Source organism: Saccopteryx bilineata, chromosome 2 (genome assembly GCF_036850765.1).
Source record: "Saccopteryx bilineata isolate mSacBil1 chromosome 2, mSacBil1_pri_phased_curated, whole genome shotgun sequence".
NCBI classification, from domain to species: domain Eukaryota; kingdom Metazoa; phylum Chordata; class Mammalia; order Chiroptera; family Emballonuridae; genus Saccopteryx; species Saccopteryx bilineata.
In genome coordinates, this window is record NC_089491.1 from 174,886,976 (window position 1) to 176,040,408 (window position 1,153,433).

Below are 1,153,433 nucleotides of genomic sequence, written 5' to 3' on the forward strand. Positions count from 1 at the left end.
ATAGCTCAGCTGGTTAGAACATCGTTTCACAGTGCAGAGGGTGCTAGTTTGATCCCCAGTCAGAGAATATACAAATTGATGTTCCTCTCTCTCTCTCCCTCCCTTCCTCTATCACTATAATCATTACATAAAAATAAAATAAAAAAAAAACACTTCAGGAAAAAGGTATTTTAGACCAACAGACAGATAGGTATAAAGCAAATGTGGTAAAATGTTAACAGTTGAAGAATCTGAATGTAGTGTACATAAAACTTCTTTGTATTATTGCCAGCTATTCTTTAAGCCAGAAATTACATTAAAATAAAATGTTTTTTTAAAATAAAATGTTTTTAAAATAGGAATAATACCTGTCTTATCACTTCACAAGATTTTTGGGGAAGATCAAATACAATTTTGTGAGTGAAAGAGCTTTGTAAAACATAAGTTTTTCTACAAATGTAAAGCATAATTATTACTTATTGAAAGAGCTTTATAAATTATAGGGCTCTCCAAAATATGAAAGTTATTTTTAGATAATTTCTGTAGCTTCAACAAAAGAGAGAAAAAGTCCAGGTTTATATCCATTAACTCATTTTTTTGTCTCTGAGTACTTTTTCTGTCTTGTAGTCAGCATTATTAGATATGAGTATTGCTACGCCTGCTTTTTTTGGGGTGTTGTTTGCTTGGAGTATTGTTTTCCAGCCTTTCACTTTGAATTTGTTTTTATCCTTGTTGCTTAGATGTGTTTCTTGTAGGCAGCATATAGTTGGATTTTCTTTTTTAATCCATTCTGCTACTCTGTGTCTTTTTATTGGTAAGTTTAATCCATTTACATTTAGTGTAATTATTGACACTTGTGGGTTCCCTACTGCCATTTTATAAATTGCTTTCTGTTAGTTTTGTATCTAGTTTGATTCTTCTCTTTTGTTTTTCTATCATTTGTTTTTGTTTGTTTGTGTTCCATACTTCTTTCCTCTGTTGCTCCCTTTTTTAAGTCAAGTGTTTTTGTGGTGGTTTTTTTAAGGGTGGTTACCATTAAGTAATGAAAAGGGTACCTACCATATTCATTGTAGTACCCTATCTTATAAGTATTTCTGCACTTCATCATCCTTTGCTACTGTTAATCTCAATCCTCTCCCCCCTTTTTTTCCTTTGTTGTCACAGTTTAAGTTTGGTTTTATTGTGTTCTTGGTGGAGCTGTTACTTGTGGTGTTGTTTTCTTTTGTTCTTTGAATCTGGTTGGAAAACCCCCTTTAGTATTTCCTGGAGTGGGGGCTTTCTGTTGATAAATTCTCTCATCTTTTCTGTATTTGTGAATGTTTTTATATCTCCTTCATACTTGAAGGATAGCTTTGATGGGTATAGTATTCTTGGCTGAAAGTTCCTCTCTTTCAGGGCTTTAAATATTGGGGTCCACTCTCTTCTAGCTTGTAGAGTTTCTGCTGAGAAATCTGATGATAATCTAATAGGCCTTCCTTTATATGTTGTACTCTTCTTTTCCCTGGCTGCCTTGAGAATTTTTTCTTTGTCATTGGTTTGTGTCATCTTTATTATGATGTGCCTTGGAGTGGGTTTGTTGGGGTTAAGAAAACTTGGTGTTCTGTTTGCTTCTTGAATTTGAGGCTTTAGTTCCTTCCACAGGCTTGGGAAGTTCTCGTCTATTATTTGTTTGAGTATATTCTCCATTCCATTTTCTTTCTCTTCTCCCTCTGATATACCTATTATTCTTATGTTATTCTTCATGATGGAGTCAGACAATTCCTGTAGGGCTTTCTCGTTTTTTATTAGTTTTGAATCTCTTTCTTCTTCTCTCTGTTGTGCCTCAAGTTGTTTGTCTTCTATTTCACTAATCCTATCTTCAATCTGGGCTGTTCTGTTAGCTAAGCTTGTTACCTCGTTTTTCAGCTCGTGAATTGAGTTTTTCATTTCTGTTTGATTTGTTTTTATAGTTTCAATTTCCTTGGTAATATATTTTTGTGTTCATTGAGTTGTTTTCTGATCTCCCTATATTGCCTTTCTGTGTTTTCTTGTATATCTCTGAGTATTTTTAAGATTTCTATTTTAAATTCTCTGTCATTTAGCTCCAAGGCTTCCAATATGTTAAGTCTTTTCTCCATAGATTTTTCCACATCTATTTGTGTTACCTCTCTTTCTTTTGTATCCATAATATTCGATTTCCTCTTTCTTATCGGCATCTGAGGGTGGTCTTATTGATAGCACTAATTAGAATTAATAAAGAGTAAAAAGTAAAAAAAAAAAAGGTAAAACACCCCCACAAAAAAAAACAGTAATAATTTATTATTTCCCCCTTTTTTTCTCTCTTCTCTTTCCCTCCTCTCCCCTCCTCAGGGAAATATCGTGCCTATAATGGAGGGCCTGATTTGGGGTGAAGAGTTCAAGGGGCAAAAAAAAAGGGAGTAGGGACCTACTAAATGCAAAAAAAAAAAAAAAAAAAGGAAGAAAATCTTAGACAAGCATAAGATGATTTGCTTGTAAGTGATGGTCAACTAAGAGATATAATGAGAGGGATAAGAGGGAACCAGAAAAAAGGACCAAAAAAGAATAATAAAGAAGAAAAAATAAAATAATAAGTAAAAATCTGTTGTATTAAGTGGAGCGAAGACTAAATACAATGGAGACCTTGTGTTGGGAGGACCCAAAATGCCACAAAAATAAACAAACAAGAAAAAAAATAAAAACAAAAGCAAAAAAGAGAAATAAAGCCAAAAAAAAGCCTTGAGTCCCAAATTAACTAATTTGTTCGTGATTGAGGATTATATGGGAGGAAAGTAAAATGAGAAAAGAAAAAACGAATAGAAAGGAAAAAAATAAGAAAAAGAGAAAAACGAAGGAAGAAATAAAATAGGAAGAGAAAAAAACAAAATAAAGCAAGACAAAAAACAAAAAAAAAACAAAAGAGGAGAGAGTGAGAGTTAAGTGTTTTGGAGTATAACCCTAAAGGAGGGTGAGGATGAAGAAGAAAAATAAAATGCAACACTCATGGGTAGTGTAGTTCAAGAAACGGGAAGCATAAGATGGGCAGAGAATAGAAGGACCGAGTTGGAGGAAATAAAGGTAATAAGATAGAAGAAACAAACAACAACAACAACAACAACAAAATTAGTGGATCAAGTTGTAAAGTCTGTGGGTTTTTCTTGATTTTGAGAGGTTAACTTCTTCCTTTTTCTTTTCTCTCCCTCTTCCTGGTCGGTGACTCTGTACCCCAGGCTCTGCCCCTGTGTCACTCTTAGGTAGGGATTTGCAATTGATGGGATTCTATGGCACTGTCATATAATTGGCTTTAGTCTTGCTGGAGGTAAAGGCTTGTTGGCGTTTGCAGGGTCCAACGATGAGAGAGTTTGCTTTCCTGGATTCTCTCTCCTAGTCCCCCCTTTCTGAATTAGCAGCCTGGTGATCCAGCTATAAGGCTGCAACTGCTTCTGCCTGGGGAGTAAGAGGCTCAAAGAGCTGGGAAATCCCCACTCTATCCCCACTCAGTGCAAGGCTTTGGGAAAGGCTCTGACAGTCAGGGCCTCCAGTGTAATCAGGCGGGGGTGGGAGTCAATTGTTGTCAAGGTGACTGTTCAGCGCCTATCATTTAGTTGGACCTCTCAACCCAGGCTTTCCACACTTTGTAGCCTGTTTTTGCAGGGAAGAAGAGGCACTAGTCTCTGCTTACGACTAGTGTAGTATAGACCTTATTATCTGCCAAGTCCTTCTTGTTAGCGTTTATCCCTGAATATGGAGGCTCTATCAATCAGAAGTTGCCCCCGCCCCTTTAGCGAGAGGCACTAAAAAATATCAGCTTCTTGTCTTGGATCGCTGAACTGAGAGAGATCTTATCAATTAGAACCGAGGGTGCGCAGATTTCATGGGTTAAGCTAATTTCAGTGATTGGGACGCAGCTGTGCTTCCGAAGGTATTTTAGGCTGCCTGCGCGCGCCCCTCCCCCAACGCTTGATTGTTAGCTTGAATGGCTGGGTGAGGTGCCCCGCCCACGGAGAGAATCTCCCAAGCCTCTTCCGCTCGCCCCGCCGCTGGCGGCTGGACCGCACCAGGTGCAGGATAATGGAGCCCCCTGGGTGTGCGGGCCAGCAGGGGGCCCTGGGCGCGTGGAATGCCCAAGGCACGCGTGCGCGAATGGGGCGCTCCGGGCACCGGTGGCCGGCGACCCCCACTCGCAGTGTGCGGGCCGCTGGGAACGTCAGCGGTGCTCAACCCGACCGGGCGCGTGCGGCTGCTCGCGGGGGCTCACGGCGGCTCGCGGTTCCCAAGTATATGGGCTGACTCACCACAGGCGCACTTCCTTGAGGTTTGAATGAACGTCCCTGTGGTAGATTCCTCCACACCCTCGTCTCTCAGATTCAAGTGATAACAGTCCTTTCGCTTTCAGTTTGTGTGGAACTCCGGAATGCTCCGAGGATAAATTTTTCTGTTTCTAGTTGATAAATTTGTTGTGATTTAGGGGAGAGCTGTCGGACACACTGCTCATGGCGCCATTTCCGTGACGTCACTCCCATTAACTCATTTTTTTCTCCTCTGAGAGAAGACTATTTACAGGAAAAAAGGATCGCCCTTTGGTTTTATTTTTTTAGGAGGGTCAGTGATCAATAACAACTTTATTACCTAATTTATTACATAAAATCTATATCCTTGCCCTGGCCAGTTGGCTCAGCGGTAGAGCGTCAGCCTGGCGTGCGGGGGACCCGGGTTCGATTCCCGGCCAGGGCACATAGGAGAAGCGCCCATTTGCTTCTCCACCCCCCCACTTCCTCTCTGTCTCTCTCTTCCCCTCCTGCAGCCAGGGCTCCATTGGAGCAGGGATGGCCCGGGCGCTGGGGATGGCTCCTTGGCCTCTGCCCCAGGCGCTGGAGTGGCTCTGGTCCCGGCAGAGCGACGCCCGGAGGGGCAGAGCATCGCCCCTGGTGGGCGTGCCGGGTGGATCCGGGTCGGGCACATGCAGGAGTCTGTCTGAGTGTCTCTGCCCGTTTCCAGCTTCAGAAAAATACAAAAAAAAGAAAAAGAAAAAAAAATCTATATCCTTAAAAATTGTCTCTTGTTCTATATCTACTCCCTGGGTCTAAATAGCCTCTAAGAACTTTTCCAACACTGGAATTTCATGATTTAACTAAAGCAATTCAGAAAAGCTACATATTGTCTCTGTATCATTCCACGGCTGACTCATGATGCTGTATATTTTTGATACTACTATTTAAAATGACTTTAAAAGACAATGTAGGTGAGAAAACAAGCTATGACATTTCATGAAGTGACAGTTAGCAATCCTAAGTGCAGAGAGAACTACAAAATGAGGGTAAGGCAGGAAAATGTTATAGGATTAAAAGTAATGACCAAGGAAGAGGAAATAGAAAATGAGTAAGAAATAAGGAAATAAGTATAAACCCAGAATTAGCTTGGTATTGTGGATTCACTGACCTGATACTGGGTTTCTGGTCAAATTAAACGTTTACAAGGACACAAAAGTTATCTAAGTTTTGGTTTGCTGACGTGGCACTCCAGCAGGAGCGACTCCATCTCAGGTACAGAAATTAATTTCAACACTATGTGCTAATTCACTGAACTATAATAGCCCAGCACGCAGTAGAGTGCTCAATAATATCTATTATTTCTTTTCTTTTTTCTTTTGTCTTTATTTTTTTGTCAATAATATTTATTGGATAAACAAACCTTAGAAGGTAGAGTTCAGGACTTCTACAAATTTGACCTAGCCCCTTTTCTCTCCCTTTTCTCTCCCTTCCTTTGCCTGATATTAAATTATAAGAAATAGCCATTTTTTGCTTGACCAGTGGTGGTACAGTGGATAGAGCATCAACCTGGGATGCTGTTTACTTGTATGTATTCTCTTTAAGACTGTGAATTCCAGAGCAGGTGACCAACCTGAGGAGTAAGGAGGATAAATGACTTAATGTAAATGTCTTTCAGTCTAGATTCTATTTTTTTTCTTGTATTTTTCTGAAGTTGGAAACCGGGAGGCAGTCAGAGAGACTCCCGCATGTGCCTGACTAGGATCCACCCAGCATGCCCACCAGGGGGCAATGCTCTGCCCATCTGGGGTGTTGCTCTGTTGTGACCAGAGCCATTCTAGTGCCTGAGGCAGAGGCCATGGAGCCATCCTCAGTGCCTGGGCCAACTTTGCTCCAATGGAGCCTTGGCTGCGGGAGGGGAAGAGAGAGACAGAGAGGAAGGAGAGGGGAAGGGGTGGAGAAGCAGATGGGCGCTTCTCCTGTGTACTCTGGCTAGGAATCAAACCCGGGACTCCTGCAGGCCAGGCCGACGCTCTACCACTGAGCCAACCGGCCAGGGCCTCAGTCTAGATTCTTAAATATAGCCCTGATAAATTGTCCTTTAATGCCTTAGTTCTTATGTTTAATTTAAAGGAACCAACTTTCAAAAGCACAATCAGGAAAAGCAAAAACTAAAAGGCTTCTGTACAGCAAATTAAAAATGAAAAAATTAAAAGGCAACTAATGGAATAGGAGAAAATATTTTCACACCATATGTTTGATAAGGGCTTAATATCCAAAATTATTTTAATAATCGTCCAACTCATTAGCAAAAAAATCCAATTAAAAAATGGGGAGAGCCTGACCTGTGGTGGCGCAGTGGGATAAAGCGTCGACCTGGGATGCTGAGGTTGCCTGTTCAATACCCTGGGCTTGCCTAGTCAAGGCACATATGGGAGTTGATGCTTCCTGCTCCTCCCCTTTCTCTCTCTCTCTCTCTCCCCTCTCTGAAAAATTGAATAAATAAAATCTTAAAAAAAAAATGGGAAGAGGAACCAAATAGACATTTTTCAAAGGAAAACATACACATGTCTGCAGAGTAGGTGGAAGCTACACTCACCTGCTCCTGGCGCCAAATCGAATTTACAGCTCAGTGACAGAGCAATCAACCTGAATAACCAACTGAAGTCTAGCTGAACTGAAATATTATAACGAAGGATTTACAGAAAAAGTCACATAGGGACAGGTAAGAAAAGCAAAGATGCATCCATAGGGATATCTCAGTTGCAAAACTTCACCCCCACCCAGGAGCGAGTGGTCTCAACCCCATGCAGGGACCCCCAACCCAGGACAGCAGAGATGGTAAGAAAAGCCAGCATAGCACCCTGTGGTGAAAATCAGTGGGGATTCAGTAGGCCTGTTGAGAAGGGAGTCTGCTAGAGACCCAGATGCCACCTTCCCCAGGTTGAGCACTTGTATTGTTACAGCACCAGCCTGATGAGTGCTTTGCCTGGTTTTCCAACTGCAGGCAACACCACTGTGCTGTGCTCTGGTCTTTTGGCTGCACCCAGCAGGAAACTTTGGGGTACTCTTTTTTCTAGAGAGCTCTTGGCAGAAACAGACAGTGATTGAACTGTGTAGCTTTGGAACTGGGACTGTTCTTTCCCGCCTGGAGAGCACAGCTGGCACCCCCCCCCCTACACACACACCTGTTGAATCACTGGGCCTGCCTTACAACTCTGTGGCCCCACCCTGCTGAGGGCAGTCAGGGATCAGAGTGCCATGCAGAGCTGGGACTTTCAGAGCGCATTCTCCTGAGCAGGCTTTTGTCCAGAAATCAGATGTGCACATGCTTGGTTGTATGGCTATATTGCAGGATGGACACTCCTATCTCCCCTGAGAGCTGAACCTGCACTATCCTGGAAAAAAGAAGCGCCTGATCCCCTCCAATAGGCTTGTCAGCACTACCCCAAAAGGAGACTGGCATTTTTTATTTGTTTGTTTGTTTTTGTATTTTTCTGAAGCAAGAAGGGGGAAGCAGACAGACAGACTCCCGCATGCTCCCAACCGGGATTCACCTGCCATGCCCACCAAGGGGGTGATGCTCTGCCCATCTGCGGTGTTGCTCCTTTGCAACTGGAGCCATTCTAGCACCTGAGGTGAGGCCATGGAGCCATCCTCAGCGCCTGGGCCAACTTTGTTCCAATGGAGCCTTGGCTGAGGGAGGGGAAGAGAGAGACAGAGAGGAAGGAGAGGAGGAGGGGTGGAGAAGCAGATGGGTGCCTCTCCTATGTACCCTGGCTGGAAATCGAACCCAGGACTGCCAGACACCAGGGCAAAGCCCTACTGCTGAGCCAATCTGCCAGGGCAGGAGACTGTTTAAATCTGCCCCACAAATCCTGGTGACCCACCTGCTGAGCTCAGTTCCACGGAGGGGTGAGAGGGCTGCTTGGAGCTGGGTCATTTGGAGTATGTCTTCCTTGGAAGCTATTGTCTGAGATGGAGACAAAATGCTTAGTCTCTTCCTGTGAACTCAACTAGCTTGCTATATAGAAAGGCAAACGAAGTTCACAAAGTCTGTATTCAAAGGAAAAATGGATGGGTATGAATTATGAAGGTTTTAATAAGGAATAAAAAACCATTTTCAGTAAAAATTAAAATAAAATTTCATTTGTTTAAGAAACTGTGAGTGGGCCCTGGCCAGTTGGCTCAGTGGTAGAGCATTGGCCTGGAGTGCAGGAGTCCTGGGTTCGATTCCCGGCCAGGGCACACAGGAGAAGCGCCCATCTGCTTCTCCATCCCTCCCCCTCTCCTTCCTCTCTATCTCTCTCTTCCCCTCCTGCAGCCAAGGCTCCATTGGAGCAAAGTTGGCCCCCCCCACTGAGGATGGTTCCATGGCCTCTGCTCAGGTGCTAGAATGACTCTGGTCGCAACAGAGCAACACCGCAGATGGGCAGAGCATCGCCCCCTGGTGCGCATGCCAGGTGGATCCCTGTTGGGCATATGCAGGAGTCTGTCTGACTGCCTTCCCGTTTCCAACTTCAGAAAAATACATAAAAAAATAAAAATAAATAAAAAGAAAGGAAACTGTGAGTGGAAAAATGGGAGATATCAGGACTTCTCCTGGGGTGCAGCATAAAGCATAACTGAATATACTATTATTCTCTCATTTTAAATATAAATAAGATATTGATTCTTATGGACATGAACAGTAGTGTGGGGTTAGAGGGGGGAAAGAGAAGTTGGGGAGGAGGAGGTGGAGGGTAGACAGATGGTGATGGAAGAAGACTTGACTTGGAGTGGTGAATACACAGTGCAATATACAGGTGGTATAATGTAGGATTGTGCACCTGAGACCTGTATAAATTTATTGACCAATATCACCCCCAATAAATTCAATAAAAATTTTTTTAAAGATAAAAAATGGCCTGATCAGGCAGTGTAACAGTGGATAGAGCATGCGACTGGGATGCAGAGGACCCAGGTTTCAGGCTTGAGTGCTAGCTTATCTGGCTTGAGCCCGGGCTCACCAGTTTAAGCACAGTGTTACTGGTTTGAGTATGGGATCACAGACATGACCCCATGGTTGCTGGCTTGAGCCTAAAAGTTGTTGTCTTGAGCAAAGGGTCACTTGCTCTGCTGTAGCCCACTCCCCCCCTGTCAAGGCACATATGAGAAAGCAATCAATGAACAACTAAGGTGTTGCAATGAAGAATTGATGCTTCTCATCTCTCTCCCTGCCGGTCTGTCTGTCCCTATCTATCACTGTCACACACACTAAAAAAAAAAAAAAAAAAGGAATAAAAATGGCCCCGGCTGGTTGGCTCAATGGTAGAGTGTCGGCCCAGCGTGTGGGTGTTCTGGGTTCGATTCCCAGTCAGGGCACAAAGGAGAAGCGCCTATCTGCTTCTCCACCCCTCCCCTTCTTGCTTCTCTCTCTTTCCCCCCTCTCCTGCAGCCATGGCTTGATTGGAGCAAGTTAGCCCCAGTTGCTGAGGATGGCTCTATGGCCTTTGCCTCAGGTGCTGAGAAGAGCTCAGTTCCTGAGAAATGGAGCAATGCCCCAGATGGGCAGAGCATCGCCCCCTAGTGGGCATGCCAGATGGATCCCAGTCAGGGTACATGCAGGAGTCTGTCTCTGCCTCCCTCCTCTCACTGAATAAAATAATAATAATAATAATAAATAAAAAGACAAAAAATATTACAAACTACAAAAAAAGTGGCAATTATCAAAAGATAAATAACAAGTGTTGATGACACTGTGGTGAAAAGGGAACCCTTCTGCACTATTGGTGACAGTGTCAATTGGTTCAGCTAATATTGAAAACAGTATGGAGCATCCTTGAAAAATTAAATATAGAACTACCCTATGATCCATCAATTTCACTTCTGAATATATATCCAAAAGAAATGAAAACAGGATATCAAAAATATATCTGCATTCCCATGTTTTTGCAGTATTATTTACAATAGCCAAGATATAGAACAACCCTACGTGTCCATCAATGAGTGAATAGATAAAGCAGATGTGGTTTATACATAGAGTTGACTGTTATTCAGTTATGAAGATGAAGAAAATTTTGCTTTTTACATCAACATGGATGGAGCTTGAGTTCATTATGCTAAGTGAAGTAAGTCAGATAGAGAAAGGCAAGTACTGGATAATATCAATTATATGTGGAATAAAAAAACCAACCTTAGGCCCTAGCCGGTTGGCTCAGTGGTAGCGCGTCAGCCTGGCGTGCAGGAGTCCCAGGTTCGATTCCCGGCCAGGGCACACAGGAGAAGTGCCCATCTGCTTCTCCACCCCTCCCCCTCTCCTTCCTCTCTGACCCTCTTTTCCCCTCCCGCAGCCAAGGCTCCACTGGAGCAAAGATGGCCCGGGTGCTGAGGATGGCTCCATGGCCTCTGCCTCAGGTGCTAGAATGGCTCTGGTCGCAACAGAGCAATGCCCCAGATGGGCAGAGCATCGCCCCCTGGTGGGCATGCCGGGTGGATCCCGGTCGGGCGCATGCGGGAGTCTGTCTGACTGCCTCCCCGTTTCCAACTTCAGAAAAATATAAACAAAACAAAACAAAACAAAAAAACCAACCTTGAATGTTTAGAAACAGTGTAGAATGGTAGTTACCAGGGTCTGGAAGGTACAGGAATTGGGGAGATGTTGGTCAATGTATACAAACTTGCATTTAGAAGATGAGTAAGTTGGGGGGACCTAATGTATAGTATTGTGATTATACTGAGCAATATTTGTTATATATACTTGAAAGTTGCTAATAGACTTAATCTTAAATGTTTTCACTGTGACAAAGAAATTATAATTATGTGATCAAGGTGTTAGCTAATGCTTTGGTGATAATCATATCGCAATATATAAGTATATCTAAGCAACACATTGTGCACCTTAAACTTACATAATGTTATGGGATAATTATATCTCAATAAAAATAAAATAATCAACTTGATTTATGCCATTGAAATGATATACCTATTAGAGCAAGTAGAATTGCATCCATTTGTGTGTATCTGAAACCCCACTACTACAGTGGCTTACATAAAATATAAAAGTATTTTACTTGTTATATATATTCACAATTGCATACTTTTTCTTTTTTTGTATTTTTCTGAAGTTGGAAACCGGGAGGCAGTCAGAGAGACTCCTGCGTTTGCCCGACCGGGATCCACCCAGCACGCCCACCAGGGGGCGATGCTCTGCCCATCTGGGGCGTTGCTCTGTTGCAACCAGGGCCATTCTAGCACCTGAGGCAGAGGCCATGGAGCCATCCTCAGCGCCTGGGCCACCTTTGCTCCAATGGAGCCTTGGCTGCGGGAGGGGAAGAGAGAGACAGAGAGGAAGGAGAGGGGGAGGGGTGGAGAAGCAGATGGGCACTTCTCCTGTGTGCCCTGGCCGGGAATCGAACCCGGGACTCCTGCACGCCAGGCTGACGCTCTACCACTGAGCCAACCGGCCAGGGCCAATCTTTACTTTCTTATTCAATAATCTCATTTTGGGTGTGAGAAGCAATCAATAGTTAAAGTGAAGCAGCTACGAGTTGATGCTTGTCATCTCTCTCTTTCCCCCCTTTCCCCTTTTTTGTCTCTCTCTCTAAAAAATATCTCATTTTGGTAACATACACAAAAGATTCATAAAATTAATATGCACAAAACTTTGTACACACAAAGCTTGAAGCAACCCAAATGTCCAATATTGTTTGTTCATTTATTTATTAATTCAGCAAGTTTTCTTCCATATGCCTAACTATCTTCCAAGCATTAGGAGTAAAATGGAATAAAACAGCGTCCTTTACCTCATATAACTTGCATTTCAGTGGGGGACATAGAAAGCAAATAACTAAATTAGCATAGTACATATACATATACAAATATACACATATAGTATGTCAGATGGAGAAAAATTAAAACAGAGTAAAGGATCAGGGAGTAGTACATGGAGAAATGGCTGTTCTGTACAGGGGTCAGGGAAGGTTTCAAGGGTAGTGACATCAGAGACATGAAAGAAGTGAAAGAAACAAGCCTTGAAGCTATTGGCAAAAGACTGTGCCCATCAGAAACAGCAGACCTGGATGTGGGAGCTTGCTTGGCACAGTTGAGGAAAAGCAAGGAACTCAGTGCAGCCAGAACTGAATGAGCTAGAAGGTGAGTCGCAGCTGAGGTTAAAGACTGAGATCAAATCTTGTAGGGATTATAGGCCATTATAAGAATTTGGATTTTGCCTGACCAGGCGGTGGCGCAGTGGATAGAGCATCGGACTGGGATGCAGAGGACCCAGGTTCGAGACCCCGAGGTCGCCAGCTTGAGCACGGGTTCATCTGGCTTGAGCTAAAGCTCACCAGCTTGGACCCAAGGTCGTTGGCTTGAGCAAGGGGTTACTCAGTCTGCTGAAGGTCCACGGTCAAGGCACATATGAGAAAACTATCAGTGAACAACTACAGTGCCACAACGGCCCTGGCAGGTTGGCTCAGTGGTAGAGTGTCGGCCTGGCGTGCAGAAGTCCCGGGTTCGATTCCCAGCCAGGGCACACAGGAGAAGCGCCCATCTGCTTCTCCACCTCTCCCCCTCTCCTTCCTCTCTGTCTCTCTCTTCTCCTCCCGCAGCCGAGGCTCCATTGGAGCAAAGATGGCCCGGGCACTGGGGATGGCTCCTTGGCCTCTACCCCAGGCACTAGAGTGGCTCTGGTCACAACAGAGCGACGCCCCGGAGGGGCAGAGCATTGCCCCCTGGTGGGCAGAGCGTCGCCCCCTGGTGGGTGTGTCGGGTGGATCCCGGTCGGGCGCATGCAGGAGTCTGACTGTCTCTTCCCGTTTCTAGCTTCAGAAAAATACAATAAATAAATAAATAAATAAATAAATAAAGTGCCACAACGAAAAACTGATGATCGATGCTTCTCACCTCTCTCCGTTCCTGTCTGTCCCTATCTATCCCTCTCTCTGACTCTCTCTCTGTCTCTGTAAAAAAAAAAAAAGAATTTGGATTTTACTGTGAATGAGAATGGAATCTGTTGCAGGGTTTGGTGAAGAAGATGCCATAGTATGATCTGGCTTTTTTTAATATATATAAATTTTTATTAATTTTAATGGGGTGACATCAATAAATCAGGGTACATATGTTCAAAGAAAACATGTCCAGGTTATCTTGTCATTCAATTATGTTGCATACCCATCACCCAAAGTCAGATTGTCCTCTGTCACCTTCTATCTGGTTTTCTTTGTACCCCTTCCCCTCCCCATTCCCCTCTACCTCCTTCCCTCCCCCCCATTACCACCACACTCTTGTCCGTGTCTCTTAGTCTCATTTTTATGTCCCACCTATGTATGGAATCATGCAGTTCTTAGTTTTTTCTGATTTACTTATTTCATTTCGTATAATGTTATCAAGATCCCACCATTTTGTTGTAAATGATCTGATGTCATCATTTCTTATGGCTGAGTAGTATTCCATAGTGTATATGTACCACATCTTCTTTATCCAGTCATCTACTGAGGGGCTTTTTGGTTGTTTCCATGTCTTGGCCACTGTGGACAATGCTGCAATGAACATGGGACTGCATGTGTCTTTACGCATCAATGTTTTTGAGTTTGGGTGTTATATACCCAATAGAGGGATTGCTGGGTCACAAGGTAGATCTGGCTTTTTAAAAGGATGGTGGGGCCTGACCAGACGGTGGTGCAGTGGATAGAGCGTCCTGGGATGCTGAGGACCCAGGTTCGAGACCTCAAGGTCGCCAACTTGAGCGCAGGCTCATCTGGTTTGAGCAAAAAGCTCACCAGCTTGGACCCAAGCTCGCTGGCTCAAGCAAGGGGTTACTCAGTCTGCTGAAGGCCCGCGATCAAGGCACATATGAGAAAGCAATCAATGAACAACTAAGGTGTCGCAATGCGCAATGAGAAACTGATAATTGATGCTTCTCATCTCTCTGTTCCTGTCTGTCTGTCCCTGTCTATCCATCTCTCTGAACTCTCTCTCTGTCTCTGTAAAATAAAAAAAATAAAAAAATAAAAAAGGATGGTGGGATCAGGGAGGACAGCACAGAGACCAGTTAGGAAACTATTGAAAGAATCCAGGCTGGAAACAATGGGAGTCAGGTCAATGTAACTCTGGACATAGTCTGAAGGTTGAGTCGACAGGATTTATTAACTAATGTGCGTGAGGTATAAGAGAGGAATTAAGGAGGACTCCAACGTTTGGTCGGAGCAACTGGAAGGATGGGTTTACCACCTACTGAGATGGGGAAGCTGTGGGAAAGGCAGATTTGGGTATAGAAATCAGATGGGTTTGTTTTTTTTTTTGTTTTTTTTTTCATTTTTCTGAAGCTGGAAACAGGGAGAGACAGTCAGACAGACTCCCGCATGCGCCCGAACGGGATCCACCCGGCACGCCCACCAGGGGCGACGCTCTGCCCACCAGGGGGCGATGCTCTGCCCATCCTGGGCGTCACCATGTTGCGACCAGAGCCACTCTAGCGCCTGAGGCAGAGGCCACAGAGCCATCCCCAGCGCCCGGGCCATCTTTGCTCCAACGGAGCCTTGGCTGCGGGAGGGGAGGAGAGAGACAGAGAGGAAAGCGCGGCGGAGGGGTGGAGAAGCAAATGGGCGCTTCTCCTGTGTGCCCTGGCCGGAATCGAACCCGGGTCCTCTGCACGCTAGGCCGACGCTCTACCGCTGAGCCAACCGGCCAGGGCCAGATGTTTGTTTTTGAACATGCAAAGTTTCAGATGCTTCATAGCTGCTATAGCAGGTGCTTCACCCTTACCCTTTCTTTTCTTTTCTTTTTTTTTAGTATTTTTCTGAGGTTGGAAACAGGGAGGCAGTCAGACAGACTCCCACATGCGCCCGACCAGGATCCACCCGGCATGCCCACCAGGGGCAATGCTCTGCCCATCTGGGGCGTCACTCCATCGCAACCAGAGCCATTCTAGCGCCTGAGGCAGAGGCCACAGAGCCATCCTCAGTGCCCAGGCCAACTTTGCTTCAATGGATCCTTGGCCGCTGGAGGGGAAGAGAGAGACAGAGAGGAAGGAGAGGGGGAGGGGTGGAGAAGCAGATGGGCACTTCTCCTGTGTGCCCTGGCTGGGAATTGAACCAGGGACTCCTGCAGGCCAACACTCTACGACTGAGCCAACCGGCCAGGGCCTCACCCCTTACCCTTTCACTGTACCCCTGAGTGCCCTTAGGACATTCTGTTCTCCAACTGCCAGTTCCATTTCTTGGCCAGGAGGCTTTCTCAAACTAAGACAATCTTAAAAAACAAACCAAAATACAAGACACAGAGGGTAGCTTCCTCTCTGGTAAGAGAAAGGAAACTCTCTGCCCTTCCCTGCCCTCTCCTTTCTGCCTTTGAATGCCTTTGTTTGAGAATGTGATGCCTTATGGTATTGAACCATCATGGAAAGTCCAAGGGAACTGAATAGAAAGGCCAAGGCCCGGCACTGTAGAAATGAACTAATTTTAGCAATCACCTATCTCCAAGGTGCCTCCTATATGAGAGGAACAAACCTTCTTATTTTTGTCACTGTAAATTAGGTAATCTCTTACACTTGAAAGCATTCCTAACTGATTCACTGCTCAGTAATATTAGTAGGTAACCTTTTAAATACTTATGAGATGTTAAGTGCTTACTAGTTTAAGCACTTCACATGTATTTTCTCATTTAATTCTTATAATTACTTTATTAGGTGGTTATTATTATTATTATTATTATTGTGACAGAAAGACAGAGAGAGGGACAGATAGAGACAGACAGACAGGAAGGGAGAGAGATGAGAAGCATCAAGTCTTCGTTACAGCACCTTAGCTGATCATTGATTGCCTTCTCATATGTGCCTTGACGGGGGGGGGGGGGGAGCTACAGCAGAGCAAGTGACCTCTCGCTCAAGCCAGTGACCTTGGGCTTCAAGCCAGTGACCCCACGCTCAAGCTGGTGAGCTCGCACTCAAGCTGGCAACCTTGGGGTTTCTAAAATGGGTCCTTTGCATCCCAATCCAATGCTCTATCCATTGGGCCACCACCTGGTCAGGCAGGTGGTTGTTATTATTATTATCTACATTTTATTTTATTTTTTTTCTTTTTTTTTTTTTTCATTTTTCTGAAGCTGGAAACAGGGAGAGACAGTAAGACAGACTCCCGCATGCGCCCGACCGGGATCCACCCGGCACGCCCACCAGGGGCGACGCTCTGCCCACCAGGGGGCGATGCTCTGCCCATCCTGGGCGTCGCCATGTTGCGACCAGAGCCACTCTAGCGCCTGAGGCAGAGGCCACAGAGCCATCCCCAGCGCCCGGGCCATCTTTGCTCCAATGGAGCCTTGGCTGCGGGAGGGGAGGAGAGAGACAGAGAGGAAAGCGCGGCGGAGGGGTGGAGAAGCAAATGGGCGCTTCTCCTGTGTGCCCTGGCCGGAATCGAACCCGGGTCCTCCACACGCTAGGCATTATCTACATTTTAGATAAGGAAACTGAAGCCTGGGGAAGTTAGGTCATAATATGAACCTAGGCAGTCTGATTCCTGATTCCTGTGCTCTTAACTTCTCCACAATACTGACTTCCAATATTTGTGGTTATATAATTTGACATAAATCTGCAGCTATAAACCTTATTGTTGTGAACTCTATTTAACTTACACATTCATCAGATGTAAAAAACTTCAAATAAAAAGGGTAAAGTTAGATAATATTGTGTAAGGCTACACAATGACTAAAAACCATTCTCATAATTCTCTCTGCAATTTTGGATATAAAATGTTTTAGGACATCCTTAAAGCAAGTCCAGTTATCTTCCCATGTTACAAATAAAATAGGTAATAAAGGAGGATCCCAAACTATTATACCAGCCAGTATACTTCCTTTACCCACAAGTCCCAAACCAGAAGAGACAAGAAGTGGATGCTATCAAATGGAATTCGGGAATAGGAGAAAGGTATTTGGGAACATAACATTGACTTCACTTTCCTCACTACATTACCTACAAGTGCCTGAAAAATTTCCCCACTTTTGTTTATAATAGAAATTCTCTAAAGAAATGCTAATGCTCACATCTTATATATCTACCCATCCCATTCATTCTAACCAGTCAATCAACTATCAACTCAACCACCCAAATAAACTGCTCTTGTCAAGGTCCCCAGTGATGTGTTTTTTTTTTAATAAATAAAATTTTATTAATGTTAATGGGGTGACAACAATAAATCAGGGTACATATATTCAAAGAAAACATGTCCAGGTTATCTTGTCATTCAATTATGTTCATACCCATCACCCAAAGTCAGATTGTCCTCTGTCACCCTCTATCTAGTTTTCTTTGTGCCCCTCCCCCTCCCCTTCCCCTCTCCTTCCTTCCCTCCTGCGCCCCCCTCCCCCCTCCCACCCACCCCCAGTAACCACCACACTCTTGTCCATGTCTCTTAGTCTCGTTTTTATGTTCCACCAATGTATGGAATCATGTAGTTCTTGTTTTTTTCTGATTTCCTTATTTCACTCCGTATAATGTTTTCAAGATCCCACCATTTTGTTGTAAATGATCCGATGTCATCATTTCTTATGGCTGAGTAGTATTCCATAGTGTATATGTGCCACATCTTCTTTATCCAGTCATCTACTGAGGGGCTTTTTGGTTGTTTCCATATCTTGGCCACTGTGAACAATGCTGCAATGAACATGGGGCTACATGTGTCTTTACGTATCAATGTTTCTGAATTTTTGGGGTATATACCCAGTACAGGGATTGCTAGGTAATAAGGTAGTCCTATTTTCAGTTTTTTGAGGAACCACCATACTTTCTTCCATAATGGTTGTACTACTTTACAGTCCCACCAACATTAAATGAGGGTTCCTTTTTCTCCACAGCCTCTCCAACATTTGCTATTACCTGTCTTGTTAATAATAGCTAATCTAACAGGTGTGAGGTGGTATCTCATTGTAGTTTTGATTTGCATTTCTCTAATAACTAATGAAGATGAGCATCTTTTCATATATCTGTTGGCCATTTGTATTTCTTCCTGGGAGAAGTGTCTGTTCATGTTCTCTTCCCATTTTTTTTTATTGGAGTCTTTGTTTGTTTGTTGTTGAGTTTTATGAGTTCTTTGTATATTTTGGATATTAGGCCCTTATCTGAGCTGTTGTTTGAAAATATCATTTCCCATTTAGTTGGCTGTCTGTTTATTTTGTTTGTCAGTTTCTCTTGGTGAGCAAAAACTTTTCAGTCTGATGGAGTCCCATTCATTTATCTTTGCCTTCACTTCCCTTGCCTTTAGAGTCAAATTCATAAAATGCTCTTTAAAACCCAGGTCTGTGAGTTTAGTACCTATGTCTTCTATGTACTTTATTGTTTCAAGTCTTATATTTAGGTCTTTGATCCATTTTGAATTAATTTTAGTACAAGGGGACAAGCTGTAGTCGAGTTTCATTCTTTTGAATGTGGCTTTCCAGTTTTCCCAGCACCATTTGTTGAAGAGGCTTTCTTTTCTCCATTGTGTGTTGTTGGCCCCTTTATCGAAAATTATTTTACCATACATATGTGGTTTTATTTCTGGACTTTCTATTCTGTTCTATTGGTCTGAGTGTCTATTTTTCTGCCAATACCATGCTGTTTTGATTGTCGTGGCCCTATAATATAGTTTGAAGTCAGGTATTGTAATGCCCCCAGCTTCATTCTTTTTCCTTAGGATTGCTTTGGCTATTCGGGTTTTTTTATAGTTCCATATAAATCTAATGATTTTTTGTTCCATTTCTTTAAAAAATGTCATAGGAATTTTGATGGGAATTGCATTAAATTTATAAATTGCTTTGGGTAATATGGCCATTTTGATTATATTTATTCTTCCTATCCAAGAACAAAGAATATTTTTCCATCTCATTGTATCTTTTTCGATTTCCTTTAACAATGCTTTGTAGTTTTCATTATATAGGTCCTTTACATTCTTTGTTATGTTTATTCCTAAGTATTTTATTTTATTTTTTGTTGCAATTGTGAAGGGAATTATTTTTTTGAGTTCGTTTTCTAATATTTCATTGTTGGTATATAGAAAGGCTATGGACTTTTGTATGTTAATTTTGTATCCTGTGACCTTACTGAATTGGTATATTGTTTCTAGTAATCTTTTTGTGGAGTCTTTGGGGTTTTCGATGTATAGGATCATATCATCTGCAAAAAGTGATACCTTTACTTCTTCTTTTCCGATATGGATGCCTTTTATTTCTTTCTCTTGTCTGATTGCTCTGGCCAGAATTTCTAGCACCACGTTAAATAAGAGTGGAGAGAGAGGACAACCCTGGCTTGTTCCTGATTTAAGGTGGAAAGTCCTCAGTTTTATTTCATTTAATATGATGTTGGCTGATGGTTTATCATATATGGCCTTTATCATGTTGAGATATCTTCCTTCTATACCCATTTTGTTGAGTGTCTTAAACATAAAGTTGTGTTGTATTTTATCAAATGCCTTTTCTGCATCTATTGATAAGATTATGTGGTTTTTGTTCTTTGTTGTGTTGATATGGTGTATTACGTTAACCATTTTACGTATGTTGAACCATCCTTTAGATTCTGCGATGAATCCCACTTGATCATGATGTATTATTTTTTTAATATGTTGTTGTATTCGATTTGCCAGTATTTTGTTTAGTATTTTAGCATCTGCATTCATTAGAGATATTGGTCTGTAATTTTCTTTTTTTGTGCCGTCCTTGCCAGGTTTCGGTATCAGGGTTATGTTGGCCTCATAAAATGTGTTTGGCAGTATTGCTTCTCTTCAATTTTTTGGAAGACTTTGAGTAGAATAGGAACCAAGTCTTCTTTGAATGTTTGATAGAATTCACTAGTATAACCGTCTGGGCTTGGACTCTTATTTTTGGGGAGGTTTTTAATAGTTTTTTTATTTTCTCCCTGCTAATTGGTCTGTTTAGGCTTTCTGCTTCTTCATGACTCAGTCTAGGAAGGTTGTATTGTTCTAGGAATTTATCCATTTCTTCTAGATTGTTGAATTTGGTGGCATATAGGTTTTCGTAGTATTCTACAATAATTCTTTGTATATCTATGATGTCTGTGGTGATTTCTCCTCTTTCATTTTGGATTTTGTTTATATGAGTCCTTTCTCTTTTTTCCTTGGTGAGTCTTGCCAAGGGTTTGTCAATTTTGTTGATCTTTTCAAAGAAGCATCTCCTTGTTTTATTAATTTTTTCTATACTTTTTCTGTTCTCTATTTCATTTATTTCTGCTCTGATTTTTATTATTTCCTTTCTTCTGCTGGTTTTGGGTTGTCTTTGTTCTTCTTTTTCTAGTTCCTTAAGGTGTGAAGTTAAGTGGTTCACTTGGGCTCTCTCTTGTTTGTTCATATAGGCCTGAAGTGATATGAACTTTCCTCTTATTACTGCTTTTGCTGCATCCCAGAGATTCTGACATGTCGTATTATCATTTTCATCTCTCTGTATATATCTTTTGATCTCTGCGCTTATTTCTTCTTTGACCCATTCATTTTTTAAAAGTATATTCTTTAGTTTCCACATTTTTGTGGGTTTTTTCCCTCTTTTTTGCAGTTGAATTCTAGTTTCAAGGCTTTATGATCTGAAAATATGCTTGGTACAATTTCAATTTTTCTGAATTTGCTGATGTTATTTTTGTGGCCCAACATATGGTCAATTCTTGAGAATGTTCCATGTACACTGGAGAAAAATGTATACTCTGTCGCTTTGAGATGAAGTGTCCTGTAGATGTCTATCATATCCAGGTGCTCTAGTGTTTCGTTTAAGGCCAATATATCTTTATTAATTTTCTGTTTGGATGAACGATCTAGAGCCATCAGTAGTGTATTGAGGTCTCCAAGTATGATTATATTTTTGACAGTTTTTGTTTTTAGGTCAATAAATTGCTGTCTTATATATTTTGGTGCTCCTTGGTTTGGTGCATATATATTAAGGATTGTTATGTCTTCTTGATTCAGTGTCCCCTTAATCATTATGAAATGACCATTTTTGTCTCTGAGTACTTTTTCTGTCTTGCAGTCAGCATTTTTAGATATGAGTATTGCTACACCTGCTTTTTTCTGGATGTTATTTGCTTGGAGTATTGTTTTCCAGCCTTTCACTTTGAATTTGTTTTTATCCTTGTTGCTTAGATGTGTTTCTTGTAGGCAGCATACAGTTGGATTTTCTTTTTTAATCCATTCTGCTACTCTGTGTCTTTATTGGTGAGTTTAATCCATTTACATTTAGTGTAATTATTGACACTTGTGGGTTCCCTATTGCCATTTTATAAATTGCTTTCTGTTGGTTTTGTATCTTGTTTGATTCTTCTCTTTTGTTTTTCTATCATTTGTTTTTGTTTGTTTGTATTCCATACTTCTTTCCTCTGTTGCTACCTTTTTTTTTATTATTTTATTTTATTTTTATTATTTTTTTTTTCTGAAGCTGGAAACGGGGAGGCAGTCAGACAGACTCCCGCATGTGCCCAACTGGGATCCACCCAGCATGCCCACCAGGGGGCGATCCTCTGCCCATCCGGGGCATCACTCTGTCACGACCAGAGCCATTCTAGTGCCTGGGCAGAGGCCAAGGAGCCATCCCCAGCGCCTGGGCCATCTTTTGCTCCAATGGAGCCTTGGCTGCGGGAGGGGAAGAGAGAGACAGAGAGGAAGGAGAGGGGGAGGGGTGGAGAAGCAGATGGGCGCTTCTCCTGTGTGCCCTGGCTGGGAATCGAACCCGGGACTTCTGCACGCCAGGCCGATGCTCTACCACTGAGCCAACCGGCCAAGGCCGTGTTGCTACCTTTTTTAAGCATGTGCTTCTGTGGTGGTTTTTTCAAGGGTGGTTACCATTAAGTAATGAAAAGGGTACCTACCATATTCATTGTAGTACCCTATCTTATGAGTGTTTCTGCACTTCATCGTCCTTTGCTACTGTTAATCTCTGTCCTCTCCCCTTTTTTTTTTTATTTTTATTTATTTTATTTTATTTATTCATTTTAGAGAGGGAGAGAGAAAGAGAGAGAGAGAGAGAGAGAGAGAGAGAGAAAGAGGAGAGAGAGACAGGGGGGAGGAGCTGGAAGCATCAACTCCCATATGTGCCTTGACCAGGCAAGCCCAGGTTTCGAACCGGCGACCTCAGCATTTCCAGGTCGACGCTTTATCCACTGCGCCACCACAGGTCAGGCCTCTCCCCTTTTTTTTGCTTTTGTTGTCACAGTTTAAATTTGGTTTTATTGTGTTCTTGGTGGAGCTTTTACTTGTGGTTTTGTTTTGTTTTGTTCTTTGTATCTGGTTGGAAAACCCCCTTTTGTATTTCCTGGAGTGGGGGTTTTCTGATGATAAATTCCCTCATCTTTTCTGTATTTGTGAATGTTTTTATTTCTCCTTCGTATTTGAAGGATAGCTTTGATGGGTATAGTATTCTTGGCTGAAGGTTCCTGTCTTTCAGGACTTTAAATATTGGGGTCCACTCTCTTCTAGCTTGTAGAGTTTCTGCTGAGAAATCTGATGAAAATCTAATAGGTTTTCCTTTATATGTTGTATTCTTCTTTTCCCTGGCTGCCTTGAGAATTTTTTCTTTGTCGTTGGTTGTGCCATTTTCATTATGATGTGCCTTGGAGTAGGTTTGTTGTGGTTAAGAAAACTCAGTGTTCTGTTTGCTTCTTGAATTTGAGGCTTTAGTTCTTTCCAATGGCTTGGGAAGTTCTCGTCTATTATTTGTTTGAATATATTCTCCATTCCATGTTTTCTCTCTTCTCCCTCTGATATACCTATTATTCTTATGTTATTCTTTTTGATGGAGTCAGACAATTCCTGTAGGGCTTTCTCATTTTTTTTTAATTTTTGAGTCTCTCTCTTCTTCTCTCTGTTGTGCCTGAAGTTGCTTGTCTTCTATGTTACTAATCCTAGCTTCTATCTGGCCTGCTCTATTAGCTAAGCTTTTACCTCATTTTTCAGTTCATGAATTGAGTTTTTCATCTCTGTTTGATTTGTTTTTATAGTTTCAATTTCCTTGGTAATATATTCTTTGTGTTCATTGTTTTCTGAGCTCTCTAAATTACCTTTCTGTGTTTTCTTGTATATCTCTGAGTATTTTTAGGATTTCTATTTTAAATTCTCTGTCATTTAGCTCTAGGGTTTCCAATATATTAAATTTTTTCTCCATAGATTTTTCCACATCTATCTGTGCTACTTCTCTATCTTTTGTATCCATGATATTCTATTTCCTTTTTCTTAATGGCATCTGAGTGTGGTCATGTTAATAGCACTAATGAAAATGAATAAATAATAAAAAGTAAAAAAAAGAAGAGTAAAAAAAATGGAAAAAAATTTAGAAAAAACCCCCCAAAAGCCAATGATAATTTATTAGTCTTCCCCCTTTTTTTTTCTTCTCTTCCCCTCCTCTCCCCTCCTCCTTAGGAAAATATCGTGATGAACTGTGAATTATATTATGCTAAATGGAACAAAAACTGCCTATAATGGAGGGCCTAAGTTGGGGAGAAGTGTTCAAGGGGCAAAAAAGGATGTAGGGATCCACAAAATGCAAAAAAGGAAAAAATTTGGGTCAAGTATAAAATGATTTGCTTGTAAGCGATGTTTGACTAAGAGATATAATGAGAGGGATAAGAGGGAAACAGGAAAAAGGAAAAAAAATATTGTATTAAGTGGAGCAAAAACTAAATAGAATGGAGATCCTGGGTTGGAAAGAATGGTAATGAGTTAAAAAGCGAGGTAAAAAGCACCCAAAATGCCACAAAAAAACAAACAAACTTGAGTCCCAAATTAAATAATTTGTTCGTGATTGAGGATTGAATGAGAGGAAAAGTAAAAGAGAAAAGAAGTAACTAATAGAGAGGGAGGAATAAGAAAAAAGGGAAAAGGAAAAGAAGAAAAAAGAATAAAAACAAAAAGAGGGAGAGAGAGTTAAGGGTTTTGGAGTGTAACACTCATGGAGAGTAAGGAAGAAGAAAAGAAATAAAATGTAACACTTATGGGTAGTGTAGTTCAAGAAGAGGACAGAATAAGATGGGCAGAGAATAAAAGGACCAAGGTGGAGGAAATAGAAATAATAATAATAAAGGCAAGAAGATGAAAGAAACAAAAAAATAGTGGAACAAGTTATAAAGTCTGTGGATTTTTCTTGATTTTGAGAGGTTAACTTCTTCCTTTTTCTTTCCTCTCTCTCTTCCTGGTCGGTGACTCTGTATCGAAGGCTCTGCCCCTGTGGCATGTTTAGGTCGAGGTTTGCAGTTGATGAGACTCTACAGCGATGTCATATATTAGGTTTCAGTCTCGTTGGTAGTCAAGGCTTGTTAGCGTTTGCAGGCTCCGACAATGAGAGAGTCCGATTTCCCGGAGCCTCTCTCCTAGTCTCTCCTTCCTGAATTAGCAGCCTGATGATCCAGCTATGAGGCTGCCGCTGCCTCTGCCTGGGGAGTAAGAGGCTCATAGAGCTGGCAAATCCCCACTCTATCCCCACTCAACGCAGGGCTCTGGGTAAGGCTCTGGCAGTCAGAGCCACCAGCGTAATCAGGTGAGGCTGGGAGCCAATTGCTCTCAAGGTGACTTTCAATGAGCCTGCAGGCCTGTTCAGCACACCTAGAATTTTGTGGGACCACTCTCCCCAGGCTTTCCACACTTTGTAACCTGTTTTTGCTGGAAAGAAGATGCCCTAGTCACTGCCTGCAGTACAGGAGGTCTTAACATCTGCCAAGCCCGTCTTTTTAACAGATATCCCTGAGTATGAAAGCTCTGCCAATTAGAGGTTGCCCCCACCCCTTTAGCAAGAGGCATACCTCTTGTCTTAGATCGCTGAACTGAGAGAGATCTTGTCAGTTTGAGCCGCGTAGGTCAGTTGGGAGGTGAGCAGATTGTGGGTTAAGCTAATTTCAGCGATTGGATCTGCCAGTCTGTTACAGAAAGGACTGCAAGCTGCCCGCGCGCCCCTCCCCCGATGCTTGATTGTTAGCTTAAATGGCTGGGTGAGGTGCTCCGCCCGCCCGTCCAGAGAAGCTCGGGAGTAGGGAAGTTTGCTTTGGTGCACTCCCCGCGCACCGCTGGCAGCTGCTGCTCGTGGCACGCACGTTTGCTCATGTGGGCTGATTCACCACAGGCACACTCTTTCCTCGGCTTGAACGAATGTCCATGCCGCAGCCTAGCTTCCTCCACACCCTTAGCCCCCCCTGACTCTCAGTTCCAAGTGAAAGCAGCCTTTGCTCAGGTTAGTGAGGAAGGCAGAGTGTTTTTTTGTCCGACTTATTTCCTTCAGGGTTGATTATATATTTAGTCAATTTTTCGCTCGACCCTACCTTCGCTTTCAGTGTGTGGAACTCCCGGACGCTCCAAGGATAGATTTTTCTGTCTCTGGTTGATGAACTTGTTGAAATTTCGGGGAGAGTTGTCGGTCGCGCTCCTCATGGCGCCATTTCTCTGACGTCACTCTCCCCAGTGATGTTTATATTACTAAATCCAGTGTCAATTTTTAACTCTCATCTTATTGGTTTATCAGCAGCCTATGACATAGTCCTCAATCTCTGTGGCTGGTTCTTCCTCAGGTCACTGATCTTTCAACATTGGAAGTTTCAAGTGCTTGGACTTCCTCTTCATTCACACCTTTGATGCTCAGTACAGCTTTACATGCTGTGGAGGATTAGAGCTCATCTGGAGCTGCATACCATGGAGTGAGTGACCTCAGGTGATGACATGTGAAACAGAAGAATTGGCCAGCTGAGACAGATTCAAATTTCTAATCCACATAATTGCAAGCTAAAAAAAATTTTTTGTTGTTTTCAACTACTAAATTTTGGGGTAATATTGTTCTTGTTGCAATATGTAACCCAAACAAACACTACCTTTTGCCAATGAGTCACAGATTGCCTGAACCTCTCCTTTCAATTTCAGATTCATATCTAACTGCCCATCTGACATTTCCATGTGGACATGACTTATTTTGGCTTCTACCAGAAGCAGGCTCTGAGATAGGACTCAAGTACCAGTTACTTATTTGTGAGGTGATCCAGGAAACACTAGTAGAATAGTAAGGAAGCGAGACAGGGAAAGAAAGCAGACAATAAAAGGGTATGTTATCAAGCCAGTTACCGCCAAAGAAACTGCTTTATACCATAGGGAATTTCAGGGAATTAGTATAAAATGTGTATTTCAGTCAATAATTGAGGGCTGCTTCTGCAGGAGTCCAATTCTCTAGGGGCCTTCCTTAGGAATAAGTTTAAGAAAAATGCTGTCAGGCAAAGAAATGCAAAAGCTGGGAGTGAGACATCTGCTAAAGCATGCTGAAATTGGAAAGTTGAGGGGATATAGGCAGGACACTGACAACATTTGCTATGACATTAACATTAAAAAAAATTTTTTTTTTCAGTGAGAGGAGGGGAGACATGGCTCCCACATGTGCCCCGACCAGGATCCACCCAGCAAGCCCACCAGAGTGATGTTCTGCCCATCTGGGATGTTGCTCCACTGCTCAGCAAACAAACTCTTATTAGCACTTGAGGTGGAGGCCATGGAGCCATCCTCAGTGCCTGGGGCAAACTTGCTCCAATCGAACCATGGCTGCAGGAGGGGAAGAGAGAAAAAGAGAGAGGTGAGAGGGGGACTGGTGGAGCAGATGGGCGCTTCTCCTGTGTGCCCTGACTGGGAATTGAACCCAAGACATCCACATGCCAGGCCGATGCTCTACCACTGAGCCAACCAGCCAGGGCAATAGAACATTAACATTTTTTTTGATAGAGACAGAAAGAGAGTCAGAGAGAGGGACAGATAGGGACAGACAGACAGGAAGGGAGAGAGATGAGAAGCATCAATTCTTTGTTGCAGCACTTTAGTTGTTCATTGATTGCTTTCTCATATGTGCCTTGACTGTGGGGTTACAGCAGACGGAATAATCCCTTGCTGAAGCCAGTGACCTTGGGCTCAAGCTGGTGAGCTGTGCTCAAACCAGATGAGCCCGCACTCAAGCTGGTGACCTCGGGGTTTCAAACCTTGGTCCTCTGCATCCCAGTCTGATGCTCTATCCACTACACCACCACCACCTTGTCAGAACATTAACATTTTTTTTTAATTTTTTTTTTATATTTTATTTATTAATTTTTAGAGAGAGAGGAGAGAGAGAGAGAGAAGGGGAGGGAGGAGCAGGAAGCATCAACTCTCATATGTGCCTTGACCGGGCAAGCCCAAGGTTTCGAACCGGCAACCTCAGTGTTCCAGGTCGACGCTTTATCCCACTGCGCCACCACAGGTCAGGCAACATTAACATTTTTAATAAATCCAGGCCAGTTGTTTTGTAGAATGTCCCACACATTGGTTACTGAACATAGTTCTCTATGGTCTCAAGTTCTTTCATAATTGTTAGCAGCAGCTCTAACTGTCCTTTTGTTCTGGAATAGCTCTTCAAAGATATTTAGATAGTGAATTGCCTTAGAAGCTAGTGATAATGTCTGTCATCAGGGTAGGTTTCTTTATTATTATCCAGTACAGAGGGTTGTCCGGTTACGACACAGTTTCCTTCCTATGACAATGACGTAACCCCAATTTTGGTGTAAATTAACATAGCCTAGCCTAACACAAATGGAACACTTGCACTTTTAACAGTCCAAAATGGTGTAGGTAAGTATACTGGGAGATTCCAACTCCCTCACTCATACACCGCATTAATGGATATTCTTCTGTTGCACGCAACCAAACTAGTTCACCCGTGTGATCTGTAAGTACAACGCTAATGGCATAAACCAAAACACTCATGTCTCAATTTTTGTATGTTTTTTTTGGAAGTGAGCATTGTGACCTCGAAATGTTGTATGTCAAGACTGTTGTAACCTGAGGACCTCCCTGTATAATAAAAGTAATCTTTAAGGCAAAAGTCAGACATGTGTGCTTATAGCCTATTATAAAAAATGTGGGCTCCCTAAGTTTGGACTTGCTTTCTGTAACTCAACCTACAGTGTGGGTAGGCATATCTGGTAGGTGTCATCCTGTGGGAACTGGGGCTTGGGAAATTGGCATAAGTAAATAATGATACCTAGATTAACTCTTATTGTTATGAGAAAATGTCCTTTGTCTCTGACCCATCCAAGATCCTTGTAACTTCAGCTAGCATTTAAGAAATGTAACAGGCTAATTTGTTACTTTTCAAGTAGGGCAAAACTTCAGGACCTTCATAGTTCTTTTAAAAAAAAATTTTTTTTTATATTTTTCTGAAGCTGGAAACGGGGAGGCAGTCAGACTCCCGCATGCGCTCAACTGGGATCCACCCAGCATGCCCACCAGGGGGTGATGCTCTGCCCATCTAGGGCATCGCTCTGCTGCAACCAGAGCCATCCTAGCACCTGAGGCAGAGGCCACAGAGCCATCCTCAGCGCCTGGGCCAACCTTGCTCCAATGGAGCCTTGGCTGCGGGAGGGGAAGAGAGAGACAGAGAGGAAGGAGAGAGGAAGGGGTGGAAAAGCAGATAGGTGCTTCTCCTGTGTGCCCTGGCCGGGAATCGAACCCAGGACTCCTGCATGCCAGGCTGACGCTCTACCACTGAGCCAACTGGTCAGGGCTTGGGCCTTCATAGTTCTTGACAGTGGCTTTGGTTGATTATTTCCTCATGAATGGATTCAGCTTAAACATTTTTTTGGTCAAGAGTTGTGAGTAGATTATATGTATACTATGCATTGCATCCACTGTGAAGGCATAAGATGTCATTTTGTCCCATTACTAGTGATGCTAAGTTTAATCACTTGGTTAAAGTAGTGTCTGCCAAATCTCTCCAATGTAAAATGTCAAAATATTTTTTCAGTTTTGTAGTTCATTCACATAGTCTCAGAATATCACCCTATGGAAGTGAAAAAAAGCATTAACTTGTAGTTGCGGCACTCACTTCTTTCCGTTGTTCATTGATGGCTTTGCATTCGTGCCTTGACTGGGGTGGGGGTGGGGCACCAGCCAAGCCAGTAATCCCTTTGGGTTCAAGTGACCTTTGGGCAAAAGCATCAAGCATGGAGTCATGTTTATGATTCCACAGTCAAGATGGTAAGCCCGTGTTCAAGTTAATAAGGCCGCACTCAAGCCAGCAACCTCGGTGTTTCAAACCTGGGTCCTCAGTGTCCCAGGCTGATACACTATCCACTGCACCACCACCTGGTCAGGCCAGATTGTTTATTATTTCCCCCAGACTTGGAGTTTGCAATTTCTCCAAGAAGCTCCATTTTATTGTTTGTTTTGATAAGGAAAGGAACAGAATTTAGAAACTATGATCTAAATGTATTCATTGCTACTAGAATTTATTTGCTTCTAGACCCTTTCAGTGGACAAACTAGGGAGAAAAATCATGAATCGACCCTGATACTTTCAGTACAAATCTAACAAACAGGGTTCCTCTTCATCTTTTTCCATTCCATATTTAAATTTCCTATACCCCATAATAACATCAATATAGTTACACAGTTGATTTATCCTATAATAAAGACAGAATAGTGCCAGAATTACTATTCTCTGGATGTCATCAACCACAAATCTAAGTAATTTTCAAAGTCTCTTAGTAATTATTAGACTACATACCATTAAGGATGAGTAGTCAAATACTAGGTTCAAAAGTGACTAAAATAAAATTTTTGTCAGTGTGGTTATGTATCAATTTGATATGATTAGGTTTATTTGTTTCAGTATTTTTTTTTTTTTTTGTATTTTTCTGAAGCTGGAAACAGGGAGAGACAGTCAGACTCCAGCATGCACCCGACCGGGATCCACCCGGCACGCCCACCAGGGGCGAAGCTCTGCCCACCAGGGGGCAATGCTCTGCCCCTCCGGGGCGTCGCTCTACCGCGACCAGAGCCACTCTAGCGCCTGGGGCAGAGGCCAAGGAGCCATCCCCAGCGCCCAGGCCATCTTTGCTCCAATGGAGCCTTGGCTGCGGGAGGGGAAGAGAGAGACAGAGAGGAAGGGGGGGGGTAGAGAAGCAAATGGGCGCTTCTCCTATGTGCCCTGGCCGGGAATCGAACCCGGGTCCCCCGCACGCCAGGCCGATGCTCTACCGCTGAGCCAACCGGCCAGGGCCTGTTTCAGTATTTTTGAATTAACTTCTTAAAAACATATAAACCATTTACACGATTAAAAAGTGGAAACTTTGCAAAAGGTATACCTGGAGAAATCTCACTAGTATTCCTGTACATTTTACTAACCCTATATATGATAAATACTCAGTATATTAAATATACTCACTAGTATATTTAATTCTTAATAAATGTCTATCATGGGTAAGTTAGGCCTTTATATCTGAGTGGGTGTGGTTTCTGATAATTGACATTAGTACTTTAAAAAGGGTTTTGTTGCAAATTCTTATATTTTCTCTAGCAATTTGTATATCATATATATTATTGATATATATAATAAATATATACATTTAATATTAAAATGAATAAAACAAAATGCAATTATATATTTTTTCTATTTTTTTTTTTTTTTGAGAGAGAGAGGGACAGAGAGACAGGAAGGGAGAGAGATGAGAAGCATCAATTCTTCGTTGAGGCACCTTAGTTGTTCGTTGATTGCTTTCTCATATGTGCCTTGACCCAGGGGCTACAGCAGACCGAGTGACCCCTTGCTCAAGCCAGCGACCTTGGGCTCAAGCTCGTGAGCCTTGCTCAAACCAGATGAGCCTGTACTCAAGCTGGCAACCTCGGGGTTTCGAACCTGGGTCCTCTGTGTCCCAGTCCGACACTATATCCACTGTCCCACCGCCTGGACAGGCTATTTCTTCTATATTTGAAAAATTTCCTTGACTGTATCTTTTAATTGTTAAGCTAAATTTATAATTTTGGCAATTACTTATTTCTAACTTCAAACCGTCCTTTTTATTCTTGGATTGTTTCTTCAACTGAATATAATACTTTTTTTCCATAGGTGTCATAAACATCTATGAGATTCTAATTAGCTTTTTTTAAGTTCTCTGATGTTTGTGTTTCCCCTGTGGTTACATTTTCTGTTTATCTTCTCCACTCCTCTCAAGTTGAAGCCTTACCTAAGATATCTAATAATCCTTGGTTGTGTGTTCATATTTAAGATGAGGTTGTTGGAATGCTGATTAGGAATGTTGTGAACTTAGGAGGGTCTTTCCGACGTGCACAAATTCACTCTAGATTGAATGGGTAGGGAATGGGTTATTGTACCAGAATGAAGAATGCTTTACTTAGTCATCAAATGCTCAAATAGCTGTCCAGGTTCCTCCCCAGAGTGTAACACTTGATTTTTATCTTGGGATAAATGCCCAGCTATTGTGCTGTTCCATACACATACCTTTATTTATTTTTTCAAACTTTATTTATTGATTTGAGTGAGAGAGGAAAGGCGAGAGAAAGAAACATCAATTTGTCATTCCACTTATTTATGCATTCATTGGTTGACTCTTGTATGTGCCCTGACCCAGGATTGAACCCACAACCTTGGTCTATGGGGATGATTCTCTAAACAATTGAGCTATCCTGCCAGGGCCAGACCTTTATTTAGGCTCCCTGTTTTCAGCCCTGCTTCTCACTCTTGCTGTCTTGTGTCTCCAAATTTCAGTCTCTCTAAATAATTTCTGGCTGCAGCACCTGATACACCTATTATACATTATAGTTTCTTCCTGTGTGCTTAGTCAGACTGCACTTATTTTCAGTGTGTAAAGTTTAAAGAAATCATGGGGTCCCCTTTCCATTTTCTTTTTTGTATGGGTTTATATGACTTAAAAATTCCTTCATAAGCATTTTAATGGGGTCGCAGGAAGAAGAGACAATGAATACATGTGCTCAGTTAGCCAAATTTAATAAACAAATCCTAAATGTAGGTTTAAAAAAGGACATTGGGGGCAGAATAGGAAATAAGAAAAATGACAACAACCAGTGGAATGGCAAACAAAACGACATAAAAAGCAAAGAAATTTAAAAACAAAAACAAAACTGTTTGTGATATTGACAATATTCCTGTGTATGAGTAACTTTGTGTTTAGCATCTTAACTCTCCACATCCACACATTCTAGGGATATGACGGATCTCAGACATTTAGTTCATACTCGATATCACAGTTAAAGAAGTAGGACCCAGAGATAAAGCTATTTTCTAAGGTAACACAGGTATAGAGAGTGGCAGAATGGAAACTATAAATATTTAATGACTCGCCCTGGCCGGTTGGCTCAGCGGTAGAGCGTCGGCCTAGCATGTGGAGGACCCAGGTTCGATTCCCGGCCAGGGCACATAGGAGAAGCGCCTATTTGCTTCTCCACCCCTCCGCCGCGCTTTCCTCTCTGTCTCTCTCTTCCCCTCCTGCAGCCGAGGCTCCATTGGAGCAAAGATGGCCCAGGCGCTGGGGATGGCTCTGTGGCCTCTGCCTCAGGCGCTAGAGTGGCTCTGGTCGCAATATGGCGACGCCCAGGATGGGCAGAGCATCGCCCCCTGGTGGGCAGAGCATCACCGCTGGTGGGCGTGCTGGGTGGATCCCGGTCGGGCGCATGCGGGAGTCTGTCTGACTGTCTCTCCCTGTTTCCAGCTTCAGAAAAATGAAAAAAAAAAAAAAAAAATTTAATGACTCACTACTCTTGACAGTCAAAGGATGACTTTTCTTAGGTAAATAGCCAGATGCCTGCCTGACCAAGCGGTGGCGCAGTGGATAGAGCATCGGACTGGGATGCAGAGGACCCAGGTTCGAGACCCCGAGGTCGCCAGCTTGAGTGCGGGCTCATCTGGTTTGAGGAAAAGCCCACCAGCTTGAACCCAAGGTCGCTGGCTCCAGCAAGGGGTTACTTGGTCTGCTGGAGGCCCGCAGTCAAGGCACATATGAGAAAGCAATCAATGAACAACTAAGGTGTTGCAACGCACAATGAAAAACTAATGATTGGTGCTTCTCATCTCTCTCTGCCCCTGTCTATCCCTCTCTCTGACTCATTCTCTGTCTCTGTAAAAAAAAAAGCCCTGGCCAGTTGGCTCAGCGGTAGAGTGTCCGCCTGGTGTGCGGGGGACCCGGGTTCGATTCCTGGCCAGGGCACATAGGAGAAGCGCCCATTTGCTTCTCCACCCCCCCCCCCCCCCCCTTCCTCTCTGTCTCTCTCTTCCCCTCCCGCAGCCAAGGCTCCATTGGAGCAAAGATGGCCCCGGCGCTGGGGATGGCTCCTTGGCCTCTGCCCCAGGCGCTAGAGTGACTCCGGTGGAGGCAGAGCAACGCCCCAGAGGGGCAGAGCTTCGCCCCTGGTGGGCGTGCCAGGTGGATCCCGGTGGGGCGCATGCGGGAGTCTGTCTGACTCTCTCCCCATTTCCAGCTTAAGAAAAAAAAAATATTAAAACTCTGTAAAAAAAAGAAAAAAGCCAGATGTCCAAGAAAATGAAATATTTTAGGATGCTTATTTGGCAGTCTAACCATCGGTAGCCATATGTTGAATGTATCGAAGGGGGCGACTATACAGCCAGACGCGGAACTGCAATAATGATCATGGGAGGGAAGAATTAGTGAGCCTGGGCAGGATAAACCAGTAGAATTTGGTGAATGAATGAAGGTGAATACCAAGGAGAGAAGAGAAGATATTAGTGGCATTATGAGAAAGTGTAAACTGGTTAATGGTGGTGGTGTAAAGTAAGTAGGGGTAAAATGATGATTCAGCTTTCAAGGGCATTTAAAATTATTTTAATAAACACTGGAAGGCTGGAAAGAAATACAATTCACATCACTCGTACACTCTTGGTGTAGATAGCTTACCCACATCTTTCAATTAGTGGAGCAGTCAGCCTCTCTGCAAGGTTCCAGCCAAAGAAACCCGACCGCGGAGTAACCCTGGGTTGCCTAAAATGCGGCACCAGTTGTCCCCTAGAATCGATCGGCTGTTGTGAAGCCTAAGACAGATAACGCAGCACAGTACCTGGCACATCGCAAGAAATGCACGTGGACATTAACTTCCGCCCAAGCTCTTCTCTCCAGCCCCAACCACTACAGGAAAGCGACCTACAAAGGCGCGGGTCTCCTGCGACACCTAAGTTCTTTCCTCAGGGCCGTGTCTCTTACTACCTCAGGTGCCACACTTCGCGAAAGCTAAGGGCTGGGGGAAATCCAGCTTTCCTCGGACAAAGGGCGCCCACTGCCAATCTAGAGCTGCTCCCTACGGCGGCGGCGGTCTAGGAGTTGTGTAACGGACCCCGCCAAGGCGGGGGTGGGGCGACTCTAAGGTTTGCGAAGACAACATTCCGCTCTCCGCCCGGCCGGTCCCCTTCCTACGGCAAGCAGAAGGAGACAAACGCCGCCTTTCCTAGCTCCCACCTACCGCCGCTTTCACGAGCTGCCTCCCGCTCTGCGCTCCCGTGGCCGCAGGGGCGGCGTGTGGGGGTGTGTACGTGTGGCTGCTCCGCGCTCGTGACTCAGCTTCCGCGCGGAGCCACTGCCGGAGCCTGAGTCACCCTTGCTTCCCAGCCTTTAAGCGGCCTTTCCTTGGAGGGCGCCGGAGGCCCCAGGCTGCAGAGTCGCGCCCCCGGGGGCGCGGGGAAGCGAGGCAGCTCGCCTGGGGGAAGGCGGAGCTCGCGGTCCCCGGCTGAGGCCTGGGGCGGGGCGAGGTGTCTCGCGCAGCGGGCGGGGCGCGGTGACGTCGGCGGGCGCCCGGGCGGTGCTGTGTCTGTGGTGGTGGCGGCGGCGGCGGCCGTAGTGGTGGCGGCGGCGGGGCGGCGGCGGGGCGGTGGCGGCAGGAGCGGCAGGAGCAGCAGCAGCAGCAGCCGTAGACACAACAGCAACCCCGAGCAGGGTGAGACGGCCGCGGTGGCGGCAGCTCAGAAGTCGGGCGGAATCTAGGGCTTCCCGCCTGTCGCTGGCCCCCAGGCTCTTTTTTTTTTGCCTTTTCTTACCCTGCTTCTTGCTCAGGGCCCTCGTTAGGCTGGGCAGCGCGTCCCCGGAGAGAGGCGGCGCTGTAGGTGAGGTTTCGGGACCACCTCCTTTTCTTGACCCCGCCGGGGGGATGGGGAAGTCCGGGGAGGGTCGGACCCCACCCCCAACCCATCTCTACCCACCCTAGCCCACCGGCGGGCTCCACCCAGCCGAGCTCTGGGATTGGGCGGGAGCGGAGGCCATAGATGTGGGGAATCCGGGGCGGGAGGTAGGAGGTGAGAGAGGGGGACTCTGAGCACTTGGAGAACCCATGGTGGAAGGTTGATGAGACATGATGTTGTGGGCGAGGTGGTGGCGAGATGGAGAAATTGGGGAGCCATGCAGAGGTTGGGGTGCGGTCAGGGTAGATCTGTGGGTTTGAGTGAATGATGTAAAATGTTGAAAAAGGTGAGGATTTTTTTTTTTCTAATGGGGAATGGTAAGATAGATGAACGGTTGTATTTCGGAAGGAAGATGAGCAGTGGATGTTGCCTTTGAGGCAGTTAGAGAAGCTAATGCATTAGGTCTCACATTTCTACTTTAGGGTTTTGGTGGTTTTTCTCTTTTTCGTCCTGGTGGGGTGGGTGGGTAGGGGGTGGGTCGGGGAGGGAGGAGAATTCCTCTGCTTTGGCTCAGGTGGGTAATTATGAGCGTGGATGGGTTTGAAGTTTTACACCCCTTAAGAAGAATGAGATCTTGGGTTAAGACAACTTCATTCAGATCTCATTACACTAGATCCTTAAAGGTGTTACTTTCCAGTCTTTTTTCTTTGACGAAAAGGTCTCCTTTTACCAACTTATTTACAAGTTCTATCCTGGCCCCTTAAGAGAAGGCCTGATAATCAGGTGGTTGCTTTGGAAGACACATTTCTGAGTAATAGTTGCAGGTGGTTGTAGTTGGCTGCTTTGGATGGATAAAATGAACAATTTGAACATTTCTGTTGGAGCTAATTATATGAAAACTGCTTAAACATTTTAAAGCACACCTGCCCTTTATAGCTAGTTTTTCAGTAGATCTTGATATTTAGAAATTTTGTGTTCAACACTTAGTATTATTATTTCTTGGTTGCAGATGTCTTTATTAGACACTTTAAAAATGAAGCAGAATAATGTTTTTTTGGTAGACCTCCCCCCTCAATTTCTCAGAAATGTTCTTAGAGTCTAATGCTTTAAAAATTCTCTCTAATAACATATTGGGGGCATGTGTCTGTCACTTCATAGGAAGTTGTTACTAACGGTAAACAGTGTTCAGTGTTATTCACACAGTGTTTCACAATTTAGCACATTAAATCAGAATCTTCTTTTCTGAATTTCTGCTCCCTATGAGATTATGCCCTGGCTGGTTGGCTCAGCTAGTGTCTGCCAGGCGTGTGGCAGTCTTGGGTTCAATTCCTAGTCAGGGCACACAGGAGAAGTGACCATCTGCTTCTTCAACCCCCCCCCCCCTTCTCTCCCATCCTTCTGCAGCCATGGCTTCATTGGCTCAGTGAGTTGGCCCTGGGTGCTGAGGATGGCTCCATGGCTTGTCCTCGGGTGCCAAAATAGCTCAGTTGTTGAGCAATGGGCCTCAAATGGGCAGAGCAGCAGCCCCAGGTGGGGGTTGCCAATGGATCCTGTTGGGCCCATGTGGGAGTCTGTCTCTGCCTCCCTACCTCTCACTTAAAAAAAAAAAAAGAGATTACAGTATTCACTGACCTTACCTATCAGTGTCATGTAAATTACCTCTTGCTCAGAAACAGGTCCTGTGATGGACATGTATTATGTAATGGATGGAAGTAGGCATGGCTCTCAATAATTCATTTATGGAGGAAGAGAAACCATCATGAAATAGAATTTAAGCAATGACTTTCCCAAGGCTTAATTTATTTGGGAACATAGCCAGAGAAGTGCTTTTCTGTTACTCAAGAGAGAAATATATAGATGTCTGTTTCAGTAGTTGCAGACCATTGCCTTTTTAATTTTTTTTTTTTTTTTTTTTGTATTTTTCTGAAGTTGGAAACGGGGAGGCAGTCAGACAAACTTCCGCATGCTCTGGACCTGGATCCACCTGGCATGCCCACCAGGGGGCGATGCTCTGCCCATCTGGGGCATCGCTCCGTTGCAACCAGAGTCATTCTAGCGCCTGAGGCAGAGGCCACAGAGCCATCCTCAGCGCCTGGGCCAACTTTGGTCCAATGGAGCCTTGGCTGCAGGAGGGGAAGGGAGAGACAGAGAGGAAGGAGAGGGGGAGGGGTGGAGAAGCAGATGGGTGCTTCTCCTCTGTGCCCTGGCTGGGAATCAAACCCGGGACTCCTGCACGCTGGGCCGACGCTCTACCACTGAGCCAGCCAGCCAGGGCCATTGCCTTTTTAAACATGCCTACTTAATGAGCGGACTCATCTTTTAGCAAATACTTCTGCTTGAAAAGATTTATAGGGAAGAGATACAATAGCTGTTAAAGAGAGAAAGAGTGAGGTCCAATTGTAATTATAAATAAAATATTTAACTGTATTCAGACATATCAAGTTGTAAATTGGTACAATGAATAGTTCTGATTTTAGATTAGATACTTAGAAGGAAGAATTAAAATTCACATATTTAGTTTTGGGTTTTAAATTATAGTTTGGTTTAATTGGGTACACATGGGTACAAATGTGAAGATTCCAGGTGAAACCTTATGTATATTGCTAAATGACACTTGCATGACTGAGATTGAGATGTGATTCTTGTGGGAATGAGATCATATGATTTGGGGACACTAAAGGACAGTTGCATGGCCTACAGTGAGATGCGATTCTTGTGGGAGTGAAATCATGATTTGGGGAGATGATCTATTTTTCTTTAGAATGTATTATGCCTGGAAAAAACCCCTACAAATAAAAAAAATTGAATTTATTGGGGTTACATTAGTTAGTAAATTATATACCCTATTTCCCCATGTATAAGACACACCCTTTTTTGAAAAATTTGGGGTCTAAAAACTGGGTGCATCTTATACAGTGGTTGTGGCATTTCAAATGCCATAGATGGAACTGAGGATGAGGCAATATATGAAGACAGTGATTTGTCATCAGACTAAGACGAGGAAGCTAATGGATGGGAGTTTTGACAGTGATGAGAAGTTGTATGAATTTTATAATGAATAAAACTTGAGTTCAGTGACTTTATGTAATACATTTTTTTCCAGTTTTCGGTCCTCAAAATTAAGGTGCGTCTTATACATAGGGAATATGGTAGTGTTCATGTGTATAGTTCTATAATACATCGTCTGTATATTGTGTGTTCACCACCCCAAGTCAAGACTCCTTCCATCACCATTTATCTTTCTTTTACTGTCTTCTACCTCCCCTCTCCCCGCCTTTCCCTCTGGTAATCATACTGTTACCTGTGTCTATGAGCTAGCTAGCTTGCTTTCTCTCTCTCTCTCTCTCTCTCTCTCTCCCCTCCCCTCCCCTCCCCTCCCCCTCCTCCTCCCCTCCCCCTCTCCCTTCCCTTCCCTTCCCTTCTCTTTCCCTCCCTCCCCCCTCTCTCCCTCCCTCCCTCTCTCTCTTTCTCTCTCTCTTTATTTCTCTTTTTAATTGAGAGGTGGGAGGCAAATACAGACTCCTGTATGCACCCTGACCGGGATCCATCCTACCAGCTGATGTCTGGGTCACTGCTCTGTTGCTGGCAACCTAGCCATTTTAGCACCTGATGGATGGCCATGAAGCCATCCTCAGTGCCTGGGCCAACTTTTCTCAAACCATTCGAACCATAGCTGTGGGAGGGGAGGAGAAGTGAGAGAGATGGGAAAGGGGTGGAGAAGCAGATGGTTGCTTCTCCTATGTGCCCTGACTGGGAACTGAACCCAGGACTTCCACACACTGGGCCGACTCTCTACCATTGAGCCAACCAGCCAGGGCGCCTCTCTCTCTCTCTCTCTCTCTCTCTCTCTCTCTCTCTCTCTCTCTCTCTCTCTTAATCCCTTCACCTTTTTCACCCAGCCTTGAATATCCCCCTTCTCTCTAACAGCTGTCAGTCTGTTCTCTGTAAGTCTGTTGCTGTTTTATATGTTAATATTGTTCATTAGGTTCCATGTCTGGGTAAAATCATATGGTACTTTTCTTTCACTGATTGGCTTATTTCACTTAGCATAATACTCTTCAGGTCTATCCATGCTGTTGCAAAAGGGTAAGACTTCCTTCTTTTTCCCCCAAGCTGAATAGTATTCCATACTACAGCCTTTTATCCACTTCTCTACTGATGGACACTTGGGCTGATTCCAGATCTTGGCTATTGTAAGTAATGCTGCAGTGAACATAGGAGTGCATTCTCTTATTTTATTTTTTTTTAAATTAAGTGAAAGCAAGGGAGGCAGAGAGACAGACTCATGCATGAGCTCTGACTGGAATTGACCCAGCAAGCCCACTATGGGGCAATGCTCTGCCCACCTGGGATGTTGCTCTGCAACTAAGGTATTTTTAGCACCTGAGGTGGAGGTCATGGAGTCATCCTCAGCACTGGTGGCCAACTTGCTCAAATCAATTGAGCCATGGCTGTGGGAGGAGGAGAGAGAGAGAGAGAGAGAGGGGATGGGGAGGGGTGGAGAAGCAGACAGTTGATTCTCCTGTGTGCTCTGACCAGGAATTGAACCCAGGGCATCTACATACAGGGCTGACACTCTACCACTAAGCCAGCCAGACAGGGCCTATATTCTTTCGAATTAAGTAAAACTCCTACATTTTATTTTTTAAGAAATGTCGTTTGCTGGTCATGACTGTGATATCCTTATTGAATCTGTTGAAGTGTCCTTATTTTCCATTACTAAAGTCAGACAAGTATGTCAGTCTGTTAATTAACGTTAATACTGGAGACAAAATAAAAGTGAAGGTTCTAATAGCAACTGCTCTTGCTCTTTTTTTTTTTTTTTTGTATTTTTCTGAAGCTGGAAACGGGGAGAGACAGACAGACTCCCGCATGCGCCCGACCGGGATCCACCCGGCCCGCCCACCAGGGGCGAAGCTCTGCCCACTAGGGGGCGATGCTCTGCCCCTCCGGGGCATCGCTCTGCCGAGACCAGAGCCACTCTAGTGCCTGGGGCAGGGGCCAAGGAGCCATCCCCAGCGCCTGGGCCATCTTTGCTCCAATGGAGCCTTGGCTGCGGGAGGGGAAGAGAGAGACAGAGAGGAAGGAGGGGGGGGTGGAGAAGCAAATGGGCGCTTCTCCTATGTGCCCTGGTCAGAAATTGAACCCGGGTCCCCCGCATGCCAGGCCGACGCTCTACCACTGAGCCAACTGGCCAGGGCTTGCTCTTTTTTTTAAAAAGAAAGTTTTATTGCCTGACCTCTGGTGGCGCAGTGGATAAAAGTGTCGACCTGGGAACACAGGTTGCCGGTTCAAAACCCTGCACTTGTCTGGTCCAGGCATATATGGGAGTTAATGCTTCCCCCTTCTCCCCCCTTTCTCTCTCTCTCTCACCCTGCCTCCTCTCTAAAATAAATAAATAAAAAAAAAAAGAAAAGAAAAAGAAAGTTTTATTGATTGATTTTAGAGAGGAAGGGGTGGAGAGAGAGAAAGAGAGAGAGAGGGAGAACAGCAGTCTGTTCCTGTATGTGCCCTTACCCGAGATTGAGCCAGCAACCTTTGCATATTGGGACGATACTGTAACCAAGTAAGCTCTCCCGCCAAGGTGATAGCTATCTTTTTCTAAACCAGTGGTCACCAACCCCCGGGCTGTGGACCAGTACCGGTCTGTGGGCCATTTGGTACCGGTCCGCAGAGAAAGAATAAATAACTTACATTATTTCTGTTTTATTTATAATTAAGTCTGAATGATGTTTTATTTTTAAAAAATGACCAGATTCCCTCTGTTCCATCCGTCTAAGACTCCTTCTTGCCGCTTGTCTTGGTCACGTGATAATTTATCCGTCCCACCCTAAAGGCCGGTCTGTGAAAATATTTTCTGACATTAAACCAGTCCGTGGCCCAAAAAAGGTTGGGGACCACTGTTCTAAACTATCTTAATGACTTAAGAAGTAGAATAAGACCTGTTAAATGTGCAGTTTACACATACTGTATCAAAAACATTGATGGAGAAAGACCAGGGAATGAAGTATTTTGGTTAATCAAATAATAATCAGTAAGTACATCAATGGTCAATTTTCAGAGAAATATAATGTAATAAAGTAAACAAAAATATGTAGAATGTAATTCTATGGCTCGTTAGTATGCCTTGGGGCACTGTTTCATTTACTTATTCATTTAACAGTTATTATTGGGTATGGTTCTGGCTAGTTTTTTAGCTGTTGCGAATTACAATAGTGAATAAAGCTGACAAAAATCTTTGCCTTCCTGGAAGTTACCTTTTAGATATCTTCTGGGGATATAGGAGGAACCCAAGAAAGAAGATTGCTAAGAGGAATTATTAGGACAACCAGGGAGTGGGATGTACTAGAAGTGAAGGAAAGGAAGTTTTCAAGGAGGATGGAATAATCAACTGTGTCTTTGTTTAAAGATGTGTCAGAGTGTTGGATGAGAGAATTATGCTTGATTATAATGTTTAATACCAGAGAAATTACCAAATGCTTTTTAGTGTGAGATGAGACATGTCCCTGGATTGATTTAAAAAAAAAAATTATTATTTTCAGAACAAAATAGGCAGTCTGGGAGTTTATACTTTTACTGCACTAAAGAGAGATGTGACTTTGTTGTTAATCTTTTTTTTTTATTTTTATGACAGAGACAGAGAAAGACTGAGAGAAGGACAGATAGGGACACACAGACTGGAAGGGAGAGAGATGAGAAGCATCAATCATTAATTTTTCGTTGCAACACCTTAGTTGTTCATTGATTGCTTTCTCATATGTGCCTTGAGACTGTGGGCCTTCAGCAGACCGAGTAACCCCTTGCTCAAGCCAGCGACCTTGGGTCCAAGCTGGTGAGCTTTGCTCAAACCAGATGAGCCCGCGCTCAAGCTGGCGACCTTGAGCTCTCGAACCTGGGTCCTCCTCATCCCAGTCCCACACTCTATGCACGGCGCCACCGCCTGGTCAGTCTATATTTTAGTTTTTTGCAATCTGTATTTGTTCTCATAATTTAAGTCTAGCCACAGACTTTTGTTTTATAACTTTGTTCTTTAGCTTTATTGAGAGATAGTTTACATATACAATTCACGCATTTAAAGTGTACAGTTAAATTTTGTTTGTGCAATCATTATGACAATAATTTTAGAACATTTTATCACCTCAAAAGAATTGTTAGACTAGTACTGTTCAATAGAACTTTCTGCAATGACAGAAAAGTTCTATATGGTCACTAGTCATTATAGTAGGTACTTGTCACATATGCTAGTGTGACTGAGAAACTGAATTGTTAATTTTATTGAAATTAATTTAAATAGCCTTTGTGACTATTTTGAGCAGTACAGTTACACATTTATAGATTGATGAATCTAATATTGGACTATGGCTATATTTTATTTTTTTAGATTTTATTCATTTTAAAGAGGGGAGGGGGGGGGAGAAACAAGCATCAATTCCCATATGTATCTTGATCAGGCAAGCCCAGGATTTTGAACTGGCAACCTCAGCATTCCAGGTTGATACTTTATCCACTGTGCCACCACAGGTCAGGCCTCTGGAAATATTTTAGAATAGATTATTTAAAAGGTAGTTTTGGAATCCTTGTTGAGGGAAATAGCAATCACTAGGATTCAGCATGGATTTACTAGTTCACATCAGATAGTAAGTCTAGTTTCCTAGAATTGACATGGTTCCTAGACTGATAAAGGAAATATAGTAGTTGTAATGTATCTAGACTTAAGCTGGATCTTTTCATGTTGTTTTTGTGGAAAATATGAAAAAATATGTCCTAGATTTCTTGAGAATAGGGGGCTGTCATGTAGTCTCTACTGAGCAAGTAATAGATACTTACTGTCTGATGAATAAATGGATAATAATGCAACTAAGTGACTTCACAAATGGTTATAAATTGCTCTACCCAGAGATTAGAGTGTTGCTTACTGAGGATGATGGGTAATGAACCAAGAGTGGTGGAAATGTGAACTAGATAGTTGCCAGCATGTCCTCACTGAGTGTGGAGGCCGTTCAGGTGGTTACTAGCTCATAGTAAAGAGGCAGCATTAGAAGACTGTGTTGCTGAACAGCATGAGAATCAGAATAACGAGGATTTTACATGAGGGTTCAGGAAATGGTCTGGAGGTGGCATTGGAAGAAAGATAGGCACCAGCCTCATTTTTCTAATATTGGGTGTAGAATATGAGAGACTTAGTATTCTCCACTTGAAAGGACTGCATGTAAAGAGGTGTCTGAGAAAGCCAGTTTTCAGTTAAGGCAGAGAGATTGTGAGACCTTTCAGAGGAGTTTCTTGATAATGGAATGAAATTTATTTATTTATGATTTTAATTTGTGTTTACATAGATTCAAGTCAGAATGAAATTTCTTGAAAGTATATATTTCCACCCTATTGACTTCTTAGTATCATCACTTAAACTTTGAAAAGTCTCTCTCATCTTTCCAGAAACTCTTCTTCAACTTTATACTTCCTGTAAGTCTTGCTCTAAGTTGTTTTCTGTCTTACAGCCAAACCTTTTTGAAAGAATTGTCTGCATTTGCTATACATCTCCATTTTTTCACCTGAGATTTTCTTCTCAACCTGTCTTGTTTTGTCTTAGTTTCTCTGAAAACTTTTGCTGGGGTTACTAATGTCTTTAAAGACAATAGCTATTTTTCTGTCCTCTTATTTCACCTCTTAGCAGCTTACTGGTTGTCTATTGCTATGCAACAAATTACCCCCAAACTTAAAACAGCAATCATTTGTTGTTTCACAGTTTCTGTGGGTCAGGCATCTGGGTGTGGTGTGTCTGATTCAGGGTCAATCATAAGGCTGCAGTCAAATGTTAACTTGAATGCAGTCATCTCAAAGGTGACTGGGAGAGGGTCTGCTTCTAAGCTTACTCATGAGGCTCCTGGCAGGTTTTGAAGTCATTGCTGGCTGATGGAGAAATCAGTCTCTTTGCCATTTAGTTTCTGCATAGGATTACTAGCTACATTGAATTTTGCTTCTTCCAGGTTGAAAACTGTGGAGGAGGAGGTGGGGAGGGAAGATAATAACCAATGTTTTTGTAACCTAATGTAGGACGTGACATTCTATCACGTTTGCTCTATTGTTCATTAGAAGGGAATTACTAGGTCCAACACACACAAGGGCAGTGGGGAGGAGGATCCCACAAGAGCACGAATACTAGGAGGTAGAGATCATTTAGAGCCATTTTCAAGACTACCTACTACAGTAGCCTTTGACACAGTTGATTTCTGTTTCCTTTGTAAAACTCTCACTGATATTGGGGTCTTCTGATTACACTTGAGTTTTTCTTCCTGGGCCTCTGTCCTCTCTTTCTCAGTCAACTTTGTTCAACCTTTTTCTACTCATTCATTAAATGTTTGAATTTCTGTGGGTGATTCATCTCCTATATTTACTTTTTTATCTGTATGTTGAGTATTCATTCTTTCTGTTTTTAGTTTTTACCTTTCTCCTGTGTCTGAGGATCAACAAGGAGCCAGTGGCCTTATCATCCCCTTAAAGCCTGAAAAGGAATTCAGTGGCACTGGAGAAAGAGACACACAGAATTGAAAGCTTTAAAGAACACGGGACTGGATAATTCAGTATCTGTGTGTTTGTGTATACTTCTGTGGTGGAAAGGACAGTTGATGGGGTCCGAAGAGACTAAGGTGACTCAAGACTTTCACATGGAGAAGGTAAGCTATCAGCTATCAATAGAAGCAGAGTTGTATAATATAGTAGTGACTAGCCATATTTAGCTATTTAAATTTATAGTGATTTAAATGAAGGAAGATTAAATTTAGTTCCTCAGTTGCACTAGTAGTGTTACGTGTTTTCAATAGCCAGACGGAACTTGTGGCCTCTGTATAAGACAGTGCAGATATACAACATTTCCATTGTCTCAGAAAGTTCTGTAGCACAGATTGGTGTGCAGTTTTTTTGTACCTACCACCTTTCCCCCAGAGAAAAGTCAAAATAATAGTTGGTATTCTCCAGTCTCCTAAGAACTCCAGCTCCACAAAATCCTAAGGGATTCTGTGAGTCAGACACAATCACAACCACTACTACCACTGCCCCGTCATCATCAAGTGTAAGACACTTCTCTAGTCAGAGAGGGTTCTATTAGACAGCACTGGGCTAGAGGGATAGTGATGCCATTCACTGAGCTATTGATGGCTGTGGTGGGGGCAACAGGAACCTCTGGAGAGTACTGTCCAGTAGAAACAATGTGAACTACATATGTAATTAAAATTTTAGTGACCACATTATAGAATAAAAAGAAATTATTAGATTCTATAATTTTATAATGTATTTTATTTAACCCAAAACACCCAAAATATAATTTCAACATGTTAAAACATATTTAAAAAATTATTAATGAGCAATTTTATATTATTTTTTAGAACCAAGTCTTTGAAATCAATTGTGTACTTTTAAAGCATATCTTAATTCATATGCTAGGTTTTTCTCAGAAACACTGATCTATATTTAGACTTTATAAAATTTACTGTTGAAAAAGTAGATTCACATACCCAACTAATTCCAGATAGGCTTAAAAGTTTTTGATCAACTGAATTAATTATTAGTTTTTAAATTTAACTTTCATTATTTTTTCAATTACAGTTGATATTTAATATTATTTTAGTTTCAGATGTACAGCATAGTGGTTAGGCAGTCATATACTTTACCAAGTGTTCCCCTGATATTTCTAGCATCTGGCATTATACATAATTATCGCAATGTTATTGAGTGTACTTTCTTTTCTTTTTGACAGAGACAGAGTCAGAGAGAGGGACAGATAGGGACAGGCAGGAAGGGAGAGAGATGAGAAGCATCAATTTTTCGTAGCAGCACCTTAGTTCATCAGTTGCTTTCTCATATGTGCCTTGGCGGGGGGGCTATAGCAGAGCAAGTGACCCCTTGTTCAAGCCAGTGACCTTTGGGCTTAAGCCAGCAACCATGGGGTCATGTCTATGATCCCATGTTCAAGCCAGTGACCCTGTGCTCAAGCTGGTGAGCCTGCACTCAAGCTGGCGACCTCAGGGTTCCTAACCTAGGATCTCTGCGTCTCGTCTGACACTCTAGCCACTGCACCACCACCTGGTCAGTTATTGACTGTATTTTCTATGCTGTATTTTACATCCCCTTGACTGTTGTAGAACTGCCAATTTGTATTTCTTAATTCCTTCACCCCTTTCACCCAGACCCTCAAAGTCCCTCCCACCTGATAATCAGCAGTTTGTTCTCTGTATCTATGAGTTTGTTTCATTAATTTTTGTTTTTTAGATTTCATATATAAGTGAAATCAAAATTTTTTTTTTGTCTGATTTATTTTTCATAATACCCTCTAGGTCCATCCATGTAATTACAAATGGTAAGATTTCATTCTTTTTTTTTCTGGCTGAATAATATTCCATTTTATATAAGCACCACATCTTTTTCCAATTGTCTATTGATAGACCTTAGGTTGCTTCCATATCTTGGCTGTTGAAAATAATTCTGTAATAAACCTAGGGATGCACTAATATTTTTATTTTTAAGTTTTTAAATATTCATTTTAGAGAGGAGAGAAAGAGAGAGAGAGAGAGAGAGAGAGAAAGAGAGATGTCGGGAGCCGATCCACAACTGCTGGCTGACAAGGTCACAGCAGAAGAAGACCCACAACTGCTGGCTGACAAGGTCACAGCAGAAGATGATCAAAAACTGCTGATTGACAAAGTCACAGCAGAGAAGACCAATGGCTGCGGGGTGACAAAGTCACTGCAGTGAAGACCAATGGCTGTGGGGTGACAAAGTCACCGCAAAGGAAAGGCACAACGATACTTCCCCCTTTGACTTTTTGAATTAATCTGGCCTTATATCCCCCCTTTTCTGGGTGTGTGCTATTATTTGTGGCACAGGGATAATAGTACCGTGCTTTCCCTGTAGATTCGTAGTGATTTCTTTGGAAATGAGACAGAGGGTGTGAGTTCCACAGAAAAGCCTGTAAGCCCCTTGAACTGAGCTCATAGACATAAGAGGCTGGCTATGATATCCCTCGTAAAGGGTTAAGTCTAGGAGAATTCCTTCTTAATCATGTTAGAAAGAATAGATTGTGACTTGTGAATGGGTAGGAGGCAATGGCTGTGCACAGAGCACCCTTCGGCCTTCACTTAACATTTTTTCCTCCCTAGCCTTTTCATGTGATAAGTAGAGAAACATTCCTTTCTTCCTGCTTATTTGATCTGCAAATAGTGGTATATTCTGAGAAGAATAGAGTCAGAACTTAACTAGTGTTTAAATATAATAAATAAGTAATATTTGACTAGACAATAGTATCTTAGGTAAGGTATAGTAGAATGGCCCATTGTGTGGCCTAGGATGAGAGCGTAGTCAGCAAGAAAAGAATGTTTTACTAAGAGAATTAATTGTCTTTTGACTAAAGGCAATTGCTAGGCTTTCTCAATGAGATGTTCTCATGAAATTTACATACTTTCCAAAATTCTGTAATAATGAGAAAAATGTAGGAAGTAATAACAGTTAATGTCTTGTGTTGCTGCTGGGCTATCTTGCAAGTGCACTCTGCATATCTTTGGGTGAAAGCTATTCTTAATGTTATGTTAATTTCTTTAGAGGCAAGCCTTTCAGAATCTTGTGAGAAAAAGTAGGACACTGCATAAACTCAAGGCCATTTACCTGAGCAAGCGGTGGTCCATTGTTAGTCCTCTGCTAAATCTCTCTCTGCCCCTTAACTCATGACAGACTAATACTTTAAAAGCTTTTATTGATGTTGTTATTCAAGTTATTTTGAATGATTTGCTACCTGATTTGTGACTCATAGATGTAAATTAACTGTTATCCGGAAACATGCAAACATAGTGAAACAAAAGCAATAATTAACACCATGTGATTGTAACTCGGTGTGCGAGTATAAAAAGGGAGCTATACTAGCATTTGGCAGAGATGCCTGGCAGTAAATGCTAACCGGAGAATAAAGAGAAAGAAAAGAATTCGGCTCTCTCACTCGATTTTCGCCGAAGCCGTCTCCTCCTGTGGGACCCCTGGATCCCCCCCGGGGCTGGACCCCGGCAGAGAGAGAGAAGGGGGGAGGAGCAGGAAGCATTAACTCCCATATGTGCCTTGACCAGGCAAGTGCAGGGTTTCAAACTGGCAACCTCAGCGTTCCAGGTCGACGCTTTATCCACTGCGCCACCACACGTCAGGCTGCACTAATATCTTTTTGAATTAGTGTTTTGTATTTCTTCAGATAAATACCAAGAGATGGGATTGCTGGGTCATGTGGTAGTTCTTTTTTAAGTTTTTGCAGGAGCCTCCATACTGTTTTTCATAGTGACTACACCAGTTTACAATCCCACCAGCAGTGCATAAGTGTCCCCTTTTCTCCACATCCTCACTAGCACTTGCTATTTGTTATTTATTGATGAGAGCCATGCTAATAAGTGTGAGGTGATACCTCATTATGATTTTAATTACATTTCTCTGGTAATTAGTGATGTTGAGCATCTTTTTGTGTGTTTTTGGCATTCTGTATGTTCTTTTTAAGTGTTCTTTTTAAGTCCTTTGCCCATTTTTAAATCAGATTGCTTGTCTTTTTAGTGTTAAGTTGTATGAGTTCCTTATATATTTTGGATATTAACTCCTTACTGGATGCATCATTGGTAAATATCTTCTTCCATTCAGAATGTTGCCTTTTCTTTTTTTTTTTTTTTTTTTTTTTTTCATTTTTCTGAAGCTGGAAACAGGGAGAGACAGTCAGACAGACTCCCGCATGTGCCCAACCGGGATCCACCCGGCACGCCCACCAGGGGCGACGCTCTGCCCACCAGGGGGCGATGCTCTGCCCATCCTGGGCGTCGCCATGTTGCGACCAGAGCCACTCTAGCGCCTGGGGCAGAGGCCAGAGAGCCATCCCCAGCGCCCGGGCCATCTTTGCTCCAATGGAGCCTTGGCTGCGGGAGGGGAAGAGAGAGACAGAGAGGGAAAGCGCGGCGGAGGGGTGGAGAAGCAAATGGGCGCTTCTCCTGTGTGCCCTGGCCGGGAATCGAACCCGGGAGAATGTTGCCTTTTCATTTTGATTTCCTTTTCTGTGCAAAACCTTTTTAGTTTGATGTAGTCACATTATTTATTTATTATTTTTCCCCCTTGCTGAAGGAGACATGCAAAAAATATTACTAAGAACAGTATCCAAGAGTTTACTGCTTGTATTTTCTTTTAGGAGTTTTATGGTTTTGAGTCTTACATTTTAGTGTCTAGTCCATTTTGAGTTTATTCTTGTATATGGTCTAAGAAAGTGGTATAGTTTCATTTTTTTTGTATATATCTGTTCTGTTTTCCCAACACCATTTTTTGAATAGACTTTATTTCATTTGTTGAATAGTCTTTACTTTATTGTATATTCTTGCCTTCTTTGTTGTAGGTTAATTCACTGTTTATTTCTAGGTTCTTTATTCTGTTCCATTGATTTATATGTCTGTTTTTATGCCAGTACCATGATGTTTTGATTACTATAACCTTGTAGTATAGTTTGATATCAGGTAGCATGATATCTCTAAGTTTGTTCTTCTTTCTCAAGGTTTTTTTGGCTGTTTGGGTTCTTATGTGATTCCATATCACTTTTACAATTACTTGTTCCAGTTCTGTGAAAAATGCCATTGATATTTTGATAGAGATAGCATTAAATCTAAGAATGCTTTATTCTTAGTAAGGTAGTAAGGGCATTTTAAGGATGTTGGGGTTTCCTATCTTTGAGTATGGAATATGCTTTTGTTTATTTGTATCTTAAATTTATTCCTTCAGTAATAATATAAAATAACTTCTCTCAAATTCTCCTAATATAATCAGTCCTCAATAAACATTAGAGAATGTATACCACTAATTTGCATGACAGAATCCCAGTGCCTAAAAGACTTAACACTCATATATCCATCATAGGTGTATGGCCGGGAAAATAAACATCATGATGGACTCTGGATTATTATATTGTGCTCATGGACTAAGTCTGTATAGTTTCTCTTGTGTTCAGTTCCACTGGTTTCTACTATGTTAACAGCAGTTACTGACACAGAACTCCTTGGAAGATTATCTCCACCAGCACAGGACCAGTGGGAACAGAAGTCACAACAGAGTAGATCTCACATCCCAAGCCTTTTCAGAGCCATTACTCTAAGTTGAAACATTACTGTGAACACCAAGTTCTTTAGGTTTTGCTAACTTGCTTTCACCTGTAGAGTTCATTGATAATATCATTTTCTGGGCCTTCTTTCAAAGGATGTTCGACTTGATTGGTTTTTGTGGGCTGATACTCACTTTTCTCACTATGTCTAAATTGTGATTTTAGTTAAATGAATCCAGATCACTAAGAACCCTTTTGGACAGAGCCCTGGAAGCCAAAGAAGGCATGATGCTCTACAGCATGTTTTCATAAATGTTTGCATATTTTTGGATGGTCCAGTCTATAGGCAAATGTATTCTCCGGCCCTTTGCCCTGATCACCATCTTCCACCACCACCACTAGGGTTAATTCTTCTTAAAACCCACTTCAGTTTGGAGTCGTTTCTTCTCAGCATGTTTATGCACTTACACCTGAGTGTTCTATGGAAGAAGCTCAGCATTTCTGTTGCTGGGCTGAGATGACCACCAGAGAGGAGAAGTCTGAGTGAGACTGAGGAGGGGGTGGCTTCTTCAGAGATGCCAAGAAATGGCAGCCTGAGGTGTGAACTCACCCTGTGCTAATCCCTGGAGAACTGGGCTCTGTTTGTTGTTCTTTTTCTGGTTCCTTTTGGTGTAAGGTGTGATTGTTGATGTGAGTTTTTTTTTGTTGGTTTTTGAGGTAGTCCTTTATGGCTATGAATTTCCCTCTTGGAACTGCTTTGGCTGTGTCCCAGAGACTTTGGTTTGTTGTATTTTCATTTCATTTGTGTGAAGGTATCTTGATGTCCTACTTGATCCGATTGTTAACCAGTTCATTGTTTAATAATATGTTATTTAGTCTCCATGTATTTATGTGTTTCTTAGTTTTCTTCTTGTAATTGATTTCTAGTTTCATACTATTGTGATTGGAAAAGATGCTTGGTATGATTCCAATATTCTTATTTAATGAGATTTGTTTTGTGGCCTAACATATGGTCTATTCTGGAAAATGTTTCATGTGCACTTGCAAAGAATATGTATCAATTAGATCCATCTGGACTAATGGGTCATTTCAGGGTACTTTTTACTTATTGATTTTCTGTCTAGATCAGTGGTTCTCAACCTGTGGGTCGCGACCCCGGTGGGGGTCCAACGACCAAAACACAGGGGTCGCCTAAAGTCATCGGAAATACATATTTTATTTAAAAATGTATTGTATAATAAATATGTATTTTCCTATGGCTTTAGGCGACCCCTGTGTTTTGGTCGTTCCACCCCCGCCGGGGTCGCGACCCACAGGTTGAGAACCGCTGGTCTAGATGATCTATTGATTGATGTCAATGGGATGTTACTGTCCCCTACTATGACTGTATTTCTGTTAATCTTTCCCTTTATGTCTGTCCATATTTGTTTCATATATTTTAGTCCTCCTGCATTAGGTGTAAATGTTTGCATGGATAATATTCTCTTGTGGATTCATCCCTTAATCATTGTGTAATGTCCTTCATTGTCTTTTGTTATAACCTTTATTTTAACGTATGTTTTGTCTGATATAATTATTGCTACCCTGGTTTTATTTTCTTACCATTTCTAATTGCATGAAATAACATTTCCATTCCCTTACTTTTATTCTGTGTTTGTTTTTCGATCTGAAATTAGTCTCTTGGAGGCAGCAAGAGTTCATCAATTCTTAAGTTCACTGAGACCCTATAACCAGTGTTTGAACTCTGTATCTGGTAGATTATTTGCTCCCACTTTCTTTCTCCTTAAGTTTTGTCCTGTTCTTTCATTTTGACATGTTTCTTTGTCTTCTCATTTTGGCTACCTCTCTGGATTTGTTTCTATATGTTAGGTAGCTCTGCCAAGTCTTTTAGCTTTGCCTTATGTATTAGGTGTCTGTGGGACCCAGTGGCTCAGTCTCCCTGTTCACCTGAGCCAGGTGGTCCAGGAGGGTCTTTTGTGTGTGTTGTGTGTGCCCTCCTGTTGTAGCTGAGCCTTGGTTGTTGTTGAATGCCAGTGGATGGGACTGACCCACAGGTTGGCTTGCTATTAGTATTGGCCGTGACTGTAGAGGACAAACTGCTGTGTAAGGGGCTGCTCCACAGAGCGAGATTTGCTCCAGTGGGACTTTGGTGCCAAGACCACCCTTTGGGTATGTTGTTTGTGGAGCTAATTGGGTGGTGCTCTGTTTTGGTCTGAAGCTGCCCACTAGGTGTGTTGGTTCTAGGGCCTTTTGGGAGAGTCTCTGGTGCAGGCCCAGGTCAGCCACGACCTGTGCCCAGCCCAGAATCCTCTGGTAGGAGCTACAAAGTGATCTGTGGTAGGTAGATGCCTGGGCTGGGCTTGGAGGCACCTGGGAGAGGCTGTGCTGCGAACTGAGACCTGCTTAGCAAGAAGTATAGGGCACTCTAAGCCCAGCTGTTACTTGTTTAGGGTTTATGGATTTTTTTAGAGATTTCGGAAAGGCTTGCAGCATGGGCCCAGGCTGGCTTCTTGTGTGGATTAGCCTGTGAAAGAGGTTTGGGCTGGATGTGTGAATTGGGTGGGGTGAAGTCTCAGAGAATCACCAGGATGAGCAAGAGATGTGTTAGCAGGTTAATGGAGACCTAGATATTGGAGCCCACCTGCATCAGCTGGCTGTGTAGCAGGGAGAGCTCAACAAAGGAACAAAATAGTGGAGACAGCCATCCCTCCAGTCCTTGTCCTGAATCCAGATATTTCAGTTTTTTTCCCTAATGACCTTGCACTTTTGGAACTGCTGCTTACCTCTTATGCTTGGAATAAATACATCTGTCGGTGAGTAAGTCTGTGTTCTGGCCCTTTAAGGAGGTCTGGGACATAGTAGCCTTCTGTTATACCTGGACAGAACCCCCTCTGATTTTCACAACCACATGTAGTGGGGACTGTACTTTCTGGCAGTGGTGGTCTGGGCTGAGGAACTCAGTGTGGATTGGGGATCCCTTGCTCCTTAGGTGGGACTTCCATACCTGAGTTATCCTTTAGATTTGTAACCGCAGCCCATGGGTGTTTGACCAGCCCATTTCTTCTTTCTGGCCCACCCACAGGTCTCCATGTGGCTACTGCTTTATATCCTTAGGAGTTCTGCTCAGCTCAGCTCCGTCCAGGCGGTTGGTTTTCAAGGGTGATTGTTCTATAATTTACCAGTAGTTGTACTTTTTCATGTGGTGATGGGAGGAGGCGAGCACAGCATTTACCTATTTTGACATCTTGACCAGCAGTCCCTAAATTTAACTTTTAATTACAATGATATAAAGTTTAAAATTTAGTTCCAAGGCCCTGGCTGGTTGGCTCAGTGGTAGAGCGTTGGCCTGGCGTGTAGAAGTCCCGGGTTCGATTCCGGCCAGGGCACACAGGAGAAGCGCCCATCTGCTTCTCCACCCCTCCCCCTCTCCTTCCTCTCTGTCTCTCTCTTCCCTTACCGCAGCCGAGGCTCCACTGGAGCAAAGATGGCCCGGGCGCTGGGGATGGCTCCTTGGCCTCTGCCCCAGGCGCTAGAATGGCTCTGGTCGCGGCAGAACGACGCCCCGGAGGGGCAGAGCATCGCCCCCTGGTGGGCAGAGCGTCGCCCCCTGGTGGGCGTGCCGGGTGGATCCTGGTCGGGTGCATGTGGGAGTCTGTCTGACTATCTCTCCTGGTTTCTAGCTTCAGAAAAATACAAAAAAAAAAAAAATTAGTTCCATAGTCTCACGAGCCACATTTCACGTTCTCAACAACTCTGTGTGACTAGTGGCTACCATACTAGACAGTGCACCTCTGGAATAACCAAGGGTATTCACTTGAGAGGTGAAAATTCAGGTCTTGTGCTCAGGAATGAGGTGTAGAAACACAGGCGGGTTTGTGAGGAATGCAGAAACAAACAGTTTGTGATTTTTGGGCAAACCAGCGTTAACTTCTCTGTGCCTCATTAAAGAAACCTATAAATGTAACTGGTGAGAGTGAAGTATTCAATAGAAGATGAGTGTGTAGCATACTGTGGTGCTGTGTGATTTTGGGCAACTTACTGAGCTTTTTCAAGCCTTAGTTCCTCATCTAAAAATGGAATAATAAAATCTGCTCCCTGTAAGGTTTGCTGGAAGGGTTAAAGGAAGTATTCATGATGATTATTTACACATATAATACCATGTCTCCTCATTTCTAAGTTGCTGTTTATTTTTTGTGCAATATTCTGGACTTGAAATGTACTTGGTCTTTTCTTTTTATTAATTAAGGAACTACTGGATTCTGTTTGAATCTCTTTGGGTATGCATAAATTTATGATTTCATAGTATCCTTTTAAATCTATGATGTGAAAAAGGTGAAGCGATTAAGCAAAAAAAACAAACAAGGCTTATAGACACAGACAACAGTGTGGTGACTATCAGAGGGAAAGGGGGGTGTGGGGAGGTAGAAGAGGGTATGGGGGGGGATAAATGAAGATGGAAGGACACTTGACTTGGAGTGATGAACACATAATACAATATACAGAATTGTACACGTGAAACCTATATGATTTTATTGATCAGTGTCACCCTAATAAATTAAAAAAGATCCTTGGTAGAGTTTGAGGAGCCCGGTATTTTGTTTTGTTTTGCTTTGTTTGTATTTTTTTAAAGTTAGAAATGGGGAGGCAGTCAGACTCCTGCATGTACCCAACCAGGATCCACCCGGCATGGCCACCAAGGGGTGATGCTCTGCCCATCTGGGGCGTTGCTCCGTTGCGGACAGAGCCATTCCAGCGCCTGAGGCAGAGGCCATGGAGCTGTCTTCAGGGCTCAGGCCAATTTTGCTCCAGTGGAGCCTTGGCTGCGGGAGAGGAAGAGAGATATAGAGAGAAAGGAGAGGGAGGAGGGTGGAGAAGCAGATGGGCGCTTCTCCTGTGTGCCCTGACTGAGAATTGAACACGGGACTTCCACACGCTGAGCTGATACTCTTCCGCTGAGCCAACCAGCCAGAGCCGAGGAGCCTGGTTAACAGGAAAAAAATGGGACTCTTCAGGTCAATAAGAAAGAAACGATTTCAGATTGGCTCTGCAAATTCTTTTTCTGAGCCTTTTTTGCAAGTCCCATCTTGCCCTTTTTATCTGGCTGCCTGCTATTCCTCAAGTGTTTTGGAGAATAGTACAAGAAACAGTTTATAATGCTTACCTCCCATGTGTTGCATACCAAGTATATGCTGGGAAGTCTTGCTGCCTTCTGCACAGCATTTTCCACATACTCACTGAGATCTGAAATAATAGTAGACATTTTGCATTTGTATTATTGCAAACCAGGAAAATATTGATGCCTTCAGGTGTGATATTATGTGCCTGGTCCATTTGGTAGGAGCAGCTGGAAGTGAAGTATGGGGGAGGATTTTGAGACCAGGTCCAAAAGGAAGAAATGCTTACCTTAAATTATAGTGATTTTTCCATTTTGTTTCTCTTTGAATATTTTAAACATTTTTCCTTTTTAAAATAAATGATATATCCATTTGGAAAATTTTGGCAACTTTTAGGAGGAAAATAATCTTTTCCTTCCATTCTTCTTGCTATTCTTATATGTATACTGTCACAAAAATTAGGGGATATTTCAAAATGAATATGAAGCTATAAAATATCTCCTAATTTTGTAAGCAGTATATATTTACAAAGTCAAGAATATATTAAATGTATATCTACTTTCATTTACTGTATTATAAACATTTTTTGACAGTGGTTGTCAATATTTTTTGTAGACAGCATGTTAAATCATAAAACAAAAACTTAAAACATTTCTCAGTTGAATGGTATTAATAAAGTTGGCAATTGTAATTCATAATGTAGCTATTTTTGATCATTTAAGTATATTGGTTTCCTGTTTATGGAATGATTGGATCAAAAGATATGAATGTTTTTAAGACCCTTAATCATTTTCAAACATGCTGCTTCCCAAATGCTATCATCTGTGTCTCCACAGTTGCTGGACCAATCCAACTGTGAAGCAGCTCTCAAGGATGCTTGTGTTTACATAGCACTTCCACTTAGGACCTGTTCATTGCTAAAGTCAGTGGCCAATTTTTAGTCTTTACAGGACCTCTCTCTGACATTTAGTACCAGCGACCATTTTGTCCTTTTGGAAACTAGTTCTCTGGCTTCTCTGATACAAGTCCCTAATACTAGGTTTTCTTGGTACCTTCACCTGCAGTCTTTCTCTTTTGTTTTTTTATTTTAATTTTTTAAAATTTTTATTTTTTAACTTACTTGTTGACATGGAATATTGTAGGATTTAAAGAAATGAGGATACCAGTGAGGACTGGAGTCACTGGGGAAGAACTGAGTGGCACAGATTGTGGATATAAGTAGAGAGCAGGTCTGACTAATAAGCCTGTGCTTGCTGCTAAGTATATGCTTGACAATATGTTTGTCATGCTGAGAACTCATGCTGAGACCTTACAATTCACTTGATTGACTAATTGATAAGAATTACTAAAAACTACAATTAACTCAATTATAATTGAGTTACCTTATCACCTGTCCATGAAAAGAATGAAATGGCAACTGACTAGTGTCATTGCTGCTCCTAGCAGATGTGTTCATTTTGGTGTGTATGCCATCAAAACATTGCTGCTCTAGACACAAGGTTCTGTCATGTTTGATCTCTAGAATAATCAGATTAAGGTCATACCACCTGAATGCCTGGTGTTAGAAACCTGAAATGCTGCATGCTGAGGTTGTAAACATAGAAATCTGTGCTTGCTTTCTTTAACTTGTAGAAGTTACCCCTCTTACCTGCAACCTCCTGCTACTCACAGAGACTTTATCAACCTGGGGCCTTACCCAGTAATTACCCTGTAGTAGTTGTGAGTGGTTGAGGTCCCTACTTAATACCTTAATTTATTACAGTGACTTTGTGTGTGTGTATTAGTGCATGCTCACTATTAAAAGAATTTATGAAGAAAGAAGTAGTAATTCTTGTGTATATTTAAACATGAATATATATATATATATATACTTCTATATACTGATGGGCTTATATCACACAGTTCTGTAACTTGCTTTCTTTTTTACTTCAATATTTCATAGATGTATTTATGGAGATTGTCAGATATAGACATTTACTTAAGAATTCTTTTAACAGTAGTATTTTATTTTGTAGTTTGGAGGTATCATTATTTAATCTCTTGTTGGTGGATATTTAAGTTCTTTCTTTTTTGCTGGTGCAGATAATAAAATAATTGATGTCACTGCACCATATCCTTGAACCTGTGAAGAGAATAATTTTAAAAATGAGACTTCTAGGTCAGAGACTATGCACATTTAAAATTTATTTGATAGATTCTATCAAATTGTATTCAAATGGCATTTAAAAATTTTAGTCTATTGATAATCTTTTTATAGGGTGCCAAAAGTAGCAGCATATTTCTTACCTCTTAGTGACATTTTTAACCTCTTAACAAAATGAACAGAATTTAAAGATTTTGAAATACCGTGTATTAAAATATTCAACTCATTGTCTGATAGTAAATGCTAATTAGTGATTAATATAACCCATTGCAGCATGTTCAACTAGTAATTTTGAGATTTAGGTCAGAATTTCACATATAATGCTTTAAATAGCTAATAGCTATTTATGTATTATGTTTTCTAGTTTACCTTTTAAATGTCATAGCACATCTATGTCAGCCTATCTGATTGTAATTAATTTGAACTAGGTTACTATATTGCCATTAAAGGATTCTCTACTCTTGTTTGATTTTTGAATATTTGGTATTCCTTTGGAGACTCGGGTTGTAGACAGCTATTGTTATCCTTCTGTGAGGAAGGAGTGAGAGAGACTTGTTTGCAATTGGATGTTATGCTTGTAGCTACTTGTGAGAAGAGTGAGAATTAAAGACTAATATATAGTCATTGTATGTTCAAGTATTTTTATTTTTATTTTTAGGTTCCTGGGTTTACGCCAGGATTCCGAGTGGGTATATATGGGTGTCTGTAGGGTGAGGACAGGCTGGCTGGTGTTTTCTCTAAGTATGTATATAGGTATTGAGACCAATGCTATTCTTGTAGGGAAAAATTATTCTGGAATTTTCTAGTGTTTTTATGGTTTTCCTGACCTAGCTGACAAGTTTGGTGGTGTGAATATGTAGTAGTGGCCAGTTCTGAACTCAGTTTTGTTATTGTTTTATATTAGGACCTCACGGAGATTTGGTGATGAATATGGGAAGTATGATTTAGATGTTAAAAACTCTAGATAACAAAGACTTGACCTCCATGGCTATGGCTCTTCCACCTTCCACGCTTTTTCTGTTTTGTCTCAGCAACATTTTCCTGCTTCCTTTTGGAGGCTTTGAGTGAATTATTTTTTTATTATCTTTGTATGGCCATTTGTATATTCTTGTTAAGAAGTGGAAAAAGTACTTTTCCTGTTTGGAGTTAAAATCAAAATTTTCCAGAATGAACTTTATTAAAGAACTAAAGGAGGAAAACCCAGTATTTCACTTCTCCAACATATAGAAGGCTTTTAAAAATAAGAAATGGGTTATAAAAGCAGTAAATATTTATTGTAAAAGTTATAAAACAACAGAAACAGGATACTACTTTCCTTTTTTGGGGTGAGGTGAGAGGAGGGGAGATGGTGAGGCAGACTCCTGAATGTATCTTGACCAGGATCCACCTGGCAGCCTCATCTGGGGCTAGTGCTTGAGTACTGAGCTATTTTTAGTGCTTGAGGCTTTTGTGCTCCAAGGGAGCTCTCCTCAGCACCCAGAGCTATGCTGGACCCAGTAGAGCCACTGCTGTGTGAGGTAATAGGGAGAGAGAGAAGGGGGAGAGGGCAAGAAGCAGATGGCTGATTTTCCTGTGTGCCCTGACTGGGAATTGAACCTGGATGTTCATATGTCAGGCTGATGCTCTATCCACTGAGCCACTGGCCAGGGCCATGATTCTGCTTTTTTTTATTCTAACCTATAGTTAACATGTGCTGACTGGTAGAGCTTATAGAATATATAGATTTATTTTCTTCCAGCAATTCTGTAGATTGATGCTGGAGAATGGATGTTATGTAATGATATTTAATGTCTAAAGTTGATTGACTTTGGCATCCTTGATGGCCTTACCTTCTTTCTTTTTTCTCCCCGCCCCTTCCTTTCTCAAAGTATCCATCTTTCTATAAACATGTAATTACTGAGTGCATGTGATGTGCCATGTATAGTAGTAAGGGCTGTGGAGGATAAACTAGTGAATAAGAGGTGTGTTTCTGTGTAGAGCAATCCTGTTTTCATAGAGTATATGGCAGTGGTAGTCAACCTGGTCCCTACCGCCCCCTAGTGGGCGTTCCAGCTTTCATGGTGGGTGGTAGCAGAGCAACCAAAGTATAAATAAAAAGATTTAACTATAGTAAGTTGTTTTATAAAGATTTATTCTGCCAAACTTAGCGAAAATCTGACATAAAGTACTTGGTAAGTAATTATTATTATATGCTTTAACTTGCTGTAACTCTGCTTTATAAATTTTATAAAGTAAAGTTACTTCCCTACTTTATAAATCACCATTACTGTGGAACTGGTGGGCAGTTAGAAAATTTTACTACTAACAGAGATCCAAAAGTGGGCGTAGGTATAAAAAGGTTGACTACCCCTGGTTTATGGTATAGTAAGAAATACAGACAAAACATGTCAAGAAAGTAATTATAAGTGGTAATAAATCCTAGGAAAGGAACAAACAGAATTATGTGTTCTCTGTAGTGCTAGTTATTACAAGGTTCTGCAGTAACATTTACATTATCATTATATTGTAAATTATTTATTGGCTTTCTGTTTATAGAATTGTTGCTAAAAAATAAGATAATTATACATAAAATTTAATGTTATACACCTCTACAATATAAAAATAATGGTATATGTGATTAATGAAATATAGCTGGATGTATTAAATTCTAGATTCCTCATCTTATACTGAGATGGGAATTTAAAAGTTCAAATATGATAGAGAAAAAAAGAAACAAGTTAAGGTATTTTAGTTAAATTTATAAAGTTAATCATTAGAAAAAGTAAAAATAAACTGTAACCCAACAAAAATGGGGGACAAAGGGGTTGTGAATAAAATTTCTTCCCTTTTATGGGGAGAAGCTCACGAAATGTATTTAAAGATTTAGATAATAATAAATAGATATTTATTCCTTTAATACAGTGTGTCCATAAAGTCATGGTGCACTTTTGACCGGTCACAGGAAAGCGCCAAAAGACGATAGAAATGTGAAATCTGCACCAAATAAAAGGAAAACCCTCCCAGTTTCTGTAGGATGATGTGGCAGCATGTGCGCATGCACAGATGATGACGTAACACCGTGTATACAGCAGAGCAGCCCACGGCCATGCCAGTCGAGATGTGGACGGTACAGAGGAAAGTTTAGTGTGTTCTGTGGCTCGCAAAATTTGAATCCATGACCAAAGTGCAACGTGAATATTGGCACGTTTATAACGAAGTGCCACCACATAGGAATAGCATTACTTGGTGGGATAAGCAGTTGAAGGAAACCAGCAGTTTGGTGGAGAAACCCCGTTCTGGTAGGCCATCAGTCAGGGATGAGTCTGTAGAGGCTATACAGGATAGCTACTTAAGGAGCCCTAAAAAATCTGTGTGTGAGCCCACATCAAACTGCACTGAATAAGTGTGAAATTGGAAGAGTTTTCCTTTTATTTGGTGCAGATTTCACATTTCTATCGTCTTTTGTTGCTTTCCTGTGACCAGTCAAAAGTGCACCATGACTTTACGGACACACTGTATGCAGGGGTGGGCAAAAGGCAGTTTATATGTGAGTATGTGAAAGTTTATTCTTGTATTATTTATTTGTATTAAACTGTAAACCTCTTTTTGCCCACCTGTGTCTGTTCATTGACCACCTTCTGGGTGTCAGGCGCCATTATAGATGCTGAAGTACAGCAGTGAACAGATAAGGGAAAATGTATTGTCCTCATGAAGCTTTCATTTTAATGAAGGAGCCTGACAAGAAACAAAATAGAGAAGTGACTCAAATTGCATATTATATGGTATAAATGCTGTGAAGAAAAGTTAAATGATTTAGAGCTGTGGAGGTAGCTAATAGAATTAAGAGCAGAATGGTCAAAAATATTATCTCTAATGAAGAGGACTAAAGGGGTAGGAGATTTACTTTTTATTGTTTCAAGTTTTCATTTCTACATGCATGTATTACTCATTTAATAGAAATATTTAATGTCACAGGTTAAACAATAGCATATAGTACCAAAATAGGCACAAAATATATTTGGCTTCAGACTTTTGAAGACTATTATTTAAATAAAAAGGCATAACATCAAGACCACAATAATATAACACTTTCCATCCACTAGGATAGCTATAATAAAAAAGATGGATGGTTAGCAATGTATTAGAAACCCTCATACATTGCTAATGAGAATGTAAAATGTTGCAGATATTTTGGAAAACAGTTTGATATTTTCTTAAAAAGTTAAGCATTTTTTATATTGCCCAAACAACCGACACTCTTAAGTATCTGAGAGAATTGCAGGCATATGTCCATAAAAATTTGTATGTGAATGCTATAATAGTAGTATTCAGAATAGCAACAACCCAGATGCCTATTAGCTGATGAATAAGGTTAACAAAATGTAGAATATTTGTAAAACAATACTATCAGCCATAAAACGGAGTGACTGTTGATACATGCTACAGGATGAGTGAACCCTGAAAACATGCTGAATAAGAGAAACCAGATGCAAAAGGCCGCATATTGTGTGGTTGGTTCTGTTTATATGAATTATTCAAGTAGGTAAATCTATGGAGACAAAGTATCTGATTGCCAGGGTCCGGACAGTGGGAAATGGGGAGTCACTGCTGATGGGTTTGTAGGGTTTCTTTTTGCTGTGATGAAAGTATTCTACAATTAGATAGTGGTGTGATTGCACAACATTGTGAATATACTAAAAATGGCTGAACTGCATGGTTTAAAATGATGGATTCAATTGTATGTGAATTTATGTCAGTTAAAAATACTGGACCAAAATGAAAAGACATACAAAGTGTATTGATTCTCAGTAGGGTGAAGAGGGAGAAAATAGAGGTATTAGAATATGGGGCTTTTAATAACTTTTTTTCCTTTTATTTATTGATTTCACAGAAGAGAGGGGGACGATCAAGTTGCTTTACTTGAGTTGTTCGTTGTTTGCTTGTTTTATGTGCCTTGACCAGGCAAGCCCAGGGTTTTGAACCAGTGATCTCAGCATTCTGGGTTGACGTACTATCTCCTGTGCCACCTCAGGCCAGGCTAGAATATATGGCTTAAAATAAATGAAAAATGAACCTTTGGCTTCTAGAGTTCCTAATGTTTTCTACCCTCAATTTGACAATGCCTATCAAAATAACTGCTATTATTAATGAAGGTTATATGTCATATCCCTTAGATATATTGGGTTAGAGAAAATCACATTAAGAGTCCTCAGTAGAAGCGGTAGAGCATCGGCCTGGCGTGCGGGGGACCCGGGTTCGATTCCCGGCCAGGGCACATAGGAGAAGCGCCCATTTGCTTCTCCACCCCCACCCCCCTCCTTCCTCTCTGTCTCTCTCTTCCCCTCCCACAGCCAAGGCTCCATTGGAGCAAAGATGGCCCGGGCGCTGGGGACGGCTCCTTGGCCTCTGCCCCAGGTGCTAGAGTGGCTCCGGTCTCGGCAGAGCGACGCCCCGGAGGGGCAGAGCATCGCCCCCTGGTGGGCAGAGCGTCGCCCCTGGTGGACGTGCCGGGTGAATCCCGGTCGGGCGCATGCGGGAGTCTGTCTGACTGTCTCTCCCCGTTTCCAGGTTCAGAAAATACAAAAAACAAAAACAAAAAACCAAAAAAAAGAAAACCTAAACTCAGATATGTACCAACTTAAGATAGGTAATAGTTGAAACCAGTTGAAACAATGGCTGTGGATGAGATTGTTCAGGGAAAGTAAAATAGCAGGAGACAAGACCATGTCTATACCAGTGTTTTAAATGTAGGTAGAGGAAGAGAAGCCAATAAAAGGTACAAGAAAAGAATTGGCTTGGAGAGATAGAAGGGAAACCAAAAAGTAGTATTAGAGAGACCCAGGCAAGGATTTCAAGGTAGAAGTGGTCAGTAGTGTCAAAAGCAGTAGAAGTAAAAAGAATCCATTGAATTTGGCTGTAAGGAACTCATTCTGGCTTTATTCTGAAAGTGGTAATAGGAGGTATCAGAGCCTTATCTTAGGGTAGGATACCCTTTCTGTTGCATATCTTTATGCCACCTATCCCCAAAATAGTTTTATTTTGTCCTGATTATAAAAACAGTGTATGCTCATAAGATAATATTTATTTTTTGGAGAGAAAGTGAGATCACCAGAAACCTCACTACCTTGAATTGTATTCCTTGCCGTAACCTAAACAAACAAACAAAAAACCTCAGGTCGAATGTGTTTATAACTTTTTATTTTTCTCTTTGGTTTGACAATAGATAACAAACATCTTTCTCTATAATTAAGTATAGAGCCAAATCATCATTTATAATGATAGTAGTTTTCTAGGTCTGTTGTGATAAATTACTAAAAACTCGGTAATGTAAAACAACAGAAATTTATTCTCTCACTGTTCTTGAGGCAGAAGTAAAAAAATTAGTGTAGGCAGGGCTTTGCTCCCTCTGAAGGCTCTGGGGAGGCTCCTTCATTGTCTCTTCCTGGCTTCTGGCAATCCTTGGTGTTCCTTGGCTTGTAGCTGCATCACTCCAACCTCTGCCTCCATCTTTGCACGGTCTTTCTTATGTGTGTGTCTGTAACTCAGCCTCTCTTTTCTCTAGAAAGACACTAGTCATTGATTTTAGAACCTACCATAATCCAATATGAACTCATCTTAACTTGGTTACATCTGTAAAACCTTATTTTCAAATAAGGTCACATAAATCTGTAGGCATGAAGTTTTGGGAGACACCATTCAAACCATTATAGATAATAACCCATTTTATAGTTGTGCCTTAACTTATATAGCCAATGCCTCATTGCTAGACATTTAGAGTGTAATTTTTCACTATTATGGACATAGTGGGGGCAGGGAATAATGAACATAGTAGAACTTATGTGATCCAGTTGGGTACCTTTTGGTATTTATTCTCTTGCCTCATCTTAACTGTGAATGGACATGTGAGTAGAATATAATTTTCGAAGGTTTGGGACGCTTAGGAACAGAAGTTTGGGTTGCCATTGGATAAGCTACTAAAATCTGCAGAGGTGAAAACTGAGGATGAGTGCAATTTAGAAGAAGAGTTAGAGGAGGAAGAAAATGAGTACTATTTGTGCGTTTCAGACTAACAGCAGCTATAGTTTTTTTCCCAGTAACCTTCCTCTTCTATGATTTGAGTCAAGAGCAGAGGCCTTTGAGAATCATGCAGAAGCTGCTTTCTGTCCCCATGTGAAATAATTATGCAGTAGAAGAAATGGACTGTGGTGGCCATGACAATATACTGTCCAGATCTGTTGTGGGGACTATATAATTGCCTTATTTTTCTCTACTGTGTTGCCTTTGTACTTTTGTCAAAAATGAGTAATCCAAATAAGTGTGGGTCTTATTATGTTATAAAAGTAATTCATATTAAAACTTTAATTAGTACAGAAAAGAAAAATGTAAAAACACACCATTCCCCATGAATTCTTGCATTCCTCTTTTTATAAATTTAAAAATGTATGTTATATATCTTGCATTTCTTTTCTTTTTCTTTTTTCTTTTATTTTTTGTATTTTTCTGAAGTTGGAAACGGGGAGGCAGACAGACTCCCGCATGCGCCCGACCGGGATCCACCCGGCATGCCCACAAGGGGGCGATGCTCTGCCCATCTGGGGTGTTGATCTGTTGCAACCAGTGCCATTCTAGTGCCTGAGGCAGAGGCCACAGAGCCATCCTCAGCGCCCGGGCCAACTTTGTTCCAATGGAGCCTTGGCTTCGGGAGGGGAAGAGAGAGACAGAGAGGAAGGAAAAGGGGAAGGGTGGAGAAGCAGATGGGCACTTCTCCTGTGTGCCCTGGCTGGGAAGCGAACCAGGGACTCCTGCACGCCAGGCCGACGTTCTACCACTGAGCCAACCGGCCAGGGCCTTGCATTTCTTTTCTTACTAGTACATACAGACTTCTTTATTCTTTTAAATAGCTGCACAGTATTCCCATAATTATATAGGTTATTATCAGAGTCTTGTTAGTTTAAAGAATTCTGCAGTTTATTCTTAGTTTTTTTGCTTGTGTAATGACTGACATTCATTGAAAACTTATCAAAAACCAGATATTTTATACTCATTTAGTGATCTGATCCTTTTTAGCCATCCTTTGAAAAGGTTATTATGTCTCTTTCATAGTTGAAAATACAGATGATCTGAAAGATTCATTTGTTGAAAGCTGTACATTTAAATAGTGGATCTGAACCTGCCTGAGCCTTTCATACTAGTCACTATGTGACTAAGCCTCAGAGCACAATAAGAATCATTTCACAGGGCTCTTGTTGAGATGAAATGTATAGAAGGTCTATGCCTTGCATTTTCGTTACTGCACGTTTTATACTTTGTGAAAAAGAACTTAGGTCACATTTAGGTTTCATACTTGAGCAAAGTGTTACTAATATGCCTTAATACAAAGGGCAACATTGTTAAGGAGGGTGATATAAAAACTACTTATGATTTGGAATTGTATTTTTAACTTTTGACATTCCAATTTCTTTGCAGAAGTTAAAAAATGATTTTATTTTTAAAAAAACCTAATTCCTTTAAATGTTAATTATCTTATATAACTGAAAAACTGCTTACAAATATAAATCACCAAAATGGAATTAATTTTGGTTTTCTTGACTTTTTTTCCCCGAGAAAATCCTTGCCTTCTCTTGATAGGGAAACCAGCATTTTGTGACTTTTGGGCTGTTTTTGAGTTAAGTATGATTTTTTGGTGAAGATAGGAAAGCCCCAAATTGTAATTTTTTTATAGGAATATGGAAATATGAGTTGATGCTACAACTCTGTTGTTCACAAACACCAAATTTCAGATAAATTGGATTTCTGATAATGTTCTTCTCAGAGTAAGAGTTTAGGAAATTTATGTAAACGTAAATCCAGGCAAACTTGTGTACATTTAAATGCTTTGCTGATATTTTTAGTATTTTTAAAGACTCAAGAAGATATGGCCCTGGCTGGTTGGCTCAGCGGTAGAGCGTCGGCCTAGCGTGTGGAGGACCCGGGTTCGATTCCCGGCCAGGGCACACAGGAGAAGCGCCCATTTGCTTCTCCACCCCTCCGCCGCGCTTTCCTCTCTGTCTCTCTCTTCCCCTCCCGCAGCCGAGGCTCCATTGGAGCAAAGATGGCCCGGGCGCTGGGGATGGCTCTGTGGCCTCTGCCTCAGGCGCTAGAGTGGCTCTGGTCACAACATAGCGATGCCCAGGATGGGCAGAGCATCGCCCCCTGGTGGGCGTGCTGGGTGGATCCCGGTCAGGCGCATGCGGGAATCTGTCTGACTGTCTCTCCCTGTTTCCAGCTTCAGGAAAAAAAAAAAAAAAAAGACTCAAGAAAATATACGACGGGAAAATTCAGTCTGAGCAGTGGTGGTGCAGTGGATACAGTGTTGACCTGGGATGCTGAGGTCTTGAGTTCGAAATCTTGAGGTTGCTGGCTTGAGCGCAGGGTCACTGTCGAGTGTGGAATCGTTGACATGATTCCAAGGATGTGGCTTGAGCCCAAGGTCACTGGCTTGAGCAAGGAGTCACTCGTTCTGCTGTAGCCCCCCAGTCAAGGCACGTATGAGAAAGCAATCAATGACAACGAAGGTGCTGCAACGAAGAGTTGATGCTTCTCATCTCTCCCTTCCTGTCTCTTTGTCCCTGTCTGTCCCTCTCTCTGTCTTTCTCTCTCTGTCACAAAACAAAACAAAAAACCCCCACAAACATCTTACAGTTTTGATGGAGAGTATAGCTGAGTGGTTCTGGTTCAAGGTATTTTATGAGGTTGCAGTCAGGAGGTCAGCTGAGTCTGTAGTTGTCTGAATGCTTGACTGGGTTGGAGTATCCTTTTCCCAAGCTATCTCACATGGCTGTTGACCGGAGGTCTCAGCTCCTCACTGTGTGACTCACTCTGTAAGGTAGTTTGAGGATCTTTACAGTGTGGCAGTTAGCTTCCCTCAAGGTAATGATCCAGGAGAGTGACTGAGACAAAAGCCCTGTTGTCTTTTGTGAGTTAATCCTGGAAATAATGCATCATCAGAAGCTAATCATGAAGTCTAGTCCACATTCAGAGAGAGGAATTTTGCTTCCCTTTTGAAGAGAGGATCAAAGAATCTATGAAGATACCTTAAAACTACCACAAATACTTGTCAAGAAAGAGTCCTCCATGGTTTTCTTGTGTTATCTTTCTGAGTATGCTAAGAGTGCCAAGGCCCTGACTGCTCCTAAACGGGGTCATTTTTTATGATTGTGTTTGCTGCAAGCTACCTTGATGGAATGAGGTAATGTCTCCCACCGGGAGAGAGCAGGCTTACCTATTGCTTACTGTAAAAGTGATGGATTTCTTCAGCTGTGACACAAACCCACTCCATACTTAGCACCTATCTGGGCCCCTCTGTCACCTTATGGGGCTTGGGAGTAATACTGATTGGGAGCCAATGTAGACTTAATTCTCATACAGCTTGTGTTCAGTGAGTAATAAAGTTCTTTGTCCCTGAGCCAGGGGACTTATGTTCTGTTGGCTAGGCAGGGAGGTTTGAAATCACCACCACAACAGATACTAGATAGGGAGCCAACAAAATTTGAATAGGAAGCCAACTGAGGGACTTGTGGATTCTGGGGGCAACATAATGGGCTCAGACTGAACAGCCACATGCTCTTCTCCAGCAGCAATCAGGGTTCCAGGTGTGTAGGCACTGAAGCTATTTCTTTTGGATTAATCACAGACAAGAGAGTTTGGAATATGAAATTGTTTTTTCAAACTTTAGTGGTATAATTTATATACAGTAAACTGAGTACATTTAAAGTATATGGTTTGATGAATTCTGGTGTGTATATGCCTGTGAAACCACAACCCCAGTCAAATGATGAACATTTTCATCACTCCCAAAGTTTCCTCCTACCCCTTTCTGATCCATTCCTTCTGTTATTCCAAGTCCCCGGGCTTGCACTGATTTGCTTTCTGTCGTAATAGATTAGTTCTAGAATTTTATATCAGTTGAATCATACTGAATAACTTTTGTTTTTTGGTCAAAGTACTTCTTTGTCAGCTATTCATAGTGCAAGAATTACTATTTTGTGGTTGTGTTCCTGGAAAATTGTTAAGAGAAATGTATTTTTTAAAACACTATCTTCCCTGAAGATAGGAAAGTATTGCTATTTATTCATTTACTTGTGTCTGCCAAATTTGTTGTTTTATTATTCTAATAACTTTATTTGATAATCTTGGGTTTTCTAGTTAGAAAATCACATATTCAGAGTTTTTTCTTTCCCTCGCCCATCACTTTTTCTTTTCTGTTTGCATGGTATGGTTATAGTTTTCAGTTTTTAGATATGTGAGATATTTTTAGAATGATATTCACTGTGAAATAAATTGTGCTGTAAACAGATTTTGAATGCATGAGTAAGTGGAGGATAGAAGGGAGCTCTTTCTCAAGTGGAGGCAATGAAAACTTTCTTATAAGGAAATGGCTATTATTGGAGGATTTACTATGTGATCTTTTTCATTACAGATGTGATGTAAGGTATTTCTCCAAGACTGGACTGCTGAGGACCTGCTATTTCTGATTAGCCTTAAGCAGACTTACAGCCATAGAGAAACCTCACGGAGTTCCATATTTTGTTTTCTGCTTTCTACCTTTCCTGGTACCAGAATTCATCTTGCAACTATGTATGGAAGTGCTCGCTCAGTTGGGAAGGTGGAACAGAGCAGCCAGAGCCCTGGGCGCTCACCTAGGCTTCCACGTTCCCCTCGCTTGGGTCATCGTCGAACCAATAGTACAGGAGGGAGTTCTGGAAGCAGTGTTGGAGGTGGCAGTGGGAAAACCCTTTCAATGGAGAATATCCAGTCCTTAAATGCTGCCTATGCCACATCTGGTCCTATGTACCTAAGTGACCATGAAAATGTAAGTTCAGAAACACCTAAGAGCACCATGACACTTGGCCGTTCTGGGGGACGTCTGCCCTATGGTGTTAGGATGACTGCTATGGGCAGTAGTCCCAATATAGCTAGCAGTGGGGTTGCTAGTGACACCATAGCCTTTGGAGAACATCACCTCCCTCCTGTGAGTATGGCATCTACTGTTCCTCACTCTCTTCGTCAGGCAAGAGACAACACAATCATGGATCTGCAGACACAGCTGAAAGAAGTATTAAGGGAAAATGATCTCTTGCGGAAGGATGTGGAAGTAAAGGAGAGCAAATTAAGTTCCTCAATGAATAGCATCAAAACCTTCTGGAGCCCCGAGCTGAAGAAAGAGCGAGCCCTCCGAAAAGAGGAAGCTTCCAAAATCACAATTTGGAAGGAGCAGTATAGAGTTGTGCAGGAGGAAAACCAGGTTAGTTTTATGTGTATGCTACCTTCACTCTCTGAATTCATGTACATATGTGAAACGAGCCGTTCTGTTTTCTTTCTTAGGTTTTTCCCTTCTTGGTTCATTTATCTTGCTGTTTACTATTTAATTTAGTATTTTCTGTCCTCTGTTCCTTGGCCTCTTCTAGATTTGGTTCTGTGCCTTGATATATATATATATATTTTTTTTAATTTATTTTTTGGTTACCATGTCCTCTTGGCAATAATGAGGAGCATTTCTTTCTGTGGACATTCATGATGCATATGTAACTTTAACAAATTTTATGTAGAAGAAAAGCAACCTGGTATGATTGGTTGCTTCTAGAAAATAAATGTTATAACTAGACTTTATAATTACGGGTTTTGCAGTTCAAGAACTAAGTACTATCTTATTAGACATATAAAACATTCATTTATTACTTTTCTGCCCTCTTCCAGGTTATAGTTGATATTTTGGCCATAGCCATGTTGCATTAAGTGATGTAGTATAACCAAAACTCAAGTTCAGCTGTCTGTCTCAAGGAAAGCCAAACTAGTGAGACAGGTGCTGGTGCAAAAGGAGAGGTTTACTCAGGTGCTGTGACCTGGGAGAATGGTAGACTCCTGTCTTGAAGACCATCTCCCCTTCTCAAGCCTGCAGTTCTTAGTGCAGGAAGGCTTTTTTCCTATCCAGTTATCTTATAGCTTTTAGGCGTGCTTGTGTTTAGTCATTATTTTCAGGTTTTGGTGTGTTTGGGCCCTGTCCATTAATTTTGTAGCTATTGACGTTCCTTGGGCCCTATCCACTCTTCTTTCTAGCTTTTAGCTTGCTCTGTTAGAACCTCCCCCTGTGCCATCTTGGCCAATGACTTTCTGGGGCTCTCTGACTGTCTATGGTAACAATTCCACCTTTCAAAACTCTGGACCTTTGTAATCGTGCAAGGGTCAATGGATGGGGGTCACAGCTTCTGTAATTGCTTCCTGCTGTCAAGGCCGAGTCTTATCTATCCATGCATCCAGAGATTCTTGCTGGGGGTCAAGAATGGAGGGCAGCCTTTTGTGAGGGAGAAGGGTTGCTGTCTTCAGAAGGTCGCGTACATGGTGTTTAGAGGATGACTTTGTTGAACAAGTGAAGCTGGTAGACCACTTTATATATATTTTTAATTTGTTATTTTAATTTATTGTGTTTACATGGATTCAAGTGTCCCACTGAATATAACTTCTTCACCCTCCACTCCCATGTCCTCCTTTATTTCCCTCTCATCCCCCTCCCCTAAACTCTCTCCCCCCTTCCCTCTGGGATTTGCTGTTGTGCTAGCTATATCTCTGTGTTACGTATATATAATTCATGAATCCCTTTACCTTCTTAGATCCCATCCCCTCATCTCCTTTCCTGTGACAGCTGTTCCTTTGTCCCTGTGATCCTGCCTCTGCCTCTATTCCATTCCTCAGTTCACTTTGTTCATTAGATTCCACATATAAGTGAGATCATATGATATTTGTCTTTCTCTGTCTGGCTTATTTCATTTAGCATAATAATCTCCATGTCCATCTGTGCTGTCGCAAAAGGTAAGATTTCCTTCTTTTTCATGGCTGCATAGTATTCCATTGTGTATATGTATCACAGCTTTTTGTTTTGTTTTGTTTTCAATTTTTCCGAAGCTGGAAATGGGGAGGCAGTCAGACAGACTCCCACATGCACCCGACCGGATCCACCCGGCATGCCCACCAGGGGGCAATGCTCTGGCCCTCTGGGGCGTAGCTCTGTTGTGTCCAGAGCCATTTTAGCGCTTGAGGCAGAGGCCACAGAGCCATCCTCAGTGCCCGGGTCATCTTTGCTCCAATGGAGCCTCGGCTGCGGGAGGGGAAGAGAGAGACAGAGAGGAAGGAGAGGGGGAGGGGTGGAGAAGCAGATGGGCGCTTCTCCTGTGTGCCCTGGCCGGAATCGAACCTGGGACTCCTGCAGGCCAGGCCGACGCTCTACCACTGAGTCAACTGGCCAGGGCCGTACCACAGCTTTTTAATCCACTCATCCACTGATGGACACTTGGGCTGTTTCCAGATCTTGGCTATTTTAAGATTTTTTTTTTTCTTTTCCTGAAGCTGGAAATGGGGAGAGACAGCCAGACAGACTCTCGCATGCGCCGGACCGGGGATCCACCCGGCACGCCCACCAGGGGCGATGCTCTGCCCACCAGGGGGTGATGCCCCACCGTGACCAGAGCCACTCCAGCGCCCGGGGCAGAGGCCAAGGAGCCATCCCCAACGCCCGGGCCATCCCCGCTCCAATGGAGCCTCGCTGCGGGAGGGGAAGAGAGAGACAGAGAGGAAGGAGGGCGGGGGTAGAGAAGCAAACCGGCGCCTCCCCTACGTGCCCTGGCCTGAACCGAACCCTGGCTCTCCGCACGCCAGGCCGACACTCCACCGCTGAGCCAACCGGCCATGGCCGATCTTGGCTATTTTAAACAATGCTACAATAAACATGGGGGTGCATTTCTTCTTTTGAATCAGTGATTTGGTGTTCTTAGGATATATTCTTAAAAGTGGGATAGCTGGGTCATAAGGTAGTTCCATTTTTAATTTTTTGAGGAAACCCCATACAGTTCTCCACTGTGGCTGCACCAGTCTGCATTCCCACCAGCAGTGCAGGAGGGTTCCCTTTTCTCTACACCCTCTCCAGCACTTATTCTGTGTTGATTTGTTAATAAATGCCGTTCTGACAGGTATAAGGTGGACTATCATTGTGGTTTTAATTTGCATTTCTCTAATGATTAGTGATGTTGAACATTTTTTCATGTGCCTATTGGCCATCTGTATGTCCTCTTTGGAGAAGTGTTTGTTCAGTTCTTTTTCCCATTTTTTAATTGGATTCTTTACATTCCTGGGGTTAAGTTTTTCAAGTTCTTTATAAATTTTTGTTATTGATCCCTTATCAGACGTATTGGTGAATATGTCCTATTGTGTGGGTTGTTTTTTTATTTTGTTCATATTGTCTTGCGGTGCAAAAGCTTTTTAGCTTGATACAGTCCCATTTGTTCATCCTGTTTTTTATTTCACTTGCCCCTGGAGATAAATCAGCAAAGATACTGCTATGAGAGATGTTGAAGAGTTTACTTTCTATGTTTTCTTCCAAGATGTTTATGGTTTAATGATTTACATTTACATCTTTTATCCATTTTGAATTTATTTTTGTGCATGGTGTAAGTTGGTGGTCTAGTTTCATTTTTTTGCAGGTAGCTGTCCAATTTTCCCAACACCATTTGTTAAAGAGGCTGTCTTTACTCCATTGTATTTCCTTACCTCCTTTGTCAAATATCAGTTGTCCATAGAACTGTGGGTTTATTTCTGGGCTCTCTGTTCTGTTCCATTGATCTGTATGCCTGTTCTTATGCCAGAACCAAGCTGTTTTGAGTACAATGGCCTTGTAGTATAACTTGCTATCAGGAAGTATGATGCTTCCCACTTTATTCTTCTTTTTCAAGATTGCTGAGGTTATTTGGGTTCGTTTTTGGTTCCATATAAATTTTTGGAATATTTTTTCTATATCTTTGATGTATGCCATTGGTATTTTAATAGGAATTGCATTGATTTTATAGATTTTGGGTAATGTAGACATTTTAATGATGTTTATTCTTCCTATCTATGAACACGGTATATGCTTACACTTGTTTGTATCCTTGATTTTTTCTTTTCCTGTGACAGAGATAGAGGGACAGACAGGAAGGGAGAGAGATGAGAAGCATCAATTCTTTGTTGCAGCACCTTAGTTGTTCATTGATTGCTTTCTCATATGTGCCTTGACGGCGGGGGGGTGGGGCTACAGCAGACCAAGTAACCCCTTGCTCGAGCCAGCGACCTTGGGTCCAAGCTGGTGAGCTTTGCTCAAACCAGATGAGCCTGTGCTCAAGCTGGCGACCTTGGGGTCTCGAACCTGGGTCCTCCGCATCCCAGTCTGACGCTCTATTCACTGCACCACCACCTGGTCAGGCGCCTCCTTGGTTTCTTTTATCAATGTTTTATAATTCTCCGAGTACAAGTCTTTAACCTCTTTGGTTAAATTTACTCCTAGGTACTTATTCTTTTTTTTTTTTGCAATAGTGAAGGGGATTGTTTCCTTAATTTCATTTTCAGACAGTTCATTGTCAGTGTGTAAAAATGCCACTGATTTCTGAATGTTAATTTTATATCCTACCACCATGCTGAATTTGTTTATCAGGTCTAGTAGTTTTTTGACTTGAGACTTTAGGGTTTTCTATGTACAGTATCACGTCATTAGCAAATAATGATAGTTTTACTTCTTCTTTTCCAACTTGAATGCCTTTTATTTCTTCTTCTTGTCTGATTGCTGTGGCCAGGACTTCCAGAACTATGTTGAATAAGAGTGGTGAAAGGGGGCACCCCTGCCTTGTTCCTGATCTTAAGGGGATTGCTTTTAATTTTTGCCCATTGAGTATGATGTTGTCTGTGAGTTTATCGTAGATGGCTTCTTTTTTCATGTTGAGGTATATTTCCTGTATTCCCACTTTGCTGAGAGTTTTGATCATAAATGGGTGCTGGATTTTATCAAATGCTTTTTCTGCATCTATTGATATTATCATATGATTTTTCTCCTTTTTTTTTATGTGATGAACCACTTAATTGATTTGTGAATATTGTACTAGCCTTGCCTCCCCAGAATAAAACCCAGTTGATCATGATGTATGACTTTTTTCATGTATTGCTGGATCCAGTTTGCTAATATTTTGTTGATAATTTTAGCATCTAGGTTCATCAGGGATATTGGCTTATAGTTTTCTTTCTTTGTAGTGTCTTTACCTGGTTTTGGAATGAGGATAATGCTTGTCTCATAAAAGGAGCTTGGAAGTCTTTCCTCCTCTTGAATATTTTGAAATATTCAATAGCTTGAGAAGGATAAGTGTTAGTTCTTCTTTGAATATTTGGTAAAATTTGCCTATGAAGTCATCTGGTCCAGGACTTTTGTTTATTGGGAGTTTTTTGATAACTGTTTCAGTTTCATTTGTTGTTATCGGCCTGTTTAGGTTTTCTGATTCTTCCAGATTGATATTTGAGAGATTATATGTTTCAAGGAATTTGTCAATTTCAACTAGGTTGTCCAATTTTTTTGGCATATAGATCTTCATAGTATTTTCTTACAATCCTTTTATTTCTGTGGTGTCAGTTATTACTTCTCCATTTTTATTTCTAATTTTATTTATTTGAGTCCTCTCTCTTTTTTTCTTGATGAATCTGGTTAAAAGGTTCATCAATCTTGTTTACCTTTTCAAAGAACCAGTTCCTGGTTTCATTGATCCTCTATATTGTTTCTTTAGCCTCTATGTCATTTATTTCTGCTCTGATCTTTATTATTTCCTTCCTTCTACTTCCTCTGGGCTTTGTTGTTATTTTTCTAGTTCTTTTAAATGCAGGGTTAAGTTGTTTATTTGAGCTTTATCTTGCTTCTTGAGGTATACCTGTAGTGCTATGGACTTTCCTCTCAGGACTGCTTTTGCTGTGTCCCATAGAGTTTGAGTTGTTGTATGTTCATTTTCATTTGTTTCAAGGAAATTTTTGATTTCTTCCTTGATTTCATTGTTAACCCATTTGTTATTTAATAACATGCTATTTAACCTCCAAGTGTTTGAATGTTTTTCAGTTTTTCTATTGTAGTTGATTTCTAGTTTCATGCCATTGTGATCAGAGAAGATGCTTGATATGATTTCAATTTTCTTAAATTTATTGAGGCTTGTTTTGTGTCCTAACATATGGTCTCTCTTAGAGAATGTACTATGAGTACTTGAAAAGAATGTATATTCTGCTGCTTTGGGATGAAAGATTCTGAAGATACCTATTAAATCCAATTGATCTAGTGCAGGGGTCCCCAAACTTTTTACACAGGGGGCCAGTTCACTGTCCCTCAGACCGATGGAGGGCCAGACTATAAAAAAAACTATGAACAAATCCCTATGGACACTGTACATATCTTATTTTAAAGTAAAAAAACAAAATGGGAACAAATACAACATTTAAAATAAAGAACAAGTAAATTTAAATCAACAAACTGGCCAGTATTTCAATGGGAACTATGGGCCTTCTTTTGGCTAATGAGATGGTCAATGTGCTCCTCTCACTGACCACCAATGAAAGAGGTGCCCCTTCTGGAAGTGCGGCGGGGCCGGATAAATGGCCTCAGGGGGCTGCATTCAGCCCGCAGGCTGTAGTTTGGGGACCCCTGATCTAGTGTGTCATTTAAGGCCACTCATTCTTTGTTAATTTTCTGTCTGGAGGATCTATCCTTTGATGTTATTGGGGTACTTAAGTCCCCTACTATTACAGTATTGCTGTTGATCTCGCCCTTTCTGTCCATCAAAATCTGCTTTATATATTTAGGTGCTCCTATATTAGGCACATAGGTATTTATAATGGTTATATTCTCTTGTTGGACTGCTCCCTTTATCATTATGTAGTGACCTTCTTTATCCCATAGCCTTTGTTTTAAAGTCTATTTTGTCAGATATAAGTATTGCTACTCCAGCTTTTTTCATTTCCATTTACGTGAAATATTTTTTTCCATCCCTTCACTTTCAGTCTATGTGTATCTTTTGTTTTGAGATTGATCTCTTGTAGACAGCATATGTGTGGGTCCTGTTTTCTTATCCACACAGCTACCTTATGTCTTTTCATTGGAACATTTAATCCATTAACATTTAAGGTTATTGATATGTAGTTGTTTATTGCCATTTTATTCTTTAAATCTACATTCCTTTTTTTCTAGATATGTTTTTTCTTTTGCTTTGTTTACAACAGGCCCCTTAACATTTCTTGCAGTATTGGTTTAGTTGTAATGAATTCCTTGAGTTTTTTTTTGTCTGGGAAACTTTTTATTTTTTTTTCAATTTTAAATGATAGCTTTGCTGGATAAAGAACTCTTGGTTTTAGGTTCTTGTTTTGTATCTCTCTAAATATTTCTTGCCAATCCCTTCTGGCCTCAAGTGTTTCTGTTGAGAAATCAGATGTCATTCTTATGGGGGCTCCTCTGTAGGTAATTAACTGCTTTTCTCTTGCAGCTTTTAGTATTCTTTCTTTGTCTCTTAACTTTGGTATTTTAATTATGATGTGTCTTGGTGTAGGCCTCCTTGGGTGCTTCTTGAACTTGTGTGACTTTTTCCTTCATCAATTTAGGGAAGTTTTCAGCTATGATTTCTTCAAACAAGTTCTCTATCCCTTTTTTTTTCTTCTTCAGGAACACCTATGATGCAGATGTTGTTTCTTTTCATGTTGTCACAGAGCTCTCTTAGAGTTTCCTTAGACTTTTTGAGCCTCTTTTTGCTGCTCTGCTTCTGTGCTTTCATTTATCTTGTCCTCTAAATCAGTGATTTTCAACCTATTTTGAGCCGCAGCACATTTTTTACATTTACAAAATCCTGGGGCACACCACCTACCAAAATGACACAAAATGACACTCTAACACAGTACATATTATACATATAGTTAATAATATAGTTTCTAAATGTATTTATACTCATACCTGACCATGTCTCTTGGCACACTAGTAGAAAAACACTGCTCTAAATCACTGATTTGGTCCTCTGCTTCATTCAGCCTGCTGTTAATTCCTTCTAGTGTAGTCTTCATTTCTGATATTGTGTTTGTCATTTCTGACTGATTCTTTTTTATGATCTCAGTGTCCTTTTTGATGCTTGCTATCTCTTTATTTAGGTGCTCATCATGTCCATCCAGTGTTACTGTAAGATTCGTGAGCATCCTGAAAATCATTGTTTTAAACTCTGCATCTGGTAGTTTGGTTACTTCTATCTCATTCAGTTCTTTTTCTGGGGATTTCTCTTATTGATTTATTTGTATTGCATTTCTCTGTCTTCCTATTTTGTCTGTGTATAGACTTCTCCTTTGGGTGTGTTGTTTGTGTAGCTAGCTGAGTCTGGTGTTGGTGTTGACTCCCTCCAGGTTCCAGTTGTGTTGTTTCTATCAATAGATCTTCTTGGGTTGACATTAACTGTTCTTTGTAATCTGCTGTGGGCTACTTGTTTGCAGCTACTGTGGTTTTTTTTTGCTGTTTGTGTTGGCATGTTTTGTGTCTTAGCTGGATCAGGTGTGAGGAGCCCTTCCTTAAGATACCACTCTAACAAGAGTTGTTAGGTCCTGAACTGATGCTCTCCACATCTGGCTGCTCAATGTGCCTGGACCTCCCTGGCAGGAACCTGGCGCAGACCATTGGGGGTCACTGCCTATGACTGGCCCTTGGCAACCTTTTTGGAGCCACAAGTGATCCAGAGTTTGTTGGCTGCCTCTGCTGGGGCCAAGTGCCATTGTAAATATCAGCTGCACTCCTAGGGTAGCTTTTATCTACTCTTGGCCTAGGGGAAGTCTGCTTGAAAGTTCAGTTCCCCTGAGTCCCACTTTCTGCCACCTCTTACTGCTGGCTGCTTATTGGGCTTAGCGTGGTAATTTAGCGATTAGGAAGAGTAGTGGGTGTGGCTTGCCCCTTGGCCTCAGGTGTCATTCTGTCTAGACCATTTTTCCCCCAGAACTCAGTAGGGTGTGGCCACAGGAGTCCAGTGGGTGTGGCCTCTGAGATTCAGAGGTGTCGTCTGCTGGCCACCCACCCTCCAGTGAGTACTCAGCAGTCGGGGGGTGAGGGTCGGTGTATCTCAGGCCTCAGCACCCAAAACCTGTGTCCCTGACATGCCCCCTGCTTCAGAGTGACTCTTTGCTCTGACTGGAGCAGTAGAGACTCCGGTGGGAGGGTAATTGCTTCCCTTTGCTGGTGCTGCCAAAAGGTGTTGCTTCTACCAGGAGAAATGGCCACTTTAGTATTGGGGAATGACTTGGCACAGGAGTGGCCTTCCCCCACAGTGTCTCTCCCTGGGCCTCCGAGTTTACACTCTCCTCTTGCATCTCTAGTTCTCTCAGCTATCCCTGCCACCGGAGCTCTGGGTAAGTGGTTGTGAAGGAGGTTTTCTGCGTGGGCCCTTTAAGATGGAGCCTGGGTCTAAGAGTTCTGTCTCTTTCTCGCAAACAACTTTTCACAGCTAAATACTGTTTGGGTGCCTCATCTAGGCTCTGGGGCTCTAAGCTGGGGGCTTCAGGCCTGGGGCTGAGGATCCACATCTCTCAGTGCCACCCTCCCCACAGTGAGGGTCCTTGTGGCTCCTGGGAGCAAGGCAGCCCTTTTCATGTCCCTGTTCTTCCTTTTGATCTTCTTCTCTGGTCTTTGGTTATAGACTTTTCTTCGTTTAGTCTTAAGTTGGTTTTTCAAGATGATTGTTCTTAAATTAAATTGTAATCCTGGGAGGTAGCAGTTGGAACGTCTGCTTACTCTGTCGCCATCTTTTGGATCGCCCTCCTACTTTTTAATTGGAACTACTTCACAGTGCCTTAGAACTCCAGCTGCCGTCCTGGCCAGATAGCTCAGTTGATTAGAGCATCATCCTGATATGCAAAAGTTGCCGGTTCAATCCTTGGTCAGGGTATATATAGAAACAGATTGCTGATTATGTCTGTCTTTTATTTCTTCTCTGGCTGAGGCTGTGCTGGAGGGAAAGGCTGGGTCCACCGATCACTTTATATGTTAAGAGATGGTAGTGCAGGTGGGCTTCCAAAGTGAGACCTATTGTGTAGACAAGCAATTAAGTATTTAGTGAAGGGTATGCCTATAGTAGACGGGAACTTGTGGTGAAATCAGAAACTGGAGAGATTAAACAGTCCCCATGATCTATCCTGAGTTGGGTTTTGAGTGGCACACTCAACAACGTGGTAAGTTTGCTGAGGAAGCCAACTTATGGACAAAGGTGTTATTAGTCCAAGCATGGGCATAAAGTCTAGCAATTTGTCAAAAAACAATAATAAAATACAATGTAGCATTGTTGTTTAGCTTTGGGAAGTGTTGTCCCTTTCCTAAAGAGGAATTTTAAATCTCCTTCAGGAGTGTAGGTCCAGCCTTCCCTTTGCAGTTTCAACAGCAGCAGCAAGATCTGAGTCCTCCTCACGCGGCACCTGCTTTATCCATTTGTGGTGGATCCAAGGCTTGATTCCCATGAACTTTAGGGAAGAGTATGTTGTCAGTAGGATGTCATAGGACTGGTCCATTGCTAGGCTAACTGCTGTTTAAGACCTTGCATCTTCCAGTTCTTTAGTAAGACTTGGTCTCCTGGTTGGAATGGGTGTAAGGGCTCCTCAGATGGGTAGACAGACTTGTAATGAGCAAACTTCTTAGTATTTACTCTAAATGTTGTACGTATATTGTTTGATTTTTTTTGGGGTAACAGACAGACAGAGGGACAGATAGGGACAGACAGACAGGAAGGGAGAGAGATGAGAAGCATCAATTCTTTGTTGCGGCACCTTCATTGTTCGTTGATTGCTTGCTCATATGTGCCTTGACCAGGGGGGCTAAAGCAGAGTGAATGATCCCTTGCTCAAGCCAGTGACCTTGGGCTTCAAGTCAGTGACCCTGGGGTCATGTCTGTGATCCCACACTCAAGCCAGCGACCCCATGCTCAAGCTGGTGAGCACACGCTCAAGCTGGAGACCTCAAGGTTTTGAACCTGGATCCTCCGTGTCCCAGTCTGACGCTCTGTCCACTGTGCCACCTCCTGGTCAGGCCATATTGTTTGATTTTTTAATTCATATTCTAAATCTAAAGGGGGAGTTTCTAAAACAACCTTGGGTCTCCCATAAACTATTTCAAAAGGACTTAATTCATTCCTACTTTGGGCACTACCCTAATCTGAAGCAAGGCAGTAAAGGAGTGCCTGCTCCCATTTCAGGTTTCCTAGCATATTTTCATCAGGGTCTTTTTTGTGTGCTTCATTTTCTCAGTCTTCCCTATGGATTGGGGTCTCCAAGATGCATGTAGTTTCCATCAAATCTGTAGTACCTGTCCTATAATCTGGGAGATTTCTGAAGGGAATGACCATCCATTGTCACTTTGAGTACTGTATGGAAGTCCAAACCTAGGGATTATTTCTTTGAGTAGAAATGGTGCTACCTCAGGCTAGCCTTACGGAGGTTGAAGGGATACCTGTTTTTGTAATTATCTGGTCACTCCAGTAACTGACCCAGCAGCTGAACTTTCCTCGGTTAGTTTTGTATTTAGCACTATGTAGTAACTCCAGTATCTATGAGGAAGTTCGCTGTTCCCCACTGTCAGTTATACCCAGGATTCTGTGGGGAAATAGTAACAGGTTGGGAGGTATCTAAGGGATCCTCTGGGTCTCCTCATTCGTCATCAGATAAACGTTCCTTTCTAACCTTTCTCTGTGAGGGTTTCTCTATCCTTTTTGTTTTTTCTTTTTGAGTTTTGGGCAGTCTTTTCTTCAGTGCCCTTCTTCTTTTCAGTAGACACATTGAATGGCACCTTGTGTGTTTTTCCCTTTTCCTTCCAGGTCCCGCCACTCCTGGTTTTCCTATACTGTTTCTTTTCCTTTTGTTTTTTAAATTATTTTTTAATCTTTCAATTACAGTTGACATACCATATAATATTAGTTTTAATGTGTACAGCCCAGTGATTAGATATTATGTATCTTACTAAGTGATCATTTTGATAAGTCTCATACCCATCTGACACTAGACATAGTTATTAGAATATTATTGACTGTTTTCCCTATGCTGTACTTCATGCCCATCGCCAGGACTGTTCTGTAACAATCAATTTGTACTTCTTAATTCCTTTGACTTTTTCACCCACCACCCCAACCTCCATTTCATCTGGCAACTGACAATATGTTCTCTGCATATGTGAGTCTGTTTCTGTTCTGCTTGTTCATTTATTTCATTTTTTAGATTCAATTGTTGATAGATATGTATTTATTGCCATTTTATTATTCATAATTTTGATCTTTAGTTTTTCTTCTTCTTTATTAAAGAAGACTGTTTAACGTTTTATGTAATACCGGTTTGATGTTGATGAACTCTTTTATCTTTTTTTTTTCCTTTGGGAAGCTTTTTATCTATCCTTTGATTTTAAGTGATTGCTTTGCTGGGTAGAATAATCTTGCTTATAGGTCCTTGGATTTCATCACTTTGAATATTTCTTCCCACTCCCTTCTGGCCTAAAATGTTTTTGTTGAGAAATCAGTTGACAGTCTTACTGGAGTGTCGTTGTAGGTAACTAACTGCTTTTCTTTTACTGCTTTAAAAATTCTTTCTTTGCTTTTAAACTATTGCATTTTAATTATGATGTGGCTTGGTGTGGGCCTTTTTGGGTTCATCTTGTTGGGGACTCTCTGTGCTTCCTGGACTTGTATGTCTATTTCCTTCACCAGGTTAGGGAAGTTTTCTGTCATTTTTTCAAATTGGTTCTCAATTTCTTGCTCTCTTCTCTTTCGACACCCCAATGAGGTGAATATTGGTGTGCTTGAAGTTGTCCCAGAGGCTTCTTTAGTCATTTTCATTTTTTTTTTTTTTTGGATTCTTTTTTCTTTGTACTGTTCTGATGGGGCGTTTTTTGCTTCCTCATCTTCCAAATCGCTGATTTGATTCTCAGCTTGATGCGTTCTACTATTGATTCCCTGTAAATTATTCTTCTTTTCAGTTAGTCCTTCATTTCTGACTGGTTCTTTTTTATGGTTTCTATGTCATTTTTTTTTTTTTTACTTTCTTTTTTTTAAAATTTATTTTATTATTATTTTTAATTTATTCATTTTTTAGAAAGGAGAGGGAGAGGGAGAGGAGAGAGAGACAGAGAGAGAGAAGGGGGGAGGAGCAAGGAGCATCAACTCCCATATATGCCTTGACCAGGCAAGCCCAGGGTTTCGAACCGGCGACCTCAGCATTTCCAGGTCGACGCTTAATCCACTGCGCCACCACAGGTCAGGCTCTATGTCATTTTTTATGTTTATTATTTACTTGTTGAAGTTCTCGCTAAGCTTCTTGAACATCTTTATCACCAATGTTTGTGTTGTTATTATTATTATTTTTTACAGAGACAGAGAGAGAGTCAGAGAGAGGGATAGACAGGGACAGACAGACAGGAATGGAGAGATGAGAAGCATCAATCATTAGTTTCTCGTTGTGCATTGCAACACCTTAGTTGTTCATTGATTTGTTTCTCATATGTGCCTTGACCGTGGGGCTACAGCAGACCGAGTAACCCCATGCTTGAGCCAATGACCTTGGTTCCAAGCTGGTGAGCTTTGCTTGAACCAGATGAGCCTGCGTTCAAGCTGGCGACCCGGGGTCTTGAACCTGGGTCCTCTGCATCCCAGTCTGACGCTCTATCCATTGCGCCACCGCCTGGTCAGGCTCACCAGTGTTTTAAACTCTGTGTCTGGTAGATTGCTTGCCTAGTTTGTTTAGTTCTTTCCTGGAGACTTCTCCTGTTCTTTCATATGGGGTCTGTTTCTTTGTCTCTGCTTTTTTTTATTTTTATTTTTCTGAAGTTGGAAACAGGGAGGCAGTCAGACAGACTCCCGCATGTGCCCGACCGGGATCCACCCAGCATGCCCACCAGGGGCGATGCTCTGCCCATATGGGGCGTTGCTCTGTTGCAACCAGGGCCATTCTAGCACCTGAGGCAGAGGCCATGGAGCCTTCCTTAGCACCCGGGCCAACTTTGCTCCAATGGATCCTTGGCTGTGGGAGGGAAAGAGAGAGACAGAGAGGAAGGAATGGGGGAGGGGTGGAGAAGCAGATGGGCGCTTCTCCTGTGTGCCCTGGCCGGGAATCGAACCCGGGACTCCTGCACACCAGGCCGACGCTCTACCACTTTGCCAACTGGCCAGGGCTGTCTCTGCCTTTTTTAGGTACTTCCTTGTGTTTGTTTCTGCATGCTAGATAGAGCTGCTTTGTCTCCTAGATTTGTCTAATAGGTGTCCTCTAGGGCCGAGTGACACACTCTCTTCTAATCAACCGAGCTCTATGCTCCAGCTATGCCCCTTTGTGGGCTGTTTGCACTGTCCTGTTGTAGTTGAGCCTTGTTTGCTGTTGGCATCACTGAGAGGAAGTGACCTTCAGGCTGCTCAGCTTTGAGGACTTGCTGAGACTATAGTAGAGAAACTGCTGTTCAGGAGTCAGCCATACAGAGCAGGACTTGCTTCAGTGGGGCTCTGGTGTTCACTGAGTCCGCCCCTCGAGTGTGTTACTCATGGAAGTGGTAGAGTTACTCTGGTGGGACCCAAAGCTTTCTACAGGGTACACTGGCTTTGGGAACTCCTGGGAGGTGCAAGGTCAGCCATTGCCTACGCCTTGCCTGGGGTCACCCAGCACATACTACAGAGCTTTATGCCGCTGGCTGCTAGTTGTGCTGGGATTGGAGGTGCCCAGGAGAGGCCAGCCTATAAACCAAGGCCTGCTGCTGCTAGTGCCAGGCCTGGGGCCACTTAGCAGAGATACAAGGTATGCAGAGGCCAGATACTGTTTGTTTCAGAGATTTTAGGTAAGTCCTAATCATAAACCAAGATAGGCTGTTTGTATAGTAAAGCCATTGAAAAAGGCTTGGGATGAGTCCTCAGTTGGGTGGGGTGGGGTCTCAAAGAATCACCTAATAGTGTGAGCCAGATTGATGGCACCTGCCAGCTGGCTCTCTGGGGACAGGGGTCTCCGAAAAGGAACAGTGGCCTCTGCAAGAACTTCTGTTTTTTTCAGAAAGTGCCCCCCCTCCAGCTCTTGCCCTGATGCCCAACAATCCAATTCCTCCCTGGCTCCTTTCATGCTGCTGTGCCAGTGGTGGAACTTGGAGCGACTGATTTTTTTTTTTTTAAGTTGACCTCTATTTAAAAAAAAAAAATTTTTTTTTTAAATTTTATTTAGACAATTAATTTTAATGGAGTGACATTGATCAATTAAAGTACATAGATTCAGAGAAAACATCTCCAGATCATTTTAACATTTGATTATGTTGTATACCCATCACCCCAAGTCAAATTGTCTTCTGTCACCTTCTATTTGGTTTTCTTTATGCCCCTCCACTCTTCCCACCCCTCCCTCTCCTCCCTTCCTATCCCCCCAGTAACCACCACACTCTTGTCCATGTCCATGAGTTTCAATTTTGTGTCCTACCTATGTATGGAATCATACAGTTCTTAGTTTTTTCTGATTTACTTATTTCAGTCAGTATAATGTAATCAAAGGTCCATCCACATTGTCATACATGATCCTATGTCATCATTTCTTATGGCTGAGTAGTATTCCATAGTATATATGTACCACATCTTCTTTATCCAATCCTCTATTGAAGGCCTTTTTGGTTGTTTCTATGTCTTGGCTACTGTGAACAATGCTGCAATGAACATGGGGCTGCATGTGTCTGTATATATCAATGTTGTTGAGTTTTGGGGGAATATACCCAGTAGAGGGATTGTTGGGTCATATGGTAATTCTAATTTTAATTTTTTGAGGAATCACCATACTTTCTTCCATAATGGTTGTACTAGTTTAGATTCCCACCAGCAGTGAATGAGGGTTCATTTTTCTCCACAGCCTCTCCTACACTTGCTATTACTTCTCTTGTTGATAATAGCTAATCTGTCAGGTGTGAGGTGGTATCTCATTGTAGTTTTGATTTGCATTTCTTTAATAGCTAGTGAAGATGAGCAACTTTTCATATATCTGTTGGCCATTTGTATTTCTTCCTGGGAGAAGCGTCTGTTCATGTCCTCTCCACATTTTTTTTATTGGGTTGTTTGCTAGGAGCGACTGATTCTGAGTTTGAGTTTGAGCCTTTTAAGGGGAGCTGGCTGGGACTCCCACAGCCCTCCTTTTCACTCAGCCACAGTCCCTGCTGGTGTTTATAGACAGAAGTTAGAGGTCTTCTCTTCCTGGCACTGGAACTCTGGGCTGGTGGTGTGGGACCTGGTGTGGTGCTGGGACTCCTCACTCCTCTGGGGGAACCTCTGCAGCTGATATACCCCTCCCAGTTTTAAACTGTGCTTTATATGTGGTGTGTGGGACCAGCTCGTTCCACATCTCCTCATGTGGCTTCTTCTTAAATTCCCCAGTTATAGGACTTCCAGTTAGCTAGATTTTAGGCTGTTCTGAATGATGGTAGTTCTGTAGTTTAGTTGTAATTCTGATATGGTTGTGGGAGGATTAGAATACCGTGTTTACCTGTGTTGCCATCTTGACAGCTGTCCCCCCACACTTTCTAAGAAAATGGTGATCTGTTTTAATTTCCTTGTGTCCTGGGTATGGTAAACTTTAAAGGCTTTGTCTACAAGCTGGGAGGGATTCATTCTCTGTGTCCTGTTTATCCAGAGTGCTTTTCCCAATAAAAGTCATGTTTGCCATCTAGAATTTTCTTTTCTTTTTTTCTTAAGTGAGAAGGCGGGAGACAGAGAGACAGACTCCTGCATGCATCCTAACTGGGATCCACCCAGCAAGCCCCCTATGGGGCGATGCTCTGCCCCTCTGGTGGTGCTGCTTTGTTGCTCATCAGCTCATCAACCGAGCCATTTCAGCGCCTGAGGGGTGGCCATGGAGCCATCCTACATAGAGGTGTAGAGGTGAGGTGCCGTTTGTTGCTCTGCTACACCTACCCTGAAAGCTGGAACGCCCACTAGTGGGTGGGAGGGATCAAGTTGACCAGCACTGCAAAAATGGGCGGTTTTTATAAAAAGGTTCGCCAGCACAGTCCTAAACAGACCCAATGGCATGAAGCCCAAATAGCATGAAGTCCAAGCGCAGGGATAGCCTAGGACAGTCTACCATCAGGTACCACAAATGGTCCTATCCTACTCAGACCCAAATGGCATAAAGCTCAAATGGCACAAGCCCAAGTAGCAGAGGTAGAGGACCTCCTCCCTCCCCCTGTAAATGCTGGTTCAACCTACTTAGTCTTTTTTTTTTTTTTTAGCGAGACAGAGATAGAGGGACAGACAGACAGGAAGGGAGAGAGATGAGAAGCATCAATTCTTCGTTGTGGCACCTTAGTTGTTCCTTGATTGCTTTCTCATATGTGCCTTGACTGGGGGGATGCAGCCAAGCCAGTAACCCCTTGCTCAAGCCAGCAACCATGGGGTATGTCTATGAACCTACAGTTAATCCAGCGACCCTGCACTCAAGCTGCCAATCTTGGGGTTTCGAACCTGGGTCCTCTACATCCCAGGCTGATGCTCTATCCCAGGGGTTGGGAACCTATGGCTTGCGAGCCAGATGTGGCTCTTTTGATGGCTGCATCTGGCTCTTGGACAAATCTTTCTTCTTCTTTTTTTTTTTCTGTATTTTTCTGAAGCCGGAAACAGGGAGAGACAGTCAGACAGACTCCCGCATGCGCCTGACGGGGATCCACCCGGCATGCCCACCAGGGGGTGACGCTCTGCCCACCAGGGGGCGATGCTCGGGGGGGGGGTGCTCTGTTGCGACCAGAGCCACTCTAGCGCCTGGGGCAGAGGCCGAGGAGCCATCCCCAGCGCCTGGGTCATCTTTGCTCCAGTGGAGCCTCGGCTGCGGGAGGGGAAGAGAGAGACAAAGAGGAAGGAGAGGGGGAGGGATGGAGAAGCAGATGGGCGCTTCTCCTGTGTGCCCTGGCTGGGAATCGAACCCGGGACTTCTGCACGCCAGGCCGACGCTCTACCACTGAGCCAACCGGCCAGAGCCCGCAGACAAATCTTTAATAAAAAAAAATAACGTTGAGCCTGACCTGTGGTGGCGCAGTGGATAAAGCATCGACCTGGAAATGCTGAGGTTGCCGGTTCGAAACCCTGGGCTTGCCTGGTCAAGGCACATATGGGAGTTGATGCTTCCAGCTCCTCCCCCCTTCTCTCTGTCTCTCTCTGTCTCTCCTCTCTCTCCCTCTCTGTCTCTCTCTCTCCCTCTCTCTGTCCTCTCTAAAAATGAATAAATAAAAAAAAATAACGTTAAAAAGATAAGACATTCTCATGTATTACAATCCATTCATTTCCTACCGCTCATGTTCATGGTTGCAGGTGGCTGGAGCCAATTACAGCTGTCTCCGGGACAACACCAAATTTTTATTGGATAATGCGTAACGACGTACACAGGTCGTTCTATGGCTCTCATGGAATTACATTTTAAAATATGTGGTGTTCATGGCTCTCTCAGCCAAAAAGAGTCTATCCACTGTGCCACCGCTTGGTCAGTCTCAACTCAGTCTTGAAGTCCATCCACTCCCCAGAAACTCGTTTTCTTTCACCAGCTGAATGTTTCAGGTGGCTGACACCTTGAGAAAGGAGTGCAGGGATATTCCCTGAGAAAAGCTCTCGGGGCTGGTGGGAAGTCCCCACCTTCCTACTCCCAGAGTTGGCCTGCCACAGGCACCTGGGACCTCAGCCTGGGCGCACTAGGACTTACTGAGGTCCATGCTTTACCTTTATGGTAGCCAAAATCATGGTAATCAAAAATGCAAGTGAGGGTTTGACTGTCTGTCTGCCTTAGTGAAAGCCAAACTCGTGAGACAGGTGCTGGTGCAAAAGGAAATAGGTTTATTCAGGTGCCATGACCTGGGAGAACGGTGGGCTCCTGTCTCAAAGACCATCTCCCCTTCCTGCTCAAGCCTGCAGTTCTTAAAGGGATAGGGAAGGGAGGCCTTTTTTCTTATCCGATTATCTTGCTGGCTTTAGGTGCATTCAGGCCCCGTTCATTCATCTTGCTAGATTTTGGTATGCTTGGTGTAAGAATCTTCCTGCACCATCTTGGCCAGTGGAGGAGACTCCCTAGTGCTCTCTGACTGTCTGTGGTAATAATATGACCACAAAGATGTGGACAAATCTTATGCAAGCTGCAGCAGTTAAATTCATAATCATACTTTATGTTTAAAACATTTTTAGAACTTTTCTTAAACTTGCAAGTTTGAATTATTTGACTTCTTATAAAATTTGTGAGAATTTTAAAGTAGCTACCTCATTGTTGGTATTGGATTTTATTTTTGGATTCAGAAGAAAGTAATAAAATTGGATTTCTGCAGTGTTCTTGAATGATGCTGAGAAGTAAAGAAGTAATTAAAAATGAGCTTTGTCTCTGATGGAGTAAATCTAATTTAAGATTCTGTGAATTATTATGAGTGCTTTACTGTTCTGTTTCTAATACTCAGCTCAGGCATTCAAATCTACCACTTTGGTTACTAGAAAAGATACCTAGTTAAATTGTTTTGTATGCAGAACCCAAGATTTAACTGTTTCAGTAATAAAAATAGCTTCTTTTTTTCTGATTATAAAAATAGTACAGAAAAGAGACAGAAAAGAAAGCAAATTTTACCCCAAGTCTTTCCATCTATAACTTTGCTATTCCACTGCTAACATTTTGATGTTTGTCCCTAATGAACTGTTTCTGTGCAGACACACATACAGATTTTACTTGGATAGAATATTATAGTGTTATGTTTTGACCTTTTTTTAAGCCAATATTTCTACTGTATATTAAAGCCCCACGATCCATATCTAAATCATTCTTTTTAATGCCTAGTTAATTTAACATTATAGAGTTAAAAATCTTTAACATTATTTGATGGTATAATATAAGTTAAAAACTAAACCTGGAATTCATTTTAATCAGAGACTTCAAAATAATTAGAAATTATGATAATTTTATTCTTTCTGAGATATAATACCAAAGTACTTTGCTTTTACTTTTTAAAAATTAAAATATAGTTAACTTACAAAATGTTTTTACATTTTAACCAGTGACTAAGTTTAATTTGTCACTATACAGCATTTGAATGTTTTATTATTATACTGTTGTAGTAAACATAAAGTCAAATCAATATGAAATGTAAAAAGGACAGTTATAGTGATTTAGGTGTAACCAGTTTATACCCTTTTGAGATAACTCCGTATGTTTTAAGAATTTTTTTTTTTTTATAGGGACAGAGAGAGGGAATCAAAGAGAGGGATGGATAGGGACAGACAGACAGGAATGGAGAGAGATGAGAAGCATCAACAGTTTTTTGTGGGGACACCTTAGTTGTTCATTGATTGCTTTCTCATATTTGCCATGACCGCGGGCCTTCAGCAGACGGAGTAACCCCTTGCTCGATCCAGCGACCTTGGGTCCAAGCAGGTGAGCTTTTTGCTTAAGCCAGATGAGCACGCGCTCAAGCTGGCGTCCTCGGGGTCTCGAACCTGGGTCCTTCCGCATCCCAGTCCGACGCTCTATCCACTACGCCACTGCCTGGTCAGGCGACTCCATATGTTTTAACTGTGTGCCAATATCATGTGTTAATTAATGTATATCTTAGTTAAAGCCCACTGTGTAAGGCCCAATTACCAAGGTGTAACGGGTTTACTCTCTTTTCTGATAACTCCATCTGTCAACCTTATCAAGCCCATATATGACTTATGCTTGAAGTGTGATAATGTAAAACTCTATGACGTGACGAGTGGCCAAACCATATTTAAGTAGTTGGGGTGAAGATCAATTCAGTTGCCTGAGATTCCAACACAGACTCCATTGCCCACCACGATCATTTGACAACTGCCATGAAGCACTGTGCCTCTCCAAGCAAGTTTGTTTGGGGCCCCACCGAAGCAAGGACCTAGATTTAGCCACTCGTCTTAATTGTGAGTGAATTTTTTATTTTATTCTATTTTATTTTATTTATTTATTATTAAGTGCAAGGTAGGGAGGCAGAGATATAGACTGCCTCGTGTGCCCCAACTGGGATCCAACTGGCAGGCCCCTTGTGGATTGATGCTTTGCCCATCTGAGACGCTGCTCCATTGCTTGGCAACTGAGCTATTTAGCACCTGAGGTGAGGCCATGGTGCCAACCTCAGCACCCAGGGCCAACTTGCATGACTGTGGGGCGAGGGGAGTGAAAAGAGGAAGGGAGTGGAGAAGCAGGTGGTTGCTTCTTCTGTGTGCCCTGACTGGGAACTGAACCTGGGAATTCCACATGCTGGGCCAGTGCTCTACCCTTGAACCTGCTGGCCAGGTCCATCTCTGAGTGAATTAAAGTCTGTGTTATTTAGCTTGCTAAGAGTGTCTTTGCTATTCAATCGATTCCTAATTACTTTCATTTTACGTTATGAACTACCTAACGAACCCAGCTATAACTTAATTAAAACCAACTAAATTGTTTATCATGACATTATACTTAAAACTCTTAAGTCTCCTAGAGACCTAACCTTTTTTAAAAAGAATGCTTTAAAAAAGTATTCCTCAGAAGTTTTTTAAGTTTGAGTCTTTAAGACTTAAAAAATGTGAAAAGAAAGAAGAAAGAACTAAAATAAACCCCAGTGTTAAGTCTTAAAAGTTAGGGCAGGGTTCCTAAATTCTGACTTGGATACATCAGTATCAACAGATTCATTTGCTTAAACTACAGATTCCCAGGCCTTTTTATCAACTAAGTAAATAGCTATGAAGATGAAACTTATATTTTAAGTAAGCTTCTTTGGTGTTTCTTGTTAAAGAACCAGTTTGGGATCTTTAGAATTTAGTGTATCTAATTCTTAAACTAGTCTGTTGCTCATCTGCCACGGGGAATTTGTGATGGTTCTGTTGCCACTTTAGGTCTTCAACTGTGAAAGATGGGAGAAGAAACAAAGGGCCATCGCCTCAATGCTTCTCATTCTTTTTCTGCCATATTACACCTCAGGGTTGTGACAGACTCGTATATATAATGATTATTAACTATGAAGTGTCCACCAGTAGAAGGAATGTATGTACAGAAAGAGAGTGTTTACAATCTTAGATATATTTAGTTAAGAGCAATCTAGGTGACTTTTATGTCTCCTTACCTTGGGAATTATTGATGTGCAGGATAAAATACTCAGATGATATATGACATCAGAATGGGGAAATAACTTTTCTTCCCTTAAAATTTAAGTTTCAGAAAGTGAAGTACAGCGTGAAAAGTTTATCACAGGGGTCCCCAAACTTTTTACACAGGGGACCAGTTCACTGTCCTTCAGACCGTTGGAGGGCCGGACTATAAAAAAAAAACTATGAACAAATCCCTATGCACACTGCACATATCTTATTTTTAAGTAAAAAAACAAAACGGGAACAAATACAATATTTAAAATAAAGAACAAGTAAATTTAAATCAACAAACTGACCAGTATTTCAATGGGAACTATGGGCCTGCTTTTGGCTAATGAGATGATCAATGTGCTCCTCTCACTGACCACCAATGAAAGAGGTGCCCCTTCCGGAAGTACGGTGGGGGCCGGATAAATGGCCTCAGGGGGCCGCATGCAGCCTGCGGGCCGTAGTTTGGGGACCCCTGATTTATCATTCCTAAATATAAAATGACAGTACATTCTGAAAGTTTTTTAGTTTGGTGTTGAATTGTAAACATCAGGAGAGAAGCAGTGAGTTTGCTTAATTTAGTCTTGTGGTAACATATCAATATAGCATAGGTTAGAAATTGTATCTGTATTCCTAGGGTGGTTATTAGGTTGTTTTAATTTTGTAAAAATGAGATTGATAAATTTGGAGTATATACTGCTGATATATCAGTACACAAATATGTAGAGAATTAAACATCATAGTGCATTGTACTTGAATATTATCCAATCTCACATGTATTATTAATAGAAAAATCACAATTTCCGTTGACCCAAAAAGTGATCACGCTATAACTTATTATGAATATTGTGTAAAAATTATAAAATTTATAATTTTAAAATATGAAATTTAAAATATAAAATTAAACACTTCTCTTAAGTTCTACCTTTTAGGAATGGATTGTATATATGTATAAATGTAAGTATAATGTGTGGGGTGTGTGTGTGTATTTAAATTGAAAACTGGGTTTTGGTAGAAGTTGGATTGAGAGTCCTAGCTCTATCACTGAATTAGCTTGCCTCCTGTGTACCTTTCTGATGATGCTGAAATTATGCCCTTCCCCAAGATAGTTTTATTATCAAGCAACTTGGAAATGTCAGTTTTAGTGAGGAAAAAATTATAGGCATATGTCTTTATTTTAAAAAAATTGAGACGTAATTATGCCTGTACAAAAGCTGTGATAAAAAGCAATGACCGTTTCTTTCCTAGTTATCAAGGCTACAGTCAAAGACAAAATATTTGAATCTTCTGAAAAGACTATAGCAGGCACCCAGCACTTCAGTCCAATGGCAGTGAAACAGCCCATAGGACTCTCATGCCAAAAAAACAATATGTGCTGAAGGAGGATGAGCACTGCCTTATCCAGAGTCCGCCCCTTACCCTAATTAAACATCAAGGCTGGCAAGAATACATTCTTCCTGCACCCACTGTAATTATCACTCAGTCCTAAAATTGTATATCTCTGGTCCAAAAAACGAAGGGAGCAATTTTAAAATAAAGTGAAAGAAACACTGCAATGAGATAATAGGGAATTGAGAATGCTAATTAATAGATTATAGTGAGCCAGCATTGGACTCTAATAAACTCTGCATTCATTATACCCTCCATAGCTCTCGAGGTCAGACATTTTCCACTCCACTATAGGATTTACAGCAGGGGTCCCCAAACTACCGGCTGGTGAGCCGAATGCGGCCCCATGAGGCCATTTATCCGGCCCCCGCCGCACTTCCCGAAGGGGCACCTCTTTCAGTGGTGCTCAGTGAGAGGAGCATAGTTCGCAATGAACTAAGCTCAATACTGGTCAGTTTGTTGATTTAAATTTAGAGCATCTTCCCAAAGCGCAGAGGTTGCCAGTTCAGTCCCTGGTCAGGGCACATGCAGGAACAGATTGTTGTTCCCCTCTCTCTCTTTCCCCCTCTCACCCTCTCTCTCTCTCTCTCTCTCTAAAATTAACAAAATGAATATTAAAATACTTTTTTTATATGATTGCATTATGTTTATGTTACAAACCTAGAGTATTCCATCTGTTTCAAAGAAGACCATTTTCTGCAATTAAGTGAAAACTGTTGTGTAGGTTTTAAAACTGCTGAGAAATTGGAAGGTTGTATTCAGAAAATGTTCTTAGTTTTGATTATCTTGCATAGATTTGATTCCCTGAATAATTAGTAATTTATTTTTGCCACATGGCTTTTCTCTTTTTCATAGAACTTAGAATAGGTGCCCAATTCTTAGGAGAGAAGCGTACTTTTAATAAGTTTCCAGGCTTTCCTATCCTGTGAATTCATGGGGTATATATGTCTTGTTTATCCCTGGTACAGAGTATTTTCAAAGGTAAAAGAGGACCTACTTAAATGACAGTGGATAAATTACTGAATTTCCCTTGGTATTTCTGAAGATAGGTACTTAGTTTTAAGATATATTATATTGGTTCTTAATTGTTAGGAAGTTGTAGTAATATTGGCCACCACAAAAACTTGGAGGCAGAAGGCATTTCTTGGGTTTAGGGTGGAGAGGGCTAGGGTTGCTAGCCCTCTGTCTTGCAGCGCTTTGGAAAGCCCTGATACTGAAAAGTTCTCTCTCATTTCATTGATTTTCAAATATCTTGTCAGAAGTTTGTGTAGGTGAAACATCGGTTTATAATAACCTAAACCTTGATCCTAACTACATAAGTGTACATTACCAAATTAGCATTTCCTGGCTATAGTATGCATTAGATTTATTAGTAGTGGGATGATTGTGTAAGGTGATAGAAGATTGTACTTTTTTTGTCTGAATGTCACCTAGAGTTTTTATCATTTTAGAAAATTACTTCAATAGCAGCATTACATTATTGGCCAGTGCAACCACCTAGTCAGCCTCTGTTGTGTATACATGAGTCTTTTTATTGTAGCTGTCTGTAGCATTTACATATTAACATTATAATATTTTAATTTTTTTTTGTGTGTGTGACAGAGACAGAGAGAAGGACAGATAGGGACAGACAGGAAAGGAAAGAGATGAAAACCATCAACTCTTTGTTGTGGCACCTTAGTTGTTCATTGATTGCTTTCTCATATGTGCCTTGACTGGGGGGCTACAGCAGACTGAATGATCCCTTGCTCAAGCCAGATAAGCCCGCGCTTAAGCTGGCGACCTCGGGGTCTCGAACCTGGGTTTTCCACATCCCAGTCCGACACTGTATCCACTGCACCACCACTTGGTCAGGCTTTAATTTTTTTATTTTTAAATTTTATTTAGAAAATTAAATTTAATGGGGTGACATTGATCAATAAGAGTACATAGGTTTCAGGTGAACATTTCTATAGCATTTGAACTGTTCATTATGTTGTATACCCATCACCCAAAGTCAAATAATTTTCTGTCACTGTATATTTGTCCCTCCTTGCTTCCCTCTACCCTGCCCCATAACCACTCCACTTTTATCTATATATGTCCGTGAGTTTCAGTTTTCTATCCCATATATATGGGATATATATTTGTATAAGGCCCTAATTCAACTGATTGATACAACTAAGACACTTCTGGGAATTAAAAATTGACTATTGATGTTCTTTTTTTTTTTTTTTAAGATTTTATGTATTGATCCTACAGTGGGGTGGTGGGGGGGCAGAGGGGAAGCACAGTACTAGCCTATAGTTGCTTCACTCTAGTTGTTCACTGTCTGCTTGTTGTATGTGCCTGGATCAGACAAGCCCAGGGTTATGAACCAGTGACCTCAGCATTCCAGGTTCACACTCCATCCACTGTTTCACTACAGGCCAGGCTTAACTATTGACATTCTTTCCAAGATAGGCAGCATAAAATCAGTGCTTGCATATAAAGAGCAAAGAGCCTTCATGTGAATTTCATCACTTCTCAAAGGAAGAAAATGCTTTTATGGTCGTTGTGTTAGTTAAATGAGATTTAAAAGGATAATACATATAAAATGATGCACAAGCCTTAATGGTGTTAATAAATGTTAATTGAATTAGAATCAAGTCAGATATTTTATACATACAACTAGTACTTTGTAATATTAAAAGAAAAAATTTTTTTAAGTGAGAGGTGGGAGGACTCTTGCATGAGCCCTGATCAGGATCCACCTAGCAAGCCCCGTACCAGGGGATACTGTTCCCTGCTGGGCTGCAGCTCCGTTGCTTGGCAATAAAACTATTTTAGCACCTGAGGCAGAAGCCACAGAGCCATCCTCAGTTCCCGGGACCAACTTTACTTGAGCCATGGCTGTGGTAGGGGAAGAAAGAGAGAGAGAGACAGAGAGAAAGAGGATATAGAGAAGCAGATAGTCACTTCTCCAGTGTGCTCTGACCGGGAATTGAACCTGAAACTTCAACACAGTGGGCCGAAGCGCTACCTCTGAGCCAACCAGCCAGGGTTAACATTTTTTGAAGTACAAAGTATACCCTACAATCTGCTATGAGGCCAGAAATAGTAGCATGGCATCTATACACTATTTTTAGAAAGTGGGTCACAATGAATGCATTTTATTTGGGTAACTAATCACTATCAGGATAGCCTAGTATTCCTAAAGGAGTTACCAGAAACTTTGAATAGGGTAATTAGCTCTCAGGATTTTCAGTTACAGTCATATCCATTTAACATTTTTATTTTCACAATAACTCATCCATGAATTACAGATTGCTTTCCCCTCCCAAAAAAGTAATATTTCTGGAAATAAATTTTTTACTTGTTCTACTTTCTTTTTATGGTGAGGAGTTTTTGGCTTGTCTCTGCAAATATTTTCTCTATGTGCCTTCTATGAAGGAGATTTAACTTTCTGAAGAATGTGAGTTTCGTAAGCTCCAAAGACTTCTGTGAAAGAGTAAACGTTAAATTAAGAAAAAGGGAAGAGGTGTGATATAAGTGATCAATTGAACAGATGGTAAGGGTGTAATTTGATTAGTTTAATCAGTCTATCTAAGCATGTGTAAATGACACAGAGAGGACTGTACTTCTCTTGTTTTGATTAGGTGGAAGCTTTACATTAATGATTCCCAGACTTGGATTTCACACACCAGTGCAATAAAAATACAGACTCCCTCCCCCCCACCATAAAAATAAGGTGAGGGGCTTGGGGGCCAAAATGGATTGTCAAATACAATTAAAAAACATAAATGATCATATCTTCCTATTGCCATTTTATAAGAGAAAAAGATGTTTTAACCCCAAAGGAGTTAGACTTGCGTAATCTCAGAGTACAGGACAGTTCTTACCAAGAAAATATATAGCTTTTGATTTTAGAGTGACAGTTTTATTAAGGATTGGTGGAAACTTGTTCATGGCCTGGTATTCGAGAACATTGGTTTACAGCAGGGGTAGTCATATTTGGTCTGTGGCCAAATCCTGACTATAGGATTTGTACATCCCCCTACAAATGATTTTTAAAGTTTTAAATGATTGAAAAAATCAAAAGAAGAATAATATTTTGTGGCACATGAAAATTGTATGAAATCTAAACTTCCATATCTAAAAATAAAGTTTTATTGGAACATAGCCATACTTACTTATTTATGTATTGTCTGGAACTATTCCCATTACAGTGGTATAGCTGTGTAGTTGTGACAAGAGTCCATATGACTCTTTAAACCTGAAATATTTAATATTTGGCCCTTTACAGAGAAAGTTTGCTGACATCTGGTTTAGACAACAGAATAGTAATAACTAACAGACAACTGCTGCTACTAAGTGGTAGTAGTAATAGCTAATAAGTGTAATAGCTAACAGACTACTATGACTACAACTATTACTAAGGAGCAAGCCCAGTTTTTATGTGCTCTACCTATATTATTAATCATCATACATCTTATGACAGAAATGCTGTTATTTTTTTTGTTGTTGCTTTTAAAGAGAGAGAATAAGGGAGAAAGAGAGAGAGAAACATCAGCTTGGTTTCTTCACTTTATGCATTCATTGGTTGATTCCCATATGTGCCCTGACCAGGGGTCAAATGTGCAATCTTAGCATTTCAGGACAACACTCTAACCAACTGAACTACCTGGCCAGGGTCTGTCATTTTTATTTTACTGGTATGGAAACTGAAGCTTAGAACGAATAAGTAAATTGCTGATGGTCACACAGCTGTTAAGTGGCAGAGTCAGAACTCAAGCTCAGACAGTGTGTGCCTTTGTGCTCCTTCCTACTGTACTGGACTCTCAGAAAAAGACAAAGAGGACACTCTTGGACACAAACATAGTCTTCACATTTACCTTAATTATTAATTATTTTAGAAAAAGAGGGAAGTAGCTTCATTCTATAGTTGTTCAAAATGTCATCATTGAGTAGTTGAGTGGAAGTCAACATTAATTACTTCATGATACATGAACTTTTTTTTGTTGTTGTTAGACTCTGGATTTTTCCAAGAGGTTTGCTAATTGAGATGATCAATTTATTGATGTCCTACTTATTGAACTTTTCAGCAAATCGGTCTTTTCTGGACCATATATAGTATTATTAAAATTTTGTTTCTAGAAGCATAAGGCATAACTCCCAAGTCATTGATTCAAATTAAAAATTAAACTTGTATTGAAGTATACATACATAATTTAATTTTAAAAATTTCATGGCCATTATTTTTTAGAATAAGTATGGCTTTGTATACTAAAGAAAAATTAAATTACCAGTAGTTGGGTATTTAGATTAATTTATTCTAGAGGAAATTACTATTTTCTTATGGCAAAGAAGGCTTTGAGGGGAGAAAGTAAGGTTATGAAAACTACTTAAATGAAGGAAGGAATATTAGCAAGTCAGTTACTGAACTAGAATTACCGTGACTAATTCTAATTTCACAAGTAATACAGAGTGTTTAAAAAACACCTTGTATTGGATAAAGAAGATGTGGCACATATACACTATGGAATACTACTCAGCCATAAGAAATGATGACATCGGATCATTTACAACAAAATGGTGGGATCTTGATAACATTATACGGAGTGAAATAAGTAAATCAGAAAAAAACCAAGAACTGCATTATTCCATATGTAGGTGGGTCATAAAAACGAAACTAAGAGACATTGATAAGAGTGTGGTAGTTGGGGGGGAGAGGAAAAGGTGGAGGGGGAGGGGCACAAAGCAAACTAGATAGAAGGTGATGGGTATGCAACATAATTGATTGACAAGATATCCTGGACATGTTTGAACATATGTACCCTGATTTATTGATGTCACTCTAGTAAAATTAATTTAAAAAAATAAATAAAAATAAAAAAACAAAACAAAACAAAAAACACTTTGTATACATTTTAATGATAGTGTAAAACACTGATTTAAATAAATTGAGGTCTAGTGGTTATACTTTGATTTAAACATTACCTGTATTTTGAAATTTAAAAATGTTGGTAACTAATGTTTACTTAGTTTTATGATCCTCTGAAGCCTGAGACCTCCTGTGTCCGAAACTGATTTTAATAGCTTTAAGAGAAGACAGGAAATAAGACTGACATTTAAGATTTTTTCCCCTCAATACATATATTTAATTGCCCAGTGACTTTCCCTTATTAAAGGTGGAATCCTAAAGACTGGACTGCAGTACTTTTCAGGGGTGAGAGTGGTGACGAGGGGGGTTGGAGAGGAGATTAGGTGATGGGGGTGGGGCAGTGGTAAAGTTGATTTTTTGTTTTGTTTTTACTTTGTGGTTCACTTTTACCTTCATATTTGGAAATTGCTTTTTCTTCTCTCTTCACTGGGAGAAAATATTTATAGGTTAGGAATATAATGCAAATATAATTGTCAGTGTGTTCTAAACTAGAGGGAATTTGTTCAAGTGTTGACTTGTTTCTGAATGTTGCATGTGTGTGGTTTCTCTTTGGCTGTGTTGTTGGTCTTCCTAATAGCAAGATGGAGGTTACAGTATTGGTAGAATTAGTGTTGGTAATTTTTATTTTCCCTCTTACCCATTTCATTCATAATTTGACACTAATTATTTTGAAAACTGTTGCTTGTTACAAGATTTATCTGGAGTTAAAATCTAAAACTTGACTCTGTTTAGGTTGAGGTGGCATTTTATAGTCTTTAACAGCTACTGCCACCACTTTTTTTTGTGACAGATGGCTTACCCTCCTGGTTGCTGATTTTGTTTTTCAAAGAATAAATACCATGTGTTCCCCTCTTGGCTGTGATTATCTTCTGCCCACTCATTGGCTTCAGAGGAACTTGAAATTGGATGTACTTGCTACTTGCACTTATGGCAGGAATTGGATACAACTGTGACTCTTAATAGAAGAATTGTAGCCTCCTAAAATTATCTTTGTCCTACCAAGAGTAAAGTGAATATTATTACTTTTTTAAAATATACTTTTTTTTTTTTGTATTTTTCTGAAGCTGGAAACGGGGAGGCAGTCAAGACAGACTCCCGCATGCCCACCAGGGGGCGATGCTTTGCCCATCCGAGGCATCGCTCTGTCGCGACCAGAGCCACTCTAGTGCCTGGGGCAGAGGCCAAGGAGCCATCCCCAGTGCCCGGGCCATCTTTTGCTCTAATGGAGCCTCGGCTGCGGGAGGGGAAGAGAAAGACAGAGAGGAAGGAGAGGGGGAGGGGTGGAGAAGCAGATGGGCGCTTCTCCTGTGTGCCCTGGCCGGGAATCGAACCCAGGACTTCCACACGCCAGGCCGACGCTCTACCACTGAGCCAACCAGCCAGGGCCAGAATATACTTTTTTTTTTTTTTTGTATTTTTCTGAAGCTGGAAACGGGAGAGACAGTCAGACAGACTCCCGCATGTGCCCGACCAGGATCCACCGCCCACCAGGGGGCGATGCTCTGCCCCTCCGGGGCGTCGCTCTGCCGTGACCAGAGCCACTCTAGCGCCTGGGGCAGGATGCCAAGGAGCCATCCCCAGCGCCTGGGCCATCCTTGCTCCAATGGAGCCTCGCTGCGGGAGGGAAAGAGAGAGACAGAGAGGAAGGAGAGTGGGGGCGTGGAGAGGCAGATGGGCGCCTCTCCTGTGTGCCCTGGCCGGGAATTGGACCCGGGACCCCCGCACGCCAGGGCGACGCTCCACCACTGAGCCAACCGGCAGGGCCAGAATATACTTTTAATTGATGTTGTATAGTATATATATTTTTAGTAGCATATTTATTACAAGGTAGGTTTTAAAATCTGAATTTCACATACTCAGATTTATGGTATATTAGACTGCAGTCTGTTCATACAAGATATGCCGTATTTTTCTCTCTATAAGATGCACTTTTTTCCCCCAAAAGTGGAGGGGGAAATGCCCGTGCGTCTTATGGAGCAAATGTTCATTTTTTTTTTAGCTGCTGCTGATTCCTGGACAACTAGAAGAGTATTTGAACATTAAAGTCTCTTCTCATTTGTTAATAGTGCTAATGATTGTTAATACTGCTGTTGAGTTTACGTTGTTGAAATATTGTGGTATATTTTATTAAATATTTTAACACACCATTTGGTTCAGAATATTTTTTTTCTTATTTTCCTCCTTAAAACTTTAGGTGCGTTTTATGGAGCGAAAAATACAATAGATTAAGTTAATCTAGTTTTACTGAGTATAATGAATGTAATCATGAAAAGGATTTATATCACAGAAACTTCAGACATAATTGAAATTGTCATGTGTGGTGTTGAACTTACATTTGAATGTTTTGTGGTACATAGAGTGGACAATAAAATATCTGTCTATTTTATCTTTCTTGCTCAGTATCTCTCTTGTCCTTTGGTGGATATAAATGACATTATTTTAGTCTAAATATGAGCCAGTTTAGTTCTGTGAAAATTCTGTTCATACATATAGGTATGGTGTTTGGCTTTAAAAAATGATCTGCTAGGTCAGAGGAAACAAATACAGGGTATACTTAAGATAAATATAAACAAATATTTGTATATTGCCTTCTTTAGTGTTGGAATTTGGAATTGCAGTCCTCAAAAGTCACTGTTCTGTGAGAGCCTCCTGTATTTGAGTGTATCTAGTAAAATGATGGTAAGTGTTATTCACCCATGGCAGACAGTCTCCAAATCTGTCTTCATAATCTTTCCACCTGAAATACAGCTCATGGTTCTCAACTTTGGCTGATTGTTGGCATCACTTGAGAAACTTAAGGAAAATAAAAAAGATGCCTGGTCTCATCCTTACCCCCAGAGATGATCATTTAGTTTGGGCTAAAGCATGGTCTCTCTAGATAATGCTGACGTATAGTCAAAGTTTAGAACCACTGACTACCACTAATGGTATGTGAATTGTAATCTATTTCAATATTCTGTCTAGTGAGGTATTTTGTAACGTCATAATACATGAACATTTAGCTTGGCCTGTGGTGGCGCAGTGGATAGAATTTTAACCTGGAACACTGAGGTTGCCGGTTTGAAATCCTGGGCTTGCCTGGTCAAGGCACATACAATAAGCAACCAATAAACAGCTATAATGAAGCAACTGTGGGTTGATTCTTCTCACTCTTCCCCTGCTCCCTCTTCTGTAAAATCAATAAATCATTAAAAAACATATATGGACATTTAAAAACAATTTACAGTTTGAATGGATAGATCAGGGGTCGGGAACCTTTTTGGCTGAGAGAGCCATGAACACCACATATTTTAAAATGTAATTCCGTGAGAGCCATACAGCGACCCATGTACGTTATGCATTATCCAATAAAAATTTGGTGTTGTTCCGGAGGACAGTTGTGATTGGCTCCAGCCACTTGTAACCATGGTCATGAGCGGTAGGAAATGAATGGATTGTAATACATGAGAATGTTTTATTTTTTTAACATTTTTTATTATTATTAAAGATTTGTCTGCGAGCCAGATGCAGCCATCAATAAGAGCCACATCTGGCTCACAAGCCATAGGTTCCCGACCACTGGGATAGATATTGTTTATCATTGGAATTTAAGAGACAAATATAACCTGAGGGTGATTAGATTTTACCAACCAGTATTTTGTGAGATTTTAAAGATTTAGTGTCTCAAGGTTACTGGAAAGGTGAATGAGCATGGAACAGGAGATGGTCAGATTGAAATAGAAATAACGCATAGGGCTGTTGTTAAGGAGGATGAGAAGTGTGAAGAGAAGAGAGCAAAATTAGAATGAGCTCTGGCTTCTGGGAGACTTGCAATAAAGGGGTGGAATGGGAAGTCAGGATGGGATCCAAGTCTTGAAACAGAAACTGTACTTCTTCCTCAGCCAGCAGATGTAGCTGGAGCTCATCCGTTGTGAAACCAGGAAGAGGTGGTAGTAAAATAAATGGAGAAGGTTGCCTTTTACATCTGAGCTTGTTCTCTGCCTAGTGGCAGGAAGCTCAAATACCTCTTATTAGAGCATTTCTCAAGCTTAAATAAAAATCACCTGGATCTCACTCCCAAAGTTAGTGCTTTAGGATTTTTAAAGGTTGTATTTATTGAGTTTTAGAGAGAGGAATGTGGATGCTGTGGAGGAATGGGAAGCATCAATTCATAGTAGTTGCTTTCCATGTGTGCCTTGGGTTTTGAACTGGTGACCTCAACATTGCAGGTTGAATGCTTGACCCGTTACACCACCACAGGTCAGGCAGGAATCTGTATTTTTTTTTCTTAAGTGAGAAGTGGGGAGGCGGAGTGACAGACACCTGAATGCGCCCAACTGAGACTAACCAGCAAACCCCCTACCTGGTGACGGTCTGCCCATCTAGGGTGTTGCTCCATTGCTGGGCAACAGCTATTTTAGTGCCTGAGGTGAGGCCATGGAGCCATCCTTGTCGCCTGGGGCCAACTTGCTCCAACTGAGCCATGGCTGCAGGAGGAGAAGAGAGAGAGAGAGAGAGAGAGAAGGGAGGGGGGGGTGGAGAATCAGGTGGTCACTTCTCCTGTGTGCTATGACCAGGAATTGGATGTGGGGCATTCACACTTTGGCCAGCGCTCTACTGCTGAGCCAATTGGCCAGGGCCAGGAATCTGTATTTTTAATAAGCAGATTGGTCAGGTTAAGCAAACCTGGTGTTTGCTTAACATCTTTGTAGTGTTTGTCTTGACCTTTGTACTATTCTTTAGTGTTTTTTTTTAAAAAAATACTGACTTTTAAAAAAATGGAATCTTATTTTAAAATGAAATTCTCACTGTCTTACATGGAACACATATTATTTGCAATAAAAATGCTATAAAAGTAAATACATAGCTAGCTATTTTAAAAAGGTCCTATATCTGTATATCACTGAAGATTGATTATCTTGAATATCAATTTAAGAAATATGCCTTTTAGCCTGACCAGGCGGTGGTGCAGTGGATGGAGTGTCGGACTGGGATGCAGAGTACCTGGGTTTGAGACCCCGAGCTCGCCAGCTTGAGCGCGGGCTCATCTGGTTTGAGCAAAAAGCTCACCAGCTTGAGCCCAAGGTCACTGGCTCGAGCAAGGGGTTACTCAGTCTGCTGAAGGCCCGTGGTCAAGGCACATATGAAAAAGCAATCAATGAACAACTAAGGTGTTGCAAGGCACAATGAAAAACCAATGATTTATGCTTCTCATCTCTCTCCGTTCCTGTCTATCTGTCCTTCTCTCTGACTCTCTCTCTGTCTCTGAAAAAAAAAGAAAAAAGAAATATGCCTTTTGTGATTCTCATACAAGTAGTTAAAATAGTCTCTCCCAGATAATGTAATCATAATGTATATTTTGAAATGAGAATTTAGGGATTTTGAAAAGTACAATATAAATAGACTAAGAAACATAAACTCTTGAATGCTAAAAGAATTTTCAGGGTAGAATTAGAAATAAATAAGACTACTAGGGGTGTGGCAGGAAGGAGGGGAAAGAAGGTGAATTGGTAAAGCAACAAGTTTTTTGTTCTTTTTTTGAGAGAGAGAAAGAGATGGAGAGAGGGGAAGAGACAGACAGGGACAGGCAGACAGGAAGGGAGAGGGGTGAGACGCATCAACTCATAGTTTTGGCACTTTTAGTTGTTCATTGATTGCTTTCTCCTGTGTGCCTTGACCATGGGGGCTTCAGCCAAGCCAGTGGCTTTTGGACTCAAGCCAGCGACCAGAGGGTTATGTCTGTGATCCCACACTCAAGCCAGCGACCCTGCACTCAATCTGGTGAGCCCACACTCAAGCCAGTTGAGCCTGCACTCAAGCTGACGACCTCAGGGTTTCGAACGTGGGTCCTCGGTGTCCCAGGTTGATGTTCTGTTTGCACTGTGCCACTGCTGGGTCAGGCCCAAGGCTTTTTGTTTATTCTAATCTTCTCTGCCTCAGCTTGCTTCTCTTGTTTTCAGTTCTCAGTGAATGGTAAAATACTGATATTTTATCTAGTCAAATGGTCCTCAAACTTAAGTGTGCATTATAATGATGGGTAAGGTTTGTTAAAAAACAAATTGCTGGGCCCCACCCTCAGAGTTTCTGATGGAGTTGTTATAGATGGGGCCCCAGAATTTGTATTTCTAACAATTTCCCAGGTGAAATTGATGCTGCTGACCAGGTATCACACTTGAAGAAATACTAATTTAGGCAACCAGCTAGAAACCTAGAATATTAGATTTATTCTCTCTCCATATATTCAGAACACTTTAAAAATAATGAAACAATCCCGAACCCATGTATCCATTACCTAGAATTAGCAAGTGTTAATGATATGTGGAGAGTACTAATTATGAATTAATATTTTTTGGGGTCACATTTGGCTGTTCTACCTTAATTCACACTTTTGAGTCCAAGAGGTGAAATATGGCAGCTTTCTGGGTTTGAAATGAGTGCTTTTTTAGGGTAAATTGCTATAATCTTGAAGAGGCAACTATACTTTCTTGCTTGTTTGATCAGTCTTTTTTTAGGTAACAAAGTGAGATAAGGACAGAGAAAAAGTACAATGTAGATTAGATGCTAAGTCTGAGAAAAACATTAAAAAGTATTATGTATTTTTACAAATGAAGTTATCAGATGCAGTCATTTTATCCTGTTTTTCTATTTAATAGTTTATTTGAATAGCTCAACAGAATTAATAAGCTGAATTTATTACTTATTAATAATCAATTCATTACTTGTCTGTCTAGGAATCTGGGAGGAGAAAGGTAAGCTGCTATATATGGTGGTATAAAAAATTCGTGTTGTGAAAACATTGGAGTTTATAATCTGAAGGGATAACTATCATTTGTTCAGTATAATCAGTGCTGTCAATTTGATTATGGAACAGTTAAAAAGTTTTGATTAGTCTTGTGTAGCTTTTGGTCACACATTATATAGTTGCAATATGGTAGAGATCTCTGCAGTCATGTTTGTTTTATCAGGTAGAAATGATGCTGTTTTTATATTCTACCGAATGGCTTTATTGATCATATATGTATCTTTTCATTTTGGAGTTAATGTTAGGATTCCTTGAAGTTGCTAGTTTCTCTGATTTTTTCCTCACTGTTTTTGTTTGTTTGTTTGTTTTAAGTGAGAGGAGGGGAGATAGATAGACTCCTGCATGCACCTCGACTAGGATTCACCCGGCAACCTCCATCTGGGGCTGGTGCTCAAATCAGCTGAGCTGTTTTTAGCACCTGAGGCTGACATTGGGACCGAGGAGCTATCCTCAATCAGTGCCTGGGGCCAACGCCAATTGAGCCACTGGCTGCAAAAGGGGAATAGAGAGAGAAGGGGGAAACGAAGGGGAAGAAGCAGATGGTCACTTCTCCTGTGTGCCCTGACAGGGGATTGAACCTGGGATATCTGCATGCTGGGCTGATGCTATATCCACTGAGCCAACCCGCCAGGGCCTCCTCACTGTTCTTTGAAGTGAGGATTTGTATATGACTTTGGAAAGTATGACCTTACTGTCTGATGAAAATCCTTGTATTGCTTCAATTTTTTTCCCTTTCTCCCATCTTCCCTTCTACCTGTTCATCCTTTCGTTCATCGATCCATTCTTTATATCACATTTCCTGTAATTATCCTGTTGCCACACTGTTTTTATTTTCCAGTCTCTTTCCCTGTTTGCTTTATGTTTCCTCTTGCTCGATCTCTTTATCTTCATTCATAAAGTAGACCTTAGAAAAATAATCCTTTCCATTTTTCTTTTAACAAAGAGGTCAGCTTGTATTTTCAGCTCACCTATTAAGTATATGCAGGTAGTAGAGATTAAGTAAAGGCAGAGACTTGGCAAATTCTGATGTGTTTGTTTCAGTTTTCATACAGTGTGGGGATTTGGTCTTTTCTCTCTGGAAGTCAACTCTTTTTATTTTTTCCTTCCTTGACAAAGGAAGTGTGGTCATGAAGTTACCTTGGCTTTCTAGGCAGTATTTGCTCATCTTTTAAATGTTTGCAATAATTAGGACCAGCATCAGAGGCACACTTGCTGTATTATCTTTAATCTACTGGTCTCCTATATTCAGAAGGACATATATTTACATAGAGGTTGTTATTATGATTTTTAACTGAATTCTCCATATTTCTGGGTAAGGATCTAAAAATTCACAGAGAGGATATTATTTTAAATGTATGCTTTAAAAATCATGTGTTCACAGTTTATATTATCACAATAATCAACTCATGAGGATTAGCCAAACTTTGAAATGTAAGGTCAATCAGTACCTGACTTTTTGTAGAGTGCTGCTCTAAGGCCAAATGGTTTTCTAGGACATGGGCACATTGTATAGTATGATAAACAGTTGGAATTGGTTAGGAACTGCATGTGTCCAGCTCTTTAAGATAATTGTTTTTGCCTGTCATTTGTATGTCATTAGGATTCTTGCCCCGTGCCTCTTTTTAAAAAATTCACTTGTGTTTTTGTACCTTTACCTGTTTGTATATTTACCTGACCTTAGGTATTGCAGTCAAAGTTCAGCATTTAGGCAAACTAAGAGGTAGTGTTAGCTGTTTTTCTTGTTGTAGGTCACTATGTACTTCCTGGGGTGGAATGCTTTATGAGTATTCAGATATTTTCCTAATGAGAGAAGAGACCTTCATTTTTGCATATTTCCTATTTCAACATAGCACTGTCTAAACAGTCTTTCAGTAACTATTTATTGAGTGCCTGCTAGGATGACGAGTAGTACACTGGGTGCTTTGAGTTTTATTTGTTTTTTTTAAAGAAAAAGAGTGGGAGAGAAATAGACATTGATTTGAGGAGTTTAAAACCACATTATCATGAAATTATATAGCAAGAGGGTTCCATAAAGATGAGGTTTTGGAGGGGCAGAATTCTAGAGTATTTTGGCCTGGACTAGCTTCCAGATCATACAAATAAACTCTTTTCTCACTGAGGTACAACTTGGTCATATAAGGGGATATTAAGGACTACATATTTTTTTTTGACAGAGACAGAGAGTCAGAGAGAGGGACAGATAGGGACATACAGAAATGGAGAGAGATGAGAAGCATCAATTCTTTGTTGCAGCTCCCTAGTTGTTCATTGATTGTGTTCTCATATGTGTCTTGACCAGTGGACTACAGCAGAGCAAGTGACCCCTTGCTCAAGCCAGTGACCTTGGACTCAAGCCGGTGACCTAGGGCTTCAAGCCAGTGATCTTTGGGCTCCAGCCAGCGACCGTGGGGTCATGTCTATGATCCCACGCTCAAACCAGCAACCCTGTGCTCAAGCTGGTGAGCCCATGCTCAAGCCGAATGATCCTGTGCTCAAGCTGACGACCTTGGGGTATCTAACCTGGATTCTCCATGTCCCAGTTTGACGCTCTATCCAAGCCAAGGATGTCTTTAAGTTTGTTATTTTATATGTAGCTTTTAAAAATCAGTATACCTTAAAATATGTAGTGCATTTCCCACAATTTCAGGTTTTAAAAATATTAAAGTTGTACAATGGTCATGGTATATTAAGAGAATGTTATATATGTGGTATGTATATTATGATCAGGTCTTTGGAAACAGTATAGAGTCATTATAACAAAGTTAAATTGCCAGCTATGGAGTTAAACAGCTAGGTGGTTCAGTCACTTGGTTTCCTTATTTGTAAAGTTAAAACAATAATAGTGCATCATGGTGGAGATGTGAGGATTATACGAGATAAGATACATAAAACATTTAGAATAGGGATTGGCATGTGGTAAGCACTGATTATATGTTAGCGATGACACACACACACACGCATATGTATTTTAATTTTTGACAGAGAGAGAGAGTGAGATAGAGGGACATACACAGACAGGAAGGGAGAGAGATGAGAACCATCAATTCTTTGTTGTGGTTCCTTAGTTGTTCATTGATTGCTTTCTCATATGTGCCTTGACCTGGGGGAGCTACAGCAGAATGAGTGACCCCTTGCTCAAGTCAGCGACCGTGGCCTCAAGCCAGTGACCTTGGGCTTCAAGCCGGTGACCTTGAGATCTTGAACCTGGGTCCTCAATCCCAGTCGGATGTTCTGTTCACTGTGCCACTGCCTGGCCAGGCTGATTACTTTTATTTTTAGTGTAATCCTTTTTTTTTTTGTATTTTTCTGAAGTGAGAAGCAGGGAGGCAAAGAGACAGATTCCTGCATGCGCCCGACCAGGATCCACCCAGCAAGACCACTAGGGATGATGCTCTGCCCATCTGGGGTGTTGCCTGAGGCAGAAGCCATGAAGCCATGCTCAGTACCTGGGCCAACTTTGCTCCAGTGGAGCCTTGGCTGCGGGAGGGGAAGAGAGAGAGAGAGAGAGAGAGGAAGGAGAGGGGGAGGGGTGGAGAAACAGATGGGCGCTTCTCCTGTGTGCCCTGGCTGGGAATCAAACCTGGGACTTCCACACGCTGGGCCAATGCTCTGCTACTGAGCCAACTGGCCATGGTCAATCTTTTCTTATAGGTGAATTTCAGCACAGGAAAAAGTATTTTCAGTGATACACTCAGATGATTGGGATTATGGATTTCTTTCTTACTATTTATAATTCCTTTTTTCTTATATAGTGAATTAAAAGATAATGAAGAATAAGGTTTAGTTGGAATATTTGTATGAATTGTTACATGGCAAAAGCTAATGTAACATTAATTAGCTAATGAGTTGCTAATAAGTTAGTAAATATTTGAGTGAAATTTAATGGGCTACAGGGTGTGATTTTTATTTTTTTAATCTTTACATTATGGAGCAAATATGGTAGAAATACAGAGGAGAAAGTGTATGAAAGGCTGTCTTGTTCAACTCCATTTACCTGCACTTTATCCCTGACAGATGAAATATCAACATTAAATTTTCAGTGACTGGTTGTTGATTTTGTTTTACGGTAATTTATTCAATTATATAAATTGGTTGATACCTAAATGTTAGGAAATTTTCTTAGATTTAACTAGGTCTTCCTCTGTGCAACTACTTGACATTTATTCTAGGTCAGGGGTCCCCAAACTTTTTACACAGGGCGGCCAGTTCACTGTCCCTCAGACCGTTGGAGGGCCGAACTATAAAAAGAAACTATGAACAAATCCTTATGCACACTGCACATACCTTATTTTTTTTATTTTTTAATTTTTTTGTATTTCTCTGAAGCTGGAAACGGGGAGAGACAGTCAGACAGACTCCTGCATGTGCCCGACCGCGATCCGCCCGACCGGGATCCACCCAGCACGCCCACCAGGGGGCGATGCTCTGCTCCTCCGGGGCGTCGCTCTGTTGCGACCAGAGCCACTCTAGCGGCTGGGGCAGAGGCCAAGGAGCCATTCCCAGCGTCCAGGCCATCTTTGCTCCAATGGAGCCTCAGTTGCGGGAGGGGAAGAGAGAGACAGAGAGGAAGGAGAGGGGGAGGGGTGGAGAAGCAGATGGGTGCTTCCCCTGTGTGCCCTGGCTGGGAATCGAACCCAGGACTTCTGCATGCCAGGCCGACGCTCCACCACCGAGCCAACTGGCCAGGGCCCACATATCTTATTTTAAAGTAAAAAAACAAAACGGGAACAAACACAATATTTAAAATAAAGAACAAGTAAATTTAAATCAACAAACTGATCAGTATTTCAATGGGAACTATGGGCCTGCTTTTGACTAATGAGATGGTCAATGTACTCCTCTGACTGACCACCAATGAAAGAGGGGCCCCTTCTGGAAGTGCGGTGGGGGCCGGATAAATGGCCTCAGGGGGCCGCATGCGGCTTGCCGGCCATACTTTGGGGACTCTTGTTCTCGGTATTCAGTATGGAGCTAGGTAAAATAAACCTAGTGCTTCAGAATAATGATATAATAGAAAAGGAGTTTATCAAATGGATATTTAACAGGTCATAGAATTGCTGGTAAGGCCAGAGAGTTAGGCGTGAGTCTTAGCTTCTACAGTGTTCTCTACACTGTGCTGATGAGGAAACCTCTACTGTTGCCGTTGCTTCACTGGACCCAAGAGGGAATATTTCAGTTGATGCTTTGATGCTGCTTGTGAGCCAGGAATTGACCTTGTAGTTACTGGGAAGCTACTGCTTTCCCATCTCCTAGAGCTGGAGTCACCATCTGTCACAGTCTGCACCAATAAAAATGGAAGTAGAGCCTGTTTCTACTCAGTTCTGTGTGTTTTATTTGCATATGTTCAGTTAGAGTCTGGATCACATACCTGCAAGGGAGTGTGAGAATTTGAGTTTTTACTCTATACTGGGGAAGCAGGACTCATAACAGGGGGATGTCTTCACCTGTAGGAAGATTAGGAGTACAAGCCCATGAAATGATGTTTAACATTATTAGCCGTTAGGGAAATTCAAGTCAAAATCACCATTGGGGTACTGCTTTCCACCCACTAGGGTGGCTATGATAGGGGAAAGAAAAGGAAAGTAACAGGTATTGGCATGGATGTAGAGCGACTGGAACCCTTGTACATGGCTGGGAAGAAGTAAAATGGTTCATCCACCGTGGAACACAGTTTGGAGGCTCCCCAAAAAGATAGATATAGAAATATCATAAGAATCATGCATTTTTAGTGATATACCAAAAGAATTGAGAACCGAGTACCAAAACTAGTGTGTGTGTGTGTGTGTGTGTGTGTGTGTATTGTTTATAGCAGCATAATCCACAATAACCAAAAGGTACAAGTAGTCTATATGTCTGTCAGTGGATAGTGGATAAACAAATGTGGTATGTACATAAAACAATATTATTTAGACATGGAAAGTAATGAAGTGCTGACTTATACTATAATGTGAGTGTACCGCTAAAATATTAAGTGAAAGAAGCCAGATACTAAAGGTCACGTATTGATTCCACTGATATGAAATAGCTACAGTAGATAAATCCACAGAGATAGAACACCGGTTATTGGTTGCCAGTGGCCGTGGGGAGGGCGGACTGGGGAGGAACTGCTTAATAGGTAAAGAGTTTTACATTGAAGTTATTGAAATATTTCGATACTAGATAAAGGTGGTGATTGTACAACCTTGTGAATGTACTAATTGTCACGAGTTGTTCACTTTAAAATCGTTAATTTTCATTCAAGATGGCAGCATAGGAGCTGAGCTAGCCCCCTCCCAAGAATACATAAAATGTACACCTATATTTAGCACAATTCCTCCTAAGAGTCAACTAAGGGCCAGTTGAACAGCTTCTGCACAACAAACAAGAGAAAGGCCACATGGAGATTGTTGGAGAACCACAAGAGCTGACAGAACACTCCATTATTGGAGGAACTGGCAACTGTCATTGTTTACGTTATCCCTGCTCTTGGATAGCAGGTGGGAGCTCTGTTGAGGTGCTCTGTCCAACCTGCCAGGCTGCTCTTGCGTCTCCTCCCCACTCCTTCTGGAGCTAGCTCCAGCAGGAACAGGAGGGTGCCATAGCACATGTACACATGGCCCTTCAACCAGAGATAGGTTCAGTGGTTATGGCAGGGTGCAGCTGTGCGAACCTACTAGGCTACGTGTGCATGTGGGGCTCCCCCTCCTGGCGAGAGTGCAGACTAGCAAAGCACTGCGCTACTCACATGCAGGGCTGCCCTGTCCAGTGAAAGTATGGAGATAGTGGGGTGCTGCTGCTGGCTTGTGGGGCTGTCCTGCCTGGAGAAAGTGCAGAACAGGTAGGATGAAGTCTCCAAGAACATAAAGCAGCCCCTCCTAGAGAAAGTGTGAAACTAGTGAAGCACTGTAATGTGCTCACACAGTGCTGCCTTGTATGAAGAAAGTGCGGAACTAGTAAGGTGATGCAAGGCCCAGGGTGACTGTACCTAGATCTGGCTCAGGCAATAGACAATTAGAGCAACACAGCATGCTGAGTGTACATTGAGCAAACCTGTCCCAATCAGAAGGACAAGGAAGTGCTCATATATCAGGTAGCCCTGCTTCAACTCTCCTCTGGTTGTGGACAGCTAGAATAATAGGAAGCTGCTGCATGTGTGCATGACAGGCAACTCTGCCTGGAACTTACTTTTGGTTGGATGGCACATCAGGCACCCCATGTGGCCACCCTGACTACACCAGCCTGCCTAAACTATTCAGCATTGAGTCTACACAGAGGCACTTCTTTAAGGTTGGGAGAGATAGCTATTTCATTTTACTTATAGGAAAAAACACATTCAAACCAAATGGGGGACAGAAGAATATGGCCCAAATGAAGGAACAAAAAAAACCCCAGGGAAAAACTCTAATGAAATGGAGATAAGTAATTTGCCTGATAGTTCATGGAGCCTGACCATGGTGGTGCAGTGGGATTGAGCATCGGCCTAGGATGCTGAGGGTTCTGGCTCAAAACCTAGAGGTCACTGGCCATAGCACAGGCTTGTTGGCTTGAGCACAGTTTTGCCAGCTTGTGTGCAGGGTTGCCAACTTGAGACATGATCCCAAGATAGAGAAGTCCAAAGGTCATTGGCTTGAGCCCAAGGTTGCTAGCTTGAAGCCAAAGGTCACTGGCTTGAGCTCAAGGTTGCTGGCTTGAGCAAGGGCTCACTGGCTTGGCTTGAGCCCCTGGTCAAGGCACATATGAGAAGCAATCAATAAACAACTAAAAGTGAAACACTTGGCCAGTGGTGGCACAGTGGACAGAGTGTTGATCTGGAACCCTGAGGTTTCTTGTTTGAAACCCTGGTCTTGCTTGGTCAACACACAAATGACAGGCAACAACTAAAGTGAAGTAACTGTGAGTTGATGCTTCTCATACCCCCACCCACTGTCTTTGTGTGTATGTGTGTGTGTGTGTGTGTGTGTCTATCTATCTATCTATATCTATATATCTATATCTATATCTATCTATCTATCTATCTATCTATCTATCTATCTATCTATATATATGGTCTACCAGAAAGTTCTGTCCGTTTTTGGAATAAAACAAAATACAAATTTTTCTTACCATCAATAAACTTTATTAAGTAATATAATTGCCATTATTATTAATGATTTCTTGCCAGCGTGAGGGCAATTTGTATATCCCATTTTTGAAAAATGTTTTATCTTTTTTTTTTTTTAAATATTTTATTTATTGATTTTTTTAGAGAGAGAGGAGTGAGAGAGAGAGACAGAGAGAGAGAGAAGGGGGAGGAGCAGGAAGCATCAACTCCCATATGTGCCTTGACCAGGCAAGCCCAAGGTTTCGAACCGGCGACCTCAGTGTTCCAGGTCGACGCTTTATCCCACTGCGCCACCACAGGTCAGGCCTGTTTTATCTTTTGATGCCAAAAATTGAACCAGTGCTTGTTTGATATCTTCTTCATTTTTGAATTTTTTGCCCTTCAAAAAATTTTGTAAGGACAAAAACAAGTGATAGTTGGAGGGTGCTAAGTCCGGGGAATATGATGGATGTGATAGACATGCTTCTCTAGCATTTCTTCCTTGTTGAAATTCGTAAAAATTACAGTGGCGTAAATGAACTTTATCAGTAGCCATTGGTACACTATCGCTTCACACCTAAGACTAATGTGAATCAACTTTGTTTTAGTTAATTTGCTACGTCAGTATGTATACATTAAGTGATAAAAATAGAGAGGCACATATGCGCCAAATAAACATGTGCTTACATGTCGAAACTTGTGATAAAAAAGGACAGAACTTTCTGGTAGACCTTATATAAAGAATTCACTGGTATGGTCATAAGGATGCTCAACAAACTTGAGATAGAACAGGGAAACTCAGAGAGCATTTCAACAAAGAGTTAGGAAGTAAAATAAAGAGCCAATCAGGGATAAAGAATACAATAACCAAGATGAAAATGACATCAGAAGGAGTTGACAGCAGCTTAGTTAATACAGAAGTACAAATTAGTGACATGGAAGACAGAATAGTGGAAATCATTCAATCAGAATAGCAAAATGAAAAAAAAAAATGACAGTAGTATAAAGGAGCACTGGGACATCAGATGCTCTAACTTTCACATTTTAAGGATTCTGGAGGGAGAGGGAAGAGATAAAGGGACAGAAAGTATTTTTGAAGAAATAATAGATGAAAACTTTTTTAATCTGGGAAAGGAAACAGTTCTAGATCCAGAAAGCACAGAGTTCCAAACAAGATGAAAACAAAGAGACCCACACCAAGATGTATTGTAATTAAAATGGCAAACGTTAAGGATAAAGATACAGTCTTGAAAGCAGCAAGAAGGAAACAAGAAGTCACATACTGAGAAACTCCATTTCTCAGAAGCAATTTTACAGGCCAGAAGGGAGTTGGTAGGAAATATTTAAAGTGCTGAAAGAAAGAAACCTACAACCTAGAATACTATATCTGTCAAGGTTATTATTCAGAATTGAAGGAGAGATAAAGAGTTTCCCAAACAAAAACTAAAAGAAGTTCACCACCACTAAACTGGCTTTACAAGAAGTATTAAATGTCTTCTTTTTTATTTGTATTTTTGTATTTTTTTTTTTTTGTATTTTTCTGAAGCTGGAAATGGGGAGAAACAGTCAGACAGACTCCCGCATGCGCCCGACCGGGGTCCACCCGGCACGCCCACCAGGGGCGACGCTCTGTTGCGACCAGAGCCACTCTAGCGCCTGGGGTAGAGGCCAAGGAGCCATCCCCAGCGCCCGGGCCATCTTTGCTCCAATGGAGCCTCGGCTGCGGGAGGAGAAGAGAGAGACAGAGAGGAAGGAGAGGGGGAGGGGTGGAGAAGCAAATGGGCGCTTCTCCTGTGTGCCCTGGCCGGGAATCGAACCCGGGACTTATGCATGCCAGGCTGACACTCTACCACTGAGCCAACCGGCCAGGGCTTAAACGTCTTCTTTATGCAGAAAATATACTGCTCACAAAAATTAAGGGATACTTTATCACTTCATATGAAAGTATAAAAAGCCATAACCAGAAATAAGAAAACTTAGGAAAAGAAAAAAATTTCACTAGTAAAGGCAAATATATAATAAAACAGGGAGTCAACCACATAAAGAGCTAACATGAAGGTTAAAAACAAAAGTAGCAAAATCAACTATAACTACAATAAATAGAGGATGCACAAAACAAAAATATAAAACAGTATATAAAAAACAAAGCATGGAATGGTGAGTAAAAAAGTGTTTGTAGAATGTATTTGAACTTATAACACCAGCTTTAAAGAGACTGCTATAGATATAGATGGGTATATGTGGACCTAATTGCAACCACAAAGTAAAAATACACAAAAACACACAGAAAGTAAAGAGAAAAAAATAAAAAGAACACCAAAGAAAACTAGTAAATCAAAAGAAGAAAGGAATAGAGAAAAACAGCAAAAACAATCAAAATGGCAATGAGGACATGCCTGTCAATAATTACCTTAAATGTAAATGGAAGAAATACTTGAATTAAAAAAACGTAGGGTGGCTGAATGGATAAAAAACAATTCCCATTTATATACTGCCTGCAAGAAACTTACTTTAGATCAGAAGACACATAGACTGAAAGTGAAGGGAGAAAAAAGATATTTCATGTAAATAGAAATAAAAAGGAAGATGGGGTAGCAATACTCATATCAGATAAAATTGACTTTATCTTTTTTTTTTTTAATTAAGAGGTGGGGAGGCAGACAAACACACCCACGTGTGCTCTGATCGGGATCCACTGATAAGCCCCCTACAGGCCAGTGCTCTGTTCATTTGAGGCCACTGCTTCGTTGCATGGCAACAAAGCTGTTAGTGCATTAGGTGAGGCCATGGAATCACCCGCAGTGATTCCATCTTGCTCCAACCATTCCAGCTGTGGGAGGGGAAGAGAAGAGGGAAAGAAAGAGAAGGAGAGGAGCAGAGGTGGAGAAGTAGATGGTCGCTTCTCCTGTGTACCCGGACTGACAATTGAACCCAGGACTTCCACACTCTGGGCTGATCCTCTACTGCTGAGCCAACCAGCCAGGGCTAAAATTGACTTTATTTTTTAATTTATTTTATTTTAGTGAGAGGAGGGGAGGCAGAGACAGACTTCTGCATGCACCCAACTGGGATCTACCTGGCAAGCCCACCAGGGGGTGATGCTCTGCCCATCTGGGACCCTTGCTTCAATTGGAAATGGCTTCAACTGGAGCCATTTTTTAGCACCTGAGGCGGAGGCTATGACCCATCCTCAACGCCTGGGGACAATTCATGCCAGTTGAGCTATGACTGCTGCTGGAAGGTAGGAGAAGAGGGGGGGGGGAGAGAAAGGGAGAGAGGGGGAGAGGTGCGAGTGGGGGAGGGGTGGAGAAACAGACAGGCGCTTCTCCTTTGTGCCCTGGCCAGGAATCACACCCAGGACATCCACCCGCCGGGCCGACACTCTACCAGTGAGCCAACCAGCCAGGGCTCAAAATTGACTTTAAAACAAAGAGTGTGAGAAGAGATGAAGAAGGATACTACATAATGATGAAAGGGTCAATCCAAGAAGAGGTTATAACAGTTGTAAATATCTACTCACCCACCACAGAAGCACCTTTGTATATATAAAAAATAATGGACATAAAGGCAGAAATGAACAGTAATCCAATAATAGTTGGAGCTTTATTTCACTTATCTCAATAGATAATTTAGACTGAAAATTAATGAGAAAATAGTGGCCTTAAATGTCACATTAAATCAGATTGACTTAATAGACATTTATAGAACATTTTATCCCCAAACTGCAGAATGCACATTTTTTCCTCAAGTACACAAGGAATATTTTCCAGGATAGATCACATATTAGGCCATAGAACAAGTCTCAACAAATTCAGAGGTTGAAATTATTTTAAGCATATTTTCTGACCACAAGGACATGAAACTAGACATTAATTACAAGAAGAAAACCGAAGAAACACAGATCTAGGGAGATTAAACAACATGCTACTGAACAACCAGAGGAAATCAAACAGGAAATCAAAAACTATCTTGGGATAAATGAAAATGGAAACAAAAATTCCCAATATTTGTGGGATGCAAAAGCAGTTTTAAGAGGGAAGTATAAAGCGATACCGGCCTATATTCAGAAACGGAAAATATGCCTGACCTGTGGTGGCGCTGTGGATATAGAGTGTTCACCTGGAAAGTTGAGGTCATTGGTTCAAAATCCTGGGCTTGCCTGGTCAAGGCACATATGACAAGCAGTCCAAGAACAACTAAAGTGAAGCAACTATGAGTTGATGCTTCTAGTGCCTCCCTGCTTTCTCTCTTTCCTCTCTCTGTCAAATCAATAAAAGCTTAAAAAAAAAAAAAAAAAAAGAAAAAATCTCAAACAATCTAACTTTATACCTAAAGGAATTAGGAAAAGGAATGAACAAAACCCAAAGTAGCCTGACCTGTGGCAGTGCAGTGGACGAAGGGTTGGCCTGGAATGCTGAGGTCACTGGTTTGAAACCCTGAGCTTGCCCGGTCAAGGCACATGTAGGAGTTGGTGCTTCCTGCTCCTCCCCCCTTTCCTCTCTCTCTCTCTCTCTCTCTCTCTCTCTCTCTCTCTTCCCCTCTGCAGTCATGGTTAAATGGTTAGAGCAATTTGGCCTGGGGTGCTGAGGATGGGTCTATGGCTTCCGCTTCAGGGGCTGACATAGCTCCCTTCAGAGCAATGGAGCTCAGATGGGATTGTCCCCTAGTGGGCTTGCCAAGTAGATCCTGGTTAGAGTGCATGGGAGAGTCTGTCTCTCTGCTTCCCTGCCTTTCCGCCTCTCACTTAATAAAAATTAAAAAAAAAAAGTGTGGTATATAGAGAGAATGGAGTATGCAGAGCAATGAAAAAGAATGAAATCTTGCTATTTGTGACTATAGATGGACCTAGAAGGTACCATGCTAAGTGAAGTAGGACAGAGAAAGACAAATAATGCATGATTTCACTTATATATTGAATTAAAAAAAATCAAAACAAATGAAGAAACAAAACAAAAACAGACTTATAGAAACAGAATAAACTGATGGTTGCCAGAGGGGAGAAGAGTGAAGGGATTGGTTAAAAAGTAAAAGAAAATAGTCAATAATAGTATAACTTTGCACAGTGGCAGATGGTTACTAGACTTAGTGTGGTGAGCACATCATAAGATATAGAAATATTGGGTCACTGTTCTGCACTTGAAACTAATACAATTATGTCAACTATACTTTAATAAAAAATAAAAATGGTTAATATTTTATGTGAATTTTACCTAAATAAGTTATTTTTTTAGTTTATGAAGAGCCAGTAATCAAATATGTTTACTACAAAGATGATGATTATAACACATTTTTGAGTATTTACAGGCTGGAGACTTCAAGTTTATTGTTTCTAATATTAAGGCAGCATTGCAAGATAAGTATTAGGAACAAGAAAAAGAAGTGTATTAGTGGGTTTTTAAAGACTGTAGTTTAAAATACTTTGAATCACTTTGAATTTAGTTTATCAAATTAAGTAAGTGTGAGCTCTTGAAATCTAATGAAAAAAACTGACCAGAACTCTTTTTTTTTTTTATTTTTATTTTAGAGAGGAGGAGGGAGAGAGAGAGAGAGAGAGAGAGAGAGAGAGAGAGAGAGAAGGGGGAGGAGCAGGAAGCATCAACTCCCATATGTGCCTTGACCAGGCAAGCCAGGATTTTGAACCGGCAACCTCAGTGTTTCCAGGTTGACACTTTATCCACTGCGCCACCACAGGTCAGGCCAGAACTCTTATTTACTTACTTTGCTCTGGTTATGTTTAGAGCATGAGGTCATAAATTTAGATGTGTTGTATGAATTCGATACTTTGGAAATAGCTTCAAGTATGTGATTATGAACTTGTACTTTCCTGAATTCTGTGTTTTATCTTCCAGTTTTCAGTATTGTAGTTGAGATTTTTTTTTGCTATAGAAAATGTGTTTGTATTTGCAACCTTACATATTTGAAGTTGGATATTCTTGACTTAAAATAGATTATGAAAATTACACTGAAAAATTTAACAAAAAGCTGTATTTTATGAACTAATTTAAATGAGTGATTTGTTTAAAAGTACAGTGGTACCTTGAGATACGAGTTTAATTCGTTCTGTAACTGAGCTCGTAAGTCAGTCAACTTGTATATCAAACAAATTTCTTCCATTTAAAATAACTGAGAGGAGATGACGTCAGAGTAATGGCGGGGTAGGAAGCGATACCGATAAATCTCCCCCAAAACTCAACAAGATCTTCAACCAGAAACAGAAAAACCTATACTTGGAGCTTCCAGATGCTTCGCAATACACCCAAAGGTATGATTGAGTGAAAAATTGGCTAAATATATAACCAAACCCCGAAGGAAATAGGGAGTAAGAAATGCTCCGCCTTCCTCACTAACCTAAACAGGGCGGCTTTCTCTGGTAACTGTGAATATAGAAACTGAGGCGGGCAAAGGGGGTGAATAGATCCAGGCCGCCGCGGCACAAACGGCTGAACCAGGCTGTGGCACGGAGATCCAAGCCGAGGAAAATCTGATCCTGTGGCAACCTGGGCAATACAAGCTAACACTCGCGCCAAACCCAAACAAAGAAAGACAAGCGGAGCGGCTATTTTACCCGGTCTCCTGGTCGGTGCACAGTTAGTGGGCGAGAATTTCTTCCTAGGCCCCGAGAGTGGGTGCCCGTGTTGCCCCACGGAGAGGCAGGGTCAGAGGCCTTTCTGTGGGCCGAGGGCAGAGTCTCTGGGCAGCCCCAGCGCCCTGGGAAAGCCACGCACGGGAGGGAGTGAGAACTAATTCCAACGGTGGAGATTTTCCATGCTGGAGGGTGTTTCACTCAGAGGGAAACGCGGCCGGCCTCATATCCTGGTTTGCGCGCGCAGATAAGGAGTGAGCAATTCCTCCGAGTGCCTTGGCAGTGCGCGCCTGTGTTATCGCACAGAGGGGCAGAGTCAGGGGCCTTTGTGTGGGTCAAAGCGGAATCTCAAGCCGCCCCAGCGCCTTGCAAAAGCCGCGCACGGGGACGGAGCGAGACTCAATTCCAACGCTGCAACTTTTCCCGGTGGTTGGGGGTTTCACTCAGAGCGTGAGACTGCTGGCCGGATATCCTGGTCGCAGACAGTGAGTGAGAGTTTCCTCCAAGCGCCCCGGAAGTGGGCGCCCGCTTGTGTTACCGGACAGAGTGGCAGAGCCAGAGGTCTTTGAGTGGGCGGAAAGCCCGCCTGATTATGCTAGCAGCTCTGACTGACTGAGCCTTACCCAGATCCCTGTGCTGAGTGGAAATAGAGTGGGGAGTTGCCAGCTCTTTGAGCCTCTTACTATCCAGGCAGAGGCAGCAGCAACCCCATAGCTGGATTATCAGGCTACTAATTGAGGAAGGAAAGACTAGGAGAAAGGCTCCAGGAACACGGACTCTCTCACTGTCGGAGCCTATAAATGCTAATGGGCTTCGACTGCCAACGAGACTAAAGCACAATACATGACATTGCCATAGAGACTTATCAACTGCAAGCCTCTACCTGAGCGTGCCAAAGGGGCAGAACCCGGGGTACAGAGTCACCGACCAGGAAGAGGGAGAGAAAATAAAAAGCAAGAAGATAACCTCTCAAAATCAAGAATAATTTGCAGACTTTATAACCTATCCCATTTTATTATATTCGTTTGTTTGTTTCTCTTATCTTCATTCTTGATACTTTTTTTTCCTCCTCCAATTTGGCTGATTAACTCTCTACCGGTCTTAATCTCTCCTCTCCTTGAACTACACTACCCATAAGTGTTACATCTCCCATTATCTTTTCTCTTCTCTTCCTTTCTCTCTATGAGGGTTGCACTCCAAAACCCTTAACTCTCTCTCTCTCTCTCTCTCCTTTCTTTTTTCTTCTTTTAGTTGTTCCCTCTTTTTTTCTCTCTCTCTCTTTCTTTTCTCCCTCTATAATAGTTTCTTCCTTTCTCCTTTACATCTCCTCTCATTCAAACCTCAATAACAAACAAATTATCTTATCTGGGACTCAAACCTATGTTTGTGGCATTTTGGGGGTTTTTTACTTCACCTTTTTAACTCACTAGCAGTGCTCCCATCCCTGGCTCTCCATATTATCTAGTTCTTGTTCCACTAAATAGAATAGTAATTTTTTAATTTGTCCCCCCATTTTTTCGTTTTCCTCTTATTCCTCTCATCATAACTCTTAGACAACCAACACCTAAAAGCAAATCATTTTATTCATGACCCAAATTTTTTCCTTATTTGCTTTTTGTTGGTCCATACGCTCTTTTTTTTTCCCTTTTTTTTTTTTTTTTTGCCCCTTCATTACTTTCCCCCAATTCAGGCCCTCCATCACAGGCATTGTTTGTTATAATTCACAGTCCACCACAAGATTTTCTCAAGAAAGAGGGGAGCGGAGAGGAGAGGAAAAAAGGAGGGGGGGAATAATTTCCTTTTATAAAAATTTTAATTTTATTTATTTCATTATTAATTTTTTTTAAAAAAACAACTCTTCGATTTTTTTTTTTAACTTTTTATTCTTTATTAAATCTCATTAATACTATCAATAAAACCACCCTCAGATGCCATTAAGGAAGAGAAAATCGAATATCATGGATACAAAAGAAAGAGAGGTAACACAGCTAGATGAGGAAAAATCTATGGAGAAAAAATTTAATATATTGGAAACCTTGGAGCTAAATGACAGAGAATTCAAGATAGAAATCCTAAAAATCCTCCGAGATATACAAGAAAACACAGAAAGGCAATTTAGGGAGCTCAGAAAACAACTCAATGAACACAAAGAATATATGTCCAAGGAAATTGAAACTATAAAAACAAATCAAACAGAGATGAAAAACTCAATTCACGAGCTGAAAAACGAAGTAACAAGCTTAGCTAATAGAACAGGTCAGATAGAAGAGAGGATTAGTGAAATAGAAGACAAGCAACTTGAGGCACAACAGAGAGAAGAAGAAAGAGACTCAAAAATTAAAAAAATGAGATAGCCCTACAAGAATTATCTGACTCCATCAAAAAGAATAACATAAGAATAATAGGTATATCAGAGGGAGAAGAGAGAGAAAATGGAATGGAGAACATACTCAAACAAATAATAGATGAGAACTTCCCAAGCCTGTGGAAAGAACTAAAGCCTCAAGTTCAAGAAGCAAACAGAACTCCAAGTTTTCTTAACCCCAACAAACCTACTCCAAGGCATATCATAATGAAATTGACACAAACCAACAGCAAAGAAAAAATTCTCAAGGCAACCAGGGAAAAGAAGAATACAACATATAAAGGAAGGCCCATTAGATTATCATCAGATTTCTCAGCAGAAACTCTACAAGCTAGAAGAGAGTGGACCCCAATATTTAAAGTCCTGAAAGAGAGGAACTTTCAGCCACGAGTACTATACCCATCAAAGCTATCCTTCAAATATGAAGGAGAAATAAAAACATTCACAGATACAGAAAAGATGAGGGAATTTATCATCAGAAAACTCCCACTCCAGGAATTACTAAAGGGGGTTCTCCAATCAGATACAAAGAACAGAAAAAAACCAGAGCCACAAGTAAAAGCTCCAAGAAGAACACAATAAAACCAAATTTAAACTGTGACAACAACAAAAAGAAAGAGGGGGAGAAGATGGAGATTAACAGTAGCAAAGGACGATGGAGTGCAAAAGTACTCACAAAATAGTGCGCTACAATGAACAGGGTAGGAACCCTTGTCATTACTTAAAGGTAACCACCATTGAAAAAACCACCACAGAAGCACATGAGATAAAAAAGATAGCAACAGAGGAAAGATGTATGGAATACAACCAAATAAAAACAAGATAGAAAAACGAAAGAGAAGGATCAAACAAGACACAAAACTAACAGAAAGCAAGATATAAAATGGCAACAGGGAACTCACAAGTATCAATAATTACACTAAATGTAAACGGATTAAACTCACCAATAAAAAGGCACAGAGTAGCAGAATGGATTAAAAAAGAAAATCCAACTGTATGCTGCCTACAGGAAACTCATCTAAGTAACAAGGATAAAAACAAATTCAAACTGAAAGGCTGGAAAACAATACTCCAAGCAAATAACATCCAAAAAAAAGCAGGTGTAGCAATACTCATATCGGATAATGCTGACTACAAGACAGGAAAAGTACTCAGAGACAAAAATGGCCATTTCATAATGGCTAAGGGGACACTGAATCAAGAAGACATAACAATTCTTAATATATATGCACCAAACCAAGGAGCACCAAAATATATAAGACAGCTACTTATTGGCCCTGGCCGGTTGGCTCAGCGGTAGAGCGTCGGCCTAGCATGCGGAGGACCCGGGTTCGATTCCCGGCCAGGGCACATAGGAGAAGTGCCCATTTGCTTCTCCACCCCTCCGCCGCGCCTTCCTCTCTGTCTCTCTCTTCCCCTCCCGCAGCCGAGGCTCCATTGGAGCAAAGATGGCCCGGGCGCTGGGGATGGCTCTGTGGCCTCTGCCCCAGGCACTAGAGTGGCTCTGGTCGCAATATGGCGACGCCCAGGAGGGTCGCAACATGGCGACGCCCAGGATGGGCAGAGCATCGCCCCCTGGTGGGCAGAGTGTCGCCCCATGGTGGTCGTGCCGGGTGGATCCTGGTCAGGCGCATGCGGGAGTCTGTCTGACTGTCTCTCCCTGTTTCCAGCTTCAGAAAAGAAAATGAAAAAAAAAAAAAAAAAAAAAAAAAAAGACAGCTACTTATTGATCTTAAAACAAAAACTGACAAAAATACAATCATACTTGGAGACCTCAATACACAGCTGACGGCTCTAGATCGGTCATCCAAACAGAGAATCAACAAAGATATAGTGGCCTTAAACAAAACACTAGAGCACCTGGATATGATAGACATCTACAGGACATTTCATCCCAAAGTGACAGAGTATACATTTTTCTCCAGTGTACATGGATCATTCTCAAGAATTGACCATATGTTGGGCCACAAAAACATCAGCAAATTCAGAAAAATTGAAGTTGTACCAAGCATATTTTCTGATCATAAAGCCTTGAAACTAGAATTCAACTGCAAAAAAGAGGAAAAATATCCCACAAAAATGTGGAAACTAAACAACATACTTTTAAAAAATGAATGGGTCAAAGAAGAAATAAGTGCAGAGATCAAAAGATATATACAGACTAATGAAAATGACAATACGACATATCAGAATTTATGGGATGCAGCAAAAGCAGTGATAAGAGGGAAGTTCATATCGCTTGAGGCATATATGAAGAAACAAGAGAGAGCCCAAGTGAACCACTTAACTTCCCACCTTAAGGAACAAGAAAAAGAAGAACAAAGACAACCCAAAACCAGCCGAAGAAAGGAGATAATAAAAATCAGAGCAGAAATAAATGAATTAGAGAACAGAAAAACTATAGAAAAAATTAATAGAACAAGGAGCTGGTTCTTTGAAAAGATCAACAAAATTGACAAACCCTTGGCAAGACTTACCAAGGAAAAAAGAGAAAGAACTCATATAAACAAAATCCAAAATGAAAGAGGTGAAGTAACCACGGACACCGTAGATATACAAAGAATTATTGTAGAATACTATGAAAGACTTTATGCCACTAAATTCAACAACCTAGAAGAAATGGATAAATTCCTAGAACAATACAACCTTCCTAGACTGAGTCAAGAAGAAGCAGAAAGCCTAAACAGACCTATCAGTAGAGAAGAAATAGAAAAAACCATTAAAAACCTCCCCAAAAATAAAAGTCCAGGCCCTGACGGCTATACCAGCGAATTTTATCAAACATTCAAAGAAGACTTGGTTCCTATTCTACTCAAAGTCTTCCAAAAAATTGAAGAAGAAGCAATACTTCCAAACACATTTTATGAGGCCAACATAACCCTCATACCAAAACCAGGCAAGGGTGGCACAAAAAAAGAAAACTACAGATCAATATCTCTAATGAATACAGATGCTAAAATACTAAACAAAATACTAGCAAATCGAATACAACAACATATTAAAAAAATAATACATCATGATCAAGTGGGATTCCATACGTAAAACGGTTAATGTAATACACCATATCAACAAAACAAAGAACAAAAACCACATGATCTTATCAATAGACGCAGAAAAGGCTTTCGATAAAATACAACACAATTTTATGTTTAAGACTCTCAACAAAATGGGTATAGAAGGAAAATATCTCAACATGATAAAGGCCATATATGATAAACCATCAGCTAACATCATATTAAATGGCACTAAACTGAAGGCTTTCCCCCTTAAATCAGGAACAAGACAGGGTTGTCCACTCTCTCCACTCTTATTAATGTGGTACTAGAGGTTCTTGCCACAGCAATCAGACAAGACAAAGAAATAAAAGGCATCCATATCGGAGAAGAAGAAGTAAAGATATCACTTTTTGCAGATGATATGATCCTATACATCGAAAACCCCAAAGAATCCACAAAAAGACTACTAGAAACAATAAGCCAATACAGTAAGGTCGCAGGATACAAAATTAACATACAGAAGTCAATAGCCTTTCTATATGCCAACAATGAAACAATTGAGAACGAACTCAAAAGAATAATCCCCTTCACTATTGCAACAAAAAAAATAAAATACTTAGGAATAAACATAACAAAGAATGTAAAGGACTTATATAATGAAAACTATAAACCATTTTTAAGGGAAATTGAAAAAGATATAATGAGATGGAAGAATATACCTTGTTCTTGGCTAGGAAGAATAAATATAATCAAGATGGCTATATTACCCAAAGCAATATACAAATTTAATGCAATGCCCATCAAACTTCCAATGACATTTTTTAAAGAAATAGAGCAAAAAATCATCAGATTTATATGGAACTATAAAAGACCCTGAATAGCCAAAGCAATCCTAAAGAAAAAGAATGAAGCTGGGGGCCTAACAATACCTGACTTCAAACTCTATTACAGGGCCACGACAATCAAAACAGCATGGTATTGGCAGAAAACTAGACACTCAGACCAATGGAACAGAATAGAAAGTCCAGAAATAAAACCACATATTTATAGTCAAATAATTTTTGATAAAGGGGCCAACAACACACAATGGAGAAAAGAAAGCCTCTTCAATAAATGGTGCTGGGAAAACTGGAAAGCCACATGCAAAAGAATGAAACTGGACTACAGTCTCTCCCCCTGTACAAAAATTAACTCAAAATGGATCAAAGATCTAAACATAAGACCTGAAACAATTAAGTACATAGAAGAAGACATAGGTACTCAACTCATGGACCTGGGTTTTAAAGAGTATTTTATGAATTTGACTCCACAGGCAAGAGAAGTGAAGGCAAAAATTAATGAATGGGACTACATCAGACTAAGAAGTTTTTGCTCAGCAAGAGAAACTGATAACAAAATAAACAGAAAGCCAACTAAATGGGAAATGATATTTTCAAACAACAGCTCAGATAAGGGCCTAATATCCAAAATATACAAAGAACTCATAAAACTCAACAACAAACAAACAATCCAATAAAAAAATGGGAAGAGGATATGAATAGACATTTTTCCCAGGTAGAAATACAAATGGCCAACAGATATATGAAAAGATGCTCATCTTCTTTAGCTATTAGAGAAATGCAAATCAAAACGGCAATGAGATACCACCTCACACCTGTTAGATTAGGTGTTATTAGCAAGTCAGGTAATAGCAAATGTTGGAGAGGCTGTGGAGAAAAAGGAACCCTCATACAGTGTTGGTGGGAATGTAAAGTAGTACAACCATTATGGAAGAAAGTATGGTGGTTCCTCAAAAAACTGAAAATAGAACTACCTTATGACCCAGCAATCCCTCTACTGGGTATATATCCCCAAAACTCAGAAACATTGATACGTAAAGACACATGCAGCCCCATGTTTATTGCAGCATTGTTCACAGTGGCCAGGACATGGAAACAACCAAAAAGCCCATCAATAGATGACTGGATAAAGAAGATGTGGCACATATACACTATGGAATACTACTCAGCCATAAGAAATGATGACATCGGAACAATTACAGCAAAATGGTGGGATCTTGATAACATGATACGAAGCGAAATAAGTAAATCAGAAAAAAACAGGAACTGTATTATTCCATACGTAGTTGGGACATAATAGTGAAACTAAGAGACATTGATAAGAGTGTGGTGGTTATGGGGGGGAGAAGGGAATGGGAGAGGGATAGGGGGTGGGGAGGGGCACAAAGAAAACAAGATAGAAGGTGACAGAGGACAATCTGACTTTGGGTGGTGGGTATGCAACATAATTGAACGACAAGATAACCTGGACTTGTTATCTTTGAATATATGTATCCTGATTTATTGATGTCACCCCATTAAAAAAATAAAATTAAATAAAAAAAAAATAACTGAAATAGGCCTGACCTGTGGTGGCGCAGTGGATAAAGCGTCGACTGGGATTGCTGAGGTTGCCGGTTTGAAACCGTGGGCTTGCCTGGTCAAGGCACATATAGGAGTTGATGTTTTCTGCTCCTCCCTCACTTCTCTCTCTCTCTCCCTCTCCCCGTCTCTCTGTCTCTCTCCTCTAAAATGAATAAATAATTAATTAAAAAATCACCATTTAAAAAAAATAAAATAACTGAAATAGATTTAATCTGTTCTAGCCCTGTGAAATATCCCCAAACCATCCTAAATTATGAAAAAAGACATGTTTTTAATTAAGAAACACACATGTATACTTTACCAATGCATAACAAAATATATGAAGTAAAAGAAAAAAGTGTTATTTAGTACTGTATTCTTACCTTGGAGGTAGATGAGTGCAGCTAACGGAGGTGAATGGGGGAGGAGGAGGGAGGGAGGAAGGGATGCAGGCACTGTAGACACGTAAACTAAAACTGCACTTTCTTAACACTAAATGTAAAGTAAAACTGCATTTTCTTTAAGCAAAACTAAAACTGCACTTTGTTTACTTAAAATGAAACCACAAAAACTTAATTTTAAAAAAATGCACTTTCTTAACTTTAAACTTAACCTAAGCTTAACATTACGTATTTTTCACTTAATCATCACCTGTTTTTGCCATTTTGACTGCACTTTCGGCACTTTCACTTGTAGGACTTTTGAATAAAAAAATCTGTGCAAAGAGGTTTGCTTTTGCCTGCCTTTTAAAATGTTACAGAAATGTGACAAACAAGTGTCATTAAAAAGTGCCAAAGCATGACTAGTTGAAACCTTTTCTGGGTGTTTCTTTTCAATGAAACTTGAAAGCTTCTCCCACATTGCCAGTATGTCTTTAATTTCACTTGTAGAAATTACTTCCTCCAACTTGACCTCCTCCTCACTACTAATCTGTTGCATGAGCTCCGTATGTTGCATCATCTGTAGCTCCTTCAACTCCTCAGATGAGAGTTCCTCCTCACGTTCCTTGAAGAGCTTGTTTACGTCACCCTCATCTACCTCCAGACCCATCGACTTTCCGGGGGACACAATCTCCTCCAATCTTCTACTTTGGTTTGATCTCTGGTTCGAATCCTTCGAAGTCCCTGTCTGCAACAACAACAGGCCATAACTTTTTCTATGCCGAGTTCAAGGTTCTTCTTGTAAACTCTTGCCATGCCAACTCAATAATGAGTAAACGTATCATGGTGTTGTAGTGATCTTTCCAGAACTCTCGAAGGGTCAGAATTGTATTCTCAGTCACCTCTAAGCAGCGGTGGAACAAGTGCTTTGTTTAAAGCTTTTTAAAGTTGGAAATGACCTGCTGCTCCATAGGTTGCAAGATTGAAGTCGTGTTGGGTGGGAGGTAGAGGACTTTCACGAATTTGAATTCATTGAGAGTGTCATTCTCTTCCTTTTTTGTATTTTTCTGAAGCTGGAAACGGGGAGGTAGTCAGACAGACTCCCGCATGCGCCCAACCGGGATCCAACCGGCACGCCCACCAGGGGGCGATGCTCTGCCCATCCGGGGCGTCTCTCTGTTGTGACCAGAGCCACTCTAGCACCTGGGGCAGAGGCCATGGAGCCATCCTCAGTGCCTGGGCCATCTTTGCTCCAATAGAGCCTCGGCTGCAGGAGGGTAAGAGAGAGACAGAGAGGAAGGAGAGTGTCATTTTCAAGACCAGGTGGGTGGGCTGGAGCAATTTCAAGGATTAGTAATGCTTTCTTCGGGAGTTTATTTTCTTGAAGATATTTCTTCACTGCAGGACCAAAGATGAGATTTACCCATTCAATAAAAAACTGCTGTGTAACCCATGCCCTAGCATTGGCATGCCGCATAACCTGCAGTTTTTCTTTAAGAATCTTGTGAGTCTTAAAGGCTCCAGGATTTTCAGAAGGATACACTAGCAGTGGCTTTACTTTACAGTCATGCTAGCATTTGCATACAATGCAAGGGTCAGATGGTCCTTCATGGGTTTATGGCCTCGCAGCTTCTTCTCTGCGGAGATGAAAGTACTCTAGGGCATTTTTTTCCAAAACAATCCTGTTTCATCACAGTTGAATGCTTGTTGGGGGATGTAGCCTTCCTTTGTGATAAGTTCAGCAAAACGTGCGATGTACTCCTCAGCTGACTTAACGTCAGCACTTGCAGCTTCACCATGCCTCACCACGGAGTGGATGCCAGATCTCTTCTGGAAATTTTCAAACCAGCTGTGACTTGCCTTAAACATATCTCCTGCTGCCTCTTTTGAGGTTGATGGTTCTTTCTTCTTCAAGTTGCCGTAAATAACATGTCCCTTTTCGCATATTACAGTCTCCGTCACTGTATCTCCTGCCAGCTCTTTCTCTTTCACCCACACCAGCAGGAGCTTCTCCATTTTTTCATGGATAATTGTCCTTAATTGGGACAGAATTTTAGTTCCTTTCACTGGCTTTGCACTTTTGATGGCATCCTTTTATTTAAGAAAGGTACAAATTGTAGATGTATTGCGGTTGTACAGCCTTGTCAGTTCAATCACTCGTACACCACACTCATGTTTTTCTATTATTTCTTGCTTTACTTCATCGACATCATTTTCTTCTTCTTCTCACCACTGTCCTTTACACTCACTTTCTTCGGCCCCATGATAGCACACAAAAATGTTAGTAAAAAATGCAAAAATGATGCAAGAACGAGTACAGCTCACAGAATTCGACTTGAGTCAGCGGGTAACACGTGAGAAAGAACGAGATGCTGGTGTTGTGCTGCCAATACTGGACCCATGCGCTGACATGCCAACTAGCGGCACCTTCCTGAATCACAACTTGTATCTCAGAATTTCACTTGGATCTGAAACAAAAAACAGTCACAGCTCGTATCTTAAAAAGATCATGTGTTGGTCTGCTCGTATCTCAAGGTACCACTGTATTGTATTATATATCATGTCATATCACATATCATATTATATTATATATTATATTATATTTGCCTAAATAACCAAAACATAAGTTTCATGATAATACATTTGCTCTGTGGGAGATGTACTTTGATATTTTAAATTTAATTTTGTTTCACCAAGAAAAATTGTTGTTTGTCAACCTCTTAAGTTGATTTTACAAGTCATTTTATAGCAAGTAAACTTGATAAGTCACTGTTGTCAAATTTGGGTGTTCTTCTCTTAAGGAGACCATTAGGTTCTATAAAATTTCACTGTAGCAAAGTTAGGGTTTGTGGGAACTAATCAAAATATATCCAACTTTGTACCTAGAACAGTTAACAAATAATAAATGGTGTTTCAGGAGATATCCTGTATAGACCCAGGATGGCGAGTCATTGTGGCTGGTGGCTTCATTAGCGGGTATTAAAAACTCATAAAAATAATTGAATAGAAATGCTTGCTTGTAGGCCCTGGCCAGTTGGGTCAGTGGTAGAGCGTTGGCCTGGTGTGTGGATGTCTTGGGTTTGATTCCTGGTCAGGTCACACAGGAAAAGCACCCATTTGCTTCCCCCCCCTCTTTTTTCTCTCCCTCCCCCTCCTCCTCCTGCAGCCATGGCTCGATTGGATAGAACAAGTTGGCCCCAGGCACTGAGGATGGCTCCGTGGCTCGCCTCAGGCTCTAAGAAGAGCTCAGTTGCTTAGCAGTGGAGTGATATGCCAGATAGGCAGAGCATCCCTTCTAGTGGGCTTGCCAGGTGGATCCGGATCAGGGTGCATGTGGGAGGCTGTCTCTACCTCCCCTCCTCTCAAATGAATTAAAAAAAAAGAAAGGAAAGAAATGCTTGCTTATAGTACTCACAGTGCAGATGGTTGTGGATCTCTGAGCACAGGAGGAATCATGGCCTGGTTTGAACAGAGCCATGAGTGCTGAGGGAAAGAAGGTTCCTAGGGAAGGAAGGTGCGCCCCAGTAGACCCCTGCCTGCAGGTGCTCTTTTTACATTTTTCTGAAGTATAGCTGAAGGGATTCTTGTTTATATAGCAACCTAATTGAGGGTATTTTCCTTTTGTGCTGAAGGCTATAATTCTACTTTTGTCCTTTATTCCTTTGCCTAAGAAAAATTGCTTATGAACCAACACAGCTTTGAAGTAATGCTAGTTCTCTAATTATGATGATCATGTGTGAGATAATTCATAATATAAGAACATGCTTTATAGTAAAACAGACTGTATGTGTTTGTCCTTTGGAGTTTGCCACTTTCACTGTACTCCATTTTAGCCACTCTATTAGAGTAATTGCCATACTGGTTGTGTCAGTTTAACATTTTGATTTCAAAGATCCTAGATTCTATTATAGTCTTGTTCCAGATGTCAAGCATTGACTTCAGAATTTCTGAATAATAGGCATAGAATAAGATGATTTTACAAGTTGATACTGTCTGTGTCTTATAAACTGTGTATTGCTTAAATGGGAGTTTGTCTTGTCTCTAGATTATATTTATGTTATCAAATGAAGCTCTGTCTATCATCTATCTATCTATATATGTATATATAGATATATTTATTTTTCCTTTTTTTCTAAGAGAAAAGAGGGGAGATAGACTCCTGCATGTGCCCCGACCAGGATTCACCCGGCAACCCTCGTCTGGGGCTGATGCTCTGCCCATCTGGGACCATGCTCACAACTGAGCTATTTTTAGTGCGTAAAGTGGAGGCTCCATGGAGCTATACTCAGTGCCTGGGCGGATGTGCTCAAACCAGTCAAGCCATGCTTGTGGGAGGGGAAGAGAGAGAGAGAGAGAGCAAGAGAGAGAGAGAGAGAGGAGAGAGAGAAGGGGAAAGGGGAGGGAGAAGGGTGGAGAAGCAGCTCGTTGCTTCTCCTGTGTGTTCTGATTAGGAATAATAGAACCCAGGACATCCACATGTCGGGCTAACATACTATCACTGACCCAGCAACCAGCCAGGGCCTCTGTAGTTTAATTGTAATTTTGATGTGGTCATGGGAGTAGGCAAGCACATTGTTACCTACTCTTGCATCTTGACTGGAATCCTCTAGATGTTATTTTTGTAGGAAAGTACCTTACTAAAAATATGTTTTGAACAAAGATGTGAATAATTTTGGTCAGTTCATTTACTGATGTTGTTTGTATATGTTTTATGCTATTTTATCCTTCAGAATGAATTATTTATATAAATAATTTTGTTGGGCTTCATCTCAGTTTTATGTTTTTTGGAAATAGTGTATGTGAAAGCATCTTAAATAATAGCTCTGTACAAGAGTTCTTCTCTATAAGACTGTAAGGTCATGATCATTTTTTATTTTATTTTATTTTGTCTTATTTTTAATTTGAATGCAGTGACATTGATAAGTCAGGGTACATATGTTCAGAGAAAACATTTCCAGATTATTTTGACATTTGATTATGTTGCATACCCCTCACCCAAAGGCAAATTGTCTTCCATCACCTTCTATCTGGTTTTCTTTGTGCCCCGCCCCTCCCCCCACCTCCCCTCTCTCCTTCCTCGCCCTCCCCGCCCTTACCATCACATTCTTGTACATGTCTCTGAATCTCATTTTTATGTCCCATCTATTTATGGATTCATATAGTTATTAGTTTTTTCTGATTTACTTATTTTACTCCATATAATGTTATCGAGGTCCATCCATGTTGTTGTAAATGATCCGATGTCATCATTTCTTATGGCTGAGTAGTATTCCATAGTATATATGTACCAAAGCGTTTTAATCCACTCGTCCACTGATGGACACTTGGGCTGTTTCCAGATCTTCGCTAATGTGAACAATGCTGCCATAAACATGGGGGTGCATTTCTCCTTTTGGAACAGTTCTATGGTGTTCTTAGGGTATATTTCTAAAAGTGGGATAGCTGGGTCAAAAGGCAGTTTGATTTTCAATTTTTTGAGAAATCTCCATACTGTTTTCCACAGTGGCTGCACCAGTCTGCATTCCCACCAGCAGTGCAGGAGGGTTCCCTTTTCTCCACATCCTCGCCAGCACTTATTCTGTGTTGTTTTGTTGATGAGTGATATTCTGACTGGTGTGAGGTGATATCTCATTGTGGTTTTAATTTGCATTTCTCTAATGATTAGTGATGTTGAGCATTTTTTCATATGCCTATTGGCCATCTGTATGTCCTCTTTGGAGAAGTGTCTATTCATTTCTTTTTCCCATTCTTTGATTGGATTGTTTGTCTTTCTGGTGTTGAGATTTACAAGTTCTTTATAAATTGTGGTTATTAACCCCTTATCAGACATATTGTCAAATATGTTCTCCCATTGTGTAGTTTGTCTTTTTATTCTGTTCTTATTGTCTTTAGCTGCGCAAAAGCTTTTTAGTTTGATATAGTCCCATTTGTTTATCCTGTCTTTTATTTCACTTGCCCATGGAGATAAATCAGCAAATATATCGCTGCAAGAGATGTCAGAGGAGAGCTTACTGCTTATGTTTTCTTCTAAGATGCTTATGGTTTTACGGCTTACATTTAAGTCTTTTATCCATTTTGAGTTTATTTTTGTGAGTGGTGTAAGTTGGTGGTCTACTTTCATTTTTTTGCAGGTTGCTGTCCAATTTTCCCAACACCATTTATTAAAGAGGCTGTCTTTACTCCATTGTATGCTCTTACCTCCTTTGTCAAATATAAGTTGTCCATAGAGCTGTGGGTTTATTTCTGGGTTCTCTGTTCTGTTCCATTATCTATATACCTGTTCTTATGCCAGTACCAGGCTGTTTTGAGTACAGTGGCCTTGTAGTATAACTTGATATCAGGAAGTGTGATACCTCCCACTTTATTCTTCTTTTTTAAGATTGCTGAGGCTATTCATGTTATTTTTTGGTTTCATATAAATTTTTAGAATATGTGGTCTATATCTTTAAAGTATGTTATTGGTATTTTAATTGGTATTGCATTGAATTTAAAAATTGCTTTGGGTAATATAGACAATGATGTTTCATGATCATTTTTATACTTTTTTTTTTTTAGCAAGACAGAGAAAGAGAGGGGGAGGGACAGACAGGCTGGGAGGGAGAGAGTTGAGAAGCATCAATTTTTTGCTGCACCTTAGTTGTTCCTTGATTGCTTTCTCATATGTGCCTTGACCAGGGGGCTCCAGCTGAGCTAGTGATTTCTTGTTCAAGCCAGTGACCTTGGGCTCAAGCCAGCAACCTTGGGCTTCAAGCCAGCGACCTATGGCCTCAAGCCAGCAACCTTGGGGTTTTGAACCTGGGTCCACAGCATTCCAGTCCCACACTCTATCCACTTTGCCCCTGCCTGGTCAGGCTATACTCTCTCTTTTTTTAAATTAAATGAGAGGCGGGGAGTCAGGGAGGCAGAGACAAACTCCTGCATGTGCTCCGGCTGGGATCCACTGGACAAACCCCCCACAGGGTGATGCTCTGCTCATCTGCTCAGCAACCGAGCTGTTCAGTGCCTGAGGTGAGACCATGGAGCCATCCTTAGCACCAAGGCCAACTTGCTGCAGTCGAGCCATGGCTGCAGGAGAGGGAGAGAAAGAGAGAGAGGGAGAGAGAGAGAAGTGAGAAGTGGAGGGTGGGGAGAATTAGATGGTCACTGTCCTGTGTGTCCTGATTGGAAATTGAACCTGGGACTTCCACACCCAGGGCCAATGCTGTACCACTGAACCAACCGGCCAGGGCCTATACGCTTTCTCAATATGAGACTTCTCACCTTTTCTGTTTCTTCGGAGGAAAAGGAAGGGGAAAAAAAATAAATTATATATAACTTCTGATTAGCTTTGTGTACATAGTGACTGCAGTGTTGACATAGCTCTGCTGGACCCAGACGTTAACCCCTGTCAACAGGCCTTACATTATGTGCTGCAGCTGAGTATCAGCAGGGACTGGCTTCATATTGCCAAGCTTCTTGCCTACAGTGCGTGCTCATTCAGCAGAATCCTCCCCCAGTGATGGCATTGCTGATGTTGGCTGTTAACACTTTCATAGCTGATTGGTTTTACCCACCTTTTTTTTTTTAATTTATTCATTTTAGAGAGGAAAGAAAGAGGGAGAGAGAGAGAAAGACTGTGAGAGAGAGAAGGGGGGAGGAGTAAGAAGCTTCAACTCTCATATGTGCCTTAGACCAGGCAAGTGCAGGGTATTGAACTGGCGACCTCAGCATTCCAGGTCAATGCTTTATCCACTGCGCCACCACAGGTCAGGCTTACCTACCTTTTTTACATTTACCTTTCCTCCTCCTTGTTTCATCATTTAGCAGTATTGCACTGACTAAATCTGGGGATTTCATTAACATTACTTACCTTTGTTGCAGATGTTTGAAACTTTTGGGTTGTAGAGAATTATAAAAGTAATGAGCTTGGTATTTAAAATGCTGCTGGAATGAACAGTATGTTGCTGGAATGAACAGTATTTTTGTTGTAGTTTTGCAAAGGCTCTGTTACTGCTAAGCATTCTTGTTTTAAACACTGTAGAAATGGTTGTAATAGGTTCCCTCCCTTGCTAGTCCATTTTACTTTTAAGATTTGAAAAATTTTATTTTTGTGTTATTTTTTATAATAATTTTATTATATAAATTTAGTAAACTAAATTTAACAGGGTGACATTGATCAATAAGAATACATAGGTTTCAGATAAACGTTTCTATAGGATTGATCTGTTATGTTGTAAACTTACCATATATCTGTTCCTCTTTTCTCCCTTCCAGTATCCCCCCCATACCGCCTCCTCCTGGTAACCACTTCACTTTTATCTGTGTCCATGAGTCTCAGTTTTATATCCCACCTCTGTGTGAAGTCATACAGTTCTTAGCTTTTTCTGATTTACTTGTTTCACTCAGTATAACGTTCTAAATGTCCATCCATGTTGTCGTAAAAGGCAATGTGTCATTTCTTACAGCTGAGTAGTATTCCATTGTATATGTACCACAGTTGATGTTATTTTTAATGGAATGAATCTCTTTAATTTTGACATTGCTTAGTAGGATATTTTTACTATTGTAATTTCCCAGTACAGTATATCTTTTCTTCTTTCTTTACTTTTCTTCCTTCACCAACTCCTTCTTCCCTCTTTCTGCCTTTCTTTTGTTTGGAGAGTCAGAACAGGTTTTCTAGAGCTGATGATACCAGATCTAAGAGTGAAAGGATAAGTAGGACTTAGGTAGGCATGAAAGAGAAGAGAGAGAAGAAAAGACTGCATAAAAGCAGGTTAAGGGGTAAAATATAGTATGGCGTTTGGGTAACTAACAGCTATTTGGGATTTCTAGAACTTGTATTAAAAGCAGTTTATTGTTTCTTATTTGTTGATTATTTTGATGAGTTCATAGAATATATTATGACTTTCAGATTTTCTCATTCTTATAGCATTTTTGTTTGTTCTTTAACTTCCATTCTGAGCTATGTTAGCTTAACAATAGATATTTTTATTTTTCCTGGCTTCAGTAGCAGAGAGTAGCTGCTAGAATTGTAGTCTGATTTGTTGTTCATTTCCTTGTCTCCCAACATCTTTTTTTTTTTTTTTACAGAGACAGAGAGAGTCAGAGAGAGGGACAGATAGGGACAGACAGACAGGAAAGGAGAGAGATGAAAAGCATCAATCATCAGTTCTTTGTTGTGACACCTTAGTTCATTGATTGCTTTCTCATATGTGCCTTGATCGTGGGCCTTCAGCAGACTGAGCAAACCCCTTGCTCAAGCCAGTGACCTTGAGTCCAAGCTGGTGAGCTTTGCTCAAACTAGATGAGCCTGCACTCAAGCTGGCAACCTCGGGGTCTCGAACCTGGGTCCTCTGCATCCCAGTCCAATGCTCTGTCCACTGTGCCACCGCCTGGTCAGGCAACATCTTTTTTTTTTTAAGAGGAGAATAAGTAAGCTCAAACGTACAGAGTGAGAATGTTAACCAATTTAGTTAATCTATTCATTTGAGTTCTGGTGTGGTTGTTTCTTTCATTGTAGTGTGTTTTGTTTAAATTTGTCTGAGAACTTGGTTTTGGTGTAACATTGAGAGTTTACAGCATGCTTCGCTGTACAGAAAAATCCTTGTCATCAATTGAAAGGCCACTAGACTGATCAGAAGAAAGGAATTACCTTAAAGGGGTTGGGAACCTTTTTGGCTGAGAGAGCCATGAATGCTACATATTTTAAAATGGAATTACGTGAGAGCCATACAATGACCCGTGTACGTTATGCATTATCCAATAAAAATTTGGTGTTGTCCCAGAGGACAGTTGTGATTGACTCCAGCCACCCGCAACCATGAACATGAGTGGTAGGAAATGAATGAATTGTAATACGTGAGAATGTTTTATATATATATTTTTTAATTTTTTTTTATTTTTTTCATTTTTCTGAAGCTGGAAACAGGGAGAGACAGTCAGACAGACTCCCGCATGCGCCCGACCGGGATCCACCCGGCACGCCCACCAGGGGCAACGCTCTGCCCATCCTGGGCGTCGCCATGTTGCGACCAGAGCCACTCTAGCGCCTGAGGCAGAGGCCACAGAGCCATCCCCAGTGCCCGGGCCATCTTTGCTCCAATGGAGCCTCGGCTGCGGGAGGGGAAGAGAGAGACAGAGAGGAAAGCGCGGCGGAGGGGTGGAGAAGCAAATGGGCGCTTCTCCTGTGTGCCCTGGCCGGGAATCGAACCCGGGTCCTCCGCACGCTAGGCCGACGCTCTACCGCTGAGCCAACCGGCCAGGGCCAATGTTTTATATTTTTAATGTTATTTTTTTTATTAAAGATTTGTCTGCGAGCCAGATGCAGCCATCAAAAGAGCCACATCTGGCTTGTGAGCTATAGGTTCTCGACCCCTGCCTTAGAGACTCTTTCTCCGTCTCAGTCTCTGGGTTCACAGTCATTAAATTACATAACAAGTGTCTTCTAAAATGATAGAAATTAGAACACTTTCTTTCATATTAAAGATTCATGAGTCCAACTCATGGTGAACTTATTGGTCTTAGACCTTATATGAATATATTTCATGTTTAATAAGTACTTTCTATGTATTTCATTTTTCTAAATAATGTTTTTAATTAAAATCTATAATATGGTATAATGAAGGTAAGTGAGTGTGGGTGTATAATTGTGGTTTTTTACCAATTTGTAAAGCCTTATTTTTAGACAGGAATTCTATCTTGTAATTTTTGTGTGCTTTGTATAGTACTAAAAGTGTGACAGATTCTTATTGGCTATTAATTATCTACAAACGCCTCTCTTTACTTTAGATCCAACATAAATAAACTTAGTATATAAATAACATTTTTGTATTAGGGATTGTGTTTTGTATTTTGGCCAGATTATATTTAAAATGAAATTATTTGTGTTAGCTGGTAAAGAAGTAATTGTTAATAGAATAAGACTAATTCACTGTATCAAAGGGAAAAAATAAAACTTTCCAAGGACTTGTTTTGCATCTACTATCTGAAATCCATTAACTTTGAAAATCATTTCTCAAGATTTGTTTTTGTCAATCTTTCATAAAAAATGTGAATACTAATTTTACCAAACATTGTGCAGTGCCTCAGAGTAAAAAGATGGCAGTCTTAAGTCCTAAAAAATTTTTATTGATGCCACAAGGATATAAATTGCAGATCAGTCTGGTAAGTGCTATTCTTAGAGATACAGTACTCTTTCTGCACAGTTAGAGCATCACATAGCCTGAGGAAACTGTAAGCTTGACTCAGATGACTTTAGTAAGGATTGTTATGTCTGATTAGATGGTGTTGCGCAGTGGATTGAGTTTCCACCGGGGGTGCTGAGGGCCCTATTCAAAACTCCAGGGTCACAGGCTAGAGAGCGCAGGCTCCTCAGGTTGATTGCCGGCTTGCCAGTTTGAGCGCAGGGTCGCTGGCTTGAACACAGGATCACTGACGTGATCTCAAGATAGATTGCTGGCTTGAGCCCAGAGGTCTCTGTTTTGAAACCCAAGGTCTCTGGAAGGGGACACTGACTTGGATTGAGCCCCGTGGTCAAGGCATGTATGAGAAACAATCAATAAACAACTAAAGTGAAGCAACTACGAGTAGATGTTTCTCATCTCTCCCCCCTCCCTTCCTGTCTCTCTCTTTCTTAAAAAAAAAATTGTTATGAGCTCTTTTGCATCTTGAATTAATAAAGTTTACCTTATGTATGTACATGTTTCAGGAAAAAAATTGTCCTTAATTTAACAAACATAGTGGGGTACAATATTGCTATTTTTCTAACTAGTCATCTTTCAAATTATGCATTCAGTTCTTTGTAATATATTGTTTGTAATGATGACCATTTTTGTGTACCCATGATATTAATTTTCTCTAACTAAAAATTTTAGAACTCAGGATAAATGGATAAAAGCATTTTCTTGTCCCAAGAAACTAATGATAGTTTATTCATTGAAAGTTCTACTTCATAAGAACTTCTAATATTATTTAAAATATGTGAAGGATTGTGTCTTTTTGCCATATTTGCAGATGTATTATTTTTCTAATAAGTCATAGTCACTGTCAGAGATTTAAAAATTTTTAGTATTGTTGTACCCAACATCTTATTTCATCAAGCTATAGTTTAGTGTAATGATTACATAGTCCTTGGAGTAAATTTTAAACACTCTTCCAGTCTTTCCATATCAAACTGAATGTTCGAGTGAAAAGTTGACTAGTGTATGTTGTTATTGATTGTGTAATGTGAGAAGTGTGAGAGATCATTTTGGAGAGTGTCATGAGCAGAGTTCCATAATAGAAATTCTTCTAATATTTTAGAACTGAGATCTTTTCACTAAATTTAATATATGATTTTGGTTCATCATTGTAAATGTCTATGAGATGGGTAGGTGTGTTCATTCTATCTTGTGCTAGAGGAATAATATTGTGGCTTCTAGCCTTCTTCTTCTACCAAGGATTTTGTAGTAATTTTTATAAAGCAGGTCTAGCTTGAATGTAGCCTAAGGCAGGAAATCTTGATTTCTGTTTCAGTGGAGAAAATAGCTGTGTAGCCTTTTAGGTTACCAGTTAGCATCGTTTTAATTTTATACCATAGTAAAATGGATGGAAGCAGAGCTGAAGAAGTAGTCACATTGTTTGTTGCATTTTTTTCTTCAGCAAAATAGTAATTGCCCTACTAGATTTAGTTATGAAATCTTAAGTGTATGTGAGACTCTGAGCTGTCGTCAACATCTATTTCTCCTGACTGGAAGTGATGATAAATGTGCAAAAAAGATTAGTGTACCTAGTAATCAGTTTAACTGTTGAATTTAACTTCTGATATTTCTTTTTGGGATTTAAGAATTTATCTAGATTTTTTCATTCCAACGGTAAAAAAGGAAACTAGGTTATTTGGCTTCAGAGAATTAGCATTTTGACATATCATTTTACTAAGGATTTTGAACCTCAGCCACTGTTAAGACTTTAATATGTGATGCTGGCTTTAGAGAGAAAGGAAAGGAGAGAGAAACATTGATATATTCCTGTATGTGCCCTGACCAGTGTTTGAACATGCAGCCTTTGCATATCAGGACAGCACTCTAACCAACTGAACTATCTCGCCAGGGCTAAAATCAATAAATAAATTTAAAAAAAATTTTTTAATGTGATGCTAGCTAGTAAATGAAGTTAAGAATCATATTCATAAAATGGTCAATTTTAGTTCATGAATTAATTTTATTGTAAATCTCTTCTTGGTGAAAAAAAGCAATGCTTTTCAAGAGTTTGGAGACTATCAGAATTGAAAGTTCACTATTTGCTCCTAACATACTGTCAAAACCAGAAACTATAAAAAAGGATTTATATCTTTGCATTAAATTTTTTTTTTAATTTAAAAGTCACCTTAAACTGTGTTAAAAGAGAAATGACAGGATTGGAAATATATCTATAACATACACAGTGGTTAAGTGTCCCAGTAACAAAATGGGCAAAGAATAAGGACAGCTGAGTCACAAAGAAAGGAATAAAAAGTGCCAATAGATGTGTGAATAGAAATTCAGTCTCACTAGTAATCAAAGAAATGCCAGAAAATGAAAGAAAGAACAACAATACCCAAAGTTGTCAAAGGTATTGGGAAATGGCCACTCCCAGACATTGTTTGGTAGAAGTTTAAATCTGCAGAGACCCCCTTTAGATTTAATTTGTAATATGTATCAAAATTATAACTGCATATCTTCCAGTTCAGCAGTTCTACCTATGAGAATTGATTCCAAGGAAAAATTTGGATACATATTCAAAGATATACATATGAAGGTACCTGTTACAGTAGTGAGAAGTGAAAATCAACGTAACTATCAGTCACAAATTATTTACTGTACATACAGTTGAAATCAGTGATAGACTCCCCCCCTTTTTTGGTAAACTGTACCTTACATTTATCATCTTCAATTCCCCAACTTAACTGTCTTTCACGCATACAGTTCAGTGGCATAAAGTCCATCCATATTGCTATGCAGCCATCACCACCATTCATCTCCAGAACCCTTTTCATCCTATAAAACTGAGCCTCTATGCAAATTAAACAATAACTCCCCATTTGTAGCCCCTGGCAACCACTGTTCTACTTTCTGTCTATAGAGTTAATTGTTGTAGATACCATATTTCCCCATGTATAAGACACACATTTTCCTGAAAAATTTGGGGTCTAAAAACTGGGTGTGTCTTATATAGAAGTTGTAGATTTTTTTTACTTGCATTTCCTGCTCTTTTATGGTTGTTTTTGCACTCATTGTTGAAGACAGTGATTCGTCATCAAACACAGATGAGGACAAGCTAATTAATGGATGGGAATTTTTACAGTGATGAGGAGTTGAATGAATTTTATGATGAATAAAAAACTTAGATTCAATAACTTTATGTAATACATTTTTTTTCCAAATTTTGGGCCCCCAAATTAAGGTGTGTCTTATACATGGCAGTGTCTTATATCTGGGGATATACAATACCTTATATAAGTGGAATCATATATTTGTCTTTTATGACTGGCTTATTTCATTTAGTATAATATTCTCAAGGTTTGTCCATGTTGTAGCACGTCAGAATTTTATTTCTTTTTAAGGCTGAAAAATATTGGTAGACATTTTTTATTTAATTTAATTTTTGAGTAAGTAATATATCCATTTAGTTTAAATTCAAGAGGATGGTTAGGAGAAGGAAAGATAGGAAGTGATTGCTAATGGATATTGGATTTTTCTTAGGGGTGATGAAAGTGTTCTAGATTAGCTAGTAGGAATCATTGTACAACTTTTAATATGCTAAAAACCACTGAATTGTACACTTTAAACAGGTAAACTATTATATATGGTATATGAGTTATATTTCAATATAGTTGTTTTAAAAAGAATTCAATGTCAGTTATACCTCAGTTAAAAAATTTCGGTCCTGGCCGGTTGGCCCAGTGGTAAAGCGTCGGCCTGGCGTGCAGGAGCCCCGGGTTCGATTCCCGGCCAGGGACACAGGAGAAGCGCCCATCTGCTTCTCCACCCCTCCCCCTCTCCTTCCTCTCTGTCTCTCTCTTCCCCTCCCGAAGCCAAGGCTCCACTGGAGCAAAGTTTGCCCGGGCACTGAGGATGGCTCTGTGGCCGCTGCCTCAGGCGCTAGAATGGCTCTGATTGTGGCAGAGCGATGCCCCAAGATGGGCAGGGCATCGCCCCCTAGTGGGCGTGCCAGGTGGATCCCGGTCAGGCGCATGTGGAGTCTGTCTGACTGCCTCCCCATTTCCAGATTTCCAGCTTTGGAAAAATACAAAAAAAAAAAAAAAAAAGAAAAAAAAGAATTTCAAGAGGAATAGAATATATATAGCTCAATTTTCTTAGCCACTATCCTTCAACCATTGCTTTTTTCTTTTTAACAAAATAACCATTAATTCTTGGGCAACTTCCAGAAATATTTTTATTTCTTCTGAATATTTTATTTTTTGTTTATAATAAATAGCAATTATTTATTGTTCTCCCCTCATTATTATTATTTTTTTAAAGTGGTGGCAAATTGAACATAGTATTTAGCACCCAAGCAGGAATCTCTGAAGTCTATTTTTCTTATTTTTTTGTAAAAAAAAATATTTTTTTAATTCAGTGAGAGGAGGGGAGGCAGAGAGACAGATTCCTACATGCACCCCAACCAGAATCCACCAGGCAAGCACACGAGGGGGCAATGCTCTGTCTATAAGGGACGTTGCTCCATTTCTCAGCAACTGAGCTCTTTTTAGCTCCTGAGGCAGAAGAGCTGCATGTGAGCCTGACCTTTGGTGGCACAGGGAATAAGGAAATAAAGCATTGGCCTGGAATGCTGAGGTCGCCAGTTCAAAACCCTGAACTTGCCTGGTCAAGGCACATATGGGGGTTGATGCTTTCTGCTCTTTCCCCCCTTCTCACTCTCTCTAAAAATGAATAAATAAAAAATCTTAAAAAAACAATTAGGCCCTGGCCGGTTGGCTTAGCGGTGGAGCGTCGGCCTGGCGTGCGGGGGACCCGGGTTCAATTCGCGGCCAGGGCACATAGGGGAGGCGCCCATTTGCTTCTCCGCCCCCCCTCCTTCCTCTCTGTCTCTCTCCTCCCCTCTCGCAGCCAAGGCTCCATTGGAGCGGGGATGGCCCGGGCGCTGGGGATGGCTCCTTGGCCTCTGCCCCAGGCGCTGGAGTGGCTCTCTAGTCGCAGCAGAGCGGCGCCCTGGAGGGGCAGGGCGTCGCCCCCTGGTGGGCAGAGCGTGGCCCCTGGTGGGCGTGCCGGGTGGATCCCGGTCGGGCGCATGCGGGAGTCTGTCTGACTGTCTCTCCCCGTTTCCAGCTTCAGAAAAAACAAACAAACAAACAAAAAACAATTAAAAATAAATGTGAAAGTTACCCATCCCCAGAGTTAGTCATTAGTAATTGTTTATATCCTTTCATATTTTTATCTGCATATATAGTAAACTCTTTTAGATACCAGAATTAGGCCTTGGCCTGTTGACTCAGTGGTAGAGCGTAAGCCCAGTGTGTGGAAGTCCCAGGTTCGATTCCCGGCCAGGGCACGCAGGAGAAGCATCCATCTACTTCTTCACCCTTCCTTCTCTTCTTTCTCTATCTCTCTCTTCCCCTCCCGCAGCCAAGGCTCCGTGGCAGCAAAGTTGGCTCGGGTGCTGAGGATGGCTCCATGACCTCAACCTCAGGTGCTAGAATAGCTCCGGTTGCAGCGGAGCAACGCCCAAGATGGGCAGAGCATTGCCCTCTAGTGAGCATGCCCAGTGGATTCCGGTTGGGTGCATGTGGGAATCTGTCTGCCCCCTACCCCACTTCTCACTTCGGAAAAATACAAACAAACAAAAGAAATCAGAATTGCTATCATTCTGTACTTGCTGTTATATAGTCTGCCTTTTTTTTACACTTAAAACAATATATCTGACCATAATTTTTATTAGTAAATATAAATCTACATTGTTATTTTTTATTAATGTGTAGTGTTAAATTGAGTGGACATTCCCCATCTACTTAACTTGTCACCTATTACTATCCATTTAGTTTTTTAATTTTGTCAATATTATAAACAATAATGAGGATGTTTGTACATACCTCTTGTACACACTTGGCAAATCATTTCATTTCTTTTTTTATTTTTTATTTCTTAGGATTAAAAGATTTTTTTTATTTATAAAATTAAATTATTTAGGCCCTGGTGGTAGGTTGTCAGCCTGGTGTGTGGAAGTCCCAGGTTTGATTACTGGTTAGGGCACACAGAAGTGACCATCTGTTCTCCCCTCCCCTTCCTCTCTCCTTCTCTATCTCTTCCACTCCCATAGTCATGGCTCAATTGATTTGAGTGCTTTGGCCCTGGGCACTGAGGATAGCTTCATGGAGCCTTTGCCTCAGGTGCTAAAAATAGCTCAGTGTTGAGCATGGCCCCAGATGGGCAGAGCATTGGCTCCAGATGGGGGTTGCTGGATGGATCCTGGGGCACATGCAGGAGACTGTCTATCTCCCCTCAGGTAAACATTTCTATGGCATTTGAACAGTTGACTGTGTTGTGTGCCCATCACCAAAAGTCAGATCATTTATGTGACTGTGTATTTGTCCCTCTTTACTCCTCTTCACACAGTCTCCTACTCCCAATCCCAATTCCCTCCCTTGGTAACCAGGTAATTTCTTTCTTTTCCTTTTTTAGAGAGAGAGAGAGAGAGAGAGAGAGAGAGAGAGAGAGAGGAAGGGAAAGAAATGAGAAGTTGTTCCATTGTTTGTTCATTGCTTTCTCATATGTGTGCCTTGACCCCAGGGCTCCAGCTGAGTCAGTGCCCCCTTGCTGAAGCCAGCAATCTTGGGCTTCAAGCCAGCAACCTTTATGCTCAAGCCATGTTTATGACCCCATGTTCAAGCTGGCAACCCTGTGCTCAAGCTGATGAGCCTGTACTCAAGCCAGATGTTCCTGTGCTCAAGGTAGTGACCTCGGGGTTTTGAACTTGGGTCCTCAGTGTACCAGGCTGATGCTCTAGTCACTGTGCCACTGCCTGGTTAGGCCACCAAATCATTTCTTTGAGTTAGTACTTACTATAATTTCTCTTTTGCAGTCTACCAAAATTATTATACAAGGCTTGTTTTAAAATATACACCACAGCCTGACCTGTGGTGGCGCAGTGGGTAAAGCGTCGACCTGGAAATGCTGAGGTCGCCGGTTCGAAACCCTGGGCTTGCCTGGTCAAGGCACATATGGGAGTTGATGCTTCCAGCTCCTCCTCTCTCTCTCTCTCTCTCTCTCTCTCTCTCTCTCTCTCCTCTCTAAAATGAATAAATAAAAAAATAAATAAAATAATTAAAAAATATATATATACACCACAAAGATTTTCATATTATTAACTCTGTGAAAATATAGTACAGGTATTTATATCCTCATTTTCAATATAAGGAATCTGAAACCCAGCAAGATGACAGTGTGTCCCCAATTACATAGGTAGGGAGAGCTGGAACTAAAACTTCCATCTTCTGTTTGTGGTTTAGCGTTCTTTTCACTGTGGCATTGCTGGGCCTTGATACCTTAAATACAAAGAGTGGTTTTTCTTTATTGTTGCTTCTTCGTTTCTAAACATATAAGCTTGTTGATGTAACATCTTCTAGATTCTTTATATAATGTGCTGGAATTTATTTATTGAGGTTAAAGGTTCATGTACCTTCATTAGGGATATAGGCTAAAGATGTGCCCTCTTTTTTTAGGGGGGTAGCAGAGACAGAGAGGGACAGACAGGGACAGACAGACAGGAAGGGAGGGAGATGAGAAGCATCAATTCTTTGTTGCTGTACCTTAGTTGTTCATTGATTGATTTCTCCATATGTGCCTTGACCAGGGGGCTCCAGCATACCGAGTGACCCCTTGCTCGAGCCAGCGACCTTGGGTCCAAGCAGGCGAGCTTTGCTCAAACCAGATGAGCCTGCGCTCAAGTTGGCGACCTCAGGGTCTCGAACCTAGGTCCTCCACATCCCAGTCCGACGCTCTATCCACTGCACCACCACCTGGTCAGGCAAGATGTGCCCTCTTAAACGTTTTAGTTGTTTATCTGCATCAACGTGTTCATTTATTTACTCACCTATTTTGTTGTCTTCTCTGTATGAAAAGCTTAAGTAGTAGTTAGAGTGTTTTTTTGTTGTTAGTTTCTTTTTTAAGCTTTGAATTATTACCTTTGGGTAGTACTAGTTTCAGTGGGCTGGGAGAATTATTTTATTTTGAGTCTAAGGTCTGTCACCTACTGTGTGATCTTGGTCAACTAATTTAAATCTCTGTAAGCCTAGTAGCATCATCAATCAAGTTGGAATAATATTATATGTGTCATAGTGAGGATTGAATGAATTAACCCATAAAAAAATGCTTGGCACAATCTGGCATGTGGAAACTACTCATTAAATGCTAGTAGTTGTCATTTAATGTGTACATTTTTAAAATTTATGAGGGTGACACTAGTTAACAGAATTATACAGGTTTCAGGTGCCCACTTCTCCAACACAGCTGTGTATACCCTATATAAATATAATGGTAAATTATTAAAAGTCAGTTTTTTGTTGAGGCACCTTAATTGTTCATTGATTGCTTTCTCATATGTGCCCTGACTGTGGGCCTTCAGCAGACCGAGCAATCCCTTGCTCGATCCAGCGACCTTGGAACCAAGCTGGTGAGCTTTTGCTCAAACCAGATGAGCCTGCGCTCAAGGTGGCGACCTCGGGGTCTCGAACCCGGGTCCTCGGCATCCCAGTTTGACGCTCTAAACACTGCGCCAATGCCTGGTCAGGCTATCTCTATGATTTTTTAAGACAGTGTAAAACCAGTAACTTGAACCCTGATTGGCTAAATGCAGGGTTCTGAGATCCTGGTAGTTACTTTCTGACTCCTCAATCTATTCTGTTTTTTGCCTCTTGAGGAAGAAACTTGATATGGGATTTTCTTTTCTGTACTGTTCTAGCACATGCAAATGACAATCCAGGCTCTTCAGGATGAATTACGGATCCAGAGGGACCTGAACCAGCTATTTCAGCAAGACAGTAGCAGTAGGACCGGTGAACCTTGTGTGGCGGAGCTGACAGAGGAGAACTTCCAGAGGCTGCATGCTGAACATGAAAGACAAGCCAAAGAACTGTTTCTTCTTCGTAAGACTCTGGAGGAAATGGAACTGCGCATTGAGACTCAGAAGCAGACCCTGAATGCTCGGGATGAATCCATCAAGAAGCTTCTGGAGATGTTGCAGAGCAAAGGCCTCTCTGCTAAGGCTACTGAGGAAGACCATGAAAGAACAAGACGGCTGGCAGAGGCAGAGATGCACGTCCACCACCTAGAAAGCCTTTTGGAGCAGAAGGAAAAAGAGAACAATATGTTGAGAGAGGTAAGTGACCGTTTTTTTTCAGTAGTTATAACTTATCTTTTTGTCTGTGATTAATCAGCATCTTGGCCTAGATAAGTTTCTATGCTCTACCGAGCTTAGTGGAAAGGAATTTTTGCTTTGATATTCAAGTGCTTCATTGGTTTTTATTCTGATTTTCTCTCTTGTATGATATGACATTGGCTGATTTGTATACTGGCTTGATAACTTTCTAGGTCTTTTTATTCTCCTTTTGTGTAGTCTTTATAGACTCATTTTGTTGATAGAGGGGCACAGAATTTTATTTGTTACTCATCTTTTGATTTGTTCAGAGAGGCAACAAAACCAGAATCAGAGTAGCTAACTGTTCCGCAATTTTAAAATGTTAATAAGAGAACATAAGCTGTAATTTCAGCTTAGTTGTGCTCATTAAGTCCTAGGCAGCAATAATGGATGTTTGCCTTGTGGTTTCCATAGAAACTGTTGCCTCACCGTAAATTACACGTGATAAAAAATAATTTGCTGCCGTGGAGACACAGCAAGAATGGAGGATGTATAGGTATACTGTCACTTCTGTTTTAGAGAGTAAGCACAGACTTCAGTTGACTACTGTAACTATTAATGATTTTTCGTCTTTCTAGGTAATGCTTCATTTTAAGAAAGCATAAAGAATACATCTTACATTGAATTAAATTTTTTTTTCTTTTTTAGAGAGAGAGAGAGACAGAGAAGGGAAAGATAGGGACAGACAGGCAGGAAGCGAGAGAGATGAGAAGCATCAGTTCTTTGTTGCAGCACTTTAGTTGTTCCATGATTACTTTCTCATGTGTGCCTTGACTGAGGGGCTCCAGCAGAGTGAGTGACCCCTTGCTCAAGCCAGCAACATTAGGCTCAAGCCAGTGACCGTGGGCTTCAAGCCAGTGACCTATGGACTCAAGCCAGTGACCATGGAGTCCTGTTTATGATCTCATGCTCAAACCAGTGACCTCACGCTCAAGCTGGTGAGACTGTGCACAAGCCGGATGAACCCGCTCTCAAGCCAGTGACCTCGGGGTTCTAACCTGGGTCCTCTGGTCCTAGTCCAATGCTCTATCCACTGCACCACTGCTTTGTCAGGCTGAATTAAAAAAATTGACAGCTGTCATCTTTTTTTTTTTTGTCAGAGACAGAGAGAGAGGAACATATAGGGACAGACAGACAAGAAAGGTAAAATAAGCCTGACCTGTGGTGGTGCAGTGGTAGAGCGTCGGCCTGGCGTGCGGGGGACCTGGGTTCGATTCCCAGCCAGGGCACATAGGAGAAGCGCCCATTTGCTTCTCCACCCTCCCCCTCCTTCCTCTCTGTCTCTCTCTTCCCCTCCCGCAGCCAAGGCTCCATTGGAGCAAAGATGGCCCGGGCGCTGGGGATGGCTCCTTGGCCTCTGCCCCAGGAGCTAGAGTGGCTCTGGTCGAGGCAGAGCGACGCCCCGGAGGGGCAGAGCATCGCCCCCCTGGTGGGCAGAGCGTCGCCCCTGGTGGGCGTGCCGGGTGGATCCCGGTCGGGCGCATGCGGGAGTCTGTCTGACTGTCTCTCCCCGTTTCCAGCTTCAGAAAAATACAAAAAAAAAAAAAAAAAAAAAAAAGGATAGTTTAACGGATGTTTGGTACAACATGAAGCATAACAACATCTGCATCATAGTGGCACCAGGAGAAGAGAGAGAGCTAGGAATCGAGAACCTATTTGAAGAAATAATGACTGCAAATTTTCCTAACCTGGTGAAGGAAAAAGATACACAAGTCCAGGAAGTGCCGTGAGTCCCAAACAATATGTACCCAAAGAGGCCCACACTAAGACACATAATTAAATGGCCAAAAGTTAAAGAGAGAGTCTTAAAAGCCACAAGAGAAAGACAGTTCTACCTACAAGGGAGCTCCCATGAGACATTCAGCTGATTTCTCAACAGAAACATTTCAGGCAAGGAGTTGGCATGAAACAGTCAAACTGATGAAAAGCAAGGACCTACAACCAAAACTACATTACTTAGCAAAACTATCATTTAAAGTGGAAGGAAAAATAAACAGTCTCCCAGCCAAGGAAAAGCTAAATGAATTTATTACCACCAAATCAATATTATAAGAAATGTTAAAGGGTCTGCTTTAAAAAAAGAAGGAAAACAACAGAGGAACATAGTTAAAAGAATAAAATGGTAATAAATATGTACCTATCAATAATCACTTTGAATGTAAATGGTTTAAATGCTTCAATTAAAAGACAGGGCAGCTGAATGGATAAGGAAACAAGACCTATACATAATGCTATCTATAAGAGACCCACCTCATCAAAAGATACACACAGACTGAAAGTAAAGGGATGGAGAAAGATATTTTATGTAAATGGAAAGGGGAAAAAAAGCTGGGATAGCAATAATTATATCTGACAAAATGAACTTTAAAACAAAGGCTATAGTAAGAGATAAAGAAGGATTCTACATAATGATAACGGGAGCAATCCAATAAGAGGATATAACCTTTGTAAACATTTAGGGACCCAACATAGGAATACCTAAGTATATAAAGCAAATCTTGATGAACATAAAGGGAGAGATTGATAGTCATAGTAGGGAATTTTAATAACCCATTGATACCAATGAATCAATCTTCCAGACAGAAAGTCAACAAGGAAACAGTGGCCTTAAATGACACACTAGCCTGACCAGGCGGTGGTGCAGTGGATAGGGCATCAGACTGGGATGCAGAGGACTCAGGTTCAAGACCCCGAGGTCTCCAGCTTGAGCTCAGGCTCATCTGGTTTGAGCAAAAAGCCCACTAGCTTGAACCCAAGGTCGCTGGCTCCAGCAAGGGGTTACTCAGTCTGCTGAAGGCCCACGGTCAAGGCACATAAGAGAAAGCAATCAATGAACAACTAAGGTGTTGCAACGTGCAATGAAAAACTAATGATTGATGCTTCTCATCTCTCTCCGTTCCTGTCTGTCTGTCCCTGTCTATCCCTCTCTCTGACTCACTCTCTGTCTCTGTAAAAAATAAATAAATAAAATTAAAAAAAAAACGACACACTAGATCTTCTGGATTTAATTGATATTTTCAGAGCATTTCACCCAAGAGCAGTGTAATATACATTCCTTTCAAGTGCACTTGGACCATTTTTAGGCTGGACCACGTGTTAAGACATAAAAGAAGTCTCAATAAATTTGAGAACTTTGAAATCATGTCAAACTAAAAATCACTCACAAGATTAATACTGAAAACACAAAGACATGGAGTCTGAACAACATATTACTAAACAATGAATGGGTTAAGAATAGCATTAAGGAAGAAATAAAAAGATACCTGGAAACAAATGAAAATGAGAACACAACAACCTGAAATCTATGGCACACAACAAAAGCAGCCCTAAGAGGAAAATTCATAGTATTACAGGCATATCTCAAAAAATAAGAAAAATCTCAATCTATCTTTATACTTAAGGGAGTTTGAAAAAGAACAATGCATAAAGTCCAAGTTGAGTAGAAGGAAGGAAACATTAAAGATCCGAGTAGAAATAAACAAAATAGAATCTGAAAAAAATAATACAAAAGACCAATGAAACAAAGAACTGGTTCTTTGAAAAGATAACCAAGATTGACAAACCTTGAACCAGAGTCATCAAGAAAGAAAGAAAGAGACAGGACTGAAATAAATAAAATCAAAAATCAAAGAGGAGAAATAATAATTGACACCAAAAAATTACAAAGGATTATAAAAAAATAATTATGAACAACTATATGCCAAAAAATTGGACAATTTGGAAGAAATGAATAAATCCCTAGAAACATACAATCTCCCATAACTGAATCAGGAAGAATCAGAGAATCTGAATAGACAGATTACAACCATTGAAATCGAAACAGTAATCAAACAACTCCCAACAAACAAAAGTTCTGGACTGGATGGCTTCCCTGGTGAATTTTACCAAACAATGAAAGAAGAACTAACACCTGTCCTTCTTAAACTATTCCAAAGAATTCAAGAGGAGGAAAGACTCCCAAACTCATTTTATGAGGCCAGAATTATGCTAATTTTAAAACTAGATAAAGACACTACAAAGAAAGGAAATTATAGGCCAGTATTTCTAATAAACATAGATGCTAATGTTCTTCAAGAAAATAATAGCAAAACAGATTCAGCAATACATTAAAAAAATTATACACCATTATCAAATGGGATTTATTTTGGAGATGCAAGGTAGGTACAACATCCACAAATAAATAAACGTGATGCACCACTTAAAAGAGGGGGAGTAAAAGCCATATGATCATATCCATAGATGCAGAAAAAGCATTTGATAAAATTCAGCACCCATTTGTGACGACTCTAAGCAAAGTGGAATAGAGAAAACATACATCAACATAATAAAGGCCATATATGACAAACTCACAGCTAACATCAAACTGAATGGGCAAAAACTGTGTTTTCCCTTAAGACTGAATAAGACAAGGATGTTTGCTTTCACTACTCCTATCCAACATAGTACTAGAAAACGTACCCACAGCAATTAGACAAGAGGAAGAAATAAGAGGTATCTAATTTGGAAAGGAAGAACTGAATCTGTCATTATTTGCAGATGACATGATACTATATATAGAAAACTCTATTCTACCAAAAAATATTACTAGAACTAATCCAGGAATTCAGTAAAGTTGCATGATATAAAATAAATATCCAGAAATTAGTTGCATTTTAATACACCAATAATGAACTATCAGAAAGGGAAACTAAGAAAACAGTAACATTCACAGTTACTTCAAAAATAATAAAATACCTAGGAATAAATTTAACCAAGGATATAGAAGACCTGTATTTGAAAAATTATAAGACACTGAAGAAAGATTGAGGAAGATACAGTTAAGGGGATGTATCTATCAAGTTCATGGATAAGAAGAATTAACATCATTAAAATATCCATACTACCCAAATCATTCTGTAGCTTCAGTGCAATTCCTATCAAGTTACCACTGGTGTATTTCACAGAATTATAACAAATATTCCAAAAATTTATATGGAACAACAAAAAACCCTGAGTAGCAACAGCAATCTTGAGGAAGAGAACGAAGTTGGAGGAATCAGGCTACCTGATATCAAACTATAGTGTTAGGCTAAAATAGTCAAACAGCATGTCATTGGCAAAATAACAGACATATAGATCCGTGAAAATGAACAGAGAGCCCAGAAATAAACCCTTGTCTTTATAGTTAATATTTGACAAGGGTGGTACAAACATGTAACAAGGTAAAGATAGTCTATTCAAATAATGTTTTTGGGAATATTGGAGAGATACATGCAAAAAAATGAAATGACTTCATTTACCCTATACACAAAAAAATTAAATTAGACCATATTTATACTTCCACTACACACAAAAATAAACTCAAAATAGATTAAAAACTTAAATGTTAGTCTCCAAGACTAACATAAAAATTCTAGTGAAATGTCAGACATTTTAGATATATCAGCAATATTTTTTCTGATATATCTCCTCAGGCAAAGGAAGCAAAAGAAAAAATAAACAAATGGGACTAAATCAAACTAAAAAGTTTTTGCTTAGCAAAAGAAACCATCACTAAAATGAAAATACAGCCTAACGAATGGGAGAATAAATTTGCCAGTGATCCAGCTGATTAAGGGTTAATATCCAAAATTTATAAAGAACGCGAAACAGGTCAACACCAAAAACAGAAACACTTCCATTAAAAAATGGACAATGGACTTGAATAGACATTTTTCCAAAGAGGGCATACAGATAGCCAGTAGATACATGGAAAGATGCTCAACGTCACTAATCATCAGAGAGATGTAAATGAAAATTGTAGTGAGATATTGCCTCACACCTGTCAGAATGTCTAGCATTAAAAAAATCAAGCAAGTGTTAGTGAGGATGTGGAGAAAAAGGAACTCTCATGCAATGTTGGTGGGAATGCAGACTGGTATAGCAACTGTGGAAAACAGTATGGAGTTACCTCATAAAATTAAAAATGGAACTGCTTTATGACTCAGTGATTTCACTTCCAGGAATTTATCTGTAGGTACCCAAAACACTAATTCAAAAGAATATATACACCCCTTTGTTCACTGCAGCATTATTTACAATAGCCAAGATTTGGATCAGCCCACATGTCCCATCAGTAGATGAGTGGATAAAAAGCTATAGTACATTTATACAATGAAATACTATGCAGTGTAAAAAAGAAGGAAATCTTTTTTTTTTTTTTGCAACAGTATAGACAACAGCATAGATGGAGATTATTATGCTAAGTGAAACAAACCAGTCAGAGAAAGACAAGCACCATATAATTTCACTCATATGTGGAATCTAATAAAATGAACTAACCAGCAAAACAGAGACAGACTTATAGGTACTGAGCAGGCTGACAGCCGTTTGCGGGGGGGGGTTTGGGGGCATAGTTTGGGGAGGGTGGAGGCATTGAGCATGAAAGAAGAAAAAAGAAAAACTCGTGGAAACGGACAACAATGTGGTCATTGCTGAGGGGAGGGTGGGTGAGTGCAGAGGGAAGAGGGTATCAGGAGGTAGAAATGGTGGTGGACGGAGACTTGACTTGGCGTGGTGAACACAAAATATGGTTATAGATGATAGGTTGTGGAATTGTGCACCTAAAACATATAATTTTGTTAACCAATGTCACCCCAATAAATTCTGTAAAACTAGGAAAAAGAAATAGAGGCCTTGTCAATCATGCCAACTCACAATTCCAGTTGCCATTAGAAATATGGCATCATCTTATAGGAAACACAGTCATACATATTAAAATTATTTAAGAACAAATGGAAATGATTGTTTCAGAAACAGATATTGAAGCTTGTTCTCTTTTGTGCTTCTTTTATCATTAAGATTTAGCTCATTTTTTTTTGTGTGTGTGTGTGACAGAGAGAGGGACAGACAAGGACAGACTGTCAGGAAGGGAGAGACGAGGAGCATCAATTCTTCCTTGTGGCACCTTAGTTGTTCATTGACTGCTTTCTCATATGTGCCTTGACAGGGGTGAGGGGGCGACAGCAGACCGAGTAACCCCTTGCTCAAGCCAGTGACCTTGGGTCTAAGCTGGTGAGCTGTGCTCAAACCAGATGAGCCCATGCTCAAGCTGGCGACCTCGAGGTTTTGAACCTGGGTCCTCCACGACCCAGTCTGATGCTTTATTATTCACTGTGCCACCGCCTGGTCAGGCTAGCTCAAATTTTAATTCTTTTGTGAAGAATGTCTTGTGTAGCTCTATCCATATATGTAGATGAACCAATCATGTTGTAGTATACTTACAAGTATGTTTCCTCATTGTTCACTTAATTTTTTTGCATTAAAGCTTTTCTTTCACCTTTATATTGCCCATGTCTAAAAATACACAGTGAGTGGGTACTCAAGAAATGTTAGTTGAATAATAGTTGAAATGTAGACAAAGATCTGGAAGCCTGGAGGTTACAGAAGAGATAGCCTTTCCAGTTTTTTTTCTCCCCTTTGTGACCACTGGATATTAAAACCTGATGAAAGTTAGAAAACAAACTAAATCCCCAAACCAATATTGCTTGAGTTTAGATGTAGAAATTATAAGTAAAATATTAGCAAATGTAGTCATCATTACTTTAACAGAATACTCTGACCAAAAGGAGTTTATTTCAGAAATGCCTGAATGTATTACACACAGTTACGATTGTAATAGGTTAAAGAGAACCTGGTGGTATTTGATAACTGTTTCAAAGACATTAGATAAATGTTGCAGTCATTACAATTGTAAACTAAACCAATAAACTAAAAATAAGAACTGAATGGTACTTTCACAGCATGACTTAAGCTAATAATGGCACAATAAATGCATATTTTAAACACCGTTTAAACTAAATATAACCAACATCGAAGTCACAGTGACATACTGGATGTGACCATTGATGTTAGAAAGAGGTCAAAGATGGTTTTGTTTGAGTATTTAAAAGTATTCTGGAAATGTTGGGCAGTGCAGTTAGAATAAGGACATTTCCTTATAAATAGTATCAGTAATGGTAATGGAAAGGGCTAAATTTTCATTATACTGAAAGGAACCTTAATGTAAACATTAATGTAAAGCTGTCACTTTTCCAAAATCTACAGACTTAATAGGAATATTCTTTTTTTTTTATTTTTATTTTTTGTATTTTTCTGAAGCTGGAAACAGGGAGGCAGTCAGACAGACGCCCGCATGCGCCCGACCGGGATCCACCGGGCACGCCCACCAGGGGGTGACGCTCTGCCCATCCGGGGCGTTGCTCTGTCGCAACCAGAGCCACTCTAGCGCCTGGTGCAGAGACCAAGGAGCCATCCCCAGTGCCCGGGCCATCTTTTGCTCCAATGGAGCCTCGGCTGCGGGAGGGGAAGAGAGAGACAGAGAGGAAGGAGAGGGGTAGGGGTGGAGAAGCAAATGGGCGCCTCTCCTGTGTGCCCTGGCTGGGAATCGAACCCGGGACTTCCGCACGCCAGGCCAACGCTCTACCACTGAGCCAACCGGCCAGGGCCTAGGAATATTCTTGATACATGCCCAAGTGATGTTGCATTTTATTTGCAAGAGGAACAATGCAGGAACACTTGATTAAAGTTCATCATGATACAGGTATTTTAAATCCAGTGATACTGGCACAGGAATAGATAGATCAATGAAACAGAATAGAATCCAGAAATAATGTAATTTTAAGTATATGATGAATGTTTTGGAATAATGGCCATCCATTTGGAAAACAGTTACATCGAATTAAATTTCAGATGAAATAAAGAGTTACTTTTAAGAAAGAAAAGTACTGGGGCCCTGACTGGTTAGATCAGTCAGTTAAGAGCGTAGTCTTAAAACAAAGTTGTGGGTTCTATCCCCAGCCAAGGCACAACGGGAAGCAACCAAAAAATGCATGACTGAGTGGAATAACAAATGCTTTCCTTCCCCCTCCTTACTCTCTCTCTGAAAGTCAATAAAAATCAAGCCATTGCAAAATAGCTTGGTTGGAGCATCATTTGGGAGTGTGGAGGTTGCTGGTTCGATTCCCCAGTCAGGGCACATACAGGAGCAGCTTGATGCTCCCCCCTCTCTCTCTCTCTCTTTCTCTCTCTCTCTCTCTCTCAAAAATTAAATACATACATACATAAAAAGGCACTGGAAGAAAATGTAAATAAAAAACTTTTGATTTAATCTTGAGATAAGAAAGATTCTTTCATTGCCATAAGAACCTTGAAGAAGTAAATTTGCCTGTGTTAGAAAATACAATTAACAGAAGTTGTAACGATAATTTGGGGTCAAGCTTGGTAATGTGACTAGACAAATACATAAAGATTGTTTCCAAAACAATAAGGTGCTACAGGTGCTTATTGTTATATATATGTTGTTTAAACCACCTTTCCTTTGTCCATATTCAAGAAATATCTTTTGAGCCTCTAAAATGTGCTTAATACTGATGTAGGGACTTTGTATACATTTTTATGGCAGGACACATGGTCTATGCCCTCCTAGAACTTAATATTTTAATGAGAGACAGTAAACTGGTAACTATGAGATATAAAAGAAACAAGCTGACTAGAATTTAATTATGTGGGGAAGAGGATTTCTGTGAGCAGGTTAAGCATCTTTGGGAGAGGTACTCTTTAGAGGAGATCTGAAGAGAGTCAAGGAGACAGTCTTGCTGAGCATTCGGGTAAAATCATTTTATGAAGAAGGGTTGATAATTTCAAAGGCTTGATGGGAAAGAGTTTGAGCAGACAGCAAGGAGGATAGTGGGCCGAAGTATATTGTATAAGGTGAAGGCTGGCATGAGATGAGGAGGTAGCCAGGGCCAGGTTCATTTATTCCATTTATTGGGTACTAACCATGTGCAAAGCATTAGGGAAATAGCAGTGAATAAAAGAAAATTCATGCCCTCTAGGAGACAAAGCACTTGCCTTTATGATCCTTACAGATAATGCAACAATTTTATTAAGGGAAAACCATTCCATTGTTTAATCAAGGGAATGATAAAATCTGGTTTAGCTTTTAAAATTTACTCTGCTTGTGTTGAGAATAAATGAGAAAGGGATAGTCAGGAGTGAAAAAGGAATTCTAGTAAAGAATTTAACAGCTCTAATCTAGGTTCACCTGGTGACTGGAAATGACTTGTATATTATACCACTAGAGTATCATAAAAGGAAAAACAATTTGTGGGTGGGCAGTGCCAGGATATGACATGTTTTATTACTTATTGGATTATTGCCCATCTTTTAAAAATCTATCTTTTATCACTTCTAAGACTCAGAATTTTTCGCATTTTAACAATGTGAAGTTGAGTTAAATCTTACCCTTGATGACATTTTATAATCTTTTATCTGCAAGGCAGCAGTCCTGCTAGATTTCTTTGCCTGTGTATTTACAAACATAGTCATAGCGGTTCATTTTGTGATCACTTGACTTTATGGTGTAAACATTGTTCATCTTTACTGTTGACTTGTCTAGTACAGCGGTTCTCAACCTGTGGGTCGCGACCCCGGCGGGGGTCGAACGACCAAAACACAGGGGTCGCCTAAAGCCAAATATGTATTTCCAATGGCTTTAGGCGATGGAATTTTTGAATCTGCTATTCATATGCATACCAAGTATTGTTAGGCCAAATAAATAATATATTTCAGACCTACATGTGCTTCCATTTTTTAAAAATGTAGTTGCTGTTATGATGAATAAAATAATTTTTTTGTGTGTGTGACAGAGACAGACAGAGGGACAGATAGGGATAGACAAGAAGGGAGAGAAATGAGAAGCATCAGTTCTTTGTTGTGGCTCCTTAATCTCCTTAATTGTTCATTGATTGCTTTCTTATATGTGCCTTGATGGGGGCGGAGGCTACAGCAGAGCTAGTGACCCTTTGCTCAGGCCAGCGACCTGGGGCTCAAGCCAGTGACCATGGGGTCATGTCTATGATCCCACGCTCAAGCTGGTGACCCTGTGCTCAAGCTGGTGAGCCCGTGCTCAAGCCGGCACCTTGGGGCTTTGAACCTGGGTCTTCTGCATCCCAGTCCAACACTCTATCTACTGCACCACTGCCTGATCAGGCTAAAACAGAATTTTTAAAAAAGAAATGTTACATTCATGCTAGCTTTTATCTCTATATTTCATTCAACAAAGCTTGTTGGTACAACTGCTGTCATGTTAGGGTTTGCAGATATGTTTGATGTTAAAAAGTCCTAATATTCAAGGCCCTGGCTGGTTTGCTCAGTGGTAGAGCGTCGGCCTGGTGTGCAGGAGTCCTGGGTTCGATTTCCGGCCAGGGCACACAGGAGAGGCGCCCATCTGCTTCTCCACCCCTCCCCCTCTCCTTCCTCTCTGTCTCTCTCTTCCCCTCCCGCAGCCGAGGTTCCATTGGAGCAAAGATGGCCCGGGCGCTGAGGATGGCTCTGTGGCCTCTGCCTCAGGCGCTAGGATGGCTCTGGATGCAACAGAGTGATGCCCCAGAGGGGCAGAGCATCGCCCCCTGGTGGTCATGCCGGGTGTATCCTGGTCGGGCGCATGTGGGAGTCTGTCTGACTGTCTCCCCGTTTTCAGCTTCAGAAAAGTGAAAGAAAGAAAAAAGTCCTAATATTCGACTAGGTTCTAGACTAGGAATACTGACTAACTAGCATACCTGAGGGATGTGTCTGTATTGTTGGCAGTTGTAAAGTATAAGTAGAGGATAGGGGAGGGGGAAATTAGTAGAGATATACATAGAAAACACTAGAATAACAAAGAATAGGAAGAATTAAAAAAGGAAAAGGAGTCCCTAATTGGTTTGCTCTTTTGTAATGATTTTGGAAAATGAGTATCTTATTTATTTAGATTGTTGCCCTTCCCTTATTTTTGTCATTTGTGCCTCGTTTTATTTTGACAGAAGATGTATTTTCTCAGATTAATGCCATTGTAAGATAAGGTAAAAGGTTTAAGTACAGTGCTCTCTGACATTGGCAGAATTAAGATACAGAAAAAGTAGTGAGGATTCTTCCATTTACCTTTTTCTTTATTGCTAACTTCTCTTTGTTGTGAGCATGGTCACTCTAGGACTTATGTGGAGGTCTGAATCTGAGAAAGGATTTCAGGAACAGTCTGGAGCTTCTACCCTTGAACCAAGGGTTTTGAAGGCTGATACCTGAAAGTTAAAGAAAAATTTCAGACATCAGTAGTACTTTTCAGTCACAAATACTCTTTTCCCTCAGTTGTATAAGTAAAAGTTGACTACTTTTTAAAAGAAAAACTACTAAAGAAAGAAGGAAATATGAAGTTTTGTTTCTGTTTGTTTCCTAACTCCAGATTATTCATTATATTCTTTAGTAAGTTAAGGAGAGGAAGTGAACATGTTTTCTGCTGTCTATCATAGTTGACAGTGTAATAACAGCCATGTAATTTTACCTTTACTTTAAATTTTTGAATGAAGTTTTCAAGCCAAAAGGAGCAAAATGAAATGAGCAAATAGCATCTTCTGCTTTGTACATTTGTTTGAATAGTGCATTCATTTCTATTTCCAGAGCCTCTTATTATTACCAGTGCATGAATCAGAGGCTTGATGTGCTCATTGGGATAGGGGAGTTTCATCAGCTCACTGACTGCAAGATGTGTTCATAATGATCTTTAATATGCAGGTCTCTTGGTGGAAATTCGTTATGTGATAGTTCATAAACTGTTTTAATAGGAAAGCTTTATGCATAAATGTTTCCAAATGCAACCTAGTTCCTTAGCATAGGAGAATTTCTTTTTATTCAGATGAATTTCTGTTTTCTTTATGTTTTGCTTACATGCTTATTAAGGTTTAAAATGAAATTATAATACTTTCACCTTAAAGCATTTGGAAATTTTCCTGCCTTGTAATTAGATAATGAGAAAGAGATTAATTAAAGTAATCTAGTATCTGAAATATGAGGTATTTCAAAGAAATACAGTTTTAATATTTTCAAGTAGATATAGAAGTACCAAATGAAAAGTGCAAAGGGTAGATTACAGGATTTTATTAATAAATTTAAAGTTATCAGGATTCATTTTATTTTTGTTTATACATTTTAAAGGCATATACTCATTTACTGAACAAATATAATTAAATATCCACTGTGTACCCAGTTGATTACCTGGTTTACAGTGTGGAGAACTGATTAAATGTGGATAAACTGGAGGCCGGGAGGAAGCTGATGAGTTGTTTGTTTTAATGCAGGTGAGAGATTATTGTGGCCTGAGCTAATGTGTTCAGCTTTTGTCCTGGGTTAGTAGTGTCTTCTGGATTTCACTCTTTCCCTTAATGAAGTGTTTTGTCTTGCTAAGTGTAAATGGGAATTAACTGGATCCTTTTAGGACTAGCTTTTAAACATTTTGTTAGGGCTGGTCTGGGTAGCCTTCTTTCTAGAGTTAGATAAGCTCTACTCCTAAGATTTGGCCTTTCTGGTATCTCTACTAAGTGCCCCTCATGGTCTCTCCACTTTGGCTATTTGAACTTGAATGTTTCCCAGCTGCATGTGAGCTCAGCTAGTTGCTTAACTCATAGCTCTGTGGTAGTTGTTTAGTTCTCAATAGTTATTCTTTGTCTGACAGTGTAGAGTCTTGCCCTGTGCATGCACACTTAGTATTTGGCCTTAAGGGGACTTAGAGACTTAAGGGAACTGCTGTCAAATTAGACACTGCCGCCTTCCAGGCTAGCTTCCTTCTCTCTGTGCACATTTCCACTGCCTTTAGGAGTCTTACATATTGATTAATCTGTCTTCCCAGCTCTGCAGGACTGCTGTTTTCTGTTTGGATTTCAAACCTCTCCTTGCATCACATACTGGATAGCAGTCTGGCTCACCACCTTGTTTCTTTATTTCTCTCAAGGATCCTTGTCCTGTGATGCTTGCTTTTCAACCTCTGAAAAACAGTTATTTCATTCATTTTGCCTAATTTTAAAGTTTATTTCAGGAGGGCCAGTTTCTATCTGTTATGGTCATATCATGTTGATTTTGTAGGGAGTGAGAAGTGAATGGTAAACTCACTGAAGCATTTCAAGCAGACTAGTGCCATGACTTGTTGATGCTCTATCAAGATTACCAGCCCTGGTCGGTTGGCTCAGTGGTAGAGCGTCAGCCTGGCGTGCATGAGTCCCGGGTTCGATTCCCGGCCAGGGCACACAGGAGAAGCGCCCATCTGCTTCTCCACCCCTCCCCCTCTCCTTCCTCTCTGTCTCTCTCTTCCCCTCCCGCAACTGAGGCTCCATTGGAGCAAAGTTTGCCCGGGCGCTGAGGATGGCTCTGTGGCCTCTGCCACAGGTGCTAGAATGGCTCTGGATGCAACAGGGTGATGCCCCAGAGGGGCAGAGCATCGCTCCCTGGTGGGCATGCCGGGTGGATCCCGGTCGGACGCATGCGGGAGTCTGTCTGACTGCCTCCCCGTTTCCAGCTTCGGAAAAATGAAAAAAAAAATAGATTACCCTGATGCTCTCTTGAAAATGGACAAAGGAATTGGAAGAAAACTAACTAGAGGCTGTTTTAGTTATTTAAACTTAAACTGGAGTGGAAATAGAGTGAAATGGATAAATTCAGGAAATATTTTGAACACAGAAAAGTTAGTACCTGCTGTTGAATTGCTTGTGGGAAATGAAGATCCCGGAGAAATGAAAGGAGACACTGGTATTTGGTTTGAGCCCCTGGAAAGGTAGACTATATTTAACCAGAGGAGGAAAATTAATCTCATCTGACTCATCAGATTAAAGAGGAGAAAATCAAGAGATCTTTCCCTCTCTTCCCCTTTCCTTTCCTCTTCTTCTTCCCCTTCCCCAAGTAAGTTTGAGTTCGCTTTAGACATCTCACAGGAAATATCAAATGAGTTGGATATGTGAATCCTGAAATCAGAGCAGAAGCAGGCCTAGAAATTCACTAGTATCTCAATTGAATTTTAAGCAGTGTAATAGATTAGAGAGTTTAGATGAAAAAGAAAAGGGCTTAGGACTGATCCCCTTGTCACTATAGTACTTGGGGGGTCTAATTTAGAAGCATGAACCTGCAAAAGAAACAGAAGAAAAACTGGAAAGATAGAAAAAGAAGAGTGTGGTGTATAGTCAGGAGAAAACGTGTAAATATGGGAGGGAATAGGCCACTGCTTTGATTGCCTCTGAGAGTTCTAGGAAGATGAAGACAGAGGTGTCCAGTAAACTTGGCAACCTGGAATTCACTGGTAATTTTGATGAATTGTTTGAGTTGAGAGATCGAAGCCAGATTAGTAAAGGAGTCTGGTATGTCTGAAATATTTTACAATTAAATGAACGAATGAGAAGTGAAGGAGGAGAGAGAGCTGGTGTAGTCAGCGGTCTTAAGGCTGGGGTATTTGTGCAGTTTAGAGTTTTCAAGGACTTTCCAGGGGTATGTGGGTGGCATGCAGGTCAATTCCAGATTCTCAGCTTCCATTTTTCCTCACACCTTGTGTTTCAGTTGACTGAGAACATGACCTCATGTTCCTCTTTCCCCTCCCCTTTTACAGTTGAACTTTGCCCACTCTAACATCCTAGTCACTCTTCAGCCCTCAAGTGTTCCTTGGGAAACTTTCCAAAATCTCTAGACTTGATGATCAAGATCCCTCACATTGTTCTCTTATTAGATACTGTGGACAGTTTTCTTCATAACACTTTTCACATATGAACCATACAGTTCTTTAAAAACTATTTATTCATTTCACAAATACTTGAGTATAACATTGTGCTAGGTATTGTTCTGAGTGCTTGATATATTTCAGGGAATGAAAAAGAAAAATGATCCTGGGGCTGAAGGGGAGGGGAGTAAAGAGGGACAAATATAAGGTGATGGACAATGATTTGACTTTGGATGATGGGCACACAATGCAGTCAATAGTTCAGATGCTACAGAGGTGTTCACTTGAAACCTGTGTACTCTTATTGATCAGTGTCACCTCATTAAATTTAATTTTAAAAAAAGAAGAAAAATATTCCTGAGATACTTGTTATGTTTATCATAGTAAGTAATATGCTGTTAGAAAGTGATAAATGCTAAGAAAAAAAAATAGAGCCTGGTTAGGGAGATTGGAAGTATGTGTTAGAGGTAAATTCCAATTTTAAATAAAATAATATTTTAAATATTGAGAGTTTGACTTTTGAACAGACTTGAATAATTAAGGGAAGAAGAAAGAATAAAGCAGAGAGGAAACAGTGAATGCAAAGGCTGAAGTCAGGAGCAGGACTAATGTATTGAGGAAAAGCAGGGAGGCTGGAAGGTCTGGACCAAGGGGGAGAGCATAGTACGAGATGAAGCCAGGCATGTAATGGGGCCAGATCACCAAGGACTCCTAGGCCAGCATAAGGACTATATAACTTCTACAGGGTGAAATGAGGAGCTTTTGATGGCATCAAATGTGGCTGACTTCTGTTTTAAAAAGAACACTATAGCTGTTGTGAATAGGGAAGTCAACTTTGGTAGACTGTTGCTGTAATCTGGGCAAGAGACAATAGTGACTCAGGTCATTATGGCAGGGGAGGTAAGAAGGCACGGTCAGTTTCTGGAGACATTTTGAAAATAGGAACAACAAAGTTTTCTATTTAATGGCTTAGATGTAGGTGTAAGAAAAGGACTCCTAAGTTTTTGGCCTGATCAACTGAGTTCACACATACCATTATCGTGATGAGATAGAAGAAGCAAGTTTAAAGAGGAAAACCCAGGAGCCCAGTTTTAGGCATAGTCACAGTGTGAAGCTATACACATGAGGATGTTAAGGAGGCAGTGCTATATACAAATGTGGATTTCAGCAGGTAAAATTTGGGAGTTATTATTAAGTGGATGATGTTGAAAGTTATGACACTGGATGAGGATACCAAGGGAATTAGTAAGTTAGAGAAGATGACTGAGTATTAATGCCTAGGACACTCCTGATTAGGAGTTAGGCAGAGAGGAATATGTAAAATAGGAAAATTAGAGTTTCATGTCTGGGAAGGCAAAGGAAGGGGGATTGAGCAACTATGTGAAATGCTGCTCATAGATCAAGTAAGCTAAAGACTAAGGCTGAATAGTGGCTCTCACTAATGAAGGTGATTGGTGAATCTGATGAATTGTTAGGTGATTATTTGATTAAAATTTATTTTTTCATGGTAGACTAAAAATTCCACAATAAAAAGAAAAGTTTGTTATTTCTTACTATTCTTTCTCCCAAACTTTGCATCATTCCTGACATGAATAAAGGAATGAATATGTAGGTCCCAGAATCCCTAGGTAGGCTTAAGAACTGGATTAGAAGTTATTTAGCCAAATGCAGGGCCTCACCTTGTTAAGCCTAATCCGGAGGGACTCGAAACATTGAAGACATGAACAAAATCTGTTGATTCCACACCAAAGCTTTATTGTCTAGCTTTGCCAAGCGGCGGCAACTCTGACAGAAATCTGAGGGAGAGCACGCCGGCCCTTTGTTCTACTTAGTTTTTATAGTTTTGCAAGCGGAAAGTATAGTAGCAAAAATTGCAATTAGGTGCCCTTTACCACTATTGGTTATAGTCATATGTCCTTTAACATGATAGGACCATGTTCAATTTGCAAGCCATACATCATTTTGGAGAAAACAAAATTTATAAGTCAACAACACAATGATAGAAATATGTCTCTTTACATACCAAGAGACATTCCTATATTTTCTGATGTTTATCTGCCATCTCTTTGTCCAGAGTCACACACATTAACTATATGCATTCATATGGGAGAGGTAGTTTCCATGGGGACAGATGCTCACAAATGGCTCATTACTATAAGAAAAGGTTTATTTTGGCTTTTCTCTTTCTGCACCTGGCTAGCCATTCACTCCTTTCCCCACAGGTGTGGTGCAATGTCAGGGAATCCATGTTTTCCTTCCCTTTGCATTTACAATACAATGCCAAGGGCCATCCTGGTTTTATGCCAATCACACAGTACAGGGATTATTCACAAAATTTCTCTGCACACCTTAACCCAAATTAATAAAATGTTCTTTAAGCCTCTTAAAATATTAATATTGATTCTGTAGCTGTTGGTACTTTACAACACCTGCCGGTGAGGTGGCGCAGTGGCTCCTCAGGGCTCCTCAACCTCAGTCATGCTCTTTTGAAGACAGTGCTGCTGGTGGTGCAGGGCACAGGCACAGTAGCTTGTTCTGTTAACATCACTGACACTGCTCACAATTCCTAGAACCTCTGCCATTCCTGACTCTGGAAGCTTGCGGTAACCACTGCCTCTGCCACTCATTGCCAGACTGACTCTAAATATTCATGTTAAGAGATTCTGATTCTAAGTAGGTGATATGTGTATCTGATTGGGGTGATGAGGATGTGTGTTTGGGCTTTAACTGCAGGAAAGGCAGTTTTTAGCTTCTATTGTGAGAAGTAGACTCTACCTTAAAAATGTGGAGCCCCAGACTGAAAGGAGATCAAATAATACATGGCAAGAAATTGATAGATGTCCATCAACTATAGGGGTGGAGAAATAGATTTTACAAGTCATCCTTGGAAGGGTAGTAATTGGATGTCTGGGGTTGGGGGAAGGACTACCGTGTCTTGGATGGTTGCATGTACAGATTGTTGACTGAACAAGAGCTTCCTGCTGAAGGAGCATGTGGGGACCAAAGGTCAACCCATGCTTTGGTAAGGTAGCATCTGTCCCAGAGATGGTGCTTTCTCTAATTCATATTGTTACTCTGTGGGCTAGTGGAGGCCCTGGATTGGGGCTATAGAATTGAGAAGAGTTCCAAGGAAATGTGTTTGTAGATAGGGGCAGAGAATCAGTATTAAAGCTGTGATAGTTCTATAATGGAAGCCAGTCAAAAAAATTCAAAGATGTTCCACCCTTAAACCTCTCTATGCTTTTTTTTTTTTTTTTTAAAAAGAGCTGCTACATGGAGTTCAGAGAAGATATGGACTGACAACAACTATTAAGTTTGGAAACAAGGACCCTGACCAGGTAGTTGCACAATGGATAGAGCATTGGACTGGGACACAGAGGACCCAGGTTCAAAACACCGAGGTCGTTGGCTTGAGTGTGGGCTTATTCAGCTTGAGTGTGGGGTCGCTGGCTTGAGCACGGGATCATAGACATGATCCTATGGTCGCTGTCTTGAAGTCCAAGGTTACTGGCTTGAGCAAGGGGTCACTTGCTCTGCTGTAGCCCCTGGTGAAGGCACATATGAGAAAGTAGTCAAACTAAGGAGTCGCAACAAAGAACTGATACTTCTCATCTCTCTTCATTCCTGTCTGTCCCTATCTGTCCCCCTCTCTGACTCTGTCTCTGTCAAAAAAAAAAAAGTTTGGAAACAAGGAGGTCCTTTATTTGATACTGAGGGAGTGAGCCAGTAGAGCAGTGAAGATAGAAACCAGCAGGTAATTTATTCACTTATTCATTTCTTCATCCAACAAAAGAGAAATGGATGTGGAGGAGAAATAACTTTTAATGATAATTAGTTGTCCCGGCAGTGTCTGTGAAATACAGAAGACAGTTTTTACCCTAAAAGGTCCACAGTTTGGTATGTTAATGAAGAAAATTATTTCAAATATATATGTAGTAAGTGTTCAAGTATTGCCATGTAGCGTGCTGTATGAGAAATAAGATGAAGTGCACATAATTCAGTACAGGAGTAGAAAGGGGTTGAAAAGATTCCCGCTTTACCTAATTCTTGAAAGTTTGGTAGCCATTTGTTACTCATCATTTGACATTCATTCTTTAAATACCTGCAAAGCACTTACCAATGGACCAGCTACTGCTTTAGGTACTTTGGATTCATTAGTGAATGAAACAAAGACTCTGGCCCTTGTGGAACTTACATTCTTACATAGGGGGAAGTAGAAAATTAGCAACACAGAACAAGTAAACTATTTACATAATATACAGGACAAGTGCTATGGGAAAAAGGAAAAGAAGAGTAAGGTGAAGGGGAAAGGACATGTGAATTCTCTTGTCAGTTTTAAGTTTTAAAATATGGTTACACTGAGAATACTAAACATTCATTTTCTTATGGAAGGTTTCAAACCTACATAAAAGTAGTGAGAATAGTGTGAAGAGTCTTGATATTTTATTGCTCAGATACACCAGTTACCAACATTTTGCCACACTTGCTTCATGTATCCCTTTTTTACGTATTCCTTTTTTACTTTTTCTTCTTCTCTTCACCAAAGATTTATCTTATTTATTTATTTATTTTGGTGTGACAGAGTCAGAGAGAGGGACAGATAGGGACAGACAAGCAGGAAGGGAGAGAGATGAGAAGCATCAATTCTTCGTTGCTGCTCTTTCATCTCCTTAGTTGTTCATTGATTGCTTTCTCATTTGTGCCTTCACAGGGGTGGGGGGTGGGGCTATAGCAAAGCAAATGACCCCTTGCTCAAGCCAGTGACCTTGGACCCAGGCCAACGACCTTGGGCTTCAAGCCAGAGACCCTCGGGCTCAAGCCAGCGACCATGGGATCATGTCTACGATCCCACACTTAAGCCAGCAATACCGTGCTCAAGCTGGTGACCTCAGGGTTTTGAAGCTGGGTCCTCTGCGTCCCAGTCTGATGCTCTATCCACTGAGCCACCACCTGGTCAGGCTCTTTCCTGTTAAGCCTAATCCAGAGGGACTCGAAACGTTGAAGACACGAACAAAGTCTGTCGATTACACACCAAAGCTTTATTGTCTAGCTTGGCCAAGGGGTGGCAACTCTGACAGAAATCTGAGGGAGAGCGCGCTGACCCTTTGTTCTACTTAGTTTTTATAGTTTTGTAAGTGGGAAGTACAGAAGTAAAAATTGCAATTAGGTGCCCTTTACCACTATTGGTTATAGTCATATGTCCTTTAACATGATAGGACCATGTTCAATTTGCAAGCCATACATCATTTTGGAGAAAACAAAATTTACAAGTCAACACAATGGTAGACTCAGGACAGAGAGATGGTGGATAAACACTAGAAAATATAGGAATGCCTTTTAATATGTAAAGAGACATCTTTCTACCATTGTGTTGACTTGTAAATATGCATTTATATAGGAGAGGTAGTTTCATGGGGACAAATGCCCGAAAATGGCTCATTACTATAAGAAAAGGTTTATTTTGGCTTTTCTCTTTCTGCACCTGGCTAGCCATTCACTCCTTTCCCCACAGGTGTGGTGCAATGTCAGGGAATCCATGTTTTCCTTCCCTTTGCATTTACAATACAATGCCAAGGGCCATCCTGGTTTTTTTGTTTTTTTGTTTTTTTTTTCCCATTTTTCTGAAGCTTGAAAGGGGGAGAGACAGTCAGACAGACTCCCGCATGCGCCCGACCGGGATCCACCCGGCACGCCCACCAGGGGCGACGCTCTGCCCACCAGGGGGCGATGCTCTGCCCATCCTGGGCGTCGCCATGTCGCGACCAGAGCCACTCCAGCACCTGAGGTAGAGGCCACAGAGCCATCCCCAGCGCCCGGGCCATCTTTGCTCCAATGGAGCCTTGGCTGTGGGAGGGGAAGAGAGAGACAGAGAGGAAAGCGCGGCGGAGGGGTGGAGAAGCAAATGGGCGCTTCTCCTGTGTGCCCTGGCCGGGAATCGAACCCGGGTCCTCCGCACGCTAGGCCGACGCTCTACCGCTGAGCCAACCGGCCAGGGCCAAGAGCCATCCTGGTTTTATGCCAATCACACAGTACAGGGATTATTCACAAAATTTCTCTGCACACCTTAACCCAAATTAATAAAATGTTCTTTAAGCCTCTTAAAATATTAATATTGATTCTGTAGTTGTTGGTACTTTACAACACCTGCGGGTGAGGTGGCGCAGTGGCTCCTCATTTACCAAAGATTTTAAAGCAAATTCCTGACATGATGTAATTTGCCTCTACAGACTTCAGTATTCATCTCTAAGACACACAGACATTTTCTTGCATAACTGCAATGTGATCATCATAAATAATTCACCTAATAACATAGAAGAGATATTTGAGCCAAGACTTGAAGGAAAGGAAAGAGAGTTTGGGCAACAAGAATATCTGGTATAAAAGTCCTAAGGAACTGGAGAGTGCCTAGCATATTTGAAGGACAGCAGAGAGTCCAGTGTGGGGGAAGCATACTGACTAAGAGGCAGGGTCTTGTAGGGCAGGCTACTGAAAGGATTGTGACTCTGGAGGCATGCCAGAGGTTTGAGAGGAGTGACAAGATCAAATTTATGTTTAAGAGGAGCATTCTGAGAGCTCTGTCGAGGATAGACTATAGCAGGGGTCCCCAAACTTTTTACACAGGGGGCCAGTTCACTGTCCCTCAGACCGTTGGAGGGCCGGACTATAAAAATACTATGAACAAATCCCTATGCACACTGCACATACCTTATTTTAAAGTAAAAAATCAAAACGGGAACAAATACAATATTTAAAATAAAAAACAAGTAAATTTAAATCAAGAAGCTGACCAGTATTTCAATGGGAACTATGGGCCTGCTTTTGGCTAATGAGATGGTCAATGTGCTCCTTTCATTGACCACCAATGAAAGAGGTGCCCCTTCCAGAAGTGCAGCGGGGGCCGGATAAATGGCCTCAGGGGGCCGCATGTGGCCCGTGGGCCGTAGTTTGGGGACCCCTGGACTATAGGGTAGCAATATGAAGAGTGAGATGCCTGATTAAGAGGTTGTTGTTGGATTAAAAGCTATATTTTTGTTAGTGGTGCACTCTAAGTGGTAGCAGTGGAGAGGTCAAGACATGCTTGGATTTGGATATGCTTTGAAGATAGAATTAACAGGTTTTCCTGAGTGGGTGTGGCTTGAAAAAGGAAGGCATTAAGAAGACTCATTGGTTTTGTTTTGTTTTTAGTGAGAGGAGGGGAGGCAGAGACAGATTTCCACATACACCCCAGCTGGAATCCACCCAGCAAGCCCACCAGGGGGTGACGCTCTGCCCATCTTGGGCCCTTGCTCTTCTGAAACCGGAGCCAATTTTTTAGCACCTGAGGTGAGGCTATGGAGCCTTCCTCAATGCCTGGGGCCAACTCACTCTAAGTGAGCCTTGGCTGCAGTGGGGAGGAAGAGAGATAGAGACAGAGAAGCAAGCGGAGGGGGGGTTGGAGAAACAGATGGGTGCTTCTCCTGTGTGCCCTGGCTGGGAATTGAACTGAGGACATCCACATGCCGGGCCGACGCTCCACCTCTGAGCCAACCAGCCAGGGCTAAGACTTATTGGTTTTTGACCTGAGTAACTGGAAGGGTAAAGCAGGTTTTGGGGGCACTACCAAGAGTTTGGTCTTGGGCACATAGAGTTTGAAGTGTTTGTTCAACGTACAAGTGAGATATCTAGTTGAGTATTTAAGGCTGTAGTTAGGGAGAGAGGTCGCAGAAAGGGTTTGTTCCATGGTATCAGTAGCCAGATGGGGAATGTGGGTGTTCAGAAATTACTGGTGTTTATTTATAATTTAGAACTTTTGTCAGTTCATTAGGACTACTCTTTCAGGAAGAGGTAACTCAATGAAGTTTGTAGGTCTGTTTTCTGTATCTCTCAAACCATTCTTCCTGGTCAGACAAGAATGAATTAGTATGGTAAAAGGTATAATTAAAGTGTTACACATTTTTTTAATTATGGTTAATCACTCTCATTTGGAAAGTATTCATCTGTGTATTCTTTAGGTCACTAGTGTCTGTCCCAGGGTACTTTGTAAGTACTAATTCAGAGACATTCACAAACTATGACAAGAAATTAGCCCAAGGTATTTTGATAACTTCAAAGTGATTCTTAGAGACCCTAATTATGACCCTAATCCTTTCTTCTAAAACCTGAATTCAATAAAATTTAGATTAAAAATAGCCATGTTTTTCTGCCATTTTTAAAACATGAACTACTTAGGAAACTTGTTCAGCAGTTTTCAAAAAATTTTTTTTTATTTTTTACAGAGACAGAGAGAGTCAGAGAGAGGGATAGACAGGGACAGACAGACAGGAACGGAGAGAGATGAGAAGCATCAATCATCAGTTTTTCGTTGCAACACCTTAGTTGTTCATTGATTGCTTTCTCATATGTGCCTTGACCCTGGGGCTACAGCAGACCTAGTAACCCCTTGCTCAAGCCAGCAACCTTGGGTCCAAGCTGGTGAGTTTTGCTCAAACCAGATGAACCCGCACTCAAGTTGGCGACCTTGGGGTCTCGAACCTGGGTCCTTAGCATCCCAGTCCGACGCTCTGTCCACTGCGCCACCACCTGGTCAGGCGTTCAGCAGTCTTATCTTCTTTTTTTTTCTACTTGTAGCCGTGCTGGGGAGAGCTTTTTATCGTAGTTAGCCAGGTGGTTGCTACTCTGGGGCTGGATGTAATGGAAAGGATGTTGTGCAGTGCAGACTGATTGTGACTTCTTTTATGTCTCCTTTTAAAAGGGGAATATTTCTGCCCTGGTCATTAAAGTATCATCCCGAAATGCCAAGGGTTATATGGGTTCAGTTCCCAGTTAGGATAAATGGGGGGAGGCATCCAATGAATACACAACTAAGTGGAACAGTAAATGAATGCTTCTCCCCCCAGCCTTTCTTCCTCTCTCCTTCCCTCTGTCATTTTCTCTTTCTCTCTCTTTCCCTCCCTGCCTCCCTCCCTCCCTCCCTCCCTCCCTGTCTCTATATCATCAGTTTTTAAATGTTTAAAAAGGGAATATTTCTAATCCTCTTTTTGGATCATTTGGAGTTCTGATTATATGTCTTGGAGTCATGTGAAGGATTGACATACCAACCTGGGTATGTGCTGTAGTTTCAGCTATTGCGGTAGCTGCAATCGGTGTGCCTAATTTTAGATTACAAGGTATTCAGAGATTGGCACTCTCCTATGCTTTCTTAGCCGGAATGTAGCCTGTGGGTTACCTGCTTCACAGAGAAAGGTTGGAGAGACAAGGAGCTGAGTGTCTTACAAGGCTAAGGTGATCATCTTTTGCACACAATTACTCCTCCCTCACTTTTTAAAAATGAGAGTGAAAAAGAGGACACTTACTTTTTTTTGTTTGTTTTTCTTGTATAGGAGATGCACCGGAGACTTGAGAATGCCCCTGATTCTGCCAAGACTAAAGCTCTGCAGACTGTTATTGAAATGAAAGTAAGTGAGAATCTAATTATCTTATGAATCAGTTTATACATGTAAGTGATCATGCACTGTCATGTATGAGTTTTAGAAAGTGGAATGTAATAATGTTTCACTCATTTTATAAATTGAAGAGAAATAGTAAGACTTAATGAAAATGACAGTTTAAAAGACCGTCAGTCTCATTTCGTTTTAGTTGTAGCACATAACTCAAATTGGACTGAAGGGCTTATCCAGAATTTTTTTAAGTCAGGTATTCCCAAACCTTTTGATCTCAGGACTCCTTTCTACTCTTAAAATGACAGGCTCATTTCATTTATTTTAAAGAAAATGTCTGCTAAGTAATCAAGTCTGAGTAACCATAGTTTGTCTGTTAGTGGTTCTTTCTAGCAAAAATAGTGTTCTATGAAAAAGTACCTAATAGAGCTTGCAGCTGAGAGAAGCATGTACTTTCTGTCTCATTTAATATTTGTTGATATGACAAGAGTATTTAGGTTTTGGTATAAATAGTTTTATATAATAGATACTTCTTGCTTGACCAGGCAATGGTGCAACGGATAGAGCATTGGACTGGGACGTGGAGGACCCAGGTTCGAGATCCTGAGTTTGCTGGCTTGAGCGTGGGCTCATCTGGCTTGAGTGTGGGCTCACCAGCTTGAGTACAGGGTCACTGGCTTGAGCCCAAGGTTGCTGGCTTGAGCAAGGGGTCACTCTCTCTGTTGTAGCCCTCTGGTCAAGGTGCACATATGAGAAAGCAATCAGTGAACAACTACAGTACCGCAACGAAGAATTGATGCTTCTCATCTCTCTCCCTTCCTGTCTGTCTGTCCATATCTGTCTCTGTCACCTTCCCAAATAGATACTTTTCAAGTACAGCTATAAAAACTGTTCTCTTAATGTGTATGATTTCCTCTTAAACTTTGTTTATATCACATATACCTTTATTCTCAATAAGGAAAGGATTTACCAATTTTAAATTAGTGGGTTTTGGATTCTTTATATTTAAATATGCAATTAGTAGTCTTGAACATAATCTTGTAAGGAACCTTTAGAAAGGTTTAATTGAATGTTCACATTTCCAGGATTTATTTGTACAAGTTCTTTCCTGATCCCTGCTAATAAGACTAAAACACACAAATGTACCTGTACCTAGATTCACAAAATTATTTTATCTTCTGACAAAATGGGGAAATGTAATGGTATTAATTGGTAGTGGATCTGTTTTAAGTTCTGTAACCTTTAGCAATTGTGCTAAGAAGCATGAGATTCTGAGGTTCTGGCAGCTCAGTGGGTTCAGGTTGTTGTTATGCTGCAATCACAACTAAAATAGTTAAGTTGCTAAGAGTGTGGCATGAATTTGAGAGAATTATGAAGATCTAGATTAGTCTTCTGGGGAAATGGGAAAGAAAGATGCCCAGTGAAAGAGCCCAACAATCATCTTTGAGGTGATGTAATCTTCCTCCTTCTCCTCCTGCTTTCCTCCTCCTTTCTTCTTCCTCCTTTCATCTTTTCCTCTCTACTCCTTTTGCTTCTCATGCTTCTTCATCCCTTTTACTCTAGTGTTTTGTTTGTTTTTTCCTTTAGCAGCGGGGCAGCATGGCAGAATTACTCTACGGTTCTAGGGTTAGAGTTTTGATGAATGAGCAGAATTATTGAGATGCAAATAAATTGTGAGTGATGGTGGAAGGGGTTTGGATGATCAGTCCCAGAATATAGCCTGGAGAGGAAGGAAGGGGATTTAGAGTGGATTGACAGGTCGGGAGAACATGTGAAAGTTAGGGAAGTAGAGATCTCTGTGAAGTTGAAGGACAGTAGACAATGATGACAGACCTGGGAAGAGAGCCTATGTAACAATAGGACCCAGAGTGTAGTCCTGTGAACTAGATTGCTAAAATGGACAAGAGGATGAAGTCATTGGGATTAAGGACATCAAAGAATTCAGACACTGAAATCCTAGGATGGTGGCAAGAAGTGTTTGCAGAGTAGATTGGTGCCACCATGCTGTGAACCAGAGAGGCTAGTAATTCCAGGTCCCTGAGGGAGAACGATGTGGAATGAATAGAGAAAAAGGATGGGATCAGAAGACATCTGCAAGCTGATGGCAAGACTGAGCACAACAGCCCCAGGTTTGCATTATTATATAGCCATATGCAAATAAGAAAGTCTTTGATACAAAGACACACGTCTGAGGCATAAACATGAATCCATTTAAGGCATAAACAGGAATCCCCCCACCCTGCATAAGTGAAATCAACCAACAACTGAACAAACAAAGGGTGAGAGGAAGGCTATGTAAATTGCTTCTAGCAACTAAGCTAGCAGGTAAGTGGGGGGGGGGAATGAGTGGAAATACTCAGCTTCATAGCCAATAGGGAGGTGTTGGGGGGAGAACTTGGCTTTTTGCCACTTGCAGTCTCCCACACCAATGGCTTCTTAAAATGGCCAGGAGTGACTGGGAAGTTGAGGAAGGTAGAGTGAAAAGGAGTTTTAAATAAAGAGGAACAGCCGTGAGGAACCAGATGCCCACACTTTTCCTTTGCTCCTTTGTGGTGCTGGGGGATTAGTAACCTTCACTAGAGAGAGTTTGGAGAAATTATATCCTTTGGAAAGAAATTATATCCTTTCAAGTAAAATTATATATTTTACTTGAAATTGGAAATAACCTTTTTGAGGAAAAAGTTGAATAATTTGAAATTTAATAAGGAACAGGATTTCAGTAGGCTTAGTGGGATTGGTTGATTAATGATGGAAGACCCAGGGCTGGGGAAGTACAGAGCAGTAAGATGATCAAGACTTTACTTATTACACATTCCACGAGTAAGAAATCTCATTTGAAGGACTGTCTTCAAATAAACCCAGCCTGAGTACTGGTTGAATTGGTGCTAGAGCTAGTTGGCATATCAGGCATTAATTTTCTGGCCTGATTTCAGAGAGTAGCCTGGTAGGTTCTTTTTCTGGGCAGTCAGCTCCTGCCTCGTGGCTTTCAGAGCTGCAATTTTGGTCCTTTTTTTGGGAAAAGCTTTTATGGTGCATGATTTGGTAGTGGGGGTGCTGCTTTGGTCAAGAGCTGCCTCTCTATCTGTGTTGGGCTAGGGAAGAAGGTGGATGATGTTCTTGGCAGGGGCTCTGTAGAGGAAGAGTCTGTGTGATGTGGAGAGCTGGAGTTCTTAGCCGAAGGATGTCTTGCCTTGTTTGGAGCACCAACGGTGCTAGAAATGCACCCCTTGTGCTGGCCCCCTTTCATTGCCAGCTGGGCTAATGTCGAGGGTGAACCACATTTCACTTTCTTTCATTTCTGGGTTAATCACGTGCATATGCTTAGTATTTTAGTGGTGCTTGAGGGACTACATCCTGGTATTTCCAGGAAGATTTATAGTCATCTCAAAATTGAATTTTCAGTTGGTGCAACTGAAGTAGTTGCCCGAGGTGCAGTAATTTCAAGTGAGTAAATAAAAAAAATCCTGCCTTAGGTTCTGATTGTACTGATTAATACATTTAAGTTTGAACCAAATGTCAGATTAATTTGAATAGATTTGTACAAAAAGTTTTTGTTGTGATATATATATATTTTTGTATTTTTCTGAAGCTGGAAACGGGGAGAGACAGACAGACTCCTGCATGCGTCCGACCGGGATCCACCCGGCTCGCCCACCAGGGGGTGACGCTCTGCCCACCAGGGGGCGACGCTCTGCCCATCCGGGGCGTCGCTATGCCCCAACCAGAGCCACTCCATCGCCTGAGGCAGAAGCCACAGAGCCATCCCCAGCGCTCGTACCATCTTTGCTCCAATGGAGCCTTGGCTGTGGGAGGGGAAGAGAGAGACAGAGAGGAAGGAGAGGGGGAGGGGTGGAGAAGCAAATGGGTGCTTCTCCCGTGTGCCCTGGCCGGGAATCGAACCCGGGTCCCCCGCACGCCAGGCCGACGCTCTACCGCTGAGCCAACCGGCCAGGGCCATGATATTTTTAAAGGTAAGGTAATGTAAGTCAGAGGAGTACATAGTCTCCTCTCCCCTGAACCTGAAACTAGCTGGTTGTTGTTGTCTTGTGGTAAATCCTTTAACTTTTCTGTGTGTGCTCTAAGAATTATGGTAACAAGGAAAGTTATCCAGGAATCTTTTTTTTTTTTTTTTTGGTGACAGAGGCAGAGATAGGGACAGACAGGTGGGAAGAAAGAGAGATGAGAAGCATCAATTCTTCGTTGTGGCTCCTTAGTCTCCTTAGTTATTCATGGATTGCTTTCTCATATGTGCCTTGATAGGATTGGGGGGGGGGTGGCTACAGCAGAGCAAGTGACACCTTGCTCAAGTCAGCAACCTTGGGCTGAAGCCAGCGACTATGAGGTCATGTCTATGATCTCACACACAAGCCAGCAAACCCACACTCAAACTGGTGAGCTGGCACTCAAGCTGGATGAGCCCGCACTCAAGCCAGCGACTTCGGGGCTTCGAACCTGAGTCCCCCAGATCCCAGTCTGATGTTCTATCCACTGTGCCACTGCCTGGTCAGGCAAGGAATCCATGAGCTAAAAGTGCAACAGGAAGTCAAGGAATCCATGAGCTAAAGTGCAACAGGAAGTCATTCTCAAAATAACCTTCTAAAGGAATGGTTCTGTAAAACTCCAAGTAAAATAAAGCCTAGGCCTTTTTTCCTTAGGTAAATAAGCATATACAACTATTGATATAAATGTATCCATTCAATGCAGGAGTTTTTCTGTAATTGATGACATCTAAAGTGATCACTAGATACTGTGGCAAACAAAACCAAGAAATTGAATATAGGAGGATGTTCTAAAAGGAGGAGATATTTGTGGTGGTCATGATTTACAAGGACAGTGGTTTTTAAAAAATTATTATGAAACATTTCATATGTATGGAGCAGTATAGAGAAAAAGTAAAATTAAGAGTTTGATAAAGACTCTTGTCTATTGTGGGGCATAGGATCCAGAACCCCCCGCGATAGGCGAAAATCCGCGTAGCGACCTTATATTTATTTTATTATTTATATATATTTTAAGGCTTTATAAACCCTCCACACACTCTTATAAACCTTTCCCACCCTGTTATTAACCTTTCCTACACATATTTTGCTTATTTTACCACAAAAATAATTAAAATAATAAATATATAAAAATACCTATATACCGCAAAATCCTGTGTTATAGTGAAAAATCCGTGATACAAATTAGATAAATACAATTTAGAAATCCACGATACAGTGAGACTGTGAAAAGTGAACCGCAATATGGTGAGGGTTCTCTCTTTGTTTTTCTACAATGGGATGTTGTAAAATCTTAATTATTACAAATATAGTTATACACATTATTGTATAAATATTTGAAGCCCTTTACATATCTCCCCCTGGCCTTTGTGGCTAGAGATAAACCTTTTAGGAGTCACCAAGTAAAATGATAAGATATTATGTCTAGAAAAGGTTTTTCTGTTAATATTACAAAAATTTTCACTAGATATTTGTTGACTATAAAATATAAAAAAAATTAACCATTTTCCCACTGTTTTTACTTCTTTAGTTAATTCTTTCAGCTTTATTCGAAAGGGTGCAGATGGGAGGAAGAGATAGAGGAAAAATCATATTAAAGGTCTGAGTCCTCCTCGTTCCCACCCATATTACCAATAAAAGGTATATTTTAGAGCAAAGTACCAGTTGCTAGACAGCAGTTTTCCTGCATATTTATTTTTATTATGTTTAATATCTAAGACTTAGTTGCTTAACTTCTCTGACTTTTCATGAATAAATCTTCCATTGTTCTTAGGATTCAAAAATTTCCTCTATGGAACGTGGGCTTCGAGACTTGGAAGAGGAAATTCAGATGCTGAAATCAAATGGGGCTTTGAGTACTGAGGAGCGGGAGGAAGAAATGAAGCAAATGGAGGTCTATCGGAGCCATTCCAAATTTATGAAAAATAAGGTAATGGTGTGTGATGCTATAAAAAAGGGGCTTTGAAAGATGGATTCATATGCCTATGTCTGTAGTCACGATGAATAACTTCACGCTGTTTTATCTGAGTTCAGGGAAGAATACTTCTAAAATATTTTTTTAAGTGGAACATGCCCAGAATTAAAGTCAGAATTACCTATTTCCCCATATGTAAGACACCCCCATATATAAGACACACCTTAATTTTGGGGCCCAAAATTTGAAAAAAAAAAGTATTACATAAAGTTATTGAACTCAAGTTTTATTCATCACAAAATTCATACAACTCCTCATCACTGTCAAAACTCCCATCCATTTAGCTTGTCCTCATCTATGTCTGATGACAAATCACTGCCTTCATATATTGCCTCATTCTCAGTTCCATCTATGGCATTCGAAATGCCACACTTCTTAAATGACTTGACAACCACTGTATAAGATGCACCCAGTTTTTAGATCACAAATTTTTTGAAAACAGGTGCATCTTATATGTGGGGGAATATGGCACAGATGTTCTGTAGTTATTTCAAGTTTTCACTTGAAACATATTACCTGTATGAGGCAAAGTATGTATTATTACAGTTTAATATTTCATATCTATTAGTATTTCTGAGATGATTTAGTAGAATTACATCAGATGAGGTTTTCTCACTGTGTGAGAAATCTTGTTCTCTACCTCTTGAGAAGTATTTTAAAAGTCAAAATCCTAAGAGGCTGAACCCAGCCCCGCCCCCCCTCCTTTTCCCCAGAAATGACTTGGATAGAATCATGTTTTCCCTTCAAATACAGTTCCATCAAGGAAAACCCTTTGCTCTCTCCCTTGGAGAAGATCCATTTGTATCAGGTTTATTATTTCCCATGTGTGCTTCAGGTATATGTAAAGTAAGATAGGTATCACTGAGTCATAGCAATCTCTATTTATAAATTCAGCTATAATGTTTCTTTCTTAGATCTAAAGCCATTTAGTGTGATTCTGTAAACTATTTAGGCTAATTGGAGGATTTAGTTTATTAGAGTTATCAATCTGTCAGGTTTGTTGTGGCTTAATGAAAAATCATAATTGTAATTACATACAGAATATTGCATACCTAGAAAATAAGTATTCCCCTTCCCCCTGCCATATCCCAATTGTATTAGTTCCCCCATTTCTCAGAAGTGAAAACAGGGAATGATACAGTTATAACTTCTCCAGTTTCTGGCTTCTTACTGTAGTGCCCATACCTGGCATATAAATCTGTAGAATATTCCTCTATTTTTTTCAGAATCTGTTGTTAATGACTACTGTCAATTTTATGGTAATTTGAGACTTAAACATTCACATATCCAACTTTCTTTTAGTTTGCATTTTTCGTCCTAATTTGAGAACAAAATATACTACAGTATAAGCTCTGTTTCCCATTTGCCAATTAGCATATTCCCATTTATTTAAAGAACCCCATGAAAATAGAGAAACCATCTAGGGTCCTTTGGAGAAGGAATTAGGGAAGCAGATTGGATTGTGTTACATGTTACTGTTATTTCCAGTTACTGCACTGGCTTAAAAGCAGATAATAAGACCTACATTGATAAACAAGTAAAAAAAGAATAACAATGTCGTGACAGGTAGAGCAACTGAAGGAGGAACTAAGTTCGAAAGAGGCTCAAGGGGAGGAGCTGAAAAAGAGAGCGGCTGGTCTTCAGGCTGAGGTCTTTGCCGTAAGATTTACCCTTTTGTGTGCAGTGATCCCACAGTGGGACCCTGCTAGCTCTGGCTTCTGGGTGGCTTGTACTTTCATTTTCTATGGTTGGCAGCTTTGTCCAGTACTGGCACTAACCAGCCTGCTCTGCTCGTTAACCAACTCCTGTTTAGCACTTTGAACCACATGTCACTTTGTGTGTAGTGAGCCCTCACGTGTTCTGGAAACCCTTACCTGGTTCTTTATTGTTGCTGTTGTCACTGAATGAATGGTACTTCAAAGCTTGTTTTTTCTCAACTCCTTTCCTATAACTAGAGATTTGTTGGTTTCTATGAATGGTAGTCTCTTTTTCTTCCTAGGTATATGCAGATGTTCTAGGTTCATCCCTAGTATTTATTTGAATGTTGAAATTCTTAGTAAAGTGCTTTACCTTCATATGTAGACATCTTTAAGTCCCCATTTGGTGATTTTGCAATAAATGTTACTTTCTTTAGAACAAATGAATAGAAGGTAGTTAGCTTACTTAGAATTACCTAGTAAATTATAATTAGCATGAAACTTAAAGTTTCTAAATCTAATTGTCTTCTTTCTAAAGAACTTAAAATTAATTTCAAAATAATAAAATAACTAACACTTGAGCACTTATTATTTTTTTTAATTTTATTTATTTATTTTAGAGAGGAGAGAGAAAGGGAGAGAGAGACAGAGACAGGGGGGAGGAGCTGGAAGCATCAACTCCCGTATGTGCCTTGACCAGGCAAGCCCAGGGTTTCAAACTGGCGACCTCAGCATTTCTAGGTTGACGCTTTATCCACTGCGCCACCACAGGTCAGGCTGAGCACTTATTTTTATAAGCATTTTATAACCTACTAAGGTAGGTGTATTATCAATCACCCCAATTGATAGATGAGGAAACTGAGCTAACAGAGTCGTGCTTAGGAATCACAGCTTAAGTAAGAGGTAGAGTTTAATTTTTACACAGTAATTTGGTTCCAGAACCTGTGCTTGTAAGCTCTTCACTCTCCTGCCCTTGTGTACTGCTGTGCAACCATCTGTCACACAAATGTCAGAAAAAAAGTGTTTGAAAATAATTGTGGGATAAGACTAGAATGCAGCATTATAAAAACCTGGAAATTTGGTGTGTTCACTATTTATGGACTACATTATAGTGTAGATAGAGAAATGAAATATTTTGTCTGAAAGGTTTATCTGTTAGGTTTGTGGTAACCATGCATTGCCTAGAGAAGTTAATCCATAACTATTTTTTTCTCAGCTACTATTCATTCATTTCTTTTTGTGTCAAACAACAGGCTAAACACATTCCATACATTATTTTATTTAATCTGTAAACAGCACAGTGGCACTGGTTTACTTTCTCCATATTACTGATCAGGAAACCAAAGCTTGGGAAGGTAAAATAATTACTCAAAGACGTACTCATTCTCACCTGTGAGTGACTGTGAAGCCTTGTATTCCTAACTTTTAAGTAAAATTTGTGCTTCTAAACTTTGCTTTCAATGTAGAATATTTTCTCCCCTTTATCAGTCTTTTATGGTCAATATAGCATTATTTGAAGATTAATAATTCAGAAGATAGGAAACAGAGGTTATATTTGTTTTTGATCACACAATTAGAGGTAGCTGGAAATTTGAGTAGTCTTTAAGCCATAGTTTGTTAGCTGAGGAAGTGATAATACTTTGAATATTCCTCCTGAATATTCATTCATACAGCAAGTGCATTTTTAGTGCATTCTGTATGTTAGGGATAGGCTAATACAATGTTTGTTTGATGCTTGTTAGTAGTGGGATGGTATGAAAAACCATTGTACCATTACAGTATGTAGTAAATCCTGGTGCATATCTGTATAACAGGATGAAAATAGTTGGCATTTATAATTATCTTCCACTGATGTCCTTAGTATCCTCAAGTACTTTGCATGCAATAAATACACATATTTGTTGAATGAATAACTATATCTGGAAATAAGGTTTCATGCATATGAGAAATGTGCTTGTTTTCTTGATGAAACAGAAGAGTAAATTAGAAATTTATTTCTAGGGCTTTTTAAAAGTCTAATTTTAATTAAAGTAAAAGATATATTTTTCATGGGAAATTGTTCTGAAAAGCTTTGTCCATTATATCTAAAGTTATTACAATAAAATGCATATATTTCATTTAAAAATATTAAAGTACTTTTTATTTCATTAGTGATACTGAAATTACTGAATTGTCAGATTTATACTTCTAATAATTAATCTATCTTTCAGTGCCCACTTACCTCGCTAGGCAGTAGACAATGTAAAAGCAAATCTGATTTCTGTTTATTTGACTTACATTTAGAATAAAAGAATGTTGTTAAAAACTCTTAAAAAACAAATGTAAAAGAGATGTTAGAAATAAGTGTTTTCTAAATTAAGATGAGAGAAATTCACAGGAGAATGAATGGCACCTATTGATTAATGGATTACTCTCAAATTACACATGTAGATGCTCAGAGAATGAGAGTTCTGCATTCTCTACTTAGGTCATCTCCATTTAGTTGGAATGACATGCTGTAATTTGTAAGTGGAATCTTTTCTTAGGTCTTACTTCTAACTCATCAAAATGATAGGATTTTTTAAAAGCACGTATTTATAATGCTTTACAACTCAAAGTGGCTTTTAAGATAGGGGTTTTATGTAAACTTTTGTTTGAGAATGAGAAAAAAATCTAAAAAATAAAAAATACAGCAGTAGTGGCTTTTAAATTTGAATAGTAATACTACGAAGTTTCTTTTTTCCTTCTAATCTACATCTAACGCTAATCTTGCTTTATGTTCCAAAGAGGTCTGACTTCACAAAATGAAAACTGTTTTATCAAAATAGTGTTGTTTATATTCTTACTGCTGCTATCTATAGTCCTCTAATTGAATTGGGATTTTTTCCTTCCATTCTTTTTCTAAAGGATTTCAAAATTGTTTAGGAGACACAATGAAAACTGGAGATTTCTCTGTTAGTCAAATAAATTGTGTTGTTTTTTGGGGGGATGGAGTGGGGATGGGGGTGGTTATCTAAGATTGGATGATGCAAAGAGATGAATTATGTCCTGTCATAAAACTAATGCTGCTTTTAGTTTCGTATCTTGTGACTTAGATATGTCAAAGATCCAGGTCAGAGGTAGTTGTTTCATTTCTTATGTTCCTGACAGCATTTTATTTTCTTCTGTAGATTGGTCAGGTGAAGCAGGAGCTCTCCAGAAAGGACACAGAACTGCTAGCTCTGCAGACAAAGCTAGAAACCCTCACAAACCAGTTCTCTGACAGTAAGCAGCACATAGAGGTGCTGAAGGAGTCCTTGACTGCTAAGGAGCAGAGGGCTGCCATCCTGCAGACCGAGGTAAAAACAGTTCTGGGATTTGTACCTGTGCTGTTTTTGTTCTGCTTAGATTTGGCAGAATGATTAATTCTATAGCAATGTGATGAGTTACTATACTAAAATATAACCACCTTGTTTTTGGATCTAACAAGTTAAAACTGGTGCAGTTTATATATGTTTTTGATACTTTGGACTTTCAGTACTTCTAAGTATACTTTAACATTATGAAATGAAACATAGTTGTAAAAAATAAATCTAAATGAAGCTTTTGTTTCCACCCATGGTAAATCTTCTGTGGTCATGAATGGCAGTGAGCTTGGTTACACCGTGTTTGGATTAAGTGTTCCTAATTTTTATATTTTTAATAGTTTTAAGTAGACAACCTGTGGAATCTACAAATTTTCTGGATAGATCTTGTCTTGAACTATGAATCATTAAACAATGTACCTTCATATCCTGCTTGAAAATAAAATTAATATTTTTAGAAATCTTAGATTATCTAGTCTATATAAGTCCTGACTGATTTCAAGTAGGAATGCACTAAATATTTCCAGACAGATGAGAATATCATATTTGCAATAAGAGGGAGTTAATGATGCTATTTGGATTTACTGTCTTTATGTAAATTTTTTAAAGCTCTCAGTGAAATAGGAAATTGAGGTAGGAATAGGTAAGTAGTTCTGCTTTATAGAAGAAAAATAAAGCATATAGTGCAGATTAGTTTTTCCTTTCCTGTAAAGAACCAGATCATAGATGAATAAGGGCATAGTTTGATGGAGAAAAGGGATGGGGAGTAAAAAGAATGCATGAAAACACCCTAGACCCCAAAGATCAGAATCTTCAAGTGAGGAGGAATGTGAAAGTGACCAAAACTATTTCATGTAATATTTTTGTACCATTTGGGACTTTATTGAAAGTGAGAGATTTGGATGGCTTATTTGTAATTCTCCTTATAACTTATTTTTTTCAATTTTAATCATGTTTTATTTTATTATCATATCAACTCCATTCTATCTCAGAGGGATATTTTGGGTATAAATGAGTGTCACAGTTAATAAGAGTCATAGTTCCTGAGTTAGAACTTTAGCCTCACCACTTACTTATGTGGATGCACGATCCCGGGCATTTTATGTAACTTCATTGGGCCTCACTTTCCACCTTTTGTAAGATGAGTGCCTATCTCATAAGATTGTTAGGATTCGCTAGCTAGTCACACCCAGGGCCTGGCACTTACCATAAGGTCTTTGTGTGGTAGTTATTGTCAACATGGTAATTTTTGTAATAAAATCAGCTAACATATAAGCTTTTAAAATATTAAGAGAACATAGTTGGCTTTCTTCTCATTGGCATACATTTTATGTAGAAGATCTGCTCTTTCATATTTTTATTAAGTTAAATTTAGGTTTATTTAGGTTATTTCAAATGTAAAATCTGGAAAATGTTTTCTGCAAAGTTATTAATTTATAGCTTTATTTGAGTTTTTCACTTAAGTAACTGGTGTGCATGCAGTACTCCAAAAGGGTCAGAAGAGGGTGTGAGTGTTTCAGACGTGAGCCTGCTTCCAAATTGGCAACTGTGACAGCATCTTGGATGGCAGGGGCAGGGGTCCAAACCAGGGAAATAGGCAGCTGGTTAATGATAATGCAAACATTTAAAAGCTTGTCACATTATAATAAATGGTTTTTCCTCTTAATTCATCCTTCTCTTTGTATCCCTCTCAAAAAATGCTTTTATTAACTAGATCTCACACAGACGGGCTTGTGATTGGTCTCTTGTACCATAGAGAATAAAGACTGTTATCATTCTTGAATGGTTATTATATTTGTTTTCAGCCATTGTGGGAGTAACTGAATTTCAGTGATTACCTCATAAGTTACTAGGATAATTGCTCAAATATATCTGTCCCATTCTAAAATAACACACACACACACACACACACACACACACACACACGCAGACACACACAAACTCCCCTTTGAATTTGGGATTATTATATGAATGTACTATACGTGCTTATTAGCATTTACTATTTTTCTTAAATTACTCTGGTGACACTTGACAAGAGTCACTTTTCTCAAAGCAACCATCTCATGTTAGAGCCAATGGTAAGTAGTTTGAACCAACTTTTTGAAAATTTTCATATATTTCTATAATTTGATATTGATTTTGTATTTCTGCAGCTATCCTAAACTTTGATCCAATTCTGACATCACTAAGTTAAACACATTTGAGAAAGAACATGGATCAAAGAGTTATTTTTTAATTTTAAAATTCTTTAAGGAAGAAAAGGATATTGGAAAAGACTTGTTCTCTTCCTGTTCAGGGTCCAGGGAATAAGGCCCTCTCATATTGGGCAATGTACAATATACAGTATTTGTGGAACTACTTCTTTTTATGAACATGTCTTTTAATCTGTTGATCTTCACAGAAGCATGGGCTTTGGAGTGAGACTTAGGCTTGAAACACAACCCTCTGGATTTATTATTTATGTGACCTTGGATGAGTTTCTTTTACCTCTTTAATACTTCATTTCCTCATCTCTAAATGAACATAAAATATTAGCAGCCGCCTAAGGTTAATATGGATAGAATAGATGTATATAAGTCTCATCTGAATTTGGATGGAAATATTAAATATCAGTGGGTTAAAAATGAAAAAAAAAAACCTTAAAGTTTACAATTTTATTTTACTTAATCTCTTCTTTTATTTAATCTTTAGAATATTGGTATGGGTTAGGCAAGACAATATTCTTGCTTTGCAGTTGAGAATTATGTAAAGTATTTAATTAGCACATTACTTTTTTTTTTTTTTTTCCCATTTTTCTGAAGCTGGAAACAGGGAGAGACAGTCAGACAGACTCCCGCATGCGCCCGACCGGGATCCACCTGGCTCGCCCACCAGGGGCGACGCTCTGCCCACCAGGGGGCGATGCTCTGCCCATCCTGGGCGTCGCCATATTGCGACCAGAGCCACTCTAGCGCCTGAGGCAGAGGCCACAGAGCCATCCCCAGCGCCCGGGCCATCTTTGCTCCAATGGAGCCTTGGCTGCGGGAGGGGAAGAGAGAGACAGAGACGAAAGCGCGGCGGAGGGGTGGAGAAGCAAATGGGCGCTTCTCCTGTGTGCCCTGGCCGGGAATCGAACCCGGGTCCTCCGCACGCTGGGCCGACGCTCTACCGCTGAGCCAACCGGCCAGGGCAGCACATTACTTTTGATTGACACTTGGGACCAATCTCATTAGTAACGCAGAGATGTTCACTATTGGTTACAGTATTATTCAGAATTTTTCTATTTTATGCCCATTTTCTTGTTCCTATATCTTTACTTTCTATTTAATTTTATTTTTAAAATTTTTGTTGAATTTATTGGGGTGATATTGGTTAATAAAATTATATAGGCTTCATGTGTACAACTCTGTAACACATCATCTGTACATTGCACTTTGTGTTCACCTCCCCAAGTCAAGTGTTCTTCCATCACCATTTATCCCCTTTTCCCTCTTCTGCCTGCCTCTCTAGCCCCTTTCCATCTTATGATCACCATACTATTGACTGTGTCTGTGAATCTTTTTTTTGCTTAACCCCTCACCTTTTTTACACAGGCCACCCCCCAACAACTGTCAGTCTGTTAGTCTGTTTTCTGTATTAGAGTCCATTTCTATTTTATTTATTAGTTTATTTGGTTCACTAGATTCCACATATAAGTGAAATCATGTGATATTTGCCTTTTTCTGACTGGCTTTATTTCACTTAGCATAATAATCTCCAGGTCCATCCATGCTGTTGCAAAAGATAAGATTTCCTTTTTTTTACAGTTACCTAGTATTGCATTGTGTAAATGAACCACTGCTTTTTTTATTCACTCATCTATTGATGGACATTTGGGCTTCTTCCAAATCTTGGCTATTATAAAGAACACTGCAGTGAACATAAAGGTGCATATATTCCTTCGAATCAGTGTTTCAAGTTTTTCCAGATATAGTCCCAGAAGTAGATTGCTGGGTCATAAGGCAGTTCAATTTTTAATTTTTTGAGGTAACACCATACTGCTTTCCACAGTGACTGCACCAGTCTGCATTCCCACCAACAGTGCAGGAGGGTTCTCTTTTCTCCACACCCTCACCAGCACTTGTTTGTTTATTTTTTTCATGATAGCTATTCTGACAGCTGATAGCTCATTGTGGTTTTAATTTGCATCTCTTTGATGATTAGAGACATTGATAATTTTTTTTCATATTTCTGTTGGTCATCTATATATCCTCTTTGGAAAAGTCTCTATTCAGGTTCTTTTTCTATTTTTTAAATTGGGTTGTGTCTTCCTGGTGTCGAGTTGTGTGAGTTTTTTATATATTTTGGAAATTAATCCCTTATTAGATGTATTGGTGAATATAGTCTTCCATTTACTAGGTTGTGTTTTCATTTTGTTCATGGTTTCCTTTACTGTGCAACAACTTTTAGTTTGATATAGTCCCATTTGTTTACTTTTTCTTTTGTTTCCCTTGTCCATGGAAATAGATTAGAAAAAATATTGCTATGAGAAAAGTCTGAGATTTTATTGCCTGATTTTCTTTTAAGATTTTTACTTCTTTTTTTTTTTTTACAGAGACAGAGAGAGAGAGTCAGAGAGAGGGATAGATAGGGACAGACAGACAGGAACGGAGAGCATCAATCATTAGTTTTTCATTACGCATTGCAACACCTTAATTGTTCATTGATTGCCTTCTCATATGTGCCTTGACTACAGGCCTTCAGCAGACTGAGTAACCCCTTGCTGGAGCCAGCGACCTTGGCTCAAGCTGGTGAGCTTTTGCTCAAACCAGATGAGCCCGCGCTCAAGCTGACGAACTCGGGGTCTCGAACCTGGGTCTTCCGCATCCCAGTCTGACGCTCTATCCACTGCGCCACCACCCGGTCAGGCTCTTCTAAGATTTTTATGGTTTCAAGGTTAACATTTAAGTCTGATTCATTTTGAGTTTATTCTTGTGTGTTATGTAAGAAGGTGGTCTAGTTTCATTTTTTTAAACGTATCTCTCCAATATTACCAGTACCATTTATTGAAAACACTGTCTTGACTCCATCATACATTCTTGTCTCCTTTGTTGAATATTAATTGACTGTAAAGGCATTGGTTTATTTCTGAGATCTCTGTTCTGTCCCATTGATGTATGTCTGTTTTTATGCCACTCTCATGCTGTTTTGATTACTATGGCCTTGTATTATAGTTTGCTATCAGAGAGTCTGATTCCTCCAAATTTGTTTTTACTTCTCAAGATAACTGTAGCTTTTCAGGGTCATTTGTGGTTCTCTATATATAAATATTTGAAATATTGTTCTATGAATGTGCCATTAGTATCTTGATAGGAATTGTGTTAAATCTATAGATTGTTTTGGGTAGTGTGGACCTTTTTTTTTATTTTTTAATTTTTTTAATTTATTTTTTTATTTTTTGTATTTTTCCAAAGCTGGAAACGGGGAGGCAGTCAGACAGACTCCCGCATGCGCCCGACCGGGATCCACCCGGCATGCCCACCAGGGGGCGACGCTCTGCCCATCTTGGGGCGTCGCTCTGCTGCAATCTGAGCCATTCTAGCGCCTGAGGCAGAGGCCACAGAGCCATCCTCAGGGCCCAGGCAAACTTTGCTCCAGTGGAGCCCTGGCTGTGGGAGGGGAAGAGAGAGAGAGGAAGGAGAGGGGGAGGGGTGGAGAAGCAGATGGGTGCTTCTCAACTGTGTGCCCTGGCCGGGAATCGAATCTGGGACTCCTGCACGCCAGGCCGACGCTCTACCACTGAGCCAACCGGCCAGGGCCGGTATGGACCTTTTAATGTTAATTATTTCTATCCACAAACACGGTATATGCTTCCACTTATTTGTATCTTCAGTTTTTTCCTCAGTGTCTTATAATTTTCTGAGTACAGGTCTTTAAATTTATTTCTACATATTTTATTATTTTTTGAAGGAATTGTAAATGATATTGTTTTCTTTTATGATAGATCATTATTGGTGTTTAAAATGCAACTGATTTGTGGATGTTTATTTTGTGTACTGCTACTTTACTGAATTTATTTATTCTAGTAGTTTTTTGATGCAAAATTAAGGATTCGCTATACAATATACAATATCATATCTGCAAATAATGACAGTTTTAGCTCTTCCTTTGCAATTTGGATGCCTTTTATTTCTTCTTGTCTGATTGCTGTGGCTAGGACTTCCAGTATGATGTTAAATAAGAGTGGTAAAAGCAGAGACCCTTGTCTTGTTCCTGATCTTAAGGGAAATGCTTATAGTTTTTGCCCATTGAGTGTGACATTGGCTATGATCTTGTCATATATGGCCTTTATTATGATATGTTGAGGTATGTTCCTTCTATTTCCACTTTTCTGAGAGTTTTTATTATAAATGGGTGTTGCATTTTATCAAATTCTTTCTTGCATATATTGATGTGATCATATGATTTTTATCCTTCATTTTGTTTATGTGGTTATCGTGTTTATTGATTTGCAGGTATGGCACCAGCCTGGCATTCCTGGAATAAATTACAGTTGGTCATGGTGTATGATATTTTTAATGTATTGCTGGATCTAGTTTGTAATATTTTGTTGAAGATTTTAGCATCTGTGTTAATCATGGATATTGACCTATAATTTTCTTCCTTTGTAGTGTCTTTATCTGGTTTTGGAATTAGAATAATGTTTACCTCATAAAATGAGTTTGAGAATCTTCCTGGCTCTTGAAATTTTTGGAATAGTTTGGGAAGTATAGATGTTCTTCTTTGAATAATTGGCAAATGTCACCTGGGAAGCCATCCAGTTCAGGACTATTGTTTATTCGGAGTTTTTTGAATACTGCTTCAGTTTCATTAGTTGCACTCTGTCCTGTCAGATTTTCTGATTTTTCCTGTGTCAGTTTTGTGTTTGTATTTTCTGTGCCTGGGTAGTGTGGGAGGAGTCAACCTGTGTATAAGGGTCAACTTCCTCCTTCTTAGAGCTGAGGGCAACTGTAAAAGGGCCCAAGCTCCTTAAGATTTGCCTCTACCTTTCAGCTGTGCCACCTTCCCTTGCAGCTGTCTAGTCTTTCCGCAGAGACTTGGGTAGAAAGCCTGTAGAGTGGGCTCAGACTGGCCTCACCCTACAAACCCTTCCACCAGTTGCAAGCTTGGTAGTGTAGGGCAACTGAGGTTGGGAGGACAGCATTAGTAAGATCCTATACTTGGAGGGAGGTCACTTGGTCAGGCACTTGGTACTGGGAAAGTGGCTCCTACTCCAAAGCCTAATCCCTCAGCCACTGCTGGATACTCCAATTCTCTCTCTCCCCAGAGAGCTGAGCAGCAGGTTCAGGTTGGGTGGGGCCAACAGTCCCCTCTGCAGAAGCTCTTCTAGCTGGGGGAGGGGGGGCCCTGGGCTCAGGGAGGAGACAGAGAGTCTCCACTGGGGCTATTTGGAACTCTTCCCCCAGGAGGTGGCTAAGCCCCTCAACTTATCCCAACAGTAGGCTCCAAGGAACTCACTCTTTGGATGTCTGAGCTCTCAGCTTCTGTTCCAGGCCCTGTGGAGCTTAGCCCAGCGGGGCGGAATATCTAGGACTTGGGCCGGCTGACTGAGAGGCTCTGCTTCGTCCAGTGCATTCGAGCTGCTGTGCGGGCACTGACCACCGAAAGCAGAATTCACATCAGCTGGGTTTGGTGTCTGACAAGTTCTCCCTTTGGATGTGCTGCTTGTAATACTAGTCTGATCCTGCTCTGATGTCTGTAACTGGCCACTGGATGTGTTGGTTCTGGGCCCCTTAGGAGGGGACCTGGTGCAGACCAGTGTAAGACACTGCCTGTAATTGGCCGTCAGCAACCTGTTTGGAGCTTCAAGTGATTTTCTGCTGGGCTTAGGTGCATGTGGAAGTGCCTAGCTGCACACCTAGGCTGGATTTTACCAGCACTGGGTGCCTCCCAAGGCTTCTTGAGAGGCACCTCCTGCTGCCTCTGTCTGTTAGGCTCTACCCCTGAAAACACCTCTGAGATGGTAGGGAGGCTGGGAAAGGTGGTGGGTGTGGCTCCCACTTCAGAGCCCCAGGTGTCGGTCAGTTCTAAATTTCTTCTCAGAACTCAGTAGGGTGTAGCCACTAGGAGTTGGGTGGTTAGGGCCTCTGAAACCCAGGGATGTGGTCTGCCAACAGCCTGAACAGTTTTTACGGAATCTCTTGTGAGACGGAAGCACCAGTTGTATTCTCAGGAAAGTGGGGAGAATAGCTCCAGCCTCAAATCCAGACACCTGAGTAACTGTTACCCCAGAGGCTGTTAAACCGTCTGCTCCTTGGCCAAGGCTCCTTACTTCTCTGCAGGGCTCAATCTCTGTAGGGTGGGGCAAGAGAGATTCCCAAGGGTAGGGCAGTTCATTGCTTTCTCCCAGGATGATGCTACACAGGGGAGTGCATTACCCAAGAAAGATGGCAACTGTGGTCTTGTAGTATAATTCAGCACAGGGGTTCTAGTGGCTTTCCCACCACTGTGTGTCTCCCCAGGGCCACAAATCTCAGACTTTCTTCATGTGACTCTAGTCTGCTCAGCTCTCCCTTCGGCCAAGCCCCAGGTAAGTGGCTGTGAATGAGATTTTCTGCATTGGTCCTTTAAGAAGGTACCTGCATCTCTGCAGTCCCTGTCTCTTTCTGGCAGACAGAAACCTTGCTGCTTTTCACAGCCAAATGCTATGTGGGCCCCTCTTCTCGGCTTTGATGTTATAGGCTGAAGAGCTCTGTTTGGGAGTTAGGCCCTACACTTCTCAGAGTTAACCACATGCCACCGCAGCTGAGATGTCCCTCTCGAACTTCTGCCACTACTCGTGGGAGTAGGGGCAGCCCTTTTTGCATTTCTGCCCTTCCTGCCCATTTTCAAGTGGCTTCTTCTGGGAATTCTTGGTTATAAGATTCCTTTTCATTTAGTCTTGAGTTGGTTTCTCAGGATGATTGTTCTTAAATTTAGTTATAACTCCAATTTGGTTCTGGGAGGAGGTGAGTGGATCATCCTCTTACTGGGTCACCATCTTGGATCTAGATCGAGAATTCTTCCTTTGTCATTAGTTTTGTTTTTTTTTTTAATTTTTTTTTCTTCTCATTTTTCTGAAGCTGGAAACAGGGAGAGACAGTCAGACAGACTCCTGCATGCGCCCGACCGGGATCCACCTGGCACGCCCACCAGGGGTGACACTCTGCCCACCAGGGGGCGATGCTCTGCCCATCCTGGGCGTCACCATGTTGCGACCAGAGCCACTCTAGCGCCTGAGGCAGAGGCCACAGAGCCATCCCCAGCGCTCGGGCCATCTTTGCTCCAATGGAGCCTTGGCTGCGGGAGGGGAAGAGAGAGACAGAGAGGAAGGCGCGGCGGAGGGGTGGAGAAGCAAATGGACGCTTCTCCTGTGTGCCCTGGCCGGGAATCGAACCCGGGTCCTCCGCACGCTAGGCCGACGCTCTACCGCTGAGCCAACCGGCCAGGGCTGTCATTAGTTTTTGACAGTTCGAATAAAATCTATCTTGGAGATGGTCTTTGCATTGATATAGTTATGTATTCTGTTAGCTTCCTCTATTCTAAAGTTTAGTTTTTTTCCATAGGCTTAGAAAATTCTCATCAATTATTTTTTTGAGTAAGGTATCTGTTTCTTTCTCCCTCTTCTCATACACCTGTTACCTTATAGGTTGCTCTTTCTAATGTAGTCAGATAATTCTTGTAGAGTTGTTTCATTTTTTAAAAGTCTTAATTCTCTTTTTCCTGCTCCCTCATTCTGGGTATCTTTGAGTTCACTAACCCTCTCTGCACCTGGGCTACTTTGTTTCCAGTGCTGTCTAAAGCATCCCTCTTCTTATTTATTGAATTCTTTAGCTCTAGAATTTTTTTTTAATAGTTTCATTCTCTTTGGTAAAGTATTTCTCTGTTCATAAATTTTATTCCTGAGTTTAGTGAACTGCATGTCTGAGTTTTCTTGTATATTATTGAATTTCTTCATAATAGCTATCTTGAATTCTCTGTCATTTAAGTCACAGTCTTCCATGCCTTCAAATACGGTTCCTGGAGACTTTTAATTATTTTTTTGTACTCCCAAATTAACTTGGTTATTCATGGTATTTGATAGATTGATTTTCTGTCTGCACATTTGATGTAGTGATCTCTTATGCAGATGCTATTTGGCTCTGGACAGTTCAGCAGGTTGATAGGGTATCTTCCAGTAGATGGTGCTATAGTGCAAGTATTTTTCTTTTCCCTTTACTTGTACTATTTGCACTTCTGGGATTGCAGTGGGCCTGAGAGCTGTAATTAAGGGCAGTGCAGCTAATGGTTGTCTTCTCTGTGACCAGTCACCTTGGTTATGGGGCACTACCCCTGTGGTAGTTCCCAGGCACCTCCACCCAGTTCTGCCACAGTGGGGAAGAAGAAAGGGAGATGCCTTTTCCATGAAAAGTGCTTCTGCCTCTTTTATGCTCCAGGCTGTAGTGTTGAGGCTGCAGCCCAACTTCTCCTTTGCTTCTCTGTTCCCTGGAGCTGTGGTGGGCACCAAGCCACATCTGCAGCCAATATCTCTATTCTTTCTTTCTTTTTTTAATTTAGTGAGAGGAGGGGAGTTAGACACAGACTTCCACATGTGCCCTGACCCAGATCCACCTGGCAAGCACAGTAGGGGGCAATGCTCTGCCCATCTGGGGCGTTGCTCCATTGCTCAGCAACCAAGCTCTTCTTAGTGCCAAGGTGGAGGCCATCGAGCCATTCTCAGTGTGCAGGGCCAGCTTGCTCCAGTCGAGTCTTGGCTGCAGGAGGGGGGGGGAGAGAGAGAGAGAAGCAAGAGGAGGAGGGGTAGAAAAGCAGATTGGTGCTTCTCCTTTGTGCCCTGACCAAGAATTGAACCCAGGACATCCACACGCCAGGCTGATGTTCTACCACTGAGCTAATTGCCCAGGGCAACTATCCCTGTTCTTATACTTCCTACCCTGTTCTGCCTCTTCTACTCATCCCAATAATCTTATTTTCAAATGTTCTTATGCATGGAACTTTCAGGAGTGTTTGTGTGTTGAGCAGGGTAGCCTTTACTCAGGTATAGTTGTCCAACTTACAAGTTTAAGGGGCAAAAGATAGATCCTTCTCACTTCATTATGTCTACATTAATTTATTTTAATATATTTTTTTGTATTTTTCTGAAGTTGGAAACGAGGAGGCAGTCAGACAGACTCCCACATGCGCCTGACCGGGATCCACCCGGCATGCCCACCAGGGGGCGATGTTCTGCCCATCTGGGGCGCTGCTCTGTTGCAACTAGAGCCATTCTAGCACCTGAGGCAGAGGCTATAGAGCCATCCTCAGCGCCCGGGCCAACTTTGCTCCTATGGAGCCTTGGCTGCGGGAGGGGAAGAGAGAGACAGAGAGGAAGGAGAAGAGGAGGGGTGGAGAAGCAGATGGGCACTTCTCCTGTGTGCCCCGGCCGGGAATCAAACCTGGGACTCCTGCACGCCAGGCCAACGCTCTACCACTGAGCCAACTGGCCAAGGCTATTTTAATAATTTTTTAAATTGCAGTTTGTATTCTACACTGTTTTGTATTAGTTTCAGGTGTACAGCACAGTGAATAGACATTCATATGAGTTACAAAGTGTTCTCTCTGATAACTCAAGTGCCCACTTGGCACCACAGGTAGTTATTATAGTATTGTTAACTATATTCCCTATGCTTTACCATATATCCCCATGCCTATTTTGCAACTAACATTTAGTACTTCTTTTTCCTTTTCTTATTTTAGATTTTATTTATTGATTTTAGAGAGAGGGGGAGAGAGAGAGTGACAGAAGGAGTGAGTGGGAAGCATCAACTTGTAGTTGTTTCTTGTATGTGCCTTGACCTGGCAAGCCCAGGGATTCAAACTGGTGACCTGAGCATTCCAGGTTGAAACTTTATTCACTGCACCACCACAGGTCAGGCTAACATTTAGTACTTCTTATTCCCATTACCTTTTTAATCCCCCAAAGAAAGAATGAAAGTAAGTTAGTATTCAGTACTAGGAAAAAAACAGAATCAAATCCAAAGAAACAATAAGATAGAGAGTAGTTGATATTAAAAATTAAATAATCTAATCTCTAAATTTTAATGCCAAGGAAATCAAAACATGAACAAAATGACTTGCCTAAGATCACTAAGTATAATTTCCTACCACCACATTTTCTGTTGTTCCCATCTAGAAAGGAGGCTGAGTGAAGGACACTGGGCCCTGTGATTGACAACATACACAAATTTTTTTAAAAAAATTTTAAGCTTGACCAGGCGGTGGCGCAGTGGATAGAGCGTCAGACTGGGATGCAGACGACCCAGGTTCGAGACCCCGAGGTCGCCAGCTTGAGTGCGGGTTCATCTGGTTTGAGCAAAAGCTCACCAGCTTGAACCCAATGTCGCTGGCTCCAGCAAGGGGTTACTCGATCTGCTGAAGGCCCGCGGTCAAGGCACGTATGAGAAAGCAATCAATGAACAACTAAGGTGTTGCAACGCGCAATGAAAAACTAATGATTGATGCTTCTCATCTCTCTTCGTTCCTGTCTGTCTGTCCCTGTCTATCCCTCTCTCTGACTCAGTCTCTGTCTCTGTAAAAAAAAAAAAAAAAAAAAAAAAATTAAAATTTAAGTATAGTTGGTATATAATCTTATATTGGTTATATTAGTTTCAGGTGTACAATATAGTGATTCAACATTGTTATACCTTATAATGGCATCACTCACTAATTCTAGTAATCATTTGTCACTGTGTAAATTTATCACAATATTATCCACTATTTTTCTTTTCCCCTTTTCATCCATTTTCCCTTCCCTTCTGGTAACCGTCCCTTTGGTCTCTGTTTCTATGAGTCTCTTCTTTTGTTTGTTTTAGATTCCATGTATAAGTGAAACCCTATGGTGTTATTCTTTCTCTGCCTGACTTAATTTCACTTAATATGATACCCTCTAGATCCATCCATATTACAAATGGCAAGATTTCGTTCTTTTTTATTGCTGTGTACTATTATTACTCTCTCTCTCTCTCTCTCTACATCTTTATCCATTCCTATCGGTGACCACCTAGGCTGCTTTCATATCTTGGCTATTGTATATAATGTTGCAATAAACATAAGAAACTATTTCTCCAAAGAAGACATAGATGACCAACAGATATATGAAAAGATACTCCACATCACTAATCTACAAGGAACTGTAAATCAAAACCACAATGAGATACCACCTCACCTGAGTCAGAATGGCCATTACCAAAAAGTCAACAAATAACTTTTTCATGAAGATATGAGTAAAGGGACCTCTTGTGCATTGTTAGTGGGACTGCACACTGGTTCAGCTCCTCCAAAGTAAGGAGATTCCCCCCAAAACTAAAAATAGATATACCATACAACCCCCACAGTTCCACTTATTTATCCAAAGAAAACAAGTAATCCTTTTATTTATTTTTTTAGTGTGCAGTCGCATGTGTGCGTGAGAGAGAGAGAGAGAGAGAAAGGGGGGAGAGAGAGAGGAGAGAGGGACAGACAGATATGAAGGGAGAGAGATGAGAAGCATCAACATATATTGTATTTTTCGCTCCATAAGATGCACCTAGGATTTTAAGGAGGAAAATAAGAAAAAAAAAATTCTGAACCAAATGGTGTGTTATAATATTTAATAAAATATACCACAATAATATTTCAACAATGTAAACTCAACAGCAGTATTAACAACCATTAGCACTGTTACTAAAAAATGAGAAGTGACTTTTACGTTCAAATATTCTTCTGAGTTGTCCGGGAACCCACAGCAGCTAAGAAAAATGAACATTTGATCCATAAGAGGCACGGGCATTTTCCCCTCCACTTTTGGGGATAAAAAGTGCGTCTTATGGAGCAAAAAAATAAGGTAATTGCAATACTTTAGTTGTTCATTGATTACTTTCTCATATGTGCCTTGACGGGGTGGGCTCCAGCTGAGCCAGTGACCCCTTGCTCAAACCAGCAACTTTGGGCTTAAGCCAGTGACCATGGGATCATGTCTATGATCTCACACTCAAGCTGGCTACCCCACACTCAAGCTGGAGAGCCTGCGCTCAAGCCAGATGAGCTCACACTCAAGCCAGCGACCTTGGGGTTTTGAAACTGAGTCCTCAGCATCCCAGGATGATGCGCTATCTACTTCACCACTGCCTGGTCAGGCACAAGTGAACCTTTTAAAAAAGTTATTTCAACAAATTACATTGAGCTGTGTTTGAAGCCTCATACCCGACAAAAAGCTAAAGACTTTAGAGAAATATCAGTAAGATCATTCCATAGTGTACAATTTATTTATACTGTACTTTGTTTATGAAAGTAAAGCTGCAAATTTATAATCTAAACAATGTCAACATCATGTCCACTGACTTTCCCTTGAAGATTTATAGCAGACTATGAAGGCACAAATTGGCTCTATGAAGTGTATACTGAAATTGTTACCAGCGAAACTATGAAACTTCGATTCTTGTTTTGCTTGAGAGAAAGAATTCAACCTCGATTCTTGGCTTGCTTGAGAGAAAGAATTCAGTCAAGTGGCAAACTAGAGCAAGCAAAGCAAGGGTTTATTGGCCATGCAGACTACCCTCAGGAAGGCCTGAGAGGGCAACTCACTCTGAGAATGAGGGCCCTAATGAGTTAGAGTTTAGGTATTTATGGGCTTTACCTCCTGGACTTCCCATTCCTGGTTTTCCTTTTTCTTCTTTCCAGCTTCTTCTCATTTATCTGTCTTCATTATATTGCTGTGTGGCTGATACCATATCAGGGAACTCGAGACCACAAGTCTGGGGGTGATGAGGTCTGTTCTAGCTTAAAGATTTACCTACATCCTGATATCAGGAATGCATGGGGGCAGTTCATCGCTCCCCCTCCTTTACCTGTCCCTGTTCATGTCTATCCAGCTCCCTAATGTAACATAATAAGCTATGTATCCCAATAAAAATGTTAATACCCTTGGTCTCTGCAAATCTGGTATTGCTGCCAGCCAACCAAGTTCTCAATGTTGACCTCTCTAAGCCAACACGTCCTCATTCAGGTGTCAGAACTAAGGTCAACTAAGCCTTAAAGCCTTCTCTATGTAAAAACCCTGAGAAAATAATATAGTAGATGCTACTCAGATTTAACTTATCTTAATGTTTGACAACATTAGATGATCTTTTAAAGGTCCTTTAAAAGAAAAGGTTGTAATGGCTGCCCTGTGGTGGAGCAGTGGATAAAGCATCAACCTGGAATGCTGAGGTCACTGGTTTGAAACCCTGGGCTTGCCTGGTCAAGACACATGAGAAGCATCTACAGGAGGTCCTCAGGTTACAACAGTCTTGACATGATGTTTCGAGTTTATGATGCTTACTCCCATAAGAACAAAAAATTTGAGATGTGAGTGTTTCAGCTTACGCTATTAGCGTTGTACTTATGGACTATGTGGGTGAACTAGTTTGGTTATGTGCAGTGAAGAACACACAGTAACGTGGTGAATGAGTCAGGGAGCTGGCGTCCCCCAGAACTCTCACCTACGCCATTTTGGACTGTTAAAAGCACAAGGGTTTTGTTACACCAATATTTGGGTTAACATCACTGTCATAGGAATGGAACTGTGTCATAACCTGAGGACCTCGTGTTCTACAAGTTGATACTTTTCCCTCCTCCACGTACTCCCTTCTCTCTCTAAAATAAATATTTTTTTTTAAGAAAAAGAAAAGGTTCTTAAGAAATTGCATTCTAAACTATGTAAATATTCAATGGAAGATTTGGTTTAAGTAGGAAATTTTGTTAGAATCTCAGGTTTTTATAACTGGTTGGGTCTCAGTTTTATGTAACACCTGTGTGTGACATTGTACAGTTCTTAGCTTTTTTTGATTTACTTATTTCATATAATCAACAGTTCAAACGCTATAGAAATGTTTACCTGAAACTTATGTACTCTTTTTTTTTTAATTTAAAAAAAAATTTTTTTTTAATGGGGTGACATCAATAAATCAGGGTACATACATTCAAAGAAAACATTTCCAGGTTATTTTGTCATTTAGTCCTGTTGCATACCCATCACCCGAAGAGAGATCGTCCTCCGCCACCCTCCATCCAGTTCTCTCTGTACCCCTTCCCCTCCCCCTCTCCCTCCTTCCCTCCCCCCACCCCCCGTAACCACCACACTTCTGTCCATGCCTCTTAGTCTCGCTTTTATGTCCCACCAATGTATGGAATCCTGCAGTTCCTGTTTTTTTCTGATTCGCTTATTTCATCCCGTGCAATGCTACCAAGACTCCACTATTCCGCTGTAAGTGATCTGATGTCATCATTTCTCCTAGCTGAATAGTATACCATGGTGTATATGTGCCCCATCTTCTTCATCCAGTCCTCTATTTTTTTTTTACAGTGATTAAAAGCCTTTAAGCAAACTCTTGGCCCATACAGCAAGAATCCATAAAAGAGTAGTGTCCTTAACATGTTCACCAAGTCCAAGTTGGCCCCATCACCATGCCAAATCCCTGAAAAATGCAACCCAACCACAGTTCAGTCTGTTAGGAGCTGTCACAGGGAGCAGGAGTCCAGGAAAGTTCCCCACAGAAAAAGTCCACATGGCACTGGAATTGTTGTCACCATTCTATACTTTGCAGCTCATGTCCAAGTCCCAATGACCGCTGCTTCTAGCTGGTAATGATTCAGGTAGACTGGAAAAAGCCATTTGCAGCATGCGTGGATATGGAGCTTCTGCTCTCCTCTGCCTGGAGAGTTGAGACCAGGTTGCTTTTCCCTGGAGCTCTGTGACTGTGGCCTGGTAAAGAGAACCTTGGGAATACACTAAGCTGGGTGGCAAAGGTAAATTCATAATACAAGTTGGCAAAAGGAGGAAAGAGAGCTCTAAATTAGGAGTAGGTCCCAGCCTGAAATATGAGTGGGGCATTGAGGTAGGAGGGATAAAGGAAACACTATATATTAAGCAAAGCAGCAGAAAATAGGACTATCAACACCCACAACAGAGATCTTTGAGGGAAGAATAAAAAACCTGACTATTCAGGCAAAACATAGTTTAGTGGCCCTTGTGCGAATGAGATCAGTTTACCTGCTTCTTGGAAGAAATACCCTAGGCTCGTCCACAGTGTCGTAGATGGGGCCAACGGCCCTGGGCACCTTCAGCCTTCAGTGGCAAATCCCAGCTTTCTGGGCAAGGTTAGGTCATAGGTGGCTGGAGCAGGGCTGGAAGAGATTGAACCCTCCCTTAGAGGAGCAAGGGGGAAGCCCACCTTCCAGTGTCCCTGTTTCCTCACAGCAGAGGCGTGTAAGCCTGGCAGGCTTTAGCTCAATGACCTTCCTTTCCACTATTGAAGCAGGACCCAGATGGCATCCTATGAGACCCCTTTGGGGCATTGGAGCCTTTAAGGGTGTATCCTAAAAGCTGGTAGTTCCCCTGATCTCTACTGGGCTTTTTCTGCCTCTAGGTATCTTAAAAGCCATTCTCAGAAGATCTCACTGAGGGGTTTGAGGATCCCCATCCGCCTATATAAATCTTTTGCATATATCTGGAGCTATTTGGAAAAAGACAAAACAGTGTTATTAGCTAGATCTAATAAAGAAGGTAGTAGTTTGCAGGCGAAAAAGATTTGGTGTCTCCTGTTCATCAGCATTCAAAAGAAATGTAAATTTTTTTTTTTTTTTTTTAAGTAAAAAGCATGATATGGTAGACCCGTCGGAGTCATTGGCCTGGTGTGCAGGATTTCCGGGTTCGATTCCCGGCCAGAGCATACAGGAGAACGGCCCATCTACCTCTCCACCCCTCCCCCTCTCCTTCCTCTTCGTCTCTCTCCTCCCGCCTGCAGCCAAGGCTCCATCGGAGCAAAGCCACCCCGGGCACTAAGGATGGCCCCATGGCCTCCGCCCCAGTCGCTAGAATGGCTCTGGTTGTAACAGAGCAACACCCCAGATGGGCAGAGCATTCCCCCCTGGTAGGCATGCCAGGTGGATCCCAGTCAGGCGCATGCAGGAGTCCGCCTGACTGCCTTCCCATCTCCATCCTCAGAAAAATACAAAAAATAAGTAAGTAAATAAATAAATAAATAATATACAAAAAAAAGGGTGGGGGGGCATTCCCTTGTGCTAAAGCTCCAGGGAGCATGGAGTGAGCTTGAGTATGTCCTATGAAACATGGAGCTCTATGTTGACATATAAGTCTTTGAAGAAGGAGGAACTGCTGAAATAGTTTATCAGCATTTGTTCCTAAGGCAGCAGTCTTTATAGTGGGAACACCATACGTAAATATTTGCTGTCTGTCTATAGATTAAGGGGGGAATATGGCAAATGCTGAAAAGCCATGATCTGTGTGCCCCTCCCCTCCCCCAACCGCCTCCCTCTCTTCCCCCCACCCTGTAACCCCAACACTGTTGTTCATGTCTCTGAGTCTCATCTTTATGTCCCACCTATGTATGGAATCATATAGTTCTTAGTTTTTTCTGATTTACTTCTTTCACTCAGTATAATGTTATCAAGGCCCATCCATGTTGTTGTAAAAGATCCTATGTCATCATTTCTTATGGCTGAGTAGTATTCCATAGTATATATGTACCAAAGCTTTTTAATCCACTCGTTCTCTGATGGACACTTGGGCTGTTTCCAAATCATTGCTATTGTGAACAATGCTGCCATAAACATGGGGGTGCATTTCTTCTTTTCAAACAGTGCTATGGTGTTCTTGGGGTATATTCCTAACAGTGGTATAGCTGGGTCAAAAGGCAGTTCGATTTTTAATTTCTTGAGGAATCTCCATACTGTTTTCCACAGTGGCTACACTAGTCTGCATTCCCACCAGCAGTGCAGGAGGGTTCCCTTTTCTCCACATCCTCGCCAGCACTTATTCTGTGTTGTTTTACTGATGAGCGCCATTCTGACTGGTGTGAGGTGATATCTCATTGTGGTTTTAATTTGCATTTCTCTAATCATTAGTGATGTTGAACATTTTTTCATATGCCTGTTGGCCTTCAGTGTGTTCTCTTTGGAGAAGTGTCCATTCATTTCTTTTGCCCATTTTTGGATTGGATTGTTTCGCTTCCTGGTATTAAGTTTTACAAGTTCTTTATAAATTTTGGTTATTAACCCCTTATCAGACACTATGTCAAATATATTCTCCCATTGTGTAGTCTGTCTTTTTATTCTGTTCTTATTGTCTTTAGCTGTGCAGAAGCTTTTTAGTTTGATAAAGTCCCATTTGTTTATCCTGCCTTTTATTTCACTTGCCTGTGGAGACAAATCAGCAAAATATTGCTGCGAGAGATGTCAGACAGCTTACTGCCTATGTTTTCTTCTAAGATGCTTATGGTTTCACGGCTTACATTCAAGTCTTTTATCCATTTTGAGTTTATTTTTGTGAGTGGTGTAAGTTGGTGGTCTAGTTTCATTTTTTTGCAGGTAGCTGTCCAGTTTTCCCAACACCATTTGTTGAAGAGGCTGTCTTTACTCCATTGTATTGTCTTACTTCCTTTGTCAAATATAAGTTGTCCATAGAGCTGTGGGTTTATTTCTGAGTTCTCTGTTCTGTTCCATTGATCTATGTGCCTGTTCTTATGCCAGTACCATGCTGTTTTGAGTACAATGGCCTTATAATATAACTTGATATCTGGAAGTGTGATACCTCCCGCTTTTTTCTTCCTTTTCAAGATTGCTGAGGCTATTCGTGTTCTCTTTTGGTTCCATATAAATTTTTGGAATATGTGTTCTATGTCTTTGAAGTAAGTCATTGGTATTTTAATCGGTAGTGCATTGAATTTATAAATTTCTTTGGGTAATATAGACATTTTAATGATGTTTATTCTTCCTAACCATGAGCACGGTATATGCCTCCACTTATTCGTATCTTCCCCGATTTCTTTTATCAATGTTTTATAATTTTCCGAGTACAAGTATTTAATCTCCTTGGTTAGATTTATTCCTAGGTACTTTATTTTTTTGGTTGCAATGGTAAAGGTGATTGATTCCTTGATTTCTCTTTCTGACAGTTCATTATTAGTGTATAAAAATGCCTCTGATTTCTGAGTATTGATTTTATATCCTGCCACGTTGCCAAATTCATTTATCAGGTCTAGTAGTTTTTTGACTGAGACTTTAGGGTTTTCTATATACAATATCATGTCATCTGCAAATAATGATAGTTTTACTTCTTTTCCAATTTGGATGCCTTTTATTTCTTTTTCTTGTCTGATTGCTGTGGCTAGGACTTCCAGAACTATATTGAATAAGAGTGGTGAAAGGGGGCACCCCTGCCTTGTTCCTGATCTTAAGGGGATTGCTTTTAATTTTTGCCCATTGAGCATGATGTTGGCTGTGGGTTTGTCATAGATGGCCTTTATCATGTTGAGGTATGTTCCCTGTATTCCCACTTTGCTGAGAGTTTTGATCATGAATGGGTGCTGGACTTTATCAAATGCTTTTTCTGCATCTATTGAAATTATCATGTGGTTTTTCTCCTTTCTTTTGTTTATGTGATGAATCACATTGATTGATTTGCGAATATTGTACCAGCCTTGCCTCCCAAGAATAAATCCTACTTGATCATGGTGTATGATTTTTTCCATATATTGCTGGATCTGGTTTGCTAATATTTTGTTGAGGATTTTTGCATCTAAGTTCATCAGGGATATTGGCCTATAATTTTTTTTTTTTGTGTTGTCTTTGCCTGGTTTTGGAATCAGAATTATGCTCGCCTCATAAAAGGAGTTTGGAAGTCTTCCTTCCTCTTGAATTTTTTGAAATAGCTTTAGAAGGATAGGAGTTAGTTCTTCTTTGAATATTTGGTAGAATTCACTTGTGAAGCCATCAGGCCCAGGACTTTTCTTTTTTGGGAGTTTTTTGATAGCTGTTTCAATCTTATTTGTTGTAATTGGTCTGTTTAGGTTTTCTGATTCTTCCAGATTGATTTTTGGAAGATTATATGATTCAAGGAATTTGTCCATTTCATCTAGGTTGTCTAGTTTTTTGGCGTATAGTTCTTCATAGTATTTTCTTATAATATTTTGTATTTCTGTTGTGTCAGTTGTTATTTCTCCACTCTCGTTTCTAATTTTATTTATTTGAGTCCTCTCTCTTTTTTTCTTGGTGAGTCTTGTTAAAGGTTCATCGATCTTGTTTACCTTTTCAAAGAGCCAGCTCCTGGTTTCATTGATCCTCTGTATTGTTTCTTTAGTCTCTATGTTATTTATTTCTGCTCTGATCTTTATTATTTCCTTCCTTCTACTAGCTCTGGGCTTTACTTGCTGTTCTTTTTCTAGTTCTTTCAGATGCAGGGTTAAGTTGTTTATTTGAGCTTTTTCTAGCTTCTTGAGTTATGCCTGTAATGCTATAAACTTCCCTCTCAGGACTGCTTTTGCTGTGTCCCATAAATTTTGAGTTGATGTATGCTCATTATCGTTTGTTTCTAGGAATTTTTAAATTTCTTCTTTGACCTCAATGTTAACCCATTCATTGTTTAATAACGTGCTATTTAGTTTTCAAGTGTTTGAATATTTTTCAATTTTTCTATTGTGGTTAATTTCTAGTTTAATGCCATTGTGATCAGAGAAAGTGCTCGATATGATTTCAATCTTCTTAAATTTGTTGAGCCTGCTTTTGAGCCCTAACATGTGGTCTATTCTAGAGAATGTACCATGAGCGCTTGAAAAGAATGTATATTCTGCTGTTTTAGGGTGAAAGGTTCTGAAGATATCTATTAAATCGAGTTGATCTAATATGTCCTTTAAGTCTGCTGTTTCTTTGTTAATTTTCTTTCTTGAGGATCTATCTAATGATGTTAATGTGGTATTGATATCCCCTACTATTATAGTATTGCTGTTGATCTCGCCCTTTAAGTCCATGAAAGTCTGCTTTATATATTTAGGTGCTCCTATATTAGGTGCATAGATATTTATAATGGTTATATCTTCCTTTTGGATTGCTCCCTTTATCATTATGTAGTGACCTTCTTTATCTCTAACTATGGTTTTTGTTTTAGAGTCCATTTTGTCTGATATAAGTATTGCTACCTCAGCTTTTTTTTCATTTCCATTTGCGTGAAATATTTTTTTTCCATCCTTTTATCTTCAGTCTGTGTGCATCTTTTGATTTAAGGTGTGTCTCTTGTAGACAGCATATGTATGGGTCCTGTTTTCTTATCCATGCAGCTACTCTATGTCTCTTGATCGGATCATTTAGTCCATTAACATTTAAGGTTATGCAATTGTTTATTGCCATTTTTTTTTCTTTAAAACTGTTTTTCTCTTTTGCTATATTCTTTTTTTCCTTTGATCTGTTTACAACAGGTCCCTTAGCATTTCTTGCAGCCTTGGTTTGGTTGCAGTGAAATTCTTGAGTTTTTTTTTGTCTGTAAAGCTTTTTATTTCTCCTTCAATTTTAAATGATAGCCTTGCTGGATAAAGTAGTCTTGGTTGTAGGTTCTTGTTCTGCATTACTTTGAATATTTCTTGCCATTCCCTTCTGGCCTCAAGTGTTTCTGTTGAAAAGTCAGAAGTCATCCTTATGGGGGCTCCTTTGTAGGTGATAGTCTTTTTTTCTCTAGCAGCTTTTAATATTTTCTCTTTATCATTTAGCTTTGGTAATTTAATTATGATGTGTTGTTGGTTTCTTTGGGTTTCTCCTTAATGGAGGTCTCTGCTTCATGAATATGTGAAATATTTTCCTGCCTTAATTGGGGGAAGTTTTCTGCTATAATATGTTTGAACAAAGTCTCTATCCCTTGTTCTTTCTCTTCTTCTTCAGGAACCCCTATGATGCGGATGTTATTTCTCTTCATGTTGTCACAGAGCTCTCTTAGAGTTTCCTCAGACTTTTTGAGTCTCTTTTTTTTTTTCTGCTCTGCTTCCATGCCTTTATTTATTGTGTCCTCTAACTCACTGATTCAATTCTCTGCTTCATCCATCCTGCTTTTAATTCCTTCCATTGTATTCTTTATTTCAGATATTGTATTTGTCATTTCTGTCTGATTCTTTTTTATTATTTCAATGTCCTTTTTTATATTTGTTATCTCTTTTTTTTTTTTTTTTTTTTTTTTTCATTTTTCTGAAGCTGGAAACAGGGAGAGACAGTCAGACAGACTCCCGCATGCGCCCGACCGGGATCCACCCGGCACGCCCACCAGGGGGCGACGCTCTGCCCACCAGGGGGCGATGCTCTGCCCATCCTGGGCGTCGCCATGTTGCGACCCTCTTGGGTGTCGCCATATTGTGACCAGAGCCACTCTAGCGCCTGGGGCAGAGGCCACAGAGCCATCCCCAGCGCCCAGGCCATCTTTTGCTCCAATGGAGCCTTGGCTGCGGGAGGGGAAGAGAGAGACAGAGAGGAAGGCGCGGCGGAGGGGTGGAGAAGCAAATGGGCGCTTCTCCTATGTGCCCTGGCCGGGAATCGAACCCGGGTCCTCCGCACGCTAGGCCGACGCTCTACCGCTGAGCCAACCGGCCAGGGCCTATATTTGTTATCTCTTTATTTAGGTTTTCGTAATGGCCATCTATGGTTGTTCTAATATCTTTGAGCATCCTAACAATCGTTATTTTAAACTCTGCATCTGGTAATTTGGTTATATCTGATTCACTTAGGTCCTTTTCTGGGGATTTCTCTTCGTTTATTTGTGTTGTATTTCTCTGCCTCCGCATTTTCTCTTCACGGGCATGGCTGTGATCATGTGCTCTGGTGCATAAGGGTTGGTGGCCTTGGCCTTTGCCCTGCCCCCATGTGTGACGTTATGCTCGGTCCTGAGGGCACTGGCGAGCACCTTTGCTCAGCTGCGGGTCTCCGCCTGTTTCCGAGCTTTCGCCCTGCCTTTGCAGGAGGATCCCACTCAAGAAACAGCTGCTAGCCTTGGCTCTACCACCGGGCAGGGCTGCGTGCCCAAGCTCAGCTCCGTAGCGGAACTCCGCCTCTTCTGGGCTTTTGGCTCCACCCCCGCGGGAGGAGCTGGCTACCAAGTCAGACCGCAAGCCTGGTTTGCACGGGCGGGGCAGGGCTGTGCTCCTCTGCCCTTGCACCGGGGCTGGTTTCTACCCTTTCCGGGGTTCCCGCCCTTCTCCCGCAGGCTGGATTACAGGCTGCCGGCAGCTGAGCTTGACCGCTTTTGCACGCCCCCTTCTCCCCAGCCGGGGAAGACTGAGCTCACACCTGAGCCCACTGGTGGCCAGCCGGATTCCGCCCCTGCCAGCAGAACCGCGCTTTTGTCTCCCGCTGCCGCCCGCTCTCCAGTGCGCCCTCAGCCGCATGGGTGGGGGCGTTGCAGCTCGGACCCTAAGACTCACTACTGTAGACCCGAAAGCTCCCTCCTTCTATGCGACTCTGCTCTGAGTGCCGCGGGGGAGCTTGTTTGGCTGCCTCCTGCTTCCCTTTGCTGGGATTGCTGTTTCCGGGGGAAATATTCACTTCAGCTTTGGGGAGTGACTCGTCCCAGGGGTTAGGGTGGCTATCTCCCAAAATGTTTCTCCCTATGCCTCCTAGATTTCACTCTCTTCCTGTTACTGTGGTCCTCTGCTCTCTCTCCCCGTCCCCAGGAGTCCCAGGTGATTGTTTTTGAGAGAGATGTTCTGCGTGGTCCCTTTAAGAAGGATCCTGGGTCTGAGAAATCAGACTCTCTCACAAACAGTATCCTGACTTGTTTCCAGCTAAATACTGTCCTTACGCCTCTTCTGGGGTCTGGGGATGCAGGCTGGGGCTTTGTTCCTGGGGCTCAGGACCCTTTCCCCTCTGCTAAACTCACTTCCTGCCACGCGAGTCTCTCCCTGCTGCCATTCGCTCCGAGGAGGTGGGCAGCCCTCTCTGTGTTTCTGCATTTCTGCTTTTCCTACCAGTCTCTGTGTGGCTTCTTCAGCGTTCCTTGGTTGAAGAGTCCTTTTTGTTTAGTCCAAAGTTGGTTTTTCCAGATGATAGTTCATAAAATTAGTTTGTAATTTACTTTGGTTCTGGGAGGTAGATGCTGGTACGTCCGCCTACTCCAGTGCCATCTTGTCTCTCCAACTTATGTACTCTTATTGATCAGTGTCACCCTATTAAATTTAATTTTCTAAATAAAATTTAAAAAGAGAAAATGCTTGTTGGGCTAGGAGTATAGATTTGGAAGCTGTCATGGAAGTGGTGGTTAAAGCCTTACATTGAGTTGGTTTCTTCAGAGAAAGTTGTGTAAGTGAGAAGTGACGAGGGGAAATGACCAGAGATCCAGTGAAAAAACTAAAAGCCTGTGATCAGTGAATTAGAAAGGGAGTGAATCATTGGTAAAGTCATGAGAGGAATTACAAGGAACAGCCATTGTTTCCATTCAATAATTGCATTTAGATAGATGTATTCATTGATATTTTAAAAAAAGGTTAAGATAGATCGAAATAGTTAATAGTTTTGTGATTAGAAGTGAGAGGCCACAGCAGCAAGATAGCCACCTCTCTGTTGCTGTTGAAAGTCCTGTAGAGAAAAACCTTATGTTTTTGTTAAAGTTGGCATAACCTATTTGCCACAGACCTTGATGTTTGGCAAGCTAGGTGGATGCTGTTCCTCCAGCTCAGTTTTTTTTTTTTTTCAAAGATTTTATTTATTCATTATAGAAAGGGGAGAGAGAGAGAGAGAGAGAGAAAGAGAAAGAAGGGGGGAGGAGCAGGAAGCATCAACTCCCATATGTGCCTTGACCAGGCAAGCCCAGGGTTTTGAACCGGCAACCTCAGCGTTTCCAGGTTGACGCTTTATCCATTGCGCCACCACAGGTCAGGCATCTCCTCCAGCTCAGTTGATGTGGACAAACAAGGTCTTATTCCTATTCTGAGAAAACTGGTGTTAGGGTGATGACTGTGTGTCCTGCTAGTCTCTGATTGTGTTTTTCTGAGTATGTCTTTTGTGGTTTGCAAAATATGGACCTCACATAAAATTCTATGAATTTTAGTTAACTCCAAATCAAAAGATTAGTTTAAAATTCAGAGCAATTAATCTAGTAGCAGCTAAGTGGTTTTTGTGGTTGTTTTATCTCAGACCTCCAGAATAGTACATTTACATTCTGTATTGCATGAAAAGCAACTGAAGGAAATTTAGTGAGTTTTGTTATCTTGCACTTTAAAAAGGAGCTTTGGAGAAGTCAGTGATAATCATGTAATTCAACTTGGCTTTGCACTGAATTTTAATTCTTGCTCTGAGGTTTTAAATGTTGAATTCAAGCACTAAAATTTTTAGCATAGCATCTGTTGGATTCACTGAACTTGACTTATTGTAGTTCTGCTACTTATCAGTAAAATAACCTTTTTTTTTAGTGAGAGGATGGGAAGGCAGAGACAGACTCCCACATGTGCCCCAACTGTGATCCACCCAGCAAGCCCACCAGGGGGCGATGCTCTGCCCATCAGGAGCCCTTGCTCTGTTGCAACCAGAGCCTTTTTTTTTTTTTTAGCGTCTGAGGTGGAGGCCAGGAAGCATTCCTCAGTGCCTGGGGCCAACTCATCTCTAATCAAGTCATGGCTGCAGGAGGGGAGGAGATGGGGGGGAGAAAAGGGGAGAGAAAGAGAAGCGAGAGGGGGAGGAGTGGAGAAGCAGATGGGTGCTTCTCCTGTGTGCCCTGACCGGGAATCGGACCCAGGACACTCACACACTGGGCCAATGCTCTAACACTGAGCCAACTGGCCAGAGCCACTGCTAAATATTCTTTTCTGTTTCCTCGTCCCTGAGGAAAACTTAAAGTAGACTGCTATATTGACACACATCGAATTTACATTTCATACAGTATTCAGCGAAAGAACTTTAGATCTTCTTGCATATCTTTCATTAACTGTTTGTAATTTTCAGTAGCTAGATTTTATATGTGTTTTGTTAGACTTATACCTAAGTACTTATTTTTTTTTGGAATGATTATAAATAGTCGTAAGTTCTGAAAGTTGAAGTTTACTATTGGGTCCTATTTAACTTTGTTCAATTCACAAAATATTAATATTTACATTTTACTTATTTACTTTTCAATTAAAGTTTGCATTCAATATTATTTTGTATTAAGTTTCAGGTATACAGCATAGTGGTTAGACAATCATATACTTTACAAAGTCATTCCTCTGATATTCCAAGAACCCACCTGACACCACACATATTTATTACAATATTATTGATTATATTCCTTATGCTGTACTTTACATCCCTGTATTTGTGACTATCATTTGTACTTCTTAATCCCTTTACTGTTTTGACCCAGTCCCCATCCCCCTTCCCTCTGGCATCCATCAATTCAACTTTTCTTAGATAACATAATAAACACTAAAATGGTACCATGATGTGCAGAAGTTTTAAATTTTAACATAGTAGAATTTACCAGTATTTTTTTCTTTGTGATGTTATCTCATTTGTTTCTTTTTTAAAAAGTCATTTCATGTTTCAATGTCCTAAAAAATAGTATTTTTTAATATTTCCTTTTAGAAGTTCTAAATATTTGCTTCTCTTATATAAACCTTTCATTTACCCAGAATTCATTTTGGTGTATGAAATACTCTCAATCTGGGTAGCCAATTTTCTAAAAACAATTTCTTGAAGACTGTTTTTGTTTTTTTCTAAATCACTAATTATAGTGTGGTCCCTAGGTGTGAGGGTCCATAGCTGAGCTCTGCTGCACAGGTCTGTTGGTTTTTTCCTATACTAATACCATGCTTTCTAATTTTGCTTTTTAAACAACCCTACAAAATGTGTTGATGTAAAATAAACTGTATATATTTAAAATGTACAATTTGGTAAGTTTTAATACACCTATAAAACCAACACCATAATCAAGATAATATTGTCCTAAAAGTTTTCTCGTACCTCTTTGCAGTTGTTTCTCCTGCCTCTCCCTGGTAGTCTTCATTACTCCCTCCGTCCTCCCTAATTCCTAGGCAACCTTTCATCTGCCTTCCATCATTGTAATTAGTTGGCGTTTTCTAGAATTTTACATATAAGTAATCATACAATATTTACTCTTTTTGTCTAGATCTGAAGAGAGGCATGTAATACACAGTGGTTAAGATCATAGAATCTGGAGACGGACATTTAATCTTAAATTCCTGCTTTATCACTTATTTATCACTTTGAGATCTTGGGTCTGCTACCCTCTTTAAGTCCCAGTTTCCCCGGTTGCCATGGAAGTGTGACATTTTCCAGAGGGAGAATGCGAGGGAAGAAAATACACAATACTTGCAGATAGGACTGTGAGGATTTTTAATATACTGTATATATTGTTGGCAAGAAGTCAGAGGGTAGAATGAAGAAAATGGCTTAATAGGAGCAAATATTTTAAAAATAAATATGACTAAAAAAGAAGAGATGATGTGAGTCTGAAAGGATTGCTAAGGTTGTGAGAAAAACACGTGAAACCACAATAGAAGATGAATAACAACAACAAAAAAAGGGTGATAGATCAGAGGTCACCTTGTGGACAAAAAGTAGATTTAGTAGGCATAAAAGAAAGAAAAGAATTGTTTCAGAAAAAGAAATTGTCAGGGTTTGAAAAGTTCTTAGTTGAATCTTTCTAGAATAATAGTGTGGTTAACCATGTGCATTTATTAAAGTTCTTAAATAGAGGAAAATTAGAGGTGAAAGAGTATTATCGATAGAACTTGTGAAGAATTATAAGTGAGACCTAAAATGATGGCTTCCCCAATTTCTGGCTTGGTGGCATTTAAGTGGTTGGTAGAAATACAGTTTAGCAGAGTGAAGGCTGGTTAATTTATATATTTTCAATTCCAATATAGTTTGATATAATTTTTAAGTACGTAATGACTTAATTGTAGCATTGTCAAATGAGGCTAGTCACCTAAGAAATTTTCTGTAATACTTACTGAGCAATGAGTACCACCATACATACAGTATGGGTTCTCAGATATTTTATAATATTAGATCTTTCCTGAGAGTTTTGCCCTACTGTGAATGTGAGTCATTACTCATATTACCTGTTTTTTTCTTTGTGGGTTAATTCATGCTCAGATACAAAAAATAATATAGGACAAGTTCAAGATTAAAGATGTTTATAGAAGCATACATGATGTCTTAGATTTGCATTGTTAGTGTGGTAGCCACCAGCCACATGTTTATTTGAGAACTTGAAATATGGCTAATCCAAAGTGAGATGTGATATAAATGTATATTATAATACACATTGGACTTTGAAGATTTTTTAAAAATCATTTTTTGTATTTCAATTACAGCTGATATTATACCAGCGGTTCTCAACCTGTGGGTCGCTACCCTGGCGGGGGTCGAATGACCAAAACACAGGGGTCGCCTAAAGCCATTGGAAATACATATTTTATTTTAAAATGTATTGTATAATAAATATGTATTTTCCGATGACAAAATACGTATAATAAATATGTATTTTCCGATGGCTTTAGGTGACCCCTGTGTTTTGGTCGTTCGACCCCCGCTGGGGTTGTGACCCACAGGTTAAGAACCGCTGTATTACACTATTATATTAGTTTCAGGAGTACTCCCCAGTGATTAGACATTACATAACTTACTAAGTGATCATCCTGATAAATTTCACCCCATCTGACACCATACATGGTTATTAGAATATTATTGACTATATTCCCTATGTGGTATATACATCCCCATGGCTATTCTGTAACAACTAATTTGAACTTTTTAATCCCTTCACATTCTTCACCCATCCCTCCAACCACCCTCCATCTGGCAATCATCAAAATGATGTTCCCTATATCTATGAGTCTGTTTCTGTTCTGTTTATTTTTTGATTCAATTGTTGATAGATATATATTTATTGCCATTTTATTGTTCCTATTTTTTTCCCCCTCCTTCTAAAAGGAAACCCATTAACATTTCATGTAATACTGGTTTGGTGGTGATGAAGTCCTTTAGCTTTTTCTTGCCTCTTTTTTTTTTTTTTTAAATTTAATGAGAGGAGAGGAGGCAGAGAGAGACTCCTGCATGCATCCCGACCAGGATCCACCAGGCAAGCCCACTAGGGGTCGGTGCTCTGCTCATCTGGAGCCCTTGCTCCATTGCAACCGGAGCCATTTTTTTAGCGCCTGAGGCGAGGCCATGGAGCCATCCTCAGCACCAGGGACCAGCTCAATCTAATTGAGCCTTGGCTGCAGAAGGAGAGGAGGAGAGGGAGAGAGAGAGAGAGAGAGAGAGAGAGAGAGAGAGAGAGAGAGAAAAGTGAGAGGGGGAGGGGTGGAGAGGCAAATGGGTGCTTCTCCTGTGTGTCCTGACCAGAAATTGAACCTGGGACTTCCACATGCTGGGCTGACGCTCTACCACTGAGCCAACCAGCAATATATCCTTCTTGCCTTTTTATCTGTCCTTTGATTCTAAGTGGTAGCTTTGCTGGGTAGAATAATCTTGGTTGTAGGTCCTTGCTTTTCATCACTTTGAATATTTCTTGCTGATCCCTCCTGACCTAAGATGTTTCTGTTGAGAAATCAGCTGACAGTTACTGGAGTTCCCTTGTAGGTAACTACTTTTCTTTTTCTGTTTTTAAGGTTCTCTCTTTGTCTTTAACCTTTTACATTTTAACTATGATGCTTCTAGCTCTGGGCCTTCTTTGGGTTCATCTTGTTTGGGACTCTGTGCTTCCTGGACTTGTATGTCTATTTTCTTAACCAGGTTAAGGAAGTTTTCTGTCATTTTTTTCAAAGATACTTTTCAATTTCTTGCTCTCTTCTCCTTCCAGAACCCCTATATTGTGACTATTGGCGAGCTTGAACTTGTCCCAGAGGCTCCTTACACTGTTTTCATTTTTTTGATTCCTTTTTCTTTTTGCTGTTCTGATTAGATGTTTTGCTTTGTTATATAACAAATTGCTGATTTGTTTCTTGGCTTTATCTACTCTACTGTTGCTTCCCTATAAATTATTCTTCATTTTGGTTAGTAGCATTCTTTTCTGACTGCTTCTCTTTTATGCTGTTGAGGTTCTCACTAAACTCATTGAGCGTTTGGAACTACGCATCTAGTAGATTGCTTGTCTCCATTTTTAGTTTTTTTTTATGGAGTTTTGTTCTCTTCTTTCATTTGGGACATGTTTCTTTGTCTCCTCATTTTGGCTGCCTCCCTGTGTTTGGCTGCTACGTCTCCCGTGCTTGGTAGTGTGGCCTTATGTAGTAGGTGTTCTATAGCAGAGGTCCCCAACCCCCGGGTTGCAGACTGGTACCGGTCCATGGGCCATTTGGTACCGGTCCACAGAGAAAGAATAAATAACTTACATTATTTTTGTTTTATTTATATTTAAGTCTGAACGATGTTTTATTTTTTTAAAATGACCAGATTCCCTCTGTTACATCCGTCTAAGACTTACTCTTGACGCTTGTCTCGGTCACGTGATACATTTATTCATCCCACCCTAAAGGCCTGTCCGTCAAAATATTTTCTGACATTAAACCGGTCTGTGGCCCAAAAAAGGTTGGGGACCACTGTTCTATAGGGTCCAGTGGCACAGCCTGCTCCCTTGATCACCGAAGCTGGGCCCTGAAGGTGTGCCTTGAGGCTCTGTACACCTCTTCTTGTAGTTGAGCTTTGATTGCTGTTGGCATGTCAATAGGAGGGACTTATTCTCAGACTGATCAGCACAAGGACTGGTTGAGGTTGCGACCACTGACCTCAGACCACTGTAGAGGATCAGTTATGCAGGGGCCCACCCCACAAAGCAGGAATTATTTCAGCGGGGCTCTGGTGCCTCCTGAGTCTACCTTTCGAGTGTTTTGCTTCTGGAGGTGATGCTTGTGCTTTGTTTGGAGCTGTCTACTGGATACGCTGTCTCTGGGGCCTTCTGGGAAGTGTGGACCAAAGTCAGCCACTGCCTGTGTTCTGCCTGCAGCCACCGGCATGAACTACAAAGTGATCTTCAGATAGCTGCTAGTTGTGCTGGGCTTTGAGGTGTCCAGGTGAGACCAAGCTGCAAACCAAGGCCAGTTGTTGCTAGTGCTGGGCCTAGGGACACTTAGTGAAAAATGTAGGATACACTGAGGCCAGATGCTGCTTGATAGAGAGATTTTTGGAAAATTTGAAGCATGAACCAAGAATGAGCCAAGACAGGCAGTTAGTCTGGAAAAGTCACCGGAAACAGCTTCAGTGGATCTGAAAGTTTGGTGGGGCGGGGTCTCAGGAAATCACCAAGGCAGGGTGAACTGTGTGAGCCAGGTTGATGAAGTCCTAGGTATGGTGCCTACCTGCCAGCTCTGTGGGGGCAGGGTTCAGCAAAGGAACAATGGCCTCTGCCAGCACTTCTGTTTGGGAGAGAGTTGTCCTTCCCAGCCCTTGTACTGATGCCAGACAATTCAGTTCCTTCCTTAATGTCTCTGGTGTCTTTCAAGCTACTGCTTCAGTGCTGGATCTCAGAGGCAGTGAGTTTGAGTAAAGTCCTGTGTGAGGCCTTTTAAGAGGAACTGCACCCTCTGTCCCGCAAAGGCTCAATCTCAGCTGGTTTTTAGAGGCAGAAGTTATAGGGACTTCTCTTCCTGGCACTGGCACTCTGGGCTCGTGGTTCTGGTTTGGGGCTAGGATCCCCACTTCTCAGGGGGGACTTCCACAGCTGAGTTATTCCTCCCAGTTTTCATCTTCTACACGTAAATGTGGGACCAGCCTGTTTTGTGTCTCTGCTCCTCCTACCAGTCTCCCTGTGGCTACTGCTTCTTCTTTCTTCTTCTCCTTCTCCTCCTCCTTTCCTCCCCTCCTCCTTCTCCCTCCTTCTTCTTCCTTCTTTCTTCTTTCTTCTTTCTTCTTCTGTGAGAGAAGGAGAGATAGTGGGACAGACTCTCTCATTCACCCCCACTGGGATCCACCCAGCAACCCCCTCTGGGGCTGCTGCTCAAATCAATTAAGCTGTTTTTTTAGTGCCTGAGGCTGATGTACTTGGACCAACTGAGCCACCCTCAGTACCCAGGGCCAATGCTCGAACTAATTGAGCCACTGGCTGCAGGACGGGAAGAGAGAGAGAAGGGGGAGAGGAAGGGAGAGAGAAGTGGATGGTTGCTTCTCCTGTGTGCCCTGACTTGGAATTGAACCTGGGAGGTTCACACGCCAGGCTGATACTCTATGCACTGAGCAAACTGGCCAGGGCCATGGCTTCTTCTTTAATTCTCTATTTGTATGACTTTCATTGAGCCAGATTTCAGGTGGTTCTGAATGGTTGTTGTTTTGCAGTTTAGTTTTAATTTTGATGTAGTTATGAGAGGAGGCAAGTACTGTGTTAACCTATGCTACCACTTTGGAAGCCTCAGACTTTGAAGATTTAGTACACAATAGAGAATGTAATATAGCTCGTTATTGAGTGTTTTTTTATGGATTATATTTTTGAAATGACAGCATTGTAGATGTAGTAGATTATGTAAAATGTTATTAAAATTAATTTTCTTTCCCTTTTTAATGTTGCTGTTAGAAAATTTAAAATTTCATATGCTGTAGAAAGTTTAAAATTTCATATTATGACTCATATTCCTCTTGAACAGTAAGTACTACTTTAATGTGAGAGAAATATACCTTTTTTTTTTTACTATAAATCCTTTAGTGAAAAGGCAAATATCCCAAAGACAAACAAGCAAAATGGTGTATGAGTATGCTTGATGATATTTCCTGTGAATGCATTTAAAAATAAATACTATCATTAGATTTCTAGTTATTTTATAGTTATATGTAACAAAAGCTGTTAAACTTTGGGGATAAAGGGAACTAGATATCAGACTTCAGCTGACTAATATTAGAGTCTGAAAGTAGACTTTTGCTTTGCTTTTAGCAGATATCTAAGTGCATCATGAGATTGTCCTAAAAACATCAGGTCTTATAGCTATATTGTCAGGTGTCATGCTTTGTGATGTTATTGTATTTTTCTAATATTTGATTTTCTAAAGCAGTGTGGCATCACTTGGGAACTTTGAAATTAGAAATATTAATTTTTGAGCACTACACCTACTGAATCAGAAACTCTGATGGCTGGCAATCTGTTTAAACCCTCCCAATAATTCTAATGCACACAAACTTTGAGTTACATAGTTCTAGATTATGCTACTTTTATAGATGTAGCAAAACTCAACCTCTTTGTAACAATACTCCATTTCCCCCCCTCAATTCAGATGTTTATTCTATCATCTGATGGTAATTTAACTGATGTAAATTTTATTTTTGTTATAAAAGTGCTCACAAAATTCTAGGGTTAACTTTTTTTTTTTTTTTTTAATTTTCTGAAGCTGGAGACAGGGAGAGACAGTCAGACAGACTCCTGCATGCGCCCGACCAGGATACACCCGGCACACCCACCAGGGGCGAGGCTCTGCCCACCAGGGGGCGATGCTCTGCCCCTCTGGGGCGTCACTCTGTCGCGACCAGAGCCACTCTAGCGCCTGGGGCAGAGGCCAAGGAGCCATCCCCAGTGCCTGGGCCATCTTTGTTCCAATGGAGCCTCGCTGCGGGAGGGGAAGAGAGAGACAGAGAGGAAGGAGAGGGGGAGGGGTGGAGAAGCAGATGGGCGCTTCTCCTGTGTGCCCTGGCCGGGAATCGAACCCGGGACCCCTTGCACGCCAGGCCGACGCTCTACCACTGAGCCAACCGGCCAGGGCTTAGGGTTAACTTTTAAATAGTAATAATTATATTTAGAGTGGTATTTTATTTTATTCTAATGAATATTTGCTCTATAAGTATCATTTAGGCAGCTGTACACATGTATTTGAAAGGAATTACATTTATCATTTGTAAAAATCTTACAATCTTAGGTGGATGCTCTCAGATTGCGTTTGGAAGAGAAGGAAACAATGCTGAATAAGAAGACAAAACAAATTCAGGATATGGCTGAGGAAAAGGGAACACAAGCTGGAGAGATACACGACCTCAAAGATATGCTGGATGTGAAGGAGCGGAAGGTTAATGTTCTTCAGAAGAAGGTAAGTTGCAAGTGTTCTGAGTTCACCTGGCATACGTTTTATATACATACCACTAAATGTTTGGTAAAATTCAACTGTGAACCCATCAGCTTATGACTTTTGTTTGTTGAAAGGTTTTCAATTATTGAGTCAATTAACTGAGATATTGGTATGTTCAGATTTCTTGTTTTTTTTCTGATTCAATCTTGGAAGATTGTTTTTATTATAAAAGTGCTCACAAAATTTTATGGTTAATGCTTCTAGGAATTTACTTGTTTATTCCAGGTTATTCCCTTTGTTGGCATATAATTGTTTGTAGTGCTTTTTAAATAACCTTTATATTTTCTGATGTCAGTTACTTCTTTTTTATTTCTGATTTTTAAAATCTGTGTTTTCTCTCCTTTTTTTTGATGAATCTGTTTAAAGTTTTATCAATTTCATTTATCTTATTAAGAACCAGTTTTTGGTTTCACTGATCTTTTATATATTTTTTACACTTTTTAAAAGAATTTCCACTTTGATTTTAAAGTTTCTTTCTTCTTCTTCTTTTCCAAGTGAGAGGAGGGGAGATACAGAGGAAACAGACTCCCGCATGCGCCCCGACCGGGATCCACCCTGAACACCCTGATTTGGGGCCAATATTCTGCCCATCTAGGGCCATGCTCACTACCAAGCTATTATTAGTGCCTGAGGCAGAGCCATCCTTGTTGCCTGAGGCTGATGCACTTGAACCAATCAAGCTATGGCTGCAGGAGGAGAGAGAGAGAGAGAGAGAAGGGGGAGGCGGAGGAGTGGAGAAGCAGATGGTCACTTCTCCAGTATGCCCTGACTAGGAATTGAACCCAGGACATCCACATGCGGGGTCGATATTCTACCACTGAGCTAACTGGTCAGGGCTGAAATTTACAATTTCCTTCTTTTTATTGACTTTGGGCTTTTTAAAAAAATTCCTTTAGGTATAAGGTTAGTTTTATTTAATTTCAGATATTTTCTTGTTTCTTGACATAGGTCTATATTACTATGAATTTCTCTCTTACAGCTGGTTTGGCTGTGTCCATAGACTGGGGGTTGTTGGGTTTTTATTTTCATTTGTCTAAAAATGTCTTGATTGCTTCCTTGATCTCGTTGTTAGCCCATTCATTGTTTTGTACCATGTTATTTAGTCTTTGTTTAATTTTTTTTTTTTTTTTTTTTTTTTTTTTTACAGAGACAGAGAGGGAGTCAGAGAGAGGGATAGACAGGGACAGACAGACAGGAACGGAGAGATGAGAAGCATCAATCATTAGTTTTTCTTTGTGCATTGCAACACCTCAATTGTTCATTGATTGTGTTCTCATATGTGCCTTGACCGCGGGCCTTCAGCAGACCGAGTAACCCCTTGCTCGAGCCAGCGACCTTGGGCTCAAGCTGGTGAGCTTTTTCAAACCAGATGAGGACTCGCTCAGGCTGGAGACCTTGGGGTCTCGAACCTGGGTCTTCCGCATCCCAGTCCGACGCTCTATCCACTGCGCCACCGCCCGGTCAGGCGCAGTCTTTGTTTAATTTTTCAGTTTCTTCTTATAGTTGATTTCTAGTTTTATAATATTGTGATCTATCATGGAAAATTTTCCTTGGATATTTGAAAAGATTGTATATTCTGCTTTTTGGTGAAATGTTATAAAAATATCAGTTAAATTCATGTGGTCTGATGTTTCATTTAAGGCCATGGTTTGGTTGTTCTTTTTGTGTGTGTTTTTTTTTTGTCTGGGTGATCGATTCATTGATGTTAATGGGGTGTTAAAATTAGCTCTATTTTTGTATTACTCTACATCTTTTCCTTTATGTCTGTTAATAATTGCTTTATATATTTATAGATGCTTCTACATTGGGTGTCTAAATGTTTATAAGGGTTATATTCTCTTGTTGAATTGGTTGGTATGAAATCTCCTGTTTTGTCTCATGTAATATACTTTGTTTGAAAATCAATATTGTCTGATAAAAGTATTGCTACCCCAGCTTTTAGTTTTTATTTACATGAACTATCTTTTTTCATCTGTTTACTTTGAATCTGTATATGTCTTTCAATCTGAAGTGGGTCTTTTGTGGGCAATATATGAAGGGAATTGTTTTTTTTTTTTAATCTATTTGGACACTGTATGCCTTTTGATTGAACGTTTAGTCCATTTACATTTAAAGTTATTATTTATTGGTATGTAGTTATTGTCATTAATTGTTTTATGATTGTTTTTGTAAATTTATTCTCATGCTTTCTTGTATGTTGATGTTTTATAGTGTTGCCTTTGATTCTTTTCACTTTATTTTTTTGTGTATCTCTTGTAGATTTTTGGTTTGTTGTTATGTGCTATATATATCTATATATCTATATATATCTATTTATATATATATATGTAATTTTTTTTTGAGAGAGAGAGAGGGACAGGGAGAGTGAGACAGCAATATTGAGCTGCTTCTGTATGTGCTCTGGCTTGAGAATTGAACCAGCAATCTCTGTACTCTGGGACGACACTCCAATCAACCAAGCTATCTGGCCAGGGCTTAATGTTTTTGTTTTTTAATTGAATTTTATAGAGACAGAGAGGAAGGTAGATTGTGAGTTGCATACACTGGACTATTTTTGCAAGGTCTGGGCACCATTTCCCACCCATAATCTCCCTAGCTTTATAGGTAGTGCACGTATTTATATGTAATGGAATAACCCTGTGGTCAGAGAAAGAAACAGGACAATACAGATGGCCAAGTATGCTGTACAATGGGGTTAGCATTGGCCTCCTCTTTCCCAGGGTTCTCCTCAGTGGTTTAAAGTAGTTTTTGTATTACAGTAAATTTCTTATCTTTAAAATAAATCACTGACCTGGAAAATGTAATTGAGCATTTGGATCTGAGCTGCATTCAGAATCTATGTTAAAATTTTGCAGCTTTTTGATTGATTATAAATGATAATGTAGCTTTGAGTTTAATTTGCTGATGCAGATGTTATCACCATCCCCTTCTGTGCTTCTTTAACGTCTGTTTATTTAACCTTGTTTCTCCAGTTTTCTAGGTTTTGGTATTGGAGTTTATATTTATTAACAGGAGCAGAAATCTGATTGATATATATATAGAGAAAGAATTGGATGTTTTATTTGGGGGGTATGTGGGTTCCTAGATTGGTTCTTTGGGTCTTCTTGTTATTTTGTTTTGGGTAGAAAGTAAGAAGGAGTAGATTCTTTGTATAATCTGTTTTCTGGAGTCTTGGCTAAGGCAGTGTTCATTTCCTTTTATTCTATATCATGAAATAGAAATGAAAATCTGTTTTATCATTAAAAACAATATTTACTGCCCTGGCCAGTTGGCTCAGTGGTAGAGAGTTGGCCTGGTATGCAGGAGTCCTGTGTTCGCTTCCCAGCCAGGGCATACAGGAGAAGCACCCATCTGCTTCTCCACCCCTCCCACTCTCCTTCCTCTCTGTCTCTCTCTTCTCCTCCCGCAGCCAAGGCTCTATTGGAGCAAAGTTGGCCCGGGCGCTGAGGATGGCTCTGTGGCCTCTGCCTCAGGTGCTAGAATGGCTCTGGTTGCAACAGAGTGATACCCAGATGGGCAGAACATCGCCCCCTGGTGTGCATGCCAGGTGGATCCTGGTTGGGCGCATGCGGGAGTCTGTCTGACTGCCTCCCCGTTTCCAACTTCAGAGAAATACAAAAAACAAAAACAAAATTTACTAATTTATTCTGAGAAATTTAATATTTTGTTTTTAAAATGTTGCTGTTTTATTTTTCATAAGGATTAATTACAGTGTTTTCTAAATGTTACTATTTTTTAAGTCAAACCCAGCATTAAAGAAGATAAGAGAAGACTTAATAAAATTTTAAGTTGGAAACCTAATATACTTAAGCATTAGAATTTTCTCTTTTCTTTCTTTTACTTATAAATTTTTAGCCTATAATTTTAACAGAACTCATAAAAATATTAATATATGTATAGCTGAATTTTTGAAATATCATATTGAGAAAAACAATGCATAATGAATGAAGTCTGGTGGATTTGGTGAAGCAAACTCCATATGGATTTCCTTTGCTTCACATAACTTCTGCCCTCTCTTTTTCAAGTAGACCTAAGGAGGGAGATAGATGGACTTTCGAAGTCTGTAACTTAACTTCCAGTTTAACAGATAACTCTTTTTAAATGAAGCTAATCTTATACAAATGAGATGACATTTTATAGTGACTGAAAAATTATTATGTAAAAAAAGGAAGTATCTTAGTTTACCTTGTTATAAGTTATTTTATTTATTTTAAAAATATTAAGATTAAGTTTTTTTGGTGACATTGATTAATAAGCTTATATAAGTTTCAAGTGTATCATTTTATTGTGACTCAGGAATTCAGGAAGGGCTCTCATGGGTAGTTTGCCCCTGATACTTTTGGTGACAGCTGGGGATATCTGCGCTTGGATAATCCACTACCAAGATGGCCCCTTCACTGCACCTGTTCTGCCTAGGTCCTCTGGCCTCTAGCTACATGTCTACATGACATCTTTTGCCTCAGGGCTTCTGCACATGCCCTGGGTATCTCACAGCATAATGAGATTAGTCACACTTTTTATGCGGCACCTGACTTCCACATTCATAGATGTTAGAAGCAGAAGCTCCCTGGGTAGTTGAGGGTTGTGCTAGGAACTGTCTTGTAAGTGGCAGAGGATTTTTTTTTGCTGTACTCTCTTGTTCATAATAGTCACTGGACTATCCTTGATTTAGGGACATCAAGAAATAGACTTTTTAAAAAAATATATTGAGAGAGAGAAGAAACATTAATTTGTTGTTCCACTTATTTATGCATTCATTGGTTGATTCTTGTTGATTCTTGTATGTACTCTGACCAGGGATCAAACCCACAACTTGATTTTATTAAGATGGTACTCCAGTCAACTGAGCTACCTGGATAGGGCTAGACGACGACTCCTCTTGCTCCTCTTATTCTTCCTTTCTTCTTTTTTCTTTCTTCTTTTTCCTCTTCCTCTTCCTCCTTCTATTCCTCCTCCTCCTCCTCTTACTCCTTTTCCTCCTTCTTTTCTTCCTTTCCCTCCTTTTTCTCCTCCTCCTCCTCCTTCTCTTCTACCTCCTCCTCCTCCCTTTCCCTCCCTCCCACTCCCTTCCTTCCCCCCACTCCGCTTCAGAAATTATCATAGGGTATAAAAATGATTCATCAGAAAAGGGTACAGAGGAATAGGTGTATGGAAAGGATAGACTGACAGCAGAAGGTGGATTCATACTATGTATTTATTTTGGGGATTCACCTTAGATGACAAACACAACTGTGTAGATGAAGGTGTTCGTATTTTAGAGGTCTGACATGGAAGAAACTGCTATTTAGAAGTTAATCAGACTGAACATGTGCACAGATGGTACACTGAATGCAAAAGAATTTTTAGACAAACTTGGCTAATGGTTTATGTTATTTGGGGAATAAAGCAGGATAAATCTCATGCATAAGTATTTGTACATTTCATTGATTTTGTGGAATTTTGACTTTTAAGCTAGCACTAAGGGTTAATTGGATGGATATTTTCTTCTTTTTCCTTATTGAGATGTAATTCACATACAGTAAGATTTACTATTTTAAACTGTGCAGGTCAGTCTTTGTTGTTGTTGTTGTTATGAAGTTGTTCAATCATAACCACTATTCAATTCCAGAACATTTTCATAATTTCAGAAAGAAACCTATAACTGTTACAACCACTTATCCTCTGGCAACCACTAACCTACTTTCTGTCTCTGTGGATTTGCTTATTCTGGACATTTCATATAAATGTAATCATGTAATATGTGCTTTTTATGTTTGACTTCCTTAATGTGATGTTTTCAGGATTCATTTATGTTATAGCAAGTATCAATACTTTATTCCTTTTTGTGGCTAATATTCCATTGCAGTGAATATACCAAGTTCTGTTGATCTATTCATCAGTTTATGGAAATTTAGGTTGTTTCCACTTTTTAGATATTATGAATAATTCTGTGAATGTCCATGCAAAGGGTTTTATATGAATGTATCTCTTTATTTCTCTTGGGTGTATATCTAGGAGTGGAACCTGATGTTAATTCATGTTCAACATCATGAGGAACTGCCAAACTGTTTCTGAGCAGCTACACAATTTTATATTCCTGCCAGTGTTTGTTATTTTTCTTGATAAAATAGTCATTCTAATGGGTGTGCATTGGTATCTTATTGTGGTTTTGTTTGCATTTCCATAGTGACTAATGATGGTGAATATCTTTCTGTGTATTTGCTGGCCATTTCTATATCTTCTTTCAAGAAATATCTCTTCAGATTTTTTGCCCATTTATAAATGGAGTTGTTTGTCTTTTTATTGTTGAGTTCTAGAAAGTCTTTATATATACCAGAGGCTCCACTATATCAAACATATGATTTGCAATATTTCTCCCATTCTCTGGGTTATCCTTTCACTTCCTTGATATGCTCCTTTATGCACAGAAGTTTTAAATTTTGATGAGTCCAATTTATGTTTTTCTTAGTTGCTTATGCTTTTAGTGTCATATTTAAGAGAATGTTGCCTAATTGAAGGTCATGAAGATTTCTTTCTACATTTTCTTCTATGAGTTTTATAGTTTCAGCTTTTACAATGATATCTTTAATTTATTCTAATTTAATTTTTGTACATGGTATAATATATGGGTACAATGTTATTATTTTGGATGTGGATATTCAGTTGTCCCATCAACATTTGTTGAAAAGACTCTTCTTTCTTCTTGAACCGTTTTGGGATGTTTGCTGAAACTCAGTTGGCCACAGACACATTCATTTCTGAACTCTGGATTTTAATCCATGGATTTCTATGTCCATCCATGTGCCATACCACACTATCTTGATTGCTATATAGCTTTGTAGTAGGTTTTGATGGTGGGAACTGGGAATCTTCTTCCTTTGTTTCTTTTCAAGATTGTTTTTGCTTTTGGGGGTGTCCTTTGTAATTCCATATGAATTTTGAGATAGTTTTGTTCATTTTTATAAAAAAGGCATTTGGAACTTTGATAGAGATTGTGTTGAATCTGCTCATCAGTTGTTATCTTAGCAATATCAAGTCTTTCAGTTGAAAACAGGATGTCTTTAAATTTATTTATGTTGTGTTTAATTTCTTATATTGATGTTTTGTAGTTTTAAATTTACAAGTCTTGCACTTTATTTTTAAATATTTTATTTTTTTGTATTTTTAAAATTTTTTATTACGTTTATTGGAGTGACATTGGTTAATAAAATTAAACAGGTTTCAGGTGTATAATTATATAATACATTATTTTCTCTTTTTTTTTCAATTTTTTTTTAATTTTATTTATTCATTTTTAGAGAAGAGAGAGACAGAGAGGGAGAGAGAGGAGAGAGAGAGAAGGGGGGAGGAGCTGGAAGCATCAACTCTCTATGTGCCTTGACCAGGCAAGCCCAGGGTTTCAAACCGGCGACCTCAGCATTTCCAGGTCGACGCTTTATCCACTGCGCCACCACAGGTCAGGCAATACATTATTTTCTTAATCCAACTTTGAAAGTATTTTTTTATAAATATAGATTGTCTTATATTTAAATATTTATGCCCTGTAAAAAAATGTATTTTTCCAGGACATCTAAACTGACTGAAATTACTCTATAGTAGTTTAAGATTTTGTCAAGGGAAAAATATTCCCTGAGATCTTTTATATGAAAACAACCTTTATCTTCTTATCAAGCTCTAAGTTTCCTTGTTTGCCTATATCTTTTGCTTGGGGGAAATGACCAACTCATACCACTTGGCTTGCACTTTTTTAATGGTGGATACTATTTCATAGTTGTCTTAGTTAGGATTTTTGTCTGGAAAACTATTAAGTCAGCTTTGTAAGGAACTTAGATTTTTATACATTTGTTCAAAGAATTCTATCTGTATCTATAAAGACTAAGATTTTATTGTAATTTATTTAGTTTTATAATAGTTTTCTATTACTACATCATAAATTAGGGGCTTAAACACCCAGTGTATTATCTCACAGTTTTTGTGGGTCAGGATTCTGAGCTTGACCTCACTGGAACTTTTTCTCAGGGTCTTACAGCTGTTGCTGTAGTCTCATCAAAGGTTTGGTGTTCCTTTTTCAGTTTATATGGTTTTTTAAATTTTTATTTTATTTAGAAAATTAACTTTAAGAGGGTGACATTGATCAGTAAGAGTACATAGGTTTCAGGTAAACATTTCTATAGCATTTGAACTGTTTATTGTGTTGTATACCCATCACCCAAACTCAAATCATTTCCTTATATCTGTCCCCCTTTACACCCTTCTTCCCATCCCCTTCCTCCTCCCCATTCACTCAAGTCCCTCTCTCATGTTGCCTTCCCCCTCTCCGACGTTCCTTCCCCTTGGTAATCACTTTTATCTATATCCATGAGTTTCAGTTTTATATCCCACCTATGTGTGAAATCATACAGTTACCTTTTTCTGATTTACTTGTTTTACTCAGTAGAATTTTCTCAAGGTCCATCCATGTTGTTATACTGTCACTGTCATAATTTCTTATGGCTGAGTAGTATTCCATTCTTTATCCAGTCCTCCATTGAGTGACACTTTGGTTGTTTCCATGTTTTATCCACTGTGAATAATGCTGTGATGAACATAGGGGGTGCATGAGTCTTTACATACCAACATTTTTGAGTTTTTGGAATAGATACACAGAGCAGGGATTGCTGGGTCATATGGTAGTTCTAGTCTTAGTTTTTTGAGGAACCACCATACTTTCTTTTATAATGGTTGTACTAATTTGCATTCCCACCAGCAGTGAATGAGGATTTCTTTTTATCCACAGCCTCTCCAACACTTGTTATTGTCTGACAGGTGTAAGGTGGTATCTCATTGTAGTTTTGATTTGCAGTTCTCAAATACATAGTTAGTGAAGGTGAGCATCTTTTCATGTATCTGTTGGCCATTTGTATGTTCTCTTAGAACAGCGGTTCTCAACCTGTGGGTCACAACCCCGGCGGGGGTCAAATGACCAAAACACAGGGGTCATTTGACCCCCACCGGGGTCGCGACCCACAGGTTGAGAACCGCTGTCTTAGAAAAAGTGTCTCTCTCCATTTTTTTTTTTTTATTATTGTTTTTTTTTATTTTTTATTTTCTGACAAGTTTATTCAACACAAAATAATCCCTCCAACTTTACTGAGGTGGCTGACCACGTCCACGACCAAATCCGCCTCTAAACTGGAACTCCGTGGCTGACCCGGCCCCGGCCTCGGCTTTCTTGTCGGCACCAGGGGGCACGGCGCTCCGTCTGTAGGTATCTCTGTCGGCTTCCCCACGCGTGAGCCTCGCAGGCCGCTCGCCCTCCAGACCTTTGGGCCTGGGCCTGCCGGTCTCCGGCCGGCTGCGGCGCAGGGTGGCAGGCACGATCTCGGGGGGCAGGTGGAGGTAGTCGCGGAGATACTGGATGCCCTCGTTGGTAAGGTACCAGTAGAAATGTCTCCAGGCAAACTGTTCCTTCACGTAGCCACGCGACTTGAGAGACTGCATGGCCTTCATGACGTGCAAGTTGGGCACGTTCTTGTCCGCCAGCTCGGGGTGTTTAGGCATATGCACATCCTTCTTGGCCACCATCACCCCCTCCTTAAAAAGGAGTTCATAAATGGCAATCCGGTTCTTCTTGGGCATCAACATCTCGACGGCCACTGCGTCCGGAGCCGGGGCTGGAAAGGAAGGAGCATGTGCGGCGCGGCGTCTCTTCGTCTCTCTCCATTTTTAAATTGGATTGTTTAATTGTTTGTTGCTGAGCTTTGTGAGTTCTTTATATATTTTGTATATTAACCCCTTGTCAGAGCTGTTGTTTGCAAATATCATCTCCTGTTTAGTTGGCTATTTGTTTTGATGTTAGTTTCTTTTGCTGTGCAGAAGCTTTTTAGTTTGATTTAGTCAAAGAAGATTTGGTACCTATCCTTCTCAAAGTTTTCCAAAAAATAGAAGAAGAAGCCATATTCTCCAACACATTTTATGAGGCCAATATAACCCTAATACCAAAACCTGTACGGATGACACAGAAAGAGAAAACTACAGATCAGTATCTCTAAAGAATACAAATCCTAAACAAAATACTAGCAAATCGAATACAGCAACACATTTAAAAAATAATATATCACAGTCAAGTGGGATTCATTCCAGGAATACAAAGATGCTTCAACATATGGAAATCCATCATCATAATAGACCCCAGCAACAAAACAAAGAACAAAAATCATATGATCCTATCAATAGGTGCAGAAAAGGCATTTAAGATACAATGTCTCTTTATGTTTAAAACACTCAATAAAATTGGAGTAGAAGGAAAGTACCTCAACATAATAAAGGCCATATATATGACAAACTATCAGCTAATATCATACCAAATAGGGGAAAAATGAAGGCTTTTCCTCTAAAATCAGGAACAAGACAAGGTTACCCACTCTCTCCACTTTTATTCAACATAATTCTAGAAGTTTTAGCCAGAGCCATCAGGCAAGAGAAAGAAATAAAAGGCATCTTTATGGGGAAAGAAGAAGTAAAGGTATCACTTTTTGCAGATGTTACGATCCTGTATATATAGAAAACCCCAGACTCCACCAAAAAACTATTAGAAACAATAAACCAAGACAGTAAAGTTGCAGTATACAAAATCAATATACAGATGTCCACTGATTTCCTGTACACCAACAATGAAATGTTGGAAAATGAACTAAAAAAAATTTCTTTTACAACTACAGCAAAATAAAATATCACTAGGAATAAACTAAACAAAGGATATAAAGGACCTACATACTGAAAATTTCAAAACATTATTGAAAGAATTTGAAAAAGACAATAAAATGGAAAAACATTCCATGTTCACGGATTGAAAGAATTAACGTAGTTAAAATGGTCATATTACCCAAAGCAATATACAAATGAAATGCAGTCTTCGTCAAAATCCCAATGTCAGTTTTTATAAAGAGAACAAAAAATTATCAGGTGCGTACAGAACCATAAAAAACTCTGAATAGCCAAAGCAGTTCTGAGGAAGAAGAATGAAGCTTGCTAGATATTAAAAAAAAAAAAAAAGTATTTGAGCTATTTCTATTACACTGGGGAACAAAATTTTTGTTGCATCTACAAAAACACTTGTTCTTACCTAATTCAGATGCACTGATCTCAAATCTGACATTAGCTTTTCTCTGTAAGCTACAATTTTTTTGCAATTCAAGATTTTAGGTTTTCATCTTATTGTAAAATTTTCAACATTTAGTTTAACATAATGAAGTAGAATGTCTTCTTGGGCATCATCTTTGTGAAAATATAATAATTTATATAATGCAGTAAATACACCAATACACTAAAAGATATGATTGCATCAGAATTTGACTACAATTTTGAAATAGAACATATTAAAACACTTACTTTAATCATAAAATTTGCCCAAAACTTATTTAAATTCTATTCAGGCAAAAATTTGCATTTGTAGCTCTTGCATTTGTGTACTTGTTGAGGACAATCTCGTTTGATGCTCCAGCAGTAGTCTGCTGATCACTAAGAGCTCCAAGATTTTCGGGAAACTTATCAAGGTGACTGTTCAGGAAGTGAATATTAACACTCATGTTACATCCAATGTTGCATAAAGCCAACAGCATCCTTTGAACCAGAAGTTCATAGTTTTCTGCTTTTTTTTGTTGCCAAGGAAGTTCTTTGTAACTGCCACAAAAGACTGCCATGCTGCCTTCTCTTCCTTATTCATCTTCCTGGCAAATTCTTCATTACGTATGAGGGTTCAAATTTGAGGTCCATCAAATACACTTGCTTTTATCTTCTCTAAAGACAAGGCAGGAAAAGCAGAAATAATATGTTGAAAGCATTCACTTTCTCTATTTAAAGCCTGAACAAACTGCTTTATTAAGCCAAGTTTGATGTGAAGTGGGGGAAAAATGATCCTGTCTCGATTAACTACAGGTTCATTCACAATATTTTGCATCCCTACTTCCAGAGCTTCATGTTTCGGCCACTCCTTCTGTGTCCAGTGTTTGTCCCGAGCTCGGCTGTCCCACAAACACAGAAAGCAAGAATACTTCGTGAAATCTCTCTGTTGTCCTAGCAGGAAATTTACCATTTTAAGATCCACACAAATGATCCAGTTATGCTCCTCATACTTCAGAAAGTCAAGGACAATTTTTATGTCATTATAATCTTCTCACAGATGAGTTGAATAACCAATTGGAACCACTGCATAAACATTACCGTTGTGTAGGAGAACACATTTCAGACTCTGTTTAGAGCTGTCAAGAAATAGCCGCCATTCTGTTGGACTGTAAGTGGTAACACCTAGCTGGCTGAGAAAACTACTGATATCATGACAGTAAACAAAGTGTTAGTCTTCGGAAAAAAAAATCCACAAAAACTTGTTCACGCTTCCTGAAATGGGATACGTTAGCTGACCGGTGAAGTACATTTCTTTTCTTGAAGCCTGGCGGCTAATAACTCAGCTGCTTTTTTTGATAGGCCCAAATCTCTTACTAAGTCATTCAGTTTGGGTTGACTAAACTGCTGAGGGGTTAATGACTGCTTGGCATCAGAAGAAGACCCTTCAGATTCTACAACCATTTCCTCATGCATCTTATCAAAATACACTTGGTCACCGTGTTCACTTTCTTCATCCTTAGAAAAAATAAAACCATTGAAAACTGGAACTGGGAGTGTCTCAGAGTATGGGATAGGTCGTATTGCTGAAGAAATATTAGGATATGCGATTATATGCTGTTTTTTCTTGCCGATGCCCTTTATGGATCAGACAGAAATAACAGTCACTGCTGTGGTCCTTAGGTTCACGCCAAACCATGGGAATTCCAAAAGGCATTCTTTTGCGTTTTCCTTTTGTCCAGTCACGAAGCATTTCCTCACAATTATGACACACAATATAAGGAGCCCAATTCTTGTCTTGATCGCCAAGGGGAACTTGAAAATAGGCAATAAATGCATGTGTCACAAATGATGAAATATTGCACCTTTGATGTTGAAGTGTGTAACAGCCAAACATATAACAGAAGGTGTCAGGACTATTCTTACATTTACGCCTACTCGAAGAAGCCATGATTCAATCTTAAAACAAAATAAGAGGGTGTTTTTATCAGATAACAATTTTTTACATTTAAAAACAACTACAATTATGTAAAAGGGATGTTTGTAAAACATTAATTGCCTGTGGTTATGTTCAATCCAAGAGTCATTGCCCTTTAACTCCAATTTAAAAACCAATGCATGCCATTAACTGTAACAAAAAGAAATTAAAATTGCTTAAAAACTAGAGCATGCACCAAAAAACGGATTTCACATTTGGAATCAGTGATGCAGAAATTTATAGAGTCAGTTCTAAAACCTATTGCAACAGAAAATGAAAAAAAAAATTGTTCCCCAGGGTTATTGTCTAGGAAGCAGAGTTTGACCTTTGGTCTCACCAGCTTTTGCTTCATATTATCCAGTTATTTTAATGTGAGAGGACCCTAGATCTATTATTATCTGTCCCCTGAACAAGTCTTTTAAGGAACTTATTTTCCCTCACAGCAATTAATAAAATATTCTGGAGCAGTGGACTATGGACTATGAATGTATTTCTGTAAAGGTCATGCCTACATTTCCTGTATAGTTCAATTAGAACAGTTTAAGATAAAATATAATAGTACTCTGATGAAGTATATTACATTTTTAATATTCTGTTTCCCCTATTTTAAAAATGTATATAGTTGGCATTTTAGAATTGAAAGGAATATCAGTAGTCTTGTTTTATAGGTAATTAGAAAGATCAAATAATTTGCCCAATGTGACATAGCTAGGTGTTCATTCATCATGGTGATCTACTCTATAACCTATACAATGAGAATAGCACAATTCAGAAGGAAACTAAATCAAAGAAATAACTGATTTACAATTAAAATCTTTGCTGGACGAACTAAAGACCATACACAATAATTGAGAATATAGATATGGTCTATTTTAACCATCTAAATTGAGTTGAAACATGACTTTATTACTCTTGTGTCTTTTAATCATTGGAAATACATGATTGGGTAAGTAAAATTTAGAAGCCAGTATATAGAATAGTTTACAGTTGTGAGCATGTGAAACGCAGTTTAGTGTTGTATGATTATCTATTAATTATTGTATTGTATTTTATACAAACAACAGTAAACCTACTTTTGTTTCACCATGTACTAGTCTGGGGCAAAACCTGCTCATTTGGTGAATTATAGTTGTGCCTTGTTTGTGCATTTCCCTAGAGTGTCGAGTGCTAAAGAAACAATTGCCTAGACATTAGGGGACTTAGTGAAATTTTTCTTTTTAGATTCTATTAATTACTGTAGTCTCTGTGCCAGCTGATTAGTTCATCCACACTAGACTTCTGTCACTGATACTGAAAGGTATCATTGACCAAGAAGGTAAAGGTTACAGCCTTTATTTATCATGTGAATAACTTGCTTAGAACAACTGTGGAGGCATCATCAAAAATCTCTTTCCTTTCAATGATATTTAAAGTAGCCTGGTGATTTTAAGAGGTGTTTTGGGGTTATCTTAGAACTGTGTTCTAGAAGAAGTCTGTTCTACCTTTTGGTCAGTGATTAGGGCCTTGAAGGTGGAGGAATCAGGTCCACTTGACTAGAAAGAATAAATCACCCACAGTGAAACATGATAGTTTTTGACAACTGGCAATGCTGATGAAAACCAAAACAAAGATGACAAGAAATATGTACCAATGTGCAACTGGTATGCAGATTTGATTAATTCACATGTAGCAATGCATTCAGCTTTAGGCTCCCTCTGGATTCATTGGTTTTTCTCTCTTTTTTAAAATAAAAATAGTATGAGGAGAGGAAAGACTGTAATATAATAATTATGTTATTTCTATTTTCAGCTCATGTAACAGAACAATATTATGATTAGACAAGCCATTTTAAGAAAAATGTCTCCTTTCTCTAAATGGTTATTTAAAAAATATTTCCTTCTTGAATTCTTCATTGTTCTACTCTATGATAATAAACTGTTGATAATAAACCTGGTTGATTCTCCCCCTTCCTGTTTATTATCAAGGACATAGATATATAGAATAACCACCAATTATTTCTGTCTCTACAAAACTTAACTCATGTAGAAATTGAATACATGCTAATAGGTACTTGATTTCTTTTCATATCAGATGGGGTATGCATAAAGTAGAAAAAACTTATAGAATTTTAAAATATATCATTTTATGTAATAATCATTTATTACCTTTTAATATTATTAAAAATAAGCTATCTAAATAAAAAAAGAAAAGCTCTGTAGCTGTTCATTGTCAAGTGCTCCTTAGTTTATGTATATAATTAAACTGGCTTACTCCTACTGCTTGAAAGTCAGGCTATACAGACTATTAATAATATGATGCTGCTGAAATCCTGATATCAAGTATCTTTGGCTCTGTCCACCAGCTTTCCTATATTGTGTTTCAATATATGTTCCTCCCATGGAAGATGGACTTCTGCATTTGTAAGGGTTTGATACCTCTACCCTTTATTCTTTGCTTTAGAAGGGGATACATTTAAATAGAAGTGACCATAGTAATAATACACTGTTTATTAATAAATGATCATTAATAATGAGTAGTTTACATAAAGATGCTTGAGTCACCTTTATCATTATTTATTTTTATTTTACTTTACATCATAAAACATATGTAGCCCTAGCCAGATAGCTCTGTTGGTTAGAGCATCATCCTAATATGCAGAGGTTGCTGGTTCTGTTCCTGGTCAGGGCACATACAGAAACAAATCAATGTTTTGGTCTCTCTCTCTCTAAAAAATCAATAAATAAAAAAATTAAAAAACCCATAGTTATGGCACAGTGATTAAGAGTAGTACTCTTGTAAGTTCTTAACAACAGTGCCTGCTACACATATTCTGCTCTTTTTTGTTTTTTAAGTGTTAATGGTCCCTTTTATCACCACTACTTCCTCTTCACTACCACTACCACCACCATTATGATTATCTTTGTCGATACTGGCATCATGTTGGTATTTTAGGGATTCTGTGGTTTCTGTTTCTACAAAATGGAGAGGGGGGGGAGAGAGAGGGAGAGAGAGAGAGAGAGAGAGAGTGTGTGTGTGTGTGTGTTTTGGGAGATATTCTGAGCATATTTATTTATTTATTTATTTTATTCATTTTTAGAGAGGAGAGAGAGACAGAGAGAGAGAAGGGGGAAGGAGCTGGAAGCATCAACTCCCATATGTGCCTTGACCAGGCAAGCCCCGGGTTTCAAACTGGCGACCTCAGCATTTCCACTGAGCATATTTAAAGGATTGATTTTCCACTTAACATGATTCCAAACAATCATCTTTATTATTATTATGTATGTGGGGTAGCCGATTCACTTTTCTCCTGGCTGGAGAACTTGTTTTTTTTTTTTTTTTTTCCATTTTTCTGAAGCTGGAAACAGGGAGAGACAGCCCGACAGACTCCCGCATGCGCCCGACCAGGATCCACCCGGCACGCCCACCAGGGGCGAAGCTCTGCCCACCAGGGGGCGATGCTCTGCCCATCCTGGGCGTCGCCATGTTGCGACCAGAGCCACTCTAGCGCCTAAGGCAGAGGCCACAGAGCCATCCCCAGCGCCCGGGCCATCTTTGCTCCAATGGAGCCTTGGCTGCGGGAGGGGAAGAGAGAGACAGAGAGGAAAGCACAGCGGAGGGGTGGAGAAGCAAATGGGCGCTTCTCCTATGTGCCCTGGCTGGGAATCGAACCCGGGTCCTCCGCACGCTAGGCCGATGCTCTACCGCTGAGCCAACCGGCCAGGGCTGGAGAACTTGTTAATGGGGATACAGCAAGAAAGTCTTCCCAAAGGAGATAACATTTTTGTTGCTTTTTGAAAGCTGTATAGAGTAAATCAGCTAGTTTTAGTGTTAGCTCAGGAGAAGACTATGATTACATTCTGCTTCATTTTTCTCCGTGGAACTTATGACCGTCCTACTTACTACTCTCATTTCATTAGTTATTCACTATCTACCATATTTAAATGTAACCTCTTTGAAGGTAGGGGTTTTTGTCTGCTGTGATTATTTCTCTATCTTTAACACCTAGAAAAATGAGCAAGAGCTCAACTATATGTTAATGGATGAATGAAATTTTTGCGTTCTAAAATAATTGCCTTATTATTTTTTCTTTATTAAGAATTGCTTTGTACTTTTCATTATGTGTATTTGAATTTTCCTAGTGATAACTTCTATTTCCATAATGCTTCTCAAAGCCATTCTCTCTTTTCCATATCTCTTAGCTCGTTTTATCTCCACAATTTCTTACCTGAATTGATACAGTCTCCTAATTGTTTTCCATGTCTCTGTGCAAGTCCCTTAAATTTCTTCTTTATAGCTAGCAGAATTATCTATATAAAATGCAGAACTGACCGGATCATTTCTCTGCTTAAAAATTCCTAATCCATGTGTCTGAACAGCAGTTGGTACTCTTTAGGATAGGTACACAATCCCATCCATAGCTTGGATTCAGCTGCATAATGTAGAGTTCTCTTACCATCTTATAACATAATAAAAATGGGTTTATTCATTTTTCTATTACTAGTGTCTGGCATGTAATAGAGAATTCAGCATATACTTTTTTGGGGTAAATTAATGTATATAAATTGTATAAAGGAAGGAATAATTACAATAAGAAATTTATTTGAAAATGCTTGCTGTTTGGATAAAAGATGATGTAAAAATCTAACTTAATACTAGCATTTAAGAAGTTTTTTCTTTATACAGCTGATTTGTTTTCTTTTCTTTCTTTTGTTTTTTAATTTATTTTTCTGAAGCTGGAAACGGGGAGAGACAGCCCGACAGACTCCTGCATGCGCCCGACCGGGATCCACCCGGCACGCCCACCAGGGGGTGACGCTCTGCCCACCAGGGGGCGATGCTCTGCCCCTCCGGGGCGTCGCTCTTTTGCGACCAGAGCCACTCTAGCGCCTGGGGCAGAGGCCAAGGAGCCATCCCCAGTGCCCGGGCCATCTTTGCTCCAATGGAGCCTGGCTGCGGGAGGGGAAGAGAGAGACAGAGAGGAAGGAGAGGGGGAGGGGTGGAGAAGCAGATGGGCGCTTCTCCCGTGTGCCCTGGCCGGGAATCAAACCCTGGACTTCTGCACGCCAGGCCGACGCTCTACCACTGAGCCAACCGGCCAGGGCCAGATTTGTTTTTCTTACCATCCAGTTGTTCCATTTTCTGGCCTGCCTCTGTTCTTTGTGAAGGAATCCCTCTTGACTTTTACACTATTAGTTTGGAAGTAATGTAGTTTCTCAGGGCTTTCTTCTCTTTAGTTCCCCATCTCTATATGTTGGGTCTGCTCTCTCCAACTACTTTCTTTATTTCTTCAGAGATTCAGGAATATGTGTATGTGCAACTCCATGTGTGCTGCTTTTCTCTGTTCTCGCTATAAATTCTGGGTTTATTTTTGCATGCAGTTCTGAAACCATTAGGATTAAATTATTTTTACAGGGCACATACTCACAGACTGCCTGATCTGCTTATTTCCAACTTAAAATTATTCTTATTTTGACTGTTTGTATTTATTTTAATTTTTTTCTTTCCTCCTAAAATATGCACACTCAGATTGAAAATCTTCAGGAGCAACTCAGAGACAAGGAAAAGCAGATGAGCAGCTTGAAAGAGAGAGTCAAATCCTTGCAGGCTGACACCACCAACACGGACACTGCCCTGACCACCTTGGAGGAGGCCCTGGCCGAGAAGGTGCGTGAGGGTCCAGGCCATCACAGACAAGTTTCCTCCGCTTTCTCACTCATCTGATATTATTTCTAGTGTTGAGACTTGAACATAGAAGATAGAAGAAATCCCTTTGGGCAAAAGGGAAAAGAGCTCCCTGCACTATTGCTGACACACATAGTGTGAGGGAAAAGAAAATCCATTCACAAATAGTATGAGGTAAAAGAAAATCTATTTCATTATTACCACTTTAATTATCTGTTGCTAGGCAAGATGGATTCTCCACTAGAGGGCAGTGGCTGCAGTTTCTATAATAGCCACATGTTCCTCATTTACTATCTTCTGAAGAAAAAGAAAAGTTTTTATTTATATGGTCAGCTAGAATTTGGGGATGTGGGCCTATCAGACATGGACCATCAGGAAGAAATATATAATTAGATTTAGTACTCCTTTACTGTGCCACATTGGTACTTAATATATTTGTGAGTTTTAATTATTAATACAATGAATGTACTTGCTATTTTTCTAGTCTTGGCCTTGCTAAGTCATTTTGCCTTTATGAGCAGAGCGGGGTTTACAATAATGGTTGACTAAATAAAAAAGTAGCCCAGAGTAACTAACAAGTGTTAATGAAGGAAGTTTAAGAAATCTTAGTGGGACATTTTAACTGGATGTTTTTAAAGGAATAGGGTCACTGATCCATAAGCCTCTTAGACTCACAATGCTTCAGGCTACCTGCCAGGAATCAAGGCTTGATTTCTGAATATATTCACACATAATACCAAAAAATATACTTAAATTACTTAACGTTCAGACTTCCTGAGTATCTGTTGACACACTCAGATTGAAAGTGTTTAATGTTTAAAAGCCTTAATGATTTTGTTTTTTTTACCCTTTTTTATGTTTTTTGTTTGTTTGTTTTTTGTGACAGAGATAGAGAGAGGGACAGATAGGGACAGACAGACAGAAAGGGAGAGAGATGAGAAGCATCAATTCTTTGTTGTGGCACCTCAGTTATTCATTGATTGCTTTCTCATATGTGCCTTGACCTGGGGGGCTATAGCAGACAGAGTGATCCCTTGCTCAAGCCAGCAACCTTGGACTCAGGCTAGTGAACCTTGTTCAAACCAGGAGAGCCCACGCTCAAGCTGGCAACCTCCGGGTTTCAAACCTGGGTCCTCCGCATCCCAGTCTGATGCTCTATCCACTGCGCCACCACCTGGTCAGGCTACCGTTCTTGATGTTTTAAACTCAACATAACACAATCCCCTCCAACCTTCCCTTTTGTTAGTGTGGGAATTGTGAGTTGTTTGCATTGCCTTATAGGCAACATGTAAATCTTTATTATATGCAGCTTAAGTATCTGTTTGTCGCCGATAGCTTATTGGTTGCTTGCGTAACTGTGCTAGCCAATGGGGTGAAGTTGCCACGGCTGAACACAAATTGAGCGGGTCAGGGGGAAGGTGAACATTTGTTTGCATTGGCAATCATCTGCTTTTGAAACAATTTAAGGCTGAACGCAAATTGAGCGTGTCAGGGGGAAGGTGAACATTTGTTTGCATTGGCAATCATCTGTTTTACATAAAAACTACGTCTTAACTTAATTTCTTTTAAGAATACCTCCTAGAAAATACAGCACTGAAGAGGAGAGAAAAGGAGCTAAAGCTGCACAAAAACGGCTTTCTCGACAAAAAGAAACCACTGAGCAGAGAAAGACAAGGCTTGCTTCATTCGCAGAGCAAATGCGTCTTTCTCGGCAAAATGAGACTGATGAGCATAGAGAAACAAGGCTTGCCTCAGATGCAAGACAAAAAAGCCTGTCTCGACAAAATGAGTCCCTTGAACAAAGGCAGGAGAGAAATGCAAAAAAAACGACAGAGTAATGCTGACCGAAACGCAAAAAGGATTAAAACAGTTTCAAACGGAGAAACTTTAATTTTTGAGCGGGAAACCCTGTGGGGCACTAAGCAAAGGGGCGTCCTTGCCGCCTGCCCTGGGTAATTCAGTTTGAATTAGCAGACACTTTTGCACAAATCATTTTAATTACAATTTATAATATCTAGAACAGCGGTCATTTCGTATGACCGCCGGGCTTTCTAGTTATATATAAAGAACATATATTTGTGGCCTGACCACTGTAGTGGCACAGTGGATAAAGCGTAGACTTGGAATGCTAAGGCCACCGGTTCAAAACCCTGGGCTTGTCTGGTCAAGGCACATATAGGAATTGATGCTTCCTGCTTCTCCCCTCATCCTTCTCTTTTTCTCTCTCTCTCTCTCTCTATCTCTATCTCTATCTCTCTCTCTCTCTCTCTCTCTCTCTCTCTCTCCCTTTTCTAAAAATGAACAAAGTCTTTTAAAAAAATAAAAAGTAAAAAGAACATGTATATGTTACTTATTGTCCTTAGGGTGTGTGTGTGGGGGGGTGAGTTCCTTGGGAGTTGAATAAATGAGATTATTCCAAAAGAATTCATACTTCAGAGATATATAATACTAGTTGAGATTATGTGAAAAGAAACCCAGGGGAATCAAAATAACAAAGCCAAATCTTTGTTATAGCAAGGTAGGTAGGAAGGATGAATTCTTTAAGTAAATTATTGATAACTTATTACTGTCCTTTGAATGGGGGATTATTAGCTAAAAGTTGAATTCCCACTATGTGGTACAAGTCTGAAATGAGTTTCCTCCTGTGGATGTGCTCTCTCACCAGGAGCGGACAATTGAACGCCTGAAGGAGCAGCGGGACAGAGATGAGCGAGAGAAGCAAGAGGAAATTGATAACTACAAAAAAGATCTGAAAGACTTGAAAGAAAAAGTCAGCCTGTTGCAAGGCGACCTCTCAGAGAAAGAGGTTAAGATCACCAAAACAGGGTTCTTTGGTTTGCTTAGTCAGTCTATGTGTGTATATGTTGTCGGTGTCTACATAGCACATATAAAAATGTATTTGTGGACAATTTTTAAAATATTTTTCTAGTGGGCCTTTTGTGAACACCTTAAGGTGTATTTAAAGAAGCTTTACAGAGAAGTAGTTAGTATATTGGATTGTTTATTTCTTATATCTTATCTTTTTCAGTGTGTATGAATTGACTTCTTACTTGTTAATGACATTTTAAGAGATCCTAAAATAACTAAAGTGCAGTTACATTTGGAGTATTGTGCTAATGGTAAGAAAGGTGATAGATGGAATGAATATGCAAATGGAGAACAATTTATTTACAGCAGTTCTTAAAGTTCATCTTAGCATTGGCAGAGAAATCTTAAATGATGACCAATTAGGTGACTTAAGCTACTTTGATCTTGTTCTTAGGGAATCCTGTTAATGCGACCTAAATAGCAAAAATGGCCAATGTTTTGTGATCAGGTAATAATATATGAGATTTAGGAATATCCTCAAGTTTCCTAAGATTTTAAAGAAAATTTATTGAAATTAAATTCCTAGTAGAATGTTTCCCCTAAAAGAGAAAAGGATTTTATATTTAAGTTAGTGTAGCTACTGAGGTTAGCTGATCACATTCACAAAGCTTGATCTACATCCCTTTATTTTGTGGGAATGGATATGTATTGATAGAACTATATATTTAATCATTATTCAATTGGAATTTCTTAGGAATTCATCTTATTTTAGTTAGGATGTGAATGCTAAAGTTAATATTGTTTTATATTTCATGTTCTTGAAATAGAAATATGTCAGTATATGATATTGGAAAGAAACTACAAGCCACTAAGAAAATAAAGTTAAAATTTTAAATCTCCATCTTGTTTATAGTTAGTATTTATTCTAGGCATGTTACTTCTTTTAGGCTTCACTCTTGGATCTGAAAGAGCATGCTTCTTCCCTGGCTTCCTCAGGACTGAAAAAGGACTCACGGCTAAAGACACTAGAGATTGCTTTGGAGCAGAAGAAGGAGGAATGTCTGAAAATGGAATCACAATTGAAAAAGGTTAAAGAAAAAATGTCCATTTTCTTGCTTTGCTTTAAATAAGAACATAGTAGAAAACTCTACTGTGCATATATAATTACTTACCAGAGGAAAGATAATCCTCTAAAGTTCTAAATGCCATTTGTACCTTGATTAATTCTCATAGAATTCTTACCCTATTTTATTTTACTCCTGAGGATTCCAAACTCTTGGAAAATTGACAGTTCAGAGGACGATGAAAATATGCAGTTCCCTTATGAATGAAATAATAAGACTGAAATCTAATAATCTCAGTTATCTGCTATTTTTCTTCCATTACATTGGGTTTCCTAGAACAACAGTTCTCAACCTGTGGGTCGTGACCCCAGCGGGGGTCGAATGACCAAAACACAGGGGTCGCCTAAAGCCATCGGGAAATACATATTTTATTATAAATTATCAAATTATAAATTATTATAAATTTATTATAAATTATAAAGTATTATAAATTATTAAATTATAAATTATTAAATGTATTATAAAATACATATTTTATTATAAATTATAAAATATTATAAATATGTCCTAGAAGAAGATAATTTAACAGTGACAGTGACTCACAATGATGAATTAGGGTACGGTGTACATATTTATTCATTTCTTTGATTTATGCCTCTCTAATATTTATATGGCAGTTTATATTTTTCAAAGCACTTTCCTATTTATTATCTCTGAGGTCTCAGTTTTGTGAGAACTGGAACTGAAACTCCTGGGCAGTTACAGGAGCTGTGTCCAGAGCATATGATTACTAATGAAAAGGGTGCAGCCTATTCTTGAGACTTGAAGTTTTGTTCTCTTTTCAGATATTAGGTGTATTCAACACGGTACCCTCATAGCAATTCATCATATAGGGTATACCAAAAATAATATCATATTCTTATGCTAAGGAAAAGAAGAAAATCCAGTATCTTAAAGTTACTTTTGAATAAGGGGAAAATACTTCTTTTTGAGATGAAGGATTCTGGTTATAACCAATTTAGATTTGATATTTGGGTTATTTTTTCTCACTAGAAAGGTGGAGGTAATTTTTTACTTATTCATATAGTGGTTCTATTTTTAATTTAGGGGGCATCTTCATACTGTTTTCCATAGTGGCTATACCAGTTTACATTGCCATGAGCTGTGCACAATGGTTCCTTTTCCGTTACATCCTCATCAACACTTGTTATTTTTGTCTTTATAACAGCTATTCTGATGGGCGTGAGGTGATATCTCATTGGGGTTTGATTTGTATTTCTTTGATAATGTAGTGATATTGTACATCTTGTTATGTGCCTGTTGAGCATCTGTCTGCCTTATCTGGCAAAAGGTATATTTGGATAATTTACCCCCCCCCTTTTTTTTTACTGGATTATTTTGTTATTGAGTTGTACATGTTCTTTATTTATTTTGAATTTAAGGTCTTGTTAGATATAAGATTTGCAAGTATCTTATCCCATGTGGTAGTTTGCCTTTTATTTTGTTGATGTTATTCTTTGGTGTACAGAAGCTTTTTAGTTTGATGTAGTCCCGTTCATTTATTTTTGTTTTTGTTGCCCTTGCCCTTGGAATCAGATTTTTAATAAAATTACTAAGATTGATGTCAAAAAGCTTACCTAAGCCCACATTTTCTTTTGGGAGTTTCATGGTTTCAGGTCTTATATTTAAATCTTTAATCCATTTTGAGTTAATTTTGTATGTGATGTAAGATAGTGGTCCAGTTTCATTTCGTTTGCATGTAGCAGTTCAGTTTTCATTTATTGAAGAGACTCTTCTTTTCATGATATATTCTTTTTTTTTTTTCATTTTTCTGAAGCTGGAAACAGGGAGAGACAGTCAGACAGACTCCCGCATGGGCCCCACCGGGATCCACCCGGCACGCCCACCATGGGGCGACGCTCTGCCCACCAGGGGGCGATGCTCTGCCCATCCTGGGTGTCACCATGTTGCGACCAGAGCCACTCTAGCGCCTGAGGCAGAGGCCACAGAGCCATCCCCAGCGCCCGGGCCATCTTTGCTCCAATGGAGCCTTGGCTGCGGGAGGGGAAGAGAGAGACAGAGAGGAAAGCGCGGCGGAGGGGTGGGAAGCAAATGGGCGCTTCTCCTGTGTGCCCTGGCCGGGAATCGAACCCGGGTCCTCCGCACGCTAGGCCGATGCTCTAGCATGATATATTCTTAGCTTCTCTTGTTGGGTCAAAACTTTATACATTAAAGACTAGCTATTAAATATTTGAAAATACCTTATTGAAATTGATATATAGATAGTTTTTTGAGACATGGTTTGCCCACTGCACTGTATGTGTATCTGATAGAAATTGAACACTTTTCTTTGTAGGCACACGAGGCAACCTTGGAAGCCAGAGCTAGTCCAGAGATGAGTGACCGAATACAGCAATTGGAGAGAGAGATTGCCAGGTACAAAGATGAATCTAGCAAGGCCCTGGCAGAAGTTGACCGCCTCTTGGAAATCTTAAAGGAGGTAGAAAATGAAAAGAACGACAAAGATAAGAAGATCTCTGAGTTGGAAAGGTAAGGAAATGGGAAGCCAACAGGGTTTTACTACATTCAAAAGCTAAATATTAGTTTAATAACTACGTACTTTTTGCCTGACCGGGCAGTGGTGTAGTGGATAGAGTATTGGACTGGGATGCGGAGGACCCAGGTTTGAGACCCCGAGGTTGCCAGCTTGAGTGCGGGCTCATCTGGTTTGAGCAAAGCTTATCAGCTTGGACCCAAGGTTGCTGGCTCGAGCAAGGAGTTACTCTCTCTGCTGTAGTCCCCTGGTCAAGGCACATATGAGAAAGCAATCAATGAACAACTAAGGTGTAGCAACAAAAAACTAATGATTGATGCTTCTCATCTCTCTCTGTTCCTGTCTGTCTGTCCCTATCTGTCCCTCTCGCTGACTCTCTGCTTCTGTAAAAAAAATAAATAAATAAACTACATACTTTTTGGGGCATGCTTTTCAGTGTATCTGCCTCTCTAAATTTAGATTCGTGAGTGCTTGATGTTACTTTATTTTATACTTTTTTTCTAAGTCAGTGTAAATTTATTGTTGCAGTCTTAAATGGCAACACAGGATATGAATAAATTGGGAAGCTTTGGAATTCCAACATTATTGGTTAGAAAGAAAGTATTCGTTGATTAAGAAATTTAATTTTTCTACTGGCTAATCAGGAGAGTACAAATAGCCACTTGCTCCTTAATTATTTAAGGAGAAATGAGCCTCAAGTTCAAGGAGTTAATAATTTTTTTATTGGTAGACCTTTTTGTTGAGCTCATTCTTCTTTGGATTATGCATTTTTAGACTTTTAACAATTTGTATTGTAGAAAAGCAGTGCATAGGCAAAATTCAGAAGAAGGGGAGGACGTTTTAGGACAATTTGGGAGACTTGAATATGATATTTTTGGAGCTCTGACTTTGAATTTTTCAAAATGAGCTCTGTATGAACAGATCCAGCTAGACAGTTCTCTTGGAATATTTTTTGTCTTTTTTTCTCATTAGAGTGTATTATACTAAAGATTAGCCTTATGCCTCTTGCCTCTTCTTTTACACCCATCATATTGTTAACATAAATTCACAAGTGTGTAGAAACAGTTTTTCTAGCAGAACTTCATTAAGCACCCATCGTCTTCTGAAGTCAGAGATTGATGGTGAAAGAATGAAGTCACCAATCTATGTGGTTCCTTGGAGCCTGGTTCTTAGGAATATACTTATTTTTATCTTTTTGAAGGTTGGAAAACATTAGACTACATTCATAAGTTGTTTATTGTTTTAAGTATTTGTGTTACTGGTAGACCTGATGTTTTCCCTTGTAAGTTATTATTTCTCCTACTCTACATCCATAGAATTTTGATTTTCAGAAAAGTAATTAAGTCCAACCCTCACAATTCTTTTTTGCTATTCTGAAAGTGTGAATAACATGGACTGATTATCCATTTCACTTGTTTTCTCTTATCTTGATATTAACTTTATTTATATTTTCTAGTTCTGTTAAATGAATAAATTCCTTACGTCAGAATTAAAAATTACCAGTCTCAAGATTAGATTATGTGTATCTTCTTTCATGTTTGTTCTGCATCTCTGCCCTCCCATGTGTGTGCATGTATACACACACACACACACACACACTTACGTACATTCCTGAATAAATGCCTCTTTCTGTTTTTGTGTCTACCTGAAATCAGCAGCAATACTGCATAAATTTTAAAATACGATGCTTCTGATGGATTAGTAAATTCCCACAAACTACCTTTCAGTATTTCAGAAAAGAAATTTCTTGATAACCTTTTAATCTTTGGTTTGATTTCTTGTATTGGAAATCTATTGAAATTATTGCTTGCTTGAGAAACATTTCAATTCATTTTGGACCCAATACTGATTTTGGGAGATGGATGTGATTTGATTGAGAGTAAGAAATAGGATTAAATCTATATTTGATTTCCAAAGCACACCAAATAGCTTTTATTAGCCCCTGTATCTCTCACATTTTGAGAAAGAGTTATAAATGATCTACTTTTTCCATGGAATGTATCATATGGATGCTATACTGGTCATGCACGGTTGTAATATTGTTTTAGGATTTCACAGTTTCTTGTCTACCAAAAAGAAAAGAAAAAACGTGTTTAAAACAAAGTAATGCTGGCCCTGGCCGGTTCGCTCGGTGGTAGAGCATTGGCCTGGTGTGCAGAAGTCCTGGGTTCGATTCCCGGCCAGGGCACACAGGAGAAGCGCCCATCTGCTTCTCCCTCCCTCCCCCCCTCCTTCCTCTCTGTCTCTCTCTTCCCCTCCCGCAGCCGAGGCTCCATTGGAGCAAAGATGGCCCTAGCTCTGGGGATGGCTCCTTGGCCTCTGCCCCAGGCGCTAGAGTGGCTCTGGTCGCAAAAGAGCGAGGCCCCAGAGGGGCAGAGCATCGCCCCCTGGTGGGCAGAGCGTCGCCCCCTGGTGGGCGTGCCAGGTGGATCCCGGTCGGGCGCATACGGGAGTCTGTCTGACTGTCTCTCCCCGTTTCCAGCTTCAGAAAAATAAATTAACAAAACAAAACAAAGTAATGCTTACTGGCTTTGTAATTTGTTACTGAGCAACATACAAATAGTTTAAAATAAGAATAAAAAGTCAAGGGATTATATAATGCTTTTTGTTCCCAGATTTAGTACTGAGGTGCATGTGTGTGGCTGCTGTGCTTTTCACTATTTGCATCTTGTATTGCCATTCCACTATTTCCTGTGTGTGGGTATCTGTGACCCATAATTTGTAATTTGAGTTTCTTCACCTTTCTTTTGTTTTGTCTTACGATCTTATTTCACTGGGGTTTTGGTTTTACATGTTTATATGTTTGTTCCCTAAAGAGTCTTGGCCATGCTGTTTCTCAGTAAACCAGTCTCCCAATTCATACCTTCCACTCCAGGTTCTCTGTCATTACACCATCATGGGGGTTTGTGTGGGACTTCCCAGGGAAGTGAGTGTTAACTTAGTAAGGCTACAGCTCTGTATTAACTGAATTGCTACTACTGTTCTTGCCACTGCTGGGGCTTGCTGGCAGTTTTGCTTGATCAGAGTTAAAGAACAGCTGGTTAAATGTCAAGTTGAACTGTACTTCTTAGATACATTGTTTGTGGATCAAGGATGTGTTTCTCGGGTGAGATTCTTATACTGTCGGTTATAATAGTCTTCAGTCTTTGTGTCTAGCCCATCTTTCATGTGGTTGTCTTTATGCTGGAGCGCCCTGTAAGCCCCCCGTATCTGATAGAACTGTATGCTGCACCATACGTCAGGATGTGAAATTCATTTCTAAAAGGTGTTCAGCAACCCTCTAAGTGCAAAAACAAAGGCAAACTGTTATAATTATTGAACTAAAGAAAAATTTTAGTATTCTTTTAAAATTTCCTAGTGCTTCTTATATAAGAATATCCAATATTAAAAGATTTAGATTAAAAATGAAAAATTCTCATGAAAAATTCTTAGACTTATTTATGGTCTTGAGAAGAACTAATAGTCGCTTACATTGCTTTTACAGATGTTCCTTACAATACTCTTATAGTTACTTCCTGTCAGAAGATGAATTAGTGCTGTACCACTGCCTTGACCTACTGCGGTTTTAAAAAGAGGATTATATAAGTCCACCCATACATATGAAAATATAAAGTACTTTTCCTAATTAAATCTAAGAAGTACTACTTCTAAATTTATATTTCATACTGTGGTGTATATCAGTTGGATTTCAGCCAGAGAGGTAGAACCAGTAGGATAGAAGGATGGATAAATGGATGGATGGATAGATAGATTCATGCATGCATGTATGCATGCATGCATACACACAGTGTACACTATATATGTATATTTGTTACAAAGAATTATAGTGTGTGTATGTATATATATATACACATATATGTATGAAGAGATTTATTACATACATATATATTTCTTATATACATATATATTTATTATATACATATGAAGAGATTTCTTACAAATAGTTGTCTTGCATTATTGTTGGGGGCTGGGTAAGCAGGTATAAAATCTGTGTAGGAAGCTGTCAGAGAGATCATTAGCAGGATAGAACTCCCATGGGCATGGGTCAAAATTGGGGTCCACAGGAAGAAATTTTTTCTCTCTTGGAGAAGCCTCAGCCCTGCTTTTAGAGGATTCCAAAGGATTTAGTTATGCCTACTCATTTATCTAGGATAATCTTTTTTACTTAAATGGATTACAAGTTTTAATTGTATCTGCAAAATACTATCATAGCAATACCTAGATTTGTGTTTGTTTAAGTAACTTAGCACATAGTTTAGCGAAGTTGACACTTCAAGATAGTCATCACCTGGTGGTTCTGGATAGTCTTTATAGATTAATGTAAGGGAAAAAAACAAACAATAAACTAGAATTTGACATGTCATTGTATATATAAATAGGTCAATTTGTGTTAGCCTCAGAAACCATGAATGTAGTTGAAAATTTCTCTTCTTAAGTGAGCATATTAGAGGTTAAAAAAAATTTTTTTATGATAAATGGGCACAGTAGAACCTAAAAATGTAAGCCTACATATTTAGTCTTTATAATTGTAAATATTTTTAAAAATTAATTAATTATTTAAAAATTTTTTTAAAGTGAGAGGAGGGGAGATAGACTCCCACATGCGCCCTGACTAGGATCCACCTGGCAACCCTTGTTTGAGGATAATGCTTAAATCAACCGCTCAGGAGGGGAAGAGGGAGAGAACGGGGAGAGGGAGGGGAAGAGAAGCAGATGGTCGCTTCTCATGTGTGCCCTGACCAAACCCGGGACATCTGTATGCAAGGCCTATGCTCTATCCACTGAGCAAACCAGCCAGGGCCTGTAAATATTTCTATGTGAGGAAATTTTAAATTGATATTCAACTTAATGTCTTAAATATCTTTCATATACAAATTAATATTAACTTGTATATAGCTTTGGCAGTATACAATTCATGAGGAAAATGGTTCTTTGGAGAATAAATTTTTACTTTAAAATTTATGGTTATAGCCCTGGCCAGTTGGCTCAGTGGTAGAGCGTTGGCCTGGCGTGCTGAAGTCCCGGGTTCGATTCCCGGCCAGGGCACACAGGAGAGGCGCCCATCTGCTTCTCCACCCCTCCCCCTCTCCTTCCTCTTTGCCTCTCTCTTCCTCTCCCGCAGCCGAGGCTCCATTGGAGCAAAGTTGGCCTGGGCGCTGAGGATGGCTCCATGGCCTCTGCCTCAGGCACTAGAGTGGCTCTGGCTGCAACAGAGCGACGCCCCAGATGAGCAGAGCATCGCCCCTGGTGGGCATGCCGGGTGGATCCCGGTCGGGCGCATGCGGGAGTCTGTCTGACTGCCTCCCTGTTTCCAGCTAAAGGAAAAAAAAAATTATGGTTATATACCTTTGATTTACAAAGTATAGTCCTATACTTGAAGAGAGATAACTGGAGCTGCTGTAGTGGTTGTGTGTTCCTGGTTGAGGGAGAATGAGCTGTGTTTAAAAGAAAAAAATAAGGGAAATAAAGGTGCTAAAAGTATTGAGGTGCTGAAGACGACTGGTTCTTTATCTGATCATACTTGCTTCAGCTTTCTTCCTGGGGAACCTTCTTGTTTCCTCTTCTGCCTTGATGAATTTCACTAATTTCATTTAAGGAAGAATAAATTACACAGCTTTACATAGTCAATTCGATTAAGTCATCTCCCGAAAGTTTCTTTTGGGCACAGCACCTTATAATTTGTTACTATAGTTTTGATAGGAATTTTAGTGGTTACTTACTTAAAAATGTATACACTAGAATTATATAGTTATTTTATGTGCATATTTTTTCTCCTAAATTTATTTCCCAAAAGCTATAGTTTAATGCCAAATTGATATGTGACTCATGAACAGTAAAATAGGTAGAAAGATTCTTAAAGTTGCTCATTATTGACAGGAATAACTTTAATTTTTTATAATGTATTTACCCATATCTTATATAAAGTTTCGCATCTATAGGATATTTCAGTTTGTGTCATTGTTGATCTAAAATTATTCTAACATACTATATTATAACCCATAAGAATAAAAAGATCATTGGGGACAATTATTTAGAGATTGGCTTCTCTTTGACTTTGAAAGTTGTATTGTAGATTATTTTATATATGCTAGAGAGTCTTGGATTTTTAAAGACAGAAATGTGTAGGCATCACAGACATTAAAGTATGCCCAGGTGACATGTCAGCTGACCTACATTTTTGTCCTGGATCTATCACTTACTGTGTGGCTATGAAGAAGTTAAATTATTTTTGTTTTGCATCTTTTTATCTAATATAATGGGGATAATAAATCTTGTTTCATTCATTTTTCTAATGATTTTCAAAAACCTGCTTTAAGTACTGAAAAAAAAATTAAAGCAAATTGATATGGTGCTTTCTTTCAGGAAATACACTTAAGGTAAAATTTAGATTGTGAAGACAACCTAGATGGCACTGGCCATGAGAAATCTAAATATTTGGAGGATAATACTAGTTTCTATGATATTGATGAAATTTTAAAAAGGCAAACTGCCTGTTACTGTAAAAAGTGATAGTGAACCCCAGTGGTTTCATGCTTTGTAAGAATATTGAGCATAGTTACTTGGTTCTCTTATTCCTGAGCAGTATTGAAAATGAATTGGCCTTTATAGAGCCTTACTTCCTTATTGCTTTTAGATTGTACCATTTGAGGTAGATTTTGTTAGATTTTAAATGAGATATCTTGTTTGTAATTGGGAGCAAAATTTTTAGTTTTCACATTTGAGAAAATTATATCAAATAATTGCAACTAAATTAGGGTACTGTGTTCTAGGAAAGAACCAAAGTTGTCAGTATTTTTCTGCTTTTTCTCATGGATGACTTGGATTCATGAGCTGGAGTGGGGTGAATGAAGGAGTAATCAGTTGTAAAGTGGGTGCATCTACAACTAAGCTGACCAAAGTTGTAAAATCTTAGTTAGCTACTTAAATGGAGAGGGGGGAGTGTTAACCTTTACTTTTCCTTTGTGATTAAATAGTTTTTTTCCTGCCCTAGGAAGTGGTAAATTTTAGACAAAAAAATTTTTAGAGACTTACATTAGGGCACAATGGTGAAATCTGTAGTAAAAAAACATTTGTTGAGAGGTGAAAATCTGAAATTACTAATTTTTAGTTACTATGCAGAATCTGTGACTCCTTTTCTTTCTCTACTCCTGGGCTTTATGTTTTGTCTATGAATAATATTATTTCTGAATATTGTCCTTATTAATTCTTTCTAACTTTCTTTTTCACATTTTTCCCTGGATTTGCTGTTTCCTTCAGTCTCACCTCAAGGTCAGTATGATTGCACTAAAACAAAGACATGTGATGGAGCATTGTATGCCAACATGTTGTTGAACAGAAATGATAGTTCCAAGAAAGCAATGTTCAGAAATCTAGTTATGAGTGCATAAAATGTCAGGAGTTTTCGGTTTACCAGAGTTGTAGACTCAAAAGTTCTTTGCTTCAGAAGATAATAAGAATAGTCAGAAAGCAAGAATCAGACTGACCAGGTTTTGACTGAGAAAGAAATGTAGATGAAAGCCACTGGGAAAAGGAGGAAGAAAAAAAGTGACTTTTAATTTAAGTTTCATTAGAGACATGCTGGCTAATAATACTGTATTAGCAGGGTGAAGTACAGCATGAATGGTGGAGGGAAAGTTGCCACAGTAAGGATTTGTTTAAGAACCTTTGAATTACTTCACATACACAAACCTACACACACACATCTCTAAATTTAAGGTTTGTTTTGTGATTCTGCTGATATTAGGATTGACAACAAAACCCACCATCATTACTGCTATTTATGTATCAGAAGCACTATGGTGGAAGCTTTACATCTTCATTGGTAAATAAATACTAGAAGCTGGCAGGAAATAATCAGAAACCCTCATTTTAAAAGTTACTCATTTTGCATATGAGTCATGGCAATGTAATAAGGTGTGAGAATTTTTGATAAGATTCAGAAAATGATATTTTTAATACCATGTGCATATTATATAGCAATTTTTTTCTAATAATAACCTCATATATATCATATTTACTATTTATAAAAACACTTATTTCTGATTTACAGCTAGCATATGGTTTACATAGGACAGATTGTTCTGATGAGGAATTATAATTAGGGAACATGATTTCTCTAGGGTCGACTAACTGGAAAGTGATGGTACTTGGATTTGGAGCCAGATCTCATTTCAATCAGGGCTCTTTATGTTGTGTGCACTGTAGCCTAGGAGTTAAGAGTATGAGCTTTGAAACCCCAGATTGCTTGAATTTTCTTAGGTAGATTTCTCATCTGGAAAACTGGCATAATATCTAAGCTAAAGGGTTGTTGTAAAACATTGAGTTAATACAAAGAACACTCAGAGGAATGAAGTAAAGGGATGAGACCGAAAACATCTATACTTAATGCACAGGTACAGATAACTGGTGGCAACAGCCATAGGGAACGGAGGGGTGAAGGTGGGAGGGCAGAGCAGGGGGATGGGGTCAGAAAGAGACTGCTTGGGGTGGAGGGTGCACGAGGCAGTGTGCAGATGGTGTTATATTGAGTTGTACACTTGAAACTTGTATGGTTTTGGTGAACATGTCATCCCAATAAATTAATTAATTTAAAAAAAGAACACTTAGAACAGTGTCTGGCACAAGGTAAGCAATCAGTAAGTGGATCTGTTATGATTATTACTCCTTTTTGCCTTTTTCATGAAGTCCTACCTGATTCAGGATGTCAAACATTTCAGGTTCTTTAAAACAGTGTGCTGATACCAGTATGGATTCATATCACTGTTAATAGAAAGTGCAAAGTAGAATCCCAGTACAGAGTTGCATGTGGTAGAAAGTGAGAAAAGAACATGTATTTCTTCTATAATGATATTTTAAGACTCCACTTACCTCTTTAGGTGCTAAAATTTCTATTATAGGTAGAAAGATGAAATTGAGGCTTTTAAAAAAGAAGGTTCTCTTACCCATTCCTATTCCCCTGTATTTCTTCTCAGTATTTAAATCGCAGGCCTAAACAATATTTCTGGAAGAGTTCCCATACCTTTGAGTCTTTTAAAAATAAGCAATTTGTGTGGGTGTAAGTATGTTAAAAAAATAAAAATGAAACGTCTTGCATAAGTACTTAAACTAGTCTAATTCATGAAAGGGCTCTTCAGTCAGATCTGCACTGTCTTTTCCTTTTCTCTTATCCTGGACCTCTCATGCTCTATCAAGTAAATAGAGGTGTAGGATATCTGCAGTCTTGAATTTTCTTCTCTCTTCATACATCTTTACCTTCCTTTTTTCAATGGCATTACTGTTCCAGCTCTTTGCCAAGGCTGTGTCTTCCTGTTCTTTTTATCCCTTTCTTCTTTCTAGTTTTCAAAAACTTGCTCCATAAATTAAATTCTTAGTTTCCTTATTTCCTTTTATCTATTCGCTTCGTTTCCACTGACTCTCCTAAACAAACATAGAACATGTCCTGCTTTCCTGTAGTCCCTAGAAAGAAATGCACATACTCCTTCCCAGTGCCTTTTTCTTGGCTTTAATCACTACACTATCTTACCTTTTACCTTTTACTTTTTTTATTTGCACAGTTTTTTAAAAAAGTCATTTATTCTCATTGCCTTCACTTTCATACTTCCCATTTATTTTCCAAACCAGTGTAATTTGGATTCTTCTCTCACTCCTTGCTAACATTGCTGAAGTGATATGCTAGGTGCCGAATTCATTGACTTTGTTTGTCTTGGTCAAATTGACCTTTCTCTGGGGTGTTAGATACTGACTATCTCCCTTCCTTCTGGAAACTGTTCCTTTCTAGTTTATGTGACATTATTTTCTGCTACAGCTCTTAGTATCTCTTTGACATTTGTTTAGTCTATTTTGCTTTTCTTTTACATATTTCTTAACCCTTGGTGTTTCTCATGGCCTTTAAAAAAGAATTCCTTTCATTTACATTATTGATTACTTGCCTTGTTACTGCCAATAACTCAATTTATTTTTATTTTTATTATTTTTTATAATTTGTATGGGGTGGAGGGTTTGAACAAAAGAGGAGCAAAAAAAAAGGAGAGAGACTCATGAACACAGATGATACTGTGGTGATTTCTAGGGGTGAGGGGCAGGTGGTGGAGGGTATAGCAGTGATAAATGGTGATGGATGAAGACTTGACTTGGGAGTGCAGAACACACAGTGTGGTGTGTAGAGATGTGTTACAGAATTGTGCACCTGACACGTGTGAAATTATGTTAACCAGTGTCAGTCTAATATAATCATTTAAAAAAAGAAAAGAAAGAAAAATAAATAAATTTGTATGGAACTCCTATTTCAGATAAACTATATTCATTGTAGAAGAAATCTTAGTGTTTGCAATAAAAATAACAAGTGTAAACATTGTATTTTAAAAGTGATTTTTCCAGCCTGACCTGTGGTGGCGCAGTGGGATAAAGCGTCTACCTGGAACGCTGAGGTTGCTGGTTTGAAACCTTGGGCTTGCCTGGTCAAGGCACATATGGGAGTTGATGCTTCCTGCTCCTCCCCTTTCTCTCCCCCCCCTAAAACTCAATAAATAAAAATAAAAAATAAAAAAATGGTAAAAGTAATTTTTCCATATATTACTCTAAATGTTTTCTCTACATTTTATAGTAAAACAGTATGAGTATTTACTTGGAAATTACTTGGAATTAACTAATTCAAAATGTGAAAATAATTCAGCTTTAGTAGAAGAATATCATGAAGGCTTTTGCTTTGAGTTTGAAGAACTTTCATCTCTACCTTAAGCTTCAAGTGGACTCATATTTTTATTGGGAAGTTTTATTGCTTTTTTTCATATTTTGTCTTTTGTATGAGAGGTTTTTTCTTTTTCTTTTTTTTCAATTACAGTTGACATTCAGTATTGCTTTATATTAGTTCAGGTGTACAGCATAGTGGTAGACATATAATTTACAAAGTGATTCCCCCGATAAATCCAGTACCCACCTGGCATATACATAGTCTTTACAGTATTATTGACTATTTTCCCTGTGCTATATTTTACATCCCTGTGACTATTTTGTAACAACATATTTGTATTTCTTCTTCTTTTTTTTTTTGTTGTTGTATTTTTCTGAAGCTGGAAACGGGGAGACAGTCAGACAGACTCCCGCATGCGCCCTACCAGGATCCAACTGGCACGCCCACCAGGGGCGATGCTCTGCCCCCCCGGGGCGTTGCTTTGTTGCGAACAGAGCCACTCCAGCGCCTGGAGCAGAGGCCATGGAGCCATCCCCAGCTCCCGGGCCATCCTTGCTCCAATGGAGCCTCGGCTGCGGGAGGGGAAGAGAGAGGAAGGAGAGGGGGAGGGCTGGAGAAGCAGATGGGCGCCTCTCCTGTGTGCCCTGGCCGGGAATCGTACCCGGGACTTCTGCACGCCAGGCTGACGCTCTACCACTGAGCCAATCGGCCAGGGCCCATATTTGTATTTCTTAATCCTGTCACCTTTTTGCCCCAGTCCCCTCATCCCTCCCTTCTGGCAGCCATCACTTTGGTCTTTGTTTCTGTGATTCTGTTTCTCTTTTGTTTTGGAATCATATGGTATTTGTCTTTCTCTGCCAGACATATTTCACTCAGAATAATACCTTCTAGGTCCATCGTTGTTGTTCCATGATTTAATTTTTTTTCTTTTTTTACAAAGACATAGAGAGTCAGAGAGAGGGATAGACAGGGACAGACAGTCAGGAACGGAGAGATGAGAAGCATCAATCATCAGTTTTTTGTTGCGACACCTTAGTTGTTCATTGATTGCTTTCTCATATGTGCCTTGACTGTGGGCCTTCAGCTGACCAAGTAACCCCTTGCTCGAGCAAGCGACCTTGAGTCCAAGCTGGTGAGCTTTTGCTCAAACCAGGTGAGCCTGCGCTCAAGCTGGCGACCTCGGGGTCTCGAACCTGGATCCTCTGCATCCCAGTCCGATGCTCTGTCTACTGCGCCACCACTTGGTCAGCCTCATTTTTTTTTTTTATTGGCGAGAAATATTCCATTGTATATATGTACCACATCTTCTTTATCCAGTCATCAGTGGACACTTAGGTTGCTTCTATATATCTTGGCTATTGTAAATAATGCTGGTTCCATGTGCACCTGAAAACAATGCATATTCTGCTGCTTTTTGGTGAAATGCACTAAAAATATAAATTAAATTCATCTGTGGCCTGACCTGTGGTGGCGCAGTGGATAAAGCATCGACCTGTAGCGCTGAGGTTGCCGGTTCAAAGCCCTGTACTTGTCTTGTCAAGGCACATATGGGAGTTGATGCTTCCTGCTCCTCCCCCCTTCTCTCTCTCTCTCTCTCCTTTCTAAAATGAATTTAAAAAAATTTAAATTCATCTGGCCTAATGTAGCATGGCAGGTTTTGATCTAAATGTCTTTATACAAAACTTCTAAAATTCTTCTGCAAAGGCTCAAGAAAAATTTATTTGTCCATGCATATCATTAATGTATACATAATATTTTGTTTTACAAATTATGTTAATTATAATATTGTTACTTGGTTCATTTCAGTTGTTTTACTCTAGCAGTAAATGCCATTAACCTATACACAAAATAAAACAGGTTGTGTTTTTCCAGTGGTAACAATCATTTTGGCTGTAATGTGTTAAAGAAGCTTTTCTTCAGTCCAGATTGGAATTTACTGTAATGTATATTTGCCTTTCATCATTTTAATTATGGTTTTGACAAGTCAAATTGAGTAGGTCATCAAGAAGGTATGGTTTGCCTGCCCTGTGGTAGTGCAGTGGATAGAACATTGACCTGTAATACTGAGGTTGCCAGTTCAAAACCCTGGGCTTGGCCGGTCAAGACACATACAATAGGCAGTAAGCAAGCCATGAACAGCTAAAGTAAAGCAACTGTGAGTTGATACTTCTTGCCCTCTACCCCCACCCCGTGAAATTAGTAAATATAATAACATAAAAGAAAAGAAAGAAAATATGGTTTGAAATTGGTTTAGATTTTTGGGTGACTTCATTTTATGACCTTGAGCAGATACTTAACCCTTCAGTGTTTGTTTTAAACCGCCTGTTTTGTGTTAATAGTGATACTTAACTGTAGTGTTTGTTTTAGCATCTCCACTAAGCATTTCCATTTTGGATAAATTTGTTTCTTTTCCTTTCTTAGCCTCCTCTGTCCCCTTTTTCATTTAGTAAAAAGCATAGCAATTTTCTTTAAAGTGATGAGGACTGAAGATTCATACTCTCTATCCTTAAACATATACATCTCTTTTGTTCTTGTTTACTGACATTAGCCTCAGAAAATGAATACAAAGAAATAATTTTATGTATAGATGAAAAGATATAATTTGATTCAGAATTTATCTTAGTAGCTTTGGCTAAAGCAGTGGTCCCCAACCTTTTTTGGGCCACGAACCTGTTTAACGTCAGAAAATATTTTCACGGACCCACCTTTAGGATGGGACAGATAAATGTATCACGTGACCGAGACAAGCGTCAAGAGTGAGTCTTAGATGGATGTAACAGAGGGAATCTGGTCATTAAAAAACAATAAAACATTGTTCAGACTTAAATATAAATGAAACGGAAATAATGTAAGTTATTTATTCTTTCTCTCTGGACCAGTACCGGTCCGCGGCCCCGGGGGTTGGAGACCACTGGGCTAAAGGCAAGATATTTAAGAAGTGAGGCCTATAAAATGTCATCTTTTTCACTGTTTAACTCTTAGGTCTAAACAAATATTACCTGTATTTTCATTAGCAGTGACATTTACAGACTTGCCTTCAAAACAAACATTTGGAATCTGTGAGATACTTCCAAATAACTGCATTAATACCAGAGTCCCTGTATTGTTATGTAATAAAAGCTAAATAATTTATGCCTTGCTCAGATACATTCATGTTGTTATTGTTTCTTTCATCTAGTTTGATGAAAGTGTTCTACATTAATTCCTAAAATCTAAATTGATCAAACAGCCATTTCTCTGATTGTACAATTTACAAATACTTATTATTATTATTATTATTATTGATTGGCACTAGTCACTAAAACCTCATAAGCTGTCATTCACAAATCCGTATGTTGAAAGCTTATTTTCTTATTTTTTAGTCAAAGTGTTCATTCAGTACTTTATAGGCTGCAGAGCAATTCTGACCCTATGGAATCTGTTCCTAAGGATTTTGATTTATGGGCAAGAGTTTATAATCTAGAGCAGTGAGTTTCAACCTTTTTCATCTCATGGCACACATAAACTATATAGTTACTAAAACCTGCAGCACAACAAAAAAAATTTTTTTTTTCCGATCTGACAAAAAAGTAGGTATAATTTTGACTCATTCACAATGAATGGCTGTTGTTGTGTTGCCTGTTGTCATATTTTATTTGACAGTCTAAGGGAAAAGAGGTCAGTGACCCTGAGTAAATAGTTGGGTATTGTATGTTTTTAAAAACTCTTGCAGCTCACCAGTTAAAAATCATTGCTGTAGGAGGATGATCTATTGTTAATCGCATTTTTTGCTTCCACTTGTCATTCCTTTAGCTTTCTTAAACAACCTTGTTGTTTGAGTGTATTTCCTTATTTATTTTCCTTTCAAGCAGTCCTGTTGCCTAGTGGTTTTGTAATAGGCCATACAAGCACAGGGTAGCCACACCTTCTGTTAACAAACTTTTCTTGAAATAAATATGATCTTACTATTTTGAATCATTTATTGGTAGGGAAAAAAAATGTGTGAACACAGACTTGTGCTGATCTACCTAACTCTGCTGAAAAGTATTGAGTTTTATGCTGTCATGCATTGAAAAGTGGCAACCATTATTTTTCTAGATAACAATTGTAGATACCACCTGGCAATCTACAGTTGAGGTAAAGGTGGCTATTTCAACAGAGAAGGGAGGAAAGACTAATTTACCATTATTCAAAATTTGAGTTTCTGAAGGGTCGCCAGATTTTACAAATAAAAATATGAATGCCCAATTAAATGTGTTCTGCTTAAGTGAGAACTGCCACTCACTATTTCTAGACTGTTGTATGAATTCCTTCAGTATTGCCTGGATTTTTGAATGTTGGCCTGTTGACTCATAAAACATATATATAGGGTGGGGCAAAGGTAGGTTTTGCAGTTGTTCATATAACAATAACACAATAATTAATAATACATGGACAAACTATGTGTTTCACGTACTCACAACTGTAAACCTACTCCCCCCCCCCCCCCCCCATTCAGCTTTGCTCAGAGTAAAGCTCCACAGCACAACTCTTTTTTTAGGTATTAGGTAATGTGATTTATTTGGTCAGTTACTTTATTTTTTACCCCATTTAAAAAACATTTTAAAATTAAGTTTATTGGGGTGACATTGGTGATCATATAGACTTCAAGTGTCCAATTCTGTGATACATCGTCTGTGCTTAAGAACAGTGTTTCTCAAACTCTCTCTCCTGTCATCTAGTGAATGGAGCTAGTTCAAATGCAGCTGTGATTTGGTTGGTTTGGGAGGGGCTTAGGCGGTTGCATTCTAACAGCTGCCCGCTGGGAGCTGGCCCTGGCTGGCAAGGCTTACTGCACTAGCTATGAATTAACATTTTCAGAACTAATTTTTCCTCCTTTTTAAAAAAAATTCCTAAACAGATAACATTATTCTCTGTTGATTTCTCGACAACAGCTCATATTTGAACTTTTTATAAAAATCATTTTCTACTGGTTTCAGGGTAACAGGCCACCCTTGCTTCTGTTAAAGGCATTTGAGGTGTGTTATGACACAAGTAAAAGAGGCAAGTTAAAATTTCAGAATATAGAGCAAAAGTGCTTTTTCATTGACACCCGTTACCATATCACTTTTGTGTATATAGAAACAGCATAACAAAGTGATGAGGAGGTGAGAATGTATCAAAGGGAGAGGAAAATGTCATGAACTTCAAAACAGTGGGCTACTTGAATATGGCTTAACATCTGTGGAGAGATACAAAATAAGGTTCTTGGCCTGGAAATCAGTGTGGTTCTGAGAGCAAACATGGCAGTAAATGAAATTAAATGTGAGATGGGACTAATTTATATGATATTCCCTTGCTAATTAATATATGTTGAATTGATCATTTAAAATATTTTTTGGAGAAGTTAAAGGTGTTTTTATAAAACCTTACATTGTTAATGATTTTACATTCTACATTGATATCTCTGTTTTCTTTTTTATTATGGATTATTTTCTTTAGATTGTTAGGGTAGGGATACAGTTTCATAAAAATAAAATCTTTCTTTAAAGCAGCTTTGAAATAATCCAAAAACATTTTAATTAGACAAAATATGTAAAACTATTATTTTATTTTTAGTTTCTTGAATACTTTTTGGCAGGTTAAATATGAAATTCTTATTTTTAAGCTAAGTTAGGTATTTAGGTAGTATTGAGTTTTTTTATATCTTAAACTAAATGTGAATGGAGTTACCCTTGGGATAGTAGAAGAAGGAGAGACTGTGCACAATGTATATATTCTCTCTATATGTAACATTTTAGTATAATGTAGATGTTTATATATAATATATATAATACTTTAGCAGTATCATTTTGCTTTTTTTTTTTTTTTTTTTACTGAAACAGAGAAAGGGATAGACAGGGACAGACAGACAGGAACGGAGAGATGAGAAGCATCAATCATTAGTTTTTTGTTGCGCATTGTGACACCTTAGTTCTTCATTGATTGCCTTCTCATATGTGCCTTGACCACGAACCTTCAGCAGACCGAGTAACCCCTTGCTCGAACCAGCGACCTTGGGTCCAGGCTGGTAAGCTTTTGCTCAAACCAGATGAGCCGGCACTCAAGCTGGCAACCTCGGGGTCTTGAACCTGGGTCCTTGGCATTCCAGTCCGACGCTCTGTCCACTGCGCCACTGCCTGGTCTGGCTCATTTTGCTTCTTAATGTAATTTTAACTGTCTAGTTTAAACTTCTGTTTGCCAAATAAAATACTCAAGTCAAATTTGATTTTTACTGTCCATTTCTTTACATTGGATTATAGTTGCATCCTATTTTTCTTAAATTAGTGTGGGAGATTTTTATAGCAGGGTAACGTATTACTAGTGTTACATATCTCTTTCTGACAGAGCAAAACAGCCAGTAGAAGTGTAGTCTCTCACAAAAATATTGATAATTTTTAGATAGAGTGGGAATAAGTTTTGAAGATATAAAAGAAGATTAATTCCTTTCCCAATTAATTTTGTTAGGTGTTTGAGAGATAAGAAGACATAAACAAACTATTTTTTTCTTTAGAGACATATTTTGGGTAGATTTGTCAGTACAAGGGATATACTTAGTTTCCTTCTAATGCATTTTTTCAACAAATACTTAATGAGCATCTATACAACATGAGGAACTGTGCTAGGAATTGTGAACTATGGAAATGTACCAAACTGACCTTAAACTCCAGGAAAGCACTTTTATAAGTGTAAGAAGACATGAATGTGGATCACTCTAAAATGGGGAACAGATTAACATGACATAAGATACATTGATTTAATGTGGGAGCTTGGGGGTGGAGTGTCAAATGACTTCACATTTACCTAAATTTGAGTTTGGATTTTAAGAAATAAAGGCAGGTATTCAGTTGGTTAGAGCGTCATTCCTGTACACCACAGTTGCAGGTTCAGTCCCCTGTCAAGGGACATACAACAATCAATTAATGAATCCATAAATAAGTGAAACAACAAATTGATGTTTATCTCTCTCTAAAATCAAAAGGAAAAAAGAAAACTCAGAGAAACAGAGGCCGAGGGAACAATAACAAAGTAAATAGGAGCAGAGGGAGCATGGCCCGAGTACTAGACCTGTGCTTCTTAAACTTTAATGCGCATTTATATCACCTGGAGATCTTGTTAAAATGCAGATTATGATTCTGTTGATCTGGTGTGAGCCTGAGAATTTTTTAACAAACTTCCAGGTGATGCTGATGAGGTAAATTCATGGGTCACACTTTGAATAGCAAGATGGTGGACCACATTTTACAAAACTCATTTTGGCAGATATCAATAGAAATTAAACTGTTTCCTTTCCCATCTTTGCTTTTCTCTCTTCTTACATATAAATTTATTCACATCTATGTGGAAAGAATTAAATCTGTTATTCATCGTTTCATTGTTTATTATACCATATAGTTGGGAACTGATAAACTGAGACTCTGATTTTAAAGGATTAATTCATTTATAAATCTTTCTAAATTCTTCCCTTTTCCTGCTTGAAGAATGATAAAATATATAAGTTCACTGTGCATTTAATTCAAATTAAATCAGGTATAATAGCAGTCAGAGAGTTAAAAAATCTATACTAAGCCATTAAATCTTTTTCTTTCTGGTAGCACTTTAAGGTATGGATTTACTAACATGCCTTTTCCTATAAACTCAGATTTAAATCAAATTATGTATTGATCTATTTATAAGTGAAGAGAAAGAAGTTCCATGTTTTACAGGTTCTAATATCACAGTATATTTATTCCTGAGTTATATTCCAGAAATGTTCCCCCGTTTTTAACATGTTTTTTGCCTTGTGTCCTTTCCCTGAGAAACAGTTTGAAAAGCTATTAGTGACATAAGAAAGTTGTGTGTGTACCTATTCCAGTTAATTTGTGAATTCAGGACCTTACATGCATTCATGCTCACATGTATATACACACAATGCAAGAAGGTGGAGGGGAAAGCTGTAGGAGAGGATTTTAATCCTCTCACAATTTTCTATACTTTTCTTGGTTGCCTCACTTAGATAAAATCATTTTATTTTCACATTTAGTTGTGTGGAGTAAACATGTAGAAGTAATAACTATAACACTGAGTTAGAGAAAGGAAATAGAAAATATGAATAGGAAATGGAAAATTAAAGACCAAAAATCAATAACTAAGGGAAACTTAGATGTGCCTTACTGGACTGCTTTCTATCTAATGTGATATAGATAGAGCCCTTTCTTGAGATACAATCATGCCTAATTTTTAAAAAATAAAAATTTAAAATATTTTAAAAACACTTTATATCTATTATAGAACATTCAGAAACAAAAAACCATAAAGAGAAAAAAATATTCTAAAATATTGCTTTTTAATTTTCTTGGTTATGCATGTGCACACTCACACATGCAAGGTGAGCAAAAGTAGGTTTACAGTTGTGAGTACACAAAACAGACTTTATTCCTATATTTTTATTATTGTATTCAGCTATGAACAGCTGTAAACCTACTTTTGCTTTACTCTGTATATGCTTAGGACCATGCTCTGTATTTAGCTTATATTCTCTATTTATTTATTTTTTTGTATTTTTCTGAAGCTAGAAACCAGGAGACACAGTCAGACAGACTCCCGCATGCGCCCGACCGGGATCCACCCGGCACGCCCACCAGGGGGCGACGTTCTGCCCACCAGGGGGCGATGCTCTGCCCCTCCGGGGCGTTGCTCTGTTGGGACCAGAGCCACTCTAGCACCTGGGGCAGAGGCCAAGGAGCCATCCCCAGTGCCCGGGCCATCTTTGCTCCAATGGAGCCTCGGCTGTGGGAGGGGAAGAGAGAGACAGAGAGGAAGGAGATGGGGAGGGGTGGAGAAACAAATGGGTGCTTCTCCTGTGTGCCCTGGCTGGGAATCGAACTCGGGACTTCTGCACGCCAGGCCGACGCTCTACCGCTGAGCCAACCGGCCAGGGCTATTCTCTATTTCTTTGCTTAGCATTTTATTATGCCTTTCTAGAATTGATGGAGGTAAGCATTAATTTTTTTTTAAATGAGGGGATGGGAGATAGACTCCTGCATACCATTCAACCACTATCCACCTGACAACCCCCGTCTGGGGCTGATGCTCGAATCAGCTGAGCTGTCCTTAGCACCTGGGACCGATGCTTGGACCAGTGGAGCCACTGGCTGCAGGAGGAGAAGAGAAAGAGGAGGAGCGAAGCAGATGGTGTTTGTCATGTTGCTCTAACTGGGGCTTGAACCTGGGATGTCTGCATGCTGGGTCGACGTTCTGTCCACTGAGCCAATTGGCCAGCATGTAAGCATTAAAATTATATGCCCAATATTATTCAGGTCACAATATAAAAATTTTTTAAAACACACACAAGTGGGGTGATGGTTGGAATAGGATAGAAGCAATGAATATTTTTTTTTCCTGAAACACAACTAAAAATACTCTGACCTACTTCTATGACTTAGGGGTAAAGTTATAACCAAAAAAGTCCCTTATTCTCAGATATAATTATGATAAAAATGGCTGAAAAATAAAATTGACCTTGATTGGATGAAAAGTGTATCCTATAACATCTGCCTTTTACCAAAAATTAGTAAAGTGGTTTTAATTCGGTTTCTTACCATGTGTCCTGGTGCTCCACGTGACCAGACTCCATTGCAGGTGCCAGTGTTGCCAGCACTAGCTGGAATAATTTACAGATGCAAGATGAAAAGAATTTGTACACCATTAACATTTTTTCTCCCTTGAAACAAAGAGCAAAATCTTTACATATAATAAACTACCAATGTTATGAGCAATTTAATTTTTAAAAAGAGCAGTTTGATTCATGGAAACAAAATTTTGTCCTTTTTTTGGTGTGTTTTCTAATGCAAAAATCTCAATCTCTTTTTTCTGTTAGTTGATATGATTGAGATCAGATTAATAAAATTAGAAATATTAGCACAGAAAACTGCATTGAGGAGATTCTAATATAGACATTAGTTCCATTTTTATTTCTTCCACTGGAAACTGGTTTTATTATATTTTCTGTGGCTGAGTCTTTTTGTAGACATTCAAGATGGCAGAAAGTAAAGATATGAAATACGACTTTTAAATAGTGTATTAGTATATCTTCCATCAGAGAATGACTTTTTATCTTACTGTGTAATTAATTTACTATTTAAGTTTGAATAATTTTTCATAATTAAAATTCAAAATTGAACTATTTAGAAATTATAAAAAGCCTGACCAGGCAGTGGTGCAGTGGAGAGAGGATCAGACTGGAACATGGAGGACCCAGGTTCAAAACCCTGAGGTCATCGGCTTGAATGTAGGCTTACCTAACCCTGAGGTCATCGGCTTGAATGTAGGCTTACCTACTTTGAGCACACCTCACCAGCTTGAACCCAAGGTCGCTGGCTTGAGCAAGGGGTCACTTGGTCTGCTGTAGCCTCCCGGTCAAAGCACATATGAGAAAGCAATCAATGAACAACTAAGGTGCCACAACAATGAATTGATGCTTCTCATCTGTCTCCCTTACTGTCTGTCTGTCCCTATCTGTTCCTCTCTCTGTCTCTGTCTCTGTCACACACACACAAAAAAAGAAATTATAAAAAAACATTTATTCAAGCATAGACAGAATCATATCCAAAATACCCAAAAGAAAATGTGTTTTATAACCTTCTACAGAAGATTTCACAGTTAAATTGTTTTTCACAATATTATCAACTGTGTTCTCTGAAAAACCTTTAGTACACACAACAATTAAAATGCCAGATTTTTTTCATTAATTTTATAAAGGTATGGTTGAGCTGGAAGAAAGTAAAGAAATTTATTTTTAAAAAGTCAAGAAAAAGACAAAGATACTCTTACTACTCGTTTTTATCATGGTTCTGGAACTTCTAGCAAGTTTAATAAAACAAAAAGAGAAAGTGAGAAGATTTAAAAAATTATCATTATGTATTATATCACTGTCTATAGAAAACCCAAATAATCCACAGAAAAATTATTTGAATTAGCAGGAGCATTTACCAAGTTTTCCAGGTATAAAACCTATATACCGAAAACAGTGTGGTATTGGCAGAAAAACAGAAACACTGACCAATGGGACAAAATCGAGAGCCCAGAAATAAAACCACATATATATGAACAAATCATCTTTGACAAAGGAGCCAAAAACACATAGTGGAGAAAAGAAAGCCTTTTCAATAAATAGTGCTGGAAAAATTGGAAAGCCACATGCAAAAGAATGAAACTTGACTACAGTTTGTTCTCCTGCACAAAAATTAAAAATGAACCAAAGACCTAAATATAAGACCTGGAATTCTTAGGTTATATAGAAGAAAACCTAGGTACTAAGCTCATGAACCTTGGTCATAGAAAACAATTTATGAATTTGACCCCAAAGGGAAGGGAAGTAAAGGCAAAAATAAACGAATGCCACTATATCAAACTAAAATGCTTCGCACAGCAAAAGAAACTGACAAGAAAACAAGTAGACAGCCAACTAAATAGGAGATGATATTTGCAAACAACAGCTCCGATAAGGGGTTAATATCCAAAATATATAAAGAACTCACAAAACTCAGCAAACAAGCAAAAAATTCAATTATAAAATGGGGAGAGAACCTGAATAGACACTTTTCCTAAGAGAACATACAGAAAGCCAACATATATGAAAAGATGCTCATCTTCGCTAGCTATTTGAGAAATGCAAATCAAAAACTACAATGCAATACTACCTCACACCTGTTAGACTGGCTATTATCAACAAAATAGGTAACAAGTGTTGGAGAGGCTGTGGAGAAAAAAGGAACGGAACCCTCATTCACTGCTGGTGGAAATGTAAATTAGTGCAACCATTATGGAAGAAAGTATGGTGGTTCCTCAAAATACTAAGACTAGAACTACCATATGACCTAGCAATCCCTCTACTGGGTATCTACCCCAGAAACTCGAATACATTGGTACATAAAGACACATGCACCTCCATGTTCATCACAGCATTATTCACAGTAGGCCAAGACATGGAAACAACCAGAGAACCAGAGTGTCCCTTGATAGAGGAATGGATAAAGAAGATGTGGTACATACATATAATGGAATGCTACTCAGTCATAAGAAATAATGACATAGTGACATTTACAACAACATGGAGGGAGCTTGAGAACAGTATACTGAGTGAAGTAAGTAAATCAGAGAAAAGCTAAAAACTGTATGATTTCACACATAGGTGGAATAATAAACTGAGATACATGGACATAGATAAAAATGAAGTGGTTACCTGTGGGAGAGGGGGATGGAAGAAGGGGTGAGGGAAAGGGTATAAAGAGGGACAAATATAAGGTGACAGGAAATGATCTGACTTTGGGTGATGGGTATACAACATAATCAACAGTTCAAAAGCTATAGAAATGTTTACCTGACATCTGTGTACTCTTATTGATCAGTGTCACCCTTTTAAAGTTAATTTTTTAAATAAAATTTAAAAATTAAAAAAAAATTAAATTTATAAGTGAAAACATGCCATAAAGCAATGAAAGAAATAAATCTTAGTTTGGAAGAAAATATTTGTGTAACATATAACAGATAAAGGATTATAATTCCTTATATATTTTGACCCAAATATATAAGGAATACTTACAAGTCATTAAGAAAAAGAATCCTAATTGAAAAATGGGCAAAACACGTAAATAGTGATTTCTCAAGTGGAAACTGGAATGGTCAAATACTGTCTTAAAAGAGGTTTAGCCTCAGTAGCTAGGAGCATGAATTTTAAAATCAGATGACATATCTACCAGATTGATAAAATTTAGGAAATCTGATAGTACTGTTAGTGGATCTATAGAAGTATAACAGGCACTGTTTTGTACTACAGACTAAGTATAAATTAATACAACTTCTTGGAAAATAATTAGTAAATTTGATGGTATACCTACTACACGGCTTAGCATTCAGTTTGTAGGCCTATACATTGGAGAAGCTCTTGGGCAGGTAATATCAGAATATACCTAGCAGCATTGCTTGTAACAGTAAGAAATGAAACAACCTCTTGACTGGTGGAGACGCACTGGATAGAACATTGACCTGGATCACTGAGGTCCCAGGTTCAAGACTCTGAGGTCACTGGCTTGAGCGCAGGTTCACCAGCTTGAACACAGGGTCGCCAACTTCAACACTGTATGATCAACATGTTCCCAAGGTCGCTGGCTTGAGCTCAAGGTCACTGGCTTGAGCAAGGGGTCTCTGGTTCGTCTGGAGCCCCCAGTCAAGGCACATATGAGAAAGCAATCAATGAACAACTAAGGTGCCGCAACGAAGAATTGATGCTTCTCATCTCTCTCCCTTCCTCTCTCTCTCAAAAAGAAATTAAAAAAAAGAAATGAAACAACCCAGTTCTACCAACTTGAGAATGTGTTAATACAATGCTGTATATTACCTATTTTATACTGCATTGAAAATGAAGGTGATTAAAAAAATCTTACATTACTCTAATTAATCAGTATGAGTCTCAAAACATATATTTAGTTTATTAATAAACTATATAAATTTCAAAAACATGCAGAATAAATGAAGGATCTGTATATGTAACAAAACTAACAAAAGCAAGGGGATTCTAAACACAAGATTTTTAGGGTCTTAGTGTGGAGGTAGTGATATATAGGATCAGGGCTTCAGAGGTAGACATGATGTGCTGTTGCTTAACCTGGGTTCCCAGATCTTTATAGCTTCATTTTCATTCATTCATTCATTCATTGTATTTTTCTGAAGTTGGAAACGGGGAGGTAGTCAGACAGACTCCTGCATGCGCCCCTCCGGGATCCACCTGGCATGCCCACCAGGGGGCGATGCTCTGCCCATCTGGGGCGTTGCTCTGTTGCAACCAGAGCCATTCTAGCACCTGAAGCAGAGGCCATAGAGCCATCCTCAACGCCCGGGCCAACCTTGCTCCAATGGAGCCTTGGCTGTGGCGGGGGGGGGGGGGGGGGGGGGGAAGACAGAGAGGAAGGAGAGGGGGAGGGGCGGAGAAGCAGATGGGCGCTTCTCCTGTGTGCCCTGGCCAGGAATCAAACCTGGGACTCCTGCACGCCAGGCGGACACTCTACCACCGAGCCAACCGGCCAGGGCTGCTTCATTTTCATTTATATATACATTGCATAGAGCCTTTTGAAAGTTTGAAAGATTTAATAATAATAAAATAAGAGAGTACAAAACATTTCTTAATCAGGTATTCTGCTGTTTTACAGCATTGATGTCAGGAGACTATTTCCAACCAAAATCACTGACTTGATTTCTTTTTCATGTCATTTCAAACTATCTCATTTCTTTTATATTTCTTATAGGATTTCATTGTGCTTCATAAAGAACCTGCTGAAACATTGTTGTTAGCAATTTGCTACTAGTGATAGGAGAGCACTTGAAAGTGTTGGAACCATTTTGCAGCAGTAATTGTTGGTTTTCAGCTCTTCCTTGGTGGCAGTGTTGTGAAACTGTAAATAAACTTTTTTTTTCTATTCCTATATATGTGAATAGCTTGATATTTCTCCCTCCTTATCACCAGGCAAGTGAAAGATCAGAATAAGAAGGTAGCGAATCTGAAGCACAAGGAACAAGTGGAAAAGAAGAAGAGCGCGCAGATGCTGGAGGAGGCTCGGCGGCGGGAGGACAGTCTCTGTGACAGCTCCGCGCAGCTACAGGTGAGAACACGGGCATCTGCAGGGCTCGGGTGAAGGGTCCTGATCCAGAATTGCATGTTGTTTTTCTTTTCATCCTTATCCTCCTCCTTTTCTCTTTCTAACCCTGCTCACTGCCTTCCTCTCAGACCGACTATTTAGCAATAAAGGACTGACTTTAAATAGAAAAGGCAAGTTTTATTCCACAGCTTTGTGAGGACACCTCAGCATAGGAAAACATTCACCTGGCTTCAGCTTGGTAAGTTCAATAACAGTTTATTGAATGGGTACTGTTGAGCTGTAGGGCAGTCAGTTGCTGCTTTTCTTCATTAAAGTGCATGGCTGGTCTAGGTTTGAATCTGTGTTTTACCTTCCTTCTTTTCATTCTTTCTTGTTTTCATTCTTCCTTTTCCCCCTTCTCCCCCTTCCTTTCCTAATTTTTCCCTCCCTCTTTAATTCCTTCCTTTTTAAAAATTCACTTTAGAAAAACTTCACAGTCACAAAAGACATATAAACTATACTTTTTAACTTCAAGGAAGGGATAATTGGTGTGTGAAACTAATTATTTACAGATTTAATTTAAACCAGGTTCAATAATGATAGTAGTGACCAAATAATAACTGCCAGTTATGCACCCAATCCTTGAGGCTAGGCCCTGGGCATTCACCATCTCTAACCTTCACAGTGATCCAGGATGACTACCATGTGGTGTATGTTTTACAGATGAGGAAACAGACGCAGAAAAGTCAGATTACTTAACCTGACTGCACAAGGCTTTCTAAGTGGCTCTATCATGATTCTGAGACTTCCTGGATCTCTAGCTGTCAGAATGAAGGTTTAAGTTTTAGAGAAGAATACCATAAACTTGCTAGAAACCTCTGAAACTTATGCTAAGACTGTTAAGCCACTGCCAGATTGTTTTTCTCTCATAACTTCTAGTTGGATATGATAGAGTGTTTATGTCATAATTGCATAATTGTGAAATCTTTACTAGAGATATTTGGAGGAGTTAGTAAATAGAAGCCATTTTTAGGCTTTTAACATATTCATTTCAGACATGAAAATCTTAATGCTTGTTTTCATTTTGTTTTATATAACTTTTATTAATTATAAAATACATACTCCTTATAGAAACAGCATAAATTTCCTCAAATGCACTGACTTTTGAAAAAAAAAGCAGCAGACCAATTTCTCTCACCCTTTCCAGCAATAATCAACACTATCAATTTTCTCTTCTTTCTCTTTTTTTTTTTTTTTTGGTGTGAGCCAGATCTGATGAGTGGGAAATATTTAATATTAGTTTTAATTTATATCTCTCTGATTATTAATGAACCTGAGTATTTTTCATGTCTTTAATTTTCATGTTTGTTAAAGTAATTCAAATATCTCTTCTATGGTGGCTTTTTTTTTCATGAATTTCTCATTTAGTTTTCCCCATTTTGAGAACATTCAAGTATTTATAAATATTTTTAAGATATTCTGGGCTTTTTTTCTACTTTTACTTTTTAATTTAAAATTAGGGTATTTTATGTGGTGATGGTCTCAGCTTTTTTTCATTGCTAACAATTGATCTACATTATAGGCAATTATTTCATTACTCAAAAGTTACAATTGTCTCTTATATTTTATGAAATTCTCTAATAATTACTCTGTTTCTAGGGTTTCAATTCAACCTCCCTCCTTAAACTAGGATTACATTATTATTTTTTTTTAATTTTATTTCATTTTTTTAATTTAATTTTTTTTTAGTTTATTCATTTTTAGAGAGGAGAGAGAGAGGAGAGAGAGAAACAGGGGGGAGGAGCTGGAAGCATCAACTCCCATATGTGCCTTGACCAGGCAAGCCCAGGGTTTCGAACCGGCGACCTCAGCATTTCCAGGTCAACGCTTTATCCACTGCACCACCACAGGTCAGGCCACATTATTTTTTAATTCTAGAAAATATTGTTTTTTTCCTTTTTTTCAATATTTAATTTTACTTATTCTTTTATTTAGAAAATAAATTTAATGAAAATACTTATTTTATGATAAGCCCTTCTTTATGTTAGCCCCTTATCTGTTTCATTTGTCTTGTTTCCTGCCTCCCCCATTTAATGTTTTCTACTACCAGTCTGTCTTTGTAGACAGTAAGGTGTCTTTTTAATCTTCTGTCGGTTGTTACGATAACAACAAAGGTGCTTACATGTGCAGGCTCTTACTTCCTCCTTCTATAACCCAAGAGATAAGCAATCAGAATATTTATTTATATATTATATATAGAGAAAACTAATTTAGAGAGGATGAATGACATTTTCAAAGTGATGCCCTGGCCGGTTGGCTCAGCGGTAGAGCGTCGGCCTAGCGTGCGGAGGACCCGGGTTCAATTCCCGGCCAGGGCACACAGGAGAAGCGCCCATTTGCTTCTCCACCCCTCCGCCGCACCTTCCTCTCTGTCTCTCTCTTCCCCTCCCGCAGCCAAGGCTCCGTTGGAGCAAGGATGGCCCGGGCGCTGGGGTTGGCTCCTTGGCCTCTGCCTCAGGCGCTAGAGTGGCTCTGGTCGCAACATGGCGACGCCCAGGATGGGCAGAGCATTGCCCCCTGGTGGGCAGAGCGTCGCCCCTGGTGGGCTTGCCGGGTGGATCCTGGTCGGGCGCATGAGGGAGTCTGTCTGACTGTCTCTCCCGGATTCCAGCTTCAGAAAAATGCAAAAAAAAAAAAAAAAGTGATTCAGTGTGTGATAGATACTAAGGATTATAGGAATGAAAAATGTAGCTGTTGGCTGTGCACAAGACACATGGATGTAACTCATTCAGATACAGTGAAGGGAGCACCGGACTACAGATAGGATACTTTGGATCTGATCTCAGTTCTTTTACTAACTAGCTCCACTACTTATTTCTTAACTGTCTTATTCCAAATGACAACCCAGAGGTAATGAGGATCCCTGGCATCCAGATTGTGACCTCTAAATATGATTCCCCCTGAAAGATGCTAGCAGTTCTTGGAGAAATGACTAATAATAGAATTCATGAGTGAATAGCAATAATAGAAAACCAGTTGATTGAAGATTTATATTTTTTAAAAGTTCTGTTTTTTCTATTTTAAACTTCTGGATATATATTTGGGTTTATCTATTGATGTGTTCATGAATAGGAGAAGCAAAATGAAGGAATTATTTTAGTATTTTAATGTTTCCACTATAGCATAATGATTCTAGCTTTAAAATACATTCTTATGTTAAAAGGAAATAATTTATACTTAATGTTTTGAACTTTGATGAGTAATGAATATTCAGTCTTAATCAGATGCCACCAAAGCTTAATAGTGTGTTTTTTTGTATGCGGAATCTAATGAACAAAATAAGCAGAAGCACAAAATAGAAACAGAGGCATGGACACATGGAACAGACTGACAGCTGTCAGAGGGGAGGGGAGGAGGGGGCTGGATGTAAGAAAGTGAAAGGAGTAGCCAAACAGAACAAGACACAGCAGTGAGGTGATAGCCAGGGGGGAGAGGAGAGGGGGCTGGGCTAGTGGATGTGAGAAAATGGGGATGAAAAGAGACTTTGCTTGGGGTGGTTGGCACATGATTCAGTGTGCAAATGAAGTTTTATTGATTTGTTCACTTGAAATCTGTATGGTTTTGCAAGTCAGTGTCACACTAATAAATTCAGTAAAAAATAAAGATAAATAAAACTTGGTTTAAACTTGAGGGTTCATTTTCACCTTTTGATATTCAGTGATTGGCAGTTATGGTGTTAAGTTCATCCCTGGCTTCACTCTGGTAGAAGTTACAGTTTGCCATAAAGTAGTAGTACCATTTTTTATTTACTTTCTTTGTTATGAAAATAAAATACATTTAAAAAACTACATAATTTGGGGTAGTGAATACACAATACAATATAGTTGATGTATTATAGAATTGTACACCTGAAACCTTTATAATTTTATTAATCAATGTCACCTCAATTAATTCAATTAAAATATAAAAATTAAATTAAAAGTACATAACACACAATGTAAATAATATTTATGATGTGATAATCTCATGGATATCATTGACAAACCAGAAATCATCATGTATAATTCTCAATCATTATTTTCTCCATTCCTTCACAGGAAATCCTATTGTGACTTCATTGTTCTTTGCTTTCATTTACAACCTGTGTATATATTAAGTAAAAAGTATAGGTTAGTTTTTGCCTGACCTGTAGTGGCACAGTGGATAAAGCATCAACCTGGAATGCTGAGGTCGCTGGTTCTAAACCCTGGGCTTGCCCAGTCAAGGTACATATGGGAGTTGATGTTTTCTGCTCCTCCCCACTTCTCTCTATATCTCTTTCTCTCTCTCTCTTCTCTCTAAAATGAATAAATAATTTAAAAAAGTATAGATTAGTTTTGCATGTTTTTCTTTTATATAGTGAAGTCATTGTATTTATTCTTTTATGATTTCTTTTGTTCAATATCATGTGTGAGATTTATTCACGATAGTTTCACTTAGTGGTTGTCCTTTTAGTATCCTTGCTGTACTGTGTGGGGTTTTTTGTTTTTTGTTTTTTGTTTTTGAGAGAAAGTGTGGGTGGAGCGCAGAGCGCATTCCTAGCAGCTGTGGCTGATGCAATGCTCTTGAGAATACTCCAGCTCCAGGGAGCTCGCCCACTGTAAGGAAGTGACTCAGCGCCAACTACATAGCTCTCTGATCTTTTCAGCCATTGGCTTTGAAGAACATGCTGTAACACCCTATAGGCTGAACCTGTTATATAAGCTAGTTTATTTCCTGAATAAAGTGGATCTGCGTCACTGAACCTGGTCCCCTGAGTTGGGTCTTTGCGTCTCCGTTGTCCTCACCCCCAGCAGGACTTGTCCACAAGAAAGAGGCAGGAGGAGAGAGAGAGAGAGACAGTAACATGGAGCTGCTCCTGTATGTGCCCTGACTGGGAATCGAACCAGCAACCTCTGCGCTTCCAGACGATGCTCTAACCAACCAGCTGTCTAGCCAGGGCTTAATTTTTTATTTATTTATTGATATTTTTTTTTTTTTTAGAAAGATGGAGAGAGGAAGGGAGAGAGAGGGAAAGGAGGAAGGGAAGTATTTATTTGTTGTTCCATTCAGTCGTGCATTCATTGGTTGCTTCCCGTTTGTGCCCTGACTGGGGATCAAACCCGCAATCTTGTCATTTCAGGATGATGCTCAAACCGAGTTAACAGGCAAGGACCCTGTGTAGTTTTTTTAATTCGAAATTCCATATTTTATCTTTAAAATGCTCTGAAGAAATAACTTTCTTTCCAATATATTACTTTTTGAATACTTTAGATAAAGCTAAAGTTCTGTTGTTATTGTTTTTTTGGAAGAAAGTGAGTTTGGAAAGGAATTACTTTGCTCTTTGTTCTTGGCTCAACATATTAAAAGTATTCTGAAGAGATTAAACAAATTCCTTACATATGAAATGAAAATTATACCCCCAGTTGGAGGAAATCTAGTGTTCCCACAGACTCTAAACACTGCATTTGTTTATCCTGATCTTAATTATGGATGCCCTTTCTAAGATATCACATTGCCACTCAATTATATCCTGTTCATACCTTTGTGTTTTGGACAATTATTACTATGATCTGTGTTAATCAATGCTCACCCTTTTTTGTTTGAGAAGCCCTTTAAAAATTATTTAAGTCCCAAAGTGATTTTTATGTGGGTTATAATTATTATATACATATGCAGTTTTTTATTGACCCAGCTGTCCATTTAAGATGTATTTGACAGTCACAAAGGATTTTAAAAATTATTATCTGCCTTTTTTATTTTTTATTTCTTCCTTTTTATTATATTTATTGGGGTGATACAGGTTAACAAAATTATACCGGTTTCTGGTGCACAATTCTACAACACAACATCTGTACAATGTATTGTGTGTTTGCCACTCAAAATAACTTGACTTGAGGTAGTGCACAAGGATTTTTGCAATATTGTTGGTAATTGCAAAATATTGGAGACAACCTAACTGCCCATCAGTAGAAGGGTGCTTGAATCCACAATGATACATCCATACATTGAATACTGGCAGCTTTTAAAAAGAAAGAGGATGATCTCTAATGATCTAATAGGGAGTGATTTCCAGGACATTCTGTCAAGTGTGTGTATAGCGGGGGAAGCACCAAAGATTGTATTGAATAGTATGCTATTCTTAGTATAAGAAATCACACATATATCTGAGCTTATTTTCAAAAGAAAACCGGAAGAATAGACTAGAAACTAAAGAGACCAGTTTTCTGTGGGAGTGGTTTGGGAGAGGAGTAGAAAGAAGGGGGAACCAAATTTTGGTTTCTGTGCACTTTTCTCCATTAAATGAACCAAGATCTTTTGGAAAAGTAGTTAATACCAGGGCCAGGACAACGTTGTGGTTTCAGAAAGTAGAAACGTGCTTAACAAAAGGATCTCTCACAAAATCTTTGGATCTTATAGTATCTTATTAGGTCTATATAAGACTATTTTAAGACTGGATTATACAGTGGTTTTCTACAAAGTGTTTCTAGCATTATCCATATGCACTTACATTTAAACTATTTTACAAGCCCAGTTGATATTCATGAATATAGGATATGAATGATAAAAACAGTGAGGCACATATTGGTTATTATTATTTTTATTACAGTGCCTCTTCTGTTGATACTCTGCATTAAGTTTTGCAAAACTTTGTTTCCCTAACTCAAGAATTTAAGAATGAAATCTTACCATTTCTAACAGTATGGATGGACCTAGAAGACATTATTCTAAGTGAAATAAGTCAGTCAGAGAAAGACAAATACCATATAATTTCACTTATATGTGGAATCTAAAGAACAAAATAAATGAACAAACAAAATTGAAACAGTCATAGATTTAGAGAACAGACTAATGGTTGCCAGAGGGGAGGGAGGTTGGGGGACTGGTTAAAAAAGCTGGAGGAATTGAAAAGTACAGATTGGTAGTTACAAAATAGTCACGAGGATGTAAAGTACAACATAGGGAATAGTCAATAATATTGTAATAACTGTGTATGGTACCTGATGGGGACTGGAAATATCAGGGGGAATAGTTTGTAAAGTATATGATTGTCTAATCACTGTGCTGTACACCTGAAACTAATACAATATAGTATCGAATGTCAACCGTAATTGAAAAACAAAATTAAAAAAAGAATTTAGCTTTGTATAGTTAAATTCAGTTTTGAGTCTGTGAGGATATAAAGTCAAATAAGAAATGTTTCCTCCCTTTCTATGAACATTAGATATGCTTATTATAACCTTTTTTGTGTGAATATGTCAAACGATATGTTACAGTACAATTGATTATACTCTATTTACAATTACATAGAGTAATTGCTGTATTAAAAACTGAAATTAGGCCCTGGCTGGTTGGCTCAGTGGTAGAGCGTTGGCCTGCCATGTGGAAGTCCCGGGTTCAATTCCCGGCCAGGGCACACAGGAGAAGCGCCCATCTGCTTCTCCACCCCTCCCCCTCTCCTTCCTCTCTGTCTCTCTCTTCCCCTCCCGCAGCCAAGGCTCCATTGGAGCAGTGTTTGCCCGGGCGCTGAGGATGGCACTGTGGCCTCTGCCTCAGGCGCTAGAATGGCTCTGATTGCGGCAGAGCGACGCCCCCTGGTGGGCAGAACATCGCCCCCTGGTGGGCGTGCCGGGTGGATCCCGGTCGGGCGCATAGCGGAGTCTGTCTGACTGCCTCCCTGTTTCCAACTTCAGAGAAATACAAAAAAAAAAAAGAAAAAAAACTGAAATTAGATAAATAAGTTTATATCGTCCTAAATTTTCCTTAGTCTTTTATGGCTGTTTCTAGGATATACAGTTAATTTGCAGGTTTTTTCAAATTGTCGCAAATCTCCAAAAATTTTTCCGATTTACTTATTCATTTAGAAAAACTATTTTATTTTTTTAAAAAGTGGGCTCTGGGAACTGGGGATTTAGTCCATTTGGGCCTTCATTGTCCCGGTGATGATTTTGCCCTTCTCAATGATATGGATGATAATTTCCGTTCCTGACATTGCATCATGGTCCCCCTCTTTCAGAATGGCTTATGAAATGGGTTCAGATACGTGTTTTGGATCATGTTAGGCTCTCAGAGGGACTTGCACATTCTGTACTTTTGTTCAGCCCGGATGCCACTGACCACAAAGTCATCAGTCACCATGGGGCAGCTGATGAGATCTAGAAAGCAAGAGAAAGGCTTAAGGGTCTTTGGGTCCAACCCAGCAATGACTGGCTCAGTGTATTAGGGGCCAAACCTACAATGTTTCTCATAGAAGAGGTTGGCCACTGTGCTCATGTGGGTGTAAGGCTTGATCTGCCAATTTTCCTTCCACTAATACAGGTTCAGTTGGAACTTGAGGCGCTGGGCAGTGGTCTGGACGTCAGTGACTAGCTAGCCTGGCAGACTGGTGTATAGCTGGTTGCCCACGGGAAAAAGATCTTCTGAGAGCCCGTGGTCACCATTTGTGCCTGGATCCCGAAGTGCCTGTTGGCAGCAATTGCCTCACAGTCCTTCCTCTTGATGGCTTTGACAGCCCCTTTGTTACAGGACACAATAGACTTGACTGCGGTGTAATAGGACCTCTCCAAAATATATATTTTTTAAAAATCCACATATAAGTGGACCCACACAGTTTAAACCTGTACTGTTCTAGGGTCAACTGTATTTCTAACCTCATTTCTAGGTGAGGTACCCCAGCATATCTACTCCAGTCTGGGCAAGCTGAAAGTGTTGGTGTTCCTTAAATACAGTTTATTGGTTTTCTAATTAATGTATACTCTCCTACTTATGCAGAATTTTTTTTTTCTGTAGATTCCCAATTTTACCATCAAAAGATTCTGGCTTAAAATTAACCTTTGTTGATGAGCTCTAGCCTGTTCTTGTTATTATTTTATCCATTGTTTTCAACCTATATGCTTAATTATACTTTACTGTTTTATAACTACTCCTGTATGATTTAATAATTCTTCTTTTCCCTTCTCACTGGTTTATATTGACCTTAGATTAATTAAGGGTTATTTTTTAAAATTTATTTTTTGCTTTCCTTAAACAATGCTTTGCATAGGTAACTGTTTACTAATTATTGTTATAAAAAAAAGAAAAATTTAAAATTTAGTTACAAATTTAGAAAAATTTTTGTATGCTATTACATTGACCATCCTACTAGTCTCTAAAATGTCATAAGTTACCCTTTAAGGGCCTTGCAAGGACAAAGGAAATGTGCTCTTCTCTCAGTCGAGAACATTTACTAAATGTGTGTGTTCTTAAAGCAATAGCACTCTCTTTGTCTTTTGACAAATCTGTAAGTTTTAGTCACGTTCTAATAAGGCAGGGTAGACTGGACTAGAAGGAGAGCTCATGTTAATAGTGGTTTTGTGCTTTGTTTTTATTTATAACAAAGATAGGTATCTGACTTTAATCTTGAGAGAGGGTGCTGTCAGAGAGATTAATGGGACTGCTGGAAGAACACTGTGGCTCTTATGAGTCAGCTCTCTTGAGACCAAAGCTATTAAGAATCAAGTTCAAAGAAAGTGAGAATAATGGAAGTAGAGATAGGGGAAAGCAACTCTCTACATATTTAGGAATATTCTCTTCGATGCAGAATTAGTGAAATATTTGTGTTTTTCTTTCAAATTTGATTTGATTTACTTAAAAAAAATTTTTTTTCATTTTGGTATGATTTTTTTTTCCTTTGTGAAATGAAGACTACTTAGCCATGGTTTTCACATTTGTCATGGGGATATTTATGTAAGAAAACCATTTTAAAAATTAAGATGGTCTCACATCTTTCTAGAAATAATGTGTGAATTGTCACATGCTGGATGCCTCTACTATATTAATGTTCTTGTTTTTTGTAAAAATCAATTTGGTTTCTTCTTAACAGACTTTCTCCTTATTTAAAAATTTAATCCTATATAATATCCCCCCTTTAAAATTTTTTTTTCTTGGAAAAATAGGATTTTTCTATCAAGAATATGGGTGTGGGTGGGTTTTATGGTCTTCTTGACAAGGTATTAAATGGAGTTAGGATTATACTAGAAAATCGTATGTAGACATCAGCATCTCATTTTACAACCCTATGCGGAGTTGCTAAAATTAACTTGGAAATTGTTTTCCTGCAGGTGAGGCACCTATCAAATTGGTGAAGTGTATGCAACTATTTTAAGCTTTTAGCTCAAACTGTGCCACTTCTTACCATTTCGAAAAAGTGCAAAACAAGTTATAAAATTATTGCTAAATCTCTGTGGTGTTTGAAATGTGCTTTATATACTTTTCCTTCTTCTGGCCAAAATTCAATTCCATTGATAGCCAGTAAAATTTACTGAAAGAATGTTTATTGGTAGCACTGATGTGTGTAGCCTGCTCAGCCCTTTCCTAGCATTAAGTTTAACCCTATTCTATAAGAACTTTTGAGCTTATTACAAGATTAGTTACCATCAAATGATGAGTGGTTAAAAGTTATATTTGCCAGTAACATTTTTTGTTCTGTAAGTACTGTGTTCTCATATCTGTGAAGTGAAATGGTTTAATCCTTTCCTTTGTGTTATTGTGAAACTCTTCCCTTACATTTGGAAAATGAAGTCTCCAATAGAAAACAGAAGCAGGCATATACATAGCCCCTTTGCCAAGACGTCAAATGCAAGGGCCAACCTCTTATGGACCATATCAGTTGTTTATTATTTTGAGTAAAGGATTATCTTTGGGATTTTTGGTTAAGACTTTGAAAATGTATGCTTGTTCTTTTCATAGTATACTGATCAGGGCAGACATGCCCTAAATTAAGTAAACACCATGTCCTTGCCCAAGTATCAGAATTTCCAAGGTGGAAATATGGCTAATACATATGGGAGTTTTGTACTCTATGCTTTATGAAAGTTATTTATATATAACATCACTTTATACGTATGTTTCCACTTCTTTAACGAAATGCATCTGCTTTTGTTTTGACTTTGATATTTAACAATTGAGGTTGATATTTAACAATATGAGGGTTCTGCTGTAAATGGGGGAGATATTTGAGGGACTTTAAAGAGAAGGGGGAAGAAAATATTTTAATCTAAAGCATTTCCTTAAAATAAAAAATAGTTGGTGTGTAACCAAATTATGTCTTTGTGTTAGGCCAGCTTTCTTTTCTTAAAATTGACTGCATCAATGCATCTGGCTTCAATCCCCCCCCCACCCCCAAACATCTGAGCAGTTGGTAATTGAATTCTGACAAGTCGAGTGATTTTAATGAAATCTTCTGCATGTGTGTATGTACTTGGGGGCTGAGGAAGAGGGAGGAAGAATAAGCTGTGGGGTTGAGGGTAATAAAGAATTACTGTCTCTTTACATTAAGGATAATGGATAGCAATTAACATTAATATCTTTTGGAACATGTTAAAGTTTCTTTGGCAAATGGTGTTTACTCCAAAGGAAGCAGCTCTTAAAATTAAACCAAATAAATGACCTCCATAACCCTGGCCAAGTCAGAGTTGGGAAAGGGGTGAGTGTGGGAAGCAGTTAGCTCAGATCATCTTTGGAAATCGGCAGTGACCTTCTTTCCTCTGCTGAAAAAGGGAAAAGCTTAATAAGATGTCATTATCAAGTGGTTTCATGTTACTGTATTATTGAGCCTTTTTTCTGAAGGAGATGTTTGAAGAAAACAAGAGCTTAGTTTTTAATTACTGTTTTGCTTTTGCCTTTGCTTTCCTCGAATGTTTGATTTGGAAGAAAGGCGGTGGAGACTTGAGTCTGAGAGCTGCAGTGGTGTGGAGCTTAGTGTTCACAGAACTGATATCAGGAAAGTAAGTTGGGAATGTATTCAGGGAGTAGGATTCTGGGACTTGCTAAAGGGTCTAGTCCTCATGTTCATTTGCCTGAGTGAAGTCATAGTTACAGCTGTCACAACTGTTGCCTTAATCTTGTTTGAATGTAGAATCTTATCCAGGAATGAGGAATTCTTTGGGAGCTTCCAAGTTGCTCTCTCTCACCCTCTGCCATCCCCCCAGAACTAGTCTCACAAACCTCCTGTTTTGATCCCTATACTCTGTCTGAATGAAGTGGTCTGATTTGCGCTCAGTTAATAAGTGTAGCTGGCATAATAACTAGGCTTCAGGACCTAATTCAGTGCTGGGAAAACTGGTTTGTGTTAGTTTTGATGAGTACAAGCATAATTTATAGCAGTTGAAGTAAAAATCATAAGATACTGCTTTTAAATGATTTAATTAGTGAATGGTTTAGATTTAGCTTAATGAACTATGTAGAATGGTGAAGCGTTTTCTTTGCTGTCTTGATAGCTGTTAAGTAAGTTTTCTGTGGCACACAGTACATATTTGTATTTGGGGTTTCCTGAATTGGTTAAACAGAGTGAAATAGCCAAGTTAGAGCAGGTGAATAAAATCAGTCTCTCTCCTTAGTGTATCCCCCCCACCCCCAGGCTGCCAGTTTAATTCTTTTCTTCCAAATAATGAGTGCTAGAAAATTAACTCCAAATAGTACAAATAATTATTCTCTTTTTAGTTTTGAATTAGACTCATTTTTGATAAATTTTGTGACTACCCCTCTCACCCCCCTTAAGAGTACAATCGGTTATAATGAAAATTCATTAGGAAACAGGAATCTAAAGAGCGTCTTTCCTCATTTGGGCTGATAGGCTACAAATATTTCAGCCTCATGTTTTCTTTTTTAAAATATTTTATTTATTCATTTAGGAGAGAGAGAGAAATGGGGGGAGTTGGAAGCATTAACTCATAGTTGCTTCCCGTATGTGCCTTGGTTTTGAACCAGCGACCTCAGCGTTCAAGGTCAATGCTGCACCACCATATTCAGGCCATTCTCAAATTTTTGTAAAAAATAGATTGATTGCCCAAAAGAAAGGAACTTCACTAAAATGTAAAGACTAAACTTATTGATTAACCTCTATTGTATAGCTTTTGAAACATTTGCTGAATATTTTAGTTGAACTTTGATTGATTGGCATATCATTGAGCATTCTTAGTACTGAGCTATTAATAACTTAAACTGGATTATTGAAATTTTGACCATAATCACAAGAAAGCATCTCTCATTAGAACTTAATCCACTTGTAAATTTTATTCTTAATAATCCCCGAAAGAATGCATATTATGATGAATTTATATTCATTGATATGCTGATCTACAGTGTTTTCGTAAAGTCATGGTACACTTTTGACAGGTCACAGGAAAGCAACCAAAGATGATAGAAATGTGAAATCTGCACCAAATAAAAGGAAAACTTTAAAGTGCAGTTCGATGTGGGCTCATGCACAGATTTTTTAGGGCTCCTTAGGTAGCTATCCCGTATAGCCTCTACAGACTTGTCCCTGACTGATGGCCTACCAGAACGGGGTTTCACCACCAAACTGCCGGTTTCCTGCAACTGCTTATCCCACCGAGTAATGTTATTCCTATGTGGTGGTGCTCCGTTATAAACGCGCCGATATTCATGTTGCACTTTGGTCACGGATTTGAATTTAGCGAGCCACAGAACACACTGGACTTTCCTCTGTACCGTCCACATCTCGACTGGCATGGCCATGGGCTGCTCCGCTGTATACACAGTGTTATGTCATCATCTGTGCATGCGCACATGCTGCCACATCATCCTACAGAAACCGGGAGGGTTTTCCTTTTATTTGGTGCAGATTTCACATTTCTATTGTCTTTTGTTGCTTTCCTGTGACCGGTCAAAAGTGCACCATGACTTTACGGACACACTATATTTCTCAATTTTTCAAAGTCTCCTTAATCTCTGCCTTTTTTTTTAGGTCTATTTGGGTTCAGTCAGAATATAGTGTCATTGGGTTTCATTTTAGTAAAATCTCATAATGAAAGCTATGTCTTTATAGTAAAGGCCCAGTTAAACAGATATTTTTTCTCTGGGAAGCAGTTTTGATCATCACAGTTTTGATTTTTCATTACTGAATTGATAGCCCAGTTTCCTTGTACGGGAGTTGCACACTTGGGTTCTGTGATCACCGTCTTCCAGGATGACCCCAAATCATCCTTGCTTCCAGGTTCATTCCCTTGTGTTGTTCTCGCCCGCACTGTGTCAGGCTGGTCTGTGTGAACAGTAGACAGTGTGGGATGTGATGTTGTGTGACTTCTGAAGCTAGACCCTGAGACATTGACGCTTCTGCCTTGCTCTTTTGGATCATTTGCTCTAAGGAAAACCAGGTGACATGTAGTAATGACACTCAAGCAGCCCTGTAGAGAGGAACAGAGGCCCCTTGCCATGAGCTCTCACTAGCTTCCAGCCATGGAAGTGGAAGCAGAGGCTGAATCCTGGCTGACATTTGACTGTAACGCAGCCCCATGAGAGACCTGGGAGCCAGGGCTGTTTGGCTAAGCTGCTTTTCAGTTCCTGACCCACAGAAACTGAGAGTTAAATAATTATTCACTGTTGTTTCAAACTGCTAAATTTTGAGGTAACCTGTTACATAATAATAAGCAACTAATACAGACATTTTGTATCTGATTTGCCGTATGCCTGAATTTTTTTTTCCTTTAAATCCAGTCTTCTTTTTCTCTGTTGGCAGATAAGTGCTTTATTCATGTTCTCACTGCAATCAGTTTCAGTGCTTAGGATTATTAGAGCTTTTGGCAGTGTTTGCCTCAAGGATTCTCACCTATGTAACTCATATTTGTGTACTAATAGGCTATGAGCTAAGAAGAGTTATGAATTTATATAAAAGATGATATGTTAGATAGCCTTTTATGGATACATTTTAAAATTTTATTTATTTATTTATTTTTTTATTTATTCATTTTAGAGAGGAGAGAGAGAGAGAGAGAGAGAGAGAGAGAGAGGAGACGGAGAGAGAGAATGGGGGAGGAGCTGGAAGCATCAGCTCCCATATGTGCCTTGACCAGGCAAGCCCAGGGGTTTTTTTGAGCCGGGGACCTCAGCATTTCCAGGTCGACGCTTTATCCACTGCGCCACCACAGGCCAGCTATGGATACATTTCATATGTGCAAACTTCTTGCTATAGCAGTGTTGTCCAATAGAACTATAATGGCAGCATGAATATGATTTTGAATTTTGTAATAGCTTCATAAAAAAAACTAAAAGGAAACATGACATTAATAATTAATAATGTATTTTCAATCCAAAATATTGTCATATGAGAAATTATTAATGAAATATTTTGCATTCTTTTTTTGTCGGTGCTAAGTCTTGAGAATTTAGTGTGTGTTTACAACACATCTCAATTTGGACTAGCTACATTTTGAGTGCTCATTAGCTACATGTGGCTAGTGTATATCATGTTCAACAGCACAAAGAATGAATTTAGCTTCAAGTTTAGAAGACTCTTCCAAGCTAGCAGCAAATCAGTAATGTATATAAATAACAGAAATGATTTTCTCAAACTTAAGTGTGATGTATCCTAATTTAACTGTAATCCTATCTACATTTGGTCCCACTAAGTCATCCTTCTATTTTCTGGATACCTCAGAGCCTTGAAACCTGTGGAATTTCCTAAGGATAGAAGAGATTAGGGATATCAGAGGTTCTATGTAGATTTCTCCAGGATTATAGGCTCATAATGGCATGACTACCTCATGCATTAAATTGAAGACTGCTAAATGTATACGTTTGAAAGAAAAACTGTAGTTAAGACTCTGAATCACATATTCAGGACCTTAGGCTGTCCCTGCTACTGTTCAGACATCTACTATTGGGCTATTTGAACTTTAAGTATCTAGGCCCTGACTGGTTGGCTCAGTGGTAGAGCGTCGGCCAGGCGTGCAGGAGACCCGGTTCGATTCCCGGCCAGTGCACACAGGAGAAGTGCCCATCTGCTTCTCCACCCCTCCCCCTCTCCTTCCTCTCTGTCTCTCTCTCCCCTTCCCGCAGCCGAGGCTCCATTGGAGCAAAGTTGGCCCGGGCGCTGAGGATGGCTCCATGGCCTCTGCCTCAGGCGCTAGAATGGCCCTGGTTGCAACAGAGCAGCGCCCCAGATGGGCAGAGCATTGCCCCCTGGTGGGCACCCTGGGTGGATCCCGGTCGGGCACATGCGGGAGTCTGTTTGACTGCCTCCCCGTTTCCAACTTCAGAAAAATACAAAAGAAAATAATAATAAAAATAAAAGAAAATAAACTTTAAGTATCTTCAGATCTTAAGATTAATAGCAGAACTTACTGCAATGTATTGTCCTTTTTATTTTTTGAGGTATATTTTACTTATAATTTTAAAATTTTATTTAGAAAATTGACTCTAACAGGGTGACATTGATCAATAAGAGTACATAGGTTTCAGGTGAACATTTCTATAGCATTTGAACTACTGATTATGTTGTGTACCCATCACCCAAAGTCAAATCATTTTCTATCACCTTATATTTGTTCCTCTTTACACCTTTCCTACCACCTCTTCTCCCCTCCCTCCTCCCCATTCACTCAAGTCCCCTTATCCCTTCCCTATATGCCCTTCCCCCTGGTAACCACTTCACTTTTGTCTATGTCCATGAGTCTTGGTTTTTATATCCCACCTGTGTGTGAAATCATACAGTTCTTAGCTTTTTCTGATTTACTTATTTCATTCAGTGTAATGTTCTCAAGGTCCGTCCATGTTATAATAAATGTCACTGTCATCGTTTCTTATGGCTGAGTAGTATTCCATAATTGTGTATATGTACCACATCTTCTTTATCCAATCCTCTATTGAGGGACACTTTGGTTGTTTCCATGTCTTGGCCACTGTGAATAATGCTGCAATGAACATGGGGGTGCATGTGTCTTAACTTACTAATGTTTTTGAGTTATGGGGGTAGATATCCAGTAGAGGGATTGCTGGGTCATATAGGAGTTGTATTCTTACTTTTTTGAGGAACCAGTATACTTTCTTTCATTGTGGTTGTACTAATTTGCATTCCCACCAGCAGTGAATGAGGAAGTTTTTTTCTTTGCAACACTTGTTATTACCTTGTCTTGTTGAGAATAGCCAATCTAACAGGTGTGAGGTGGTATCTCATTATAGTTTTGATTTGCATTTCTTGAATAGCTAGTGAAGATGAGCATATTTTCATATATCTGTTGGCCATTTGTATGTCCTCTTAGGAGCAGTGTCTGTTCAGGTCCTCTCCCCATTTTTAATTAGGTTGTTTGCTTGTCTGTTGCTGAGCTTTGTGAGTTCTTTATATATTGTGGATATTAATCTCATCAGAGGTATTGTTTGCAAACATCATCTCCCATCTAGTTGGCTGCCTATTTGTTTTATTGTCAGTTTCTTTTGCTGTGCAGAAGCTTTTTAGTTTGCTATGGTCCCATTTATTTTTGCCTTTACTTCCCTTGCCTTTGAGTTCATTTACCAATGTTACATTGTTGGCATATAGGAAAGCAGTGGACTTTTGTATATTGATTTGGTATCCTGTGACTTTATTGTCTTGGTACATTGTCTCTAATAGTTTTTTAATGGAGTCTTGGGGTTTTCTATATACAGGATCATGTCATCTTCAAAAAAGGTACCTTTATTTCTTCTTTTCAGAAATGGATGCCTTTTATTTCTTTCTCTTGCCTGATTGCTCTGGCTAAAACTTCCAGAACTATGTTGAATGAGAGTGGAGAGAATGAACAGCCTTGTCTTATGCCTGATTTTAGGGGAAAAGCCTTCATTCTTTCACCATTTAGTATGATATTAGCTGATGGTTTGTCACATATGACTTTTATTATGCTGAGGTACTTTCCTTATTGAGTGTTTTAAACATAAAGGATATTGTATCTGATCGAATGCCTTTTCTGCACCTATTGATAGGATCATATGGTTTTTGTTCTTTGTTTTGCATCTGTATTCAGGTATTGGTCTGTATTTTTGTGTGTGTGTGTGTTGTCCTTGCCACGTTTTGGTATGAGGGTTAGGTTCACCTCATAAAATATGTTGGGAAGTATTGATTCTTCTGTTTTTTAGAAAACTTTGAGAAGGATAGGTAAGAAATATTCTTTGAATGTTTGACACAAGTCACTAGTGTAACAAAAGTTCATCTGGTCCTGGACTTTTGATTTTGGGGAGGTTTTTGATAGTTGTCTCTATTTCCTGCCTGATTATTGGTCTATTTAGGTTTTTTTCCACTTCTTTGTGGCTCAGTCTAGGAAGATTGTATAGTTCTAGGAATTTATCCATTTCCTCTAGCTTGTTGAATTGGTGGCATATAATCTTTCATAATATTCTACTGTGATCTTTTGTATATCTATGATGTCTGTGGTAATTTCTTCTCTTTCATTTTGGATTTTGTTTATTGGAGTTTCTTCTCTTTTTTCCTTGTTGAGTGTAGCCCGTGGTTTGTCGATTTTATTGATCTTTTCAAAGAACCAGTTCTTTTTTTTAAATTAATTTTAATGGGGTGACTGATAAATCAGGGTACATATGTTCAGAGAAAACATCTCTAGATTATTTGAAATTTGATTATGCTGCATTCCCATCACCCAAAGTCCAATTGTCTTCCGTCACCTTCTAACTGGTTTTCTTTGTGCCCCTCCCCTCCCACAACCCCCTCCCTCCCCCCCCATAACCCCCACACTCTTGTCCATGTCTCTGAGTCCATTTTTATGTCCCAGCTATGTATGGAATCATATAGTTCTTAGTTTTTTCTGATTTACTTATTTCACTCAGTATAATGTTATCAAGGTCCATCCATATTGTTCTAAATGATCCGATGTCATCATTTCCCTTTTTTTTTTTTTCTTTTACAAAGACAGAGAGAGAGAGATACACAGGGACAGACAGACAGGAACGGAGAGAAGAGAAGCATCAATCGTTAGTTTTTTGTTGCGTGTTGCAACACCTTAGTTGTTCATTGATTGCTTTCTCGTATGTACCTTGACCGCGAGCCTTCAGCAGACCGAAGAACCCCTTGCTTGAGCCAGGGGGCTCTTTTGCTCAAACCAGATGAGCCCACGCTCAAGCTAGCGACCTCGGAGTCTCGAACCTGGGTTTTCCACATCCCAGTCTGACGCTTTTACCCACTGCACCACCGCCTGGTCAGGCCGGATGTCATCATTTCTTATAGCTAAGTAGTATTCCATAGTATATATGTACCAAAGCTTTTTAATCCACTCATCCACTGACGGACAGTTGGGCTGTTTCCAGATCTTTGCTATCGTGAACAATGCTGCCATAAACATGGGGGTGCATTTCTTCTTTTGAAACAGTGCTATGGTGTTCTTGGGGTATATTCCTAAAAGTGGTATAGCTGGGTCAAAAGGCAGTTTGATTTTTAATTTCTTGAGGAATCTCCATACTGTTTTCCACAGTGGCTGCACCAGTCTGCATTCCCGCCAGCAGTGCAGGAGGGTTCCCTTTTCTCCACATTTTCGGCAGCACTTACTCTGTGCTGTTTTGTTGATGAGCGCCATTCTGACTGGTGTGAGGTGATATCTCATTGTGGTTTTAATTTGCATTTCTCTAATGATTAGTGATGTTGAGCATTTTTTCATATGCCTGTTGGCCATCTGTATGTCCTCTTTGGAGAAGTGTCTATTCATTTCTTTTGCCCATTTTTTTTTAAAAGAATTCCTGCTACAATTTTTATTTATTTTTTATTTATTCATTTTTAGAGAGGGAGAGGGAGAGGGAGGGAGGGAGGGAGAGAGAGAGAGAGAGAGAGAGAGAGAGAGAGAGAGAGGAGAGACAGAGAGAGAGAAAAGGGGGGAGGAGCTGGAAGCATCAACTCCCATATGTGCCTTGACCAGGCAAGCCCAGGGTTTCGAACCGGCGACCTCAGCATTTCCAGGTCAACACTTTATCCATTGCACCACCACAGGTCAGGCTCTTTTGCCCATTTTTTGATTGGATTGTTTGTCTTCCTCGTATTGAGTTTTACCAGTTCTTTATAAATTGTGGTTATTAACCTCTTATCAGACGTATTGTCAAATATATTCTCCCATTGTATAGTTTGTCTTTTTATTCTGTCCTTATTGTCTTTAGCTGTGCAGAATCTTTTTAGTTTGATATAGTCCCATTTGTTTATCTTGTCTTTTATTTCACTTGCCCGTGGAGATAAATCGGCAAATATATTGCTGCGAGAGATGTCAGAGAGCTTACTGCCTATGTTTTCTTCTAAGATGCTTATGGTTTTATGGCTTACATTTAAGTCTTTTATCCATTTTGAGTTTATTTTTGTGAATGGTGTAAGTTGGTGGTCTAGGTTCATATTTTTTCAGGTAGCTGTCCAATTTTCCCAACACCATTTGTTGAAGAGGCTGTCTTTACTCCAATGTATGCTCTTACCTCCTTTGTCAAATATCAGTTGTCCATAAAAGTGTGGGTTTATTTCTGGGATCTCAGTTCTGTTCCATTGATCTATATGCCTGTTCTTATGTCAGTACCAGGCTGTTTTGACTACAATGGCCTTGTAGTATATAACTTGATATCCGAAAGTGTGATACCTCCCACTTTATTCTTCCTTTTCAAGATTACTGAGGCTATTCGTGTTCTCTTTTGGTTCCATATAAATTTTTGGAATATGTGTTCCATATCTTTGAAGTAAAGCATTGGTATTTTAATTGGTATTGCATTGAATTTATAAATTGCTTTGGGTAATATAGATATTTTAATAATGTTTATTCTTCCTAACCATGAGCATGGTATATGCTTCCACTAGTTTGTATCTTCCCTAATTTCTTTTATCAAATGTTTTATAATTTTCTGAGTACAAGACTTTAATCTCCCTGGTTAAATTTATTCCTAGGTACTTTATTTTTTTGGTTGTAATGGTAAAGGGGATTGCTTCCTTAATTTCTCTTTCTGACAGTTCATTGTTAGTGTATAAAAATGCCTCTGATTTCTGAGTATTAATTTTATATCCTGCCACCTTGCTGAATTCATTTATCAGATCCAGTAGTTTTTTGACTGAAACTTTAGGGTTTTCTATATACAATATCATATCATCTGCAAATAATGATAGTTTTACTTCTTCTTTTCCAATTTGGATGCCTTTTATTTCTTCTTCTTGTCTGATTGCTGTGCCTAGGACTTCCAGAACTATGTTGAATAAGAGTGGTGAAAGGGGGCACCCCTGCGTTGTTCCTATCTTAAGGGGATTGGTTTTAATTTTTGCCCATTGAGTATGATGTTGGCTGTGAGTTTGTGAGTTTGTCATAGATGGCCTTTATCATATTGAGGTTTGTTCCCTGTATTCCCACTTTGCTGAGAGTTTTGATCATGAATGGATGCTGGATTTTATCAAATGCTTTTTCTACATCTATTGAAATTATCATGTAGTTTTTCTCCTTCTTTTTGTTTATGTGATGAATCACATAGATTGATTTACAAATATTGTACCAGCCTTGCCTCCCAAGAATGAATCCCACTTGATCATGGTATATGATATTTTTCATATATTGCTGGATCCGGTTTGCTAATATTTTGTTGAGGATTTTAGCATCTAAATTCATCATGGATATTGGCCTATAATTTTCTTTCTTTGTGTTGTCTTTACCTAGTTTTGGAATCAGAATTATACTCGCCTCATAAAAGGAGCTTGGAAGTCTTTCTTTCTCTTGAATTTTTTGAAATAGCCTGAGAAGGATAGGAGTTAGTTCTTCTTTGAATATTTGGTAGAATTCCCTTGTGAAGCCATCAGGCCCAGGACTTTTCTTTTTTGGGAGTTTTTTGATAGCTGTTTCAATCCCATTTGTTGTAATTGGTCTGTTTAGGTTTTCTGATTCTTCCAGATTAATTTTTGGAAGATTATATGTTTCAAGGAATTTGTCCATTTCATCTAGGTTGTCTAGTTTTTTGGCGTACAGTTCTTCATAGTATTTTCATACAATATTTTGTATTTCTGTTGTGTCAGTTATTTCTCCACTCTCATTTCTAATTTTATTTATTTGAGTCCTCTCTTTTTTTCTTGGGGAGTCTGGTTAAAGGTTCATCGATCTTGTTTACCTTTCCGAAGAACCAGTTCCTGGTTTCATTGATCCTCTGTATTGTTTCTTTAGCCTCTATGTCATTTATTTCTGCTCTGATCTTTATTATTTCCTTTCTTCTATTAGCTCTGGGCTTTACTTGCTGTTCTTTTTCTAGTTCATTTAGATGCAAGGTCAAGTTGTTTATTTGAGCTTTTTCTAGCTTCTTGAGGTATGCCTGTAATGCTATGAACTTCCCTCTCACGACTTGCTTTTGCTGTGTCCCATAAATTTTGAGTTGATATATGCTTGTTATTCATTTCTAGGAATTTTTAAATTTCTTCTTTGATCTCATTGTTAACCCATTCGTTATTTAATAACATGCTATTTAGTTTCCAAGTGTTTGAGTATTTTTCATTTTTTCTGTTGTGGTTGATTTCTAGTTTAATGCCATTGTGATCAGAGAAAGTGCTCGATATGATTTCAATCTTCTTAATTTGTTGAAACCGCTTTTGTGCCCTAACATGTGGTCTATCTTAGAGAATGTACCATGAGCACTTGAAAAGAATGTATATTCTGCTACTTTAGGGTGAAAAATTCTGAAGATATCTATTAAATCGAGTTGATCTGGTGTGTCCTTTAAGTCTTCTGTTTCTTTGTTAATTTTCTTTCTTGAGGATCTATCTAGTGATGTTAGTGAGGTATTGAAATCCCCTATGTTGATCTCGCCCTTTAAATCCATCAAAGTCTGCTTTATATACTTAGGTGCTCCTATATTACGTGCGTAAATATTTATAACAGTTATATCTTCTTGTTGGATTGCTCCCTTTATCATTATGTAGTGACCTTCTTTATCTCTTACTATAGTCTTTGTTTTAAAGTCCATTTTGTCTGATATAAGTGTGGCTACCCCAGCTCTTTTTTCATCTCCATTTGCGTGAAATAATTTCTTTCCATCCTTTAACTTTAGTCTATGTGCATCTTTTGTTTTAAGGTGTGTCTCTTGTAGACAGCATATGTATGGGTCCTGTTTTCTTATCCACGCAGCTACCCTATGTCTTTTGATCGTAGCATTTAATTCATTTACATTTAAGGTTATTATTGATATGTAATTGTTTATTGCCATTTTATTCTTTAAAACTGTATTCCTCTTTTGCTATATTCTTTTTCTCCTTTGATCTGTTTACAACAGGCCCCTTAGCATTTCTTGCAGACTTGGTTTGGTTGTAGTGAATTCCTTGAGGTTTTTTTTTGTCTGAAAAGCTTTTTATTTCTCCTTCAATTTTAAACGATGGCCTTGCTGGATAAAGTAGTCTTGGTTGTAGGCTCTTGTTCTGCATTACTTTGAATATTTCTTGCCGTTCCCTTCTGGCCTCAAGTGTTTCTGTTGAGAAGTCGGAAGTCATCGTTATGGGGGCTCCTTTGTAGGTGATAGTCTTTTTTTTCTCTAGGAGCTTTTAATATTTTCTCTTTATTACTTAGTTTTGGTATTTTAATTATGATGTGTCTTGGTGTTGATTTTTTTTTTGGTTTCTCTTTAATGGAGTTCTCTGTGCTTCTTGAACTTGTGAGATGTTTTCCTGCCTTAATTGAGGGAAGTTTTCAGCTATGATATGTTTGAACAAAGTCACTATCCCTTGTTCTTTCTCTTCTTCTTCAGGAAACCCTATGATGCGGATGTTATTTCTCTTTATATTGTCACAGAGCTCTCTTAGAGTTTCCTCAGACTTTTTGAGTCTCTTTTCTTTTTTCTGCTCTGCTTCCATGCCTTTATTTATTGTGTCTTCTAACTCGGTGATTCCATTCTCAGCTTCACCCATCCTACTTTTAATTCCTTCCATTGTGTTCTTCATATCTGATATTGTATTTGTTATTTCTGACTGATCCTGTTTTATTATTTCAATGTCTTTTTTTATATTTGCTATCTTTTTATTTAGGTATTTGTAATGACTATTGTTGTTCTAGTATCTTTGAGCATCCTAACAATCGTTATTTTAAACTCTGTATCTGGTAATTTGGTTATATCTGACTCATTCAGGTCCTTTTCTGGGGATTTCTCTTGATTCATTTGTGTTGCATTTCTCTGCCTTCTCATTTTTTCTGTGTAAAAGAAGAATTTGGCCACTGGAGTCCACTGGGTGTGGCCTCTGTGTTTCCTAGGTGTGGTCTGTCTGCAGGCCTCCACCCCCTCTGCTGTTGCTGCCTAGGGCATTTGAGTATGGGCTTTGCCTGTGTCAGCCCACTGGAGCTGTTGCTGTGATTTCCACCTCTCCTTCACGGGAGTGCTGTGATCACGTGCTCAGGTGTACAAGCCTCGGTGGCCTTGGCCTTAGCCCTCCCCCGTGGGTGGCATTATGCTGGGCCCTGAGGGCAGGGGTGAGCACCTTTGCTCAGCTGTAGGTATCCGCCTGATTTCAGGCTTTGCCCCGCCCCTGCAGGAAGAGCTTGCTCGTGAGATGGCTGCAAGCTTTGGCTCCACAGGCCGGGCGGGACTGTGTGCCCATGCTCAGTAGCAGGACTTTGCCTGTTCTGGGCTTTTGGCCCCAACCCTGCTGGAGGAGAGGGCTCCCAAGTCAGGCCACAAGCCTCGGTTCCACGGGCGGGGCGAGGCTGTGCTCCTGCGTCCTTGCTCAAGGGCGGGTCTCCACCCCTTCCGGGTTCCCACCCTTCCCCCCTGCAGGCTGGATTGCAGGTGGCCCGCAGCTGTCCTTGACCTCTTTTGCATGTCTCCTTCTCCCCAGCTGGGCAAGACTGAGCTCACACCTGGGCCGCAATGGTGGCCAGCCGGCTTCTGCTCTTGCCAACAGAACGGCGCTTCCGCGTCCCATTACCGCCCACCATCAGGTGAGCCCTTAGCCGTGTGGGTGGGGGCGCTGCAGCTCAGGCCCTAACACTCACTACTGTATTCCCGAAAGCTCCCTCCTAAGCAACTCTGCTCTGAGTACCGCGGGAGAGCTTGTTTGGTGTCCTGCTTCCCTTTGCTGGTATTGCTGTTTCCAGGGGAAATATTCACTGCAGATTTGGGGAGTGACTCGTCCCAGGGGTTAGAATGGCTGTCTCCCAAAATGTTTCTCCCTGTGCCTCCTAGATTATACTCTCTTCTTCCTACTCCGGACCTCTCCTCTCTCCCCGGGTGAGTGGTTGTGAGAGTGGTTTTCTGTGCAGTCCCTTTAAGAAGAATCCTGGGTCTGAGAAATCAGTCTCTTTCTCACAAACGGTATCCTGTCTTGTTTCCAGCTAAATACTGTCCATACGCCTCTTCTAAGCTCTGGTGCTGCTGGCTGGGATTTTGTTCCTGGGACTCAGGACCCTCCCCTCTCTGCTAAACTCACTTCCCACCACGTGTGTCTCTCCCAGGTGATGTTCGCTCCGGGGAGCTGGGCAGCCCTCTTCATATTTCCACTTTTTTTACCAGTCTCAGTGTGCTGCCTTCATTGTTCCTCGTTTGAAGAGTACTCTTAGTTTAGTCCAAAGTTGGTTTTTCCAGATGATAGTTCTTAAAATTAGTTTGTAATCCACTTTGGTTCTGGGAGGTGGACGTTGGTATGTCTGCCTACTCCATCACCATCTTGTCTTCTCTCAGAACCAGTTCCTTATTATATTAATTTTTTCTGTAGTTTTTAGTTCTCTATTTCATTTAGTTCTTCTCTAATTTTTAGTATTTTCTTTCTCCTGCTGACTTTGTCTTGTTCTTATCTTCTTCCTCTTGTTCCTTGAGGTGTGATGTTAGGTTGTTTACATGGAATCTCTCCTGTTTCTTAACATAAGCCTGTAATGATATAAACTTTCTCCTTATTACCGTTTTTGCTGCATCCGGAAATTTTTTAATTTTTTTTTTTTTTTTAATTTTCTGAAGTTAGAAGCGGGGAGGCAGACAGAGTCCTGCATGCGCCGACTGGGATCCACCCGGCATGCCCACCAGGGGGCAATGCTCTGCCCATCTGGGGCATTCCTGTGTTGTAGCCAAAGCCATTCTAGCGCCTGTGGTGGAGGCCATGGAGCCGTCCTCAGCACCAGGGCCAACTTTGCTCCAATGGAGCCTGGAGCCTTGGCTGTGGGAGGGAAAGAGGGGGGGAGGAGGAGAGGAGAAGGGTAGAGAAGTAGATGGGCGCTTCTCCTGTGTGCCCTGACTGAGAATCGAACCGAGGACTTCCACACACTGGACCAACATTCTACCTCTGAGCCAACTGACCAGGGCCGCATCCCAGAAATTTTTATATGTCGTGTTGTTATTTTCATTTTCCTGTATTTATCTGCTTTTATTTCTTCTTCACTTTTTAGAAGTATGTTGTTTCATTTTCACATTTTTGTGGGTTTCTTTACTTCTTTTTTACTATTCAATTCTAATTTCAATACGTTCTGATCAGAAAATAGGCTTCATATTGTTTCAATCTTTCTGAATTTGTTGATGTTAGTTTTGAGGCCCAACGTATAGTCATATGGTCTATTCTTGAAAATGTTCCATGCACACTGGGAAAGAATGTATAATCTGACATTTTGGGATGAAATGTCCTATAAATGTCCATTATGTCCATTTGATTCAGAGTGTCATTTAAGGCCAATATTTCTTTACTGATTTTCTGTTTGGATGATCTGTCTAAAGCAATAAATAGTGTGTTGAAATCTCAAACCATGATTTCATTTTTGTCTGCTTCTATTTTTAGATCAAGTAGTGGATTTCTTATATATTTTGGTGTCCCTGGTTTGGTTCTTATATATTAAGAAGTGTGTAGCCTGACCAGGTGGTGGTGCAGTGGATAGAGCGTCGGACTGGGATGCCGAGAACCCAGGTTTGAGACCTCGAGGTCGCCAGCTTGAGCGCAGGCTCATCTGGTTTGAGCAAAAGCTCACCAGCTTGGACCTAAGGTCGCTGGCTCAAGCATGGGGTTACTCAATCTGCTGAAGGCCTGCAGTCAAGGCACATATGAGAAAGCAATCAATGAACAACTAAGGTGTCGCAATGCGCAAGAAAAAACTAATGATTGATGCTTCTCATCTCTCCGTTTCTGTCTGTCTGTCCCTGTCTATCCCTCTCTCTGACTCTCGGTCTCTGAAAACAGAAAAAAAAGAAGTGGTATGTGTTCTTCATACAGTGTCCCCTTTATCATTATGAAATGTTCATCTTTGACTCTGGTTACCTTTATTGTCTTGAAGTCAGCATTGTCAGATATGAGTATGGCAACACCTGCTTTTCTTTGGATATTATTTGCTTAGAGAATCATTTTTCAACCTTTCAATTTGGATGTACTTTTGTCCTTGCAGCGTAGCTGTGTCTCTTGAAGGCAGCATATGGTTGGGTTTTGCTTCTTGATCCAATTTGCTACTCTGTGCCTCTTTATTGGTGAGTTCAGCCCATTTACATTTGGGGTGATTTTTGACACTTGAAGATTTCTAGAGCCCTTTTATGTTTTGTTTTTTTGATAGTCTGTGTCTTGTTTGGTTCTTCTCTTTTGTGTTTCTGTCTGTCAGTTGTTTTTTTGTTGTTTTTTTTTCTGAAGTTGGAAACAGGGAGAGAGAGTCAGACAGACTCCCGCATGTGCCCGACCGGGATCCACCCGGCACGCCCACCAGGGGCGACGCTCTGCCCACCAGGGGTCGATGCTCTGCCCCTCCGGGGCGTCACTCTGCCGCGACCAAAGCCACTCTAGCGCCTGGGGCAGAGTCCAAGGAGCCATCCCCAGCGCCCGGGCCATCTTTGCTCCAATGGAGCCTTGGCTGCGGGAGGGGAAGAGAGAGACAGAGAGGAAGGGGGGGGTGGAGAAGCAAATGGGCGCTTCTCCTATGTGCCCTGGCCGGGAATCGAACCTGGGTCCCCCGCACGCCAGGCCAACACTCTACCGCTGGGCCAACCGGCCAGGGCCTGTCAGTTGTTTTTGTTGCCTCTGTTTCTTCTTCTTTCCCCTGTTTCTTCCATAATTATTTCCTCCATTTCTTCTTTTTTTCAAACTGTGTGTTTCAGTAGTGACTTTTTCGTAGGTGATTACCATTAGGTTATTAAGAAAGAAATGTTCATATGTACAAGATTTGAGTACTTCTGTACTCCATCCTCCTTTGCTTGTGCTGATCTTTACGTTCCCTCCTTTTATGTTATTGTTGTCACAGATTATCCTGGTTTTTATTGTGACCTTGTTGAACATTTTACTTGTAGTTTGATTTGTTTTGTTCTTGTGTCTGGTCAAGTAACCCCCTTGAATGTTTTCTGCAGTGCGATTTTTTGGTGATAAATTCCCTCAGCTTCTGTATGTCTATAAAAGTTTTTATTTCTCCTTCATATTTGAAGGATAACTTTGATAGATACAGTTTTCTTCATTTTACACAGGTAACATCAATAAATCAGGGTACATATGTTCAAAGAAACCATGTCCAGGTTATCTTATCTATCAATTATGTTGCATACCCATCACCCAAAGTCAGAAGGTGTCCTCCGTCACCTTCTATTTAGTTTTCTTTGTGCCCCCCCTCCCCCTTTCCCTCTCCGTGCCCTCCGTAACCACCATACTCTTGTCAATGTCTCTTTATCTCGTTTTTATGTCCAACCTACGTATGGAATAATGCAGTTCTTGGTTTTTTCTGATTTACTTATTTCACTCTGTATAATGTTATCAAGATCCCACCATTCAAGCCCTGGCTGGTTGGATCAGTGGTAGAGCATCAGCGTGGCGTGCAGAGTCCCGGTTCGATTCACGGCCAGGATACACAGGAGAAGCGCTCATCTGCTTCTCCACCCCTCCCCCTATCCTTCCTTTCTGTCTCTCTCTTCCCCTCCTGCAGCCAAGGCTCCATTGGAGCAAAGATGGCCCGGGCGCTGGGGATGGCTCCATGGCCTCTGCCTCAGGCGCTAGAGTGGCTCTGGTCGCAACAGAGTGATGCCCCAGATGGGCAGAGCATTGCCCCCTGGTGGGCATGCCGGGTGGATCCCAGTCGGGTGCATGCGGGAGTCTGTTGGACTGCCTCCCCGTTTCCAGGTTCAGAAAAATTAAAAAAAAAATCCCACTATTTTGTTGTAAATGATCCGATATCATCATTTCTTATGGCTGAGTAGTATTCCATAGTGTACATGTGCCACATCTTCTTTATCCAGTCTTCAATTGAAGGGCTTTTTGGTTGTTTCCATGTCTTGGCCACTGTGAACAATGCCGCAGTGAACATGGGGCTGCATATGTCTTTACGTATCAATGTTTCTGAGTTATGGGGCTATATATCCAGTAGAGGGATTGCTGGGTCATAAGGTAGTCTATTTTCAGTTTTTTGAGGAACCACCATACTTTCTTCCATCATGGTTGTACTACTTTACATTCCCACCAACAGTGAATGAGAGTTCCTTTTTCTCCACAGCCTCTCCAACATTTGCTATTACCTGTCTTGTTAATAATAGCTAATCTAACAGGTCTGAGGTGGTATCTCATTGCAGTTTTGATTTGCATTTCTCTAATAACTAATGAAGATGAGCATCTTTTCATATATCTGTTGGCTATTTGTATTTCTTCCTGGGAGAAGTGTCTGTTCATGTCCTCTTCCATTTTTTATTGGATTGTTTGTTTGTTGTTGAGTTTTATTAGTTTTTTGTATATTTTGGATATTAGGCCCTTATCTGAGCTGTTGTTTGAAAATATCATTTCCCATTTAGTTGGCTTTCTGTTTATTTTGTTATCAGTTTCTCTTGCTGAGCAAAAACTTTTTAGTCTGATGGAGTCCCATTCATTAATTTTTGCCTTCACTTCCCTTGCCTTTGGAGTCAAATTCATAAAATGCTCTTTAAAACCCAGGTCCATGAGTTTAGAACCTATGTCTTCTTCTATGCACTTTATTGTTTCAGGTCTTATATTTAGGTCTTTGATCCATTTTGAATTAATTTTACTACAAGGGGACAAACTGTAGTCCAGTTTTATTCTTTTGCATGTGGCTTTCCCGTGTTCCCAGCACCATTTGTTGAAGAAGCTTTCTTTTCTCCATTGTGTGTTGTTGGCTCATTTATCAAAAATTATTTGACCATATATATGTGGTTTTATTTCTGGACTTTCTATTCTGTTCCATTGGTCTGAGTGTCTATTTTTCTGCCAATACCATGCTGTTTTGATTGTCATGGCTCTATAATATAGTTTGAAGTCAGGTATTGTAATACCCCCAGCTTCATTCTTTTTCTTTCGGATTGCTTTGGCTATACGGGGTTTTTTATAGTTCCATATAAATCTGATGATTTTTAGTTCCATTTCTTTAAAAAATATCATTGGAATTTTGATGGAAATTGCATTAAATTTGTATATTGCTTTGGATAATATGGCCATCTTGATGATATTTATTCTTCCTATCCAAGAACAAGGAATATTCTTCATCTTATTGTATCCTTTTCGATTTCTCTTAACAATGCTTTGTAGTTTTTATTATATAGATTCTTTACATTTTTTGTTATTTTTTTTGTTTGTTTTATTTAATTTTTTTTATTTTTTGAAATTGGAAATGGGGAGGCAGTCAGACTCCCACATGCGCCCAACCAGGATCCACCCAGCATGCCCACCAGGGGGCGGTGCTCTGCCCATCTGGGCCATCGCTCTGTTGCAACAGAGCCATTCTAGCACCTGAGGCGAGGCCCTGGAGCCATCCCCAGTGCCTGGACCAACTTTTGCTCCAATGGAACCTCGGCTGAGGAAGGGGAAGAGAGAGACAGAGAGGAAGGAGAGGGGGACAGGTGGATAAGCAGATGGACACTTCTCCTGTGTGCACTGGCCGAGAATCGAACCTGGGACTTCTGCATGCCATGCTGATGCTCTACCACTAACCAACCGGCCAGGGCCCTTTGTTATGTTTATTCCTAGGTATTTTATTTTTTTGCAATTATGAAAGGGATTATTTTTTGAGTTCGTTCTCAAATGTTTTATTGTTGGCATATACAAAGGTTATGGACTTCTGCATGTTAATTTTGTATCCTGCGACCTTACTGTATTGGCTTATTGTTTCTAGTAGTCTTTTTGTAGATTCTTTGGGGTTTTCTGTGTATAGGATCATGTCATCTGCAAAAAGTGATACCTTTACTTTTCTGATATGGATGGCTTTTATTTCTTTGTCTTGTATGATTGCTCTGGCTAGAACCTCTAGCACCACATTAAATAAGAGTGGAGAAAGTGGACAACCCTGTCTTATTCCTGATTTAAGGGGGAAAGCCTTCAGTTTTGTGCCATTTAATATGATGTTAGCTGATGGTTTATCATATATGGCCTTTATCATGTTGAGATATTTTCCTTCTATACCCATTTTGTTGAGAGTCTTAAACATAAAATTGTGTTGCATTTTATCGAATACCTTTTCTGCATCTATTGATAAGATCATGTGGTTTTTGTTCTTTGTTTTGTTGATATGGTGTATTACGTTAACCGTTTTACGTATGTTGAACCATCCTTGAGATTCTGGGATGAATCCCACTTGATCATGATGTATTATTTTTTTAATATGTTGTTGTATTCTATCTGCCAGTATTTTGTTTAGTATTTTAGCATCTGTATTCATCAGAGATATTGGTCTGTAATTTTCTTTTCTTGTGCCGTCCTTGCCTGGTTTCGGTAGAGGGTTATGTTGGCCTCATAAAATGTGTTTGGAAGTATTGCTTCTTCTTCAATATTTTGAAAGACTTTGAGTAGAATAGGAACCAAGTCTTCTTTGAATGTTTGATAGAATTCACTAGTATAACCATCTGGGCCTGGACTTTTATTTTTGGGGAGGTTTTTAATAGTTTTTTCTATTTCTTCCCTACTAATTGGTTTATTTAGGCTTTCTGCTTCTTCTTGACGCAGTCTAGGAAGGTTGTATTGTTCTAGGAATTTATCCATTTCTTCAAGATTGTTGAATTTAGTGGCATAAAGTTTTTCATAGTATTCTACAATAATTCTTTGTATATCTATGATATCTGTGGTGATTTCTCCTCTTTCATTTTGGATTTTGTTTATATGAGTCCTTTCTCTTTTTTCCTTGGTAAGTCTTGCCAGGGGTTTGTCTATTTTGTTGATCTTTTCAAAGAACCAGCTCCTTGTTCTATTAATTTTTTCTATAGTTTTTCTGTTCTATATTTCATTTATTTCTGCTCTGATTTTTATTATCTCCTTTCTTCGGCTGGTTTTGGGTTGTCTTTGTTCTTCTTTTTCCAGTTCCTTAAGGTATGAAGTTAAGTGGTTCACTTGGGCTCTCTCTTGTTTCTTCATATAGGTCTGAAGTGATATGAACTTTCTTCTTATCACTGCTTTTGCTGCATCCCATAGATTCTGATATGTCATATTGTCATTTTCATTTGTCTGTATATATCTTTTGATCTCTGTGCTTATTTCTTTTTTGACCCATTCATTTTTTAAAAGTATGTTGTGTAGTTTCCACATTTTTGTGTGGTTTTTCCCTCTTTTTTGGAGTTGAATTCTAGTTTCAAGGCTTTATGATCAGAAAATATGCTTGGTACAACTTCGATTTTTCTGAATTTGCTGATGTTGTTTTTGTGGCCAATTCTTGAGAATGATCCATGTACACTGGAGAAAAATGTATACTCAGTCACTTTGGGATGAAATGTCCTGTAGATGTCTATCATATCCAGGTGCTCTAGTGTTTTGTTTAAGGCCAATATGTCTTTATTGATACTCTGTTTGGATGACCGATCTAGAGCCGTCAGTGGTGTATTGAAGTCTCCAAGTATGATTGTGTTTTTGTCAATTTTTGTTGTAAGGTCAATAAGTAGCTGTGTTATATATTTTGGTGCTCCTTGGTTTGGTGCATATATATTAAGAATTGTTATGTCTTCTTGATTCAGCGTACCCTTAATCATTATGAAATGACCATTTGTGTCTCTGAGTACTTTTGCTGTCTTGTAGTCAGCATTATCAGATATGAGTATTGCTACGCTTGCTTTTTTTTGGATGTTATTTGCTTGGAGTATTGTTTTCCAGCCTATCACTTTGAATTTGTTTTTATCCTTGTTGCTTAGATCAGTTTCTTGTAAGCAGCATACAGTTAGATTTTCTTTTTTAATCCATTCTGCTGCTCTGTGCCTTTTTATTGGTGAGTTTAATCCGTTTACATTTAGTGTAATTATTGACACTTTTGGGTTTCTTATTGCCATTTTATAGATTGCTTTCTGTTAGCTATGCATCTTGTTTGATTCTTCTCTTTCGTTTTTTTATCCTTCTTTTTTTTTTTTTTTTTTTTTTGGTTGTATTCCATACATCTTTCCTCTGTTGCTGTCTTTTTTAAATCATGTGCTTATGTGGTGGTTTTTTCAAGGGTGGTTCCCATTAAATAATGAAAAAGGTTCCCACCCTGTTCATTGTAGTGCACTACCTTGTGAGTACTTTTGCACTCCATCATCCTTTGCTACTCTTAATCTCTGCCCCCCCCCTTTTTTTTTTTGTATTTTTTCTGAAGCTGGAAACGGGGAGAGACAGTCAGATATACTCCCGCATGCGCCCGACCGGGATCCACCCGGCACGCCCACCAGGGGGCGATGCTCTGCCCCTCCGGAGCATCGCTGTGCTGCAACCAGAGCCACTCTAGCGCCTGGGGCAGAGGCCAAGGAGCCATCCCCAGAGCCCGGGCCATCTTTGCTCCAATGGAGCCTTGGCTGCGGGTGGGGAAGAGAGAGACAGAGAGGAAGGAGGGGGGGGTGGAGAAGCAAATGGGTGCTTCTCCTATGTGCCCTGGCCGGGAATCAAACCCGGGTCCCCCGCACGCCAGGCCGACGCTCTACCGCTGAGCCAACCGGCCAGGGCCCCCCCCCCTTTTTTTTGTTTAAAGTTGGTTTTATTGTGTTCTTGGTGGAGCTTTTACTTATGGTTTTGTTTAGTTTTGTTTTTTTGTATCTGGTTGGAAAACCCCCTTTAGTAATTCCTGGAGTGGGGGTTTTCTGATGATAAATTCCCTCATCTTTTCTGTATCTCTGAATTTTTTTATTTCTCCTTCATATTTGAAGGATAGTTTTGATGGGTATAGTATTCGTAGCTGAAAGTTCCTCTCTTTCAGCACTTTAAACATTGGGGTCCACTCTCTTCTAGCTTGTAGAGTTTCTGTTGAGAAATCTGATGATAATCTAATGGGCCTTCCTTTATATGTTGTATTCTTCTTTTCCCTGGCTGCCTTGAGAATTTTTTCTTTGTCGTTGGTTTATGCCAATTTTTTTTAATTTTTTTTTTTATTATTTCATTTTAGAGAGGAGGTGGGGAAGATAGAGAGAGAGAGAGAGAGAGAGAGAGAGAGAGAGAGAAGCATCAACTCTCATATGTGCATTGACCCGGGAAGCCAGGGTTTTTTTGAACCGGCAACCTCAGTGTTTCCAGGTTAATGCTTCATCCACTGTGCCACCACAGGTCAGGCGATTTATGCCAATTTTATTATGATGTTCCTTGGAGTAGGTCTGTTGTGGTTAATAAAACTTGGAGTTCTGTTTGCTTCTTGAATTTGAGGCTTTAGTTCTTTCCACAGGCTTGGGAAGTTCTCTATTACTTGTTTGAATATGTTCTCCATTCCATTTTCTCTGTCTTCTTCCTCTGATATACCTATTATTCTTATGTTAATCTTTTTGATGGAGTCAGACAATTCTTGTAGGGCTTTCTTATTTTTTTTAATTTTTGAATCTCTTTCTTCTTCTCTCTGTTGTGCCTCAAGTTGCTTGTCTTCTATTTCACTAATCCTACCTTCTATCTGGCCTGTTCTATTAGCTAAGCTTGTTACCTCGTTTTTCAGCTTGTGAATTGAGTTATTCACCTCTGTTTGATTTGTTTTTATAGTTTCAATTTCCTTGGTAATATATTCTTTGTGTTCGTTGAGTTGTTTTCTGAGCTCCCTAAATTGCCTTTCTGTGTTTTCTTGTATATCTCTGAGTATATTTTTAGGATTTCTTTTTTAAATTCTCTGTCATTTAGCTCCAAGGTTCTCAATATATTAAATTTTTTCTCCATAGATTTTTCTTCATCTGTCTGTGCTACCTCTCTGTCTTTTGTATCCATGATATTTGATTTCCTTTTCCTTAATGGCATCTGAAGGTGGTTTTGTTGTTAGTACTTCTCATTTAGTGTGGAACTTTTGGCGGTTCCAAGGATAGATTTTTCTGTCTCTGGTTGAAGATCTTGTTGAATTTTTGGGGAGATTTATCGGTATCGCTCCTTACTGCGCCATTTCTCTGACGTCACTTTCTTTTTCAGTACTTTAAAGTTTGGTTTTACTCTCTTCTAGCTTGTAGAGTTTCTGCTGAGAAGTCTGATGATAACCTAATGGATTTTCCATTATATATTATTATCTTCTTTTCCCTAGCTGCTTTGAGGATTCTTTCTTTGTCACTGATCTTTGACAATTTTATTATGATGTGCCTTGGAATAGGTGTGTTTACATTGAGGTAACTGCGTTTTCTTTGCTTCTCGGATTTGAGGCTCTCACTCATTCCATAGGTTTGGGAAATTCTCATCAATAATTTGTTTGGATAGGCCCTACATTCCCTCTCCTGCTCTTCTTCTTTTAATATATCCATTATTTATTTTTATTTTTTTTTATTTTTCTGATGTCAGAAGCAGGGTCGCAGAGAGACAGACTCCTGCATGCACCCTACCAGGATCCAGCCGGCACGCCCACCAGGGGGCGATGTTCTGCCCATCTTGGCCACTGCTCCTTTGCAACCAGAGCCACTCCAGTGCCTGAGGCAGAGGCCATAGAGCCATCCTCAGCTGCCAGCCAACCTTGCTTCAGTGGAGCCTTGGCTGCGGGAGAGGAAGAGAGAGATAGAGATAAAGGGAAGGGGGAATAGAGGAGAAGCAGATGGGCGTTTCTACTGTGTGCTCTGGCCAGGAATTGAGTGCAGGACTTTTACATGCCGGGCTGACGCTCTACCTCTGAGCCAACTGACCAAGGCCTATCCATTTTCTTATATTGCTCTTTCTGATGAAGTCAGACAATTTTTGTAGAACTCTCTCAGTTTTTTCAGTTAATGAGTATCTCTTCTCTCTGTAATATCTCTAGTTGCTTGTCTTTGATGTCACTGATTCTTTCCTCTAGTTGGCTTGTTCTATTAGCTATTAGTCTTCAATTCACGTATTAAGTTTTCATCTGTGTTTTTAAAGTTTCGATCTCCTTTGTAAGGTGATCATTTTGTTCATTAATATGTATTCTGAGCTCATTAAGTTGCCTATTGGTGTCTTCTTGTATTTCATTGAGTATTTTCAGAACTTCAGTTTTGAACTATCATTTAACTCCAAGGCTTTCATGTAATTGAGATATTTCTCTGGAGATTTTTTATTTATTTTTTTGAAATAACGTCTCTGTCTTGTGCAGCCATGGTTTTCAATTTCTTTTTTCTTGATGGCATTTGAGAGTGGTATTATAAAGAACCCTAACAAAACAAAAGCCAGTAAAAAATTTGAAAATTTTAAAAAATATAATAAAAGAAAAATAAATTTTAGTTTTGAGTTGTTTCTTCTAGTAGGTATCACTGTGTTACAACTTTTCACTCTGTGAATTTCCTGGGTTGTCCACTGAGATGTTGCTGTTGCAGAGATATAGGCCAGGCTGCAGTCGTGTTGGTGTGAGTGGCATAAAGCATATGAATGGAGCAATGGCAATCTCAGACTTCCAGTCGCTCCTTCCCAAGTCTCAACAGACCTGGGTACCTGATATGGAGTACCTCTGTTCTACAGAGGAGAGAGTGGCTCTGGGTAACTAGCTGTGGGGTTTGTCTCTGCCACTCTCTATACCACAAGGTGAGGGAGGTGGGATCTGGGAGGCTGGGGGGCCACACTTTAGCTTTCTCTGTCTCTGCCGAGTGTGGGCTGCAGGCAGACCACAGGAACACTGGCTATGACCTTGTGCTCTGGCTGCTTTGGTTTATTTTTCCTCTGCCCCTCTATCTCACCACTCCTCCCAGTAGAAGCAAACCCAGTCACTCTGTGTTTCCCTCTCCAAACTCCTCAGACAAAATCTAGAGAGCCCAGCAGAGAAAAAAAAATCTGGACACAAACCCGGTGTCTTCTCTCCAAAGCCCCCTACAATTGCATTTTATCTTCTAACCCCTTCTCACCCTGTCCCACCTTTTGTCCTCTCCATGCTTGGATCTTTCAGGTGTGCCTTTGAGCCCTGCTGGGGTTCCTTTGCTGTGTTATATTTGTTTAATTTGTTGAAATTTCAAGTGGAGAGGTCAGGAGTATCTCTCATGCTATCATTACTCTGATGTCACTCCTCTGTATTTTATTGTCCTTTTAAAAAATGTTACTTGGAATATCCCCTGATCACCTGAAGATTGGGAAGGAATTTCTCATAATTTTGACTCACTCATGAAAATTATTGGCATGAAGAAATTCATGGGGATTGTGAATAAAAAACTGAAGAGCACAATGACTTAAAATTCATGTATGTTTTTTTCTCTTAAACCATTTTTATTTGCAGTTAACGCTGTCCTGAAATCTATTTTCTCAGTCTACTTTTCTCTTTCTACAGTAAATAGTTAATCTAGTATGTTTAGAGTTTGAGTATCTAAAACTGTCACCACATTTATAACTGTTTTTAGGAGTTCTTTAATTTATTTGCAGAGTTTTAACATTTTAAAATTGATTTTGGGGCCCTGGTCAGTTGGCTCAGTGACAAAGTGTTGCCCCAGCATGTAGATGTCCCAAGTTCGATTCACAGTGAGGACACACAAGAGAAATGACCATCTGCTTCCCCACCCCTCCCCTTCCTCCTCCTCCCTCCCTCTCTCTGTCTCTCTCTCTTGCTCTCGCTCTCACTCTCTCTCTCTCCCCCTTCCTCTCCCGCAGTTGTGGCTTGATTGGTTCAAGTGCATTAGCCCTGGGCACTGAGGATGGCTCCGTGGAGCCTCCACCTCAGGCACTAACAATAGCTTGGTAGTGAACATATCCCCAGATGGGCAGAGCATTGGCCCCAGATGGGCGTTGCTGGCTGGATCCCAATCAGGACGCATGCGGGAGTCTGTGTCTCCATCTCCTCTCGTCTCACTTGGAAAAGAAGAAAAAACAAAACAAAACAAAACTGATTTTGTTTTTTTCAGAACAATATATATATTTATATTATGTACAAAGTGAAATAATATTATGTGACTTATAGTAAATAATAATAGTCATTGACCTCATTCTTATCTAACCTTGATTGCTGATTTCCTAAGAAAATCACTTGAACCACTTTTGGTTGTGTCTTCTGCTGTTTACCACCACCTTTCCAAATGACATTCTTATACTGTTGTTTTGTTATTTTTCTTATTTGACATTACTTATTAACGACTTTTTTTTATTTTTGTATTTTTCTGAAGTGAGAAGCGGGGAGGCAGAGAGACAGACTTCTGCATGCACCAGACTGGGATCCACCCAGAATGCCCACCAGGGGGCGAAGCTCTGCCCATCTGGGGCATTGCTCCACTGCAACCAGAGCCATTCTAGCCCCTGAGGTGAAGGCCATGGAGCCGTCCTCAGTGCCTGGGCCAGCTTTGCTCCAGTGGAGCCTTGGCTGCAGGAGGGGAAGAGAGAGACAGAGAGGAAGGAGAGGGGGAGGGGTGGAGAAGCAGATGGGTACTTCTCCTGTGTGCCCTGGCCGGGAATTGAACCCAGGACTTCCACATGCTGGGCTGATGCTCTACCACTGAGCCAACCAGCCAGGGCTGTTACCTATTTTCTTATTATCAATGATGAGGAATTAGCTTCTTTAAACAAGCCACCATACACATTTCTCTCTTTTCATCTTTCTAATATAGTAATATCAAGTTTTACATTATTGTGTCTAAGGCACATAGTATATTATGATTATATTCCTTTAGTATACATTTAGTTTTTCCTAGAGGTAATTGCTTTGGGTTTTTTTGTTTTTTTATTTGTTATTTGTATTTATATCACTGGTTTATTCCCAGTTTCCTTTCTCAAACTTTAACATTCATCCTGATACTGTTACTATACATTGTCTCTTGTTAATTAACCCATGCAATCTTTACATCCACTTTACCAGAGGTGGGGGGATCTTTCCTCAGGTTTCTCTTTTCTGCTGTGAACTGTATCTCTCCAGGCTTATTGCAACTCTCCAGGTTCCTTCACTCCTCACTTGTGGTTTTCCCCTTTATTCTGCATCCCATGTCTTCCTCTGTCTAGGTTACTTCTTTCGTTTGATAGCGCACATTCCTGGTGGCTTTCTGTGTTTGTAATGTGACATAAAAATTTTTAGACTTTGCATTCTACCCTCATAGTTGATTGATAATTTGGATATAGAATTCTTCATCAGAAATGGTTTTTCTGTCAGCATTTTAAAGGCACTACTTCAATTGTCTTTTAGCTTTCTGCGTTGCCCTTAAAAATTCCAGTGCCTTCCCAGTTTTTATTCCTTGTGGGTGATTAATTTTGGTCTTTCTAAAACATTTTAAGATCTTTTCTCTAGTGTTCTAAACTTAGAAATAGAGTGTGTATAATCTAAGTATAGAAAATTGCATTAATCTTCATGAGAGAGTGAAGACAAGAGAGAATAATTATAGTTATGACCTAACCATCTGTTTAGGGCTCCAATGTTTGTAGAACTAAAGGATTCTGTTTATTTCTGGCATTGGCTCAATATTTTATTAAATGAAGTAGAGTCAAGGTGTAGTTCAGTACAAAGAAAACTTCCTTGTTTTACCATAGTAGATATCTATTAAGATTCTGAAAATAAAAGTGAAGCCAAATTTTACTTACTAGATGGATTCAGTAGTTATGGACTTCGTTGTTGAAGGTGATAGGGTATTTATCTTCCTCTTCTTGTTACTGCCCTGGTTTTAATACAGTTTCCTTAGAGCTGATGGTTCCATATGTAGTTTTGCATCGAGATATTTTATAATTTATAATATAAATATTATGTTTAGTCCTCTCCTTTTCATTTCATCTGCGACCTCACTTGGTTTTTGTTCTTCATCCTTATGACAGAGAGGATTTTGAATCAAGCTCTGCCATCAAGTCCAGAGATCTTGCCTTAAGTAGATGGTCCCGCCCACTGAGCGCTTCTGGTGAACAGATTTCACTGCTGGCTTTGAGGGAACTTTTAGCATGAAAATCTGTGCTGATTATCTGCATTGTGACCAATTACTAATTGTCCTCTCTCTAAAAGAATTTTACTGATAAAGGGCCAGGCAGTTTTTAAGTCCATGTGGAAATAAATTCATTTGCTTGAAATTGGCTTCTGTGAATTTATTTGGAATTACTTTTTCAATCTCAGTTCAGGTTAGGATAACAGCAATCTCTCAGGAGATCCCCCAGAAGACAGTTTAAGAGTGAAGGGTAGAATAGACTGGACAAAAATATATGTAGTATTAAGTTATTCACAAGTTGATAATGGGAAACATTACTGTTCCTTTTTGCTTACAGCAGTTGTAGTTCACAATCCCACATCATTACAAATATAGTTATTTATGGGAAGGTTTGAGAGGATTGAATGAACTGATCATTGAAACCATCTCTTTCCACATAATTCTTCTGTTATATTTCATTTTATTTGAATTACTAGAAACTACGTTGGGCTTTGTTTTTACTGACATCACTGTCTGACTCTCTCTGCTTGGCCATTGTTTTAGAAATGCTGTCTGGATTCCACTATCCATGGCAAGTACACTGGAAGCATTAAGATTTCAACATAGGGCATTTTCTGATACAGCTAAACAGCTCCCGTGAAACAGACCCTTACTTATGAGATTAAATCATAGTATTTTATGACATTATCTCCAAGAATAATGAAAACTTAAAAATGAACATAGCATACATCACTGAAATGTGAATATCCTTCTCTAAATATCATTTGTTTTGAAATTGAGAGAAATTAGAGCAAAAGATTTATCAACATTTTAGTAGGAAGGATGTTAAATATAGATGTCATTTCTTCAAAGTTGGAAGGAAAGTCTGACATTTTAGAACTGGAAAGATTTCAAGTTCTAGATTTCTGAAGACAAAGTTGTCAAAAAGGACTTACTTATACCTTGTACTTATACAAGTGAACTACAGTATAATTAAATGAGAATCACAAAGATAAAAGACAAAATTCTTTGATATCTTAGTGACATGAACATTCTGGAAGTTAGAGAATGGTTTAGTAAATCTTGTTCTTTTGTTTCTTTTTAAATTTCTGGTTCTGTAAGAATCTAAAGAGGAAATGCATGTAACATCGGGAGTTAAATTTTTCATTCTACTTGAAAACTGCTTAATTTATCCATCTTATTCTAAGATCTCCTATATTACACGATCTTTTAATGTCCTATAGGTTTTGCTTGTCTATCTCTTAGAAATCCATAGTTACCTCCCCAAAATCTACTTTTTAAACTTGTTTAGAGTGTCACAGCAGTGGATTTTGGATGGCAAACTAAATTGCTCATTCTTAACCAGACCAGTCATTTATATCAGTTTTCTCATATAAGATTAAGGAAAAACTTTGCTTTCTTGAATTCATTAGGAAAAACTCCCTTTTCATTTCTCTTTTTTAAAATTAGTTTGCCAGTAGTTGTCTATATGAAGACTATAATCCAAAAGATCATGCTGTTTACCTAACTTTTCATCTATGCTTAACTTCGCTGGAAACGAGAATGTTTTGGCATTGAGTCTTATTAATTAGGCTTCATCAGAGCTGGCTGTAAGCCAGTTTAGAGAGTAGTTCAGAGTTAGCTTTGTGTTTCTAAGTAATCAAGCTCTTGCTACCTGTGCTGCCTAGCACAATTTTATTCTCTCTGTTGTGCAGAAGTAGTCCATTACATGTTTCTCTTGCTTAATAACTTGACCCTTTGCTCTTAATAGTATACTTATTCAACTCCTTTACTTCTTCTCTTGTTTTATTTTTTCCTCTGTGATATCTTATGGCCTAGATTTACTTTTGAAGGGAAGAACATTTAATCTACAAATAGCCCTTGTTGATAAAGGGCTCTCCTTGGGTTCACTAATTAGTCTACTTCACCAAGTCTTCCATCGTTTTCCAGGACAGTCTCCGTAAGAAGGATGACAGAATTGAAGAGCTGGAAGAAGCATTAAGAGAGAGTGTACAGATAACTGCAGAACGAGAAATGGTGCTAGCACAAGAGGAATCAGCCAGGACCAATGCTGAAAAACAGGTCTGCGATTTTATACAGTTACTGGCAATGCAGCTGGTTAAACAAAAGGTAAAACCCAAGCTGTGTAGTCTACAGGAAAACTGTACATAAAGTATGCTTGTAGGGTTTCAGAAACACTCATCAGGTGTAAGTACTTAGACTTAAATGAGAATTGAAAAATTATTACATAAGAATTTGTGTTAATGCAGAGGTCTCTCCATGAATAATTTGGTACTGATTTCAGATACATTTATGAGTATATGCTCATATATCTGATGCGATGAAATAGAACTTCTCTGTTACAAAACTGGGCACAGCCCTGCTTTTACAGAAAATAAAACAGCACAGACATTTCTGAGTTAAAGACGTTAACTTTAAATAGAAAATAGTTTATTTATTTTATATCCTGGCTTGTTCAAAAGAGCAGTTTATGTTATAACAAGTTAAGGTTAATATTAAGTATGAAAGTTATCATGACACATGAGTCCCAGATCAGCATGTCTTTTGAGGTGGCTTGTTAAAGGGTTCTTTTGTTATTCTTTTAAAAATCTGTTTCTATGCCTGTTTAGATCCTCATATCCTTGCTTTTAACTTTTTATTTGGAAGAATAACTAAAGATAGGAGATGTGAATGGACAAAATAGTATTAACCAGTGAAGGCTCAAATCTGAGAGTATGATTGGAGGGTTTGAACCTGTCTTACACAGAGAAACTCATGACAATTTTTCAGTGATTATTTGTTTTCTATTTCGTTGTTGGAAAAATATAAATGTTAAACATGTGACAAAAAGAGTTCAATGAGAGAGGGTAACATGAATTTTGGGGGTAGCCTCCTTGGGGTGACCAGACCACCAGTGAGTGGTCTGGTAATTACCTTGAAAGTGAAGGTAATTGCACAGCAGGGAAGACCGGTACATTCAAAGCGGCATACTGTAGTCTGTGCTACAAGGTAACCTTCTAACTCTGTTGGTCATGAGGATACAGTTTCTTTAGTGTCAAGTGTAGAAAGAAAGACTCATTAGCATTAGCAAAGCAGAAGGAAAATCTATCTGTTCACAGAATGACTGTCTTTCAGTGCCCTGTCCTCAGATAAGTGCCTTCATCTACATTCTATTTGAGTATTTCCTAATGTGCGGTTGACTAGAATTTGGGTAGTGGAGTGCTTCCCAGACAGGATTGTTCAGGAATGAGGAGGAATCTTTTTTTAGCCTGATTTTATCTTTTTTACACACTTTCCTTTATCTTCAAAATGTTACTCATTTTTTTCTTCCTGCAGAAGTTTCTTTCTGCATTAGGAATCATTAGTTAGTTACAAGTCTTACATATTAGAGATTGTGCAGAAATTTTTGCAATTAATAATAGATCATGTCATTATGGACTATAGACTACTATTGTGTGTTATTTATTTTTTTTGGGGGGGGAAGCTTTCAAGTTTCATTGAAAACAAACACCCAGAAAAAGTTTCAACTGGTCGTGCTTCAGCACTTTTTTTTTTTTTCCTGACTGTTCACAAATTTTTTTCTTTTTTTTTTCTTTTCTTTTTTTTTTAAATTTTATTTTTTTAATGGGGTGACATCAATAAATCAGGATACATATATTCAAAGATAACAAGTCCACGTTATCTTGTCGTTCAATTATGTTGCATACCCATCACCCAAAGTCAGATTGTCCTCTGTCAAAAAATATGGAACGCTTCACGAATTTGCGTGTCATCCTTGCGCAGGGGCCATGCTAATCTTCTCTGTATCGTTCCAATTTTAGTATATGTGCTGCCGAAGCGAGCACTGTGTGTTATTTTTAAATCTATTATGTAAACTGGTTTTATATATATATATATATATATATATATATATATATATATATATATATATATATTTTTTTTTTTTTTTTAATTTAAGTGAGAGGAGGGGAGATAGACTCCTGCATGCACTCCTACCAGGATCCACCTGGTGACCCATCTGGGACCAATGCTCTGCCCATCTGGGGCCATGTTCACAACCAAGCTATTTTTAGCATCTGAGGTAGAGGCTCCGCAGAGCTATCCTCAGCGCTTGGGGCCAATGCACTTGAATCAGTTGAGCCATGGCTGCAGGAGGAGAGTAAAGAGAGAGAGAAGAGGAGGGGGAGAAGTAGACAGTCACTTCTTCTGTGTGCCCTGACAGGGAGTCGAACCTGGGACTTCCACACGCTGGGCTGACGCTCTACCACTCTGCCAACTGGCCAGGGTTTAATTTACATAAAACTTTCGTAGAAAATACAGAGAGTTCCTATAAACTCCTTTCTCCACCTCAGTTTTCCCTTTTAATTAATGTCTTGCATTGGTGTGGTACATTTGTTAAAATTGATGACCCAATATTGGTACATTATTAAATAGTACATAGTTTACGTTTCAGTTCACTTTTCGAGTTGTACAGTTCTATGAGTTTTACCAAATATATAATGTCATGTGTCCATTACAGTATCATGCAGAATAGCTTCACTGCCCTAGAAATCACCTGTGCTCCACCTGGTCATCTCTTCTTCATCTCCCCAGTCTCTTATCTTTCTCCTGTCTCTGTAGTTTTGCCTTTTCCAATGTCATTCAGTTTGGCCCGTGCAGTATGGAGTGTTTTCAGACTGGCTTCTTTCATTTAGCCTCCGCATTTAAGGCTCTTCCACATCTTTTTGTGGCCTGAAAACTCACTTTATCTCTGAATTGTATTCCACTGTATGACTGGGCCACAATTTACTTGTTTCTTTTTGTTTGTTTGTTTGTTTTGTATTTTTTGTATTTTTCTGAAGCTGGAAACGGGGAGAGACAGTCAGACAGACTCCCGCATGCGCCCGACTGGGATCCACCTGGCACGCCCACCAGGGGCGACGCTCTGCCCACCAGGGGGCGATGCTCTGCCCCTCCGGGGCGTCGCTCTGTTGCGACCAGAGCCACTTTAGTGCCTGGGGCAGAGGCCAAGGAGCCACCCCCAGCACCCGGGCCATCTTTGCTCCAATGGAGCCTCGGCTGTGGAAGGGGAAGAGAGAGACAGAGAGGAAGGAGATGGGGAGGGGTGGAGAAGCAAATGGGCGCTTCTCCTGTGTGCCCTGGCCGGAAATCGAACCTGGGACTTCTGCACGCCAGGCCGATGCTCTACCACTGAGCCAACCGGCCAGGGCAATTTACTTGTTTCTTTACTTATTGAAGAACGTCTTGATTGCTTTCTATTTTTGGCAATTATGAATAAAGCTTCTATAAACATGTTCATTATGTATGGACATAAAATTTCAAGTCATTTAGGTAAATACCTGAATGTGGTTGCTGGATTATATGGTAAGACTATACCTAGCTTTGTAAGAATCTGCAAAACTATCGTCTGAAGTGGCTATATATAATTTCTTTTAATTGCATGTTTTTTTCTTTTTCTCTTCTCTGTTTATCTTCTTTGTGCCATTCTGCTACTCACTGCCTATCTGAAACTGTTGAGTGAAATATTGCATGAGACTAGTCATTTAGGCTTCAAGTGGTTTAAGGTATGAAGAAACTGCTTTCATGTTTTTTATACTTCTGGGGTTGTGTTAAACTTCAGTCATTGTCCCCCCCTGCTTTCATCTTCTTTCCTTTTTTGTCTTTTTGTTTCTTCTAAGCCACTGTTTATTAATTGAATGCATCAAATATTCATTTCAATATCTAAAATGGGGGAAGCTTTCTTTGGCTAGGGACATTATACTTATTATCTTTCTCAAGTCCAAAATGTATCAGTCTCTTGCCTAAATTTAGCCTCTGAGAAGGAATGACTACCTCTGATATGAGGAGGATATCTGCATATCTTGATTTCTCAAAGCGCAAAGTAAAATTGTTTGGGGACCATATCTCTTATTAAAATAAAGTACAGAACCTTTTAAAGTTTGAGCAGGGCAGAACTGTCAAAGGAAAACATTTCTTGATGCCTATCCTATATTCTTTACAGTATCTCTTACAGTATCTTTGTTCCTATTATATGCTACGTTCTCTTGAGCCTCTGATTCAGATAAGTTGTTTAATGATCCTGTGAAGGAAGAGGTCTTCTCAACTAACTATTTTGGCAAATAAAGAGATGAAAGGGAACAATCCCATGAGGAAACCCCAGGGTTCCTTTCCAAGTGGTTTTCTTCTTCTGAAATTCTCTCTGCTCAGGTCGTGGCAGGCTTTGTGTTTTGTTGAGTGTGAGAGGCCGTTTTTAAAAAATAAGTTGTTTGGGGTGACACTGGTTAATGACAACACAGGTTTCAAGTGTATATCTCTATGATACATGATTTGTGTATTGTATTGTGTGCCCATGACCCAGAGTCAAATAATTTCCTGTCACCATATATTTAGCCCCCTTTACTCATTTTCTTAAAATGAGCACAGAGTAAAATATCTGAGTCTCAGAATTACCAGGAGGCAAGGGGCAGTATTCTTAGTTCAGCAGTGCTGCTATGAACTTAAATGGGTTTTTTTTGTTGTTGTTGGGTGGGTTTTTTTTGTTTGTTTGTTTTTGTTGGGATTTTTTGCATTTGAAAAGAATGTCGCCTGACCTGTGGTGGCACAGTGGATAAAGCGTCGACCTGGAAATGCTGAGGTCACCGGTTCGAAACCCTAGGCTTGCCTGGTCAAGGCACATATGGGAGTTGATGCTTCCAGCTCCTCCCCCCTGTCTCTCTCTCTCTCTCCCTCTCTCTCTCCTCTCTAAAATGAATAAATAAAATAAAAATTTAAAAAAAAAAAAAAAAAAAAAAAGAAAAGAATGTCTTCACTGGTGTAAGGTATTTTTCCTCGCTGAGAAGGAAGGAACAGGTCTCGGAGCCACCAAGTGTGGTAAGTTCAAAAGGCTTTATTCAGTACACAGCGTTCCTCGGACAAGATTCACTGGCCTGGAAGATGGAGGTCAGGAAAATCGCGCACGCATGGAGAGACCGCGTGGGTATATTTAAAAAAAGGGATCCCTCTAGGGAAGTCGGGCTAATATGATGATGTAGAGAAATCTCACTGGCTGACAAATCAGTCGCTTTTTTTCTAAGGACTCCTAGGAAGTTTCTTTTGGCGCGCTTGGCTGTGGGCGGTCCTAGCCAAAGTTCGTGGACCTAGGTTCCCCACATGACCATCCCTCTATCCACCGACCTTACAACTGGTATACTTTGAGAGTAAATTTATTTTTGAGGGAGCCATTTTAAAATGAATTGGTAACTAATTTTTAAAAATGCCTTAAAAGTGGCCCTGGCCGGTTGGCTCAGAGGTAGAGCGTCGGCCTGGCGTGCGGGGGACCTGGGTTCGATTCCCGGCCAGGGCACATAGGAGAAGCGCCCATTTGCTTCTCCCTCCCCCCTCCTTCCTCTCTGTCTCTCTCTTCCCCTCCCGCAGCCAAGGCTCCATTGGAGCAAAGATGGCCCAGGCGCTGGGGATGGCTTCTTGGCCTCTGCCCCAGGCGCTAGAGTGGCTCTGGTCGCGGCAGAGCGATGCCCCGGAGGGGCAGAGCATCGCCCCCTGGTGGGCAGAGCGTCGCCCCTGGTGGGCAGAGCGTCGCCCCTGGTGGGCGTGCCGGGTGGATCCCGGTCGGGCGCATGCGGGAGTCTGTCTGACTGTTTCTCCCTGTTTCTAGCTTCAGAAAAATACAGAAAAAAGAAAAAGAAAAAAAAATGCCTTAAAAGTAATGAGACTTTCTCTTTTTGCCTAATAAAGTGAATTTATTTTGTTCCTAAAGAATGTTTTTGAGTATTTTGAGTAAAGATATATCCTCTCAATATAATTAACATTTGCACATGAGTTCTCATTTTTATTTTAAAGGCTCATTTTTGATAGTGATACTCATTTTCTTCATATTACCATATTGACATTATTTGTCTTATATGTTAAGTGTAAATTTTCTACCTAGAAGATCATAAGATTCTACTGTTGATTTGCTAGGTATAGATTAATGAACATTTTTAAGGATTACATAATTTTTTAAATTCAGGTCTTTAAACTTTATTGGCATATTAAAAATTGTAAATTTTAATAATTAAAATAATTTGAACAACCAAAAAAAAAAATGACAGTCTTGATTAAACTGCATTTTACAGCATACAGGACCAGCTTGATTTGTAGCTGGCTTTCACTGTGGTTCCACCAGCCTCCTCCTTCACCAATATGGAGGTTCTGTTCCTTCCTGTCAGCCAGCTGGCAGGTGGGAGAGGTGGGCGCAGCCTCACTGTCAGCAGTTCTTGGTTCTGTGCTGGGAAAATAGGCATCTCACTGTGAAACAGCTAAAGGAGCACAACAGGAAGACAGTGTTTTGTGGAGTGGACAGTGCGACATGCACCTCCTTATGATTCACCATCTTGCTCTTTCTGTTCAGTTGTTTCCTTTGAAGGTAGCAGATTTTTCTCATGTGTTTCCATCTTGATCTTCAATTTAATCAAATTTTTCAGTCACCACCCTATCTGGTTTGTCAGATGGTGGCTGCATAGGAAGCGGAGCTAGATGCAGGAGCGAGTGCCATTCCATCTCTGCAGCAGCTGCTGTTGAGTGTCCTATTTTATTTTTATTCTTAAGATTTATTGAAAATAAAAATTCCTATTCTCTGTTGGCTCCCGATCTACCCAGTCACTTATACAGCAGTTGTCACCATGATGCCCAGAGCGGGTGGCACTCCTGCAGCAGCCCCGGCGCCTGGCAGCCCACAGAGAATGATGTGTGGTGACGGAGTGGCAGCCTCGCTCCCCAGCTCCCCAGCTCCCCCCGCCTTTAGACTTCCAGCTCTTCCCAGAGTGGACAGTTTATTCTTTGATTTTATAAACATAATTCTGTACTAATCTGAATATTTATAATAGTTTCTTCATTTTAAAATTAAATGGCAGTAATGCTTAAAATAAAATAATGATCCTCTTATGCTACCTTTTCTATAAACATTTATTGAATATGTTGCTACACTAAGCAGTGCCTCAAAAGTTCATCTGAAGAAAGAAACTGTTATTACAGCTTCATTCAATAAGTAGCATGGTAGTGATCTGAGTAGTGTAGCTTCAAGGATAGCATGGAAGGGCAGGCATGTAATCCAGATTGGAGGGCCATGGAAGGCTTCCTGGAGGAGATGGCTGGATGCTTAAGGTGAGCCTCAAAAGGAAAAAGTTAGACAAAGAAGAGGTGAAGGATATTTGATGTATTACATGTAGAGGGACGAGCATAGGTAAAAGCTGGAAGCATCCAGGGAGCTTTAAATGGTGATTAGCAGCTACAGTTCAGGAAAAATATGAATGGCAAGCTGGGAGAGAGGGCGGAGGAAGGGAGAGGGGAGTGCATGCAGTCAGGTCATGCTGAAGCATATTTAATCTTATTCAGTACGTCCTCACTGAATGTCATCAATAGGTTCTGTGACTTTAAGTGAATGAAACTTAACCAATTTTACTATAGGCTGATTGATAAAGAGTTAAGTTCCTGTGGCATCTCATTAATGTTGCAATGGAATGACATTGAATGAAACAACATTATTTGAGGACCTGCTATACTGTGGAATTTTGCTTTTTATATTCAAGTCAATGGAGAACTACTGAAGCATTTTAACCAGAGAACAATACTTATCCATGAGTTTGCTTGCTGCTTCATTCATTCAGCAGATCTTTATTGAGTATCAGTGGTGTCGTAGTGGTCCTGGGTAAGAAATCATGATGAGCAAAGCAGCTGCAGGGGACCCAGGCACTAACCTAGCAAATAGCATTTAATTACAATTCATCACAAAGTTCTAAGGATAAAGCAGATTTTCTGTGATAGCCAATAATTTGAAGGAGGTTGGAGAAGTTAGAATGTGTTTTGATTGAGTGCTGAGAGAGCGTGTTCTGAGAAAGTAACATCTAACCTGGGTCCTGCAGGACGAGAAGCTGTTGTGTGAAGAATGGGGTGGAGCCAACGCTTGTGCTGGTGGTGAGGTTGGAACAACTTGGATACGTGTGAGGACAACTAGTCTGACTGATGGGCAGGAAGGACACACAACATCCAGGGCCTCATTAGATAATGTTAATAGTTTTTGTTTTTTAGAGTGTTTCCTGATTTGTGGTTTTAAAAGTTTATTTTGGCTGCTAGTTGGAAATGGATCTAACAGGGCTTAGTGTGAAAGCAAGATCAGATGGCTGGAAATGCACAAACATTTCCCCAAAGGGTACAAGGCACAGCTCCTCTGCTTCTAAACATACTTTTCCCTCAGACTGATCTCCCCAAGAAGGCACCTAAGATGTGCAGACTCGCTTTTATTCTTCCCTCTTCAGAGTCATGCTTCCCTCACTATGATAGGCAGACCTCTTTTAAATCTTACTTTCCTGTTTCCTCTGAGGAGGGAAAAAACCTCTGGAACAACAACAGCAATCAATTCAAATGTTGGTCTTGAGAAATGGATGAGAAAAATGAGATTGTTCACAATTCTTGGTTTTCAACAGAATTGAGGAACAACCTAACTAAGTTGCCAGCTCAGAGATAATTTTAAATAATTTTTTTTTAATTTAGTGAGAGGAGAGGAGGCAGAGATAGACTCCCACATGCATTATAAATAATTTCTGATGGTAGACTAGTATGAGATTTGAGGCATATAATTCTGAAGAAGTACAAAAAGATTGAGTTATATTGGTATAATAAAAACTCTTTAATTCTTATTTATGTATATGAAAGTTTGTTAGTGCTTACACCTGTGAAAATGAAACATTCCATGGGATTGAGACTGAACTCTGGGTCTTTTTAGCAATAAATAATATTAAGGGATATCTAAACTAACAAAAATACAAGTTCTATTAATCTCATTAAAATAAATGTTTAATTATAAGATACACTAACATTTTACTTTTCATGTCTAATAGTCTCAAAATAGCTAATATTTATATTGTGATTATTGTATTATTCTAGTAATTGTAATGATAATGCAAAAGAGTTTTAACAGAGTTATTAGCACAGGAAGATTTATAATTATTAAATTTACATTTATATACATATTCTTATTGCAGAAAAGTATACTCAAATAAACAGTCTAGCATAAAATAAATTTCATTAGTATAAAATTTTAAGGAGAAGTGGAATGGAAACACATGCGTAGAGAGAAAAAGGAAAATGTAGAACTTAATCATTAAAGAATATGTCTTATAGTTTTAAAATATATAATAATGGATATCAGATCACTATAGTATCTATATTTCTTTAGATAATTTCTTTTTTAAAATGATTTTTTACTTTTTAAAAACAATTTTTAAAAAATATACTTTGTTTTATTTATTCATTTTAGAGAGAGGGGAGAGAGAGATGGAGAGTGAGAGAGAGAAGGGTGAGGGGAGCAGGAAGCATCAGTTCCCATCTGTGCCTTGACCAGGCAAGCCCAGGGTTTCAAATTGGTGACCACAGCATTCCAGGTTGATGCTTTATTCACTGCACCACCACAGGTCAGGCTAAAAACAATTTTTTTTTATTTTTCTGATTTTTAAATTTTATTTTTATTTTTTTTTATTTTTCTGAAGTTGGAAACGGGGAGGCAGTCAGAAAGACTCCCACATGCGCCCGACCGGGATCCACCTGGCATGCCCACCAGGGGGCGATGCTCTGCCCATCTGGGCCGTTGCTCTGTTGCAACCAGGGCCATTCTAGCACCTGAGGCAGAGGCCACAGAGCCATCCTCAGCGCCCAGGCCAACTTTGCTCCAATGGAGCCTTGGCTGCAGGAGGGGAAGAGAGAGATAGAGAGGAAGGAGAGAGGGAGGGGTGAAGAAGCAGATGGGCGCTTCTCCTGTGTGCCCTGGCCAGGAATCCAACCCGGGACTCCTGCATGCCAGGCCGACGCTCTACCACTGAGCCAACCAGCCAGAGCTAAAAACAATTTTAAAAAATACTTATGAAATTAAATTCTTTAAACTTATGAGGAAAATAATTAGACATCAAGTTAAAATCATAGTTATATTAACTGTTATAGGAGATTTAGAGATAATTTAGACATTGTGTAAAGATTCCTGGTCTAGGAAGAAGTTGAACAGATTAGGCAATGGTTGAATGAACTACACAGTGACAGTGGACATAGAAAAGAGTGAGTGGCTTTAGACTGTTTTGGAAATAGAGCTAAAAAATTTTGGTGAATTATATGTATGGGTAAGGATAAAACAGAAAACCAAGTCGTCTGTTTTCTGACTGGACAACTGAGATGAGAAAGCCTGATGGAAAAACTTGTTTGAGGATAAGAACCAAGAACTTATGCTAAAGAAATGTTAGTGTATTATCATTAGGAGCAGAATTCTTACCACCTCAGATTTATATTTTCAGCCCAGTTTCCTCTTCTGAGATCCAGATGAAGTCCACTTCATATCTTTACTCCAGTTATGTCAGCCTGAAACCATCTAAACCGAGAAATCTTGACTCCTACCCTCAAATTAGTTTTTCTCACAGGCTTTTTCATCTCATTGGAGAAAACACTTTTTTCTTATGAAATCGAAATTAGGCATAGTGAGTGTTAAGAAAATCAAGTCCAAGAAAGGTAGAATTGATAGATGAGGCACAGAGATTTTATACCCTGGTTCTTTCATTTAGAAGGCCACTCCAGAACTTTAGGGAAACCACATTACACAGTGGCTATGAAAATGGTCCTGGAGTTAGAAGGGTTGATTGGAATTATGGTTTCATCACTTAAATTGTGATCTTAAACAAGTACTTCTGTGTCAATTCCTTGAGCTATCAAAGAAAAAATACTTATTGTATCTGCCGCATAAAAGGGAGATTATATGTATAAAAGCACTTATAACAGAGTCTAGCGTAAAACAAGCACTCAATAAATGTTAGCTTCTTAAGATACTTCTGTTCTTCCTACCACTGCCTTCAGTAGCTCCCAGGGAACAAGTTGTTTTGACCAGTTAAGGCCTCAGAGATTCTTGGTATCTGTAGACCCTACCTGGTGGATTCAGAACCAGTGATGACATGCTTATTGTTAGAAGTGTCCATTTACATGTATCAAGATTTAATTCTTATGACTTAAGGAAATCCTTGTGCCCTCCCCTTCCCCAGCTTGGAATGTATAGTATCTGCATCAATCGAGAATGCTACAGCCAACTAATAGGTTAATAGGTTGGTTATATGGGCATTGTTCTTGTCATCTGGTTATTTTCTGAGAGTCTGCCTTAGGTCACTGTAGAATATTAATCTGTCCATTGTTCTTCAATTTACTTTTTTTTTTTTTGTATTTTTCTGAAGCTGGAAACGGGGAGAGACAGTCAGACAGACTCCCGCATGCGCCCGACCGGGATCCACCCGGCACGCCCACCAGGGGCGACGCTTTGCCCACCAGGGGGCGATGCTCTGCCCCTCCGGGGCATCGCTCTGCCACGACCAGAGCCACTCTAGCGCCTGGGGCAGAGGCCAAGGAGCCATCCCCAGCACCCGGGCCATCTTTGCTCCAATGGAGCCCCGGCTGCGGGAGGGGAAGAGAGAGACAGAGAGGAAGGAGGGGTGGGGGTGGAGAAGCAAATGGGCGCTTCTCCTATGTGCTCTGGCCGGGAATCGAACCCGGGTCCCCCGCACGCCAGGTCGACGCTTTACCGCTGAGCCAATCAGCCAGGGCCTTCAATTTACCTTTTATTTAAAATTTTTGTTTATTGATTTTAGCTAAGAGAAAGAGGAAGGGAGAGAGAGAGAGCGAGAGAGAGAGAGTGAGACTGGAACATCAATCTGTCCCTGTATGTGCCCTGACCATGGATCAAACCCGCAACCTCTGCTTGGGGTGATGCTTTAACCACCCGAGCTAGCCGTCCAAGGCTCACTTATTTTTATGTTTTACTCATAAAAATAGTTTGGGGAGCTTTAGTAAATGGCTAGAAACATGTACTGCGATAGTCAATCCTAATGCTATTTTTGTTTTACAAAAAAGGTATTCTGTGTTTCCTCTAGGAAACAAGATAGGGAGGGAAGGAGAGAGGGAAAGAAAAAAAATTTTTTTAGCACTAAAAGAAAATATGGATTTTAGTACATTATTATCAGACCTTATTCCTAGAAGTAAGAAAAAGTGGAAAATTTAGTTTCCTTACCTATCCTAGTGGGTAACAAAGGACTTACTGTGTCTTATAGGATGATGTAAAGAACTCTAGCCCTGCTCTTGTTAATCTTTTGGCTAATGGGAGCTAGCTAGAAGTCTTATGTAGTATATAGTCTTCAACTAAGACTATAAGCCATGTTCATAAGCCATGTTCATAAAACCATGTAAAACTTCAAAACATTCCACAAAACAGATAAAAGTGTGATCAATTAGTTTGAAAATCTTTTTTTTTCTTTTTGTATTTTTGCAAAGTTAGAAGTGGAAGGCAGTCAGACAGACTCCCACATGCACCCGACCAGGATCCACCCAGCAAACCCACCAGGGGGCGATGCTCTGCCTATCGGGGCATTGCTCCTTTGCAGCCAGAGCTATTTTAGCGCCTGAGGTGAAGGCCATGGAGCCATCCTCAGCACCTGGGCCAACTTTGCTCCAGTGGAGCCTTGGCTGTGGGAGTGGGAGAAAGAGAGAGGAAGGAGGGGAGAAGGTTGGAGAAGCAGATGGGCACTTCTCCGGTGTGCCCTGGCTGGGGATTGAATTCGGGACTTCCACATGCCAGGCCAATGCTCTACCACTGAGCCAGCCAGCCAGGGCTGAAAATCTTTTTTGATCCTACTTTATTTTCTTCCATCATCACTGATAAATTTGACATTAGTTTTATCAACATTTGTCTCATCTCTCCTCACCTTAAACATAGATTTATAATATACTACTCAAAAAAATTAGGGGATATTTTATCATTTCATATTCATTTTGAAATATCCCCTAATTTTTGTGAGCAGTATATTATTGAGATTGTTTCCTTTTATATACTGCTATAATGAACTACATTTAGAAGTTTCTTAACATATCTCAATATTTTTTCTTTACTTACCCTTAAATGTCTTAAACTGACTTTTGTGTCAGTAGTGAGGTAGGTTTCTGAGGTGAGTAGCTGTGCAGTCTAAAAGTATTACAAATTCAAACATGTTTCTCAGAACTGGATAGAATCAGTCAGTCTTACTAAAAAGTCAAGTTGTAAATTAGCAATATAAACTGCTTTTAAGTAGTTTACTGATTTCTGTAGAAGTCATCTATTTTGTCAGTGTAAAGATTGAAGCTGCTGTTGTTCAGATATTTCATTTTTTAAAAGTAAGATGCTATTCTGTAACATTTTGTTGATAAACATAGAGTACTTTTTATTGTTCCAAGAATATGAGGAGATGTGATAGTTAATTTCACAATGATTTTCTTTGCTATTGTATGATCAATTCAGTATTTAAATCAAACTCTGTCAAGAGGAACCTAGTAAGTTTCATTGTAGACCCTTAGTGTAATATCAGTGAGTTTGAATCTTCTTTGTTATGGTGACTGGTTATGAAATCAGTCACTTGACAGACTCTGAAGTGAGACTACTGGAAATACGTCATGTCTGCCTTCCTGGTGACAGCTGGCTACAAAGCAAACCCCACAAAAGCCATTCTGCAATTGACAAGGGACTTCAAAGGCCAACAGGGCTGCCACTTCAAAGAGAATTCTGCCATTTCTGGCTTGTTGAAAGAAGTTAAATGGCTGTACCCTGCCCAAGCAGAAATCTCCCTATTTAGACTTCTCCTTTTGATCTTAGAAAGATGTATGAAATGGGCTTTAAGTTAAAGGAATGATATAGTCTATAGTAATGGCAACCCAATATTCTGCATTTTACTTTACTTATTAATGGAAATTACTCAGATATGTTCAAATAACAGCAAGTGTAAAAACTCAAAATGTCTCAGAGGATGAATGTTCAAAAGAAGAGTTGAAACTTCATATTAATGTTTTAGTAGCCACCTTCACAAATGTGGAATAAGTAAGATGGTGGATAAAATGGAACAATATATTTTTCAAACTCTCTTTCAATTACTACTTGTAATTTTTATCCCCTTTAGTAGAATCAGATTTTGAATGTTTATAGTAAGAATGGCTGACAAACCTATAAACTGTTGAAACTGACTTGCATAGTTTTAACTTAGGACATTTCTCTACTTTTAGTAACTCTGTAGACAAACATTTAAACTTAAAATCTATTTAGTTATGCTGGATACAATTTTGAAATAATTACTTCATTTTTGTATTAAACAAAAAAAGGATCTCAGTTTTAATGGAATTTTTAAAATAAAATATCAGAATATTAACAAGCATCTTCAAAAAATAATAAGGCAAAAACAGGAACATAAATTCTTTTAGAATAGTGAAAGCTCTAAAAGGTACCCCTTTGATGGAGTCATGTTTAGTATACTTAAGAAAAAAAAAACTTTATAAGTAATATGATGGTAAAAATATGGAGATTTTATATGGGATGTGAAGTGTGTGAGGATTAGCTAGAATTTGATGTTATTATAACTCAAGGACATGGTCTTAGTTACATACTTAATTTCTCGTCCTATGTATTATATAACAATAGAAAGCTAAGAATCCTTAGAGTCTTTTGCCCTCATCTCCTGTTTTCTTATTTCTTAAAAATTTTTTTTACATAAAATTAAAAAGTTGACTTGGCAGAAGTGTTAGCCAGTGTAAGTTCCTCTATAATTTCACCAGATGGGGTCAGTAGACAACAACTAAAGAAATATAAAGGAAAACTGAAGCCCTCCCCCCACCACGAAATAACCACATGGGATGGTATGATCAAAAAAAAATCTTATCTACATGAGTAGTTCATAACAGTAGTTCTTAAAATACTGCACTTGTGTTTGTCTTTTTTATTATTATAGTTTCTTTCTCTTGAAAAAAAAATTTTTTTTTTCCCCCTGAAGCTGGAAACGGGGAGAGACAGTCAGACTCCCGCATGCGCCCGACCGGGATCCACCTGGCATGCCCACCAGGGGCGACGCTCTGCCCACCAGGGGGCGATGCTCTGCCCCTCCGGGGCGACGCTCTGTTGTGACCAGAGCCACTCTAGCGCCTGGGGCAGAGGCCAAGGAGCCATCCCCAGCGCCCGGGCCATCTTTGCTCCAATGGAGCCTTGGCTGCGGGAGGGGAAGAGAGAGACAGAGAGGAATGGGGGGGGGGGGTTGGAAAAGCAAATGGGCGCTTCTCCTATGTGCCCTGGCCGGGAATCGAACCTGGGTCCCCTGCACGCCAGGCCGATGCTCTACCACTGAGCCAACCGGCCAGGGCTCTCTTGAAAAATTTTTGATAAATAGTACATGATTATATTGTCATAGAAGTTTAGGCAATATCTGCATCTCTGAATTTCGGCTTGATTTCTTCCTTTCTATTCAACTATTTTCAAAAGTTATAATCAAATAAAAAAAATAACTGCAGTGGTAAAGAAATAAAACCTTGGCACTAAAATTGAACTACAGAGGTGAGTGCCAGAGTCTATAGGTATTAGTTTTCAAAATAGATATGTTTATATAATTCTGACTAAACTAAGTAACTGCTACTACATTGGGAAGCAGTTTTGGAATCTATGTGGTAGATCTATAATAGATTATATTTAGTTTGTTTGTAATGAGTTCTTGGGGTGTTTGACCTTTATTCTGTTATGTCCTACTGAGAAGTTTGATAAACCAAGTTATTGACAATAGAGGCAGTCATCCAAGGTAAGGCCAAAAGTGAAGTCATGATAGCCAGATGGCTTCCCACTGATTTTTATATGCAGTTTATGTTCTCCTTGGCTGCACCTTCCTGGTGTTTTTAGTGAAACATATTTTCCTAGAGAAATCAGCACAGCAGCATTTCTCCTGCACAACAGATAGTTTTTGTGTGTGGCATGTCCCAAAATCTCTTTTGGCACTCATTTGACCCTTCCTCTTATATCTATTCTTTTTAATGAATAAAGAGCCAATAAGGGTTAGTGTAAAGTGTATTAAACCAGAAATTATGTGATGTGGGCTCTATTTCTTCTGTTTACTAGTGTGATTTAGAGTAAGTTCGGTATTCTTTTTAATCCTCTATAGCCTCATCTGTGTGGAGTAAATTATTATCCCCACATATGTTTTTGTAGTCATAAAGATGGTATATGAATGTTGAGCCTTATTATTATGGCCACAATTATTCTGTATATGTCCGTGTGTGTACATGGATACACACACATGATGCTTATGAATTCCCTCTTGGTATCCTTGGGTTGCCAGACATTTAATTCTACCCTTTTACTTTTCTCCTTTGGCTAATAGTAAACTTTTGATGAGGTCATATACAGTGTGTCCGTAAAGTCATGGTGCACTTTTGACTGGTCACAGGAAAGCAACAAAAGACGATAGAAATGTGAAATCTACACCAAATAAAAGGAAAACTCTCCCAGTTTCATACCTATTCAGTGCAGTTCGATGTGGGCTCACACACAGATTTTTTAGGACTCCTTAGGTACTATCCCGTGTAGCCTCTACAGACTCGTCCCTAACTGATGGCCTACCAGAACGGGGTTTCTCCACCAAACTGCCGGTTTCCTGCAACTGCTTATCCCACTGAGTAATGTTATTCCTATGTGGTGGCGCTTCGTTGTAAATGCACCAATATTCACGTTGCACTTTGGTCATGGATTCGAATTTAGCGAGCCACAGAACACACTGCACTTTCTTCTGTACCATCCACATTTCTACTGGCATGGCCATGGGCTGCTCCGCTGTATACATGGTGTTATGTCATCATCTGTGCATGCGCACATGCTGCCACATCATCCTACAGAAACCGAGAGGATTTTCCTTTTATTTGGTGCAGATTTCACATTTCTGTCGTCTTTTGTTGCTTTCCTGTGACCGGTCAAAAGTGCACCATGACTTTACAGACACACTGTAGCTGTCATTTCATCTACTAATATTTTCTTTGTAACCGTTTTCCAGGAGTTCTATTGAAATAATGTTTTGTCCACAAAAATGTGTCTGTACTTAATGAAATATCACTCTCTCTACTTCTAGGTAGCTGTTTGATTTATTTTTCAGCAATGCAAATGAAGATTAAAATTTTCAGTTAAAATTCCAGAAAACTTTTATTTAAATTGTTTATCTGGTCTTAGAGAAAGGGTTCAAGCACTAAATGCTCTGTTCTCTGTTGGTAACTTTATACTAGTGAGGGGATTGCTGTTCTCTGTAATAAAATGGAATTAATGTTTTCTCCCTGTGAAATAATTTCAACTAAGAAAGAAATTTCTTATAAAACCTGGACAAATTCTAGAGCTCTGTTTATCCTGTTATCCTGACTTCCTAGAAATGCAGGGAAAAATTTTTTTTCAGTAAAGAACTGACAAGAGCTTGAAGTTCAAGGACAGTCTTGTCATTCCACCTCTATTTGTATTTCTTTTCCTAAACTATTAAGCCTTAGGGCTTATTTCTCACAAGCCCTAAGGAAATATAAAGAGGTCTCAGACCCAAATGCAGAGGAGTGTAAAATGATGATTAGCACATCCCCTTTGTCACTGCTATTGGAGAAAGAAAACATGATGTCATTTAGATTATTTCTGTCCTTTCTTAAAAGAATTAGAGAGGAACTATGGAGTTCATGCGGACCCAGGAAATTACTAATTTTTGGTTTACTTGATTCTGTTACAGCCTGTCTGTTGCTAAAAATAAGCAAATTATAGGATATATTAATCAAGTAACAATCTTCTGAAAAATAGGTTCAGTGCTTTCATTCAGATTTTTAGTTTTAGTTTTGATACTTCTTACCAAAAAAGTGACCTAAATAGAGTTGGCAGTGAGATAAACATTGGCCTTTTTTTTTTTTTTTTTTTGACAGACAGAGAGAGAGTCAGAGAGAGAGAGAGACAGATGGGGACAGACAGACAGGAAGGGAGAGAGATGAGAAGCATCAGTTCTTCATTGCAGCACCTCAGTTGTTCAGTGATTTCTTTTGACCATGGGGCTCCAGCAGAGCGACTGACCCCTTGCTCAAGCCAGCAACCTTGGGCGCAAGCTGGTGAGCCTTGCTCAAACCAGATGAGCGCACGCTCAAGCTGGTGACCTCGGGATTTCAAACCTGGGTTCTCCGTGTCCCAGTCGAACACTGCATCCACTGCCTCACTGCCTGGTGGCACTGGCCTTTCTTAAAGCCTCTTTCACACATCAGTGACATGAGAGTCATCACAGCAGAAGGATGTTTCCTTTGCTTTGAAAGTGTGTCTGCAAATTTTATTGATACCTGATTTTTCAGGCTTCACCTAGGAATGGTGAGTGCTTACTGTAGTAAAGCTTTTCTACCAAAGCTCTCTGAGTTTATTAAATAAAAACAAAAACAAAAAATCCAAAAAAAAAACCCCAGATGCTTGAAAAAGAAACATTTTTTTCGCATTGTTATGTTTCCATTCTTTCAAAATTTCTCTTCAGTTCAAGATTTGTTACCACAGCCTAATATTTCTGAAAACATAAAAGAGGTTGCCAATGAAGGGGTCCAGCCAGTCAATGTTGGTTTACCTCATCTACAAGTCAGACTTAACTTTGTGGATACTTATAAACCATATTCTTTTATTAAAATATCTTGCATTATTAAATGTTCTATGGGATTGTCAGCCATATTTAGAGAGAGATGGTAAAAAGATTTTGTGAATTTTTCACCCATGGAGCATATTGTTTAAAGTGTCATTTGTAGATTTTATTTGTTCTCATAAAGCCTTTAGCAGTGTTGACTTATATAAAAAGTGAAGAAATCTAGTGACTTCGAAGTTGAATTGTGGGAATATGGGTTTTCATAGTTTCCTCTTCAGTGTGTATCTAGACTTCTATTTATATGTGGTCCTTCATAAAATCACGAGTCTCTTTTAGTCTATTTTGAAGTCGAGAAGTATGAGTTCTCCAACTTTAGTTTTTTTTTCAAAATTACTTGTGTTATTCTAGCTCCTTTTTGTGTCAATTTCTGCCCCCCCCCCCAAAGGGACAGCTAATGTGTGTACAAGGGTTACACTGACCATGCAGGTAGGCTGGGGGGATCGCCATCTTAACAGGATTAAGACTTTCAACCCATGACCATGATATCTTTCCATTTATTTAAATCATCTTTAATTTCTTCAAACAATCTTTTGTAATCTGTAGTCCATATATCCTGCATTTCTTTTGTTAAATTTATATCTAGGTATTTCGTTCGTTTTGATGATATTTATTTTATTTTTTGGGTGATACTAGCTAACAAAATTATACAGTTTTCAGGTTCACAATTCCACAACACATTATCTGTACACTGTGTTGTATGTTCACTTCTCTAAGTCAAGTCTCTGTTCATTACCATTTATCCCCCTTGCACATTCCTGCATCTCCCCTACCAATCCCACCCTTTCCCCGGCAATCAGCACACTGTAGTCTCTGTCCATGAGTTTTTGGGTTTTTTTTTAAATTTTATTTATTTATTTTTTACAGAGACAGAGAGTGAGTCAGAGAGAAGGATAGTCAGGGACAGACAGACAGGAACGGAGAGATGAGAAGCATCAATCATTAGTTTTTCATTGCGCGTTGCAACACTTTAGTTGTTCATTGATTGCTTTCTCATATGTGCCTTGACTGCGGGCCTTCAGCAGACCGAGTAACCCCTTGCTGGAGCCAGCAACCTTGGACTCAAGCTGGCGGGCTTTTGCTCAAACCAGATGAGCCCGCACTCAAGCTGGTGACCTCGGGGTCTCAAACCTGGATCCTCTTCATCCCAGTCCGATGCTCTATCCACTGCACCACCGCCTGGTCAGGCTGTCCATGAGTTTTTGTTTGTTTGTTTTTGCTCAATCCATCCACCTTACCACCCAGCCTGCCCCTCACAGCTATCAACATGATCTCTATGAGTCTCTCTATTTTACTTGTTAGGTCATTTTGTTCATTGGATTCCACATATGAGTGAAATCATATAGTACGTCCTCTTTCTCTGACTGGCTTATTTCACTTAAGATAATGCTTGCCAGGTCCCTCCATGCTGTCACCAAAAAGGGTAAGGTTTCCTTTTTCACAGCTGAGTAATACTCCATTGTGGAAATGTTCCACAGTTTTTTATTTTTTAAGTGAGAAAAAGAGACAGACAGGAAGGGAGAATGGTGAGAAGTATCAACTTGTAGTTGTGGCACTTAAGTTGTTCATTGATTGCTTTCTCCTGTGTGCTTTGACAGGTGTGTGTGGGGGGGGCTCCAGCTGAGCCAGCAACCTTGGGCTCAAGTCAGTGACCATGGGGTCATGTCTATGATCCCACGCTCAAGCTGTTGAGCCTGTGCTCAAGCTGGATGAGCTTGCACTCAAGCTGAAGACCTCAGAGTTTGTAACCTGGGTCCTCAGCATCCCAGGTCACCACTTTATCCACTGTGCCACCACCTGGTCAGGCATATCACAGCTTTTTTTTTTATCCACTCATCTACTGATGAGCCCTTGGATTGCTTCTAAATATTGGCTATTGTAAATAATGCTGCAGTGAACATAGGAGTGCATATATTCTTTTGAATTATTGTTTTGGATTTCTTCTGATAAATTCCCAGAAGTGGAATTGCTAGGTCTTAAGGCCGTTTTGTTTTTTTATTTGTTTTGTTGTTGTTTGTTTGTTTGTTTTGATTTTTAGAGAGTGGCAGGGAGAGAGAGACAGTAAGACAGACAGGAACATGGAGCTGTCCAGTTCCTGTATGTACCCTGACAGCCGTTTTTTATTTTATTTATTTTATTTATTTATTTATTTAATTTATTTATTTGTATTTTTCTGAAGCTGAAAATGGGGAGAGACAGTCAGACTCCCGCATGTGCCCGACCGGGATCCACCCGGCACACTCATCAGGGGGCGACGCTCTGCCCACCAGGAGCAATGCTCTGCCCCTCCAGGGCGTCGCTCTGTTGCGACCAGAGCCACTTTAGTGCCTGGGGCAGAGGCCAAGGAGCCATCCCCAGCGCCCAGGCCATCTTTGCTCCAATGGAGCCTCGCTGCGGGAGGGGAAGAGAGAGACAGAGAGGAAGGAGAGGGGGAGGGGTGGAGAAGCAGATGGGCGCTCCTCCTGTGTGCCCTGGCCGGGAATTGAACCCGGGACTTCTGCACGCCAGGCCGACGCTCTACCACTGAGCCAACTGGCCAGGGCTCGTTTTTTATTTTTTGAGGTAACTCCATATTGCTTTTCACAGGGGTTGCACCAATCTGCATTCCCACCGACAGTGGGCAAGGGTTCCCTTTTCTCTACACTTGTTGTTTGTTGATTTATTGATGATAGCCATTCTTCCCTGCTCCCCACCCCCCCATTTTCAAAAGATAACAATTTGCATAGTAAGTGAGGTTTAAATAATCGTCCAGTCTATAAATGTTCTCAATATTGTTACAACATATCAAAGAGAACATTACCAATGAACATAGCCCAAATGAAATAGAATTTGAAATTTGTTACAATTTTCTTCTACCCCAAACTTTTCATTGTTAACTTTCCAATAAAGAAATTCAAACATTAAAGAAAAACACTTGGATTACAAATCCATTTTATTTTCCAATCCCTAATTCAGTAATTGAGCTTAACTTGGTGTTGTCCAAAGAAAAGAATAAATTATTAGTCATTCACACTGAAAAATTATTATAAGACTTATGTTTATGTTCACTATTTTGTATTAAGATTGAACAAGAATCTCAAATTAAATAGGTGAAGTATTGTATATTGCTGTTATTCAGAGTCACTCATTTAGGCAAACCAAATTTTTAATCTTGACTGAAGTAAAAACAAAGAAAAATTGTGAGATGATATCCATTCTGACAGGTGCGAGGTGGTATCTGATTGTTTTAATTTATATTTCTCTGATTATTACTGATGTTGAGCATCTTTTCTTTTTCTTTTTCTTTTTTTTTTTTACAGAGACAGAGAGAGAGTCAGAGAGAGGGATAGATAGGGACAGACAGACAGGAACTGAGAGAATTGAGAAGCATCAATCATTAGTTTTTCGTTGCAACACCTTAGTTGCTCATTGATTGCTTTCTCATATGTGCCTTGACCGTGGGCCTTCAGCAGGCCGAGTAACCCCTTGCTCGAGCCAGGGATCTTGAGTCCAAGCTGGTGAGCTTTACTCAAACCAGATGTTCCCACGATCAAGCTGGAGACTCAGGGTCTCGAACCTGGTTCCTCTGCATCCCAGTCCGACACTCTATCCATTGCGCCACTGCCTGGTCAGGCTTCAGCATCTTTTCATATGTCTGTCGGCCATCTTGTATATGTCCTCTTTGGAGAAGTGTCTATTCAGGTCCTTCAGCCATTTTTAACCTTTTGATTAGTATGAACGTTCATGTATGTCCTCACTCAAAGGGTTAACAAGAAACTCACTACTCAAAGGGTTAAATTGTGTGTGTGTGTGTGTGTGTGTTTTGATTAGTTTTATAAGCTCTTTATAAATTTTGTGTTAACCACTTATTGGCTGTATTGGTGAATAAGTTCTCCCATTTAGTGAGTCATTGTCTTTTCATTTTGTTAATGGTTTCCTTAGCTGTGCAAAAATCTTTTTAGTTTGATATATTCCCTTTTGTTTTGTTTTCCTTGGCTGAGGACATATATCAGAAATAAATAATGCATCGAGAAATTACAGTAGATCAATATAACAGAATAGAGAATGCAGAAATATACCCATGCCTTTATAGTCAATTAATATTTGACAGAGGAGGCAAAAGCATGTAATGGGGTAAGGATAGCCTTTTCAATAAATCATGTTGAGAATATTGGACAGCATGCAAAAAAAAAAAAGAAAGAAAGAAATTAGACCACTTTCTTACACCATACACAAGAATAAACTCAAAATGGATTAAAGACTTAAATGTTAGATCCAAAACCATAAAAATTTTAGAAGAAAACATAGTAATATTTTGGACATTTCACAAGAAATATTTTAATACTTTTTTAAATGTAATTATTTTCTTAATTTTATCTTTGGAATGTTCATTGCTTATGTATGGACATATAATTTATTTTTTGTATCATGGTCTTATATTCTGAAAACTTTGTATACTTGTTTATTATCATTTTTAAATAGATTCATTGGTTTTTTTTCTATATAAGATCATGTCATCTTTGGCTTGACAAAGTTTTGTCTTTCCAATGGATAGATGCCTTTTAGTTTTTTGGGTGGCCACATTTCTTGGCTGTAGTCTCTAGTACAGTAATAAATGAAAGTGATGAGAGCAGACATTCTGATCTCTTGTTCTCAGTCCTTGTCTTAGAGGGAAAGCGTTCATTTTTTTTTTATCATTAAAGATTATGTCAACTGTGGGTTTCTCATATATTCCCTCAGTTGGGTTGAGGAAGTTCTCCTTTGTCTCTGGTTAGTTGACTGTTTTTTTCATGAAAAATTATTAGAAATTGTCAAATGATTTTCTTCATTTACTGAGATGATGTGGTTTTTGTCTATATTCTATTAATATAGTTTAGTACATTGGATTTTATTGCATTCTTGGGTTAAATTTGTGGGTTTGGTTTTCTAGTTTTTGTTTTGTTTTGCATTTGTCTTCCTCTGAACTCTTCTTTTTCCTTTCTTACGATGTATTTTTCTGGTTTTGTTATTGATGTTTCCATCATGGTCCTTATTTTCCATGATTCCTACTTCTGCTTTCTGGCATAAGATGTGCAAAGTTCATCTTCTGTACATTTCTTGCCCCAATTCTAAGATCAGCCATTTTCCCAAAGAGCTCAATCAGCTTAGCGGGAAACCCTAACCTGAGGACTGTGGGCTCCATGCTGTTGGCTGCTGTTTCCTTTGCGCCTGTTTTGCTTTTGGTTCTGGAGTAGACACACATGGTGGGCCTTTTTTTTTTATATGCATGATAATATAATGTTGGATGAAACAAGAAAGAAGATACTGTTTATATAGTGTTCATAAATTGGTAAAACTAAATAGTGATTCATTTCAGAATATATGCATCAGAGGTGAAAGTAAAGAAATGCAAGGAAATATGTAATACAAATTAATAGTAAGAGCTTATTACAGGGGACTTATATTTGGATAACTGACTTAAAGTCAGTCATTCCTGGGTAGTGAGTAAACAGATGTTCTGGGTTATACACATGTTCCTTATTTATATGCCTAGACTATCACATTGCTAATTTATGAAATTTAATGTTGGTTATATGCAATATAAAGCATAGTTAAATTATGTTTTTTATAATTTGTAAGTATTCTGTAAATAATTTTTTGATATTTTTCCAAATAGACCTAAAGTACCTTCCTACCATGACAGTTTAAGTCCTTCTGTTGATAATGCTGAGTCAATTGGATATTCATATTGATAAAAATAAAAATGAATTTTGATCATTATACCATATTCAAAAGTCAGTTGCATATAGATTGTAGAGTTAAATGTGGAACATGTAATTCATTAAAGGGTTTAGAAGTAAGACTAGGAGAATATCCTTGTATCCCTTGAGGTAGACAATATTTTCATATTTAGTATGTGAAAAGTTCTGTATATAAAGGAAAAAAGTAAACTCCATTAAAATAAAAAAAATTTGTTTTCTCAAAAGTACCTTCAGTAAATTTTGCTATCTTTACACAGCGAAATATCATGCAATTATGAGAATTATAGAACTATAATTATACCCAACAATGTGGATGGATTTCACAGACATATCACTGAGGGAGAAACATTATATACTATGTAATTTCATTTGTATAAAGTTGAAACAAATAGCCAAAACTAACTTAAAATATTAGAATAATAATTACTGTTTATATGGAAAAGGGGATAAGGGAGGGTTTCATTACGTTCTGTTTATTGGTCTGTGCTGATGACATAGGTATATTTGTTCTGAGAAATTTCTTCAAGTTACATGTTTATTATTTGTGTATTTTTCTGTACTTATATTGTATTTCAATAAAAAGTTTGCAAAAAAGTTTAGATATTGAGTATGTGTAGAGTAGGCTTCCTTTTGTGTAGAAAGGTCAAATAAGTTATTTATAAATAGTTGCTGTATATGTACAAAATATGTCTCCAAGTTATATAAGAAACTGATAATATTTCTTGCCTGAAGTAGTGTAAGACAGAATGGGAGGGAGATATTTTTGAGATATGTTTAAGATGAGTTAAAAAAGACACATCCGCTATCAAAAATATGTATGAAAGAGTAATGGCGGGATAGGAAGCGATACCGATAAATCTCCCCCAAAACTCAACAAGATCTTCAACCAGAAACAGAAAAACCTATACTTGGAGCTTCCAGATGCTTCGCAATACACCCAAAGGTATGACTGAGTGAAAAATTGGCTAAATATATAACCAAACCCCGAAGGAAAAAGGGAGTAAGAAATGCTCCGCCTTCCTCACTAACCTAAACAGGGCGGCTTTCTCTGGTAACTGTGAATATAGAAACTGAGGCGGGCAAAGGGGGTGAATAGATCCAGGCCGCCGCGGCACAAACGGCTGAACCAGGCTGTGGCACACAGATCCAAGCCGAGGAAAATCTGATCCTGTGGCAACCCGGGCAATACAAGCTAACACTCGCGCCAAACCCAAACAAAGAAAGACAAGCGGAGCGGCCATTTTACCCGGTCTCCTGGTCGGTGCGCAGTTAGTGGGCGAGAATTTCTTCCGAGGCCCCGAGAGTGGGTGCCCGTGTTGCCCCACGGAGAGGCAGGGTCAGAGGCCTTTCTGTGGGCCGAGGACAGAGTCTCTGGGCAGCCCCAGCGCCCTGGGAAAGCCACGCACGGGAGGGAGTGAGAACTACTTCCAACGGTGGAGATTTTCCGTGCTGGTGAGGGTTTCACTCAGAGGGAACCGCGGCCGGCCTCATATCCTGGTGTGCGCGCGCAGATAAGGAGTGAGCGATTCCTCCGAGGGCCTCCGCAGTGCGCGCCCGTGTTATCGCAGAGAGGGGCAGAGTCAGGGGCCTTTGTGTGGGCCAAAACGGAATCTTGAGCCGCCCCAGCGCCTTGCAAAAGCCGCGCACGGGGACGGAGCGAGACTCAATTCCAACGCTGCAACTTTTCCCTGCGGTTGGGGGTTTCACTCAGAGCGTGAGACTGCTGGCTGGATATCCTGGTCGCAGACAGTGAGTGAGAGTTTCCTCCAAGCGCCCCCCAGAAGTGGGCGCCCGCTTGTGTTACCGGACAGAGTGGCAGAGCCAGTGGTCTTTGAGTGGGCGGAAAGCCCGCCTGATTATGCTAGCAGCTCTGACTGACTGAGCCTTACCCAGAGCCCTGTGCTGAGTGGAAATAGAGTGGGGAGTTGCCAGCTCTTTGAGCCTCTTACTATCCAGGCAGAGGCAGCAGCAACCCCATAGCTGGATTATCAGGCTACTAATTGAGGAAGGAAAGACTAGGAGAAAGGCTCCAGGAACACGGACTCTCTCACTGTCGGAGCCTATAAATGCTAATGAGCCTCGACTCCCACGAGACTAAAGCACAATACATGACATTGCCATAGAGACTTATCAACTGCAAGCCTCTACCTGAGCGTGCCAAAGGGGCAGAACCCGGGGTACAGAGTCACCGACCAGGAAGAGGGAGAGAAAAGAAAAAGCAAGAAGATAACCTCTCAAAATCAAGAATAATCTGCAGACTTTATAACCTATCACATTTTATTATATTTGTTCGTTTGTTTCTCTTATCTTCATTCTTGATACTTTTTTTTTTCTTCCTCCAATTTGGCCGATTAACTCTCTACTGGTCTTACTCTCTCCTCTCCTTGAACTACACTACCCATAAGTGTTACATCTCCCATTATCTTTTCTCTTCTCTTCCTTTCTCTCTATGAGGGTTGCACTCCAAAACCCTTAACTCTCTCTCTCTCTCCTTTCTTTTTTCTTCTTTTAGTGGTTCCCTCTTTTTTCTCTCTCTCTCTCTCTCTTTCTTTTCTCCCTCTATATTAGTTTCTTCCTTTCTCCTTTACATCTCCTCTCATTCAAACCTCAATAACAAACAAATTATCTTATCTGGGACTCAAACCTATGTTTGTGGCATTTTGGGAGGTTTTTACTTCACCTTTTTAACTCACTAGCAGTGCTCCCATCCCTGGCTCTCCATATTATCTAGTTCTTGTTCCACTAAATACAATAGTAAGTTTTTAATTTGTCCCCCCATTTTTCCGTTTTCCTCTTATTCCTCTCATCATAACTCTTAGACAACCAACACCTAAAAGCAAATCATTTTATTCTTGACCCAAATTTTTTCCTTATTTGCTTTTTGTGGGTCCATACGCTCTTTTTTTTTCCTTTTTTTTTTTTTTTTCTTTTCTTTTCTTTTTTTCTTTTTTGCCCCTTTATTACTTTTCCCCAATTCAGGCCCTCCATCACAGGCATTGTTTGTTATAACTCACAGTCCACCACAAGATTTTCTCAAGAAAGAGGGGAGAGGAGAGGAGAGGAAAAAAGGAGGGGGGGAATAATTTCCTTTTTTTAAAAATTTTTGTTTTATTTTATTTTTCTTTATTTCATTATTAATTTTTTTTAAGAAAAACAACTCTTTTTGATTTTTTATTTATTTTTTTAACTTTTTATTCTTTATTAAATCTCATTAATACTATCAACAAAACCACCCTCAGATGCCATTAAGGAAGAGAAAATCGAATATCATGGATACAAAAGAAAGAGAGGTAACACAGCTAGATGAGGAAAAATCTATGGAGAAAAAAATTAATATATTGGAAACCTTGGAGCTAAATGACAGAGAATTCAAGATAGAAATCCTAAAAATCCTCCGAGATATACAAGAAAACACAGAAAGGCAATATAGGGAGCTCAGAAAACAACTCAATGAACACAAAGAATATATGTCCAAGGAAATTGAAACTATAAAAACAAATCAAACAGAGATGAAAAACTCAATTCACGAGCTGAAAAACGAAGTAACAAGCTTAGCTAATAGAACAGGTCAGATAGAAGAGAGGATTAGTGAAATAGAAGACAAGCAACTTGAGGCACAACAGAGAGAAGAAGAAAGAGACTCAAAAATTAAAAAAAATGAGATAGCCCTACAAGAATTATCTGACTCCATCAAAAAGAATAACATAAGAATAATAGGTATATCAGAGGGAGAAGAGAGAGAAAATGGAATGGAGAACATACTCAAACAAATAATAGATGAGAACTTCCCAAGCCTGTGGAAAGAACTAAAGCCTCAAGTTCAAGAAGCAAACAGAACTCCAAGTTTTCTTAACCCCAACAAACCTACTCCAAGGCATATCATAATGAAATTGACACAAACCAACAGCAAAGAAAAAATTCTCAAGGCAGCCAGGGAAAAGAAGAATACAACATATAAAGGAAGGCCCATTAGATTATCATCAGATTTCTCAGCAGAAACTCTACAAGCTAGAAGAGAGTGGACCCCAATATTTAAAGTCCTGAAAGAGAGGAACTTTCAGCCACGAATACTATACCCATCAAAGCTATCCTTCAAATACGAAGGAGAAATAAAAACATTCACAGATACAGAAAAGATGAGGGAATTTATCATGAGAAAACCCCCACTCCAGGAAATACTAAAGGGGGTTCTCCAATCAGATACAAAGAACAAAAAAAAACAGAGCCACAACTAAAAGCTCCAAGAAGAACACAATAAAACCAAATTTAAACTGTGACAACAACAAAAAGAAAGAGGGGGAGAAGACGGAGATTAACAGTAGCAAAGGACGATGGAGTGCAAAAGTACTCACAAAATAGTTCGCTACAATGAACAGGGTAGGGACCCTTTTCATTACTCAAAGGTAACCACCATTGAAAAAACCGCCACAGAAGCACATGAGATAAAAAAGATAGCAACAGAGGAAAGATGTATGGAATACAACCAAATAAAAACAAAAGATAGAAAAACGAAAGAGAAGGATCAAACAAGACACGAAACTAACAGAAAGCAAGATATAAAATGGCAATAGGGAACTCACAAGTATCAATAATTACACTAAATGTAAACGGATTAAACTCACCAATAAAAAGGCACAGAGTAGCAGAATGGATTAAAAAAGAAAATCCAACTGTATGCTGCCTACAGGAAACTCATCTAAGTAACAAGGATAAAAACAAATTCAAAGTGAAAGGCTGGAAAACAATACTCCAAGCAAATAACATCCAAAAAAAAGCAGGTGTAGCAATACTCATATCGGATAATGCTGACTACAAGACAGGAAAAGTACTCAGAGACAAAAATGGCCATTTCATAATGGCTAAGGGGACACTGAATCAAGAAGACATAACAATTCTTAATATATATGCACCACACCAAGGAGCACCAAAATATATAAGACAGCTACTTATTGATCTTAAAACAAAAACTGACAAAAATACAATCATACTTGGAGACCTCAATACACCGCTGACGGCTCTAGATCGGTCATCCAAACAGAGAATCAACAAAGACATAGTGGCCTTAAACAAAACACTAGAGCACCTGGATATGATAGACATCTACAGGACATTTCATCCCAAAGTGACTGAGTATACATTTTTCTCCAGTGTACATGGATCATTCTCAAGAATTGACCATATGTTGGGCCACAAAAACAACATCAGCAAATTCAGAAAAATTGAAGTTGTACCAAGCATATTTTCTGATCATAAAGCCTTGAAACTAGAATTCAACTGCAAAAAAGAGGAAAAAAATCCCACAAAAATGTGGAAACTAAACAACATACTTTTAAAAAATGAATGGGTCAAAGAAGAAATAAGTGCAGAGATCAAAAGATATATACAGACTAATGAAAATGACAATACGACATATCAGAATCTATGGGATGCAGCAAAAGCAGTGATAAGAAGAAAGTTCATATCGCTTCAGGCATATATGAACAAACAAGAGAGAGCCCAAGTGAACCACTTAACTTCCCACCTTAAGGAACTAGAAAAAGAAGAACAAAGACAACCCAAAACCAGCCGAAGAAAGGAGATAATAAAAATCAGAGTAGAAATAAATGAATTAGAGAACAGAAAAACTATAGAAAAAATTAATAGAACAAGGAGCTGGTTCTTTGAAAAGATCAACAAAATTGACAAACCCTTGGCAAGACTTACCAAGGAAAAAAGAGAAAGAACTCATATAAACAAAATCCAAAATGAAAGAGGAGAAATCACCACGGACACTGTAGATATACAAAGAATTATTGTAGAATACTATGAAAAACTGTATGCCACTAAATTTAACAACCTAGAAGAAATGGATAAATTCCTAGAAAAATACAACCTTCCTAGACTGAGTCAAGAAGAAGCAGAAAGCCTAAACAGACCTATCAGTAGAGAAGAAATAGAAAAAACCATTAAAAACCTCCCCAAAAATAAAAGTCCAGGCCCTGACGGCTATACCAGCGAATTTTATCAAACATTCAAAGAAGACTTGGTTCCTATTCTACTCAAAGTCTTCCAAAAAATTGAAGAAGAAGCAATACTTCCAAACACATTTTATGAGGCCAACATAACCCTCATCCCAAAACCAGGCAAGGATGGCACAAAAAAAGAAAACTACAGACCAATATCTCTAATGAATACAGATGCTAAAATACTAAACAAAATACTAGCAAATCGAATACAACAACATATTAAAAAAATAATACATCATGATCAAGTGGGATTCATCCCAGAATCTCAAGGATGGTTCAACATACGTAAAACGGTTAACGTAATACACCATATCAACAAAACAAAGAACAAAAACCACATGATCTTATCAATAGATGCAGAAAAGGCTTTCGATAAAATACAACACAATTTTATGTTTAAGACTCTCAATAAAATGGGTATAGAAGGAAAATATCTCAACATGATAAAGCCCATATATGATAAACCATCAGCTAACATCATATTAAATGGCACTAAACTGAAGGCTTTCCCCCTTAAATCAGGAACAAGACAGGGTTGTCCACTCTCTCCACTCTTATTTAATGTGGTACTAGAGGTTCTCGCCACAGCAATCAGACAAGACAAAGAAATAAAAGGCATCCATATCGGAAAAGAATAAGTAAAGGTATCACTTTTTGCAGATGATATGATCCTATACATCGAAAACCCCAAAGAATCCACAAAAAGACTACTAGAAACAATAAGCCAATACAGTAAGGTCGCAGGATACAAAATTAACATACAGAAGTCAATAGCCTTTCTATATGCCAACAATGAAACAACTGAGAAGGAACTCAAAAGAATAATCCCCTTCACGATTGCAACAAAAAAAAATAAAATACTTAGGAATAAACATAACAAAGAATGTAAAGGACTTATATAATGAAAACTATAAACCACTGTTAAGGGAAATCGAAAAAGATATAATGAGATGGAAGAATATACCTTGTTCTTGGCTAGGAAGAATAAATATAATCAAGATGGCTATATTACCCAAAGCAATATACAAATTTAATGCAATTCCCATCAAACTTCCAATGACGTTTTTTAAAGAAATAGAGCAAAAAATTATCAGATTTATATGGAACTATAAAAAACCCCGAATAGCCAAAGCAATCCTAAAGAAAAAGAATGAAGCTGGGGGCATAACAATACCTGACTTCAAACTCTATTATAGGGCCACGACAATCAAAACAGCATGGTATTGGCAGAAAAGTAGACACTCAGACCAATGGAACAGAATAGAAAGTCCAGAAATAAAACCACATATATATAGTCAAATAATTTTTGATAAAGGGGCCAACAACACACAATGGAGAAAAGAAAGCCTCTTCAATAAATGGTGCTGGGAAAACTGGAAAGCCACATGCAAAAGAATGAAACTGGACTACAGTCTCTCTCCCTGTACAAAAATTAACTCAAAATGGATCAAAGATCTAAACATAAGACCTGAAACAATTAAGTACATAGAAGAAGACATAGGTACTCAACTCATGGACCTGGGTTTTAAAGAGCATTTTATGAATTTGACTCCAATGGCAAGAGAAGTGAAGGCAAAAATTAATGAATGGGACTACATCAGACTAAGAAATTTTTGCTCAGCAAGAGAAACTGATAACAAAATAAACCGACAGCCAACTAAATGGGAAATGATATTTTCAAACAACAGCTCAGATAAGGGCCTAATATCCAAAATATACAAAGAACTCATAAAACTCAACAACAAACAAACAAACAATCCAATAAAAAAATGGGAAGAGGATATGAATAGACACTTCTCCCAGGAAGAAATACAAATGGCCAACAGATATATGAAAAGATGCTCATCTTCTTTAGCTATTAGAGAAATGCAAATCAAAACGGCAATGAGATACCACCTCACACCTGTTCGATTAGCTGTTATTAGCAAGTCAGGTAATAGCAAATGTTGGAGAGGCTGTGGAGAAAAAGGAACCCTCATACACTGTTGGTGGGAATGTAAAGTAGTACAACCATTATGGAAGAAAGTATGGTGGTTCCTCAAAAAACTGAAAATAGAACTACCTTATGACCCAGCAATCCCTCTACTGGGTATATATCCCCAAAACTCAGAAACATTGATACGTAAAGACACATGCAGCCCCATGTTTATTGCAGCATTGTTCACAGTGGCCAGGACATGGAAACAACCAGAAAGCCCATCAATAGATGACTGGATAAAGAAGATGTGGCACATATACACTATGGAATACTACTCAGCCATAAGAAATGATGACATCGGAACATTTACAGCAAAATGGTGGGATCTTGATAACATGATACGAAGCGAAATAAGTAAATCAGAAAAAACCAGGAACTGTATTATTCCATACGTAGGTGGGACATAATACTGAAACTAAGAGACATTGACAAGAGTGTGGTGGTTACGGGGGGGGAGGGGGGAATGGGAGAGGGATAGGGGGTGGGGAGGGGCACAAAGAAAACAAGATAGAAGGTGACAGAGGACAATCTGACTTTGGGTGGTGGGTATGCAACATAATTGAACGACAAGATAACCTGGACTTGTTATCTTTGAATATATGTATCCTGATTTATTGATGTCACCCCATTAAAAAAATAAAATTATAATAAAAAAAAAAATACACATCCCACACTTCAGTAGCACTTGTGTAAAGGGTCTTATCCATTACTGATTTTGTGTCATAAGAACATACCTTGGTATATCAGTTCAATTCAGTTTTAGAGAAGGTTTTACATGAATTACACGATAGAATGAAATCAACTTTATTGGCAGTTTTCAAAAGGGTGGACAATAATATATGTGCATATAAAGTTAGCAGAGATGTGCATACATATCAGAACTTTGCATAATATTGTCACAGGAACTGGGACTGGAGATACTGTGAGCTGAGAACATTAACTTGATCACTTCCAGCCTGACCAGGCGGTGGCGCAGTGGATAGAGCGTCTGACTGGAATGCAGAGGAATCAGGTTCAAGACCCCGAGGTCGCCAGCTTGAGCGCGGGCTCATCTGGTTTGAGCAAAAGCTCACCAGCTTGAACCCAAGGTTGCTGGCTCCAGCAAAGGGTTACTGGGTCTGCTGAAGGCCCACAGTCAAGGCACATATGAGAAAGCAATCAATGAACAACTAAGGTGTCGCAATGAAAAACTGATGATTGATGCTTCTCATCTCTTTCTGTTCCTGTCTGTCCCTAACTATCCCTTCCTTTGACTCTTTTTGTCTCTGTAAAAAAACAAACAAACAAAACTTGATCACTTCTGAAAAGATACACAAAGTAAAGTAATTCAGGTGCCAAAAACCAAAATGTAGCTGCTTATTACTAGAGTCAAGATGGAAACTGGTTAGGTATGAGGTGTGGAAGAGGTCTTGACCAACTCGGATTTTTTTGTACTGCAGTTTTGTCTCTAGACTGCTCTCGATTTTACTATCACGCAAATTGGTTTCATGTAGGCCCTGGATGATTGGCTCAATGGTAGAGCGTCGGCCTGGTGTGCAGGAGTCCAAGGTTCAATTCCCGGCCAGGGCACACAGGAGAAGTGCCCATCTGCTTCTCCACCCCTCTCCCTCTCCTTCCTCTCTGTCTCTCTCTTCCCCTCCTGCAGCTGAGGCTCCATTGGAGCAAAGTTGGCCCGAGCGCTGAGGATGGCTCCATGGCCTCTGCCTCAGGCATTAGAATGGCTCTGATTGCGGCAGAGCAATGCCCCAGATGGGCAGAGCATCACCCCCTGGTGGGCGTGCCAGGTGGATCCCATTCGGGCGCATGCGGGAGTCTGTCTGACTGCCTCCCCGTTTTCAACTTCAGAAAAATACAAAAAAAGAAAACATAAGAGAATTATTTTGTTGTTTCTAGTATTGATTTAGGGGTGTGATGACTAACCTCCTTAACCTTATTTTTGAGTATTGCTAATAAGATGTGCAATCATCAGTCAGTACATGCCAGGTGGATCCCGGTTGGGCGTATGCGGGAGTCTGTCTGACTGCCTCCCCGTTTCCAACTTCAGGGGAAAAAAAAATAATTGGTTTCATGTAGAAGTCACTAAGTGGCAGATCCCAATCTCTGCCTATACTCACCTCTATCTCTGAAAGGTTTATTCTCAGCAAGATTGTTTCTTGACAAGCAGCAGCCTAAAACTCTTTTATGATAAGTGCAGTTGGCTGGTTGATTATTTGATTGAGGTTAGTTTTTGGTAAAAACAGATATTTTATCAGCATATCTTCTGCTTCTGCATTAAAATGAACATATTTATTTATTTATTTTTATTATTTTTTGTATCTTTCTGAAGTTGGAAACGGGGAGGCAGTCAGACAGACTCCCCCATGCGCCCAACCGGGGTCCACCCGGCATGCCCACCAGGGGGTGATGCTTAGCCCATCTGGGGCATTGCTCTGCCGCAATCAGAGCCATTCTAGTGTCTGAGGCAGAGGCCATAGAGCCATCCCCAGCGCCTGGGCCATCTTTGCTCCAATGGAGCCTCAGCTGCGGGAGGGGAAGAGAGAGACAGAGAGGAAAGAGAGGGGGAGGGATGGAGAAGCAGATGGGCGCTTCTCCTGTGTGCCCTGGCAGGGAATTGAACCCGGGACTCCTGCACACCAGGCCAACTCTCTACCACTAAGCCAAGGCTTAAAATGAACATATTTTTTTAAATCTGATTTGGGAACCATCGGAGGAAGTGGAAAGAATTGTAAAGAACATACCTAATTCTTGGATTTTCATGTCTTAGCATTCTATCTTCTCCTGCGTGTTTTTTCAGGTCTTTTTTTTTTTTTTTTTAAATATTTTATTTATTGATTTTTAGAGAGAGGGGAGAGAGAGAGAGAGAGAGAAAGGGGAGGTGCAGGAAGCATCAACTCCCATATGTACCTTGACCAGGCAAGCCCAGGGTTTCGAACTGGCAACCTCAGTGTTCCAGGTCGATGCTTTATCCCACTGCGCCACCACAGGTCAGGCCTTTTCAGGTCTTTTTAAAGCATTCTGTCTCCTGTCTATCTGGGTGTGTGTGTGTGTGTTTTATTCCTGACTTCCTTGAAAAAACTTTACTTCTGCTTTTAGAGCAAGGAATTATCTGATTGCACTCTAGCTGTTTTTTTTTTAAAGAAATTCTTTTTTAATGGTATAAACAAAAATCTTGTATGTTTATACTAAATCTGTTATTAAGGCTATGTCTCTTATTTTCTTTTTTTATTTTATTTTATTTTATTTTAATTTTTTTTCATTTTTCTGAAGCTGGAAACAGGGAGAGACAGCCAGACAGACTCCCGCATGCGCCCGACCGGGATCCACTCGGCACGCCCACGAGGGGCGACGCTTTGCCCACCAGGGAGCGATGATCTGCCCATCCTGGGCGTCGCCATGTTGCGACCAGAGCCACTCTAGGGCCTGGGGCAGAGGCCACAGAGCCATCCCCAGCGCCCGGGCCATCTTTGCTCCAATGGAGCCTTGGCTGTGGGAGGGGAAGAGAGAGACAGAGAGGGAAAGCGCGGCGGAGTGGTGGAGAAGCAAATGGGCGCTTCTCCTGTGTGCCCTGGCCGAGAATCGAACCCGGGTCCTCCGCACGCTAGGCCGACGCTCTACCGCTGAGCCAACTGGCCAGGGCGTCTCTTATTTTCTAAAGTTCTATAAATATTTATTATAATTTTGTTCTTTATATTTTTATCTATGTTATATTGTTATTTCTATGGAAATTTTTGGGCCATTTCTAAATAAATTCCTTAAAATGGATTGTCTATGGCAGAGGGTTTCTTCTTCTTCTTCTTCTTTTTTTTTTAACAGAGACAGAGAGGCGGGGGTAAATAGGGACAGACAGACAGGAATGGAGAGAGATGAGAAGCATCAATCATCAGTTTTTCGTTGCGACACCTTAGTTGTTCATTGATTGCTTTCTCTTATGTGCCTTGACCGTGGGCCTTCAGCAGACCAAGTAACCCCTTGCTCCAGCCAGCGACCTTAGGTCCAAGCTGGTGAGCTGTTGCTCAAACCAGATGAGCCCGCTCTCAAGCTGGCGACCTCAGGGTCTGAAACCTGGGTCCTCCGCATCCCAGTCCGACGCTTTATCCACTGCGCCACCGCCTGGTCAGGTGAGGGTTTCTTATTGAACATATATGTCTTTGCATTTATCAAAAAGAAAATGAAGTTCTTTATGACTGGAACTGGAAAGAATTATAGTGGAGGGATGACCAGAGATTTGTTTAATTATTTGATATGTATTTTTAATATATGTGTCTGATCCATAAAGAGTACAGAAATTTTGTGTGTGTGTATTCAATTTTGTGGATCCAGGAGACTCCCAGTGTCCAATCCTCTCACTGTAACTCAGGGGTCTCAAACTCGCGGCCCGCCGAACAATTTTGTGCGGCCCACAGACTAATCCACGAAGTTCAAAATATTTTGGATAAAATTAAGTAAGCCTAGGGGCCTACTTGTATTTTTCATTTCTCTAGCATCCTAGCTAGATATTAGCTTAGTTAACAGCAGTTGTAATGCGAACTAGTTTCTGGTCGTTTTGTGACACTGAGTAAACTGCATGTACGATTGTACTTGTTGTACTGATTTTTTTTTGTTTTCAACTGCAGTGAGAAAAGTGTTGCGTAACAGTTGCCTTTTGTAGACCTAGTGCGGCCCGCCGAATGGCTGTGATCTTGCTCTGCGGCCCACATTGCTGAGTTGAGTTTGAGACCCCTGCTGTAACTGATGAAGAAGTTCAGTTTTTCTCTTTTCCACGTTTGTCGCAGGTGGAGGAGTTACTGATGGCCATGGAGAAAGTAAAGCAGGAACTAGAGTCCATGAAAGCAAAGCTGTCCTCTACTCAGCAGTCTCTGGCAGAAAAGGAAACTCACTTGACCAATCTTCGGGCAGAGAGAAGGAAACACTTAGAGGAAGTTCTGGAGATGAAGTAAGTATTTTAATCTTATTCTTCGTACGTGTGCTTAGAAGTGCTTTTCCTCTTTGCTTTCTTCTTCTGGCCGTTTATTAGCCCTGGCATACTTAGCCTACTTTTAATATTAACTTGTATTTCTCACTCCCTAAAACAAATTTGGAACAAAACCTGGTCATATAGAATTGTTTTTGACTCCTCTTCATTGAATTTTAAAGTCCTTTAGAGAAGTGGTCCCCAACTTTTTTGGGCCACGGATCGGTTTAATGTCAGAAAATATTTTCATGGACCAGCCTTTAGGGTGGGATAGATAAATGTATCACATGACCGAGACAAGCATCAAGAATGAGTCTTAGACGGATATAACAGAGGGAATCTGGTCATTTTTAAAAATAAAACATCGTTCAGACTTAAATATAAATAAAACGGAAATAATGTAAGTTATTTATTCTTTCTCTGTGGACCGGTACCAAATGGCCTACGGACTGGTACCGGTCCATGGCCCAGGGTTGGGGACCACTGGATTAGAGTATATGTATCTGTATTCGGTTGCATTTCTGAAACTTCTGAATTCTGGAAAGTTATCAAATTGTTGAGCTTATTGAGATGACTGTTGGTCCTGAGGTCACAGGATGGCTAGGCAATTTTTAAAAATATTTTTTTATTATAAACATTTCCAAAGGTGCACAAAAGTAGAAAGAGTAATATAATGAACCCTCACACACCTATCCCCATACTTAACAATGAACTCTTTGTATACTCACTAGTCACTTTTTACAAAATTGTCATGTTTAGCAAAATTTCGCCGTACATTATTTTCCTACCTGCCCCCCACATCTTGTGGCTTCTGAGATAATAACCTGTAGTAAAGCATATATACATCTGCTAGTACATAATAGATGCTTCTTTGTTCTTCTCTGTGATTGAAAAATTCTGGTGTCCTCTTCAGAACACGTGTATCTCTTGAAAGTCCAATAGAACTGTTTCCATTTATATTCCCAACCCTCACACCTACCTCATTATTCTACTCTCATCTTACTGAAACCAACTTTATCCTGGGGTCTCTCAGTTACTTTTACCTCAGCAGTTAGGTTTTATTTTTTGTCTTCTCTTCTGTCTCAGAGGAGATGCTCTTTCTCCTTCAGAAGGCTTGCTTCTTATCTTTGTCACAGATGTTAAACACTGGTCCATCCTCTGCAGCCTTACTCCACTAATTTCCTTCTCACAGGATCCTTGTTCACTTTCTATTAGATCCTTCTTCTTGCATAAATATGCAATCTCTCTTACCTAATATAAACAAATGTTCCATAGTCTAGCCTGTCTTTTAAGCTAGCATTACCTCCTCTTTTATGCTTTTTTCAAGTATCAATGAATTTTGAATAAAAGAATTATAGAATAGCAGATGATCTTGCCATACCATAGTATGAATTCTCATGGTACATGATTATTGTGATATCATGACAGCAGTCCAATAATTAAGGAAGCACATGTTGGGTGTCACCTGTACTTAGTTAGGAATTATTAGGGCACAGTGCAAGGTTAAGAGATTCTAACCTTTTAGCAAAGCATTACAGATGATCTGGTTTGGAAGTTATGAATTATTTGAGGCAGAAATAGATTAATATGCTGGGAATAAGGAGAGGTTAGGGTTTTGAGTATCATCATGAGAAAAAAGGTTACAAATGTGCTTCATAGGAGTAAATTAGTAAAAGGTGTAAGACAAGTTTTTTTGTCATTGGTAGTAAAATTCAAGGCTTGATATTTTGGAGATGGAGTAGTACAAATAACTCTTGGGTGATCAAGAGTAAAATCATTTGATTTGAAGAGATCTGGGAACCATTTCTAGTACATGGTAGAAAATAGAGTTGAGAAGAATATTAAAGTAGGGTTTAATATAATTAAGAAAATAGAATAGATACACTACTCACAAAAATTAGGAAATATTCTATTGCTTCATATTCATTCTGAAATATCCCCTAATTTTTGTGAGCAGTATGTTAGAGGGGGAAAGGTATTATATGTTTTTTTTCTAAGCAGAAACTGGTCCTGCTAAAGCAATAGTGTATGTATGTGTATATTTTTGTTCATTTTGTTTTCTTTATGTATCAATATCTTGACTTTACTTGTCAGATCTTTCCCACTCAGTTCAAATGACTATTTATACCAAGACAGTGGTGTATTTGTATAAGAATTTTCCTTTATTATTAGGACTTTGAAAAGATATGGCAAAATTTTTTAAAGAATGCTTGACTTTATGCAAAGGGAATTGTGTGTAATTTGTTTCTTACACTCCAGTACTAGACTCCAGTATGTACTTCCCTTGCTAGCCTAGGTTGGAGATTACATTTCCAAAAAATACTATTATTAGCAAAACTTTTTTTGGTAGGATCAAGCACTTATACAATAAGGCATGGGGTAATTAAAGTATATAGAGGCATTTATGTAAATAATATAGAAATTTAATAAACATTAATAAGAGTTATAGAAATAAAATATAAAAACCTTGTATCACCTTCTTCAGTTGCTCTGGATTTATTCCTGTAGCATTGTGATTTTCTTAGATTTTCTATAAGATTTACCAACTTAAAGTTTTGAAGTAGTCCTTGCTTTATTTTTTACTTAAATTGCTGGGGGGTTTTTTGTTTTCATTTTCTATCTTATAATGGTTGTTTAATGCCTTCCTTTTAATAAATTATCTCAGGACGTTAGCCCCTATCCTTAATCTGTTGAGAGAGGGATGATTCTCACCAGAGGAGCTCTGCACTGCCCTGCAAGCCAGCCCACAGAGTTCTACCCAGTATGAGCAGCAGCAGCTACTCAGTTCTTTTCATCTAGAACAGTGAAATAAAACCCCTATTTTTTTAAAATGTAGATTTTTAAAGTTTGGCATACAAATAAATATGAAGTAATGATTTATAAAACCTCAGTCAAAAACTGTCAGAGATTAACTTAAGAGTAATTACACATAAAACACTATGAATGACATTGTGATTCTGATAGAGTGGCTTTTCGCTTCCTTTTCACTATGAAGCTGACCAAGGGAATAGACATTTTTCTGCTTTATTCAGGCCTCTACATTTATTGAACAAGGTGTGCTAATCATCCATTTAGGGTTGTGAGTGTCTCAATTTCTACAACATTACTTAGAATTCACTTTATTTCCATGTCAGTTTGTAAGGAGTTTACTCTCTCCAAGTAGTTCTTCATCAGGTCTGCCTCTAATTACTTACAGCAACTAGTAAGAGCATACTTCCCAGAACAAGAGTCTGAGTCTGTATTCTGACTCCCTCATTTATGAGCTCTACGACTTCAAGTTATTTAAGCTCTCCATACCTCAGTCTCCTCATTTTTATTTAAAAAAATTTTTTTTATTAATTTTTAGAGAGAAGAGAGAATGAGAGAGAGAGAGAGAGAGAGAGAGAGAAGGGGGAGGGAGGAGCAGGAAGCATCAACTCCCATATGTGCCTTGACCAGGCAAGCCCAGGGTTTTGAACCGGCGAACTCAGCGTTTCCAGGTCGATGCTTTATCCACTGCGACACCACCGGTCAGGCAGTCTCCTCATTTTTAAAATGGTAATAATAATTTTTCCTGCTTTGTAGAGTTTTCATGATAATAACATAAGCAATTATTAAAATATCGAATTGAGAAGAGTGCCTGGCACAGGGAGCACTTAATAGTGGGTATTATTAGCTTACATAAGGATTTTCTGGTGATGATTTGTAGGAAAACAAAATTATTTAAGCAGACTTTAAAAGGAGAAAGGCAGTATCTTACTTTAGCTGTTGGCAGTGACAATCAGATTCCTCACTCTATAATTGTGGCAGGGCCCACCATATTTTAAATGTATACATTGTTTAATTATTGATAATTGAGCAAGTAAATGACTTTGTTCATTATAACCAAAGAATTTTCAACATAGAAGAAATATGAGGGCAGTGCAATGTGCCAGAGACCAAAACATACATCTGTGTGACTCTGAATTTAGGATAAGATCTTTTCTGAGGAAACGCTGTGGGCCTATTTGTATAGAAATTCTTCAGTTAGGCACTAGAATAATCCTGTTCTAGTCAAACCAAAAGGAATGTCCTAATAGTTCTTTTCTATCTCTAGCATTTCTGATGATAAGTTTTGAGTGTCTGTTACAGATACTTGGTAGCCTTGAGTTTGGGAAAATGTGTACTGTTCACTTGGCAGTCTGCCAGTGACTATTCAGTAGAAACAAGCTGAGTTGGTGAGCTAGAACTAAAGAGAAGGAATGTTTTTATTGGCAGTTCCCACACTGGTTCTTTTTTTTCTTCATGCTGTAGTTTTGTTAGCCATTATTTTTTCTTATTCCACTTTTATGTTAGTCCCTTCCCCTAAGAAAGAACGGATGAGTGGGAGAAGTGGAAAAATAATAAACAACAACTATAATAACCACAACAAATTTTAAGTACCTGTATCATTTGAAGTTTAGAGCCTTACTATTAAGATGTCTAGATGAGCTGACTCATTTTTTACTGCCCTGCATTCAAACTCCTACTGCAGTCTCACGCTATATTGGCATTGCAAATAAAGCTTAAAAGACTAATCTTTCATTTGGAATAAAATTTTTGTCAGACTGTGAATTTGACTACTCTGAAAACTGATTTGTTGGGGGAAGTGGTTAGTGAGCTCTTGAGTTTCACTGAGAATCCAGAGCTGTTTAACAGGTAGCATCTCATTATTAAAGTTGGCAGAAGAACCAGACCTCTATGGGCTAAATTTTATACTCTTAAGATGCCTTTTGGCTAAATAAAGATCTGACATCCTACAAACAAAATAATTTTTATATGTACCTAAAAAGAGTCCAATAATATAATCTAAATTCTTACACTTAAACATTTTTTGTCTGTTTAGAGAGAAAAATAGACTGTCCCTGGGATTAAGAAAGCTGTAGAGGCCCTGGCCGGTTGGCTCAGCGGTAGAGCGTCGGCCTAGCGTGCGGAGGACCCGGGTTCGATTCCCGGCCAGGGCACATAGGAGAAGCGCCCATTTGCTTCTCCACCCCTCCGCCGCACCTTCCTCTCTGTCTCTCTCTTCCCCTCCTGCAGCCAAGGCTCCATTGGAGCAAAAATGGCCCGGGCGCTGGGGATGGCTCTGTGGCCTCTGCCTCAGGCACTAGAGTGGCTCTGGTTGCAACATGGCGACGCCCAGGATGGGCAGAGCATCGCCCCCTGGTGGGCAGAGCGTCGCCCCTGGTGGGCGTGCTGGGTGGATCCCGGTCGGGCGCATGCGGGAGTCTGTCTGACTGTCTCTCCCTGTTTCCAGCTTCGGAAAAAAAATGCAAAAAAAAAAAAAAAAAAGAAAGCTGTAGAAAATGGTTACTGGATCTAGAATAATTAGGTGGTTGATCTATTATATCCTGAATAATTAAAGTTTTCTTCTAAATTATTTTATCTCCTGATGTCTTACAGTATTTCATTTGAAAATTTATTGTAGAGTTGCTGGCATAAAAAAAAAATTTCTAGGTTTATTATAGTTATGTGACTTATAGATAGTAACAATATAAGAACATCTGTACTTTTTGTAAAGCCACACTTATTTATACTCCAATGAAATGCCATGAGAGTCATTAGGCAAATGATAAAGGACTTTAAGTAGAATTGGAAGCATTTTTCATAGTGACCTAAAATACTATGGTTTAAATATTCTGTAGGAAATCACAAATTAATATAAAAGTTCTCTACATTTGACTTGAAAGAAGAATAAAAAGTATTCTAGACTTTTAGTATAGCTATAAACAAATACCACTGGTGGGAATAGTCATAATTAAAATTATAAAGCAAAATTTGTCTTGGTTAACTCTTTAGTTCTGCATCTTCTTTTTCTACCCTGATATTTAACTTTTCTCTGCTCACCCCTTACGATGTGTGATCGCGGTTGTTCCTAACATTTCCTCATTAGAACTAATGTTTTAACAGGAGCTCTGAGTGGTTATAGAACAGTGGTGTAAATGGGCTCACGAAATATAGTAATTGTTAGAGTTCCTTACCTCTCCCTGGCTCTGAAGGTGACCATGATGCTTAGCTTCTCACAAGATGAAGCATTTTGTGTTACAAATGTTTTCTTAGGCATTTTATTTATTTATTTATTTATTTATTTATTTATTTATTTTTGTGACCTACATTGGAAACAATTACAAATTATCTCTAAATATTCCTTCCTTTTTTTCTCCCTTAAAGCCTAAGTCCATTCCACCTTTTAGCCATTTAGGGTCAGGTGTAAACTTCCAAACAGAATTTCACATTCTTTTAAAAATTATAATCTCCAGTGTGCTTTCATATTTAAAAAAGGGTGGGGGCTCAAATGGTTGGAATTATTTCTAAGTAGCAAGTAAAGCACTGAGACTTTCTGAAAAAGATTCTGAAGGTACCTCCTTTTTCCAGGTTTTATCATTTCTTTCCTCTCTCTATTAGCATATCATCTGTGTGCAAGAATGTCTCACCTGTGTAGGATTTAAATTAAGAATCTAGGTCATCCTTTCTCCAAAAGGGGAAAGGAATAGGATCACTGACCTATTTCTTAATTTTCATTTTTTCCTCTGCTGGAGGTAGGATCAGCCCTTGTCTCTTCTGTATGAATCAATTAAAAGGTTGTTACATATAGGTAACCTAATGCTTTAACCTAATTGCAATACTCATTTTAAGAAACTCTATTAACTTGAGGAATCCAATCAACAATGTGAACTGAGGAATGGAATAAAGGCAGAGGCGGGATCACAGGGACCAGCGGGAAAGGGGATAAGAGGATGGTGTCAGAGAAGGGAAAGAGATTGGTGAAATTATATATACACAAGACAGCGTTATAGAGAGCAGGAAAGCAAATTCTGGAGGGAAGGGGGTAGGTGTTGGGGGGAAGGGGTATGTTGAGAACACAGGGGTGAGGGGAATGTATTTGGTGGGACACTTGAATCTATATAAACACAATAAATTAAAATCAATTTTTAAAAAAGAAAAATAAATAAAAACAAATCAGTGTTAATAAAAAAAGAAACTCTAGGCCCTGGCCAGTTGGCTCAGCGGTAGAGCGTCGGCCTGGCTTGCGGGGGACCCGGGTTCAATTCCCGGCCAGGGCACATAGGAGGGGTGCCCATTTGCTTCTCCAACCCCCCCCTCCTTCCTCTCTGTCTCTCTCTTCCCCTCCCGCAGCCCAGGCTCCATTGGAGCAGGGATGGCCCAGGCGCTGGGGATGGCTCCTTGGCCTCTGCCCCAGGCGCTAGAGTGGCTCAGGTCACGGCAGAGCGACGCCCCCTGGTGGGCAGAGCGTCGCCCCTGGTGGGCATACCGGATGGATCCCTGTCGGGCGCATGCGGGAGTCTGTCTGACTGTCTCTCCCCGTTTCCAGCTTCAGAAAAATACAAAAAAAAGGAATAATAAAAAAAAAAAAAAGAAACTCTATTAACTAATATACCAATATGAAAGGTGTTTGGGGTTTGAGATTATTTTTAAATCTTTTCCATTTAGGATCTTTCTTTTCAATGTTCCTCAGGGAATACCATATAGGTAGTTACTCATTCTATAAATGGGTAAAACTTCCCTTAAGCTTTGAAAGTAGAAGATAGTAATTCATCCATTTAATCTTAACCTTTTCCTATTAGAGGATCCTGAGTGCAACAGTATTATAAGATGCTCTTTGTAGCAAAGAATATGTTTACATTTTGAGCCAGTTTACTTACTTATAAAACAGGGATAATAATACTTAGACTCACTTGGGAGGTTGTTATAAGGCTCAAATGAGATGAAATAATAAAAACACTTTGAAATTGGTGAGGCTGAATATTTGTATGACATGATAAAACTGAAAATCCAATTCACACTTAATTTTTTAGGTCAGTAGATTTTTCATTCTGAAATGAAAGGATTTTCTAAATCTTAGAGCTCGCTATGGTTTTAAAAATTATATAGTTCTTTGACGAGGTGACTTTCTCAGTTTCCTTGATTGTGTAGTTGTAAATTTTGAGTAAATCAGAAAAGTTACATATAAACAGTATACTGAGAAGGAACTGGGGGTCAGAATTCTTGGCTGAGGACTAGGGTGCATATTCACTGGCTGAGACTACCCAGACCTTAGCAGAGATTGGCTGATACAGGGATGAAAGTGGAATTGTGATAGTAGAGGTAGAGCAATACTGGGGAATTTGGACTTACAACCCAGTCAGAGTAGCAAAATCCTTGTTAAAACTTCAGACATCTTGTCAAGATAACAGAAAAGGTCAAGTTTAGGAGTAGGCCTCATGACCTATAAGAAAGCCTACTGAAGTCCTAGCCTAACAAAAATTAAAGTCTATAGGGGAGATAGAAGTTGAGGATAAATCTCACCAAGATAGAGAGGTCTGGAAAATACCCTGAGCTTTCAACAGATCACTCTAATAAAGGATAAATCCATAGCCTACACAGGTTCAAGATCAATTATTAGCTGAATTACCTACTAGACTAAAACTCATTGCTCTTCAGAAGAAAATAACAGAATACAGAGTTTTTACAATGTGTCATCCTCAATATGCTATGTTGAATTTCTTAAAAATTGCCAGACATGAAAAGAAATAGTAGCATATGACCCATAGTGAAGAAAAACATGTAGTAGAAATCAACTGAGAGAAATCCTAGTAAGTATCTTGATTTAAGTAAACTACCTGAAAAAGCCACTTGAGACTTAGGGAAGCCCTGGGAAGGCCAGGTATTAGGTGGTTGCCAAATTCATCTCAGTAGACAAATTTGTGCAAACAGAGTTAAATTATAATTATTCTCCAGTAAAATTTAAAAATGTCAGTTTTATGTATTCTAGATACTGAGTGAGGCATGAAGACACAGAAACAAATGAGACATAATCCCTGGGTTCAGAATCAGCTAGAGTTTCTGTTCTTTGACAAAGTAAGTTTCAACTGCATGGTCCATCAGTGGATGAAATGTTGAAGAAGGAGTGTGGCTCGTCCCGGGAGCCAGTGAAAGTGCAGTGCTGCAGGTCCTGTTTATGGCTTTCCTTTAGTGTAAGAATACACCAGACAACTGAGAATGCTGATAACTTATAGCCCAGTCAGAAGGTGCCTACATTCCGTTTCTGGTCTGTGTATGCTGAAGTGACAGGAGGTTCAGGGTTATGCCTCCATCCTCACACTCTCTCCCTCAGGGACATACTGTCTAATGTTATATTCCTCGGTGAGTAGAAACTGTGTCAAGCCTCCACAAACATACAAGCACTGGATAGTATTTGCGCAGTAATGTCTCCCAAGAAGTAGAATTATAAAGAAAGTACATATACAAAGAAAATTACTTCTCCTTTTGTCTTTGCTTTAGAGATGTCTTATTCCTACTAACTTGGAAAAAAATTTTGAAGATGAGTTTATAGGGAAAAAGGAGAAACAATTCTTTTCCTCAAGCATGTGTGTTAGGGAGAGAGAGTGTGTGGTCCAAACACCAAAGGTCGACCAGAAGAGTGCAGAGAGAAGATTATGAGGTAAGAAGGGCTCTGGTCTGAAAAATGGAAAGATCTAGGGTTGAATTCCTCGCTCTTCATTTACTGGCTATTTTAGCTTGAGTAAATCACTAAACTTGTTTAAAATCAGTTTTTTTAATCTATAAAATGGGTTTAACAATGCTTTTTTCATATAATCTGTAATAAAATAAAAGAAACTTTTATACTTGAAACTTTCTAGACTTTGCAGCCTTTTTACATAGAGGAAAGGAGTACTATTATTGCTGCTGTTAGGAGGAGGAAACACATGTGAATTCTTTGAGAGAACAAATGGTTATGAGAGTGCTGTGTGAATCAGAAGATGGCCAGCCAAGATCTTTGGAACTCAAAACAAAGAATGGTTTAAGACTATTTATTTCTAGAATAAAGAATGGTGTGAAAGTCGAATACTGTAATTTTTTTTAATTATGTGATTTTGTCTCAGTTTCTGTCAGTATAGTAACAAAAATACTATTAGGTTTACAGGCATTGGGGAAAAAAATCATGTTTATATATCCTAAAAATTTAGCAAAACCAAGCAGGATAAATACAAAGAAAATCACATTTGTAATTATTATAACTTAATCGCTAGTAACAAAATATATAGTACCTGACCAGATGGTGGCACAGCAGATAGAGCATTGACCTGGGATGCTGAGGACCCAGGTACGAAACCCTGATGTCACTGGCTTGAGCGCAGGCCACTGGCTCGGCTGGAGCCTCTCCCTGCCCCCCTCCCCCACCCCAGTCAAGACACATATGAGAAGCAATCAGTGAACAATTAAATTACCGCAACTACTTGATGCTTCTCATCTCTTTCCCTTCCTGTCTGTCCTGGTCTGTCCTTCTCTCTCTCTCTCTCTCTTGCAGTAAGAAAGAAAAAGACAGCATGTAAAGGGAAATCTGGTTAAGATTTTAATCTTACCAGAAACATTGGAAATCAAAAGGAAATGGAATTTTTAAAGTATGGAAAAAAATTGTCAAAAAATTTTATGAGAATTCTGTTGCTAAATAAAGACATCCTTATAACACTAAGGTTGAATATAGACATTTCAGATAAATATGAAAAGAATTCATCTCTAGAAAACACACTCTGTAAGAAATATTAATGGATGTTCATCTGGCTGAAAGGAAGTGAAACCAGATGGGACTGTGAATCTACAGGAATGAAGAACAACAGACATGGTAAATAAGTGGATATAGACATAAAAAACTACTTTTTTTTTTCTCATACTTTCCTTAATGACAATTGACCATTTAAAGCAAGAGTAACATTGTAAGGTCAAATTTATAATGTATAATAGTTTCTGTAAAGGTGAAAGATATGACAACCATCGTGCAAAAGATTGGAGGGTATAATTATACTGTTGTAAGGTTATTGCTTTGTGAAGCAGAAAATATGAAGTGTCACTTGTGAAGTTTTATAAGAAACCTGGTATGGCTATTAGTATCAGATAACAGAAACTTGCAAAGAGTATTCCCAAAGATAAAGAGAGACATATCATTATGATAAAGAGGACAGTTTATCAGAAAGAAATAGCAACTTATCATATATGTGTACCTAACATGTAAGTACCTAATGCTTCAAAATTCACAAAGAGAAAACTGACAGACTTAAAGAGAAAACCAGACAAATCTGTAGTAGTCATCCATCATTGCTAAAGATTATGACCCCTATTTCTCACAAATTGATAGAATGAGTGAACAAAAAAGCAAGCACAGTAATAACAGAAGATCTGAAGACTATCATCACCTTGACATATTTCATATTTATAGAATAGTATATTCAAAAACTGAAGAATATATTTTTAAAATATGTATGGAATGTTCACCAATGTAGACCATATGCTAGGCCATAAAAATAAATCAATAAATTTCAGACGACTGCATGTCAAAATTGTTCTCTGACCATGATGCAGTTAAGATCTTAATAATAATAAGATTTTGGAAAATCCTCCAAATGTTTGAAAATTAAATCATACAGTTCTAATTATAGCTTAGAGAAGCCGTAAAGAATATGAGAAAACATTTTGAACTGAAGGAAAAGGAAAATACAAATGTGAAATTTTGTGTTATGCAGCTCATGTCGTACTTAGAGTAAAATTTATATCTTTATATGCCTGTGTTAGAAAAGAAAGTTTAAATTCAGTGATGTTTCCTCACTAAGAAACTAGAGAAAGAAGAACAAAATAAACCAAAGTAAATAAAAGGAATAATAAATATAAGAGCAGAAATTAAGGAAATGAAGAACAGACATTGTAGACAATTCAGAGTCAACCATGCTTCTTTCAAAGAATTGATAAAACTGGTAGGCCCCTAGAAAGACTGATAAAGGGGAAAAAAAAGACACATGAATTACCAATTTTTGAAATGAAAAAGAGTAAGGGGGATGTCACGAGATTCTAAAGGGATTTAAAAAGAATAAGACTATTTTGAACAACTTTATGACAATAAAGCTCATAACTTAGGTAAAATAGACAAACTCCTTAAAAACTACAATTTATCAAAACTAGCTCAAAAAGGAATAAAAAGATTGACCAGGTCTGTAGCTATTAAATTTGTAATCACAAACATTCCCATAAGGAAAACTCAAGGCCCAGATGACTCTACTGGTGAATTCTAGTAAACATCTAAGTAAAAAGTAATACTAATCTTGGCCTGACCTGTGGTGGTGCAGTGGATAAAGCGTCGACCTGGAATGCTGAGGTTGCCGGTTCAAAACCCTGGCCTTGCCCGGTCAAGGCACATATGGGAGTTGAAGCTTCCTGCTCCTCCCCCCCCTTCTCTCTCTCTCTCCCCTCTAAAATGAATAAATAAATAAATAAATAAAATTTTTAAAAAAGTAATACTAATCTTATAGAAACTCTATCAGAAAATAGAGAAGGAAATAATCCATCATTAATATTATGAAGCCAGAATTACTCTCACACTTTAACCTGTCAAATATGATACATCATGTAAGGAGAATAACAGATCAATCAACCTCATGAACATTGGCTAAATTTCTCCAACAAAGTCTTAGCAAATTGAATTTAACACAAATAAGAAAACTGATATATCACAACCAAGCTAGGCTTATTTCTGGTATGCAAGGTTAGTTTAGTATTTAAAAATGAGTTAAATTCACTTTAACAATAAAAAAATTATATAATCTCAGTATATTCAGAAAATACTTTTGATAGAAGGCAACATTTATGCATAATAAAAACACTTAGCTGACTAGGAATAGAAGGCAATTTCTTCAGCTCATTAAATGGCATATATGAAAAATTTATAGCTAACATCATGCCTAATGATGACAGTTAAACACTTTCCCTGTGAGATTACATAAGATATAAAGATGTTCAATTTTACCCCTCTCTTCAGTGTTATATTGGTAATCCTAGTTAAGAAATATGTCAAGCCCTGGCCAGTTGGCTCAGCAGTAGAGCCTCGCCTGGTGGGTAGAAGTTGCAGGTTCGATTCCTGGCCAGGGCATACAGGAGAAGTGCCCATCTGCTTCTCCACCCTTCCCCCTCTCCTTCCTCTCTGTTTCTGTTCCCCTCCTGCAGCCAAGGCTCCATTGGAGCAAAGTTGGCCCGGGTGCTGAGGATGGCTCCATGACCTCCACCTCAGGTGCTAGAATGGCTCTGGTTGTAGTGGAGCAACAACCCAGATGGGCAGAGCATCGCCCCCTGGTGGGCATTCTGGATGGATCCCAGTCAGGCGCATGCGGGAGTCTGTCTGTCTGCCTCCCCGCTTCTCACTTCGGAAAAATACAAAAAGAACAAAAATAAAACGAAATATTTCTAGAAAAGAAAATATAAACTTCAAAAGGAAATAGTAAAATAGTCACAGACAACACGATTGTCTAGCAATACATAAAAATTAGTTGTATTTTAGTATATTAATAACAAGCAAATAGAAACTGAAATTTTAGAAAATATTATTTATAATACCATTAAAATGTATAAAATACTTCAGAATAAATTAAAGTTGTAGATTTCTACAATGAAAACTACCATATTTTTCGCTCCATAAGACACACTTTTTCCCCCCTAAAAGTGGAGGGGGAAATGCCTGTGCATCTTATGGAGCGAAAAATTATGATATTTTATTAAATATTTAACACACCATTTGGTTTAGAATATTTTTTTTTTCTTATTTTTCTCTTTAAAACCTTAGGTGAGTCTTATGGTCAGATGCATCTTATGGAGCGAAAAATATGGCTTGCTTTTTATGGTTTCTATCTCTTTGTCTAAGTTCTCAATGAGTTCATCTGGTCTTTCCCAAAGTTAATTGAACATCCTTATAACGATTGTTTTAAACTCTTATTTGGTAGATTTGCTTACCTCCATTTTGTTTATTTCTTTTCTGCAGTTTTGTCTTTCCCTTTTATTTCAGACATATTTCTTTGCTGCCTCATTTCAGCTGCCTCCCTGTGTTTGTTTCTATGTAGTGGGTAGATCTGCTACATCTGCTAATGATGGTAGGGTGGTCTTCTGTAGGAGGTGTCCTGTGGGGCCCAGTGGTGCAGTTTCCCTGGTCACCTGAGACAGGTGCTCCAGGAGAACCCCTTGTGTGCATTTTGTGCGCCCTTCTGTTGTAGATGAGCTTGATTGTTGTTGGCACACCAGTGGGTGGGGCTAGTCCTTGGGCTGACTGGTTGTGAGGACTGGTCATGACAACAGTGTACAGCTGTTGTGCAAGTGTTGACCCCATGGAGGAGGATTTACTTTAGTAGGGCTCTGGGCTAATTGGGTCCTGTTCTGGTGTGGTGTAAAGGTGGCCACCTGATGTGTTGGTTCCGGGGCACCTCTGTGAGTGGCTTTAGGGCAGGTCATGGTCAGTTGCTGCCTATGCCTGGGCCACTTGGTAGGAACTACAAAGTGATCGGCAGTTGGTAACTGCCTGTGTTGTGCTTGGAGGCTCTCAGGAGGTCATGCTGTGAACCAAGTCCAGCTGACACTATTACTGAGTTTGGAGATACTTAGCAATAGATACAGGGCACATCAAGAGCAGCCATTGCTTAGTTTACTTTTGTGAACCTTTGAGAAATTTTAGGAAAGTCTGCAGTGTGGGCCGAGACTAGGTGCTTATGAGGAACAGCTGGTTTTAGTGGTTCATGTTGGCACACAAATTAGGTGTGGTGGGTCTCGGAGAATCACCAGGAATGGGAAAGTGATGTTCACCAGGCTGATGGAGGCTCAGATGTGGCACCCTTTTGAGCCTGCAGGCTAGGTTGTGGGAGGGCTCAACAAAGAAACAGTGGCCCCTGAGAGAACTTTTGCCTTTTCCTGTAGGCTGTGTAAGGGAGGACTCAACAAAGGAAATCCCTCTTAATCCTTTTGTTTGTTTGTTTTTTATTTAAAGATAAATGCAAAATTTTAAAAATATATCAACCTGAGATTTATAAGTCTGCATTAAAACTCGCACCTGGCCTATTGTCTAGCATTCATGTCCACTTGCACCAAACTCCCCTAAATCCAATTATATTAGTTTATTGTCAGTGTTTCCTTATGTAAAGAAGCAATTTCAATTCCATGTTTTTTTTTCTCTTTGACATACCAAAGGTAACATCATTTACACATTGATATACACTTTGTTCAATTAGAAATAAATCCTGCAGTTCTCGTATCAGTAACTGACTTCTTTAATTTTTATAAAAGTTTGCACAGTATTTTTATGTAACCGGTTTTATCTAAATAGACACTGAGTTCATTCCTACTCTTTTACTCCTCAAATCCTGCTCAAATTAATATAAAGGTAAACTTAAATGAGTCCAGTATAAAAGACTTGAGAATCGCTTCCAAACTGAAATCAAAGCTAGATAGGTCAGATAATATGGTAAAATGAGTATTTTTAAATTGTACATTTTTTTCACTTGTAAATATTTTTTTTAATTTTTGTAGTGTTTTATGTCATACTTAGAGAAACTAGAATAAAATGTTTTGTATTAATTTTAATTATTATATAAGCTATAGACAGGGCACAAAAATCAATTGACTTTGGGCAGATATTAGACTGCACAGTGTGTCCACTCTGACTTAATTTCCTTCTACTCCCAGACATGAACACTACTGAGAATTTTATGGTTATTTATTACCAAGTAGTGTTTTAATTTTGCCTCTTTTGAGATTTTTAAGTATCTTTTTAAATTACAGTTTACACCCAAAATTATTTTGTGTTAGTTTCAGATGGGCAGCAGTGGTTAGACAGTCAGATACTTTACAAAGTGTTCCCCCTGTTAGTTCCACTAGCAACTGGCACTGTGCAAATTATTACAGTTACTGACTGTATCTTCTATGCTGTACTTTATATCCCCATGACTGTTTTGTAACTACTAATCTGTATTTCTCAATCCCTTCACCTTTTTCACCCAGTTGTCTAACCCCTCTCATCTGGCAGCCATCTGTCCTCTGTGTCTGTGAGTCTGTTTCTGTTTTTTCGTTTGTTTGTTTATACTGTTCTTTGGATTCCACATGTAAGTGAAGTCTTTCTATATTTCTCTTTCTCCAATAGACTTATTTCACTTAGTATAATACCCTTTAAATCTAACCTGGCTGTCGCAAATAGTAAAATTTCCTTCTCTTTTATGGCCATTTTTCATTCTTTTTTTTTTTTTTTTCTTAAAGAAGACCATCTTCTTCAACATTTTGTGTAATATTAGTTTGGTGGTGATGAACTCCTTTAGCTTCTCCCTGTCTGGGAAGCTTTTTATCTGTCCTTTGATTCTAAGTGGTAGCTTTGCTGGGTAGAATAATCTTGGTTGTAGGTCCTTGCTTTTCATCACTTTGAATATTTCTTGCTAATCCCTCCTGAACTAAAATGTTTCTATTGAGAAATCAGCTGACAGTCTTATAGGAGCTTCCTTATAGGTAACTAACTGCTTTTCTCTCTGCTTTTAAGATACTCTCTTTTTCTGTAACCGTTTGCATTTTAATTATGATGTGGCTTGGTGTGGGCCTCTTTGGGTTCATCTTGTTTGGGACTCTCTGTGCTTCCTGGATTTGTATGCCTATTTCCTTCACCAAGTTAAGGAAGTTCTTCATCATTTTTTAAAACAGATTTTTAATTTCTTTCTCTCTCTCTCTTCTCCTGGTACCCTGATGATGCTAATATTGGTTCTCTTGAAGTTGTCCCAGAGGCTCTTTATCCTAATTTTATTTTATTCTTTTTTTGCTGTTCAGATTGGGTGTTTCCTACTTCCTTATATTTCAAGTTGCTGATTTGATTCTCTGCTTCATCTACTCTACTGATGATTTCTTGTGATTCTTTCTTCAAATCAGCTAGTGTATCCTTCTATTCTGACTGGTTCTTTTTTTATGGTTTCCATGTCTTTTTCATTTTTTCTGTTGAAGTTTTCACTAAGTTCCTTTAGCATTCTTATAACCACTATTTTAAACTCTGTATTTGGTAGTTTGCTTGCCTCCATTTTATTTAGTATTTTCTCTGGTGATTATTTTCTGTTCTTTCATTTAGGACCTCCTTTTCTGTCTCATTTTAGTTGCTTCCCTGTGTTTGTTTCAATGTATTAGGTAGAAGCACTATGTCTCATGCACTTGGTAGAGTGGCATTTTGTAGTAGGTGTCCTATAGGGCCCAGTGACGCAGCCTCCTTGGTCACCTGAGCTGGGCACTTCACATGCAACCTCTATGTGAGATGTGTGCACAGTTCTGTTGTAGTTGAGTCTTGATTGCTGTTGGCATGTCACTGGGAGCAACTGATCTTCCAGCCACTCTACTGTGAGGACTGATTGTGACTACAGAGGACATATTGCTTCGTAGGAGTCAATGCTATGGAGCAGGACTTGCTTCAGTGGGGCTTTGGTGCCCACCATGTTCACCCCTTGAGTGTGAAGCTCGTGGAGGTGGTAAGATGGTCATTTGGCATAGTTTGAAGCTATCCCCAGGATACACTGGCTCTGGGGCCACCTGTGACATGCAAGGTCAGCCGCTGGCTATGCCTTGCCTGGTGCCACTGGGCATGGGCTACATTTTGCAGATGGCTTCTACTTGTGTTGGACTTGGAGAAGCCCAGGAGAGGTCAGGCTGAGAACCAAGGCCAATGCTGCTAGTGCCAGACCTGGCCTGGGATGACCTAGTGAAAGATACAGGGCACACTGAGGCTAGATGCTGCTTGTTTGAGAGATTTTAGGAAAGTCAGAAGCATGAGGCAAGGTAAGAGAGGCCATTTGTATGGAAAGCCACTGGAAATGGCTTGGTGAGCCAGCAGGTTTGGTGGGGCGTTGGTCTCAGGGAATCACCAAGGCTCGTTGAACAATATTAGCAAGTTTGATGGAGACTCAGATATGGTGCCCACCTGCCAGCTCTGTGGAGAAGGGCTCAGCAGAGGAACAATGGCCCCTACCAGCACTTCTGTCCGGGAAAAGGCCGCCTTCCAGCCTTCGCTGTGAAGCCAGACAATTCAGTTTCTTCCCTTATGTCTCCAGTGCCTTTTGAACTGCTGCTCCTGTGCTTGAGCTCAGAGCAAGTGAGTCCAGGGAAGTCAGTGGATGGGTCCTTTAAGAGGAAAGCCTGGGGGCCTGACCAGGTGGTAACACAGTGGATAGAGTGTTGGACTGGGACGCAGAGGATCCAGGTTCAGAACCCCAAAGTTGCCGGTTTGAGTGCAGGCTCACCAGCTAGAGCATGGGGTCTCTGGCTTGAGCGTGGGATCATAGACATGACCCCATGGTCGCTGGCTTGAGCCCAAGGTCGCTGGCTTGAAAAGGAAGTCCCTTGTTCTGCTATAGCTCCCTAGTCAAAGCCTATATGAGAACGCAATCAATGAATAACTAAGAACCTGGCCAGGCGGTGGCACAGTGGATAGAGTGTCGGACTGGGATGTGGAGGACCCAAGTTTGAGACCCTGAGGTCACCAGCTTGAGCGCAGGTTCATCTGGTTTGAGCAAAGCTCACCAGCTTGGACTCAGGTTTGCTATCTTGAGCAAGAGGTCACTCGGTCTGCTGTAGCACTACGGTCAAGGCACATGTGAGAAAGCAATCAATGAACAACTAAGATGTCGCAACAACAAAAAAATTGATGATTCTCAATTTTTTGCCACCTAAAGCCATCGGGGCCGCCTAAAGCCATTGAAAAATACATATTTTATTTAAAAATGTATAATAAATATGTATTTTCCAATGGCTTTAGGCGACCCCTATGTTTTGGTCATTTGACCCCCGCCGGGGTCACAACCCACAGGTTGAGAACCGCTGAAATAGAGGAAAGTGTGGGGACTTCAGCAGCCCCCGTTTCACTCAGCCACTATCTCAGCTGTTTTCACAGCCAGAATTTATGGGGACTTCTCCTTGCACCAGAACCCTAGGCTGGGTATTCTGATGTGGGACTGGGACCCCTCGCTACTTAGTGGAGGACCTCCATGTGGAGGACTTCCACAGTTCAGGTGTTTCTCCCTATTTTTCATCTGCCACACTGTGGGGATGGGACAAGCCCATTCCATCACTCTGCCGCTCTTACCAATCTTGATGTGGCTTCTGCTATAAATCCTTAGTTGTAGGACATTTGTTCAGCTAGATTTCAGATGGTTGTGAATGATGATTATTCTGTAATTTTTTTTTAAAGCAGTTTTTTTTAAATTTATTCATTTTTAGAGAGGAGAGGGAGAGACAGAGAGAGAGAGAAAGAGAGAGAGAGAAGGGGGGAGGAGCTGGAAGCATCAACTCCCATATGTGCCTTGACCAGGCAAGCCCAGGGTTTCGAACCGGCATTTTCAGGTCGACGCTTTATCCACTGCACCACCATAGGTCAGGCTATTCTGTAATTTTGATGTGGCTGTGGGAGGTTCTGTGTTTACCTATGCCACCGTCTTGACTGGAAGCTCCAGTCTCAATATTTAATGGCCACACATAGGTATGAAACCAGCTTGTTTTGTGTGTCTGTCCCTTCGGTCAGCCAGTACATGGCTTCTTCTTTAGTTACAGGAGTTCTGTTCACTAGTCTTCAGGTGGTCCTAAAGGGTAATTGTTCTATACTTAGTTGTAATTTTGATGTGGTCGTGGGAAGAGGTGAGCACAGCATTACCTACTTTGTCATCTTGACCAGAATCTCTGGGGGGTTTTTTCATGAGGATTTGTTTTCTTATATTGTATATAATCATTGATTATGAGCTTACCTTCTTGGGGCTACTTTCCTTGGGAGTCTTATTTCTTCAGATCAACTTTGAGTTTTTCTCAGCTATATGTTTCACTGTTTCTAGACCAAATGTTATATGAGTTTCTGTGCCTGGAATTTTGTGTATTTTTCAGATACCAGTGATTTCTCATGGATCATTCTTTCCCCACCCATAGCTCTGGATTATTTGCTGCTCCATTGGGTTGATAGGCTGAGTATTTTTGGTCCCTATTTTAACAGATAAAGCCAATTTTTGTGACTTTCTTTAGCTTTATAAACAGATTGTTTCCATTTCCTCCTGAACCCAAATTCTGGAATCTCCTTAGCTATTAATGCCTATAACCCAGTTTGTTACATCTCGTGAATCATTGCCATTTAATCTCTTATCGATGCTTTGACTTTGAGTTCTCTCTTCATTGTCAGCACTTATGCTTTAGACCATACTTAATACCTGTTTGTTACTTTCTGATTTATGTAGTCATAAGCTTGGAAAAAGAGGGAATCCTTGGCTCATAATATTTATCAGAGTGTAAGTTTCTATTTAAACCATGTTTATTTTTAGTATGTTTGTGTTTTTCTCCTTTTTTAATTTTTTTTTTTTAGCGAGACAGGGATAAACAGGAAGGGAGAGAGATGAGAAGCAACTCATTATTGTGGCACCTTAGTTGTTCATTGATTGCTTTCTCATATGTGCCTTGACTGGGGGGCTCCAGCCAAACCAGTGACCTCTTGCTCAAACCAGCGACCTTGTGCTCAAACCAGTGACATTGGACTTCAAGCCAGTGACCATGGGGTCGTGTCTATGATCCCACGCTCAAGACAGCAACCCCATGCTCTAGCTGCCAAGCCCGCGCTCAAGCCGGCAACCTTGGGGTTTCAAACTGAGTCCTCAGCGTCCTAGGCTGACACTATCCACTGCGCCACCATCTGGACAGGCTGATATTTATTAACCTTTACTTTCCTTCCTAAAATCTTCAAAATCCATAAGGAGGATTTTTTTTAATTTTTTTTTTTATAATTTATTCATTTTTATTAGAGAGAGAGGGGACAGAGAGAGGAAAGAGATAGAACAGGAGGAGGAGCAGGAAGCATCAGCTTCCATATGTGCCTTGACCAGGCAAGCCCAGGGTTTCAAACTGGCGACCTCAGCATTTCCAAGTCGACACTTTATCCACTGCGCCACCACAGGTCAGGCCCATAAGGAGGATTTTGATTGCTACTCTTTAATCAGAGTTTCTCTTGCAAAATTTATGCTATTTATTATGGGATGAGGTAAATTACAACTCTCTTGAACCAAAATTTTATGTGGAAAGGTAGTAAGGGACAATAATGAAAGATACGCTTCCCCCTCTTCATCTCTATTTCTGAAATGTTATTTTCTTCTCTTAAATTTCTGTAAGGCCAAGAGTTACTTCTGCTTAGAAACTTTTTTTTTTCCTCAGGGACAGAGAAAGAGTCAGAGAGAGGGATAAATAAGGATAGACAGACAGGAACGGAGAGAGATGAGAAGCATCAATCATCAGTTGCTCGTTGCGACACCTTAGTTCATTGATTGCTTTCTCATATGTGCCTTGACCGCGGGCCTTCAGCAGACCGAGTAACCCCTTGCTCGAGCCAGCGACCTTGGGTCCAAGCTGGCGAGCTTTTTTTTTTTTTTTTTTTTTGCTCAAGCCAGATGAGCCCACGCTCAAACTGGCGACCTCGGGGTCTCGAACCTGGGTCCTCCACATCCCAGTCTGATGCTCTATCCACTGTGCCACCACCTGGTCAGGCTAGAAACTTTTATTTTTACTAAAATCATATAGAATAGTTTAGTTTTCCTGTATGCTTTAAAGAAAAATAAAAGTTTCTGTCCCCCGCTTGTCCCTGGTCGCCAGCTCCTATTGCTTTGGCTCAGAGTTCCATTCTACCTCATGATAAACACTTTTCATATCTCATTCTATCTTAAACTCTGTAAGCTCTAGGAGCAAACTTATAGAAGAAACTCACTGTACTGTCTAAATGAGCCATGACAGTCCTGGGGGTGGAATTTACTGCTAGGAAGCATCCCCGGTGGTATTAAAGGAGCTTGTTCCATGTAGTAATTGTTCAATTACTAATATTGAAATAGAAACAGGAGGAATGAATCTTTTTCACCACTAATTTCCTGAAGAGATAAGACAGGGACATGTTTGTCTCTCTAGGTCTTGCTAAAAAAATTTAAAAAGGAGAAAAACACAAACATACTAAAAATAAACTTGATTTAAATGGAAACTTACACTTCTGATAAATATTATGAGCCAATAAGATAAATATCTCATGGATATTTCTATCTCTCCATGTAAAATTGTTCTGGAAGATATTTTATTTTATTTTTAGGTATGGTTTTTTGTTTTTTAGCCTGTAATATGAGTAAACCCTTCAGTACTAAAATTCTAAGAGACCAGGGATGGATTAAGTTGTTGTATTATTAAGTAGACTCTGTAGCTGCTCTTGATAGGAGTGAAGTCTTGCTGTGATGTAGAAATAGGGTTCAGGGCTGTCACTAATACTCAGATGTGGAAGAGCAGCTAATCTAGAGTCCCTTTAGCAGGGCAAATATACATAGAGTCATACCTTGTGAGGTCTACTCCACACCACTAAATAAAGCAAGTATTGCAATAAAGCGAGTGTCACAACAAAGTGGGTATCACAATAAAGCAAGTACTTTTGCTAGTGACGAGTCTTCCCTTCATTTGTTTAAAAAAAAAAAGTAACATCTGCGAAGCACAAAACGTGAACTGTGCCTGACCTGTGGTGGCGCAGTGGATAAAGCGTTGACCTGGAAATGCTGAGGTCGCCGGTTCAAAACCCTGGGCTTGCCTGGTCAAGGCACATATGGGAGTTGATGCTTCCTGCTCCTCCCTCCCCCTTCTCTCTCTCTCTTTCTTTCTCTATCTCTCTCTCTCTCTCACTCTCCTCTCTAAAAATTAATAAAATCAAACAAAAAAACGTGAACTGTAATGAAAGGTTTGTCTATAGTTTAGTGATCTGTTCTAATTAAGAGTGTTTTCTTCTTGTTTTATTGTTATTCCTTCTGTTAAAAACTATCCAAATAATTTCCCAACACCCACAATCTTTTATGTACCCATTACATGTGGACACCAGAAATATTTTGGCCTGGTTCCTTTGCGGAGGTTCATGTGGAGAGAGTGTGGACAGTGCCCTCTTCCTAGTCACCATCCTGGCAGTGCTGATGGGCTCCGGAGCATCGCAGCTCTACAGACCTTGTGTAGCATGCAGTGCCCATTAGCATCCCGGGTCTTTTATTACTAAGATGACAGCTATTTTAGCAGATTTTAGCTGCTGTGAATTGAAAATAATGATGAATTAAAATTTTTCCAGAAAAAAGTTAATGAGGTCCCTTAATTCAGAGTCAATCAATAAGGAATAGTCAACTTAGTAAATAGTGTTACGTAAAGAAAGTTCTTTGTGAAATGAGTCTCTTGAGTTATCAGGCATTTTCCTCGTTCGAGCCAGCGACCTTGGGCTTTTGCTCAGACCAGATGAGCCTTTGTTCAAGCTGGGGACCTCAGGGTCTCAAACCTGGGTCTTCCGCATCTCAGTCCGACGCTCTATCCTCTGCGCCACCGCCCGGTCAGGCTATCTTAGCTTCTTAAAGTAATATCATAAATAGAGCTTTCAACTTAGAAAGCTCTGTATATTTCACTGACTAGAACTGAACTGAACTGTAGGCGAATAAAAAGTACTGAATGAAAATATTGCATTCTACTGTAGACATAGTGTAGGGTGAACAGTAGCTTTGGTTTATTGTAAAGCCCATCTGAATATTGACAACATGGTTCAGAATATCAGGAGATAAATCTCAATGGTCACATTTCAGTGAATGCTCATAGTGCATATGTGAGACCTTATTTCATTAGTTTAAAAATAGCTGTATGTGCTCTTAAGAAGGGCAATGTATTAGACTCTGACAGGGATACAGGGAGAATGAGAGGCGAGTAGCTGGCTACTCTGGTAGTATTTTTGCAGTTGAGATTTTGTTTTCTTTTTTAGCTGTAAGCTTTCTGCATGAATCGTTGTGATTACTTCATAGGCAATTTGCCCTTGAATTCTAGGATGTTGTAGCAGAGTTGAAGCATATAAAGACATGAGGTAAAAAAAAAAAAGAAAAAGAGCTCATATTCAATTATGTATATTAAAATGAGGAATTTTTCAGCCCTGGCCAGTTGGTTCAGAAGTAGAGCGTCGGCCTAGCATGTGGAAGTCCCGGGTTTGATCCCCTTTCAGGGCACACAGGAGAAGCGCCATCTGCTTCTCCACCCTTCCCCCCTCTCCTTTCTCTCTGTCTCTCTCTTCCCGTCCTGCAGCCAAGGCTCCATTGGAGCAAAGTTGGCCTGGGTGCTGAGGATGGCTCCAGGACCTCCACCTCAGGTGCTAGAATGGCTCTGGCCACAGCAGAGCAACACTGCAGATGAGCATCGCATCGCCCCCTGGTGGGCATGCTGGGTGGACCCCAGTCGGGCGCATGTGGGAGTCTGTATGACTGCCTTCCCGCTTCTAACATCGGAAAAAGTAAATAAAATTGAGGAATTTTTTTATGAAAAGCAGAAGTCATTTACGTTGTTTCACATGTACAGAATGAAAAAGTACTTGAAATTTCCTCAAACTTAAATGCTAGAGTTTATCTTATAACTTCTTTTAAAAAGTCCATTTACTTATAGGAGGGGGCAGAGGTTCTCAAACTTACCTGACTCCAGAGCAGTCAGTACATTTTTTATGACCTTAAGGCCAAAATAAATAAATAGTAAGATGTGTTTAGCCCTTTTATCTAATACCATAGTAATTAGAGGACACATTAAGCAAATAATTAATTATATATAATTAATATACAATTAACAAAAATATACTATTAAATAAAAATTTATAACAGTGAGGCCAGCTAATCTGCTTGAAGTGGCATTTAAGGTCTGAGGAATGAAAGTGACGTCACTGAAGTGGTGGTGCAGCAATTTCTAGGACTTTTGTGTCAGAAACATCAAATTAGAGGACTATCTCTGCATGAGAACACCTTCAGAGGAGCCAAGGATTCATGTGATTTTTAGAGCATCTGCATGAAGAACGCAAATGAAATACATTGAGGAGGGTAAGAAAGATAGATTCACGCTACTCCCATCACCCTCCCTCAAGCCCAGGCAGCCTAGCGCAGAGTGAGACACCTTCCCCATGGGAATAGAAAAGTATGCACTCAATTTTACCATGTGGCCCTGGCCAGTAGGTCAGTGGATAGAGTGTCAGCCTGGCATACAGATGTCCCAGGTTTAATCCCCGGTCAGGGCACACAAGAGAAGTAACCATCTGCTAGAAACAGCTATCAAAAACCTCCCCCAAAATAAAAGTCCAGGACCAGGTGGCTATACTAGTGAATTCTACCAGTCATTCAAAGAAGATTTGGTATCTATCCCTTCAAAGTCTCCCACAAAATAGAAGAAGCAATACTCCCTAATACATTTTTGTGAGGCCAACATAATCCTGACACTGAAATCTGGCAAGGACAGCACAAAAAAGAACTATAGGCCACTATCTCTAATGAATACAAATGCAAAAATCCTAAACAAAATACTAGCATATCAAGTGCAACAATACATTAAAAGAGTAATATATCACGATCAAGTAGGATTTATTCTAGGAGCACAAGGATGGTTAAACCATATGTAAATCGATCAATATACTACACCACATCAACCAAACAAAGAACAAAAATCATATCAATAGATGCAGAAATTACATTCTATAGGATACAACATCCATTTATGCTTAAAACACTTAATAAAATGGGTATAGAATGAAAGTACTTCAACATAATACAGGTCAGATATGACAAACCATCAGCCAGTATCATTATACTAAAAGGTGAAGAAATGAAGGCTTTTCCTCTAAAATCAGGAACAAGAAAAGGCTATCCACTCTCTCCACTCTTAGTCAACTTAGTAATGGAAGTTAGCCAGAGCAATCAGGCAAGAGAAAGAAATAAAAGGCATCTATATTGGGAAAAAATAAGTAAAGACACTACTTTTGCAGATGACATGTTTCTGTATATAGAAAAATGCCAAAGACTCTACCGAAAAACTATTAGAAACAATAAACAAATACAGTCACAGGATACAAAATCAATGTACCAAAGTGCACTGCTTTCCTATATGCCAACAATGAAACTTCAGAAAATGAACTCAGAAAAACAATTCTTTTTACAATTGCAAAAAAAAATAAGATATCTAAGAATAAACATAACAAAATATGTGAAAGACCTGTATACTAAAAACTACAAGGCATTATTGAAAGAAATTGAAAAAGACACAATGAAATAGAAAAATATTGTATGTTCATAGATCAGAAGAATCAACATAGTTAAAATGGCCATGTTACCCAAAACAATGTACAAATTTAATGCAATTCCCATTAAAATTCCAATGCCATTTTTTAAAGAAATGAAACAAAAAATCACCATGTTTGTATGCGACCATAAAAATCCCCAAATAGCCAAAGCAGTCCTGAGAAAAAAGGATGAAGCTGGAGGTATCCCACTATCTGACTCTAAATGATACTACAGAGCCGTGATAATCAAAACAGCATGGTACTGGTGGGAAAACAGACACACAGACCAATGGAACAGAATCAAGAGCCCAAAAATAAAGCCACATATATATGGACAAATATTCTTTGACAAAGGAGCCAAAAACACACAATGGAGAAAAGAAAGTCTCTTTAATAAGGGACACTGGGAAATTTGGAAAGCCACATGCAAAAGAATGAAACTTGACTACAGTCTGTTCCCCTGTACAAAAATTAATTTGAAATGGATAAAAGACCTAAATATAAGATCTGAAGCAATAAATCACATAGAAGAAAACATGGGTAATAAAGTTATGAACTGTAACCTTAGAAAACATTTTATGAATTTGACCCCAAAGGCAAGGGAAGTAAAGGCAAAAATAAACGAATGCCACTATATCAAACTAAAAAGTTTCTGCACAGCAAAAGAAACTGACAACAAAACAAACAGACAGCCAACTAAATGGAAAATGATATTTGTAAACAACAGCTCCGATAAGGGATTAACATCCAAAATATATAAGGAACTCAAAAAGCTCAGCAACAAACAAGCAAACAATCCAGTTAAAAAATAGAAGACCTGAATAGACACTTCTCCCATGAAGACATACAAACAACAAATATATATATATAAAAAAAATGCTCATCTTCGCTATCAGAGAAATACATATCAAAACTACAATGAGATACCACCTCACACCTGTTAGATTGGCTATTATCAACAAGACAGGAAATAACAAGTGTTGGAAAGGCTGTGGAGAAATAAGAACTCTCATTCACTGCTGGTGGGAACATAAACTGGTACAGCTGTTATGGAAGAAAGTACGGTGGTTCCTCAAAAAATTAAGAATAGGCCCTGGCCGGTTGGCTCAGCGGTAGAGCGTCGGCCTGGCGTGCGGGGGACCCGGGTTCAATTCCCGGCCAGGGCACACAGGAGAAGCGCCCATCTGCTTCTCCACCCCTCCCCCTCTCCTTCCTCTCTGTCTCTCTCTTCCCCTCCCGCAGCCAAGGCTCCATTGGAGCAAAGATGGCCCGGGCGCTGAGGATGGCTCCTTGGCCTCTGCCCCAGGCGCTAGAGTGGCTCTGATCCCCGAGAGGGGCAGAGCATCGCCCCCTGGTGGGCAGAGCCTCGCCCCTGGTGGGCGTGCCGGGTGGATCCCGGTTGGGCGCATGCGGGAGTCTGTCTGACTGTCTCCCCGTTTCCAGCTTCAGAAAAATACAAAAAAAAAAAAAAAAAGAATAGAACTACTATACGACCCAGCAATCCCTCTACTCTCTACCAAAAAAACTCAAAAATACAGGTACACAAAGACACATGTTACCCCCATGTTTGTCACAAGATTATTAACAGTGGCCAAGACATGGAAACAACCAAAGTGTCCCTCAATAGAGGATTGGATAAAGAAGATGTGGTACATATACATACACATATATGGAATACTTCTCAGCCATAAGAGATGATGACATATTTGCTATTTATGGCATGGATGGACCTTGAGAACATTATACTAAGTGAAATAAGTAAACCAGAAAAAGCCAAGAACTGTATGATTTCACACATAGTTGGGATATAAAACTGAGACTCACGGACATAGACAAAAAAGTGGTTACCAGGGGGAGGAGAGGGAGTAAAGTGGGACAAATATAAAGTAATGGAAAATGATTTGACTTTGGATGCTAGATATACAACACAATTAACAGTTCCAATGCTACAGAAATGTTTACCTGAAACCTATGTACTATTTGATCAATGTCACCCCATTAAATTTAATTTATAAATAAGTAAATAAATATTAAAGCTGAAATAAAAGTCTAGAGACAACAAGTTTTTGTGAGTCATCAGTGGAAAGGGAACCCATGTGTACTTTGGTAGGAATGTAATTTGATACAGCTGTTGTGGAGATAGTATGAAGGTTCCTCAAAAAATTAAAACTATAATCCAGCAATCCCACTTCTCTGTATATATCCCAAGGAAATAACTATTATATATCTGCACACATACTCTGGTTTCTCTTCGGATCTCATAAATCTTTTTCCTTTTATATATCTGCACACCTCCCATGTTCCTTGCAGTAATATTTACAGTAGCTTAGACATGGAAACAATTGATATGTCTTATCAGTGGACGAATGGATATAGAAAATTTAGGGGGAGGTATGCACAATGAAATATTATTTAGCCATGAAAAAGAAGGAAATCTTTCCTTTTTATGACAATGTGGATAGACCATGAGGACCCTATCCTAAGTCAAATAAGTCAGACAAGGAAAAACAAATACTGTATGTTTTTATATAGTATGGAATCTAAGAGAAGCTAAACTAATATTAATAGAAATTAGAGCAGAATGGTGTTTGCCAGGGTTTGGGCCTTTGGAAATGGGAAGATAATGATCAGAGGTTACAACTTCACCTGTAAAATGAGAAAGCTCTGAGGAAGCTAAGGTACAACTTGATAAGAGTAAATAACAATGCTGTTACATTCTTGAAAGTTGTTAAGAGGTTAAATCTAAAAATATTATCACCAAAAATGAAAATGGTAATTATGTAACAGTATAGGCTTATGTAACTATGGATCTGTTTGCTAATTTTATTGTGATTGTGGTATAAATAATTTTGCAGTGTATACATGTGTTAAATCTCATGTGGTACACCTTAAACTTACCTGTGTTACCTATCAATACCTTAATAAGCTGAAAAAATTAGAAATTTACACATTTTTAGATTTATAGAAATAAAGGCCTGAAGAATGAATAGAGATGCCATATGACGAGTGGGCCCAGTCAGGGATTAGAGGAAGAAAGGAACATTTCAGTCAGGAAATCAGCATGAATAGAGGCCCAGTGGTGGTAAAGAATGTATAGTTCATTCAAGGATCTGAAAGAAAGTGAATGTGGTTAAGTGTAGAATATGTGGTAGAAGTGTTTAAGATCTTTAAACACTTTTAGCTCATGTCAAGGATTTTATGTATAAATCCTGAGAAAATTTACTTTAACTTTAATCTTTTTTTAATAAATAAATTTTTATTAATTTTAATGGGGTGACATCAATAAATCAGGGTACATATATAACTTTAATCTTATGCTCCATCTTTGATGTTGAATTTTATAATTTTGATGTAATATAATGTGTTGACTTAGATGGATGTACTGCTTTTAAATGATTTCTTATTTTCTTTCCCATTTTCTCTTTGAGACTTTGTTCTATAAGAAACACAGTGAAAAGTCTCTGGTTTTATTTGAAATTTATCAGATCTTTTACTGCTTTCAAGCTACATAGTGTGTTATAGGTTGATTAATGTCATTATAAGTCTAATGTGGCAGAGGTTACTGGTTAATAGTCTGTTTCAAACCTAAAATAGTAGAGACGGGATGAACAAGTATAGAGGTCTTTTTTTCTCTAGTTGGAAGATGTGAAGGCCTTATGAGCAGAAAGAGAGAAGTGCCTTTAACCTTTGGTGTTGCTAGATATGTATAGGAAAATAATTTATCAATACAGTATTTCTTTTTTGGTCACATCTAACCTAGATCCATTGTTGCCTTATTAAAGGGAACCTTTCTTGTGGTGCCTGTGAGCAACACACATACACACACACACACACATCTTTCTTTCTTTCTTTCTTTCTTTCTTTCTTTCTTTCTTTCTTTCTTTCTTTCTTTTTTTTCTATGTAGGTTCTGAGTACAACTCACTTAAGACTAGAAAATTTTGGGAATGGTTGCTATCAATAGTTTTCAAACAATGCAATTATCTATCTTAGGTAGCATAAATAATAATTGGTGTAATTTTCTATAGTACAAAATCAATAGTGTAATGTCTATGGAAACATTTTTATATTACTCAGTTCTAATTAAATTCCGTATCATTCAGCTGTTGAAAACATTTATTTTTGGCTATCTAATGTATCTCCACAGGAAGAAAGAAAAACATGGCTAGTTGAAGTGAAATAGCCAGAGGATAACTGATAATAAGCAACTGCTCTTTTTAGAGCAAAGGGGGGAAAAAAAGAATAGTGCTTTTAAATTTTCTGCCATAAATATTGGGTTGGGGAATAAGTTCGTAGTGTTTTTATATTTTATTTTACAACGATTTGTTTGCTGTTTGGCAAAGGTTAAGTATTCATTCGATAAAACTCTTTCTGCTTGGCCCTGGCCGATTGGCTCAGCGGTAGAGCGTCGGCCTGGCGTGCAGGGGACCCGGGTTCGATTCCCGGCCAGGGCACACAGGAGAAGCGCCCATTTGCTTCTCCACCCCCGCCCCCCCCTCCTTCCTCTCTGTCTCTCTCTTCCCCTCCTGCAGCCAAGGCTCCATTGGAGCAAAGATGGCCCAGGCGCTGGGGATGGCTCCTTGGCCTCTGCCCCAGGCGCTAGAGTGGCTCTGGTCGCGGCAGAGCGACGCCCCGGAGGGGCAGAGCATCGCCCCCTGGTGGGCAGAGCGTCGCCCCTGGTGGGCGTGCCGGGTGGATCCCGGTCGGGCACATGCGGGAGTCTGTCTGACTGTCTCTCCCCGTTTCCAGCTTCAGAAAAAAAAAAAACAAAAAAAAACAAAAAAACACACCTCTTTCTGCTCTACAAAACTATGTTAATTGTATTTTTGAGTTATTTAATTTTTTATTAGTTTTGAGGCTTAGAAATGGAATACCCAAGAGGCAAAAATCAACATTTCGACACCTGCTCTTCTTTGCTTTTCATCGAGGTAAAAAAGCTGCCGAAGCAGCCCGGGACATTTGCGACGTGTATGGAGAAGGTGTCATAGGCGAGTCTACAGCACAGAAATGGTTTGCAAAGTTCAAAAATGGCGACTTTGACGTCGATGACATGTCCCGCAGCGGAAGGCCTTCTGAATTCGATGAAGAACGTCTCAGATCACTTTTGAAGGAGAACGGTTGCCAAACCAGTCATGAATTGGCGGAAAAAATGAACTGCGATCATAAAATGATTCTCAATCACCTTCATTCAATGGGATTTACCGAAAAATTGGGAGCCTGGGTGCCTCACGAGCTCAATGAAAAAAACAAAGAAAGTCGCCTTCAAATTGCTTTTCAGCATCTCACCCGCCATCGAGCAACACATGGTCATAAACAGCGCTTTTTGTACCAAATCGTCACGTGAGATGAGAAATGGTGCCTATATATCAATATGAAGCAAAGAAAGGAGTGGGTGGCTCCAGGAGATATGCCAAAGCCGAGAGTCAAGCCGGACCTTCATCCAAAGAAGATCATGATATGTGTTTGGTGGGACTGGGAGGGCATGGTGCACTGGGAAATGCTCGAAAAGAATGCCACAGTCAACAAGGAGCTCTACATTGCCCAGCTACACCGCGTGAATGAGGCTATTCGACTGAAAAGACCTGATCGACATGGTCAAACCATACTCCTTCACGACAACGCCAGGCCCCATGTTGCACAAGTCGTTAAAGCCGCACTCCAAGAGCTTGAATGGGAGGTCCTTCAGCATCCGCCGTATTCTCCGGACCTTGCACCGACAGATTCCCATCTTTTCCGCTCCCTGTCAAACCATATGAAGGGTGTTACCTTCGATAACAAAGAGGTCCTTAAAAACTGGCTCAACAACTTCTTTGACACCAGACCAGGCGATTTTTGGCGGAACGGCATCAACAAATTGGTCGAGAGGTGGGAAGAGGTTGTAAACAGCAACGGCGAATATATAATTGATTAACTTATTGATATAATTATTGTTTTTTGTTTAAATAAAAGTCTTCGGTAAAAACACTACGAACTTATTCCCCAACCCAATATATGGCCCCTGTCCCCCCTGCTATATCTACCATTTTGTCTTTTGCATGTCAGTGCAGAGTTTGGGTAGCATACTTTCTTCTTCCAAAAGTGCATTTTCTCATGTATGGCTACTTTGTATTATCTCGTCAATAATAAGTATAAGTGGGACTCTTCATTTGTAATCAGGGGTATGATTGTATATTCCACATAGAGGTATGATTTATTTATTTTTTTGTATTTTTCTGAAGTTGGAAACGGGGAGGCAAACAGACTCCTGCATGCGCCCAATTGGGATCCACAGGCATGCCCACCAGGGGGCGATGCTCTGCCCATCTTGGGTGTCACTCTGTTGCAACCAGAGCCATTCTAGCGCCTGAGGCAGAGGCCAAGGAGCCATCCTCAGCTCCCGGGCCAACTTTGCTCCAGTGGAGCCTTGCCTGCAGGAGGGGAAGAGAGAGACAGAGAGGAAGGAGGGGGGGGGGGGGAGAAGCAGATGGGTGCTTCTCCTGTGTGCCCTGGCCGGGACTTAAACCCAGGACTCCTGCACGCCAGGCCGACGCTCCACAACTGAGCCAACTGGCCAGGGCCAGAGGTATGATTTTGAATGGAGTACTGCTGAATGCCCTTTTAGTACCTTGAGCTTGACCTCTTCTGTAAGCATGAAAGGTGATAGAAAGAAACAGTTGGTAGAGCAAAAGAAAGTGATAGTTACTTGTAACCTCCTAAGCCACTGAGATGACAATGACCTTTTTTTTGGGGGGGGGTATCTTTTTATTAAAGATTTTATTTATTCATTTCAGAGAAAAGAGAGAGAGAGAGAGAGAGAGAGAGAGAGAGAGAAGGGAGGAGGAGCAGGAAGCATCAACTCCTATATGTGCCTTTACCGGGCAAGCCCAGGGTTTCAAACCGGCGCCCTCAGTGTTCCAGCTGACAATGACTCTTAAATGTATTTGTTTTTCAGAGAAGTAACACAGTCTTTTTTGTTTGATTCTTTTCTCCTAAATTAATTACTTTTTTTCTGTCAAATCACTTTTATTTTTAGGCTTGAATCATGTCCCATACTTATGAGTTGGCTATTCTTTCACATAAATTACATTTATTTTTAACGTTTTACTTGGAAAGTGTGTTTTTGTATTCTTTCTGTTTCTATTGCAGTCACTTTCATTTTAGTTTTTATCATGTTACCTCTGGGTAACTGCAACCATTCTTCCTGACTTTACAACTCTGACATATAAATTATTAAAAAAAAAGTTTTTATTTAGAAAATTCAATTTAACAGGGTGACATTGATCAACCAGAGTATATAGATTTCAGCTAAACATCTCCACAGCATTTGAACAGTCGATTATGTTGTATACCCATCACCTAAAGTCAAATCATTTTTCATCACCTTATATTTGTCCTTCTTTATACCATTCACTCAACCCCCTTCCCCTCACATCACCCTCCCTCTGGTAATCACTGCACTCTTATCTATTTCCATGAGTCTCAGCTTTGTATTTCACCTATGTGTGAAATCATATAGTTTTTAGCTTTTTCTGATTTATTTATTTCACTCAGTATAATATTCTCAAGGTTAATCCATGTTATCATAAATGATACTATGTCATCATTTCTCATGATTGAGTAGTATTACATTGTATACATTTACCACATCTTCTTTATCCAATCCTCTAATCAAGGGACACTTTGGTTGTTTCCATGTCTTGGCCACTGTGAACAATGCTGTGATAATCATGGGGTGCGTGTGTCTTTACGTACCTATGTTTTTGAGTTTTGGGGTTATATACCCAGTAGAGGGATTGCTGGGTCATATGGTAGTTCTATTCTTAATTTTTTGAAGAACCACCATACTTTCTTCCATAATGGTTGTACTAATTTACATTCCCACCAGCAGTGAATGAGGGTTCATTTTCTGCACAGCCTTTTCAACACTTGTTATTACCTGTCTTGTTGATTATAACTAATAAGTGTGAGGTGGTATATCATTGTAGTTTTGATTTGCATTTCTCAAATAGGTAGTGAAGATAAGCATCTTCATATATCTGTTGGCCATTTGTATGTCTTCATGGGAGAATTGTCTGTTCAGGTTCTCTCCACATATTTTAATTGGATTGCTTGCTTTTTTGTTGCTGAGCTTTGTGAGTTCCTTATATATTTTGGATATTAATCCCTTATCGGAGCTGTTGTTTTACAAATATCATTTCCCATTTAGTCGGCTATTTTTTTTGTTGTTAATTTCTTTTGCTGTGCAGAAGCTTTTTAATTTGATATAGTGGCATTCGTTTATTTTTGCCTTTACTTCCCTTGCCTTTGGGGTCAAATTCATAAATTGTTCTCTATGACCAAGGTCCATGAGTTTAGTACCTATGTTTTCTTCTATGTAATTTATTGTTTCAGACCTTATATTTAGGTCTTTAATCCATTCTAAATTAATTTTTGTGCAGGGGGACAAACTGTAGTCAAGTTTCATTCTTTTGCATGTGGCTTTCCAATTTTCCCACCACCATTTATTGAAGAGGCTTTCTTTTCTCCATTGTTTTGTTTTTGACTTCTTTGTCGAGAATGATTTGTCCATATATATATGGTTTTATTTCTGGGCTCTTGATTCTGTTCCATTGGTCTGTGTGTCTGTTTTTCTGCCAATACTATGCTGTTTTGATTATTGTGTCCCTGTAGTATCATTTAGAGTCAGATAGTGTGATACCTCTGACATCATTCTTTTTCTCAGGACTGCTTTGGCTATTTGGGGATTTTTACGGTTCCATGTAAACCTGGGGATTTTTTGCTCTATTTCTTTAAAAAATGGTATTGGAATTTTTATGGGAATTGCATTAATTTTGTATATTGCATTGGGTAATATGGCCATTTTAACTATGTTGATCCTTCCTATTCACGAACATGGAATATTTTTCCATTTCATTGTGTCTTTTTAAGTTTCTTTTAGTAATGCTTTGTAGTTTTCAGTATATAGATCCTTTACCTTCTTTGTTAAATTTATTCCTAGGGATTTTTGTTTTTTGAGTTTTTTTGCAACTGTAAAAGGGATTATTTTTTTCAGTTCATTTTCCAGAGTTTCATTATGGTGTATATGAAAGCAGTGGACTTCTGTATATTGATTTTGTATCGTGTGACCTTACTGTATTGGTTTATTGTTTCTAGTAGTCTTTCTGTGAAGTCTTTGGGTGTTTTCTGTATACAGGATTATGTCATTTGCAAAAAGTGATGCTTCTTTTCCGAGATTGATGCCTTTTCTTTCTCTTGTCTGATTGCTCTGGCTAAAACTTCCAGCATTATGTTGAATAGGAATAGAAGGAGTGGACAACCTTGTCTTGTTCCTGATTTTAGAGGAAAAGCATTTAGTTTTTCACTATTTAGTATGATATTAGCTGATAGTTTGTTATATGTGGCCTTTGTTATGTTGAGGTACTTTCCTTCAATACCCATTTTACTGAGTGTTTTAAACATAAAGGGATGTTGTGTCTCTTATTAAATGCCTTCTCTGCATCTATTGATAGGATCATATGATTTGGGGTCTTTGTTTTGTTGATATGGTTTATTACATTGACCGATTCCCATGTATTGAACCATCCTTGTGCTCCTGGAATGAATCTCACTTGATTGTGATGTATTATTTTTTAATGTGTTGTTGTATTTGATTTGCTAGTATTTTGTGTAGGATTTTTGCATCATTTTTATTAAGATATTGGTCTATTCTCCTTTTTTTGTATTGTTCTTGCCTGGTTTTGGTATGAAGGTTTTGTTGATCTCATAAAATGTGTTAGAAAGTGTTGCTTCTTCCTCTATTTTTTGGAAGACTTTGAGAAGGATAGGAACCAAATCTATGAATGTTTGGTAGAACTCACTAGTGTAGCCATCTGGTTCTGGACTTTTATTTTTGGGGAAGTGTTTGGTGTTTTTATTTCCTCTTTGCTAATGGGTCTATTTAGGTTTTCCACTTCTTAGTGACTCAGTCTAGAAAGATTGTATAGTCCTAGGAATTTACCCATTTCTTCAAGGTTGTTGAATTTGGTGGCATATAATTTTTCATAGTATTCTACAATGATCTATGATATTTATGGTAATTTGTTCTCTTTAATTTTGGATTTTGTTTATATGAGTTCTTTTTCTTTTTAGTGAGTCTAGCCAGGGGTTTGTCAATTTTACTGATTTTCTTCAAAGAATCAGCTCTTTGTTGTATTAATTTTTTCTATAGTTTATCTGTTCTCTGTTGCATTTCTTTCTGCTCTCATTTTTACTATTTTATTTCTTCTGCTTATTTTTGGTTGCCTTTATTCTTCTTTTTCTAGTTTAAAAGATGTGATGTTAAGTTGTTGACTTGGAATCTCTCTTGTGTTTTGATATAAGGCTGTAATGATATAAACTTCCCTCTTATTACTGCTTTTGATGCATCCCAGAAGTTTTGATATGTTGTATTGTCATTTTTGTCTGTTTATATCTTTTCATCTCTACTTTTATTTCTTCCTTGACCCAGGCAGTTTTTAGAAGTATGTTGTTTAATTTTGACATTTTTGTTGTTTTCCTTTTTTTTTTTTTTGCAGTTTAATTCTAATTTTATAGCTTTATGCTTGGCATAATTTCAATCTTCCTGAATTTGTTGCTGTTAGTTTTGTGGCCCAAAGTGTTCTATTCTTGCGAATGTTCCATGTACACTGGAGAAAAATATATTCTCTGAAGTTCTGGGATAAAATGTCCTGTAAATGTCTATTGTGTCCATTTGGTCTAGTGTGTCGTTTAAGGGCAGTATTTCTGTATTGATTTTCTGTTTGGATGATCGATCTAGAGCTGTCAATGGTGTTTTGAGATATCCAAGAATGACTGTGTTTTTGTCTGTTTCTATTTTTAGATCAGTTAGTAGACGTTTTATCTTTTGGTGCCCCTGGTTTTGTGCATATATATTAAGAAGTGTTATATTTCCTTGATACAATGTCCCCTTTATCATTATGAAATGACCATCTTTGTCTCCGGTTACCTTTGTTGTCTTGAAGTCAGCATTGTCAGATATGAGTGTGGCTACACCTACTTTACTTTGGGTCTTATTTGCTTGGAGAATCATTTTCCAACCTTTCTCTTTGAGTCTACCTTTGTCCTTGCAGCTTTGATGTGTCTCCCGAAGGCAGCATAAGGTTGGGTTTTGCTTTTTGATTCAATCTGCTATTTTGTGTCTGTTTATTGGTGAGTTCAATCAGCTTACATTTAGGGTAATTATTGACACTTGAGGATTTTCTATACCCATTTTACATATTGCTTTCTGATAGCTATTTCTCGTTTGATTCTTCTCGTTTGTTTTTCTGTCAGTTGTTTTTGTTTGGTGGTATTCCATATATTTTTCTCCTGTTTCTTCTTTTTTTAGTCTACATGCTTTAATAGTAACATTTTCATGGGGTGGTTACCATTAGTTTGTTAAAAGAAAAATTGTCATATTTATAAGAGTCCATTATCTTATGAGTGCTTATGCACTCCATCCTCCTTTGCTACTGCTGATCTTTTATCATCTCTCCTTTTATGTTATTGTTGTCACACATTATCCTTGTTTTTATTGTGATCTTGTTGGAGTTTTTACCTGTAGTTTTGTTTTGTTTTGTATCTAGTCAGATAGCCCTTTAGTATTCCCTGCAGTGGAGGTTTTCTTGTGATAAATTCCCTCAGCTTCTGTATGTCTGTAAAAGTTTTTATTTCTTCTTTATTTTTGAAAGATAGCTTTGATGGATATATTATTCTTGGCTGGTAATTCCTCTCTTTCAGTACTTTAAATGTTTGAATCCACTCTCCTCTGGCTTATAGAGTTTCTGCTGAGAAGTCTGATGATAACCTAATGCACCTTCTTTTATACGTTATATTCTTCTTTTCCCTAGCTGCCTTGAGGATTCTTTCTTTGTCATTAATTTGTGACAGTTTTATTACAATGTGCCTTAGGTTAGGTCTGTTTGGGTTGCGGTAACTCAGCATTCTATTTACCTCTTGATTTCAAGGCTCTAACTCTTTCATAGGCTTGGGAAGTTCTCATCAGTTATTTATTTGAATAGGCTCTTTATTCTCTTCTCCCTCTCTTCTTCTTCTGATATACCCATTATTCTTATGTTGCTCTTTCTGATGCAATCAGACAATTCTTGTAAAACTTTCATTTTTTTAAATTCATTAATCTCTCTCTTCTTCTCTTTGTAGTATTTCTAGTTGCCTGTCTTCGATGTCACTGATTCTCTGCTCTATCTGACCTGTTCTATTAGCTAAACTTGCTACCTCATTTTTCAGTTCTTGTATTGAATTCTTCACCTCTGTTTTTAAAGTTTCAATCTCCTTGGTAAAGTACTTTTTTTGTTCATTAGTTTGGTTTTTAAGCTCATTAAATTGCCTATCAGTGTTTTCTCGCATCTCATTATTTTTAGAACTTCACTTTTGAATTTAATGTCATTTAACTCCAAGGTTTTCATGTTATTGAGATTTTTTTTCTGGAGATTTATTATCTATTTCGAACTACATCTGTGTTTTGTGTATCCATGGTATTTGATTTTTTTCTCCCTTTATGGCATGTGAGAGTAGTGTTGTTAAGAACTCTAACAAGAGACCTGTTGTGGCGCAGTGGATAAAGCGTTGACCTGGAAATGCTGAGGTCGCCAGTTCAAAACCCTGGGCTTGCCTGGTCAAGGCACATATGGGAGTTGATGCTTCCAGCTCCTCCCCTTCTCTCTCTCTCTGTCTTTCTCTCCTCTCTTGCTCTCTCTGTCTCTCTCTCCTCTCTAAAAATGAATAAAAAATAAAAAAAAAGAACTCTAACAAGAAACAACTAAAAAATGAAGAATTAAAATTGAAAAAATACAGTGAAACAATAAAAATTATAAAAATAATGGTAAGTAGAAAAGAAAAACTACAGAAAGCAAAGAGCAAGATGTGAGAAAAAAATAGGGGAAAAAGTGAAATCAAGACAAAGACAACACCACAAAAAATAAGAGTAAAAAATATAAAATTTAAGGATAATGAAATTTAAATGGAAAAAGATGAAGAAAAAACGAGAAAAAGAAAAACATTTTCAGTTTTGAAAGGTTACTTTCTTTTTTCAAGTAAGTTTTGCTATACTGCTAATTTTGGCTTTGTAAAATTCTTGGGCAGAACTTAACTGAGACATTGCTGTCATAATGATGTAGACCAGGGGTAGTCAACCTTTTTATACCTACTGCCCACTTTTGCATCTCTGTTAGTAGTAAAATTTTCTAACCACCCACCAGTTCCACAGTAATAGTGATTTATTTTTATTTATTTATTTATTTATTTTTTACAGAGACAGAGAGAGAGTCAGAGTAAGGGATAGACAGAGACGGATAGATGAGAGGCATCAATCATTAGTTTTTCGTTGTGCATTGTGACACCTTAGTTGTTCATTGATTGCTTTCTCATATGTGCCTTGACCATGGGCCTTCAGCAGACTGAATAACCCCTTGCTCAAGCCAGCAACCTTGGGTCCAAGCTGGCGAGCTTTTTTTTTTTTTCTTTTTTTCTCAAGCCAGATGAGCCTGCGCTCAAACTGGCAACCTCAGGGTCTCGAACCTGGGTCTTCCGCATCCCAGTCTGATGTTCTATCCACTGCGCCACCGCTTGGTCAGGCAGTAATAGTGATTTATAAAGTAGGGAAGTAACTTTACTTTATAAAATTTATAAAGCAGAGTTACAGCAAGTTAAAGCATATAATAATAATTACTTACCAAGTACTTTATGTCGGATTTTTGCTAAGTTTGGCAGAATAAATCTTTATAAAACAACTTACTATAGTTAAATCTGTCTTTTTATTTATACTTTGGTTGTTCCACTACCGCCCACCATGAAAGCTGGAACGCCCACTAGTGGACGGTAGGGACCAGGTTGACTACCACTGATGCAGTTGCGTTGGTGGGTGGGGTGTGTTATGAGGGCTCTACAGTTTCAGGTTTATGGCTTTGTAGGTTTGCATTTTTGTGGTTTTACGGCTCTAACAATGGCAGTTTCAGGTCTCTAGGTGCTTCTCCCCATGTCTCAACAGACCAGGGAAATCAGACACAGAGCACCTCTACCTCTCGGGAGAGAGTGGCCCCTGACAGTCAGCTGTGGGGGGGTCTGCCACTGCCACTGTTCTGTATGGCAATGGGAGGGAGGCAGGCAGGATCTAGGAGGCTGGGGGTCTGCACTTTGGTCTTCTCTGTGACTGCGCAAGCATGAGTTATGGGCAGAATGTGGGCTGTGGGCCGAGCACACACTAAGAGCTGTGTGGGCCAAACTCTGTGGGCCCAGCATGAGCCTTTGGAGTAGGCCCCTCTCCACTGCAGGCCTAGTGCATACCAAAAGCTGAGTGTCTTGGGCAGTCCACCGGAACCTGGGTTGAGACCCTGTGCTGGGTTGCACCCAGCTTAGTTCAGCACCTTCCCCTCTGCCCGTCAATCTCTTCCCCTCCTGACTCAGCATAAAACTCAAGCCAAATGAGCCTCCCTTTCTCAGTCCAACAAGGTAAAAGAAAAATCCAGTCACTTCAACTTCTCTCTTTTCCAGATCCCAACACGGATGTGTTTTATCTTCCGCTCCCCTTTTTAGCCCATCTCACCTGCAGTCCATTCAGTGCACAGAACTTGTAGGCACGGCTGCAAGCCCAGCTGGGGTTCTTTCTCTGTGTTATATAGTTCTATTTGTTGATATTTTAAGGGGAGAGATCAGGAATATCTCTCACACAGCCATTTCTCCAATGTTGAAAAGCCAAATTATTACTTTTGACATGTTTCTTCAATATAATTTAGAATTGCCTTTGTTCATTTTTAGTGAAATCCAAGTAATCCTATTATTCCAATAAAGTATAAGGAAATATTAATAAAATAGGGTTTTCTTTTTTTGTGTGTTTGTGACAGAGTCAGAGAGAGGGACAGACAGGGACAGACAGGCAGGAATGGAGAGAGATGAGAAGCATAAATTCTTATTTGTGGCTCTTTTTGTTGTTCATTGATTGCTTTCTCATATGTGCCTTGACCAGGGGGCTACAGCAGATCAAGTGACCCCTGGCTCAATCCAGTAATCTTGGGCTCAAGCCAGTGACCATGGGGTCATGTCTATGATCCCACACTCAAGCTGGTGAGCCTGCACTCAAGCCAGCAACCTTGAGGTTTTGAACCTGGGTCTGACACTCTATCCACTGTGCCACTGCCTGATAAAACTGGATTTTATTTTTCTTACCTAACAAAGATATGAAGGTAGGCAATGTAGAGCAGCTTTACTGGTTCTATGATACCAAGGGGATCTGGGCTCTTTCTTTTTCACTGTCTTTAGTATATAGATTTTCTCCTTACGCTTGTAGGATGCTGTGCTTGAAGGCTTTGCGTGCATATTTCACAGTATGAGGGAAGACCATGAAAAAGGCAAAAGATATTTGCTAACTAAGTCTCTTTTATCAAAGACCCACTCACTAGATTTCCTTCTAGTTCTTATTGGCTGGAACTGTGCAACAGGCCCTCCCCACTCTAGTTACAAGGGATCTTAAGAAACTGTATGTTTTAGTTGGTCAGGGACTTTCCATTTCAAAAATCCAGATTTCATTAGTAAACAAGGATGATAGAATGACTATTTTGTTTGTTTGTTTGTTTGGTTGTTGTTGTTTTTTTTCCCCGAAGCTGGAAACGGGGAAGCAGTCAGACAGACTCCCGCATGCGCCCGACCGGGATCCACCCAGCATGCCCACCAGGGGGCGATGCTCTGCCCAGCTGAGGCAGAGGCCATGGAGCCATCCTCAGTGCCTGGGCCAACTTTGCTCCAATGGAGCCTCGGCTTGCGGGAGGGGAAGAGAGAGACAGAGAGGAAGGAGAGGGGGAGGGGTGGAGAAGCAGATGGGCGCTTTTCCTGTGTGCCCTGGCCGGGAATCGAACCCAGGACTCCTGTACACCAGGCTGACGCTCCACCACTGAGCCACCCGGCCAGGGCTGGAATGACTGTTGAAAAGGCAGCTCACCCTCCTCCTCAGAAATGCATTATAACTCCTTTTGCCTAGTACGTTGGATTCTTCAACAGGCTGTTGCTAAGTACCGTACTAACCACTCAATGAAAAGAGACTACTTGCCTCAAACTTTATAAAAAATTGAACAAAATATGTGTAAGGATGATCAGAAATATTCTGAATTTTCCCATGGCTGTTTTGGTATTTTTTCAAAAATATCGAATAGTCTTTCTTTTTTAATTCATTTTAGAGAGGAGAGGGAGAGACAGAGAGAGAGAGAGAGAGAGAGACAGAGAGAGAGAGAGGAGAGACAGAGAGAGAGAAGGGGGGAGGAGCTAGAAGCATCAACTCCCATATGTGCCTTGACCAGGCAAGCCCAGGGTTTCGAACCGGTGACCTCAGCATTTCCAGGTCGACGCTTTATCCACTGCGCCACCACAGGTCAGGCTTTTTTTTTTTTTTTTAATTTTTGTTGTGGTGGAGGACGTGGTGAGCCAGGTTTGCTGACATGCTCAGCTTGCTGCCTGTCCGTATTTCAGCTATTATCTTAGAAAGGTATAAAAATTTTAACTCCAGGCATGTGATTGATTCACTATAGAACCTCAGGAAGTTTAACCTTCCCAAGCCTCTTGTTTCCTCATCTGTGAAATGAAAACATTGGTCCTAATGGAAAAGGAGGTGAAGATCATAAACAAGCAGTTCACAAAATGTAAATGCAAATGGCCAATAAAACTGTAACAAAATACTAAGCCTCACTATGACAAAGGAAAATTTAATTTAAATTAAAAAGATGTCCCTCTCCATCATAACACAGTAGCAGAGACATGATAAAACCCCGTTACAGTAAGGTAGTAAGTAGTCTAGAGCAATAAACTGTTCTCTTGGGAAATTGGGCATATTTATCAATAGCTTTAAAAACTCATAGACCTTTTCACTCTACAATTCTTTTTTTTTGTTTTTTTTAATTCAGCGGGAGGAAGGGAGGCCCCAGCCGACCGGGATCCACCCGGCAAGCCCACGAGAGGGCAATGCTCTACCCATCCAGGGTATTGCTCTGTTGCTCAGCAGCTGAGCTCTTCTTAGCATCTGAGGCAGAGGGCATGGAGCCATCCTCAACACCCGGGACCAACTCATTCCAGTAGAGTCATGGCTGCAGGAGGAGAAGAGAGAGAGAGAAATGAGAGAGGGAGGGGTAGAGAAGCAGAGGGGGCACTTCTCCTGTGTGCCTTGACCAGGAATTGAACCTGGATCATCAACACACCAAGCCAGTGCTCTACCACTGAATTCTACTTCAAGGAACTTTTTCTAACCAAATCTAGACAAGGACACAGTGACCTGGTAAATTGATGCAAGGTATTTTAAACTCCAGCTAGTTTTTGTTTTTATGTAGTAAATTGCATGGAGCTTTCTAGGAAATACATAATTTATCGTCAGACCTTTTTTCTTCGAATAAAATGTAAGTCATGAACTTTTTTATATGGTTTTTCTTCACATTATATTAGGATATTAACTGCAGATATGTAACTTTTTAAAAATAATGTAATTGTTCTGGGTTTGTTCATTTTTTTTTATTTTGGCTTTAATTTATCCATTTTGGTATGGTCTATTTTACCTATAGTGAAACCTCAATAAAGTATTTTTAAATGAAACTTGCCTAACGAAAAAGGCTTTCATAAAAAGCCTTTTGCCTCTTTTTTTTCCCCTTTGGATTTTAGTCAGTAAACAACGTATATTCAGAAGCTTTTCTATAAAATTTTAAAATACAGAGCTGAGCCCCTTCCCAAATTTATCCTCTAATCATTCCTTTCCTGGTGCTGTTCTACATTCTGGATGGGGCATATTGAGGGACAGAGAGAGAGACGAGAGATAGATGGTGTTGTGGAATGTCCAGAAAGACTGGAAAGAGAATCATGACTCCTACCAATCAGCACTTTATAAAACTGATAATAGTTGGCCTGACCTGTGGTGGTGCAGTGGATAAAGCATCAACCTGGAACGCTGAGTTCCTTAGTTCAAAACCCTGGGCTTGCCTGGTCAAGGCACATATGGGAGTTGATGCTTCATGCTCCTCCCCCCTTCTCTCTCTCTCTCTCTCTCTCTCTCTCTCCTTTCTAAAATGAATTAAATCTTTAAAAAACAATTGAAAGAAGAAACTGATAATAGTCATGTTATCTCTAGAAGCATAAATTCATAGTTTGAAATGGTAAACATCTTTTTAATGCTAATAGGCACTTCTGGCACAACTGAGCAGTGCTATTAAACACATAAGAAGCCCTTTTCACCAACCTCTACTTAACCCTTCACCTACTTGCCAGATTAAATGAGGCTTTATTTTCACTCTGCTAAAGATGCTGATGAATAGCATACTAGATTTGATTCCCGGCCAGGGCACACAGGAGAAGCGCCCATTTGCTTCTCCACCCCTCCGCCGCGCCTTCCTCTCTCTCTCTCTCTTCCCCTCCCGCAGCCAAGGCTCCATTGGAGCAGAGATGGCCCGGGCGCTGGGGATGGCTCTGTGGCCTCTACCTCAGGCGCTAGAGTGGCTCTGGTCGCAACATGGCGACGCCCAGGATGGGCAGAGCATCGCCCCCTGGTGGGCAGAGCGTCGCCCCCTGGTGGGCGTGTCGGGTGGATCCCAGTCGGGCTCATGCGGGAGTCTGTCTGACTGTCTCTCCCGGTTTCCAGCTTCAGAAAAATGCAAAAAAAAAAAAAAAAAAAAGCATACTAGAACAGCAATTAGACTACTTTTGAGTATGCTTTGTACATTCCAGTTAACCTGTTGAGTTGTATGATTACTAAAAGTTAGTTGTGTTTGTTTCTACACTTGTTTATTCTAGTTATCCTTGACACTGTAATTATGTGTTTTTGTATGAAATGATTGATACACTTGTAAGAAAAAATATATTTTTGTGAAACTAAAGCTGGGTGTTTTGGAAGGAGGATACAAATAAGTCACTTAATGAAACTAAGAGACATTGATAAGAGTGTGGTGGTTACGGGGGGGAGAGGGGGGAAAAGGAGAGGGAAAGGGGGAGGGGGAGGGACACAAAGAAAACTAGATAGAAGGTGACAGAGGACAATCTGACTTTGGGTGATGGGTATGCAACATAATTGAAAGACAAGATAACCTGGACTTGTTATCTTTGAATATATGTATCCTGATTTATTGATGTCACCCCATTAAAAAAATAAAATTTAAAAAATAAATAAATAAATAAATAAATCACTTAAAATCATTAAATTAGGCCCTGGCCGACTGGCTCAGTGAATACAGCGTCGGTATGGAGTCCAGATGTCCCGAGTTTGATCCCTGGTCAGGACACACATGAGAGGCGACCATCTGCTTTTCTCTCCATCCCTCTCCCCCCCCCCTTTCTTTCTCTCTTCCCCTCTTACAGCCAGTGGCTCGACTGGTTTGAGCGTCAGCCCTGGGCACTGAGGATGGCTCACTTGGTCCGAATGTCAGCCTCAGGCGCTGAGGATAACTCAGTTGATTCGAGCATCAGCCCCGGACAGGGGTTGCCAGATGAATCCCGGTCAGGGCACACGCAAGAGGAGTCTGTCTCTCTATCTTCCCTCCTCTCACTTAAAAAAATAAAAATTACTGAATTAGGTAAAAATGAGATAATTATAAATTTTGGGAGAACTTTTTAATATAAGTGTTTTAAACTGAAATTACTGCATTTCCCATATTTAAGATGCACCATTTTTCAAAAAATTTTGGATCTAAAAACTGGGTGCTTCTTATACAGTGGTTGTAGATTTTTTTTACTTGCATTTCCCGCTTTTTTGCACTTGTTTTTGTGCTCATTGTTGTAGATGAATAAAGCTTGAGTTCAGTAATTTTATGTAATACATTTTTTTTTTCAAATTTCACGCCCCAGAATTAAGGTGCATCTTATACATGGGAGTGTCTTATATATGGGGAAATACGGTATGTCCTTATGTCTTTAAGTACTAGTCCTACTTTAACAAAACTGGAAATGGACAGGATACAAACAATTCAGAATTTAAGTCATTGGATCCATGTATATATGGCGAGCTTTGAACCTTGCCTACATCAAAAATCAATGAAGCAGTGTGCATTTATATATAATTATTTTCTATTATTTAATGGCCTTTTCAGTTAATCAGCAGAAATGAGTATTGTCTAAAAAAGTATCTTTAACATTTTCTTATAATTTGTTGATTCTGAGAACTCTAAAGGGTAAGGCTTTTATATAGAACGTTATGTATTATCAATTATTTATAAAATTGTTATAAGTACTCAATTCTCAGATAGTAAATACTAAAAACTACAATGCCTTTTTTGTAATGTGATCTCTTTAAGATTTAACACAAAGAGGCGAAATTTATTTGTATGTATTTGGTTTTAATCCCAAAGACAAATGTTATCAAAGAATATTGTAAATTTTTTGCAATCTAAAAAGTCAGATTTCTTTTTCAACCTTTCGCAAAAACTAATTCTAATCTTGGAGAAGTCAGGACAGCTGCATCATGATTGCCTGGGTTTGATATTTTACCGAATTACCTGGCAATTGAAATTAGGATCCTATGGGCATAACCAGGGTAGACTTAATCATTGGCTTAGTACAATTAAATCTGAATGAAAAGCTCATACAGAATTTTGTACCTATACCCTGAAAAACTGTGAAGCTGTTTTTGGACTAAAATTTCATAGCTTTTGTGGCTAATGAGGCGTGAAATAAACTGGCAAGCTTCAACTGCTCAGAGCACAGTGGTACAGTGTGCATTTTCTAATTCCCAGCCCTTGGGATTCTAGCTAAGGTCACAAATTAAACAAAGTCAGGATTAATCAAAACTACAATCAAATAAAACCCAATCATTAATCCTCTCCTGAGTTACAATGGCGTGATTGTGTAATTGTGTGAGAAGCACTGGAGAGGGTTCTTTTGTAGTATGTAGGAAAATCAACATTAAGGTGTCAAACAGAAAAATGAAACCCTGCAGGTGAAGCTGTCTCTGGAGCCAAGAGAAACTGGCAATTTATGCAGAGTTGCCAGTGAACCTTCAGAGCATTGAGAGGGATGCTGGCACCAGCTATAGAACATACGGGTCTCAGCTGGGCCCTCCACAGAGATTAGTTTACCGGCCACAGCAGGCCCTGTTTGCTGAGAAGCATAGTGTTTGGGTGCAGCAGCTCCAAGCAGCAGTCTCTCCAAGGTTAACTGCCAAAAATTTACTGCATAATTCTCAGCTCTTTCTGATTTTGAAGAAGAGTTTATAGAAAAATGTTTCCTCTGTGGAAATAGTTAAATGTCAGAATATGTCATCCCCAAGAAAATGGGAAGAAAGTTCCCAAAGAAAAGAACTTTCAGCCCCTATTACTTCTTATGGTCCTGACATTTGAACTTCCTGATTCTTGCTTTATGATAGCTAGCTATCCTATCATTTCTGCTATTTTATATTCCACAGTGATCATGTTCTTCAATTTTCATCTTTTAGTGTCAAGTCAATGCCGATTTTATTGCCTATTTTTAAAAGTCAACAGTGATATTATCCAGTTATGCTAAGTTATAGTTTAAGAATCAATTTTGATGTTTAATGCTTCCCATACTGTTGTATGTGTATATATACATGTGAGATATATATGTGTATATATCTCATGTGTGCTGTAAGGATAGCATTTGCTTTTATTGGTTAGCTTTCTGCTTTGCTTTTTTTTTTTTTTTTTTTTTTTTTTTAATTTTCTCTTTCTGAAGCTGGAAACGGGGAGAGACAGTCAGACAGACTCCCGCATGCGCCCGACCGGGATCCACCCGGCATGCCCACCAGGGGGCGACGCTCTGCCCACCAGGGGGTGATGCTCTGCCCCTCCGGGGCGTCGCTCTGCCTCAACCAGAGCCACTCTAGCGCCTGGGGCAGAGGCCAAGGAGCCATCCCCAGCGCCCGGGCCATCTTTGCTCCAATGGAGCCTTGGCTGCGGGAGGGGAAGAGAGAGACAGAGAGGAAGGAGGGGGTGGGGTGCTTCTCCTGTGTGCCCTGGCCAGGAATCGAACCCGGGACTTCTGCACGCCAGGCCGATGCTCTACCGCTGAGCCAACCGGCCAGGGCTAGTAGACTTGTTCTTAATCACTCACCTCATCTCTGATTTGGCTACTGATTGGAAAGCCCCCAAAGAGATGATTACCTAGATCACATAACTCAGATTAAGTTCCTGTGTTACAGTGTTTCTGTTTCTTACATTGCTTTTTGTTACTTATATACTAAGCACCATTGTGTATGCAGAACAGTGTTAGGTGCTATATGGGATACATGTTCTTTCTTTCTTTCCATTCTTTCCTTTCTTTCCAGACAGAGAGACAGGAACATTGAGCTGTTCCTGTATGTGCCCTGACCAGGGATTAGACCAACAATCTTGTTGTTTTGGGATGATGCTCTAACTGACTGAGCTAACTAGACAGAGCACATGTTCTTTTCCTTCAAGTAATTTACCAGTTAGTGTGTCTATGCATATAGAGCTGGACAGTCCCATAAATTGATATTACTGAAAGTATCACTTGGGTTTTATGCCAAGACTTCATTGTAATGAGGCATTATTTCAGATTGTCTTTCCATTTAACTTAATGGTATTACATTTTGGAATCGTCACTAAAACATCCTGAGTTGAGTTTATTGTTGGAAAATAAGAGCCTCAATTTTAATAATCTGGCTCGTTTTCAAACATTTGGCTATCACAGAGATGTGCTTGGCATGTTTAAAATCCTGTATTTCTTTACTTATAATAAATTTTCATTTTCAAAGTAGCTAAAACTTTGGTAGAAATGGAAAAACATAAATACATGTGTGTCTGTTTCTGTGTTTTTGTGGAGGGAGGATTTAAATTTTATTTCATTTTACTTTACATTTTGTTTTTCTGATTTTATATATATATATATGAAATATTAGATTCATTTTTCTGCAATTATAATTTTACTGAAGAGTATGTCATGTGTGTGTGTGTATGTTTTTGTTGTTGTTTTTCTTTAGTGAGAGAGATGAGAAGCATCAACTCATAGTTGTTGCACTTTAGTTGTTCAGTGATTATTTCTTTTATGTGCCTTGACTGGAGGGCTCCAGCCGAGCCAGTGGCCATGGGGTCATGTTGATGATCCCATATTCCAACTGGCGACCCCACACTCAAGCTGGTGAGCCTGCGCTCAAGCCAGGGACCTTGGAGTTTCGAATTCGGATCCTCAGCATCCCAGGTCGATGTTCTATTCACTGCACCACCACTAGTCAGGCAGATGGTATATTAATTTTTAAATTATTTATCTGCTGAAGTTCATTTAGATTATTTTCAGTTTTGCAATATTACCAACAATACTGCAAAGAATGTTATTATACTTGCATCCTTTTACATGTGTCTCTAGGATATATATATATTTTTATTATTATTAAGTGAGAGGAGGGAAGACAGAGATAGACTCCCATGCACCCGGACCAGGATCCACCTGGCAAGCCCCTGCTGGGAACACGGCCCATTTGAAGCACTACTCTGATGCTCAGCAACCAAGCTATTCTCAACAGCTGAGGCAGAGACGATCCTCAGCACCCAAGGCCAGCTCACTCGAACCAAATCAAGCCATGGCTGTGGGGGTGGGGGGGGGAGACAGAGAGAGAAGTGAGAGGGGGGTGCTGGGGAAGCAGATGCTCACTTCTCCTGTGTGCCCTGACCAGGAATCAAACCTAGGACATCCACATGCCAGGCTAATGCTCTACCACTGAGCCAACCAGCCAGGGCCTAAGATGTATTCTTTCATGAAATTTCTGGGTCAAAACATAATACATATTTATATATTTATATATTTGTTGCTGAATTGCCCTAAGAAAAGTCTCTACCACATATGTTCTCACCAAGTGTGTATGAGATTGTATATTATTTCCCCACACTATCGGGCATACCCTGTATGATCTATTTTCTAAATTTTTTTTTTCTTTTTTTACAGAGACAGAGAGAGAGTCAGAGAAAGGAATAGACAGTGACAGACAGACAGGAACGGAGAAATGAGAAGCATCAGTCATTAGTTTTTCATTGCTCGTTGCAACACCTTAGTTATTTATTGATTGCTTTCTCATATGTGCCTTGACTGCAGGCCTTCAGCAGACTGAGTAACCCCTTGCTTAAGCCAGTAACCTTGGGTTGAAGCTGGTGAGCTTTTGCTCAAACCAGATGAGCCCGTGCTCAAGCTGGCTACCTCGGGGTCTCGAACCTGGGTCCTCTGCATCCCAGGCCAGTGCTCTATCCACTGCGCCACTGCCTGGTCAGGCTATTTTCTAAATTTTACTGACTTAGTTTTATATTTGTGATATCTTTCCACATCATTACTCACTCTCTTCTCTGCTGGCATAGTATTCTGTAGTACTATATCTAATTCTCCATTAATGGACATTTAAGTTACTCCTAACACTTAGCTATTTTATACATAAAGCTACAAAAATAAAATAGTAATAATACAAAACTTTTACAAATATAATAAAAACCGGTACAAAAGTTACTTCACATGTATTCATGAATATCTGTGGGATAAAGTCCCAGAAGCGAAATTGTAGGGTTAGACGACATACGCATGTGTAATTCTGGATGATGCTGTTAAATGAAAAAAGATGGAACACTGCACAGAGTGCACTGCCATGTTTAAAAGGGGAAGGTATAAGAATTACATCTGCAGCCACACATTCACTTAATATGTTATTATCTGAGTCAGTGGGGGGACAAAATGATTATCAAGAGTTAGAAGCACAGTCTCACTGTACTTACATATACATAATTTAAAATTTTTTTTGGTATTTAACTATACATATATGAATGTATTACCTGTATAATAACTTAAGTATTTCTTGAATGTGGTGGTAAAAGGCATGAGCTTTCAAATTAGAAGTGAATTTAAATGTGCTCTGAGTGATCTTAGGCATAAACATTTATTTTATTCTGATTCTCTGTTTTCTCATATATAAGTCAAACTAGAAAATGCTTGTCTTGTAGAGTTATGAAAATTAAATAAATTGTAAGGAAAAGTATATGAAATACAATGGCCAGGCCATGATGACTGTGAATTCATCAGTGTTTTTAGATTTTTTCCCAGAGTTATTTGTATAATATAAAATCTTGAGGGGTAATATTTACAGGGATTGAATGTAGTCATAGAATGTCTGTTATCTATTCCACTCTTTTTAAATGTGAATATATGTCCTGGCCGGTTGGCTCAGTGGTAGAGCATCGGCCTGGCGTGCAGAAGTCCCGGGTTCGATTCCTGGCCAGGGCACACAGGAGAAGCGCCCATCTGCTTCTTCACACCCCCCTCCTTCCTCTCTGTCTCTCTCTTCCCCTCCCGCAGCCAAGGTTCCATTGGAGCAAAGATGGCCCGTGCGCTGGGGATGGCTCCTTGGTCTCTGCCCCAGGCGCTAGAGTAGCTCTGGTTGCAACAGAGCAACGCCCCGGCGGGGCAGAGCATCGCCCCCTGGTGGGCAGAGCGTCACCCCCTGGTGGGCGTGCCAGGTGGATCCTGGTCGGGCGCATGCGGGAGTCTGTCTGACTGTCTCTTCCCGTTTCCAGCTTCAGAAAAATACCAAAAAAAAAAAAAATGTGAATATAAACCAGTGGTAGTCACCCTAGTCCCTACCGCCCACTAGTGAGTGTTCCAGCTTTCATGGTGGGCGGTAGTGGAGCAACCAAAGTATAAATAAAAAGATAGATTTAACTATAGTAAGTTGTTTTATAAAGATTTATTCTGCCAAACTCAGCGAAAATCTGACATAAAGTACTTGGTAAGTAACTATTATTATATGCTTTAATTTGCTGTAACTCTGCTTTATAAATTTTATAAAGTAAAGTTACTTCCCTACTTTTTAAAACACCATTACTATGGAACTGGTGGGCGGTTAGAAAATTTTACTACTAACAGAGATGCAAAAGTGGGCGGTAGGTATAAAAAGGTTGACTACCCCTGATATAGAGCCTGACCTGTGGTGGCGCAGTGGATAAAGTGTTGACCTGGAATGCTGAGGTCACCAGTTCAAAACCCTAGGCTTGCCTGGTCAAGGCACATATGGGAGTTGATGCTTCCTGCTCTTCCCCCCTTCTCTCTCTCTATCTCTCTTTGTATCTCTATCTCTATCTCTGTCTCTCTTCTCTAAAATGAATAAATAAATAAATAGTTTTTTTTTAATGTGAATATAGAGGCAGAAGTGAACCATTTGCCCATTTGTTTTACCAGGAAGGAAATCTTTACCCTTGATTTTCTGACAGTGACTTTTTTTATGCTACCAGACAATGACAAAAGGAACACGTGTGGTAACTAGTAATGCGTGTGTGTGTGTGTGTGTGTGTGTGTACACATATGCATACATATTCATACAAGAGAGAATAGACCTGTTAGAGTGCCTCAGTGAGGAAAGCATAGGCTGAAGCTGTGGCTCATGTGAGCAGTCCTCAGGCCAGGTTATTACACCATCAGGTAAGTAGGTATGTTTCGGTTTTGCATTGGGTGAGTATGTGTGTGTATGTAAACTCAATTTACTTATAAGCCACTGTTATTTAGCCAGTGATAGCTTCTGGGTAATTCCTATAAAGAGATAAATTTTGTGTTAGTATTATGTGTATACACATAGTAGAAAAAGATGAGCTTTTTAAAAATAACAAGTATGTACTATCATTACAGTATATTTAAATAACTTGTGTTCCTTCCAGATTCACTACATTAATTTAACCTCCCAAATCATTTGTACCTCAAAGACTTCATAAACTTTTCTTGTCAAGGATGTCAAATTAGAAAAGGCCACTGGAAAGTTAGTTCCACGTGGTTTCTATTGCTCTCGAAGCTGCCTTGAGCTTAGGCCTGCAACACCAAAGAATTGAAGAGGTCTTAAGGCAATTCTTTTTTCTTTTTTCCTTTCTGTTCTTCTTAAAATTCTGCATCTTGAAAAAATATTTTCATCTTTTTTCTTTGCATCAGTTTGCCGGGCTTTGCTTCAGATTTCCTAGTCCACTCTTTTTGCCACTTCAGATGATTAACAGTTATAAAAGATAAAATATTTACTGAGATAAATGTGTACCTATGATAGTCCCTCTTTTTTATATGTACTGCTTAAGAGAGTAGAAAGTTATTTTAGGTGATTTAAATTGTTTTGATGGGGCCTGACCAGGCAGTGGTGCAGTAGAGCATCAGACTGGGACAGAGGGTCCAGGTTCAAAACCCTGAGGTCACCAGTTTGAGCACAGCTCATCTGGTTTGAGCACAGCTCACCAGCTTGAACCCAAAATCACTGGCTTGAGCAAGGGGTCACTCGGTCTGCTATAGTCCCGGTCAAGGCACATATGAGAAAGCAATCAATGAACAACTAAGGTGCTGCAACAAAGAATTGATGTTTCTCATCTCTCTCTTCCTGTCTGGCTCGTTCTCTCTCTCTCTCTCTCTCTCTCTCTGTCACAAAAATAAAAATTATCTTGATGGGGTATTAATCTGATTATCCTCTAGACTTTCCTTTGAAATGTTACAAGAATTCATATTCAGAAACATGCTGAAGTACTGTCACCTATTCTAAAACTAATACTTTACCTTATCCCCTGTGTTTTTAGATGACCTAGGCTCAAATTCAATAAATACTTAAACATATAACACACACAACATTCTGTATTGCTGGAAAAAGTCTTTTGAAATAATTCCTTCTACATGCAGATCATTTTGATATTTTATATTCTATTTCACTTGTTTTAATATTGTTAGAACAGCACTGAACTAACGAATATTCCTGTGTTCCTTACTGTGTTTATCATGAGTTCTGGTGACCAGCATTTCTCACTCTTTGAAACTGTTGTATCATTTCAATGATTTTCAAGTATTTTTCTTATAAGGTCAGCTGCACATGGGCTGCCCTATCTATAAACATAGTTTCTACATGTGGACTACAACATACACAATTGTGCAGTAGGTCTTTAGTTTTCTGTAGTCTTCCATTCTACCTATATGAAGTAGAACTATCCATTTATAGAATACTCAGAAATACTTTATTGGTAGTTTTTATTCATTTTATTTTACAATTTCTTCTGTGGCTATGAAGCTGGGATAACCCAAAAAGAGCTTTTAATTTTACAAAAAAAAATATTACAAAGATTAAATGTCTCCTGCTTCTTCTAAAATGATTCTGGTACTCATCTTTGGCCCTCCTTCTGCTCATAGTCATTTTAGCACCACATCTTTGGGTTCTATATATACTTGATTTCTTTCTTTCTTTTTTTCTTTCTTTCTCTCTCTCTCTCTCTCTCTCTCTCTCTCTCTTTCTGTCTTTTCTTTCTTTCTTTCTTTTCTTTTTTCTTTTTTTTTCTGTGATGGAGACAGAGAGAGAGTCAGAGAGAGGGACAGATAAGGACAGACAGACAGGAAGGGAAAGAGATGAGAAACATCAATTCTTCATTGTGGCACCCTAATTGTTCATTGGTTGCTTTCTTATATGTGCCTTGACTGGGGGGTTACAGCAGAGCAAGTGACCTCTTGCTCAAGCCAGCAACCTTGGGCTTCAAGCTAGCAACCATGAGGTCATGTCTATGATCCCACACTCAAGTTGGTGAGCCTGCCCTCAAGCTGGTAACCTTGGGGTTTCAAACCTGGGTTCTCTGTGTACTAGTCCAATTATCCACTGCACCACCACCTGGTCAAGCTCTTTTTTTTGTATCCCTGCTGTCATTATCAGAATTTATGCTTTCATGATGATTTTTGCTTAGATTTCCTCAATTGCCTCCTAAGTGGTCTTCTTTCCTTATAATGCATGCTTCATATTGCCTGTCGTTATGATCTGTGTAAAATCCAGATATGCTGAATCATCAACATAGAATTCTGCAGTGTCCCTGTGTCCTGCCCTCCTGTCCCTACACACAGAAATATGTATTTTTCTTAGATGTACAGCTCTTCACGATCTCTCTCTTGAGTTCTGCTTATTCCTACATGCAGTTGTAATTCATTTATTCTCATTGCTGTGTAGCATTCCAGTCTATAACTACATGAGAATTTATTGATCAATTCATAGATAGAAATTTGGGTTGTTGCCAGTTTGGAGATAGTACAAATAGACCACATTATATTATATTTGCCTTTTACTTATAATCTCTTCCAACACAATATGGATTTATTGAGGCCATATTATTTTTATATTTTCCAGCACATGGCATATTAGTATTTTTTAAGAGAATAGAGAGAGGGAGGGGGAAGGTTACTCTACTATTCTAACAAATTAGATAATACTCCTTTGTCATCTTAAAAAGGTAATTTTTAAAAATCTGTCCTATATTTCTCAGGCTGCTTTCTGCGGCTGTGTTTACTTGAAGGTCTTTTTAATGGAAAAATAAACTCTTAATACCTCTTAAAAATTCTAAGGACTTATTAAGCTATAACTTTTCCATATCTCCACTTAGTAAATTCTTTCACTCCTTATATTACTATTGAGCCCTATTTTATTTCTCTTAGAAACAAGGTTGCCTACATGAAATCAGAGGTAGAGTATTCACATGTAAAGTTAAGCTCTCAGAGTTGCTGGGAGAATACTGACAACAAATGGAATTAGAACTGTACCTTCCCATCTCAAGAATCCACTAGAAATGAAACTAACCTTAGAATTGGCAAATGAGGATCTTTGTCATGTAAAGTGTAATCTGAGGAGGTCAAGAATGATAAATTCTGATTTCTTACTTAGATCCATTCATAAACTCAAGAGTTTTCCATAATTTTCTTTACAAGTTTTTATTCAAGAAGTTACGATGCTGGGATTGACACATAGTGAATCTCTCAGGTATTGTGTCCTGGGTTTAATTTGTTTTCTTGCTATGCAGCTGCAGTGCTGCTTTTCCAACCACAGAAGCAAAAAGTAGTGGTCCTGTCAGATCATAGTCACTGTAATGGGAAGCAGGGTTGATGAATGAGGTAGAAAAGAACAGTTGAGTTTTTATTTAATACTTTGAGTAACAAGTACAGCCAGCCTTCATTATTTGTGGATTCTGTATTTACAAATTTATCTACTTGCTAAATTTATTTGTAAGCCCCAAATCAGTAGTCATGACCGTTTCACAGACATTCATGGATGTGAACAGAATGACAAAACTCTGACTTACCGTGCATGCACATTAGCAGCTGAGGTTGAACAACTCATGTTTTGTTTTTTTGTTTCAGCTTTTGTGCTGTAAACAAGTGTCTTTTTCACAATCTGTTGAGGCCACATGTTTTCAAATTTTTGCACAAAGTGTTGTCTAGTGTCCCTAAGCACAGGAAGATTGTGATGTCCCTTAGGCAGGAAATGCATGTGTTTTCATTGTTTCATTCAGGTATGAGTTCGAGTGCTGTTGGCCACGAGGTCAGTGTTAAATAATCAACAATATATTAAATAAGATGCTTTTAAACAAAAACACATCTATATTGGTTGGTTGATGAAAATGTAACCGGAGCCTTGCAGGAACCTAACCCTGCACTTCCTCCAGAGGAGTGGTTCAGTATATGCTAATTCAGTGTTCTCCTTGGCTTACAGACCATAGCTACCACGAATAAGAAGCATTAACTACTTGATTGCCTTTTACTCCTGCTGTTATCAAGCTAGATTTATTCCTAACTTTCTTAGCCTTTTTTTCTCCAGCATTTATTACAACTGATCTTCACTTTGCAAAAAATATATGTAACTTTATCTCAAGCTTAAATTTTTTTTGCTACATACTCTGATAGGCGACAAAGGTATTTCTTGTGAAAGTAGCAGTTGCCTACTGCGTGTATACCTTGTGGAGCCCAATTGTGGATGATGTTTTTATTTAATCAATTATACATTGAATTGTCAGCATAGAAAATGCAGGTTCTGCTTTGAGTTATTTGTTTTACCTCTGAGTATAATTTAAAGGCAAACTAGCTTTTGTCCTAAAAAAAAGTCAGTGTGTTCTGTTACGCAGTGTGAAGCATTTCTCTCCTGTTGTGAGAAATTAAGTAAAATACTAAGAGTCACTCCCACATTAATAACATCTACCTGGAAATAAGGAATTCTTTCCATACCATGTTCAGCAGTGTTGACTCTCTTAGAAATGATGATCAGAGCGTATTCTGTGTTTACTGCTTTGAGAAGTGGTCAATCATCTGCTTCCAAGTTGGCAATAGGGGATTAAATAAATGTCCGTGTGCTCATATACCCGAATTGATATCTATTTACCTGATGCAGTGAAAGACTTAGCTCCCACCCTCTTAAAAGTATTTAGCATTGTGGGAATTTTTAACCTACATCTGGGGGAAATCTGTAACTGGAAACACACTACCTTTTTCAGTATGAAATTTCAGAATTTGTATACTAACCAAAGTTAGGAAGAAAAATATTATTTTTTTGGTCCTTATTCTATATAGACACTATAAAGTACTTGCTACCCTACTAATTACCGTTTTGTTTTTCTTGATATTGTTTCCTCCCTTTCACTCTGATACCTTTCTTTCATACTCCTTCCCTTCAGCTGCTCCTTTTCATCCTTTGATCATGGCCTCTTTCTGTTGAGCCATCATTCTGTATTTTTGTTATTTGTTTGTCAATGTTTCCCCTACTTGACTGTAAATTGTTTGTCTTGATAGCTCCCAACATTAATTATTATACAGTAGATACTCAATAAATATTCTGGAAGAGAACTGTTTCTTCTCCTTAAGTGTTGGTGTTTCCTTCCAGCCTGAGCTTTCTCATCTCCTGTCTGCAAGCTCACCCTGGGCAACACTTCATCTTTGCTACAAAGAGGTCATGTTAAAGAAGGGGAGCTCTGAAACTGGACTGCTTGGTTCAAATCCCTGCTCTACCGATTTCCATCCATGTAGGCTTAACAAGATTATACTTTAACTCTGTCTCAATTTTCTCAGCCCTAAATTAAAGGTAGTGAAAACACCCTCCTGTATTATAAAGATGTAATGAATTAACACGTGCATGCCTGCAAAACAGTGCCTGGCATATCAAAGGTACTTAATATAAATACATGTCCGGTATGATGCGCATTTGTCCCTTTTTCAGCTTCATCTTCCACCTGGGTATTTTTGTCTTCCAAATCTTTTCCTCCTGAAGCTTTCTGGACTTCCATTTTCATACACCAGTTTCACATTTTTAACTCAGTGTCCCACAGGAAATTTAAACTCTTACATGTCTAAAGTACAAGTCATTATTTCTACCAGCATCTCTATTATGCTTCCTATACATCCTGTTTAAATGATAGTACTAACCTCCATCCAGTTTCCTAAACTTTAAAGCCTTGGTTCCTTCTTTCCCCTGCCCTTCCTTGCCCTTGCAGTTCACCCCTTCTCTACCTCTCCTGCCCTGGTTCAGACCCCTCATCGTCTCACACTGTAACTTAGATTGCCTACTGGTTCTCTATCTTCAGCCTATTTTCACCTTCTAATTCAGACTTCCTTCTGCTGCTAAACATTTTTCAACAAAGTAAATATGGCAGTGTCATTTCCCAACTTAAAAATACTTAAATAGTACCCTATCTCCAACAGGATGAAGTCGTATCTCTCTGTCACACCCTCCACAGTCTAGTCCTAGACTATCTTTTGCACTCCTCCTCCCACCATCTTTTCTTTCTAACTTTCCTTCCCCATATCCTTGCACTGTACACACTAACATCCTAAACAAGATGATATTTGACTTCTTGTGGTTTGATATATTTTACTAAAAAAATGGAGCCACTACATCATCAGTGAGGAAGAAGTAGTACAGGGTGGGGCAAGGGTAGGTGTATAGTTGTGAGTACCCAAAACACAGTTTATTCTTGTATTATTATTTATTCCTGTGCCCCAACCCGGATCTACCCGGCAACCCCTGTCTGGGGCTGATGCTCGAATCAGCGGAGCTATCCTCAGCACCCGAGGTGATGCTCAAACCAGTTGAGCCACTGGCTGTGAGAGGGGAAGAGGGAGAGAGAAAGGGAAAAGGGAGGGGGAGAGAAGCAGATGGTCACTTCTCATATGTGCCCTGACTGGGGATTGAGCTGGAGATGTCCATATGCAGGGCTGACACTCTATCCTCTGGGCCAACCAGCCAGGACCTAAACACTTTTTTAAATACTATTTTTCATACTATAGATCCTTCTAACTCAGTGTTTCCCAACCTTTTTGTGCCATGCCCCACCTTAACCTTTCTAAAATTTTTATGTCCCCCCCATGTAACATACATAATTTTTAACATTAAAAAATTGATTTGTTCACTTAATAAACATAAATGATAGGTTCTAGGAAGAAATCACTATGAAATTGTTAACAAAACACAGTAAGTAAAATTTCAAAACATATAATGAAAAACAAATTTAAATTCCAAATAATTTTAATACAGATTTTTCTATATTAATTTATTATTTTAATTTAGTGTGATCCTTGCGCTTGATGCTTGCTGCACAGAGATTTTATATTAGGTTCCAATTTGGTTAGCTTTAGTCTCAAGTCTCCACGTTGTGTTATATCCAGCCGATTTCTTTTTTTTACCAGTAAATCATTTACAGCACTAAATCCACATTCAGCTAAAAATGAAGATGGAAACAGTAGCAATAGTTTTCTTGCACATTTGGTTGAATTTGGGTATTTGATTTCTGTTTCCTCACAAAGCCATGCCATCACTCCTTTGATATTAAATAAAGCTTTAACTGACTCATCATTTTGCAATTCTACGAGTTCTTCTTGATACTGCATATTTGATATATCAGACAAATCCACTAACGTTGGCTTCATCATCCATGTTGGGAAATCAATTTGTTTTAAATCAGAAAATCTTTCTTTTAAATCAGCCGATAGAATATTCAAATGATTGACAATAACAAGTAAAGCGGTATCAGTTACTTCACATTTTTGGAGCCAATGAAACTGTTTAAAGTTTTTGTTGTTAATATGTTTCTGACATAACTCAATATTGGTAATGAAACCAAATATCTTTGCTTTTGCATCGACAAGAGTTTTATTTGTTCCTTGAAGTTGCTTATTTAATATATTTAGTTTTTCAAAGATATCAGCTAAATAACTCACAAATGCTTACCATCTATTGTTAACAGATACTTCATTTCAGGTTTGTCGCTTAAAAAATCACTAAGAGTATCAAACAGTTCCATAAATCTTTTCAAACAGTTTCCTTTAGATAGCCATCTTACTTCAGTATGAAGTAAAAGTCTCACATGGTCTTCATTTTGTTCTTCACAAAATAGCTTGAAAAGACGCTCACATTTGGCACTAGCTTTAATAGCATTAACACACTTTATTACTGTATGTAATACTTCATTCAGAACAGGCGAGATGTTTTTAGCTACCAAGTTTTCCCTATGAATAACACAATGCACAAGAATCATTTCTGGATTCGCATCTTTCATCAATTTTAAGCAGCCATTTTTCTTGCCCATCATATTGGGAGCACCATCTGCAGCACAAGATGTTATATTTTTCATTGGTATATCATTGACATCTAAGTAGTTTTTTAGCTTATTATATATATCTTTGGAGGTAGTGGTGCTTTCTAATCTTTTACAGAACAACATTTCTTCAGCAAAACGTCCTTTATCAATATATCTTACGTAAGTTATCAATACTGCCTCACTGTCTCTCAAAGTTGATTCATCCATTTGCAAGGAGAATTTTCTTGTTTTCAGCTTTTCAATAAGTTGTTTTTCAATATCCTCACTCATTTCGTCTATTCTTCTGCTAACAGTATTGTCACTGGGTGGCATAGCTTTTACATCTTTGTCATCTTTTTCAAGAACCGTTTTAAGAAATGCTGATATTGACGGTTTTATTAAATTCTCTCCTATAGTGTGATTTTCTCCAGTTTTAACGATGAATAAAGAAATTTGATAACTAGCCTCAAGAACACAATTATTAGTTGAAGTATGAGCAGTAAATAGAGACTTTAATGTTCTCTTTTCAAAATTTTTCTTTCAAGTTTTAAAGTAACTCAAATCTGAACTAATATGAGCACTATGTTTCGCCTTCAAATGCGCCTCAAGATGACCTCGTTTCATTGATTCGTTGGTCAAGCATTGCTGGCATAAAAGACAAAAAGGAATCCGCTCATCGTGAACAGCGGGTATGAACCCAAATTTTAAATATTCCTCCGAATATTGACGAGTTTTTTTCTTGCTTGCACCACTCATTTTACTATGGGCTATAAGAAATAAAAATAAGATCAATTAAAAACTAATATTAAAATATGTGTTAAAATATATTCAATGTGACATAGAGTAAACGTATACTAAAAATTCATATTTATTTAAATGTATAGAACACATTTACTACACTACCACCGCAAATCAAAAGGTATCTATATTTTTTCCACTTGACAAAATTTTCTGGAAAGTTATGCTTCTAAAATTAAAATTGTTGTGCATGCACTATTATAGCCCCAATAATATTAATAAAATATTAGTGCTTTCTAGCCCCGATGCAAGAAGTACTTAATAAAGAGTTTAATATTGATAAAAATAAAATCAAATACTTACCAATTATATCTATACAATATATATATGTATATTTATTAAATCAACGAGCTTTTACAACAGTTTTGACTGACACTTATTTCAAATTAACACCAACTGAATGATGTGAAACACTACAGAAGTTGTGATGGGCCAATTAGGTGAGAATAACTGCGTTGTTTAGTGAGTTTTTAAAATGTCCGGGGTTCCCCGCGGCAGACGGCACGCTCCGCGGTGAACCCAGGACGAAGTTTACTTGACGACGCCAATCACCCAGTTGATATTTTGGTCTCGTCAAATGAAATTATACTTAATAATTATTTACCGCAATTATTTAAGAATTGCATTTTTTGTTAAATTTGGCACCGATATCTAGCATTGCATTTAAATGGCCCGGGGTGAAAGAGTTAAAGTCGTGTTGAGTCCATTTTCAAATTGCCCCCCTTAACTATCGAATTGCCCCCCTGTGGGGCGTGGGCCCCACGTTGGGAAACACTGCTCTAACTAGTTGATTTATTTTTATAGCATGTTGTCTGCAGTATTTTTTATACTCTGGCAGGCTATAAAGGCTTGTAGCATTTCCACTGAAACAACTCCATGGCCAGTGTAAGTGATCTGCTCCTGCCTCTTCCTGGTTTGGGTGTCTGTTCTAGGAAGACACACATGTAGCAAGTGAGCCATGAGGTCATCAAGAAGGAACATGTCTGCATCTTTTGTTTCCAGAAGTTTTAATATATATTAAGAACTTTAGCTACTGAATTCTTTTTAGGAAACTTATTGGATGGTATGGTCAGTGATGAAGAATCAGCTTAAGGGGGGAAAACGTATAATGTCTTACAACATAATATAACATGATTTCCTACTCAGGACTTAAAAGGCCTGTGTCATTTGAGATACATGAGAGATCACATTATCATCAAAATACAGTTTGTAGTTGCTGAGAATTCCCATAGTCCTTTTTTTCCTCTCTTTTTGATTGACTGGAAAGGTTTGAGTCTTCTTTTTGTTAAATTTATTGGGGTGACATTGGTTAATAGGATCATTTAGGTGTCAAGTGTACATTTCTGTGCTACGTGATCTGTATATTGCATTGTATGCTGACGACCCAAAGTCCAACCATCTTCTGTCACCATATATTTGGTCCCCTTTACTCCCCACCCCCTTCCCTCTGGTAACAACCATAGTTTTGTCTGCATCTGAGTCTCACTTATAAAAGTGATATGTGTGAAATCATTTGGTTCTTACCTTTTTTCTGACTGATTTATTTTGCTTAGCATAATATTCTCAGGATCCATCCATTTTGTCACAAATGGCAGTATTTTATTTTTCCTTACGACTGAGTAGTATTACCTTTATATATTTGCAACTTGATTAGTGTAGCTTACCTTGACCTCCAGTCTCCATGCTCACACTTGTTAACACCTCAGGTTGTGTACAGACCAGTCACTTCAATGACCTGGGACGTGTGAAGAGGCTAATGATTTAGGTTCCATTTTTTCTCGTGGCCTGTTTCTTATCGTAAAGGAATGCAATAAAGCACTGCAGCTTCTTGTATCTGTTATTGGCCACAAACCATAACAATTAATCAAGTAGGTTTTTATTGAATTAAAGTCAGTTTGCCTCGTTTGTACCCCAGAGTATCAAGGCATTTGGCATCAACTCTATGATCAGAATAGAGAGTCACAACACTATTTTCTCCAGGGTTTGTACAAGAAGCAGCATAAAACAGTATTAGTGCATGACTGGCCTGTGGCATGGGTTTACTGTAGCTTCGGCAAAACCAAAGAGAGATTTATTAGGATTAGTAATTTTTTGTCTAGCTAAATATTATTTGGCACCTTGGTTTAAAAGTACTTTTTGATAGCTAAGAATCTGGCTTAGTGTGTTTCAGTGCTCTAAGCAGTCGATTTCTGTTGTTGAGGACATAAAAGACAGCTTGGTGATTATGCTTAGAGCTTTATGTAAAAAGACCTTAGGAGTTCAGCAAACACATAACCTTACCAACTGGTTGTATCTTCCAGTTGCCCTAAAAAAGAATAAGAAAGTGTCACCTGTCCCACAGTGGCGTTCTAGGGTCATCAGTTTGTCTACTCAAAAGAAGGATTTCAGACAAGAGACGCAGATTGCAAAGCAGGCAGCGGTTTATTGGCAGAAGAGAAGTACACTTGGAAGATTACAAGTGGGCAACTCAGAACGAACTCAGTGCCCTGCTTAGTTACATAGTGATACTTCTATGCTTGCCTCGGTCCCCTCCTTGCCGCCTGGGTCTTCCTCCCAGCCCGTTGTTCCTGCCCATCACATGCACACATCTCTGCCAGTAGTGGGTGGTTGTTCATCTGCGTTCTTCACGATTTTTGAGGCCATGCTCATGCTCTTTTCCATCATTTTCCCATTCTAGGTTTAGCGTCCCCAGTGGAAGTTTGCAGATCTGTCATTGCCCTATTTGTCAGTCCCTTTGCACATGCTCCCCACTGGTGTGTAACAGCCTAAGACATATTCAAGCTGGAAAACCCCACTCAGCCACCTGGTATCAGCTGATGGTTATACCTAAGGTTGATGTTTTCTTTCCCTCTCTGGCCCCTCACCTGGTTCATGATTACCTCATGTCTGACTAACACAGGGGTAGTCAACCTTCTTATACCTACCGCCCACTTTTGTATCTCTGTTAGTAGTAAAATTTTCTAACCGCCCACCGGTTCCACAGTAATGGTGATTTATAAAGTAGAGAAGTAACTTTATTTATTTATTTATTTATTTTTGTATTTTTCTGAAGCTGGAAACGGGGAGAGACAGTCAGACTCCCGCATGCGCCCAACCGGGATCCACCCGGCACGCCCACCAGGGGCAACGCTCTGCCCACCAGGGGGCGATGCTCTGCCCCTCCGGGGCGTCGCTCTGCTGCGACCAGAGCCACTCTAGCGCCTGGGGCAGAGGCCAAGGAGCCATCCCCAGCGCCCGGGCCATCCTTGCTCCAATGGAGCCTTGGCTGTGGGAGGGGAAGAGAGAGACAGAGAGGAAGGAGAGGGGGAGGGATGGAGAAGCAGATGGGCGCTTCTCCTGTCTGCCCTGGCCGGGAATCGAACCCGGGACTTCTGCACGCCAGACTGACGCTCTACCACTGAGCCAACCGGCCAGGGCGTAACTTTACTTTATAAAATTTATAAAGCAGAGTTACAGCAAGTTAAAGCGTATAATAATAATTACTTACCAAGTACTTGTTGTCAGATTTTCGTTAAGTTTGGCAGAATAAATCTTTATAAAACAACTTACTATAGTTAAATCTATCTTTTTATTTATACTTTGGTTGCTCCACTACCACCCACCATGAAAGCTGGAACACCCACTGGTGGGCAGTAGGGACCAGGTTGACTACCACTGCTCTAACAGAACTGTGGCCAATCTTGGTTTAAAGTCAGATAATATCTACATAATTCATGCTGATAGCCGTGTAGGTCTTCAGGCCCAGGGAACGCCCCTGAAACTTTGTCCCCACGATCACTCCTACTTGTGCTCCTTATGGAGTTATCTAAGAGGGTCGCAGTCCCTTGCATTTTTATTTTAAGCACCAAAAGGCTCTCATCTTGGATAATGACTTTTAAAGACTGGGAGAAGGATTAAGAGGGAAATATAACAATGGGAAACATTATTTTTTTAAGTGAGTAAATAAAGTCATGGGAAAACAGGACGAAGGAGAAGATGGGATGCCTTTATGTTTATAGTTCTGTCACCATAATAATTCACTCAGAAGGGATGCCTTTGGAATTTAGTACTTAGTGTTAAAAAGAACAGGCCTGGATCAGGTATACGCCAGCACTGAGAAACAGTGGTGGATTGAGACCTTTTTCTTTTTTTTTTAAAGTGATTCCAGGGCTGTCCAGGTGTCCTGATTTAAAAGCTGCTTCTTGAGTCAGGAAATTGTATCTTGTTCTGAGGTTTACTATAATAAAATACACAGTCCTAGGGGATAGTACTGTTGGCTTTATGAATCACCTTACAAGCTGGCTATCCTGACCCAAGCCCCATGATTTATTTATGCCATACCGTAGTAGGAATGACAAATATGTAAGCCACACATGCTTTCTGGGATGGGATGGGTCTTTACCTGGGAAATTGCCATAAATCCATAAAGTAAGAGAGGGCAGAGCAAGCTGCAGCTATGTCATATCCAGTAGATCTCTTCCTGTTTTATAGAGATGTACAGCTCTAGAACTGGTTATAATTTCAGCATCCTCCTTGGAACGTATCCTTGGACATTTTGTGTGCTGTGTTTTAGCCTACCTAATCTTTTATTCATTGCTTAACAAATCTAAAAAATAGCCCTTCAATGTTGTCTAGTACTGCTGTGTTTATATCTATGAAGTGGAATTAACTTGAATACTTTTGATTGGTACCTATAGGTTTTTCAAGCAATTCTTTTTGTTTGATTGTTTGTTTGGAAAGTACAGCATTGGACTACCAAGCCAACAATCAGTCATTCTCTTTTATATCTAAGCTTTTGATGCCAGTATTGCAATAAAATTAGAATTCTGCCTAACTTTTGGAACTTGATTCCCTAGCACTGATAAAGAGATTCTATTAGCTTTGCACTTAGGATTTATATGGGTAGCCAAATATTGAGCCAAAATGGATAACATAATTAATTTTTCATTTTATCTTTGTTAATTTTTTATCCTGCCACCACCCTCCTCTTTGGCAGCCCTCAGCTTGTTCTCTATACCTATGGGTTTGTTTGTTTTCTGTTTATTCATTTGTTTTTTAGATTCCACATATAAATGAGATCATGTGGTATTTGTCTTTGTCTGACTTATTTCACTTTGCATAATACTCGTTAGGTCCATCCATGTTGTCTCAAATGGCAAGATTTCATGCTATTTTTTGGTACTAATACTTCACTCTATGTATATTCCACATCTTCTTTATCCATTCATCTATTGATGGAAATCTAAGTTGCTTCCATATTCTGCTAAGCTGGCTATTTCTAGTAATGCTGCAGTGAACATAGGGATGTATATATCTTTTCAAATTAGTGTTATTGTTTTCTTTGGATAAATACCCAGAAATGGAATTAATGGATTGTATGGCAGATCTGTTTTTAGTTTTTTTGAGAAATATCCGTATAGTTCTCCGTAATGGCTACACTAATTTATTGTCCCAGCAAGAGTGTACCAGGGTTCCCTTTTCTCCACATCTTCACCAACACTTGTTATTTGTTGATTTATCAAGGATAGCCATTCTGACAGGTGTGAGGTGATATATCATTGAAGTTTTAATTTGCATCTCCCTGATGATGAGTGATGTTGAGCATCTTTTGATATATGTCTGTTGGCCATCTGTATGTGCTCTTGGCAGAAATGTCTGTTTAGATCTTCTGCCCATTATTTAATTGAATTGGTTTTGTTTTGTATTTTTTGTTGTTAAGTTACATGAGTTCCTTATATATTTTGGACATTAAGCTTTTATCAGATATATCATTTGCACATCTCACCTCCCATTCTGTAGGTTGGCTTTTTTGTTTTGTCAATGGCTTTGTTTTCACTGTGCAAAACTTTACAGTTTGATATAGTCTCATTTGTTTGTTTGTCTATTGTTTCTTTTGCTCAAAGTAATGTGTCTGAAAAGATACTGCTAAAAACAATGTTGAAGAGTTTACTGACACTATGGTTTCTTCTAATAGTTTTATGGTTTCAGGCCTAACATTTAAGTCTTTCATATACTTTACACTTAAATTTTGTATATTTGTGTAAGAAAGTGGTCCGATTTTTCTTTCTTTTTTTTTCCATGTATCTGTCCAGCTTTGTCAAACCATTTATTGAAGAGATTATACCCCATTATATATCCTTGCCTCTTTTGTCGTAGATTAACTGACCATATAACTGAGAATTTATTTCTTGGCTGTCCTATCCTTTTGATCTGTGTATTTGCTTTTATATGCCAGTACCATACTGTTTTGATTATTGTAGCCTTTCAGGGGTCCCCAAACTTTTTACACAGGGGGCCAGTTCACTGTCCCTCAGACTGTTGGAGGGCCGCCACATACAGTGCTCCTCTCACTGACCACCAATGAAAGAGGTGCCCCTTCTGGAAGTGCTGCAGGGGGCTGGATAAATGGCCTGAGGGGGCTGCATGTGGCCCGCGGGCCGTAATTTGGGGATGCCTGCATAGTTAAGATCTTGATACCTCCCACTTTGTTCTTTCTCAAGATTGCTTTGGCTATTCAGGGTCTTATGTGGTTTTATATAAATATTATGATTATTCTAATTCTGAGATTCAGAATGCCATTGATATTTGATGAGGATTTCACTGAATCTGTATATAACTGTAGCTTAATGAGGACATTTTAATGATATTAATCCTTCCAATCCATGAGCAAGGTAATTCTTTCTATTTATTTGTAGTGGGTTTAGTTTCTTTCTTGAGTATTATAAAGTTCTTAGAATACAGGTCTTTTACCAAAGTGGTAAAAGCATTTTATACTTTTTGATGTGATTGTGAATGGCATTGTTTTCTTAATTTCATTTACAACAACATGGGTGGACCATTATACTAAGTGAAATAAGTAATCGGAAAAAAATAACTATATGATTCCACATATAGGTGGGATATAAAACTGAAACTCATGGACATAGATAAAAGTGAAGTGGTTACCAGGGGGGAGGGGGTAATGGGGGAGGAAGTGGGGGGAGGGGAGTAAAGAGGGACAGATATACAGTGACGGAAAATGATTTGACTTTGGGTGATGGGTATACAAGTTAAACATAATCAACAGTTCAAATACTATAGAAACGTTTACCTGAAACCCATGTACTCTTATTGATCAATGTCACCCCATTAAATTTAATTTTCTAAGTAATATTATTTTTAAAATTTTCCTTTTTCGGTTATTCATTATTGATATGTGGCAACGCAACACAGTTCTGTGTATTGATTATTATATCTTGCAGCTTTACTGAAGTCATTTATTAGTTCTGATCGTTTTTTGGTAGAGTCTTTAGTGTTTTTATGTACAGTATCATGTCATCTGCAAATGATGAGCATTTATTTATTCCTTTCCAAATTGGGTATCTTTTACTTCGTCTGATTGCTGTAGCTAGGACTTCCCATACTGGGTTGAATAGAAGTGGTGATAGTGGGTATCCTTGGCTTGTTCCTGATCTTAGACATTAGGCTTTCAATTTTTCATTATTAAGTATGATATTAGCTGTGGGTTTGGCATGTAAGGTCTTTATTATGTTGAGATATGTTCTTTCTGTATTCACTTTGTTGAGGTTTTATCATAAAATTATGTTGAATTTTGTGAAATGCTTTCTCTGCATCAATTGAGATGATCATATGGTTTTTATACTTTATTCTGTTAATGTGATGTATCATGTTGATTGATTTATGGATGTTGAATCATCCTTGCTTCCTGGGATGAAACCTCCTTGGTCATGGTATATTTCATTTTAGTGTATTGTTGAATCTGGTTTGCTAATATTTTGTTGAGAATTTTTGCACCTGTGTTCATCAAAGATATTGACCTATAACTTTTTTTTTATGGTATCTTTATTTGGTTTTGGTATCAGGGTAATGCTGGCTTCATAAAATGAGTTTGGAAGTATTCCTTTCTCTTTAATTTTTTGAAATAGTTTAAGAAGGATGGGTATTTTCTTTAAATGTTTGGTGGAATTCACCTGTGAAGCCATCTGGTACTGTAATTTGTTGGGAGTTGTTGTTTTTTTTTAATTTTCACTTCAATTTTATTGCTACTAATTGATCTGTTTAGACTTTTTATTTTTTTTACCTTTTTGGTTCAGTCTTAGAAGTTTACCTCTAGAAATTTACTTTTTTATTTTAGATTGTTAAATTTGTTGGCATATAATTCTTCACCATATTCCGTGTGTGTGTGTGTGTGTGTGTGTGTGTGTGTGTGTGACAGAGACAGAGTCAGAGTCAGAGAGAGGGACAGATAGGGGCAGACAGACAGGAAGGGAGAGAAATGAGAAGCATCAGTTCCTCATTGAGGCACCAGAGTTGTTCATTGATTGATTTCTCATATGTGCCTTGACTGGGGAGCTACAGCAGACCGAGTGATCCCTTGCTCAAGCCAGTGACCTTGGGCTCAAGCTAGTGAGCCTTACTCAAACCAGATGAGCCCACACACAAGCCAGAAATTTTGGAGTTTCGAACCTGGGTCCTGTGCATCCCAGTCTGGTTCTCTATCCACTGTGCATTGCTTGGTCAGGCATGTTCAACGTATTCTTTAATGGTTCTTTGTATTTCTGTGGTGTCAGTTGTGACTCCTCTTTCATTTATGGTTTTATTGATATGGACTCTCTTTTTCTTTATGAATTCAGCTAAAGTTTTGTCTATTTATCTTTTCAAACAATCAGCTCTTAGTTTTATTGATCTTTTGTATTGACTTTTAAATTTCTATTTTGTTTATTTCTGCTGATTGTAACCATTTTCTTCCTTCTGTTTACTCTGGGTTTTATTTGTTCTTTTTCTAGTTTCTTTAGATGTAGTTAGATTGTTCATTTGGAATTTTTGTTTGTTTTCTGAATTAGGCCTATATAGCTATGACCTCTCTCAGTACTGGTTTTGCTGCATTTCACAAATTCAAAAAAGAATTTTTATTTAATTTGTTTTAAGGTCATTTTTTATTTCTTGTTTGATTTTCTCTTTGATCCATTGATTTAGTAGCATGTTATTTAGGTGCTTCATATGATTTCAGTCTTCTTAAATTTATTGAGGCTTGTTTTGTGGTCTAATATGTGATATGTTCAGGAGAATCATGAAAAACAAATGTGTGGTCCTGGCCAGTTGGCTCAGTGGTAGAGCGTCAGCCTGGCATGCAGGAGTCCCGGGTACGGTTCCCAGCCAGGGCACATAGGAGGAACGCCCATCTGCTTCTCCACCCCTCCCCCTCTCCTTCCTCTCTGTCTCTCTCTTCCCCTCCTGCAACCAAGGCTCCACTGGAGCCAAGTTGGCCCGGGCGCTGGGGATGGCTCTGTGGCCTCTGCCTCAGACACTAGAATGACTCTAGTTGCACTGGAGCAACGCCCCAGATGGGCAGATCATCGCCCCCTGGTGGGCATGCCAGGTGGATCCCAGTTGGGCACATACAGGAGTCTGTCTGCCTCCTAGCTTCTCACTTCAGAAAAATCCAAATAAATAAGTAAATGTGTATTCTGCAGTTTGGGGATAAAATGTTCTATAAATGTCTATTAAGTTGATCTTGTCTAAAGTGACATTTAAAGCCATTATTTTCATGTTAATTTTTTTGTCTGGAGTATTTATTAATGTGAGCAGGGTATTAAAATCTCCTACTATATTCTATTTTTGTAGATTTCTCCCTTTATGCCCAATAATAATTTGTCTATATATTTCCTTTGTTGGTGCATACATATGTACAGTTGTTATATCCTCTTCTTGGATTGACTCCTTTGTAATTATATAATGTCTTTATTTTTTTTTACATTTTTGTTTTAAAGTATATTTTGTCTGATACAAATTTTGCTACTCTACCTTACTTTATGTTTCTTCTGTTTGTGTGGACATGGAATATCTTTTTCTTTTTAAATTTCTTTTTGTTTTTTTTACCTGGAACCACACAGTGGGGAGGGGGGAGAGGAGAGGAGATGACAGGGGAGAGTGGAAGAGAAGGCACAGAGAAGAGAGGAAGCCAGGCCTGAAATATTTTTTTCTATAACTTTCAGTCTACATGTCTCTCTCTCTTTCTAGAGAGAGAGAGAGAGAGAGAGAGAGAGAGTAAGAGTGGGGCAGAAGCATTAATTTGTAGTTGCTTTCACTTTAGCTGTACATTGATTGCTTCTCGCACTTGGCTTGACCAGGGCCATGCCAGTGACCTTGGGCTTTTCATGTCAGTGACCTTTGGGCTGGAGCTGGTGAGCTTTGGGGATCATATGGACAAATTCCCCTGATCAATCCATTGACCTTGCGCTGACGAGTCCTCTCTCAGAGCCAGTAACCTCTAACCTCAGGGCTTCAAACCAGCAACCCCAGTGTTCTGGGCAGACACTTTACCCATTGCACCACCACTGGCCAGGCTGAAGTAAGTCTGTTGTAAGCAGCATATAATTGGGTCCTAAATGTTATATGACTACTCACCATGGCCTGCCCAGTTAAGAATTTATAATTTATAATAGCACCCCTTTTTCTTCTATAACTCCTCCTTTTGGTCATAAATCAATCCAAAAGATGCATTGAGGACCAACCTTTTGGCTGGATAATGTGGTTCACAGTGGTATGAAGAGTCATTCATAGAAAGTCTCAGTATCAACATCATCTTGTTAAACGGTGGACCACTGGGGATGGGACAATGGGATGTGAGGTGAGGCCAGATTTTCCCAAAAGGGAAGGGCAGGTAAGCAAAAGGCAGTCAGTCGCCTGACCAGGCGATGGTATAGTTGATAGAGCATAGGACTGGGATGCAGAGGACCCAGGTTCAAAACCCCGAGGTTGGCCCTGGCCGGTTGGCTCAGTGGTAGAGCGTCGGCCTGGCGTGCAGGAGTCCCGGGTTCGATTCCCAGCCAGGGCACACAGGAGAAGCGCCCATCTGCTTCTCCACCCCTCCCCCTCTCCTTCCTCTCTGGCTCTCTCTTCCCCTCCTGCAGCCAAGGCTCCACTGGAGCAGAGTTTGCCCAGGCGCTGAGGATGGCTCTGTGGCCTCTGCCTCAGGTGCTAGAATGGCTCTGATTGCGGCAGAGTGGGCAGAGCATCGCCCCTTGGTGGGCATGCTGGGTGGATCCCGGTCGGGCACATGCGGGAGTCTGTCTGACTGCCTCCCCATTTCCAGCTTCAGAAAAATACAAAAACAAAACAAAACAAAACCCCGAGGTTGCCAACCTAAGCACAGGATCTCTGACTTGAGCATGGGATCATGGACATGACCCATGGTCACTGGCTTGAGCCCAAAAGTTGCTTGCTTGAAGCCTAAGGTCACTGGTTCGAGTAAGGGGTCACTCACTCTGCTGCAGCCCCCCGGTCAAGGCATGTATGAGAAAGCAATCAGTGAACAACTAAGGATACAAAAGAACTGCAACAAATAATTAATGCTTCTCATTTCTCCCCCTTCCCATCTGTCAGTTCCTATCTGTCCCTCTCTCTCTCTGTCTCTGTCACACACACATACACACATAAATAAATAAATAAACAAACAAACAAACAAACACAAAAGGCAGTCAGGTCTATGGCCTTCATTTAAAAAAATATCTGCCCTTTAGAACAGTGGTAGTCAACCTGGTCCCTACCGCCCACTGGTGGGCGTTCCAGCTTTCATGGTGGGCGGTAGCAGAGCAACCAAAGTATAAATAAAAAGATAGATTTAACTATAGTAAGTTGTTTTATAAAGATTTATTCTGCCAAACTTAGCGAAAATTCGACATAAAATACTTGGTAAGTAATTGTTATTATATGCTGTAACTCTGCTTTATCAATTTTATAAAGTAAAGTTACTTCCCTACTATATAAATCACCATTACTGTGGAACTGGTGGGCGGTTAGAAAATTTTACTACTAACAGAGATACAAAAGTGGGCAGTAGGTATAAAAAGGTTGACTACCCCGATCTAGTATAATGTTTTCACAAACCATAAAAAGAGCATTGACAGTTATCTTATACATGTGTAATAATCATAAACACACTATAAAAAAAAAACACAGAAAAGCCCAAAAAGCAAGTATAACTATTATTATAACTAATATTATTAGCAGACAGGTAAGACAATTAAACAAAATGGCTTCTGAGTTCAGTATCAATCCATAGTATACAGGCCTTGTCTTGGAATTAACACCATCTTCCTCTGATGTCAGTAGCTTCTCATCCAAGAGGAATCTGAGGTGAAGGCAAATCTGTTGTAGGTAGAGGCAAGTGTCAGAGACTGGTAGATATCCATTTATGGTTAGGGTACTCTTACTCTGAGTAGAGATTGTCAGTTCATAAAATGGAATTATCCTTATAAGGAAGGCATCAGTTAGGCACTAGTGCTGAGTCAGACACTGGCCAAGTTGAAAGGGAATATGATAAAAGTTCATGCTATCAATCAGCTTTCAGAAATGGAAAAATGTGTGCTTTGTTTTAACTAAGACAGAAACAGGTGCTCTAAGAGAGAAAAACTATTCAGTCGAGGAGGAAAAGATCCAGAGGTTATATATAAAATACAAGCTGTATGAGTTATCATTTTCTGTAGTTTAAAAGTTCAAAAAATATTTAGTTTGCATATAGTAAAATTATAAAACATGTTTTGAAATAATATTAGGTCTAGCGGAAAGTTCTGTCCATTTTTGGAGTAAAACAAAATACAAATTTTTCTTACCGTCAATAAACTTTATTAAATAATATAATTGCCATTATTATTAATGATTTTTTGCCAGTGTGAGGGCAATTTGTATATCCCATTTTTGAAAAATGTTTTATCTTTTGATGTGAAAAATTGAACCAGTGCTTGTTTGATATCTTCTTCGTTTTTGAATTTTTTGCCCTTCAAAAAATTTTATAAGGACAAAACAAGTGATAGTTGGTATTATTCCTTCACCAAACACTTTCAATAAATTTCTACATGCTTCTGTAGCATTTCTTCCTTGTTGAAATTCATAAAAATTACAGTGGCATAAATGAACTTTATCAGTAGCTATGGGTACACTATCGCTTCACACCTAAGACTAACGTGAATCAACTTTGTTTTAGTTAATTTGCTACGTCAGTATGTATACATTAAGTGATAAAAATAGAGAGGCACACATGCGCCAAATAAACGTGTGCTTATGTGTCGAAACTTGTGATAGAAACGGACAGAACTTTCCGCTAGACCTAATATTTCCCGTTGTCATTTTTCTGTGTCTTTGAGAAGTAAATGTGTATGACTTGGTAGGCAGTGGTGGTCATTGTTTTACTATTTTTGAACATATTTTTCTTATGAAATAATAACATTGTGCCTGACCTGTGGTGGTGCAATAGATAAAGCTTCGACCTGCAATGCTGAGGTCGCCAGTTCAAAACCCCGGGCTTGCTCAGTCAAGGCACATACAAGAAACAACTGCTATGAGTTGATGTTTCCTGTTCCACTCCTCTCTCTCTCTCTCTCTCACTCTCTCTCTTTCTCTCCTCTCCCTAAATAAAATTTAAAAATACTTTTTAAAACAGTAAAAAAATAAATAAATATTAACATTGCATTGCAGAATATTTTTAAGTTTTTTTAAAAATCACCTTTGTCAGAAGATTCTGCATTTTCCATTCTTTTATGCCTACTGTAACTATATGCCATATATATATATTTATATATACATATGAAAAATAATAGTGGTAATTGTGCTGTCTAAATTATGTCTGGCATTTGACAAACAGATTCTAAGGGAGGATGCAGAGAAGACAGAATTATCCCAGTTGGCAATAATAATATGTAGTTGAACTACCAAATGCAAGTATAGTCACTTGCCCACTTCTACAGAATATGCCACAGATGTCTCATTCCAAATCTGTGTAGGAGTACGGTTCTTATAATTTTTGCCAACAAATTGATAGCAAATAAATGATGGAATATTTAAATCATTACTAATACAGGGAGGTAATAAATTACAGTTTGCTTTCATCTATTTTGACCACATGTGCTTTTGGTGACCTTCAGTATCTCAGCACCCAGTGGTCTTGGTCCACTCTCAGCGCAGCCTCACAGTCCCTCATACGTATCCCAACAGCTTTCACATGCTTCATAGACAACTGGAATACTATCTGAGACATGAACTCTTTGGAACAATTTGTACTTTTTTTTCAAGCAGAGTACCACATCTCCAGACATTAGATGTATGGTATAATGTTGGCTATTTTGTGAAATCAAGACACACTTAGCTCTTGATTGTGTTAGAAAGTAGAGAAGTGAGTGTTATAGTACCATTGGCATTCTTCTAGCAAATAGAGCAAACAGTCTTGGAATGCAGTGCAGCCTAAAAAATAGACAAGTAAGTCCCCACAGTAGCACAATGTGGACAGCTGGTATGGACATGCTATCCATCTACAGCTGGAGGTTATGTAAACAGTGAGGCAGTGATCAAGTGCAGGGATTAATTGCTTAAAGCATTCAATAATTCTTAAAACAGACATCTAAATAAATGGAAGCAATCTGGAGTTTGAGTTCTGAGAAACAATGTAAGAAAGCTTTATTTTCCTTTAAAACAGAGACTTTCTAAGAAAAAAAGACACAGTAAATAGCATAGCCCAGTGATTTTTTTTAACCCTTTTCAGCTCATGGCAAATATAAACCAATTACTAAAAATTCTGCAGCACACCAAAAAAATAAATGTTTTGCTGATCTGACAAAAAAGGAAAAAGGTATTAATTTGATTCATTCACAACAGACAGTGATTGTGATGGCTGTTGACATTTTTTTATTTGATAATATAAGGGAAAAGAGATCAGTGCCCCTGATCAAATAGGTATTACGTGTTTTAAAAATTCTTGAGGCTCACTGGCGAAAATCACCAGTATAACACCAAAATTGTAAGTGTAACAGTGACAGGTGTACCTTACTTTGAAGGAACTATATCTTTATGAGTGAGGTTTGTATTCTGAAATGTTCCTGTTTATATTATACTATCATATATGAAGCAGAAAGAACATACTGTTGAGAAATAGTTTTGACACATTTTTGTACACATTCTCCCTAGATGATACTGTGAATTCACCACTTAGCTTCATCATTTGCAATTCAGCTACGCTGTTCTCCCACCTTCCTCCAGCTCTCCAGCACAAATAGGTAACTTTAAGATGTAATTCACTGGGGATTTTGATAGGATTTGAGTAAATCCCTGACAAAAACTCTCTTAGCTTGCTAGGTATTTTTAAAGTCAGAGATTTCGAAAGCAGAAGACCCTAAGTTCACCTATCTGTCTTGTGATGGCCCTTGCCATGAAGGTAGGAGGAAATTTGCCTATGAATACATTATAAGATGCTTGTCTAAACTTAACCACACCATAGAAGTCATCTCTGCATATTTCTGAATAACAGTATTATAAGTGTCTGCAGTATCATCAGAGTTTAAAATTTTAAAATAACTGAATATTTTCACTATGGAATTGGTAGATTTCATAATTACTGAATTAGGAAAGGTAAATACAAGTGCTAAAAACTCAGCCTTGGCAGGGATGTGGGACATCAGGAAGACCTAATACCTTACTCTGTCTTCAAAATTAGTTTTTCTATAAAGAACTGGGTCTCAAAGTTACCTGGAGAGTCTCTTAAAAGTATAGATGCCACCCTGGCTAGATAGCTCAGTTGGTTAAAGCATAGTCCCAAAGCATGGAGGTTGCTAATCAGGGCACATGTGGGAGCTATGATATTAATGTCTCTCTCTCTCTCTCTTCCTTCCTCTCTTGCTAAAATCAATAATTAAAAATTTTAAAAAGATTTTTTTAAAGCAAAGTATAAGAAGTTTCTATTTAAATTTTAAAAAAAGTATAGCTGCCCATCCCCTGAAATTAGATTCAATATGTCAGGAGCAAAACACAGTCTTCCAATTTGAGTAATTTTCTTTATGTCTGAGAACTACAGAAGCAAGTCTGATATATTTTTTAAGTTATACAACTTGCCACAGCTATTGACCTCGTTAAAAGAATTAATTTTAATGGAGTGACATTGATAAATCAGGGTACATATGTTCAGAGAAAACATCTCTATGTTATTTTGACATTTTCTTATGCTGCATTCCCATCACCCAAATTCCAATTGTCTTCCGTCACCTTCTAACTGGTTTTCTTTGTACCCCTCCCCTCCTCCATTTCCCTCCCTCTCCTCCCCCCCACCTCGTAACTCCCACACTGTTCTCCATGTCTCTGAGTCTCATTTTTATGTCCCACCTCTGTATGGAATCATACAGTTCTTAGTTTTTTCTGATTTACTTATTTCACTCCGTATCAAGGTACATCCATGTTATTGTAAATGATCCGATGTCATCATTTCTTATGGCTGAGTAGTATTCCATAGTATGTATGTACCAAAGCTTTTTAATCCACTCGTCCACTGACGGACACTTGGGCTGTTTCCAGATTTTCGCTATCGTGAACAATGCTGCCATAAACATGGGGATGCATTTCTTCTTTTCAAACAGTGCTATGGTGTTCTTGGGGTATATTCCTAAAAGTGGTATAACTAGGTAAAAGGCAGTTCGATTTTTAATTTGTTGAGGAATCTCCATACTGTTTTCCACAGTGGCTGCATCAGTCTGCATTCCCACCAGCAGTGCAGGAGGGTTCCCTTTTCTCCACATCCTCACCAGCACTTATTCTCTGTTGTTTTGTTGATGAGCGCCATTCTGACTGGTGTGAGGTGATATCTCATTGTTTGACCTCATTATTCTTGAGTGCTTCTTGGCTTCAAGTAGATTCCACAAGTGAATCTATTTGCCTTTCATGGGTATTTTCCTCAATAGGCACTTTGGATTGATTTTCATGTGCTAAGAATTTCTTTCTCCATCTTCTCTTTTTGTATATTATAGTTTGACATAACATAAATCTTCTTAGATCATTAAAGAGATAGGGGTTGTTTCTGTTTTTTCTGTTGCTCTGGTGTTTGGGAGTGATTCTCTGGATGAGAAGGGAGCTCACAGGTCTTTTTCTGCCATGTGGAAATCAAGAATCCAAAACTGTCGTTAAGTACTATATTGGAGTCCTAAAAATTTTTTTGACCAGGAGGGGGAGAAGAAAAGGCTTAGGAGCTTTAGGAGAACGTAGTATCAATAGAGGCTTTTTTCTTTTCTTTTAAGATGAGTTTTACTAAGTGTAGCATGGTAAGAGCCTGGACAATCAATCAGATAAAACATATCTTCTTTATTTTAATGAATTCTCTCTGGAAATAGGTGGTTATTCAGTAGAATCCAGAGATCACTTCTGCACTGAACCAGAGATGGAAACAGCTCACTCCAATGAACTGTGACTGCATGGAGAATATAGTCTAAGCCTCTTACCTAGATAATATTGTTTCACTTATGGTGTAATGTTTCAGCATTAGTTATAGTTCCTTGCATGATATATTGAAGAAACTATTGGTCTCAACAGCTTTGGGTGTCACCAAAGATACATCACTAGATTCCTCAAACATGGAGAATATATTAGTGCATTTGACTTACAATTTGGTAGTTGATTAATTTTATTTTTCTAGATTTCTTTTAAAGGAAGTTATGTGTTGTTATTTTATAAATTAATGTGGATCCTATAAATTTTTAGTGGATCTTATTCTAATCAATAAGAGAAATGACATACCAAATGAGCAGACATTATCTTAACAAGGTAATCCTTTCTCTTCAAGTTTCTTTTTTTTTAAGAATGCATTCTGAAACTAATTCTGATCTCTTTAATTTCTCTTGTAATTTATAGACTCTAGTTATATTGTCTATTTTACTGCTTATAGACTTTTCATAGACTTTGCCTCATGTATACAAAATGCTACGCAGATATAAAACATATTTTAAAAACTAGTTTGGATATATATATTCTCCTGTTTTGACAAAAATAACAGAGTAGACCACATAGGAATTTATGTCTCTTTAATGTTAAGGGTTCAAAGTGGTATTGTAATTCTGCTCTATGATATTATCAGGGGTCCTGAAACATCCTGCCTTGTTGCTTTGCCCTCGCTGGCATTACCCCTCCACATAATCCAGAATGGCTCACTACCGTATTGTATTCCAGTCAGCAGGAGTGAAAATCTCTCATAACCTTTGTTTTATGGAAGTGCCTCGTGGAAAGCAATACTCTAGATCAGTGGTAGTCAACCTGGTCCCTACCGCCCACTAGTGGGCGTTCCAGCTTTCATGGTAGGTGGTAGCGGAGCAACCAAAGTATAAATAAAAAGATAGATTTAATTATAATAAGTTGTTTTATAAAGATTTATTCTGCCAAACTTGGTGAAAATCCAACATAAAGTACTTGATAAGTAATTATTATTATATGCTTTAACTTGCTGTAACTTTGCTTTATAAATTTTATAAAGTAAAGTTACTTCCCTACTTTATAATTCACCATTACTGTGGAACCGGTGGGCGGTTAGAAAATTTTACTACTAACAGAGATACAAAAGTGGGCGGTAGGTATAAAAAGGTTGACTACCCCTGCTCTAGAACAGTGGACTGCATAATGCATCACTTATAAGACAATGACAATCCATAAAAAAAGCTAAATATGTAGTTTTTAATAGGTTTTTACTAATTGTCAGTTAATAAGCACAGTAATAGATAAAACTAGTAGCTGATGCTATGTGAAACATGAGGGTGGGGCCGGAAGGGAGGTGGCAAGTAGAAAAAATATTCAGAGTTTATTGGGACCTTGTTTAAAGTCAGGGAAGCTTAATTTTATTTAAAATATTCATGGTAGAGGATCTGGATTCCAATATTTCTTGAAAGGAAGTCATTCTAGGCCCTGGTGGATTGACTCAGCAGTAGCGCATCAGCATGGCATGTGGAAGTCCTGGGTCTGATTCCCAGTCAGGACACACAGGAGAAGCACCATCTGGTTCTTCCCCCCCACCCCCACTCTCTCTCTCTTTTCCCCTCCTGCGGCCATGGCTGGAATGGTGGGAGCAAAGTTGGCACTGAGGATGGCTCCATGGCCTCACCTCAGACACGCACATACACACGCACACACGCATGCACAAAAGGCTTCATTGCTGATCAATGGAGTATCGGCTCCAGAAGGGCAGAGCATCACCCCCTAGTGGGCATGCCGGGTGGATCTGGTCCAGCACATGTGGAAGTCTGTCTCTGCCTCCCCACCTCTCACTACATTAATAATAATAAATAAAAGGACGCCATTCTATTTTTCCATGAGGTTCTTTATTTTAGACATTTTTATCTCCAAATCGCTTATTCTATTGCTAGTACTTCTTCAGGATGTCATTGTCTTACAGCCCTATACAAGATTGGACGGATTTTGCCTGACCAGGCTGTGGCGCAATGGATAGAGCGTCGGACTGGGATGCAGAGGACCCAGGTTCGAGACCCCAAGGTCGCTAGCTTGAGTGCGGGCTCATCTGGTTTGAGCAAAGCTCACCAGCTTGGACCCAAGGTCGCTGGCTCAAGCAAGGGGTTACTCGGTCTGCTGAAGGCCCACGGTCAAGGCACATATGAGAAAGCAATCAATGAACAACTAAGGTGTCGCAACAAAAAACTGATGATTGATGCTTCTCATCTCTCTCTGTTTCTGTCTGTCCTTATCTATCCCTCTCTCTGACTCTCTCTCTGTCTCGATAAAAAATAAAAATAAAAAATTGGACAGACTTTACTCTGTAATCGAAAATTACATATTTCAATTTTAACCAAATATTGGAACTCCTCTAAATATCACCTCCAGTTTTTTTTAACAGATTTTCAATAACACAATAAATGACATTTAACGTTAAGTGGCAAGTTGTTCACAGAAATTCTAAGTTGTATCCAATCTAGAAGCACAGAAGCCATAACCATGGTTATATATTATACATTTGGAACTAGACTTAATAAGAATGAACATCAGGGCCCCAATGAGGTGACCGTCCTTCACACGTCCATCCAGACAGAGCTTCTACCTCAGACCTTTCTATACTTGCTGGGTCTACCTGATTGTAGCTCCTCCCACCACTACCTTTCTACTCCAACATGGCTGAATAAGAGACAGATTTTTAGAGATCTATTTAGAGAACAGGGCTGAAGAAAAAGAGTTTGAAAAGAAGACAGGAAAATAGTGTATTTTTTTAATCTTCCAGGTCATTTAAATTTGAAAAAATACGGATGGTGCCAAATGCTAAAAATGATATTTTAAGTTACATATACTTAAAGACTGCCAAAATTTGTTTTTTTATAGTTCAAGAAACACAACTATAGGCTTTTGTCATAACCAGTTTAAACTTTGTGTATACTTCATTTTAAGTGTGGGAGTCAAATGCTCTTCATTTCCTTTTGTTTTATTGTAGCATTTTGACTACAGCTGGTTAAAACTAAAATGTCTTTCTTAAATCTCTGATATCAAAGGAATCTAGAATCCTCATTTTTCTTTTATGGCATAAACTGCTATTGGGTTTGACTGATTGTAGGGAGTTTGTGGTGTGGTGTGGCTACTGAATGCAACTTACAATACTTAATAAAAACCTTTATTCTTTTAGTATAAAAAATTTTAAAAAATAAATATACATTGTACTTAAAGACATTATGTGAAGTGAAATAAGCCAGATACAAAGGACAGATATTATATGGTTCCACTTGTGAGGTACTTCGTATAGTTAAATTCACAGAGACAGAAAGCAGAGTGGTGGTTGCAGGGGTGGGGGGTGTGATCGGGAGTTACTGTTTGATGGAGACAGAGGTTTAGTGGGAGAAGATGACATTCTGAAGACAAGATGGCGCTGGAGTAGGCGGACGTACCAACTCCCACCTCCCATAACCAAAGTGGATTACAAACTAATTTTAAGAACTATCATCTGGAAAAACCAACTTTGAACTAAACTAAGAGGACTCTTCAACGAAGGAACACTGAAGAAGCCACACCAAGACTGGTAGGAAAAGCGGAAATGCGGAGAAGGCTGCCCAGTTCCCCAGAGTGAACAGCAGCTGGGAGAGACTCGCGTGGCGGGAAGTGAGTTTAGCAGAGAGGGGAGGGTCCTGAGTCCCAGGAACAAAGCCCCAGCCTGCAGCCCCAGAGCCTAGAAGAGCCGTATAGACAGTATTTAGCTGGAAACAAGACAGGATACTGTTTGTGAGAAAGAGACTGATTTCTCAGACCCATGATTCTTCTTAAAGAGACTGCACAGAAAACCTCTCTCACAACCACTCACCCGGGGCTCCAGGGAACGGGGAGAGAGGAAGGAGACGACCGGAGTGGCAGGAAGAGAGTGTAATCTAGGAGGCACAGGGAGAAACATTTTGGGAGACAGCCATCCTAACCTCTGGGACGAGTCACTCCCCAAATCTGCAGTGAATATTTCCCCTGGAAATAGCAATACAGCAAAGGGAATCAGGACACCAGCCAAACAAGCTCCCCCGCACTCAGAGCAGAGTCGCTTAGAAGGAGGGAGCTTTCAGGTCTACAGGAGTGGGACTTAGGGTCTGAGCTGCAGTGCCTGCACCCACACAGCTGAGGGCTTACCCGAGGGCGGGCAGCAGCGGGACGTGGGAGCGCGGTTCCATCACAAGGGCAGAAGCCGGCTAGCCACCACTGGGCCCAGGTTTGAGCTCAGTCTTGCCCGGCTGGGGAGGAGGGGACGTGCAAAAGTGGTCAAGCCCAGCCACGGGCTACCTGCGGAATCTAGCCTGCGGAAGAAGAGCAGGAACCCCGGAAGGGGTGGAGACCTGCCCTTGAGCAAGGGCGCAGGAGCACAGCTTTGCCCCGCCCTCAGAACCGAGGCTTGTGGCCTGACTTGGGAGCCGGCTCCTCCCGTGGGGGTGGAGCCAAAAGCCCAGAACAGGCAGAGTCCCTGCCTGCTACTGAGCATGGGCAGGCAGTCCCTCCTGGCCTGTGGAGCCAAGGCTTGCAGCCATCCCATGAGGGGACTCCTCCTGCAAGGGCGAGGCGGAAACCTGGAAACAGGTGGAGAACCGCAACTGAGCTAAGGTGCTCACCACTGCCCTCAGGGCCGAGAATAATGCCACCCACAGGGGCAGGGCGAAGGCCAAGGCCACCGAGGTTTGTGCACCTGAGCACGTGATCACAGCCACTCCCGTGAAGGAAAGGCAGAAACCACAGCAACAGCCCCAGTGGGAAGGCACTGGCAACACCCATACCCAAACGCCCCAGGCAGCAACAGCAGAGGGGGTGGTGGGCCTGCAGACAGACTGTACCTAGGGAACAGAGGCCACACCCAGTGGACTGCAGTGGCCAAGACCTTCTTTTACACAGAAAAGATGAGAAGGCAAAGAAATGAAACACAAATGAGTCAAGAGAAATCCCCAGAAAAGGACCTGAATGAATCAGAAATAACCAAATTACCAGATGCAGAGTTTAAAATAACGATTGTTAGGATGTTCAAAGATATTAGAACAACAATAGATGGTCATTATGAACACTTAAATAAAGAGATAGCAGATACAAAAAAGGACATTGAAATAATAAAAAAGAATCAGTCAGAAATGACAAATACAATATCAGAAATGAAGAACACAATGGAAGGAATTAAAAGCAGGATGGATAAAGCTGAGACTCGAATCAGCAAGTTAGAAGACACGATAAATAAAGGCACAGAAGCAGAGCAGAAAAAAGAAAAGAGACTCAAAAAGACTGAGGAAACTCTAAGAGAGCTCTGTGACAACATGAAGAGAAATAACATCCACATCATAGGGGTTCCTGAAGAAGAAGAAAAAGAACAAGGGATAGAGACTTTGTTCAAGCATATCATAGCTGAAAACTTCCCTCAAGGCAGGAAAACATCTCACATGTTCAGGAAGCACAGAGAACTCCATTAAAGAGAAACCAAAAAAAACCAACACCAAGACATCATAATTAAAATACCAAAGCTAAGTGATAAAGAGAAAATATTAAAAGCTGCTAGAGAAAAAAAGACTATCACCTACAAAGGAGCCCCCATAAAGATGACTTCCGACTTCTCAACAGAAACACTTGAGGCCAGAAGGGAATGGCAAGAAATATTCAAAGTAATGCAGAACAAGAGCCTACAACCAAGACTACTTTATCCAGCAAGGCTATTGTTTAAAATTGAAGGAGAAATAAAAAGCTTTTTAGACAAAAAAAACCTCAAGGAATTCACTACAACCAAACCAAGGCTGCAAGAAATGCTAAGGGGCCTGTTGTAAACCGATCCAAGGAGAAAAAGGATATAGCAAAAGAGGAATAGAATTTTAAAGAATAAAATGGCAATAAACAATTACATATCAATAATAACCTTAAATGTAAATGGATTAAATGATCCGATCAAAAGACATAGGGTAGCTGCGTGGATAAGAAAACAGGACCCGTACATATGCTGTCTACAAGAGACACACCTAAAAAAAAAAAAGATTCACATAGACTGAAGATAAATGGATGGAAAAAAATATTTCACGCAAAAGGAAATGAAAAAAAGCTGGGGAAGCAATACTTAAAAACTGGTTTTTTTTTTATTTTATTTATTTATTTTAGAGAGGTAAGGGGGAGAGAGCAACAGAAAGAGACAGAGAAAAGGGGGAGGAGCAGGAAGCATCAACTCCCATATGTGCCTTAACCTGGGGTTTTGAACCGGTGACCTCAGCATTCCAGGTGGACGCTTTATCCACTGCACTACCACAGGTCAGGCGGAAGCAATACTTATATCAAACAAAATGGACTTTAAAACAAAGACTATAGTAAGAGATAAAGAAGGTCACTACAGGCCCTGGCCGGTTGGCTCAGTGGTAGAGCATCGGCCTGGCATGCAGGAGTCTCAGGTTCGATTCCCGGCCAGGGCATGCAGGAGAAGCGCCCATCTGCTTCTCCACCCCTCCCCCTCTCCTTCCTCTCTGTCTCTCTCTTCCCCTCCCGTAGCCGAGGCTCCATTGGAGCAGAGATGGCCCAGGTGCTGGGGATGGCTCTGTGGCCTCTGCCTCAGGCGCTAGAGTGGCTCTGGATGCAACAGAGCGACACCCCAGATGGGCAGAGCATCGCCCCCTGGTGGCATGCCGTGTGGATCGCGGTCAGGCGCATGCGGGAGTCTGTCTGACTGCCTCCCCATTTCCAGCTAAGGAAAAATGGAAAAAAATTTTAAAAAAAGGTCACTACATAATGATAAAGGGAGCAATCCAACAGGAAGATATAACCATTATAAATATCTACACACCTAATATAGGAGCACCTAAATATATAAAGCAGACTTTGATGGATTTAAAGGGCGAGATCAATAGCTATACTATAATAGTAGGGGATTTCAATACCTCACTAACATCACTAGATAGATCCTCAAGAAAGAAAATTAACAAAGAAACAGACTTAAAGGACATACTAGATCAACTCGATTTAATAGATATCTTCAGAACCTTTCACCCTAATGCAGCAGAATATACATTCTTTTCAAGTGCTCATGGTACATTCTCTAGAATAGACCACATGTTAGGGCACAAAAGCGGTCTCAACAAATTTAAGAAGATTGAAATCATATCGAGCACTTTCTCTGATCACAATGGCATAAAACTAGAAATCAACCACAACGGAAAAACTGAAAAATACTCAAACACTTGAAAACTAAATAACACGTTATTAAATAATGAATGGGTAAACAATGAGATTAAACAAGAAATTTAAAAATTCCTAGAAACGAACGATAATGAGCATATATCAACTCAAAATTTATGGGACACAGCAAAAGCAGTCCTGAGAGGGAAGTTCATAGCATTACAGGCATACTTTAAGAAGCTAGAAAAAGCTCAAATAAACAACTTGACCCTACATCTAAAAGAACTAGAAAAAGAACAGCAAGTAAAGCCCAGAGCTAGTAGAAGGAAGGAAATAATAAAGACGAGTGGATTTAAAAATCATACACCAGCATCAAGTGGGATTTATTCTTGGGAGGCAAGGCTGGTACAATATTTGCAAATCAACCAATGTGATTCATCACATAAACAAAAGAAAGGAGAAAAACCACATGATAATTTCAATAGATGCAGAAAAAGCATTTGATAATATCGAGCACCCATTCATGATCAAAACTCTCAGCAAAGTGGGAATACAGGGAATGTACCTCAACATGATAAAAGCCATCTATAACAAACCCACAGCCAACATCATACTCAATGGGCAAAAATTAAAACCAATCCCCTTAAGATCAGGAACAAGGCAGGGGTGCCCCCTTTCACCACTCTTATTCAACATAGTTCTGGAAGTCCTAGGCACAGCAATCAGACAAGAAGAAGAAATAAAAGGCATCCAAATTGGAAAAGAAGAAGTAAAACTATCATTATTTGCAGATGATATGATATTGTATATAGAAAACCCTAATGTCACAGTCAAAAAACTACTAGACCTGATAAATGAATTCAGCAAGGTGGCAGGATATAAAATTAATACTCAGCATAATCAGAGGCATTTTTATACACTAACAATGAACTGTCAGAAAGAGAAATTAAGGAATCAATCCCCTTTACCATTACAACCAAAAAAATAAAGTACCTAGGAACAAATTTAACCAGGGAGATTAAAGATTTATACTCAGAAAATTATAAAACATTGATAAAAGAAATCAGGGAAGATACAAACAAGTGGAAGCATATACCGTGCTCATGGTTAGGAAGAATAAACATCATTAAAATGTGTACATTACCCAAAGCAATTTATAAATTCAATGCAATACCAATTAAAATACCAATGACTTACTTCAAAGATATAGAACACATTTTCCAAAAATTTATATGGAACCACAAAAGAACACGAATAGCCTCAGCAATCCTGAAAAGGAAGAATAAAGTGGGAGGTATCACACTTCCAGATTATAAGGCCATTATACTCAAAACAGCCTGGTACTGGCATAAAAACAGGCATATAGATCAATGGAACAGAACTGAGAACCCAGAAATAAACCCACATCTTTATGGACAACTGATATTTGACAAAGGAGGTAAGAGCATACATTGGAGTAAAGACAGCCTCTTCAACAAAGGTGTTGGGAAAATTGGACAGGTACCTGAAAAAATATGAACCTAGACCACCAACTTACACCATTCACAAAAATAAACTCAAAATGGATAAAAGACTTAAATGTAAGCCGTGAAACCATAAGCATCTTAGAAGAAAACATAGGCAGTAAGCTCTCTGACATCTCTCGCAGCAATATATTTGCCGATTTGTCTCCACAGGCAAGTGAAATAAAAGACAAGATAAACAAATGGGACTATATCAAACTAAAAAGCTTCTGCACAGCTAAAGACAATAAGAACAGAATAAAAAGACAGACTACACAATGGGAGAATATATTTGACAATGCATCTGATAAGGGGTTAATAACCAAAATTTATAAAGAACTTATAAAACTTAATACCAGGAAGACAAACAATCCAATCCAAAAATGGGCAAAAGAAATGAATAGACACTTCTCCAAAGAGGACATACAGATGGCCAATAGGCATATGAAAAAATGTTCAACATCACTAATGATTAGAGAAATGCAAATTAAAACCACACTGAGATATCACCTCACACCAGCCAGAATGGCGCTCATCAACAAAACAACAGAGAATAAGTGCTGGCGAGAATGTGGAGAAAAGGGAACCCTCCTGCAGTGCTGGTGGAAATGCAGACTGATGCAGCCACTGTGGAAAACAGTATGAAGATTCCTCAGCAAATTAAAGATCGAACTGCTTTTTGACCCAGCTATGCCACTGTTAGGAATATACCCCAAAAACACCATAGCACTGTTAGAAAAGAAGAAATGCATCCCTATGTTTATGGCAGCATTGTTCACAATAGCAAAGATCTGGAAACAGCCCAAGTGTCCGTCAGAGGACGAGTGGATTAAAAAGCTTTGGTACATATATACTATGGAATACTACTCAGCCATAAGAAATGATGACGTCGGATCATTTACAACAACGTGGATGGACCTTGATAACATTATATGGAGCGAAATAAGTAAATCAGAAAAAACTAAGAACTATATGATTCCATACAGAGGTGGGACATAAAAATGAGACTCAGAGACATGGACAAGAGTGTGGGGGTTACGGGGTGGGGGTGGAGGTGGAGGAGAGGGAGGGGAATGGGGGAGGTGGGGCACAAAGAAAACCAGTTAGAAGGTGACGAAAGACAGTTGGACTTTGGGTGATGGGAATGCAGCATAAGCAAATGGCAGAATAACCTAGAGCTGTTTTCTCTGAACATATGTACCCTGATTTATCAATGTCACCCCATTAAAATTAATCAAAAAAAGAAAAGATGATGACATTCTGGAGAAAGATCATGGTGTTAGTTGAGCAACATTGTAAAAATACTTAAAGCCAAAATAGTTAAAACTGGCTCACATGGTAAATTTTGCGTTGTGTAGATTTTACCACAATAGAAATTACATTGTACTTAATTTAGTGTTTGTTGTGCAACATTTCTCATTTAGAAAATTTTTATGATTTTAAAAATAACTTTATTGAGTTAAAATGTACATACAATAAAGGTATGCATTATAAGTGTACTACTACATGGTGAGTTTTGATAAATATAGATACTGTATGACTGCCACAGCAATCAAGCTATAATACATTTCCCCAAAGTTCTCTCGTGTCCCCTGCCAGTCATTCTGCGGCCCCACCCCCAGTCCCTGGAAACCAATTATCTGCTTTGTATTTTTAGTAGATTAGATTACATTTAATTTCTATATATTTAAAACAGGTGGAAAAGATACAAGCTTTTGTTCTTTCTCACAAATAAAGATACATTCAGTTTTTGCCATTCTGGGAAGCAGACAGCAGCTTCCTAAGAGAAGTGTTGGTATCTGAGTAAAACGTAAGTTTTCCAAACTTGCCATAATCTGTAGTGGGCTTGATATTATAAAAATACTCATTTTTCTTTTTTCAGAAAAAGGAGAAAAAACTGAATACAAGTTTTCCATGCAAAATTTTGTTTAATCAACCTCCTTTACTGAGCTCTATGTAACTAACCAGCATTATTATGTTAATTTTGATTATTTTCAAGGACTTCTAAAATATATCTGACTCTGGCTGGTTGGCTCAGTGGTAGACTGTTGGCCCGGCATGTGGATGTCCCAGGTTTGATTCCCAGTCAGAGTACACAGGAGAAACGCCCATCTGCTTCACCCCTCCATCCCCTCTTTCTCCCCTTCTCTCTTTTTTTCTCCTGCAACCATGGTTCAAATGGAGCAAAGTTGGCCTCAGGCACTAGCTCAGTTGCTGAGCAACAGCAGTGGTCCAGACTGGCAGAGCATCACCTGATAGGGGGCTTGCCAGATGGATCTGGTATGCATGTGGGAGTCTATCTCTGCCTCCCTGCCTCTCAATAAAAAACAAACAAACAAAAAAAACCTTGGCTGTTTGGCTCAGCAGTAGAGCATCGCCCCAGCGTGTGGAAGTCCCGGGTTCAATTCCTGGTCAGGGCACACAGGAGAAGCGCCCATCTGCCCTTCCCCCTCTCCTTCCTCTCTGTCTCTCTCTTCCCCTCTGCAGCCAAGGCTCCACTGGAGCAAAGCTGGCCCAAGCTCTGAGGATGGCTCCATGGCCTCCACTTCAGGCGCTAGAATGACCCTGGCCTCAACAGAGCAACGCCCCAGATGGTCAGAGCATTGCTCCCTGGTGGGCATACTGGGTTGATCCCGGTCAGGCACATGCGGGAGTCTGTCTGACTGCCTTCCCGCTTCTAACTTTGGAAAAATACAAAGAAAAAAAAGAAAGAAAGAAAGTCAGTCCATATTGAGATAACTTTTCTACCCATTCTCATATCAGTGTGTTCCTTAATATAGATTAGATTCCTTTGTTTCAAGATATGCAGACATGAGACAAGCAGTCAAGGAGAGGATTGAGAATTGTGCTGTGCCTTGCTACTTTGCTGCAAGAATGTTACATTAGGCAGGCCCATGTGTGCATCATTGGACCAGATGCACCTAAGATAGTATATATTTGTGACATTGAAAAGTTATTTTCTAGCATCAAAACATAAATATGATACTTATATTTCATATTTATTGAGTAGTATAGCAATTTGTCATAGTCCTATCTGTGACTGTTGAATCCAGGAGCCAGACAACAGCATTTTATTGTTTGTTCTTTAAAAATAATTTTTGTGCCTGACCTGTGGTGGCGCAGTGGATAAAGCGTCGACCTGGAAATGCTGAGGTCGCCGGTTCGAAACCCTGGGCTTGCCTGGTCAAGGCACATCTGGGAGTGGATGCTTCCACCTCCTCCCCCTTCTCTCTCTCTCTGTCTCTCTCTCTCTCTCTCTCCTCTCTAAAAATGAATAAATAAAATAATTTTAAAAAAAAATAATTTTTGTAATATAAGTATTCTGCTCAGTCCTGGCCAGTTGGCTCAGCTGTAGAGCATCAGCCTGGCATGTGTAAGTCTCCTGGTCAGGGCACACAGGAGAAGCCACCATTTGCTTCTCCACCCCTTTTCTCTCTCTCTCTCTCTCTCTCTCTCTCTCTCTTTCTCTCTCTTTCTCTCTCATTCTACCCCTCCTGCAGCCATAGCTCTAAAGGTTGGAGAAGTTGGCCTCAGACACTAATGATGGCTCCATGGCCTCACCTCAGGCATTAAAATATCTTGGTTGCCAAGCAATGGAGCAGTGGACCCAGATGGGTAGAGCATTGCCCTGTAGGGGGCTTACCAGGTGGATCTTGGTCAGGGCGCATGTGGGGGAGTCTGTCTGTCTTCTTCCCTGCCTCTCACTTAATAAAAAAAAATAGAATTCTACTCATAAAACATCTCTAGTAGTAGCATCTGGACCTGTCTGCTTTCAGAATCATCTGATCTCTCTTTGCCTCCAAGGCTATCTAATACTTTGCTTTACTTTTCTGGACCTTTTGACACTTCTATATATTCTATTCAAAATCAAATCATTTCTTATTCACCATATTGTGTACCCTCTGCCTACCAGGCTCTGGTTAGAACCCTTAAGGAGTTCTCAAGTCTATATTCCCACTACTGCCATTCCAGACCACCTGTACTCTTGAGTCAAAGCCACCTTTTCAGTTTGTCTCTCACTGTTTCCTTTTCCTGTGGGAACCCTGTAGGCTGTGTGTCCTCACATGTGACTTATGCTTTTGCACTTGCCACTTTCGTTATCTTTCTTATTATCTCTGTCGAGATAAGGTCCATCTCTATTCTCCTGTCTTCAACCTACAGCAATTTTTTTTTGTCTACTATATATATTATTTCAGCATTTCCTGCCCTTACGGTTTATTAGCACTTATATTTACTGTCTCATCACATTATTTATACTGCAATTCTGTAGTTAAAAAGGATATACCACTCAAAACAAAATCACTTATACAGTATTTTTGATAATTTCTTTAAATACCTCCTCATGTAGTTGTAAGACACATTCCAGAGATTGGCAGCACAACACTGTAAATACAGTACTGAATCATACACTAAAATATGGTTAAGATGGTAAATTTTATGTTATGTATATTTTGCCACAATTAAAATGTGTTAATTTTTTTTAGCAAGCTAATAAATTGAAAGACCAATAAACTCATAGAAAGAGCAAATGAAAATGGACGTAATATAATTGGGGAAGCAGACCCTGCACCTGTGGAAGAACTGAAGGACTTTTACAGAACCTGTTTAATATAATGTAAACAGTGAAAGTGCTAGAAGGAAATGCTGAATGGGGAGAAATTAACCATCAGGCTGGGAGAGAAAGCTGCAGGCATTTCGGGTAGAGTAGCATAAACCTCAGTGAAAACAAGTGAGTCAGTGACACAGGGTCATTGGTGGATGAGAAAGAAATAGATCGAAAATTATAAGCGGTCAACTATTATGTCAATAGCATTTGATGATTTAAGGAACCTGGTAAAAATGACATCGGAGGAGTAGGACAGTATAGAATATTGGGGAAATCAGAGAAGGGGTTTTCAGAATAATAGGTATAGGCCAGTGGTCGGCAAACTCATTAGTCAGCAAAACCAAATATCAACAGTACAACGATTGAAATTTCTTTTGAGAGCCAAATTTTTTAAACTTAAACTATATAGTTAGGTACATTGTTATTAACTTAATTAGGGTACTCCTAAACTGGCCTTTGCTAAACACTCAAGGGGCCAAAGAGCCACATGTGGCTTGCGATCCTTGGTTTGCTGACCACTGGTTTAGGCCCATGATTAAAGTATGGTAGTGTCTATGACAATAAACATGAAGAAGATACAAAGCAGTGGTTCCATTAATAACTATTTAATAGGAAGAACCACCAAAACTTAAATATGGGTTATGGGGAGCAAAGAAGGAATCAAATTATTTAAATCTTGTCAGTCTATGACCTCGGAATATGGTGATGCAATTAACTTTGAAAGGGAAGTTTGTTATGGTGGATGTTAAATTTTATTTAGTGATCACATTTCACATTAAAAATAATTCTGAGTAGCCATAAGAAATTATGTATATTGCCATTTATGACATGAGACCTTGAGAACATTATACTAAATAAAACAAGTAAATCTAAAAAAGCTAAGAACTATATGATTTTACACATAGGTAGGGTATATAATAAAACTGAGACTCATAGACACAGATAAAACTAAAGTGATAACCAGAGGAAGGGGGATGAGTTAGAGGGGAGTAAGGGGGGACAAATATATGGTGATGGAAAATGAGTTGACTTTGGGTGATGGGCACACAATGCAATCAACATTTCAGATGCCATAGAGATCTTCATCTGAAATCTTTGTACTCTTACTGATGAATGCCAACCATTAAGTTTAATTTCTAAATTTAATAATAAAATATTTCAGCCCTGGCCGGTTGGCTCAGTGGCAGAGTGTTGGCCTGGTGTGTGGATGTCACAGGTTCGATTCCCAGTCATGGCACACAAGAGAAGTGCCCTTCTGCTTCTCCACCCTTCCCCCTCTCGCTTCACCCTCCCCCCCGGCAGCCATGGCTCGATTGGAGTGAGTTGGCCCCCAGCACTGAGCATAGCTCCATGGCCTCCGCCTCAGGTGCTATGAAGAGCTCAGTTGCTGAGCAACGGAGCAATGCCCCACATGTGCAGAGCATCGCCCCCTAGTGGGCTTGCTGGGTGGATCCAGTTGGGGTGCATGTGGGAATCTGTCTCTGCCTTCTTTATTCTCATTGAATAAAAAATAAATAAAATTAAAATGATAAAAAAGTATTTCTGAGTAGCTAAATAAAGGTGATCTAGAGAGGAGATCATAAAATGTTCAGGGACCCAAATTTGAAGTATCAGGCATTTCAGTCAGGCCTGCCCACATGAGATCACCTACAAGCTGGTTTTCACTGGGCTCACTTAAGATAGTGTATCTTCCATACTCTGAAATCTCTGTAAGGAAAGTTGGAGAAAATAGTAATCAAAAGAATTTCTTCCGAAATGAGATGAAAGAGTGGAGGAGATATCCTAGAAGTTTACAACTCACTCTGGATAGTTAATTGGCTAAATAACAAAAAATGGAAACATTTGAATCAAGGGGAGCATCAATAAAAGAATCTAGATTTAACAGAAAGCAATAAACAAAACAAACTCATAGATACAACAAGAATTGCGGTTACCAAGAAAAAGAGAGGTGGGGAGAAGACGGAGAGTAGAGGGGTCAAATATATGGTAATAGAAGGGCACTAGTCTTCCGCTGGTGAGCACGTACAGATTTATTATAATATTGTACACCTGAAATTTATATAATGTTACCCCAGTAAATTTAACCTCTAAAAAAGAATCTAGATTTTAGACTTACCTTAAAATTGGAGTAGATCAAACTCGAATCACATACTTATGACAATGTAAAAAGTTACCGATCTTATTCTTACTTTTATCTGAGATGTTTTCAGGATTATGGAATTTTTGAAGCATGTTATGTAATCATTCAATATGAAATACCCAGTTGGAGGAAGAGGAAAAAATAAGCCCTGGTAACATTCCTTCATTTATACTTCTTTTATGTCTTGCATTTCTGTTAAACACATACACACATATTTATTGTAAACCACCATCATTCTAACATTTATTATATCCCTTATTGACTAGTGATGGAAAGCCAATTTTTTGTTATCGAGGATCCAGGAATTATCAAAAGGATTTTGAGTTCCATTTGCCTTGGATGTTTGCCTCATTTCTGAAACTTGCTCAAAAGGGGGAAGGACACAGAGGAAGAGGAGGTGGTCTTACTATTTCTTGAAGCTCAAATTCCAGACCAGAATACTTTTAGAGACATCTTGATTCCATTAGAATTTGAAGGTCAAAGGGCAGGTTCAACTGTTCTGGTAGTTAAAAGCACCAGGAATAGAGTGAATGAACCACTTTAATGACTTCAGGTTGAATTTCTGCTACTACCTACTCCGTATGCAGGTAATATGGCATGTTAAGTCATGCAGTAGGGGGTTTCTAATCATTTTGAAAGGTTCTGTGTCTACATTTTCAAATACTTTTTTTCTTAAGTCAGAAGCAAGGAGGCAGAGAGACTGACTATTGCATGAGACTGGACTTGGATCCAACCAGCAAGCCCCCTATAGGGCAATGCTCTACCCATCTGGGGCTGTTTCTCCATTGCTTGGCACCTGAGGTGAAGCCATGGAGACATCCTCAGTGCCTGGGGCCAACTTCCTTCAACTGAGCCATGGCTGCAGGAGGGGAAAAGAGAGATAGAGAGAAGAGAGAGGAGAAGGGGTGGAGAAGCAGATAGGCACTTCACTTGTGTACCCCAACCAGGAATTGGACCTGAGACATCTACATACCAGGCCAGCACTTTACCACTGAGCCAACTGGCCAGGACTACAATTTTTTTTAACTGAGGAAAAGATACTAGCAGACCAAGGAGAGTAATTTGACAAGGGAAGCACTGCAGATTTTATTTGATTCTGGATTGTGGCATTCATATATTGTGGATAGCCTTTAGTTGGTAAACCTCATAAAGTCTATCATTAATCCCCATCAAGGTTCATTTTCTTCAAACCATGTTAGCATCAGAGTAGGTGAATTTCAGATCTCAAGCAATTGACTCTGATTTCAAAATAAACTGTTTCCTCTACCTTTCAGTTTTTCTTCAATGAATGCATATTAATTTTATCAGAAAATATCTTTTCTCAAAGAAGCAATTATATTAAGAGTAGGTAGCTACTAAAGTAAGATTCTTTTGCATTTGCTTTTTTTCACTCTGAATTTCATTCTTTCTGTTTTTTGTTTTGGAGGGTTTTTTTTTTTTTTTGTATTTTTATGAAGTTGGAAACAGGGAGGCAGTCAGACAGACTCCCGCGTGCACCCGACCAGGATCCACCCATTTTGGGGCGTCACTCTGTTGCAACCAGAGCCATTCTAGCACCTGAGGCAGATCCATGGAGCCATCCTCAGCGCCCGGGCCAACTTTTTGCTCCATTGGAACCCTGGCTGCAGGAGGGGAAGAGAGAGACAGAGAGGAAGGAGAGGGGGAGGGGTGGAGAAGCAGATGGGCGATTCTCCTGTGTGTCCTGGCCGGGAATCGAACCTGGGACTCCTGCACTCCAGGCTGATGCCCTACCACTGAGCCCACCAGCCAGGGCTCATTCCTTCTGTTCTTAACAAAGCATTTTAATTTCAACACTTTTTGAGTGCTGTCTTTAAAACTTAACCACATAAGGTCATCTGTATACCATATGGTCTTTTCTATCAGATGTATTAAGGGAACAACATTTTTTCTTATTCCCTAAAAGATGGCTGTTACAATTTTATTAGCTTTTATATTCTTGCCTAACTTCCAAATTATTTTCAAGAAGTTTTCTCCCCTGTAGTTTATATTTTAAATTTACCAAAATTACAGACAAAAGAACAATACTATAAATGTCCCTTTCCAAGAACCAAAGAAAAACCTACAATACCCGTGAAAGTTAACTGACATTACCTAGAGCAGTGTTTTCAACCAGTGTGCCGTGAGACATGGTCAGGTGTGCTGTGGGGAAATTAAACATGGGTTCCCAAACTATGGCCCGCGGAGGCTATTAAGCCTCCGGCCCGCCACCAGCCGCCTCCCGCCTCCATCTGCCTCCATCCGAACATAAACATTCCCCTCACAATCCCTCCAGCTATCAGCAACAGGAAGAGTGGAAGCACAGGGAACGCTCACTGACCAGTCACCTTCTAGGATTCATCCCAACCACTAGCGATGAACCAGTAGTAGGCCGCCTCTCATCCACACCCAGGAAGGTCCCTGCTCAGGCTGCCGTGCACTTGTCATTGTGTGGCCGTGGCTAGTAGTTGTAGCTGCTACTCCTCCCCATGGTCCCGATTTCTAATCCTGGTCAGGACTGGAGGTAAATGTTGCCACCACTAGATGAAGCCTCAGCCTCAGCTGGTTATGTCTATCCTGATGGTGTATATAGATATTTGACCTTTTTCTTTTTAAAAGAGGTCCCTGCAGAGGGTAATATACAGTGCATCACAATGCATCACAATGTTATCTAACTTTAAAGCTAAAATTTGCTGATCTTCCTTTGGACAGTTTTTGGTTATCTGTTGCCAAGGAGTTCCCCATTCTGGCCAACAAAGCTATTTTGACATTGCTCCCGTTTTCAACCACATATCTATGTGAGCTGAGCTTCTCAAGCTTGACTGCGATAAAAACTAAAAACAGAGAGACTGAGAACTGTTGAGGAAGAGCTTCGTGTGTGTCTTTCTACCATTCCTGCCAGGATATCCCTTTTGTGTTCATCGAGACAGGCCCAGGTTTCACACTGAGTATAAATACATTTAGAAACTATATTATTAACTATATGTATAATATGTACTGTGTTAGAGTGTCATTTTATGTCATTTTGGTAGGTGGTGTGCCCCAGGATTTTGTAAATGTAAAAAATGTGCCACGGCTCAAAAAAACGTTGAAAATCACTGACCTAGAGTTTACATGATAAGTGTTGGTGGCTAAAACAGCACCAGATAGTCTAGCCCTCAGTACTTGAGTTCTGGTTAAGAAAGAATTCAGAGACAAGACTCAAACTTTAACCTAACCAGGCAGTGACTCAGTGGATAGAGCATCAGACTGGGATGTGGAGGACCCAGGTTTGAAACCCTGAGGTTGGTGGCTTGAACGCAGGTTCATCCGGCTTGAGTGTGGGATCACCAGCTTGAGCGTGGGGTTGCTGGATTGGGCATAGGATCATGGAATGACCCTATGATCACTGGCTTGAGCCCAAAGGTTGCTGGCTTGAGCAAAAAGTCACTTGCTCTGCTGTAGCCCCCCAGTCAAGGCATATATGAGAAAGCAATCAATGAACAACTAAGATGCCACAACAAAGAATTGATGCTTCTCATCTCTCTCTTCCTGTCTGTCTGTTCCTATCTGTCCCTCTCTCTGACTCTCTCTCTGTCTCTGTCAAAAAAAAAAAGAAAAAGACTCAAACTTTAAGAGAACAGTTATTTGGAAAATCAGCTTAGGAGAAAGAGAGAGGCAAGGAAAATGCGCCAGGAGTAGGGGTTGAAAGCTTACTCCATAGACAGAGAGCTGTGACTGGGTCTGCTGGGTCCTCCATTTTCAGGGCTTTTCAGGATGCGGATTTTAGGGGAGGTCCCAGAGGAGAATCTCAAAAGACTTATTCAGCCTGACCAGGCAGTGGCGCAGTGTATAGAGCGTTGGACTGGGATGCAGAGGACCCAGGTTCGAGACCCCAAGGTTGCCAGCTTGAGTGCAGGCTCATCTGGTTTGAGCAAAGCTCACCAACTTGGACCCAGGGTCGCTGGCTTGAGCAAGGGGTTACTTGGTCTGCTGAAGGCTCACAGTCAAGGCACATATGATAAAGCAATCAATGAACAACTAAGGTGTTGCAACAAAAAACTGATGATTGATGTTTCTCATCTCTCTCCATTCCTGTCCCTATCTATCCCTCTCCATTCCTGTCCCTATCTATCCCTCTCTGACCTCTCTCTCTTTAAAAAAAAAAAAGACTTATTCATCAGCTTTACTAGTGTGTCCCCTTGGTCTCCACTGGTTGGTCAGTGTATCTTGATGTTGGCCATAGCATTACTTGTCTGGTTTTGCTGCTTTTCTGAGCCTAGAACTGAAACACTGCTGAGGCTTAGATGTTATCCCTAAGGGTTAATGCTTAAGGAAGTGGTCGTGCAAAGGCCCGCATGGGAGTCCCCAGAGGCCACTCTTCAGCCCCTTGTTCCTCCTCTTAGGACAGCGGTTCTCAACCTGTGGGTCGCGACCCCGGCGGGGGTCGAACGACCAAAACACAGGGGTCGCCTAAAGCCATCGGAAATACATATTTTATTGGCTGTGTTAAGGGGTCTGCTGCATGTCCAGCAATATGAAAGGTCGGTGGTCTAAACTACATGACTAGTGATATCCTAGGGGAGGAAAGGTCACCCTGGGGTGAGGTCCTTGTTTTCTCAGGTCTACCCATTGCTAGGCACCTGGGACTTCCCTCCCTGGTGGCCTTCTGTTCCTGGCTCATTGTCCTTGCTCTGCTTATGTCTGTCTAACTGCCTACCACATAATTATAATGTGCAATCAAAATATTTTATTTTCTTGACTATAAATTGCCCTTTATAATACTCATACACATGTAGAAATCAATGTCAAGAGTGTACTTTTAACCTGGAAAGGACAGTGGCATGTTCATCTGTTAGGGGATTTTTAGAGGGTGAGAGCCATGTGCATGGGAAAGTTTGATTCTGCACAGTTCATAGTATATTATCAATGCTCAATAAATGATAAATAGATATAAAATTTCTATTTGAATTGTATAAAAAAAGACATTAAATTATATATTTTAATAAAATGACATTATTTTAGTGGTTCAGCCTCCACTGCCACATCTATATTTTAATTTTTTTTGCTAATTTATTTTTTTTATTTTTTAATGGGGTGACATTGATAAATCAGGGTACATATGTTCAGAGATATTTTAAATTTTTGAATCTGAATTGTCACCTTTTATATCATATTGCAGTTTGGGAATGTGACATTTTGACCCAGAGATTAACTGTACCATGCTAGCTGGCAAGCATATCGTTTATAAAAGAATTTAGAATTCAGTCAAGAAATCTTCAACAATATAGAGTCATTTTTACTATTTCATGCACCTTAAGCATAGAATGAAGCTGAGATCTTATTACCTTTGGATCCTGCATTTAGCAAAGGTGCTTATTATGATTTGATCTGATTGAATCATCTTTTATTTATTTTTCCTGCTACTATGTGTGATTCCGACAGTCAGTACACAGAAATGCAGCGCCCTAATAGAGAATGCACATTTCTCATTTCAGCTTTGTCAGTCTTTGAACTTCCCAAAAATGAACAGATGATAGTAATCAACAGGAAACTGCATTGTGACACTATCTTGAACTCCTTCACCTTTAAGCTCATTTCTCCATTTAACATATTTTTTCAAGTGGTCAGTGGATATATTTAGACTATCATTATCTCTTTGGTGGTGACTAGAGCTTCATGAGATAAGTCATCTGCCATATCTTTGAATTAAATAGAGTATGGAGATAGTGGCAAATTAAGCTGATGTCATTCAGAACCTTCTTCCCTTCTAACAGCAAAGACTAGTTAAACAAAAATTCATTTCCATAATGTAAACTAATCTACTTCTACCCTTTGTTAGTACTGTGGTTGAGAGTTCCCCAGACCTACCCATCCAGAACACAAAATATCCTTGTTAGAATATTCAAAAGATAGTCTTCCGGTTTGTGGCTAAACCTTTTCCATATGACTGCTATTGAAGCATAATTATCCTAAGAAAGACGGAAGCAAAGTTCAGCTTGAGCAGTACATTCTCAGAGTCAGCATTTCTTTACCTCGAAAGCTCAGGTCACTTACAACATTCCTGTAAATCAAATCTGTCTTCTTAACAGATGACTTACATAAAAGATGAGTTGTTAAGGAATACATTTTAGACAATGAGGCTCACCAACTTCATTCTGATTATTTTGTAAATGACTCATGTTTACTCCCACCCTCCATTTAAATCCCACCTTCTTTTCTTTCTGGATATTAACCAAAAAGTAGTTAGCTAAACCACAAGGAATCTGTAAAGTTTAAATTATTGTTTCAAAGTGCGCAGTCATTGCCAAATAAAACCATAACTAGAAACTTATTTGCATTAGTGAGATAAAAAGACTTAGAGACATTCAGAATGCCCCAGAAACAGATGTCTGCTTTCCTAAATCCTGTTACAATTTGTATCGCACTCTATACATAAAAATGGTTTCAGTTTCAGTAATGCCTTATTTTGCATGGAAGTTGCTGAATAATTATCAAAAAAATGAGCTAAATGGGTCAAGTGTATAGATGACAAGATTAGTCTTACTTTAAAAATATCATTACCTCTGTATCTAAGACCTCTTTGCTGAGATGTAGGTGTAACAACATGACAAAGATGTGTAGAGTCAGAGAAACCTGAATGGAATTCCTGGCTACACCATGTCCATCACGTGTGAACTTGGGCAAGCTCTATAGACTCACTAAGCCTTAAATTTTATCACCCGTAAAAGGGGGGTAAATAATAATAGTAACTTCAGAGAATGGTTTGGGGATTAAATGAAAGTCTTGGCTTTTTCTTCCTTTGCAGACAAGAAGCTCTTCTGGCTGCTATCAGCGAGAAAGACGCCAACATAGCGCTGTTGGAGCTTTCCTCCTCCAAGAAGAAGACCCAAGAGGAAGTGGCTGCGCTGAAGCGGGAGAAGGATCGCCTGGTACAGCAGCTCAAGCAGCAGGTATAAGTAAATGCCAGGAGGGTCATGGGGACCAGCTGTTAACACCCGACTCTACCCACACCTCTGCCAGCTCGTCTGTTAAGGTCTTGTGTCGCATATTAGACATCCAATGTAGTTAATTTTCTTTTTTTCTAGCACTTGTATATCTTTTTAAAATTAAATTTATTGGGGTGGGTTGACATTTGTTAAAATTATATAGGTTTCGCGTGTGCAATTCTATGATACATCACCTTTATATTTCATTGTGTATCTACTGTGTATTGCAGAATCTTCATAAGCAGAGATGTTCATCTTTATAAATCTCTGGCTATGTCTAGGAAATGTCTGTGTCTATTTTTGATAAGAGAACGGGTTTAGAAAATGTCACAAGTCTTGTATGTTTTTAAATTTGTAATGATTGGATGAAATTAGTGAAATTCTGCCCATTTGAAATGAAGAAGGCTAATTTTTTATATCCAATTAGATTTCTACTGCAGAAGGCACTAAGCATATTTTTATTTAAATTATGTTCAGGTATTCAGGGCTGGGTAAGCTCTAAAGGCAAGAGCAAAGTTTAGCCCTTTTCTTTTTCAACCTTAAAACTTCCCCAGATTTAATGATTAGTATTTCTGTAAGGCCTTTCATCTGTGCAAATAAAATCTAAAAATGTATCCTTTGATGATGATTGCACAATAGTGTAACTATAGTTAATGGATAGAACTTATACACTTAAAAATGGGTAAAATGGGCCTGACCAGGCAGTGGCGCAGTGGATAGAGCGTCGGACTGGGATGCTGAGGACCCAGGTTCGAGACCCTGAGGTTGCCAGCTTGAGTGCGGGCTCATCTGGTTTGAACAAAAGCTCACCAGCTTGGACCCAAGGTCGCTGGCTCGAGCAAGGGGTCACTTGGTCTGCTGAAGGCCCACAGTCAAGGCACATATGAGAAAGCAATCAGTGAACAACTAAGGTGTTGCAACAAAAAACTAATGATTGATGCTTCTCATCTCTCTCCGTTCCTGTCTGTCCCTATCTATCCCTCTCTCTGACTCTCTCTCTGTCTCTGTAATAATAATAAAAAAAGCATTCTTTAAAAAAATAATGGGTAAAATGGTGCCTGACCAGGCAGTGGCACAGTAGATAGTGTCAGACTGGGACGAAGAGGACCCAGGTCCAAAACCCCGAGGTTGCCTGCTTGAGTGCGGGCTCATCTGGCTTGAACATGGGATCATAGACATGACCTTATGGTCCCTGGCTTGAAGCCCAAGGTCACTGGCTTAAAGCAAAGGGGTCACTAGCTCCACTGTAACCCCCCCCAATCAAGGCACGTATGAGAAAGCAATCAATGAACAACTAAGGAGCTGCAACAAAGAATTAATGCTTCTCATCTCCCTCTTTTCCTGTCTCTCTTTGTCTCTGTCACAAAAAAAAAAAAAAAAAAAGTAAAATGGTAAATTTTATGTAATATATATTTTACCACAATTTAAAAATTTGGGTGAGAGGTTCTTCTTTGAAAATAAGGAGAAAGTTAACTTTTTTATATCTGAGCCTCCTTCTTGAATGCTCTTCACTGACCATTTCTGTGTGATCAGTAGTGCCCACAGTCCTGTCCTCCAGTGCCACCCCTGCATTCTCAGTCACATGTTCCTTGTGCTTAGGCTGCCCACATTGCCCCTCTGTGTGAGGAACCGGACTGAGAAAGAGTTGTTCAAGTGAAGGAATTTCCTCTTTTCTATTTTGGGTAATCAGTCATCAATAGCATTTCTGACATATTTTAATGCTCAAGTTAACAAGAATTAATATTTACATAATAAAGATATTTTCTGTTTGTAGACCAATATTTAAATTGCTTTAAAATAGACTTTATGTTTATTTATGTAGCTACTTTGCTGAGAAAATACAAAAAGATGTCCTATAGATAAAGCACCAGCAGAAATAGCCCATTGCTTATTTACAAATGAAAGAAACTTTTCCAGTATTCTAAAGTAATTTTTTCATAAGAAGAGGACATCATCTAATATTTGGATGCCTGTTAAATAAAACAGAAAGAATGTGCTTATTATTAAAGACATCTGTCCAGTAGTTCAGGGCTGAACTTTGGTTTATCAAAGCTGATAATGTGAGTAGTGCTGATTGCCATCAGCTGAGGGGTGGAGGAATGAGGATGTGCTGGTCAAAGGGCACAAAGTGTCAGTTACACAGATGGAGAAGTTCTGAGATCTAATGCACAGCATGATGGCTGCAGTTAATAATACTGGATTGTATATTTGAAATTTTCTGAGAGAGTAGATCTTAAGTGTTATTCCCACACATCCAAAAAAAAATAGCTATGTTAGATGATGAAAATATCAGTTAAGCTTCATCATGGTCATCATTTCATGATGTATACATATATTAAAACACCACATTGTACACTTTAAATATATACAATTTATATTTGTCAATTATACCTCAGTAAAGGGGGGAGATGATAACATGAAATCAGAGGAATTAATGAGGACAGGCTTTCACTAGCTTGTGAGTATATCTATTTAGCAATATCAGGTCTCTTCAGTAGTAGTTAGGCCTGAAAATACAGACATATGATCTATTTCATGGCCCTTCCACCTTAAACATAAAATAGAATAAATGTCTAGCAGACTAGAATGCTATGTCTCATTCACAATGGCTTTTGGTTCCTTGGCTCTCAAGAAAATATGTTTTCACTAGGTGAAAGTTAGTGTTATTAATTAATACATTAACTTATACGGGTAATGTTAGAAAAGAGTCTCTGAAAAATTCCTAACATCTTACAAGTAACAATATGCCTTGAATATTCTGTAGTGATGTGACCTATATATGGAGACAGATAATGTAGTTCTCAGGAGTCTTTCCTAACAGTGTTTTTCTGTCTCCCTTCCATGTAAAGTTTCGCATATCTGCCCCCTCAAAATGTGTCTGGGAGTATTTTATCTTTTCTCGTGACTGAATAGTATTCCATTGTAATTTATGCACCACATCTTATTTGCGACAACATCATGCTAAGCAAAATAAGCAGACAGCAAAAGTCAAGAACCATATGCTTTCACTCAGATGTGGAATATAAAACTGAAAACAACAAATCAACAAACAAGAAAAACAAACAAAAACTCATACACACAGACAATAGTGTGGTGGTTACCACAGGGCTGTTGGAGGCTAGTGAAGGGGGTCAAAGAAATGGTGGTGGAGTAAGATTGGACTTTGGGTGTATGGGCACACAGTGCAGTGTATGGATGATGTATTGCATAGCATTGTACACTTGAAACCCATTTAATTTTATTAACCAATGTCACTCCAATAAATTTTATTTTAAAAAGTATGTCTGAGATGCTGTGAATAAGAAGGAACTGGTCTTTCCAAATACCTTTTGATTCTTGAATTTCTCTGTGTGTACTAACTTTTGGACAAGGATATCCTCTTTTGGGAAGAGGTTATGGCATCAGTATTGTTTTAATTTAAAGCATTTAGTCCTTGAATTACTGGAATGTGCCTCAACCTAAAAGCCATTTTCTAACAAGGAATCAGCCAGCATTGACAGGGCTTTCCAGTAAATGGAGCTGCCACCGCTTGATGGGCCATTGGCATTCATGTGTGATTCCTAATGCCAGAAAGAGGTGAAGCAGCAGGGGGTTTACAGATTTTGGGGTCACCCTCTAAGATGGTCTTAGTTCACTTACACATACACACGTACACACACACCCAAGGTCATGTGTCTTCTTGACTCATTCATGCAGAGCAGCACTTGGAGAGGCTGCTTCAGAGGAAGGGGCCAGGGCCAATGAAAAACATACAAACTAAATTTGTCTAACAAAGTCCAGATGTGCTGCGGTGGGTGCCAGCGAGTGTGTTTGCATTATCAGTCAGGAAGAAACCCCCACTGTGATTGTCCAGTACCCACTCTGGATCTAATGTAAACTCAGAGAGAACACTGGAGAGCATTAATACAGTCTGTTTAGCCACAGCAGCCGACACAGAATGGCCATTCACTCAGCATTGTTTTCCTCTTTGTACGTCAGTAATGTTACAGCCTTCGTGTTGTGTTTGTTGTTAGTGTGAAGTCTGGCTTTGCCTCTGTGTGCTCAGTACTAATGTGTCATAGGCTGGATGGTTTTTTCTCTTTAAAAGTCAAAGATAACATAAGTTATAAAGGCTACAAACTTAAACTGATTTGCTTGGAATCTAGACAATCTCATTTACAACTATAATTTTTTAATCCTTTGCATTAGAATTAAATGCCAGACAATATTTGTTTTATTCCAACATTTTCTAGGCACAAGGGGATAAAGACACAGTATTTCCCTTAAAGAAGCTCTCAGTCTAGTGCTTAAAATACTTATTGGCCTAAGCATTTGGCAAAGCCATCTTCTAGGGTGTATTATTCCCTGGCCTTACCATCTTTTTCTGCTGACAGCTTCAGCAAATCACCCTGCATTAGGTGATTTATTTGCCTATTCATTTCAGATTTACTGAGCATCTACTGTGTTATATATTGTATTAATGGAAAACAAATGCCTTTCTTCCTAGTAACTAATTAGACCTAGGTTGTAACTCTGGCTATCCCTTTACCAGTTAGATTACTTCTCTGAGATTTATGTTCTTCATCTTTAAACTTGGATAACAACGTACCTCACAGGGTTGGTGTGAAATTAAATAAGGTAGCAAACCTGAAGCACTTAGACCCCCCACTTCTGTTCCCTTTCAGATAGGTGTCCCACAGTGAGAACCATGCTACTGGTGGTGCAAGTTTAATGAGGGAGAGGGCCATTTCAGCAACTAGGGCTCTTATTCTCAGTCATCTCCAATAACTTAAATTTTCCACAGAACTATCGTGTTCAAAATTATATCACTAGTATCTTATGTTCTATTCCTCTGAGGAAGAATGTATTTCCTAGAGCAGTTAGGTGAACAAAACAATGGCACTTTTTTATACTTCCTTTTTCTACCTATTTTTTAATACTACAATTTTAATACAGCATTTTTAAAAAATGTCTTTCATAAGTCTTACATTTTGATCATTAAAGAACGTCATTTAAATGCCCACCTATTCGAAGTTGTCATAACCAGGAAAATTATAACCCCTGAGCATATATTCTGTTTCTCTCACTTTCTTGTTTTGTGGCTTTCCTTTGCATACATGCCCTTTTTTTAGATCCCTGACTAGTATAACTTTTCCAAATTATGGAAAAAGAAATTACTACAAAATGGCTACTACTTATCAATTGACTGCAATTTACAGGGCATAATTGCTTTCTACACAGCATATCTAATTCACACAACTGTGGATAGTATTATCTTCATAACATAGATGGGGCACCTTGAAACCCCAAAAGATTAAATTTCTTAGCTAAATTTCCATAAGGATTAAGTGTAGGAACCAGAATTAGAACTAATTTTCTTCTTCCGGTTACCATCTTATGAGGAAATTCCACACAGTTGATAATTAGAAAGGTTGTATTGGATTTAAAATACAAACAATGCTGTCAAGTTTGTATGACACTTACTTGTTCCCATGAGAGATAAGAAAGAGTATTTATTTATACTTCAACTCCCCCCCTTCTGCCTGTAAAGAACCTGAAACAAAAAAAAATGGTGTGATTTGTCGCTGTTTTTACAAATTACTCTGAGAAGCACTGTGGAAGCCCCAGAATAACAGTGAGGTAGACTTCAGCTTCTTTTATGTCGTTAGAAGTGGTAGCACTCTATCAGGACGAGACCTGCCGTGCTAGAACAGTGCACAGCACAATGCTCCCCATACTGCCTGCTTCCTGCAGATCACTTTTTTTTTTTTTTCTGTATTTTTCTGAAGCCGGAAACGGGGAGAGACAGTCAGACTCCCGCATATGCCCGACCGGGATCCACCCGGCATGCCCACCAGCTACGCTAGGAAGGAGAGGGGGAGGGGTGGAGAAGCAGATGGGCGCTCCTCCTGTGTGCCCTGGTCGGGAATCGAACCCGGGACTTCTGCACGCCAGGCCGACGCTCTACCACTGAGCCAACCGGCCAGGGCCTGCAGATCACTTCTAAAAAGAGCAGCAGCTAGGAGCCTGCCTCCTGAAAGCATTGACCACCCTCAGGGTATAGAGACTGTTCTGATGCAGTGATTATAGCGGAGTTTGATCCCTGGAATCCTTACCTATGGGTAGTGAAAAGATGTTCTAACTCTGCTATCCAGGAAGCAGGCTGCGTGGCCAGTCTATTTCATCTTTAATAGGGTTAAGAGAACCATCCTCTTAAGCTCTGATACCGCTAAACCTTCATCACCTGCGAACAAGATGTACATGAAATAACCAGTGATTACCGTCTCCTTCTGAGAGCAACTGCTAAGAACAGTCGTTTCAGGATATAGATTTAGCACTGTTGTTCTTAAGGAATATTTGGCTGGCCACCCACTTGAGATTCAGACTGCACAAATTTGGGTGTTTTTCAGAAATAATTGCTTTTTGAAGAAAACAAAATAGAAAGTCATTATGCTTTTAAGAAACAACCTTGACTGCTTTGCCTGTGGAGTGGCCTTCTCACTGACTCCCTGCTTCACTGAGAAACTCTTTCTTACTTTAAACTCTAAACAGTAAATAAATAAATAATTTCAAAATTAAAAATATTAAAAAGAATCTGAAGTAATTACTTGTAAAATACTAATATTTTCATAGTTACAGATTACCCTGGCAACGTAGCGCTTGATTGACAGTATTCACTATGAGCTTTTCAGCCCTTGAGTTCCATCAGCAGGTGCTCTACTTGCTTTTTTTCTTATTGAATTTATTGTGGTGACATTGGTTAATAAAATCATGGAGGTTTCAGGTGCCCAATTTTATAATACTTCATCTGTATGTTGTATTGTGTGTTCACCAACCCAAGTACAATCTCCTTCCAACACCAATGCTCTGCTTTCTTTAATAGGATAGTGCCAAGTTAGGTCTAAATAAGATAAGTAGATAATTAAATTTAACTCATAATGAGAAGCCCCGAATTTTGATTGCTTGCTATTTAAAATATCAATTGTTTCTTCTGAATTACATTAAATATTTTAGACTCTAATCTTCTCAAATGCTAATTTCTCATTCATAATTTATTATGAAAGTTGTTATCAGCATTAAATCTATGAATCTTTATTCCTTCTGCATTCCCCTTCTCCTCCGGGATCTCAACTATTCTTATTAATGAGGTCTTAAGACATCTCTCAGGAAATCTATGGTGATACTGACATCAAAAATTCAGTTGAATTAACAAAGATTTTTATGATTGGGAAGGCCTCACATCTTTTATTTACATACATTTGCTATCTGTAATGTTGAGCATTCACTTGCCCACTTTGGTGTATTGGCTAAATTATGTCATCTGTTTCTTTCTTTCTTTCTTTCTTTTAGAGAGGAGAAGGAGAGAGAGAGAGAGAGAGAGAGAGAGAAAGAGAAAGAGAGAGAAAGAGAGGAGGGGGGTGAGGAGCAGGAAGCATCAACTCCCATATGTGCCTTGACCAGTCAAGCCCAGGGTTTTGAACCAGCGACCTCAGTGTTCCAGGTCGACGCTCTAACCACTGCACCACCACAGGTCAGGCTCTGTCATCGGTTTCTAACAAAATCTCCTGTAGGGAAAACAAGTTATTATAAGTGTAGTTCCATTTCATAGAAGGTAATATCAAGGCATTTATCAGCTAACAGCACAAATCAACTATAGGCATCAAAAGTTTATGAGAAATATAGTTCTCCACTTTAGTGTAGATAGGCTACATTGACATTAGTTTTCCTAATTGGAATTCTGGGACTGGCTAATTCAAGACTTCCCCTGCTGTCCAAGAACTTCTTCCTTGACCAACACCCTTTACTGTTAACAAATCCTTGTTAACTCAACTCTCTTCTAAATTTATTTAGCAACATTCACCAATTATTATTTAGTACTTACTAAGTGCCAGGCCCTCTCCCGGGTGCTGGTGATACAAGGGTAAACAAAGCAAACATGGCTCTTGGGGAATTATCTTTGTTGTAACTACTTTAAACTACTTTATTCTGCATTTTTACATGTTTTTGTCACATAAGGCATTTTCAACTTTTCAGCCTACGTCTTTGTATTATTATATAAGAAAACTGAGCAAAAAAATAAATCAGTAATTTGTTACATAATCTCAGATTGTTCAATCTCTCATTTCAAGAGCTCTAAACTAATTTTAGTTTGTCTTTATGACATATTTTCTGACCAAATTGTCAGTTTTTATTATGCTCAATAGAAAAATTAATTATAATCAAGTAAAGATAGCTAAGCTAACTAAGTTGGCCTGAAGAACCACAAATAAGGCCCTGGCCAGTTGGCTCAGTGGTAGAGCGTCGGCCTGGCGTGTGGGAGTCCCTGGTTTGATTCCTGGCCAGGGCACACAGGAGAGGCGCCCATCTGTTTCTCCACCCCTCCCCCTCTCTTTCCTTTCTGTCTCTCTCTTCCCCTCCCGCAGCCAAGGCTCCATTGGAGCAAAGTTTGCCCGGGCGCTGAGGATGGCTCTGTGGCCTCTGCCTCAGGCGCTGGAATGGCTCTGATTGTGGCAGAGCGATGCCCCAAAATGGGCAGAGCATCGCCCCCTGGTGGGCATGCCAGGTGGATCCCGGTCGGGCGCATGCGGGAGTCTAACTGCCTCCCCGTTTCCAGCTTCGGAAAAATACAAAAAAAAAAAAACAAAAACCCCCCACAAGTAATGCATTACATACTTGTTTAGTGGACACAGAAAAACCTTGGATGATTGCTGTCTTTCTTTCCCCCAACTATTTATGCTTTCTTTCCACAAACTATTAAATGATTTTTATCTCTCTCCTACAGTATTTTTATTAAAGAAATTTGAAAATCAGTTAGTTAGTATCCTTAAAGCAGGGGTCCCCAAACTACGGCCCACGGGCCACATGGGGCCCCCTGAGGCCATTTATCCGGCCCCCGCTGCATTTCAGGAAGGGGCACCTCTTTCATTGGTGGTCAGTGACAGGAGCATAGTTCCCATTGAAATACTGGTCAGCTTGTTGATTTAAATTTACTTGTTCTTTATTTTAAATATTGTATTTGTTCCCATTTTGTTTTCTTACTTTAAAATAAGATATGTGCAGTGTGCATAAGGATTTGTTCATAGTTTTTTTATAGTCTGGCCCTCCAATGGTCTGAGGGACAGTGAACTGGCCCCCTGTGTAAAAAGTTTGGGGACCCCTGCCTTAAAGAGAACCAAGATATTCTTGAGAATAGTAATATGTAAGTGCAGAGCTGTGTGGTATGTTAAGATCTGGTACAAATTTTCCAGAAAGGTGTCTGTTACTTGGAGAAGCTAGCTGATTGCCAAGCAGATACTAATGCACCAGGCTGTGGTGCAGGGGATAAAGCATTGGACTGGGATGCAGAGGACCCAGGTTCGAAATCCCAAGGTCGCCGGCTTGAGTGCGGGCTCATCTGGTTTGAGCCAGGCTCACCAGCTTGGACCCAAGGTCACTAGCTTGAGCAAGGGGTCACTCGGTCTGCTGTAGTCCCCTCCCCCCAGGTCAAGGCACATATGAGAAAGCAATCAGTGAACAACTAAGTTGCCACAACGTAGAATTGATGCTTCTCATCTCTCTCCCTGTTTGTCCCTGTCTGTTCCTCTTTCTGTCTCTATCACCAAAAAAAAAAAAAAAAAAAAAAAAAGAGATTCATCTGCACATTTGAGCAGTCTGCTCCTGGTCTCTTTGGTTTTCCAAAAGATTGTTCCAGTCTTTTTCCAGTTGTTCCAATTACACTTCCAGGTGATCCTCATTGGCATTGGAGGTGATTCTATACTCATCAGTCAAGTATTTTCATATGCTTTCTTAGTTTTCTGTTGTGTTGTCTTTTACTTGTTTAACTATAATGCCAGTGGCCGAGGCCAGGCAGGTCCACATTGGATTCGGGAAGACGGTAGAAGAACTGCAGAGCCAGAGGGGTTGGGCCATTCTGTTTAATAAAGTCTCACAACGGCAGGGGAAACTACCTTTCAGGCAAACAAACAGCAAAACGGCTCCTCACAGTGGCGGGCAAGCAACCCACACATCTGCAATCCCCAAGCTCTCTGGAGCACAAGCGCCCATGACCTTATATAGGCCACACACACGTGGTGCTGCCTCGTGCTCACGCACTAATCAGGCAAAGTGCTTACACCTGGAAACCCTGCAAGCACACCTAACACAGCTGCCCCACAAACCCTAATAAGACCACTTTATTTCCCCGGTCTCTTTAAGTTCTTGATGGAAAGGGGTACTTCACTGTTGCCCCAAGTATTTTCAATAGGTACAGTATGAAAAATACCTGAATTATATTAATTATATGGTAACTAATTGTTTTTTATTAAGTTCTGTCTACTTTCTGGCTAACAGTTTTTAGTCTCTCTAATGAGTTACAGATGACACATATGGTACTTTTATTTATTGCTTCTTCAGGTAGGATAAGAACTCTGACAACTGCTGATTGGGCCCAGGAAGCTGGCCTGTGCATTCAGTTGGCACTTACTGTCATCTAGCCTTGTGTACAGTCACTCATCTGTGAAGCCACGTTTATCCATTCCTTCAGGCTAGAGTCCTGGTCACTGGCAATGGCAATAATCAATCTCACTCAGAAACAGTTTTTTCTATTGTAATGCTGGTGGCCGAGGCCAGGCAGGTCCACACTGGACTCGGGCAGATGGTAGAGAAACTGTGGAGCCAGAAAGCATTGGGCTATTCCCATTTAATAGATTCTCATAATGGCGACAACAGGGCAAAAACCGCTGCTCAGGCAAATGAACAGCAAAAACTGCCCTTCACGGTGGTAGGCAGACAATCCACAATCCACCTGAGCACAAGCACCCATAACCTTACATAGACTCTCCACACGTGGCACTGCCACGTGCTCACGCACTGATCAAGCAATGTGCTTGCAACTGGTAAACCAGCGAGCAAGCCTAACACAGCTGTTTCCTTCACACCTATAATGTTGATTTGTTCTCTTTTGCTCCCTTTATTTGGGGTTATTTTACTCCCTTGGTTTTAGTGAATGTCCAGGTCGGTACTTTTCTCATTTTGATTTTAGGCCTTTGTTCTCACATGTTATGGGGCTGACATTTGGCTCACCTTTAAACAAATTTGTCATTATTCTTTTTCTTCCTCGTAGCATTGAAGGCTGCTATTATAGTTGCCTGATGTGCTAAGAGCAGTTAAGGTTGAAAAGACACTGTATCAAGCTTTCTGGGCACTTGGAACTTTCCAAGTGAAGCATGGACTAAAATTTCTCATGCTTATTTATGATTCAAAGGAGAATAAATTTTTGAAAATTTCATAAATTCCCTTTGTTTTTGGTACTGAGATTTAAGAAAACAGAATGTTATCATATGTTTCACCTCCAACTTCGGTGTACATGTTTTTTTGTTTTTTTTATCATAGTTCCTTTGAAAGAAAATGCTGTCGTAATATTCATTCTAAAAAAGTCAAGCTCAGCCTGACCTGTGGTGGCGCAGTGGATCAAGCGTCGACCTGGAACACTGAGGTTGCCGGTTCAAAACCCTGAGTTTGCCTGGTCAAGGCACATATGGGAGTTGATGCTTCCTGCTCCTTCCTCCTTCTCTTTCTCTCTCTCTCTCTTCTATAAAATGGATAAACAAATAAAAATTAAAAAAAAAAGCCAAGTTCAAATAATTTTATTTTAAATGTGTTTAATTTTGAGTAAAGAATATAAATCTATTATTTTATGTATAATAATATGATTGTTCTTACTAAGTTTTAGGAAGAACTGGCTCAACATTGTTTTAAAAATGAAAGTATGGATCGTACACATTTAAAAAACTCACATTTTGTTTTCAAACCTTTGCTCCAGGCTCTCGCCCACCTGTTTAGAACTACCAACTTGGAGGCCAATAAATACTTAAATTCTTATCAAACTTACTGTTGTTTTCAAACAAAGCTAAAATAGTATAAGGACATACTGATAATCTAATATGACCCAGTTAATGTAAGTCACCATTTTGGATTTATCATTCTCTTTTCCTTAAAAAAAATGTTATATGAAAAATCCTTTTAACAAGTCAAGAAAATATATCAGTAAGCTCCTTGCTCATTTAAAGCCATCTTCTTATGAATGAATTTTTTTTCCTTTGAATGAAATTGTTAATGGAAATTTGTTGCCAACAGAGAATGGCAAACCAGCCTTTAAAGCCGCATACATAATGTCACCTGACCAGGCGGTGGCACAGTGGATAGAGCGTTGGACTGGGATGCGGAAGGACCCAGGTTCGAGACCCTGAGGTTGCCAGCTTGAGTGCAGGTTCATCTGGCTTGAGCAAAATAAAAAATGCTCACCAGCTTAGACCCAAGGTCGCTGGCTCAAGCAAGGGGTTACTCGGTCCTGCTGAAGGTCTACGGTCAAGGCACATATGAGAAAGCAATCAATGAACAACTAAGATGTCACAACGAAAAACTGATAATTGATGCTTCTCATCTCTCTCCGTTCCTGTCTGTCCCTATCTATCCCTCTCTCTGACTCTCTCTCTCTCTGTCCCTGTAAAGAAAAAAATAAAAAATAAATAAAATAAATAAAATAAAATAAAAAAACATAATATAAAATCTTGGGATGCCATTATTCTCTATTATAGTGGTGAGCCAGAAAAAGACATGCCTGGTCAGTTTCATTTGCCCTGCTCTACTTTCTGAATCAACAGAGGACTCAATATTCTCATAGAGACAGGAACTTAAGGCTCAAAATTTAAGGCATATGAATGTAGAGGATACTTTGTTGATTATTATATTGTTGCACTTAGACCTTAAGATGACATCCGAAAATAAATTGCATAGTTAAGGTATTCTATACTTAGGATTTCCAGTGGGGACTTCACAGTTTTGATACATAAACTATCAAAGGGAAGTGCCTCACAAAGAATTATTTTTTTAGAACAAATATTAACTAATTTGGATAATATGTTATGTGCTGTTTCAGTCTGATTTTTTTCAATTTCCATTTGTTGTAACATGTAGGGAAGTTTTTTAAAAATACTGGGTTCAGGCTTTGTATCAAACTATAGAAATGATCCCTGTGGCCTGACCTGTGGTGGCGCAGTGGATAAAGTGTCGACCTGGAAACACTGAGGTCGCCGGTTCGAAACCCTGGGCTTGCCTGGTCAAGGCACATATGGGAGTTGATGCTTCCAGCTCCTCCCCCCTTCTCTCTGTCTCTCCTCTCTGTCTCTCCCTCTCCTCTCTAAAATGAATAAATAAAAAATTAAAAAAAAAAAAAAAATTAGAAATGATCCCTGAAAGTATAGTCTTTGGGTTCAGGCTTTGTTTGTAAAGTCCTGTAAACACACAAGGACCAAGTTAAGCTGTCTTTAGGGTGACCACATTAGTGCATTTCTCTCCTCTCATGTGGGAAGCAAGAAGGAACCAGGATCCATGTTCAGAGCTCTGACTAGAAGTCTCCTTAACTAGGTCACTTAGTTTCTTAGTACATTTTTTTTTTTACTTTTGCGTAACAGCAGGTAAAGTTGGCAGAAGTTCTGGTGCTACATAGCTAGGATCCCAGTACCGTGTTTCTCACTGCCCTCTCAGATCCAGCAGTAGCCTCCTCAACACCCTTTTCTCTACCCACAGTCCATTTAAGGCATGTTAGATTTTCGCTAACACCCCCCTCAAAATCTTTCCATTTCTTCTGGCTGCCACCCACTGCCCAATTCCAAAGCCACTCCCACATTTTAGGTTTTTGTTACAGCTATACCCCACCTCCAATAACCAAAATCTATTATCTATTATTACATAAATATTACCTTAACAAACACTCGTTAGCTCACACAGGAATCTGGGAGCAACTTTGCCAGCTACTCAGATGCAGGCAGGGTCCCCTACGAGTTTGCAGGGTGCCAGATTTACAGTTACCCTAATGCCCGACTGAGGCTGCAGGATTCACTTCAAAACGCAGTCAGGCTGGTGCCAGATTTACAGTTACCCTAATGCCCGACTGAGGCTGCAGGATTCACTTCAAAATTTACTCTTGTGGCTCTTGGCTCTACACCATTTAGGCTTCTCTAGAGGGTTACTTAGGGCATGATAGCTGGGTTTTCCCTGATCAAGTGATCCAAGAGAGAGGAAGAGAGCCACCAAGACGGAATCCTTGGTGTCTTGTATAACGTAGTCTCAGGAGCACCATTCTACCACCTCTGCCTTGTTCTATTGATCACATAAGCCACTTCTCCATAGCATAGGAGTGGACAACACCATGGTCTGAGTAACTGGGGTGGGATTGTCGCAGGCTGTCTGAAGGCTGGCTACCACAAATGAGTGAATAAACACTGCATAGTATATCCCTGCGATGGACTGCTGGTCAGCAATAGATAGGTGTAAATACGTACAACAGTGTGAATGAGTTTCAAAACACTGAGCAAAAGAATCCAGACATAGAAAAACACATACTGTATGATTCTATATTTATGTTAAACTCTAGAAAAGACCATTTAAATCTCTATGACCTCAGAAAGATCAGACAGCAAAGCACAACTTATTTAATCTCTTTCTTCCTCAGCTCGCACGAGGGCCTGCAGTGGGGAAGGGACAAGCTCTGTTCCCTTGTTCCTCTTTTCCCTTTCTGCTTTGGTTTTGAGGTCCTCTGGTGCTGTTGCAGCACTCTGATGCTGCTCTTCTGGCCAACATTGAGACCCAGGGGGCAGAGTAGTAACCAAAAGACACAAGCCTGGTTGCTTTCTGTGATGTCACTTGGCCCATAGGAAACTCCTGCATTCTTGCCATGCCACCTGGTGACACTGTGCAGTCTGCCTCGGGCCTTTTTGCCCTCCTGCCAGCTAGCTGCAGCAGTGGTTTTCCTCCTCAGATGAGCACGAGGCAGGCCAGCCTTTGTGATGCCTGCTCAGGTACCAGACAGGAGTGAGCGGCCAATCTGTTCTTGTACTCACATCCAGACTTGAGGACTGAATTCTCTCTGAGGCCCTCTCCCTTAGCTTAGACAAAGGGAGCTCTCTGTGCATGAATATATACTCTCCATGTCATCGATATTCTTCTGCTGGTCTTAGCAACATCCTCACACCAGTCTCAGACCAAAGAAGGAGGTGCTGAGGTGCTGGGTGAGGGGCAATAGCACTTTTCCTGGCACCTCTTAGTAAGCTCTTCTTGTATGTGGCTTGCTTAGCCCTTCTTTTTCTCCAGCTTTGGTCCCTGGTCACCAATTCTGAAACAACTGGAAGAACCCATTCATCACAGTATTAAAACTAGCTTAAGAGTGACATCTAAAATTGGAGAGAGAACAATAAGACCGTGTTTTATTCTATAAAAGCAGAATAGTAATGAGTAAAGCTGCAGAGAGCCCCTGAGTTGTTAGAGAACAAAGGGAGAAACAAGTAGCAAGTGTTGAAGTAGTTTGAGTGCCACAGAAGCAGTTTGTGGAGAGTAAGATGTAGCAGCATATACCCAGTTCACTCAGTATTTCACCTTCTTGACGATGGGACCAGCCTTTGAGAGCTGTCAGTGTCCGTTTGTCCACCACACATTTACCATGCCCACCACCTTCTGCTTAACTGAGCAAGACATTTCTCCAAGAACACATCCACGTCCACACTGCTGGAGGGGCCCTCTCATGTTGCACTTGACTTTCTCATCTGTCTGCTGTGGACATAGATGTCACCCTTTCGGCTGTCCTCTGGGACATTATCTCCTGATAGTGGCTACTATTTTATGACCATTGAAGGTGAACAACTTTTGTCTAGTTGTAATACAAGTTGACAGAATATGATTACAATTCTATCAATGTTTAATGATTTAACAGCACTTATTGACTTGGTCAAATAAAAATCCTATCTCCAAGTCTAGATTTTTTTTTTTATATTAAATATTCACAATATATACCGTACTTCTTCCTCTGAACCACTGCCGACATTAAGCTCAGCCTGATTACCCCACTGATGGTGTCCAGGTTTCTGTGAAACGAGCAGCTGGGAGGCATTTTCCGGTTATGTGCTCACCTCTGGAATTGCCCTCTTCTTCCTCAGCTTAACCCAGTGGTTCTCAGAGTATGCACCAGGGCGCACTGGTGTGCCCTAGAAGATTTCCAGGTGCGCCCTATAGTATTCCAGAGAAATATGTGCCTGTTGGGGACCAAAAAACCAACAGGGCTTTTGGAATTTAGATTTTTGGGGGATAGAGGTGTGGGGAATTGGCTGTCAGCTGACAGTCTGTCTGCCCAACGCCCCACCTCACTTGCCTGATTAGGTTGCAAAAGGCTGCTAAGCTGTGGTGCTGGATTGTTTACACCAGGGGTCCCCAAACTTTTTACACAGGGGGCCAGTTCACTGTCCCTCAGACTGTTGGAGGGCCGGACATTAAAAAAAAACTATGAACAAATCCCTATGCACACTGCATATATCTTATTTTAAAGTAAAAAAACCAAAACAGGAACAAATACAATATTTAAAATAAAGAACAAGTAAATTTAAATCAATAAACTGACCAGTATTTCAATGGGAACTATGCTCCTGTCACTGACCACCAATGAAAGAGGTGCCCCTTCCGAAAGTGCGGCGGGGGCCAGATAAATGGCCTCAGGGGGCCGCATGTGGCCCGCGGGCCGTAGTTTGGGGACCCCTGGTTTACACTACTCCCATGTTCTCCGGAAAGACTGGAGGCAAATTTCTTCTATCCTTTCTTTGATGTAGAGTTAAGTTATGTACGGTGGGGGTTTTGGATTGATGATGAAACATAAGGAATTGTTTCTTAAAACCTTTTGGATTTCTATAAAAGAAGAATATGTGGCAATATCTAAAAAAGCCTTGAATATTTTACTACAATTTTCAACATCCTATTTATGTGAATTAGGATTTTCTACCCTCAACACAATTAAAAGTAAAAAGAGAGGAATTCTTCAATGTATTGACGAGGAAATGAGAGTTTGCCTTTCAAATATATGCCCAAACATTGAATAAATCGCTAGGACACATCAGGCTCATGTTTCTCATAAACACAAGAATGAAAAAACTTAACACACTTGCACTGGGTCCTACCGAATTAACTAAATCTTACTAAGAATGTACTATATATATATATATATAAAGATAACTTTTTTTTTTTTCTAACCCCTCTTTTTTACGAATTCTAAAAAGCATGACAAAAAATATAACATAAAAATGTTTTTAATGTCAGAATAAATTTAATTTTGTCATATTTATTTCATTTAATTACCATAAAAGCATGCTTGAACTTTACATTTTTTTTAATATTTGACTTAATTATTATAACATATTTCTCAGAAATTCATATATAGTGTGCCTACAATTATTTGTAGGATTTTAAATGTGCCTTGACTTCAAAAAGTTTGAATATCACTGGCTTTAATCTTTACTTCAAGACTCGTGTTTTATTTTATTTTATTTATTTATTTTTTGTATTTCTCCAAAATTAGAAGCGAGGAGGCAGTCTGACAGTTTCCCACATGTGCCCCACTGGAATTCACCCGGCATGCCCACCAGAGGGCGATGCTCTGCCCATCTGGGGCATTGCTCCGTTGCAGCCGAAGCCATTCTAGCACCTGAGGTTGAGACCATGGAGCCATCCTCAGCGCCTGGGCTAACTTTGCTCCAATGGAGCCTTGGCTGCAGGAGGGGAAGAGAGTGATAAAGAGAAAGGAGAGAGGGAAAGGTGAAGAGACAGATGGGCACTTCTCCTGTGTGCCCTGGCTGGGAATCAAACCTTGGACTTCCACACAACAGGCTGACTGATGCTCTACCTCTGAACCAACCGGCCAGGGCCAAGACTCATCCATGTAGTTGGGAATTTTCTAGCCATGAAATCAGTTTTTTCCTTATTAGCAAAGCAATTCTGCTTTTTTTTTTTTGTTCATACAGTCACCTCGTTTGGACATAAGTTGAAACATGAGAGGGAAGCAGAAAAGAAAAAGAGAAACTATTCTCTTGTACTACAGTTGTTAATTATACATATTTATTCTAGGCCAAATTATTTTCAATGGTGTGTCTATTTCTTCAAATATAGGCATTCCTGTTCTGTAACTGTTGCTGTCCTATTTTCTTGTTCCTATGAAGCAGAGTTGGAGGAGTAGAAATAGCACGAGACTTACTGTCAGGAGTCCTGAGCTCTGGCTCCAGTTCTGTTGATAACTGAGTGTATGATCTTGAGCAGTAATATCGCCATCCATTAATAATACATCACCTCACAGTTTATAGAGTACTATTCAAACCCCTATAGCACCCAGTCCTAGGGCTCTATGGACCAGGCAGATATCATAAATATAAGTGAATGAAGTGTGTAAGACAAATGGAGAGAGAGAACTCTGATAGAGTAGGGACCACATGCTTTGTCTTTAGAGGTGACCACTTTTAATTTCAGCTTGGTGTGACCATGCATGTTGTGAGCCTTGTGTTAACCAAGCACCCACATTCCACCAGGCAATCTAGATTTTTATGTCTCTCTTTTTATTGAGGTATAACAGACATATAACATTATTTTAGTTTTAGGTGTACAACAATGATTTGATACATGTATATATTGTGAAATGATCACCACAATAAGACTAGTTTCCATCCATCATTCCACAAAGTTACAGAGTGTTTTCTTATGGTGAGAACTCTTAAGATTTATTCTCTTAGCAACTTTCAAATATATAATGCTTTGCTATTATCTATAGTCACCATGCTGTACATTACATTCCCAAGACTTATTTATCTTATAATTGGAAGTTTTTACTGTTTGACCTTTCCCCCTTTACCTGTAAATCTCTTGATCTGAGTGTTGACAACTTTTATTTTTTGTTTTTTGTTTTAAATATATATATAAAGTGGGTCACTAGTTGCCTAACTTACCCTCTCTTGATTTTATCTTTTACCTCATCTATAATAGTGGATGGGTAGATAATATATATATCGAATATATATATATTGAGGTCTAAAGTTATTCTCCATGTTTTGACAAATCAGTCTATTTACCTATGGCTATATTATCTGCTAATTGCTGACAGAGATAGTTTTAAAAGAAACAATTATAAAGCATAAGAGAACACATAACACAAGGATTGTTTAAATCTGTTTATAGAAATATGCTTTTTCTATGAAAAGAACAAGTACAGGTACTTCATTTTGAAGTTGCAAAATAGATTTTGGTTACTCACTATCTCCTTAAGCCTTTTTGTATCCTACAAAGAAATAGAAAATATTTTGATGAGCTCTACCTTGCTTGGAGTTATGTGAAACCCAGAGGTTGGGGGATGTGGGGGACTCTAGATGCCTCCCAGTCTGCCTTCAGCCATCTGCTCCATCTTTTTTGTCATCAATTCCAGATGTAGAAAAATTCTTCACAAAAATTTGATAAGACTCTGTCTTCCCTTCTTCCCTAGCATCAAATCTAACTTGCCCTTCCTATTGTCAGGCTGCTGTCTTTTATGGTGCCACAGGGAGTTTATAAATCTTTTTGAGTTTCCTGATTCCTCTTGGATTGTCTCAATGCAGATAAATCAACCTAGGTTTCCTGTTTCTATTTATGTGCCTTTCCTATTTCTGTTTTTTTTTTTATGAATTTATTGGAGTGACATTTGTTAATAAAACCATACAGGTTTCAAGTGTGCAATTCTATAACACATCATCTGCACACTGCACTGTGCCCTCACCACCCAGAGTCAGATCTCTCTCCACCACCATTCATCCGCCCTTGGTCCTCTTCCACCTCCCACAGCCCCCTTTCCCTCTGGCTGTCACCACACTATTGTTCGTGTCTATTTTTCTTTTTTTTATTTCTGTCTTTCAGATGGCATGATTTAGAACTGTGTTTCCTGTGTTCATTGACCTTGGTCTGAAGATCCCATTAAACATAAATTTAGGAAGATCAGTTTCAGGGTGGTTCTCCTTTCCCCCACTAAACTTCTCTTGGTGGGATGGATCAGGTCAGGCCACAGAACATACTCCTGCTACTTCTTTTGGTCTCTTTTGAACTAATGTGGATACTTATTAAAAGTGAATATTGAATTAAATGATATTGGCACTCAAGGACAAGAGGAGCAATAATAAACTACAATATTAGCTGTTACCAATTACATGACCAAATTGAATCATCTACATGTATTACTACATGTAGTATTACTACATGACTTTCTAGAAAACGGCATTCATGCCATTAGTCACCTCACAGATAATTTAACATTTACTGTGCTAAGCTATGTTTTGAGTGCTTTACTTGAATTAACTCATTTAATCTTTTAAGTAGTTATCCTCATTTTACAGAGGAGATTCTGAGAGAGTTAGTAATTTGCCTAGCCACATTGCTTGTAAGTGACTGGACAGTTCATTCCACTTTATTGTTTACACTGCCAATCACTGCACCAAAATGTGTTGCTATTGTTGCTATTGCTGTGTGCTTCTGGTTAGAGATCTTAGTAGCCTTCAGCCATATTATTAATGATCTCATAACCCTCTCCTGATAAATGGTACTTTAGTCAACCCTTATTTCAAATAACAGTGAAAATATATGATTTACCCTAATGGATTACTCTCAATTTTTAAAAATGAATTTATAATCTCAATAGGTCAAAACCTGTTCCCCATCTTATATCAAACATTATCTTGTCATTTCAACAATTATCTTGAAATTATTGACTGGATTGATGATTAGCTGTGAGTCAAAGAGTTCTGATTCAGAACTCAGAGAATATCTGAAATCAGATAGGCTGATTTTTAAGTAGACAAGTATGAAAATCTATGTTCTAATAACCCTAAATCATTTGTGATAAATAATTCTGATACTAAAACACTATTACTGTTATATATATATTTATGTATGTATATATACATATATACATAGCACTCAAAACATAGCTTAGTGCAGTAAATGTTAAATTATCTGTGAGGTGACTAATGGCATGAATGCTGTTTTCTAGAAAGTCATGTAGTAGTACAGATGATTCAATTTGGTCATGTAATTGGTAACAGCTAATATTGTAGTTTATTTACTATTGCTCCTCTTGTCCTTGAGTGCCAATATCATTTAATTCAATATTCACTTTTAATAAGTATCCACATTAGTTCAAAAGAGACCAAAAGAAGTAGCAGGAGTATGTTCTGTGGCCTGACCTGATCCATCCCACCAAGAGAAGTTTAGTGGGGGAAAGGAGAACCACCCTGAAACTGATCTTCCTAAATTTATGTTTAATGGGATCTTCAGACCATAGACAGTATATGGAAACCTGACCCCAAAATATTACACAGCGTGTATTAAGATAGTTTTTGCATACCAGAAGTTTTTAATTTTAAAAACCAGTAAATTTACATACTTAAGAAGAGCTCATAAAGATGAGAGGCTGAAAAGCTGGTATTGAAAAGCTCCTAGCAAATAGTGACTCAGAGCATGAACGTCTGCTATACCAGAGGTTCGAGGGCTTTTTCTACCTGTATTTCAAAAGTTTTACAAAATACAAGAATTTAATTAACTACATAAATTGTTGAGCTTCAGCACTAAAACAGTATTTGCAGTACTTGGTTTTCAAGGTAGAGAATGCTTAAAATATAGTTTATGGCATTGCCAATCATGTAGCTGAATAGGGCATTTTAAATTAGATATGATGTTTTTCCTGGATTCGTATAAAATTGCAAGCTACTAATGGTCAAATCTAAAACTATAGGCTCTCCAAAAAACAATTTTAAATGTGTAATTTCTCAGTCTCCCTAGCTTTTACCTAGCCAATTCATCAGAAATATACAGAGACTGCCTGGCCAGGCGGTGGCTCAGTGGATAAAGCGTCGGACTGGGATGCGAAGGACCAGGTTCGAGACCCTGAGGTCGCCAGCTTGAGCATGGGCTCATCTGGCTTGAGCAAGGGGTTACTCGGTCTGCTGAAGGCCCGCAGTCAAGGCACATATGAGAAAGCAATCAATGAATAACTAAGGTGTTGCAATGCACAACGAAAAACTAATGATTGATGCTTCTCATCTCTCTGTTCCTGGCTGTCTGTCCCTGTCTATCCCTCTCTCTGACTCTCTCTGTCTCTGTTAAAAAAAAGAAAGAAATATACAGAGATTGAATTGCTAGTACTGTGTTTAAATGCATGTATGTTCTTCACAAATATACCCAAATTGCCGATCTAAAACCAATACCAAATTGTTTATTAAGACTCACACTATGCCCTGGCCAGTTGGCTCAGTGGATAGAGTGTCGGCCTGACCTATGGATGTGCCCAGTTTGATTCCCGGTCAGGGCACACAACAGAAGCAACCATCTGCTTCTCTCCCCCTCCCTCTCCCCCTTCTCTCCCTCTCCCCCTTCTCTTCCTCTTCTTCTCCCATAGCTAGTGACTTGACAGGTTTGCACGTCCTGAACACTGAGGATAGCTCAATTGGTCCAAGCACATCAGCATCAGGTACAAAAGATAGCTTGGTACTCAAGTGTCAGCCCAGATGAGGTTGCCAGGAGGATCCCAGTTGAGGTTGCCAGGAGGATCCCAGGTGAGGCACATGCAGGAGTCTCTCTCACTATTTCACGTGAAAAGGAGGGGGGAGAGGAAGGGAAGAGAAGGAGGGGGAAAGAGAAGGAAGGAAGGGAGGGAGGGAGGGAGGGAGGAAGGAAGGAAAAGAAAAAAGGAAAGGGAAGGGAATGGGGAAAGGGGAAGGGAAGGGAAGGAAAGGGAAGGGAAGGGAAGAAAGGGCCCTATACCAACAATTAGAAAATAGGCATTCTATTTTTGTGGAGTGATGAACACACAATACAATATACAGATGATGTATTATGGAATTGTACACTTGAAAACTGTATAATTTTATTAGCCCAATGTCACCCCCAATAAATTTAATTTTAAAAAATGTATTTACATGAAACATTTATAAAAAGTAATTTCATACTAAATTGTAGAACAAGTTCAACAAATAACTATGAATTTATGCTATTCTGATCAAGTTTTATAAATATAGTGTAATAAAATTAAAAATCAATAATAAAAACAATATGCCAACATAATTCCAAACATTTGGAAATGAATTATTAATTTAAATAATTTTTAAATGATCATAAGTCAAAGTATGAATCTTAAGGGAAATTGCAAAACATTTAGAACAACAGTGAAAACCCTATTAAATTTGTGGGATGCTGCCAGAGCGGTTCTTAAGGGAGATTTTTTACCCTTAAGGCACGTTAGAAAAGTGAAAATTAATGAGCTAAGCATCACTCAAGAAGTTAAAAAGAGCATCAAAGTAATTCTCCCCCCATCCCCAAAAAGGAAGAAAGGAAATAAACACAAATTTTAATTAAACTGAACAGAGAAACCATAGAGAAAATTAACAAAATCAAAAGCTGATTCTTGGGGGCTTACAGGTGGATATAAAGGATAGGAGGAATGCTGGTCAAGAAAAGAGACTGGAAACAGGTAAACTATGTTTGAGAGAAGAAAAGGAAACACATCTACAGCTACAAAAGAGACTTTTTAAATCATTGGAAAATAGGGTGAACTCTATGCCAGTTACATAATTTATTACACCTGAATAGTTCTCTTGAAACCTACTAAGTCAGTTTAAAATTTTCCTACCAGGAGATAGAAAGCCTAGTTGTTGTTTTGTTTGTTTGTTTGTTTGTTTTCTTTTATTATTATTAAATTTAATGCAGTGACATGGATAAATCAGGGTACATATGTTGAGAGAAAACATCTCCAGGTTATTTTGACATTTGATTATGCTGTACACCCCTCACCCAAAGTCAAATTGTCTTCTGTCACCTTCTATCTGGTTTTCTTTGTGCCCCTCCCCTCCCTCACCCCCTCTCTCCTTCCTCGCCCGATCCCCCCACCCCCCACCCCCATTGCCATCACATTCTTGTTCATGTCTCTGAGTCTCATTTTTATGTCCCATCTATGTATGGATTCATATAGTTCTTAGTTTTTTCTGATTTACTTATTTCACTCTGTATAATGTTATCAAGGTCCATCCATATTATTGTAAATGATCCGATGTCATCATTTCTTATGGCTGAGTAGTATTCCATAGTATATATGTACCAAAGCTTTTTAATCCACTTGTCCTCTGACGGATACTTGGGCTGTTTCCAGATCTTCGCTATTGTGAACAATGCTGCCACAAACATGGGGGTGCATTTCTCCTTTGGAGCCGTTCTATGGTGTTCTTGGGGTATATTCTTAAAAGTGGGATAGCTGGGTCAAAAGGCAGTTCGATTTTCAATTTGTTGAGGAATCTCCATACTGTTTTCCACAGTGGCTGCACCAGTCTGCATTCCCACCAGCAGTGCAGGAGGGTTCCCTTTTCTCCACATCCTCACCAGCACTTATTCTCTGTTGTTTTGTTGATGAGCGCCATTCTGGCTGGTGTGAGGTGATATCTCATTGTGGTTTTAATTTGCATTTCTCTAATGATTAGTGATGTTGAGCATTTTTTCTTATGCCTATTGGCCATCTGTATATCCTCTTTGGAAAAGTGTCTATTCTTTTTCCTATTTTTTGACTGGATTGTTTGTCTTCCTGGTGTTGAGATTTACAAGTTCTTTATAAATTTTGGTTATTAACCCCTTATCAGACGTATTGTCAAATATGTTCTCCCATTGTGTAGTTTGTCTTTTTATTCTGTTCTTATTGTCTTTACCTGTGCAAAAGCTTTTTAGTTTGATATAGCCCCATTTGTTTATCCTGTCTTTTATTTCACTTCCCTGTGGAGATAAATCAGCAAATATATTGCTCCGAGAGATGTTGGAGAGTTTACTGCCTATGTTTTCTTCTAAGATGCTTATGGTTTCACGGCCTACATTTAAGTCTTTTATCCATTTTGAGTTTATTTTTGTAAGTGGTGTAAGCTGGTGATCTAGTTTCATTTTTTTGCAGGTAGCTGTCCAATTTTCCCAACACCCTTTGTTAAAGAGGCTGTCTTTACTCCATTGTATTTCCTTACCTCCTTTGTCAAATATCAGTTGTCCATAGAGCTGTGGGTTTATTTCTGGGTTCTCTGTTCTGTTCCATTGATCTATATGCCTGTTCTTATGCCAGTATCAGGCTGTTTTGAGTACAATGACCTTATAGTATAACTTGATATCAGGAAGTGTGATACCTCCCACTTTATTCTTCTTTTCTAAGATTGCTGAGGCTATTCGTGTTCTTTTTTGGTTCCATATAAATTTTTGTAATATGTGATCTATATCTTTGAAGTAAGTCATTGGTATTTTAATTGGTATTATGTTGAATTTATAGATTGCTTTGGGTAATATAGACATTTTAATGATGTTTATTCTTCCTAACCATGAGCACGGTATATGCTTCCGCTTGTTTGTATCTTCTTTGATTTCTTTTATCAATGCTTTGGAATTTTCCGAGTACAAGTCTTTAGTCTCCTTGGTTAAGTTTACTCCTAGGTACTTTATTTTTTTTGGTTGTAATAGTGAAGAGGATTGTTTCCTTAATTTCTCTTTCTGACTGTTCATTGTTGGCGTATAAAAATGCCTCTGATTTCTGAGTATTGATTTTATATCCTGCCACTTTGCTGAATTCATTTATCAGGTCCAGTGGTTTTTTGACTAGACTTTATGGTTTTCTATATACGATATCATATCATCTGCAAATAATGATAGTTTTACTTCTTCTTTTCCAACTTGAATGCCTTTTATTTCTTCTTCTTGTCTGATTGCTGTGGCTAGGACTTCCAGGACTATGTTAAATAAGAGTGGTGAAAGGGGCACCCCTGCCTTGTTCCTAATCTTAAGGGTATTGCTTTTAATTTTTGCCCATTGAGTATGATGTTGTCTGTGGGTTTCTCATAGATGGCTTTTATCATGTTGAGGTATGTTCCCTGTATTCCCACTTTACTGAGAGTTTTGATCATGAATGAGTGCTGGATTTTATCAAATTTTTTTTGCATCTATTGAAATTATCATATGGTTTTTCTCCTTTTTGTTTATGTGATGAATCACATTGATTGATTTAAAAATATTATACCAGCCTTGCCTCCCCAGAATAAATCCCACTTGATCATGGTGTATGATTTTTTCCATATATTGTTAGATCCGGTTTGCTAATATTTTGTTGAGGATTTTAGCATCTATATTCATCAGAGATATTGGCCTATAATTTTCTTTCTTTGTGTTGTGTTTGCCTGGTTTTGGAATCAGAATTATGCTCTCCTCATAAAAGGAGCTTGGAAGTCTTCCTTCCTTTTGAATTTTTTGAAATAGTTTGAGAAGGATAGGAGTTAGTTCTTCTTTGAATATTTGGTAGAATTCAGTTGTGAAGCCATCAGGCCCCGGACTTTTCTTTGTTGGGAGTTTTTTGATAACTGTTTCGATCTCATTTGGTGTAATCAGTCTGTTTAGGATTTCTGATTCTTCCAGATTGATTTTTGGAAGATTGTATGTTTCAAGGAATTTGTCCATTTCATCTAGGTTGTCTAGTTTTTTGACATACAGTTCTTCATAGTATTTTCTTAAAATATTTTGTATTTCTGTTGTGTCAGTTGTTATTTCTCCACTCTCCTTTCTAATTTTATTTATTTGAGTCCTCTCTCTCTTTTTCTTGGTGATTCTAGTTAAAGGTCCATCAATCTTGTTTACCTTTTCAAAGAACCAGCTCCTAGTTTCATTGATCCTCTGTATTGTTTCTTTAGCCTCTATGTCATTTATTTCTGCTATAATCTTTATTATTTCCTTCCTTCTACTACATTTGGGCTTTACTTGCTGTTCTTTTTCTAGTTCTTTTAGATGCTGGGTTAGGTTGTTTATTTGAGCTTTTTCTAGCTTCTTAAAGTATGCCTGTAGTGCTATGAACTTCCCTCTCAGCACTGCTTTCGCTGTGTCCCATAAATTTTGAGTTGTTGTATGCTCATTGTCATTTGTTTCTAGGAAATTTTTTTTTTTTTTTGTATTTTCCCGAAGCTGGAAACGGGGAGAGACAGTCAGACAGACTCCCGCATGCGCCCGACCGGGATCCACCTGGAACGCCCACCAGGGGCGACGCTGTTCCCACCAGGGGACGATGCTCTGCCCCTCCGGAGCGTTGCTCTGCCGCGACCAGAGCCACTCCAGCACCTTAGGCAGAGGCCAAGGAGCCATCCCCAGCGCCCGGGCCATCCTTGCTCCAATGGAGCCTCGGCTGCGGGAGGGGAAGAGAGAGACAGAGAGGAAGGAGGGGGTGGGGGTGGAGAAGCAAATGGGCGCCTCTCCTATGTGCCCTGGCCGGGAATCGAACCCGGGTCCCCCGCACGCCAGGCCAACGCTCTACCGCTAAGCCAACCAGCCAGGACCTCTAGGAATTTTTTTATTTCTTCTTTGATCTCATTCTTAATCCATTCGTTATTTAACAACCTGCTATTTAGTTTCCATGTGTTTGAGAATTTTTGAGCTTTTCTGTTGTGGTTCATTTCTAGTTTCATGCCGTTGTGATCGAAGAAAGTGCTTGATATGATTTCAATCTTCTTAAATTTGTTGAGAGCACTTTTGTGCCCTAACATGTGGTCTATCCTAGAGAATGTACCATGAGCACTTGTAAAGAATGTATATTCTGCTGCTTTAGGATGAAAGGTTCTGAAGATATCTATTAAATCGAGTTGATCTAGTATGTCCAATAAGTCTGCTGTTTCTTTGTTAATTTTCTTTCTTGAGGATCTATCTAGTCATGTTAGTGGAGTATTGAAATCCCCTACTATTATAGTATTGCTGTTGATCTCGCCCTTTAAATCCATCAAAGTCGCCTGACCAGCCGGTTGCACAGTGGATAGAGCGTTGGACTGGGATGCAGAAGACCCAGGTTCGAGACCCCGAGGTCACCAGCTTGAACCCAAGGTCGCTGGCTCCAGCAAGGGGTTACTCTGTCTGCTGAAGGCCCGTGGTCAAGGCACATATGAGAAAGCAATCAGTGAACAACTAAGGTGTCACAACGTGCAATGAAAAACTAATGATTGATGCTTCTCATCTCTCGCCGTTCCTGTCTGTCAGTCCCTGTCTATCCCTCTCTCTGACTCACTCTCTGTCTCTGTAAAAAAAAAAAAAAAAAAAAAAAAAAATTAAATCCATCAAAGTCTGCTTTATATATTTAGGTCCTCCTATATTAGGTCCATAGATATTTATAATAGTTATATCTTCCTGTTGGATTACTCCCTTTATCATTATGTAGTGGCCTTCTTTATCTCTTACTATATCCTTTGTTTTCTTTTTTTTTTTTTTTTTGTATTTTTCTGAAGCCGGAAACGGGGAGAGACAGTCAGACAGACTCCCGCATGCGCCCGACCGGAATCCACCCGGCACGCCCACCAGGGGCGACGCTCTGCCCACCAGGGGGCAATGCTCTGCCCCTCCGGGGCGTCACTTCTCCGCGACCAGAGCCACTCCAGCGCCTGGGGCAGAGGCCAAGGAGCCATCCCCAGCACCCGGGCCATCTCTGCTCCAATGGAGCCTCGGCTGCGGGAGGAGAAGAGAGAGACAGAGAGGAAGGAGGGGGGCGGCGGAGAAGCAAATGGGCGCTTCTCCCGTGTGCCCTGGCCGGGAATCAAACCTGGGTCCCCCGCACGCCAGGCCGATGCTCTACCGCTGAGCCAACCGGCCAGGGCCTATATCCTTTGTTTTAAAGTCCAATTATAAGTATTGCTACCTCAGCTTTTTATTCATTTCCATTTGCATGAAATGTTTTTTTCTATCCTTTTACCTCAATCTTTGTGTATCTTTTGTTTTAAGGTGTATCTCTTGTAGACAGCATATGTACAGGTCCTGTTTTCTTATCCACGTAGCTACCCTATGTCTTTTGAATGGGTCATTTAAGCCATTTACATTTAAGGTTATTATTGATATGTAGTTGTTTATTGCCATTTTCTTCTTTAAAGCTGTATTCCTTTTTTGCTGTATTTTTTCCCACTTTGATTTGTTTACAACAGGCCCCTTAACATTTCCTGCAGCATTGGTTTGGTTGTAATGAATTCCTTGAGGTCTTTTTTATCTGGGAAGCTTTTTATTTCTTCTTCGATTTTAAACGATAGCCTTGCTGGATAAAGTAATCTTGGTTGCAGGTTCTTGTTCTGCATTACTTTGAATATTTCTTGCCATTCCCTTCTGGCCTCAAGTGTTTCTGTTGAGAAGTCGGAAGTCATCCTTATGGGGGCTCCTTTATAGGTGATAACTTTTTTTTCTCTTTCAGCTTTTAATATTTTCTCTTTATCGCTTAACTTTGGTATTTTAATTATGATGTGTCTTGGTGTGGGTTTCTTTGGGTTTCTCTTTAATGGAGTCCTCTGTGCTTCTTGAACTTGTGAGAGTTTCTCTTGCATTAATTTAGGGAAGTTTTCAGCTATGATATGTTTGAACAAAGTCTCTATCCCTTGTTCTTTTTCTTCTTCTTCAGGAATGCCTATGATGTGGATGTTATTTCTCTTCATGTTGTCACAGAGCTCTCTTAGAGTTTCCTCAGACTTTTTGAGTCTCTTTTCTTTTTTCTTCTCTGCTTTCATGCCTTCATTCCAGTTGTCCTCCAACTCGCTGATTCGATCCTCAGCTCTATCTATCCTGTTTTTAATTCCTTCCATTGTGGTCTTTATTTCTGATATTGTATTTGTCATCTCCAACTGATTCTTTTTTATATTTGCTATTTCTTTATTTAGGTGTTCATAATGACCATCCATTGTTGTTCTAAGATCCCTAAGCATCCTTACAATCATTATTTTGAACTCCACATCTGGAAGTTTGATTATTTCCATTTCACTCAGTTCATCTCCTGAAGGTTTCTTTTGGATTGTACTTTTTTGTCTTCTCATTGTCTGCGTTTTATTTGTAGAGTTGGTTGAGTCCAGACTTGGTGTTGTCTGCCTCCAGTTTTCAGTTGTGTTATTTCTAGGTCTTCTTGGGTTGGTATCAGCTATTATTTGTAATCCACTTTTGGATTTGGGTGGCTTTGAAGTCTTGATTTGTTTGTTTTCTTTTTTTTTTTTTAATTTTTTTTTTCTGTATTTTTATGAAGCCAGAAACAGGGAGAGACAGTCAGACAGACTCCCGCATGCACCCGACTGGGATCCACCCGACATGCCCACCAGGGGGCGATGCTCTGCCCTTCCGGGGCGTCGCTCTGTTGCGACCAGAGCCACTCTAGCGCCTGGGGCAGAGACCAAGGAGTCATCCCCAGCACCCGGGCCATCTTTGCTTTAGTGGAGCCTCGGCTGCAGGAGGGGAAGAGAGAGACAGAGAGGAAGGAGGGGGGGAGGGGGGGAGAAGCAGATGGGCGCTTCTCCTGTGTGCCCTGGCCGTGAATCGAACCCGGGACTTCTGCACGCCAGGCCAATGCTCCACCACTGAGCCAACTGGCCAGGGCCTGTTTGTTTTCTTAACAGGTGATAGTCTTATTTACTGATCTCAGCAGTGGGCTTCCTTGAAACTGTATCCAGGAATGGGGTGGGTGTAACCTGAGACTCTGAAGCCCTCTTCCACCAACTAATCTCTCTGGGGGCAGGGTGTTTTCTCAGTTTCAGTAGGGGGAGGTGTATCTCAGATCTCCATGCCCCTTCTTCCCACTTCTTGTTTTCAGCTGTGTCTTGTTGCGCTGATTGGAGCTGGAGAGATGTCTGGAGATCTCTGATCCGGAAGCAATTCAGTACTGTTTTGTGGGGAAGGATCAGTCCCTCCCCCAGCTATGGCCACCTCCAGCATGGATGAGTCAGCTTTTTTTAGATCATTTCCTGCATTCTTTAGCCCCTCACAGTCTGTCCCTCTCTCTTTCCTTTCTATTTGGGAGATAAGCTGGTCTTTTCAACACACCTTGCTCCCTGGTCACCAGGCAAGTGGCTGTGAGCAGTATTTTCTGCTCTTTTCCCTGGGGTGAGATCCTCTCCGAGCTCTCAGCCTCACCCTCCCCCTCCGTTCCTGTCAGCAGGGGAGATTCAGGCGCTCCCTACCAGGTTTGTTGTGGCTTCTTCTTTGCTCCTTGGTTTTTGAGAGCTGTTCTTATAGTCCACAGTTGGTTTTTCACGCTGATTTTTCCTAAATTGATTTGTATTCCAGTGTGGTGGTGAGAGCTGGGTGTCTGTGTGTCCGCCTACTCCGCTGCCATCTTCAGGTATCAAGCCTAGTTGTTTTTAGAGATGAGTTCTACCAAACAAAGCAGCAAATAATTCCTACCCTAATAAAAATTGTTACCAAAAATACAATAAAAGAAAGGCTCTCTTACTCATTTCATGAGTTTAACTTTGATGCCAGAACTGAAAACAGTACAAAAAACCAAAGGCCAATATTGTCTACGAATGTAGATACAAAAACTATAAATAAAATATTAGCAAATCCAGTATTGCGTAAAAATACACTATTACTAAGTTTCTCTTAAGAATTTAGGGATGGTGGCCCTGGCCGGTTGGCTTAGTGGTAGAGCATCAGCCTGGCGTGCAGGAGTCCCCGGTTCAATTCCTGGTCAGTGCACACAGGAGTAAGCTCCCATCTGCTTCTCCACCCCTCCCCCTCTCCTTCCTCTCTGTCTCTCTCTTCCCCTCCCGCAGCCAAGGCTCCATTGGAGCAAACTTGGCCTGGGCGCTGAGGATGGCTCCATAGCCTCTGCCTCAGGCGCTAGAATGGCCCTGGTTGCAGCAGAGCAACACCCCAGATGGGCAGAGCATCGCCCCCTGGTGGGCATGCCAGGTGGATCCTGGTCAGGCGCATGCGAGAGCCTGTTTGACTGCCTCCCATTTCCAACTTCAGAAAAATACAACAAAAAAAAACCAGAATTTAGGAATGGTTTACTATTAAATTTAGAGTGAAAGAGAAAAGTACGGTGATATAATCTCAGCATATTGAAAAAAGCCTTAAGAGAATGTGGCCGAGTGATCGATATGGCCGACCATGCGGGTCCCAGAGAACATGTTCATCCTGCTGGCTGCCGGTGCAGTTTTTAAGGCAGGATAGTGTCAAAATCTGATTTTCTCTTGGAAGATAACTAATGGCAATTTAGAGAAGCAATAAAATAATACACCAGTGGTAATGCAGGTAAAAGGGTGCAGTGATTTACAAGGGAAATACAGAGATGGGCAAAAGCAGGTTAATAATAATAATAAATAATAATACGAGAATAAACTCTGCATGCTCACAACTACAAGCCTACTGTTGCCCACCCCTGCATTTGGCAACAAACTCAGTAGGACTCTGTGATTTGATTGGATGTAGATATTGGTGGAAAAAGAGAATTCAAGAATGATACTGAGATTTTTAGATTGAGCAACTCATTGAAAAATGTCTGCATTCATGAAGATAAGAAATTCTAAGGTGGTCCCTAACTGTAACCTCAACCCTATATCTAACCTCAGAAGTAATCCTAACCCTAAAACTAACTTTAACTTTAACTCTACCCTATACCTAATTTCTCTATCACCCTAACCCTGAACTTAACAGTAACCTTAATCCTAACCCAAAACCTAACCTAGCCTTCACCCTAACCCTACACTTGACCACAATCCTAACCTTAACCAAAACCTTATACCTAACTGCAAAATGGACTGTAGATATAAACCTACCTCAACCTTAACCTTAACCCTATCCTTAATCCCAACCCTATACCTAAAACTATACCCAAATCACCCAAACGGGTGGAGAGTAACACCTGGAATGTTGAGAACCTGGGGGAGGAGTGGGGAGCTCACGTGCCCCCTACATAGTGATGTTTGATGTATGCTGTCCTCTGTGTGTCTCTTCATCACAAAGATGTGACATGATAGAAAGAAACAAAGTAAAGGGAATAATAGGACAGTTTGGAAGAACACCTTCTTACTCATAAGGAGCCTCACAAACAACCCTTACCATATTCCTGTCTGTCACAAGTACAATAATGTTAACTGATTTTTAGTGCAACCCTAACTCTTAGATGTTAGCAATGAGAACATAATATACACTTATGTCATTATTTCCATAAGCCTCAGGGATACTAAAGTATAAATACTATACTTGAATATATATGACCTTTTCATATCAAATAGGAATAAATTTTTCTAACAGCTGTGTACATTTTTAATGCCAACATTGTTCATTGTTTTTTATTTAACAAGTAAAAGTCGCCTGGCCTGTGGTGGCGCAGTGGATAAAGCGTCGACCTGGAATGCTGAGGTCGCCGGTTCAAAACCCTGGGCTTGCCTGGTCAAGGCACATATGGGAGTTGATGCTTCCTGCTCCTCCCCCCTCTCTCTCTCTCTCTCTCTCTCTCTCTCTCTCTCTCTCTCTCTCTCCTCTAAAATGAATAAATAAAAAATAAAAAAAATAAAAAATAAATATTAAAAAAAAAAAAAAATGGCCCTGGCCGGTTGGCTCAGCGGTTGAGCGTCGGCCTAGCGTGCGGAGGACTCGGGTTCAATTCCCGGCCAGGGCACACAGGAGAAGCGCACATTTGCTTCTCCACCCCTCCGCCGCGCCTTCCTCTCTGTCTCTCTCTTCCCCTCCCGCAGCCAAGGCTCCACTGGAGCAAAGATGGCCCGGGCGCTGGGGATGGCTCTGTGGCCTCTGCCCCAGGCGCTAGAGTGGCTCTGGTCGCAACATGGCAATGCCCAGGATGGGCAGAGCATCGCCCCCTGGTGGGCGTGCCGGGTGAATCCCGGTCGGGCGCATGCGGGAGTCTGTCTGACTGTCTCTCCCTGTTTCCAGCTTCAGAAAAATGAAAATAAAAATAAAAATAAAAATAATAATAATAATAAAAAAATAATAATAATAACAAGTAAAAGTCCACCCAACATACAAATGTTCTCTCCATTCACACCCCTTTTACCTTTCTGTGAAACCAGGTGTGCATCTTAGGACCTGGACTCTGTAACAGCTCCAGCCATAGGGCCAAACAAATTTAGGCTTTTCACATTAGAAAAAGCTTTTATTTGAAGGAAGAGTGATAAAACATAATTATACTTGGTATTGACAATTTAAATTTGTCAGTTTCTCATATGTACAATTTTTTTTTTTAATTTTAGAAAAAGAGGAAGGGAGAAGGAAAGAGAGGGAGAAACATCAGTCTTTCCCTGTATGTACCCTGAGTAGGGATTGAACCTGCAACCTTCGCACACCAGGACATTGCTCTAGTACTGGTGGTCAGCAAACTATGGCTCGTGAGCCACATGCAGCTCTTTGGCCAGCTTAGGAGTACCCTAATTAAGTTAATTACAGTGTACCTACCTATATAGTTTAAGTTTAAAAAATTTGGCTCTCAAAAGAAATTTCAATCGTTGTACTGTTGAAATTTGGCTCTGTTAACTAACGAGTTTGCCGACTATGGCAACCAACTGAGCTATCCAGCCAGGGCTTGTACAAGATTGTTCTTTACAGCATTATTTGTTAACAGCAAAATATTAGAAATAACCTAAATGTGCATCTGGTTAGAAATAACCTAATGGCACTATCATAAACCAAAATAGAATGAGACAGCAATTTACTTACTGATATAGAAGGCTGTTCAAGATATAGTCTGGCCTAACTGATGGTGGTGCAGGGGATCAAGCATCAATCTGGAATGCAGAGGTCGCTGGTTAGAAACCCTGGGCTTGCCTGGTCAAGGCACATATGGGGTTGATGCTTCCTGCTCCTCCCCACCTTCTCTTTCTCTCTCTCATGCTCTCTCTCTCTCTCCTCACTAAAATAAATTAATTAATTTAAAAGAAAAAAAATGTAGTCAGGTTGGTCCTGGCTGGTTGGCTCAGCAGTAGAGTGTTGGCCTGCTGTGTGAAAGTTCTGTGTTTGATTCCCAGTGAGGGCATGATGCAGGAGAAGTGACTGTCTGCTTCTCCAGCCCTCCCCTTTCTCTCTCCGTTTTTCTCTCTCTATCTTCCCCTCCTGCAGCCATCGCTCAGATGGTTGAGCAAGTTGGCCCCAGGCACTGAGAATGGCTCCGTGGTTTGCCTCAGGCACTAAAATAGCTCGGCTGCTGAGCAGTGTCCTATGTCCCCATAGGACACTTGCCAGGTGGATCCTGGTCAGAGCACACGCGGGAGAGTCTGTCTCTCTGCCTCCCCACCTCTCACTTAATTTTTTTTTTTTAAATGTAGTCAGGTTGGAAAATAGTGCAGAACAGTGAAGAGAGTATGCTCCCATTTGTTGGAGTAAACAGTGTATGTGTACACGTGTGTGTGTACACTGATGTAAACATGGAATGTCAGGAAATCTTGGGAAATACATTCAAGAAAGCAGTAACTGGTATGCCTCTTGTTGAGGAACTGTCAGGATTAGGAGGTAGCCGTACTTTTAGTTTAATAAACTCTTATAATATATAAGTGTACAAAATATTCCAAATAATAACAATTAAGTTTTTTAAAAGAACATGGCAGTTAATGGGGAGAATGGGTCAGCTTTTGGGTTGTTGCATCTGAGATTCTTTATGAATTCATTTTTCTTGGTGCATAAGAGAAAGTGTTTGCATGATAACAAGTTTCATAACTTCATCAGTAAACTAAAAGTACTAATCAAGACCAAAGTCTGATAAATTAAAAGTCAAAACAAAATTAGTAGAAGACACACTTTTATATTATAGATTTTATACTCCCTTTGAGGTGACAGCAGTTGGGCTCAGTGCTGCACTGTTACTTCTTTTTTGCTGCCCCCTCCCTGCCACACTGCTTCTCGGGAGTTTTCCCAAGGCTCCCATTGTTTAACCAACAGAAAGGGGACTTTCCAAGCTAGAAAGTAATCTTTAGTCAAATATAAAGGGACAAACACATAGAATAATTCCAACAATTAATGACTAATTTATATTTTTTCATGAAATGAAGTTTTAAGTAAATGTAATTTTTTGAGATTTTGTTAAATTTGTAACACTGAATTTGACTCACCTCACTGGAATTGACAGGGATTATGCTTTTTTTTAATTCATTTTATATGTCAAATTCCAAGATAGCAAATTGAAGTTTAAACTTTACTATAATAAACTTATTTCCAAGGTTTAACAAATGTATGTGGATATAATTTTAATACTTTTTAAAATATTATATCTTAATATATCTTAAATATTCTAATAGAAAGTAATTCAGATTAGTATGGTTAAGATGTATTTATGATGTGTTTTCTAAAATATCTCAGAATATTTCTAAGTATAATTATTTCCAAAACTTATTTAGGTGGGTAAATGGATCTATCACAAACCAAAAGGCAAAGATGAGGGAACAACTAGCTAGCTGATCAGAATTCAAACCTTTTCTTTTAATACTAATATGTATTGTTTCTTGCTTAACTAAGTATTTTTCTGTGAAATATACATTCTGTTATACCTTGTTTGGGTTTTGACTTCTTAGTCATAGAAGAAAGATTAACAGAATAAAGAATGAACTCCTTTTCCTCTGGGAGGAAAAGTACACATATGTACATAGATATTTACATCTAAAGAAGTTTATTTCAGCAAGTTCTTTCTTTTTTTTCCCTTTCTTCAGACAATCTTATTTTTTATGTCATTGGAACAAGGGGAATTCAGCTATCCACACATGCACATGGCACAGTTCAAGAGGGAAAATATTTGGATATACAGTACCTTTCATGTCAGTAAAACATTAAGGACTTACTCCTTTTGCTTGTTGTGTGGGCCTTATCTTAAGAACAGTGTAGTACAAGAGCTCCTTAAACTCAGAGCCTTATACAATCTGTGTAACACCTAATCCTCGGGGAGCCACCGGGTATTTAGTGTTCACCCCTCATGACTATGCAGAGAACAGGCTTCACACCACATTTCTGAATAGTACTAGAGGTAGGAACACTAAACTTTGACAATCTTTATGTCTTTTAAAAGTGGATTAGTAGTAAGTTCTTACGGTGATTTCTTCATTCACATATGTGGTTCAGATGAATGATCTTTGATCTTATCTGCCTACTGTGATCGGTTCCTTTGGGAGATTTTCATACTCATTCCTAAGAAATAGTTGAAATACATTCTGCCTTGGAGGTAGATTTGTGTGTGCTTTATTAATTCTGTTAAAATTTTTTTGACTTATGCTATATATCAGTAAAGATTAAGTGCATCATGTTCTCTAAGAAAATAAGTAGCCAAGCATACTTGTGCTGCACTTTTCTTATTAAAGTTGACATGGAAAAGTTGCCTAACTAAATGAGCGGCAGGCAGATATGTTCACTCACTTTCTGCTAGCTCTGCTGTTTCCTTTATTCATTCCTTCCTCCTTTTCCAAGAGCTGCATTGCAGAGGGCTTTCCATTGGTCATGCAATACCACGTGACATAAGAAAAATTATCCTAAAGAAAAAAATTATCCTGAATATTTTCAAGATCACTGTAAGTTTTCTCAGAAGACAAACTTTATATCACAGATAATTTTTGATACATATTTTCTTTGCTTTCATTTTATAGTGGAGGGAGGAACTGGCTTAGAAATAAGCATATATTTATTAGATGAAAATGTGAAGAAATAAATGCCCAACAATATGGCACTCATTAAACATCCATTCAGTTGAATACTATGTAGCCAATTAAAATTAGGTTTTAGATTAATATTTAATGACACAAAAAATGTTTACAATGATGATGATAGCTAAAACTCATTGGGTGTTGATTTTTTGCCAGGCAGCTTTCTAAGTGCATATATTAGGTCAATTGGTTAATCCTCACAGTAGTCTTATGGGGAGAAAGTATTGTTATTCTCATTTTAAGGTAGAGAAAGCTGGAGCTATGAGCATTGATGTAGTTTGCCCAAGCTTAGAGATCTGGTAAGAGGTAGAACTAGAATTCAAACTAGTGTGCATAGGGATTTGTTCATAGGTTTTTTTATAGTCCGGCCCTCCAATGGTCTGAGGGACAGTGAACTGGCCCCCTGTGTAAAAAGTTTGGGGACCCCGGGCCTGGAGTGTAGATGTCCCGAGTTTTTTTTTGTTTTTTTTTATATAATTTTATTTTTTTAATGGGGCAACATCAATAAATCAGTATACATATATTCAAAGATAACAAGTCCAGGTTATCTTGTCGTTCAATTATGTTGCATACCCATCACCCAAAGTCAGATTGTCCTCTGTCACCTTCTATCTAGTTTTCTTTGTACCCCTCCCCCTCCCCCTTTCCCTCTCCCTTTCCCCGCTCCTCCCCGTAACCACCACACTCTTATCAATGTCTCTTAGTTTCACTTTTATGTCCCACCTACGTATGGAATAATGCAGTTCCTGTTTTTTTCTGATTTACTTATTTCGCTTCGTATCATGTTATCAAGATCCCACCATTTTGCTGTAAATGATCCGATGTCATCATTTCTTATGGCTGAGTAGTATTCCATAGTGTATATGTGCCACATCTTCTTTATCCAGTCATCTATTGACGGGCTTTTTGGTTGTTTCCATGTCCTGGCCACTGTGAACAATGCTGCAATGAACATGGGGCTGCATGTGTCTTTACGTATCAATGTTTCTGAGTTTTTGGAGTATATACCCAGTAGAGGGATTATTGGGTCATAAGGTAGTTCTATTTTCAGTTTTTTGAGGAACCACCATACTTTCTTCCATAATGGTTGTGATGTCCCAAGTTTGATTCTCAGTCAGGGCACACAGGAGAAGCTCCCATCTGGTTCTCCACCCCTCACCCTCTCACTTCTCTCTTTTTCTCTCTCTCTTTCTCTCTTCCCCTCCTGCAGCCATGGCTCTATTGGAGTGAGTTAGCCCCAGGCACTGAGGATGGCTCCATAGCCTCCGCCTCAGGCACTAGGAAGAGCTCGGTTGCCGAGCAATGGAGCAATGCGCCATATGGGCAGAGTGTCACTCCCTAGAGGGCTTGCCTGGTGGATTCCTGTTAGAGTGCATGCAGGAGTCTGTCTCTCTGCCTCCCCTCCTCTTACTGAGTAATAAATAAAATAAATACCATATTGTAGTAGAAATAGGGAATAAATCAGAGGAGCATGCCACATTTTATTATGAACACAGGAAGAGGCCAAATGGATACACCTAAATGTAACAGTTGTTATCACTGATTAGAGGGATTTCCACATAATTTATTTTTATTTTTCAGATTATCTACAATGAAATCTTTAAGTTATATGATTATTAGCAAGATTATTTTTAATCTTTCTAAAACTTCAGCTTATAACAATATTTTGTTAGTGCAATATATATTGCTTTTTAATTTTATCTGGAGTACACCTTCAATTTCTGAATTACTAGCTCTTAGAAATGAATTTTGTAAAATGTTTGTAAAAAATACATAACATTTATGTATATACGTAAAATTCATGTATTCAGGGCTTAAATTAAACAATCACATAGAATCACCAACCCAGTCCTCCTTTTTTGGTAAACATTGAGAAGGAAAGGTAATGGTACTAATTCTCTTCTAGTCTAGGGTTAAAGAAGAGGATTTCAGAACCTTTGACATTTTTCAAAACCTGAATTGTTTATTGATGATTTAAAGAGAAGATATTGAATGTTATATGTGTAGCTTCTGTCAGAGTACCTTGCTGAACTTTATTATAAGTTTTAATAGTTTTTCAGTTCATTGTCTAGGATTTTCTAGGTATATAATCATTTCATTTAAAGATAATGGTAAGTTTTTTCCTAATATTTATGGTCTGTATGTTATATAACTGGGATCCCCAAACTTTTTACACAGGAGGCCAGTTCACTGTCCCTCAGACCGTTGGAGGGCCGGACTATAAAAAAATCTATGAACAAATCCCTATGCACACTGCACATATTTTATTTTAAAGTAAAAAAACAAAACGGGAACAAATACAATATTTAAAATAAAGAACAAGTAAATTTAAATCAACAAACTGATCAGTATTTTAATGGGAACTATGTTCCTCTCACTGACCACCAATGAAAGGTACCCCTTCTGGAAGTGCGGCGGGGGCCAGATAAATGGCCTCAGGGGGCTGCATGCAGCCCACGCGCCATAATTTGGGGACCCCTGTTATATAACAACCCCCACAATGGAATAATTGTTAAAAAGGTTAAGTACAGTAACATAGAAAGATGAATCTGTATTCCATGAAGTGAAAAAATAGTTATAGAGTTCTATCCTATGGGTAGTATAATGAAGTTACAGAGTCCTATCCTATGGATAGTATAACGCAGTCTTTATTTTAAGAAATAAAAACAAGGCCAGGGCCAAGTGACTCACTGGATTGAGCGTAGTCCTGGTGCACCAGGTTGCTGGTTCCATCGCTGTCTCTCCTCACCGCCTTATTATCTCCCTTTCATGTCCTTTTTCCCTCTCCTTTCCCCACCTCTCAAATCAGTGGGGAAAAAATTTTAAATAAAAAAACAAGCATTGCTTAAAGTGCTTAATTTGAGAAGATACTCTCCACCATGCCCCTGCTGAATTACTGTACCGATTTAGATGCCTGTCTTGGTTTAGCTGCCATAACAAAATACCGTAGAGTTGGTGGCTTACACAACAGAAGTGTATTTTCTTACAATTCTAGAGGCTGGGAAGTCCAAGATCAAGGTGCTGGCTGATTCCTTTCCTGATGACAGCTCTCTTCCTGGCTTGCAGAAGCTGCCTCCTTACTATGTCCTCACATGACAGAGAGAAAAAGAAGGGGGGATAGCTCTCTTTTTACAAGGTCACAGTCCTGTTTGATTAGGGCCTGAACCCTGTGACCTCATTTAACCTTAAATATTTCCTAAAAAAATTTTCTCCATATACAATCACATTGGAGGATAGGGGCTTCAAAATGAATTTGGGCAGACACAAGCGTACATACCTGCGCTTAAACTTTTCCCTCAATAGCTTCAGAAATCTAGTGTATATTATTTCAGACAGGATTAGTCTTATCCTTTCTTATGACATTCTTAATGCATTTGTTACTTTACAGTGTCATAGAATTTTTATCTAAATTTAACCTTATAAATCATTTCCTCTTAGACGCAAAATCGAATGAAGCTAATGGCCGACAACTATGAGGACGACCACTTCAAGTCCTCCCATTCCAATCAAAGCAATCATAAGCCCTCCCCAGACCAGGTAAGTCTGCTCTTGAGTGATTTATAAAAAACCAATATGATTTTATTTTGGTGTATTTTGTACTGTGATGCTACAGATTCTGGGGTATAAGTTAGAAAATAATTAGTTTCTGAAAATTCCTTCACTTTTTTAACAACATAGATTCAATTTCTGTATAGGAATGTGGTGGAATAATCTGAATATTTTAAGAGGAGATATTCAGAAGGTTTGAGAATGATAAAGACTGAATTGGGTTGAGAAAAAAATTTAACCTTCTCAGAGACGCATACTAATTTGTAACTGTCCTGCTTTTCTTACTAAAGAAATAATGCCTTATGAGAAAATAAAGAGTCTTATGAGCTTAGTGAGGCACAACTCAGTGTAGAGGTTCTTTAATTGCAAATTTTTTTAGATGAGAGGTGGGGCAGCAGACAAACAGGCTCCTACATGCACCCTGACTGGGATCTACCTGGCAAGCCCCCTACGGGGATGCTCTGCCCATCCGGGGCTGCAGCTATGTTGCTCAGCGACCAAGTTATTTTAATGCCTGAGGTGAGGCCATGGAGCCATCCTTAACACCCAGAGCCAACTTACTCAAACCATTTGAGTCATGGCTGCAGGAGGGAAAGAGTAGGGGCGGGGTGGAGAAGCAGATGGTTGCTTCTCCTGTGTACCCTGACTAGGAATCAGACCCAGGACTTCCACAGTCTGGGCTGGTACTCTACCACTGAGCCAACCAGCCAGGGCCCAATTGCAGGTTTTACAGTCTGCACATTACTTATTACACATGAAGATGGAAACATAGTTTCTTCACTCTGTTATCATGGTGGACCCCCCTCCCCCAGTATATGACATCCTCAAGGAAAACTGTTGCCTTCAACTTCTCATCAGTGCGAAAAGAGGCATTGAGGAGTCTGAAGGGAACCATATTCAACTGTAGATTTTTGAAAACTCTCTCAAGATCTTAAAAATGATGGATGAGGGAGAGTGGTGAACAGATTACCTCATATCCCATTGCCAAAAATCAGATTTCAACATCTCCATCATACTCAATCTTAAAATATATAGCTGAGGGGAGGAAAATAATAGTTAAATAATTACATCCATATGATCAAAAAGTCAAGGGAAACTCCCCCACTGAATAACTCCACTAAATGATAGCCATGGTGTTGTCTTAGGAGAAGAAATATTGCAGATGAAAGCAGAAATACTATCCAAATTGCAATTTTTCTAAGATTCAGAAGGTATAGCCTTAGTATGATGACATTTACTAAACCAGTTGAGGCAAGCCTTATATGTATTTGAGGCAAGCTGATCATTAATATAGGCAAAATGAAGAGCTGTCTGCCTGATGTCAGCAGTCTTCTTCTGCCAAGAAGTCATTTTGCTTTTTCCGCCTGATTCTGGATACCTTGGATTAAATTTATACCAGTATATACAGGATACATATGAAGTCCTTTCTTTGAAACAGGTTTTGGTAATAAATACAAGTAATTGGATGCCTGAGAGTAGCGGGAGGCAAGCTGAAATAGAGAAAGGTTGAAGAAAAGGCAAATAATAAAGAAAAGTCTCCCACTTGATAATTTTGCACAGCTCAAGCCCTGGGATAGAGACAGCATCTTGGAAAGGTGGGAAGCATAGAAGTTTATAATGACAAACTAATTTCTGATTTTGGTCATTTAGGGAATTAAAATCTAATATAAAAAGAGTCAAGAAATTAGAGACCATTTTCTTCTACTACTTATGCTTATGTCTTTGTTTTTAAATACTAACCAACTCTTTTTCATTCCCATGCTGCTCTGGGGCATTGCACCCTTGGTCATCTCTCCCCGTAGGATGAGGAGGAGGGTATATGGGCATAGCCAATCAGATGATCTTAGTTCAGCCATTTTGTTCAGAACGGTGAGAAACAGCTTTCCTTAACTATAAAAAAATTTTTTTGTTTGCTCTGATTTTTTTTTTTTTGCACAATCATTATCACATCTTATTTCTCTGTAATTCATAAAATCTTTTGGTGTGCTTTCTGATTTCTCATTTTCACATGATTTTTGTGTGTCTTTCTGTGATTCTGACATAGTGGGGTTTGGATTTTGTGGCTTTTTTTTTTCTTGTGTGTTAATAGTCCCTTTTATAATTTTTAAATTCAATTTGGGAGAACTTCCAGGGCATATAACTAAATTTGTCCTTTTGTGATTTTTTTTATTAATAAAGTATCCTATCTAGTGTGATTTTACAGTGTCCTGGTAAGGTTTATGGAAACTTCCGTCAAACTGGAATTAGAAAATTAACCATGTACTCTGTCAGTAGATTTGGGATATACTTTTTATGATAATTAAATATAAATCTATGGTCTATTTTTAAATAGCAACTTTTTGTTTCTATTTATAGAAGAATGCTCTGAATTCGCAGGGTCAGTAATTTGTATGGAGTGCCTACCAAGGCTATCCCCTCAGGCTTTGACATCACTCTCAAACTGTCCTTAAAACTAAGGAGAAGTAAAAGAAGACTTTTTAAAAAGTCTGTCTGAAGAATTCTTTTCTGTCTGGTTTGGATTGCTGCTATGTTAAATAGTTGCCAGGACACTGTCTAGATTCTCTTTCCTGGGCCAGTTGGCTAGGAAACATAGTCCAGCTGTGATGTATCTCCTTTGATCTGATGCCCTGGAGGTTTGACTGAGGAAATCCCTTTCTTAGGAAAAATAATAATTATGATTAATAAGTTCACACATATTGGTGGCCTTGCACTCCCTTGATTATTAGTGATCTCACTCTTTTGGAGTTGGTTCTCCTTAAAAAAGTCTGTGTCTTGGTGTTACGCTTCTTAAAATAATGAGGACATGTGTAGACATCTCACTAGCAAACACAGCCAAGAAGGATGATGAGGTAAGTTGTGGAGAGGGGCATATACTATGAAGTTGGGAAGTTTTCCAAATGCTTTATCCGGAGGATATGAGAGAGGGTAAAATGCACGATGCCAACCAGAAAGCCCTCCAGGTTAGTGTTGCATGGCAGACAGAGCTGAAGCTGAGACCATCAGTGTGTGGCCTCTTCCCCCTGTCCCACATCCTCAGAGAGTATTTATTTGTCCTGAAGCGCATGGAGCCGTACAGTAGGTGGGCCTAGTTCACCAGTCTCCTCCTCTGAATGAACCTGCCTCGTCTATTCTGGTAGAACATAAAACTTCTTGGCATGCCTTAGCAGGAAGCACATCCCCCACATTCATGAACATGGACAGGATATGTTCTAGTTGCACACCCTTTTATAGCCAATCAGAAGAAACAGGTTAGTGTTACAGGAAAGAAGACCCATAGACAACTTTGCAAGGAGACTAAATGATGAACAAGCCATCACACAGATTTGTTCCTGTAGTCTCTTTTTCTTTCTCGTCTCCCATAGTAGAATAACTCTTAGCAGGAGTTCAAATGCTATCGATTTTGTTTTTTCAGTTACTGCACTATTGAGCTCACTGCACCAAAATACTGATTGTCATTGGTTTAATGCACTACATTTGCAGTTAGCAGGCCATAGCTGGTGTTTCTATGATAACAGCATTTCAAATTTTTTAAAATGAGCTGTAAATATCATTGTATCATAATGTTTGATACCTAAAGAAATGCCAGAGTGACTCCTGCAGAACTAGACCCCTGCAGAACAAGACCCCTGCAGAATTAGACCCCTGCAGAACAAGACCCCTGCAGAACTAGACCCCTGCAGAACAAGACCCCTGCAGAACTAGACCCCTGCAGAACTAGACCCCTGCAGAACTAGACCCCTGCAGAACAAGACCCCTGCAGAACTAGACCCCTGCAGAACTAGACCCCTGCAGAACAAGACCCCTGCAGAACTAGACCCCTGCAGAACTAGACCCCTGCAGAACTAGACCTCTGCAGAACTAGACCTCTGCAGAACTAGACCCCTGCAGAACTAGACCCCTGCAGAACTAGACCTCTACAGAACTTGCAGTCTAGTTTCCTTTGCCTATTTCCTTGCTATTTCTACAGAGAACAGATTTTTCTTTAAAAAATTTCACACTTTTGAAATTAATGATTTACCTTATAAAAGTTAGCATAAATACATTTCACATGGATTTTCTATAGGTGGAGGGATGAGAGAAGGGATCTTTACTTTTTCTAAGTGGAGATAACATTTGCTGCATTCTGTGCATCTTTGGGGGGTAGCTTGACAGCAAATTTAAAGGAAGTTTCAATGATTAAATTTCTTTTATAGGTAATTTCTTTATAAAATTAAGGTGTTTTCCCAAGGGAAAAAATTCCTCAACATAGAGCAAATTAATCTGAGTTGAATTGAATCTGAGTTCTTCTTTCTTGTTTTTCCCTAACAGTAGAATGTAGTCCCCATGGATAAGGGACTTAGATTTGCTTTTGTGTTCCCATCATCTAGAACAATGCCTCGTATAGAGCAAACCCTCATTTAGATATATATACAGAGAGAATTAATTAACTTCTGAATTCATGAAGTTCAGATAAGAAACAGTAAAGTTTACATTGAAACCAAGAGCATAAAATTAGCTGTTAGCTTTAATATCAGCATTTCTAGTACAGGAAAGGGAAGTTTTGAAAGAAAAAATGTCTAGAAACAAAGAACCTGTAGAGAAATGTTGAGAATTTAAAAGAAAGTCATAATGTCAGCATCTGGCTCCTCTGATTTCATGCTAAATTAAAGGGAGCTAAGAATAATTCAGAAATGTTTTCTATCTGCTAACTTTTCTCCTAGTAGCCTGTGGTTCGTAGCCATGAAGAAGAACCTGAAGCATAGTAGGTACCACGGCCGTGTGCTCTTTCTGGACTGCATCTTATGGAGACAGTTTGTGTACACTTGGTGCCAGACCACTCACATGAGGGATATACCTGCCAAGAGGCTTGGTTGGTTTTGGTGTAAGACCATTCCACTGACTAAAATCTGGAAATTTGTTGCATGCCTATTAGTTCATCACTGTAGCATCCCCAAACAGGACTTGGACTGGTATGTTTTGAAAGTTTTCTTTTTAAATTAGAGGTTATGTAATGTTAATACAAGCTTTTATGACATGCATTTTAAAACAAGTGTCTTTGGGGGGGGGGCATTTCTTTTTTGTCTGTCCTAGTTGGGTTGTCCTTAATAGTTTGAAACGTCCTAAAATTATTCAATTGCACTAGTACTAGAATGCAAGTCTCTTATGTCTCTAGAGAATTTATCTGTAGAAGGGAGGTGTTCAATCATCTTGCATAATTGAAGGGGATAAGTGAATTGGAATATTTGTCCGTGTGGTACAAATTGTTTATTAGAGCAACTATTTAAACCATTTAGACCAATCCAGGCAGGATTCACTTTTGACATAATAGGCAAGGAATAATTTGACCATGTTCTTTCAGAAGTGAATCAGAGATTTTAGCAAGACATTTCTTTCCTGGAAAGCTTGGAAAAGCCAATAGGATTCAAGAAGCAGGAGAATCCTAGCTGCAGAGAAATGAGAGGGAGAAAAGAATAATTTATTAAATAATTATTTAATTGCCCTAAGGACATGCTTATAAAAGAGGAAACAGAGTTCACAAAAATTAAGTAATTTTTCCAAGATTGCACAGGTACCATGTAGCAGACATTTAAACCCAGGACTGACTCCAGATCCTGTGCCCTTCTCTCTACCTTCCCAAAATAAGAAGGAGTCTGCCGCTTCGTAGTCTGGTTCCTTGGATGTTGAATTGAATTGTGTTCCTATGGGAGGAAAACTTCCCTTACTAAAAAAACCTAAGTGGAATTCTGAAATCAGTTCACTGATATTTTTTTATAACTGCAACTACTCAGAAATTTAGTGAGGAATATGGAACTACAGAGATGAGGAAGGAACAGAAAGTGGATCTTAGAGGTTGGGAAAAGTTTGGGTGAATGTAAAGAAAAAGAAAAACAATTTTAGATAGGAACCAACTTGAAGGAAGGTGCTAAGAATGGGAATACGACATGTGGAGGCTAGTATTTAAACTAGCCCAACTAAAACAGAGTATCAATGTCCTTTCATTCATTCTGTAGTTATATACACACCCATACTTCTATTTTAATGAAAGGCACCCATAATTCAAATAGAAAAACTACAAATGTGATTGGCTTACAAGAACAGTTACGTATTAAGATTTATAGATGGTTAAAAGAGCATTGAGCTTCCCTCAAACATTGTCTGAATCAGTGTGTTGAGCGATTGCCTTTTCATCTCATTCTGATGCTGCAGGGTCCTGATCAGAATGTAGGCTTGGGGACCAGATTACCCACCTTTATTTATTTGAGAAATGGGAATAATAATATACCTACCTCATAGGGTTGTTGGGTGATTAAATGAAATAATATAAAGCCTTTAAAACAGTGTCTTTTTAATTATCATTGCTTGATTAATGTTATTTATTAGTGTCTTCCACATGAAGACATACGCTGATCGTTTATAGCAGAGCCCTCCCTGCTTTGCTCTCTGCCTCCTCCCTCCCCTCTTCCTGCCTCCTCTTTTGCTTCCTCTTGGCACTCTGGCTCTCTCATCCCTTTAAATAGGAGGGCTGAATGAGAGTTTCTTAATTTTCAGCTTTGGATTTGAACTGTTCTTGCACCATATAAACTCCAATTCAGTAGTATTTTCTGTCCACTCTCCTCAGAAATGTCTTTAATTATTTCTTCTGTCCTAGATCCCTGATGGCGAACCTTTTTTTTTTTTTTGATTTCTTATTTTTTATTGATTTAAATTTATTGCGTTTACATAGATTCAAGTGTCCCACCGAATACATCCTCCCGCACCCCTGAATTCCCCTCAACATCCTTCTTGCCCCCTCCCCCAAAACCCTCCCCGCTTTCCTCCAGGATTTGCTCTTCTCTCTATAATGCTGTTATGTATATATAATTTCACCAAGCTCTTTCCCTTCTCTGATCTCATCCTCTCATCCCCTTTCCCTCTGTCCACTTGCCCACTGGTCCCTTTGATCCCTCCTCTGCCTCTATTCTGTTCCTCAGTTCACATTGTTCATTGGATTCCTCATATGAGTGAAGTCATATAATATTTGTATTTCTTGTCTGGCTTATGTCACTTAACATAATAGTTTCCAGGTCCATCCCTGTTGTTGCAAAAGGTATTTTCTTCTTTTTCATGGCTCCATAGTACTCCATGTGTATATGTAGTACAACTTTTTAATCCACTCGTCCACTAAAGGACACTTGGGCTGTATCCAGATCTTCATTATTGTAAAGAATGCTGCCATAAACATGGGGATGCATTTCTTCTTTTGAACCAGTGATTTGGTGTCCTTGGGATATATTCCTAAAAGTGGGATGGCTGGGTCAAAAGGCAGTTCTATTTTTAATTTTTTGAGGAATCTCCATACCATTTCCACAGTGGTTGCACCAGTTTGCATTCCCACCAGCAGTGCAGGAGGATTCCCTTTACTCCACATCCTCACCAGCACTTATTATGTTTTGTTTTGTTAATGTGTCATTCTGACTGGTGTGAGGTGATACCTCATTGTGGTTTTAATTTGCATTTCTGTAATGATTAGTGATGTTGAACATTTTTTCTTTTGCCTGTTGGCCATCTGAATGTCCTCTTTGAAGTGTCTATTCATTTCTTTTGCCCATTTTTGATTTATGTTCCTTGATTTCTCTTATCAATGTTTTATAATTTTCTGAGTACAAGTCTTTAACCTCCTTGGATAAATTTACTGCTAGGTACTTTCTTTGTTGTTGTTGCAGTAGTGAAGGGGATTGTTTCCTTAATTTCTCTTTTGGATAGTTCATTGTTGGTGTATAAAAATGCCACTGGTTTTGGAATATTAATTTTATATCCTGCCACCTTGCTGAATTCATTTATTAGGTCCACTAGTTATTTTACTGAGACTTTAGGGTTTTCTATGTACAATATCATATCATCAGCAAATAATGATAGTTTTACTTCTTCTTTTTCAATTTGGATGCATTTCTAAAATCTTAAATCTACATTCCTCTTTACCCTTGTTCTGTTTACAACAGGATCATTAACACTTCTTACATCATTGGTTTGGTTGTAATAAATTCCTTGAGGGTTTTTTTTTTTATTTTTGTACGGGAAGCTTTTTATTTCTTTTTCTATTTTAAATTTTTTTTTTTTTTTTTTTTTTTTAGATTTTATTCATTCAATTTTATTAGAGAGAGAGGGGACAGAGAGAGGAAAGAGATAGAGAGAACAGGGGGAGGAGCAGGAAGCATCAACTCCCATATGTGTCTTGACCAGGCAAGCCCAGGGTTTTGAACCGGCGACCTCAGCATTCCAGGTCGACACTTTATCCACTGTGCCACCACAGGTCAGGCTCTTTTTCTATTTTAAACGATAGCCTTGATGGATAAAGAAGTCTTGGTTGTAGGAAACTGTTCTGCATTAATTTGAATATCTCTTGCCATTCCCTTCTTGCCTCAAGTGTTTTTGTTGAGAAGTCGGATGTCATCCTTTTGGGGTCTCTTTTGTAGGCGATTGACTGCTTTTCTCTTGCAGCTTTTAGTATTTTTTCTTTATTTCTTAGCTTTGGTTTTTTAATTATGATGTGTCTTCATTTAGGTTTATTTGGGTTCCTTTTTAATGGGATTCTCTGCGCTTCTTGAACTTGTGTGACTTTTTCCTGCATCAATTCTGGACATTTTCAGCTATGATTTCTTCAGTCAGGTTCTCTATCCCTTGTTCTTTCTCTTCTCCTTCAGGAACCCCTATGATGCAGATGTTGTTTCTCTTCCTATTGTAACAGAGCTCTCTTAGAGTTTTCTCAGACATTTTGATCCTCTTTTTCTTTTGCTTCCGTGCTTTTGCTTATCTTGTCCTCTAAATTGCTGATTCGATCCTCTTTTTCATCCCGCCTGCTTTTCATTCCTTGTAGTGTAGTCTTCATTTCTGATATTGTGTTTATCATTTCTGTCTGATCCTTTTTGATGCCAGATATCTCATTGTTTAGGTACTCATGTTGTCTATCTATGGTTCCTCTAAGATCCTTGAGCATCCTCACAATCATTATTCTAAACTCTGCATCCAGCATTTTAGTTATTTCCATTTCATTCAATTCTTTTTCTGGGAATTCCTCTAGTTGATTCATTTGAATTGCACTTCCCTGTCTTCCCATTTTGTCTCAATATAGACTGCTCTTTCAAATATGTTGTTTGTGTAGCTGAGTATAGGGTTGGTGTTGTCTGACTCCATCTTTCAGTTGTGTAATTTCTAAATCTTCCTGGGATGGCTTCAGCTGTTTGTAATCTGCTGTGGGCTACTTGTCTGCTGCTACTGCTCTTTTTGCTGTTTGCAACAACGTTTTCTATGCCTTAGCTGGTCAGGTGCGAGGAGCCTTTCCTTAAGATAGCACTCTAACTATGGTTGTTAGGTCTTGAGCTGATGCTCTGTATCTGGCTGCTGGATGTACCAGCCCTGGAACTCACAGGCCGGAAACTGGCGAAGACCAGTGGGAGTCACCGCTTTTGACTGGCCCTCAGCAACCTTCTTGGAGCTACAGGCGATCCAGAATCATCTTCTCCTCATCTGACACCCGATCCTCCAAGTCGGCCATCTTGGGCTGCTCTTGGTGAGCCTTTTTATAAAAACCACCCACTTTTACAGTGCTAGTCAACCTGTTCCCTCCCGCCCACTAGTGGGCGGTCCAGCTTTCATGGTGGGCCAATCGCAGCACCGTTTGGTTGCTCCACTCCACTCCACCCACCATGAAAGCTGGAACGCCCACTAGTGGGCGGGAGGGACCAGGTTGACCAGCACTGCAAAAGTGGGCGGTTTTTATAAAAAGGTTCACCATCACAGTCCTAGGTACACAGCCTGCTTTCTGTCTTTCATGCTTCTTCTCCCTCCTTTCTCCCATCTTCAAAATAAATTCTAAATCCTCATTTATTTCTGGTTTTCATGATTTAACAGAGGTGTCTATTCCCTCCACAATTAATCTTTCCTTCCTGCATTCTCTCTAGCCATCTCAAAACTGTCATCTGCTGCTATGCCACACTGTCCCAAGTTTTTTGCATCCTTAGAAAGCCTCTTCTATAGACCCCTCTTCTTTAAGCCTCCATCTCTTAACATTAGCATGTATCTAATACAATACACAATTTAGAGGCTGCTTTATTTTTTTTTCTGGTCTCAAGCAACTTTAACCCGTGTCTAATCCAAAAAGATTTTGGAAAATGGAATTACTTTCATCAAGAGTGTCTGGGAATAGAGACTGAAGGATGGTGATGCTAATGCCCTGCTACATCCCCAACACTTAATTTAAGCTTAACACATTATAAGCATTCCCATTTAACCCAGCAATCCTACACAGCAATCCTAGAAAATAGACACAATTCTCATTATTTTGCTGCTAAAGAATCTGAACAGCAGAAAAAGAATTTAGCAGATGTATTCACGTTCACAGCCTGTAGGCAGTGGAGGCCAGATTTGAACCTAGATATATCTGACAAAGCCAGTATTTGACCCACCTCCAATAAGGAAACACAGAAGTGTTTTTTAATTATAAGAAAAAGAGTAGGGCTATCCAATTAAAAATTAATGAAGACTATGGATAAGAAACTCCCCCTTAAAGCCTAAATAAACAAGTAGAAAGGGATTCCACTGTAGTGTAGAGAAGGAAAAACTATATCCTCTATCCTCTGTGGTTTAGTGACTGGGCCTGTGAATCAGACTGATAAAAAGACCTTAATAGGAGGGGGAAAAGACACTTAATTACATTCAAATGTACAGAAGCCTACAAAAGGAAAAAAAAAAAATGATCCAAGGAGGCAATTAGAATTTGAGGCTTATATACGATCTTAACAAAGGGAGAATAGGCTAGACAAAGAAAAATAAATTTAGGGCCTCTAGGGAAGAGATAAGTTATAAAATGGTGACTTGGAAATGTATGGTGAATAAGGGTTATTTGTAAGATTTGTTTCAAATAAGAGTTTCAGGTGATAAGAGTTGTCTGTGACCAGAAAATTGCGCAGTGGATAGAGCATCGACCTGGAACTCGTAAGGATCCAGGTTTGAAACCCAAAACCTTGAAACCTTGCTGGCTTGAGCCCAAGGTCATTGGCTTGAGCCCAAGGTCGCTGGTTTGAGCAAAAGTCACTGGTTCGGCTGGAGCCCCTGGTCAAAGTACGTATGAGAAAGAATCAGTGACAACTAAGGTGCCACAACTATGAGTTGATGCTTCTCATCTCTCTCCCTTCCTGTCTGTCTGTCTCTCTCTCTCTCTCAAAAAAAAAAAAAAAAAAAAGGAAAGAAATAGAGTTGTCTTTGGAGCTGTTCTTTTCCTGGTACAAGGGAGGGAGACTCCTTTACAAGTGAAAATTTGTTATCTTTACAAAGGAAAATGTATGCCCAGTTTTTAATCTAGAAAGGTGGAGGGCGGAAAGCTAAGTGCCTTCAGCTCAAAACAACGCTTGTGCCAAAGTGGCATGTTTTGGGGTGGCATATTTGATTCCATTTAGTAACGAGTTATGTATGTTGGACTAATTTATAGCCACTTTCCATAGCTCAGTAGCTCATTTCTTTTTTAGTGCTGAATAATATTCCACTGTCTGGATGTGCCACAGGTTATCCATTCACCTACAGATGGAAACTTGGTTACTTTCAAGTGTTGTATTTATGAACAGAGCTGTCATAAATATATATATGTGCAGATATTTGTGTGGGCATACATTTTAAATCCCTTTAGGTAAATACCAAAGAGCATGATTGCTAGATAGTATGAGAAGAGTAGACTTAGTTTTGTAAGCAAGAAACTGCCAAACTGTCTTTCAAAGTGGCTATACCATTTTACATTCTTAACAGCAATGAATGAAAGTCCCCATTAATCCTCATCAACATTTGATGTTATCAGTTTTTCTGGATTTGAGCCATTTTAATATGTGTGTTTGGTATCTCATTGTTATTTTGGTTTGTATTTCCTTGATGACATATGAGAGGCATCTTTTATATGCTTATCTCCCATCTGTGTATCTTTGGTGAGGGGTCTATTAAGGTCTTTGGCCCACTTTTAATGGGTTGTTTTCTTATTGTTGAGTTTTAAGAGTTCTTGGTATAGTTTGGATAACAGTCTTTTATCAGATATATCTTCTGCAAATATGTTCTCCCAATCTATGGATTGTCTTCCTCAGATTATCTTTTGCAGAGCCGAAGTTTATAATTCTAACAAAGTCAAGCTTACCAATTAATTCTTTTATGGATCATGCCTTTGGTGTCACCATACCCAAGGTCATCAAGGTTTTCTCCTATATTATCTTCCAGGAGTTTTATAGTTTTGCAGTTTATAAAAATGTGATCTGGCCCTGGCCAGTGGGCTGAGTGGTAGAGTGTCAGCCCGGCGTGTTCATGTCCTGGGTTCAATTCCTGGTCAGGGCACACAGGAGAAGCGCCCAACTGCTTTTCTGCCCCTCCCCGTCCTCCTCCTTTCTCTCTCTCTCTCTCTCTTTCTCTCCCATAGCCATTGTTCAATTGGTTCTAGTGCATTGGCCCCAGGTGCTGAGGATGATTCCATGGAGCCTCTGCCTCAGGCACTAAAAATAGCTCAGTTGCAAGCAAGGCCCCAGATGGACAGAACATCTTCCCCTGACGAGGTTGCCAAGTGTATCCCAGTCAAGGTGCATGCAGGAGTCTATCTCCCCTCCTCTCACTTGGAAAAGAATTTTTAAAAATGTGATCCATTTTGAGGTGATATTGGTGAAAGATATAAAGCATATATCTAGATTGGTGATTCTGTGTGTGTGTGTGTGTGTGTGTGTGTGTGTGTGTGTGTGTGTGTGTTTTCTAGCTTCCTAATTTGTTGAGTTGGCTTTTTTTAATCATGAACAAGTACTGAATTTTGCCAGATAATTTCCCTGCATTTTTTAAATGGTCATATGATTTTCTCCTTAATCTGTTAATATGATGAATTACAGGAACAGATTTTCAGATGTTAAAGTGACCTTTCCTTTCTGGGATAAACCCTACTTACTCATGATGTACAGTCCTTTTTATATATTGCTGGATTTGATGAACCAGTATAGTTTAATATACTTTTAAAGATTTATATTGATTTCATAGGGAATGTTTCCCAGTTTTCTTTTGTTCATAGTGTCTTTGTCAGGTTGATATCAAATTATACTGGCCTCAAAATGACTTGTTCCCCTTCCTCTGTTTTCTGAGAGATTTATGTAAGAAAAGAAGTATTATTTCCTTAAATATTTGAAATAATTCATTAATGAAACTTTCAAAGCCTGAATTTTTCTTTGTGGGAATGTTTTTTTGTTTTTGTTTTTGTTTTTGTTTTTTAATTTATTTATTTTTTATGGAGACAGAGAGTGAGTCAGAGAGAGGGACAGACAGGGACAGACAGACAGGAACGGAAAGAGATGAGAAGCATCAATCATTAGTTTTTCATTGTGCATTGCAACACCTTAGTTGTTCATTGATTGCTTTCTCATATGTGCCTTGACTGCGGGCCTTCAGCAGACTGAGTAACCCCTTGCTGGAGCCAGCGACCTTGGGTCCAAGCTGGTGGGCTTTTGCTCAAACCAGATGAGCCCACGCTCAAGCTGGCAACCTCAGGGTCTCGAACCTGGGTCTTCTGCATCCCAGTCCAATGCTCTATCCACTGCGCCACCGCCTGGTCAGGATGTGGGAATGTTTTGATCACAATTTTAAAAAACATTTATATTATAAATTTTCTGTTGTGCCTCATGGTTGTTTTTTTTTGGTAAATTGGATTTTTTGAGGCATTTGTCTGTTTCATTTAAATTATGATTTATTGCAATAAAATAATTTGTAATAGTTTTTCATTATCCTTTTAATGTCTTTAAGATCTGTAATGATATCCTTTCTTATATTCCTGTTATTGGTTTATTATTTTTTCTTCATCAGTCAATCTGAGGCTCTCTTAATTTTGTCCATCTTTTTAAGAAACAGTTTATGATGTTATTTTTCACTGTTGTTTATTTTCTCTTTCATTAATTTCTGCTCTTTATTGTTTAATTGCTTCTACTTCGATTTAGTTTCTTTTTCTAGCTTCTTAGTGCTGGACCTTATGTTACTGATTTTATATCTTTCTTTTTCTTGAAATATGTATTTCGAGTCATAAATTTCCCTCTAAGGATTGCTTTAGCATATTCCACAGATTTTAATATCTGAAGTTTTCATTATCATTTAAAATACCTTTCCTTTTTCCTGTAGGTTTCCGAAATTGGGGTTTTTTTACTGGCTATCTTACTGTTATTTATTTCCAGTTTAATCCCATTGTGATTTTTGTATTATTTTGATTATTTTACATTTTGGGGGAGTTTGTTTTATGGCCTATAGAACATAGTCCATCTTGGTGAACATACCATGTGCTCCTGAAGGGAACAGTATTCTTTAGTTATTGCATATAGTGTTCTATGAATATCAGTTACGTCCAGATGCTTCATAGAATTCAAACAGTCTCCCATGACCCTACTAAAAAAAGTTTTGTGGTTGGGGTGGAGGGTCTGGTCTGTTCAATGCTCTGTGAGGAGACAAGTATTAAATCTTCATGTACAGCCCTGGCCGGTTGGCTCAGCGGTAGAGCGTCGGCCTAGCGTGCGGAGGACCCGGGTTCGATTCCCGGCCAGGGCACATAGGAGAAGCGCCCATTTGCTTCTCCACCCCTCCGCCGCGCCTTCCTCTCTGTCTCTCTTTTCCCCTCCTGCAGCCAGGAGCAAAGATGGCCCGGGCGCTGGGGATGGCTCTGTGGCCTCTGCCCCAGGCACTAGAGTGGCTCTGGTCGCAACATGGCGACGCCCAGGATGGGCAGAGCATCGCCCCCTGGTGGGCAGAGCGTCGCCCCATGGTGGGCATGCCGGGTGGATCCCGGTCGGGCGCATGCGGGAGTCTGTCTGACTGTCTCTCCCTGTTTCCAGCTTCAGAAAAATGCAAAAAAAAAAAAAAAAATGCAAAAAAAAAAATCTTCATGTATAATTTGGAAATTTTCTGCTTGTCCTTTAAATTTTGTCAGTTTTTGCTTTGTGTATTTTGAAGCAAGTTATTCTTTGCATGCCCATTTGTGAGTATTATGTACTCCTTGTACACTGACCTTCTCTTAATTATGAAATATCTCTATTTTCAGGAATATCCTTTGTCTCAAAGTCTACTGTATTAGTCTTACATCACAAGGAGCAGTATAAAGTGACAGTGAAGTGTTCTCTGAAAAATAACAGGCATTCAACAACTACTTACTAAATATGAACTTTCCAGTATTTGGGGGTGGCAAATTGTCAGATACATAATATGATTGTTTCCTGTATGTGTAAAAATATGTTTCTTTTTAATATTCTTATTTTAGAAGTCTCATAGGGAATGAGATGCTATGAATCAGAAAAGTACTTAAGGAAGTTAGTTACCTCCAGTTTAGCAAGGTATTGGTCATGGTCTTCTGATATTTAATATTGAAGGAATAAGAAGAAGAACCTTATAATGACATAGTGAGGAGGCACTGTAGGTTAGATATAAAGAAAAAAATAACCTGATTGTACATACAGTGTAAGGTAGTTTTAATAGAGAGGTAATAGAAGAGCTGGAGGAGGTCATGAAGAACAACTTTATAAATATATGTCTCTAATGAACTTTGGCTACATTTAAACTACTCTCCTGATAGGTATTTAAACCAGAGCTCTTTCTCTATATAGCAACACCATTATTTCTGTTTTTTGAAAGATAATTGACTTATAACATTGTACTAGTTTTAGGTATACAACATAATTATTATTGTTTTTAAGATTTTATTTAGTTGTTTTTAGAGAGGGGGGAGAGAGAGGAGAGAGAGAGAGAGAGAGAGAGAGAGAGAGAGAGAGAGAGAGAGAAAGGGGGAGGAGCAGGAAGCATCAACTCCCATATATGCATTGACCAGGCAAGCCCGGGGTTTTGAACCAGTAACCTCAGCATTCCGGGCTGATGCTTTATCCACTGCGCCACCACAGGTCAGATGATAATAAGAGATAGACTCCCATATGCACCCCGACCAGTATCCACTTGGCAATACCCCATCTGGGGCCCACTCTTGGACTAAACTAAGCTATCCTCAGCACCTGAGGCCAATGCTCAGACCAACTGAGCCACTGGATGCAAGCGAGAGAAGGGGAAGAGGGAGAGAGAGAAAAAGATGGTCACTTTTGTGCTCTGACCTGGGAGCAAACCTGGGATGTCCACACACACACACACACACACACACACACACACACACACACACGAGGCCAGTGCTCTATCCATTGAGCCAACTAGCAGGGCCACAGCTTATTTTTTTATCAACACCCTTTTCGAACATAGAATACAACAATTCTGTTATCTTCTTTTTATTCATATGACAGTTTTAAAAGAGTAGTTATTTCTGGTTCTAAAGATCCTCAAGGCAGTTAGAGACCATCACCTGGCTGCTTAGGGAGGAACATAGGAGAGACCCTTGCAACCTAAAGGAGACTCACTGTAACGTCCCCTTTTTGCTGTCTTTTTTTCCCCCTCAGAAATAAACAAGCTAAACTGGTATAATTTTGGTACATGTATAATTTTGGTAAGGCATTTGTTTGGGATTGTATTTTATAGTTGGGAATGAGAGTACTTTTTAGTCATCTTGGAAGCAAGGACCCAAGAGCTCCACTTTTTTCTTATTAAAACATTTTTCTTCTGTAGAAGCATTATAACTGATGTGATTCCTCCAAGATGGCAGCCTCTGCCCTCCTGATAGCCCACTAGGACGTGTAGGCCCCCAGGGGTATTCCAAGGAGATGTTCATATTTTATTCTCAACTAGGATTTCTTTGATAACTGGTCACCAGCCTAGAACTATCGCAAACCCTCTTTTACATACCCTTTATTTTAAATCCCCGACAGATTCTGCGTGTGTGTGTGTGTGTGTGTGTGTGTGTGTCAGAGAGAGAGAGAGAGAGATATGAATGTGACTGTACCATTCTTGTACTTGAAACTCAATAAGGAAACAACTGCATTCTAAAACAGCTAACTATGCAGGTCTGAAAAATGAAGGTGTGTTTTTTCAACTGCCACATTCACCAGTACTTCCTGAGCAGCAATGTGGATACCACTCCAGGGTATCACGACAGTGGGGGTTATCCACAAATGGTAAGTCAGACCTGAAGTAGCACCCCATGGTGGCAGGTGACATGTTTTCTGATCTGAGGGTGATTTCGGGCGATAGAAAGACACAGAAGCCACGAACTCTGCACTGTGGTTCTAAGTAATCCTGACAGATATACTGATCACAGGATGCAGATGCATCCTGTGCTCCTGGAATACTGCATATGGCGGCGCTACAAAGAGCAGAGTTGCTCACGTACAGTACTACTTCCGGTGACATGGGTCGCACGCGTCATGGCTCCAGAAACGCGTCATATCACTTGTTACGGCTAGCAGTAACAAATATGGAACTGGACATTGACCATCTCATTAGCCAAAAGCAGGCCTATAGTTCCCATTGAAATACTGGTCAGTTTGTTGATTTAAATTTACTTGTTCTTTATTTTAAATATTGTATTTTTTCCCGTTTTGTTTTTTTACTTTAAAATATGTGCAGTGAGTGTGCATAGAGATTTGTTCATAGTTTTTTTTATAGTCCGGCCCTCCAATGGTCTGAGGGACAGTGAAGCCCCCTGTGTAAAAAGTTTGGAGACCCCTGGCCAACAGCATCCTTTGAACCAGAAGTTTATAGTTTTCTTTTTTTTTTTTCAATTTTATTTTTTTAATGGGGTGACATCAATAAATCAGGATACATATATTCAAAGATAACAAGTCCAGGTTATTTTGTCTTTCAATTATGTTGCATACCCATCACCCAAAGTCAGATTGTCCTCTGTCACCTTCTATCTAGTTTTCTTTGTGCCCCTCCCCCTCCCCCTTTCCCTCTCCCTTTCCCCCCTCCCCCCGTAACCACCACACTCTTATCAATGTCTCTTAGTTTCACTTTTATGTCCCACCTACGTATGGAATAATGCAGTTCCTGGTTTTTTCTGATTTACTTATTTCACTTCGTATAATGTTATCAAGATCCCACCATTTTGCTGTAAATGATCTGATGTCATCATTTCTTATGGCTGAGTACTATTCCATAGTGTATATGTGCCACATCTTCTTTATCCAGTCATCTATTGACGGGCTTTTTGGTTGTTTCCATGTCCTGGCCACTGTGAACAATGCTGCAATGAACATGGGGCTGCATGTGTCTTTACGTATCAATGTTTCTGAGTTTTTGGGGTATATACCAGTAGAGGGATTGCTGGGTCATAAGGTAGTTCTATTTTCAGTTTTTTGAGGAACCACCATATTTTCTTCCATAATGGTTGTACTACTTTACATTCCCACCAACAGTGTATGAGGGTTCCTTTTTCTCCACAGCCTCTCCAACATTTGCTATTACCTGTCTTATTAATAATAGCTAATCTAACAGGTGTGAGGTGGTATCTCATTGCAGTTTTGATTTGCATTTCTCTAATAACTAAAGAAGATGAGCATCTTTTCATGTATCTGTTGGCCATTTGTATTTCTTCCTGGGAGAATTGTCTGTTCATGTCCTTTTCCCATTTTTTATTGGATTGTTTGTTTGTTTGTTGTTGAGTTTTATGAGTTTTTTGTATATTTTGGATATTAGGCCCTTATCTGAGCTGTTGTTTGAAAATATCATTTCCCATTTAGTTGGCTTTCTGTTTATTTTGTTATCAGTTTCTCTTGCTGAGCAAAAACTTCTTAGTCTGATGTAGTCCCATTCATTAATTTTTGCCTTCACTTCTCTTGCCATTGGAGTCAAATTCATAAAATGCTCTTTAAAACCCAGGTCCATGAGTTTAGTACCTATGTCTTCTTCTATGTACTTTATTGTTTCAGGTCTTATGTTTAGATCTTTGATCCATTTTGAGTTAATTTTAGTACAGGGGGACAAACTATAGTCCAGTTTCATGCTTTTGCATGTGGCTTTCCAGTTTTCCCAGCACCATTTATTGAAGAGGCTTTCTTTTCTCCATTGTATGTTCTTGGCCCCTTTATCAAAAATTATTTGACTATATATATGTGGTTTTATTTCTGGACTTTCTATTCTGTTCCATTGGTCTGAGTGTCTACTTTTCTGCCAATACCATGCTGTTTTGATTGTCGTGGCCCTATAATATAGTTTGAAGTCAGGTATTGTAATGCCCTCAGCTTCATTCTTTTTCTTTAGGATTGCTTTGGCTATTCGGGGTTTTTTTATAATTCCATATAAATCTGATGATTTTTTGCTCTACTTCTTTAAAAAATGTCATTGGAATTTTGATGGGAATTGCATTAAATTTGTATATTGCTTTGGGTAATATGGCCTTCTTGATTATATTTATTCTTCCTAACCAAGAACAAGGAATATTCTTCCATCTCATTATATCTTTTTCGATTTCTCTTAACAATAGTTTATAGTTTTCATTATATAAGTCCTTTACATTCTTTGTTATGTTTATTCCTAAGTATTTTTTTGTTGTTGTTGCAATTGTGAAGGGGATTATTCTTTTCAGTTCGTTCTCAGTTGTTTCATTGTTGGCATATAGAAAGGCTATTGACTTCTGTATGTTAATTTTGTATCCTGCGACCTTACTGTATTGGCTTATTGTTTCTAGTAGTCTTTTTGTGGATTCTTTGGGGTTTTCGATGTATAGGATCATATCATCTGCAAAAAGTGATACCTTTACTTCTTCTTTTCCGATATGGATGCCTTTTCTTTCTTTGTCTTGTCTGATTGCTCTGGCTAGAACCTCTAGTACCACATTAAATAAGAGTGGAGAGAGTGGACAACCCTGTCTTGTTCCTGATTTAAGGGGGAAAGCCTTCAGTTTAGTGCCATTTAATATGATGTTAGCTGATGGTTTATCATATATGGGCTTTATCATGTTGAGATATTTTCCTTCTATACCCATTTTGTTGAGAGTCTTAAACATAAAATTGTGTTGTATTTTATCGAAAGCCTTTTCTGCGTCTATTGATAAGATCATGTGGTTTTTGTTCTTTGTTGTGTTGATATGGTATATTACGTTAACCGTTTTACGTATGTTGAACCATCCTTGAGATTCTGGGATGAATCCCACTTGATCATGATGTATTATTTTTTAATATGTTGTTGTATTCGATTTGCTAGTATTTTGTTTAGTATTTTAGCATCTGTATTCATTAGAGATATTGGTCTGTAGTTTTCTTTTTTTGTGCCATCCTTGCCTGGTTTTGGTATGAGGGTTATGTTGGCCTCATAAAATGTGTTTGGAAGTATTTCTTCTTCAATTTTTTGGAAGACTTTCAGTAGAATAGGAACCAAGTCTTCTTTGAATGTTTGATAAAATTCGCTGGTATAGCCGTCAGGGCCTGGACTTTTATTTTTGGGGAGGTTTTTAATGGTTTTTTCTATTTCTTCTCTACTAATAGGTCTGTTTAGGCTTTCTGCTTCTTCTTGACTCGGTCTAGGAAGGTTGTATTGTTCTAGGAATTTATCCATTTCTTCTAGATTGTTGAATTTAGTAGCATAAAGTTTTTCATAGTATTCTACAATAATTCTTTGTATATCTACGGTGTCCGTGGTGATTTCTCCTCTTTCATTTTGGATTTTGTTTATATGAGTTCTTTCTCTTTTTTCCTTGGTAAGTCTTGCCAAGGGTTTGTCAATTTTGTTGATCTTTTCAAAGAACCAGCTCTTTGTTCTATTAATTTTTTCTATAGTTTTACTGTTCTATATTTCATTAATTTCTGCTCTGATTTTTATTATCTCCTTTCTTCGGCTGGTTTTAGGTTGTCTTTGTTCTTCTTTTTCTAGTTCCTTAAGGTGTGAAGTTAAGTGGTTCCCTTGGGCTCTCTCTTGTTTGTTCATATATGCCTGAAGTGATATGAACTTCCCTCTTATCACTGCTTTTGCTGCATCCCATAGATTCTAATATGTCGTATTGTCATTTTCATTAGTCTGTATATATCTTTTGATCTCTGCACTTATTTCTTCTTTGACCCATTCATTTTTTAAAAGTATGTTGTTTAGTTTCCACATTTTTGTGGGATTTTTTTCCTCCTTTTTGCAGTTGAATTCTAGTTTCAAGGCTTTATGATCAGAAAATATGCTTGGTACAACTTCGATTTTTCTGAATTTGCTGATGTTGTTTTTGTGGCCCAACATATGGTCAATTCTTGAGAATGATCCATGTACACTGGAGAAAAATGTATACTCAGTCACTTTGGAATGAAATGTCCTGTAGATGTCTATTATATCCAGGTGCTCAAGTGTTTTGTTTAAGGCCCCTATATCTTTGTTGATTCTCTGTTTGGATGACCGATCTAGAGCCGTCAGCAGTGTATTGAGGTCTCCAAGTATGACTGTATTTTTGTCAGTTTTTGTTTTAAGGTCAATAAGTAGCTGTCTTATATATTTTGGTGCTCCTTGGTTTGGTGCATATATATTAAGAATTGTTATGTCTTCTTGATTCAGTGTCCCCTTAGCCATTATGAAATGGCCATTTTTGTCTCTGAGTACTTTTCCTGTCTTGTAGTCAGCATTATCAGATATCAGTACTGCTATGCCTGCTTTTTTTTGGATGTTATTTGCTTGGAGTATTGTTTTCCAGCCTTTCACTTTGAATTTATTTTTATCCTTGTTATTTAGATGAGTTTCCTGTAGGCAGCATACAGTTGGATTTTCTTTTTTAATCCATTCTGCTACTCTGTGTTTTTTTATTGGTGAGTTTAATCCATTTACATTTAGTGTAATTATTGACACTTGTGAGTTTCCTATTGCCATTTTATAGATTGCTTTCTGTTAGTTTTGTGTCTTGTTTGATCCTTCTCTTTCATTTTGCTATCTTTTGTTTTTATTTGGTTGTATTCCATACATCTTTCCTCTGTTGCTATCATTTTTATCTCATGTGCTTCTGTGGTGGTTTTTTCAATGGTGGTTACCTTTAAGTAATGACAAGGGTTCCTACCCTGTTCATTGTAGTGCACTATTTTGTGAGTACTTTTGCACTCCATCGTCCTTTGCTACTGTTAATCTCCATCCTCTCCCCCCTTTCTTTTTGTTGTTGTCACAGTTCAAATTTGGTTTTATTGTGTTCTTCTTGGAGCTTTTACTTGTGGCTTTATTTTTTTTGTTGTTCTTTGTATCTGATTGGAGAACCCCTTTAGTAATTCCTGGAGTGGGGGTTTTCTGATGATAAATTCCCTCATCTTTTCTGTATCTGTGAATGTTTTTATTTCTCCTTTACATTTGAAGGATAGCTTTGATGGGTATAGTATTCGTGGCTGAAAGTTCCTGTCTTTCAGGACTTTAAATATTGGGGTCCACTCTCTTCTAGCTTGTAGAGTTTCTGCTGAGAAATCTGATGATAATCTAATGGGCCTTCCTTTTTATGTTGTATTCTTCTTTTCCCTGGCTACCTTGAGAATTTTTTCTTTGCCATTGGTTTGTGCCAATTTCATTATGATGTGCCTTCGAGTAGGTTTGTTGGGGTTAAGAAAACTTGGAGTTCTGTTTGCTTCATGAATTTGAGGCTTTAGTTCTTTCCACAGGCTTGGAAAGTTCTCATCTATTATTTGTTTGAGTATGTTCTCCTTTCCATTTTCTCTCTCTTCTCCCTCTGATATACCTATTATTCTTATGTTATTCTTTCTAATGGAGTCAGATAATTCTTGTAGGGCTATCTCATTTTTTTAAATTTTTGAGTCTCTTTCTTCTTCTCTCTGTTGTGCCTCAAGTTGCTTGTCTTCTATTTCACTAATCCTCTCTTCTATCTGGCCTGTTCTATTAGCTAAGCTTGTTACCTCGTTTTTCAGCTCGTGAATTGAGTTTTTCATCTCTGTTTGATTTGTTTTTATAGTTTCAATTTCCTTGGACATATATTCTTTGTGTTCATTGAGTTGTTTTCTGAGCCTAAGTTGCCTTTCTGTGTTTTCTTGTATATCTCTGAGTATTTTTAGGATTTCTATCTTGAATTCTCTGTCATTTAGCTCCAAGGTTTCCAATATATTAAATTTTTTCTCCATAGATTTTTCCTCATCTATCTGTGTTACCTCTCTTTCTTTTGTATCCATGATATTTGATTTTCTCTTTCTTAATGGCATCTGAGGGTGGTTTGTTGATAGTATTAATGAGATTTAATAAAGAATAAAAAGTTAAAAAAATAAAAAATCAAAAAATGTTTTTTAAATTAATAATGAAATTTAAAAAATTAAATAATATAAAAATTTTTTTAAATTTTTTTAAAAATGGAAATTATTCCCCCCCTCCTTTTTTCCTCTCCTCTCCTTTCCCCTCTTTCTTGAGAAAATCTTGTGGTGAACTGTGAATTATATTGTATTTAATAGAACAAACAATGCCTGAAATGGATGGCCTGAATTGGGGAAAAGTAATAAAGGGGCAAAATAAATAAATAAATAAATAAAAAGTGGGGGTATGGACCTACAAAAAGCAAATAATGGAAAAATTTGGATCAAGAATAAAATGATTTGCGTTTAGGTGTTGGTTGAGTAAGAGTTATATTGAGAGGAATAAGAGGGAAACAGGAAAATGGGGGGACAAATTAAAAAATTACTATTGTATTTAGTGGAACAAGAGCTTGATAAAATGGAGAGCCAGGGATGGGAGCACTGCTAGTGAGTTAAAAAGGTGAAGTAAAAACCCCCCAAAATGCCACAAACATAAGTTTGAGTCCCAGATAATATAATTTGTTCGTTATTGAGGTTTGAATGAGAGGAGACATAAAGGAGAAAGGAAGAATCTAATATAGAGGGAGAAAAGAAAGAGAGAGAGAGAGAAAAAAAAGAGGGAACCACTAAAAGAAGAAAAAAGAAAAAAGAGGAGAGAGAGAGAGAGTTAAGGGTTTTGGAGTACAACCCTCATAGAGAGAAAGGAAGAGGAAAGAAAAGATAATAGGAGATGTAACACTTATGGGTAGTGTAGTTCAAGGAGAGGAGAGCATAAGACCAGTAGAGAGTTAAACAACCAAATTGGAGGTGGAAAAAAGACAAAAAAAAAATCAAGGATGAAGATAAGAGAAACAAACGAACAAATATAATAAAATGGGATAGGTTATAAAGTCTGCAGGTTATTCTTGATTTTGAGAGGTTATCTTGTTTTTTCTTTTCTCTCCCTCTTCCCGGTCGGTGACCCTGTAACCCAGGTTCTGCCCCTTTGTCACGCTCAGGTAGAGGTTTGCAGTTGATAAGTCTCTATGGCGATGTCATGTATTGTGCTTTAATCACATTGGCAGTCGAGGCTCATTAGCCTTTATAGGCTCCGACAGTGAAAGAGTCCGTGTTCCTGGAGCCTCTCTCCTAGTCTTTCCTTCCTCAATTAGTATCCTGATAATCCAGCTATGGGGTTGCTGCTGCCTCTGCCTGGACAGTAAGAGGCTCAAAGAGCTGGCCACTCCCCACTCTATTTCCACTCAGCACAGGGCTCTGGGTAAGGCTCAGTCAGTCAGAGCTGCTAGCATAATCAGGCGGGGCTACCGCCCACTCAAAGACCTCTGGCTCTGCCACTCTGTCCGTTAACACGGGCAGGCACCCACTCCCGGGGCGCTTGGAGGAAACTCTCGTTCACTATCCGCACGCGCAGACCAGGATGTCAGACCGGAAGTCTCGCCCTCTGAGTGAAACCCCCCGCCCGCACTGAAAAGTTCCAGCGTTGGAATTGGCTCTCGCTCCCTCCCTGTGTGCATCTCTCCCAGGGTGCTGGGGTGGCCCGGAGGCTTTCGGCCCACACAAAGGCCTCTGACTCTGCCTCTCTGTGGTACAACACAGGCGCACACTCCCGGGGCTTTGGAAGGAATCTCTCGCCCACTATCTGCGCGCACCGACCAGGAGATCGGGTAAAATGGCTGCCCTGCTTGTCTTTCTTTGTCTGGATTTGGCGCAAGTGTTAGCTGTATTGCCCGGGTTGTCACAGGAACAGTTTTTCCTCGGCTTGCATCTTCGTGCCACAGCCTGGTTCGGCCGTTTGTGCCGCGGCCTGGATCTATTCACCCCCTTTGCCTGCCTTAGTTTCTATATTCTCAGTTTTCAGTGAAAGCCGCCCTGTTTAGGTTAGTGAGGAAGGAGGAGCATTTCTTACTCCCTATTTCCTTCAGGGTTTGGTTATATATTTAGCCAATTTTTCGCTCGATCATACCTTTGGGTGTATTGCATAACATCTGGAGGCTCCAAGGATAGGTTTTTCTGTTTCTGGTTGAAGATCTTGTTGAGTTTTGGGGGAGATTTATCGGTATCGCTTCCTACCCCGCCATTACTCTGACGTCATCATCTCTGCTTTTTTTTGTTGCCAAGAAAGTTCTTTGTAGCTGCCACAAAAGATTGCCATGCTGCTTTCTCCTCCTTATTCATCTTCCTGGCAAATTCTTCATTACATATGAGAGTTCAAATTTGAGGTCCATCAAATACACCTGCTTTTATCTTCTCAAAAAACAAGGCAGGAAAAGCAGAAATAATATGTTGAAAGTATTCACTTTCTCTATTCAAAGCCTGAACAAACTGCTTCATTAAGCCAAGTTTGATGTGAAGTGGGGGAAAAATGATCCTGTCTCGATTAACTACAGGTTCATTCACAATATTGTGCATCCCTACTTCCAGAGCTTCATGTTTCAGCCACTCCTTCTGTGTCCAGTGTTTTTCCCGAGCTCAGCTGTCCCACAAACACAGATAGCAAGGATACTTTGTGAAAACTTTCTGTTGTCCTAGCAGGAAATTTACCATTTTAAGATCCACACAAATGATCCAGTTATGCTCCTCATACTTCAGAAAGTCGAGGACAATTTTTATGTCATTATAATCTTCTCGCAGATGAGTTGAATAACCAATTGGAACCACTGCATAAACATTACTGTTGTGTAGGAGAACACATTTCAGACTCTGTTTAGAGCTGTCAAGAAATAGCTGCCATTCTGTTGAACTGTAAGTGGTAACACCTAGCTGGCTGAGAAGACTACTGATATCATGACAGTCCACAAAAATTTGTTCACGCTTCCTGAAATGGGATACTTTAGCTGACCGGTGAAGTACATTCTTTTCTTAAAACCTGGAGGCTAATAACTCGGCTGCTTTCTTTGATAGGCCCAAATCTCTTATTAAGTCATTCAATTTGGGTTGGCTAAACTGCTGAGGGGTTAATGACTGCTTGGCTTCAGAAAAAGACCCTTCAGATTCTACAACCATTTCCTCATGCATCCTATCAAAATACACTTTATCACCATGTTCGCTTTCTTCATCCTTAGAAGAAATAAAACTATTGAAAACTGGAACCGGGAGTGTCTCAGAGTGCGGGATAGGTCGTATTGCTGAAGGAATATTAGGATATGCGATTATATGTTTTTTCTTGCCGATGCCCTTTGTATGCATCAGACGGAAATAACAGCCACTGCTGTGGTCCTTAGGTTCACGCCAAGCCACGGGAATACCAAAAGGCATTCCCTTGCATTTTCCTTTTGTCCAGTCATGAAACATTCCCTCACAATTATGACACACAATATAAGAAGCCCAATTCTTGTCTTAATCGCCAAGGGGATCTTGAAAATAGGCAATATATGCACATGTCACAAATGATGAAATATTACACCTTTGACGCTGAAATGTGTAACAGCCACATATATAACAGAAGGTGTCAGGACTATTCTTACATTTACGCCTACTCGAAGAAGCCATGATTCCATCTTAAAACAAAATAAGAGGGTGTTTTTATCAGATAACAATTTTTTTCATTTAAAAACAACTACAATTATGTAAAAGTGATATTTGTAAAACATTAATTGCCTTGTGGTTACGTTCAATCCAAGAGTCGTTGCCCTTTAACGCCAATTTAAGAACCAATGTATGCAATCGACCGTAACAAAAAGAAATTAAAATTGCATTAAAACTAGAGCATGCACCGAAAAATGGATTTCAGATTTGGAATCAGCGATGCAGAAATATATAGAAACAGTTCTAAAACTTCATGCAACAGAAAATGAAAAAAAGTTTGTTCCTCAGTGTTAGATTATAATCTAACCCCATTCATGTTTATCAGTTTCCCAGATTGATTTTAGCTCTAGTCAGTATCCAGTTCCAGTGCACCTTATTAAATATATCATGTTCATTACCCACAGCCCCCAGTTAACATATGATAGAACCTCCTCTTAATACCAGTTTTGGAAGACAGGCTTAACACTTAACTGTTATATCATATTATTGTTATGTCTTTGTTTTTTTTTTTTGTTTTTTCATTCACAGCAGATTTATTGATTTTAGAGAAGAAGAGGAAAGAGAGGAGAAAAGAGAGAGAGGGGGGGGGGAAATAGGAATAATGAGCTGCTCCTATATGTGCCCTAACTGGGGATTGAACTGGCAACTTTGTGAACTGGCTGACGAGTTATGTTTTGGAGTATATGATTTGACTCACATTTTGTCTGAACTATTAAACAGGTCTTGTTACAATAGGGTTCTACAGTATTCCTTTCATTAACTTGTCCTCAGCTCCTCACTAATTTGTTATTTTCTATACATTCTGTCTGTCTGTAGGATCACTATCTGTTTTGCATAAGGGAATATTTTCTCAGACATAAAAATGCATCATCAACCAAAACATAAGCACTGTTTTCTCTTGATGTGTCCTCCCCCTCCTTGCTGATCCCGGGATGATGAGACTGAAGTTCCTGCCAGCTCTGGCAGTCAGCATTCCTGAGATGAAGTAAGGAGCATGCTTGATTGAGGTGTAGCTGGGCTGTATCATGTCTTCCTGTTATCCTGGGAGATCAAAGCAGAGCACAAATGGAGGCTTAGTTTTTTAAAATATTTAAAACAGATGACTGATTCTTTCTGGTAAAGATTCAGGTTTTAAAAGCAAGCTCCTTGTTAGCAAGATTTCATTTCTTTTCATTGAAAGATAGTCAACACTGAACATACACTATCCTTTCTCCTTCAGTTTCAAGACTGAATCACAAATTTTTGCAGGAGGAGGGATTTGGCAAACCTAGAAAGCTCTTAGACTGTCTGGGTTCCTTTGCCTGTGAACATAAAATAATTTATTCAAATTTTGCTTTGGACATTTTTGGTATTAAAGGAAAACATCTTAAATGTTTGCATTCTCCTGTTTTGTTGGTGGGTCACTATTTAAAATATATTATTCATATTGTTATATCTTCTAGAAATTAAACCAGGATGTTTATATCTGAATTTATGTTTTAACAAACTGCAAAGCACATTTTCCACACTCCTTATCATTGACATCTGGGTCCTAATCTTACATAGAATAATTCCATAAGTATGCTTTGAAGTGTTTATTTTTTGGTTTAAAACTGACTGAAATGAGAAAATAACTCAAAAACTATCGGGAGTCTACCTTCAGCCTATAGTATGCTAGAAATATTGGTTAAAATACAGGTCTCAAGACCCCAAAAGAAATGCTAAGCATCAGATTTTCTCCAATAGAAGGAGTTGCAAAAGGTACAATAGAAAAACCCAGTTCTCCACAAGAGACTCAAGGGTTCACAGAGGCAGTGGCATGTGAGCTACCTCTTGGAGGAACAATAGGTATTTATAGAACAGATATAATTTTAGAATGTGATACAGTGTTTGAAAGATACAGAAGCATAAACAGTATAACAAATTGGGTATAATCTTGGTAGTTTACTACAGATAGTATGTAGGTTGTGTATAGATTAATCCTTTTCTATATAACACATTACCCCAAAATATGGCAACATAAGACAGTAAACCTTTGTTGTCTCAGTAGTTTCTATGGGTCAAGAATTCAGGAGTAGCTTAGCAACTAACTGATTCTAAGTCCTTCTTTGGAGTCTCTTATGGGATTATCGTCAAGGTGTCAGGTAGGATTGCAGTTATCCAGTTTTAAGGATGGCTCATCCACTTCCAAGATGGCTCATCACAGTTTGTGTTGGTTGTTGGCAACAACCTGCACTCTCTTGCCTACAGACCTCACCACAAAGTTGCTGGAATGAGTTTGTGATAAGAGACTAACTTCACCCAAAATGAATAATTCAAGAGATGAGAACAAAGAGGAAGCCATAATGTGTTTTATGATCTAGAATCAGAAGTTACATACCATTGCATCTACCATATTCTGTTCCTTAGAAGCGAGTCACTAAGACCATCCCACATTTAAGGAGACAGAGTGTCTTCGGGTTTTTTATTTTTATTTTATTTTTCGAAGTGAGAAAGCAGGGAGGCAGAGAGACAGACTCTCACATGCAGCCGACCCAGTGTGCTCCCAGGGGGTGATGCTCTGCCCATCTGGGGTGCTGCTCCATTGTGGACAGAGCCATTCTAGCACCTGAGGGGAGGCCATGGAGCCATCCTCAGCACCCGGGCCAGCTGTGCTCCAGTGGAGCCTTGGCTGTGGGAGGGGAAGAGAGAGATAGAGAGGAAGGGTGGAGAAGCAGATGGGTGCTTCTGTGTGCCCTGACCAGGAATCGAACCCAGGACTTCCACACACCGGGTGGGCACTCTACCGCTGAGCCAACCAGCCAGGGCTCTTAGGCTCTTTTTAAAAGGGAGTGATAAAGAATTTGTTGACTTGTTTTAAAACCACCACGGAGCAGGGTTTGGGGGTGACAAGTCGTTAGACTGGTGCAGTCAGCAGTCATGAAGACTTTACTACACCATGGCAGTCTGTAGGGGACAGACAGAAGAGAGCAAATACTGGAAACAAGAGGACCAGTTAAGAGCTTGTTACTTTGTCCTGGAGAGTAATGCTGTGGGCTCAAATGTAGACAGTAATAAAGGAGTTAAAGAAGTGAGAATATATTTATTATAAAGAAGCTTTGGTGCCCTGGCCAGTTGGCTCAGTGGTAGAGCATCGGCCCAGTGTGTGGATGGCCCAGGTTCAATTCCCGGTCAGGGCACATAGGAGAGGTGCCCACCTGCTTCTCCACCCCTCCCCCTCTCCTTCCTCTCTGTCTCTCTCTTCCCCTCCCGCAGCCAAGGCTCCACTGGAGCAAAGTTGGCCCGGATGCTGAGGATGGCTCTGTGGCCTCTGCCTCAGGCGCAAGAATGGCTCTGGCCTCAACAGAGCGACGCCCCAGATGGGCAGAGCTTCACCCCCTGGTGGGCATGCCTGTGGATCCCGGACGGGTGCATGCAGGAGTCTGTCTCTCTGCCTCCCCGTGTCCAACTTCAGAAAAAAATGGGGGGGGGGGCAATGAAATAAAGCCAACATATTCTGTAATTGATCAAGGTGAGAAGCATCAAGCTGTGAAGCAAGGGTACTAACTCATGTCCTAACCATGTTTGCAAGTCACGTTACCTCTCCGGGTCTTGAATTTTTCGTTTAGAAAGTGAGGCAAGGAGAAGAGGGTAGGTGACCTAGATGATCTCCAGAGTGTCTTCCATCTCTTATGCTCTCTACTCAAAATGAGTACAGGATACTGCTTTAACCTCGTTAGTGGGCTATGCTTGTTTAACCTGGAGAATGTTTGATTCGGTGGAAATATTTGACCTATTCACAAACATTTAAATCAGGTTATTCCAATGTCAAGGAATTTTCACTGGCTATCTCCTGTGGCTAAAACTAAGTTAATTCAATTAATTTGTTTATCAGTTTTCCACACATGTAGTTGAAAATGTTCAACTTTTCTATATTGTTTTATTGAATCATTTTCATATCAATTCTTTTCCACATTTATATTTTACAAAGATTTTATTTAGAGCTTTTTTTTGTCTATATGAAATTTTACTAATTATAATTTTCTGCACCTGTGAACTTTCTTTTTATGACTGCTACCACATCCAAATTTCTATTAAGCCAGTGTTTTATTTTGTGTTGCTATTGTTCATGCAACTAATATTCATTATGACTTGATTTTGTAAAACAGTAATTATTATTTACCTTTAACTAATCTGTGAGAAAATTATAAGAATTCCCTTTCTAATCTTGAAATTTCTCTATTATCTGTAATTGGTCTATTGCAGGGGTTGGCAAAGGTTTTTATAAAGGTCCAAATAGTAAATATTTTATACTTGGTGAACTACACACTCTTTCAAAGCTATTCAGTTCTCAGTGCTGGATTTGGTCCATGGACTGTAATTTTCCATGCTCTGGTCTATTATATTGCTTATCCAATTCCTGTTTGTTCATATCATTTCATGTGTCCCTATCTAACTATCCATGATAGGTTGTTGAGATGCTAAGTGAAAATGATAGGATTAAGATGTCCTTGGGGTCTGAATGTCAGCTAACGTGTATTTCACATGTACTCAAACCTTACAAGGATGACATTATTATTCCCCATTTTACAGATAGTGAAGCAGATTCTTGAAAATAACAACTGTTAATACTATGGATTACACTTCCATAAAATATACTATCCCAAAAGTAACTAATCCTGAGTGTCGGAGCTAGAATATTACGTTAAGCCAGACAGTCTGTCTGCAGAGCCCACGCTTTTACCACGTACACTGGCCCGTGCTGCAGCTCTGCACTGCTTCACAGTCATTGGGACCCTGCGAAGATTTCATAACATGTTACATAAGTGAGACAAACCTGTTTCTGGTGAAGGCAGCCTCTGGGTAACAAACAAACACACAAAAACAAAACACCTTTTTTTTTTTTGTCTCTGAAACCGGATCTCCAGTAATTAACATGATTACCAGCAAAGGGCATGAATGTTCATAACTACAGTTTGAGTGGGTCATGACCGTGGCCACATCCAGCCACATGGCCTTCCCTGGCACTGAAGAATAGAGCTTGGTGTCTGTGAAATATGGTGCTGTAGGTATGAGATGCTGTAGCAGCTCTTGCCTGAGAAATGTTCAGATAGATAACATTTGTCATTAAGATCATGCGATGCGCCTGACCAGGCGGTGGCGCAGTGGATAGAGCATCGGACTGGGATGCAGAAGGACCCAGGTTCAAGACCTCGAGGTCACCAGCTTGAGCGCGGGCTCATCTGGTTTGAGCAAAAAGCTCACCAGCTTGGACTCAAGGTCCCTGGCTGGAGCAAGGGGTTACTCGGTTTGCTGAAGGCCCGTAGTCAAGGCACATAAGAGAAAGCAATCGATGAACAACTAAGGGGTCGCAACGAAAAACTGATGATTGATGCTTCTCATCTCTCTCCCTTCCTGTTGGTCTATTCCTCTCTCTGACTCTCTCTCTCTGTCCCTTTAAAAAAAAAAAAAAAAAAAAAAAAAAGATCATGTGATGCAGAGGTTTACCTAAGTTACTTAATTCTGTGGCTAACAAAAATTTCCATGAGGGAAGTAACTAACATGAGAGTACATAAAGCAAGCAGCCAGACAAACCACCGAGCTTCCTACAAGGTGCAAGTTGCAATTGCTCCGAGAGCTAGGGAGATGCTGGGCCCCTCTGCTAATTCAGAGAGACCCAGCCTCTGACAAGCAGACCACACTTTGTGTGTGGGGGAGGTACATGTACATGCACACATGTAGTAGCTACCACATGAACCCGATACTTTATTCTCGAGCACAGAAATATATCTTCATTGAGATGGGCGTGTTACTAAAATCTCCAGGTCTCAACATAGTCTGAGATACACATGTCAGCCTTAGGATGGCTGTGCAATGCTCTTTGAAGTGGTCCATCTAGGAAAGGACGTGTGGACAGTGTATTAGATAGACAGATAACAAGTGTATCGGACCAAACGACTCGAGATCTCACTGCTTAGATAACAAGTTGGCAGAGGCTCTGCTCCCTGTGGGTGATCCAGGAAAGGCTTTCTATTTCTTGTCAGCAGTAGCATCTCATATATAAGAAGATTATAGCTGCTGAAACCCACCAGGCATCTAAGGATGAAGAACTCCCCCCACACACACACACACACACACCAAATTGTGTGGTGCGTGTATCGGGGCACAGTGGTGAAAGCACAGAGAGGGCTGTGCTTCCTGTTAGTCATGGTCAAAGTCTGTGACCCCGAAATTATACTCCCTGAAAGGAGATCACAGAAAGCAAACACCTGAACAGTTACACGATGAAGAAAAGGTGCGTTTCTTCATTCTCTTGTCCCTTGTCTTCTTTGCTTGAATTCTAGAGTTTGTTTCGCTCTTTCATTCTGCTTCCTATTTTCCAAACACCCTTAATGCGTATTACGGCTTCTGGTTATAGCAGAAACATGGTCTGCATCCCTTAGATTTCCTCACTGAACTGCTACTGCATTTGCATGTGGGTGCTTGTGTATGGTAGCTTTGTACTACAAGGTAGGGCTAGCACCTGGTACAGAAAACAATTCTAAAGATTATATACAAACTTACCTTTTTTCCTCCCACCGTCAATGTGACTTTAACAATATACTAGGAGCCTGCTTACTCTTTGTTAGCTCATGTGTCTTTACAGGCTTCAGGCCACATGTCACCCCCATCCAATTCCTTGGAACTGTCTCCCTCAGCCTGCCAGCCCCTTATTTTTTCACTTGCTGGTACTCTTTCAGGACCTGTCAGCTTGTCAAAATGCAAGGGTTTGCTCTTTCTACCCAGTCTGTCTCTCTGTACCCCTGTGCCACTGTTCATCAGCATTGGTCATTGTGAGCACTAATGAGCCCCAGATTAGAGCCGAGGGAGTCAGGGCACGTGGCCCTTCTCCCATAGACTGCGTTCTAGAAACACAAAAAGGCTTGGCATGCCCCAGGTTATTTAATTGGCTGTTAACTTATATAAAATCAGTCACAACTTGTAGGATTTCTGGTATTTCTGTGCAAAGCCGCTTTTGTCATAGTCACTTTTATATCCTCAAATAATAAAGCTTTGCTTGGGCATCCACAACTAGTAATATGGAAATGGTGATGTCCCAGTGTGCCAAGCAGTGTTAACATTAGAGAGGGGAGGGGAGATGGATTCGGTGCCTGTGTGGAAGATTCTATTCTCTACTAAAGGAAACAGGTAGAAAAAAGTCTTCCTAATTTTTGTTTTTCCCAAATCATTTTTTCTGCCCAAAGCCTAGATTACCCCCAAGGTAAAAGGGGTGTTGTCTAGAAATTGTTAATCTATGGGATTTGTTCATGGTATATAAAATTTTCAGAACTTGCATTTTTAAATATGATTTTCTGATTGACTGTGGCAGACATAAATCTAGGAAGGACAACTCAGAGCAGCCAAGACCCCTTTTAGATTTTCAGATATGTGGCATTGTTTGGTGTGTGTGTGTGTGTAGTGGAGGTGAAGGTTCTTCACATGGGGAGGTCAGGAAGAGAGAGAAGAGAGAAAGAAGAATGAGTGGAGACAAGGCAGAGCTGTGGTAGGTCAGGGTGGACACCATGCCTTTCCTGAAATTAATTGCTAGCTCACTGAGAACCTCGCTTTTTATCTTTTCTTGAATTGATTGGGATGACATTGGTTCACAGAACCACTTAGGTTTCAAGTGTACAGCTCAACACCACCCGTACCTGCATCGTGTACCCACTTCCCCAAGCGACATCTCTTTCTGTCCACATTTCGCCCTTTTTTCCTTCTCCACCTACTTCCACCCACTTTGCCTCTGGCTAACACCACACAGTTGTCTGGGTCTATATGTTTTATGTATATATAATCTTCACCTTCTTTTATTCAGCCCCAAGCCTCCTCTCTCTGACATCTGTCAGTCTGTTCCATGTATCCGTGCCTCTGTTTGTTTTGTTCGTCACTTTATTTTGTTCATTAGATTCCTCATATAAGTGAGATCGTATGGTGTTCATCTTTCTCTAACTGGCTTACTTCACATAGCATAATACCCTCCAGGTCTATTCGTGCTGTCACAAGGGTAAGATTTCCTTTTTTATGGCTGAGGAGTATTTCATTGTGTAAATGTACCACAGCCTTTTTATGCACTCATCTACTGATGGGCATTTGGACTGTTTCCAGGTCTTGACTATTGTGTATGTAGGGCCAGTAGTCACAGCCGCTGCAGCCGCCAAACACATGCAGATTCACATTAGATTTGGATAGATCATAATGAAACTGCAGAGCCAAGAACTGGTGGGCCATTACCTTTATTCTAGACTCGTACCGGCCAATGAGTAAAAACAAACACACAGGAACCAAAACCCATTCACACATTCTGTGGTACCACAACCAGGAGAATCTTTCCGAGTTTCCTTAGGATCAAAGGCCCCACTAGCCTCAGCCACCTCCTTTTCCCCATCTGCATGCCTCCATCTTACTACTTTCTCTCCAACCACCATGTGGCCTCTCTCCAAAATGGCCTCCTAGCTCCTCCTTTTAAAACTTTTCATCATGAAAATCCCTCCTCCATCACACATTAGCATAACCAAGCCCCTTCCCAAGCATGAAGGTAATTAACTGTATCACCTGGGCGACGGCCACTCATATAAGCAGTGCTATTTTTTAACAATAAAAGTGAGCAAAACCAGAAAATACAGATTTTACAAACTTATTTGCCCAAGAGTATATAATGCTGCAATGAACACAGGGGTGCATATATTCTTTCAAATTAGTGTTTTGGGTTTCTTTTGCTATATTACCAGAAGTAGGATCACTAAGTCAAAAGGCAGTTCTATTCTTAATTTTTTGAGGAAACTTCATACTGTTTTCCACAGTGGCTATATCAGTCTGCATTCCAACCGACTGTGCACACAGGTTCCCTTTTCTCCACATTCTTGCCAACACTTATTTGTTGCTTCATTGATGAAAGCCATGCTAACGGGCATGAAGGTGGTATCTTATTGTGGTTTTAATTTACCTCTCTCTGAAGACTAGTGATGTTGAGCATTTACATATATAGATAGATAGATAGATAGATAGATAGATAGATAGATAGATAGATATAGATATAGGCTATCTTTTGTAGAAGTGTCTGTTCAGGTCCTTTGCCATTTTTTTTTTTTTTTTTGTATTTTTCTGAAGCTGGAAACAGGGAGAGACAGTCAAACAGACTCCCGCATGCGCCCGACCGGGATCCACCCAGCACGCCCACCAGGGGCGACGCTCTGTCCACCAGGGGGCAATGCTCTGCCCCTCCGGGGCGTCGCTCTGTTGCAACCAGAGCCACTCTAGCGCCTGGGGCAGAGGCCAAGGAGCTATCCCCAGCGCCCGGGCCATCTTTGCTCCAATGGAGCCTTGGCTGCGGGAGGGGAAGAGAGAGACAGAGGAAGGGGGGGTAGAGAAGCAAATGGGCGCTTCTCCTATGTGCCCTGGCCGGGAATCGAACCCAGGTCCCCCGCACGCCAGGCCAACGCTCTACCACTGAGCCAACCGGCCAAGGCCGCCAATTTTTTTATTGGGTTGTTTGTCTTCTTGGTGTTGAGAAGTGTAAGTTCTTTATATGTTTTGAAAATCAACCTCTTATCAATTGTATCATTGGGAAATATGTTCTCTCATCCGTGGGTTCCCTTTCATTTGATAATTTGCTGTGCAAGAGCTTGTTAATTTGATGATGTCTCATTTATTTATTTTTTCCTTCGTTTCTCTTGTCCAAGGAGAAATATCTGTAAAAATATTGCTACAAGAAATGTCTGAAATTTTGCTACCTGTGTTTTCTTCTAGGACTTTTATGTTTTTGTGACTTACATTTAAGTCGTGAATCCATTTTGAGCTTATTCTTATGTATGGTGAAAGTTAGTGGTTTAATTTAATTTTTGCATGTACTAAATTGAAAATATTGGCTAAGGACCCTCTGCTCAGAACTTTCCCCTTCTTACATTTGCGCCCCCTTGCCACTGCAACCATATATGTGTGAATTTTCATACACACCCAGTCCTGATGTTCTGACCTGTCAGTTTGTTTCCTATTTCTGTCTTGAGCATTAAGAGATCAAATTCCTGTATATAACCTGTCTTTCTCTAATAGCACAAATACTCGTTTCTGATATTTATACACAGCTACAGATACATTGATCTTTTCCCCTGCATTCCAAGTGATAGGTAAACTCTCCCTCTCTCCTATCTTAGGCCAAGTCTTGGTAAGCACTGTATAATGAGGAGCCATGTCTATCAAAGGCTTCAGACAGAATGAGATTCTTTGGCCACAGTAGTAGACTTCTAAATATCTGCATAGTCAGTTGTGTTTGATTTGATGCTGGAGTTGAAATGGTAATATGACAAATGGCGAATTGTCTGTTTACTCTCCAACTTTTCTATGCATACACACAGCATGCATGCACACACCTTTAACCTGACTTTGAAATAACTACGAATCACAGAAGAGTCCCTTTCAGAGGCTTGTTTGGCAGCTCTTGGTCAGATAAGCTATCAGATCTCATAGTTACTAGGTAATCACACTTGGCTCTTTTCTTCATTGTATTCCTGTGATCTGTGAGAAGTAGCCAATGGATGTGTTCCCTATATTTTAGACTTACATTTTTTCTTATATTTTTATATTTTTCCTTTTTCCTTTTTTTTTTTTTTTGAAGAGACAGAGAGAGGGATAGGTAAAACTAAAAACTGTTTAGTGTTGCCATTTCTGGCTGGCTAAGTCACTGGTCCCCAAATGGTTGAAAACCACTTGTGTAAACCATTTACACTTGGTTACAGAAGATAGGATTTTGTGATTTACTAGATGGCCATCAACTGCTTGGCCGTTTAACTATCCGTCTCAGTTTCCCTATTCCACTGTCCTGGCTTACTGGCCTCTCTCACCAACAGCCTTAACATCCTCCTTGAGCACATGAGTAGGTGAGCTCAACAGAAAACTTCCTTCTTTCATTAGAGGCAGGCCCCCAACACACTTCTATTTGAGTAACACTTACTTTACTGCATAAGATAGGGTAGGTTTTCACTGAATGAAGAGTAACACAATACAGTTAGCAACTGTATAGTTCAGACTTCAGGATTTATTTTATTGTAAACCCTATTTTCTATCTCCTTACAACTTTGAGTACAGAATTTGTTTCTCTTCATATCTGAGTCAAGAAATTGAGAATGTTTTGTTCTGATTTGCTGGCGTGGTAACATGCTTCAAGAAAATTGGCAACAGGTTTCTGAGCTGTGTAACTAAAAGAAAATGTTCCTATGTTATTTTTTTAAATGACTCCCCCTTTTTGTATATTTCAAAACCTGTAGCCTTTTGTAATTTTCATAGACACACCTATACTATAACAAACCATAAAGCACTTAAAGTCTCAGAGCTTTGGAAATAGTTGTTACTCTCAGAACCAGACATTTCTATTTGTAGTACAATTTCTAATTAACATTTATTCATCTCAGTGACCTTGTTAAACAACAAAAAAAAATTTCATGGCCGAAAGCTTTTCTGAAAGATAGGGTTTACTGGGCCAAAGGCTAGCCAGAAAAGTACAGGTCCTGGGCGTGCAGTCTAAACACTCAGCAGCAGGGCTCAGCAGAAAAAGAAGCATGTGCCCAGTCCTGCAGTTCATAGTCTCTTTTTTATACATTATGTTTTTGGAAAGAAAGGTTTAGGTTGTTTTAAAAGAATTTACCTTGAGTACAGATAAGGAGGCAGGAAAATGTGGAAAGGGCAAATTCTCTGATAGGTGTACAGTCCGTAAGAAAGAAGTATTTACTATTGATTGGTACTGGACAAGTCCTGGAATTTCAAGCATAAGCAAGACGTGATGGTGTCTGGTGGCTGGTTACTTCTTGTTAGATGGCCCCTTGGCATTTATCTGAAGAATCCCAAAACACTAATTCAGAGGAATATATGCACCCCTATGTCCATCGCAGCATTATTTTCAATAACCAAGCTGTCAAAGCAACCCAAGTGCCCAGTGGACAAGTGGATAAAGAAATTGTTACATATCCACAGTGAACTAGTACTTGGCCATGAAAAATAATGAAATCTTATCATTTGCGACAGCGTGGATGGACCTAGAGTGCATTATGCTCAGTGAAAAATGTCAGTCTGAAAAAAGACAAATACCGTACAATTTTACCAATATGTAGAATCCAAAGAACATAATAAATGCTCGAATAAAATCGAAACAGACTCATAGAGACGGAGAACAAACTGGTGGTTGTGAGAGGAGAGGGTGGTTGGGGCACTGGGTGAAAGTGGTAAAGGGACTAAGAAGCACAGATCGTTAATGACAGAATAGTCACAGGGAAGTAAGTAAAGCATAGGAAATATAGTCAGTAATGTGTTAACTCTGCATGGTGTCAGGTGCATACTGGAAATACTGAGGGGAACACTGTGTAAAGTATAGGATTGTCTAACCACTAAGCTGTACACCCAAAACCAATGTATAATAAAAAAAAAATAATTGGCCTCTTGTAAGTTAATTCCAAGTTTCAAGGAATGGAATTCAAGAATGTGAGCCATATATTATTACTGTAGTTGGCTCACAGCTATTAATGGGTTAATTAACTACTCGTCTCCTTTCTCTCACTCCCCCACCTGCTATAATTTAATTTAATTTAAGATCTCAAAGAATTTTTTTCTTGTCAAACTAGAAGTCTCTGAACCTGAACTCCTTGCGGTAAATGAAGAAAAAAACTATTCACTATTCACTTGTTAAAGAACAAACAGTAAGACAGACTTTCTTTATTTGGGATGAATGCAAGGGGTTTTTGTAGTGGGGAGAGAGTTTGTGCTCAACTCTGAATATAATAAGGAATAGTGAACATTTATAGCCAAGGAACAAGATGGAGGTCAGTGGATGGACACTTACTAAGAGGAAACATCAGGGCTATGGGGCAATTCTGGCCGAGAGACCTAAAAGATTCCTTCTTAAGGCAGGCCAGAGTGGCTGGACATCATCTGGGGGATGGTGAAGGATGAAGTTGTCAAATATTGAGGATGGGATATTCTGGGTTTTTAATGTTATAAAATTTATCGGGGTGACATTGGTTAATAACATTATATAGGTTTCACCTGACCAGGAGGTGGTGCAGTGGATAGAGCATTGGACTGGGATGCGGAGGACCCAGATTGGAAACCCTGAGGTTGCCAGCTCGAGTGTGGGGTTGCTGGCTTGAGCATGGGATCATAGTCATGACCCCATGGTCGCTGGCTTGAGCAAGGGTTACTTGCTCTGCTGTTGCCCCCCAGGTCAAAGCACATATGAGAAAGCAATTACTGAACAACTGAGGTGCCACAACGAAGAGTTGATGCTTCTCATCTCTCTCCCTTCCTGTCTGTCCCTATTTGTTCCTATCTCTCTCTCTCTGTCTCTATCGCAAAAAAATAAAAAAACAAAAATTATGTAGGTTTCAAGTGTACAACTCTGTAATCCATCATCTCTATATTGCATTGTATGCTCACACCTAAAGTCAAGTCATCTTTTGACATCATATATATGACCCCTTTACCCTTTTTACTTCCCCCACCTCCTTTTCTCTCTGGTAGCCACCAAACTATTGTCTGTGTCTATGAGTTTTTATTTGTTTGTTTGTTGCTTTCAGTTTATATCACAAAGGTGAGTGAAATCATATGGTTCTTGACTTTTTCCCATCTGACTTATTTAGCTTAGCATGATATTCTCAAGATTTATCCATGTTGTCACAGATGGCAGTGTGTCATCATTTCTTATGACTGAGTAGTATTCCATTGTATACATGTACCACATCTTCTTTATCCAGCCATCCACTGAAGGCCACTTTGGTTGTATCCTTGTTCTGACCACCATGAATGATGCTGAAATGAACACAGAGGTACATATATCTTCACAAATAAATGTTTTCAAACTTTTTGGGTAGAGATACCCAGGAGAGGGATTGCTGGGTCACATGTTAACTCTCTTCTTAATTTTTTAAGGAATCTGCATACTATTTTCTATAGTGATTGTACCAGTTTACATTCCCCCAAGCAGAGGGTGAGGGTGAGGATGGGAGACTCTTGATGAACCAATTTAGCAGAATTCTTGCTAGAATTAGGCAGTGTCCTGATGAATACGAAGGCCCTAAGTCAGGGCCCCGTTGAGAAGAAACTTCAGAGGAGCCTGACTAAAGTTTGATCAAAGAAGAATCTTTGTCACCAGTATAGAGATAATGGCAGTGAGAAAGTTAGTGGATCCTAAGTGATTCCCTGGTCCAAATATTTTATTAACTGAACAAGTAATAATAGTAAGCCACCTATAAGGGATGCCAAGGAAGAGATCCTGCTTGGGATAGAACTAATATTCTTTTTTTTTTTTTTTTTTTAAGTAAGTAGGAAGCAGGGAGGCAGAGAGACAGATTCCTGTACCCCAGCCGGGATCCATCCAGCAAGCCCCCTACTGGGCAATGCTCTGCCCATATTGGGCCATTGCTCCACAACTGAGCTACTTTTAGCACCTGAGGCGAGGCCATGGAGCCATCCTCAGCTCCTGGGGCCAATTTTGCTTGAACCAGTCGAACCTTGGCTGCAGAAGCAGGGGAGAGAGCCAGAGAGAGAAAGAAGGAGAGGAGTGGAGAAGCAGATGGGTGCTTCTCCTGTGTGCCCTGGCTGGGAATAGAACTCGGGACATCCACATGCCAGGCCAACGCTCTACCACTGAGCCAACCAGCCAGGGCCAGAACTAATATCCTCAGTACTTAGTAAATATAGTATAAATAACATCATTCTGGATTCTTTGCTTTTGTCATAATTTGTTAATCTGTTTCAGCAGATAAATGTAAGACAGTCACACTCTATAAAATGTGTTGGGAGTCACTTAGATTTACACAAGTAGTTCTGAAGTAGGGGGTCAGGGTTTGGAGCTCTGAAGTTCCTTGCCTTTAACTTTAGGTTATTTTTTTTCTGAAATTTTAGAAGTTTACTGACCTATTTCTAAATGTAGTATAACCATGTTATAACCAGAATTTCTTTCCATGACTGTAGCTCTCTAGCTAAGCCCTCAAACTCACTCAAAAGCTACAGAAACTTCCCAGATTCTCAATGTTAATAAGATTTGTTTGATGCAGATGATATAGGTGTACCTTAAAACCTATGACAGAGGCCCTGGCCGGTTGGCTCAGCGGTAGAGTGTCGGCCTGGCATGTGGGGGACCCGGGTTCGATTCCTGGCCAGGGCACATAGGAGAAGCGCCCATTTGCTTCTCCAACCCCCCTCCTTCCTCTCTGTCTCTCTTTTCCCCTCCCGCAGCCAAGGCTCCATTGGAGCAAAGATGGCCCGGGCACTGGGGATGGCTCCTTGGTCTCTGCCCCAGGCGCTAGAGTGGCTCTGGTCGCAGCAGAGCGACGCCCCAGAGGGGCAGAGCATCACCCCCTGGTGGGCAGAGCACGCCCCTGGTGGGCGTGCCGGGTGGATCCCAGTGGGGCGCATGCGGGAGTCTGTCTGACTGTCTCTCCCCGTTTCCAGCTTCAGAAAAATTTTAAAAAATAATAAAAAAATTTTAAAAAAAACAACAAAAAAAAAACCTATGACAGAGCTCTGACTTTGCTATAGATTTTATTATGAGAGTGTAGACCAGATAAGCCTGCTTTTGTCCAGTAGATAGATCTCTTGCAAGAGAAGTCTAGAATATTGCCTGTTCTTAGATGTGTTCTTTTCTATTAGGATTGACAATGAGTAAGAAGCATAACACCAGGAACACTCAGGAATTCATTAATAGCCTTCTGTTTGTGCTTCAGATGGAAAGGCTGATTAAGAGGTTAGATCTCAGAGACCATTAGAATTTTAAAATGTGTTGAATTGCATAACTTTTTATAGGAAAATTAAGTCAGACTAAGCCTCAAATCAAGGGAAAGAGGTTTATTTAGCAATTTAAGGGTTTTCTTGAAGTAAACTTCAAAATTAAAGTTAAAACGAAGATAAGTCATGAATTTATACATATTAATTCTTGTATACACTCAACACATTAGTTCTATTATTTTATGATTTTTGTAATGTAAATTGGGGCCAGATCTTATTCTTAATATTCCTGTCAGCTAAAACTGTATATGGCATGGTGCAGTAGAATTCACTAAATATTGGCTAAGTGAATTATATAACTTCTAGTTTCAATATACATATATTAGTTAATATGCAGTATATCTAATCAGTATAGCAAAAATATTATGAGGATTTAGTCAAAGAACTCTGTTCTTTCATAAAATAGCTGCATTTAAATGAGAACAAAGCACAAAAGTCCGAACCTTTGTGAAAAGACTTAACATGGTCCTTCACCTTCCTGATCCTGAAGGATGTTATTCACCAAGACGAGAAACTCAGTAAGGGAAAAGGACGTTGAGTCTGGACTGATGAATTTTATTCCCCTTGCCTCCTTTTTTACTTCTCAGAGTTCAGCTCTCTGCTGGGGCCCCTGCACAAGAATACCATTAAGAATATACATTAAGAGAATAATGTCTCTGGAAAGTTAATATGTTAATTGTTCTAGGACTTTCTTGATGTACCTACATTAGAGGAAAGCAGTGTAATGGTAGCCCAATAAGAAACCAAAACTACCGGTAGCATTTATACAGTTAATGTATGGACAGTTAACCTGCCTCCGAAGACTTCTGCAGATAGAAGAACAAAAAGATTTTTGTGGGCAATGAAGGACAGTGAGCTAGGCACAGAAAAATCATAGGAAATATAAAAATAATTTGCCAGGATAAGTGGTCAATAAATGTTAGCTTTTTTATAAAAATAAAAGGAAAAGTAGCATCTTTCAATGAAACATCAGTACCCCCAGGGCAGATACCGTAAGTCGAAAGTAATATTCAGCCCTATTTGTCCAGTCTTTGTAATGTAGATATTTCATTCCTCTAAGAGTGAGTTTCTAGAATGTGTTGCAGCCAAATAGTCTATACTTAGCATAAGTGACACAGAAACAGTAGAGTGGGAAGAGAGAAGCAGGCCATATAATTAACTCATTAGGGGCCTTTGGCTCTGCACATTCCATCCTGGTACTGAAAAGCCAAGTGCTCTAAGAAAGTGTATTCAGATCTCATAGATGAACGGGTGACGTAAGTGGAATATTTAGAACTTCCAGCTAAATCTGTATCAAACAATACAGGAGCAACTCATCTGTCTTCAAAAGCTGTTAGCCATCTAACCTAACTTAAGAGAAAAGGAGATTAAAATAAACCGTTTGGGAAGATCACTGTCCTCTGTCACCTACATCCTCCAGTACTGGCCTCTGAAGCCAATTTGAGGATATAATGCATAAATAAATTCTTGCAAGAGAAAGCAAAGCACTTACTACAACAACTCAAAATCTCTCATCCCTTTTATAATTTAAATTATTTTCCTTAACGACTTGGTAAATGCAGAATTGGGGGACTAGGACTGTTTTGGCACTATATTTGATACAAGCAGGGGTTATCTTTAACAAGTTCATTTTTTAACTTTTTTTTGCCAAAAATGATATAGAACTATAGTTCTGCAAAACTATACAACTAATGTGGCCTGACCACAGTTCTAATAGTGTTTGGTAGGACTCCTTGCCAGTATATTAAAGTTGCATGTGGACAGAAGACATAGCTAGCAGATCCTTAAGGCATTCTCGTTCTACTTGGCAAGTGTCCCTCTTCCCTCTTGAGATAAGACCATGCCAGTTCTACCTTGTGGGAAATGCGTTTTCTTTTCTAAGTGGCCTACCCAAGTTAGATTGGGGTTGGGGAAAAGAGATAAGGGCATTTTCCACATGATTGACATGGTTAAACGTGGCCTGTGAGAGGCCAAAGTGATTTTTCTTTTTTAAGAATAGATCTGGTGTAGAGCATCGGCCTGGCATGCGGGGGACCCAGGTTTGATTCCCGGCCAGGGCACATAGGAGAAGCGCCCATTTGCTTCTCCACCCCCCCCCCCTCCTTCCTCTCTGTCTCTCTCTTCCCCTCCCGCAGCCAAGGCTCCATTGGAGCAAAGATGGCCCGGGCGCTGGGGATGGCTCTTTGGCCTCTGCCCCAGGCGCTAGAGTGGCTCTGGTCGCAGCAGAGCGACACCCCGGAGGGGCAGAGCATCGCCCCCTGGTGGGAAGAGTGTAGCCCCTGGTGGGCGTGCCGGGTGGATCCCGGTCAGGCGCATGCGGTAGTCTGTCTGACTGTCTCTCCCCGTTTCCAGCTTCAGAAAAATACAAAAAAAAAAAAAAAAAAAGAATAGATCTGGTAACTGCTAGTTGGGCATTTTCACATACTTTCACATAGTAAACTCGATAGCTTTTTGTTTTTAAAAAAATTCTCTTTGACATGGGAAGAAAGGACAAACATCTTTGCTATTGCATAGAATAAATTTTTATCCTAGGAAAAAATTTCAGACTCCATCATTTTTTAACCTTTCAATTAGACTTTTAAAAATTAGAGTATAAAACACTATCATGTTTTCTAAACAATTAGCATTACAACATGAAGTACATTTAAGTCACCTTGAGCCTGACCAGTGGTCACACAGTGGATAGAGTATCAATTTCCGACACTGAGGTCTCAGGTTTTGAGACCCCAAGGTCACTGGCTTGAGCAAGGGGTCACTGGCTCCCCCTCTCCCAAGGCATGTATGAGAAGCAATCATTGAACAACTAAAAAAATAAAAGTGCCTCAACTACAAATTGATGCTTTTCATCTCTCTCCCTTGTCTGTCTGTCTGTCTCTCAGGAATGAATGAATAAATAAATAAATAAGCAAGCAAATAAGCAAGCAAGTTTGGGGCCCTGGCCAAATAGCTCAGTCGGTTAGAGCATCATCCAGATATGCCAAGGTTGCTGGTTCCATCACCTGTCAGGGTACATACAAGAAACCAATGAATGTATAAATAAGTGGAATAATAAATGGATGTTTCTCTTTCTCTGTCCCTCTTCTCCTTCCCCCTCCCCCTCTTATCTCTCTCTCTCTCTAAAAATCAATAAAATTTTAAAATAAATCTGATTGAAATTCATCTCTGATTAAGATCAGGGACCTTGCCTGACCAGGCGGTGGCGCAGTGGATAGAGCGTCAGACTGGGATGCAGAGGACCCAGGTTCGAGACCCCGAGGTCGCCAGCTTGAGTGCGGGCTCATCTGGTTTGAAGAAAAGCCCACCAGCTTGAACCCAAGGTCGCTGGCTCCAGCAAAGGGGTTACTCGGTCTGCTGAAGGCCCACGGTCAAGGCACATATGAGAAGGCAATCAATGAACAACTAAGGTGTTGCAACGCGCAATGAAAAACTAATGATTGATGCTTCTCATCTCTCTCAGTTTCTGTCTGTCCCTGTCTGTCCTTCTTTCTGACTCACTCTCTGTCTCTGTAAAAAAATAAAAATAAATAAAAATTTAAAAAAAGAGTGACTCTTAACATAAAAAAAAAAATAAAAATAAAAAATAAAATAAAAAAAATAAAAAAAAGATCAGGGACCTTAAACATCAATGTTTTTGTTTCCAGTCATAGAGTAGTAAGCTTGTATCTTTCCATTTTACTATGATAAATTTGATCTTTTGATTATTAACATTTATCACATTGTCTCCTTCCCTCAGTGGTCATAAGTTTTTATGCCAGTCTTCTAATTCAAACAGTAATTACTTAAGACACCAGCTCTTTCATCAGTGCATCTCAGATTTGTTGGCAACTACACACACACACAAACACACACACATACACAGAATGGGAATAAGTTGTACAAATCTAGTGGAAATCCTAAAAATTACGGGTTTTTTTGTGACAAAAAGAGAGAGAGACAGATAGGGACAGATAGACAGTAAGGGAGAGAGATGCAAAGCATCAATTCTTCATTGCGGCTCCTTAGTTGTTCATTGATTGCTTTCTCTTATGTGCCTTGACCGATGGGCTCCAGCAGAGCGAGTGACCCCTTGCTCAAGCCAGCAACCTTGGACTTAAAGCCAACGGCCTTGGGCTCTAGCCAGCAGCCATGGGGTCACGTCTATGATCCCATGCTAAAGCCAGCGACCCCGCCCTCAAGCTGGTAAACCAGTGCTCAAGCTGGCGACCTCGGGGTTTTGAACCTGGATCCTTTGTGTCTCAGCCCGATGCTCTATCCATTGCACTACCACCTGGTCAGGCCAAAAAATTACTTTTTTAATCATTTTTTTTATCAGTGTGTCTATGAAAGAAAATAGAGAAGTCCAAGCTTAAAAAACAAAAGGAAATTAAAATAGGGCTGCATTGCTTGGAGGCATAAAGGCTATAGCAGTAGAATGATGACTGGACAGACAGTTTAGTAACCGAAGTGCACATGCATTTAAAAGAATATTTGTCTTTAAAGATTACACTTTGAAATGCTTTTTGAATTTTCTACAGTGTATGCATTTGCTGTCAGAAATGAAATACCTTTTTTTTTTTAAGATATTGGTGTAGTTTGTGAAAAATAATTTCCCACTCTCCAAATCCTTGACTTAATTGAACCAATCTCTTCCTTCAGAGATTGGCAGTGTTGACATGCCTATCATAGCATAGATAGGAAATGATACCACAGAAGTGGTACCATGAACCTCCTCATTGGGGTCTCATAGAGCCCAAAGCCTTTCACAGCAGCACCTGAGTGTTTAACCTTTATCCTTATAGAATCAAGTGTATGGGAGAGAGCGAGAGAGAGATTAAGAAATAAAAATAATACTAAAAGCATTCACTTTCTCTGGTTTGTCTAGCCAGACTCTCACTTCTACAGTGTGTCCGTAAAGTCATGGTGCACTTTTGACTGGTCACAGGAAAGCAACAAAAGACAATAGAAATATGAAATCTGCACCAAATAAAAGGAAAACTCTCCCAGTTTCATTCCTATTCAGTGCAGTTCGATGTGGGCTCATGCACAGATTTTTTAGGACTCCTTAGGTAGCTATCCCGTATAGCCTCCACAGACTTGTCCCTGTCTGATGGCCTACCAGAACGGGATTTCTCCACCGAACTGCCGGTTTCCTTCAACTGCTATCCCACCGAGTAATGTTATTCCTATGTGGTGGCGCTTCGTTATAAACGCGCCAATATTCACGTTGCACTTTGGTCACGGATTCGAATTTAGCAAGCCACAGAACACACTGAACTTTCCTCTGTACCATCCACATCTCGACTGGCATGGCCATGGGCTGCTCCGCTGTATACACGGTGTTACGTCATCATCTGCGCATGCGCACATGCTGCCACATCATCCTACAGAAACTGGAGGGTTTTCCTTTTATTTAGTACAGATGTCACATTTCTATCGTCTTTTGTTGCTTTCCTGTAATAGGTCAAAAGTGCACCATGACTTTACAGACACACTGTATATTTTATAGAGACAGGAAGGTAGAGAGATGAGAAGCATCAGTACTTTTGTTGTTCATTGGTTGCTTTTTTCATATGTGCCTTGACTGGGGGCTCCAGCTGAGCCCGTGACCCCTTGCTCAAGCCAGAGACCTAGGGCTCAGGCCAGCAACTATGGGCTTCAACCCAGTGTGACCTTTGGGCTCAAGCCAGCAACTGTGCACTTAAGTTGGTGAGTCTGTTCAAGCCAGATGAGCCCGCACTCAAACCAGCAACCTTAGCGTCCAAGCTCAATACTCTATCCACTACACCACCACCTGGTCAGGCATCATCACTTTGAATATTTTTGCCAATCCCTTTTGGCCTACAAAGATTCTGTTGAGAAATCACTGGACACTCTTATGGGAGCTCCCTTGTAGGTAACTAACTGTTTTTCTCTTGCTGCTCATATGATTCTCTCTTTGTCTTTAACCTTTTGCATTTTAATTATGGTGTGTCTTGGTGTGGCCTTTTTGGATTCATCTTGTTTGGAATTCTCTGCACTTCCTAGACTTTATATCTATTTCCTTCACCAAGTTAGGGAGTTTTTTCAAATAGATTTTCAATTTATTCTTCTTTCTCTTCTTTTTCCAGAACCTCCATGATGTGAATGTTGGCACACTTGAAGTTGTCCCAAAGGCTTCTTACACTATTCTCATTTTTAGGGGTTTTTTTTCTTTTTGCTGTTTTGATTGGGTATTTTCTTTTATTCTAAATCACTGATTTGATCTTCAGCTTCATCTACTTTATTGTTTATTCCCTGTAAATTATTCTTCATTTTAGCTAGTGTAGCCTTCACTTATGACTGGTCCTTTTTTATGCTGTCAAAGTTCTAATAAGTTCATTGAGCATCCTTCAAATCAGTGTTTTGAACTCTGTGTCTAGTAGATTGCTTATCTTTATTTTGTTTAGTTCTTTTTCTGGAGTTGTTCTGTTCTTTATTTAGAACATATTTCTTTTGTCTCCTCATTTTGGCAGTGCCCGGGCCAACCCCACAGAGCAGGACTTATTTCAGTGGGGCCCTGGTGCCCAATGAGTTTACCCCTTGAGTGTGTAAACCCCTGTGGAGGTGGATGAGTGGTGGTATTTCGATGTGATCTGGGTGTACTGGCTGCAGGGCCTCCCGGGAGGTTCAAGTCAAGGTCAGCACCACCTGGGTTCTGCCTGGGATCACCTGGCATGAGTTACAAAGCAATCTGCAGATGGCTTCTACTTGTGCTGGGCTGAGAAGTGCCCAACAAGTCTAAGCTGTGAACCAAGGCGGGCTGCTGCCAGAAGCAGGATGGGGCAAAGACTCAGGGAATCACCACGGTGGGCGAACAGTGTGAGCCAGGTTGATGTAGACTCAGATATCATATCTTCCCACTGACTCCGTTGGGGGAGGGCTCATCAAAGGAACAGTGGCCTCTTATCAGCACTTTTGTCTCGAAGAAAGCTGCTCCCCCACCACCACCACCACCACCACCACCACCACCAGTTCTTTCCTTGATGCCAGATACTTCCATTCCTCCCCATCTGTCTGTCTCTAATGCTTTTCAAGCTGCTGTCCCAGCACTGGAACTCAGAGGAAGTGAATCTGAGTAAGTCTGCATGGGCCTTTTAAGAGGAACTGTCTGGGCCCTGGCTGGTTGGCTCAGCGGTAGAGCGTCGGCCTGGCGTGCAGAAGTCCCGGGTTCGATTCCCGGCCAGGGCACACAGGAGAAGCGCCCATCTGCTTCTCCACCCCTCCCCCTCTCCTTCCTCTCTGTCTCTCTCTTCCCCTCCAGCAGCGAGGCTCCATTGGAGCAAAGATGGCCCAGGCGCTGGGGATGGCTCCTTGGCCTCTGCCCCAGGCGCTAGAGTGGCTCTGGTCGCAACAGAGCGACGCCCCGGAGGGGCAGAGCATCGCCCCCTGGTGGGTCGAGCGTCACCCCCTGGTGGGCGTGCTGGATGGATCCCGGTCGGGCGCATGCAGGACTCTGTCTGACTATCTCTCCCTGTTTCCAGCTTCAGAAAAATACAAAAAAAAAAAAAAGGAACTGTCTGGGCCCTGGCCTTTTGGCTCAGCGGTAGAGCATGGCCCAGCATGTAGAAGTCCCAGGTTTGATTCCCGGCCAGGGCACACAGGAGAAGCATCCATCTGCTTTTCCACTCTTCCCCCTCTCTTTCCTCTCTATCTTTCTCTTCCCCTCCTGCAACCAAGGCTCCACTGGAGCAAAGTTGGCCCGGGCATTGAGGACTGCTTTACCACCTCCACCTCAGGCACTAGAACGGCTCGCATTGCAACAGAGCAACGCCCCAGATGGGCAGAGCATCGCCCCCTAGTGGGCATGCCGGGTGGATCCCAGTTGGGTGCATGCAGGTGTCTGTCTGACTGCTTCCCTGCTTCTAACTTCAGAAAAATACAAAAAAAAAAAGAGAGAGAGAGAGAGAGGGGAGCTGTCTGGGACTCCAGCAGCTTTCTGTCTCCCTCAATCTCTGTCCATACTAGTTTTTACAGCCAGAAATTATGGAGACTTCTCTTTCTGACACTGGTACCCTGTGCTGGGGGCTCAGACTGGGGCTGGGACCCTGGCTCCTTGTGGACCTCTACAGCCAAGGTATCCCTCCCAATTTTTATCCACCACACGAGTGTGGGACCAGCTGATTCCATGTCTCTTCCCCTCCTACCTGTCTTGATGTGGCTTCTTTAAATCTCTATTTGTAGGACTTCCATTCAGCCAGGTTTCAGGTGGTTCTGAGTAATGGTTGTTCAGTGGTTTAATTGTAATTTGATGTTGTGGGAGGAGGTAAGTACCATGCTTACCTATTTCACCATCTTGACCAGAAGCCCTTAGGTGGTATTTGTGATGGAATACTTATAGGCTTTTTTATTATTTCTTTTATAGTTTTTCTTCATATTTTTCTGAGTAAAATATACAGTGATTCCATAATAAAAATATAATATATAAAACATTATTTTGGCCTTACCTGTGGTGGCACAGTGGATAAAGTGTCGACCTGGAACACTGAGGTTGCCAGTTTGAAACCCTGGGCTTGCCTGGTCAAGGCACATATGAGAGTTGATGCTTCCTGCTCCTCCCCGCTTCTCTCTTTTTTTTTTCTTTCATTCTCTCTTTTTGTCTAAAAAAATGGATAAATAAAATTTAAAAAAACCAAATCATTATTTTAAAAAATTCTTAGGAAAACAGCCAGAACAGGCCTCTAAGGGGGCTAAGGAGAAGTTAATGTCACTTTTGAAGTAATACCAGGCCTTGTTTCTGTTGAGTTGAAGGTTATTGAGCTCCTTATTCATTAGGTGGGTCAGAGGTGTCCTAATGATGAAAACTGTCAGCCCAATGACATGCAGCAGGTGCATACCTCTGCCTTGTAAGACCAGGGAACATTTTTGAGAATTGCCAACATTTGGGCTGTGCTTTACAGCTCTCACAGCTGCTGTGTATCAAGCAGATGCTGCTTCGACATTTCAGTGTTCTGAGATGTAAACTCTGGCTCAACTGTTAATAAACACCCCAGGCTTTGACCAACTATCAAATACCTGATCGGAGTATTGTTAAGAGAGCTGTTAAATGAAATTCTGGGGGAGAAGTCATCTGACATTTAATGTGTTTCTGAAGGGGGTCAAAGGATTAGCTGCTCATCCAGGGCAAAGGGAATATAAAGGAAAGAAAAAAAAATAGAGCAGTACTGTTATTCAAGAAAAACAGAACCATTGTTACAACCAAGAGAACTTAAGAGTCCTTGGCTATGAGTCAGGTATTTGGTGTTATATAAGGATTTATCAATCACTGTTTAAAAAGAATATTGGATAGTCTCTGTGAGGTGAATGAAGGGAGCTTAAGCCAGGATGAGGCAGGTTAGTAATGAGTTCCCTCATCACATTTCTTGGCCAAGGAGAACGTGCACCTTCTCCAGAGGCAGAATTTTTCTTCTATTCTAGGAGGTGGAGGAACATGTGAAGTATATTTTGTCCAGGCTTTCAGATGAGCAAATTTCACAAGCAGTTTCTGGTAATCTACTCAAAAATAAATGGGAAGAGAAACTATGAGGTAACTGGAGTCTTTATCACAAATGTCATCTCTGTAAAAACAAGTTAGTCCTGTGTTTCATTTCCTGCCAAAGTATGGAATTCTTAAGTCTCATATTGATACATTAAGCCATCATTTCCTACCCATCTCCCAAAATGGTGGTTGGATGTGACACTGTCAATGTACAGGTATGTAGAACTGTTTCTTTTTATAATCCTGAAGATTTCAATATTGATTAGAAGAGCTTTAGTCTTTGTTCAGTTTTCTTTGACTTGGGAAGCATAAAGATAGTCAAACTTAACCAAAAAAAAAAAAAAGATAGTCAAACTTCTCGTTTCAGAGTGACCTTGACTCTCCTCATTTTTTTTTATCTCAGATCATCCAGCCCCTCTTAGAACTTGACCAAAATAGAAGCAAATTAAAATTGTATATTGGACACCTGACAGCCCTTTGCCATGACCGAGACCCCTTGATCCTTCGTGGGCTCACTCCACCAGCTTCTTATAACTTGGATGATGACCAAGCAACTTGGGAGAATGAGCTGCAGAAGATGACCCAGGAACAGGTACATCACTTGAACTGTAATAAGACCCTATTCAAATTTAGCTGCTACTTAGGTTGATGCAATAGGAGCTACCTGGGGAATTTAGTGCTCATATTCAATATTCTTAGCAGTGTTCTTCAACAGATATTAGTAATTACCATGTGAAGGACATTCTACTTTATAACTTGTGCAGGTATCAGAAAGGGCTAATTTAGAAGTAAGAAGGTTAATGACAGTCTCTTCACAGAACTAATGGCCACTGATGATTACAGCCACTGCAGGAAACTGAGTAAGGATATTTGGATAGGGATTTATGACAAGTCAGTAGCATGTATCTTCACTTGTGTCTAGGGAACTGTGGGTTACAATATACTAAGATTTAAAAAACAGAGCCATTAGTTGTTGACATCAAAGTGATGGCAGCATGAGAGATACTCCTGATCTCTCCCCTTGAAATATCAACAAATTGAACAACTATAACACAGTAAAGGAACCCCAGCTGGGCTCACAGGCGTACCTGAAATATCCATGCACCGAGGACTAAAGGTGGGACAGGATAAAAAGTTGGGTGGAAGATAAAATGCATTCACCGTGAGCTTTGGAGAGGAGACAAACCTGGAGTGACTGGGTTTGTTTTTCTCTGCCAGACTATGAGGAGAAGACAAAATCCAGACTTTCTGGATTTTGACTGAGAGTTATGGAGAGGGAAACTCATACTGACTGGGTCTCCTTCTGCTGGGTGAAGTGGTGAGACAGAGGGGCAGAGGGGGAGAGAAACCAAAGTGGCCAGAGCGCAGGGTCACAGCCAGTATTCCTGCAGCCAGCCTGCAGTCTACACTCGGCAAAGACAGAGAAAACTAAAGTCCTGCCTCCTGAATCCCACCTCACTCATCTCGCAGAACAGAGAGTGGCAGAGACAAACCCCAGAGCAAGCTCTCCAGAGCCACTCTCTCCCCTGAAGAACAGAGGTGCTCCACATCCAGTCCCCAGGTATGTTGAAAAGTGGGTAAGAGTGCCAGGAAGCCTGAGGTTGCCATTGCTAGAGTTGTAAAGCCAGAAAGCTGAAGCCATAAGACTGAAGCTGTAAAGCCCTCACAACACACCCTACCCACCAATGTGACTGCAGCCCTGCCTATATCATGACAGCAACATCTTAGCAGAGGGCAACCCAGGAACTTCACAGAGCTAAAAGTTGTAATACAGCAACACCTACTGGAAGAAACCTTTCAAAACCAAATTTTATTTTTCCTTTTTTCCCCCTTTTTTACCTTTTTTCCTTCTTATCCTTTTTTCTCTTTTAAATTTCATTTTATTTCATTTTTATATATGTTTTATTCTTATTTTTTGGTGAGTGTTTTTTGATTTTTTTTTGTTTGCTTGCTTTCAATCTTTTTTGGGGTAGTTTTTCTTGTCATAATTTTTAAATTTTGATATTTTTCATTGTATTTTTTTATGTTAAGTTTTTATTTTCTTAGTTGTGTTTTTTAAGGTTCTTAACAATACCACTCTCAAACACCATCAAGAAAGAAGAAATCAAATACCATGGCTACACAAGACAGAGATGAGTTCAGAAAGAAAATGAAAAATCTCCAGAAAAAAATCTCAATCACATGGAAACCTTGCAGTTAAATGATAGAGAATTCAAAATTGAAGTTCTGAAAATACTCAACAAGATGCAAGAAGACAGTAGTAGGCAACTTAACGATCTCAGAAAACAAATTAATGAACAAAATGAACACCTCACCAAAGAGAATGAAACTTTAAAAACAGGGATGGAAGAACTCAGTACATGAATTAAAGACTGAGGTAGCAAGTTTAGCTAATAGAACAAGCCAGATAGAGGAAAGAATAAGTGACATCAAAGACAGGCAATTAGAGATGCTACAGAGAGAAGGGGAGAGAGACTCATGAATTTAAAAAACAGAGAATTCTACAAGAATTGTCTGACTTCATCAGAAAGAACAATGTAAGAATAATGGGTATATCAGAAGAAGAGAGGGAGAAGGGAATGGAGAACCTATTCACATAATTAATGAGAATTTCCCAAGCCTATGTAAAGAGTTAGAGCCTTGAATCCAAGAAGCAAACAAAACACCGAATTACCACAACCCAAACAGACCTACTACAAGGCACATCATAATAAAATTGTCACAAATCAATGACAAAGAATCCACAAGGCAGCTAGGGAAAAGAAGAACATAACATAAAAGAAAGCCCATTAGGTTATCATCAGACTTCTCAGCAGAAACTCTACAAGCCAGAAGAGAGTTAACCCAAACGTTCAAAGTACTGAAGAGAGGAATTATTAGTCAAGAATACTATATCCATTAAAGTTATCCTTCAGATATGAAGGAGAAGTAAAAAACTTTTTCAGACATACAGAAACTGAGGGAATTTATCACCAGAAAATCCCCACTGTAGGAAATACTCAAGGAAATTATTAAACCAGATACAAAGAACAAAACAAATCAAAACTACAAGTAAAAGCTCCAACAAGTTCACAATAACACCAAGCATAATCTATGGCAATAACATAAAAGAGGAGAGAATAAAGATCTGCAGTAGCAAGTGGGGATGGAGTGCAGAAGCACTCACAAAACAAAAAACTCTTGTACATATGAACATTTTTCTCTTAATAACTTAATGGTAACCACACACGAGAAAGCCCCTACTGAAACACACAGCTTAGAAAAAGAAGATGCAGAGGAAAGAAGTATTAAATACTAACAAACAAAAACAACTGACAGAAACACAAAAGAGAAGAACCAAACAAGGCACAGAGCTACCAGAAAACAAAACATAAAATGGCTCTTGGAAACCCTCAAGTGTCAAAAATTACCCCAAATGTAAATGGACTGAACTCACTAATAAAGAGGCACAGAGTAGCTGATTGGGTCAAAAAGCAAAACTTAATGATATGCTGCCTTCAAGAGACACATCTAAGCTTTCAAAGTGAAAGGTTGGAAAACAATTCTCCAAGCAAATAATATCCAACGAAAAGCAGGTGTAGCCATACTCATATCTGACAATGCTGACTTCAAGACAACAAAAGTATCCAGAGACAAAGATGGACATTTCATAATGATAAAGGGGACATTATATCAAGAATACACATGCACCGAACCAGAGACACCAAAATATATAAGACATCTACTAACTTATCTAGAAATAGAAGCAGACAAAATCACAATCATACTTGGAGATTTCAACACACCATTAACAGTTCAGATAGATTATCCAAAAGGAAAATCAATAAAGAGATATTGGCCTTAAATGACACTCTAGATCAAATGGACATAATAGACATTTATAGGACATTTCATCCCAGAATGTCATATTATACATTCTTCTCCAGTGTGCATGGAACATTCTCAAGGATAGACCATGTGTTGGGCTACAAAACTAAATCAACAAATTCAAGAAGATTGAAATTATACCAAGCATATTTTCTAATCATAGGCTTTGAAATTAGAACTCAATTGTAAAAAGGAAGTAAAGAAACCCACAAAATATGTGGAAATGAAACAACAGACTTCTAAGAAAATGAGTCAGAGAAGAAATAAAAGCAGAGATTAAAAGATATATACAGACAAATGAAAATGACACACAATATATCAAAATTTCTGGGATGCAGCAAAAGCATCATTACAAGCTTATATCAAGAAACAAGACAGCCTGACCAGGTGATGGCACAGTAGATAGAGCGTCAGACTGGGATTTAGAGGATCCAGGTTCGAAACCCCAAGGTCACAGGCTTGAGTGTGGGCTCATCCGCCTTGAGCACAGGCTCACCAGCTTGAGCACAGGGTTGCTGGCTTGAGCCCAAAGGTCTCTGGCTTGAAGCCCAAGGTCACTGGCTTGAGCCCAAGATTGTGGCTTGAGCAAGGTGTCACTAGCTCTGCTGGAGCCCCCCAGTCAAGGCACATATGAGTTAGCAATCAATGAACAACTAAGGAGCCGCAACAAAGAATTGATGCTTCCCATCTCTTTTCTTCCTCTCTGTCTGTCCCTCTCTTTGTCTCTCACTTAAAAAAAAAAAAAAAAAGATTGTTTCGTCCACTTTATGATTTAACTCTTTTATCATTATGCAGTGTCTCTTCAAAACTGGTAATACTGTGAAATCTGCTGTCTGATATTAATGTAACCACTCCATCCCTCTTTAAATGAGTGAGTGTATGGTCAACTTTTTTCCATTTATTTGCTTTTAAGGTATGTCCTTATGTTTAAAGTAAGTTTCTTGCAGGCAGAGTATATCCACCACCTCAGAGAGCAAGATGATCTTTCTACCTCCTTGGTTCCAGAGGGCAGGGCTACCTCCTTGGTTTCAATAGGCCAGGCTGCCATTTAAGGCCAAAGAACAGAGCATCCAACCAAAGAGGATTATTCTTGAGCCTTATATTCTAGTAGAATTTACTCTGCTAGGTTTTGGACTTGTTTGAAACTCATGATCTCTTTCTCTTCTTTCCAATTTCTCCCTTTTGGAATGGAAATGTCTAGCCTATGTCTGTCTGTCCCACCCTCATATGTTAGAAGTAGATAACTTGTCTGGTTTCAACACGTTCACATCTAGAAAGGGATTTTGCCTCAGGGTGAATCATACTTTGAGTCTCACCCACACTTGATTTCGATATTTAGATAACATTTGAGATTTAGAATTGATGCTGGAATGGGTTAAGACTTTGGGGCTTTGGGGATGGGAGTGAATGTGTTTTGCACATAAGAAGGACATGAATTTTAGGGCTACAGAGCATGGAATGTTATGGACTAAATTATGACACCAAAAAAATTTATATGCTGAAGCCCTAAATTCTATAATTTGGTTATATTTGGAGATAGGGCCTATAAATGAGGCTTATAGGGTAGGCCCTAATCCAGTCAGACTGATGTCACTATAAGAAAAGATTAGGATATACATAGAGACACCAAGGGTGTGTGCTCACAGAGAAAAAAAAGCACATGAGGACACAGCAAGAAGGCGACCACCTAGCCTGACCTGTGGTGGCGCAGTGGATAAAGCATCAACCTGGAAACACTGAGGTTGCCGGTTCAAAACCCTGGCTTGCCTGGTCAAGGCACATATGGGAGTTGATGCTTCCTGCTCCTCCCCCTTCTCTCTCTCTCTCTCTCTCTCTCTCTCTCCCCTCTCCTCTCTAAAATAAAAAATAAAAATAAAAAGAAGGTGACCACCTATAAGCCAAGTGGAGAGGCCTCAAAAGTAATCAACTCTGCCAACACATTAATCTTGAACTTCTTGCTTCCCAAACTGTGAAAAATAAATTTCTGTCATTAAGCTACCTAGTCTGTGGTATCTTGTTATGGCAACCCTAGCAAACTAAATACACTTCTTTTTGAAAGATACTCTTATCCAGGTATAGAATTCTAGGTTGACTGTTCTTGGTTTTTTTAATACTTTAAAAGGTACAGTTCCATTTTCTTCTGGTTTCTATTGTTTCTGTTGAAAAATATTCTATGGTCTTTTATTTCTTCTGTCATGTTTTTTTTTCTACTTTCAAGATTTTATTTTGATTTTGTTATTAAATGTCTTCAACCACTTGAAAATAATGTGCCAACTTGTCATGTTTGTTTTTCGTCTTTGGACTAAAATTAGGTTTGGGATCTCTGAGTCTCTTGGATTTGTGTTTTGTTTGCTTTAATTTTGGGAAATTCTGGAATTGATATTGATTCATACCAGTGACTTCTAATTTTTTAGTTTTATAAGTCTGCCCCCAAATTTTATACTGGATGGAGTTTTCTTTGGGTGTGATATATTAGTTTTGATGGATTGATTTGACAGATAGGTACATAAATGACAGGCAGGCATGAGTACATTAGTGTCCTGTACTACTGGTGTCAGCTTTAGTGTTGTATGGAAGTTAAGGGCACGCATATTAGAGTCAGATAGACTTAGATTTGTGTTGTTTTTCCTTACCTGACCTTTTTATTTTAGTTTTCTTAACATCTCTACCTATTCCTTCATCTTTGTACAGATACAATATTGTGAGAATTAATACAGATAGGTGGTAGTTATTGCTATTATCATCATCATTAATTTTAGTTAATATTTTACTAAGAATTAGAATGATGGGCTAGAATTCCATCAACCTTGGAATTTTCCCTTATTCTAGAATCTTGAGCATGAAAAATTCTGACCCTATAGCTCTAGTTATATCTGGGCTTTCTTTCTTTTTTTTAATTTAATTTAATTTTATTTTATTATCTTCAGAGACAGAGAGAGGGATAGACAGGGACAGACAGACAGGAACGGAGAGATGAGAAGCATCAATTATTAGTTTTTCGTTGCACGTTGTGACACCTTAGTTGTTCATTGATTGCTTTCTCATATGTGCCTTGACCGCGGGCCTTCAGCGGACCTAGTAACCCTTTGCTCAAGCCAGCGACCTTGGGTCCAAGCTGGTGAGCTTTTGCTCAAACCAGATGAGCCTGCGCTCAAGCAGGCAACCTCGGGGTCTTGAACCTGGGTCCTCTGCATCCCAGTCTGACGTTCTATCCACTGCGCCATCGCCTGCTCAGACATAGCTGGGCATTCTTAATTCAGGCTTTCTTTAATTCTATATCTGTATTGTAATCCAAAAGAGAAGTCTTACATTTTATATTTTAGGAGTCATAAAAATTTTTTACAGAGAATTTCAGAAGAACGTTTCCTCAGTGAAAACCTATGGTTGCCATTTTTTTACATAATACATATTTAGTTCCAATATTGGTCCCTAGGCACTCTCCTTTTTTGTGTGTAGTTGTGCCAAATAATTTTAAATGAAATATTTCAAGCATTCAGAAAAAGTATTGATATTAATATAACATCACCTTTGTACTCTGAATTGACAAATACTATTTTGTTACATCTACTTTGGATTTTTTTAATGCTAAATATAGTCTTCTTCATACCTCTTCTAAGTTGCATTTTTCCTTTCCATCTACAGTGGCAAGTACTGTCCTAAGTAGGTGTGCATTTCTACAGTCCATATTATTACCTTTTTAGTATACATTTCTTTTCATAAATAATATGTAATACTGTTTAGTATGATAAATATTTAAAATAATTGATATCATGTCATACTGTTCAGGCTATCTTTGTGTTTATTATTGTTTTGTTTTGGTTTTTTTTGGTTTTTTGTTTTTATTTTTTACAGAGACAGAGAGTGAGTCAGAGAGAGCGATAGACAGGGACAGACAGACAGACTGGAACGGAGAGAGATGAGAAGTTTTTTGTTGTGACACCTTAGTTGTTCATTGATTGCTTTCTCATATGTGCCTTGACCGTGGGCCTTCAGCAGACCGGGTAACCCCTTGATGGAGCTAGCGACCTTGGGTTCAAGCTGGTGGGCTTTTTGCTCAAACCAGATGAGCCTGCGCTCAAGCTGGCGACCTCAGGGTCTCGAACCTGGGTCCTCTGCATCCCAGTCAGACACTCTATCCACTGCGCCACCGCCTGGTCAGGCTGTGTTTATTATTGTTTACTGAATCTAAGCCCTCTAGTTCTTGGTACTATTAGAATAAGAGACATTGTTGAAATTTTTCAGATAAGTGTAAATCTTATATTATTTTACATTTTGCACACATATATTTCTTAGCCTTATCTGCTGAGAGGCCATAGAAGCATTGATACAATAGTAAACCAAGAGGTCACCTAAGCACCCAAATCTTAATTTCTACATGCCCTTTTCCAACCAAAATAACTGGGGATTCAGGAAATATGGCTGAGTCTAGTGCTGTGTGTGGCAAAGTACAACAAAAACCCATAATAGCTGATTATACCAGAAAGTAAGAAAGTGTTCCAGGGATGTGAGAATATGTCAGAAGGACACAGGAATTCCCAGTGATAAAATTTTAAAGATTAAAGCAGCAGAATAACAGATTATAACTCATTGATATAGAATAGAAATAAAATAGAAATATGTGAATCTTTACAGGTATAAAGAAGTAAATTAAGGCCCTGGCCAGTGGGCTCAGTGTTAGAGTGTTGGCCCAGCATGTAGATGTCCCGGGTTTGATTCCTGGCCAGGGCACACAGGAGAAGCACCCATCTGCTTCTTCACCCTTCCCCTTCTTCTTTCTCTCTATATCTCTCTTTCCCTCCCACAGCCAAGGCTCCATTGGAGCAAAGTTGGCCCAGGTGCTGGGGATGGCTCTGTGGCCTCTGCCTCAGGTGCTAGAATGGCTCTGGTTGCAACAGAGCAACGCCCCAGATGGGCAGAGCATTGCCCCATAGTGGGCTTGCCGGGTAGACCCTGGTCCGGTGCACACAGGAGTCTGTCTCTCAGCCTTCCCGCTTCTCACTTCAGAAAAATACAAAAGAAACGAAAAGAAAAATACATAAATTAAGCCTGGCCAGGTGGTGGTGCAGTGAATAGAGCGTTGGATTGGGACTCAGAGGACCCAGGTTCGAAACACGAGATTGCCAGCTTGAATGCAGGCTTAAGCATGCGAGGTCGCTGGCTTGAGTCCAAGGTCTCTGGCTTGAGCAAGGGGTCACTCACCCTGCTGTAGCCCCCTGGTCAAGGTATATATGAGAAAGCAATCAATGAACAACTAAGTGCCACAACGAAGAATTGATGCTTCTCATCTCCCTTTCTGTCTGTCATTGCTACCTATCCCTCTCTCTGTCTCTCTCACAAAAGAAAGAAAAAAAGAAGTGAATTAATAAGCAAATAAATATGGAAGAAAGGAAAGCTATATCCTCTAATGCAGCTAATCTCTGTGGAAGGAATGATGGAATAATGAATGGTGCAATGGTGGATATTGGCATCCACCATGGTAATAACTGATTTGTGTAGAAGTATCAATGAACGCGAAACCAGTGGGTAAAAGTTTGCTAAGGAACAGGACATTTCCATTATATGAAAGCATCTCTTCACAAAAAATGTGTATCGCTTAACTATTTAGCATAAAATTCTTTAAGTTAATTTACATTGGGGAAACCTGGAAGATGCCATCTAACCCAATTGACTAATGTTAACATCACTAGTAATAGGACAAATCCACATTGTCTACTTTCTGTATTATGCATTTAGAAGAGCATAGGTGGGTATTTTTGCCAAACAATATGTAACCTGAATTTAACAATTAGGGAACATATATAGAGAAAATTATATAGTTATAGATACAGATTAGATAGGTAGGTAGGCAGGCAGGCAGGCAGACAGACAGACAGACAGACAGATAGATAGATAGATTTATATACATACATACACTTATTTCCATATATTAAGAGAAACATGGCCCTGGCCTGTTGGCTCAGTGGTAGAGCGTCTGCCTGGCGTGCAGGAGTCCCTTGGGTTCAATTCCTGGCCAGGGCACACAGGAAAAGCGCCCATCTGCTTCTCCACCCCTACCCCTCTCCTTCCTCTCTGTCTCTCTCTTCCCCTCCTGCAGCCAAGGCTCCATTGGAGCAAAGTTGGCCCAGGCGCTGAGGATGGCTCCATGGCCTCTGCCTCAGGTGCTAGAATGGCTCTGGTTGCAACAGAGCAACACCCCAGATGGGCAGAGCATCGCCCCCTGGTGGGCATGCCAGATTGGATCCCGGTCAGGCGCATGCGGGAGTCTGTCTGACTGCCTCCCCGTTTCCAACTTCAGAAAAATACAAAAAAATTAAAAAAAAAAAAAAGAGAGAAACATGAGTAAGACAAAATTAGTAAAATGTTAGCAATTTGGGTGAAGAATATAGTTTCTTGTATTATTCTTGCAACTTTTATATAAGTTTGAAATTTGAAAATAAACTTAGGCTCTGGCCAATTGGCTCAGTAGTAGAGTGTCGACCCGGTGTGTGGATATCCCGGGTTCGATTCCCAATCAGGGCACACAGGAGAAGCACCCATCTGCTTCTCCACCCCTCCCCTTCTCACTCCTCTCTCTCTCTCTCTCTCTCCCTCTCTCCCTCCCTCCCTCTCCCCCTCTCCCCCTCTCCCTCCACTCCCTCCTTTTTCCTCTCTCCCTTTCTCCCTCTCTCCCTCCTGCAGCCATGACTCTATTGAAATGAGTTGGCTCCTGATGCTGAGGATGGCTCCATGGCCTAGCCTCAGGCACTGAAAAGAGCTTGGTTGGGAGCATGTCCCCAGATGGGCAGAGTATTGCCCCCTAGTGGGCTTGCTGGGAGGATCCTGGTCGGGGCGCTTGCCAGAGTCTGTCTCTTCTTCCCCTCCTCTCACTGAATAAAAAAAAAGAAAAAAGAAATTTGAAAGTTATTAAAAATTTAGATGAGTAAAACTGAGGTTCAGATTTTTATCCTCTTCTGAAAATTAACATGCTTAAGAACATTAATAATACTATCAATAAAAAAGAATACTATCAAAATTCATCAAATTGTACACTAAAAGACCTGTACTTTTGCTGTATTACCAATGATAGTTTAATTTAAAGCAAAAACAGAAAAAAATTATACCCCAGCCCTGGCCGGTTGGCTCAGCGGTAGAGCGTCGGCCTAGCGTGCGGAGGACCCGGGTTTGATTCCCGACCAGGGCACACAGGAGAAGCGCCCATTTGCTTCTCCACCCCTCCGCCGTGCCTTCCTCTCTGTCTCTCTCTTCCCTTCCCGCAGCCAAGGCTCCATTGGAGCAAAGATGGCCCGGGCACTGGGGATGGCTCTGTGGCCTCTGCCCCAGGCGCTAGAGTGGCTCTGGTCGCAACATGGCGATGCCCAGGATGGGCAGAGCATCGCCCCCTGGTGGGCAGAGCGTGGCCCCATGGTGGGAGTGCCGGTGGATCCCGGTCGGGCGCATGCGGGAGTCTGTCTGACTGTCTCTCCCTGTTTCCAGCTTCAGGAAAAAAAAAAAAAAAAAAAAATTATACCCTACCCCCAGTCTAACTGATGGGCAAATTCTGCTAAAAAGCTAAAAATGATTTCTCCCTAGAGCACTAATTCTTTTTTTCTACCATGAATGCCAGCCTCCCACCAGGGGCTGACCGCCTTGGGATGAACTCGCACCAGCCAGCCTGCTCTGGGGTCATGGAGCTTTGGATCCAGCTCCCTTTCCCAGCACTCAGTCCCATTTTTAATTTTCAGGAAAGTATTGTTCCAAAACTTGGCTCAGACCTTGTCCTTTCCTTGTATTCCTTCTTCCATTTGTTTTCTCCATTTTGATCAATCACTCTTTGGCTGGTGCCCCTCTCTTTTCAAAGTGGTGACCCAGAGGGTGTGAATGCCAGGGCAGTGCTGGGCACAGAACCTGAAAGTCATCTCCCTCACTCAGGAGCGCATTGATCATGAGTCACGACTTGACACTCCATTCTTCTGCTTTGAATGCATTTGTACAGATTGTTGTACACACGAGTGAGCCAAATGGACATTTGAGCTGTTGCGGGGCAAGGGATAAGGGGAGCAGGGAGAGAAAATAAGAAAGAAAGAAAAAAGAAGAATGGTTCTTTGTGGGGCAACAAACTTTGTTCTGGTTCCCAGCCTGAATGTTTCTGATCTGGTTTTCTTCTTTTTATGATATTTGAATTTGTTTCTTCATTTCTGATGTTGAACTTTTGTCAAAAAAACTAAGCAGCACAGTGAGAGAGGCTGAGAGGCGAGACCAGTGACCCAGCAGGAAGACCTGCAGAGCCATGGAGATAAATGTGTGTGCTGGGCCAGGGCTTGCGAAAGGGGGTGGGGGGTGGGGGGTTGTGCGTGTTCACAAATTTACAAGAAAAGCCCTGTGGAGTAACCTCATTTTTCCCCCTCCTTTCTGCTCTCACACAGCCTGGCATTTTCTCCTTCCTCTGAAAGCTGCCATTAACTTTTTTATGCAAACAGCCGAGTATCTTGCCAGTTGCTTGTTGAAAATCTGGCAGAGAAAAGCTTGTTCAACAATAACAAAAGGAAAGAAAGGAGGAGATTGATACGAAGGAGCTGGGCAGACTCCGATGGAGAGAACAGGGCCTCAGGACACAGAGCTGCTACCTTACTTCTTGTGAAAGTCCCCTGAAACTAAGTTGTGTAAAGGAAAAGCAAATGAGGATTTAAAAATGGAGGAGTTGAGGAACTCTTTCACATAGTTGAAATTACAAAGATATTAACATTAATTGCAGTTAACTCCCAATGTGAGAGCAGCTTGTGGTGTACACATAAAAGGATACACTTAAATAGGTGCTGTGCTACATGCTCTGTGCAGAATGTGAAATAATACTGTTTGCAGAAAGAGAAAAAGAGTATGAAGAAGTCTAGCTAGAACAAACCTTGGAGGGACAGAGATTCCTCCAACCATTCTTCCTCTGTAACTTGTCTCAGAGAAGGGGACTCTGCTGTGTCTATTTTGTCTACAGGTCTCTCCCCACTTCTTGACTAGGGCAGCTCCTGGTCCTCATTACTGGTGTCTACCCCCAGCTTGCTGGGACCAAACAGAATTGTATGTAAAACACCTGCTGTGAATTCAGGTCTCATGCGCCCTTGGCTTTGCAGCACTGAATACAAGTACCTTTTTTTAGTCTAGTTTTCATTAGCTTGGTTCTTACACTGGACTCTTTAATGGTCTATAAGATGAATATGGAATATTTATTTAATTACAAAGCTTTGCATTTTTAGAGATATTAATGTGTTTTTTGCTGCCCTTTGTGTTTGAGCGACCGCAGTGAGAGAAGGTGAGCACTGCCGACTCCCTGGGAGCTCCCGTGGGAGCTCTGACTTACCATCTTGGAATTTTAATGAGTCTTGACAATGAGTACAAGTCAGTATATTAAATATGGGTCTGTCCTCTCCAATGTCAACATCCAGAGATAATGTACCCCCAGCTAAGCAAAAAAGAAAATTCTTATGAATACCAAAAAAAAACCATGACTGAAGTAGAAACTGCAAATATAAAGCCAGCAGAGCTTGGAAACTATGGAACTGATGGATTTCCAGTCTAGTCAGAGCATTTGAAGTAAATTGTCCTTAGTTTTCTTTCAAGCTGTTTAATTTTTTACAAAAGGTTTGGTGGGACAGTCTAGAAATAGAAATAACTTACATTTCTTATAGGCAGGATCTACTCTGGTGCACACTGTGCACTCTCAGCCATCCTTCTGCCCCAGCACCCCTGGAGAATATGAAGCTCCTGTAGTAACAGTGCTGTGTGCAGTTGTAATTCTCTGGGGAAGCCTGTGTACCCTTAAAAAAAGCAAAAAGTATGGGACCATACCCCAGTCTCAGTGAGGCATGACTCCCGCCATGTAAAATCAAAAGGCTATCCTGAAATATAAGCAGTCCTCAGTTCATATACATAAAGACAGTTCCCTCCATTCCCTCCCAATTCCCCTGTGCCCTGTCACTGAAAGCGCTGCTTCTCCCAGGAGCTGGGGGAAATACTGCCGCCGCCACCGTCCTGTATATTCACTAGTCCAGGGAATCCCTACTACTTGAATGACCCATCCCTCCAGCTGCTCTAACTAATCCTATTAGTTGTCCCAGGCCTCTACGGGAATCTCCTACAGCCCTATAGAGCGTCCAGCTGTAGGGCCACTGTCGTGGAAATGAGGTTTTCTCCCTGGACCCCTTCTGGTGCTGTGTAAAAAGATGGGACCAGGACACACTAGCTTGCCACTGGAGCAAGTGAGGATGTGTTTCTGATGTCAGTAGTTAGAACTCAGAAAGCATCTTCCAGAAGGTAAAATGTTATGAATGGTGGTTAGGTTCTATAACATTATATTTCTTTTCAAAGCTGCTGTAACAAAGTATCAAAGACTGAGAAGGTGGTGAGGCTTATAAAACAAATTGGGGCCCTGGCTGGTTGGCTCAGTGGTAGAGCATCAGCCTGGCGTGAGGAAGTCCCGGGTTCGATTCCCGGCCAGGGCACACAGGAGAGGCGCCCATCTGCTTCTCCACCCCTCCCCCTCTCCTTCTCTCTGTCTCTCTCTTCCCCTCCCGCAGCTGAGGCTCCATTGGAGCAAAAGATGGCCCGGGCACTGGGGATGGCTCCTTGGCCTCTGCCCCAGGCGCTAGAGTGGCTCTGGTTGCGACAGAGCGATGCCCCAGATGGGCAGAGCTTCACCCCCTGGTGGGTGTGCCGGGTGGATCCCGGTCGGGCACATGCGGGAGTCTGTCTGACTGCCTCCCCGTTTCCAGCTTCAGAAAAATACAAAAAAAAAAAAACACAAAACAAATTGGGTCCTGGCCGGTTGGCTCAGCAGTAGAGCATCAGCCGGTGTGTGGAAGTCCCGGGTTCAATTCCTGGTCAGGGCACACAGGAGAAGCGCCCATCTGCTCCTCCACCCTTCCCTCTCTCCTTTCTCTCAGTCTCTCTCTTCCCCTCCCGCAGCCAAGGCTCCATTGGAGCAAAATTTGCCTGGGCGCTGAGGATGGCTCCATGGCCTCCACCTCAGGCGCTAGAATGGCTCCAGCCTCAACAGAGCAACGCCCCAGATGGGCAGAGCATCGCCCCCTGGTGGGCATGCCGGGTGGATCCCAGTCAGGCACATGCAGGAGTCTGTCTGACTGCCTCCCCGCTTCTAACTTCGGAAAAATACCCAAAAAAAACCCAACAACCAGAAATTGACTTTCTCACAGTTCTGGAAGCTAGAAGTTTAAGATCAAGATTTCTCCTGAGGTCTCTCTCCTTGGCTTTCAGATAGCCACTTTCTCTCTGTGTCCTCACATGGTCTTTCTTCAGGTCACATGCATCCCTGGTCTCTCTGCTGTGTCTACATTACTTCTTCTACACAAGGACACCAGTTAGATTGGAATAGAACCCACTCTAACAGCCTCATCTTAACTTAATCATCTCTTTAAATCATCCCTTCAAATATAGTCACTCTCTGAGATTATGGGGGTTAGTGTATCAATATAGGAGTTGGGGGGAGGGGCATGACTCAACCCATAACATTATGGCTGAATAGTCTCGTGGAGCCTACTTGGGGACCTAACTGCTACTTAGGTAATTGTTTCAAGGTTTCAAACAAATGACTTCTAAACAAACTCTGGAAAGGACATTCCAAATAAATCCTGGGGGCTTGTGGTATACACATAAAAGGATACACTTAAATAGGTTCTGCACTACATGCTCTGTGCAGAATGTGAAATAATACTGTTTGCAGAAAGAGAGAAAGAGTATTAAGAAGTCTAGCTAGACCAAATCAGATGTGAAGAATGGGAGAAATGACTGAAAAATCTGTTACTCACCCCTACTGATAACAGCGCACTCCCCAGGGAGATGCAGGGCCTGCGTGAGACTTTGGTCCCAAATACTATGTGAAGAAACACCAGTAACTGGGCCTTTTTTAAAAAGCTGTGAGATAGATATAATGTTTTGTGAATGAATGAAATCAGGAGCTTTTTGGAGATAAGATTGTGGTGTTCTACACAGTACATATAAATACTGTCTTACTGCTTTGTCTACGTCTTTTCCATAAAGACCACGTAGGCACAAAGAAAATGCGCTCACCGAGGGCAGGCTCTCCTAATGAAGGGAGCCTGTCATTCTAGCACTGCAGGTAACAGATCTTGCTGGAAGCTGCCGTGATATTTAGTGGCCCTAAAGATCAGGTTTTGATTGATGGCCTTTTTCGTGGGATTCTTTTTAATGATAAATAGTGGTTTTAATGTTATCAGACTAAGAAAAAAAATCTTACCTTTTTTTAATATAAACCCTAAGCCAGACTTCAGACACTAACATTTTATTGCCAGTTTAACAAAAAGCATGCTGTGGCAGTAATTTAAAAGGAATATGCGGTATTTGATAAAGCTCCTGCCTAGATGCCTAAAATTTCACTTGTTCAATTTATTCAAGGCACTGCCTTTTAAAATCGTCACTGTCACCTTAGCATGCCTAGGAAACCTGAGCACTGGAATGGTAAGATCAGTGAGTGGGGAAACAAGAGAGTGTTGCAGGGATGGACAGTGACAGATAAGACGCTGTCCGTCGGGCATTGTGTGCTGACCACACACTGAGGCTTTCTTTGGAGGAGAAAAGTGAAGAGGAGGTCGTTTAAAATGTGTTCAGCCTGACTAGGTGGTGATGCAGTGGAGAGAGTGTCGGACTGGGACACAGAGGACCCAGGTTCGAAACCCTGAGGTTGCCAGCTTGAGCATGGGCTCATTTGGCTTGAGCCCAAGGTTGCTGGCTTGAGCAATGGGTCACTTGCTCTGCATGTAGTCCCCCAGTCAAGGCACATATGAGAAAGCACTCAATAAACAACTAAGGTGCCGCAACAAATAATTGATTCTTCTCTCTCCCTTCCTGTCTGTGTATGTCCCTTTCTCTGTCTCCGTCAAAAAAATAAAATAAGCCTGACCAGGTGGTGGCACAGTGGATAGAGCATTGGACTGGGATGCGGAAGACCCAGGTTCGAGACCCCAAGGCCACCAGTTTGAGCGCAGGCTCATCTGGTTTGAGCAAAAGCTCACCAGCTTGGACCCAAGGTCGCTGGCTTGAGCAAGGGGTTACTTGGTCTGCTGAAGGCCCACAGTCAAGGCACATATGAGAAAGCAATCAATGAACAACTAAGGTGTCGCAATGAAAAACTGATGATTGATGCTTCTCATCTCTCTCTGTCCCTATCTCTGACTCTCTCTGTCTCTGTAAAAAAAAAAAGAAAAAATGTGTTCAGAAGTTTCTCTAACCTCTAGGGCTGTAGCTTTGCCAGCATCTTTCTTGCTCCCGGCACTGTCAGTTGGACCTCTTAAACCCGTATCTAGTGTACCACAACCCACGGGCAGCAGTCCTGTGGACATGGGGACCACTGGAAAGAGCCACAGGCAGGACTTGCTGGGGCTGTTTATTTGGACCAGCCTCCCTGGATGTGTGCAATATGATGCCCCCATGACTTCTCCACCTTCTCTTGCCCAGGTAGAGCTCGCTGTCTCACTTGGCTGCTTCTGCGGTTGAGCCCACCTCCCTCTCCAGCTGCTTCCTGGGGAAGAAAAACAGAAAATCTGGTAATCCTTCTGTTCAGTACACTAGGTGAAACTTCCCAGAAGTGCTTGCTCTGGTGTGGACTTTCCTTCTCGTGGTCGGCGTTCCTTCTGCTTGGAAATAAAGCTGTATGAGGCCGTTTGAGCCCTGGAATGCCAGTGGCTCTGCCCACACTTGCTGGGGGAACTGTGCTCATAAGTGTGGTGAGCCTGAAGCATTCATTGAGCCAAACTAGACTGAAAATGCCCCTGGAGTCACATTCTCGTCCTACTTTGCCTAAGTAAATGAACACTGACCACAAAATTCTCTGAGCCCTAAAGGGGGCTGTGGGGATATTTTCCTTTCAACCTCAACCTTCCCCCAAAAGCTCTCAAATCACATCACATACTTTCTTCTTTTTAGCCATCCAAAATTAGTAATATGCGTGCAACTCCAGACCCTGCCCCCAGCCTGCTCCATGTTGGCCTATCAGACACAACTTGCCTTGTCCTCATATTGTGCTCACCCCCTCACATGCTTCTCTGTGAGACAGCCACGTGTCCCCAGGCCTCACTCTCACTGCCCACATGACCCCAGAGCGTTGGTCAATAATGATACATTCTGAATTCCTAGGCCAAGAGCTTGTACCACACCACAGGGTCATCTCATTATCTCACTAGGGAGTATGGAGACACATCCAGGGAATGTATCAGGTTGGCACTAAAAGAAGAAACAATCAAGCAAGATCTATAGTTACCTGTGGAAGCCTTTCCAGTCTCCCTGTCACACTGGCCCTAGAATCAAACACTATGTTCTAGAAACAGCAGATGGCAGCTCTGGACATAGAGAGCTTGGAGCATGTGCCACTGTGGTGAAGCAAACTCCCTCTCTCTTCTTGGTTGGCCACAGGGATTAGCTAGACACGGATCAGGCTTTATGCTGGTTTAGCACTGAAATTTCAACTGTAACAGAGCCTTGTTCTTACCACCCTGACAGTTTCAGTATTAGATTTCCTTTTAGTTGCTGGGATTTGGGGGGTTATTTTTTTTTCATCCTCTCCCTCTTGATGCTTTTCATTTCTGAGAGCCAAACCAAATACCCGGGGCTGGCTGGCTAACCTGCCAGTCTGCGATTCCCAGAGCCCCACCTGTTCTGATGGATCCCTTTGGCAAAGAAGGAAACTTTATCTCCATTCTGGTAATGACAGGCCCTTAATTCACATCAGTTAATAGTTTTGTAAGAGATATTACCAAATCAACTCAGACAACCATCTTAAAATTCTGCCTAGCTGGGAAATCTGGTTCTTCTAACACTCCACACTTTCTCAAGCCTTGAACACTCACTATCTCAGCTCATTTCTGGACTGGTGAGGCCTCTCAGAGACCATGCCTGAGGCTCTGCCTCAGACTGTTCTGCTTCTGAGAACCTCGCCTGAATGGCTAACTGGCTTGTTTTGGGGGTAGAAGGGTTGTTTGTTTGTTTGTTTAGTTCCATGATGGAGAACCTATGACACACATGTCAGCACTGACACATGTAGCCATTTTCGATGACACAGCCGCAAAACAGAGAAGTATGGGGTCTGCATGCTGAGAAGGACGTGTCATCCTCGGCTCCTGCATGGCCAGGTGCAGGAGCCGAGGATAAAACATTAGCTGTAGTGTCGACACTCTGTGCCGGAGGTCTGTAGGCCAAAACAACAGAACTCCGGCACAGAGCGTCTCTAGTTCTGGGACTTCCAGTTAGGCCGTTAGGGGATCTTGACCTCACTTCCAGCCGGCGGAGCAGGGAGCAGTGGAATGCCCCAGGGGACACATCTCTGGGGGCCCTATGATCGCCATTACCAGCAACCACATAACCATAGCAACCATCTTCCAATCTGCTGTTCTGGGGTGTCGTGGATTTCTAATTGACCATCATTACTGAGATAAGTGAGGCGGAGGCTGGGAGAGGCGAGGGCCTGTGCTATGGGTGCCATTTCCCGCCATTAGAAATAGCAGCAGCCAGGCCTGACCTGTGGTGGCGCAGTGGATAAAGCGTCGACCTGGAAATGCTGAGGTCACCGGTTTGAAACCCTGGGCTTGCCTGGTCAAGGCACATATGGGAGTTGATGCTTCCAGCTCCTCCCCCCTGTCTCTCTCTTCTCTCTCTGTCTCTCTCTCTCCCTCTCTCTCCTCTCTAAAAAAAATGAATAAATAAAATTAAAAAAAAAAAAAAAAAAAGAAATAGCAGCAGCCATCTTAATTTACATAAGATGCAACTTGCAGAATTTCAAGACGGCAACTGGGCTCAGGTGTTTGTTGACTTGAGGTCAAAGCTTGAGAATCTGGAAAGGTGCCGCTTGGAGAATCTAGAGGAGTGCCACTATGAACAGGAAATTTGGAGTACCTAGAACTGATTACCAGACACTTTTAGCACCCTGAAAAATATAGCAATGGCTTTACTCACAATTTTTCCCTCTACGTACTTTTGTGAGACCTTATTCTCAGTGTTACATAATATCAAAACCGGCCCTGGCCAGTTGGCTCAATGGTAGAGCATTGGCCTGGCATGCAGAAGTCCCGGGTTCAATTCCCGGCCAGGGCACACAGGAGAAGCACCCATCTGCTTCTCCACCCCTCCCCCTCTCCTTCCTCTCTGTCTCTCTCTTCCCCTCCCACAGCCAAGGCTCCATTGGAGCAAAGTTGGCCTGGGCGCTGGGGATGGCTCCGTGGCCTCTGCCTCAGAATGGCTCTGGTTGCAACAGAGCAACGCCCCAGATGGGTGGAGCATCGCCCCCTGGTGGGCATGCCAGATGGACGCCGGTCGGGCGTATGCAGGAGTCTGTCTGACTGCCTCCCCATTTCCAACTTCAGAAAAATACAAAAATAATAATAATAATAATATCAAAACCAACAAAAGAAACAGATTGACAGATGAAGTTAGTAGCACTTGCTTGCGCTTGAAGTGTACAAAATACCAACCTTCAATTGAAGATTTAGCCAATGAAATTCAGCAACAAAAAAGTCACTAGTAGGCACGTTAAAGAATTCCCCCTCCTCCTCATTTATCTTAGTTCATGGCACTCCACACGAGTTAAATAACATCAAAAGAAACCGACTGACAGATAAGTCACTAAGCAGGTAAGTTAAATAATTACTTTTTGGTTTATTAAATACAGTTATATATTACAATTATACATTTTTGTTATTTTAACTATAAATATCGCAAAATTATGGGTTTTTTCTCAAAGTGACACACCACCCGAGTTATGCTCGGGTTTTTGGCAAATTTTGACACACCAAGCTCAAAAGATTGCCCATCACTGGTTTAGTTCTACTGAGGTTTAATTGACAAAATTTAAGATGTTTAAAATGCACAGTGTGATGATTTGCTATATGTGTACATTGTGAAAAGATTTCCCTCATTGAGTTAACACATTCATTACTTAACATATTTACCATTTTGTTTTGGGGTTTTTTTACCTTTTTTTTTTTTAAGTTCAACTCTCTTAGCAAATTTCAATTACACAATACAGTGGTATCACTGTAGTCACAGTTGGCTTGTTCTTTGAGTGGGATGCTCACCCCTGTTCGTTGGTACTCCAGAAACATTTTTATAGGAGAGATGACACTGGGTCTTGAAATACTACTTATGGGGGCCAGTCAGACCAGTGAAAATCTTCTATTGGGTTTTGGGAGGGAAGGTTTCTGTTCCCACTTTTATCTTTTGTATCCCTGTCTTTTGCTTTCTTGCCATGCTTCTTCTCTGTCCACTCCCTTCCCTCACTTGTTCAGAGAAGGTCTAACACCGATATTCTGATATAGCCTTTCAAGAAAGATGCTAACTTGGGAGGTTCTCATAGGCATAGAATATCACATAGAAAATAAAATTAGCCAGGGAAGAATGTTTCAGTCAGGAAAGCAACCAGCACTTTAGAAGTGTCTAGACATAAGCGGGTTAGAAATCAAGACATTAGCACATGAGTGACATCTGCAAGTACATAATAGACTCATTATAAAGCAAAAGTTTGTGCTGGTTTATGTAGAGATAACTGTCTAAAACTAGACTGTAAATACCCATTGTATGTGCCTGTTTCTAACTCCTCCTATATGTAAGGAGTTTCAGGTGTTAGCAGCATGTGCTTTGGCCCTGTGGATAGCCACTAACCCCAGTTCATTTGTCTACTTCTGCCTGTGTCACTTGACCTCTCAGTTGTTGACTTTCACAAAACCATGACTGTCGAACCTTCAAAAGAATGATAAGCAACAGTGAGTGATAAGACAACTCTGAGAGGTCTGATAGTCAGCTAACAAGACCAGATTTCTTGTAAAACTTCCCTCCGATGCATGGGAGACTTCCTCTTTTTCTTTATGGAGAAGCTATGTGTTCACTGGTTGGGGCTGGTAGGATAACACAAGTTCTGAGCAGACACTTCTGTCCGTCTGAACTTCACTGGCTTCTTTACCTCTCGAGGCCTTGCTTGTCCTACTTGGATGTTCAGAGAACTAAACTGGTAGTTCTGTTAGCTCCCTTTCAGGTTTCTGAGTCTAAGTCTCAGATTTGGCCTGCTTTTAGATTTAGTAGTTCCGCTTTTTAATATTTTGTGGAGGACAGGGTTAGTGTAGAAAATGAAATTACGTGATTGTTTTAATATTCACTAAAAATCTTAACTGTTTTATTTCCTTCCAGATGAGGGAGCTCCCACGCTCACAGGGCAGAGTTCTCAGCCATTGTAGGGAAGCAGAGAAGCTCATGATATTTTGTTTTGTTTTGTTTTTAACCTTTGAAAACAAAAGGTAAAAAATACCTGATGATATAACTTTTATTTATTTTTTTAAATGTTTTTATTTATTCATTTTTAGAGAGGAAAGAGAGAGGGCAAGAGACAGAGAGAGAGGAGAGAGAGGCAGAGGGAGGAGCTAGAAGCATCAACTCCCATATGTGCCTTGACCAGGCAAGCCCAGGGTTTCGAACCAGCGACCTCAGCATTTCCAGGTCGACGCTTGATCCACTGCGCCACCACAGGTCAGGCCTGATGATATAGCTTTTAAAAATTCAGCTACCCTAAGGCATATGGCAAGCATTCATTCAATAAATATTTAGGGAGCTAAATATACTATGTGCCAGTCATAAACTTCTCTTGATAATACTAGAAAGTAATTGTGTGGTTTTCGTTCTTTGAGAGACTGACATACGTGGGGTTCCCTCCTCCTCACTGTCTTTGTCATGAGGTAAGGAAAAGAAGAAGTTCCTTTATTTCACCAGTGGATCTTGAGGTGCCTACTGTGGATTGTCACACTGTGTGGCCTGGACACTTTGTGAGTCATGTACATAACAGGCCCCTTGGTGGAATGGAGCTAAACTTTTATTTTTATTATGACATTTTGCTCAATGTTAGTCATGGAAGAGCAGTAACATCTTATTTACTTTTGGCCTAAGCAACAGCAGCAGTTATAAAAACAAAGTCAGATACTGCCTGGCAAAGAAGTTCATTAGGAGGCGGAGGAGGTGGGGAGGGGGAGACCCAGGAGTGACCTCATGATCACCACCGCCTCCGCTGCGCTGGCAGAGCCTGGGGCCATGGTGGCTCAGCTCTGGCTCTGCACACACGCAGCTAGGGTGAGTGGAGACTTAGAAAGAAAGCTGGGAAGTTCAAGCTACAAGCTTACACTCAAAATATTAGTCTTAACCTGTGGGACATAGTCCTAGGACGTGTCCTTCAAGAGTAGCTTTATTTAGTTGCCCCTGGAACTAAATGTTAGAGGAATTCTACAAAGTAAAAAGGTAACCAGAATACCTGTAGAAAAGTAAATGACTAGACAAGAAATAGCTACTATGCCCTCAGATCCCTCTGACCACATAAGATTTATATTTGATGCTTTAGTCAACAAGCATTATGGCAAAATACATTGCCACTTATTCTAGTTATTCAAAAATCTAAACTCGGAAGTTATTTTATGTCTTCATCTCTCCTAAGCAGATGTAGTTAAATAGCCCACTAATGTGGGCTGGGGGCAGCAGCCCAGATCTGGACAGGACAGAAGGACCATTTCAGCGTGATCCATCACCTCTAAAAGCTTCCATCATCATGCCAGCTTACAGCTCCGACCTCATGGCTTGTGCATCTGAGAACCTAGCTGTTAAAAACCTCCAGTTCAAATTCTTGGCTTATTATACCAAACTAGTCATCTCTGTATAATATCCTCACCACCAAATCATCTACAGAGAGGAATTCATCTGAGTCACTGCCAGCCACAACCATCGTGCAGTAACCTCTCCTAACCATCCCTCCTTTGTGCCCATCTGTACGTGGCATCTTTTATGGTTGTGAATAGAGTCATTTGCCTTGAAATAAAGTTATGTTCTCTCAAGATTTTCTTATTTCATGGGTTTCTATTAGCTCTTCCTGATGCCTCTCCTCAGCTGTGGAGCATACAGTGCGTCTTCCCCAGTCAGACCTTTGCTGGACACGGCAATGGCTGGGCGGCCTCCCTTGATGCGGTCAGCCCATCCCGCAGCACTACTTCCATTCCTCTGTCCAGCCTAGCCTCGTTCCTTATCATTCTTTGCACTGTCGGTCTGTTCCCTGACAGTTTTCCTAACACTGAAAGCAGGAAGGGAGCTCAAGCCGATTCCCTTACAGCCAGGCTTTCATAACAGTGTTTTTGTTGGGTGTGAGATTGTAGAACATCATCTCTGAAATGCCTCTCTCTCTCCTGAGCTTTCTGGCCGCTTCTCCCTGACCCAAGGTGGAGGCTGCAGCGTTCCCTCTTCCCTTCTGCTGTGCGCACTTCAGATGTGTGTTGCTTTGAGCAACTTGCTTCAGATGGAGTTGCTGTTGCAATTGTGATTCTTGGCTCAAGGCCCTCTAGAAATCATATTACTACTCCGAGTTCAGGGAGGGCTGGAATCACTACTAAGAACTGAGTACATTATGATATAACATTCAGCAAACAAGGCCAGAAAATCCCTGCCAAAGGCCACTTTAGTATCCTGTGCTTGCCCTGTATTCCATCTTTTGAACACTTTAAACAAAATGGGTGCTACAGTGCACAGTTTATGTGCCTTCCTATCACACCTGCACACAGTCTTGATTTGGAGACGCTTCAGTTTTTATCTTAAAAAGCTTTTTGGAAAAATATCAATGTTTTCCCCCAGAAATAGCATCTGTTCCTTGAGTTTAGTCACCGGTCGTTTTGTGATAGTTTGCTATGTGTGGGGAATTTTGCTAGGCAGCATGGGTTTGTAAAAAAACAATTCATCAAGAAGTTTGCAGCCCTGGCCGGTTGGCTCAGTGGTAGAGCGTCAGCCTGGCATGCGGGGGACCCGGGTTCGATTCCCGGCCAGGGCACATAGGAGAAGTGCCCATTTGCTTCTCCACCCCCACCCCCTCCTTCCTCTCTGTCTCTCTCTTCCCCTCCCGCAGCCAAGGCTCCACTGGAGCAAAGATGGCCCGGGCGCTGGGGATGGCTCCTTGGCCTCTGCCCCAGGCGCTAGAGTGGCTCTGGTCGCGGCAGAGCGACGCCCCAGAGGGGCAGAGCATCGCCCCTGGTGGGCGTGCTGGGTGGATCCCGGTCGGGCGCATGCGGGAGTCTGTCTGACTGTCTCTCCCCGTTTCCAGCTTCAGAAAAATACAAAAAAGAAGTTTGCAGCCTGACCAGGTGGTGGCGCAGTGGATAGAGGGTCGGACTGGGATGCGGAAGGACCCAGGTTAGAGACCCCGAGGTCACCAGCGTGAGCGCGGGCTCATCTGGCTTGAGCAAAGAGCTCACCAGCTTGGACCCAAGGTCGCTGGCTCCAGCAGGGGGTTACTCGGTCTGCTGAAGGCCCACGGTCAAGGCACATGTGAGATAGCAATCAATGAACAACTAAGAAGTCGCAACGAGAAACTGATGATTGATGCTTCTCATCTCTCTCCGTTCCTGTCTGTCTGTCCCTGTCTATCTCTGCCTCTGTAAAAAAAAAAAAAAAAAAAAAAAAAAAAAAGTTTGCAGAAGAGTTGGGGGATTAACATAGAACCAGCTGTTGAAACACAAGACAGAATTAATGCTTTAGCAGTACTCACCTCTGAATAGAGAAGGCCTCACAGAGGAAAGGGGCAGCTGAGCTCAGCCAGGAGGGATGAGGGCAGTGGGCGGGCAAGGCGTGTCGGGGTGAGATGGTCCACATTCTGGAATGAGGGATCTGCATCGGAATAAAGCAAAGACAGGAATGGCAAGGACACACCAGGAGATGAAACTGGAAAAGGAGGGTGGGGCTGCCAGGTGGTAGCTGCCTTGCAGAAGAAACTTACACTCCATTTTATAGGTGGAGAATCATTGAAGACATTGGAAAAAGAGGAGGGAATCTGACTCAACTGGATTAGAAAGATTGCTCTCAAAGCCAGGGTTGAAGTGGTTGTACAGCGGTTGCAAACAAGAGATGGTTGGATATAAGAGATTGTATTTAGGGTTGTGCCCAGAAAATGATCATCAATGAAGAGCCGAAACCAAAAGAAGCAGCCTGAAAAGGGCAGTGACAGGAATCTCACAGAAGAGTGTGTTTTAGAAGAATATTTAACCACATGGAAAACGGTAGCAATTACTAAATGCAAAGAACAGTTTATTAAATACATTGCTTACAAAAATTAGGGGATATGCTATCGCTTCATTATTTATTTTGAAATATCCCTAATTTTTGTGAGCAGTATAATATGGACAGTATGACTTGATGTATGAGTTCAATATTCACAAAAGAAATATTTATCAGGCATATATTTGACAAATGTGAGTGAAACTCAGGAGACAGAAGGGAACTAGAGTTGTAATTATATTGACATACCTTGATAATGGTTAAATTTAGGTCAAATAACAGTTATACTATTCTCTTTTCTTTCATATATGAGTGTAATTTTCTGTGCTAAATAAAAAAGGTTTTACAATCCCAAAAAAGGACACTTCGGTAGAAGTAATTAAATTGGCAAAGAAACTGGATTAATGTACTAAAGTGTTAATGTGCTAAAGCACTTGCAACAATACTTGTCCCATAGTAAATGACCAATAAGTTAGTTGTTCATATTATTACCGCTGTATAAAGCTAAAGATAGAGTTATCCAAGCTGAGGTGTGAGAGGAAAATCAGACCTCTTAGACCTCCAGACTCCCCAGAACACGTTAGAGGAAGCAGAAAGAAGAGGAACAGCCACAGGACAGGTAAGAAAGGGATGGGTAGGCGAAGGAGAGCCAGGAAGTCAAGAGGGGAGACGATTTTAGAACTAGGAGGCGTTATCAGGGGCAGATAACACAGAAGGGCTCAGATAGGATGAAAACTTGAGTCAAGACCATTGGATTGTGCTGTTGGGTGATCCTTGAGATTTGTGTTTTGGGAGATATTTGAGTTTTAAAGTATACATGCATACAGACCGTACACAAGTCCTGCTTATGCAATGCTGAACTTTTGTACACACCTAGTGAACACCTGGCCCAGGAAGCAGAGCCTCGCCAGCACCGGAAGCCTCTGTCTTGGCCTTCTCAGTCTCTGCCCCACCCTGAGAGGGGGAGCTGACTTTTAATGCCACAGATTAGTTTTGTATATTTTTGAACTTTATGTACCTGAAATCATACAGTGTAAACTCTTCTGTGTCTAGCTTCTTTCATCAACATTGTGTTTATGAAGAGCATACATTAGATACACGTAGATACACTTCATTCTTATTACTGTGTGGTATGTCATTGCATAAATATAACATAATTTATCATTTAGTTGTTGGTCGACATCTTAGTTATTCCCAGGTTTGAGCTGTTTTTCTGGATTCTTTTTGTTTCATTGGTCTATAGATCTTTTTTTGTGCCAATTGCAAGCTGTATTATACTTTTCTTCATGACAGTTTTCCGTGTTCTTAAAACTGTTGTTCTTCAAGGTTGTTTTGGCTAGCCTGGGCTCTTGGCATTTCCGTTTACACTTTGAATAACCTTGTCAATTTACACACACATATCTGGTAGTTTTGATTTATATTGAATCTATAAGTTATTTTGGGCCGAATTAACACTTTTACAATATTGAGTCTTCCAATCCATGGTTGTGTTGCCTCCCTCCATTTAATATATTTTTTCTTTCAGTATAGCCAGTATACAATCTTATATTGGTTATATTAGTTTCAGGTATATAATATAGTGATTTGACATTTTTATACCTTAAAATGTGATTGCCTCACTAATTCTAATAATCATCAGTCACCATGTAAACTTATCACGATATTATTAACTATATTCTTCTGTTCCTATGAGTCTGGTTTTGTTTTCTTTGTTTGTGGAATATTAGGCAGCAGTAATAAAGAATGAAATCTTGTCATTTGTGACAACATGGATGGATCTATCTAGAGGGTATTACGCTATGCTAAATGAAATGTCAGAGAAAGACAAATTTACCATATGGTTTCACTTATATGTGGAATCTAAGATACTTTTTATTTCTCTAAATAATGTTTTATAGTCCTTAATGTAGAGGTCTTAGTTTAGTAACCTTTTGAGAGAGCAGTTTTGGTAAAATGGCAAAACTAAAAGATGTTACAAAAGGAAATGAGAAACAGATGCTATACATAGACCACTCTTCTTGAGATGCTTGATGGTGAGAGAAAGAGAAAAAAATAGTACTAGTTTGTGAGAGATACAGATTGGAAAGCTGTTTCCAGGATGAGTGTCCTCAGAGTCCCTGGTGAAGGACCTAGACAGAGGAGAGATCGTAAGCACAGAGCTAACTGAAGAGGTGGGGCCACGGAAGAAGGAGCAACAAGGAGCGCTGTGGGGTCATTTTGAGGTAGGACGTTTCGTTGCTGCCTTACCTGTAACAGTTTCCCCGGAGCCCTCGCTGCTTGTACAGTGAATGGCGCTGAGCCACCATTAGTGTTGTGCCCTTTGCCACTAATAGCGCCAGACCCCACAGGCAGGAAGTTTGCAGCGGCCCAACCTGGTGCTTTTGTGTCGTTCTAATCCACATTTTCAAATCCCTGTTTCTTTTAGCAGAACTTGTTATTTTATATTTTCTCTAATGGCGGTACACGCCTGTCCATTTATTATTTCAATAGTTCCTTCCTTCAGAGCATCTCGGTTAAAGTAAGGTTTAGTGGGGAAGGACTTTTCCACTAAATCTCGAGGTGCCGGTGCCCAAGAGGCTTGAAGAAGAGGTTATAGTAGATATTTTGTATTTGGAGGAGACTGAAGTGCTGAGATAGGAGGTTTAATGTGCATTTTACAGAAGGAGCTCGCAGGAGTATGAGAACAAATTTGTTTTGCAGTTCAGTGGAAAGTATTTCACTCCAGAAGTGTTTTTAAGTGTGTTGTTGTTTGTCTTTGGATGCAAAGCTTGGAGTACATACACAGAAGGTTGTTCATATCCAGGGAAGGGATCGTGTGAACCTAGGTTCTACACATATACTTGTGGTGCTTTTAAGAAAGTAAACAAAATACTATTTTTCAGTGTAGTACTTGCACTGATGGATTTGTAGCTTTAACAACGAAGGTAAAGAGGGAGAGAAGAACTTAATTTATTGCAGCTAGGATATAATTAGCATTTTCATTAAATTCCCAACATTACATGCTTGTACTTTGGGGAAATTCTTTTTGGTTTTAAGTATAAAGGGGTATTTCTTTGGGGAGGAGGTGAGGTGGGTAGGAGGCATGGGGGTGTGGGGTGGCCAGTGGGCTGGGGGAAGAAGAGGGAACAAGAATATCTTGAGTGAGATCTGGTATATTACAAGTTTCAGAAGCTGGAGTACACCCTTCCCAATTTGTCCACAGGACCTGCTGCACATGCTAACAAAATATGTTGACATAACAAGGTACTAATGCATTTCAAGATTTGTTTTCACACCTGTGCCATGTAACACATCTAAATTCTTAGTTTGTCTACTTCGTACTGCCTTTCTGTCCTAAGTGGTCCAAAAGGTTCCTGTATTCCTTTGACTTCAGAATGACTAAAGCTTTGCATTTCAAAGTCAGAGTAAAAGCCCTCATTTTTAAAGTAATTCTAGTTTCATGAGAAAGATTGATCTTTGAGGTTTGTTGTTTTGTTTTGTTTTTAAGACTGGAGATTTTAGCATATAATGGATCAAGTGCCAATGAAATCTCTCCAGCTCAACCATGCCACATCTAATGCTGCTTTCAGATAAAATACAAACCATGCACACTCCCTGGAGGACAGAGAAAGGCCTACCAGATGTAAAGACACTGCAGCTAATGAAGGAACACTTCCTTCTCTAAACTCTTTGATTCTTTTGATCCTCTTTATTTTTTTTAAACACCTTTTCCTGGGCAAACCATTCATTAGACCTTGGAAAAGGCAAAGCCTTCTAGTCTATCTCTGGGAGGGGTTTTTGTCTCCTAATCTTTTTTCAGCATCTTTACTTATACTTCCTCCCATACTAATCACTCTGCCCCTTCTTGTTTATGCCCTGCTGCCATTTGTGGGTAATAATCACATTCCCTCCTATAGTGTGCAGTTACTCAGGTCTACTCTTTAAATCTTCTAATCCTGCCTCATGAAAGGACCCCTTCAGCTTCTTAGTCATGCCTGCCACTTTTCTTTGAACTTATTCCAGTTTGTCTTCATTTTTATGGTAATGAGGTGCCTGAAATGGAACACAGTTCCCTAGGTGTGGCTTCACTGCAGCCTCGTGTAATGGACTGGGGGTGGGGAGGGTCCTCGGCAGGATGGTGCCCCGGCCTGGCCGGCCCAGGGCCTTTGTCCATCTCTGGGAGCTGGCATTGCTTCTTTCCAGACCCAGTGATTCCGGCATTCCTGGACATCAGTACACAGCCCAGTGCCTTACCCCTCCAGGCCTTATTAGCTTACATGACATTTCTGTTTGGAATGACCAGTTTTTTGTCTTCTAATGTCAGCTGCCACATTTTTCAGAAACTCTTTTTTGCCCAGACTGGAGGCAGTAGCAATTTAGAACGCTCTGGGGGCATTTCCTCCTCAGTGTTTTGCATGGAATCCTCAGCCAGTAGTTCTCTACAGTTTTATTGAGATGTAAAACTCAATTCTACACCATATTCTACAGCCATTTAAAGTGTATGAATCAGTGGGTTTAATATGTTCACTGAATAGTGCAACCATCACCACACTCAGTTTGCAAACATTTTTATCATTTCAAAAAGAAATTCAGGGTTATGAGCGGCGCCTCCCAACTACCCCACCTCACCCCAACCCTAGGCAGCCACTCACCTACTTTCCAACTCTGGCTGTGCCTACTCAGGACAGTTTATAAAAATGGAATCATACAGTACGTGTGACTGGCTTCTCTCATTTAATGTTCTAGGGTTCGTGCTGGAGCAGGTAGCAGGATCTCATTTCTTTTCATTGGCGGGTCGGTACTTTTTGGGTGAACACTTGTGTTCCTTCTCAATGTCTTAACAATATAATAATTACATATTTAAAATGCATATAGCTTTGAATATTTATATTACATAATTTTATTCATTTATCATAAAATTGATGCTTCTTGTGGTATTAGACAATACAGGAGTATATAGAGTGAAACTGAAAGTCCTTCCATCCACTCAAATTAGCCACTCAGTAATTCTGTTTTTGCTTTCATACATTTTTTTCATAAGTCCAAAGAAAGATCTCTTTCTTCTCTTGTTTGACACTAAGTTTGTTAATAATTTTCACTCTTACAGATTGCCTTGGTAAACATGCGTGTGCATACATTCTTGAATTTCTTACTGGTATTTCTATTTGTGTGTGTGTGTGTTTTAGAGACAGAAAGAGTCAGAGAGAGGAACAGATAGGGACAGGCAGACAGGAAGGGAGAGAGATGAGAAGCATCAATTCTTCGTTGCAGCACCTTACTTGTTCATTGATTGCATTCTCATATGAACCTTGACCAGAGGGCTACAGCAGACCGAGTAACCCCTTGCTCGAGCCAGTGACCTTGGGTTCAAGCCAGTAACCATGGGGTCATGTCTATGATCCCGCATTCAAGCCAGCAACCCTCGCTCAAGCTGGTGAGCTCGTGCTCAAGCTGGTGAGCCCGTGCTCAAGCTGGTGAGCCCGTGCTCAAGCCTGATGAGCCCCGTGCTTAAACCAGTGACCTCAGGGTTTCAAACCTGGGTTCTCTGTGTCTCAATCCAATGCTCTATCCACTGCGCCATGACCTGGTCAGGCTCTTCTGTGATTTTTTTTGTTTATATCCTCTGCCCATTTTTCTATTAGGTTATTAGGCTTATAGTACCACTCAATATGTTGACATCCTTCCTGTGTCTTTTTGTCCTTTGTCTTATTTATTATAAGTGTTTCCTAAGCCATCATTTGTATTTTAATTTGTTATATCTCTTCAGTCTCCATATAATCATTTTAAGTTTCTATTTAGTCCAATTTGCCCCTTTTTCTTTCTTTTATAGGTTTTTTTAAATGCATTACCCCCTGCCTTAGTCAGTTCAGACTGCTATAACAGAATACCATAAACTGTGTGGCTTATTAACAACATATTTATTTCTCACCATTCTGGAGGCCAAGTTGAAGATCACGATGCCAGCATGGTCTGTTTCTGGTGAGGGCCCTCTTCCAGGATACAGACTACCTGCTTTTCTTTGTGTCCGCAGCCCAAGATTTTTTTTTTAATTGCTTTTAGTACTTTCATGATATTATTTTTGATAACTTTTTATAGAGATATAATTGACATCATATTAGTTGTAGGTATACAAAATAAAGGTTTGATATTTGTATATATTACAAAATGATCATCACAACAAGTCTAGTTACATCAATCACTGCCCATAGTTACACATTCTTTTCCTTGTGATGAGAACTTTTAAAATTTACTCTCTTAGCATATGTCAAACATACAATATAGTATTATTCATTATAGTCACCATGCTGTATATTACATCCCCAGGACTTATTTACTTTATAACTGGAAATTTGTATGTTTTGACTCCCTTCACCTTTTTATATTACATTTTTTGATAAGAGGAGCACTCGACCAGGGCATTTTGGCAAGCACCATCTGGGGCTGATGCTTCAGTCAGCCGAGCTATTCTCAGCACCCAAGGCCGATGCATGAGCAAGTCGAGCCACTGGATGCGGGTGAAGAAGAGGGAGAAAAGAGAGTGGGAGGGGAAGAGAAGCAGATGGTCTCTTCTCTTGTGTGCCCTGACTGGGAATCAAACCCAGGACCTCCATACACTGGGCCAATGCTCTATCCACTGAGCCAACCAGCCAAGGTCATTTTCTTTATTCTTCCATCAGTGGACATGTAGGTCTTGGCTATTATAAATAATGCTGCAGTGAAGTGGGGGTGCATATATCATTTTCAGTTAGTGTTTTCATTTTCTTTGGATAAATATCTAGAAGCAAAATTGATGAGTCATACTGTAGTTCTATTTTTAATTTTTTGAGGAACCTCCATATTGTTTTCCATAGAAGCTGCACCAGTCTACATACGAACAAGGCATGAGGTTTCCCTTTTCTCCACACCTTCAGCAGCAGTTATTATTTCTTGTCTTTTCAATAATAGCCATTCTAATAGGTGTAAAATGATATCTCATTGTGGTTTTGATTTGCATTTCCCTGAGTGAGCACCTTCTCATATACCTGTTGGTCATCTGTATGTCTTCTTTAGAATTATGTCTACTCAGACCCTCTGCCCATTTTTTTTTTTTTTTTTTGTATTTTTCTGAAGCTGGAAACGGGGAGAGACAGTCAGACAGACTCCCGCATGCGCCCAACCGGGATCCACCTGGCATGCCCACCAGGGGCGAAGCTCTGCCCACCAGGGGGCGATGCTCTGCCCCTCCGGGGCGTCGCTCTGCCGCAACCAGAGCCACTCTAACGCCTGGGGCAGAGGCCAAGGAGCCATCCCCAGCGCCTGTCTGCCCATGTTTTAATCAGATTAGTTTGGGGCAGGGGTTGCTATTGAGTTGTATGAGTTCTTTATATATTTGTTATATTAACCCTTTATTAAATATATGACTTGCAGATATTTTCTCCCATTTGGTAGGTTGCCTTTTCTTTATTTTTTTTATTAAATGAGAGGCAGGGAGGCAGACAGACAAACTCCCACATGTACCCTGACCAGAATCCACCCAACAAGCCCCCTGTGGGGCAATGTTATGCCCGTCTGGGGCCACTACACTGTTGCTCGAGCAACCGAGCTATTTTAGTGCCTGAGGTGAAGCCATGAAGCCATCCTCAGTTACTTGCTTGAACCATTCAAGCCATGGCTGTGGGAGAGGAAGGGGGGGGGCAGGGTAGAGAAGCAGAAGGTGCTTTTCCTGTGTTTCCTGACTGGGAATCGAACCCGAGACTTCCACACACCAGGCCAATGCTGAGACAACCAGCCAGAACCGATAGGTTGCCTTTTTGATGGAAACCACTTTTTAGTTTGATGTAATCCCACATGTTTCTTTTTGCTTTTGTTGCCTCTGCTTTTAATATCAAATCTAAAAATCATCACCACAACCAATGTCAAGAAGCTTACTGCTTATGTTTTCTTCTAGAAGTTTTTAGATTTCAAGTGTTACATTCAAATCTCAATTCATTTTTAGTTAACTTTTATGTACAGTGTAAGATAGTGGCCCAGTTTCATTCTTTTTCATGTGGCTATCCAGTTTGCACAACACCATTTATTGAAGAGACTATCCTTTCCCTACTGTGTATTCTTGACTCGTTTGTCATAAATTAATTGGCCAGATATGTGTGTGTTTATTTCTGGGTTCTCTGTTCTGTTTCATTGATCTATGTGTCTGCTTTTATGCCAATACCATACCATTATAATTATAGCTTTGTAATATAGTATGAGATCAGGGATCATGATGCCTCTGGCTTTGTTTTTCATTCTCAAAATTGTTTTGGTGGTTTGGAATCATTTTTAGTTTCATACAAATTTTAGGATTTTTCTATTTCTGTGAAAAATACTGTTGGAATCTTGATAGAGATTGCATTGAATCTGTAGGTTGCTCTGGATAGTATGAACATTTTAACAATATTGATTATTTCAAGCTATGAGCATGGAAGTTTTCTATTCATGTCTTCAACTTCTTTCATCAACATCTTAGGATTTTCAGTGTACAAGTCTTTTACCTCCTTGGTTAAATTTATTCACAGGTATTTTAGTCCTTTTGATACAGTTATAAATGGGGTTGCTTTCTGAATATCTCTTTCAGAGATTTTTATTCATATATAGAAACACAACAGATTTTTGCATATTGATTTTGTTTATTAGTTTTAACAGTTTGGGAGGGGAGCTTTTTAGGGTTTTCTACATACAACATGTCATCTGCAAATACTTCTCTTTTGATTCAGATACCTTTTATTTCTTTTTCTTATCTAATTGCTCTGGCAAAAACTCGTAATACTATGTTATGTGAAAGTGGCAAAGTGAACATCCTTGTCTTGTTCCTGATCTTAGAGGAAAGCTTTCAGTTTTTTACCATTGAGTATGACGTTAGCTTTGGATTTGTCATGTATGGTGTTTATTATGTTAAGGTATGTTTTCTCTGTGCCCACTTTCCTGACCATTTTTTTTTCCTTTTTCCTGCATTTTTCTGAAGCTGGAAACGGGGAGAGACAGTCAGACAGACTCCCGCATGCGCCCGACCAGGATCCACCCGGCACGCCCACCAGGGGGCGACGCTCTGCCCACCAGGGGGCAATGCTCTGCCCCTCCGGGGCGTCGCTCTGTTGCGACCAGAACCACTCTAGCGCCTGGGGCAGAGGCCATGGAGCCATCCCCAGCGCCCAGGCCATCTTTGCTCCAGTGGAGCCTCGGCTGCGGGAGGGGAAGAGAGAGACAGAGAGGAAGGAGAGGGGGAGGAGTGGAGAAGCAGATGGGCGCTTCTCCTCTGTGCCCTGGCTGGGAATCGAACCCGGGACCTCTGCACATCAGGCCGATGCTCTACCACTGAGCCAACCGGCCAGGGCCACCTGACCATTTTTTTTATCGTAAATGGGTGTTGAATTTGTTCAAATGCTTTTTCTGAAATTATTGAAATGATCTTATATTTTTATGATTTTATATTTCTATGCTTCACTTTTCTAATATCATGTATCCATTCATTGATTTGCGGATATTGAATTTATTTGCATCCCTGGAATAAATCCCACTTGATCATGGTTTATGAACCTTTTAATGTACATATTGTTGAATTTGGTTTGCTCATATTTTGTTGAAGGATTTTTTGCGTTACTGTTTATTATACATATCAGCGTGCAATTTTCTTTTCTTATGGTGTCCTTGACTATTTTTGGTATCACAGTAATGCTGACCTTGTAAGATGAGTTTGGAAGTTTTCCCTACACTTTTACTTTTTAGAAGAGTTTGAGAAGGATTGGTATTAATTCTTCTTTGAGTGTTAGGTAGAATTCACCTATGAAGCCATCTGGTCCTAGAGTTTTGTTTGCTGGGACATTTTTTGATTATTGATTCAGTCTCCTTAGTAATGTTTGGTTTGTTCAGATTTTCTGTTTCTTCATAATGCAGCCTTGGTATGTTTTATGTTTCTAGGAATTTATCTATTTCTCCATGACATGTTGTATGTAGATGTTTTAATTTGTTAGCATACAGTTGTTCATAGTAGTCTCTTATGATTCTTTGTATTTTTGTGGTATCAGTTGTAAGTCTCCTCTTTCATTTCTGATTTTGAGTTCTCTTTTTTTCTTGGTAAGTCTAGCTAAAGTTTTATCTATTTTGTTTATCTTTACAAAAACTGGCTCTTAGTTTTATTGATCTTTTTTTCCCCCTTTTTAGTCTCTATGCCTCTTATCTCCACTCTGGTCCTTTATTTTCTTTCTTCTATTAACTTTGGGCTTTGTTCTAATTCCTTGAGGTATGAAGTTAGGTTGTTTATTTGAAATCTTTTTTTTTTTTTTTTTTTTTTTTGCATTTTTCCGAAGCTGGAAACGGGGAGGCAGTCAGACAGACTCCCGCATGCGCCCGACCGGGGTCCACCCGGCATGCCCACCAGGGGCGATGCTCTGCCCCTCTGGGGCGTCGCTCTGTTGCATCCAGAGCCATTATAGCGCCTGAGGCAGAGGCCATAGAGCCATCCTCAGCACCCAGACCATCTTTGCTCCAATGGAGCCTCAGCTGCAGGAGGGGTTAGAGAGAGACAGAGAGGAAGGAGAGGGGTAGGGGTGGAGAAGCAGATGGGCGCTTCTGTGTGCCCTGGCCGGGAATCGAACCTGGGGCTCCTACACGCCAGGTCGATGCTCTACCACTGAGCCAACTGGCCAGGGCGAAATCTTTCTTTATTCTTAATGTAGGCATTTATCTCTAGGACCTTTCCTCTTAGAACTGGTTTCTCTATATCCCATAAATTTTGGTGTATTTCGATTTTTATTTGTCTCAAGGAATTTTATTTCTTTTGATTCTTGATCATTTGGTTTTTCAATTGTATATTGTTTAAAATTCATATATTTGTAAATATTCCAGTTTACTTCTTGTAATTGATTTCTACTTTTATACCACTGTTATAATGCTTAATGAAATTTCAGACTTCTTAAATTTATTGAGACATGTTTTGTGGTCTAACATATGATCTACCCTGGAGAATTTTCTGTGTGCACTTGGGAAGAATTTTTTAAATTTAAATCTTTAGCCTGACCTGTGGTGGCGCAGTGGATAAAGCGTCGACCTGGAACGCTGAGGTCGCCGGTTCAAAACCCTGGGCTTGCCTAGTCAAGGCACATATGAGAGTTGATGCTTCCTGCTCCTCCCTCCCCCTTCTCTTTCTCTCTTTCTCTCTCTCTCTCTCTCTCACTCTCTCTCCTCTCTAAAAATTAATAAAGAAAAATTTTTTAAAAAATACATTTAGATCTTTGGCCCTGGCTGATTTGCTCAGTGGTTAGAGTGTCAGCCTAGCATATGGACGGTCCTAGGTTTGATTTCCGGTCAGGGCACACAAGAGAAGTGACCATCTACTCCTCTCCTTCTCCCTCTCCACCTTCTCTTCTTCTTCCCCTCCTGTAGCCAGTGGCTCAATTGGTTGGAACATCAGCCCAAGCACTGCGGATAGCTTGTTGGTCTAAACACATCAGTCTCAGGTGCTAAAACTAGCTTGGTTGATTCTAGCATCAGCCCAAAACGGGTTGCTGGGTGGATCTCATCCGGGATGCATGCAAAAGTCTGTCTCACTATCACCCTTCCTCTCACTTAAAAAAACCCCAAACAATCTTTAGCCAGTCTGAAGTTTATGTTTATGTATGGTATGAGCAGGAATCTAAATACAACTGGGCCCACTCAACCTAAAATATTCATTGATCTTTATTGCCTCCTGATCATATTCTAAATCACTGATCAAATGTTATTAATACAATACTTTCTAACTAGTATACTTTTATAGCATGTTTTATAGTCTGATACAGCAAGTGCTACATCATTTTTCTTTAAAATGTTTTCTTGACTCTTCTTATATATTTATATTACACTTCAGGACAATTTTAGATGTGAGACTTTACTAAGAAGGTTATGTCCCTCATGCAAGGACTCACAGGGTCCAAATTTAAAAAACTCTCAGCCTAGCCTGATCAGGTGGTGGCGGAGTAGGTAGAGTGTCGGACTGGGACACGGAGGGCCCAGGACACGGAGGACCCAGGTTTGAAACCCCGAGCTCACCAGCTTGAGCCCAAGGTCGCTGGCTTGAGCAAGGGGTCACTCTGTCTGCTGTACCCCCCACCCCTGGTCAAGGCACATATGAGAAAGCAGTCAATGAATAACTAAGGTGCCATAACAAAGAATTGATGCTTCTCATCTCTCTCCATTCCTGTCTGTCTGTCCCTGTCTATCCCTCTCTCTGTCTCTTTCTGACCCTGTCACACAAAAAAACAACTCTCAGTCTAAAAAAAAAAATTTAGAATCAATTATTGAGTTTTAAAAAGAGTCATTTGAATTTGACTTGGGAATAAATGTATTTATAGTATACATTTAGGTAAAAACAAAATTAGTTTCTAAATCTATATAAGTAATTTATATAATATCATTGCCATTTTGTTTCTAAAATTACAGGAATATATAATAAAAGTGTCAAAGAATTTATGACAAAATATTTAGCAGTGTATATCTCCTGATACTGTTTTAAGTGATTTCTTTTTCTTGGTGCTTTTTCAAATTTTCTGCAATGTATGTGTAATACTTATTGAATTTAAAAGTACCTTGAAAATAGTATTAAACTAAAAGGTATCCATTAGCTCCCTGTTTATCTACCTAACAGAAACCAAATAGAATAAAAATATTTTGTGCTATAAATATATGACTTATAGAGAGAGTCCAGTACAGATGACTGGCTCAGATGCAAACCAGACTTGTTCAAAATATTCCAGGAGGAATCTGAGGCAGTATGGCCTCACACTCTCCTCGCCATGCTGAGTGGTTGGTGCAGTTCCATGGAAGAGACTTCAGAGCTGTGGCCTTTTCACACAGCAATGTTTCTGGGTTATATTCTGCACAGCTGTATTTATCAGCACCTGGCCTCCTTGGTGTCCTCATCCAGAGAGCTGTATTTCTATGACACCAGGCCTTGATACGTACCAAGACTTGGTATGGTCTAACCTCACCCTAGCATGTCTTGATCTTTTAGTAGTCAACATGTAGCAGAAAGAAGATTGCTGACTCTGTTTCCATCTCTTTGATGTATTTGAAGAGGCAGTATGTTAATTCTGTCAACACTGTAGTTAGAACTTGGTTCTCTATGTTCTTTTGGGGTAATCTTACCAGATTTAATAAAAATAACAGTAACAATAATTATAACAACATCTAACATTTATCAAGCATTTTTTGTGTGACAGGCATTATACTGCACTTTATAGGAATATCTCATTAAATCTTTAAAACAATCTATAAATGGCCTGACCTGTGGTGGCACAGTGGATAGTCATCCTGGAATGGTAATGTTGCTGGTTCGAAACCCTGGGATTGCCCAGTCAAGGCACATAGGAGAAACAACTACTATGAGTTGATGCTTCCTGCTCCTCCCTCCACCCCCCTTCTCTTTCTCCTCTCTAAAATCAAATAAAAATAAAACCTATAAATGTTATTGCCCCAGTGTCCACATGAGGAAACTGAGGCTCAGAGAGGTCCAGGTCATATAAGCTGGCAGAGCTGACATTGACATCCAGGCAGCCTAACTCTGTAGCCTATGTTCTTAACTAGACTATGAACTTCATTTTTAATTTGTCTTCTTTTCTAAAACCTGCTATATTGTCAGTCTTATTTGTCTAATATCCACAGCTGGAACTGTCAGAATTGTTTTCCATTCTCTCTCACTTCACTCCACTTCCCCTCAGTCCTACCTTTGGAAAGTCTTGTATTCATTCATCTGTTCTCCATTTCCCCAGCCCCTACCTTCGTTTCAGCCCTCCTTAACTCTCACCTGGGTTTGTAACAATTACCTCCCTTGATGTATTCTTTTTTATTCCACTCAGCCTAACATGTTTTTATCTTTATAGCTATCTTTTAAGTAAATGAAGGTGATCATGTCTCTGTACTGTTTGAAAACTCTTGGACTTTGTATTGTTGTTGTTTTAACCAGATTAAATATGAACTCCTTAGCTTTACATACACAGCCTGGCCTATCCGTCTCTGTGGCTTCTTTCCCTGTTGTTCCCCACCCAGTCCCCTACCTTGTGCTCCCACCGTATTGAATGTCTCATCTTCCCTACATCTCTGCATCTGCACTCGCTTCAGCTGCTTGAAAGCCTCCTCTGTCTTTGATCTCCCAGACTCCTATTCAGCTCTCAGGATCCAAATCATATGTTGCCTTAGTAACATTTTCTCTGACTCCTCCGGGATGAAACAGTTTTTCTTACATCTTCCCCTGTAGCATATGCTCATGCCTCGGTTACAGCCCTTCCCCTGCTGGGCTGTAATTATCTGCTTACCTGTTTGTCTCGTTTATTAACCTAAATGCATCTTCAGGGCAAGAACCAGATTCACGCCCTTAGTTGGTTTAATGCTTGAAAGGATGTAAAAGAGGGTGTTTAAAACAGAAGTTAGAATTAAACTTACTTCTAAACAAATAAGACTACCTCATTTCTAAATTAACAGGTCTAAGTTAGGGTAGTCTAATGCACTGAATAAAAGTGGTAAGTAGAAATAGGAGACGTCTAGTCTTTTTAAGTCAGGGACCATTATGCAAGGTTAGGATCCTGTCTGAGCTCTTCCGTGTACCTGGGCATGTGTGTGGTCTCGTGGCACAGTGGAGAGGGCATTTCGCCCGGACTGAGAGGACTGGGGTGGGGGAGGTGGAGCCCCAGCTCTGCACATTGCCATCTTCGGGACTTAGACTAGTCACTAACTTCTTCTTTAGACCTCATTTTAATGAAAAGACATTTGATATTTATTTTTATACTTTACTGCTTGTTAATTTAGATGCAGGAAGACTTCACATAGAAGGTGCCTCTTGTCTTTTTTTTTTTTTTTTTGCTTTATTGAAGAATAATTGACAAAATTGTGACATATTACAAGTGTACAACAGAATGATCTGATATACATATACATTGTGAAAGGATTCCCACAATTGAGTTAACACAGTCATCATTTCATATAGTTCCTTATTTTCTTTATGAGAATACTTAAATTATACTCTTAGCAAATTTCAGTTATACAGTAAATAGAATTGACTGTCACCATGTTTAACCTTAGAACATCAGACCGTATTCATCTTACAGCTGAAAGTTTGTACCCTTTGCCAAGCTCTCCCCATTTCCCCCATGCCCCAGCCCCCTGGCATGACCATTCTACTCTCATTTTATGCATTCCATGTTTTTGGTTGTTTTTTTGTCTTGTTTTGTTTTTCCCAATTCCACATATAAGTGGTCCCAAGCTATATTTGTCTTTCTCTGTCTGTCTTATTTCATTTAGCATAATGCCCTCCAGGTTTATCCATGCTGTTGCAAATAGTGTTTCTTTATTGATAAACAATAATTCTTAACTCGGTGCAGATAGGATTGTTTTATTTCATCTGAAATTCGTCTTTCCGTTCCCTTTCAGCTTCAGAATGAGTTAGAAAAAGGCGAGCGGGACACTGTGGAACTGCAGGAGTTTGCCAACGCCATTCTCCAGCAGATAGCAGACCACTGCCCGGACATCCTGGAGCAGGTCGTCAATGCGCTGGAAGAATCATCCTGACCCTGCCTCAGGGGAGCAGCCAGCCGAGCAGCCCAGCAGAGTGAACCCAGGAGCCAAGCAGAGAACTCTGAGGAACAGGCACCCAGAAACCTCTCGACACAGCATAAACACTACGAAGTCTGTCCTACCTTGATTGGCCCTTCAGGTGTGGTTCCAGTGCCATTTCTACATCTGTCATCTCACTCTGCCTTTCTACTTACTTTCTTGACGTCCAGGCTGGGTAAGGGGACAAGTCTTCGTGAGCACTGTCATCTAGTCGCCAACGGTGGGAACTCTGGAAGCCGGTGGCTCTGCCCTCACAGAGGGGCGTGGGGTAGCGGCCTCTTACCTTCTGTCCTTGATGTGAGAACTAAGTCTGGAACCTACTTGGAGTTCAGCATACTGAGAGGATGCTTCCCATGGACATGAGAGCTGAGTGTCCTAATACCACAACAGGTGCTTTCTCCTAAAAGGGTAAAAAATATATATATATATATATTATTAGAAAAATAGAGAGGGGAAAAGAGAGAACAGGGACAGAGAGGAAACCGACTCTCAGTTTCACTGTCTCGTGTTTACTCTTCACTGTGGCAGCGTCAGTGCAGGGGCGCAGCCACCGGCCCCGGGGCTCAGCTCATGCAGAGCCCAGCCCTGCCGGTCTCGCTGAGCCGTGCTCCTCGCCCCAGCCAGCCAACACGAGGATGGTGCAGACAGTGCCCCGCCCCGTCCCTCGCATGAGACCTCTTGCCTTTCACCTAGTTTGTCAGACTCTGTGTCTCCAGTGGGAAGAGGAGCGGCCTGACGGGAGGCACTGTCCTCACCAGCTCTGCCTCTGTAGGCGGCCATTCCTTGGGTCTGCCTGGTTGGTCCTGCACATCTCTCTCGCCAGTCCCTGAGCGCTAGAAGAATGCTCTGCCTTCCCACAACCTGCTCCAAGCTCTTGCAGCCCACCTGTCTCTGGACTTTGTGAGCACCTTCCACCCTTGTTGATTTAGTCTGGCTTGGCACCCCTAGAACCTTAGACTTGTGCATTGCCTGGAACCCCCTTCTGGCACAAATGAATGTTTCTCACCCCACACACATTCCTTCCTTTTTCTTTCATTCAAAGAATACGTATGAAACACCTACTGTTAGATACTCATCCTTGAAAAAGTGAGAGAGAGGTATAAAGGGTTCTTCTATGAGATATACCTGCTTGAGTCAAAGCAGTGAAAGGAGTACCTTCCCCTCCCCCATCTTAATAGAAGGGATCTCTCCCGGAAAAACCTTTCACAAATCAGCATTTCTCATTTTTCACTATAATGGAACTGATGGGTGTGGGGTTGGGGGTTGAGTCACTTGCTTGCCTACAGGGTCCCATTTGATGATTCAGGATTTTGTTTATTGTTGTCACCCTAAAAGTATTTAGGGGCCTGTGACAGTGGATAGTATTTTCTTAACACATCCGTGTGCACCTTGTGGAATTTGGCCAGCTCCATGTCACGAATCAGAAAATTAAGACTATACTTTCAGGGATCATTTCTATAGTTTGTTACAAATCAGAAAACTAACCCCAAAATCACAAATCCACTTGAAGGTATTGGCATTTTCAAGGGCATTTTCCCCCAAACATAAACAATGGCAGTGATAAATAATCAGGCACCAAGGAATAGACCACGGGACTAAAATCTAAGCCTCGGCCTTTTGCCGCCTGTGTGGCCAGACACCCACCAGTCACTGGCATCTTCTGATAAGAGTTGCTGGGTAAATGTCTTTGTCTGGCTTTTTCTCCTTTGCCCTTTCCCAATTACCCAAAGAACCTGATGCTGTCTGGAAAGTCATCATAGCTATCAGTCAGTGTCTTCCCACCAGCAAGCCTTGACCTTCTCATTAACTTCACGGTCAGATCTCCAGCTGTCCTGACTCCCTGCTGTAAAAGTCTGTCCCTGCAAGCAGCTGTAGAGTGTTCCTTATCAAAGGTTTAGATGGACTCTGCTCATAAACTTCTTCCTGAGATGCTTCCTGATAGCAACCTGGCCAGAGTAGGGGTGCAGGAGCTAGGTATTAAGTGGTGGTCATTTGAGGTCAATTACCTCAATTCCATTTCTTTATTGCACTGCCCTTAAATCATGTAGCTAGCCCCGGTGTTTCAGGGCTGGAATATTAGAATATCACTTTAAATACCATAATGCAAAGGACGGAGGTATGATAAAAAGCCTTCACAGGACTGCAGCAGAGCAGAGAAAGCAGAAGAGCCTGTGCCCAAAGGAGTGGCCTGGCCTGGCACTGGCCGCTGTTGTCTAGCCGGTCCGGCTAGGGCAGGCATTGGTCAGGTCTCTCAGGATCCCGCCATTCGGCCTTTATCATCAAATACACTCCCTGCCACCTCGCCCATGTGTTGTGTGACTCTCACTGGACCTTCTTCCTTCCCCTTTTCATTTCAACCTTTCCTGTTGCTCTCCCTGTAAAACTTTATGGAAGTCCTCTGGACTGGTGCTTCTGAGAAGGAAAATTTCTGGGGCAGGCATCATCTCTTTGGTCTCTATGAACTGTAGCATGGAATCTCATTCATTCTTCCTAGTATCTCAAATGGTTCTGGGAACTGGTCCTAGATGAAAGTAGGTTCTGGCTAAAGTTTAATGGTGAACATGACCTCCATTTATATCATAGGGGCAAAGTCAATACAGTTTCTAGCATTTAGAGTATCTTAATGGGTTTAGATCATTCATTGAGCCAGCATTTACTAAATGCACAATTTCCATCCCACCAGGACTTACCATTTTGTGACCTTCTTATGGTAGTCAAGGGTTCATAAGGTCACTCAGCTACTACCAAAAGTCTAAATGTAGCCTTGAAAACTCATGGCAGGTCAGCTATAATGTTCACCAAACTCTTCTATTCTACTAGCACATCTAGTTGTCCCTTAACACCTAAAGATCTTACCCCAAGTAAAGATGATCATAAAGGGGACAAGAAGAGTGGATAGAATCCAGCCAGGACCTTCGTTTTTTCATGTACCTCTATCCCAGGTACTCATTGAGTTTCTGATGAATTTTCTGATTTGAGATTTATAAGGACTTTGGATACTATTTGAAATAGAAAAGACTTTAAATGGGCTTTAACATATTAAGAAATACGAGTGGGGCCTGACCTGTGGTGGCGCAGTGGGTAAAGCGTCAACCTGGAAATACTGAGGTTGCCGGTTCAAAACCCTGGGCTTGCCTGGTCAAGGCACATATGGGAGTTGATGCTTCCTGCTCCTCCCCCCTCCCTATAATAAATAAATAAAATCTTAAAAAAAAAAAAAAAAAAAAAAGAAATACGAGTGGGAATGCCGAAATCCATCTCAGTTCTAGCCTTTGACCTTGTACATTACAATCTAAAGAAGATCTGAGTTCTTTTCTCTCTTTTTTACACTTGGCCTTTAAAAATACTAATAAGGTAGACTGGACCCAAGACCACCGTCAGTGTCGATAGTGGCAGTGTGACTCGGCACTTTTTGTCAATAAAAATAGTGGGTTTCTAGCCCTGGCTGGTTGGCTCAGCGGTAGAGTGTCAGCCTGGCATGCAGGAGTCCCGGGTTTGGTTCCCAGCCAGGGCACATAGGAGGAACGCCCATCTGCTTCTCCACCCCTCCCCACTCCTTCCTCTCTGTCTCTCTCTTCCCCTCCCGCAGCCAAGGCTCCATTGGAGCAAAAATGTCCCGGGCACTGAGGATGGCTCTGTGGCCTCTGCGTCAGGCGCTAGAATGGCTCTGGATGCAACAGAGCGATGCCCCAGATGGGCAGAGCATCGCCCCCTGGTGGGCATGCCGGGTGGATCCCGGTCAGGCACATGCGGGAGTCTGTCTGACTGCCTCCCCGTTTCCAGCTTCAAAAATATGAAAAAAAAAAAATAGTGGGTTTCCATGAGGAGCTCATTGGCTCACCCACTCCTTGGAGTGAGAGGAGAGGAAGAGGAGGTGATCAGAGTTTCAGTCAACTGCTAAACTAACCCTCCCCTGTCAATGGTCAGGACTGGCATTTGGATTTGCTGCTAGAGAGTCCTGCTGACCCCAGAGCTATCCTGCCCTCCTGTCTGACCCCATTACTTAAACATAGGCCCACTAGCTGCCATCAGGGTATTTGCAGAAAGAGCAAATCAAGGACTGTGTTACCACATAGAATGTGACCCTCACGTGACACCTGCTAAGTTTCAGTGGGCCTTGTGTCAGCAGTATCAGTCACTTTTGTGTCTGCCCACCCAGCCTCATCTCCCTACCTGCAAAAGCTCAGAACTGTAGAAAAGGGGATGAGAGCAGGCCAGTGCAGGCAGCCCATGGCCCTTTGCAAAGCCTGCAAGGCCACCCACCCACCCATCACTGCCAATCCCTGGGCTTCTCAGGACAGTGACTTGCACCATTTAAAGAAGCATTTTAAATGAATCTAGTTTCCCCCACGTGAATCAAGGAAATACTTGGGCAAGAAAAAAAATCCTTCTGAACAAAATGGCTGTCTTTACTTACTCTTTTTAAGCAAAAACTTTCCAAAAATTTTTAGTGTCAAAACCGTAACCAAGTGTCTCCTGTTTTTCCCCAATGTGTTTAGCAAGTGCTGTGACCCTCACAGAGGTGTTTCTCCTCCTAACTCTGTTGGAGGAGAGGTGGTGTTAGGGAATGATCTGGGGGAGCGGGTGTTTGTCCCATCCCACCTCTTCTTTTGTTTCTCTGCTTGTCAATATTGTCTGTGTGGTTCAGAGAATATGGGCAGTTACATTGTGTCCATTGTTAAGATTATTAAGATATTAAAAAGTAGTTGTAGAACTGAAAAATTAAAGAGCTGTGTTTTTAAAAATGCAAACCAATATCATGTTAAAGGAAGTCAAGCTATGGGACAGCCAAACTCCTCACCTCCTCCCAGGTTGGTTTTGGTGGCAACTGGGCTGGCCGCTGGGGACCACGCTGCTGGCAGGTGGCTGCCTGGCTGAAAGACAGCTGCTGTGGAAAAGGAAATGGGAGTCGGGCGCACAGTCCCAGCAGCGCCAGCATTTTCCTGTACACCCTCAGGACTCTGGGTAGAGGTTTCACAGTTTGTGACCCCATAACCACTCACCCCACATTGATCCCAGCTCAGTGTGCCTAATACTGTGTGGTTACCTGGGCTTGACTCTGCAGCCACAGAGCTGGCCGCAGCCCTGCACAGGCCACAGAACCTCTTTCCTGCCCACTTGGTGCTATATCATCCAGTGACCATCCAATACGGGCCCAGCACTGGCCAGCCCAGAGCCTGCAATCCCGGTGAGTGAAGACCTCAGTTCTTTCTGGCTTCGGCCTAGATTCTTTCCCTTGAAGATTTTTAGACCCCTGATGTCCTAGGCCCAGGCTCTCTCCTGGCCCCCGAGACACCATGGTCAGGAAAGGAAGTGAACTCCACTGAAGCCAGAGAATCCAGACCAGGGCCAGAGCAAGCCCTCTGAGCCCAGCGCTGGTTTTCACACCGTACCAGTATTGCATCCCTCTAATGCAGCGAGGCCCACCTGAGGGCAGCACACCACCCATTTGGGCCTGCCTGGCCCATGCAGGACTGGCCCCGGGCCCACTTGCACACCAGGGTGTCCGGGAGGAACTCGGGTCTCCCTGGGACTCGTGCCCCTCTGCTTCAGAGAAGCACTGCACTTTAGTGAGGAGCTGAGAGGTGCTGGGCACTGACTCCTTGTAGCTTGAGTTCCTTTTGGTGACAGTAGCAGCCGCAATGGTGGTGTCTGTGATGCAAATGCACCCGCTGCCTTCAAGAATGTGTGTGTGTGTGTGTGTGTGTTTGTGTGTGTGTGTTATGGCCAGAGTTGTGTTACTGACAGGATAATGACACTACAAAGAAATTGTTGTTATAGTCAACTTTGCCTTGATAATTATTGTAAACACTTTGTTCATTTTTTTCTTTTTTATTCACAAACTAAATCCATCGGGAAAATTATAAAATTATTTAAAAATTGTATGCTGTGTCTTTCTTTGAATCTCATCTAGTCTGATAATTCGAGTGAGATGTGTCCTCATATTCTAGAAAATCAGGAGAGGCCGGCAATCCCCAAGCAGTCCCCTTCGGTGGCAGGTCTCCCCGGTGGCAGGTCGGGTCCGCTGGAGAGCAGGCGTGCCTGTCCCCGAGGGAAGCGGAGGAGGTGCCGGCACACTCTGCCCTGACAGGCCTGGCTGCGTGCTCTCAGAGGGAAGGGAAGCCTCCTTTAGGTTCTCACCTAAACTCGGGATTGACAGCCCCTTAATTGCCTTTTAAAGTCAAATTCTACCTCTTTTTTCCTTCCTTAGATGCTGGACCCTGTGTCTGGCTCCCCCTTTCTGATCTAAGGGCTCCAGAGCTGAATGTCGGCACCCACCACTGTGGGGTCGTGCAGCTCAGATGGCAGAGCCATGAGGAGGGGCACAGCTAGAGAGGGTTCTGTCCAGAACTGGGATGTGAGCCTCACCGGGTGTATTCTGGTGTAAGGTCTGGGATGTGTGAGCAGCACCAGTCACCAAAGGTGAGGATACCAACAGTGAAAGGGAGCCAGGAGAACCTATGCTTCAAAAGTTCCACCCTTGCCCTGGCCGGTTGGCTCAGCGGTAGAGCGTCGGCCTAGCGTGCGGAGGACCCAGGTTCGATTCCCGGCCAGGGCACACAGGAGAAGCGCCCATTTGCTTCTCCACTCCTCCGCCGCGCTTTCCTCTCTCTCTCTTCCCCTCCCGCAGCCGAGGCTCCATTGGAGCAGAGATGGTCCGGGCGCTGGGGATGGCTCTGTGGCCTCTGCCTCAGGCGCTAGAGTGGCTCTGGTCGCAACATGGCGACGCCTAGGATGGGCAGAGCATCGCCCCATGGTGGGCGTGCCGGGTGGATCCTGGTCGGGCGCATGCGGGAGTCTGTCTGACTGTCTCTCCCTGTTTCCAGCTTCAGAAAAATGGAAAAAGAAAAGAAAAAAAAAAGTTCCACCCTTGGTATTTGCCTTGGGTCGGAAGTTCAGACATCGGGGGCATTTCTTTTTTTCTTTTTTTCTTTTTTTTTTTTTTTTGACTTTTCTGAAGCTGGAAACAGGGAGAGACAGTCAGTCAGACTCCCGCATGCGCCCGACCGGGATCCACCGGCACTCCCACCATGGGGCCACGCTCTGCCCACCAGGGGGCGATGCTCTGCCCATCCGGGGCGTCGCCATGTTGCGATCAGAGCCACTCTAGCGCCTGAGGAAGAGGCCACAGAGCCATCCCCAGCGCCCGGGCCATCTTTGCTCCAATGGAGCCTTGGCTGCGGGAGGGGAAGAGAGAGACAGAGAGGAAAGCGCGGCGGAGGGGTGGAGAAGCAAATGGGCACTTCTCCTTTGTGCCCTGGCCGGGAATCGAACCCGGGTCCTCCGCACGCTAGGCCGACACTCTACCGCTGAGCCAACAGGCCAGGGCCGGCATTTCTTTTATGAGAATTCATTTTCAGCTTAGACTCATTTCTGTGTCAATGCCAGAAAAGTAACCAGCCTGCTTGCTGCACTCCCTTCCTCCCTGGGCACTTAACAGAGTCCCTGCAGGCGCTCTGAGTGTGTGCCAGCTCTGCCTCCTGGTCCTCTGCAGCTGTCTCAGAATCCCTCAGGGTGGAGGTTGGGGGCGCCTGGGAGACAGTGCCACCCACAGGATGGAAAGCTTGAGGTTGGATCCACTCTACCAGTAGAACGTGTATTGCTCTCCACGGAACACAGTTGCAGGCCACACGCAGATGTGTCCATGGAAAGCTGTCAGATTACCCTTGTCCGCTGTCCCCAGGGTTCCCTTCTTCCCCACTATTTCTTGGTTCACTCTGTGGTCTGCCGGCACCCAGTTGCAGACAGATAGATGCAGAGGCAATGAGGTTGAAGGAAAATGTGAGAGGAGAACTTGCCATTGAGAATTCTATTCATTAATTTGTTTTTTTCTGTGAATTGGGAAAAGACTGCTGTTATTTGATCTTTGAGGTAGAATCTCTCAAGCTGGCTCAAAGCTAAGAACTAGTCAGATGCTGGCTGAGGAAACATTCTGAGGAAGCTGGGTGGAAAGCCATGTGCTTCCCGGATGTCCCAGGAAGAGCCCAGGACTCATGGCCACCCACCTCTCAGCCTCTCTAACCTTCCCTTTTGTAAAACAGTGCAACCTTCGTGTATGTAGGTCACCAGCCATGGGCCATAATGAGGATAATAAATAGTTTTGATTTTTTCCTTTCGAAAGCTCTTTTAAGAGTATAAAGCATAAAATTGCTTTCTTCAGTGTCTACAATTTGCTTTAAAATGACCCAGTATGTATATTGGGGCAGGGACAAGGAGCAAGAAATAGAAAAAGATTGACCATGAGCCAACACAATTTAGGCTGGTCGCTGGGTTCATGGGGTTCATTACACTATTCTCCATTTCTGTGTGTGTGTGAGGTTTTCCTAAGTTATATATTATTTACATCCTTCAGGGGTACTTCCTTAGTCATCACACGTGGACCTTCCTTCACCCTGTGCCCCAGATCCGAGTAATCCAGTTCCCAAACTGGCATCACAGCACTGGTTCAGTATTCACACCCCCTGTGGAACGGGCCAGGCGTACAAACAGTGACGGCATGTGCCAGGGCCAGTTCTCAACACTGTACAGGTTTTGCGGCATCTTCACGGCAATTGTAGGATGCAGGTACTGTTGTACCCATCTTTTGGACGAAGCACAGAGTGGCTAACCACCTTTTCCAAGGACACACAGCTAGTACGCGGTCAGGCTAGACTTGAAATCCCACTCAGTCTACAGAGCTTGTGCTCTATGCACCACTGTGGCCACTCTTGCAGGGCACTCACAGCCAGCCGGTGGAGGAAACGAACCCTAATAAAATGGGGTGCGGGAGCACGGAAGAGCAGGCAGTGCTCCTCACTGACCTTCCAGTTTCACCTTGAAGGATGAACGGAGTTTTGCCATCAGAGGAGTTCCAGGATGAGGGGAGGCAGAAATGACAGCCTGAGTAGGAAAGAACATGGGTGGTGGGGTTGTGAGTAGTTCAGGGTCAGTGGGTCAAACACTGCCTGGCTGAGGAACATGAAGGAGATTGATGACCTGAGGGCCATGATGTCACCTCAAAAGAGGCTGCCTGGACTCATGTTGTGAGAGATCTCTAAGGCCTTGAACTGGAGGGCAGCTTGGAAGAGCATTACCCACACCACTAGTGACCTAATGACAGCCACCACACAGAGCTAATCTAAATAAACAAACAAATATTTTAAATAAATAAGTAGATAGATGATAGATAGATAGATAGATAGGTAGATAGATGATAGATAGATAGGTAGATAGATAGATAGATAGATAGATAGATAGATAGATAGATAGATAGATAGATAGCTGTTGGAGACAGTGAAGGAAAAGCCTTGGCCTGGAGCTGTGAAAGGGTGTGGCCCAGCATTACACAGCCAGGAAGTGAGGGGCCTGCGTTTCAAACCTGGACATGTCTGGTTCCAGACCTTTCTCTGCACTTCCTACCAATAGCTCAGAGCACCTTCAAAGGCTTCACATAGATAAGACTCTGATGCATGGTCCAGGACACTAAGGCGACTTCTGCCAGCCTGGGAGGGGTTGTGGCATCAAAGTGATGGTTGGGGGTTTCCGAGGAAAGGAAAATAATGTGCCTGGCTCGTTCAGCAGGACGGATGTAGGTCACACCAGGAGTCTGTGCTGTTAGGGTCTGGGCACCATTTATTCCCCAAAAATCAGGCGATGAAGCGCTACGAATGTTCTCACCTTTCTCAGGCCGTAGGTGGGAAAGGAATGAGGCTTGAAGACTTGGTGGTTCCACATCAGCCCTCCCCTTCCGCTGAGACGGCTTCTTTGCCACTTTGTCTGGGGGATTTACAGCCTCTTGCTGGTCCTCCTGCAAAAACAGTGCTCTGTCTCCCTTCCAACTACTCCTGGACAGAGCACTGAGCTTCATCCTCCCCTCCCGGACACACACACACAGGAGCCCCCCTCAGCCTTGCTTGTGAGATTGAAGAACTGAGCCATGTTCTGTTTGAGAGAATCAGACATGTGAGGGAAAACATCCATTGAATGTCTATGGAGTTTCCAAGCCAAGAAACCATCTCCGGCCTCTGATGGGATTCACACTTGAGAGATAATTCCTTTTTGCTTCATCTTGAACTTGGATTTCTTTTTATTACGATTTTGTTCCTCAGGGTTGTCGGAATCGAGGCTTTGGAGGGTGGCTGTTTGCAATCTGAATTTGGACTTGTGTGCACGTTTCATTGGGTTGTTATCTCTGGACTACTCACTGTGCTTTTGTGCTGAGAACACTCCCAGAAACAGGAACTTCCAGGTGATGATGCTCCAGCCGTCACTGCCCCTCCCACAGCAGCAGGACCTGTGCGGAGGGAACCGCTACACTAAGGGGACTAGGCAGCACCTTAAACACAGGGCAGGCTCCAGGGTGAATAGGGGACTGGAGGATTTTGCATCCAGTTTTTCTTTAAGTATTAATGTCAGGGTGACCTTGCTGCTTTTAGGAGTCATCTGATTCTTTAAGGGAGAAGAAAACTCAAGAAGCCACTCAGGCCCTGGCAGGTTGGCTCAGTGGTAGAGCGTCAGCCTGGCGTGCAGGAGTCCCGGGTTCGATTCCCGGCCAGGGCACACAGGAGAAGCGCCCATCTGCTTCTCCACCCCTACCCCCCTCCTTCCTCTCTGTCTCTCTCTTCCCCTCCCGCAGCCAAGGCTCCACTGGAGCAAAATTGGCCCAGGCACTGAGGATGGCTCTGTGGCCTCTGCCTCAGGCGCTAGAGTGGCTCTGGTTGCAACAGAGCGACGCCCCAGATGGGTAGAGCATCGCCCTCTGGTGGGCATGCCGGGTGGATCCCGGTCGGGCGCATGCAGGAGTCTGTCTGACTGCCTCCCTGTTTCCAACTTCAGAAAAATACAAGAAAAAGAAAAGCCATTCAGCCTTTTTCATCAATGGGGCTCATCATTAGGCATCTCCATGGGGCTAGCTGCCACCGAACGCCTGGCCATGGAGGGGTTGCAGCCTCCGTTGCCTGCCCCAGAGGCAACTTGCCCAAAGACAGCCTCTGTGGAGCCTGCAGGGGGTTTGTGGAGCAGGATGTATCCTGCTGAATGGGCAGAGAACCAGCTTCTTGATTTCAGGGCAAAGTAGGTGTTGGGAAAACAGCAGTGTTAGGCTTGCTCGCTTGCACTTTGCATAATTAGTGCGTGAGCACATGGCAGAGTCACATGTGCATAGCCTATGTGAGGCTATGGGTGCTTGTACTCAGGGCGGTGTTTGGTGAATGGCAGATTGCCTGCTCGCCACCGTGAAGGGCCACTTTACTGTTTGTTCATCTGCTGCGGTGAGAAGTGGTTTCTCCTGCCTGTTTGTTAGTCCACCTTTGAGAGATTATTAAACGGGAATGGCCCACAGCTTTCCGGCTCTGCATTCCTCTGTCGTCTGCTCGAGTCCAGTGTGGACCTGCTTGGCCTCGGCCATTGGCATCACAGTAGGGCTTGCCCCATGAGAACCTTGGTGTGGGGAAACAGCTGTGTTAGGCTTGCTCACTGGTTTCCTGGCTGCAAGCACTTTGCACAATTAGTGCATGAGCACGTGGCAGAAAGCCACTGTGTGTCTCTGAAAAGCTATGGGTACTTTCCCTCTGGGGTGATCGCCCAGATCGCTCTCCCGCCACTGAGAAGTGCAGTTCCCCGATTCCCTCAGCCACCACCATGAGGGGCCGTTTCCCTGATCCCTTGCCCTCCACTGCAAAAAGCAGGCCTTTCTTTGTTTATTCGCTGACCTGTCTCTGAGAACCTTCAGTAAACAGGTACGGCCCAATGCTTTCTGGTTCCACAGTTCCTCCATCGTCTGCCCAAATTCAGTGCAAACCTGCCTGGCCTCGGCTGCCAGCATCACACTTGGCTTTGAACATGAAGGCAGGTGGGCCAGAAATGGAAAGGCCTGCATTCTCATCCTGGCTTCAGTGCTTCTGAGCTGTGTGGCCTTGGAGAATTAACTTGACTTCTTTGTCCTTCAGTTTCCTCATTTTTAAAATAGAAACAATACTGCACACTTCACAGGTGTTCCGCGAAGGTAACTGTGATGGAGCAGGGAAGCTTCAGGCCCACAGAGCCACAGCGTGATGGAGCAGGGAAGCTTCAGGCCCACAGAGCCACAGCGGCTGTCTGCTCCATTCAGTCCGTGTGTGTAGGCCAGCTCTTCCTGGGCAGCACCCACTGTATGTGGACTAGGATTGTCCCCATAAACCTGTGAGGGAATCCACCTGTTGTTTTGTCTAAAGCCTTGAAAATGGGACCATCTGTAGAAATTCTTCACACTTGAATCACAGCCCTTCCAAGGGCCATTTCCTGCTATCCAAAATCCTCCCTAGATGTAGTAATTGTCACAAATAGGGAAGCTGAGGCCTGGGATGGGCAGTTTCCTGTGGGGTATCTTCCCTCCCTCGGCCTGTTGCCATGCCCCCTGCAGGCTCTTCCCCAGTGCAGGAAGGTGCCGTCATAGGACACAGGGCCTGCCTTCCTGGAAGCCTAATCCCTGGGTGTGGGCCACAGTCCCTCCCCCCAGGGGAGTCCGATGCCAGCAATCATACTGCTTCTGCTTTTGGAGGAAAAAAACCCAGATGCCGATGTGCCTGCCTCATCAGCTGGGCCATGCCACCCTCCTGCAGGCATGGGTTCTTGAATGCGAGCTTTGTCTGCTCTGCATGTTAGTCACTGTAACAAAAAAGACCCAGGGAGGCTGGAGCCCAGTGTGGATACTTTGGCCAGGACATCACATTGTGGAGTTCAGGCGGCAGCATAAAAACAAACCCCGGCTCGAATACCTCAAAGCCCCCCTACATGGAATAAAACTTGCAAAAGGTGCCTGAGGGGTCCCCATTCAACCCTAGAAGTAAGAGGACATTGTGGAATCCCTTTCCTCCCACCCAGTCCTCTAGCCTGCTCTTCTGCCTCTCTCACTGCCCATAGGCCCCTAAGGGCAGGGAATGTGTCACTCCTTTGGGTCCCTTACATGCCAGCAGCGCATATGCATGTCCATTGTGTGACTTACCAAGTGTTTCAACTGATTTGCTCACTGGTAGGCTTCCCAAGAGCTTTGTAGTCCCGGAGACTTTTCCACAGCTGGCTCGGTTTTAGCCTATGTCCCTGGAAATGGATCAGTGCCTGAAATATTAGCCTGGACATCTGTTACAAACTGAACTTCCCCTGCCAACAGCACAGGTCAGGACAAGCCTGCTACAGAAACACTCGATGTCACAGGAACCCCATCTACTGTCTCCTCTTCCAAATTCCCTGTGTTCTGGCCAGGGCGCCAGACGGCAGAGGCCCTGCAACCGGCCTCGCCTGTGCAGACTGAGAGGGAAGCAGCTAGAGTTTGACGCTGAGCCTCAGTTCTGTTTGAGATCGACCGTGACCTGCCCCGCTCTCCCCTGCGCCAAACTCTGCGCGAGTCCTGGGTGTTCTTGAACTTTTGGGCTCTCACGAATTCTGTTAAGGTTCCTTCCTTACTTCCCTGCCCTTGCTGCGGGAGTGACAACTCGGAATCTAATGCAGGTATGTGTTCTTTGGAGAAAAATCTTCGTGCAGAAAGGCTCATTTGATGTTTGGGAACTTGCCAGAGACTGAAATGTAGCCAGTGGTTTTAAAGGTTCCTCCTCTCCCTCTGCATGTGTGTGTGTGCCTGTGTCTGTGTGTACATACAGCCATACAACCTCACTGTATGTGAATGCACGCACACACACGCGCGCACGCACACGCAGGCTTTGGCCAAGAGTGAGTGAGGGTCTCCATGCTATTAAGGAAATGAGTAAACAACTTCAACATTTTTGTTTCCCTCTGAGACTTGCAAAGAAGGTGTTAAGAGCACAAGATTTAAATCATAAACCGTATTAAAAGCCAAACAGCCCAACGTGTAACTCTTGCCAACTTGGACAGTCTTTGGGGTAAAGCTCCACTGAGCTAATCCAGAAGGAATTAAGTGGTGGAAGACGATGGGTGGGAGGGGCTACGTCAGCCTAGGAAGTGTGGGATTGGGGCCACCAGCTCCACTCAGCCCCCAGCCAGTGGGCTCAGGAGGAGATGGTGCAGGAGCCCAGGGAAGGCCTTTACTACTGATTCTTTTTGCTACCTTTCCTTTCCTCATACTGTTTTCTCAACAAATGAGTCTCATCTATATCTAAAGGACTCATGGCAAGGTAGGGCAGCCTCTACTCTGACAAAGCCCAGAACTGGCCAGAACTGCCCACCGCATCAGATGTGAGAGACGAGCAGAAGAAGGAAGCCCTAATCACTCACCTGCTAAGCTCCTCTCCATCCAGCCTTAGGATGACCCTCTCCTCCAAACACTAGTTACTTGCCTCTTTACTGGGCACAGGGACTACGCTCAGCATCCCACAAGACACAGACATAGGAATAAGATCCCTGCTTGCGAGCACTTTTAAGTCCAGACAAGGAATCAGAGCAAAGACAGGAATCAACAGTGAGCGATGTAACTCAGGCCCGGACCGGAGGGTCGGGGACCAACCAGAAATGCTTTCACAGTGCCGAGGGGACCGCTCTCACCTCTAACCCACGTTCAGCTCCATGTCGACTTCCCTGTGACCTGCCAAGCTCAGGCACTGTGCTCACAGCTGGCCCAGTTCCTGTCCATGACCTGTTTCTACTCCTGAGGACATTTCTGCACCACTGGGTCTCTTGTGATTTTTGTGTCATTGAACTTGCAAGTGCCTCTTCTCCCCTCTGTCACACAAGCTTGCCAAGGACAAGAGTATGTCCCTGCAGAGCCCTGCAGTACCCGGGACAGGAGCCATTCCTCTCTACACCTAACATAAGCCCCCATCCCTGAGCTGGCTCTTCTGAGCTCACTGACCAGAGGGACCCACCGAGGACCTATAGACAGACAGTAACAGTGCCAGGAGGAGGGGAAGGAACTCCCATCAGTGGGCAACGGACCAATGCTGACCTTCTTCTGGCTAGACTGAACAACTTCAGGAGACCCACTGATTTTCCTGTTTTAGCAAAAGTACTGGCTTTATTATAAGGTGTTAAAAGTCATCAGCAAGCCCTGGCTGGTTTGTTCAGTGGTAGAGTGTTGGCCTGGCATGCAGAATTCCCGGGTTCGATTCCCAGCCAGGGCACACAGGAGAAGTGCCCATCTGCTTCTCCACCCCTCCCCCTCTTCTTCCTCTCTGTCTCTCTCTTCCCGCCCCGCAGCCAAGGCTCCATTGGAGCAAAGTTGGCCCCGGGCACTGAGGATGGCTCTATGGCCTCTGCCTCAGGCGCCAGAATGGCTCTGGTTGCAACAGAGCGATGCCCCAGATGGGCAGAGCATCGCCCCCTGGTGGGCATGCCGGGTGGATCCCGGTTGGGCGCATGCGGGAGTCTGACTGCCTCCCCGTTTCCAACTTTAGGAAAAAAAAAAAGTCATCAGCACAACTTGGGTCATTCTTACGGATCTTCTCAGCGTAATCTTCCGGGAGTATGGAGGACCTTTTCCCAGAATCGCTGAGACCTTCAAAGCTCTGAGACATGGAGTGGGTCTGGCAGGTCTTCATCTAATCCCCTTGGAATAATTTCCCATACACGTGTTTGTCTCTGTAAATAGCGATTAAATATTCTTTTTTTTTTTTTTTTCATTTTTCCGAAGCTAGAAACGGGGAGGCAGTCAGACAGACTCCCACATGCGCCCGACCGGGATCCACCCGGCATGCCCACCAGGGGGCGATGCTTTGCCCCTCTGGGGCGTCGCTCTGTTGTGACCAGAGCCACTCTAGCACCTGGGGCAGAGGCCAAGGAGCCATCCCCAGCCCCCGGGCCATCTTTGCTCCAATGGAGCCTCGCTGCGGGAGAGAGACAGAGAGGAAGGAGAGGGGGAGGGGTGGAGAAGCAAATGGGTGCCTCTCCTGTGTGCCCTGGGCGGGAATCGAACCTGGGACTTCTGCACGCCAGGCCGACGCTCTACCACTGAGGCAACCGGCCAGGGCCCCGATTAAATATTCTTGACGAGATATGCATCTGCAAACCAGGGCTTCTATTAAATGTAATGTCTTCCTCCTGGAGTTTCTTTGAAGTCTCCCTCCTAAGAGAAGGGAGGCATGTGCTAAGAGCTTCACCGTGAAGCAAGGACCAGAAGGTGGTTCACAGGCTGCAGTGACTGCTCACACTGGCCGGGACAGCTGGGAGATGCCCTGTGACCAAAGGAAGCCTGGGTCTGCTCCCTCTCGGCCCCGTGGAGACAGCTCTTCCAGCCCCACACTGGTCAAGCCTTTCCTAGCAGCCGCCCATATTTTCTTTCTCTCCCATTTCCCCCCTTTATTTAAAAAGATTTCACCACAAAAATGTTTTCTTCTCTTCCCCTTATATAGCAACCAGAGCAGGACACCACAGGGGCCAGGGACCACGAGCGTGCAGGGGCCTCCCAGAGTCGGTTACTTTTTTTCTTTCCTTAAATGAGAAGTGGGGAGGCAGAGAGACAGATTCTGGCATGCCACTCGACCGGGATCCATCTGGCAAGGCCCCTACTGGGCAATGCTCTGCCTATCTGGGGCTGCTGCTGAGCTATTTTAGTACCTGAGGTGGAGGCCATGGAGCCATCCTCAGTACCAGGGCCACTTGCTCCAATCAAGCTATGGCTGCGGGAAGAGAAGAGAGAGAGAGAGAGAGAAGGGAGAAGAAGAGGGGACAGGGAGAAGCAGATGGGTGCTTCTCCTGTGTGTCCTGAGTGGGAATTGAACCCAGAACATCTACACACACAACAGGCCAATGCTCTACTAATGAGCCAGCCAGCCAGAGTCCAGTGTTGGTTTCTAGATCTGGTCTGTTCCCAGCAGGGCTGGGGCGGAATTGGTCTGGGACTCCAGGACACAAAATTCTAGCTGTGGTGGTCAAGCCAGGTTGGTCAGGAAGTGTCCTGACCCAAGCTCCTTTATTTGTGTTCTGTGTCCCTCACCAGTTTTTCTTGGGATGCCTTTTGAGGTTTGCTTAGCTGTGTGGGTCTCCAGGCTATGTCAGTCACCGCCGACCATGGGTAGCTCTCGTTACCAGGGCGAACCCAGGTGCCTGGCCCACTGTGCTGCCTCCTACCTCCCACTGCAGGGCTCTGCACAAGATCCTGCTCTTTCTTCACTGAGTGCCCCCTTCAAACACAGACTGCTCCTCGTTCATACAAAGCATTTTGGATTTGTCATTATTTTTTCACAGTGGCCCTCTTTGAGTTTTAAAGATGAGAGTTAGAAGGGAGTTATTCATATGAATACCTCAACAGGAGGTTATTTATATGAGAACATACAGGATCCTTGATCATCCAGCTGCTGAGTTAAAGGAAAGGAAAGAACTTTTTATTAAGTGCCTATGATGAGTCAGACACTGAGCTAGCCCTTTACATATGTTACTGGCAGCACTGTCCATGTTTTATACAGATGTTAAATGAGAACACTTCCCACAGCTATTTTATCATCAGTGTATCCCTGTGCTTAGGAAGGTGGCCAGTGCATTCTAGGTGTTTAATAAAACATGTTCCATACATGAACAGGAAGGAAAGGAGGCTCTCAGCGGGAGGCCACTGACTAGAGTCACAGAGCTGGCCGCATGAAGCCCAGGCCGGCCTGGCCCCCAGCCCTGCTCCTCCTCTCCTGCCTTCCCCAAGTCTTCCTTATATTCTCTAGCTGTAGCTTGTGGGGCTCTATTATAGGCTGCCCCCAAACAGTCTGGTGGTTCCTCAAAAAAAATCTAAACATAGAACTACCATATGATCTGGCATACCACTTTGCGTGTATACCTAAGGAACTGAAGGCAGGTTCTCAAGAAGATGTTCGTACATCCATGTTAATAGCAGCATTATTCATAGTAGCCAGAAGGTAGAATCAACCCAAGTGTCTATGGATGGATGAATGGATAAAACAAAATATACATATGATGGAATATTATTCAGCCTTTAAAGAGAAAGAGAGGCTCAGTGGTAGAGCATTGGCCTAGCGTGTGGATGTCCCAGGTTTGATTTCTGGTCAGGGCACACAGGAGAAGTGACCATCTACTTCTCCACTTTTCACCCCTCCTTTCTCTCTCTCTCTCCTCCTGCAGCCATGGCTCGATTGGAATGAGTTGGCCCTGGGTGCTGAGGATGGCTCCATGGCCTCTACCTCAAGTGCTAAAAGAGCTCAGCTGCTGAGCAACAGAGCAATGCCCCAGATAGGCAGAGCATCACCCGGTAGGGGGCTTGCAGGATGAATCCTGGTTGGGGCACATGCAGGAGTCTCTCTGCCTCCCGCTTCTCACTTTAGGGGGAAAAAAAAGGAGAGACCCTGGCCAGTTGGCTCACTGGTAGAGCATTGGCCCAGCGTGTGGATGTCCTGGATTCGATTCCCATCTGGGCACACAAGAGAAGCAACCATCTTCTTTTCTACCCCCCCTTCTTCTCCCACAGCCATGGCTCAATTGATTCGATTGTGTTGGCCCCCTGGTGCTGAGGATGGCTCCATGAAGCCTCTGCCTCAGGCATTAAAAATAGCTTGGATGCGAGCATGGGCAAAGTATTGGCCCTAGACAGGGATTGCCTGGTGGATCCCAGTCAGGGCGCATGCAGGAGCCTGTCTCACTATCTCCTCTCCTCTCACTTGGAAAAGAAGGACAAAAAAAAAAAAAAAAGAAAGAAAAAAGATTCTGATACAAACTACACCATGAAGGGAACTTGAGGACATTACTCTTAAGTGATTAAGCTGAACACAAAATGACAAATATTGTATGATTCTGCTTATAGAGAATATAAAACTGAGGGGGCTAATTTATATAAACAGAGTAGAATGGCAAGGGGCTGGAGGATTGGGAATGGGGAAGTGGTCTTTAACAGGGACAAAGTTTTAATTTGGGATAATAAAAAAGTTCTGGAGATAGATGGTGGTGATGGTTGTACAACATTATGAGTGTGCTTACTGCCACTGAACTGTACACTTAAAAATGGTAACTTTTATGCTATGTAAATTTTATCACAATACAAATTTAATTTAAAAATAACAATTACAGGCCCTGGCCGGTTGGCTCAGCGGTAGAGCGTCAGCCTGGCGTGCGGGGGACCCGGGTTCGATTCCTGGCCAGGGCACACAGGAGAAGCGCCCATTTGCTTCTCCACCCCCCCTCCTTCCTCTCTGTCTCTCTCTTCCCCTCCCGCAGCCAAGGCTCCATTGGAGCAAAGATGGCCCGGGCGCTGGGGATGGCTCCTTGGCCTCTACGCCGGGCGCTAGAGTGGCCCTGGAGGGGCAGAGCATTGCCCCCTGGTGGGCAGAGCACCGCCCCTGGTGGGCGTGTTGGGTGGATCCCAGTCGGGCGCATGCGGGAGTCTGTCTGACTGTCTCTCCCCGTTTCCAGCTTCAGAAAAATACAAAAAAAAAAAAAAAAAAAAGATTAAAAAAAAAAAACAAATACAGACAGGAAGTAGAACAAAGATTTTGTTGGCGATGATGAAAAAGTTTGGATATAGATTGCAGTGATGGTTATACAACATTATGCATACATTTAGTGCCACTGCAGGGCATACTTAAAATAGTTAAAATTATAAATATTATGTACCGTATTTTTTGTGCCATAAGACGCACTTTTTCCCCCCAAAAGTGGAGGGGAAAATGCCCGTGTGTCTTATGAAGTGAAAATATGGTATTTTATTAAATATTTTAACACACCATTGGGTTCAGAATTTTTTCTTATTTTCCTCCTTAAAATCCTAGGTGTGTCTTATGGTCAGGTGCATCTTATGGAGCGAAAAATACAGTATTTTACCACAATAAAAATTGTTTTTTAATTTAAAGGCTACCCTCACACCAAATCCTTGCAGTCTTGGGCACTGCTTTGATCGTTGTTACTCCCTAGTCTAGAATATTTCAAAGGTTCCTTTTAGCCAAGGATGCAGCCAAACGCCTCAGCCTGGCACCAAGGCCTGTCCACTGGCCTGGCTGCTCCTCCTCCCCCAACCTCCCCGCTTTCCTGGCTCCCAGCTCCTTCTCGCAGCCTGGCCCCAATATCCTCTGGAATATTAGAGGTTTCCTGCCTGCCATCCTCCCCACCCCCACACTCCGGTTGCCTCAGGCTGCCTGGCCGCCCTCTGGCCTCCTTTCATCCTCTCTGAAAGTGTACCTGAGCACGTCTTCCATTTTCCAAACCGGAATAGGAAACAAGGAGGTTGGGTAAGCTACCTTTTGTTAGATTTGCTTGGTTTAGAGCAGAAAGCTCTGAGAAATTCACTTTATTTTTATTTTACTTATTTTATTTTATTTTTTTTTAGTGAGAGAGAGAGAGAGAACAACAGTCAGACAGGAGAGGAGAGAGATGAGAAGCATCAACTCATACTTGTGGCACTTTAGTTGTTCATTGATTGCTTTCTCATATGTGCCTTGACCGGGGTAGGGGGCTCCAGTAGAGCAAGTGACCCCTTGCTTAAGCCAGTGACCTTGGGCTTCAAGCCAGTGACTGTGGGGTTATGGCTATGATCCCACACTCAAACCAGCAACCCCGCGCTCAAGTCGATGAGCCCACGCTCAAGCCAGTGACTTCAGGTTCGAGCCTGGGTTCTCAGTGTTCCAGGTCGACGCTCTATCCACTACACCACCACCTGGTCAGGCAGAAATTCACTTTATTTCTAATATAAAGTAAAGAAAGGCTGCTTTCTACTAAGGGCACCCTAAGAGAGCAGCGGGGATCGCCCTAACTTCCCCTTGATGACACATCTCCCCTTGTATTCTCTAAGGCAGCCAGTTCTGATTCTGAACAAATGTTTATGTTAGAAAACTTTTCCTTATAGATTCAAGGATGATCAGAACTGGAAAGAATCTGTAGCCTGACCAGGCGGTGGTGCAGTGCATAGAGCATCGGACTGGGATGCCGAGGATCCAGATTCAAGACCCCAAGGTTGCCAGCTTGAGCGCAGGCTCATCTGGTTTGAGCAACACTCACCAGCTTGGACCCAAGGTCGCTGGCTCGAGCAAGGGGTTACTCAGTCTGCTGAAGGCCCGCAGTCAAGGCACATATGAGAAAGCAATCAATGAACAACTAAGGTGTCGCAAAGCGCAACAGAAAACTAATGATTGATGCTTCTCATCTCTCTGTTCCTGTCTGTCTGTCCCTGTCTAGCCCTCTCTCTGACTCTCTCTCTGTCTCTGTAAAGAAAAAAAAAAAAAAAAAAAGTCCACAGCCACTTAGTGGCTGCCCCATATCCCTGCTCTCCAGCCCAGGGCTCCGTCCAAGACAGCACATAGGACCTCTGAGCTGGGGCCACCTGGTGCAGCTAAATCAGACACTAGCTACAGTCCTCCTCCTACAGCCGGCTCTCCCCTGCCTTAGTCCTGACGATGTGCCCACAGCTAGGGGAACCTCCCTGTCCACAGGCAGCAAGAGGCCAGACACAGGCTGGGCCTGGGTCACCACCCCCACCCCTTCTACCTCAACAAGAATCAAACTGTTCTCTCAGAAATAGCCAAGATTAGTACTATGTACTCCACCTAGAAATGGATACCCCATTGGGATCCTGAAAGAAGCTACATCTCATTCTATTGAATAAGTTGTTATCGATCAGTAGAGATGGCAAATGGCTGCTGTGGCTTCCAGACTAATGTTCCCTTGGATTCTAGAGCTGTCATAGCTGCAGGCACAGGTGTGAATGCGGTGGGGATCCACCCAGTCCCCACTTTGGAGCCTTGAACTATACCCGCTGCCTACCTTTGTACCAGATTCAGTAACTGTACTTGACAAAAAGGCTACTATTGTTCAACTTCATGCACAGCCTCTGAAATGGCTTGAGAAAAAGCCTACATAACTTTCAAAAATGATTTTTCAACCCAACTGTAAGGCCTGTGGAATAGACTTTCAAATGAGCTATCGTAGTATCTTCAAAATAAGAAGACTCAAAACACCTGACCAGGCGGTGGCACAGTGGATAGAGCGTCGGACTGGGATGCGGAAGACTCAGGTTCGAGACCCCGAGGTTGCCAGCTTGAGCGCGGGCTCATCTGGTTTGAGCAAAGCTCACCAGCTTGGACCCAAGGTCACTGGCTCCAGCAAGGGGTTACTCGGTCTGCTGAAGGCCTGTGGTCAGGCACATATGAGAGAGCAATCAATGAACAACTAAAGTGTTGCAACGAAAAACTGATGATTGATGCTTCTCATCTCTCCTTTCCTGTCTGTCTGTCGCTGTCTATCCCTCTCTCTCTGACTCACTCTCTGTCTCTGTAAAAAAAAAAAAGAAGAAGAAGAAGAAGAAGACTCAAAAGTATTTACATTTTTAAATTTTAGCTCCATGCATGCAGAGGTCGTCGCAGGTTTCCTCTGCTGTCGCGCGGCCTGAGTGCAGGAGACGCCTGGATTCAGGACGGGGCGCACGCCCCCCTGCGTTGCGCTGACTGCCCTGCCCCTTGCCCCTCTCACCACCACAGGTGATCCAATCAAAAGAGAGTCCAATTTGACTGAGCTCATATTGAGTCCTAATGTTTAATACTTTTTTTTCAAACTGTGTCCAGAAACATTATTAATAACTTTGTCTAAATATTTGCTGAGATTAACATTAATTGTTTTCTTTTTAATATATTGGTGTTTGAACCTCCAGAGTTGATTTTGGCAAAGTTTTTCTGTAAAGAGCCAGATATTAAGTATTTTAGTCAGGGCCAGACTCATGGGCAGTCACACAGGACCCTGACCATTACACTTAGTTCAATGCTCTACTGTTGTCATTGTGGAATTCTTTTTTTTTTAAGTGAGAGGAAGAGAGATAGAGAAACAGACTCCCACATGTACCCTGACTGGGATCCACCTGGCAACCCTGATCTGAGGCTGATGCTCAAATCAACTGAGCTATTCTCAGTGCCTGAGGCCGACACTCAGACCAACTGAGCCACTGGCTGCAAGAGAGGAAGAGAGAGAGAAGGGGGAGAGAAGCAGATGGTCACTTCCTATGTGTATGTACCCTGTCAGGAATTGAACCCAGGACGTCCACACACCAGGCCAATACTCTATCCCCTGAGCCAACTGGCCAGGGCCTCAACGTATTTTTTGATTTAGCCATAACAACACCATTTTAGAACATAGAATACAACAATTCTGTTATCTTCTTTTTAAGAGAGTTTATTCATATGACAGTTTAAAAAGAGTAGTTCTTTCTGGTTCTAAAGATCCTCAAGGCAGTTAGAGACCATCACCTGGCTGCTTAGGGAGGAACATAGGAGAGACTCATGCAACCTAAAGGAGACTCACTGTAACGTCCCCTTTTTGCTGTCTTTTTTTCCCCCTCAGAAATAAACAAGCTAAACTGGTATAATTTTGGTACATGTATAATTTTGGTAAGGCATTTGTTTGGGATTGTATTTTATAGTTGGGAATGAGAGTACTTTTTAGTCATCTTGGAAGCAAGGACCCAAGAGCTCCACTTTTTTCTTATTAAAACATTTTTCTTCTGTAGAAGCATTATAACTGATGTGATTCCTCCAAGATGGCAGCCTCTGCCCTCCTGATAGCCCACTAGGACGTGTAGGCCCCCAGGGGTATTCCAGGGAGATGTTCATATTTTATTCTCAACTAGGATTTCTTTGATAACTGGTCACCAGCCTAGAACTATCGCAAACCCTCTTTTACATACCCTTTATTTTAAATCCCCGACAGAGTCTGCGTGTGTGTGTGTGTGTGTGTGTGTGTGTGTGTCAGAGAGAGAGAGAGAGAGAGAGAGAGAGAGATGAATGTGACTGTACCACTCTTGTACTTGAAACTCAATGAGGAAACAACTGCATTCTAAAACAGCTAACTATGCAGGTCTGAAAAATGAAGGTGTGTTTTTTCTTTTTTTTTTTTTTTTTGTTTTTTGGGGGTTTTTTTTGTTTTTTTTCTTTTAGAGGAGGGAGCTTTTTTTTTTTTTTGTATTTTTCTGAAGCTGGAAACGGGGAGAGACAGTCAGACAGACTCCCGCATGCGCCCGACCAGGATCCACCCGGCATGCCCACCAGGGGCGATGCTCTGCCCATCTGGGGCGTTGCTCTGCCACAATCAGAGCCATTCTAGCACCTGAGGCAGAGGCCACAGAGCCATCCTCAGCACCTGGGCAAACTTTGCTCCAGGGGAGCCTCGGCTGCGGGAGGGGAAGAGAGAGACAGAGAGGAAGGAGAGGAGCAGGGGTGGAGAAGCAGATGGGCGCTTCTCCTGTGTGCCCTGGATGGGAATCGAACCCGGGACTCCTGCACGCCAGGCCGACACTCTACCACTGAGCCAACCGGCCAGGGCCTCTCTTAATGTATTTTTAAGATAATAGTTATAATGTTACAGGAACGTCCTACATTTTTGTAGTTTCCACTGAATGATTTACGATGACATTGTTCTGTGACTCACTTGATTTATTTTAGGCTGAAAATTTTAGTATTTTATTTTATTTTATAAGTGAGAGGAGGGGAGATAGAGAGACAGACTTCTGCATATGCTCCAACCAGGATCCACCTGGCAACCCCTGTCTGGGGCCAACACTCTGACCCACTGAGCCACTGGCTTCAAGAAGGAAAGAGGGAGAGGAGTGGGAGAGGGAGGGAAGAGAAGCAGATGGTCACTTCTCATGTGTACCCTGTTTTCTGGGATTGAACCCAGGACATCCGCACGCAGGCCAAAGCTCTATCCACTGAGCCAACTGGCCAGGGCTGCCATTGTGGAATTCTTAATAATTTTTATTTAATAAGAAGCCCCACGTTTTTGCTTTGTACTGCAAATTTTATAGCCAGTGTTGATCTGGGCTTTGCAGCCTGTACTGTTGCATGTAACAGCTCAGCTGTGCAAAGTAGCCCTAGGCGGTATGTAAGCGAATGTGTGTGCCAATAAAACTTTATTTGTAGACTGAAATTTGAATTTCATATAATTTTCACATGTAGTGAAACAGTCTATTAAAAAAAATGTTTTCCAACCACTTAAAAATGTGGAAGCCAGTTTTAGCTTACAGGCCATACAAAAACACAGAATGAGCTGGATTCAGCCCTTGAGGTATAGTTTGCTGGTGCTGGCCTAGAGAAAAATCTGGGACACCATAGTCCTCCTCTTGTCACAAGTCTGGACAGTGGCCCTAATCCCTGGAAATTTATCAGGGTGCTCTGCACAGGCCATGCTAGTATGCCACCCATTAGATACAGGGATGGAGTACCAATAACAGAGCTGTGTGTGTCTACACGGCAGGGAGGTGGAGGAAAAGATACCTCTTGGCAACATCTCTGCAGTGAACTCTCCTGTTCCTCCTGGCGCCCTGCATCTGCCCCAGCTGGTGAAGGCAGAGGTGGAGCCACCGCTCCTGTCCTTCTCTTCCCTTACTCTCCAAAGCCACCTCCCTCTCCAGAGTTGTGCTCCTGGCCCTGCTGCTGCCTGACCAGAGAACAGGGAGGACACTAGAGACCTTGTCATGGACCCATGTGGCTCTTCACAAGGACCCCACAGTGCTTTTCTGGGTTGTGAGGTTCAATGTCAGAGCCCCCAGTCTGACTCCTGAGTGCCAGGCTGAAGGACACCCAAAACTTCCCTCTGAAGGGGACCCCTTGAGAAGATGACCCCCAACGTCTTCCTGCCTCATGAGGATTCCTAGAGCCCTTGAGAGAAGCACCAGAGAGCAGTGGGAGAGACGGCTCCGCCCACCCACTATCTTTGACACAAGCTCACTGTCTAGTCATCTGAGCTTCACAAACACCCTCCTCCCCACGTCTTGCCTTCCCAAAACCTCAGTGCTGACTTATGCCATGAAAGGCAACGAGGTCAGGCCCACTCACAGCCCAGCCCAGCGAACCCCCTCTCCCCCACCAGCCGCTAATTTTTCTCCAGTTAGCCTTTCTGGGCTCCCCCCCTAATTTGCTCGTCCCAAGACATGGATGACCACACGATGAGGGTAGGTGTCTGAGTTCCCTGCAGACATGGGCCAAGTCACCCCCCAAGGAAGGTTTTAATTCCTAGAGGAACTAATCATCAGGAGGGAGGTGGCTGGATGGGTTACCCCGAGGAGCTCATACACCTTGGGTATGTGCAACTCAAACTTCTCTGCAAGAGAAGAGAGGAGAAAAGAAAGTCAATGGCACTTGTCCTCGAGCTGCCAGCAAGCCCAGCAGTGACTGTGTCAGAGGCGGGGCCATCTGAAGAGCCAGCCAGGGGTGAAGGTGGACACGGCCAGCTGAGAGTATGAGGATAAGCTGTTTTAAAATCAGTGAGCAAACTGGCTAAGGGCTGTTGAGAACATGAAACAGTGTAAGCTAAGAAACTTGCCACCTGGTTAGAGAGGTCAAACTAATGTAGAAATATTCATTTCATATCTACATAAGGCCAGATGTGATACATTCACAATTTACTTACTCAACAGGCCCAGGGCTGGTGTCAACCGTGCGCCTGGTAGAGACTCGGGCTCCTCTATGTTTAGAACAAGGGAGGGGTCCTTGGGTGTCAGGTCGTCAGGGCGGGCTTTGTGGAAAGTGAAGCAGGGCAGTGACGGTGTACAAATTCTAGACAGACTAGAACACTGACATAATAGTGTGGGAGCTAAAGGTTGTGGGCAAAGCAGGATGAAGGCCATTAATGACTTTAGTGCCAGGAGACAGTTCATGTGGAGAATAGTAAGAGGAAGTACCAGACATTCTTAAGGAGGCAGCTGGGCAGGACCTCAGCGCTTAAGACCAAGCCAAGGATTTGGCCTCCATTCAATGGTCACCTAGATTTATGGCAGGAGAGTGGCATAATGAACATGATGTTTAAAGAAGGAAGGACGTAAGTTTTCAGAAAGCAGGGGTTTGTGCTGATTGGCTCACATGGATGACATCAAACAGGACAGCCTGAGGTGGGCCATGCGTCAGTGAACAGTGACTGAAATATAGCACATGGGGCTTATTTCTAAGACAACAAGAACTTTGGCAGGCAAAGCAAAATGTTGACCATTTATTCCCTTTATTCCTAAAGAGAACAGGCTTTGCGGTTAGAGAACTTTGGTTTGAAACCTGATTCTTCCACTTTGGGCCATGACCCAAAAATGGGATAGTACACACTTCCCAGGGCCATGATGAGGACTCTGCAGAGTGCTGGCTCAGGGTCGCTTTTTCTTCCCTTTTTCCCCTTGTCTCTTGAAGGGTTTTTCTAGTCTTTTTATTTTTAAATGATTATAGCTTCATAGGACACTACAAAAATAGTACAGAGAGGTCCCCTTCATCCAGTTTCTGCCAACAGCCACATCTTACATAACAAATCAAAACCAGAACCTGACATGGTGCGATCTAGACACCTTACTCATATTTCACCAGTTTATTCAGTGTGTGTGTTGGGGTGGGGGGACATCTATGCTATTTTATCACGTGTAGGTTCTTGTCAACCAAGATACAGAATTGTTCCACTGCCACAAAGTTGCCCCTGGTGCTACCCTTAATAGCCACACTCATTCTCCCCCTTCCCACCTCATCTCTAACCCCTGACAACCACTAATCTATTCTCCCTCTTTATAATTTTGTCATTTCAAGACTGTTAAATAATTGCAACCAGCCTGACCAGGTGGTGGCACAGTGGATAGAGCATTGGACTGGGATACAGAGGACCCAGGTTCGAGACCCCGAGACCGCCAGCTTGAGCGTGGGCTCATCTGGTTTGGGCAAAGCTCACCAGCTTGGACCCAAGGTCGCTGGCTCAAGCAAGGGGTTACTCGGTCTGCTGAAGGCCCATGGTCAAGGCACATATGACAAACTATAGAAATGATCCCTGAAAGTATAGTCTTAAGGCACATATGAGAAAGCAATTGATGAACAACTAAGGTGTCACAACGAAAAATTGATGATTGATGCTTCTCATCTCTCTCCATTCCTGTCTGTCTGTCCCAATCTATCCCTCTCTCTGACTCTATCTCTAAAAAAAAAAAAAAATTGGAATCAGGCAGTATGTCATCTTTGAGACTGTCTTTTCTCAACAGAATGTCTGAGATCCATTAATATTGATGCATGAATCAATAGTTGTTGCCCTGGCCGGTTGGCTCAGCGGTAGAGCGTTGGCCTGGCGTGCGGGGAACCCAGGTTCGATTCCCGGCCAGGGCACATAGGAGAAGCGCCCATTTGCTTCTCCACCCCCACCCCCTCCTTCCTCTCTGTCTCTCTCTTCCCCTCCCGCAGCCAAGGCTCCATTGGAGCAAAGATGGCCCGGGCGCTGGGGATGGTTCCTTGGCCTCTGCCCCAGGTGCTAGAGTGGCTCTGGTCGTGGCAGAGCGACGCCCCGGGGGGGCAGAGCATCGCCTCCTGGTGGGCAGAGTGTCGCCCCTGGTGGGCGTGCCAGGTGAATCCCGGTGGGGCGCATGCGGGAGTCAGTCTGACTGTCTCTCCCCGTTTCCAGCTTCAGAAAAGTACAAAAAAGGAAGAAAAAAAAATAGTTGTTGGTTCCTTTTTATTGCTGAGTATACTCTATACCACAATTTGTTTAAATATTCACCTGTTGTTTCCAATTTTGGGCTATTACAAATAAAAATTCTGGCCCTGGCCGGTTGGCTCAGTGGTAGAGCATCCACCTGGCATGTGGAACTCCCAGGTTCAATTTCCAGTCAGGGCACACAGGAGAGGCGACCATCTGCTTCTCCTACCCCTCCCCTTTTCTCTCTCTCTTTGTCTCCCACAGCCATGGCTCAATTGATTCAAGTATGTTGGCCCCAGGCACTGAGGATGGCTCTGTGGAGCTAAGGTACTAAAAATAGCTCTGTTGTGAGGATGGCCCCAGATGGGCAGTGCACTGGCGTCAGACAGTGGTTGCCGGGTGGATCCCAATCAAGGCGCATGCGGGAGTCTGTCTCTACATCTCCTATCCTCTCACTTAAAAATAAAAAATAAATAAAATAAAGCTACTATGAAAAGTGGTGCACAAGTATTTGTGTGAACCTAAGTTTTCATTTCTCTGGAATAAATGCCCAGGTGTGCGATTACTGGATTGAATGGTAGGTATATGTTTAATCTCTAAAGAAATTGCCAAACTAATTTCCAGCATGGCTGTATCATTCTACATTCCCATGGCAAGGTAGGAGAGATCCAGTTTCTCCACATCCTTGTCAGCATTTGGTATTGTCACTATTTGCATTTTAGCTGTTTTAATACATGTATAGTAATATCTTATTGTGGTTTTTAACCTGCATTTCCCTAGTGGTTAACAATAAACATTAATTTTTGTATCAAGTGTGAAGTTTAGGTTGAACTTCATATTTTTAATCTATGGATATCCAATTGCTGCAGCTCCATTTATGGAAAAAACTATTTTTGTTTAATGGAATTGTTTTCGCACTCCTGGAAAATATCAGCTGGGCATACTTGTGATGGTCTGTTTCTGGGTTTTCTGCTTTGTACCATTTATCTGTCTGTCCCTCCACTAAGACCATACTGCCTTGAATACTCTAACTATAGGTTTATAGTTGTGAGTCTACAAAACGCAGTTTATTCGTGTGTTATTATTTATTAATTTTTCTATTATTTTCCATATAAACAACTGTGATGCTACTTTTTCCCCACCCTGTATAGTAAGTTTTCACATCAAGCACAATAATTCCTCTCACTTTATTCTTCCAAACTGAGTAGATTTTAAGACAATGTTCCTCCTAGACTTCATTCTAGGTTGAGACAAGCACAGGAAACTTAAACAAAAATTGAATGATTTGGGAAATTCTTTTAGGAACCTGAGAAAAGGTCCCCCCCCCCCCATATACAAAAATGGATAAGCACATTCTTTTTTTCTGTTTATCTTCTTATGGTTAAATATGTATGACATGAATTTACCATTTTAACCATTTTTAAGTGTACAGTTCAGTAGTATATTTACACTGTTGTGCAACTATTAATTTCCAGAACTTTTTCATCCTTCCTGACCGACACACCCATTGAACAGTGAATGCCCACTCCCTCCCTCCAGCCCTGGCAACCACTGCTCTGCTTTCTGTTTCTGTGAGTTTTACTTATCCTCATACAAGTGGAATCATTCAATATTTCGCCTTTTGTGTCGGGCTTATTTCACCGAGCAAAATGTCTTCTAGTTCCACTATGCTATAGCTTGTGTCAGAATTTCATTTCTTTTTAAGGCTTAATATCATGTCCTTGTATGTTGATGCTGCATTTTGTTTACCACTCATCAATTGACATTTGAGTTGTTCCTTTTTATTGGAATAATGCTGCTATGAACATGGATCCCTATTCTTAGTTCTTTGGGGCATGCACCTAGAGTGGACCGTTCTCTCTTATGCCAGACTCTGGATTCACTTGTATCAAGACCCCAGGGGCCATCAGCAAGTGGGTCCATTTGGCCACAAGGGGGCGCTCCCCACCAGGGATCTCATAGTATCTTTGTCTTTCTTTGCAGCCTCTAGGTTGGTAGAGGTGAGAAAAGAAGCAGTTAAGACTAAACTGAAAGCCATAGCAGCCCTTTCATGCTCCTAGAGGCCTTTTCTCATGGGTTTGACCCATTCACAGCCTGAGCAGACATCAGGGTTCTTGTTCCCTGGAGTTCTAAGAACCATCTCAAAATTGCTTTATTAAAAGCAATGTAACTCTGGCCTCAGGAGTAAGAGATAGAGGTAAGAATCAAAGAATTGCCCTGCCCTGAATTCTTAGTTTGGGGAGAGTTGGTTTCCTGCCTCACTGTGAACTTGAACGGTTTACATATTTAAAAAAAAAAAAAAAAGGATGTTATTTTCCACATTTCTCTCAAGTTCTGCAGCCCAACTCCTCCTCTCCATTATTTATGGAGTTAGGGCCAGAGTGGACTCCCATCTCTGACTAACTGTAGGGAGGTAAGATGGATGTGGTGATTTGGGACAGAGAGTTCGGCCTGACCAGCAGCAGGGCTGCTCCTCACTGTCTCTGCACATGGGCTTTTCTAAACTGGTGTGAAGGCAGCCCCCAAAATTGTGGGTAGGTTTCTTGACCTCACTGGGGCTCCATTTTCTTCTCATCTGTAAAATAGGAAGATAGTTGTGCTGACCTCATAGAGTTGATGTGAGGGTTAAATCCCTTAGCACATCGTAAGCACTCAATTAGAACTGGTTGGTATCATTATTAGTGTCCTGATGTTATTATCATTGTACTGGAGAAGTTAGTCCTGAATTGAGGCGGGCACCCTTCCACATACCTCCTCACGCCGCATGCCAATATAATCTCTATATAAGCTAACACTTATATGGTACAGTGCAATTGATAAAGCATCCTCATTTAATTACCATGGAAACTGAAATCCAAAAGTCCTTCCTAAGGGCTGGACTCCAGGATCTGTGCCACCAAAACAGTGGCTCTATCGCTGGATTCTGCTAGAGAAGGTGCTTCATAGAACTCTGCCAGCCCCACCACAGCCACCAGGCCTGGGCCCCAGGGTGACAGGTCCTGGAACTCCCAGAAGGGCTGCTCAACAGTAAGCAGAGGGGATGAGGTGGCTGGGCCAGGTTTGGAAAAAGATAGATATCTCTTTCCTCTTACCCAAGTTGGGAACAGGACCAGAGGAAGTCCCTTCACCTCCTTACTTCTGTCTCTCAGCTGCCCCCCCAGCATAGAAGAGGCCAAAAGGGGAGCTGCAGAAACAGCCATCAGGTAAGTGGTTCCCCAGTTGATGGAGCAGCTCCAGTGTGAGAACTCAGTAGACAGAAAGGAGAGCACAGCCAGGATCCACGTTTATACCTGTGCGTTCTGCTACTATAATAAAATCATCCTTTATTGTTACCAGTCACCAGTCACTCCCTGGCCTCGCTGAGACTGGAAATAAAGTCACAGTTGGGGTTGGGGTGTGAGCGGGGCGCTGGTGCTGATGTGTGGGGGAAGACCCCCCCACCCTCTCGGCAGCACGGGCCTGGAACCTGCTCCTCAGCAGCGGTGGCACCACAGACCTGGGGCCTCCCTGTCAACACCCTCCCTCGCTAGGTTACTCTCTCCCCTCTTCTGGCCTCTCAGACAAGGACAAGGCTGAGATGACACCCTTTGCTTCAAACAGGGGTGAAGCTCGGCCCTTGCCCCTCTAGCCTGGGGTGCCTGGGTGAGTCAGCCCCCTGCACTCCCACTGGCTGTCCTCTCCTGCACCACCTCGGACAGCCAATGTCCCTGCTCTGGAAATCTCTCTCCTACTTCCAGCAGCTTGTGGACAGCCACTCCCCAGAGACAAACTCCTCTTCCTCTCCTCATCCCGGCGCCGTGCGCACCCGTGGAAGGCTCTCGGGCCCTTGCTTGGACCTAAGTGAATACGTGCTCTGTGGTTGAAACAAGCGAGCACCTTCTGTCTGCCTGCGTCACTGTCATCAGCCAGCATGGCCAGGAGGGTTCTCTAAGTGCAAAGGGAGAAGGTTTTAAAGTACTGGTTGTGACCAGATTTATTCTGATCCTTTAATTATTAGAATGAAGGCATTTTTAAACATAAACTCAGAACCTCCCAGGAAGGAAAAATCCTGAGGACTGGGAACAGGTTTTCATTACTTGGGCCTTCACTGTCAGCTACTGGAGCCCCCGTCCCTGTAACTGACTTCACACCCAGAAGCACTGAAATTAAGGAAGCCAAGCAAGCAGCTCCTGGCCTCCTGCCCCTGGCTAAGATGGTGGAGAGCCCCTGCCAGGACACCTTAGGGAGTAGACTGGAGGCAGGCAGCTGCCTGGGTGGTAAGATCTAACGACTGGGAAGGCTCTATCAGCTTCCCCACTGATGCCAGTGCCCCGAGATCTCCCCTCCACCCAGAGGCCGCGGTGCCTGGAATTCTACTATGGAGGATCATCTGCTGTGGGTCTGGTACCTTTTCTGTTTCCAGAAATTCCTGCTTAAAACATAGCACAGATGGCAGCCTAGGAATGAAATGCAGGTGGGGATTCAGGTATGGTTCCCAGGCTGCAGGAAAGGCAGAGAGAAAGTTGGCAGGGGAGGTAGGAGTGTGGGCATAAGACAGATCTGCACCTCATGCCTGAGGGTGAGGCCCCAGGTGCCTGTCCCTCGCAGTTAGTCAACTCTTTTCCTGTTCTCCCCTTCTCTGTTTCCCTCCCATCTACTCAGGTTTGGGAAATTTAAGTCAGCACCTCCAGCACACTACCAAGGATATAAAAGCAAAAGGTAGTTTTCTGTTCATTCTTCTCCAAGCACCGAAGGTGTTTAAGGCCCATATTTGAATCTGGAAAGGAAAGGAAATACTGATTGTAATTTCAGTCACTTTGTTAATTGTCTTTCTCTATCTCACTGTCCTTATGGCCAGTATATAAAATCTCAAGAAGGACTTCTAAGAAGGGAGAAATGTTAGAATCTAATTAACATTGTAGCTGATTGCTATTTTCTGATTCATTCTTTATCGATCAAAATATTTAAGAACCTCAAGGATCAACGCAGGATGCTAGTTAGTTACGTATGAGAACCCGGATGCTTGCATAACTGTAGAGAATGAAAAATTCAGAGGACAAGGGAGGCTGTTGGGCTAAGTGCTCTAAATTTAATATTCTAAATGTTTAACAATTTTTCTTTATAATGACACATTCTTACTTGTCACTGTTTGCCTCTTGTGGTACAGACATTTTTCCACAAGCCAAAACAACCACTTCGGATGGGAAACTGCCTAGCAAAGCGTCCTAACTTGGAGGGCAGAATACAGAAGTTTATAAATGCTTTCAATGGTAATTACAGGCCAGAACACAAACCCTTACTTACCTTGAGATGTTTGGATTAACTGTGGATTTCCTTTATCATCCTCATTAGTACCACTGAGCAAAAAAGTTAACTCTCAAACACAATGGAGAATTCTGAGCAGAACCCAGGGCCCAGTCTTATTCAGGCTGAGCTCACGCACCTGGTCCTTGCCAAGGCCACGATGGGAAGGAACCAGCTGGTGAAAAACCAGGCAGATTCTGGCTCTACCCACATTTCTTTCCTCCCACCTCCATCGCAATATAGCCTGAGGAGACTTAACTGGTACATTTTGTGGGGCTTCCAGGGGCTTCCGGGAGGGCCCCAGCCTTCTCCAGCTTTACATTGTACATTTCAGCGAGGGCCTCTCCCCCCTAGAGGGGTACTGGACCTTTGTGACCTCGTGGCCTGGTTTTGAACTGGGCTGAGCATCAGAATCACCTGGAGGACCTTAACAGTCACAGACCACAGCCATGCATGTTTAGAAGGCCTGAGGTACAGCCTGGGAATCTTTGTTTTTAACATTTTCTCCTGGGAGATTCTGATAAAGCAGCAAATAACCCATAAGTGCCCTAGGAAGCCTCCCAGGAATCTATTTTGGATCAAATGACCTTGAGATGGCCTCCAGCCATGCGACACAAGGGTGTCTGTCACCCCTGTGGTACTTTAGTGCCCCTCAGTTCAAATGCTTGTCCCCTCTCCCCTACCCTCCCTCCCTCTCTCTCTCTCATTCTCTCTCTCTCTCTCTCTCTCTTACCCTCTCTCTGTCGTCCACACCAATTCTGGGGAGGAAGGAGGAAGGGGTGCTTCTTGCTCTGGAATGTGAACCCTCACTGAGCTCCTGGCCTCCCTCCTTGCCCAGCCTTTTTGTACCCCTTCTAACAACAACAGGAATTTCTCACCCTCCTCTTTTTTTCTTCTTTTCTCTGCTCCAGGGCTCCCCTATTGTGGAAAGCACATCACTTGACCCGAGAGTCTCCTTCCCTTTCTCCATGGCCCCCTCTCTTCTTAGTTAAACTTGTAGGGCTTACCCGCCCTCCTCCTGCACTGTCTCTTCCGCCTCGACCCCTGGCCGCTGGCTCTCAGTGTTATCAGCTCACTCCACTGAAATGCCTCTCCAGCCACCCTAACCTCTGACCTTCTTTCCAGTTCTTTATTTCTTGCTGTCAACACTTGAATGCTCCCATTGATACTGAAACAAAATGTATATGGAGTCAAATCCATTGTCTTCCACCCACACATCCATCTTCCTCAATTTCCCCCTAGACTCAATCACAGATTCATTTAGTGAGGACACTGCAGTCCGAAGAGGGGAGGTGACCTGCCCAAGGTCAAGAGCCCCTTGAGAAGAGAAGGGAGGAAGCCCAGGCCTCCATCCTCTGTCCTGACAGCCATGAGCTGCCAGAGTTTCTGCATGGGGTGTGTGTGTGCAGACACTAGCCCTGTCCTTTGTTTAGTTCCATTCACTTGTACTCTGGGCCACCCTGAAAGCAGAGCTCTTGGGGGTGGTGCCCTGTCTTTGCTTCCTTTGTAATGTCCCTCAGCACAGAATACATGGAAGGACTTCAGTCCAAGTTGAGAAGGGGAAGAGGATGGATATGTTAGAGTCTAAAGAGGATGTTAGAGTCCAATGGGACGCAGCACTCAGTGTGGCCTGCAGTTCCAAATAGCACCTTGTTTTGTAGTCAAGCACTGGAGCAGCTTACTGACAGGACCACAGCCATCAGACTGCCCATTTCCTCTTCACTGGACCTTGACAAGTGATGCTGACAGGATGACGAGACTTCCCATCCAGTCCACCAGGACTCTGTGTTGCCAGTGTTTATTGAAACCTTCCACTGCTTCATGCTGGATGTTTGTAAAACAGTAATTCACCCAAGGAACTCTTTAGGATTCTATCTTCTCTTAGGAGAAAAAAATGGGGTTAAAATCCAGGAGTTCAAGGACTGAGAGTAACATCAGACTGCCTAACTGGAACACCAGGTCATGTCTATTTAATAATAATATTGTTGTTGATATTTATTGAGTACATACTATATGGAAGATGTGGTTCTTGGTTCTTTATCTGCACTATCCAATCTAATTTTCACATTCCCATGAGAAATACCACTGTCTTTCAGGTGAGGAAACTGAGCCTTAGGGAGATCAGTGTCTGTCCCAGGGTCACTAAGGTAGCAAGTCTGGATCCCCCAGGCCTGCCTGCTCAGTGACCACACTAGACCTCCCCTGCCGATGCAGACAGCAGTGGTCTCTCTTCTGGGCAGAACTGGTCAGAGGAGCGATCTCTGAGTGAGATGAGGAGGACCATTCTCATTGGATGTATCTCAATGAAGATGAAAATGTAAAAGCAATTCATGAACTGGTCAGTTCTCTGCACACATCAGGGTTGAGATTGTCAATAGTTTAGCCCTTCTTCTGCCTTTATACAAACTCGTTCAGCTGCTGGGTTCTTGGTGCGAACATGCTTCCCTATAAGTGACTGGCAGTTTCCTTCTTATCAACCCTGTGCCTTTGGCTCTTAGAATTCCCCTTGTCCAGATGTCCCAAACTGTCTCTGCCATTGTAAACCTGTGGGGGTAATCTGTGGACAGTGCTTAAATATTTGGGTCAGAATCTTCCAGTTTGTTAAGCGCTCGTTTTTAGAAAAACATCTAGATAATAAGCACAAAGGGAACACGGAATAACACAGACAATAGAAGTCAAGTGTCTGTTGGGATAAAAGATGACTAGTTTTATCTCTCTGTCTTGATCCAGACTTCAAAGGCTCATCAGGTTGATTTCCCCCAAGAAATCTCCTGCACATACCAAATAACCCCCTTTGAAAGGGGCTGGAGGAGCTGACTGGGGCAGGACGGAGGATTGATTTTCCTCTGGCTGCCAGCAGCAGGAGGAACAGCAGTGCCACCTGCAGCTCTTCCTCCTGGTGTTGGGCTCAGAAGGGGAAGAATTGCCCTAAAAATGCACAGCCCAGGGTAGGAGGGCAGCCTTAAATGTACCCCACAGGAAGACCACAGGGCGCTAAGGAAATGGAAGAGGCTGGCTTCTCTCTGACTCTTTCTGACAAGATTTTTATTAGACATTCTGGCTTGGAACAGACCTCTGAGTGTGGCTGGTGGCCTGGGAGGACATGACTAAGATGGGGGAAACAATGAATCCAATAAACAGAGCAGGAATCATTACAAATTTCCATAGGTCCAAGTATGTGTGTGTGTTTTTTTTTCTTTGTTCATTTCAACCACAAATGCCAAGTTGGGATACATTATTCAGGGGAGAAGGCAAGAGACCCCACCCAGCAATCACAGACAAAACATGGTGAGTGCTCTCTCATTCACCAGCAGCTCAGTGACTCACGCAATGGGGTGCTCACCACTTCCCTTGGGAAGCTGACCCAGGGTTCCTCACTCAACTGTTTTCCCAGCTACTGAACCGCAAGCTGGGGGCACTGCAGCTTCCCTTCCTGGGCCACAAGTTCTGACTCATCTTGGATAGAGATGGTGGGAGGCGCAGGCCTACGTGTGGGACATTATGTGGGACATTCAGCTGGGGTTGCTGTCAGCTGCTCTCCTCCTGGGTTGTCAGCTGGAGACCATGCAAAGTTGGCTCTTCTTGTGCTCATTCTAGGCCTCAAATGAGAAAACTGTCCCCTATCTCGACCCTATTCCTTTAGACTGGGATCTGGTCTCAGTCATCTCTGTGTGCTTACAACTCTATAGTGTATGTGGAAGTGAATCTTCAAATTCTCTCAGGTCGCATTCCAGAAAGATCCTCTTGGACAGGCCTTTCCTTGACTTTTTGCAAAGACTCTAACCTCAAAACCCACACTTTATTCTGAGAGGACCTGAGAGTACTTTTAATTTGACAAAATGGATTCGAAGCCTTTATGCCTGCTTTAGACCAAGCTCTTCTTTCTTTCCCATCTGTCCCCAGAGATAAAGCCTTGGACAAGACCCCCTGGATGAAAGTAGGCCCTTTCAGCTCCCATGGCAATTATAGACCATTCATTTAAGGTTGCTGGATCTGGTCTCATAAACCCCATTCACCATGGGGTGAGAAGTCGTAACACCCCTCTGGCCCAAGCCAGCACAATTCCAAGGAAGTTTTTCCCTCTAATTAGTCTGGTATTTGCTAAAACAGCTCTTAGTTTTCTTATTGTAAAAACCGGGGGACAATAGCTCCTTATTGCCAACCCAATGTGGTGGCCTCCTGGTACCTCTTTTCCTCACTCTCCCTGTGGCCCCTTTCCCCGCTGAAAGAGGAAGGCTGTTGTTTTGTTTAGTTACCAATTAAGACAAAACTTAAAATCATTTCTATTTTTTTTTCCCCCCTGTACTGCATTCAAAGGCAATTTCTTTAGCTGGGCAGCCTCCTACTCACTAGGGAAAGAGATGGGTTTCAAACTGTAAAAGAAAATGCAGTTGGAGGGCAGGGGCCTCTAACAGTGCTGGCTGCTCCTGGTTGATGCCCTGTCACCAGAGTCTGGAACAGGGTCCAGGAGCTGGGGTCCCATGGGACCTTGGCTAATTTCCTGCTGGGAAGTTATATGGGTGTTATGAGGCAACCACTAACAGGACTTGGTTACCTCTATAAAAGTATTTAAACTTTGGTCTGAGCTGAAGCTAAAAATTGGATTCTAGTGATGTTTTCAGGCCACTAACTCCCTTTAGTGACCATGGACTGATGGTGTCATTTTTTCTGTGCCTTAGTTTCCTCATAAAAAGTCAGGTAATTCAACCTTAAAGCTGTCGCATAAGTGATGATAGCACACACTGCAAACGTTTTTCCTGGCGGTCCCCCTTCTTGTTCCCACCAAATTTCCTGTCCCAGACACCTTCTCTGTGCTGGGTGCTGTAGGGAAACGTCCAGGGCCAGAGAGGAATGACTTGGGTTGGTAAGGCGGAAATAACAGATCACTCTGCAGCTTTGGGGGGATTCATAGGAGAATAAAGCGCGTGCAAGAGTTTGATGTAATTTCTTTCCCCTCTCAGAGCCCCCAGCTCCGCATCCCCTGCGGCGGGTGCTCTTGGCCGGAGCGCTGGGTGCCCGCGGGGGCTGCTGGCCCGGGGAGTGACAGCGGTCCGCTCTGGGCACCAGGTCGGGTTCCGGGAGCAGGAAGCGGTGGGTGCGCTGGGCCGGGGAGGGGGCTGGGCGGTGGGCCTCGGAGGCGGAGGCTCCCGGTCTGCACCCCCTTCAAGGCCCAGGCTGTTACGCGGAGAGGCTGGGATAGAAAGAAGTCGTGTCCACTCGAGCGGCGGGGCAGGTGCGGAGGTCACAGTCCCAGTGCCTGGGAGGAGCCCCGGGAGGGGGCTCGCGGGCTCGCGGGTGGGAAGGAGTGAGCCAGGGCCGCGCCGCGGCGGGCGCGAGGAGGCGGCGCGGGGGCGGGGCGGGGGCGGAGGCGGCGGGGCCCGAGATCTGCTGTCCCGGCGCCCGCCCTGCACTCCCCGCCGAGCTGCGGCCGCGCCGACTTGGGCCGAAACTTCTTGGGGTCCCGCGTTCCGGAGTAGAGCGCGCAGTCCAGCGACGACCGACGGTGGGGCTCGAGCTGGGCGCTCAAAGCCTGGGGTCTCCCTCCGCGTGGTGCGGGATCCACAACCGACTTCCCTGCCAGTCGAACGCGGGGTCCCGGGCGCCAAGCAGGGAGCCCTCCCAGAGGCACGAGCGAGCGCGAACTCCCAGGGCCGCGGCCATCCGGGCCCGGCAACGCGCCGCCTGCGGAAGCTGCCCCAGCACCGGGGTCCGGCAGACGCCTGGCGGGACCCCCGGAGGCGAACACGCACGGCCGCGGATGCAGAGTCCGGTGCGGCGGACCGCGCCCTGAGAGGAGCGACCCCGGCCCCCGCCGCGCCTGGGCTCCCGCTCGCCGCGGCGCCTGGCCGACCTAGAGCAGCCGTCGCTGGAGGAGCCGGAGCCCTCGAGCTTGACGAGCGGCGGGACATGCAGGTAAGCGCTGGCTGCCCGCTGCGGGAAAGGAGCGCTCGCGGTTTGCCGCCGCCCCAGCCCCCGGCCTCGCCGCCCGGAGATACCGCTGCTCGGCTCCCGCCTCCGAAACTTCCTAACGCTGCCGGGTTCCCGCCCCCTCGGTGGCCGCGGGCCCGCCGTGTCTGGGCGCCGCGCGGGGACGAGCGCGTCCGGGAGCGGGGCCCTGCCCTCCGCAGGCGACCTGGTGGAGCTGGCTGGGAGCGGGTCTGCGGCGCCGGCCGAGCCCCGTCTGATGGGGGCGGGGAGCGCGGAAAGGGAAGAGGCTCCCCCGCTCCCGGACGCGAACAAAGCTGGGGCCGTTTGCCGCCTGCAGCCAGTGTGCGGCGCGGGGCGCAGGCCGCCGGGGCGCCTTCCCCGGCTCCTCGGGCGCTTGCGGCTCTGGGTCCCCGAGTGTTGGGCGTCCGAGGAGGTGGCGGAGGAGGTGCCGCCCTCTGGCGTGCGCAGGGACCCCCCCCCCCCCCGGCCCTGCGGGCACCGGTCGGAGAACCGTGAGCCCCTCGGACCTCCTCGCTCACTTTTCCTGGCGTGGTCGGGCCCAGCTGGTATGCTCTGCTCGAGGTCCGCGCCCGCATCAGGCAGATTGGGCGAGGACTACATCTGGATTATTTTAGCTCCTGGAGCAGTGTTAGTTTGATGCCTGAATTCCTGCTTGAGCCCGGAGCAGGTCAAGCCCTGAGCGGTGGTCTGAGGTTTCCGTTTTCTTTCATTGCCCCTCCGCTGCTTACTCTCATTTATCCGTGCCTCAGATGGGGGAAATGACCGTCTTTGGTGGATCCTCATGCATATTTGGCCATGTACTTAAGTAAGAGCCAGATTTCCTAGATGTCTTCATACTCAAATCGCCGTGAGAGATCAGTTTGCTTGAAGCATGATTGGTTCTGTTTACAGAAAGGAAAGCTGAGGTTGTTTAGCGGAGGTGGGGTGGAGGAGAGGTCGAGATCTGAATTGGGTAGGCTTGCTCTACATGACACACCTGGCCAGGTTGGCAACAACTTTCACTTACTACAACCGTGGGCAGAGTTTCAGCCTGGTACCTGGAGGAGAAAGGCTCAGGATCATGTTGCCAATCCCCTGAACTGCTGTAGTTACCTAGAATATTACCACTTGACAGAACTGTGATGGGACCACTGTGTTATGCCATCAGTGTGGGTGTAAAAGCCTTTGGGTCAGTGGAGCAGGGTCACACTCCCAGTCAGATATCAGCACTTGAGCACGCACATGGGTGGAAGCTTAGGAGGACCTTCTTTATAGCTGGCCCTGAGGCGACACAGGGCGCCAGGAACAGTGGGCACACCCTCAGAAAGCCTGAGGATTCTTTCCTGGTGCCAGCTGCTCCTGCTGCTGTGTGATTCACCTGTGGGGTTATTGTATCAAAGGCCAGACTGTCAGTCTCAGGCATGGGCGAGTGGGTGCCACCCGAGGTTGTTCCCTGTCTGGGCACACACACACACAAACATAAGTCCAGGCAAACACACCACCTATGAGAGGTGGAAGGCTGAGTGATTTTTCTCCATTTCAAAATAGTGCTTATTGTCTCTGTGACACAAAAAGTCTGTAGTTAGTTATAAATGGCAAGAAGACTTGTGTCTCCTCCAAAGAAGGGTCAATGCTGAGATCCCTGTGCAGCTGTGAGAGGAGTGAGGCGCTGGGCTCTCCATGCTGCTGTTGGGCCAGGAGCACAGGGAAGGGGGCTGGCTCAAAGCCAGGCCTCCCACTACAGGGCCCGGCAGGAGCGGACACCAGGAGAGAAGGGAGTGGAGCAAAGGAACGTTAAGGGACAATATATGGATAATAGCTAAGGGCATCCAGGAGTAACAGTTCCCCTTCTTTTGCTAAAAAAAATCAGACAGAAGGCCTGTGACACAGGGTGGGGTCTGCTTGCCAGGAACCAGCTTTGGAGAAGCTTGCTGGCCCTTTACATCTGTGGCTCTCCTACTTCCCCAGGCTCTGATTTCTTCCGTATTGGGGTATAAATATGTGAGGGAGGGAGGGTGTGTGTGTGTGTGTATGTGTGTGTGTGTGTGTGTGTGTGTGTGTCTAGGTGTTTGCTCAGCAAGTCTGAAAACAGCCCTCTCTTTAAGACATTTGGTAGTTGTACTATCTCCAAGGGTGTCTTTGGCTTGAAACAAACCTTTTCTAAAAAATTTTCTATCCCAAAAATTTAAGTTAGAGGGATATTGCCAAACTGCTGGGAGCCATATGTTGTAATATGAAAAAACTTGGGGTTGTCTTCACCTGTATATTTCAGCCTCCTCTTGCTCTAGTCACAGCTGAAAGGTTTTTTGTTGTTGTTGCTCTTGTTTGTTTATACTTTTTCAAGAGAGCAGGAAACCAGGCTAGTCTGTTCTAATTTTTACCCCCAAGATAGTTCTGCTGGTTTTTGGATTGCCCCAGCTGGCACCTCTAGCAGGGGAGGAAATTTTTATGTGAAGAGAGAGTTCTTGCCTCCTCTGATATAAAACCAATGTGTCCAAAAAAGCTTTCCTGTTGGCCAGTCGGATTTTCTCTCCCTAGTGCCCTTTCTTGCTGCCTGTATTTATCTCCCTAATCTTCTAAACAAGTCTTTAGACTCCACCTTTGTTCCAGCCCCACACCTGAACAGTCTTTAGAGTTTGTCCATATGGTGGTTGTTTTTGTAACTCTTTCAGGTATCTCAAGATTCATATGAATGATACATAAAAATCCTCCACTGAAGATGGGGGCTCCCCACCCTCACTGAAGGGCATCCGTGGCTGGTTTTCTGTGGAGCATCTTCAAATTGTATCTAGGAGTCCAGAAAAATCCCACAGAGGGTTTGGGAATAAATACTATGATGAAGATGAAAATACCTTATTGTTTTTAATTTGAGCCACTTTTTAAAGTAAAAACCATCTACCCATCTCTGAGGAGCAGCCTGTTCACTGTCCCCTCCTCCTGCCAGCACACTGATGAGCCTGGAAAGCAGACCTGTTGCTGGGGACAGTTCTGGCCCAGCATTCCCTTCAGCAAGAAGAGCAGGTGATGGATTGCCCTGCTCCTACCAGGCCCTCTCCAGGGCAGCTCTGTTGACCTGGCTAAATTTAAACCTCCGCCCCTCCGTCCTACTTCACCTGCTGGCTGGGCCTCTGGCCACTGGGCTGGCCCCTCCTGCAGCGTTTTCTTCTTCTTTGCCCCTGTGGTTGCAGGTGAGCCATTTTGTGCTGCACAAAGCTCCTTCTAGACTTTCTAAAGTGGTCTTTCTTGTCCCTGCTTCTTTACCTATGTGGCTTTCTTTACAACTCTTTTTCCTCCTGGATGATTTGGAACCTGGTTGGTCCTGGAGGCAGACTGTCCCCTGACGCCTGCAAACACTATGCATGAAGTTTCGCCCTGGCCGGTTGGCTCAGCGGTAGAGCGTCGGCCTGGCGTGCAGGAGTCCCGGGTTTGATTCCCAGCCAGGGCACACAGGAGAAGCGCCCATCTGCTTCTCCACCCCTCCCCCTCTCCTTCCTCTCTGTCTCTCTCTTCCCCTCCCGCAGCCGCGGCTCCATTGGAGCAAAGTTGGCCTGGGCGCTGAGGATGGCTCTGTGGCCTCTGCCTCAGGCACTAGAATGGCTCTGGATGCAACAGAGTGACGACCCAGATGGGCAGAGCATCGCCCCCTGGTGGGCATGCCTGTGGATCCTGGTCGGGCGCATGCGGGAGTCTGTCTGACTGCCTCCCCATTTCCAGCTTCGGAAAAATGAAAAGAAAGAAAAAAAAAAAAGAAGTTTCAGGAAACCTGGACCCAGGTTGCAGTGCTGACTGTAATCATTGCTCAGCCCAGGGACCCCTCTGAATAAGTCCAGTACTTAAGGGCACAGGGTATTTTCTTAGAATTTCTTTTTGTATCCCCAAACCCCTAAAGAACCCAACTTGCCCATTTGCCCTTTTTTTTCCCATCATTATATTTTCTTGAGGTTTTGTCTAGTAGGTTTATGGTGGTGGGATGGGGGACAGGAGGGTGGGGAGGGTAATGGTGGGAGGGGGCATATTGTAGCTTCTCTTTGGGGTCTCACTTGTCTCTTCTATAAAGTGAGGCGTTGCATCAGACTGTGGCAGAGGCCCCTTTCAGCTCTCACATTCTGTCGTTTTTAAATAGCTTTAACTGGTTCAGTGTTGGAAATCCCTCTGCTCTAGACCAGGCCCCAGGGGTGGGGAAGCAGCCAATCAAAGGAGGTGCGTTCCCACCAGAGGGGTGTAAAGGTGGAAGGGTGGAGGGTGGAGGGGTTGAGGGTGGAGGGGTAGAAGGGTGGAGGGTGGAGGGGTAGAAGGGTGGAGGGTGGAGGGGTAGAAGGGTGGATGGTGGAGCGGTGGAAGGGTGGAGGGTGGAGGGGTGGAAGGGTGGAGGGTGGAGGGGTAGAAGGATGGAGGGTGGAGGGGTAGAAGGGTGGATGGTGGAGCGGTGGAAGGGTGGAGGGGTGGAAGGGTGGAGGGTGGAGGGGTAGAAGGGTGGATGGTGGAGCGGTGGAAGGGTGGAGGGTGGAGGGGTAGAAGGGTGGAGGGTGGAGGGGTAGAAGGGTGGAGGGTGGAGGGGTAGAAGGGTGGATGGTGGAGCGGTGGAAGGGTGGAGGGAGGAGGGGTTGAGGGTGGAGGGGTAGAAGGGTGGAGGGTGGAGGGGTAGAAGGGTGGAGGGTGGAGGGGTAGAAGGGTGGAGGGTGGAAGGGTGGAGGGGTGGAAGGGTGGAGGGTGGAAGGTAAGAAGGGTGGAGGGTGGAGGGGTGGAAGGGTGGAGGGTGGAAGGGTGGAGGGGTGGAAGGGTGGAAGGGTAGAAGGGTGGAGGGTGGAGGGGTAGAAGGGTGGAGGGTGGAAGGTAAGAAGGGTGGAGGGTGGAGGGGTGGAAGGGTGGAGGGTGGAGGGGTAGAAGGATGGAGGGTGGAGGGGTAGAAGGGTGGATGGTGGAGCGGTGGAAGGGTGGAGGGGTGGAAGGGTGGAGGGTGGAGGGGTAGAAGGGTGGATGGTGGAGGGGTGGAAGGGTGGAGGGTGGAGGGGTAGAAGGGTGGAGGGTGGAGGGGTAGAAGGGTGGAGGGTGGAGGGGTAGAAGGGTGGATGGTGGAGCGGTGGAAGGGTGGAGGGAGGAGGGGTTGAGGGTGGAGGGGTAGAAGGGTGGAGGGTGGAGGGGTAGAAGGGTGGAGGGTGGAGGGGTAGAAGGGTGGAGGGTGGAAGGTAAGAAGGGTGGAGGGTGGAGGGGTAGAAGGGTGGAGGGTGGAGGGGTAGAAGGGTGGAGGGGTAGAAGGGTGGAGGGTGGAGGGGTAGAAGGGTGGATGGTGGAGCGGTGGAAGGGTGGAGGGGTGGAAGGGTGGAGGGTGGAGGGGTAGAAGGGTGGATGGTGGAGCGGTGGAAGGGTGGAGGGTGGAGGGGTAGAAGGGTGGAGGGTGGAGGGGTAGAAGGGTGGAGGGTGGAGGGGTAGAAGGGTGGATGGTGGAGCGGTGGAAGGGTGGAGGGAGGAGGGGTTGAGGGTGGAGGGGTAGAAGGGTGGAGGGTGGAGGGGTAGAAGGGTGGAGGGTGGAGGGGTAGAAGGGTGGAGGGTGGAAGGTAAGAAGGGTGGAGGGTGGAGGGGTAGAAGGGTGGAGGGTGGAGGGGTAGAAGGGTGGAGGGGTAGAAGGGTGGAGGGTGGAGGGGTAGAAGGGTGGATGGTGGAGCGGTGGAAGGGTGGAGGGGTGGAAGGGTGGAGGGTGGAGGGGTAGAAGGGTGGATGGTGGAGCGGTGGAAGGGTGGAGGGTGGAGGGGTAGAAGGGTGGAGGGTGGAGGGGTAGAAGGGTGGAGGGTGGAGGGGTAGAAGGGTGGATGGTGGAGCGGTGGAAGGGTGGAGGGAGGAGGGGTTGAGGGTGGAGGGGTAGAAGGGTGGAGGGTGGAGGGGTAGAAGGGTGGAGGGTGGAGGGGTAGAAGGGTGGAGGGTGGAAGGGTGGAGGGGTGGAAGGGTGGAAGGGTAGAAGGGTGGAGGGTGGAGGGGTAGAAGGGTGGAGGGTGGAGGGGTAGAAGGGTGGAGGGGTAGAAGGGTGGAGGGTGGAGGGGTAGAAGGGTGGAGGGGTAGAAGGGTGGAGGGTGGAGGGGTAGAAGGGTGGAGGGTGGAAGGGTGGAGGGTGGAGGGGTAGAAGGGTGGAGGGTGGAGGGGTATAAGGGTGGAGGGTGGAAGGGTGGAGGGGTGGAGGGGTAGAAGGGTGGAGGGGTGGAAGAGCAGTTCCAGCCCTGCTGCTTTCACAGAGTTACTGTTTCACAAATCATGGTCTTGCAGTTAGGGTTTGTGGTCGAGTTGGAGACTCAGGTTGTGCTCCTGGCTTTGGGCTCCAGCCCAGCAGGGGCCTCTGTGGTTAGCCAGCCTCCCGAGGATTATGATGAGGCTCTGTCTCCAGCTTCGGGTGATTTCAGGGCTGCTGCCTGAGTTGCTGTAGGGGGAGGCACCCAGAGTCATTCCTAAGGGGGGTTCCAGTCCTCCTCTACAGCTTCCTTCAGCCCAGAAATGCTAACCCTTCAAAGGTTAGTCTTGTCTGACTGATTGATAAAGGGTCAGGAGTGGATTTCCTGAGGTCTGGAAAATGATAGCTGGGCTTAAGATAGAAAAGGCAGTGGATTAAAAGTTCTTGGTTTACAAACTGGAGCCCTGAAAGGTCACTTTAGAATGATCTGAATGTTCAGATTTGCTCTGAGTCCTTATGGAGGAGCAAAAAATAGGGTAACAAAGATTTTCTGAAACTAGTGCAAAACTAAGCCTGTTTGCTGCTGAGCTTTACTCTGCCCTCAGAGAGGAGCTGGACTTTGAAGGGACAAATGGAGAGCTTCCCTGAGCCCTTGGTGTGTCACTGCGGAGGTGGCTGCCCTTGAGGCAGCTCCTGCGTCTGAATATGGATTTTTGCACATCCACTCATTTCTCTTCCTTCTCTTCCTAGAGGATACCCAGAGATGAAGGGTGGTTTCTATTGTAGAGGGAGCTTGGAGTACAGTTGAATCCTTTTCCTAAACTCATGTCTAAGATTACATACCTTACCCATAGTCATTGAGAAGTTTCTCCTGGGAAAATTTGAGCAACAAATTTAAAAAAAAAATTTTTTTATTGATCGATTATACAAAGAGAGAGGGAAGAGACAGGTGGAGGAAAGCAAGAAGTATCAACTCATAGTTGCTTCACTTTAGTTGTTCATTGACTGCTTGTTGTATGTGCATTGACCAGGCAAACGCAGGGTCTTGAATGGGCGACCTCAGCGTTCCAGGTCCACGCTCTATCCACTGCACCACCACAGGTCAGGTGAGCAACAGATTCTTAAATACCTCATACAATTCTTGTGTGGGATACAAGATCTGCAATCAAAGTGGTCAAACCTTTAAAGAGATTGTGTATATATAAGTTTTTAACTAGAAAATGTTAAATCACACTCAGAAGCAGAAGCTGGTAATCAGGGGAATGGTTCTAGATTGTACTGTCAGGATAATCCCTGAGACAAGAGGCTATAGAAAGCCAAGACAATGGCTTTAGAGCAGTGGTAGTCAACCTGGTCCCTACCGCCCCCTAGTGGGCATTCCAGCTTTCATGGTGGGCGGTAGCGGAGCAACCAAAGTATAAATAAAAAGATAGATTTAACTATAGTAAGTTGTTTTATAAAGATTTATTCTGCCAAACTTAGCAAAAATTTGACATAAAGTACTTGGTAAGTAATTATTATTATATGCTTTAACTTGCTATAACTCTGCTTTATAAATTTTATAAAGTAAAGTTACTTCCCTACTTTATAAATCACCATTACTGTGGAACCAGTGGGCGGTTAGAAAATTTTACTACTAACAGAGATACAAAAGTGGACGGTAGGTATAAAAAGGTTGACTACCCCTGCTTTAGTGACTAGGGCTTCAGGGTCAGAGGCCTGGTGAGAATCCCAGTGCTTAGTAGCTAGCTGTGTAACCTAAGCCAGGGCAGGTGACCTGACTTCTCGGTGCCTCAGTTTCCTCACTTGTGAAATGGAAATAGTACGTTGACACTCCTCCCATGTGATTGCTGTGAGGTGGGTGGTGGTAAGGTTATAAATAAGTTTGTAAATATATATGTTTGCTCGCTTATAGTTTGCATTGGGTGTGGAAGATAGGCTATAAGCAGGCAGGGTCGTTATAGCCTAAGGCTTGGTTTTAAGAATAAGCCTTTCCCACCCTTGACTGTTGCATGATGTGGGGTGGTGCATTCTCATGAGAAATCCCATTATGCCTCAGATAAGTGACTTTGTATCAGAGACTTCCTGGTTTGTATATTGGATTAAAGGTTTTGATTTCTATACTATAAAATGGGACAGAGGAGCCCATGCTGGAGGAGAGCAGAGAAAGGCCATGTGGAGAAGAGGAAAAGCAGCCAAGATGGCAGAATGCTGAAGGAGAAGCCAATTTGTGCAGTTTGTGAAGAAAGGAGATGGTGCACAGAGGTGAATAAAGCTGGTGAGCTAGAAACCTTTGATTCTAGGAAACTCGGATAAGTCAGTGGCTTTGGGAGCCCTGAATGGAAAGGGAAGTGTTTTCCCACTGTGTGTATTTCTTGCCTTGTATTTCAAGGGTGCATGCTAGGATTAAAGCTAATGGCCCACCAGTTCTTGGCTCCATTGTTTCATTACCGTCTGTCCGGATTAGTGTATGTAAAGCACTAAACCATGTCTGGGACTTATGGCACTATTGCTCTGCATTTAAAGATGTAGGCTGCTTGGCCTAGCGTGCAGAGGACCTGGGTTCAATTCCTGGCCAGGGCACGCAGGAGAAGCACACATTTGCTTCTCCACCCCTCCGCCGCGCCTTCCTCTCTGTCTCTCTCTTCCCCTCCCGCAGCCAAGGCTCCATTGGAGCAAAGATGGCCCAGGCGCTGGGGATGGCTCTGTGGCCTCTGCCTCAGGCGCTAGAGTGGCTCTGCTCGCAACATGGCGACGCCCAGGATGGGCAGAGCATCGTCCCCTGGTGGGCAGAGCGTCACCCCATGATGGGCGTGCCGAGTGGATCCCGGTCGGGTGCATGTGGGAGTCTGTCTGACTGTCTCTCCCTGTTTCCAGCTTCAGAAAAATGCAAAAAAAAAAAAAAAAAAAAAAAAAGATAAAAGATGTAGGCTGCTTTATTTATTTATTTTTGTGTGTGACAGAGACAGAGTCAGAAAGAGGGACAGATAGGGCAGACAGGAAGGGAGAGAGATGAGAAGCATCAATTCTTTCTTGCGGCTCCTTAGTTTCCTTAGTTGTTCATTGATTGCTTTCTCATATGTGCCTTGACTAAGGGCTACAGCAGACAGAGTGACCCCTTGTTCAAGCCAGTGACCTTGGGCTCAAGCCAGCGACCTTGGGCTTCAAGCCAGAGACCTTTGGGCTCAAGCCAGAGAGCATGGGGTCGTGTCTTTGACCCCTGCGCTCAAGTCAGTGACCCCTGCGCTCAAGCTGGGTGACCGCAGGGTTTCGAACCTGGATCCTCCGCGTCCCAGTGCTCTATCTATTGTGCCACCGCCTGGTCAGGCAAGATGTAGGTTGCTTTAGATGAGACAATGTCAGCATACCCACTGCCATATCAGTGTGTGCTTAGCAGTCTCAGAGAAAATGACTCTCATGAACATCCACTGTGTCCAATCAGGCATAGATGTCATTTTGATCATTATATCAATGGGCATAGAAGGTCCCTGTTTGTAGAATGACCAGTGACAGGGGAGGACAAATGTTCAGGGTTGGCTATTATGAAGGGAAGGAAAAAGTGGGACACTCCCTTTCCCCTTAAACACTCTCAAAAGTGACTTATTGCTGAGGCTGAATCCTTTGCTGCTTTCAAAGGAACATTCCTCCATGCTGCCATTACCAGTAGGGTATTTTTTATCTGAATATGACCAGGTTGAGAGATGATACAGGAACTGGATTAGGAGCTCTAGGAGTGCTCCATCCCTAGTGCCTTGCATTTCAGGCACAATCATCTAATGCTAGGTTGTCATCCAGACTACTGGCACCATCTGGAAGTTACTGGAATTCATCTCTTTGGTCCCAGGTTGCCCCCAGCATGAGTATCCAGTAAAGCCTTAGTGAATATAATTTGAAAAGAATGGATAGGAAGAGACCTTCATTTGCCTCCTCTTCTTTTTTTTAAGATTTTATCCATTTTAGAGAGGAAAGAGAGAGAGAAAGAGAAGGGGAGGAGCGGGAAGTAAAAACTCCCATATGTGCCTTGACTGGGCAAGCCCAGGGTTTCAAACCGGTGACCTCAGCGGTCCAGATCGATGCTTCTCCACTGCTCTGCCACAGGCCAGGCCCTTTGCCTCCTCTTTGATGCTTGCTCTTCACCTGCCTCCCAGGACCCCTGACTCCCATAGTTGCCCTTCCCCCTCACTTGCAGCAGCTTTTCTGCTTTTCTTTCTCTCCTTAAACCTCCTCTTCTCTAATACACTTTGATGGCTGTAAATACCATCCACCCTGTTACTAATCTCACATTTTCATCTCCTACCTGCTCCTTTCCCTTGACCTTCAGACTGGCACATCTGATTGCTTAAGTATCCCCTTCTCCAGGAGACCTGAAAGGCATCCCAGTCTGACCTTCTGACCTTTTCCCTTAAATCTGCTCTTTGCCCAATGTTCTTTTTTTTTTTTTTAAATTTTATTATTTTATTTATTTATTCATTTTTAGAGAGGAGAGAGAGAGAGAGAGAGAGAGAGAGAGAGAGAGAGAGGAGGGAGGAGCAGGAAGCATCAACTCCCATATATGCCTTGACCAGACAAGTGCAGGGTTTTGAACCGGCGACCTCAGTGTTCCCAGGTTGACGCTTTATCCACTGCGCCACCAGAGGTCAGGCTGCCCAATGTTCTTTATCTCATCCCTCTACTTGCTCATGACATAAACCCTGCAGTCCACCTTTCCTTTCCTTCCTTCCTTCCTTCCTTCCTTCCTTCCTTCCTTCCTTCCTTCCTTCCTTCCTTCCTTCCTTCCCTTTCTTCCTCCCACTGCCCACATCCGGTCCATCAGTGAATCTTACTAAGTCTACTTTGAGAAGACACTCAGAGCCTAGCCACTTCTCCCTTGTCCATCCCTCTCTCTCCTCCTGGCTCATTCCACTAGTAGCACCCTTCAAAATTACACTAACAGCCTTCTAATTGGTCTGCTTGCTTTAGTTGGCTGCAGCAATCTATTGAAATCTGTCTGGTCATTTTTTTCCTTAGAGCCCTCCGATGGCCTTCCGTCCCATGCAGGATAAAGGTGCAGTCCCTTAGGTGCTTACTAGCCCGGGTGGGTGATCTGACTGCTGCTTCCCTTGGTGGCCTCATGGATTCTATCCCTCCCTCTAGCAGGTTGGTTTCTTGCTGGCCTGTGAGCCCCTAGGCACCCTCCTGCCTCGGGTTTGCACCTGGTTGTTTCTCTGCCCTCCCTTCCTCTCCATGCCCCTTCCTCAGGTGTCATCTCAGCAAGGTCTTCTGTGACTCCCTTATATAAATTGCAACCCTCCCACCTATTCCTGAGCTTCCTCCTCTGCTCTATTTTTTTCCACTGAACATATATATATTTAATATTTTATTTATTTGCTCTCTTGTCTGCTTCCTCTTACTAGAATATAAACACTACAAGGGCAGGGTATTTTGTCTGTTTTGTTCATTGTTGTATCTGGAGTGCATGGAACAACGCCTGACACGTGGTGAAGAAATTAAATGGGCCTGACCTGTGGTGGCGCAGTGGATAAAGCGTCGACCTGGAATGCTGAGGTTGCCAGTTTGAAATCCTGGGCTTGCCTGGTCAAGGCACAAATGGGAGTTGATGCTTCCTGCTCCTCTCCCCTTCTCTCTCTCTTACCCTCTCTGTCTTCTCTAAAATGAATTTAAAAAGTCGCAAAATAATAATAATAATAATAATTAAATAGATGAATGGCAGGGCCTGTGTGCCAACATGGATGAGTCCAGCAGTGGATGGGGCAGAGCATCCTTTGGTCTGTAGCTCCCTATTCTTCCCTTCCCCTCACCAGACTATAGAGGTAAGACTGTAGGGCCAATTACATACCTCTACTTATTTTAACTGATGAAATTAAGACACGTTCACTGAAAACCATTAATTTATTTTCCATTTTTATTAAGTGAGAGGCAAGAAGGCAGAGACAGACTCCTGCATGCACCCGGATTGGGATCTACCTGGCAAGTCCACTAGGGAGTGATGCTCTGCCCTCTGGGGGCTTTGGCCTGGCAGTGAAGCTATATAAGTGCCTGAGGCAAGGCCATGGTGCCATCCTCAGCGCCCAGGGCCAACTTGCTCTAATGAGCCATGGCTGTGAGATAGGAAAGGAGGGGCGGGGTGAGAGGGAGAAGCAGATGGTCACTTCTGTGTGCCCTGACCAGGAATCGAACCCGGGGCTTCCACACATGGGGCTGACGCTCTACCACTGAGTCAACTAGCCAGGGCCCACATATACATTTTCTTTCTTTTTTTAAAAAAAAATTTTATTTATTTATTTATTTTTTTTTTTACAGAGACAGAGAGTGAGTCAGAGAGAGGGATAGACAGGGACAGACAGACAGGAACGGAGAGAGATGAAAAGCATCAATTATTAGTTTTTCATTGCGCGTTGTAACACCTTAGTTGTTCATTGACTGCTTTCTCATATGTGCCTTGACCGCGGGCCTTCAGCAGACCAAGTAACCCCTTGCTGGAGCCAGCGACCTTGGGTTCAAGCTGGTGGGCTTTTCCTCAAACCAGATGAGCCCGCACTCAAGCTGGCGACTGCAGGGTCTTGAACCCGGGTCCTCTGCATCCCAGTCTGACGCTCTATCAACTGTGCCACCGCCTGGTCAGGCCCATTTCAAACACATGTATGTTTCTTATATGCTGTCTTCCTTCTGGATCATAATGAAGATGTTAATAAGTGCCAATCAAGGCCTGGTGTCTAGCAGCTGTACAGAATTGTAGATTAAAGGAGGGAATGGGCAGTGTGCTATGTTGTAGTCTCAGCAGAGCCAGTTCCACTGGTTTCTTTACCTTTCTGGTTCATGAGCCACATGGTGAATATAACGTCTTTATCACTTCTGTTTCCTTACAGTTCTAAGACTGTGTTTTTAAGCTTCAGCACTATTGGTTACTTTGGACCCAATAATTCTTTGCTGTAGGAAGCTGTCCTGTGCATGTAGCTGGACCCCTGACCCGTACCCACTAGATACCAGGAGCACCTGTCTCCCAGTGATGACAGCCAAAAAGTTGCTAGACATTACCAAATGCCCCGTTGGGGCCAAATTGCTGCACGTTGAGTACCACTGTTCTACCTGTCTTTATTTTATCCTGCCCATCTTTTCTTATTTCCATCTCCCCTGAGTCCTTTGGAATTACTATCCAGTTTTCATTCTATGTCACTGCTGCTGTTTGAGTGTGAGCCCTTGCACACCAGATGTGAAATTTGGCCCCAGCTTTCTCACCCGCTGTTTGTTCCCTGGTCCACTCCCCACAGGACATCTGTCACCCTGCTCCCAGACTAACCATGGATTATGCTGCTGCTCCAGGTCCCCCACCTGCTCAGAATGCTTGAGTGATTCTTCATTTCCTTACTGAAATCATATGGTATCTTTACTCTGGTGTTCAGTACCCTTAACCTAACCGACCTTCCCAGATGCCTCTCCTACTGCTTCTCTGTATTGCAGCGAAACCAGAAGTCTAGCTTCCTGGTGTTGGCTCCTATATCTGCTTTTCTCAGAATCCCTTCCCCTTTTTCTCTCCCTGATCATACCTACTTGTTCTTCAAGGTACAGCTCAGATGTCACCTCCTTTGTCAACTCTGTCAGAATGACCTCTCTATGGCTGGTAGTTGGCTCCCTGATGGGCTGTCATAGTTCAGAGGACACTCGTTATGATGGCCGTTTGCACACTTTGTCTTACCTTATAGTTCACGTTTGATCTTCACTACTAGCTGTGTGGCTGGTTAAGCCATCTGCTCAGGTAGATCTGAGCTGCGTCCCTACATGCAGCTAGGACTGTACCAGAGAGTCACCTCAGAGCAGTGAATAGCCATCCTACTGAACTGAGGGAGGTGTCCTGAAGCAGCAGGAGTGTTGTTGTTATTCACTGTGAAGGTTAAGTGCACCATCAGCCCTCCAGACTTCAGTCTAGTCTAGCAGCGAGATTCAAGCTTTTAAAAGTCTTTGCTGTACTCTGATTTCTCTCCAGATCTTATAAATCTTTTGCTTTTTAAAAGCGTTTGTCCACAACACTTTCTGTCCCCTGTCCAGTAGAAGACACATGGCCTTTGAGGGTAAATGGACTTGGGTTTGAATTCTGACTCAACCATACACAACCTGATTAATCTCACCTTGCCTGTTTAGCTTTTCTGAGCTCCCAGTTCTTTATCTTTATTTTATTTTTATTTTTAGTGAGAGGAGGGGAGGCAGAGACAGACTCCTGCATGCTCCCTGACTGGGATCCACTGGGCAAGCCCACTAGGGGACGATGGTCTGCCCATCTGGAGCCCTGGCTCTGTTGCAACCGAAGAGCCATTTTTTAACATCTGAGACAGAGAGGATGGAGCCATCCTCAGTGCCTGGGGCCAACTCGTTCTAATTGAGCCATGGCTGCAGGAGGAGAAGAGAGAGAAAGAAAGAGAGAGAGAGAGAGAGAGAGAGAGAGAAGTAAGAGGAGGAAGGGTGGAGAAGCAGATAGGTGTTTCTCCTGTGTGCCCTGACCGAGAATCCAACCTGGTACATCCACACACCGGGCCAATGCTCTACTGCTGAGCCAACCAGACAGGGCCTCAGTTCTTGATCTTTTAAATAGGGCTAATAATGCCCGACTAATTGAATTTTGAGAATTCAATGTAATAATTTACTTGAATTAGGACAATTCCTGCACATAGTATATATGCAGTGTTAACTCTCTTCTTTAATTTGACAAAAAAAGGGGGGGGGAGTGTCAAGAAACTGTCACCTTGGTGCTCCAAATACCAAATAGCTCAGGGTTTGGTCTAAAAGAACTGTTTTATAATTTAGTTTGTTTGACATTGAGGACAAAGGAGACCTGGAATTCACTTATATAACAACCATTTTAACCAAAGAGCTGTGGAAAGCTCAGCAGCTCTGGCTCTTGGAATTTTCTTTGGAGGGCCCAATATGAGAGGTGGGTTCCTGGGTGGCAGAAGTTATGCTCATCTTCCTTCTTCTCTCACAGCAATCGGTTTTGTTACTGTTCCGCAATATTGGTAAATTAATGAGCTAGTGACTTTGGAGAAGGTTACAATCCCCACTTGGAGAAAGCTTGTCTTGAATTACTGTATTTCATCAATACTTACACACATTTTAACATATCTGAGATCAGGATGTATCTTAAAATCAATGTGTCATTGTCTAATTAGGAGTACTTTCCTTTCTTAGGAACAAAATGATGGTGCATTTTAGAATCGGTAGCATACTAAGTTTGATGAAACAAGGTAATGTTATTGATTATGGTTTATTAGGATGACCTCTTGTCATTTCCTGGTGCCTGCCTTAGTGTTCCCTTGGAAATGTACTTCTTTTAAAATATTTTACTTATTGATTTTAGAGAGAGCAGAGAGAAAGAAAGGCAAGGGGGAAGGAGCGGGAGCATCAACTTGTAGTTGCTTCTCGAACGTGTCTTGACCCAGCAAGCTTGGGATTTCAAACTGGCGGCCTCAGCATGCCAGGTCAATGCTCTGTCCACTGTGCCACCACAGATCAGGCGGGAATGTACTTCTGTTGGGTTGCAAAATAGAGTATGTAGAGTGGCACCTTTATGTTGACCATTTATTCACTACGAGTTAAAACTGAGATAGGATATTCTGGGCAAAAACCAGATGTCTCACAAATCCTGGATCCCAATGCTTGAGGATACTCAGCCTCCCGTGGTCACCTGTGAAACAGAAGTCTAGAGTCCCTGTTCCCAGGGATCTTGGGCAAAATATCCCTGGGACAAGTCTCCCTTTCCTCATTTGTGAGTTCACAATGTAGCTTCCTCTCCCTCTGCCTACCTCACAGAGTTGTGTGATTAAGTGAGACAGTATTGTATGAAAGGGGTTTATACCCAATGTAAGGCACTGTTTCCACTTGTAGGATGTGGTGGTAAATGGATGTGTGACCCAGAGACTTTTAAAATTTTTTATTGGTCCTGGCCGGGTATTGGCTTGGCATGTGGAAGTCCCAGGTTTGATTCCCAGTCAAGATACACAGGAGGGGCCTGACCTGTGGTGGTGCAATGGATAAATCATCGACCTGGGAAGCTGAGGTCGCTGGTTCGAAACCCTGGGCTTGCCTGGTCAGGGCACATATGGGAGTGGAAGCTTCCTGTTCCTCCTCACTTTTCTCTCTCTCTCTTCTCTCTAAAATGAATAAATAAAATCTTTAAAAAAAAAGATACATAAGAGAAGTGACAGTCTGCTTCTCCACCCTCCCCCGTCCTCCTTCTCTCCCTCCCTCTCTCTCTCTCTCTCTCTCTCTCTCTCTCTCTCTCTTTCTCTTCCTCTCCCACAGCCATGGCTTGAATGGCTCAAGTGAGTTGGCTCCAGTCGCTGAATATGGCTTCATGACCTCGCCTCAGGTGCTGAAATGACTCGATTGCCAAGCAGCTGAATGGTAGCCCCAGATGGGCAGAGCATCACTGCCTAGTGGGTTTGCCGGGTGGATCCTGATCAGGATGCATGCAGGAGCCTGTCTCTCTGCCTCCCCGCCTCTCACTTAATATAAAATATATATATTGATTTTAAGAGAGGGAAAGGAGAGAGACAGACAGAGACAGAAACATTGATCTGTTTCTGAATGTGCCCTGACCGGGGATTGAACCAGTAATCTCTGTGTATTGGGATGTTGCTCTAACCAACCACGACCCAGAGACTTTTTTTTTTTTTTTTTCTGAAGCTAGAAACAGGGAGAGACAGTCAGACAGACTCCCGCATGCGCCCGACCGGGATCCACCTGGCACGCCCACCAGGGGCGACGCTCTGTCCACCAGGGGGCGATGCTCTGCCCATCCTGGGTGTCGCCATGTTGCGACCAGAGCCACTCTAGTGTCTGGGGCAGAGGCCACAGAGCCATCCCCAGCGCCCGGGCCATCTTTGCTCCAATGGAGCCTTGGCTGCGGGAGGGGAAGAGAGAGACAGAGAGGAAGGCGCGGCGGAGGGGTGGAGAAGCAAATGGGCGCTTCTCCTGTGTGCCCTGGCCGGGAATCGAACCCGGGTCCTCCGCACGCTAGGCCGACGCTCTACCGCTGAGCCAACCGGCCAGGGCGACCCAGAGACTTTTTAAATTCACTGACAAGCCTGACCAGGTGGTGGCGCAGTAGATGGAGCATCGGACTGGGATGCAGAGGACCCAGGTTCGAGACCCCGAGGTCGCCAGCTTGAGCATGAGCTCATCTGGCTTGAGCAAAAAGCTCACTAGCTTGGACCCAAGGTCACTGACTTGAGCAAGGGGTTACTCGGTCTGCTGAAGGCCCACAGTCAAGGCACATATGAGAAAGCAATCAATGAACAACTATAGTGCCCCAACAAAGAACTGATGATTGATGCTTCTCATCTCTCTCCATTCTGTCCCTACCTATCCCTCTCTCTGACTCTCTGTCCCTGTAAAAACAAACAAACAAACAAACAAACAAAAAAAAATTCACTGACAAAACACAACCCCAGATGACTCAACAGTGATTCATACCTGGCATTTGTCTTCTTATTTCTCTATTTCTAGGAGAGAATCTTTTAAAATGTTGTAGAAGCTTGTTTGGTGAAGTAAAATAATAGCCAGAAGTATATATTAAAAAAGGAGTTACAGCCTATAACTACAGTGTGTTCTTTTTGTTTTTTCATTTTATCTTTTCCTGTTTTACTGCCTTGGCATTGGAACAGATATAAATATTAGTAACATTGACACAAATATCTTCATCATGGAATAGTAAACCTAATCTCTGATGTACAGTGCTTAAGAAATCAAGTTCTGGCCCTGGCCGGTTGGCTCAGCGGTAGAGCGTCGGCCTAGCGTGCGGAGGACCCGGGTTCGATTCCCGGCCAGGGCACACAGGAGAAGCGCCCATTTGCTTCTCCACCCCTCCGCCGCGCCTTCCTCTCTGTCTCTCGCTTCCCCTCCCGCAGCCAAGGCTCCATTGGAGCAAAGATGGCCCAGGCGCTGGGGATGGCTCCTTGGCCTCTGCCCCAGGCGCTAGAGTGGCTCTGGTCGCAACATGGCGACGCCCAGGATGGGCAGAGCATCGCCCCCTGGTGGGCAGAGCATCGCCCCTGGTGGGCGTGCCGGGTGGATCCCGGTCGGGCGCATGCGGGAGTCTGTCTGTCTCTCCCTGTTTCCAGCTTCAGAAAATAGCAAAAAAAAAAAAAGAAGAAATCAAGTTCTGCCTGACCAGGCGGTGGCGCAGTGGATAGAGCGTCAAACTGGGATACCGATGACCCAGGTTCGAGACCCCGAGTTCGCCAGCTTGAGCGCAGGCTCATCTGGTTTGAGCAAAGCTCACCAGCTTGGACCCAAGGTCGCTGGCTTGAGCAAGGAGTCACTCAGTCTGCTGTAGCCCCCCCCCCAGTCAAGGCACATATGAGAAAGCAGTCGATGAACAACTAAGGTGCTGCAACAAAGAATCAATGCTTCTCATCTCTCTCCTTTCCTGTCTGTCTGTCCCTATCTCTGACTCTCTCTGTATCACCAAAAAATAAACCAAACCCCAAAAAACAAGAAATCAAGTTCTGCAGCCCATTTGGTGCTGGCTCAGTCCTGGCCCCAAAACTTACCAGCAGTGTGACCAACACAAAGAACTGACCTTGAGCAAGTTACTCAAACTCCCTTGACCTCAGTTTCCCCTTCTGTTAAAATCCATTAAGGGCCTGACCTGTGGTGGCGCAGTGGATAGAGCGTCAACCTGGAAATGCTGAGGTCGCCGGTTCGAAACCCAGGACTTTTCCGGTCAAGGCACGTATAGGAGTTGATGCTTCCAGCTCCTCCCCCCTTCGCTCTCTCTCTCTCTCTCTCTCTCTCTCTCTCTCCTCTCTAAAAATGAATAAATAAAATAAAATAAAAAAATCCATTAAGGGCCATTGTGAGGATTAAATGAAAAGCATTTAGCAGGGCCTTCCACATAGAAAGCGCCCAGTAGATGTTTGCTTTAACTGTGCTTCTAAACAACAAAAAATGCTATAGTGCAATCTCCAGAGACTGGTTCTGCTGATATAATGAAAAGCTTGGTTGTGTCTGGAAAGAAGGAATAGAGTTGGTATTATTTTCATACTTAAGCATAGTATTAATAAACTACACAAACATGTCATTTCAACAGTAATCTGACCTCAATAACGTTACATTTTCAAATATATAGTTTGTTGTACTGTAACCAAATCAAGAGGATCCTGGTCAAAACCTTGCCAGACAGCTTTTAAATATTTTCTTTCAAGTGAAATTGTTGCGATGCACTGTCAATCATCCTATGTGCTGAGAAAGAGTCCTACGTGACATCTCACTTTTATGCTTAAAAGCCTGGGAGGCCTGCTTCTGAAAAAATATCATGAACTGGCTTCCACAATGTATTTGCATTTGAGTGTTGGGAAAGTCTTAGCAGTGTCAAAACTGATGAACTTCATATATTCTGCTCTCTATTTCTCCTCAGGCTGTTCTAGATTTTCACAGCTGAGTGGTGTGGTTGCTATTTACTTTTTATTTTTAATTAAATTTATTGAAATATAATTTGATTACAATAAAGTTGTAAATGTGTGGTACACCTCCCTCCCTCCCTCCCTCCCTCCCTCCTTCCCTCCTTCCCTCCTTCCCTCCTTCCCTCCTTTCTTTCTTTCTTTCTTTCTTTCTTTCTTTCTTTCTTTCTTTCTTTCTTTCTTTCTTTCTTTCTTCAGCCTCTTTGGCTCAGCATAATATCTGTGAGATTTTTCCATCTTAATAAGGTAATAATGAGAGAGAGAGAGAGAGAGAAGGGAGAGGAGCAGGAAGCATCAACTCCCATATGTGCCTTGCCAGGCAAGCCAGGGTTTTGAACCAGCAACCTCAGTGTTTCCAGGTTAACGCTTTATCCACTGCGCCACCACAGGTCAGGCTTAATAGTTTATTTTTTATTGCTGAGTAGTATTGCATTGAATGAATGTACTAAAGTTTGTTTATTCACTTTTGATGGACATTTGAGTTACTCCAAATTTTGGTTAAGACCGTATAACAATCTCTGTTTTTTAATTGGGGTGTTTAGTCTGTTTACATTTAATACCATCTTTTAACTTTTTACTTTGAGATCATTTTTTTTCTCTGCATAGTTTTCCTTTTTTTGAATTTGTTGGGTGACACTGATTAAAAAAGTTATACAGGTTTCAGGTGCCCAGTTTTACAGTACATCATTTGTACACTGTGTTGTATGTTCACCACCCCAAATCAAGTCTCCATGAAATAATAAAAAAAAAATTTTTTTTTATTTATTCATTTTTAGAGAGGAGAGAGAGAGGGAGAGAGAGACAGAGAGGAGAGAGAGACAGAGAGAGAGAGAGAAGCGGGGAGGAGCTGGAAGCATCAACTCCCATATGTGCCTTAACCAGGCAAGCCCAGGGTTTCGAACCGGCGACCTCAGCATTTCCAGGTCGACACTTTATCCACTGCGCCACCACAGGTCAGGCACCATGAAATAATTTTAGACTTACAGAAACGTTACAAAAATAATTCAGAGAATGGCTATCTGTATGCCCTTCACTTAGTTTTCCATTTTACAACAAAAGTTAACATTGTTACAGTATTAAGTAATTTACAGATTTTATTCCAATTTCACCAATTTTTCCCTAATGTCTTTTTCTACCAATATCTCACATTAAATTTAGTTGTCATGTCTCTTTAGTCTCCTCCAAACAGTGACACTTCTATAGTGTTTTTTTTAGTTTTTCATGATATTGACACTGTTTATGTGTGCATGTATGGAATGTTCCCCTCTCAGTTTGGGTTGTCTGATGTGTTCTCATGATAAGGTCGTGGATATGCATTTCTGGCAGGAATACTGCAGAAGTGATGTTGTGTCTCAGTGAATCATGTTGAGGGGTATATGATGTCAGTGTTTCTTACTATTGGTGATATTAAGTTTTGATCTGTTAATGTAATTGTATATGTGGTTTGGTTAAAGTCCACCATGTTGCTATTTGTTTGCCATTCATCCCTTTCATGTACTTGTTGTTACTGCTCTAGGGCTAACTATACACTATACTCATCCTTAACTAACTAGGATCTTAGAGTATCTCTTCATAGTTACATTGTATCTCTCACAGTCTATACTTTACAGATGTGATAAACTTACAACAGTATAATTTCATTCACCTGCTGCCATATCTTAGTATGTTGTCATATCTTTTACTTCTGCATATGTTATAAACCCATCTTTATATAAATATTACTTTTGCTTTAAACAGCCAGTTGTCTTTTAAGTAAATTCTGAGAAGAAAAGAGTCTTTTATACTTACACAATTATTTACCATTTGAGGTGTTCTTCATTCTTTCCTATAGACCCAAGTTTCTAGCCTGAAGGCTGTCCCTATAGCATTTCTGACAGTACAGGTCTGTTTCTCTCAGCTTTCATTTACCTGAAAATGTCTTTACTTCACCTTTGTTTTTGAAAGATTTGCTGACTATAAAATTTATTTTTTCTTTTAACACTTTAAAGGTATTGTTCCTTGTGTCCTTTTTTTAAGTTTTTGATGAGAAATTAGTCTTTTAAAAAAATCTTTGTTTCCTATACATAATGTCTCCCCAGACTCCACAATCCTTACTACTTTCAAAGTTTTATCTTTATCTTTCAGTAGTTTGACTATGATGTGCTGAAGAATGGTTCTTTTTATCCTTTTTGGAGTTTTGTGAACTTCTTAGGTCCTTAAGTTAGTGGTTTTCACCAAATTTGGGAAACTTTTGGTCATAATTTCTTCAAATATTTTTTCTGCCCCATTCTCATTCTCTTATCCTGGTGTTTTGTTTCTCTTTTGTTTTGTTTGTTTTTAATATATTGAGTTACAATGGCTAATAACATTTAATTTTCAGGTGTATAGATTATCATTTGACATCAGTGTACTATATTGCTTGGTCCCCAACCAAAGTCTAGACTCCTTCCATTACCATATACACTGCTCACAAAAATTAGGGGATATTTTATAGCTTTATATTCATTTTGAAATATCCCCTAATATTTTATTTTATTTTATTTTATTTATTCATTTTAGAAAGGAGAGAGAGGGAGAGAGAGAGAAAGAAGAGAGAGAGAGAGACAGAGAAAGAGTAGGGGGAGGAGCAGGAAGCATCAACTCCCATATGTGCCTTGACCAGGCAAGCCCAGGGTTTCAAACCGGCGACCTCAGCATTTCCAGGTCGATGCTTTATCCACTGCGCCACCACAGGTCAGGCCTCCCCTAATTCTTGTGAGCAGTCTAGTTAACCCCTTCCACTTACTTGACCTTCCCCCCACTCCACTTTGATTCTGGAAACCACTCTTATGTTGTCTGTATCTATGAGTTTATTATTGTTTGTTTTGTTAGTTACTTTTTGGTTTATATTTCTCATATAAGTGAAATATCCTGATGTTTTTATTACACTTTTATTAGGCTGATTAATATTGTCACTCAGGTTCCTAAAATTCAGTTCATTTTCCTTTAATGTTTTTTTCTTTGTGTTCACATTATTTATTTATTTATTTATTTATTTATTTATTTATTACAGAGACAGAGAGAGAGTCAGAGAGGGATAGACAGGGACAGACAGACAGGAACGAAGGGAGATGAGAAACATCAATCATCAGTTTTTTGTTGCAACACCTTAGTTGTTCATTGATTGCTTTCTCGTATGTGCCTTGACCATGGGGCTACAGCAGACTGAGTAACCCCTTGCTCGAGCCAGCTACCTTGGGTCCAAGCTGGTGAGCTTTGCTCAAACCAGATGAGCCCACGCTCAAGCTGGCAACCTTGGGGTCTCGAACCTGGGTCCTCAGCATCCCTGTCCGACGCTCCATTCACTGCGCCACCGCCTGGTCAGGCCAAATTAGTTTTTTAAAATCATTTTTATAGGTATGTCTTAATGTTCACTGACTCTTTTTCTTCTACCCTGTCCAGTTTGCTGTAAAGATTATTATTATTGGCCCTGGCCGGTTGGCTCAGTGGTAGAGCGTCGGCCTGGCGTGTGGAAGTCCCGGGTTTGATTCCCGGCCAGGGCACACAGGAGAAGCGCCCATCTGCTTCTCCACCCCTCCCCCTCTCCTTCCTCTCTGTCTCTCTCTTCCCCTCCCGCAGCTGAGGCTCCATTGGAGCAAAGATGGCCCGTGCACTGGGGATGGCTCCTTGGCCTCTGCCCCAGGCGCTAAAGTGGCTCTGGTCGCAACAGAGCGACGCCCCAGATGGGCAGAGCATCGCCCCCTGGTGTGCGTGCCGGGTGGATCCTGGTCGGGCGCATGCGGGAGTCTGTCTGACTGTCTCTCCCCGTTTCCAGCTTCAGAAAAATACAAAAAAAAAAAAAAGATTATTATTATTATTATTAATTTTATTAAGTGAGAAAAGGGGAGGCAGACAGACTCCTGCATGTGCCCCGACCGGGGTCCACCAGGCAAGCCCCCTACAGGGCAATACTCTGCCCATCTGGAGATTGCTCTGTTGCTCAGCAACCGAGCTCTTAGTGCCTGAGGTGAAGGCCATGGAGCTATCTTCTGCGCCCAGGGCCAACTGGCTCTAATTGAGCCATGGCTGCAAGAGAGGGAGAGAGAGAGAGGGAGAGGGGGAGAGAGAGAGAGAGAGAGAAGTGTGGGGTATAAGGGTGGAAAAGCAGATGGATATTTTTCTTGTGTACCCTGACCAGGAATTGAACCCAGGACATCCACATGTTGGGCTGATGCTCTACTACCAAGCCAACTGGCCAGGGCCCAGTTTGCTGTTAAGATTATATAATTAATTTTTCATTTTTGTTATTATATTTTTTTAATTCTTAAATTTTCTTTTTTTTTTCTTTATTCTTTTATTCAGTGAGAGGAGTGGAGGCAGAGAGATTCCTGAATGTGCCCTGTCTGGTATCCACCTGGTGAGCCCTCTAGGGGGTGATACTCTGCCCATCTGGGGCATTGCTTGGTTGCTCAGCAACCGAGGTCTTCTTTGTGCCTGATGCGAGGCCATGGAGCCCTCCTCAGCACTCAGGGCCAACTCACTCCAATTGAGCCAGGGCTGTAGGAGGGGAAGAGAGAGAGAAAAAGAGAGAGAAACGAGAAGGGGAGGGGTGGAGAAACAGACGGGTACCCTGACTGGTAATCCAACCTTGGACATCCAGATGCTGGGCTGGATGCTCTACCACTGAGCCAACTGGCCAGGGCCTGGTTCTTAAATTTTCATTTGGTTCTTTATATAGTTTCCATTTATCTCCTGAGATTCTTTATTTCCATATTAAGACTTTTTTTTATTAAGTTATCTGAACATGTTTTCCTTTTATGACTGAACTATACTTAATAATTGTTGCTTCAGCCTGACTAAGGGTGGTGCAGTGGATAGAATTTCAACCTTGGGTGCTGAGGTCCCCAATTGGAAACCCTGAGGTCACCAGCTAGAGTGTAGGCTTGTAGACTTGAGCACAGGCTTACCAGCTTGAGCACGTGGTTGGTGGCTTGAATGCGGGATCGTCAACATGATCCCAAAGTTGTGGCTTGAGCCCATAGGTGCTGGCTTGAAGCCCAAGGTCACTGGCTTAGCCTAAGGTCACTGATTTGAGGAAGGGGTCACTGGCTTAAATTGAGCCCCCTGGTTAAGGCATGAATGAGAAGCAATCAATGAACAACTAAAGTGAAGCAACTACAAGTTGATGCTTCTCATCTTTCTCCTCTCTCTCTCTCTCTCTCTCTCTCTCCCTCCCTCCCTCTCTCAAATAATAATAATAATAATAATAATAATAATAATATAACAAAACAAAATAGCTGCCTCAGAATATTTGTCAGCTAAGGTCAATCAATATCTAGGTCATGCCAGATTTAGTTTATTTTGACTAATTTTTTTCAACTTTTTCCTATTTATTTTTTGTCTAGGGATTTTTGATTGAATATTGGGCATTGTAATAATATAGTTGAAAGACACTGGATTTTATCATTCTATAAAGTGTGTTGGTTCTTATTTTGGCAGGCAGTTAAATTACTGGTGGATCACTTTGTGCTGGTATAGGCTTATTTTAACACTTTGTTAGCATAGATCTATAGAAAGCATAAACTTTACTTGGCAGGACTCAAACACTAACTCCATCTTTTCTGCAAATTTTCTTAGGGCTTGGTTTTAGATTTTATTAGACTAAGTCTAGAAAAGGTCTTACTTAATGGCATGCATAGTCTTTTCTCCTAAGGCATGTGTCAGCTGGATTCCAGGAATGTTGACTACCACTTACTTTTTTTTATATATGTGACAGTTTATTGAGATTTAATTCACATACCATACAATTCACCCACTTAAAGTGTATAAACCAATAGTTTTTAGTATATTCGCAGAGTTGTACAACTATCACCATAGTCAATTTTAGACTATTTTCATCACCCCCAAAACAAACCCTGTATCCATTAGTAGTCACTCTATTTTCCCCCTACTCTCCTATCAGTTCTAGGCAACCACTCATCTACTTTTTGTCTCTGTAGAGTTGCCTATTCTGGACATTTCATAGAAGTGGAATCATATAATGTATGGTGTTTTGTACTGGCTTCTTCCACTGAGCATGTTTCTGAGGTTAATCCATGTTGAGGCATATGTCATTTCATTTTATGGCTGAATAGTATACCACCTTTTATTTATTCTTTCACCAGTTGATAACCATTAGGGTTGTTTCTACTTTTTTATTATTATGACCAATGTTGCTATCAATATTTTTGTCCATTTTTTTGTGTGTAAATAGGTTTTTATTTTTCTTAGCAGATACTAAGGAATGGAATTGCTGAGTCATTTAAGAACTCTGTTTAATCTTCTGAGGAACTGGAAGACTGTATTTCAAAGTGGCTGTGCCATTTTACATTCCCACCAGCAGTGTGTGTGGGTTCCAGTTTCTCCACATCTTTGTTAACACTTGTTATTATTTGTCTTTTTCATTATAACCATCCTAATGAATACTGCTATGGATTGAAGTGTATCCCCCCATAATTCACATGTTGAAGCCTAACTGCCAGTGTAGAGGTATTTGGAGATGGAACCTTTTGGACATAATTAGGGTCAGATAAGGTCATAAGGGTGAAACCCTCATAGTGGATTAATGTTGTTATAAGAGGAGATAACAGAGAACCTGTTTACTCTCCCTCTCTGCCATGTGAGGACACAGTGAGAAGATGGCTGTCTGCAAAGGAGGCAGAGAGCTTCCACCAGAACTCAACCATGCTTACACATGGATCTTGGACTTCCAACATCTAGAACTGTGAGAAGATAAATTTCTGTTGTTTCTGGTCTATGGCATTTTGTTATGACAGCCTGAGCAGGCTAAGACAATGGTATTTCATTGTCGTTTTGGTTTGCATTCTCCTATTGTCTAATGCTATTGAACATCTTTTTTTTTTTGTATTTTTCCGAAGTTGGAAACGGAGAGGCAGACAGACTCCCACATGCGCCCGACCAGGATCCACCCGGCATGCCCACCAGGGGGCGTCGCTCTGCTGCAATCAGAGCCATTCTAGCGCCTGAGGCAGAGGCCACAGAGCCATCCTCAGCACCCGGGCAAACTTTGCTCCAGTGGAGCCCTGGCTGCAGGAGGGGAAGAGAGAGACAGAGAGGAAGGAGAGGGGTAGGGGGGGAGAAGCAGATAGGTGCTTCTCCTGTGTGCCCTGGCCGGGAATTGAACCTGGGACTCCTGCATGCCAGGCCGACGCTCTACCACTGAGCCAACCGGCCAGGGCTGCTATTGAACATCTTTTCATGTGCTTATTGGCCATTTTTATATCTTCTTTGGTGAAATGTCTATTCAGATTCTTTGCCCATTTAAAAAATTGGATTAACAATTTTTACAATTCAATTTGCAAATACTTTCTCCTGTTTTGTGGGTTAGTTACTTTTGTATGCATTGTTTGTGCCACTAAAGATGAAAGTATGAAGCATGCTAAGTATCTAATACAGGTCTCTGAGGCATCCTGCATTCATTACTGAAAGAGGAAGTAACCTGGATATCTGCAGAAGATTCTGTCAAACCATGATAAATTGACAAACTATAAATCTTCATATATTTGGAGTATTTAACATTATTATCTGTAGAATAGTAGGAAATCCTGTCATTGTCACTAATTGATAAGGTTGCAGGAGCCCAGAAGCCTAAGGACTTTCCTTTGGGACATGATTTGTTTATCAGAGTCCAATCTGACAGTGGGCTTGTTGAATGGGAGCATTGGCTGAGTAAGGCACCTCGTGGCTAGAGCTCAGGGATCTCAGGGGGGTCCAAATGCCACAGTAGCTTGAGCTTTATGCACATAGTGTCTGCACAATTTTAAAAGCTTAGGGGTGAATGAAAGCTCTCTGAAAATAAAAGTAAACTTTTGGAACAGAAACATGTATGTGTTGTGACAACTGTCCTCTCCCTTTTCCTAAGATACTACGTGGTGTATATCTTTTAAATAAATGTGAATAGAAATTAATTTAGTTTGTATATAATGATACTGCTTAAGGCTAGAGATGATACAAAAATCTACCTGAATATTATCTTGTTAAATAGTTTGAAAAGTATTTCTAGGAGTCATATTTCAGTGACATGCCTGGCATTGGTGGTGAGTCGAGTCTCCTATGCCAGGCTGTTATTTCCATCAGCTAGCAACCTTGTAGTTTATAGGAATCATTTTACAAAAGCAGGTAATAATATGATAATGCTTTGCATGTGTGTGTGACCTTAGACAAATAACTTCATTCTGCCATTTGCCCGTTTCTGTGTTGGTAAGAATGCTTTGAGGTGTTGGATTAAAGATGAGGCAGACAAAGCCCTGGCCAGCTGGCTCAGTGGTAGAGCGTCGGCCCAGAGTGTGATGTCCAGCTTCAATTCCCAGTCAAGTCACACAGGAGAAGTGACCTTCTGATTCTCCATCCCTCCCCCTCTCGCTTCTCTCTCTCTCTCTCCTCCTCCTGCAGCCATGACTCGATTGGAACGAATTGCCCCTAGGCACTGAGGATGGCTCCATGGCCTCCTCCTCAGTCACTAAGAAGAGCTGGGTTGCTGAGCAATGGTGCAACACCCCAGATGGGCAGAGCATTGCCCCCTAGTGGGCTTGCCAGGTGGATCTTGGTTGAGGCAGTTGAGGCGCATGTGGGAGTCTGCCTCTCTGCCTCCCCTCCTCTCACTGAATAAAAAATAAATACATAAAAAGATGAAGCAGAGCAGTCCTCACTTGGAGAGATCTGGACTGGAAAACTGCTGTCTGATTTCAGGCTAGTACTTTCTCTTCATGAGCAAACAGTTGCTTTAAGAGCTAATGTGGGCCCTGCCACTTCAGTGAGGTGTTGTGTGGACCAAAGGAAATAATAGATGTGAGGGACCTTGAGGGATCTTGAGACTGCACTTGTTTCCACATATGTGAGGGATTGTAGGAAGTGCTATTAGGGTGATGTTTTGCCACCTTGTAGCCGATCGCCCAGACTGGAATGGGCAGTGAGAGAACCAGGAGGCCTGGGACAAGGAATGTGGGAACTTTGCACTTGGGGACTGCAAGGTCTCCAAACTGATGGACTGTGAGGCTCCCAGTTGTCTCTGGGCAGTCCTGTTTCCTAAGCTTTCTTCTCACATATAACTTCCACCAGATGACTTCTGTGGTCTCAGGAGATCTATGAATCCTGTGTTCTTAACTTGCTGTCATTTTACAACTGCAGGGGCTTGTCAGCATTCAGCCTGGCAGATCTATTTAATCCTTACGGAGTTCCTCCTTGGCTGTTTCCCTGGGGACACATTTTCTGTCAGCCACCCCATATTAAACATATATGCATACCTCAGGTTCAGGATTTAGGAGGTACATGAGGTGAAGTGAATTAAGTGAATTCCTGTGGAGAGATGTTTCCCTCCAACATATTTCGTGCTTTCTTCAGAGGTGATCTTTCTCCAGAGCAGAAATAAAAACCCTTTTTAGGACAGATAACTGGGAAATGTGGCTCATATCCAGGCCATCACTAAGTATATAAGATTAGGATTTTTTTTTTGTTTTTGTTTTTGTTGTTTTGTATTTTTCTGAAGCTGGAAACGGGGAGAGACAGTCAGACAGACTCCCGCATGCGCCCGACCGGGATCCACCCGGCATGCCCACCAGGGGCAACGCTCTGCCCACCAGGGGGCGATGCTCTGCCCCTCCGGGGGCGTCGCTCTGCCGCGACCAGAGCCACTGTAGCGCCTGGGGCAGAGGCCAAGGAGCCATCCCCAGCACCCGGGCCATCTTTGTTCCAATGGAGCCTTGGCTGCGGGAGGGGAAGAGATAGACAGAGAGGAAGGAGGGGGGGCGGTGGAGAAGCAAATGGGCGCTTCTCCTATGTGCCCTGGCCGAGAATCGAACCCGGGTCCCCCGCACACCAGGCCAAGATTAGGATTTTATGATGCTTTGTTTTTTGTTTTAAATTTTTTAAAAATTGATTTTAGAGAAAGAGGAAGGAGAAAGAGAGAGAAGAGCACATTGATTTGTTGTTTCATTTATTTATTCATTCATGGTTGATTCTTATATGTGCCTGACTAGGGATCAAACTCACAACCTTGGCGTATCAGGACAACATACTAACCAACTGAGCTACCCAGTCAGGGCCTGTGCTTTGTTGTAGTAGCAGAAGTAACCGGTTATTTATACAGCTGGGTCCATTTAATGCAGTGGTAGTCAACCTGGTCCCTACCGCCCACTAGTGGGCATTCCAGCTTTCATGGTGGGTGGTAGCAGAGCAACCAAAGTATAAATAAAAAGATAAATTTAACTATAGTAAGTTGTTTTATAAAGATTTATTCTGCCAAACTCAGCGAAAATCCGACATAAAGTATTGGTAAGTAATTATTATTATATGCTTTAACTTGCTGTAACTCTGCTTTATAAATTTTATAAAGTAAAGTTACTTCCCTACTTTATAAATCACCATTACTGGGGAACCAGTGAGCGGTTAGAAAATTTTACTATTGGCCCTGGCCGTTGGCTCAGCGGTAGAGCGTCGGCCTGGCGTGCGGGGGACCCGGGTTCGATTCCCGGCCAGGGCACATAGGAGAAGCGCCCATTTGCTTCTCCATCCCCACCCCCTCCTTCCTCTCTGTCTCTCTCTTCCCCTCCCGCAGCCAAGGCTCCATTGGAGCAAAGATGGCCCGGGCGTTGGGGATGGCTCCTTGGCCGCTGCCCCAGGCGCTAGAGTGGCTCTGGTCGCGGCAGAGCGACGCCCCGGAGGGGCAGAGCATCGCCCCCTGGTGGGCAGAGCGTCGCCCCTGGTGGGCGTGCCGGGTGGATCCCAGTCGGGCGCATGCGGGAGTCTGTCTGACTGTCTCTCCCCGTTTCCAGCTTCAGAAAAATACAAAAAAAAAAAAAAAAAATTTTACTACTAACAGATACAAAAGTGGGCGGTAGGTATAAAAAGGTTGACTACCCCTGACTTAATGCATTCCCCTCTTAGAGCCCTTACTATAAAGGTACTTTTGTGGTGATAGTTGTGATGGAGACCTGTGTTTCCACAGACTGAAGTGAATTCACCAGTCACCTGTGCAGAGGCCCAGAACTACCACCGTGGGGCGTCAGGCATCAGATGTTGGTTCTGGAGCAGTGACATTGAGCAGCTAGCTGTCCCGGAGCCTTGCACCTGCCTTTTGCCTGTTGGTTTCGGCACACGTGTGATGGACCTTGTGTTGTTCACAGTGCCTTAGTTTGCAGTGCAGGTGTTCATGGTTAGGTGGCTGAGGACTCATGTCCTTTCAGGAGAGTTCACACTGGTACCGCAGAGCTGAGCAAGGCACTCAGATCAGAATTTGCAAAGGCTGAGCAGCTCCAGAGTGGCTTACAAGTTTAAGATTTCCCTAGGTATACAGTCAGCTGGGAGGGCACCATTTGAGTATCTCTTGGCCACCTCTTTCCAGGCTATACAATCAACCATCTTTTTATTTCCTTTTCTTACCATTCTCCTCAATGTGGCAAGCACAGAGTTAGGTACCGAAAATGCCAATGATGCTGCAATGAGAGGAGTTCTTTGGGAGAAATTATGTAATTCAAGAACTATCTGCTGTTTATTTTGCGGCAAGATGCTATGTTAGGTTCTGCTGAATACACATGGGACTGATTGCTGTCAGGCGTTTATGTCCTACAGGAGATATAAAAAGAAAAAGTTCACAAATTACAGTGTTAGAAGGGAGAACCATTTATTAGCTCTGAGACCTTAGGAAAGTCATTGAATTTCTCTGAGCTTCAGCTTCCTCACCTTTAAAGGGTCTTATGATAGTTCACCTGGAAGTGTTATTGTGAGGTTAAGAATGAAATAAAAATAGTTTTCTTTCCATTTGTGTGTATCTTTTGCAATGGTTACTAAGTTGTTGGAACCTAAATACTTAAGTAGTTTAACGTAACTACTCACTAAATGGAACCATTAGGTTTTTTGTTTGTTTGTTTGGTTTTGGCCTAGAGACTCCATGAAAAAAATTACTGAGATGTTAAGCTTGATATGCACCAAGAGTTCTTTGACTCTAGAATTCCTTTGGTTTTATGCTATCCTTTTATTTCCTATATGTAAAGAAAGAAAAGCACTGCCAATTACATATGATACACTGCCTTTAAGATAGTCCTGTGAAACATAGGAATCTGTGCTGGTCTCTCTTTGCAATTTCTTTCATCTGCTCCAAGGTCTTTGTCCATTTCTCTTGCCTCCAGTTGCAGCTGTATGTCCTGTGATGAACATATCTTAGTGAAAATAACCCAACTTCATCCACCTCTGGGTATCTTCCTTTCTTACGTTCCATTAAGCTTTTGGTAATTGCTCTACGATAAAATACGGAATTTTGGTCATTCCCTTGATAACATTTTTTTTTACTAATGTAACATTTATATTCTGTTCCCGTGCCTTTCTGTGTACCAAGAACTTTGTGTTTCAATGCTGAATCATGGTGTCATCTTGAAAACTTTTAAAATGCCAATTAACCCTGGCCAGTTGGCTCAGTGGTAGAGCGTTGGCCTGGCGTGCAGGAGTCCTGGGTTCGATTCCCAGCCAGGGCACACAGGAGAAGCGCCCATCTGCTTCTCTACCCCTACCCCTCTCCTTCCTCTCTGTCTCTTTCTTCCCCTCCCGCAGCCAAGTCTCCATTGGAGCAAAGTTGGCCCGGGCGCTGAGGATAGTTCCATGGCCTCTGCCTCAGGCGCTAGAATGGCCCTGGTTGCAACAGAGCAACGCCCCAGATGGGCAGAGCATCGCCCCCTGGTGGGCATGCCAGGTGGATCCCGGTCGGGCGCATGCGGGAGTCTGTCTGACTGCCTCCTCGTTTCCAACTTCAGAAAAAAATAAAAAATAAAATAAAATAAAATGCCAATTAAAATTGGTGTGTATAGTACCAGCAATGTGTATTACTCAACTGAAGTGACAACAATATGAACAACTGTGACCAAGTTCTTGTCATTCAGACACAATAATTGTGTCAGGACCACCTAACTGCATCATCAGAATCTGTTGGGCAGAGACAGCATTGTAATTTGAGTTCAGATTTCATAGTTGTTAAACTGTGATAAAATGTGTGTTTGAATTTCAAGCTTAGTTGACTGGTGATGGCCTCCTAGGACTGTATATTTTGTTAAGAATTGTGAGATTATGCCCCCTGGTGGGCAGAGCGTCGCCCCCTGGTGGGCATGTCGGGTGGATCCCGGTCGGGTGCATGCGGGAGTCTGTCTGACTGTCTATCCCCGTTTCCACCTTCAGAAAAAAAAAAAAAAAAAAAAAAAAAAAAAAAAAAAAAAGAATTGTGAGATTAACTGGGTTCAGCAGGAAAGTGCTATAATCCATTTTTGTGACTTTAATGGACATCTGGTAAGGTAAGAGGAAGAAGAGGCTTGTATGTGAGATTTTGCCTTCCCATGATTAGATTATGGAGAACGTCTAAGATTTTATTTATTGATTTTAGAGAGAAGAGAGGAGACAGAGAAAAGAGGGTGTAGGAAGCATCAACTCGTAGTAATTGCCTCTCCTTTGTGCCTTGGCCTGGCAAGCCCGGGGTTTTGAACCGGTGACCTGAGCATTCCATCTAGGTTGATGCTTTATCCACTGCACCACCACAGGTCAGGTGAGTATGGAGGACATTTAGAGGGCCACTATAATAGGGTCAAGCTGATGCAGTGAAATGTCAAAGATTGGCGCAGAGGTAAGAGAGCATAGAGGTAGATTTCGTAAGGTTTGTCACCTAAGTAGGCATGGGGAGGTGGCCTCTGCCATAAGTCCAGCTGACTGGAATAGGGTTGTGGCACTCACATGAGTAAGTTAGGGCTGGATTGAAGGGGAAGTGAATAGGTTCATTTTTGGACACAGTAAATTGGAGGTTTCTAATCTAACCAGGAAACTGTGAATATGGCACTGGAACATCTTTCAGGAAGTTTGTCAGTGAAGGATAGAAATTAAGCAGTAACTTGAGGGGGGGGGGGTAGCAGAGTCGAGGAAAACTTGAAGGTGGGTCAGAAAGGGGCATAAGATGCTTGAGAGAGGAGTGTGACTGGTGAGCTAGGTCCCTGAAGCCTGGGGAAGGGAAGGGATAGAGAGCAGAGGGCAGGACTGAAGCTGTAACTATTCAGTCCAAGTGGGTCGAGTCCAGATAAGCAGCTCCTGCTGTCCATTCAGTCTGTGGCAGTTGAAGGTGTTCATAGCCCTGTTTCCTTCCCTCTCATACTAAGGTTATCTGATTTTCCCTCTCCTTCTTCCTCTGGTTGTGCTGTGTTTCTAACTAGATTCTCCTTGCTTATACTCTGTCCATAGTCAAGTTCCTTCTCCAGTCCCGTGACCCCTGAGGGCACAGGTCAGTTTCTTTTACTTTGAGGTGAAGGCTGATCTGCTCGTGGCCTCCTGATCCCTTTCTCAGCCTTTCCTGGGGCCTGGAGAATTTCTGTGAGATGGCCTCAGACTTTCCAAACTTACTTTCTTCTGCTCGAGGTTCTCCTAGCTTTATCTGTCAACCCCCACGTCCCCCTCTCAGGACTCTTTCCTGCTCTCTGTATTTCTCTTCTCACTTCTGGCCCTCTGGGCCTCCCGCTCAACCCTGGTTGGCCCCATCACACCCTTTCATGAAGTCATGTCCCACTTCCAGTTTCATTATCTTCTTAGAATAAATGTTAGTAGATACGAAACTCAATTATATTTTGATTACTCGGTTCCAGCTCACTGACTTATTTTTCAATGCATAAAGCAATGAATTTTAATGGCCAAAAGGTAGGCTGGAAATCATCTAATCCAGCACTCTCCAACATGTGTTCCTCCCTAGAGATTAATAGGTATTTGGTGAAAAAAGGATCAAATGATCAAATAAGTTTGAGAAATGCTGGTTTCAACCAAATTAAACACTTAAAAAAAAACAACAACATGGAACTTTAATATGTTCTGTATGCAACGTAAGTAAATCCCTCAGGCGGGGAGGGTTCCCCATACTCATTTGACTGGAACCCTCTTTGTCATAGCAAGTCACTGAGCTAATCCTTAGTCCTCTTTTGTTAGATGAGCAAACTCACAAGTACTGGGAACCCAACATCACAGAAGTTATTCATCTTAAACAGACTCTGGTGATCACGTCATGGCCTTTGGAAGGCTCGTTGTGACAGTGCTACTTTGTGTGACATTATGAACCTTAAACAGTGCATTCAGCAAAGGTTTTGGCCCTACTGTGAACTGATGGCCTAGGGAAGTCTGTTCTGAACTTTCCCAACTGAAAATAAGAATTAGATACAGAATCTGGTGAGCCCACAGCCGGCATTAAGACCCCTTTCCAGGGGACATGAGCAGGAGATCATGGCCCTCCTGTGTGTGGAGTGCCGAGCTCTTCCTGCCCAGATTGCCTGGCTGTGGGCCTTGGCACGCACGTGCTCACCCCACCATGTGCAGTGCCTTTTTGCACTTTGGGAGCCTGTGGGACAACCACTTTACCAAGATTCACTCAGAACTACCCTTTCCCCTCGCCTCCCTGACCTCCCTGGGCTAGGTTGTTTTCTCTTCAATGCTCTCAGACTTAGACACTAAAATTCTAACATGCAGCCTAGCACACATCTTCGACTATGGGTTTCAATTGTCCCCTCACCAGACTTAGGCCCTCAAGAGCAGAGAGCGCTCATTGCTGTGTGACAGTGGCACAGTGCTCAGCCTGGAGCCGGTCTTGGTGAAGGAGTGATCCTTCTCTGGTGACACTTAACTGCCCAGAGGAAGTTGCAGGTGAGCCTTCAGTATGGGAAGTCTGTGGAAGCCTTTCAGAAAGAAAAGGCTTTGAGGAACACATGGAGGAAACCATCAGACTGACAAGCAAGGGAGAGAAAAACTCTTCCAGGTGCAGGTAGAGTGGAAAAGGACAACAGAGATGTGACAAGGAAAAAAGGAACAAAGAAGGCAGAAGATATTATTATACTGGGCAGAGTGGGGGAATGAGGAGGGCAGAGGAGCAAAAGGAGCCCTGTAATCTGGCAAAAGAGGGGGTAGAAGACTTTGAAGGGGATATGTGGGGAGGAGGAAGGGGGGGCCAGGGGTGGGAGGACTTGTCAGCTGGGGAGGCCCCAAATCCATATGGCTTCCTGCTGCCAGGTAGTTCTCTGGCCAGTCCTTCACCCAGATGTTTGCTCAGTGCCCAGACCAGCCCCTGGCTGGCTCTCAACCATTTAAATAACGGAAACCATCTCAGAGGAGGCTGTGTTTTTTGACTCTGGCTGTGGTAGACGAGGACTCTAGTCATCCAGATGGTTACTGGAGTGGCAGAGGCTCAGATGGCCGAGCAGAATTGACTTATAATTCTAACTTCCCTCTTGACAGCTGTAAGATGCTGGAAAAGTCACCGGAACCTCCTTTTTAGATCACATGGTGCCATTTGTACCAAGGGAGAATGGTAAATGCCTATACAAGGGGTTGAACTTGAAAAAATAAATACAGCGTGTCTGTAAAGTCATGGTGCACTTTTGACTGGTCACAGGAAAGCAACAAAAGGCAATAGAAATGTGAAATCTGCACCAAATAAAAGGAAAACCCTCCCAGTTTCTGTAGGATGATGTGGCAGCATATACACATGCGCAGATGATGACATAACACCGTGTATACAGCGGAGCAGCCCACGGCTATGCCAGTCAAGATGTGGACAGTACAGAGGAAAGTTCAGTGTGTTCTGTGGCTCGCTAAATTCGAATCCATGACCAAAGTGCAATGTGAATATTGGCGCGTTTATAAAGAAGCGCCACCACATAGGAATAACATTACTCAGTGGGATAAGCAGTTGAAGGAAACCGGCAGTTTGGTGGAGAAACCCCGTTCTGGTAGGCCATCAGTTAGGGACGAGTCTGTAGAGGCTACACGGGATAGCTACCTAAGGAGCCCTAAAAAATCTGTGCGTGAGCCCACATCGAACTGCACTGAATAGGTATGAAACTGGGAGAGTTTTCCTTTTATTTGGTGCAGATTTCACATTTCTATCGTCTTTTGTTGCTTTCCTGTGACCGGTCAAAAGTGCACCATGACTTTACGGACACACTCTATAACAGTGGTCCCCAAACTTTTTGGGGCCACGTACCGGTTTAATGTCAGAAAGTATTTTCACGGACCGGCCTTTAGGGTGGGATGGATAAATGTATCACGTGACAGAGACAAGTGTCAAGAGTGAGTCTTAGACCAGGGGTCCCCAAACTACAGCCCGCGGGCCCCATGCGGCCCCCTGAGGCCATTTATCTGGCCCCCGCTGTACTTCCGGAAGGGGCACCTCTTTCATTGGTGGTCAGTGAGAGGAGCACAGTTCCCATTGAAATACTGGTTAGTTTGTTGATTTAAATTTACTTGTTCTTTATTTTAAATATTGTATTTGTTCCCGTTTTGTTTTTTTACTTTAAAATAAGATATGTGCAGTGTGCATAGGGATTTGTTCATAGTTTTTTTTATAGTCCGGCCCTCCAACGGTCTGAGGGACAGTGAACTGGCCCCCTGTGTAAAAAGTTTGGGGACCCCTGTCTTAGACGAATGTAACAGAGGGAACCTGGTCATTTTTAAAAAATAAAACATCGTTCAGACTTAAATATAAATAAAATGGAAATAATGTAAGTTATTTATTCTTTCTCTGAGGACCGGTACCAAATGGCCCACAGACCAGTACCGGTCCGCGGCCTGGGGGTTGGGGACCACTGCTCTATAGGACATGTTCCTACTAAAAATGGTATGCTGAATTTTACTGGTAGTTCTCTCTAGGTGATAGAGTTTTAAGGGCTGTTTCTCCCCATTTCTAAGTAGTATTACCTAACATTTCTGGACATGAACATGTAATAAAGTAAAACCCAACCATTACTGGTATATTTAAAGATGCAATTGCTAATGAACTTTAATAAAAACTAAAATATGTAGTACATACTGCAATAGCAGCTCATACCTGGTCTCTTTACTTGAAATTGACATCAACTTATTTATTTATTTTTATTAAATAATTTTATTTTTTTAATGGGTGACAACAATAAATCAGGATACATATATTCAAAGATAACAAGTCCAGGTTATCTTGTCGTTCAATTATGTTGCATACCCATCACCCAAAGTCCGATTGTCCTCTGTCACCTTCTATCTAGTTTTCTTTGTGCCCCTCCCCCTATCCCTCTCCCTTTCCCCCCTCCCCCCATAACCACCACACTCTTATCAATGTCTCTTAGTTTCACTTTTATGTCCCACCTACGTATGGAATAATGCAGTTCCTGGTTTTTTCTGATTTACTTATTTTACTTCGTATAATGTTATCAAGATCCCACCATTTTGCTGTAAATGATCCGATGTCATCATTTCTTATGGCTGAGTACTATTTCATAGTGTATATGTGCCACATCTTCTTTATCCAGTCATCTATTGACGGGCTTTTTGGTTGTTTCCATGTCCTGGCCACTGTGAACAATGCTGCAATGAACATGGGGCTGCATGTGTCTTTACGTATCAATGTTTCTGAGTTTTGGGGGTATATACCAGTAGAGGGATTGCTGGGTCATAAGGTAGTTCTATTTTCAGTTTTTTGAGGAACCACCATACTTTCTTCCATAATGGTTGTACTACTTTACATTCCCACCAACAGTGTATGAGGGTTCCTTTTTCTCCACAGCCTCTCCAACATTTGCTATTACCTGTCTTGTTAATAATAGCTAATCTAACAGGTGTGAGGTGGTATCTCATTGCAGTTTTGATTTGCATTTCTCTAATAACTAATGAAGATGAGCATCTTTTCATATATCTGTTGGCCATTTGTATTTCTTCCTGGGAGAATTGTCTGTTCATGTCCTCTTCCCATTTTTTTATTGGATTGTTTGTTTGTTTGTTGTTGAGTTTTATGAGTTCTTTGTATATTTTGGATATTAGGCCCTTATCTGAGCTGTTGTTTGAAAATATCATTTCCCATTTAGTTGGCTTTCTGTTTATTTTGTTATCAGTTTCTCTTGCTAAGCAAAAACTTCTCAGTCTGATGTAGTCCCATTCATTAATTTTTGCCTTCACTTCTCTTGCCTTTGGAGTCAAATTCATAAAATGCTCTTTAAAACCCAGGTCCATGAGTTGAGTACCTATGTCTTCTTCTATGTACTTAATTGTTTCAGGTCTTATGTTTAGATCTTTGATCCATTTTGAGTTAATTTTAGTACAGGGGGACAAACTGTAGTCCAGTTTCATTCTTTTGCATGTGGCTTTCCAGTTTTCCCAGCACCATTTATTGAAGAGGCTTTCTTTTCTCCATTGTGTGTTGTTGGCCCCTTTATCAAAAATTATTTGACTATATATATGTGGTTTTATTTCTGGACTTTCTATTCTGTTCCATTGGTCTGAGTGTCTATTTTTCTGTCAATACCATGCTGTTTTGATTGTCGTGGCCCTATAATATAGTTTGAAGTCAGGTATTGTAATGCCCCCAGCTTCATTCTTTTTCTTTAGGATTGCTTTGGCTATTCGGGGTTTTTTATAGTTCCATATAAATCTGATGATTTTTTGCTCTATTTCTTTAAAAAATGTCATTGGAATTTTGATGGGAATTGCATTAAATTTGTATATTGCTTTGGGTAATATGGCCATCTTGATTATATTTATTCTTCCTAACCAAGAACAAGGTATATTCTTCCATCTCATTATATCTTTTTTGATTTCCCTTAACAATGGTTTATAGTTTTCATTATATAAGTCCTTTACATTCTTTGTTATGTTTATTTCTAAGTATTTTATTTTTTTTGTTGCAATTGTGAAGAGGATTATTCTTTTGAGTTCGTTCTCAAATGTTTCATTGTTGGCATATAGAAAGGCTATTGACTTCTGTATGTTAATTTTGTATCCTGCAACCTTACTGTATTGGTTTATTGTTTCTAGTATTCTTTTTGTGGATTCTTTGGGGTTTTCGATGTATAGGATCATATCATCTGCAAAAAGTGATACCTTTACTTCTTATTTTCCGATATGGATGCCTTTTATTTCTTTGTCTTGTCTGATTGCTCTGGCTAGAACCTCTAGTACCACATTAAATAAGAGTGGAGAGAGTGGACAACCCTGTCTTGTTCCTGATTTAAGGAGGAAAGCCTTCAGTTTAGTGCCATTTAATATGATGTTAGCTGATGGTTTATCATATATGGCCTTTATCATGGTGAGATATTTTCCTTCTATACCCATTTTGTTGAGAGTCTTAAACATAAAATTATGTTGTATTTTATTGAAAGCCTTTTCTCCGTCTATTGATAAGATCATGTGGTTTTTGTTCTTTGTTGTGTTGATATGGTGTATTACGTTAACCGTTTTATGTATGTTGAACCATCCTTGAGATTCTGGGATGAATCCCACTTGATCATGATGTATTATTTTTTTAATATGTTGTTGTATTCGATTTGCTAGTATTTTGTTTAGTATTTTAGCATCTGTATTTATTAGAGATATTGGTCTGTAGTTTTCTTTTTTTGAGCCATCCTTGCCTGGTTTTGGTATGAGGGTTCTGTTGGCCTCATAAAATGTGTTTGGAAGTATTGCTTCTTCTTCAATTTTTTGGAAGACTTTGAGTAGAATAGGAACCAAGTCTTCTTTGAATGTTTGATAAAATTCGCTGGTATAGCCGTCAGGGCCTGGACTTTTATTTTTGGGGAGGTTTTTAATGGTTTTTTCTATTTCTTCTCTACTAATAGGTCTGTTTAGGCTTTCTGCTTCTTCTTGACTCAGTCTAGGAAGGTTGTATTGTTCTAGGAATTTATCCATTTCTTCTAGGTTGTTGAATTTAGTGGCATAAAGTTTTTCATAGTATTCTACAATAATTCTTTGTATATCTACGGTGTCCGTGGTGATTTCTCCTCTTTCATTTTGGATTTTGTTTATATGAGTTCTTTCTCTTTTTTCCTTGGTAAGTCTTGCCAAGTGTTTGTCAATTTTATTGATCTTTTCAAAGAACCAGCTCCTTGTTCTAATTTTTTCTATAGTTTTTCTGTTCTCTATTTCATTTATTTCTGCTCTGATTTTTATTATCTCCTTTCTTCGGCTAGTTTTGGGTTGTTTTTGTTCTTCTTTTTCTAGTTCCTTAAGGTGTGAAGTTAAGTGGTTCACTTGGGCTGTCTCTTGTTTGTTCATATATGCCTGAAGTGATATGAACTTCCCTCTTATCATTGCTTTTGCTGCATCCCATAGATTCTGATATGTCGTATTGTCATTTTCATTAGTCTGTATATATCTTTTGATCTCTGCACTTATTTCTTCTTTGACCCATTCATTTTTTAAATGTTGTTTAGCCTGACCAGGTGGTGGCACAGTGGATAGAGCGTCGGACTGGGATGCAGAAGGACCCAGGTTCGAGACCCCGAGGTCGCCAGCTTGAGCGCGGGCTCATCTGGCTTGAGGAAAGAGCTCACCGGCTTGGACCCAAGGTTGCTGGCTCCAGCAGGGGGTTACTTGGTCTGCTGAAGGCCCGCGGTCAAGGCACATGTGAGAAAGCAATCAATGAACAACTAAGAAGTTGCAACGCGCAACGAGAAACTGATGATTGATGCTTCTCATCTCTCTCCGTTCCTGTCTGTCTGTCCCTGTCTATCTCTGCCTTAAATTGAAAAAAAAAAAAAAAGTATGTTGTTTAGTTTCCACATTTTTGTGGGATTTTTTTCCTCCTTTTTGCAGTTGAATTCTAGTTTCAAGGCTTTATGATCAGAAAATATGCTTGGTACAACTTCGATTTTTCTGAATTTGCTGATGTTGTTTTTGTGGCCCAACATATGGTCAATTCTTGAGAATGATCCATGTACACTGGAGAAAAATGTATACTCAGTCACTTTGGGATGAAATGTCCTGTAGATGTCTATCATATCCAGGTGCTCTAGTGTTTTGTTTAAGGCCACTATATCTTTGTTGATTCTCTGTTTGGATGACCGATCTAGAGCCATCAGCGGTGTATTGAGGTCTCCAAGTATGATTGTATTTTTGTCAGTTTTTGTTTTAAGGTCAATAAGTAGCTGTCTTATATATTTTGGTGCTCCTTGGTTTGGTGCATATATATTAAGAATTGTTATGTCTTCTTGATTCAGTGTCCCCTTAGCCATTATGAAATGGCCTTTTTTTTTTTTTTTTTTCCTTTTTCTGAAGCTGGAAACAGGGAGAGACAGTCAGACGCTCCCGCATGCACCCTTCCGGGATCCACCTGGCACATCCACCATGGGGCGAAGCTCTGCCCACCAGGGGGCGATGCTCTGCCCATCCTGGGCGTCGCCATGTTGCAACCAGAGCCACTCTAGCGCCTGAGGCAGAGGCCACAGAGCCATCCCCAGTGCCCGGGCCATCTTTGCTCCAATGGAGCCTTGGCTGCGGGAGGGGAAGAGAGAGACAGAGAGGAAGGCGCGGCGGAGGGGTGGAGAAGCAAATGGGCGCTTCTCCTGTGTGCCCTGGCCGGGAATCGAACCCGGGTCTTCCGCACGCTAGGCCGACGCTCTACCGCTGAGCCAACCGGCCAGGGCCTTGAAATGGCCATTTTTGTCTCTGAGTACTTTTGCTGTCTTGTAGTCAGCATTATCAGATATGAGTATTGCTACGCCTGCTTTTTTTTGGATGTTATTTGCTTGGAGTATTGTTTTCCAGCCCTTCACTTTGAATTTGTTTTTATCTTTGTTACTTAGATGAGTTTCCTGTAGGCAGCATACAGTTGGATTTTCTTTTTTAATCCATTCTGCTACTCTGTGCCTTTTTATTGGTGAGTTTAATCCATTTACATTTAGTGTAATTATTGACACTTGTGAGTTCCCTATTGCCATTTTATGTATTGCTTTCTTTTAGTTTTGTGTCTTGTTTGATCCTTCTCTTTCATTTTTCTATCTTTTGTTTTTATTTGGTTGTATTCCATACATCTTTCCTCTGTTGCTATCTTTTTTATCTCATGTGCTTCTGTGGTGGTTTTTTCAATGGTGGTTACCTTTAAGTAATGACAAGGGTTCCTACCCTGTTCATTGTAGCGCACTATTTTGTGAGTACTTTAGCACTCCATCGTCCTTTGCTACTGTTAATCTCCATCCTCTCCCCCCTTTCTTTTTGTTGTTGTCACAGTTTAAATTTGGTTTTATTGTGTTCTTCTTGGAGCTTTTACTTGTGGCTTTGTTTTTTTTTTGTTCTTTATATCTGATTGGAGAACCTCCTTTAGTAATTCCTGGAGTAGGGGTTTTCTGATGATAAATTCCCTCATCTTTTCTGTATCTGTGAATGTTTTTATTTCTCCTTCATATTTGAAGGATAGCTTTGATGGGTATAGTATTCGTGGCTGAAAGTTCCTGTCTTTCAGGACTTTAAATATTGGGGTCCACTCTCTTCTAGCTTGTAGAGTTTCTGCTGAGAAATCTGATGATAATCTAATGGGCCTTCCTTTATATGTTGTATTCTTCTTTTCCCTGACTGCCTTGAGAATTTTTTCTTTGCCATTGGTTTGTGCCAATTTCATTATGATGTGCATTGGAGTAGGTTTGTTGGGGTTAAGAAAACTTGGAGTTCTGTTTGCTTCTTGAATTTGAGGCTTTAGTTCTTTCCACAGGCTTGGGAAGTTCTCATCTATTATTTGTTTGAGTATGTTCTCCTTTCCATTTTCTCTCTTCTCCCTCTGATATACCTATTATTCTTATGTTATTTTTTTTGATGGAGTCAGATAATTCTTGTAGGGCTATCTCATTTTTTTTTTTATATTTGAGTCTCTTTCTTCTTCTCTCTGTTGTGCCTCAAGTTGCTTGTCTTCTATTTCACTAATCCTCTCTTCTATCTGGCCTATTCTATTAGCTAAGCTTGTTACCTCGTTTTTCAGCTCGTGAATTGAGTTTTTCATCTCTGTTTGATTTGTTCTTATAGTTTCAATTTCCTTGGAAATATATTCTTTGTGTTCATTGAGTTGTTTTCTGAGCTCCCTAAATTGCCTTTCTGTGTTTTTTTTGTATATCTTGGAGGATTTTTAGGATTTCTATCTTAAATTCTCTGTCATTTAGCTCCAAAGTTTCCAATATATTAAATTTTTTCTCCATAGATTTTTCCTCATCTAGCTGTGTTACCTCTCTTTCTTTTGTATCCATGATATTCGATTTTCTCTTCCTTAATGGCATCTGAGGGTGGTTTTGTTGATAGTATTAATGAGATTTAATAAAGAATAAAAAGTTAAAAAATAAAAAATTGAAGTTTAAAAAAAAATTAATAATGAAATAAAGAAAAATAAAATAAAATAAAAATTAAAAAAAAGGAAATTATTTCCCCCATCCTTTTTCCCTCTCCTCTCCTCTCCCCTCTTTCTTGAGAAAATCTTGTGTTGAACTGTGAATTATATTGTATTAAATAGACCAAACAATGCCTGTAATGGAGGGCCTGAATTGGGGAAAAGTAATAAAGGGGCAAAAAAAAAACAACAAAAAAAAAAAAGAAAAAAGAAGGGGGTATGGACCCACAAAAAGCTAATAAGGAAAAAATTTGGGTCAAGAATAAAATGATTTGCTTTTAGGTGTTGGTTGACTAAGAGTTATGATGACTAAGAGGGAAACAGGAAAATGGGGGGACAAATTAAAAAATTACTATTGTATTTAGTGGAACAAGAACTAGATAAAATGGAGAGCCAGGGATGGGAGCACTGCTAGTTAGTTAAAAAGGTGAAGTAAAAACCCCCCCAAAATGCCACAAACATAAGTTTGAGTCCCAGATAAGATAATTTGTTCGTTATTGAGGTTTGAATGAGAGGAGATGTAAAGGAGAAAGGAAGAAACTAATATAGAGAGAGAAAAGAAAGAGAGAGAAAAAAAAGAGGGAACCACTAAAAGAAGAAAAAAGAGGAGAGAGAGAGAGAGAGTTAAGGGTTTTGGAGTGCAACCCTCATAGAAAGGAAGAGGAAAGAAAAGATAATGGGAGATGTAACACTTATGGGTAGTGTAGTTCAAGGAGAGGAGAGAGTAAGACCGGCAGAGAGTTAATCGACCAAATTGGAGGAGGAAAAAAAAAAATTAAGAATGAAGATAAGAGAAACAAACGAACAAATATAATAAAATGGGATAGGTTATAAAGTCTGCAGATTATTCTTGATTTTGAGAGGTTATCTTGCTTTTTCTTTTCTCTCCCTCTTCCTGGTCGGTGACTCTGTACCCCGGTTTCTGCCCCTTTGGCACGCTCAGGTAGAGGTTTGCAGTTGATAAGTCTCTATGGCGATGTCATGTATTGTGCTTTAGTCTTGTTGGCAGTCGAGGCTCATTAGCATTTATAGGCTCTGCCAGTGAGAGAGTCCGTGTTCCTGGAGCCTTTCTCCTAGTCTTTCCTTCCTCAATTAGTATCCTGATAATCCAGCTATGGGGTTGCTGCTGCCTTTGCCTGGATAGTAAGAGGCTCAAAGAGCTGGCAACTCCCCACTCTATTTCCACTCAGCACAGGGCTCTGGGTAAGGCTCAGTCAGTCAGAGCTGCTAGCATAATCAGGCAGAGCTTCTGCCCACTCAAAGACCTCTGGCTCTGCCACTCTGTTCAGTAACACGGGTGGGCGCCCACTCCCGGGGCACTTGGAGGAAACTCTCGTTCACTATCTGCTTGCGCAGACCAGGATATCAGGCTGGCAGTCTCACACTCTGAGTGAAACCCCCACCTGCATGGAAAAGTTCCAGTGTTGGAATTGGCTCTCGCTCCCTCCCCGTGCGTGGCTTTTGCAAGGCGCTGGGGCAGCCCGAGATTCCGCTTTTGGCCCACACAAAGGCCCCTGACTCTGCTCTTCTGTGGGATAACACGGGCGCACACTGCCGAGGCACTCGGAGGAATCTCTCGCTCACTATCTGCGCGCAGACCAGGATATCAGGCCAGCCGCCTCACCCTCTGAGTGAAACCCCCACCCGCACGGAAAAGTTCTAGCTTTGGAATTGGCTCTCGCTCCCTCCCTGTGCGCGGCTTTCCCAGGGCGCTGGGGCAGCCCAAGATTCCGCTTTTGGCCCACACAAAGGCCTCTGACCCTGCCCCTCTGTGGGATAACATGGGCGCCCACTCCCGGGGCTTGGGAAGGAATCTCTCGCCCACTATCTGCGCGCGCCGACCAGGGGATCGGGGAAAATGGCTGCCCCACTTGTCTTTCTTTGTCTGGGTTTGGCTCGAGTGTTAGCTTGTATTGCCCGGGTTGCCACAGGAACAGTTTTTCCTCGGCTTGGATCTCTGTGCCACAGCCTGGTTTGGCCGTTTGTGCCACGGCCTGGATCTATTCACCCCCTTTGCCTGCCTTAGTTTCTATATTCTCAGTTCCCAGTGAAAGCCGCCCTGTTTAGGTTAGTGAGGAAGGCGGAGCATTTCTTACTCCCTATTTCCTTCGGGGTTTGGTTATATATTTAGCCAATTTTTCGCTCGACCATACCTTCGGGTGTATTGCGAAACATCTGGAGGCTCCAAGGATAGGTTTTTCTGTTTCTGGTTGAAGATCTTGTTGAGTTTTGGGGGAGATTTATCGGTATCACTTCCTACCCTGCCATTACTCTGACGTCATCTCCACATCAACTTATTAACAGAGTCATTCACCTAACTTCTCCATATCTTTTCTATGCATTAAAAGAAAATTTAAAATGCTAGCTATTAAGACCAATGTTAATACTTAATGTCAGTGTTAACATGCCATTTAAATTAAACGACAGATTCTGTAGCCGCAGTTCGTGTTCAGCTTCTTTCTGAGAGGGCTGTGGTTGGAGTTTCACTTGTGTGGCAGTGAGAGGGAGGGTGCCCGCAGGGAGAGCCCTTTTTTCTCTCTGATGATGGGAAGTAATTCCTTAACCCCTGGGACATTGTGTCAGCTTCATTTGATCCCTAACTGTGAGGGATAAGAACCTGTAACACAAGTTCACAGTAAAAAAGGCCTCTTTGTGTCTTTAGATCCATGGGATGCTGCTAGCTATCACGTTGGGCAGTAGAAAACAGAGTACTTCCTTTTTCCATATAGCATCTCATAGTATAAGAACTTGGCTATTCACTGAGCTGAAGGAGCTTTATGTTCTCATAGGGACTCATGGAAGATCTTCAATTTCTCCAATTACCTGCTAGGTTCACAAGCATTATTGATTTTTTATTAGGATAAAATATACATAACATAAAATTTATTATTGTAGCCATTTTTAAGCTTGCAGTTCTGTGATTTTTTTTTTTTTTTTTTGCATTTTTCTGAAGCTGGAAACAGGGAGAGACAGTCAGACAGACTCCCGCATGCGCCCGACCGGGATCCACCCGGCACGCTCACCAGGGGCAATGCTCTGCCCACCAGGGGGCGATGCTCTGCCCATCCTGGTCGTCGCCATGTTGCGACTAGAGCCACTCTAGCGCCTGAGGCAGAGGCCACAGAACCATCCCCAGCGCCCGGGCCATCTTTGCTCCAGTGGAGCCTTGGCTGCGGGAGGGGAAGAGAGAGACAGAGAGGAAGGCACGGCGGAGGGGTGGAGAAACAAATGGGCGCTTCTCCTGTGTGCCCTGGCCGGGAATTGAACCCGGGTCCCCCGCACGCTAGGCCGACGCTCTACCGCTGAGCCAACCGGCCAGGGCCCAGTTCTGTGATTTTACATACATTCACATTGTTGTGTAACCGTCACCACTGTCCCTCTCCAGAACTTTTTCATGTTCCCCAACTGATCCTCTGTACCCATTAGCACTGACCTCCCATTCTCATCGCTCCTCCCCCAAACTGTAGCAACCACCATTCTTCTCTCTGCCTCTATGAGTTTGACTATTCTGTGTATCTTACATAAGTGAAATTACATATTTTCCCTCTTGTGTCTAGCTCACTTCACTTAGTGTAATGTCCTCCTGGTTCCTCCGTGTATCATTGTATGTATGTCCAGCCACCCATCAGTGGAACATTATTGTTATTGTTTTTTAAAGTTTCTCTGGTTAAGGTCTTGAACATGTTCAACTACCTGTTATACGTCTGTCCTTGCCATGAGACTGTAAGCTCCTTGGTGATTTTATTTATCTCTGCTTCTGATGCTGTGCTGGCTGTTCAATCAAGGGTTCAATGAATGAACAAGTGGACGGGCTGGCTGGAGCTTTGATTTGAGTATTTGCCCAAGAATCAGAACCCAGCACTTCACCTGAACCTGATTTTCTAGGTAAAATTGAGCTACAAATCTTTACTATCTGAGTCTTTTTATCTGTGACATTAGGGAAGTGATATTTGCTACTAGATTATTTGCTTGATTCAACACTCAGCTTTTTAAGTTAAGGTTGCTATTGAAACTCTTAAGGATTAACACGAACACATTTTTCCCAGAACCTTTTCTTGCATTTAAGAAAGTCAAAAGTTGTTCCATTTAAAACAATTCAAGGCTTGTCATTGATTTATGTTTAAAAAAAAGAGAGAGGGAAAGAAAGATCCATTGTGTTGGGCAGATAAAATGTATTATGCTCACTTTGTTAAAAATGGTGCTGCCCACATGAGGCCGTAGCCCAGGTGGTATTAATGTGTCTTGAGGATCGTTGTAGCCTGGGGCTTGGTTTTGGGATTAAGCCTTTCCCACCCTTTTTGATGTGGGGCGGTACAATCCAATCATGCCTCAGAGAAGTGACTTTGTATTAGAGACTTCCCTATTTTGTATATTGGATTAAAGGTTTGGATTTCTACACTATAAAATAGGGGCAGAACGGGGGCTTGCCCTCTCTTGGTTCCTGAGATTATCATTAGAAGAGAGAGCAGAGGAGAGCAGAGAGAAGCCACGTGGAGTAGGCCAGGAGAAGCAGCCAAGATGGCAGAGTGCTGAGTGAGATGCCCGTTTGTGTGCAGTTTGTATCTGGGATAAGGAAGGAGATGGGGAACTGAGGAGAATAAAGCTGGTGAGCTAGAAACCTTTGATTCTAGGAAACTTGGATAAGTCAGTGGCTTTGTGGGCACTGAATGTGATTGGGTTTTGGAGCCCACTGTATTTGTTTTTACTTGCCCGCCGGGTGCAAGCTAGGATTAAAGACTATGGCCCACCAGTTTGTGGCTCCATTGTTTCTTTACCGACTGTCCGAATCCAATGTGAACCTGCATGGGCCGGGTGGCTGCTGTGATAGTGGCCCTGGCCGTGGCCTCTGGCTTTACACATTGTTACATGGAAAGAAAATAACTTGCGACATGTCAAAACTCGTGTCTCCCTCCCCTTTCTCTTGATGCTAGTTCTTCCTCCGCCTGGAAATCTCTCCTGTCTTTGGTGCCACTGGACTTTGTCTATTTGCCTCTCTTTTCTCTGTCCTTCTCTGAGACCCTAAATTACAGTATGTCTGCCTTTAGTTATTTATTTTTTCTTCTATATAGTTCTTGGGCAGATAAAATATATTATACTCACTTTGTTAAAGATGGCGCCGCTGCCCACGTGGAGGCCGTCGCCCAGGTGATATTAATGTGTGTTGAGAATCCTTGTAGCCTGGGGCTTGGTTTTGGGATTAAGCCTTTCCCACCCTTTTTGATGTGGGGTGGTACAATCCAATCATGCCTCAGAGAAGTGACTTTGTATTAGAGACTTCCCTATTTTGTTTATTGGATTAAGGGTTTGGATAGCTACAGTATAAAATAGGGGCAGAACGGGAGCTGGCTCTCTTGGTTCCTGGGATGATTAGCATGAGAGAGCAGAGGGAGCAGAGCAGAGAGCAGAAAGAGGCCATGTGGCCAGGGGAAGCAACCAGGATGGCGGAGTGCTGAGTGAGATGCCAGTTTGTGTGCAGTTTATGCAGGGAGAAGGAAGGAGATGGGGAACTGTAAAGCCAGGAGGCAAGGCCAGGGCTACTATCAAAGCAGCCTAGCCCATGCAGGTTCGCATTGGATTCGGACAGTCGGTAAAGAAACAACGGAGCCAAAAACTGATGGGCCATAGTCTTTAATTCTAGCTTGCACCCGGCGGGCAAGTAAAAATACACACTGGGCTCCAAAACCCAGTCACATTCAGTGCTCACAAAGCCACTGACTTATCCGAGTTTCCTAGAATCAAAGGTTTCTAGCTCACCAGTCTTATTTACCTCTGTTCCCCATCTCCTTCCTTATCCCAGATACAAACTCTGCACAAACTGGCATCGCACTCAGCACTCCACCATCTTGGCTGCTTCTCCTGGCCTCCTCCACGTGGCCTTTCTCTGCTCTCCTCTGCTCTCTTTTCTAATGATAATCTCAGGAACCAAGAGCGCAAACTCTCGTTCCACCCCCATTTTATATTGTAGCTTCACAACCTCTAATCCAATATACAAAGTAGGGAAGTCTCTAATACAAAGACACTTATCTGAGGCATGATGGGATTGTACCACCTCACATCAAAAAGGGTGAGAAAGGCTTAATCCCAAAACCAAGCCCCAGGCTACAAGGATTCTCAACACACATTAATATCATCTGGGCGACAGCCTCCACGTGGGCAACGTTATCTTTTACAAAGTGAACATAATACATTTTATCTGCCCAACAGGAACTGAGGAGAATAAGGCTGGTGAGCTAGAAACCTTTGATTCTAGGAAACTCGGATAAGTCAGTGGCTTTGTGAGCACTGAATGTGACTGGGTTTTGGAGCCCAGTGTGTATTTTTACTTGCCCGCCGGGTGCAAGCTAGAATTAAAGACTATGGCCCATCAGTTTTTGGCTCCGTTGTTTCTTTACCGACTGTCCGAATCCAATGCGAACCTGCATGGGCTAGGCTGCTTTGATAGTAGCCCTGGCCTTGCCTCCTGGCTTTACAATAGTTTTATTTTTAAGTGAGAGGGAGCGAGATAAAGAGACAGATTTCCTACATGTGCCCCGACCAGGATCCACCCAGCAACCCTGGGGTCAACAAATCAGCCAAGCTATCTGCAGTGTGCCTGGGGCTGATGCTTGAACCAGTTGAGCCACTGGCTGTGGGAGGGGAAGAGGGAGAGAAGTGGGAGAGGGAGGGGAAGAGAAGTAGATGGTTGCTTCTCATGTGTGACCTGGCCAGGGATCGAACTTGGGACATCTGCACTCCGGGCCAATGCTCTACCCACTGAGCAAACTGGCTAGGGTCTCTATATAATTTTTCTAACTGCTATCTAATCTGTTATCTCTATATGGATGATCCCTAAAACTTAAATCTCTGGCCCGGACTTTTCTCCCAAGTTTCACTTCTGTGTCCCACCTGCCTCTAAATATCATTCTGGAGAAGCTCACATGTCTGAGACTGAACCTATACTTCATCCCCAAGAATCCATCTTTACTCATCCTTTTATCCCCAACGTCTCATTAATTACTCAGTGTAAAGCCAGGAGGCAAGGCCAGGGCCACCATCACAGCAGCCTGGCTCATGCAGGTTCGCATTGGATTCGGACAGTCGGCAAAGAAACAGCGGAGCCAAAAACTGGTGGGCCATAGTCTTTAATTCTAGCTTTGCACCCGGCGGGCAAGTAAAAATACACACTGGGCTCCAAAACCCAGTCACATTCAGTGCTCACAAAGCTACTGACTTATCCGAGTTTCCTAGAATCAAAGGTGTCTAGCTCACCAGACTTATTCACCTCTGTTCCCCATCTCCTTCCTTATCCCAGATACAAACTCTACACAAACTGGCATCTCACTCAGCACTCCGCCATCTTGGCTGCTTCTCCTGGCCTCCTCCACGTGGCCTTTCTCTGCTCTCCTCTGCTCTCTCTTCTAATCTCAGGAACCAAGAGCCCAAGCTCCCACTTCGTCTCCATTTTATAGTGTAGCAATCCAAACTCTTAATCCAATATACAAAACAGGGAAGTCTCTAATACAAAGTCCCTTCTCTGAGGCATGATTGGATTGTACTGCCCTACATCAAAAAGGGTAGGAAAGGCTTAATCCCAAAACCAAGCCCCAGGCTACAAGGATCTCCCTGCCTTTAGCCCACCCCAACACACATTAATATCACCTGGGCAATGGCCTCTTTAACAAAGTGAGCATAATACATTTTATCTGCCCAACACTCAGCAAATATGTATTGGTCTTGGATGATACTAAATGAGGTACTAAATGTGTGTGCCAGGCACAGTTCCAGGTGCATAATTAGCAAGTTGATCTAGTAATTCTAAACACCAGTTGCTGGGGAGGGAAGGAGGGAGAGAGGGAGCGGGAGGGGCACAAAGAAAACTAGGTAGAAGGTGACGGTCAGGACATTCTGACTTTAGGTGATGGGTATGCAACGTAATTGATAGACAAGATAACCTAGACATGTTTTCTTTGAATATATGTACCCTGATTGATTGATGTCACTCCATTAAAATTAATAAAAATTTATTTATATTAAAAAATAAACAAAAAAAAAACCACCAGTTGCCAAGCCTCTGATACACAGTCTCTAACAGTCCCTTTGCCTCTACTCCCTTTGCCATCACATTATGGATTAGTTTCCCAGGGCTGTGATAACAAAATACCACAAACTGGGGAGTTTAAAGCAACAGAAATGGATTATCTCACAATTCTGGAGACTGGAAGTCTGAAAGCACAGCATCGGCAAGACTGGCCCCTCCTGAGGCTGTGAGGGGGACCTGCACCTGCTCATGCCTCTGCCCTGGCTTCCGGTGTGTAAAGCCAGGAGGCAGGGCCATGGCCAGCATCAGAGCTGCCTGGCTTATGCAGGTTCGCATTGGATTCGGACAGTCGGTAAAGAAACCATGGAGCCAAAAACTGGTGGGCCATAGTCTTTAATCCTAGCTTGCACCCGGCGGGCAAGTAAAAATACACACTGGGCTCCAAAACTCAGTCACATTCAGTGCTCACAAAGCTACTGACTTATCCGAGTTTCCTAGAATCAAAGGTTTCTAGCTCACCAGACTTATTCTCCTCAGTTCCCCATCTCCTTCCTTATCCCAAATACAAACTCTACACAAACTGGCATCTCACTCAGCACTCTGCCATCTTGGCTGCTTTTCCTGGCCTTCTCCACGTGGTCTCCTTCCACTGCTGGCTCTACTTTCTCTGCTCTCTCTTGCTAACCTCAGGAACCAAGCGCCAAGCTCTCGTTCCGCCCCCCTTTTATAGTGTAGAAATCCAAACCCTTAATCCAATATACAAAATAGGGAAGTCTCTAATACAAAGTCACTTCTCTGAGGCATGATTGGATTGTACTGCCCTACATCAAAAAGGGTAGGAAAGGCTTAATCCCAAAACCAAGCCCCAGGCTACAAGGATTCCGCCTGCCTTTAGCCCACCCCAACACACATTAATATCACATGGGCGGCGGCCTCCTCGTGTTATCTTTAACAAAGTGAGCATAATACACTTTATCCGCCCAACACGGTGGCAGCGGCAGTCTTTGGTGTTCCTTGCTCAGTCCTCCGCTTCCTGTGGCTTCTCCCCGTGTGTCTTCACATTGTCTTCCTTCTGGGCATGTCTGTCTCTGTGTTCAAATTCCCCCTTTTTATAAGGACACCAGACATATTGGATAAGGGCTCACCCTGATGACCTCCTTTTAACTTATTACCTTCATAAAGACCTTATTTCCAAAAAAATGATCACGTTATTAATAAATAGAAGAAGGTAGTAATGAAGTTAGTTTCCATCTCCCTTGCGAACCTCATGTCCCATCAGTCCCATTCAAGCACTTTGTCCTCCAGCCAAATAATTGGCTACTGTTCTCCATACTGTTCCCTTTCTCAGTCTCCTTAAATTCAGATTTTAGCCCTTATCCAAGGCCCAGCTCAATCCACTTCCATGATACCTCCTTTCAAACTGATGCTGGCTTTTTCCTAACTCTCATAGCACATGACTGGCACCTGTTTGTTCTGTGGCATGCTTGGCTTCAGCTTTGTGTTACAGTAAATTATCACAGAATTGTGGTTAAAGGGGATCTTACAGATGATCCAAGACCGAGATATCTACATTTGACTATTTGGGGACATCTTAAAAATTATGACAGACTCCTGAGTCCTACACTTGAAGATTCTGATCAGCAGGTCTGCGTTGGGGCCCTGGAAGCTCTACTTCTAGAAAATTCTCTAGCCTGACCAGTGGTGGTGCAGTACATAGGATGCTGACTTTCTGGGTTCAAAACCCTGAGGTTGCCGACTTGAGCGCAGACTCACCAGCTTGAGCATGAGGTCACCGGCTTGAGTGCGGGATTGTCATGATCCAAAGGTTGCTGGCTTGAGCCTCCAGGTCAGCAACTAAAGTGAAGCAACTATGAGTTGATGTTTCTCGTCTCTCTCTCTCAAAAAAAGTTAACATTCTGATACATAGCCAAGATTGAGAACCACTAATCCAATCCAAACTCCTTATTTTTTTTAATTTTATTTTTTTTGTATTTTTCCGAAGCTGGAAACAGGGAGAGACAGTCAGACAGACTCCCGCATGTGCCCGACCGGGATCCATCCGGCACACCCACCAGGGGGCGACGCTCTGCTCATCAGGGGGCAATGCTCTGCCCCTCCGGGGGGCGTCGCTCTGCCGCAACCAGAGCCACTCTAGCGCCTGGGGCAGAGGCCAAGGAGCCATCCCCAGCGCGCGGGCCATCTTTGCTCCAATGGAGCCTCGGCTGCGGGAGGGGAAGAGAGAGACAGAGAGGAAGAAGAAGGGGGAGGGGTGGAGAAGCAGATGGGCGCTTCTCCTGTGTGCCCTGGCTGGAAATCGAACCTGGGACTTCTGCACGCCAGGCCGACGCTCTACCACTGAGCCAACCGGCCAGGGCCCAAACTCCTTATTTTACTTACAGGAAAATTTGAGCTCCAGAATTGTTATATGACTTGCCCAAGGTCACATAATTGGTAGGAGAGCCATCTGTTGCCATGGTTCTCTTACCTTTTCAATCACATTTAAACAGTTGAGGACAGTCTATACCAGGGGTCCCCAAACTACGGCCGGTGGGCCACATGCGGCCCCCTTAGGCCATTTATCCGGCCCCCGCCGCACTTCTGGAAGGGTACCTCTTTCATTGGTGGTCAGTGAGAGGAGCATAGTTCCCATTGAAATACTGGTCAGTTTGTTGATTTAAATTTACTTGTTCTTTATTTTAAATATTGTATTTGTTCCCGTTTTGTTTTTTTACTTTAAAATAAGATATGTGCAGTGTGCATAGGAATTTGTTCATAGTTTTTTTTATAGTCCGGCCCTCCAATGGTCTGAGGGACAGTGAACTGGCCCCCTGTGTAAAAAGTTTGGGGACCCCTGGTCTATACCTTACTTGTTACCTTTGTAACCTATGTAGGACCACCAGTGTACTTCACTCCAGTGATTCACACAGTGAGTGTTATTATTTATTGACTAGGCTAGTGGTCATACTGAAAGCTCTGAGAGGACAGGTATCAAATTTGTTTTTGCTAATTTTTATTTCCAGCACCTAGTACAGTGCCTTTCAAATAGCGAGGTGCTCAATTAATATTGGTGAAATGAATGAAGCATCTACTGTGTACCAGGTACTATAGTAGATACCATACATACATCATCTCATTTCATTCATTCCAATCATAGCCCTATGAAGCAGGTTTCAGTATTCCATTTCACAGATGAGGAAACTAAGGACCAGAGGTTAGATAACTTGGTCAAGGTTATGCAGCAAATAATCTGCATAACTGAGTTGTAAACCCCAGAGCTCTTTTTACAGTGCTGCAGTATTTCCATGCTCTCTGTATTCTGTTCAAAAAGCTTTAGGTCACTCCAAAGCATAAAGTTATTTAAAAGCCCCAGATATTTAAAAGCCACAGTTTGGTTCTCAACTCTAACTTAGGCTTGTGGCTCCACGAGGTACAATAAAAGGTTGTTCTACTGAAAGTTTTACTGTGTACATTATAGAACACACAGTACTCTTACCACTTGTATGGTTATATACATGAGACGCAGTACTTTCAAAAGCTTTACAAGTATTTCATTGTCTTTCTTTTGTTTTTCCAGAGCTATTAAAATTCTCCTCTTTTTGTAGGGCACAAGTGCCAGGACCAGGGCAAGCAGAGTTCAGAGAGTGTCCCAGCATGAACTGTTCTAATACCAGGTTTCAAATGCAAGCTAATGTTTGAGAAACCTGAGTAGGGGGTGCACGTTGGCCCTACCCACCTTGTCCCCTGCCCAGATCACTTGCAGGGTGAGCAGCTTCCATCTGTACCAGAGGCATTGCTTGTTAGGGACTCGGTGTCTAGCAATGACAGTGCTCTGATTTTAGATGTCAGGCAGGAAAGGGAGACTAAGTAGCCACATCTCAGAGACAGAGTTTCAGCTTTGTCATCTGAATGTTTCTGTTACTTTTTTTTTCTTTCCAGTTTGATATTTTACTTGGATCTTGGCCTTGCATTTATACTTCATGTAGACAATTTCCTCATTCCTGTGGCCTCCTTTTCATTGCTGTTGCTTCTGCGACCAATCCTTTCAGAACCTCTACATCTTTCCTCCCCCCCAACCCCCCACCCCCGGTCTCGGTGGTGTGGGAATGCAGAGTAAGGACAACCCTCCTCCCCCACCACAGCAAGCTTTCCCAGGGTCTGATGCCTCCACTTCATCCTTCCACATGTACTTCCACGTTGTCCTTGAGTTTTTCAAATATGTGCATTTCTTTCAAATTCTTCCCTTCTTTGAAAAGGTTTGAATACAATTACTTTAATAAGGATTCTGGTTGTGTAGTAACCCAGGAGTCCTTACTGACCAAGCCGGGATCATAGAACCCGCTCCCAGGGGGCTGTGCTGGAAGTTCTTGCTCTCTTCTCTGTGCCGCAGGAGCGAATTTCATGTCATAGCTGGCTACCTGGTGAAACCACATGAAGTGTGGTAATCAACTCCTCAGTGGTCTGGGTCGTGGTGTCCTAGTGTTGGATTTTATAATATGGTGAGGGACTTGGAAGCAACCTACTGACTGAGTTATTTTTTATTTATTTATTTATTTTTCATTTTTCTGAAGCTGGAAACGGGGAGAGACAGTCAGACAGACTCCCGCATGCGCCCGACCGGGATCCACCCAGCACGCCCACCAGGGGCGACGCTCTGCCCACCAGGGGGCGATCCTCTGCCCCTCCGGGGCGTCGCTCTGCCGCGACCAGAGCCACTCTAGCGCCTGGGGCAGAGGCCAAAGAGCCATCCCCAGCTCCATTGGGCCATCGTTGCTCCAATGGAGCCTCGGCTGCGGGAGGGGAAGAGAGACAGAGAGGAAGGAGGGGGGGTGGAGAAGCAAATGGGCGCTTCTCCTATGTGCCCTGGCCAGGAATTGAACCCAGGTCCCCCACACGCCAGGCCGACGCTCTACCACTGAGCCAACCGGCCAGGCTGACTGAGTTATTGAATCTACCAACATGAGGCCAGTATAGACAGTAGAGGCAAAATCTTTTTATGGTAAACTCCAAAACACTATCCAAACACTTTAGTATAATACTAAACCCCTACTGGTTAAATCTTACTGGACTGTGTAGACCATAAGCTGGGTTTGAGGGTGTTGTTGTTTTTTTATTGTAGTGATATGTGTTTAATGGAATCTGACCTATATTACTTCGGCCAAGAGGCATTCAGAATTACCGTTTGGAATTAATGTGGTACAAGGAACTAAAATCTCTTCGTTCTCAGGAAATGAATGGGAAGGAATCATTAATGAAAGCATTGAGTCAGTAATTTTTGTGGCTTAAGATCACCACATGTAATTCCATAGATTTGGAATGACTTCTCAAAGATAGGGCATTATAGCAAAAAGAGCAAAGGATTAAGTCTCAGGAAACTGTGTGTCCATTACATGGAGGGGGTGAGCTAGATAAATGGGTTTTTTTGTTTGTTTGTATTTTTCTGAAGTTGGAAACGGGGAGGCAGTCAGACAGACTCCCGCATGCACCCGACCGGGATCCACCCGGCACGCCCACCAGGGGGTGATGCTCTGCCCATCTGGGGCGTTGCTCTGTTGCGACCAGAGCCATTCTAGCACCTGAGGCAGAGGCCACAGAGCCATCCTCAGCGCCCAGGCCAACTTTGCTCCAATGGAGCCTTGGCTGCGGGAGGGGAAGAGAGAGACAGAGAGGAAGGAGAGGGGGAGGGGTGGAGAAGCAGATGGGCACTTCTCCTGTGTGCCCTGGCCAGGAATCGAACCCAGGACTCCTGCATGCCAGGCTGATGCTCTACCACTGAGCCAACCGGCCAGGGCCGATAAATGTTTTTTAAGGCATAACTTAGAGATAGTTCTTACCTGGGGGCCAGCATGAAGGTTCTTTTCCCTCTCCAAGTTCCTTTCTTTTGCTTCAAAATACCATTTTAGTGGGAAAGTTCTAGTTCTTTGAAAAAATAGGTTTAAAACCACTGGACTAGCCTGACCTGTGATGGCTCAGTGGATAAAGCATTGACCTGAAATGCTGAGGTCACCAGTTCAAAACCCTGGGCTTGCCTGGTCAAGGCACATATGGGAGTTGATGCTTCCTGTTCCTCCCCACCCTCCTTCTCTCTCTCTTTCTGTCTTCCCCCTTTTTAAAATGAGTAAATTAAAAAAATTATTTTTAAGTTAAAAAACAACAACACACTACCTCCAAATCTTTGTGATTCAAGGTAAGGTCTATCTGTCAAATTGTCTACACCACTGGATATAGATTTTAGGGAGGCCCCTACACCCATAGCCCAAGTCATTCAGGTTCAGCAGGTGGGAAGTTTATTCCTTAGGACCCTTATAGTAGAGTCTAAATCAGAAGGTCCTTTTGGGCTGTACAGCAAGGATTCTTACCAGACTTTGCCTAAGTCTGGACTTAGGTAGCAGTTTCTAGAACAATTGAAAGACAAAATTCTCCAACACTTTGGTCATCATGTCTTGATTAAGGCAGGCCTAATAGAGAGCATTTGAAGAGAAAATTGGATTCCATCTGTTTGGACTTCCTAATCTGTGTAGTACAGAATTCAGTCTCTGTGGCTATGAGATCAGAACCAAGAGAATTTGATCCCATCAAATTGACAAGGCAGTTTGGAGATGTAGTAAGGAGTGTGATGATGGGGCAATATTTGCTTATTATCAGTTTGACCTCTTCTTCATGTGTGCTTTTTTCATCTGCAGTGATTCTTTATCCCTGAGTAGGGTGACCCACTGCCCGGAGTTTTCTTCCAGACGACAAGGCACAGCCATCACTGTTTATTTATTTATTTATTTATTCATTCATTTTAGAGAAGAGAGACAGAGATAGAAGGGGGGAGGAGCAGGAAGCATCAACTCCCATATGTGCCTTGACCGGGCAAGCCCTGGGTTTTGAACCAGCGACCTCAGTATTCCAGGTCGATGCTTGATCCACTGCGCCACCACAGGTCAGGCCAGCCATCACTGTTTGGCCAGCTTCGTTTGCCTCAGGTCAGCTTCCTTCCACAAAAAATAAAGAATAAAATCTTGTCCTGGCCAGTTGGCTCAGCAGTAGAGCATCGGCTGGGCATGTGGATGTCCTAGGTTCAATTCCTAGCCAAGGCACACAGAAGAAGCGCTCATCTGCTTCTCTACCCCTCCCCCTCTTGCTTCTCTCTCTCTCTCTCTCTCTCTCTCTCTCTCTTCCCCTCCTGCAACCATGGCTCAATTGGAACAAGTTGGCCCTGGGTGCTAAGGATGGCTCCATGGCCTCTGCCTCAGGTGCTAAAAAAATGGCTTTGGTTGCAACAGAGCAAGGGCCCCAGATAGGCAGAGCATTGCCCCCTAGTTAGCTTGCTGAGTGGATCCCAGTTGGGGAACATGCAGGAGTCTATCTCTGCCTCCTCTCCTCTCACTGAATTAAAAAAAAAGAGTAAATCTTTATTCTTTCTTAAGTATTTCCTGACTCAGGGAAGTGAATTGATCTAATTTAGTTTATGAAACCAGGAAATTATTCCTCTGGAACAGAGAGGAGAAAAAGACAAAACAAGAAACAACAACAAACCCAAACAGAATATGTAAAAAGAAGATATCTGTAGTCTATAGTGTTCCCATTAAAATGAAGACTCCATGGGGAAAGAAATGCATCTGTGAAATGTGAAGTGAATTTCTTTCTCTTATGGACACTCAGTAAGCATTATTATTATTATTATTATTATTTTATTTTTCTGAAGCTGGAAACGGAGAGAGACAGTCAGACAGACTCCCACATGCGCCCGACCGGGATCCACCCGGCACGCCCACCAGGGGGCGACGCTCTGCCCACCAGGGGGCGATGCTCTGCCCCTCCGGGGCGTCACTCTGCCCACCAGGGGGCGTCGCTCTGCTGCGACCAGAGCCACTCTTGCGCCTGGGGCAGAGGCCAAGGAGCCATCCCCAGCGCCCGGGCCATCTTTGCTCCAATGGAGCCTCGGCTGCGGGAGGGGAAGAGAGAGACAGAGAGGAAGCGGGGGGGGGGGGGGGGTGCAGAAGCAGATGGGCACTTCTCCTGTGTGCCCTGGCCGGGAATCGAACCCGGGTCCCCCACACGCCAGGCCGATGCTCTACCGCTGAGCCAACCAGCCAGGGCCTCAGTAAGCATTATTAATGAATGGTAATGATTTATCAAGTGATTAAAACTTTCAGGCAAGGAACAGAGAATGAAATATGGAGACTTTGCTACATCTCAGGGGAATTGCTAGGCAGGTCATCCAGATGTATTTTTTTATTTATTTATTCATTTTAGAGAGGAGAGAGAGACAGAGAGAGAGAAGAGGGAAGGAGCTGGCAGTATCAACTCCCACATGTGCATTGACCAGGCAAGCTCAGGGTTTCAAACCGGCGACCTTAGCATTTCCAGGTCGACGCTTTATCCACTGTGCCACCACAGGTCAAGCCAGATGTATTTTCTTTGGGGAATTGTGAATTCCTTGTGTGTTTAGCTATTGCTGTATAATCATAGTTTGGTTTCTCAGAAATATATATTATCATTATATAAATTATTATTTTATGTATACATGAATTTTATGTGTATACATTTATAATACAGTTTATGTGTATATGTACACATATATGTAATTAAAGCTTGCTTCCTTGAGGCCACTTTGGGTTAGGCAGCACAAAGTATAGTCCTGAGACATTAAGAATAACCTGGGAAAGTTATCTTTATTAGATAATAATCATCTTAATGACATTTTCTTAAGGTAGGGTATAAAGAACATATTAAAATTCTTACAAACTTAAAAGGGAAAGATGGGTACATCTTTCTCTCTGTACGTACTAATAAAATTACTGTTATCGTTGCATGTATATGTATGTGTATCTCTGGAGATTGTGTGTGAGTCAAAGGAATGAGAACATAAATTCAGTTATCTCTTTGTTTTGCCTTATCTTTTTTTCTCATTTTCACTTTTTGTTCTAAGTTGAGGAAAGGGTAGTGGTTGTTTGTGTGGATTATTAGTGAGGTGAGGAACCACTGGTCAAGGTGTGGGAGAGTGAGATGGGAAGGGGAGGCAGCCGATAAAGGGTGGGTTGCCAGTCCAGTCACAAGGGCTCTTGAGGTTGAGCGCCCTGGGGACCTCAGCACACATGCCTCACGGGGCTGGAGTGATTATACACCAACTCTTGTCTGTCACTGGTTGAGGGCTGTCCCAAGGAGATTTAATTCTGGTGCTTACTTTCTATCAGGATGAACCCTTGCAAAGAAACAGAATTTGGTGATAGAAGGTGGCTCCTGTGCTCTGAAGTGGTGGCAGAGAGGTGATTTGGGCATCAGCAACTGCGCACTCTACACCTGCACAGCATACGTACTTGCTGCAAGGTTTACTTGACTCTCTGTGATTCCCTGTGGTGTTTCCTGGATCCTAGGAGCAAGGCTATGTTTCTTGTCTTACCTGGTTTTTCAAAGGGAAAAATGTGAGACAAGGAATGGTTGAGCAAAGCAAGATAGAACCCATTTCCTACTATTTTTGCTTGTTTTCGTCTGAGCATGCACTGAGTTTCGAAAATATTCATGGAGACCAAATTGTGTTAATTGCCCTCTGTCTCTCTCCTTTTTTTTTTTTTTTTTACAGAGACAGAGAGAGAGAGAGTCAGAGAGAGGGATAGATAGGGACAGACAGACAGGAACGGAGAGAGATGAGAAGTATCAATCATAAGTTTTTCGTTGGGACACCTTAGTTGTTCATTGATTGCTTTCTCATATGTCTTGACCATGGGCCTTCGGCAGACTGAGTAACCCCTTGCTCGAGTCAGCGACCTTGGGTCCAAACTGGTGAGCTTTGCTCAAACCAGATGAGCCCATGCTCAAGCTGGTGACCTCGGGGTCTCAAACCTGGGTCCTCTGCATCCCAGTCCGATGCTCTATTCACTGCACCACCGCCTGGTCAGGCTCTCCTTTTTTTTTTTTTTTTTTTTTTTTTTTTTTTTTGACAGAGACAGAGAGAGGGACAGGTAGGAACAGACAGACAGGAAGGGAGAGAGATGAGAAGCATCAATTCTTCATTGCGGCACCTTAGTTATTCACTGATTGCTTTTCTCATATATGCCTTGACCAAGGGGCTACAGCAGAGCAAGTGACCCCTTGCTCAAGCCAGCAACCTTGGGCTCAAGCTAGTGACCATGGGGTCACGTCTATGATCCCATGCTCAAGCCAGTGGCACTGCACTCAAGCCGGATGAGCCTGTGCTCAAGCCAGCGACCACGGGGCTTCGAACCTGTGTCCTCCACGTCCCAGTCCAACACTCTATCCACTGTGCCACCGCCTGGTCAGATGCCCTCTTTCTTGATGTTTTTCTCTTTGGTAGTCTCCCAAGTAGTAGTGGCGATGATGATGGCAAGGGCACAGTAGAGCCTGTGCTGTCGCAGCCTCATCTCCTCTAACCCTTACCTGTGACTCTTGGGTAAACAATCACTGCAAGACAGTGGCACATTAAATATGTTATTATTGTCCATAGTCCTCACCACTTGTGGCATTTATCATAAATAATCAGTCATTGCCATGACTATTTGACTAGACTTTCAATTATTATTTTAGAATCTTGCATATATTTTAGGGTTTTTAGTTGTACTTGTATCTCCAGAAGCATGTTTTTATATGGCAGTAGTTGTCAAACACTTTTTTTTTTTTATTTATTCATTTATTTTAGAGAGGAGAGAGAGAGAGACAGAGAGAGAGGAGAGACAGAGGAGGGGGGAGGAGCTGGAAGCACCAACTCCCATATGTGTCTTGACCAGGCAAGCCCAGGCAACCTCAGCATTTCCAGGTCGACGCTTTATCCACTGCGCCACCACAGGTCAGGCGTCAAACACTTTTTTAATCAGCAAAGCTTAAGCAACATAGCTCATCAATTGTGTAAAATGGTATAATGCTTTTAAAAAAAGATACTTGAAATATTCTAATCATATATGTTGTTTCTTTGACTTTGAAATGGTTACCTGGGGATAGGGACACAGCAGTTATCAAAGAGTGACTTTTTGTACTTTTTTTCTGAAGTTAGAAGTGGGGTAGGCAGTCAGACTCCCACATGCGCCCAACTGGGATCCACCTGGCGTGCCCACCAGGGGGCAATGCTCAGCCCCTCTGGGGCGTTGCTCTGCTGCAATTGCAGCCATTCTAGCGCCTGAGGAGGAGGCCTTGGAGCCGTCCTTAGAGCCTGGGCCAACTTTGCTCCAATGGAGCCTTGGCTGTGGGAAGGAGAGAGAGAGGAAGGAGAGGGGAAAGGGTGGAGAAGCAGATGGGCACTTCTCCTGTGTGCCCTGGCCTGGAATCAAACCTGGGACTTCGCATGTGGGCCGACACTCTACCGCTGAGCCAGCAGGTCAGGACCAAAGAATGACTTTTTAGTAAGTCTGGGTTTCTAATAGATTTCTTGCTTAGGTTAGTGCACAGTGTCCCTTTCCCATTTGGGATCATTATTAATAGCTCCATCTGCCTTCTTCAAGTAGGAATCACTTGAGCCTATGTGCAGAGTATGTATTTATTTGTATTACACTTTTCCCCAAATGTTTATTGAACACCTGCTCTACACCAAGCCCTTTCCTGAGCGTAGGGGTACCCAAGTGAAGACAGTTTCTGTACTTTAGTCACTGGAGACCTTACTAACCCAAGTCAGTATTTTAGTACGTCTGAAGTTCCTTAACTGCCAAGGGGACTTCAGAGACCTCACCATTGAGAGTGGGATTGGATTATTAATACTGTGGGTGACAAGAGACTCTCATATTTGCCTGGGGCAGTCAGGAAAGGTGTCATGGAGGTGGTGAAGAAAAATGGAGGCTTTATAAGCAGGCAGCGATAGAGCATTTTAGGTGAGACTATGCAAATTCATGTAACAGTTTTGGTGGAGGGAACATCTTTTATAACAACATGATTGAGATATAATTTATGTACAACTAACTGCTCTCATTTAAAGTATATCATATGGTGAGTTTTGACAGATGACCCCCATGAAATTGCCACCACAATCAAAATATAGAGCTCTCATTCTGAAAAGTTTCCACCCTTGCAATCTGATGCAGGGAACATTATAATGCAAATTATGTACATCTTTTTATGCTGGAATATTTTGATCTCATCAAAACACAGTTCAGCCAGTGGTTGTACAATGGATAGAGCATTGACTCGGGATGCTGAGATCCCAGGTTCAGAACTCCAAGGTCATTGGCTTGAGCACAGACTCATCCTGCTTGAGCATGGGATCATAGACATGACGCCATGGTTGCTGGCTTGAAAACCAAGGTCTCTGACTTGAGCCCAAAGTTACAGGCTTGAGCCCAAGGTTGCTGGCTTGAGCAAAGGGTCACTGGCTTTGCTGGAGCCCCTTGGTCAAGGCACATATGTGAAAACAATCAATGAAAAACTAAGAGTGCTACAACTACAAATGGATGCTTCTCATCTTTTTCCCTTCCTGTCTGTATGTCTGTCTCTGTCTCTTTCTCTCTCTTGCTCACTCACTACAAAAAAACACCTCCTGCACACACTATTCATTACACTTGGCTTTTTTGGTTACTAAGATGCACCAGGCACCCTCAACTGTCCTGGTACTGGACCACCAAGTTCAGGGGTCCTGCTCCCTCCCCAGAGGAAGGCACAGTGTGTGAACAGGCTAAGGTGTGCCAGGAAGAATCACAGAGGCAGAAGGAGCCATCGGAGAATTACAACCAGGGAAGTGATTAATACATTGGATTTGTACATTAGAAAAGTCACTCTTGGAAGCTATAGATGATAAGGATTGACTCAGGTGGCAGTGGGATTGGAGAGGATTGTAAAGCACTTGGAATCTACAATATTGACAGACTGGTTGGGCATAGAGTTTAATGAGAGAAAGGGAGTAATCAGATATACAACACTTCCCGATAAGCTGCTTAGCCAATCAGGGGTGCCTTTTATAGAGGCTGTAGCTTATTTGGGCAGGTCAAGTGGGTTTGGGAGGAAAAGTGTTCAGTTTTAGACATGTTGGGGGGACACAGAATACAGATATCTACTAGTTGGGCCTGTGGGCCCAGAAGTCTGGGCTGAACATCTGAGGATCATCAGTGTTTGGGTGACACTTCACTTAAGAAAATTTGTCTAGAACCTCCTGGTGTGCAAACAGCAGTGCTAAGAAGATGGACTCTGACCCAAGGTCAAGTGAAGTCCTCACCCCCAACCTGTACTAGGTATTTTTTCTATTAAATATTCGTTATACATGATGAAAATTATTTAGTAATTGTTTCTCTTTCACACAAGGCTCTACACTTTGTGAGACTAGAAGCGAGCTCAATTCACTGCTGCATCCTCAGCCCCTAGTACAGAGCTGGGCACCAGATAGAAACTCAATACCTACTTTTATACTTGTCATTTGAATGCCACCCTGACCACCCATGACCAGGAGACCCTTCTGGGAGAGGGAGTAATGCAAACAAGCATTACAGTGCAGTGCCAGGGGTGCTCAGACCAGAGCCTCAACAAGGTGTTAAGTAGACAGAGGAGAAAGTCATCCAAGGCTTTGCAGAGCTCGTTTGAGCCAGCCTTGAAGGGTAAGGAAGGTTCTCCAATCAAACAGGGAAGGCCCTGGCCGGATAACTTAGTTGGTGTGCAGAGGTTGCCAATTTGATCTCTGATCAGGGTATATACAGGAACAGTTTGATGTTCCTCTCTCTCTCTCTCCCCCTCTCACTAAAATCAATAAAAGAGAGAGAGAGAGAGAGAGAGAGAGAGAGAGACACAATTAAGAACATTCGAGACTAGGCAGTGCAGCATGTACAGGGCACAAAAGAGTGGAAGCGTTTCCTGTGATCAGAGTGGAGGCAGGAATTGGGAGGATGAGGACTGGCAGGATATGAAGCTGGAGGAGTGACTGGGGACTGACTACAGTAAGCGGAAACTTGATTGTTCATGTAGCAGTAAGCTAGTGGGGGTCTCTAAGTAGGGCAGCAATTCTGTGGCTATCCCACTTAATAATGGCTTAATTCAGTGGCTCTTTCTGCCTCTGTGGTTCTTTCTGGCATATTCCTACATTTATCAGGAAAGAATCTCTGGGGATAGAGTATAGAGTTTGGGAACCCCTCCCCCTGAAAAAATGCATTTTAGCAGGTATGCAGGTGAATGTTAGGTAGGCCATCCAAGGCCCCATCTGGAGAACCAGTGGTGTGAATGAGGAGCTGCAGTGAGTGAAGGCTGGTGGAGGAGGAGGTGCTTTGGGAGGCAGAGACTGTGAGTGCAATTGAGAACTGAGAAGGGCTACCCCCGCTGGGCTGCTGGAGGAGTATTTAGAGCCTTCTTCTGAGGGATCTGAAATTCAGGGCCTCAGAGGTCCCAGAGCATCCGTGGTAATAACCCAAAGCCTTGCTGTGTCTCACCTTTGTTCCTGAGCTGTCAGATGTGGACAAAAAGTGTTGGGGACACAGCCATGCCATTGTGCAGTCAGCAGGGTCCTGCCTTACTTAGAGACAGGATCTGGTCACAACCCTTCAGAAAGTTTTGGTAAAAGTTCATTGGAAAAGTTAGGGGCCTTTTTTTACAAGTCTTTTTTCTTTTCTTTTTTTATTCAGTGAGAGGAGGGGAAGCAGAGAGACAAACTTCTGCATGGGTCCCAACTGGGATCCACCTGGCAAGTGTCAAGCCCACTAGGGGGTGATGCTCTCCCTATCTGGGACATTGCTCCGTTGCTCAGCTGTGGAGCTCTTCTTAGTGCCTGAGGCGAGGCTATGGAGACATCCTTAGTGCCTGGGGCCAACTTGCTACAATCGAGCCATGGCTGTAGGAGGGGAAGAGAGAAAGAGAGAGAGAGAAAGAAGCGAGAAGGGGAGGGATGGAGAAGCAGATGAGCACTTCTCCTGTGTGCTCTGACTGGAAATTGAAGCTGGGACATCCACACTCTGGGCTGATGCTCTATCACTGTGCCAATCAGCCAGGGCCACAAATCATCTCTGATAAACTTAATATTATATTGCAAAAGTACCTTTTGGCCAGTATGATCCTAAACTGGATGGGAAAGGTCTAATCACACCATTTGAGTACAAAAGTACACATCGAAAGTATCTCCTCAGCTTGTCTTTTATTTGCCCTTAAAAAATCTGTGCAGGCCCTGCCAGTTGGCTCAGTGGTAGAGCGTCCGCCTGGTGTGCAGGAGTCCTGGGTTCGATTCCCAGCCAGGGCACACAGAAGTGCCCATCTGCTTCTCCACCCCTCCCCCTCTCCTTCCTCTCTGTCTCTCTTTTCTCCTCCCGCAGCCAAGGCTCCACTGGAGCAAAGTTTGCCCGGGCGCTGAGGTTGGCTCTGTGGCCTCTGCCTCAGGCGCTAGAATGGCTCTGATTGCGGCAGAGCGACGCCCCAAGATGGGCGGAGCATCGCCCCCTGGTGGGCATGCCGGGTGGATCCAAGTCGGGCGCATGCAGGAGTCTGTCTGACTGCCTCCCCGTTTCCAGGTTCGGAAAAATACAAAAAAAAAAAAAAAAATCTGTGCAAACATGAACAGATTCTAGACTCTAAGAATAATATTTTCTATGAACATACCTAGACAGATAAGCAAAACCCCAAGGGAGAAAAAACTATTAAAGTAAAAACAAACATCCCCCACAGTGTTCTCCTCCTCTACTCACTGGGGTTCCTTTATTTCACTTTGAGATAAAAGTAGTTCAGTTTCTCAGGAGGTGCTGAGTAAGAGTTGAACAAAGAGAAATTTCTCTCTTTCTTTTTCTGTCCACCCTCCTTCCTTCTTCCCTATCAATATCACTATCTCTGGTCCTAAATATTCCAGCCATAAGCATAGATCTTTGTCTATGGCTGGGGTTAACAGTACTTTGACTAAATACTGACATTGTGCCCTCAGGATCCCCCGGGGGGGGGGGGGAGTCCTCCTACTCATCAGTCAGTATAAATACAGTGTGTCTGTAAAGTCATGGTGCACTTTTGACCAGTCACAGGAAAGCAACAAAAGACGATAAAAATGTGAAATCTGCACCAGAAAGCTCTCCCAGTTTATACCTATTCAGTGCAGTTCAATGTGGGCTCATGCACAGATTTTTTAGGGCTCCTTAGGTAGCTATCCCGCGTAGAACCTCTACAGACTGGTCCCTGACTGATGGCCTACCAGAACGGGGTTTCTCCACCAAACTGCCGGTTTCCTTCAACTGCTTATCCCACTGAGTAATGTTATTCCTATGTGGTGGCGCTTCGTTATAAATGCGCCAATATTCACGTTGCACTTTGGTCATGGATTCGAATTTAGCAAACCACAGAACACACTGAACTTTCCTCTGTACTGTCCACATCTCGACTGGCATGGCCATGGGCTGCTCCGCTGTATACACGGTGTTATGTCATCATCTGTGCGTGCGCACATGCTGCCACATCATCCTACAGAAACTGGGAGGGTTTTCCTTTTATTTGGTGCAGATTTCACATTTCTTTCGTCTTTTGTTGCTTTCCTGTGACTGGTCAAAAGTGCACCATGACTTTACGGACACACTGTACTTTACTCTGCAGTCTCTGGTCTATCTAAAGCTCAGTGGGACTCTCTGGGATCCCAGTCAACCCTCTCACTCCCAGCACACTGTGATGCTTGCCTCGGAATGGCAGTTGGCGCCTGTCTGCTCTCTGCTCTGTGTCAGCGTCTGGAGATGACAGTTGTGGGAGCTGACAAAGGCACAAGGTGGCTGCTCGGGAGGAAACTGTGAGTGGGTGTGTGACCAGTTTTCATATACATGCCAGAGGAAGGGTGATGAGGAGGTCCCCGTCACAGTGGCAGTGTCTTTGGGGACTGTCTTGTGCCTCGGTCTGGGGAATTGTTACATGATGTGCAAGTTGGGCAGGAGCTTTGTCCCTTTGCAGTATCTTGGGTGGAAGAGGTCCTGTCCTACAGCAGCAGCTCAGGGGCACATCCCCTTGCCAGGGAGCCTGCTTGTACCTGTGTTTGTGTCAGCCCCGGGGTGCATATGGAGCCTCAGTGTGCTTTTGGTTTGATATCTTTTTTAAAAGGTTTTATTGATTGATTTTACAGAGAAGGGCAGGGAATGAGAAGCATCAACTCATAGTTGCTTCACTTCGGTTGTTCATTGGTTGATTGTCATATGTGCCTTGACCTGGCAAGCCCAGGGTTTCAAATCAGTGAACTCAGCATTCCTGGTCAAAGCTCTCTCTATCCACTGTGCCACCACAGGCCAGATCTGTGTTGACATTTAACTAGCTTTAAACAGTTGGAGGAGCCCTGGCCAGTTGGCTCAGTGGTAGAGCATCGGCCTGGTGTGCAGGAGTCCTGGGTTTGATTCCCGGCCAGGGCACACAGGAGAGGTGCGCCCATCTGCTTCTCCACCCCTCCCTTTCTCTTTCCTCTCTGTCTCTCTCTTCCCCTCCTGCAGCCAAGGCTCCATCGGAGCAAAGTTGGCCCGGGCGCTGGGGATGGCTCTGGTTGCAATGCCCCAGATGGGCAGAGCATCGCCCCCTGGTGGGTGAGTCAGGTGGATCTTGGTTGGGCGCATGCGGGAGTCTGTCTGACTGCCTCCCCGTTTCCAACTTCAGAAAAATAAAAAAAAAAACCAAAAACAACCAACACCAAAAAAAACAGTAGGAGGAAACCTTCAGTATTTCCTTTTCTTCTAATAGACCAGCGGTTCTCAACCTGTGGGTCGCGACCCAGGCAGGAATCGAACGACAAAAACACAGGGGTCGCCTAAAACCATCGGAAATTTAAAAATGTATTGTATAATAAATATGTATTTTCCGATGGCTTTAGGCGACCCCTGTGTTTTGGTCGTTCGACCCCCGCCGGGGTCGCGACCCACAGGTTGAGAACCGCTGTCATAGACCCTTTCTCTAATAAAACAAAACTACTGGAGATGAAGTAGAAAATAATTCACATACAGAAGTGGGCAAAGTAGATTTACAGTTGTGAGTACACAAAAGAGTTTATTCTTGTATTATCATTTATTAATTATTGTATTATAGCTGTAAACTGACTTTTGCCCACCCCTGTAGTTGTTTAAGTCAAAGACCTGCTTGGCTGGACCTCCTTTGGAAACTTTTCAGCTTGTACTATGCTGACAAAATCCAGGCAGGCTGAGCTGAGTGGTGAAGGCAGGTGTTCAGTGCCAGTGATGGAGGATGGGGTGGCAAAGCACGCCTCTGGGTGCTCAGCCCCTCGCTCAGTGTTTTCGTACCAGTGAAAATCAGGTTGAAACTGCCATCAAGGGCAGTCCAGAGGAGGTGGGGAGAGACGGAGAGGCTAGCAGTTTATGCGTGGAATATAGGAGCAGGGCTGTTGCTCTCTAGGGATGTGAGAAGGAGATTAGTCTTGTGTTTATATAAACCTCTGTTTTGCCTCCTTATCCACTACTGGTTGGTTCCCTCTGGCTCTGAGAACTCTGTAAAACAGCAACCCCAACTTGTCTTTTTCTTTTAATTCCTAAAACACACTTGGGACACACTCCCATGGGTATATCTAGATTACAGGCTGCGGTACAGATAAAACAGGCTGTGGGTTGGGAGCAGTTCCCAGTGAAACTCAGCTGCTTTCTCTCCCACTCAAGGAAGCAGACCTCTACAAGAAGTGTGAGACGTTACTCTGTGTCCCCAGGCAGGACTCCAGCCTATAATAGATGCCAACTAAATATTTACTAAGTGAAAGACAGCCTTGCCTTCACACTGATTTGTGTTTTTTAAAAACACAAATTTTTTAAATTCATGCCTGCCCAGGCGGTGGTGCAGTGGATAGAGTATCGGCCTGGGGCTCAGAAGACCCAGGTTCAAAACGCCAAGGTCACCAGGTTGAGCGCGGGGGTCACTGGCTTGAGCGTGGGAATCAGACATGACCCCATGGTCGCTGTTTTGAAGCCCAAGATCGCTGACTTGAGCAAAGGGTGACTGGCTTGGCTGGGGCCCTCCTGGTCCAGGCACATATGAGAAAGCAATCAATGAACAACTAAGGTGCCGCAATGAATTGATGCTTCTCATCTCTCTCCCTTCCTGTCTGTCCCTCTCTCTGTCTTTCTGTGTCTCTGTCTGTCTCATTAAAAAAAAAAAAAAAGTCATTCATAAACCCTAACATTTTAACTATTAGTTGGCAGTTAATCCCAATAAACCAGTAGGATTTTGTGATTGTGAATGAAGGCTATATGCATTGGTCAGAGTAATACTTGTTAGCATTTTTATAGGCTCTTAAAGTAGTTTTAACTCTATAACTGATAAAAGCCAAGCACAAGCTTTATCAGTCCTGCCACTTGAATGGCAGCATGATATAGATAAACTCATAATGGTTCCCGGAGAGGAACTTCAAGAGATTCTTAAGTAGGGGACCTGGAGATATTCTTAATGTTGCCTGATTAGCATAGATCTGTTTGGGGCTTAACCTGTGTGGACAAATCCTTAATTTTGAGACCTTACACAAGTCAAGAATGAGATCCTCCATCACACCCCAATTTGGGGCATTGGTCACCTCTGTTGGCCACTCTGAAAGCTGGAGGTAAGTCCAAGTGGGTCCAGCCCACTCTGTCACCCTGTGGCAACTCAGGGGAGGGAAGTGGCACTACATGAGGATTGAAGGGCAGTTTTACGTGGTCATCCAAATTTTTCTATTCTGGACAATTGTTCTTGATATGAATTTTTTTGGAGTAAGGATTTATGTTTCACTTTTAAGAACAGCCTTTGGTTATCAGGAGCATGAGAACAGGAGCTAGAGGAAGCATTGCAGAGAGGCAAGGTTCCCTTTCTCCCTGGTGCTGACACCCCTTAGTGCCCTCTGGAGACATAATACTGCATATCTTCTTTGTGGACTCGGGCACTTCCCAACTATTTTAGGTATGCCAGTTGGACACAATGAACTTTGGACTGATAGCATTTCAGCCTCAAGATATAATTTCGTTCTCTTTCCAAAGACCTTGAACAAAATTTTCTTAGTAAAATTTAAAGCCCATGCTTTGTACTTCCTAATTTTAAGTATGTTCATCTTGCTTTTTGAATAGAAAATCAAGGAAGTTGATCTTAAGTTGGTTTTTAGATACTTGTATGATCTAATGAGAGTCTGAGAGATGTTTATATTCCAAAGTACTAAAATTTTCCACTGCCCTGAAAAAACTGAGATGTCACTATTTTATTAAATTCTTGTTTTTAAATTGCTATTTTACTCCTCCCCAAATTGTTGGTAGAAAGAGTGACTTCTGAAACAACTGGTATTTTTGTTCAATATAGTTTGTTAAAAAGGGCAGAGAGGCATAATATTAATGAACACCAAAATAATGGTGGTAAGCCAAGGACTGAAGCAAATAGGCATCCCAAGCAGTGACTCAGGGTATGTCCAGGAAAGAAGCTTGGAACAACTTTCCCTATAAGGCAGTGTTTTTATTTTATTTATTTATTTTTATTGTTAACTATTTTATTTATTCATTTGAGAGAGAGAAAGGGGCTGGGAGAGGAGCAGGAAGCATCAACTCTTAGTGGTGCCCTGTATGTGCCTTGACCAGGCAAGCCCAGGGTTTCCAACCAGCGACCTCAGTGTACCAGGTCAACACTGCACCACCACAGGTCAGCCATAAGGTAGTGTTTTCCAACCATGAGTCCATGGACCGGTGCCAGTCCACTGTAAATTTCATGCAGATCTGTGAAAGATTTAACCACCCGATGTTGTATGAAGATTATAGACCCAGTGATCTTAGCTGAATTCACTTATGCCTGGGGCGACTGCTACTTATCAGCCTGTTTTTCATTGATGAAAATGCCATTGAGGTTGTCTTAGATACCTTTGGAACTTGAAGGCTTGTTCAAACAACCTTTTGCACCTTGCAGAGCATTTAAAAATCCTACACAACAGACAAAAACATTCTGACAAACTGATGTAGTTTGGAAATCAAGGACCAGCTTGTATGTGTTGCACTATTCTGCCTGCAAAGATAAAACTGTGTTTCTGTTTCTGGCCAATTAGGTCACTGGTCCCCAAGGGTAAAAAGGTTGAAAACCACTGCTGTAAGGCAGACGTATCTCAAGTCAGACCCCCTTAGGCTCTGCTTTGAGATAGTCCACTGTCTTCTTTGATGCCCTTGAATGTCTCACTTTACCTTTCTAAAGTTCGTCTTTATCTAAAGTAGGCTGAAGATTATTCACTCCTTGAGAAAGCTGTCACACAGCTTGATAACCAGCAGATATAATTCAGTAAACCTGTCATTATTTGGGAAGAGGACTCAGGGGCTTCATTCACCCTCACTTGCTTTCTTTGGGGAAACTATATGGTCCCCTCTTCCTATAACACCCACCAAAAGAAGTCTGAAGACCAACATAATAAAATACTATTATGATATTTGCATTTAGTATTAAATGTAATATATTAAATGTGATCATTGTGCTTCTAGTTCTCAGTTGTTTAGTTCTGAGGGAGAGCTGAAAAATTAATAAAGCAAAGATATCAATAAGGCATTCATGCTTGTGAAAGTAAAGTAGGGTTGTCTTTTGGGGGGTTTGTAGGGTTTCTTTTTGTTTTTGACCAAAGGTATTTTAGGGATTTTGAAGAAAGGACCACAAAAATTATTACTCAGCCTGTTATTTGTTTTGAAACATATGCTGACTTCTAACATTCAGAGCTGAACTGCCTAATCCTTGATCATTCCAAAATGAGTTCAGGAATTTGTAATCCTTTCCTTTTTTCTCAGTATTTGCATACATCACTAACCAGCTGGTTTAGAAGGATGAGTAGTTTCTGCGCTGAAATAGAATGATGAGAACTTAGGGCCAGCCTGAAATGTTCATCTTTATCAGTTAACCCTTCATAAATACTCATGTATAGATGACATCAAAGAAGGTCCTCCATGATACGTGGAGAAGACAGACTCCCTGCCATAGTTCACATTTTTAAACAAAAGATTCCAATTAGGGTAATAAAAGGGTCAGCATATTATATTTTTATCCAAGTTTTGCATAGGGAGTTTCATGCTGTTTGCTCAGTGTTAAGGGGAAGGGTCAAAGTGTACAAATAAGATGAAGAATATCTGGCAAGATGGGGAACATGACCTTTGCCCTCTACAGCCTGAGAAGCTCTCAACTTTAGTGGTGTATGGGCTCCAGGTGAACTCGTCCCTCAGCGCACAGAGCAGGGTTAGAGGTTAATGAATGAGGGCTTTCCCCACACATGGGGTCCTGTTCTATAGTGGCTTTTTAAATAAGGGCTTAACTGGGGTCAGACTAGGACCTGCATATTGCTTGGTGTTTCGAGATGACCTCCTTCCATGGGAGGAGGAAGAAATGCAGCTCTTGTGCTGGAGACCTGGGCGGCTTCCACCAGCTCGGTTGTCTGAGAGCAGGACCAAATGAAAAACAAAGTGGGGGGGAGGTCCTCACAGCCCCTCTATTCTCTAGTAATCCCTTGAAAAATAATTGCAGACCCAAACCTCTGGCCAGCACATTTTCCACTTGATTAGAGGTCTTTGTGAGGGAGGGAGAGGACCTGCAGACTTGTACATTGTGCAGAGGCCTGAAATGTCCAGCTGCGATTTTTTTTCCATCGAAAGAGGATGTTAGTAAAACCATTATCAGGGGCTTAAAAGAGAAAAGCTGTTGAGCTGCAAGCAAGGGGGTAGATTAGCATTAGCAGGCTCGTTTTTGGCACTGGTGGAGGGTGGGAAGATAGTTGTAACCACTTGCACACCAGTGCTTTACTCTCTCTGCAAGTGCCTGGCAGGTACAGAAATTCTAATGGACACAGGAGTGGGGAAGAAGTGGTTTGGGAATGACATAGGGGCTTTAACTCTGGGCCAAGTGGAAGGCAACCCAAATCAGGGATGATTGCAAGGTAATGCGTGATACCTGCTTGGTGGTGTGCAAGAGGCCTTTAGGCTTGCTTCGTTCCATATAATGTGCATCCACGTCACCTGGAATCCCCCCACCACAACTTTCTCTGTGCCCCTCTTCAGTCTCCACAGATGGGGCAATAGAAAACCCAGAACCCGGGAAATGACTGCACTGGTTACTTTAAAGAGCAAATGGATGCCTGTGTGGGCACATATTTTTGTGGGGGTGGGATGAAGAGGACAGAGGAAGGTTAAGAAAGCAGCAGCAGTGGCTGCCTTGTCTGCAAATAGGTACTCAGGCTTGTGGATTTGCTCTAGGTTGAGGCTTTGAGGAGCCTCACTGAAAATAGCATCTGTATTCTCCAATGATGAGAGCTGTCAGTTATACCTTCTTGGCCAGGAAGGAGTGTGGAAGCCTGAGATGGGGAGTTGGTGGGCAGTGCTGAGGCCCCCAGAGCCTACCGCTGCCTGAAGGGCCTGTGTGAGGGGTGTTGCTCAGGAGCTGGCCTTGGAAACACTTGCTTTCTGTTCCTCCCTGCGGACACTGTCGCCCTTGCCTGGTCCCTGTGAAAATGGGATGGTGGATAAAACATGGCATTCATCCTGACTGCCCAGAGCATTCTGGAGACGGTGGTGGCTGAGAAGGGAGGGGCAGACCCAGTTGCACGTGTCCTAGCAGGACTTTTCAGGTCTGTGGTGCCATCCCCGTCCACCCATTCCCTCAGTCACAGGTTCTGGTGGCCTATTGGTTGAAATTTTTGTCTCATGTCAGATTCAGATGACCAAAGAAAGAGGGACCTGCCTTCTTGAAAACCTGTGCTAGTCCAGGAAGACTGCAAATCGAAGAGTAATCCTCCTAGTTCACCCTGAGGACTACTTTATGGAACTGCTGGTCGTTCCTTGTTCCTGCTTTCCCTCCCTCCCTTAATTTCACGTACTGTGTCTGTCATTCTCGCTCCTAGGCCTGCCCTGTGCTTTCTCCTCTGCAGCCTGTGTAGAGTGATAGGTACATGCCCTCTTTTCTTTCTCTTACCTCTTCTTTTTGTTAATTTGGACTATTTTCCCTAGTCTGTATTCACTTAGTGTGGTCACTAACAATGGCGTAGTTCAGCTAGGCTGTCCATGAGGCACCCAAGGAGATCGTCTGCTTTTGTAAGACCTTCATGGATGGTACTGGAAATGGTAATGTTTCACATCTGGGCCCTGAACTCCAGAAGCTTCTCTCCTCTTTACTTAACCAAAAATGACCTTTGTATCACAGAGCTAATGAGCCGTGCCTCATCCAGCTAATACAGCTGGGTAGAAGTAGCCACAGAGGAATTCCACCTTCCACTGTCAATGTTTTTCACATTTGCACCAACTGCCCTTCAGATTCATGCTCTGAATCGGAGGTGAGACTATTGAGCTGCAAGAGGACAAGAGCCCCAAGGTCTTTCCTGCCTGCAGTCTATCCATCCTTGTGGTATTTTATGGAATCTGGACAAGTTGGCTCAGAAGTTCTTTCTCTTTGTTTTAATTTCTGCTACCTTTTTCCTGATGTCTGTGTTCCATAGGAGGACTTTAGGAGAAAGTGAACAGCCTTACTTTATCAGGGCCCTTAATATTTTTTTTTATTTATTAAGAGGCGGGGAGGCAGAGACAGACTTCTACATGTGCCCCAACTGGGTTCCACCCGGCAGGCCCCCGTCTGGGGCTGCTGCTCTGTTGCTTGGCAACTGATATACTTTAGCACCTGAGGTGAGGCCATGGAGCTATCCTCAGCACCCAGGACCAACTCGCTCTAACCATTAGAGCCATGGCTGTGGGAGGAAAAGAGAGAGAGAGAGAGAGAAGGGAAGGGGTGGAGAAGCACATGGTTGCTTCTCCTGTGTGCCCTGACCAGGAATCAAACCCAGGACTTCCACATGTTGGGCTGACACTCTACCACTGAGCCAACCAGCCAGAGCCAGGCCCTTAATCATTTTGTTTCAGACACCCTTAAGAGTTAATGACGATGCCTTCATCTGAGCAATATATTAATTTTAATAAAAAATAGATACTCCTAAAAATTTTAAAAATGTTTATCTTAAAAGATCTTTACAATTTTCACCACAGGCAATAATACACTTCCTTTTTTTTTTTGGTAATAAGTTAGCAGCTTGGCTTCTGCTGTTAAAATTTGTATCTCCCTGTATGATTGTAAAGTTTTTCTCCATTTGTTCTTTCATACTTCCCAAATATGTCAGTCTAACAGGATATATATGAAACGGTCTTTAAGAAAAACGAGAAGCTGATGTTTCATTCCCATGGCGACAGCAGAGAGCTGCTAGCTAAGTGCTGAACCTTTATGAGGAGGTTGCATCTGTTAACTTGCTCCACAAAGTGCTCGGTGCTTAGGTGCCTTTGAGTAGTTACACTGATATTTTAAAATTCCACTTCATCTTTTTGGCAACATGAAATTGCTCTTTTGTCAACTCTTACTCCCTAAGAGAATTTTTTATGGATGTGTGTTTTGAGGGGGGCAGGATGGGAGGTGACCAGAGGGCATTTGTCACCGGGAGGAGGTTGTGCTGCACCACTGGAAATAGCCAATAGACAATGCTGCCGCCTGCTGACAAGACACAGGATTTGCAGACTATGAATAAATACATTTTATTTTTTCACTTTCCATCTTTCACATTGGGAAACAAGTTCTTATAGCGTTTTGCATTAATTGTACATTTTCTTCCTTATAGTGGATCCTAAAATCATCTTAATAACCTTGAGGTAAAGAAAAGCAGAGTGGGACTTATAGCTCCCTGATGCTGACATGGCATGACTCCCAGCTGCTCCACAGTGGGAGGCAGAATTGTGTGTGACTGGGTGAGAGAGGTTTTTTGCTTTTAGGGGGATGGGGAAGGTCAAGAAACAATCCAGAAGGAAACAAATGATTTTCCACCCCTGCCTCTCATCAAAGTGTAGTGCTTGACCTCTATATCCTAACTTGGCATGTGCACATTTATTTCCGAAGCAAGCAGTGATGAGGCTGTGTGCTGAAACCCTGTTGTGCTTACTACACTGAATTTCTACAGTTCTTGTGATTCCACTGAAAGTGAGACCGGCACGTGTGGGAGAAGGGTAGGCCAGCTGCCTTCCTGAGGGTCACGCTGTTCTGACTGTCCCCATTTGACTGAGCACAATTGTAAGGCATCTGGCTCAAATGCACAGACGTCAGCTAGGGCTGGGAGAGCCCATCAACAGCAAGCTGCAAGCGTGAGGTGAAGCTCAGGAGAGCACAGACCCTGACTGTACGGTTTTTATAGATTTCTGAACAGTTTAAATTTGTGCGTTTGAAATAAACTGGAAGATATGGAAACTGTCACTTTAATGTTGTCATTTTCATATTGTTTGCTTAAGATACACTTACCAGTCTTTTTCTATTTTTTGGTAGTGCACAGCAGTAGGCTTTTGAGCTATGAAGCTAAAGTTTAAAACACTGAAGCGAAATGGAAGGCATATAAGAACATTAAGATTTTGAGGGGCTTAACTTTCATAATTCCTCCCTTATTTTACCCATGTGTCCAATTTAATTTTAGCCTTGGCAATTCTACAAGTCTTAGGAATATCAGGACTTTGTTCCCTTATTTAGAAACCACTTCTCAAAAAGCAGACTTGAAGCAGGCAGGTATCCCTACACAAATGAGTACATGAAAATGCCAGTCTGAGGTCAAGATTTCCTAAGGATAAATATTATGGATGTTTGTAAACATTTTCATATTCTTGATATGAATCATAATTATTGACAGACAGCTGTGTGCTAGGCCTGCTCCTTCTGGAGTGTGGATTAAATAAATTGAGAAGTAGTAAACATAAGAGGCTGCCTGATATTAATAAGTTACACCCTGTACTCTTTCTAGACAGGAGGGATTTCTAACTAAAACATCTGTGAAGTCAGGTCTCTTTATCCTTGCATGAAAACAGCTGGTGTTCCCCCAACTCGATTCTACTTTATAAAAGGACTGCGTGACAGACATTTCTAAACTTGTTAAATGTGTGTAAGTTCTTAGCTTTGAGGCTACAAGCACAGCCTTCCAGTGTTTGTACTTCACACTACTATTTGTAGTAATCTGTTGACAAAGCAGTATCTGGGAAACTGGCTCAGGTGCTCTAACAGGTGACAGATTTGACACTACTAGCTACTGGGTTCCCTATAGCCCATTTATCAACTTGCACTATGTTTTTGGCTTCTTGAATAACTGTATATATGCTTGTAAAATACCTGAGTTTGCATAATTTAATGCTTATTAAAATAGTAATTTTCAGCATTTGGAGTTTTTTAACTTCCAAAGAAAATATGCTCTGGGACCACTTTTCTGAAGTGAGGGATCAGGGTAGCACTTTTGCAGTGTCTCAGGTAACAATCAAAGAGCTACCTGCATGTCAGTCACTCTGATGTGGTCATTCAAGTCAAGAGCAGCCCTGGGTCTGATACTGACTCTTCATGTCACCTGGGCAGGATCCCTTCACCCTTGACAAGCCTCTGTCCCCACTTAGGAAATTAAATGTACATTATCTGCCAGATTTGGGAAAACAACAATTTTGTGACAGAGAAAGTGATCACCATTATGCCTGAATCCTTCTAGCACACCACATCCACATCCACATCCCTAACACTCTCACCTGGGTTTCTTTGCTGCTGCTGGAGGCCTCATTCTGTTCTTCTTTGTAACTGAGACTACTTTCCATTATCGCAAATAAAAGCAAACTTACAAGAATATGTGGCATTTGTCTTTCAAATAAAGTGGAAGAGTAATGAGATAATAAAAACTTGTCTTTTAAAAAAATGTACACTTTCCTGGGTTAACAAACAGCAGGCAGAGGAATTCCACTTGTTTTTTTTTTGGGGGGGGGGTGTTAAACATACCCCACTCTAGTGCTGTGCAGTTAAGTTCTCAAGCTTATTTCTCATGCACCTTAACGGGAAGGCTTGGCTTTACATAGTACTAAATGTGCTCAGTTGGTACAAGCAACTCCACCAGGCAAAATCAGAGCAATCCCTGGAAAAGAGGAAAAGACTTAAACGGTCATCTGTGGACACTTAAATTTACCAGTTGTTTAGAAATACCCCTTTTCTATCCAAAACCTGAGCATATGTATGTATGTATGTATGTATGTATGTATATATTTAAGTCCCACTGTGCATTTAACTTGGATAAGGTCTAAATTATTATTGTTTACACCGATCCAAGTACAAATGTCTTTATCTGTTTAACAACACTTTTCAAAAAATTTAACATGCTACCTAACATGCCTATTGACAAAAATGAGATGAATATTTGGTTTAAATTTGAATTCTGTGCCCTTCCCATGATACACATTTGATCAAAAAGCCTCACCCCTGGCTTCTCAGGGTTTCACACTGGCACATTTAGGTCTTGCCCCTACTAAAGGGACAGGATTAACTTTTAAAAAGAGCGATGTCTGATTCAGGGAAGAGAAGGACGGGCAGGACAACTACCAGATAGCTTCCTCCAGCCCCATCCCCAGCAGAGCAGCTGAGAACAAAGGCCAGGGGCTCTCAGGGACTGGGAAGAGCTGGTTCTCAGAAGCTACATGAGGTCTTGGCTTTGTTTTACAAACCTGGTCTTCTACTCAAAAGGCTCTTACACTTTGGAAATGGTGTTCCCTGGGGGCGACTACCTTACCTCTTAGAAAACGTGAGTTCAAATTCTCATAAGCCCAAAGTGAAAGGTTTTAAGACCAGCATCCAAGTAACAACTGCAGGAAGCAGCAGGGTTTGGGGAAAGGCCAGGCTTCAATTTACATATCATATGTCCTTATTGAAGAAAGTTCTTACCTTTAAAAAAAAACACCATTAAAAGGAATGTTTTTTCAGATCCTTGTTGTTTGATTTAAATCATGGAATAATACGATCAGTTTTGAGTTTCCTTAACTATTTAAGGATGTACTGTTAAGTTAGGCAAGCATCCTTGTGGCTACTGCCAAATGTGGAATCAATCAAGTGGGTCCTCCCCCGCCTTAGGACTGAGGAATTCAGCAGGAAGAAGTCCATAGCTGGGAGAATTATGCAGCGACGCCCAGCTCTTAGCTAGAGGCCTACCATGGTCCTTAGGGTTTGAGGAACTGTCTGAACCCCACAGATGCATTTATAAATAACCTCAGTATAGACCTTACAAGGGGATACTGCCGGATAAGACTTAGAAAAGAAAGGTATGTGTAGCCTTGTCTTAACTACTATCCAGAGTGTCTCTTGAGGTGGATTACTTTTAGATGATAAAGTTTAGTCTTCCTATTTGGGATTTTCGGTTCTAAAGTTTCAGCAAATACCTAGACCAGGTTTTTTCTGTTATTCTAAAAATTGCCCTTAAGTGACTTTTAATTTTTGTACCACCCATAAAATATGTATCAACTCATTTTCTTTAGTGCTTCTATTCTTTAAGAGCATATTCTATGCTTGCCGGTATGGTAGAGATTGAGCCCATCCCTATGCTCTTTAAAGCAGTGCCCTGTCCACACTGTTCAAACGGCGTCCACTCCTCTGAGGTTGCCTTATTAGAAACCAAGAGATGGGTCAATAACAAAATCTACTCATAGAGCAGAAGGCAGCTGGACTTTAGAAATGGACGTGGTCTGAGTTCTGACTCCCCTCCACTAGTGGCTGGGTGACAAGGGGGTAGTATGTTTTACCTGAAAAATGACACCTGTTTCAGTAGGCTGCTTTGAGGGCTGAAAGGAGAAACTTACAAGTACCATTCAAAGCATGTCATAGGTCTTGATACATATACCTTTCCTTCTGTCCACAATGTGTGAGAGATAAAACATTAACCTTGACCTGATGAAAGTGGTTTGTTTATTCATCCTTTCCAGAGACTCTCCAAATAAGTGTGTTAGGTACGCCCAGTTCATGATGAAGACCCTAGGCCTATGGTCTTTAACTTTCAAACACTAATTTACCAATCTTTTGTCAAGTATGCATTTAACCTTTAAAGTAAAAACTAAACAATACAGAGAAGCATAGCCCTTCCAGTTATAGTTGGTAGGATTATTTTGGGCATTAAAATGAAGACTGTGAGCATGGAGCCTAAGACTAGGAGGTGCTCAGATTTTTATTGACTGAATCTGTACAGCCATACAATCTTTTAGAAGGAAACAATTTAAGAACCTACAGTTTGTGTAACCTTCATGCATCAAATGCTAAGTTAGAAAACAGACCCTAATTCAAAGTCTCTACTTTTTAGATAATTTTCATTGGATTTATTGGGGTGACATTAGTGAATTTATATAGGTCTCAGGTATACAGTTCTATAATACATTATCTGTACATTGCACTGTATGTTCACCACCCCAAGTCACTCAAAGTCCCTACTTCTGACAGGGTTCACACTTTTTTCCCCCCAGGCAATAAGTACTGTAACCTAAGAGGGAAGAAAGAGATCCACACCTTCCCCAAAGAAAAGGCAGATGGATCTAGTGTCAGGCTCAATTAGACCCAATCATGATGGCTCTCCAAAAAGGAACAATGCAGCTTTTGTGATATGCTCTAGCAGAAAGGTTGGAGATTGTACAAACAATCTATCCAAAAGGAAACCTGGGTTCTAGCTTTCTTCCTGGAAAGAGATGCTGATCCAGGAAAGTTTTATACTACTACTTTTATCAGCTGTTGCTGTTTAAAAAAAAAATCTCAGAAACAACTGTGAAAGATCTGTGTGAACCTAGGATATGAACAGCTTCACTATTTGAGCATTTATACTCTTCCGTTTCTATAGTCCAACCACAGGGTGTCCAATTATCTAGTTACTGTCTATCAAAGGGAACGCTTTGCCAGAATTGTTGGCATTCATTTATCTGCCCCGATATTCAGTCTAAGAACCCTCACTCTCAGCCTTGGAAGTGCTTAAAATGCAAATATGCAAGAACTCCTGGCCAACCACCCCATCCCCCAGGAAAGTGCTCAAATACAGCCAGGCCTGGAGGAGAATGTTAAAAAGAGGGGTTGAACTGCCCTCCTCCTTTCCACTAGGACCCTCACACTGTGAGATTCAGTATGCATGACTGAGCTAGCATAAGGAAGCAAGGACAGCCTTCTTTTAACTTTTCTGAACAATGGCTTCAGTTCCCTCTAGCCATCACCATTTCACATCGTACCCACACCCACTTAAAGTGCAGAGAAACCTGTCTTTCTTCCCCATTTCTCTATCTCATAACCTGGTTTTTGAACATTATCCCTAGATGTCATTTCCATCCAGAGAAAAACTGGCTAACCTGGGGAAATTGACTCTTAACAAATCTGGTTTTTAAAAATGTTTCATTTTGTTAAATTTTTTTAAATTTCCATTTTGTTGACAGTTGAAAACCAAAAATTATATAACTCTCCAATCTAACCACATTTCTAGAAGCAAAACATTAAGATGTCAGTAGTAAACCTTATACAGAATATCTTTTTTTACCGTGAGCTTGCTCATAGCACACAGGACGCACGGAAGTCACGCCTTATTTCCTTTTACTTGAAAGCACACAAACAGCACCTCTGACTTTGGCACTAACCCAAACACACATTGCCTTCAAAATAATTCACAGATACAAGGGTTTTTTGTTGTTGTTTTTAGGTTTTTTTTTTTTTCAAAAACATACTTCATATTTCCTCTTTTATATAAATATCAGTTTAACCTTTTACTGTAAGAATATAAACGTTTTAAGAGGATCTTTGTTATTTATACAAATTCACAAACAGTACAATTAGTTGATAAAGGTCTCTGGGTTTCTTTAACTCCATGGTCTTGAATGTTGCTGTGGAGGATTCTAAAAAAATAAACAAAAAAATCCAACAAAAATATACATCCTACTGAAAAGCTTTTTTTTTTTAAGTCACAAGTCTCAACCCCACCAAAATAAAGTCATCTACTCCATTTAGAAACAATTTTTTAAAACCCACAAACTCCCATTTTATTAACAGAACAGAGATAAGACAAGAATTTCAGTCTCCTCCCCTTCACAGTACAGCCCCAGGGGCTTCTTTCCGTAGGCCAGGCTGCTCCTCTGCTCCCAACAGGAAGCCTCACTGTGTGACCTTTTTGTGGGGAAACTTGGAAGAGGGTGTGGGCAGGGCATAATTTGCATATATAATAATTTTCAAGACAGTCTGCATCTCAAACAGTTCAATTCTCATTTCTCCCATACATTTGTGCTATAAATTAAATCAAGATTTAGAACACGGTTGGGCCCTCAAATCCCAATGGACAAGAAGAGAAATAATTATAGCCAAAATGTGGAAGTGGGACATGCTGGATAGACAACGGGGTTGGGGAAGAAGCCAAAACGACGTAAAAACCCAATGAGCATCTTTCCAGTCTAGGCACAAAAATGTTTTAGTCTCAAAATATATCTCTAGAATTCCAGGGCTTCAGAGAAAAAAGTAAACTAAAACGAGGTAGCCAGACATATGTATGTATATATATATATAAAATTTATATATATATAATATATAGAATATATTCAGCAGAAAAGAAGGACCATGATTTCAAATTTCTTTTAAAAAAAGAAAAATAAGCGTGAATAGCAGAGTACTGTAAAAAGAGAAGTGATGAGAAGAGACTGGGATTAGTTACAAAGTGGAAGAAGGGTGAAAAGGCCGTTGTAGTTGGGTTTGCTTTCATACATTTCAAAATAAAAACCAGATCACAGTATTCAAATGAAAGCTTAAGTGAAGGCAGACATTTTCCTCAACTCCCCAGGGTCTAAAGGACTAGTTACTCCCAACCCCCACTTTAAAATGAAACGCAGTGGGGATACAGTAGCTCAATTGGCCCTCCATTCCCCAGTAGAGAAGTGGATGGGTAAATTCTTAATCCTCAGATAAGAAAAGAGGGGAGTTACAGTAGGGGTAGCAAAGGAACCCCAGAAGCAATGAATGAGTATGTAGTGGGCAAGGGTGCTGGAAAAGGGAGGAGAAAAGAAGTCTGAAGCCACGTGTCACTGTCCCATCTCATCCATTGCCTTGATCTGTGTATAAGTGTGCATGTGGAGTGAGAGAAGAGGGAGGGTGGTGGTGACAGGAGGATGAACAGGGTAGGACAAGGGGAATTGGTGCTGCCGCCCTCACCTGACCTTCTCACTGTCCGTCATCTGCCAGAGTCCCAGGTTGAGTACCTTGAGGCAGGGCAGCTGCGTAATGCGCTCCAGGCCGCGCTTGGTAATTCGGGTACAGCCGTATAGGTCTATGCCAGTGAGCTGGCTCAGGTGCTCAGCAATCAGCTCCAGGCCCTTGTCGGTGATGCGCACACACTGCCCAATGTTGAGCGTGCGCAGCCCGTGCATCTGCCGCACCATACGGTTAATGCCATCATCGCTGATGTGGCAGGAGCAGAGGGAGAGAGACTTGAGGCCGTCCAGGCCCTGCGCTATGTAGGCCAGACTCTGGTCCCCCACCTTGTCACAGAACGACACATCCAGCCCCGAAAGGCGCAGGCTGCCCATGGCCAGATGCATGATTCCCGTATCACTGATGTTGTCGCAGGAGCGCAGGTTAAGGCTGCGAAGGCTGCCCATGTGCGACAGGTGCAGAAGGCCTGCGTCCGAAATGCCTCCGCAGAAGCTGAGGTTGAGGAGCCTCAGGCCTGTCAGCCCCCGGGAGATGTGCTTTAGAGAAAGATCTGTGAGCTTCTGGCAGTCCTGCAGTGTGAGCTGCTCCAGGCCCAGGCAGCCCTCCGCCGCGCTGCGTGTCATGCCGGCCAGGTGCCCAATGCCCACATCGGAGAGATGGCGGCAGCTGCGGAGATTAAGGCTCTTGAGGCGCTGCAGGCCCCAAGCGATGAGCAGGAGGCCAGTGTTGGTGATGTTGCTGCAGCCCCCTAGCTCCAGCACCTCTAGGCCCTTGAGGTACTGGGCTATGCGGCCCAGGCTGCTGTCTGTGATCTGCTTGCAGAGGCTCAGGTTGAGGGCGCGCAAAGAACTGATCTCCTGCACAAACGCGTGGCCCAGTCCGTTGTCGGTGAGGTTGTAGCAGCCGCTCAGGTTGAGGCTCTCGATGTTGGCCATGCCCTGGATCACGTAGCTAAGGCTGCGGCGGAGGCTCAGGATCTGCACCCGGCGGATGCCCCGGGCCTGCAGGCTGGGGAACAGCGATGGGTTGGCCCGGCGCAGGTGCAGCTTGGCCTCCACCCCCCGCCACACCGACTTGTGGTAGGCGGCGTCCCGCCAGGCCGTGCACACCTGCGCCGCGCGCCCCTTGTCCCGGACGTCCAGGTAGCCGAAGATCATGGCCAACAGCTCCGGGAACAAGCACGAGATATGGGTCTCCATCTTCCTCCTCCCCCCTCCGCGGAGCCGGGGGGAGGAGGCGACGAGAGCGGTTCGCCCTGGCCGCCGCCGCTCCGGGCCCAACGGACGGCCCCTCCCCGCCTTCCGGCTCCGACCTCCGCCGCCGCCGGTCCTCCTCCTGGTCCTTCCGTCCTTCCTTCCTTCCTTCCTGCCGGCTTCGCTTCGCTTCCCTTCCCTTCCCTCCCCCCGCCCCGGGCTCCGCTGGGTCCTCACATCCCGGGGGGGGATGGCGCCCCTCACTCACTCCCGAGCGAGCCGAACGGCCGCCGCCGCGCCGCCGCTTGGAGACTAATCACGCCGCGTTCGGGCCGCGCCGCTCCGCGCACGCCGCCGCCGCTCCCACGCCCCCTGCTGCATCCTCCGCTTCCTGCCACTGCTACCGCCGCCGCCGCCGCCGCCGCTCCAGGCCGGCGGGCCGCAAACGGCCCTAGGGGCTGCGCGCAAGGACTCCGGGCGCCGTGGAGGCTTCCTGCTGCCTTTGTCTCTCGCCCGCTTTTCAAACCTCCCAGCCCGGGCCGTCCACACTCCGCCGCCCAGGCGGGGGGACCAGGACGCCACTTCGGACCACCGGGCACACGTTCCTTCCCGCACGCTGTTCGCGGGCAGTTGGGAGCTGCCGGCCCGGCACGGAAGACGCGGCGGTCAGGCGGCCGGAACGCGGCTCGGCGCAGACCCCAGCGAGCAGGCGGGCCGCGCAGTTGGTAGCGTCCGGGACGTATCCCCGGGCCGCGGCTCCTCCGCTCGGCTCTTCTTCCCTCGCGCTCCCCCCGCGCGCGCCGCGCAGTGGTATGAGCCTGCGCTGCCGGAACTGTCGGAGCCGTTACCGTGGAAACCTAGTTCTGCCTCTGCTTGCCGCCCGGGAGTTTAACCCTATAGGCACTATCTGAAAGCTGCTGTCAGTAAAGCTCTTCCCCACCCTTCTCCTTTTCACCCCATAGCCCGCTCTTGAGCCATTCCCTTTCTGGGCCACGCCCCAACCCCGCGCCTTCTCTTTTTCTTTGCTGCTGACGTCTGCAGTCTTTTCCCATAGTTTACCCGATAATTCCTGACCCTTACTTCACACCTTTCTCCCTTTATTATCCCTGTAAGATCCTCTTCCCAGTAGTAGTACTCAATAATCATCACCCCGACTCCCCTTCCTTTTCTTTAACTGTCCCTAATGCTCTTTAACACGTCTCTGTTATCACACTTTCAGTTCTCCCCAATGGGGTTGTTTACGATTCCTTTCTCTTCGTCCTTTGCCCTAAACTATGGAGAAACTCAACTGTATTTATCCATACCTTAGCTTAACACTGACCCTCTCCAGTTCACTGTAGACTTATCCACTACTACTTCCTTCTAGTGTGTTCTGGATGTTTCCAGTCACCGCTGTGAGTTTGTCTCTCCTTAGTACTTCATACATCAAAACATCCCTCCACTTCCGCACTTGCTGCTGAACTGTGAACTGTCGGAGTGCTACCATGCCTGGGCACCTACTCAGCCCGCTTTGTACTGAGAGAGCAGCATCCTTATTTATGATCTCTTTCCCAACAACCTCTTTATATATAAACTGTATGGCCCAATTATGCTGACAGTCAATATATTTGTGTGTCTTAACACAGATTTACTTCTTTATAAACTAGAACAACTGTTGGACTTGGTTAAGGTGCTCCAGCAAATGTCTGTTGGCTTATAAACTGTGTTTTATGGAACCAGAGTAGTGCTCTATTCTAAAATGCGGCTCCTGGGTCTTAAATGCCCACACAAGGATAGGATTTCAGAGATTCATGCTAACTACTCCCAAACCAAGAATTTTTAAATCATAGAAACTGACCTTCGATATTTTTAATGAATTTATGGATCTGCACAACAGGATAGGAGACAACCTGATTTACCTTTCAAAAATGAAAATTGTTTTGTTGATTCTTTAAGGACCTGAATTAGATTTTGAATTGGTTCCGTGTTCAGTGTATAAGGTTAACTTTTTTTTTTTTTTTTTTTTTTTTTTAATTAAGCGAGAGGCGGGGAAGCAGAGAGACAGACTCCGGTTGCATCAGCTTCTCTGAAACCACCAGTACTAGACTAAGTACATATAGAATCACTAACAGGCGTCAGGCATAAGACCTTTTAGACCCTTACCCATCTTCCTAAATCAGGAAATGGAGAAGCAAACATTCTTACAAGTTTGCTATCTCATCCACTTGACACAGGGTGTGAGGCCCATAGATTTTTATAACATTGTTACAATTCTGGGCATACCTGTGCTAAGACTTTTTTCCTAGCTTGTAGCTAGGCTTATTATCGTCTCAGTCACTTCTGCCTAAAACTTTCACTTTGAACTCTACATGAAAGTCACTTTTTTTGTTGTTGTATAGATGTAGGTCCGTTTGTGTTTATGTCAAGGTCTTAATCCAAAACACCTTAATCCTACTGAACACAAAACAAAGTGCTAGACCGTGCCTGACCTGTAGTGGCGCAGTGGATAAAATGTCGACCTGGAAATGCTGAGGTCGCCGGTTCGAAACCCTGAGCTTGCCTGGTCAAGGCACATATAGGAGTTGATGCTTCCAGCTCCTCCCCCCTTCTCTCTCTCCTTTCTCTCTCTCTCTCTCTTGTTTCTCTCTCTCCTCTCTAAAAATGAATAAAAAAAAATAAAAAAACAAAAACAAAAAAACCAAAGTGCTAGACCATACCAAGGGGAAGGGTGGGGTTTTGTAGACAGGGGTCTGACCTAAAGAGCTTAATTGTTTTTCCTTTTCTAGACAGGCTTTTGTTCTCACTGGTCCTAGATCTAGCAAAACTTTTTCTTAAGTTGAACTCTAGAATTTTATTAATACAGAACTTTTTATTTGAGGCATTCAAATATATATGACAAGGACTTCTAGCAATATGATTCTTTACATTCAATAAACAACACGCATGTAAGAAAATGAACATTAGTGGGAGAAAAAAGTGTGGCATCAAATGAGCCATAGGCTATCTGGAGACCTGGTGACTTTATTGAAGAAATGACTTTTTTCTGGGTCCAGTTTCCTGAGTTAGTCCTGCTGTCTCATCAACCCTGGGAGTATGCATTGTTCCTAATGCTGATCAGAGATTAAGAATATTTTCACATGCAGTGGCTTCTTGAGGTTTTTGGTTTAGGCTCAGATTTGGAACACAAAAGTAGATGGACAGTATTATGGCCCAGAGATTCTAATGGTTTGGAAAAAGTGTACACCAATGTAAAATAGAAAGTCCTGTGGATAGCTGTACATATTTTTTAAAACTCTTTTTTAAAAGTGTATGTATTGATTTGAGAGAGAGGAAGACAGACAGACAGAAACATCCATCTGTGTCTATATGTGCCCAGATCAATTGGGTATCGAGCCTGAAATCTCTGTGCATCAGGAGGATGCTCTAACCCAGTGGTCCACAACCTTTTTTGGGCCACGGACCAGTTTAATGTCAGAAAATATTTTCACGGACCGGCCTTTAGGGTGGGACGGATAAATGTATCACGTGACTGAGACAAGCATCAAGAGTGAGTCTTAGACGAATGTAACAGAGGGAATCTGGTCATTTTTAAAAAATAAAACATCAGGCCCTGGCCGGTTGGCTCAGCGGTAGAGCGTCGGCCTGGCGTGTGGGGGACCCGGGTTCGATTCCCGGCCAGGGCACATAGGAGAAGCGCCCATTTCCTCCCCCCCTCCTCTCTATCTCTCTCTTCCCCTCCCGCAGCGAGGCTCCATTGGAGCAAAGATGGCCTGGGCGGTGGGGATGGCTCCTTGGCCTCTGCCCCAGGCGCTAGAGTGGCTCTGGTCGCGGCAGAGCGACACCCGGAGGGGCAGAGCATCGCCCCTGGTGGGCGTGCCGGGTGGATCCCGGTGGGGCGCATGCCTGTCTGACTGTCTCTCCCCGTTTTCAGCTTCAAAAAGATACAAAAAAAAAATAAATAAATAAATAAAAAATAAAACATCATTCAGACTTAAATATAAATAAAACAGAAATAATGTTAAGTTATTTATTCTTTCTCTGCGGACCAGTACCAAATGGCCCATGGACTGGTACCGGTCCGCGGAACGGGGGTTGGGGACCACTGCTCTAAGCAACTGAGCTATCTGGCCAGGCCTAGCTGTGTATAGTTTAAGGACAGGCTGAGAGTTTTGTATATGATTTAACAATTTGTAACAAGAATGAATTTTTTTTCTGAATAAGCTATGAACTTCTGTTTAGAAGCAGAAGTGATAACCTTGCGTAGGAAGTCTCTCCAAAACTTTACCAAGAATTTTAAAGAAACCAGATTTTCAAATGGGATGTGTTTTTCTCCTGGGTGGGGCTTGGAAAAATTGAGAAGTCCTACCCATAGATCAGGCTTCCTTAAGGATGTATACTTCCTAATTCAGAGAGGGACCATTTGGCAGGAAAGACCAAAAGAGATCTGTAGCTTTTTAAACTTCTCATTTAAAAATATTTACAGTTATCCCTTGAGCAGCACAGTTTGAACTGTGTGAATCCACATATACTCAGATTTTTTTCAATGAATATACAGTCAGCCTTCTGAATCCCTGGGTGTCTCACCTGAAGATTCAACCAGCCACATATCGAAAACAGCATTTTCAGTCTGCAGTTGGGAATACACATGCTAACTGCATGCATTGTTCTACACCATTTTATTTAAGGGACTTGAGGATCCTCAGATTTTCGGTCTGCAGGGATCCTAGAACCAATCCCCACCCCCCACCTACATGGATAGTGAGGGACTATAATTCAGTTTTGGGGGAGTCAAAAGTTATGTGGATTTTCCACTGTGTGGTAGTTGGCCCCTAACTCCATGTTGTTTAAAGGTTAATTGTATATCCAAAAATAGTGGCCAAGAGTCTAGCTTGTGGGTGTTGGATCAAAAGAATTAAAATATTACCTTGTGTTTGTAATAACTCTAATGTATGCATGGCACAATTCCTGTTACAGTAGGTACTCTGTAAATGTTGTTGAACTAATATGAATGAGAACAATAATAATATGATATCTTTATGAAAGGCTTCATACATATCAAAACTTCTCTTAGAGTTCTGGGGTTTATGAAATGGTGCCTTTCCAGCTTCAAGATTTCTTGAGGGTAAAATTCTCTTTTTTAGTATTTCTTAACAGGAGAGTATCTTTTTTTTTTTTTAATTTTATTTATTTATTTATTTTTTACAGAGACAGAGAGTGAGTCAGAGAGAGGGATAAACAGGGACAGACAGACAGTAACAGAGAGAGATGAGAAGCATCCATCATTAGTTTTTCATTGCGCGTTGCAACACCTTAGTTGTTCATTGATTGCTTTCTCACATGTGCCTTGACCGTGGGCCTTCAGCAGGTTGAGCAACCCCTTGCTGGAGCCAGCGACCTTGGGTCCAAGCTGGTGAGCCTTGCTCAAACCAGATGAGCCCGCACTCAAGCTGGCGACCTCGGGGTCTCGAACCTGGGTCCTTCCGCATCCCAGTCCGATGCTCTCTCCACTGCGCCACCACCAGGTCAGGCTTGGGGCATCTCTTTACTAGAGAATATTAATGATAAGAAAGGGGCGAGTATTTGATTCACTGACTACATATAGAAGACTTAAGCAGCACCCTCCCCCCAAATAACCTGGTATTAAAATGGGCAAAGGACTTGAATAGACATTTCTCCAAAAAACATACAGAAATGTCCAACAAACAAATGAAAAAATGCTCAACATCAGGAATTGTTAGAGAAATGCGAATCAAAAACCACGATATCACTTCATGCCCATTAGGATGGCTACTGTTAATAAAACAGAAAATAACAAGGGTTAACTGAGGTAGAGAAACTGGAACCCTGGTACACTGTTAGTGGGAATGCAAAAGGTACAGCCACTATAGAAAACAATGTGGCAGTTCCTCAAAAAATTTAAAAAGTTGATTTATTTACTCTTCCCAAATTATTAGTTTGCTATCTTCTATAAACATGGGCTTTAACCACCACAGTAAAAATAAGGGCTTGAGATCTGGGTAGCTAGAGCCCTTTGTTGGGATGACTGTATATTTTATCGTCAAGCTGAAAAAGCTCATGAGAGTGAAAGGGAGTGCTATTAATAATCATCCCCAGATGAATGATCACCTCTCCTTTTACTCTGGAAGTGAGAAATTTATAATTTGAAATTTTTGAGTGTTGACTCAAACGTGTTTTTTTCATACTTTCAGGTACTCAACTAAATGATTAGAAATGCTTTGATAGAATAATTCCAAATATTAGCTTTCATTTGTTAATATTAACAAGCCCTACTTAGTCTCTTGTCACAAAACAGGTAATTATGACAACCCTAAAAAAGTAAGTTGTGTTATAAATGTAGCCATTTCTATAGCACTGAACATTTTATTTATTTTTTGTATTTTTCTAAAGTGAGAAGTGGGGAGGCACAGAGACAGACTCCCACATGCACCCGACTGGGATCCACCCGGCATACCCACCAGGGGGTGATGCTCTGTCCATCTGCGGCATTGCTCCATTGCAACCGGAGCCATTCTAGCACCTGAGGTGGAGGCTATGGAGCCATCCTCAGCGCCTGGGCCAACTTTGCTCCAATGGAGACTTGGCTGCGGGAGGGAAGAGAGAGACAGAGAGGAAGGAGAGAGGGAAGGTTGGAGAAGCAGATGGGTGCCTCTCCTGTGTGCCCTGGCTGGGAATCGAACCCAGGACTTCCACATGCTGGGCCGACACTCTACCACTGAGCAAACTGGCCAGGGCCTACAGCACTGAACATTTTAAAAGGTAGGTTTTCAATCATTCAGTCATTTGGTAAATATCAGTACAATTTTCATGTACTGCTCTGTGCTGTGAAGTAGATAAAGATGTTGAAGATGGTGTTTCTGCCTTTAAGGATTTAGGAGCCAGCAATATGCTAGAGAACACGTGGGAATGATGCCCTTATTTGTTAGTGTTACAGGTTACAGTGCCCACAGGGTGATAAAAATAAAATGTTTCCATTTAGAGCAGTGATGTTCAACTTTTTCATCTCATGGACACATAAACTGATTGCTGAAATTCTTCAGCACACTAAAAAATATATTTTTGCCAATCTGACAAGAAAATAGGTGTAATTTTGATTACCAAAAAAACATAATAATGGTAATTGCCTACCATTTTTGCTCCAACATGACTTTTTTTTTCTTCCTGTCTCCTTTAAAATACATTTATTTATTTATTTATTCATTTTTAGAGAGGAGAGAGAGAGAGAGAGAGAGAGAGAGAGAGAGGAGAGAGAGACAGAGAGAGAGAGAGAAAGGGGAGGAGCTGGAAGCATCAACTCCCATATGTGCCTTGACCAGGCAAGCCCAGGGTTTCGAACCAGCGACCTCAGCATTTCCAGGTCGACGCTTTATCCACTGCGCCACCACAGGTCAGGCTCCAACATGACTTTTTAAAAAATCAGTTGCCTATACTTGTATATCAGCATTTCTGGTATGAAGAATTAACCAAATGCAAACTTATTATGCAACATGACCAATAAGATGCAACTCTATTATATGACCTATATATTTATGGTTCAGTACAGGGCATTCACACCAGATGACTATTGTTGTGTTGGCTGTTGTCATTTTTTAAAGCACATGCGTGTGAATGCATGTGCTCATACGAATGGGAGAGAGAGACAGGAAGGAAAAAAGATGAAAAGTATCAATACATAGTTGTGGTACTATATTTTTAGTTGTTCATTGATTGCTTCTCATCCGTGCCTTGATGGGGAAGCGAGGGGCTCCAGCCGAGCCAGTGACCCCTTATTCAAGCTAGTGACCCCATGCTCAAGCTGGTGACCTCAGGGTTTTGAACCTGGGACCTCAGCATCCCCAGGTTGATGACCTATCCACTACGCCACCACAAGTCAGGCTGTTATTTTTTTATTTGACACTGTAAGGGAACAGAGGTCAGTGCTCCTGAATTTGAATAGGTGTTGATGGTAGGAAGGTCATTACCTTACTTAGAGAACAGGCTGAACTTTTTCCTTCCTTGTTTAAAAAAAAAAAAAGAATGAAGTAGCAGTGACCATACATTGTCATGGGTTGTTATGCTTCCATATTGAGGCATCAGTTAGGTTTTTTGTTTGTTTGTTTGTTTGTTTTACAGAGAGAGAATCAGAGAGAGGGATAGATAGGGACAAACAGGAATGGAGAGAGATGAGAAGCATCAATCATCAGTTTTTCGTTGTGGCACTTTAGTTGTTCATTGATTGCTTTCTCATATGTGCCTTGACCGTGGGCCTTCAGCAGACCGAGTAACCCCTTGCTCAAGCCAGCGACCTTGGGTCCAAGCTGGTGAGCTTTTTGCTCAAACCATGAGCCTGTGCTCAAGTTGGCAACCTCAGGGTCTCAAACCCGGGGCCTCCGCATCCCAGTCCAACACTCAATCCATTGCATCACCGCCTGGTCAGGCAGTTAGGTTAATTTTTATAAACCACCTTTTCAAAGAATTTTTTTTGTATTTTTCCGAATTGAGAAGCCGGTGGGGGGGGGGGCAGCAGACAGACTCCCATAAGTGCCGGACTGGGATCCACCCGGCATACCCACCAAGGGGTGATGCTCTGCCCATCTGGGGCACTGCTCTGCTGTAACTGGAGCCAACCCAGCACCTGAGGAGGAGGCCATGAAGCCATCCTCAGCACTGGGGCCAACTTTGCTTCAATGGAACCCTGGTTGTGGGAGGGGAAGAGAGAGACAGAGAGGAAGGAGAGTGGGAAGGGTGGAGAAGCAGATAAGCACTTCTCCTGTGTGTCCTGGCCGGGAATTGAACCCGGGACCTCCACACGCCAGGCCGACACTGTACCGCTGAGCCAACTGGCCAGGGCCTCAAAGAATTTTTAACTTGCTTTTTATTTTTTCAAGAATAAGGAACTTTAACTCTTATCTAGAATTGGAATTCAGTATCTGAAGTCAGAAATTTTAAGTTCACAATTTGTACTTTGTTACTGTTTCTCCAAACAAGATGATCTTGAAAAAAATTCTTTAAAAAGTGTGTCTGTCTGTCTCGTTTGGTCAGTTCACCCCTCTCTGACAGTAGAACTTGAGGGTATATGTCCAGGCAGGGATGGAGAGGGGGCCATTCAGGGTTCTGCCTGGCCCCTGGGAAGGCACTGGTGCAAGGGTGGTTTCTAGGCCCTTGAGTGCCTGTGACAAAGGGCTCCTTAGCCTACCTGTTTCCAGGGCAGCGTAGTGAGCTAAATTTACACCAGACTTGGAGTCTGAAGTTGTGCATTGGAATCCTAGATATCTTATTAAGGTATGACTGTGGCAAAGTGGCTTCAAGTCTTTGAGCTTCAATCTTGTTATGAGAATTCACAGAGAAAAAAAATCCCCAAGAAAAGAAGATCCAAATATAGAACCTGTCACATAGTAGGGACCTAATAAATGTCAGCGGTTTTACTTGTTTTTGTTTTTTTATAAATGCACCATGAAAAAACCCTACACAGATGTTCCTCAGAATTGTGCAAATATACATTTTCTGACAGTTAAACATTTTTTGAACGTTATTTCCTGTATTTAAGAAATGTACAGGTTAAACAGGCTGAAACAGCAAAAGTACAAGAGTCAGAAAGTGATCTCTCACAGAGCCAGCAGCCTGCCTTTCTGTACCTCGTTTTCTCCTCGGGATGGCAGGAACAGGAGCATGGTTTGTTCAGTCACCAAGAAGTAGTCCCAGACTCTTCTGCCAGACAACCCTCCACCCTGTTGCCTTTGACCTATGTTGCACTACCAACTCTCACACTTTCCTTTGTTTAGAGCAGGGGTGCTCAAACTGGCATATGCCTCAGAACAACTCTGAAGGCTTCCCAGTCAGAAGGTCTGGGGTTGTACTTTAGAATTTGCACTCCTAACAGTGAGGCTGACACTGCTGACCTGGGGCCTCAGCACTGAGGCACTGAGCACGGCGGGTTAGAACAGACTCCTACTGCCCACTTTTCTTTCACCTGCTTTAAAACTTTTGTTAAATTATATTTAAAGTCTCTCTGTTTTTGGTAAAAAGTAACATTAAAAAAACCCACTATATTTTTTCCCTTCTCATGTTTTGTCTTTTAGATCATAAGCTCCTCTCGTATGAAGACTAAATTTATTCTCCCAGTGATATAGTGAAAAGAACATAGGCTTAAAATTAAAAAATAAAAATAAAAAAAGAACATAGGCTTGTAGCTAGACAGATTCTGGTTAAAATTGTCTCTTTTTCCTCTCTCTCTCTCTTTTTTTTTTTAGTGTTAAAATCTTGACTCTATCATTTATTAACTCTGTGACTTGGGATCAATAATTTAACCAGACCCTGAATGGTTGGTTCAGTGGTAGAGCATCAGCCCAGCGTGTGGATGTCCCAGGTTTGATTCCTAGTCAAGGCACACAGGAGAATTGACCATCTGCTTCTCCACTCCTACCCCTGTCACTTCCCTCTCTCTTCTCTTCCCCTCCAGCAGCCATGGCTCGATTAGAGTGAGTTGGCCCCAAGCGCTGAGGATGGCTCCATGGCCTCCACCTCAGGCGCTAGAATGGCTCTGGTTGCAACAGAGCAATGGCCCCAGATGGGCAGAGCATCGCCCCCTAGTGGGCTTGCCAAGTGGATCACAGTCAGGGTGCATGCACGAGTTCGTCTCTGCCTTCCCTCCTCTCACTAAATTAAAAAAATAATAATTTAACCAGTTGGAGCCTTAGTTTTCCTGTCTATAAAATGGGACTAGTGATTTTCATATCTTGGGTGTTTTGTGAGAATTGAATGGGCTAATGTGTGTAACCTCCTAGTACAGTTCCTGACCACAATGAAACTATATATTGTAGATAATATTTATTGAGCATTTATTATGTATTAGACATTATTTCAAGGTCTTCACATATATGAACTGATCTATTCTTCACAACAGCTAATCTCTACAACCTATGAAGTTTTTATTATTATCTCCATTTTACAGAAGTGGAAGCTGTAGCATAGAGAGAGAAGTAATTTGAACTCAAGGACAAACAGCTGGCTAACCTAGAATTTAAACTGTATAGTCTACATCTAGAGACCACATCTAAACCATTGTGCTTTACTGGCTTAACAATATATGTTTAGGGAGCATTTGAGATCTTGCTCTCTGGCATATGTTGTCACTTTGGCTCAAATAAACTCATAAAAATTCTCTTTAGGTTTGGACTTTTCTTACACTGATGTTTAGTTGGCCTGATTGGCAGGATTCTGAAGAAACCCACCCAGGAACAGCCTATGGACCCAGACCTATTGCTAAATATAAGCAAGGGACCATGTGCCCCTCTGGCTCCCTGACTTTTATCAGGTGAACTTGGGAGAGGTTCTGTCAGAACCCTGGGCCTCCTGGGCTTGCTTTAAGTAGCAAGCCATGACTTTTATTTTTATTTGAGCTGTTCTTAGAAAATCCTCAAGGTAGTAGAAAGATCATGGTTCTGGTGGCATCCAATAAACTCTTGCTGGCCATTCAGCGTTGGGGTGTTTAGGTAACCAAGTCATTATGGAGTTACCTGAGGAAAATTTCCTCTAGGGTTTAAAGTAGTCTTACAGGAATGGTCACTGCATTTGGCTCATCAGAACATGTGTCACTAAGGGCTGGTTTTCCTGAGAAGTTTGTTCTGATGCTATAGATCTCAAAATTAACCTAGGCAATCATGCCTCAGAGGCCGACAGGCCGCACTGCACTCAGTCTCCCATTAATACTAAGATGGCTGGGATGAGGATCCTCTGATAGTTGTAAATTAATTTTTGTGGACACAATTACAAAAAGCCAGCTATAAAATTAGGTAGAATGAATGGAAAACATATTTAATTGGTCTCTGGGAGCTTCAGAAGGAGGATTTAGAGAAATAGATTAACCTATGTTGTTTAGGCGTTTACCCAATTCTTTCAGATATTAAAAGTAGCTGTCCTGCCCTGGCCGGTTGGCTCAGCGGTAGAGCGTCGGCCTAGCGTGCGGAGGACCCGGGTTCGATTCCCGGCCAGGGCATATAGGAGAAGCGCCCATTTGCTTCTCCACCCCTCCGCCGCGCCTTCCTCTCTGTCTCTCTCTTCCCCTCCCGCAGCCAAGGCTCCATTGGAGCAAAGATGGCCCGGGCGCTGGGGATGGCTCTGTGGCCTCTGCCCCAGGCGCTAGAGTGGCTCTGGTCGCAACATGGCGACGCCCAGGAGGGTCGCAACATGGCGATGCCCAGGATGGGCAGAGCATCGCCCCCTGGTGGGCAGAGTGTCGCCCCCTGGTGGGCATGCCGGGTGGATCCCGGTCGGGTGCATGCGGGAGTCTGTCTGACTGTCTCTCCCTGTTTCCAGCTTCAGAAAAATGCAAAAAAAAAAAAAAAGTAGCTGTCCTTATTTTAAAAGGGGAAGGTCATTTGGAGCTTTGACTGGTCAAGGACAGAGATAAATTATAAATGCCTCCAAAACAAAATTTGGATCCAACTGTTCTCTATTTGTGTTTGTCTGTGAGTATTTATATATGTATGTTGTAAATGTGAGATAATTTTCTACCTCTAAATGGTTTTGTTAAAATTAATTTTAAAAAATTTTGAAAAAAAAAAAAAAGGCCTGACCTGTGGTGGCGCAGTGGACAAAGCGTCGACCTGGAATGCTGAGGTTGCCGGTTCAAAACCCTGGGCTTGCTTGGTCAAGGCACATATGGGAGTTGATGCTTCCTGCTCCTCCCTCCCTCTTCCCTTTCTCTCTCTCTCTCTCATTCTCTCTTCTCTCTAAAAATTAATAAAAGTTAAAAAAAAATTTGAAAAAAAAATAATTTAAAAGCAACTGCTTGTATGATTGGGTATTCTAAAATTCTCAGAGCTATAGAAACTAACTCAAACACTTTTCAAGTTCATCTAAGATGAAGCCCTAGTAAATAAAAGCTAGCTTAAGTCACTTTAAGTAAAACAGATGTGTCTTTATTTTACCTGGATTTTACAAAAATAAATCCATGTCAATAATTGACTTTGATGCTTATGAAAAATATTTCTAGAGGTTATAAAACATCCAAGCTAAAGAATACCAATGAATTATTCTTTGTTTTCATTAGACATTGAGGTTTTAAGTGTTAAAATCTCAATATATGTAGAAGTAATTTTATAATATATCTGAAGGGCCCCTGGAATACCTCAAAAGATTTGAAATTTCATAGGAACCATTGTAAAATGAGTGAGGGAAATTTCTAGAGTATATAGTATGGGTAAGCAGTGATTGTAAATTTTAAAAATTGTTGAAGCTATCGGAAACCCAGGACGGCCGCTTAGTTCTTCCCTGCTCCCTGGCTCCCTGTCTTTCAGTTTTTGCATTCCTTCATGTCAGTGTGCACTAAAGATGAATTTAGATGAAGCAACTCATGAGCTGACATTATTGAAAGGAGACATCTTTCACTATTGCCAAGATTTGATAGAATCACTTCAAGAAAATGCCAAGTCGGTAATTGCTTCCTTTCATAGTGGCTCCCAGGAGACAAAGACTTTAAAGATTATTGACTGCCACCTGGCGATTTGTGTTTATTGGAAAGGACACCAAATAAAAGACACTCTCCAATTTCATTGGAAGGGACCTTATCAGATGCCTAACTATGAATGGACATCAACCCCTGGCTATGGACATTAAAGACTCAAGGGCAAGAAACCACCAACTCCAGAGGTAAATAGCTATCCCAAGATATCAACAAGGCCTATATACCAGTGGATTGATATTGAATTCAAAATCCATTCTATGTGATTGTTTTTACCTGTCTAATGATATTAATAATAATATATACATTATATATCGAGAGAGAAGGACAGACAGAGATAGATAGGAAGGGAGAGAGATGAAGAGCATCAACTCAGTTGCGGCACCTTAGTTATTCATTTATTTCTTTCTCATGGGGGGCTCCAGCCAATCCAGTGACCTTTTGCTAAAGCCAGTGACCTTGGGCTCAAGCCAGCGACCTTTGGCCTCAAGTCAGCAACCATGGGGTCATGTCTGTAATTACACACTCAAGTCAGTGACCCTGCACTCAAGTCAGATGAGCCCGCACTCAAACTGCTGACCTTGGGATTTCAAACCTGGGTTCTCAGCATCCTGGGCTGATGCTCTGTCCACTGCGCCATTGCCTGGTCAGGCAGTTATACTTGTTATTTGAGTTTTTCTACATAGTACAACATGTATAAGATAACTATTAATATCTTGTCTTGACTTTTGTAAATGTTAGACTAGATGCCAAATACAGAAAAGTGAGGCAGAAGGCAAAACCCAAATCATGATAGTTCGAGGATAGACATGATCCAAAGTGTTTTATTTTCCTCAATAAAGTTCATAAGACCTGACTGCCTTACATTTACCTGCCCTTCCCTTTTTTGGAAAAATTCAGCCTAAACTCAGATCCCATGGTTATGATATTGTCCCATCTCCAATGGTTAACAAGACTGAGACTTCCTAGAAATAAACCTTCCTCCTGCTGTGAGACCACACTCTCTGACCAAAAGGTTGGTCATCATTGCATCCTTTGGATTGATTTATGACCAAAAAGGGGAAGTGCAGACACAAAAAGGGGGGTCCTATGGAAAGTAACCTTACAGAGTGATCTGATCATAAATTCCTAACTGGGCATTTCATGCTGTGTAGCAATGCCTTAGGCCTATAACTTCTTTGAAAGTTTTAAAGCTAGCCCTGTCCATTGTTCTTGTACATTTAGGTTAACTCACCTTTCAAATACCAGAAGTACTACCCCTTAAAGAGAATGTTAACCCTCAAGAGAGTGCATAATCTTGTAACCTACTCTTTGCCTTGCTTTCTCCAATCTTCCTTAAGTCTCTGCATTAATTTCAAATGCATATATGAAGCTACAAAACTGTTATTCCTCAGAGCATTTGATATTTTGTTTCCTGGTATATGTTGTCAGTTTGGCCCAAATAATCTCTTACCCCCTCCAAAATAAATAAATAAATAAATAAATAAATAAATAACAAATAAATAAATATAAAAGTTTAGCATTCCACCTTGCTAGGATGTAGTTACTATATGACACCAATCAAGAGAGGTCCATGAAAGCAGTGGTTAACAGTGAATGAGAGAACTTCCTGTCAAGATTGTGGAGTAGGTAAATGCTGTGCTCGCTTTGTCTTTCTACCACATCAAAATTAAAACTAAAATATAGAAGAAGAAATCAAAACCACACCATTGAGAATACCTGAAGACTAGCTGAACAGAATTCCTGTTACTAAGGTTATAAAGAAGAAGCCATGTTGGTACTGGTAGGTGGGAAATGGGATAGTGTGGTATTTAAAAATCAGGAGGGGTAGCTTGACTATGGAGGTCCACCCTGAAAAGCAAGGGGTCCCAATCTCACACTGGGCTACCCACCCAGAGCACCAGTGCTAGGAAGAGAAGTCCCATAACATCTGCTTGTGAAAATCAGTGGGGACTGTGGGTGAGATGAGGGCTGCTGTAGACCCAAACATCCCCTTGAGGGGCCCGAGTACAGACTCACAAACACTGAACCAAAGCTCCAGCAAAGGGGCAGGAACTCAGAAAGTACCAGGGACATACAGGGTGGAACTGAATTGTCCGGTTTTGGGAAAAGGGATAGAGGAGCATGTTCCCTTGGAAGGAAGCATTAGCAGGTACCATTGTCCCTTTGTTGAACCCTCCCACCACCCAGCCTGCAGTTATAGGTGAGCTGCCGAATCTGAGTGTCCAGAACCTGGCTGACACTGCTTGCTCCCCCTTGGTGATCCCCTGAAACTCTGCCCCATCCAACGAGCATAGTTCTCCAAACCTCTTTCAGTAGCTCTTACACACAAGTGGCAGCCTCTGCCCATGCTGTGGACTTTCCTAAAATCTCTTAAATGTCCACAAACTCCAAGCAAGCAGCAGCTGGCCTCAGTAAGCCCTGTACCTCTTGCTAAGTGGTCCCAAGCATGACACTACTAGAAGCCGCCTTGGTTCTCAGCCTGTCCTCTCCTAGCCATCTCCAAGATCGGTACAAGCAGCTACCAACCACAGATCGCTTTGTAACTTTTACGAAGTGATCCCAGGCTGAGCACAGGCAGCCACTGACCTTGGCCTGCACCAGGGTCCCTCCCGAGAGGCCACAGAATCAACACTCCCAGTGGCTAGCTTCATGCCACACTGGAACACCTCCCAATTAGCTTCTCAAATGATACAGCAAAGGGTGGGTTTGGCAGGTAGCAGAGTTCCACTAAAGCAAACCCTGCCCTGTGGGGTCATCTCCTGCACAGCAGCTTTTCCGCCATAGTTGCAGCCAATCCCCAGCCTATCAGCATGAGGGTCTATCCCACCCACTGATGTGTCATCAGCAATTAAAGCTCAACTACAACAGAAGAGCACACACAACTCACACAAGAGGCTCCCCTGGAAGACACGGATTAGATGACCAGGGAGACTGCACCATTGGGCTCTAGAACATCTAAGGCAGCGGTTCTCAGCCTGTGGGTCGCGACCCCGGCGGGGGTCGAATGACCAAAACACCTTAGGCAACCCCTGTATTTTGGTCGTTCAACTCCCCCCCCCCCCGGGGTTGCGACTCACAGGTTGAGAACTGCTGATCTAAGGCAACCATGCCAAGCCTGGGAGACATGCAGGTCTGCCTAATACATAGAAACAAACACAGGGGGGCAGCAAAAAGGAGGAGACAAAGGAACATGTCCCAAGTGAAAGAACAGAACAAAACTCCAGAAAAATAACTAAACAAAATGAAGGCTTCTAGATACTGAGTTCAAAACACTTTATAAGGATGCTCAATGAACTTAGGAGAAGAATAGAGGAACTCAGTGAAAACATACACAAAGAGAGAGCAACCATAAATTTAAAAAAAGAAGCACTCAGATATGAAGAATACAATAATGGAAATGAAGAATGCCTTAGATGGAATCAACAGCAGATTATATATATGAATCAGAGGACTGAATCAGAAATATAGTAGACAAGATAGCTGAAAGCATCCAACCAGAATAGCAAAAAGAAAAATGAATGTAAAAATGAAGATAGTTAAAGGGACCTCTGTGATATCAAGTGTACCAACATTCACATCTTAGGATGCCAGAAGGAGAAGAGAGAGAAAAAAGAATTCAGAACCTATTTGAAGAAATAATAACAGAAAACTTTCCTTACCTGGTAGAGGAAATAGACATACAAATCCATGGACTGCAGAGAGTCTCAAACGAGAACTCAAAGAGGCCCACATCAAGACACTTCTTAATTAAAATGCCAAAGTTTAAAGACAATCTTAAAAGCAACAAGAGAAAAGCTGCTAGTTACCTATGAGGGAGCTCCCATAACACTGTCAGCTGATTTCTCAACGGAAACCTTGCAGTCCAGAAGGGACTGGCCTGAAATATTCAAAGTAATGAAAATCGCCTGACCTGTGGTGGTGCAGTGGATAAAGCGTCAACCTGGAAATGCTGAGGTTGTCAGTTTGAAACCCTGGGCTTGCCTGATCAAGGCACATATGGAAGTTGATGCTTCCTGTTCCTCCCCCCTTTTCTCTCTCTCTCTCTCTCTCTCTCTCTCCCTCCCTCCCTCCCTCCCTCCCTCCTCTCTAAAATGAATAAATAAAAAAATTTTAAAAATGTAATGAAAATCAAGGACCTACAATCAAGATTACTATATTATCTCTCTCTAGCCAGGCTATCATTTAAAATCAAAAGACAGATAAAGGGCTGCCCAGACCAGAAAAAGCTAAAGGAGTTCATCACCACCAAACCAGTATTATAAGAAATGTTCAAGGGAATCCCTTAAGAAAAAAAATGGGGTGCGGGGAGATGAAAAATATAAATAATAAGATGGCAATAACTACATACCTATCAATAATTATTTTAAATGTAATTGGTTTAAATGCTTCAATTATAAGACATTAGGTAGCTGAATGGGTAAGAAAACAAGACCTATATCTATATGCTACCTACAAGACACACACTTCAGATTGAAACACACACACACACACACAGACTGAAAGTAAAGGAATGGAAAAAGATATTTCGTGAAAATGGAAACAAACAAAAAGCAGAGGTAGCAATATTTATATAAAATAAAATAGACTTTAAAATAAAGGCTATAACAAGAGACAAAAAAGGAGATATCACGATGATAAAAAGATCAATCCAACAAGAGAATGCAACCCTTGTAAACCTTTATGTACCCAATGTAGGAGTACCTAAATATATAAAGCAAATTTTGATAAGACAAAAAGGGAGAGGTCAACAATAATACAATAATAGTAGAGGACTTTTAATACTCCATTGACATACTTGAGAGATCATTCAGACAGAAAATCAACAAGGAAACAGCAGCCTTAAAGGACACATTAGACCAGTGTGTGTGTGTGTGTGTGTGTGTGTGTGTATTTTTTAAAGAAACAGGGAGAGGGAAGGGGGAAGGGAAGAATTCATTTGTTGTTCCACTCAGTTGTGCATTCACTGGTTGCCTCCTGCGTGTGCCCCAACCAGGGATTGAATCCACAACCTTGTTGCTTTAGGACTACACTCTTAACCCACTGAGCTAACTGGCCAGGGCCTTAATTGATATTTTTACTTTATTATTACTAATTTTTTTTAAGTGAGAGGAGGGGAGATAGACAGACTCCTGCATGTGCCCTTGTTGGGATCCACCCGGCAACCCGTCTGGGGCTGATACTCGAATCAACCAAGTTATCCTAAGTGTCTAAGGCTGATGCTCAGACCAATCAAGCCACTGGCTGTGGTAGGGAAAGAAAAAGAGAAGGGGAAGAAAGAGGGTGAGAGAAGCAGATGGTCACTTTTCTTGTGTATCCTGACCAGGAATCAAACCTGAGACGTCCATATGCCAATACTCTATCCACTGAGCCAACCAGCCAAGGCCTGTTATTATTTTTATTTAATTTACTAGGGTGACACCAGTTAACATAATTATATTGGTTTCAGGTGCCCAATTCTACAACACATTGCTTTTTTTTTTTTGTATTTTTCTGAAGTTGGAAACGGGGAGGCAGTGAGACTCCCGCATGCGCCCGACTGGGATCCACCCGGCATGCCCACCAGGGGGCGACGCTCTACCCACCAGGGGGCGATGCTCTGCCCCTCCGGGGTGTCGCTCTGTTGCGACCAGAGCCACTCTAGCGCCTGGGGCAGAGGCCATGGAGCCATCCCCAGCACCCGGGCCATCTTTGCTCCAGTGGAGCCTCGGCTGCGGGAGGGGAAGAGAGAGACAGAGAGGAAGGAGAGGGGGAGGGGTGGAGAAGCAGATGGGCGCTTCTCCTGTGTGCCCTGGCTGGGAATCGAAACCGGGATTTCTCTACGCCAGGCTGATGCTCTACCACTGAGCCAACCGGCCAGGGCCTCACTGTAGTTTTAATTTGCATTTCTCTGATGATTAGTAACATTGAGCATTTTTTCATGTGTCTATTGGCCATCTGTATGTCCTTTTTAGAGAAATGTCTATTCAGGTCCTTTGTCTTTTTTTTTTAACTGGAATGTTGTTTTGTTTTGTTTTGGTGTTGAGTTTTATAAGTCCTTTAAAATTTTTAGATATTAATCCTTTATCATCTGCCTTAGTGAATATATTCTCTCATCTTTTCATTTTATTGATGGTTTCCTTTGCTGTGCAAAAGCTTTTAAATTTGATGCAATCCCATTTGTTTATCTTTTCTCTCATTTCGATTGACTGAGGAGATATATCTGAAAAAATATTGTTAAGAGAAATGTCTGGCCCTGGCCAGTTGGCTCTAGTAGAGCGTCAGTCCAGTGTGTGGAAGTCCCTGGTTTGATTCCTGGTCAGGGCACACAGGAGAAGCAACCATCTGCTTCTCCACCTCTCCCCTTTTCTCACTCCCACCCCACAGCCATGGCTTGAATGATTCGAGCAAAGTTGGCACCAGGTGCTGAGGATGGCTCCATGGCCTTGTCTCAGGAGCTAAAAATAGCTTGGTTGCCAAGCAACAGAGCAGTGGCCCCAGATGGGCAGAGCATCACCCCACTGGGGGCTTGCTGGGTGGATCCTGGTCAGGGTGCATGCAGGAGTCTGTTTTTCTGCCTCCCCACTTCTCACTTAATAATTTTAAAAAAAAGAGAGAAATGTTTAAGATTTTACTACCTATGTTTTCTTCTAGAATTTTTTTAGTTTTGTGTCTAATATTTAAGTATTTTAATCCATTTTGAGTTCATTCTTGTGTATGGTGTAAGAATGTGATACAGTTTTTCTTGCTTTTTTTTTTTTTTGCATGTTTCTGTCCAATTTTCCCAACACTATGTAGACTGTCTTTACCCCACTGTATGTTCTTGCCTCTTTTGTCAAATATTCACCACATAGGTGTGAGTTGATCTCTGGACTCTCTATTCTGTTCTGTATGTTTGTTTTTGTACCAATACCATGCTGCTTTGATTACTGTGGCCTTATAGTATAGTTTGATATCAGATAGCATGATTCTCCAACTATGTTCTTCTTTTTCAAGATTTCTGTGTCTGTTCAGGGTCTTTTGTGGTTCCATATAAATTTTTGAAAAATTTAAATAGGCAAATTAATAGCTAGTGAAATTGAAGCAGTCATCAAAAAACTCCCAACAAACAAAAGTCCTGGACCAGAGGGCTTCACAGGTGAATTTTACCGAACATTCAAAGAATTAACACTTATCCTTCTCAAACTATTCCAAAAAAATTTCAAGAGGAGGGAAGACTCCCAAGGTCATTTTATGAGGCCGACATCATCCTAATTCCAAAACTAGATAAAAATACTACAAAGAAAGAAAATTATAGGCCAGTACTCCTGATGAACATATATACTAAAATCCTCAACAAAACATTAGCAAACTGGATCCAGCAATACATTAAAAAGATAATACACCATGATCAAGTGGACTTTATTGCAAAGATGCAAGGTTAGTACAACATCTGCAAATCAATAAATGTAATACTCCAGATAAACAAAATGAAAGATAAAAATCACATGATCATGGCCTGACTGGTGGTGGCACAGTGGGTAGAGCATTAACCTGGGATGCTGGGATTCAGAGCCTTGAGGTTGCTGGTTTGAGTGTGGGCTTATCTGGCTTGAGCACAGGCTCACCAGCTTGAACACAGGATCACTGGCTTAAAATTCAAAGTTGCTGGCTTGAGCAAGGGGTCACTAGCTCTGCTGAAGCTCCTCAGTCAAGACACGTATGAGAAGCAATCAATGAACAACTAAGGTGCCACAACTATGAGTTGATGCTTCTCATCTCTCTCCCTTCCTGACTGACTGTCTAGCTGTCTCTCCCCTTGCTCCCCTCTCTAGAAAAAAGAAGAAGAAAATCATATGATCATATCAATAGATGCAAAAAACCATTTGATAAAATTCAGCACCCATTTATGTTAAAAACTCTCAGCAAAGAGGAGGGGTGCATACCTCAATGTAATAAAGACCATATATGATGGCCATAGCCAACATCATATTCAATGTGCAAAAACTACATGTGTTTATTCAACATTGTGTTTGTTGGAATTGCTGGCCACAGCCATAAGACAAGAAGAAGAAATAAAAGGCATCCAAATTTGAAAAGCACAGAAGTAAAACTGTCATTATTTGAAGACAATATAATACTGTATATAGAGAACCCTAAATATTCCACCAAAAAACTATTAAAACTAACAAATGATTTTAGCAAAGTAGCATTGTCTAAAATTAACATTCAGAATTGAATGGATTTTTACATACCAATAATAAACTATCAGAAAGAGAAATTAAGAAAATAATCCCATTTAAAATTGCATCAAGACAATAAAATAAAATTCCTAGGAATGAATTTAATCAATGAGGTAAAATACTTATACTCAGCAAATTATAAGGCATTGAACAAATAAACTGAAGAAAATAAAAAGAAATAAAAGCATATATCATGCTCATGTATAGGAAGAATTTAACATCATTAAAATGGCCATACTACCCAAAACAAAATATAATTTCAATGCAGTCCCTATCAAAATACCTATGGATTTATCTCATAACTAGAGCAAATAATTAAAAAATGGATATGGAATCACAGAAGGACCCAAGTAACTAAAGCAATTTTGAGAATGAAGCAGAAAATTGGAGGTAACATGTTACCTTGATATCAAATTATACTACAGGGCTATAGGAATCAAAATAGCGTGACACTGGCATCAGAGTCCAGAAATAAACCTATGACTACATGGTTAGTTAATCTATGATAAAGATGGTAGTGATATAGCATACAATAGGGTAAAGAGAGTGTTCAATAAATGGTGCCTGGACCACTGGACAGATACATGCAAAAAACAAAAACAAACCAAAACTGGACACTTTTCTTATACCTGAGATACAAGAATAAACTCAAAATGGACTAAAGATTTTTTTTTTTTTTTGACAGAGACAGAGTGAGAGTCAGAGAGAGGGATAGATAGGGACAGACAGACAGGAACGCAGAGAGATGAGAAGCATCAATTATCAGTTTTTCGTTGTGGCACTTTAGTAGTAGTTCATTGATTGCTTTCTCATATGTGCCTTGACCGTGGGCCTTCAGCAGACTGAGTAACCCCTTGCTCAAGCCAGCGACCTTGGGTCCAAGCTGGTGAGCTTTGTCCAAACCAGATGAGCCCACGCTCAAGCTGGTGACCTCGGGGTCTCGAACCTGGGTCCTCCGCATCCCAGTCCAATGCTCTATCCACTGCACCACTGCCTAGTCAGGCTGGACTAAAGATTTAAACGTAAGACCCAAAATCATAAAATTCCTGGAAGAAAACATAGGCAGCAAACTCTTTGACATTGCTTTTAGTACTATTTTTTGGATGTCTCCTCGAGCAAGGGAAACATAAGAAAAAATAAACAAATAGGACTATATCGAGCAAAAATGTTTTTACACAGCAAAGGAAGCCATCAACAAAACAAAAAGACAACTTACTGAATTGAAGAAGATATTTGCCAATGGTGCATTAGATAAGGGGTTAATATCCAAAATATATAAACAACTCATACAACTTAACATGAAGGAAGGGAGGGAGGGAGGGAGGGAGGAAGGAAAGGAAGGGAAGGAAGGGAAGGAAGGGAAGAAAGGAAGGAAGGAAGGGAGGGAGGGAGGGAGGGAGGGAGGGAGGGAGGGAGGGAGGGAGGAAAAAGTCAATCCTGTTAGAAAATGGGCAGAGGACCTGAATAAACAATTCTCCAAAGAGGACATACAGATGGCCAATAGACATATGAAAAGATGCTTAAAGTCACTAACCATCAGAGAAATGCAAATGAAAACCAAAATGAGGTATCACCTCACAGCTGTCAGAATGGCTATTATCAGTAAATCAAACAAGTGTTGGGGAGGATATGGAGAAAAGGTTACCCTGGTGTACTGTTGGTGGTATTGTAAATTGATGCCACCTCTATGGAAAACAATATGGAGGTTCCTCATAAAATTAAAACTAGAACTCCCACATACCTAGCAATTCCACTTCTGGGTCTTTATCTGAAGAAATCTAAAACACTAATTTGAAAAGATATATGCACCACTGTGTTCCTTGCAGCATTATTTACAATAGCTAAGATATGGAAGCAACCCAAGTGTCTACTGCTAGATGATCGGATGAAGAAGATGTGGTATTTAGATACAAGGGAATATTATTCGGCCATAAAAAAAAAGAATGAAATCTTAATCATTTGTGACAACATGGATGGACCCAGAATGTATTATGCAAAGTGAAATAAAGAGAAAGATACATGCCATATGGTTTCACTTATATGTGGAGTCTAGAAAACAATTGAACAAACAAAACAGAAACAAACTAATAGATACAGAGAACAAAAAGATGGTTGCCAGATGAGAGGGGTTTTGGGGGCTGGGTAACAAAGGTGATGGGATGAAGAAATACAAATTGGCAGTAACAAAACAGTCATGGGGATGTAAAGTACAGCATAGGCAATAATATTATAATAACTATGTATGTTGTCAGAGGTACTAGACTTATCGGGGGATCACTTCCAAAGTTATCTAAGTATCTAACCACTATGCTGTAACACCTGAGACTAATATAATATTGAATGCCAACTATAACTGAAAACTTTTAAAAACTAAAAGTGAAATGTAAAAAGAGTAAGGTAACTCCCCTTTCAGAAACTGCAAAAAAAGCCCCAAAAACCCTGTCCCTTTTTCCCCCCCAAAAAACAGTGAATGTAGTTAGTTCACTGTATGAGCAGTATTGGGCCATGGTGAAGCATGGCTTTCATTTGAAACACTTGAAGGCCCTGGTTTTTTTTTTTTTATCCTTTGTGATTCTTACTTTTTTTTTTTTTTTTTTTGATTCTATTTTTTGAAAACAAACCCTGAGGCTGTGTTTTCTCTGCTGGGAAAGGTCATTTTTAACAGGATCCTCACAGGTTTGTCACATCTTGATAAATAGTCAAATGGCAAGGAGAGGATCGAGATCAATCTTACTCAGAACTGGTTTGTAACTCTTTTTTTTTTTTTTTTTGCATATTTCTGAAGCTGGAAACAGGGAGAGACAGTCAGACAGACTCCCGCATGCGCCCGACCGGGATCCACCTGGCATGCCCACCAGGGGGCGATGCTCTGCCCATCCTGGGGGTCACCATGTTGCGACCAGAGCCACTCTAGCGCCTGGGGCAGAGGCCACAGAGCCATCCCCAGCGCCCGGGCCATCTTTGCTCCAATGGAGCCTTGGCTGCAGGAGGGGAAGAGAGAGACAGAGAGGAAGGCGCGGGGGAGGGGTGGAGAAGCAAATGGGCGCTTCTCCTGTGTGTCCTGGCCGGGAATCGAACCCGGGTCCTCCGCACGCTAGGCCGACGCTCTACCGCTGAGCCAACCGGCCAGGGCGGTTTGTAACTCTTTATCACGCCTGGGACTCTGCCTTACTGGGTTATTCCCTTTTTGAAAAGGCGCTGGCGTTGAACCAGGCTTTGCTGGAAAGTTCTATTTGGATGTGCTGAGCATTTACATTTCTTACATAATGCCAGGCCCAGAAGAATATTAGGCCATTTGCTAGTCATAGTAGGTCAGTGTTTGTGAGTGAGTGTGTGTGTGTGTGTGAGCATGTGTGAGAACACAAGAGCAGAGAGAAAGTCAAGAGTGTCTTGCAAATACTCATACTGTTGGGAGATAGGCTATTAATTCATTTTATGTCTCCAGGCCCACAGTAGGGGGCCTGGCTGGCTTTGGTCTTGCATGGTCTCAAAGGAATGTGCTTGTGTGTAATTATGTCACCCTCTAGTGGTTACTTCCCTGTTAGCCCTCTATCCCTGAAGCAACCCACTCTTGGTGTCAGTGACCTCTCTTCCAATGAGATTCAGTGAGCAGAACCTCAGGGAGATGCTGGCACGGAGGTGCAGTGCTGAGGAGAGGCTGGCTGAAGGCAGGAAGAGAGTGGCGGGCTCTGAAGACATGGAGAAATGCCACCACAAACAATGTTTAGTCTACTCCTGGCAGAGAAGAAGAGGAAGATATTTCAAGTGAGGTTCCCGCATACCAGTTTTTATCAAGTGCCATTTTATACTTGTGGGACAGTTCACACATTAGAGCACCATTCAGGGCTTCAGTACTGAAGGCTGAAGTAGGAGTGGAGAAGGAATATTTACAACCAATTTCAGTTCTCTTTTCCAAGGGAAGCAGGCACCGACTGTGACTAACAAAGGCTGACCTAATTCCAACTCCCACCACCCTAGACTGGACAGCGAACTTGACCGTTTCTCCGTGGCCCGAGGCTGTGTTTTCTCTGCTGGGAAAGGTCATTTTTAACAGGATCCTCACAGGTTTGTCACATCTTGATAAATAGTCAAATGGCAAGGAGAGGATCGAGATCAATCTTACTCAGAACTGGTTGTAACTCTTTATCATGCCTGGGACTCTGCCTTACTGGGTTATTCCCTTTTTGAAAAGGCGCTGGCGTTGAACCAGGCTTTGCTGGAAAGTTCTATTTGGATGAGCTGAGCATTTACATTTCTTACATAATGCCAGACCAAGAAGAATATTAGGCACTGGCCCTGTTGGCAGAGTTCACAGCCAGGTCCCCTTTGCTGCCAAGGATTAGGGTTAATGGTTTTAGAAAATAGAATTAAAAAAAAAAAAAAAAGTAAGAATCACAAAGGATAAAAAAAAAAGCAAAGGCCCAGCTATGCTCATGTTAACTCTTCACACCCCTGAAAAGATGGTTATGAGATAAAAGTTCATTTTTATAGGTTGTGATACTGCTACTTTCCTGACTACCAGTTATACCCAAAGATGTCAATAGCACGTATCAAACACTGGCTTTTCTTCCTGGTGGAAGGGACATGAGAACAGTATGAAAACCCTGCTTATATTTTTTCTCTAAAGTTGGAACAACTTGTCTCAATCTGGAGACCTAGCATTTAGTGAGGTTCTTTGTTTTTTATGTTTAAACTTTATTTACCATTTAAAGCCAGAAAGTTCAAATAACTTAAGTGATCAATGCTTGCTGTTGTAACCATCAAAAATCCTTGATTTAGCCTTGGCATGATAGCTCGGTTGGTTAGAGTGTTGGCCTAATGCACAGAGGTTGCTGGTTCAGTCCCTTGTCAGGACACATACAGAAACAGATTGATGTTTCCATCTCACTCTATAATCAATATGTAAATTTATTTATTTATTTATTTTTAAAGGGCGGGAAAGGCTTAGTCTTTTTTTTTTAATTTTATTTATTGATTTTACAGAGAGAGGAGGGGAGAGAACAAGAAGTATTAAGTCATAGTTGCTTCACTTTAGTTGTTCATTGATTGCTTAAGTGCCTTGACCGGGCAAGCCCAGGGTTCTGAACCGGTGACCTCAGCATTCCAAGTCAGTGCCTAATCCACTACGCCACCACAGATCAGCAATCAATATGTAAATTAAAAAAAAAAGAATCTTTGATTTAGCTAGTTCACAGAACCTGACTGGAGTTGTCAATTTTTTTGGCATAATAACAAAACTTAGTAAGGAGATGATATGTTCTCTTTAAAGTTTTGAGAGCTTTATGTAGACATTTGATGACAATACTGTTTTGGGGAGTAGTTTTTACAAATAGAGAAAATAGGGCATAGAATGAAAAAGTGACTTTCTGAGTGTCATGGGAACAGTCAAGATTGAGTGTATTTTGAATGCCCTCATTCAGAATTGCCACTGCACTTGATGTTTCAATAAAGCTCAGGTGCAATTGGAAAGGTAATCAGACATTGGCAGAAGTACACAGAATGTGGTCATGTATGCTACTAAGTGATTAGTAGTTGTTATGACTGCAATAAGGGAGAAATAGACATTTTAAATAGCGGGATTGTGTGTGTCACCAAGGCATGCTAGTGATTGCAAGTGCTGTAGGAAAATGGAAAACACAATTTTTGGGATCCATTCCAAAATGAGATATTATTTCTTTATTTTCCTGATTTTCTTTCTTTTTTGTGTGTGTGACAGAGACAGAGAGAGGGACAGATAGGGACAGACAGGAAGGGTGAGAGATGAGAAACATCAGTTCTTCATTGCAGCTCCTTAATTGTTCATTGATTGCTTTCTCATATGTGTCTTGACTGGAAGGAGGGGCACTACAGCAGAGTGAGTGACCCCTTGCTCGAGCCAGCGAACTTGGTCTCAAGCCAGTGACCTTGGGCTTCAAGCCAGCGACCTTTGGGCTCAAGCCAGTGACCATGGGCTCATATCTATGATCCCACTCTGAAGCCAGTGACCCCGCGCTCAAGCTGGTGAGCCAGCGCTCAATCTAGTGACCTCAGGGTCTTGAACCTGGATCCTCTGCATCCCAGTCCAATATTCTATCCACTGCACCACCATCTGGTCAGGCTGTTTCATGATTTTTTACTTCTAAATTGAAAAAGGTTGGAAGACTTTGAAAAATAATATATAAACTAAGAAATTATCCTAGCTGGTAGAACCTGCATTGCGACTTCATCAGCACCATGCCTTGGTCTATAGTGCTTTCCTGTAGAAAGTGCATGTTTGCTTCCTGATGCTGCACTTAATATTCTGATCGTCATGATGTTCAATCTAAACATGGCTTTTATTAAAACACCTTGTAAGGTGTCATAAACTGATAGAAAGTTATGACTACTACAAAAATCAATATGCTAACTAATATTTTTCTGTGTTCTGTGGTAGAAGATATGAAGTGCTTAAAATATGAGCATTTCTTTTTTTTTTTTTTTACAGAGACAGAGAGAGAGTCAGAGAGAGGGATAGATAGGGACAGACAGACAGGAAAGGAGAGAGATGAGAAGCATCAATCATTAGTTTTTCATTGGGACACCTTAGTTGTTCATTGATTGCTTTCTCATATGTGCCTTGACTGTGAGACTTCAGCAGACAAAGTAACCCCTTGCTCATGCCAGCAACCTTGGGTCCAAGCTGGTGGGCTTTGCTCAAACCAGATGAGCCCGTGCTCAAGCTGGCGACCTTGGGGTCTCGAACCTGGATCCTCAGCATCCCAGTCCGACGCTCTATCCAGTGTGCCACCGCCTGGTCAGGCAATCTGCGCATTTCTTAATCCTTGACCAATGAAAAGAATCACAGAGTTAACATTATCATCTTAAATTATATGTGGCTGTGGGAGAGAGCTGCTTTTTCAATTCTAATGCATGATCATGTTCCAAGAGAGTTTTTTGTTTGTTATGTTCTTCTTTAAAACAGCAATTTCCAACCTTTTCCATCTCATGACACACATAAACTAATTATTATAATTCTGCAGCACACCAAAAATGTGTTTTTTGCTGATCTGACAAAAAAATAGGTATAATTTTTATCCATTCACACCTAACAGCGATTGTTGTGTTAGCTGCTGTCATTTTTTTATTTGACGACCTAAGGGAAAAGAGAGGTCAGTGTTCCTGACTAAATAGCTACTGCATATTTTAAATATTTTCCCAGCACACCGGTTAAAAATTGCTGCTTTAAAATAAAATCAAGTTTTATCTTTATCCTGTTCATTTAAATTCTAAGACAAAGCTGGAAAGAGTGGAAGACCTAAAAACAGTATTGTTACCACTGTTGTTCTACCATGGAAAAGAAATGGTTCACAAAGAAAAAAAAAGTTGGAGGGAGTTAAATTTGTGTTATGCAAGACGAAGTATCCAGACTGCTTATAAAAAGTTAAACTGCTTCACACCCTGTTCCTAATGCAACTACATGGCAACAGTAGGTTGAAGCCTAAATGTCTTTTTCTTTTTTCTTTTTTGTATTTTTCCCAAGTTAGAAGTGGGAGGCAGACAGACTCTGGCATACGCCCGACTGGGATCCACTCAACATGGCCACCAGGGGGCAATGCTCTGCCCATCTGGGGCGTTGCTCTGTTGTGACCAGAGCCATTCTAGTGCCTGAGGTGGAGGCCACGGAGCCATCCTCAGCGCCCGGGCCAACTTTGCTCCAATGGAGCCTTGGCTGCGGGAGGGGAAGAGAGAGACAGAGAGGAAGGAGAAGGGGAGGGGTGGAGAAGCAGATGGGCGCTTCTCCTGTGTGCCCTGACCGGGAATCGAACCCGGGACTCCTGCACGCCAGGCCGACACTCTACCACTGAGCCAACCGGCCAGGGCTAAAACAACATTTTTAAAGGCATATTAGAGATCCAAGGCAATGAGAAACTCTACTCCTGCGTTTCTCTGCAACCTATCAGTTTGGTTTGTTTCATGGTTAGATGATACTTGATCTGGGTGGTGTGTTCATGGGTATATATATACAGGGGTGTGCAAAAGTAGGCTTACAATTGTACTAAAAATAAATGATACAATAATTAATAAATAATAATATAAGAATAAACTGTTTCATGTACTCACAACTGTAAACTTACCTTTGCCCACCCCTGTATATAAAAGTTCACCAAGCTAAACATTTATTTTTTTAAAAATATTTATTTTTTTGGCCCTGGCCGGTTGGCTCAGCGGTAGAGCGTCGGCCTAGCGTGCGGAGGACCCGGGCTCGATTCCCGGCCAGGGCACATAGGAGAAGCGCCCATTTGCTTCTCCACCCCTCCGCCGCGCCTTCCTCTCTGTCTCTCTCTTCCCCTCCCGCAGCCAAGGCTCCATTGGAGCAAAAGATGGCCCGGGCGCTGGGGATGGCTCTGTGGCCTCTGCCCCAGGCGCTAGAGTGGCTCTGGTCGCAACATGGCGACGCCCAGGATGGGCAGAGCATTGCCCCCTGGTGGGCAGAGCGTCGCCCCATGGTGGGCGTGCCAGGTGGATCCCGGTCGGGCGCATGCGGGAGTCTGTCTGACTGTCTCTCCCTGTTTCCAGCTTCAGAAAAATGAAAAAAAATAAATAAATAAAAATTAAAAAAAAATTTATTTTTCAATTGAATTTATTGGTGTGACACTGATTAACAAAATTATACAGCTTTCAGGTGTACAGCTCTACCACACATCATCTGTACACTGTGTTGTGTGTTCACTCCGCCTTGAGTCAAGGCCCCTCCCATCACCATTTACCCCCCATGCCCTTTTCCTCACCTGCTCCCCCCACCCCTGCAGTCACCACACTGGTGTCCATGTCCATGAATTTTTTCTCTTTTTTTATTCCTTTTTTGCTCAATCCCTCCACCCCCTCAGTCAGCCCCTGTCCCAGCTGTCAGCCTGCTCTATATGAGTCTGTCCCTATTTTGATCAAGTTGGATATTTAATATTTGTGCATTTTACCCTGTGTATATTTTTTTAATGAAAAGTTGGTTTCTTTAAATTGGAGGGGTTTTATGTGTCAGGGGAAGTTTACCTCTTTGTACACAAATTATCACAAGCTCTGTTGGCTCAACAGGCTAACGACAGGTGGAGATTCTGCAGCAGCCACTACCCAGAGTATAACAAGGATGGGAATTGGGCCCCACCCTTCACCCGTCTCTGGCCTGTGATGGTCACTCCCTCCCTGGACCTTTCTGCCTGGCTGCTCTCTCTGCTGAACTAGGGCAAGGATTTTAATTTATTTATTTATTCTTCTGTTTCCAAGTGAGAGGAGGGGATACAGATTCCCACATGCATCCCAACTGGGATCCACCCAGCAACCCCCTGTCTGGGGCCAATGCTCTGCCCATCTGGGGCCATGCTTGTAACCGATCTATTTTTTTTTTAAATTTTATTTATTCATTTTTAGAGAGGAGAAAGAGAGACAGAGAGAGAGAAGGGGGAAGGAACTGGAAGCATCAACTCCCATATGTGCCTTGACCAGGCAAGCCCAGGGCTTCGAACCGGCGACCTCAGCATTTCCAGGTCGACGCTTTATCCACTGCGCCACCACAGGTCAGGCTAACCGATCTATTTTTAATGATTGAGGCAAGGCTCCACGTAGCCATCCTCAGCCACCTGGGGTCAGTGCACTCGAACCAATTGAGCCATAAGCCACGGCTGCAGGAGGAGAATAGAGCGAGAGATAAAGAGAAAGGGGGAGGGGAGGGTGGGAGAAGCAGATAGTCTCTTCTCCTGTGTGCTCTGACAGAGAATCAAACCTGGCACATCCACATACTGTATCAACAACGTTCTACCACTGAGCCAACCATCCAGGGCCTAGAGTTAGGAGTTTGTCTTTGTTACTCTTCATCTGCAGACCTCTGCTCTCCCTCATACAGTGTATGCTGCTAGCACTAAATAAATTTCTACTTCAATTCTGTTCATTTTCCTCTGGTTAGTGTGTGTTGGGTGTGGGGAGTATAGTGGGAGAGAAAGAAGAAAAGAAAGTCTTTTTAAAGACTAGATCAGTGGATCTGCCATGGAAGCAACCTGGGGTTGGGCAGGAGCTAGAATAGAAAATACAGACGTTTCTGTGTTTGCCTCAGGCTTTGAGAATGTTTTCTTAAGCAAAAATGCCATAACTTGGTCATTTGCTCCACACCATTCCATGCTGTTCCCTACTGAACCAAATCAGGTCACATTATACTCTGTGTAATGCTGTGCTGTTTTCCACTGACTTTTTGGTTGTTGACACTGGCTTTAGGGTTGGGTGTGTGGTTTCTCTCAACACAAACAGAAATACATTTTACCACCAAAATTTTCCTAGGAGTCTGGTCATTTTTAGCTAGAAATTGTCATCGGGATGTGTTTTTACATTCCTGTTCTTGCCTTCATCTGGGGGTGCCACCCGTAGTGCGGGCTTTCCGGGGTGCAGCGGCTGTGCTCTACAGCAGCAGGAAAGCACGCAGCTTCCCTCTGCAGCCAGGAGGACAGGGAGACCACGGCAGTGCTGCCTGCATGCACACCTGTTTGTTTGTGGTATATTGGAGCTGTAGATCCAGCTCTGCCCACTATTGCCATCCCTGACAGGGCACCCACAGGACAAGGACCTTTTACGAAGACCAGCAGCGCTCCTGCCTTATTCTCGTTCCAGTGACTGTGCTCCAGCAGCACTCCTGCTAATGTTTCCTCGATTTGAAGTCGGGGGCACCGGCTATGGGACATTTTTGCCGGGATCCTCATTAAAATGTCGCTGTCAGTTTTTAAAATCTGTTTCTTAAACTAAATTTCTAAATACTTTTGGAACCAAGTGCCGTTTTTATTTTGCTGATAGAACCCAGATGTAGGAGAGAGTTGGTTTTTTTCCAGCTTCTGAATCGCTGCACACGCACTGTCACCTAGACACAGAAGGGTAAAGTCAGGACAGTGCTGTGGCCGCAGAGCATGGTTAGGTTTGGAAGAGTGGCAAAGCCAAAAATTGCCTTCTAATTCAACACTTCCGCTGTCTGTGTGACTTCAGTGCATATCTAGTTACAGGGTTTCTTTCTTTTTTTTTTTTTTTCTTTTTTTTTTTCCCCTTTGTATTTTTCTGAAGCTGGAAACGGGGAGAGACAGTCAGACAGACTCCTGCATGCGCCCGACCGGGAACCACCTGGCACGCCCACCAGGGGCGACGCTCTGCCCACCAGGGGGCGATGCTCTGCCCCTCCGGGGCGCCGCTCTGCCGTGACCAGAGCCACTCTAGCGCCTGGGGCAGAGGCCAAGGAGCCATCCCCAGCGCCCGGGCCATCCCTGCTCCAATGGAGCCTTGGCTGCGGGAGGGGAAGAGAGAGACAGAGAGGAAGGAGGGGGGGGTGGAGAAGCAAATGGGCGCCTCCCCTATGTGCCCTGGCCGGGAATCAAACCCGGGTCCCCTGCACGCCAGGCCGATACCCCACCGCTGAGCCAACCGGCCAGGGCCTACAAGGTTTCTTTTGTGAAAACAAATTTTTGCACTGGAGTTAACCAGGCAAAGCCAGGGTTGCCCTGGCCGGTCCAGTTTGAAGATCTGTCTGCCTAACACATCATTAACATCATTGTTTGTTTAGGGCCCCTTTGTAGAATCTTTATTCATGGAAGAGTAGAAAGAGGCTCAAACAGCCCAGCTGGATTCCCAGGTCTGGGTGGTGTGTAACCCTTTGACTTCTCAACTGAGAAAATTGGATGTGGCTGTCACAGAAAGACTAGATACAGAACCTCCCAATGCTATGCTTGCGGCCACTTTTATTCCATTGAACCGAACCCATAATGAAAGGCAGGCATCCTCTGGGAGGCACAGAGCTGAACCAATGGCAGAAGTCCTGCAGTCCTGTTGGTTGAGCTGGTGACAGTTCTGGGCCAGATACTTTAGCTCCCTTTGGCTGGCCACTGACTGAAAGGTGCAGGCAATGACACCCCTCCTGTGACCCTGCCGCAAGTGTTCTAACCTTAAAACTAAATGACCTCTGAAAGGGGAAATACAAAGGCCTAGTAAACATCTAAAATGTGTGCCCTCGGTAATGACCAAAGAAATGCAGTTTAAAACGAGATAGCATTCTTTTTTTACCTATCATGAGAAAAGAGTTTTTAAAAGGATACTATTCAAACATCTTAATTAACTTTTGTTATGAAAAACTAAAACCTAGTTTAGTCCCCAGCGCCCGGGCCATCCCTGCTCCAATGGAGCCTTGGCTGCGGGAGGGGAAGAGAGAGACAGAGAGGAAGGAGGGGGGCTTTACTTTCATTCAAGGTTAGAAATTTTAAAAAATAATAATTTATTTTAAAAGAGTAATAAATTGCCCAACAAATTTAATGAGCCAGTGTAACTGGATTGGTTGACTAATCTATAGATGCTAGAGATGCTAGGACTGAAAAAGGCTAGGAATTTGGATGGTTCGGCCCTTTATTCATGAATAGACAGAAGTGGTGTGACTTGTCTAAAGCCACCCAGTTGTGAAGAGCTGGAACTGCATTAGTAGGATGAGCTGCACTGTTATTTAGACATTGCTGTAGATAAATATCTTACTGTGGAGTGGAACTTTCTTCTTTAATACATCAGGGCATTTGTGCTGTACTGTCTTTCTACACAGACAAAATATCATAGACCTCAACAAACAGGAATCCAGGCATTATTTCTTCGTTTACTCTGTCCTTATATGACTGAGTGGCTGGACCCCTCTCTATATTTTTAATGAGGATAGCAATTGGCCCACAATTGAAGCCCTTTGATAGTCTTACATAGAAACCACTTCTTGAATAACTACAAATAAAAATGAGTTTATAGTCTATAAGGTTTTTTTTTTAAGTATACAGATGAACCTTGTACAGAATAGACCAAGGATGGTAAGAGTTTGTGCTAGTTAGGGTGATAAGCAAACACCTAAATGTAAATGAGCTCTAAAACCAGCCCATGTAAAAACCAAAATGCATGTTCCTCACTGGCAGGCAGGCAATACTTCAAGTGCAAATTCTTGGACCTGGGCTGCTTCTGTCTGACTCTATCTTTAGTGCCCACTTTGAAAGCTGCCATCCTGACCTGCATTAAGCAGAAAGATGGAGAGGAAGCGTGGACAACTGCTTGTTGGAGGTGTTTATGGACTAAGCCTGGAAGGTGTAGACATCATTTCTTCCAGCATACCATTAGGAAGAGCTCACTCATAGGACCACATCTTAATGCAATAGAGGCTGGAAAGTGCAGCAGCTATCGAGTGAGCTCAAGCGAGCTCAGCCACAAACAGCTTTTTTGTTGTTGTATTTTTTTTCCAAAATTGGAAACGGGGAGGCAGTCAGACAGACTCCCGCATGAGCCCGACTGGGATCCACCCGGCATGCCCACCAGGGGGCATCGCTCTGCCGCAATCAGAGCCATTTTAGCACCTGAGGCAGAGGCCACAGAGCCATCCTCAGCGCCCAGGCAAACTTTGCTCCAATGGAGCCTTGGCTGCGGGAGGGAAGGAGAGAGACAGTGAGGAAGGAGAGGGGTAGGGGTGGAGAAGGAGATGGGCGCTTCTCCTGTGTGCCCTGGCCGGGAATCAAACCCGGGACTCCTGCATGCCAGGCCGACGCTCTACCACTGAGCCAACCGGCCAGGGCCCACAAACAGCTTTGATGGTCCAAAGTGGAAAGACATCAGATGAGGGTAAAGTAATTCTTGGACAAATATTCAATACATATGTACCCAGGAATAGAGAATTTATTAATAATCATTTCTACTATTCACTATGTATTTTTGTTAATTTTAATATATTTCTGCTGACTTATCCCTAGGTGGTATATGTACTTCCAGCTGTTTGTTTTTTGAGTAGTGACTATTTCTGACCAATGGCATGTGTTTGCAATATGGCCAGATCCCATGAAGATCAAACCTGTTCCAGCCACCTAAAGCAGCCTTGGAGATGAGCACAGAAATAATGTGCTCCCGTAAGGCTGCACGCATATATACTGCGATCAGTATTCTTTATTTCAATTCAGTAGTGACCAAGGCAGATGGTCTGGGGGCCTGTACTGGTCACTGGTGGTTGGTTCCCACTACTAACATTTGTCATTCCCATGGCTACACAGTGCATAGACCACACCTCTTCCCCTCCCGCCCACTCAGGCTAACAGTGTTGGGGTTCTGCCCCTTCTTGAGTTCTGCTGGATTAGCTCTCCCAGCTGGGTTCCCAGCCTCTAGACTCTCACTTTCCACACACCATCATCATTGTTGGCAGCAAACTATCACCTTTTCCTAACTGCAGGTGTAATGATGTCGCTCTCCTGTTTGTATGAATGCCTTGTGGATTCCTGCAGATTGCAGAGTGGAGGCCAAATTTGCCTCAAGGTCTTCCTTGAAGAGGTCTCAGATGGAGTCCTACCTCGCCCAGAATGAATGACTTTTGTTTTTCTTTGAATTCTGGCTGTGGTCCCCCCCACCCCCCCGCACCTCTCTCCTCTCCCTGTCTCTCTGTTTTCTGTAGTTGAATTGTGAACATGAAATTGATTGTTGTATGATCTTGTCATTCTCAAAATCTCTTGTGTGTTTTCAGGCCTCTGCACATTTGCCCAGTAGAAGGGCAATTTCTCATTTCTCTGGGTGACAAGTCCAAATATCACCTTCATTATGAATTAATGATTCCTTTGGAATTAATTAGTCTTTCTTAGGACTAATAACTGGATACAATTCTTAGGATAACAATTGGATAGCAATTAGTACCTTAATTATAACATGTCTCGCTGTTAAATATTGTAACAGATCTCTCTGCTAAATATTATAATCTTGTACATGTTCACCTCACCTCTACAAGGTTATAAGAATTTCTCCTACTTGCCCTGGCCAAAGCCTGAAACACCAAGGATGCGGGTTTGATCCTCAGTCAGGGCACATGTGGGAAGCAACCAATGAATGCACAACTAAGTGGAACAAATGAATGCCTCTCTCTCTCTCTCTCTCTCTCACTTCCTCTCTCGGTCTTTTTAAAATCATCAAAAAACAACAACAAAAAGAATTTCTCTTACTTGTCTTTGAATAAGACCTAGTAGATGCTCAGTAATATTCATTAACTTGATTTAGAGTCACAGAAAGAATCCATTTAAATTACTTTCTGGCATACAGGGTCTGAATTTCCTTTACTCTGAGTAGTAATTACAAAACTGGTACCCATTCAGTTCTGATAATGGAAAATTACTCCCGACTTCATTAGAGTATTTGCTTTTCTTCATGGGGTTGTCATTGGAACAGAACATGTTTATTTTGCTGGGGTGTTTATGCTGGGCCATGGCTTCCAGAGGTAGTTGCTTTTACCCAAGTGCCCATAGTATTTTGTGGGTTACCTCACTTATTATAGCCCTTATTATACCGAACTTAACAATAGACTTCAAATGGCGCTCTTGGGTTTTTGTTGTTGTTGTTGTTATTTTTTGTTTGTTTTAGAGAAAGAGAAAGAGACAGGAAGGGAGAGAGTGAGAGAGAGACAGGAACATTGAGCTGTCCCTGTGTGTGCCTGGACCGGGGACCAAACCTGCAATCTCTGTGCTGTGGGACGATGCTCTAACCAGGGGTCGGCAAACTCCTTAGTCAACAGAGCCAAATATCAACAGTACAACGATTGGAATTTCTTTTGAGAGCCAGATTTTTAAAACTTAAACTATATAGGTACATACATTCCTTACTGAGGTAGCACCCGCATGTGGTATTTTGTGGAAGAGACACACTTAAGGGGCCAAAGAGCCACATGTGGCACTTACCGCAAAGCTTGCAATATTAACATTGTTGGGAGATTGCATCCAGTAATTAAATACAGAACTTGATTTTTCCTCAACTGCTTTCTTCCTTGCATCACCAATAGGATATTTAGACACATGTTTAGTTGTAAAGTATCTCTCCAAATTTGATTTCTTGTTATGTGCCACTTTTTCCTGACAAATAAGACAGGTCAGAAGGCCATTTAAGTTTTGAATAAACGTGAAAGTCTCAGTCCATTCAACTTTAAATTCATGGTTTTCATCTTCTGTTTTTCTTTGCTTCTTTTTTGTAGTCATGTCAGACAGGGCATCTAAAAAAATGTTTCATTTTATAATAATGAAGCCACCAACACAAAATAATTATAATCCTTAAATTGATGACAAAAATACTTGTAGGACTTGCAGCTGGTTGGAAAAATACAGGTAACTTTATGCTTCGAGTAGGTACTTTTGTCACCTGCACGCAATTTGTGGACGCGGCTAGCACTAACCACTGCACATGAGACTGCTGACTCATGCATGAATCACGCGCCTCCCCTGCGCTGCATAGCCCGCGGCCTGCCTGCGCCCGCATCTCCCATTGCAGGACCGACCCACACCACTGCGCGTACCTGCACGCTTGCACATGGTACTTTGTGGAAGAGCCACACTCAAGGGGCCAAAGAGCCGCATGTGGCTCGTGAGCTGCGGTTTGCCAACCAGGGCTCTAACCAACAGAGCTATCCAGATAGGATGGAACTGAATATTTAATTTTAATTCATTTCAAACTTAAATGACAGCCAATGACTGTCATCCTACAGAAGAGCACAGAGACACTGAGTTTCTAGGGAAGTAATGTCTTATTAATTCATTATAATTGTCTATAAAGTGTTATGTGCTCACTCTGGCTGGTAGCTCAGTTGGCTAGAGCTACTGAGCTATTGGCATATCCCAATATGCCAAGGTTACAGATTCCACCCCTTGTCATAGCACATAAAAGAATCAACCAGTGAATGCATGAATAAGTAGAACAACAAATCCATCTCTCTCTCTTCCTTCCTCTTTCTCTAAAATCAATAAAAATTTTAAAAAGTGCTAGGTGCTCAGTAGGCCCATAATAAATATTTGTTAAACGATGAACATTTAACATTTATTAAGTGGTTGCTGAATGCGAGGTGTTCGCTGAGGCCATTGGCATGCTCCCTTCGTTTACTGCAGAGCCCCTTTTTGAGGCAGCGCAGACCACAAGGCTTGGCCTCTGCCATCTCCTCCAGTCTTTACTGGGAAAGGAGGCAGCCATGGGAGCGATTTAGCAAGAGCGCTGGGAGCACTGTGAAAGAGTCCTGGCAGTACCATAAAAGAAAGAAAAGAATCTCCACGGTGAACCAAATGCGTCTTTAACCTGCCCAGGCCTGGGTTTGGTGACCCTGCTTTCCTGAGACAACAGCCACAGAAGCTATTTAATCCACCAAATCAGAAACAGTGGGATCCACAAACCTGGTCTGAAGACTGCTGGCAGTGACTGATGATGGAAAAACGAAGAGGGAGCCAGCTTGGCTCTGAGTGTTCTCATTTGCCAGGGAGGAAGTGGGCTTGTGCCTGTAAGAACTGGACTCTTCCTGCCTATGGTTTTCATTAGAAAGCTGCATGGCATGCCTTCCCTCTGAAGGTTTAGGATCTTTCTCATAGCACAGCCCAAGGATCAGTCTGAAACATCGAGGCGACAGCTAGAGTCAGCACATGGAGACCCGGATAACTGAAGAGTTTCTAGTATCCCCCAAAATAAAAAGTCAGGTGTTGTTTCTGCATGAGTAAGTTACAGAGAAAATTATCTTGCAGTCTCTCCTTTCCCACTCTGCCATGGGAGCCTATCTGGCTACAGTCATTCTATGCCATCTTCCCAGTTGTGTGTACCTGACTGATGATGGCTGAAGGACAGTCTGTGGCACTCAACATCTGTGGATCCAGAGCTGCTGCGTCTACTATTCTTTTCACTGCAGGATGCATCTCTCACAGGTTTATAAAAATGAAATAACTGTCCTATTTTTCCAAATGGAAATTGCCACTTTTTGAAATGGAAGGTTGGCAGCTTTAATAGATTTCTAGAAAGTAGGAAGACTAGAATAAAGTGAGGTAATAACTTCTCATCTAAACCTACCTTTTGGGGTGGAATTACAGAATTGTTTTTAGGAAAAAGCAGAATCAGTGCCCTGGCCGGGTAGCTCAGTTGGTTAGAGTGTCATCCCAGTACGTCAAGGTTGAAGGTTTGATTCCCGGTCAGGGCACATACAAGAAGCAACAATGAATGCATGTAAATAAGTGGAGCAACAAATCAATGTTTCTCTCTCAACTCAGTAAATAAATAATTAGAAACAAATAAAAAACCTTTAAAAGCATCAGTCTATTTTTAGAAAACCCCATATGTGCAAATCCAGATTTATAAATAGTTCAAAGTGATCATTCAGATAGTAAAATGACTATTATATATGTAATGTAATTATAATATAAAATACTTACATTAAGTTTCCTTTAAATAACAGGGTGACATACTTAAAAGCCTTTGGGCATAAGACAAGCAGCCAGGAGAAATGCAACACAGCACAGTAGGGATTGGGGAAAATTAGGGAGCTCCTCCCCTACCCACCAACACATTCATATTCCAGAAATTTTAAAACATTGTGTTAGCCAGTGAGATTTAATTGTTTACCAGTTGGTGATCCCTGCTTTTTAAAATAGTAGACTTTCAGCCCTGGCCAGTTTGCTTAGTGGATAGAGCATCAGCCAGTGTTTGGACATCCCAGGGTTCGATTCCTGATCAGGGCACACAAGAGAAGCAACCACCTGCTTCTCTCCCTTTCCCCCTTTGTTCCCCTTCTCTCCCCCCCTGTCCCCGTTCTCTCCTTCGCTCCCCCTTCTCTCCTTCTTCTCTCCTTATCCTCTCACAGCCAATGGCTCAATTGGTCCAATCTTCAGCCCCAGATGAAGGTTATTGGGTGGATTTTAGTTTGGGAGTCTATCTGCATGTGGGAGTCTATCTCCCCTCCTCTCACTTAAAAAAAATAGTATGCTTTCCCCAGGTCCTTTAAAAATATGCTTCAACTTGCAAAAACAGTAATACATTTATTTGGTGGCACAAGTTACATTTTTATTCTAATTAACCCATGGCCTAGAGAGAGGCTGTCAACCTGCCCATGATGGGATCCAGAATTTTATTTATTTGCTTCAGTCACTCTATACAAATCAGGGAGCTTGTGGAAGTGGGTGTCAAGTGACAATTTCTCAGGTAAATGTTTTTCCCCATAGTACCAAATCCAGTGAAAATAGATACTTGCAGAAAGGTGACAGCATCCAGACAGGCCTTTGTCAACTCTCCAACTCCCCTGAAAACAAAGTTCACACCATGGCCGCCATGCTTCTGAAGGTATTTTGTATACCACACTGATCTGTGGTTATAAGTTTCTGCCTTTTTTTCTAAGACATCTTTCAAAACTATTTTAATTTATCAGGATTCAGGAGAAAGGAAAACAAATTCATTTCTTATCTTCTGGACAAAATAAAACTTCGAATGGTGTTTTGCTTGGGACCCAGGGAGAAAACTCTGCTTTTGCAAATTAGGACAGAAAGAGTCACATTGCTCTGAAACATCCAGAGCTAGATTTTATCACTGTGATGACAACCACATTTCTGAGGAAGAGAAATTTTGCATCTTTCTTGAGGAACAGAATGAAAATCTCACCACTCCTGCTCTGGCTGCTGGCTCAGTGGATAGAGTGTTGGCCTGGCATAAGGACATCCTGGGTTTGATCCTTGGTTAGGGCACGAAGGAGAAGAGACTATCTGCTTCTTCCCACGCCCCGCCTATCCCCTTTCTCTCCCTCTTTCTCTCCTGCAGTCAGTGGTTCAATTGGTTCGAGCATGGCCCTGAGCTCTGAGGATAGCTTTGTTGAAGTGTGACAGCCTTAGGCACTAAAAGTAGCTCCATACTCGAGCATTGGCCCCAGATGGAGTTGCTGGATGGATCTTGGTCAGGGTGCATACAGGAGTCTGCCTCACTATCTCCCCCCCTCACCTAAAAATAAATAAATAAATAAATAATAAAATCTTACCACTCCTGCATCTCTTACCCCTGAGGCCTTATTCCCCCCATCAAGCTGGAGAATGAGAAAAGATACTAGCTATTTGGGAGATAAGAGCTGCTAAGAAGCCATGTAGTAGAACCTAGGATACTCCCTCCAAAAAACCCACTTTTTAATTTTCACCTTCACCAGCTGTCGGAAAGTAGCACACGCAAAGGAGTGCTGTGCCTTCAGGCTAAGAGGACTCATTGAGCAGAGCTGGGCAGGAAGAGCCAGAGAGACCCAGAGACCAAGAGAAACTCCAGGGAGAAATAATTAAGGCTGGCAGCGACAGGCTGTGTTAAGTGAGCAGGGATGAGAGGTGAGCATCTGGGGATCCTTTGAAGAGGTTGTGGAATTTTCAGGTATACCATTGTATTCGTCTTTGGTCACTACTTAACAATGCAGTTTTTGACTGACCGATGGTGGTGCAATGGATAGAGCGTTGACTTGGGACACTAAGGTCCCAGGTTCGGAACCTCAAAGTCACCGGCTTGAGCCCAAAGGTCATTGATTTGAAGCCCAACATTGCTGGCTTGAGCAAGGGATCACTGGCTCAGCTGGAGCCCCTGGTCAAGGCACGTATGAGAAAGCAATCAATGAACAACTAAGGTGCTGCAACTATGAGTTGGTGCTTCTCATCTCTCTGCCTTTCTGTCTGTTTGTCTCACTATATATATATGTTCACACCATGGCCACCATGCTTCTGAAATAATTTCCTATACCACACCGATCTGTGGTTATAAGTTTCTGCCTTTATTTCTAAAGCATTTTTTGAAAATACTTTTATCAGGATTTGGGAGAAGGGAAAAAATCCATATATATATGTGTGTGTGTGTGTGTGTGTGTGTGTGTGTGTGTGTGTATATATATATATATATCTTCCTGCCCAGCTCTGCTCAATGAGTCCTCTTAGCCTGAAGGCACAGCACTCCTTTGCGTGCGCTACTTTCCGACAGTTGGTGAAGGTGAAAATTAAAAAGTGGGTTTTTTGGAGGGAGTATCCTAGGTTCTACTACATGGCTTCTTAACAGCTCTTGTCTCCCAAATAGCTAGTGTCTTTTCTCATTCTCCAGCTTAATGGGGGGAATAAGGCCTCAGGGGTAAGAGATGCAGGAGTGGTAAGATTTTATTATTTATTTATTTATTTATTTATTTATATTTAGGTGAGGGGGGGGAGATAGTGAGGCAGACTCCTGTATGCACCCTGACCAAGATCCATCCAGCAACTCCATCTGGGGCCAAAACTATATATATATAGTTTTGTATTTTTATTTTATTTTTATTTTTTGCATTTTTCTGAAGCTGGAAACAGGGAGAGACAGTCAGACAGACTCCCGCATGCGCCCGACCGGGATCCACCCGGCACGCCCACCATGGGGCAATGCTCTGCCCACCAGGGGGCGATGCTCTGTCCTTCCTGGGTGTCGCCATGTTGCGACCAGAGCCACTCTAGCACCTGAGGCAGAGGCCACAGAGCCATCCCCAGCGCCCGGGCCATCTTTGCTCCAATGGAGCCTTGGCTGCAGGAGGGGAAGAGAGAGATGGAGAGGAAGGCACGGCGGAGGGGTGGAGAAGCAAATGGGCGCTTCTCCTGTGTGCCCTGGCTGGGAATCGAACCCGGGTCCTCCGCACGCTAGGCTGACGTATATATATATAGTTTTAAGGGAGAAAAGTATCTATGAAAAAATTCATGTAGGAGAAACAGGACAAAAATAGTAATAAATGGGGGAAAAAAGAGACAGAGGTGGTTTTGCCAGATCCTTGCTTGCTGGTGTGAGAAAAGAAGAAACAGAATGCTGGGCTGCCTCCTGGCATGGTCCTGGCAGCTGCTGCTTCATGTGTAGTTTATCTGGGCCTGGCACTCTGTGTAAATTCCTGTGTGGTTTGTTGCAGTGAACCCCGGCATCCCCCACCCCCACCTGCTCTCACATACTTACCCCATCTGGCTGTTTCTGTACCTAAATTTTCCAGGATGTGTTTAAAGCAGAGGTTTTTTTGGGGGTATGAGGGCCCTTTTTCAAGCCCCTTGCAAAAGGTTATGTGCCCCATGAAACTAGTTCTCCTTTCCACTGAGGAATGTATAAAGATCTCAAACTGTTAGGTATGAATAAGACTTTTTCTCATTTTAAAATGTTTCCTTTTGTGTAATGTAACCTATACAGAAAAGTTGCATATGGAAAAAATATGCACAACTTAATAAATTGTTTCAAAGTGAACCCCCACATGCCCATTACCCAGGTTAAGAAATAGAACATTTCTGGCAATCCAGAAATTCCTTTATGCTCTGTCCTTATCACAATCCCCTCGTCCATCCTGGAGGAAACCACTCTCCTGACATTTACAGTAATCACTTCTTTGCTATCTTTTATGGCTTATCCACCTACATATAGACCCCTAAACAATATAGCTTTGCTATAAATGAAGTCATACTTTATATGTTCTTTTATGACTTCTCAACATTTTGTTTGTAAAATTTGTACATGTTGTTGCATGTAACTCTTAGTTCCTCATTTTCATTGCTGTCTACTATTTTGTTTTATTACTATATCACAATGACTCATTCTATCCATGGTGGATGGATATGTGGTTTTTTTCTTAAAGATTTTATTTATCTACTTTTGAGAGAGAGGGAGAGAGAGCAAGATCGTAGTTGCTTCACTTTAGTTGTTCACTGATTGCTTCTCGTATGTGCCCTGACCAGGTATGCCTAGGGTTTTGTACCTGTGACTTCAGCATTCCAGATCGATGTTCTATGTATTGCACTACCACAGGTCAGGCAGATGTATATGTGTTGTTAATCATCACAGCACTTTGAAATGAATTAGTATCTTATTAATTATAAGGTTCTACATACACGTAGAGCATCAAAGTCGAAGTAAGTAGATTTATTTATTCTAGAGATGGTGCTTAGTTTGTATATGTTCTGTAGTTCTATGGCCCCCAGGTAAGGAGTCACCAGCTTAAGGCGTTGATATGTAGAAATTTTCTATTAACATGTATATACATATCTGAAAGATTTAGTGCTTCAATTCATTATATATTCTGTAGATGGCTTTATGACAGTGTTTCTCAAATTTTTATGGGTATCCAAGTCGTTTACAACAGTGGTCCCAACCTTTTTTGGGCCACGGACCAGTTTAATGTCAGAAAATATTTTCATGGACCAGCCTTTAGGGTGGGACGGATAAATGTATCATGTGACCGAGACAAGCATCAAGAGTGAGTCTTAGACCGATGTAACAGGGGAAATCTGGTCATTTTTTAAAAATAAAACATCGTTCAGACTTAAATATAAATAAAACGGAAATAATGTAAGTTATTTATTCTTTCTCTGCGGACCGGTACCAAATAGCCCATGGACCAGTACCGGTCTGCGGCCTGCGGGTTGGGGACCACTGATTTACAAGGCTTGTTAAAACAGATTGCAAAGCAGGACACTCAGAGTTTCAGATTCAGCAGGTCTTGGTGGACCTTGAGAATTCATGTATCTAGTGAGTTTATGAGTAATACTGATACTGTTAGTCTGGGGGCCATACTTGGAGAAACCTGGTAGCTGGATGTTACCTTAGAAATTAGAAAACTGAGAATAGAAATTCATTCAATCATTCAGTAGATAAGAATGTGACACCTGCCTGACCATGCTGTGGTGCTGTGGATAGAGCATCAAACTGGGACGCAGAGGGCCCAGGTTTGAAACCCTGAGGTCACCGGCTTGAGCGCGAGGTCGCTGGCTTGAGTGTGGGTTCATAGACATAACCCCATGGTCACTGGCTTGAGCCCAAAGGTCACTGGCTTGAGCAAGGGGTCACTCACTCTGCTGTAGCCCCCCCCCCCTAATCAAGGCACATATGAGAAAGCAATCACTGAACAACTAAGGAACTGCAACTAAGAATTGATCCTTCTCATCTTCCTTCCTGTCTGTCTGTCCCTATCTGTCTCTCTCTCTCTCTCTCTCTCTCTCTCTCTCTCTCTCTCACACACACACACACACACACACACACACAAAGAATGTGATGCCTGACCTGTGGTGGCACAGTCGATAAAGCATCAACCTAGAATGCTGAGATCGCTGGTTCAAAACACTGGGCTTGCCTGGTCAAGGCACATCTGAGAGTTGATGCTTTCTGCTCCTCCTTGTCTTCTCTCTCTCTCTCTTTCCCCTCTAAAATAAATTTAAAAAAATAAAATTTTTTAAAAAAGAATGTAACAAAAGACAATTTTTTAAAGGGAAAAGAGGGCAAATAGCAGGCTCTTATAGTAGCTCAGAGTATGGCAGTAGAAATGGAGAGTAGGGAATAAATTTTTAAAACATTATGGAGACACAGATAAGAGGCCTTGACAATTGATTTGACATGGAGGGTAAAGGAGAGGAAAGGAGTCAAGAATGACACCAAGGTTTTAGTCCTGGATCAGGAAGAGAATTAGAGCACAGAGAATAAGCAGGACTGTGAGGAAAGAGTATAATCAATCAGCATCTTCACTTCTGTACTTCTTGGCTGTCTAGGAAGATTACTCAACCATTATTTCATGGTCAAAAAGTGACTGATCCCCTAAGCCTATGGCCCCATTCCTGCTGTGGTGCCCCCAGAAACTAGAAGCATCTGATCATGGGAGTATTTCTGGATGATTGATATTAAATGCTCAGTGGGAATTTAATATCAGATTTCAGAGGGGCTACATAAAATTTATGGCAAGACTCCCTCTGAGAACATTGGAAATTATGGAAATTCTCCTTTACATATTGCAATGTCTCTTCTACCCTTCTAAAAGTACCTTGAAATTTTTTCTTTTTGACCAAATCACATCTTTATGTGAAATGCTTACTGCTCTTTTCCTCCTATTTAAAGCCTATACATTCTTCAAGGCCCTATTCCAGTCCCACATCCTGACTGTGGCTCCTCCCTCATACCACTCAGGCATTTCATGTGCTTCATTTGTTCATTCAGGCATTTCAGAGTAGGCCTTTCATTTCCCTCAGCTAGACCAAACCACCTCAAAGAGCAGTATCTTTGAAATTGTCACAGTATCATATAATAAGCAGGATTAGAAGTTGAATGGTACTCCTTCTTTCAAGAAAAGATGGAGACAGAGCTGGGCCCTAGAATCTCCAAAATCTCAATTATCATGACAGAAGATCCCAAATAAGGGATATATCATAGAAGCAGCTTTTTTGCTGGTCAATGGGTTGAACCATATGGAAGCCAAAAGGACTACTTTGTCTCCATAAAAGGGTGACCTCAGTGGCCTGTCTCCTATATCCTGGAGGGCCAAAAAGGGCTTTTCTCTTTTATTCAATCAACAAGTATTTACTGAGCACCTACTAGGTACCCTTGGACATTGTCCTAACCACTGGGAGAAAATAGTGAACAAGACCATTTGTGGAGCTTATGAGGAAAGAAACAAAAACACAAACATGCTAAATTATGCCACATTATATTAAATGTTGTGACAAAAACAGGAAGCTTGGAAGAGAATGATGGGAGTTGCTGCTTTGGATTGGATGGTCAAGGAGACCTTTCGAAGGTGTGGCCTCAGGACAAAGGAGCCTGATATGCAGAAGGAGGGGAAACTGGTCCAGGAGTCAGCAAGGCTCTAAGGTAGGAGAGGTGGGTAAGGCAGGGTTTTGGAGCACAGAGTGAAACCCAAAACAGGATGGAAAGGTTGGCAGAGTCAAATTTTGAAAGGCCTTGTATAATGTGGTAATAGGGTTTGAGTTCATCCTTTAGGGGTTGGGGGACCACTGATAAACATAAACACCAGCTCTCTAAAACTATTCTATTCTAATGTCTCCAATTTTGAGCTGCTGGTCATCATTTTGATTGGCTTCTTTTTCCCCCATAAAGTTCTGTGTGTGTGTTTATGGTAGTAACTTTACAATTAGCCTTTTTTTGAAAAAAAAATACACATTGTTATTTGTGCTGCTTCCTATAAATCAGGATGTTGTTAGATTTACTATCTTACTATTCAGAGCTGTAGTAATAGAGCAATGGTGAAAAGAAGAAAAGCAAAGCAGAGGGAGTATTACGTTCCAGTGACAGGGAGGAACTAACTACTAAGCAGGAGATGTACTTACCTGTTTTGTGGACGAGTAGAGAAATCTGGATCCCAAGCCAGAGTATACCATTCAGTTGCTGTCTGAGCAAGCTACTTAACCTCTTTACACCTTAGTTTCCCAAATTCAAAGTGAGGATAATAATGACATATACTGCACATAATTTTGGTGAAGATTAAATGAGAAAAATGAATTTGAAACACTTCGTTCGGTGCATATAGTAGGTGCTCACTAAATATTCACTGGTTGAAGTATTGTCACTGGTTATCAACCAAGAGCCATTTGTTACTGCTTACTATACTAGGCACCTGGGACATAGATGGAAAGTAGAATAAGTTTGTATCTTTAGGAAACTTGATCACAGGGGAAGTAAAAAATATACAGAGTTCCAAGGCAGCACGTCTGGGATATAGTGGTGCTGAGTAGATACCTATATTCATAAATGCTAAAGAAGTCCCAAGTACGTGGAAAGATTTTCATGGTGTGGGATTAGTCAGGACAGTTTGATGGAGGAAGTCCATGAGCATGGACTTGAAAGTAATTCAGGGTTTGGATTGCTGGAGAAGAGAAAGCCTCCCTGGGAAGAGATCAGAGGTTTTGTGGGGAAAGCAGGGGATTGTTCTAGGAGCAGGAGGAGATTGGAAAAGAGAGTGCATATGTATTTGGAAATTCAGGAAAAGAATAAGAAGGAAATGAGGCCAGGTTGGGAAGTTTAGAATGGTTAAAAGAACAGGGAACCACTATAAGTTTTCAAATGGAAATGTTATCACGTACGTATGTACCATTCGTATTTTAGGGAACACGTTAAACTATCTCAGACCACAAAGAGGTATAAGGAGGGGTGAGCACTTACCTGGAAATAGGGAAGGAAATGAAGTAACTTGATATTATGGTGGTGGAGATGAGGTGACCAAGGAAAAGGAAGACTGAGGATGACAGTTCTGCCATTCCTGCTCCTCCTCTACCTGCCGCCACCCCACAGAAATCATTTAACAACAGGCAACTACTTGATAGCAACATAGCCAGGAGTTCACAACGGGAAACATTCCCTTTCCAAAGACTGCTAAGATTGTCTGACTTGCTATGCCAGAGTTGTTAACAGAATTGCAAATGCATTTTTAAATGACACATTCAGTAACTCCATTGCATCACCCAGGAAGAATTAGCCAGTGGCAACCATGAAGAGGCTTCCATCATGGATCTTGGTTATTTCTTGGTAGGTTTCTAGGTGTGAGAGTACCTGTCTGGGATGGGGGGCAGGTGTGGGATGGGGCACCATTTTCTGTATGACTCATAAACTGTTTAAGTCCTGAACACCCAGTGTCAGTTTTTGTGAACAGAGCAACTAATTACCTTTTTAAGAGCTCTTGTCCTGTGAGTTGAGGTTTTCATTATAGGCATGGTCTGAAGTGAGTGTGGAAAGCCCAGAGAGGCCTCTTCAAGGACTGATTGGCTGGCGTCTCAGCTCCACTTGTCCAAGTCTCTCTCCTTTGTCTCCTATCTCTGAGCAGGATGGCCGCAGTCCCCTAAGGAAATGAAAATTGGTAGCTGAGTCCAACCAGAAAAAGGAAGAGAACTTAGAGTTCCTATTTTCAAATACGCACCACTTTGGTTACGATGGTGAAACAGGATGGCATGGTCTCAGCAGGGACCTCAGACATGCTGCAAAGGGCCCTGAGATGTATAGCTACCTTCCACCCACATAGTGGTTTGGAGCGAGCAGGTGGGCAGATATTTCAGGGTGGCTTTCCCCGAGGACCCTAAATAATGTAAGTTTTTACCCTTATTCTTTTATTGAATTTATTGGGGTGACATTGGTTAATAAGATTAACCAATGTTTCAGGTGTATAATTCTATAATACATCATGTGTATGTTGTATTGTGTGTTCACCATCCCAAGTCAAGTCTCCTTCCATCACCATCTATCCCCTCTTTACTCTCTGCTACCCCTCAAGCCCCCTTGCCCTCTGGTAGTCACCATACTATTGTCTGTGTTTATGAGTTGTGGTTTTCTTTTTGCTTAATCCCTTCACTTCTTTTACCCAGCCCCCCAAACCCCTCCCTTCTAATAGCTGCCAGTCTGTTTTCTGTTCCTATGAGTCTATTTCTGCTTTGTTTCTTTTGTTCATTAAATTATACATATAGGCCCTGACCTGTTGGCTCAGTAGTAGAGCGTCGGCCTGGCGTGCAGCAGTCCCGGGTTCGATTCCCGGCCAGGGCACACAGGAGAAGCGCCCATCTGCTTCTCCACCTTTCCCCCCTCTCCTTCCTCTCTCTCTCTTCCCCTCCCGCAGCCAGGGCTCCACTGGAGCAAAGTTGGCCCGGGTGCTGAGGATGGCTCTGTGGCCTCTGCCTCAGGCACTGGAATTGCTCTGGTTGCAACAGAGCGACGCCCCAGATGGGCAGAGCATCGCCCCCTGGTGGGCATGCCGGGTGGATCCCGGTCAGGCACATGCGGGAGTCTGTCTGACTGCCTCCCCATTTCCAACTTCAGGAAAAAAAATACAAAAAAAAATTATACATATAGATGAAATCCTGAGGTATTTGTCTTTCTCTGACTGGTTTATCACCCCTTATTCTTGATTCTTGTCCCCACTTGATTTTTTCACTGAAACTAGTATATATTATGTACAGCTGACCCCTGAAAAATACAGGTTTGAACTGCACAGGTTCATTTATACACAGATTTTTTTTCCAATAAATACTGTAAATGTATTTTCTCTTCTTTATGATTTTAGTAACATTTTCCTTTGATTAGCTTATTTTGTTGTAAAAATACAATATATAATATACATAACATACAAAATATGTGTTAATTGACTATGTTCTTGGTAAGACTTCTGGGTAACAGTAAGCTATTAGTAATTAACTTTTAAAAAATGTTTATAGATTTTATTTTTTTTTATTTTTATTTTTTTATTTTTATTTTTTTATTTATTCATTTTAGAGAGGAGAGGGAAAGACAGAGACAGAGAGAGAGAGAGAGAGAGAGAGAGAAGGGGGAAGGAGCTGGAAGCATCAACTCCCATATGTGCCTTGACCAGGCAAGCCCAGGGTTTCGAACCGGCGACCTCAGCATTTCCAGGTCGACGCTTTATCCACTGCGCCACCACAGGTCAGGCCAAATGATTATTCCATCTTTTTTTTTTAAGATTTTATTTATTTAGTATAGAGAGGGGAGAGAGAGAGAGAGAGAGAGAGAGAGACAGAGAGAGAAGGGGGGAGGAGCAGAAAGCATCAACTCCCATATGTGCCTTGACCAGGCAAGCCCAGGGTTTTTTTGAACCGGCAACCTCAGCGTTTCCAAATAGATTTTAGAGAGAAAGGAAGAGAGTGAGAGAGAGAGAGAACCCGATTTATTGTTTTACTTATTTATGCATTTGTTTGGTTGATTCTTGTATGTGGCCTGACCAAGAATCAAACCTGCAACCTTGGCGTATCAGGATGATACTCTAACCAAATGAGCTATCTGGCCAGGGACTTAGTAGTTAACTTTTGAGGGAGTCAAAAGTTACAAAATCCACAAATTTTGGATTGGGTGGTGGATTGGTGCCCCTATAACCTGCCCTGTTCAAAGGTCAATTGTATATTTATTTGTTCATGGCCATATCTCTGGTGCTTAGAGCAGTAACTGGGACATATGAGGTCCCTAATGCATATTGGATTAATGCATTTATTGAATGAATGAATGAATGAATGCTGAATGAGGAAGCAGAGCAGATATGTCTGACCAGCCCATTCTGGGCTTCTAGAGGGTCCTGAAAGGAGAATGCTGCATCTCCCCTCCCTGCAACCTCCCAGTCAACGACACCTCTTGTAGGAAAAGGAAACTATTTAGTTTTGGGGGGAAATCTCTAGCTATTACCAAGGCAGCAGAAAGAATTCTCACTCCCTGCCTTTTGAATAATTACTAGATCCTTCTTCCTACGTAAAGAACAGACTGCCCTAGTTAAGACCAGCTGTTAAACTCACCCGTGACCCACAAACAGGGCTTCAGATGTGTCCTACTCATTAAGACCAAACCATCAGTCCCACACCATTTCCTTCCTCCTCTGTTGGACTGAGGCAAGAAGCTTCCATTCTGCGCACACTGGTGAAACCAATCACTGATATTCACCTTTCTCCTCCTAGCCCTGCACAAGGAAACCAAGGATTGTACATAAGGGTGGTGCTTCTATGACCACACAGAGGGTGGCTCCCATCTGGAGACAGAGAAAAAAGCCACTTGCATGTGCTAGTCTTTATTTTTTAAAGTTTTTAAAAATCTCTTTTAATGAGCTGAGAGTTTGATGGAAAGCACAAGGGTGGTAGTCTATGTTTATAAGACACAGAGGGGCAAGATTAGAAGCTTTTGGGACATTTGTTCTTAGCTGGCCTGTCAGCCTGGCACTAGGGCGTCAAAGCCTTAGTGACTGTTAGCTGGCTTTGACTCTTGTCCCTTGGCTCAAGAACAGGGGCTCCCAGTGTGGCCTCCGTTGCACCTAGGACTGCAGGGCCAGAGAGATTTCACAGGGGCCTGATGAAAGGGTGTGACTGGAGTGAGAGCCTCTGGTGTGAGAGAGGGAATCCATGGGGATAAGAAGTGTCACCAGCTGGAGAAGGACCTGAGATATCTGGCATGGAACCTTGTGAAGATGAGTGTCGGTGTGCAGGAGGCATGGTGGTGTGGATGGCCCCGCCCGTGAGAGAGCTGAGGGCCACAGGGAGTAGAGGCATCTCTGACTCTTGAGTCCCCAAGAAGGACTGGTAGGTGGGGCTGAGGATGTTTGGACAAGGAAAGTCTTTGAAGCTTTTCTCTGGTCCTTCCAACTCTGGACCTGGTCCCCTCCCCTCCATAAAGCCATTAGCTTCTGGTGCCAGCCCTATCTCTGCTCCATCTCTCTTGGTTCCAGTCGGTGCATTCACAGACTTGCCCTGAGGGACAGGGAGGATTTATGGGGGTAGAGGTTAGAGGGGGAGGGGCATCCTTTAGAAGAGGGGAGGTCTGTTAGGGAAGTAGGGTGAGAGGAGCTGTGAGTTCCATCAGACTAGACCGGATCATTTCCGAGCTGGCTCTGCATGACAAAGGGGAAGGGGCAAGTTTCTTTTATCGCCCCCCCCCCCCCCCCGCTGACCCCACACACCTGCCTGTTGATGCCTGGCCGCCCCAGCAAAAGGGGGTGGGGCAGGCTGTGGCCCAGCTTCCCTGGATCCTGCTCAGGCCACCTTCCTCTCTTCGTGGACCCAGGACAAAAAATATATCTGCCAGGCTGATTACCCAAAGCACCTGCCGCCCCCTCCCGGAGAGCCTCGCGACCCAGAACTGCGCGGTGAGAAGGGGTGGGGGTGTTGGAGGCGCGTGCGAGCTTGTGTTTGCGTTTGTGAGGCTAGAGGCGTTAAGGGGTCGTGGGAAGAAGATTCACTGGGGCGCAGTGGTCACACCCCGGGTAGAAGCTAAGGGAGAAACGAAGTGAGGGCGAGCCAAAGGGTTATGCTTTTATAGACTTGCTCCAGATGCAGAAGCAGGATTTTCTGTCTGTTTTCAAAGGCCTGAGGAAAGGTGTTCGTGGGGGCGGGGGGGGGGGGACGTAGACGTGGGCGGTAGTTAAGAAAGTTGGAGGCGAAGATGCGGGAGCTCTTTGCTGCAAGGGAAGGAAGAGGTGGATGCTTCTGGAAGACTCGCCTTCAGCACGGAGGTTCGAGGCGAGGGTTGCAGATGAGGGGCTGGAGGTGCCCCTACTCTGCTGTTGGTACCGCTGGGACACAGGGCTCCTAGGTAGGGGATGAGGAAGCCTCCACAGCTTCAGGGGCCAGGTTCGCTTGTAGGCTTTTTTACATTTCTCTGTGAAGTTGCCTTGCGAAAGTGAAGAGTCCTAGCCTTCTCCCTACTGTTACTTTGGGAAACCGAAGTTAGGATTTGGGAAACTTGTTTAGCGTGAGAAGGGTATAGATTGAGAGGGATGACTCCTGTTTGGCTGTCGGTCAAGTCAACTCACCAATTGTTTTTTGGCCCCAGAAAAGAGATCCTGGAGGCCAGGGGAATCCAGGAGCAAGAGGTAAAGGGAAGGGCGAGGGGATGACTTGCACTTTTGGAGGGGCAAGTGTGCACTGAACAGCTACACCTCTTCCTAAGTGCTGCATGGAGCATGCCCTGCTCCAGAAATGGGATGTTTTCATTTCTCTCTTCTAGTTTCTCAGCTCAGTGTTTCCTTTGGAATAAGGCCCTGAGTATGGTCTTACCCCAGTCTGGGGTAAGAGGTATTAAGGCCAGCAGCCCTCTGGTGAGAAGATGAGCCGGAGGAGATGGAGGTTGGAAAGAGGCTGAGTTTCTTTGGGAGAGTGAATAGTGACATTAGATCTATCCCAGAGCTCACTCCCTTGCTTCTTAGTCCTCCCCTGTCTGTTGCATTTCCACACTGATTCTCCCTCCATTTCTGTTTTCTCAGGACTCCCAGTTTTGGAAGCCGGCAGTCCCTGGGGTCTTTCCGGGGCACTGGGGAGGGCTGAGGCGGATCATGCCCATGCCAGGCCTTCTGCTGCTCGCTGCTGTGCTGCTCTCCAGCTGGGCTCAGCTGCCAGCTGATGCCAGCTCCTGGTGGTGAGTAAGAGGGGCTGAAATCCTACTCTACAACCTACGCCTCCTTTGGTAATTGAAATGTGGAGAAGGTCACAGTGGGTCGCGATCTTCCTTTATTCATAGGAATCCTGAGGACCTCTTTTATCCCAGGAAAACTGGGGCAGCCCTTTTTCTTTCTCAGGCCCCCAGAGGTAAAGGTTCCACAGGATAAAGGACTAGTTCATTTGGCTGTTTCTCTGATCCTGTCTGTATTCCCCTTTTCCTGGCTTTTCCTCCATCCCTATGGGTGGTTAGAAATACTCCTCTTGTTGTTATTGGATGGGTAAACATTTTTATTTATTTATTATTTTTTAAGTTTTTTTGCTGGTGGGTGCAAGGAGAATAGAATTCTTACTTTATAAGTCTGAAGACCAGGTGCGGGATTTGCAGGACCATTGTGTTGCTTTCTTTTTGTGTTTTTAAAACTTTCATTGCCAAGTCAACATGGAATAACAGGCACTCACCACCTGTTTTGCACGATCTGTACACTGCTCACATTTTTACTCAGATGGCAAATGTACAGCCTTATCATCTCACTTAATACTTTATTGTATCTTGTGGTTAATGAGCAAAAAGGAAAGCCTGAGAACTAATAAGGAGTGGGTTCAGGGATGTGTGGGTCCAATACAGAAGTGAAAACCTTTAGAATATATTGCCATATATGTAAACTGAATTTGATTTTAAAGGCATAAGGGGAACACTGTATAAGGGAACTTACTGCTTTCCATCACATATCCTACACTTGGTTCAAAGTGAAGTAATTAGTCCAACTCCTTGAATAAGTCATGCTCTCTCCTGGTGAGGTTTGGTACTTTTTGCTCTCTGCCTCAAATGAATAGCCCACTCCCTCTGTTGCATTCCCCTCCTGCCTCACACCTTTAAGATCCTTCAAGCTCACACTTTGGCCATCTCCTTATAAAAAGTTCTTCCCAGCTGTAAGAGCTCTTCCCCTATCTGATTGCCCTGAATCCAGAAGCTCAAGTTTGTCTTAAGCATCTCACATGTCATCTGTCTTCATGCCTCAGTTTTCCTAATTTTCTTTTCTTAGCGTTTAATGGAGGGCCTTATTCACAGAAAGCACTGAAAAAAATGAATGAATGAATGACTTACAGCTGCACACAGGCATGTATATGCTCACTCCTTCCCCTTTCTGAATCTCTGCTGTAGGTCGTTAGCTATGAACCCAGTGCAGAGACCTGAGATGTTCATCATCGGTGCCCAGCCTGTGTGCAGCCAGCTTCCTGGGCTCTCCCCTGGCCAGAGAAAGCTGTGCCAGTTGTACCAAGAGCACATGGTCTACATTGGGGAGGGAGCCAAGACGGGCATCAAGGAGTGCCAGTACCAGTTCCGGCAGAGGCGGTGGAACTGCAGCACCGTGGACGACACATCTGTCTTTGGGAGGGTCATGCAGATAGGTAAGCGGCCACCAGACATGGCTTGGTTGAAGGAGCTGTGCTCACCTAGCCTGGGTACAAGCATGCTCTCTCAGGATGGTGCAGAGAGAGTGTTTTAATGGGTTCTCTCAAGGCTTGGAATTGGCCTGCAAGGAGAGAGGCAGAAGAATCTTAGACAATGTGTTAGCCGCACAGCCCTAGCTCAGCTCAGCCCTGTCTGGGGTAGCCTGTGTGACTCACGCTGGGAAGGGATCTGACCGTCTGAGCTGCATTTGAGTGAATGAGGAAACCTGCCCACCACCAGTGTGCTTTGTCTCTCAGCACAGTGGCCTCCTTTGAGAGCGTGGCCCTGAATGTCCATGGGCTTTCTGCCTCTTCTGCTTGGACCCTGAGAGAGAAACTGTGGGCCAAATTGGAGATAGCTGTCATTACTCAACCCGGGTCCTGGCTCTTCCATTTGAAAGGGGTGGGGGTGAAAGCGGGGGAAGGGGACAGACTGAAGAAGAAAGGTGAGAGGGCCACCTCTTCCCAGGTTCCTGTCCTCTCCCTCTCCCTCTCCCTCTCCCACTCCTGGCCGATGATTCTTTGGCTGCTCTATTGCTTAGCTGGAGGTGTGATCTGGGCCCTAATTGTTTTAGGCCCTTTTGAAATGTAATTTTCCTCTCCCTGGCAAGAAATTGAGAAATCCGGCCCTATTCTCTTGGGTCTTATCCTCAGGGCCATAAAAGGAAGGTGTTAGAGCACTGAAGACCCTGTCCTGTATTCTCTCAGAATAGCTTCCCTTCTGGAGTTACCCAAGCTTGGGCTTTTCCCAAAGAATGGTTTTAGCAGCAGGGGAGTTAGGGAGTTGCAGTTCCATTCTCCTCTATTATGGATACTTGGAAGGCCCCCTCCTTCTCCTGACCTCTCTCCCACCTCCCTTGCCCAGAGTAAGAAGTAAGGATCAGGGGAAAGGACACTTTGAACCTCTTTTTTCTCTTCCTTCAGTGTCAACTCAAGGTCCATTGAAGGAATGCTTCTGTGTTCCCGTATCAGTCTTACTAGGCAACTTTCCTGAAAGAATAGACTTGAGCATTAAGTGGGATTTAGTGGTAATTTATCAATCCTTCTCAAATATAGTTAGTATCTGTCCCTTCTTCATGGTAAAGTCTTGGGTCAGCAGCACCCTCTGTCCTGAGTTTCCAGTGAGGACACAAGGGTGGCCTAGGTGTAGAGAGAGGAACTCTCCTAATCACTTGAAGGGAGTAACCTAATGTATGCCTGATGTTGGCTAGGTCCTTTCCATGTGTTCCTTTGCTTGAGTGAAGGCCACAAAGTGAGGCTTTCCTTCAGACAGAAAAGCGCCGTCAGGAATAGAAGCTGCCGGATACAGGGCTGCATGGCAGAGTGACTTGTGAAAGCAGACCCTGTTCCATACCCTCTCTGTACCCTGCTCTGTTACCAGTGAAACCCTCCTGTTTGTTTGGTGGTTTTTCATTATTCCTTTTTGTAGCTTCCCTGAGGCTTATGCTACCTGGGAAACTGTCCTTCGTTCCTCTCCCTGGGCCCAGATGTCTCCTGGTGAGTTCGTTCTCTTAACTGCTGTCTGGTGTGTGACTTCCAAAAGATCCCTTTCTTTTCTGAAGCAGCTGCAAAAGTCCACCACCAAAGGCAGCAGAGCAGCACAGGGGGAGGCATTGGTGCTTCACCCAGTCTCTGCCCAGAGGAGCATGGAGGCACCTTCCTGGCAGTTGTAACAGAGAAGGCATGATATTGTTCTGTTCTCCTGTTGTCCGACTAGATTAAAGTCTCTCTAGTAGCTCCACTAGCCACTGGTTTAATAGCCTTTATCCTTGAGATGGTTTGAGTTTCCACTCTGAATTGTTTCATATATAGGGATCCCCCCCCACTCTGTATTGCCTATCCATTCTGAAGCCCACGTTATCTCTTGCTTGCTGAGAGGAGCACTAAGAGCCTGTGCTTAGCAGGCTTACCAGAGACCGAGATGCTGCCCATGAAAGCAGAGCCCCACCTGCACTCAGGACCTAAGGTTGCCTCCAGCCAAAAGAGGCAGAATGCCTGCAGGAGACAGCTAATTCATTTGAGGACAGGTTAGGATCCCAACCATGCTCATCAGCAACGACCCTCAGAGCACAGGATGTCTTTGACAAGGATGCTCACTTGTGGGGTCACTATTGTAAAAGGTGCTTCTAAGAAGGATGACTCAGTTCTGAAAAATGTGTTTGCTGAAGAATGGATGAAAGAATCAGACCCAGTACCTTGGGAAAGGGAACACATAGAAGGCATGTTTGTTGCTTTCAAATACCGAAGGGCTGTTCTATGGGAGAGGGAATAGACATGCATTCCAGTAGGCAGAAGTTATAGGAAGGCCCATTTCAGCTTAATATAACAATGTTTTGGTTATTAGAGTCATTAAAAAAAGGTGGAATGAGTTGCGTTGAGAACCCAACCAACTTCTCTGAGGAACGTTGTAAAGGAGCGCTCACAGTGGATGGAGTGTGCTCTGGGCCACAGCTGCCAGGCTCCTCCTGCCCCAGGGTGCCAGCCAGGTCAGGGTCCCGAGGCCCCATTTTAGGAAGACTTCTCAGGCGTATCCTCTCTTCCCTAAGAGCCTCTTAACCATCTTACCATCTTGGGAGCTCACACTCATAGCTTGACTCCCCTAGACCAGATAGAGCCTGGTCTCTGGCAGTGGTTCAGCACTGACTCAGATGTCAAGCCTGATGGCTGAATCATCAGTGTGACTTCCTGTACCATCTGGGTTTTTCTTGGGCTGCTCCTGGTCCACAGCTGACCAGGAATTGACTCCTGGCTAATTGAGAAAAACTGATTTGCCCAATGTGGTCTGGTTGCAAACTTCACTGTGTCGTGCCTAGATAATAAAAAGGGGGGATACGGTGGGAGATCACTGTAAACTTATCAGTGATTGCAGACTGCTTCTCTCTTCATGTGCCAAGATGGTATTGTGGGATGTCTGTCTACTTCGGACCACAGAGAGCAGAAATTGTTTGGTTTAATAGCTGAGATCAGGACTGAACCTCAGTTTCCTGTTAAGAACCGCTCCCTTCCTTCTAGACCTAAGTCCATATGAGTATTACTTATTATTATTTTCTTTTTAAAATGTTTTAGAGAGAGATGAAGGCAGAGAAATAGAGACAGGAACATCCATCTGTTCCTGTATGTGCCCTGACTAGGGATTGAAGCGGTGACTTCTGTGCTTCAGGACAATGCTCTAACCAACTGAGCTATCCGGACAGGGATGTTTATTATTTCCTATAACAGCTTTATTAAAACATAATCCATATACCATACAATGTACCATTTCATAGTATACAGTTCAGTGTATATTCATAGGATTGTGCAACCAGCACTACTATCTAATTACAAAACCCTATAAAGAAACAGTATACCCATTAGTGATCCCTCTCTATTCTTCTCCGCTCCTCCCCAAACCCTAGGTAGACACTAATCTTTCTGCCTCTATGATTTTTCATATTATGGACATTTCCTATAAGTGGGATCATATAATATGTGGCCTTTTACATCAAGTTCAATATGGATACAAAATGCTAAGTGGTTCACTCAGCATAGTAATCTCAAGGTTCACCCATGTTGTAGCATGTACTTGTATACTTTATGGCTTTTTTATTTTAACAGAGACAGAGCGAGAGTCAGAGAGAGGGATAGATAGGGACAGACAGGAACAAAGAGAGATGAGAAGCATCAATCATCAGTTTTTCGTTACGACACCTTAGTTGTTCATTGATTGCTTTCTCATATGTGCCTTGACCAGGGGGCTACAGCAGACCGAGTAACCCCTTGCTCAAGCCAGCAACCTTGGGTCCAAGCTGGTGAACTTTGCTCAAACCAGATGTGCCCGTGCTCAAGCTGTCGACCTTGGGGTCTCGAACCTGGGTCCTCCGCATCCCAGTCCGACACTCTATCCACTGCGCCACCACCTGGTCAGGCACTTTATTACTTTTTATGGCTGAATAATAACTCATTGCACAGATAATACCACTTTTTTGTTTACCCATTCACCTGCTGATGGACTTTTGGGCTATTATGAATAATGCTACAATGAACATTACGTATTAGATTTTGTGTGAACAAATGGTTTCATTTATCTTGGATATCTTTTTAGGAGTGGAATTGCAGGGTCATGTGGTAATTCAATGTTCAACCTTTTGAGGAGCCACCATACTATTTCCAAAGCAGCTGTATCATTGTATGTTCCCCACCAGCAATACATGAGGGCTCCAGTTTTTCTATGTCCTCCCCTACTTCCTCATGTGTGTGAAATGGTGTCTTATTTTGATTTTGATTTGCATTTCCTGGTAGCTGAGTATTATTTTTTATAAACATCTTTACTGAAGTAGAACATACAGCATGTGAGTTTGTGAGTGGTTCCCTACAGCAGTAGAGGACCACAGTTCAGCTTTCTACTAGAAATTATCTATATATTTGGAGAGACCCTGCTGAGTGTCCCATAGATGTGTTCCCAGTACTCTGGAGTTAAGAGGCAGTGTGGACCCTATGGAAGACAGCGAGACAGCTTGAATGATCTGGATGTTATAATTCTAGTTCACTTTCTACTTCTGGTCTCTGCCACTATATCTAGCTGGATAGGGGCAGCAATAAAAAGACAGATGTGTGGCTTATAGGATGGGGAAATATTGACATTGTGAGGGAGAGGTTTTTGTAAGGATAGAGTTCTGTAATTGGTCCTATGATTTCTGTTCGGTCTCATTCTTTGGTCTCATGTCTCTCCTAAATTCCTCAATGTCCATTCTCCTCTGCATTTAGGTCTGTGCCCTAGGAATCTACTGGTCGTGTAAACTTCTCTGGAATGCTTGTTAGTGTAAGCCTGGGCTGGAGGGTGTCACTCTATCTGGTATGTCATAGGGCAGAGGAGGCAAATTTCAGCTCATTATCAAGAGACCTTTTGAGCCATTAGAGCCATGGGGACTGAAAGGCACACCTTCCTGACATTGTTTCCCTCCTGAGAGTGGTAGGGCTGAGGCTGCTGCGGCATGGGCCTGCAGGAGGCAGAGGGATGAAGAGCCTCCACTAGAGTTGACCTCCTTCACCACCCGTCTTGCCTTGTCTTGCCTTGCAGGGAGCCGCGAGACTGCCTTCACCTATGCCGTGAGTGCCGCGGGGGTGGTGAATGCCATCAGCCGGGCCTGCCGAGAGGGTGAGCTCTCCACATGTGGCTGCAGCAGGACAGCGCGGCCCAAGGATCTTCCCCGGGACTGGCTATGGGGCGGCTGTGGGGACAACGTGGAATACGGCTACCGCTTTGCTAAGGAATTTGTGGACGCCCGGGAGCGGGAGAAGAACTATGCCAAGGGATCGGAGGAGCAGGGCCGGGTGCTCATGAACCTGCAGAACAACGAGGCGGGTCGAAGGGTGAGCTGGACCTCTCCCCAACCCCATCCCACCCCTCCCCACACACTGCAGACCAGCTGGGCTGTCCCTGAGCTGAGCTATGAGCCGTGGCCTGGTCATGGAGGAAGGGCTTGGCCTGCTCAAGGAGATTCTTACCTACAACTGCTGATCTAGGTGCCCATATTACTGAACTAATCCTTTTTAGAAGGGTCCATTTCCCTACACGCACATGTACTTGTCATTTTTTTAAACCTTATTTATTTCTCTACAGGGCTTCTGTCCCATAGAGCTTAGATGCAATCTTACAATCAGAATTTCAAACATAAGGAGTGGAGTTCTTGCCTTGACTGCCCCTATGTTACAGTTTGAACAGATAGGATGATTGGAAATTTAGGCTTTTAGACTTAGTCTAGGGATTATGATTTCATTTTCTAAAAATTTTTATTTATTGACTTAGAGAAATTTGTTGCTCCATTCATCCATGCGTTCATTGGTTGATTCTTGTATGTGCTCTGACTGGGCATCAAACCTACAACCTTGGTGTATCAGGATTACACTTTAACCAACTGAGCTACCCAGCCAGGGCTTATGTTTTTTGTTTTTTTTTAAAGATTTTAGAGAAGGGAAGGGGGTGGGGGAAGAGCAGGAAGCATCAACTCATAGTAATTGCTTCTCGTATGTGCCTTTACTGTGCAAGCCCAGGGTTTTGAACCGGCAACCTCAGCATTCCAGGTTGATGCTTTGTCCACTGTGCCACCACAGGTCAGGTGGCTTGTGATTTCTTAAAGGCTCAGGTAAAAGCAGAGTTTGCTTAAGAGCTGCTGTCATACAATCCAGAAACCCAGTCCAAAAGCTCATTTAGGCCTAGTGGCAAACTGTGTGCTAGGAGTTTTAACGTAGTGAAAGCATGAAGGACAAACGATTCTTGGAAGGGTCCAGTAGACAGTTTCACTGATCACTTGTAAGATAGGATAGTCTCTGAGCCTCAGTTTCAGTAGAAACTGAACCGGAGGTGGAGGTGAACGTGCTTTATTGTGTGTGCAGAGCATACTTGGGCAACACCATTAGGTTTCCTTTATGGTATTCTGGGAAGCACACTCCTGCTCTGCCTGCACCTTGTTCATGGAGATCACACCTCTGGGCATATGCTCAGGACTCCTCTTCCCTTTGCTGCCCTGTGAGACTTCTGCCTCAAGAAACAGAGGGACTCGACCAATATAGCCTGCATCCAGGTCTCCCTGTAGAGAGGTCTGAGGCCTGAGTGCTGGAGGGACGAACAGTCTCCTGACAAAGGGCCAGGGGAGCACTGACTTCTTTCTGGGGGTGCTGTCCACACTTAGGTCTATGTCAAGTCAGCTGGCTTGTGGGCCCAGGCCAGGGACTTTAATGAGAGCAAAGACCAACTAATTAAAAATGAGAGCAGAGGTTTTTTTGAGAAGCAATAAATGCAGAATTTAATATTGGTTCATTGGTGGGTTACAGGATATAAATATGTTTCTAAAAATGTGTTTCAGGTTTTAAAAATTGTTATATTTTTGTTTCATAGAAGTACATAGTAGAAAAATGGGATTGGAAATGTGTTTACATGAATCGGTATCTTACGACGGTGGCTTGGTAGAACATGTTATACTTGTGTAAACTTAGCATCACCAATAGTGACATCACATAGAAATTAGAATTGGTCCCTTCCTTATCCAGTGTCTCTCTTACATATCACATATCCTGAGGTCAGATTTTTAGCCACTTGTGGGTGTATGGGGGTGATATTGATCCATGGTGGGGTGAGGGGTAGTTGTCGATGCTCTGAACTGTGCTTGTTATGGTATAAACTGGGCAGAGAGACCACAACTGTCTCAGGTGACATCAATTCTGAGGGCATCTGTGTGGCTGCCTGGGCCTCCAGGACTTCCTTCTGGTTTAGCGCTCCATTAGGCAGTCTTTGCATATTTAAACACAACTGGAAAGAGATTGGTGAAAAGGTTAAAATCTTCACTTTATCTCCTGAATGCCCAAATTTTATCCTTTTTTTTTTTTTTTTTTTTACAGAGACAGAGTCAGAGAGAGGGATAGACAGGGACAGAGAGATGAGAAGCATCAATCATCAGTTTTTTATTGCGACACCTTAATTGTTCATTGATTGCTTTCTCATATGTGCCTTGACCGTGGGGCTATAGCAGACTGAGTAACCCCTTGCTCGAGCCAGCGACCTTGGGACCTTGGGTCCAAGCTGGTGAGCTTTGCTTAAACCAGATGAGCCCACGCTCAAGCCAGCAACCTCGGGGTCTTGAACCTGGGTCTTCCGCATCCCAGTCCAATGTTCTATCCACTGCGCCTCTTCCTGGTCAGGCAAATTTTATCCATTTTTTAAGATCCCTATATAATACCACCTACTCCTTCAAATCTGTTCCATCTCTCATAGGTAGTAGTCTCTGCATCGCAACTACAGTAGAGCATTTGTACCGGTCCTGAGTTATGGTGTACTCTACCTCATCATGAAGTGTAAGTTTCTGAGGACAGGGATAGCTGTGCTTTACACAGTGGGTGCATGTGAATATGCAGACCAAAGTTGCCATATTGCTTCCTAGTGAGAGGTCAGATTCATGGGGGGCTGTTTCCTGTCTCTGCTCTGAGCTGTCCATGGGGCATTGTGACAGATGTGGAGGTGACTAGGCATTCATTCTAATCCAGGCCCGTTTCAGTCACAGTCTTGAGCACACTTCTACTGGCTCCTTGTCTATTTTTTTTTAATTTTAATTTAATTTTATTTTATTCATTCATTTTAAAGAGGAGAGAGAGAAGAGGGAGAGAGAGAGAGAGAGAAGGAGGGGAGGGGCAAGAAGCATCAACTCCCATATGTGCCTTGACCAGGTGAGCTCAGGGTTTCGAACCAGCGACCTCAGCGTTCCAGGTCGACGCTTTATTCACTGTGCCACCACAGGTCAGGGTTTTTTAAAATTATTATTCATTCATTTTAGAGAGAGAGAGAGAGAAGGAGGGGAGGAGCAGGAAGCAGCTCCTTGTCTTATTGCCCGTAATTGTTTGTTTGTTTGTTTGTTTGTACCGGGCCCTTATCTTGGCAGCCCCTTCCATCTGCCACTTACAGCCGTCCTCCTGTGTGTCCCTGTCTTTGGCCCCCCTTCCTCCAGTTTCCCACCTCTTCTCTAACCCTTTACCTCTCCCTTTGCCTCTGTCTGCTCCAGGTTGTGAGTTCTTTTTTTTTTAAATTGAATTTATTGGGGTGATGGTTAATACAATTATGTAGAATTCAGCATTCTGTAACACATCATCTACATATTGTACTGTGTGTTCACCACTCAGGTCAGGTCTCTTTCCCTCACCATCTATCCTGCCTTTACCCTCTTCTACCCCCACCCCCTTTCCCCTCTGGTGATCACCATACTATAGCCTGTGTCTATGAGTTTTGATTTTTATCTTTTGCTTAATTCCTTTCACCATTTTTACCCAGCCCACCAAACCTCTTCTCCCCTCTGACAGCTGTCAGTCTGTACTCTATGAGTCTGTTTCTATTTTGTTTGTCAGTTTCTTTTGTTCATTAGATTTCACAAATAAGTGAAATCATATGGTATTTGTCTTTCTGTTACTTGGTTATTTCACTTAGCATAATGCTTTCCAGGTCCATCAATGCTGTCACAAAGGATAAGATTTCTTTTTTTATGGCCAAGTAGTATTTTATTTTGTAAATGTACCACAGCTTTTTGATCCAGTCATCTGCTTATGGACACTTGGGCTGTTTCCACATCTTCGCTATTGTAAATACCATTGCAGATAACGTAGGGGTGCATATATTTTTTCAAATGAGTATTTTGGGTTTCTTCAGATAGTTCCCAAAGCCATTCCTAAAGTGGAACAGCTGGCTCATAAGGCAGTTCCATGTTTAAATTTTTCAAGTAACTTCATACTGTTTTCCACAGTGGCTGCTTCAATCTGCATTCCCACCAACAGTGCCCTAGGGTTCCCTTTTCTCCACATCCTCGCCAACACTTTTTATTTGTTGATTTATTGATGACCGCCATTCTGACAGGTGTATGCTAATATCTCATTGTGGTTTTAATTTGCATTTCTCTGATGATTAGTGACATTGAGCACTTTTTTATATGTCTATTGGCCATCTGTATGTCCTCTTTGGAGAAGTGTCTATTCAGGTCCTTTGCACATTTTTTAATTTTTTTTTTTTTGGTGTTGAATTCCATAAGTTTCTTATAAATTTTGGATATTAACCCCTTATGAGATATATCATTAGCAAATATGTTCTCCCATTCAGTGGACTGTCTTTTCATTTTGTTGATGGTTTCTTTTCCTAGGCAAAACTTTTTAGTCTGATGTAGTCTCACTTATTTTTTCTTTTGTTTCCCTTGCCTGAGGAGACATATTAAAATAAATATTGCTATGAGAAATGTTGGAAATTTTACTGCTTATGTTTTCTTCTAGGATTTTTATGGTTTTGATTCTAACATTTTAAGTCTTTAATCCATTTTGAGTTTATTCTTGTGTATGGTGTAAGAAAGTGGTCCAGTCTCATTTTTTTTTTTTGCATGTATCTATTCATTTTGCCTGGCTCTATTTATTTTTTTATTTTTATTTTTATTTTTTTAGGATTATCAGCAATTTTATTCCTGCATTCAACTTCCCACACATCCCACAGGGTCGATCATACTTTTATGATCAGAAAAAGCAAGTAACAGCTGTTCTCTACCATTTGCCTTCAGAGCTGGTGCTCCCAGCCAGGGCGCCCTCCGCCCACACACAGGAAGACTAGAGGTCAGATAAAGAAAGGTTAAAGGGCATGGTTCTGGGTGGCAGACAAGCAGGCTGATGGGAAGATGGGGCTGGCTCCACCAGGACAATCTCAGACCCTTCCTTAGATCCGGTGGCTGCCGCCGTGGCAGAGGCTGAGGCTGACCCGGAGGACGTTCGGCCCATGGGGCTCGAGTGTTTCCCCCCACGGCCGGGGGGCTTCAGGCCACTGGGCTTCTGCATGGTGGTGCCACTCAGTGGGTGGGTAAGGGCCCGTGCAGGTCACGTTCTCTCTGCCATCGTCACTCACCTTTGCCCCTGAAGCATCAGGCAGAGCGGCGGCGACCCGGCGCCGACCTCCTTCGCTTCGGGCCCTGCCGCCGCGGGGGGAGAGGATGCTGCGGCCGCTCCCCGCTCCTGGTCGCCCCACCCCCGGCAGAGCCTCTGCTGGCGCCGGGACACCGTGCTCGCACTCCGGTCCCGGGCCTCGCGCCGCGTGTGCAGCGGGCGGGCGGCAGGAAAGCAGGAGGAGCTGACCTAGGCAGCCCCGCCGCCGCCTACGCGCCCCGCGGCGGAGCCCAGCCAGCCGAACCGAGCGGAGCGAGCGGCCCGGCTCCAGGAGCTCTATTTATTTAATAGACTGTCTTTACCCCATTGTATGTCCTTGCCTCCATTGTCAAATATTAATTGACCATAAAGGCATGAGTTTATTTCTGGGTTCTCTGTTCTGTTCCATTGATCTATATGTGTGTTTATGTGCCATTACCATGCTGTTTTGATTACTCTGGCCTTGTAGTATAGTTTGATATCAGGTATTGCAAGTCCTCCAACTTTGTTCTTCTTTTTCAAGTTTGATGTGGCGCCTGAATAGGTGGTGGCACAGTGGATAGAGCGCCGGACTGGGACATGGAGGACCCAGGTTCGAAATCCCGAGATTGTCTGCTTGAGTGCAGGCTCATCTGGTTTAAGCAAGGCTCACCAGCTTGAGCTCAAGTTCACACACACAAAAAAAGATTGATGTGTCTATTTGGAATCTTTTGTGGTTCCATATAGATGTTTGGTATATTTGTTCTAGTGTTGTGAAATACACCAGTGGTATCTTGATAGAAATTGCATTGAATCTATACTATACATTGCTTTGGGTATTATGGACATTTTAATGATGTTAATTCTTCCTATCCATGAACATGGTATACACTTTCACTTATTTGTATCTTTAATTTTTTTTCTTCAGTATCTTATAATTTTCTGAGTACAAGTCTTTTACATTCTTTTTTTTTTTTTTTTTTTTTTTTTAGAGACAGAGAGAGAGAGAGAGGGATAGATAGGGACAGATAGACAAGAACGGAGAGAGATGAGAAACATCAATTATCAGTTTTTCATTGCAACACCTTAGTTGTTCATTGATTGCTTTCTCACATGTGCCTTGACTGGGGGCTACAGCAGACAGAGTAACCCCTTGCTCGAGCCAGCGATCTTGGGTCCAAGCTGGTGAGCTTTTGCTCAAACCAGATGAGCCCGCGCTCAAGCCGGCGACCTCAGGGTCTCGAACCTGGGTCCTCCACATCCCAGTCCAACGCTCTATCCACTGTGCCATCGTCCGGTCAGGCTTACATTCTTAGTTAAATTTATTTCTAGTGGTTTTTTGGGGTTTTTGTTTTTGTTTTTTACAGGGACAGAGAGAGTCAGAGAGAGGGATAGACAGGGACAGACAGAAATGGAGAGAGATGAGAAGCATCCATTATCAGTTTTTCTGTTTTTTTGTGTGGGGTTTTTTTTTTACAGAGACAGAGAATGAGTCAGAGAGAGAGATAGGGACAGAGAGAGATGAGAAGCATCAATCATTAGTTTTTCATTGCGCATTGCAACACCTTAGTTGTTCATTGATTGCTTTCTCATATATGCCTTGACTGCGGGCCTTCAGCAGACCGAGTAGCCCCTTGCTGGAGCCAGTGACCTTGGGTTCAAGCTGGTGGGCTTTTGCTCAAACCCAGATGAGCCCACGCTCAAGCTGGCGACCTCGGGGTCTTGAACCTGGGTCCTCTGCATCCCAGTCTGATGCTCTTTCCACTGCGCCACCGCCTGGTCAGACATATTTCTAGTGTTTTTTGTCTGTTTGTTTTCGGTGCAATCGTAAATGGGATTGTTTTCTTTGTTACCCTTTCTGATAGTTCATTATTGGTATATAAAATTGCAACTGATTTCTGGATACGTATTTTGTATCCTGATACTTGACTGAAGTCATTTATTAGTTCTACTAATTTTTTGGTGAAATCCTTAGGATTCTTTCTATACAATTTTATATCATTTGCAAATAATGACAATTTTACTTCTTCCCAATTTGGATGCCTTTTATTTCTTCTTCCTGTCTGAATGCTGTGGCTAAGACTTTCAATATTATTCTATGTTGAATAAAAGTAGTGAAAGTAGACATCTTTGTCTTGTTCCTGATGTTAAGGGGAACAGTTTTAGTGTTTTCTCATTGAGTATGATGTTGGCTGCAGGTTTGTAATATATGGCATATATAGCAGTGGTCTCCAACCTTTTTTGGGCCACAGATCAGTTTAATGTCAGAAAATATTTTCACAGACCGGGCTTTAGGGTGGGATGGATAAATGTATCACGTGACCGAGACAAACGTCAAGAGTGAGTCTTAGATGGATGTAACAGAGGGAATCTGGTCATTTTTAAAAAATAAAACATTGGCCCTGGCCAGTTGGCTCAGCAGTAGAGCATCAGCCTGGCGTGCAGAAGTCCCGGGTTCGATTCCCGGCCAGGGCACATAGGAGAAGCGCCCATTTTGCTCCTCAACCCCCCCTCCTTCCTCTCTGTCTCTCTCTTCCCCTCCCGCAGCCAAGGCTCCATTGGAGCAAAGATGGCCTGGGCGCTGGGGATGGCTCCTTGGCCTCTGCCTCAGGCGCTAGAGTGGCTCTGGTCGCGGCAGAGCGGCACCCCAGAGGGGCAGAACATCGCCCCCTGGTGGGCAGAGCGTCGCCCCTGGTGGGCGTGCTGGGTGGATCCCAGTCGGGCGCATGCGGGAGTCTGTCTGACTGTCTCTCCCCATTTCCAGCTTCAGAAAAATACAAAAAATAAAAAAATAAAACATTGTTCAGACTTAAATGTAAATAAAACGGAAATAATGTAAGTTACTTATTCTTTCTCTGCAGATTGGTACCAAATGACCCACGGACCAGTACTGGTCCACGGCCCGGGGCTTGGGGACCACTGATATATATAGTACATTGAGGTATATTCCTTCTAGTTCCACTTTGCTGAGAGTTTCTATCATAAATCAGTGCTGGATTTTATCAAATACTTTTTCTGCGTCTATTAATAATGATCATATGATCTTTATCCTTCATTTTGTTTATGTGCTGTATCATGTTTATTGATTTGTAGATATTGTACCAACATTTCATCTCTGCAATAAATCTCACTTGATCGTGGTGTTTGATCGCTCTAATGCAGTGGTTCTCAATCTTTCTAATGCCGTGACCCCACAATACAGTTCCTCATGTTGCGGTGACCCCAAACCAAAAAATAATTTTGGTGACTACTTCATAACTGTAATTTTGCTACAGTTATGATTCGGACTGTAAATACCTGATATGCATTATGTATTCTCATTGCTACAAATCAAACATAATTTAAACATAGTGATTAATCACAAAAACAATATTTAATTATATATTGAGAAATATTTATTACTAATGGACCTCCTTACCTAGTGTATTGGGGCTACCATTCTGTAAATAGCTGCTTAACTAATGGATCTGTTTTTTCCAGATTAGTGGCAAGTTTTCTATATAGAACAGTGTGAACTACGTCATAGGATACACTGCAGTTTCTGCACAGCATGGTATCTTTCAGGGCTCTTTCACACTATAAAGCAGCAGTTTCTGCAGTGGAATCCACATCTCATTTACTTCAATGGGAGACCCGTGGATTCCGCAGAAGAGAGATCCCCTGTACGGCAGAAATGCAGTTCCACACATTTCTTCCTCTCCTATTCAAGTCAATGGGAGGCCGCAGCAGACTCCGCTCAAATGTAGAGCATGTTGCTTAATTTTTTCCATGCTAGAACTTTTCCTAGAGCAGAAAAATTCCCCCAATAGACTTCTATAGGAGGCAGATCTTTTACACTGCAGAATCTGCACAGCAGATTCCTCAGTGTGAGGCCTCTTTCAGTCTATTGGGGGTGGCGGATTCCACCTTTGGAATTTTTCTGCTCTAGGAAAAGTTCTAGCATGGAAAAAATTAAGCAACATGCTCTATATTTAAGCGGAGTCTGCTGCAGCCTCCCATTGACTTGAATAGGAGAGGAAGAAATGTGTTGGGAACTGTCATTTCTCTGCCTCTTATTGAAATCAAAAGGAGGCTGCAGCAGATTGTGTGGTAACCCGAGATTCTCGGGAGCTCTCTTCCACAAAATCCGCTGCACTCCCAATGAAATCAATAGGAGGCTGATTCAATGCCGGAAACCGCTGATTTCAGCAGTTTCCTCATTCAGAATATGGGAAAATAGTGGGAGATATGGGAGATAATTATACATTGGGGAACTGTGTGAACTACATCTTATAGTGGTCTCTTATAGTATAAGACCGATGTAGTTCACACTGTGTAAATGTATGGTGCTTTGTGTAAGTGTAAGCTGCTTTGTGTACTGTGTAATGATTACACACAAAGCAGCTTACACCTACACAGTATTGTGTGTATGATGTGTGTACTGTTTTTACATTATTAACCTTTTTTATACCAGGCTGTCTCGCAGGCTCTCTTGGCTCTCCACCTCTTGCCTCTCTGCCTCCTAGGCTTCTGTCCTCCGGCGCTTGCTGCACCCGCCCACTGATGACGTCAGCAAGCGCCGGACACATGTAATGCGCTGCTATGGACGAGCAGCCGCACTGCTATGGACTGGGGAGCGTTCCCCCCACTTCCCCCGCCCCTTAGGTCCCAGACGGATGATGCAATCAAGTCTGCGCATGACCGAGACCACAGGCATTCAGTTTGGAACACAGGCCGTGCGTTCAAGCTGAATAGCGCTGCTGCAGATGGTAGTGCGGCTTCTCAGCGGCTAAAGCCATCGGAAATATGTATTTTCCGATGGCTTTAGGCGACCCCTGTGTTTTGGTCGTTCGACCCCCGCCGGGGTCGCGACCCACAGGTTGAGAACCGCTGCTCTAATGTATCGCTAGATCTGGTTTGCTAATGTTTTGAGGATTTTAGTATGTATGTTCATCAGGAGTATTGGCCTATAATTTTCTTTCTTTGTAGTGTTTTTATCTGGTTTTGGAATTAGAATGATATTTGCCCCATAAAATGACCTGGAGTCTTCCCTCCTCTTGAATTGTTTTGGAATAGTTTGAGAAGGATAAGTGTTCTTTAAATGTTTGTTAAAATTCAAATGTGAAGCCCTCTGGTCCAAGACCTTTAGTTTGTTGGGAGTTTTTTTTTATTACTGTTTCAATTTCATTAGTTGTAATCTGTCTATTCAGGTTGTCTGATTCTTCCTGATTCAATTTTTTTTTTTTTAAATTTTTTTTTTTAATTTTTTTTTGCATTTTTCTGAAGCTGGAAACAGGGAGAGACAGTCAGACAGACTCCCGCATGCGCCCGACCGGGATCCACCCGGCACGCCCACCAGGGGGCGATGCTCTGCCCATCCTGGGCGTCGCCATGTTGCGACCCTCCTGGGTGTCGCCATGTTGCGACCAGAGCCACTCTAGCGCCTGGGGCAGAGGCCACAGAGCCATCCCCAGCGCCCGGGCCATCTTTGCTCCAATGGAGCCTTGGCTGCGGGAGGGGAAGAGAGAGACAGAGAGGAAGGCGCGGCGGAGGGGTGGAGAAGCAAATGTGCGCTTCTCCTGTGTGCCCTGGCGGGGAATCGAACCCGGGTCCTCCGCACGCTAGGCCGACGCTCTACTGCTGAGCCAACCGGCCAGGGCCCTGATTCAGTTTTGGAAGATTGTATGTTTCTAGAAATTTATCTATTTCATCCAGATTGTCCAATTTGCTGGCATATATAGTTGTTAGTAGTATTTTCTTACAATCCTTTGTATTTCTTTGGTTTCAGTTGTTACTTCTCTTTCATTTCTGATTTTATTTATTTGGGTACTCTTTCTTTTTTTCTTGATGAGTCTAGTGAAAGGCTTGCCATTCTTGTTTTTTTCTCTTTTTTTTCTTTTTCTTTTTTAGCGAGAGAGGAGAGGGGAAGGGAGAGAGATGAGAAGCATTAACTCCTATCTGCGACACATAATTGTTCATTGATTGCTTTCTCATATGTGCCTTGACCATGGGGCTTCAGCTGAGCCAGTGACCCCTTCCTTAAGCCAACAACCTTGGGCTCAGGCTAGTGACCATGGAGATCATGTTGATGATCCCATACTTAAGCTGGCGACCCCGTGCTCAAGCTGGTGAGCCTGCCCTCAAGCCAGCAACCTTAGGGTTTCGAACCTGGAACCTCAGTGTCCCAGGTCGACTGCACTACCCCCAGTCAGGATCAGTCATTATTTCTTCAAATAGTTTCTCGACTCTTTGCTTTCTCTCCTCTACTTCTGGTACCCCTATGATACAGATGTTGTTATGCTTCATGTTGTCCCAAAAGTTCCTTAAACTCACCTCATTTTTTAAAATTCTTTTTTCAGCTCTGGCCAGTTCAGTTTGTTAGAGTGTTGTCCTGAAACAACAAGGTGTGGGTTTGATCCCTGGTCAGGGCACCTACGGGAAGTGACCAGTGAATGCACAACTAAGTGAAACAACAAATGAGTGCTTTTCTCTCTCTCTAAAAATAAATAAAGTTTTGGGGGTTTTTTGCTGCTCTTAGTGACCAGTGAATGCACAACTAAGTGAAACAACAAATGAGTGCTTTTCTCTCTCTCTCTAAAAATAAATAAAGTTTTGGGGGTTTTTTGCTGCTCTTAGTGACCAGTGAATGCACAACTAAGTGAAACAACAAATGAGTGCTTTTCTCTCTCTCTAAAAATAAATAAAGTTTTGGGGTTTTTTTGCTGCTCTTAGTGACCAGTGAATGCACAACTAAGTGAAACAACAAATGAGTGCTTTTCTCTCTCTCTAAAAATAAATAAAGTTTTGGGGGGTTTTTGCTGCTCTTAGTGTTTTTCCTACCTTGTCTTTCAAATTGCTGACTCAGATCTCTGCTTCATCCAACTTCCTGTTTTTTCCTTCCACTATATTCTTCATTTTAGTATTGTATTTTTCAATTCTGAATGCTTCTTTTTACTATTTCAATGTCCTTTTTCTGAACTTAGAACTGTTGTAGTTCTAAGTTCCTTGAGCATCCTTAAAACCTTTTTTTTTTTAATTCAGTGAGAGAAGGGAAGGCAGAGACAGATTCCTGCATGTGCCCAGACTGGGATCCACCCAGCAAGCCCACCAGGGGCAATGTTCTGCCCATCTGGGGTATTGCTCCATTGCTCAGCATCTAAGCTTTTCCTAGCAACTGAGGTGAGGCCATAAGTGCCTGGGGCCAATTTGCTCCAATCCAGACACAGCTGCAGGAGGAGAAGAGAGAGAGAGAAGCAAGAGGGTTAAGGGTGGAGAAGCAGATAGGTGCTTCTCCTGTGTGCCCTGACTGGGAATTGAACCTGGGACGTCCACACGCCGGGCCAATGCTCTACCAGTGAGCCAACCGGCCAGGTTTGAACTCTATATCTGGTAAAGTTTTTGCCTCCATTACATTTAGCTTTTTTTCCTGAAGATTTTTTCTGTTCTTTCACTGGGGCCTGCTTTTTCTCCCCATTTTAGCTGCCTCTTTGTGTTTCTATATATTAGGTAGATCTGCTGTGACTCCAAGTCTTGGTAGCATGGCCTTATGTATTAGGTGTCCTGTGCAACCCAGGGGCACAGTCCCCGTGATCACCTGAGCTGAGAGCTCCAGGAATGACCCTTGTGTGGGTATGTGAGCCCTCTTGTTTTAATTGAGTCTCGATTGTTGTTGGCCTCAAGCTGGCTGACTATGACGATCAATCCTGACCACAGTGTATGTGCTGCTGTGCAGGTGGTAATCACAGAAAGCAGAATTTGGCTCACCGGAATCTGGTTTCTATTGAGATCTCCCTTTTGATAGATACTTGTGAAGCTTATTGGATCTTGCTCTGAGGCTGTCTGAAGCTAGCCACTGGGTGTGTTGCTTCTGGGGTCTCTTGGTAGGGACTTCGGTGCAAGCAAGTGTCAGGCGCTGCCTGTGACTGGCCCTGAGCAACCTGTTTGGAGTTACACAGCAATCAACAGTGTGTGGCTGCCCTTGCTTGGCCTGTGTTTGTGTGTGCAGGAAGGACCAAGCTGTTCACCAAACAGTGGCCTGGGGCAGGTCAGCAAAAGTCCTAAGGCACCCTGAGATCCACCCGTTCCTACCTCTACTTGCGAGTTGCCTATTAAGCTCAGTCACTGAAAGAACCTTTGTCAGTACTTGAGTTGCAGAAAGTAGTTTCTCAGTGAGTCACCAGGTAGAGGTAGGTGGTGTTCACCAGATTGATACAGTTTCAAACTTGGTGCCAGTGCTAGGTTGGAGGCCACTCGGCAAATGTCTCAGGGTATACCAAGTCTAGCTATCACCTGCTGGGTACTCTCACAATTTTTTGGTGGGGTGGGTTTTTAGGGATTTGTCAAGCTGAGAACAGATCAAGATTTTGCTGTGTGAAGGAAGGACTCTGTAGCAGTCAGGCATGCAAGGGAAAAATGGCTCCCATTCTAGAGCCACATAGCTCAGTCTGTCCCAGATTCTGCCAGGAGCCAAATCTCAGCTGCGTGTAGCCATCAGGAGTCAGGAGGATGGGGTTAGCGCATCGCCCATGAAGGGGATATGCCAGTCACTTTTGGGAGAAGGTACAGGAAGTGGCCCCCACCTCAGAGCCACACAACTCAGTCAGTCCTGGATTCTGCCCATATCTCAGCAGGGTGGAGCCTCCAGTAGTTGGGAGGGTAGGGCCACCAGGAGCCCAGATAGTAGGGCTAGAGGATCTCCTGTGAGTGGAGAGGGAGGAACCAGTGAGGATCACAGGAAAGTGGTGGGAATGGCTCCCACGTCAAAGCCACACAACTTAGGCCCTGGCCGGTTGGCTCAGCAGTAGAGCGTCGGCCTGGTGTGCGGGGGACCCGGGTTCGATTCCCGGCCAGGGCACATAGGAGAAGCGCCCATTTGCTTCTCCACCCCGCCCCCCTCCTTCCTCTCTGTCTCTCTCTTCCCCTCCCGCAGCCGAGGCTCCATTGGAGCAAAGATGGCCTGGGCGCTGGGGATGGCTCCTTGGCCTCTGCCCCAGGCGCTGGAGTGGCTCTGGTCATGGCAGAGCATCGCCCCCTGGTGGGCAGAGCGTCGCCCCTGGTGGGCGTGCCGGGTGGATCCCGGTCAGGCGCATGCGGGAGTCTGTCTGACTGTCTCTCCCCATTTCCAGCTTCAGAAAAATACAAAAAAAAAAAAAAAAAAAGCCACACAATTTAGTCACTGACACCTCTTGATTCTGCCCAGACCTCTACACCTAGGTCTAGGCAGTTGGCTCCTCAGCAGGTCATTAGCTCCGCAGGATGGGGCAAGAGGGAATCCAGAGGTTGGCACTATTGCTTTCCCCCAGGCTGATGCCGTATGGAGGGGAAGGCTCCACCCAAGAAAGATGGTGTCTGTGGTGTAGGAGAGTGACCCAGCACAGGGATCCTGGCTGCTGTCCCTCTAACTCTCTTCTCAGAGCCACAAACTCCAGTCTCTCCTCACAGGACTCTACTCAGTTTGCACTTCTTCCACCAGAGCCCAGGTGGAGTGGCTGTAATGAGATTTTGGGCATTAGCACTTTTAAAAGGGCACCAGTGTCTCTAGTAGACTTCTGTCTTTCCCTGGCAGACAGAATCCCCACTGGTTTTCACAGCCACATGTTATGTGAGCACCCCTTCCAGGCTCTGATGCTCTGGGCTGGGGAGCTTGGTTTGGGGTTGAGACCCCACACTTTTCAGGGGGACCCCCATCCTCTGCAGCGGAGCTATCCCTCCAGCGTCTCAACCACCACCCGTGGGAGCTGGGCCAGCCCCTTTCGCATCTCCGCCCCCCCCCATCTTGCTGTGGTTTATTCTGTAAATCCTTGTTTATATGATTTCTCTTTGCCTGATCTGTGGTGATGCGGTGGATAAAGTGTTGACCTAGAATGCTGAGGTCGCCGGTTCGAAACCCTGGGCTTGCCTGGTCAAGGCACATATGGGAGTTGATGCTTCCTGCTCTTCCCCCTACTACTCTCTCTCTCTCCCCTCCATAAAATGAATAAATAAAATCTTTAAAAAAAAAAGGTTTCAGTTAGTCTTCAGTTGGTTATTCAGATTGTTTAATCTATATTTTAGTTGTAATTCCAGCTTGGTCCTAAGGGGAAGTGAGTGTATCATCCACCTACTCTGCTGCCATCTTGTATCCCCCAGATTGGGAATTTTTGTCCCTCTATTTTTAAATCTATGCCCAGGGAACAGACCTCAGCCATCAATCATTGTCTGGAGCCAGAAGCATTCATCTCCCACCTCCTCACATCTGCACAGAAAGTTCCACAGGAAGGACTAAAGGGTGGCAGGGATGGAACATTCCCTGAACAAGTATTTTACAACTAGGTTTTTTGTTGTTGTTTTTGAACAGAATATCTGGGATTTGACATTTTGACCACAAAATAAATCTTAGGCATACTTTGTAAGAAATTTCTCTTGACTTTTAAAAGCCTCTAGTATCACCATTTTAGATATTGATGGCAAGAGCAGTGAATTGATACTGCCTTGTCACTCAAGGGCTTCCAAGCGTTTTCCAGATAAAAACTGCCTAATCCTTGTGACATTCCCATCAGTTACCAAGCTCAGTCATACCATTAGGTAGAAGTGAAAAAGAACTTAGAGAGGGCTTTGCCAGGGGAAAAGTGCATTTTTAAAAACATTTTATTACTTTTTCAGTTAGCAGGAAGGGCCAAAAATTGGGATTTCCCCCACTTTTTTTACAAGAGGAACTTACATATTATCCAGAGTAAAATATTTTCAAAACACAAGAGTGATGTTTCTACAATGTCTTTCTTCCCAGAGGAAGAATGGAATGAGTGTCTAAATAGTGAGGATCAGTGACACTCTTCCTCCTGGGTTCGTTTTACTAAAATTCCTGTCGTTACTCTGTGAGGTCCTGCTTTGACTTTTTTCCCTCAAATCTCCCTAAGTGTTTGCTCCCAGTGGAGATGCTTATCCTGTTCCCTTAGTCACTTAGCATCAAGGTACACAGTTTTAGGCCCTTAATGCATCCTTCTAACAGCAGTGCCAGATGCCTGACATCCCTGTCTACATCAAGGGCCATTTTCAGAGGAATGTCAGATCCGAGCTCAGACCGAGGATGTGTGCCAGAAGGGTAATTGCAGGCCCTGGCTTTGAAGTGCCTGTTGGAATGGAATATTGGTTCTTTTATGCCTTGAACCTGGAGCTGCAAGCCAAGTGCAGGTACCTTTAACCCTGGGAAGAACCTGCCTTCTTTCTTCACCCTAAGCTGTTTTTAAGCCCTGAGACTGAAGTGTAGAAGTCCTGGGCATTCTGAGTGCCTTCTGGCTTGCCCTGAGTAGATTATGGAGGCTCTCTACAACTTCAATTTTTCCATCATAAAGTGGGGGAATAATTTCATACTAGGAAAAAAAGAAAAGATCAAGGAAAATTTGGATAACAGTAATATGATGGGTAAGCTATTTCTTATACCTGCATTTGTCTCTGCATAGTGCTGAATAGACACAATCGGGGGCCTCTTGAAAAGAAATCTGAGAAGAATCCTTGAAAAATGAGTCCTTGCTCAGTTGATGACAATAGTTGTGGCATAGGTAAAATGTTCTGCAGTGGACTTGCGTTTTCTTAAAATTAATTTGAGAGAGAGCGAGAGAGAGAAACATCAATTTGTTGTTCCAATTATGTATTCATTCATTAGTTGATTTCTGTATGTTCCCTCACCAGGGATCAAACCCACAATCTTGGCATATTGGAATGGCACTCTAACAACTGAGCTACCCAGCCAGGGCTGTAAGCTTGCTTTCTGACCCTGCCATCTGCACTCTGGGCCTGCTGCCAGGGTGATTTAACACAATGCATCAGTATGCTTTCATTGGGAAGCACGTTGTAAGCAGTGTTCTGGTCTACTCTTGTTTTACCTGTTGATTTAGGATAACCCACGTTCAAATCTGCTTTACATTATTGTGGTTCAGTGACTTCCAGGGTGGAGTTAACTTCAAATAAATCACCCCTGTAGGTGGACCTGCCAAGCTGCTCTTCCACTGCATGCGCCTTGCCCCTCTCCCTCCACTGTCACCACCTCTCCCAGGGGATCAGATACAATGTGGTCTGTGGTGAGGCTCCTAATGAGTCTATGGAGATAATGACTGTTGAATTCTTAGAGGACGTGGCAGGACCAGGAGAGCTTTGGCTAACCAGGGCCCTGCCTGTAGTTTCTGTTACAGGCTTGTAATTGGACTGGATTTTGTTTTCTGACTTGTACTGGACACATTGTGTTGTTTTTTATTTGTTTGACATCAAATAGATATATCTTTTTTTTTCTGACACATTTATGAGACAAATTTCAAGTAATAAGAAATGGATAAAGTGGAAAGTGCAAGTGCCCCAGGCCACCCTCATCACGTCTTGCCAGCATGTTTCTTCCTTGTGCTCCTTTATTATTTGCTGTCAATCAGAGCAACTGAGGATCCTGGAAAGATCTTTGTCTACAATGGAACAGCTCCTCCTCCTGCCCCCGTCAGCCCTCTTCTGTACTTGGCCAGTGGCCACTCTTGCCACCCTTCTGACATCTTCCATCAGGGGCTCTCCTTCTTATTTCCTTCTTTCTCCTTCCCCCAGGCTGTGTATAAGATGGCAGATGTAGCCTGCAAATGCCATGGCGTCTCTGGGTCCTGTAGCCTCAAGACCTGCTGGCTCCAGCTGGCTGAGTTCCGCAAGGTGGGGGACCAGCTGAAGGAGAAGTACGACAGCGCCGCCGCCATGCGCATCACCCGCAGAGGGAAGCTGGAGCTGGTCAACAGCCGCTTCAACCAGCCCACTCCCGAGGACCTGGTGTACGTGGACCCCAGTCCTGACTACTGCCTGCGCAATGAGACTACGGGCTCCCTGGGCACCCAGGGCCGCCTTTGCAACAAGACCTCGGAGGGCATGGACGGCTGCGAGCTCATGTGCTGCGGTCGCGGCTATGACCAGTTCAAGAGTGTCCAGGTGGAGCGCTGCCACTGCAAGTTCCACTGGTGCTGCTTTGTCAAGTGCAGGAAGTGCACGGAGGTCGTGGACCAGCACGTCTGCAAATAACCGGGCCACGCTCCTGGCCTCCTCTCCACTCTGCCTCACAGAAGATTATATTATATAAATCTATATAAATATATTTTATATTTGTATAAATGAAAGGATGGATGATAATTAAAAGAAGAAAATGGAAAGGAAAAGCTTATTTAAGAGATGCTTTGAGAATTGGATTTTGCTGGTTCTCCACTCCCAGCAGGTGGGACAAAGGTCTTTTTCCCCTCCCTTTGGTGAGGACCCTTAGGATGTAGGAACTTGGGAATATTTGCTGTCAATCCACCATGGCCTTGAGGAGCGGGGTGATGGTTCGATGGAGAAGATTTTGTCTGGAAGCCTAGAGTCTTTGCTGGGTTGCTGACTGCCCTGTGGCCCCAGCCTTTGGGCCAGGAGGTCCTGTGGAAGGTGGCAGGAACTCAGCTTAAAACTTGACATCTTCAGGGTCTTGCCCAGCATGTTGACAGACCCTGTGAGAGCGCTGGTGCTTTCCTAGCTTCCATTTGTGTGCATACTTGCAGAAATGAGGAGTGGCCCAACGTCATCGCTGACCTGTGACTGCAGAGGGACCCATACCTCCCCAGGCCTGTCTTTCCAGTAGGAATTACTCTTCCTCCACAGGTCACCAGCTCCTGCCACAAGCTCCCTGCACCAGAAGGAAAGGAGGCCATCGGACCTGGCATGTTAGGAAAGACGCGAACTGGATATATGTGCCTGACCTGCAGAAAGCCGGCACAGGACCGGACTGAGTGAACGTTGCACTGTGCTCCACCAGGGAGAGGAAACTTATGATGCTGCTGCTGTCACTTCCTCCCTCAGCGGAGGCCTCACGAATGACAGAATGTGTAGCTAGGTCAGGCTTGGCTGGCCTGGCCTGGTCTCTTCATCTCTGCCCCAGATGTACAGTTTCTCTCTGACATTAAATACCTTTCACGGAAGCTTCTCTCCCTTTCCTTATTTGGACCCATGATTCTTTTTCATGAGTCTCCTTATTTTTTACCTAATCCTCAAACCCTGCTATATGGTGCACATATGGAAAAGGGTAAGGAAATTGAGACTTTTCAGAACTCTAGTTTGGTGATCAGAGACAGGGACAGTGTTATGAGAATTAAATAAGGTAATGCATTTAAGTGCTGTCCCCTAGGGCTAACAGAAAGTTAAATACTCAATAAATGGTAGCTATTAATATTATTATTATTATGAGTAAAAGAATTCAGAGATTTAAGTTCAAACTTCACACTTACCTTCCCGTTCCCTTCTTCCTCCATTTACGGCCTGCCAGTTAACCCTGGTTTGTTCCCTGGGTCCTTGGAAAGGTGCAGGCTCTGGGTATACTGTCTGCAGGAGTCTCTCTATTGCCAGCTCCAGTAGCTGGGGCCAGGAGAGGGTGAGACAGAGCTCAAGGACCAAGGAGAAAGCTGTTATATCCCAGAAAATGAGGAAAGTGTTCCTGGGAGAGACCTTGATCCAGACTGCACTCAAGTGACCAGCCTTGAGGGGAGCCAATAACCACATAAAGACACCAGTGTTATCCTAGAAAAGGTTATTTCTGGGAAAAGAATGAAATGATGGAATTAACTTGAGTTATAATGAACAAATAATACTTCAAAACAATCTAAAAAAGATTCTGCCTGAAGGTTCCCATGGCCATATATACTACTTGGATCCTTAGTATCTAACGAGGAACCTTCTGACTTGACATCAGAGAATACCAGATGTAGGGTTGTTTGATGAGTAACTGTTCTTCACGCTGTTACTCAGACGTCTTTGGTTAATATTGTCGAGATGAGTGGTCCATGAAAGAAAGTGATCAAAGTCAGTCAGTATACAAAAGGTCAAAATCATGTCCTTGGCTTCACTAGGTGTCATTTAACCAAATTAACTGACCACACAGATCAGCAGTGGTAATATGGGTTTTGAAATACTATTATTACTGCTCTTTTGTCACATCATGTGGTGAGGCATGGAGAACATGGACAGTGACCTTATATTAGGTGCTCGAAGTGTTTAAGAGCTGAAATCTAATTCATCCTTAGAAACGACAGGAAATTAATTAAGTGACTTGTCCACAATCCTGAAAAGACTTCCAGGTTCATGAAGAGGGATGGGCCATCCCTATTATGTTGAGGTCTTCCTACAAAGTCATGGCAAAGAGATGGAGTAAATATTGAATATTTCTTTCTGACATGGTGAGTAAGTCATATGGTCAGATACCATTGTGATTGTTGCATCCACTGACAACCAGAGCTAGGAAAGATTTAATTTTCAAACTAGTTGAAGATGAAGTTACAGGTATTGTCACATGCTTGTTAAATCCCAGTGAATTGGAGTTGTCTGCAAAGTGACCAGTAATGCCATAGGAATGTGGCTGGAGAATATGGAGACCAACCTAAAAAAGGGAGCTTCTGCCCAGAACCATAGACTGTTAGGGCAGGAAGAGAACGCCACATATCTGCAGCTCCTGGGTTTCCAGATAAGGACCTCCAAATCTTGAGTAGGTCCCAAACCTTAGGATGCTATAAAAATGCAGAGTCCTAGGTTTCTAACACCAGAAACTTTTACCCAGTTGGTCTGGGTGGAGCTGGGACTCCTGTTTGCACCTTTAACAAGGACCTGAGACAACATACTGGTGGTCCAAAGACTACACTAGCCCTGTTGTCATTACAGCTAGCCCAGGGTCAGCAAGGAGATAGGCAGTCACATCCTGATTCCCAGTCCAGGGCTCTGGACCACCCTGTGCTGGATTCCCTAGTGCCTGAGATGTATTATTGCTGACAAGTAATCTAATTGAAAGATCATTGCATTGAGTACCATGCCTGGACCAAGTAGTCCTTGCCATTCCAGGAGCCTTTCTGATAAGAAGGAAAGAGCATATGGCACAGAGCAAAACTGACTTGCTCGGGGAAGTTCCACCTCTGTCCTCTGCCTAAGACTGGCCCGGGAGCCTGCAGATCCATGATGAATATAAGAAGGCAATATTTGCTTAGCTGTTTGTCTGTGTGTAGTCACCTTTGTCTTCAAAATAAAGTTAGGAGAAAGATATGCCTGACTGTCGCCATCTAAAAGTAGATGGGAAGGTAGTAAGGCAGTAGCACCAGAGTTAAGATCAGGGCAGGCCTGTGTTCATGAAGGCATTCTGGTGAAAATCCCAAGAACTTGGATTGGAAATCCTAATTTGTAGAACTCATTTAGTGTTCATCCACTCTCCATTCTTTGAGGTGAAAAACAAACCTCGTTACTTGTATTAAAAACCCAAATTAGTTACTGTGTCTGAAATTCTTTCATGCTCCTTTGTTTTCTTATTTAACCTTTGTCATCCCTTGGTGTTCCAAGAGCTAACAAGACATCTATGGTTGAGGTTGCTCCCCAAGATAGAGATCTTCCGGCAATAGTAGTTTATCAAGAAAGAAGCCTATTTCTTGGACAGAGTGCCACACCATCCTGAAAGGGTGGGAAATAATAGTTGTTTCCATCTTCAAACAGGCTCTGATGTACTGCCAGTCTCCATGGAGCTGGTTACATGCATTTTGGGAGACCCTCTGTATGTGTATGTGTGTATGCACGGGCAGTGGGCATGTAGGGGTGTGCACACACACTCGTGCACACCCATGCACACATGGATGAATGTTTTTCATTAACTTTGGGAGATAGAGAGATACTTGAGGCATGGAATATGTAAAAAGTTAAAAATAACTGTCACCACTTCTGACTGAGATGCTGCAGAATGTGGATTGTCTATCTTTATTGAAAATCCATGCCTTCTGATTGGCTAGTGATGACAAGCCTCATATCTTTTTTTTTTTTTTTAATGACTGCAAACCAAGTCATTTTATTTATTTATTTATTTTTTACAGAGACAGTGAGTCAGAGAGAGGGATAGACAGGGACAGACAGATGGGAACGGAGAGAGATGAGAAGCATCAATCATTAGTTTTTCGTTGCGCATTGCAACACCTTAGTTGTTCATTGATTGTTTTCTCATATGTGCCTTGACCGTGGGCCTTCAGCAGACCGATAACCCCTTACTGGAGCCAGTGACCTTGGGTTCAAGCTGGTGGGCTTTTGCTCAAACCAGATGAGCCCGTGCTCAAGCTGGCGACCTCGGGGTCTCGAACCTGGGTCCTCTGCATCCCAGTCCGATGCTCTATCCACTGCGCCACCGCCTGGTCAGGCAAGCTTCATATCTTTAGAAGGAATACTGGCAAGCTGAGAAGGACCACCTGGAGTGTTAAGTACTATGATTATTTCTTTATTATATAAGAATCTCTATCTACTGGTGGCACAAGGAATAATAGAGCATCAACCTGGGATGCTGAGGTCCCAAGTTCAAAACCCCAAAGTCACCAGCTTGAGCACAAGGTCATTGGCTTGAGTGCAGGATTATCAACATGACCCCATGGTCGCTGGCTTAAGCCCAGATGCTGCTGGTTTGAAACCCAAGGTCATTGGCTTGAGAAGGGGTCACTGGCTCAGTGGTCAAGGCATGTATGAGAAGCAATCAATGAACAACTAAAGTGCTGCAACTAACTGTAAGTTGATGCTTCTCATCTCTCTCCCTTCCTATCTTTGTCTCTGTCTCTCACTAAAAAAAAAAAAAAAGGCCCTGGCCAGTTGGCTCAGTGGTAGAGCGTCGGCCTGGCATGCGGGGGTCCCGGGTTCGATTCCCGGCCAGGGCACACAGGAGAGGTGCCCATCTGCTTCTCCACCCCTCCCCCTCTCCTTCCTCTCTGTCTCTCTCTTCCCCTCCCGCAGCCGAGGCTCCATTGGAGCAAAGATGGCCCGGGTGCTGGTGATGGCTCCTTGGCCTCTGCCCCAGGCGCTAGAGTGGCTCTGGTCTCGGCAGAGCGACGCCCTGGAGGGGCAGAGCATCGCCCCCTGGTGGGCAGAGCGTCGCCCCTGGTGGGCGTGCCGGGTGGATCCCGGTCGGGCGCATGCGGGAATCTGTCTGACTGTCTCTCCCCATTTCTAGCTTCAGAAAAAAACAAAAAAAAAAAAAAAAAAAAAAGGAATCTCTATATTGTATTTATACTAATACAATAAATAAAAGAATTGAAGGGTGCTTTAATTCCTGATTTTACACAAAAACTATGGATAATTTGCCCAAAGTAAGAAGGTTTTAGCCCTGGTATGAGGGTCAGACGATATGGAAGACTGAGTCCTCCATAGTTAATTTCCAAGATTGTGTGAGAGTCTGGGTATTCATCACACAGATTACCCACATTCTTTGCTTTCTCCCTCCTGCTGCCTGCCTGGTGGTCTTCACTTGGTTCATTTGCAGTCTACCAGAGACAGCAACAGAAGATAGAACCAAATCAGTTAATTGGGGCTTCCTAAGTAGTTTTGACAATTGAGTGGGAGATGGGTGGCTAAAATTAGATTTTAAAATTAACTGTGGACTTAATTTGTTACTTATGTGCATTATCTATTGTTCCCCTTGATAACTGAAATGGACTGAAAGCTGCCAAGCGTGTAGGAAACCGCAGTCTCAGGAGAGTTTGCCTAGGCGTGGGGCCTACCAGCAAAGTATCAGAAGGGACCTTCAGCAGCTGCACCAAGATGTAAAAGAAAAGACATTGTAGAAAGACCCGCCTTTTCATCTAATTTTTTTCTTCTAATCTAAATTTGTTTTAAAGCCAAAAGGACTGTGTACTGTTTTAAGTGGCTCTGGCCTTCTAATACAGTGGTCCCCAACCTTTTTTGGGCCACGGACCAGTTTAATGTCAGAAAATATTTTCATGGACCGGCCTTTAGGGTGGGATGGATAAATGTATCATGTGACCAAGACAAGCATCAAGAGTGAGTCTTAGACAGATGTAACAGAGGGAATCTGGTCATTTTTTAAAAAAAATAAAACATGGCGCTCTCCCTCAGATTTCTGTCGGAGCTGCCGCCGCTTGGCCAAGCTAAACAATAAAGCTTTGGTGTGTAAACTACGGACCTTAAAATAAATAAATAAATAAATAAATAAAACATTGTTCAGACTTAAATATAAATAAAACAGAAATAATATAAGTTATTTATTCTTTCTCTGCGAATTGGTACCAAATGGCCCACGGACCGGTACTGGTCTGCAGCCCGGGGGTTGGGGACCACTGCTCTAATATATTTTCTAAGACTTGGAGTTTGTGCTCTGTCTGTTGGGTCAACCGGCCCTTTGGCTGATACTTGATTTGAAGTTTATGTCTTTTTTCATGTGTCTACTTTATTTCCAGAAATCTTTTTAGTAGAAGAGAAGTTTCATAAAGGAAGGAATTTTTTTTTTTAAATCTCTTCTGTTCCCAGCTATGTCTCCCAGAACCTAAAACGGTGCCTAGCACAGAGAAGGCATTCAATAAATATTTGCTGAAAGAATAAATTAATGATTCTCACTGAACAGATAAGGAAATTGCAGGATAAGGAGATTAACTGCCCAGGTCACTGTATAGTTTGTTCTCTTAAAGTTGCAAGTAACAGAAATAGGTTTGAGTCCGCTTAAAAGAAGGGAGATATTATAAGGGTTCAGGAGAGTCTCATAGACCCCAGTCTCATTAAGAATTGACCCAGATGCCTCTGGCTTTCTCCCTTCCTCCTCTTTCTTCCCTGTGGTTGGTTTTCCTCTGTGTTTCTGCAGACCAGCTTCCTCTGCTGCTCACGGTGGGGAACAGAGCAGCCCATGGCTTTGGAGTTAACAGGCTACAGTTCTAGTCATGGGAAGTGAATTAGAGTCTCTCCTGATCTTGCTCCAAATTCCCAAGGAGGGGATCCTGGGCCAAGACTTTCTCCACCATCCAAGGACCTTCCAGTGGTTCAAGTCAGTGAAGTGGAGGGGTCCTCAATTTCTCTGCTGATGGTTAGATCAGAGAACACATAATCCAACATGTCATTGTGTGAGGAGACCTTGGAAATACTAGTGAGGAGTAGTCCTTGATCTGGGAAAATACATAATTATGGGACAAGTCCTTAAACTTTTCTCAAGAGGTAAAAATCTGAGCCCACTAGTGTGAAGAGAAAGCCTCCCTGTTCCTTCAATAACTTCAGGGATGAGATAAAATACCCATTTGTCTATTTGATAGCATTAAGAGAGTCAAGTTACTAAGCAGATGACTAGAGTCAGTGACCATCCCTTGCTGACATTCCATCATACAGATTTGGTAATGTGTGTGTGTGTGTGTGTGTGTGTGTGTGTGTGTGACAGAGACACAGAGAGGGACAGACAGGCAGGAAGGGAGAGAGATGAGAAGCATCAGTTCTTTGTTGCGGCACTTTAGTTGTTCATTGATTGCTTTTTCATATGTGCCTTGACTGGGGGGGGGGGGGCTACAGCAGACTGAGTGACCCCTTGCTTGAGCCAGTGAACTTGGGCTCAAGCCAGTCACCATGGGGTCATATCTATGACCCCAGACTCAAGCCAGTGACCCTGAGCTCAAGCTGGTGAGCCCACACTCAAATCGGATGAGCCCGTGTTGATGCAGATGACCTCAGGGGTTTTTGTTGTTGTTGTTGTTGTTCATTTTAGAGAGGAGAGGAAGAGACAGAGAGAGAGAGAGAGAAGAGGAGAGGAGAGACAGAGAGAGAGAAGGGGGGGAGGAGCTGGAAGCATCAACTTCCATATGTACCTTGACCAGGTAAGCCCAGGTAAGCCCAGGGTTTCGAACCGGCAACCTCAGCATTTCCAGGTCGATGCTTTATCCACTGTGCCACCACAGGTCAGGCTGACCTCAGGGTTTCGAACCTGGTCCTCTGTGTCCCAGTTTGACACTCTATCCATTGCGCCACCGCCTGGTCAGGCAGATTGAGTAATTTTTTTATACTGAGCACTATTTCAGTGATTCCTGTTAAATGATTTAAAGATACCTTCCTTTTGACAGTATAACTCTACAGTATTAATTGCTTCCTTCATGCTTTTCCTAATTTTTCTGAATGCCACGAAATATTCAAGCAGGTCAAGGATAGCTAAGATTTTCCACAGCTCTTGGGGAGCAATCCTGCAAACGTTTGGAACTTTACATATGCCCTGTGGCTAGCTTTCTTCTGTCCTTACTGATTTGAGAGCACAAACCATCCAGCCTTCAAACACTTGTAAAGTAGGAAGTAGTTCCACTCATAATTTGGAAGGTGCTATATTCTCTTCCTCATTTTCTTTAAATGTTTCCATTGATTTGAGAGAGAGAAGCATCAACTTGTTCCACGTAGTTCCATTTAGTTGTCCCATTTAGTTGTGCACTCGTCGGTTGCTTCTCATGTGTGCCCTGAGTGGGGGTGGAACCCGTGACCTGAGCCACTCTGCCAGGACCACGTTTTATTTTCTTCTAACTGATAAGACCTGACTGCTTATCAATTTGGTCAATACTCTGGGCTGGGCTGCTGCTCTGTCTGGCCACACGGTGGCATTGTTTCATCAATTGTAGCCAAATGTTTCTGGATCATACCAGAGTTCAAAAGTTGAGCAGAGGTGTCCTTGTGGGTTGGTAGCAGAAACAGAATCTGGACAGCCGCAGAGTTTTATATTTTTGGAAAAATTTGAGAAGAGTGAGGCCAATGTTTTTTACTTATTTTTTAACGACTCAGTTAAAAGTGCGAGTAAGAAAACCATGAGCAGAATGCCCAGTCCTGTTCAAATGGGCCATCAAGACCTCAGTGATGCCTGACGAGGTGGGGTGCAGTGGATCGAGCGTCGGACTGGGATGCAGAGGACCCAGGTTCGAGACCCTGAGGTCGCCAGCTTATCTGGTTTGAGTAAAGCTCACCAGGTTGGACCCAAGGTCGCTGGCTTGAGCAAGGGGTTATTCGGTCTGCTGAAGGCCCACGGTCAAGGCACATATGAGAAAGCAATCAATGAACAACTAAAGTGTCGCAACGAAAAACTGATGATTGACACTTCTCACCTCTCTCCGTTCCTGTCTGTCTGTCCCTGTCTATCCCTCTCTCTGACTCTCACTCTGTCCCTGTAAAAAAACAACTCAGTGATGACAATGGCACATCCTAGGTATGTGATTAATCATTGTTTATTCCCTGCTCCTAAAATAGTTTCCAGGCAGCTGAATACTTTGCATGCTTAAAGGTTATTGTTGTAGGGTGGGGATAATTATAGCTACCATTTATCAAGTGCTTACTGTATACTACCCGCTGTTCTGCATATATTATACTATATAATTCCCTAAGTACCTCTGCAAGGAAGGCATTATTATCTACATGTTACAGATGAGAAAACTAAGACTCAGAGAGGTTAAGTAACGTCATATGACTCACACGGCTGGTAATTGATGCTGATTCCAGAGCTCTTTCTCAGTGGATTTCTGGGTAATTATGGTATCTAGTCACCTAAAATAAGAGGGGCCCATTTCTAAGTCTCAGGTGTGTCAATAATCTTTCCCATCTTGCCACCATGAATTTATTTTTAAATTGATTTTAAAGAGAGAGGAAGGGGGAAGAGACAAATAATTTGGTTGTTTGTTTTGAAAAGCTAAAATAAATTTTATACCAACACTAATGGTTACATAGAAGATATAATGGCTTAAAGACATTGATTTGTTGTTCTACTTATTTATGCATTCATTGGTTGATTCTTTATGTGTCCTGACCAAGGATTGAATCTGTAACCTCAGTGTATAGGGACAGCACTCTAACCAGATGAGTTACCCAGCCAGGGTGCCACTATGAATTTTGAAAGAGAAGAGTGACTAGGGAAATTTATTTTGTTAGGGGCATATACGTGGCAGAAATATGAGTTAGCTGCCTCATGGTAGTTTATTTTACACAGGAGAGTGGCTTTTCTTTTTAATCGTCTGAAAATTTTTAATTTGTTTTTGGCAGTGTAACTAACACAAGCAGAAAAACTTAAATCCTCACCTGACCAGGTGGTGGCGCAATGGATAGAGTGTCGACCTGGAACACTGAGTACCCAGGGTTGAAACCCCAAGATCACCAGCTTGAGTTCAATCTCACCAGCTTGAGTGTGGGGTCACTGACTTGAGCATGGGATCACAGACATGACCGCATGGTCACTGGTTTGAGCCCAAAAGTGCTGGCTTGAGCAAGGGGTCACTGGCTTGGCTGGAGCCCCATGGTCAAGGAACGTATGAGAAAGCAATCAATGAACTGCAAAGGTGCGGTAACTGAATTGATGTTTCTCATCTCTCTCCCTTCCTGTCTGTTTGTCCCTCTCTGTCTGTCCCTGTCTGTCTCTCTTGCTAAAAAAAAAAACCCCCAAAAACAAAAAACAAAGGCTCTCTCTTCAATTAGGGACAGGTCTGAGGTAGTGGGGCGAGTTTCTAATTGCTTGGCCTCTGTGGACCTGTAGCTTCTAAGCACAGAGGAGAAAAATGGAGTTATGCTGGTGGGACAGTGAGAGTGGGAGAAGAGGTCACACAATTCCTGAATCCACGGCTTCAGCCCCCAAGGCCAGAGCAGCATTTCTTCCCAGCCGAGCCCGCGAGACTGAGAAGGTCTGCGTCTGGCACTCCAGAGCCCTGGTTATTGGAATTCCCTTGTGTCTCAAGAGGCTTGGAGTAGCTAAATATCCTTCCATGAATTTCTTTTAGGAAGCAGCCAGTTCTCCTGGCAAAAGTGTCCCATCAAGCATGGAAATTGTGTGTTGCACTGGAATGAGGAGCTGAGGAGCTTGGGGACAGGAAGGTAGGAAATGGAGGCAGGTACTATGACTTCCAAGGTATGCGCACTGAGCTCCTGCTGCCAACCTCAGCGCTTTCACTAAGAGTGAAGAGGGATGGAGGTGTTAGAAGAAAGCTGTGCAATGAGCCCAGGTCAAAGCAAGATGGTGTTCATATGGATGGGAGAGGAAGCTTGAGGGGGACATTTAGCAGAGTTTGGCTTATAGCTGGGTCTGAGTTAGAAGTGGTGCTCTAAGGTGTGCAAATGGTGAGAGAAGTGGTTCCCCCCCTTCCCCTTTGGATAGGGCTGGTAAGGAGGGAGTTCATCACGTGGGTTTTTTTTGTTTTGTTTTTTTTTAAGATTTTATTCATTATAGAGAGGGGAGAGAGAGAGAGAAGGGGGAGGAGTAAGAAGCATCAGCTCCCATATGTGCCTTGACCAGGCAAGCCCAGGGTTTTGAACTGGGCAACCTTAGCATTTCCAGGTTGATGCTTTATCCACTGCGCCACCACAGGTCAGGCTCATCACGTTTTTAATTGCTTGCCCTGGATCTGGCTGAATTAAAATCATCCAAGGAGATATTAAAATTCAGATTCCCAAGACCCAGAACTAGAGATGCTGATGGAATAAATCTGGGGTGGTACCTGGGAATTGGTGCTTTAAAAGCTACTTTGGAGGCCCTGGCCAGTTGGCACAGTGGTAAAGCATCGGCCAGGCATGTGGATGCCTCAGGTTCTATTCCCAGTCAGGGCACACAGGATAAGTGGCCATCTGTTTCTCCACCCCTCTCCTCCCCCTTCTCTCTCTCTCTCTCTCTCTCTCTCTTCCCTTTCCACAGCCATGGCTCAATTGGTTCAAGCCCACTGGCCCTGGGTGCTGCGGGTGGCTCCATGGAGCCTCTGCCTCAGGCACTAAAAATAGCTTGGTTTCAAGCATGGCTCCAGATGGGGGTTGCCAGGTAGATCCTGGTTGGGGCATAGGCGGGAGTCTGTATCTCTGTCTCCCCTCCTCTCTCTTGGAAAGAAAGAAAGAAAAAAGAACTACTTTGGGTGAGTCTGCACAGAAGCTAGGCTTGGGAATTGCCAAATCCTCCTACATAAGAAGATTTGCAAACATAACTTCTTGGACCTGTTTCTAATATCCACTGTCGTCAGTTGGACCACATTATCAGGTGAGGAGGGCTTTTTTTGTTTTTTGTTTTTTGGGGTTTTTTTGAGGCAAACGTGAGCCCTAAGCTTGGCCTGTGTCTTTGTTCATCTTCTTTAGCTTTGGACTGTTGCACAAGACACAGTGTGCATCCAAAGTGGCATTGGCATTGCACTCCCATTGTACAAAACCAAATGGATTGCATGTGGATATAGGCAGACCTGATGAAGAACAGCCCAAGAGAAGCCTCTGAACATTGCTGGTTCCCACGCAGGCTTGAGCAGGGCAAGGCCAGCATCTGCTCAGTTGCACACTCCACTGGCTCTGCCCCAGGACCAGCCAGCAGAAGCGAACTGGGGCTTCATGTTCTTCCTAAGGGGAGCCCCTGGGGAGCATCTCTGTTTCAACTTGCAGCAGTTCTGCATTCAGGGCATTGAATTAACAACTCAACGTGACTTTTTGGTGGGCATAGAGACGTGGCTTTTAAATTCCAAGGTCAGAGACCAGAATTCTAGCCTAGCTCTGTTGTTAATTTCTGCAAGAGCCATGAATGAAACACCAGGCTTCCAAGCTTTAGTTTGTTTATCAGCCTGGTGTTGTGCCAGCTCTGCCACCCCTCAGGGGTTTGGGGAAGGCTTGGCTGCCACAGAAGATGAGGAAGGAATGTAAAATGTACACAATCCCAGTCTTGCATTATTATTTCAGTTGTGCTTCAGAGAGTTGTGAGCTGTGTGCTGTGGACTATGGTGAACTAGCCCAGTCATCACTGACTAGTCCCTTGTTTTCTAAGTCCCTTATTGTGTTTCCCAGCAAGGTAGTAAAAAACACTTTCTCTGCCAAGTAAAATTTATTTATTTTGGGTAACAACAAGAACTGAAGTGGAAATAAAGATGTTTTTCTCATCAGAGAGAGGCTATTTGTCACCAGGACAGGTAACTGAGAGTTAGTTTTCATTCCCTAGAGAAGATTAAGAACATAAGCGGCATTTAGATGTTGAGGGTCATTTAGTGGAGTCTGGAGACAGAAAGAGAACCAGACATTCCCTGGAGACTTAATGGAGTTCCAGAACTCTGAACCCTACCCCCCTCCCAGGAATTAACCAACCTCTGAAAAACAGCAACAAAGACACAGATCTGGTGCCAAAGACTGGGCTTTCCAACCAACTCAGGCAGTTAGTTTCCTTAACAATAAAACATAATAATATCTTTACCTCAAATAAGATAATGAATATAAAAGCCATATGTAAAACATAAACCTTTAAAAGGTTGAGATACTGGTGTAGATACGTTGAGCTTGTATTAAGGCAAGGTCAAAGAAAACAGGATTTTTTAAAAAAGTACAAGATTATGACATGTAAAATTTTGGGGATCATTGCTTGACTAGAGTCAGCTACAAACACAAGGACTGTAACCTGGATATGTCTGGACTTCTGTATACCCCTAAATCCACCATTCTTCCTGAGGCTCAAACTTGGTCTTTCCGGAGAGCTTAGAGCCATTGAGGAATGGAATAGAGGCAGAGGTGGGTCACAGGGAGCAGAGGGACAGCTGTGAGGGGACAGGATCAGAGAAGGTGAAGGGATTAGTGAAACTATATATACATAACACAGAGATACAGAGGACAGGACAGCAAGTCCCAGAGGGAAAGGGGGAGGGGGTTAGGGAAAGGGGGGCAAAAGGGTATAAAAAGGGACACAGAGGTGGGACGTGAGGGAGTTATATTCAGTGGGATACTTGAATCCATGTAAACACAATAAATTAAAATTAATAAAAATTAAAAATAAAATAAAAATAAATGAATGACAAAGTCTGTTCTTCAAAAGGGAGCTATTTTTTAAACTTCCAGTCTGTTGGCCATCATTTCTAGGGTACAAGACCTCAAGAAACTTCAGAAGGGCTCAGAAGCCTCGGCTGGAGTATAAAGGAGGCAAGCCTATCCCTGGGGTGCTCAGAAAATGTGGGGGGAGTCAGATCCCACAAGATTGCTGGGGTTGACTCTGCCCTTCACAGTGGCTGGCTCCCCCACACCCAGCTCTCTCCTTACTGATGTCCGCCCTGCACCAGGGCAGCCACATTGAGGACTGAGAGTTGGGAAGGCCCCACAGAGGGTCTCTGAGGAGGGAAGGTTCCCAGGGTCCCAAGTTAGAAGTTGGAAGGTATTTTCTGAGCGACAAGTATTTACCATCCAGGGTGGGGTTTCTGTTACCACTGTAGAGTCCTTGATTTCAGGGACAGAATTTCTTTCAGGCTGTTCTTATCTGGGGAAAAGCCTTCCAGTTCTAAACAATGGGCTTACAAATCTCTTTCTGAGAACAATACCCATTCATAAGTTAGGGACATTCTGTACAAGTGACAGCCAACTGGGCAGTCACAGTTCTTAGGAGAGGGAGGAGGTAGGGTGTCACGCTACCTCCTCTTACCTCCTCTGAGCGGGTTGTGCTTCAAAATTCAAGTCTCAGTGTTTGCTAGGAACACACAAGTGACACACCCTGTGCATGTGACAGTCACAGGTCCTGCCAATGCCACTTCACCTTCACTCTGAGCTAAAGAATATTTGGCAAATGTGTTATCTACTAAGGTTATAGTAACACACCTTCAGACATTATCAGGGCCAAAAACATTTTCAGAATTTGCTCCCAGGTAGGAAGAACACTTATCGTTGTTACTTCTTATGGTTTTTTTTTTGTATTTTTCTGAAGCTGGAAACGGGGAGAGACAGTCAGACAGATTCCCGCATGCGCCCGACCGGGATCCACCCGGCACGCCCACCAGGGGCGATGCTCTGCCCACCAGGGGGCGATGCTCTGCCCCTCCGGGGCGTCGCTCTGCCGCAACCAGAGCCACTCTAGCGCCTGGGGCAGAGGCCAAGGAGCCATCCCCAGCACCCGGGCCATCTTTGCTCCAGTGGAGCCTCGCTGCGGGAGGGGAAGAGAGAGACAGAGAGGAAGGAGGGGAGGGGGCTGGAGAAGCAAATGGGCGCTTCTCCTATGTGCTCTGGCCGGGAATCGAACCCGGGTCCCCCACACGCCAGGCCGACGCTCTACCGCTGAGCCAACCGGCCAGGGCCACTTCTTATGTTTTAACAATACAGGGATAGGGAAATTGTTTGGAAATTAGAACACAGAGGGCTTTTTGTTTTGTTTTTGCATTGCATGTAGAAAAGTGTTTTATTTCTTTTTATTTCAGTGATTGAGATATACTTGACATACAGCACTAGAAGTTCAAGATGTACAGCATAATGACTTGACTTACATCTGTTGTGAAATGCTTCTCATGATAAGTTTAGTTAACATCCATCATTTCATATAGATACAAAAAGAAACTGCCCTGGCTGGTTGGCTCAGTGGTAGAGCGTCGGCCTGGCGTGCGGGGGACCCGGGTTCGATTCCCAGCCAGGGCACATAGGAGAAGCGCCCATTTGCTTCTCCACCCCCCCACCCCCTCCTTCCTCTCTGTCTCTCTCTTCCCCTCCCGCAGCCAAGGCTCCATTGGAGCAAAGATGGCCCGGGCGCTGGGGATGGCTCCTTGGCCTCTGCCCCAGGCGCTAGAGTGGCTCTGGTCGCAACAAGCGATGCCCCGGAGGGGCAGAGCATTGCCCCCTGGTGGGCAAAGCGTCGCCCCTGGTGGGCGTGCGGGGTGGATCCCAGTCGGGCGCATGCGGGAGTCTGTTTGACTGTCTCTCCCCGTTTCCAGCTTCAGAAAAATACAAAAAAAAAAAAAGAAAAAAAAAAAAAGAAAAAGAAACAGAAAAGGCCCTGGCCGGTTGGCTCAGTGATAGAGTGTTGGCCTGGTGTGTGGATGTCCCAGGTTCAATTCCTGGTCAGGGCACACAGGAAAAATGCCCATCAGCTTCTCCACCCCTCTCCCTCTCGCTTCTCTCTCTCTTCTTCTCTTCTCCTGCAGCCATGGCTCGATTAAGAGTGAGTTGGCCCCAGACTCTGAAGATAGCTCCAAGGCTTCCCCCTCAAATGCTAAAAAATGGCTCTGGTTGCAATGGAGTAAGGGCCCCAGATGGGCAGAGCATCGCCCCCTAGCAGGCTTGCCAGGTGGATCCCAGTCAGGGAGCATGCAGGAGTCGGTCTCTGCCTCCCCTCCTCTCACTTAAAAAAAAAAAAAAAATTTATTTTTCCTCATGAGGAGAATTTTTAGGATCCACTGTTAGTATTTGCTATCATCTAGCAGTGTTGACAGTAGTCATTGTGTTGTATGTCACATCCCAGGGCTTATTCATAGAACCCAAGGACCTTCAACTTGTGGAGTTACAGGCAGAGGTAGAGTAAGCCCTGTGGGGCCTGAACATTGTCCAATCAAGGATGGGGGGAAAGTGCAAACATGATATTTATGGACCAGGTCTGACAAGGCCTGGAGCGTCCACTGTATTCACTTCATGGAAGATCCCCCTATGGTTCTAGGTGAAGCATCCAGAAGATCTTCAGGGTTTTAAATGACTTTTCCAAAACCACTCACTCCTTGATTTGAGTTCTGGCTTTTCCCTGACAGTCAGTTAGAAGTCCACTGGTGTATAGGTTCGCTTTTCTTTCAGCTCCCCGCCAGGGGGCTTTCTCAGTGTCACCATGCACTACCAGTCACAGTCCTTGCTCAGCACACCCTCCGGCTAGACTGTCTTCTACCCATTCTGTTGATGTCCTCTAGCCACTTCGCAGCCCCTCTGCAAAGGCACTGGGCATTGAGACACGTGCTACCATGTCATCTTAGCCCACCTCACCACAGCAAACTAGGCCATGGCAGCAGCTCATCAGGCTGGCCACATACTTAGAACTTGTCATACTCCGCATTCCTTTGTTATCCAGCAGCTCCAAAGCCTAGATTACTTCTCCCACCCCCACCCCTCCACCTCTGCTGCGCTATCATGCGGCAGGCCTGCCCTTCGGTCTCATCACACCCCTTTTCCTGAACTGTCTGCTGTCTCCTACCCTCATTTTCTTCTCTCCTGTACTGGGGCCATTCCCTTCAACCCTGCCCTGCTAACCTCAAATTCCTTCTTCCCCAAACACCTGTTTAAGAGCACAGCACTCAGCAGCATGTGAGTCTCCAGAGTAAAGCTGGCACTGCCAGCCCCTTAGGCCACGCACCATGCTTTCTCTCCCACCGCTTGGAAAACAGCCTTCTTAGAGCTCCGAAGCAAACTGACTCCTGACCCCCACAGGGTAATAGCAGCACCTGGCATTGGTATACATATGGCTTTCTCTTACTCAAAGCACTTACATGAGCATGACCTCGCCTGACTCCATCCTCCCCTTGGCCAGCCCCTTGTCTAATTTCTTTCTTCTTTCCTCCTGTGCAAAGTTTGCTGGAGGAAGCTGCACATCGGGGCCAATTCTCCCCATGACATACTCAGGCTTTCTGACCTGGGTGATTTTCATCCTGCTCCTTAGCTGTGTCTCTCTCCGCTCTGCTCCCCCCACCCCCCCACCCAGGAGCCGCTCCACTGACGCTGCTCTGTTCTAGCTCAGCCCATGCAAAGTATCATGATCTTCTGCCAAGCTCTCCCCTCTCCCTCCAGCTTGTCGGTAACTCACTCTTCGTCTCTGAGATCCTTTGCTGTGGAGAAGAGAGAGTTCCAGAAGGTTCCTAATGTGGTGTTTTGTTCATACCGCCTCGAGATTCCCTCACCGTGGCAGTAGAGTTGTCTGCATGTCTTCGTAGCCTCTTCAATCACAAGCTCTGTATGGATAGGAACTGTGTCTTCTTCCTCATTCTTCCACTGACCAGGGCCCAGTCTACAATCCACATGTAGACCCCTTGGTCTAGTCCCCTATGTGCCTACTGGTGATTATAAAGATCTAGAAGTATTCTTTTTATTTATTTATTTATTTTTTTAAATTTTTTTACAGTGACAGAGTCAGAGGGAGGGATAGATAGGGACAGACAGACAGGAACAGAGAGAGATGAGAAGCATCAATCATTAGTTTTTCATTGCGGCTCCTTAGTTGTTCATTGATTGCTTTCTCATATGTGCCTTGACCGCAGGCCTTCAGCAGACTGAGTAACCCCTTGCTCGAGCCAGCGACCTTGGGTCCAAGCTGGTGAGCTTTGCTTAAACCAGATGAACCCACGCTCAAGCTGGCAACCTCGGGGTTTCGAACCTGGGTCCTCTGCATCCCAGTCCGACGCTCTATCCACTGCGCCATCGCCTGGTTGGGCAATTTTTTGTTTTTTAATTAAAAAAACAACAAAACAAAAAGAAGTGAGCCAAGGCGGGTCTGTTAGCTGACTAGGAAGTAAAGGTCACAGTGACAGATGTGAACCAAGGTGGGGCTGCTTTGGCTCACTAGGAAGTCAGAGAAAAGGGGGCCTTAGAGACAGGTGCAGGGGGTTAGCCTGGGACGAGCTGCCACTGCCCGTGGCTCCCCTGGTTGCAAGTGTCGTGGGGACCCTTAGAGCTTAGGAGTAACAAAGCAGTTTCTGCGTGAGAAGGAACACAGGCATGCTCCCAAGCGGGCCTGCACTGGATCTTTGTTTAGACTAAAGGGTCTTCAATCCCTCTTTTGTGGGCAAGAGTCTTAGAGGAGGACCTGAGCAGAACTTTCATCAGTTTTCCAGGTGTGTCCTTCAATATGTTGATTCATCAAAATGAGCATATAGGGGAGTGTTGGATTATTCTTTGGTCGGCTTTATTGTTTTACTTTTATCTTGGGTGTGTCTGACTCTAATTGAGTTTTTGTTATTTGTTCCCCTGACTTAATCCGTCCTTGGGTTTGGCTGGCACAAATGGCATTAACTAGATCTCTGTTCTTTCTCTCCCTGACCAGGTTAATTTAAGCTATTTATTCTCTGGTCGGACAGGAGAGGTCTAAACCATTTGCTTTCAAGTATCCTTGGTTAGGGAAGATCTTGTGATTCACTATCTGCTTATACTTTGGTCAAATTGTTTGACCTTGTTTAATTTATTTTCTCTCAGTTTCCTCATTCCACTTGCCTAAGAATTTTTCTAGCTTCCTTTTTTATTTTAGGGATTTTTTTTTAGTTTTATATATTTATTTTAGTGAGAGAGAATGGGAGAGAGAGACAGGAACATCGATCTGTTCCTGTTTGTGCCCTGACTGGGAATTGAACCTACAACCTCTATGCTTCAGGATGAAGCTCTAACCAACTGAGCTATTCAGCCAGGGCTTTTCTAGCCTCTTAATATCCTGTCTCTCCAGTACCAAGAGCAGTGCTGACACATGTTAAAAGTTCAGCAAACATTTGTGAAAATGAGGGAGATGATGAGGAAGGAAGGAAAGAAGGAAGGAAAGAAAAGGAGGAAGGAAGGAAGGAAGGAGGGAGGGAGGGAGGGAGAGGAGGAAAAAGGAAGGTAGGAGCTTAGGATAAATGTAGGGAAAATGCAGTCATGCTAGGGACCAGCAGAGGTACAGAATGTCACACTGCTGAAAGGGCCTTGAGAGGCAAGAAGGATGAGAGAATGCCCCACTCAGTCTATGACAGTAAATAATAAAATTTTTTTCAGTCTCCAATGCAGTAATATTTTGTGCAGACCTTAGTATTCATGGTAGAAGAGAGGTGAAGAGAGCAAAGAAAACAGCTGGCCAGGCCCCTGCCCTTGCAACTGTAGGAGGATGAGTCAATGAATAGGCTGGAAAGGATGTGTGTGTAAAATCTCTAAAGAACACACAAAAGTAGCCTGACCAGGCGGTGGCGCAGTGGATAGAGCGTCGGACTGGGATGCGGAAGTACCCAGGTTCGGAAGTACCCAGGTTCGAGACCCCAGAGGTCGCGGGCGGGCTCATCTGGCTTGAGCAAAGAGCTCGCCAGCTTGGACCCAAGGTCCCTGGCTCCAGCAGGGGGTTACTCGGTCTGCTGAAGGCCTGCGGTCAGGGCACGTGTGAGAAAGCAATCAATGAACAACTAAGAAGTCGCAACGCGCAACGAGAAACTGATGATTGATGCTTCTCATCTCTCTCTGTTCCTGTCTGTCTGTCCCTGTCTATCTCTGCCTCTGTAAAAAAAAAAAAAAAAAAAAAAAAAAAAACACACAAAAGTAAACTCAAAATTTTACACACACCTATACACCTGTAGTTATCTATACTGTATATCTTCATGTATTGGGAATCTTGAGTTCACATTGATGACTGTATTCCAGTTTCAATCTGACACTGTGAAATTCATTTTTATTTTATTTTTGATTTTTATTTGTTTTCTTTCTGAAGCTGGAAACAGGGAGGCAGTCAGACAGACTTCCGCATGCACCCGCCTGGGATCCACCCGGCCTGCCCACCAGGAGGCGATGCTCTGCCCATCCGGAGCCAGAGCCACTCTAGCGCCTGAGGCAGATGCCACAGAGCCATCCCCAGCGCCCGGGCCATCTTTGCTCCAATGGAGCCTCGGCTGCGGCTGCGGGAGGGGAAGAGAGAGACAGAGAGGAAGGAGAGGGGGAGGGGTGGAGAAGCAGGTGGGCGCTTCTCCTGTGTGCCCTGGCCGGGAATCGGACCCAGGACTCCTGCACGCCAGGCCGACGCTCTACCACTGAGCCAACTGGCCAGAGTGTGAATTTCATTTTTATTTTCTCCCTTTCCCTTCTCTGACAATGAGAAAGCTGGCTCCAGTGGGGAGTATTTTAAGGAGCTGGAAAAAAAAAAAAAAAAAGATGCCCTGGCCAGATGGCTCAGTTGGTTAGAAAATCGTCCCGAAGCACTGAAGTTGCCAGATCAATCCCTGGTCAGGGCACATACAGAACAATGTTCCTGTCTCTCTTTTTCCCCTTTTTCTCTCACTAAAATCAATAAATAAATAATTTTAAAATAATAATAATAAAAGAAGTGATAGGTCACCTTGGTCCTAGCTCCTCTGTGTCAACCTGCTGCAATGCCTCCAAAGGGTAGGTCAGACCAGGACAAAGGGTGGTTAAGCAGACCAACTATATTTTGGGGCACTCACAGGTTGTAAGACATCCCAGAATTGTCAGCACTTGTTGGTACTGATATAGGGCACCCCATAAACACATACCAGGGCAAAGTTGATTCAAGGCCATCTGCAGCCTCTGCAGTTTTGTTGATCCTCCAGGGTTCACCTGGATTAACTCCAGGTGGCTTGCAGCTGTTGATCTGACCCTAGACCCAGGAATATGAGATATGATTTGGGTTAGAGTGGCATCAGATTAATTCTGGTATCTGGGGAAAATGGGAAGGTAGGAGAGAAAAAGAAGGAAGAGAAAGTAACAAGTATGTCATTGCTTTTAGCATTAATCAAGATTGGTAAAGTTGACTGTATACAAATTTAAGGTTTCAGTGTTGCAAAAATAGCTAAGCCAAAGATAAGCAAAAAGCTGGGGAAGCCTGACCAGGCGGTGGCGCAGTGGATAGAGCGCCGGACTGGGATGCAGAGGACCCAGGTTCAAGGCCCCAAGGTTGCCAGCTTGAGCGCAGGCTCATCTGGTTTGAGCAAGAAGCCTACTAGCTTGAACCCAAGGTCGCTGGCTCCAGCAAGGGGTTGCTCGGTCTACTGAAGGCTCACGGTCAAGGCACATATGAGAAAGCAATCAATGAACAACTAAAGTGTTGCAATGCACAATGAAAAACTAATGATTGATGCTTCTCATCTCTCTCCATTCCTGTCTGTCTGTCCCTGTCTATCCCTCTCTCTGACTCACTCTCTGTCTCTGTAAAAAATAATAAAAAAGCTGGGGAAAGATTTGCAGCACATACCATGAAAAAGAGCTGAATTTTGGTACAGTGGATAAAGCATTGACCTGAAACTCTGAGGTCTCCAGTTCAAAACCCTGGATTTGCCCAGTCAAGGCACATATGGGAATTGGTGCTTCCTGCTCCTGCCCCCTTCTCTCTTTCTCTCTCTCTCTTTTCTGAAATGAATAAATAAAGTCTTTTAAAAAAGTCAATAAGATTATCAACTCAAAAGAAAAAGAAGACAGGGACTTTAAAAATATTATAGAAGAAATGTGCATGACTTTCAAACACACAAAAGATGTGTGGACAAGGCCCACAGGGGTAAGAATGATGGAGACGCAGAGACCCGACCCCAGAGACCAGGTTCAGTGACACAGACCTGCTTTATTAAGGAAGTAAGCTAGCTTATATACATGGGTTCAGCCAATAGAATGTTACAGCATGTTCTTCACAGCCAATGGCTGAAAAGGTCAGGGAGCTGCCTGCTTGGCACTGACTTCCTTATAGCGGACAAGTTTCCTCCTGGGTGTGCCTAGAAGGGTTTCAGGTGCTAGAGTGTTCTCACAGCATTGCATCAGCCACAGCTGTTAGGAATGTGCTCTGCGCTCCACCCACATCTCCCCCTTCTCTTTTAATTAGGGCCCGTTGGACTTGATGAATGACAGCTTGCTGTTGTTGTCTCTATAGGCAGAACAATGCCAGGGTGGGGAAACGCAGCCCACACGTGGGGATCTGCCCGCGTCTGGGAGTTAGTGGTTTTAGTGGTTACTATAGCACACTAAGCAGAAACAGAGTACCAGGGCCTGGGGGCCCATCAGGGCCCGCCCCACCAAAGCCTCCACATCCCCCCAGGTGATGGGGTGCGCACGCTGGCCGCGAGGACTTCTTCTGGAGACTCGCCATCTCCTGGGTTAGGGGTTCATTGGAGGGGCCATCTTGGGACACTGGGACTGGCCTTATGTTTCGTCCTGGGATTTAAATTGGCTGAGGGCTGTTTTCTGGGAAGACACAAGCATAACCTCTCCCTTGCATTAGAAGGGGGTGTGGACCCCGCCACTGTGCGTGGCTGGGTCCTTCCAGCATACCAATGGTAAAGGGGTTTGGGAGTAGCAACTTTCACTTCTTCGGCTGGTGGAGCCAATGGCGCAGTTAGCAATTAGGTTGGTTTCGTTTTTTGCGTGCTCAGCCGCGAGTATGTTCAACTCGAAGGCTAACCTTCCTCCTCAGTGGAGGGGGGCGAATAGGGAGGTAGGGGTTCCTCAGGGAGAGGGGTAGTCTATAATATTTTTGGAATAGGGGAAGAGCCCTTGGTGGGAGATGACTAGTAGGGCAGGAGTGAGACCAAGGGGGAAGCTTTGCCCTTCATGAACTTCTGCTGAATGGATGCGCTGGAGAGCTCGAGCCCAAGTATCGGGGTCCCAAAGAGGTGCATCCCGAAGCCAAGGGTTGAAACCTGAGAGGATTTCCTAGTAGGTAAAGAGATCCTTTTCACTAACTTTAACTCCCCTACTCTGCAATAGGGCATGGAGGGCTCAAGCTTGCGGGGCTCAGGAGTGAGGGAGAAGGTTCCCCATTGCAGAGGGTCATTCACCCGTCCCTTGGATGCCAGCTGGGCCCCGTCTGGGTGCCAGTTGTGGACAAGGCCGCCAGGGGTGAGGACGACAGAGATGCAGAGACCCAACCCTGGAGACCAGGTTCAGTGACGCAGACCCACTTTATTAAGGAAGTAAGCTAGCTTATATATATATGGGTTCAGTCTATAGGGTGTTACAGCCTTTCCTTCATAGCCAATGGCTGAAAAGGTCAGGGAGCTGCCTGGCTGGTGCTGAGTTACTTCCTTACAGCGGCCGAGCTTCCTCCTGGGTGTGCCTAGGAGGGTTTCAGGTGCTGGAGTGTTCTCACAACATTGCATCAGCCACAGCTGCTAGGAATGCACTCTGCGCTCTATCTGCAAGATGCTTACCCCATTTATAACAAAAGAAATATAAATCCAAACTATAAGAGATATAATTTTTCACCTGTTATGTGAGTGAAGTTGAACAATTTTGACAAACTGCTGTGTGGGAGAGAAGTGTGTCCTCCGTGCATCGCTAGTGAGAGTAGAAACTGTACCACTTCTTTAGAGCAGTCTATCAAAATTTAAAATGTGCTTGTCCTCAGATCCAATGAACCCACTTCTAACAGAATGATCCTTTACATACACTCACACATGTGCACAGAGATGTATGTGCAAGACACTTTCTGCAGCATTATGCAGGGAATAGAAGTCTGAAAGAATCTAAATGCCTGTCAATAAAGGGAATGAATATCAAGTGTGGTTTATTCTGTAAATTGAAAAAGCACACAAAAGAATCCTGTAGATTGTTCACAGATACATATATGTATTCAGTCTGAAAGGATATAACAAGTCCATCATAGTCCTCACCTCTGGGGACAGAAGGGGAGAAGATGGGCTGGGAAGGTCACAGGCTATTTGAAATTTATCTGTAACATTTTATTTCTTTCATGTAAGGAAAAGAAATCAACTGTGACTACACTGTTCTTATCAGCTCTGGATGGTGGAAACTTTGTATATTATGCTCTTAGTTTTCTGTATTTTTCCAAAAAGCACAGTACAAATCAGCAATATAAGATCATATCTTTTGGGGAAGAAGGTGCCAGGGTGCTTGTTTACATATGAACTGTCTCTGGAAAAAGACAAAGTGACAGTGGCTGACTGCTGGAAGGGGAACAAGGAAGTGCAGTCAGGGGTATGGGCAGATACGTCCTTACTGTGTATATATTTAACCATTTGAATGAACTACTTAAAAATAATAATTACAGAGAGCAAACAAAAGGCGTGTGTTTAGCGAGAAGGTAAGCATAGGCCTGCCCTCCAGGTCAAAAGTGCATCATGTTCCTGGGAGAAGGAAGGGCTTCTTTGTTTTTTCTGAATCTTTGCTTGAATAGGGAAGGGTGGGGGGACAGAGAGAAAGGGACAGGCACGCCCTCCACCCAGCCAGAGCTGGCCATGCTCTGAAATGGGAGCAGAGATTAACACGCCTATTGTGTAGTGAACAAGGCAGGAGGAAACATTGGAAAGTATCCAGTATGGTGAAGATAAGTGTATTGGAAGGTGGTGAGAAGGCGGCCCCATGGCTAGGAAGCTTCCAGATAGTGTAATCCTGGTGGCTGAGGCCAGGCAGGTCCACACTGGATTCGGGCAGATGGTAGAGAAACTGCGGAGCCGGAAAGTGTCTGGCCATTCCATTTAATGAAGTGTCACAAGGGCAGACAAGCACACAGGCAGGGGAAACCACCTCTCAGGCAAACAAACAGCAAAATGACTGCTCACAGTGGTGGGCAGGTAACTCGCGCATCTGCAATCCCCAAGCTCTCTCAACCGCAAGCACCCATAGCCTTATATAGGCCACACACATATGGTGCTGCTACACAACCACGCACCTGCTCCTCAGGCAAAGTGCTTGCAGCAGATAAACCAGTGAGCAAGCCTAAGACAGCTGCCCCACAGATGGTTATCCTGTTTTCAATGTCAGAGTCCTCAGCCAGAAAACAAAACAAATAGTTCAATCAATGGAAAACCGACATAAAAATCTAACAACAAACATGGATGACCCTTGAATACATTATGCTAAGTGAAATAAACCACAAAAGGATGGATGCTATGTGATTCCACATTCTGGGGTCTATCAGGCCCCTAGAATAGTCTAATTCAGAGAGACAGAAAGCAGTGGTGTCAGCAGGAGCTGGGTGCAGTTAGAATGGGGAGTGAGTGTTTAATGGGGACAGAGTTTCAGTTAGAGAAATTGGAAAGTTCTGAAGATGGTAGTGATGACAGCTGCACAGCAGTGTGAATGTCCTTAATGTACTTATATCACAGAACTGTATGGTTAAAATGACTTAAATAGTAGATTTTATATTATCTATATCTTAACACATTTTTTAATAAGTTACCTACCCCGCTGACAATCCTGACAAGCCTAGAACCTTTAACTAGACATTTAAAGGTACAATGCTTACCAGTCTTATTATTGCTCGTGATGTTTAACCAAACCCTCCTTAATTTTTTTCCTGTAAATTTTCTGCCAAGAGTGTGAAATACAACTTTGACATTCATTAATATGTATATGTATACACACACACATTACTAACAACACATACATACCACAACCCGAGAACACATATATATAAAACTAACAACAACAAAACCCAGGCCATGGCGCAGTGGATAGAGCGTCAAACTGGGATGCTGAGGATCCAGGTTCGAGTCCCCGAGGTCACCAGCTTGAGCACGGGCTCATCTGGTTTGAGCAAAAGCTCACCGGCTTGAACCCAAGGTCGCTGGCTCCAGCAAGGGGTTACTCGGTCTGCTGAAGGCCCACGGTCAAGGCACATATGAGAAAGCAATCAATGAACAATTAAGGTGTCGCAATGCACGACGAAAAACTAATGATTGATGCTTCTCATCTCTCTGTTCCTGTCTGTCTGTCCCTGTCTATCCCTCTCTCTGACTCTCCCTTTGTCTCTGTAAACAAAACAAAACAACAAACCCAACTAACAGCAAACCTTAAGAGAGGAAGGAAGTGAGTCTTACTCAGGTTTCCTTCACACAAAATGGAAACAGTCAATAAACCCATTTCTGTTTTCTGCAATAGCCATCAGGGCAAAAGCTGCAATGGAGAGATGCCCCCCACCCCGCCCCATGCGCACACACTCCTTCAGCACTAAGCTACACCTTTTTATAATGTTCAGGTGGATGGCATTTCTCCTCTTTTTGACCTTTGTACCAGTGTCCTAACTGGATTTCTTTTCAAAGACAGTGTCATAATATGTGTGAGTGGCATATCTCAAGCTCTGGGCTGTAGGAGAGTCCTGGTCTTTGGACCTTGAACAGAACTGTGGCAGAGGGAGCCTGCTATCTGGAAGAGATATTGTTGTGCCTTCTGCCAGCCAGACACTGGTTTTGTAACTTTCTGTATGATGGTCTAGTCCAGTGGTATTCAACCTGGTCCCTACCGCCCACGAGTGGGCGTTCCAGCTTTCATGGTGGGCGGTAGCGCGGAGCAACCAAAATATAAATAAAAAGGTAGATTTAACTATAGTAAGTTGTTTTATAAAGATTTATTCTGCCAAACTTAGCAAAAATCCGACATAAAGTACTTGGTAAGTAATTATTATTATATGCTTTAACTTGCTGTAACTCTGCTTTATAAATTTTATAAAGTTACCTCCCTACTTTATAAATCACCATTACTGTGGAACTGGTGGGCGGTTAGAAAATTTTACTACTAACAGAGATACAGAAGTGGGCGGTAGGTATAAAAGGTTTGACTACCCCTGGGGCTAGTCCCTGCTTGCCCTAGAGCTCATCGGCCTACTTAATCTGCTCTCGCTTTTGAATTAACAGTCTGAGTGAGAGCCAAGGTGTCCTGTGGCATATCACCCTACCAGCCTCTACCAATGAGAGGACCCCTCCAGTGTGCCCGAGGAGGCCTGTGCCCTGGACCTCAAGCCTCCCACTCAGCGCCACCGGATCAGCACCAGGCCCAAGGTCAGGAACACATCGATGCTCTCAGACTCAGGTGATAGAGAAATGGAAACACCTGATACTGGCTGAGACACCTGGCTAAAATTTTCCTCATCTGGTTTGTTTCTTGTCTAAAAGAACTTTTACTTCAGCTGCAGTTTATTTGGCTGGCAAATAGGAGCTCTGGCTCAGGAGGAGGGCAAGGGGAAGTGGGTTATTGTAACAGTTGGGTACAACCCGAATCCTCGACACATTGCTTTTTGTCTGTGTCACCCTCAAACAATTGCCAGCAACACCACCACATTTTGCTTTCACAGATCAAAGATCCTCTCAGCACATCTTCTTTTTTCTGATGTTAACCAAAAAAAACAGGGCTTATTCCAGAGTCTTACATATCTCCAAAAACACAGGCCAGAGTGATATTTGGCTTCTTCCACACTCGAATCTGATTCTCTATCTGGAAGAACTTGAAGAGACACGCTTTAATATCACATTCCTTCTTCTGAGGGCTGAGAATTTGAGAGTGGAGGGAAACCAGCTCCTGAAGGAGGGAGAATGAACGAGGACAGGAAGGAAACCCATGGGCCTGTTTGGGCTCTTTCCAGTGTACCTGGGAGACCTTGTCTGGAGGCAAATGTTCCTTCAGCTTGGAAGAACTATGTTACCACTTTCTCTTCACTCACCTTCAGCTTGATCAGTGCCTGCCTTTGTTTTTACTGCAGGCAGTTCTCTACACCAGCACCCTCACCCCCTTATTCATTCTCCTCTATTTTTATCTTCTTCCCTTTCACTTGAGTGTATAGGTCTTTCAAAAAACACTGGTCAAATCTCAACAATTTGTTCATTCACTCAACCTGCATTTACAGAGCACATACTATATTTCTCCACTTATAAGACACATCTTTTTCTGAAAAATTTGGGGTCTAAAAACTGGGTGCTTCTTATACAGTGCTTGTAGATTTTTTACTTGCATTTCCCGCTTTTTTGCACTTGTTTCTGCACTCATTGTTGAAGACAGTGATTCATCATCAAACACAGATGAAGACAAGCTAATGGATGGGAGTTTTGACAGTGATAAGGAGTTGCATGAATTTTATGATGAATAACACTTGAGTTCAATAACTTTATGTAACTTTTTTTCGCCTGACCAGGCAGTGACACAGTGGATAGAGCGTCAGACTGGGACACGGAGGACCCAGGTTCAAGACCCCAAGGTTGCTAGCTTGAGCACAGGCTCATCTGGTTTGAGCAAAGCTCACCAGCTTGAACCCAAGGTCACTGGCTTGAGCAAGGGGTTACTCGGTCTGCTAAAGGCCCATGGTCAAGGCACATATGAAAAAGCAATCAATGAACAACTAAGGTGTCGCAACGAAAAACTGATGATTGATGCTTCTCATCTCTCTGTCCCTGTCTATCCCTCTCTCTGACTTTCTCTGTTTCTGTAAAAAAAATAAAAATAAATAAAATAAAATAGATAGAAAAAAATATATATATTTTTTCAAATTTCAGGCCCCAAAATTAAAGTGCATCTTATACATGGGAGCAACTTATTCATGGAGAAATATAGTACTTTAAAAATCACTTCAAGTTTAGACTTCTCCATTAATTTAAGAGATGATATAATTTACATCTTATTTGAAAAGACTTTACTTCAAATAAGTTATTTTTTTTCCTTCTTTTTTTTAATCAAGTGTGATGTAGGGAGGCAGAGACAGACTCCCGCATGTGCCCCGACCAGGATCCATACGGCAAGTCCACTAGGGAGTGATGCTCTGCACATCTGGGGCTGCTGCTCCATTGCTGAGCAGCTGAGCTATTTTAGCACCTGAGGTGAGGCCATGGAGCCATCCTCAGCACCTGGGACCAACTCGCTTGAAACAATCAAGCCATGGCTTTGGAAGGAGAAGAAAGAGAGAGAGAGAGAAGGGGAGGTGGAGGAGTGGAGAAGCAGATGGTCAGTTCTCCTGTGTGCCCTGAGAGAGAATCAAACCTGGGACTTCCACATGCTAGACTGACGGTCTACCACTGAGCCAACTGGCCAAGGCCTCTTTTTTTCTTTTTTTTCAATATGAAGTTGTTGGTGTGTTATCAGATGATGCCTAGTACAGTATTCTGAGTCATGAGTCTACAGAGTGCCAATCCACCTGCCACCTGGTGAAAGGTCACACATGTTGTCCTCATCATAATTATTCCTTGGTAAGTGCAGAGCTCATTTTCCCTGTGGTTCTCAACCAGCACCAATGTCTTAATCTTGAAGATGGAGCAGCATAGCTTTTCCCTGAAATTCAGATGCACTTACTTTTAAGTTTACCAGGAGAGCTAAAAAGACATAGTTTCTCCTCCCATCACATTTCCTGGATCCTAAAGCTGAATGTTTCTAGAGCCCGTCCCAGATCTACGGTAGGAATAAAGAGTACATTGCTTCTTGGCCTTTTGGCTAAGGTCAGGTGTTGAAATAAGAAGTACATAGATACTTCAGCCTAAGTCCCATTGCTGTGTGGAGGATAAAAAGAGTTCTATAGAAAGTGACCTCACAGGACGATATGATCATAAATTCCTAACCGGGCAAGTCTTGGTGCGTAGTCATACCAGGCATATTCAAGTAACTTCTTTAGTAGTAAAAGGCTTATCTTTGCTTTCAGTAAGCCTTGTCCATTGTTTCTGTGGACCTAGGTTAATTCCTCTTTAAAATACCTTTTTTCAGACCCCTTCTTCTGAAGGTGACCACTCTCAAGAGAATACAAAATCTTGTTAACTGTCTGTTATTGGGGCCCGGCTTGCTTTCTCCCACCTTCATGGAATCTTCGCTACAGTCCCACCTTAATTCCAAGTGCATAAAAGAAGCTGCAAACTATCATTTCTTAGAAGCATTATTCTCAGTCATTAGAGATGTTTTTCCCTGGCATATCCTCTGTTTGATTCGGATAGTCTTATAAAAACATTTCCTACAGGTTTGGGCATTTCTTATTTCATCGACAGCTGTCACTCTGGTTCCCCAGGGGCCTACTGTTCTCTCCCTAGCTCTTTCATGTTGACACCACAGGGTTGGGCTTTTCACTTGCTTTTCCCGTCTAGGCTTGTAGTTTCCTATTGAGATTAGAGACTATAGTGCTTATGTCTGCCCAGTACTGGTTCCGTTAGACACCCCTCACCAGTTTTTTTTTTTTTTTTTTTTTTTTTCATTTTTCTGAAGCTGGAAACAGGGAGAGACAGTCAGACAGACTCCCGCTTGCGCCCGACCGGGATCCACCCGGCACGCCCACCAGGGGCTACGCTCTGTCCACCAGGGGGCGATGCTCTGCCCATCTTGGGCGTCGCCATATTGCGACCAGGGGGCGATGCTCTGCCCATCCTGGGCGTCGCCATATTGCGACCAGAGCCACTCTAGCGCCTGAGGCAGAGGCCACAGAGCCATCCCCAGCGCCCGGGCCATCTTTGCTCCAATGGAGCCTTGGCTGCGGGAGGGGAAGAGAGAGACAGAGAGGAAAGCGCGGCAGAGGGGTGGAGAAGCAAATGGACGCTTCTCCTGTGTGCCCTGGCCGGAAATCGAACCCGGGTCCTCCGCACGCTAGGCCGACGCTCTACCGCTGAGCCAACCAGCCAGGGCCCAGTTTTTTTTTTTTAATTTTAATTTTTTATTTATTCATTTTAGAAAGGAGAGGGGGGGGGGAGAGAGAGAGGAGAGAAAAACAGAGAGAGAGAAAGGAGGAGGAACAGGAAGCCTCAACTCCCACATGTGCCTTGACCAGGCAAGCCCAGGGTTTCTAACTGGCGACCTCAGCATTTCCAGGTTGACACTTTATCCACTGCGCCACCACAGGTCAGGCACCGCTCACCAGTTTTATGTGACACTGGTAAGGCTGTCAAGGATGACCATATCTCCCTCTTAACCCCCAGAAAATGAAGTGTGAATATGTGACCTAGTCTGGCCTGTCAGAAGACTCTGTCCTCCCTGGTTGTGGTGGCTGGTTCAGGGATAGGTATGGAACCCATGCCAAACCAGTCAGAGCCCATTATAAACTTTTTTTTTAAACTAAAGGTACCCAGAAAAATGGTCTCTGTCTATTAGGGCTGCTAATCTTAGGTAAATTGAGACATGGACAGTTAACCGTCATCTTGTCCTTGGCAACTGAGACTGCATGCAGGGTAAGGCCAAGCAGAGGCAAACTTCAGATTTAGTGTGTTGGATTGGATTGCTTTCAACTCTTCACTGTCTCTCTGAAATTACCCATATTTCCCCATGTATAAGATGCTCCCATGTATAAGACACACCTTAATTTTGGGGCCCAAAATTTGAAAAAAAAATGTACATAAAGTTATTGAACTCAAGTTTTTTTTTGTTTTTTTTATTTTTTATTTATTCATTTTTAGAGAGGAGAGAGAGAGGGAGAGAGAGAGACAGAGAGGGAGAGAGAAGAGAGAGAGACAGAGAGAGAAGGGGGGAGGAGCTGGAAGCATCAACTCCCATATGTGCCTTGACTAGGCAAGCCCAGGGTTTCGAACCAGCGACCTCAGCACTTCCAGGTCAATGCTTTATCCACTGCGCCACCACAGGTCAGGCTGAACTCAAGTTTTATTCGTCATAAAATTCATACAACTCCTCGGCCCTGGTCGGTTTGCTCAGTGGTAGAGCGTTGGCCTGGCGTGCAGGAGTCCCGGGTTTGATTCCCGGCCAGGGCACACAGGAGAGGCGCCCATCTGCTTCTCCACCCCTCCCCCTCTCCTTCCTCTCTGTCTCTCTCTTCCCCTCCCGCAGCCAAGACTCCATTGGAGCAAAGTTGGCCCGGGTGCTGAGGATGGCTCTGTGGCCTCTGCCTCAGACACTAGAATGGCTCTGGTTGTAGTGGAGCGGTGCCCCAGATGGGCAGAGCATTGCCCCCTGGTGGGCGTGCCGGGTGGATCCCGGTTGGGCACATGCAGGAGTCTGTCTGACTGCCTCCCCGTTTCCAACTTCAGAAAAATACTAAAAATAAATAAATAAATAAAATTCATACAAATCCTCAACAAGTGCAAAAAAGCGAGAAATGCAAGTAAAAAAGAAAATCTACAACCACTGTATAAGATGCACCCAGGTTTTAGACCCCAAATTTTTCAAACAAGGGTGTGTCTTATACATGGGGACATACAGTAGATCTGTCTATCTATTATCTATTATCTGTGTAACTTTTTGTCATATGACTGCAGTGCCTCCTGGTAGAGTAAATGAGATTTACATCCCTGACCACTGACTTTGGACTTGGCCATATGACTTACTTTGACCAATAGATTGTGAATGAAAATGACCAGTGTGCCCAAACTAAGCTGAGGCCTTAAGAGTTTCCACCAACCATTTTGGACCTTCTGCCCTCTGCCATGAAAAGACCAGGCCCTAGAAAACTGTTCATCCTGTTTAGGTCTCAGAGTGAAGACATGAAGCAGCCCTGGCTGGGTAGCTCAGTTGGTTAGAACATTATCCTGACACGCCAAATTTGCAGGTTTGATCCCTGGTCAGTACACATAGGAATCAACCAATGAATGCATAAATAAGTGGAACACCAAGTTGATGTTTCTCTCCCCCCACCCCACTTTCCTCTCTCTCTCTCTCTCTAAAACAAAACAAAACAAAATAAAACAAAGAAACAAAAAATACATGAAGCAGATCTGTAGTCAACTTGAAGCTTGGAGTCCAGTTGTGCCCTGCCAAACCCAGTCAATATTAGCTTAATCATAGCCCATCTGTGGACCAAGGCACATAAAATAAATGTTTGTTGTTATAGGTTATTGAAATTTTGAGGTTACTTATTACATATAGTAGCATTGGGATTTGAGAGCTACTTGTTACACAGTTTGATTATAGCCAACCAGACTAACATGGATGGTAAGTGAAAGAGTACATCATCTAAACTCCTGGATCCCATTGTATCTGAAGTCAATGCCACTCAATTATGTGAGTTGAGTTTCTTTTTTTAGGAAACAAACACGTACTGACCAATGCAAAAACCTTTCCTAAGCTCCTGGTGAGATCAGTTTTGAAGTTGGTTCTGGTGGGGTTCATGAACAGTATAGAATAAAAAGCATTTTATAGCCTGATCCATGGTGGTGCGGTGGGTAAAGCATCGACCTGGAATGCTGAGGTCACTGGTTCAAAACTCCGGGCTTCAGTCAAGGTACATATGAGAAGTAACAGCTATGCATTGATGCTTCTTGCTCCTCTCCACCCCCTACCTATCTCTCTCCTCTCTCTAAAATCAATAAATAAAATCTTAAAAAGGAAAAAAACAAAAAACCCTGGGCTTGTCTGGTCAAGGCACATACAAGAAGCAACAGTAAGTTAATGCTCCCTGCCCCTCTTCTCTCCCATCCCTGTCTTTCTCTCACCCTCTCTCCTCTCTTTAAAAATCAATAAATAAAATCTTTTTTTAAAAAAAATCATTTCATGAAACCCACACTTGGAGAATCTGAGGTTTTCTCAGTAAGATTTATTTGGAGTTAAAATAGAAAGTTGCCCTGACCGGATAGCTCAGCTGGTGTGTCGTCTGAAGCACAGAGGTTACCAGTTTGATCCCTGGTCAGGGCACACACAGGAGCAGATCAGTGTTTCTCTCTCTCTCTCTCTCTCTCTCTCTCTCTCTCTCTCTCTCTCATGCTCCTGCAGCCATGGCTTGATTGGAGCGAGTTGGCCCCAGGAGCTAAGGATGGCTCCATGACCTGTACCTCAGGCACTAAGAAGAGCTGGGTCACTGGGCAACGTAGCAAAGCCCAGATGGGCCCAGCATTGCCCCCTAGTGAGTTTGCCAGGTGGATCCTGGTTGGGGTGCATGCAGGCCTCTGTCTCTTTGCCTCCCCTCCTCTCACTGAATAAAGAAAAAAAAATTAGCAGTCCTAGTCTTCAATAAGCCCAGTATAAAGATCAACATCCAGGTATTCTGCACCATGGTTTGGCCCATATCAAAGCTCGGTTCAGTCCAGGTGCTGCTCAAAGCCTATACTTGGGAGACTGACTGCCAGCCCACACAGCATGGCTGCAAACATGGCTAGTGCGTTTCTCTCAACAGGAATGCATAGAGAAGGGCAAAAATGGGCTAAAAGCGTAAAAGGCCTGGATTTTTGTTAAGCACATGTTTATATTTGGGGGCTGGGAAGGACTAGCTAACCAATCAGCTTATTTAAAATTTCATGGGTTTGCCTTGATTCCTCCACTAACCAACCAGGTTCTTCTTTAGGCTAGACTGACAAGCCTCTGAGATCACCATTCTGGTTACCATTGAGCATGCTTAGAGTTCAAGCACAGAAGCACCTCCTCCTCCATGAGGTGACCAGCAGCACCGTTGAGAAATTTCTTCCAAATCTGAGTCTGGAGGGCCAATGAACAATGGACTCTGAGGACACAGTGGATTTCTGAAATATGCAATTGGGCCTATGAATACTTTAGCCTTATAGCAAATTAAGCTAAAGGGGATGCTGCAGTTTCTACTGAAGCAAACATTCCAGTTTTATTAAACTTTAGTATTTTGATTCTTTCTTCTGACTTCCTTTTTCTCTCTTAATAACTAGACAGCTATCTATGCTAACACTAGGGTGTGGTCATATTACCTTGATTAGCCATTACCAGATCCCTCTCCCAGAATGTTGGCTCTGTACACTAGCTGGGATCCTGACATAAATGGTCAGATCATCAACAATTACATTGTTGCCGTAGCCTTACCTTTAATCTCACCCAACAACTAACACTCTTAACCCAGTTACTGTTTCCAGGTAGGTGCCAGTAATCATTTGTCCTTTGTCCTCAGGGCTTGACATCTGCCCTAACTATTGCTGAATTTGCCATAATCTTGGAAGCCACCCTTTTTAGGTCTAGCCTCTACAGCTGAGTCTGTTTCTTCAGCTTCTTTGGTCTACTTGGTATTTGGCTACATCTTTGCCCACAAACCTCCACATCTCAAACAGAAATCATTCCTCCTATGACATTGTTAATATGATAAATGTCAAAACATAGATACCATATAAACATTTGTTCTTAGTTTAGGATATTATCTTTGACTTTACTTCAAATGGAACGTTCCTTTCTATATAGTTTTGCATTCAACCTTTATATATTCCTTTATGTACTTTTCTAATTGCTAGTTTTGTTTATTATGTGACAACTGGCTTTTCACATACTTTACATTTTTTGGTGTGTTTGTTCCATAGTAACTTTTTTTAAGAGAGAGGAGGGGAGATAGTGAGACAGACTCCTGCATGTGCCCCGACCAGGATCTACCTGGCAACCCTCGTCTGGGGCTGATGCTCGTATCAACTGAGCTATCCTCAGTGCCTAGGGCCGATGCTCAGACCAACTGAGCCACTGGCTGTGGGAGGGGAAGAGAGAGAGGGAAGGGGAGAGGGAGAGAAAGGGGAGAGGGAGAGAAGGGGAAGAGGGAGGGGGAGAGAAGTAGATGGTCACCTCTCTTGTGTGCCCTGACTGGGAATCAAACCTAGAATGTCTGTATGCCGGGCCGATGCTCTACCCACTGAGCAAGCTGGCCAGGGTCCGTAGTAACTTTTAAATTTATAGCCTTAATGTCTAGCATAGTTCTTATTACATAGTAAATATTTCACAAATCTTGTTAAATGAATGAATGAGTGAATGCTATTAAAAAGAAATTAAGGCCTTCAAGGTAGGTTTTCTGCTCTAGTGAGTATGTCTTCCCTTAGAACTTTGCTCTGCTCCTATACCACCTTATACTTCCCACTGAGAACTTACCCAAGTGGGGTCATATTTTCTATTAGCCCTCCCATCTCTTCCACCAGAATGTCAGATCCTTGAGTGCTTATATGCTATGATATACGTAAGGTCTTTTCCGCGCCGAGGAAGAAGGAAGGGCATAGCCACGAAGTGTGGAATAATAAAAGCTTTATTTAGTACAGGGCTTCCCGGACGATGTTCTCTGGTCCCAGGGGACAGAGGCCAGAGAAGTCACATGGAGAAAACCACGTGGGGGTAATTTAAAGGGTTGGCAGGGTGAAGGCGAGTTGATATGAGGTGGCAAAATTTCATTGGCTGACAGATGGTCGCTCTTTTCCAAAGGACTCCTGGGAAGTTTCTTTTGGCACGCATGGGTGTGGGTGGTTCCAGCCAGAGTTCCCAGGTCTGGTTCCTCGCGTGACCTTCCCCCATTGCCCACCGACCTCACAATATATACATTTAATGCCTCCCCATCACCGATTCTCTTTTTCCTTGCTAACAAAAAGCACAATTTTATTTGGAGCAGCAGTGAGCCCAACTAAAATAATCACCTTCTCAGAATTGCTTGCAGTTAGGGGTTGCCATGTGGCAGAATTCTAGCCAACAAAAGAAACCGAAGTCTCTGGAAATAAATCTCTTTTCTGAATAAAATTATAAAGCCTCACACAGGGAAAGCTTTTCACCCTTCCGTCTTCCTGACTGGAACAAGGACTAGATTCCTGGAGGAAGAGGCATTTTGCAACCATGCAGATAGAAACCCCATGCTGAACATGAGAGAGCAGAGACAGAGGGAGCCCGGGTGCTTGATGACATCACTGATTCAGCATGGACTGTGTGATCCTTGGACATTTTGGATAGGCAATGAGAAAATTTCGATCGTTTGAAAATCGCTAGACTGTTTTCCAAAGTAGCTATACCATTTACATCCCTACCAGCAGTGTGTGAGGGTTCTGACTACTTCACAGCCTCATCACTATTTGCTGTTACCTGACCTTTTGATTCTATCTTTCCTAGTGGATATGAGCTAGCCATCATATTATATACTGGAAGCTACTATGATTTACTTTTCCACCTTGAAATGATTTGGCAGTTGATGAAAACTATAATGTTTGTTATTTAAAAGTAGCTTGTTCTTGGATTTGATGACATGGTGCAAGTGTAAGGCTTATAGTATTATTATTGTTCTGGGCGCTACATTTAATAGAGACATTAGATTTCAAAAAAATCTTTGTCTTTGATAATGATAGCTATCTTACCATTTTAAGAGCACCTGGAATAGGCGCCCTTTACTTGGGTTTGAGTTATAAAGGAAAATGTATTCTCTTAAAGAAGCAGGGACAGTCTTCTGGCAACTTGCAAATATGTGGTGTATATATAAATATTTATGTTAATAGCAACTTTGTTTTGCTACACAGTCTAGTGGTTAAGTGCTTGGGTGATAGTTATAGGCCTTCTGTTTAAGTCTTGGCTCTGCTATTTAATAGTTGTGTGACCTTAAGTCACTAATCTCTCTGTGCCTCAGTTTCCTCATCTGTAAAATGGAGATAACAATAGTACTATATATGCACAGAATATATCTCAGAAGATGCTTAGTACATAGCATTCTCTCTATATTAGTTAGCTATAGTTATTAAAATTATTATATAGATGTGGCATTAATGATAACGATGGTGAAAATCATGATGATTTCAAGCTTCCTAAAGCCACTAAACAATAAATAGTGAATAAAAATGAACAGCCACAAGAAATGCTGATTAACCACCTGACCACTGCAGGTATAGCTAATGCAGCCTTGTTCTCGTTAAGGCCAGCCAAGCTCTTAAGCCTGGAGAATCTGACTAGACTGAGATGAGTGTATTCAGGTTGAGTTACCGTGGCAAAAACAAGTTGCTTTTTTTTTGTTTGTTTGTATTTTTCTGAAGTTGGAAACAGGGAGGCAGTCTGACAGACTCACGCATGTGCCCAACCGGGATCCACCCAGCATGCCCACAAAGGGGTGATGCTCTGCCCCTCTGGGGTGTTGCTCTGTTGCAACCAGAGCCATTCTAGCACCTGAAGCAGAGGCCATAGACCATCCCAGCGCCTAGGCCAACTTTGCTCCAATGGAGCCTTGGCTGCGGGAGGAGAAGAGAGAGAGAGGAAGGAGAAGGGGAGGGGTGGAGAAGCAGATGGGCGCCTCTCCTGTGTGCCCTGGCCGGGAATCGAACCTGGGACTCCTGCACGCCAGCCAATGCTCTACCTGAGCCAACCGGCCAGGGCCAAGTTGCTTTCTATTTATTTATTTATTTATTTATTTATTTATTTTTACAGCGACAGAGAGTCAGAGAGAGGGATAGACAGGGACAGACAGACAGGAATGGAGAGATGAGAACATCAATCATTAGATTTTTGTTGCGCATTGCGACACCTTAGTTGTTCATTGATTGCTTTCTCATATGTGCCTTGACCGCGGGCCTTCAGCAGACCGAGTAACCTCTTGCTTGAGCCAGCGACCTTGGGTTCAAGCTGGTGAGCTTTTGCTCAAACCAGATGAGCCCACACTCAAGCTGGTGACCTCAGAGTCTCGAACCTGGGTCCTCAGCATCCCAGTCCGACGCTTTATCCACTGCACCACCGCATGGTCAGGCCAGGAATGAAACCTGGGACATTCACATGCCAGGTCTGTGCTCTACCACTGAGCCAACTAGCCAGAGCCTTCCCCCTATTTTTATTCATTTCTTCCTTGCACAAATAATTGCCAAGTCCCACAACGACTGCCCCAAGGAATCTGCCTTCTACAACAATGGTTACTTCTCTCCCTGGGCTCTGCCTCTAGCAACAGATCCACTCTGGGAACTTCTAACCCAAGAATACCAAGTAGAAATTGTATAAAGTGGTTTTATTCAGATGCTGGCTGTCCAGCAGATTTAAAATCCAATAGATCTCTAGACAGTTGCTTGAATCTTTTCAGGAGTGGAAGGTTAAAGCCTAAGGTCTAATTCCTATTGCATTGTTTTTAAAAATATGACCTATGATGATAGGCCCAACTATATAACTTGAAAGACCTAGCATAAAATGAAAATGAGGGGCTTCACCTGACCTGTGGTGGTGCAGTGGGTAGAGTGTCAACCTGGAATACTGAAGTTGCCAGTTCAAAACCCCAGGCTTTCCTGAGCAAGGCACATACAAGAAATAATCAATGAACAACTAAAGTGAAGCAGCTATGAGTTCATGCATCTCTTTCTCTCTCACTCTCTCTCCCTCAAAATCAATAAATAAAATCTTTTTTAAAAATGAGGGGCTTTTCCTGACCTATGGCGGCACAGTGGATAAGGCATCAACCTGGAACATTGAGGTGGCTGGTCGAAACCCTGGGCTTGCTGAGTCAAGGCACATATAGGAAGCAACTACTTCAAGTTGATGCTTCCTGCCTCCCATACCTTTTCTCTCTCTCTCTCTCACTCTCTAAAAATCAATTAAAAAATTTTTTAAAGAGAGGAGCTTCTTGTTTAAAGGTATCAAGATTTAAAAAAAAAAAAGAATTTCAGGAAAGTGAGAAGAGAGCTTTAAAGCCAGTGTAGGATCCTTTTGAGGACATAGGCAACACGTCCGTGAAGCCAAGACTGTATGAAAGCTGACTTGTAAAAGTCCGATTTCTAGGTCATACTGGAATAATAATGAATTGGAATTTGTGGGGATGTTTGGTAACCGACATTCTTTTTTTTTTTTTAACAAACTTTATTTATTCATTTTAGAGAGAAGAGAGAGAGAGAGAGAAGGGGGAGGAGCAGGAAGTATCAACTCCCATATGTGCCCTGACCAGGCAAGCCCAGGGTTTCGAACTGGCGACCTCAACGTTCTAGGTCAGCACTTTATCCACTGCACCACCTCAGGTCAGGCTGGTAACCGACATTCTTAACGAGATTTCCAGAGATGATTTTGTACACAAAAGCTTGAAAACCTATTTCCTTCATTTGCTTGGGAAGAAGAAAAAGCACTTCTGTCTTTTAAAAGTGTTTTTGCACCTAACCTGTGGTGGTGCAGTGGATCAAGCATCGACATAGAACACTGAGGTCGCTGGTTCAAAACCCTGGGCTTGCCCTGTCAGGGCACATATGGGAGTTGATGCTTCCTGCTCCTACACCCCCTTCTTTCTCTCTCTCTCTCTAAAATGAATAAATAAATAATTTTTAAAAGTGTTTTTGCTTGCTTTCCTGGATAGCTTTTGGAGGCAGCCGAGAGGAGAGCACCTACCTCGCACCACCTTCAGCATGCTTCTTGCTCTCTCTCACACTCTTCATTCTTCTTTATCCCCCTCTGCCTTCCACTCTGCACTTGTTTGGGGTCCGTCATTGTACCCTGGTCATGGCTAAACTTGATTGGGCCCTGGCCAGCTGGCTCAGTGGTAGAGCATCAGCCTGGTGTGCAGGAGTCCTGGGCTCGATTCCCGGCCAGGGCACACAGGAGAAGCACCCATCTGCTTCTCCACCCCTCCCCCTCTCCTTCCTCTCTGTCTCTCTCTTCCCCTCCCGCAGCCAAGGCTCCATTGGAGCAAAGTTGGCCCGGGTGCTGAGGATGGCTCTGTGGCCTCTGCCTCAGGCGCTAGAATGGCTCTGGTTGCAACAGAGCATTGCCCCCTGGTGTGCGTGCTGGGTGGATCCCGGTCGGGCTCATGCAGGAGTCTGTCTGACTGCCTCCCCGTTTCCAACTTCAGAAAAATACAAAAAAATAAATTAAAAAAAATAAACTTGATTGATGACACCCAAGGTATATGAACTATTAAACAAAGAGAAAGTTCAAAAGGAGGGAGTAAGATTTTTGATAGTCTGGGCACTTTTTCTGTAGGAATTATGACTTTTTTTCAGAGCCCCCTTTTTTGCCCAGTTTGCTTTTACTTCTAATGCAACAGAAAATGGGGGGGGGGGTCAGAGAAACAAAGCTATGTGAGCAACGCCAATCCCACCCTCAGTGACTATTTGGTCACATTCACTGGGTCAGTGTGGTTTACTCCACAGTAAATACATGCCAGTTTTTGGAACTTATTTCTGCAAATTGTCACTTGACTGAATTGCAACACCAAGGGCTCAGGAATTGTTCCTGGGTAACTTTAGAAATAGTTCTATCAAATTACCCTGACTAAGCATATGGTTATAAATTCTGAATTTAGCTGTACATCATCAAGGCATTTCAAGGTTAATAAACCTCATCATATTATGGAATTTAAAGTTTAGCACAAGAGCTCTTTTTTTAAAAAAGGTATTTTTATTTATTTTTTATTTTTATTTATTGATTTAAGCAATAAAGGGATGGACAGAGAGAGGTAGAGAAAAATAAGAACATCAAGCTTGTTCCTGTATGTGCCCTGACCGGGGATCGAACCAGCAACCTTTGCACTTCAGGATAATACAATCAACTGAGCTATCCTGCCAAGGCAAGAGCTCTTTTCTTTTGGCTCACAGTTTTCTGTATGTTATTTCTTAAGTAGTCACTAAGCAGAGCACATGCTGTCTAGAATGTTTTTTTAATTAACAGGTACTATTAAATTTCTTATAAAACTACACTTTTCTTTATTGATTTTAACCTCTATTTACTGTCACCTGCTACAGTATTTGTAGTTTCTTAAAACAAAGCTTTATTATTCTACATTTTAAAAGTAATAAAACTTTTGCATTTCTATTTCCAGTCTCATAACAAGTGAGAGATTAAATAGAAACAACCCTTTATAACTCTGAAATATTACATAACCCTGGAGTTCTTAAATTTTTTTTCTCTTTGCTTTTTATTTTGGTAAAGTACTTAACCTGCAAAGAACTCTTACAGTTCAATAGTAAGGAGGAAAACAACTAAAAATATTCACATAGGCAAAAGATTTAAACAGATATATCACAACAGAAAAGATAAAAATGGCCAATAAGCACATGAATCCCTGGCCAGGTAGCTCAGTTGGTTAGAGCATTGACCTCATACATCAAGATTGTGGAATTGATCCCTGGTCGGAGCACATATAAAAATCAATCAATGACCTGACCAGGCAGTGGCGCAGTGGATAGAGCATCGGACTGGGATGCAGAGGACCCAGATTTGAGACCCCGAGGTTGCCAGCTTGAGTGTGGGCTCATCTGGTTTGAACAAAGCTCACCAGCTTGGGGTTACTTGGTCTGCTGAAGGCCCACGGTCAAGGCACATATGAGAAAGCAATCAATGAACAACTAAGGTGTTGCAACAAAAAACTGATGATTAATGCTTCTCATCTCTCTCCGTTCCTGTCTATCTGTCCCTATCTATCCCTCTCTCTGACTCTCTCTCTGTCTCTGTAAAAAAAAAAAAAAAAAAAAAAAAATCAACCAATGAGTGCATAAATAAATGGAACAACAAATCAATGTGTTGCATTTTTTTTCTCTCTCTTCAATCAAGAAATAAATAACAAATATAAGCTCGTGAAAATGTTTCAGCATGCCTGACCTGTGCTGGCGCAGTGGATAGTGTTGACCTGGAATGCTGAAGTCGAGGGCTTGAGGCCTGGGGCTTGCCTAGTCAAGGCACATGTGGGTGTTGATGCTTCATGCTCTTCCCTCCTCTCTCTCTTTAAAAATGAATAGTAAAAAATAAGTTTTAGCACCATTTGTCATTAGAGAACACAAATTAAAACTATAGGAAATAATACTAACTTACCCACTAGAAAAGCTAAACTTAAAAATCTGACCAAACCAAACATCGACCTGGAATGCTGAGGTTGCCGATTCAATACCCTAGGCTTGCCTGGTCAAGGCACATATGGGAGTTGATGCTTCCTGCTCCTCCCTCCTTCTCTCTCTCTCTCTCTCTCTCTCTCTCTCTCTCTTCTCTCTCTAAAAATGAATAAATAAAATCTTAAAAATAAAATTAAAAAAAAAAGAACATAGGGATGCCTGTGTCTTTATTAAAAAAAAAAATGACCAAACCAAGTGTTAGTGAAGATGTGGAACAATTGGAAATGTCAAACATTGCTGGTCAGAGTGTAAACATGACACAGCCATGTTGGGAAACAATTTCTCAGTTTCTTAAGAAGTTAAACATAAACTTATCATATGACCCAGCTATTTCACTCCTAGGTATTTAACCTAAAAAAATAAAGACATATGTCTTCTCAAAGGTTTATACATTAATGTTTGTAATAGCTTTATTTATAACAGTCAGGAACTGGAAATTACTCAAGCATTCATCAACGGGTGAATGGCGGGTATACCCAGATTATTTAGTAATAGAAATGAACAAACTACTGATATATTCAACAACATGAATGAATCTCAGATACATTATACTAAGTGAAATAAACCAGTCACAAAAGAGATAGAAAATATTGCATGATTTTATTGATTTAATATTTTAGAAGAGACAAATCTAATCTACAGTGATAGAAAGAAGAATAGTGGTTGGCTGGGGCAGGATTGAGTAAGAGCTGTTGGTTCCAAAGGGGCATGAGGAATTTTGAGGGTAGTTGGGAACATTCTATATTTTAATTAAAGTGGTGCTTCCATAGATGTATACATTTGCCAAAACTCATTTGAACTGGATGGCTCCTGAACTCCCCTCCTTTCATGTATAGCTACACACAGTGTAATAACCTCTAAAAAAAATTTAGAAACTATCTACACATTGGGTGAATGAGAAAAAAGCCATCTCAAAATAGATGGGAAAAGCTGAGACATATTCTTGCCATAAACCCAACCCAAGCACAGTGCCATATAATTGAGAGGGAACTTCCAACACCTAGCTTCTCCCTGAAGAATGAAGTGTTTGGACCCCACATTTAGCACCTCAACTTTTAAGACTCCTACCTGAGAGATGGGCTCCCAAAATACCTAGCTCTGAAAACCAATGAGGCTTGTATCCACAATAAAAATAAAGCAGTTGTGTCATTAGACAATTTTATGGTTGTGCAAACAAACCTACGTCGTATAGCCTATTACATGCTGTAGGGAGGAAAAAAATTTCCCCCACTCAAAGTTCTTTTGGCTTGTCTAATAGTTAAATCAACATGAGACAGATTGTTGGGCAGATAAAATATATTATGCTCACTTTGTTAAAGATGGCGCTGCCCACGTAGAGATCCGTCACCCAGGTGATATTAATGTGTGTTGGGGGCAGGCTGTGGGCAGGCAGAATCCTTGTAGCCTGGGGCTTGGTTTTGGGACTAAGCCTTTCCCACTCTTTTTGATGTGGGGTGGTACAATCCCATCATGTCTCTGATAAGTGACTTTGTATTAGAGACTTCCCTATTTTGTATATTGGATTAAAGGTTTTGATTCCTACACTGTAAAATGGGGGCAGAATGGGAGCTTGCTCTCTCGGTTCCTGAGATTATCATTACAGGAGAGAGCAGAGAAGAGAGCAGAGTAAGGCCATGTGGAGGAGGCTAGGAGAAGCAGCCAAGATGGCGGAGTGCTAAATGAGCAGCCAGTTTGTGCAGAGTTTGTGCAGGGAGAAGGAAGGAGATGGGGAACAGAGGTGAATAAAGTCTGGTGAGCTAGAAACCTTTGATTCTAGGAAACTCGGATAAGTCAGTAGCTTTGTGAGCACTGAATGTGAGTGGGTTTTGGAGCCCAATGTGTGTTTTTACTTGCCCGCTGGGTGCAAGCTAGGATTAAAGTTGATGGCTCACCAGTTTTTGGCTCTGTTGTTTCTTTACCGACTGTCCGAATCCAATGCGAACTTGCATGGGCCAGGCGGCTGTGATGATGGTAGCCGTGGCCACTGGCTTTACACAGATCAACAATAGAAAATGACCAAATTTAATTGCATACTTATGTATGGGAACTCACATATGTGAGAAAGTCAGAGACCCCACATGCATGAGAGGTTCAAAGACAGAAAGAGAAAATAGGGTACATACGACATTCTAAGCTAAGGATCACCTTGGGGCTTTAGAAGGGAGGAAGGTCATTGCAGGACAGTAAGAAAAGCATATGTTCAGTAATTAGAAGTTTGCCTTGCCCTACAGATAGGTCAAAAAGTGTTATCTCTGATAATCTTTTATTATGGGCAAGGCCTCTAATTCAAATTCTTCTAGGTAGGTAAGGATGGTGGGGCAAAGTTTCTCTTGAGCCTGCAGGGCCTTGATTGCTTTTAGCTCAAAACAATCACAATATACATCTTAGGGTGACTTGTTCTGAACCCCTACAACAACCAGGCTATATGGCATAGCCTATTGCTCTGTGGGGTAGGAAAAATAATTTTTCCCTCCTCTCTATGGATTCTTGGCTGAGACATCCCTGTAATAGAAGACAGATTAAAGAAAGAATAAAAAATTTAATAACATTGCCTGACCATGGTGCAGTGGATAGAGTGTCGGACTGGGATGCAGAGGACCCAGGTTCGAGACCCCAAGGTCGCCAGCTTGAATGCTGGCTCATCTGGTTTGAGCAAAAAGCTCACCAGCTTGGACCCAAGGTCGCTGGCTTGAACAAGGGGTCACTCGGTCTGCTGAAGGCCTGTGGTCAAGGCACATATGAGAAAGCAATCAATGAACAGCTAAGGTCTCACAATGAAAAACTAATGATTGATGCTTCTCATCTCTCTCCACTCCTGTCTGTCTGTCCCTGTCTATCCCTCTCTCTGACTCTCTCTGTCCCTGTAAAAAAAAAAATTAATAACATGTATACCTCCAGTACACATGTAAGAGATCCAGGAAAACTGAGTCACCTGCCAAAGTGGCTGAAGATACCACCTTAAATACCATCTTCAGCTGAAGACAAAAGAAGACATTGGGATATAGGATGAGTCAGTTATGGGAGGTTACCAGGGAGAGCACAGTCGACAGGTTAAGATTATACAAATTTAATTCTTTTTCTTTTCTTTTTTTCAAACTATAAAAGTTTATTTAGAAAGTCACGGAAGTAGAAGAAATGGGCTCAGGAAACAAGGCACAGAGGCCAAAAGAAAGGGAGCTTAGGGGAAAGAGAGAAACACACTTTTAGAGGGTAGAGGCAGGGGGAGGGGAAGGGGAAAGGTGAGGGCGTGCTCAAGTCTTCTTCTTATACATTGATAAAAATTTCTAGAAATAAAGTGTCCCCCGCCACCTTCGCTTCCAGGAACAGTAGGGGGATACCCTTACAAATGGAGATTTTCCTTAGAAATGTAAATATCTTTCACAAAGGGTAACTTATACTTGGTTTTTAGAGCCTCGTCTATGTCTGCTGTTTCTTTTTTTCTTTCTTTTTTAGCAAGAAAGGGAGAGAAACAAGACAGGGACAGATAGGGACTGACAGACAAGAAGGGAGAGAGATGAGAAACATCAACTCATAGTTGTGTCACCTTAGTTGTTCATTGATTGCTTTCTCAAGTGTGCCTTGACATGGTGGTGGTGGTGGGTGTTCCAGCCGAGCCTGTAACCCCTTCCTTAAGCAGCGACCTTGGACTTCAAGTCAGCAACCTTTGGGCTCAAGTCAGCGACCATGGGGTCATGTCTACGATCCCATGCTTAAACCAGCAACCCCATGCTCAACTTGGTGTGACCGTCACTCAAGCCTGTCCTCAAGCTGGCAACTTTGGGGTTTCGAACCTGGGTCCTCAGCAACCCAGGCCAACACTCAGGTGTGATAATGTATTTTTAATCAGATGGCCAGCAATCTGAGCAGGCAGTGGGCTTGTAAAGCCAGTAGACGTGGCCATCATCACAGCCGCCTTGCCCATGCAAGTTCGCATTGGATTCGGACAGTCAGTAAAGAAACAACGAACCCAAAAGCTGATGGGCCATCATCTTTAATCCTAGCTTGCACCTGGCAGGCAAGTAAAAACACACACTGAGCTCCAAAACCCACTCACATTCAGTGCTCGCAAAGCTACTGACTTACCCGAGTTTCCTAGAATCAAAGGTCTCTAGCTCACCAGACTTATTCACCTCTGTTCCCCATCTCCTTCCTTCTCCCTGCACAAACTCTGCACAAACTGGCTTCTCCCTCAGCACTCCACCATCTTGGCTGCCTCTCTCCTCTCCTCCATGTGGCTTTTCTTTGCTCTCTCCTCTAATGCTAATCTCAGGAACTAAGAGCAAGCTCCCGTTCTGCCCCCATTTTATAGTATAGAAATCAAAACCTTTAATCCGCCTGACCTGTGGTGGTGCAGTGGATCAAGCTTTGACCTGGAACTCTGAGGTCGCCGGTTCAAAACCCTGGGCTTGCCCAGTCAAGGCATATATGGGAGTTGATGCTTCCTGCTCCTCCCCCCTTCTCTCTCTCTCTCTCTCTCTCTCTCTCTCCCCCCTCTAAAATGAATAAATAAATAAATAAAAATTTAAAACAAAAAACAAAAAAAACCCCTTTAATCCAATATACAAAATAGGGAAGTTTCTAATACAAAGTTACTTATCTGGGGCATGATGGGATTGCACCACCCACATCAAAAAGGGCAGGAAAGGCTTAGTCCTAAAACCAAGCCCTAGGCTACAAGGATCCTGCCTACCCACAGCCCGCCCCAACACACATTAATATCACCTGGACGACAGGCTTCCATGTGGGCAGCACCATCTTTAACAAAATGAGCATAATATATTTTATCTGCCTAACAGGGCTTCAGACCCAAAGTCCACCTTAACATTCCTTTTCAAGCTGGGCCTTTTATAGTGATTTCAGGGTGGTCAGGTAATAGTTAAAATCATAAACTTATGTGATTAGTGTGAAGCCAGTATACATAGCCACCATCACATCCGCCGGGCCCATGCAGGTTCGCATTAGATTCAGTCAGTCGGTAAAGAAACACCAGAGCCAAAAGCTGATGGGCCATCATCTTTAATCCTAGCTTACACCCGGCGGGCAAATAAAAACACACACTGGGCTCCAAAACCCACTCATTCAGTGCTCACAAAGCCACTGACTTATCTGAGTTTCCTAGAATCAAAGATTTCTAGCTCACCAGACTTACTCACTTCTGTTCCCCATCTCCTTCTCCCTGCACAAACTCTGCACAAACTGGCTTCTCCCTCCACACTCCATCATTTTGGCTGCTTCCCCTGGCCTCCTCCACATGGCCTTTTTCTGCTCTCCTCTCTGCTCTCTTCTCTAATGCTAATCTCAGGAACCAAGCGAGAGCAAGCTCACAGTCTGGCCCACTTTGTAGTGCAGAAATCAAAACCTTTAGTCCAATATAGAAAATAAGGAAGTCTCTAATGCAAAGTCGCTTATTTGAGGCATGATGGGATTGCACCACCCCACATCAAAAAGGGTTGAAAAGGCTTAGTCCTAAAACCAAGCCCCAAGCTACAAGGATCCTGCCTGCCCACAGCCCACCCCCAACACACATTAATATCCCCTGGGCAATGGGCTTCCATGTGGGCAGCACCATCTTTAACAAAGTGAGCATAATATATTTTATCTGCCCAACAATTAGCCAAGCAAGAATGGAGGTAGTAACCTTTCCTCAGGATTGCCTTCAAAGACTTTAAAATATTCCCCTACAGATTGTCCAGTCAGGTTGTTCCATCCTGGAAATCTCTTGATTGATATCAGGACATCTGGTCTACTCCCAGATCCTACGAGTGATTGATTACACCATTTAATTGTGCAAAACAATTTCTTAGCCAAGAATCCTTGGAGAAAAGGCAAAAGCAAATTATGTAAGATACGTTGTCTAGCCCTCTAACCCTCCCCAGTGCCTTTCATTTTCCCCACTGTTAGCAATAAACTCATATCTATGAGATTAGTTTCATATGAAAGTGGTCATTATTCTGCTGAAGAGGCTGCCTGGCATTTAAGGGGCTGATTGGGGGTTCAAGATAATTTTGGAATTAGGGAGCAGCAAAGAGGGGTGCATTGAATACAACAACAGTCAGTAATACTACTGAATAAAAACAGTAAGAATTTTAGAAATGCCTCCCTAATGCTGGTGATACTTGGCAACCATGAAGTAAACTTTGAGAGATCTAGACCAAAAAATCCTTCCCTTTTTGATATCTCCTCCTTGTCTTTTTTTTTTTTTTTTTTTACAGAGACAGAGAGAGTCAGAGAGAGGGACAGACAGGGACAGACAGACAGAAACGCAGAGAGATGAGAAGCATCAATCATCAGTTTTTTGTTGCGACACCTTAGTTGTTCATTGATTGCTTTCTCATATGTGCCTTGACCGTGGGCCTTCAGCAGACCGAGTAACCCGGTGTTTCCGAACGTGGGGCCCACGCCCCACAGGGGGGCAATTCGATAGTTAAGGGGGGCAATTTGAAAATGGACTCGACACGACTTTAACTCTTTTGCCCCGGGCCATTTAAATGCAATGCTAGATATCGGTGCCAAATTTAACAAAAAATGCAATTCTTAAATGATTGCGGTAAATAATTATTAAGTATAATTTCATTTGACGAGACCAAAATATCAACTGAGTGATTGGCGTCATCAAGTAAACTTCGTCCTGGGTTCACCGCGGAGCGTGCCGTCTGCCGCAGGGAACCCCGGACGTTTTATTTTTTATTTTATTTTATTTTTTTGTACTTTTCTGAAGCTGGAAACGGGGAGAGACAGTCAGACAGACTCCTGCATGCGCCCGACCAGGATCCACCCGGCACGCCCGCCAGGGGCAACGCTCTGCCCACCAGGAGGCGATGCTCTGCCCCTCCGGGGCGTCGCTCTGCCACAACCAGAGCCACTCTAGCGCCTGGGGCAGAGGCCAAGGAGCCATCCCCAGCGCCCGGGCCATCTTTGCTCCAATGGAGCCTTGGCTGCGGGAGGGGAAGAGAGAGACAGAGAGGAAGGAGGGGGTGGGGGTGGAGAAGCAAATGGGCGCTTCTCCTGTGTGCCCTGTCCGGGAATCGAACCCAGGTCCCCCGCACACCAGGCTGACGCTCTACTGCTGAGCCAACCGGCCAGGGCCATCCCCGGACGTTTTAAAAACTCGCTAAACAACGCAGTTATTCTCACCTAATCGGACCATCACAACTTCTGTAGTGTTTCACATCATTCAGTTGGTGTTAATTTGAAATAAGTGTCAGTCAAAACTGTTGTAAAAGCTCATTGATTTAATAAATATACATATATATATTGTATAGATATAATTGGTAAGTATTTGATTTTATTTTTATCAATATTAAACTCTTTATTAAGTACTTCTTGCATCGGGGCTAGAAAGCAATAATATTTTATAAATATTATTGGGGCTATAATAGTGCATGCACGAAAAATTTAATTTTAGAAGCATAACTTTCCAAAAATTTTGTCAAGTGGAAAAAATATAGATACCTTTTGATTTGCGGTGGTAGTGTAGTAAATGTGTTCTATACATTTAAATAAATATGAATTTTTAGTATACGTTTACTCTATGTCACATTGAATATATTTTAACACATATTTTAATATTAGTTTTTAATTGATCTTATTTATTTATTATTTTTTTTTTTTGCATTTTTTTTTCTGAAGCTGGAAACAGGGAGAGACAGTCAGACAGACTCCCGCATGCGCCCGACCGGGATCCACCCGGCACGCCCACCATGGGGCGACGCTCTGCCCACCAGGGGGCGATGCTCTGCCCATCCTGGGGGTCGCCATGTTGCGACCAGAGCCACTCTAGCGCCTGAGGCAGAGGCCACAGAGCCATCCCCAGCGCCCGGGCCATCTTTGCTCCAATGGAGCCTTGGCTGTGGGAGGGGAAGAGAGAGACAGAGAGGAAAGCGCGGCGGAGGGGTGGAGAAGCAAATGGGCGCTTCTCCTGTGTGCCCTGGCCGGGAATCGAACCCGGGTCCTCCGCACTCTAGGCCGACGCTCTACCGCTGAGCCAACCGGCCAGGGCCTTATTTTTATTTCTTATAGCCCATAGTAAAATGAGTGGTGCAAGCAAGAAAAAAACTCGTCAATATTTGGAGGAATATTTAAAATTTGGGTTCATACCCGCTGTTCACGATGAGCGGATTCCTTTTTGTCTTTTATGCCAGCAATGCTTGACCAACGAATCAATGAAATGAGGTCGTCTTGAGGCGCATTTGAAGGCGAAACGTAGTGCTTATATTAATTCAGATTTGAGTTACTTTAAAACTTTAAAGAAAAATTTTGAAAAAAGGACATTAAAGTACTGCTCATACTTCAACTAATAATCGTGTTCTTGAGGCTAGTTATCAAATTTCTTTATTCATCGCTAAAACTGGAGAAAATCACACTATAGGAGAGAATTTAATAAAACCGTCAATATCAGCATTTCTTAAAACGGTTCTTGAAAAAGATGACAAAGATGTAAAAGCTATGCCACTCAGTGACAATACTGTTAGCAGAAGAGTAGACGAAATGAGTGAGGATATTGAAAAACAACTTATTGAAAAGCTGAAAACAAGAAAATTCTCCTTGCAAATGGATGAATCAACTTTGAGAGACAGTGAGGCAGTATTAATAACTTACGTAAGATATATTGATAAAGGACATTTTGCTGAAGAAATGTTGTTCTGTAAAAGATTAGAAAGCACCACTGCCTGACCAGGTGGTGGCGCAGTGGATAGAGCGTCGGACTGGGATGCGGAAGGACCCAGGTTCGAGACCCCGAGGTCGCCAGCTTGAGCGCGGGCTCATCTGGCTTGAGCAAAGAGCCCACCAGTTTGGACCCAAGGTCGCTAGCTCCAGCAGGGGGTTACTCGGTCTGCTGAATGCCCACGGTCAAGGCACATGTGAGAAAGCAATCAATGAACAACTAAGAAGTCGCAATGCGCAACGAGAAACTGATGATTGATGCTTCTCATCTCTCTCCTTTCCTGTCTGTCTGTCCCTGTCTATCTCTGCCTCTGTTAAAAATAAATAAATAAATAAAGTTTAAAAAAAAAAAAAAAAAAAAAGAAAGCACCACTACCTCCAAAGATATATATATATATATATATATATATATATATATATTAAGCTAAAAAACTACTTAGATGTCAATGATATACCAATGGAAAATATAACATCTTGTGCTGCAGATGGTGCTCCCAATATGATGGGCAAGAAAAATGGCTGCTTAAAATTGATGAAAGATGCGAATCCAGAAATGATTCTTGTGCATTGTGTTATTCATAGGGAAAACTTGGTAGCTAAAAACATCTCGCCTGTTCTGAATGAAGTATTACATACAGTAATAAAGTGTGTTAATGCTATTAAAGCTAGTGCCAAATGTGAGCATCTTTTCAAGCTATTTTGTGAAGAACAAAATGAAGACCATGTGAGATTTTACTTCATACTGAAGAAAGATGGCTATCTAAAGAAAACTGTTTGAAAAGATTTATGGAACTGTTTGATACTCTTAGTGATTTTTTAAGCGACAAACCTGAAATGAAGTATCTGTTAACAATAGATGGTAAAGCATTTGTGAATTATTTAGCCGATATCTTTGAAAAACTAAATATATTAAATAAGCAACTTCAAGGAACAAATAAAACTCTTGTCGATGCAAAAGCAAAGATATTTGGTTTCATTACCAATATTGAGTTATGTCGGAAACATATTAACAACAAAAACTTTAAACAGTTTCATTGGCTCCAAAAATGTGAAGTAACTGATACCGCTTTACTTGTTATTGTCAATCATTTGAATATTCTATCGGCTGATTTAAAAGAAAGATTTTCTGATTTAAAACAAATTGATTTCCCAACATGGATGATGCAGCCAATGTTAGTGGATTTGTCTGATATATCAAATATGCAGTATCAAGAAGAACTCGCAGAATTGCAAAATGATGAGTCAGTTAAAGCTTTATTTAATATCAAAAGAGCAATGGCATGGCTTTGTGAGGAAACAAATCAAATACCCAAATTCAACCAAATGTGCAAGAAAACTATTGCTACCTTTTCCATCTTCATTTTTAGCTGAATGTGGATTTAGTGCTGTAAATGATTTACTGGTAAAAAAAAAGAAATCGGTTGGATATAACACAACATGGAGACTTGAGACTAAAGCTAACCAAATTGGAACCTAATATAAAATCTCTGTGCAGCAAGCATCAAGTGCAAGGATCACACTAAATTAAAATAATAAATTAATATAGAAAAATCTGTATTAAAATTATTTGGAATTTAAATTTCTGTTTTTCATTATATGTTTGAAATTTTACTTACTGTGTTTTGTTAACAATTTCATAGTGATTTCTTCCTAGAACCTATCATTTATGTTTATTAAGTGAACAAATGAATTTTTTAATGTTAAATATTATGTATGTTACATAGGGGGGGACATAAAAATTTCAGAAAGGTTAAGGTGGGGCATTGCACAAAAAAGGTTGGGAAACACTGGAGTAACCCCTTGCTTGAGCCAGTGATCTCCTGTCCAAGATGGCGAGCCTTGCTCAAACCAGATGAGCTCGTATCAAGCTGGCGACCTCGGGGTCTCGAACCTGGGTCCTCCACATTCCAGTTCGACGCTCTATCCACTGCGCCACCGCCTGGTCAGGCTCCTCCTTGTCTTTTTTTTTTTTTTTTTTGTATTTTTCTGAAGTTGGAAACAGGGAAGCAGTCAGACAGACTCCCGCATGCGCCCGACCGGGATCCACCCGGCATGCCCACCAGGAGGCAATGCTCTGCCCATCTGGGGCTCTGCTCCGTTGCAACCAGAGCCATTCTAGCGCCTGAGGCAGAGGCCATGGAGCTATCCTTAGCGCCTAGGCCAACTTTGCTCCAGTGGAGCCTTGGCTGCGGGAGGGGAAGAGAGAGACAGAGAGGAAGGAGAGGGGGAGGGGTGGAGAAGCAGATGGGCGCTTCTACTGTGTGCCCTGGCCGGGAATTGAAGCCGGGACTCCTGCACGCCAGGCTGACGCTCTACCACTGAGCCAACAGGCGAGAGCCAGCTCCTCCTTGTCTTATTAGACCTTTTGTTCTATGAGCTGGGCATTGTGTGAAAGAGTAAAACAACATAAGCCTTTCCTGTGCTTATGTGGTTATGACGTAACAGCAAATAATCTATGATGGCCCTATTTTCTAATCCAGCTTTTTTAACTTGTCCTAATTCTTGGCTAATGGCATTAATGGCCTATGGAGTAACAGTTAAAGCTTTAACCATAACATCGGCTAATCTACTAATTTCTATGTTTAGAATGGTAACCAAATCCAGCATGACTAACATAGTTAGGAAGATGTATTCTGCTGAGCTACACAGATTTAAGTTGTGTCAGCAATCAGGTGCAAGTGGAAGGTCCCCATGGGCCTTGGTCAAATGTCCTTTCTATGGCATAAAAGCAGTTAGTCTGCCTAATGAACAGGGATCACTGGAGCTGATAGCTGGGATATAGGAATATACAGTCTTTCCACAAATTAAAAATAAACCACTTGGTAATTTAATATGGTTATTGCCATTTGACATTGAAGTGGACGTGTTACAAGTCATGTTGTTCTGCAGATTGACACACTTCTTGGAGCAGCCTGTAAAAATAACATAGTCATTAGCTGGAGTTATGTTGGTTACCTTGAAGGAGATCATTCCCTTGTCCTCCTTTGGAATAACAAGCCCCCAATCATAGATCTCACTGTAAATAATAGGTTTATTAATATATTGAAACAGAATGTTGTTCTGTAGACTTTCTAAAGGCGTACAGATACCTACAAGGCATGATGTAAATGTTTGTTCTTCATAAGTTTCTCCTGCAAGACAGAAGTCAGAAATGTTAAGTACATTTTTGGCTAGGTACACCAAATGCTCTCATCTCATTTAAAGGGGGATGAGTTTCCCAGAATATAAAGCACAGCAAAATATGATAAAAAGAGTACAGATTATTGCTTTCAGGAGATAAGTTTTAGGTACTCTGTGGTTTGGCGATCCATGATTCTAGTGCTTTCTGATGAAGTCAAGGTTATATTCCCACTAATTTTACTACAGCTGGAGTAATGAGCAAAACATCCTATGGGGCCCTGGCCGGTTGGCTCAGTGGTAGAGTGTCGGCCTGGCGTGCGGAAGTCCCGGGTTCGATTCCCGGCCAGGGCACACAGGAGAGGCGCCCATCTGCTTCTCCACCCCTCCCCCTCTCCTTCCTCTCTGTCTCTCTCTTCCCCTCCCGCAGCTGAGGCTCCATTGGAGCAAAGATGGCCCGGGTGCTGGGCATGGCTCCTTGGCCTCTGCCCTAGGCGCTAGAGTGGCTCTGGTCTCGTGACAGAGCGACTCCCGGGATGGGCAGATCATCACCCCCTGGTGGGCATGCCAGGTGGATCCCAGTCGGGCACATGCGGGAGTCTGTCTTGACTGCCTTCCCGTTTCCAGCTTCAGAAAAATACAAAAAACAAAACAAACAAACAAAAACAAAAACAAAAAAAAACATCCCATGGCCCAGTCGACTTCTCTTTTTGCTGAGTTTCAGAAGAACTTGCTTTAAGGAGAACACTTTGTCTCCCAAGTCATCAGGAGTGCTGTGGACCTGTGAGAGAGAAATTCCTAATACTAGCAAAGTCATTAACTACAGTTAAAACCTGACTTAAGTTCTGTGCATAATTTTTGACTTTCATTGCTCGATCTATGTGCATGTCTCTTACACCTTTTGTAACCTGAAATGGTCACCTATATGTGATTTCTTAAGAACTCAATTGAATCCTACTTTAGGGAGCTACCCTAATTTGAGCAGGGCAATTGGCAAAACCTGATACCAGTGGAGGCAAATTTTTTGGCATAGTTTTGGTTGTTTTTTTAAGGTATGTTTTATTTCCTCAACCTTTTCAGACGATTGAGGTCTCCATGAAGTATGAGATCTCCATTTAATTCTTAATATTTTACATACTTTTTGTGTAATTTCAGAAGTAAAAACAGGTCTATTGTCACTCTGGATGCTGCCTGGTAGACCAAAATGAGGGATTATCAACTTCAGTAGTAATTTGGTTATTTCTGAAGCTTTCTCAGTCCTAGTAGGTTAGGCATCTAGAGAGAGTATCTATAAAAACTGATAGGTTAAAAAAAACAACAACGAATAGGTGTTTCTATTCTCGGACCCTAGGCATTTGAGTAAAGTCTATCTGCCAGTCCTCAAATGGACACTGTTCTTGGTATTTTCTCCCTTCCTTCTTTTGCAAGGGATCCATCTTGGAATTGTTCTTTTGGCATATAATTTACCTGGCTGTTATTTTGTGTCTTTAAAAAAAATTATTGAGCCCTGGCCGGTTTGCTCAGTGGTAGAGCGTCGGCCTAGCATGCAGGAGTCCCAGGTTCAATTCCTGGCCAGGGCACACAGGAGAAGCGCCCATCTGCTTCTCCACCCCTCCCCTTCTCCTTCCTCTCTGTTTCTCTCTTCCCCTCCCGCAGCCAAGGCTCCATTGGAGCAAAGATGGCCCGGGCGCTGGGGATGGCTCCTTGGCCTCTGCCCCAGGCGCTAGAGTGGCTCTGGTTGTGACAGAGCGACGCCCCGGAGGGGCAGAGCATCACCCCTTGGTGGGCAGAGCGTTGCCCCTGGTGGGTGTGCCGGGTGGATCCCGGCCGGGCGCATGCGGGAGTCTGTCTGGCTGTCTCTCCCCGTTTCCAGCTTCAGAAAAATACAAAAAAAAAAATTATTGATTTTTAGAGAGAGAGGAAGGGAGAGAAAGAAGAGAGAGAAAGAGAGTATCATCAATCTGTTTCTATAGGTGCCCTGACCGGACTGGCAACCTCTGCACTTTGGGATGATTCTCCAACCAACAGAGCTATCCAGCCAGGGTGGCTGTCATTTTCTGTATAGCTTTAGAAATCCTGGGGCCCATGAGCCATGGCTTGATATAAGTCACTGGTGAATCCCTTCCATAACGACTAACCTCATGTAAATACTTCATGATTGGCTCTACTAGATACTCAGGAAGTAGTATAATTCCTTTCTTCTTCTTATTTTTTTTATTTTTCATGGGGGTCCTCTTTATTAAAGGACCCGTTTTCTAGGTCAGTGGCCAAATATTCTGGATCAAATTGTGATAAGTCTAGGACAGGTGTTAAAGGCATTATGGATGCTGCTGCAGCAGCTTCCCTTGCCACCTGATTAGTTGACTATTTCCTCAGGCAACATTGGTATTCTCCTTCTGATGTCCGGGGCAGTGCATTACTGCCACTTGCAGGGGATCCTGAACTGCCTTTAATACATTTAGAATTTTGGCAACAGGTTTAATATCCTTTTCTTTGTTAGTCAGTAGTAGTCCCCTTTCTTTCCAAATTGCATTGTGTGCATGTAAAATTAGGAAAGCATACCTCAAGTCAGTGTAAATACTTACCTTCTTTCCTGATGACAATTCCAGTGCTCTATTTTTTTTTAAAATGAGAGAAGGGGATACAGGGAGACAGACTCCTGCATGCAACCTGACCAGGATCTACCTGGAAAATCCTGTCTGGGGACAGATGTTCAAATCAACTGAGCTATCCTCAGCACCCTGGCCAACGCTTGAACCAGTCGAGCCACTGGCTGTGAGAGGAGAAGAGAGAAGGGGGAGGGGGAGGGGGAACGAAGCAGATGGTCACTTCTCCTGTGTACCCTGTCCAGGGAGGGATTGAACCTCGAAGTCTGCATGCTGGGCCACTAGGGCCTCTAGTGCTCTTGCTAATGTGACTAGTTCAGCCTTTTGGGCAGATTTCTGGTGGTAAAGCATTGACTTCTATTATATCTTCAAGGATTACAACTGCATACCCAGCTTTCCTGCTCTCATCTCTTTTTTTTTTATTTTCTATTTATTTATTTATTTATTTTTTTACAGAGATAGAGAGTGAGTCAGAGAGAGGGATAGATAGGGACAGACAGACAGGAACGGAGAGAGATGAGAAGCATCAATCATTAGTTTTTCATTGCACATTGCAACACCTTAGTTGTTCATTGACTGCTTTCTCATATGTGCCTTGACCGTGGGCCTTCAGCAGACCAAGTAACCCCTTGCTGGAGCCAGTGACCTAGGGTTCAAACTGGTGGGCTTTTGCTCAAACCAGATGAGCCCACGCTCAAGCTGGCGACCTTGGGGTCTCGAACCTGGGTCCTCTGCATCCCAGTCTGACGCTCTATCCACTGCGCCACCGCCTGGTCAGGCCTTGCTGTCATCTCTTATGAAGCTGCTTCCATTAGTATATAAAGTCCAATCTGTCTCTTCAAGAGCTGATTCTAGGCCCTGGCTGGTTGGCTCAGTGGTAGAGCATTGGCCTGGCATGCAGAAGTCCCAGGCTTGATTCCTGGCCAGGGCACACAGGAGAAGCGCACATCTGCTTCTCCACCCCATCCCCTCTCCTTCCTCTCTGTCTCTCTCTTCCCCTCCCGCAGCCAAGGCTCCACCGGAGCAAAGTTGGCCCGAACGCTGAGGATGGCTCTGTGGCCTCTGCCTCAGGCACTAGAATGGCTCTGGTTGCAACAGAGCGACGCCCCAGATGGGCCGAGTGTTACATCCACCAAGCGCGAGAACAAACGTTGGAGACTTTCAAGCGTTAGATCTTACTTTATTGGCCAAGTTTAACCTGCACAGGGACGAACTCTCAAGGCGTCCGGAAACACCGTACCCACGAGGGGCTGCAAACAAGAGTCGCACCTGGCGCTTACAACTAGGTCCTCATATATCCTAAGTGAGCAAACATTATACAGAAGCAGATGTGGCAGTTCGCTATTCGCTAGGAGGGTCGCGCGCAACATAGCACAGGGGAAGGGTTTAGCTCAGTGGCGAATTTCAAACATAAACTGATAAGGGTCTCTGACCAATAGAATGCAGGATGTTTGCCCAACTTTGTGCTGATCTCTTTGTTCTCGGCCTCACAGGGACCCTGTCAGCACTTCCTATTCCTGCTCCTCCAAGAGTTAGACTCTGGTAGCCACAGCACACCTCTCCGAACCTAACACAGAGCATCATCCCCTGGTGGGCATGCCGGATGGATCCCGGTCAGGTGCATGCGGGAGTCTGTCTGACTGCCTCCCCGTTTCCAACTTTGGAAAAATATAAAAAAAAAAAAAAAAAAGGAAGAAGAGCTGATTCTATAGATCTACTGTGCTCGGATAAACTTCATCAATGATTTCTATGCAGTCATATATTAATGGAGAGCATGGAGTTCTGGCAAGAGGGATACAAGGTTGAGTTTATTCATAGTCTTTAAAGAAATGTGGGGTTGCCTGACCAGGTGGTGGCACAGTGGATGGAGTGTTGGCCTGGGACACTGAGGTGGCTGGCTTAAGCATGGGCTCATTCAGCTTGAACATAGGCTCACCAGCTAGAGCACAGGCTCACCGTCTTTAGCATGGGATCATAGACATGACCCCATCCATGGTTGCTGGCATGAACCCAAGGTCTCTGGCTTGAGCAAGGGGTCACTCACTCTGTTGTAGTCTCCCGGTTAAGGCACGTAGAAGAAAGCAATCAATGAACAACTAAGCACACAACTATGAGTTGATGCTTCTCATCTCTCTCCCTTCCTGTCTGTATGGCCCTGTTTGTCTCTCTCTCTCTGTCTCGCTCCCTAAAATAAATAAATAGAAAGAAAGAAAGAAAGAAAGAAAGAAAGAAAGAAAGAAACAAACAAACATTGGGGTTATCTAAGAGGATTGCTTGATATTTCTCCATTTGCCCTGCAGTAAGCCACAGATTTCTGTTTTGTTCTAATAAACTTAGTACTTGATGGGGCACATAAATGGTGATAGCCTGCCCTAAAGAAAACTTTCCAGCCTCTTCTAGCAAACTGCAGGTAGCTGCTACAGCTCTTAAGCATGCTGGCCATACTTGAGTGGTATGATCTAATTTCTTAGACAAATAGGCAATGAGTTTTGTGACATCTCCAAGCATCTTGAGTGAGTACCCCAAAGGCAATGCCCAGCCTTTCATGGAACTATAATTGAAATGGCTGTAATAAATTTGGAAGTCCTAAGGCCAGTGCAGAGGCTAAGGTACTTTCAAAGTCTCAAAGGCCTGAGTGCATTCTTTTTTCCATTCTAGAGGGCTAAATTTCAGCCCCTTCAAATCCTGATATACAAATTTTGTAATTGAGGCAGAGGCCACAGAGCCATCCTCAGTGCCTGGGCCAACTCTGCTCCATTGGAGCCCTGGCTGCGGGAGGGGAAGAGAGAGACATAGAGGAAGGAGAGGGGGAGGGGTGGAGAAGCAGATGGGCGCTTCTCCTTTGTGCCCTGCCCGGGGATTGAACCCAGGACTCCTGCACGCCAGGCCAATGCTCTACCACTGAGCCAACTGGCCAGGGCCCTCTTTCTTTCTTTTTTTTAAAAGCATTTTTTTAATTGATCAGAGAGAAAGAGAGAGAGAGAGAGAGAGAAAGAGAGAGAGAGAGAGAAAGAGTTTGGGGAGGAGCACAAAGCATCAACCTTGTAGTTGCTTCTCGTATGTGCCTTGGCTGGGCAAGCCCAGGGCCTCGAACTGGTGACCTAATTGCTCCAGGTTGACGCTTCATCCACTGTTGCCACCACAGGTTAGGCATAACTTCTTTCTTGTTGTAGGAAGTTTCAACTGTATTATAGCCTCTTTCCTGTGTCCTATTAGGTTTCTTTTCTTGGGTTCTAGTAAAATCCATGGAACTTAAGCACCTCTTGGTAGATCTGGGCTTTCTGCACTGATATCTTATAGCCATGGATGCTAAATTATTCAAGGTGGCTATAGTATTGGCTCAGCTTGGTCAGAATGATACTCCAGAAATCAAGAGGTCATCTATATATTGCAACAAGACTCCCCCTTCAAATTTCAGGTCTTTCAAATCTTGACCTAAGATCTCACAAAAAATTATAGGTGAGTTCTTAATTCCCTGTGGCAACATTGTTTAGCAGTATGGAGTCTTGGCTGGGATTCTAGGTCTTACCATTTGAAGGCAAAGAACTGGAAGTCCTGGGCTACCAGAATGCAGAAAAAGGCATCCTTCAGATCTAATACTGAATACCAATGACTGTCCCCTCATATGTTGTTAACCAATGTATACGGATTGGGGAGAATAAGATAAATGCCTTGGACTATATCATTTGTTGTCCTTAAGTCTGTACAAACCAATATTCATCAGAGTGAGGTTTCTTAATGGGTAAAATTGGGGTATTGTAGAGTGAACATCAAGGCCTAATGAGTCCATATGAAGGCATAAATAAATCAAATAACAAATTAATGTTTCTCTCTCTCTCTCCTTTTCTTAGTCTCTCTAAAATCAATATATATATATATATATATATATATATATATATATATATATATATATAAATAACTTATAGGCTGTGTCCTTTGCCTTTTTTCCTCTCAGGCATGCATCTTTACTTTTCTCTCCTAAACTCTAAGGGTCCCTAGAAGACTTGCAACCAGGGAGCAATGGACAACAGTAACTCATCCCAGGCTCACTCCCTGAACCCGTCTCCAAGGACCCCTTTTCTTTGGCTTTTCAGTGAGTCAATAGCAGCCCTGCCTTGGCGCACTTCTGTCACTGTGAGTTGTATTTCTCAAAGAGCCAAGCAGCTCCACCTAGGCTCTCTCCTGTTGTTTCTTCTACCCTAACCTCTTCCTTGTTTCACTGACCCCAGCTTTAATCTAGGCCTGGAACATCACTACCCAATATGACCTGCCCAGTTAGGAAAATATGATTAGATCACCCTGTGAGGTTACTTTCTGTAGAAACCTTTTTTTTCCTTAGAGAGAGACAGAGACAGAGACAGGAAGAGAGAGAGATGAGAAACATCAACCTGTATTTGCGGCACTTTAGTTCTTCATTGACTACTTCTCAAATGTGCTTTGATGGGGGTGGCAGGGGGGCTCCAGCTGAGCCAGTGACCCCTGCTCAAGCCAGCGACCTTGGGCTCAAGTAGGTGACCTTGGACTTCAAGCCAGCAACCATGATCCCACGCTCAAGCCAGCGATCCCGCACTCAGGCTGGTGAGCCTGCATTCAAGCTGGTTGAGCCTGTACTCAAGGTGGCGACCCCGGGTTTCAAACCTGGGTCCTCAACATCCCAGGTTGACACTTTATCCACTGCACCACCACCTGGTCAAGCATAGTAAAGGTTTAGTTTTGCTTTACGCAAGCCCTATTCACTGTTCTTTTTTAATTTTTTTAAATTAAAAAAATTTTTTTTTTTTTATAGAGACAGAGAGTGAGTTAGAGAGAGGGATAGACAGGAACAGACAGACAGGAATGGAGAGAGATGAGAAGCATCAATCATTAGTTTTTCATTGCGCATTGCAACACTTTAGTTGTTCATTGATTGCTTTCTCATATGTGCCTTGACCGCAGGCCTTCAGCAGACCGAGTAACCCCTTGCTGGAGCCAGCGACCTTGGGTTCAAGCTGGTGGCCTTTTGCTCAAACCAGATGAGCCCACGCTCAAGCTGGCGACCTCGGGGTCTTGAACCTGGGTCCTCTGCATCCCAGTCCGACGCTCTATCCATTGCACCACTGCCTGGTCAGGCTCTTTTTTAATTTTTTTAATTTATTGATTTTAGAGAGAGAAGAAGGGAGAAGGAGGGAGAGAGAAAAACATTAATTTGTTGTTCTACTTATTTATGCATTCATTGGTTAATTCTTCTATGTGCCCTGAGCAGGTGTTAAACCTGCAACCTTGGCATATTGGGATGATGCTATATCCAATTTAGCTACCAGGCCAGGGCCTCCTGTCCACTGTTCTTGTGCATCTAGGTTAGCACACCATTGAAATGCCAGAGTAATTCTCTTTTTCAGACCCCTCAGAAGAGTGATCATCCTCAACAGAACACATAATCTTGTTAACTATACTGTAATTTTATCCCTGTCTTAATCCAAAGTGCAGATGAGAATCTGCAAACTTTACTTTGAGGCACTTTTCTCAGTTCTTTGAGATCTTGCTTTTAGCTGTATCCTCTGTTTGGCTGAAATAAACTTATAAAAATTCTCACAGGTTTGGATGTTCTTATGATGACATTATCATGAGAGACTGGAAGTCGATGTCAAATGGACCTGTACAAAGAAACCTGTTAAAGTAGCCTGCATCTTCCATTCATTCTTCCTGTGTATTTCCTACTCATTGTTTCACTGTAATGGTCTGTAGTCCAAACCCCTTTGTTTTGTCCCATCCGTAAAATTTTCCATTCTTTGTGGAAAAAGATATATAAGCTTTTCAGTCTGTTTTTTCAGGTCTTCATTTTCCTTCTGAAGACTCATGTGTAGATAAAAATATTAAATAAACATGTAAGCTGTTCTTCTGTTAATCTGTCTTATGTCAGTTTAATTTGTAGGCTAGCCAGCCACAGAACCTAAGAGGGTAGAAGAAAGTTTTTCTCCTTCTACAACATATATATGTGACAATCACATGGAGTGCTGTGACACTCCTTGCTCTTCACTTTTTGTGTGTGGGGGTGGTTTACCATTTTTTATGGTCCATCTTTCATATTGTCCTTTAGGCTAGTTTTTAGTATTTTGTAATAATGAAGCTGTTAACTTCCTTCTGTGGTATTTTTGGAAAAGTCACAGGAACAGTTCTTTCAAAGAACACTACTAATTTTAAATTTTAATTTATTTTTATTTTTTATTTTTCCGAAGCTGGAAACGGGGAGAGGCAGTCAGACAGACTCCCGCATGCGCCCGACTGGGATCCACCCGGCACAGCCACCAGGGGTGAGGCTCTGCCCACCAGGGGGCGATGCTGTGCCCCTCTGGGGCTTCGCTCTGCCACGACCAGAGCCACTCTAGCACCGGGGGCAGAGGCCAAGGAGCCATCCCCAGCGCCCGGGCCATCTTTGCTCCAATGGAGCCTCAGCTGCGGGAAGGGAAGAGAGAGACAGAGAGGAAGGAGAGGGGGAGGGGTGGAGAAGCAGATGGGCGCCTCTCCTGTGTGCCCTGGCTGGGAATCGAACCTGGGACTTCCGCACGCCAGGCCGACACTCTACCACTGAGCCAACCGGCCAGGGCCAAAGAAACACTACTAATTTTTATTTTCAATAATAGAATAGTCTTTTTTCTTCTTACAGTAGTAATTGTTTTGTTTTGTTTTTTTGTATTTTTCTGAAGCTGGAAACGGGGAGGCAGCCAGACAGACTCCTGCATGAGCCTGAGCGGGACCCATCTGGCACACCCACCGGGGGACGATGCTCTGCCCATCAGGGGCGTCGCTCTGTTGCAACCAGAGCCATTCTAGCACCTGAGGCAGAGGCCACAGAGCCATCCTCAGCGCCCGGGCCAACTTTGCTCCAATGGAGCCTTGGCTGCGGGAGGAGAAGAGAGAGACAGAGAGGAAGGAGAGGGGGAAGGGTGGAGAAGCAGATGGGTGCTTCTCCTGTGTGCCCTGGCCCAGAATTGAACCCAGGACTCCTGCACACCAGGCCGACGCTCTACCACTGAGCCAACCGTCCAGGACCAGTATTAACTGTTTTGATTAGAAACATAATAAATAAAATTATTATTATTATTTTTTTTACAGAGACAGAGAGTGAGTCAGAGCGAGGGATAGACAGGGACAGACAGGAATAGAGAGAGATGAGAAGCATCAATCATTAGTTTTTCATTGCACGTTGCAACACTTTAGTTGTTCATTGATTGCTTTCTCATATGTGCCTTGACCGCGGGCCTTCAGCAGACCTAGCAACCCCTTGCTGGAGCCAGCGACCTTGGGTTCAAGCTGGTGGGCTTTTTGCTCAAACCAGATGAGCCCGTGCTCAAGCTGGTGACCTCGGGGTCTCGAACCTGGGTCCTCTGCATCCCAGTCCGACGCTCTATCCACTGCGCCACTGCCTGGTCAGGCTATTCTTCTTATCTTTAGAAGAAAAGCAACTAAACCCAGTTATAATCTCAAGTTTAAATTCACCTTTAGTTTCACCCTTTAGAATTTGAAAGCTCCACTTTCATTTGCTTGTTGCTGTATATCAGTGATTTAAAATTTTATTTATTTATTTATTCATTTTAGAGGAGAGAGAGAGAGATTGAGAGAGAGAGAGAGAGAAGGGGGGAGGAGCAGGAAGCTTCAACTCCCATATGTGCCTTGACCGGGCAAGCCCAGGGTTTTGAACCGACAACCTCAGCATTCCAGGTCAACACTTTATCCACTGCACCACCACAGGTCAGGCATATCAGTGATTTTGAACATTTTTTTTATCTCATGGCACACATAACTAATTACTAAAATTCTTTAGTTTTTTTTTTTGTTTGTTTATTCATTTTTAGAGAGAGAGAAGAGAGAAGGGGAGGGGCAGGAAGCATCAACTTCTATATGTGCCTTGACCAGGCAAGCCTGGGGTTTCAAACTGGCGACCTCAATATTCCAGGTTGACACGTTGTCCACTGCACCACTACAGTCAGGCATTACTAAAATTCTACAGCACACCAAAATATATATTTTTTGCTGATCTGACAAAGAAATAGGTATAATTTTGATTAATTGGCAAAGAAAAAAGTTGCCCTGGTGGGATAGCTCAGTTGGTTAGAGCATAGTCCCAAAGTTTAGAGGTTGCTGGTTCGATTCCCAGTCAGGTACACACAGGAACAGATCAATGTTCCTGTTTCTCTTTCTTTCTCTCTCTCCCTTCCTCTCTTTCTCAAAAAGCAATTTTTAAAAAATCATTAAAAAAATAGTGACTTAAAAAAAAACAACCCAGTCTCCTACACTGTACTTGTATACAAAGATTTCTGGTACCAAGATTTAACCAATCAGCCTGACCAGGTGGTGATACAGTGGATAGAGTGTTGGCCTGAGATGTGAGGACCCAGGTTTGAAACCCCAAGGTTGCCAGCTTGAGTGCAGGGTCGCCGGCTTGAGCATGGGATCATAGACTAGACCCCATGGTTGTTGGGTTGAAGCCCAAGGTCGCTGGGTTGAGCCCAAGGTCATTGGCTTGAGCAAGGGGTCACTGGCTCAACTGTAGCCCCCTGGTCAAGGCACATGTGAGAAAGCAATCAATGAACAACTAAGGTGCTGCAACTACAAGTTGATGCTTCTCATTTCTCTCCCTTCCTGTTTGTCCCTCTCTCTCTCTCTCTCTCTAAAAAAAAAAAAAGAATTAACCAATCAGATGCATCCTTATTATAGGACATGACCAATAAGATGCAACTCTTATATTTGTGATTCAAGATGGCATTCACACCAGATGGCTATTGTCATTTTTTTTTAATCTAAAGGAAGGGGGTCAGTGCTCCTGACTAAATAGGTATTGCATGGTTTAAAAATTCTTGTGTGTCCCTGGCCGGTTGTCTAGTGGATAGAGCATGTGGACGTCCTGGGTTTGATCCTCGGTCAGGGCACACATGAGAAGCAGCCATCTACTTCTCTTCCCCTTCCTCTCCCCCTTTTTCCTCTCTCCCTTCTCTCTCTCTTCCCCTCCTGAATCCACTGGCTCCATTGGTTCAAGTGTGGGCCCTGGGCGCTGAGGATAGCTTGGTTGATTTAAGCATTGGCCCCAGACAGGGGTTGCTGGATGGATCCTTGTTGGAGCACATGCTGGAGTCTGTCTAGCTCCCCTCCTCTCACTTAAAAAAAAAAATCTTGTGGCACACTGGTTGGAAACTGCTGCTATAGATATATCTCCCATTCTTATTGGCTATTGGCCTGCATCACAATAGAACATAAGTCCGTCCCTAGAGAAAATCCAATATCATCATTTCAGCAACATATTTTAATGTTGCTGAAGATTCATTCTGTAAGGCCACACCTGGATTATGGATGTAACAACATCTGATAATTGTAGAGATGACTACATCAGACTAGCTGTGCCACAGAGCACTGTTGGGTCACTGGTGCCTAATATGAAGAGTAGGGGTGAAAGGGAGTCTTTTTTGGGGTGCTGCAGAAAATGATGAACTCCACCCTCCTGTGGAGAAGTGTGGCCCCTTAAGAATGGAAAGAACAGATCCTGAAGATCCTCAGCTAACATTGAGGATATAGGATGTACTGAATTCCCCTTGATTTTTGAACAGCTAGTCAGAAGACAACATATAAAGTTTAGTAGCTGAGAGAAGCCTGAAAATCTGCTTTGGAACATGTAATGATGGCATTTAGGTAAGGGATATGGGTGAAGGCAGCCATGGACATGGGACTCAGGATTGTCCTTCAAGTCAGGGATGGTGGCAACATCCTGATTATCTGAAAAAGTCTGAGCATTTTGAGGAAGTGATGTGGTTTGTTTTACCATTGTGAGCGTCAGGAATTGGGACTAGTGATCTGGGAATGGGGTCAAGGTGATACAGATGGTAGGTAAAATCTTGGTGGGAAAATATTAAGGCTCTTTCACACATGTTTTAGCACACAAAGGAGTGTTCCAGAGGAAGCTTCTTGAGTAAAGTGGTTTGTTTTGTCAAAGCAAGATTGAGAGAAGGACGTAAAAAATATGTAAAATCCTTGAACAATCTTTTTAAATTGTCTTCTTTATATAGTTGTGTCACCTTTAGTAGACCTCTTATTAAGCCTGAGGTTCTTGTTCTTATCTTTGCCCTGTGTAAGTTGGTGTACTGGGTTAAATTTTCTATTCAAGGACGCCTATCTTCTATTTTTTGTTGTGTTGTGGAAGTGTATGATTGTCTTCCTTGATTTTAGTATCAAAGCTTTATGTTTTTACCTGGAAAATAGATGTCATTATTATTATGTCTTTTACAAATTATATATATTGGCCCTGGCCGGTTAGCTCAGTGGTAGAGCGTCGGCCTTGCGTGCGAGAGTCCCGGGTTCGATTCCCGGCCAGGGCACACAGGAGAGGCGCCCATCTGCTTCTCCACCCCTCCCCCTCTCCTTCCTCTCTGTCTCTCTCTTCCCCTCCCGCAGCCAAGGCTCCATTGGAGCAAAGTTGGCCGGGGCGCTGAGGATTGCTCTGTGGCCTCTGCCTCAGGCGCTAGAATGTCTCTGATTGCGGCAGAGCAACGCCCCAGATGGGCAGAGCATTGCCCCCTGGTGGGCATGCCTGGTGGATCCGGTCGGGCGCATGCGGGAGTCTGTCTGACTGCCTCCCCATTTCCAACTTCAGAAAAATACAAAAAAAACCCCAACAAAACCCCCCCCCAAACAAAAACAAATTATGTATACTTAAAAATATAATTAATATTTTCAATGTAAACTACTACATGAAGGGAATTAGTTCCTTTAAATTTAGTTCCATAATTTTATTTATACTAATTTTATCTCGTTCAAGCTTAAATGGATGGCCTTACTTCTAAAATACCTGTATTAAGACCATATTATTCATGCTTTTTGTGATTTTAGTAACTTTAATTACTTCTTAGAATTTACATTTCCAGATGAAGAGTTCTCAATTTTTATTTTTTCCCTCATATATCAGACTCCAGGTCTTATACTGATAATGAAGCTTTTTCTGTGAAGCTTTGCAGAGTATCATCCTTTGTCTTCTTGTGGTGGAAGGACAACAAACCATGGACATAAGTGTTCTTGAAAGCTATGGATTTCATTTAGCTAATAACAAGCGTTTTCAGTTAAGGCAATTAATTACCTCGAGTATAAATTCCTCTTAGAATTGAATGTGAAAAAAAATTTCCTATGCCAGCTTCTATACTGTACTTCTTTTACTTATCAGAATAAGTATGTAACCAAACCTGCTTTTTTGTTTTCTAAGTTAGAGCTCAATTGAAAGCTCACATGTAGGAAGTTACTCATTCTGGGTAATTGGATACAGTATTTAATGTTGAAATAGTTTCTGATCTATTACATAAAAACCATTTTAAAAATCGTTCTGAATTGTATTCTAAGAGTGAATGGATCACATTTATGTTTTAGAAGTAGTAGGGCATATCATAATACCTTTATAGGCAATAAAAGGCAAACGCGTTTGTTGTGGGTAAAATTTGGCTAATGCTTTCACAAACGACGCCTAACAATATATTGGCCATAGGCAGAAACACACGATCTAACCTAAATCCCTAAATTTTGGCTTCTGCCCAAGGTGTGTAAACTGTGTCCATAGAGATTGGGAAAAGCGTACACGAGCTAACGCAGACCCTGCCTCTTCATATCGAAACTGCTTCCCTTTTCGGTGGGGGGGTCAAAAAACTAAGTGAATTTACGTGAGCGCCAGTGGAGAGCGATCTCTGCCTTCATTGAGTCCCTGGCTGAACCACAATTCCCAAGATGCACCCAGGTTCTAGGCGGTCAGAGAAGCAGCTTCCGGTTTGGGCTAGCGCGGCTGTGCTCGAGGTGTGGTCTTATTGGGTCTTACCGCCTCGTGCGATTTACGTCACTGAGTCGTGCGGTCGTGGGGGCGGGAAGACGCGGAGGCGGCGGCGGTCGCGGCGGCGCGCGCACGCTCCCATACTCGGTATCGCGGCGGCGGCAGCGGCACGGCTATACCGGGTTGGGCCCCTTCCCTCTTCCGCCCCCCCCTTCTCCCCTTCCCCTCGGCAGCGGTTCCTGAGGAGTCCGAGACGAGCGGCGAGGCGGCCACAAGCTCTAGGTGAGGGTCTCTAGAGTATGAGCGCCGTCTCCTGGGCGAAGAGGTAGAGCCCGCGGGGTCGGGGAAGAGGTGACGGCTGAGGGGGCGAGTGTCCCGAGCGTGGGCGGGAGAGCGCGACCGTCCCAGCCTTGAACTTGGCCTCCTTTCCTGAGCCGCCCGCCCCGGACAGTTTGCGGCGCAGTGGCCGGCGGGGCTGACGGTGAGGGGCCTGGATCCGCCTTTCTTTCAGCCTCTGTCTCAGGAGCCCGGCGCCCACCGCCGCCTCGCCCGCCTGGTAGTGTCCAGACCTCCCGCCCCCCAACTTATTGCCCACGGACAGAATCTGCCCTCCGTTTCTTCATTTTCATCTCTTTTTTCACTTATAGGAATTTCTTTAGTGCAGGCTTCGAATGGGTCCTGATTAGTACTATTTTGACAGTATGTGGCGTGGGAAGATTTTCCTCTTCTCTCAGGTGGCATTTCGGGCAGCCTAGTTGACAGTAACTTGGGTCCTTGTATTCCCAAGCCCCGTTGGGCTTTTTGTCTCTCGGTGTGCTGCTTTTAAAACGGCCAATAGCAGGGTTTAAAGCAGCGTTAGGGGTTCTATGAGAGAGTTTGGATCGAAAACTGATACTTTTTTTCTTCCTCCTGGCTTTGACCTTATTGAAACGTTTGCCTGTGGAATTTTGACAACTTAACGTAATGGCCCAACATGTTCCTATTTAGACTTTAGACAAATTTTGTCTTATTACTGAGGTACTAGGCATGAGAGGAGGATTTGCAGAGTGTTTTTCTATACCTAGACTTGTATACGACTTAATAAGTGGATGGGTTTTTTTCTTTAAACCACAAATATATCAATGTAGGTGATGCATTTTCTTTAGTATAAATTACATTTTGTTTTCAAAAATGAAAATAATTTTGGTTTGTTCGTCGTTTCTGGGGTCCGTAAACTTGGCAGCTTGTGGGCCACGTCCTGCCAGCTGCCTGTTTTTGTAAAAATTTTATTAGGACATAGTGATATGCATTCGTTTAGATATTGTGTGTGGTCGCTTTGTGGTGCAACAGTAGAGTTGAGTAATTGGGACAGAGAGCCATGTGGCCTACAGAGCTTAAAATATTTATTTTTCAGCCCTTAATAGAAAAAGTTAGCCGACTCCTACTTTTTCTTATTTTAAATGATGCGGCCTGACCTGCGGTGGCGCACTGGGTAAAGCATTGACCTGGAATACTCAGGTTGCCGGTTCAAAACCCTGGGCTTGCCCTGTCAAGGCACAGAGGACAAGCTTCCCGCACCTCCCTCCCTTCTCTCTCTCCCTCTTTCTCTAAAAATCAATAAATAAAGTCATTAAAAAAGGTTCATATTCTGTGTAGAAAATTAAAAGAAGTCAGAAAAGAATAAAGGAGAAAGTAAAAATTACCCAGAATCACACAATTTAGAAGGGTTTGTTTTTGTGATTATACTTATAGAATTTATTAATGATTATTTTTATATAAATTGGCTCGTGTTGTTTAGTGATGATTCGTTATTTGCTTAAAAATATCTCAGGTAATTTTTATTTGGCAATTAAATACACTTGTATTTTCTGTATCAAAGATCGTACACTTGAACCAAGTTTCTGATTTGCTTTACTAGTCAAAGATTTAAAAAAATTAGGAATAATAGATGTTCGATGATGAGTCGTTGATGATGATGATGATGATGATGATGAGGTAGTAAACACCATTTCTTGAACAATTTCTATGTACTAGATGGTTTTCCAACACTTTACATGTAGTAAGTTATTTAATACTGTAGCAGTCCTGTGGGTACACATACTGTTATTCCTTTTTACAGATGTGGAAACCAAGGCACAGAGAAATTAAGTGCCCAAATTTATCAGCTAGTTAATGATAGAGCTGGGATTTGAATCCGTGCAGTATGATTTCAGGACCAAGATTCTCAGAGCCTCTCCTTAGAGTACTGTTTAGTGTAGAAAGTTTAGATAGGCCAGAGGTACACTATGTAAAAACACCTCCTTATGTTCTTTTTATTTCACTTTTTAGAAAATCACTGTTAACTGTTATAGAGCTTTTCAGCTTTGTCTGCATTTGCAGGTATTTATTTGCAAATCTGTCTACATATGCAAGTTAAAAAAAATTAATACTGTATTTTTTAAAGCAGTTTTAGATTTATAGAAACTTATGCAAATAGTAGAGAAAGTTTACATATTATCCATCCCCCAGTTTTTCCTTAATATGCATTAATGTGGCATATTTGTTACAATTGATGAACCAATATTGTATTGCTATTAATAAAAATCTGGTACATATTAAGGCTTTTTGGTGTTGCAGAGTTCTTTTTAAAAATTGGATCAAGTCAGTCTGTTTAGCAGTGTGCTTTTTTGGGTGGTTTTCAAAATAATAGTGCTTCTGGACTTTAAACATTCTTGATTCACTTATGTGTAGATTCATGACACACACCTAGCATCCTCCTTGGAATGGAAGAAGTTACTTGGGAGTTACTTTATTCTTTTTCTCTTTTTTAAAGTTTACCGTATAGTGCTGGCTGCTTTTCTCTGAAGTAATAATGATTATTTTTTCACTGGACATTCTGACTGTTCCATGAAGCTCTTCATGTTCTTGGAGATTTCTTGTGTTCTTCGTCAGAAGAGTGGTGCACATCAACCCATTTACCATCATCATCTTCCTCCTCATGGAGACTGGTACACCCTCAGCTATTTTTATTGTTCTTGGCATTCTTTTCTTCAACTTTCAGAACTTAAGTTCCTGGAATGTAATCTGTAGCATCTAGTTGTCCATATTCTTATGCTTTGGATTTTTATCAAGGCCTCTGTAGCCTTAACCTGGAATTTCTTGTGCAACAAACTGGATCAATTCTAGCCGACATCTCATTCTTTGTGTGTTTTATACTGGACCCAGTCTTGAGAAAGTTTTAGTTGACCCCTTGCTCAAGCCAGTGACCTTGGGCTTCAAGCCAGAGATCTTGGGGTTCAAGCCAGTGACCAAGGGATCATATTGATGATCCCATGCTCAAGCCAGTGACCCTGCGCTCAAGCTGATGAACCTTGCACTTGCTGAAGCTAGTGACCTCAGGGTTTCGAACCTGGGACTTCAGTGTCCCAGATTGACTCTCTATCCATTACACCGCCACCGGTCAGACTTGAGGAAATTCTTAAGTCATTGAACTGTTATTTCACATAGCACTGATTTCTACTGTTAGGAATTCTTGTCCATAACAAAATGGGAGGCCACAGTCATGAGCAATGACTGCTCTTTGGACTGCCAGGTGATGAAGAGATGTTTGTGTAGCATATATATCTTGTTACTTCTCTTTGGTTTGGTGTTACTGCAGAAATGTTTGCGTAAAAGGATAAAAGTTAGAAAAAGCTCATGAATTCCCACCAATCTCGTTTTTTTTCTCTCTCTCTTTTTTTTTTTTGTATTTTTCTGAAGCTGGAAACGGGGAGAGACAGACAGACTCCTGCATGTGCCCGACCGGGATCCACCTGGCACGCCCACCAGGGGCAAAGCTCTGCCCACCAGGGGGCGATGCTCTGCCCCTCTGGGGCGGCGCTCTTTTGCGACCAGAGCCACTCTAGCGCCTGGGGCAGAGGCCAAGGAGCCATCCCCAGCGCCCAGGCCATCTTTGCTCCAATGGAGCCTTGGCTGCAGGAGGGGAAGAGAGAGACAGAGAGGAAGGAGGGGGGGGGTGTGGAGAAGCAGATGGGCACTTCTCCTATGTGCCCTGGCCGGGAATCGAACCCGGGTCCCCCGCACGCCAGGCGGACGCTCTACCACTGAGCCAACCGGCCAGGGCCCCCACCAATCTGGTTTTAAAGTTCTTGAGTATCATCTTTACTTCAAACATCTCCTTAGAGCTTGTTAGCTGCTTTAGTAGTTTTTTTCAAAAATCTTAGCAGTTAGGAACCAGATGGATAGCTGAAAAGTTTTTTCCCTTTGTTTCTGAAGCACTTTTATAACCTTTTCAACCTTTTCTTGTGATTGGAGTCTTTCTTTCCTGTTTCATATTGCACTAGCATTGTTACCGTCCTGGTCTTCTTGTTCATCTTTCCCTAGGAAGAATGTCAAGGCAGCAACTAATATCTTGGTGACCTTAGAGAAAAATGCAGTTGTGATAACATTGACATTTTTGGCATCATTTCTTCTGTAGAGTTCAGTTATCACTTCCAAAGATATCTTGAGTGCAGTTATATTGCTGTTGCTTTACATGTGTACTTGAAATTTTGTGATACTGTATTTTTTCTTGAATTTTGTATTTGTATTTTTACCAGTCACAAAATGAGTGTATAAAGTCTTAGATGCTACTTTCAAAATGTAGAAATACACAGAAGAGTTTTAGCAAATGATTGATTGATGAGGTTCTTCTCAATGAGATTAAAGGTTTTTATTTTATTAAAAAATTAAAATTTTATTGATTGACTTTAAAGAGAGGAAGGGAGAAGGAGAGAGAGAAACCATAGTTTGTTGTTCTGCTTATGCATTCATTGGTTACTTCTTTTTTGTGTGTGTGTGATAGGGACAGAGAGGTACAGATAGGGACAGACAGACAAGAAGGGAGAGAGATGAGAAGCATCAATTCTTTGCTGAGGAACCTTAGTTGTTCATTGATTGCTTTCTCATATGTGCCTTGACTAGGGGGCTACAGCAGAGCGATCGACTCTTTGCTCAAGCCATTTGCCCTGGGCTCAAGCTGGTGAGCCTTGCTCAAACCAGATGAGCCTGTGCTTAAGCCAGCGACCTCAGGGTTTTGAACCACTGCCTGGTCAGGCTGGTTGCTTCTTGTAGGTACCCTGACCAGGGATCTAACCCACAACCTTCGGGTATTGGGATAACACTTAAACTAACTGAGCTACCTACTAGGCCAGGGTAAGATCAACCTAGAGCTTTCTTTTTTGTTGTTTTTTGGGTTTTTTTTGGTATTTTTCTGAAGTTAGATGCAGGGAGGCAGGCAGACATACTCCCACATGTGCCTGAGCGGGATCCACCCAGCATGCCCACCAGAGGCGATGCTCTGCCCATCTGTACCATTGCTCCGTTGCAACCTGAGCCATTCTAGCGCCTGAGGTGGAGGCTATGGAGCCATCTTCAGCACCTGGGCCAACTTGGCTCCAATGGAGCCTTGGCTGCAGGAGGGAAAGAGAGAGAGAGAGAGAGAAAGAGAGAAAGGAGAGGGAGAAGGGTGGAGAAGCAGATGGATGCTTCTCCTGTGTGCTCTGACTGGTAATTGAACCCGGGACTTCCACATGCCGGGCTGACGCTCTGCTGCTGAGCCAACCTGCCAGGGCCCAGCCTAGAGCTTTTAAAAATGTTATTGGATGACCTAGATTCAAGACAGTATAATTGTAGAAGAGCAGATCTTTTTTTTCTTCTTTTTAAAAAATTAAGTGAGTCTGACCAGGCGGTGGCGCAGTGGATAGAGCATGAGACTGGGATGCGGAAGGATCCAGGTTCGAGATCCCGAGGTTGCCAGCTTGAGTGCGGGCTCATCTGGTTTGAGCAAGGCTCACCAGCTTGGACCCAGGGTTGCTGGCTCCAGCAAGGGGTTGCTTGGTCTGCTGAAGGCCCACGGTCAAGGCACATGTGAGAAAGCTATCAATGAACAACTACAGTGTTGCAACGCGCAATGAAAAACTGTTTGATGCTTCTCATCTCTCTCCGTTCCTGTCTGTCTGTCCCTGTCTATCCCTCTCTCTGACTCACACTCTGTCTCTGTAAAAAATAAATAAATAAATAAAATTAAAAAAAAATTAAGTGAGAGGCAGGGAGGCAGAGACAGACTCCTGCATGCACCCCAACTGGGATTCACTTGGCAAGCCCCCTTGGGGTGATGTTTTGCCCATCTGGGGCTACTGGTCCATTGCTTGGCAACTGAGCTATTTTAGAGCCTGAGGTGAGGCCATGGCTATGGGAGAAGAAGATAGAGACAGAGACATGGGCAGGGAGAGGGGTAGAGAAGCAGATGGTTGCTTCTCCTGTGTGCCTTGACTGGGAATTGAACCTGGGACTTCCACATGCTGGGCTGATGCTCTACCACTGAGCCAAAGGGCCAGGGCTGATCTTTCAGTTTTATTTTTTTAAGATTTTTATTTATTCATGTTAGAGAGAGAGGCAGAAGGAGCAGGAAGCATCAACTCCCATATGTGCCTTTTTACCAGGCAAGCCTAGGGCCTCGAACCAGTGACCTCAGAGTTCCACGTCAATGCCTTATCCACCACGCCACCACAAGTCAGGCCAATCTTTCAGTTCTTAAAGGAAGTTATAGATGTTCTGATGTTCTGGGCAGCAGTGACCAATCTGTGCCATGAACACCACTAGCTTTGCCTGTACTTTGCAAGTATATTTGATTGCAATATGAAAATCTCCACATTATATTTATAGTGAACTTTGTTTCCTTTATTTTAATTGAAAAAATTTATTGATTGATTTTTAGAGAGAGAGACAAAACATCAGTCTGTTTCTGTATGTGCCCTGACCAGGAATCAAACCCACAACCTTTGTGTATCGGGATGATGCTCTAATCGACCAAGCTATCCATCTAGAGCTATAGTGAGCTTTCTACTATTGTAGAAACTCTTCAGTGTACTTGAGAGGGTCCACTTTATTAGTTCTGTAACTTCTGCAGGTTGCTGTATAAGCTTGTGTTTGTTTTTAACTGGACACATTGGTTGCAGACCGGCTCACAGTAAGCAGTTCTTAGAAAACTACACCACTGACACCAGCCAACCCTTCTTAGGCTGTGGCTTGGAATCATGCTTCCAGGTGTGGGGAAATAGCTGTTGGGAGCTCAGTAGATGGTACCATCTTGGCTCATAGTAGTGTGCTTTAAAAAATAATATTCATGGATAGTTTTCCAGGTCAATAGATCTGCATCTACTCTATTCTTTTTAAATACTATAGTTCTTCAATATTATATTGAATGGGCACACCATAATTTAATAGTGTTCCCTATTGCTGAATTTTAGATGTTTAAAATTTATTGTGTATTGTACATGTGCCTTGTATGCACAGTTGTTGCATGCCTATGCCTTTTTTATTTTAAAGCTGTAGCGGCGAGATTTATTACAGCAAAAAGCAATAGTACTCTTGGAGAGGCACAGAGTGGGCAGACTAGAGGATAGTTGCTGCCACTAAACCTTCTTCAGGGTAACTTTTTAAGAGTCTCATTACTAGATTGAAGGAAATATGTTTTCATTTCGATGTATATTATCAGACTGCCATCCAGAAAGGTCACGGCAGCGTAAACTTATCTTTTTATAGATTTTATTTATTGATTATTCCGTGAGTGGAAGGGGGAGGAACGAGAATATTAACTCATAGTTGCTTCACTTTAGTTGTTTGTTGATTGCTTGTTGTATGTGCTTGTTGTATGTGCCTTGACCAGGCAAAGCCAGGGTTTCGAACTGGCAACCTCAACATTCCAGGTTGAAGCGTTATCCATGGTGCTACCACAGGCCAGGCGCAATGTAACATTCTCGCATCTCTTTGCCATTGCCATCTTAAAAAAGATCTTTATCTGACTTAAACATTTCTTGTAATGTATTCTATCTCACTGGGAGATACGATTTAGTATTACTTTAGGTGGGGCATGTATTCTCTAGTTGTTCTTCAGAGTACTCACTTAGAGCCACTCACATATTTAGATTACCTAGTTGGCCCCTGAAAGCAGTGTGATTTTGCCACCCCTGTTAAAATAATCTAGGTGACTTCCCAGTAGCCTTTATATTTCTTGAGGGTAAGGAATATACAGTTTTGTTCATACCAAATAGCAACTGTAGTATATAGCAGGTGGCTAATAAATGATCTTTTTATTAATTTGTATTATTTTTGAATTAATTAATTTTTAAAATATGTTTATTTATTTTAGAAAAGAGAGAGGAAGAAGGGGGGAGGAGCAGGAAGCATCAACTCTCACATGTGCCTTGACTAGGCAAGCCCAGGGTTTCAAACTCATAACCTTAGCATTCCAGGTTGACTCTTTGTCCTCTGTGTCACCACAGGTCAGGCTAATTAATTTTTAATGTTTTTTTTTAGAATCTAAATGGATCATGTTTTTTGGGGGGTTACTGTTGAATAAAGTGTTTTAACTTTAACAACCTTTTCAAATTCTTGGTGAAATACAAACTTGAAAAATTCCAGTGTAAAATTGCCATCTTGGTGTATATTCTCTACCTCATCTTTTATTTCTAAAGTGAGTTAACTAAGACTGATTGATATCCTAGGACCTACTTTTTTGGAAAAGTTAACCTTTCTTTCTTTCTTTCCTTCTTTCTTTCTTTCTAAAATCTTTTTTTTTTTTTTTTTTTTTTTTTTTACTTTTATTTATTCACTTTTAGAGAGGAGAGAGAGAGAGAGAGGAGAGAGAGACAGGGGGGAGGAGCTGGAAGCATCAACTCCCATATGTGCCTTGACCAGGCAAGCCCAGGGTTTCGAACCGGCGACCTCAGCATTTCCAGGTCGACGCTTTATCCACTGCGCCACCACAGGTCAGGCTCTTTCTTTCTTTCTAGAGAGAAAGAGACAGACAAAGAGAGGAAGGGAGAGAGATGAGAAGTATCAGCTCATAGTTGCAGCACCTTAGTTGTTCATTGATTGCTTTCTCATATGTGCCTTGACTGGGGGGCTACAGCAGAGTGAGTGACCCCTTGTTCAAGCCAGTGACCTTTGGGCTCAAGCCAGTGACCATGGGGTCATGTCTGTGATCCCATGCTCAAGCGGGCAAAGTGAAAGGTTACTTTTAATTTTCTTCGGATTTATTTGTGTCCTATTTCATTCCAGAAAGAATTTCTAGTAACTTAAAAGATCCAGAAGTGTAGTCCTGGCCAGATAACTTGGTGGTTTAGAGCAGTGGTCCCTAACCCCTGGGCCGCAGACTGGTACTGGTTCGTGGGCCATTTGGTACCAGTCCGCAGAGAAAGAATAAATAACTTACATTATTTTCGTTTTATTTATATTTAAGTCTGAACGATGTTTTATTTAAAAAAAAAAAGACCAGATTTCCTCTGTTACATTCATCTAAGACTCACTCTTGACTTTGTCTCAGTCATGTGATACATTTATCCGTTCACCCTAAAGGCTGGTCTGTGAAAATATTTTCTGACATTAAACCGGTCCGTGGCCTAAAAAAGGTTGGGGACCACTGGGTTAGAGCATTGTCCTGATACGCAAAGGTTGCGGGTTCAATCCTGGTCAGGGCACATACAGGAACAGATTGATATTTCTTTATCTTTCTCTCTAAAATCAATAAATAAATTAAAAGAAAAAACCCAGAAGTATGATAAAATACATATTAAAAGAGAGAAGCAAAATCCTGGGGGGTACAGTCTAAACACCCAGCAGAAGGGCTCAATGGAGAGGACAGCATGGTGACGGTCTTGGAGTCAATGGCTCTTATTGCATAAGCAGAATGCTGTGGCATTTAATGGTCTCTATGGAATTTATTTAAAGCTCCAAGGTATAGGCCCTGGCCAGTTAGCTCAGTCAGTTATAACGTTATTCTGAAACTCCAGGGTTATGGGTTTGATTTCCAGTCAGGGCACGAGCAATGTAGGAAGTGAACAATGAATGTACAAGTAAGTGGAACAATATGAATACTCCCCCCCCCCCTCTCTGTCTCTCTAAAATCAGTCAAAAAGCCTGACGGATGAAGGCACAGTGGATAGAGTGTCAACCGGGAATACTGAGGGCCCAGGTTAGAAACCCTGAGGTCCCCAGCTTGAGTGCTGGGTCACTGGCTTGAGTGTGGGATCAAGGAAATGATCCCAGAGTTGCTGGATTAAAGCCCAAGGTCGCTGGCTTGAGTCCAAAGTCTCTGGCTTGACCCCCTTACCCCTACCCCTGCAAGGGACATATGAGAAGTAATCAATGAACTAAAGTGAAGCAACTATGAGCTGTTACTTCTCATCTCTCCCCCCCCTCCTTTCCTCTCTCCTCCCCCCCCCTCTCTAAAAAAATGAAAAGGAAAAGAGAAAAGCTCCAATGTACAGTCAGGAATGTGAACAATCTATTGTTAGTTGGCCCACAGCTGTTAACTGCTTAACTACTCTAGTCTATCACTGTCCTGCCAGCTGTAATTTAATGTAGGACATCTCAGAAATTTTCTTTTGTCAGTGCATCGAGTATTTCTGATTAGGAATTCTTATGTACATATCTAAGATCTTTGGCAGGGTTTTCAGACTGCATGTTGGGAGCCATTGATGGGTGGGAAATCAGTTTAGATAGGAATTAAAATAGAATGGAGAAGTATCAGGTTGTAGTGCAGTCAGTAAGAGTAAATGTTTTGTCCTGTGTATTTATGTATATGTATATATGTATGTGGTTACTAAGTTTGAAATGAAGTCCTCAATAGTAAGTTACTTAGAAGTAGAATCTTTAGGTTGGAAGTTATGGAGATATTGCCAAATTGTTCTCCAAAATTGTCCCAACTTTGCATTTTTTAGTAGTAGAATGTGAAAATTTTCTGTTTCCAAATCCTTATGATCTGTGGTATTGTCAGATTTTTTTCATGTTTACAAATCAAATGAGTGTGAGATGATATAACATTGTCTTAATTTAAAAATTTTATTCTTTTTTTTTTTTTTTTTACAGGGACAGAGAGAGAATCAGAGAGAGGGATAGACAGAGACAGACAGACAGGAATGGAGAGAGATGAGAAGCAGCAATCATCATCTTTTCGTTGCGACACCTTATTGTTCATTGATTGCTTTCTCATATGTGCCTTGACCACGGGCCTTCAGCAGACCAAGTAACCCCTTGCTTGAGCCAGCGACCTTGGGTTCAAGCTGGTGAGCTTTTGCTCAAGCCAGATGAGCCCGCCCTCAAACTAGCAACCTCAGGGTCTCGAACCTGGGTCCTCTGCATTCTAGTCTGACGCTCTATCCACTGCGCCACCACCTGGTCAGGCGCTTTTATTCTATTTTTAAAATTTTATTTATTGATTTTGAGAAAAGAGGGAGAGAGAGAAAGAGGGGGAGAAGTGGGAAGCATCAACCTGTAGTAGTTGTTTTCTGTATGTGCCTTGACTGGGCAAACCCAGGGATTCAAACCAACAACCTCAGCATTTCAGGTCTACGCGTTATCCACTGCACAACCACAGATCAGGCAAAAAATTTTAATTATTAATGAGATTGAGCATGTTTTTAAATGTTAAGTGATTAATATTTTTATTTTTTAAATTTTTTATTTTTGTGTGTGTGGCAGAGACAGAGACAGAGAGAGTGATAGATAGAGACAGACAGGAAGGGAGAGAGATGAGAAACATTAATTCTTTGTTGTGGCTCCTTAGTTGTTCATTGATTGATTTCTCATATGTGCCTTGACCGGGGGGCTACAGCAAACAGAGTGACCCCTTGCTCGAGCCAGAGACCTTGGCTCAAGTTGGTGAGCTCAAATCAGATGAGCCTGTGCTCAAGCTGGCAACCTCGGGGTCTCGAACCTGGGTCCTCCACATCCCAGTCCGACGCTCTATCCACTGCGCCACCACCTGGTCAGGCTGATTAATGTTTTAAAATGTTAATTATTTATGAGATTGAGCATGTTTTTAAGTGTTAAGGTTACCTTGAATGGGCTATTCCCCCCCCCTTTCCCAGTTGCATAGTCTTTAAAATGATTTTGGAATTTGATTTCATATTCTGGTTATGTCTGTTAAGTGAATTGCAAATCTCTTAGCCTCTATGGCTTATATGTTAAATTTTTTTTTTTTTTAGATTTTTTTTTTTTGACAGCAACAGAGAGTCAGTCAGAGAGGGACAGATAGGGACAGACAGACAGGGAGAGAGATGAGAAGCATCAATTCTTCATTGTAGCTCCTTAGTTCAGTGATAGCTTTCTCATATGTGTCTTGATGAGGGGAGGGGTGGCTACAGCAGAGTGAGTGAGTGACCCCTTGCTCAAGCCAGTGACCTGGTGCTTAAGCCAGCGACCTTGGGGTCATGCCTATGATCCCATGCTCAAGCCAGCAACCCTGCGTTCAAGCCAGTGACCTCGTGCTTAAGCCAGTGACCATGGGATCATGTCTGTGATCCCACGCTTAAGCTGGAGACCTCGAGGTTTCTAACCTGGGTCCTCCGCGTCCCAGTCCGACACTATCCACTGCACCACCACCTGGTCAGGCTCACTTTTGTTAATCCCATGTGTACATGAGACCAGTAATATGGTAGGCTTTCACTGGCTTTCCCCCAGCTCTGCTTAATGTGATAAGATTTCCTTAGTTTCTTCTTAATAAAGTTGGTTAATGAAATGGGGCAGTAAGTTAGAACAGGCTCTATGTCAGCGGTTCTCAACCTGTGGGTCGCAACCGGGGTCGAACGACCAAAACACAGGGGTCGCCTAAAGCCATCGGAAATACATATTTTATTTAAAAATGTATTGTATAATAAATATGTATTTTCCTATGGCTTTAGGCGACCCTGTGTTTTGGTCGTTCGACCCCCGCCGGGGTCGCGACCCATAGGTTGAGAACCGCTACTCTATGTGATTTTATTTAAAAATTGGCCTACTTTATGTTAGGTTTAGGTTCAGGGCTCCTTTAAATCCAGAGCCCCTTTAAAACTCAAATTCCCCTCACCCAACTTCCCCACTAGGGCAACTTCTTCAGTAAGTATCTCCCTCACCCAGACTCTCCCTCACCCAGACTCCCCCTCCCCTTAAGCAACTCTCTCCACCCTGGGAAGGTTCTGGGAAATGTCCTTGGGACAAGGCCTTCATGAGGGACCTGAGGGTTGAGAGAGAGAGTCTGTAACCAAGGCCACAAACCACGATTTGCTTATCTGGGCATGTCCAGGTGCAGGCAACCCCATGCCAGCAAATGCCTGCAGTAACCTCTATATCTACCCTCTCCCTTTTGCAGTTTGGGGCTGACAGCCTTTGCTGGTCTCAGCCAGCTTGCAGCCAGGTGCTTTCCAGGTAAACTTTTCTTTTGGAACATACTAGGTTCATGTCTTTGGTTCAGCCCACGGTTTCTGCCTTTCACTTTATGCTAGGGAAAAATAGTAGTGTAAATGATACAAAGTGTTATCTGTCTTGATGTCTTTTAAAAATAAACTGCTATTTGAAGTAAAATTTTTTTGTGCATATAACTGTTGGAATCCATGGGAGTCCGAAAGACCAGAGTAACAGGCTTTATTGAAAGGAAGAAAGGAACCCTGCTGGGCACTTCTCCCGGGGAGAAGAGCACCAGTTACAGACTAGGGGCGAGTTATATAGTCTTTGGGAGAGCCTGAGGGGATACTGAGGCAAAAGTCCTGGTATGTCTGGAATGCTCCTCTTTGGGGGGGCTTGCCAGCTTCTAGGAATTCCTCTGTCTCAGGGGTGATAGTCCAGTAAGGGTGAGGTCTGACATAAAAGCGGAACATCAAGAGGGCAGTTTGGAATACACATATCTATCAATAACATTTAAGATTTTAAGAACATGAAGGCTTTGGAATGACTTTCTTAAAAATCTAGGTGTTGTTTCTTCTCAGGAACTGTACTGTTTTTTAAAATTTATGAATTGATTTTTAGCGAGAGAGGAAGAGAGAGAGAGAGAGAGAGAGAGAGAGGGGAACAGATGAGTTCCTGAATGTGCCTTGACTGGGGATCAAGCTGGCAACCTCTGAGTTTCCGGACAATGCTCTAACCAACTGAGTCAAGGCGAAACTCTACCCTTTCTTTTCTTTTTTTTAAGGGCTGTATCTGTAACATGTGTTGGGAATTTTTTCTACTTTCAAGTCACTTTGAAATTGGCTGCTTAGCCAAGGCCCCATTGGAGCAAAGATGGCCCGGGCGCTGGGGATGGCTCCTTGGCCTCTGCCCCAGGCGCTAGAGTGGCTCTGGTCACGGCAGAGCGATGCCCCGGAGGGGCAGAGCATCGCCCCCTGGTGGGTGTGCCGGGTGGATCCCGGTGGGGCGCATGCGGGAGTCTGTCTGACTGTCTCTCCCCGTTTCCAGCTTCAGAAAAATACAAAAAAAAAAAAAGAAAAGAAATTGGCTGCTTAAACCTTAGATAAAGCCATCAAAATTATGGGGCATATTTTTGCAGCCTATCCTGTGCCACTGAATAATCTACCATATTTTAATTAGAATAATTACCGTATATTAATCTACCACTCTATAAGACGCACCTGACCATAAAAGACTCACCTAGGATTTTAAGGAAAAAAATAAGAAAAAAAAAAAATTGAACCAAATGGTGTGCTAAATTATTTAATAAAATACTGTATTTCTTGCTCCATAAGATGCATGGGCATTTTCCCCTCCACTTTTGGGGGAAAAAGAGTGTGTCTTTGGAGTGGAAAATACGGTAATTATAGAATTAGAAAGTGAGCCCTAGCCAGTTATCTCAGTGGTAGAGTGTTGGCCCAGTGTGTGGATGTCCTGGGATCGATTCCCAGTCAGGGCGCACAGGTAAAGAGCCCATCTGTTTCTCTACCCCTTGCCCTCTTGCTTCTCTCTCTCTCTCTCTTCCCCTTCTGCAGCTATGGCTTGATTGGAGTGAGTTGTCCCTGGATGCTGAGGATGGCTCCAGGGCCTCCACCTCAGGCGCTAAGAAGAACTCAGTTGCTGAGCAAGAAAGCAGCACCTCAGATGGGCAGAGCATCACCCCCTAGTGCCTGGTGGATCCCAGTGTGGTGCATGTGGGAACCTGTCTCTCTGCCTCCCCTCCTCTCATTGAATAAAAAAGAATTAGAAAGTGATGCCACTAGACAAACTGATAACACCCACTCACTGTGTGCCAGCCAATGCAAAGGAACATGGCACCATTAGCCTTTAGAATTTAAGACTTAATGCCTTAATTTTTAACCACCTCAAAGGTCATGGCAGATGGTAACTTAATTTGTAAGAGTTAGTAACACTCTCTACTTCATACCTGATTGTGAAGACTAATAAATAAGCTAATAGAAACAAAGTACCAAGAATTAATTGAAACCGTGCAGGGTGAAGTTGGTGGTAAAACCGGGATCATTAATGAGAAAGCCAGGCCAAACATCTGGCACCTACCTTACAGATCAAATGGTGTTAGTCACATCTGAAAATTCTGTAGTCTCTGATTACAACACTAATGACAAACAAGTACTGTATTTTTAAAAAGCCACCTAATGTATTGATTGACATCCTAAATTTCTGTATTTCCCTTTGTTTTTGATTTGGAAGGAGGCATTGACATGATAAACAATTAGCAGATTGTAAATTTAACTTAAAATAAATGGCTGAAGCCCTAGTTCATAACCATATCACAAAAGTTGTATGCTGAAATTATTTCAGTGTAGCCTATCATCCACAGTGCTGAAGTATGTGTTTGAAGTTGGTACATGGTTAATGAGAATTCTGATACCAAGTTAATGCTTTTCCTTGATTGGAAACCTGAGTAGTACAAAATGCCCTACATGATGGTGTGGGTATGTTGTGTTCCTCCTTATCTTTTCTTTCAGACTTCATTGTGAAATAAAAGAGTGGATTCAAATTTGAACTACTAATAATGCAGTGGAATTATTTTTAGGAATGGAACAGTTTATTTCAACAATGGGACCATCAAAGATATTTAATGTATCCCGTATTTTTTTGAATAACTACTTATTTCTTTTTTAAACACTATCAAAAGAAGTACTAGATGTGTTACCCTGACTAGCTTGTCTTTAGAGAGCTGGAAGATTTTTATCACGTTTCAACTGGCAAGGAGAGGGGTTGGGCCTCTTAAAGTTAACACCTAAAAAACTGTACAGTGATGGGGAATGGGTCCTCTGGTAATAGAATGTTTCTTGCTGGTTAAATAGCATTTATACTTTGTGAAATTTCTGTACTTTGCTTTTCTGAATGTACTTTTACTTCAATAAAACGTTTACTAAACAAAAGGGCAGTATAGTAATACAGTATATTTTTCCTGAAATATAGCCTTCATTATCTTACTTCACAGGTCTTAAAACTTTAATTTGGTATCTCTTTTCTTTATCAGTTAAGCTTTTCTGTTTCTTTTTGAGGGCCTGGATCCTTATTTCTCCACTCTTCTACAGTGTGGGGTAGGTGAGCCCACTACAGGGCCACCTCTCCAAGGCCCTGGCCTCTGGCCAGATCCACCTTCCTTGGCTCCTGGGCTTCTTCCTCTGGCCTCACAGGCTCAAAATCTTTTATTTGCATCACAAAGTGGAGGTGCTTGCAGACCGGGAAGTTGGGGAAGGAGGATGTGGTGGGTGCAGTAGTTCCACTTTCTCAGCTTTAAGTTCTGAAATGTCTGCAGCAATGAGGACCTACAAGATCTTCTTTAAATGTTTAATGTGACTATCAAAAAACTTTTTCAGATGATATCTACTGGTTTGTTGCAAATCACTATTCAAGTTTGACTAATCTATATTAAATAATTCTTATTTTTCATTGAAGGATACATTTTCTAGTTTCTACTTATTTTCTGGGGTCTTTACTGAAGTTTGCCAAATTCTTTTGTGTCCTATCCAGAGTAAGAAATTGAGAGTTAAATACCATATCACTAAAATTTTAAAAGTATGCCTGACCTGTGGTGGTGCAGTGGATTAAGCGTTGGCCTGGAACACTGAGGTCACGGGTTCAAAACCCTGGGCTTGCCAGTCAAGGCACGTATGGAAGTTGATGCTTCCTGCTTCTCCCCCCTTCTCTCTCCCTTCTCTCTCTCTCGCTCTCTCTCTCTCCTCCCCTTCTCTAAAATGAATAAATAAAATCTTAAAATTTTTTTAAAGTATTATTTTTTTTAATTTATTTTTTACAGAGACAGAGAGTGAGTCAGAGAGAGGGATAGATAGGGACAGACAGACAGGAACGGAGAGAGATGAGAAGCATCAATCATTCGTTTTTCATTGCGCATTGCAACACCTTAGTTGTTCATTGATTGCTTTCTCATACGTGCCTTGACCACGGGCCTTCAGCAGACTGAGTAATTCCTTGCTGGAGCCAGCGACCTTGGGTTCAAGCTGGTAGGCTTTTGCTCAAACCAGATGAGCCCGCACTCAAGCTGGCAACCTCGGGGTCTCGAACCTGGGTCCTCTGCATCCCAGTTCGATGCTCCATCCACTGCACCACCACCTAGGCTAAAGTATTATTCTTTAGAGTTTTGTCAGCGTAAGAAACTTCCAAACATGTAAGGATTTTCACCAGTTTATTTGAGTCAAACTGTCAACAATTGCTGGGAAACAAAGTCTCAAAGGACTGAGAAACCGTAAAATGACGGTTTTAGCACTTATTTTATACATTGGAATCAAAGGGGAAGACATAAGGGGGTTGTCACATGAAATTGATTGGTGATAGATTAGGGGTGGGAGAAAGCAAAGCGGAGGGGGGGAAATCTCTGGGTTTGGACAAAAAGTTAAAATGTATATACTGAGACTTCTTTTACAGAGGTAAGAATAAGATAGTTAACACTTAACAATATAACAACAACGAGGGGGTTTGTCGGTTCCTGCTCTATTGGGATGCCTGTCCTGAGGAGGGCAGAAAACGATTACCCCCCCCTTTTTTTTTTTCCTTTTAGCTAGGGGAGACAGAGGAACAGATAGGGACAGATAGAAAGGTAGAGAGATGAGAATTAGCAGTCTTTGTTGCAGCACCTTACTTGTTCATTGATTGCTTTCTCATATGTGCCCTGACTGAGGGGCTCCAGCTGAGCCAGTGACCTCTTGCTCAAGCCAGCAACCTTGGGCTTCAAGTCAGCAACCTTTGGGCTCAAGCCAACGACCATGGGGTCATGTCTATGATCCCACAATCTAGCCAGCAACCCTGCGGCTCTAGTTGATGAGCCTGTGCTCAAGCCAGCAACTTTGGGGTTTTGAATCTGAGTCCTTTGCATCAACTCGATCCACTGCGCCACCAACCCCCTTACATTTCAAGGGCATGTTATCAGTTACATTAATTGTAGGTACAAAAGACAACAGGCTCCTCTAAGGTAAGCGTTGACCTTTCTTTAGAGAAAAATAGCATGCTAGGAGTGACTGCCTACCATGAACTGCTTTTAGTTAGAAAGTTTTAATTTCAGACCATCCTGTGTGGTTATTTGGGGTTCTGAGTTTGTAAGGCCACCATGTAGGGCTCACCTGTGCTTGTCAAGTTTAGTCTGTGGCTCTGTCCTTTTTATTTTTGTCCACAAATTATTATCTTGTGATATATGATACATAAAGTATACATTTAAAATGTAAGACTAATGCACTATTATTTAGGCACCTCCAATAAAGTTTCTCTTAAATTTTTGAATAATTTTTATTAACTGTATCGTTAGTTTTTTTTGTTTTAAATAACATAACAGCCACATGATTTGCAGTGTTACCTACGACAGTTTATTTTACAAAAGAAATCAAATAAAGATTCTCCCAAGGAATCTGGCAATTTATAGTTTACAGAGAATTTTCAAGTGTGTCCCCAGATGGGCAGAGCATTGGCCCCAGTTGGGGGTTGCTGGGTGGATCCTGGTTAGGGCACATGCGTGAGTCTATCTCCGCTACTCTCACATGGAAAAGAAGGAAAAAAAATTTCTCTTAAACTTTTATGAATTTGGTCAAGACCCATCCACCTCAGAGTTTTTGAAAAAAAATTATAAGATGAGAGATGTGTAAATTATTATTATTTTTTTAGGTGAGAGGAGGAGAGATAGTTAGGCTGACTCCAGCAACCTACAATTAATGTATCTGATAACATGCCCTTGAAATGTAAGGGGGTTGGTGGCGCAGTGGATTGAGTTGATGCAGAGGACTCAGATTCAAAACCCCAAAGTTGCCGGCCTGAGGATCCCCAACTAGGATCCACCCAATAACCTCTTCTGGGGCTGATGCTCAAGTACTGAGCTATTTTTAGTGCCTGAGGTTCATGCGCTCCAATTAGCTATTCTCAACACTCGGGACAATGCTTGAACCAATCGAGCCACTGGTTGCAGGTGGGGAAGAGGAAGAGAAAAGGGAGAGGGAGAGAAGCAGATGGTCACTTCTGTGTGCTCTGACTGAGAATTGAACCTCAGATATCCATATGCCAGGCTGACACTCTACTGAGCCACTGGCCAGGGCCTGTTTTATTTTAGCTGTTCTTACTAGATTTGTAGTGATATTTCATTTTGGTTTTAATTTTCATTTCCCTGATGGCAAATGATTATTTACTATCATTGGTGAAATGTCTCTTCATGTCATTTGTTCATTTTTTAATTGGAATATTAGTGTTACTGAATATAGGTTCAGCTCTCTGCTGCAACAATAATTCAGTATTTGTATGACAAGTGCTGGTGAAAAGGAAAGAGGTTTACTCAAGAGCTGGCAGCCTGAGAAAATGATGGGACTCTTGTCCTCAAAAGCCCATCTTAACAGTTCAGACACCTTGGCCAGATTATATAGAAGATGGGGGTGGGAGGAGATGTGGAATTTCTCTCGAAAAAGATTTTCTTATTTTCATGGCTGGTTGGACTTCTGTGGTCCTCTTGGCCTTGTAACTAGAACTGAAGCTAGTTGTAAATTGTAAAGCCAGTAGCCACGGCCACCATCACAGCCGCCTGGCCCATGCAGGTTCAGGTTTGATTTGGACAGATGGTAATGAAACAACGGAGCCAAGAACTAGTGGGCCATTACCTTTAATCCTAGTTCTCACTGGGCGGGCAAGAAATACACATAGTGGGAAAACACTTCTCTCTCTTTCTTTCTTTCTTTCTTTCTTTCTTTCTTTCTTTCTTTCTTTCTTTCTTTCTTTCTTTCTTTCTTTCTATTTTACAGAGACACAGAGTCAGAGAAAGGGATTGCTAGGGACAGACAGGAACGGAGAGAGATGAGAAGCATCAATCGTCAGTTTTTCCTTGCGACACCTTACTTGTTCATTGATTGCTTTCTCATATGTGCCTTGACCGTGGGCCTTGAGTCCAAGCTGGTGAGCTTTTTTTTTTTTTTTTTTTTTCTCAAGCCAGATGAGCTCCGCGCTCAAGCTGGCGACCTCGAGGTCTCGAACCTGGGTCCTCCACATCCCAGTCCGACGCTTTATCCACTGCGCCACCACCTGGTCAGGGCAAACACTTCCTTTTCCATTCAGGGCTCCCAAAGCCACTGACTTATCCGAGTTTTCCTAGAATCAAAGGTTTCTAGCTCACCAGCCATATTCACTTCTGCTCCTCATCTCCTTCTCTCTGCACAAACTCTGCACAAACTGCCTTCTCCTTCAGCACTCCACCATCTTGACTACTTCTCTTCTCCTCCACATGGCCTTTCTCTGCCCTGCTCTAGCATGGGCTCCTCCTAGAACGTAATCACTCTTCCCTTTAAAACCTTTTTGGCATGCCTGACCAGGCGGTGGCGCAGTGGATAGAGCGTTGGACTGGGATGCGGAGGATCCAGATTCGAGACCCTGAGGTTGCCAGCTTGAGTGCAGGCTCATCTGGTTTGAGGAAAAGCTCACCAACTTGGACCCAAGGTCGCTGGCTCGAGCAAGGGGTTACTCCGTCTGCTGAAGGCTCACGGTCAAGGCACATTTGAGAAAGCAATGAACAACTAAGGTCTCGCAATGAAAACTGATGATTGATGCTTCTCATCTCTCTGCGTTCCTGTCTGTCCCTCTCTGACTCTGTCTGTCCGTCCCTGTCTATCCCTCTCTGACTCTGTCTGTCCCTGTAAAAAACAAACAAAAGCAAACTTTTTTGGCACGAAAACCCTCCCCCAACACATATTAACATAATCATGTCTATCCCAAGCAAGAAGGGCAACTAATATTATAACCTGGGCGTCAGCTTCCACGTGGTCAGCGCCATCTTTAACAAAGTGAGCATAATATATTTTATCGGCCCAACATTAATCTAGAGTTGTTTTTCTGAAACTGATGTCTACACATTCCTATGGGCAGGTTGTCTTCTTGGCCTTGGCTGACAATCAAAACTAAGTTGCAGGGTGCCTGACCTGTGGTGGCGCAGTGGGATAAAGCATTGACCTGGACACTGAGGTTGCCGGTTTGAAACCTTGGGCTTGCCTAGTCAAGGCACATATGGGAGTTGATGCTTCCTGCTCCTCCCCCTTCTCTCTCTCTCTATCTATCTGTCTCTCTATCCCCTCTCTCTAAAAATCAATAAAATATTAAAAAAATAAAAAAATAATTAAAAAATAAAAAAACTAAGTTGCGGGGTGGTGGGAGAAGAGGGGAGAGGGCTGAGGCTGAGTTAGTAGTTTCCACGTCTGTCCATTTTTCTTATTCTGATGTCATCTCTCCATGTGCTTCAGCTGGAAGGAAACAGGCTGTTCAACTCTTAAGAACTTGGCCAGAGGTAAAAGTAAATAGGGTTGTTTACTTTTAGTAATATTAAATCATAGTTACAGTTAGGTTACCAAGCTGGGTTTAATATTTACTAAGGTTAACATGAGTAGTTTTACAGAAATTCTTTTATTAGTATATTCTTATTTTAATTCTATTCTGTAGTTAGTCAGACTAATAAAAGAAGTGTAGCCCTAGGCTCTAGCTGGTTGGCTCAGTGGTAGAGTGTCAGCCTGGCCTGTGGATGTCTAGGGTTCGATTCCTCGTCAGGGCATAGAGGAGAAACACCCATCTGCTTCTCCACCCCTTCCCTCTCCTTTCTCTCTGTCTCTCTCTTCCCCTCACGCAGCCAAGGCTCCATTGGAGCAAGTTGGTCCCCGGTGCTAAGGATGCTCCATGGCCTCCACTTCAGGCCCTAAGAAGAGCTTAGTTGCTGAGCAATGGAACAATGCCCCAGATGCGCAGAGCATCGTCCCCTAGTAGTGGGCTTGCCAGGCAGACCCCAGTCGGGACGCATGTGGGAGTCTATCTCTGCCTTCCCTTCTCTCACTGAATTAAAAAAAAAAAAAAGTAGTGTAGCATATTCCCTATTACATTAGTTTTCTTTTGTTTTTTTTAAGTTTTATTACTCTCTTTAGTGTTGATCTCTAGTTTTTTTTATTTTTTTTATTTATTTTTTATTCGTTTTAGAGAGGAGAAGGAGAGAGGGAGGGAGGAGAGACAGAGAGAGAAGGGGGGGAGGAGCTGGAAGCATCAACTACTATATGTGCCTTGACCAGGCAAGCCCAGGGTTTCGAACCGGCGACCTCAGCATTTCCAGGTTGACGCTTTATCCACTGCGCCACCACAGGTCAGGCTACATTAATTTTCTTACTGTTAAACGTTGAGTCCTTTATATAACTTAGATAATAGTCTTTTGTAATATGTGATTTATTCTAAATGTCATTTCAGCAGTTTCTTTTATGCTTTTGGAATTAAGGAGGGAACAAAAAAGGTTACCTGAAGGTGGGAGAAAGCAAACTATAGAATAGTTAACAAGATTATTTGCTTCTTGAGAGGTCAAGAAAAGATTACTTCTGGCATCTCAAAGGTATGTTAACCGAGATGCATAAAAACAATGGACAGGACCTGCTTAAACCTTTCACTGAAGAAGTTATAGCCCTGGAGCATGACTACCCACCATGTCCTGCCCAGTTAGGAATTTATGATCAGATCACCCTATGAGGTTACTTTCTATCTCTGGACTTGTTTTATTTACAGAACCTCTTTTTTTTGTCCACAGGTTCAGCCCCCCCCCCCCCCCCCCCGTTAATTTTTTAGGTAGTAGAAAGCACATGAATTTCGTCATTAGGGTCAGAATGACCTAGGTGTAAATCCCAGAGGCTTTGTGTTTATAGACTAATGACCTTGAATAAATTACCTAATCTCTGAGCCTACTTTCTACATCTATAAAATGAATGTAAATCATTAACATTGTTTCCTCTTTCAGAATTGGACATTGATAGCATAGTTGATAATCTCAGTATTATAAATAGGCTTTCTCAGGCTCTATAGGCACATGCCAAAGTTTGGTGATTCTTGAAGTTTTGTGTTATTGCTCCCCAAACTTTGAAAACCCTTAGAGGAATCCTGCAGCAAAGTCACATGATTTATGGAACTAAGAAACTTTTAGTTTAATTAGAATTCTTAAACTAAGTCTTGTGTATCCCCATATACGAATACTAAAGAACACCTTTTACCTTTTATAGAATCGAAACTCTCCTACTTTGCCCTACTTCTTCCCCCTAGTAAGAATCTTGACTCTCACGGGGTTTATGAGCATAACTTGTACCCTGGCTCTTTCTTATTTTAGTATTTCTAGTTGGATTGCCTGTGATAACTGCCTTATTTGGATACATAACTAAATATCTAAAATAAGCTTTTGTACTTGAATTAAGAGGTAGGGTGTCAAGGACTTGAAATATTGAACTCTAGGAAACTTACTGCAATCTAGAGAGATATTGATTATTTCTGAAAGTGTTTTTACAAAACATTTAAGAACATTCAAATATCTATCAAATATTTATTAAACATTTATGCATGTAGCATTCTCTAGGAACTCACAGGGATATAAAGTATGCTCTGGCGCAGTTTCTTGTCTTCTAGTGTAGTCTAGTCTAGAGTTCAGAACAACTCAAAAATACTGAAATGTCAGATATTAAGCAATTTAAATGCAAAACATTACCAATAATATGTGCTATATAAGTCAGAGATTTTGTTTCTATTCCATACAAAGTATGGTGAATTTTGGTTTCCTCACCTGTGAAATAGTAATGAGTACCCTAGAGAGAGGTCATTATGATGTCTAAATAAGATTGGGTATGTAAAACCCAGCTAATCATGCATAAAATCCACATATATTCTTTTTGCATTTAGGTATGGTTTTAATTGAAAATGCAATGTGTGGTATGTGGCAAAAATGCGCAGGTAGAACAAAATGAAGAGGAATTTCCTCACTCCAAATTCTAAGTTCTTTCTTATGCACAATTTTGAATAGTTTCCAATAATTATTGTATGTACGTGAATAATTATATATTTTTACAGTACATAAATGGGAACGTGTTTTCTGATCTTGCCGTTTTTTAAGTTTTTTATTAATTTTGAGTGAGAGAGAGAAAGAGAGAGAGAAGCATCAACTCGTTTCATTTAGTTCCATTTAGTTGTGCATTCACTGTTAGCTTCTTGTATGTGCCCTGACAAGGGGCAGGGGTGTTGATCCAGCAACCTCTGGCACTCTGGGTCGATGCTTGATCCACTGACACTGAGCCACCTGGCCAGGGCCTTTGCTTTTTATTATTTTTTTAATTTAAAAATCGATTTGGGAAATCTTTTTTATTAGCAAATACAGGTTTTGTATATTACTTTTTTATTAGCAAATACAGCAAATACAGGTTTTGTATATTATTTTTTTATTAGCAAATACAGATTTTGTACATTATTATTACTTTTTTTTAAGTGAGAGGAGCCAAGATAGTGAGATAAACTCCCACAGGTACCCAGCCCACATCCACCTGGCAACCATATCTGGGGCCCCATGCTGGAATAGTGAGCTGATTATAGAGCCTGAGGCTAATGTGCCTCAGCGCCCAGGGCTCAAACATCAGGGAAAAAGGAAGAGAGGGAGGAGGGTGAAGCAGATGGCCGCTTCTCCTGTGTGCCCTGTCAGGAATGGAACCTGGGACATCCATATACTGGGCTGATGCTCTATCCACTGAGCCACTGGCTGGGGCCAGTTTTATTATTGTAAATGCTGAGTATTTTATTGTTTGAGTGTATAGTAATATAACTTATCTCTTCCCCCAACACTTGTTTACTATGTTTAAAATATGTTAATTTAAAACCTTTTTCTCCTTAGGGTCAACACGCTATTCTGAAAGTCCATTCTTCTAAGAAGAAGGGAGAGAAAGAAAGACCTCTTTGTAAGAAAGGCTTGTGTATCCCATGAACGAGACAGCGAAAAGCCGGTTGGAGTGTAGCAGGACTCCAGAGCCAGAAATAAGGCTCAGAAAAGGGCATCAACTTGATGGTACAAGGAGAGGTGATAATGACAGCTGCCAAGGAGATTTGGAGCCTGTTTTAGAAGCATCTGTTCTTTCTGCTCATAAAAAAGTAAGTTGAAGTGGCAGGATGGTAAGTAAAACAAAAATTTATGTGAGTATGGCTGAAGAGAGCATGGTGTTTTGAAAAAGAACCTTGAGCACATTTTTAAGTTTTGTTCAGGATAATTTGAAGTCATTTATTTTTAAATCTGCTGAGTATTACTTGATATCATAATATTCCTTTCTGTTGACACTTAAAATGATACTTTATCTGTTTTATCTTGTTTGAGAAAAGAAATGGGTTGTGTAGTGCTTTAGTGATCATCATCATTTATATTTTTGGAGAAATTCTAATTGTGTGCTGGAAATACTTATGCAGATGTGGTTTATCTCTAGTGCATACCTTGGAAGTCAGTTCTGGGAAGAGAAGGCAGATTTTAATTTTTCACTTCCTAGAGAAAAGAGCAGCTTTTAAATTATTCAAGAAATTATACCTAGAGAGAACAAAGATATAAATATCTGTAAATAGCATCAGAAGGTCATTGCTATAGGTATTTTGCTACGTGCTTTGGAGCCTTGGAATTATGTGGCATGCATTCAGTGTGTGGCTGTAGTGCAGTGTTCCTCAGATTGTAGGTTGTTCTCATTAGTGGTTGTGAAATTTTGGCACTACAAGCAGTGTTTAAAAAATTAAACAAAATAAAATAAACATTATTGAGCTGCATGTGTATTTAAGCAAACTTATTTGATGATATTGTTTAGTTAGATAGACATATATGTATATAGCTATGAATGAATATATGCATTTCTTTTTTTTTCAGAGACAAAGTCAGAGAGAGGCATAGATAGAGACAGACAGACAAGAACGGAGAGATGAGAAGCATCAATCATTAGTTTTTCGTTGCACATTGGTACACCTTAGTTGTTCATTGATTACTTTCTCATATGTGCCTTGACCACAGAACTTCAGCAGACCAAGTAACCCCTTGCTCGAGCCAGCGACCTTGGGTCCAAGCTGGTTGCTCAAACCAGATGAGCCCGCGCTCAAGCTGGTGACCTCGGGTCTCGAACCTGGGTCCTTAGCATCCCAGTCCGACGCTCTATCCACTGCGCCACTGCCTGGTCAGGCTATGCATTTCTTACTGTGGGTTGTACTTAAAAACATTTTGAGCCCTGGCCGGTTTGTTCAGTAGTAGACCGTCGGACTGGCATGCAGGAGTCCCGGGTTTGATTCCCGGCTAGGGCACACAGGAGAAGCGCCCATCTGCTTCTCCACCCCTCCCCTTCTCCTTCCTCTCTGTCTCTCTCTTCCCCTCCTTCAGCCGAGGCTCCATTGGAGCAAAGTTGGTCCGGGCGCTGAGGATGGCTCTGTGGCCTCTGCCTCAGGCACTAGAGTGGCTCTGGTCACAACAGAGCAATGCCCCGGATGGGCAGAGCATCGCCCCCTGGTGGGCGTGCGGGGTGGATCCCGGTGGGGGGCATGTGGGAGTCTGTCTGACTGCCTCCCTGTTACTGGCTTCGGAAAAATACAAAAAAAAAACCCAAAAACCATTTTGAAAGGCTGTTTGAAATTGCATCTTTATCATTCTAAGAGATATGCTTATTATGTGGTTAATAGTGATGCTGCTTTGAACTCCAGAGGGTTGTCTTTTCCCTTAAGTTGTTTTACAAGAATTTTACCAGGGCTTTGTAGTAATATAGGCTATTGTGGCAAGAAATTTAAGGTCATTTCTTCTTTAATTTTTGGTACACTTTATAAGCTAACTTTATGCTAGATAGTGCTACAGTGACCAGTTATTTGCAGCATGTATGTGCATGTGCTGTGCACACACAGGCAGATCAGTAGTTTATCTTGTTTAAAAAAATCTTTGCCTACAATAATTATTAAGTGTAATTTGGGCTTTAAACTAGCATTACTGGTTTTTTGTTTTTTTTTGTTTTTTGTATTTTTCTGAAGTTGGAAACGGGGAGGCAGTCAGACAGTCTCCCACATGCACCTGACCGGGATCCACCCGGCATGCCCACCAGGGGGCGATGCTATGCCCATCTGGGGCGTTGCTCTGTTGAACCAGAGCCATTCTAGCGCCTAAGGCAGAGGCCACAGAGCCATCCTCAGTGCCTGGGCCAACTTTGCTCCAATGGAGCCTTGGCTGCGGGAGGGGAAGAGAGAGACAGAGAGGAAGGAGGGGGGGGTGGTGGAAAAGCAAATGGGCGCTTCTCCTATGTGCCCTGGCCAGGAATCGAACCCGGGACTCATGCACGCCAGGCCGACGCTCTACCACTGAGCCAACCGGCCAGGGCCTGCATTACTGTTTTTTTTGTTTGTATTTTAAGTGAAGTTAGGGTAGATAGACTGCTGCATGTGCCATGATTGGGATTCATAGGGCAACTTTGTCCACCGGGCAACCCCCGTCTGAGGATGATGCTCAAATCAACCGAGCTGTCCTCAGTGCCCGGGGCGGCAGGAGGGGGAGAGAAGCAGATGGTCGCTTCTTTTGTTTGCCCTGACTGGAAATTGAACCCTGGAATTGAATATACCACACCACTGCTCTATCCACTGTGCCAACTGGCCAGGGCCTGGCATTACTGTTTAAAAAGAAGTTTGACAGATATCTTGGGCAAGACTTCCTTTCACATGTAAGCTGCTTTTTTTGTTGCCATGTTACAGTAATACCTACTAGCAGCTAAGATCCCTCTATGCAAGCTGAGTTAGCTGTGTTTCCCTTAGTTACTACTAAAACCTAAATCATTGTATTCAGCTAATGAGAGTCATCACTAGTTTTGGGTGAGTGACTTTTTATATTCTTATTTATTTACTTTTTTTTTGGTGGTAAACACGTGAAATCTACCTGCTTAACAGATTTTTTTTTTTTTTTTTTCATTTTTCTGAAGCTGGAAACAGGGAGAGACAGTCAGACAGACTCCCGCATGCGCCCGACCGGGATCCACCCGGCACGCCCACCATGGGGCGATGCTCTGCCCACCAGGAGGCGATGCTCTGCCCATCCTGGGCGTCGCCATGTTGCGACCAGAGCCACTCTAGCGCCTGAGGCAGAGGCCACAGAGCCATCCCCAGCGCCCGGGCCATCTTTGCTCCAATGGAGCCTTGGCTGCGGGAGAGGAGGAGAGAGAGAGGAAAGCGCAGCGGAGGGGTGGAGAAGCAAATGGGCGCTTCTCCTGTGTGCCCTGGCCGGGAATCGAACCCAGGTCCTCCGCACGCTAGGCCAACGCTCTACCGCTGAGCCAACCGGCCAGGGCTTAACAGATTTTTAATACATTATTTCTAACTATAGCAGGTCCTCGAATGTTATTTTGTTTAACATGGTTTCATTATAATGTTGATTTAAAAAGAATTAATTCACAGATGGGGTTACTGCCTATGTTGAGTTTGCCTGGTTTTTCTGTCTTTGTGGGTCTCCTCCCACATTCCAAAGATGTGCATGTTAGGTTAATTGGGAGTTTACATTGTCTCAGTCTGAGTGAGTGTGTGTGTGAGAGTGCACCCTGTGATGGAAGGGTGTATTCTCCAGGGTAGATTCCTGTTCTGTGCCCTGAGGTGCTGGGTGAAGCTCTGGCTACCTGTGGCCCTGAACTGGAATAAGTGGGTTGGAAAATCATTCTGTTACTTGTTTTTATTAATCATCCTCAGGTGTAAGTATAGCTCACATTTATTTCATTAAATATTAGAAATGTTTGGGGTCTTTATTTAGAACTTTGTCATTGTTTTTTGTGACCAGTGATAATGTATGCTGTAGGAACTTAATTCTTATTTATATCAATTAGCTGATGGTAAAATTGGTTTCATTAGATGTCATTTCACTTAAAGTTGGAATTTCTGAGAACCTTTTGATGTCAAATGAGACTTACTGTATGTGCACATTGTTGTACAGCAGGTCTCTGTACATATATATTCATCTTGCATAACTGAAACTATACCAATTGAATAGCAACTCCTCATTTTCCCCACCCTTTAACCCCTGGCAACCACCATTCTACTTGCTGCTTATATCGGTTTGACTACTTGAGATACCTTATCTAGAGTAATCATGCAGTATTTGTCCTTCTGTGACTGGCTTACCGGATTTCCCCATGTATAAGATGCACCTTAATTTTGGGGCCTGAAATTTGAAAAAAAAAGTATTACATAAAGTTATTGAACTCAAGTTTTATTCATCATAAATTCATACAACTCCTCATCACTGTCAAAACTCCCATCCATTAGCTTGTCCTTATCTGTGTCTGATGATGAATCACGGTCTTCAACAATGAGTGTGAGAACAAGCACGAAAAGCGGGCAATGCAAGTAAAAAATCTACAACCACTGTATAAGATGCACCCAGTCCGACTTTATCCACTGCGCCACCGTCTGGTCAGGCAGGGTATTTCTTTTCTTGCTTTCTTTTTTTTATGTATGGCAAAAAGTATTTCACAAATTTAATGAGTTAGTGATGGCCTGTGGAAAATGTGCACCAAGGGCTGATGCCTGTAGTATGCTCACAACCTGAGGGCATAAGTACAAGTACCAGGAGACAGATGTGTCTATGAGAGTCTACCTGGCTAGATTATCTTGGACCTCCTCTGGGAGGTTTATAGGGTATTTCAAGGAGAGAAAGCAATTTGGAGAAGCTAAGAAAGAGAAGCCTGTGAGATAGGAGGAAAACCCAGGAAAATGTAATATCACGAAAAGCAAGAAAGTATTTCAAGAAGGAGGGGAGGGAGCTGTAGTTTCAGGTAACATGGTGTTTATTGATAACAAGAGCTGGTGAGATGGGAACAGAAGCCAAAGATTGAAGATTGTGCGTAGCCGGTGATAAATATTCATGGCACATGTAGTGAGCAGTTATTTCTCTGTCATGGAAAAAGATGTTTCAAACAAGTGAACTTTTTTCCAAGTGTGTTTCTTGTGTGCTGAAATTATTTTAAAATTTTCTTGTTTTCCATTCAGAATAATAACAATTAGAATTACATAAAACCTTTAATTTTTGGCTTATTGCTTCTTAAATGAGTACATTTACAGTCTACTGATGGTAAATGTGTAGATGTAAATATTTATTTTGGGGGATAATTTTAGGCTGCAAAAGGAATACTTGTTAAGATGAAAAATTGTAGCCTGATCAGGTGGTTGCGCAGTGGTTAGAGCGTCGGACTGGGATGAGGAGGACCCAGGTTCAAAACCCCAAGGTCGCGGGCTTGAGCACAGGGTCGCTGGCTTGAGCATGGGGTCGTAGGCATGACCTCATGGTCACTGGCTTGAGATCAAAGGTCACTGGCTTGAAGCCCAGTGTTCCTGGCTTGAGCAAGGGGTTACTTGCTCTGCTGTGTCCCCCTCTGCCACCCCCTCATTAAGGCACATATGAGAAAGCAGTCAGTGAACAACTAAGGAGCTGCAACAAAGGATTGATGCTTCTCATCTCTCTCCCTGCCTGTCTCTGTCTGTTCCTCTCTCTGACTCTCTCTGTCTCTGTGTTGGGCAGATAAAATGTATTATGCTCACTTTGTTAAAGATTACGCTGCCCACGTGGAGGAGGCCATTGCCCAGGTGATATTAATGTGTGTTGGGGGCAGGCAGGATCGTTGTAGCCTGGGGCTTGGTTTTGGGATTAAGCCTTTCCCACCCTTTTTGATGTGGGCTGGTACAATCCAATCATGCCTCAGAGAAGTGACTTTGTATTAGAGACTTCCCTATTTTGTATTTTGTATTAAAGGTTTGGGTTTCTACAGTATAAAATGAGGGCAGAACGGAGCTTGCTCTTGGTTCCTGGGATGATTAGCATGAGAGAGCAGAGGGAGCAGAGCAGAGAGCAGCGGAAAGAGGCCATGTGGCCAGGAGAAGCAGCCAAGATGGCAGAGTGCTGAGTGAGATGCCAGTTTGTGTTGAGTTTGTGTAGAGAGAAGGAAGGAGATGAGGAACTGAGGAGAATAAGGCTGGTGAGCTAGAAACCTTTGATTCTAGGAAACTCGGATAAGTCAGTTGTCAGGAGCCGACCCACAACTGCTGGCTGACAAGGTCACAGCAGAAGAAGATCAAAAACTGCTGATTGACAAAGTCACAGCAGAGAAGACCAATGGCTGCGGGTTGACAAAGTCACCCAAAGGAGAGACACAACGATACTTCCCCCTTTGACTTTTTGAATTAATCTGGCCTTATATCCCCCCTTTTCTGGGTGTGTGCTATTATTTATGGCACAGGGATAATAGTACCGTGCTTTCCCTGTAGATTCGTAGTAATTTCTTTCTTTCTTTTTTTTTTTTGCATTTTTCTGAAGCTGGAAACAGGGAGAGACAGTCAGACAGACTCCCGCATGCGCCCGACCGGGATCCACCCGGCACGCCCACCAGGGGGCGACGCTCTGCCCACCAGGGGGCGATGCTCTGCCCATCCTGGGCGTCACCATGTTGCGACCCTCCTGGGTGTCGCCATGTTGCGACCAGAGCCACTCTAGCGCCTGGGGCAGAGGCCACAGAGCCATCCCCAGCGCCCGGGCCATCTTTGCTCCAATGGAGCCTTGGCTGCGGGAGGGGAAGAGAGACAGAGAGGAAGGCGCGGCGGAGGGGTGGAGAAGCAAATGGGTGCTTCTCCTATGTGCCCTGGCCGGGAATCGAACCCGGGTCCTCCGCACGCTAGGCTAGGCCGACGCTCTACCGCTGAGCCAACCGGCCAGGGCCTCATAGTAATTTCTTTGGAAATGAGAGAGAGGGTGTGAGTTCCACAGAAAAGCCTGTAAGCCCCTTGAACTGGGCTCATAGACATAAGAGGCTGGCTATGATATCCCTTGTAAAGGGTTAAGTTTGTAGGAGAATTTCTTCTTAATCATGTTAGAAAGAATAGATTGTGACTTGTGAATGGGTAGGAGGCAGTGGCTGTGCACAGAGCGCCTTTCGGCCTTCACTTAATTCAACATTTTTCCTCCCTAGCCTTTTCATGTGATCGAGTAGAGAAACATTCCTTTCTTCTTGCTTATTTGATCTGCAGATAGTGGTATACTCTGAGAAGAATAGAGTTAGACCTTAACTAGTGTTTAAATATAATAAATAAGTAATATTTGACTAGACAATAGTATCTTAGGTAAGGTATAGTAGAATGGTCCATTGTGTGGCCTAGGATGAGAGCGCAGTCGGCAAGAAAAGAATGTTTTACTAAGAGAATTGTCTTTTGACTAAAGGCAATTGCTAGGCTTTCTCAATGAGATGTTCTCATGAGATTTATATACTTTCCAAAATTCTTTGATAATGAGAATCCATAGAAGTAATAACAGTTAATGTCTTATGTTGCTACTAGGCTATCTTGCAGGTGCACTATGTATATCTTTGGGTGAAAGCTATTCTTAATGTTATGTCAATTTCTTTATAAGCAAGCCTTTTAGAATCTTGTGAGAAAAAGTAGGACACTGCTTAAACTCAAAGCCATTTACCTGAGCAAACGGTGGTCCATTGTTAGTCCTTAATAATCTCGTCTGCTAATCTCTCTCTGCCCCTTAAACAGCAGTAAAGTTAGTTAACTATTAGTACTAATACCTTAAAAGCTTTTACCGATGTTGTTATCGCTATTCAAGTTATTTTGTATTTTGAATGATTTGCTACCTTGTTTGTGATTTATAGATATAAATTAACTGTTATCCGGAAACATGTAGACATAGTGAAACAGAAGCAATGATTAACACCATGTAATTGTAACTCAGTGTGTGTGTATAAAAAGGGAGCTATACTAGCATTGAGCAGAGATGCCTGGCAGTAAATGCTAACTAGAGAATAAAGAGAAAGAAAAGAATTCGGCTCTCTCACTCGATTTCGCCGACACCGTCTCCTCCTGTGGGACCCCTGGATCCCCCCCGGGGCTGGACCCCGGCAGTCAGTGGCTTTGTGAGCACTGAATGTGAGTGGGTTTTGGAGCCCAGTGTGTATTTTTACTTGCCCGCCGGGTGCAAGCTAGAATGAAAGAAAATGGCCTATCAGTTTTTGGCTCCATTGTTTCTTTACTGACTGTCCGAATCCAATGCGAACCTGCATGGGCCAGGCGGCTGTGATGGTGGCTGTGGCTACTGGCTTTACACTCTGTCAAACCAAACAAAAAAAATGTAAAAAGTATAGTATATTGAGGCCTTCTGTATTCTAAATCTCTAAATTTGTGGATACTCTCCTGGGCTCTGTGGCCTTCTGCTTGGAATCCTTGTTTTGCTTGCTTTCCTGGTACTTAAATCATATTTCCCCATGTATAAGACGCACCCTTTCCCAAAAAATATGGCGTCTAAAAACTGGGTGTGTTTTATACAGTGGTTGTAGATTTTTTTTTTTACTTGCGTTTCCCACTTTTATGCTTGTTTTGGTGCTCATTGTTGAAGACAGTGATTCGTCATTAGACACAGATAAGGACAAGTTAATGGATGGGAGTTTTGACAGTGATGAGGAGTTGTATGAATTTATGATGAATAAAACTTGAGTTCAATAACTTTATGTAATACATTGTTTTCCAAATTTGGGCCCTAAAATTAAGGTGCATCTTATACATGCAGAAATCTGGAAACTATCAAAATGTGAATTAAGAATTGTGAAACAACAACTATCTCCAGTGTAGATGTTCTGGTAATTTTTTGTCTCTAAAAATGTCCATACAATGTATATTAAATAATGTTAAATTTAAAAAGCAGAAGTTAAATGGTATTTTTATATATTGTTTCTTATGAAGTCATATATACTGATATTTTGAGTTATGTAAGTATTTAGTCATGTACCAGAAAAACCATATTCCTGTGTTAGTCAGCTTTTGCTGCAGGAATTAAATATTCCAAAAGCTCAGTGACTTAAAATAAATACACCCATTCCACATAGGTCAAGTGTGATTTTTCTAGGCTGCCAGTCTATTATAGGTCAGCTCCATTTGTTTTCTTCTGTGACCCAGGCTGATGGAGGCTTCAGGGGCATGTTCTCATGGAAATTTGCAAGTCCCAGAGAGGAAGCCAAATTACACATTTGCATTTAAAGTTTTTGGTCAGATATATCTTATATCTGCTTATCTTCCATTGGGCAAAGCAGTCATGTGGCCAGGTACAAAGACAATGGGATAGTAATTATATTGCTGTTTGGGTAAGGAGTGAATAATTGAGAACTTTAATATATAATCTGCCAGAATTTTTAAAAGAATAAAAACAAATTCCTTATGCCAGGATGTTTACATAGGTTATTGTATTTAATGTAATAAATTTTCAGTTGTGTCTGAGGCTGGAGAAAAATTTTCTGTTTGTACCACTAAGTATGAAATTGACAGAAGGTAAGTTATTTCATTTATCTAACTCCTATGACTTTGCGAAACTTTTTTTTCATCTTTTAAACGTTTTATTTACTGATTTTAGAGGGAAGAGAGAGAGAAGGGGGTGGGTGGGAAGCATCAATTCAGTAGTTGCTTCTTGTATGCGCCTTGACCCAGCAAGCCCAGGGTTTTAAACCAGCAACCTCAGCATTCCAGGTCCATGCTTTATCTGCTGCGCCACCACAGGTCAGGCTGCAAAACTTTTCAATGTATCAATTTCTCTGAAAAAGAGTAACAGTGATGTGTATACAGTGTGTCCGTAAAGTCATGGTGCACTTTTGACTGGTCACAGGAAAGCAACAAAAGACAACAGAAATGTGAAATCTGCACCAAATAAAAGGAAAACCCTCCCAGTTTCTGTAGGATGATGTGGCAGCATGTATGCATGCGCAGATGATGACGTAACACTGTGTATACAGCGGAGCAGCCCATGGCCATGCCAGTTGAGATGTGGACGGTACAGAGGAAAGTTCAGTGTGTTCTGTGGCTCACTAAATTTGAATCCGTGACCAAAATGCAACGTGAATATCGGCGCATTTACAACAAAGCGCCACCACATAGGAATAACATTACTTGGTGGGATAAGCAGTTAAAGGAAACCGGCAGTTTGGTGGAGAAACCCCGTTTCTGGTAGGCCATCAGTCAGGGACGAGTCTGTAGAGGCTATACGGGATAGCTACCTAAGGAGCCCTAAAAAATCTGTGCGTGAGCTCACATCGAACTGCACTGAATAGGTATGAAACTGGTAGAGTTTTCCTTTTATTTGGTGCAGATTTCACATTTCTGTTGTCTTTTGTTGCTTTCCTGTGACCGGTCAAAAGTGCACCATGACTTTATGGACACACACACTGTATTATACCTTCTATATGTGTACTGTGAGTAATGTGAGAATTTTCTGTGAAAATTCTTTTAGTTTATATTTTCATGTCTGCTTTTCTGTTCCTATCCATTGCCTTCAATTCTAATAATGAGCATTGGGTTAAAAAACAAATGTAGCAGTGTAAATATACAAAGTTATCCTCAGATGTTGTGAATAAGTATATACATTTGAACTGAGTGTTCTATTTTTTTTTTAAGAGAGAGGAGGAGAGAAATGAGAAGCATCAACTTGTAGTTGCATCACTTTAATTGTTTATTGATTTTCTCATGTGCCTTGAACTGAGGAACTCAAGCCTAGCCAGTGACCCCTTGCTCAAGCCAGTGACCTTTGGACTCAAGCCAGTAACCTTGGGACTATGTCAATGATCCCTTGCTCAGGCCGGTGACCCTGCACTCAAGCTGGTGAGTCTGCATTCAAACTGATGATGAGCCTGCACTTGTAGCTGGGGCCCTCAGCATCCTGGGTCAGTGCTTTATCTACTGCGTCACCACCAGCCAGGCTATGTGTTATCAATGAGAAAACTGAGAGAAAGCCTAAGTGACCTCGAGCCTACTAGTAAGTGAAGTAACTGAGATTCAAGACTTAAGACTATATAGTGCCTGACCTGTGGTGGCGCAGTGGATAAAGGGTCAGCCTGAAATGCTGAGGTTGCTGGTTCGAAACCAGGTCAAGGCACATACAGAAAGCAACCACTATGAGTTGATGCTTCCCACTTCTCCCTCCTCTCCCTCCAATCTAAAATAAATAAATAAATAAATAGATAGATAGATAGATAGATAGATAGATAGAAAGAATATAATCTTGTTTTATTGTTTTTTTGTGTTTTTTTTTTATTTTTATTTTTCTGAAGCTGGAAATGGGGAGGCAGTCAGATAGACTCCCACATGCGCCCGACCGGGATCCACCCGGCACGCCCACCAGAGGGCGATGCTCTGCCCATCCAGGGCATCGCTCTGTTGTGACCAGAGTCAGTCTAGTGCCTGAGGCAGAGGCCAAGGAGCCATCCCCAGCACCTGGGCCATCTTTGCTGCAATGGAGCCTTGGCTGTGGGAGGGGAAGAGAGAGAGAGAGGAAGGAGAGGGAGAGGGGTGGAGAAGCAGATGGGCGCTTCTCCTGTGTGCCCTGGCCGGGAATCGAACCCGGGACTTCCGCACGCCAGGCCGACGCTCTACCACTGAGCCAACCGGCCAGGGCCTGTTTTATTGTTTTTTGACATAGTCCAGTTGTTTAAAATTTGGGGCAGTGACCCCCCCCCCCTCAAGGAAATATGGAGACTGGAGACTGCAATGTCTGGAGACATCTTTGGTTGTTAGATCCGCAGTAGCTGTGCTGCAAGAATCTGATGGGTAGTGGCCAGGGATGTTGCTGTCCCCACAATAAAGGGTTATATACATACCTGAATATGAATATGTCAGTAATGCCAATGATGAAAAAACCTGAATACTCTAATTACTTCAGTAGTACATTGTTATAATAACATATTTAGAACTGTTATACTTTTTTAAAGATGCATAAATTTATTAAAACTTTGAAGACATCTAACAATATATTGAAGTCAGAAATATAAAATTCTTAATATTTACTCTAGAAACCCAAGAAGTCCCAAGAATTCAATTTCAAAGGCTTTAAACAAATTCCTTGTAAGAAGTATTAATATAACATTCTTTGTTAGACCTACTTGGAGTACTTTTTTTTTCTTTTTTTTTTTTCTGAAGCTGGAAACGGGGAGAGACAGTCAGACAGACTCCCACATGTGCCCGACCGAGATCCACCCGGCACGCCCACCAGGGGCGAGGCTCTGCCCACCAGGGGGCGATGCTCTGCCCCTCCGGGGCATCGCTCTATTGCGACCAGAGCCACTCTAGCGCCTGGGGCAGAGGCCAAGGAGCCATCCCCAGCGCCCGGGCCATCTTTGCTCCAATGGAGCCTTGGCTGCGGGAGGGGAAGAGAGAGACAGAGAAGAAGGGGGGGGTGGAGAAGCAAATGGGCGCTTCTCCTATGTGCCCTGGCCGGGAATCGAACCCGGGTCCCCCGCACGCCAGGCCGACCACTGAGCCAACCAGCCAGGACCCTACTTGGAGTACTTTTGATATCATCTCACCATTTCACCTGACCCACTGCCATGATAAATCAGTGAGCAGAAGTACATGAAATTGTGGAGAGATGAGAGTATCATATTCATATTTATCTAAATGTAGCAAATAGTACTAAGTTTTCCATTTAATGAAATGCAGTTTCTCTTACAACTCTTTGGAGCAGTAAGCCTTTTTGTATTCCTATTTTCCCCAGAGAAGAGCCACTCAAGTACCTTTGTCCTAACATCTTTAATTATTTGCCAGGACTCCTAGGAAAGCAGGTAACAATGTCTCAGAAGGTGCTTTACTCTGTTCTGTTCTTTCACATGTCAAGTTCACTTGGCTGGTCACAGTTAGGCAGGTGAAAATAGGTTAAAAATTTTGGGACTTGGGATAATTTTATCCAAAAATAGTTTAAAATTGTTGCTGAAGCATGATAGAAGAACCTGGGCCAGCAGTCTGCTCCAAGATTTTAGTGCAGCTGTGAAGAAGTGACAAAAGCCATCCAACACCTGTGGCCTCGGCTCTTCCTGGGAGGTCTGAGGGCAGGAGAAATGGATGGCTTGTCATTCCAACATTTTAGGCTGGTGCTGTCCAGCCTGCAGAATGGTGGGTTAGTGAGTATGAGTCTTTCCAAAGATGTGCTTAATAGGTGGAGAAGAAAGAATTCACCTGGCCTGGATCACCCCACTACTCACTTTACCAGCTTGGGGATATCTGTATGAGCAAAGCATTCAGAGTTAACGTAGTGCATCCTAAAACCTGGAGGAGCGGGCAAGGGCAGTGCTAAATAGTTCTGGAAACCCAAGTTGTGCGCGGCTGCTTCTGTTAACAAGAAAGCTGTCTAGAAAGGGTGGTTTCTGCCAGCTTGACTCTGTCAAGAGAGGAGAAAGCTGGAATTTACAATGTACATCCAGTGCTGCTGAAACCAATGCCCCAAAGAGCTGGCTCTGGGCCCCTCTAGAACTGTTACACATTTTAATTTTTTTTTTTTTGTAAACTGGTGTACTTTTAATAATAGAAGTATTGTAACAATGTATTTATTCAAATTTTCCAGGGTTGTCCTTTTGCAAACGTTCAAGAGATTCCATCAAATCATAATCCATGTAGCCTGACCAGGTGGTGGCGCAGTGGATAGAGTGTCGGACTGGGATGCAGAGGACCCAGGTTCGAGACCCTAAGGTTGCCAGCTTGAGCACGGGCTCATCTGGTTTGAGCAAAATCCCACCAGCTTGAACCCAAGGTCGCTGGCTCCAGCAAGGGGTTACTCGGTCTGCTGAAGGCCCGCGGTCAAGGCACATGAGAAAGCAATCAATGAACAACTAAGGTGTTGCAACACGCAATGAAAAACTAAAGATTGATGCTTCTCATCTCTCTCCGTTCCTGTCTGTCCCTGTCTATCCCTCTCTCTTCTCTGACTCACTCTCTGTCTCTGTAAAAAGTAAATAAATTTAAAAAAAAATCATAATCCATGTAAATGATTCATCTTAAATTGTGCTTTGCTGTGCACAGCCTAAAAGGTGGAACACAGTGGCCCTATGTGCCAACTTTGGGCTGGGCGCCTTCCTAGTGTTCAGAATATGGTGGGAGTAACACAGCCATAAGTGTTGCCTGTATGGTACAAGTGTAGTAGAAGTGGAGAAGACACAGGCAATAAATTCCTGAAACAAACTACTACGATAATTATAGACCGTGATAAGCTAGGAGGGAAAAGTATGCTCAGGTAATAGGGTAGTTAGTGAGATGCTTTAAAAATTTTTTTTTGTTTTGGTGGCACAGTGGCTAGAGCATTGACCCAACCCAGGACACTGAGGACCCCAGTTGGAAAACCCAAGGTTGCCGGCTTTAGCGTGGGATCATGACCATAATCCTGAGGTTGCTGACTTGAGCAAGGGGTCACTGGCTTGGCTTGAGCCCTCTGCTCAAGGCACATGAAAAGCATCAATGAACAACTAAAGTAAAGCAACTGTGAGTTGATGCTTCTCATCTCTCTACTTTCTCTCCCCCCCTCTCAAAAAATAAACAAATCTCAAACCTTGAAGGCAAGAGGCAGTTTGATAATATATTAAAATATTTTTTCATTTTGTATTAAGACTTATTATTTTATTATTATTGAGAGTTTTTATGAGTTTGAGACAAACTGATGATGATTGCTGGGAAGCAAAACTCATTGAATTGAGAAAATGCTCCAGAGAATGGCAGTTTTTTAGTTTATTTTGTACATTATAATCAAAGGAGAAGGTCTAAAGAAGGTTATATGCAATCCATTGGAGGTCAATTATGGAGATGGGAGGAAAGCAAAGCAGGGGTGGGGGGGTCTCTGAGATTGGATAAAGGGTGAAATGAAGAGCAAATCCTTTTACATTGGTAAATATAGATATTTAACAATTAACACTGATAGCACATAGAGGTGGTATGTGGGTGGCAAGGTCATGACCGAGGAGCCTCATGCTCTGGTGGGAGATAGTGTCCTGAGGGGTCTGAAAGAAAGGGGGGATTGCTCTGACATTCTGAAGTATGTTATTTTAGATGCAAAGAAAACAATCAACAGGCTTAGTTAAGGTAAAGCTTGACCTTTGTCAAGGAAGATACTGGCTTAGTACATGACTATGACTATCTGCCATGACTCACTTTTTTTTTTGAGAGAGATACAGAGACAGAGACTGAGAGACAGACAGGAAGGGAGAGAGATAAAGAAACCTGAATTCTTTGTTTTTTCTTTTTAGTTTTTTAATTTATTTTTGTGACAGACAGAGAGAGGGATAGGGAAGACCGGAAGGGAGAGATGAGAAGCATCAATTCTTCGTTGCGGCACCTTAGTTGCTCATTGATTGCTTTCTCATATGTGCCTTGACCATGGGGCTACAGCAGACCGAGTAACCTCTTGCTCGAGCCAGCAGTCTTGGGTGCAAGCTGGTGAGCCTTGCTCAAACCAGATGAGCCCAAGCTCAAGCTGGTGACTTGGGGTTTCGAACCTGGGTCTTCAGCATCCCAGTCTGACGCTCTATCCACTGTGCCACCGCCTGGTCAGACAAGAAACCTGAATTTTTTTTTTTTTTTTACAAGGAGTGTCAGAGAGAGGGATAGATAGGGACAGACAGACAGGAACGGAGAGAGATGAGAAGCATCAATCATTAGTTTTTCGTTGCGACACCTTAGTTGTTCACTGATTGCTTTCTCATATGTGCCTTGACCATGGGCTACAGCAGACTGAGTAACCCCTTGCTTGAGCCAGCGACCTTGGGTCCAAGCTGGTGAGCCTTGCTCAAACCAGATGAGCCCGCGCTCAAGCTGGCGACCTCGGGGTCTCGAACCCGGGTCTTCCGCATCTCAGTCAGACACTATCCACTGTGCCACCGTCTGGTCAGGCAGAAACCTGAATTTTTAATTGTGGCACTTTAGTTGTTCATTTATTGCTTCTCATAATGTTGCCTTGAGCAGAGGGCGCCAGCCAAGCTAGCGGCCCCTTGTTTAAGCCAGTGACCTTGGGCTTCAAGACAGCAACCTTTGGGCTCCACCCAGCAACCATGGGGTCATTTCTGTAGACCCACGCTCAAGCTGGCTATCCTGCGCAAGCTGGTGATTTCAGAACTCGGAGTTTCAAACCTGAGTCCTCAGTGTCCCAGGATGATGCTCTATCCACTACACCACCACCAGTCAGGCTGCCACAACTCACTTTTAGTTAGGAAGTTGTTTTGTTTGTTTTTAGTGAGATGGGGAGGGGGGAAGGAGGGACAGATAGGGACAGACAGACAGGAAGGGAGAGAGATGAGAAACATCAACTCGTAGTTGTGGCACCTTAGTTGTTCATTGATTGCTTTCTCATATGTGCCTTAACTGGGGGTTCCAGCTGAGCTAGGGACTGTGTGCTGAAGCCAGTGACCTTGGACTCAAGTCAGCGACTATGGGGTCATGTCTAGGATCTCATGCTTAAGCTAGTGACCCCACAATCAAGCCAGATGAGCCCTTGCTCCAGCTGGCAACCTCAGGGTTTTGAACCTAGGTCTTCAGCATCCCAGGCCTATACTATCCACTTTGCCACTGCCTGGCAGCTAGGAAGTTTTTTGTTTTTTAAAAATTTTTTTTTCTTCCTGAATTTTTCTGAAGCCAGAAACGGGGAGAGACAGTCAGACAGACTCCCGCATGCGCCCTACTGGGATCCACCTGGCACGCCCACCAGGGGGCGACGCTCTGCCCACCAGGGGGCGATGCTCTGCCCCTCCGGGGCATCGCGCTGTCGCGACCAGAGCCACTCTAGTGCCTGGGGCAGAGGCCATGGAACCATCCCCAGCACCCGGGCCATCTTTGCTCCAGTGGAGCCTCAGCTGCGGGAGGGGAAGAGAGAGACAGAGAGGAAGGAGAGGGGGAGGGGTGGAGAAGCAGATGGGCGCTTCTCCTGTGTGCCCTGGCCGGGAATCGAACCTGGGACTTCTGCACGCCAGGCCGACGCTCTACCACTGAGCCAACCGGCCAGGGCCCAGATAGGAAGTTTTAATTTCAGACCATCCTCTGTAGATACTTTAGGTCTCTGAGTTTATAAGGCCTGACATGAATGCCTCTTCTGAGCTTGTCAGGTTTTAGTACATGGCCCCTTTTTCATTCACACTTCCCCTTTTTGGTCATAAATCAATCCAGAGGATGCATCGATGATGACCAGCCTTTTCATTGGATAACGTGTTCCCAGTGGCACTAGAAAAGGTCATTCCTTAGTGTCAGCGTTTTTCTTGCTGAACATTGATTGGACCACTGGGGGTTGGAAAAGACTATAACCTTGGATGGAAGTTAAGGACAAGTTTTTTTCAAAAGGGGAAAAGCAGCCTGACCAGACGGTGGTGCAGTGATAGAGCATCGAACTGGGATGCGGAGGACCCAGGTTCGAGGCCCTGAGGTCGCCAGCTTGAATGTGGGCACATCTGGTTTGAGCAAGGCTCACCAGCTTGAGCCTAAGGTCACTGGCTCGAGCAAGGGGTCACTCAGTCTGCTGTAGCCCCCTGGTCAAGGCACATATGAGAAATCAATCAATGAACAACTAAGGAGCCACAACAAAGAATTGATGTTTCTCATCTCTCTCTCTCTCTCTTTTTTTTTAAATACTTTATTCATTTTAGAGAGGAAAGAGAACGGGGAGGAGCAGGAAGCATCAACTCCTATATGTGCCTTGACCAGGTAAGCCCAGGGTTTTGAACAGGTGACCTCAGTGTTCTGGGTCGATGCTTTATCCACTGTACCACCACAGGTCAGGCGATGTTTCTCATCTCTCTTGATTCCTGTCTGTCTGTCTCTATCGTCCTTCTCGCTGACTCTCTCTGTCTCTGACACACACACACACACACACACACACACACACAAAAGGAAAAGCAAGTAAATGGGAGACAATCAAGTCGTATAGGCCTTCATTAAGAGAAATACTCCCTGGTCAGCAAATTGCGGCTCGTGAGCCATGCTCTTTGGCCCCTTGAGTGTGGCTCTTCCACAAGATACCACGTGCGGGTACTACCTCCATAAGGAATGTACCTACCTATATAGTTTAAGTTTAAAAAAATTTGGCTCTCGGCCCTGGCCGGTTGGCTCAGTGGTAGAGCGTCGGCCTGGAGTGCGGAAGTCCTGGGTTCGATTCCTGGCCAGGGCACACAGGAGAGGCGCCCATCTGCTTCTCCACCCCTCCCCCTCTCCTTCCTTTCTGTCTCTCTCTTCCCCTCCCGTAGCTGAGGCTCCATTGGAGCAAAAGATAGCCTCTGCCCCAGGCACTGGAATGGCTCTGGTCGCAACAGAGTGACGCCCCGGATGGGCAGAGCATTGCCCCCTGGTGGGCATGCGGGTGGATCTCAGTCAGGCGCATGCGGGAGTCTGTCTGACTGCCTCCCCATTTCCAGCTTCAGAAAAATACCAGAAAAAAAAAAATTGGCTCTCAAAAGAAATTTCAATCGTACTGTTGATATTTGACTCTGTTGGCTAATGAATTTGCTGACCACTGCTAGGCCATTTCTAACCTATAGAGATACCATAATTTAAGTTTTGCTGTCTGTCTCACTTTTTTGTATTTCGTATCTAATATAACATTTACTTACAGTTTGAGAGCACACCATATACCTCTTTAGTTTTTATAGTCTGACCGTGAGATGGGTTCCCATTTATTATGGCTCACCTACTTCCCATTGGAAGCACTCAAGTGTCCTTCCTTATTAATCTGATTCCTGCTAATTATGCAATTGGGAACTATACCTTAAGGTTTAATTTGGTCCAAGACTGTTAAGAGCACAATGGTGTAAATTACAATTACCATCTAAAAATTCCAGAGGCCAAGAAGACAGATTTTTATAAGTAAATTTCCTGTGCCTCAGCACCAGTTATAGAGGGTCATGTTTTTATATTCAGCGTCTATCGGAATCTGAATCTGTATAATTAGTAGTCCTTGTTGGGTTAGGGCAGTGGTTCTCAAACTTTTTGAAGTCGGGGCGCATTTAAAATCCTACAAATAATTGTAGGTGCACTATATACAAATTTCTGAGAAATATGTTATAATAATTAAGTGAAATATTAAAGGAAAAAATATAAAGTCCAATTGTGCTTTTATGGTAATTAAACAAAATAAATATGACAAAATTAAATTTATTCTGACATTTAAAAATATTTTTATGTTACATTTTTTGAGTTATGCTTTTTAGAATTCGTATAAAAGATTAAAAAATAAAAAAACGACAAAAAAGTTATCTTTTTATATATATGGATAGATACATTCTTAGTAAGGTTTAGTAAATTCGGCAGGTCTCGGCACAAATGTGTTAAGTTTTTTCATTCTTATGTTTATGAGAAACATGAGCCTGATGTGTCCTAGCGATTTCTTTAATGTTTGGGCATATATTTGAAAGGCAAACTCTCATTTCCCTGTCAATAAATTGAAGAATTCCTTTTTTTATTCTTAATTGTGTTGAGTGCAGAAAACCCCCACCATACATATCATCTTAACTTTACACCAAACAAAGGATAGAAGAAAATTGCCTCCAGTCTTTCTGGGGAACATGGGGGGGTAATGTAAACAATCCAGCACCACAACTTAACAGCTTTCTGCAACCTGATCAGGCAAGTGAGGTGGGGGGTTGGGCAGACTGTCAGCATACAGCCAATTCCCCACACCTCTGTCCCCCCAAAATCTAAACTCCAAAAACCCTGTTGGTTTTTTGGTCCCCAACAGGCACATATTTCTCTGGAATACCATAGGGCAAACCTGGAAATCTTCTAGGGCACACCAGTGTGTCCTGGCGCACACTTTGAGAACCACTAGGTTAGAGGGTTAAGCACATACCCATAATTGAGTTCTAGCATTTATACATGTAATTTCTTTCTCAATATTCATTTCCACTAACTTTTATGACTTCCCTTGTTCTTCTTAGTTTGTCTCTTTTTACTCATTCAGCAATAATCAACCTATTAGGACCAACTAATTCCTTTTGACTTCTCTTAAAAACCCACACACCCCTTTTCTTCTGCAGTAACATTTCTTCTAAATTTAAAAAGGGAGACCATAAAAAGTATTATTGATAATACGTACAAAAATTATCTTATATACCCTCAGCTATTAACAGTTGAGCTGTATACGCAAGGTTTGAGAAAAGCCCAAAGAACAACTATTATGATTAATAGCAGTAGCAGACAGGTAAAGACAGTCAAACAAATGATATTTTAACTTTAACATCAATTTGTTGGTATACAGGCCTTGTTGATGTGTTGAGATAGCTGTGTATCTCTGATGTCAGCAGCTTCTCATTGTTGAGGAGGGCAGCTGTCCATTCACAGTTAGGCACCTAGTAAGGTCCCTTCCAGTGAAGTTGTAAAGAGTCTTCAATTAATGCCTTTTCCAACAGACAAAATCTGGTTGTAAGTCACGGTCTTTGGAGTGTTCATTTCCCATGAGCATGCTGTGGGATGAGTCAGTTATTAATCTATTAATTTCTTTAAGCTAGTTAATAAGTCCTTGATAATAAATCAGAATGTCTCCTTTTAGTAAGGTTGCTTATTAAATCCCGTCATCTAGATCAGTGGTAGTCAACCTGGTCCCTATCGCCCACTAGTGGATGTTCCAGCTTTCATGGTGAGCGGTAGCAGAGCAACCAAAGTATAAATAAAAAGATAGATTTAACTCTAGTAAGTTTTATAAAGATTTATTCTGCCAAACTTAGCGAAAATCCGACATAAAGTACTTGGTAAGTAATTATTATTATATGCTTTAACTTGCTGTAACTCGGCTTTATACATTTTTATTTATTTATTTTATTTTTTTATTTTTCTGAAGCTGGAAACGGGGAGAGACAGTCAGACAGATTCCCGCATGCGCCCAACTGGGATCCACCCGGCACGCCCACCAGGGGCGATGCTCTGCCCACCAGGGGGCGATGCTCTGCCCCTCTGGGGCGTCGCTCTGCCTTGACCAGAGCCACTCTAGTGCCTGGGGCAGAGGCCAAGGAGCCATCCCAGCGCCCAGGCCATCTTTGCTCCAATGGAGCCTTGGCTGCGGGAGGGGAAGAGAGAGACAGAGAAGAAGGGGGGGGGCGTGGAGAAGCAAATGAGCGCTTCTCCTATGTGCCCTGGCCGGGAATTGATCCTGGGTCCCCTGCATGCCAGGCCAACGCTCTACCGCTGAGCCAACCGGCCAGGGCCTGCTTTATAAATTTTATAAAGTAAAGTTACTTCCCTACTTTATAAATCACCATTACTGTGGAACCAGTGGGCGGTTAGAAAATTTTACTACTAACAGATACAAAAGTGGGCGGTAGGTATAAAAAGGTTGACTACCCCTGGTCTAGATGCATGGGATAGTCAGGTACTAATGACAAGAAAGGCTGTTTATCAAAAGGAGATTGTAGGTTGAGGAACACTATCGGAAGAGCTTTTGGTTAAGAAGACTTAAATTTTTTAGAGTAGTTTTAGGTTCACAGCAAAATTGAGGGGAAAGCACAGAGATTTTCCATGTACTCTTTGTCCTCACACATACATAACCTCCCCCATTATCAACATTCTCCACCATAATGGTACATTTGTTGTAAATGATGAACCTGTAGTTTATATTACGGTTCATTCTTGATAGTTGCACATTCTATGGGTGTAGAAAAATATACATATAATAACATGTATCCATCATTATGTTGTTACATAGAGTTGTTTCACTGCCCTAAAAATCCTGTCCTCTGCCTGTCTACCTTTCCTCCTGATATTTTAGATGTAGTGGTAAAGGAAAGCCTCTCTAAGGAAGAATATGTATGATTACGACGTGAATGAAAAGGAACCAGCCATGCAAAGAGTTGGGGGAAGAATGTTTCCAGGTAGGGGAAACAAACTAGTACAGAGATCTGAAGGTAGAAAGAAGCTTTTCTTTTTCTCCTCTTCTCTCCTTCCAGTTTTTTTTTAAGGACTGAAAGAAGGTGAATGCCATCAGAGCACAAGTAACAATAGTGAAGAATGATATGAGATGAGATTAGTGGGCCAGGCAGGGACAAAATCATACAGGTGTACAGAAAGAATTTTTATTATATTTTAATTAAGTCCACTGAAAAGTGAGCAGTGAGCAGCCTTTGGGATATTTAAACAGTAGGGAGATATTGGTGATTTTGAAAAGATCATTCTGGATGTGGAGAAGGGAATGTGAAAAGACAGAAAGGAAGAAAGAAGCCTGTTAGAATTTTCTAGGTGAGAGATGATGATGGTTTGAAACAGAGTGGTAGTAGCAGCAAAAATGGAGAGAAATGGATAGATTATGGGTATTTTGGAAGTCAAGCCAGTAGGGCTTCCTGGTGGTTTAGATGTGGAGAGTGAGGAAAAGAGAGGGCTCAAGGATGATTGCTGGATATTTTAATTGAGCTAAAACTGAGATAGGTAAAGCAAGAATGAGGGGTAGGTCTAAAGGAGTGGTGGTGGGAATCAAGAATTCTATTTTGGAATGTGAGATTTGAGATTCTTTAGTTGTCTATAGAATGAGTAGACAGTAACTGTATTACTATGATTTTAATGTACCACTGTTTCTGAACTGTATTTAAAACTGCCCTGTGCTTATTGACTCTAAAGAATTTTAAAGCTTGAAGGAATTTTAGCTTACCAAAATTTAATCTTATTCTTCCCTGACTGAGATTAAAAAATGGCAACAAAGTTCTGTTTGCAATATTAGTTACTCCATTTTAGCCATGAGATAGTAAATATTTTTAGAGTTCAGAATCTGCCCCCCATTGTCTTTTGTGTTAGCCACAGTAATTGCTTATTTATTTCTTGTTCTGTGCTTGTTTGCCATCTTCACATGATAGTGTCTTCTAGATATATATGCTTTTTTGTTTTCACTAACAAATAATCAAGTAAATACGGTTTTTTTCATCCTAATATGAAATGAACTCATATTCCCCTGGAAACCTGCATTTGATCTTCCTTTCATCTTAGAGCTAACCCGGAAGCCAACGGCCTGAACGAAAAAACCATTTCTTTCTTCACATCTGTTTTAACAGATTTTCTGTGAGAAATCAAGGAGAGGACCTGATCCATAGAGTGTTAGAGCTGAAAAGCCTCTCTGAAAACATCTTGTTCACCTACCTCAATTTACCAATGACAAAATTGTTTTTGTTCCTGATGAAAATTCTCCTTTGTACAGTATATGGTTTCCCTTTGGAGTGGAAGTTCTTTGCTAAAAAAGAAAAAGTGGTTTATGAAGAGACCGGCACATCTGCCTGTACTACCTACTTGGGAGGTGGTTTCGGTGAAAACTTAGTGGATTATTCAAGCAGTGCAATCTTTTCTTTTGGTCTGGTCCTTTTTTTTTTTTTTTTTTTTTTTTTTTTACAGAGACAGAGAGAGGGATAAATAGGGACAGACAGCAAACAAACAGGGACAAAGAGAGATGAGAAGCATCAAGCATCAGTTCTTTGTTTGGGCACCTTAGTTGTTCATTGCTTTCTCATATGTGTTTGACCATGGGACTACAGCGGACCAAGTAACCCCTTGCTCCAGCCAGTGACCTTGGGTCCAAGCTGATGAGCTTTGCTCAAACCAGATGAGCCCGCGCTAAAGCTGGCGACCTCGGGATCTCGAACCTGGGTCCTCCTCATCCCAGTCAGACACTCTATCCACTGTGCCACCGCCTGGTCAGGCTGGTCTGGTCCTTCCTTGATCCTTCGTTTCGGTGGAAAACTTAAGGGATTATTCAAGCATTGAAATCTTTTCTTTTGGTCTGGTCCTTCCTTGACCTTTCCTCTCCATTCTTTGCAACTTCTCTATATTTAATCTATAGACAGTACAATCCCTTGCTGCTAATTTCAGGATTATTAGTGTAGAACAGTAGTAGTCAACCTGGTCCCTACTGCCCACTACTGGGCGTTCCAGCTTTCTTGGTGTGCAGTAGCAGAGCAACCAAAGTATAAATAAAAAGATAGATTTAACTATAGTAAGTTGTTTTATAAAGATTTATTCTGCCAAACTTAGCGAAAATCCGACATAAAGTACTTGGTAAGTAATTATTACTATATGCTTTAACTTGCTGTAACTCTGCTTTATAAATTTTATAAAGTAAAGTTACTTCCCTACTTTATAAATCCCCATTACTGTGGAATCAGTGGACGGTTAGAAAATTTTACTACTAACAGAGATACAAAAGTGGACGGTAGGTATAAAAAGGTTGACTAACCCCTGGTGTAGAATAATCTTGGGAGTTAAAAACGAAGTAAGATAGAGTTACAGAAAACGATGCAAATTTGAGACTAAAAGTCACACTAGTGACTTAATATCTTCAAGTGACTTGAAGAATTCCATATACTGATTTTTTTGTTTGTTTATAGAAAGGATTCATTTCTTATAATTTCCGTTTTGAATTGGAACTATCTGAACTATTAACAAGTACAGTGTATCCTTCTAAATCATTGTAAATAATGCCTTATGTTTGTATGTAGCATTTTCATAGACATTATTTTATTTGCTTCTCAAAACTGCACTCTGAAATAGGAAGAACAGATATGATCTCTTTTTGAAAGTGAATGAAAGTAAGATTTAGAAAGTTTAATTTTCCCAGAGTCACATGGCAAAAAGAGCAAGTGCTATCTTCTGACTGCTCTTTCTGCTGAACAAAGCTGCCTTTGTGACAGCTGGCACCAGATTGGCATGTTTATCAATTCCAGACCCTGCCCCTGAGTATTAATATTGAGCCCAGAGGGTAGCTTCCACAGTTAGTTGGTCCTTGTTTATTTGATGGGATTGTTGTTGCACACCTTACTTTCTGTTAAGCCAGGTTAATTTTACTTAGATTCATTCTAACCTTTTAATGGATTTTCTGTTTATTTTGAAAGTAAATAAACCTAATGTACGTGATGCAGTTCTTCATATTTTTAATGATTTTGCAACACTTTCTTTGAGTATTTGTTTTCCTGTTTTTAAGATGTGAAAATTAATTAGATTCCATAGGCTTATATTCTTTTAGGCCCTCTAGTGGCATTAAATGCCAGTTGTGCATAGGATAAAAGCATAATGGGATAGTAACAGGGGTGGGGTTTTTTGTGAAAATTACAAACAAGGTAAGTGAAAATCTGAATTTATAAACGTAAGGTTTTTTTTCCTTTTTTCTTTTTATAGTGAGAGGAATGGAGGCAGAGAGACAGATTCCTACATGCACCCCAACCGGGGTCCACCCAGCAGGCCCACTAGGAGATAATGCTGTGCCCATCTGGGGCTGTTGCTCCATTGCTTAGTCATTTTTTTTAGCACCTGAGGCCGAGGTCATGGAGCCATCCTCGGTTCCTAAGACCATCTCGCTCAAACCAGTTGAGCCATGGCTGTGGGAGGGAGGGAAGGGGGGGGGAGAGACAGAGAGAGATAGAAGGGGGGCTGTGTGCCCTTACTGGGAATCGAACCAGGGACATCCACATGCCAGGCCGACACTCTACCATGGAGCAAACTGGCTAGGGCCAAAATTAAGGTTTAAAGGTAGTTATATGCATTACAGAAAGTCTTTGTATAGCATTTACCAGCAGGATCCTTTAAGTCTATTAGGAGTTCTTATCTATCTGATTACATATAGCCCTTTAAGGAAAATATACAAATGCAAGGATTTTATTCCAGACCTACTGAAATAGAATTTTTGGGTCCTGAATCTGTGCATTTTTAAAAAGCTTTACAAGTGATGAAGATGCTCACTGTTGATTAAAAATGAGTGCCTAAAATAATCAGTCCTATTTTATTTAAAACAGTTAATGCATTAAAAACGTCTCAGGAACATGCTTTACAAAAAGACAAATCTCTATGTCCTCTGAGGAATATTTGGAAATTAGATTTGTTATTTGTTAAAGGAAAATGTCACATTTAGTCACAGTTGACTCTTAAAGAAATTGAGATAATTTACATATAAAATTCACCTGTTTTTTAAAGTATACAATTCATGGTTTTAGTATGTTCATAGACTTGTGCAGCCATCACTACAATCTAATTTTAGAGCTTTTTTTTTTTTGTATTTTTTCTGAAGCTGGAAACGGGGAGAGACAGTCAGACAGACTCCCGCATGCACCCGACCGGGATCCACCCGGCACGCCCACCAGGGGGCGACGCTCTGCCCACCAGCGGGCGATGCTCTGCCCCTCCGGGGCGTCGCTCTGTTGCGACCAGAGCCACTCTAGCGCCTGGGGCAGAGGCCAAGGAGCCATCCCCAGCGCCTGGGCCATCTTTGCTCCAATGGAGCCTCAGCTGCAGGAGGGGAAGAGAGAGACAGAGAGGAAGGAGAGGGGGAGGGTGGAGAAGCAGATGGGCGCTTCTCCTGTGTGCCCTGGTCGGGAATCGAACCCAAGATTTCTGCACGCCAGGCTGACGCTTTACCACTGAGCCAGCCGGCCAGGGCCTAGAACATTTTTTTATTCCCCCAAAGAAACTTCTTACCACCTAACCAAGCAGTGGTGCAGTGGATAGAGCGTTGGACTGGGATGCGGAGGACCCAGGTTCGAGACCACGAGGTCACCAGCTTGAGCACGGGCTCATCTGGTTTGAGCAAAGCTCACCAGCTTAGACCCAAGGTCGCTGGCTTGAGCAACGGGGTTACTTGGTCTGCTGAAGGCCCATGGTCAAGTCCACATATGAGAAAGCAATCAATGAACAACTAAGGTGTTGCAACGAAAATCTAATGATTGATGCTTCTCATGTCTCTCCGTTCCTGTCTGTCTGTCCGTCCCTGTCTATCCCTCTCTCTGACTCTCTGTCTCTGTAAAAAAAAAGAAAAAGAAAAAAAAAAAAGAAAGAAACCTCTTACCTGTTGGCTGTTAACTCCCATCGTCAACATGGAATAGGCATTAGCAGTATCTCTGTTTTGTAGATGATGAAACTGAAGCTCTCATGAATTTTTTTTTTTTTTTTCATATTTGGAAAATTTTATTGTTTTTTTTTTTATATATATAAATAAATTTTTATTTTAATGGGGTGACATCAATAAATCAGGGTACATACATTCAAAGAAAACATTTCCAGGTTATCTTGTCATTTAGTTATGTTGCATACCCATCACCCAAAGAGAGATCGTCCTCTGCCACCCTCCATCCAGTTCTCTCTGTACCCCTCCCCCTCCCCTCCCCCTCTCCCTCCTTCCCTCCCCCCACCCCCCTTAGCCACCACACTCCTGTTCATGCCTCTCAGTCTCGCTTTTATGTCCCACTAATGTATGGAATCCTGCAGTTCCTGTTTTTTTCTGATTCGCTTATTTCACTCCGCACAATGCTACCAAGACTCCACCATTCCGCTATAAGTGATCCAATGTCACCATTTCTCCTAGCTGAATAATATACCATGGTGTATATGTGCCCCATCTTCTTCATCTAGTCCTCTATTTTTTTTACAGTGATTAAATGCCTTTAAGCAAACTCTTGGCCAATACAGCAAGAATCCATAAATGAGTAGTGTCCTTAACATGTTCCCCAAGTCCAAGTTTGAAGCTCTCATGAATTTATGTTATACACCAGGACTCTTGTTGGAGGATCATTTTTTTTTTCTCTTCCTGGGGTCTGGATTTTTTTTTTCTTTGGTTCATTGTCAGAAGTGGGATTTGACAATTTTTATCAGTTATTTGCCTTTCATACAATTTTTTTTTTTTTTTTTTTTTTTTTTCATTTTTCTGAAGCTGGAAACAGGGAGAGACAGTCAGACAGACTCCCGCATGCGCCCGACCGGGATCCACCCGGCACGCCCACCAGGGGCTACGCTCTGCCCACCAGGGGGCGATGCTCTGCCCATCCTGGGCGTCGCCATATTGCGACCAGAGCCACTCTAGCGCCTGAGGCCGAGGCCACAGAGCCATCCCAGCACCCGGGCCATCTTTGCTCCAATGGAGCCTTGGCTGCGGGAGGGGAAGAGAGAGACAGAGAGGAAAGCGCGGCGGAGTGGTGGAGAAGCAAATGGACGCTTCTCCTGTGTGCCCTGGCCGGAAATCGAACCCGGGTCCTCCGCACGCTAGGCCGACGCTCTACCGCTGAGCCAACCGGCCAGGGCCGCCTTTCATACAATTTAAGGGACATTTTTTCCACAGATAGTCAAGAATCCTGAACAAGAGAACCTGTGGTAGGTGATAGTGATTTATTTTAATTGTGGAATTGATTCTGAGGTAGTATTAAGTGAAATTATCTGTGCACAGTTACATTCAGTTTTCCTTTTAGAAGTCTATTATTTGAGGTGATGGAGAGGTTTAACACTTTGATTCCTCATGAAGCAAAAGTTATTTTTGTAAAGAAAGTACTAAAGTGAAAATCAAATACTTAAATATTAAAGTCTCGAATTAAGTATCTGTATATTTTATAAGCTGTTCTACCTGATTCTGGGGCAAACTTAAAAGTTGAGAGCCAATGATCATAGTCTTCTCCTTTTCATGATACATATATGTAGGTTCCAGACTGGTGGAATTTCCATCAGAGTAACAGTAGGCCCAGAGAGCTAAGTGTGTTCTTGTCTGTAAAGGAAAAATAGTAATATAGGAAGAGTATGTACCTTGTCTGGCAGGGTGACCTTGGGGTTTCAATCCGGGGCCCTCAGTTTCCCGGGTTGATGCACTGTCACTGTGCCACCACTGGTCAGGCAGATTGCTTTTTTAAAAAAATTGTTATGTATTATTTTTTAGGGAGGGATAAAAAGACAGAGAGAAAGAGAGAAACATCATTTTGTTGTTTGTTCCACTTATTTATGCATTTATTGGTTGATTCCTGCATGTGCTCCAACTGGGGATCAAACCCATAACGCTGGAATGTAGGGACAATACTGCAGCCAGTTGAGCAACCCGACCAGGGCAGATTACTGTTTTTTAAATTTCTTTCTTTTTTTTTTCCAGAGAGAGAGAGGGGGATAGACAGGGACAGACAGGAATGGAGAGAGATGAGAAGCATCAATCATTAGTTTTTCATTGCGCGTTGCAACACCTTAGTTGTTCATTAATTGCTTTTTCATATGTGCCTTGACCGCGGGCCTTCAGCAGACCAAGTAACCCCTTGCTGGAGCCAGCAACCTTGGGTTCAAGCTGGTGGGCTTTTTAAGCTTAAACCAGATGAGCCTGCACTCAATCTGGTGACCTCGGGGTCTCGAACCTGGGTCCTCTGCATCTCAGTCCAACGCTCTATCCACTGTGCCACCGCCTGGTCAGGCTAAATTTCTTAATTGTTCTTTAAACTTTGCAATATCTCTTCTAAAAAATTGACTTGGTTATTATATTTCTCCATTCACCTGGACATAATGTCTATCCCAGGCTCTAGAATAGTCTGAGAATATTGTATTTGCTCAATATATATTTAAGTAAAGAAATGAATGAATGATTGAATTTGAGTTTTAGCCGTGGCCCTACCAACCAGCTGTGTGACTTGAACCAACTTTCTCAATTTCCTGGGCTCTCATTTTCATTATATTGAAATGAAGTTATGGAACTAGATGATACCTAAGGTTTTCTCAGCCTCAAATTTCTGTGGGCCCTGGCAGTTGGCTCAGTGATAGAGCATCAACCCAGTGTGTGGAAGTCCTGGGTATGATTCCTGGTTAGGGCACACAAGAGAATCCATCTGCTTCTCCTCCCCTTCCGACCCTCCCCTTTATCTCTCCCTCTCTTTCCCCTTCCTGCAACCATGGCTTGATTGGTTCCAGCGCATTGGCCCTGGGTACTGAGAATGGCTCTATGGAGCCTCTGCCTCAGGCACTAAAAATAGCTCAATGCAGGCATGGCAATGCCCAGATGGGCAGAGCACCAGCCTCAGACAGGGGTTGCCAGGTGGATCCTGGTTGGAGAGCATGTGGGAGTCTTTCTGTCTCCCCTCCTCTCACTTGGAAAAAAAGGGAATAAAAATTCTGTGGTTCCTCGCTTTCGTTTTAACACTTTTTTTAAAGGATAAAGATGAATAAGGATCATCATAATTTTTTTATAGATCAGTCCAATTAGTTGTCTTTTCTTTAAGCAGTGTTATTTAATGGCTACTTTTTATCATGTTTAACTTAAGGAAACTATTACTGTGCACTACTAGTACATAACCTCAAAGGAAGCAGGTTGATAAAAGAAACAGGGAGCAGGGTTCAGAGAAACTGGTTTGAATTCCTGAGCTCTTCTACGTCATTATTTACCAATTTTTTTGTGCGTGGGAGGATCTTTAAAAGGAAAAACAACAAAACCCTTATTAAAGTATAATAGGCATGCAGAAAGTGCATATGTCATAAGTGGATAGTGTGATAATCGCACACACCTGTATAACCAGTGCTTCCAGAGGTCCCCTTTTACTACACCCCGCTGCTGCCTGTTCTCCCTCAAAGGTAAGTAACCATTATTCCAACTTTTTTTAACTAGTGTTTTTTCTTTTTTCTTTTTTTTTTAAGGTGAGAGGAGGGGAGATAGTGAGACAGATTCCCGCATGTGCCCTGGTTGGCATCCACCTGGCAACCCCATCTGGGGCCAGTCCTTGAATCAGCTGAGCTATTTTTAGTACCTGAGGCTGATGCGCTCCAACAGAGCTATCCTCTGCACCTCGGGTCACACTTGGACCAGTTGAGCCTCTGGCTGTAGGAAAGGGAGGTGGTGGAGAGGGGAAAAGCAGATGGTCACTTCTCCTGTGTGCCCTGACCAGAAATTGAATCTGGGACATCTATATGCCAAGACAACTCTCTATTCACTGAGCCACCAACCAGGGCTTTAATAAATTTTACTTATTGATTTTTAGAGAGCAGAGAGAGAGAAAAAAAAGTAGGCAGAGGAGCAGGAAAGCATAAATTCATAGTAGTTCTTATATGTGCCTTGACTGGGCAAGCCCAGGGTGTTGAACTGGTGACCTCAGCATTCCAGATTGATGTTTTATCCACTGCACCACTACAGGTCAGGCCTGTTGGCCCAACTTCTAAAAAAATTTTTTTATTGAATTTATTGGGGTGACATTGGTTAATAAAATAGGTTTCTGGTGTACAATTCTGTAATACATCATTTGTATGTTGTATTGTGTGTTCACCACCCCAAGTCAAGTCTCCTTCCGATCATCCTGACTTTTGGTGGCATAGATTAGTTTTGCCTATCTTTATACTTTGTAACACTGGAACCATTCAAGTTATACTCTTGCATCTGACTTTTTGCATTCAGCATCATGTTTGTGAAATTCATCTGTATTTAGTTAGTGTAGTTGTAGATTGTTCATTTTCATTGCTTTATAGTATTTCTTTGTGTGACTATATCCTGTTTTATTCTTTCTATTGTTGAAGGCTATCTGAGTTGTTTCCAGTATAGGGCTATTTTAAATAGTGTCTCTGTGAATATTCTCTTGTCTTCTCGTAAACAGTAGATGCATTTCTGTTAGCCATCTACCTAGGAGTAGAATTGCTGGGCCAGGAAATGACTCCTTTAAATGTCAGAAACATTTAACAGACCCCCTACATCAGTGGTAGTCAACCTGGTCCCTACCACCCACTAGTGGGCGTTTAGGCTTTCATGGTGGGCGGTAGTGGAGCAACCAAAGTATAAATAAAAAGATAGATTTAACTATAGTAAGTTGTTTTGCTTTAACTTGCTATAACTCTGCTTTATAAATTTTATAAAGTAAAGTTACTTCCCTACTTTTTATAAATCACCATTACTGTGGAACCGGTGGGTGGTTAGAAAATTTTACTACTAACAGAGATAAAAAAGTGGGCGGTAGGTATAAAAAGGTTGACTACCCCTGCCCTACATAATAGTCCTATTTTTAATATTAGTTTGAAAAAAACACATGATAGAAATTGATCATGAATTTAGTTACTTAAAGTTAATTTGTATTTTGTAAATCAGTAAGTATAGCACCTACATGTATTTGGAAAGTAGTAGTGCCTACATGTAACATAATGTGATTAGGTTGGGAATCAAGGAACTACCTAGAGCTGTGTAATGTCCTTTAACTTCCATTTCTTCATTTACCATACTTGACTTGAATTTTCATATTATAAAAGGGATAGAAATACTCATCTCAGCCCTGGCTGGTGGCGCAGTGGATAGAGCATTGTCCCAGAGTGCTGGTTTGATCCTGGGGTCACTGGTTTGAGCCCTGGTGAGGGCATGTATTAAAAGCTATGAGTGGGTGCACTACTAAGTGGAACAAGTTGATGCTTCTCTCTCTTCCTGCCCACCCCTTTCTCTCTCTCAAAAATCAATGGGAAAAAAATATTCATCTCAGAGGTTGTGGTAAGGATTTGGATTTTTATTTTATTTTATTTTTTACAGGGACAGAGAGGGATAGATAGGGACAGACAGACAGGAACAGAGAAAGATGAGAAGCATCAATCAATCATCAGTTTTTCGTTGCGAAACCTTGGTTGTTCATTGATTGCTTTCTCATATGTTCCTTGACCACGGGCCTTCAGCAGATCGAGTAACCCCTTGCTCGAGCCAGTGACCTTGGGTCCAAGCTGGTGAACTTTTTGCTCAAGCCTGATGAGCGCCACACTCAAGCTGGCGACCTCAGGGTCTTGAACCTGGGTCCTCCGCATCCCCGTTCTACACTTTATCCACTGCGCCACCGCCTGGTCAGGCAGGATTTGGATTTTTTAATTGTAAAAGTACTTAGTATCGTGTCTGACATGTTAGTGCATAATAAATACTAATTCACCTGTAATTCTTAGGTCGTAGTACTCAACTGATGTAATTGCAGTAAATCCTGATAAACACATCCTGAACTTAATTCATATATCTCAACTACCCTGGACTTAAACCAGGGGTCGGGAAACTTTTTGGCTGAGAGAGCCATGAACGACACATATTTTAAAATGTAATTCCGTGAGAGCCATACAACAACCCATGTACATTACGCATTATCCAATAAAAATTTGGTGTTGTCTTGGAGGACAGCTGTGATTGGCTCCAGCCACCCACAACCATGAACATGAGCGGTAGGAAATGAATGGATTGTAATACATGAGAATGTTTTATATGTTTAACGTTATTATTTATATTTTTTATTAAAGATTTGCGAGCCAGATGCAGCCATCAAAAGAGCCACATCTGGCTCACGAGCCATAGGTTCCCGACCCCTGACTTAAACTATCTTTTCTAATTCTGTCATCTTAGTACTATCCTCTTAATTGGACCTTTAATTGTTTTAAATTGAACTAATTTAGCCTGCCCCTCTCCTACAAGCTTTTCCTTCTGAACTCCTAATTTCTGTTAAATAGTATCAACTTTATTTCAAGTACCCACACTTACTTGGTTTCTAGAATGTCAGAGTGGAAGGAATAGGAGTTATTTAAGTGTAGTAGATGTACACATACATTTATTCTTTCTGCAGATGGTTTTAGTTTCTTTACTGGATATTGGCACTCTGGGAATACAAAGATAAGACATGTTTTTCTGCCCTTAAGTAATTTACAATCTAGTTGGAGAGATAGACAAGTCAGTACATTTGTGGTATGTGTGACTGTATGCACAGGGTACTATAGGAACAACTTTCCCTGCAGGTGGGAATCTGGGAGGCAAAACTTGAGTATTGAGTTAGCCAAGTGAAAGGAAGTAGCATATGTGAAGACTCAGAAATAAGAACAGTGGAGTAGTGGTAATAATAGCTAACATATGTTGAGAATATGTTGGTATATACAGATGTCTTAACCTGCAGAATGAAGTATCAGGCTGCAAAGGAGTGGAGGGATTGATAACAAGGAAGTCCAGACAGTTGGGGCCTAAAATCCAGATCTCTAGATTCCTGATCTGGTATTTATTTTCTATCAGCCAAACTTTTTTTGAAATATGTGATGTGTATTGAAATTAATAGGCCATTGCTTCTAAATTTGAAGTTTAGAAGTTAAGCGTTTGTAACCTTCTTCAGACATAAAAGAGGCATTTCGAAACAGCTTTCCCTGGCCCTGGCCAGTTTGGTTAGTGGATAGTGTCAGCCCACCATGCGGATATTCCAGGTTTTGATCCCTAGTTAGGGCACACATGAAAAGTAACCATCTGTTTCTTTTCCCCTTTCTCTCCCCCTTCTCTCTCTCTTCCTCTCTCACAGCCAGTGGCTTGATTGGTTCAAGTGTCAGCCTTGGTCACTGAGAATAGCTCGGTTAATTTGAGCTTCAGCCCAGATGGGGGTTGCCAAGTGGATCTTGATTGGGGCCATGCAGGAGTTGGTCTGTCTTCTTTCCTCTCACTTGAAAACAAAAAACAGCTTGCCATCAGTTTTATGGCTTTATTTCACATCTCTGAGTTTTTAGGGTATTAAGTTGAATGAAGAAAGCAACTTTTATGGTTGTCCTATTTTTTCTCTGCTCCAGATTCTTCATAAATGGGATTAGGAGCCAACTTTTATTCATTCAACCTAGGAATAATTCTATTGACTGATTTATTTTAACACATAGGAATGACACTGTATATTAGTTCATAAGAGAGCTAACTTATAAATAGACTACTGTCTGCCAATCACCTCATTTTCTTTTATTAAGAAAATCTACTTAGGAAATTCAGTTAAGATTAGAGAGTTGCTATGTGAGAATAATGGATGAGCCTGACCCGTGGTGAAACAGTGGATAAAGCATTGATGTGGAACGCTGAGGTCGCCCGTTCAAAATCCTGGGCTTATCGGGTCAAGGCACATAATGGGAGTTGATGCTTCTTGCTCCTCCCCCCTTCTCTCTCTCTCTCTTTTCTCTCCCCCCCCTCCTCTCTAAAATGAATAATTTTTTTTAATTGGATGATTTTAAAGGTCTTTTACATCAAGTTTTTGTAGAGATAAAACTACAAGTCCTCAACGTTATTGATTCTGTGATGAAATGATGTATAATAAAATTAATTTTACCATAGGCTAATTGATATAAACAAAAGCTATGTTTCTGTGACACCTCATTCGAGGACCTCCTGTAGTCTATAGTCTAAAAGTATATATATTTCTAGGAAGGCCAAAATGAATGTTAATATAGACTAGATACTGTATTTATTCTATTGGATGATACTACATTGATCAATGCTTATGCTCTCAGTTATTTTTTGTAGACATCTTAATTTCCACTAACCCTTATGTTTGTGTTTGTTATATCAGCTTGCTAAATACCTTTACTACACATTTCAGAATTCTAAGTTTAAGACTTGATTTAGCCTATCAGCTTTCCAAAAAGACCATCAAAATAACCTAGTGCTCAAACTAAGCCAAGTTTATATTTACTGCAGTGAGAGTGAACATTGCCCTGAAGAGTTCTAGTAGTGTTTTAGAAAGGAGAAGTCCTGGATGGAAATTTATAGGGTTTGGGGATCTGGGTTCTAGTGGTTTAAGGCTGGTCTTTTTTCTTTTCTTTATTGAATTTATTGTGGTGACATTGGTTAATAAAATTGTATAGGTTTCAGGTTTACAGTTCTATAATACATCATCTATATATTTTATTTTGTGTTTGCCACCCCAAATCAAATCTCCTTCCATCACTTAATTTTCCTTTACCCTCTTCTAACTCCCCTGGCCCCCCTATCCTTCTGGTAATCACCATACTGTTGTCTGTGAAAAAGGTGAAAGGATTAAGCAACTCCCCCCAAAATATTTTTTTTAATCCTCAGAGACAGGACAGGCCTTTCAGTACACAGAACATACTGGCACTGTTCAAGGCTTGTGATAAGTTGTTTAGGGTGAGTTGAGCAAGTCTTGATGAGCAGATATTTGTTTGATAAGCAAGTAGGCTTGCCTAGCTGAGCAATTTATTGTACTAAGCAGTTAGCTGAGCAGTCTGTTGTTTAGCTAAAAGAATTTTTGGGGTGCTCCTAAAGCAAATAATGAAGTTATTTACTGGTTTGTATTTTTATCTTCCTGGGCAAAAATTTCCTGGAACAAATGATAAAGTCATGTTGATATAAGGGCTTTAGATTCTTATATGAATGTAGACGGTCTCAGTTCTCAATGACATCTATAAAGGCAGACACATTAAAAAATATTTTTTTAATGTTTATTAATTCTAAAGAGAGAGGAAGGGAGAGAGAGAAAGAGACAGGAACATCGATCTGTTCCTGTATGTGCCCTGACTGGGGAATTGAACTGGCTACCTCGGCACTTTGGGTCACTGCTCCTAACCAGTTGAGCTATCCAGCCAGGGCTAAAGGCAAACACATTTTAATTAAAGATTTACTGTTCCAGGTCCTGGGTATTTCACCATTCCCTTTACCTTAATCTTCTAATTGTGGATGGTATTATGATTGTGGATCTCTGTGGCACTTGTTTACTGACTTCAACCAGTATTTCAATATATAATTTATCCCTAAATGCATCCTGAACTAAATGAGTCTTTTTTCTTCAAAATGGTACGTTTGCTTTTCCTTTTCACTCTTGAATGGTATCATTTACTTCATCTTTCCAAAATTCTATTCCTCGTGCAACCTTCTTCAATCTCCCGCTCTTTAAACCAACCATACCTTATTTCTGTTATAGTCATTTATGAGGTCAGTTTAGTTCCTTATTAGAGTGTAAGCCCATGCAAAACAGAGACTATATTTTACCCATCTTTTTAAAAAAATCCTTTTAATATTTGTTAAACAATTACTCTTGCAGCAATTTTCAACCTTTTTCATTTCATGGCACACATTAATTACTAAAATTTGGCAGCACACCAAAAAAATATATTTTTTGCTGATCTAAAAAAAAATAGATGTAATTTTGATTCATTTACACACCAGATGGCTGTTGCACTGGCTGTTGTCATTTTTTTTATTTGACAATCTAAGGGAAAGGGTAAATACCCTTGATTAAATAAGTCAGGTATTGCATGTTTTAAAAATTCTTGTCGCACACCAGTTGAAAATTACTCTTTGAACTGAGTTGGACTAAAACAGGTACACATCCATTAGATTCATGAATTATTTTGTATTAGGCTGATCTTACAGGCCTTTTATCTTTATCTCTATGGTCTTTCGAAAGATAGAATGTCCAGAGGACTGTCATTTTAGGTTGCACTTTGGACAGATTGTTGGAGTCAGGTATCATTGTGTTTTGAAATATAACCATCTTTGCCCTGGTCTGTGTCTCAGTTGGTTAGAGTATTGTCCTGATATCCATCAAGGTGCAGTTTCAATCTCCAGTCATGGCATATACCGTACAAGAATCAACCAGTGGCCTGACCTGCGGTGGCTCGGTGGATGAAGCGTTGACCTGGAATGCTGAGATTGCCAGTTTGAAACCCTGAGCTTGCCTGGTCAAGGCACATATGGGAGTTGATGTTTCCTGCCCCCAACTTCCTCTCTCTACAACGAATAAATAAAGTCTTTAAAAATTTTTTAAAAATACATCACACTTGTTTATCTGTGTTCTTGTTGATATACAATTGGATTGTTCTTGTTTTTTTACTATTATGACTAATATTGCCATGGACCTCTTTACCTTCTTTTTGAACTATTTACTTGTGGTAAAATATGTAACAAAATTTGCCATTCTAACCATTTTCAAGAGTACAGTTCTGTGGCACTAATTACATTCACAATGTTGTATAACTGTTACCACTATTTCCAAAATTTTTCATCATTTCAAACAGAAACTCTACCCATTAAGGAATAACTCTTGTGTTTCTTCCTTCTTCTGTCCCAGCCCTTGGTAACCTCTAATGTACTTTCTATCTAGGAATTTGCCCCTTTTTGATATTTCATATAAGTAGAATAGTACAGTATTTGCTCTTTAGTGTGTGGCATATTTCACTGAACATTGTGTTCTCCAGGGTTCATCCATGTGGCAGCATGTGTCAGAACTTTATTCCTTTGTCTGACTGAGTCATAATCTGTTGTATAGATGTGCCACATGGTGTTTATCCCTCTGCACCAACATTTGGGTTGTTTCGTACGTACCTTTTGGAGTTTCACATAACATTTACTTTTTGCTGCAGCCATTATTATTTGTGTCATGCCTTTTCTTTCTGTTTTTGGGTACTTGTTATTTCCTTTACCTGTCATGCCTTTCCCCTGTCATGTTAGAAAATTTTTCAACAGTTTGCAGTTAACTGTTTCTCCATTTGCATTAGACCTTTTACACTCTTACATACATGTCCTATTTACTAGGTTGTGATACCTACTTGAACATTCTCAGTGCTTACTCCATTGTTATAGTAATAAAGACTATCATTTATTTATTGCTTCCTGAGTCATAGGCCCTATGATAGTTTATTATTATTATTGCTTACTGAGTCATAGGCCCTATGATAGTTTTTATCATCATCATCATCATCTTCATCATCTTTGATCCTTAAAACAGACCTGCAGTGTAGGTACAGTATTGTAAGAGAGATTGCATGTAATTTTTCTTTTTTTTTTTGTATTTTTCTGAAGTTAGAAACGGGGAGGCAGTCAGACAGATGCCCGACCGGGATCCACCCAGTGTGCCCACCAGGGGGCGATGCTCTGCCCATCTGGGGTGTTGCTCTGTTGCGACCAGAGCCGTTCTAGTGCCTGAGGCAGAGGCCAAGGAGCCATCCTCAGCGCCCGGGCCAACTTTGCTCCAATGGAGCCTTGGCTACGGGAGGGGAAGAGAGAGACAGAGAGGAAGGAGAGGGGGAGGGGTGGAGAAGCAGATGGGCGCTTCTCCTGTGTGCCCTGGCCGGGAATCAAACCCGGGATTCCTGTACGCCAGGCCGACGCTCTACCACTGAGCCAACTGGCCAGGGCCGATCTTTTAAGAATCATAGAATTTATCAATAGTTAGGGTTTACCTGGCTTCAGATTCACTTAATTTCTGTGCAGTTGTCCCTCGCGTTATCACGGTTCATTTTTCGTGGTCTCACTGTATCACAGATTTTCCGCTATATTGTGGGATTTTGTGGAATATAGGTATTTTTATATATTTATTATTTTAATTATTTTTGTGGTAAACTAAGCATTTTCTAGCCTAAAAAATTGGAAACAATATGAAAAGAGTGTGGGAAAGGTTTATAAGAGTGTGGGAGGGTTTATAAAGCCTTAAAATATATATAAATAGGCCCTGGCCAGTTGGCTCAGCGGTAGAGTGTCGGCCTAGCGTGCGGAGGACCCGGGTTCGATTCCCGGCCAGGGCACACAGGAGGAGTGCCCATTTGCTTCTCCACCCCTCCGCCGCGCCTTCCTCTCTGTCTCTCTCTTTCCCTCCCGCAGCCGAGGCTCCATTGGAGCAAAGATGACCCAGACGCTGGGGATGGCTCTGTGGCCTCTGCCTCAGGCGCTAGAGTGGCTCTGGTCGCAACATGGCGACGCCCGGAGGGGCAGAGCATCGCCCCCTGGTGGGCAGAGCGTCGCCCCATGGTGGGCGTGCCAGGTGGATCCCGGTTGGGCGCATGCGGGAGTCTGTCTGACTCTCCCTGTTTCCAGCTTCAGAAAAATGGGAAAAAAAAAAAAAAAAAAAAAAAAAAAAAAAATATATATATATATATATATATATATATATATATATATAATAAAATAAATATAAGGTTGCTACTTCACGGATTTTCACCTATCGTGGGGGTTCTGGGACCTAACCCCTGCGATAGATGAGGGACCACTATTGGCAAGCCATCTTTTCCTAAAATAAAAGTTTGCTGAAATGGATAAACCCCTGGCTGATGTTTGACTCTGACTATATACCCTACTTTATTTTTTTATTATTATTTTTTCTGTATTTTTCTGAAGCCGGAAATGGGGAGAGACAGTCAGACAGACTCCCGCATGCGCCCGACCGGGATCCACCTGGCAGGCCTACCAGGGGGGCAACGCTCTGCCCACCAGGGGGTGATGCTCTGCCCCTCCGGGCTTCACTCTGCTGCGACCAGAGCCACTCTAGCACCTGGGGCAGAGGCCAAGGAGCCATCCCCAGCGCCCGGGCCATCTTTGCTCCAGTGGAGCCTCGGCTGCGGGAGGGGAAGAGAGAAACAAAGAGGAAGGAGAGGGGGAGGGGTAGAGAAGCAGATGGGCGCTTCTCCTGTGTGCCCTGGCCGGGAATTGAACCTGGGACTTCTGCACGCCAGGCCGACGCTCTACCACTGAGCCAACCGGCCAGGGCCTATTTTATTTTTTTACAGGAAGGACAGATAGGGACATACAGGAAGGGAGAGAGATGAGAAGTGTCAATTTTTTGTTGCAGCTTCATAGTTATTCGTTGAATGCTTTCTCATATGTGCCTTGACCTAGGGGTTACAGCAGACCCTTTGCTCAAACTAGCGACCTTTGGGCTCAAACCAGTGACCATGGGTCATATCTATGATCCTGCACTCTAGCTGGTGAGCCTGTACTCAAGCCAGCGACCTCAGGGTTTTGAACCTGGGTTCTCCACATCCCAGTCCAATGCTCTATTCACTTTGCCACCGCCAGGTCAGGCCTACTTTTTTTTTTTTAAAGATTTTATTTATTTATTTATTTTTAAAGTGGGAGGCAGAGAGACAGACTCCCGCATGCCCCCTGAGTGGAATCTACCTAGCAAGCCCTCTATAGGGCACTGCTCTGCCCTTCTGGGACATTGCTCTGTTGTTCAGCAACCAGGCCATTTTTTTTTAGCACTTGAGGCAGAGCCCACGGAGCCATGTTAGGAGGCCAGCTCACTTGAACCAATTGAGCCATGGCTGTAGGAGGGGTAGAGAGAGAGAGAGAGAAGAGGGGAGGGAAAGGGTGGAGAAGCAGATGGTCGCGTCTCCTGTGTGTCCTGACTGGGAATCAAACCTGGGACATCCACACACCGGGCCAACACTCTACTACTGAGCCAACAGGCCAGAGCCAAAGGTCTTTTAAAGCATTAATTAATTTAGCCACTGTGTAAGTATATAAAATACTCCTGTTCTGACTGGCACAGGTAAGAAGACAGACACTTAAAATCTAGTTTAGGAGATGATATACAAAAAAATAGAAAATTCTATTGCACATTAAATCAAATAGTATAAGTCAGTAAAATAAACTGTAATGAGAGATTATATCAGTTGTCCAGTGAGAGTACAGATTTTAAGTGAAGCGTTAAAGGAGTTCAGAAGGGGAGGCAGTTACTATGGGTTAGGTAGGGCATACATTTTCTGGTGAAACGTCTTGTTTGTGGAGAATGAAGAACTCCTAAATAATACGGTGTAGCCCCCAAAAGAGCCATAGCATATAAACAGATATATAGTATATCTGTGTTGTTATAATTTCACCGGCAAGGAAGAAGTAGTCTAAAAATGCTGGGGTAAGGGGAAGGTGGCAACCATAAAAATGTTGAGAACAACTAGGTAGTTAAGGAAGAGTTTTAAACAAGAAATATGATGGATGGGGCATTGAAAGACTGATAGGTAAGTTCTAAATAAGTAAAGAAGTGGGGTATTTTATTGGTAAGAATGTATAGCAACAAGTTTAAGCTAGTTTTCTTGGAAAATATACTTTTTGAAAAACTGAAATTGGGTGTGCAACATGTCTCATATACAGCTTGATTGCCTCTAACTATCTTGGAAAGTGAAGAGTAGAAAAACAAAATCTTGGAATTTCTTCTTAAACATGTGCAAATTCAGGTGTTGTGGTAGATTACCTATATTACCGCTGTTTTGGGTAATTGGTATTACCCTTACCAATTTGTTTCTAATTGGTGGTGAAGATCAGTTCACTTCTTGATGTAGTCATGTTTAGTAGTAGTATTTATCTAGCAGACTCTTAGTTAGATATGGAATTACAGTTCTGTTGTGCTGTCATGTCATTAGTCATTGAGTTACACACAGATTTTAAAGAGTTGAGTAGACTGTAGAGCAGGCGTCCCAAACTACGGCCCGCGGGCCGCAATTTGCCCCCCTAAGGCCATTTATCTAGCTCCCGCCGCACTTCCAGAAGGGGCAACTCTCTCATTGGTGGTCAGTGAGAGGAGCACTGTATGTGGGAGCCCTCCAATGGTCTGAGGGACAGTGAACTGGCCCCCTGTGTAAAAAGTTTGGGGACCCCTGCTGTAGAGATTATTTAGTTTAAACCCCTTTTAGATAGAATGAGCAAGTTGAGGCACAGAAAGGTTCAGAGACCTGCATAAAGATGATATTAGTGGCAGAACCAGGCTTACTACTTATGAACTTTCTGACTTCTGTCTAGTCTATTGCCCTTCTCACGAGTATCATTCTGTCTAAACTAGTATGAAGCTTGATCTGGAAACATCTTAATTTAGTGATTTATCCCTTAAGGTCTGACCAGATTGGCATTTCTTTCTTCATTTCCTTAGACAAACTGATCATTTCCTCAAGAATGTGGAAAGACTAGACAGAAGTCAGGAAGTTCATAAGTAGTAAGCCTGGTTCTGCCACTAATATCATCTTTATGCAGGTCTTTCAAGCTTTGTATTACAATTATTTGTTTTATATTCTTGGAGATTTCAACTCAGTAATTCCTCAACTTGATATATTTAATAGTATTATGGATTCTATGAATTGAAATCTTTTTAAAAAATATTTTATATATTGATTTTTTTTTTTTATGGGGAGAGTGGGAGGAGCAGGAAACATCACCTTGTAGTAATTGCTTCATGTTATGTGCCTTAACTGGGCAAGCTTGGGGTTTTGAACCAGCGACCTCAGCATTCCAGGTCAATGCTTTATCGCACTGCACCTCCATAGATCAGGCTATGAATGTAATCTTTAAAACAGAAAACAAACCATTCAAGCTATTCCAGGAATTTGCTACTGAAACAAACATAAGAATGCTGCTGTTATGGTTTGTCTATTGGAGAAAATGTGGGTAACTGTTCTTCATTTTTAATACTCATAATTTTATAATAAAGTTTTACTTCCTGTATTGTTACGTGTTTGAGGCATTGTTTTAACCTTAAGAGAATTTCATTTATAATTCTTCAAGGAAAGTGTGTTGATTGTTTCATGGACTCCTGGTCTCTGCCCCTGACTGTTTCTCTGATCGCCTTACAGAGCTCTGAGGCCCACAAGTGTGATGATGAAGCTTTTCCAGAAGAGGAGGGGTTCATGGGCATGTCCCCTCTCTTACAAGCCCATCATGCTATGGAAAGAATGGAAGAGTTTGTTTGTAAGGTAAGAGGCTAGCTTCTTTTCATTTTTGTGTTATATGATCAGCCCTTCCCAAACAGAAACCTTTAAGGAGAGTGGTAGTACCTTGCTCTGGGGATAATCTGTGCTAAAATGGAGACAGAAGCAATCTCATGACTTGAACCCTGTACAAGGCATAATACATTTGCCTGCAGCAGCCATGATCAAGTTTTGAGAAAACTAGAACATTCAGTTGGGAAACAGGTCTTTCCTAATACAGATTATTGATAGTTTAGACAAAACAGAATGAAACAAAATTGGAGTGCCATCTAAAATGTCATCTCTTAAGTCCCCTGAATCTGTTTGTCCGTTGACTGTGATAGCCAGAGTGCTGCTGTTTCTAGGGAGTCCACTGGTCACCACACTACTCTTTAGAGGGCCTTTGCCCGGTTTTCCCACGCCTAGTGTTTCCAGTTCGGTCTATTTTCTATTCTAAGGTTTTTCTTCCAACTCATTTACTGATCGATTAGGTCCTATCATGGAGATTCCCCCCCACCCCCCTCAAAAATGGTAACCGGAATTAGGATTGTTTGCTTAGAGAGAATAGGTCAGGGACACTGGAAAATTTATAGTCACTTGATCAGTTGATTGGGACAGTTGTGTTTTAGAGTTAATGTAAGTCTGTCTGTGTATATATGTGTTTGTAAATTCATTTATTAAAACATTCCTGAAAAACTCTTGATCATTTAATTTTTTTTAAAGAATTTATTTTTATTTTTTTTATTTTTTACAGAGACAGAGATGAGAAGTATCAATTATCAGTTTTTCGTTGTGCGTTGCAACACCTTAGTTATTCATTGATTGCTTTCTCATATGTGCCTTGACCGCGGGCCTTCAGCAGACTGAGGGACCCCTTGCTTGAGCCAGTGACCTTGGGTCCAAGCTGGTGAGCTTTACTCAAACCAGATGAGCCCGCTCTCAAACTGGCGACCTCGGGGTCTCGAACCTGGGTCTTCCGCATCCCAGTCTGACGCTCTATCCACTGTGCCACTGCCTGGTCAGGCTGAGATTTTTTTTTTAAGTGAGAGGAGGAGAGTTAGAGAAAGAGAGAGAGAGAGAGGCTCCAGCATGTACACGGACTGCGAGCCACTTGTCAACCCCCCCCCCCCCCCCCCCCCCCCCCCCGTCTGGGGCCGATGCTCAGATCAGCTGAGCTATCTTCTCAGTGCCCAAGGGTGACACTTGAACCATTAAGCCACTGGCTGCGAGAGGGGAAGAGAGAAAAATGGGGAAGAGGGAGGAAAAGAGAAGCAGATGGTTACTTCTCATGTGTGCCCTGACCGAGTATAAAACCTGGGACGTCTGCATGCCAGGCTTATGCTCTATCCACTGAACCAACCGGCCAGGGCCTAGAGAGAAATTTTTGTGCTCAGCTTTTTCATGGGTTTTATGAAACCAGGATTTTTCATGCATGTGGTCATAGAACCTGAAAATTAAACTTAGGTTTTTCTCCATTCACAATGACACTAGAAATAATTGGGGCTAGTTGACTTAGAATACTACACTTTGGGCCTGACCAGGCGGTGGCGCAGTGGATAGAGCATTGGACTGGGATGCCGAGGACCCAGGTTCGAGACCCTGAGGTCGCCAGCTTGAGCGCAGGCTCATTGGGTTTGAGCAAAAGCCCACCAGCTTGGATCCAAGGTCGCTGGCTCGAGCAAGGGGTACTCTTGGCTGCTGTAGACCCCCAGTCAAGGCACATATGAGAAATCAATCAATGAACAATAAGGAACCGCGTTGAAGAATTGATGCTTCTCATCTCTCTCCGTTCCTGTCTATCCCTATCTGTCCCTCTCTCTGACTCTCTCTGTCTCTGCCACAAAAAAGAAAAAAAAAAGAAAAAAAGAATACTACACTTTGGACCAGAGAACAGGAAGAAAACATAATCTGAATATAGATATCCCTTCCAAGATGAAGGAATGAGTGGAGAGTGATGGAGGAGGGGCATAAACATTTATGGGGTGTTCTTAGAACCCAGAAAATTTTAATCAGTGTTTGAAAATTGGTGAAGGAAAAGCCAAGCAAAAACAATAGATCCATTGTAGTGATTGCTGACTCAGGAGAATTAATACAGAGGGATACAAAAGATATATTTTGTTTTTCAAAAATACAAGTTCACCTGACCAGGCGATAGCGCAGTGGATAGAGTATTGGACTGGGATGCAGAGGACCCAGGTTCAAGACCCCGAGGTCGCCAGCTTGAGCGCGGGCTCATCTATCTGGCTTGAGCAAGAAAAAAAAAACAACAAAAAAAACTCACCAGCTTGGACCCAAGATCGCTGGCTCGAGCAAGGGGTTATTTACTCAGTCTGCTGAAGGCCCGCGGTCAAGGCACATACGAGAAAGCAATCAATGAACAACTGAGGTGTCCCAATGAAAAACTGATGATTGATGCTTCTCATCTCTCTTCGTTCCTGTCTGTCCCTATCTATCCCTCTCTCTGACTCTCTTTCTGTCCCTGTAAAAAAAATAAAAAATAAAAAACAAAACCAACAAAACCAAGTTTGTCATTCAAGCTCCCAAATTTTGAGTATTTAGTGTCTGGGCCATTAGGGGTTTTAATATTTATGCATCAATGGAGTACTGTAGCTAACTAACTTCACTGCTTTTTTGTTCTCTTTCTGAACTAAGAATAAAGTAAAAAGCAAATAAAACTTGCAGTGTTACAGTTAGTGGGGGAATAAACAGAGCTTTTTTTTTTTCCTCCTTGCAAACTATGTTTCACTGAAAAATGACTGGGACACAGAAAGGGATAAACCATTTGCTCATCATCCCCTAGCAGTCTGTCTGTGAGAGCAACAAGAAGAGGCTTCCTGTTACATGGTGTTCCCGAGAGCTCCCCCCCCCCCCCTATGGTGGTACAACCAGCCGGGCTTGAAAACAAGCTGTGCCCAGTGACACAGGATTCATTTCTTGATTTGGAAACAAGTAAATGGAGACAGTTTAAAATGAAGTGTCCTGTGGCCTTGCTGGTGTACTTTTCCTTTAGGAAAGGCTTTTCTTATAGAAATAGGGAACATAAAATAATTTTAGTCTGTATAGAGGGTCTAAGTTTGATTTTGGTCTTCTTTTTTTTCAGTCTTCAGTTACTGCTATTTTACTAGCATAGTCTAGCCCATGTGGGAATAAGTATATTCTGAGTAGTTGTGTTTTGTTTTGTTTTTTTAATTATGTTTTGTGTGCTATATGGTCTAATATAGACTGTTGCTTAGTTTGATTTAGGCAGTGTCTTTGTGAGGCTTATAAGTAAGCATGTCTTTAAACTGTAACTCTGTTCTTTTGAGGGAGTAAAAGAAGATACCTATTTGGGTTGACATTTGGTTGAGAATAAGGGTGCAGGGTCTGTTGAATATAACACTAATTGTAGTATAATTAGCTCCCTGTTTTTAGACAACTAGAATGTTTGTATAGAAACAATGGAGGGGGGGATCACTCTGACATTATATGCACATGTAACTATATAGTAAGAAACACAATATATTCTTTCTGACTATAAAAAGGCAGCACTTGATTATTTTGTCTTGTGTGTGGCAATAGTAGCATTTCTTATGTGGTCACAGTAGAACTGATTGTGCATTGTAAACTGCCTTGAGGATAGGAGGATTGATATCTGTCTTCCTCTCCCTCTTAGAAAATACAATTTTCCCCAAGTATAACAGAGGAGAAGCATTTTGTAAGGTTAATCTCAACAAAAACTGTCCTTTACTGAGTTCAAATTAGATAAAAGATATTCATTATCTTGGTGTGTGTTTGTCTCTTGCTTTCTCTCTCACAAGCCCTGTGGAAGCTACAACTACTTTTGCAGGTGGTGGTAATATTAGCAGTAGACATAAAAACTCTAGGTTAGTCTTTCGCCATTATTTTATTTTATTAGGAACAAGCATTGAATGGTCAGATTAGCACTAGTAACCACAGGGCCACTTCTGTCCTTGATTTTAGTCCTCATTTCCTTTGGAGTTACACAGAGGATCAGTTCTTTTCTAAATGTCAGTTAGGAAGGATTAATAGGAGATGTTGTGAAATGAAAGGAATGGGCATAGTAGCTGGCAAGTAAGTGGTTATTGTCCTACATAGTAGAGAGAGAACAAGGTCTGTGTGGCCCAGCCGTGCTGTGTGTCACAAGGACTCCGAGGAGAGCAGTGGAATCGTGGCCTGAGGCTGAAGCCTGGAGGTCGACCATGTGCCTGGCACTTTTTCTTACATCTTTCTGGAGAACAGAAGCAGGTGTGATCCTTGTGGTATGACCTCTCTGGGCTGAGAGACATTAAAAGAAGCAGAGTGCAGAGGTTGACAAATTTTTTAAGGAAAGGATACCAAATTCCTGATCCCTTTTCCTTTAGAGTTTGATGTGAGAGGGACAGTGAGGAGAAGGGAGAAAGGGAGGTAAAGGGGCTTGAAAGGCAGTTAAGGCTTAACTTCTTTGTCATCTTTGCAACACGAAGAGGGTGGATTAGTTACTAATTCTCAGACAGATGATAGCCTCTTGGGATGGTTAAGGTTAATGCCATGTTTAGGATGGATGTTGAGGTTTGCTAACTCATATATGAGGTGCTTTGGGTCATTTCCTTTGCTCTTCATAGTTTTCTTATGAAGTAATTGAAACACTTCTAATTTTATATATATATATACAGAGGAAGGGAGAGAGATGAGAAGCATCAATTTGTAGTTGTGTCACTTTAGTTGTTCATTGATTGCTTCTCATATGTGCGTTGATTGGGGTCTCCAGCCAAGCCAATGACCCCTTGATCAATCCAGCAACCTTGGGCTTCAATCCAACGACCCGGGCTTCAGGCCAGCAACCCCATGCTCAAGCTGGATAAGCCCATGCTCAAGTCGGCAACCTTGGGGTTTTGAACCTAGGACCTCAGCATCCCAGGTCAATGCTCTATCCCCTGTGCTATTGCCAGTCAGACATATCCTCATTTTATAAATAAGGAAACTGAGGCCTGGCGATTTTGTGATTATAGCTCATTCAGCTAGTTAATGGCAGACATCCATGAATTTCTGACTTCTATGATCTCTTTTTTCTTTTTCTTTTTAGAAGATTTTATTAGGCCCTGGCCGGTTGGCTCAGTGGTATAGCGTCGGCCTGGTGTGCAGAAGTCCTGGGTTCGATTCCCGGCCAGGGCACACAGGAGAGGCACCCATCTGCTTCTCCACCCCTCCCCCTCTCCTTCTTCTCTGTCTCTCTCTTCCCATCCCGCAGCTGAGGCTCCATTGGAGCAAAAGATGGCCCGGGCTCTGGGGATGGCTCCTTGACCTCTGCCCCAGGCGCTAGAGTGGCTCTGGTCGCGACAGAGTGACGCCCCGGATGGGCAGAGCATCGCCCCCTGGTGGGCGTGCCGGGTGGATCCCGGTTGGGTGCATGCGGGAGTCTGTCTGACTGCCTCCCCGTTTCTGGCTTCAGAAAAATACAAAAACAAAAAATATATAGATTTTATTAATTTTAGAGAGAGGAGAAAAAGAGAGAGAAAGGGGAAGAGGGAGGAGCGAGAAGCATCAGCCATAGTAGTTGCTTCTTATATGTGCCTTGACTCAGCAAGCCCTTAGGTTTTGAACTGGTGACCTCAGCATTCTGGGTTGGCATTCTATGTACTGTGCCACCACAGGTTAGTCTTTCTCTCTTTTCTATTTCATATTTTCTGTGGTCAGAAGAGAAGAGAGAGTAAAGGGAAAAAGATAGTTTAGCAAAAGGCACAAAAGTATGATTCTGTATAGTTCGTTTATCACCAAGAGGACTATTAAGTATAAAAATGATTATATTTAATATCGCAGGGATTTTTCAGAGATAAAGTGTTGTGGAGGATGGAGAAGAGTCAGTATGGGTGGGACTTTGAACCCTTCTCCCTACTTTCCCTACTTTACACCAGACTGAAACAAAGTTTGAGACCGCTCTTTAGGGTATATTCTTATGAGTGCATTTACTCTTCTCCTTTCCTAAGGAAAGCCCCCCCCCTTTTTTTTTTAAGTGAGAGAGACAGACAGACAGACAGACTGGAAGGGAGAGAGATGAGCAGCATTAACTCGTAGTTGCAGCACCTTAGTTGTTCATTGATTGCTTTCTCATATGTGCCTTTGACGGGGGGGCTCCAGCCTAGCCAGTGACCCCTTGATCAAGCCATTGACCTTTGGGCTCAAGCCAGTGACCATGGGGTCATGTCTGTGATCCCATGCTCAAGCCAACTACCCCATGCTCAAGCTGGTGAGCCTGTGCTCAAGCTGGATGAGCTCACGGGAAAGCCCCCATTTAAAAAGTATCTTATTTAAAACAATTTTTTCCCATTGATAGAGAAGGGAAGGGAGAAAGAGATAGAGGCATCAGTTTGTTCTACTTAGTTCTGTATAGTCATGCATTCATTGATTGCTTCTTATATGAGCCCTGTCCAGGGATTGAGCCTGCAGCCTTAGTGTGTGAGAATGATGCTTTTATCCACTGAGCCACATGGCCAGGGACTAAAAATACATTTTTTGAGCAATCTGTTTTTTAAAAACTCCTAATGTAGGATAAATGTGTTTATATTTCTAAAAATAAGTTATTTTTTCTTATAAGAAAATGTCAGAGGTGTTGCTAAAGTGACAAATCCCCAAAGGTATTTGATAATGTTTTTCTTCTAGGTATGGGAAGGTCGGTGGCGAGTAATCCCTCATGATGTACTACCAGACTGGCTCAAGGATAATGATTTCCTTTTACATGGACACCGACCCCCTATGCCTTCTTTCCGGGCCTGTTTTAAGAGCATTTTCAGAATACATACGGAGACAGGCAACATCTGGACACATCTCTTAGGTGTGTAATATCAGTGGTGTGATGAATTGGGGATTCTTTATTTTTTTCTGTTTATTTGATGGTGAAGACAGAACTTAAAAATGTGTTTGAGATTTACCATTTTGTTTTCTGGATTTCTAATGATGTAGTTTCTCACTGATTTGCTCTGTGGTTTGCACTATGATTTTATTACAACTGAGTTATATTTTTCTCTACTGGATTTTTCAGACAGTATTTGAACCAGGCCAAGAGAAAGGTACTACACAAAATCTGGTATACTACAGTGTGTCCGTAAAGTCATGGTGCACTTTCGACCGGTCACAGGAAAGCAACAAAAGACGATAGAAATGTGAAATCTGCACCAAATAAAAGGAAAACCCTCCCAGTTTCTGTAGGATGATGTGGCAGCATGTGCGCATGTGCAGATGATGACGTAACACCGTGTATACAGCAGAGCAGTCCACGGCCATGTCAGTCGAGATGTGGATGGCACAGAGGAAAGTTCAGTGTGTTCTGTGGCTGGCTAAATTCAAATCCGTGACCAAAGTGCAACGTGAATATTGGCACGTTTATAACAAAGCGCCATGACATTAATCACTTAAAACAGAGAATCACAGACGTTATTCACTCTGTTACACCAGACGTCCTTACCTGTGTGTGGCAAGAACTTCACTATCGTTTGGATGTGTGTAGGGCAACAAATGGAGCCCACATTGAACTGCACTGAATAGGTGTGAAACTGGGAGAGTTTTCCGTTTATTTGGTGAAGATTTCACATTTCTATCATCTTTTGTTGCTTTCCTGTGACCAGTCAAAAGTGCACCATGACTTTACGGACACTGTATTTTAATGGACACTGAGAAGAAGGTCATTATTGAATAGAATAAGCTAATGTTCAAAGTCATTACTTAAAATATGAACAATTACCTTTCAGTTTGACTTGAAGTAGAATGTGATCTATATTTTTTCCATCATGATTATATATTAAAGAAGGAATACATGGAGGAAAGAATAATCTTTTTAATAAATGGTATTGGGGATAACTAAGTAACTACATATAAAAGAATAAGCTTGGACCCCTATCTCACACCATATATAAAGATTAACTCGAAATGGATTAATGACCAAATAATCATAAGAACTAACACTGTAAAATCGTTAGAAGAAAACATTGATGTAAATCTTTGTAACCTTGAATTAGGTGACAAGTTTTTAGAATTGACACTTAAAGCATATGCAACTAAAGAAAAAATGGATAAATTGGACTTCATCAAAATTAAAAACTTTTGTATGTCAAAGGACATTATCAAGAAAGTGAAAAAGCAACCCACAGAATAGGAGACAATATTTGCAAAACAAATATCTAATAAAGGGCTAGTAAGGAACTCTTACAACTAACCAATAAAAAGACAACCCAATTTTAAAAAATGAGTAAAGCATCTGAGTGGTCATTTCTTCAAAGAAGATCTACAGATGGCCAATAAGCACATGAAAAGATGCCAAACGTCATTAGTCCTTTTTTTTTTTTTTTTTTACAGAGGCAGAGATAGACAGGGACAGACAGACAGGAACAGAGAGAGATGAGAAGCATCAATCATCAGTTTCTCGTTGCGCATTGCGACTTCTTAGTTGTTCATTGATTGCTTTCTCACACGTGCCTTGACCGCGGGCCTTCAGCAGACCGAGTAACCCCCTGCTGGAGCCAGCGACCTTGGGTCCAAGCTGGCGAGCTCTTTGCTCAAGCCAGATGAGCCCATGCGCAACCTCGGGGTCTCGAACCTGGGTCCTTCCGCATCCCAGTCCAGTGCTCTACCCACTGCGCCCACTGCCTGGTCAGGCGTCATTAGTCATTTTGGAGAATGCAAACCAGATACTTTGAGAAATGCAATGAAATACCACACCATACTCACTAGAGTGATTCTAATCAGGAAGATGGAAAATAACAAGTCTTGGCAAGGATGTGGAAAATTAGAACTTGCATCCATTGCTGGTGGGAATATAAACAGTACCTGTGGAAAACAGTTTGGCAGTTCTTCAAATAGGTACACAGAGTTACCAGCAGTTCTGCTCCTTAGGCATATACTCAAGAAAATTGAATACATGTTCACACATATATGAGTACACGAATGTTTTTAGCAACATTCATAATAGCTAAAAAGTAGAAACAATCCCAAATCTATCCACTAATGAATGGATCAAGAAAATGTGGTGTGTCCAGACAATGAAATAATTACTTGATGTTGATACATACTACAACATGAGTGAGCCTTGAAAACATGCTAAGTAGAAGAAGCCAGACACAGAAGGCTACATATTACGTAATCCAGATACAAGAAAGGCCTAGAATGGGAAAATCCAGAGCCACAAAGATTAGTGATTATCTGGGGTGTGGATTGGGGAATTGGGATATGACTGTAACAGGGATAGGGCTTCTTTTGGGGGTGATGAAAATGTTCTGGAATTTAATAATAGAGATGATTTCAAAATCTTGTGAATACAGCAGTCCCCTGTTATTCAAGGGAGATATATTCCAAGACCCCCCAGTGAATGCCTGAAACCGCTGATAGGACTGAACCCTGTATATACTATGTTTTTTCTTATACATACATACCTATGGTAAATGTTATTTATAAATTAAGGACAGTAAGAAATTAATAACTAACAAAATGGGACAATTATAACAATATACTGCAATAAAAGTTGTATGAGTGCGGTGTCTGTGTGTTACCTCGTCCCCCCACCTCCAATAATGGATGCAGCTAATGAGTGACTAATGGGCGAGGAGCATATGCTGGACGATGGGGTGATTTACAACCTGGGCGGTATGCCGTAAGATCTCATTGTGCTACTTGGAATGGTGTACAGTTAAAAACTTAGGGATTGTGTATTTCTGAAATTTTTTATTTAATATTTTCAGACCACTGCTGACCATGGGTAACTGAATCGTGGAAAGCAAAACTGGATAAGTGGGGAACTATTTATTGTATATTAAGTACTTTCTGGCCTTACCACTTTGACTTGAATTTTTTTTATCACATTTGCTTTCCACAGTGTCCCCGTGTTCCCACTTTGGTAGTATAGTGAGAGTAAGACAGAGTATCAAATCAAGTTTGTTGCTGATGTCTGACTCCAGGCTGAATGTTTTATTAAATGGATCAAACAGAATCACTTAGCAAATATTTAAATTCTTAATATCTGTGCCTTCCTTTTGTTAACTGGCCCTTCCCTAAGCAAGTAAGAACATGGCATCTTACTGTGAAGAACAGTTTAAAAGTTGGTATGAAGTAGCCTGAGCAGGCATTTTGCTATCCTTAATTTTTTTTTTTTCCCCAGGAAAGAGTGACAGACAGGAAGGGAGAGAGATTAAAAGTATCAACTCATAGCTGTTTTACTTTAGTTGTTCACTGATTGCTTTTCATATGTGCCTTGACCAGGGGACTCCAGCTGAGCCAGTGACTTGGGCTCAGGCCAGCGACCATGTGGTCATGTCTATGATCCCACGCTTACGCTGCTACCCCAAGCTCAAGCCATCTAGATGAACCTGTGCTAAAGTTGGCGACCTGAGGGTTTTGCACCCAGGACCTCAGTGTCCCAGGTTGACGCCCTATCCACTGCGCCACCACCTAGTCAGGCTGTCTTTAATTCTTGAATCTGTTGGGCCAGTTGGTGAGGACCAGAGAAGCATAGTATTCCTTGACAGCTCTTGGTAGAGGAAAGCTGTGTTTCTTGGCAGGGTTGGGAGGTATTGAATTTCCTTGAAATTTGCATTTCAAATGCATAATGGATCTTTCAAAGCTGGACTGTAGCATAATGTGCCAAAAATGTTATAAATGAAATTTCATATTAGATCTAGAGGTACAAGTTGACTAATACAGTTTTCTATGAGAAGCAGCATTGTCTGCTTTCTTTTTGGATTATGCTCTTTGATAAATAAGTGATTACCATATTTTTCACTCCATGAGACGCACCCCCCCCCCCCAAAGTGGAGGGGAAAATCCCCGTGCATCTTATGGAGCGAAAGATACAGTATTTTATTAAACATTTTAACTCATCATTTGGTTCAGAATATTTTTTTCTTATTTTCCTCCTTAAAACCCTAGGTGTGTCTTATGGTCAGGTGTGTCTTACAGAGCGAAAAATATGGTATATTTTGTATACTCAGTTTATGAAGTTGAGAAGTATATGATGCCAACAATGTTTGAAGTAGCCAAAATTTTAGATAGGTTTCGGTTATTTAGAAAATTTTTCTTATGGAACTTTCAATCCAGATTTTGTGATTGTGAAAGATTGAAAACATAATCAGCATATAACATTATCTCTTCAAAAGGATAATCTTTTCTCTCTCCTGTGCTCTTTTCCTAGGTTGTGTATTCTTCCTGTGCCTGGGAATCTTTTATATGTTTCGCCCGAACATCTCCTTTGTGGCCCCTCTGCAAGAGAAGGTGGTCTTTGGGTTATTCTTCTTGGGGGCTATTCTCTGCCTTTCTTTCTCATGGCTCTTCCATACAGTCTACTGCCACTCAGAAGGGGTCTCCCGACTCTTTTCTAAGTAAGTATCTGTAAAGTCCCTGTTTTTTCTTTTTCTTTCTTTTTTTTTTTTCTTTGTATTTTCCCTAAGTTAGAAGCAGGGAGGCAGTCAGACTCCTGCATGCGCCCAACTGGGATCCACCTGGTATGTCCACCAGGGGGCGATGCTCTGCCCATCTGGGGTGTTACTCTGTTGTGGCTGGAGCCATTCTAGCGCCTGAGGCAGAGGCCATGGAACCATTCTCAGCGCCCAGGCAAACTTTGCTCCAGTGGAGCTTTGGCTGTGGGAGGGGAAGAGAGAAAGAGAAAGGAGAGGGAGAAGGGTGGAGAAGCAGATGGGCGCTTCTCCTGTGTGCCCTGACCAGGAATCAAACTCGGGACTTCCACTCGCGGGGCCAATGCTCTGCTGCTGAGCCAACCAGCCAGGGCCAGTCCCTGTATTGATCAACGATTTAGAGTCCGTGGGTTTGTGAAAAGCATCTAGCAGAACTGGCAGAACTCTTTAAAGCAAGCAGCCCAGTATGCTCTTAGCTGTCATTGCCAGCTCATGCCATGGGGGATTAATTTGAACGTATAGCGAGAACATGTTTAACATCTTTAACATTAAATGGATTTTTTTTCCCTGTTCTAGACTGGATTACTCTGGTATTGCTCTTCTTATTATGGGAAGTTTTGTTCCTTGGCTTTATTATTCTTTTTACTGTAATCCACAACCTTGCTTTATCTACTTGATTGTCATCTGTGTGCTGGGCATTGCAGCCATTATAGTCTCCCAGTGGGACATGTTTGCCACCCCTCAGTATCGAGGAGTAAGAGCAGGTAAGAGCATTTGGAGGTTTTACACGGAACATTTATTTATTTACCAGTCATTTACTAAGCATTATGTTACTTATTTGTGGTGCAAAAAAGACTGGTGAGCTTTGTGAGTCGATGAGTTTTGGGCAGGATAGTTTATGGCCATACATTGTTGATAAGACAGGGGCTCTGTAACCTTTGTAAACTAAACAATGATCCCTCTTACTCTCAGGATGAAGTGTACTTTTTTGTAGTGATTTGTTTTTGTTGTCATTTTTGTTTTATATTTTTATTTAAAAATATCTAATTTGCTTAGGTGAATCAGACTCCATACTTACTGTGTTTTATTAATGTAGGCACCAGACATCTCTTCTGATGTAGGGATAAAGAGGCCTTTTATATTTAGGATAATGTCTGTTTAGCTGGAGACCGTATGAAAAGCCAGAAGCCTTTGAGTGCCTTGGCTGAGCCTTTCTGTAGTAGGGTTAACAGAGACATGATTTTGTCTCCCACTGGACTGGGGACTCTGTAGCCAAGGCTGTGTTTTGAATTTTCTTTTCCCAGTATTGAACACGGTGCTTACTGAGAATGAACAAGAAATATTAAAAGGAGTATTTTTCCTTTCAACCTTTTTTTTTTAAAGAAAACTGTTTAATATTAAAATTTAAGCCATGATTTATCTGCAGTTAACCTGGGTTAGGAGTTAGAATTAACTTTATATTATATTACTTTTACTCTCTTCCCTATTTAAGTGTTTATGTGAACAAATGAGCAGTGGTCAGGGGTGGCTTCCAGTAGTACTTAACCATGGTGCTAAGCCTGCTCGAGCACGTGAGACAGGAATGTATTTACTGAGTAGAGCTGAATGTCCTGCTATCAATATTTGTACCTGTCAGAGGGGCTTTGACATAGAGAATGACAGGCAGACCATTGTCAGCCTTTGCTTAGCATGTAGAGGAGCACAACAGGTTGAAAGACCAGGGCCATAGTGATTTTCTTTAGTAAGTAGTAGAGGTAGGAAGCAATTTTTATTTAAGTCTGCTTGATTTCTTCCTCTTAGGAGATGAACGTTGCTGTTTTCCCCTTCTCTGTCAGTGTCCATTTATTTATGAATATGCATATGTGCATACATAAATTCTTGCATACCAGCAACTTATGTAGTAATGTTTAAAACAAGCAATATAATAGGTCCCTTTCTTATTTACTTACTATTTTTTTTAAGTGAGAGGGAGATAGACTCCCCGCTTGCACCCCTACCAGGATCTACCCAGCAACCTGTCTGGGGCCAAGGCTGAGACCAACTGAACCACTGGCTGTGGGAGGAGAAGAGAGAGAAAAGGGAGAAAGGGAGTGGAAGGGAAGCAGATCGTTGCTTCTCCTGTGTGCCCTGACTAGGGAGCGAACCCGGGATGTCCACATGCCGGGCAGATGCTCTTTCCACTGAGCCAACCAGCCAGTGCCACCTTTTCTTCTGAGAAAGCTTACCAAATGATTGTTTTACAAGAGTTATTCTTCAATCTTTGTGTCATAATGTGGGAGCAGTTAGGGCTCTTACAGGGAGTTCGTGGTGCTTTGATACACATTTCAAGTTGGTTTAGGTCGGTTGCCTTCAAACTTTTTTTGATCATGACATTTTCTTTTACAACCCTGAACACACACACAACTCTAAGTTGACAGAAATATCAATTACAGAACATGTACAAACTAGTGCTTAATTCTCCACTTGTAACACAGTCTGATATTTGTTATTTTATTCTAGCTCATTTTAAATATCCTGATCCAGACTCACTTAGTTAATCTTATAACATGAGTCCTATCCAGAAGTTTGGAAAACACTGCTGTAGATAATTATGAAGGCATTAGGGCTTGGTGGTTATTCTGATAGACTTCTGTACCTGAGTAGTATTTTTTGGGCCTGGAAACTTTCAGAAGCATCTTTTTTTCTCTCTCTCTCTCTCTGTCCTGGAAATGAACTTAGTCTTGAAGGGATGAATCTCTAGCTGAGCTGTAGTTCAGGTGTGGTTCCCAAAAATACTTTGTGGGTATTCATCAGTTCCAGTATCCACCTTTTGTTCCTCACCTACACCTCTCACACTCTCATCCCTCCCCCACATAAGAGGGGAGAGAGAGACAGAGACAGACAGAGAAAGGGGGTGGCGAAGGAGCAGAAAGTATCAATTTGTAGTAGCTTCTCTTATGTGCCTTGACCTATCAAGCCCAGGGTTTTGAATCGGTGACCTCAGCATTCCAGTTGATGCTGTATCCACTGTGCCACCACAGGTCAGGCAAGGGATATCTGTTGCTTTTAAAGGGAAGATGAAATATGTAAAATTGCTTTGTGTCACAGCCTGTGTCTATAAAGAGGCAGCATTTAGGGAGATTTAAACAAACTCCTAGAGCTGTCTATTCCTAAAACACCCCTCAACATGCTCTGAGGACTGCTGACTCAAGCTAAGACTCTCTCAGCAGGAGGCTCCTTGCATTTGTAAATAGATCTCTCTTTTAGGACATAGCTGCGCTGTCTTGTGTGGCAGTATGCCCTAGAGTTTGAAGAACCTTCCATTCAAACAAGAAGCTAATGTTGCATTCTACTTTGAAGTGTTCAGTTTATAGAATTCATGGTTCTGTGCTGTGATATTTATTTCTTGTTCTTTATTGCTCTTCTGCATCTTTGCTTTATTCCCACAATTCCTAGGAGTGTTTTTGGGGCTAGGCCTGAGTGGAACCATTCCTGCCTTGCACTATGTCATCGCAGAGGGGTTCCTGAAGGCTGCCACCATAGGACAGATCGGCTGGTTGCTGCTGATGGCCAGCCTTTACATCACGGGGGCTGCCCTGTATGCTGCCCGCATCCCCGAGCGCTTCTTTCCTGGCAAGTGTGACATCTGGGTAAGTGCGATCGGGAGGTGGCTATCGCTTATACATACGTATCTCTTAGTGAGTTGCTGGCAGACTGGGAAATGAAATAATGAAAAATGTTTTAGACTCAAATTAATAGATCTGTATTCTAATCCTAACTCTCCCTCACTACTTGTGTTTTCTGGATGACAAGCACAGCAATAGCTATATTTATTGAGCATGTGGGGCCTGGCACAGTACTAAGTGAGCACTTCACACAGCTTACCTCATTTAACACATTAGCCCCAGAAGGTATAACAACTGTTATTAATGTCTTCACTTTGCAGCTTAGGAAAGGATGCCTAGGGAGGTTAGAGAGTTGTCCAATGTGCCTGGCTGTGCAGCGGGATAATAAGCAGAGTTTGGATCAGGCTGGTCTCATAGCAGAGTTTGCGCTCTTGTCTACTATACCGTGCTGGCAAGTTCTCTAGTCATTCTATCTCCGCTTCCTGTTCACGAAATGAGGGCGATGAACCAGATTTTTACCAACATCCCTTTTGGGGACAGATTTTTACCCAAGTCCTTTTTTGATCACCAAATGGAGGATTAGTAATGAGAGATTGAGCATATACATGTGTTTGGGTGGGACGGGGGGTAGAGATAACTAGAATGTGGTTAATGGTAAGAAAGGAGGAAAGAGAAGAGGAAAATAAAATAAAAGGGACCAATAGATGAAAAATTTTATAACAGAAGATGGCCTGAAACATTTCCAACAGTGCAGAGTTGGAGTGTTGTTTGATATGAAGTCTGACCTTTAGAATTCTGTTCCTTCACCTGTTTCTGATTGTTATAGACTAAGTTGATCATCTAAGTCTCTTTAAAGTTTTGTTTAGCCCTGACCTGTGGTGGCACAGTGGATATAAGCATTGACCTGGAATGCTGAGGTCGCCAGTCCAAAACCTGTGCCTGGTCAAGGCACATATGGGAGTTAATGCTTCCTGCTTTCTTCCTCTTCTTCTTTCTTCTTCTTCTTCTCCTTCTCCTTCTTCCTCCTCTTCCTCCTTCTTTCTTCTTTCTCCTTCTCCTTCTTCTCCTTTCTTCTCCTTTCTTCTTCCTTCTTCTTCCTTCCTTCTCCTCCTTCTTCCTCCTCCTCCTCCTCCTTTTTCTTCTCCTTCTCCGTTTTTTCTTCTTTCTTTCCTCCTCGTCCTCCTCCTCCTCCTTCTTTCTCTCTCTCTCTCCCTCTCCCCCCTCTAAAGTGAATAAATAAAAAAGTAAAAAGTTAAAGTTTTGTTTAGCTATCTGTAAAATGAAGATAATGCTCATTTAGGCAACCTTTTGAGCTTCATATTAGCTCATTTACCTCTGAGATTGCCTCCTCATAATTTTGACATTGAAATGGAGAAAGTTTTACTTTTCCTCCTTTTGGGGAAGAATAAGTCCATTTGGTTGTCTAGGAAACATGTCTTTGGATGTGGCTTATACATCCTTCTAGTTTATACTTCTAAAATCAGTCAGTGTCTTTCCTTTGGCAAATACTATTTTGCAGCTGTACTTCTTCATTTTGAGACTCTAATGAGAGAATAGTGTGATTTTGACGTAATGTTTGGTGCACTGAGCATTTGAATAGCTTTTTTATTTTTAAGATTTTATTTATTGATTTTTCAGAGAGGGGAGAAAGAAGGGGAGGGGAGTGGGAAGCATCAACTTATAATTGCTTCTCGCGTGTGCCTTGACCGGGCAAGCCCAGAGTTTTGAACTGGTGACCTCAGCATTCCAGGTCAACGCTTTTTCCACTGCACCACCACAGGTCAGGAATGGTGCATTGAGCATTTGAAAACCCTTCTGAGCATTCAGCAGAACAGGTTAAATCAGAAGGAGTATCATCTGTAGATCAGTTGTTGACTTGAGAGGAAATAAAAGGCCCTGCCTTCCTGGTCTTTTGTTATAGTGTGTTGTTCGTGTAATTCCAGAGTGTTAGAGCTGGAGAAAACTCTAGCCACCATGTTTTTTTTTTTGTATTTTTCTGAAGCTGGAAACGGGGAGAGACAGACAGATTCCCGCATGCGCCCAACCGGCACGCCCATCAGGGGGCGAAGCTCTGCCCACCAGGGGGCAATGCTCTGCCCCTCTGGGGCATCGCTCTGCCGCGACCAGAGCCACTCCAGCGCCTGGGGCAGAGGCCAAGGAGCCATCCCCAGCGCCCGGGCCATCTTTGCTCCAATGGAGCCTCAGCTGCGGGAGGGGAAGAGAGAGACAGAGAGGAAGGAGAGGGGGAGGGGTGGAGAAGCAGATGGGCGCTTCTCCTGTGTGCCCTGGCCGGGAATCGAACCCGGGACTTCTGCACGCCAGGCCGACGCTCTACCATTGAGCCAACCGGCCAGGGTCTAGCCACCATGTTTTGACTTGTACCCAATCCTGGAAATCCCTTTAGTTTTTCTAACAGAGAACATTTTCTAACATTTAAGTGACTATAGCTCAAGAGCGTTAGTCCGTGACAGAAACATCCATCCGCAGTGAGAAAATGTCCTGCACTCACCGCAGCCCACTGCCAAGTGTTAGGGGATTCTTGGAGCTTTGTGGTCTCTTGGCAGGCGAGTCTGTGCATATTATTTGCCCGAGTTCACCAGATTCTCAAAAGTTAAATGTGCACATTTTCATGTCTAGACCTTAGCGGCTACACCTTGATTGTCCCAAGGTCTGTGGACACCTTGAATTTGAGCTATCACATCCATTCCTTGCCCTCTGCTCAGCATAAGTAAATGGTCTCAAGAACCTTTAGGCCCTGTCCGGGTGGCTCAGTGTATTATAAAGCAGGGGTCGGGAACTTATAGCTCACGAGCCAGATGTGGCTCTTTTGATGGCTGCTTCTGGCTCGCAGACAAATCTTTAATAATAAAAAAAATAATAACATTAAAATATAAAACATTCTCATGTATTACAAACCATTCATTTCCTACCGCTTATGTTCATGGTTGCGGGTAGCTGGAGCCAGTCACAACTGTCCTCCAGAACAACACCAGATTTTTATTGGATAATGCATAATGTGCACGGGTCGTTGTAGGGCTATCATGGAATTACATTTTAAAATATGTGGCGTTCATGGCTCTCTCAGCCAAAAAGGTTCCCGACCCCTGGTATAAAGTATCATTCTGGCACTCAGTGTGTAAAGTGTCATCCTGGCGTGCCGAGGTCTTGGGTCCAATCCCTGGTTGGGCATGAGTGAGAAGCAACCAATGAATGCACAGCTGAGTGGGACAATGAGTTGATGCTTCTCCCCACCAACCCCTATCCTCTCTCAAACCAATAGAAAAATTGAAAAGAATCTCTTTCTCTCTAATATGTAAACACACAGATATAAACTTTTAGCAGACTTAAAAAAAAAAGATTTTATTTATTGATTTTAGAAAGAGAGGAGTGAGCCAGATAGCTCGGTTGGTTAGAGCATCACCTCGAAGCACAGGTTGCTGGTATGATCCCCAGTCAGGGCACATACAGGAACAGATAGATGTTCCTGTCTCTCTCTCCCACTTCCTCTCTCTCTTCCACTTCCTCTCTAAAATCAATAAATATAATTTTAAAAAATTTTAAAAAAAAGGAGAGAGAGAGAGAAAGAGGAGTGGGAAGCTTCAACTGAGAGTAGTTGCCGCCCATATGTGCCTTGACCAGGCAAGCCCAGGGTTTCAAACCAGAACCTCATTCCAGGTCAATGCTTTATCCACTGCACCATCACAGGTCAGGCTTTTGCAAACTTTTAATAATGCTTGGGTTTCTCCACCCCACCCTTTACTTTTGTGCTTCCAGTTTCACTCTCATCAGCTGTTCCACATCTTTGTGGTTGCTGGCGCTTTCGTTCACTTCCATGGGGTCTCAAACCTCCAGGAGTTCCGTTTCATGGTGGGTGGAGGCTGCAGTGAAGAAGATGCCCAGTAACATCTGCAGTCGCTGAGGACCGCGACCCTCAACCAGGGCCTGCAGCGCCTTCAGGCCTCCCTTCCTGGCCACTGATGCCAGTACCAGAGGAGCCCCCGAACTTTGACAGCCTCGTGGCCTTGGTGACACCTGGGGCTCCACACGGCACATGACTGAGAAAACAAATAAATCATACCTCAAAGTGCATCAGTTTGGAGAAATGGCCCAAACCCGACGTATTCTTGGGATGTACTGACTGAGGGCTCTGCAAGACCCTTGGCAGACTGGCTTCTGATCACATCGTATTTATTTGTAGGAGGTGGGGAAGCAGGTTAGCTGGCGGTTCATTCTCCCTTTCTCCTTGAAATAGCAGTATAGACCAATCGAGGCTAACGTTTATGTTATTAAAGGGTGGGAGTATGATTTCAGATGATCTTTTGGGAGAACAAACAAATTAATGTAAATAAGATTTCTAACTTACTGTTTAAATGGAAATTTATATAAATGTTTAAATATAGGGTTGGGGAGAGAGGGAGAATTTTTGTATAATGAAACATGCAAGTACCACACACTGTTTCAGTTTTGCACAAAGTGACTGCAGGAGGATCAGGTGGCAGCCCGGAATGTATAATGCCTTGGTGCACCGAGGTGCCCTCTGAAGGCTGACAAACCTTGGGCCCTGCTGGGGCGGCGAGTACAGCCCCAGCCCAGTGATCATGTGACCACTCATGCCCAGCGCCTTTGGGAGTCCTGAGGTGGAGGCAGTGGTGTGTGTTCTCTGAGTGGGAGCAACACATGAATGGCTAACAGGATGTTAGATAAAGGCTCTAGTTAAGGCGTCCTTTGAGACTAACGTCTTTTTCATGCTGACGACCCTCGAAGAAATAGAGCCACCTGCTTCAGAACATCAGTTTTGCTGGCAGAAGGTGGTGGCAACCACAGGAGGAGCTCTTACCTGGCTGCAGGAATGTTGACAGTTCTCCATATCCTTCCTTGTCATGGAGCTTTGGAATACCCTGGAAATTCCCTCTATTAAAATCACTGCCCCAACTACCCTTCCTCCTCCTCCTGGGAATAGAAATGGACCCTTCCCTGACATCACTGTACTTGGCTTGGAGCCAGCCAGAAGAGTGCCTTGTCCAGGTGCCTCCTGATGGGAGATGCTTCCTTTGGGTTAGGAAAGACGAGTCTCACCTGGCACACCGTCTTGGTGAGCCTCAGTATGACAGGCATATCAGCTCTCCTTGAACAACAACAACAAAACACAGTAGAACTCTTGTAAAGCAGGGCCCCACACCTACCGTGGAGTACTAACATTCCCGGAAACCCATTTTTAAAGGATAGTGTGGTGAGAAGGTGTAAAAGGAAATTGTATGATATTGCCAGAAAGTCTGGTAGAATCTTGAAAGCTGTAGTTCTGAAGAGCAGTTAGATCAGCATGTAGGCGACCCCTGTGTTTTGGTTGCAACCCACAGATTGAGAACCGCTGAGTTAGATGAAAGATGATTTCTCAGAGGTACCCTGTGATGGTGTCACAGAGCGTTAGGGGAAGACGCTGGTTCATAGAATTCTTGGCTCCTAGGTGAACCACCCAAATAACACTAGAGTCTCAGTTACTGTCATCCAAGGCGTCGAGCGAGTGTGTGTCCTGGGGATGGTGGGTATCAGAACTAAACACCGAGGCCCTCAGCGTGGGGACTGGCATCCTCAGCTGGGTGTTTGGGAATATGGGAAGGGCCTCCTATTCCCTACTGGGTTTTCTTGCTTTTTCTCTTTTCTCTCGCTTCCAGTCTCCAGCACAAGCTGGAAACCAGGAAGAATCAGTTGTAGAACTTGAGAAGAACTTTGGAGTATTTTGGTTCTGGATAAGGTCGCTGCCCTGGGTGCTGGGCAGACCCAGTGGGTGACCTGGTTCAGTGCCTGACAGAATAAAGAACAGTGTTCTGTGAGGAGACCGCTGAGCTGGACAGTGGCCCCCCTGGAAGGAAACATGTAGTTCCATGGGAGCAGCGGCATGCATCAGAAGCCAGACTTGCTCTTCAGTCCTACACTTTGGGAAACGGGGTGTAAGATGCTGGCTTGGAACATCACCAACAGAGGCAGCAGTCTCTGAGCCCAGTCACCCGTCCCAAAGGAGGAGCCGGATCTGGTTCAACATAGCACAAACCCTATACATCCAGGGTAAAGTATAATCCAGTAAAAATCTCTTTAGGCTGTGTATGTGTCTGTGGGGTATTGTGCCCATGTATACGTGTGTGTGTGTGCAGCTCACTACCAACAGCCTTGCTGCACTTGCTCTTACAGTGCTCGCTGAGAACTCCCCAGGTTGGCGCCTGAGTGCCTTACTCTCAGCAATAGAGGCTTGCTCGCTCTGCAGATTTTTTATTTTCTTTTTTGGCCCTAGGCTGATTAGGACCTTTACAGCTTCATTCTATCACCATTAAATAGTGGCCTTTTTCAGGACTTCTTTCTCTTACCCTTTATAAATTACTCAAGCCACAAAGCACATTTTGGGGATCATAGAAGGTTGGGGTTTCAGAAAGTCATCTGTGCGGTGGTTCCACTCACCATGAAATTTCCCTACTTGCTGTATTCTCAACTTCTAATAAAAACCAAATGGAATATGAACTTTTGTTGTGTGTGTGGGTGTGTTTTACTGCCTCAGCTTACCTCAAAGCTTTTGGCTTTTCTTGTTTTTTTTTGTTTGGGTTTTTTTTTGTTTTGTTTTTGCTAGAGAGACACGGATAGATAGGGACAGACAGAAAGGGAAATGAGAAGCAATTCTTTGTTGCAGCAGCTTAGTTGTTCATTGATTGCTTTCTCATATATGCTACAGGAGAGCGAGTGACCCCTTGCTCAAGCCAGTGAACCTAGGCTCAAGCTGGTGAGCCCGCCCTCAAGCCAGTGACCTAGGGGCTTTGAAACAGTCCTCTGTACCCCTGGCTGATGCTCTATCTGCTACTTCACTGCCTGGTCAGGCTTACTTGAAGTTTTAATGTCAACATTGAAGCTTAAGGAATTTTTAGGAACTTGACAGTCTGAATTCACTAACCAAATTGTGCTATGCCCAGCTCACTTCTCTCACCCTTTCTGGCAGGTTTAGAATGGAAGGAAGGGCTAACTCCAAGGGGGCAGTCCCTAATTTATTATTTAAGTTTATAAAGAATAATGTGTACTATAATGAACATGTTATGCAAGGGGGTCTGCTAATGGACTTGTATAAATTTTGATTTCAGAGAGAGAAAAACATCAATTTTTTTGTTCACTTATTTATGCATTCATTGGTTGACTCATGTGCCCTGACCAGGGATTGAACCCACAGCCTTGGAGTATCAGAACAACACTAACCCAGTGGTCGGCAAACTCATTAGTCAACAGAGCAAAATATAAACAGTACAACGATTGAAATTTCTTTTGAGAGCCAAATTTTTAAACTTTATATAGGTAGGTACATTGTTATTAACTTAATTAGGGTACTCCTAAGCTGGCCAAAGAGCCGCATGTGGCTCGCCAGCCGGGGTTTGCTGACCACTGCTCTAACCAACAAGCCCCCTGTCCAGGGCTGTTAAGGACTCTTGATGTCTCGTGTAAAACACCCTGTGAACTGATCAGCTCACATCTCCTAGGTGCAAATCTTGAAGCTCAGAAAAGCTACGGCAGCCTCTGCTGGCACTCTTAAGAAGAAAACTCAGATTAAGTAGTCTTACATATATTGACTTATAAGTTTTAGGGATTGTTAACCCTTTTATTTAATTAAAGAATAGGAATCCTAACCCTTCTTAGGTAAATTTAGTTTTTGTAGGGGAAGTTTTCAAGTGCTGGGATTGTATGTCCACTCTGAATTCTCATTTTCAAGTACAGATAAAACTTCAGTATTTCCCAGATGTTATCTGGGGTATAGAACACCGGATGGCATTCTGCTCTTGAAAAATAAGCTCCCCTGGTTGGTTGGCTCAGCAGTAGAGTGTTAGCCCAGCGTGTGGAAGTCCCAAGTTCGATTCCCGGCCAGGGCACACAGGAGAAGTGCCCATCTGCTTCTCCACCCTTCCCCCTCTCTCTGTCTCTCTTCCCCTCCAGCCAAGGCTCCATTGGAGCAAAGTTGGCCCGGGTGCTGAGGATGGCTCCATGGGCTCTGCCTCAGGCGCTAGAATTGCTCCCATTGCAACAGAGCATCGCTCCCTGGTGGGCATGCTGGGTGGATCCTGGTTGGGTGCATGCAGGAGTCTGTCAGCCTCCCTGCTTCTCACTTTAGAGAAGAAGAAAAAAAAAGCTGAGGTCCACAAATAATGCACTACATTTTTCCCTAGCCTTTTTCACAAGCTGCATGTTCTGTTTCTCAGGTGAGCTCTGGATATTGTAAAGGAGAAAGATAAGGACAAGTTTGAATTCTGATGGGAGGATGTGAGGGCTCTAGGTGCCCTAGAGAAGCCTCTGGGCAGTGGGAATAATTGCCTTGTTTCTAGAATATTTTGCCTCAGTCACAGAATATCTGTATTTTCTTCCCTTGGAGCACTTTGTACCGTAATGTACGCACTTTTTCTCCCTTCAACTATTTGATTTGGTGAAACAATGTCAGTCTGGCTCTTGGAACTTCTGCTGGTGACGGCATGGAGGGGGCTTGGGAACCCAAGGAAGCCGAGGACCCAGCTGTGTGTCCATGAAAGCCTCTCAAACACCCCCCCCACCCCCCACCATCCCTGCAACTACAATGACCTGGAACCAGAGCTGCAGGTTCAGAGCCCAGCGCTGCCATGTGCCAGGGGACATAGGCAAGAAGTCATTTGTTTCCCCAGCCTGTTCCCCACCTGTTAAAGTGGGGTTTATAACATCCTTTGCATCCGTCAGCGCAATGCTTTTACAGATCAACATTTCTTAAATTTCCTGTCATGATTGGCTGGCGTTTCTGCCAAAGTCTTGCTCTTCCATTTGTGGTCTGTGACTCCCCTCCTCCCACATTTACTTGTCTCCCTTGCCCTCCGGAACCAGAACTTCACTTAGCATCAAGAAGCAGCTGTAGAAGCACTTTTACCTGAAAGCTCTTCTACTGAAACACACAGTTACTAGGTGGACTTAGGAAACATCTCCCTGTACTGAGGAAGAAGGATCTCACAGCAGCCGTGAGTCCTTTGTCTTCCAAAGGTGTGCAACATTTATAAGAAAAGGGATTTCAGAGTTCTGTACCTCAGATTCTTGTCACTTAAATGACTTTGGTTTGCACTTTTTTTTCTCTAGAATCAAGGTGAAAGCTCTTTAGCTTGAGCCAGGCTGCCCCCTGCTGTCCTTCAGTGATTGCGTCGAAAGTAGAAAGAGGAACGATAATTCTGACATCTGAAGGCAAAACTCAAAAGAATATTCTGTTCTCCCATGTGAAGAGAGCAAGCTAGTTTATCGGAAACAGTCTTTTGTTCCACTGGTTCTGAAAGGGGTGTGCAGATCTTACAGTCCACTGCGGGCCACGCAGAAGCATGGGCATTAAGCGAACAAAGTGAGGCCAGGATCTGCCAGAGCACTAAGCTTGGTTATTAAATTACATAGCTAAAACAGTTGATAAATTTGCCTGAAAATGTTCTTTCTGGTTGGGTAGGGGAAGTAAGCCTTTCAAAAGACAACTCTGGATTGCCCTGGAGAGAGACTAGCAGTCGGTGTCTGGGAGGCAGTAGTTGAGGTCAGATGCTATTGGAGGCCTGAACATTCAATGGCACAGGAGGGCATGTGGGTAGCCATGGGCCTTGCAGGGAGGGGCAGGAGCAATGGTGAGAAAGTGCTCATGCGGCCATGCCTGTCACAATGAGGTCTTTGTGACATAACGGTGGGAAAGCTCTGAGCCATGACAGCCATCGGGGCTGGAGAAGGGGCATTCTGCTGCTTCCTGCACTGGGTAGACAACTGTGACCTCTGCCTACTGTTCCTGGCATTTAAACTGTCGTTTCTCTGTCCCTCCTCCAAGAAACAAGGTAATAGTTGGGCACATTATTATGAATATCACACTCAAACCTGACAATACTCTTCCAATAATTTTGAGCCAGTTTTCAACTGTGCTTTAGTTTCCTGGCCTATAATATGGGCCTAGGACTAATACCTACTTCAGAGGGATGATACATGGGTTGAATAAGTTAACACCTGTTTTTACCTGACACATGTGAACCTTAGCTGTTCCTAGCATTATTCTACCACTTAAGCTGGTTGAGTGAGCTTGAGTGGATCCCTTATCTTCTCTGAGGTTCGATTTCTTCAGCTGTAAACAGGCTGTTAATGTCTCACAGGATTGTTGTGAGACTTCAGTGGTAATGAAAGTAACACTGTGTACTGATAATAGAGGGCATTTTACAAATATAATGAACGTGTTTCATTGAGTTGGCTTAGAGAGAAGTGGGGACAATTGCTGGTGGGAAACTTGTGTCTTCAAAGTGTGGAGGGCTGAGAAGGGTGCCCAAGGCCCTTGCCTATGGTTATGGGGCTTGGCTAGCTCTCCTCATTGGAGGTTGGTTCCCCAGAATTTCTACACAGTTCTGCTTTACTGTTGCTGCTCTCACCATGTTGCAGTCTCTGAGGAGCCAGGTCTGAGGCAGAGGGAGGAGGAAACCTCAGGGCCTCAAGACCCTGGGGGGCGGGGGGCGGGGGGAGGAGCTGGAAGCATCAACTCCCACATGTGCCTTGACCAGGCAACCCAGGGCCTCGAACCGGCGACCTCAGCATTTCCAGGTCGACACCCCATCCACTGCGCCACCATTGGTCAGGCCAGCAATCTTTTGTTGACGTAACACGCAGCCATGTTGACGTAAAAGGATTCTGGGTCTTTCTCATTACTATTCACTTCCCTGCTCCCCTGCCCCCCCTCACACACAGAGTTAGAACATTCTTAAGCCTCAGAAGGAAACAGAGCTGCTCCCTCCAACTCCCCCCCCCCCCAATGTATCTCACTGAGGCAGCTATGTTTCAAGTGGGGCCGGCCCTTGCATTTGCCTCATTTCCGCTGCAGGTATTGTTGGTCTCAGTCTGCTCCTCCTTCTCAGTATCTTTCTGTCCCTGGGTTCTACTGAAGACCAACCAGAGTCATCAGAAACAGCTGAGCCTTTCCTTGGCTGGGTCTGGACTTCCGGGAGTAGATTTGTCCACATTGAGCTCATGCTGGACTCCCGAAGAGGAGGAGGAAGGGTGGGGAATGCCCCCTGAGATGGGGTGGATGGGGCCAGGCACCTTGGAAGGTCTTTGGGAAGTGGTTTCTGGTTCCATCCAGCAGTTTCAGGAGGCAGAACCAATAGCTCAAGATTAAAATGAACTGGTGGTCACCCAGAAGGTAAAAACCCAGCAGCCAAGAGTTCCCAGGGGGAGGCACAGCCCCTCCACAGGTAGTGGAGCACTCTGTGGTCTAGCCCCACACCCAGGTAGAGCTGATGGAGTTTGGGGTGCAATTCAGGCAGAAACCTACCGACCCCCTGGTAGGGTTGCTGCAGTGGTGGGACACGCGGTGGATGGCATCATGCTCTCCGGAACAGAGATGGAGAAATTGACCGCCATTACCATGCACTCCTCCCTGAGGCAGCCTCTTCAGAACTGCCATGACAACCCAGGAAATACATATTAGAATGGGTGATGGCTGCCATTCGTACAGTCTGGCAGAATGCTGGGGACATGCGTGGGGCAGTGAGTTGGTGGCAGTCCTATAGTGAGCTGTCCTAGGCCCTTTAGGAACTAAGTATAAAGAATGCTGCTTTCAACCTGGGGTCCCGTGGGCCAGATGAGGAAGTGTTTACTGCAGGGATGAGGGACGTTATTCTCTGTAGCGCCCCGCTAGCCCTTTTTTGGTCACTGTTGGCTATCTTGGGCCCCTATGTGGGGCAGTCCATCCATGCAGTTACACAGATGGTAGAAGATGTGGGGGAGCTAGAGGCAGCATGGAATCATAATGCAGTGAGGGCTGCTGCCTGTGCTGCTTCACCCCCTGACTAACGAGAGAAATGGGCCTATAAAGATCACCCAGCTGGGACAGATAAGGAGAAATTAGACGGCAAGCCTAATAAAGTTCTTTTGGAGCTTTGGAGGCAGCTTAAACCAGAGCAGAAGTTCCAGCTGCTGAGACAAATGGCCCCAATACCTACCAATAAAATGGTTGATGCACGGGCGGCATGGTTGCAAGATTATATGATGGAGATAGCTGAGGGAGCGGAGGAGCCCCAAGGCCCACTGTTCTAGTTTGAATAGGATGAAGGTTGAGGGACCCAACTAACAAAGATGGGTGGAGACCAGAGGCCCCATATGGAACTGGCTATCCACTGGTCCCCAGGTGTTGGCCTTGGTGGATACAGGTGCAGAATGTCTCCCACTTTATGGGAACCCAGAGTAGTTCACTGGGACCCAAATGGCCATTGATGGTTATGGGGCCAAACTGTTCAAGTGAAGCCAATAACTCTTCCATTGGGGATAGGAAGACTGCCTCCTAAGCCATACAAGGTATATGTATCTGCTATTCCTGAACATATTTTGGAGGTAGATGTCTTACAAGGACTGTGGTTGGAAACTACAGCCCGGGAGTTCCACCTGTAAGTCCAGGTCGTATGTAAAGGCAGTGTTCGGGGGCATGCAGCACATTCCCCAGCGTGTGACTAGCACAAAGCAGTACCACCTGCCAGGCGGTTATGAAGAAATCTCAGGGATGATCAACTAGAAAAGCTGGGGGTCATCCAGCCGGTGCACAGCCCTTACAACTCCCCAGTGTGGCCTATGCGCAAACCAGACGGAACCTGGAGAATGACAGTGGATTACAGAGAACTTAATAAAGTTGTTTCCCCTTTGCACTCTGCTGTTCCCTCAATAGCTAACCTGATGGATCGGTTAAGCCAGTGTTTCCCAACCTTTTTTGTGCCATGCCCCACCTTAACCTTTCTAAAATTTTTATGTCCCCCCCTATGTAACATACATAATTTTTAACATTAAAAAATTCATTTGTTCACTTAATAAACATAAATGATAGGTTCTAGGAAGAAATCACTATGAAATTGTTAACAAAACACAGTAAGTAAAATTTCAAAACATATAATGAAAAACATTTAAATTCCAAATAATTTTAATACAGATTTTTCTATATTAATTTATTATTTTAATTTAGTGTGATCCTTGCGCTTGATGCTTGCTGCACAGAGATTTTATATTAGGTTCCAATTTGGTTAGCTTTAGTCTCAAGTCTCCATGTTGTGTTATATGCAGCCGATTTCTTTTTTTTACCAGTAAATCATTTACAGCACTAAATCCACATTCAGCTAAAAATGAAGATGGAAAAGGTAGCAATAGTTTTCTTGCACATTTGGTTGAATTTGGGTATTTGATTTCTGTTTCCTCACAAAGCCATGCCATTGCTCCTTTGATATTAAATAAAGCTTTAACTGACTCATCATTTTGCAATTCTGCGAGTTCTTCTTGATACTGCATATTTGATATATCAGACAAATCCACTAACATTGGCTGCATCATCCATGTTGGGAAATCAATTTGTTTTATTTATTTTTTTATTTTTTTATTTTTTTGCATTTTTCTGAAGCTAGAAACAGGGAGAGACAGTCAGACAGACTCCCGCATGCGCCCGACCGGGATCCACCCGGCACGCCCACCAGGGGCGACGCTCTGTCCACCAGGGGACGATGCTCTGCCCATCCTGGGCGTCGCCATGTTGCGACCAGAGCCACTCTAGCGCCTGGGGCAGAGGCCACAGAGCCATCCCCAGCGCCCGGGCCATCTTTGCTCCAATGGAGCCCTGGCTGCGGGAGGGGAAGAGAGAGACAGAGAGGAAGGCGCGGCGGAGGGATGGAGCAGCAAATGGGCGCTTCTCCTATGTGCCCTGGCCGGGAATCGAACCCGGGTCCTCCGCACGCTAGGCCGACGCTCTACCGCTGAGCCAACCGGCCAGGGCCATCAATTTGTTTTAAATCAGAAAATCTTTCTTTTAAATCAGCCGATAGAATATTCAAATGATTGACAATAACAAGTAAAGCGGTATCAGTTACTTCACATTTTTGGAGCCAATGAAACTGTTTAAAGTTTTTGTTGTTAATATGTTTCTGACATAACTCAATATTGGTAATGAAACCAAATATCTTTGCTTTTGCATCGACAAGAGTTTTATTTGTTCCTTGAAGTTGCTTATTTAATATATTTAGTTTTTCAAAGATATCGGCTGAATAACTCACAAATGCTTTACCATCTATTGTTAACAGATACTTCATTTCAGGTTTGTCGCTTAAAAAATCACTAAGAGTATCAAACAGTTCCATAAATCTTTTCAAACAGTTTCCTTTAGATAGCCATCTTACTTCAGTATGAAGTAAAAGTCTCACATGGCCTTTATTTTGTTCTTCACAAAATAGCTTGAAAAGACGCTCACATTTGGCACTAGCTTTAATAGCATTAACACACTTTATTACTGTATGTAATACTTCATTCAGAACAGGCGAGATGTTTTTAGCTACCAGGTTTTCCCTATGAATAACACAATGCACAAGAATCATTTCTGGATTCGCATCTTTCATCAATTTTAAGCAGCCATTTTTCTTGCCCATCATATTGGGAGCACCATCTACAGCACAAGATGTTATATTTTTCATTGGTATATCATTGACATCTAAGTAGTTTTTTAGCTTATTATATATATATATCTATGTTTGGAGGTAGTGGTGCTTTCTAATCTTTTACAGAACAACATTTCTTCAGCAAAATGTCCTTTATCAATATATCTTACATAAGTTATCAATACTGCCTCACTGTCTCTCAAAGTTGATTCATCCATTTACAAGGAGAATTTTCTTGTTTTCAGCTTTTCAATAAGTTGTTTTTCAATATCCTCACTCATTTCGTCTATTCTTCTGCTAACAGTATTGTCACTGGGTGGCATAGCTTTTACATCTTTGTCATCTTTTTCAAGAACCGTTTTAAGAAATGCTGATATTGACGGTTTTATTAAATTCTCTCCTATTGTGTGATTTTCTCCAGTTTTAGCGAAGAATAAAGAAATTTGATAACTAGCCTCAAGAACACGATAATTAGTTGAAGTATGAGCAGTAAATAGAGACTTTAATGTTGTTCTTTTTTCAAAATTTTTCTTTAAAGTTTTAAAGTAACTCAAATCTGAATTAATATGAGCACTATGTTTTGCCTTCAAATGCGCCTCAAGACGACCTCATTTCATTGATTCATTGGTCAAGCATTGCTGGCATAAAAGACAAAAAGGAATCCGCTCATCGTGAACAGCGGGTATGAACCCAAATTTTAAATATTCCTCCGAATATTGACGAGTTTTTTTCTTGCTTGCACCACTCATTTTACTATGGGCTATAAGAAATAAAATAAGATCAATTAAAAACTAATATTAAAATATGTGTTAAAATATATTCAATGTGACATAGAGTAAGCGTATACTAAAAATTCATATTTATTTAAATGTATATAACACATTTACTACACTACCACCGCAAATCAAAATGTATCTATATTTTTTCCACTTGACAAAATTTTCTGGAAAGTTATGCTTCTAAAATTAAAATTTTCGTGCATGCACTATTATAGCCCCAATAATATTTATAAAATATTATTGCTTTCTAGCCCCGATGCAAGAAGTACTTAATAAAGAGTTTAATATTGATAAAAATAAAATCAAATACTTACCAATTATATCTATGCTATATATATATGTATATTTATTAAATCAACGAGCTTTTACAACAGTTTTGACTGACACTTATTTCAAATTAACACCAACTCGATGATGTGAAACACTACAGAAGTTGCGATGGGCCAATTAGGTGAGAATAACTGCGTTGTTTAGCGAGTTTTTAAAACGTCCGGGGTTCCCCGCGGCAGACGGCACGCTCCGCGGTGAACCCAGGACGAAGTTTACTTGACGACGCCAATCACCCAGTTGATATTTTGGTCTCATCAAATGAAATTATACTTAATAATTATTTACCACAATTATTTAAGAATTGCATTTTTTGTTAAATTTGGCACCAATATCTAGCATTGCATTTAAATGGCCCGGGGCGAAAGAGTTAAAGTCCTGTCGAGTCCATTTTCAAATTGCCTCCCTTAACTATCGAATTGCCCCCCTGTGGGGCGTGGGCCCCACGTTGGGAAACACCAGGTTAAGCCATGAGTTGGGGACACTGCTTTGTGGCAGATTTGGTTAATGCCTTTTTCTCTATTGACACAGCTACAGAGTCAAGACCAATTTGCCTTCAGTTGGGAAGGGAGACAATGGACCTTTACAGTGTTACCCCAGGGCTATTTGCATAGCCCCACCTTGTGCCATGGGCTGGTGGCTGCTGACCTGGCTAAATGGAAACAGCCAGAGGTGGTTCATATGCACATTAACTAGTGACTCTTCCAGAATTGGAGCAAGCAGTCCCTACCCTGCTGTCCCATTTGAAAGCGTATGGCTGGTGATCAATGAGGGCAAATTACAAGGACCTGGGTTATATGTCAATTTCTTAGGGGTTTTCTGGCCGGGTAAGACAAAGGTTATCCCTGACACAGTTATAGATAAGATCCAAGCATACCCCGTGCCCACTAGAGTAAAGCAGTTACAGGAATTCCTAGGTCTGTTGGGGTACTGGCGAGCATCCATACCCCAGTTAGCTCAGTTACTGTGCCCTTTATATCACCTTATTCAGAAGGGGGTTCAGTGGGATTGGACTGAGCAGGCGCAAGGTTCATTTGCAGCAGCTAAGAGAGCTGTCAAGGTGGCACAGGCCTTGAATGTGTTTGATTCTTCCAGCCCCTGTGAGCTTGATGTCCATGTCACCTCTGAGGGGTTTGGATGGGGCTTGTGCAATGGACAGAGAGCCTATGGCAACCTATTGGGTTTTGGCCCCAATTGTGGAAAGGTGCTGAAGTTCATTACTCGTTAGTGGAGAAGCAGCTGGCAGCTGTGTATGCTGCCCTCCTGGCCACTGAGAGTATTACAACCACAACACCAATATGGTCAAGCCCACATACCCTATTGCAGGATGGGTGAGAGATTGGGCAACCAAACCACATAGTGGTATGGCCCAAACCCTAGCCAAGTGGGGTGCCTACCTGCAACAATAGGCTCTTAGCACCAGGTCACTGAGAGCAGAACTGCAGGAAGTCTTAAGTCCAGTCACCCATGCGACCTTAGAGTCAGGTGCAGGTGGGGCTCAGGAGGCAGAACCTGAGGTCAGTCCCTACCAGAAGGGGCAGATACCCATCACCAAGGATGCCTGGTATACTTATAGTTCTAGCAGGGGCCAACCTGCCCAGAAGATAGCCATAGCCTTCCATCTGGCCACTGAGACTACTAGGATGGACATGGGTACAGGCCAAAGCAGCTAGTGGGCAGGATTAAGAGCTAGTTGCCCATAATGAACCTTCACCTCTGGCGATCTGCACTGACAGCTAGGCTGTCTATCATGGACTGACCCTTTGGATTGCTACTTGGCACATTAACCAGTGGGTGGTAATGCACCGTCCACTATGGGGTCAGGCCATGTGGCAGGACTTACGGGAAACAGGACACCAGAAGCAGGTGACAGTATATCATGTCACGGGGCATGCCCCTCTAGCCCATCCTGGAAATGATGAGGCAGATACGTTGGCAAGGGTGCGATGCTTGGAGACTGTGCCTGCAGGTGATGTGGCACAGTGGCTCCACCGGCGCCTGCTCCATGCAGGACAGAAAACTGTGTGGGCTATGGTTAAGGCGTGGAACTTGCCTGTGTCCTATGCAGAGGTACTTGGAGCTTGCAGTCAATGTGCAGTGTGTTCCAAGGAGCACCCTCAGAGACCACTGGTGTCACCTGGACATGTCCAGAGGGGTCATGTTCCACTGACACAGTGGCAGATAGACATCACTGGACCCTTACCAAAGTTGGACGGATACTAGTGTGCAGTCACCTGTGTAGATACTGACACCGGTCTGCTTGCTGCTTACCCCGTCCATAACCCTGACCAGAGGGCAGTCATACAGGCTCTGGACCACCTGAGTGCTGCATATGGGCAACCGCTGGTCCTTGAAAATGACATTGGTACCTGTTTTACCGGTTCTATGGTAAAGCAATGGGTTCAAGAGCTGGGATGGACTGGAAGTACCATGTCCCCTTACCACCCTCAGGCTGCTGGTATCATTGAGTGGTATAATGGACTCTTAAAGGAAGGAACTGTGACAGGAAGGGGGGCACTGGCTCCCTTACTGGATGGACACGCTGCTTGTGGACAGTACTCGGATTTTGAATGAGAGACCTCGATGGGGGGACCCAGTTCCAGTGGAGGCCCTCCTGCACCAGGCAGCTGCTCCCATCCAGTTGCAGATACATACCAAGAACATTTTGCTCAAGCCAGGGTTTGGATGGTAGGGGAATGTGCTCCTGCCCCAACAGCCCTCCTTAAAGGCCAACGGCTTCAATGGACATGGCCCTGGACTGTACAGGCCCCCTCCCCATGATGGGTGGCCTTGTTGGCACCATGGGTGGTGCCTGAGGGGGACCTCCAGTTAACTCCCTGGGCAACCAGCACCTGGCCACCTAAGGTAGAAGTGTATTGTCCCTTGAGTGCTCAGGGGGACAGCATTATGAAGGGCACCTTTCTAAGTTTCTAATGGCCAATAATGAGTTCTCCCATTTTATTACACATCGAACCAGCAGATCCTGGTATACCAGATAATAAAGTTTGGAATGCCCGCCTGGGGCGGCCTCTGGTGCCTGCTACTGTGCTGTCTGCAGACAGAACTCTGGCCTATATTCTGCCAGAAATGAAAGATTTGCCTCTCTTGGTGCTGCTGACAGCTCTCTCATTTCGCTCATAGCCTGTGCTTTTGTAATTATGTTGCTGTAGACTGTACTGTTTGTTTGTATAATGTACCTCCCTCCTCACACAGGGGCCATCACAGAAGGTACCTGTCACATAGATTGTGAGGCGAGCACCCCTAAAGGGGTAGAATGTGGGGAAAACAGCTGTGTTAGGCTTGCTTGCTGGTTTCCCGGCTGCAAGCACTTTGCAGACTAGTGCATGAGCACGTGGCAGCTCCATGTGTGTATAGTGTATGTGAGGCTGTGGATGCTTTCCCTTAGGGCAGTTCTCCCAGATCACACTCCCGCCATAGCGAGGTGTGGTTTTCCTGCTCCCTTGCCCTTCACTGCAAAAAGCAGGTTTTCCTATGTTTATTAGCTCTTTTCTTTTTTTATTTGCTCGCCTGTCTTTGCGAGCCTCCAATAAACAAGTATGGCCCCATGCTTTCTGGCTGCACCTCTATCGTCTGCCTGAAGTCAATGTGAACCTGCCTGCCTCAACTGCCAGCATTATAATTAACTGACTCACTTCATTCTTGAGTTTGGATGACGGCATGAGAGAAAAGAGATTGCTCGTTATTGCCAGAACTTGCTGCGCCACCTGCACTCAAGGAGACACAACAAACTTGCCTCAGCAAAGGGATGAAGGCAGGACAAGCCCTCCAGGGTTTGCCTTATTCATCTTTGTATTACCAGGGTCTAGCACAGTGCCAGGCAAATGAGAGGAATCAACAAACGTAAATGCATACTTAAGAAATAAGTGAATGGACAGTGGAGTGTTTCCTGACTCTACCCTTCTCTGGAGAACGGTGAGGAGTTTGAGGAGAATCACCTGTCTCTCCTGGAAGAGCCTGGTGAGTCAGCCCTCCATCAGCAAGTGGACAGACACTGCCCTTCCCCACCTTTGGCTCAGCCTTACTCTGTCAGCCTATCTACCCAACCCCTCCTATCCACTCGCATCTGGTATTTGCCGTTAAGAGACCAATGATGGCCCTGGCCAGTTGGCTCGGCATTAGAATGTCAGCCTGGCATGTGGTAGTCCTGGGTTTGATTCCTGGCCAGGACACACAGGAGAAGCAACCATCTGCTTTTCCACCCATCCACCTTCCCTCTCTCTCTTCTTCTGCAGCCATGGCTTGAAAGATTTGAGCAAGTTGGCCCCAGGCACTGAGGAGGGCTCCATGGCCTCAGGTACTAGAATAGTTGGGCTCAAGAGCTAATAGTTTGGCACTTTGTGCCTGCAGGCACAAAGAGCTGTGCTGCCAGAGGCTCTTGTCACTGCCCTGAAGTGAGAACATCTGCCCCGACTAGACAGAGACGTGCTCCCAGCTTCTGTTGCTGTGTCCCCTGAGCCTGTGGTGCAGCCCCACCCACACGCCTGGTCACTTTGAACCTAATGCCCAGAAGGCCAGCTGACTTCCCCCAACTTCTCTCTGGCCCCAACTCAAGTGGCAAAGAAAAGGCACATACTGTCATTTGTCCAACGACTTGTGTGCTGTTTTCACACTTGGTGATTGAGCAACAGAACAGTGGCCCCATATGGGCAGAGCATTGCCCTGTAGGGGACTGGCCAGGTAGATTCCTGCCAGGGTGCATGTGGGAGTCTGCCTGTCTGCCACTCTGTCTTTCACTTAATTAAAAAAAAAAGACCAGCGGTTGAAGAGGATCCGGAAGGTGAGGTAGGCTATGATGGACACACCCTTCCAACCCGTGCCCCTCACTTCATGATTCCCAGTGCCCAAATGCTTCTGGGCACTGATGGCCAAGGCAGAGAGTACTGTGAGGGGGATCAGGGAGTTAGAACGGCCCGCCACCTTGCCCTTCCCACAAGCGGAATGATACACACCTGTGAGTAAAGTCTCCTCCCTGACCCTTGTTAGGTTCGGGGAGGGGTGCTGTGGCTGCCAGAGTCTTCTAACTCTTGGAGGAGCAGGAACAGGGAAGTGCTGATAGGGTCCCGGGGAGGCCAAGAACAAAGAGATCAGCACAAAGCTGGGCAAACATCCTGCATTCTATTGGTTAGAGACCCTTATCAGAAGTTTATGTTTGAAATTCTCCACTGAGCTAAACCCCTCCCCTGTTGCTATGCTGCATGCAACCTCCCTAGCGAATAGCAAACTGCCACATCTGCTCCTGTATAATGCTTGCTCACTTAGGATATATAAGGACCTAGTTGTAAGCACCAGGTGCGACTCTCGTTTGCAGCCCCTTGTGGGTACGGTGTCTCCGGATGCCTTGAGAGTTCGCCCCTGCACAGGTTAAACTTGGCCAATAAAGCAAGATCTAAACCCCTGAAAGTCTCCGACATTTGTCCTCGTACCCAGTGGATGCAACATTTGGTGCATTGGCTGGGATTCTCCCTCGGCAGAGTTCTGGGTCGGAGACCGGAGGGAGAGCTCGAGCTGAGTAAGTATTCACTGAGGATCCTCTTTTGGTTTGGCTTTTGGGCTCCGGAGCACACAATCCTGAGGTAGTAGATGGGACGCTGCCGGCAACCTACCCAGGACTTTCAGAAGCGGGACGCCGCTCTCTGAAATTTGGATTTGTTAGTTCTAGAAGTGACCGGTCACATTAGGAATCCTTTTTGCGCCACGCTGCGCTGCGTTCTGTCTGAGCTTGAATGACTGAGTTGAGTGTGAGAGAGGCAAGTGTGTTCCTTGTGTTAATAGTGTGTGTCGCCTGTATCCTACCCTTCTTATTATTCCTGAGTCATCTAGGATGGGACAACAGGAGTCTGCCGGGATCCCCGTTCGAATGCCTGTTGAAGAATTTTTCTGATTTCCAGAAGAGGGCTCAGGGGTATGGAGGTCCGTCACCAAGTCCAGGTTTCCTCCGGACCTTGAGCCAGCTGGAATGGCCTGCGTTTAATGTAGGACGGCCCACAGAGGGCACTTTTGATCTTCCAACTTTATTTGCTGTCAGAGCCACTGTCTATAGAGCACCCCAGCCAGACCAATACCTGTATATAGATGTGTGGGTAGATATAGCCACTGAGCGGCCTGGGTACATTAGAAAGTGTCTGAAGGACAGCCAGCAAGGCAAATGGGTGGTTTGTCTCGCTACAGGAAATAGGAAAATTGGGAGAGTCAAAGAAAAGTCATCTCCTGACACGGCCTGGTGAGCTGTCCAGGCTTTACCCTGTTTTGCCTGGGCCGCCGGAGGGCCACCTAGACCCGGTGAATTCCCCTCCGCTGTATCAGCGGCAGGAGGAACCAGATTCCTCGCAGCAGGACGTGAGCGGGCTCTCGAGCCCGCCCCACACCCGAGGAGAGGCAGTCTATGGTACAGGAGGCGCCGCCATCTTGCCCCTCCGGGAGGCGCCGCCGGCACCAGATGCTGGCCCACGGGCACCTCCTCGCCTCATCTATGTGCCTTTTCCCACCAGTGATTTATACAATTGGAAGCATCAGAATCCCCCATTTTCCGAGAAACCTCAGGGATTAATATCTCTCCTTGAGACCATTTTTAGGACCCATCAGACTACGCGGGACGATTGTCAGCAGATTTTACAAACCCTCTTCACTTCTGAAGAAAGGGACAGAATAATGAGAGAAGCTGCTAAGATGGTATTAGGAGAAGAAAGGGAAACTCAGGAGGGATGAAGGGAAATAGAAGATGTTCTCCCGTCTCAACCTCCTACCTGGGACCCCTAATACCAATGGGGGAAGGGACATGCTCCTCCAGTATCACCGGGTTCTGTTGAGGGGGCTCAAGGCAGCAGCTAGAGAGCCAACCAACTTTAGCAAGGTAAGTGAGGTCATCCAGGGAAGGGAAGAATCCCCGGCAGCTTTCTTAGAGAGACTCATAGAGGCATTTAGAGTGTACACCCCCTTAGACCCAGAAGCATAAGAAAACAGGAGGCTAATAAACATAGCCTTTGTGACTCAAGCCGCTTCTGATATAAGGAAAAAGCTTCAGAAAATTGAGGGATTCGAGGGAGAGAATAGGAGTAAGCTATTAGAAATAGCCCAGAAGGTGTATGTCAATAGGGATGATCCAGAGATTGGCAGAGCAAAGGAGGTAGCCAAAATCCTTCCGCATCCCAGTCCGATGCTCTATCCACTGCGTCACCGCCTGGTCGCCAAAATCCTGATTGCTGCCCAGAAACTTCCTCCCAAAGGGAAAGGGGAGCAGCAAAAGGGCCAGGGGCGGCGAATAGCCAAAGATCAATGTGCCTATTGTAAGGAGAAAGGGCACTGGAAGAGAGAGTGTCCAAGGTTGAAGGCCAACAGCCAAGGGCCAAAACAGGGCCCAGAGGTCTTGCTCCAAACCTTAGATTGACGGGGCCAGGGCTCCACTCCCGTCAGCTCCCAGGAGCCCATGGTCACATTGACAGTCAAAGGAAAGCCATTAGACTTCCTAGTCGACACGGGAGCCACCTACTCAGTCCTAAAGCAACCACAAGGGCAAATTCAGAAGGCAACTACCAAAATAGTAGGGGCAACGGGCAAAGCAGAAGCCTATCCATGGGCTACCACAAGAATTACTAACTTAGGCCGAGGCACCATTACCCACTCCTTCCTAGTCATTCCAGACTGCCCTTACCCACTACTTGGAAGGGACTTATTGCAGAAACTTCAGGCCACCATTACCTTCCGATGGGAGGAGAGCCCTACGAGGGACAAGGAGGCGGAGGTCAGCTTGGAGATAACTACCCCACTGTCTGAGGAATACTACTTGCCACTATCCAAGGAGGTAAGGAGGAAGGAGCAGGGGTTCTGGATGCCCTGCGTGCCAGGGTACCTGAAGTTTGGGCAGAAACCAACCCACCAGGTTTGGCCACCCACCAACCACCTGTCCTAGTACAGCTGTTGAGCACTGCCAGCCCTGTTAGGGTCAGACAATACCCGGTCCCGGCCCGAGTCAAACAGGGCATTGCACGGCACTTGCCATGCCTGCTGAAAGCAGGCATACTCCGAGAATGCCAATCAGCCTGGAACACCCCGTTACTCCCCGTCCAAAAGCCGGGGACCCATGACTACCGCCCAGTGCAGGACCTGCAGGAGGTGAATGCATGGGTAGAGACTATCCATCCCACGGTGCCCAACCCGTATACCTTACTGAGCTCATTGCCTCCAACCCATACCTATTATTCGGTCCTGGATTTGAAGGATGCCTTCTTTTGTATTCCTCTGGCACCTCAGAGCCAAGAGATCTTTGCCTTTGAATGGAATGACTCAGAAAATGGACTGGTGGGGCAGTTCACTTGGACCAGACTACCACAAGGGTTTAAGAATTCCCCCACCATTTTTATTGAGGCCCCCAGCAAAGATCTGCAGGCTTTCCGCTCCTCTCATCCATCGATCATACTGCTCCAGTATGTGGATGACATCCTCATAGCTGCCAAGGACGAAGGAGAGTGTGAGGAAGCTACCTCGGACATGCTACAAGATCTCAGGCGAATGGGGTATCAAGTCTCCGCCAAGAAGGCCCAGATTGTGATGCAAACTGTAAGTTATTTGGGGTATAACTTACAGGGAGGGCAAAGGACATTGTCCAGCCAGCGAATCCAGATGGTCTTGCAGATCCCCGAGCCTACCAGCAAGAGGCAGGTACAAGAATTCCTGGGTGCAGTGGGATACTGCTGACTGTGGATATTGGGCTTTGCAGAACTAGCTAGACCCCTACATGAACTAACCAGGGGAAAGGAAGAGCAATTCATATGAACAGAAAAGGAAAAGCAAGCATTCCAAGTGCTTAGTGACTGCCCAGGCTTTGGCCCTACCGGATATGGCCAAACCCTTTCAGCTATTTATAGCTGAAAAGGGAGGAATAGCTCTAGGGGAACTGAGTCAGGAGCTCAGGCCGTGGAAGAGGCCCAACATGTCTGAGGGCACTTGCTGCCACCTCAATACTAGTCAAGGAGGCTAGTAAGTTGACTTTGGGACAAGACATCCAAGGGATTGGGGAACATTACGTAGAGCAAGTGCTACGAGCACCTCCTGACAGGTGGCTATCCAATGCAAGGCTGACACAATATCAGGCTCAGTGTTGAACCCTCCATCTGTTCAGTTCCTCAAAACAACCGCCCTGAACCCAGCAACCCTGTTGCCAATACCGGAGTCCACAGTGGATCACAGTTGCAAGCAAATCCTTGACACGGTGACTGGCTTCCGCCCGGACTTAAGGGATCAGGCCTATGAAAAGGCAGACCTGACTTTCTTTACTGATGGGAGTGGTTTTGTCAAGGATGGACAATGGTATGCAGGGGCAGCCGTGACTACGGGAGATGAGATCCTATGGCAGAAAGCTCTGCCCACAGGGCCATCTGCACAGAGGGCAGAGCTAATAGGACTAACCAGGGCCTTACAGATAGCGGAGGGAAAAGTTGCCAACATCTATACTGACAGCCGTTATGCATTTGCCACCGCCCATGTTCACGGAGCCATATATAAGGAGAGAGGCCTCCTGACAGCAGGGAGGAAAGACATTAAGAACTGCAGAGAAATTCTTGCCCTCCTCGACGCCATTTGGCTACCTACCAAAGTTGCCATTATCCACTGCAAAGGACACCAGAAGGGGGATTCTCCTATTATAAGAGGTAACAATCTAGCAGACTCAGCTGCAAGAGAAGCAGCCACTAAGCCGCAAGAAAGCCTTCTGCCATTGCTGCCTAAGCCAACGCTAACTCTGGATCCTAGATACTCCCCAGAAGAAGAGCAGGAAGGGATACAGTTAAAGGGGAAGAAAAATCAGCAGGGATGGATAGAACTTCCTGACTCCCGGCTTTGTTTACCCCAGGGAATAGTAAGGGAAATAGTGAGAGATATTCATACTAGCACTCACCTAGGGCAGAATAAGCTAGAACAACTTGTCAAGAAATATTATTCCAGGCCCAACATCAGGGATATTGTCCACTCCATTGTCTCTAGATGCAGCATCTGTGCCAGGGTAAATGCCCAGAATAAGAAGTTGCCTCCCTTTGTGAGGTATTGGGGGAAAGCTCCTGGAGAGTTATGGGAAGTAGATTTCACAGAGATGACCCCTGGGAAGTTGGGTTATAAGTATCTATTAGTATTAGTAGACACCTTCTCAGGATGGGTAGAAGCATTCCCCACGCGAGGAGAGGCTGCTTCCACAGTTTGCAAAGTCTTATTAAGGGAAATCATACCTAGATATGGCATTCCTCTAGCCCTAGGATCAGACAATGGACCTGCATTCATCTCTAGGATATCTCAAGAACTAGCCACTAAGTTAGGTATTAATTGGAAATTGCATTGCATTTATAGGCCCCAAAGTTCAGGACAGGTAGAAAGAATGAACAGGACTCTGAAAGAAACTATAATCAAGCTAAGGGAGGAGACCGGCGAAAACTGGGTTGAGCTTCTCCTTTTCGCCCTTTTTAAAACCAGATGTACCCCCTATCTCAATAAATGGACCCCTTATGAAATCTTATTTGGGCAACCTGTGTCCCTTGTACCCCGATTAACCAGGGAGGAGCTAGAGGTTTCTAATCATAATTTCCTCAAGTCCTTGCAGGCCCTGCAAAACATCAGAAGTGAGGTGCGAGCCCTCCAGAGATCAGCCCAATCGGACCAGAAACATGGCTCCCAGTTACCAGAACCACCGGAGCCTGGACAGTGGGTGTGGATTCTTAACCACAGATGGGGCAACCTTGAGCCGCGTTGGAATGGACTGTTCCAGGTGCTCTGAGTACACCCACGGCCATTAAAATAGCAGAAAAGCCTTACTGGATCCATCTCTCCCACGTGAAACCAGCTCAACTTGACGAGGTAGTGGGAGCCCAGCACTCAGACCCGAGGAAATGGAGGGTCCGCGCAGATCCCAAGGACCCCTTAAGATTGCGGTTCACATCTGCATCCAGATAATAGGGGAACTCATGAATCCCAAAAGGAAATTCATCATCCTAGGAGGACTACTGTATTTGTTAAAATTTACAGAGGGTGGATTGGGGCCAACACTAACCGCTGAAGAGCTAGTCAAAAGGCTGTATGGCCCCCCTTGTGAGTGCAGAGGAGGAACCTCTTCCATTATACCAAAGCAGTACTCAAGACAGGTTAATTGTTCTAGTAAAGTAGCATACCTCGCCTCAGAGAAAAGTATAGGGGGAGGTTACACACAAGAGTGGAGATGCCGTGACAAACCTCGCATAATCCCCACTGTTTTAGGCAAGCCAGGACCCTGTCCTGCTGAGTGCGCTGACTTTCTATATCAAATGCACTCCTCTTGTTATGAAAGTTTTCAGGAATGCACTAGTGGTGATAATACCTATTTCACTGCCATCCTTCAGAGAACTCAAGCTGGCATGAAGCCGGAAATAGGATCACATGGCCCAATGCAGGCCTCATGCAGAGGGGAGCCTGGAAAGCCTGTATGTTGGTACAAGGTACCCCCTCTACATGTTTCTGATGGTGGAGGACCCCAAGATACTATTAGGGAATCTATAGTACAAGAAAGAGTTGAACAAATCATTAACTTTATGTACCCAAAAATTAGTTATCATCCTTTAGCTTTGCCAAAGGCACGAGGTATCGACTTAGACACTCAATCCTCTGATATACTCCTAGCTACCCATCGGGCACTAAATGCCACAAATCCTGCCCTAGCTACTGATTGCTGGCTCTGTATGACCCTAGGCACCCCCATGCCAATTGCTTTACCAGCAGCATTCAATGAGTCTTTGCTTACCCCACACCCAAACTGCAGTGCTAGCATTCCTTTTAGAGTTCAGCCCATGGACTTCCTTAATACCTCTTGCATCTCCAGTCACCCACAAAATAACAGCTTCGATATAGATGTTGGGTTTGCAGATTTTGCCAAATGTAACAAATTCATTAATTTTAGCTCCCCCCTCTGCCCTAACAGGGGGCAAGTATTGCTATGTGAAGGTAACCTAGCTTTCTCCTATTTGCACGCTAATTGGACCGGGGTCTGTGTGCTAGCCACTCTACTACCAGACATAGACATTATACCCGGGGAAGAGCCTGTTCCTGTCCCCACTTTGGACTATATCGCAGGACACTCTAAGAGAGCTGTTACACTCATCCCACTATTAGTAGGCCTAGGTATTGCCGGGGCCGTAGCTACTGGTATTGCCGGACTAGGGGTTGCTGTTGATTCCTATGCCAAGCTTTCTAACCAGCTAATAGATGACATTCAAGCCATATCTAGTACAATTCAAGATATTCAAGATCAATTATATTCGCTTGCAGAAGTAGTCCTGCAGAATAGGAGGGGTCTAGACTTACTTACAACAGAGCAGGGAGGCATCTGTTTGGCTCTACAGGAACGTTGCTTCTTCTATGCCAACAAATCTGATATAGTCCGAGACAAAATCAAAAGGCTACAAGAAGATCTAGTAAAAAGAAGTAGAGAGCTTTTTGAAAGCCCCTTATGGAGTAGCCTCAGTGGTGTTTTGCCTTACCTTCTCCCTTTACTAGGTCCGTGTATTGGTTTCTTATGCCTCTTGTCCTTAGGGCTCATTTTGTTCAACAAGCTACTCAGTTATTTTAAAGAAAGAATAGAAGTAGTGAAGTTAATGGTTCTGTCCCAACCTTATACCATTCTTCCCACTGATGAAGAATCAAGGGTTTGATTTATGCCCAAAAGAGATGGGGGAATGTTAGGTTCGGGGAGGTGTGCTGTGGGTGCCAGAGTCTAACTCTTGGAGGAGCAGGAACAGGGAAGTGCTGATAGGGTCCCGGGGAGGCCAAGAACAAAGAGATCAGCACAAAGCTGGGCAAACATCCTGCATTCTATTGGTTAGAGACCCTTATCAGAAGTTTATGTTTGAAATTCTCCACTGAGCTAAACCTCTCCCCTGTTGCTATGCTGCATGCAACCTCCCTAGCGAATAGCAAACTGCCACATCTGCTCCTGTATAATGCTTGCTCACTTAGGATATATAAGGACCTAGTTGTAAGCGCCAGGCGAGACTCTCGTTTGCAGCTCCTTGTGGGTATGGTGTCTCTGGACGCCTTGAGAGTTCGCCCCTGCGCAGGTTAAACTTGGCCAATAAAGTAAGATCTAACCCTTGAAAGTCTCCGACGTTTGTTCTCGCGCTTGGTGGATGCAACAACCCTAAAGGGCTTTTGGAGTCCTGTGCTGAGAAACACAACCCATCCACCACCTGCCCAACTCTTTCCTTTCCGACCATACCTAGTGCACCCAGCACGGGCAGGGAAAGTGAAAGAGGAAGGCTGTCAACACCTACAGCGTCCCCATCAAGCTTGCTTCTTGCCCCAAACCAGCCGAGACAGGTCAGATGGGGAGGAGCACCTACTCACAGCTGGCCTGCTCCCAGTCTTCATCTGCCCTTTCCACAGCCTATGGGATCCACATTCAGAGGGATCCAGCCCCTTCCTGGCCTTCTTTCCTCCCTCCCCAATTCCAAAGAGTCTTCCCCAGACCCTCGGACCCTTACCTTGGCACACTGTCAACATGTCATCCTCCTCTTGGACCATCCTCAGATGGTGCAGGACGTATGTCCATGTGGGTAACAGGTAGGAAGCTCCATCTGGAAGAGTGCAGAACGTCCCTATCTCAGGGAGAGGAGTGTCCTTGCCTTCCTGTAGAAAATCTAATTCATTAGGGGCCAGAAGGCTTGAGTGCTGATCCTAGCTCTGCCTCCAAAGAATCTGGACAACTTGGAGCAAGTTACTTAATTTATCCTAGTTTCAGCTTCCTCAGCTGTTAAATAGGAGTAGTTTCTAATGAGACCACCTTATAGGGCTTCTGGGAAAGAAGCTCCATCCAGCTCAATAGTGGATGTTAGCTCCGCTCACAAATGCAAGGTACCACCACACCCTACCCCTGCACACCCTGAGACCCTGCAGGCACAAAGAGCTGTGCTGCCAGAGGCTCTTGTCACTGCCCTGAAGTGAGAACATCTGCCCCGACTAGACAGAGACGTGCTCCCAGCTTCTGTTGCTGTGTCCCCTGAGCCTGTGGTGCAGCCCCACCCACACGCCTGGTCACTTTGAACCTAATGCCCAGAAGGCCAGCTGACTTCCCCCAACTTCTCTCTGGCCCCAACTCAAGTGGCAAAGAAAAGGCACATACTGTCATTTGTCCAACGTCTTGTGTGCTGTTTTCACACTTGGTGATTGAAAAAGGGGAGTGGAATGGGTAGGAGAGCCTGTGCTGTCACCAAAGCTACCAGGATGGAGGTTATACAAGGATTCTCTGCCTCATCCTACTACACTATTACTTTCCAGACCTTTAGTCAAGTTCAAAACTCCAGGTTGCCCAAAGCAAAGCCTGCCTCACTTCTCTTTTCCCTCCCGCTGCTGTTGATTGGGGGCTTTCTGGTCAGACTTCTCTCTCCATCTTTGTTGGCAAGTCCTACCTCCAGCACCACAGCCCCCCATGCCCCATACACACACTGCTGTGCCATCCCAGGTCCCCGTGACCTCCCTCCCGAGTTCCCAGCAGCCCCGCAGGGATCCTCCTTTGTCCGTCCCCTCCCTACACGTTCACCCATGACAGCACTGAGTGGAGCTGGCCAGGGAACGGAGTCAGGAGGATAAAGCTTTATTCTAGATTCCATACAGCTCCCCTCAGCGGGCTGCCCCTGCTCTCAGACTCGAACTCTTCCACCACAGGGAGCAAGCAATACCTTCGGAGAGAGTGAGCTTCTTCACTACAGCCAGGAGACTCCTTGGAGGGAGACTGTGCACATGCAGCTGATCCCATAGCTTGTCGATGACCATTCCTGGGGACTGGGACACCAGCGCCATCAGGACTGCATTGCACAACATCTCCAGTTCTCCCTCTGGTTTCTGGAAAGAGAAAGACTAACTGTTCCAGGGCTAATCTACAAGATGAGTCCCTAGGCTTCTGAGAATGAGCTTTGGTCAATAAGAGATTCTCCTCTATCCAGAGGGCAGGAACTAACCTACCTCATCCTACCGCCCCATTCAACATACACTTTCCCCTTGATGGAGGACAAGAGCTTCCTAGACTGTGCCACAGGACAGGAAATGAAAACATCTGCAAAGTCTCTGGCTTGTGCGTTGGAGTGGGAGTGGGGATTGGCATGTCCAGAGCACAGAGCTCTCCCTGCAGCAGCAAGTGAACCATCATAAAGGTGGGCAGAGTGTGGAGGCAACTTTGAAAAGTCCCTTGGTAGGTCAGGGGGTCTTGATCAGAAATCAGGTATGCCAAGGAAGGCAGGCAAACTGGCAATGTATTTAGGCAGTTAACCAAGAAAACAGGTTTACCCAGTGTCAGGAAAGCACAAAACTATGTGGATAGTTGAATAGGTAGATGTCATGAATGTTCAGCCCAAAGTTGGGCTAGCAGACAAGTGGGTGGATTTACACTGGTGAGTTAAATAGATTGAGATGTTAGTTGAGTTGCAGTAACAAAGAAGACTGCCTAAGATATTCTAGGCTTAGGACACTGTGTAAGGACCAGGTCAGGCTTTGAGGCCAAATGCCTAAATCCTTCCCTGCTTTCCATCTCACTTCTCTCACCTGACCCTCTGACTTCACTACCGTATCTTCTAGGTCACTGTGTTTGAGGCTTGTTCAGGGTACAAGAGACAGTTGTTGGAAACCTTAGGTGCTCATATCCCAGATACCACTTACTTTCCAAGTGCCATCACCCAACCCAGAGGCATGGTCTCCTCACCTCTGTCCTCAGGTAGTAGACAATGACATCTGCCATTTTCTGGCACAACCAAGTTGCCCAACTTGCCATTTAAAATTTCATTTTCTACTAAGATCAGAGTTTGTACAATATCATCTTCTGACAACTAACAGAGAGAAGACTCAAGAAGAAAGGAAGATTGAAGAATAGAGATTAAAAACAGAGATAACCCTGGCCGGGTGGCTCGGTAGATAGAGTCATCCTAGCACACCAAGGCTGCATGTTTGAGCCCTAGTCAAGGAACATATGAGACAAAAATCAATGAGTACACAACTGAATGAAACAACTGAGTGAAATAATAAATTTGTGCTTTTCTTTTTGTCCTTTTTCTCTCTCCCTTCCTCTCTCTTCTCCTTCTCTCTCACTCTCACTCAATCAATGAGAAAAATATTAAAGAGAGAGAGAGGGAGAGAATAATCATCCCTGGTAGAGAAAGGAAGAGGAGTGAATCTAGAGAGAGGATTCAAGCTGGACCCCGCATGGGGGCGGAGGACAGGATGGAGAAGGTATAGGTCAACCCAGGGAACATGACCTGGAGCTGTGAATGGACTGAGCTAAGTAGGGGTCGGCCGGCTAGAAATGATTACCACTTTCTGACACAATGCGTATATGTCCAACCAGCTACCTTTATGGAGGTGGTTCTTCCCTGGCTGGGGCCAGGAAGATATCTGAGATGTCCTCACCTGACCAGCAACTTGAAGTGCCTCTATAAGTCTCTCGATGTCCACTTTTTTTTTTTTTTTTTTGTATTTTTCTGAAGTTGGAAATGGGGAGGCAGTCAGACAGACTCCCGCATGCGCCCGACCAGGATCCACCCGGCATGCCCCACCAGGGGGCGATGCTCTGCCCATCTGGGGTGTCGCTCTGTTGCAACCAGAGCCATTCTAGCGGCTGAGGCAGAGGCCATAGAGCCATCCTCAGCGCCTGGGCCAACTTTGCTCCAATGGAGCCTTGGCAGCTGGAGGGGAAGAGAGAGACAGAGAGGAAGGAGAGGGGGAGGGGTGGAGAAGCAGATGGACGCTTCTCCTGTGTGCCCTGGCCGGGAATCAAACCCAGGACTCCTGCACTCCAGGCCCATGCTCTACCACTGAGCCAACCAGCCAGGGCCTCAATGTCCACTTTCGAGATGTCCCTTTTTTTCATCCTTTTAAAGTGCTTCAAAAGACCTACCAGTACTCTAAATCTACACATCTCTGTAATAAATAAAGAGGGTAAGGGGAAGCTGTTTCCCTCTTGCTGGAGGTGAATATGTGTTTCTTCAAAAGTGAGTAATAAGGTATGATGAAAATGTGCAAACATAATAAAAAATCAGAATAGGCAAGTTTGGTTCCAGACTGTGACTTTGCACTTCACTAATATGTCCTTTAGCAATTCACTTAACTCTTGGAAACTCTATTTCTTCAAATGAAAAATTAGTATAATAAAAATTAATATGAGAATTCTAAGAGATGAGGTATGCGCTATTAGGTATCAACTTTTAGGATCTCAGCCTGTCCTTTGGATCACATCATTTAATTGAGCTAATAAGTGACTTCTCAGGGTGGGAATTGGATGGAGAACTAAGGGAGTAGTGGCTTATCAGCAGGACATGAAATATTGATTACTACAGACTACAAACTAAAAACAAACAAAAACATGGATACTGAAAATATAGGCATTATTCGAATTCAACTTCAAAAAGGAAATAAAACCCCCCACAAAAATGTGGAAATTAAATAACATACTTCTAAAAGCTGACTGTATCAAAGAAGAAATAAAAGCAGACATAAAAAAAATATACACAAAAATGACAACATGACACATCAAAATTTCTGGGATGCGTTGATACAGCTATAAGAGAAGTTTATATCATTATAAGCTTATGTCATGAAATAAGAGAGATCCCAAGTAAATAACTTATCACATCTTAATGAACTAAAAAAGAAGAACAAAGGCAACCCAAAGTCAGCAGAAGAAAAGAAAGTAAAAATTAGAGCAGAACTCAATGAAATAGAGAACTAAAAAACTATAGAAAAAAATTAATACAACAAAGAGCTGGTTCTTTGAGTGGATCAATAAAATTGACAAATGACAGGCTAGACTCACTGAGGGAAAAAGAGAAAGGACTCATATAAACAAAACCCAAATGGAGGAGAAATTACCTGAAACATCATAGATATACAAAGGATCATACTAGAATACTATGAAAGATTATATGCCACTAAATTCAACAACCTAGAAGAAATGGATAAATTCCTAGGACTGTACAATCTTCCTAGACAGAGCCATGAAGAAGTGGGAAACCTAAATAGACCTTTAAGTATGGAGGAAATAGCAACAACTATCAAAAACCTTCCTAAAAACAAAGTCCAGGACCAGATAGTTACACTATTGAATTCCACCAAACATTCATAAAAGATGTACCTATCCTTCACAAAGTCTTACAAAAAAACAGATGAAGAAGCAATATTCCCCGACATATTTTATGAGGCCAACATAACTCTCATACCAAAACCTGGCAAAGATGACATGAAAAAAGAAAACTACAGACCAGTATCTCTAATGAATATAGATGCAAAAATCCTAAACAAAATACTAGCAAATTGAATACAATAACATGTTAAGAAAATACTACATCACATATAGTGGGAGTCATTCCAGGAGCACAAGGATGGTTCGATGTATGGAAATCGATCAACATAATACACCACATCAACAAAACAAAGAACAAAAATCATATGATCCTATCAATAGATGCAGAAAAGTCATTCAATCAATAATATACAACATCCCTTTATGTCTAAAACACTCAATAAAATCAGAATAGAAGGAAAGTACCTCAACATAATAAAGGCTATATAAAACAAACCATCAGTTAATATCATACTAAATGGTGAAAAAATGAAGGCTTTTCTTTTAAAATCAGGAATGAGATAAGGTTGCCCATTCTCTTTATTCTTATTCAACATAGTTCTGGAAGTTTTATCCAGAGCGATCAGGTAAGAAAAAGAAACAAAAGGCATTCACATCAGGAAAAAAGAAGTAAAGGTATCACTTTTTGCAGATGACACAATCCTATACATAAAAAAACCCAAAGGCTTCCCCCCAAAACTATTAGAAACAATAAATCAATACAGTAAAGTCTCAGGATGCAAAATCAACATACAAAAATATATTGCTTTCCTATATACCAACAGTGAAACTTCAAAAAATGAACTAAAAAAACCAATTTATTTTATAAGTGCAACAACAACAACAAAATACCTAGGAATAAACTTAACAAAAAATATGAAGGACCTATATTCTGAAAACTACAAAGCATTATTAAAAGAAATTGAAAAAGACACAATGAAATGAAAAAATAGCCCTAGCCGGATGGCTCAGTGGTAGAGCGACAGCCTGGCATTTGGATGTCCCATGTTTGATTCCTAATCAGGACACAGGAAAGGTGCCCATCTGCTTCTTGAACCCTCCCCCTCTTGTTTCTCTCTCTCTCTCTCTCATTCCTGCAACCATGGCTCGATTGGAGTGAGTCAGCCCTGGGCACTAAGAATGGCTCCATGGCCTCTCTCTACGTGCTAGGAAGAGTTCGGTTGCTGAGCAATGGAGCAAAACCCTAGATGGGTAGAGTATTGCCCCCTAGTGGGCTTGCCAGGTGGATACCGATTGGGGCGCATGCAGGAGTCTGTCGCTGGCCTCCCTTCATCTCACTGAATTAAAAAAGAAAAAGAAGCCTGACCTGTGGTAGCGCAGTGGATAAAGCGTCGACCTGGAAATGCTGAGGTCGCCAGTTCGAAACCCTGGGCTTGTCCAGTCAAGGCACATATGGGAGTTGAAGCTTCCTGCTCCTCCCCTCCCTCTCTCCCCCCTTCTCTAAAATAAATAAATAAAATCTTTAAAAAAAGAAAAAGAAAAAGAAAAAGAAAGAAGTGGAAAAATATTCCATATTCATGGATAGGAAGCATTAACATAGTTAAAATGGCCATATTTACTCAAAACAATATACAAATATAATGTGATTCCCATCAGAATCCCTATGTCATTTTTTAAAGAAGTGGAACAAAATACCACCAGGTTTGTATGGAACCATAAAAACCCCAAATAACCAAAGCAATCCTGAGGAAAAAAAAAAACACAGTCAGAGGTATTACAATACCTGACTTCAAATTATATTACAGAGCCATGATAATCAAAACAGCATGGTATTGGCAGAAAAATAGACACACATACCAATGGAAAATAATCTAGAGCCCAGAAATAAAACCACATATATATGGACAAATCATCTTTGACAAAGGAGCCAAAAACACACAGTGGAGAAAAGAAAGCCTCTTCAATAAATGGTGCTGGGAAAACTGGAAAGTCACACGTAAAAGAATGAAACTTGACAATGAATTGTCCCCTGCACAAAAATTAATTCAAAATGTATCAAAGACCTAAATATAAGATCTGACACAATAAATAACATAGAAGAAAACATAAGTACTAAACTCATGGATGTTGGCCATGGAAAACAATTTATTGATTTGACTCCAAAGGCCAAGGAAATAAAGACAAAAATAAACAAATAGGACTCTATCAAATGGGTCTATAAAAAGCTTCTGCACAGCAAAAGAAACTGACAACAAAACAAACAGTCAACTAAATGGGAGATGATATTTGCAAACAACAGCTCTGATAAGGCGTTAATATCCAAAATATATGAAGAATTCACAAAGCTCAGCAACAAATAAGTAAGTGATCCAATTAAAAATGAGGAGAGGACATGAACAGACACTTCTCCCAAGAAGACATACAAATGGCCATCAGATATATGAAAAAATGCTCATCTTCACTAGCTATAACAGAAATTCAAATCAAAACTACAATGAGATACTACCTCATACCTGTTAGATTGGCTATTATCAACAAGACAGATAATAACAAGTGTTGGAGAGACAGTGGAGAAAAAGGAACCTTCGTTCAGATCTGGTGGGAATGTAAATTAGTACAACCATTCAGGAAGAAAATATAGTGGTTAATCAAAAAATTAAGAAAACTACCATATGACCCAGCAATCCTTCTACTGGGTATATATCCCCCAAACTAAAAAACACTGGTATGTAAAGACACATGCAGCCCCATGTCCATCGCAGCATTATTCACAGTGGCCAGGCCATGGAAACAGCCAAAATTTCCTCTGATAGAGGACTGGATAAAGTAGATGTAGTATATATACTATGGAATACTACTCAGACATAAAAAACGAGGACATATTGCCATTTATGACAACATAGATGGACCTTGAGAACATTATACTGAGTGAAATAGGTAAATCAGAAAAAGCTAAGAAGTATATGATTTCCCACATAGGTGGGATATAAAACTGAGACTCATGGACATAACTAAAAGTGAAGTGGTTAGCAGAGGGCGGGTGTCATGGGAGGGGAGTAGAGAGGGACAAGTATGCAGCAATGAAGAGTGACTTGACTTTGGATGATGGATACATAACATAATCAACAGTTCAAATACTACAGAAATGTCTACCTGAAACCTATGTACTCTTATTTATCAATCTCACCCCATTAAATTTAATTTTCTAAATAAAAAAATATAGGCATTAAAAATTTAAATCTCAACAAATAGGATATAATCAATACTAAACACAGTTAAAGAGTAAATTAGCAAATTTAAAAATACTTCTGAGGAATTCACCTAGTATGTAATGCAGAAAAATAAAGTAATATTTTCATAAAAGAAAAATTAACAGACATGTAAGATACACTCAGAAGAGTTGTAGACGAATTAAGGGAAGGTAATAAAGATAATTGAGAATTTACAGAATTTAAAAAAGACAAGAATCCTCATATGAACAGTACACCCTGAGTACTCACGAAGATAAAGATTAAGTGATGCTTTAGTGAAACTGAAGAATATTAAGGATAAAAATTAAAATTCTAGAGCCACTAGAATAAAATAAAACTTAATTTAGTAAGGAGTAACAATCAGATCAACCGCTAATTTCTCAATGGCTACAAGAGATGAAAATAATACCGCAATTACAAGATGTATGCTGTACTTTCTATGGGAAGTATAAAAGAAGAATAAAAAGGAAGGATAAAAGAATGCATAACTACCAAAGTTATAGAAGAGGAAAAGAAATTTTAAAAATAGCTCAATCCAAGAAAGGCAAGAAAATTGAGAAATTACAGACAGAACAGGTGGCATATTCAGAAAGTGCTTTTAAAAGAAGGTAGATTAAAAAAGAATGTAGATTTGAGCCCAGATATGTTAGCAATTACATTAAAAGTAAATGATTTAATGTTTCATTTAAAAGAAAAAGATTGTTAAAACTGGCTGAAAAATCGAAAACCAATCTATTTACAGGAGACACATCTCAAACAAAAAGACACAGAAAGATTGCAAGATAAGGAAGAGCAAAGATATACCATTCAAACACTAACCCTCCAAAAAACTAACATTGCTAGATTAGCTCCTTCCGCCACTTGGTATCCACTGACTAAGGCCCCGGAGTCAGACACCCAAGGCCAGGGAACGTGAGGGTCTGATCCTTGGAGTAGTTTGCGATCAGGGCCTGCAACACTAGCAGACAGGCCGTGGCAGGAAGAGCTCCGCTCACTTCCAGTGCCCAACTCATGGAGTAACGCGATAACCACTGAGGAATGAACATGCAGAGGCCCGTGTTAGAGGGCGTGGCCATCAGCCCACTGGCTGGCGGCAATGCGGGGAGGTGTGTGTGTGTGTGTGTGTGTGTGTGTGTGTGTGTGTCTGTCGTCAGCAGCAACGTGGGGAGCACAGCTCAAGTATTGAGTTGATACTTCCCTCTCCCCCCTCTCTATAAAATCAATAAATAAACATTTTTTACAAGAAATTTTATATATTCTTTTGTTGAAATCCTCATGGATCAATTGATGCTTCAAGAAATAACAAGTAATAATTTGTTTCTTGAGCTCATTAAATTGTCTATCAGTATTTTCTCACAACTCATTGAGTTTTTTTAGAACTTCAATTTTGAATTCTCTGTCATTCACCTCCAAGTTTTCATGTAATTGAGATTATTTCTGGGGATTTTTCATTATTTATCTGAACTACATCTCTGTCTTGTGTATCTATGATGTATGATTTCTTCTTCCTTTATGGTATTTGAGAGTGATGTTAAGAACCCTTACAAGGAACAATTTTTTCCAGTAGGTGGCGCTGTGCTACAAGTTTTAGCTCTGAAATTCCTCTGCACACCTTCTATAGTGATGTAGGCAGGGCTGCAGTCGTGTTGGTGGGTGGAGTGTTGCGGGGCTTTACAGTTTCAGCTTTACAGCTTCATGCTGCCTTTATGGCTTTAGTAGTGGCGGTTTCAGGTCTCCAGTCATTCTCCATGTCTCAGCAGAGCAGGGGATCAGACTGGAGCAGTTCCACCTCTCAAAAGAAAAAGTAGTTCCAGAGAGTCAGTTGTGCGGAGCCCACCACTGCCCCTCCTCGTATTCTGTGGGCGATACGAGGGAGGGGGGATCTGGGAGGGTTGGGGGGGTGCACTTTTGTTTTTCCTGACATTGCATGGAGCGCAGGCTGCCGGTAGAGTGCCTTTTGCAGTGAGTGGTTTGAGCTCAGTGCGTCTAGTGGGCGCAGTGCCTTGTGGGCCATTCTCCATGGGCTGAGCACCTACTGATGGAGCATGCTCCTCACGCATGAGCCGGACCCTGTGGGCCCAGCACACATTGATGAAATGTGCACCTCTCTGCAAAAGCCAAGCACTTTGGGCCCAGTGTGCAATGATCCAGAGAGTGCTACAGGCTGGGCTCAGGCCCTCTGCCAGCTGATCACAAGCCAAGTGATGTGGTCAGTTCTCCGTAACCCTGCATCTGGTTGTGCCCATCTTATTTCAGCTCTTTCCACCCTGCCCCTCAGTCTCTCCACCCTCCTGGTTCAAAATAAAACTCCCTCCTTGAGTCCAGCAAGGAGAGAGAAAAATTCAGTTCTCCACTTTCTCTCCTGTCTAGATTCCACTGCGAAAGCATTTTATCTTCTGGCCCCCTTTTCAACCTGTCCCACCTCAGTCCATTCCTTGTGTGGATCTGTTAGGCGTGGCTGTGAACTCAGCTGGAGTTCCTTTACTGCATTATAGTTGTTCAATTTATTGAAATTTTAAGGGAAGAGATCAGAAGTATCTCTCATGCTGTTGTTTCTCTGATGTCCAATAACAAGTAATAACAAAGATAACGATGACTGACCAGATCCCAAACTATGAAGGAAATTTAACAGGAGGAAAAGTCTATGTCTGTGTTCTCCAACTCTATTTTTCTTCTTTACCCTCTTATTTTTTAATTACCTCAACTATTACAACTCTGCAAAGTCTTTTTTTTTTTTTTTTTTTGTATTTTTCCGAAGCTGGAAACGAGGAGAGACAGGCAGACAGACTCCCGCATGTGCCCGACCGGGATCCACCCGGCACGCCCACCAGGGGGCGACGCTCTGCCCACCAGGGGGTGATGCTCTGCCCCTCCGGGCGTCACTCTGTCGCGACCAGAGCCACTCCAGCGCCTGGGGCAGAGGCCAAGGAGCCATCCCCAGCGCCCCGGCCATCTTTGCTCCAATGGAGCCTTGGCTGCAGGAGGGGAAGAGAGAGACAGAGAGGAAGGAGAGGGGGAGGGGTGGAGAAGCAGATGGGCACCTCTCCTGTGTGCCCTGGCCGGGAATCAAACCTGGGACCCCTTGCATGCCAGGCTGATGCTCTACCACTGGGCCAACCGGCCAGGGCCCTCTGCAAGATCTTAGCCACAGTTCTCACTTATATATATATATCCAATATAAAACAAATTATCCAAAGTAAAACAAATTATTTGCCCTGACTAGATAGCTCAGTTGGTTGAAGCATCATCCTGATAGGCCAAGGTTGACAGTTCAATTCCTAGTCAGGGCAAATACAAAAAGCAACCAATGAATGCATAAATGAACAGAATGATAAAATGATGTTTCTCTCTCTTCTCTCTAAAATCAATGAATAATTTTTTAATTTAAAAAATAAAACAAATTATAAGTCTAATTTTGACCTTGGAATGCATCCTCATTTTTTACACTGTGTTGGTGCAAAAGAAACACTAAGGTGCAAAATGAGACTAGGGTAACTGGGATAACTGCAAGAACACTACCCCAAACATGACCTGAAGACCACACAAGAATACTTAATGACAATAAATCAGGTGACATCTAGGCATCTACATGTGAACCTATTCAATCTAGATACAAATCCTGGGGTTCCATCACTTATTGCCTGCCTGACCTTGGGAATGTTACTTACCGTATTTTTTGCTCCATAAGATGCACATGACCGTAAAACACACCTACGGTTTTAAGGAGAAAAATAAGAAAAAATAATTCTGAACCAAATGGTGTGTTAAAATATTTAATGAAATACTGTATTTTTCACTCCATACGACACACGGGCATTTTCCCCTTTATTTTTTGGGGAGGGAAAGTGTGTCTTATGGAGTGAAAAATATGGTAATTCTCTGAAACCTCAGTTTCCTCATCAATAAAATGGAAATACAAACAATAATTTTGTAAAAACTCTTAACAGACCTCTACTTTATCAACTTATGGAAACACAGTTTGTCAATCCCTCCATAAGTCACTCTCTGATGCACAGGACAGGTTGATCACTTGCCCCGGTAGAGTCTTCTAAGCCGACCACTTTCTTACTATATCCCCATACTTTTGTTCTCACCAAATGAGCTGGATGCTTAACAAGCACCAGCTGTTTGTTCCCAAACCAGTTTATGCCAAATGAACGTGTCACTGTAATTATTTAATTTAAGATTATGTAAACTGATTAATATGAGTGCAAAAAGGGATGTTTCTCTGAAATTCTGTTGAGAAGTTCAAAAAGATTCAAAGGCTAATTATTTTTTAAAAGTTATTATGGAATTAGGTGTGTGTAAAAGCTTTAAAATAATAAAGAAAAAAGCATAAAACCATAGAAGAATTTTATTTAACATACTGAAAATGCCTTTTTTTTTTTTCATTTTTCCGAAGCTGGAAACGGGGAGGCAGTCAGACTCCCACATGCGCCCGACGGGGATCCACCCGGCATGTCCACCAGGGGGCGATGTTCTGCCCCTCTGGGGCGTCGCTCTGTTGCATCCAGAGCCATTCTAGCGCCTGGGGCAGAGGCCACAGAGCCATCCCCAGCGCCCGGGCCATCTTTGCTCCAATGGAGCCTCGGCTTTGGGAGGGGAAGAGAGAGACAGAGAGGAAGGAGGGGGGGAGGAGTGGAGAAGCAGATGGGCGCCTCTCCTGTGTGCCCTGGCCGGGAATCGAACCCGGGACTCCCGCCCTGGCCGGGAATCGAACCCGGGACTCCCGCACGCCAGGCCGACGCTCTACCGCTGAGCCAACTGGCCAGGGCCTGAAAATGCCTTTTAATTCTCTCTTCTATAGGAAAGGGCTATGACCCTGGCTGGTTAGCTCAGTCGGTTAAAAACATCGTCCCAAAACGACAAGGTTGTGGGTTCAATATCCAGTCAGGGCACACATGGAAGGCAACCAAAAACTGCACAGCTGAGTGGAACAACAAATGAATACTTCCCTCCTCTCTCCCCTCTCTCCCCATGTCTTCTCTCTCCCATCCTCTCTTTGTCTTTAAAAATCAATTAAAAATAAAAAAGCCCTGGCTGGATAGTTGGTTGGCTGGAGCCTTGTCCCAGAGCAAGGAGGTTGCTGGTTCCATTCTCCAGTCAGGACACATACAGGAGCAGCTCAATGTTCCTGTCTCTCTCTCCCTGCCTCTTTCTCTCAACAAAAGATACTATATTAGGATACTTAACAGATAATGTCTCATGGGTGTGGATTATGCTAAAAAGACAATCCAGAATTTAAGGACCTATCCACAAAGAAAAACCTTAATCCTATAAGGGGGAGAAAATGGTGAAAGAATGTGTATCCAAGTTAAAATTTAAAATATGTATCTTTTTTTTTTATTCCCTGCTTACCAGGGAATCTTTTCAACTACCTACTCAACATTGTATATAAGATCTTCATATGACTGCCGCAAAAATTTATAGAAATATTGTAAAAACTAAATAAAGTGTTGTAAGTATAGTGCTTGGCACTTAGTAATATTCAATTAAAAACCTCTGTTTCACTTTAAAGGTTTTGTTACTACCCTGATAGTCCACTGCTCTAAGAATACACATAGAAAAGTAAAAGGTGCATAATGTCCTACTTATTGTTATTTTTGTGTTCATGTACATTATACTCCATACATTATTAGCCATATAACTTCTGTGCTGGTCATCAAAAAAGTGAAGAGAGCCAATACTCCAAAGAACCCCAGGAGAGTGTAGTCACCCAGGGTTACACTCAACTATAAGGGAACATTACAGTAACGCACTGACCTGTCCGTACCAGCTGACAGGAACACAGGGAAAATGAATGAGGTGCTGGTGTAGTACCAGTGGAGGGAGCAGGAGCTCTCTGAAAAGAGAACAGATGTGGGAAAAAGTTAAGGATCCAAACTGAGGAGAGTAACTAGAAGATACTGGCAGAGACCAGAGAGAGAAGCAATGCAGAAACTGAAAATTGTTTTCTAGGCAACAAACCTGTAAACACAAGAGCTGACAGGTAAAGTAAGATCTGGTGATACAACCTCTTGCACAGAACTGTTGAACACTAGCACAGATAATAAATGCTTTTCCAAATTACTTTAAATGAAATCATATTTTTAAATTTTCATGCAACTTTGACATTACAGTTAATTTTTACTCTTCATGGAAAACTGTTACATAAAGAAATGCACTCTAAAATTAGAACAATGAAGGACCTTTTTCACCTATTAAGTTGGTGGTGGGCAAAGTAACTAATACCCAATCTAACAAGGATACAGTGAAATAGCGCTAATAGTACCATCCTTTTGAGAAACAATTTTTAATAAAATTTTTTTATCTACTGGCCCTGGCTGGTTGGCTCAGTGGTAGAGCATCAGTCTGGTGTATGGATGTCCTGGGTTTGATTCCCAGCCAGGGCACACAGGAGAGGTACCTATCTGCTTCTCCACCCCTCTCGCTCTTGCTTCTCTGTCTCTCTGTTTCTCTCTGTCTCTCTCTCTCTCTTTCTCTCTCTTCCCTTCCCCTCCTGCAGCTGTGGCTCCATTGGAGCGAGTTGGCCCCAGGCACTGAGGATGGCTCCATGGCCTCCACCTCAGGTGCTAAAATATGGCTTTGGTTGCAAGGGAGCAAAGGTCCCAGATGTGCAGAGCATTGCCCCCTAGGGGCTTGCCAGGTAGATCCTGGTCGGAGCACGTGTAGGAGTCTGTCTTTGCTTTCCCTCCTCTCACTAAAACAAAACAAAAAAAAAACAAAACTAAACAAAATTATCCATTGAGTTAGAGAGGAAGAGAGAGAGAGAGAGAAAGAGAAACATTGATCTGTTCCTATATGTGCTCTGACCAGGGATTGAACCAGCAACCTCTGCTTTTCAGTAAAATGCTCTAACCAACCAAACAAGCTATCTGGTCAGGGCTGAGAAACAATTTAACCAAGTGCTTCAAGACTAATCAAATCTCGTATGCTTTGGCTTAGTATCACACATCTGGCAATCTGCCCTAAGAAATAACTAAAAATACAAAGAACTCTATATGCTCAAACGTGTTTTCTGCAATATTCCTTATAAAATAAAAAATTATGATGGTGACAGAGAACATACTTTAATACAATGTTAAGTTTTTTAAAAAGCAGCAAACAAAATTGACCATATACTATAACGAAATAAAACTTCATATGGAAAAGGCTGTAAAAAACCCTCCAAAATGGTGGCCATATTAGAGTGGTGGATTCAAAATATGATTTTCTAACTGTCTAACCTTTTTAAAATGTTTTTTACTTTTAGAAATAAAACAAATTATATTTTAAAATATTCATCTCAAAAGATTACATACTGTATGATTTCATTCATACAACATTCTCAAAATGACAAAACTAGTAGTGGGGTATGTGAAAACACAGAGGTAACAAACACTAAGAAGTTCTTGATAGTGGAAGTTCAGGTATCTTGATTGTGGCCTGACCAGATGGTAGCACAGTGGATAGAGGGTCTGCCTGGGACACAGATGACCCAGGTTTGAAACCCAGAGGCCGCTGGCTTGAGTGCATGCTCATTTAGCTTGAGCAGAGGGTTACTGGCTTGAGCATGGGATCATAGACGTGACCCCATGGTCACCAGCTTGAGCCCAAAGGTCGCTGGCTTGAGCAAGGGGTCACTCACTCGGCTGTAGCCCCCCAGTCAAGGCACATATGAGGAAGCAATCAATGAACAACTAAGGTGCTCCAGTGGAGAATTGATGCTTCTCTTCTCTCTCCCTTCCTGTCTGTCTGTCCTTATCTGTCTCTTGCTCTGTCTCTGTCTCACTAAAAAAAAAAAAGCACATCTTGATTGTGGTAGTAATTACACAAAACTATACATGGAATAAAATTTCACAGAACTATACAGCCACACTCACAGAAATGCAGGTTAAAAAAAGTTATATATATATATATATATATATATATATATATATATATATATGGTCTAATTAACAGTAATGTACCAATATCAATTTCCTGGATCTCATACTGTATGGTTGCTACATAAGATATCACCACTGGGAAAACTGAGTGAAGAAGATATAGGACTGTACTATTTTTGCAACATCCTGGATCTCAATATCAAAACAAAAACCAAAAATAAAATGTGCTTGCATGTGTAATATTAAGCTCTCTTTTGAGGGGTGGGAGATAAGGGAATTCAAAATCAGCCATGTAATATATTATAACTTCCAAAGGCACCACTACCAACTAACTATTCATAAAACTCTATTAGAAGCAAATGGTAGTCTTTAGATTGAATGTAATTTATGTACTTGTCAGGTTTTAATAAAAACCTTTAATTTAATATCAGTCAATTTTCAGAATATGTTTAACTGAATAGTTTTGAATCCCAAACCCTATACTTATATACAGGGGGTACTCAGGGTGTGACACAATTCCGTTCCTATGACAGTGATGTAACCCGAATTTTGGTGTAAGTTGAAACACACCCTAGCCTAAGTCACAGTTGTAAAATTATAGTCTAGATTATAAAAACACAATTAAGTGACAGAAAAAGGAAAAGGTCATAAATATACTGTACTGTACATTGTATTGTGTATTGTTCTGCCATATATACAGTGATGGGTACACAATGCAATGTATAGATCATGTGTCATGGAGATGTAGACCTGAAACCTATGTGATCCTATGGACCAATGTCACCCAATTAAATTTTAATTTTAATTAAAAAATCAAAACAAAAGGAAAAATAGACAAATGACCAATGATCACTCCTTAAAAAATTTAGAATACTTCCCAAAACTTGGTGTTTGAAACTGAAACAATGAGAAGATTGTTTCGAAGATTCCAAGATGGTGACAGAGTAGGTGGATGTTCCAACTGCCACCTTACTGGACCAAATTGGATTACAACTTAATTTAAGAACAATCATCTTGAAAAACCAACTTTGGACTAAACGAAGAGCAGTCTATAACCAAGGATCACCGAAGAAGCCACATCAACACTGGTAAGAAGGGTGCAGATACAGAAAGGGCTGCCCTTCTTTCTGGAGTGAGATGCAGCTGAGGGTCCGGAGGGACTCTCACTGCGTGGACGGTTGCCCTGAGAAGTGTGGGTCTTCAGCCCCAGGCCCTGAGCCCCAGCCTAGAGCTCCAGAGCCTAGAAGAGGCAACCACACAGCATTTGGAGGTGAAAAGAGCTGAGTTTCTGTCTGCGAGAAAGACATAGAGCTCTCAGAGAAGCGGCTCCATCTTAAAGGGAGTAAAAATAGTTAACTCGAGACTAAGAGACATTGATAAGAGTGTGGTGGTTACAGGGCAGGGGAGAGAGGGAAAGGGAAAGGGGGAGGGGCACAAAAAAAACCTAGATAGAAGGTGACAGAGGACAATCTGACTTTGGGTGATGGGTATGCAACATAAGTGAATGACAAGATAACCTGGACATGTTATCTTTGAATATATGTATCCTGATTTATTGATGTTGCCCCATTAAAAAAATAAAATTATTAAGAAAAATCAGAAACTAGAAAGGGAGGCTGTATGATTCACAATTCTTTGAAGATTTCAGCTAACTCAATATATGGGAAATTACAACCATATACCAGGTGCTGTGAACCATTGTCTTCCCAATCAATTCAATTAAAAAAAATACAAGTTTTGAAAAGGAAAAAAAAAATAGTTAACTCGTTCACAGCCACTTACCCGGGGCTCTGGTGAAGGGAGAGCTGAGAAGACTAGAGCTGCATGAAGAGAGTAACATTGGAGGCCCAGGGAGAGACACTGGGATAGCCACTCAAACCCCTGTGCTGAGTCATTCTCCAATACTGCAGTTGCCATCTTTCTTCAGTGGAGTAGTCCCCTCTGAGCAGCATCAGCCTGGGGAAAAGCAACTTCTACACCCTTGGGAGTCTCTCCTACCTCATTCATAGTGATGGGTCAGGAGGTGCGTTAGTAACTCACTTTTCTGGTGTTGAGGCTAAAGCTTTCCCCCATGTGCTCCTGACTCTAAGACTGGTGCTTCCACCTCACAGGAGACTCAGTGGAAACTATCTGAGAGAGCCAGCAGACCACACCTCTGGGTCCCAGAGGCCACACCCACTGGACTTCTGGGGCCACACCCTACTGAGGTCTGTGAAAAAAAGTCTGAACAGACTGACACCTAGGGCTGAGGGGTGGAGCCACACCCACCATCCTTCCTAATCCCTGAATTGCTGCAGGCTTTAGATTCTACCAGAGGTTTTTTCAGTGATGGAACCCAACAAGCAGACAGAGGCTGCAGGAGGAGGGATTCAGGGAACCTTGCCCTTTTAAGCGAACCTTCCCTCAGGCTCAAAGTGGGTAAAAGCCAGCCTAGGTGTGCAGCTGGTATTTCCATGTGCACCTGGCCCAGGAGAGGCAGCCACAAACTCTGTATTGCTTGTAGCTCCAAGAAGGTTGTTGAGGGCCAGTCACAGGCAGTGTCTCCCATTGGTCTGCGTGGGTTTCTGCCAGGGAGGCCCAGGGCTGACACATCCAGGGGCCAGCTGTGGAAAGCATCAGTTCAGAACTAACAACCCTTGCTAGAGTAGTATCCTAAGAAAGGGTTCCTCACATCTGGCTCAGCTGAGGCAAGTTTCACTCTCTGTGATCAGCACTGGCACAGTGTTGAGAGTGCATGTGCATTGGATAGGTTGGAGCTTCACAATCAGCTGTCCTGGGTGCTGGATGACCTGCCTTGCTGGGCTAGATTCCACAGGGGGAAGGGAGAGAGTCTTGGAGCATGAATATTTAATGTGTGGGTCCCTGTGAGCCTATTGTTGGATTTGGTTGAAGGGCTTAGTCACCTTCTGGGGGGGGCACATTCAGCCCCAGGAGAGGACTCTCTCAGTTTTCCTCCCTGAGACCAGGGTCTCATCAGCTGTAAGAACTTCTACAGAGGGGACTGTTGGCCACACTCAATCTGTACCTGCTGCTCAACTTGTTGGGGAGAAATAAAATTTGAGTATCCAGTAGTGGCTGAGGGATTAGGCTCCAAGGTAGGGGCCACTTTCCCCATACCGAGCTACTCACCAAGCAACACCTGAAATAGGGGGTCCCACTAATGTTGTATTCACAACCTCAGCTTCCTTAACCCACCAAGTGTGCAACCTATAGAGAGAGGGGTTGGATGGGTGAGGCCAGTCTGAGCCGACACTACAGTCTTTCTACAGAAGGCTCTGTGAGAAAACCAAGCAGCTGCAAGAGGAGGAAGAGCAGCTGAAAAGTGAAGAAAAATCTTACAGAGCTAGGGGCTTTTACAAAGCTGTTGTCATCTGTAAGCAGGAGGAAGCTGGTCCTTATATACAGTTTGGCACCTCCCACACTACGCAGGCACAGAAAATGCAGACACAAACAGCGAAAAGTGCAATAGCTGCAGACAGGTAGCCCACAGTGGGTTACAAACAACAGCTGATGCCAACCCAAGAAAATCTAGAGCCAACACAACTGGTAGTGAGTGGCAGAGAAAAATAACCCTAGACTCAGCTAACTACACAAGCAGCACACCCAAAGGAGGAATCCAGCAGCCACCAGACACTGTGGAGAATAAATACACCCAACAGGACAGACACTGCACAGAGTGTAATACACATGATCAATATTGACCCTTACAGCCAGCCAGCCTGAAGGGATAACCGTACCCACAAAAAGACCAACTGCATTCAGTACTCACATACAACAAGGGGGAAAATGGTACCCTCAAGAGGCAGTCCTAGAACAAGAAATACAGGTGGCTTGGAAGTCAGTATCACCGAGCCCATCTTCCTCATAAAGACACAAGGAAAATTTCAAAGTCAGAGAGTGCTACCTAATACACAGACAAAATGGGCAGACAGAGAAATATGACCCAAATAAATAAATAAATAAATAAGAGAAATCCCCAGAAAAAAACTCAATAAATTAAAGTAACCAAATTACAAGATGCAGAGTTTAAAATAATGATTTTTAGGATACTCAAGGATCTTAGAGCAACAATGGATGGACATAATGAGCACCTAAATAAAAAGATAACAAGCATCAAAAAGAACATTGAAATCATAAAAAAAGAACCAGTCATAAATGACAAATACAATATCAGAAATGAAGACTGCACTGGAAGGAATCAACAGCAGTCTGAAGGAAGCAGAGGATTGAATCAGTGATTTAGAGGACAAGATAAATGAAAGCACAGAAGCAGAGCTGCATAAAGAAAAGAGGCTCAAAAGGACTGAGGAAACTCTAAGAGGCCTCTGTGACAACATGAAAGAAACAACATCCACATCATAGTGGTTCCTGAAGAAGAGAACGAACAAGGGATAGAGAACCTATTTGAAGAAATCATAGCTGAAAATTTCCTTAAACTGATGAAGGAAAAAGTCACAAAAGTTCAAGAAGCACAGAGAGTCCCATTAAAGAGAAACCCAAGGAGGCTTACACCAAGACACATCATGATTAATGTGCCAAAGTTAAGAGACAAAGAAAGAATACTACTAAAAGCTGCAAGAGAAAAGCAGTTAATTACCTACAGAGGAGCCCCCATAAGGATGATATCTAACTTCTCAACAGAAACACTCAAGGCCAGAAGGGATTAGTAAGAAATATTCAAAGTGATGTAAAACAAGAACCTACAACCAAGATGTTTTTTACCCAGCAAAGGTATCATTTAATATTCAAGGAGAGGCCTGACCTCCTTGAATAAAGCCTCAACCTGGAAATGCTGAGGTTGCCGGTTCAAAGCCCTGGGCTTGCCTGGTCAAGGCACATATGGGAGTTGATGCTTCCTGCTCCTCCCCCCTTCTCTCTCTCTCTCTCTCTCTCTCTCTCTCTCTCCCCCCTCTCTATAATGAATAATATTCAAGGAGAGCCTGACCAGGTGGTGGCGCAGTGGACAGAGTGTTGGACTGGGATCCCGAGGACCCAGGTTTGAGACCCCGAGGTTGCCAGCTTGAGCGTGAGCTCATCTGGTTTGAGAAAAAAAAAAAATTCTCACCAGCTTAGACCCAAGGTCGCTGGCTGAAACAAGGGGTTACTTGGTCTGCTGAAGGCCAGTGGTCAAGGCACATATGAGAAAGCAATCAATGAACAACTAAGGTGTTGCAACAAAAAACTGATGATTGATGCTTCTCATCTCTCTCCATTCCTGTCTGTCTGTCCCTATCTATCCCTCTCTCTGACTTTCTCTCTCTGTCTCTGTAAAGAAAAAAATAAAATAAAATAAAATTCAAGGAGAAATAAAAATCATCCCAGACCAAAAAAAAAAAAAAAAAAAAAAAGACTCAAGGAATTCATTACAACCAGACCAATGCTGCAAGAAATGTTAAGAGGCCTGCTGTAAAAAGAGCAAAGGGAAAAAAAGATCTAGAAAAAGAAGATTGTAGATTTAAAGAATAAAATAAGCAATATTTGTGCAATAAATAAGCAATAAAATATGCAATAAATAAGCACATATCAATAATAACCTTAAATGTAAATGGATTAAATGATCTAATCAAAAGACACAGGGTAGCTGCATGGATAAGAACCTGTAAATATGCTGTCTACAAGAACCCCACATCAAAACAAAAGATACACATAGACTGAAAGTGAAGCAATGGGAAAAAATTCTTTCATGCAAATGGAAATGAAAAAAAAAAGCTGGGGTAACAATACTTATATCTGACAAAATAGACTTTAAAAGAAAGGCTATAGTAGGGGATAAAGAAGGTCACTACATAATGATAAAGGGAGCAATTCAACAGGAGGATATAACCATTGTAAATATTTATGCACCTAATATAGGAGCACCTAAGTATATAAAGCAGATTTTGATGGACATAAAGGGCAAGATAAACAGCAATACTATATAATAGTAGGGGATTTTAATACCCTACTAACATCAATGGATAGGTCCTCCAGACAGAAAACTAACAAACAATGGCTCAAATGACACACTTGATCAACTGGATTTAATAGATATCTTCAGAACCTTTCACCCCAAAGCAGCACAATATACATTCTTTTCAAGTCTCTAGGATAGACCACATGTTAGGACACAATACAAATCTCAATAAATTTAAGAAGATTGAAATCATATCAAGTATCTTTTTTGATCAAATGGTATGAAACTAGAAATCAACTACAATAGAAAAACTGAAAAACATTCAAACATTTGGAAGCTAAATAGCATGTTATTAAATAACGAATGGGTTAACAACAAGATCAAGGAAGAAATCAAAACTTTCCTTGAAACAAATAAAAATTAACATATAACAACTCAAATTTTATGGGACACAGCAAAGCAGTCCCAAGAGGGAAGTTCATAGCATTACAGACATATCTTAAGAAGCAAGAAAAAGCTCAAAAAACAACTTCACTTTGCATCTTAAAGAACTAGAAAAAGAACAACAAATAAAGCCCAAAGGAAGTAGAAGGAAGGAAATAATAAAGATCAGAAAGGAAATAAATGACATAGAGGCTAAAAAAAAATACAAAAGATCAATAAAACCTAGAACTGGTTCTTTGAAAGGGTAAACAAAATTGAGACTCATCAAGAAAAAAAGAGAGAGGACTCAAATAAATAAAATTAGGAATGAAAATGGAGAAGTAACACCTGACAATGCAGAAATAAAAGGATTGTAAGACAATACTATGAAGATCTATATATGTTTCCAACCTAGGTGAAATAGATAAATTCCTAGAAACATACAATCTTCCAAAACTCAATCTGGAAGAATCAGAAAACATAAATAGACCAATTACAACAAATGAAATTGAAACGGTTACCAAAAAACCCTCAACAAACAAAAGCCCTGGACCACATGGCTTCACAGGTGAATTTTACCAAATACTCAAAGAAGAACTAACACCTATCCTTCTCAAGCTATTTCAAAAAATTCAAGAGGAGGGAAGACTTCCAAGCTCCTTTTATGAGACAAGCATTATCCTCATTCCAAAACCAAGTAAAGACACTACAAAGAAAGAAAACTATAGGCCAATATCCCTGATGAACATAGATGCTAAAATTCTCAACAAAATATTAGCAAACTGGATCCAGCAATACATTAAAAATGTTGTACATCATGACCAAGGGGGATTTATTCTGGAGAGGCAAGGCTGGTACAATATTCACAAATTAATCAATGTGATACATCACATAAACAAAAGGAAGGATAAAAATCACATGATTATATTAATAGATGCAGAAAAAGCATTTGATAAAATCCAGTTCCCATTTATGATCAAAACTCTCAGCAAAGTAGGAATACAGGGAACATACCTCAACATGATAAAGGCCATCTATGACAAACCCACAGCCAACATCATACTCAATGAGCAAAAATTAAAAGTAATCCCCTTAAGCACAAGAAAAAGACAGGGGTGCTTCCTTTCACTACTCTTATTCAACATAGTTCTGGAAGTCCTAGCCACAGCAATCAGACAAGAAGAAGAAATAAAAGGCATCCAAATTGGAAAAGAAGTAAAATTACACCGGGGAACAATTTTTTTTTCATTTTCTGTTGCATGAAGTTTTAGAACTGTTTCTATATATTTCTGCATTGCTGATTCCAAATATAAAATTCATTTTTTGGTGCATGCTCTAGTTTTTATGAAATTTTAATTTCTTTTTGTTACAATTAATGACATGCATTGGTTTTTAAATTGGAGTTAAAAGGCAACGACTCTTGGATTGAACATAACCACAGGCAATTAATGTTTTACAAACATCACTTTTACATAATTGTAGTTGTTTTTAAATGTAAGAAATTATTATCTGATAAAAAATACCCTCTTATTTTGTTTTAAGATTGAATCATGGCTTCTTCAAGTAGGCACAAATGTAAGAATAGTCCTAAACCCTTCTGTTATATATGTGGCTGTTACACACTTCAACATCAAAGGTGCAATATTTCATCATTTGTGACATGGGCATATATTGCCTATTTTCAAGTTCCCCTTGGTGATCAAGACAAGAATTGGGGTCCTCATATTGTGTGTCATAATTGTGAAAAAATGCTTCGTGACTGGACAAAAGGAAAACACAAAGGAATGCCTTTTGGTATTCCCGTGGTTTGGCATGAACCTAAGGACCACAGCAGTGACTGTTATTTCTGTCTGATCCATACAAAGGACATCGGCAAGAAAAAAACAGCATATGGTCGCATATCCTAATATTCCTTCAGCAATACGACCTATCCCACACTCTGAGACACTCCCGGTTCCAGTTTTTAATGGTTTTATTTCTTCTAAGGACAAAGAAAGTGAACATGGTGATTGAGTGTATTTTGATAAGATGCATGAGGAAGTGGTTGTAGAATCTAAAGGGTCTTCTTCTGATGCCAAGCAGTCATTAACCCCTCAGCAGTTTAGCCAACCCAAATTGCATGACATAGTAAGAGATTTGGGCCTATCAAAGAAAGCAGCTGAGTTATTAGCCTCCAGGCTTCAAGAAAAGAATGTACTTCACCGGTCAGCTAAAGTATCCCATTTCAGGAAGCGTGAACAAATTTTTGTGGACTTTTTTTCTGAAGACAAACACTGTTTACTGTCATGATATCAGTATTCTTCTCAGCCAGCTAGGTGTTACCACTTACAGTCCAACAGAATGGTGACTATTTCTTGACAGCTCTAAACAGAGTCTGAAATGTGTTCTCCTACACAACGGTAATGTTTATGCAGCGGTGCCAATTGGTTATTCAACTCATCTGTGAGAAGATTATAATGACATAAAAATTGTCCTCGACTTTCTGAAGTATGAGGAGCATAACTGGATCATTTGATCATTTGTGTGGATCTTAAAATGGTAAATTTCCTGCTAGGACAACAGAGAGTTTTCACGAAGTATCCTTGCTTTCTGTGTTTGTGGGACAGCCAAGCTTGGGAGAAGCACTGGACACAGAAGGAGTGGCTGAAACATGAAGCTCTGGAAGTAGGGATGCAAAATGTTGTGAATGAACCTGTAGTTAATCGAGACAGGATCATTTTCCCCCCACTTCACATCAAACTTGGCTTAATGAAGCAGTTTGTTCAGGCTTTGAATAGAGAAAGTGAATGCTTTCAACATATTATTTCTGCTTTTCCTGCCTTGTCTTTCGAGAAGATAAAAGCAGGTGTTTTTGATGGACCTCAAATTCGAACCCTCATACATGACGAAGAATTTGGCAGGAAGATGAATAAGGAGGAGAAAGCAGCATGGCAGTCTTTTGTGGCAGCTACAAAAACTTCCTTGGCAAAAAAAAGCAGAAAACTATGAACTTCTGGTTCAAAGGATGCTGTTGGCTTTCCACGACATTGGATATAACATGAGTGTTAAGATTCACTTCCTGACCTTGATAAGTTTCCCGAAAATCTTGTAGCTGTTAGTGATGAGCAGACTACTGCTGGAGCATCAAACGAGATTGTCCTCAACAAGTACACAAACGCAAGAGCTACAAATGCAAATTTTTGCCTGAATAGAATTTAAATAAGTTTTGGGCAAATTTTATGATTAAAATAAGTGTTTTAATATGTTCTATTTCAAAATTGTAGACAAATTCTGATGCAATCATCTTTTAGTGTATTAGTATATTTACTGCATTATATAAGTTGTTATATTTTCACAAAGATGATGCCCAAGAAGACATTCTACTTCATTATGTTAAACTAAATGTTGAAAATTTTACAATAAGATGAAAACCTAAAATCTTGAATTGCAAAAAACTGTAGCTTATAGAGAAAAACTAATGTCAGATTTGAGATCAGCACATTTGAATTAGGTAAGAACAAGTATTTTTGTGGATGCAAAAAAATTTTTGTTCCCCAGTGAGAGAAAAGCAAATTAAAACCACAATGAGATATCACCTCATATCTGTCAGAAGAGCTATCATCAAAACATGCAAACTACAAATGGAGGTGAGGGTGTGGAGAAAAGGGAACCCTTGTGCGCCATTGATGACATTCCAACTTGTTGTACCCACTGTGAAAAACAGTACGGAGGTTCATAAATATATTAAACATAGAACTACCATGTGGCCCAGAAATCCCACTGATGAGTATTTATCCAGAGATACAAAATACTAACTAAAAAAGATATATGCTTCCCTATGTTCATTGCAGCATTATTTACAGTAGCCAAGACATGGAAGCAACCTAAGTGTCCATCAACAGACAACTGGATAAAAAAGTATTGAATAGTATAGACACACACACACACACACAATGAAGTCTTACTCAGCCATAAAAAAGAATGAAATCTTAACCATTTTTAACAACGTGGATGGACCTAAAGGGTATCATATAAGCTGAGCGAAATAAGTCACATAGAGAAAGACAAATACCATATGATTTCACTTATACGTGGAATGTAAATGAACAAGCAAAACAGAAACAAACTCAGTTACAGAAAACAAACTGACAGTTTCCAGGTGGGAGGTGCATGGGGGACTGAGTGGGAAAGGTGAAGGGACTAAGAAGTACAAGTGGCGCCCTGGCCAGATAGCTCAGTTGGTTAGAGGGTTGTCCTGAGTGCAGAGGTGGCCAGTTCGATCCCTGGTCAGGAAACATACAGGAACAGATCAATGTCCCTGTCTCTCCCTTCCTCTCTCTCTAAAGTCATAAATAAAAATTTAAAGATTTTTTAAATTTAAGATTTTGAAGAAAAATAATTCTGTTGTATAATTGCTCATCTATTAATACAAAAAATAGGATACAAACTATGGGCAAAAAATAATACCATATAGGTCAAATGTTAACAGCAGTTATCTCTAGGTTGTGAGATGTGGGGTGAGTTTTCTCTATCCCTGAGCTTTCTGTGTTTTCCACATTGATCATGTTTTACATTTCTACTTAGAGAAATGATATTGATAATTTTTTTATTTTCTCTCAATATGACAGGCACAGCACAGTAAAAGAAAGAGAGAGAGGACATGAACATGCATCAGTTTTCTGACCGTCCTGACATCTCAGTGTCGTCACCTGAAAATGGGTGATCTTAACTCCTGGGTGGACGAGTATGAGTCACAAACAAGAACAGGTCAACGTGCTGAGAGCAGGAGTTCGGCTCCAGCACTGTCCCCCAGCCCCCAAGTAAGCCTCAGAAAGGGAGCCCCGTTCCCCTCCAGGCACTCAGCCTCTAGACATCCAGAACCTCTGCTGAGAGGTGGGGATCCATGGACAAGAATTCTGCAAGGACAAATTCTCTCAGCACAAACTCTCCCCAAACTACAGGGCTGCGATCAAGGTCAGGAAGAGGGCAGCAGTAAAGAGAAGAGGCTTGGCTGGCAGGCTGGGTGAGGTGAAGAAGGCAAATATGACTTCAGGTCCCAGAAAACACATTGGGAATCTTCCCCAAGTAGCAGACTATGGGTCTTCCTGTCACTGGGAGAGAAGAAACAGACTTGAGAAATCTGTGTGGTACCTTTGTCCCCGGTGTGTTCCTTCACCCACTTGGTGGCCGCAGCAATGCTGTCTGTCTTGGTGACATCCAGGATCACTGTCTCCAGCCTGTCTGACGTCTGGCCCCTGAGCTGCTCAGCCCCCTTCTCTGTCAGACATGCAGCCAGCACCCTCAAGCCTCGCAGGTCCAGCTGCCTAGCCAGCAGGTTCCCGAAGCCTGAGTCACAGCCCGTGATGAAGACATACTTGTCTCGGAGGTGGCTCACCACCTGCCTTTCCCGGTACCAGCGCAGGAGGTAGTACAGGCCCACGAGAGTCACCAGGTACAGCCACATGGCTTTGCAGGGGACAGGCTGGCAGGCAAGAGTGAAACAAGGATGTGGCCAGTGTTCAGTTAGGGGATCCAAGAGCACACAGATAAGAGTCATTGCACCAACCTCCAGGCTTGCTGTTCATCTTGATTAGTATTATTTGTTCTTGCCCCAACTAGTATGAACTCTGGTACACTTACACTATTGCTCATAGAAGACAGTGCATTTTCCAGAGAACCCCTTGACCTGAGGACAGTTTTCCTGACCACCTTCTCCTGGTTCTCCCACTCCTCCCTCTCTCCCTCCACCCACCTCTCCCCCATTAACCTTCCCTAAAGGAACCCCCTCTGGCCATGATCTCATGGTCCAGAACTGTCTTCTTACCTTTAACCTGCTCAAGCCTGGAACCCTTGTCACCCAGACCTACTGGAGAGTGTCACAAAGAGGACACTCTTTGAATCAAGACACACGTGAGTTCAATATCCAGCTCTGCTCCACCTACCGTGTGACCTCGGCAGCTGCGTGGACTCTGAGCCTGGGTTCTTCTCATTTGGCTCAGCCTAGAATTCATTCCTGAAAATACTAAGCTCTGTTTAGAAAAGTATTATACATCCCAGTTTTGAAAGAAAAGGCATATAAGATTCCCCTGTGATGTAGAAAGTCTCACGGGCAGGAAGGTCTTCTAGAGGCAGCGGGGGGGAGGAGGTGTCTGACTGACCTCCGAGGCGGAGACGAGAAGGGCGCAGGGCAGCTCACGCCGTGGAACCCCTCCTGGTACCTCGGAGGGTGGAGGGAAGGGACTTAACAAAATGCGGCCCTCATAGTTGTCACCCTCTCACTCCATGAAGATGCCCTGTCCCCAGCCCTGGGTGCCCGTTTACATGGCTCTCTGCCCTCCTGTATCAGGCTGTCCCCTGCCAGCCACACAGGCAGAATCCAGACCCAGACCCAGACCGCAAAGGCAGAAAGGGCCGACTTGAACAGGGACTGAGGACTGGTCCTTAAATTCATCATCAGGAAGGGCCGTAAACCCCAGCAACTGGTAAGGCCTCAGCTCAGTCTGAATGAGTGTGATGCTGGGAGGTGGACGGAGCTGCCCACTCAGGACAAAAAAGAAAGGACAAGAGTCGGAGCCCAGAACAGCTGTCCCTGAGGGGACTCAGGGTGAGGTGGGGGAAACCATTTCAGAGAAGTGGGTGGAATAGCGGGTGGAATCTAGCAGCCGAGCTGGTCAGGGGCAGTAGAAGCCAGTTGCAAGCTGAGTGTCTCCCTCACTGTCCACATTTATCACATCTCTGGCTGGTGAGTAGGAAATGGCGGAGGCACGGGGAGAGGGAAGGAGAGATTTCCTTGCAGAAATCAGAGAGCCGCCCGTGGGACAACCCTAGCAGGCGGGTAGACAGAGAGGAGCACGAATTCAGCCTTTAGTTCTAACCCTTGTCTGCAGGGAGCTTAGAGTACAGTCCTGGGAGCGGAGGCCCCTCAAGGTGAGAGGCGGCGGCAGCGGCATGGCCCCTGCTGGCCCTGCAGAAGCCAGCCTGTCCCTGCTTCCTAGGTGACTGCCAGCCCCACCGGCAACACCTTCCCAAAGTGGGTAGGAGGAAGGCAGGAAAGAAGGAAGGAGCCCTAGAAACTCTCAGGGTGCCAAGGTGAGAGGCAAATTCTAACCTGGCACCAAACCCTGCTTTGGGATAAATCATGCTTTCTTAGAACCATCCGGAGATTTTCTTTCTCAGTGACCACATTCCCTCAACCACGAAAGTCTCACCGGCTAGGAAGCAGAGAAAACTCCCGGCCCGCATGACTACTACTTCATTCTTATGAACCCTGAAAGTAATACAACTGCCCGGGTATTGCCAGGAGCTTCTGAGTCCACAGCAGTCGGGAACAATTACAGCAAGTTCGCGGAGAGCAGTAAGAGAGGGAAGAACGGCACTCACTCATCTGGGCGCTACAAGGGGCTAGAATGAGATATCCTGCAGAGACACCCCTACTGTGAATCTCTGCACGAAGATCCTTCCCAGGAAGTCCCGGGGTGGGACAGCTTGCGGGGCTCCAGGGCTCCGCTGGAGCGATGAGAGAGCGCGGAAGGAGGCACGCGCCCCCTTGCGGCTGCACAGGGTCTCAGCGGGACAAGTCAGAGCATCCCCCACACTTCTTCCGTCTATTCCGTGTATGGGTGTCTAAAGAAAGGGTTGCCTAGAAAACGAAAAGCGGTTCTGGAAATGGCAGGGAGTGATAGTTGTGCAAGCGTGTCTCCAATTTTATAGGCGTGCGGCCCCACTACCTGAAGTGTGGATAAAAAATGTTGAGACACACCTCTGCCTTTTTGGTGTGGAGGGCTGGCACTGGAGGCAATGAGACTTGCCTGTGGAAAGTCATTGACTCAGTGCTTCTTCTCATAAAGACCCCAGACAGCAAAAGGAAAGATGAGATCAGCGTCCTTGTGGCACCCCATTGTGTCTCACAGCATGGGTCCCAGATCCTGACAGGTCCATCAGACAGAACCTGGCCCCTTTTCCAAGGATGGAGCATGGAAGGTGGAGGACCAGGGTCTTCTGAGGGTCTAGGGTGAGGACCTGGGCTGGTTTTCACTGGACTGCTTTTGCAATACCGTTGTTTCATCTTGTCAAATTGGCACCCTTGAGTAGAGTCCACACTTTTGACCATGGGAGCCACCTGGGTGCAGCCCTGTTTCCCACACAGAGCTCAGCATGGAAGGACAGGAGTTTGTAACCTCACAGTTCTCTGAGACTCTGGAGAGGATTCCTGTGGTGAGTCCATGACTCTTGAGCACATGCACTGGAGGCTATAAAGTGGATCAGGGATTCTTTATTTTAGTTTGTTTGTTATGTCTGGCTATGCATGTGCATGCATGTGTGTGTGTGTGTGTATGTGTGTGTGTGTGTGTGTAAATAATATTATGCACACCTGGAAACTTAGATTAAAGATGAAGCTCTTGGTTTGCCACTTGAGTGGAAGACATGCATGACCTTGAGTGGGCTGACTTCAGAGCATGGAGGACCCAGAGTTCCTTAAGGATCTTCCCAGTCATCTTTGTATCTTCAGTAGTCTCATGTCTCACACCAGCTCTCACTACAGGTTTGAGAATGGATGGCACTGCAATGTCCCACCTTGCTCTCTGTATCACAGAGAACAGTGAGCCACATTCTTCTCCAACATAAGTACCCTGAAGTTTTCATATCCTTGATTTAAAACTAAAGAAGGAAAACTAAGACACCTACCTGGCAAAGTACCTCTCACTCCAATTTGTACTCAGCCCAGGACTCTATTAATTTGTAAACATGCCCTCTCTGTTGAGTCTATATTCAAAACATTGTCAGAATAGTAGAGACAGAGAGAGCTGGGGATGCAGGAAGCGCTGAGAAATTAAGGGAATTCTTGCCCACCACACAGTAGGTAGTCAAGGTTAGAAAAAAATGAAACTGGGGCCATAAGTGACTCTTAGTCTTCTCTAATGGAGGAGTGTGTTTTGGGGATCTGCGACAGGGTACACGGGGATGGCAGAGGATAGAGGGTGGTGACTCTAAAGGAGGAGACTGATAGAGGGTAGTGGTTGGGGGAGAGGCTTGATGTCCTTGAGGGAAAAGTCTGGGCCCTACCAGTGGTGTAACAAGCTGTCCTCATTTGTCAATCTTTGTGTCTAATCCTGTGATCCCAAATTTCTTGATAAACCTTGAAAAAAATCTGCTCCTCACTTCTGTGGAAGAAAGTGAGACAATGATGATGCAACTTCTCTCTTCAAATCCTGCTCAGTTCATCCCACTCATCCTCTGGCCTCCACAAAGACACCTGGCTCTTTTTCCTTTGGATCCACATTCTTGCCTCCTTGAGACACGGTCAACTCACTGGGCACATGTAAACTTTTAAACTTACATCCTAAGGCAAAAACAATCAAGGTGAATTCATTATGTCAAGACAAAATCGAAACTGATTTTAAGCCCTCTATACCCAGAGAATGAGTTCCATGTCATCAACTTTTTGGGATTCTCTACCTCTACTTTAGTCTACATTTTAGAGGTTGTGAGAAACAAGGATTCACCCCAGGGTGGATGTACCTCCATTGTCCTGATGTGTCCTCAAGGAGGAGGTAGCAGAGTCCTGGCATGCAGGTGTGGGATCCCAACTACCCTGAAGTGGAAAGACCCAAAGGTCAAAACGCTGATAGTTGTAACTACCGAGAGAGTGTTTTATGGACATCAGATACCTGTAATGTCAATACAAAGAAAACCAAAAAATTCATTTACCCTGTACAATAAAAGAAAGAGACTTTTTCTTAGAGCATGTACTTCAGAAAAACTTGCCACTGTACCTGCTTTCTCTGCTCTTTGAGACATAAGCCAAAACCACATCCCACTGGGGATCCCCCATAGCACTGCAAGCAGCGGGCCCGGCGGACGGTGGAACTCGAGGACTGAGGTTGTACCAGCTCCTCCAGCATCAGACCCTAAGGACTTTTCCCCTCAACCCTCAGGACCAGGTGCCTGGCAGTGATGAAACGAGCTGAAAACCTAAAGGATGTGGTCACAGTAGGGGAAAGGGACTCTGAAGCCATTGACACTGACTAACCAGATAAGCCATGGCTAGGGAGACTAGGAATTAAAGTGATATCAGAGTCTATGAGCATCAAGACCCTGGGACAGAATCCCATCCTCATTATTGCTACCCCCAGGCTGCTATGTCCCCTTCAGTCTGCCACCACCCACTCCAGATCCAGACTGTGCACTGAAGGGTAAAAACGAGCTGGTGAGGAAGGTCAAACTGGCTGAGCAGGTGGAGCGCTCTGATGAGATGGCCGCAGCAGGAGTCTGAATGGAGCTGAATGACTCATGAGGGAGAGGAGTCCTCTCCCACTTGCTTATAAAAATATTGCAGGAGCCCGCTGGTCCTCTTGGGGGTGATCTCAAGTATTGAGCAAAACACTGAAGGTGCTGAGGGAAAAAAAGCTGGTGATTGAGAAGGTAGTGAGAAAACTGAGACCAAGCTAAAAATTGCTTTCTCTATAGCTTTTCAAGCAGATTAGTTTTTGGCTTCTAAAAAGTCTCCAGAGTAATTTATATATATTTTTAAATTTTATTTATAAATATATTTTAAATTTTCTTCTTTTATTTTTTATTCAGTGAGAGGAGGGGAGGCAGAGACAGACTGCTGCATGTACCCCAACAGGGATCCACCCAGCAAGTCCAGTAGGGGGCAGTGGTCTGCCCATCTGGGGCATTGCTCCATTGCTCAGCAACCAAGCTCTTCTTAGTGTGGTGTAGTGTGGACAAGGCCCACCAGGGGTGAGGACGACAGAGACGCAAAGACCTGACTCTGGAGACCAGGTTCAATGACGCAGATCCACTTTATTAAGGAAGTAAGCTAGCTTCTATACATGGGTTCAGCCAATAGAATGTTACAGCATTTCCTTCACAGCCAATGGCTGAAAAGGTCAGGGAGCTGCCTGGTTGGCGCTGAGTTACTTCCTTATAGCGGGCAAGTTTCCTCCTGGGTGTGCCTAGGAGGGTTTCAGGTGCTGGAGTGTTCTCACAGCATTGCATCAGCCACAGCTGCTAGGAATGCACTCTGCGCTCTACCTAGTGTAGGCTATGGATCCATCCTCAGTGCCCAAGGCCTACTAGCTCCAATCGAGCCATGGCTGCAGGAGAGAAAGAGAGAGAGAGAGAAGCAAGAGGGTGGGGGTGTGGAGAAGCAGATGTGCACTTCTCCTGTGTGCCCTGACTGGAAATATAACCCGAGACATCCACACACCTGGGCCAATGCTCTACCACTGAGCCAACCAGCCAAGGCCTAAATTTTCTTATTCTTGGGATTTGCTTTTACCATATAACTACTACTATTCTCAACCATATCCCTTTCCTTTCTCCCCCTTGAAAAAAAATCAGTTTCTATTTTTGGAGGGGAGGAGTCTATCTGAATGAAGTAACATGTGTCATTTAAGTTTTGGAGTATGACATCTTGTAATTAAGGAAGACATTTGCTCTATCATGACAATGTGTTACAATCACTGTAAGTTTTTAAGACTTTCTTGACATCTTATACCTTACTTTAGATTTTTCTTATTTTTCTTGGATTTCTTAAAGAATCTTTATTCTTGCTATTTGTCAGGTGTACAATGTTACCTTCCTTTTCAGCCTTCTCTACTTTTCCACTTGGTCACCAACCATTTCTACTTCAGTGCCTTGTATTTGCAGAAAAGGACACATGATCTTCCTGGCTCTACTCACTGCCTAGCACCCTGGGTCCTTTGCTGCCTCTCACAAACTATTTCTCATCCTACATACTGCAGCAGTCACTCCCTAGTTGATGAGATTGTGCTTGTTTCCTGTCACTGCTGCAACAAACCATCACAAACTTACAGGCTCTGAGAGCACATTTATAGTCTTCTAGTTCTGTCAGTCACAAGTCTGACACAAGCCTCACTAGGATAAAGTTAAGGAGATGCAGGTGTGGGTCCCTTTCTGGAGGCTTCAGGAAACAATTCAGTTCGTGCCTTTTCCAGATCCAGAGGTGACCCTCAGTCGTTGGCTACAGCCCCTTTCCTCTACCTTTATTTTCTTAGTGGGAAAGAGTGAGAGGAAGATGGGGCCAGACAGACAGGAAGGGGGAGAGATGAGAAGCATCAACTTTTGTTGTTGTAGCACTTTAGTTGTTCATTGATTGCTTTTTCATATGTGCCTTGACGATGTGTGTGTGTGTGTGTGCACACGCTCCAGCTAAGCCAGTGACCCCTTGCTCAAGCCAGCAACCTTGGGCTTCAAGCCAGTGACCTTTGTCTCAAACCAGCAACCATGCGGTCATGTCTATGATTCCACACTCAAGACAGAGAAACATATGCAAGCCGGATGAGCCCACACTCAAGCTGGCGACCTCGGGGTTTCAAACCTGGGTACTCAGCATCCCAGGTCGAAGCTCTATCCACTGTGCCCACACCTAGTCAGGCTTTTCCTAGTTATTTTTAAGCTTCAAATTTCTTTCCCTCTCCAGAGGTCAGATAGTTACCTGTACTTTATTTTTGTTAAAGATTTTCAGGACTTTTACATTTTTAGAAATCTTGTTAAACATTTTTAGAAATTTTGTTAAACACTTCTTTACTCATGTGGAACTTCTTCTGTTATATTTTTAGCCAATCTGTAAAAAATTCTAAGAATATTAATTCTTTAGCTGTCAAAACTGTCACCAATATTTTCTCCAGCTTTTTATTTGCCATTTAAACCAATCTTATTAATTTTTGACACATATATGTTTTCACTTTTTTGTCGTTAAATTTACTAATCTTTCGTGACTCCTCCCCTTGCTTATACGCTTGAAAGAGATCTCTCCTATCCAAAGATTTGATAAACACACACTTATATATATATTTTTCTCTTCCTGTCCCTCCTCCCTGTCTTCTATTTTTTCTTTCTTTTCCTTGTCTCTAGGCCAGCTTTTTTTTTTTTTTTACTTTTTAAATTATTTTTATTTATTTATTCATTTTAGAGGAAAGAGAGAGAGAGAGAGAGAGAAGGGTGGGGAGGAGGAGAAAGCATCAACTCCCATATGTGCCTTGACCGGGCAAGCCCAGGGTTTTGAACCAGCGACCTCAGCATTCCAGGTCGATGCTTGATCCACTGTGCCACCACAGGTCAGCCACTAGGCCAGCTTTAAGTAAAACAAGCTACTAAACTACCCTCAATCACTGAGGTATCTTGGAGATCCTGTAGACAGAGACAAATGTGGGTTGGGATGGATTCCTCTACAACACAACCCCCTCCCTCTTCCTTCTCCGTAAAAAGCAGTTTAGTGTCAGCTCCCCAGTAAGTGCGTGTACATCTGACAATTAGTAAGCTGCTAAAGCGAAAGGTGAACTTTAGATATTCTGTATGTGAATTTGTCCAGTTATACAGAGAGAATTAAAAAGATATGGCCAGATTCTGATCAGATGCTGCTTGTTTCTCCTTATACCATGGTTTTTAATAAGAAAATACTTGCAAAACAATGTTTAGTGAACAGAACATAGTCCAAATTTACACATGCATACATACACACATGACCAAAAAAAATTCTATAAATTTATCCATCAAAAACATAATATTTCATCCTTGGTTGGGTAGTTCAGCTGGTTAGAGCATCAATCCAATTCTCCAAGTTTGCAGATTTGATCCCCAGTCAGGCACATATAAGAATCAACCGCTTAATGCATAAATAAGTGGAGCAACAAACTGATGTTTCTCTTTCTCTCTCCCTAAAACCAATAAACAAAAACATTTAAGAGATATATACATTCCTAATTTAAAAAGTGTAACATTTTTGGATGGTGGGTTTCCAGGTGACTTTTACTTTTTATTCTTTTCTATGTTTTGCAGATTTCCTTCATAAGAATTAAATAGTTTTTCTAAAAGTGTACTTTAGCCTGACCTGTGGTGGGACAGTGGATAAAGTAATGGCCTGGAATGCTATGGTCGCTGGTTCAAAACCCCAGGCTTACCTAGTCAAGGCACAAGGAGACACTATTATGAATTGATACTTCCTGCCTCTCACTTCCACCTTTCTCCCTCTAAAATCAGTCAATAATTAAAGTCTTAAAAAAAAAGAGTACTTTAATTATGTTGCTTCACAGGCAGGAAACCAGCTATGATTCTTTATTGCCTAAAAAGACAATGCCCAAATATCTTAATTTAGTGATCAAGACCCCTCAGACTAGGGGCGCACATTCTTTGTTTCAGTTCAAAGGATCTGCTCAATGTCTTCTGGGTGTTCCCTGTGCTTTCCTAGTTCTATGTGCTTTTGAAACCTGGGATTCTTTTGATTTTCCTCCTTTCCCTGTAATTCCTACAAACCCTTGAATACACTGTTAAGCTTCTACCTCTTCCATGGTCCTAAGACCATGAATAATGGAATCGGTCTCCAAAAATTAGTGGCTCTGTTAGTCATTCAGCATTGACCAAAAGATACTTTGCAATTTTTTTTCGAGAGAGAGACAGAGATAGGAGGTAGGGGGTGGAAGGTAGAGGTGGGGGGGGAGGGAGAGATGAGAAGCAGCAACTTAAGTTGTTCATTGATTGCTTCTCATATATGTGCCTTGACCAAGGTAGGGGGGAGGCTCAAGCTGAGCCAGTGAACCCTGGCTCACCACAGCGATATTGGGCTCCAGCCATTGACCATGGAATCATGTTGATGATTCTGTTAATTCCCTGTTCAAGCCAGGGACCCTGCACTCAAGCTGGATGAGCCTGCACTCATGCTAGTGACCTTGGGGTTTTGAGCCTGGGACTGCAACATCCCAAGTCGATGACACCACCACCAGACAAGTGGATACTTTGCATTATAATAGTTCTTTTTTTTATAAGTCCATAAATTATTTCCCCAACTGGCATTTTTGTTTCTTAGCATACAGGTTCTATGACTTAGAGTCACACTCTGTGCTGATTAAAAAAGGGATATATTAAAGTGCCAGGCACTGGTACAGAGCTTTGCGTGTTCTGTCTTGGTCCTGATCCACTGGGTCTTGTTCACAGTAAGTGTGTAATAAATATTTTTAATAGTTCTAGATATTTATATCTTCTAAGTGTGTTGAGCTTATTGAAAAATAATAATATTTCAACAGTTACTGTTGAAGGGAAATATTCTAAAAAACATGTAGTTATAAACTATTGCTTAAGCATTTTTAAAACTTTTTTATTTTTAGTGAGAGGAGGGGAGGCAAAGACAGACTCCTACATGCACTCCAACCAGGATCCACCCGGCAAGTGCACTAGAGGGTGATGCTCTGCCCATCTGTCAAACAAATCAAGCCATGGCTACATGAAAGGAGAGAAAGAAAGAGTGAGTGAGAGATAGAGAGGAGGAGAAAGGGGAGATGCAGATGGGTGCTTCTTCTGTGTGTCTTGACCAGAAATCAAACCAGACACATCTATACACCAGGTTGACACTCTACTGCTGAGCCAGCTGGCCAGGGCCAATTCTTTAAACCTTTTAAAGGGAGGTGTCAGTTTCAATATTTTTTAAATATTTAATTAAAAATTAAATTTAAACTATGCTAAAAATTGATGACCATTTTCTTTTAGGTTCTCCATTTCTGAGCTTTCACTGCCCTCATGTCATGTGACATGGTTGCTCTAATTCAACCTTGCTGTCTTCCATTTCTCCACACAAGAAAAATTTGACTACAGATGTCAGTTTTCAGTCAGTATTATATTGCTTCAAATTGCTTCCAGTGTCTTTGAAAGATGCCATTTGTTCATAACATGCATAAGACTCTTTATAGTAACTTGCAATAAAAACAAACTTTATGTAAAAATTATAATAGAATTAAACAAATTCTTAGATGTCAGGCAGCTTGTACACTTCAAAACTGAAGATTATAAATATGTCAGTATGACTTGAGCTGGGAGTGAAAGAGAGATGGGAAGGACCTGTGTAGGTTTATTGCAGTACCTATGAAAGGCCTAGAAGAAATACATGCAGCCTTCCATAAATCTGCTACTCTCTTTCAGCTGGGAGGCAGTCATGACCACAGCATATGAGAAAGGTTCAATAAATATGCATTTGGTGGTTAAAACCATATCTGTAGAGATGGACTGCTTGGGTTCTAATCCTGGCTACATTACTTGCTAGTTACCTGAACTAGCTAGCTGTGCTTCTGCTTCTCCATTGAGAAGAAGAAAAAAAAGAGCATCACACTCCATAAAATTAGTTACTGTAAAATTTATTCAAGTATTTGCCTTTTCTATTTCCAAGGCAGTTGACAAATAACATCACCTATACCTCCATTAAAATGTTGGTGGTAATGATAATATGATGTCTGCTCTTGTCTGGCTTGTTTAGAAATGGCACAATGCAGTAACACACAATTTTCTACCCCAGAAAAACAATTTAAAATTACCTCAAAATAAATTGGAATAAATAGTAGTGAGCACATGTAAAAGGGAAAGTGTTATACTTGTTTCTCCAGAACGTTCATATGGTCCTGTACCCCAGTGGCTCCAAACACAGGCTCTGCTATGAAGCTGTCACATGTGAGTGAGGCCAACTCACTGTACAGTCTGGATAACACTGCTGCATCTGAGCTAAAGACACTGGTGCCTTGCAGGATGCAGGCCTAGTCTGCCAGGGTCTAAATTCTCAAGGGCCTCCAAGAATTTCTCAATTTAAAATTTGTGGCTCAATATATTTCTTGGTGCAAACTCTGTGGGTCAAACAACACACTTGAGGGCCATTTGTCAAATCTCTGCCAATTATACTAAAACCTACATAGGAGGACCTTGTGCAGTGATTCATATCAGCAGATGCTTTTCAACCATTTGTGCCAAGGCATAGACACATGGTAAGGAAGACAAAATATGACCAAATCTTCACAAGTCCTGAGGAAATAGGCAATAATGTCACAGGAGAGAGTAAAAAATGCCATAGCAGAGTGTGGAATCGAGGACTTAAACCTGGTGGTTTAAGTATTTGATCAGGCTCGCTATGAAAAAAAACTAAAAATAAAGAATACTGGGCCCTGGCCGGTTGGCTCAGCGGTAGAGCGTCGGCCTGGCGTGCAGGAGTCCCGGGTTCGATTCCCGGCCAGGGCACACAGGAGAAGCGCCCATCTGCTTCTCCACCCCTCCCCCTCTCCTTCCTCTCTGTCTCTCTCTTCCCCTCCCACAGCGAGGCTCCATTGGAGCAAAGATGGCCCGGGCACTGGGGATGGCTCTGTGGCCTCTGCCTCAGGCGCTAGAATGGCTCTGGATACAACACAGCGATGCCCCAGAGGGGCAAAAGCATCGCCCCCTGGTGGGCATGCCAGGTGGATCCCAGTCGGGTGCATGCGGGAGTCTGTCTGACTGCCTCCCTGTTTCCAGCTTTGGAAAAATGAAGAAAAAAAAAAAAGAGAATACTATTATTTGAAGGCTTGGCAAATGGTGACATCCAGGTAGATGGCTCTTTGTGTGTGTGTGTGTGTGTGTGTGTGTGTGTGTATTTTTCTGAAGCTGGAAACGGGGAGAGACAGTCAGACAGACTCCCGCATGCGCCTGACCAGGATCCACCCGGCACGCCCACCAGGGGGCGACGTTCTGCCCACCAGGGGGCGATGCTCTGCCCCTCCGGGGCGTCGCTCTGTTGCGACCAGAGCCACTCTAGCGCCTGGGGCAGAGGCCAAGGAGCCATCCCCAGCGCCCGGGCCATCTTTGCTCCAATGGAGCCTCGCTGCAGGAGGGGAAGAGAGAGACAGAGAGGAAGGAAAGGGGGAGGGGTGGAGAAGCAGATGGGCGCTTCTCCTGTGTGCCCTGACTGGGAATCGAACCCAGGACTTCTGCACGCCAGGCCGACACTCTACCATTGAGCCAACCGACCAGGGCCGGTAGATGGTTCTTTTGTTTAACAAAACACGTTAATGGATTTTGGGGTTGGGAACTATGCATAGAAAGGGCCACAGCCTTTCACAGTTCCAGGGGGACCATTCCTATTGTGGCTTCTGCAATTGGCACCCCCTTGAGTACCATTCAGGTTGTATTCTTTGTGAATAGTACCCCCTGGAATCGTGCTACCTGGATGATTGTCAATAAACATAGGCCTGGAGTTGGGCCTGAGAGCAGGATTGAGATGTAAATCCTTTTATATAATGAAGAAAGTGGGGGGAAAAATTAAAATAAGAGGAATTTTAAGTCTTTACTTAGTGGACAGAGGTAGGAGGGTAGAGAAGAAAAGGATTTGGAGAAAACATCTCAAGATGAGGATGAGCCAGCAATTTGGCAACAACCTGGAGCTTATGAACCTGCTGAGAGATTCCCTGTAATTTTGAAAAGCAATGCATAAAACCACCTGTCATCTTCTTTAGCTTCCAGGAAACATTGACAAATGAAGTCAAACAACTTTTTCTTTGGCATCAAGTATAACCTTTGAACCTCTTAGGCATGAATTAAGAGATAACCAGGAAAAATTCAATGCTCAGGCTCACATAGTAACATTTGGCTAAATATACAGTACTATAATAACTTGCCTTTTTACTGTTTTTCTTTAAAAAGCACTTACACTTTTATTTCCTCATTTGTTCTAATATATCAGTGTGGGAGGGGCAGATTTATGATAACATTCTTTATATGTGGAGAAATTGAAACAGATTAAATCACTTACTCAATGTTGCATAGTTGGGATGGTAAAGCCTACACTGGAATTTGGTTCTTCAACTTCCTGCCATGAAGTAAGTGGAAAGATCATGAGTTTTGGAATTAGAGGGATCTTTGTTTGGACAATCCTGATTTCTGCCCGTTAATAAGAATGTGGTCTTGCCTGACCAGGCGGTAACACAGTGGATAGAGCGTAGAACTGGAATGCGGAGGACCCAGGTTTGAGACCTTGAGGTCACCAGCTTGAGCATGGGCTCATCTGGTTTGAGCAAAGCTCCCCAGCTTGGACTCAAGGTCGCTGGCTCGAGCAAGGGGTTACTCGGTCTGCTGAAGGCCCATGGTCAAGGCACATATGAGAAAGCAATCAATGAACAGCTAAGGTGTCGCAACGAAAAACTGATGATTGATGCTTCTCATCTCTCTTCATTCCTGTCTGTCTGTCCCTATTTATCCCTCTCTCTGACTCTCTCTGTCTCTGTAAAAAAAAAAAAAAAAAAAAAGGAATGTGGTCTTAAGTCAATTACTTCATCCAAGTCTCAGTTTTTCTCTTCTGTAAAATTAATATGATAAAACCTCATAGCAGTGTAGTGAAGATTAATTTAGAAAATGTATGTAAAGCCCTGGCCCAGAATAGTTCTCAAATAAGATCAGTTCCACAACCAACCCAGGATTATAACTGGTTAAATTTCAGTACAAATTTAAAGTAATACAAAAATGAAATTCCACATTTATGCTAATTTTCTTTCTAGCTTCATTTCCCACTGAAAGCAAAACATAAATAAAAATGCTTCAATATATCATTTAATTCAACTGGTAAGAACTTTTGCTCCTGTAGAATTATTCCTGTTGGGGAAAATTAGAAAAATAGAGGAACATGTGGGATGATAGGTGCTGGCGAGGATGTGGAGAAAGGGGAACCCTCCTGCACTGCTGGTGGGAATGCAAACTGGTGCAGCCTCTGTGGAAAACAGTATGGAGATTCCTCAAGAAATTAAAAATGGAACTGTCCTTTGACCCAGCCATTCTACTTATAGGAATATATCCCAAAGACACTACATCACTGACTCAAAAAAAGAAATGCACCCCCATGTTTACTGCAGCATTGTTCACAATAGTAAAGATCTGGAAACAGCCCAAGTGTCCGTCAGTGGATGAGTGAATTAAAAAGCAGTGGTGTGTATATATATATATATATATACACACACACACACACACACACACACACACACACACACACACACTGGAATACTATGGGGCCATAAAAAAGAAGGAAATCTTACCTTTTCCAACAACATGGATGGACCTGGAAACTATTATGTTGAGTGAAATAAGCCAGGCAGAGAAAGAAAAACATCATATGACTTCACTCATCTGAGGAATCCAAGGAACAATGTAAACTGAGGAACAGAATTAAATCTGAAGGGAAGGGGGAAGGGACCTGTTGGGAGGGGAGTAAGGGAGATGTTGAGGGGAATACGGGGGAGGGGGAATGCATTCAGGGAGACACTAGAATCTATGTAAACACAATAAATGAATAAATAAATTTTAAATAAAGAAAAATAGAGGAACATGTGGGAGACAAAAGAATAGAGTGCAATGGTTCTAAAACTTAAGAATGTACCAGAATCACCTGGAAGGCCCGTTAAAACACAGATTTCTAGGTCCTACCCCAGAGTTTCTGATTCACAAGTTCTGAAGTGGGGCATAATAATTTGATGTTGATGCAGGTAGTCCAGGATAAGATCTCAGAGAAGCACTACCATGGGGTTGGGCCTTTCAATCCGTTTACCAATACCTCCAGGTGATTCTGATGCTCTCTCAAGTTTGAGAACCACTGGCATGGGGCTGAAAAGCATCTGAGGAGACAGGCCCCCATTCAGAACCTGACTGCACAATCGATTTACTAGGTTAAATGACAAACCTCTAGCACAGGGGTTGGGAACCTTTTTGGCTGAGAGAGCCATGAACACCACATATTTTAAAATGTAATTCTGTGAGAGTCATACAATGACCCATGTACGTTAAGCATTATCCAATAAAAATTTGGTGTTGTCCTAGAGGACAGCTGTGATTGGCTCCAGCCACCCGCAACCATGAACGTGAGCGGGAGGAAATGGATAGATTGTAATACATGAGAATGTTTTTAACGTTGTTTTTTTTTTTATTATTAAAGATTTGTCTGCGAGCCAGATGCAGCCATCAAAAAAGCCACATCTGGCTTGCGAGCCATAGGTTCCCAACCCCTGCTCTAGCACTTTGCTTGTCTCCGGCAGCCTGAGATTGTCTGTGTTTCAGGGTCCTCTTACTTTTCTTCTGAGCCCTTGGTGGAAAGAGAAGTTAGTGAGTTCTGCCAAACGAGGCTCTATTTTTTACTCCTTCACACTCCAAGGCACGATAGGCTCCTTAAATTTGGGAAGTAGAGATACATTTATGATAGATAAAATGGCTACTCAGCTGCTATCCAGAGAACAATGCAGGCCCAAAGGGGGAGGAAGTGCTCAAAACAGAACATTCTCATCCCAACCACAGTGAGGTTGTAGTTAATTTGCTTGCTATTCTTTTTCTTGATGGCTTCCTGGCCTTTGCTTTGAAATGTAGCAAAAAAGTTTACCTTTGCAGGAATGTCAGAAAAAGCTTACTTTGGGGAGGGACCTGACAATTAGGGGAGTTTAAATCATAATAGTTGTTTATAAAAACCTAGCCACAGGATTTACTGTAAAAAGTTAAAGCCGGCAAATTAATTAAAAACTTAGTTCAACACTTTTAAAATCTTTACTTTATATCCTAAAGAAAACAGAGAGTCTTTAAGAAAAATTTCACAGATAATTTCCAGAGGTCCCAGGACCCAGCTACTCCTGGGAAATACCTGACCCCATTTGTCTTGAAAATTTAATGAAGAACATCTGAAAAGACCACGCTGATTAGGCCTGTGCTATATCAGAAGAACTTATACAGGAAGTGTTTCTGCCGCTGAACCCCCCCACCTCCTGCTCACCAAGCCAGTGATCAAGGCCATTAACCTATATATGCTCATCTGCCCTTAGCTCCTATATCTACTGCTCCCTCCCAAAGCTCAGGGCTGACACCCTTTGCTGGTCTCAGCTTGCTTGCACCCAGGTGTTTTTAAAATAAATTTTCTTCTTGTAACATACTAGCTTTGTGTTTTCAGTTTGGCCCATGGTTTCTGCCTTTCAGTTTCCAAACACTTCTGAGATCACAAAAATAAAATAAGCAAAACAGTGCTATAAAATAAAACCAAGAGCAAAGGCATTGGTTGCATCTTAAAGTCGTAATAATGGGCTGTAAACTATTTTCATTTCCTCTGCCTTTTGAAGGAAAAACAATTTGTTTTCCTCATGTTCTTTTCTTCAATGGGAATTTCCCCAACATCCTTCATCTGGTTTCAGGCAACAGTACTCCAAAGTTACACTATTCCCAACTCTCCCTTCCCCCTTTGCATGGCCATTTAAACTAGCCAATCGGGAAAGAGTAAGATTGTGTAGTCAACACTCCAGCCAAGGGGTCAAGACCCAGCCTAGGTCCCGCATTAGGATTTAAAATAAAAGCCAACCCTCTGCCCATGGGCTGCTGGCAGCATACTGTTGCTTTGCCAAGATACTTTGTCTCCAAAAGTCTTGCTTAATTTTAACTTTAACACTTTTTAAATTTTTTTTTTTTTTTTTTCATTTTTCTGAAGCTGGAAACAGGGAGAGACAGTCAGACAGACTCCCGCATGCGCCCGACCGGGATCCACCATGGGGCGACGCTCTGCCCACCAGGCGGCGATGCTCTGCCCATCCTGGGCGTCGCCATGTTGCGACCAGAGCCACTCTAGCGCCTGAGGCAGAGGCCACAGAGCCATCCCCAGCGCCTGGGCCATCTTTGCTCCAATGGAGCCTTGGCTGCGGGAGGGGAAGGGAGAGACAGAGAGGAAAGCGCGGCGGAGGGGTGGAGAAGCAAATGGGCGCTTCTCCTGTGTGCCCTGGCCAGGAATCAAACCCGGGTCCTCCGCACGCTAGGCCGACGCTCTACCGCTGAGCCAACCGGCCAGGGCCTAAAATTGTTTTTATTTTATTTTATTTATTCATTTTTAGAGAGGAGAGATAGACAGAGAGGGAGAGAGAGGAGAGGGAGACAAGGGGGGAGGAGCTGTAAGCATCAACTCCCATATGTGCCTTGACCAGGCAAGCCCAGGGTTTCAAACCAGCGACCTCAGCATTTCCAGGTTGACGCTTTATCCACTGCGCCACCACAGGTCAGGCAACTTTAACACTTTTTAAGTAGAAAATTTAAAAAATCGTTCTCCCCCACAGTTTTAATAGATGCCTGTAAATTTGTTTTGCAGATAGTATGTATGCTGAGGCTTTAATCACTCCCCCACACCAAATCTGGCCTGAAATATACAATCTGCCTCAGATGTTTGGTGCCTTCTTGATTTTGTTGCTGAGGAATCCCTTTCCCCCCCTCCGTTCCGTGTCTGGAAACTGACTGTGGGCACTCAGGTTGTCTTGGCTTACCATGTCACAAACAGCCAGGCTAGCCACAGGACATTCTTTGGCTCCCCTTCCTTCATTTTTCCCATTGCAAAAACTTCTACTCTTCTTTTATTTCCTTAACTAACCTTTTCTGTTCTCTACTGCTAATCCACAGTTTTCTAAATTATCCCATCAGAATGATTCTGCCAGAAGAAACCTGTTCCTACTGATGATGAGGTATGAGAATCGTAGTTTTATTCAGTCCTGTTTTGGCAGTAAGCACATAGAAGTGTTTAGAATGCATTTTCCATTTGAATTCCTACAGCAACCCAGAGATGGTTATCTATGTGTACACCCATACATAGACATATAAGATACATTACAAATGAGGAAACTGAAGCTTAGAGAGGTTAAGCAACTTGCTCAGGGTGAAAAAGTAAAAAGTAAGTAACAGGACCCAGGCAATACGATCCCTGAGCCCCCAGCTCTTGGCCTTTGTTGAAGTTCCAAGTGATGATGGAATATAAGAAATAATTTGGTCCCTGCACCTGAAAAATTTTAAATTCTTGTTAGAGGTAGATGGGATTTTTACACACAACACAAGTTAAAATCCAGAGCCAATGTTTGTGGTATTGAGTTTGGCATCTTTGACCGATTTCGTCTTCTGCAAGATGTACATATTAGCACCAGTCTCAAGGGCTTGGTGATGATTAACAGAGTTAAGCACCTGAAGCGCTTAATTGGGTGGCTACCAGGTAGTAAGTGAAATAAAATGGCTACTCAGCCTGACCAGGTGGTGGTGCAATGGATAGAGCATCGAACTGGGACACAGAGGACCCAGATTCAAAACCCTGAGGTCATTGGCTTGAGCATGGGATCACAGACATGACTCCATGGTCACTGGCTTGAGCCCAAACGTGGCTAGCTTGAAGCCCAAAGTCACTGGCTTGAGCAAAAGGTCACTCGGTCTGCTGTAGCCCCCTAGTCAAGGCACATATGAGAAAGAATCAATGGACAACTAAGGTGCCACAATGAAGAACTGATGCTTCTCATCTCTCTCCCTTCCTGCCTGTCTGTCCCTATCTGTCTTCTGTCTCTCTCTCTCTCTCTCTCTCTGACTCTCTCTCTGTCTTAGTCATAAAAAAAATAAAAATTAAATTAAATAAAGCTACTCAGCTGCCATCCCAAGAACAATGCAGACCCAAAGAGAGAAGAAGGGCTCAAAACAGAACATTCACATCCCGACTGTGAGGTTGTAGTTAATTTGCTTGCTATTCTCTTTCTTAATGGCTTCCTGGCCTTCACTTTGAAATGTAGCAAAAAGTTTACCTTTGCAGGAATATCAGGAAATTAGAGGAGTTTAAATCACAATGCTTGTTTGTAAAAGCCTAGCCACAGTCCCAGAAGCGCCAGGACTCACCTGTCTTAAAGATTTACCAAGAGGCCCTGGCTGGTTGGCTCAGTGGTTAAGTGTCAGCCCAGCATGTGGATGTCCCTGATTCGATTCCCGGCCAGGGCACACAGGAGAAGCACCCATCTGCTTCTCCATCCCCCCCTTCTTGCTTCTCTCTCTCTCTCTCTACCTATCTTTCTCTTCTCCTTTCCTGCAGCCATGGCTTTGTGGAGTGAGTTGGCCCTAGGCAGTGAGGATGGCACCATGCATGGCCTTCGCCTCAGGTGCTAAAAGTAAATAAATAAATAAATGGCTCCAGTTGCAAGGGAGCAAGGGCCCCAGATGGGCAGAGCAATGCCCCCTGGTGGGCATGCCAAATGGATCCCAGTTGGGGTGCATGCAGGAGCAGTCTGTCTCTGCCTTCCCTATTCTCACTAAACTAAAAAAAAAAAAAAGATTCACCAAGGACACCATATAGGACTATGCTGATTAGGCCTGTGCTAGATCAGAAGAACTTGCAGAGCAGGTGTTTCTGCAGCTGAATCCCCCTCCTCCTGCTCATCATCAAGTCAGTGACCAAGGCCATGCTAATACAGTATATGCTAATCCGAACCTAGCCCTCACATCTACCACTCTCTCCTGCAGCTCAAGGCTGACGCTTTTTGTTGGTTTCAGCCCGACTGCACCCAAGTGTTTTTAAAATAAACTTTCCTTTTGGAACACACTAGCCTTGTGTTTTCTGTTCAGCCCGTGGTTTCTGCCTTTTACTTGGGACCAGTTCTGGACAGGTCAGTATGGCATCAGCGTATGTCCCATAATCTTTAGTGACTGGAAAGCTTGCTCAAGCTGTTGTTAAAGTCACTTCTTAAAACAAACAACTTGAGGAAAATTGGTTCAGATAAGTTTCCTGATTTTCCTGCAGACTTAAAAAAGTGTTGCTATTCTCTGACCTGTATTCCTGATTCCTGTGGTTGTTTGAAGTCACAGTTGTATGATGAGTTCAGTCTGTGGTTGTTGCACAAATGGATTGCAGAGGGCTGGAGAATTATTATAACCCTCCCATCCCCGAAGTTTGCACACATACCTTTATATTTGGAACTGTCATTTTCATTCACTTTAAAAGAAGAATTGTTTCCTGTAACACCCAAAAGTTTCCTTATACAGTTACAGCTGTTGCAGAGTTCACACAGATGGGCAGAAGTGATCTGTTTTATTTATCTATTTATTTTTAAAAAACTTATTTTATGAAGTGTTTAGCTTGGATAAATGGAGAATTTCCTAAAGGAGAAAGTAATGTAGGTATTTTTAATGAACAGATTTTAGGTAATAAACTACTGATGATAGGTTTGTAGGAAGTAGAGGTTTTCCATATTTTAAGAGATTTTTCATTTATGATCATAAGGCAATGCAGTTACTGCAGATTATGACTATCAGCAAATGAACATTGTTTTTGCAATGTGAAGTGTACACAAATCATCTTTGTGAAGCAAATGACACTTACCAGCATTTCTTATCTTGTGCTTATATTGGGACATATACTGTGGTTATCTGGGTACTTATCTCACTCTTTCTCCTCCCCCCAATGGCAGGGGGGTAGGTAGTAAAAATTAGGGAAAAAAGACTGAAGTGACAAGATCAGTGAGCTCTCCTGTGCAAAAGAAAATTTACTTCAGGTTTATTGATCTTCACCAGGCAATGGGTGTATAATTTTTTTTAAGTTCCTGGAAAAGATTGTGAGGGGAAATGTAGTTGCTCAGCATTTACAGTTAAATAGAAACTGTAACATTTTAATCATTTGAAGTGGTTAATTGTTTAGAGCATATGGTTGGAATATTGTGAGAGAATCTGGAAAAGGAGTTAAGTTAGATATGGTTATGGAGGCATACTGATGTAGTTGGTATGGTTTGAAGGAAAATATTTCAAGAATTGTAATAGCAGAAAAAGATACTATTTGGGGAAAATCAGATAGTCTTAGACATTGTGAATTTTATTGTGTTCAAGTCAGTTCAGTAGATATTGAGGTCCTGGCCTGGTGGTTCAGTGGATAGAGCGTTGTCCTTGCACAGTGAAGTTTCAGGCTCCATCTCCTGTTAGGGCATATGTGAGAAGCAACCGGAGGTGCGTAACTAAATGGGCCAACTGGGTGGAACAACAAGTTGATGTTTCTCTTTCTCTCTCTTTCCCTTTCTCTCTCTCTCTCTCAAATCAGTGGAGAAAATAGATATTGAAAAATTGCATTGTAAATTATATCATTCAAATAAATTCAACTGATACTGAACATTTGCTATGTTAGATAACCATGTAGGAGCAAATAAAAATACAGCCCTAACAACTAAGATTTATGTTTTGGCAATAATTTTCTAGGGTCTGTCAGAAATCATGAAAAGATGAATTGTATTACTTAAACATTAAACAATTTTTCTAATTGGAGGTGGTAGTGTGTACTTCACGAAAATCATTATTAGGCTTTATAGGATACAAAGATTAAGTCTTTTGTCTTTAGGAAACTAAAATCTAGAAGGAGATGTAAGATATCTGCATAAAGATTTACAACATAAAGAAGTATATGTAGCCTGACCAGGCAGTGGTGCAGTGGATAGAGCATTAAACTGGGACACAGAGGAGCCAGGTTCAAAACCCCAAGGTCATTGGCTTGAGCACAAGTTCATCTGGCTTAAGTGCAGGCTCACCAGCTTGAGCGCAGGGTCACTGGCTTGAGCGTGGGATCATAGACATGAACCCATGGTCACTGGATTGAACCCAAAAAGATTGCTGGCTTTAAGCCCACGGTTGCTGACTTGAGCGAGGGGTTACTTGCTCTGCTGTAGCCCCACAGTCAAGGCACATATGAGAAAGCAATCAATGAACAACTAAGGAGACTAAGGAGCCACAATGAAGAATTAATGCTTCTCATCTCTCTCCTTTCCTGTCTGTCTGTCCCTATCTGTCCCTCTCTCTGTCTCTTTCTGTCTCTGTCAAAAATAAAAAGTATAGCATATGTAAATATAAAGGTTTGAACTAAAATTTGCAGTTGTATGAAAGGATAATGGATTCATTTTTTTTAAGTGAGAGGAGGGGAGATAGACACACTCCCACATGTACCCCGACTGGGATCCACCTGGCAGCCCCCATCTGGGGCCAATGCTTTGCCCATCTGGGGCCATGCTCACAAGGGAACTATTTTTGGTGCCTGAGGTGGAGGCTCCACAGAGACATCCACAGCGCTCAGAGCCCAGAGCCCAGAGCCGATATGCTCAAATCCCTTGAGCCATGGCTGCAGGAGAAGAGAGAAAGAGAGAGAAGGAAGGGGGGGAAGAAGCAGATGGTCACCTCTCCTGTGTGCCCTGACCAGGAATTGAACCCAGGGTTTCAACATGCCAGGTCAACACTCTACCACTGAGCCAACTAGCCAGGGCCTCATTTTTAACTGGAGTAATTATGAAGAGTGGTGGAGGTATTGTTAATACTTTTTTTTTTTTAAGATTTTATTTATTGATTTTTAGAGAGAGGAGAGAGAGAAAGAGAAAGGAGGGTGGAGATGAGCAGGAAGCATCAACTTGCAGTAGTTGTTTCCTGTATGTGCCTTGACTGGGCAAGCCAGGGGTTTCCAACCTGCAACCTCAGCATACCAGGTGGATACTTTATTCACTGCGCCATCACAGGGCGGTAGTAACACTTTTGAAGTTAGCTAGCTGTGGAGTTATTATTTATTGAGCACTAAGTGAGCACTAAGCTCTGTGCTATTTAGGGACTACATAGCTAAAATATAACTAAGCCCTAATTTGAATCCATATCTGCCTGGTACCAAAACCTGTGTGTTTCCCATATATCATGCTACCTCCCAATAAACTGGTAACTTGAGTTCAACATTGCAGAAATAAGACTTTTTTAAGACAAAAATTTGGGGGTTGGGAATAGGTGGACGAAGAAGGCTTTCCAATAAGAGGTCATGGTATACTCTGAGAAAAGTTAGTGGACCAGATTACCTAGAATATAAGGTTCATTTTGGGGAATAAGAGATGAAGTTTGAAATTTAATTTGGGACTGGAATATGTTTAAATGCTATATTTAAGAGTTCAGTGTTTGGGACGTAATGAGAAACTATAAGAAACTAAAAGTGTAGTGTGTAGAATTTTTTGTTGTAGAAAGCTGACTTTCAACAGTTGATCCTTGAAGAACATGGGTTGGAACTGTGTAAGGCCATTTATATGTGCATTTTTTTCAATAAATATGTACAGTACTGTAAATGTAAATTTTCTTAATAACATTTTCTTTCCTCTAGCTTACTTTATTGTCAGAATACAGCACATAATACATATAACATACAACATACACAGGGTGGGACAAAATAGGTTTACAGTTGTTTGTATGGAAAATAATACAATTAAATAAATAATAACACAAGAATAAGCTTTCACATACTCACAACTGTAAGCCTACTTTGGCCTCATGCTGATGTTAATCAGCTGTTTATGTTATTGGTAACGTTTTGGCCAACAGTTGGCTATTAAGTTTTTTGGAGAGTCAGAAGTTACACATGGATTTTCCAGTGCTGTGGGGATCATTGGTGCCTCTAACTCCCATGTTGCTCAGGGGTAGGCAACAGTGTAAATACTGGGCAAGTGTAATGGCATTGGGATGACTTAGTAGGTGGGTGGAGGAGGGATTGTTTGAAAAGGTTTGGAGAAGTAGAAGTTGAAGCCTGTCTTCATTTTAAGTGTAAGTGATGGCTGTGGTGGTACTATTATTAGAAATACGGGCAATGAGGTGCAAAATGAGATCAGTTTTGATTATGTTGACTGTTTTTTATCTATTTGCCAAACACTGGAAATGCCCAGAGGCTTTTGGAAATGTGGTTTGTAGTTGATGAGAGAGAGCAGAGCTTGGCATGTATTAAACGTGGGTGTAGACGACAATGCAATGCATGTACTAGCTGAGTCTACATAAAAAGATAAAAGAATTAAAAAAGTTTAGAGGGGAAAGAAAAAACTTTTTTTTTAATTGCCATATTTTTTGCTCCATAAGATACACTCCCCCCACCCAAAAAAAAAGTGGAGGGGAAAATGCCAGTGCATCTTATGGAGCAAAAAATACGGTATTTTAACACACCATTTGGTTCAGAATACATTTTTTTCTTATTTTCCTCCTTAAAACCCTAGGTGTGTCTTATGGTCAGGTGCATCCTATGGAGCAAAAAATACGGTATTTGTTGATTTTTCTAGAGAGAGAAAAGAAGGGGGAGAGAAACACTGATTTGTTGTTCCACTTATTTATGCATTCATTGGTTGATTTTTGTATGTGCCCTGACTGGAGATCAAACCCACAACCTTGGTGTATTGGGAGGATGCTCCAACTAACTGAGCTACCCGGTCAAGACTAGATAGCATCTGTTTAAAACAGAAGGAAAAGTCACTAAGTAGATAACTTTATATAGTGGGTAAAAAAATCTTAATAACCTGGGTACTGCTCCCTCACATTGAGATTCAGATGAGATTGAAAGAAGCTGATCATTGAAAATCCAATTGGAAATAAAAATTTCTTATTGCTATCAAGAATATAAGTTGCTTTGGCCAGTTGGCTCAATAAAAAGAAATGAAGTATTAATGTATGTTAAAATATGGATAAAACTTGAAAATGTAAGTGAAAGTTATTCACAAAAGACCCTGGCTAGTTGGCTCAGTGGTAGAGCATTGGCCTGGCGTGTTGAAGTCCCTGGTTTGATTCCCGGCCAGGGCACACAGGAGAAGCGCCCATCTGCTTCTCCACCCTTCCCTCTCTCCTTTCGCTCTGTCTCTCTCTTCCCCTACTGCAGCCAAGGCTCCATTGGAGCAAAGTTGGCCCGGGCACTGCGGATGGCTCCATGCCTTCCTCCTCAGGCACTAGAATGGCTCTGGCCGCAACAGAGCAACACCCTAAATAGGCAGAGCATCACCCCCTGGTGGGCATGCCAGGTGGACCTCGTCAGGCGCATGCAGGAGTCTGTCTGACTACCTGCTCACTTCTAACTTTGGGGGAAAAAAAGAATATAAGCTACAATTGCCCTATTTCAGGGAGGACAAACTGCTTTACACTCATTAGGTCTAGACTGTCGGTCTTTGGTTACTTAAGAGCTATTTGATTGTTTCTTTTGGATGTTTGCTGGCAAGAGATATGTGAGGATTTGGAAGCAAATTTCTGATGCAGTATTCTGTTTACTTATATGTATGACTTTCAATTTTGGTTTCAATATCAAGAACCTCTAAATACTCAAAGATAACTTCTGTGACTCCTATTACTACTGGCTGCTCATAGTGCCTTTCATAGAAAATGGTATTTAATTATATATTTTTAGTAAGTATTTTGATTAATATAAATTGATTATCTTAGAGCGATAGAATGATAAGATACTTTTTATTATTATTATTATTTTTTTTTTTTTTAAGTGAAAAGCTGGGAGGCAGAGAGATAGACTCCCACATGTGCCAGACAGGGACCCACCCAGCAAACCCTCTACCAGGTAATGTTCTGCTATTAAGTTTTTTGGAGAGTCTGGCCCCATCTGGGGCCACTGCTCCATTGCTCAGCAACCGAGCTATTTCAATGCCTGAGATGAGGCCATAGAGCCATCCTCAGCACCTGGGGCCAACTCACTCTAATCAAGCCATGGCTGCAGGAGGGGAAGAGAGAGATAGGGAGAGAGAGAAGGGAGAGGGGGAGGAGTGGAGAAGCAGATGGTTGCTTCTCCTGACTGGGAATCAAACTTGGGACATCCATGTGCCGGGTCAATGCTCTACCGCTAAACCATCCGGCCAGGGCCAAAGATTTTTTTTTCTAAAATTATCTTTTACCACTTTTGGTGTAAGCATATTATTTGTTTTTGAGAAAGGTAGGGAGAGACAGAAATATCAAGCTGCTCCTTTATATACCCTGACCAGGGATTGAACCAGCAACCTCTGTGCTCTGGGACGACGCTCCAAACAAACCGAGCAATCTGGCCAGGGCTTAATAACCATATTATTCATTTTATGAAATAATGGTGATGGTAATTGGTAGTTATTTTCTTTATTTTATTTTTTAAATTTTGCCATTGATTTGAGAGAGAGAGAGAGAGAGAGAGAGAGAGAGAAGGGGGGGGACAGAGAGATAGAGAGAGAAGCATCAACTCATTTCACTTAGTTGTTCCATCTAGTTGTGTACTCACTGATTACCTCTCCTAGTACCCTGATGGGGCTAAGGGTAGTGGGAAGTGTCGAACCTGTGACTTCTGGCATTATGGGTGGATGCCTTGTCTACTGAGCCACCCAGCCACGGTGGTAGTTATTTTCTTTTTAAATGTCCTTGGCAAAATAAAGGTGGCGCCTTCAAATTTTTTTTTAGGATTATGGTTCTATGAAACTTGATAATCTTGGTTTCAGCAGAACCAGGGTATTGGGGAGAGTACTCAACCAACATATTTATGCATATTCAGGTTAGGCTTGTGGTAGGTAGTCTGCCCTTGTATTACCCTACAGGGACTGTATTGTGATTCTCACCACCATTGAATTTAACTTTGTCAAGTTTTACACTACTTCAAGGGACAGTTTACATTGTTTTCAGTAGAGTTCAAAAAGTTGATCCAAATACTTGTTTAAGCCCGTGTTTCTCAACCAGTCTTCCAGGAGGAAGCTGGCACACTGTAGAGGCCGCCTGCAGGTGCCATATTTAGTCATTCCTCTGTTGATTAGCCAACAAGATAAATAACTTGCCTTTGACATAGTGGAGTAGCAGAAACTGGCTTTCCTTTTTGTTTCTTCTGCAGGAACGATCCTTGAAGCTGATAGATACGTAAATTCCAAACTGCCCTCTTGATGTTCCGCTTATCTGTCAGACCTCACCCTTACTGGACTATTGACCCTGAGACAGAGGAATTCCAAAAAGCTGAGAAGCCGCCCCAAGGAGGGGCTCCGGACACACCAGGACTTTTGATTCAACACCCACATGCTCGAAGCCCCCAAGGAGGAGCATTCCAGACATACCAGGACTTTTGCCTCAGTATCCCCTCAGGCTCTCCCAAACACTATATAACTCGCCCCTAGTCTGTAACTGGTGCTCTTCTCCCCCAGGAGAAGTGCCTGGCAGGGTTCCTTTCTTCCTTTCAATAAAGCCTGTTACTCTGGTCTTTCGGACTCCCATGGATTCCAACATTTAGTGCCGAAACCCGGGACAGGGTACTAACTGCCTGGACGATCCCTCTTTGCCGTCCAAACTTACAACCAGGGAAGCAATGGGCAGCGGCAGGTCATCCCGGGCTTACTCTCTGATTCTGTTTGGACGTGTAATTGTAGGTTGATTGGCCAGCAGTCTAACCCTGTCCTGAACCCCTGCTGGACCAGAAGGTAAGGAGTTTCTCCCTTCCCCTTCCCCAGTTGGCCTCTAAATTTCTCTCTAAAAACACCCCTTTCTGGTCGGACGGTTTTCTCTGACACGCCTCACGTTTTGAGGGGTTTGACTCAGTCTCAGTGGACTGCACGGAAGACTAGGCGCCTAGCCAAACCTCTCCACTCTCTCGGACTTCTCATCCTCGGAGCTCCCTGACAGGTGGTGACGACCTCTATCAGGGACGACTCCCCCACACGGAGATTCTCTCCTCTTGGGACAGTGGCAAAAGGTGGGGATGCCCCCTCCTGCTCACCTGTCTCCACTATGGGCTCTTCAGAGTCTTAAGCCTTCCGACCAGACACCTCTAGGCTGTCTCATAAAAATCCTCACTAAACTTGGTCTCTCAGACCTCAAACCGAAGAAATTAATCTTCTCTAACACGGCATGGCCTCAGTACAGACTAGACAATGACTCCCATTGGCCTGAAAATGGGACATTTGATTACAATATCCTAAGACATCTTGACAATTTCTGCCACCCGACGGGGAGGGCATCAGAAATTCCTTACATGCAGGTTTTCTTCTCCTTTCTCTCCTGTCCTTAATTTCTGTGCCTTCTGTTCTACACGCAGGCCATTTTTAGCCAAAGAAACATCACCTAAAACCTCTGCTCCTAATCTTTCCTTCTCCGTGGACTCCCAAACTCTCTCCTTCTCCTGCCTGACCCCTGGGGCACCCCTCTTTCAGGACCCCTCTCTAGTCTCTCAGCAAATCTTTTTGCTGGAGTCTCTTCCCTCCAGAAAGCCCTTCCCTTCACTAAATCCTGTTTTCTCATTCATCAGTCTCTCTTTCTCCTCCCCTGCTGGCCAGGGGCCTCTCCCTTCTCCACTGTGTTATTTGTCACCTCCCCGCTCCTTAGAAGCTGTGGCTCTGGCTGTGGTGCCTGTCTCATCTCTGACCTCTCTTCCCTCCTTACAAACTGCAGTTCTGTCTCTTCTCCGACCCCTCCTCCTTCCTTACAAACTGTGACTGTGCCTCTTTCCTCCTTGCCCTCTCCTCTCTCCTCAGAGCTCTAAATTCTTTTGACTCCTCTGACCACGTGGCGCCACCACCAATACTTGAACCCCTTCCTCCTCTCCTGCAGATTCTGACCCTCCTTCTTTCCATCCAGCTGCTCACACTGTCCATCCACCTGCTTTCTCTCTTCCTACTCTATGCTGGCAACTCCCTGCCATCTCGAAAAACTTAAAAAGCAGAATTATATTAAGCTATGTAAGTAATCCGTCTTGTCTCTTTGTTTGTCAGAAAATATCTCTAGTATAATTTGAATTGAAACAACTAAAGCGCACTCATTTAAATTTCTTAATTCATAATATGTGAAGTCTTTGTTTAATGTGTAACTGTGTTTGTTTCTAAGGCCTTAAACCAGTAATTATCCACCTCATAAACGAGGCTTACTCATCCCCACTGACTCTCCCTGCAATACCCCCATCTTTCCTGTTCGGAAACCTTCAGGAGCTTATCACCTCATACAAGCCTTATACCTAATCAATGAGGCAGTAATTTCTCTCCATCCAGTAGTCCCTAATCTCTACAAGTTACTGTCACACATTCCCTCAAACACCACTCACTTCATGGTCCTAGACCTCAAGAATGCCTTCTTTACCATTCCTACACCCTGACTCTTACTTTCTGTTTGCCTTTACCTGGACACTAATGCAGCCCAGCAACTTACATGGACTATTTTACCACAGGGGATCAAAAACAGCCCACACCTGTTTCGGCAGGCACTAGCTCAGGATTTAGCAGCATGCAATCTCAAAACTAGTACTCTCTTACAATATGTAGATAACCTACTCCTCTGCAGCACCTCCCTGCCTGCCTCAAGGAGACTTACCACCACCCTTCTTAACTTCCTCACTATGAAGTGTTATCCTGTCTTCTCTGCTAAGGCTCAACTTTATTCTCAGTCCCTAGTCTATCTAGGCATTATTTTAACCCCCACCACCTGAAGTCTCACCCTAGATCAAACTCAGGCCCTCCACAGTCTCCAACCACCTACCACAGATCAAATCTTTTCTTTCCTCAGTCTAATAGGCTTCTTTAAACATTGAATTCCCAATTTTGCTCTCTTAGTCAAGCCCCTCAGTGAGATCTTCTGAGCATGGCTTTTAAGGTCTATAATGACCAAGGAAGTAACAGAAAAGGCAAATAAGGCCCAAAAGAAGTCAGGAAATACCAGCTTTTGGCTCCAGCGCCCTAAGGGGCTTCATAGCATTTCATCAAGGCCCTGCTCCAGAGTGGAAAGAAAGGTCATTGAACTAAAGCCTGCCAGGCTTCCCGGCCCCACCAGTGACACACCTGTGCTGTGGAAAAAGGGACACGAGAAGGTAAGCTGCCCCCTTTCTCCATGGAGGGAGGGCTCAGTCTCTTCTAGCCCTGCTCCAGCTACCTGTGACCTGACTTTGCCCAGCGTGCTGGGAATTGCCACTGAAGGCCCAAGGACATCGTTCACGAGCCTAAGGTATTTATTCCAAGTAGCAGATAAAATTATCTCATTTCTTGTAAACACAAGGGCCATCTACTATGCCTTGCCTGAATATTTAAGTTTTATTTATCCCTCAAAGATCTCTACTGTGGGTATTGACAGTCTGATTTTATTGCTTTATTTAATGTTTAGTATCTCCTTTGTTCCTCTTATCTCAATGCCCCATGCCTATTATAGGCTGGGACCTGCTGGTAATTCCAGCTAGAAGCAGTGGTCACTAGGACTTAAACTCTAACTGCAAAGTGTAGAAATGTAACACCCTTTCCCTAAGTACTTGCAGGTTTTATAGGTTACTCAGCAAACTGTTCAAAGACTGTCCAAGAGGCACTTCCAGCATTACATCATCCAAGGACTGACTTTCACATGGACAGGTCCACACACCATAATCCTGACAACTCACTCCCACTGCACCTTTCAACCTACCTCACCAAATCAGGAACTTTCTACTCGTGTGGGACCAACACCTATCTGCGTCTCCATACTAATTAGACAAAAACCTGTACCCTAATCTATCTCACCCTAAATATCAACCTAATCCCACCCCATGAGCCTCTTCCAGTTCCTAATACACTATCCATCAGTGTAAGGATCAAACGAGCTATACAGGTAATCTCTCCTCTTATTGCTTTAGAAATCTCTACAAAAGTAGATCTAGGGACAGGGGGACTAGCCACACTACCCTGTCTTATTCCTATTCTCTCTCTCTCTCTGAAGCCCAGCAAATTTGTAAACATGCAATCAGTGGTTTCACACAAACTGGGTGTCTTAACTATTACCTTTCATTGCTCCACTCACTCTCCTATTTATTTTTCTAACTTTTAGACCCTGTCTCTTATGTTTGTTCACTAGTTTCTTACAGAACCACATGCAGACCTTCGCCAATCAGAAAACTGGAAAATCTACCTAACCCTACACACCAACCCTGAAACCTGCCCTCGTGAAACAGAAATATCTGAAACCCTATATCAGCAAACCTCCTAAATTCTATCTATCAACCCCTACAGGTCCCCTAAACCCTAAAGCTCTCCCGTATCCCTGAAGAACTAGGAGAATAAATAGCATTCACCTCTTAATGCTTTTCAGTCTTTTTACCCTTCACATAGTAAGAGGACAAGATCACTGGGTCTTCTTGGCTGAAGAAGAGCCTACAAACAGGCATGAAACATTTCTTTTAGCCCTGCTCTCTCCAGGGCTGCCAGGAAAAACTATCTCTGACTTTACCATGGAAGAACTTTCACACACACACCCCTATACAACCCTCCTTATCTCTGCATTGCTAATCTCCAAATACCTGCCTCTTTCTTTATTAAGTTCTTACAGGCCGGGATGAGAGAAATCTCTAGGATTACCTACAATCAAATGCTCCTACACTCCTATTCCCCAGTACCCCAAGGAGAACTTCATGAGGGAAATATCAAATAGGTAGGGATGACAGCAGGAAGAAGCTGCCCCTCAGCCCGAAAAGTTCCCTCCTGAATGTTCTCCAAACCCTATTCCTTTTTTTTTTAAACAACTTCTTTATTTATTTATTTTATTCATTTTAGAGAGGAGAAGGAGAGACAGAGGGAGAGAGAGAGAGGAGAGACAGAGAGAGAGAAGGGGGGGAGGAGCTGGAAGCATCAACTCCCATATGTGCCTTGACCAGGCAAGCCCAGGGTTTCGAACCGGCGACCTCAGCATATCCAGGTCGACGCTTTATCCACTGCGCCACCACAGGTCAGGTAAACCCTATTCCTTTTAACCACACATATTCAATCCTTCTAAAAACTTACACCAACAGGTTCCCTGTCTCTACAAATCTCCACATGTCCTCTCATTTGAGAGGAACCAGACCAGCCTGTCTCATGAGGCTCAACCAGGAGACTATATATCACCATGTCACTCTGTTCACTTGGCACTAGCAGCAAGCAACTGACAATTATTACCCCGCAAAATTTTTTACTTCCTCACTCAGGTTTTCAGAGACATCACCTGGTTCAGACCTTACAGCATGGAAATTGATGACCTCCTTAACTGGATGAGGGACTTGGCTTGGCAAGATTCCCTTCTTGAGTTCTCTCCAGAAGAAGAAATAATTTTCCAACTTTTTCTCTTTCTCCTCATCACCCTTCACCATATATTATAAAATTAATAACTGCCTTTCTTTTATATGTAACCACAGAGTTGAGACATGATAGATACGTGAACTCTAAACTGCCCTCTTGATGTTCCGCTTATCTGTCAGACTTCACCCTTACTGGACTACTGACCCTGAGACAGAGGAATTCCAAAAAGCTGAGAAGCCGCCCCAAGGAGGGGCTCTGGACACACCAGGACTTTTGATTCAACACCCACATGCTCGAAGCCCCCAAGGAGGAGCATTCCAGACATACCAGGACTTTTGCCTCAGTATCCCCTCAGGCTCTCCCAAACACTATATAACTCGCCCCTAGTCTGTAACTGGTGCTCTTCTCCCCCAGGAGAAGTGCCTGGCAGGGTTCCTTTCTTCCTTTCAATAAAGCCTGTTACTCTGGTCTTTTGGACTCCCATGGATTCCAACAGAAGCTACAGCAAGAAAAACTTTATTTAGCATAGCAAGTAAACCTTGTACAAATATCAGTATTGAAAATGCTCTCAGGAGAAAGAATAGTTCAGCAGTTTGTGTAATGGGTTATGTAAGTGAAGCCACAGAAGTCCCCTCCCAGGGACACAAACCAATTATTAGCATAAGCCTTTATTGAAGTTGCCTTCAGTTGGATGAGAAGCTTATTGACTCCCTGGTTCACTTAGAGAGAGAGAGAGAGAGAGAGAGAGAGAGAGAGAGAGAGAGAGAGAGAGGGAGAGAGAGAGAGAGAGAGTGTGTGTGTGTGGTGGGGGCGGAACTTAAGGTGCAAACCTTGCCTAAGTAACTGTTAAAGTAAGGCTTAACATTTGTTTCCTTTGAGTGTAATTTTAAAAATTGGGAGTGCTTTAGAAATATATAGAAGCCTGACCTGTGGTGGCACAGTGGATAAAGCGTCAACCTGGAAACACTGAGGTTGCCAGTTCAAAACCCGGGGTTTGCCTGGTCAAGGCACATATGGGAGTTGATGCTTCCTGCTCCTCCCCCTTCTCTCTCTCTCTCTCTTTCCTCTCTATGATGAATAAGTAAAATCTTAAAAAAAAAAATTTAAAAGAAAGAAATATATAGAAATGTATTTTAGACTCCCTAAAGCCAAATGTTCCTGTTAAGTTGAAATAGCTTAGGCCCTCTGTCCAGGGCCCATTTCAAAGAAAACTGGAGGTTTGCTGCTTTAGATTTTAAGAATGTTATTTTCTAATTAATTTTTTTAGACATTTAAAGATTTTTTTCCCATTGATTTGAGAGAGAGGAAAAGAGAAAGGGAAGGAGGAGGAGGAGAAGAAGGAGGAGGGAGGAAGAGGAGGAGGAGGAGGAGGAGGAGGAGGAGGAGGAGGAGGAGGAGGAGGAGGAGGAGGAGGAGGAGGAGGAGGAAAGCATCCATTCGTTCCACTTAGTTGTTCCATTTAGTTGTGCACTTATTGATTGCTTCTCTTATGTGTCCTGACCCAGGATCGCAACTGTGACCACAGTGCCGGGACAATGCTTCATCCACTGTATCACTCAGCCAGGGCCTTAAGGATGTTATTGTTTTAAAGAGTTTTGTTGTATAATATTATTCCTGGTAAATAAAAAAGTATAGAATTCGCCTGACCTGTGGTGGCGCAGTGGATAAAGTGTCAACCTGGAAACACTGAGGTTGCCGGTTCAAAACCCTGGGCTTGCTTGGTCAAGGCACATACGGGAGTTGATGCTTCCTGCTCCTCCCCCCTTCTCTCTCTCTCTCCCTCTCTCTCTCTCTCTCTCCTCTCTATAATGAATAAATAAAAAATCTAAAAAAAAAAGTATAGAATTCATATATTGTAACAATGCTTAACTTTTTCCTACAAAAGACTACAAATGGCAGAAATGAATGATATGCTTAGAAGTCTAGAGATGCAGTCTTGCTGTAAGTGTTACTCAGCATGGGCTGGCTGCCCACGGGCATAAGGCAATACTGTGGCACCTCAAGTGCTTTTCAGAAAAGAAAAAGCTTATATCGCGAGGTTGACTGGCAAGAAGACAAGAGGCAAGCCTCAAATCTGTCTCCCCCATCCAGGTTTGGGACAAGATTTAAGAGATTTTAGCACCAGATCTTCCTGGACAAGGGACGCTTGACTTCTGAAAGGGTTCAGTGTTCTGGTTCTGGTTGTCTCTGTCCTGTGGTCTTATGGGGTGGGGGTGGGGGAGCGGAGCATTTAAGAGTTAGTTCCACAAGCGTTACTCGTGAGTGGCGTTCACAAGTGGTATATCCAAGGTTTACACTTTGGTTCTGGGTCTTGTTAGTAACAGGATAGGACCTGTTTGAGCTGGTTCTGCAGCTACATTTCATGATGCTGGTAGGGTTTTATTTTAAAAAATTCATGGGCTTTTTCGCTTTGTCATTTTATAAGTACGTATGTAAACAGTGTTTTAAAGTATTGTCAACTAAAGCTGGTGCCCCTCAAGAAGGGTTGGTATGGTCATCCTGTGAATTTTTGTATTCCTGTTACATGGCTTGTATTCAATATAGTAGCACTGCGTTTATTTAATATTGGCTCATTAAAAATACTTATTTGGGCCCTGGCCGGTTGGCTCAGTGGTAGAGCGTCGTCCTGGCGTGCAGAAGTCCCAGGATTGATTCCCGGCCAGGGCACACAGGAGAAGCGCCCATCTGTCCTTCCCCCTCTCCTTCCTCTCTGTCTCTCTCTTCCCCTCCCTCAGCGAGGCTCCATTGGAGCAAAGATGGCCGGGGCGCTGGGGATGGCTCCTTGGCCTCTGCCCCAGGCGCTAGAGTGGCTCTGGTCGTGGCAGAGCGATGCCCTGGAGGGTCAGAGCATCGCCCCCTGGTGGGCAGAGCTTCGCCCCTGGTGGGCGTGACGGGTGGATCCCGTCTGACTGCAGGAGTCTGTCTGACTGTCTCTCCCCGTTTCCAGCTTCAGAAAAATACAAAAAAAAAAAAATACTTATTTGTTCTCTCTTTCACACACACATAAATTAATAAATAAATACATCTAACCTGTGGGGGTGCAGTGGATAAAGTGTCAACCTGGCATGCTAAGGTCGCCAGTTCAAAAAACCCTGTGCTTGCCCAGTCAAGGCACATACAAGAAGCAACAATGAGTTGATGCTTTCCATTACTCTGCTTCCACCACCCCCCTCTAAAATCAATAAATAAAAATAAAATATTTTTTAAAACACTTCTTTGATCTGATGGTTTTTGGTGGAACACAGGATGGTGAACAATTCCTGACACTTTCTATATATTAACAAATAACAAACTTTAAAACTACAATTAAGGAGCTGTAGTTTCAGAGAAATAAAATCACTTTAAAAAGAGATTTAATTTATTTTAAGATGTTCTTTAATATTTAAGATTATTTATCATTGCATTTCTAGTGTTATAAAAATATAGCAGCACTATTTAACAGAACTTTCTGCAGTTATGAAATTGTTCTATATCTGTGTGATTCAATAGAGTGGCCTTCATATACTGAGCACTGAACATGTGTCTAATGTTATAAAGGAACTAAAATTTAAATGTTATTTAATTTTAATTAGTTTAAATGTGAATAGCCCATGTGGCCAGTGGCTGCTGTATTGGCCAGTGTAGCTTTCTAGGGTTAGAACGACAAGGGGGAGAAGGAAGGTTAGGAATCTTCACGCCATTTCTCAGTTCAGTTATAGGCGAAGATAAGTGCTTGTTGAATGAAACAATCTTCTTCTTTTTTTTTTTTTTTGTAACAGAGATTATTTTATTTTATTGTTTTTTTAAAGTCTGCAATGTCCCATTGGGCAGATATGAAAATCGAGGTTTAGAGAAATGAAATGACCTGCCCAAGGGCAAGGAGCTTCAGTCAGAACCAAGTTGTTCCAATCCAAGGCCCATGTTCTTAATCCCTCATCTTTTCCTTATCTTGAGCGTGGGGACAGCTGGTACAGGGGTAAGAGAAGGACTTTTGCAATCTTATTGGCTTCAGATCCTAGCTGCACTGGTGACTCCTTGTGGTCTTGGTAAGTCTTTATGTCTCTTGGCCTCAGTTTCCTCACCCATAACATGGGGGCCTCATTGCCCATTGTGTAAGATCATGGTGGGGATTTCTTTTTTAATTTTTATTAATTTTAATTTATTGTGTTAACATGGATTCAAGTGTTCCACTCAATATAACCCTCACGCCCACCCCTGTGTCCCCCAGTATACCCCCTTTGCCCCCCTCCCCCTAACTCACTCCCCACTTCCCTCTGGGATTTGCTGTCCTGTTATCTGTATCTATGTGTTACGTATATATAGTTTCACTAATCCCTTCACCTTCTTGGATCCCATCCTTTCATCCCCCTTCTCTCTGACAGCTGTTCCTCTGTCTCTGTGATCCTGCCTCTGCCTCTATTCCGTTCCTCAGTTCACTTTGTTCATTAGATTCCACATATAAGTGAGATCATATGATATTTGTCTTTCTCTAACTGGCTTATTTCACTTAGCATAATAGACTCCAGGTCCATCCATGTTGTCGCAAAAGGTAAGATTTCCTTCTGTTTCACGGCCATGTAGTATTCCACTGTATATATATACCACTGCTTTTTAATCCACTTATCCACTGACAGACACTTGGGCTGTTTCTAGCTCGTGGCTATTATAAACAATGCTGCAATAGACATGGGAGTGCATTTCTTCTTTTCAATCAGTGATTTGGTGTTCTTAGGATATATTCCTAATAGTGGGATAGCTGGGTCAAAAAGCAGTTCCATTTTTAATTTTTTGAGGAAACTCCATACAGTTTTCTACAGTGGTTGCACAAGTCTGCATTCCTACCAGCAGTGCAGGAGGGTTCTCTTTTCTCCACATCCTCACCAGCACTTATTGTGCATTGTTTTGATAATGAACGCCATTCTGACAGGTGTGAGGTGGTATCGAATTGTGGTTTTAATTTGCATTTCTTTGATGATTAGTGATGTTGAACATTTTTTCATATGCCTATTGGCCATCTGTATGTCCTCTTTGGAGAAGTGTCTATTCAGTTCTTTTGCCCATTTTTAAATTGGTTTGTTTACCTTCCTGGTGTTGAGTTTTAGAAGTTCTTTATAACTTCTAAAAGAAGTTATTAACTCCTCATCAGATGTATTGGCGAATATATTTTCCTATTGTGTGGGTTGTCTTTTTATTTTGTTCATGGTGTCCTTTGCTGTACAAAAGCTTTTTAATTTGATATAGTTCCATTTGTTTATTTTGTCCTTTATTTCACTTGCCCATAGAGCTAAATCAGCAAAAATATTGCTACAAGAGATATCAGAGAGTTTACTGCTTATGTTTTCTTTCATGATGTTTATTGTTTCGCAGCTTACATTAAAGTCTTTCATCCATTTGGAGTTTATTTTTGTGAATGGTGTAAGTTGATGGTCTAGTTTCATTTTTTTGCATGTACTTGTCCAATTTTTCCAACACCATTTCTTAAAGAGACTGTCTTTACTCTACTGTATGCTCTTACCTCCTTTGTCAAATATCAATTGACCATAAAGGCTGGGTTTATTGTTGGGTTCTCTGTTCTGTTCCATTGATCTGCATGCCTGTTCTTATGCCAGTACCAGGCTGTTTTGAGTACAATGGCCTTGTAGTATAACTATCAGGATGTGTGATGCCTCCCACTTTATTCTTCATTTTCAAGATTGCTAAGGTTATTCATGTTCTTTTTTGGTTCCATATAAATTTTTGAAATGTTTGTTCTATGTCTTTGAAGTATGCTATTGGTATTTTAATAGGAAGTGCATTGAATTTATAGATTGCTTTGGGTAATATAGACATGTTAATGGTGATTATTCTTCCTATCCCATGAATACAATATATGCTTTCACTTGTGTCTATCTTCCTTGATTTCTTTTTTCAATGTCTTATAATTTTCTGAGTGCAAGTCTTTTACCTCCTTGATTAAATTTACTCCTAGGTACTTTATTTTTTGTTGTTGTTGCAATAGTGAAGGGAATTGTTTCCTTAATTTCTCCTTTAGATAGTTTATAGCTGGTCTATTAAAATGCCACTAATTTCTGAATATTAATTTTATATCCTGTCACCTTGTCAAATTTATTTATCAGCTCTAGTAGTTGTTTGACTGAGACTTTAGGGTTTTCTATGTACCATATCATGTCATCAGCAAATAATGATAATCATAACATAAAATTTACATCCTGACCATTTTTATGTGTATTGTTCAACGGCATTAAGTACATTCTTAAAGCTGTGCAGCCATCACCTCAACCCATCTCTTGCATTCTTATCTAGCAAAACTGGAACTCTGTCCCCATTAAAAATAACCCCTTCCCCCCCTCCCCCCAGCCCTTGGCAACCACCATTTTACTTTCTGTCTCTATGAATTTGACAACTCTAGGTGCCCCATATAAGTGGAATCAAACATTTGTCACTTAGTGTCTGGCTAATATTCATGTAGCATGATATCTTCAAGGTTCATTCATGTTACATGTGCCAGAATTTCCTTCCTTTTAAAGGCTAATATTTTGGTATGTGTGTATGTTACATTGTTTTTCGATATATCTGTTGACAGACATTTGGGTTGTTTGTACGTTTTGGCTATTATGAATAATGCTGCTATGAAGATGGGTGTGTATATATCTAAGAAGTAGAATTGCTGGATCATGTGGTAATTCTGCTTAATTTAGAAAGAATTACCATATTGTTTCTCATAACAACTGTACCATTTTACATTCCACCAGCAATGTCCAAGGTTTCCAATTTTCCCATATTTCTTGCCAACACTTGTTATTTTCCATTTGTTTGTATAATAATGAGTATCTTAATAAGTGTGAATTGATATCTCATTATGGTTTTGATTTACATTGGCAATGGATAGGTTTTAGCAATTCCCCTGGAGGTGCCAGTGAGCACCAGAGTTGAGAGCCACTGAGTTAATGGTTATCATTTGTTAAGCATGTGCACATGTATCATTCTCCGGCAGTCCTAAGTACTCATATACTCCCCACAATGACTCAGTGGTTCCCACAATTGAGAAAATTAAGCACACAGAAGTGAAGATCACACAGCTAATAGGTGGTAGAGCCAGAATTTAAGTCCAGATCTGTGAGCCAATAAGAAGGTTTAGTAAAGAAAGGTTGTTTAGCCTGACCAGGAGGTGGTGCAGTGGATAGAGCATCAGACTGGGATGCGGAAGAACCCAGGTTCGAGACCCCGAGGTCGCCAGCTTGAGCGCGGGCTCATTTGGTTTGAACAAAAGCTCACCAGCTTGGACCCAAGGTCACTGGCTGGAGCAAGGGGTTACTTGGTCTGCTGAAGGCCCACGGTCAAGGCACATATGAGAAAGCAATCAATGAACAACTAAGGTGTCGCAACGAAAAACTGATGATTGATACTTCTCATCTCTCTCCATTCCTGTCTGTCTGTCCCTATCTATCCCTCTCTCTGACTCTCTGTCTCTGTAAAAAAGAGAAAAAAAGGTTGTTTAATTCTAAATAATCATAGTTATGTCCCTTTAAATAAAGTTTAGTAGTTATTTTATATTCATTAATTCAAATAAAACTCAAGCTGATATGTTTTAAGAGGGGCAGAAAACTAGAACGCATTTTATTCCATTACCTTAGTGCCAACACTTAGTATGTGAGTATGACAATACTGCCATCTTGTGGGAAGTTCAAATGTGGCCATTTACAACTATAGCAAGATAATACTAAAGCAAGGATTATGCAAATTTTGTACACAGGACTGTCTAGATCGGTGTTTCCCAACGTGGGGCCCACGCCCCACAGGGGGGCAATTCAATAGTTAAGGGGAGCAATTTGAAAATGGACTCGACACGACTTTAATTCTTTCGCCCCGGGCCATTTAAATGCAATGCTAGATATCGGTGCCAAATTTAACAAAAAATGCAATTTTTAAATAATTGCGGTAAATAATTATTAAGTATAATTTCATTTGACGAGACCAAAATATCAACTGGGTGATTGGCCTCGTCAAGTAAACTTCGTCCTGGGTTCATCGCTGAGCGTGCCGTCTGCCGCGCGGAACCCCGGACGTTTTAAAAACTCGCTAAACAACGCAGTTATTCTCACCTAGTTGGCCCATCACAACTGTAGTGTTTCACATCATTCAGTTGGTGGTAATTTGAAATAAGTGTCAGTCAAAACTGTTGTAATAAATATACATATATATTGTATAGATATAATTGGTAAGTATTTGATTTTATTTTTATCAATATTAAACTCTTTATTAAGTACTTCTTGCATCGGGGCTAGAAAGCAATAATATTTTATAAATATTATTGGGGCTATAATAGTGCATGCATGACAATTTTAATTTTAGAAGCATAACTTTCCAGAAAATTTTGTCAAGTGGAAAAAATATAGATACCTTTTGATTTGCGGTGGTAGTGTAGTAAATGTGTTCTATACATTTAAATAAATATGAATTTTTAGTATACATTTACTCTATGTCACATTGAATATATTTTAACACATTTTAATATTAGTTTTTAATTGATCTTCTTTTTATTTCTTATAGCCCATAGTAAAATAAATGGTGCAAGCAAGAAAAAAACTCGTCAATATTCAGAGGAATATTTAAAATTTGGGTTCATACCCGCTGTTCACGATGAGCGGATTCCTTTTTGTCTTTTATGCCAGCAATGCTTGACCAACGAATCAATGAAACGAGGTCGTCTTGAGGTGCATTTGAAGGCGAAACATAGTGCTCATATTAATTCAGATTTGAGTTACTTTAAAACTTTAAAGAAAAAATTTGAAAAAAGAACAACATTAAAGTCTCTATTTACTGCTCATACTTCAACTAATTATCGTGTTCTTAAGGCTAGTTATCAAATTTCTTTATTCGTCGCTAAAACTGGAGAAAATCACACAATAGGAGAGAATTTAATAAAACCGTCAATATCAGCATTTCTTAAAACGGTTCTTGAAAAAGATGACAAAGATGTAAAAGCTATGCCACTCAGTGACAATACTGTTAGCAGAAGAATAGACGAAATGAGTGAGGATATTGAAAAACAACTTATTGAAAAGCTGAAAACAAGAAAATTCTCCTTGCAAATGGATGAATCAACTTTGAGAGACAGTGAGGCAGTATTGATAACTTATGTAAGATATATTGATAAAGGACATTTTGCTGAAGAAATGTTGTTCTGTAAAAGATTAGAAAGCACCACTACCTCCAAAGATATATATAATAAGCTAAAAAACTACTTAGATGTCAATGATATACCAATGAAAGATATAACATCTTGTGCTGCAGATGGTGCTCCCAATATGATGGGCAAGAAAAATGGCTGCTTAAAATTGATGAAAGATGCGAATCCAGAAATGATTCTTGTGCATTGTGTTATTCATAGGGAAAACTTGGTAGCTAAAAACATCTCGCCTGTTCTGAATGAAGTATTACATACAGTAATAAAGTGTGTTAATGCTATTAAAGCTAGTGCCAAATGTGAGCATCTTTTCAAGCTATTTTGTGAAGAACAAAATGAAGGCCATGTGAGACTTTTACTTCATACTGAAGTAAGATAGCTATCTAAAGGAAACTGTTTGAAAAGATTTATGGAACTGTTTGATACTCTTAGTGATTTTTTAAGCGACAAACCTGAAATGAAGTATCTGTTAACAATAGATGGTAAAGCATTTGTGAGTTATTTAGCTGCTATCTTTGAAAAACTAAATATATTAAATATGCAACTTCAAGGAACAAATAAAACTCTTGTCAATGCAAAAGCAAAGTGAACAAATCAATTTTTTAATGTTAAAAATTATGTATGTTACATGTGGGGGGGACATAAAAATTTTTGAAAGGTTAAGGTGGGGCATGGCACAAAAAAGGTTGGGAAACACTGGTCTAGATCCACTTTTGGTCAAAGGGAAGAAAAAAGTCATGTTCTATCAAAGTAATTCATACACTGGAGGCCAAAGTCAGAATCCTGCCCCCACCCTCAGTTGACAGAGATGATGGTAGATACAGTCCTTTGCCATTCTCAGATGACACAACTGTTCAGAGGGAAAATGGAGGCTGGAGCCACTGGGGCATTGGCAGAAGGGCTAATTATCCCAGCAACCTGCTCCCACCCAGCCCTCAAAGACAAGGAGGAAAAATCTGAGCTTAGGATGCATACCCTAATTGTCTTAAGTTTTAGAAGGTCTAGAATAGGCAGGAATCTTTCTTTCTCTGTCCTTACCCTTCTCCTCCTTCTTCATAACTACTTTATTGAGATACAATTAATATATTTAAAGTGTGCAGTGTTATTTTAGTATATTCATAGAGTTGTGCAATCACTGCCACACTTTTAGAATACTCCTATCACCCCCAAAGAAACCCCATTACTCCTCAACCCTCTCATCTCTCCAAGGCCCTGCCAACCACTCAGTTCTTTATGAATTTACTTGTTCTGCACATACCATATAAACAGAATTATCTGATTATACTGCCCTTTTTTTTTTTTTTTTTTTTTTGTATTTTCCTGAAGTGAGAAGCAGGGAGGCCGAGAAACAGACTCCCGCATGTGCCCTGACAGGGATCCACCCAGTAAGCCCACTGGGGGGGCGATTGTAACTGGAGCCATTCTAGAGCCTGAGGTGGAGGCCATGGAGCCATCCCCAGTGCCCAGGGCCAACTTTTCTCCAATGGAACCTTGGCTGCAGGAAGGGAAGAGAGAGACAGAGAGGAAGGAGAGGGGGAGGGGTGGAGAAGCAGATGGGCACTTCTCCTGTGTGCCCTGGCCGGAAATCGAACCTGGGACTCCTGCACGCCAGGCCGACACTCTACCACTGAGCTAACTGGCCAGGGTCTTTTGTGAATAACTTTCACTTACATTTTCAAGTTTTATCCATATTTTAACATACACTAATACTTTATTTCTTTTTATTGATGAATATTATTTCATGGTATGCATATGTTATATTGAAATTACTCATTCATTAGCTGATAGATTAGGGGTATTTTCCTTCGCTTTTTGGCTATTTTGAATAATGCTGCTATGAACACTGTGTAAAAGATTTTGTGTGAACATTTTTTTAATTAAGAATATTTTATTGTTTTTTAGAGAAAGAGAGATTTTATTGTGTTTTAGAGAGAGAGAAACATTGATTTGTTGATCCCCTTATTTCTGCATTCATTTGTTGACTCTTGTATATGCTCTCTCCAGGGATTAAACCCACAACCTTGGCTTAGCAGCATAATGCTCTAGCACAGGGGTCGGGAACCTATGACTTGCGAACCATGATGGCTGCATCTGGCTCGCAGACAAATCTTTAATAAAAATAATAATAACATTAAAAATATAAAACATTCTCATGTATTACAATCCATTCATTTCCTACCGATCATGTTCATGGTTGTGGGTGGCTGGAGCCAATCACAGCTGTCCTCCGGGACAACACCAAATTTTTATTGGATAATGTGTAACGTACACGGGTCATTATATGGCTCTCATGGAATTACATTTTAAAATATGTGGTGTTCATGGCTCTCTCAGCCAAAAAGGTTCCTGACCCCTGCTATAGCTTATGTCTAGGGAAGGGGTCCCCAAACCTTTTACACAGGGGGCCAGTTCACTGTCCCTCAGACCATTGGAGGGCTGGACTATAAAAAAAAAACTATGAACAAATTCCTATGCACACTGCACATATCTTATTTTAAAGTAAAAAAATAAAACAAAACGGGAACAAATATAATATTTAAAATAAAGAACAAGTAAATTTAAATCAACAAACTGACCAGTATTTAAATGGGAACTACGCTCCTCTCACTGACCACCAATGAAAGAGGAGCCCCTTCCAGAAGTGCAGTGGGGGCCAGATAAATGGCCTCAGGGGGCCGCATGTGGCCCGCGGGCTGTAGTTTGGGGACCCCTTGTCTAGGGTCTGTGGCTTCCAAGGGGCCAGCTCTCATGGACACTTGCGCTGAATTCTGGAGAGTGTCCCTGTTGGTTCTGGGTCCTGTGGCCACACATCCCACTTCCCTTGTGACTGGACAGAAAGACCACAGAAGTGGAGGAAGGAAATCTGGGCACCGTACTCCCTGGATTCCTGGCGGAAAACGCGCCTCCCTAGCCATGACTTTTCATAGGGCCTGTTGCTCTCTGTCTCTGTTGAACTTGACAGTTTTATGGCCTGTCAGAAACTGCAGGGTGAGATGCCACTGCCATTGCTGGGCATCCTGCTCAGAGTTTCCACGCTCCTCCCAGTTTAAAACTCTTCGTGTGTGTGTGTGTGTGTGTGTGTGTGTGTGTGTGTGTGTGTGTGTGTGTGTGAAGTATTCAGTTGCTTAGGGCAGTGGTCGGTAAAGCGCAGCTCACCAGCCACATGCGGCTCTTTGGCCCCTTGAGTGTGGCTCTTCCACAAAGTACCATGTGTGGTTTGGTAGGGAGACAGGAGATGAGCAGGCAGCGGGGATACACAGCGCGGGGGAGGCGTGCATGATTCATGCACGAGTTGAGTGAGCCAGTCAGTCAGCAGTCTCATGTGCAGTGGTTAGTGCTAGCCGCGTCCGCAAATCGCACTCAGGTGACAAAAGTACCTACTCAAAGCATAAAGTTACCTGTATTTTTCCAACCAGCTGCAAATCCTACAGGTGTTTTTGTCATCAATTTAAGAATTATAATTATTTTGGGTTGGTGGCAAAATAATTTTGAGGACGTTTATAGCAAAGGCCAGCTTAGGAGTATCCTAGTTAATAACAATGTACCTACCTATATAGTTTAAGATTTAAAAATTTGGCTCTCAAAAGAAATTTCAGTCGTTGTACTGTTGATATTTGGCTCTGTTGACTAATGAGTTTGCCGACCCCTGGGCTAAGGTGGTCCTTGCGTGGAGTTAATAGTATATATACAGGCTGGGTCCCTCCACCTCTCCTGACTCGTCCTCCTTGGCTTAACATGGGCTGTTGCTAGAAGGGACTCCGCTGTTCCTTTGGGTATCAAAATGACTCTCAGAATTTGAGTTATGTTAAGATGACAGGGGGAGGGGAAGGGGGTGTGTTGTGTCCTTTATAATGTTTGGTAAAGCTCTGTCCTGTGTGCTGGGCCTGAGGTTTTCTTCGTTCTTGTGATGCCCCTGTCGATCAAATAGTCAGTTAAACACCAGCCATTCTGCAAGACAGAGCGGACTGTTTATTTCATCATGTCTCTCCTTGACAGGGAGCTGCAGTGTGAAAGTGGAGCTGGTTTAAACATTAATGCAGCTGTTACCACAGCCAAGGAGAGCAGGTAACACAGGGCCAAGAGTCACAGCGCTCTGCTGGCCTCAGGCTGAGGATGTAGTGACCAATTTTCCCAGGTCCTGGCTGAAATAGGTCGCTTCCAGCTACAGCTGTTGGTGCTGCTGAGTGTCTCCAACTTCCTGCATGCCTTCTACATGTTTGGCCAGGTCTTCATGGTCCTGGATGAGAGACTCACTACTGTTCAGTGGCCTGGATCAAGAACCACACCTTGAACCTGAGTGATACTGAGTAGCTGTCCCTGACTGTGCCTCTGGATGACGCAAGCAACCCTGGACCCTGCATCATGTTCCGGCTGCCCCCTGACAACGCCAGACTGGAGGACATCCTTGCGCACCGCTTCAATGAGACACAGCCTTGTGACAGGGGCTGGGACTATTCTGAAGGCAGGCCTCTGTCCCTAAAGAAGAGGTAGGCTGCCTTTTTGGGCTGTCCCCTTGTTTGAGGTCTGTCAGTCCCTCTGCCTTATGCTCTGCTGGAAGTCACTGGGGTCGCTGCCTTGGTCTCGCCCCTGTGCCCAAATGACTGTGACCACTGTTACACCTGTTTGTCCTTTTGCCAGTCATCCTGCTTCTCTTTGTCCTCCGCCTCTAGGCCCGTCTACCTCTCTATCCATTTTCTCTCCTGGGCTTTCTTGCTTGTCTGTCCATTCATCTTTGCCTGTCCCTTTGTCTGTCCTTCTGCCTTCCTTCCTGTCTCCTCCTGTTTTTCTGTCTTGATGCCTTTCCATGTTGTCATCTGTCTGTCCATTTAACTCTGTGTTTCATTCAGTCTGTGCTGCGTGGATGCCTCCTTCCCGACCTCCCTGTGTTCTCCCTCTCTAGTGCTCTTTCCCTGTCCACACAGCTACCTTTCTGTTCACTTGACTTGGCCTTCCTACCTTTTTTTTTTTTGTATTTTTCTGAAACCAGAAACTGGGAGGCAGTCAGACAGACTCCCGCATGCACCCAACTGGGATCCACCCGGCATGCCCACCAGGGGGCAATGCTCTGCCCATCTGGGGCATCGCTCTGTTGCAACCAGAGCCATTCTAGCCTCTGAGGCAAAGGCCATAGAGCCATCCTCAGCGCCCAGGCAAACTTTGCGCCAATGGAGCCTCGGCTGCGAGAGGGGAAGAGAGAGACAGAGAGGAAGGATAGGGGGAGGAGTGGAGAAGCAGATGGGTGCTTCTCCTGTGTGCCCTGGCCGGGAATCGAACCCGGGACTTCTGCATGCCAGGCCAACGCTCTACCACTGAGCCAACCGGCCAGGGCCAGCCTTCCTACCTTTTAGCTTCTCTCTCTCCATCTCCACCTCTAGCACTGGTCTCTAGGACTGCCCATGACTCTAGGGCTTGTCCTGCTGAACACTGATCATTTGCTCTTGTTCATTCATTCTCTTGGAGGCACCCAGACAGAGAAGCAGTGAGATTTCTCCCTCCAGCCGGCTCCGGTGGAACAGACCCTCGGAGAAGATCTAGACCCCTGATGGTGGGAGGAGGCTTGCAGTGGAGCCAGGACTTTGCCAGGGTGGCCTCATAGGCTGGCCGTGGAGTGGGACTTGCATGGCTCCTGCTGCCCCGTTCCCTGCAGGAGTGGGACCATGGGCATTCTCGAGAGGGGCTGTGCAGCGCCTGCCTTTATGGTGACAGGTCCCAAGTCTTGTGGAGAGGGCCATCTGGAGTACAGAGATTAAACATTTCTTTTTACCCTCATGGGTAAAAACGTTATTCTTTCCTAGGAGCTCTCAGAGGATAATGTTTTAACAGAAAGCAAACATTTCGCTTTTAACGTGTGACAATAAACCAGTCTCTAGGACCTTGGCCGTCTGAAAATACATTTTATTGTCTTCATCTTGTCACCGCGTTCCACCCCACAGGGAGAGAAGGGACCTGTGAGCTCTCCAGCCTCTGGATCTAGGCCAACCTAGCCCAGTCTGACTCTCCCTGGCCTCTCAGCATCCAGCCTTCACTGGCCTCAGAGCTGGGGGGGGGGGCGGTGCCTGCCTCTACAATGCTTGTGAACTCTGCCAGCCTGGCCTAATACCACCCCCCTTACAGCAGCCCAGGAAAACATCCAGATTGCTGGAAGCCACCTACCCGTCGTTCACAGCCTGTGCAGGACTGTTTGTGTATTCTGTTCAACCAAAGGCCCCCAAGTATTAACTGTACAGGGAACAGTGAGAGGCGGGGGCCCCCTGCTCCCTTTCTGTGACTCCCCCTGATGGGCAGGGGAGATCTGGGTTCCTCATATGGGGAGGAGGGGCGGGGTGGACGCTAGGCTGGAAGTTGCTTCCTCCTGAAGAGGAGACGGTAGACACCGCTATGTGAGCTGGGCCCCAGGACCAGAAGAATGAAGACAGAGAGAGAGGGAGTTCCTAGGCCCACAGGACAGCATAGGAAAGGCAGCAGCAGGAAGCAGGCGACATGCCCGGGAAGCAGCAGGGACTTGGTGTGTCTGGAGTCAGCGAGGGCAGGCGTATGGGCACTCGACGAGGATGCCCTGAGGATTTAGGGGCTCTTTGTCTCTCCTCAGTCACCATCCTCCAGTGTGCCAGCTGTGGGTTTGGGCCGTGGACTTCTTGCCCTTCTCTGACCTACTCCCTCCCACCCCACTCCTGCCAAGGATTGTGAATCCCAGGGGAGGTAACGATTTGGTGCTTTGGGCCCTGCACCACATGAAACCTCTACCTCGGTTCCCGAAAAGAGCGACCCTGGTGTGAGATCCCCGCCTCTGTTTCTGTCTGCGAGGAGGGGCTGAGTGGCACTGACAGAGGATCCTCTCTGAGCCGACATCAAGTTTCCTTCTTATAGCCACATCTTCATATTCAAACTGAAATACAGACAATCCTCACTCGAGAAGAAAAGAGCAGGGTTTTTTTTAATAAATAAAATTTTATTATAATGGGGTGACATCAATAAATCAGGGTACATATATTCAAAGAAAACATTTCCAGGTTATCTTGTCATTTAGTTCTGTTGCATACCCATCACCCAAAGAGAGATCGTCCTCCGTCACCCTCTATCCAGTTTTCTTTGTACCTCTCCCCTTCCCCCTCCCCCTCTCCCTCCTTCCCTCCCCCCACCCCCCGTAACCACCCCACTCCTGTCCGTGTCTCTTAGTCTCGTTTTTATGTCCCACCAATGTATGGAATCCTGCAGTTCTTGTTTTTTTCTGATTCACTTATTTCACTCCGCATACTGTTATCAAGATTCCACCATTCTGCTGTAAGTGATCTGATGTCATCATTTCTTCTAGCTGAATAGTATACCATGGTGTATATGTGCCCCATCTTCTTTATCCAGTCTTCTATTTTTTTTTACAGTGATTAAAAGCCTTTAAGCAAACTCTTGGCCAATACAGCAAGAATCCATAAAAGAGTAGTGTCCTTAACATGTTCACCAAGTCCAAGTTGGCCCCATCACCATGCCAAATCCCTGAAAAATGCAACCCAACCACAGTTCAGTCTGTTAGGAGCTGTCACAGGGAGCAGGAGTCCAGAAAAGTCCACATCCAGGAAAAGTCCTCATGGCACTGGAATTGTTGTCACCATTCTATACTTTGCAGCTCATGTCCAAGTCCCAATGACCACTGCTTCTAGCTGGTAATGATTCAGGTAGACTGGAAAAGCCATTTGCAGCATGCGTAGATATGGAGCTTCTGTTTTCCTCTGCCTGGAGAGATGAGACCAGGTTACTCTTCCCTGGAGCTCTGCGACTGCTTTTTGGAAGAAATACCCTAGGCTCGTGCACAGTGTCGTAGATGGGGGTGACAGCCCTGGGCACCTTCAGCCTTCAGTGGCAAACTCCAGCATTCTGGGCAAGGTTAGGTCATAGGTGGCTGGAGCAGGGCTGGAAGAGACTGAACCCTCCCTTAGAGGAGCAAGGGGGAAGCCTACCTTCCAGTGTCCCTGTTTCCTCACAGCAGAGGCATGTAAGCCTGGCAGGCTTTAGCTCAATGACCTTCCTTTCCACTATTGAAGCAGGATCCAGATGGCATCCTGTGAGACCCCTTTGGGGCATTGGAGCCTTTAAGGGTGTATCCTAAAAGCTGGTAGCCTAAAAGCCCCTGATCTCTATTGGGCTTTTTCTGCCTCTTGATATCTTAAAGGCCATGCTCAGAAGATCTCGCTGAGGGGTTTGAGGATCCCCATCCGCCTATATAAATCTTTTCCATATATCTGGAGCTATTTGGAAAAAGACAAAACAGTGTTATTAGCTGGATCTAATAAAGAAGGTAGTAGTTTGCAGGCAAAAAAGATTTGGTGTCTCCTGTTCATCAGCATTCAAAAGAAATGTAAATTTTTTTTAAGTAAAAAGCATGATATGGTAGACCCATAGGAGTTCCAAGATATGACTACCCCCTTTAAAATTTTTTTTAATTGACCTTAAAATGTTTGCTGAGTACACTTTAACAATACTTTAACTTTAAAGATTGTAAGCATGACAAAATACAGTAAATGCTTTTGCTCCATATGCAGGAGCATTTTCAGTTTAGCCAGTTTAGGAAATCCAATAATAGAACAATGCATACAGACAATGAGCTATAACACGCTTAGCAGCCTCTCCTGTTCTGATAGAGGTTACTATAGATTCGGAATATGTATCTACTGTAATGTGACTGTTTGCCAAATGAAGGTATATGAGTAACATCCATCTGCCAAAGTTGTCCTGGTAGGGGTCCTTGAGGGTTAACTCCAAATGAAGGGGCAGTATAGGACCCCTTAGACAGGATTTCCCAATCTGCCGTGCTGCTTCCCGGGAAAGTTGAAACTGTTTATACCGGGCTGCAGCGTTCTGGTGATGAATAGTATGAGACTGACTTGCTCGGTCTGTCATGGTTGCTCCATATAATTTTCTTTTGGGTAGCTTGATCAACAAGGGCATTCCTAGGCCCTGGCCGGTTGGCTCAGTGGTAGAGCATTGGCCTGGTGTGTAAGGTTCCTGGGTTTGATTCCCAGTCAGAGCACGCAGAAGAAGCGCCCATCTACTTCTCTACCCCTCCCCCTCTCCTTCCTCTCTGTCTCTCTCTTCCCCTCCTGCAGCCAAGGCTTCACCAGAGCAAAGCCCCCCCCCCCCGGGCACTAAGGATGGCCCCATGGCCTCTGCCTCAGGCACTAGAATGGCTCTGGTTGCAACAGAGCAACACCCCAGATGAGCAGAGCATTCCTCCCCGTAGGCACGCCAGGCGGATCCCGGTCAGGTGCATGCGGGAGTCTGTCTGACTGCCTCCCCATTTCCATCTTCAGAAAAATACAAAAAATAAATAAATAAATAAAAGAAAAAACACAACAACAACAACAAAAAAAAAAGAAAAGAAAAGAAAAGAAAAAAAAAGGGGGGCATTCCCTTCTGCTATAGCTCCAGGGAGCATGGAGTGAGCTTGAGTATGTCCTATGAAACATGGAGCTCTATGTTGACATACAAGTCTTTGAAGAAGGAGGGACTGCTGAAATAGTTCATCAGCATTTGTCCCTAAGACAGCAGTCTTTTTTAATGGTCAATAACTTTATTTATTTATTTTTTTAAACTTATTTATTAAATTTAATGCAGTAACATTGATAAATCAGGGTACATATGTTGAGAGAAAACATCTCTAGATTATTTTGACATTTGATTGTGCTGTATACCCCTCCCCCAAAGTTAAATTGTCTTCTGTCACCTTCTATCTGGTTTTCTTTGTGTCCCTCCCCTCTCCCAACCCCTCTCTCCTTCTTCACCTTATCCCCCCTACACCCACCACCCACCCCTGTTGCCATCACATTCTTGTTCATGTCTCTGAGTCTCATTTTTATGTCCCTTCTATGTATGGATTCATATAGTTCTTAGTTTTTTTTCTGATTTACTTATTTCACTCCGTATAATGTTATCAAGGTCCATCCATGTTATTGTAAATGATCCGGTGTCATCATTTCTTATGGCTGAGTAGTATTCCATAGTATATATGTACCAAAGCTTTTTAATCCACTCGTCCTCTGACGGACACTTGGGCTGTTTCTAGATCTTCGCTATTGTGAACAATGCTGCCACAAACACACAAACATGGGGGTGCATTTCTCCTTTTGGAGCCTTTCTACGGTGTCCTTGGGGTATATTCCTAAAAGTGGGATACCTGGGTCAAAAGGCAGTTCGATTTTCAGTTTTTTGAGGAATCTCCATACTGTTTTCCACAGTGGCTGCACCAGTCTGCATTCCCACCAGCAGTGCAGGAGGGTTCCCTTTTCTCCACATCCTCGCCAGCACTTATTCTGTGTTGTTTTGTTGATAAGCACCATTCTGACTGGTGTGAGGTTATATCTCATTGTGGTTTTAATTTGCATTTCTCTAATGATTAGTGATGTTGAGCATTTTTTCATATGCCTATTGGCCATCTGTATGTCCTCTTTGGAGAAGTGTCTATTCATCTCTTTTGCCCATTTTTGGATTGGGTTGTTTGTCTTCCTGGTGTTGAGATTTACAAGTTCTTTATAAATTTTGGTTATTAACCCCTTATCAGACGTATTGTCAAATATGTTCTCCCATTGTGTAGTTTGTCTTTTTGTTCTGTTCTTGTTGTCTTTAGCTGTGCAAAAGCTTTTTAGTTTGATATAGTCCCATTTGTTTATCCTGTCTTTTATTTCACTTCCCCGTGGAGATAAATCAGCAAATATATTGCTCCGAGAGATGTCCAAGAGCTTACTGCCTATGTTTTCTTCTAAGATGCTTATGGTTTCACGGCTTACATTTAAGTCTTTTATCCATATTGAGTTTATTTTTGTGAGTGGTGTAAGCTAGTGATCTAGTTTCATTTTTTTGCAGGTAGCTGTCCAATTTTCCCAACACCATTTATTAAAGAGGCTGTCTTTACTCCATTATATTTCCTTACCTCTTTTGTCAAATATCAGTTGTCCATAGAACTGTGGGTTTATTTCTGGGTTTTCTGTTCTGTTCCATTGATGTATGTGCCTGTTCTTATGCCAGTACCAGGCTGTTTTGAGTACAACGGCCTTGTAGTATAACTTGAGATCAGAAAGTGTGATACCTCCCACTTTATTCTTCTTTTTTAAGATTGCTGAGGCTATTCGTGTTTTCTTTTGGTTCCATATAAATTTTTGGAATATGTGGTCTATATCTTTGAAGTATATCATTGGTATTTTAATTGGTATTGCATTGAATTTATAGATTGCTTTGGGTAATATAGACATTTTAATTATGTTTATTCTTCCTAACCATGAGGATGGTATATGCTTCCACTTCTTTGTATCTTCCTTGATTTCTTTTATCAATGCTTTGTAATTTTCCGAGTACAAGTCTTTAGTCTCCTTGGTTAAGTTTATTCCTAGGTACTTTATTTTTTTGGTTGTACTTGTGAAGGGGATTGTTTCCTTAATTTCTTTTTCTGACTGTTCATTGTTGGTGTATAAAAATGCCTCTGATTTCTGAGTATTGATTTTATATCCTGCCACTTTGCTGAATTCATTTATCAGGTCCAGTAGCTTTTTGACTGAGACGTTAGGGTTTTCTATATACAATATCATATCATCTGCAAATAATGATAGTTTTACTTCTTCTTTTCCAACTTGAATGCCTTTTATTTCTTCTTCTTGTCTGATTGCTGTTGCTAGGACTTCCAGGACCATGTTAAATAAGAGTGGTGAAAGGGGGCACCCCTGCCTTGTTCCTGATCTTAAGGGTATTGCTTTTAATCTTTGCCCATTGAGTATGATGTTGGCTGTGGGTTTCTCATAGATGGCTTTTATCATGTTGAGGTATGTTCCCTGTATTCCCACTTTGCTGAGAGTTTTGATCATGAATGGGTGCTGGATTTTATCAAATGCTTTTTCTGCATCTATTGAAATTATCATATGTTTTTTCTCCTTCTTTTTGTTTATGTGATGAATCACATTGATTGATTTATGAATATTGTACCAGCCTTGCCTCCCCAGAATAAATCCCACTTGATCATGGTGTATGATTTTTTCTATATATTGTTGGATCCGGTTTGCTAATATTTTGTTGAGGATTTTTGCATCTATATTCATCAGAGATATTGGCCTATAATTTTCTTTCTTTGTGTTGTCTTTGCCTGGTTTTGGAATCAGAATTATGATCGCTTCATAAAAAAAGTTTGGAAGTCTTCCTTCCTCTTGAATTTTTTGAAATAGGAGTTAGTTCTTCTTTGAATATTTGGTAGAATTCCGTTGTGAAGCCATCAGGCCCAGGACTTTTCTTTTTTGGGAGTTTTTTGATAGCTGTTTCAATCTCATTTGTTGTAATTGGTCTGTTTAGGTTTTCTGATTCTTCCAGATTGATTTTTGGAAGATTATATGATTCAAGGAATTTGTCCATTTCATCTAGGTTGTCTAGTTTTTTGGCATACAGTTCTTCATAGTATTTTCTTATAATATTTTGTATTTCTGTTGTGTCAGTTGTTATTTCTCCACTCTCATTTCTAATTTTATTTATTTGAGTCCTCTCTCTCTTTTTTTCTTGGTGAGTCTCGTTAAAGGTTCATTGATCTTGTTTACTTTTTCAAAGAATCATCTCCTGGTTTCATTAATCCTCTGTATTGTTTCTTTAGCCTCTATGTCATTTATTTCTGCTCTGATCTTTATTATTTCCTTCCTTCTACTAGCTCTGGGCTTTACTTGCTGTTCTTTTAGATGCAGGGTTAAGTTGTTTATTTGAGCTTTTTCTAGCTTCTTGAGATATGCCTGTAATGCTATAAACTTCCCTCTCAGGACTGCTTTTGCTGTGTTCCATAAATTTTGAGTTGATGTATGCTCATTATCGTTTGTTTCTAGGAATTTTTTAATTTCTTTGATCTCAATGTTAACCCATTCGTTATTTAATAACATGCTATTTAGTTTCCAAGTGTTTGAATGTTTTTCAATTTTTCTATTGTGATTGATTTCTAGTTTAATGCCATTGTGATCAGAGAAAGTGCTCGATATGATTTCAATCTTCTTAAATTTGTTGAGACCGCTTTTATGCCCTAACATGTGGTCTATTCTAGAGAATGTACCATGAGCACTTGAAAAGAATATATATTCTGCTGTTTTAGGGTGAAAGGTTCTGAAGATACCTATTAAATCGAGTTGATCTAATATGTCCTTTAAGTCTGCTGTTTCTTTGTTAATTTTCTTTTTTGAGGATCTAGCTAATGATGTTAATGGGGTATTGAAATCCCCTACTATTATAGTATTGCTGTTGATCTCGCCCTTTAAGTCCATCAAAGTCTGCTTTATATATTTAGGTGCTCCTATATTAGGTGCGTAGATATTTATAATGGTTATATCTTCCTTTTGGATGGCTCCCTTTATCATTATGTAGTGACCTTCTTTATCTCTAAGTATGGTCTTTGTTTTAAAGTCCATTTTGTCTGATATAAGTATTGCTACCCCAGCTTTTTTTTCATTTCCATTTGCGTGAAATATTTTTTTCCATCCTTTTATCTTCAGTCTGTGTGCATCTTTTGATTTAAGGTGTGTCTCTTGTAGACAGTATATGTATGGGTCCTGTTTTCTTATCCATGCAGCTACCCTATGTCTCTTGATTGGATCATTTAATCCATTAACATTTAAGGTTATTACTGATATGTAATTGTTTATTGCCATTTTTTTTCTTTAAAACTGTATTCCTCTTTTGCTATATTCTTTTTTTCCTTTGATCTGTTTACAACAGGTCCCTTAGCATTTCTTGCAGCTTGGTTTGGTTGCAGTGAATTCCTTGAGTTTTTTTTTTTTTTTTTTGTCTGTAAAGCTTTTTATTTCTCCTTCAATTTTAAATGATAGCCTTGCTGGATAAAGTAGTCTTGGTTGTAGGTTCTTGTTCTGCATTACTTTGAATATTTCTTGCCATTCCCTTCTGGCCTCAAGTGTTTCTGTTGAGAAGTCAGAAGTCATCCTTATGGGGGCTCCTTTGTAGGTGATAGTCTTTTTTGCTCTAGCAGCTTTTAATATTTTCTCTTTATCATTTAGCTTTGCTATTTTAATTATGATGTGTCTTGGTGTTGGTTTCTTTGGGTTTCTTCTTAATGGAGTTCTCTGTGCTTCCTGAACATGTGAAATGTTTTCCTGCCTTAATTGGGGGAAGTTTTCTGCTATGATATGTTTGAACAAAGTCTCTATCCCTTGTTCTTTCTCTTCTTCTTCAGGAACTCCTATGATGCGGATGTTATTTCTCTTCATGTTGTCACAGAGCTCTCTTAGAGTTTCCTCAGACTTTTTGAGTCTCTTTTGTTTTTTCTGCTCTGCTTCTGTGCCTTTATTTATCGTGTCCTCTAACTCGCTGATTCGATTCTCTGCTTCATCCATCCTGCTTTTAATTCCTTCCATTGTATTCTTTATTTCAGATATTGTATTTGTCATTTCTGACTGATTCTTTTATATTATTTCAATGTCCTTTTTTATATTTGTTATCTCTTTATTTAGATTTTTGTAATGGCCATCTATGGTTGTTCTAATATCTTTGAGCATCCTAACAATCATTATTTTAAACTCTGCATCTGGTAATTTGGTTATATCTGATTCACTTAGGTCCTTTTCTGGGGATTTCTCTTGGTTTATTTGTGTTGTATTTCTCTGCCTCCCCATTTTCTCTTCATGGGAGTGGCTGTGTTCACGTGCTCAGGTGCACAAGCGTTGGTGGCCTTGGCCTTTACCCCGCCCCTGTGTGTGACATTATGCTAGGTCCTAAGGGCACTGGCGAGCACCTTTGCTCAGCTGCGGGTCTCCGCCTGTTTCCAGGCTTTCGCCCTGCCCTTGCAGGAGGAACCCACTCAAGGTACAGCTGCTAGCCTTGGCTCTACCACCGGGCAGGACTGCGTGCCCAAGCTCAGCTCAGTAGCGGAACTCTGCCTCTTCTGGGCTTTTGGCTCCACACCTGCGGGAGGAGCCAGCTACCAAGTCAGACCATAAGCCTGGGTTTCATGGGCGGGGCAAGGCTGTGCTCATCTGCCCTTTCTCAGGGGCTGGTCTCCACCCTTTCCGGGGTTCCCGCCCTTCTCCCACAGGCTGGATTACAGGCTGCCGGCAGCTGAGCTTGACTGCTTTTGCATGCCCCCTTCTTTCCAGCCGGGCAAGATTCAGCTCACACCTGAGCCCAGTGGTGGCCAGCTGGCTTCTGCCCCTGCCAGCAGAACCGCGCTTTTGTCTCCCACTGCCGCCCGCCCTCCGGCGCACCCTCAGCCGCGTGGGTGGGGGTGTTGCAGCTCGGACCCTAAGACTCACTACTGTAAACCCAAAAGTTCCCTCCTTCTATGCGACTCTGCTCTGAGTGCCATGGGGGAGCTTGTTTGGCTGCTCTCCTGCTTCCCTTTGCTGGTATTACTGTTTCCAGTGGAAATATTCACTTCAGCTTTGGGGAGTGACTCGTCCCAGGGGTTAGGGTGGCTATCTCCCAAAATGTTTCTCCCTGTGCCTCCTAGATTACACGCTCTTCCTGTTACTCTGGTCCTCTCCTCTCTCCCCCCATCCCCAGGAGCCCCGGGTGAGTGGTTGTGAGAGAGATGTTCTGCGTGGCCCCTTTAAGAAGGATCCTGGGTCTGAGAAATCAGACTCTTTCTCACAAACAGTATCCTGACTTGTTTCCAGCTAAATACTGTCCTTACGCCTCTTCTGGGCTCTGGGGCTGCAGGCTGGGGCTTTGTTCCTGGGGCTCAGGACCCTTTCCCCTCTCTGCTAAACTCACTTCCCACCACACGAGTCTCTCCCTGCTGCCGTTCACTCTGGGGAGCTGGGCAGCCCTCTCCACGTTTCCGCTTTTCCTACCAGTCTTGGTGTGGCTTCTTCAGTGTTCCTTGGTTGAAGAGTCCTCTTAGTTTAGTCCAAAGTTGGTTTTTCCAGATGATAGTTCTTAAAATTAGTTTTTAATCCACTTTGGTTCTGGGAGGTAGATGTTGGTACATCCGCCTGCTCCAGCGCCATCTTGTCTCTCCTGAGCAGGTTTTCCATGTTGGCTGTGTGTTCTTGAAGGATGGAGTTTATTTCTCCTTCTCATCATACCTGTCTAACATTTCCTGGGTGCCCGTCCTTGGTAATAGAAATGGTGAAATTCTGAATAGCGACAACAGGGTGCTCTGTCCCGGGACCAATGATGGGCTGAGTTAGGAGGGAAAGGGAAGCAGACAGAGCAGCCAGCTCTAGGGTCTGGAGGTGTGAACATGCCTGGCATGTCTGAGGAGTGCCAACATACAAAAGCGGTTGGGACATAGGCAAAGGCCACCTACTCAAAGGTCTTAGATACACTGGTGAGGAATTTGGGATTATTTCGAGAGACCAAAGGGAGCCACTCAAGGTTTTGGAACAGGGGAGGCAATGTGATGGGGTGTGCTCCAAGAAGGGGGGCAGAATTCTGTGGGTCACCGTGGCAGGTCCCAGACAGAACCATCCCCTCCCCCATGGGTGTTCGGGCAGAGGAGGTGGATGGCTGGCATCCTAAGGGGGAGCCTGTTTCATCTCCGTGACACGACCACATGAGTTTGGGTACGTACATCTTGGCATGTCTCCAAGCCACAGTCTTTGCTCCTGCACAGTGGAAATGATAAGCCTTCATGGGGTTAGAATGATGATTTGATAAGAGGTATATGAACTACAGGGAGGGAGTGAGCAGCAGTCACTGAGCAGGAATGCCAGGATTGGAGTCATCCAGTGGCTTGGCACCCACGCCTCCAGATCACTATAGCCCTTGTGTCTAAGAAATCTGTCACCAGCTGTGAGTTTCATGAGCACATGGGTTGTGCACCCTCAGCTGAACTAACATTCACTGAGAGCTTCCTAGGATGCTACTGTGCAGAGTGTTAGGTGATTTAATTCCTTGAATCCCACCAGGCGATACTGTGGAGTATATTTTACCGCCATTTTGTACATTGGAAAATAAGACACTGATGGATTGGCTAACAGGCTTGAAGACACACACGGTCCCTCAGTTTTGGCTGCAGAGGCGGCGGCAGCAGGCTCTTATTTGTTATCATTTATTCTAAATAGCATCGAACTACACAGGTGATCTGCGGCTGCTAAACGAACACCTAACTGGAAAGAATTGGGTGGGACATTTATGTCCAGTCCTGCCCTGCTTTGCTCCCCAGGGTGCTCTGTAACTGACGGGGATTGGCTTGTAGGCTCGCTGTAGGGATTGGTTGATCAGTCAGTCATTCAGTCAGGCAGCAAACCTATTCTAGCTTTCCCTCAGTCTCATCCTCGTCAGGGGAGGCAGAAATGTCTGAACACCACGGACATCCTTCTGTGGGATTTAGGATTAGTTGCCTAACTCTCTTTTCTTAAGGGAATAGTAATAAGTCAAGGATTGTTGTCAGAATCATATGAGATCTTATGTAAAGACCTGGTCATAGGGCCCAACACAGATTAAGCACTGAAAAGGCATTCCTTAGTCATTGTTGTGAAGCTATCTCTATGACCTCTGGAGGACAGCTCACATGTCATGGTCCCCACAAACATTTGTGTATGCAGCTGAGCTGCGTGCAGGGGTCACAACTCCCTGAGGGGCCACGAACAAGTGGGGTTAGGGGTGATCTCGTGAACTCACTGTGTGGGCACATGCAGTAGACCTGTGCACAGAGTTCTGTTGACACGAATATTTCTCCCAGGGGTTTCCCAGGCTGTCAACGTTCTCTTTGCACTTCTCCAGGTGCGTTTCCCCTCCGTCCCCACCAGGTGGCCTCCACACCTCCTTCCTCAAGGCGTATGTGAGGTCCCTTAATAATCTGATTGCCTGATGCCTAACCAGATGGTGGTGCAGTAGATAGAGCATTGGAGTGGGACTCAGAGGACCCAGGTTTGAGACCCCGAGGTCGCAGTTTGAGCGCGGGCTCATCTGGTTTGATCAGGGCTCATCAGCTTAAACCCAAGGTCCCTGGCTTGAGCAAGGGGTCACTCTGTCTGCTGTAGTCCCCCCCCCACTCCCCCCCGTCAAGGCACATATATGAGAAAGCAATTACTGAGAAACTAAGGTGCCACAACAAAGAATTGATGCTTCTCATCTCTCTCCCTTCCAGTCTGTCTGTTTCTCTGTCTGTCTCTCTCTGTCTCTGTCACATAATAATAATAATAATAATAATAATAATAATCTGATTGCCTGAGAACGATGAGAATTTCAGGGGATTTTGCTGTCCAGGCTGTGAGGAAGAGTCAGGGGTCTTTTGTCCGAGGTCCCCAAACTGCATTCCCAGTGCCTCAGAAATTTGCCATGACATCTCCAGGCCAAAAGAAATAGGTAACCGTGTTACATATTAATTTTTGACCCTGAAAACAACATAAGTATTTGTATCCTAACAATTTAATAGCCCTTAAAAGAAACAAAGATTCTTGAATATATACAGATGTGTGTCTGTTGGAAATGGCAAATTGTCTCAACCCTTGAACACCGCCACCCTCATTTTCTCACCCACATTGATTTTCTCATTGTGCTTGCTTTTTTTTCACGGCAACGGCCAGAAACACAGCTTCCCGTAGAGAAGACACCACAGAAAGGAACACATGTGATCTCATGTTGAAACAACTGTGCTGAGCTGGTAGTTCGTGTGATAGCATGCTGATGTGAATTTAAGTATTGTTGGGTTTTTTCCCCTTCAGTATTTAAATATCATGCCATGCCCCATAAGGTCATTCTGATTCCTTGGGACACTGCAGCACACAGTGTGGGAGCCGAGGGCATCGCCCGAGGAGTCTGTAGTGGGTAGCCTAGATGATGAAGGTCTTGCCCCAGCTGCCCCTAGACTCACATGTGCCCGTGTCTGCCTCAGTTCAACCTCGTTTGTGATCGGAAGTACCTGAAGGAGACCTCGCAGTCAGTGTACATGGCTGGGCTCCTCGCTGGCACTGTCATCTTCGGGTCCCTCACTGACTGGTAAGAACCTTGACCGGTTCATCCCTTCCCCAGCATGCTCTAGGCGTCTGGCACAGGGCCGAAGGCGCCCTCACCTGGGCTCTCAGGATAGGGCCCTGGGTCCTGCCTCACACAGAGAGCCCAGGGCAGCGCTGGGTGTCCCTTGCGTCCTCCCCACAGAGACCCCTTCCTGGACCTGTCCCCTTTTTGCTTTAGGATTGGTCGCAAAGCCAACATCCTGCTACAGCTGCTGTTCTTTGCCCTCTGGCCTGAGCACAGCCTTTGTGCCCAGCTTTGATCTCTACATGGTCATGCGCTTTGCTGTGGCTATTGCTGTCTCTGGATATACATGACCAATGTCGCCCTACGTGAGTATCTGGCACTGAAGTCTTCAGCCACGGGAGAGGCCTTGGGGATTGGCCTCATTCCCCAGACTGCCTGAGGGGGCCTGTCAGGTACCCACACCTAACCTAGTCACACCTGCGCTTCCTGGGCTGGCACTGAGGCCCTGACCCTGTCTCTCAGGAGAGTCAGAGGGGTGGGTCCAGCCTGGTCTCAGCCCCTGTGCTCACAGTTGCAGAGTGGGTGGGGCCCTCACGGAGGACGCAGGCCCTGGTCCTATGCCAGTCCAGCTTTGATCTCAGGCCGATGGCCCTCACGGGACATGCCTATGGCGACTGTAACTGGAGCCTCTTCCAGATCGCTGGTACTGCACCCGTCTTGCTGCTCTTCTACCTCTGGTGAGGAGCTACTGCCCAGGGCAGCCACCCTGGGTGAGCTGTGCTCCTGTGGGCTTGGAGTGTGGCACTCCCATTCCCCTTGTGGGACACTCAGGGACGCATCTGGGAGAGGGAGCCTGATAGGGATTCAGTGTGCACTGGAACCGCTCCTGGGGGGCTGGGGAGGCTCCAGGACCCCATGCCCCGCAGTCATAGCCATTCCTGACCTCCAGGGCTCTGCCAGGATCTGCCTGGTGGTTCCTGGCTCGGGGGAGGGTGGAGGAGGCTAAACAACTGATCCAGAAGGTGGCCCCAGTCAATAGGCAGAAACTCTCTCCAGAGCTCCTGAGCCAGGGACTTGAGGCAGGGGACCCTGCTTGTCCCTAAGCTGACCCACACAGACCATTCTGCTGGCCCCTTACTCGGCATCATCCTCCCAGCTGGTCCTAGAAGAGACAGACCCCTCAGGGAATGCCCTGGATCTGTTCAGACACCCCCAGCTTCGGAAGGTGGCCCTGATTCTCTTCTGCGTCTGGTGAGGGCACTGGAACCCATGCGCCGCCCTGAGGCCTGAGCCAAGGGCTGCCCCATCCCTGTGTGTGCAGGGGGATGAGGGATGGCGGCTCTCTGGCTGGGCTGGACTCTGTAGGAATAACGGGGTCTCTCCCTGGCTGTGCTGCTGTCCTCCTGTTGTGACGTCTGGCCAAGTCAGACTCTGAGTGTGATGGTGTCTCATCACCCAGAAGTGACAGGGACCCGTGGATACTTTGTAGGTTTGTGGACAGTCTCGGGTACTTTGGCCTGAGCCTCCAGGTGGGGGACTTCGGCGTGGACATCTACCTGATGAGCTGATCTTCGGAATTGTCGCGGTGCCGGCGCGCTGCTCCAGCACCTTCATGATGCAGTGGTTCGGCCGCCGGTGGAGCCAGCTGGGGACTCTGGTCCTGGGTGGCCTCATGTGTATCACCATCATCTTCGTCCCAGCAGGCAGCAGGACTGGCTCTGCCCTGGATTCGGGTACAGAAGGGGTGAGGAATTTGGGTGCACAGGGCAGGGAGCAGCACCCAGGTGGTGGGGCTGTCTGCCCTCCATGTGGCTGACGAGCACCCTTCCCCAGATCTGCCCATAGTGAGCACTGTGCTGGCCGTCATAGGAAAGTTCGCCACAGCTTCTGGCTTTACGATCAGCTATGTCTACTCTGCTGAGCTCTTCCCCATGGTCATCCGGTGAGGGCCGCGGTGCAAACCAGCTCCTCTGCTCCCCCGCCCTCACCGCCGTTCCACAGAGAGCTTCCGAGGCTGGCTCTGGGGTAGGGTCCAGGGCCACTGCAATTGTCATCGAAACCCCAAGCTGAGCCCAGGCTAGTGGAAGGACAGACAGAGAAGTAGGCCTTGCCCTGGCCATGTCAGGACTGGAAAATGGGATAAAGCTAGGAATGAATGGCTCAGAAGGAGCTTTCAGGTGGGAGGAGGAGTATTCAGCAGGCGCATCCTTCGACCCGAAACTAGAGAGCTAAGCAGATGGGCAGCTGGCTGACCGGGGCCTGGGGGTGGCAGCAGCAGAGCACTGGGTTGGACTCGGGAGCTCAGTGCTCAGGAGGAAGGCCGGGTGGGCTGCATGAGTCTAGAGGCCCGCAGGACTGTGGGCCATAATGAGGGGTCTGGGCTCTCCGGTGGAAGAGTGCTGAGCAGGCGCCAGGGTCTGGAGCTGAGGCTGGCTGAGGCTGGGCCCGCCCAGGTGGTCCTGGCCTATCCGCAGACAGGCATGGGGCTGGTGCCCATCTTCTTGAGGGTGGCTGGCATCCTCACACCCCTGGTGATGCTGCTGGACCACTACCACGAGGCCATCGCAATGGTCATCTACGGCAGCTTGCCCATTGGGGTGGGCCTGCTCTGGGCGCTGCTGCCTGAGATGCGTGGCCCGCCCATGAAGGACACCATCAAGGACCTGGAGCAGGGGCCCCACGCACGGTGAGCGGCCTGCTTTCCCTCCAGCCCAAGACCCTCACTCCAGGGCAGCGGCCCCTATCTCAGAAGCCCAATCCTCTACCTCACCATTGGGTCATTGGCACTTAGAGACCAGTAGGGGGGTTTTGAGGAACTGCAGACATCTGACTGGCATCGGGTTAGAGTCCCCCTACATTGGGGAAAGGGCAGTGAGGGACATTGCCATGGGACCAGTTTCTGGTCAGCCAGGGTGGCTTTTTGCTCCCTCTAGGCCTGTGAAGTTAGCATACTCACAGAAAGAAACGGAAGTCTCAGGAGGAACCCCCAGCCCAGGGGTGGCCTTTGTGAGCAGCACGTACTTCTGATTTCATTCCCTGGGACCTGGCCTGGTTCCGATGGGACCAGGAGCAAGACCGGCTTTGTGAGTGGAGAGGACACAATGGGACCTGACTCCAGCACCACGAGACTGCCCGCCTGCTCCTAGCCGCATCTGGGATGGGCCTCTCTCCTCCCCTCCCCTTTCTTACCCCCTGAGCCCCACCCCGCTGTCGTGAACCAGCTCGACAAATAATTTTGTAGGTCTCCAGGAATGGTGGAGGATTAGAAAATAAACAGAGAAAAGGGATGGAATTGGGAGGTCTTATGGTGGCTGATGGCCTACCAAAAGCACCTGCACTCCCAAAAGCTTTCTTTTTATAGTGTAAAGCAGTCATTTACAAATCAGGGAGAGCTCAGAGACAAAGTCACTTTTCCCAGGAAAACCAAGAATCCTCCCAAGTGCAGAAAACCCCCACCATGCAGAACATCTTAACTTCACAAAACAAAGGGTAAAAAGAAACCTGCCTCCAGTCTCTCTGAGGGACATGGGGAATAGGACAATAGGAACAATCCTTCACACCTAACATGAGGGTGTGGGGAAGGGCATGTAAATTGCCTTTACCAACTTACACAGTCAGAGCTAGGGAAGAGCTTAGCCTTTTGCAACTTAATCAGGCAGGCGAGGTGGGGGGTGGGCATCTAGGACCCTGTCAGCTTATTGCCCGTCCCCCACACCCCTTTGTCCCCCACAAATCTAAATTTCAAAGACCCTGTCAGCTTGCAGTCTCCAACACCCCACACCCTGTTCTGGGTGAGGGTCTTGGTCTCAACTTGTTCTCTGATAGTCTTGGGGGGTATGACTGCCCTGATCCTCTCAATTAGGGGCCTGCCTGCCCTCTGAACACAGTCAGACCCAGAACAGACACCTCGGTGGGGCCTTTCCAAGTGTGTGCAGTAGGAGAGGAAACAGCGAGGTTATGTTCTCTCCCTGGGCAGGAGGATGGAGAGGCCTGGCCAAGAGAAGGCGGTGGTTCTTTCTAGGGGCTGCACCAGGCCCCTGTGGCCAAGGCAGGGGCCCTGTGGGACATTTGATCTGCTGAGAGAAGACTCCGTCCAGTGGAAATAGGAGCTTCAGTCTTGTTTTCTTCATAGATCCTCTGTCCAGGGGCTGCACTCAGCTCACACCTAACCTGTGTGGCTCAGGGACCCAGGGGCAGTGGTTCTGTTCCTCCCTGTGCCCCTCCCCCCTTTCCCAGGCTGCTGCTTCTGGGTCCTGAGGGCCTGGTTGGGTGAGGGGAAGAAACACAGAGGGCTGCAACCTGGCTGCTTGCCAGGGCAGTTCTGAGGGGGCCGTGCTAGCTCATCAGCGGTCAGAGCACTCCTTCAGGCATCTGGAAGTCAGCTCTGTCCAGCGATCCTCTCAGCATCTCCTTGATGTGACCAGTGGACTCACCACTGACCATGGGGCACTCAGCGATGCCTGTGCCCTGTGCAGCTACCCGCATTCTCTTTCTCACTGCTGGCCCGCCTTCCCTTAGGAGACGGCCCTCTGGGGCGCAGTCCCTCAGGGCAGGCTACCTGGCCCAGCCGCTACTTGGCCCACGGGAATACCATACATCCTGTGCCACCAGCAGTGGAAGAGGAGCTTGGTTGGCGACTTTCCCTTCCTTTGTCCAGCCTGCAAAGGTGTCCCCAGGTGACCCCCATCCTGAGACAAAGGTTCCAGCCTCTCCTTGTCACAGGCAGCTCTGTCCCAAAGAGGGTATTGTCACAACTTCTGTCCATCAACTCACCTTCTCTTATGGAGCCTGGAGGTGGAGGCAGGTGTTGGCCTAGTTTTCCCCCCTTTGTAAACCCAGCATGGATGCGTCCAGCAACTCTCCCTTGAACACATGGTCGGTTGTTCCTCTCAGTTCTCAGTGGTGAACAAAAGTCCTGTTGGGCTTCCTGCTGCATACTCAATCACAGAGTTCCAAGCTGAAGTCTTCCCTTGGGGACACTGAGAAGTCTTTCTTGACCATTGTGGCACCCAGGCTGATATCGCTAAGGTGGGAAATGAAAAACCCGGAGAGGAGTGGAGGAATGGCCGTTCCAAAGCTGAAGGCCGCGTCCCGCTGGAGGATGTGGACACTTGCATTTCTCTGAGGCACAGTGACCTTTGTTCCTGGAAAGAGACCTACATGAGCCCTTAATTGACACAGGCATAAGTGCAGCTCCACCTATTGCCTCTGGGCCATTCTGCACACACTTCCCTTTGTTTAGGGATTATGGGCCACTGGGGAGAAAGGTCTTTCCCTGGATAGATTACAGAGCCCTGTGGCTTCCAGTCTGGGCAGTGGGAGGTGTGCAGCTGAGACCTCAGGGGAGAAGTCAGGCAGGTCTGGACCCAGAAGAGCTGTGGGCAGCCTGGGCTGGGCTGTGACCGTTCTCCCTGGGGCGTGGGTGAGCACAGAGCAACCCCAATTCGGGGACATGCTAGCAGTGAACCCATTACTCATGTTACAGTCTGTTTGGGGGGGCTAGGGGAGGGCTTCCCTCTGAGGTTTGAGTACAAGGGCCTACCAACTTCGGGCCCCAGGCTTCCCATTTTCAGATGGATGATTTCATGGTCCCTTAACACCAGTCCTCAAGGCCCGATGTGAAAGGCAAATGGGGCTTCAGCGGTCTGCCCCCAGGGTCCCAGGAGATAGGAAAGGAGGGCACACTGCATCCCCAGGTCGCTGCCAGGCACGGGGCTGGGCCATGTTCTTGAGCGTGGCCCTTACTCATACACCCCTGGACTTTGCCTTGCTCACTGCCCACACACCCACTCACCTGTCGGGGGAGCCCAGGTGTCTTGCCCTGCCTTTGGAAGCATGCTGAGCCCAGAGGTGGACAATTCTCTGAAGCTATGACACTGCTCCCAGAACCTCAGAAGGGTGCCATGCGTGAGGAGGATAGAGCCCTGTGGTATTAACAAGGCAGCTGACCTCGTGGTTGGATGTCCGGGGAGAGAACTGCAGGCCAGGTGAAGAGAAGGCGGGCAGGGTGCCGACGGGCTTCCCAAGGGAAGACTAGCAATAGGCAGGGGTTGCAGCGTCAAGGGTTTCTGTGAGTCTGCAGAGCCTGACCCAGGTGGGCTTGGACGGCCATAGCCTTAGCTTTTGAACTTGGTTCTGAGGGAAATAAAAGCCATAGTTTCTCTTTAAGCATGAGAGAGGCTCAGTAAGTTTTGTATTTGAGAAATTACTCTCGACCTGCAAAATATGTTAGCAGAAGCCAAAAGTAAGAAGCTGGGAAATGAGGCCGGGCATTGTGACATGAAATTGATTGCCAATATTTACGACCTCAGTGGATCCTCACAACTTTCCAATGAAGAAATGGGTGACGGCAACGGAACTGGGGGGAAGCTGGATCGGAGGGCCAGGGAGGAGGTGAAGGCCCTTTGTTTTGGTTGGTTGCTTCCCTGGCCTGTGCCCTGGGCACACAGGCTAGCTTCTCAGTTTCCTTTGCCTCTGGGCTCAGTGCGCACCCTCCTCAGAGAAACCCCTGAGATAGACTGTAAGGTATTTCCCCCCACCCCCCGAGGAAGAATGAAGGGCTTAGCCACCAAGTGTGGAATAGCAAAAGCTTTATTTAGTAAAGTACTTCCCGGACGATGTTCTCTAGTCCGCGAGACGGGGGCCAGAGAAATCTCATGGGGGGATCCGCGTGGGGGTAATTTAAAGGGTCGTTAGGGTGGTCGAGTTGATATGATGTGGCAAAATTTCATGGGCTGACAGACAGTCGCTCTTTTCCAAAGGACTCCTGGGAAGTGTCTTTTGGCGCGCCTGGGTGTGGGTGGTTCCAGCCAAAGTTCCCGGGTCTGGTTCCTCACATGACCTTCCCCCATTGCCCACCGACCTCACATTCTGACCTTTTATGTTAGACAGGGGTGCCACTATTCATCTGGCTACTTCCTGCTGGTTAGGGGCGCCGTGGGGAGGGAAGGTCGGAAGGTGGTGGCTCTGAGGGGAGTCGCATATATGGTTGTAGGAGCATCTGTTTGGCTGTGACTCGAGAAACCTCACGGATGCGGTCCTGTAGGAATTAACAAAAAGAGGAGCAAATATGAGTAATATGCTGATAATTAGAAGAGGATTTAGGATAGGGGCAGCTCAGGTGAGGATGGGTGGCTGCCATCGGGAGCTAAGTGGGTTGTGGGAGGAGAAATCCTTGCACAGTTTTTCTTGCAGACGGTGGAGGACCCTGATGCTTTCTTCCATTGGGCCAGTCTCAGTGAACAGCATTGCTTCCTGCTTTAACTCACTCTGGTGGCAAGTTCCCGGTGGGAGAGACAGGAGCAACAGGAGGGTCTGCAGGGCCCAAACTTTTGGTGAGCCAGAGATGGGTAGGGCCCAGTGGTTCTGACTGCCAGCAGTCCTGCATGGGGGCAAGCTTGAGGTGAGAAACATGGTTAGAAATGAGGGTAGTATTGATTATGGGGAGCCCTTGGTAGTGAGGAAGATGTTGTCAGCTGGATAGTGGCTTTGACACTTTGTAGAACTTCCCGACAAGGAGGGGTACACAGCATGATGGCATAACTAAGAAGGAGAGCAAACAGGGGATTCCATCCAAACTGCATGTCAGGGGTGGCGGGAGAAGGGGAAAAGAAGGGGTCCAGTCCACTCCTATAACCGAGACCTGTGAGGGAATTAGAAGTCCAGAGTGTGATGGCAAAACAGAGAAAGTAACGCCCGTGTCCACAAGAAATGAGATGGATTACCCGCTCCCATAGCATTAGCCAGGGCTCGGCGAGGATGATGGGGGTGTTCGAGCCGGGCCGTGCCAGTCATGCACAGCTTTAGTGATAATGGGAATGGCACACAGCCTCCCAGAATGTGCGGCTTTGGGTTCCCACACCCCAGCCATGCATGTCATCTTCCTCTTCACACTCTTTTTTTTTTTTTTGTATTTTTCTGAAGCTAGAAACGGGGAGAGACAGTCAGACAGACTCCTGCATGCGCCCGACCGGGATCCACCCGGCACGCCCACCAGGGGGCGATGCTCTGCCCACCAGGGGGCGATGCCCTGCCCCTCTGGGGCGTCGCTCTGCCGCAACCAGAGCCACTCTAGCGCCTGGGGCAGAGGCCAAGGAGCCATCCCCAGCGCCCAGGCCATCTTTGCTCCAATGGAGCCTTGGCTGCGGGAGGGGAAGAGAGAGACAGAGAGGAAGGAGAGGAGGAGGGGTGGAGAAGCAGATGGGCGCTTCTCCTATGTGACCTGGCTGGGAATCGAACCCGGGACTTCTGCACGCCAGGCCGACGCTCTACCACTGAGCCAACTGGCCAGGGCCCCTCTTCACACTCTTGATAATAACTTGAAAATGGTGACATTACATTCTCTAAACTTTACTAGAATATGGACGATGTTTTTGTCATGTTAACATAATAGGTAACTCATAATGTATTAGACTGTTACAGCCTGCAGTTGCCTCAGTTTCCTATGATGGTGAAATGGCAGGGATAAGTAATTTCTGGGTAAGTTTTAGCTGTAGGTAATGCTTTCGTGTTATTTTATTCAATAAAATATTTTTATTTATATTTAAAATAAATGTTCATGAATGTTTGAAAGAAACAAAATGATCAGGGATGGCTCTTTGCCATGGGTCTCATTTTCATTCTTTGCTGTAAGAAAAATATATTAATGTCATATATTTTTTCACTTTTATTGTAAACAAATTTGTAAGTAATCTCAATTTTAATAAAGTCTTTTAGACTATACAATGGTTTCTCTTAATGAACATGTACTTTTCTTGTGTGGATCTCTTGTTTTCAGATCATCAGTAATTAGCTCCTCAGTGTCGTCTTTTTTTTTCTTTTCTTTTTTTTTTAGATTTTCTTGAATTTTAGAGAGGGGAGAGAGAAATAAAGAGGGGCGAGGAGCTGAAAGCATCAACTCGTAGTAGTTGTTTTCTGTATGTACCTTGACTGAGCAAGCCCAGGGTTTCGAATAAGCGACCTCCGTGTTCCAAGTCGACACTTTATCCACTGCGCCACCACAGGTCAGGCTCATCTTTTTAATGAGGTGGTTTGCATGCCATCTGTCCCCCCCCCCTTTTTTTCCTTACCCACTGCTGCCCATCCTGGGTCAGTCTCACTCTACTTCCATCCCTGGACTGGATGATTTCCCAAAATGTCAGATCGCTAAGGGGTATTCTTGCAGAAATAGCAGGTTGTACTGGGGTCGAAGCTGGGGAGGGGGAAAGCCTATTGTCAGTCTCCCTTGGCAACTGGCAGGTCGGTATAAACCCCCAACTAGGTCAGACCTGGAGAGAACTCCAGCTGGATCACATCCCATATGAGATAGCTGACAGGCTAAACCCCTTCCCAGGTCTATATGGGTGGGCACCTGGCAAAGCCCAACTGAAAACACAAGGCTGGACCAGGCGGTGGCGCAGTGGATAGAGCGTTGGACTGGGATGCAGAGGACCCAGGTTCGAGACCCCGAGGTCTCCTGCTTTAGTGCGGGCTCAACTGGTTTGAGCAAAGCTCACCAGCTTGGACCCATGGACCCAAGGTCGCTGGCTTGAACAAGGGGTTACTCAGTCTGCTGTAGCCCCACGGTCAAGGCACATATGAGAAAGCAATCAATGAACAACTAAGTGCCACAACAAAAAAACTGATGATTGATGCTTCTCATCTCTGCGTTCGTCTGTCTGTCCCTATCTATCCTTCTCTCTCTCCCTCTGTCTCTCTAAAAACAAAAACAAAAACACACAAGGCTGGTATGCTCCAAAAGGAAAATGTATTTAATATGCCTGGGTGCAAGTGTGCCGAGACAGACCAAAGCTGTGTCTGTGATGGGGAGGGTTGGAGTAAGGTTTTTATAGTTTAGTCAGGGGTCTTGGGAAAAGCGACTGACATTCACTGCCTCTATAGGTACAAAGTAATATTTTTTCCTATGTGGGTTAGAGAGGCGCCACAGTTTCTCCAAATTGTTTCTCTCCCGGCTCCACTCTCTAAAGGAGTCCTGAGCTAGTTCAAAAGGTCCCAGGCGGGGCAGCTGAGGCTTCAAGCAAACCAGTCCCCCCTCTTCCCACGGGTTTGCACTGCCCACGGAATGGGGGGTGGTGATCTATCACAAGACAGTGCCTCTGGGCCTCTGGCTAGGCTTTTACAAACAATTATTGTGATTTAAACTCCCCTGTCAGGTTCCTTTCCAATGTAAGCTTTTCCTGACATTTCTGCAAAGATGAACTTTTTGCTACATTTCAAAGTGAAGGCCAGTGAGCCATTAAGCCAGAGAATAGCAAACCAATTAACAACAACCTCACAGTGGGGGGTGAGAATGTACTGCTTTGAGCCTGGGTGAGAAGTTGGGTGAGGGGAATTTGAGTTTTAAAGGGGGCTTCTGAGTATAAAGGCACCCTGAACCCCAACCCAACATGTACCATAGTGTTGTCTCAGAAAAACAAGGTATAGGCTATTCCTGGTCCAGGGAGCTACTCTGTACTTGAGTTCTTTAAAAATTTAAAAATTATATGAAGTATTTGTTTTATTTCTACAGTGGGGATAGGGGAAGACCCATGGATCCAGCTGTGAAATGCCTGCCCCAAACTTTGTGTAGGGTGGAAGAGGGAGCAGGGCTGTGGTGAGCATTAGTGGGCACGGAATGAAACCTCATTACGTCTAGGCCTCGCTTCTGCAGGGGAGTCTGGTCCCTTCTATTTTTATGTTTTGGCTATTTTCTTTGCTTTGGGAATTTGTTACAGTATTTGTATTAGTTCTGTGCCCCCTGTTCTTAGTTATTTAGATTAGCTGGAAATCCATTGTCCACACTTAGATGATGAAAAAGGAAGAAAGCAGGATATGGGTTATATGTAAATTTATGTAGATTAGTGCACACTGATGGCATCATTTTTTTCCCCTCTGCCTTCTATAACTATAGTAGGTAAATAAGAGACTAAATTAATAAAAAGTTAAAGCATAATTGCCAGGTGTGCTACAGCGTAGGGTTTTATGGAGGACAAAAAAAAGAGGTTTAAACCAGTTCTTCTCACACTTCAATCTGCAGAAGAATCGTGGGAAGCTTGTTTTTTTTTTTTTGTTGTTATTTTCTGAAGTTGGAAATGGGGAGGCAGTCAGACTCCCACATGTGCCCGACTGGGATCCACCAGGCACGCCCACCAGGGGGTGAAGCTCCACCCATCTGGGGCGTTACTCTGCTGCAACCAGAGCCATTCTAGCACCTGAGGCAGAGGCCACAGAGCCATCCTCAGCGCCCGGGCCAACTTTGCTCCATTGGAGCCTTGGCTGTGGCAGGGAAAGAGAGAGACAGAGAGGAAGGAGAGGGGGAGGGGTGGAGAAGCAGATGGGTGCTTCTCCTGTGTGCCCTGGCCGGGAATCAAACCCGGGACTCCTGCACACCAGGCCAGCACTCTACCACTGAACCAACCAGCTTGGGCCCTGGAGCTTGTAAAAATACAGACTTCTGATCCAGTAAGTTCTGGACTGGGGCCAAGATCCTGCATTTCTAATACACTCCCTGGTGATTGAGATGCTGCTGCTCTGTGGACCTCACTTTGAACAGCAACAACATAGAGCACTTGCCTTGTTGCCTGGCACATAGTAGGTACTTAATCAATGTTACTAATTCACACCAGGTAATCTGTGAGAGCCAAGCTGACCCTCTACCACCAAATACCTTCACCATATCTGAAAACTGTTTATTGTGTGGCATCTTTTAAAAAGTGAATATCCCTGGGAGGACTAATAAATGTGAATTGGTTTAATCAGATTGTTGGCCTCTGAACTCTGTCAGAAATGAGCACTTAAGGATTTAGAAGTTTCTTTTTTTTGCCAGCTTTATTGAAGTATAATTTATAAACAATAAATTAATCAAATTTAAATTTGCTAAGCTTGACCAGGTGGTGGTGCAGTGGATAAGCATTGGCCTAGTATGCTAAGGACCCAGGTTCAAAACCCCGAGGTTGCTGGCTTAAGCGTGGCCTCACCAGCTTGAGTGAGAGGTCATGGGCTTGAGAGTGGGTCATAGACATGAATCCATGGTCACTGGCTTGAGTCCTAAGGTTGCCGGCTTAAAGCCCGAAGTTGCTGGCTTGAGCTAGGGATCACTGGCTCAGCTGGAGCCCCCAGTCAAGGCACATATGAAAAAGCAATCAATGAACAACGAAGGTGCTGCAACTATAAGTTGATGCTTCTCATCTCTTCCTCTTCCAGTCTGTCCCTCTCTCTTGCGTGTGTGTGTGTGTATGTGTGTGTATGTGCATGCACTAAAGTAAATAAATAAACAAACAAATAAATTTATTTATTTTGCTGAGTTTTGACTAATGGAGACAGTTGTGTAACCATTTTAACAAACATATTATAGAGCATTTCCATCACCCTCAATAATTCTCTCATGCCTCTACAGCAGTGGTTCTCAACCTGTGGGTCATGACCCCGGCGGGGGTCGAATGACCAAAACACATATGTATTTCCCGATGGCTTTAGGCGACCCCTGTGTTTTGGTCATTCAACCCCCGCCGGGGTCGAGACCCGCAGGTTGAGAACCGCTGCTCTACAGAGACTAGAAATTTTAATGGGGGAAAAGAGGAAGGTGATTTGGAATCAGAGTGGAGGAAGGCCAGTAAGTTCCAGTTGCTTCAATTTGGCTTTTTTGTGTGTGTGTTTGTGACAGAGACAGAGAGAGAGAAAGAAGGACAGATAGCGACAGACAGACAGGAAGGGAGAGATGAGAAGCATCAATTCTTTGTCACGGCTCTTTGTGGCAGCTCCTTAGTTGTTCTTTGATTGCTTTCTCATATGTGCCTTGACAGGGGGGCTACAGCAGAACTAGTGAACCCTTGTTCAAGCCAGTGACCTTGGGCTCAAGCCAGGGACCATGGGGTCATGTCTGTGATCCCACACTGAAGCCAGTGACCCCATGCTCCAGCTCGTGCGTCCACACTCAAGTCTGAGACCTTGGGGTTTCGAACCTGGATGCTCTACGTCCCAGTCCGAGGCTCTATTCACTGTGCCACCGCCTGGTCAGGCCAGTTGCTTCAGTTTTGTGTGGGAAACAGATCACAACCCCCACGCATCGTCCTCACCTCAGGAATGCTTTGACAGATCTTAAGATCCCAGCTGCTTTGGAGGTATACTTTACACCTTGTTAATTTAGACTCACTTGTCCCAGTTTGCCTAGAACTTTCCTAGTTTTAGCACCTAAATTTCCATGTCTAGAGAACTCATCTCATGTCCCAGGCAAATCAGGATGGTTGGTCACCCTAGCTTGTGATATTTATGCCATTGTTTCTAAGCCTGAGATTGCCATCTCATTTTAAAGTCACTTCTCTTGTGAGCACATAGTAGGCACTCAATAAATGAGTGAATGGGTGGACACACAGATAAACCCCAGTGTAGGTGGCTGCAGATTCCTGGCCTAGAGAACAGGAGACCTGGGTTCTGGTCCCAGCTTTGCCAGGTTTGCAGTGGTGTGATTCTGGGAAAGTAGTTTCTCACTCTAGGTCTGTTCATCAGTTCCCTCCACTGAAACACAGGGGGTCTAGTTATTTTATGCCTGACACTGATACTGTGCCAGCTGTATATGGGAGTATGTTCTGAGGTGACTTCCACTCAGTGTTTCTCTCTCTCTCTTCCTTGCCTTTCCCCCCTTGCTATATATATAGTAAGTCAATAAATTATGAAAGGGCATGTTGATAATGGAACTGCTGATGGGCCAGGCTTATGCAGAATGCTTCTGCAAAGCAATAGCATTTGGACTTGAACCAAGCAGCTGTGACTGCAAGTTGGAGAATCAAGTCTCTGTCTTCAGCTAAGTGTCTGTAATTACCTAATTTGCTCCTTGTGCATGCCTCAGGAGGGGAATGGTGGGCATAGCGAGCTTGCTGTTTAGGAATTTTTTTAGGTAGGTGAGGGGTACCCTGGAAAGTAGGATTTCGTAAGCTTATTATCTATTGGAGGCAGATATTTCCAGCTGTGCTAATGCCCAGTAAACATTATCTCAGGGTCTTATTGAGTATCCTAGCACAGAAGGATTTTAAAATTCGATATACCATGGACTTGGGCTGGCACTTATGGCTGACTTAGCTGCATCTGTTCCTGGTTCTGCCACATACTATCTGTGGAACAATGGGCACATTTGTGACCTCTCGGAGCCTCAGTGTTTGCCCCTGATCTTCTTGTTTAATGGAGTGTCTGCACTGCCTACTTCACGGGCGTGTGAGTCAATGTGATGATACAGGTAGAAGTTCAGTGAAACTGGTGTCTATACGAATGTGTCATTACCATCTTTAGTTTTTAGATCTGTACGATGGGGTCTGATTTATGGTGGGGGAAGGAAGTGGAGAGGAATTTGGGGATTTGTGTCTGCTTAGTTCCTCCAGTAATGGCATCGACTCCCCCTGACTCTCAATAAGACAGGTTTGAGGGAGGTACTGATTCTTTGTTAGAAAGACACCCATGCGTACCCTCCTCCCTGACAAATTTCTGACTGTTTGGGAAAGCTTGTCCTTTGCTATAAATTGCACCCCTGCTCTCATTTCCAAATTTTGAGGACAATGGCACAAGAACTCTACTTGAGGTGCTCAGCTAAGGCCAGCCAGATACCCTTTCCTACAGGTGCTTTCTTGTGACTGTCTCCCTTCCGGGCTTCAGGCTTGTGAAGGGTTAAGCGAGCCGCACCCTCAACAGGAACAGCCCCGGACTTTGTGCTGAGCTGCCTGTCTCTGGCTTCTCCTGGCTGGACTGATACAGGGAACCCTGGCTGGAGGAGGCAGCACAGAGGAAGGTCAGAAGAGTAGACACTGGCAAGAGGAGGGCGGCCTCTTCCCTGACCTCCCTGACACCATGGACAGCTCCTGTTAACAGAGGCCCCTCTCCTCCACCTTTGGGGCTGGGCATCTTATGCCTCCTTCTTGTCCAGTCGGGATTTTATCCACCATTCTGCAAAGGACAGTGACCTTACACCCTAGTTCCAGTGTTGGGTGAGTCTAACCTTGACCTGTCAGTGCTCTTTTTACATCTTGGGATACTCATTTGAGGGCTGCTTCCTTTTCCCCTTCCCTGCCTTCAAGCAGTCATATTTCTACTTCCCTCCAATCCAGATTCAGAGAAGATGCCCTCTCCCAGCCCCCTGCTTCTGCTTCTCACCCTTCTCTGCCAAGTTCCTAACAATTTCACATTTTTTTGTTTGTTTCACATTTTTTGTTTGTTGGAAAATAGGGATAGAAATTAGTACCTACTTCATGGGGAAATTGTAAGCATCAAATGAATGAATATATGTAAAGTATTTAGAGCCCTGCCTGGCCAATGCTAATAGCACATGCTTACTAGAGGCTGCAATTATCAGTATTGTTGCTGCTCCCTTCGTGTGTCCTTCCAGGAAGTGGCAAGTATTTCTTTTCCTGGAGCTTGGGGAAAGCAGAGGGAAGGGAGAAGGCAACCTGGGCCCCTTCTCGCTCCACCTTCCATTCCTGCCTCCTTCCCCTCCCCCATGCAGGTTCAGCCACGCAGGAGAGGAGGAGGATATGGCTCTTTCATTCCTTTAGGGAGTGACATTCTGTCTTATTCTGCCTCACCCTGCCGGCTCAGTCCCACAGGAACAGCAGGAGAGCTGGGCTTCCTCTTTAGGAACACCTGCTGTGTCTCACTGAGAGAAATGAGTCTCACTGTGGCAATGAGCGGGGAGGAGAGACCTTTGGAAGAAAATGGGCATGGATGAGTTGGGTGACTGAAATAGGGGCTGTGGGAGGTAGGAAATTGAGAAGGAAAACTGTGGACAATGGTCAGGGAGTCTAGAGGCTGGCCAGGGCCTTGGCGCAGGAGGGAGAGAGCTTTCGATGCCTGGGTGTGGCAGAAAGCTTGACTTCTCCTGTCCTCCCAACTCTCCCTCTTACAAGCACAATTATGCATCCCCAGTTGCTGCCTTAGTGCCTTTTTACTCTTATGGTCAGAAATAGGTGGTTCTGTCCCACACCTGTCCTGTCCTCACCAGCCCTGACCAGGGGGTAAAAAATCCTCCCCTCCTGCCAAGCTAGGGATCAAGAGAAAGATGGTGTCTTGAACTTGCCCCTCATTAGTCATTACCGACTTCCTCCCCCACCCCCAAGCTATGCATTGGCGAATGCGGCGTACCAGTCACTGAGGGTCCGGGACCAAGACCAGTGTATCCTCATTACAGGCGAGAGCGGAGCCGGGAAGACCGGTGAGGCACCTGGCTGGGGAGGCTGTGGGCTCACTGCTGGATCGGCCCCTTGTCTCTCTGCAAGCCAGGCCTAGTCCTGCCCCTCCCCTGCCCCCAAAATTCCCTCTTGGTTTTTCTGACTCTGAGGGGTCTGAGGTCTGGAAAGGGAAGTCGAGGAGGGTGGTAGGGGGATCCACGTGAGGGTTTCTCTCGCACAGAGGCTAGTAAGCTGGTGATGTCTTACGTGGCGGCCGTCTGTGGGAAAGGGGAGCAGGTGAACTCCGTGAAGGAACAACTGCTTCAATCAAACCCTGTGCTGGAGGGTGAGGATTCCAGGCTCTTCCCTCTGTACCTCCCACCTTGTCACCACCGGGGCCACTCAGCCCTAGACCCTCCACCCCATTGTTCCACAGCCACTGTTCTCATTCAGCCTGAAAATCCTGTGGTTGGCCCAACGGCCAGATTTCTTCCTCCGTTTCCTTCTGTAGAGTCCCTCTTCTCCCCTCAGCCACCTCACTGTCCCTTTCCTCATCTCTGCAGCTTTTGGCAATGCCAAGACCATCCGCAACAACAACTCCTCTCGATTTGTAAGTGAACAGCTCCCAGGTCTGGGAGGAGAGGGTGTGGGGGCTTCAGAGGGCGACATGTGCCACGGACCCTTCCTGGGTAAGGTGGTGACAAGAGAAGGAAGCAGTCTCTCTTTCTCTGGTCTCTGAAGGGAAAATACATGGATATCGAATTCGACTTCAAGGGATCCCCCCTCAGTGGCGTCATCACTAACTGTACGTGTCTTGCCGTTCTGCTTACCCCTCCCCTTCCACCTGCCCCCACAGTGTCCCTTCTGCTAATCTTCTACTGTAGGTGGGAGGGACACTAGACTACCAGACTTCCCACCCATGACGAATATCAGGGATGAGGGCAGAATCAGAGGAAACTGAGATAGCTCCCAGACCCTCAGAACACTATTTTATTTTATTTTATTTAGATTTTATTTATTCATTTCCGGGGGGGGGGGCAGGAAGCATCAACTCCCATGTGCCTTGACCAGGCAAACCCAGGGTTTTGAACTGGCGACCTCAGTGTTCCAGGTCGACGCTGTATCCACTGTGCCGCCACAGGTCAGGCAGGACATTACTTTCTGATTCTCTGCCAGATCTGCTTGAGAAATCCAGAGTGGTGAAACAGCTCAAAGGAGAAAGGAACTTCCACATCTTCTATCAGCTGCTGGCTGGCGTGGGTGCACAGCTGCTGAGTACGTGCTTGCCTGGAACATCCCCAGCTGCCATTCAATCCTTGCTGCCCCCCCACCCCCGGATCCCCTCAGATTTCTCCTTGTATTCCTCACCCAAATTTCATACACCATTGCTGGGAACAAATTCTGTGACCTCTGTGTTCTCTTTCGTTTCTGCGGTTTTACCGCTAGGAATAAGCTTTCTTGCCTCTTCACTGCTTGTACTTCTCTGTCCTATCCGGTTCCCCTTTCCCCAAGCTGGCTTCAAAAATGGAACACTCATTTTCACCTACCATCCTTTCCTATCTTCAACTAAAGGGATTTTATTAATAATTCAACAGAGACTTAAGCAGGCTGTTGCAAGTGTTCAAGAATTTTCAATGAGCTTGTAACTGAAGTTGTCCTCGGTCTGTATCTCCTTCACCCAGGACCCTATTCTTAGATAGTTCTATGTAGGCTTCATTCATTCATTCATCAAACATCTCTAGAACACTTACTAGGATCAAACACTGTGCTAACCTCTGGGGGTATAGAATAAGACATGGATTCTGTCCCTGAAGAACTTTTGGTCTCCTAGGGATGGCAGATGTGTGAACAGATACATTGCAATAGTGTGACCAATGGGGCATGCTCGCTTGTCCTGGGGAAGAGCCCACTCTAGCTTGAATGCTGTACTGGCCTGAGGCTGAAGGCCCTGCCCAAGTTTGCTCCTCCTTCCCCTCTAGCTGTGAGCACTGTGGATCTGGCCCCCTGAGAACCTGTTCCTTTGGTTTCTGGTTACCCTGTGCTGGACTTGTGCCTATTTGCTTTTCCCTCTGGCAGACCGCCAGGTGCAGGAGCCCCCACAGGTCTCATCCCCACTCCTGGCTTAGTAGTCTTGGTTGTGTTCAACTTGTCTGAATCTGTGCACTAGGGTCATGTTCTGGCTGAGCATCTCACTGACTCGTTTAAGCTGAGTCCAGGCGGGGCCTCGCTAGCGTCATCATCCCAGGGCCTTTCTGACTCACTCTCTGTTCACATGGCCCTCGTCAGTAAGCCTCGGTTTTAAAATTGTGTCTTGGGAGAAGCTGCCATTAAATTCTAGTTTGAGAGATACTCACTGAGTCTTAGATCATTTGAATAACAGATAATTGATCTCCCTAAAGTTCCATGATTAACCTACTCCTTCCCATCTCAGGTAAACAACTTTGACCATTCCCTTGATCCATTTCTTAAGAAGAAAAAAGTTCCTGCATGACAGCCAGGTATACAAACTATGAAGATGAAAAACAGTCTTGACACACAAGTTGTTCATTTGTGGGAGGGAGAGGAAACTACAAAGTCTAGTCCCTGTAAAAGGGGCTGGGACAGACATTCACAACAGGGGACACAAGGAGTCATTTGGCTTAGCCCCACAACACCAGAGACAGCGTTTCCAGAGGAGTGATGAGGGCTGGGGAACACAGCACCTGCCACTCTGTCAGCGCTTGGTGAACAAATAATGAGTGCACCAAGGGTGAGAGGGTGAGGCTGGGGGAGGGGAGATGCGTGCTCACCCTTTATTCCTTACCTTCCTCCTTCCAGGACCACTGGGCCCAGAGTAGTATGGAGGGCTTGCTTGTTTTTATTGTTTAGAAACTGTGGATGGGGAGAAGATAAAATGAAGCGTTTGTTTCATAAAAATTGGGAGAAAACCCCGATAATGATGAACAACTAAACTCTAAATACTACTTAACATTGTAGTCTATTATAGGAATTAATCACCCCCAAACAAAAGAGGCAAGGGGAAGAAACTAAAACAAAACATGCTATTTTGAATAAATGAATGAACCAACCCAGGGCTAGGGCTGTGCGGGTCAAGGCTGGAAGGCTCGCGGAGCTGGTGTGCTCACTCTTTCCCCAACCCTGGTCCCCTAGAGGCCCTGAAGCTCGAACGGGAGACGAGTGGCTATGCCTATCTGAACCAGGACGTGTCCAGAGTGGATGGCATGGATGATGCCTCCAACTTCAAGGCTATGCAGGTGGGTGCACAGGGTAGGTAGGCTTGGGCCCTTAGGCCATCCCCTGAGCCCAGGCTCTGGTTTTGAGAAGGGAGACATTGGACTGGTACCACAATTCAGCTTCTGATTTCTGCTTTCTCCTGAAGAATGCAATGACTGTGATTGGGTTCTCTGAAGAGGAGATTTGACAGGTGCTAGAGGTGACGGCTCTGGTGCTGAAGCTGGGGAATGTGGAGCTGTCAGACGAATTCCAGGCCAATGGGACACCAGCAAGTGGCATCTGTGATGGGAGAGGTCTGCACCCCCTGCTGACGTCCCCATCCAGCCCCCTGAATCTCCTGCTGTCCTTTCACTGTCTCTAGCATAATTCACTCAGATTTAGTCCCACTCAACCCGCTCCTGAGTTTCTCCCCAAACATACCCATTGAGAACTCCCAGTGAGGCATATTGGAATTAGGTTTTAAAGTTTGATAGACATAGGTTCTGAGATCTTTCCAAGTCTCAGTTGATTTTTGCAAAATAGAGACAATTATACCTATTTCGGGAGATTCTCATATTAAAGTAGATAATGCATGCGAAGTTCCCAGACCTCCCCTTTCTCTCCCTCCTCCCAGACCTTCTTTAGGGCCATGTCCTGGATTGGCTGTAGGGGCTTCTTAGCAAGATGCAGGAGCTCCCAGCAATCCCATGCATCAAGCTTTCCTCCCTCCCCTGGGATAAAGCCCTCTCTCAAGCCATGTTGTATTTCCTCATCACTTCAGGTGTTCGGGAGATTTCGGAAATGGTGGGTTTGAATTCAGAGGAACTAGAGAGAGCTTTGTGCTCAAGGACCATGGAAACTGCCAAAGAAAAGGTGGTTACTGCACTCAATGTCATTCAGGTAAGGCGCCTGATGGAAGGGGCTGATTCTGCGTCTGTTCAGTGGCTGCCACACTAACCAGCTTGGCCCTGCCCTGCAGGTTCAGTATGCTCGGGATGCTTTGGCTAAGAACATCTATAGCCGCCTCTTCAACTGGATAGTGAAGCGAATCAATGAGAGTATCAAGGTGAGAGATTGCCCTCCTCCTTCAGCATGCTCATGCCTGCCTCACTTCTCTTGTCCTGGTCACCAGCCCCACACCTTGGGTTCTGAGAGGAACAGAGTGAGGACAATGAAGAGTAGTGTATGGTTTTTTCCGATAGTATTGTGGAAACATCATTAGTTGTTTTATTTGTTTGTTTTTGCTTTTTTTAGAGAAAGAGGGACAAACAGGCAGAAAGGGAGAGTGATGAGAAGCATCAATTCTTCCTTGCAGCATCTTAGTTGTTCACTGATTGCTTTCTCATATGTGCCTTGACAGGGAGGCTACAGCAGAGTGAGTGACCCCTTGCTCAATCCAGCGAGCTTAGGCTTCAAGCCAGCAACCTTGGGCTCAAATCAATGACCGTTGGGTCATGTCTATGATCCCATGCTCAAGCCTGAGACCCCACGCTCAAGCTGGCGAGCCCGTGCTCAAAGTGGTGACCTTGGGGTTTTGAACTTGGGTCCTCAGCATCCCAGGCTGATGTTCTATCCACTGTGCCACTGCATGGTCAGGCAACATCACTGATTTTTTAATTCAACTCTCTGGATGGACTAATTACCAGCTGTGTGGCCTTTCAGTTTCACAAAGGTTCTGAGCATCAGTTTCCTGATTTGGAAAATGGGACATTAATGCCTACCTGCTTCACAGGTTTAGTGAGGATCAGGTAAAATGATGTACATGGTGACCATACAACCAACAATTTCACTCCTAGGTATAGAGCCAAGCAAATTGAAAACACATATACATGAATATTCATAGAAGCATTATTCTTTTTTTTTTTTTTTTGTATTTTTCTGAAGCTGGAAACGGGGAGAGATAGTCAGACAGACTCCCGCATGCGCCCGACCAGGATCCACCCGGCACGCCCACCAGGGGCAACGCTCTGCCCACCAGGGGGCGATGCTCTGCCCCTCCGGGGCGTCGCTCTGTCACGACCAGGGCCACTCTAGCGCCTGGGGCAGAGGCCAAGGAGCCATCTCCAGCGCCCGGGCCATCCTTGCTCCAATGGAGCCTTGGCTGCAGGAGGGGAAGAAAGAGACAGAGAGGAAGGAGGGGGTGGGGGTGGAGAAGCAAATGGGCGCTTCTCCTATGTGCCCTGGCCGGGAATCGAACCCGGGTCCCCCGCACGCCAGGCCGACACTCTACCGCTGAGCCAACCGGCCAGGGCCTAGAAGCATTATTCTTAACAGTAAATAATTGGAAACACCCCAAATGTCCATCAACTGGTGAATGGATAAATAAAATGCAGTATATTCATAGAATGGGATAGATACTATTTGGCCATAAAAAGGAATAAAATACTGGTACATACTCAACATAGATGAACCTTGGAAACATGTTGAGTGAAAGCCTCCAGACACAAAAGGCCACATTTTGTATGACCGATATTTATACCAAATGTCCAGAATAGGCAAATCCATAGACGTAGCAAGTAGATAAGTGATTACCAGCGGCACGGGGTGGGGAGGGCGAGGGAAATGAGGAGTGACTGCTAATGGGTGTGGGGACCAGATTTCTTTGCAGGGGGGTGGGGGGATGACCAAGTGCTCTGGAATTAGGTCGTGGTGATCATTGTACACCTTCTGAATATACTTGAAAAACCCACTGAATTGTATACCTTTAGAGGGTAAATTTTGTGGTATGTAAAGTAGATCAAAATAGAGCTATTATTTAAAAATTATGTACAAGATAATGCCATCAATTTAGATGCTATTACTGGAAGGCAGTGGGGTAAAATGGGATTTGAATCTAGGTTTGGCCAGTTAGCCCTTTTGAAATTTGATTTTTTCATCTGTAAAATGGAAATTATCATACCTTATAGGCTTATGAAAGGATTAATTAAATAAGAACATAGTTGTTTTTTTTATAAAATACTCAAAAAATATAAGAGATAGTTACTTTCCTGAGAGGATTTCAGTGTCTCTCCACCTCGTATCATGGGGCATCATCCTGGAATCTGCATCTTCCTTTTCCTCCCTCTTTGCTTGTACTTCAGCGTAGAGAAGAGGAAGGCCAATCAAATCCAAACAGTTTCTTTCCAGCCTGGTCCTGCTCACCGAACCTCTGTCTGTCCCTTGCTCCAATCACACCTATGGCAGAAGGGCCTGGCCCGGTGCACAGAGGGGCCTGGCCTAGATTTACCTTTTCCTCCTCTTCAGGTGGGCACCGGGAAGAAGAAGAAGGTCATGGGTGTCCTGGATATCTATGGCTTTGAAATATTAGAGGTAAGAGAACTTTGCCCAACCTCAGTGCCCTGCTTCCCTAGGGTTAGGGGTGATGGGCTCAAAGGGGTGTGTGGCAGAGGGGCAGTAGGGCTGAGAGGAAGCTAGCGTCTTGGGCTGAGCTGGTCTCTCTCTTTAACCTGTGTGCCTTACCTTAGGACAATAGCTTTGAGCAGTTCGTGATCAACTACTGCAATGAGAAGCTGCAGCAGGTGTTCATAGAGATCACACTGAAAGAGGAGCAGGAAGAGTACGAGAGGGAGGTAAACTAGGCCTTCTCCCTATATCCCCTCTCATAAAAGACTTCTAGGGACATACCAGGTTGCTTTTTTCTCCTCGATCACAATTTCCTCTCAGTTGTTCCCAGATGGGAACACAAAGGACAAAATGTTTCCCCTGCACAGCTGAACCCTCCAGCGTTACCAGGAAGGCCTCATTTTCTGCTCTCCATTCCCCGAGATCCCCATCCTCCCACTCCAGCCAGGCTAGGAAGAGGGGTGGCGGGTTGATAGCAGGCTGTGTTGGGGGCAGGGTCATGCCGAGTGAAGTGACAGCTGTGCATAGCCTATGGCATGCTAGGAGCCAGATTTAGAAGGGACATTTCTCCTGGCTTTGGCACCCTACCGCATCCCTTTCTGCGCTCTTCTCTAACACCTCGGACTCCTCTGTCTCCTCCAGGCCCTGGCTGCTGTTGCATTCCCCTCGTGTAGCCCCCTGATCCTAGACTTCCTCACCACAAGTGCCCCGTGGCTCAGAATCTCCACACTCCTTCCCCGGCTCAGTGAAAACCCCCGTTTTCTATGGCTGGGTGTTAGCACAGCTCTCTGATTGAGCTAACTCACTCCAAAGTGTGAACGGCTGAGTCACTCTCATCAAACCCCTCCCAGGGATGCTCCCTGTGAGCTCTCAGGACTCTGTTGTGGCAGAATTTCAGGCACTGTGGCAACAATGTATGGAGAAGCTTTAAGAAGTATTTTGTATGTTTTCCTTTAAATTTGTATGTGGCCAAATACATAAATCATTTCCATGCTTCAAAATTCACAAAGCTCAAAAAGGTGTCTACAGAAAGGCCTCTTTCCCGCCCTGGCCCAGCCGCCCCATCTCCTCCCTTTAGAGGCACCTGAAGCAGGTCTCCTTCCAGAGGTCTCTGCTGTGTAGGCAAACAAGCCTGCAAATATATTTCCCCACAAAATTTATTCAAGTAGCAGTGCATACACTCTCTTCTACACCTTGCTGTCATAAGTTAACAAGAGATCTTTCTATATCAGTATATAAAGATGCTTTCTGTATCTACATAGGATTATAAGAACATCGTAATTCATTTAATCCATCAGGGAGGACATTTTTGGAATAAATTGGGAAGACAACTTAATCATACTCTGCATTCCCTAAAGACCTGTGAGGGAGGAGGGAGAGAAAGGCTTGTGTTCCCAGTCACACCGGGAATGGCCTGAACCCCTCCATCCGGCCCTTGGGTGCAATCAGGAGCTATTCTGCCTGTAGGCCTGATGCCCAGCAAATCCCTAAAGCACAGGAAGACTGTCTTTGTGTTTTCTGCTTCTGTACCATTTTTGCTTAAAAAAAACACACACACAACAAAACAGTCCCAAAGTATCCTGTAGCTCAGTGGCTCACCTGTGGTCCTGCAGCATCAGCATCCATCCCCTGTGTTAGAATGAATCTCCCAGGCCCTGTCCCAGACCTGTTGAGTTAGGAACCCGTGGGGCAGGGGAAGCAATCTGTGCTTTAACAAGCCCCTAGGTAGTTGCAATGCATACTGAACATTGAGAATCACCGCTGCAGGTCTTTGCAGATGTATGAAATTAGCTTTGTTGTTTGATGATAAACTCACTTAAGTGCCTTGAATCTACAGTTTGTTGCCAGAGCAGTGTGGCCATTTGCTCTTCCACATACTCAAGGATCCTTCTGCACCCCTCCAGTGGGGTAGCCCTCCCCCTGTCTTCCCCCAGCATCTTACACTTCCCTCTCCACCTTACAGCACCTGCAGGGCTTTCCATATCGATTCCCCTCACTGCTGCTCTGGGTCTTCCCATGTGTCTCTCTGCCCGCACCACAAATTCTCCATCAACCTGGGAGGAATGGGGACGTAAACAGAAACCACACCAAGGACCCCTCTGAACTATAGGGTTTTCTGACATTTTTTGTGTGAGATGAATGGGTTAAAGGGGGCCTGGGTCTGGTGGGGTCTTTGGAGACTTGTCTTGGACCTGCTCCCTGTAATTTTTCATGTCTTCCTTCGCCAGGGCATACCGTGGGAAAAGGTGGACTACTTTGATAATGGCATTATCTGTAACCTTATTGAGCATGTGAGTTATCCTTCTCTTATCTTTGGGACCTCCCCTGAATATCCTTCCCCTGTTTCTCTCGTCCCCTCCCCTCACCCCTCTTGGTAAGGATAGTAAAGAGGGCAAAGGGTGAGTGGGCAGAGGATCTGGACCGTGTCTAGGTTGGGCTGATCTTATTCCCCCGGCCAGAATCAGCGCGGGATCCTGGCCATGTTAGACGAGGAGTGCCTGCGGCCTGGAGTGGTTAGTGATTCCACCTTCCTAGCGAAGCTAAACCAGCTCTTCCACAAGCATGCTTACTACGAGAGCAAAGTCACCCAGAACGCCCAACGCCAGTATGACCACACCATGGGCCTCAGCTGCTTCCGCATCTGTCACTATGCGGGCAAGGTGATGTGGCAGGATGCAGGGTCAGGACTAGGGTCTGAGCACAGGCTGAAGGCAATGGGGGAGGTATTGGGGGGAGGGATGAGAACTGGGACTACTTCACAATGAGACTGGGAGGGCCAAGTGCTGGGACAAGGTCATGGGCTCTCCAGACCAATAGCTGTTCCTCTGCAGGTGACTTATAATGTGAACAGCTTCATTGACAAGAATAACGACCTCCTCTTCTGGGACTTGTCCCGGGCCATGTGGAAGGACCAGAATCCCTTCCTCTGGTCCTTGTTCCCTGAGGGGGACCCTAAGCAGGCATCTCTCAAACGCCCCCCGACTGCTGGGGCCCAGTTTAAGAGTTCTGTGGCCATACTTATGAAGAACCTATATTCCAAGAACCCCAACTACATCAGGTGACATACTGGGCACACAGGGGAACATGCTACATATGTATGACATGTCCGTGGGGGTGGTGGTCTCTGGAATAAAGGTATCAGAGGCCCTTTCCTCATGGAAAATAGCCCGATGAGCTGCTGAGAGTGCTGCAACAGGGAGAGCATCAGATTTGGGTAGGGACCATACCATAGCGAGTGACACTGAAAAGCCAGTGTGTCCACTTCCTCTGAAAATTTTCACCTAAGAGGAGTGTATGCAGAGTTGGAATGTAGAGACCGGGACGGTTACCCTGGCAAAGATGGAGCTCTGAAGCCTGCACCTTGCCCTGCCTCCCACCAGGTGTATAAAGCCCAACGAGCACCAGCAGCCAGGTTGCTTCTCCGGGGAGCTGGTGGCAACCCAGGCTCAGTACCTGGGATTGCTGGAGAACGTGCGGGTGCGACAGGCAAGCTATGCCTTCCACCAAGGCTATGGGTCCTTCCTGGAAAGGTACCGATTGCTGAGCCGGACCACCTGGCCTCACTGGAATGGGGAAGAGCGGTAAGATGCCCTGGGGAGCAGAGAAGGGCAGTGCAGGGAACATCTGTGGGGGAAGACTTCTTTTTCAAACCCTGAACTCGTCTCTCAGGATGAAAGGGATCAGGGGAGAGGTGGAGAGGACCCAACCCTGGGCTGGCCCTCGGCAGCTCTCCCCACTTGCTCTTGTAGGGAGGGGGTGGAGAAGATTCTGCGGGAGCTGAGCAGGTCCTCAGAGGAGGTAACCTTTGGGAAGACAAAGATCTTCATTAAAAGCCCCAAGACTGTGAGTTGGAGAGTGCACTTATATTTGGTGGGGGTAGAAGGTGGGAGAGTTGGAGAGCTCATCTGAGTAAGAAGCTGGATGGGGAAGGGAGTATCTGTAACCTTGAATGGATGGACAGTGGATGAGGAGGTCTCCTCTCCGCGGGCACTGAGTCCTTGGGCTCGCACCCTGTCCTGAGAGCCCCGAGAGTCAGGTGTGCTGGCATGGCCTGCTCTGAGGGCCTGCACTTGAAGCAGGACTCCTTAAAGTCTGGTTGATGTTCCACTCGTGTCTGAGTTTCCAAATTCTAGCAGAGTGCCTGCTACAGATCAGAGTTCAGTAGATTCTTGTTAAATGAATTAATAAATAAAGGAATTAACTAAGCAGACAAAGGAATGATCAAATAAAACACTGGCTGGGAGGCTTCTGGTGCTGTGGAGTAAAGGAAGAGAGAGTACTGTTCCCCTAGGCCAGCTTCTCTGTGCCACCCTTACAACTCTCCGCAGCTTTTCTACCTGGAAGAGCAGAGGCGCCTTCGAATCCAGCAGCTGGCCACACTCATACAGAAGATATACCGAGGCTGGCGCTGCCGCACCCACTACCAGCAGATGCGCAAGAGCCAGATCCTCATTTCCTCTTGGTTTCGGGGCAACAGGGTACCAGTTACCCCCAAAGACCCATCTTCTTACTCTAATAGGACAGCGGGAAGTGGGAGAGGTGATTCAGGAGGTGGAGTTTTTCTAACAGGCCCATTGTTTCCTACAGCAAAAGAAACGCTATGGAAAGATAAAGGCGTCAGTATTGTTGATCCAGGCTTTTGTGAGAGGGTGGAAGGTAATGGGAAAGGGGAAAGAGGTTCCCTCCCCACGCACCGTTCCCTCCCCACACGGTTCCTTCTGGATTGTCCCAGCTAGCTGATAAGGGGAGAGAGTGGCAGAAAGCAAGTCCTGCCTGAACCTAGGACATGCCTCTGTGCACTGGCATGTCCGTGTCTGGCTGTGCTCCGCGTGTGTCTGGGAGGGTGAATGCATGCTGGGAAGATTTGTATATATGTGTGGCCCTGCCCTTTGCTGTGAGTGTCCTCCTCATTGTCAACTTGTCTGACTTGATTCTCTGCAGCTACAGTCTCAGCTCTAATCTTTCTCTGTTCTTTGTGTGGTTAATAAAGAGTAGAACCTCTTCCAGGTCTATCTTCTGTTTTATAGGTCTAACTATCTTTACTTTGGCTCCTTTCTTGTCTGTTCCTGGCAGGCCCGCAAGGAGTATCGAAAATACTTCCGGTCAGGGGCTGCTCTCACCTTGGCAGATTTCATCTACAAGAGCATAGTAAGTGCTGGGCGCTGAGGGTGGAAGTGAGGGGTTGAAAATGGAGGGACAGGTTTGAAAGAGAAAGATCAGTTTTGAGAAGAGATGACTCAAACTTTTCCCTGCATGCCTCAGGGACCAGGAGCAGATTCAGAACACATTTGAGCCTGACCAGGTGGTGGCACAATGCATAGAGCGTCGGACTGGGACGCGGAGGACCCAGGTTCAAAACCCTGAGATCGCCGGCTTAAGCGTGGGCTCATCTGGTTTGAGCAAGGCTCACCAGCTTAACCCATGGTCTCTGGCTTGAGTAAGGAGACACTTGATCTGCTGTAGCTCCCTGGTGAAGGCACATATGAGAAAGCAATCAATGAACAACTAAGGTGCCCAGCGAGAAATTGATGCTTCTCATCTCTCTCCCTTCTTGTCTGTCTGTCTGTCCCTATCTGTCCCTCTCTCTATCAAAAAACAACAACACAAAAACTTTTGGGATTAAGTGGACACTGCAGGCAAACTTGTGGTAGGAAAGGGTCCCAGCACACCCAAGAAGGGACTGGGCTGGATGGTTAACAACAGTCGAAGAGCTTAGCCTTTTTGGAGACCAGAGTGAGGACATACAGGGTTAGCTAATCCAACCTTCTGAGGTCTATTTTAGAATTGGGGTGAAGGTGGAGGAATTGTATTTCCAGTGAGAAGAACACAGGGACAGAGAAGGGTGATAGATAGCAATGTGGCTTCTGAGAAGTGTCCGAGGGAAACCAGACAGGGGGGAGCAGTACTTCCAATGAAACCTTGGGAAAGGCCAGAGAGCAGGAGGAAGAACAGGCAGTCTAGACAGAAGGTGGGGGTGAATTGGAACTGCCCTCCACTGATTTGATTTTTGACAGTTGTTAGGACTCTTTCTAACCATGCTCATGCAGACACACGAAACACTCCACTGGAGCTCTTTGTTGTCAGAGAGGCTGGATCCCTTGGCTGAGTGGAGGATTGGGGCTCTGGGGCTCTCTCCATTGCCTCCCTGAGCAATCACTGTGCCCTCCTCTCCTCTCTGCAGAGAAGCTCCATTTTCCTGGGCCTGCCTCTCCTGAGCTGGCTCCAGGGTGTCTGCTGTCTCAGAGTTCCTGCTGCATAACTGCATTCCTGAGACCTGTAGTCTGGTTTTGCTCTTATACCATGACTTGCCCCTCTTCCACCTTTTCTTTTCTTTTTTTTTTTCTTTCTAGTCTTTTATGTTTTTTATTATTATTTTTAAATTTTTTTCTTTTTCCACCTATATATTATCAGGTATCTGCTGAAGATCACCTCAGGAACTGTTGGGTTTAGATCAGTATTTCACTAAATCACAATGCCTACAGAAGAGTGCATGCAGGGAGCCACTGGGCATGGATTCCTCCAGTGTTTCTGACTAGTCTATATTTTGCAATTGCCTTGTCTGTACCTACTATTTCTTGAACATTTACTATGCACTACACCCTTTACGTAGCTCTAATGTTATCAACAATCCTGAGAGGTAGGCCATTTTATAGGTAAAATCTAAGGCCAAAGAGGTTGAATAACTTTCTAGGAGTCCAACAGTTGGTAAATGGTAGAGCTGGGATACAAACTCTTTGACTCCAAAGTTTTAACCACTGCCTAGAACTGCCTGCCCTCCATCCCCCAATAGAGACCTGGGCCCCCTGGGCCCCCTGGCTGGGCCTGGGGAGGCAGGAGGACTGCATAGGAAAAGGCAAAACTATCTAGATCTAGAAAACAAAACAAAACAAATAACACTTTTATAGGCTCCACATCAATTAGAACATCAGAGATTATGGAAGATACTTAGGAATGTTGAGTTAAATCAAACCAGACCAAGGACTAGAGACTTCAGGGTGATGAGACCAAGTTTGCTAGGTATTTGTGTAGAAGATACAAAAAGCTTGGCTAGTTCCTAGAGCAGGGGTCTCCAAACTTTTTACACAGGAGGCCAGTTCACTGTCCCTCAGATTGTTGGAGGGCCGGACTATAAAAAGAACTATGAACAAATCCCTATGCACACTGCACATATTTTATTTTAAAGTAAAAAAACAAAACAGGACCAAATACAATATTTAAAATAAAGAACAAATAAATTTAAATCAACAAACTGACCACTATTTCAATAGGAACTATGGGCCTGCTTTTGGCTAATGAGATGGTCAATGTCTGGTTCCATATTTGTCACTGCTAGCCTTAATAAGTGATATGACACGTTTCCCGAGCCGAGATGCGTGCATCCGCGTCACATACAGTACTTCAGGAGCACAGGTTGATGCATCCTGTACTCCTCTCACTGACCACCAATGAAAGAGGTGCCTCTTTTGGAAGTGCAGCGGGGGCTGGATAAATGGCCTCAGGGGGCTGCATGAGGCCCGCGGGACATAGTTTGGGGACCCCTGTCCTAGAGCAATATACTGTGTGTTGTGCTTTCTTCTGTTTTAATTTTTTAAACCTAATAAAAGATTTTCATAGAAATTTCAAAAATTTGGCAGTGCTCAAGATCAAGTCATTTTTTATACCTTTAATAATTTTATTCCATAAATAAAAAGGGTTCTGGGTACTCCCTGAAATATAAAGACTTATGAGTCCTGAGATCAAGGGAAAGTAAACAGATGCCACCAGTGAAACTTGATTGTATCCTGAAACAGAAACAAACAAACAAAAAAAACAGAGCTAAAAAGGACATTTTAAGGCCCTGGCCGGTTGGCTCAGCGTTAGAGCGTCGGCCTGGTGTGTGGGGGACCCGGGTTCGATTCCCGGCCAGGGCACATAGGAGAAACGCCCATCTGCTTCTCCACCCCCCACCTCCTTCCTCTCTGTCTCTCTCTTCCCCTCCCGCAGCCAAGGCTCCATTGGAGCAAAGATGGCCCGGGCGCTGGGGATGGCTCCTTGGCCTCTGCCCCAGGCGCTAGAGTGGCTCTGGTTGCAACAGAGCAACGCCCCAGATGGGCAGAGCATCGCCCCCTGATGGGCAGAGTGTCGTCCCTGGTGGGTGAGCAGGGTGGATCCCGGTCAGGCGCATGCGGGAGTCTGTCTGACTGTCTCTCCCCGTTTCCAGCTTCAGAAAAATACAAAAAAAAAAAAAAGGACATTTTAGAAGTTTATAAAAGACATTAGGAGAAATTTGAGTATGCATTGCTGTTGGATAAATAGATCTAATTAATGTTAATTTTCTTAGTTGTAATGATGGAATTATGATTGTATAAGTGAATATCCAGTTCTTGGAAGATGCAGAATTTTTAGTGGGAAATGTTATGATATCTGTAACCTACTTTAGGATGATATGGTAGTGAAGATTTATATATATTTGTGTATTTTTTTTTCATTTACAGTTGACATACATTATTATATTAGTATCAGATGTATACCCCAGTGATTAGACATTATGTAACTTACTAAGTAAACATCCCAATAAATCTTGTACCCATCTGACACCACACATAGTTATTAGAATATCATTGTTGCCTGACTGGTGGTGGTGCAGTGGATAGAGTGTTGACATAGGATGCTGAGGTCCCAGGTTCAAAACCCCAAGGTCACCAGCTTGAGCATGGGCTCATCAGGCTTGAGTGCAGGCTCGCCAGCTTGAGCATGGGGTCTCCTGCTTGAGTGTGGGATCATCATGATCCCAAGGTCACTGGCTTGAGCAAAGGGTCACTGGCTCAGATGGAGCCCCCGGTCAAGACACATATCAGAAGAAATCTATGAACAACTAAAGTGACACAACTATGAGTTGATGCTTCTCATCTCTCTCCCTTCTAGTCTGTGTGTCTATCTCTCTCTCTCACTAAAAAAAAAAAAAAAGTAAATTAAACAAACAAAATAAATGAACAAGCAGAACAGAAACAGACTCATAGATATAGGGAACATTTTGATGGTTGCCAAAGGGGAGGGGGGCTGGAGGGCTGGGTGAAAAGTTTTAAGCTCATTGAGTATCTTTATAACCAATGTTTCAAACTCTGCTTCTAGTAGATTACTTGTCTCCATTTAGTTTAGTTCTTTTTCTGGAGTTTTGTTTTGTCCTTTCATTTGGGACATGTTTCTTTGTCTCCTCATTTTGGCTGCCTCCTTGTGTTTGTTTCTATGTATAAAGTAGAGCTGCTACATCTCCGAGGCTTGGTAGAGTGGCCTAATGTAGTAGGTGTTCTGTAAGTACCATGTCACAGCCTCTCTGTTCACTCAAACCGGTGCTCCAGGTGCGCCCCTGTGTGGGTGGTGTATACCCTTCTCTTATAGTTGAGCCTTGATTGCTCTTGGTACGTCAATGGGAGGGATTTACCTCCAGGTGGGTCAGCTGCAAGGACTAGTTATGACCACCAACCACTGAACTCTGACCAACGTAGTGGATCAACTGTTCAGTGTTCCCACCCCACGGAGCAGAACTTACTTCAACAGGGCTCTGGTACTCCCTTGAGTATGTTGCTTATGGAGGTGGTTGGGTGGTGATGCTTTTGACATGGTCTGAAGCTGTCCACTGAGTGAGCTGGCTCTGTGGCCTCCCAGGAGGTGCAGGCCAAGGTCAGCTGCCACCTGTATTCTACTTGGGGACACCCAGCGTAAGCTACAAAGTGATCTGCAGGTGGCTGCTACTTGTACTGGGCTTGGAGGTACCAAGACAAGGCTAAGCTGCAGACCAAGGCTGATCGCTGCTAGCACTGGGCCTGGGGCCACTTAGTGAGAAGTATGGGGCATGTTGAGGCCAGAATATGTTTGCTTGAGAGAGTTTAGGAAAGTCTGAAGCATGAGCTAAGATGGGCTATTAGTGTGGAAAAGCCACTGGAAACAGCTTGGGTGGGCCTGAAAGTTGGGTGGGACAGAGCCTCAGGGAATCACCAGGGCAGGGCAAACAGTATGAACCAGGTAGATGGAGTCTCCAATATGGTACCAGCCTGCCAGCTCTATGGGGGAAGGGCTCATCAAAGGAACAGTGGCCTCTGCCAGCACTTCTGTCTGGAGAAAGCTGCCCCTACCACTTTCATCTTGATGCTGGACAATTCAGTTCCTCCCAGTAGGTCCTGGTGCCTTTTAAGCTACTGCCCCAGTGCTGGAGCTCAGAGGAAGTGAGTCTGAGTGAGTTGGGCACAAGCCCTTTAAGAGTAACTGCCTGGGACTCCAGCAGCCCTCCCTCTCCCTCAACCTTAATCCCCACTGGTTTTTACAGCCAAAGTCATGGGAACTTCTCTTCCTGGAACTCTTGCTGGGGGCCTGGTGTAGGGCTGGGACCCCTCGCTTCTTAGGGGAAACTTCTGCAGCAGAGACATCCATCCTGATTTTTACCCACCACATGTGGGTGTGGGATCAGCCCATTCTGCCTGTCCACCCCCCCTACCAGCCTCAATGTGGCTGCTTTAATTCCCTAGTTGTAGGACTTCCATTCAGCCAGATTTCAGGAAGTTCGAATGGTGATTTTTCTGTAGTTGTAATTTTGATGTGATTGTGGAAGGAGATGAGTACCTACACTGCTATCTTGCTGGGAAGTCCTATATGTGTGTATTCATATGCATTTGTATATATGTGTGCATATGTTAGAGAATGTGCGGATAGAGCAAGACGTTAACATTATCAATTGGTGAATTTAGGTGACGGTTATACGGTATACAGATCTTCATTGTATTGTTTTCTTCAACTATTATGCAAGTTTAAAAACCTTCAAAATACAAAAACAAATTGTATTAAATTTTTTAAAATTTAAATCAGCCTAACCTGTGGTGTCACAGTGGATAAAGCATAGACCTGGAACGCTGAGGTCACCAGTTTAAAACCCTGGGCTTGCCTGGTCAAGGCACCTATGGGAGTTGATGCTTCCTGTTCTCCTCCCCCTTTTCTCTTTCTCTCTAAAATTAATAAATAATTAAAAATTTTTAATCTTTGAAAAAAAGAAGTTAAGTCAGATTATGTTACTCTTCCCCTTAAAACCCTTTAGTGGTCATCTATTTCACTCCGAATAAAAGCTTATGTCCTGCCTGACCAGGCAGTGGCTCAGTGGATAAAGCATCAGCCTGGGGTGTGGAAGAACCAGGTCCAAAACCCTGAGGCCACTGGCTTGAGCAAGGTGTCACCAGCTTGAGCGTGGGATCATAGATGTGACCCTATGCTCGCTGGCTTGAAGCCCAAGGTCACTGGCTTGAGCAAGGCGGTCACTCACTTTGCTGTAGCCCCCTGGTTAAGGCACATATGAGAAAGCAATCAATGAACAACTAAGGCAGTGGTGGGATTTAGCCAGTTTGCACTGGTCCAGCAGAACCAATACCTGATTTTTTGTATAGTCGCCAACCAGTTGTTAAAATGGTACTTGTAATCAGGGTTCTCTATAAGGTGGGCACCTGGGAAGCCACCCAATGTGGAAATCACAAAATTCCATTTCTTACTCTTTTTTAACATTCATTTATGCGACAGCGTATTCTAAGTGCCATTAGTAATGTTCATTGTGTCCATAGCTGAAAAAAATTGCAAGTGAGGACACTAATCAAGAGGAAATATGGAAATATCTTAAATAACAATTTTATTGTTTTTTTGTCAGGTATTATTTAATATCTTTTCATTAATATTTTAAAACTCTTATAACAATCTAGTTTTGTATACTTCTTTTTATTGTTCTTTTTTAAGTATTAAGTGCATGAAATAATAAACCACCTTTCGGTATATCATATTTTTATACTTAAAGTGGTCATTAGGGCAGAGAACTGGTTGTTAAATTATTTAAATCCCACCACTGAACTAAGGTACTGAAACTATGAATTTATGCTTCTCATCTTTCTTCCTGTCTGTCTATCCCTGTCTGTCTTTATCTCACTCAAAAAGAAAAATGGAAAGGAAGAAAAGCTTATGTTCTTCCGCAGCCTACAGGGCCCTTCGTGTTCTGTCTTTGACCAACCATCTCTAGTCTTCTCTCCTCTTACTCAATTTAGTTCAGTCACAGTGGCTTTGTTTCTGGTTTTGAAATATATTGCCACTCATTCCAGTATCAGGGCCTACTTTTTGAATCATAGCATTTGTAATTAACTGTCATTATATAATATGTGGTGTGTGTGTGTGTGTGAGTGACAGAGAGAGGAACAGACAGACAGGAGGGGAGAGAGATGAGAAGCATCAATTCCTCATTGCGGCACCTTAGTAGTTCATTGATTGCTTTCTCATATGTGCCTTGACTGGGGGCTACAGCAGAGTGAGTGACCCCTTGCTCAAGCCAACAACCTTGTGCTCAAGCTGGTGAACCTTGCTCAAACCAGATGAGCCTGTGCTCAAGCCGGCGACTCTGGGGTTTCGAACCTGGGTCCTCAGCATCCCAGTCCGACACTCTATCAACTGTGCCACTGCCTGGTCAGGCTATATAATATGTGTTCATTTGCTTGTGGGATTTTTTTCAGCTATGGACACAATGAACATTACTAATGGCACTTAGAATACGCTGTCGCATAAATGAATGTTAAAAAAGAGTAAGAAATGGAATTTTGTGATTTCCACATTGGGTGGCCCCACCCCCAGTAGAATGTAACTAACCCCAGTGAGAGGAACGACTTTGCTTGTTCTGTTCACTGCTTTGTCTCCATACCTAGAACAGTGCCAGGCACAGAGCAGACACTCAATAAATGTTGAATGGTGAAAAAACTCAAGTCCTGGGAGACTCACTAAGAGGGAGATTTCCACGCAAATAACAGTAGTAGAAAAACAGAAGTACAGGCCAAGTGCTAGGGGGCTCCTAAGAAAGGAGAGCCCCCCCACCTGGACCAGGAAACCAGGAGGCTTTGTACTGCAACTGAAAGGATGGGCAGACTGTGGACTGGCAGTGTGGAGCTGGGAGCAGCACGAGCTAAGGCGCACAGCGGTTAGTGCATGGGCTGGGCAAAGGGCATGGCGAGGAGTCCCGTCTGGCTGGTGTGCCAAAGTGAAGCAGGGGATCCTGTGATGAGTTGACGCTCTAAGTAAAGGACTTTGAATGCCAGGTTGAGGTGCTGGGCTTGACTGATCAGAGAGGAGGGGAGAGTTAGTACCTGTCCACTAGCTAGCGCAGACAGTGGCAGCCAGCTGTACGTAACTGAGAGAGTACAAAGCTACAGGAGCAAAATATCAAGGCCAGTTTTCATATTGGTTCCTCCCACCTCACTTCCCTAGGCTGCAAGTCTCTGCTTGGAGCTATCTTCTCCCTTCAATCTCCCATTCATGCTCTTACTGGCCCGCCTCAAGCCTCCACTTCATGCTGAAAGAGATCCAGGAGAGGGCCCCTTTCTCTCTCCTCAGCTCCAGTCTCCTCCACTCCACCTGTTGCTTCTCTGGGTGGCCTTCCTCCACTTAAGTGACAGCATCTGGTTATGAGTTTGCCTGTTTGGGGCGGGGTGGAGGGTGTCTGTCTTTTCATCATTGTGTTCTCAATTCCCCTGCTTCCAACCCAGGCACAGAAATTCCTACTGAGACTGAGGAACAATTTGCCGTCTACCAATATCTTGGACAAAAGGTGGCCAGCTGCCCCTTACAAGTGCTTCAACACAGCTAATCAGGAGCTGCAGCGGCTCTTCCACCAATGGAAGGTGAGTGGGGCCCAGGGAAGCCTGTCCTGGGGCCCAGGGACCTCTCCTCTTATTTTTCCTTTTTTTCCTTCTTCTGATTTTTCTTTTCTTCCTCCCTCTTCCACTCTTTATTTTTTAAAAATATTATGGTAAGCCTGACTAGGCAGTGGCACAGTGGATAGAACATTGAACTGGGATGCAGAAGACCCAGGTTCAAGACCCCAAGGTCACCAGCTTGAACGAGGGCTCATTTGGTTTGAGCAAAGCTCACCAGCTTGGACCCAAGGTCACTGGCTCGAGCAAGGGGTTACTCGGTCTGCTGAAGTCCCGTGGTCAAGGCACATATGAGAAAGCAATCAATGAACAACTAAGGTGTTGCAACGCACAACGAAAATCTAATGATTGATGCTTCTCATCTCTCTCCGTTCCTGTCTGTCTGTCCCTGTCTATCCCTCTCTCTGTCTCTGTAAAAAAAAAATTGTGGTAAAACATATAGAACAAAATATACCATTTTAACCATTTTGAAATATATGGCAGCATGTGGATGTCCTGGCTTTGATTCTGGTCAGGGCACATAGGAGAAGTGACCATCTGCTTTACCACCACCCCCCTCTTTCTCTGCATCTCTCTTCCCCTCCCACAGCCATGGCTCGATTGGTTCAAGCGCATCAGCCCAGGCCCTAAGAATGGCCCTGTGGAGCTTCCGCCCCAGGTGCTAAAAATAGCACTGTTATGAGCATGGCCCAGATGGGCAGAGCATCAGCCCCAGATGGGGTTGCTGGGTGGATCCCTGGTTGGGGCACATGCGGGAGTCTGTCTCTCTATCTCCTCTCCTTTCCCCACCCCCCAGCCTACTTTCTGTGTCTAAGAGTTTGACTAGAGCCATATGCTGCTTAATGACAGGGATACATTCTGAGAAATGCACTGTTAGGTGACTTTGTTGAGTGAACATCATAGAGTGCACTCACACAAACCTAGGTGGTTTAGCCTAATATACACCTAGACTGTATGGTATAGTCTGGTGTGCCTAGGCCACAAACCCATACAGCATATTACTATACAGAGCAACAAGAGATTAAAGCAAGCACAAGAGAATACAATGCCATCAAGAGACACAGTAAACACAAGATCTATGAGGCTGCTGCTGCCATAACATAGCATATTGTTTATAGCAAACATTTTTTTAATGTAAGTAGAGCGCACTCTAAAATGGCGATAAAAGTACAGTATAGCCCTGACCAGATAGCTCGGTTGGCTAGCAGTGATTTTCAACCTTTGTTTCTCACGCACTCATAAACTAATTACTAAAGAAAAAGGGACCCTGACCTCTTCTTCCTTAGTAACTAATTTATTTGTGCCATGAGATGAAAATGGTTGTATTTAGTCAGGGACACTGACCTTAGTAATTAGTGTGTGTTTGTGCCATGAAAAAAAAAGGTTGAAAAGAGCATCATGCTGAAGCACAGAGGTTGCCAGTTCGATCCCCGGTCAGGGCACATACAGGAACAAATAAATGTTTCTGTTGTCTCTGTCTGTCTCTCTCCTTTTCTCTCTCTCTAAAATCAATAAAATAAACATTTTTTAAAAAAAGTATAGTATAGTAAATACATAAACCAGTAACATGGTCATTTATTACCATTATCAAGTATTATGTAAATAATTGCATGTGCTGTACTTTTGTATGACTGTCAGTGCAGTGGGTTTGTTCACAGCAGCGTCACCACAAACCTGTGAATAATGTGTGTGCTATGACATTACCATGGCTACGACGTCACCGGGTGAAAGGAAGTTTTCAGCTCCATTATAATTTTATGGGACTACCACAGTACATGCAGTTTGTTGTTACTGAAATGTTATGTGGCACATGACTATATTTTAGGTACCGCATATAAATGGAATAGTACAATACTTGTCCTTTGGTGTCTGGCTTATTTCACTTAGCACAGTGTTCCTCTACTCAGGAAATACTTACTGAGCACCTGTTTGGGACTGGGCTGGGCTGTGTGCTGGGTGTACAGCCTCATGGGGGCTGTATCTGATTGTTTCCATGCCGCTGCCCAGCATCCCTTAGTCCCCAAGCTGCTCCCCAATGCTCCTCCGGCCTCTGCGCGCTCTGAAGTGTCTAGTGCCTGCTCTCTTCCCTCTAGCTCTCTTCTCTAGTCGCTGTCCTTCCAGGTCTCATTGTCTCCCACCCGCCTTCCAGCCCTGTCCTCTCCCTCCATGATCATAGCTTCTGCCCCAACCCATTCACAGTGCAAGAAATTCTGGGATCAGCTGTCCCCAAAGCAGGTGGAGACCCTGCAGGAGAAGCTCTGTGCCAGTGAACTGTTCAAGGGCAAGAAAGCCGCGTACCCCCAGAGGTGAGAGCATCTCAGACACGCACAGTCAGTGTTATCAAGGGCAAAGACAGTAGTCCCCAGGGGCGATACAGGGGTGGTGCTCACACTTTAGTGTGCATTAGAATCACTTAGCAAGCTCGTGGGCACCCAGATTGCTGCACCCCACCTGCTCAGAGCTTCTGATTCAGCAGGTCTGGGGTGGGGCCCAGCAATTCTAACAGGTTCCCAGGGGATACGGGTGTTGGGCCTGGAACCATGGAGCTACAGGACATGGTGGAGAATGGGGAAGGGGCACTGGAGGACTAAGATGGGAACTCAGTGGGGGGAGGTACAGGGCCTTGGGAGTCAGTGGTAAGGACCTTGTCTCCACTGCATATTTCTTCTGTGTCCTCAGTGTCCCCATTCCATTCCGTGGTGACTACATTGGGCTGCAAGGGAACCCCAAGCTGCAGAAGCTGAAGAGCACAGAGCACGGGCCTGTTCTGGTGGCAGAGACAGTGAAGAAGGTCAATCGTGGTGATGGCAAGGTGAACTCTCCCCACAGCCTGATTCAAAGCCTAGGATGGTAGCTGGAAGGCTGGAGGTCGATCCTTGCCATACCCTTTTCTGTTCTGTCTCTAGACCTCCTCCCGAATTCTACTCCTGACCAAGGGGCATGTGATTCTCACAGACGCCAAGAAGTACCAGGCCAAAACTGTCATTGGTCTGGAAAGTGTGGCTGGAGTGTCAGTCACCAGCTTCAAGGATGGGCTGTTTTGCTTGCATCTGAGTGAGGTATCAGAGCTGGTTGCGGCAGGGCCTCAGACTGGAGAAGGTGGTGGGCATCACCGGCCTGAGGTGGGCTCGAGGCAGTGGGGAACAAATCTCTTACTCTGGGCCTTTGATGTCTCTCAGGCTGTACCTGAGGAGAAAAATGAATCCCTTCCGTGCTAATTTTTTTCTTTCCTAAGATATCATCAGTGGGCTCCAAGGGGGACTTCCTGTGGGTCAGTGAGCATGTGATTGAACTGCTGAGCAAAATGTACCGATCTGTGCTGGATACCACACAGAGGCAGCTTCCAGTCACCGTGACTGAGCAGTAAGGCAATGAGCTGGGCCAAGGGACGGGTTTGGGCCAGATGACAAAGCTGTTGGTCATGGTGACCAGGAAAATTCATGTAATCAGAAAGTGAAGCATACTGCGTCATCAGGGTCAGGCCTGGAGGGGCTTCTCAGTCTCCCCACCCAAGTTCTCTGGTTCTTGAGTCTTCTGACCCAGGCGGGGGGTAGAGGGAGATGCATTTGCCTCAAGAAGGGGAGGGGAAACCATCATAAAAATACGGGCATAGAGGATGAGGGCACTAGCTTTGCCTTTTTGTCTCTCCCCCTCCAGGTTCTCAGTGAGGTTCAAGGAGAGCAATGTGGTTGTCAAGGTCATCCAGGGGCCTACGGGTAATGGGAATGGCAAGCTAAGCTTCAAGAAGAAGGGGAGTCATAGCCTGGAAGTGACTCTGTAGGGAGGAGGTGGGGGCCTCCTGCAGAGACAGCAGTTTCTTCCTGGATCAGCCCCAGCCCCTCCCATCTTTGGGGGAGGATCTCCTATCTAGCCCCCTGGCGCTCGCTCTGAGACTGAAGAACCTTTGAAGAGGACCTTTAAACCATCCCAGTCCTTTCTCCAAACATAGCTTCCTCACACCCTCAGCCTCTTTGCCCACTAATAAAACAAGTGATTTCCCAAAGGTTTGGTCCGTGTGGGTGAGCTGCTCTTCCCCATCTCACTGGCTTGTAGTTGGACTCCCCCAGCTCCCGGTCCCCACCCTCAGGCTCCTTGGAGACAGCTAATGCAGATAATAAGAACGGAAAAGAAGGGAAATTGTCTCTGGGTCCTTGACCGGCTGAGCTCTGGCAGTGTGGGGGGCATTGGAGAGCCTGGGGTGGGGGCAGGGTCGTCGGGGATGGGACTGGGGTCGCAGGTGGCCAGTGTGCTGATTCATTAAGTTTGTCCCTGGAGGGAAGTGAGGATCCCGTCTTGGTGAAAACTAGGATCCTTTGGAAGATGCAGCCTGAAAAAGAGGCCCAAGGGTAGAGGGCTTGTGTGAGCTGAGGTAAGTTGGAAAAGGCAGGGTCCCCAGTACACAGGAGGTCCAGCACCCTCTCCGTCCACAAGCTCACCACTGGGCTTCATCGCTCCTGCCCCACCCTGGCACCCCCTTCCTGTCCATACACAGAAATGCCAGGTTGCTGCCAGCAGTTGTCTTGCTAATCACTGTCCACAGCTGGGGCCTGCAGCTGGTGGCATTTGACAGGGGAGGCTCCACCCAGATTCTCCCATCCTTAGGACTGACCCCTTTTCTTCCCTCTTGTCTTCAGTTCTTTCTCCTGTGTCATCATCCTTATCTTTTTCTTGGTTCCCAACTGTCTCACACCATCTCCTTGGCCCCATTTCTGTGAGCTCTGAGTAATATTATATACAATCTTTTGTATAACGCTTAAATATCACCCTCTTCGTGTGTATTTCCTCATAGACTGTATTGTCTCAGCCTCTCCCTCCCCAGTGTCTACCGTTAGGGAACAAGCAGCTCCTTTGTTTGCAGTATAATTTAGTTCTGTGCTCTGTGAGGGTGTCCAAATAGCTGCCTTTGTTTCTGTCTCCGGATGTCTCTCCTTCCTTTCACAGTCTCTACCTTTCCTGTCTCCACCACTGAGCTCACTGCGCCTTGAAGCTGGGGTCTCCCGGCACCCTGCTTCCAACCATGTGCAGGCATCTCACAGCCCCAGGTCCTCATGCTGTGGGAGAGCCGATAAGCTCTCTTCTTGCCTGCAGATGAATCTCGCTCTCTGAGTGCAAGCCCTGTGTTCGGGCTCAGCCTGCCCTGAGCTGAGATAGCACCCGAGGAGTCAGCTCCTCCCAGGCAGGTGAGGGGCTAAAGCTGTTTGGGGAGGCTGTGTCCTGAATGGGGGTACTTCGGTCTACCGCCACCCCTGACAGCTGCCCGCATCCTTGACTTCTCAGAATCAGCCCAAGGAGTTCCTGTCTGAGAGAGGGTGGTGGCCAGATCCTGACTTCCCGGCTCTTCCCTCCTCTCCTGCTCCCAGGGTCCAAATTGTCATCACTTTTCCAGGGAAGGTCTGGTCATTTTCAGAAGCAATCTCAGGAGGACGTGCAGCTGGCTGCTGCCTCCCCTGATTTTTCTTTCCTGGGGCTGAAGTCACTGTCAGCTCTCTGGGCTGGGGATGGTGGGAGTGGGAAGGGCCAGGGTCCCGCCCTCCCTCCTGTCCTCTTGCTGTCAGTCATGTGGATGGATGCCAGTTTGAGGAGGGGTATGGGCTCCTCTCCTTCTTAACTTTCCATCTCTCTCCTCTTCCTCTTTTCTGTCTCTGCCTCTCTTCTTTTTCGGAGCCCAGGAGTGTGTTTTTTCCTGTGAAGCATATAGGGGCTCAGTTTCCCCAGTGTTATAGGGCTTGAATTGGCTTCATCATGATGGGAGAAGCTGGAATTCTGCTGCCCCAAACCCACCCCACCGAGCCAGTCCAGCTTTCTTAGTGTAGAGTGTTTCAGTCTCCAAAGGACGCCAACTACGCTGGAGTCCCCTATCCCCTGCAAGGAGCCAGTCCAGCTTCTCACAGCTCACACCAGTGCTAGCTCAGCCCTCCTGGCTTTGCCATTTCTTCCCAGACTCTGAGGAGCTCTTTGAGTTCCTGGCTCTGTGGGTTGACCCTCAGCTATCTCCTGGCTGCAGGACTCACCAGGCAGGATGCAGAGGCTGCCATCTTTCTAAGCATCACCGGTATCTTCAGCCAGTTGTCACATATGGCCTTGGCCCCTCCAATTCACCCAAAACACCTCTCTAGGATGTTGCACCAAGTTGTACATGTGGTGGACATTTGCAGGTCATCCGGGTGCCCTCTGAGAACAGCTGACTGACCTGTCTCATCTCAGCTCAACGGTACACACCTTTTCCTGGCCTTACCCTCAACCCTCCCCAGCAGCACAGGGGGGAACTCCAGAGGGAGGATCTGCTAGGGACCCTGCCCTCAAGGCCAGTGATAGCAAATACAGAGTAGTGATAGTGATCAAAGGAAAAAAATACTGTACCTAGGTGTTCTGTAGCAACACCTCCCACTTTACATGTCATTTGCATATGATTTGTAGGCAAATTGAAGCCTAGTTTGCCCTAGCCATCCGGGGCAAGACTGAAGAAACAAAATGGAGTCACCATAGCCAAACTAACAAAAATTACTTAAATGAGAATGGGCTGAAACATGAGGAATAGATTTGTTTTAACTAGCCTGGGAACTTAAACTTTTCAGTTGTGCATCAATTCCTGGAGATACACAAAATTCCTATAGCTAACCCTCTGAAAAGCTTAAGAAAGAATGTTCACATGTCCAGATTACCTGATATTCATTATCTAGACCATCGGACATCTGGAAGATTACCATTTGGACCAATCTGGAGGCTAAGAATGCAGAACTGGTTCTTCTCAAGAATGTCCTTTTTACTATAAGAATTTTCAACTTTTTTCTTCAGAACACTGGGTGCCAATCTGGCAGTGTTTTTGTTGTTGTTTTGTTTTCCAGTTTGCAAATCTTAAGACCCTTGAATAAGACTCTGTCATTTAATTCTAGCAAACCCTCATGATTCATTTTTGCTTGGTGGACACCGCCAAAGCCTCCCTCCTCCATCACTTCTGACTTAGTTTAGCATCAGGTCTTTCAAGTCTTTGCTAATGCTGAGGACCAAGGGCTGATCAGTTCTCCCTGCCATTCCCTTTCTCCCCCCACCCTTGGCCCCTGCCATGCTATGTGAGATGCCATACCATCAAAAGACTTTATTCATGGTGAACCTTTGCTGAAGCCCTGCTCCCCTGGCGCTAGGGCTTGGGGGCTGGGGTAGATGGGTTGCTGTGAGAGAGAAGCTGAGGCAGAGATGGGACCCAGGAGGCTTTAGTCTTCAGCCTTCAGTCTAACACATTCCTCCTCCTGCATCCCCACCTCCCTCCAGCTGGCCTAGTTTGGACCTCCTCCAGATTGGTGGGAGGGAGGAGTGGGAGATGACTAGGTCCAATTAAAACAGCCCCTGAGCATCTATCTCAAAGACATGAACTAGCCTTTCCATATACATGTAAACAGCCTCCTACTTCTATCCCTCATTCTACCAAAGCTCCCAACCCTGGATCCTGGCCCTGTAATTAGGTGGATAATGATAAGCTTTTGATGAGGCCCCATTAGCCTTTCACATAATAAAGGGGCCTTGAGACCCAGCTGCTGCCCTCACTCAGGGGTGAGCATGGGTGGGGCCCTGTCCAGCCAGAGTGACTTCTTTCCAGATGACTCAAGTCCCAGGGTGTTGGGATGCTGGGAGTGTGGAGTGGGGAGACACATTACAGGACCCTAACCACACTGCAGAGACGCTATGGAAGATTCACATTGTGGGTTGCAATGCAAGAAGCTGGGCTAGGCTTTCTTTTTTGTTTTGTAAGTAAATTTTTATTGAGCACCTATTATATGCCAAACACTATAGAGCTAGGAGTCCACTAGCAAACAAAACAGACAAAAGTCCTTGGCCTGGTGATGCTGACATTCTGGTGGGGGATGGGGTAGACAGACTCCAACTGAAATACTTAGAATGTTGGATGTAGTACGTGCATAAAAAAGAAACAGCAGGGGATATGGAGTATGAAATGGTTGTAATTTTAAATAGGGTGACTGAGGAGGGTGTTGGTAAGCAGGAAGCTTTTTAGTGAATATACAACAGAGCTACGTTTCTCTCCCCAATCTCAAGGTACAGAAGAGTACAAGGTCCCAAATCTCCAAGTCCCTTGGAGAGGTGGGTCACCACTTCCTCTGAGAGAGTTAGCTATTCCCTTGCTGGTCAAAGCTCATAGCAGCACAATAGAATGAAAAGAAGGTTTAGAGCAGGGGTCCCCAAACTTTTTACACAGGGGGCCAGTTCACTGTCCCTCAGACCATTGGAGGACCAGACTATAAAAAAAACTATGAACAAATCCCCATGCACACTGCACATATCTTATTTTAAAGTAAAAAAACAAAACAGGAACAAATACAATATTTAAAATAAAGAACAAGTAAATTTAAATCAACAAACTGACCAGTATTGCAATGGGAACTATGCTCCTCTCACTGACCACCAATGGAAGAGGTGCCCCTTCTGGAAGTGCGGCGGGGGCCGAATAAATGGCCTCGGGGGCCGCATGCGGCCCGTAGGCCGTACTTTGGGGACCCCTGGTTTAAAATGATAAAACCTGAATTTGAGGCTGTTTTCCAACAGCTGTATGTCCTGGAGCATGCAACTGAACATTTTGAGTCTCAATTTCCTTATCTGAAAAATGGCAATATTCCCTACTCACGTGGTGGGGATGAAAATCAAATGAATTGCTATGTGCCAACCTTACAAACGTTCAGACCCCGTCCCCATTACAAATGGTGGAGTGATGAATCACTCTAAAGCGGCCTTCACTTTGCCTCTCCCTTGTCTCTATCTATAGTACCTTTTCTCTCTGGGTCTCCTTTCTGATCCTATGATGCTGACGCTCCTCAGGGATTCTACCTTGGGTGTGAGGTGAACAGCCTAAGCCCCCTCAGCAGTGAAAGCTATGAACAAGAGGCTCAAAAGGTCAGGGGAAAAGGTGCCAGAGCTGCACGGAGACAGATGAGAGTGGGGGAAAATGTAACTGTGAGGGAAAAAAGAAGCAATTAGACCAATGCTGAGGGTGGGGGCGAGAGTAGGGGGACAGTTTAGCTGCAGCGTTTTGTTCTTCCTTTCTGAGATTACATCAGGAAGGCTAGAAGTTAGGACTTTAGAAGGATGCAACGAAGGCTGATTGGGGTCAAGAAGGGGTGAGGTAGGGAGGCTGACGGGAGAGGCATTGGCATTGGGGAGGTAGTGGATGGAGCCAGAAACTGATGAGGTCTCTGCATTCAATGCAGAGAGAAGTACTGACCCTCAGTTGATCTGAGGATCAAGGCAATACGCCCGCTACAGCTCAGAGGAGAGCAGAGAGTGAAGTGAGGACTAGAGGGGCTGCCAGGATCACCTCCCCATCCTCAGGGGCCTGAACCTGGCTGTCTTGGCTGTCTTGGTGGTGGGAGGGCCAGGAAAGCACCAGCCTGGAATTGTTCCAGCCTGGCAGTCTAACCTGAAGGTTTAAAGGGCAAGGAGGAGAAAGAGGCCCAGGAACCACACCTATTGAGTTAGGCCTGACATGCAAATTTTGAGGCAAACCATACACAAATTATTCCTTAGCATGCCCAGCTCAGGGCTGTTGGAAAGTGGGCTGCTGGATAACCCCAGCTCACTGCTGGGTTTATGGTGTGTGTGTGTGTGTGTGTGTGTGTGTGTGTGTGTGTGTGTGTGGTGTGCGTGTGGCTGCAGCCTATACTCTCCTTCCCACCAGTCTCCCCCCTCCCCTCCAGCCACCCTGGGATTGGTGATTCTCAGCCCCTCCTCCAGCTCCCCCAGACCTCCCAGAGCCTTTATCAGGGAGCTGGGCAGGAGACGCTGCCACATTCCCAGATCCCCTCCACCTCTGTCTCTCTCTTCAAAGGAGCGCCACAGCACCAGCTTTTGCGGGGAGCAGGGCATAATCTCGGCCAGCTCTCTGATTCTACTAGACCATCCAGCTGTAGGCTCAAAGCTGCTCCACAGGTAGGCACGGATGGGAGAACGTTGGAAGGACTGAAGCTGGCTCAAAAGACGGGAGCCGGAGTTAGGAGAAATAAAAGAAGTGGCAGCCTTTGATCGGGGAGCAGGGCGCTGGGAAGTGAGCAGAAAGCAGAAAGAAAGGGGTTGAGAACTAGTTTGTTTGAAGCCTGTGGGTATGGACTGACTGCTCCATACTAGAAAGTTTTTGCCTCAGACTTGGGTCTGTCTAGGGCTGGAAAATAGCATCCAGGATCCCTCAAGCCGACAAGGAAATAGACCCGTGCATGACCTATAAATCTGTCATCTTCCTTTGGAACCTAGAGCCCCCGGCACTGTAGCACCAGTGCTCTTTGCTGCCAGGTGCACCGCCTGGGGAAGTATATCTGATAAGAGGAAAGGGGAACCAAGCCCAGTGGACAGCCCCCTACTCAGAGATACTCTCTCCAGGCCGGGGTTGGATGGGAGTATTGGGGGATGGGGAAGCAGAATCAAGCCAGACTGCTGGTCAGGAATGTTTCCTATGTTTGTCCTCATATTGTGTCCTCCTCCTCCTCCTCCCTGCCTTGTCTTCCTGTTTCTTTGCTCTTCTAGGCACCATGCGGAGCACCCTGCTGTTGGCAGCCATCCTGGCCCTCAGCCTGGCTCTTGAGGCTGTCTGTGAAGAGTCCCAGGAGCAGATGGTGCCCCTTAGGGGCCGTAGGGAGGTAAGACACCCCTCTAGCTGGGCCCGCCTTGGCTAAGTATTGGGCAACATCATGGGAGCAACAGCTTTGCTGGTTCGGAAAGCTGTAGGGACAGTGTGGACCATGGGTTGGGAGTTACCCGGTTATCCGTCAGAGTGCTGGTGTCCCTACCTCTCTGGTCAGCTCATGTTCTCACGGTCCCTGGGTATGTCTGTAAGTATCTCTGCCCCTCTGCTTGAGTTCGACACCTTGTATGCAAGAGTGCCCTACCAACACGATTAACTTGGTAATTGGATGGTGATTGGATGGGCGGCAGCAGCAGTGGGGGGGGGGCTATCTACACCCTGGATGGTATGAAAGTTAGATTTCTCCCGCAAATGATCATTGTATGCTATTTTACCTATCAGTTACATGTATTATTTTGTTTCAAAATTTAAATAAACTCACTTATCCCTGCTCATCCATCCCCAGTAACCTCAGGGGCTTCTAAGATTGCAACCCCTTGCGTTCTCCGCTCCCGGCCCCTTCTAGCCTCTGCTTAGTCAGGATAGGAAAATAATAATAAACACAAACACAAAGTGGGTTAGGCTCTGGTTTCCAAAGTTCCTCTAGGAAAAGGAATAGGACTTGTCAGGTAGGCTACAGGGGAAAGCAAGGAGGAAGCCTCTTTAAGGTTTTGAAATGATAGCAATTACATTGGTACAAATGCTTTTAAGATGATAATAGATGGAACTTATTACAAATTCAGTGTGTGAAGCCTAACTGCCTTTCCAGCTCAGAGTTGTGTAGCTTCTCGTGACAGGAGGTGGGCAGAACAGTTGAACAATTTGGGGAAAGTGCTGCCTGTGTGCTGGCAAGAGAGAGCTCGCCAGCCTTCTTTCAGCTGGTGAGGCGTGAGGGGCACGGTAGGCTGGCAGCCTTGCAGGTGGCAGCAGTTGTGCCAGGTTCAAAGATAAGAATCAGTTCAAAAAATACACAGGGAGTGCGAGTGCCAAGTGTGGGCTGGACACTATGTTCGGAGCCCAATGTCCCAGCTCGAGATGATCAGGATATTTGGGTATATTCCTCTGAGATTGGCTTCCTTCAAGGACTTGCCCCTCTTGGTCAATAAAAGATTGCTGTCCCATCCCTCCTCTCTGCAGGTCTATGAGAGTGAGGGAAATTGGGGAGGGCAGAGGCTAGGGTCTATGGGTGCCTGGATGACTGGGATGGTCTGTGTGGGGAAACATCTTGTGCCAATGTGCTCAGCAGCCCAGGGACTCAAGGACTCTGCAGAGAGAGGCACCTCTGAGGTTCAGGGTGAGAATCTCTAAACATGATCATTGTCATTGTCTCTCTGCAGCTACAATAAACTGGGTGTGTGGTGTGTGGCCACCAACCATCCTGTTGTGCCCAAGTTGCTAAAAAAAATCACCAAGAAAATTAAGAGTCCCTGCTTGGCAGCAGGTGCAGAATCTGGGGTTCATCTGTGGGATGGAGGAGAGCGTCACTTTGAACATGCTGCTTTCTGAAATTGTAAGTCTAGTGTAGAAAGCAGGGAGGGAAGGAAAACCAGAGGCCAAAACCCATGGAGAGGAAGAGAGCAAGAGCAATGGGAAACACAAGGAGAGAAACATCCACAGACATAGCACGGAGTGGGTGAATTACAGGGTTGCTGATGTGTCCCAGCTTCCTACCCCCACCCTACTCCCAAGACTGAGTCCTGTCTGCAGCTCAGTGGAGCACAGATCAGAGGACACTTGATCTATCTGATGGGCCTTCCTTGTGAGTGGAGGAATTCATGGCTCCTCCATTAGGCAACCACATCCTTGGACAAACTACTTTCTGATGTGCCAGGGAGCAAAGAACTGAAGGCCCTTCTCACTGAGAAGTGGTAGGAGCTAGAAGAAGGCCTCAAGATAAGGCTCAATGGGGCTCTTGAGCTTGGAGATAGCAGGAGCAACTGTCTCAGTTTTGCTCAGACCATCTCAGCTTGAACACAGAAAGTCCCACATCCCAGGAAGGCCCTTATTCCTGGGCAAACAGGGACAGTTGGTCAGTACAAGGATGCACCATGCGTTTCCTTTAACAGGACTATGCAAATGAACGAACTGGGGTCTGTTAACATACAGATTCTGTCTCAGTAGGTCTGGGCTAGGATTGAGTTTATGCATTTCTAACAAGCTCCCAGGGTGATGCTGCTGGCTCACGGGCTGCACTTGGAGAGCCCACTTCTCTTCTGTTGTAAATCCGAGGAAATCCTGAAAGAGATAAGATGTCAGGTTCGGCTGTGATAGACTCAAGAAAAGGCTGTTTCTTATGGGAAAAGAGTGAGCGGTTTGGGTGTGAGCGTCCTGCCTCAATCCTTTTGTTTCTCTCCCCTGGAAGGTCCCGGATATCAACCAGTTGCTCAAGACACTCACTAGCAGTGGCCCTGTCTCTGCGGATGAACTGCTCAAAACTCTGGGCAAGGCTCTCAAGGGTAGGAGCAGCCTTAGGGAGAGGGATGTGTGGGGGCAGGATTCTGAAAATAAAATAGGCCTGGGAGACCCCTTCAGGTGTCTGGAAGGAGGCTGGAACTGGCTTAGTGAGTAATTGAGAGTTATGATCGGAACCACTCCCTAATGGTCACTTTCCTGATTCTACTCCCCAGCTGCACACTGTTCTTGTTTTCACAGGCCCTAAGAAACGATCACTTCTCCAGAAACGTGAGTAGCCTCTTCTCCTTCCTTATCTCTGCTGACCACTTGCCCATAGCTCCATGGGCATGGGCCTCAGTGACTGATGGTCACTGGGAACAGTGTTGGCCCTTTTCCTGCAGGCGACATGCATGACTTCTTTGTGGGACTTATGGGCAAGAGGAACACCCAGCCAGGTAAGAGAGTGTGGAGGTACAGTGGCAGGATTTAGGAGACTGGCCAAGACAAGAAAAAGTCAAAAGCCTCATGTTTGCCCTCAAAGGGAAAGACAAGACTTCTCTTAGCTACAGAGAAGCCTCTTTGGCCCTTGCTACCCAGCCAGCTTGGATCCACAGTGCAGAGTTCCCTGGGAGACCTTTATCGGCCAGTCCTGCTATAGCTTGGGGAGTGTGGTCAGAGAGGCTCTGCTTCCTCCTCGCCTCCCACCTTTGCCTTCCAATGTTGCCCTTTCTAGCTAGTCCTTCATTGTGGGTCAGGGTAAAGGTCACATTCAGAAAAATCCCTCCTAACTACACTGCTTGTTTTACCCCAGACACTCCTGTTGATGTGAATCAGGAGATTGTCCCCAGCTTTGGCAGCCTCGATTATCCCCGCAATGTGGAATGAGGTAAGGGAGAGGCGAGGGGCTGTGTGTGTGTGTGTGTGTGTGTGTGTGTTGTCAGAGGAGCATTTCCTCTGATGTTACAGACATTAATATTCATAAATTTTCCCTGAAACACAATGCCAATGCCCAGCACACTGTCAAACACACCAACACTTAGAGGTACATGCTTGTCTGTGACCACAGACACACACTAACACACACAGCCTTCTTTTTCATCTTATCTCTATTGTTTGATTCTGTTCTCTCCTGATCTGTGCAAAAGATGGGGAGATCATCACCTGATAATTAGAGGTGCCAATTCACATCCAATTCACAGGTGAAGTGTTTTGCCTCCCGGGCAGGCTGAACCATTCAGATTATTCAGAATCTCTTCCTGCTGGGTCCAGTGTGTAGTTCTACACAAGAGTGATTTAGGAAGAAATGCAAGGAACTCCTGCCATCTAATGTGGAGTAGCTGGAAACTCTCTGTCAGTCGCTCTGTGTAGCCTGATGGAGAAGAGCATGGCCTGAGTTGGAATCCTGAATCTGCCACTCACTAACTGTGTTCCCCCGGCCAAGTTATATAACCCCCGGTGCCTAAGTATCCCTGTCTTAAAGTGGGGGTGATAAGAGGACCTTGCAGGGCTTTGCAGTCAAGGGCTGAGCATAGGTAAAGTGTTCAGAACGGTGCCTGGCACTCAGCGCTCTATGTTGGCTTTGTTGGTTGCTGCGGTCTGGGGGTGTGGGGGACGTCCTAGCATTTCCCCCGGCTGGCTCTGTTCTAGGCTGAACCCCGGCCTGAGTGGGCTGATGGATCTCTCACTTGGTGTGCAAGTGTGAATCCTCTAGGGAAGTGTCTAGTCAAAACATAGAATCTAGGCCCTGGCCGGTTGGCTCAGTGGTAGAGTGTCGGCCTGGCGTGCAGGAGTTCCAGGTTCGATTCCCGGCCAGGGCACACAGGAGAAGCGCCCATCTGCTTCTCCATCCCTCCCCCTCTCCTTCCTCTCTGTCTCTCTCTTCCCTTCCCACAGCCAAGGCTCCATTGGAGCAAAGTTTGCCTGGGCACTGAGGATGGCTCTGTGGCCTCTGCCTCAGGCGCTAGAATGGCTCTGATTGCGGCAGAGCGATGCCCCAGATGGGCAGAGCATCGCCCCTGGTGGGCATGCCGGGTGGATCCCGGTCGGGTGCATGTGGGAGTCTGTCTGACTGCCTCCCCGTTTCCAGCTTCAGAAAAATACAAAAAAACCCAAAACCATGGAACCTTCCGCCTGGACACCATCTTCCCACACACAGCAACACAGCTCAACCAATGCACTGGCTTCCAAAGGAAGAGTCATGGGGGCGAGAAGGAGGGGGACTCAGAAACCTGTTACCAGGGAGAGACTCTGGCCCCTCTTACCGTGTCCCTGTTACCCACACTCATTAGTCTCAAGGGAAACCAAGGAGCAGAAGCCGACTCTCAATGAGACTGCCTGTGCATGACCTCCCGGATCCAGAGACGAGGTCTGCCCCCGCCCCCACTCAGTGTTGGGTGAGAGGGCGCCAAGAGCTGTAATAACCGTAACTCGCTGATTACATGGTACTTACCATATCATTTTGCTCTCATTAGATGGTTATTTCAGTCTTGCCGACCACCAGATAATTATACAGGCAACTATATCTGGATGACATACTCTCCCCCAGTGATATGCATCAGCCATAAAGATAATTACATTGCAATTTTTGCCATAGTATTTTATACAAATAGCAGAAATAAGTGCATTGTGGAAATCTACTTTTACTGCTTGCTGGTGAATCTAGGTCCTTTTAGAGGAACCAGGCCCATAATTGCAGCCTTCATAATCTCACCACTGACAGAGCGTTCTCAACCTGTTAGGTGCCAGGAAGAATAGGACATAAAGTCCCTGGAGGCTGGCATTTAAAGGAGATTAGATGAGATGAATCTACAAAGATCATTGTATCATCTAATTTCATTTGTGTGAAACTGTTGAGAAAGGGCCCGTCTTTGCGGGGGTTTTGGGGGGGCTCTGAAAAGAGGAGGAGCTAGGTGAAGCTGGGGGACCATTAGCATCAGGGTGCATTGTATAGGGCTGTGTGTGTGTGCCTGGCTCATGGGCATGCTAGTAGGACGAGAGGAACGTTGTTTGTGTTGCTGCATTTTCTGCACAGGCCCTGACAGACCAGGAACACAGGTGTTTATAAGTTGCATCAGAAATACACAGCGGGGCCCTGGCCGGTTGGCTCAGCAGTAGAGTGTCGGCCTGGAGTGCGGGGGACCCAGGTTCAATTCCCGGCCAGGGCACATAGGAGAAGCGCCCATTTGCTTCTCCACCCCCACCCCATCCTTCCTCTCTGTCTCTCTCTTCCCCTCCCGCAGCCGAGGCTCCATTGGAGCAAGGATGGCCCGGGCACTGGGGATGGCTCCTTGGCCTCTGCCCCAGGCGCTAGAGTGGCTCTGGTCTCGGCAGAGCGACGCCCCGGAGGGGCAGAGCATCGCCCCCTGGTGGGCAGAGCGTTGCCCCTGGTGGGCATGCCGGGTGGATCCCGGTCGGGCGCATGCGGGAGTCTGTCTGACTATCTCTCCCCGTTTCCAGCTTCAGAAAAATGCAAAAAAAAAAAAAAAAAAAAAAAAAAGAAATAGCACATGAAGCTAGGAGAGTTCAGTTCTTCAGATCCAAGGCTGAGGGACAGCTGTGCCTAAGATTTCTGTTCTCTCTCCTTCTCCCATACAGATGCCCCTCCCCTTCCTCTCCTGCTTCCCCAGCGGTGGGTGGGAGTTTTACAGGACCAAAGATATGATTTCATTTTTTTTTTCCTCAGCACTCCATTTCTGGACTCCGGGGCTGCATCATGAGGACACCCTGTCACCCTCTCTGAATCGCCAGGTGCATGCATCCTATGTCACCTTTCCCAGCCTTGTAACCCTCTTGTGCTTAGACTCCTTCCCCTCCCATCCAATGCTGGTGTAGAAACTGCACAGTGAGCATCCCCAGTCCAGGCATCGACTGCAGGCTTCCCTGCCTCCCTCAGCAATAAAGGATTTTTACATATGACCCAGAGTGATGTATTTGTTTGGTTGGTGAATGGGTAGTTTTTTTCTCTTCCTTAACTCTTCCAACTACATCAGACACACACACACACACACACACACACACACACACACACACACACACACACGTGACCTGCAACAGGTTGTGGGGACGAGATGGTGACCTATACACAGAGTTTGCTGTCTAGCAGGGCCATAGACATGCAAACAACTCTTGACCCGATAGGGTGGGTCATGGACAAGGAAGCTTCTGCAACAGCTGAGAAAGAAGAGAACAGACATTTTCAATTTTAACCGGCCACTTTAGTTATTATAAAGGGGAACATTTATTTCATCCTCTATAATGCTACTGTTAGCAGCCTGTAACTAGTCCTCAGTAAATGTAAGGCACAGTAAATGAGGTTGTGTGTGGGTGTCTTTATTCTGATGTGGCCTTAATGGAACAGCCTGGGCAATTCTCAAGCTCCCCATTTTAGCCTGGAGCAGGGGCCTTGGCCAAGCCCCTGAACTACCCTAGTGCAAGTCAACTTTCGCTTTCCCAAAGCAGCATAAGGAGAGAACAGGCCGCTTCCTGCAGTTCCTTCACCCCAGTAAAACTTCTGTTCCAAGAACCTGACGGAGGCAACTTTGGACCCACAGCTGTACCATAGGGCTCGGGAGGAGAAAGAGCTCACCTTGGTATCTTTGGTGTTGGGTTTATTGCTAGAGGTCAAAGGATGTCCTCACCCCAGATCCTTAAGCCTTTCTTCAGTGAGTCATCCTGTTGGTTTTTCAAAATTATCTATCTAGAGGGTTTAATTTTTGCAGTCTGGGGAATTTATGTGGGTCATGAAAGCTTCAAAAGTTGATTCTGCTCACACTGGGGAAGTCTGATGTGTGTGCTGAGAGGACACAAGTGCTTTGCCAAGCAAGAGCATAAATGCAGCAAGGCCACTCTGGTGGGCCGACGAAAATTGCAGTACTGGGGATTCCAGGAAAAATGGAGACACATTTTAAATCAAACCCATGTTGTATTTGGAGAGTGCATAAAGGAATCCTGGTGTCCCTCTTCCTGTAGTAAAGAGACTGATGCCTAAGGAAGTCTGGTCATCAAGACCTTGATCATATCCATGGTCCTTCTCTCTTTAGCTTTGTTTATGTGTGTTATTATGATTGCATGGTGATTTACTTTAAAAAGACTTCTAGCCCTGGCCGGTTGGCTCAGTGGTAGAGTGTCGGCCTTGTGTGCAGGAGTACCGGGTTCGACTCCCGGCCAGGGCACACAGGAGAAGCGCCCATCTGCTTCTCCACCCCTCCCCCTCTCCTTCCTCTCTGTCTCTCTCTTCCCCTTCTGCAGCCAAGGCTCCATTGGAGCGCGCTGGGGATGGCTCTGTGGCCTCTGCCTCAGGCGCTAGAATGGCTCTGGTTGCAACAGAGCAACGCCCCAGATGGGCAGAGTATCGCCCCTGGTGGGCATGCCGGGTGGATCCTGGTCGGGCACATGCGGGAGTCTGTCTGACTGCCTCCCCATTTCCAACTTCAGAAAAATACAAAAAAAAAAAAAAGAGACTTCAGTACTAAAGATTCTGGACCCAAGTCCATCGTGTGTGTAGTGGGAGGTTTTTCTACACCAATAAGCCACGCTCTGACACTATTTACCCAGAGATGATATCAGACTCCATGAGTTGATGGTTTATTCTGACAAGACTGCTCCCAACTTCAGATGCCAATCCAGGCCCAGGTTGTTTCCTATGCATCTGACTGACCAGCTACAGATTGGAGGGTTCCCTGACCTAAACCATGGGTTCAATTAATTTGCTAGAGCAGCTCACAGAACTTAGGAAACCTAGTTACTCACTAGATAACCAGTTTATTATAAAAGGATATAACTCGCCCTGGCCGGTTGGCTCAGCGGTAGAGCGTCGGCCTAGCGTGCGGAGGACCCGGGTTCGATTCCCGGCCAGGGCACACAGGAGAAGCGCCCATTTGCTTCTCCACCCCTCCGCCGCGCTTTCCTCTCTGTCTCTCTCTTCCCCTCCCGCAGCCAAGGCTCCATTGGAGCAGAGATGGCCCGGGCGCTGGGCATGGCTCTGTGGCCTCTGCCTCAGGCGCTAGAGTGGCTCTGGTCGCAACATGGCGACGCCCAGGATGGGCAGAGCATCGCCCCCTGGTGGGCAGAGCATCGCCCCTGGTGGGCGTGCCGGGTGGATCCCGGTCGGGCGCATGCGGGAGTCTGTCTGACTGTCTCTCCCTGTTTCCAGCTTCAGAAAAATGGAAAAAAAATAAAATAAAAAAAAAATAAAAAATAAAAAAAAAAAAAAGGATATAACTCAGGAACAGCCAGGTACAAGAGGTGCATAGGGCAAGGCACGGGGAAAGGGCACAGAGATTCTGTGCTCACTTGGAGTACACAGCTCTCCTCTCCTTGAATCTCCAAGTGTTTGCCAACCCAGGAGCTCTCTGAACTTTCATGTTTTTAATGAGAAACTTCTATTTTCTTTTTCAAATTTATTGATTTTAGAGAGGTGGGGAGAGAAAGAGAGAGAAAGACAGGTACATAAATCTGTTCCTATATGAGCCCTGATGGGGGATTGAACCAGCAACCTCTGCACTTTGGGACAATGCTCTAACTTGTTATGATTTCTTTTATGGTTTGAACTCGCAAGGAATAAGACACATCAGATGAAAGTAGCATAAGCAGAGGGCTGAAACTCTTAGGTGGAATCAGCACCGAGAAACTGCGCCACTGCATGAGGAGCCACTGAGCCATTTCACCCGCAGGTGTTGTAAAGTACCAAAGGCTACAGAATTAATATTAATATTTTAGGAGGCTTGGAGAACATTTTATTAATTTGGATTAAAGTGTGCAGAGAAATTGTGAGAATAGTCTCTGTACTGTGTGATGGGCATAACCAGGATGGCCCTTGGCATTGTATTGTAAATGCAAGGGGAGGAAAACATGGATTCCCAGACATTCCATCACACCTGTGGGGAAAGGGGTGAATGGCTAGTCAGGTGCAGGAAGAGAAAAGCCAAAATAAACCTTTTCTTATAGCAATGAGTCATTTGCGGGCATTTGTCCCCACCGAAACTACCTCTCCTATGTAAATGTGTGTGTGACTCTGGACAGAGAGATAGCAGATAAACACTAGATAATATAGGAAAGCCTTTAATATGTAAAGAGACATCTTTCTACCATTGTGTTGGCTTGTAAACTTTGTTTTCCCCAAAATGATGTATAGCTTGCAAATTGAAAGCGGTCCTATCATGTTAAAGGACATATGACTATAACCAATAGTGGTAAGGGGCTCCTAATTGCAATTTTTGCTTCTGTACTTCCCACTTACAAAACTATAAAAACTAAGTAGAACAAAGGGCTGGCGCGCTCTCCCTCAGATTTCTGTCGGAGCTGCCGCCGCTTGGCCAAGCTAAACAATAAAGCTTTGGTGTGTAAACTATGGACCTTATTTCTGTCTTTCATGTTTTGGGTCCCTCCGAATTTGGATTAACACTGCATATTTATTGAGTTCCAAAAGCCACGGCTCAGCAGAGAAAGCTAGAAAGCTACAAAAGCCTTTTTCCCACCCGTACCATACCCAGTCCTGCACGTCTACTGTTTCCTTCATTACCAAGGACACGAGAAGAGTCAGAGTCTCAGAGCTTATCAATCATAAAGGACATCTGGTTCCTGAAGGCATTCCTCCAAGAATCCTGTGTACTTGCATTCAAGTAACCCCAGGCCAGTCTCCTGTTATGGTTAGCACACTCCAAGATTTCTTGTCTCCAAGTAACCCCTGCGCTGAAGTTAACTACCATTTATATTTGTGCAGGGTCTTTCCCTTCACTAACTAACCAAGCCCTCTGGTCAGGACTGAACATTCTATTTTTAGTGAGAGACAGACAGACAAACAGACAGGAACAGACAGAGAGGAAGGGAGAGAGATGAGAAGCATAAGCTCATAGTTGCATCTCCTTAGTTGTTCACTGATTGCTTCTTATATGTGCCTTGGGGGGGGGGGGGCTCCAGCTGAGCCAGTGGCCACTTGCTCAAGCCAGCGACCTAGGGCTTCAAGCCAGCAACTTTGGGCATTAAGCCAGCAAGTTTGTGGTCATGTCTACGATCACACACTCAAGCATGTGACCCCATACTCAAGCTGGCGAGCCCACGTGCAAGCCGAATGAGCCTGCACTCAAACCAGCAATCTTAGGGTTTCAAATGGGTCCTCAGCATCCCAGGCTGATGTTCTATTCACTGTGCCACCACCTGGTCAGGTTGAAAAAAAATTTTTTTTAATGGAAGCTTTATTACACTGTCAACATAAGAAATGTCCAAAACTGTTAGAATTGGCTTGACCCATGGTGGTTGTGGGGCAGATAAAATATATTATGCTCACTTTGTTAAAGATGGCGCTGCCCACGTGGAAGCCCATCACCCAGGTGATATTAGCCCTTCTTGCTTGGGATGGGCATGATTATATTAATATGTGTTGGGGGAGGGATTTCGCACCAAAAGGTTTTAAAAGAAGAGATCACCATTGTTCCAGGGGGAAGAGGGATTACGTTCTAGAAGGAGAGCAGAGAAAGGCCATGTGGAGGAGGCCAGGAGAAGCAGCCAAGATGGCAGAGTGCTGAGTGAGATGCCAGTTTGTGTAGAGTGTGCAGAGAGGAGATGGGGAATACAGGTGAATAAGTCTGGTGAGCTAGAAACCTTTGATTCTAGGAAACTCAGATAAGTCAGTAGCTTTGTTAGCACTGAATGAGTGGGTTTTGGAGTCCAGTGTGTGTTTTTACTTGCCCACTGGGTGCAAGCTAGGATTAAAGGTAATGGCCCACCAGTTCTTGGCTCCGTTGTTTCATTACCGACTGTCTGAATCTAATGTGAACCTGCACTGTCCAGGTGGCTGTGATGGTGGCTGTGACTACTGACCATACAGTGGTGCAGTGGATAAAATGTTGACCTGGAATGCTGAGGTTGCCAGTTCAAAACCCTGGACTTGCCTGGTCAAGGCACATATGGGAGTTGATGCTTCCTGCTCCTCCCCTCCTTCTTCTTCTCTCTAAGAATGAATAAGTAAAATCCAAAACTGCAATAATTTTTATGAGTTTATTTGAACCAAACTGACGACAATTGCTGGGAAGCAAAATCTCAACGGATTGAGAATGGCAGTTTTACATCCTATTTTATACATTACAAACAAAGAAGGAGACATGAGGAGGGCTACATGAAATTCATTGATGATAGATTAGGGAGGCAGGAGAAAGCAAAGTGGGGAAGTCTTTGAGATTGGATAAAAAGTAAAATGAAGAGACAAATGCTTCTTTTACATTGATCGGTATAGAACAGTGGTCCCCAACTCCTGGGCCGTGGACCGGTACCTGTCTGTGGGCCATTTGGTACCGGTCTGCAGAGAAAAAATAAATAATTTATTTCCGTTTTATTTATATTTTGTCTGAATGATGTTTTATTTTTAAAAAATGACCAGATTCCCTCTGTTACATTCGTCTAAGACTCATTCTTGACACTTGTCTCGGTCACGTGATACATTTATCCGTCCTACCCTAAAGGCCGGTCTGTGAAAATATTTTCTGACATTAAATCAGTCCATGGCCCAAAAAAGGTTGGGACCACTGGTATAGAATAGTTAACAATGAACATTTACAGCATATAGCAATGGTATGCAGGAGAAGAAGGTAACAATGAGGGGGTTCTGTGGTCTCATGTTCTGGTGGGAGATTGTGCCTGGAGCGGTCCAGAAAAAGGGGATTACTCTGACATTCCAAAGGTATGTATTGTAGACACAAAAAGACAATAGACAGGTTCAGTTAAGGCAAAGGTTGACTTTTGTCAAAAAAGATGCTGACCTAAGCACATGAGTCCTTACCATGTCTCACTTTAAGCTAGAAAGTTTTAATTTCAGACCATCTTATGTGGTTACTTTTGGTCTCTGAGTTTGTAAGGCCACCCTTGCAAGCCTTCCCTGAGCTCGTCAGTGATAGATCCGATGCCATCCCGAGGGCAGTGCAAACCTGTGTGGGGGAGGGGACTGGCTGCTCAAAGCCTGGGCTTGCGACCTTTGAAACAGCCCAGGCCTTCTTTTTTTTTTTTTTTTTTTTTTTACAGAGACAGAGAGAGAGTCAGAGAGAAGGACACACAGACAGGATCAGAGAGATGAGAAGCATCAATCATTAGTTTTTCATTGCGCATTGTGACACCTTGGTTGTTCATCAATTGCTTTCTCATATGTGCCTTGACCGTGGGCCTTCAGCAGACAAAGTAACCCCTTGTTCAAGCCAGCGACCTCGGGTCCAAGCTGGTGAGCTTTTGCTCAAACCAGATGAGCCTGCGCTCAAGCTGGCAACCTCGGGGTCTCGAACCTGGGTCCTTCTGCATCCCAGTCTGACGCTCTATCCACTGCGCCGTCGCCTGGTCAGGCCCAGGCCTTCTTTTTACAACTGATGCTTATAATAAGACAGTTGAGCCAGGATGTAAACAATTTGGAGGAGCTGTGGCACCACTCCAGTCCACATATGAAGAAATGTTTCCTCGTACCCATAGAGACAGCAACATCAGCCGCTTTTCCCAAGACCCCTGACTAAACTATATAAACTCTGCTCCATCCCTTCCTCGGAGCCCACAAGGCTTAGTCTGTCTCAGCCAGCCTCACCGAGGCATTTTAAATAAATTTTCCTTTTGGAACGTACCAGCCTTGTGTTTTAAGTTCGGCTCTCCCCAGTGCCCACCCATAGACCTGAGAAGGGGTCTAGCCTGTCAGCTGTCTCATACGGGATAAGGTAGTTGTAAGGCTACTGGCCACTACCATGGCCATGCAGGTTCTTATTGGATTCAGGCAGACAGTAAAGGAACTGTGGAACCAGGAAACGGTGGACCATTCTATGGAAGGAGAAATCAGACCCCCCCCCCTCCTCCACTGAGGAGAAAGAAACAAGAATGCAAGGGAAGGGAACCTGCAGAAATAGCTGAGTCAACCAATTATGGATTAACTATTTCCTATATAGTTCTCTGAAAGGGTGCCTGGGGCAACTTGCTACACAGAGAAAGGAAGATAGAACTTATCTGAAAACCCCTTCCTCCTCTTTTCTTAAAAGTTTTTTAGACCTTAATTTACAAATTCCAACACTTATTCTCTGACCTCATCTGAATTCACCCTCTCATCCTAAAGTCATGTGAGTGACGTATACCTGTAGACAAAGAGATCATGAGATCCTTGCATGAAAACCTGTATTCTATAAAAGGTACATAAGATGTAAGAAATCTAACTTCAGGGAGTGTTGGTCAAATAAGTTTGTAAATATGATATATATTTTTTCTTGCTTTATAGCCTAAGGTTTAGTTTTTAGACTAAGCCAGGGGTCAGGAACCTTTTTGGCTGAGAGAGCCATGAACGCCACATATTTTAAATTATTTTTATTTATTTATTCATTTTAGAGAAGAGAGACAGAGAGAAAGAGAGAGAGAGACAAAGGGGGAGGAGCAGGAAGTATCAACTCCCATATGTGCCTTAACCAAGCAAGCCCAGGGTTTTGAACCAGTGACCTCAGTATTCCAGGTCAATGCTTGTTCCACTGCGCCACCACAGGTCAGGCCACATATTTTAAAATGTAATTCCGTGACAGCCATACAATATGTTTAACACTAAATACAAGTAAATGTGTGCATTTTATGTAAGACCAATACTTTTAAAGTACAATAAGTCTCTGAACTCTTTTTAATAACATTGTTATGCTGTTGCTAACCAATGATGAATAAAGTACTTTTTACTATTAATGCGACTTCTGGTGCTGCATGGGTTTGCTGATGGGTTTGTAGTCTGGTTGATATGTGGTGAGTTTAAGCTTCATGCAGGCATTGAGACTTCCATATATTAAACGTGATGGTAGGTTGGTCATAACATTCTTTAGATGTGAGAAAAACTGCTCACATGCATATGTAGAGCCAAACATTGTCAGTACAGCAATACTCACATGCTGTAGTGTGTGGCATGTGATGGGAAGCGCATTCCAAGCTTTGACAATCAGCTGGTCTGCGGGTTGAAGTTTTTTCATTTCCCCTCCTTGTGTTTGCTCGCCAACTTCTCTGCTTGCTGTTGTGCAAGTCTTTCCAAATCTTCATTCAGTGACTTGAACTTATTCACCCACATGTCTGAGGCCTTCAGGTCAGCAGCTTGTAGCTCAAAATCTCTGACGAAGACACCAGGGATGTAACGCAGCTCGGTGCTGTTCACTGCTCACTCGTGTGGATGGTGATGAACTTAAAAAGACGAGTGTGCTCACGAAATTCTCCAAAGTGCACTTTGAATGACTGCAGAAGATTAGATGTGAAGCCCGCTAGCTGCTGGAGATCAAGATGTTGAGCAGGGTCACTTGCTGTGCATGCATCTTTAAACTTTCCCAGTTTTTCAAAATGTAGTAAATGACCTGTTTCATGTCCACAATGAAGAGTTCCAGCTTGTTTTCAAATGCAAACACTGCTTGTTGAAGAGATAAGACTGTATTTCCAATGCCTTGCATTTTCACATTGAGCTGGTTCAGATGTTCAGTCATGTCCATGAGATAGTAGAACTTCAGGAGCCACTCAGTGTTAGCTAACTCAGGATGCTCGACATTTTTCATTTCAAGAAAAGTCCAAATTTTGCTCAGAGAAGCCACGAAATGGCTGAGCACCTCCCCTCTTGACAACCAACGCACATTGCTGTGCAGAAGCAGACCAGGATAATTATTTCCAACTTCATCCAGGAGTGTTTTAAACTGGCGATCATTTAAAGCTTAGGTAACAATAAAGTTGACCACCCAAATGACCAGCAACATCACCTCACCAAGCTGCTCGCCACACATCTGATCACAAATGAAAACTTACGATGGGTCTCTTTTCATGTTCATGAAGAAGTGCTATGAATCCTCTGTTTTTCCCCACCATGCACGGAGCACCATCAGTACATACCAAAATAAGTTTATCCACCTGTAGATTTTTTTCTTTAGCAAACTCAGTGAAAGACTTGAATAAATCCTCCCCTCTTGTTGTCTCTTTCATAGGCAAAACACCAAGACTTTCCTCACATAGTGTGTCACCAACAGCATACTTGCAATTACGCTGAACTGGGATAAATGGCTTATGTCTGTTGATTCATTCAAAGCGAGAGAAAAGAATGGTGCTGCATTTATGTCCTTCACTTGTGTTGCCTCAATTTGATTTGCCATCATGATGGTACGATTGTGAACAGTTCTTGCCAACAGAGGCATGTCTTTTATTCGTTTGATTATCTTGTCTTTATCCGAAAAGTCATCAAAAAGTTCATTGGCAACATCAAGCATGAATGTTTTGGCATACTCCCCATCTGTGTATGGCTTTCCATTTCTCACAATTGCTAAAGCACCAACAAAGCTAGCCAAATTCCAGTCACCTTGAAGGGTCCAAACATGGAGTTTCTGCTGACTAACTTGCACTCTGGACAGTAGCTCTTTTTTAAAAAAAACTTTTATTAATTTTAATTGGGTGACATCAATAAATCAGGGTACATATGTTCAAAGAAAACATGTCCAGGTTATCTTGTCATTCAATTAGGTTGCATACCCATCACCCAAAGTCAGATTGTCCTCCGTCACCATCTATCTAGTTTTCTTTGTGCCCCTCCCCCTCCTCCTTCCCTCCCCCCCCCCCATAACCACACACTCTTGTCCATGTCTCTTAGTCTCGTTTTTATGTCCCACCTACGTATGGAATAATGAAGTTCTTGTTTTTTTCTGATTTACTTATTTCACTCCGTATAATGTTATCAAGATCCCACCATTTTGTTGTAAATGATCCAATGTCATCATTTCTTATGGCTGAGTAGTATTCCATAGTGTATATGTGCCACATCTTCTTTATCCAGTCTTCTATTGAAGGGCTTTTTGGTTGTTTCCATGTCTTGGCCACTGTGTACAATGCTGCAATGAACATGGGGCTACTTGTGTCTTTACGTATCAATGTTTCTGAGTTTTGGGGGTATATACCCAGTAGAGGGATTGCTGGGTCATAAGGTAGTTAGTTCTATTTTCAGTTTTTTGAGGAATCACCATACTTTCTTCCATAATGGTTGTACTACTTTACATTCCCACCAACAGTGGATGAGGGTTCCTTTTTCTCCATAGCCTCTCCAACATTTGCTATTACCTATCTTGTTAATAATAGCTAATCTAACAGGTGTGAGGTGGTATCTCATTACAGTTTTGATTTGCATTTCTCTAATAACTAATGAAGATGAGCATCTTTTCATATATCTGTTGGCCATTTGTATTTCTTCCTGGGAGAAGTGTCTGTTCATGTCCTCTTCCCATTTTTTTATTGGATTGTTTGTTTGTTTGTTGTTGAGTTTTATGAGTTCTTTGTATATTTTGGATATTAGGCCCTTATCCGAGCTGTTATTTGAAAATATCATTTCCCATTTAGTTGGCTATCTGTTTATTTTGTTATCAGTTTCTCTTGCTGAGCAAAAACTTTTTAGTCTGATGTAGTCCCATTCATTTATTTTTGCCTTCACTTCCCTTGCCTCTGGAGTCAAATTCATAAAATGCTCTTTAAAACCCAGGTCCATGAGTTTAGAACTTATGTCTTCTTCTATGTACTTTACTGTTTCAGGTCTTATATTTAGGTCTCTGATCCATTTTGAATTAATTTTAGTACAAGGGGACAAACTGTAGTCCAGTTTCATTCTTTTGCATGTAGCTTTCCAGTTTTCCCAGCACCATTTGTTGAAGAGGCTTTCTTTTCTCCATTGTGTGTTGTTGGCTCCTTTATCAAAAATTATTTGACCATATATATGTGGTTTTATTTCTGGATTTTCTATTCTGTTCCATTGGTCTGAGTGTCTATTTTTCTGCCAATACCATGCTGTTTTGATTGCCGTGGCTTTATAATATAGTTTGAAGTCAGGTATTGTAATACCCCCAGCTTCATTCTTTTTCTTTAGAATTGCTTTGGCTATTCGGGGTTTTTTATAGTTCCATATAAATCTGATGATTTTTTGTTCCATTTCTTTAAAAAATGTCATTGGAATTTTGATGGAAATTGCATTAAATTTGTATATTGCTTTGGGTAATATGGCCATCTTGATTATATTTATTCTTCCTATCCAAGAACAAGGAATATTCTTCCATCTTATTGTATCTTTTTCGATTTCCTTAACAATGCTTTGTAGTTTTCTTGATATAAGTCCTTTACATTCTTTGTTATGTTTATTCCTAGGTATTTTATTTTTTTTGTTGCAATCGTGAAGGGGATTATTTTTTTGAGTTTGTTCTCAAATGTTTTATTGTTGGCATATAGAAAGGCTATGGACTTTTGTATGTTAATTTTGTATCCTGCGACCTTACTGTATTGGTTTATTGTTTCTAGTAGTCTTTTTGTAGATTCTTTGGAGTTTTCGATGTATAGGATCATGTCATCTGCAAAAAGTGATACCTTTACTTCTTCTTTTCCAATATGGATGCCTTTTATTTCTTTGTCTTGTCTGATTCCTCTGGCTAGAACCTCTAGCACCACATTAAATAAGAGTGGAGAGAGTGGACAACCTTGTCTTGTTCCTGATTTAAGTGGGAAAGCCTTCAGTTTTGCGCCATTTGATATGATGTTAGCTGATGGTTTATCATATATGGCCTTTATCATGTTGAGATATTTTCCTTCTATACCCATTTTATTGAGAGTCTTAAACATAAAATTGTGTTGTATTTTATCGAATGCCTTTTCTACATCTATTGATAAGATCATGTGGGTTTTGTTCTTTGTTTTGTTGATATGGTGTATTATGTTAACCGTTTTATGTATGTTGAACCATCCTTGAGATTCTGGGATGAATCTCACTTCATCATGATGTATTATTTTTTTAATATGTTGTTGTATTCGATTTGCTAGTATTTTGTTTAGTATCTTAGCATCTGTATTTATTAGAGATATTGGTCTGTAGTTGTTTTTTTTTGTGCCGTCCTTGCCCAGTTTTGGTATGAGGGTTATGTTGGCCTCATAAAATGTGTTTGGAAGTATTGCTTCTTTTTCAATTTTTTGGAAGACTGAGTAGAATAGGAACCAAGTCTTCTTTGAATGTTTGATAGAATTCACTAGTATAACCGTCTGGACCTGGACTTTTATTTTGGGGGGGGGGTTTAATAGTTTTTTCTATTTCTTCTCTACTAATTGGTCTGTTTAGGTTTTCTGCTTCTTGACTCAGTCTAGGAAGGTTGTATTGTTCTAGGAATTTATCCATTTCTTCTAGATTGTCGAATTTAGTGGTAATAATTCTTTGTATATCTATGATATCTGTGGTGATTTCTCCTCTTTGATTTTGGATTTTGTTTATATGAGTCCTTTCTCTTTTTTCCTTGGTAAGTCTTGCCAAGGGTTTGTCAATTTTGTTGATCTTTTCAAAGAACCAGCTCCTTGTTCTATTAATTTTTTCTATAGTTTTACTGTTCTCTATTTTATTTATTTCTGCTCTGATTTTTATTATCTCCTTTCTTCGGCTGGTTTTGGGTTCTCTTTGTTCTTCTTTTTCCAGTTCCTTAAGGTGTGAAGTTAAGTGGTTCACTTGGGATCTCTCTTGTTTGTTCATAAAGGCCTGAAGTGATATGAACTTCCCTCTTATCACTGCTTTTGCTGCATCCTATAGATTCTGATATGTCGTATTGTCATTTTCATTTGCCTGTATATATCTTTTGATCTCTGCACTTATTTCTTCTTTGACCCATTCATTTTTTTAAAAATATGTTGTTTAGTTTCCACATTTTTGTGGGGGGTTTTTCCTCTTTTTTTGCAGTTGAATTCTAGTTTCAAGGCTCTATGATCAGAAAATATGCTTGGTACAACTTCGATTTTTCTGAATTTGCTGATGTTATTTTTGTGGCCCAACATATGGTCAATTCTTGAGAATGATCCATGTACACTGGAGAAAAATGTATACTCTGTCACTTTGGTGTGAAATGTCCTGTAGATGTCTATCATATCCAGGTGCTTTGGTGTTTTGTTTAAGGCCAATACATCTTTATTGATTCTTTGTTTGGATGACTGATCTAGAGCCATCAGCGGTGTATTGAGGTCTCCAAGTACTGCACAGTAGCTCTTGACATGCTTTCTTCCTGCTGTCCCCTGCTGGATATTTCGATGCGAATGTAGTATGGCATGTGTCAAAGTGCCACTTTATATTTGACCATTTCATCGATGCAATTTTATCATTGCATATTAGACACACTGCAGAACCTGGTCTCTCCACAAAGGCTAATTCCTCTGTCTATTCCTGCTGAAAAGTATGATACTCCTTATCTTTTCTTTTTTTAGCCATCTTCTTCATCAAAAGGGTTTCTGCAATTAGCTAGCTGACTACTTGATTAAAAAGAAGGAAGTTTACTTCCTGACCTCACAACAACCTGTGTACGTTATGCATTATCCAATAAAAATTTGGTGTTATCCCGGAGGACAGCTGTGATTGGCTCCAGCCACCTGCAACCATGAACATGAGTGGTAGGAAATGAATAGATTATAATACATGAGAGTGTTTTATATTTTTAATGTTATTTTTTTATTAAAGATTTGTCTGTGAGGGAGAAGACAAGATGGCACTGGAGTAGGCAGACGTACCAACATCCACCTCCCAGAACCAAAGTGGATTAAAAACTAATTTTAAGAACTATCATCTGGAAAAACCAACTTTGGACTAAACTAAGAGGACTCTTCAACCAAGGAACACTGAAGAAGCCACACCGAGATTGGTAGGAAAAGCGGAAACGTGGAGAGGGCTGCTCAGCTCTCCGGAGCGAACGGCAGCTGGGAGAGACTTGTGTGGTGGGAAGTGAGTTTAGCAGAGAGGGGAGGGTCCTGAGCCCCAGGAACAAAGCCCCAGCCTGCAGCCCCAGAGCCCAGAAGAGGCATAAGGACAGTATTTAGCTGGAAACAAGTCAGGATACTGTTTGTGAGAAAGAATCTGATTTCTCAGATCCAGGGTTCTTCTTAAAGGGACCGTGCAGAACACCCCTCTCACAACCACTCACTTGGGGCTCTGAGGGGATGGGGAGAGAGAAGAGGACTGAAGTAGGAGAAAGAGACTGTAATCTAGGAGGCACAGGGAAAAACATTTTGGGAGACAACCACCCAAACCCCTGGGTCGAGTCACTCCCCAAATCTGAAGTGAATATTTCCCCTGGAAACAGCAATACCAGCAAAGGGAAGCAGGACACCACCCAAACAAGCTCCCCTGTGGCACTCAGAGGAGAGTTGCTTAGAAGGAGGGAGCTTTCGGGGCTACAGTAGTGAGTGTTAGGGTTTGAGCTGCAGGGCCTGCACCCCACACGGCTGAGGGCTTGCTTGAGGGCGGACAGTGGCGGGACGCAGAAGGGCAGTTCTGTCAGCAGGGCTGGAACCCTGCTGGCCACCACTGAAATCATGTGTGAGCTCAGTCTTGCCCGGCTGGGGAGGAGTAGGCATGCAAAAGCAGTCAAGCCCAGCTGCCGGCACCCTGTAATCCAGGCTGGGGGAGAAGGGCGGGAACCCAGGAAGGGGTGGAGACCAGCCCTTGAGCAAGGGTGCAGAAGCACAGCCTTGCCCCACCCATGGAACCGAGGCTTGTGGCCTGACTTGGGAGCCAGCTCTCCCACGAGGGTGGAGCCAAAAGCCCAGAACAGGTGGAGTTCTGCTACTGAGCTGAGCATGGCCACGCAGTCCTGCCCAGCCAGTAGAGCCAAGGCTAGCAGCTGTTCCACGAGCAGGCTCCTCCTGCAAGGGTGGGGAGAAAGCCCGGAAACAGGCAGAGACCCGCAGCTGAGCAAAGGTGCTCGCCAGTGCCCCTCATGACCGAGCATAACACCACCCACAAGGTCAAGGCAAAGTTCAAGGCCACCAAGGCTTGTGCACCTGAGCACGTGATCACAGCCACTCCCATGAAGGAGAGGTGGAAACCACAGCAACAGCCCCAGTGGGCAGGCACCGGCAACACTCAAACCCAAAAGCCCTAGGCAGCAACAGAAGAGGGGGTGGCAGACCTGCAGACAGACCATACCTAGGGAACAGAGGCCATACCCAATGGACCCCAGGGGCCAAAACCTTCCTTTACACAGAGAAAATGCGGAGGCAGAGAAATGCAACACAAATGAACCAAGAGAAATCCCCAGAAAAGGACCCAAATGAATCAGATATAACCAAATGACCAGATGCAGAGTTGAAAAGAACAATTGTTAGGATGCTCAAAGATATTAGAACAACAATAGATGGTCATTATGAACACCTAAATAAAGAGATAGCAAATATAAAAAAGACATTGAAATAATATAAAAGAATCAGTCAGAAATGACAAATACAATATCTGAAATAAAGAACACAATGGAAGGAATTAAAGCAGGATGGATGAAGCAGAGAATCTAATCAGAGAGTTAGAGGACATGATAAATAAAGGCACGGAAGCAGAGCAGAAAAAAGAAAAGAGACTCAAAAAGTGAGGAAACTCTTAGAGAGCTCTGTGACAACATGAAGAGAAATAAAATCCACATCATAGGGGTTCCTGAAGAAGAAGAGAAAGAACAAGGGATAGAGACTTTGTTCAAGCATATTATAGCTGAAAACTTCTCTCAATTAAGGCAGGAAAACATCTCACATTTTCAGGAAGCAAAGAGAACTCCATTAAGGAGAAATCAACACCAAGACATCATAATTAAAATACCAAAGCTAAGTGATAAAGAGAAAATATTAAAAGCTGCTAGAGCAAAAAAGACTATCACCTACAAAGGAGCCCCCATAAGGATGACTTCTGACTTCTCAACAGAAACACTTGAGGCCAAAAGGGAATGGCAAGAAATATTCAAAGTAATGCAGAACAAAAGCCTACAACTGGAGATGACGTCAGAGTAATGGCGGAGTAGGAAGCGATACCGATAAATCTCCCCCAAAACTCAACAAGATCTTCAACCAGAAACAGAAAAACCTATACTTGGAGCTTCCAGATTCTTTGCAATACACCCAAAGGTATGATTGAGTGAAAAACTGGCTAAATATATAACCAAACCCCGAAGGAAATAGGGAGTAAGAAATGCTCCGCCTTCCTCACTAACCTAAACAGGGCGGCTTTCTCTGGTAACTGTGAATATAGAAACTGAGGCGGGCAAAGGGGGTGAATAGATCCAGGCCGCCGCAGCAAAAACGGCCGAACCAGCCTGTGGCTCAGAGATCCAAGCCGAGGAAAATCTGATCCTGTGGCAACCCGGGCAATACAAGCTAACACTCGCGCCAAACCCAAACAAAGAAAGACAAGCGGAGCGGCCATTTTACCCGGTCTCCTGGTCGGTGCGCAGTTAGTGGGAGAGAGATTTCTTCCTAAGCCGCGGAAGTGGGTGCCCGTGTTGCCCCACGGAGAGGCAGGGTCAGAGGCCTTTCTGTGGGCTGAGGGCAGAGTCTCTGGGCAGCCCCAGCGCCCTGGGAAAGCCACGCACGGGAGGGAGTGAGAACTAATCCCAACGGTGGAGATTTTCCGTGCTGGAGGCTGTTTCACTCAGAGGGAACCGCGGCCGGCCTCATATCCTGGTGTGCGCGCGCAGATAAGGAGTGAGCGATTCCTCCGAGTGCCTCGGCAGTGCGCGCCCGTGTTATCGCAGAGAGGGGCAGAGTCAGGGGCCTTTGTGTGGGCCAAAGCGGAATCTCGGGCCGCCCCAGCGCCTTGCAAAAGCCGCACACGGGGACGGAGCGAGACTCAATTCCAACGCTGCAACTTTTCCCTACGGTTGGGGGTTTCACTCAGAGCGTGAGACTGCTGACCGGATATCCTGGTTGCAGACAGTGAGTGTTTCCTCCAAGCGCCCCGGAAGTGGGCGCCCGCTTGTGTTACCGGATAGAGTGGCAGAGCCAGAGGTCTTCGAGTGGGCGGAAAGCCCGCCTGATTATGCTAGCAGCTCTGACTGACTGAGCCTTACCCAGAGCCCTGTGCTGAGTGGAAATAGAGTGGGGAGTTGCCAGCAATTTGAGCCTCTTACTATCCAGGCAGAGGCAGCAGCAACCCCATACCTGGACTATCAGGCTACTAATTGAGGAAGGAAAGACTAGGAGAAAGGCTCCAGGAACACGGACTCTCTCACTGTCGGAGCCTATAAATGCGAATGAGCCTCGACTCCCAACGAGAATAAAGCACAATACATGACATTGCCATAGAGACTTATCAACTGCAAACCTCTACCTGAGCGTGCCAAAGGGGCAGAACCCGGGGTACAGAGTCACCGACCAGGAAGAGGGAGAGAAAAGAAAAAGCAAGAAGATAACCTCTCAAAATCAAGAATAATCTGCAGACTTTATAACCTATCCCATTTTATAATATTTGTTCGTTTGTTTCTCTTATCTTCATTCTTGAGACTTTTTTTTCCTCCTCCAACTTGGCCGATTAACTCTCTACCGGTCTTACTCTCTCCTCTCCTTGAACTACACTACCCATAAGTGTTACATCTCCCATTATCATTTCTCTTCTCTTCCTTTCTCTCTATGAGGGTTGCACTCCAAAACCCTTAACTCTCTCTCTCTCTCTCCTTTCTTTTTTCTTCTTTTAGTGGTTCCCTCTTTTTTTCTCTCTCTCTCTTTCTTTTCTCCCTCTATATTAGTTTCTTCCTTTCTCCTTTACATCTCCTCTCATTCAAACCTCAATAACAAACAAATTATCTTATCTGGGACTCAAACCTATGTTTGTGACTTTTTGAGGGGTTTTTACTTCACCTTTTTAACTCACTAGCAGTGCTCCCATCCCTGGCTCTCCATATTATCTAGTTCTTGTTCCACTAAATACAATAGTAAGTTTTTAATTTGTCCCCCCATTTTTCCATTTTCCTCTTATTCCTCTCATCATAACTCTTAGAAAAAAAAACACCTAAAAGCAAATCATTTTATTCTTGACCCAAATTTTTTCCTTATTTGCTTTTTGTGGGTCCATACGCTCTTTTTTTTTTCTTTTTTTTTTTTTTCTTTCTCTCTTTTTTGCCCCTTTATTACTTTTCCCCAATTCAGGCCCCCCATCACAGGCATTGTTTGTTATAACTCACAGTCCACCACAAGATTTTCTCAAGAAAGAGGGGAGAGGAGAGGAGAGGAAAAAAAGAGGGGGGGAATAATTTCCTTTTTTAAAAAATTTTTATTTTATTTTATTTTTCTTTATTTCATTATTAATTTTTTTTTAAAAAAAAACAACTCTTTTCGATTTGTTATTTTTTTATATTTTTAACTTTTTATTCTTTATTAAATCTCATTAATACTATCAACAAAACCACCCTCAGATGCCATTAAGGAAGAGAAAATCGAATATCATGGATACAAAAGAAAGAGAGGTAACACAGCTAGATGAGGAAAAATCTATGGAGAAAAAATTTAATATATTGGAAACCTTGGAGCTAAATGACAGAGAATTCAAGATAGAAATCCTAAAAATCCTCCGAGATATACAAGAAAACACAGAAAGGCAATATAGGGAGCTCAGAAAACAACTCCATGAACACAAAGAATATATGTCCAAGGAAATTGAAACTATAAAAACAAATCAAACAGAGATGAAAAACTCAATTCATGAGCTGAAAAACGAAGTAACAAGCTTAGCTAATAGAACAGGTCAGATAGAAGAGAGGATTAGTGAAATAGAAGACAAGCAACTTGAGGCACAACGGAGAGAAGAAGAAAGAGACTCAAAAATTAAAAAAAATGAGATAGCCCTACAAGAATTATCTGACTCCATCAAAAAGAATAACATAAGAATAATAGGTATATCAGAGGGAGAAGAGAGAGAAAATGGAATGGAGAACATACTTAAACAAATAATTGATGAGAACTTCCCAAGCCTGTGGAAAGAACTAAAGCCTCAAGTTCAAGAAGCAAAAAGAACTCCAAGTTTTCTTAACCCCAACAAACCTACTCCAAGGCATATCATAATGAAATTGACACAAACCAACAGCAAAGAAAAAATTCTCAAGGCAGCCAGGGAAAAGAAGAATACAACATATAAAGGAAGGCCCATTAGATTATCATCAGATTTCTCAGCAGAAACTCTACAAGCTAGAAGAGAGTGGACCCCAATATTTAAAGTCCTGAAAGAGAGGAACTTTCAGCCACGAATACTATACCCATCAAAGCTATCCTTCAAATACGAAGGAGAAATAAAAACATTCACAGATACAGAAAAGATGAGGGAATTTATCATCAGAAAACCCCCACTCCAGGAATTACTAAAGGGGGTTCTCCAATCAGATACAAAGAACAAAAAAAAACAGAGCCACAAGTAAAAGCTCCAAGAAGAACACAATAAAACCAAATTTAAACTGTGACAACAACAAAAAGAAAGAGGGGGAGAAGACGGAGATTAACAGTAGCAAAGGACGATGGAGTGCAAAAGTACTCACAAAATAGTTCGCTACAATGAACAGGGTAGGGACCCTTTTCATTACTCAAAGGTAACCACCATTGAAAAAACCACCACAGAAGCACATGAGATAAAAAAGATAGCAACAGAGGAAAGATGTATGGAATACAACCAAATAAAAACAAAAGATAGAAAAACGAAAGAGAAGGATCAAACAAGACACAAAACTAACAGAAAGCAAGATATAAAATGGCAATAGGGAACTCACAAGTATCAATAATTACACTAAATGTTAATGGATTAAACTCACCAATAAAAAGACACAGAGTAGCAGAATGGATTAAAAAAGAAAATCCAACTGTATGCTGCCTACAGGAAACTCATCTAAGTAACAAGGATAAAAACAAATTCAAAGTGAAAGGCTGGAAAACAATACTCCAAGCAAATAACATCCAAAACAAAGCAGGCGTAGCAATACTCATATCGGATAATGCTGACTACAAGACAGGAAAAGTACTTAGAGACAAAAATGGCCATTTCATAATGGCTAAGGGGACACTGAATCAAGAAGACATAACAATTCTTAATATATATGCACCAAACCAAGGAGCACCAAAATATATAAGACAGCTACTTATTGATCTTAAAACAAAAAACTGACAAAAATACAATCATACTTGGAGACCTCAATACACCGCTGACGGCTCTAGATCGGTCATCCAAACAGAGAATCAACAAAGACATAGTGGCCTTAAACAAAACACTAGAGCACCTGGATATGATAGACATCTACAGGACATTTCATCCCAAAGTGACTGAGTATACATTTTTCTCCAGTGTACATGGATCATTCTCAAGAATTGACCATATGTTGGGCCACAAAAACAATATCAGCAAATTCAGAAAAATTGAAGTTGTACCAAGCATATTTTCTGATCATAAAGCCTTGAAACTAGAATTCAACTGCAAAAAAGAGGGAAAAAATCCCACAAAAATGTGGAAACTAAACAACATACTTTTAAAAAATGAATGGGTCAAAGAAGAAATAAGTGCAGAGATCAAAAGATATATACAGACTAATGAAAATGACAATACAACATATCAGAATCTATGGGATGCAGCAAAAGCAGTGATAAGAGGGAAGTTCATATCGCTTCAGGCATATATGAACAAACAAGAGAGAGCCCAAGTGAACCACTTAACTTCCCACCTTAAGGAACTAGAAAAAGAAGAACAAAGACAACCCAAAACCAGCCGAAGAAAGGAGATAATAAAAATCATAGCAGAAATAAATGAATTAGAGAACAGAAAAACTATAGAAAAAATTAATAGAACAAGGAGCTGGTTCTTTGAAAAGATCAACAAAATTGACAAACCCTTGGCAAGACTTACCAAGGAAAAAAGAGAAAGAACTCATATAAACAAAATCCAAAATGAAAGAGGAGAAATCACCACGGACATCGTAGATATACAAAGAATTATTGTAGAATACTATGAAAAACTTTATGCCACTAAATTCAACAACCTAGAAGAAATGGATAAATTCCTAGAACAATACAACCTTCCTAGACTGAGTCAAGAAGAAGCAGAAAGCCTAAACAGACCTATCAGTAGAGAAGAAATAGAAAAAACCATTAAAAACCTCCCCAAAAATAAAAGTCCAGGCCCTGACGGCTATACCAGCGAATTTTATCAAACATTCAAAGAAGACTTGGTTCCTATTCTACTCAAAGTCTTCCAAAAAATTGAAGAAGAAGCAATACTTCCAAACACATTTTATGAGGCCAACATAACCCTCATACCAAAACCAGGCAAGGATGGCACAAAAAAAGAAAACTACAGACCAATATCTCTAATGAATACAGATGCTAAAATACTAAACAAAATACTAGCAAATCGAATACAACAACATATTAAAAAAATAATACATCATGATCAAGTGGGATTCATCCCAGAATCTCAAGGATGGTTCAACATATGTAAAACGGTTAATGTAATACACCATATCAACAAAACAAAGAACAAAAACCACATGATCTTATCAATAGACGCAGAAAAGGCTTTCAATAAAATACAACACAATTTTATGTTTAAGACTCTCAATAAAATGGGTATAGAAAGAAAATATCTCAACATGATAAAGGCCATATATGATAAACCATCAGCTAACATCATATTAAATGGCACTAAACTGAAGGCTTTCCCCCTTAAATCAGGAACAAGACAGGGTTGTCCACTCTCTCCACTCTTATTTAATGTGGTACTAGAAGTTCTAGCCAGAGCAATCAGACAAGACAAAGAAATAAAAGGCATCCATATCAGAAAAGAAGAAGTAAAGGTATCACTTTTTGCAGACGATATGATCCTATACATCGAAAACCCCAAAGAATCCACAAAAAGACTACTAGAAACAATAAGCCAATACAGTAAGGTCGCAGGATACAAAATTAACATACAGAAGTCAATAGCCTTTCTATATGCCAACAATGAAACAACTGAGAAGGAACTCAAAAGAATAATCCCCTTCACGATTGCAACAAAAAAAATAAAATACTTAGGAATAAATATAACAAAGAATGTAAAGGACTTATATAATGAAAACTATAAACCATTGTTAAGGGAAATCGAAAAAGATATAATGAGATGGAAGAATATACCTTGTTCTTGGCTAGGAAGAATAAATATAATCAAGATGGCTATATTACCCAAAGCAATATACAAATTTAATGCAATTTCCATCAAAATTCCAATGACATTTTTTAAAGAAATAGAACAAAAAATCATCAGATTTATATGGAACTATAAAAAACCCCGAATAGTCAAAGCAATCCTAAAGAAAAAGAATGAAGCTGGGGGCATAACAATACCTGACTTCAAACTCTATTATAGGGCCACGACAATCAAAACAGCATGGTATTGGCAGAAAGATAGACACTCAGACCAATGGAACAGAATAGAAAGTCCAGAAATAAAACCACATATATATAGTCAAATAATTTTTGATAAAGGGGCCAACAACACACAATGGAGAAAAGAAAGCCTCTTCAATAAATGGTGCTGGGAAAACTGGAAAGCCACATGCAAAAGAATGAAACTGGACTACAGTCTCTCCCCCTGTACAAAAATTAACTCAAAATGGATCAAAGATCTAAACATAAGACCTGAAACAATTAAGTACATAGAAGAAGACATAGGTACTCAACTCATGGACCTGGGTTTTAAAGAGCATTTTATGAATTTGACTCCAATGGCAAGAGAAGTGAAGGCAAAAATTAATGAATGGGACTACATCAGACTAAGAAGTTTTTGCTCAGCAAGGGAAACTGATAACAAAATAAACAGAAAGCCAACTAAATGGGAAATGATATTTTCAAACAACAGCTCAGATAAGGGCCTAATATCCAAAATATACAAAGAACTCATAAAACTCAACAACAAACAAACAAACAACCCAATAAAAAAATGGGAAGAGGATATGAATAGACACTGCTCCCAGGAAGAAATACAAATGGCCAACAGATATATGAAAAGATGCTCATCTTCTTTAGCTATTAGAGAAATGCAAATCAAAACGGCAATGAGATACCACCTCACAGCTGTTCGATTAGCTGTTATTAGCAAGTCAGGTAATAGCAAATGTTGGAGAGGCTGTGGAGAAAAAGGAACCCTAATACACTGTTGGTGGGAATGTAAAGTAGTACAACCATTATGGAAGAAAGTATGGTGGTTCCTCAAAAAACTGAAAATAGAACTACCTTATGACCCAGCAATCCCTCTACTGGGTATATATCCCCAAAACTCAGAAACATTGATACGTAAAGACACATGCAGCCCCATGTTTATTGCAGCATTGTTCACAGTGGCCAGGACATGGAAACAACCAAAAAGCCCATCAATAGATGACTGGATAAAGAAGATGTGGCACATATACACTATGGAATACTACTCAGCCATAAGAAATGATGACATCGGAACATTTACAGCAAAATGGTGGGATCTTGATAACATGATACGAAGCGAAATAAGTAAATCAGAAAAAAACAGGAACTGTATTATTCCATACGTAGGTGGGACATAATAGTGAAACTAAGAGACATTGATAAGAGTGTGGTGGTTACAGGGGGGAGGGGGGAATGGGAGAGGGATAGGGGGTGGGAGGGGCACAAAGAAAACAAGATAGAAGGTGACAGAGGACAATCTGACTTTGGGTGGTGGGTATGCAACATAATTGAACGACAAGATAACCTGGACTTGTTATCTTTGAATATATGTATCCTGATTTATTGATGTCACCCCATTAAAAAAAATAAAATTATATTAAAAAAAAAATACTATAGAAACGTTTACCTGAAACCCATGTACTCTTATTGATCAATGTCACCCTGTTAATTTTCTAAATAAAATTTTTTTAAAAACTTTAAAAAAAAAAAAAAAGCCTACAACCAAGACTACTTTATTTAGCAAGACTATCGTTTAAAATTGAAGGAGAAATAAAAAGCTTTACAGACAAAAAAAAAACTCAAGGAATTCACTGCAACCAAACCAAGCTGCAAGAAATGCTAAGGGGCCTGTTGTAAACAGATCAAAGGAGAAAAAGAATAGCAAAAGAGGAATGCAGTTAAAGAATAAAATGGCAATAAACAATTACATATCAATAATAACCTTAAATGTAAATGGATTAAATGATCCAATCAAAAGACATAGGGTAGCTGCGTGGATAAGAAAACAGGACCCATACATATGCTGTCTACAAGAGACACACCTTAAATCAAAAGATGCACACAGACTGAAGGTAAAAGGATGGAAAAAAATATTTTACGCAAATGGAAATGAAAAAAAAGCTGGGGTAGCAATTCTTATATCAGACAAAATGGACTTTAAAACAAAGACTATAGCTAGAGATAAAGAAGGTTACTACATAATGATAAAGGGAGCAATCCAACAGGAAGATATAACCGTTATAAATATCTACGCACCTAATATAGGAGCACCTAAATATATAAAGCAGACTTTGATGGATTTAAAGGGCGAGTTCAACAGCAATACTATAATAGTAGGGGATTTCAATACCCCATTAACATCATTAGATAAATCCTCAAGAAAGAAAATTAACAAAGAAACAGCAGACTTAAAGGACATACTAGATCAACTCGAATTAATAGATATCTTCAGAACCTTTCACCCTAAAACAGCAGAATATACATTTTTTTCAAGCGCTCATAGTACATTCTCTAGGATAGACCACATGTTAGGGCATAAAAGCGGTCTCAACAGATTTAAGAAGATTAAATCATATTGAGCTCTTTCTCTGATCACAATGGCATTAAACTAGAAATCAACCACAACAGAAAAACTAAAAAATACTCAAACACTTGGAAACTAAATAGCATGTTATTAAGTAACGAATGGGTAAACAATGAGATCAAAGAAGAAATATAAAAATTCCTAGAAACAAACAATAATGAGCATACATCAACTCAAAATTTATGGGACACAGGCCTGACCTGTGGTGGCACAGTGGATAAAGTGTCGACCTGGAAATGCCAAGGTCGCCAGTTCGAAACCCTGGGCTTGTCTGGTCAAGGCACATATGGGAGTTGATGCTTCCAACTCCTCCCCCCTTCACTCTCTTTTTCTCTCTCTCTCCTCTCTAAAAATGAATAAAAATTTAAAAAAAATTTATGGGACACAGCAAAAGTAGTCCTGAGAGGGAAGTTTATAGCATTAGACACATACCTCAAGAAGCTAGAAAAAGCTTAAATAAACAACTTGACCCCACATCTAAAAGAACTAGAAAAAGAACAGCAAGTAAAGCCCAGAGCTAGTAGAAGGAAGGAAATAATAAAGATCAGAGCAGAAATAAATGACATAGAGGATAAAGAAACAATACAGAGGATCAATAAAACCAGGAGCTGGTTCTTTGAAAAGGTAAACAAGATCGATAAACCTTTAACAAGAATCACCAAAAAAAAAAAAAAAAAGAGAGAGAGAGAGAGGACTCAAATAAATAAAATTAGAAATGAGAGTGGAGAAATAACAACTGACACAACAGAAATACAAAATATTGTAAGAAAATACTATGAAGAACTGTACGCCAAAAAACTAGACAACCTAGATGAAATTGACAAATTCCTTAAAACATATAATCTCCCAAATATTAATCTGGAAGAATCAGAAAACCTAAACAGACCAATTACAACAAATGAGATTGAAACAGTAATCAAAAAACTCCCCAAAAAGAAAACTCCTGGGCCTGATGTCTTCACAAGTGAATTCTACCAAATATTCAAAGAAGAACTAACTCCTATCCTTCTCAAGCTATTTCAAAAAATTCAAGAGGAAGGAAGACTTCCAAAATCCTTTTATGAGGCAAGCATAATTCTGATTCCAAAACCAGAAAAGCAACCCCAAAAAAGAAAATTATAGGCAATATCCCTGATGAATTTAGATGCAAAATTCCTCAACAAAATATTAGCAAACCGGATCCAGCAATATATGAAAGAAATCATACACCATGATCAAGTGGGATTTATTCTTGGGAGGCAAGGCTGGTACAATATTCGCAAATCAATCAATGTGATTCACCACATAAACAAAAGGAAGGAGAAAAACCACATGATAATTTCAATAGATGCAGAAAAGGCATTTGATAAAATCCAGCACCCATTCATGATCAAAACTCTCAGCAAAGTCAGAATACAGGGAACATACCTCAACATGATAAAGGCCATCTATGACAAACCCACAGCCAATATCATACTCAATGGGCAAAAATTAAAAGCAATCCCCTTAAGATCAGGAACAAGGCAGGGGTGCCCCCTTTCACCACTCTTATTCAACATAGTTCTGGAAGTCCTAGCCATAGCAATCAGACAAGAAAAAAAAAATAAAAGGCATCCAAATTGGAAAAGAAGAAGTAAGAAGTAAAACTATCATTATTTGCAGATGATATGATATTGTATATAGAAAACCCTAAAGTCACAGTCAAAAAACTACTAGACCTGATAAATGAATTCAGCAAGGTGGCAGGATATAAAATCAATACTCAGAAATCAGAGGTATTTTTATACACCAACAATGATCTGTCAGAAAGAGAAATGAAAGAATCAGTCCCCTTTACCATTGCAACCAAAAAAATAAAGTACCTAGAAATAAATTTAACCAGGGAGATTAAAGACTTGTACTCGGAAAATTATAAAACATTGATAAAAGAAATCAGGGAAGATACAAACAAGTGGAGGCATATTCCGTGCTCATGGTTAGAAATAACATCATTAAACATCATTAAAATGTCTATATTACCCAAAGCAATCTATAAATTCAATGCAATACCAATTAAAATACCAATGACTTACTTCAAATATATAGAACATATATTCCAAAAATTTATATGGAACCGAAAGAGAACACGAATAGCTTCAGCAATCTTGAAAAGGAAGAATAAAGTGGGAGGTATCACACTTCCGAATATCAAGTTATATTATAAGGCCATTGCACTCAAAACAGCCTGGTACTGGCATAAGAACAAGCATATAGATCAATGGAATAGAGCTGAGAACCCAGAAATAAACCCACACTTTTATGGACAAATGATAAAAGGAGGTAAGAGCATACATTGGAGTAAAGACAGCCTCTTCAACAAATGGTGTTAGGAAAATTGGACAGCTACCTGCAAAAAAATGAAACTAGACCTCCAACTTACACTACTCACAAAAATAAACTCAAAATGGATAAAAGACTTAAATGTAAGCCGTAAAACCATAAGCATCTTAGAAGAAAACATAGGCAGTAAGCTCTCTGACATCTCTCGAAGAAATATATTTGCTGATTTGTCTCCACAGGCAAGTGAAATAAAAGACAGGATAAACAAATGGGACTTTATCAAACTAAAAAGCTTCTGCACAGCTAAAGACAATAAGAACACAATAAAAAGACAAACTACACAATAGGAAAATATATTTGACATTGAGTCTGATAAGGGGTTAATAACCAAAATTTATAAAGAACTTGTAAAACTCAATACCAGGAAGACAAACAATCCAATAAAAAATGGGTGAAAGAAATGAATAGACACTTTTCCAAAGAGGACGTACAGATGGCCAATAGGCATATGAAAAAATGTTCAACATCACTAATCATTAGAGAAATGCAAATTAAAACCACAATGAGATATCACCTCACACCAGTCAGAATGGCGCTCATGAACAAAACAACACAGAATAAGTGCTGCTGAGGATGTGGAGAAAAGGGAACTCTCCTGCACTGCTGGTGGGAATGCAGACTGGTGCAGCCACTGTGGATAACAGTATGGAGATTCCTCAAGAAATTAAAAATCGAATTGCCTTTTGACACAGCTATACCACTTTTAAGAATATACCCCAAGAACACCATAGCACTGTTCCAAAAGAGGAAATGCACCCCCATGTTTATGGCAGCATTGTTCACAATAGCAAAGATCTGGAAACAGCCCGTGTCCATCAGAAGATGAGTGGATTAAAAAGCATTGGTATATATATACTATGGAATACTACTCAGCCATAAGAAATGATGACATAGGATCTTTTACAACATGGATGGACCTTGATAACATTATACTGAGCAAAATAAGTTAATCAGAAAAAACTAAGAACTATATGATTCCATACATAGGTGGGACATAAACATGAGACTCAGAGACATAGACAACAGTGTTGGGGTTACAGGGTGAGGGGGAGGAGAAGGAGGGGTTTGGGGAGGGGAAGGGCACAAAGAAAACCAGTTAGAAGGTGACAGAAGACAATTTCATCGAGTGACGTCACGGAAATGGCGCCGTGAGCAGCGCGTCCGACAGATCTCCCCAAAATCTCAACAAATTTATCAACTAGAAACAGAAAATTTTATCCTCGGAGCATTCCGGAATTCCACACACACACTGAAAGCAAAAGGACTGTTGCTGAGGAGAGAGTACACCTGTGGTGAGTCAATCCACACATGCAGCTGCCCGCCCACACTCGGGACGGCAGCCTGGGCACTGGCGGCTGCCCCAGCATACCCTGAGAAACCGCGCTCGCGCCCCGTGCCGCGGTCCCCGGCCACTGGCGTGCTGAGAAACCGCGCGCGCCCCGTGCTGCGGTCCCCAGCCACTGGCGTGCCAAGAAACCGCGCACGAGCACGCGCCCCGAGCCAAGGTCCGGGAGGGCGCCAAGGCTGTCTTTCCTAGTCAGGAGATTCTCTCCGTGGGCGGGGCACCTCACCCAGCCATTCAAGCTAACAATCAAGCGCTGGGGGGAGGGGTGCGCAGACAGCCTGAAATACTTTCTGGAGCACAGCTGCGGATCCAATCACTGAAATTAGCTTAACCCACGAAATCTACGCACCCACGGGGCTCTAATTGATAAGATCTCTCCCAGTTCAGCGATCCAAGACAAGAGGCGTGATATTTTTCAGTGCCTTTCGCTAAAGGGGTGGGGGCAACTTCTGATTGACAGAGCCTCCATATTCAGGGATATACCTAACAAGAGGGACTTGGCAGATATTAAGATCCATAAAGCAAACAGCGACTAGTGCTTCTTCTTCCCAGCCAAAACAGGCTACCAAGTGTGGAAAGCCTGGGTTGAGTGGTCCAACTGAATGATAGGCGCTGAACAGTCACCTTGACAACAATTGACTCCCAGCCCCACCTGATTATGCTGGAGGCTCTGACTGCCAGAGCCTTACCCAGAGCCTTGCGCTGAGTGAGGATAGAGTGGGGATTTCCCAGCTCTTTGAGCCTCTTACTCCCCAGACAGAAGCAGTGGCAGCCTCATAGTTGGATCACCAGGCTGCTAATTCAAGAAGGGGAGACTAGGAAAGAGACTCCAGGAAAGCAAACTCTCTCATTGTTGGACTTTGCAAACGCCAACAAGCCTTGACTACCAGCGAGACTAAAGCCAATGATATGACATTGCCATAGAATACCATCAACTGCAAATTCCTACCTAAGAGTGACACAGGGGCAGAACCTGGGGTACAGAGTCACCGACCAGGAAGAGGGGGAGAAAAGAAAAAAAAAAAGAAGTTAACCTCTCAAAATCAAGAAAAATCCACAGACTTTATAACTTGTTCCACTAATTCTTTGTTGTTGTTGTTTCTTTCTTCTATCTTATTGCCTTTATTATTATTTCTATTTCTTCCACCTCGGTCCTTTTACTCTCTGCCCATCTTATGCTACCCTTTTCTTGAACTACACTACTCATGAGTGTTACATTTTATTTCTTTTCTTCATCCTAACTCTCCTTTAGGGTTACACTCCAAAACCCTTAACTCTCACTCTCTCCCCTTTTGTTTCTTTTTCCTTTCCTTTTTTTCTTCCTTCGTTTCTCTCTTACTCTTATTTTTTCCTTTCTATTCATTTCTTCTTTTCTCCTTTTACTTTTCCTCCCATTTAAGCCTCAATCACGAACAAATTATTTAATTTGGGACTCAAGTTTTTGTGGGGGGGTTTTTTGTTGTTGTTGCACTTTTTTTTTCTTCTGCTTTTGTTCTTGGTTTTCCTCTATTTGTTTGTTTTTGTGGCATTTTGGGCACTTTTTACATTGCTTTTTAACTCACTAGCATTCCTCCCAACCCAAAGTCTCCATTGTATTTAGTCTTCGCTCCACTTAATACAACAGATTTTTACTTATTATTTTTATTTTTATTTTTTTATTTTTTAATTATTGTTTTTTCTCTCCTTTTTTCTGTTTCCCTCTCATCCCTCTCATTATATCTCTTAGTCGACCATCACTTACAAGCATATCATTTTATGCTTGTCTAAGATTTTCTCCCCCCCCCTTTTTTTTGTATTTAGTAGGTCCCTACTCCCTTTTTTGCCCCTTGAACTCTTCGCCCCAAATCAGGCCCTCCATTATAGGCAGTTTTTGTTCCATTTAGCATAATATAATTCACAGGTCATCACAATATTTCCCTAAGGAGGTGAGAGGAGGGGAAGAGAAGAAAGAAAAAAGGGGGAAATAATAAATTATTACTTTTTTTTGTGGAGTGTTTTCCTTTTTTCTTTTTTTTTTCCTTTTTATTTTTTATTAATTCCAATTAACACTATCATCAAGACCACCTTCAGATGCCAATAAGAAAAAGGAAATCGAACATTATGGATACAAAAGACAGAGAGGTAACACAAATAGATGTGGAAAAATCTATGGAGAAAAGATTTAACATATTGGAAGCCTTGGAGCCAAATGACAGAGAATTTAAAATAGAAATCTTAAAAATACTCAGAGATATACAAGAAAACACAGAAAGGCAATTTAGGGAAATCAGAAAACAACTCAATGATCACAAAGAATATATTACCAAGGAAATTGAAATTATAAAAACAAATCAAACAGAAATGAAAAACTCAATTCAAGAGCTGAAAAATGAAGTAACACGCTTAGCTAATAGAACAGCCTAGATAGAAGACAGGATCAGTGAAATAGAAGACAAGCAACTTGAGGCAAAACAGAGAGAAGAAGAAAGAGACTCAAAAATAATAAAAAACGAGAAAGCCCTACAGGAATTGTCTGACTCCATCAGAAAGAATAACCTAAGAATAATAGGTATATCAGAGGGAGAAGAGAAAGAAAATGGAATGGAGAATATACTTAAACAAATAATAGATGAGAACTTCCCAAGCCTGTGGAAAGAATTAAAGCCTCAAATTCAAGAAGCAAACAGAACACCAAGTTTTCTTTTTTTTCCTTTTAATTGTATTTATTTTTAATGGGGTGACAGTAAATCAAGATACATATATTCAAAGATAATATGTCCAGGTTATCTTAAAGTTCAATTATGTTGCATACCCATCACCCAAAGTCAGATTGTCCTGTCACCCTCTATCTAGTTCTCTTTGTGCCCCTCCCCTTCCCCCTTCCCTCTCCCTCTCCCCCCTCCCCCCGTAACCACAACACTCTTATCAATGTCTCTTGGTCTCACTTTTATGTCCCATCTACGTATGGAAAAATGCAGTTCCTGGTTTTTTCTGATTTACTTATTTCACTCCGTATAATGTTGTCAAGATCCCACCATTTTGCTATAAATGATCCGATGTCATCATTTTTTATGGCTGAGTAGTATTCCATAGTGTATATGTGCCACATCTTCTTTATCCAGTCATCTATTGATGGGCTTTTTGGTTGTTTCCATGTCCTGGCCACTGTGAACAATGCTGCAATGAACATGGGGCTGCATGTGTCTTTACAAGTCAATGTTTCTGAGTTTTTGAGGTATATACCCAGTAGAGGGATTGCTGGGTCATAAGGTAGTTCTATTTTCAGTTTTTTGAGGAACCACCATACTTTCTTCCATAATGGTTGTACTACTTTACATTCCCACCAACAGTGGATGAGGGTTCCTTTTTCTCCACAACCTCTCCAACATTTGCTATTACCTGTCTTGTTAATAATAGCTAGTCTAACAGGTGTGAGGTGGTATCTCATTGCAGTTTTGATTTGCATTTCTCTAATAACTAAAGAAGATGAGCATCTTTTCATATATCGGTTGGCCATTTGTATTTCTTCCTAGGAGAAGTGTCTGTTCATATCCTCTTCCCATTTTTTTATTGGATTGTTTGTTTGTTTGTCATTGAGTTTTATGAGTTCTTTGTATATTTTGGATATTAGGCCCTTATCTGAGCAGGTGTTTAAAAATATCATTTCCCAATTAGTTGGCTGTCTGTTTATCTTGTTATCAATTTCTCTTGCTGAACAAAAACTTCTTAGTCTGATGTAGTCCCATTCATTAATTTTTGCTTTCACTTCTCTTGCCTGTGGAGTCAAATTCATAAAATGCTCTTTAAAGCCCAGGTCCATGAGTTTGGTACCTATGTCTTCTTCTATGTACTTTATTGTTTCAGGTCTTATGTTTAGATCTTTGATCCATTTTGAGTTAATTTTAGTACAGGGGGACAAACTGTAGTCCAGCTTCATTCTTTTGCATGTGGCTTTCCAGTTTTCCCAGCACCATTTGTTGAAGAGGCTTTCTTTTCTCCATTGAGTGTTGTTGGCCCCTTTATCAAAAATTATTTGACTATATATATGTGGTTTTATTTCTGGGCTTTCTATTCTGTTCCATTGGTCTGAGTGTCTATTTTTCTGCCAATACCATGTTGTTTTGATTGTCGTGGCCCTATAATAGAGTTTGAAGTCAGGTATTGTAATGCCCCCAGCTTCATTCCTTTTCTTTAGGATTGCTTTGGCTATTTGGGGCTTTTTATAATTTCATATAAATCTGATTATTTTTTGCTCCATTTCTTTAAAAAATGTCATTGGAATTTTGATGGGAATTGCATTAAATTTGTATATAGCTTTGGGTAATGTGGCCATCTTGATTATATTTATTCTACCTAACCAAGAACAAGGTATATTCTTCCATCTCATAATGTCTTTTTCGATTTCCCTTAACAATGGTTTATAGTTTTCATTGTATAAGTCCTTTACATTCTTTGTTATGTTTATTCCTAGGTATTTTATTTTTTTTGTTGCAATCGTGAAGGGGATTATTCTTTTGAGTTCATTCTCAAATGTTTCATTGTTGGCATATAGAAAGGCTATTGACTTTTGTATGTTAATTTTGTATCCTGCGACCTTACTGTATTGGCTTATTTTTTCTAGAGGTCTTTATGTGGATTCTTTGGGGTTTTCGATGTATAGGATCATATCATCTGCAAAAAGTGATACCTTTACTTCTTCTTTTCTGATATGGATGCCTTTTATTTCTTTGTCTTGTCTGATTGCTGTGGCAAGAACCTCTAGTACCACATTAAATAAGAGTGGAGAGAGTGGACAACCCTGTCTTGTTCCTGATTTAAGGGGGAAAGCCTTCAGTTTTGTGCCATTTAGTATGATGTTAGCTGATGGTTTATCATATATGGCCTTTATCATGTTGAGATATTTTCCTTCTATACCCATTTTGTTGAGAGTCTTAAACATAAAATTGTGTTGTATTTTATCAAAAGCCTTTTCTGCATCTATTGATAATATCATGTGGTTTTTGTTCTTTGTTTTGTTGATATGGTGTATTACGTTAACCGTTTTACGTATGTTGAACCATCCTTGAGATTCTGGGATGAATCCCACTTGATCATGATGTATTATTTTTTTAATATGTGTTGTATTCGATTTGCTAGTATTTTGTTTAGTATTTTAGCATCTGTATTCATTAGAGATATTGGTCTGTAGTTTTCTTTTTTTGTGCCATCCTTGCATGGTTTTGGTATAAGGGTTATGTTTGCCTCATAAAATGTGTTTGGAAGTATTGCTTCTTCTTCAATTTTTTGGAAGACTTTCTGTAGAATAGGAGCCAATTCTTCTTTGAAGGTTTGATAAAATTTGCTGGTATAGCCATCTGGGCCTGGACTTTTATTTTTGGGGAGGTTTTTAATGATTTTTTCTATTTCTTCTCTACTAATAGGTCTGTTTAGGCTTTCTGCTTCTTCTTGACTCAGTCTAGGAAGGTTGTATTGTTCTAGAAATTTATCCATTTCTTCTAGGTTGTTGAATTTAGTGGCATAAAGTTTTTCATAGTATTCTACAATAATTCTTTGTATATCTACGATGTCCGTGGTGATTTCTCCTCTTTCATTTTGGATTTTGTTTATATGAGTCCTTTCTCTTTTTTCCTTGGTAAGTCTTGCCAAGGGTTTGTCAATTTTGTTGATTTTTTCAAAGAACCAGCTCCTTGTTCTATTAATTTTTTCTATAGTTTTTCTGTTCTCTATTTCATTTATTTCTGCTCTGATTTTTATTATCTCCTTTCTTCGGCTAGTTTTGGGTTGTTTTTGTTCTTCTTTTTCTAGTTCCTTAAGGTGTGAAGTTAAGTGGTTCACTTGGGCTCTCTCTTGTTTGTTCATATATGCCTGAAGTGATATGAACTTCCCTCTTATCACTGCTTTTGCTGCATCCCATAGATTCTGATATGTCGTATTATCATTTTCATTTGTCTGTATATATCTTTTGATCTCTGCACTTATTTCTTCTTTGACCCATTCATTTTTTAAAAGTATGTTGTTTAGTTTCCACATTTTTGTGGGATTTTTTCCCTCTTTTTTGCTGTTGAATTCTAGTTTCAAGGCTTTATGATCAGAAAATATGCTTGGTACAACTTTAATTTTTCTGAATTTGCTGATGTTGTTTTTGTGGCCCAGCATATGGTCAGTTCTTGAGAATGATCCACGTACACTGGAGAAAAATGTATACTCAGTCACTTTGGGATGAAATGTCCTGTAGATGTCTATCATATCCAGGTGCTCTAGTGTTTTGTTTAAGGCCACTATGTCTTTGTTGATTCTCTGTTTGGATGACCGATCTAGAGCCGTCAGTGGTGTATTGAGGTCTCCAAGTATGATTGTATTTTTGTCAGTTTTTGTTTTAAGGTCAATAAGTAGCTGTCTTATATATTTTGGTGCTCCTTGGTTTGGTGCATATATATTAAGAATTGTTATGTCTTCTTGATTCAGTGTCCCCTTAGCCATTATGAAATGGCCATTTTTGTCTCTGAGTACTTTTCCTGTCTTGTAGTTAGCATTATCCGATATGAGTATTGCTACACCTGCTTTTTTTTGGATGTTATTTGCTTGGAGTATTGTTTTCCAGCCTTTCACTTTGAATTTGTTTTTATCCTTGTTACTTAGATGAGTTTCTTGTAGGCAGCATACAGTTGGATTTTCTTTTTTGATCCATTCGGCTACTCTGTGCCTTTTTATTGGTGAGTTTAATCCGTTTACATTTAGTGTAATTATTGACACTTGTGAGTTCCTCATTGCCATTTTATAGATTGCTTTCTGTTAGTTTTGTGCCTTGTTTGATTCTTCTCTTTCGTTTTTCTATCTTTTGTTTTTATTTGGTTGTGTTCCATACATCTTTCCTCTGTTGCTATCTTTTTTAAATCATGTGCTTCTGTGGTGGTTTTTTCAATGGTGGTTACCATTAAGTAATGAAAAGGGTCCCTACCCTGTTCATTGTAGTGCACTATTTTGTGAGTACTTTTGCCCTCCATCGCCCTTTGCTACTGTTCATCTTCATCCTCTCCCCCCCTTTCTTATTGTTGTCACAGTTTAAAGTTGGTTTTGTTATGTTCTTCTTGGAGCTTTTACTTGTGGCTTTGTTGTTGTTGTTGTTTTTGTTCTTTATATCTGATTGGAGAACCCCCTTTAGTATTTCCTAGAATGGGGGTTTTCTGATGATAAATTCTCTCATCTTTTCTGTATCTGTGAATGTTTTTATTTCTCCTTCATATTTGAAGGTTAGCTTTGATGGGTATAGTATTCGTGGCTGAAAGTTCCTCTCTTTCAAGACTTTAAATATTGGGGTCCACTCTCTTCTAGCTTGTAGAGTTTCTGTTGAGAAATCTGATGATAATCTAATGGGCCTTCCTTTATATGTTGTATTCTTCTTTTCCCTGGCTGCCTTGAGAATTTTTTCTTTGCAGTTGGTTTGTGCCAATTTTATTATGATGTGCCTTGAAGTAGGTTTGTTGGGGTTAAGAAAACTTGGAGTTCTGTTTGCTTCTAGAATTTGAGGTTTTAGTTCTTTCCACAGGCTTGGGAAGTTCTCATCTATTATTTGTTTGAGTATGTTCTCCATTCCATTTTCTCTCTCTTCTCCCTCTGATATACCTATTATTTTTATGTTATTCTTTTTGATGGAGTCAGATAATTCCTGTAGGGCTATTTCATTTTTTTTAATTTTTGAATCTCTTTCTTCTTCTCTTTGTTGAGCCTCAAGTTGCTTGTCTTCTATTTCGCTGATCCTCTCTTCTATTTGGCCTGTTCTATTAGCTAAGCTTGTTACCTCATTTTTCAGCTCATGAATTGAGTTTTTCATCTCTGTTTGATTTGTTTTTATAGTTTCAATTTCCTTGGAGATATACTCTTTGTGTTCATCGAGTTGTTTTCTGAGCTCCCTAAATTGCCTTTCTGTGTTTTCTTGTATATCTCTGAGTATTTTTAGAATTTCTATTTTAAATTCTCTGTCGTTTAACTCCAAGGTTTCCAATATCTTAAATTTTTTCTCCATAGATTTTTCCTCATCTCTCTGTGTTACCTCTCTTTCTTTTGTATCCATGATATTCGATTTTCTCTTCTTTAATGGCATCTGAGGGTGGTTTTCTTGATAGTATTAATGAGATTTTTATAAGGAATAAAAGGATAAAAAAAATAAAAATAAAAATAAAAAATTGCGCATTTTTTTAAAAAAATTAATCATTAAATAAAGAAAAATAAAATAAGATAAAAATTTGAGGAAAAAAAGGGAATAATTCCTTCCCCTCCTTTTTCCTCTCCTCTCCTCTCCCCTCTTTTTTGAGAAAATCTTGTGATGAACTGTGAATTATATTGTACTAAATAGAACAAACAATACCTGTAGTGGAGGGCCTGAATTGGGGAGAAGTAATATAGGGGTAAAGGAAAGAGAAAAAAAAAATAAAAGAAAAAAATATTTATATATAAAAAAGGGGGGAGCAGTATAGACTTACAAAAAGCAAATTAGGAAAAAATTTGAGTCAAGAATAAAATGTTTTGCTTTTAGGTGTTGGCTGACTCAGAGTTATGATGAGAGGAATAAGAGGGAAACAGGAAAAAGGGGTGGAAAATTAAAAAATTACTATTGTATTTAGTGGAACAAGAACTAGATAAAATGGAGAGCCAGGGATGGGAGCACTGCTAATGTGTTAAAAAGGTGAAGTAAAAACCCTCCAAAATGCCACAAACTTAAGTTTGAATCCCAGATAAGATAATTTGTTCGTTATTGAAGTTTGAATGAGAGAAGATGTAAAGGGGAGAGGAAGAGACTAATATAGAGGGAGAAAAGAGAGAGAGAGAGAGAGAAAAGATGGAACCACTTAAAGAAGAAAAAAGAAAAAGGAGGAGAGAGGAAGAGAGAGTTAGGGGTTTTGGATTGCAACCCTCAAAGAGAGAAAGGAGGAGGAAAGAAAAGATAATGGGAGATGTAACACTTATGGGTAGTGTAGTTCAAAGAGAGGTGAGAGTAAGACTGAGAGAGAATTAAATGACCAAATTGGAGTAGAAAAAAAAAATCAAGAATGAAGAAAAGAGACACAGATGAACAAATATAATAAAATGGGATAGGTTATAAAATCTGCAGATTATTCTTGATTTTGAGAGGTTGTTGTCTTGCTTTTTCTTTTCTGTCTTTCTGGTCGGTGACTTTGTACCCCGGGTTCTGCCCCTGTGGCACGCTCTGGAAGAGGTTTGCAGTTGATAATTCTCTATGGCAATGTCATGTATTGGGCTTCAGTCTTGTTGGCAGTCAAGGTTCATTAGTGTTTATAGGCTCCAACAGTGAGAGGATCTCTCACTGTGAGAATGTTCCTGGAGCCTCTCTCCTAGTCTTTCCTTCCACAATTAGAAGCCTGATAATCCAGCTATGGGGTTGCTGCTGCCTCTGCCTGGATAGTAAGAGTCTCAAAGAGCTGGCAACTCCCCACTCTATTCCCACTCAGCACAGGGCTCTGAGTAAGGCTCAGTCAGTCAGACCTGCCAGCATAATCAGGCGTGGCTTCCTCTCACTCAAAGACCTCTGGCTCTGCCCCTCTGTGGGATAACTCGAGTGCCCACTCCTGAGGCGTTCGGAGGAATCTCTAGCCCACTCTCCGTGTGCACCCACCAGGATGTCAGACCAGACAGGTCACACTTCGAGTGAAATCCCTACCCACACGGAAAAGATCAAGCTTTGGAATTGGCTTTCGCTCTATCCTCGTGCGGCTTTCCCAAGGGGCTAGGGCTTCCTGAGATTCCGCTCCTGGCCCGCTCACAGACCTGCTCCTCTGTGGGAAAAACACGGGCGCCCACCTCTGAGGAGTTCGGAGGAATCTCCTGTCCACTCTTCCTGCGTGCGCACTGACCAGATTATGAGGCTCAGGCGGGACGCCTCTCACTCCGAGAAAGCCCTCTGCCCACACGGAAAAGTTACTGGGTTGGAATTGGCTTTCACTCTGTCCCCGTGCGGCTTTCCCAGGGCGCTGGGGCTTCCGCTCCTGGCCCGCTCACAGGCCTCTGACTCTGCTCCTCTGAGGGAAAACACGGGCGCCCACCCCTGAGGTGTTCGGAGGAATCTCCTGCCCACTCTGCATGCGTGCGCAAAGACCAGATTATGAGGCTCAGGTGGGACGCCTCTCGCTCCACGAAAGCCCTCCTCCCGCACAGAAAAGTTCCGCCGTTGGAGTTGGCTTCAGCTCCCTCCCCGTGCCCGGTCCCCTCAGGGCACTGGGGCTCCTAGGAGATGCTGCTTTTTGCCCACACAGAGGCCTCTGACTTTGCTTCTCTGTGGGTTAGCATGGGCGGCGCCCACCCCTGAAGTGTTCGTAGGAATCTCTTGCCCGGTAACCACGGGCGCGCCAACCAGGAGATGTGGAAAATGACTGCCCCACTTGTCTTTCTTTGTCTGGGTTTGGTGCGCGCGTGTTAGCTTGAATTGCCCAGGTTTTTCCATGGCTTGGATCTCCGTGCCACAGCCTGGTTTGGCTGTTTGTACCGCAGCCTGGAACTATTCACTCCCTATGCCCGCCTTAGTTTCTATATTCTCAGTTCTCAGTGAAAGCCATCCTGTTTGGATTAGAGAGGAAGGAGGAGCATTTCTTACTCCTTATTTCCCCCGGAGTTTGACCATATATCTAGCCAATCTTTCGCTCGATCATACCTTCAGGTGTGTTGTGAAGCATCTGAAGACTCCAAGGATAGGTTTTTCTGTTTCTGGTTGAAGAACTTGTTGAGTTTATGGGGAGATTTTCGGTATCGCTTCCTACCGCGCCATCACTGTGACGTCATCCCCAAGTTTTCTTAACCACAACAAACCCACTCCAAGGCACATCATAATGAAGATGACACAAACCAATGACAAAGAAAAAATTCTCAAGGCAGCCAGGGAAAAAAAGAATACAACATATAAAGGAAGGCCTATTAGATTATCATCAGATTTCTCAGCAGAAACTCTACAAGCTAGAAGAGAGTGGACCCCAATATTTAAAGCCCTGAAAGAGAGGAATTTTCAGCCAAGAATACTATACCCATCAAAGCTATCCTTCAAGTATGAAGGAGATATAAAAATATTCACAAATACAGAAAAGATGAGAGAATTTATCATCAGAAAGCCCCCACTCCAGGAAATACTAAAGGGGGTTTTCCAACCAGATTCAAAGAACAAAAGAAAACAACACCACAAGTAACAGCTCCACCAAGAAAACAATAAAACCAAACTTAAACTGTGACAACAAAAGAAAAAAAAAGGGGAGAAAGGATGAAGATTAACAGTAGCAAAGGACGATGAAGCGCAGAAATACTCACAAGAAAGGGTACTACAATGAATATGGTAGGTACCCTTTTCATTACTTAATGGTAACCATCCTTGAAAAAACCACCACAAAAACACTTGACTTAAAAAATGTAGCAACAGAGGAAAGAAGTATGGAATACAAACAAACAAAAACAAACGATAGAAAAACAAAAGAGAAGAATCAAACAAGATACAAAACTAACAGAAAGCAATTTATAAAATAGCAATAGGGAACCCACAAGTTTCAATAATTACACTAAATGTAAATGGATTAAACTTACCAATAAAAAGACACAGAGTAGCTGAATGGATTAAAAAAGAAAATCCAACTATATGCTGCCTACAAGAAACTCATCTAAGCAACAAGGATAAAAACAAATTCAAAGTGAAAGGCTGGAAAACAATACTCCAAGCAAACAACACCCAAAAAAAAGCAGGTGTAGCAATACTCATATCTAATAATGCTGACTACAAGACAGAAAAAGTACTCAGAGACAAAAATGGTCATTTCATAATGATTAAGGGGACACTGAATCAAGAAGACATAACAATCCTTAATATATATGCACCAAACCAAGGAGCACCAAAATATATAAGACAGCTACTTATTGACCTTAAAACAAAAACTGACAAAAATACAATCATACTTGGAGACCTCAATACACCGCTGATGGCTCTAGATCGGTCATCCAAACAGAGAATCAATAAAGATATAGTGGCCTTAAATGAAATACTAGAACAACTGGATATGATAGACATCTACAGGACACTTCATCCCAAAGCGACAGAGTATACATTTTTCTCTAGTGTACATGGAACATTCTCAAGAATTGACCATATGTTGGGCCACAAAGACAATATCAGCAAATTTTAAAAAATTGAAATTGTGCCAAGCATATTCTCTGATCATAAAGCCTTGAAACTAGAATTCAACAGCAAAAAAGAGGGGGAAAAACCCACAAAATTGTAAAAACTAAACAACATACTTCTAAAAAATGAATGGGTCAAAGAAGAAATAAGCGCAGAGATCAAAAGATATTTACAGACAAATGAAAATGATAATACGACATATCAGAATCTCTGGGATGCAGCAAAAGCAGTAATAAGAGGAAAGTTCATATCACTTCAGGCCTATATGAACAAGCAAGAGAGAGCCAAAGTAAACCACTTAACTTCACACCTTAAGGAACTAGAAAAAGAAGAACAAAGACAACCCAAAACCAGGCGAAGAAAGGAGATAATAAAAATTAGAGCAGAAATAAACGAAATAGAGAACAGAAAAACTATAGAAAGAATCAATAAAACAAGGAGCTGGTTCTTTGAAAAGTTCAACAAAATCGACAAACCCTTGGCAAGACTCACCAAGGAAAAAAGACACAGGACTCAAATAAATAAAATCCAAAATGAAAGAGGAGAGATCACCACAGACATCAGATATACAAAGAATTATTGTAGAATACTATGAAAAACTATATGCCACCAAATACAATAATCTAGAAGAAATAGATAAATTCCTAGAACAATACAACCTTCCTAGACTGAGTCATGAAGAAGCAGAAAGCCTAAACAGACCAATCAGCAGGGAGGAAATAGAAAAAACTATTAAAAACCTCCCCAAAAATAAAAGTCCAGGTCCAGACGGTTATACTAGTGAATTCTATCAAACATTCAAAGAAGACTTGGTTCCTATTCTACAGAAAGTCTTCCAAAAAATTGAAGAAGAAGCAATACTTCCAAACACATTTTATGAGGCCAACATAACCCTCATACCAAAACCTGGCAAGGATGGCACAAAGAAAGAAAACTACAGACCAATATCTCTAATGAATACAGATGCTAAAATACTAAACAAAATACTGGCAAATCGAATACAACAACATATTAAAAAAATAATACATCATGATCAAGTGGGATTCATCCCAGAATCTCAAGGATGGTTCAACATACGTAAAACAGTTAACGTAATACACCATATCAACAAAACAAAGAACAAAAACCACATGATCTTATCAATAGATACAGAAAAGGCTTTTGATAAAATACAACACAATTTTATGTTTAAGACTCTCAACAAAATGGGTATAGAAGGAAAATATCTCAACATAATAAAGGCCATATATGATAAACCATCAGCCAACATCATATTAAATGGCGTAAAACTGAGGACTTTCCACCTTAAATCAGGAACAAGACAGGGGTGTCCACTCTCTCCACTCTTATTTAACGTGGTGCTAGAAGTTCTGGCCAGAGCAATCAGACAAGACAAAGAAATAAAAGGCATCCATATCAGAAAAGAAGAAGTAAAGGTATCACTTTTTGCTGATGATATGATCCTATACATCGAAAACCCAAAGGACTCCACAAAAAGATTACTAGAAACAATAAACCAATACAGTAAGGTTGCAGGATACAAAATTAACATACAGAAGTCCATAGCCTTTCTATATGCCAACAATGAAATATTAGAAAATGAACTCAAAAAAATAATCCCCTTCACGATTGCAACCAAAAAAATAAAATACCTAGAAATAAACATAACAAAGAATGTAAAGGACCTATATAAAGAAAACTACAAGGCATTGCTAAGAGAAATAGAAAAAGACACAATGAGATGGAAAAATATTCCTTGTTCTTGGATAGGAAGAATAAATATAATTAAAATGGCCATATTACCCAAAGTAATATATAAATTTAATGCAATTCCCATCAAAATTCCTATGACATTTTTTAAAGAAATTGAACAAAAAATCATCAGATTTATATGGAACTATAAAAAACCCCGAATAGCCAAAGCAATCCTAAGGAAAAAGAATGAAGCTGGGGGCATTACAATACCTGACTTTAAACTATATTATAGGGCCACAATAATCAAAACTGCATGGTATTGGCAGAAAAATAGACACTCAGACCAATGGAACAGAATAGAAAGCCCAGAAATAAAACCACATATATATGGTCAAATAATCTTTGATAAAGGGGCCAACAACACAAAATGGAGAAAAGAAAGCCTCTTCAACAAATGGTGTTGGGAAAACTGGAAAGCCACATGCAAAAGAATGAAACTCGACTACAGCCTGTCCCCGTGTACTAAAATTAACTCAAAATGGATCAAAGACCTAAATATAAGACCTGAAACAATAAAGTACATAGAAGAAGACATAGGTACTAAACTCATGGATCTGGGTTTTAAAGAACATTTTATGAACATGACTCCAATGGCAAGAGAAGTGAAGGCAAAGATAAATGAATTGGACTACATCAGAATTAAAAGTTTTTGCTCAGCAAGAGAAACTGATATCAAAATAAACAGACAGCCAACTAAATGGGAACTGATATTTTCAAACGACAGCTCAGATAAGGGCCTAATATCCAAAATTTACAAAGAACTCATAGAACTCAACAACAAACAAACAAACAATCCAATAAAAAAATGGGAAGAGGACATGAACAGACACTTCTCCCAGGAAGAAATACAAATGGCCAACAGATATATGAAAAGATGCTCAGCTTCATTAGTTATTAGAGAAATGCAGATCAAGACTACAATGAGATACCACCTCACCCCTGTTAGATTAGCTATTATCAACAAGACGGGTAATAACAAATGTTGGAGAGGCTGTGGAGAAAAAGGAACCCTCATACACTGTTGGTGGGAATGTAAAGTAGTACAACCACTATGGAGGAAAGTATGGTGGTTCCTCAAAAAACTGAAAATAGAACTACCTTATGACCCAGCAATCCCTCTACTGGGTATATACCCCAAAACCTCAGAATCATTGATACGTAAAGACACATGTAGCCCCATGTTCATAGCAGCACTGTTCACAGTGGCCAAGACATGGAAACAACCAAAAAGCCCTTCAATAGAAGATTGGATAAAGAAGATGTGGCACATATACACTATGGAATACTACTCAGCCATAAGAAATGATGACATTAGATCATTTATAGCAAAATGGTGGGATTTTGATAACATTATACGGAGTGAAATAAGTAAATCAGAAAAAAACAAGAACTACATGATTCCATACATTGGTGGAACATAAAAACGAGACTAAGAGACATGGACAAGAGTGTGGTGGTTACCAGGGGTGGGGGGAGGGAGGACGCAGGAGGGAGGGAGGGAGAGATTTAGGGGGAGGGGGAGGGGCACAGAGAAAACTAGATAGAGGGTGACAGAGGACAATCTGACTCTGGGCGAGGGGTATGCAACATAATTTAATGAGAAGATAACCTAGACATATTTTCTTTGAATATATGTACCCTGAATTATTAATGTCATCCCATTAACATTAATAAAAATTTATTTTAAAAAAAAGACAATTTCATCAATGTCACCCCATCAAAATTAATAATAATAATAAAAAAAAGAATGTGTCTCATGGCTAATTCAGGCAGTTAGAAGAATAGTATAAGGATGCTAATTCTGCTTCTCAGGCCACATCCTGCAAAAGGGGCCCCAAGCAAATTGGTGATTTGGCTCCTCTGATTTTGCCAATTGGATTTAAAAAAAAAATAGGTCAGGAATGCCCTGAAATGGAACTAACAATACATGAGCGTAAATTTAAAGGACTTTTAGATACTGGAGCTGATGTATCTGTTATTGCTAAGCTACATTGGCCTCCTTCCTGGCCCACTCATGCAGCAGCCACAGAATTACACGGTATAGGGCAGAGTAAATCCCCTCAATAAAGTTCTAGTTTTCTACATTGGTAAGATTAAGAAAGTCATTCTGGATTTTTTTAATGCCTTATGTGCTCCCTGGATGGTCAGTTAATTTGTGGGGTAGAGATGTTTTGAAAAATATGGGAGCATTGCTTGTCAGTACTAATGGTTTATAGTCCAGGGGTCTCAAACTTGTGGCCCGCGGGCCGCATGCAGCCCGCCGAACAATTTTGTGTGGCCCGCAGACTAATCCACGAAGTTCAAAATATTTTGGATAAAATTAAGTAAGCCTAGGGGCCTACTTGTATTTTTCATTTCTCTAGCATCCTAGCTAGATATTAGCTTAGTTAACAGCAGTTGTGATGCAAACTACAGTTTCTGGTCGTTTTGTGACACTGAGTAAACTGCATGTACGATTGTGCTTGTTGTACTGATTTTTTTTTTGTTTACAACTGCAGTGAGAAAAGTGTTGCGTAACAGTTGCCTTTTGTAGACCTAGTGCGGCCCGCCTAATGGCTGTGATCTTGCTCTGCGGCCCACATGCTGAG

The 1,153,433-nt window shown here is 42.2% G+C and overlaps 9 protein-coding genes, 6 non-coding genes and 4 pseudogenes across 43 annotated transcripts; 10 read left to right on the plus strand and 9 right to left on the minus strand.

Moving 5' to 3' along the window:
- The first annotated feature begins 33,761 nt into the window (after positions 1–33,761).
- ERC1 (ELKS/RAB6-interacting/CAST family member 1) lies at positions 33,762–583,963 on the plus strand. Of its 14 annotated transcripts, XM_066258690.1 has the most exons (21): positions 33,764–34,932; positions 44,548–44,784; positions 68,896–69,288; positions 69,487–69,720; positions 148,141–148,557; positions 173,482–173,556; positions 179,311–179,466; positions 181,078–181,161; positions 184,358–184,525; positions 219,181–219,348; positions 237,950–238,087; positions 240,771–240,911; positions 241,861–242,001; positions 244,334–244,527; positions 269,719–269,854; positions 311,600–311,731; positions 348,632–348,792; positions 449,206–449,350; positions 490,078–490,176; positions 542,462–542,650; positions 583,372–583,963. In XM_066258690.1, exons 3-21 carry the CDS (start codon positions 69,052–69,054, stop codon positions 583,507–583,509), a joined length of 3,153 nt encoding a protein of 1,050 aa, XP_066114787.1. In that variant the 5' UTR covers positions 33,764–34,932; positions 44,548–44,784; positions 68,896–69,051; the 3' UTR covers positions 583,510–583,963. The 14 variants fall into 14 exon arrangements, with proteins under 14 accessions (XP_066114785.1, XP_066114792.1, XP_066114788.1 ...); XM_066258683.1 differs by having other exon boundaries at positions 33,763–34,932; positions 68,896–69,720; XM_066258693.1 differs by lacking the exon at positions 583,372–583,963 and adding an exon at positions 491,991–492,057 and having other exon boundaries at positions 33,763–34,932; positions 68,896–69,720; positions 542,462–542,550.
- Positions 228,430–229,041, minus strand: LOC136323064 (small ribosomal subunit protein eS10). Its single transcript, XM_066254882.1, has one exon. The coding sequence runs from the start codon at positions 228,988–228,990 to the stop codon at positions 228,493–228,495; it is 498 nt and encodes a 165-aa protein (XP_066110979.1). The 5' UTR covers positions 228,991–229,041; the 3' UTR covers positions 228,430–228,492.
- TRNAG-GCC (transfer RNA glycine (anticodon GCC)) lies at positions 277,190–277,265 on the plus strand. The gene has a single exon. It is a non-coding gene; the product is annotated as a tRNA-Gly (tRNA).
- Positions 277,761–294,513, minus strand: LOC136323756 (proteasome subunit beta type-3 pseudogene; annotated as a pseudogene).
- LOC136327833 (U6 spliceosomal RNA) lies at positions 313,388–313,494 on the minus strand. The gene has a single exon (XR_010729894.1). It is a non-coding gene; the product is annotated as a U6 spliceosomal RNA (small nuclear RNA).
- LOC136323757 (thymosin beta-4-like) lies at positions 318,004–318,184 on the minus strand (annotated as a pseudogene).
- Positions 577,232–577,307, minus strand: TRNAI-GAU (transfer RNA isoleucine (anticodon GAU)). The gene has a single exon. It is a non-coding gene; the product is annotated as a tRNA-Ile (tRNA).
- Positions 583,964–611,087: 27,124 nt separating the features above from the next.
- LOC136327792 (small nucleolar RNA U3) lies at positions 611,088–611,191 on the minus strand (annotated as a pseudogene).
- An 11,330-nt stretch (positions 611,192–622,521) lies between these two features.
- WNT5B (Wnt family member 5B) lies at positions 622,522–788,775 on the plus strand. 2 transcript variants are annotated; one of them, XR_010729187.1, is made up of 6 exons: positions 622,522–623,007; positions 762,690–762,841; positions 764,027–764,274; positions 769,373–769,665; positions 787,246–787,894; positions 788,311–788,775. XR_010729187.1 is itself a non-coding variant. In XM_066258709.1 (5 exons), the coding sequence occupies exons 1-5, from the start codon at positions 623,002–623,004 to the stop codon at positions 787,702–787,704; spliced, it is 1,158 nt and encodes a 385-aa protein (XP_066114806.1). In that variant the 5' UTR covers positions 622,522–623,001; the 3' UTR covers positions 787,705–788,774. The 2 variants fall into 2 exon arrangements, 1 of the variants encoding a protein (XP_066114806.1); XM_066258709.1 differs by having other exon boundaries at positions 787,246–788,774.
- On the minus strand, positions 700,145–710,099 carry FBXL14 (F-box and leucine rich repeat protein 14). Of its 12 annotated transcripts, none has more exons than XR_010729186.1 (3): positions 707,639–709,887; positions 703,177–703,328; positions 700,145–702,528 (listed from the first exon to the last, which is right to left on the minus strand). XR_010729186.1 is itself a non-coding variant. In XM_066258708.1 (3 exons), exons 2-3 carry the CDS (start codon positions 708,524–708,526, stop codon positions 706,204–706,206), a joined length of 1,023 nt encoding a protein of 340 aa, XP_066114805.1. In that variant the 5' UTR covers positions 708,527–708,599; positions 709,053–710,099; the 3' UTR covers positions 704,892–706,203. The 12 variants fall into 12 exon arrangements, 10 of the variants coding, with proteins under 10 accessions (XP_066114803.1, XP_066114796.1, XP_066114799.1 ...); XR_010729185.1 differs by having other exon boundaries at positions 707,597–709,887; XM_066258708.1 differs by lacking the exons at positions 700,145–702,528; positions 703,177–703,328 and adding an exon at positions 704,892–706,291 and having other exon boundaries at positions 707,592–708,599; positions 709,053–710,099.
- Positions 788,776–837,950: 49,175 nt separating the features above from the next.
- On the minus strand, positions 837,951–838,026 carry TRNAS-AGA (transfer RNA serine (anticodon AGA)). Its single transcript has one exon. It is a non-coding gene; the product is annotated as a tRNA-Ser (tRNA).
- Positions 838,027–854,681: 16,655 nt separating this feature from the next.
- On the plus strand, positions 854,682–854,757 carry TRNAA-UGC (transfer RNA alanine (anticodon UGC)). The gene has a single exon. It is a non-coding gene; the product is annotated as a tRNA-Ala (tRNA).
- Positions 854,758–856,268: 1,511 nt separating this feature from the next.
- ADIPOR2 (adiponectin receptor 2) lies at positions 856,269–945,372 on the plus strand. The gene is made up of 8 exons (XM_066258710.1): positions 856,269–856,469; positions 881,062–881,315; positions 923,775–923,894; positions 930,525–930,696; positions 935,038–935,224; positions 935,834–936,021; positions 938,693–938,886; positions 942,637–945,372. Exons 2-8 carry the CDS (start codon positions 881,148–881,150, stop codon positions 942,763–942,765), a joined length of 1,158 nt encoding a protein of 385 aa, XP_066114807.1. The 5' UTR covers positions 856,269–856,469; positions 881,062–881,147; the 3' UTR covers positions 942,766–945,372.
- An 8,404-nt stretch (positions 945,373–953,776) lies between these two features.
- LOC136325026 (3beta-hydroxysteroid dehydrogenase dhs-16-like) lies at positions 953,777–995,809 on the minus strand. 2 transcript variants are annotated; one of them, XM_066258712.1, is made up of 7 exons: positions 995,736–995,809; positions 995,063–995,393; positions 981,512–981,590; positions 979,417–979,459; positions 969,112–969,274; positions 967,918–968,010; positions 953,777–954,063 (listed from the first exon to the last, which is right to left on the minus strand). In XM_066258712.1, exons 2-7 carry the CDS (start codon positions 995,373–995,375, stop codon positions 953,912–953,914), a joined length of 843 nt encoding a protein of 280 aa, XP_066114809.1. In that variant the 5' UTR covers positions 995,376–995,393; positions 995,736–995,809; the 3' UTR covers positions 953,777–953,911. The 2 variants fall into 2 exon arrangements, with proteins under 2 accessions (XP_066114809.1, XP_066114810.1); XM_066258713.1 differs by lacking the exon at positions 953,777–954,063 and adding an exon at positions 956,463–959,310.
- LOC136323758 (uncharacterized) lies at positions 959,369–963,303 on the plus strand. The gene is made up of 5 exons (XM_066255566.1): positions 959,369–959,381; positions 959,739–959,872; positions 960,599–960,917; positions 961,870–962,228; positions 962,792–963,303. The coding sequence occupies exons 1-5, from the start codon at positions 959,369–959,371 to the stop codon at positions 963,119–963,121; spliced, it is 1,155 nt and encodes a 384-aa protein (XP_066111663.1). The 3' UTR covers positions 963,122–963,303.
- A 44,596-nt stretch (positions 995,810–1,040,405) lies between the features above and the next one.
- LOC136322383 (solute carrier family 22 member 13-like) lies at positions 1,040,406–1,059,886 on the plus strand (annotated as a pseudogene).
- A 10,019-nt stretch (positions 1,059,887–1,069,905) lies between these two features.
- Positions 1,069,906–1,095,663, plus strand: LOC136325027 (unconventional myosin-Ia-like). Its single transcript, XM_066258714.1, is given in 26 exon segments — positions 1,069,906–1,070,253; positions 1,071,379–1,071,473; positions 1,071,671–1,071,775; positions 1,071,993–1,072,039; positions 1,072,171–1,072,234; positions 1,072,606–1,072,704; positions 1,074,580–1,074,683; positions 1,074,809–1,074,956; positions 1,075,424–1,075,542; positions 1,075,622–1,075,708; positions 1,077,886–1,077,951; positions 1,078,107–1,078,211; positions 1,080,213–1,080,275; positions 1,080,444–1,080,644; positions 1,080,816–1,081,042; positions 1,081,365–1,081,565; positions 1,081,734–1,081,827; positions 1,082,313–1,082,462; positions 1,082,572–1,082,640; positions 1,083,058–1,083,132; positions 1,091,517–1,091,651; positions 1,093,884–1,093,990; positions 1,094,364–1,094,496; positions 1,094,591–1,094,743; positions 1,094,920–1,095,047; positions 1,095,342–1,095,663. Coding segments are annotated over 26 exon segments (2,979 nt in total). The 5' UTR covers positions 1,069,906–1,070,173; the 3' UTR covers positions 1,095,466–1,095,663.
- A 5,798-nt stretch (positions 1,095,664–1,101,461) lies between these two features.
- On the plus strand, positions 1,101,462–1,108,611 carry TAC3 (tachykinin precursor 3). Of its 3 annotated transcripts, none has more exons than XM_066254884.1 (7): positions 1,101,462–1,101,617; positions 1,102,206–1,102,318; positions 1,104,665–1,104,758; positions 1,104,955–1,104,984; positions 1,105,098–1,105,151; positions 1,105,508–1,105,582; positions 1,108,379–1,108,611. In XM_066254884.1, exons 2-6 carry the CDS (start codon positions 1,102,211–1,102,213, stop codon positions 1,105,579–1,105,581), a joined length of 360 nt encoding a protein of 119 aa, XP_066110981.1. In that variant the 5' UTR covers positions 1,101,462–1,101,617; positions 1,102,206–1,102,210; the 3' UTR covers position 1,105,582; positions 1,108,379–1,108,611. The 3 variants fall into 3 exon arrangements, with proteins under 3 accessions (XP_066110981.1, XP_066110980.1, XP_066110983.1); XM_066254883.1 differs by having other exon boundaries at positions 1,102,206–1,102,317; positions 1,104,661–1,104,758; XM_066254886.1 differs by lacking the exons at positions 1,101,462–1,101,617; positions 1,102,206–1,102,318 and adding an exon at positions 1,103,660–1,103,812.
- Positions 1,108,612–1,109,791: 1,180 nt separating this feature from the next.
- On the plus strand, positions 1,109,792–1,109,867 carry TRNAT-UGU (transfer RNA threonine (anticodon UGU)). The gene has a single exon. It is a non-coding gene; the product is annotated as a tRNA-Thr (tRNA).
- The last annotated feature ends 43,566 nt before the right edge of the window (positions 1,109,868–1,153,433 follow it).

Excerpts from the sequence above, each read along its gene's own strand:
- FBXL14 (XM_066258698.1), bottom strand. The coding sequence starts at position 708,790 with ATGGAGACCCATATCTCGTGCTTGTTCCCGGAGCTGTTGGCCATGATC. Across the intron at positions 706,292-707,591 it reads ACGGACAGTGAGAAGGTCAG|AATCCTCCACAGCAACATTC; the intron begins GTGAGGGCGGCA and ends TTATTTTTTTAG.
- TAC3 (XM_066254883.1), top strand. The coding sequence starts at position 1,102,211 with ATGCGGAGCACCCTGCTGTTGGCAGCCATCCTGGCCCTCAGCCTGGCT. Across the intron at positions 1,104,759-1,104,954 it reads TCTGGGCAAGGCTCTCAAGG|GCCCTAAGAAACGATCACTT; the intron begins GTAGGAGCAGCC and ends TTGTTTTCACAG. Across the intron at positions 1,104,985-1,105,097 it reads ACGATCACTTCTCCAGAAAC|GCGACATGCATGACTTCTTT; the intron begins GTGAGTAGCCTC and ends CTTTTCCTGCAG.
- LOC136325026 (XM_066258712.1), bottom strand. The coding sequence starts at position 995,375 with ATGTGGCTGTACCTGGTGACTCTCGTGGGCCTGTACTACCTCCTGCGC. Across the intron at positions 981,591-995,062 it reads GGAACACACCGGGGACAAAG|AGAGCTCCTGCTCCCTCCAC; the intron begins GTACCACACAGA and ends TTCTCTTTTCAG. Across the intron at positions 969,275-979,416 it reads CTTATGGAGCAAAAAATACG|AAACCAGAGGGAGAACTGGA; the intron begins GTAAGTAACATT and ends TTCTCTTTCCAG.
- LOC136323064 (XM_066254882.1), bottom strand. The coding sequence starts at position 228,990 with ATGTTGATGCCCAAGAAGAACCGGATTGCCATTTATGAACTCCTTTTT.
- ERC1 (XM_066258683.1), top strand. The coding sequence starts at position 69,052 with ATGTATGGAAGTGCTCGCTCAGTTGGGAAGGTGGAACAGAGCAGCCAG. Across the intron at positions 242,002-244,333 it reads TGGAATCACAATTGAAAAAG|GCACACGAGGCAACCTTGGA; the intron begins GTTAAAGAAAAA and ends TTTTCTTTGTAG. Across the intron at positions 311,732-348,631 it reads GGACCAATGCTGAAAAACAG|GTGGAGGAGTTACTGATGGC; the intron begins GTCTGCGATTTT and ends CGTTTGTCGCAG.
- LOC136323758 (XM_066255566.1), top strand. Across the intron at positions 960,918-961,869 it reads CTATGTGCCTTTTCCCACCA|TCAAAGGAAAGCCATTAGAC; the intron begins GTGATTTATACA and ends TCACATTGACAG. Across the intron at positions 962,229-962,791 it reads ACTTGCCACTATCCAAGGAG|GCCCCCAGCAAAGATCTGCA; the intron begins GTAAGGAGGAAG and ends ATTTTTATTGAG.
- ADIPOR2 (XM_066258710.1), top strand. The coding sequence starts at position 881,148 with ATGAACGAGACAGCGAAAAGCCGGTTGGAGTGTAGCAGGACTCCAGAG. Across the intron at positions 923,895-930,524 it reads TGGAAGAGTTTGTTTGTAAG|GTATGGGAAGGTCGGTGGCG; the intron begins GTAAGAGGCTAG and ends TTTTTCTTCTAG. Across the intron at positions 938,887-942,636 it reads CTGGCAAGTGTGACATCTGG|TTTCACTCTCATCAGCTGTT; the intron begins GTAAGTGCGATC and ends TTGTGCTTCCAG.
- WNT5B (XM_066258709.1), top strand. Across the intron at positions 764,275-769,372 it reads TGGGAGGGTCATGCAGATAG|GGAGCCGCGAGACTGCCTTC; the intron begins GTAAGCGGCCAC and ends CTTGCCTTGCAG. Across the intron at positions 769,666-787,245 it reads ACAACGAGGCGGGTCGAAGG|GCTGTGTATAAGATGGCAGA; the intron begins GTGAGCTGGACC and ends TCCTTCCCCCAG.